Source organism: Pteronotus mesoamericanus, unplaced genomic scaffold (assembly GCF_021234165.1).
Source record: "Pteronotus mesoamericanus isolate MK-2021 breed Mesoamerican mustached bat unplaced genomic scaffold, CSHL_Meso_final contig_100, whole genome shotgun sequence".
In the NCBI taxonomy this organism is placed as follows: domain Eukaryota; kingdom Metazoa; phylum Chordata; class Mammalia; order Chiroptera; family Mormoopidae; genus Pteronotus; species Pteronotus mesoamericanus.
This window is the reverse complement of record NW_026554999.1, coordinates 15277485-16203905: the sequence shown is the minus strand read 5'-3', so window position 1 is coordinate 16203905 and position 926421 is coordinate 15277485. Positions and strand designations below refer to the sequence as shown.

The window sequence follows — 926421 nt, the reverse complement described above, 5'->3', positions numbered from 1 at the left end:
CTCGGGTGGCCGCCCCTCCTTTCCCTGACTTGGCCTCGCAGCCCTGGGCAGGCTGGCCCCTCAGCTGTCCCCAGGCCCATTCTTCCCAGCCTATGCCCAAAGCCCGGGAATGGTTATGAGAGGAGGGGGTAGAAGGAGTTTACCTCCGTGGACGAAGTACCAGCCCCAGAGGGAGGGTGGAGAGAGCAGAGATGGACCTGAGTTCAAATCCCTGCTCCCTAACAGGCCAGTCATGTGTCCCTGAGCAACCTGTCTATAAAAAGGGGTAACAAAAGTACCTGTCTTGTAGCGTAATTAGTGGCAATAAGTAAGATCATTCTCAAAGTGCTTCAGCACCTGGTACTTAGTAAGAGTATAAAAAATGATAGATGCTGTTGTTATTATTATCATTTCTCAAGGGTATTGAGAGGGTCACGGAGCAATCCTCAGTAAACAGCCTCTTCTTTCCCTGTCCCACCACTTCCCGCCACCTACCTCATGCCCAGGCCGGAGCAGAGAGCCCCATGTTGGTCTGGAGGGGGACCCCCCATCCTCAGCAGACCAGAGCTCACCTCTGGGGTGGCCTGGGGAGGGGTCGGCCCAGCCTTAGGGCCCAAGGAGGACAGGGGACAGTGTGAAGCTTCTGGGAAGATCGTGCAGTTGAGGGGACAGATGAGGAGGGGCAGGGCTCTATGTAAGTGGCATTAACTCTCATTGTGACAGAGAAGCACTATTGGGGATTTGGAAAGTCAGCTTGAGGGACTTTGCTGGGTAATCTGCTCTCTGGGGCCTCAGAAGATCGAGGCCACTGAGCTGAGGCCTCTCGCCCTTCCTCTGCCTCTGTCGTCACCCCTCCACCTGTTCCTCCTGCCAGGCAGCGCCTGGCGACCCTCCGCTGTGGTGTCTCTAGCTCCACCTCACCTCCAAGGCCAAGTTCAAGGCCCTTGAACTTGGTTGACCAGTCCTTCCTTCCCAAAGCTCCCCTCTCTCTCTTCTTCGGGAGCCCGGACCTTCACTGTCTTCCTTCCAGCTCAGAACTTGTCACCTCCTCGGTGTGCCCCTGAAGTTGGCCCCAGGAGACCGTTTCGCCCCCTCCCTGGGCAATCCTGTACCCATTCCTGGCTTCCATGCTCGCTTCACACCACACGCATGCCGGGGGCTCTGCCCTGCGCTTCTAGCCTCAGATGCACCCAGAGTCTGGTGTGGAGACTAACTCCACAGGCCCCAGGAACCCCTCCACACCTTGTCTGCACAGGGATGGGCACTGAAGCCCGGCACTGGGGCGCCTGGGAGCATGTGTGTGCTGGGAGGAAAGTGCCCAAAGCTAAGCGGAGGGCCTCAGATCCTAGAGCCCTGAGCCCAGGGAGAGCTGCCAGCAAAGGAGCTGAGCGGGAAAGTCAGGATGGCGTGGGCTGTAGGGGACAGGGAGCGGAGGGTTCAGCCCCTCCAAGTGTCCTGTGTCGTCTTTTGTATCATGAATAAAAAGAGTGGGAAAGCTACTCAGGAAGAGTTCGTACACAAATACTTGCAGTATCATGTTTGAAACTCACAGCAACCCTCTAAAGAATTTATCCTCATCAGCCTCAACTCACAGATGAGGAAACTTGAGTTTCAGAGAGGTGAAGCTTCAAGGCCACACAGCTGCTGAGTGGTGGAGGAGATTGAGGATAGAGACAGTGTTCAAGCATGTTTCCACCAAGGTGCCCTCCAAGGAGTCCCCAATATCTCTGGCTTTAGCAGCAGGAGTCTGGTGTCCTTGGCTAGTGCCTCAGAAGATGGGGCGAGCCCATGGGTGGGGCAGGGGGCGGACTGAAAGCAGGGACCCACGGAGAAGGGAAGGAGACAGAGCTAAGAGCTTTGTAGGAAGGGCAGCATTAAGGACCTTTTTCTATCAAAGGGGATATTAAAAACAATATTTAAGAAGAGGAGTGCCCTTTAAAATTGGCAGTCAAAGGAAAAGGAGTCAGAGAGAGCGAGGCTAAAGCTGGTGGTGGGTCGACTACCTGATAGCCGAGCAAGCCCGAGGGATTGGTTAGTACCAGCAGGGGCTGGCTTTGGCCTGGAGAGGGGCTTTTTGTGTCTTAAGACTCTTGCTAATTTGAAATGAAAATGAACAATGCTAATAATAAGAAATACTTGTTAAGAAATTGTTAAGTGCCAGATACAGTTCTAAGGGTCTATATGTGTGAACTCATTTAATCTTCACTCAGCACTACCTTTCTGGCTGTGTGAGCTTGGGCAAGTTATTCTGCCTCTCTGTGTTTGTTTCATCATCTCTAAACTGTGTCAACTAGTGCCCCCTTGGGGTTGTGCTGGGATTAAAGGAGATGACACTAGAGGCATTACCCCAGGCCTACATGGGAGGGAGGAGGGGCGTGGAAGCAGGTCAGAGGGCAGAGGCTGGGGGTGACCGCTGTGAGGGGGACCGAGGGAGGAGCTTTGGAGCAAGCTCTGAGGCCCGGCTGTGTGTGGTCCTGTGTGTGGTCGGGTATCAGATTTTCCCTGTCCTCAGCAGGGAGGCAAATACTGGGAAAAGGTAGATACCAGGACCGTTCCCTGACTTTGTTCCTCCCAGCAAACTCACTGGAGGACCACAGGGAAGGAGTTCAAGGCATCGGGAAGGGTCCTCCAGGTGGAGGAGGAGGGTCCTTATTTTCCCTGCAGGTCTTTTCTCTGACTTGCCCAATCCCCTCTCATCCTCCAGGCCTGTTTGAGCTCATCTTTTCCATGCCAGCTGCCCTGACTCCTCAGTCCATCCCGCTCTCCCTCTAGAGGCCTGTTCCGGGCCAGATCTTGTTCTTAATATTGAACCTCACTCCAGGTCAACTTTCTCTCCTCAGTCCAGATGGAAGATTCCAGGGACCGGGTTCAGAGTTTCAGGTCACTTTGACATGTGGATAACAAGGTACATAATGGACAGGAATCTGTTTTCAAGTTGTCTAAATTTTCTAAATATTCTATAGTGGGTATGTATTACACTAGAATGGAAAAAAATAAGTAAGTAAATAAACAAAAATAAAAATCATTGAAAATAAAGATACCCACAGCGTTCGACCTGCCCGGGCTTACTCTGTTTATTTTGTCTTCATCCTGATGACCCCTCACTCATTCTGATTCCTGTCGAGGTCCTCTCTCCCTGGGCCCTCGGTTCTTTGGCAGGGGAGGCCCAGCCAGAGCAGAGGCTGCTCTGGAAAAGGCTGCGGGTCTGCAGGGCGGGGGCGGGGAGAATCTCCCGATCTGTGGCCACCAGCTGCTGGGGCAGACGCCAAAGGATTACTCAGCCCAAAGCCTCGAATCTGCTGATGAAGCTGACAGAGGCTACCTTATCTCTAATACTATTATTCTTCCAGGGGACAGGTCAGCAACTTCCTTCTGACTCCCTGGGGGTCTGGGGCGGGGGCCGGGGCTGCGGCTGGGGTCTGTGATGAGGGCTGCAGAGTTGACTTCCCTCTGGACACAGAAGACCCTGGCAGGTAAAGCCGCGTGTGCCCAGCCTGTCTTGCGCCCGTCACACCCTGGGTCACAGGCTCAGGTCTGAAAGATGACCTGGGTTCTGCCAAGGGAGGAGGGTCTGGCTCCTGGGGTGACCCCGGCGGGCGCGCTGGGCTTGTGGGCCACGGTGCCCGTCCCGGCAGCTGCGGGCTTCCTGTGTGGGGCAAGCCTGGTTCGCAGCATTTGGTGCTAGAAGCGTGTCTTCTGGGATTTCTTAACCCTCCTCTCACCCCCACCAAGTTTTCACTCTCTCTGAGCTAGTGGCGAGTGGTGGGGCTGTGGGGCTCGGGACCCAGCAACTCCACTTCCAGGCAACTGTTTCACAGAAGCTCTCACAAAGGCTCAATTGTAGGGTTGCTCCCAGCAGCAGTACAGGAAAACCCCATTTGCAGACAGCGGGCTGGGGCAAGCATGCAGCACCGGGCGGACTTCGCGGGCCGGGTTTCTACCCTCCTACGCGGAGAACCCGCAGCAGCGGGGCCTCAGCGTCAAAGCCAGCGACAGAACAGCGTGGACGGTGTGATTTTAAGTGTCACGGGGATCTCTGGCCAAAGAGATCTCATTGGCAGAACATAAATGATTCAATAGTTTATTTTTCCAGAGCAATGAGTGGAAGGTTCAGTTTTCCACGAGGCAGACGCCAACAGGAAAGTTTCTCAACAAAGCCTCTTTAATTTCTTTTCAAGATAACATTTAGAAATAATCAGATATTCCCGCCACCTTCGTCTACTGAAGTCCTAGAATGGTTTCAAAAGGTCTGAGCAGAAGGGCAGAGGCTCCCGCCCTCCCAAGAGGAGGGGACAAAGGCAGCCTGCCCGGGGCAGCCTCCTCTGCTCCGTGGCTCCCCCTTCTCCAGGAGGCCTGTTCTGTTCCTAGGGCTCCACCAGCAGAAACTGTTGCCACAAACAAGTTTCTGTGTTTTGTCTGAATGTTTAATAATGAATATGTGTTGCAATTATAATCAAGATAAGATTAAGTTATTTTTAACTTTAAAAAAAGAGAATGGCTAATTTGAAACACATGTTAATAAATATAATAATAGGAAATATTTATGAAGAAAGTGTGAAGTGTTTATAGGTGTGAGAATAAAAAGCTTCTCATGCCCTCTGTTTCTCTCCCCTATGACTCCCGGGAGGGGGGCGAGGGGCGGCCTGGTCCTGGAGGTACCTTCTATGCCTGGTCTAGACCCTTTAGTGCCAGACCCTGGGAAGCTCTGGACGGTGGGGGGAGGGAAAGTGGGCTCAGGGCAGGGGCTGTGCGCCTTGAAAACCAGTACAGAGTGTGGTAAAAGCGTAACAGGTGCAACCATAACAGTGTGTTCCAGCTGACTGACCCTCCTAGCTTTAACATGTATTACCTAGAACTTCCGAACAGCCTAAGGCAGGGCCTTTCAGCTTGGGCACTACAGACATTTTAAGACAGATAATTCTTTGTTGTGGGAACGTCCCATGCACTGTAGGATGTTTAGCAGCATCTCTGGTCCTCGACACACTGGATATCAGTAGTGTCCCCTTCTGCCCAATTGTGACAACCAAAAATGTCTCCCGATGTTGCCAAATGTCCCCCTGAAGGGCACAAATAGCCCTTGGTTGAGAACCACTGGCCTAAGCCATGTTATTTCCTGCTTTCCTGGAGACAGCTCACCAGGTCTGTTTTCACAGGTGCAGGGCACTGCCCCTGACCCGTCCAGGAGGAGCCCCAGGCCACCAGGCTGCTGAGAGGATCCCGGGTTCCATGTGTGTGCACACTTACGAACTAGCTGGAAAGACGTTCAAAGTGTCAACAGAGGTTTTTCTGAGGGAGAATTTCCTATTTTATTTTCTTCTTTATATTTCTGTTTTTTGAATGCTTAATAATGTGTTCTTGTTATATTTATTTACATTTAATAATGTGAATGTGTTATAATAATTATAATCAAGATAAGGCTTTTTGTTTTTTTAAGACTCTTGCTAATTTGAAATAAATGTGAACAATGCCAATAACAGGAAATACTAAGAAATTATACGCCAGACACAGTTCTAAGTGTCTATATGTGTGAACTCATTTAATTTTCACTCAGCACTATCATTGGTACCCTCCTCTTACAGAGACTGACTGGCTTAGCAGCTTGACCAATGTCACACAGTTAGTAGGTGCCAAAAGTGGAACTCATACCCAGGCAGATGCGCGAGTTATTTTAGGAGAATGTATCTGCTCAAGAGTAGGGGAACAATGGGAATATCCTATTTAGAAAACCACCTTTATAGATTTAATAAAGCAAATTTCATCCAGACACATTCTGTCTGAAGCTAGGTTGAACAGATAAAGCAGACATCTGGGCTGTGGAAAGCCGCTTTGAGCTGGCATTCCTGTCCTCAGTTTTCCTCTGAGATGCAGATTCTGAGACTCAAACTCCAATGAAACACAGAGAAGTGAGAGGACTGACTCCGCTGTAGGCACCTTCTTTGTTTCCTCTGCCTGCTGTTGATGGAAAGGCTCTGGAGCTGCACCCACTGTGACTGGGAGCTGCTTTTAGGTGTGCATGTGTGAGTATGTGTGCGCGCGCGCGCGCGTGTGTGTGTGACGAGGACGTGACTGTCCTGTGACAAAGGTGGGCTGGCAGATGTGCTCTGTGGTGGTTTAGTCTCAAGGTCCCAATGTTGTGCCAGCTGCCCAGGCTCAAAGAAACTGCCCAAAATGAGCTGCTGAGATGAGTGATGTTCAAATGTCACGTTGGCGTATTTTCCTTCCTCACTTTTGACACTGAAGGAAGCTGTGTGTCCAAGTTCCTTTATTAGCTATGTTTATTAATCTGATGAAAATTCTGAATCAAAGTGACAAACGCCCGGTGCCTCTGTCCAGAGATGAAGGATATGTCCTTCACGATGACATTGCAGAAAATGCATATGCTCAGAGCCATTCTCCCTATGATGTGATGGTACAGGAGGGTCCCAGGCAGACTGGCCGCTTGCCCATCTTTCAGCTGGGCCGCCCTCCTGCCGCTGCTTCACGCTCTGGCTGCAAAGGCCTCCGGGAACCCTGACCACAGCCTTCGCAGGTCCTGTTCCTGCTTCCTCGTTCCTCCCAGTCGGGTTTAGAAGACCTGTTCTTTAATAGAATTTCTTACAAACTCTACACCATAATAAACCAAGATGTTGCTTTCAGTCACCATACATTGGAAATAGCTAGATATATTTTTCAAATCTTAATAAATTACAGCATATTTCTAAGATGACTATTTTTCTGTCATTGGAACAGGTTATATGAAAAAAAGTCATGATGAAATAGTAAGGTACAAAATATTACAAACACTATGGCATTTGTAAATAAAAAGAAAAAGTTCTAAGTCAGAGGCATTCTGGTTGATATTAAATGTAATATATATAAATTTATTATTATAGTTAATATAATATAGTGATTAATATAAATTTGTGTTATTACTGATCTTTGTTTTTTAAAGATTTTATTTATTTTTTTTAGAGAGGGGGAAAGGAGGGAAGAAGAGAGGGAGGGGAAACATCTCTCTGTGGTTGCCTCTCGCACGCCCCCTAGTGGGGACCTGGCCCGCAACCCAGGTAACGTGCTAGTGACTGGTTCACAGGCTGGCACTTAATCTACTGAGCCACACCACCAGGTGATCTTTATGTTTTTAGGCTGTTTTTGTTTTTTTCCCCCCAGCATGAAGAAGACTATCATTTATTCATTTATATGACATCTATTTTTAAAGGTAACTTCTAACTCAGTCTGTGTTCTATCATTTTATTTCCAGATATAATCTTAAGGTGAGACTCCCAAATGAGACATTGAAATTTAACATAACTTTCTGGAAGTCTGAAGTTATTTCAAAAATAAAATATTTAAAAACCAATACAAGTGTTTAAAAACAAATACTCTGTGCCTCATTTGAGGATTGCTGTAACTTGTTTTCAGGAATCTTTAGATGTAAAGCATGGCCATGATAACTAAATGCAGCGTTTTTCTTTTTCATTTAATAACCAATTTTATTTAACCCAATATATCCAAAATGTCATTTTAACATGTAATCAATATTTTAAACATATTAATGAAATTTTTACCTTTTTTGCACTAAGTCTTAAAAATCTTGTGTGTTTTTACACTTACGCCATCTCCATTCAGATAGCCACATTTCAAGTGCTCAGTCATCCTACGTGACCGGCGGCCACCATGTTAGCACAGCCTCAGAGGATAGATACCTATCTCTTGAAGTAGCTGTGATTTAACTTGAAATAATAACAGCCACTTATTGAACATGTACTATATGTCAGATACTATGCTATACAGTTTACCATATAATCTTATTTAATCTTTATAATACCTTGCAATGTGGTTATTTTTAATCCTTATCTTATAGATGAGGAGACTAAAGTTTAAAAGATTACAAAATCCTGTGCCAATAAGGGACAGAGGCAGGATTTGAACCCAGGACATATGATTATATTGGATAGCATTTTTAAGTATATTTTATTGATTATGCTATTACAGTTGTTTGAATTTTTCCTCCTTTGTTCCCCTCCTCCTGGTACCCCCTTTCCCTCCAGCAATCCCTACTTAGTTCATGTCCATGGATTGTGCATATAAGTTCTTTGGCTTCTCCATTTCTTCTACTATTTTTAACATCTCCCTGTCTATTTTGTACCTACCAATTATGCTTCTTAATCCCCTCACCTTTTCCCCCATTCTCCTCCTTCCCCCTCACAGCTGATAACCCGACAAATGATCTCCATATGTATGATTCTGTTCCTGTTCTGGTTATTTGCTGAGTTTTTATTTCTTTTTCCCCCCCCCCAGATTCAGTTGTTGATGGTTGTGAGTTTGTTGTCATTTTACCGTTCATAGTTTTGATCTTCTTTTTCTTCTTAAATAAGTCCCTTTAACATTTCATATAATAAGAGTTTGGTGATTATGAACTCCTTTAATTTTACCTTATTTGGGAAGCACTTTACCTGCCCTTCCATTCTAAATGACAGCTTTGCTGGATAGAGTAATCTTGGTTACTCTAGGTCCTTGCTTTTCGTTACTTTGAATACTTCTTTCCAGCCCCTTCTTGTCTGCATAGTTCCTTTTGAGAAATCAGCTGATAATCTTATGGGAAATCCTTTGTAGGTAACTCTCTGCTTTTCTCTTGCTTCTTTTAAGATTCTCTCTTTATCTTTAACCTTTGGCATTTTAATTATGATGGGTCTTGGTGGGTTCTCTTTGGGTCCAACTTGTTTGGGACTCTCTGTGTTTCCTGGACTTGTATGTTTATTTCCTTCACCAAATTAAGAAAGTTTTCTTTCATTATTTTTTCAAATAAGTTTTCAATTTCTTGCTCTTTCTCTTCTCCTTCTGGCATCCCTATGATTCAGATGTTGGTACATTTGGAGATGTCTCCGAGTCTTCTTATACTGTCCTCATTTTTAAAAAAATTCTTGATTCTTCTTTCTGTTGTCGTTGAATGTTTATTTCTTCCTTATGTTCCAAATTGTTGATTTGAATCCCGACTTACTTCCCTTCACTGTTGGTTCCTGTGGATTTTTCCTTACTTCACTTAGTGTACCCGTCATTTCTTCCTTTATGTTGTTGCCACACTTGGCGAGTTCTCTGAGCATCCTGATCACCAGTGTTTGGAACACTGCATCTGATAGGTTGGTTATCTCCATTTCATTTAGTTTTTCTTCTGGAGTTTTGTTCTGTTCTTTCATTTGAGCCATATTTCTTTGTCTCCCCAATTTGACAGCCTCCCTGTGTTTGTTTCCGTGTATTAGGTAGATCTGCTTTGACTCCCTGTCTTAGCTCACCTGTTAAGATGTGTGGGGTGCAGCCTTAGATATTCACCAAGGTGGGGCCACCTGCTTCACTGCTTTGTGGCTCTTTGTGAGGGGAAGGGATCAGAGAGGGGACTTCTGGAGGTTTACCCAGCACTTGCCCATTTCCAGTCATTTCGCCCACTTCCCACACTTGACTGGCATACTTCCAGCTGTTGCCCTGGCGCTGGTTTCCAGAGTGGGTGGATTTGCATACATTCTAAGTCTGTGTGGGCCCTTTAAATGGACTCTCCTGAGAAATTGTCAATTTCTTCTGCTGTCTCAACTCCCACTGGTTTTTACATTCAGAAGTTACAGAGATTTCTCTTCCTGGAACTGGAATCCTGGGCTGTGTGGTCTGGCCTAGGGCTGGGATTGTTTGTTCCCAAAGTATCCCTTTTGATTTTTATCCACCACATGTGAGTGTGTTCTGCCACCACCGCCTCTCCGTGTCACACCATGTCTCCTCGCCATTCTGCCCTGACTCTGCATCTCTGCCCCTCCAACCCGTTTGGATAAATGTGGCTTCTTTAAATCCTTGGTTGTCAGACTTCCATGCAGTTCAATTTTCTGACAGTTCTGGGTGTTATTTGTTTTGCGGTTAGTTGTAATTTTTCTCGTGGTTGTGCGAGGAGGTGAAATGTGTCCATCTACACCTCCATCTTGACCGGAAGTCTATATTGAATAGCATATAAAAACAAATGAGTATTTAAGAGTCAGTAGAATATACTAAAATATTAAGTGAATAGATATTTTATATTTTAAAATACTTTGATTTTGAAAAAGACAGTCTGTTGTATTCTTACCTTAGTGCATTGCAGTTTTTCTTATTCATTTTACTGTTTAAGGTGTAAAGGGACCTTTCTCTGGCCATGATGAATACCTTTTGTTGATTACAGATGGACTAACATCTGTACATGTCCTGTACCACTACGTTTATTCATTCATTTATTTATTTATTGAAGTTATTGGGGTTACATTGGTTAATAAAATTAAATAGGTTCCAGGGGTACAATTCTATAATACATCATCTGTTTATTGTGTGTTCACCACCCCAAGTTATTTCTCTTTCTATCACTGTTTATCCCCCTGTACCCTCTTCTACCACCCCCCCACCCCCATTTCCCTCTGGTAATCACCATACTGTTGTCTGTCAGTGAAGTTGGCTTTTTTTCCTTAATCCCTTTACTTTTTTTCACCCAGGACCATTCCCCACTTCCCTCTGACAGCTATGAGTCTCTTTCTATTTTGTTTGTGAGTTTATTTTGTTCATTAGATTCCACATATAAGTAAAAGCATATAGTATTTGTCTTTCTCTGACTGGCTTATTTCACTTAGCATAATACTCTTTAGGTCCACCCACAAAAGGTGAGATTTCCTTCTTTTTTTACATCTGAATAGAATGCCATTGTGTAAATGTACCACAGCATTTTTATCCACTCACCTACAGACGGGCACTTGGGCTGCTTCTAGATCTTGGCTATTTTAAATAACTCTGCAATGAACATAGGTGTGTGTATATTCTTTCAAATTAGTGTTTTGGGTCTTTTAGCTAAATTCCCAGATGTGGAACCACTGGGTCTTAAGACAGTTCCATTTTTAATTTTTTGAGGTAACTCCACACTGATTTCCACAGTGGCTGCACCGGACTGCATTCCTACCAACAGAGAATAAGTTCTCTCTTTCTTCACATCCTCACCAGCACTTGTATGTTAATTTATTGATGATGTCCATTCTGACAGGTGTGAGGTGATGTCTCATTGTGGTTTTAATTTGCATTTCTCTGATGGCTAGTGATGTTGAGCATCTCTTCATGTCTTTTGCCATCTGCCTGTCCTCTTTAGAGAAGAGCCTATTCAGGTCCTTTGCCCATTTTTAAATAGAATGGTTGTTTTTTTGGTGTTGAGTTTTATAAATTCTTTATAAATTTTGTATATTAACCCCTTTTCAGATGTATTGGCAAATATGTTCTCCTATTATATGGGTTTTCTTTTCATTTCCTGATGGTTTCTCTTTTGTGCAAAAACTTTTTAGTTTGGTGTAGTTCCATTTGTTTATTTTTTTCTTTTGTTCTCCTTGTCCTAGGAGATATATCAGAAAAAATATTGCTATGAGCAATGCCTGAAATTTTACTTCCTATGTTTTCTTCTAGGGTTTTTATAGTTTTGAGTCTAATATTAAAGTATTTAATGTACTAAATGAGCTTTCAGTTATTGAAATTCAGTTATTTCAGTTATTGATAGCTCATAAGGTACCCCAGATGAAAGGATTTGGAGATAATGTATCCCAATCTCCTAACTTCATAGGTGACTGAACCACAGTAAGGAGAAGAGACAAGACTTACATACGATCATCAGATGGTAGCCCACTGGAACAGCTCAGACACCCAGTTCAAAATTTCCAAAACAAACAAAAATTATTCTTTATACTAAATTATAACAGTAAAATTAATGTAAAATTGAATTAATGTTAATCAGCATACATTTTTTGGTCTTTTTCACTGCATCAAGAATAATGGCACATGATAGGCAATAAAACATGTCCTTAGGCTAACACGGTCTCACAATACTACATACAGTACATAGAACGTGTAACTTACACCACAGTGAGAAGAGATTAGAAATTCATATACAAGAAGTAAAAACAGCTATAAAATGTTTTTAACCTTTTTCACAATAGAATTTTTTTGCATTCAGGTGTCCCCTACAGGAGCCTGTGACAGCATGTCCAAGGATGCAATGCCAGACCCACCATGCACACAATTGATGAACTTCTTCCGTGTGCATTGTCACTGGGCTGTCAGTTTCCCATCAACTATGTTGATAATGCAAACATGAACCACATAAATTGGTAGATATTATGAGTCGGACAAAGGGCTTGACCCGCTCAGCACTGGTGAGGGCAGACCGAAGCCAGTGCAGTCAGAGGGTTGGCAACGTTGCTCATGCCCTTTGCTTTCCTCCCAAACTCCTCTTACTCTCCAGTCCTTCATATGCTCTTCTCCAATTTTTTCATACAAGATTTCTCTCTATTTATAAGAGTGGCCATTGGCTGTGCCAAATAAGAATGCATTTATCTTCTGAGTCACCTTGAGTATTAATTCCTGTGTACAAGCTCTGTCTGTAAAATGGGGATAATAGGATAATAACCTTGTCTGGCACATAATGAACATTCAACAAATGTATCCACTCGGTGAAAAAAACCCCTGTGAATATACACAATTAGAATACACTGAGGAATTGTTATTTAATTTGTTATGAAAATGATATTGTGGTATGTTTAATAAAAAAGAATGCTTATCTGTCAGAGGTGTATCCTGAAGTATTTACCAGGGAATGGAAGGAGGAGGTATACCAGCGGAGGACAACTAAAGTTGGTAGATGTTGATCTGGCAGATGGGTGTGTGGGGTTTCACTGAACTATTATCTCTAGTTTTCTTCATGATTGAAATTTTATGTAATAAACAGTAAACTTAAAATATATACACAAACATGCAGGCAACAAAAAAATGAAACAAAAGATATGATTGATGACTTTGGACATACTTTCTAATCTAAGTCTTTCCCTTTTTTCCCTTTGCTTTCATCACTCCCATAACCCGTCTTTAATGTCTTCACTGACATTATCTTGACCTTTTTATCTTGCTATGCAGTTTTTGAGGAGATGAGGTGGAGTGGGCGGTGAAGCAGAGAGGAAAATTCCAGACCCTGGCTTTGGGTTGGATTGGTTATAATATGCAGCAGCGCCCCCTCCTGGAGGGAGAAAACGGCAGAGCACTGGGGTGAGCTTTCTCTCTGAATTAGAGTGCCTGGTTTTCTCTCCCTTTCTCTTTTTTTTTATGGTGCTATTTCGAGAATTTAGTCATCATTATAATTTGTTTTCCAGCTTTATTGGGATATAATGGACTTAGTGTGTAAGTTTAAGGTGTACAACATGTTTTTGATACACTTATATCGCAATAAATTGCCATCATAATGTTTGCTGACACCTCAATTATGTCAAGTGATTATCATTTCGGGCTTTTGCTGTTGTTGTTGTTTTTTTTTTTGTGGTGAGAACATGTAAGATCTACTCTCTTAGCAAATCTTAAGTATATAACAGAGTATTAGCTATCATCCATGCCGTGCATTAGATCCCCAGAATTTATTTACCTTGTAACTGTAAGTTTGTACCCTTTGACCAACATCTGGCCTCCCCACCTCCCTGCCTCCCTCACCTTCCCCCCACCCCCACAGTTTCTGGTAACCCCCATGCTACCTTTCTCTGAGTTTGGCTGTTCTAGATTCCACATACGTGATGTCATACAGTACTTGTCTTCCTCTGACTCACTTCACTTTGCACACCTTCCTCTCCGTACTTCCCTCTGAGTGGCCCTTCCCCGCTTTCTCCAGCCTTTGTTGACCCAGCGCCACTGTTTCTCTTCAGACCACACATTCCGTCCTTTCTTCCCACACCTCAGGCTCAGTCAGAAACTATCTTACTGATCCATCTGTTTAGGTGTGATTGCCTGTCTTCCTTTACTGGAAGGCAGGCCTTGGGAGACCAGAAATCTTGTCTATCCTGTATAAGAGTTTGACACATAGCAGGGGCCTGATAATTATTTCTTGAACGACTAGCTAAGTGAACAGAAAGCTCCCCCAGTTTCCCAGCAGAATTTGCAGCTCTTTTCTCTTGCTTTGTGCTCTGCTCTTTCCTCTGATAGAATTATCTCTCTGCTTCAGACTGCTTTGCTTACGTGCCAGCGCTAGGCACAGAGCCTGACGTGGAGCAAGCCCCTACCAATACCTGCTGCCCTCACACCCATGGCCAATGTCACTGATTCTGTCATAGGAGGTTTACAACATGCAATTGAAAGCAAATCAACTTAGAGTCTCTCTGGAAAGAGAGATGTAAAAGTGAAGAGTTACTGATAATTGTGATAGAAAGAGAAAATTTTAATAAAAGGACAGAACAGAAAAGTGGTCAAATAATTAACAACTTCAGAAGGGAATGAAAATTTCCCAAGGATCTTTTATAGGGGTCTCTCCTTGGTCCCCACAATGGCATTGTTTCCACATTGGTTTAGCAGGAAAACAGCCCCTGGTATGAGACAATGGGTCTCAAAGGGGTGCAGAGTAGAGGGGCTGGAACAGGTGAGCCCCTCTGTCGCTTCAACCAGGACACCTCTGCATTTGTGTGTTTTATAACTGGTGGACTCTTGTTTGAAGAAAGTTTTCCTCTTTCTAAAAAGTGACAAAATTGCAGGAGCCTCAGCTAAGATACTCTACTTATCAGCTGTGTGACCTTGCATGAGTATCTTAACCTCTATGGGCTCTTATAATGAAGAAATAATGAAGTTAATACTGTGTGAAGGCAGAGGACTGCATTAGAAGACCTCTCGAGTTCTTTTTTGGATCTAAGATCCATAATTGTACCAATGGGTATCAATATAACATTAAGCTTGACCTACTTGCAATATCTAGAAGGGCCACAAGATGGAGCTATTATTCCATGAGAAAAGCTTTGCCTGCTCCATGGAATGTTTTACTCCCCTAATTCTACCAGAAGAGATTTGGGATTTTTTTTTTTTTTTTTTTTTTTTTTTTTTTTAGTAGCAGAAAACAATATCGTTAGTACTCACAACTTTGGACAGATGGTTCAAACCTTTAGTGACAAATTCTGGTAAATTTTACCCAGTGTTTAATATAGTTTTGTTTTTTTCTACCATAGAATTGAAAAGGAGCTTAGGCAATGGAGCATTGAGACCCACTGTCTACACTGAGGTGGCATCTTCATCCATGAGAACACCTGCCAGATTTATTATATTATATTTTAATAAATATATGGTATTCTATAAAGATTTCCTATGACCCCATAAGAACTGTTGAGATGATTTGTCAAAATGGCTAGAATCCAATGGCTAGAAGTTTGATTAGAATTCAGTTTTTCTGTGTTGTAGAGGTACCTGCTTCAATAACCAGACTACCAGGACTTGGGAGCATTGAGCAGCAGGGACACACTTACTGAGCTGAGCCTGGGAGTGACTGCTAGGTTCTTGCGGGGAAACCTACTCTAGCTGAGGGTCTGCCATAGAAGGAGGAAATTCTGCAGTCATCTGGGTATAGCTGGGAATCTTGGTCATGTTATACTTTATTGGTAGGAAAAGAACGTATAAAAGCAACTGGATTAGGCAAACACAGCTTGGTCTGATAGGACACGTCCCACTCAGCAGGTATTTGGGACAGGGCAGGATGAAGCAGAGGAGACTGTGGTGTTGACATCTTCATTCCAAAAGAGATGGGGAGGCTGGAGAGGAACTGGAGGAGGTTCCACAGGGGATGACACCTGGGAGGCCCTGGAAGCGAGCCAGAGTGACAGTGCGGTGTGGGTGCCTGAGCCTGGGGGCTGGCAAGCTTTCTGGACACATAGCTGCCAGTTATTTCTCCCAGAGTGCGGTTACCACCAGAATAAATGACCTACCCATTCCTGGGTCCATGCAGGACCAGCCTGCCAGCGGCGGCTTCTGTGGCAGCCAAGCGGTGTCCCGTCCTTTCAGGGCTGGGAATCAGAGAATCGGCACCAGAAGAGATGTTTGCAATCATCTGGTGCTTCACACTACTAGTCATTCCAGTGTTGCTCTCACTTGACGAATGTTAGGACAACTTTTAAAGGAAAATATTTGTTTCATTCACTTTCAATGCCGAATAAAATAATTTAGTGTTTATTGGTAATGTTACACAAATAAAACTAAGTAGAGAGGTTATAACTGTTACCAAACTATAGAATCAAAATGAAATTGCTGATTAGGTAAACACATTATTTCAAAACAACATTAAAAGCGACACAGTAATAAGATAGATAATGTTTTGTTGAAACTGGGTTGCTATTCCCAACATGGATGTAGGGACCAGCTGAATGGTGCAAATTCTTTTGGGGTTTGGCACGTAAGGACACGTAACTTACCACTCTTGCCTACTCACACTACCGAAGATCTTTATCTCAAACAGCAAGTCTGTGACATGATTTGGCCTTTGCTTGGTAACACACCTTTTAATATTTGATTCTATTCCATCCTTCTCATAGTGGCTCAGCTCATGACAATGAAAGTTATGCTACCCCGTCCCAGTACCGGAACCAACGGTGGCACTGGGCCCTGAGGCCAGCAGCTGGAAAACAGAATGTAGATATTCATGTCTATTGTAACAAGATTATTATTATTAACATTAAAACACAGAATGAAAAAATATTACAAAAACGCTCCTAAAAAAACACTGTTTTATTAAATTCTATCCCCAGGATGAATTCCCAGGCATGGAATTAGTAAGTGAAAGGATATATTCAGCTTTATGGCTGAACCATTTTTCAGCTTTATGGCTCTTGTTACATTGTGCTAAGCGGATTTTCATAAATCAACGTTTTCACTGAAATGGTACTTCTCAGCTTGCCTCCACTGCTAATCGTTTGACTCAGGAAAATAGGCGCTTTGGGCACAGTCAATGCAAGTGCAGCTCATGCTGGGCTGCTGGCTTCACTCCAAAGCCATCGCTCCTTTGCCCAAATGCTTGACAGGCTTCTCCTCTCTCTCAAGCGAAGCCAAAGCCTTTCCCGGATCCAGAGGCATCTGACTCATCCCCTCCTACGCTGCCTGCTCCCTGTTCTCTCAGTGCCGAGCACTGTGCGCCTGCTCCGCCGGCTGGGCTCTAACGCCTTCCTCCGCCCTTGTCCAGACACGCAAGTGGCTAGTTCGCTCTTCCCTCTCTCCCACCTCTCCCCTCTGGCCCCATTTCCACTATTTCCCGTTCACCTTCTCACCTTTGCTGTTTTCCATAACATGTATGACCACCTGACATTGTGCACATAAGTTACGTATTTATGTCTTTATTTTTTGTCTCTCCATTAGAATGTACGCTCAGCTTGGCGCTCTGGTCCATATTCAGGGCCGACCGAGTGTCCGGCACGGAAGGCGCTCAATGAATATTTGTGGAATGAGTGAGTGAGTGACTGTCACGACTGGGGAGGCATAATGGCAGGTGATGGAAAGTGAATCCCGAGGGAGAATGCCTGAGTCCTGAGACACCAACTCAGAGGCCAGGGGCAGGCTGAGGGGCTGCTTGTCTGCCTCCCCTCCAGTCTGGGAGGCCTGCTTTTCTTTGACCAATAGAATGAGGAACAGTGGTGTTTTGGACACCCAGCCAGGCCTCGAGACACCTGGCAGCGTCCCCCTTTCTTGTTTTGTTGATCTTCCTCCTACAGTCGCAGTGCTGGGGGAGCCCGAGCTCCAAGGAGAGGCCCTGTGGAGGCAGAGAGGTCCCCAGACAACACAGGGGGGAAGCCAGGATTCCTGCAACAGTGAGAACTGAGGCCCTGCATCCAGGGCCCTGGGCAGACAGCAGCCACCTCTGCTGAAGCATCAGGTGGTGAGTGAAGGGACCACCTTGCAAGGTCAGCCCCAGTGGATGTCATGTGGAGAAGAAACAAACTGTGTCCCGTGTGACCGGAATGAATTTATGACCCACAGAATCATAAAGAATAATAAAATGGTTGTAGTTTTAAGCCACTAAATTTGAGGGAGGACCATTTGTTGTATAGTAATAGGTAAGACAAACAGGATCATTACCTGAGGATGTACATTGTGTGTGAGGGGGCATGGATCTGAGCGCAGGAGAACCACAAGGCAAAGATGAAGGTAAATGTTAGGGAAGGCCCTTCAGGGCTCAGGTGGAGCTAGGGGCCAAGAGCTGTGTTGTCAGGGGGAGAGAGTAGAGGCTGATATTGATGTCAAGTTCAAGCAAATTTGGTCCTTTGAGTCCCACTTGCACCCTGGCCAGCCGTCAAACAAGATCGCCTCTGGACTTAGAAGGACAAATTTTTGGAATTCACATAGAAAAGCAGGACACAGAAGCAGAGGTGGCTTCTTGAAGCATTTTCCTGGAGTCAATGGTGTGTGTGCATAAATATCTTAGAAGAGCTGCCCCTTGTCCTCAGGTTTCCCTCCCTGAGCCAGGTAATCTTTATGACACCACAACAGCATCTGCTGTAATGTGTAGCACATGCTCGGGGAGTAACTTCTGGTTAAGTTTAGTTTTAAAAGGATTGTTGTTTTGCACATGGATTTATTCTTTTGGAGCGTCAGTGCGTTGAAGAGGAGCAGACACAAGCTTTGAAACTAGAGAGATGTGAGTTTGAATTCCTCAGCCACTTAGGACCTGTGAGATCACAAGTAAGTTGCCTAGTCTGGCTGAGATGTGGCTTTCCCAGCCGCAAAACGGGGAGAGCGGTGCCTGGCTGTGCAGGTGGCTGTACGGGTGACAGGAGATGTCCATGGCGCTGCACAGAGGACGTGCCGTCAGCGCACGTTCTCGGCCTGCCCGGTCGTAAATAAAATCTGCAGAGCAGTGCCCATCCAGCTGTCAGAAAATGGAAAGGCAAATATGACGTCTGTTTATTTGCCATTCATTTCAGAAGCCTGGTGGCATCCACTCCGTCTGAACTCTTTCAGTGGGGAGAAGGAGGGGCCTCCTTATCTGCAGATGTTTTAGTTTGCACAGCATTTGGTAAAGTCAGCCGGATTTATGTATCCCCAGTGTCCCAGACTGTGCTCGGCACATGGTGTGTCCTCAATAAATGATTGTTGAATAAAGGGAGATGTACAGCCTAAACCCATTTCAGGACTAGCTGCCCAACAGGCCGGTCACAGGCGAGCTGACAGCGCGGTGTTTGGACTCCGTCGCTCCTGTCTAGAAGCCTGCAGCCTCCAAGGGTGCAGCGACTGGACAGTAAGGCTCCTCTCACCCATCGTGCCAGTGCAACTGTGTGTCCAGCACCCAGTGATGGATCCTGACTGCCCGAGCTGGTCTCACGACAAGCCTTTCTCTGTTTTGCAGCTGAGATGGCCATGGAGCCCATTTTGACCAGTGAGATCTAAGCGGAAGTTTATTGGCTAGGGGAACAGGTTCTAGGAACATGTCTGCTTTCTTTGCAAGTGGAGACCAAAGCAGCTGCAATTGCCCCTTCCTCCTCCCTTCCTTGAAGTTGGTGTAAGAGCTGGAGCAGGAGAAGCTGTTTTGCGACCATGGGGAAGAGAACTGCTGAGGATCTGGCCTGGGGACTGTTAAGTTGCTGAACAGATGCCAGCAACTGCTTTCCTCTAGGCTTCTCATTACATTAGAAAAACGAATTCCTAAGTCACTGTCGTCAGATTTTCTTCTAAGTGTGGCCAAATGAAGGCCTGAATGGTACACAGATTATCTGGTTATGAAATTAAAACATGCATGACATGAGTACAAAGATGTCAAAAAGTTTTAGAGTCTCTCTGTTTCATTGATTGAAGGGATAAACTAGTAGCTTAAGTCTAAGAATCTCAACTTTATAGAAGATTATTTAGTAAAGAATCTCAGCAATCATTTGCTCTACTTCTTAATACAAGAAAACCTGCAGATTTCTTAAAGGGTTAATTTAAGTGCCTCATTTTCTAAGCGTCAGCTTCACCTGGCAGCTTATAAGACTTGCAGAATCTCAGGCCACATTCCACAGTCACCAAATCAGAAAGAGAAGTTTCACAAGGCCCAGGTGATTCACACACCCTTCCCAGTGGTTCTCAGCCCTAGAATTTCCTGCCACTTCCAGGGTACCAATGCCTGGCATCCACCCTCAGGAACCAAAGACTAGCTACAGCGGTGTCCAACCTGCGGCCCATGGGCCACATGCAACTCAGAATGGCTATGAATGCAGCCCAACACAAAACTGTCAATTTACTTAAAACATTATGAGATTTTCTTTTTTTGTAATTATGTGTCGCAATGTATTCAGCGTGTGGCCTAAGACAACTCTTCTTTTTGCAGTGTGGCCCAGAGACACCAAAAGGTTGGACACCACTTGTAGAAGATCTCAGAGGTGGGGGTTCCCAACATTACCTTAAAAAAAGTTTCAGTCAATTTCATTACACAATGAAGCTGAATGAAAACCCAAAGTAGACCCTGCCACTCAACGGTTGTGTCCTTGGTCAAGTTACTTATTCTTTTTGAACTTCATTTTCTTTACCCACAAAATGGCCACAAAATTGAAGTGCCTATTTCTTAAGAGTTGTGAGGATTAAACTAAATCGTATAAAGGTCCTAGGGGATACCTGGTACATAATGAGTGCTCTATAAACTATTGATGCTGAGGAACACCTGTGGCATGAGCTGGCTGCATGGACGCCGCGTTCGCCTCTGAGGGAGGCGCACACCTGTCCAGGTGCTGGACACACAGCTGTTTGGGGCACAGTGGGGAGGGAAGGAAAGCTGTCGGGTCGCTGTGCCTTTAGTATGGGGGCATTGATGCGCACACCAGGTGATGCTTGTCATTAGACAAATATGAAAATACTGCAAGAAACATTAGTTCTCCTAATCCCTATCCTCTTACTTTATCCCCCCAACTTTTTACTTTAGCAAATGTGAAACCTCACAAAAAGAAAGTATAGTATAATGAACACATGTACCCTTTATTAATATTCGCTGTGGTGTGTTTTACCTTATTTGCAGGTATTCTGTCTTTTTGCACACACACGCAGTCCTACTGACCCACGAGGGATAAATTGCAGACATCGTGACCTTCATCCCTAACTACTGCCGGAGGTGCACTCTCCTGCTTGACTAACGCCGATCATCACATCCAAGGAGATTTGCAGGGATTCTGCTGTGTTATCTTAAATACACGCCGTATTCAAACTGCACCTCTGTGTAAGTGTTCCTGGTCACTTTTGTTTGAGGGTCTTGCTGTCTCTCAAAGTACTGCCGAGCTTCTCTATTACAGGACGTCTTATTCTGAACCAAGTCTGATTCCTTGTCCCTTCCCTTTGTTGATCTGCTGCAGGTCTCCAGGTTTTTGTTGTCATCCCTGATAGCTCTTGGGACATCTGAAGACGGCTGAAGACAGTTTCCCCTCCAGCCCCCACATCCCAGTCACCATTCCGGTCACCATCCTCTGGTCTCTTTCCTGGTGGTCAACGAACCTCTATGGCGTGTGGCCCCTGGGACAGGAGACCAAGGGTTCCAGCTGGGCCTGGTTCCGAGAGTGGAGGAGGCTTGCTGCCTTCCTCTGGGTGGTGGTGGTATGTCTTCAAATGCAGCTGATGATGAGGTCAGCCTCACCACGTCTGGGCAAACGGAACAGCACTGACGTATCATCGACGGCCAAGCATCCATCCCGCCCAGGCTTCATGCAGTTGTCGTCATTGATGTGGAGAAAGAGACTGGAGCTAACATGTGCGTGGCCCAGAACATGCCAGGCCCTGGGGAGATGGAGGTGGGAAGGCACAGGCCGCCCTGGGGGAAACTGATTGTAGAATCCTGGTGTCACCAACTGCTAGTGGGAGACTGGACCGCTCTCAGCCTCAGTGTTCTCCTTTATTGACAGGGATGATATTCCTGCTTCCTAGGTCTGCTGTGAGGATTCAACAAGATGAAGTGTGCCAGAGTGCTCAGCACAAGGCGAGTACTGCAGAGCAAATGGGATTTTTGGGTAATGGAAATGAATGGAAATGTTGTGGAGCTGGTCACACGGCGGGCACTGGATGTTTTAAACACCCCTGAATTGAATACTTTAAGATGATTAAAATAATGAATTTTATGTTGTGATTTTTATCACAATTTAAAATAGAATAAATGGAGATTTTTCCAGGCAGAAAAGGTGATGGGGTGGAGGTGGGAAGCACACGTCAGACAGAAGAATCAGTTTTGCAGAGTAGCTAACAGCTCGGTGCTGGTGGGAGTCCAGGGCGGAGCCTGTAGGCGCCCCCACCAGACTCGCGCTCTGGTCCTGGGTAACTTTCAGTAAGTGTTACTGCCTAGGTCATATTCCACTTTCGTGTGCACCAAGGTAACCCGAAAGGTCTTCTTAAACACTTCATTAAACCCACAACCAAGGTTAAGTCAGCTCAAGGGGAGTTGAAGGAAGTTTTAGTGGAGCTGAGATGGAGCCATGCTGAGTCGGCTCAGTGGGTCCCAGCCTTTTCTCCTGCCAGGGGGAGGTTTAAAGAAATCCCTGGGAAAGGGCAACCCTGGGGGAGTCCCACATTCCTGAAGATATTCTCTTAAGCCCCTCTGATGATTCTCACACACAGCTAAGGTTGGGACTTGTGTAACCCAGCAGGCTGCCCTCCTTTGTGTCTGAGGCGGCCCCTGTTCCCCAAGCGGCCCAGCTGCTCCCTGGGCGCCGGAAGCCCACGGCCTACGAACCAACCCGCCGCTAGAGGGCTCGGTTCTTCTTTTTAGAGGCGGCTTTTAGAAGTAACTTGAATAGAAGGGGAATAAGGCCCGAGGAAGCACAAATGTGGTAACAAATCTGATCTTTTAATCAGTTTATTGTATTTTTACAATAATAAAAATAAATTAGTCATACACAAAAATAGTTGTCATTTTTGCTGAAGAGAAAAACAGACTGTATTTACTCATATAATTCACCTTCCACCCTCCACCTCCTTAAACAGTAAGGTGACACCACGAGGGTGACACGGAGTCAATGGGGTAGTCCGTGGGTTCCTTGCTCCTGACTATGCAGTTAGCTGACAGGATAACCCAGAGCCCCCACTACAGCCATCTCCAGCGGGGACCCTGGGGACATGCCCCTTCTGCCCCCGCAAGTAGACTCTGCCTCATCCGTGGCGCTACTCAAGCCTCCGGCAACTTATTGCTGGTGATCCTACCGAAGGAGGCAGGACAGAGGAGAGCTGGAGCAGACCCTCAGGTTCCCTCCTCCAAGTGTTTGGGTTGTGAAGAAGAGAGGGCCGAGCATGTGAGCAATTACAATATTTAAGATGGAAAGTGGCAGTCTAGACAGACCTGTTTCAGGTGTAATGCCAGGGTTTGTAAAAGCCCCTGAGCAAGTCAAAAGTAGAGTCATTTATATTTGATCTTAAACCCCAAGGAGTTTGACTAATCAGTATATTAGACTGTAACTATGGACTTAGGATAAGACATCGCGTAGCAACTTTCCGGGAAGCTGGGTTAGTAAAGTCAAATGATCTTACACAAATGTGGTTGCGTATGTAAATAAATACCTATGAGGGCCCTTTAAAATTAACATATTCTAAATAATAGAACTATTTTGGTGTAGTGACTCATTCTGCCAAAAAGAGTTCAGAATACATATTTCCTATAAACATCTTGTATTTACAAAGAACAAATAATAAGTTATAACAAAGTATATCCTTCTGTCAAGCTGAATGGTGGGGATCTGGGAGTCAAGGCAGGTGGCACTTAGCTTCTGTAACAGACTGGCTTACCCGCCACTGAGGCCGAGGCTCCATGTCTGCAAGGGGCTCAGAAAGTTGGTTGGAAGTCCCCTGCCTCATGGTCACTTTTCCTCAGCACGTGGACATTTCCACCACAACCCCTGAATAAACCAGAACTGTAGGATGGCTCAGGGTGGAGAGGGTCACTTTGCAAAGGTGCCCAAAAGCAAGGTGAGCTGAGAAAGAGAGATGGTATTAGTGGGTCCTAGACTAGTTGAGGCTCTGCCGCCATCAAGGTGTGTGGCCCTGAGCAGGGAACCAGCCACTGGGACGTTTGGTTTCTCATCTACAAAGCGGGATTGATCAGGGCAACCAGTTTGCTAGTGGTTCTCGCGCGGCCACATTTAGCTCAGGGCAGGGTGTGGCACCGGATTCGCCACGGCAGATACGGAGGTGGGAAGTATGTGTGTCCGCGCTTGCCCATCCCAGATCTGGTGAGTCACCTAAAGCTGTGCTGCTTATAGAGCCGCCCTAACCCAGACTTAAAAGTCATGTTGCCCCAGCTGGCTGCTTGAATCCCCTCTCCAGCCCTAGACAAATGGCCGCTCAGCCTCTGCCAAGACCGCCCGTGACAGGTCAGTGGCCACCCACCAGAGAGGCCTCTGCCGTCCGAATGTTCTAACTTGCAGAAAGGCGGTTCTTTCGCAGACATTAAAATCTGCCTCCCGGTAGCTTTTTATCTCCTGGTTCTAGGACAGCTATCCCCAAGTCTCTTTTTCTCCAGGCTAAACATTCTCCCGAAGTCCTTCGCCTTGTTTCTAACCGCCTGCGCCCTCATCAGGCCGGGCTCATCCGAACATCACGCACTGTCGGTGTTCCGCGTCTTCCCCGCAGCCCTAAGCAACGCGGTGTGACGCCACTGCTTTCTCCTTACGGAGCCTAAATGTTTCGTGTTTTCTTTTGCTTGGGTTCCATCTCATTCTAACCTGACTCACGTTGAGTTTAGTCAACTGACTCTTACATCTTTCCCATCTTGTACTTTTATAGTTTCTTCTTCTTCTTCTTTTTTTTATCCAAAGGTAGGACTTTATGTTGCTCCCTGGTGGATAGTCTCCTAGATCATTTTGGATCCAGAACCTGCTACCCAAGCTCATAGCCCTCCAATGTCTGTCATCTACACATTCCATCAGTGAGGCATCATTTTCCCACTTCAGCCAGATTAAAAATGTTTTATACACCAAGGATCAAATGCTGGCCTCCTCCTGCCAAGCTGACATAGGTTCCTTCAGGTTTGATTATTAAGTCTGTTTTAAGGTAAGTTCTGTTTCTTTATGCCACTCTTATTTGTGTCTTCTTCCACATTAGAAAACTGATAACTAAGACTCTAAAATGGTCATATTAAATTTAAAAAAGACATTGGTTTAGAAAGGTACTAATAATACTAGTAATATCTGGATATCTTTCTCTGACACACAACTTGATGAAAACAAATTAAGCTTGTGTTTCCAATTTTTCATCTGTCTGTAAGGCCATTTGTTTTAAAGGAAAAAGTGCTGAATGTTAAAAACTTTGAGGATAAGTAAATGATACAATACATATGCAAGGAAATGAAAAAAGGAAACTCAAAGGAGCCCTGGACCAGAGAAGTAAGCAAAGGAACAGCTGGGGGAGACCCTGCTGCAGTGTAGGCGTCTGAGCCCAGAGACAGACCTCGCTCAGCTCCGTTCTCCACTAGCTGGTCACCGAGGCGCCGGGGATGCCCTCAAGGAACGGAGCAGACTCCCCCTAGTGGTGGGCCTTACAGAGTTTTCTGTAGCGTGGTTTCTCCCTCTATTCCTTTTCCACGGGATGAAACCCAAGTCAGCGGGAGAATGCGAAAAATTGACCTTAAATGGCCTTTGCTTAGACTGTGAGGGGCACCGTTTCCTTTTCCAATAAGTAAAAGTGAAAAAGCAAACTATTTCTGTTTGGAGCTTGTTGATGTTTGTGAGAAAAACATACAACAGCTTAAAGTCATCTAATTTTAAAGTTCAGGGCAGGGAATGAGGCAATCCAGTACGAGGAAGAAATAAAGCGGTACCAAGTGTGAATTTCAGTTGTGCACTGTGGCCAGTTCAAGGAACATGGAGAGGACTGAGAGGGGGTGGCAGGTAATGAGAAGACAGGACAAAATGATGGGGTGCAGGGAAGGGGGCGTGAGACGTGTCTGCAAAGGGGGGTTACCAAAAGGGGGGCTTTCCTTAGACTCCCCCCACCCTCAGGAAGGTCATCACTGGAAAGGGCAAAGGACTTTGCCGGATGTGTTGTGCTAAGGACAAAGGCATTTAGATGCTGACAGGGGAAGTTAGGGCATTAGTAAAAAGTTGAATTTCTAAGACAACGAAGTTGATAAAACCAGCTCTAGTATTTTATAACCTTTCCAGAGATAAATGACTTCCAAGAATAGCTCAACTATTTGTTGGGAGAAAAGTCCCCCAGTTTAGGTACTTTTCCCCCTGGCAGTCACAAGATCTATTCATTTTCTCCTACCCAATTCTACAACTGGCAGGATGGCTATTCTCATGGGAGGGTCACTGTGCTTTTAAAGAACTGTTAGGTGACATTTGGGAGCCACAGGACACTGTCAGACATCAAGGGGACAAAGCCATCATTGGTCAGCCCACCATGATAATCCTGAGGTGGAACGACTGGGGACACTTACCTGCCGCAAGGCAGAGAAGTCCCGTTTAGGACGGAGAAGAGAACACACTTATGAACAGTGGCCCTGCCTCGGTTGTCAGCTTGGATGGCCACAAGGTTTTCCCTGAATCTGAGCTGAAATCGGCCTCCCTGCTCTCCTCCCCACTGACCCTGCCCTGCTCTCCAGCATGTAAAGGCAGCCTCTGCCACAGACTCTTTCAAATGACTGGCTTGCTCAGCAGGATCCGAGAGCAGCTGCACCAGGAAAAACTCCCAGTGACTAGAAGCAAAAGCCAGTGGCGAAGGGGGAAGGGTGAGCACTGGATGGATCGCCGACAGGCTTCATGGGCGTGGGCAGCCAGGCCTCTTCCTGCCTGCTTCTCTGCACGGGTCCCCTAATAATCAGGAGAGATGGGGTGCTTCTGCAAAGAGGTGGCTGGGGCTCCCAGGAAGAAGACAGCCACAGAAAGGCCACAGGGGATTCCTGAAAGCTCAAGGAGGGGGGGTTGGGGGTGGGCAGGGGGGAACCTGACAGAGTGTGTCAGTCCTGGCTGGTGATACTGCTTCCAAAAGCTGCAAGTGATCATCTAATTAGCAGATCACCGGCAGGGGTGCCCAACTTTTTGGCGTCTCTGGGCCACATTGGAAAAAAGAGTTGTCTTGAGCCACATATTTAATACACAAACACTAGTGAAAACTGATGAGCAAGAAAAAGGCTTTAAGTAAATTTACGACTTTGTGTTGGGCCGCACCCACAGCCATCCTGGGCCGCATGCAGCCCCCGGGCTGCAGGGTGGACACCCCTGGAAGGGGATCATGGGAGGAACTCAATTGCTAAGGCTGCTTTAAAAGGAAATGGGCCCAGGACCATGGTACTAAATATGATACATTTTCTATAAGCTTACTCTTTGTTTAGCCTGATATTTTTCTTAATGGGTGAATAATGGATTTCTTTATATAGTTCACCTCTCAGTAGTCCCTTCCCCATCTCTGCCCCAGCACCTGGAGCTACAGAGTTAGGAGAAGTGAGTGAGGAGGACCCTGCGTTGCAGCCCTGACCGGAGCCCGCAGCCCCCTCCTGGCCAGGTGGTGGGATCACGGCAGGTCTCAGTGCTCACGTCTGGGTTCTGAGTTATGGTGGGGGGTGGGGGGGTTGGAGGAAGGATTTGAAGTCATGGAGAGAAATCCATAAATCAAACCAGACAGACCAAAGGCAGATTCTGTCTCATATAAACATAGGGTTTTTTGCTGAGATGGGTTGGGTGGACTTTCCGCTGGCTCATGCATGGGAAACAGCCCAGGGGGCCGGCTGGGGAAGGGGCAGTAGCGCACAGCTCTGGAAGTCCACTTCGCAGCCAAAGGGAGCCTGACTTGCGGTTCCAGGGGAAAACATCCCAGTGGGGAATGAAATCAGAATTTCAAACCATCACCTTGATACCTAATGGCTGTATGGTGTCATGGGACAGATCCTTTAAGACAGAAAACCTGCAGGAAGTCTTATGACTAGGCTCTGTGACTTTGTGGGGGAAGGGATATCTGGAAGCAGACTCCCGAAACAACTGCTGTGGGGATGAAACTTTGACCTTTGGCTAGCGGGAAAAATTCAAAGGCCTGGGCTTGCTTTGCTGATTGGGAGACAGGCGAGCCTCTTGGTCTGGAATGAAGCTGTGTCCTGCAGACTGAGACTTCTGGCCTGCCCTTGGGGAAGAGGGTTTTGTGGTCAGATGATTGGGGACAGGACTCAGCTCTGCCACTGAACAGTGAACATACCTGGCAGGTCAGAGTCTCAGTTTCCTTGTCAGTAAAATGGGGGCAATGAATCATTCCCTGCCTCCCTTCGTGGCGAGGTGAGTCACTAATGAGTTAGTATCTGTGATGTTACCTCAGAAACAATAAAGCACTACAGTGACTTGAGATATCTGTGTCATGAGGCAGGAAAACCACCTAACATCTTTGAGAGTGGGGGCAGGTGCAGCCGGGCCGAGGTAACACAGGGATGCAGGCGTCTCAGGGAGGCTGTGTCGGGCCCCGGGATAGAGCGCTGCCCTCTCTGGCTCTCCAGGGGCCGCTGACACTGGAAAGGCCAGTAGCACCAGGGAGGAGGCAGCGCCCAGTCCGGGCAGACATTGACTTAGAAAGTGCCAGGAGGGAGTTGGCTGAGAGCTACCCGCACGCCCCATTGCTTGGGTTTCAGAGAGCACCGTTAGTGGGTGCCAGGTTTCCCAAGGAGGGATGGTCAGTTTATGGCGACACTCAAAGCCGAGGCTCTGCTCCTGGGCACCATGTGCACACTTTACGAAGGTGGGGCTGGTGACCCGTTGGCTGGTAGCGCCCTGGCCCAGGGCGCCCCGGGTTGGGCAGCAGCAGCCAGCCGGTCACACTGCTCACAGACTTGCTGCATGCCCTGCGGGTGGGTGTGGGACGTTATCTGCTCCCAAGGAAGCCCGGGTGCCTGTTGGCCACACGAGTGCAGGAGGCACAGCAGGCGGTCTTGTAGTAGTTGTAGACGCAGAGGCGGGCCTGCACCACCACGTTGCAGTTGTAGTACCTGTCCTTGCAGCTTTCATCTGGAGCAGAGAGAACAAGATGCTGTGAGCACAGGGGCAGTAACTAAGGGGAAGAGAGAGCGCTGGGAGGACTCTTCATCCTGGTCCTGCTGCCTGTGACTGACTGCCGCACAGAGCTTGCAGTTCTCTTTTTTTCTTGAGACATGATGCTGAAATCTCACCACTCTGACCTTGAGGGTGATGGAACCAAGCCTCAGAATGCATTACCATTGTCATCAATTCACATTTAAGTTTATCTTTTGTGGGTGGCTTGGATTGCCATCCATGCTACAAACTTGTCATCCCAAAAGTACTTTGACCCCAACCTCCATGACTATGCACAAGGTCACAGGGAGACCTAGCTGGGTGCAGCATTTTCACACCAGAGAACTTGACTGAGCTTAACGAAGAGGAATCTTTACTCCAAGGTAGGGATCCCTACTTACCGACTTCAGGGACACAGTCCTGAGGGTTACATGATTCTTTCTCTTCTGGTTTCAGCTGAGGATCACAGAGATTACTGAGGGTCATGCCATCTGACAGACAGCGTACTTCGCGGACCCGGAAGCCACCCTGGCAGCTCTTGGAGCACTGCATGGGGACGGAGGGGGGAAGTTAGATTTCCTGGCAGCTTGTTAGCTCGGCCTACTGCAGAGGGCAGATACTGGATGATTTCGAACTTCTCCGAAAGGAGACAGGACATTCAAACAAACTCTTAAGCAGCTATCAACCAGGTTCAACTTGCGGCAAGTCATGTCCCCATGTATATCTGACCCAAGTCCACCTCTCGGATTATTGTTCTTATTATTTTTTTATCCTCACCCAAGGACAGGCTTATTGATTTTAGAGGGAGAAGTATGGGGGTGGTGGGAGAGGATGAGAAACTTTGATGTGAGAGAGAAACAGCAATTGGTTGCCTCTTGTACACACCCCGATCAGAGACGATCAGACCCTCAACCTAGGCATGTTCTCTGACTGGGAATTAAACCCATGACCTTCTGGTTTACAGGATGATGCTCCAGCCAACTGAGTCACACTGGCGAAGGCACCCCTTGGACTATTTTGAAGCAGATCTAGACATATCATATCTTCTGTAGTATTTCAGTTTGTAGCTCTAAAACACAAGGATTCTATAAAAATTACCACAATACCATTATTACACCTAGAAATTAACAATGCATAGTTCCTTATTGTTTTTAAATACAGGGTGGGTAAAAGTAAATTTACAGTTGTTTGCACAGAAAATAATGCAATAATTAATAATAAAAGGAAAAACTCTTTCCACATGTCTGCCCCTATGGATATTTAGTGTTCCTATTTTCACTTGTCTTGTGAATCTCATAGATTTTTTAATATAGTTTTTAAAAAGTTAGGATCCACATCAGGTCCGCACACATGACTCTTAGTCTCTATGGCCCCTCTTCTCTGCTTCCTCCCCCTGCACCGAGTTGTTTGTCCGGCAGAGCTTCCCACAGCCAGGATTTTGCTGACAGCATCCCTACAGTACAGCTGAACACGGTCCTCTGCCTTCAGTATTTCCTGAAAATTGGGAGTTGGAGCTAGAAGAGGCCTTGACAGGTGCAGATTTGATTTTTTGCGGTGAGACAACTCCATAGGATGGGTATGACTGTCTCTCTTTGGGGATGTCAGCTGACACTGGTGAGCACAGCCAGATATTTTAGTTCATTAGGGGTTGAAAAATAAGAACAATATTCTACCAAATCTCCTTTTATTAGCTGGAATCTTTTCTAAAGAATCCCCCCTTATCATGCCCTATCCACTTAGTCTTCACTTATCTAGTGGTACAGTTTGTTAGTAAATGCCGATTCTTTTCTTTTATTTATCAGTTTTCAGAATAATGAGTTGGTTCCCATTATATCCTTTAATAGTGACCTATCAGTCTCTTATTGTCCTAAAAGGATGGATTTAACATATGATGCGATGTGTTTCATTTATCTATGGCGGTTGCTGTTTCCACTGACACCTGTTGGTGGCTGGCAGGAGCCTGTAAAAGTTGGTTCTGAAGTCCCCTGGTCCTAAACTCAGTTGTCTTTGAGAACTTCTTTGTTGCTGTTATAAAAAGATATCTAATTTATATGTATATGGTCCCAGACCTGGAACTGGCCATTTATCTAAGAATTCCCAGCTCCTTTAGTGGAGAATGTTACATTGGAGCTACATTCTGGCTGATAGTTGTGCCCTTTGCTACTGGGCTGGCCATCGTTTCCAGGCTCTTTCAGTGGATAAAACTAGGAAAGTGAGATACATTAATTTATGAGTCCACACTGATATTTCTAATTCGCATTCAGGACAACAGGATTTTCACCTAAACTTTATCTGTCTTTTTTATCTATATCTTTTCTCTCCCAAGTTCAGAGCCCTATCTCTCAAGGAAACTGGGTATAATAGAGTTATACTACTGTATTATCATACATGTGTATTATCATAGTACTGTAAAGTATATTACTTGTTTACTTTATCACTCATTACACTCCCAACCATCTCAGACTACAGTGCAACACTATCACCCAAAATGTAGTTACTGCCAACAATGTAAACATTTTTCTGCAGGCCTTTTATTCTTCGGGATGGATAGTCAAATTACTGTGTGCAATAGGACTGAGGACGCCAACTGAATATATACTTAGGTTAATTTGTTTTATTTCATTTTTCCATTATTTGTGATTTAAAAAAATTAATTTTATTTTATAATGATAAAAAATGTTTACTTAGTTCTTAACTCATTTTTAAACCCAAATTTATAAGACAGGGCATATGCAGAGACATCCAGGTTCTCTCGCTGTCTTTGTTATTGTCATTTATGTCCAAGTTTCATCACACCCAACAAATCCCGTTGTGCTGTCGTTCTGCAGTGAGGTTCCGCCCACCCTGTCCCCTGCAGTCACTGAGCTCCATCTGTCCCTATAGTGCTGCCTTTTACAGAACATTATATGAATGAAATCATACAATTTTCAGTTTTTGGGGTCTTTCCTTCATTTAGCAAAATGCATGTGAAGTTCAGCCATGGGGTTTAGGTACCAAGAGTTCATTTGTTTTTGTTGCTGAGTAGTACTCTGCTGTGCAGAGGTACCGCCTTGAACTGCGGAGGGACATCGGGGTGGCTTCTGGCCAGGCATTTTCCTAGTTTGTCTCCTGTGACGTGACCTGGGGGATCTGGCCCTTTCTAGGCTCTCCAAACCAAATGACAGGGAAAAAAACAGCTATCTGTTCGTGTGTTCTCACGGGCCTGGGCCAACCAACATCAAAATAATTGAATTCCGTTTCCCAGCAGTTGACAAAACACCTCTGAAGCTTGACCTCCTTTGCTCCCTTTGCCTCTGAGGTGCAGTTTACCATGTGCCCAAGTGGCTGTTCTCACTGGAGCTGACATATACTCTTTGAAAACAGAATTTTCAGCATTTATTCATATATTTTATAAGCAAAATCCTTTTGATCGCCTTTGAATGATTTTGAGAAAGGCTCCAGCCTTCACTCTGGGCTGGCCCACAGATCTTCAGCGATGCAAAGCAAACCCAGGGCCTGGGTCTGGGGTGCGTTAAATGGTCACAGCACTGACGCCCTGAGGGCGTTTTCTGTGTCAGGAGGTTTCTTCACAATAAACTCTTCTCCTTAAAAAGTGGGGGGTGAGGGGACGGCCTACTGCTATTTCCATCCTTTCCCACTTCATTCCTAATAACCTGGTATTTCTATATTTACTGTCTCTCTGTCTCAAACTCTCTCTGTCTCTCATCACTTAACACATTACCCTACTCCTTGCAAAAAGAATCTGAGGTGGCTTCGGAAATGCTTTGAGGGCTACAAGGTATTAAAAAAAAGTGGGAAAACTGGGGTAAAATGAAGACAAAAGTAGGAAAAACCCATTTTGTAAGGTCTGATAAGCTCTCTCTTTTTGAGATGGACCATCTCTTAGCTCTGAGTTTCCTGGCAGCCAATTCAAAGAGAAAAACAGGACCAGTCCCAAAGTGTGCTCCCAGGACACCTGCATCCAACTCTCCTAAGGAGCTTGTTCAAAACACAGACTCCTTGGTGGACCCAGCATTGATCTTTTCTAACAAGATCCCAGCTGATTCTTATGCATGCTGAAACTTGAGAGTCACTGCTTTACAGCGGCTCTGCAGTTTAGAGATCAAGATTGTGCCAGCCTCAGGCTCCGTCCACCGGGTAGGCGGCATCTGGGGCGCCCTGACAGCGACCAACTAGATGGATCACTGAAGGGAACGTACTTGCAGGCTGAGCCCAGTGCCTGGCACCTAGGAGGTGGCCCAGGTGCGTGCAGGGGAGGAAAGCAGGAGAATGGTGTAGAGTGTGATCTCTATTGAGGGCCCCCTGACTTACCATGCTCCACTCGGTGCTAAACCATTTGGCCCCGCAAGGCTTGAGGTGGCAGGATTGCTGGCTGGGGGGTCTCTCCAGGAAAGAGCATTCATAGGGGTCCAGCACTTCAAAGGTGTCTGCATTCTTCCTAACACAAATCACCTCCCTCTGTTGGGTCCCGCTCCCACACTCTATGGAACACTGAAGAAAGAAGCAGGGAAAGATGGTGTCAGATCATGGGAAGGAGATGGGAGCTACTGTCTATCAAGGTATGTTTGCGCATGCTCTCTGTCATCCATTCAGTGCGGGAGACGCTGCCTGCGCCCTCCAGTGTTCCTAACAGTGTGTGTCCGGGATGGAGAGTGGGCGCCCTGGGTCGCCACAGCTTCAGGCTCCTGGTCACAGAGATCCCGGTGCCCTCTGTGCTGAGAGTGAAACGGTCCCCCTGAGGATCCCTACAGGAGCCCCACTCTGACTGTGAAGCAGTGAACTAACTCCCTGGGTTTTCTGCTGGTCCCCCAGTGGGTAGACACGGGGAATGAAGAGTCTGTCTCCTAGAGCCTCCACACCTGTGCATGAAGGACTAGGTTGAGCTGAATAGAAAATTCTAGACTTGTGACAATACCGTCAACCCTCCCCTCCCAGCAGGGTGGCCAGCAGGAAACCTGTCACCACGGAATTCGAGCCTCTGCTTCCTACCTTGGCGCTGAAGCTTGCTGGGCTCTGAGCACAGAGGCCGGTCAGACAATTACAAACATTGGTGCATTCTGTTAGTTTATGGAGATATGGGGCAATAACTACCCATAAGTTGGTTACTTTGTAAAATGATTTTTGTTCATGTTTAGTTTACTCAATATTTCTTGATTAAAAATGTTAAGAGCTGTGACTTTAACATTTAGAGCTTTAGAGACTTTAAAGAATCCACTCCCTCTATGAAAAGCTTTAAACAATGTCCATAGCTGAAACTCTTAACATAGCCTTGCTTCTGTAGGCAGGCACGAGGTCAAATAAAAACAGGGGGGAAACCCACATCTCTGCAGGAAAAAAAAAGACAAACCCAAGCCAACAGACTATAAACTGGCCACACCAGGCATAATGACCATCATCATTGGCGGTTTCTGCTTTGTGCCTTCTTTTCTGACACCTTCACATGCATCCAGAGAACCTCTTTAGCTTGTTTTTCCTTTTTCTTCCATGTTAGTTAAAGAGTTAGTTAGTTAATTTACTTGTGTGGGAGGTTAAGTCCAATCCCAGCCTCACAGGTGAACTGTATTCTGTCTACGTGGTTTTAGTGTGTGTTAATGATGTGTCGGACCTGGCATTTCCCTGCATGTGATTTTTCTCATCTGTGTGTAACAATGCTCCTCAAGACATGTTAGTTGATTATTGATTTGGCATATATTCAGTATATTCACGTTCTTTCCTTTTCTTTCGAGTGCTGCAGACAATGAAAGTCGGAGGCAGGAGAGGAGCAATGGGCTTCCCCGCAAAGGGGGCGTGAGGGTACGTGTGAGAGCTCCCGGGACAGCAGAGGCGGGACACCGGACTGAAGTCAGGAGGGGATGTGGAAACTAGTCTAGACATTGTCACTAAACAGGTCTGAGTCTTTGGCCAAGACACAGCACTTTCCCGAGTCTCCTTGCCTCACCTACAAACTGGAGGGGTTTTGAAACTGGATCTGAAAGTCCCGTGACTGCTGAGGGGCGAGGTCTGTACTAAGTGCTTGGCAGAATAGCAGACTGTAAACCTAAACCCAAAGCTGAAGTTGTTTTACACTGTATTTGTGAATTCCTTAAAGACATTAAGTGATTAAGGGAGAAGGAGCACATATCTCAGCCTTTTCCTACCCTAAATGCCCAGAGAAGGCAGAATATGTGTGGGTGGGAACAAATGAATGGATGTGTGTGGGGACAAAGCAAGGGAACGGTATTGTGTGCGTATGAGACAGCATTTGAAACAGGAATGGGCTCTCCTCCTTCCTGGACCAGAGATTATGGGGAATCTTAGACGGGTGGAAGATAGACAAGACGATTGAAGGGGAAGATCACAGTCCTAAGTGCACACAGAGGAGGACTCCAAACCAAGAGGAAGCAGCTGAAGTGCTTTGGGAGGGAATGGCAGTGGCCATGCAGCTGTGAGCAGGGAGCGAGGGAGGCCTTGGGACCATGAGAGAGCGGTCAGCTAAGGTACTGACCAGAAGCCTGACTGGGCCAAGGCACCTGCCCCTCCGGGGAGCATTCAAGTCAAAGGGCAAAGCGAAGGCATTTTCAGATATTCAAGGGCTCAGAAAACGTATGGCTTATGAATCCTGTTAGAAGACTTACGGGGTTACGGTCTCCAACAAAATTAAAAAGAACTAGGAAGAAGACACAGGATACAGAACTAGAAGTTGGCAAAGACACCAGTAAAAGCTATTGTTAATAATGGATATGGGTTTCTTTTTGGGATGATGAAAAGGTTCTGGAATTAGATAGTGGTGATGGTTGTACAGTTTTGTGGCTATACAAAAAACCGCTGAATTGTACACCGTAAGAGGGTGAATTTTACGATATGTGAATAACATTTCAATAAAAATGAACTTTGAAGGGGAGGAAGCTATTTTAAAATCTAGATCAGTATTTTCTATAAGTTAATTAACATTAATATGGAGCTAAATCCAGATGATGTCAACATCTTTTTGGAGGTATTATAGATTGAGAGAATGTGGTTGCTGATAACTTGACACTGATAGAAACATAAAAGTTTAAAACTCTGTGCTAAATCTCTTTTTTCTTCTGCTATCACTAGATGAATAAAAATAGGATTAATGTTAGAGAAAAAAAATGGAATTAAGGAAGCCTGACCAATATAAATGTGTGGAAAGGAAAGAGGGAAAAATGCCAAGAAAGCGTGACAATAGAAATGAAATAGAAAACACAAAATAAGATGGCAGGAAAAAGTCCAAACATGTAAATGATTACAATAAATGTGAATAGTTAAAATTTAACTCTTAAAAAGTAGAGATTTGCAGATTAGGAAAAAATAAAGACAAACATAGTCCTGCACGTAAAAAAACAAAACAAAACATGTCTTAAAAAGTACATAAGAAGTTGACAAAGTCTATCAGGTGAAAATCAACAATGAGAACAACAATAAGATAGAGTAATACAAATATCAGATAAAATGCACTTCCTGGAGAAAAGCATAGAAGACAAAAAATGATATTTAATAGGGAGAAATGCTTCCACGGAGAAGTGAGAGCAATTCTGCGTGTTTCTACACCTTTAGAATCCCTGCAGCTGTACTTTGGTGGATCACTGTTCAAAGGCCAGGTGAGAGTGGAGGTTTCTGCTCAGGTGCCAGTGAGAATAAATATGATCCAGACACACACACAGACCAGAGACTGTGAAAGACCCCTCAAAAGCTAAGACAATCTAAAGGTGAATTAAACCCAGAATTGACAGAGAAGAAAGGAAACATCTGGGCATGAATGTTAGATTTGGTGGAATACCTTATGAATAAGAGTTGAGCCATTAATACCTTGTGTCCGGAGTGCAGAAGATCCCTTAAGTTCCACAGGTCTCGTTCTCCTGGGCCAGCTTTCGCCACAGGCTTCCACACGGCCACTGCTGGCAACTGGGTTCACTACTTCCCAGGGAGTCTCTTTTTTTAAGTTCATGGAAGTCCCATGGAAGGACCCTGTTTGACTTGGCTTAGATCACATGTCCATTCTGAACTAGTCGCTGAGACCAGGCGGGGGTGTGTGTGTGTGTGTGTGTGTGTGTGTGTGTGTGTGTGTGTTCAAGATGTCAACTTTCATTCAAACCATGTGGCAGAAAGGACATACTTATTTTTATATTCTGAAATCAATGTTTGAGACTTACCTTTCAATACATAAGCATTATCTATTTCATTTTCTTTGGGGATGATGTCAAATTTCCAGGTGGGGAGGTGCCAGTAGGCTCCAACATTTTTATAAATCCAGGGTCAAAACTCTGTCCACATTCAATCACATTGTGATCCTTTTGGATAACAGGGCAATAAATTCCACATTTCTAATCTTAGCAGAAATAAAGGCTGCTTTCACATGGATTCACACCACTCTGTTCTCTGAGCTTAGGTTCAGGCCAGAAAGATCCTGAAGCCTCTCCTTTCCTCTTCTGAGACTGGTAGGAGTTGAATTGTACCCCTGTCTTCACTGTGCATGATATAATTTCACGTAGAACTCTTCCTATGGCCTCAGTTTCCAGGGATATTTGGCATCCTAAAGCACATTCCCCTTCTGAATTATCTTCGGGGTTTAGGTCCTAGGTATTTCATAACCAATGAAGAGATAGAAACAGCTGGCAGCCAAAATAATAATAATGAAAAAAAAGGGAATTGATATTTATTAAGTACCTCCCATGTCCCAAGCAATGGCTAACCTTCGTGTGTATAGTATCTCATGAAAACCCAATAACAGCCTTAAGAAGTTGGTATTATTATCCTCACATTTGGATGAGGAAACAGGCTCAGAGAGGTTAAATTAGTTGCTCCAAGTCAGAGAACTAAGGAGAAGTAGAGCTGGGATCAGTTATTAAGTGTGTATAACTCCTATCTACCAGGGTAGCATTGGACATACTTGAGTTTCTTTCTTTCCTATATTTTACAGTTTGTATAAGACATTAAAAGGAAAATTGTGTAAAAACACTTCCTCATGTTGTTTTCTATAACTTGAAGTGGTTGAGATCATAGGGTTCATAGATGATCACGTTTTTCACTTGCAACTATATCAATGAACTTTCCACATCTTCTTAATTATTGTTGTTGTTATGTGATATTTTAACGAGTTATGATATACCATAACATCCTCTACTACCTTGCTGTCATGAAGATCTCTGTTGAAAAGCTTTTTTTTTTCTTCTGTTAATTATTTCCTTAAAGTGAATCTGCAGGAGTGGGGTGACTGGGTTAAGGCAAATGAACATTTTTATGGTTCTTGACTTTCATTGCCAGAGGGGTTGTATCAATTTACAAGGACAAGGCAGTCCATTTTATCAGAGTCTGTGTTTAAAGCTACTTAAAAGAAACAAAATTCTATATGGAGCGGGAGGTCCTGATAACGGGTAAATCATGATCAACAGCCAAAAAGGCCTTGGAGGAGCAGCCAGCCCTGGGAGCCTGATGCTAAGGGGTCTAAGAACTCAAAATATGGATGGTAATCATAACAACAACAACAACAACAACAAAAAGGTTGAATAATACTCCTCTACATATTTTCCATGTTTTCTTAGTGGGTTCCTGTTTGATTTTGAAATATATGTTTGATTAATTGATCAATTAAGTTGCTTTATTAAAGTATTCAGTGTTATCTCTATACTGAAGATAAAGATATAAAGTATTCAGTATCTCTATAATGAATGACCTCATTTTTTCTATTTTTACTTCTTTATTTCCCCCAGCTTTATTGAGGTATAATTGACAAATGCAATTGTAATATATTTATATTGATGATTTGGTATATGTATGCAAATGTATCCAAAAAACCCAGAATTTATTTATAAAAATTGTGCATTTATTCTTACAGGTTTAAACTTCAGTCCCCTTCAAAGGACTCTCCATTTGATGCAATACACCTATCGAGACGTTTTTTCCCCTGCTCAAAACAGTTTTTCAACTCCTGGATTTTGATGCCTTTTAGGGCTTCTGCTCTTTTTTGTTTTACCTCTTCTACATCTGCAAAACATTTCCCTTTGAGGACTTTTTTTCATGGGGAAACAAAAACAAGTTGGTTTGGGCAAGATCGGATGATAGGGAGGGTGGAGCACTGGTGTCATGCCCTTCTGGGTCAGAAACTGCTGAACACTCAGCGCAGTGTGGGCAGGTGTGCTCATAAATCACCCATCATGAAATGGGCAAATGCGTTGAAAGAGCCTTCAAAAAAAAATTCACTGAAGCCAAAGGCAGCCTCTCACAACAACGCCAGCTGGTGCACTGACACAGATGGGTTCCTAGAGCACTCACCCATTGTGGGAAGCCTGTACTACAGGAGGCCTGCCCTCCAAAAGATAATTCCAGTTTTGTGGGGGTCCTCCTTCCAAATGGATTCCTATGCATTTTGGGAATACATAGGAAAAGGATTCCCACCATTGAGTTAACACATACTTACTGTTTTTTTGGTGTGAACACTTAGGTTCTACTCTCATAGCAAATTTTAATTATACAATACAGTGTTATGAACTATAGTCACCATGTTATACATTAGATCTTCAGACCTTATTCATCTTACAACTGAAAGTTTTATTAACCTCTCCCAGCCCCCAGAAATTATCGTTCTCCTCTCTATGAGTCTGACTTACTTAGATTGCACAAATAATTCAATCCATGCTTATTTCTCTGGCTTATTTAACTTAGCATAATATCACCCCTCCCCCCATGAGCTTTATCCAAGTTGTTGTAAAAGGCAGGATTTCCCTTTTCTAAAGGTTGAATAATATTCCTATACATATTTTCTTATCCTTTCATCTGTCAATGGACATTTAGGTTGTTTCCATACCTTGGCTAAGTGTGACTAATGCTTTGAACACAGGGGTGCAGAAATATCTTTGAGATAATGATTTCATTTCTTTAGGATATATACCCAGAAGTAGGATTGCTGGGTCATATCTATTTCTGCTTCTGACACTCAAAAACGGACAAACTGGCTTTATTAATAGTAACAGCAGTAGCTACGATTTATTACATATTTATGGTATGTCAGGCACTGTGCTATATACTTAATATGTATTACTTCATTTCTTCTAAAAATAACCACTAAGGTGCTGTTGCTACCAGCATTTTACAAAGAAACCATACCAGACCATGAGTTTCCCTGAGGGCAGGGATATTTGTTTTGCTCATTGACGTATCCCAAGAGCTTAGAAGAGAACATAGTAGGTGCTCAGTAAATACTGTTGTCTGAATGAGGCTCCCAGAGCATAAGAAACTTCTTCAGGCTGATGGGTAACACTGCTGGGATTCAAACCCAGGACACACCAGGCCCTGGTTCCTCACCCCTCTGCTATGCTGCCTCTTACCAGGGACAGGCAGATACCCCTAGTCCGGCCACTCACCTGACTCCAGCTCCCTGCAAACCACTCCACCTTGCCTGCGCAGGGCCCATTGTCACACGGGGTGGCCTCTGCTGGCCGGTTGTTCCCACAGCCCTCCAGCGGCAGGCTGCTGACGTGGTGGGTCATGCAGACCACTGAGCGCGTCCGCACTCCTGCCCCGCACTCTGCCGAGCACTGCGAGACAGAAGACGGGCATGTTAGAGGGGAGGTCTCCCCCTCACCAGGTTCTGAAGCCACTTTCAAATGGTGCAAAGGAGGACTGAACACCTTGTTTCCCCACCAACTCTTTCCCCTAGAAATCTCTGACCACCTCTATGCATAGCCCAGTCCATCATGAGACATCAGTCTGGCATATACCTCAGCCTTAGATTTTCTGGGACTGCCTGCGTTCCCGATATCCTGTCTCATTGTTGAGATTAATGTGCTTACATTTGCCAGGCCATCTGTCTTGGCTCTTGCTTTCAAAAATAAATCCATCAGAAGAATGAGAACGTGAAAATGCGGGCACACGTCTGCTTGCTGGTAGTGAGTCTGGGCTGGTCTGGGAAGCAGGGAAACTGGTGTCTGTCACTCGCTGTTGCTGCCTAATATTAAAGCACAGGGTTCCAGTCCCTGAAGTCCACAGCTGTGACAGTAGATCGTGAGGCAACCTGGTATAAAGGGAGAGCCTGGCCTGGGAATGAGCATATTAGTGTTAACATCCCCACCAGCTGTGTGGCCTGGGGCAGGTGACCCAGATCCTCTCCCTTGTGGCAAGTTTACCTGACCCTCACTGCTGGCTTGGGAACACGTTCCTGCCAGGATTACAGGGAATCAATGGCATGTAGAGAGCAGGTATTCAACGAGTGCATACAGCAGGTACTCAATAATGCTATGAAGGGCTTTAAAGGATCAAGACCTACATATGTGCTCTAAGATAGAGAAACCGAGGCTCACAGGATTAAGCCTTCACTTAGAGCCCCATGACTGGTAGCGATACCTCCCACTGTCCTTACTGGGGACACAGCAGACACTTCCCTGAGTCACACCCCACAGTTCCATGAGCACTTCCCGTCTGTCTCAAAACACTTTGGAATGCTGCCTTATTTTCAGGACATCTTCATGAGGGCGCTCCGCAGACACCTCAGGTCCAATGGGTAAAACGACGGGACGCCACCCTCACCGCCATTCCCCTTGTTCCTCTGGATTTCCCAGTGTGTGTTCATGTAACGGGGCACAGCCAGGCCCCCCCCCCCCCGAACCAAAGTGTCTTTGTAATGGGATCCAGAGATTGGGGTGTCCAAGAAAAATATATTCCTCACCCCAGGGGATGGGAGCCTTGAGCAGGGCCATTGAGAAGTCAGTTTGCATGTCAATAACAGGATAGCTTCGTTCCTCAGTTTGCAAAGAGGATTATTTTGCATATCACCAAAGCTAATCAGGAAAGTTTAAAAGACTTAATACAGAATGTAACTGAGAAGGAAGAGAGACAGGCCTGCAGGAGAGAAAAAGGGACGCAGACTCTGGGGAACAGTGTGAAAACCGTGCGGGAAGAAAGAAGGGAGAAAGGACTCTTGCTGTTGGGCCAGGAGAAGGTGCCACCTGGTTATGGATTAAGAGCTGGAGATCGCGGCGACGCAGTAGATGGTGCTGAGACCTGCGAGAGGCCTGCCTCGCCGAGCCCCGGACTTCTGTTCTTTTTCTTCTGAAGGACGGTACCCCCGACTGGCCTGACTGGCCTGACTGGGCAAAGGGGGAAAGGCAGGACGGTGTGTGTGCTGGTGGTTGTTTCAACGGGATTTTGAGGTTTAAGGGTGACATTTAGCCATTAATCAAACCTGTATAACTTTTGAATAAATAGTTCCTTTCCTTTTCACCAAACTGCCATTCAGAGCCATAATTCCATGGGCGGCGGGCAAAGGACCCACAACCGAGGGGTCCCGGGGAAGGACGGTGTCATTTTTTCGGTAATAGCATCTGGGAATCCTCCCCCCAACCCACGGGTCCTTTTGTTCGGTAACATTCAAATGTATCTGAATTCCGCACCGACAGCCCTTCTGCCTTCTGGTTTCTCACATTCCGCCAGCTAGCAGGTCCTGCAGATTCTAGTGTAAGCACATTTGTCCATCTGGTCCCTTTGCCCGTGTTCCCGGCACGGCTGACGTTCTTCCCCTGCACTGTGGCAGCAGTTTCTCCCTCAGCATCTCCAGCTCTTGTAGTCGCTGGGCTTTCAGGCCTGGGATAGCAACGCTGAAGTCTCTCTGGTGCTACTCCATTTCCACTGACATTCACTAAGGGACTTCGACAATGGCATTAAAGGTTTCCTAAAATACGGCCCAGTCAACCCATTCTTTCAGACTAATTCCCTATTATACACCAGAACACGCTAGCTCTCTTGATAGAAGTTTCCACACTGCCATCTCATGAACAAAAAAAATCATCAGGGCTGAACGGTTTGATATAATACGCGAAAACCACTGGCTACCCTGGACAGAGCCAAGGTTCACTATTCCCTGGTCACATGAAATGCTCCCATGCCTCCTCCCTGATGTTCCTTCTGCCCTTCCCCAGGATGCCCCAAAGCTGTTTGGATTCAGCTCGAATGCCATCTCCTCTGTGAAAACTTTCTTGATGCCCAATTCATCTCATCCTCAGAATTCTCATGACATCTGTATTCTGCAGTTGGCTTTTGTACTATGGTTATTTGTGTCATGTCTATTTTCTCTTTTTTTTCATTAAAGATGTAGGCTCAGTGTGGGCAGAGACTGTTACATCCCTTTTGATTCATTCTCAGTCAGCACCTCATCTATGAGGCTATTCTCTGAATATCAGCTGAATAAATAAATACGAACTTCGGCTCTCCCTCGTTCCTTTCTCTTCTTTTATCAGCAGCGTTCAGTTCTGGACGTGCCTGTGTGTGATGACTGAAGGGTTTCTAGGGGCTTCTGTTGGGACTTCTTTTAAAAACAGAGTTGACAGAGTTGTTTGGTTTCTACCAACATTATCATTTTTAAAAGTAAATAAATGCAATATAATTTTAAATAAAATTTGGAAAAAGGAAAAACACTAACAACCTTGTTTCCTTATCAAAATTTCTACTTCTGTTTTTGTAACTTGCTGCCTAATCTTGTAAAATCACAGCCCAGGAAGAGGAATCAGACACGGACACGACCACCCACGGCTGGGCCGGGCCCGACGCCTCAGGGAGGGGACTCTGGGGAGCAAAGAGCTGGGCAGCGGTAAGAACAGGCCCCCAGCGGCGCTGCTTTGGCATATTAATTATTTTAAGCTGAAGACAATTAAGAAACAGCAGATTCTGGACGAGCTCTCTGCCCTCCTTTCCTGCCTAAAAGCAGGGCGTACGTGTCCTATGAGAAAGGTGCCTCCCAGTTCCAGGAAGAAGAGAACATTCTCATCGGTGATGGGGAATCAACATGATTTTGCACAAACTTTACTAAAATAACCCTTATCTCCGTTCGTTTTCCCCATATACATCTTAGCCGCTTTCCTACAGCTTTTACTGCCCCTCGCAGCCCAAACCCCTTTCCTTGGTCTGGTCACTTCGTAGTTTATCACCCTTTGTTAAAATGGTATATAAATCCCTCAAGTCTAACTGCTTCTTTGGGGCTTTCATTTCTTTCCTATGATGTTTGCCCTGCCCCCAAGGATGCCATGTAAAATAGAGAAACATCAAATAGAATTTGTAAGCTTTTCTCCTGTAGTCACATTGACTACAAAAAGCTTACAAATTCAGAGTAAATATGACTCTGATTATGGTCAGTTTAATCTGCAGGCCTCTATTACAGAACCTAAGAGAGTAAAGGAAAAAAGTTTTTTCTGTATTATAGGCTCCCAAATGTTTCACAACTTTGGTTTTGTCTGCATTGTTATCAGAAATCTGCTTTCTGAACCTAGTACTGTACATGCACTTTGGGAGAGTTTCCCCATATCCCTCTGTGCTTAATTTAAAATTAAAATGTTTAGGGGCACATTGGTTGGTGCCCAGGCAGAGAACATCATAAGGATGAGCCCCCAGAGGCTGCAGTGGAAAGCACGACACATTTCCATTTAAAAGGAGCTCCTCACACAGGACCTGGCCCGGGAAGCCTGTCAGAGAAGGGGTCCCTATAGGCAGCAGAGCCTAATCTTCAGAGCAAGGCACCAAAACACACCCATTCACTGTCCCCCAAGGACGTGCTCCAAAGAAGGACCAAGTCCACTTCAGCAAAGAACCTGCTTCCTGAAAGAGCTTCAGGCCAGGTAAAACAAAGAGACACAGGAAGTTCCTGAGCAACCCTCTGGTGAGGATTGCCTCCTTGCGGCAGCAGCCCGTAAACACTAAATGCGGCCGACTCGCCCCCGGGGACTAAAGGGCCCTAATGACTGTGCCTGAACTTCAACTTTATGCATCATCTTCCGTAATTTAAATAACTCAATATCTTTACTTATTTTTTCTCTTGCAAAACATCCTTAGAATTTAGGTGTTACAGAATTGAGCCTGGTGGATTTCCTAAAAGTTGGTTTTTTCTGCTGTGATTAAAAATTGCATGAGTGTTTAAACCTGCCATTGATTTGCAGAACTAAAAAAGAAATGATGCCTATGTCTGGTAAGGCCCACCCTCGATTAAATGTAGCTGCAAGGATGTTTTTAAGGTGAATCATCAAGTCAGAAGAACTATACCTATAACCCTAGAAGTTTAAGAGAAAATTCAGATTAACTTTAAAACCTCAGTTCATTTAGGCAGAGATCAATTAATTTTAAATTGGGCAACAGGATACTCTTAGTATTCTGGGGCCAATTTCAATGTTTGTGTTGGGGCGGGGAGTCCCCACACCAACAAGAAGTTCTCAGGTCACCAGCTGGGTGTCCTACAATTCAACTCAATTCTGACCCAGCTGACCTGAAGGCAGCGTCAGATTCCACAGGTTAAAGACCCAGTCCTACTGGAGTGTCCCCACCTGCACTTCAGCAGCCAATTCCAAGCCCAGGTCATTCCTGTACTTCTGACCAACTGGCTACATATCTGAGGTTCCTAAGACACCCTTCTCAGTTCAATGGCTTTGTTAGAGCAGCTCATAGAAATCAGAGAAAAATTTTACCAGTTTATAATGAAGGGATATAATCCAGAAACAGCCAGATAGAAGAGATGCATGTGGGAAGGAATGGGGGAAGGGGCGCCGAGCTTCCAGGGTTATCACTCCCCTCCTCCTCTGTTTTCACTAACCGGGAGGATCTCCGAACAAAGTCATTTTGGGTTTGATGGAGGCTTCGTTACGGAGGAATGGTTGATTAAATTAAAGACCAGTGATTGATTCAGCCTCCAGGTCCCAGCCCTGCCCTGTAGGTCTAAGGGCGGGACTGAAAATTCCAACCCTCTAAGCACACCCTCGGCATCTTTGGGAACGAATCCCTATCCTTAAGTCATCTCATTAACATAACAGAACACACGTTTATCACCTTTAGCGCTACCGAAATTCCAAGGGCTTGGGGAGCTGTGGGCCAGGAACTGTGGATCATCTCAATGACCGCATTTATATTTCTTGTAAATCATAATATTGCAGATACATTTTAGATCCTTAAGTGTTTGTAAACTTTAATCTCATTTTTTCTCTTCTCTCCCACTTGAGCTCCTTAAATGAAGGCTGTGTCTCTTTCATGCCTAGTTTATAATAGGTACTCAATACATGTTTATGCTAAAAACTGCATAGTTCAGACTAAAGCTTAACAAGGCTGATTTTTATACACAGCCACTATTCACATGTGGACTGCCATCGCCTGGTTACTCCTGGGCACTGAACCTTTCCTAAGGCCAGCTGGTGGCTGGGAGGCCCAGTGTCAACTGCGAAGCCAAACAACGGAGCAGCCCACCGGGAACCCTCCCGAGGGTGCCAGTCTCATCTGGGCCGTGGTTTCGAATGTTATCCCTTAATGCTCACTCAGCAGTGTTACGGATGAGAAGCTGAGGGTCGGAGAGCCAACAGCTCACTCAAGGTCTAGTAAGAAATAAGTCCTTGGGAAAAGGGTGCCAAAGGCAATTCACCTTCCTTAAACCCGATAGCATCCCTTCTCATTCACCTGCTCCAAAATAATCATGAACATTCAGGAATAATCATCTATTCTGGGGGTAGATAAAGCAAAATTACTTACATTATAGCATTGAAATTACATGGCTTAAAATATGTTTTCCAAAAAATTCTCTAAATGGAAGGATAAAAGTGCTCATTTTTTGCTGTATTTGGAATTTTAAGACAAGGGTTAGATCCAGGAAATACTTATGTTAGAATACAAAGCAAAGAATCTTTATTGAGTGGGGAACTAACTAGCGTGGAATTCCTTATAAATTATTTGTACAGCTTTACTGTCCTAAATAAATGTGGGAGATGCACAGGGGAACAAAGCATTGCTTTTTTTTTTTTTTTTTTTTTTAAAAACATATAGCTGCTTTTTCCTTTGTACACAGGGCATTCTGAGCCCAATGCCTTTTTTCAGTGTGGCAAATGTAAAGAGATGGAACTAAGAAGCAGTTAAGAATCAGTGTAATAAAAGGATTATAAAAGTGATCTCAGTTGCTTTTGGGGAGACTAAGCTGAAATAATCTTTCTGGAGAGAAATTTGCCAGAATGTGTCAAGAGTTCTAAAAGGGTTCATAGCATTTGGTCAAATGATTTTACTTCCTAAACATTATTTTAGGGAAACAAGTGTTAGGGCAGAATGAGTGGCCAGAGGGGAAATAAAGGAAGGGCCCTCACCATTGCAGTCTAACGAAGAACTTAATATTGGAGGCGAGAAGCAATGCCTCACCTGTTAACCCAACAGTCCTGAGCCTGGTTTGATAAGGCTGCCAGGCATTCTGAACAACATAAGCAAAACAATGATGGTGCAGGAGCAGGGGAGCCCTTGAAAGTCTGTGTGTACCATCCCCACCAGCCAGGAGAAGGAAAGCCTGGGGACTGCATATTCATCCCAAGGCCCGGGAGGGGGAAGGGGGTGGTCCACAGCGCCCAGAGGAAAATCCCATAAGACAACTTTGGTTAACTGCCTGCCTCCCGTCACATATACAAAGTGAACAAAGAGAGTCTGGAATGAGATAAGGAATGGGGCTAACGGACCCCCATACCTGTGTTTCGGGAGTCACATCTGCCCCCGGGAAAGATGGCACCAACGTCACTCATCAGTCGGTATGTAACTTCTTCACCCCCACCCCACCAACTACATAAGTCCTCAGAAAAAAGGACGCACTCTCTTTTTGGCCACCTGGCTTCTAGCCACCTGACCTCCGGCCAGCCCTGCTCTAGCCATCCTTGCTTTTGCTTTCCTGTTAGAACTTGGCACTAATAAACTTTGCCTGCATGCTGGTGGGCTCGCTGATGTGTCATTCTTTATTGCATTGGCAAGAAAAACCAAGTTTCTGGGAGTTTCTCCCATCCTACAAGGAAAGGTACATATAAAGATTTATGGATAAGAATATTTAAGAAATATTATTTAAAATAATAAAAAATTAGAAAAAATGCCCCTCAACATTTAGAAATAGGGTATTGGTTCAATTATAATAGTCATACAATAACTTTTTCTAATTAGAAATCATGCTTTAAAGGTTTTAATCCCATTAAAATGTTTATAATACATAAGAGAAAAAATCAGGTTAAATTGATCATATATTATGATTTATATTCTTAAAATATACATAAATGCAAAACACTATGTATGGCAAGTATGTATGAGTGAAAAAAGCTGGCAGTGTAGCTTAAAAATCTTAAATTTTTATCTTCTAGAGAAGAGATTATAGGTATACTTTTGTATTCTTTTCACATTCTTTATAATAGTGTATATTACTGTATGAGCAGGAAAATGAAACTATTTTAAAAAACATCTTTCCAGTGTAAGAGGGAAAGCCAGCATTGTTTTTATCCATTTACTTATACACTAAATTTGGCAAGTTTACTATGAATACAAATTCTGGTTAGAAATCCAGAAAGACAAAGAATCAGTTGAAGGAACTGGGAATTCTTAACCTGAAGAGGAAGGGAAGGGGCTCCCCGCACCTGAGGGTGTGCAGTGTGAGCAGCGCGCACGCATTTCCTGCGGCACAGGCTGCGAGCTGGCAGGAAAGACTTTAGTTCGATGTGAAAACCTGACGCTGTAGCTGTACAAGAAATAGACGTCATTGACTTGATTTCTTGTACACAGGGAATTTCTGACAAATGGCTCAGACATATGTCAAGGTCACTTCTGGGGAGTCCTTGTGCTGTCAGGGAGGCTGCCCAGGTGGCCTCTGACACTCCTTCCTGCACCACTTCTGCAAGGCCAGGAGCTCTGTCCTTGCTAGGAGGCTGGGGAAGGGGTGATACACAGACAGAACTGGGTGAGCTCTGCCGCGCTCAGCTTTAGGGCCAGGAGCCTGAATCCATGGACACCTTTAGATCACCGCCCACTTTCCCTTTGTTTCCCTTTGGCTAGCACCTTCCTGATGGCTAATTTGGAGCCTGGCACAGTCCACTCCTGGGATTGGAGGCAGAGGAGCTGCTCATCCTAAGAGTTCTGTGCTTTTGCCAAAGGCTCCCTCTCAGGACTGCCTCTGGGCTAAGGGGCAGGGACTGCTTGCCACAAGGTGCCAGGAAACCACAAGGAGATACATCACTTGGCGGGAATCTCCAGGAGGATCTCTGAATGCGGACTGAAGGCTGCATTGGCAGCTGTGTGTTCTTCCCTTCTTTCCCAATAACACTCCCACTGATGTGGGTTATCGCTGTAATGAGAGGGAGGCAATGCAGGAAACCCACGTGAACACTCCAGGGTGATGCTAGGATACTCAACAACTGGTCCATCGTGGGCACTGACCAGCCAGAATGGATGCTGGCCAGTCGGAATCAAGCAACAGGGTAGGTGCGCCCCTCTCCGCTGACGTGTAAAGTCGACTCCTCCAAGCTTGAGATAGCCCACTGTTTGTTGTTCACAGGGCACTGGGAGGAGAGAGCTTGGGAGCTTAGTAATGCCCCCTAAGATGCTATGAACATGGCTGGTTTTCTCCATCCCTGGACCAGCAACCTTGGCACCACTGGGAGCCCCTTAGAAATGATCCGGGCTGTCCCCATACCCGCTGGCTCAGATCCTGTGCTGTGATAAGGTACCCGGGCATCTGTAGGCATGTAATACATGCAGTTAGGAAGCACCATGGAGACTCCTGTAATAGTTCATCTCTGGGCCTTTTCCCCAAAGTCAGAAATCACCCTTGGGATTCTTAGCTAGTAATTGATCTTTGTGTAGTTTCGGGGCACCTTGTAACACATAGTTCCCAGCAGACCTTGGTCGCTGGCTCAAGCAAATGTACTCAGCTGCCATCACACTCACCCTTTCACTCCACTCAGTTAGGAACCAACTCTTCGCACAGGGTCCCATGTCACAGTTCTCAATGTCATTCGGCCGGAGCTTCATGTTGCATTCCTCGTCATCAACCACATCTCCGATGTTGCTCACACACTTCACGTCTCGGGTCCTCTGCCCCACTCCACAGGGCACCGAGCACTAGAACACAGCAAGCTTACGTGAGGGTGGGAAGCGTTAGCTTTGGGCAACTCTCCAGTTACGGTGCCCTCATTCTTGCTACCTGCCACCTAAAGAGAGGCCTGCAGAGACTCCCTGGGTTGCTATGTTCCCTTCAAAGTGCTTCTATCTGCGGAGGACCCCAGTCCTGAAAATTTCACAACCCTTTTCCCTAAGGCCTTCTTTGACATCTTGCCTCCTTTGCTCATCTGAGCCTCAGCCTGTCATCTGTAAAACTGGAGAGAAGGCTGGGAGGAATTGGCTCTACCAGCATTTGCCAACCTTTCACTCCACAATGACTCAAGAGAGACGAGACCTTACGCACATGGCTTCCATGGGCTCCCAGTCATAGTCGGCTGTGGTGCATGCTAGCTTTAACTTTATCAAGCTATTGGTATGTGTCACGGTTTACAAAAGCAGCATCCAGAAGCCCACAAGATAGGTTCCCTCCTGGAGAACTCAGGATGCTCCCAAGTCAGGTCATGGTTGGGGGAGGTGGGAGGGTGGTGGTAGGTCTTGGAGAGGAGTTTCAGAGCAGGCCCCTACTCCCCACCCCGCGTACCGAGGTCCAGTCCGTGCGGATCTGCCACTCGCTGCAGATCTTGAGCTGGCAGGTGCTTGTGGTCTCGGGCTTCTCCAGGTGCTGGCAGCGGTAGGGCTGCACAGTCAGGCTGCGGTTGGCGTACACCTGGCGGCACAGAACCTGGCGATGCTGCATGCCCAGGCCGCAGGTTTTGCTGCACTCTGACCACTCTCCGATGTCCCAGCTGGCTCAGGAAGGAGAGAGTGACAGGGACAGATCACTTCAGTCAACAGGAAGAGGGCAGGAGCTCAGGTGACTTACATAGAACCATCAGAATCCTCGCAGGTGACCCTTCTCCCAGGGCATTGCTTACGTCTGCCTAAGGGCCACTGGACTCTGGAAAGAAATTAACTTTGCTCGACATGCTATTTGCCAGTGAATCTATATAATTTAAGAAAATTGAGCAGGTACAAATAATTTTTACCTAGTAAAAAAACCCATAAACCTCTAAAGCCTTGTTTCACTATCCTGTAGAAAATCTTAACCCACTTTAGAACTAACTTAGAAATCTTAGTCCAGCATTTGTTATCATTATTATTATTTTAGATTTTATATAATCTTGGATTTATTGATCTCATGGTTCTGGACATTAAGGGACATTTTTGTGTTTTGAGTCATAACCTTTGAGCCAACAAGTTGAGAGGCCCTTGATCAGAGGGGACTTTCTACTTTTGAGTAGCCTGACAGGGACACATCCCCATAGAGGCCTGGGGGATGGGTGGGCGGCATAGCTGTGGGTCCGTGGGAGGCCTGCATCTGCATACATGGATCTTCCATTTACTCTGACCAGAGTTCTTTATTTTTCACTGTTTATACATCAGTTTCATGTTTCCTCCTCTGTTATCTTGCTCTGTTATTTCGTTAAGAGGTCAGCACATGTGTGTCACGTGTTTGGAGGAGAATTATGCTTTTATTACTTTGAGAGTTGAGTTTTGACCCCATTTAGGGCCCTTTCACCCTGTTCTTCTGCAAGTGTCCTATTTATCATTCAATCAGCAGTCCAAGGCCTCTCCCGAGATGCTCTTCCTGGCTTCTCCAGGCAAATGTGGTGTGACTTTCATTATTCTCTCTTTGCACACAGCTCTCCTAACCACACTGACTATAACGGATTGTATTGGGTTGGCCAAAAAACCTGTATGATTTTCTCCATAAAATAAAAAAACACACTTTTTCTTTTTACAAATAACTATTTATTTGGATATTTTGAGTATAACGTTGGTATAATTTTTTTTTTTAAGTTTTAGAGGGGAAGGGAGGGAAACAGGGAGAGAAACATCAATGTGTGGTTGCCTTTTGTGCGTCCCCTGTTGGGGACCTGGCCCACAACCCAGGCATGTGCCCTGACTGGGAATCGAACCATCGACCATTTGGTTTGCAGGCTGGCACTCAATCCACTGTGCCACTCTAGCTAGGGCCATTGGTATAATGTTGATTGTTCTCAATTAATGTCTGGATTTGATTGCTATCAAATTCAACTGGTATACCCCGCCGTGGAGCAATGTCCAGTGAGAAATCTCTAGCACAAAACTTCACAAGCCACTTTTGACAGAGTTGATCAGTCACAGTGCCTTCTCTATACACTGCCCAACTCTTTTTTGGCATGTGTTTTTCAGCTACATTTTTACTTTTCTTGAAATAATAAAGTATAATATGCTGAAAATGTTGCACATTTTGTTCCATCTTCATATTAAAATGGCTACACAAAAATTCACCAATTTTGATTTTTTTTTTTTTTTTTTTAATGCAAGCTGATATGACAGCTGTCGCCATACAATCTAACAAAATTGTTAGAGCCATCTTACGGAAAAGAACACAAATGGGCTTTTTGGCCAACCCAATAATTCTTTGCTTCCCTAAACATGCTAAACCCCAATCCCTCCGATTTCCCGAAGGGTGGGCTCCCAGGGAGTGGGCTGACCTGCTAAAGGCTCTCAGCTCCTATGTTGATCCTGAAAGACAGGTGCTCTTGCTAAACAGGCTGCAATTTTATGCACAGATCAAGACTCATGTTTCTAAATCAGATTTAGATTGATTTAAAAATGAGATTATATCCCCTACTAAGGTCCTATGCAGAAGCAAGCAGAAGGGGCCCAGTAACGGGCTGGAAACGGAGAGGCTGTCTTACAAGGCCGGGCAGGGGAAGATGTTGCAGGGCTCCTCCTCGGGGGTCGGCTTCATGCTGGAGTCACAGTAGCTCTCAGGAACCTCTTCGTGAGTGTTTCTGTGCACACAGCGAAAAATAGGATACTGCGACCCTGGAAGGACAAGGAGAACGTCTGAAGGACAGTCCCACACCCCCGATTGGTGGTCTGTGGTAGAGACGCACAGACATCCAGAAGCTGATGGAGAGAGGCCACAGAACAGAACAATGCACACACACACCTCCCACACAAGGGCTTTGTTCTGCACTGAGGTGCAGGGAAGAGTAGAATAGTTCTTGCCCTCTTAGAGCTTATAGTTTATTTATGGACATGGTTTAAAAGTGCTCAAAGGCAGATAAAAATCAACTTTCATAACAGTTTAACATATCACTATGCAGGGGAGAGATTATGAAACAAGAATAAACAGTAATTTCTTGAAGGTTTTTCTGGAGACATCGAAGAGACAGGCTCCGAGAGCGCTTGAGCTGCAGCTTACAGAAAGGGTTGGTTGGGAACCTGTGTCTTGAAGGGAGGGGCCATCCAAGTCGCTGAACTGGAACTAAAGTGCCTGACCAACTGGCCTGCAAGTGCCAGATATGTTCATGAGAGCGTTACATTGGAGCAGAGAAATGAAGATTCAAGAAAGGATAGAAGAGAAGCTGGCTTCCACTTTGCAAAGCACTTTACACATTCTCCTAATAAAGTACGGATCCAGTGGTATTTTTAGTTATTTGAGTACACGTCTATGCCATAAGACAGTGAGCTTCTTAGGTACAGGACTAGTTCTTGTTTATCTATTCATCCCCAGTACCTAGCAGAGTAGTGGGTGCTCAATAAAAGTTTGTTGGATGAATATTTATTAGAGGTCTAATATTTATTTTTATTACTCTGCTAAAAGATATTAACTGTCTTGGGTTTTTGTAATAAAAAACAAAACAAAACAAAAAACAACACAGCCTAGCCTTAGCCAGGTGCCTCAGTTGGTGGGAGTGTCGTCCTGTGCATCAAAACACTGCAGGTCTGATTCCTGGTCAGGGCACATGCCACAGTTGTGGGTTTGATCCCTGGTTTGGGCATGTGTGGGAGGCAACTGATGGATATTTCTCACAATGATGTCTTTTTCTCTCTGTCCCCCTTCCTCTCTCTCTAAAATCAATAAACATAGCTTTGGGTGAGGACTAAAAATAAATGGCCTGGTTTCATTGGCTTAAAATGGATAAACCTATTTTGGAAAAAAGAATTTCTTAAGTGGAATTTCTAGCTCTTAAAACAAGTCAAAAAAATAGCGGAGTCACAATTCTGCCTTTTTTCTTTGCTACCTCCTGGTGGCAGCACTGAAGTATTACTTGTGAACCTTTACAAGGTGAGAAATATAACCGGCTGAACCTGCAAACTAAATGCTGGAAGAGTAAGACGCTCCCTCACAGAGAACTGTCTACCCTCCATTCTGGGCCACTACATAATCCCTGCCCTACAGAACCCTGTCGTTTATCGTGCAGCTCTGTCTTAGCTCTGCTGCTAACTGGCCAGGCATATATAGTTTCTGAATTTCCAACTTTCTACAATTTTAATCATAACTAGAGGAATAACTTTTAATATGTCTCAAATTTTCATCAGCCACAAGCAGTGTATCAATGCTTCTTTAAGCGGATCTTGTGTGACACTGAGTCAGAGGGTAGTTCTTGTAAGAAATTGAACAGTTTGTAAGGCAGTTTTGATCTGAAACACACATTTGCTTAAAGTACTCTGGTCAGTCAGAGAAAGACAAATACCATATGACTTCATTCATATGTGGAATCTAATGAACAGACTGAACTAACAAGCAAAATAGAGACGGGCTGATAGATAGAGAACAGGCTGACAGCGAAGGCAGGGGCGAGTGTAGAGGGCGGAGGGGCTGAGCAGAAAGGAAAAGGGGTTCATGGACGTGGGCAACAGCGTGGGGACTGCAGGGGGAGGGGGCATAAAGAGGACACATGGTAATGGAAAAAATACAATAAAAAATAAAATTAAAAAATAAAGTACTCTGGCAGTAAAAATTTACAATGTAGCTATAACTTGAGACCATTATTTAAAATAACGTGCCAATTAAACATAATTATTAGCAGAGTAAAAAGCAGTACTGACTGTAAAATTAATAGGAAGCAAAACTTTTGTGGAATTAAGTTTTTTGCAGAGACATATCTGCTTCTATTTAAGAAGAGATCTTTAATTAAATTCAACCAACATTAAGCACATTGTTCGGAGTTAAAAGGTGAATAAGATTCAGTTCATGGCTTGCAGGGTACCTGTTTGGGACCCTGCTATTAAGAGATTAAGTAAAAAATCTTATTTTCTTTAGCCTATCCCTTTCTCTTCAGACCAGATGGGTCTAACTTTTCTACTTAGGAGTTTGTGGGTTGGGGAGCAACAGTAACCACCCCAACCATGTGGCATTCCAGTGAGAGGGAAATTTAGTACATTTACCCAAAAAACACAGGTTAACACAGGAGTGCTCTGTCTTGTAAAGATGGGCCCTGCTTGAGGCTGTTTGCACGTGGCCTTGCCCCGCCTCCCCACCCTCCCGCTGCCCTTACGGTGAGCGTGCCTGTCCACACGCCAGCCCCAATGTCTAGCCGAGGAAACAGAGTCAGAGGCCCTCTTTCTCTGATGGTGAGAAAATACCAGATCTATAATTTTTGACTCCAGTGACCACAATGGTTTCTTTCCTTCAGTCAGTTTCGATTACTGCGGAAAGGGAGACACCTGGCCATTTCTTCATTGTTCAAGAACACCATTTAATATTTCTCTAATTGTAAGCAAGCAGGAACAGGGTGGTGGGGGCAGGTGCTGGCTGGGCTCCAGGCAGCGGGAAGAATCCGGGATCAGTTTGGTTGGGTTTCATGTTGGGTGTATTGTTCAAAACAGAAGCACGTTATGTTGGAGCAGGGGACCGTACCACAGGTAGAGGTCAGTGAGGCATCATGGAGAGATGGACAAAATGAGAAGGGAGAAGAAAATAAATAATTTTAGCCTTGTAACTCCAGGAATCAACCAACCAAGCCGAGTTTGACCAGATAGAGGTCGAAGCAACGACTGTATGGAGTACAGTCCCCACCAGCGTGCCGGTGACAGGGCCCTTCTGTGGAGATGATGCCACGATGCCGGAAGCATTGACAGAAAGGGAAGTTCCAACGTGACTGGCAGAGAAATGTGTGGTCTGGTTAGTTTCACCAGGAAAGACCAGAATGGAGTTTGGCGGAGGGTCAGTGTGGGGACAATGACAAGGTCACAGGGAAATGGACCTGAGTTGGGCAGAAAAGAGCTGGACAGAACTGGAAGACTCAGAATTTCTTGTCATAGCATACTTGTCACTGCTGATGACCGTGAGATGAGCTAAATGTTTGGTGCATCCGCATTGCGTCACCTGCCCTGCACTCCAATGGAGGCTTTAGATGCTTGGGAGCGAGCCCAGGAGGGAGGGCCTCTATGGGCTACTGCCATCGGTCACAGGCGAGAAAGATAGGGGACTGGGAGTAGGAGACAATGGAGGGTTAGGGAAATTCTCTCTCTCTCTCTCTCTTGCTGTTGGTAATAAGCAGGTCTCGAATTTAATTTGCAAATAACACATGTCCTCTCTACCTTTTTATTTAGGAGGCTAAAAGCCAAGTCAGCTTGACTTTTGGGCCAGGCTCATGGAGGGGAGGGTTTGCCAAGCCCCTGGGGCCCATCCTGCACATCCCTCACGGGTCTGCAGGGGGCTCTGTGGAGACCCTGCCAGCCCACACACCAGCTCACCTTTCCCACAGGTTGTGGAGCACTCCGTTGTGCCGAGCTGCTTCCAGTTGTGGTCCCGGCTTCGTCGTGGGGGCTGTGGTGCTGATGGCACCACACTGTCTGGCCGGTGGGAAGAATATCTATCCGGATGCCGGACTGGGAAGGTCTGTGCTGATTCCGAGGTGAAAATTTCAGGTGCACCACCGTGCAAGTCCTCCTTCCCCTCAGTCCTCTCCTTCCCTTCTCCCCGCTCCTGGCTCCTCCCCTCTGCGAGCCGCTGGCCCTGGAAGGGCTCCCCTGGGAGAGGCCGGTGCACACACACGGGTTAAGTGCATTTTGCATGGTGAGTCGTAAAGAGGAAACTGCTTTAACATTAAAAATCAGGTAGCAGGAGATCATTTCTAATTCAGAGCACATATATTTAAAATATGCAGACACTAATTTCCCCAATGTTTAAAACATTATTAAAAACAAATAAGGAAAAGATGAACATCCCAGTAGGAAAAGCAGGCAAGGGCCAGGAAGAGGCAATTCACACAAAAAGGAATACAGGCAGTAAGAGTCTTACAAAAGTGCTCAGCTTCACTCACAACTAAAGAACTGCAGGTAGAAACAAGAGCAACAACCAATCGACTTGCCTAACAATAAGATTAGACACTACGGAAACCCTTAAGTCACTAACTCCCTTGTTGAACATGACGGAAAACAGATTCTCATACACTGTGGGGGAGCCTGCAAGTAAGACACAAATTTTGGAGAGAAATTTGGCAATACCTATCCAAGAACATATTAGTTTAAATACAGTGACAAATTCCAGAGTCACTGTTGAATCCAGTTAAAACATAGGGCTTTCTCTTCCCCTTTACCAGTACTTTCTTATTTAGTTGGCTACCTACAATACTTGGTGGTTTAAAATATTATATGCAAATTAAACCAATAGAGTCAAGACCAGGCATACTGCGACAAGGCCATCCAAGATATTATGAGCTAAAGATATTTAACAATCTTTCGAGTACTTCGCATGCACTGGGTGCTAGGATTGACACCTAACTGATTCACTCCCCTCCCTTCTGCCCCTCTAAAACAAAGCAAAACAGAACAAAATCTTTGAGTATAGTTTTTTTCCCTCTATTTTGTGGACGGGGAATGCGGTCAGAGAAGTTTCTGACTTAACTGAGGAAGCATAACAAGCAAGTGGCAGAGCTGGATCCAGGCTCTGTCCCCCTGACTTCGTTGACATGGGGGACGAATGCCCCTCCTCACCAACTTTTTACAACTGACCCCTCTGGGCCTGCTGTGCCCCAGGCAGCTGACCCCAGAAGCCTGTGCTACCTGTTAGGTGAAACCCATTAGGCTTGTTATCAATCATCATCACCGTGTATCATTTCGAATAGTCTGTGCAATTGCCCCCCCAAATTAGCATCAACCTCAGTATCGCAATAGTTTGCCATCTGGACTTGGCTCTCAGACTGTGTGTTGCTCCTGGAAAGGGCTTAAAAGTTCCGCCGGGCTGGGTACGCTGACTTGAAGCCTGAACAACACGTGCGGCCCGCCTGTCGCACACACACCAGGCCGTTGTCTCCAGGTGGCCGGTGGCTCTTCCCCAGCCTGTGACAATCAGGCAACCTGGTTATCTGATCGGCAGCCCAGAGAAGGATGGATAGGCCAGGTCTCACACCTGCCCCCTCACTTTGTAGGACACACATTGGGCCAGGCAGCCCCTAGGCAGTACAGCAAGCACGGGGCTAGTCACACAGGCGGGTCCCCAGCGACTGTGGGGTGGGGGCAGGAACCTAATTTCTCTAAGCTTCTACTCCCTTACTTTTAAAAGGAAGCTGATAATAGCACTTCTGTCTGAGTGCTGCGGTGAAAATTCAGTGAGCTAGTCTATGGGAAGGGTTTAGCAGTATCCAACACACAGCAAGGACTCAGTGTGAGTGAGCAATTATTATCATTAATGTTTCTGCAGACCTTCTTGTTGGAAAGATAGAATAGACCATCTCCATTTGGGTGGGTTCCATCATCGCTCTGTAAAGAAATACCTGCAAAGCCCGAGTGCTGTGCCACTCCCAGCAGCAGCCCAACCAAAGCTGCCCACTCTGTCCATCAGCAGAGCCCACAGGGAAGAGGTGTATCTCTAGGCATGAAGTCACTATTCTTTTCTGATAGGCCAAAGTCGTGTTCACAGAAGCAAAAGGGGACCGAGGGAAAAGGTGCTGGCAGACTGACTGGTGGCCCTCAGAAGAAGCCTGTGTCCTAATCCCTGGAACCTGAAATATGTCACCTTACATGGCAGATGTGGTGAAGTTGAAGATTTTGAGAGGGAGAGATTACGCTGGATTGTCTGGGTGGCCCAAATTAGGGTCCTTATAAGAAAGAAGCAGGAGGGTGAGAGTCAGGGAAAGAGATGTAGTGCCAGAAGCAGGGGGTCAGAGCCAGCAAAAGATGTGAAGGTGCCGCCCAGCTGGCCTTGAAGATGGAGAAAGGGGCCGTGCACCGCGGAATGTGAGTGGCCTCTGGAAAAAAGGCGAGGAAACAGATTCTCTCCTGCAGCCTCTGGCCCAGTGACTCCGCAGTTTCGGCCCAGAGAACCCATTTTGGACTTCTGACCTTTAGAACTGTAAAAGAGTAAATCTGCATTGTGTTGAGCCACTAAGCTTGAGGAGATGTGTTAGGGCAGCAACAGGAAACTGATACAAGGGCATTTCCACATGAGGAATTGGAAAGAAAGACTCAGGACGTTCAATTCATTTTTGAATCAAGTGAATGAAAAACTCTTATCAGCGAAGGCCCAGACAGATGGTGGAGTTTCCTCTGATACCTGGGCCCTTGACTCTAAGTTCGTGGCCCTGGGTTTTCTCTGCATTGATTGAGACTGAGGGTATCTGCACAAGAAGAAGACAGAGGGGGACTTAAAGGGGAATGAATTGAGGGGTTGGCAGTGAAACAAGGGACTTTACCTGGTCTCCTGTGAGGTGGCACCTGTGGGCTGATGGCATTGGTCCCCATGATAACATACTCGTAGTGGACTCCTGGGTTAGGCTGCTGATGTATCATCTGACAACACAAAAGTCAATGTCACCGCGCTGGCATGCACATCCCTTTCCTCCCAGCTTTGGGTTCAGTGGTATAAGTGGCTCTATCTATAAATCGGTGGGTTAATAATATTGGTAGATCTGTGACAGATTAAACGAAAGTTATTTACAGATTTTTTTCATCATTTGCTTTTTGAAGAATAAACAACTTAAAAGAAAACTAGGCTGAAAGTCAACATTTCAGACATTTTGATTAAGAAGATGGGAGCAGGGGAAGTGGAAGATTTCTGTTGGCTCCAGACCATCCTGTACCATGGCTTAGATTTTGCTTGGCGCTCTCAAAATGTCCAAAGAGATACATGTTTACATTGCAGAGAACCCATGTGAACACTAGGTGGCGAGATAGAGTCGTGCAGAGAAGAGCAGACCTCTGGCAGAGCCCGCCTGTGATCCTTCAGGCTCTTTCAAAGTTTTTCTACCTGGCTGGCTGGGCTGCCTGAGGAAAGCCCTGTCCCAACCCTCTAACTCGCTGACTCTGGGTTCCACCCCTTCTCATCCATAGAAAGCTCCAGACCCACAAAGAGACGTGGTCAGGAAACCAGGTGTAAAGGAACAAACTCTCCCTGGGTCCTACTCTTTCAGGAACGGATGACTGCACGGGGCTGTGAAGTCAGCAATGAAACTCATCTGGGGCAAAAGACAAAGCCAATCATCATGGCTCAGAATAATAAACCCCTCCCGACTGGCTCTGGAGCGCGAAGGCCTGCGGCCTCCCTGGTGGGCAGTGGGGCGATGGGCCCAGTGCAGCAGCAGAGGACGATGGGTAGCAGGGGTGAGAGCCAGGCAAGGAGACGCTGTCGCCTTCTGACATTCCTGTCTGTACTGCTTTACAAAGAGGCTCTCCTGCTGACAGCTGTGTAACTTTGAACAAGTCCCTTAATCGCAGTTTCTTATTTCTGCATCTGGAGAAGAGGAAAGTTAGAATCACAGCGGGTCTCTTAAGCCCTTTTAGCCTCAAGGATCTCTGAGGGACTCCTGCATGGGTGGGACCTGTTCGGTCCCCAACTACGTCTATCACGTCCACTTATGCATCATCTCTTACCTCTTTCCTGCATGTGCAATGGGCCTGTGTTCTATAAATCACCCAACGGAAGGAAGGCTGACATGAGAACCACGGGCTTCTTACCATCAGTAACAACGGTGCTGAGCACAGAACCCCGAAACACAGTGGTGTGACCTCAGGTTCCCGCTATCTGCCCCGTATACCCTCTCTTCTCCTTTCACACAGTTCAACAATCGGTCTGAGTTTGGGAACCCTCTCACCCTCTTCCGTGCCTCTTCTGCGTGAGCATTCTGCTAGTACAAACCTTGTCCCATTTAGAAAATTATTGTTGGCCACCACATCCTAGACCACCTACAGTGGGTCTTTAACAATCTCGGTTTTTTATCCCTGATGCCATTTGAAACCTACCCAGAGTCCAACAACCCGGTGGACAGTGTAAAAATAATATTCAAAATTAACTATAATAAGGCTCTCTTTATAGCTTCTAGTCCACAAACCACTAGGCCTAAGAGGAACAACCATGAAACTGTATAGTTGAAGAACTAATATTTATAAAACTCTGACACAGCACACATCACGTGCTGGCTTTGGAGGTGGTAAGAGAATGCATATCTATGAGTCAGCTCATTCCTTTTTATCATAAAAACCCAATTTCAAGCTTTGATTTCTTGTCACCTTTTATTTCCTGATGTTTTTAAGAAGACTGGATTCTAGTGGTTTCTTTGAAAAACAAGGACTGTTTTTAACTCCATGTAACTCAATAATTTAGTTTCTTGTTAAATAAGTGGAAGCTCTGTCTTCTGGGAGGCAGGGACCGTCTAGTCACCCTCTGCATTGTTCCTTGGGAGCTTTATTGGGTCATCTGGAGTTCTCTGCAGTTCTCCTGTCTTCATTCGCTTTAATAGAATTTGAAGAGGGCTGGGAACTGCTAGCGGTCTTGTCTTGCTTTAGGCATTTGCTTTCTTTTGCCATGAAAAGAAAACATGCCAAATTAGCATTAGGAGGAAAGTGCCTGGAGGAGATCCAATGCTCATGAAATAAAGGATATGTTTTGACTCTGATTTGGTTCAACAAGTAAAATTGGTTTTACTGGGTCAATAAACTCTGAGGGTTCTAAGCATCTGGTAAAGTTTAAGGTTTCTGTGAGTTCGGCACATTCAGGGTGAGTGGTGAAGATGAGGCTGAGCTTTAAGGGCACCTCCAAAGACTCCGCTCTCTGCTCAGATGGCCTTATTAGCAGGGGCAATGGTTTGTTGCTTATTTGTTCTAAGTGTGGCCCGTCAAAGTATCAAGATATAAAATCCAGAGAACAGCCCAGAAACATCGAAACTCACATAGACATCCAAAATCTCATTAGTGGGACCTTCGGCCAGAAAGGACTCTCCTGCAGTGCTCGAAATCTCATTCGGACGCTTGTAGGTGAACATGGTCCCTCCGCCCTCATATTTTCCAGGCCGGTCAATTGCCCAGTTCCCATTGATGATGGAGCGGCCAGAACGACTTCGCAAGGCTGTTAAGAAAAATAAGACAGTTTCTCAGGTAAGCCCAGGGTGTACAGAAGAAACTGAACTATTTCTCCCCCTCCCCCAGTTACTGGCTCTTGATTCCTCAAGTTTTTCATTAGGATCCGTTATGTGCCAGGCACTGATCTAGGCCCTGGGACAGTATGAGGTGTCTGGATCACATCCCTTTGGACTTCCTCATCCCTTGTACCCATTGCAATCCCTTCGCCATAGAAACAAAGTGTGAGAGTGGTTAGGTGAGGGGAAACTATTATGTTCCATTATCCAGGTGAGAGGTTGCACATTGCCAGCTCAGCAGCTCATTTGGTCTACAGATGGGCTTAGTTGGGACTTCGTAATGTGCTTTTAAAAACATAATTGAACTTAAATTTAAGAATTGGGAGATTTTACATAAAAAACTAAGAGTTCTAGCTTGTCTTGTGAAATGAGAAGACATGTTAACATTGGCTGCATCCCCTGGAGGCAGCTGTGTGTGAGGACTGTCCCTGCCTGCTTTGGTTCGCCCCAATCCCCACTGCTCCATAATATTCCCCAACATGGAGGCCAAGTCTCTGTTTATTATCCATTTAGTAATGAATATGACTTATTTATTCCATTTGTGATCATGCTGCATTGCTATTTTTCTTGTAGAATGAATTTTTCTTACAATTTTTCTACTTTATGTCCCCTAAAAGTGGCAAAGCTAAATATAGGCCAAAGGTTTCACAGTATTTTCTCCTACTGGGTCCACTTCATTCATTTCTGTTGCCTCCCTGACTTCTGTGGGCCTTTGAGGCTGAGTGCTATGTTAGATACTTCCACATACACTGTCAAAATTAAGCCTCACAACACTGCTGAGCAGATGCGGAACCCGATCTTTCAGGGACTGGTTCATGGACCAGAGGGAACTGTTCAAACTCAGAAAGATGGTGAGTGATGGAGCTGTGAATTTGTGGAGTCCACACTCACAAGGGAGGTAAGAAAGGAGAAGGGGCAAGAAACAGGAGGTAGGGTTAATGAGAGAAGAAAGAACAGCACGTGAGAGCAGACTTTCTTCCCTTAGACATGTGACACCTTGAAGCCCACAAGATAATGGCAGATTAAAAGTGATTCTGTTTTAAGTGCCATGTACACAGTGGGTCCTGGGATAATCACCGGCTCTCTGAGCTTTCACTTTACAGCGTTCCTAAATTGAATTTTTTACAATGCATTGTGGAAAAATGTATACATAAACAAACGTATTGAAAGCAATATAATAAACCTCCATGTACCCACTGCCCAGCATCAACAATGATCAGCTCATGGCTTATCTTGTTTCACTTTGCAAACCCTGGACTCCATATACCCTTATGTTTTTCAGTAGGTGTCTCTAAAACAAAGGGACTTTTTGTTTGTTAGCCCAGTTTTCAGCAGCGATTCTACAATGGGCCTTCTCAGGCCTGAAGAGCTGGAGGCTGCTTGAAGGGGTGGAAGAGCCTCCAATTTCCATGCAGCCTCCTCTGCAGACTCTGACCCTGGCTGGCTGGTTGGTTGCCATGACTACCGAGAGACCACAGCTATGGAACATTGAATCCGAATTATAAAATCAATTCAGCTTATTGAGTGGCAAAGAAAGCTCAAGAGTAGAGATTGAGGAGGGGTAGGTTTGGGCTGTTTTCCATCAAAAACCACACTTCTTGAGAGTGGTCCATATAGTGTTTTCATTTCCTCATTTCCTATTCATTCCTCAACTACCTCCTGTTTGATTTCTGCCCCCATTATTCCATTGAAACAATTCCAACTCACGTCACCAAGACCGCCACATTGCTAAGTCCAACAGGCACTTTCCAGGCCTCCTTTTATTGGACATCTCAGCAACGTTTGGCACTACTGACCACTCCATCCTATTTGGAGCGCTCTTTCCCTGGCTTCTGGGATGCCACACGCACTCGGCTCACTCTCCACCTGCTCTGGGGCTTCCATTTTTCTTTTCTCTCTCGTATTTCTCTACTCAGCTAGTAAATGTTAGCATTCTTTAGGGATTATGAGTAGATGTGATTTAGGTGTTGTACTCCTCTCATGGGTCATTTTACCTATGTAAATGGCTTTAACTACACTATTCGGTGACTTCCAAACTTACGTTTCCAATCCAGATTTTTCCTCCAGTCCCAGACTTTTGTATCTTATTGCCTGCTTGACAGCTTCATTCAGATGTGTTGTCTTAGACTGAACTCGTCCTTGACTCTTCCAGTGTTTCTTATTTCAGTAAATGGCACCCCATCTAATTAGAGAACTGGAATCATCCCAGACACTGCCTCTCTTCCTTAGCACCTACATCCAATCCATCATCAAATTTTATTTGACCTCCTCCATATTTCTTGAACCCATCTACTTTTCTTCATGTCCACTGCCATCATCAAGGGCCAAGTTACCATCAGAGCTGATCTGCATTAACTCAGAAAGAGTGGGCCTTCTATTTGGTCTTCCTGTTTCCTTTCTTTTCAGCCAGAGTGATCTTTTCAGAATGCAGATTTGAACACCAACTACAGCTTAAAATCCTTCCTTGGCTTTCTATTTATCTCGGGGAAACCACCAATCATTAATGGGGCTGGGGCCCTAGGTGATGTGGTCCAGCCTCATCTTGTGCCACCGTTCTTCTCTCTGTGCTCTGCTTTCTGGCCTTCTTTCAACTCATCTGAGAGACCCCAACACCTCCCACCATGCCATGCCTTTTTTCAGAAATGCTTCCCCTAGCACCCAATCCTATGTATTCTCTTTTTCCCTTTCTTTTTTTAAACACTTGAAGTTATTGGAGTGACATTGGTTAATAAAGTTATATAGTTTTCAGGGATACAATTCTTTAATATACCATCTGTGTATGGTATTGTGTGTTCACCACCCCAAGGCAAGTCTCCTTCCATCACCATTTTTTCTCCCCTTTTACCTTCTTCTACCTTCCCAACCCCTCTTTTTCCTCTGAAAATCACCATATTGTTGTTTGTGTCTATGATTTTTTTTTTTGCTTAATCCCTTCACCTTCTTCATGCAGCCCCCACTACCCGCTCCCCTCTGACAGCTGTCAGTCTGTCCTATGTATCTACCAGTCTGCTTCTATTTTGTTTGTTAATTTCTTTTGTTCATTAGATTCCACATATAGCTGAAATCATATGGGACTTGCCTCTCTCCTGTTTGTTCTTTCGCTGTCAGCTCCTCAGCTCAGTCTTCTTCCACCCCCAGGCCAGGCCTGTCTCTTCTCTCACTAAGAGATGCAAGAACTTTTCCTTCAAGGCACTCAACTCAGTGGGCAGACACCCCCCATTCAGAATGTGATAGGATTAAGGTTTGTCTCCCAGCACACTGTAAGATCCACCACAGCAAAGACAGTGCTGTTTCCTTACTGTTGGAGCTGCAGTGCTCAGCACCATGCTCACCACATAGTAGGAACTTCCGATTTGCTCAACACAAAAATATGTCGTAGAAAAAGGCAGCAGCTCAAAAGAAAGATAGGCAAAGAATGATAACTAAGCAATTATCATAAAACCAAGTACAAATATTCCATAAGCAGACAAAAGTTCATTTGGTTTCTTCCATAAGATGGCTCTCGTAGCACTTAGTTGTCCTTAACTTCATTCAAAACAATTTTATTAGACTGTATTGTGACAGCTGTCATATCACCATGCATTAAAAAAACTTGTCCAAATGGGTGAATTTTTGTGTAGCCATTTTAATATTGAAGGTGGAAGAAAATAGGCAACATTTTTGGCATATTATGCTTTATTATTTCAAGAAAGGTAAACATGCACTTGAAACACAAAAGAAGACTTGGGCAACATATGGAGAAGGTGCTTTGACTGATCAAACGTGTCAAAAGTCATTTATGAAGTTTTATGCTGGAGATTTCTTGCTGGACAATGCTCCACGGTTGGGTAGACCAGCTCAAGTTGATAGTGATTAAATTGAGACATTAATTGAGAACAATCAGTGTTATATCACATGGGAGATAGCAGACATACTCATAATATCCAAAGCAATGAAGTTATTGGTGAAAATGAAAAATGTGTCTCTTGTTCTACAGAAAAAACCATATGGACTTTTTTGGCCAACTCAAAAATTTAAGAAATATAAATCAAAACCACATTGGGATATGCTTGATCCACCACAATGGCAAATATTTGAAAAGATTTAATGCTGCCAGAATTGACCGGTGTATAAATAAGCAAGCACCCATTACCTTGTTGGTGGGAATATAAACTAATTCAACCATATTGGAGGAGAGTGGTCATGTTGCTAAATTTTTCTTTTTAAAGATTTTATCCACTTGTTTTTAGAGAGAGGGGAACGGAGGAAGAAAGAGAGGGAGAGAAACATCAATGTGCGGTTGCCTCCTGTGCACTCCTACTGGGGACCTGGCCCACAACCCAGGCATGTGCCCTGACTGAGAATCGAACTGACAACCTTTTGGTTCACAGGCCGGCACTCAGTCCACTGAACCACATCAGCCAGGGCTTACTGTTAAAACTTTTAAGTTCCCAGACACTTGACCCAGGAATTGTACTTCTAGGAAACTACTTGAGGCATATCTTTCTCTAAATATACAAAAGTGTTTGTAAGAAAGATATTCTCTGCAAGTTTTTTCTTTTTTTTTTCTTTGTTAATCCTCACTGAAGGACACGATTACTGATTTTAGAGAAAGGGGCAGGGAGGGAGAGAGAGAGGGGGAGAAAGGTTTATGTGACAGAGAAACTTTGATTGGCTGCCTCTCGTCCACACCCCTACTGGGGACTGAACCTTCAAGCTTGGCCTGTTCCCAGGACAACCATGGATCGAACCCATGACCTTTCGGTTTATGGGATGATGCTTCAACTAACTGAACCATACTGGACACAGCTCTGAAGGTTTTTTGTTTTTTTTTTTAAATATAGAAAAAACTAAAAACAACCTAAACATCCATTAGTAGAGGATTGCTTAGGGGAATTACCTAGAGGATGTCCACGCAGTGCAGCCCTTAAAACTGTGAGACTGGGCCGCGTGTGGGCATGGTAAGAACTCCATGATAATTTTTAAAGAAAACAAAAATGCAAACAGTGTGTTTGGTATGGTATGGTCTCATTTGTGTATACTTTTATATAAAAGCATACGCATAAAACATGTAGGCACATGCATACCCTTTTTGAGGACAAAAACTAGGGTTTAGGTTGACATGAGAGGTGAGAAAGGAGCCGTTATTTCCATTTTGTGCCTTTTTCACTATCATTCCAATTTTGCTTTATAATATGCCTATATTCCTTTTCTTAAGGCTTAAACATTTTAGTTCCTATAAAGGACACGGTACAGACATACTCCTGAGGGATATACGTATATCCCCCTCTTTACTTGTCCTTAAAATCCCATTTAGAGCATCAAAAGCTCAGAACTGAGGTAAGTTTGAGCTAAGATTTTATTTCTCTTAAAGGCAATATTGCAGGAGAGGTTATTACCTGGAAACCAAAAAGTCCAGTAATGAACCGTTTGAAATACCGCGTAGGAGAGAGCTGCCAGGGCCTCCCAGGAAATCAAACATGGGGGCCCTGAATCTTCTTACCACATACCACCCTAAAGGTTTAGATGAATCCTTACTCATATAACAGCAAAGCATAAAAAAAAGCCACATTTGATTTTTAGCAATCAGGGTCCTGGTTCCACATACCCGTGGGTTAGCTTCTGAACCAGCTCCCAGCTAGCCCGACATGGCTGGGCGTATCAGAAGCAGCTGTGCCTGCAGGTCACGGGCCTGCCGGCGGCCTCAGTGCTGTGAGTGCTGTGGGACTACCCCGCAAAAGGTGCAGGGCACTCCTGCCTCTTGCTAGTGGTGTGTGCACTGAAGGTCAAGCTTTGGCAAAGCCTGACTGAAAGCCAACCTCACAGTGATGTCATTGTGAGGAATCCAATTTTGTTTGACATTTCGGTTTATTCCCGTTTTAGATGTCCATTCATGGCCTATATGTTTGGCTTAAACCATCTGCACCAGCAAAGCCCTTCTCCAAGATTCCTGCAGGAATTGTTGCTCTATCCAAGCCCTGTTTCGACACTTTATCCCATAATCTCAATGCCCGTTGTTGAAGATCCAACCACAGGCTTCTATGCTCGAATAAAGAAGGTGGTTTCCTTTGAACAGATGGCTATGATCTAGACGTCTGTTTCTTCCTTTGGAAAATGAAGGTTAAGTTTCTTCTAGTAGCAAAATTCCAACCGTCTTAATCTTTCAGCAGTTCTTAGAAGTTATTTGGGAAGTAACAAAACAAAATCAAAGGCAAAGGGGTTCGACATCTCTGGCCACCACTACAATGCCAGCTACGGGTCTGCAGCCCTGCCATTTCCCATTTGGCCTATGGGCTTCCACAAAAGCCCACAACGGGCACAAGCCCGAGTGAGTCTCAGAGTATGCTAGCGAATCTGGAAATGGAACATCGCTATTCATTTCCTACTACTACTTTGGGAGGGTCTGTCAATTACATCTTTATTTTAGCTTTCCTTCTATTAAAAATGTAGGCAACAAACCATAATAGGGCTAGCAGTACTGTGACTTTGTCACCAATAGAAGTCACATATAAGACATCTGTTCAGAAGGTATCCAGACATGTAACATAATGAAAAATAGAGGCATTTATCGAAGAGGATACAAGATACAAGAAACATTGCGCATCGGACAATAACACCTCAGTCCCCTTCAAAGTAGGTACCTTGGGACCTCACTCAGTTCTCCCAATTGCCATCAGCTGCCCCATCGTATTTTCCTGAATCTCATTGCCGGTCTGAAATCTCCTCCCTTTCAAAGGTGATTTTAGTTTTGGGAAAAGCCAGAAGTCGCAGGGCACCAAATCTGGGCTGTAGCGGGGGCTGAGTCACCTGGGTGGTTTGATGTTTCGCCAAAAAACTCTGCATGAGGTGTGATGAGTGAGAGGGCATGTTGTTGTGAGAAGCTACTAATCACTAGTTGCCCGTATCCACAGGCTTCTGAATCATCCAAATAGTTTCTGTGGAGGAATGTTCAGGCTTAACACAAAATTTGATGCAGATTCATTGCTCTATTTGTTCAGTCATTTGAATGCACAGTACACATATTCACTCAACGATGTCTACTGCCCCCACAGACTAGTACAGTGAAGTCGTCATTGTTAACACACGCACATTCCAGTCCACTCTCCTTGGCTGCCAGGTTTCATCGATGTTGCACAAATTGCTCTCATTATAATAACAATGGTTGGGCTTTTTCTGGACACATTTTATATTCATACAACATTAATATGTTACAAATACTTTGAAAAAATTGTAAAAACCCGTCCCTATATATAACAATTACTGTAATTATTAGACCCTCCAAGAGATCTCCTATTTAAATGTTGAAGGAGCATATGTTACTATATTGCAAATTTGTTTTCTAAAAATTCGTTAATAATTATATTTCAATATGATTGGTTCCCTTTGTACCCTACTGTATCTAATTTTATAGATTTAAAAACAATTCTGAGAAGGTATTCATTGCCTGTCAAGGGAATCCACAGCACAAAATAGGTGAAGAAACTCTGGTTTAATGATTGATGGTTTTCAAAATACAAGTGAATAGAGAATATGGTTGATAATACTATAAAAACTTTGTATGGTGACAATAAGAACAGTGTGGTGATCACTTCATAATGTATGTAAATATCAAATAACTATGTTGTATACCTGAAACTAATATTATAAATCAATTATACTTCAATAAAAAACCCACAAATGAACTCATAATGTGAATGCCAATCCTATATAGTGAGCAGGACACATATTACTTTTCTTATACAGATGAGGAAATAGGCTCAGAGAGATTAAGTTGCTTGCTCAAGTTCATAGACTCTTACGTTGAGTTCAGCACTTGAACTTTGGTGTTCTGATTCCACCTTTTTCCCTTACACCAGTGTGGTCTTTGGACCAGCAGTGTCCCTGGAAGCGGGTTAGATATGTAGGTTCAGGCTGGCTGAATCAGAAACTCAGTGGGGTCTAACAGCAAGCCCCCCAGGTGTCTATGGTGAATTTAAAATTGGACAACCACTACAGTACACCCTTTCTCATCTCTTATTTTTGAGTCCAGACCAAGAGAGGAGGTTTCTCAATCAAGGGAGGAAAAGCTTCACCTCTCATCTTCTGGCTCTGCCTGGGTAACAGGGCAGATGCAGAGGAGGGAGGCCAAAGAGTCAGCCTGGGGGTAAGGCTTCCGCTCTACCCTTCTGCTGAAGCCCTTGCCACATGCCTGCTCTCCCTGCCTGCGAGCATTTGGGAGTCTCAGAGCCAGCTCTTCCAAGTTATCACCTATAGCACCAAGAGGACACCTATAACTGTGTGACTTTATACACAAGGCATAAGCCATTAGGGTTTGGATTGTGATTAATCCTTGGCAGGGGGGCGGGGGAGGAGGTATAAAAGAGAGTCCAGTTCAACACAATACAAAACTACCTCCAGACGCTCAGTCTAAACACTGTGTTGTTAAATCCTGGGATGCACCATTTCCTCATTTTCACTGACAGCATCTGTGTCTTACAACAGAAAAGCAGTAGCTTCAGGCAACGATTAAGTTCTGACGTAGTTGTCATTTCCGGAACACATGTGCAGTTGATCTGATTAGGTCATTTCAGTCGAGTTAATTGCATTGGCAGCCTGCTTTGTAGCCGTATTAAAAATTTAAAAACATAGGATGTAACATATATAGTGAAGTATTTAAATTATGGGTTTATAGCTCAGTTTTTATATTTATATTACACCTGTGTCACTATTACCTGAATAAAGATACAGACCATTCCAGCTCCCTGAAGGCTCCTTTCTGTTGCCTCAGACTATTACCCCTGTCCCCATAAGGCTCAAGGGTTAGTTACCACCACTGTGCTGCCTAGCACCATAGTTTAGCCTGTTTTTGAATTTCTTACAAATGGAATACTGCAATACATGCTCTTTTTGTGTTGGACGTCTTTTAGTTGACTTTATGTCCATGAGATTTGTTACATTGTTGCATTTATCAGTTCATTCTTTTTCACAGCAATTTAGTATTATACCATACGACTATGCCACCGTTTATTTACTTTTCCTGTTATTGATTGACTTTTGGTTTGCTTTCAGTTTTTGACACTTATGGGTAAAGCTACTATAAACATTCTTGTATGTTTTTGGTGGACATAAGTCCTCATTTTTGCCGGGGGGTCGCCCAGACGTAGAATTGCTAGGTTATAAGTATATGCATGTTTAGTTGTAGAAGGCATGCCAAACGTCTTCCCAGAGCGGTTGTGCTCTGGAGTTGACGCTGTTGGGAGCCAGGGACCTTGCTGCGGAGAAGGAGACGAGCAACTCTGCAACTGGGGAGGCAACATAGAGCCCTGTGGTGACGGGTTTTCATCTGAGGCAGTGTGAGTTCATGATCTTGAAATGATGCGTATGTTTACCTGAACGTTTATATGTACATGTATCAGTGTGCATATTTTATGTGTGTATAGGCATATGTATATATACAATACATGCATATATTTCCTAGCTCTGTCTACTAAGAGGGCTAAGAAGCAAAAACACTCTGCTAGCAAAAGCGTGCCTAGCACCTTAATCATGGTCACTAACACCGTTTCCCAGTAAAAGGCACCATTTCCTGGAAAAATGACTAGTTCCGGGGATGGGACAACATAGGTACGTGATAAGCATAGAAGTGTTCACAGGAACACTGGGAACATGTCACAGGGGCAGAGGAGTCACCTTAAAGGGGCTCCCACTAGCCACACCTGGAATACTTTGAGCACCCAAGTAAGTATGGTAATAAATTGTACTTTAAAAAAAAGTTATGAGTCCGTATCAATAAGTAGATTATTATAATAAATATAATACATACATGAGGAGAAGGGAGAGCTCCTTCTAATGAGGGTTCTTGAGGGCTGGCTGGTAACTATGGAGGGTGTGCTGGGGTTGGAAAATCATTTTGTCATGGTAAAAAATCAGTTGTCGTGGTAAAGATTGGATTGGGCAAGGATCACCAACAGATGTTAAATATTGGCGGCATTTTGATGTGGAGTAAGATATTCTGTTGGTCTTATAGGTCACCCAAACTCTTTATTAGTTACAAGGGAGAAGAAGGAAGAATAATTATCCAGTGGAGAAACTGAACAACACTACCAGATGCTCAAAACTGACATGGCCAGTGAGAAAAGCTGAACCCTGAATGTCCTGATGAGGTAGCGTGGAAAGGACGCGCCCCACTGTGCAGTGCTCTGGCTGAAAGCAAATCTTTTCATCAGACAGTGGGAAACATCCTAGTGTTTGAAAGTGGGGGACTGTATTCTTCAAAAATGTCAACATCATGAAAGATAAAGCAAGTCTGCAGAGCAGATTAAACAAGGAGAAAGAGAAATGTCAACTAAACGCAATTCCTGACCCCGAACCAGAGACAGAAAAATGCTGTAAAGGACATTATTAGATCCTTTAGGAATATGGGTGGTAAATTAAATACTTTTTTGTATGATGTAAATGTATGAAGTTGTTAGCTGTACTGTGGTTATGCGAGAGAACATGCCTATTCTAGGAACTACTCACTGAAACTGAGGTATTTCCAGGTAAAGGGCCATGATGTATGCAACACCATCAAACGGTTCAGAGGAAAACATCTAGGCGACTATGGATAAAAGGAATACAGGAGTTCTTTGTGCTATTTTTATGTTTGCAACATTTTCTGAATTTCAAATTATAGATGCTCCTTGATTTACAGTGGGGTTATGTCCTGATAAACTGTAAGCTGAACATGTTGTAAGTCAAAAGTGCACTTAACCTGCCTAACCTACTGAACATCATAACCTAGCCTACCTTAAATGGCTCAGAACACTTACATTAGCTGACAGTTGGGCAAAATAATCTAACACACATTCTATTTTATAATAAAGTGTTGACTGTTTCATGCAATTTATTGACTACTGCACTGAACGTGAAAACAGAGTGGTTATATGTGTCCTCACCATTCATGCACACAGCTGAAGGCACCCTGGGCCTGGAGAATGTTTGAAGCATTGACCTAAAACAGAAACGCTGGCAACACAGTGCACTGCAGGGTATCGGCTGCTTCCCCTGGTGACCGCCTGGCCGACTGGCAGCTGTGGCTCCTGCCACTAACCAGCGTCATGAGAGCATAATCAGACCTCATACTGCTAGGCTGGGAAAAGATCAAAATTCGAAATTCAAAGAATGGCTTCTACATATCACTTTTGCACCATCAAAAAGTTGAAAAATCATTAAGTCAAACCATCCTAAGTCAGGGACCATCTGTACTTCCAAATACAAAGTTGTTAAAACATGCAAGTTGACTCCCTTACCCTCAAATCCTCACGCCTGGGTTCCAACTCCCAGAGGTCGGGATTTAACTGGTTGGGGAGCAGCTTGGGCACCGAATGATTTAGAAGTTCCCCAGAGGATACTAATTACAGCCAGAGCTGGCCCAGGTAAAATTTCTCATGCTGGCGGGAGCTGCTGCTGACGGCTGCGTCCTGAATCACTACTCTGTTGTTGCTCCACATTTATTTTTCAAAAGCTTCACATTAACTCTTTGGAGACAACTGCTAGAAACATGTAACTTAATGAAGGGAAGACAATGTGTATAATCAAAGAAGAAATGCAGACAAAGCCCTAGTATTCCTTAAAATGCTCCGAACTCCTACTGCTGGGCATACGCATGCTAAAGGAAGGCCACGTGCACTGACCACACAAAATACGCTGTCACTGTTTTGCTCCACAAAACTGCCAAAGGCCAAAAGTGGTTCAGAATAAGTTTGAGAATCTGAATATGAAGAAGGCTTAGAGTCCAGCTTCGATGGCGATAGAATGAAGTTGTATCTGTACAAATATTTGTCATGCCTGGTTTCTGTTATTACATTTATGTCCCTGTTTTATCTCATATATTTATGTAGCAAAGCCCTCCTTTGCTAGAAGGTGAGGGCTTTAAAGGCAGATACTGTGACTTATGCATTTTTGCCCACTGCTTGGCTCCTGCTTGGCATTCAATAAATGCTTGTTGAATAGAAGAAAATTATGAGCCATATTGCTCTGGTCTTATTTTAACCTTGGAATTCAGATAAGAGAGTCTTGGAAACTCTACTTAAAGTCCTGTTCATCTGGATATTCCAATTGCAAAAACATCCTCCATTTCTCCTGATCCAATGGGAAACATGCACAGAGATGCAGAAAAATTCTGTTAAGACGAAATGAGCATTTTTTTCTAGGTAGGTCTAGGCCCAAGTTTGGTATAGTGTCCAAATTATGATTTCTGTTAAACAAATATACACACATATCACACAGTAATTTTTCAGTTCAGATTTGCTTTGGCATTTGGGGTTTGGAAGTAAATAGAACCCATGTGATTTTCTAAAATATGATGTAACACACTTGGACTGAAAATCAGAGTATCACAGAAAGAGGATTGGCTTTTCTTTGGCACGCTATGATCCCAGGTTGTGAGGAGTTTGAATAAAGAGAAATGCCAAGTCTTTGTTCTTATTTCGTTGCTAAATTATAGCAAAGTATGGCTAATTCTCATTCAAGATATTAACATTTGATTTATTTTGACTCCCAACTTCCTTTGAATACTTACTAACTATAAAGAAAGTTTTTGTTTTTAAGCCTCAAATAATGTTGTGTGTAATAGATTCCATCCATGGTTTAAGTAAGAAGATAACCTGGGCAAAGAAGTATGGAGGGGCTGCAAAGGTAAGGTGGCCTGTAGCTTTGGGAGCTCAGACACATGCTCATACAATGGGAACAGGGAGCCTGGTAAATTCCCATGGGCAGGCGGAGGTCGGAGAGGAGGTGGCATCTGAGCAGGAGTGTGAAGGGTGAGGAGCACTCACAAGGCAGGGGACAGAGACAGAGAAGGGCATGGACCAAGGCAGAGGCAGGAGGAGCCCTGAGCTGGGAGGGGTGGGGGACAGGCTGGTGTGCTAGAGAGGGGGCATCATGGGGTGCTGGGGCTGGAGTGGAGTAGGCGCGTGGAGTGAGAGCCCTGGTTGGAGAGGTTGGGAGGGGAGACCCGCGGGCAGACCATGGGCCCTGGGAGCCGTGGAAAGGTTTCTTTCTGGTTGGGGTGGAGACCCAGTTTGTAGAGATCACCCCGGAGCCGAAGAGGAGAAAGTCCAGAGTTTCCCTGTGCCGCAGTCCCTGAGCTCCTACCACTCCCCACAGGCAGGGCCGGACCACGTCTGCCGTGGAGAAGGAACTCCAGGAGTTTAATGACTCCGGGGAGCACATTATAGCTCAGTTCACCCAGAGATAAGCCCAATATCTTTCTCACCCTGTCAACCTGCTTCCTAACCCCTTCTTTAAAAAAAAAAAATTATTCTCCCTTTACTCAGATTCAAGTTTTGGAGATCATCTTTGGCTCTTTCCTATCTTTCTTTTCCCCTAGTAAATCACTCATCAGAAATCTCATGTTCTTTGACCTGCTGCTGCGTCGGTCTCCTTCCTTACCTCCCCTGCCCAGCTGCTCCTGTGTCCAGGTTCTCTGTGCTTTGCACATGGACCACTCAGAGCAGCGCGGATCTGTGTGTGCTACTCTAGACCGACGCTCTGAAATACACCTTTCCTCCCGTCTTTCCTCTGGCCCCGCACCTCCTGATTCACCGTCAAGGTCTTGTCGATTTGACCCTACGTTCAACCACCTCACACAGCCCCTTGTCCACATTCAATCAAGTATAAAAAAGTCAGTAATTTGTGTCTCTGGTATTTAAAAAAATTCTACTGCGATTTTTCATAGGGCAGGAGCCCTGTCTCACATAGCGCCTGACACCTCGGTAGACGCTGCTGGATACTGCTGGTGTCTCCTCGCATCCCAGCCCCCTTGCATCCCAAGGGTCCTGTTCCGTGCTGCTTTCTCTGCTTTTAACCTCTTAGCCCTAATCTCAGTGACTATGCCCTGCTCCTTAAGGCTTAGTTAATTGCTATCTTCATGGTTTTACTATCCTAAATGCTGATTCTAAGCTCCCCCAATTTTTTTTAACCTTAGGAGCAGAAAGTTGAATTAGATTCTTCAGCTCGTGGTACTTTGCGGCACACCTCTCCTGTCTGATTTGCTTTTCCCCTTCACACTGCATTCCCACTGCCACTGCGTCCCACCCACCCCAGCACGCTCCTACCCAAATGTAATATATGTGTATATGCATAATTCACACAGATGATACTGTTTTCCTCACAACTCTTTTCTTTGAAAATCCACTTTGTTACTGTAATGTCTGTTTAGATAACTGTTTTCTAACTGCTGCCTAATATTCCATTGCCTACACCTACTCAGATTACCGATCCAACCTCCTGACCCTGTGGAGACTGGTTTTTAAATTTCCTTCTATGATCCATAGTGTCAGCAAAGGCTGGTATTTAGAAGATCCCAGGGCATGTTTACTGACAAAACACCAAGGTCAAGAAGGCCCATTTCTAAAAATAGCAACCTGACAAATAGCAAGAGAAGTGTTTGATAAGGGTTCACATGTGTAGGTAAAATGTGGCAACATGTTTACAAGAATGCATTGCCCTCCAGGCATGGTCAGGGACAACTGGGAGTGTCTAAAAAGTATTATGTCAGAGGTGGGATTAGAATTCAGCTTTTCCTGCCTCCTGGTCCTCTGGCCAGCACTGCCCCAAACGTTTTCACTAAGGAACATCTGTGGTGCTTTCATCGAATTGTATGAGAGGGGACCCCAAAACACCTGGAATTATTTTCTGGAGGACAGGCCCCTTGTAGTACAGGCTTCCCCTGCTAGGTTAATGCTCTAGGAACCCATCTGTGTCAGTGCACCAGCTGGTGTTGTTGTGAGAGGCTGCATTCAACTCCAGTGAATTGTTTTTGAAGGCTCAACGAGTTGGCCCATTTCATGATGGGTGATTTATGAACGCACCTGCCCACACTGTACTGAGGGTTCAGCAGTTTTTGACCAAAAACAGCACAACCCTCATGCCCTATCCTCTTCACCCGATCCTGAGCAATGTTTTTTCTTGTTTCTCCCAATGAAAAAAAGTCCTCAAATGGAAACATTTTGCACTTGTGGAAGAGGTGAAACAAAAGAGGGAAAAAGCACCAAAAGGCATCAAAATCGATGTGTTTAAAACTGTTTTGCAAACAGTTTTAAGGCAAAACTGTTAAAAACATGTCTCCTCCAATTAGGGAAGTTTTCCATTATGACTTTTTTCAAACAGATTTTCTACCCCTTGCTCCTCTTCTTCTGGTATCCCTATTATATAGATATTATTACATTTCAGGTTGTCTTGCATTTCTCTCAATGCCTCTTCATTCTTTTTAAGCCTTTTTTCATTTCCTTGCTGTTTCTGGGAGTTTTTTCTACCTTATTCTCCAGCTCACTGATTCGATCCTCTGTCTCACCTAGCCCGCTATTGATTCCTTCTACTGTGTTCTTCAATTCAGAAATTGTATTCTTAATTTCCTCTTGTCTCTTATTGATAGTTTCTATGTCCTTTTTCATGCAGATATAATTTGCAGTAAGTTCCTCATAGTTTCCCTGCAGTTTTTGGTAATTTTCTCTGAGCTCACTGAACTTCCTTAGAACTGTTGTTTGGAACTCAGTATCTGATCGTTTACTTGCCTCTATTTCATTTAGTTCTCTTTGTGGGGATTCCTCCTTTCCCTTTGACTGGGGGGTGTTTCCTTGCCTTCCCATTATTTGTGAGGCTTTCTCTTTTGCTTCAGCTTCTTAAGTTGATCTGTTTTGATTTCCTGACTTTGTGGTGTAAACTTTTATGGTAAGAGACTGCTGGTGTTTTTTTTTTGTTTGTTTGTTTTTTCCTGTCTGGATCTACCTCTGATGATGTCAGATGTTGACTCTGACTGACCTTATGGCAGTCTGTTTGAGACTTCCAGGAATCTACTGTTTGTGGCTGTCTCCTTCAGGTATTAATCTAGTACCTCTGCACTCAGCAGGTTGGCTTAGAGACACAACAGGGTAGGGCCAAGGTCCTCCTGGGGGCAGGGCTATTGGGTCCTCTCACGCTGTTGCTGCTCAGGGGGGTGGTCTGCCTGAGCAAGACGGCCGCTGCCGCATGGGCAATGAGTCAGCACTGGGATCCCACTGGCTACTCTCTCAGGTCTCTCCTCAGGTGTTTCTAGCCCACTCTGCCCCCACCTTTGCCAAAGCCCAGCGTAAGTGGCTGCAAACAAAAATTTATGTGTTGGCCCTTTAAATGGCTCTTTGTGTCTCTAGCCACCTGTCTCTGGCAGAGAGTAACACTGCCGCTTTTCACAGCTTGGCTGTTTTCTGTGTACTTTTTAGGCTCTGGTGCTGTAGGCTGGAGATTCCCACTTATGTTTTAGACCTCACTCTTCTCAGGGGGCTCCAACTGGCTGTTTCAATATCCGGCTGCTGTCGCCGCCAGTGGGTGCCCTGCCCTCCTCCTTGAGTCTCTACAGCACTCCTTATCAGTTAGGCTGTGCTAAAGCTGATTCTTCTGTGTGTCCACGGTTATAAGGCTCTTCTTTCGGTGTTGTTCAGTTGTTTGTTCCAGGTGATTTCTCCACAATTTAGTTGTGATTCCAGGTTGGTCTTGGGAGGAGGTCAGTGTGACTTCCACTCACTCCTCTGCCATCTTGAGTCCTCTGATTTTTTTTTTTTTCAATTACAGAAATTGTTGACCAGCCCTGGCCAGGTGGCTCAGTTGGTTGAAGCATTGTCCCGCACATATGTCAGTCTGATCCCCATTTAGGGCGTGTATGGGAGGCAAGCTCTCTCACATTGATGTTTCTCTCCCTCACTTTCTCTCACTTTCTCTCCCTCCTTCTCCCTTCCTCTCTCTCTAAAATCAGTAACATATCCTTGGGTGAGATTAAAATTTGAGACTAAACATAGGAACCTGGAAGCATAAATTTGAACCCAATGAAAAAATGCAAGATTGTGATGGGAATTCCTAACAGCTGATCCATGGCAATGTTGCTAGGGGTTCCAAAACAAGGACAGCAATTCAATCTTAACTAGTGAACTGGTAATGGCAGAGAAGCAGTTCACCTAACAAACTCAGAAGGCATTCATATGCTAATTTAATATAAGGGTTTCATTGTAGAGATACAAATGAACACAAACCTTGGTGTTTTTTCAGTGTGAGAACTCTAACAATAATTGCATGTCAGTTTTAATGTCCTTTGAGAGCAAACTCACAGAAATTCCTGTTTAATTATTTTGACTGCTAAGCTGTGTTTCTTGCATGTGATTCTCTGCTAAGACTGAACTATTAGGTTGGCCAAAAAGTCTGTTACATTTTTTCTGTAAAATAAAAGACTCAGTTTTCATTTTCACTAATAACTTTATTGATTTGGATATTTTGAGTATGTTGGGTATCTCCTGCTATTGGCTTCTAGTGGGTAGAGGCCAGGGGTGCTGCTAAGCATCTTCCAATGCACAAGACAGCCCTATAGCAAAAAATTATTTGGCCAAAATGTCAGTAGTACCAAGAAATTTTGAAAACCACTTTTGACATGTTTGATAAGTCATAGCACCTTCTCCACACACTGCACAAATCGTTTTGTGCAGTGTGTGTTTCAGTTGCATTTTTATCTTTCTTAAAATAATAAATTATAATATGTGGAAAATGTTGCATATTTTATTCCATTTTCAAATATTAAAATGGCTGCACAAAAATTCACTAATTTTGATAAGTTTTCTTTAAAGGCATGTTGATATGACAGCTGTCACAGTACAAAATTGTTTTGCATGAAATTAAAGACAACTAAGCACTACTATAGCCATCTTACGGAAAAAACGTAGTAAATTTTTTGTCCAACCTAATACTTCTGCTCTGGAGTTATGAGTTATGTATATAATGAAGGAAACTTGTTCATCCACTAGTTGAACAGGTAGGAAACATATTCCACAAATGGTAATAGTTTAAAACATCCTTTTTAGATGAAAACAAATGGATACTAATGAGAGTACAAAATCACATTTGGCAGATAAAATAAAAAATTTCAAAGAAATTTGGACTTGCAGTAGAACAACCTTGGGCAAACTCCTTTGTATCACATAGTATAAACGTTCCTAGGCTACTCAGGGCTATGGAACCCTGGTGGAGTATATTTATGGCTAGCCATCTTAAGAATTTGAAAATAGCATTTTAATTTTTTCCTAACACTCATCCATTTTCTGCTAGGCTCCTCTACTTTATAATCTCAGTTTCATTTTTAAGGCAAAACATTTTTAAAGTAGAAAATGTCAAACATATTAAAATAAACAAAGTGTATAATAACTTCTCATGTACCCATCACTAAGCTAGAAGAATAATCAATGTTCAGCCATTCCTCAACTATATCTCTCTAATTACTTTATCTTTTTATTTTTTAACTTTTTGACACTTCTTTAGGAAGATAGTCTTTTTTAAAAAAGATTTTATTTTTTTACTTTTTAGAGAGAGGAGAAGAGATGGAGAAAGAGAGGGGGAGAAACATCAATGTTCGAGAGATACATCGATCAGGTGCCTTTCACATGCCCCCCCCGCCCCCAACTGGGAACTTGGCCTGCAACCCAGGCATGTGCCCTGACTGGGAATAGAACCAGCAACTTTCAATTTGCAGGCCAGTGTTCAACCCACTGAGCTACATGAGCTGGAGCTGGGAAGATAGTCTTGTTCTTTTTCCCTGGAAGTATTCGCTCAATTCAGACTCCAAGAATATAGAGTTTTTACTTTTCTGCTTTAATTCCATTTCCAAATTTGGTTGAGGAGGGCAAGGTGGAGCTCAGGATGGAATTAATCCCATCAGGGCATTGTTGCTACACTTGGGGTATTGAGCACCAAGCAATGAGATAGTCCAGTGAGTGCGGCATAGGTCAAAGCTACAGTTCTCAATGTGTCGTCCCTGAAGCAGTGGCACCAGCATGAGCAGCGTACCAGAACTTGTTGGAAATGAAACTTGTTACACACAAATACACACAGACTTGCATGTAAGCACATTCTTATTTAAAATAGCCTGAAAACTTGAAATGGGATACAAGCTTGAGGAAGATATAAACAAATGAAACTCCCTAGGCAAAACTTAAGCATTCTCGTTGCTATATTTAACGTTACTAATTCTGCTTTCAAATTTTATTATGTTATGTGCAATAGGCATCTCTGAAGCTTAACTACTTCAGATAGTAGTCCACCCTGAAACTCACTCCATGCCTGTTACAGGAATCAAGACAGTGTGGCCTTAGCTTGTATGGCCCAGTGGGTTTAGTGTTGGCCTGTGAACCAAAGGGTGGTTGGTTTGATTTCCAGTCAGGGCACATGCCTGTGTTGCGGACCAGGTTCCCGGTGGAGGGGGGCATGTGAAAGGTAACTGCACTTTGTTCTTTCTCTCTCTCTGTCTCTCCCTTCACCTCTGTCTAAAAGTAAATAAAATCTAAAAAAAAAAAAAGACACTATGGTATTGGCAAAAGAATGAACACATAGATCAATGGAACAGGATACAGTCTAGAAATAGACCAGTACAAATATGGCCAATTAATTTTTGACAAAGTTGCAAGGGCAATTCAAGGCAGAAAGGATAGTCTTTTAAACCAATAGTGCTTTAACAATTGAACATTAATTTATAAAACTGAACCTCAACCTATACCTCCTACTTTATAAAAGAACTAAATACAAATGGATCAAAGAACTGCATGTCAATGTAAAACTTTTAGAAGAAACACAGGATAAAATTTTTGTGGCATTGGGTTAGGTGAAGATTTCTCAGATTTTATATCCAAAGCTAGAACCATGAAAACACTGATAAACTGGGTGTCATCAAAATGAAAAATTTTGCTCTGTGAAAGACTCTATATCTATATCCAGAAGATGTAAAGAACTCTTGAAATTCAACAGTAAGAAAATAATCCATTTAGAAAGTGGCAGAAAGATTTGAATAGTCACTTCACCAAAGAAAGATATAGATTGAATATAAACACATTGATTTTCTCTACTGCTTTCTTATTTTCAATTTCACTGACTTCTGCTCTTATTTTTGTTATTTCCTTCCTTCTGCTTGCTTCGGGCTTAACTTGCTCTTCTTCTCCTAGATTCTCAATGATAAAGGTAAAATTATTGATTTGAGGTTTTCTTTTCCAGTAAGCATTTAATGCTGTAAATTTCCTCTAAGCACTGCTTTAGCTGCATCCCACAAATTTTGACATGTTGTATTTTCATTTTTATTCACATCAAAATATTTTCTAAGTTCATGTGAAACTTGTGGTTTTCATTTCCATGTGTTAACTTCAAAGAGTTGAGACATTCCCAGATCTGTTTCTGTGACTGATATCTAGTTAAATTCCATCATGGTTGAATAAAGTCATATTTTATATGATTATAGTTATATTAAATTTTTAAAGGTCTGTATAATGGCCCAGAATATGACTTATGTTGGTGACTATTCCATATGTACTTGAAAAGAATGCGTATTTCTGCTCCTGTGGGTGGACTGTTGTATAAATATTAGTTTGGTCAAGTTGTATACTTGCTCTATTAGTTTTTTGAGATGAATACTAAGAATAATTGTAGATTTGTCTATTTCTCCTTCCAGTGCTATCAGTTTTTGCTTGTGTGTTTTGGGACTTTCATTTAGGTACATATGCATTTATGACAGCTATGCTTTCTCGGTCAATTTCTCCTTTATTATCATGTAATTTTCATCTTTATCCCTGATCATTCTTTTCTTCTTCTGAAGTCTATGTTATGTACTATTAATATAACCACTCCTACTTTCTTTGATTAGTATATCCATGGAATAGCTTTTTTTTTAACCTTTTACTTTTAGTCTATTTATATCATTACATTTAGAGTGAATTTCTTGTAGATAGCTTATCGGGTCTTCCCTCAAAAATCCAACTGTACAACATCTACCTTTATTTGGTACTTTAGACCATTTACATAATTTAACATAATGTTGACTGGGTTTATGTAAACCATTTATTTTATTAGTCATCTGTCTCTTCTCTTTTATAGTCCTCTGTTCTCTATTTCCTCCCTTTTTTTTGGATTTGAATCATTTTTAGTATTCCATACAATTTATCCATAGACTCTTGGTCATACTTGCTGTACTATTTTTAGTTACTTTTCTTTTCTTTTTGTCTTTTTATTGTTCAAATGCATTTGTCTCCATTTTCCCACCACCACTTTCCCCTGCCCCACCCACCCCCATCTCCCACCATCAATCCTTCCCCACTTTGGCTTTGTCCATGAGTCCTTTATACATGTTCCGTGACCTGACCCTTCATTTTCCGGTTACCCCTCACCCTCCTTCCCTCTCGTTACTCTCTGTCTGTTTTTTCTTTCAATGTTGCTGGTTATATTTTTCTTTTATATTTGTTTTGTTGATTAGGTTCCACATGCAGGTGAGATCATGTGGTATTTTTCTTTCACCCCCTGGCTTATTTTGCTTAGCATAATGATCTCCAGTTCGATCTACGCTGTTGTGAAGGGTAGTAGCTCTTTATTTCTTTCTGCTGCGTAGTATTCCATTGTGTAAATGTACCATAGTTTTTGGGTCCATTCACTTACTGATGGGCACTTAGGTTACTTCCAGAACTTGGCTATTGTAAATTTGCTGCTACGAACATTGGGGTGCATAGGTTCTTTTGAATTGGTGTTTGGGGATTCTTAGCGTATAATCCCAGCAGTAGAATCACTTGATCAAAAGGCAGTTCCATTTTTAGCTCTTTGAGGAAATTCCAAACTGTTTTCCACAATGGCTGCACCAGTCTGTATTCCCACCAACAGTGTACTAGGGTTCCCTTTTTTCTACCACCTCACCGGCACTTATTGTTTGTTGATTTGTTTATGATGGCCATTTTGAGCAGTGTGAAGTGGTATTTCATTGTGGTTTTAATGTGCATTTCTCTGATGGCTAGTGATGCTTTTTCATATGTCTTTGGGCCCTGTGTGTGTCCTCCTTGGAGAAGTGTCTGTTCAGGTCCTTTGCCCATTTTTTAATTGAATTGTTTGTCTCCCTGTGGTGGAGTTGTATGAGTTCTTTCTATATTTTGGAGATGAAATCCTTGTCTGAGGTATCATTGGCAAATATATTTTACAATATGGTTGGTTCCCTTTTCATTTTGCTGATGTTTTCTTTAGCCATGCAGAAGCTTCTTATTTTGATGAAGTCCTATCTGTTTATTCTTTCCTTTATGTCCCTTGCTCTAGAGGACATATCGGTGAAAATATTGCTGCATGGAATATCAGAGAGTTTCCTGCCTATGTTTTCCTCTAGGACTTTTATGGTGTTGTGACTTATATTTAAGTCTTTTATCCATCTTGAGTTTATTTTTGTGTATGGTGTAAGTTGGTGGTCAGATTTCAATTTTGTTGCATGTAGCTGTCCAGCTCTCCCAACACCATTTGTTGAAGAGGCTATTTTTACTCCATTTTAAGCTTCTTCCCCCTTTGCCAAATATTAATTGATCATAGACACATGAGTTTATTTCTGGGCTCTCTATTCTGTTCCATTGATCTATATGTCTGTTCTTATGACAGTACCAAACTGTTTTGATTACAGTGGCTTTGTAATATAGTTTGATGTCAGATATTGTGATCCCTCCTACTTTGTTCTTCTTTCTCCAAATTGCTGCAGCTATTCGGGGTTGTTTATGGTTCCAAATAATTTTTGAAATGTTTGTTCTATGTCTGTGAAATATGTCATTGGTATATTAATAGGGATTGCATTGAATCTATAAAATGGTTTGGGTAGTATGGACATTTTGATAATGTTAATTCTTCCAATCCAGGAACATGGTATATGCTGCCATCTATTTGTGTCTTCCTTAATTTCTCTCTTCAGTGTTGTGTAGTTTTCTGAGTACAGGTCTTTTACCTCCTTGGGTAAGTTTATTCCTAGGTACTTTATTTTTCTTGTTGCTGTAGCAAGTGGGATTTTTTTCCCTGATTTCTGATTCTGACATTTCATTGTTGGCATATAAAAATGCCTTTGACTTCTGAATAATGACTTTGTATCCAGCTGTTTTCTCAAATTCACTTATTAGGTTGAGTAGTTTTTTGGTAGAGTCTACAGAGTTTTCTATGTACACTATCATGTCATCTGCAAACAATGATAGTTTTACTTCCTCCTTTCCAATTTGGATGCCTTTTATTTCTTTTTCTTGTGTGACCATTGTGGCTAGGACTTCCAAGACTATGTTTCATAGAAGTGGTGAAAGAGGACAACCTTGTCTTGTTCCTGATCTTAGTGGGAAAGTTTTTAGTTTTTGCCCATTGAGTATGATGTTGGCTGTAGGGTTTTTAATTGCTTTTCAAGAATTATTCTATACAAGCCTCATCTGTTACAGTTTATTTAGAGTTAATGTTTACCACTTCAAGTAAAATGTAGGGGGTCTTAAAAATATATAGGTCTTCTTACCCTCCCCTATTTATATTTACCACATGTAAATATCTACATATGAGGTCTATCCAGCCATGTACTATGAAAAATGGAGACATTTATTAAAGGAGATACCAGATACAAGAAACAGGGTATGCAGAACAATGACACCTCAGCCCCCTTCAAAGTAGGCATGTTGGGGCTTCACCCAGTTTTCCCCACTGCCATTAGGTGTCCCATCATATTTTCCTGAATCTCATTGCTGATCTGAAATCTTTTCCCTTTCAAAGGTGATTTTGGTTTTGGGAAAATCCAGAAATCACAGGGCACCAAATCTGGGCTGTAGGAGGGGCTTAGTCACCTGCACAATTTGATGTTCACTAAAAAACTCTGCACGAGACATGATGCATGAACGGGCACATTGTTGTGATGAAGCTGCCAATTACTAATTGCCCATACCTGCAGCCTTCTGAATCATCAGAATAGTTTCTGTGGAGGAATGTTGAAGCTTAATGTAGACTTTGATGCAGATTCGTTGCTCTACTCGCTCAATCATTTGAATGCGACAGCCACACAGTACACATGCTCACTCAGTGGCATCTACCACCCCCACTGACTAGTACAGTCATTGAAGTCATCATTGTTTATGCATGCACACTCCAGCCCACTCTCCTTGGCTGCCAGGTTACACAGATGTCACAATAACCGCTCTTGTTATATTAACAGTGGCTGTACTATTTCCAGACAGACCTCATGCATTGAAATTCCCCAATGTTATATTTCTGCTTTCAGTGATCATGAATATTTTATATAATTTAAGAGGATATGACCTTGGCTTATTTTTTTAACCTCATAATAATCCCATGAAATAGGCAGCAGGTATAATAAATTCCATTTTAGAGAGGAGGAAACTGCTAAGTTGGGTGACTTGTCTGCATTCATACAACTGGCTAAGAGCAGAACCAGGACTCAACCTATTTGCCTTCACTCCCTATTCCTTTCACTGCTCTCTGGCTGCCATATGTAAGTTCTAGCTTTGGTACACAAACTAGAGCATGTGGGACACAGAAGATGCCATGAAATTGTTAGAAGATACTGGAAAAGAGAACACCTGGGTTTAAGACTTGCTCTGCACAGGGTAGGGCGTGAACAAAGAGCTTAATCTAGGCTGAACCTCAATATGTAAATGCAAAGCCCAGGAACTTTCAACAAATAATATTTTGGCATTCTTCTCTTTGGAAATACCATAGAGGTATATCTCATGTGTGGCACCAAATTATAAGCAGAAATAGACCTGAGTCTAGTTTCTAAGGCACTGGGTCCACCACAGACTGGCTGATGCTCTTCATTTTCCCAACGAACAAATGGCACAGGTCCCTCCATGGTCATTTATGTTGCCTCTCCTCCATTTGGGATTTGCTACTTCTATTAATCAAAATAATTGAGATTTCAATTACAGTTGGCTGAATACAAAATTCACTTCTGTGGAAATCTTTTACCTTAAATTGGCGGTTTTTGAAACTGTCTTCCCTGAGGTCCTAGAGATTTTCATTAAGTTCCCAGATTTCCACAAAGTGTTCTCAGGGTTCATTGTGAAAAGAGGGTAGAATGAGTGGGAATAGGATAGGAGAGAACTCCACCTCCCTCTTTCTTTGTTTGAAAAATACTTCATTTTATTTGAACAAATAGTTCCTGGAAATATCAAAGAAAACTTCCACCTCAGAGCATTGACTCAGTCTCTCAGGGCAGGGGCACTTGAGGTTCATCTCCTTTAGTCTAACCACCCATGGAAAGCTTGAATTCATCACCACCAAGTGACACCCAGTCTGGATCTGAGCAGCTTCAATGGCAGGGACTGTCCACACTCTAGTAGCTCACTCCTGCTTTGCTTAGTTCGGATCTGCCATTCCTTCCAAAGATCACTGCTTTGTAAGCTCGGCTGCCCATTGCAATCACCTTGAGAGTTTAAAAAATACCATGCATCCTGGACAGTGGGAGACTTAAAAGCTCTCCGGTGATTCTAATTCTCAGTGAAGTTGGGAACCACCGCCTTAGGTGCACTGAGATCTGTACCTCTGAAGTGACCACCTTCCTCTGGAAGACACATATAATGAGACAAATCGTCTTCTATGTAAGAACATTGATGAAATCTGAAGACAGCTTCCAGTTTCCAGAGTTTTCCCTTCCGGTTAAAATCCTGGCGTTCCCTAGATGTCTCCTCCTGCAACGTGTGATCTGGCTGGTCCGTACTCCTCTTAAAGAGAGGAGCCCCCCATGGCATGCAGTGCCAGGGTGGGCTTGATCCCTGCACAGGGGAGCAGAGCCAGGGTGTCCGGCCCCCTCCACCCTCGCTGCATCCTGCAGTGTCCGTGGACCCCAGCACATGGCTGGTTTGATAGGTTTGATAACCTGCCTTTTTCAAACCGGTCCTGTGGCCAAGCTCCTTTCCCTCACCTGCACTTGGGTGTTAATTACCGATTAGTGGGTAAGGTCTATGGCAACCAGAAAGCCAAATCAGCATAGCCTTACATTTCTTAGGCTTTTACAGTTCCCAAAATAAACTCACAGCCCTATTTCAATTACTCTCCCTCAACTCCCCCTGCCCCACCACCAGCTGTCCTTACTCGTCCTATTATTCAGGTGAGAAAACTAGTTTTAAAACAAAAAAGAGATGTTCTCAAAACCTGGAGGTGAGTAAGCAGCCAAGCTGGGGGTGTAGCGTGAAGCTCCCAGGCCCACAGTCGGCGAGCTTCACACCGGGCCGCACCGCTCCGCACGCGACCGCACAGCGCTCGGCAGGCCGGGGCCAGGACCTCACGCGACCCAAACCTCGGGCTCCTGCTGCTGCTTTCCCTGGCCATGGTCCAGGGCCACCCACGCACTCTGTGCAGTCTGCGCGCAGCACCATAACCGCAGGACGGGGGCTCTGCCACAGCGCTGGGAAAACAAGGCTTTGGGCAGCGTTACATGCCCCTCACTCCCAATGTAGAGAGAAATTATGTGGTGACTTAAAAACCTCCTCGGTGGAAGGCCTCATGTGCGTGGCTGAACCAAAACCAAAACCAAAAAACAGGTCAGAGAATGGCAGCTGTTTTGGCAATATTCGTAATCCATCTCTTGATGGATCCCTCCTTGCATGTACAAACGAGGCCTTTTTCTCCAGGTTCCTGACTTGTCTTTGCCTTGGGATTAAAACAAACCTCTTCTAGCAACCGACACCTTAGCTCTAAACTTTTTTAGTTGCCAGCTCAGCTGTGACTGTGAAGTTGGGTTTTCTGGCTGAATGTTTGGGATCCTCCTTGGACTTCCTCATTGCAAACTCCCATGGCTGACCCTACTCTGTATGGGTCTTAATTTTACCTCTCTCATGCCCTGGACTTAAAGACAGTGTGAGATCTGTGGGTAGGGCAGTGGGGGTGGTCTGCCCTTGGTGCAGGCACTAAGAGGTACACTGTCCATAGAGGACTTAAAAAGGATAATAAAACTGCCTATCATTTATTATCGCCATGATAAAATACTCCTGCCACTGTCCCCCTCCCCAGCTGCAGTGTGCCGCGATCACAGACGCCCACTGCGGGCCTCCTTACAGCTTATGGCTCCACGTCTGCCCCGTCTGTTGAGCAAGGCAGACCTGACAATGGGCCAGGGTCAGTAGGACTTCCACAAAAATTCCTGCACAGCTCAGGAAAGGAGCTCAGTTAACTCTCTTAGAAACAATATACTCCTAGAAGACAGTGCAGCTTCTATGGCAGAGCTTGAAAACCAGAGAAAGCTGGATTTTAAGTATCTCCAAGAAGGTACTTTTATATGACGCACTCCTTATTCCCAAGCACTGGGAAGTATTGCTGGAAAAAGAGGGCATGGAATTGTTTTTATTTGAAAGGCATTTGTTTGAGAAAATGAGGTTTTCTCCAAGCAAAATGATCAGAAGCGAATTACAGTATTTATTGCTCAAAGTGAGCCTGGAATTTTGGCTTGAATTCTTAGAAGCCCATTATTCAGGGGGGAAGTTACCTACTCAACTCAAGGCCAGTGAGCTAAAGGTTGATTTGATAACTGCCTACTTCAAAAGAGCCCGAGATAAGAACTAAATCTCAGTGGGTATAAAAAACAAAACTCTGGTTTTAGGTCCAGGAACCTTATGGGAGCTACAGGAACGTTTGTTATTGAGATTGGAGCTAAATTAGGAAATGACTCAAAAGGGTCAAGCGGTTAGTTGCCTTGATTCCCAAATTAATAATGTCCTCGTTCTTTTCGTATCTTCAATATTCACATTCTGGTTTAATTAAAATATTTGGAAGTTGAGGTCCAGTGCAAGCAGAGAAATCATGCATTTAATATGTGGCTCAGTGGACCTTAGCTTTACCTAAAGTTCTGACCTGTCTGACAAGCAAACATTATCCTTGTGGGTCATCTTCCTTCAGCCCCATCTTTGGGGCTGGGCACCACTGACTGACCGGTTTGGACCTCTGGACATCATGCCTATGTTTCCCTGCCGTCCCATTCTTGGTACCTATTTGACCTTAGACTTTAGGTTTCTCCAAAGGTTGGTTTTGTTCTTCCTGCGTGAGTGACTTGATCAGCAGAGCTTCCAGCCCCCATCTACGCGACTCTCCAGCCCGGCCCTCCCACCTCAGCTCCAAGATTTCAATCCCAAGTGTTAACAGGCCATGTCCTTGACCTTAAACCCTTACACCACCTGTCTAAGGATCACCCTCCATCAACCATTCCTTCTCTCTTCGATCTCTTATCTCACTGTCTCTCTGCCAACTCCTCCCATCTTCTAAGAAACACGATTAAATCTATCCTAGCTTTAAAACAAAAACAAAAAACAAACTCACGTCTTGTCTCAGCCCTGGCACTTCTTAATCTCTTTCCTCCTCTTCACTGCCAAACTTTCTAAATGACAATTGCTCTGGCTGCCTTGCATCTGCAAAAGTCAGGAGCAATGTGTTACTTGCTAGAGGTCCAGCTGCCTCTTCTCAGGCATCATGTCTGCCGCACATTAAGCCTTTTTGCTGGGACACAGACAGATCCCTAAGAAAATCTCTCTCATCCCTTACGTCCAGGCTATTGCATCCCTGACTACCGCCTGCCTCTGGCCTGCCTCAGGTCCCCTCTGCCTCTTCCTTTCCAAAGGGAGCTGTGGCTACAGTCTCTGATCAGCTTTCATCCATCCCTTGGACAGCCCCAATTCTCTCCTCTGAAGAGATGACTTGCAATTCATATCTTTGGTCCTGACACCTTCCTGAATTCTGGCACCAGCTTCCACGGCCTGCTAGAACTTTCCTCTACATGTCAAATGCCTCCAGTACAACATGTCCCAAACCAAATACACCATTTTCTCTCCCAGATGTGCTTTCCCTGTTCCAGACCCAGGTGTTCTCCAGCCATGTCACTGGGCTTGGAAACCTCTGGTTTTCCCTGGCTCTTCCTTTGCCCCTGGCATCTGATCAAATTACAAAATCTTATCTTCAAAGCAAAATGCAATCCTCATCCCACCTGAAGGAAGGATGTCAGAACTCACACCCCTCCAGGCTGCTGCCCATGCTGAGCTCTGCAGGAAGCTCTGCCCCAGGACACCGAGTGCACAGAAGATGCATTTAGGTAGAGACTGTCTCCAGACTTGCCCCTAACCAGCCTGGGCCTCAGTTTCCTCACATGCAAAATGAAGGGTTAGACAGACAATCGCTAAGGCTTTGTGATTCTTTAGACGCAATTTCTCACCATACCTGCCTGTCCACAACCTACTTTTCCCTCAGGATTCGAGGTCACCTGCTGCCTCTTTTGAAACTTTCTCTGACTCCGTCCCTGCCCCACCCCAACTAGAAGTTTTGTCTCCCGCTCTGGATTCCTGTAGTGCCAGGTATTTTTCTTTTAGGGCATTTTCACGGATTACTTCTTATCAGATTAACTAACCACATACTCTTGGAGAGAACTCATGTCTAGTTTTTCCTTCTTTACGTGCTCCTTATAGATAGCAGGCAACCCTGAAATAGCCATTGAATGAATGAATGCAAGATCCTTTTCCTTGATGAAAAACCAACAATAACTTCTCGTTTTCTCCTGGCTGTTGTCCTGAAATTAGGGCTGGATTAGCTTGGCTACCCTGAGCGCTGGAATAGGGAGAGGACCAGCCCGGCAGCTGCTTGGGATGTTAATCCATGAGGAGCTCTCAAACATCATTAGGACAGGAACACCTTACCAGAAGTGTAGAGAGGAAAGAAATTTTATTTACTTCAACTGCTCTTGGGGACTTCTGTGTATGGCAGGAAGACCTGCCTGGTTGAGTTGCTTGGGTTCAAGGGGAACCTCCTCCGCTATGGGGTAATGTCATTAACAAAGGAGGCCAACCAAATGCCCTCTAAGGAAAGTGGGTCTGGTTATCTTTGGGGTTTCCTAATTAGGGTATGGAAATTGAGGTGCTGCCACCATTGGCCTCCTTTTCTCACACAGGGCCCAGCTTCACCTCGGAAGGAATACCGATCAAGTTTTTGAAGACAGTTGGAGGGGCCTGGCTGTTGACTTGCCATGGGTGCCAGCCCCTCTTGCGGGTGCTGATCCTTCCCTGCAGGACCCCACTCCTGTGAGCTCCTTGACTGCCCTTCCGTGGCTTAAGTTTAGCTTCACCCCTTTGGCTTCTGCTGTTTCCTTTCCAAATTCTACCCATTTTTCTACTCCTGGTCCATATACCATCTCTTCCAGGTCTCCCCTGCCTGTGATTCCCCTAGATATCACTGCTTTCTTTCTGTTTTGAAGGCACAGAGTGAACTTCTTTTATCTTCTCCAGGCCAAACTCTTCAAATCGGAGCCCACGAATACGCATTGCTCTCCACCTCTCGTGGAGAGAAACGAGGCTGCCACGTCTGACAGCTTACAGACAAGAGGGTCCAGATGCAGTGCCCAGTTTGGGCCCCAGTGCTCCTACATCCAGCCCCGCGTCCCACCCCCGTTCAATCACATATGTTGCGTGTCTGGTTCATAGTGGTTGCCGGATAAATGCATAATAACTAAAAATAAATACTTAGCTCTGAATTATATAGTTTAATACAACCTTATACACTGTATCTTGTCACTTGGCAATTTTCACTCTAAGTAAACTTTGGTTCTTTAGGGGGAAATCACTTTAAGTTGTGAAAACTTTGTACAGTTTTATATTAAATATTGGCTAAAATCTGCCAAGACCCTTGCCACTCACCAGAAAGGAGGGCAGAAGTCAGCCCTGACAAGGAAGCAATGAATGTTCCTAGCGTAGGGCTTTTCCATCCACTGCAGGCAGGGGGAAGCCTTGGGCTGGCTGCTGAGCCCATCCATACCTGGACCAGCCTGCAGTTCAGAACCACCCGTGGCCGGGGGTCCACTTCTCTGTGCCTCCTGTCTGCACTGCAGGCCCAGAAGGTCTTTTGTGGAAAAACCAGCAAGAGGTCAAAGGGTGAGGCTGGCTCTAGGTTTGCCAGAGCACCAAGCCCATGGGACCCTGTGTTTGGTACTTAAGACCTCAGTGAAATCTATCTTCTCTCTTGGTCACCTGCTTTAGGTTACAACCTCTCATATGTTTCCTCCACCTGACTCAGGATGAAAATGGACAGATGAACAAACAACATATGTTAATGGAAATATGTGCAGTCTCGCTTACAATCCACACAAATTACAAAAATAGAGCTGTACCATTTTCTACTTTAAAAAACTGCCCTAAATGATAATACACATTCCACGGGCAACATGAAGAGACAATCACACAAGTGTAGGGGCTGGAAACCTTTCAAAAGTGGGTGTCAGATTCGCCCCTTCATCCCCTTAACAAACTCTTTGAGCACCCTGCTCTGGGTCCTGTGCTCTGCTGGGCTCTAAGGACACAATGAGAGACACATGGAGTCTGCCTTCTTTGAGGAAAACGGGTTGCTGACACGGACAGCGGTGGGGAGGCCTCTCTGAGTGTGGGGAAGGAGCCGGCCTTGTGAGACGCAGGGAAGCACAGCCTAGAAAGAGGGGGCCTGTGGCGCGAAAGTCCCAAGGTCAGAAGAACTTAATCTCAAGAAATGACAGAAGGTCTGACTGATGACTTTTGTTCTCATAAAGAGAAGTGATCTGATTACTGTTCTGGGGCGGGTGGGTAGGTGATGGCAATAACATTCTCCAATGGTAGCAAAGGGGCAGGAGTTGGCTCTCATAGGAATCCAGAAATGAAATGAGTCCCAGAAATGCAGGGTCTTAAATGCAATGCAATTTATTAACGCCGCTTGCCTGGGCTTCTGGCTCCTCATACATAAAATGTTAGGATTGAACTGAAAGATCTCCAAGGTCTCTTTAAGTGAAAAATTCTCTTAAAAGATTAAATTTAATTAAAGTAATGAATTGACAATGATGGAATGAGTTAACTAAGAGTTTAAATATGATGATGAGCTCTAGAGACTTGGTGGCAGCCTCCTCCTGCTTTTCCCTGGTCTTGCTGCGCCGCTCCAGCTGTGGTTGCTGTGGCGTGGGAGGGTGTAGATGGGGCAGCCCCCTCAGTAAGCATCGTCCGGAAAGCCCGGGTTGGGGGGAGTCACAAAGCACCGCACAGACAGCCCAGTGTTTGAAGACTGTGCCTGAGAACACTTAAGATGAGGAGGAGGCTGGTGGGGGCATCTGGTCCGAAGACACACTTCAGATTTGAGTTAGAGGCTGGACAGCAGTGTTACCTCTGTTTTTCATCAGAATAATTTGATTTTTTAAAAAATCACACAGGTACTTTATTAAAACATTGCATGTCCTAGAGGTAAGATGTGCGAGTGCTCGCTTCTCCCTCTGCGTAACCCCAATCTCACGTCCCTGTGCCTGGGTGACTACTTTGAACAATTTGGTGTCGATTCTTCCAGATGTTTTATGTATGCTCACACACAGACACATAAAATTATGTATAATTTCACATGGTGCATTTTCACTACACAAATGGGTTCCTACTATAACTTATTTTTAAAGCCCAGAATCCCTTCTAGGATCTTCATTTCATGCCATGACATGGAGAGTGACTCTGTTATTTTTAATGGCTGAAGAGTATTTCATAGGATGGAAGTATCATAACCCTTTCTTATGGGGTGGTTAGATTGCATTTAATGGTTTTAGCTTATAAAACTCGTTGCAATAAATGTTCTTGCACAGGTCCTTGTGCTCTTAAAGGAGTATTTTCATATGATGAACAATCAGAAATGGAATTGCTAAATCAAAGGTTTGAATAGTGTGGTATGTTATATACTCAAAACATGATGAGAGTAGCCAACTATTTTTGCCTCCTCTCCCACACTACATATAAATTTTTTACCAACATTTAAATTTCTGCAATCTGCTAGATAAAACTGCACCGTAACAGTTTGCATTTTCCAGATTACTAATGGGGTTAAATATCATTTTATGTATTTTTATATCATTGGTGTGCTCCTCCCACCCCCAGGGGAATTACTTGCTTATATTATTTTATCATTTGCCTGTTTTATATTGGGTTGTTTTCTTTTTCCTTAGTGAATTGTAGGAGCTTTTTCAAATATTAAGGATGTTAGTCATTTGTCCTTTGTCTTTACATGTTCAAAAATATTATCTTTTCGTTTATCACTTTTCTTAGAGTCTTTAGACATAGAAAAGGTTGTAATTATTATTAAATCAAATTTGTACATCTTATTAATGCTTAAAGAGGCAAAAAGGTTTAGAGTCTTGTTAGATAGTCTCTCATCACCACAGGATTTAAAAATATTTTCCTCAGGTACTTTCATAGAATTTTTTTCTATATTTTTCTGGTATATTTATAGTTTTAATATACATTTATATTGTAACACAAATCTGGTCTTACTTTTCTTCCATAACGATACCTAATACTCTCCAGGCTGATTATTGAATTGTCCAGCCTTTCCTCAATTAGTTAAAATGCATCCTTTACCATATAGTCTGTTATATGCAATCCTATTTCTAGAATATTTCATCTCATTGCAGTCCCCTTGGTACATGTTCTCACTTTATCTTTGTTCAAAAGCCGTGATTATTCTCGCACATTTGCTCTTGCTATGCCAGATGAACTTGTGAATCAGGTGATTTTCATTAAAATTCTATTGGAATGTTGGTGAGTATTTAAAAAATTAAATTAATGAATTAATCTGGGGGAACTTAATAGATATTTAATATGGAGTTGTCTTAGAAATAAATATTGTGTATATTTTCAATTTATTTAACTTCCTTATATATCCTTTAGTAAAGTTTCATATGGCTTTCTGAAGCATTTATTGCTTCATTTATTCCTAAATAGTTAAAGCTTTTGTTGCTATAGTAAATGGCATCTTCTATTTTTTTAAAAATTTTATATATTTATTTTTAGAGGGAGGGCAAGAGAGGAAGTAAGAGAGGGAGAGAAACATCAATGTGAGAGAGAATCAGATATGAGACAGAAGCATCAGTCAGTTGCCTCTCATATGCACCCCAACTGGGGGCTGAAACCGCAACCCAGGCATGTGCCCTGACCTGGAATCGAACTGGCAAACTTTCATTTTGCTGGACAATGGCCAACCAACTGAGCCACACCAGTCAGGGTTTAAATGGCATCTTTTAAAAATTACATGTTTTATATGGTTATTGCTTACATATAGGAAAAATAGTGATTTTTGCATACTTATATTGATATGGATACTGTAATGAATACATGATTAAGTCTAGTAATTAAATGTAGTGATGCTGATAAAATGTTGTTGGTAAAAAAAGTCAGGTCATACGTAAATAAGTTTTATCCCTTTCCCCCCATTATTTGTACCTTGTTTATTTTTCTTTTCTTATTTCATTGGCTAGAAATGTCACAGTGATAGAGGGAATTTCTACCTTTTCCCTGAAATAGGGAAATGTGCTTCTCACATGTCATCTTAAGTATGAGGAATATTATTGAATTTCAGGAGACATTTCATATTAAATTAAGGAATTTTACTTCTAGTACTATTTTATTAAGAGTTTTAATACAGATTATGTGGCAAATGTTATCAAGTAGCTTTTCAGCTCCTTATGATTTTTTCTTTTAATACATTTTATAGTAACATATTTTATAATATTAGCTATTTTTTATTTCCAAAATTATTTGGACTTTAAAGTTAAACTACAGCTTTTATTTCCCACAAAGCCTTTCTGATAAGATTGACTAAAAGACAATGAAAATTGTCACATTAACAGAAAATTCATGGTGGACCTGCCACCTGTCAACCAATCTCTGTTCTGTTTGGCACTTTCAGGCATGGGAGGTCTGTCATGCTGGCTCAGTTTGAAGGTGACTTTAGCAAACCCTGGCCCATACCTGTCAACCAAAATATGAAATGTCCAGAGAAATGAAGGGAAAGACGATGCTATTTTTAAGAGAGGACAATAGGCAGTAAGGGTTAATAACATTACTAAATAGCAGAATAAAATATTGGAAGACACATTGTTTTGGAAAATGAAGAAAAATAACAGATCAGAAGAAACACAGCATATAGGATATACACATTGTTAGCTATGAAAAACATATTAATATCTTGCTTTGCTGATCCCAGAGGAAACATTTCATTACTCTGGGCTTTGGGCAAGGTCTTATAAGAGACTGTAGTTCCAAATGCCATCTGGAATCCCATGAGGATGCCCAGGCTATAATCCTGTCAAGCTGATTTGGCAAATCTGGCCGACAAGCTCTCTTCCTCCCTTGCTGCCCCCGGGCTTCCTAATTCACCTCACCAGCCTTTCCACTCTCCTCTCCCTTTACCCTTCACAATCATGCTATGTTCTAGAAGTTCCAGACATAGAACTCCTCAACATTTTCAGAACATTCTACATCTAGTTACACTTTAATGAATTTACGGTTTGTTCTCTTTGCCTTCGAAGGCCTTTCCCCATTCTCACCTGGTGAATTTTATGCACAATCCTCCTGAGGCAGCTCCTCAGAAGGCCTTCCAAACCCCACTTCCTCTCCTCTCCACATCCTTCTGGCAGAGTGTATTGCTCTCCCTTTGATTCTTCCTTGCACCCACCTCACTGTGTTCCAGAGTGTTGTTTAATCCCCTGTTCCCCCTTTGCACCCTGAGATCTCCGAGGACAGAAACTGATGTGATACACAGAGGTGATGTTTTATAAATATCCATAATAAATATTCCCTCCCAATACTTAACTCACATGCAGGTTTTGCAAATTTCATAATTTGCAAAGACCCAAGTGTTAAACAATGTTATCAAGGTTACTCTACCTTCCTTCTCTCATTTTATGTGGTGCATTTTGGAATCCAGTGACCTGAATTCTACATCATTACTGTTCTATGCTGTCTGTAATCATCACGTTTTTCTCTGCCTCCATTCATCAAGCTCCCAAACGCATACTCTTTCTTTAGGGCCGAGCCCCTCTGATGTTTTACCCCCTCCCTTTCTCCTGCCTGTTGGCCCTGGGATGCTCTGGCTGAGGCCTGCTGGAGACCAGGTGTGTTTATGTCTATGTGTCTAGGTGTCCACTTCCCCTGAGCAGGTGTTTCCTCTTATTTCCTGGAAAAAACACCCAGTCTGACCGAGGAAGCTTGCATTTCATCATGTTCCACTCCCCAGTGGCCGCTTCCTGGCTCTGACTCCATTCTTCATGCTGTGGCTGTCCTCCCCCCTCCCCTTCTGCCTGCCTTCCGCACTTCCTGGGCAGCTCCTCCATCTATTTTGCCCACAGGTTTCCTTGGAAGGTCTCCAATTTCATATTCCTTCTGGATTCTCCCAGGCACATCTCTTCTTAGGCTTCCCCCTTCCAGACGATTTGTACCTGTGCCCTTGACAGTGGCTGCCCTATTCCCCCTGCTTTGCATCCTTCCCCCTTTACCACCGATCACCCAAAGGCACCCTCCCTCCTTTCCCTGGTTCTCTCCTCCACAAGCTATACGTTAGGAAGACTGTTCCTGCAACTCACGTACACTTATGAGTCTCCAGAGTCCACTCTCTGATCTACCTGGACGCTTTGTTTAATATTTTCAGACTTAGAGCAGACTTAGTTCTGCCTGGGAGCTGTTTCGGATCAACTTGAGGCCTCCATGCTACCCTCTTCTTCTCCCTTCCCTGGAGATTCGCTGCGTCTCTGCTCCCACGCAGTGGGGCGGTGAGTGGGGGTGAGTGGGGTCGCTTGGTTCTTCACATGCTGGGATTTGGTGTTCCTTCCCCTTTTAGTTAGTGATTTTAACTTTGGGACATTCTCTGTCCTCAAGTTATGTGCTGAGGGTGTGATTTCTGTGCAGTTTCATTTTTGCCTTTCTTATATTCTAGTTTGTTTGGGGAGGAAGTATCGGGAGATGGGCACCTAGCTGCTGCCATTGTCTTCGGCTACATGGAAGCCTGTAAGTTCTCCTTTTAAATGACAATAGCTACCATAAAATAACTTTCTCATAGACCAGGTACTTATATAATAATAGTAAAACTAGTTAACATTTATTGAGGACTTACTATGCACCAGCCATGTCCTAAACGCTTTACTGGTAGGCACCTCTATTATTGACATATTAGAGAGAAGTTCAGGAAGTTGCCCGACATGCGCACATTATCACCCCTAATTTTCACAAAGTCCTGGGTAGGTATTATTAACTCCACTGTACAGAAGAGGAAGCAGAGGCTCAGACAGGCAGAGTAGCTCTGGGTCCATCCTAGGCCTACTACGGTGCAATGCTGGGATTTGAGCCTTAACATGTGGAAGCAGGTCCTAGACGTGCCGTGGGAGTTGGACCACCCCCCTGCCTCTGCTGTGACTGCTGCTCCCTCTCCCTTCACTAGGGGGCAGGGCCTGACTGCAGCCCTTCTCCCCTCGGTGAGACTGTTCCCGGCCTTCACAGAGCTATGGGTCTGCCTTCTTTTGGGGCAAGGTCATCCCATGTCTCAGGGCGCCCCTCTCCTGGATGGGCAAGGGTAGGCAGTGGACAAAGGAGTAGGATGGGAGAGCGTCTCTGAGTGGGAGAAGCTTGATCAACTACAGAGATATCAACACATATGGACGGGTATCGCACTCAAGGGACTGCACCTGACTCTGATCAAGCCTGATTTAGCTGCCAATTGGCAGAAAATACAGATGAACTTACTGAACTGCTCTATGACTCTGCAATCAGCAAAATTCATCACCATGAATAACCTTGCAATCAAATATCCTGGGTCCTCCAACAAGTAGATCATTAGAAAGAGGATAGAAGAATCTGTAGATAAAGGGAGGCTTAAAGAACCTAATTAAAAATGCGCAAGGCTAGATGATAAGGTCCAAAAATGCACACTTGGGCAACAAAACTATAAATAAATGCAAGGCAATGATTTCTACACAAGTCAGTGGGGAGGGAGGGAGCAGAGCTTGGAAGAGGTCATGTGGAAGGGCTTCTGGTGACTGGCAAGAGTTCTAGTTCTTTTATAATAACTCACTAAGCTACACACTTGTTTTCTGGGATTTTTTGGGGGGGAAGAAACAAGGAGGATGGAGGATGGTATACAAACTGAAGAGGCACAAAAAGAAAAGTTGGAATAAGAGACAAGGATGCCTGGGCAGTTCCGCGCACATGCTAGTTCTTTCCTGCACCTCTCTGCCTGCCCTGACCTGACTTGTTCCACTTTGGGGCTGCCTGCTGCACACAGGCCCCAGATGGATGCACAGGGACCCCAGGTGGATGTGCGGGACATTCTGTGTGGTTTGTGGTGGTCCTGTGGGGTGTAGCAGGTGGTCTCTGGCACAATGACAGGGCAATGAACTGCCTTAGGGTTGTGCTTTGGATGAATTTATGTATAGTTACAGCAGCATGTCCTGAAAATGTAAGTTCAGTTTCTGATATCTTTACTTCTTCTTGGGGCACAATAATATGAACAGCAATCATTAGGCTTTTTTTTTAAAATTTAGTTTTGAATGGCTCTTTTTTGGGGGGGGACAGGAGTTAAAAACTGAAATAATATTTGTATTATTTCTTAAAACTGCATGTTGAACCCACAGTTATTTCAATAAAAATTTCAATTAAATTACATGGAGGAAGGAAAAAATAAGCTAGAAACTTGTTGAACAGATTGAAGGATGTACACTTCTTGAAAAGCTCACACATGTTAAAAGGAAATACGATGATCCTAAGTCATGCCTACAGGATGCCGGAGCTTTATTGAAAGTCTCCAGGAACTGTGATCTGGAGACAACTGATGAAAAGTTAAAACAGGCTGTAATCTGCATTTTAGTGCAAAATACAAGGTAGAGTAAAAAGTAGGATTATAGTTGTTAGTAAGGAAAATCATACAATAATTAATAAATAACAATATGAGAATAAACTCTGTTTTGGGTACTCACAACTGTAAACTTACTTTTGCCCCACCCCGTATAATATAAAGAAAAAAGCTGAAAGAGGAGAAATCTAAAAATTCAGAACTTCATGAATTGCCTGTGGCAGTACAAGAAGTCACTAGCACATCAGTAAAAATCCATTCCATGGCTGATGCTTTTCCAAACAGAGCTCTGACAGACAGCCTTTCCCAGAGGGTCTTTACGAAAGCGTCAGACTCACCTGCAAGGAGGCCAGCTCTGCTCAGAGGCCACCCTCGCCACAGGCTTTGTCCTCCCACTTCTCCTTCCGTTTCAAGATCTTTTGTGGCTAGTGGCTCCAGGGAGGCAGATCATGGGACTTGGATCTCTTTGCCTTGCTGCCCCTCCAGAAAGCATGGAAGGACCACCCCATGGATGCCTCCTGCTAAGGGATTTTTTTTCTGGCCTTCCACACCCTGTGGCAGCGATGAGAAATGTCTATCCACTGAGGGTTTTTCGGATTTTCCTTGCACATAGGCTGGGCCTCCCTCCACCACCCCACATCCTGAAATTAATAGTGAGTTAACATCAGGGTTGATTCGGTATCCAAACAAACCATTGACTAAATATCTAGAGCCACAACAAGAAATTTGAGACATTTTTGCATCTTTTTCAAAAGCAATTTTGAATTCACCCTTCATTTTAGGAAACTGCTCTCTCTTCCTTAAGTGTTTAGTTTTGCCCAATTGGAAGTTTTATGGCATTATAATTCCTACTTAAAAGGTAGTTTTAAATAGGAGATATCATCCAGGTTAGCATTTCCCAAACTGTCTACACTGGAACGTAAGTCCCTCCAGATACTGGGATGTGTAGCCAGAATTCTTTCCTCCCCACTGTCACCTGCTGCTTCTCTCAGATATCCTCTGATGTCAGAGCTACACATGAAATCGAATGTCTGGTCCCATCCCCAAGCACAGAGCGGGAGACGGAGCTGGAGGCTGTGGCTCTGATCGCCGAGTGGAGCTCAGCGCAGCCGGCTCCTGACCTGCAGCTCACTGGTAGCTCCCCACATGCCGCAGAGCTCAATCTTACAACTCATTAAACGAAAAAAAGGTCTCCAGGAGAAGAATGTGGGTGTGCCGTAAAGTACAGCTTTTGTCCAGCTAAATCTCCTTGGCATCCAGCAAAGTAAGAAGGAGAAAAAAGTCCTGAGGTGTTTTGAAGGATGGCCTGGGACCATAATTCCAGTAAGGTGACCTCATAATCTCTGTAATTATTGAAACCCAAGCAACAATTCCATTTAGAACGATGGAAAAAAGTCAAAATTAGACTCAAATGTTCTCTTACATGTACACACATACCCATGTCACTTTTTATCAGTTTGTGCCTGGATATTCTGGAACACTCATTTGTATATATTAATGGCCTGGTATTTCATTACTCTTAAACTAATTATGTGGGAAACTGGCCCAACTAAGGCTCTGGTCACTTGAAGAAAGAACACACCAGTGCCATTACTTGTTACTTTTGGCGAACGTCCCAGCTGGAATTTTGTTACCTTTAGTGGAGAGGTCACACATTCCAGCACGACCACACTGCTGTTTTTGGTTGCTTGAGGCTTTCACCTGGATGGTGTGGTCTTTGGGAATCTTAATCCTTGTTCAGTTTTGACTTCCCTGGGGATGTACTGGGCCAAGTCTTCATGTAATAGAGAGTGTGCAGCTGCCCAGAATCCATGGTGGTCCAACTACCCGCAGTGGTCTTGCTAGGAATCCCTGGAGCAAGGCTACCGAGTGCTAGATAGGGGAGAATGTCAATCACCCACACCCCCCAAAAAAGAGAAACTCTTCCCAGAGTCATGTGTTGAGGGTCCGCTAGGTACCAGGTAGGAGTACCTTATGCAGCTTAATCCTTTCATGATGCCCAAGGTTAGGACAGTAAAGGTTGGAGGAGAGAGGAGCAATTTGAATCAGCTGTGCATCTGGTAAGTGATGATGCTGGAGATCAGTCAGCTCTTCCTGCTTCAAAGTCTGTGCCCTTGCTTCTCTAGACCAGATGCCTGTAATGATGAGTTAGCAGCCTCGGTCCCCAGCCAGGTGATAGTAAAGAATGAAACACCCAACTTCAGAGCTCCCGGCCAAGATGGAGGTGTGGGTAAATACACTTTGCTTCCTCGCACAACCAAAAGAAGGATAATGACAAATTTAAAGACAAAAGACAGTAAGAGCTGCCAGAAAATCTAACTGTATGGAAGTCCAACAACTAAGGACTTAAAGAAAAAATATTCATGCAGACTGGTAAGAGAGGTGGAGACGGGTGGCTGTGGGAGAGAGGATGTGTGGCAAGGTGGTGGCTAACAGAAAAACTGGGTGAGATGGCAGCTGGAGGACTGGGCAGTCCCACATTCAAGTGCACATAAACTGGGAGGAATGACTGGAGAGTGACACAGACTATGCAACCCAGGGTTCCAGCTCCAGGGAAATAAATTTTCAAAACCTCTGGCTATAAGAGCCTGGGGAGGTTGCAGCTGCCAGTCTCACATGAGAGCCGACTGGAGGGGCCCACAGGGTCCTAGAATGTGTACAAGCCCGCCCACCCAGGAATCAGCACCAGAGGGTGCAGTTTGCCTGTGGGTAGTGGGGGAAGTGAATGAAAGCAGGGCGAGAGCTGAGCAAGTGGCATTGTTCTGTTTCTGACCCCTCCCCACATACAGCGCCACAACACAGCAGTGGGTTGCCCTGCCCTGGTGAATACCTAAGGCTCGACCTCTCACAATGTAACAGGTACATTGGGACAAAGAAATATGGCCCAAATGAAAAATTGATCAAAACTCCAGGAAAAGAACTAAGTGATGAGGACATAGCCAACCTATCAGATGCAGAATTCAAAACAGTGGTAATTAGGATGCTCACAGAAATGATTGAATATAGCTGCAACATAAAGGACAAAGTAAAGGCTATGCAAAGTAAAATAAAGCAAAATATTCAGAGAACCAACAGTGAAGGGAAGGACACCAGGACTCAAATCAACCATTTGGAACAGAAGGAAGAAATAAACAGTCAATAAGAATAGAATGAACAAACAACTAATTTTCAAAAAAATTAGGAGAGGCCGGGAACATCTGGGACAACTTTAAATGTTCCAACATCTGAGTCTTAGGGGTTCCAGAAGGAGAAGAGCAAGAGCAAGAAATTGAAAACTTATTTGAAAAAATTATGAAAGAAAACTCCCTCTATCTTACAAAGGAAATAGACATGCAAGTCCAGGGAGCTCAGAGAGTCCCAAAGAAGTTGGACCCAAGGAAGCACACACCAAGGCACATCATAATTACATTACCCAAGATTAAAGATAAGGAGGGAATCTTCAAAGCAGCAAGAGACAAGGAGACAGTTACCTACAAAGGAGTTCCCATAAGACTATCAGCTGATTTCTCAAAAGAAATCTTGCAGGCAAGAAGGGGCTGGAAAGGAGTATTCAAAGTCATGAAAGGCAAGGACCTACATCCAAGGTGACTCTATCAAGCAAAGCTCTCATTTAGAATGGAAGGGCAGATGAAGTGCTTCCCAGATAAAGTAAAGTTAAAGGAGTTCATCATCACCAAGCCCTTATTATGTGAAATGTTAAAGGGACTTATCTAAGAAAAAGAAGATCAAAACTATGAATGGTGAAATGACAACAAACTCACAACTATCAGCAACTGAACTTAAAAAAAACCCAAAACCAAAAACAAACTAAGCAAACAACTAGAACAGGAACAGAATCACAGAAATGGAGATCACATGGAGGGTTATCAGTGGGGAGGGGGGAGAATGGGGGAAAAGGTACAGGGAATAAGAAGCATAACCAGTGGGTACAAAATAGACAGGGGGCGGTTAAGAATAGTATAGGAAATGGAGACGCCAAAGAACTTATATATATGACCTATGGACATGAATTAAGGTGGGGGAAATGCTGGAGGGAAGTGGGGTACACGGCAGAGGGAGATAAAAAGGAGGACAAAATTGGACAACTGCAATAGTGTAATCAATAAAATATACTTAAAAAAAAGAATGATACATCTGCAGTGGGGAGCAGGGCTGGCTGGTGGTGAAGGAAGAGGACTGTATTAGTGTTCTAGTGCTGCTGTAACAAACTATTATAAACTTAGTGGCTTAAAGCATCACCCATTTATTATCTTGCAGTCCTGGAGGTCAGAAGTCTGAAATGGGTCTCATTGAACTAAAATCAAGGTATTGGAAGGTGTTCCTTAATGGAAATTCTAGGGAGAATCCATTTCTTTGCTTTTTCCACCTTCGAGAGCTGAATCTCTTGCACTCCTTGGCTCGTTGCCCCTTCCTCCATCATCAAAGTCAGCAGTGAAGCATCTTTGACTTTCTGTGACTTCGACTTTTCTGCCTCCATCTTCTACTCACAAGAATACTTCTGATTACATCAAAACTATGTGGATAATCTTCCCATCACAAGGTCTTTTTTTAAAAATTTTATTTTAATTTATTTTTTCAAATACATTTGTCTCTGCCTACCCCCCCACCACTTTCCCTTGCCCCCTTCTTCCTTCCCTCCCTCAGCTCTTCCCCTTTGGTTTTGTCCATGAGTCCTTGCTATATGTTCCTTGACTTGACCCTTCCCTTCCCTTTCCCTGCCCCCTCTCCCTCCTTCCCTCTTGTCTCTGTTGATTTCTTTTCCTTTCAGTGTTGCCGGTCTTATTTTCCTTGCATCTTTGTATTGTTGGTTATGTTCCGCTTATAGGTGAGATCATATGGTATTTGTCTTTCGCCCCCTGGCTTATTTCGCTTAGCATAATGCTCTCCAGTTCCATCCATGCTGTCACGAAGTTTAGTAGTTCTTTTTTTCTTTCTGCTGCGTAGTATTCCATTCTGTATATGTACCATAGTTTTTTGATCCAATCATCTACTGATGGGCATTTAGGTTGCTTCCAACACTTGGCTATTGTAAAGTGTGCTGCTATGAACATTGGGGTGCATAGGTTCTTTTGTATTGGTGTTTTGGTGTTCTTAGGGTATAGTCCCAGCAGGGGAATCACTGGATCAAAAGGCAGTTCCATTTTCAGCTTTTTGAGGAAATTCCACACTGCTTTCCATAGTGGCTGCACCAGTCTGCATTCCCACCAACAGTGTACTAGGGTTCCCTTTTCTCCACAGCCTCGCCAGCACCTGTTGTTTGTGGATCTGTTTATGATGGCCGTTCTGATTGGTGTGAGGTGGTACCTCATGGTGGGTTTGATCTGCATTTCTCTGATGGCTAGTGATGCTGAGCATCCTTTCAAATGCCTCTGGGCCCTCTGTATCTCCTCCTTGGAAAAGCGTCTGCCCAGGTCCTTTGCCCATTTTTTGATTGGATCGTTTGTCTTCTTGGAGTGGAGTCGAGTGAGTTCTTCATATATCTTGGAGATCAAACCTCTCTCTGATGTATCATTAGCGAATATAGTTTCCCAAATGGTTGGCTCCCTTTTCATTTTGCTGATGTTTTCTTTTGCCGCGCAGAAGCTTCTTATTTTGATGAGGTCCCACTTGTTTATTCTTTCCTTTATGTCCCTTGCTTTAGGAGACATATCAGTGAAAAAATGGCTGTGTGGGATATCTGAGAGTGTCCTGCCAATGTTCTCCTCTAGGACTTTGATGGTGTTGCGACTTATATTTAAGTCTTTGATCCATCTTGAGTTTATTTTTGTGTATGGTGTCAGCTGATGATCCAATTTCAATTTTTTTGCATGTAGCCGTCCAGCTCTCCCATCACCATTTGTTGAAGAGGCTGTTATTGCTCCATTTTATGCTTCTGCCCCCTTTGTCAAATATTAGATGCCCATAGAGACCTGGGCTTATTTCTGGGCTTTCTATTCTGTTCCACTGGTCTATGGGTCTGTGCTTGTGCCAGTACCAGATTGTTTTGAGTATAGTGGTTTTGTAGTAGAGTTTGATGTCCGGTATTGTGATCCCTCCTACTTTGTGTTTCTTTCTCAAAATTGCTGAGGCTATTCAGGGTCGTTTATGGTTCCATATAAATTTTTGAAATGGCTTGTTCTATTTCTGTGAAATACGTCATTGGTATCTTAATAGGGATTGTGTTGAATCTATAAATTGCTTTGGGTAGTATGGACATTTTGATGATATTAATTCTTCCAATCCATGAGCACGGTATATAGTAAATGTGATACATCACATAAATAAAAGACAAAAACCACATGATCATCTCAATAGATGCAGAAAAAGCATTAGAAAAGGTACAGCACCCATTTATGATCAAAACACTCAGCAAAATGGGAATAAATGGGGCATTCCTCAACGTAATAAAGGCCATATATGAAAAACCTACAGCCAATATCATACTCAATGGGCAAAAACTGAAAGTTTTCCCACTAAGATCGGGAACACGACAAGGATGTCTGCTCTCACTGCTTCTTTTCAACATCGTATTGGAAATCCTAACCACAGTGGTCAGACAAGAGAAAGAGATAAAAGGCATCCAAATAGGAAAGGAGGAAGTACAGCTATCATTGTTTGCAGATGACATGATAGTGTACATAGAGAACCCTGTAGACTCCACCAAAAAACTCCTCAACCTAATAAGTGAATTTAGCAAAACAGCAGGATACAAAGTCAACATTCAGAAATCAAAGGCATTTTTGTACTCCAGCAATGCAATAGAAGAAGAAAAAATCAGAAAAAAAATACCATTCGATATAGCAAGAAGAAAAATAAAGTACCTAGGCATAAATTTAACCAAAGATGTAAAAGACCTGTACGCAGAAAACTATACAACATTGAAAAAAAAAGAAATTAAGGAAGACACAAAGTCTTGATTACAAACTTTAGTTCCATCTGTAACTTTAATTCCCTTTTGCCATCTAATCTAACATGTCCATAGAGATTAGGATGTGGACATCTTTAGGCGGGGCCGTTAGTCTGCCTTCCACAGATTCTGTCTCCTCGCAATTTTATTTGAGGCTGGCTGATGATGGCACCCAGGTCTCCCTATCCCCTCCCGGCATGTGTACTGACTCCTGGCCCTCATCCTGCTAGGTGAAAGTTTAGAAATATAGACTCTGCACCATCCCAGGAGCCAAGGACAGAAGCTATTGCTCCTCAGGGACCCTAGCTTCTCAGAAGGGATTCTGAGTTTATGCCCAGTGGTCCAAAGAGAGAGAGAGAGAGAGCACCAGCAACACCGAAGACGACAGTTCCACCAAGTGGTCTTAAAAATAGGAGGACACACACAGACACAATCATCCATCCATCACAAAACCTCATTCACACCCATGGTCAAGAGAAAGGGCAAGGGTGGCCCTTTGCAAAGATCCCATTGGCTGGCCGTTTGTTTTATTTTTTCCCTTTAAGACTGACTTCGATGCTTAATTGAACTTGATTCCATTAGGATTAAAAACCATGGAGAAAGGCTTGCGGCATTTATTATTCCATTTTATGGAGTATCAGTGGAAAGTTGGAAGAGGCAGGTTTTGGCTTTTGAACAGCCAGAGCTGTTCAGGGTTGAAGAGGCTGCCTGGGGAGGAAGTCAGCTCTGTGCCTCTGCTTGTTCTCAGGGAAGGGGGATCATGGCCCAAACAGAGAGTTCCAGACAGGATTCTAGACTCTGAACCCAAACTGAAAGGAAATAACACCCAGAGAACCTCCTCTGTGGTCCAGATGAGGTGCTGGTCCTTTTATAGTCTCCCTTCTCTTAAACTCCATGACCTAATGAAGGTAACAGTATTAGCTCCACTTTATGGATCAGAAAACTGAGGCAAGGCACAGAGACTTGCCCCTGGAGCACAGCTTGTCCAAGGCGGGGCTAGAAGGGCAGCCCCGGTTTCTGGCGCTCAGGCCCCTCACACCCCTCTGGTAAGGAGAGAAGCCTGGATGCTCTGGGCTCACTGATTTCCTGATAGCACTGAGAGTGCAGGTGAGAAAACAAAGTTTACTTTGCATGTGGAGGCAACTTCAAATAACATCATCTCATTTAATCATCTCAACATTTCTATCCCTCCCTGTTTATATGTGAGAGGGAGTTCATAGTTTAAACAAAAGGAGACTCACAGAATTTAAGCAACATGCCAAAGATGTCAGGGCTGTCTAGTGGTGGATATCGAATTCAAAGACTCACTGAGACTCCAGGTGTGGGGCTCTCACCACCCTTCACAGATGCTGCTTCCGGAAGCCCAGAGCTCCAGAGTACCCTGAGGAACCGGGAGGGGCAGGAAGGACATACCACCTCCGAAGTCCTTCCTTGGTTTGACTGTATCCATTCACCTGAGGAAAGCAGGAGGATAGAACACTTTTGGGGGGCTAAAAATTCTCTGTAGACATTTCCAGTAGGCATGTTATTTTTTGAGGGTCACATTCTAGACATACTGCTCATCTGTCAGACTCTCATTGAGTTGGAAGTAAACTGGAGAGCTCTGCAGGTCTTATGACAGCATTTCAGGGTGGAGGGTCCCTGGCACCTGCCTGGCACCTGGCCACGGACCAAAGACTTTCACATGCCTTGTCTTGTGGGCCCAGAGGGGGCCGAGGCAGGGAAAGGGCCTCACTCTGGAGAAGAGTCCGATGAGCGTGATTCTGGGACATCTGTCACAACTGGGAATGGAAATGTCAAAGTGAATAGCTGAAAATAAATAAATAATGAACATGGAGTGATTACTCCAAGATGTTAACATTTTGCTCTCAAAAGCAGGTTTTTAAAAATTACAAGCAGCTCACAAAAAGAAAAAAAATAACTATGGGTATTAAATAGGTAACTTAATAGAACAGTGTTATTCTTTTTAATTATGAAGGTTTTAATTTCCCCTTTACCCCTATTATTTCTGCTAATAAGCTTGTCGACTGGGCTGGAACTGATTATGAAAGGCTGGGAACAGATTTTATTGCCCAGAATAACATTTTTACACATTAGCATTTTACTTTTCAATTTTATGAATTAAATGCAATATGGAGTCTCTTTAAAAGTCAGAACACAATTCTGAATATTAACTCAGGATTACTTCATTTAAGCATATGAATACACTCATCTTTAGGGTGAAGTCTGGGACTTAGTGATGACTAATTCTATACAAACCCTTTAAGGAAGAAAGGGATATGTTCTTTGCAACCTTTAGGAACTATAGGAAAATTAAGGGAAGAATTCTTGATGGGATTTAAGACAGAGACTGAATTATCATGGCTTTTCACCCGTCAGTAAATCAAAATAATGTGCTGAGTGCTTTATGGCCACAGAGTATCCAGTTGGGAGGTGTGGAGCATTATGAAGAAAGTGGAAAATATGGATTTGTGCTCAAGGCTCTTTCATTATTAAAAGGGAAGGTAGAAGGAATTATTATACAGAATAAACATGAACACATGAACAAACATTTAAAGAAGCTATAACTGAAGTCATAGCTGCAGTCTGAAACAGACTTGTCTCATAACAAACTTTCAATAAAAATCTGTTGCATGAATGAATAGGCATAATCTGCATGTAAGGATTCAAATATTTTTGGCTGATTGATGGTAGGTATACATGAATTACTGAGATGTTTGTTTGTGAGCTCAGCCCTTAAAGTGGTGGTTCATTTTCCTCTGATGGTCTTTTCCTAAAAATAGAAAGTGCTGTCTGGAGGAAGCCAATATGCCCTGGTTATGTTCTCCTGGTTTAAACAGCCAAGACCCTAAACCTTTGAAAAATTAAAGTAGATTAGCATAATTATTTATATAAAATAAAATTCTGATTTAAAACAGCAGAGCATAACAACATAAGGGGTGAACTAAAGAGTTCTAAAGAACAAGCAATTAAACAAAGTGAATACCTAGTAAGAAGTTGGTATCTTAATTTTTATTCCTTAGTGGTCACTGGCTACCATTTAGCTTTATGCTCAGAGTTGACTATGCAATTTTCTCATCTGAATGTTCGGATGAGAAATGAGCCCAGCTCTGGTACCTGTTGATAGGTAGGGTAAGTGACTGTCCAGTCCCTGGTTACTATTCATCTGTGTGCTGGTAGACTTCTCCTTCAAGACAGTCAACTGGTGAAGAGTGAGATATTCAGAAATCTTAGCCAGTTTTCAGGCCTACCAGGCATTCATTTAGTATAGGCTGGCAAATGATAGCCTGTGGGCCAAATTCGGCCTGCCATAAGTTTTTGTAAATAATGTTTTATTGGAAGCCAGTCACTACTTTAACACAACAGCAGAGTTGAGTAGTTGTGGCAGAGACCATATGGCCTGCAAAGCTTAAAATGTTTACTTTCTGGCTCTGACAGGAGAAGTCTAGTGTAATAGTGCTGAAAATCTTCCCCTGACCCTACTACCACTTGACCCCCAGAGGCTGAATCAATGGAACACATCATCACCACTACCACCCCCTCCTTCACTCTCCTGCAGGCACGGCTTCAGGGACGCCTGAGTTGAACAACATGGTGTTTGTGGATAAAATGCAAGTCATCACTCTCTCCCCAGTGTGCTCTGGTTTCCTGGTTTATGCAGAAAGACAAAAACTAATGGAGTGATGAAGGAAGATTGCTCCAGCCATCTCAAGACAGAGGCACTCTTATGTGGAGGGAGGGACAGCTGGCACTTTTTGTGTTTGGTATAAACCCTATGGCTCAGACTCAGCTCCTAAAATTTTACAGATTTCATTCTCCAAAGCAATAAAATCATAAATTAGCAGCACAAATATAACTATTTAAACATGAATATACTATTGACAAATGCCTTAAATAATCTGGGTTAAAGAATAGAATCAAAATTATACATAATGGGCAGAGTTTCAGTTTTGGAAGATGAGAAATTTCTGGAGGTGGATGGCTGGTTACACAACATTTTAAATGTACTTAGTGCCACTGAACTGTAAACTTACAATGGTAAATTTTATGCTATATATATTTTTTGCCACACTTTTTAAAAAAGTTAGCATTAGAGGAGGCTCAGTAAAGGGTATATAGGAACTCTATTACATTTGCAATTCTTCTGTAAATCTAACATTATTTTAAAGTGAAAAGTTAAAAAAATTACATATACTCAATTTATTTAAAATAGCATTTCTCAAAGTGTAGTCCCTGAGATTCTTTAATGGAGTCTGTGATATCAAATATATTTTCATGATAACACTAAGATATTATTTGCTATTTCTCTCACAAACATTAAAACATGACAAGTTTATTCATATGGTTTCAGTTTCCACGTTGCAACTAATCTTTAAGAAACTACCATTTTTCTAGTTTGGTATACTGTCAAAGAAACAGATTCACAATTATTTGAAGACTACTAAATGATTTTTTCATTTTCCAGCTACATAGCTGTGTGAAGCCAGATTTTTTTCATATACAACAGCCAGAACAACATATCTCAATGGATTGAATGTACAAGAAGATATGAGAATCTGGCATCTTCTATTAAGCCAGGCATTAAAAAATATGTGCAAAATTATAAAACAATGCTATACTTCAAATTTTTATTTTTTTTTGTTTTGGGAAATCATTACTTTTCAAAAAATGTTATTATATAATGAGTTAATTTTATTATATAAACAATTAATAAATCATTTCCAAGTTTCAGTATAAATTTTGAATACTGTAAATATTAATAAGTGGGTAGTTCAGTTGGTTAGAGTGTCGTCCTAATACAGCAAGGTCGCAGGTTGGATTCCCAGTCAGGGCATATACAGGGAGGAATCAACCAGTTGATGTTTCTCTCTCTCTCCCCCCCACCCCCATTCCTCTATCTCTAAAAATCAACAAATAAAAATTTTAAAAAATAAAAAATAAATACAACTCATATAAACAAAAGTTTTTGGAGTCTTTCATAACTTTTAAGCATGTAAAAGGGTCCTAAGACCAAAACGTTTGAGAATCACTGGCTGAGAAAATAACAGAAATAAAACAAACACATTGAATCTGAGAGGTGGTCAAAGCCATAAATACTCTTATCTCTTAAAAAATGGAAATCAAGATGGAAATTTTAAAAGTTTATACATTCAAAAAAGAATAAAAAACACTTGTATTAGAAACTGACAGCTGGTTCTCCAAAAAAAAATTTTAATAAGAAACTTTAATAAATAAAAAAGCAATAACATCCACATAAATATTATTAAAACTAAAAAGATAATAATACATCAGAGTACTTTCAACTTATGTAAATAGAGAATCAAGATGGTGAGGAGTGAGTGGAAGTCACACTGACCTCTTCCAAAGACCAACCTGGAATCACAACTAAATTGTGGAGAAATCACCTGGAACAAACAACTGAACAATAGTGAGAGGAGCCTTATAACTCTGGAGGAAGAAGAATCAGCTTTAGAGCAATCTAACTGGTAAGGAGTACGGTAGAGACTCAAGAAGGTGGGCAGGGCGCCCATGGGCAGCAGCGCCAGAAAGATATTGAAAGGGCCAGTTGGGTCCCCCTGAGAAGAGTGGGGTCTAAACCAAAAGTAGGGATCTTCAGCCTACAGCACCAGAGCCCAAAAAGTACACAGAAAACAGCCAGCTGCGAAAAGCGGCAGGGTTGCTCTCTGCCAGAGACAGGTGGCGGGAGATGCAAAGAGCCGTTTAAAGAGCCAACACATAAATTTTTATTTGCAGCCACTTACGCTGGGTTTTGGCAAAGGTCGGGGCAGAGTGGGCTGGAGACGCCTGAGGAGAGACTGTGGAAGGAGGATTTGTGGAGAGAACTGAGAGAGTAGCTGGTTGGATCTCAGTGCTGACTCATCCCCCATGCGGCAGCAGCCATCTTGCTCAGGCAGAGACCACTCCCTTTGAGTGTCAGAGGACCCAATAGCCCCGCCCCCAGGAGGGATTCCATTCTACCCTGAGTTGTCTAAGCTGCCTGCTGAGTGCAGAGTGGCAGCTACAGATAGTAGATCCCTGGCTAAAGGGGGCACAGAGTGGTCTGGAGACACTTGAGGAGAGACAGAGGATAGAGGCTTTGGGGAGAGAACAGAGAGAGTAGCCAGCGGGATCTCAGTGCTGACTCCTCCCCATACAGAAGCAGCCATCTTACTCAGGCAGAGACCACTCCCCTGAGTGGCAGCAGTGTGAACGGACCCAATAACCCTGCCCCCAGGAGGGACTCCGCCCCGCCCTGTGGTATCTAAGGCGGCCTGCTGAGTGCGGGGTGCCTAGATTAACAGCTGAAGGAGACAGCCACAAACAGTAGATTCCTGGAAGTCTCAAACAGGCTGCCTAAGGTCAGACAGGGATAACATCTGACATCATCAGAGGCAGATCCAGAAAGTAAAAACAGTGGTCTCCTACCATAGAGGTTCACACCACAAAGTCAGGAAATCTAGACAGATCAACTTAAGAAGCAGAAGCAAAAAAGAAGAGTCTCACAAATAATGGGAAGACAAAGAAACACCCCCCAGTCGAAGGGAAAGGAGGAATCCCCAGAAAGAGAACTAAATGAAATAGAGGCAAGTAAACGATCAGATACTGAGTTAAAAACAATGGTTCTAAGGAAGCTCAATGAGCTCAGTGAGCTCAGAGAGAATTACAAAAAACTGCAGGGCAACTACAAGGAACTCACTGCAAACTATATCAGCATGAAAAAGAACATAGAAACTATCAATAAGAGACAAGAGGAAATGAAGAATACAATTTCTGAATTGAAGAACACAGTGGAAGGAACCAAAAGCAGGCTAGATGAAGCCAAGGATCAAATCAGCAAGCTGGAGGACAAGGTAGAAAAAAGCTCCCAGAAAGAGCAAGAAAGTGAAAAAAGACTCAAAAAGAATATAGAGGCATTCAGGGAAATGCAGGACAACCTGAAATATAATAATATCTGTATAATAGGGATACCAGAAGGAGAAGAGGATGAGGAAGGGATAGGGAACCTGTTTGAAAATGCAATGATGGAAAAATTCCCTTATTTGAGGAGAGAAAAAGTCACGTGAATCCAGGAAGCACAGAGTGTCCCATTCAAGAGGACCCATGAGGCCCACTCCAAGACACATCATTATTAAAATGGCAAATGTCAAAGACAAACAGAAAATCCTGAAAGGCAGCAAGGGAGAAAGAGGTAGTAATACATAAGGGAGCCCCAATACGTCTAGCAGCTGACTTCTCAACAGAAACACTGCAAACCATAAGGGAGTGGCAAGAAATATTCCAAGTCATGAAAAGCAAAGGCCTGCAACCAAGACTGCCCTACCGAGTAAGGCTCTCAAATAAACTGGAAGGTGAAATAAGGAGTTTCCCAGACAAAAGAAGGCTAAAAGAATATACCTCCACTTAACCAGCATTGCAAAATATGCTAAAGGGACTGCTTTAAGAGGAAGAAAAAGAGTCTATGAATACCCAGTTCTTTTCACAGTTGCGAATACTTGATATTACCAATATTTTTTAATGCGTATTAATCTGATTGTGACAATGATGTGGTATTTTAATTGTTCCTTTATTTGTTGACACCAAACCTGTTTTTGTATATTTCTTGCCTATTTCTATTATTTTTTAAAAGCTTTAATGACTTTTTGGTATTCTTTATCCATTTATTGATAGAAGGTTTGTAGAATTTTATTCCCTAAAAAACAAAACAAAACTATTAACCCTTTTTTAGATGTGTGGATAATACTTTCCTATTCTATTACTTGTCCTTTAACTTTTTTTATATGTATATTACTGTATAGTCTTAAATGTTTAATATAGTCATATTGTCAATATTTTACTTTATAGCTTCTGGGTTTGAATATGTTACTTCAGGTTAAGAAAAATATTAGTTTGTATTTTCACCAAAACTCCTTAGATTCTACATATTGATTTTTAACTCACCTGAATATTTCTTGTATAATGTGCACCTTATTTGTTGAATAAGCCTTATTTTCCCCATTGATTTGAAATATCAATTTAATCATATATTACATTGTTAGATATATATGTTTGTTTCTAGAATGCTCATTATATTTCATTGATCTACTTGATTATTTCTGTGCTAGTGTCATGTTGTTTTAATTGCTGAGACTTTATAATTGTTTTAAATGTTTTAATATTTTATAATTGACTGAAATTTAAAAAATAAATAAATAAAATCAATCTGCATTTTTAAAAGAAAGAAAGAAAAAAAGAAAGAAAGAAGAAAGAAAGATGGAACTCCTACCTTTTTTGACAACATGGATGGAACTGGAGAATATTATGCTAAGTGAAATAAGCCAGTTGGAGAAAGACAAAAACCACGTGATCTCACCTATAAGTGGAATCTATTCAAAAAAATAAACTAATGAACAAAATAAACCACAGGCATGGAAATATGGAGCAGACAAAGTGTCCAGAGGACATGGGGAAAGAGGACAATGGTGGAAAGAAGGGGAAGGTACTAGACGAAGACATGTATGAATGACCCATGGACATGGGCAACAGAGTGGGAATTGATTGTGGGAGTGGGGGTTGGGGGTGGGATGGGTGGAGGGGGAAAAATTGAGACAACTGTAATAGAATAAACATGATTAAAAATATAAAAATAAAGAAATAACAATTAAAAAAACTTAGAAGTATATATTATATATTTATTCTATTTAATGACATTTGAAATGCTCCATGAAAAAGATACACTAAAAGAATTACCAAATTGACTTAAGATGAATAAGAAACATGATAGCGTAGTAAGCCTTAGAAGATATTTTAAAAGTTACAAAAAATAATTTTTTCCTAAAAGATTCTAGGGCCATTTTTTTAAATTGGTGAGTTGCCATCAAAATCTAAAGGAACAGGTCATGGTGTGAGCTCCTCTAGAACACGTAAAAACTGGAAAGCAAACCTAACTTAAGCTTTAGGGAGGTAGCACCATGAAAGCCATTGGCCTGTCTCACTTATGAATTATGTATTTTTAAAAATTTAAGTAAGTTACCAGCAAACTGAATTCAACAGAATTAAAAGAATCATTGAGCAAGATGAAGCAGATTGTATTCCAGGAATGCAATAATGATTTAATGTGGGAAATTTTTAGGAAAAAATAACTTAAATAGATGCCAAAATGGCATTTAAAAGTCATCCTGGTAAAAACATTTACAGAATTAGAAACAGACCCTCTCAATCCTATAATAAGCATGTAATCAGAGAGTAATTTAAAATATGTATTGAGTATATACCTGTCTTTCTTGATAGTGAAAATTAAAGTCAGAGTTAGGGTATATAATAAATGCTATCACTTATTAATGAATATTCTGTAAGTTTTGGTAAACTTTTGGTAATATATCATGAAAAAAATCAGAGGTATAACTATTGGAAAGGAGTCAATATTATCATTTTTTCTATATGATATGATTATATCATTAGAGAATCTGGAGAATGCTCAAAAATAACAAAATTTCAACAGAGTGGTCAGATAGTGATAATTGTAAGAAATCTAAAACTGTTGTTCTATATTCTAAACAATTTTGAAGATTAAATAGAAAGAGATTTCATTATAATCATCATTATCATCACCACACCCCAACAAATACAATTAAATATCTAAGGGCAATCTTTACAAGAAATGCAGAGAATTTATATGGAAAATATCAGAATGTTACTGACAGATATAAACTATATGAATAAATGGAAATAAATGCTATGTTCCCAGGCTGGATGTTTTAACCATGTCTATTCCATTTAACCATGTATATCAAACTTGGGAATTGATTTACAGATGTAATACACTCTTGGCATGATGCACATTCGAGTTCAAGTGTGGCCTCCGTTGAGAGAGCTCTCATCATGTAACTTGAATAGCACCCTGCTGTGCCAGCCAGTCACTTGTTCCCCTTTCCCCTCCCCCATTTCGTTGATAGCATGCATCACATTCTGAAATTATCTTTTTGTTCTTCTGCCTCAAATCTTCCCCACTAGAATGTGTGTCAGGGTGGGGATGTGCTTTGTTTTCTGTGGCATTCCTGGCAACTAAAACAGAACCTGGTACATAGCAAATGCTCAATACCTGTTTATTGAGTAAATTTAACACCATTTATTACATGAAAACAGACTAGGATTCTTTTTCTTGAATGTGACAAAATGGTTCCAAAAATCACTGGGAATATATACATTCTAGATTATCTAAAATGTTATTAAAAAGAAGCAAAACAGGGAGACCTGCCATGACAAATATTAAAACACACAGTAGCCCTGTCCAGGTAGCTCAGTTGGTTAGAGCATCATCCAGATAACAGCAGGGTTGCAGGTTCGATCCCGGGTCAGGGCACATACAAGAATTAACCAAGGAATGCATAAATCAGTGGAACAGTAAATTGATGTTTCCCTCTCTCTCTTTTTTTCTCTCTCTCCCACTCTTCCTGCCTCTCTCTAAACAAAATCAATGAATAAGAAAATTTTAAAAAACATTTTAAAGCTGTAATATTCAAAATGTGGTATAGAAACAATGTGACAGAGAAATGGAACAGAACAAACAGCCAAGACACAGACCCAGGGTAGCGATAAGGACTAAGCACACTGCAAGCTTTCCAATGTCAAATAAATGAGTCATTCAACAAATTGGGTTGGAAAACTGGCTAAATATTAAGGAAAATCTATATTTTCATTTTATACTATACTCTAAATTAAATGTAAAAATGTTTAGCACCTGGCCCCCACCTCCGTTGATGAGCTCAATTAGGGTACACCACTCCAACCGGATACAATTCTAACAGCTTTTGAGATCTAGTTAGTCTTAGTTATAAAAGCATGTGCCATAAAACTTAGACTTCACTATTTGCTTGGTATGATTAGAAAAAAGGTTCTTTGCTTGTGGGAAGGTATTTATTGTTCAGACAAAATCTCTATGCACAAATACAGTGACAACAATAAAAACATTAATGATACCTGACCCTTGCTGAATAAATATTTTGTGCTGGAGCACTTCATGACTAGTATCTTATTTAATCTTCCCAATGGCCCTATGAGATAAGTATTAATGTCAGTTAATTTTACAGATACAGAAAATGATACATAGAGAGATCAACTGACTGATGCCAAAAAGTTGCACGGCAAAACCTGCACAGTCCTGCTTGTATTGAAATGTGTGAGACTTTGAATGTTGAATACCTTTGCCAGTAAGATTGGTGACTGGTAATTTCCCATAAAATTCCAAGTAGCCTTAGCCACAATATGAACTACACATCAGAAGAAATCTCGTCAGTTAATTAGATCCTTTTTCTTTGATGAACCAATTTCCATCATACTAATAAAAATTATTTTAAGAGTTAATATTGTTCTTCTTGAAGCAATTCTGGAAACTTATACTTTATGAATATATAATTTATTGGGATAATTGAACATAGAGAAACTCAACTTAAGCAGAGCATTAATGAAGGACAGGGATAAGCTCTCGCTGCCCAGTGCGAGTTCACTGTGAGGATCAGGTCATCGCCATGGGAGAAGACCTAGGTAGCCGTCTAGCTTTGGTGCCCCCAGACTGCACCAACAAGAGAGGAAAGACTGCACTTGGTCTCTAGGGTTCTGCTTTAGAGACAGGGGGACAAACTTGGTTTTCTTTCAAATGCAACTCAAATTTCCCTTCGTACAATATTCTCCTCTCTCTTTTTCTTATTAAGATTGGTAACTTAAATTTCCAGCTCCTGAAATTATTCATCTGTCTCTTTGACTCATTTGCTCCAGATCATCTCAAAATGCTACATGCAAATGCACTTTATCCTTCCATGATCTAGCAATGCTTTGGTGTGTATTACGTTTTTGTACAATAAGGCATTTATCCTACACTCTGATTGAAGACATATACACAAACTCTGGTTTTCAATTAAGATTAAGATCATTGTTTGGAATTACCAAGCCCACTGATACACCAGTATCTTCTTTAGTCATTTCTGGCCCTCAGACCCTTGGCACAGACCTGGCCTTTTCGGAAATGGTTGGATGCTTCTGTTCGCCTCCTCCTCTACAACTGCCTGAAACGTGTTTGTTGCAACCCTCCTCCAGCCCAGTGTCTTCAGCGGCTGCCACTGCCCAGGGGTTTAATCTGAAGGATGGAGTGTGGGATGAGAGGTCTTCCACCATCTGGTCTTGTCCTACAGTTGTAGTCTCAAATGTCAAGGCTGCTGAATTGTTTTTAAGACACTAAGTCCAATTCCAGGGCTGCTTCCCATTTCTTATTTCTCTGTACCTTAGCTGGGGCTGCTCCTTTGGATGGAAATGCTCTTCCCCTATCTCTTCTGATAAAAGTCTATGTGTCCTCTACAACAGGAGCTGGCACACTATACATGGAGGCAAAATTTTGTGACTGCCTTTTTTGGTAAATCAAGTTTTATTGGCATAGAGCCTCGCCCATTCATTCATACATCATTTGCGGCTGATTTCTCACTATGACTGAGAGTGCTTCCAGCTGTGACCAGATGGGCTGCTAAGCCTGAAATGTCTACTGTGTGGTCATTCCCTGCTCTAAAAGCGGAGCTGAATGCTGACCTCTGGCTCCTCCTCAGATTAGCCTGTTAGAAGTAATTACTCCATCCTTTGCACTCCCATAGTGCTCAGTCTCTTATCAGAGTCTTCAAAGGTTTCTCAACGGATTGATTGTGAATGTCTTCTGAAGCAGGGACCATGTATTGTTCTACTTCAGGTTTCTGCAGTGCACTGCACACAGTAGGTGTTTATGGACAGTCATGGAAATGTTTAATTATTTTGCATGACAAGTCAGATGAAGAGCAATGTTTTACTTAATCAGAGTATATATAACTACTAGCTAAAGGAAGAAACAACTACTGATCAAGGAGACAATTTTTGCCCCCAAAGAATAATACATATGAGTGTGACTGTCAGGCCACAAAGGAAGTTGGAGGAGGACTATGTGAAAGTATATTTTCTGTGGAAGGACACAAATATCGACTTAAAATTCAGACAGAGGAGTGTGCCTTTCCTAGACTGATGTTTATGTGATTCCCTAGTTCAAGGAACAGTATCTGGCTTGGGAAAGGGTAGAGTAGGATCAGGAGATGCCCCAAGTTCTAAGAGCAGGTGATGCTTGGCTAGACAACTGGAGGAGAGCTAAGAGAGTCAGGCCACACCTAGAAGGAGAAAAGAGGCTTATCTGCAAAGCTCACTCCTTCAGGGGTTTATCAGCAAGAATTCAAGTTTCAGAAGAAGAGCAGAATCTGACTGGAGTTCTCCTTAGTGAGAGAAGTGAACAGGGCACTCAATGTCTCCATGAAAGGGAAGACCAGGAAGGAGGAGGGGGACAACCCTGGAAGGCAGGTTTCCCATTCCTGAAGCTCTAACCCTTGAGAGAAACTAAGGGACACCCCAAAAGGAAGCAATGACCACAGAGTGGCAACAGGGGGAGGCCCCAGATGCTGGTTAAGAAAGCCTTAAAATTACTGTTTTTCTCAGCTATCACTTCTCTTTCATTAAGTCAACTCTATTTACTAAATGTCGTTTAAACCTTAGGTATCTCTTCTTGAGGCTTAATTTCTATTAATTCCCCAATGCGGAAGCTGAGCTACCCAACACTTCGCAAAGCCTGACCTTGATTCAAAGAGGAAAGGCTTTGAGGTACCTGCAAGTGGATTAGGGAATGGGCGGATCCGGGACCCCTAGGCCGGGTGGGAGACCTGGGAGCGACGGGCAGCGGCGCTGAAGGCCCTGTGTGGGGGTGCCCCCCTCAGTGGGCTGGGAGAGAATGTCCCTCTCCCTGCAGGGTCAGGGCTGTTGTACCGCTTCCATAAAAACCCATGACCCAGACCGCTCAGCGGCTGTTTCCTGAATTTGAGGGAAGTATCCCATTGGGTGTAGAGAAGCAGGTAGGGATGCTTTGCATTTGTCTAATACAAATGATGCAATTAAACACAAAAACAAATCGCAGCTTCACTATTGCCCACAAAACCAAAGGCAAATCCAAGTACAAGCAGGCACTCCCAGTCTTACATTTCCAGGTGATGAGGTGCTAACTAAAAAGCAGGGTTCTGTTTGGCCCAGATCTGAAAGCTTTTCAAGTCAGAGCAACTGACAGTGAAAGTGAAAAGAAAGCCCTGATGAACAGGTTAAGGACATCAGCGCTTTCCTGAATCAGACGCCAGATGGAAGTATGTAATGCAAAATGAAGTCCCCAGACTGTGAAAACGAACAACAGCATCTTTCCAAGTCACAGCAGGAGGGCACCGGCTCCTTGGCAGGGGATCTTTGTTTGAAGATTTGGTTTTGGACAGGAATCAGGAAAGCTTGCTGCTGAACAAAAGGTGAGAACTGAGTCCAAATGAAACACCAGCTGCTCAGTGATCACCTTCTCTCACGTGATCAGGGAACCCCAGCCAGTCAGAGTCGGGATGGCACTGTGAGGTGTCTCCTGGGGCTGCCGCTACCTGCAGCAGGTAGCAAGGACGGCCACCAAGCATCTGGGCATCCTGTCCCGACACCCAAAAGCAGACCACTGGTGCGTGTCATATCACTTGCTAAAATACTCTTTTAAAAACAGACGAGACATGGTGGTGAGGATGTGGAGAAATTGGAATCCTCATGAGAGGAAACAGAAAATGGCATAGCCCCTGTGGGAAACTGTTTGGCAGTTCCTCAAAAAAGCGAACAGAATTGCTATATGGCCCAGCAATTCCACTCCTAGGTACCCGAAAGAACTTCAAGAAGGGACTCAGACAGATACCTGTACAGCAGTATTATCCACAACAGCCAAAGGTGGAAACAACCCGGCTGGCCATCAACAGATGAATAGATAAACAAAAGGAGGTACAGACATAAGAAAGAATAAATTTCTGACACATGCTACCACATGGATGACCTTGAAAACATTATAAGTGCAATAATCCAAACACAAAAAGACAAATACTGTATGATCCTCCTGAATGAGGTACCTAGAAGAGTCAAATTCATGAGACAAAAAGTAGAATAGAGGTTACTAGGAGTTTGGGGTAGGGGGAAATGGGTAATTATTGTTTATTAGTTATAGCTTTTGGGATGATGAGAAATTTCTGGAAACAGATAATGGTGATAGTTGTACATCATGAATATACTTAATGCCATTGAATTATATACATAAAATCATTAAACTGATAAATTTTGTTTTATATATATTTACCACAATTAAAAATAGAAGAGAAAAAGCCCACATGATGTTTCATTTCTCCAAAATGTTCTACTCCTTTTAAGAGCTGGATGTTCTTTTAGATGCTAGTTTGAAAAGAACTCTGCTGAGGCAGATAGTGAAGTCTAGTGACTAAAATGTAACTATGGCAACCCAGTCGAAGGATTCGCAATGGGATGGTAGGCAAAACGATTTTAACCAAATCTGAGGTCATAGTGGGGGTAGGGATGGAACAGTGTGAAGGGGACAAAATGGCTGTAAAGAATTGGGACATACCTTTCTTCTAATGGGGAGGGGAGGGAGGCAGCTCAGGTTCTCCCGCTGCCCCCAGTCACATTTCATTTGCCAGTGACTGTGGGCATATATGTAGAATGTAGGTCCTGAGGAAGGACTGTGCCTGGATTTGGTTCCTGACCCAACCGCTCGCACAGTTTGCCTCGGCAGGCCTGTCACCTGTACTGGGCTCAGGGTCTTCAGCTGTAAATGCGGATGCTGAACCCAGCAACCATGCCCCTTCCCTGTGTGAGTGCTACAGCAAGGAGGCAGGCCCAGGTTTCCCACAGCCTGTGAGTAACATGTGACTCCAGTACCATGAGCGAGGCCTACAGACCCCAAAACGGGCTGCACAGTGCTGTGTGGCCTCAGGAGAGCCAGGACTGCCTTGGCTTCTGTATCCCCACTGCCAGCACGGCTGCCAGCACATGGAGAGGACTCGACAGAAGGAGTGTCTATAGCTGGACTGTCCAATTTCAAGGAGTGCACAGCCTAACTGGAAAGAGCAGACATCTAAACGACATCTAAACAGATAAGCTACAATACAATAGTGCCAAACTAGAGACACAGTCAAAATCCTATGAGAATCCAAAGAAAACTCTTACTCTCTTTGCTTTTTCTTTTCTCTGTCTTTTATTTTTCTGCCATATATTAAGAAAGCAAGCAAGGATTCTCAATGACAGTGAGGCAGGCTATATGAAGGTGTTTTAAGCTAGAACTTCTGTTGCTGGGGCTGCAACCAAGAGCCCAGAGCCAACGGGTTGAGTGAAATATTGAAGTTAAATGGAAGGGCTTGGACCGGAAACTAAGAATTCAGAATCAGTTGATAAACGCAAACTTAATGGTAGATAAAACAGCCATTCTGATGACACGATAGACATTTATTATTATTTTTAAGACACCATTCTGAAACAAGTGACCTGTGAACGTTTAGCATCAAAAAGGATCTTAGTGCTCACATAAGCTAGGGCTTCTCATCTCAGCACTTTTGGTATTTGGACTGGAGAATTCTTTGTTGTTGTGTGTACTGTAAGGTGTTTAGCAGCATCCTTGGCCTTTCTTCCCCAGATGTTAGTAGCAACCCTACCCCCATCTCAGCTGTATCAATAAAAGATGTCTCCAAATAGTGCCACATGTAAGGGGGTCAGCCCCCCTGTTGGTCTTTTATCCTGAAAGGACATTGGAATCACCTAGGGAACTTTAAAAAATCCTGATACCTAAACTGTGCCCCAGACTAATTACATCTGTGAGTGGGAGCCAGGCATTGGCATATTTCAAATAGATTTCAAACATCGTGCCTCTTGTGATTCCAATATTCAGCCTGAGTGAGAACACTGATCTAATGAGATAAGGAAACTAACCGTTACTGAGTACTTCTAAGATGCTAGATATTTATATGCATATTTCACTTGAAGACAGCAGTTCTGGGAAATTACAATTGTTTTCCTATTTTACCAGTGAGAAAAGTGAGCCTCAGAAAAAGTTAAGGCACCTGTCCAAGAGCATCCCAGACAAAAATGATAGCTGTGCAGAGGGCAGTGTCAGTGGGCAGTGGTGGGCGGTCAATGGAAGACAAGGCCGAGCACTGGAGGCTCCATGCGAGAAAAGCAGAGAAACGCCACTGACTGCACTGGGTGCAGCCTGGATCGAGGCCCGTGCGGTAAAGTTACACCCTAAGGAAACCGCTTTCTGATTAGAATGAGTCAGCACAGGGGAGATGCTGAACCCACATGCCCACTTTGTTTCTCCTTCTGTTCTGCTGTGAAGAAGGAACAATTCCGAGACACAGTGGGAGCAGAAGCCATAAGGACAGACAACTAGAGCAACTGAGTTCAGTTAGGCAGGCATTTGATCCCTGAGAAGAAAGGTGTAAAATTTCACACTTAAGCCAGTGTGATCTTGGAGGCTTCTGAAGTGGCGGAGACGAGAAAGCTGCCCTCCATTTCACCAGTACAAGGAAAACGAGAGTTTTGTTAAGCAGTCATTCATAAATACTGGAGTCTCGAGATAAGGTAGGGAAAATACGTATTAAACCCTTTTCATGCTAGATGCTTCATGGTTATTATCCTATTGAATCCTTCCGCCCCTCTAAGAAATAGTGGATTTGATTCTCTTCTGTGTGCCCATCACTCACATACTCAGAAGACCCTGACTGAGAGCAGACGGCCCAGCACACTGGGTCTGCTCCATTCAAAGGAAAGGCCTGTTGCATTTATCACCACCAAACCAGTATTACAAGAAATGTTAAAAGGGCTTCTTGAAGAAGGAGAAGGAGGAGGGGAAGAAGAAGAAAAAGATAATATAAACAATAAAATAGCAATAAATTCATATCTATCCATAATTGAATCTAAAAAACAAAATAAATGAACAAGCAGAATAGAAACAGATTCATAGATACAGAGAACATTTTGATGGTTGCCAGATTGAGGCGGGGGGAGATTTGGAGGGATGGGAAGAAAAGGTGAAGGGATTAAGAAGTACAAATTGGTAGTTGCAGAATAGTCATGGGACTGTAAAGTACAGCATAGGGAATAGAGTCGATAAAATTCTAATACCTATGCATGGTGTCAGATGTGTATGAGATGTATCTGTATAATCAGTACGTTATGTAATAGCTAATCACTGGGGTGTACACTGAAACTAATATCATGTATGTCAACTCTAACAGAAAAGTAAAAAATGATTACAAAATCAGATGAAGGTAGTTATACTGGTCTATTCAGGCTGCTGTAACAAAATATCACAGACTGGGTGGCTTAAAAATTACAGAAATTTATTTCTCACAATTCTGGGAGCTGTGAAGTATAGAAGGTCCTCACTTAATGCCATTGATAGGTTCTGAGACTTTAAGTGAAATGAAATATAATAAAACCAATTTTACCATAGGTTAGTTGACATAAACCAGACTTTAGCTCCTGTGGCATCTCATCAATGTTGTAACAAACCAACACGGAACAGAACGACATATCTGAGGACCTTCTATACAAGATAAAGGTACCGGCAGATTCCGTGTCTGGTGAGAGCCTGCTGCCTAGAAGGCTGTCTTTTCCCTGTAACCTCACATGGCAGAAGGGGTCAGGGATCTCTCTTCAGCCTCTTTAATGAGGGCTCTGCCCTTCCTCATGACCGAATCACCTCCCAAATGCCCCACCTCCTAATACCACCACCTTGGGGGCGCAGATAGGATATTCAATATATGAATTTGGGGGAGATACAAACATAATGTCTGTATAACTGGAGGAAACCTACTTATACACCTATAAGAAGTAAATATCCATTAACTCTAAAAATATAAAATTTACAACTAAGGATAGTTAGACAGTATTATCAAAACAAGGGCAAGTTCCAATAAACATTCTTTTATTTAAAGCATATTTTATTGATTATGCTATTACAGTTGTCCCATTATTTTCCTCCCCTTTATTCCCCTCCACCTTGTACCTCCTTAGTTCCTCCCCACCTTAGTTCATGACTGTAGGTTGTACATATAAGTTCTTTGGCTTCTCCATTTCCTATACTATTCTTAACCGCCCCCTGTCTATTTTGTACCTACCATTTGTGCTGCTTATTTCCTCTACCTTTTCCTCCATTCTCTCTGTCCCCCACCACTGATAACCCTCCACGTGATCTCCATTTCTGTGATTCTGTTCCTGTTCCAGTTGTTTGCTTTGTTTGTTTTTGTTTATGTTTTTTTAGGTTCAGTTGCTGATAGTTGTGAGTTTGTTGTCATTTCACCATTCATAGTTTTGATCTTCTTTTTCTTAGATAAGTCCCTTTAACATTTCACATAATAAGGGCTTGGGGATGATTAACTCCTTTAACTCTACCTTGCCTGGGAGGCACTTCATCTGACCTTCCATTCTAAATGAGAGCTTTGCTTGATAGAGTCACCTTGGATGTAGGTCCTTGCCTTTCATGACTTTGAATACTCCTTTCCAGCCCCTTCTTGCCTGCAAGATTTCTTTTGAGAAATCAGCTGATAGTCTTATGGGAACTCCTTTGTAGGTAACTGTCTCCTTGTCTCTTGCTGCTTTGAAGATTCCCTCCTTATCTTTAATCTTGGGTAATGTAATTATGATGTGCCTTGGTGTGTGCTTCCTTGGGTCCAACTTCTTTGGGACTCTCTGAGCTTCCTGGACTTGCATGTCTATTTCCTTTGTCAGATAGAGGGAGTTTTCTTTCATAATTTTTTCAAGTAAGTTTTCAATTTCTTGCTCTTTCTCCTCTCCTTCTGGCACCCCTATGATTCAGATGTGCTAATGTTTAAAGTTGTCCCAGAGTTTTGTAAGCCTCTCCTCATTTTTTTGAATTTTAGTTTCTTCATTCTGTTCTGGTTGAATGTCTATCTCTTCCTTCTGCTCCAGATTGGTTTGAGTCTCAGTTTCCTTCCCTTCACTGTTGGTTCCCTGTGTATTTTTCTTATTTCACTTTGCATAGCCTTCACTTTTTCCTCCATTTTATGAACATACTCAACCATTTCTCTGAGCATCCTGATTACCAGTGTTTTGAACTGTGCATCTGATAGGTTGGGTATCTCCTCATCACTTAGTTCTTTTTCTGGAGTTTTGATCTGTTCTTTCATTTGGACCATATTTCTTTGCCTTGACACACCTGTTATATTGTAAGGGGTGGAACCTTAGGTATTCACCAGGGTGGGGCAACTCACACTGCATTGTGCGCTGTATGTGGGGGATGGATTAGAGAGGGAACAATGCTGCTTGCTCGGCTCTTGCCACGCTTTCACTTTCGCAACCCACAAGTAAATTGGGCCCTTCTGTTGCTCATTCCCAGGTCGGTGGGTTAGTGTACGTTCTAGGACCCTGTGGGTCTCTCTAACGAACACTCCTGTAAGGCTCTCTTGCCTCACAGTGTTATCTTGCTGCCGCAACGCACACAGGTTTTTAGAGCCAGAGGTTTTGAGGCTTTCCTTTCCTGAGCTGGAACCCTGGGTTGCACGGTCTATCTTGCTCCCATGTTGTTCTTCCTGGTTTATCTGCATGCAGATGTGGGACTGCCCAGCCCGCCAGCCGCTCCCTTGCCACATGTCCTCTCCTCCTATCTGACTCTTCCCCTCCTACCAGTCTGGATGAATGTTTCTTCTTTAACTCCTGGGTTGTTGGACTGCCATATAGTTCGATTTTCTGGAAGTTCTGGTTGTTTCCTGTTTTTAAATTTGTTGTTGTCCTTCTTTTAGTTGTGTGAGGAGGGAAAGTGTTTCTACCTATGCCTCCATCTTGGCTGGAAGTCCCAATAAACATTTCTAAAAGTAAGTTGCAAAATGGAAATTCCCTACTTGATAAAATATATCTATCAGAAACTTAGCAAACATCTATTAAAAGCATTCCTATTGTCAGGAACAAGATAAGGAAGTCCATTATCTCTAATGGTTATTCCAAAACTTTTTAGTGGTCTGCCTCTTAAGTGCAACAAGACAAGAAAGAAGTAAGAGGTAGAATACTGCAAAGAAAGGATACATTATTATTATCCATAGATAATTAAGATTTTTCACCTACAAAATCCATATCAAATAACTGAAAAACTAGTAGAACTGTTAAAATAGCCTAGCAAAATATCCCCCTCCCCCGCCCCCACTCCCAGCCACATTTTGCCAGTGAGTATGGGCATATACATAGAATGTAGGTCATGAGGAAGGACTTTGCCTGGATTTGGTTCCTGATTCAACATAAATAAATAAATAAATAAATAAATAAATAAATAAAGTGACTTAATGTACAAAATAAATATATAAAATAAACTGACTTAACATACACCACCATGACTTATTAGAAATATAATGGTAATAAAGATCTTATACAATATTAGCAAAAAGTATAAAATACCTAGGGATAAACCTAATAAAACATGTGCAAAGTCTAGATAAAGAAATATTATTAAAGCACATAAAGTGGGGAGACATACTATGCTCTGAAATGAAGAGTCAATACTGTGAAAACATTTTTGCCTTCAAATTAATTCATTAGTTTATTGCAATCTCAATTAAAATCTCAACAGAAGTTTTATGGATTTTAAAGAGTATGTAGAACAAATGTAAGAAAATTTAGGGAAAAAAAGTGTTTGGGTAAAGAATTGGGTACGGGAGCAGAGAGGTGATCTGCTAAAGAATAAATGATATAAAACCACAGCAATGAAAACAATATGGCACTGAAGCAGAAAGAGACAACACAATCAATGCACCTGCATTGAGAATCCACAAGTATATATACATATATTTGAAATTATTATATGGTGGAGGTGGCATTTCAAATTAGTGGGGAAAATTTAACAAATAGTGTTGGGACAATTGTCTATCTATTTGGACAAAAGAGTTGATCCCTACCTCATACCACACACAAAAATTCCAGATGGATTAAATATTTAAATACAAAAAGATGATTGTAAAAGTAATAGAAGAAAATATTAGAGAATAATTTTATAATGTTGGAGGTGTGCAGGTCATTCTAAGTAAGACAAAAATAAAAAAAGTTGACAGATTTGACTAAAAAAGATTTAAAATTTCCTGTACAGAGTAATAGATATCATAAGGAGAGGAGAAAAACAAGATAAAGGCTAATATACTTACAAGTTGAAAATAAGTGAGAACACATATGAGTTCTTAAAATCAGTGAGAAAACTACAAACACAATTTAAAAATAGCAAATTCATAGGAGTACAAGTAATGATAAAAATGAGTGGTCAGAAAGTATAAATAAAATACACATTAAAAATGAAGTACATTAATAATATTTAGTGTCGGTAAGGGTGTGGAGAGAGGGTTTTTTCATGTACTTTTGGTGGGGGTGTAAATTGCTACAGCTACTTTGGAGAGGAATTTTGCTTTATCATTCAGATTTTTAAGTGTTCATTCCACTTGATCTACAAGTTCTATTTCTAGGAGTCTATTCTACAGAAATATTTATACATGTTTGAAAGGATATATGCATTTGGATATTCATGAAAGCATTACTTGTTAGAGAACGTTTAAGTTTTCTTCTCTATAAACGACTTGTCCAGTTATTTATCTTGGGTTTTCTCTTTCATGCATCAGCTTTAAAATAATGTCTAGTGATTCTTGGTTGTCCATTCCTGTTATTTTCAGTTAGCCGTTGACATTTCGGACAGAGCGGCAAGAAGGCTGCTGGAGAACTCTGCACTCATGGCAGAGCCTGTTAGCAGGCCACGGTCTGCAGTGTGAGGCTACAGGGAGCTGGTCGCAGAGCTCCCCTCCCTCCAGTTCTAGAGTGAAGACCGGGGTTTTGGAGAAGTGCTCCCATGTGTGCCATAGTGCATAATGCCCTTCTGCTTTGGACAAGGAGGTAGATGCCAGTGTTCTGAATGTGTGTGCGAGGGTGCTTGTTCATAAACATGTTTTTTTTTCACTATTCCCTGTTTTTCTCCTATCCCACTCTCCATTTTACTTGCTGCCCCCCAAACTCAGAGGTCCCTTAAGCTCTGATGCAGGATGGCCCCTCCTCATCACAGTTCCTCTGCTACCCAGGCTCAAATTTCCTCTTCCAGAAATTCGTTTAAGTCATTGAACAGATGCCCCTCCCCTCCTGTTTTCTTAATGGCGGTAGGTTATATCTTTTTTTATTCTTTTAGTATCATTTTTATGGAATCTTGGGAGGAAGGGAAGAAAAACTCATGTACCTTCTCTGCCATCTTGAACCAAAAACCTGAAGTATTATTTGTAGTATTAGAAAACTGGAGACAGTCTAAACATCTCTCAATAGGAAAATACTTCAATGTTGTCACATCCATTGTACAGAGTATTTCTATATTCAAAAAAATAATGAATGAACTTTATATGTATTCATATAAAAATACCATGATATCATATTAAAGAAGCATATTGCAAAAAGTACATGCACTAATATCAACTTTAGAAAACATGTATTTTTCCAGGGGACTGGAGGATAGTCACTGAACTGTTCAGAGTGGTTATTTATGTCTGTCTTTCCACTTGATAGCAGTGGACCAAGCATGGGGTTGGCATGAAGGAGGAATTTCATATTTTTGTTCTATATTTTCTATATTTTTGTTCAAAATTTTTACAATGCATATGAAAAAATCTTTGGAGTTAATTGTCATACAAATACAAGACATCATTTTAAAATTCTCCAATCTTTCCTATACAGCAAGCTGCTCAACAAATAAATTAAATAAAAGATGACCCATGATACTTGATATTTAAAATGTGGACCATTATTATTATTTTCTAAAACATTTAAGAAAACATACTTAAAAGATATTGCCAGTTTATTTTTGAAAGCTTACAGACCTTTAAAAAAATCCTTTCCGACTTTAAAGCTCTATGACAATGTAATGTGTTGACAGGTGGAACATGTCCTGTAGAATCACTTTTTGTTTGGCATGCTATTATGTCTGATTTCTTAACTGGTACATAATGACATCAGCAAACTGAGCTGGCTGAACTATGCCAAACTTTGATATTTCAGCTAAAATAATTTTACATCTTATCATTAAGGAAGGGGCAAGTAACATAAAATGTCAAACATTTTAATATAATTAGATTAAACTCCTTATTCCCTAAGAGAAGTGTTCTGAGTAACTTATGTGCAAAAGGAAAATACATAGCTTACTACAGATATAAGGGTTCCAAAGTTTTTTCCATTCAAAAAAATCTAGGAATCTATAAAGTGTCAACTAGTCTATATTTTAGAGCATGTGAACAAATTCAAATTAACCATGCCACTGAAAAGTGGAGCTCAAATCTGTAGAATTTCATTGGTTTCTAACATAAAATGAGGCAAACATTCTATCTCCTGAAATATGTGCACCACTCAATGTCATGGTTTTTCCAGTTTTGCTCAGAGAAACACAAAGTGATGAGCTGGCCTGTGCCCCCAGCTCTGTGCGGCCCAGTCCTTCTGGGAGTTATTACAGGACCAGGGCCAGCGCTCAGGCCTTCAGAACCTGAATCCAGCAGGTCCAGTTACTGATGGCCCAGCCAAATTAAACCATAAACTTACTACTTACCTATTAGCCAAGGGTTTTGGTATACCTGCTTCCTTCTGCTATGTAGTATTTGATGTTTAAATTTTAATTTTCATAGCCTAACTCTGTAATTGCATCATTAGTAACTAACACACCAAATCTTTTTTTTTAAAGCAAAGAATGTCCAGTTTCAAAATTCAGAAGACCAGGTATGAGACAAGGTGCTATATATTCATATAACATGAATACCATTATTAACAGAGTGAGTGGCTTAGGGTCATTTAAATATTGAGGGTTTAAAAAAACTTTTTAAATGAGGTGATTAAAACCATCTTCTCTAGCACTAAGACAAGTCTTGTTTTTACAGAAAGCTGCTTTTCGTCTCTGTCAAGTTTGGAGTCAGTCATTAAAAAATACAAAGTGTTTCACAAGGGAATTTTGGTTTGCATCACAAATAACTAAAGATAATTCAGGAAAATAGGGCAACTGAAAAACAAGTTAAAGTTGTAATTTTTTTAAAAGTAATGATACAAATCTGAACTATTCATTTCCTCTACATTGATTATTCTGCAGAACAAATATATGCAGCCAAATCGATTAAGTAAACCGAGTTAAATTTTCATACAAATACTGTTTACATAGCCAGAAATCCCAAAGTAAGAAAACCAAGCTTTCATCATTACCTGGAATATTGTGGAGAAACCCACCATTTGTATCTGAAAAATCTTTCAATGTTTTGAATTGTGTAATGTAAAATACAAGCACTGGGCAGTTCAAAAATAGCCAGACAGACCTGTGCTCTAATCGCTTATATACATAATCTTAAGCAATCTTATGCAATTTTAACTTTTAAGATACACAGACACACAGAACATAAGATTTAGCAGGATAAGTTGGATAGGTATAGAGAACACTTGTGATGAGAAAATGACCATCCCAACCACTGTGCACTTTAAAAGGGTGAGTTTTATGGATGTGAATTATATCTCAATGAAAAAAAAGAATTAAAAATTAAAAATAAAAGAGTATCCCAGGTGATGCTACATCCTCAGTGGTGTGTAAGTTCTACAGCGAGAACCTCCCGTTCATCCCCTGTGGATGCTCCCTTCACTAGAGCTTGCTCTTCTGGTTTCCACTCTTCTTCCTTTGCCCATGTGGCCTCATGTAATATTGCCACAGACTTTAACTTTCTCATGTCCTCCCCTGATTGCGTAGCATAGGAAGTTTAACTCAACTTTCTGAATCACCCTCCCATTGATTCTGGGTACTTTCATTCTCCTCTATCTCCTCATCAGCTTTTTTAGGGGGAGATGGAATTTATTGATATCATAAAGCTTTGACCACTGACAAGCTGAGACAAAAAGAAAGTGAATGAGTATTTGTCAACTGTTAATAAACACCAGGGGCTCTGTTGGGTCCTGAATATCTGATATCCTATTGCTTCTCACAAATACCTGAAAGGTCAGGATTCTTATTCCATGCACTAGACTGAAACACTGAGCAGTGTCTATTCAGACATCCAGTGGATATTCACCCAAGATGTGGGTTTTATGTTCAGAGGGCACAACTTTAAAAACCACTTATTGAAGAGAACTCATTCAAGCCAGGGAAAACTTACTAAAATAACACAAAGCTTATAAAAAGTGGCATTGTTTGCTGGTGCATTTGAACAGTCACACTTCAAATAATCCCCTGATGAACACTTCCCATTCTAGGAGATGAGATGTTTATGGAGATGTGATCTAATAGTACAAAAGAAAGGAGGAAACACACTATTTTTTGCATCTAAAAATAATACACAAACCATTCACTGGCAACCTAGGCTTATTGCCACGCTGATGGTTCCTGGGTTTGCCAGAGCCAATGAGGCAGCTTTCCACATTAACTGGGTTTGTCTCAGAGTTCTACCTGCCATCCCTACCTCTTCCTACCAAGAACACTAAGTGAGGCAAATTCTGGTTGCATTTGACTGGGCAGAGAAGGAATTGCTGCAGAACCTGGAGTTCTCTGGTGATCCTGAGACACGAAATTTGCAAAATGAAGGATCTCTCAACTGTTGCAGCCATTGACTGCGGCATGGCTGATGTTATTCCAGAAGAACTTGGTTCTGAGAACTGCTCTTGGGCAACATCTCTTGGTACACCACCAAGTTTGGAAAAAGACTAGTTGGGTTCAAATCCCAGCTCTGCGTCTTCCTTGCTGTGTATCTCCCTGGGCCTGTTTCCTTATCTATTAAAATGGGGATGGGAACAGCTCCCATCCCTTAGGGCTCTTGAGAGTGTACCATGCCTGGCACCAGTCTGTGCTTTTTAAACTCCTGTTAAAGAAATAATTCAAAAACAGAAATGAATATTGTTCATTAAAAGATTTTAAGAGATTGCTTTCCTTTTAGTATTTTGTTAATTGATTTATACATGTTTACTTGAATTAGAAATTGGTAAAAATTAATTTGTAAGACCTCAATTGTTTTGTATAAAATGCAACCAGCCAGAAACTTAGAAATCAACAAAGATTTCCTTCTGCAGGAAAATAGGCTAACATGGCCTCTCATTATTGATGATATTGCCCAAAATGATTGCTGAGTGGCTCTGCAGTTGTTCAGAAAATACACGCATACCGTTGCCCCAGGGAGATGAGGCAGAAAGAAGAGAAACATAGCTTTTGCTTTGGGGCCCCAGGGAGTGAAGGTCCAGACAGGATCACCAACTGCCCTCCGCCACCTCACATTTCCCAGAACAAAGACTGTCAGACCTCGGCTTGTCAAAGACCCTCCCCCATCTCAGAGACAATTGAGCCTGTTACTGAATTCATAACCATGTTTCTCTTGGAAAGAAGGATGGATGGTTTACGTGTGTAAATATTAAACATCACTTGCAGTTAGGACTTTTTAAACTTTCTCCACCCAAGCAGCTCACTTCAAGGGGAGGGTGCTGCTCTGGCTTCCCCAGTGACCTTCTGTGTGGCCAAGGACCTCTGTACACTACTGTGCCCATCTCATGATCCTGGAGGAAATAAGGCACTGCAGTGACAGATGGATTCCTCTGGAAAAAGACCAAGCTTACCCAAGTAGTTGTTGCTCTTGTGCATCTCGGTGATGTTGATTTTTGTGGCTCCTTGGGGAATCTCAACCACGCGGTGGTAGCCCAGGCTGGTGAGGGCGTGCTTGAACACGCCCGACACAACCTGACAGCCCGTGTTATCGCCTCCACACACCCCGCACTTGTCCACTACTTTGTCCGAGCCTAGGTAGTCGTCACAGCCGATGCTCTGCAAAGAGGTGGAAAACAGAAGACTCCTGTAGCATCTATCAGGGGCATCTGGGGAAGGAGGGAAAGGGCTGAAGATCTAGTGGTGGGACTCGGACTGACCCTCCTCCTGCCCCATTCAGTTCCTGTAGATGAGCAAGTTCATGCCTCCCTTCACTCAACAGATATTCACAGAGCCCCTACTCTGGGCAAGGACTTTCTCTTCTAGGTATTTGTGAAATTGTACATCCTAGGGGCTGGGTAGGGACACAGGCAGGAAACAAGACAAGTAAACAAAATAGTGCGTTTGGTGGCGGTAAATGACCAGGAGAAAAATAATGCAGGAAAATGGGATGGGGAGAGAGTGGGGACATGAACACTTATCCCACAGGCTGGACAGGGAAGCTGTCCCACGAATCCATTCCCCTGTTGGACTCTGAGAGAGAAGAGGCTGGGCCGTGTTCGGATTTTTATATAAGGAAGTTCTTTGGGACTATGATAAGTGCCACACCTAAAACTAGGGTTTGTCCCCAAGTCTTCCATCCTAAATGACTAGATGATTCAAACACTTAGTGAAGTCACCCCACAAGTCGTGTTCTCAGGCCCAGTTTCTTAGGAAATTAAATCAAACTGGGTGAGATCTGGGTTTTCACTGGTCATTGTGGTTCTGAGGAGCTGGGCACCAGGACTTCTGCTTGGCTCCCCCAAAGCACTTTCCCAGGGCAGCAGGTGCAGAGAGGAGGGGCCAGAAACATCAGCAAACGGGATGATACACATCTAAATAAGGGGCGCACAAAGAGTATAGGCAGTCTTGTCAGTGCTTAAAGGAACGCTGACTTCGGCGTTCCGTCCCCCAGACATTCCCCCATTTCTCATTCCAAGATCTTTTTGCTTTATCTTCCCCTCCCCATTCATGGTTCTGTTGGGGCAATTTTATTCTGCATTAAAAAAAATGAAATCTTGGATCAGAATAGAATGGTCTTCATGGAATCCTTTTCCACTCCTGGAACTGATGCTTCTGAATTCAAAATAGGGGCACACAGTCTAAGCAAGGAATCCTGTCATACTTCCTCAGGAGATGGAGTAGGTGGACTGCAGTTTGGACAGGAAAATACCTGATGACAGAATTATTTCACTGAGGAGTGGTGCTAGGGGATGGTACTTGAAATCGGAATGAAATTCTAAAACTTGGGACACATGTTTGCTGAATACAGCCTTGTACTGGTGTTTGAATTCCAATAATCAGACCTCATCTCAGGGGAAAAGTGGTCAGCAAGCCATTCAAAGTCCACTGCTGATTTTGTTAAAGAACCCTGGTCTGTGCACATGGATCCTGCAGGTCAAATTGTACAGGCAGAGTCTAGGCAGGTGTTCATTCTTTCTCCTCCAACTTCACACTTGACTGACACCTTTCTGCAGGCACCACAGGTCTGCATTATTACTTCCATATTCTCGAGTGCACATTAGTCTATCAATAACAACTGGTCTCTCTTCACAAATACCTTCTCTGCAAAACATTATTTCTGACCAACAACAGAATATCACCTCAATGTGTTCATCCACACCCAATTAGCCTTTCAAAATGCCATGTTTGCTCAAATAGTTCTTGTCCCTGCCCCATGCATATTTTAGCAGAAGTTTTAAAAGTATGTTTTCTGTGCATGATTTCCACCTCCCCAACTCCTCAGCTCTCCTTTGCTTTGATACAAAAAAAAAATGTCACCACCAATGGAGATTTTGGAAAGTAGATCCCAGGTCACCAAAGCAAGATCCTAACAGAGTTCAGGAGATGCCTCTGATTGTCACTGACAGGGAAGGGGGACAGCAAAGCTGGTCAGCACTCCTTCTCTCCCTGTCTAGCAACATCTCACCCTCCCACTTTCCTCACCAAGGGTCCATTCCTCATACCCCTGGACTTGCCTGGCCCAGACTGAGCTCGTGCTCATGGGGCGCTCCAGGTAAAGGGAACAAAGTACATGAAGGCACAGAGGTAAGAATGAACACCTAGGAAGTAAGAAGTAGAAAAGACTGACATGCTCTTGCCAGGAGGGATGAAATGAGGCTGCATTTGTCAAGAATCTTATTTGCCAGGGTGAAGTATTGGAATTTTGCCCGATGGGATCTGCAGTCACTGGATGTCTGAAGAAGGGGAGGGCGACGCTCAGATTCATTTTTCAGTTAATGACTTGGGCTGTAGCATGGGTGTGTCCTTGAGTGGGGAGGATAGGCAGCGTAATGAATTTCTCTCTTATAAACAGGGTTTAAGGATATTTCAAGAGTGAATGAGGGCCACCGAGGATGGGACAGACATTGCATCAACCGTCAGCCCTCAGCCCAGTTAGAAGGGGATGATCACAAGGAAATCACACTGCCATGGATTGCTTCAGACAACCACAGACACAGACACAACGTCATCTTATCGTGTGAAGCAGGCATTCTATTAAAACGCTCTGCACAATGTGATGGATGCTCCCACCTTCCTGTGCAGCATGGCCATTCTGGATGAATCTCAGCATGGAGAGGGAGGGCAGCAGTGCTTCCTGGAAGATGTCGGATAGCCCGGAGGTTGGTTTCAGTGAAGGGTATGGCCACATGCGATGCCAAGTGCTAAAGGGGTGACCTCCTGTCTCCTCAGGGCCTGGCTCTGGACTCTGAACATGCTATGTTCACTCTTCAAGAGAAAAATCAGAACAAGGAGTCTGGAAATCTTCCTTGGGGGTGGCAAGGGCAGAGAGAGCATCCTTCCAGTGTTGTAAAGGTTACCCAGGGTCTCTGAGAGGCTGGGTTGCCATGGAGTTGCCAAATGCCCCCTATGCACTTCACAAAGCAGGAGGAAGAACCCCACAATGAGAACTAGGCAGATAACATACATTCAAGGTCTTTATTTTTAGGCAATTGCATACCTGACAACTGTCCCTTCTCCAGCACAGGGCTCTTATGAGGATCAGATGATCCAACGAGGGAAAATTTGGATTGGGTGTCCTGGTGTGGCATGGCTAAAGAAGTGACCTATGGGCCAGGACCTGAATGACAAGAAGGACCAGCCGAGGAGGATCTAAACATGCAAACATGCATTTTCATTGCTGATGTGGCTGAGTAACTACACCAGGCAGGCAGGCTAGGAAACCCCAGGCTGAATCAGACTCAGGTTCTGCCTTCGGGAATTTGGGTCTAACTGGGGTAATGAGACATGTGTATGGATTTATTAGGCAAGAGAAGCCCTGCATTCTTTATGTCATGCCAGGCCAGGATCAACGCTCTTTTAGAAAGTTGTTACTTAACAATGGGGTACATAAAGTCTAGAGGGTGTTGCAATACCTCAGCCTAAACTAAGGGAATGGTGATGGGGTGAAGAGGGTTTGAGAGGAGCTTAGGAAGCAAAATGGACAGGCCTTGGTGACTGACTAGTCGGAGAAAGAGGAGTTTGAATCCTCCTCAGCACCATCATATTCACATTTTCATATATTTTTCTCATTTAATCTTAAAAGCAATTTTTGATATTTCTAAAAGTTGTAGGAAAGAAGTTAGGTAATTGGCCCAAGACCATGTTTGCTAACAAGAGCTGCAGCTGATATTTTAATCATAATCCCATGATTTTAACCGTTATCCAACACCCTCCCCCAGCCCCCCGCCACGGATCAGAGGCCACGCTGAGGGTTCTAGTTGTGTTGAAGGAGTGGATGGTGGTGGTGACCTAAGTGCAGAGGAAGAAACTCAAGCACTGATCCCATAGTCTCAGGGCGAAGCTGGTCCACAAGTGACTGGTGTTCTCTTTCAATACTATGAAGGGCCGACCACATTTGTGTCTCTCCCCAATGGGCTGCTTTAGCCCTATACTCTACACACAGTAGGTGATTAAATATTTTTAGTTCATCTTCCTATTGTATTAATTTTTATTGTTAGAGATTTTTAACTTTGAAATAATTTAAGACTCACAAGAAGTTGCAAAAAATAGTACAGAGTTTCAGTGACCCTTTACCCAGCCTCCTGCAATGATAATACTACATATAAGCACAGCACATTGTTAAAACTGTTTTTTATACATATGTGTGTATGTGTGCATGCGTGTGTGTACACCATTGCCATCAGTACAATGCATTAGCTCGAGAGTAAACCTTACTTTGACTTTACCACTTTTTCTTGGTGTGCAGCTCTATAAAATTTTATCACGTCTGGATTCCCGTACTATGTTACTTTAAAGCAGCTGGTATTCTCCAGAACACAGCCATGTAATTGATAAGTGGAGCTGACGTCAGTTAGCGGGAAAAGCAGTTGGCACGATAGAAAGGCCGTTGGACTGGGACTCAGAAAACCTGGGGTGTAGCCCTGGCTCAGTCCCTGACTGGCTGTGTGAGACTGGTGGGTCACTTCTCTATAGGGCTGGCACTGGAGACATTTTTACCACACCCAGATCTTTGAGGGAATAGTGCCCAGAAGTGAATCTGGCCTGAATTCTAGTTTATCTCAGGATACTGGTCAACTGATTTCTGATGGGTACGACATAACAGTGCTGGCCTAGGTCCCCAGACTCTCTCAGAGGCACAACCAAAGTGCCTTCAGTGGGTGCTTAACGTGGCACTAGCCTCTGCTGGGCCTGGGTCATGTGCTGGTTCTGCCACTTGGGGGCGCTGTACCTTTGGTCATGTTCACTGGACATTCTGAGCCTCAGTTCCTTCATCTGTGGCTGGGGATGGTATAGCATCTACCTCAGAGAACCGTGGGGAGAATCGGATGAGTTAAACGTGGAAGGCACTCAGCAGAATGCTGTTAATAGGGTGGCTTCTCAGAAAACACTGTTGTTATTTTTATCATTGTCTTCATATATTGGTTTCATCTGGAATCTATCTACTTTTAAGAAAATTCCATCATCATGTAACCACTTGGACCACATTTCTATAACACTTTCTATTATTTTTTAGTGACAGATAATCTCTTCTTCAGTCGGAGAGATGCAGAAAAGCCTGAAGAGCTGAGAAAATGCCAAGGTTCACCATAAAGCTCAGACACCCTGAATAGCCCTTCACTCTTACTGCTCCAACAACACCTCGTGAAAAAGACAATGCACATTTGCTCCCTGATCTACCTTGATTTATTTACTTATTTATTTTGCTCACCATGTACTGCCATTGCAAAGAGATATTTCTTGTTACAAAGGCGATTGGACAACTATCAGATATCCTTGATATTCTTCCAGTGATTTTTGTAACATGTTGTAGGAAAATTTTACATGTTGCAAGCCATCACAGGAGAAAATGTTCAAGAATTGCCCCCAATTATGTGCCAAAATTAACCTAAATGAAATTTCCTGAGGGAAATGAACAATTTGGATGACATGTTTGGTGGTGAGTTTCACAGGGAAGAGGCCTCTGTGTATCACGGCGGGCAGGCCTGTGCCAGGCATGCGGGGAGTGGGGCTTCTGAGCCTCTAACGGGAAGCAGATGTTCCTGTGTGTGCTCAATGAGCAGCCTCCGCTGGTTGGCTAGATGACACCGACAGGTAAAGCAACGTGCTTTAATGATCATGCTGTCACGGTGTACAGGGAAGCATGTTATTATTAAAGTGATTAGTAGCTAACATCAAATTTATAGTGAGCTAATTCGTGGACATACATGTGGATGCCAAAACTTTTACTCATGACATTCTGTTGAAAGAAATCCTTTGTATATGATAAATATCTCCCTCTTATTAATGTTCAGAATATAGATCAATCCACCTTCCTGGAAAGCAATTTAGCAATATATACTGTTTGACCCAATAATTCTTCTTCCAGGAATTTATCTAAGGAAATTATAAGAAATGAGGCCAAAAATTTCTGTATGCAGGAGCTCTTCACAGTATTATTATTAATAGAGAAATTGGAAACACCTTAAATTTTCTACATAGGGAAACAGTTAAACAATATATAGAAATCCTCTAGGAAAAACTGGATGGGTCTTTTTCCAGCTGTTATCCTCATTAAAATTTTCTTGTTCTTATGCTGGCAAGATTGACCCTCAGTATTCCCTGAGACAGCCCTACTATGTGTCAATGCAGTGGGAGCTGGGGAGACTGAAGATGAAACAGACCAGGTTCTGATTTAGGATCTGAATCTGGGGTCAGTAAATTACAACCCGAAGAACAAATCTGGCCCATGACTGCTTTTATAAATAAAGATTTATTGGAACACAAACATGCCCATTTGTTTATTCATTGTCTAGGGCTGCGTTTGTGTTGCATCACAGGGTTCAGAAGTTGCAACAGAGATAGTATGGTCCACAAAGCCTAAAATATTTGTGATCTAGCCTTTTACAGTAACAAAATGAAAATTCTGGTCTAAATTGGCTGGCAGACACAATCCCATCATTCACCACGGCATGGAAATGTTGAGAGGAAAAGTGCAAAGCCCTGGGCAGCCAAGGCTGAAGCTCAGGTCCAAATTTGCCACTACTTGCCCTCATCCTGAATCACAGACACCCCCTTGATTTGTCCCAATGTGTCTCGACATAAAACAGAAGGCAAGGGATTGTCAACTTCTACCACAGTGGCCTTCCATTGTTATTCATCCATCCATCCATCCATCCATCCATCCATCCATCCATCCATCCATCACTGGAGGAATTTATTGATTTTTAGAGAGTGGGGGTGGGGGAGAGAAACATCAATGTGATGGAGAAACATTGATTGGCTGCTTCCCATACTCAACCTGACCGGGGATTAAACCTGCAACCTAGGTATGTGCTCCGACCAGGGATCGAACCCTCAACCTTTTGGTCTATGAGACGATGCTCAAACCAAGTGAGCCACTGGGCCAAGACTTCAGTTGTTTTTTAAAGCAGAACCCCCCCCACACCTTTCAAACAAAATCTCATGCAGAAACACAGAACTCCAATATATCAAATGAGAAAAGTAGAACTGCTCTGGCTGAAGAGCAGCCGGCGGTGTTTGAAATCCAGTGTCTCTCTTCCTCATGGCCTGGGTTTCTCAATCCTGTCCCTAGTGGCATTTTGGGCCAGACAGTTCTTTGTTGCAGGGACTGTCTTGTGCATTGCAGGATCACCCTCAGTAATGACAAATAAAAATTTCTTCAGACATTGCCAAGTGTTGCCAGTGAGAACAAAATCATCCCTCATTGAGAATCATTGCTCCAGTTTATTCTAAAGCCCATGGGACACCGTGGGGCACAGGACAGAACCCCCAGAAGCTCTGATAGCATTTCCACAGACGTGCCTAAAACAGTTCTTTGTAGATGTTGGAGAAGCTAATGAGCCAATAATACTTAATTATCTGGTTTTAAAATTACTTCCTCACTGCCATCAAACTAACTAGCAGCCTGCTAGAGTTCTCTCACGTTGCCTTTTGGTTTAACCAGCATGAGCAGGATTATGTACTGCAAAGAACAGAGTGCCTGGCACACAGAAAGTGCTTAAAAAGTGTTTTCTTGAATGAAAGAACAGCTGGTCGAGGAGTCAAAAGATCCACGTTATAGGACCAATTTGCTCCTTGAACTGGATCATCTCTAAGGTCTCTTCTGGTGCTAAATTGTTTCTGAGAAAAAGAGATGAAGCCCCGATGTGAAGGCTCCTGCCGTATCTCAAGTCAGAGGAATCTGCTTTCTGTAGAAAAGTTAAATTGGAAACAGGAATCAATGGCAAACAAAACTGACAATGTCATTCATTAGAAGAGAAGAAATGGTCCATGGGATAAAAGGTATTTTGGCTTCCTTAATGACGGCAGTTGTGTAACCAGTGATCTGGTTTTAATCAAGCTATGGTTGTCGCTTTTCAGTACCTCATCCTCTTTCATTAGAGAAGAGCACCTTCCCAAGTGACTCAATGGGAAGAAAATGTTGGCGCTCTTCTAGGATGAAATTGAGAAGAATCAACTACAGCAATGTTTACACATCTGAAGAAAGGAGCCCTGAGAGGGAAACATTTCATATGCTGTGAGGGAATTACCCACCTCCCTGACCGTGGTCATCATTCCCTGGAGAGTGGGGTATTCCAGACTCCAAAATCCCAGAACTTCACTTTCATGATCTCTCTCTCAAGTGGACTGAAATTCGGGGAGTGGGGACATGGAATGAATTACAACTATGACAATTGTTCTATTATGAAAGTAAGGTGTCCATGTAGAGTAGTAGGAACCTGTGGATTTTTTTCTTTACTTTTAAAGTATAAGGCTGTATGGTGAATTTTATATTGTTTAAAATACCTGGTCAGATTGTATTGTAACTCTGGAGGGACCAGCACCATATGAAACAGGTCTGTTAGAGGCTGTGGGTCTGGGTGGCTAACAGGTAAGGAATAGGAAGTTTACTGCAAAAAGGACCATGGAGGTGCTGTCCACACTGGCGAGTTCTGGAAGCCATCGTATCAACAAAACAAGGCATCGGGCTGATGAACTGCTCCAGGGGGCAGGCTTCTTGCACACTGGCCCAACTTAAATGGCTTCCTGGGTGCAGACAGCCCACGTCCACAGGAGTGGGTCACAGCCAGAGGCTCTCAGAGGACTGTGGGTGAATTCAGCTTCTGGGAGCGATGATGGAGACTCATGCACGCGTCGCTGTCATTTCCTTGATATGCAGCCTATCACCTAATGTGCTTGTTTGCATTTTTCTTCACAAGATGGCACCTATAAGCCTGTTTAAAAGAGTAATTGCCTAAGCAATTAGTGTAGAGACAAGAAACAGTGGTTAAACATGTAAAGGAACGATAGTTGAGAAACACAGGAAGGGTGAACTTGGTAATTCGGGCTGACTGCATGTTTATTGTGCTCGTATGTGCAAATCCCTGCCATGTTGTAGAGATAGGATTTTCATTTCTTAAAATGTTTTTGTGGAGCATTTAAAAATGTGGGAGGAATATTCAGGCCTTTATTTTCAGCATGTTCAAGAGAATGCTTTTAAATCTGTGTAAATAAACTAAACTTTGGGGTTGCGCGGCTTTTGCGATGTTACTGGGTGATCTTCAGGGGCTGCTGAGAAGACTGGCTGGTGTGGGGGGAGATGAGAGAAAAGGCTGGTTACCAAAGCATGTGGGCTTGAATCCTGAGACTCTTGAGTGGGGCCATGGCTGACTGAGATGCTATTTTTGAAGATGCTTGGCAGACACAGGCAGTGGATTACAGATGGAAGAGACCAGAGGTTAAGACACACAGACACCTGCAGGAAGATGAGCACAGAGGGATGAGCGCCTGGGCCAGAGAGATGGAATTAGAATGGAGGGCAAGGGCACGCCACCATTACACTGAAGGAAGGGCCCGCGGACTGAAGGATGGTCTACTGAAGGTACAGCAAGGAAGACTTTGGGGTCTGGGAACCAAGGTGAACAGTAAGTAACTTTGCCTATTTCAGGCAGAAACTTTGCTGGAGGTCAGGCCTTTGATGGAGTCATCTTAGAGCGAGGGTCTGAGTGTGGATCATGATAATCAGTAATTCATTTGCTGAATTTAGCCATCTTTATTCTCTCTCCCTCTCTCATTGGAAATTCCTTCTAGAACCCTGAACATTTTTAGTTTAGTGTCTTGATAGGAAATCTTTCCAAAGTGTATTTTATACTTCTCTGCTGTTTTTTCCTTTATGAATAAAGAATAATGAACATTATTTGATCTTCTCTAGCCCCTTGTCACTCAGAGTGTGGTCCATGCACCAGCTGCACAGGCGTTAGCTGACAGAAAGCCTATTCACAATCTTGGGCCCCATCCCAGGCTTAGTGAACTTGAATCTGCATTTAGGCAGCATCCTCAGGTGGTTCATGTGTAACCTGGGATTATTTGAATTTTCAGGACAGTTTTTGCTTATTTTGTGGACTTTCTTCTTTTCTCATGTTGCACGCCAACCCCCAAATGATAACCAATTCTCCCATCTAGTCAAAAAAATACAACACTATGGCCCTTTTGCTTACAAACTGACAAGCAATAATGCCTTTGGAAAGTTTTTCTCTGTGTGATTTTTAAGGGAGGCAGGGGTGGCAGTAAGATGCATGTTTGCAGTCCCCTGAGAATCTCAGTACTGGACAGCAGGAAGGGCCCTGGGAACACCAGCTCCTTGCTTCATGGGTGACGAACCAAGTCCTGGGAGAGGTGACTTCTCCAAGGTGGCAGGGAGAGGACTTCCTGTCAGAGACTCCTTTTCATGACACCATGGTGCCCTCTTCCTCCTTATAAGGAGGGTGTTACTGTTTTCTCACAAGTTTCTGCCATGTTTTCATTTCTCAAAATGGTCTATCTTCTTTTCTTTCTTCTTATTATGTCCCTGTAACCACGTGAGAAAGGTTTTATCTACCAGCCATAGTAGCAACTCCCCTAGAGAGCAAACTGTTTTTGTGAAGATACTTGGATACATTGCTTGGGGTGGGAGGAGGGACCCTCAGGCCATGGGGGTTAGCAGAAACCAAGACAACAAGAGATAACGGCTAACCTGAGATATGGCTGAATAGGAGAAGACTTGGGCTTTGCTTCCAGAGGTGGAGAGAGAAGAAATGGACAGAGAAGGGGAGGAGGAGAGAGGCTAGGAGATGGTGGAAGGCCAATGAAATACCTGACCTGGAATCTGACGTTTACTTGCTGTGATTTAAACCACTCTCTGTTCCCAGCCCTCCCAGCTCTTCATCAAAGCTCCTGCCTTTACAATTCCTGGTTTAGATTCCTTGAACCTTCTTTCCATTTTCATAACCTGAACTAAAAACTTCTATGTTGCCACATCTCTAAAAGCTTTCTCTTCTAGGCACATAAGGTTCACCTAAGAGCACCCTGATGTTCTCTCCACTTGCAGGTGATATCATTTTTCTGAGCCTTATGTGTCCTTGCTTGTAAAACGATGGCATTAAAATCTAACTCTAAATGTCTGGTCAAGACAGTGGCATAGACAGACATGACTAGCCACTTTGCACAACCACATCAAAATTGCAACTAAAATATAGAATAACCATAACTCAGAGCCATCAGAAATTGAGTTGAATGGAAATCTGATAACTATGGAATTAAAGAAACCACATCTATCCAGACTAGTAGGAGGGGTGTAGATGGAGAACAGGCTAGTCCCTCACACACGGGTGGTGGATAAAAATTTAGGAGGGATGTCTGGGGAGCAGAGAGTCCCAGCCCCACACCAGGCCCCCTGGCCCAGGGTTCCAGTGTCAGGAATATAAGTCCCTACAACTTCTGGTTGCAAAAAACAGTGGGGACTGAGTAGGTGGAAGAAACTTCTGGAGCCCCAAGAAGTTCCTCTTAAAGAACCCCCACACTGACTCGCCAACACAGACTCACTCTCTCTGAGCTCCAGCACCGGGGTAGCAGCTGGAAAGGCACAAGTGGCATAAAGGGAGGAACTTAGGTGTCTGGCATCAAGGTGAGCAGAAGCCATTGTCCCTTTTATAAACCCTCCCCTGACAGAGCTGGCAAGCTGGTGCCATATCTGAGACTCCATCAACCAGGCTAACAATGCTTGACTGGCCTTGGAGATCCTTAGAGACTCCGGCCCACCCAAAGTGCTGTTCTGTGTGAATGGCTGGTCTTGGCTCATGCTTCACAACTTCCTCTCACACAAGCAACAGCTGGCCTCAGTAAGCGCCAGGCCTGGCACTAGCAGAAGCCAGCCTAGATTCACAGCTTGGCTTCACCTGGGAATCTCCAAGCCCAGGCCAAGTAGCAGCCGACTCAGATTGTTCTATAGTTCAGGCAGGGCAGGGTGGTACTGGGAAAACACAGGTGGGGGTTCACCTTGGCCTGTACCACTCAGAAAACTCCAGGGCCAGTGCATCCAGTCAACAGCTACAGACCACACTGGAGTACCACCACACTGCCCTTGCACAGTTGATCCTCCATGGAGGATGGAGGTTGGTGTTAAGTGGTCACAGCCAACACTTGCAGCTGACTAGCCTGGGTAAATACCTCCCATTGACGTGCCAACAGCAAGCAAGGCTCAGCTACAAGAGGAGGGCGTTCTCAGCCCACACAAAGGATGCACCTCAAGTACCCAGCTTGTGCCACTGGGCCTTACAGGACACCAACTACATTAGGCCATGCTACCAAGACATGGAGTCAAAGCAGATCTATGTAGTATATAGAAACAAACCCAGGGAGGCTGCCAAGTTGAGGAGACAAAGAAACATGGCCCCAATGAAATAAAAGATCAAACTCCAGAAAAAGAGTTACACAAAATGGAGATAATCAATCTATCAGATGCAGAGTTCAAAACACTGGTTATAAGGATGCTCAAAGAACTTACTGAGAACCTCAACTGCATAGGAAAGATCCAGTCAGAAATGAAGGATATACTAATTGAAATAAAGAACAATACACAAGTAAACAACAGTAGAGTGGATGAAGCTGAGAATCATATCAATGATTTTGAACATGAGGAAGGAAAAATCAACCATGTACAGCAACAAGAAGAAAAAAGAAATGCAAAAAAACCCCCAACAACCCAAAAAACAAAAACGAGGCTAGTGTAAAGAGCCTCTGGGACAACTTCAAGAGGTCCAACATTCGCATCATAGGGGTGCCAGAAGGATATGAGAAAGAACAACAAACTGGAAAGCTATTTGAAAGAATAATGGAAGAAAACTTCCCTAATTTGGTAAAGGAAAGAGACGTGCAAGTCCAGGAAGCACAGAGAGTCCAGAACAAGATGGATGCAAACAGGTCCACTCCAAAGCACGTCATAATTAAAATACCAAACGTTATAGATAAAGAGAGAATCTTAAAAGCAGCAAGAGAAAAGAAGTGAGCTACCTGCAGGGGAGTTCCCATAAGACTGTCAGCTGATATCTCAAAAGAAACTTTTCAGGCTAGAAGGGATTGGCAAGAAACATTCAAAGTCATGAAAAGCATGGACCTAACAGCCAAGATTGCTCTACCCAGGAAAGCTATCATTTAGAATTGAAGGGCAAATGAGCTTCCCAGACAAGAAAAAACTAAAGGAATTCATCAGTACAAAACCATTATTATATGAAGTGTTAAAGAGACTTATTTAAGAAAAAGAGGAAGATCAAAACTGTGAACAATAAAATGGCAATAAATACATATCCATCAACAATTGAATCTAAAAAACAAACTAAACAAACAAGAAGAACAGAGACAGAATCACGGATACAGAGAGTGTTTCGATGGTTGCCAGATGGGAGGTGGGTGGGGGAGAATGGGTGAAAAAGTGAGGGGATTAAGAAGTACAAAAAGGTAGTTACAGAATAACCATGGGAATGTAAAATACAGAATAGAAAATGGAGTAGCTAATGAATTTATACGCATGACCCATGGACATGAACAATGGTGTGGTGATTGCTTGAGGGAGTAGGGTGTCCTCTCACTCCCTCAATGGTGGGAGGGGGGCAAAGGGGGAAAAATAAATAAAATTGTAACAGCATAATCAATAAAATATAATAAAAAAATCAAATCTAATTTTCAAATCTCTTGTGAGGATTAAAGGCGAACAAGCAGATGGAGGCACCTGGTTCAGCATTGGCATGGAGGAAGGGCTGGAAAATGCTGGTTTGCTTCTCTTTCTCCTTGGGGCTGTGTCTGCCTCCCTTCAATGACCTGTTCCAGCACGGCCCTGGGAATCTCTATTCTCATACAAGCACATACATTTCTCCACTAACAGAGGAGGCTCCTCTGTTTGCATAGTCCACTGAAAGCCCACTTCTATTTACACAGGATTTTCAAGTGGTGTTTGAAGCCAAGGCTGTAACAGGCAAACCGCTGTGATCTATTTGCATTTCAATCAGCCTGGGACAATGGTGATCAAGATTTCCAGAGATTTTTTTATAACTTTGTTACTTCTCTGTTTTTTTTTTTTTAAAATTAAACTCCTCTTTTGTTAATCTTTCCTAGTTTATCTTGGAGACCAGCTATGGAAAGCCTCAAAAGTTGTAAGGGGGTGACATTCATTTTAGAAACAGAGCAAGGGAGGCCACCAGACAGAACTTATAGCTGAGGCATGTGCGAGCAGTTGTACAGTAACTGTAGGTGAAAAGCAGATGCAGCTCCCAGGGATTCAGGCAGTAAGAAGTCCCACACGTACATGTGACAGTCATCATGGGTAGCATATGTATTATGTGCTAGGCACCTTACATATGTCATCCTGGTTGATTATCTTGACTATACCTGTTTTGCTGGAACTCAGAAAAAGCAAGTAAGATGTCAAAGGTCACACAGAAGTGGTGATGGTGGGTTTGAATGAAGAGCCCTTGGCTCCAAAGTCCAGGTTCTTTCTCCTCTGCTAGTTGCCTAATCCCTTAGTCCAATGGAAATTTTTCTTAACTTGTAAGAACAGGCCTTGTTGAGAGCTGACCAAGGGCCCTGTATACCGAGGGCTAGAATGACCAAAAAATCAGATAAGGATAATTCCCTCTTAGAGTTCCTATTTCTAGGTTGCTCTCTGACTCTCCCAAGACCCTTCCACAGGGGCTCTACTTGCAGTCTGAGGTGTCCTCTCCCGTGATGACTAACGGGATTGTGCAGCATCTCCCACAGCTTGTCTTTATTCTCCTGCTCTCTCCAAAGTCCTATGTTGTCTCCCGTCATGCAGTGCTCATCTACCCAAGTGAAAGAACATGCATCACACCACCCTTCCTTTCATAATAAATTCTTAGGTTCTAGGTTATTCACTGAAATAGTAACTATTTTTCCCATTTGTCTTCCTGGGAATGGGAACTGTTTACTACAGAGCTAGAAATTTTTATGGCTCGAGGAAAAACATCAGGTTCCATGGAAGATATCATTACCCACTAATCCAAGAACTTGCTGTTTCGGGCGAGAATGAGAAAGAAATCAAATAGGGATAAGTCCTCTTACTCTCTTCTAGCCATAGATGGATCCAATACATATCCAATATGAGTATTTATTTCATTAAGAAATAAAGACATTGTGTTCCATGCATGTTCAAAAAGAAGAAATTTGGCTGAAATATTTAAACATGAAGGCTTCTTCATGTTCCTTTTGAAGGATGGCTAAGAACAGGGTTATCTGTCAAGCTCAATGTGTTCCATAACAATAATTCAGGTGGCAGCCAGATGAATCATTCTCATGTTTGCAGAGAATTTCCCTTCTTTTGCAACTCTTGGCCAAAAGGTAGGGCAAAGGAGATGTGATACCCACACATGGCTTCCAAGTGACTGCTTTCATAATATGCACTTGTGTACGTAAGTATTTAGGACATGCAAACCAGTTGAATAAACACTGATCCTTCACCTTCTTTGGTAGAACCTTGAAATTCTTAATTTTCACCATTTCCTTCTTTAAACAGATCCTATTTATGAGCTTTTAAATCATGCCGCCCCCTCCCCGCCCCCCAGATGCGTGAGCATAAGAAAGGCTAATGTTGTGGTTTCAGGTAATCTATCCTGCATGTGGCTGTGAAATTTATCTTCCCAAGATACTGCTGTCATCATGTCATTCCTCTGGCTCAAAGAGCTTCCTGATGTCAACTGTCACTTAAACAAGCTGATTATTTCCTCCTAGGCATTATGCCTGTATTGGGGTCCCTGACTCCAGGTGGAGAGGCGTGCCTAGGACTGTAGTAGCTCTAGAATAAGCTTTATCCCAGGAGAAGGTAACTAAATAAAAGTAGGAACTTTGAAAATGGCCCAGCCTCCTTATGCTTTGACAGCAAAAAATACTTTGTATAAAGTGACAGTATATATTAATTAACAACACTAATTATTAACTGTGTATTCTAATTTATTGGGTTGATTTTGTGATGATGAAGGGAGATAAAGTTTGTAAAAAGCATCTGATACATGGAAAGAATTCAATACATACTATGTTTTATTTAAAGTCAAGTTAAAGATAACATACAGGGCAAATTCAAAGCAATACAAACAAATGATCCTCATTCCTGGCTTAAACAATAGCTGCCTTGGAATGTTATTTAGCAAGAGAACAGCCTGCCTGTACATTAAAGAATGTGGAATGACAGCAAATATGGAAGTAAAAAGAAAAGCATTTCTCTGACAGAGTAAAACAAACCCTAGTTAAAAGAAAACCAGGGCCAAAGTCAAATAGAGTCACAAATTCAATTTTGACAGCTGATAGACTCTCTGGGCCCTACAGAGAAGGCTTGCTCTCATTATTCAGAGAGGTCTACAGAGATGCTCAGGGGCACCAAGAAAAGCAATAGAAAGGATGGAAACTGGTATTTGCTGAGAACTTACTACCATTTTAATAGATGAGGAAGGCAGGAGGTTAAGTACCTTGTCCAAGGTCACATATCTAAGCATCAGGATGTGAATCTGTATCTATCTAGTTCAAAAACCCAAACAGGCAAGGTGAACACAGTGACTGAGACAGCACTTCTTCTTCCCAAGTGAGCACAGGAGCTGCAGGAGCACAGGGTAAGACAGCTCTGGAAGTGGGTGGACGCGGTAGCCCGAGAAGGCCCACCAAGGCCCTCCTCCCCCCAGAGAGTGCATGCAGCCTGGGGTTGACAGATGGTGTTGGGAGAGAAAGAGCTCCAGGTGGCTTCTGAATGTCTGCTTTTTCTGATATTTCATGAAAAGGAGTCATATTATCATCTTGGATTTGCCCTTTATTCTCATGGGGAAGTTCCAATTAATCAGAAGCGTTGTGCTCTTTCCTGTTTTCTCGCTTGTGCTGCTGAAGCGCTGGCACCAAAACTCTCCCCACCAATTTTTCCTGCTGTAACCAAGGACTTGATGGAGGCTTTCTCCCCAGTCAGGCCCAAAGGCCTGGGACTTGAAGTCCTTTGGACAGTCTCTATTTTCCAGGGCTCACTCTGCCTCTGGCCTCCAGGATGTTCCTTGCCTACCAGAAAGGGAACTGAAAATCAGAGCACCATGAGCTCATAGGCCAGGATTTCCCCAAGACCATCTTTCCTTTGGGATTATTGAATCACCCTAGCACTCCTGAGGCACCCTCTTTTGAAGCCGAAAGTGACTCTCTTTGAGACTATGTTCTATGTGTATTTGAGAGCTGCAAAGAAATCACTATATAATTTTAATTTGTTCAACTTGTGTTTTTAAATAATGATAAGAAAATAGCCTGCTTCTTTTAAGATAAAGAAACTTCTAGAGATCTTGAGCAGAGGAAAAGTATAAACCTGTAACCTATAGGCACCTTTGTAGAACATTGATTTTGAGTTGTTCACGACCCTTGTGGATTCCATGAGTTAACTAAGGCATTGCCCCTGAAGTGAGGAGTGAACTGTAAAGTTATTGGAAGTGTCTACTTGAACAATGGAGAATCCTTGCCTCAAATAAGTTAGTAATAGTGACATGGTTTACACAAAGCCATGGTAACTATCAAAATGATTTAGCTGCTGCTTCGGATGGCTGGATTGTTCTATGCTGTGGCTCAAAATCATCAACAAATTGAACCAGGCTCTTTGATATAAGCTAAATGTCAGAGAACAGAACACAAACAAGGGTGGCACAAGTCATTACCCTTGCTGGTTATGAAAATTAAATTTGGATTTCCTTGTAAATTTAGACGTTACAGTTACCAATGAGTGTTAGCAAGAACCAACCACTATCTCTCCTTGCTGTAGAAGATCACAGTTCTCTATTTTATAGAAACATCATTAAAATGCATAGGAACAAGAAAAAAATGAAAACAAAAAAATTTGAAACAAAAGCCATCTATACTTTTCAGAAAATAAAGCTTTGAAATTTCATTTCATAACAGATTTTTGTTATATACAGGAGAACGAAATGACACAACCAATGGGATAAGGAGGAAGCTTATTATAGTAAAATCAGGCTTATTAGCAAGTATTCCCACTAAACATAGAATGCTAGACTCACAGAATCTTAGAGCAGGTAAAAACCACAGAGGTCATCTGGTCTGACCAAAGTCAGAGGAGGTGCTGTAAGGGGCCAACTGAACGTTGGGCCAACCTGGGTCCTGCTGTGCCCTCTGAGACCCTGGACAGGTAACTGGGGCTAATTTAACTGATAAAACATGTCTGCTAGATGAGATAGCTCAGGGCTTTCAAGCTGTTCCAAAGTTCTACTTTGATGTTTTTATAATCTTTAAAATATTTTTAAAATATGAAGAGCTAGATAGATATCACACATTATACTAAACCATAGTGCATACTTAATTATAACACACCGGACACACTGCTACATCAATTCATTTTTAAATGCAGACAAACGACACCCATTTTTATTTCATCAAAGACATTATCTGCTGACAAACTGCAATTTCAAATTGTCTGTATTAATCAAGTACTCCTCCAGAGTTGTAAACAAAAACAAAATTCAGCAATAAATTGGTACATGATAAATGATTGGTACAGGCAAAAAGATGAAACTAGACCACTCTCTTATACCATATACAAAAATTAACTCAAAGTGTATTAAAGACTAAAATGTAAGACTTGAAATCATACAACTTCTAGAAGAAAACATTGGCATTTTCCTTAGCAATATTTTTTCTAATATATCTCCCCAGGCTGGGAAAACAACAACAACAAAATAAACAAATGGGACTACATCAAACGAAAAAGTTTTTGTACTGCAAAGGAAACCATCAACAAAACAAAAAGACAACCTACTGAATGGGAGAAGATATGCCCCAATCATACATCAGATAAGGGGTTAATATCCAAAATTTATAGAGAACTCATACAACTCAACAACAAAATTTTACCTCCCCAAACATTCCGATTTAAAAATGGGCAGAGGACCCGAACAGACATTTCCCCGAAGAGGACATACAGATGGCCAATATATATATGGAAAGATGTTCAATGTCACTAGTTTTCAAATAAATGCAAATTAAAACCACAATGAGATATCACATCACACCCGTCAGCATGGCCATCATCAATGAATCAACAAACAAGTGTTGGTGAGGGTGTGGAGAAATGCTGGTGGGAATGCAGACTGGTGCAGCCACTGTGGAAAGCAATATGGAGTTACCTCAAAAAATTAAAAATGGAATTGCCTTATGACTCAGCGATTTCACTTCAGGGAATCTATCTGAAGAAACCTGAAATGCTAATTCAAAAGAATATATGTACCTCTGTGTTCATCGCAGTGTTATTTACAATTGCCAAGATATGGAAGTAACTCAAGTGCCTATCAATAGGGGAGTGGATAAAAATGTGGTGGTGCATATATACAGTGGAATATTACCTGGCCATTGAAAAGAATGAAATTTTACCATTTAAGACAGCATGGATGGACTTAGAGGGTATTATACTAAGTGAAATAAATCAGAGAAAGATATATACCATATGATTTCACTTATATGTGAAATCTAAAGAACAAAACAAACAAAAAAACAAAACAGAAAGAGACCCACAGATACAGAGAATAAACTAATGGTTGCCAGAGGAGAGTGGGTCGTGGGGACTAGGGGGAAAGAGTGAAGAAATTAAGAAGTACAAATTGGTAGTTACAAAACAGTCATGGGGATGTAAAGTGCAGCATAGGGAATACAGTCAGTAACAGTGTAATAACTATGGAAGGTGCCAGGTGGGTACTGGGAACATGAGGGGAGCAATTTGTAAATGATATGATTGTCTAACTACTATGCTGTGCCCCTGAAATTAATGCAGACTTGTGTTGAATATAAACTGTGATTGGAAACAAAAGACCAAAATTGGATGCTGAAGCATCTAAACCACTTCCACATTTTATGTGCTGTTTTTTATTCAGTGAAATAGCCACATGTTCTCTAATTGCCTTTTTAATAATTATATATAATGTTTTAGTTAAAAACTAATTTGTACTGAGAAAAAGCATTTGGTTTTGGAAAATGTGTTTTATGTACTGATATCACTCATGCCACTTTCTTTGTAAAATAGAACACTTCTGCTCAAAAATGAAGACTGTGAGACGGCGCCGCATGGTATTTACCTTTTAAAGTGTCTCATACAATTTACCGTGTTGAATCTTCTCAACACCACAAAAGGTAAATGATATTATTATTTCCATTTTAGAGATGAGAAAACCAAGGCACAGCAAGGTTGAGAAAATTATCCGAGACTAGCAAGCTGTTGAACTGGGGTGTAACCTGGGCAGTCTGGTCCCAGAGCCTGGGCTGTTACCTTCAACTGTCACCACTACACCTCCCAGAGACCTCACGCATGCTGGGTAATCCTCACTTTGTAAGATATTTCCTTTCTCGGTCAGAGCCCTGTCTGCCTGGTTTTGTTTGACCCTGTCTCAGTGTCAGGGAGATCCCCAGCTTCTGAGGAAGCCCATCTATGCCCAAAAGGCTCTGACTGGTACAGTGTTCCATTCCAGGCACTGGAAACCTTGCCCTGTGCCCCATCCACCACAGCTCCACTTCCGGTGTCTGCAGACCTCTAGACACTGGTCTGTGCCACTTCCTTCCTAACATTTTCCATTTGGTTTGATGTAGTTGCTTAAAACAGGTCTTTTTTTCAACATGATCCTTTCTTTGTCAAGACGACAAGGTGAGACCCTGGTGCAATTTGAGCCCTAGGTTTCCAGATCCAAGGCTAAATTATCTGGAATAACTTTACTGTTGTACACTTAATCAAAAATATTTCTCAAGCTTCTACATTTAGCATTCTATATTTTCTAGCATTTGGTTTTCCTGTGAAAACAGTGGCTTAAAAACATCCCTTCCATAAATCTCCTTTCTATAACCAAGTATTTACTCTTTCATTAAAAAGGTGACATAAGAAATTTTATACTGTCAAAAAAGATCGAATTGCTATTAAATAGCAACTATACTGTACACTAATTAGAAAGTCTGTCTTTGGAATCACACACTCCTGAAACTGCAGTCCCGTTGGCCTCTCACTGGCTGTGTGACATTAGGCAAGGCGCTTACCCCGCTCTGTACCCCTTCACTAACTGTATATAGAGAAAAAAAACCCAGTAATTTAAGGCACAAGAGGAAAGCATTTGTCACAGGGCCAGGAATACAGTAAGCATTCAAGAGGAGTTGTTTAACAGGAAGAAGACAGGCATGCTAGATGGCTCCAATATTGGAGGCTATGTCACATGGAAGAAAGATTTCTTATCTGTGATCTCAGGAGACAGGACTGGAATGAACAGGGGATCATACAGAGGACCCATCCCATTTGCCAATCTCAGCACGGAGTCTCCGCCAATGCCTGCCCCCTGAGGTTGCTGTGAGGGCGAGATGTCACAATTTGTGCACAGGCTCAGCACTGCACTGGGAACACAGTGGCACTCACGATATCTTCACTATACTCAACATTAACAGTCAGAGTTTACTGAGGGTGGAAGAGGCTCTTTGGGGGGAAAGTGAGTTCCTTGTCCCTAGAGTCATTCAGGTAAAGACTCAATAATGTGCATATGTGTTTTAAGAAAGGTTTTAAATTCAGATGTTTTGAAAGTAACATTGACTCTTCTCATCACCTAATGGTGGGCATCCTCCTAACAGAGCTGTTTGCCCTGAGCGTTTTCTACTTATTCTGTCACCGTCAGTAAATTCATCCAGTTGCTATTGCTTCTCACCTGACCTCCTAACCCCAAAGATCACTATCTTAAGGAGTGGTCTAGGTGTCTTATGTTTTCCAGCAAAAGTCCAGAGATTATACAGGCAAAGTGTTCTGCTGATTATCTCTGCTTTTTCGTACTCACCTTCCAGGAAATTCAAAAAAGATACTAAGCCAAGAATGCCCAAGTTTCTCAAAGTAATCACATCTAATTCTAGAAAGCAGTTTTGAGGGAGAAAATAGCTGTTTTCAAAACTCTCCTCTTAGGAACCCGCCTTCAGGTGAGAAATTCCTGAATAGAAGGGAGTGCTGGGCCAGCAATCAGACTGCAGGTTTCTCATCTCACAGGTCTTTCTGTGGGTCAGAGTCTGAAGAGAGAGGTGGGAGTTGTGATTCGTGATTCCTGAGGGACCCGCTGGGGTCAGGGAAGTTGAAGGCACCACTGTGGGATTGCTACAAAGAGCTAAGCAGAGAAAGATTTCTCTTTGTTGGCCCCCACAACAAAAAGCCACGAAGAAGCCAAGAATAAGATGGTGGGAGCTTTAGTCCAGTGATAGAAAAAAAGAAATGATTGGAAAGAAATGAAATGGAGGAGGAGTAGAACTGACATTTGTTGAATACCACTGGATTTCATCTATCCTTATTTCATTTAATCTTTGTGCTAGCAAGGAGGCAGCAGTTGGCAGCTGTTGTTTTTTTCATTTTACTTCAGTTGAAGAACTGAGGTTCAGCAAGGTGAAGCAATTTGTTGGTCACGTGACAGACCTTGATGAAATCCTGGTCTGTCCCCAAAGCCCATGTGCTTTTATATTTTTTAAATTTTATTTATTTATTTTTAGAGAGAGGGGAAGGAAGGGAGAAAGAGGGAGAGAAACACCAATGTGTTGTTGCTTCTCGCATGCCCCCTACTGGGGACCTGGCCTGCAACCGAGGCAATGTGCCCTGCAAGGGAATCGAACCAGCAACTCTTTGGTTCACAGGCCAGTGCTCAATCCACTGAGCCACACCAGCCAGGGCCCATGTGTTTTTTTCACTGTCCCAGGGTAATAGGAGGTGTTGAGCAGGTACTTCAGGGCAGGCAGAGCTCCCTGAATTCTGAGTACTGAGTTCTGATCCTGCCATTTCCCAGCTGGACGTCCTTAGGCAAATTCCTTAAGGTGTGAAGCCACAGTTTCCTCAGGTATAAAATGGATATGCAATAGTACCTACCTCATAGGTTTTCAAGAGCAAGTGAGATAATTCACGAAAATACATGCATTTAAGGTGCCACAGAGTGAGCACCTAATAAACATTACCCCCATGAATATTATGTTTGTTATTGTCAGTCTCGCCCACACTACCACATGCCTGCTCCAATCCATGCGGCTGGGAGAGAATCAGTATTTTATTTCTTTGATAACCGGCAATCTTTGTATAGTGTGTTTTTGATTCTCTATTAATTAAAGCATTTGGTAACCAAAAGATAGTGTGCTACGACCAACTCTTGATACCCACAATGGGTTTCCTTTGGAGAAAAACAGACATGAGAGAAAGAAGACAACTCTTTTTTAGCCTCCTAACAGAGTCTCAGTTATAAATTGGTCCATTTTTGCCTATACAGAAATCCAAATTACTATCTTCAAGACCATCTTCTCACATGATTACTTTTCCCAGATAGCTTTTCATTTTCCAGTGTGCCTCAAATAAAGCCTCTGTGTGTGTGTGTGTGTGTGTGTGTGTGTGTTCCCACCCAATAAATCTCCCACTTGGCAGCGTGTTGATGGTTTCTGTGAAAGGGTCTTTGTGTCCCTTTTTGTTCAAGGAGCTTTTTATTAGAAGCCTGCAAGTCAAGGTAAGTGCCGCAGGGATTCGAGGATCTCTTGGCTTTTCTCTGATGTCCAAAGTATCTGCTGGAAAAATAAAGACCTACATTCTCTGCGATCAGTTCATAGAAGTGACAGCTGTGAGAGCTTCAAATCTGGCCTTAATTAACAGGCACTGTACAAATGTGACCAAAGCATATTTGTAAAGAAGAGGCTTTAAATAGCATCCAATGTTTGTGAGCATGAGGCCATGCCATGGCAGGAAATATCTGCCCAACTTAATGGGATCAGGCTTTTGTGTGCAAACAATGGTGAGCAAACCCCAGCCCAGCTGAGAGCCATTAGAATAGAGTTTTCATTTGTGGTGCTGCGAAAGAGCTCTTAAATAGCCACTAATCAGAATAGAGAAAAATGAGCTGATGGCCTAGTGCAATCGTAATAAAACTGGGTGCTCAACGGAGTGGCCCCACAGAGATATTTGCACAGCTTACGCGGAGTGGTCTTCCCCAAGAACTTGCTGCCGCCCTTGGCACAGGGGAGCATCATCTTCAAGAACCTCTTCCCTTGACCTTGGAGGCTAGTCTTTCCCTCTCATTTCTGAGTGACCTTTCTTCAACGGTTCCTTCTATTCCCTCAGTGAGTCAATCCCTGAGCCACTGTTCTTCTCTGTTCGCGTTTGCTATGTGCGTCGTTCCCCAGGGAGATTCTTTCTCCCAAATCACATAGGCATTTAAGAATGTCATTTATCCAGCTGTGGTCAAAGTACTGGACACATCATTGGATTGTGGAAGTGCTCGGGCTCACCTAAATACTTATGCTGAAGACAGCAAAGTCCTGAACATGCGGGCATGCCATGCATTCATTCATTTCAGACACTTTCATTTCCAGATACAGATCTAGCAGCTGGCAGTGCAGAGAGGTGCCCCCGTGTTCTCAAGGACCTTATCAACCCTCCCCCCCCTTCACTGCAGCAGCTGACCTGAATTGGGTATGCCGAGCACTCTACTGGCTGCTTTGCTTATATGATTCCTCTTAATCCTCAGGACAACCCAGTGAGGTGGTAATTCTTTCATTTGACAGATGACACGACTGGATTTTGAGTGGGAGGGCAATCAGATGCCTTTCTCCAAGCTCGGGAACTGTTAAGCTGCAGAGTCGGGACTAGCATCGGGCTTATCTGTTGTCCATAATCCATTCTCTCATCCTTTATGCTATGCTGACATTCTTTCCTGGTCATTTGCCCCCCAATCTAGTGGAGAGAAACAGGCAAATAGGTTCGTAATTAATGATAATTCTAACCCCTTAGGAAAATGAACAAATAGGAACACAGATATTAATAACCTATACCAATTAGTAACCTATACCCAGGTTAGCTGTATGTTCAAGGAATCAATATTTGTCCCTTCAAAAAAAATATTGCTCTTGGTTTCAAGTCACCATGATTCCTTAGTTACACCTATTTCCCACCTCAGTGGAATCGTCCTTGCAGGTAGGGCTGGTTGTCTGTATACCCAGTAGATAGGGGTAACTCAGAACAAGAATCTTAAGATACCAAATTTGGGGGCAGCTCAACAAAATATTCCTGGAAGTATCTTCCTGTTGAGGGCCAACCAATGCCTAGAGGTTCCAAAGAGTTTGATTTTGAGGCAGTTTGTCTTTTTTTCCTATATGTTCTCTTTTTTTTCTCATCTCATGTTGACCCTCCCCCCTGCACCAAAAGGGGCAAGTTATTAGGTAAGCTGCCAATCTGGGGAGACCTGTAATAAAAAACTGCCATAGTAATTAGGAGACTTGCTGTGGCAATAGGCTCAGAGAATAGCTGAAAGAGCCAGGATGCAATTTCTCCTCACTCATGAATTAGCCTTTATCATTAGCCTCTATGTCCTCAGGAGAAAATTTCACATGTAAGCTGTTTGTATAGTCTTCTTATTAACGTAAATAAACAAGACCCTACATGAGCTGCAGAAAGAAATTAATCAGGACCAGGCAATATTTCCAAATCACTCACAGCACTTGCTGGAAAAACAAAACTTTATATTTAAAACATGACAGGGAAAAATGTGTAACACTTCAGTCCAAGACATATAAACTGTGAGCTGGGGCAGTTCATTTGAACAACACTTAGAGTGGCTGGAAAGCATGCAGACATTTAAAACACAAGTGGGGAAACTAGTCAAGGCTCTCGGTCCTGGGAACCCAAACAGACAATTCCGATGCACTGGGAGACCGCAGCAGGGCCAAAGAAGCCGGCTCTTGCTGTATGGCTTCTGGATTTCACCCTGTTGATTGTGAAGAACCCCTGGAAATTTTAATCAAGAGTCACATGACCGCAGTAACACCTGGAGAGAGGTTGCTGGGGGGCAGAGGTCGGTAGACTTGCCAGGAAGGGTGAGCAGTGCAGAACTCAGGCAATGCCAACAGAGATAGGAGGAGGAGGCCAGGTTTTCAAAACACATTTCCAGAGAACAGGTAATGGGACTTGATGATTCACTGGACTCTGGGGCCAAAGAATAAATAGTGGTAGTAGCCAATATTTAGCGAGCTGTCTGTCTACTCAGTGCTTTTCATGAATTATCTCAGTTAATACTTCTATCGGGTTTGTAAGATAAGTATAGCTATTATCCGTATTTTACAGATGGGAAAACTGAAGCCCAAAGAGGCCACACAGCTCCTTCTCTGAGATCTCTCAGCTAGTCAGATGTGACGTCAAGAACTGAACACAAAGCTAGTGGCTGCCAGGCCTGTGCTCTTAAGTTCCCTGCTGTAGAAGTCAGGGTGCATGATGACTGAGATGTTCTAGCACCCTGGCCTGAAACCCAGGAGTTTGACACTGAAGCGTCCTATTGTTTTTCTTATCCCTTTATTATAGGACTTTGGATCATAGAGGAAAATGGAGAGGCGCACCAGATCCCCAAGCCAACATTGCTGAAGCAACTTCCCTACCCTCAGTGAGCTGGTGCCAAGTGGCCCACAAGGACTGACTTTTCACCCTCAGGGCCACTCCCCGTCCTGATGCCTCTAAGATTCAGCCTCCTTTTCCCTTTCAGAATCTCCAAGACACTTTCTACTTCCTTTAGGGTCCCTCCCCTCTCACAGCGGGCTGTGAGGCATGACCCGGGCTCCCTAGCTTTTAGCACAGGTCTTCTTCATTTTGAGTTCTACCAACCTCTAAGGAAGACAAAAAGAACACACACAGACTTAGGGTAGTCATTTGACCTTCTTGGCCTTTTCCGTCTGAGTCTCTTGTTGATCAAATTGTGATATCCCAAGTTTCCTGGTCCTCTCCCAGTCCTTTGATGGAGCCCATGAAAGTTCTCTCTTTCTCAACCATGAGCATTTACTCAAATCACTTGGGGACCTTTGAAGGTTATTTATGCCCAGGCCTTACACCCTGGAGACTCTGACTTGCCTGGTGTGGCATGAGCCTGGCTGTTGTAATTTGTTGAATGTTTCTCAGGTGACCCTACAACGTGTCCACCACTCTGGGTCCCACAGACCCTGCCTCACAGAAGGGCCCTTTTGCAAGTCCAATCAATGAAGTGAGTGGTCCTCAATGTGGGAGACTTTGCTCTCCTGGGGGAGATATTTTTGACTGTACCTTTGGTGGAGATGGGGGGAGAGCAGTCCCAGCATCAGGGCGGTAGAGGCAGGGTGCCGCTAAACATCACCCAATGCACCCGACAATCCCAGAGCAAAACGACGGGTCCCAAATGTGGATGGTGCCGCTGGTGAGAAACCCCTCTCCAACACAAGTGGAGACACACGCCAGCGCACTCGAACACCCTTGCGCTGCTGAGGGCATCCCCAGGGCTGTGACAGGCTCTGTGTGGAATATCTCAGTCTTTATGAGGCTCCTTCTTTCCTCCCAGAACAGCCTGACTGTTGTTACAGTTCTGGAAATGTTGCAGGGATGGTTATTTTGCCATGTCCTATGGACTTCATGCCTGAAAAGTTGGGGAGAGACTTTTCTCTGTCTTCAGGGGAGGGAACCTTCCTTTGTATTCCATTGCACAGTTCTGCTCAGAGCACTCACACCTCTTTAATTATATAAAGAAAGTTCTTGAGGAAAGCATGACAAGAAACAAAAACCCTAGAATTGGGGGTAAAATATAAACAAATGTTTTGGCTGATGTAGCACACATTTTTTAATCACAAAGTGTGTTTTCAGAGTGTACTGAGCTCTGCCAGAATGGCTCGAATTAAAGATCAAAGGCAGTGCCGTGACGAGACAGAGCAGAGCTCCGTGCCAATTTACCATCCCCCTGCCCCTCCCTGGAAATATCCATGTGGTCATCCACTCGCCTAGGATGTGCTTGTCTGAAGCACTAGCTAAGCAAGCATTGATTAAAGGAGGGTGTGTGTGCGTGTGCGCGTGTGTGTGTTCCTTTTTATTGGGGGAACTTTATAATGTGATTAGATAGTAACAAATTTTAAGAAAAGAAGAACGTGATTGGGAGCCAGGTTGCAAAGACCTCAGTTTGATGCTTGAAAAGTATTTCCACTTTTATTGAGAGATTCCAACTTGAGGCAAGAGGGAAGCTGGCCGAGGGGATGGAGGTCTCTCTCTGAGTACCCAGGGGGCTTGTGGGTGCAAAAGAGCCACTAAGGGTCCCAGAGCTGAGCTATCACTGGTCACGGAGGGTGGCAATCCTGCTCTCTGGGCAAGGTAACCACAGGAACAAAGCTCCTGCACTCGGAGACTGTGATCAACACACCCTGGAGGAGGAACAGCGATAGGAAGACCGCTCTCACAGCTGCAAGCGGGATTCATTTTGCTGGGGATGGGGACAAGGGAGGTAAACAAACAAAGAGAAACCTCCAGGGAGGCTGATGCCAGTCTAGGTGTGGGATGTGGGGTGCAGTAGGGGCTGGATGAGGAAGAGGCCATCTTTAAACACCACAAAGGAATACCTAGGAAGTTATATATCAGAGCCTCTAGTGCTGAGCTTCTCAAACTGTCCTCCCAGACAAGTAAGAAATGAAGGTATGTCTAGAGAGGGGTTAAGAGCTAAGAAAAAACTCTACATGGGCCTGGGAAGGGGAGTGCTTGTGGGGGCTGCTTTACCTTGGATAGTCAGGGAGGGTGATATCTGGAAAGACGGGCACCTTCCCTGGAAGGACTATGGAGGGACATGGTGGCGGAGTGACAGCTGGGAAAGGCACTCAGGGTCCCCCTGACTGTCCATCTCGAAGCAGGACCAACACTGCCAGTTCTTTTGATGGTGCTTGATGTGACAGGTTCAGGTCTCCTCCTTATCTGGCCACTTGCCCTGGACAAAGGCCAGTTTGTCACAGTTCCTGCTGAGATAGGGCCCAGAGATCTGAAGCCAACCATCCAGCTGCAGGCTGACTGGGCAGAGAGAGCCAGTTCAGGCCCCTTCTATTCATGCAGGTGGGGCCTCCATTCATTTTCCGGTGGGTCCACTACATTGCTTATTCATATTGAGCCAATCTGGTGACAGATTGGACATAGAGGCTGACAGAGTGAGAAAAGTCAGGGTATTTAAAGGGTTTGGGCCAGGAAAACTGTAAGGTAGATGTGTAACCAAACCCCGTGATAACTGTTTTGGTTTAGGTTCATTCCACTAGATTATAAAAGAGCCTTGTTTATCTTTGCATCTCGAGTGCCAAGAACGGTCTCCAGCTCACCATGGGCAGTCAATAAATATTAGCTGAATGACTAGATGACCAAGCCTATTTCTGTCACTGCCAACCCCCTTCTCTTCTTTCTTTGAACCCAAATCTGCTTCCCTCCTGCCTTCTGTGCAACACAGTGCACTAAAAGCAATCTACAACCCCCTCCCCACCCCAACACACACACTCCATGGGGATCTTTTAACTATAAGAGACATCTACTATGTCCCTCACTGTCATTCCCAGTCTAGCTTCAGTGGGAAACCCTCATATGAGTTTTCTGGACCCCTCACAACCCAGGTCAAGCTCCTCTAAAGGCCAGTTCTTGGCTACTGGATATCCATGTGTCCTTCTAAATAAACCTACTTTTTATTTAATGAAGAGTTTACATGTAGCCCAGACTCTCCCAAAGAAGTCATTTCAGGGCTAGCTGGCCCTTTGTTGCCTGGGCCCTGAGTCAGTGACTCCCCAAAAGCCAATGCCAGGATAAAGAACTACTGGCCCTATCACAGATGAAGATGTCAGAGTTTTCATCCTGTATGAATGCACATGATCTAAGCATCTCGCCTATTCAGGCCCCCTTCTTAGGATGAATAGGACACACTGAGAAGAGACATTGGTGTGCCCTTCACACAGACATGTATTCTGCCCGTCTTCTGGCTTAGAGACGGGGTGCGTCTTTATCCTTGAACAGCTCTTGGGGCACTACTTCTCTTCCTGTAATGCCCAGGTGGATGTTCCTTTTCTTCCATGAGCATCTAGGTACAATAGGTGCCAAAATAAACACAAAGGATACGAGAGACTTACAGACCAAAGGACACTAACTAAATTGATGTAGTAATAGAACGAACACCTCCTTAGGCCTCCCTTTCTTCCCCCAAAGCACTAGGCCCAGATGATTTTTATGGGTAAATTCTAACAAGTGTTCAAGGAACAGATAATCCCCATTTTACAAGTTGCTCCTGAGCACAGAAAAACAAGAAATGTTGATCCTACTACTGTCTACCCTTGATTCCAAAGCTGGATAAGAGCAGTGAAAGAACAAAAATAATGAGCCAATGTGCCCTACTTTAATATGCCACAATCTGGAACAAAATATTGGCTAATGAAATCTAGTAGTATGGTAATAATTACAATCAAGTGCTTTCTATCTCAAGAATGTTAAGGATGATACAAAATCTGATAAATCTATCTGTGTAATTCATCCCATCACTGGTTCTAAAGCGGGGGCCCCTAACCCCTAGGCCACAGACTGGTGGACCGGTACCGGTCTGTGGCCAGTTAGGAACCGGACTGCACAGCAGGGAGTGAGGGGTGGGGGGTGAGTGAATCTGTACTTACAGCCGCTCCCCATGCTCACGTTACTGCCTGAGCTCTGCCCCCTGTCAGATCAGCGGCGGCATTAGATTCTTATAGGAACGTGAACCCTACCATAAACTGCACATGCGAGGGACCTAGGTTGCACACTTCTTATGAGAATCGAATGCCTGATGACCTGAGGTGTGGCTGAGGCAGTGATGCTAGCGCTGGGGAGTGGCTGCAAATACAGATTATCATTAGCAGAGAGGCCTGACTACACAGAGACCATGATAAGTCAATTGCTTGCAGACTCATATCAAAGCCCTATCAGTGAGTGGCAAATGGTAATTAAGCTGCAACTGTTGGCAGGCTATAAAGCCATCCCCCCGACCCCTATCCATGGAAAAATTGTCTTCCATCAAACCAGTTCCTGGTGCCAAAAGGTTGGGGACCACTGTTTTAAAAAACCAATATGGGCATCTCAAAAGAGGCAATTTAAATAAAGTATTTGTTAAAGTCTAATTCATATTTAAGATAAAGCCTTCTTAGAATACCTTAGAAGAGCACTTCCTGCAACTGCAAATGGCTGTCTATCAACACCTGCCCACAGAAGACATGACTCTCAAGAGAGAAAATTGAGACACATTCCTTTTAGAGTCTGGAAGAAGACGAAGATGCTCATGATTACCGCTGCTCTCCAGTAACATACGGAGGTCTTGGCCAGGGCAATAACACATGGAGCAAGTGAGAAATAGAAGGACTGGAAAAGATGAGAAAAGAATGCTGTTGTTTGTAGATATTATGTTTACCTACGTAGAAAACCCAAGAAAATCACCAAACTTAGACTTTTGCCAATATGTAACACAAGATAGTATACCAAGGTCAACTGTTTCTGGTTGGTATGTTAGATATAGAGAACTCTACAGTTTAGAACTTAGAGTTCTAAATTTATACAGTTTAGAACTGTAGAGTTCTCTATATCTAACATACCAACCAGAAAAAGAATAAAAAAATAACATACTCTTTACAATAGCATCAAACATTACGAATTACTTAGGAATTAAGTTCAAAGATCTATATGGGAAAATGCATACCAATCCTCTTGAAGGATATAAAGGAAGACTAAATAAGTAGAGAGATGTGCCACAATTATGAATGGAAACACCACATTTAACTTACCTATTTCCAGTCCTGCAGAGTCCCCCAGACCTCCTCCGGGAAGCTCTCCCTAACCCTCGGGGCAGGACTTCGGGACTGCAGGTCTGTGCTTTCACAGCCCCTGAGCTCTCTCTGCATCAGCACTGTGCCATCTGGCAGTCTCTTCCCTTTCCCCAGATTGTGAGCTCCCTGAAGACAGAGGTTGAATCTTCTTGTCTCTGCTCTCCTAGCATTTTGTGAAGTGCTTGGAATATCACGACTGCTCAATTAAGGCTTATTGCACAAATGAATAAATGAGAAACAGACCCCTGATTGCATGTTCCCACTTATTTGCTATCCATCAAGACAAACCCAAGGACCATATTCATTTATGAGCAATGGATAAGGTAATAAATAAGAGAAAGTTAAAGAAGCTCTATAAATCTCATTCCCAAAGATGCCCACAGAATAGACTGATTTATCAAAGGTCTTCACTGACCTATTAGAAAGGGGTTTCAAACTCTGGTGAATCTTAAAGACTGTTTAAAACAAACAAACAAACAAACAAACAAACAAACAAACAAACAAAAGGTATGACTGGATCCCACCACAGTCACCAGAAATCAGAATCTTTGGGAGATGAAACTCAGGTATGCATGTATTTTTGTGTGTGTGTCCAGATCAGCAGTGGTATAATGGAGAGTTCCCTACGTGATTCTGGCACATGACACTATTTGCACAGCTTCTCTCTGCAGGCAAGCCTGGTGAAGTCTTTTTGACGGACTTGCAGGATGACTTCATGATACCATATGAGTTGGATTCATGGCCAGTAGTGATAGTCCATGCTCCTTCTTTAGTCTGAAGCAAGAAATCCAGACTAGGCTTTCACTTAAACAAGGCATCATAAAAAAGAGAGCAGGTGTGAAAACAGTATTGGATTTACACATTAACACCAAATGGGTCCAAAACATAGTGTTTCAATTAAGGCACACACCAAATGCCTTCCATGTTATTTTCATCAAGAACTAAGGCCACCATTCCATGGCAAAGAAATGTACTGACAGATTTATTGGGCAGCTCCTCCCCATGAAACAGTAGTTTAAAAGGAAAGTATTTCTCTAAAATGTGATTTAAGGTGTTTACATATTGTTTACATATTGCAGAGGAGATCATTCTCAAACTGTGTATGTTTGTATATTTTGTGTAGTGGCTGCTGCAGTGTGTTGTCTGGATTCCCTGCAGGACTGAGGCTGGAGACTCACCGTGGACCCTGCCCAGGACCTATCATCAGCACAAGGAAGCTGCTTTGCTCAAAGGTCACCCGTCCTTCCTGGGGGCAGCCAGCACCTACTGACTGCTTGATGGAGGGGTGTAAAGTTCTTCCTTGCCTTTACTGGGACATCTTTGAAGGGTCATTCCAGCCCCAGAGCTCCCTGTAAGATCAGCAGGGTCTCTGCTACCTCTGCCCCTTCCCACACCCCTCCCCCGCCCCAGGGGTTGTTCCTGAGCACTCTCCCCACCAGGCTTCCTGCACACAGTGTCGGAACACAACCGATGACATCTCTCTGCTTCATGTGGTAGGACTTGATACTCTGGTTAGATTTTAAACTCTTATGATAAAATACTCTAAGAAGCCATAATACCAAGTACAGTGCTAAGCAAAATATTTGCTAGTTCTCATTTCTGCCTTTTAAATATTTCTAATGTCCCTCTTTTTTAGCAGAGGCCCAGGTATCAGATGGTTTAGATCGAGACTCTAGCTCTACCAATCACTTACTGGAAATCATTTAATTTTTGTTTCATCTGCAAAATGGAATTAATAATAGTACTTACCCCAAAAGGTTGTTGTGATGATTAAATGATATAATCTACTTAAAGTACTTAGCACGATGCCTGGCACTTAACAAGCATTCAGTAAATGGTAGCTGTTATTCTTATTAAAGGTGCAACACTGACACCACTCTGGTGGCCTTAGGTATTACCTTCCTCAGTCATCACCTTATTCCTTAATTTTTTTTTTTTTAAATAGAAACTGGTTTTCCTGCCTCTTGGTGTTCTTCATCCTTACCTCTTCCCTCCACTATCACAATGCTACTGAAATAATTTTCTAAAAACATTGCTGTTATTATCTCTCTCCTCAACTAGAAGTTCTTTATAGAGTGCTCTCACTTATTTTCTTTAGCAGCGCAAACCCTGCCAACAAAGTGGACCCAACAATCAAACTTTGCCTCAGTCTAAGCCCATAGCTACTCCCATCCTGAGATGTCTTAGCCTAATGTTCCCCCACATTTCCAATACCGTGTAGCCCAAAGCATCCCTAAAGTTCTAGATTTTCCTCCTATTCCATAATTGGGACCAAAATCCCCCTTGATAAGTAAGCTTTTTATCAGGGCTTCCTACAAAAGTTGCTATTCTGAGCCTCTCCATTGGTCCTTTGGTATTTTTCACATCATTAAAATTTATGAAAGAATGGTAGTAAAAAATAGAGTAGACATTTAAAAAAACATTTAGAACACATTAGGAAAAAAAGTGAATCCCACTCATAAATAATACACAAGACCAAATGCTGAGCTGTGATGAGGTAATGAGACATATGGAATTTGTCTAAAAGGAGTCAACTGGCTTCCAGATTTGGAGGTTTGATGCCTCTGAGTTATTTTTACTGGTAGAGATTCCATTTTATGAGTAATATTTGGGACATGGTATCAACAGGCAACAGTTTACAAATTCTTTAAGAAGTTTCCCTGCAGAAAATGTTTAATTAAGCTTGACAGAAACTATCTAGCAGCTTTCATAAGTAATTGCTGTTACCCAAAATAGTACCAACTCATAAACTGCATGATTTCAGAAATGATGAATCAATGAAAATGTTTATAGAAACAGCATTTTGATTAGTTCCTTCAGACTAACAAATTCATGGCATATGTGATAAACTAAGATTCCTACTGTCAATTAGGAAATCAAAGCCAGCCCTCAAATATGGCCCTTTGGGTAACTGGTCCCAGATTTTGGCATTGGCAAGTGCTAAGAGCAACTGCACCACACTTCTGGCCCTTATTCCTGGGATAGTCCAGTTCAAAATCACTTCAATTATCAGCCATGCTAATTGCCACAATGAGACTGACTATAGAGAGCATGTGTTGTGATCATTATGGAGGCTTGATAAATCAAGCTACAGGTAAGTCATCCACAAGTAACCAAGTGGCTTCATTTTATGCATGTAAGATCAACAGCAACAAAAAGTCATTATCAATTATAATACAATTATATATCCTCTTTTACCAGGGTATGAATTAGCATGAAAGTTTCATTTATCTAGGGCACAAATAATAAATATTTTTTCTTAGATGGCACTATGCTCACTGCATATAGCTCTTGAGCTTCTAAAAAACCTTTTAAGGCATCAATCAATATGAAATTATTTTGAATATAGTTTTAGTGTCCACACATTTTTTTGAAAATAAATAACATGTAACAGCTACAGTAATGCTCAGCTAATCAGAATATCAATAACAACATCTCCATGAAATTTTACATGTAATTATTTAATAGGTACCGTATTACTATGTCTTCCCGTAAACCACCTTCTATTTTTTCAAAATGCTCTATTGCTACTTAATGAATGTATGAAGTAATTAACCAAGTAACTGAAGTAAAGTGTGTGCCACAGCCCCTCAGGGCCAACAGGACCACAAGGACACCCACACAGATCCCCACTTCGGGACAGCTGTCTGAGCAGCTCCAGGGCTGTTTTCTATGCGAACAATCTCCACTGACATTACATGGATTGTAAACTCTTGTTTCCAGGCTATATTTTGACAGAAATTTTCATTTTTTTCCTGTAGAATCTCATGATAAAATAGTACTTATTATTAGTATTTGCCATGAATTTAATACTGTATTTAACAGAAATCTAAATTGCCATCAATTGTAAGTTACATCCTGACTTCCTAGATGTTAAAATGTGAAAAAAATGTGTATTTTAGAATCAATAAAACATGGTAGTTTTAGAGTTCGATCATACATGCAGAGAACAAGAAGTCCTAAAATCATCTACATCCTAATTTTTTTTTTTTTTAATCCTTACCCAAGGACATTTGTTTTCATTGATTTTTGGAGAAAGAGGAAGGGAAAGAGGAAGAGAGAGCGAGAGAAACATGGATGCGAGAGAGAAGCATCATTTAGTTGCCTCCTATACATGCCCGGGCTGGGAATCAACCTAGGTATGTGCCCTGATTGGGAATTGAACACTCAACCTTTCAGATGCTCCAACCAAATGAGCCATACCATCCAAAGCCATCCTCACGTTTAAAGACTAAGATGTTTCAAGCCAAATAAGTTATTTGCTCAAGATGGCCCAATAGGGAGTTGTCAATAGTATGACTGCCAAATGGTTTGGACTCCTGGCCAGAAGCTGGCCCCACTGGGTGTTAACCTTTTCAACCCTCCACCCCGTCTGAGGGCTAAGACAAACCCCCACCAGTAACAATGGTCGCTGGGGCAGTGAGTTTAGGCTAGAGGGACAGCATGGGACACTAAATCTATCCACTCTGAGGCTTCACTTCTCAAGGCTTGTACAAGGCTATACACAGAATTTGTAGATTTAATTGTGTCATTTGATATCTCGACTATTGCTAAGGTTGCTTCAGCTGAGTTATTTGGCTGCAACAATGAGCTAATTTTGATGCTCTCCTGATGACAAATCACCATGCAAGGAGATGACCTTCATTGGGTAAAGGGTACATATACAGTTACAATCCCCAGGAAAAACCCTGATGTCCATCAAAACAAAGCTGGGAAATATTTTTCTATGCCAATCACCACACACAGATCACGTGTCCTTTCAGTCATGTGCAGCAACCACATGTCTCTACCTGTCCTCTGTCAGTGACAAGGAAGAAAAACCCACAACTGTGCTTTCCAATGCCAACAATGTCAGGCACCGGAGTAAGCATTTTACATTATTTATGTCATTTAATTCTTGACAACATCATAAGGTTGGTATTACTGAGCTTATTGTTGGGATGAGAAAACAGAAGATCAGAGATGTTAGGTAACTTTTCCAAAGCCTCATGGCTGGTAAAGCGGCAGACCTGGGACCTCAAACCCCACCTGTTTGACATCAAACACTGGGTTGCTTCCTCTCAGGATTCCCTGAGGCCTCTAATCACGCCTCAGTGCAACGTGCAGTGCCTTGAATGCTTTTCTTCACACTGACTTCTGGGACCGCACACGAGTTTCTAAGGAGCTGTGTATAATTCTGGTCTTACAGGCTGGTCTCTCTTCATAGAGGTGTTGAATACTAGCTGAACAAAAGCAATGGTATGAAACATTTAAATAACTTCAAAAGTTGGTGGGTATTTCCAATCAGGTGTTAACTGAATTAGTTGGGAAAATAAACTGTTACTGTCAAACAGACTTCCCTCCATGTGCAGGTATTTGCACTTATTAAAGTTCTACCTAAAATAGAGAGTGGGCTTTGCCATTTGCTTTCATGTCCTGTGCAGGTCTGTACATTTGAATATAATGTACAGAAAGAAGAGAAAACTTGAGCCTCAAAGTAACACAATCAATAGGAAAAATGGAAATTTCAATTTATATTATTACTGAGTGGGATTAAAAATTTGTGTCAGGTAAGTAGAATGTGATGAGGAAGTTAAGTCATTAAATAGTAAGCATTTATGGAACCTTAGGAGCAGGCTGCTGAGAGAGGACGAAGTAAACTGGTCTGAGCGTAACTCTCCCGGTATTTGGGCTGTTTCCCAGATGCCAACTGTCCTGCTCTGCTGGGTTTGGGAGAGACCGTTGGGGTGTATGATGGTGCTCCCATTCGTTTTGCTTAAATCCTTGTTTGGGCTTACTTTTTAATTTGTAAAATATGTAAAGATGCAGGAAAGTATAGAAAAATATGCCCAAGTATTCACTAAATTAAACTTTTGTTAAATGTGCTTTAGATATTTTCTTTTTCAGGGAAACACAATGTTATTGATGATGTTGAAGAGCCTTTGGGCTCCCTCCAATAGCTTCCCCAGAGACAGTATCTGAAGCTGGGGTAAATCCATGCTCCTATATTGTATATTTTGTGTTTTATTAAAAAATTTGCACCATGGCAACATGTCTTCAGTAGCTTGCATTCTTCACTGTGTTGTTCTTGAGATCTATCCATGTGGGCACATATGCATCTAGTTTACTTACTTTAACTGCTGTGCACATGTGGGAGAGTTGCCCGAAAGTATATACCTACAAGTGGAAGCGCTTGCTTTTATGGTGTGCACATTTTCAGTTTTACTAGAAAGTGCCTCTGTCTTTAAATTCACGCCGTTTCTACATCTAAATAAGACTCCTTCCAACAGCACTAGGCTAAGAGAGAAGTTTTAAGTTCAATGAGTATCATAGTTCTCTTCAAAAGACCACTTTGCGTACTTGGTTTTAGATCTTTCCATGACTGAATGTGTTTCAAGCTTTGGGCTGGGACCAGAGATGGAAAACAAGGCCACTTGTTGTTCAGAGGTGCGTGCCAATGGTCTGGGGTCTGTGGATACCAGCTCTCGCCAGCGGAGGAACTGGTAAATGGCTCCTTTCAGGAAAAAGATAAACAGAAATAAAGAAATGCCAGAGCTAACTAGAAAATTGTTTTCATAATTCAATTTTGTTTTACATAACCTTGCTCCCCAAATGTTAGCAATTTAGCTCAAAGAGCTGTTAGTGTTATTAAATAGTCACTAAATGTTGCAAAGAGACAGCTCAGCAAAATGCACAAATCGAGAAACCATTTTATGACCATTGTTTCACCTCTGGGGGAGGCTTGCTGCATTTTGCTCCAGGTCCCTGAGGCCCAGAGGTAATAACATCTGTATTTTTAAGACCGGCTTTGCACCACACCTGCATGTCAATTCCCTTTTTCGACTTCTGCCTTTAAACCAAAGCCAAATGTTTGGCTACAGATTTGGTTTCCAGGATTCGGCTGAGTATTAAATGCAACAGCTCCAAGACTTCACTGGTCCTGCAAAAAATTTTTTAAGTGATGTTAATTGAGTCCTGGGAAAGTTTAAAAAATTGAAATTCTTAGAGGAAAAGGAGAAGAAAGGAAATGAGAGAGAGGAAGAAGAAGAAAAGGGACAGGCGATGGGAATTTACTGACAAAACCACAAGTTAAATCTAAATGATGACGGAAAAATTTTAAACTAAAAAAATTTAAGAAAAATTATTATAGTTTAATTTCATGTACTTCCATTACTTTATTTCTGACTTGTATCTGATTTTATTTAAAAGGTAGGCGATTGCTACTAAATGTTTTAAAGACAACTGAGGAGAGGAATTTGAGATAGGATTTTGAGGAATTCAAGAAATCTCAGATTGCAGCTCATGTTAGTCAGCATTTGCCAGGATATCATATGATGCAGTGTGAATCAGTTCTCTAACTTACAAATTATCTTCCAATAATTAGAAGTAAATATAGATGGGCCACTCGCTGGTGACAAGTAAGAAGTCACTTTAAACTAAGGGCTAAATTCTTCTGAATCCCTGTTGCAGATTCAGGTTACTGTGAGCAGCTGACTTGGAAAATAATGTGAATGGAGCCTCCAAGTGCTCTTCCCCACAGCAGCCCTGGTCTGGAAAGGTTTCTTGTTGAGAGTCAATCCTATTCATGATGAATGAAGTGGGACTGTCATGGATGCTTGGAGTGGAAGACCACCCAGTTCAAACTTCTTACGCAATGAAGGAATCCCTTCTGCAGCTTCCCTGAGCAGGCTATCCAGCCACTGCTGGACTGAAGGGTGCTCTTTGCACCTGGAGGCAGCACAATTCTATTTTCTAGGAAATTCTTCTTTATGGTGGATTGAATTTGGGCCCCATGACTTCTATCCATGGATCCCAGTTCTGTGATTGTGCATAGTACGGACGAGAGCAACACCTACATTCCAGAGCTTTGCAGATGGTGTTGGTGCCTCCTGCCTCCCTCTACCGATTATTCTCCAGGTCAAACCATGCCGCCTCTCTCAACTGTACTCATTTGACAGGAACCCAAATGATTAGTCCTAGTCATCCTCCCGTGGGTGTGTTTATCAGAGTTCTTCTTCAAATAAACTGCTCAGATCAGAACATAATGTGGTCTGACCAGCAAATTACAAGAGGACTACGATTGCTCAGGGCTCTATATTTCTATTAATGCGGTATACGATTGGATTCACTGTTTAAATCTTTTCATCACGCTAGTGGTTTTCAATGGTCAGCTCAAATTTCCTGATCATTTCTAGATGAATTGCAGATTTTTCCAACCAGCTATTTAAGTCTCTTCCAGACTTTCTGATTTTCTCAAAATCCTCACCAGAGGACATGCTTATTGGTTTTAGAGAGGGGGAAAGGAGGGAGAGAGAAAAACCTTTCTCTCTTAAGTGCCCAGAGCAGGGACTGAACCCATAATCTAGGCATGTGCCCTGACTGGGGATCAAACCATGACCTTTTTGGTTTAGGGAAAAATGCTCCAACCAACTGAGCCAAACTGGCCAGGGCAAGACCTTTTATTTTCTTCTCCCCCCCCCGCCCCCCGGCCTTTTTTTTTTTTTTGAATTAACATCAAGCTTAGGTATCTGTAGTTCCCAAATTTTACCCTTCTTGCATTTTGAAAATGTAGACATTTGTCTATCTCGAGTCTTCTGATCTCTCATTCAGTTGGCACATTTGTATTTGTGTGCCTGTTCTGGGACTTGGGAAAGAACACTACAGGAGCCACGGTCTCTGCCTCAAGGCGCCTCTGTCCAGTGGGGAGAGTCCTAAGAGTGACCAGGAAGTTATAGAAGCTTAGGAAGAAGTTGCTATGGGGGCACAGGCTCATCCACACTAAAGGGGAGTCTCTCCATGGGATCCTAGGGTCAACCTGCACACAGTTAGTATTGGCTGGAGCCCAAGCTCATGACAAGCGTCTGGGTTCTCCATCTTCTTACCTTCCCGGGCTGTTGGTGCCTCTTTACTCTGTTGTTTCTAACTTTTCTCAGGTGAAAAGCAATTTCCACCCAGGGAAAGGCAGAATCCTTGTTTCTCTTTGACATTATTAGTATTACTCTAGGGGCCCTAATGAGTAGGCCTAACCTTTTCCTCTGTTCCTTCTTGTTCTGAAAGATGATGAAGATGGTATGAAGAGGAGGGAGAGGAAGAGCAACTTCCATATCTTGAATACTTACTCTATATAAAGTACATGTTATATGTACATATACCTCATATATGCTCTTTTAATCCTTTTTAATACTCACAGCAACCTTCTGAGGGAGGTGCTTTTATCCTCATTTACAGCTAGGAAAACAGGCTCAGTTACTTGTCTGGTGTCCTGTAATTAGGGCCCCAAACCCAGGATTCTTGCACCTCAAATGCACATGTTACCCTGACCACTTAGTCTGCTGCCTGTAGACCAAGAAGACATCCTGATTATCTAGACACTCTTCTTTCAAGAGTCCTGACTGGTACCAGCCTTGGCCTTCCTGACCCCGTTGTCCTGAGTTCCACTGCTGTGTGTTCATCCCAAGCCCCTCCAACCTTTCTGACACCTGAGCTCAGATCTCCCAGAGTTGTCCCATGGGTTTCTCTGGAAGTTTCCCTCTTTCCTTGGTCCTCATTTTCTTTCAGTGGTGTTCTACATCACTGTAAAGTGAATTGAGTTTAGGGGTTTGGTATTGGTTGTCTTATTTTATTAACTTACTGACTTAGCAACGTTTAAATGTATTTTTAGTCTTCCATCCCTTAGGAGCCATATTTCTCTTAGGAGTCTCCCATCAGGGGGCCTTGTTTATCTTTTCTGAAAATAGAGATCCTGTGCATCACAGAAACCTCATTTCCATTTTCCATTTCCATTTAAAAGGGGAGAGTGAAGGAGCCCAGGGAAGAAGTGGAGAGTTACAAAACACTGGCCCACTGTTTTCATTTGCAAAACCAAATGCCTGCCAGTCGATTTACATGGGAGGTAGTGTAATCTAAGAAGTGCTCCCAATGCCAGCCCTTACTCAAGTCCTATTTTTAGGGCAGCATTTGGCAGGGAGGATGGCACCTTCCTTTCCCACAAGCTGGGACACCTCACACCCAGGCCTCATCTGCTGGTTGTAAAAGCACCCAGACAACACCCAGCTGGAGCTGGCTTCGGTAACTTCTGGGGGGTTCACCTACGTGCACTGAGATGCTTATTGCCCTGCCAGGTCTAGCTCATTGTCTCTCTCCATTTTAAAAGGAGGAAGAAATAGTCCCAAGTTTCTCTGTCTCCCATTACTGCTCTCTTCAATGTTACATGTTTTTCATCTCCACTCAGAGACTCACTTTTGGGAAAAGCTTTCACCATGACTCTAACCAGCACTGACTCCTTCCTCTCTTCCTATACTTGAAGTATGTCTCCCAACCATACGTTTCTGGATTTAATTAAATAATTTCGGAAACAGTTATTTAAACATTTCAGATTTATGGCTTTTCTTTCCAGTGAGGTATTCTTTATAAAGTCAGAACCAAATCTTACTCTTCTCAAAAACCCAGTGCAGGGTTGAGCAGGGCAGTGAGTAAAACCTCTGGCCTAGGTTTACAAAGCCATTTACAGATGCAACTATTACCACAAGATGGCCACTAGGACTGTAGATAAATAGAGGGCTCCAATAAAGCACATACATCTTTTAAGTGATAATAACATACATATCAACAAAGCCAGGGAGCACTTTGAAGTAATATAAGAAAGATTAGGCAACTGAACAACCTCACAGCTTCAAACAAAATGAGTTAAGTAAGCACCTTTTACAGATCTGCCCTTGTGCTCCCTAATGCACCACTCAGTCACAAATGTCACAGGACGTCAAGGAGACAGGAAAGTCAAAGATAATCCTAATGTATCAAATTCAATTGACCTGGGAAATTAACAATTCCATTTAGAGAAATAGAAATGTTTGGCAAAGGCCACAGTTTTGGTTTGCTCCCTGCAGCATTGCATTTGGTAGGTGGAAATAAATTAGATAAATGAATGGAAACATTCCATGTGGAAAATGGAGACTGGAGTATATGTGAGTATGTGTGAGAACGTGGAGAATTCAGCATCTTGTAAGTCAGGAGAATAGAATCCTCCAGAAGTCTCCGAGGAGGTGGAAAAATAAAACTGTGAACAGGCAATGAGATATGGTAATTAGGCAGTGCTGCAGAATGAGGGGACTGAGCCCAGACTGAGCCAGTAAGGGAATGAAGCAAATGGTGGCAAGAAAATGCAAAAAGTAGATGGAGTTCTTTGCAAACACTTTGGGAAGAAGGGCTTTATTTGGAGCAGAGAGAGAAATATTTAGCCAAAACAGAGTAGCTGGATTTTGGAGAAAGACAGGGTGCTTTAGGAAGCAAACATTCCTATTCTATCATTCTGATGTCCAGCCTTAACCACGGAAGCTAAATGTCTGCAGCCGGCTTCCATGGTTAACGTCTGCATTAATAAATATCCTCTGTAGTATGGGGAGAATGGGGGAAAGGGTCTATTTATTCAGTGAGTTTATGGTCTGCTCTACAGGCAGCAAAGCCTCATTCAGACCATAGATGGAGATCAGTAACGCTACACTTGAGCCAGATGAGCTATACTTATACCCCACATAAAAGGAAGCATACTGGCCAACTGGGAATTTGGCCCTACAGTCCACCTAATCGGTACTGGTTTATGGATCACATACGTTCTGCACGGATTCACTGGTTTACATGGGATGTAATCCATGTGTGGACAGAAGCACGCATCCAAGTACAACGCTGGTGTGGATATAGGTATGTAAGCAGGTTGTAGAAAAAAATTTTGACATGGTCAGATCAGTTTTGCTCGGGTGGATGTGGGAGATGATGAAAAAGACAGGGTCTAGATAAGAGGAGAAGTTTGGAGACAGAGATTATGACTCACTTTATGAATGTGTTGCCATATATTCATACATATTCTGACTAAGGATTAACTGGCTCAATATTGTCAAAAAAATTGATAAATCAATAAACTTTACTTATATTTATGTAGGAGTTTTCCAAGTCAGCATTTCCTAAAGTTGTCCTGAATATGCAGGATTTTAAAAGATGTCAAAAACTGGAAAAAAAAAACCCTCCCCAAAAGCCCAAACAATGGCACCATGGACAAGAAAGTTGGGGAACACTAAACTATATGAAGTCAACCAGGCTTCCTCAGTGCAAGCTACCTTAGAGTCTTTACTATGCCAGTGGGCCTTGTGAATCTCCAACAAGGGCATATAATACACAGCATTTCTTGAATTTATTCGCATATAAAACCCTCCCAGTGCAGGCTGCCACAGGACTAAAGGCTCTGGAACACTCCAGGAAAGGCTGCTTGGCTTGCGCAAGCACTGTGCCCATGACTATGGCCATCAGCACATGCAAATGCATGTGCTTTGCCATGCAGTCAAGGTGACTTTCACAATGCTTTTTAATTAAGAAAGCTGACTCCACGAATGCTTTACCTCGGTCATCTGTATGACCAGGTGATTAAAGGCCTTTATTAAACAAACAATGGCCTTCAAGATGGAATTATTACAAAAAGCACAATTTGAAAACTTGCTAACTCCTTCCTACTGATGGCAACAGTGCTCTGTCTTCAGCCATATTTAGCATCTACAACAATCACCCACCTTGCTCTAACTCATTGGAGAGCCTGGACTGAACCTTTGAAACATGCCAATGCCCTGACTCTCTGCTGGGAAGCACTTCCACAGCTTGGGTCTTTTTCTCCACGTGACCTTTTCAACTGCAGAATTCAGAAGGCAAAGCAGCAGACATGAGAGGAAGTTGAATGGCCTCCCATTCCAGTCCGAAAGCAATGTGTCAAAAGTGGAAGCAGCTGCACATCCCTTTTTTCTCCATCAACAGCCGCAGCCATGGGAACACCCCTTCCATGGGTGTGGGCCCCAAAAGCAGCATGGAAGACCTCGCACAGATTCACACACACTCACAATTCAGCCACCTCTCAGAGCCTGGGGCCATTCTGGCTGCCTGTGGCCTGCCCTTGGAATTCCAGATCTGCCACCTCTGTGCATTTGCTCTAGGAAATACCTGTTTTCAGAAATTCTTCAATCCAAGCACCATCTCACAGAGAAGTTTGCAGAAGTTGTGCTTCAACCCTCCCGGGGTGGGGGCGATTAGTTGAAACTGTGAGCTCATTCAAGCTTAGAAAGCCTCATTACCTTTTTTTACAAAAGGCTACAATCCCCCTTCGGTGATTACACTGACGAAAGCACACAGATATTGTTCATTCATGACCCTTTTCCAAAGGTCTTTCAGGCCTCTGGCCCCCTCTGACCACACAGCTAGTGTTTCCCGTCCATTTCCCGAAAACTGGCTAACAAGATGTCTTTCAGAGGGCTTGGTACTCCTGGGGCCCGAACTGTCTTAGCAACAAATGGTACACGAAACTCTCTGACCTAAGTGCCTGTATATAGCAGCACTTCATCACAAAGAGCCTTCCTCAACTTCTGCTCAGCTTCAAGCCTTCAAGACCGGACCCCTGCCTGGTCTTCCAGCTTACAGGCTCATCGGCGCCCTCCTGGGCCCAGGCACTCCAGACCATACTCCCTGGGCCTTTACCCTGTCGTGTTGTAGGCTCTGCTGTAATGGCCCTCATCAGCTAGGCAAACAGCAATCATCCTCTAAGTTTCAACTGAAATGTCATTTCCTCTGAAGCCTTCCCTGACCTTCCCAGGCAGCGTTAATCCTTCTCTTTCCCCCACACAGAACATTAATTGCTCACTGCTCATGTCACACAATGGTTGGTTGTTGTGGAGCTGTCTCTCCTATGTTTAGACGGCAAGCTCCCAAAGGTCGCCACTGCTTAGCACAAAGCAGGTGTCCATAGCATGTTCACTGAAAAAAGGCAACCGCTGCGTTTCCGCTGTGATGGGCACAGGGGTTGCTGAGGGAGAGAACTAGCTTCTGTAGCAAACGTTGGCAGGAGGAAGCAGGTTGCAGCAAAATGGAACAGACTGGTCTGGCACCAACCACCCTCAATCTAGTTCTAGAAGGAAAATGTCAATACCTGTATTTTCAAGGAAAAACCTAGGCCCCTCCAAATGCCCGATGCAGAAAATGGGTGATGCGTACAAGAGTACTAGACAGCTGGAAGGGTCGAGGAAACAGAAGAGAAATGCAGTCTGTCCACTGGAACTGCCACTGCCACTTACTAGACTGACGGATGCCCAGCTGGCAGGGTGGTACTGCTGAGGGGTCAGGGCAAGCACATTGGCTATTAACTCCAATGCTTTTTTTAATAAGGTACCTAAGTTCACTTTTAACATTGCCAGGGCCTCTGCAAATAGTTGTATATTAAGAATAGAGGTCAGCCCTGGCTGGTGTGGTGCAGTGGATTGAGGGCCAACCTGTGAACCCAGAGATTGCCGGTAAGGGCACGTGCCTGATGGAGGGCCAGCTCCCCAGCTGGGGGCGTGAGAGAGGCAACCATCTATCTCTCACACACTGCTGTCTCCCTTTCTTTCTTCCCTCCCTTCTCTCAAAAGTAAATAAATAAAATCTTAAAAAAAAAAAAAAGAATGGAGGTCAGCATGCTGTTCATTCATGCAGTCCTCTCCACAGTCCAGCCTTTCTCTCTCCTTTTCTTTTTCCCCTTTCCCCACACATGCACACATAGAAATGCATACGCACAGAAGTACACATGTGGGCGTATATGTAAACACACACCAGCTTGCTTTAAGGGCATCTCTCTAGGCCCCACACCACTGACAAACTGCCCTGTCTGCTTTATGCTCTCTGCTCCCCACCAATTTGTATTTGGGAAGTGACTGTCAAAGTGCTAACTTTCCTTTACGTGAGCAATGGGGCGTGAAGACGGGCATTTTATACATCACGGGGAAGCAGAGTCTCTTATTGTATGAGTATATTTCAGTAAATACAGGCAGATCTGGTTTTATAGCGTGCTTTAATTGCATTTCACAGGTGTTGTGTTTTTTGTAAATTGAAGATACAACCCGCACCAGCAAAAAGATTATGACTCACTTTATTGTGGCAGTCGACTCACTGTATTGCGATGATCTGGCATAGAACCCACAGCATCTTCAAGGTGTGCCTGTATGTGTAAATGTGTATAAATCACCTGTGCCTACTCGTGAGCACACAGAGCGTTAGTGAATTACTGGAACCTGGAATGTCCTGCATCCTTGTCCATCCTAGTGCAGGACAGAGTGTTTCTCAAAGGACAGTCCATTTGCCAATTTGAGAAGTTCTGTCGTGAAATATTACCATGGCCTTGAGTATGCCCCAAGGCCTTCCTATGGATGGTCACTGGGCATCTCTAGAGTTTGTTCTCTCTTAATGACAGGAACAATGGATAAAAAGCCAAGGTAGAGATGGCGGAGGGCAAGGCTGGAAAGCAGGGCCCTGCAGTGGGGAGACACACCCCACTGGGCAAGGCGCCGCCAGCATGTATTTCCTCTGAGACATGCGAGAGGTTTTCATCAATTACTCATGAGTCAGATGGGATCCCCTAGTTAAGACCAGCGTGCTCTTCAAGTTAGGGGAGTGATGTGCACGACTCAAAGTGCTTTGAAACAGATTATTTAAATTATTGAAATCCCTTTGCAAACAGTTTTCACCTCTTCATTGCTGACAACAGTCTTGGACTCTACACCAGGGAGCCTGTCTTTAATTTGGATTGCTTAGTGGGCCCCAAGTGTGCCTGACAGAGTTCATTTTCTCTAAGTTCCTGGCATACAGTAAGCACTCAATAAATGGTAGTTCTGATTGTTATTTTTCTTACACTTCCCATGTGTGACCAAGTGAAATTATTGGCCAATTTGGGTCCTTCAAGAGAGCAAATGAAATCCATGTGGCTAATCTGGCCCATAGCCTGAGCTCAATCCTGAGGTGACCCCGGACCTGGATGTCATTACCTGTGACCTTAGGGTCTGAAAAGCAGAAGCAGTATGGGAGGAATCAGAGATGAAGCCAAGCTGAGAACAACTCAACTTTTTTCCCGGTAAAATGACCTTCTACAATTACACAGCATTGTTTAGGAACCACTGCAGTATTTGTTAACTGATTTGTATGAACTCATATATGTTACTTATTAATATTAATAATCTACATTATATTTTCTGTTCTTTTCCCCCCTCTTTCCACATAAGCAGTCTTCAGCTCATAAATGCCCAAAGAACAAGAGGCAGCATGTGGAGGAAGGGTCTCTCGTGTCAGTTGGTAGTTAATCTTTAGGCTTATCACCACTATGCAAGCCAGCACTAAGAAGAGCAGGCCAAGAGGACCTTGTGCTTCATGCCACTCTCCAGATTTAAATTTCTCCAAAGGAGACCCCTACCTGCCCAGGGAGAGGGAGAGAGGTGGCTCTCAAATGAGCCATGCCTGGCATCGGTTCTGTCTCTGTGCCTTACCAGCTGTGTGACTTGGAGCCAGTGAGAAAAACCTGTTGGTCTCAGTTTTCTCATCTTTCATGAGAATATTATAAAGATTAAGTGATTTCAAATTTTAAATTACAACGTTCACCTTTGGAGAGTATGCAGTAAGTGCTGCCAGTTGAACCATAGATTGGAAGTATTCATTGGAAAGCCACTTGGCAATAAGGATCAGGAGACTTAACATGCTCATGCCCTTTGACCCAGTCATTCTAATTATGAGAATTAATCTTGAATGCATAATCCAAAACAAAGATTTACATACAATGACGATCATCGCAGCTTTATTTATATCTACATAAAACTGAAGGCACCCCAAATGCACAGTGCTAGGAGAATAATTAAATAAATTGCACTTTCATATAATGGAATTTAGATATTGGTTAAAATAATATTTATACAGAATTTTTAATAATGTGGGAAATCCCCTTTAAATGTTAAGTGATAAAGACGTGGAAGGGAAATTATATAATACTGGGAAGAGGTACTCCTGAATGCTGACAATAGAGGATTATTTTCTTCTTTCTACCTTTTGTGTTTTATAATTTTTCTACAGTGAGTACATTTTTTAAAACTGAAAAAATCACAACTAAACACAGAAATACGAAAATCTGCACGGAGGGCCCGTGATGCCGCCGACACACAGCAGCACTGGCCTGACGCTGCTCCCTCTCTGCACGCTCACTAAGCAGCTGCTGACCCAGCCCTCATCCACTTTTTCTACATCATTCCCTTTGGACTTAGAGCACTCCCATACTTCTCCGCGCTCTGTGCCTCCCAGGACCTTTCATGTTCATCCACACATCCTAGTGTTTGTCCTGGAAAATTTTACAGGTCCCTCCTGCCCACACCCAGTTAAGCCCCGTCAGTCTGACTGTAACTGCACGCCTCCACTGAGACTCGGGGTTAGGTAAGGTTCTACCTCCTCACTCCCCGATCATAACCCTCGTGCTTTGTGCGGTGAGGACCACACACTTGTTTCACCAAACGACAGTGAGGGGGACTACATCACATGGAGACACTGTGCCTTTTGCCCCTTGGAATTCTCAGTGCTGAGCATAATACCCGGGTCTCAGCAGTTAGTCAAATGAATGCAGAAGGGAGAGGCTCTTACTTCAATACCTTAATTACCCGCAGTCACCTCTCAAGGTCCTTGTCACTTACAAATGCCATCCATCCTCGCCTTTGAGTCATCCTGCAATCTGGACCATCTGCCTGTGCCTTTCCTTCCCCATTACCACTTATTTCCAGGACAGTTAAAGCTGCCTTGCTCCAACCTCAGCAATGGCTCTTGGAGCCCACCTCTCCTAGTAAACAGGACTTCACCTGCCACTTCTCAGTCAGGGCCTCCTGGACCCAGTGGCCTCAGTTTCTAGCCAGTGACAGACCATCTCCACTTGCACAGTATCTTCTGCAAAAGTCCCAAACTGCACTGAGCATGTTGCTCCCAGCTGGCCTCTCTTTTCCTACCAACATTTTTCTGCTGGAGCACCGCACTGGAGTGGAGCGCCGTGCCGCTGAGCTCCGGGCCCTGAAAAGTTTTGATGAATTCTTCCTTTTCCCCTAATTCATCCCCCAAAGCGAGGCTGCCATCCAGCTTTACTTTTTTTCCCCCCTCCAATATGTTTTCAAATATCATTTTACAGTTTTAAGGACAACCACATTACAATTGCCACTCGAAAGACATTATTTCTGGGAGGCCTTGTTCCTTTGAGCAGTTGATCCTGTCTCCTTACTGGAGTTTGAGGCTCCCAAATTGCATTTGCCTTGCTGCAGGAGCTTAAGTGACAAGAAATATAAAGTGAATTATCATGTCGCTGCAAAACGCCCCCATCCCCCAAAGAAGCCAGGTGTCAACAGGAGAAAACCATATAGCTTCTGGGGTCCCTCTGCCCAGCCACTGGACCAAGTAGGTTAGAAGAGTCTCTTGGAGAAAGGGCCTTTGTCCTTTGGCTTTTCCAAGGACCAAGGAGGGGGTTTGAAAATAGAGAAAAGAAAAAACAAAAAACAAGTTAAAACAACCCTCTGCCCCATGCAAACAGAGGCAGCATTTTTAAAAAGAAAAGCTGTGCTGCAGTCAGGCTGCTGCCCTCACATGTACGTACACTGCCTCTGTCGAGGCTCCCGCAGACTGCCGTGGTACTAAAGTCGACGGTGACTCGGACCCGTCCTCTCACAGGACCTACCAGGAACGCTGGGCCCAGCCGATCACTCCTCCCTCCTTGAAATACTGTCTCCTGGTGGCTTCTGGCACAGCATGCTCTCTGCTTTTATTCCTCTCTCCCTGGTTGATTCTTCTTAGACTTAGCTGCTGTCCTCCCATTTCACTGACTTCGAACATGGTAGCATCCCAGGGCTCTGTTCTCTGACCATCTTCCCTCCTCTATTTACACTTGGAAAGCTCATCCAGCCCCTTGGCACTAAATGCCACGCTTATTCTCTAGCCCGAAGCTCTCTCTGAACTTATGACCTTTATACCCACTGGCTCTCTGACATCTCCAGCTAGCTCGCCAAAAGACACCACTGACCACAATCCAAAATCTAGGTCCTGATCTTCCCTCCCAATCTATTCCTACCACGATCTTCCCCATCTCAGCTGTGAGCTATTCCATCCTTCCCGTTGTTTAGGACAAAAACTCAAATGTCACCCTCTGCTACTGTTTTTCTCCCACTGCCCACATCCAGTGTGCCACTCTCCCTTCAAAACACTCCCAGAACCCAGACGCCTCTCATCACCTCTACGGCTGCCCTGTGACCCAAGACACCCTCACCTCTTGCTCGGGTTTGTTCAGTAGGTAACTAACTGCTGTCCCTTCTCCTGTTCTGTCCGCTCACCATCTATTTTCCACATGACAGTCCTACAGTCCTGTCAGAATCAGATCTCTGATCGAAACTCCAGAGGCCCCCATTTCGATAGTGAATGGGTCAAAGCCTATAAATGATCTATAATTAGGGTTACCACAAAGTTTCTCATCCGAACCAGAACATTATTTAGAATTGTTAAAATCTGGATTTTCCCAGCAAACAAAGTCTATGTTTATCCTTCCTGGAAAACCCAACAGTCTGGTCCACTGTCAACTTTATGAGGTTGCCTGCTTCTCTTCCTAGACCCTTCTGCTCCTGCCACACTGGTCTCCTTGCCATTTCTTACACATGTCAGGCATGCACCCTTCTCAGGGTCTGTTATCTTTCCATAAATGTCTTTGTTGACCATTCTATTTAAAAACGAGGCCCCTACGCCATGCACTTCCTAATGACATTTCTTGCTTTATTTTCCTCCTTCCCATGTGTTCTGCTATTACTTCTAAAGAATATTTTCACTGGATATAAAATCCTAGGTTGACAGTTCTTTTTTTCTTTTGGCACTTGAGGATGCGTTCTACAACTTCTAGCTTGCATATACAATGTTTTATAACTGTAAAACAGTCAATAATTGACACTGAACATACATACACATCTCCCGGCCCTTGTCTGCATCAACTTTTCTGACGCTCCCCTAAGTCTGAATGAGGTGTTGGTTGATTTGATGAAGATGGAACAACACATTTCACTGTGCACTGGTGGGAGTGTCCTATCTTGTATCCAAATATTCAGGGCCTTTCTGATCCTTCCCGTTGAGCTCCCCATGCCACTCCCCTGAGGGCATCTCTTGGATTTAAATACACTCGATCTGAAATTCCCAAAGTGTGGAATGGAATGCCATAGTATAACCAGCTATACAGAGTCATGCAGGACAAACTCACCATTCTGGAAGGATTACCATAAAACTGTCAATAAGTAGAATAAAAGATGTCAAAGTAATTTGTAAATTGTTATAAAAATGTCTTGGATTGACAATGTTATTATTACTCTTACTCTTTGTCACTGGCACAGCAACCAGGCCTTGCCTTCCAACAGTGAAGGGCAGGGAAAGGCTGCCCCTGTCTGGGAGGAAGGCCTGGGTAGGAAGTTGGCACACCTCTTGATATGTGTTCTACTGTCACTATCCCAGACTCATTATGTCCCAAACTTATTTCATTATCTCCTCCTCACACTGGACTCCCTTTCTGTTTCACATCCATCCTTAGCGCCTTCAGGTTTCCAGCCTTGCAGCCTGTAAAACCCAGAGGTAACAAGGAAAGCAGCTTAGGAAAGCTCTGTAGCTATTCCCTCTCCTTCATCTGCAGCCAAGGTTATCACTTTATTTTCTTTTACACCTCACCCAGATTCATACCCCCTCTCCATGTCCACTGCCAAAGCCCGGAACTAAGCTCTCCCCTCCTGACATCCGGATGGCCACAGCAGGGCCCCCGGGTCCGCGGCGCCGTCAGGTTAGCCCGGCCTCCGTGCGCTGCCGGGAAACCTCCCAGCGCCAGTGGTGCACCCCTGCCCCCTGCACTACATTAAGATCCCCCGCCAGAGCGGAGGGCATTCTAAGCCCTTCCTAATATGATCCCCTCCTCCTCCCATGGACCCTGCCTGTCACGGCCCCCGCTAGCCGCAGGCTCCAAAACTATTCCATCACAAGGCTCAGTCAGTCCCTGTGCCTTGGGGGCAGCCAGCCCTCCAGGGTCTCCCTCATGACCTGGGGGAGATCCAGGATTGTTCTTGTTCTCTTCAAAGCCAGTATCTTGTGTGTTACTTCCTACTAAAAACTTTACTATGTGTTTCACCACCCACTAGGTTCCACATTGTATCTGTCAGATAGCATCAGCGCATTTGTGCGGCAAACCTCATGGCTAAGGCTCCGCAAGTCCTCAAAGGACGGAGGGCAGCATGATATGTGGGGAAGGCTGCAAACTTTGGAGCCAGAAAGCCCCAGCTTCAAGACCTTGGGAGTGTCACTTGATTTCCTTCAGACTCAGTATTTTTTTACCTAATTATTAAAAAAAAAAAATTCATACACCACACAATTTGCCCCTGTAAAGTATACAGTTCAGTGGTATATTCACAAGTTGTACAGCCATCACAGCTACCCCGTTCCAGAGCACTTCATCGCCCCCAAAAGCAGCCTCATCTCCATTGGCACTCACTCCCCATCTCCTCTGCCAGACCCTGGCAACCGCCAACCTGCTTTCTGTCTCGGGATTTGCATGACCCTAAGATTTTATGATCTCTAAACTGAGCATAGTAACACTTACCTTGTAGGATTGCCGTGAGGCTAGGAGCAATCTTGCAAAGCTTCTAGCTCAGAATTTGGCATCTAAGAGCACTTTAACAAATTATTAAAAATGCACTAATTATTTTCTCTGGCTCCTTCCAATTCCCCAGTATGAAACCTTTAATTCCAGTCAACTGATTTGATTTTCTTTGTCATTGCTTCACTTTACCCTCTCTGTTCTTACCCCACGGCTGATTTCCGTCTCCTCAATCTCTGCCTCTCCAAACCCAACATTTAAGGCCCAGCTGAAATCCTTTCTCCTATGTGTGAAACCTTCCCTGGTGTGCCTTCTGTTTTTCCCATGGTTTTGCTAAGCTACCCTCAAGAGCAAAACAAGCCTTTTCAGCCCATGTTAAACATTTCCAACATAATGAGATTCTGGTCACAACTGCAGGCTAATCAAACTGGTGTTTATTCTAGATTTTGCTTTGTGACACATACAGGAATGCCCCTACACACAGCTGCTTTGTCATATAAAGAAAAAAAAAAAGAGTGCTACAATGTTTTCAGAAGAGATTTCTGATCTTGCAACCAAATCTCCAGTACAAGATGATGCTGAAGCAATAAAGAGTGACATTTCAGTAGCACCGCAAATGGCAGCTGTATTTGTCCATATTCTTGTGATTTGCAAAATTAGAGCCATCAAAGATTACAGCATCTTCATGGTTTATTTAGTTTTGGGAACTTCTTAATGAGTTTGACATTTTTTATTAGGCTCAAAGTCTTCCACCAAAGGCTGGTGCAATTATAGTCATTTATAAAGTAGCCACTCTGAAAAGAGGCTTGGCAGGGCTATGACAATTCCTCGCAGAGTCCAGCTGCCGGGGAAGGCTCTCCCTCTTTCCCACTCCCCTGTCCTGGAAGCCCCAGGCGGGCCAGCAGGCGGTGGCTGGAGCTGGGGTAAGAGTAGATGACCTGCGACGCCAACAGGAAAAGCCTGCTCTCATACAAGAATTCTTCAATGACAGACAGTCTTTAGTGTAATGGAATATTTAATGGCTGGTTCTCTGCTGTTAATGGACCTGGGTTCAAATCTTGCCTCTATCATTAACCCATTTTGGGTTGTTGGGCAAGTTATTTACTCTCTCTAAAACAAAGTTTCCTCTTAACTAGGATGGACCTAATAGTATGTAAAGTGCTCACCACAGTGTCTAGTACATAGCATTCAATAATGACATCGTCCCTGTTTAGTTGCCATTATCATCATCATCATCATCAGACAACATAGTCATGAATCAGTTGTGGAGGTCCCTAAAATTGGTGGACATGGCTACAAACTCCCAGTTACAAGATAAGTAAGTTCAAGGGATGTAATGTACAACGTGACTAAAGTTAGCAATACAGTATGTGTACCTGAAAGTGGCTAAGAGCGCAGATCTTAAAAGTTCTCATCATAAGAAAAAAATTGCAACTATGCGAGGTGATGGATATTAACTAAACTGATTGTGGTAATCATATGTAGAATATAAATATATATGTTTTATACACCTAAAACTAATACGACATTATATATCAGTTATATCTCAATTGCAACTAAAAATGAAAATACAAAAACAAAATGAAATGATTGAGTATGATTAATTCAAATAATTCCCAATCATTCCTTTCCTACCCCTATGCCCCATATATTTAAAAAGTGTCTGGTATGTGCAAGGTACCATGCTAGTCATTATGGGAATTGTAATGATTAGGAAGACAGATTCTCCCCTCAAGGATCTTATAGAAGACTAAAGCTCACTTAGGCATGTTTTAAGATAGGACAAATAAGAAAATAAGCGTTCCAAGAGAAGAGCAAACAAACACCTCTGGGATTTCAGAAGTATGTAAAAGACCAGAGAAGGCTTCCTGGAGGAGGTGGTATCTGAGCTAGCAAAGTGGTGGCAAGATTTGACCATTGAAAGACACTCCAGGGAGAGGGTAAGGCTTTGAAACTCAGAGTGCTGTCTGGTGGCAGTCTCACACAGGATACTATCTAATCCACAGTATTGACTGTAGCTAATTAGTGGTATTTTCCCAAGGCCACATTGCTATACAATCTTAATTGCTGTTTTAGTCTTAAAAAAAAAAAAGGGTTTTTTTTTTTTCTGCTCAACTCAGTCACTTTGGAAGGGAAAATAAATAGGCTTTTACCAGATGGAGTCATAACAGAAAGATGACACTAACCAAGCCTGGATGTTTCAGAATTTGAGAAGTGAAAGCTTACAGGCAAACAGAGCCAAAGTGCATCTCAGCGAGATTTGTAGCACTGCTGCTGAAAAGGAACTTCTCATACTGGGTGCATTGTGGGGAAGACATTGGGGCTTTATGCAGCTCTCAGTCTGTAGGCACAAAGGGGACCTCCCCACACAATGCAGGGAGGCACCTTTGGCCCTTGAATGCACATGCATTCCTCTGGGCCCCCTGCCAGCGTCCACCCGAGCAGCTGAGTGGCAGAATGGAACCGTTCTTATTTTTAAAGAATGCTCCTCTGAAGGTTTTACAAAGAAAATGAAACAAGACCTTGCTGGGGGAGTGCATGCCACCCAACTGACGGAATGCAATTACCGTGTGTTATGATTTGGGCAGGGTTCCTGCTTTCAGATCCTTTCCATCCTTAAGACACTCATAGCATTTCTGTGTCCTAACAGGTAGCCAAGGTCTGGTCAGAACAGCAAACAGTTTGCAGGAGTCTGAGCCTCAAATTTAGGAGCTAAGAGAAAACATGAAGATGAGCACTGGAAGGGCCTGGTGTAGCAGGGCGAGTCTGTGCCCTGCGAGTTTGTGACAGAATCAATGAATGTACAACAGCACGTGGTAATCCCAGCCCAGAGGACTTGGACCCTCCCCAGAGGACAACCATCCATATTTCCACTTGGATAGAAAAAGCCACAGCAAATTAATCAATATTTATCCTGTACATACCGTGTAACCACTGTGTCAGAGACAGAGGCTGAATTCAAAGAAATATAAAACATGGTCCCTAATCACAAAGATTTACAATTTAGTTTGGGAGACAAAACTAAGCCACATGAAATACTTGTACCCAATGCCATTTAGGGTTTTTACTCAGGTTTTCAAGTGGTCGCAACTGTAAATATTGATGGTAAGTGCAAATGGGGTTCAGAGAAAGTAAAAAGGTCAGAGCGAGCATGAGTAGTTGCAAAAGCTGTCACGAAGACGGTGGAACTTCTGCTGTGTTGCTCCTAACACAGGTGGTGCATACCCTTGTCAATCTTTAAGAAATAACTTCTAAGAGAAGCAATAAGCACTCAGCAATCTTCTGGGATGGTTGCCATCCTAGGTTATTTGGTTTGTCAGAGGTGAGAGGGGATTTGCACCTGGGGCTGTCCTTGAACCTCACACAACTGAATGACTACAGTGGAACTTGCCTAAGACCCCTGTTCTCATTCTGGGTAGTGTAAGAATAATACGGTTCTTACAGAAGAGTATTCAGAATAGCATGTTTTTCTTTTTCTGGATCCTCATAAATTATATGGTTGGGAGGGACGGGGAGAAAAAGGCAGCATTCAATGGAGCTCCTTTATTGTGCAGTGGCTCTGAAGAAAGAATTTATAAAGAAGATTCCTTTTCCCTCTTGGGAGCTTGATTATGGAAACATGGCTCTTGGCATTAGCCTGAGGCATCTGCCATCCTGAAGAATGTGAGCAACTCCATTAACAGTGACATGGATGACAGAAAAGTGTTCATGGAGCGTGGCGCGCAGTGGAGGAGCGAGTGTGCACGGTGGCGGTCTCTCAGACACCACCCCGAGGCCTTTCAGTTCCCACCTCAAAGGACTATCTTAGTTACTGCTACCAGCCGAGTCCCTGGCTGAGCGGAGGACTCCAGCACAAAGCACAGTGGAGGAGGGGGGAGTGCCACAGGGCTGGAGGGGTGTGGGCCCAATGAAGTAATGACCTTCCCCCCAACCTTCAGTCTGATTGTGGTCTTCACAGTGATCCCTCTAGTGTGCTTATACTTGATGTCATGTATGCATCCAAGATGTCCTCTTCTTAACACTCATCAAAGCGTACAGATGAAAAGGTCAACCTCTTTGGCCTTGGTATGTGTCCTTGCTGACCTCTCGAGACTTCTGAGGTAGCCCACCAGCCAAACTGTCATTTCCCAACATATTGTGGGCTGGACTCCTTCTGCCCCTGAGTTTTGCTCTTGCTCCCCTGGCCAGCAAGGCCTTTCTCACGTGTCTAACCTGACCAATTCTTACCAGTCCCTCTAGGTCTAACCTCATTGTGACTGGCTCTGGGGGTCATGGCTACTCTACCCGCCCTCTTGACCACTCTCAACGGCCGTCCTCCTCACTCCTCTCACCCTGTTCTCAGGTGCACGTCTCTCTCTCTCCCAACAGGCCGGGAGCACCCTGAAGGCCTGAATCACGGTCTCTTCACTGGGGCCACTTTGGGGCCCTGGACAGCATCGGACTTCCAGCAGGCACTCACTAAAGGTCGAGGGAAGAGGGAGGAGCAATTTGAGGGGGAGGGTCTGAGCGTACTGTCGGGGCTGACACAGGCTGGTTCCCTGCTGTGAGCACAGCACACACAGCCCGGGGATCAGAGTCAAGCTTAGGGATGGGGATGGGGTCTGCCTTCCCACCTGGGGAGGCTGTGGGCAGAAGAGGCTCTTCTCACATGGGGCGTTGAGCTTGTTAAAAACAAGTGTCATCTAATGACCCGTGGGGGCCTATGCAAGAGAAACTAATTCAGCGAAGCTCAGAATTTGACCAGGGAGCTTCCCATCTTGTTCTTCCAAGGGAAATATAAAGGTTGCATTCTCTGAAAACATGGGTAACTTCTGTTATTATGCTTTTTACAGAGTGTATTGTCTACAGAAAGAACTGGCATAAATATTCTATAGTAAGAGTTAGGAGAATATGAATATATTATAAATATATGCAATCTATTTAGCAACTCTCTGAAAATTTGCAAAACACATACCAGACACTAAAGATCCAAATGTCAGTGTGAGCCAGGCTGTTTTTACACATTCTTGCCTGTTTGAGAAAGGAGATTCTGGGCAGCACCAAAGGCCTATGACGAAAAGCATACCCGGGAGTCTGAGAAATCTGATGCTATAATTTAGAAATAATCTAAATAGTCTATGTTCCACCCAAAAACAAAATTAAAAGAACAATATTGTTGGAACATTAAGAAAAGAAACATCTTCAAAGCTAAATTTTCAAGCAAAAAATTTGGACAGATAGAAAAAAGTGAAATCTAGTTAAATATTTTGGTTTAGTAATAGTTCTTTTTACCTCACCCAGCTTTGTTCCCTAAAAGCTTGTGGCTTCAATGTTTCTTGGCTGCTGTCCTTCATTCCCGGTCGCTGGCTGCAGCTCTTGGAGAACCACATTCCAAGCCAAGAGGGCCAGCATCCCCCAGGGCCCAGCAAACCGCACGGGGGCCGGGGTGGGGAGTATGGAAGAAAATGCATGCTCCCATCTCCCTCTGCTCTGCACTCCCCACAAGGGGCATCATGCGTCTTCGGCCTGCAGGGTCCCCACCCCACCATGCCCAGCAGGAAACAAGCAGAAAATGGTCCCATCATTAACAGCTCAGCCAAACTGAGTCCGAAGGGCACTAAGTAAGCAAGGGTCGATCTAGGCCTCTTCCAGGAAATGTCTGGATTCAGAGCCCCAGCAAGGGTCTCGATCTGGAGTGATGAGATAAAACTAAGTATCTTGGTGTGTTCCCATGGGCTCAGTCTTAGGTTTCTAAGAACAATGTGAATGGTAACTTACAGTTTATACAATACAAAACTCTTAGCAATATGCTTTCACAGCACCTTCTAGAAGATTGATATTTGATGCATTTTTATTGAGTTAGAGAAACTGATGGCTACTTTGGGTATGTGGTGGAAGATTTTTCTTTTTTCGTGATGAAGAGCCTTTGGAAATTGCCTTGTATTTATAGTTGGAGAAAAGAGAGAAAGAGAGAAAACCACAATGATGTCATGATTTTGACTACATGTCTGTCCACAGAGGAGTGGCACACACTGTGTCACTTGTGGAAGGTCACTCCCCCCTCAAACCAGAAGTCGCCTCAGCATTTCACTCATCACTCAGTGATTTCTCTAAAGACCTGTTTTTAATAAAAGATGGAATGAATACTCATAAGAAACAAAAACACAAACAAGGAATACCTCAAGGCCATTCTGGTTGTGATTTAAAAAACAAAAACCAAAACAGAACCTTTGCTGGGAAAGAAAAGTAGTGATGAGGTTGGACAGAAGGCCTCATGTCCTGACTTTAAGGGTTAGGAGAGTCTGAAAGAGTTAAACAAAAAGGCCATGCCATCTCTCCAGTGAAACCAATGAAGCCAGCATGTGCAGTTACACAAACAGACTCGAAACCTGCTCTGCCGCTTACTCTGACAGTGGGCAAGTTTCTTGGCCTCTTTGGGTCTTGGTTTGCTGTGTGTACAATGGATGTAACAGTACCTGACATCTTTAACTAATGGGTGTTGAACTAGCAGATCTTGGGGTGATGGGTGAGGAGATTCTTCTGCTCTAATACTTAAGGGCAGAATGGTCTCCCTTGCAGTACGGATGCAATTAATTATTTTATTTTTATCTTTTTATCCTCACCTGATAACATTTTTTCATTGCTTTTAGAAAGAGAGGAAGGGAAAGAGGAAAACATCGATGTGAGAGAGAAGCATTGATTGGTTGCCTCCCATACGCTCCTGGCCCAGGGATCGAACTCTCAGCCCAGCTATGTGCCCTGACTGGGAACTGACCTCGCAACCTTTTGGTTACATGATGATACCCCAACCAACTGACTCACACCAGGCAGGGCCAGGTGCAGTTAATTCCTAACAGGACTTTGGAAATACAAGAACCAGTAAAGGATGCTTCTTTTGGACTGGCATGTACACACATACAACTTCAGGTCCTTTGAATTTCCAAAGCTCTAACCATACTGTTTATTAAAACAAACATTTAGGGTTCAAAGTGTCTGAACTTCAGGACTTTCTGCCCATAGCGCCTTCCCAGCATCCCCAGTATATACACGGAAGCACCACCTCACAGTTGCCTATCACAATCTGATTAAGGAGAGAAGCCCATATATTTAGTTTAGTAACAATATCACCTGACTTCCCAAACTCAGCTCATCCCTGACCTCTATGCTCTGGCAACACCCGACTTCTTTTGTTCACACCATACCCTCGCAACTCACTCTTAGCATCAGAACTGCCCATCCCCTACATGGCTGGTAAATGATTCCTCCTCTTCGATGTCCAGCTCAGACATCATCCCTTCAGAGAAGGCTTCTCAGTTCCCTAACCCCAAGGAGGCCGAGCTGCTCACTTATCTTTGCCCCCAAATTATTTGCACCTTCCTTAATGCATCGAAATTCATTTATTTTTCTCCCCCCCTCTCCCTCTCTCCTGTGCATTCCTCCAAGGGGACTTTATCTTATTTTGCTTTCTGCCCCAGCATGTCTCACAAGACTGGCACATTGTAGGCAGTGGGTTCATGGTTGCTGGATAGAGGCAGGAGGATGAGGGACATGGAGCATCGCCTTTACAGGTCTGCTGCCAATGCCCGGGAGATCATTGAGACTCCAGAAAGGCTCAGATCTGCACCCACAGCAGGGCGGGGAACTGCTTGATTCGGGAGGACTGGATCACCTGGTCACACCTGGGTCAGGCTGGGTCTTCCTGGGCTATGGCAGGGGCTGGCTCACAGAAGGCAGAAATCCCAGCTCGAAAGAGATCCATGAAGGCTTGGAAACAGACTGGAGCCAACAGCACCAGCAATCCAGTGGGTCCCGGGGCTGTGGGGTAGAAGGTGCAGAGGTAGGCCTGGCAGGAAAAGGCAACCCACGCTGTGTGCACTCGGCTCCCCATGGAGCCTACTTCCGTCCTCCCCACTTTACTACTTTCTCATGTCCCTCCTGTCCTTGAGCACCATCCCCCCTTCCCATTGGCTCCCTCTCTTGGTGACTTCAAATGGTCATTGATTTGATAGTAAGAATTTCCAGCTAGACACAGAGAAGAGAAAGGGCGATGAGACAGTGAGCGGGGGAGAGGGCAGGAGCAGGTATGAGAGACATACCACCCTGCCGGTGCCACAGACGCTCCAGGGACTTGGTATGTTTTTAAACAGCCCATGGCTTTCCTGTGGGTTTTTTTTTTTTTTTCCCCTCTATCACAATGATGCTGAGGAACAATACTGAGGACAGGAAGAGGACCTGAGCTGACTTCTGCAAATGTTGACTCACTTCTATGCGAGTCCAATACCCCTGACAAAATGTAGATCCCCCAGCACAGCCCCCACTGGCCCCTGGTCCTAGGAGTGCTCCCTGCCTCTCCTTCGTTCAGCACGGGAACCAGACCGTTAATATCTCAAAGCTCAATATTCTTCCAAGGTAGGCTGTTCTCAACTTACGGGCAGGCTATGTTCTAAAGGTCGATCTGAAAGCTAAACAATGAACACACTTCCCGCAGAATGTGTGTTACACATGGGACTGGGCTCCCAGATCTGCCCATAAAAAGCCAGTCCAGTGCCCTGGCTAGTGTGGCTCAGTGGATTGAGTGCCAGCCTGCAAACCAAAAGGCTGCAGGTTTGATTCCCAGTCAGGGCACACACCTGTGTCGTAGCCCAGGTTCCCCAGTTGGGGGCGTGCGAAAGGCACCAACTGATGTATCTCTTGCACGTTGTTGTTTCTCTCCTTCTCTTTCTGCCTCCTTTCCCCTGTCTCTAAAAAGTAAATAAATAAAATCTTAAAAGAAAAAGCCAGTCCAGTGGATTTTGTCACTGCAGACCAGACCCAATACCAAGGAGGACATGGTTTTCACGGAAAAATGAGTTCTGCATTTCCACTTGTGACGCCACAAGAATGGCTTCTACTTTCCCCCTACACAGAAGTCACTGCTCAGCTCCCAGGACAGGGGGGCCCTGTGGCCGTGCCCTGGGAAGCGGGGCACCCTGGGGCTGCCGGGAGCCTCCTGCTCTCTGCCACTGCTCATTGTAGCTCCTGCCCACTGTGCACTTGATGCTGGTGAAACATGCAAGAATGGAACACTCACCTGGACCAAGATCCTCAAGTGGTCTCCTGGCCAGGGATCTCCAAAATCTACTCCTTTCTATGGTCATTACATGTTGGCTTAGAAATGTCTGTTCTTTACTCTTTCAATTTTATCGCTTTGTGATATAGAGGAAATGATGTGAGTATTGGAGCAAAAATTTAGTTTAAATCCCGGCTACAGGGTTTGCCTCAGTGATGTGGGGCAAACAAACTAATGTATTAGCTCTTGCTTCCTTGTCTTTGAATTGAGGGATATTAACACTTGCCTCACAGGGTTGCTGGGAACATTACATAAGATAATGTTCACAAAACCTGACACAGTGCCTATCACACATTAGAACTACAAACATTTGTTTTGTCTTTTTAAAAAAATCTTCACCTGAGGATATGTTTATTGATTTTAGAGAGACAGGAAGGGAGAGAGAAACATCAATATGAGAGAGAAACATCGATTGGTTGTCTCTGATGTGCCCCAACTGGGGATCAAACCCTCAACCTAGGCATGTGCCCTGACCGGGAATTGAACCCACAACCTTTTGGTGCATAGGATGATGCTCCAACCAACTGAGCCACTCTGGCCAGGGAGGTTTTTATCTTTTCTTCCATTATTTATGTAGTAAAACCACTTCTGAACAATACCATTCACATTACTCGCCTCTTCTTGTTATATACCCACTTCTTTTGTTTGTTCATTCTTACTCTATGGAAGATGTCTGGGTTTGTTGAATTTCTTTTCCCAAGGAAAACATCTGTCCCCAGTCTAAACATCTCTTTCCACAAATGGGCTGGCTGCAAACACTCTTGCAAAAGTTGTATCGGGCCTCATTCCCCCAACAGCTGCCCCCTGACATTTCCTGAAGCTCTGCCAGCACGAAGCTACCAGGGATTCACCTTCACGTCCCCCTTGCAATGTCATCTGTTACAAAGGGAGCGTGACACATGACCAACAGGGAAGCCTAGCCCATGACCTGCTCCTGCGCTTTTAAGATGGAAGTGAGCCAAAGAGGACCATTACAGTAACATTCTCGCTTCATGAGGATTAAAGATGTCTTCACAATCAAAATCTTTTTATCATGTGATCATGCACTTGTGATGCACATAAATGAAAAACAGAGATGTGAAGAATGATATTTGGGCTTTGGCCAAAGGGGGCCCAATGTGCCAGTCTTGAAAGGCTGAAAAAATCAAGGGTAGACCAGATTCAATTCCCTGCTTCACTACATATTACTGTCTTGTCTTAGCCAAGTCATTTAATTTCTCTAAATTTCATCTTCCTGAAGTTTGTAATAATAAACAATTGCTCTGCCTATTTTATGACCATAAAATAAGAGGCTGTCTATAGAAGTGATTTTCTATTTCAAAAAGCCCTTCCAAAATACAAGGCATTATTGTAACTGCTCTCACACGCTGCATGGGAATGCCTAACCGTACCGCACCTTGGTCCAGGGCCACATGGCCTCAGAGCTACACCGTTGCAAGATCAGTCTCTGCCCAGTCTGGCTCATGAATTATCCTACAGTTCTGCTCTAAACACATGTAGGAAGGGCTACTCCAAGCCCGCAGACAACTACAGGGGATGATATCACAAAACATGAATTCCCGTCGCCCAGGTTTAACACAACGGCTGCAGGAGAAAGGCCCTCTCCCTGGTCCCCTTCCCCACTCTTCTCCATCAGCCACAACCACTACCCTTGGTTTGCCGTTATCATTCTCAGGCATGTATATACCCCTACTAATATTTTTGGATCCATATGTAATTCGCTATTTTCTATGTTTTAAAATTTTATATAATACACTTATAATTCAGAAACCATTTTTTCTTTCATCTTTGGTTTGGTTTTTTTTTTGTCTAAGAGGATACATATGACTTTAGTTTCTTTTTCTTCTTCTTTTTTTTAAACTGCTAGTCTGTACTTCATTGCATGCATAGCCCACAATTTCCTTATCTAGTCTCCTTTCGATGGACACCGAGGGTGTTCCCACTTACGGGCCACTGTGCACAATGCTGCCGGCAACGCCGCTGTACTCCTTTCTGTGTGCTCGTAAGCAAGACTTTCCCTGGGAGGGATTTTTCAAATCTTTTGACAGTGACCCAGAGTAAGAAACATATTTTATATCACAGTATCCTATACAAAACACAAAATGTGTACATACACACACACAAAGTGGAACTGTTTCAAGAAATAATACTAATTACCCTTACTGTGTCCTCTGTCCTTTAATATATTCCATAATTCTATAGTTTAAATGCTGTTCACATCCATGAAATTGATTTCATGATCTATTAATGGGTCTAGTGCATATACTCAGGGTTGGAATTGCTGAGTGGATTAAAGGTTATGTGAACCATCAACTCTCCATTAAAACACTGCTAGTTTACATTACCCTCCAGCCTCCTCCCGCAAAAAAAAAAAAAAAAAAAAAAAAAAATTAAAAAAAACAACACAACAGTTCCCTACTGTCTAATACCAGGAATAGCACAGCAAATTCCTGGGTCTTTTTGACAGGTCACTAACCCTTTGACAGGCATCCCTCCTGCTCCAACAGTACACTTTGCTGGTTCCTGCCTTTGCTCAAACTCTCCCCCAGCCCCCTTCTCCCCTCTGCACACCTGTGTCCATCTCCCATCGAGTATCCCCAGCCCTCCCAGCCCCCGCAAAACACCACTATTTACTCCTCAATCTTTGACTGCTTCCTGTGTCTCACTTTGTCTTCCCGATGACGACTTTTTTTGGGAGTGGAGACACGCCACAGGGAAGCTCTGGTCTAGGAGTCAGGGGGTCTCATTCTTCAGTCAGAAGTCCCAGCTCCAAGTCACTGGGTTTGTTACCGGGGGTTAATCTTTTTAACCTCTTGGGGCTCCAGTTTCCTCAGATATAAAATGAAAAGGTCATAGGGCTTCTTTTTCTTGTTCTTCTTCTTCTTGAGGGGGGAATGAGATCACAGCAGTGGAAGTGCTTTGCAAACTGTAAAGGTGCAAAGAGGGGTTCCCGTGCATTTTGCGTCTTCTGTGGGCCCCCACAGTAGGCCTGATGCTTGTTTTGTGTTAAGCAACTTCCCTTTGGTTGCAAAAGAGTGCGGTAGGCAGCCTTCCCAGCTGATGCCCCACACCAGGACAGCCACCAAGGCTGCGAAGAATGTGGGGGATTTTACTCCCACGATCAGCTTTTGTCAAATGGCCTGGCTGACCTTAAGACAGGGAGATTATCTGGGTGGCCTACCCTAATCACTGAGCCCTTTAAAAGCCTGAGTTTTCTCTGGCTGGTCACAGACTTGAAGCACAGGAAGGATTTGACACGCTGTTTCTGGCTTGAAGATGGAGAGGTCACATGGCAAGGAATGTGGGTGGCCTCCGAGAGCTCAGAGCCAACAAGGAAATGGGACCTCAGAGATGAATTCTGCCAACAACCAGGGAGGTTGGAAGATCACCCCAAGCTCCAGACGAGGAGGGCAGCCCTAGGGGACACATCGATTTCAGCCCAGTGGGACCCTGAGCAGAAAATCTAGTCGTACTAGGAGTGCCCAGATTTCAGACCTACAGAAACAATGATGTAATACATAATAAATATGTATTAGTGTAATATGTTCTGTATATAACACAGAAACTATGACCTAACACATCTGTGTTGGTTTAAGACACCAAGTCTGTGGTAATTTGTTATACAGCAATAGAAAGCTACTGCACCCAGAATTGGGCAGTTTTAGTCACTTGCTAGGTTTTCCATTTCTCTGTAAAATGAGTGTCTCTCACTGCTATTGCTTTACCTTCCAAATAGTGATGACTCAGATACTTGAAAAGCTGTGAATAGAAAATAAAACCCCGGCTGAAGGTGAGGAAGAGGAGAGCTGAAGGGACTGAGTGCAGAGGGGCCCAGCTGGTGGTGGAGCCCAACGCGGGCAGCGTGCGGTCCTCCGGCGGATTTCACAGTGGTTGTTCCACGTCTGAGTAAAAGCACTGACATACAGTAATGAAACTTCTGACATGTGTTAAGGCTAAAAAAGTGAATCCAGACCATTGAATTATTACTATTTTTCACATATAGCTCCCTTTTCTGGGAGCTATATTTGTTTACCCAAATTCCTATTTTCATCAGAGGCTCCGTAGACCTGCCGTAGGAGGACCACCGTGAGGCCAGGCCTGGGCCCTTCAGAGGACAGCTGGCCTAGGAAGCACTCTCTCAAATGCCAGCTGCCCCCTGCAAGTTAGCAATAGGTGCCGACACCTATGAAGAGCTGGATTGTAGAGAGAATACAAAAGAAATAACATAATAATATTCCCTTACCTAAATTCAGTTCATTCCCAAGTTATAATTTATAATTTATCTCAAATTCTCTAAAATGAGACATAATTACCACTAATTTCATAAGAAAAAGGTTAATGCAATCCAGAGCCCCAAATAAAATCAATGTATGCAGAGATAACACCAAATATCACTAAAATGGTCTTAATTACTTTACTACAATAGAAAACATTGGTATCATAATATAACTTAATCATTTTTTTATATTACTCAGTCTCCTTAAGGCCATTACCCCCTGTATACTTAAGACTATCCTAGAAAAACAAAACATATATATGCTATTCAAACTTTAATAATTCAACTTTTAATTTAATTATTAAATGGAAGCACGCTCGGCCAGATGTTGGTGCCAAACGCACCACTGCCCAGATGACCGCCTGCAGGCCACGCAACAGCTCACAAGGTGCACCGATCCAAACTGGCTTTCACAAATTCCGAGAGAGCCCCCTCAGAACTAAACGGGGCATGAAGTGAAAGGTTAGTAAAGTCAAACAGTTGTAAACCAAAGACACAGAATTTCACAATGGTTCACAGTTCACAAAGCGTTCCTTCATCTTGAAAGCCCTCCCACAATACCGTATTCCTAGCCACCTCCGCGACTCTGGGACCGTCCTTCACCACCTTCCCCAGTCACCTGCCCTACCCAACAAGTGTGAAGTCCCAGAAGGTTAGCGACCTCAGCCAGCGTGTTAACATCGGAGAAGCCGGGATGAGACAGGTGAAGACCCTGCCTTCCACCCATTCCCTTGTACCTTGTCTAGGAAAGCTCTCCTCACCCTCAGCACACACAGGACAGTGGACATTCCTTGTGTCCTGGCACTGATCTGGAAACTGTGAGGGGTTTAAAGCAATATGTAAAACAAAGGGATTATAGTCCAGTCCAGGAAATTAGCTTAAGTATACAAAATAACTTTGAATGAGAGAATACTGGCAATTTTTTGTTAGGACAGTCCTGGAGGCTTCTGCATCTATGTTAAATAATTCAGTACTTTTCAAAAAATACCATTTGTTATATAAAGAATTCATTTGTTTTTTAAAGTATTTATGTATCACTCCAACACAGGCTTAGGGAGGCTTATAATAAAAGACATTATAAGGTTGATAAAAATAGAAGAAGAAACCAGGAAGCTGAAAATGTATCCATCTTAAGTGTAAATAAAGCTGTCCTGGTTGAGTATAAAATCTTAACTTCAGGCCACTGGCATCCAAGGCAAAATGAAATGAAATGAAATAAAATGTGTCATGTTATCTTGTTATCTGAAAGGAGAAAAAGAGACCCATAGGTCATTAGAAAGGATCCTAAAACTTTCTTATATGGAAGTTGAAGGTTCACTGTGTATTGTAAGAGAAAGTGTCCTGAACAACAGCTTTAAAATAATACAAAGGCAGAAGTAGATATTTAATTGGCCGTATCATCTTTTGATCTCTGTGAAGCTAAGGACATCACAGTGGAACACAATTACTGTTCCCCTCCTAACTTCTAACTTCTCAAAGGCTGGATGCAGAATTCCCAGACAGCAGGGAGGAAGGATAATCCCTTAGATTATTCTGCCCCCGCAAAACCACCTTTTTAAAAAACATGGTTAAACTGTAGCTGGAATGAAATCATACTTTCTGTTACGGATCTGATGATACAAATGTACTGAGAAGGATCACAATAAATATTTCTGTATTTGTTCCTTCTCTTACTCAATCACAGGTTTTCAGAATTTTGAGTTTCATAGGTGAAAATTTTTAAATTCCCCAAAAGAACTTCGAAGGCTCTATAGATTTGTTCCCTTTTTTATTGCCAAGTAAGAACTTTTTTTTAAACAAAAAAAGATTATCTACCATCTATGCTATCATTTCATAAGGCATTTTCATACCAAAAAAGAAGAAATGACGTAACCTCAGAGTAAAAGAGAATTTTAACAAATGGATATATTCAGGCTCATGTAAGCTTCTCTACAATAGTGTTCACTTTCACATTTCACCCAGGGCCACTTAAAGTGGCTTTTAGGAGGGTTGGGAAACCACTGACCTAGACTGTAAGCATCGTGCAGGCAGGGACAGGTTAGCCCCATACAGTGATGCCACCCATCAACCTTTTTCATTCCAGTGCCAAGTCTGTGTCCATCCACTCCTACGTAAAGGAGACGTTATGTTTGATACTTTAGAGGGGCCACTCATAAATGTCCCACAGTCCTCTGCAGAGTCCATGTATGTGTATAGCTGGCTCCACCTTAGAGACGGTAGCAAGGGAGTGTCATCTAGTGGTAAGAAGGGTAACTGCAGGCTTTTCTAAAAAAAGAAATCTTTCTAGAAGATGTAGCTTCTAGGTATGAAGTTTGGCTCAACGTAGGACTGCCAATACAACTTATTAAAAATAAACAAAAAACACTCTAACTTTCAATACATTTCTGGGTATATAAAGTCATTCTGCTTGCTCATTTATGCTTTTAGTCATTTTATTTATCATCTACTACAGTCAAAATTAACAACTTACAAAAATATACAATGTGATCAAAAAGTAAGTGGGAAGGAGAGTAACATGAGCCTAAAGTGAAGTCAGAACAAAAATATATGTCAAGAGATCTTCCTATTTGTTAGGGGCGGATCACATACTCAGCTCTAAGCTTTCTAGTAGGCAACTCGAAGAGAGAAATCCAGAGGCTTCACAAATCACAAACCCGTAAGCTTAAAACCCAGCCCCGCTCTAGAGAAGTCCAGGTGTGCCTAGCACAGACAAGAGGGGAATCTCTCCCACCATGTGCTAAAATGAACAGTCTTCAACAACGAAGTGGGGGTAAATATGGCCTGAACAACAGCTTTAAAATAAAACAAAGGCAGGACCGGATTTCAGGTGGGGGCTGCAGAGTTGTCTCCCATAACTTCCCCTGCACCCTGCACGTGGGCTGGCACATCACTAAAGCCCATTAGTGAAGGTGATTCTAATGAGGGCTTTAGCGCTATGACCCAGGTACGCAACTCTCGCCACTCAGGCTTGGTCTGAAGCTATTCTAGGGTATCTAGAGAAATGGATTATGTCGGCTTCTGGCAATCACTATGGCTGCACTTGTATCCATGCCTGTGGCAATGTGACGTTGCAGCTCCTCCTACCAAGAGGTGGAGTCTATTTCCCTAACCTTGAAGGTCTTGCATGTGTCTGCTCAAGATCTTGGAATTCCAGCACTGTCACATGAACAAGCCTGGGCTAGCCTGGTGGAGGATGTGTGGTTCATTCACCCTTGTCGCCCTGCTGGATAGCTAGCACCTGCCAGACACGTGTGTGAGGCTTCCTTAGATTAGCCAGCTCCTGGCCGAGCACAGTGCATAAGCGAGCCAGCCGAGGTCAGCCATGCCTGGCCCCAGATGGGCAGAACCACCCCAGCTGAACTGTGGACTCAAGAACAATAATAAATGGCTGTAATTTTAAGCCCCTCTTTCCTGCCTTACCTTGCATCCATCATCATGTCCAGGTGATTTTCTCCTTAACAGACTTGTGTCCAGCTGCTCCTCTCCATCTGTTCTGTGTCCCTCAGTTCTTTACCTCTTATCTGGGCACTACCAACTGAGGCTCAGAGAAAGGAAGGAGCTGTTGCAGGTCGCACAGCAGAAAAGCATGGAGCCAGGGATTTAAACCCTTTCACATGTGACACCCTACTTCATAGTCGCCATTGCTTGCTTAGTTGGTTGAAGGAGATCCAGAAGGCAGCTTTTGACACCAGGGGGATGTAGGTGCAAGAGCCAGCTTCCCTTTTCACTGCACCTTCTTACATGAGGAGCTTAGTGTTTCAGGCTACATCCTGCTCATCTGAAAAAAGGACTATGGTGTCTACCAGGGTAGTTTGCAAGGTTCAAACTGAGAAAGCTCTTTGGAATCCAAGGAACTCCGTGAGTGTCTGCTATTGTTTAGGCATACAATAGGTGCTCAGTAAAGGCTGAGTGCACACATGAAAGGGTGCCTTATTGTCTGAGGCACAGGCTTGAACTAATAACTGTGGTTCACCATGAGACATTGCTATAGCAGGGTTGGTCTGCCAGCAAATATTCATTGAGTGCCCACTATGTGCCCAAGTACTGGGATAGAGTGGTGCACTAGAGCAGGTCTGGATTCCTTTCTCGAGGATTGAATTTTGCTTTCCCCTTTAATGCCACCTGAACTGCAGGAGTTCTCTCTGACCTTTGTAAAATTTCTCTGGGGAGCATTTTTATTTTATTATTTAATTTTTTTTATCCTCACCCAAGGACATTTTTTTTTCATTGCAGAGAGAGAGAGAGAGAGAGATCATGAGAGGGAACTATCAGTTGGTTGCCTCCCATATGTGCCTGCACCGGGAGTTGAACTCACAATCCAGGTATGTGCTCTGACCAGCGATAGAACCCACAACTTTTTGATTTATGGGATGATGCTCCAACCAACTGAGCCACTTGGCCAGGGCTGAGGAGCATTTTTAAAAAATTGAAAGTCCTCCTTCATTCAACAGACATTTACTAGACACTGTGCTTGTTCCAGCCAGGCACTCTAGTAGGTGCTGGGAATAGGGTGCAAATTAAAGGTAATCAAAGCAACACAATTAGTATTAAGTTACTAAATGAAGTCACAACTGGTGAGGCTGTAGGAAATCAATCAGATTTCATACTGACATTTATTATAGTTCATAATCCTTCAGAAGCAGTTGATTCATAAGCTACCCTTAAGCAATGCAGGGCATGTGAATGGAGAACATTGTATAGGGGAAATTAGATTATCCTATTCCCCAGGGAGTAATTCATTTATACAGTGGATTTGAGGAAATATTTTTACATGAAAACAGTATGGCGTTTAACTTATTTCACAGGTGGTATCTGGGGGAAGAAGGGATCCATTGACTAGAACCAAACTATATAATTCACAAAGCAGAGATTAGAGTTTTGAAAAGTCTAGAAATAGTCCATTGGTCAATTGAGTCCTAAAGTCAAATACCTTTTCAAAAGTCACATTCTAGTTTTTGCTCAAGGCTAAAAAACTGGAGTCCTTGGCCATAAAATCAGTAAATCTCATCCATGTTCCTTCTAAAATGTCTTCCTAGTAGGACCCCCCCCTTCTAGTCTCACTGCCACCACCCTCAGCACCCTTCCTTGAATCTTCTAACGGCCTCCTTCAGATGCAACAAATCCTGAGCACCTACTGTGCGCTGGGCATCAGCAAACAAGTCATGATCCCTTGCTCAGAAGGCTGGAAGTCCTTACCCACTAACTCTTCTCAGAAACCCCCAGGCCTGCTGTTCCTTGCCTGCAGATGCCACAGTGCGTGTTCTGGAAGGACATGTCTGCTGACCTCAGGGTTCTTCTATCTGTAAGTCTCAGCGGCTTCGTCAAGTTTTTGGGATAAAGTTACCCTCCTTGGGGCGGGGTGGGGCATCAGAGGCCTCTCAGGATGTGTCCCCTGCAGACCTCCTCTCTCCAAGCCGCAGCTCCTGTTACGCCCTTGCAGGGGCCTGAACTCAGGCCAGCGTAGAGCCCTGGCAGGAACCCAGCCGGCCAAGCTCCCGCTCTTGGCCTCGTTTGCCTTCCCCCTTTCTCCGTGTCACTCTGTCCTTCAAGAAACAGCTCAAGAGTCAGCTACTTTTAACGAGCTTTCTCGCCACCCCTACCCCAAGACCACTTTTCAGACTTAGTGAACAGTAAAATATACATAACTCTAAGATTATACTGAACAGACTTAGTATTAGATGACTCAGCAAGCTCTTTCAGACTCTGCTGTGCTGCAGGGCGGGGCTCCTGACAGTAAGTATCACAGTTGGCGGGGCAGCATTCCCCGCCCCCTCCTGAGGCAGGCTGTGCCCTTTCTTTCTTCCCAGACTGGCTCAGCACCAGGCAGGTGCTGTGCACTCTGGATGGGCGGCCATGCCACAGCTACTTTCCTTAAAGGCAGGTTTGAAGAAACAGGGTGGAAACCACCTCCAAGTCCAGCATGAAGGAGATAGGGAAAGAACAACCATCTCGTTTGTACAACTGCAGGTTGCGCAGCCATCAACAATCAAGGTTGTGAAGACTATTTAATGACACAGGAGAATTGCTCCCTCATAATATAGTTATTATCCACCAACTGGAAAGTCACATAATTGGCCAGGGGTGAGAATAAGTAACTATAGGCAAACATACTTTCGAAAATCCAAAATGTTAGTAGCAGTAAGTTTGTGGTGCTGAGAGTTTATTTTCTTTATGATGTTGTTCTAAATTTCTCTTTGCAGTCTGTCTCTCTGTTTCTGCCTTCCTCTCTATCAGCAATGAACATTAATTGCTTGATAATAAAAGACTAACATTTTAGGAGAGCAGGTTAGGCTTGGCAAATAGAAAAACCCAACCTTTGAAGATGCTGGAAGAAACATAACTCACTGAGAAATTGCCAAGGCCAGTCCTAGATGCCAGGTGTGCCGTACAGGGTCAAAGATCACATGCAGGGAGAAAACCTTGTCCCCGGGCTAGAGCTGAAACTTCCTACTGATTCTGTAGCAACCCTGACAACTAAATTAGAGGGGCTTTGAGTCTCCCTGGGCTCCTCTATCTCCTATAGGGCTCAGAGGAGAATCCTGTCCACAGTAGGTACTCAGAATGTGTTCTAGGGGCTAAATGCAGGCAGTTTTAGAAAAGCATACCAGACATCTGGGGATTTGGCGGGGCGAACTTGCCTTAATGCAATGGGAACATGGAAATCACATTTTGAAATATAAGCTGAGGGATCTCTTTTTTCCATTAAATAAGGAATTTCTTGGGATTTGCTAAACATTTTGGTTTTATTCGATACAGAAACTTTTAGGCAAAGGAATGCCAGAAACAAACCTGAAAACTAAAGCTCAGGACAGCGTTTATTTATCTGGGCACAGGAAACTAACACACAACATTCCGCCCCCCAGGGAAGCCCTCGACAGAGACACGGCTCACTTGTAGGGATCCAAGACGTGGACATGGGGTCTCTGAGCTCAGAAGAGGCTTAAAAGGGAAAGAAGAAATAAAACGGAGTTCTTCTCCAGGTCTGAATCCAACCTCAGGCATTTTCCACTGTGAATCTTCCTCAGGAAAATCCACGCAGGATGAAGTATTGATCAGTAAGAACAAAAAACACGTCTGCTAATACCATGTTAAGGCCTCGCGGGACACCTCAGGCTCGAAGGGAGTTCTGGCTTCTCTCAGCCTGGAAGACGCAACCTGCAAGCCCGGCCCCCAGGTAGGCTGGGACGATGGTGAAGGTTAAATGGCCCACCGAGGTGTAGCCAGCTGAACCACAGAGCAACTGCTAATGTGAAAATGACTAGGAACACTTGGCGTGTAGTGTGGGGCACCGCCTGGAGCCACAGAAACCCAGACATGAACGGGCCGTCCCAGCTGGTATGAATCTTCCCAGGTGAGTCACCATCCTCCTTGTACTCCAGTGAAGACACTGCAGTCCCCAGGAGACGAGGGGCCTGAACAACCCCGCACAGTTACTGGCGGGCCCAGGAGGGGACACCTGCCACAAAATCGGCTTAGGATTCTCGAGCTAGAAATCCCAAGATTCTAAGATTCTAAATATCCACATTTCCATCACTGTGGTTTCCCCTCCCTGGATCATGAAGTAATGGAAAAGGTGTATCTAAAAAACGTTAATTTATATATTTCAGGTCCACCAATTATTAGTATATAACCTTGCTTTCTTCATGGATAAATAATGTCTTCCTAGCCAATATCTCACAGAGTTATTGTGAATAATTAAGGAAGAACCCAAATGGGAAAGCCCTTTATAGACCATCAATTCTATTGAGTACTTTTACAAATACAGTAGCTGTACCTGATATGTGGCATTCCTGCCTGTGATTCTATGGGCTTGGTAGTGTTTGCCCTATAAGAAACACTCAGTTGATGGTAGGTAGGTAGTATATTATTTGTCCTCATAAATAGGGCACTGACTTCCTGAGCTAAAGGACTAATGTCTTTTATCCTCTTTGTAAATGCTCCTCCAAAATACTTAGCTCTGTACTGCATCCCAAACAAATTACTTTTTTTTTTTAACCTACGAGTCATATGTTTGTATTCCCTTTTTTGCATTGGCTGCTATGAAGCTCAGAGTAGAATTTCTGACCCATATCCAGTAGGACTTTGCTGTCTCTTTTTTCCTCTCCCAAGTTTCCTCTTTGCTCTATTTTCCTCCCTTACTTGTTATCTTCTACATTATAGTCACTAATTTTTTTAAAGTTTGTTTTAAATCCTTTTTAGAATGAAGGCATCACAAATAAGTAACTTTTGAGAGGTGGTTGGGTAAAATTGTTGATTATTGGACATAAGAATCAGAGCCAAGAGTGGAGTCTATGTTTATTTGTCCCCTCGTGCCCTCCATCTGCCTGAATATATTCCTGGAAACATGAGACCAAAGGGCAAAGAAAGCCTTAGTGTGGCTCTGTAGCCACATCCCCAAAGATCAGAAGGAGAGTCTTCCTTTCTTTAGCGCTATGACCAGCAAAGGAAACAGCGTCAACCTTAGATTTCTGAGTGGCAGGCCACATTTTACCTTGAATAGTTCTAGGAAAACATCTACTTTTAAAAAACAAGATAAGTGGGGGGATGTCTTGATTAAAAAACATTCAGATGAGAGGGAATACCTTTTCGTTGTCTCCCCATTTAAAAGTAATACATGCTCATTAAAGAAAATTTGTCACCTACTACATAGACAAGAAGTAAAAATATTAACCAATAAAAATCACACATAGAAGCAAGTGTTTTAAACATTAGCCTTTAAAAAAAGAGCAGTGAGTTTACCGCTGTGAGTAGTTCTGGAAGCTGTTTCTGCTATACTTGTCTTCATTTCCCCCCCTACTTTCCATAATACAAAAAGGGTCCAGAGTCCTGACTCAGCAAAGCTGTGACTCACAGGCTCCAATTTGACTTCAGGGACCTCTCAGCAGTAGCCCCCATGTGATGTAGTTGTCCCCCATTTTACAGCACCATGGGGGTGACAGCCATCCTGTGTCTGGGGCCACTCTGAAGAACCCGTGGATTTTCCTTTATTTGCAGATCTCGGATGACCCACTACAGCCTGACACATGGGCAAGAATTCTGTGGTCTCCAGGCAGTCAGGACCTCCAGGAAGAGCCCTGATAGAAAAAAATCTTCTTTCCATAAAGCTGCAGCCCAGCCAGCAGCCCAGCAGTTGTTTGCAGCTAGTGCCTAGTTTGTTTCTTAACTGGGTAACCTGTTTCTGTATTTATTTATACCCAACCCATACTAATAAAGGGATTCCAGGAGGCTCTGAAGGGCATACACAAATAGTGTAAGAATAAATATACACAGAAACTGGGGCAGAAGGAAAAGAGTTAAGAGAGGGGAAATAAAAGGGTAAGTTTTGGACAAAGATTGTCTTGTCCAATAGCTAGAGGTGAGCTATCCATTGTTTCCGAGCTTCTGAATTGCCAAGACTGAGAAGCAAACATGATGGTTAATCAAAATTGCTGTTTTTAAGACACACACACACACACACACACACACACACACACACACACACACACACAGAATTTCCTGTTTCTGACCATTGATGATACTTCCTCTCGTGAGCTTTGTAAATGGGGACTGTCTGGAGTCTGCCCATGCCCTGCCACGTCCTTTCCACACTCAACTCGTTGCTTTGAAGGCAGAGTGGCAGGAACACCGGTGATGCTGCCGTGGGCACGCTGTTCTTGTTGGGAGCGAGCTGGAAGTGCATAGAGGCAATGCTCCTGAAGCAACCCTCAAACAATGATGAAAAACAGTCGGTGTGCAAATACGCCAGCTTCTTTGCTCCTCTGTTGAATAATTCTGAGTTCTGTGCTACCTTGTCTCCCAGAGGTCCCCAGCAGGATGGAGCCGCAGGTGCCCGCAGTGTCCCTGGTGTGATCACACACCTGTAACTGGGCGCTTCCCCTCCCACCCTCACTTCCTTTCTCCTCTCCCCACTGGGGTTTCCTAAGACCATGTGCCAAATGAACCACTTGCACTTGGGACCCTGGCTCAGGGTCTGTGTCTGGGAACCAAATCAAGACACAGACACTGTGGGATCTAGTGGAACACAGTAAACCCAATGAAGATTGTGATCGTCCTGCGCTGGATCTTACAAGGACCTCCAGTACAGCCAATGGCACTACCACCCACTCACTGCTGTTGGGGAGGGGTCCCCCTGAAAGAACTAAATGTAGCATTGCTGTCAATAGCTTGACCTGGCCTGCACATTCCTAATCTCTATCAAGAGAGGGTTGGTCTACTGGTCCCCTTTGGTTCTAAGATTCCTTGATACAAAATATGCCACAGCTATGTGAGTTTAAACTTTTAGTGTGTGTGTTGCGGGGGGGTGGGGGGATGGAGATCACAGTTCTCTGTGCCGAAGTGTTTTTCAGAGAACCCAGTCTGTTTGGAGCAAGTTCTCAGTCTAGGAAGACGGGGGGCTTCTGCCCCTGAAGATGAGAAAAGCCCATGGCTGGAGGCGCTACCAGCTCTTTCTGTGATGGCCCAGGAGGGGAGGAGGCCTGCAGAGGTGTGAGCAGGGACCCAGGGGCTCGAGAGGTAAGAGGACAACTTCAAAACCAAGAGAGGAAATGGCACGGTCTTGCGGAGGCACAGTGAGTTGATTATAATTAAACTGACAATAATTAAATTAAGTGTAATAAAATCTGGTTGCAGGGTAGGAAGGGATGAGGATTATGGGGCAAAATGACCCAAGAGGTGAGGGTTTATAGGACAGAAACCCGGGCTGAGATGGCATCAGCCAGCCTGGCTGAGTAAACAGGAGAAACCCCACTCCACCTTTCACAGGCTGCACTCACCATCTTACTTCTCTATCTGTCCCAGTCGTCTCCTCTAAAGATCTCTATCACGGAGGGCTCTGCTGCGGATTAAATGAGATTGTCTAATGCACGAATACAAAGTAGATGTTCAGTAAATACTGGTGTTGGAATCTGTTGGGTGATCCTGAATTAAGGAACTGCATGGACACCTCTGACCACAAACTTCTCAACTCTCAAAAAACACCCTGTGAGGGGTGTTTTTACTCACAGTTATTTCAAAACTAGCGTGCATTTTTATTTGATTAAATCCCTATAAAAAGAAAACACACACAACATTCAAACCATGTATTGCTACAGAGTAACAATGCCTGAATTCACTATTGAATTTCAGAACAAATATTCTAAAACAAAACCAGACAAAATAAAACAATTGAACCACTGGCTCCTTACTTTTCTTTAGGTACTAGCTTGACCTTATCAAGGAATTCTGCTTGCTGGACCTCAGATTTCTCATAAATGAAATCGAGGGGCACCGGCCAGATATACCTGAAGACCCCTTTCAGGTGCTTGGTCTGTTTCAGTCCTGGGACCACTGGGAAAGCAGAAAACACTCCTTTGTGCAGCCAGAAAGAATTACTTCTGTCTGTCATCACTACACTCACGTGCTGAGCACCTCGGAAACCAGCTTAGCGCATCTGAACCGTAATGACCCCTTTCCTCTGCCTGTCAATAAATTAGAGTGAAGTTTTTCCTTTTGCTACCATTCCCTGTAATTTAAGTACTTTGGTCTCAGAGGTTCATTCAGAGCCCAGGAAAATCTGCCCATTACTCCTTCCTCAAATTCAATGTTTTTTTGCAACTAAACTTACAAGACAGTCCCTGTAGCAGAAGCCAGAGGAAAGGTCTCTCCTATCTAGTCCAACACATCCTTTGAGGCCGAGCTCTAGCTCTGCCTCCCCTGTGAAACTCCAGCCTGTAATGTCTCTCACTTTTCTGTTATTTCAAGTAACGGCTCTCTGCACTCTATGTAATTAGCACCTTATTATATATTTTGTTAGGTTCTAATTGTATGCATCATATAATTGAGCAGTGGGTTACACTGGGGAAGACTACATTCAGCTGACATGTTCAACCACCATAGTCTAACGTGGGCTCTGGAGCGAAACAGGAGGGGCTCCGAATCCTGGTTCTGCTTTAGGGCTACGCGATCTAGGCTATATAATGTGGGCACACCTGTGATGCACATAAAACATGCATCTGGGTTTTCACCTGCCAGTGTCATCCTGATATTACTCTGTGATCCAGGCAGGCTGAACCCGTCACCCAACTCCAGGTGTGGGGTTGGCCCAGGACTTGGGCCAGCCAATCAGCATATTTATTTATTCCCTTGGCTATTGTGATTGGTTTAGGGATGAGCACATGACCTAAGTCAGCCCAATGAGAGTGCTAGGAATTTGCTGATATTGCAGCCACAGTCCTCTAAATCCTCTAAAATCGAGATTTCAAAATCCAAAAGGTTTAAAAACCTACAGACTTTTTCCTGCGGGCGGGGGAGGAGGGTGGCCTAAGTTGGATATTCAGACTCATTTGGGAGCAAAATATAACTGATATGGCACTATTAATAATAGTCTTTAACAAATATGACTTAGTATGAATGTTCAAACATTTTGCTCTGGATATATTTGTATATTTGACTGGAACCCTGCTTGCAGTAAAATGTAATATATGTTCCATATTACACTTCTAATATCCACACCCCCCATCCCCCGAAAAATGACAAATTCTGAAACACATCTGGATTCCAAGGGCTCTGGGTAATAGGATGTGAACACGTACACACTTCCTGCTTTTGCGCACACTGCTCCCTCTGCCGGGAAAGTTCAGCACCCCTTCCCCCAGCTTCTTCAGCTGACCAACTCCTACTTATTCTAAAAGTGCTGCAACCAAAATACCCTCTGCGAGTTATTGTCTGACTTTCCTCAGCATAAGCAGACATGTCCTCATCTCAGATCCCATGGCACTCAATCCACACACAGGACAGTTTTGACACTGCATTGTGGCCTGTCTGTGCACATCTCTCCTCCTCAGTGGGCTCCTAGGAGCAAGGACTCATGTTTGCATCTTTAGTATCTAGTATAATGCCCTACATAAGCACAGTGGGGCCCTACTGCAACTTCTCAAAGAGGAGAAAATGGGCATAAACATAATAAACTGTTGGAAGTACATATATTCAGTTCTTTAAACTCTGAAACAGAAGTGTTAGTTCTAACCTATTCTGTGACACTGCAAAAACTCTATATCCCATCAATATAGAAAATTAAAGCGGAAAAAAAACCCCTCAGTCACAGAACTGGCCAATTGGCCCATCAATCAGGACAACTGATGGAGAGGCCAGCCCCCCTTAACTGACAGATCAGGGCTGCTTCCTATGAGCACAGCAAATGCCACCTCTGGGGGCTGGTGCACTGTAAGGCCTCGATACGCAGGTACTGCATGGGCTGAATAGTTTATTCACCAGATACATTTATGGGAGACAGGAGCAGTAACTGGGGGAAGGGAGCTCTGGCGGGATAGCAACCTTTTCTGAGCCCAGATAAGGCCATCTCTATTGAGGTTATTGACAGACATACTATGAAACATGGAAATCAGAGGCCATGTAAGTACTTAGAATCAGGTTATATGAACCCAATAAAAATATGCAAACTTTTAAAGAAAACTTACTGTCTTTCTACTTCACTGGGCCTTCTTTCTCAGGAATAAGAGCCAAAGTGATTAATCATTATGGTGTGCATCCGGTTTTAAGTCTTGGCATAGAACTCTGTTAATCATCAAAATGCTTCATGATTAGAGGGCCTCTTTCATCTGACAACCCCATAGTGCTTACTCAGGGGCATTTAGGATTTTGATTCCCTTTGAACAACTTTTCCAGAGCACTTAGAAAATTCAGTTTTAAAGGAGCTGCCTCCAGGGCACTAATGGAGCTTTCACTACCCGATCCTCACAGTGGAGATTTCTGGAGAGGTTTTTGCTAGTGGGTTCCCCAGCAAGACTCTGCTGCACCTCTCATCTCTGAAGGGTGTCTCATCAGTCAACACACAACTTTTCTGCTTCAGTCTGCCACAAAGGCTCAATAATTGTGTGCTGCATGTATGCATCTAGTGTCCAGTGCTGTAGGCCACAGGATGATGGGGGATATAGGGATGGTTTCCCAGCCTCAGTCTGCTAACGGTCTCACCAGGAGAGCAGGTGTTCATAGGGGAAACCACTAAGAGGGCAAACAAGGTCAAACCAGATCCAAGACTTGATGTTATGGAATGTGCCAAAGCAGAGGGTGCTCTAGGATCTGTGATGGCGCGCTAGGGTGTCCTGAAAGAGGAGGGCTTGCAGTGGGCAGGGAGGGAGAGGCGTGATGAAATGGACACAGCACCACATCCAGACTGGCTTTTCTGCTACACTTTAGGGGCAAGAAAGCTAGAATGTGAGGTCAGGCTCTTTGTCAGATTGGCTCACTAATATATGGCAACTACTTAGAATAGTACCGGGCCTACAGTAGGCTCTCCATAAGTAATGTGTTGATGAATGCAGTAGAGGTCTGGCTTCTACCCTTTCCCCTCACTCCCTACCACCTTCTAACAGACTCAGATGGCTGATGTACTAATCTTACCATCACTACAGGGTAAGCATTTCAGGAACAAGCTGCACATAGCTGAGCTCTCTTACAAATTAGTTTTGAACACATTTAACATATCTGGTTTAACGGTTGCCGCCATGAAGATTTAAAACCACAACCACTCTCTTTCAAGTTACCCCCATGTTTTCATTCTCCCAAAGGTCTCAGATGCTACAAGTAGCCCCATCACAACTCTAGACCTCTCATCCTCCAGCTCTGGGTTGAGCAACTGAGCAACTGTGTGGACTTGGGCAAGCCATATAACCTCCCAAAGAATCACTTTCCTTCTATGTAAAAGTAGTGGGTTGGACTAGATTATCTCTAAGGTTCTTTCTCAAATAATTCAAGATTCAAGAGAGTGGAATTTGGTATGTAACACCACTTTTTGACTCTAAGGAAAACAGAGTGTTTTTTTCAATTAATTCTTCACCAACTGGGAAGATATGGTCAACTTGTCCTAGCATGAGGAACCCTATTTTTGCTCTTTCCCCTTTTTCAACTGCCCACCCATCTCTTCCTATTTGGAAGCATCCTAGGTATTTCCTTCCCCTTTTTCTCCTACTCCATGCTTTTGCCTCCATAAAATCTAGCTAAGGAATTTGGAGCCACATTTTGGATTGTTGACTGTAAACCTCCTTTCTCCAGATCTCCTCTTTTTCTTCCTGTTCTCATTCTTGCTTCCTCCCACTCTATACTCATTCTCTCTCATTCCTCTCACTTCATAGCCTGCCTTAATTGGACAATACCTCCTTGTAGCTTTACCCAATTTCTCTGGTCTAACTGAAGAATCCTCCTCCATTAGGCTTGAGAGATCACATATTTTTATGACAAGGATAGCTGCCATCCATTGAACACCTGCTGTGCACCAAATACTTTATGGAAATGACCTCCTTATTCTGCACTAAAAGTCCTGATGTTGACATAAACTCCCCCATTTTAAAGATGAAGAAAACGATGCTTAAGGAAGTCCCTTGGCCTGCCCAAGTAAGAACGTGCGGAATGGAGATTCAGGGTCAGGCCTTTGTCTCAGAACCCATGGGTCTTCTCCCCTTTGCTGAGGACATTAACACTATTCAGGGATCTGTGACATGCATTTATAGTTTAGTGGCCATTCCAAGAGTCAGAGAATCTTAATTTTGGAATATTTATAGAAATCATTTAGTTTTAGTGACTTCTAGTAGACCTAAGAAATATAAGAATATACCCACAGAAGAAAAGAATGATATAATGACATGGAAGAATGCATGCATATTATATACGTCTATATTTATAATAAAATGTAAAGTATATCTTTACAAGCTTCCATGAAACATTTACAGAAATTGGTATACTTGGCTAAAAAGAAAGCTCCTGTCCTTTTTCTAGGGTGAAATGGTATTATGTGCAATATATCCCTGAGCCAGCTGGCTTACATTATCTCCTGCTACGTGTACTTGATGTTCTAGCCAAAAGAAAAAATAAAGAATCATTTGCCATTGTCTAAATATGCCCTACCTTCCCAACTGAATAACTTTTTTCCCCCCATACTGTTCCAGAGACTTGGAACGGCTTCCTTCACTGTCCATCTATGGAACTCTTAAGTACTCTTCAGTCCCATGTTAAATGCTCTTTTCTCTATATGGGTGTTCCTGGTCCTCACCACTGGGTATGATGTATCTACTAGGGTAATTCATATCTTAGCTTTACCTAACCCCCTTGTTGGTGCCCACCTTTAGGGGACAAAGGAGGGTCTCACCTCCTTATGAATCCCACAGCACTTAGCACAAACCTTACACCCAAAATAGCACTCATTATGCAGTTGTTGAATTTAATTGACAGTCGCTTATTTTGGTGCAAATTTAAGAATATGAAAAAAATTCTAGATGGGCAGATTTCAGTATATTGTAACAAAAACCACTTGGTCTTTTAATTCAATTACTCATCCTGACCCTTAATATGCCTGCACTGAAATTTTAGCATTCTTTCTATCAGTTCATATTAATTTTCCAAGCTAAAGTAAATAAATTTATATAATATGTGGAGTCACCAAATACAGTTTTTAAGTAAATTTACTTTTTAAGGAGAAGTGCCTAATTGAATATTCATGCCAATAACATAGAGCAAGAAAGTAGGAAAAAAAAAAGACATGCACAACAGCATTTGTTTTGAGACTAAATATTTCCATTTACAAAATATGTGACTTTCTATTAAAGCATCTAATAGTTTCTTGGCAAGTGGTTTTCTCAAAAAGTGGGAAATAAAATTTTGTTTGAACCTCTCACTGTGTCGACCACAATCACTTTTCTCTAATGTAGCAGAGCTGCTTTATAACATTAGTTACACAAACGACAAGCAAAGTTGAGGGAATGTGCTGAGGTCATCCTTTCCATTTGTATAGATCTTTACAGTCTACAAAGCACTTACATTGACACCATCTTACTAACGTTCCTTATGAACCATGGGGATAAACATTATCATTGTCCCCATTTGGTCAATAAGGAAAAAGAGGCCAAGAAAATCATTTGCCCAAAAAATATAGTTTGAGAGAAAAAGGAAAAGGAAGAAAATAAGAAAGGATAAAAATGTGTCTTACAAAGGATCAAGATGGCAGACTTAGCTAAGGTATTTGTTTTTCTCTTCTCTTTTGTGAAAATTCATAAACAGAAACCTCATTTAAAATGGAGTTGAGAGGCCAGAAGAGCAAACTCTCTTGCACGTGTCCATCAACCCACACCACTGATCCCGACAGGACCCGAAGTACCTTGCATCTCCCACCACATTACTGCCTCAGCAAGAGAAGAAAAAACTCCTCTTCATGCAGTGACAGCTCAGCCAGTAGGAGACGGCCATAACTCAGCCAATGGAGAGTCATAATACTTGGAATTTTCAGTGTCCTCCAAGGGACTCTTTCTTTACAACAGCCTCTCCCAGGTCCATAAAAGAACCGTCTTCTCTTTGTTTCTCCGGACTTGCATGTGGTTTTCCTTCAGACTGCATGTCCCAAACTGCAGTTCTTGTTGTTCCCCAATACACCTATTCTGTTGGAGAGATATCTGACTTTGTTTAAGGTCAACACTTACCAAAATTCTATTCTAATGGCAGAAAAGACATACACATCGTAACAACTATACAAAATGAAAGGAAGTAATCAGCAAATAAAAATTGTTGAGGATTTTTTGATATTAGAAAGTTTATGTTGACCAGAAACCATAACAGAAGAAACCATCAAAACAGACTATTGCAGAAATGGAAAATTTCTAAATTCAGAAACTACAGGGACCTTGGCAGGAGGGACCATGGAGTGAGAGCCTCACCAGCAGGAGGGCAGTGAGGCTGGTCGCGCCCACCCTCCCCCCAGGCCAGCAGAGCAGCTGGTGGGAGATTTCAAACTATAAGAATGAGAAAAGAAAAAAAAATCAAAAAGGTCATTATTCACTGGTGACTCGATCACATACTTAGCAATCATAAAAGTTCCTATAGATATTTGATTTAAATTAACAAGAGAGTTTTGCAAGTTGCTTGGATATCAGATCATTTGCATTTCAAACATTAGCAACAAAAATAAATTAATTTAAAATATATACATAATTTACAATAATAATATGACAAGGTAGCTAGTACTAAATCTAAATGAAAGATGCGGGCTATCTTTATGTAGAAAATTGTAACAATTTATTGAAAAGCTTCAAAGGTGACCTAAATAACGTAAGGTTCACACTATGTTCATGGATAGAATGACTCAATATTGGAATGATGTTAGTGCTCTCAAATCTATAGATTTGATACAATTCTGATAAGAATTCCTGAAGGATTTTCTAAGGAAAATTGATGAGTTAACTTCAAATTTTAGAAAGAAGAGCAAATGTCTACAAATAGCAAAGACACTCCCAAAGAATAAAAATAAGGTGGCTAGGCTTCAGTATGTAGTCCTGTGATAATTCATTATCAATATGGAAAAAAATGAACTTAGATTTCTTACTCACACTATGCAGAAAAACTAATTCTAAGTGTATTAAACACAAATGTGAAATACAAGACTTCAATAGTTTTAGAGAAGAATACAGGAGAATATCTCTATAACTGTGAGATAAATACTTTCTTAAACAAGAGATAGAAAGTGTTAAAACATAAAGAAATAAAACTGATACATTCAAATACACCAGAATGAAGGACTTCTATTTATTAAAAGACTCTATCAATTTTCAAATACAGGCCACAAACTGCAGAAAATATAACATGGAATAACAAGCAAAGAATCATATTCAAAATATATTTTTAAAAAACCCTTCCTAAATCAAGTGTGAGAAAGTAGAAATCAAATTTAAAATCAGGAAAGAGACATGAACAGACATTTCATAGAAGAAGAAAACATGCATATCTTGTATACACATACAAATTACAGTGTAGCAATAGTTAGTGATCAGGGAAATGCCAAATAACATACACCAATAAAGAGTTCATACCTACTAGAGCATACAGATTAACTTGTCTGACAATGCCAAGTATGGATAAGGAGTTAGGTTATTGAGGGAACGCTTATATACTGCTAGGGGAAGTGAAAACTGATACAATTACTTGAGAAATAAATTTGACATTATCTTGTAGAGTTAAACACATACTCTATGACCTAGTAACTCAACTCCTAAGTATATACCCTAAAGGAATCCTTGCATATACGTGTGAAGAAACATGGTCCCAAATGTTCATTGTTTATAATAGAAAAAACACCAAACAAACCTGGGAAAAAACACCAAACAACTATCAACAGGAAAAAAGATGGTATGTTAAGGAGAAGAATGCTATGTAGCAGTGAAGATGAGTGACCCACAGCTACATGCATCATCATGTAGAATACAAAATCAAGCTGAATGTTTATATAACTCAAAACCAACAAAACCAAACAACACATTCTCTAGAGAAACATACATATGTGAAAAATTGTTAAAATAAAAAGCAGGAAAATGAGCACCATCAACGTCAGGATGATGGTTCCCTCTGGGTTGGGAGGTGAGGAGGATGCACCTGGGAACGGCGTGGGGCGCTGGGGATTTATTTCTTCAGCTGGGCGCTGGGCTCATAAGTGTTTTTTTTCATTATTCTGCTTCATAACTTGCTTATATGTTATATTTATTCTCATAGATATATTAAATATTATATATATATATATATTTAGAAATGAAAGAAAAGGGAGTCAAAGACTACCCCTTCACGGAAGGGCTGGTTTTACGACTGAATTCAACAAACCTTCAAGAAAAGTCTAATTCTTCTAATATTTACATTGTTTCAAAGCATTCTACAAGATGAGATATTTCTGAATTTATTTTACAAAGTTAGCAAAACCCTAGTATTGCTATAAATTAAACAGAAGAAAACGGAACCATGAGCCAACAGTACTCATGAAAAAAGAAGACAAAATTCAAGATAAATATTCAAAAATCAAACCCAATTGAGAATTTAATGAGTAAATCACCATAATTTTGAACTAGTTCCAAAGATGCAAAGATAGTCTGACATTAAGAAATCTATTTATATACTAACTCACTATATAACTAGGTTAAAGGAGAAAAACGTATGAGCACTTCGATGAAGTCAAACAATATTTGATAAAATTCAACAGTCATTCCTGATAAAAACTTAGAAGGGAACCTATAACTAGATAAAATGTATCTACCTTAAACATCTGGTAGGCATTACACCTAGTGATGAAATATTAGAATTTTTCTCATTTAAGTCTGGAAAAAGACAAGAGTGTTCACTTTCATTGCTACAATTCAACACTGTACACTGGAAGTCCTAGCAATAGCGGTAAGACAAGAGGTAGAAACCAGAGGCACCAGCTGTCAGAAAAGAAGCAGCAAAACCACGCCTAGCCATGTGGCTTTTGACATTTTTATTGTTTTTTAAATTACAAAAGCTGCAAGTCATAGGCATTATTTGCAAGTTATAGGCATAATGCAGACATACGCACCTAGTCACACACGCGTGCACACATTCTTATGATTACAAACGGGAAAAAGTGGTCCTAGAAGGACAAATGCTAAATTGCTAACAAGGTTTCATCTGAGGCAGGAAGAAGGATGGGGAGAAAGTGAAAGTAAAGAGAAACTTTAACTTCTTATTACTTGTGTTTCTTTATTGCCTGAATTTGTTTTTATAACACCAGCTTTCATAATTAAAAACATTAAAAATGTCGAAAGTCACATGGCCAGACGTGGTCGACCCAAGGCTCAAACTCGGGTCTTGCTTTACCAACTCAGTTTCACACGGTTGGATTTCATTTTAGACACCAGAAAGGGAGAGAAAGCGGGAGCCCCTGAGAACTGTGCAGAAGCAATCAGTCACTGAAGGCATCACGTCCGTCCTCCTCTCCCATTCGCTGCGAACGGCACTCCAGGGTCCACTGACGGCGGCCAGCTTTTTACACAGGCTCTCACTGCTTCCCATGCAACTCGGTGTTCACTGTTTAACTTGGTTTGATCCTTTACAGTAATTTCAAAAATCTATGACTAAGAAAATGTCCCTCAGTGCTAACCTAAATGACATGCCGTCAAAAGATAATCTTAAGAATGTAGACATGGAATTTCTGGAAGTTTCGAAGGCACAGAGAAAAAGCTCCAACCCTCGGAATCCAGGTGACTGCAAACCTCCTGTCACATCGCCTCACAATGCATGCTTCTGTGATCTGAACTAAGCATTGTTTCCAGAATATGCTGTGCTGTTATTTACGGCATTTTATAGATCTTTTCCCTCTGCCTGGAATGTCCTCCCTCCCTCTTTTCCACTTAAAATGCCTACTCATTCATGCAGAAAAGAGTTAACAAATGTTGCAGACCTTACTGCTTCCTGTTAAAAAAGACCTGCTTAGGGGGTTGGCCATCAGCTGGCCTCTGAGAACTTGAATTCTGGGGCTCCCACCATTCGCAGACTGGCAAGAGTGGCTCACTGTGACCACAGTGTACAGACAATATGATTTATGCTGAACATCTGCCTCCCTTCTGGGGGCCTGTAATGCTGGCACATGGCAGGCAGGGGGTGCCCATGGGGCCAGTGTCCACTAAAAACCCTGGGTGCTGAATCTCTAGCGAGCTTCCGTGGCTGGCAACATTTCACCTGTGTCATCACACCATTGCTAGAAAACTGTGTCCTGTGTGCCTCCACTGGAAGAGCAGTCTTGGAAGCTTGTGCCTGGATTCCCCCAACTTCGCCCCACACATCTTTCTTATGTTGAATTTGTTCTGCGTACCGTCACTGGAACAGCTCAGAGCTGTGCTGCAACTACGCGCTGGATTATTGAATCACTACCTGGCGGTTGTCCTGAAGACCCCAATAGACAATCCTTCCTATCTCCATTTAATATGACATGGCTTGTGGAATCTTTCTCACTCTGTTGGGCAGATTTCATTGCTTCTTTGAATCTGCTCTTGCAATTAGAGAGTTTCTTATTGCATGATCACTAACTGCTTGCACTGTGTTCCTTTTAAAGTATAAGGTAATCAAAGACAAAGATCTTACCTTGACACCTTCCTTTTTTCAGTACCGAAGTGGCACACCCTGGTAGCATTTGCAACAGGAACTGCAGTAATAGCCAGTAAGTGCTGTTTACTATGTGCCTGACGCACCAAGTTCAGAGCTCTACACATCGCACATTTAATCTTTCTAACCACTCCTTAACGTAGCTACTATTATCCTCATTATAAAAATGAAAACACACACACACACACACACACACAAAGCAGAGGAGTAATGAGTAGGTGTTAAATGGGTGAATGAGTTACCTGAAGACCAGCATTTTGGCCCCTAAGGAATGACTTCACTGAGCTGTACTTCAGTGTTACAGCTATTAGCTCATGTACACTTCAGCTGAGCATCTGCTGTAAACTATTGTTGAGGATGTTAAGTACCATAGCATGTATTTCATATATTATGAAGTGATTTATTATCATAGCACATACCTTATTTATTACATTTTACTAGATATGGCATGCTTGTTGCACGCAATTCAAAAGTACCAAGGGCATACAGGGGTATGTGAGTCTCTCACTGGTCCCCCTCCCCCAGCCACTCTATTTTCCTCCCCAGTTTCTTGTATATCCTTCCAGAGAGAGGACAAACAAACATGTTAACTAATTTTATACACAGTGTTCTGCAATTTGAATTTCTTACCTAACAACATATCCTGGTGGTCATTTCATATTAGTGCATGTAAAGCAACTTCATTCTTTTGAACACCTGCATACTGTTCCTTATCAAGGGGCGTTCAGGTCGTTGCAACAGCCTAATTATGAAAAATGGCTCATAGAACAGTTTGCACATTCAGAGTAGATCTATATGATAAAGTGTTAGAAATGGAAAAAGCAAGGTCAAAGAGATGCTTATTGTTTATTTATTTTTAATTTTAAACATTGAGATATTATTCACAAGCCATTAAATTTGCTATTTTAAAGTGCACAATTCAGTGGTCATTAGTGTAGTCACAAAACTGTGCAACCATCACCGTTATCTAATTCCAATACACCGCAGAAGGAAATACCATACTCATTAGCAGCCAAAATTTAAAAAAATTTTGATAGGTTCTGCCGAACTGTTTCATCAAAACCAAAATAAACATCTTTTTCACTTACTCCTATGAATTGATCTGACCACAAAATATGGAACTGCACAGGCTTCTAGTTGCCTCTACCTCCTGCTCCCCACCTCTAACAGCATCTTACTGGTTTTACCTGAGAAGGCAAGTTCAAGTTTAAGGAGGAAATTGCCCCCAGCCTTGCCCAATTCTGTTTCAAAGAAACTGGACCCTGGCATGCTTCCCACACTGAAGAACGCCCCAAAAATCCAGGCTTACCTTTTAGCCCTTTACATTCTTTTAGGGGATGCACGCAATCTGTACAAGTGCACATTGCTGCTATCCTAATTTTGACAAGGGTAAGGGCAAAGACACTGTAATGTCCTCCGCCCCCCGCCTTTTTTTTAAACTTATGCATTCATTGGTTGCTTCCTGTATGTGTCCTGACTGGGGAGTGAACCACCTTCTAATCCAGTGAGCTGCCCGGCCAGGGCCTTCAGGGTTCTTAGTTTAATGTTTCTGCAACCAGATAATAAAAGAAGGAAGAGTCCTTTGTGTTCACCCTCCAGCCCGAGCGCCGGCACCCTGCCAGGCTGCTCTGTCCTTGTGCCAGTCGTTGGTGCCAGCAGTGCCAGCAACAGGAGGCCGAGCGAGGCTCGCTTTGGCTGACACCCTCTCCCCCCGCCACCTGCCAGCCCCTGCTCATCTGGAAGGACCTCACACCCTAGAAAACGGACTGAGCTTGCTGAGGGGCTTCCAGCCCCACGCTGAGAACACAGCCAGCTACACACCACTAGGTGTAGGCTTTCTTCCTATTCCTCATGTGCTTTTATGAACATCCAAAGGGAAGATAATTAAAACCTGCAAGAAAACCGGCTGGCAGAGAAAAAGGAAATCTTGGTGACTTGGGGACGACGCCACATGTTTATGGGTGAGTTTTGTAAGTAACATGGCTATAAAAAACAGCCTCTTATAAATAAATGCCACATTCTTCAAAGCTCTATATAAACTACATTCTTTTTAAGGAGGGAGGGGGAGCTACTCATGTTCCTTCCTCATCATTTCATTTCCAACAAGGGGAATGGAATCCCACTAATTGTACAATTTCCTAGGAGCACAGTGGTTATGGAGCCACAACTTTGCAGTGTATGGACACACCACACACATACACACACACACACACACACACACACACGCATGCACACCCACGGAAGGAAGGAAAACAAGGAAGAAGAGAAGAAAAGGCACACAAGGGTCTTCATTTGGCACAGCAGAGTAGAACAAAGGGGCAGAAGAGCAGGCACCTCCTAACTTGTGACTGGGTGTTCTGGCTACTAGGCACACATACTTTAACTCAGAATACGAAGGTCTGCCTTCCACTCCCAAGTGCCGAGTGCCATTTGAACAGCATCAAGATTTGGATGAGTCTGTGCAATCCCCTTTCATTTTTCATCTGCTCTGCTGATTGTAAAGTGAAACAGAGCTGCTCTTGCCTCTCTGCATGTGACACAAGGCTGGAGGCACACACATTCCGGAGTGGCCTTCCCCAGGAGCCAGCTGTGTGCAGGTAACTGAAGCCTGCCCCTGGCCCTGCTGTTAATAAGAGTAATTGGCACGCCACGGAGGGCTGCAGGAGCGCTGTGATGTGCTCTGTACGGGGGTCTCCCCAGACCATATGCGCATGCAGCGGTGATAGAAATATTTTCCATATGAGCTCTCCTCTCACATGCCCAAGCGCTCCAGGCTGAGTTAGGCCAGCACATTTGTCATTTACTCTGCACAGTGAAAAATCAACAGGGAAGTTACGAACTTCAACTACAACTAGAGGGCAATGGTTTGCTTTCAGCTTCCAGCATCACTAACCCATTCAGTCCCTCAAGTTCCCATTCAAGACCTTGATACCCCCACAGGCCCAGAAAATATCTCCAGAGCAGAGGACAAGGGTAACTAATTGGCTAAAAGCCTAAAACAAGTGACCCATTTCTGCACGCCTCGAGCCACATGTCTATGTGAACAGAGTAATAAGCCTGCCGAAACCACAGCCAGCCTTGCAGCCTGGGCTTGGGAGCACTGCCCTTCCCTCCTTTTAGAACAGAGAAAGTAATTACATTAGGCTTGCAGAGCCTGCTCTGTCCTGACAATGCCAACAAAAGACAAAGCTGTGAGGTGGCCCCATGGCCCTTTTAGGAGACACACTTTCACTTGGCTTTTCAGAGAGGAAGATGGATTCAGGAAAAGGCTGTCCTTCATTACTCAGGCATCTGTGACTTTTCATCAGCGTAAGGAGTACAAGGAGTGGACGAGGTCAATTTATTGCAGGCGAGGGTGGATACACCTAAGTGCTTTCCTCTCTAGCCCATATGATCATCCCTTGCAACATCTGCCTGCACCAAAAACTGGCGCCAATGGGCATCTATGATGTTCAGAACTGTACGCAGCAAACATTAGCTAAACCAGTAAGAACAAGTCACCCTCACAGGCCTTCAACATGCCTCCTTCTATGGTAGATCTGGACATATTCCTAGCCCTGATATGTATCACTATCCTTCTTCAAACCCGTGAGAGAAAGTTAAGCACAGATTTTTTCCGAGCACATCAAAGCAAAAAGGGAGAAAAGGTGATGCAAAAACAGTAAAGAGAAGCAAATCCTGTAGCATGCATATTTTCTCTGCAACACTGGAGACAAATTCTCAAAAGGTAACAGTGCCTGTTGGGATCTGACATGCACGTTTTCTTCATTCTGCAGTGGCAGGAAAACATGCACCTCCAGGCATCTGTCGTCTAGGCCATGCCAACTCCCCGGGGCAGCAACTGTGCAACCTCAGAATGAGATTTTACAAATTACAGGTCTCTTCAAAAAGAAGAGAAGTCTGCCTAAAAGAAATGGCCAGGCAAGCCTAAAACAGCAGTATAAAGCATCATTCTTTGCAAACCGTAAAAGCCCATTCCCTGATCCCTCTTGATAGATAGAAAAGGAAATATAATGCTGACAAAAATACAACTTCTGACAAGATATTTTATTTGGCTTACCTCTCCCCCAGGTCTTGCTAACACTGCTGTTTGAACGTGGAGCAATGCTAATATCAGGTAGCTGACAAACATTATTACCCAAAGTTAGAACTGCCCTAGAGGAGAGTTCCGTCTGCCAAGTGCTAACAGCAGATGCACTTGTGTCCCGGAATCCAGCCCTGGAGTTCCGCTAGGCACCACGCCGGTCCCGCTGCTCTCCCTCACTGTACTACCCGGAGCTCCGTGCACAGCTTCTGCTCGGGACAAAACTGGTAAGCTGATCTCTTCATGTAATAACTTCTCCCGGTTGGGGGAGGGGACAGGAGCCAGCTGGGAGCTGGGGGGCTGCCTCTCACAGAAAGCAGAAAGGGGAGGGACAGAAATGATCAATGTGGAGTTCTGCATCTGGTCTCATTCATGAAAAGGCTCCAAGGTAAGCACTCTGCATGCAGGAGGACGACCCCTGCTTCATCAACTGAGGCAGGCAGGAGGCGGTGAGCTGCAGCAGAATGAGCTCCTGGCTGAGAGCTGGGAGAAGGGGGAGGGCAGAGGGGTGGCCTTCCTAGTCCAGCAGCTGCTGCCAACAAGCTGTGTGTGCCTGGATAAGTTGCCAGCCCTCTCTGGGGGTCAGCTGGTTTTCTCACTGTGTTCTGATTTGATGGCTCCAGAAATCTAGACAGTCAAAGGCTGCATTATCAAGGGCAGCCTCAAAGAAAAAAAGTCATAAGGGTGCTGTGTTTATGCACTGATCATCTGGAGCTGGAAAAGCCACTATCTCCTCCTCTTGCTGACTCCCTAGGTCACCCAACCAAGAGCTGGAGGAATTATAGCTGACAATGTCAAAACACATGGTAAGGTGGTAACGAGAGAAGCCTAAGTGTTAGATGGCACTGGCAGAGCACACTGAAAAGAAGGGTAAAGTCAGGTGCACCACTCTGGGAACTGGGGGCACAGGCAGGAGGGGAACAGATGGGGAATTCCGCAGGTGTTGCTAAAGCCTACATGCAGTGCACCTGAGACACATCCTAACGGCGAGATAGCCAGGCTCATGGGGTAAAATAGGTTGAGACGCCAGCAAATACTAGATTCTACTTAAAACAGGCACGAGGAACCATCCTGAGGCTGTTGGTGGCCACAGAAGATAGGATGACTGCACGGTGCAGTGGAAATAGCCTGGGGCCTGGAATCTGGCTGACCCACTTACACCCCTGTTCGGCTACTGACTCCCTGTGAGTCTGTGGGTGCCTACTGAGCCCCAGGGAGCCCGGCTGCCCCACATGTGAAGTGTGAGAGGCCATCTAATATTTATGATGATTACCATTTAGGTCACCAAGGCGCAAAATTTGGTATAGTTCCTGACACACAGTGAGTGCTAAAGATGTCGGCTTTCTTTTTGATCTGAATAAATAGTGGCACCCAGTCCCAGAGGATAAATTAATGAACACTTGAAAAGTTTCAGGTTGTGGGCATTTTCCTGACTTAATGAGGAACCTTTAAACCAAACTGTAGTTAGTTGCCATCTCAGAACGTTTATTTTTGCCAGTCACATGACAATTTAGCGTCGGGGGTCATTTGGGAGGGTTGGGTGGAGGGACTTACAATCCCTTTCTCCAGAAGGTACGATGAGGGTACCTCCAGTTAGAGAAAGAGAAAGGAAGGAATGAATTCCCTCTCTTCCCCTCCTCCTCTTCTTCCTCCTTATTCATCACCATCATCATGATTATTATTGTTTGGCTGGGTCTGTTCTGCTCAGTGACTGAAGGGGCACTATCTTCTCAGTAACTTCACCACAAATGCAGGAATTGTCTAACAAAGCCAAAGTTCTTGAAAGTCCAGGGGGTCTTTTCTAGTCCAGGGGCTGGGGAACTTTCTGCAAAGGGCCAGAGAGTAAATATTTTCTGTTTGCAGACTATGTGGTTTCTGTGGCAGCTACTTGTGTGGCAGCTGCAGCACAAGTGGCCGCTGACAGACACATGGGCAGGGCTCTCCTGGGTTCCAATAAAACTTTATTTAAAGAAACAGGCAGTGGGCCAGGCTTGGCCACAGTTTGCTAGTCCCTGGTCTAGACACTTCCCACTCACCCTTCCATCTACTGCAAGCTGACTTCTGACCTTGGCTCCTCTACAAGGACTCTGGAAATGTCATCGGTGGCCCCTGTGTCATGAAATGCATACCAAGGATAATTTTTCAGGGCTTATCTTATTTGAGTTCTTTGCAGCATTAACTAGCATTTTTTTCATTTTGTGGTGACATATACGGAACATAAAATTTATCGTTTTAACCATTTTTAAGTATACAATTCAATGGCATTAAGTATTTTAACAATGTTGTATAACCATCTACACTATCCAGTTCCAAAACATTTTCATCATCCCAAACTCCTCCCCCATCTCCTGGTAACCTCTATGCAACTTTCAGCCTCTAAGAATTTGCCTATTCTTGGTTCCTCATTTAAGTGGAATCATAGAATATTTGTCCTTTTATGCTGGGCTTACTACAACTTAGCATAATGTTTTCAAGGTTCATCCATGGTGTAGCATGCATCAGAACTTCATTCCTTTTGAAGGCTGAATAATAGTCTACTCTAGGTACGTACCACATTGTGTTTATTCATTCTTCTGTTGATGGACACTAGGATTGTTTCCACCTTTTGGCTATTGCAAATAATGTTGCTATGAACAAGAGTGTACGAGTATCTGTTTGAATCTATCTTCAGTTCCTATATATACTGAGTAAATACTGAGGAGTGGAATTGCTGAATCATATAGTAACTGTGTTTAACTTTTTGAGGAACCACCAAACTGTTTTCCATAGTGGCAGCCCCATGTTACATGCCATCAGCAATGCCTAAAACTTCTAATTTCTCCACATCCTTGCCAACACTTAATTTCCACTTTTTTCATAAGAATCATCTAAAGGGTGTGAATTGCATACCTTTCTTTATGAGCCATCTTTAGCTTACAGAACACTGTAGTTTTCCTTGGCCTCCAATTGCCAACATTCTTTGAGCACCGCGCGCGCAGCTGTATCCCAAGAACTTTACAGACAGCATCTCATGTAATACTGACAACAGCCTTATTAGATTAAATAACTTGCCCCATGTCACATGCTGGGTAGGTGGCAAAGCCAGTGAGCTGGCCCCAGCAACCTGCCTCTAGAACTCAGCTCTTAACAGCCACCTTGCCCTGTCACCGCTTCTGAGGACATGGTCGCCCTGCTACCTCCCAGGTCCAGCCCCTGAACGCCTATCCATCCTCCTTGAGCCATCTCGTGCTCTCACTGGCCTCAGCCGCCCTTTAAAGGCCAGACTCTCCACAACAGTCTACAGCCAGCTCTTCCTGCTGACCTGTGGGCTCGCTAGGCCGGCTGTCTAATGGACACTTGGAACTTTCAGATGGACTCAAAACTGAACAGGTCTGAAACGGAATGAATGTTTCCCTGAAACTGGTTCTTCCTCCTGTTTTCTCCATCTCAGTGAACGATATCATTACCCATCTAATTCCTGGAGGCTGGAAACTGGGTGTTACTCTGCGCCTTCTTACTCCCTCCCTTCCTTATCCAAACCATTGCCAGGTCTGACTGAGTTTCCTTCTGGAGACCTCCCCAGTCTGTCCATGGTCTCAGATTCCTGCTGCCCTTGTTCCCATCCTTGGATGAGGTGGTGTCTGCCAGGTTTGTCCACTGTAAAGTTATTATTTTTCCTTTTCCATACCCTATTCATTAGAAATGAGTCATTAAGTCCAGTGGAATTAGGCTCCACTTCCTGGAGGGGGAATATTGAAAAATATTTGGACATATGTTAAAACCATTACAAAAATTAATACATATTTTGGGGGAGATACTTTGAGGCTATGCAAATATCCTGTTTCTTAAAGTTTTGCCTACTAATTTGAATATTCACCAGTAGATTCTGCCTGCAGCAATTACCACTGTGGTGCTCTTAATGGTGATTTTTCGGCTTCCCTCACCCTTCTACATCTACAAATCAGAATTCATCAATAGGGAAGATCTGTCCCTCCTCTCCCAATTATTTATTAATCCAATCATTTATTTATTTTTTTCCCTGCTTCCAAAAATCTCTTCATGACTCTCCATTAGGGAGGAAGTCCAAACTCCTTAATAGGATGCTTTGCAATCTGATCTCTTCCTACCCCTCCAGCCTCTCCTCTCTTCTGTTCACACACACACTCGGCTCTCCAGACGTCTCGAGCCATAAGAAATTAGCCAAATGCCATGTGTTCTTGTGCCCCATACCTTCCTTCATGCTCGCCCCTCTAGAGCGGCATTTCCCCATCCTCACTGGGTTAGCTCCTGTTACTTTTTGCACCTTTGGAAACTCAGCTCAAATTGTTTATAAGCACCAAGTAGTGAAAACCACCTCAATGCCCATCGATAAAGACTAAATGAGTAATTTGTGACATCCATAAAACGGGATACTATGCAGTAACATAAATAAATAAATAAAGTGAAAAGAAAACATTGAGCCTGCTTCCTAAGTAATGATATGAAATGCCTCCAAAATCTGCTATTAGTGAAAAAAAGTAGAACACACAACAATGTGATTATTGACCCACTGTTTGCCTATAAATGTGTCTAACTGCTTGTGGGTAAATGTGTATGAGTATAATTGCTTGTGTAGGTGGCAACTATCTGTGGAAGAACACACCAGAGGCCAGCAACAACGGCTGCTTCCAGGGCGGGGAACTCAGTAGCTTCAGGGCAGAAACGGAACGGCAACATTACTATCTCATCACTTTGTCAGACATAGGCACTTGAAATGTGGCTATTCCAAATTGCAGTGAGTTATAACGTTATATACACTTTGCACCAATTCAAAGACTCGGTTAAAAAAAAGAATGTGAAGTATTTCATTAATATGTTTTTATGCTAATTAGATGTGGAAATTATAATTTTACATATGTGGATTAAATAAAATATAGTGGTTATAGGAATTTCACTTCTTTTGTTTCACTTTTGAAAATGTGGCTAAAACTGTGAAATCACATCATATTGCACAGCACTTCTATAACCCCTTTCTTACTGCGTGAATTGTCAAATATTTGATCGCACTGCTAATCAAAAAGTAAAAATGAAATAAAATAGTAGCAGTAGCAGTTAATAATAGAAGTAAATAAATGCACAGACAAATCTCCTCCCCCAACGATCTATGTAAATCTGCCTTTTCTAGGAGTTGAGCCTTGCCAGGCCCCCCGCCATGCTGAGGGCAGAGCCCTTGGCCTTTGTCCCCCCCGTGTCCTCTGACTGCCTCCAGTGCAACAGTTACTAAGCTGTACTGCAGTCAGTGTATCCACATTCGTTTGTCAATAGAGAGGGAGGCCTCAATGATAGCAGATGCATCTCTCTGTGTTTCCAGGGCGCCGCCCGGAGACCACCTTGCTGTGTGTGTTGATATGCGACTGGACGCTGGAGGGCGCAATAGAAACTTGTTTTCTTGTGACTGGAGGTCTTCTGATGGCACGTCTTAGATACTATGAAAGAAAAAATGAAAAGCAGGCATTCCCAGAGGGTATATTGCTTAAGGAGATGGGCATAATTTCCAACCTAACTTTTGTGTGACCTAGACAGGGAAAATGTAAATGAGTGGGGGCAATGTTTCAAAAAAGAGGGAAAACAAATGTTTTCCTAAGACCGCATATTTCATGTAAAATATAATCGTGTATTTCTGTCTTAATGACAAAGCAGAGAAGAACGTCATCCCTTTGTGAAGGAAGAAGACACAGGCTTCTTCACAGAGGAAGAGATTGTAGGGCTAAACTGTTCAAGCATGTTTCTTTAAATATGCTACATTATGTGGAATAGGTGGAAAAGTCTCTGTCAAGTATTTGGCTGTGGGTCCAGGAGCAGAAGCAGGTGTTAGTGATTAACTCTCCCTTTGTGTGGACCAAGATGCCATTAAATAGCCAAGGAGGTGGGAATGAGGAAAGCAAAGGGGAGTTCTCTGCTCCATTCCCCTTAAACACAAGGAAAATCATAAGAACCTACAGCAACAGGGAGTCACCCCATCCTTGAAAGGGGGCCACAGCCTGACTGTCGGGAGCTGCCAGCAGCAGGGCAGCCATGAAAGGGGGCTGGGCTTTGAAGCAGAGCCAGGAGCAGGGCCAGAGAAACCGGCAGCGAGGTGCTCACGACAAGCACACTGGGCAGGCTCACTGGGAAATCAATTCAGAGGCAGCACCAGGACTGTTCCATATTCTGACCATATTCTTTATTTCAAGCAGTTAAGGCAGAAGTTTTCAAATTGGGGTCCCTGGATCAGTAGCATCAGCATCATCGGGGAACCTGTTAGAGATGCGGACACCTGGGTCCCACCCCAGACCCAGTGAATCAGGAATTCTGGGGTGGAGTCTGCTGCAGTCTGAGAACCCCTGCTCTAAGGAACAGTTCTCTGGCTAGTAGCCCTTAATTCACATTGTATAACTCGAAAGCATTATTTTATAAAACTTATTTTCTTAGAAAATGCGACTGTCAGGTATTAAAACACAGCATAAAGCTATAATCAAAACAGCGGCCAATATTACCAGTGATGGATATTCACTATTTACATAACTAAACATGGAAAAGGATTTAGTACGCAATCAATGAGTCACTTCAAATCTGCAAGGAAAGGAGGAAAAAGGATTGGGAATCTGGCTAATCACTTCGGAAGTAATTTCCCTAATTTATACTACGTGCCAGACATAAATTATAAGTAGATTAAAGATGTTAATACAAACAGTAGAAGTATGAAAAGAGTAAAATAAAAATAAGTCAACATTTCTATATTCTTGGAGTGGAGAAGGACTTTTAACATAGCTCTAACAAAGAGAGAAATCATAAAAGATTTATATATTGTACATATTTTAAGATTCTGTAAATCAAAAATGCCATAAAAATGAGAAGTCAAATATACAGTAGACAATTGATTTCCCTTGTTTATTTACTCAATATACCAGTACTTACCATGTGTTGAAACCTGAAGGTATGATGGTGAGCAAAAGCAGCTTCAATTCCTATCTTCCTAGAGCTTACTGTCCGGTGCAGGAAGCCAACATTCATGAACCCCGACAAGTAAATTTAAAATTGCAATGTGAAAGGTCTGCTAAGGAAAGATGCATGGTGATACAGGAGGCTTTCCCTCATTAGGGGGACTGGCTTGTGGTTGAGGCAATAATGGCTTTCACGAGGGCCTGAGAGGAAGCAGGTGTGGACGGATGGAGAGTGAGCATAGCAGCAGGCTGAGCAGAAGGGAGGGAGGGCCCAGGATAAAGAGTTTTGTCTGTTTCCTGGTGAGAATCTGTTAAGGGCAGAGGCAGTAGTCACATGCCTAGATGTGCTTTTTGCAAAGGCCACTCTGTTTATGGAAAAAGGATTGTAGGGGGCAATTGTGGAAGCTGGGAGGCCAATGAGCAGATTATGGCCACAGCCAGTCCAAAAGGGGTAAGAGCTTAAACCATGATGGTGGAAAAGAGCAAATCATTTCAAAGATAATTTACAACATACATAATGGAAAAAGGTCTGTGTCCATAATGTATCTGATAGAAACCCCCACAAATCAGATAATGACAATTGCAAAAGCAAAAGGCTGGAGGCAATGTCTAGCCATAGAGGAGTGAAATCCTATTTGGTCATTTAAAGTGGCATGTCATAGTTATTTGGTATGGGCACCTTTTGATATTATATTGTTTTAAGATAAAAAGCAGGTCATATAAATGCAAGAAGAGTCTTTTCAACAGATAATGCTGGTAAAACTGGACATCCCAATGCAAAACTATGAAGCTGGGCCTCTGCCTCACAGAGCATACAAAAATTAACTCAAAATGGACCACAGACTGTGACAGGCAAAATAACAGCCCCTCCAAGATGCCCATGTTCTAATCCTCAGAAAGTGTTAATATGTCACATTATGTGGCAAAGGGAAATTAAGACCACAATAGGAATGAATGTGGCTAATCAGAAGACTTTAAAATAAGGAGGTTATCTTGGAATATCCAGGTGGCCTCAGTGTAATCACAAAGACTCTTAAATGTGGAAGAGCAGCCAGGCAGAAGAAAAAGCTAGAATAATTTGATGGGAGAAGAGCCTGCCGCTGGCAACTTTGAAGGTGAAAGAGGGCGGTGGGCCGAGGAACACAGGCAGCCTCGAGGAGCTGGCAAAGGCATGCGGAGAGGGCCCCGCCCTGGAGCCTCCACCAGGACGCAGTCTTGCCGACACCTTGACTTTACCTGGTGAAAACCATTCTGGACATCTGACCGACAGAATTGCAAGAAAATCCACTGGTGGTTATTTTAAGCCATTAAAATAATTTTTGTGTAGTAATTTGTTACAGCAAATTACTCCTACAAGAAAGCATAGGAGTAATTCTACGACCTTGGGTTAAGTGATGGTTTCTTAGATGTGAAATCAAAAGCACGAGTGACAAAGGGAAAAAATAAACAAATGGGGCTTCATCAAAATTAACGACTTTGTGCTGCTAATGATACCATCAAGAAAATGAAAAGACAACCTAAGCATGTGAGAAATATTTACAAATCATGTGTCTGATAAGGGACATGTATCACAAATATATAAAAAATTCTTACAACTTTATAATAAGACGACAAGCAACCCAATTGAAAAACAGGCAAAGTACTCGAATAGACATTTCTCCATAAGAGATGTACAGATGGCCAATAAGCATATGAAAAGATGCTCAACTTCCTTAGTCTTTAGGGGAATGAAAATCAAAACCACAATGAGATACCACTTCATACCCACCAATCAAAAATACAGGTAATAACAGATACTGGCAAGGATGTGAAGAAATTGGAAACCTCATCCACTGCTGGAGGGAATGAAAGATGGTGCAGCTGTGTTGGAAAACAGTCTGGCAGCTCTGCCCTAACGCTAAACGTAGGGTTACCTCGTGGCGCAACAGTTCCAATCCGAGGTGTACATACCCAGGAGAAATGAAAACATATGTCCACGTAAGAACTTGTCAATGGATGCTCTAGCACATGATTCATAATAATAGCCACCAAGTGGAAACAGCTCAAATATCCATCACCTGGTGAATGGATAAATATACTGTGGTGGAACACCCACACAATGGAGTATCATTTGACAATAAGAGAAATGCAGTGCTGATACATGCAACAACCTAAGGGCCCTAGAAAATACTATTGTATATTTGTTGAAGTGCAGGACATAAACTGTACACTGTAGTCAGTGAGTTTATCTGTAAACTGTTAAGCTCCCTTTCATCCTGTCATGCAATATTATTTATTTTTTTTATCTCTCTACCTAAAATACTCCCAAATCAACTGATGATGAATTCTTGGTTGCCTTCTTTGGTCTGTAATAGAAATCAGTGAACTTTTTTCTGAAAGAGCCAGGCAGTAATATTTTAGTCTTTGCAGTCCATACGGTGGCAACTACTCAGCTCTGCTGTTGTAGCATGAAAGGAGCGTAGACAACATGTAAGTGATGCCCACGCTGTGCTCAAATAAACTGTTTATTAAAAAAAGAAAAAAATGTTATGCTAAATAAAAGAAGCCAGCCATGAAAGAGCCCTTATTAAATGACTCCATTTACAGGGAACGTCCAGAATAGGCAAATTTATGAAGAGAGAGCAGACAGGTAGTTCCCTAGGCCTGAGGAGTTAGTGACTGCAAATGGGCAGGATTTCTTTTTGGGGTGATGAAAATGTCTATGAATTAGATTGCGGTGGTGGCTGCACAATTTTGAATATACTAAAAAAATGGCATTACACTCTATAAATGGGAGAATACTATTTGTCAATTATTTCTTAATAAAACTGTTTTTTTAAAAATAGGCCATAAAATGGCACCTTAATATAATTCTATTTTGAGTTAACATAAAAGGTGATCATCACACTCTTGTTTTTAAAATTTTAGTTATTCTCTTTTCTATAATGAGTGGCAGAAAAATGCTCTAAGAAAAACAAAATTATTTTTATTTGAAAAAAATGGTGACTATAATAATAAAAATGGGAAAGACCATGCATAGTCAATTCACAGATGAAGAGATACAATATTAACACAGAATATGAAAAAAAAAATAACATCGATAGTAACCAAAGAATTACAAAACCAAAGAATTACAAAACCAAAGAACAGGATGCTGTGTTCACCTAAGACTGGAAAACATGTGCAATGGCTGGTCTGACACAGGGCTGGTGGGAATATAAACCACAACAGGTGCTGTAAGAACTGGGCTTCTCAAACTCGAATGTGCACATACATCACCTGGTCTCCTCAGTGAAGAGCCACCAAAGTTATTTCTTCCTCTTCTGATCCCTGGTCTTTCTTTACCTTTCCCCTCTGCCTCCCCCAGCACAGGAGCTGAGCTGGCAAAGTGTACTGAGGCAGGAAGTCTGACTTCTGTTAACCTCAGCTTGCTGGTTAGCCCTGACTGTTACAGGCCCCCAGGCTGCTGAAACAGCATCTGAAGGCTGGGTGTCGGCTCTTCTGGGGTGTTCCTCAGCTCACACAAAGAACTTCTTCATCTTTTCGTAACAGAGTTGACCCTTGAGCAACATGAGATTGAACAGCACAGATCCACTTATACGTGGATTGTTTTTTTCAATAAACACTGCAAGTGTATTTTCTATTCCTTGTGATTTTCTTTATAACATTTGCTTTTCGCTAGATTACTTCACTGCAAGAATATAGTATGTAATACATATAACATACAAAATAGATGCTGATTGACTGTTTATGCTATTGCTAAGCCTCCTGGTCAACAGTGGGCTATTTGTAGTTAAGTTTGTGGGAGTCAAAAGTTATATGTGAATTTTCAACTGTGCAGGGGGTCAACACCCATAACCTCTGCCTCATTCAAAGGTCAACTAATTTCTACTAGTGGTGTTTTATTTTCTTCTCCCCATAAAATAGATTTTAAGACTATAACTTGAAGGCTGTAGCTACCAGTAAGAGTGGCAAGAAGTCGTCGACACAAACTGTAAGCCTAGATGCCATAACTGAAAGTGCTGCTATCCAGCAGTCAAAACATACTTGACAAGCCTCTGAGGATGATAATTTATGTTTCTAAGCGTAAGTTCAAAACAAACCCTGGTAAACCAAATCATCAAGAAGCAGGTCAAGGATTCAGTAGTTACTGTGTGTGTTGCTTCATGTTTATTGTGCTAGGCATTAGGCTGGGGGGTAGTCTCAAATGCTATGAAGGATTAAGTATCCTTCAGTTTATGGTTGATGAAGCTGAACACTGGGGGATGTACGGTGATTTTCAGCATTGTACTTTGTTTAAGAAAACACAAGAGGATAGAAAATACTTTAGAAACATTTTTATTTTCTAATTTATGAATTTCTAATAATTTAGAAAAAATAATTATGTTTCTCCCATCTTTATAGAGCTCCCCCTCTCCAACCCAGCACCTGGCATCAGAGGTATTTAATTAATAGTAAGTGTAGTTAATCATTAACCCTGGTTTTTGGCTGAAACCGTTACGCAAAAAAATCAAATAGACTTCTTGCCGAGAGAGAATCTTGTTCTGGATTTCCTATGATTGATATACACATGTTGTTTTGCATAGATAGGCTATATAGGTAGTTTTAAGCAATTTGAAATTTGTTTTCTCACAGTAACAAAACAAAATGGTGCTGTCATTTTCAAAGAATATCAGCTGCATCACAAGGGGAAAGTTTTAAAAACTTATCTCTAGTTTCTTCAAGTTTGTTAGTTAAGGTCATGCTAGCTGCTGTAGCAGATAAACCTGGAGGTTTTACTGGCTTCATACAAAGAGCTTCTTTCTTGCTTGGGTGAAGTCCAGGAGGTGGGGCAGGTGGTACTCTGCTCCACACAGCCTGCTAGAGGCTCTGCCCACTTCAACACATGGTGTCCGGGGTCTCCCCAGTCAGGACACTGACATCCACCTGGCGGGCAGGGAGGAGAGGGTGTGGGGGACCCTCAGGACTGCCCGCCTTCCACTGGCCACATCCAACGGCAAGAAGCCTGGGAAATAGGAGCTCACTGTGGCCCCAGAAAGAGCCACAGTTTGGCAAACAAAACAGTCTGCCACTGTAGTCAAGATCTTCTGAAAGGGGGAATTGATCTGTTACCTGTGATGTATGTTTATAGTAAGGTGACCACAGATATCCCAGACTTACTCCATACTATCTAATGTACAAGGCCTACATGTCTGCTGCATATTCAGATTTTCCCTTTGCTCTGTTTCATCGAAGTCCAACCAAGAAGTCTGATGAATTCACTAAAGAAGCATATCTCATTATCCTCACCAGTGAAGGGCAGATGCTTCTGTTTCAGAAACAGAGGCTGCAGCCAAGTGAGGAAGTTACTGCTTATATTATTGGCGTGGAGAGGCAAGGAAATGAACATTCACTGAGTGCCTACTCTCTGCTGGCGCTTGATAGACATGACCTCCTTTAATTCTAAGAACGATGGAGGAAGAAATTTTATTTCCATCTCCATTTCCCAGATGATAAGACTGAGGCTCACAGAAGCAGTTAACTCTGCCAAGGTTGCAATAGTGTAAGAAGTGGCTGCCAGTCTGGGTGTTGTCCAAATCCATGTACTTTCCACCAGAGCACTGCCTCACATAGAGCCAAGGGCTCTCAGGTGACACTGTGGGGAAGCCCAGAAAGGGAAAGTTCTCATGTTCTTAAGAGCCACGACTATCAGAGAGTCAAGGAACCCTGTCTGTCACAAAAATATCACAGTACCTGTGCAAGAGAACTTGCCTCTTATCCTTATCACCGACACTGACAATGGCAGAGGTGGAGGAATGAGGGGGGGTTTCCAAGTGAGCTGTCCTCCATTTTCAACTTCTGCAGTTTCCAGTAATAATCACTTCGAAAAAATTGGTTATTTGCCTAAGAGCAAAGATGTGAAGACACTTTTCAGTCTTACCTAAAGCAATTTTCCTGAGCTCAAACCTAAGATATATCACAGAGGATACTAGAGTATAAATAAAAACATGGGGGGAAATCAACAAAATCTGAATGTCAATGAAGAAAAGCAACACAATTTAAAAAACATGAAAAAATGCAAAACAAGAACAGTAAACACAAACTCAAGTGTGTGTAGGGTGTGTGTGTATCAGAGCCTAACTGATATTACTGGGAATAGATCAGGTGCTTTGTAATCTTATTTTTTCTTTTTAAAAAATAAAGTATATTTTATTGATTATGCTGTTACAGTTGTCCCATTTTCCCCTCCCCTTTATTTCCTTCTGGCCTGCCCACCCCCCTCCCACCAGCATTCCCTTCCTTAGTTCATGTCCATGTGTGGTACATATAAGTTCTTTGTCTCCTCCATTTCCTGTACTATTCTTAACCTCCTCCTGCCTATTTTGTACCTACAATTTATGCTTCTTATCCCCTGTACCTTTTCCCCTATTCTCCCCATTCCCTCTCCACATTGATAACCCTCCATGCGATCTACATTTCTGTGATTCTGTTCCTGTCCTAGTTGTTTGCTTAGCTTGTTTTTGTTTTTTAGGTTCAATTGTTGTTGTGAATTTGTCATCATTTTACTGTTCCTACTTTTGATTTTCTTTTTCTTAGATAAGTCCCTTTAACATTTCACATAATAAGGGCTTGGTGGTGATGAACTCCTTTAACTTTACCTTATCTGGGAAGCACTTTATCTGCTTTTCCATTCTAAAGGATAGTTTTGCTGGATAGAGTAATCTTGGATGTAAGTCCTTGCCTTTCATGACTTTGAATACTTCTTTCCAGCCCCTTCATGCCTGCAAGGTTTGAGAAATCAGCTGACAGTCTTATGGGAACTCCTTTGTAGGTAACTGTCTCCTTTTGTCTTGCTGCTGTTAAGATTCTCTCCTCATCTTTAATCTTGGGTAATGTAATTACGTGTGCTTCCTTGGGTCCAAATTCTTTGGGACTCTCTGAGCTTCCTGGACTTCCTAGAAGTCTATTTCCTTTGCCAGATTGGGGAAGTTTCCCTTCACTATTTGTTCGAATAAGTTTTCAATTTCTTGCTCTTCCTCTTCTCGTTCTGTCGCCCTTATGATTCAGATGTTAGAACATTTAAAGTTGTCCCAGAGGTTACTAAGCCTCCCCTCATTTTTTTGAATTCTTGTTTTTTCATTCTATTCTGGTTGAATGTTTATCTCTTCCTTCTACTCCAAATTGTTGATTTAAGTCCCAGTTTCCTTCCCTTCACTGTTAGTTCTCTGTATATTTTTCTTTATTTCACTTCGTATAGCCTTCACTTTTTCCTCTATGTTGCAACCATACTCAACCATTCCTGTGAGTACCCTGATTACCAGTGTTTTGAACTGTGCATCTGATAGGTTGGCTATCTCTTCATTGCCTAGTTGTATTTTTTCTGGGGCTTTGATCTGTTCTTTCATTTGGGTCATATTTCTTTGTCTCAGTACACCTGTTAGATTGTAAGAGGCAGAGGCCATAGGTATTCACCAGGGCGGGGCAACCCACAATGCTGCGTTGTGATACTGTATGTCGGGGAGGGGTCCGAGAGAGAACTGCTTCATGCTCGGCTCTCAGCGGACTTTCAGTCACTTTCCCCGCTACCCATAAGAATATTGGGCCCTTCTGGTGCTGATTCCTGGGTGGATGGGTCCACGCATGTTCTAGGACCCTGTAGGTCTCTCCAACAAACTCTCCTGTGAGGCTGGGAGTTTCTCTTGCTGCCGCAACCCCCGTAGGTTTTTACAGCCAGAGCTTTTGAGGCTTTCTTTTCCTGCACTGGAACTCTGGGTTGTGCAGTCTCTCTTGCTCCCCTGTTGTTCCTCCCAGTTTATCTGCACATGAATGTGGGACTGCCTGGTCTGCCAAGCGCCTCCTTGCCCACCCAGCCCACCAGCCACTGCCCTGCTGCACGTCCTCTCCACCCCAGCTGCCATCTCTGCCCCTCTTACTGGTCTAGCTGAATGTTTGTTCTTTAACTGTTTGGTTGTTGGACTTCCACACAGTTTGATTTTCTGGCAGTTCTGGTTGTTTTCTGTCTTTAAATTTGTTGTTGTCCCTCCTTTGGTTGTGCGAGGAGGCAAAGTTTACCTACCTACACCTTCATCTTGGCCAGAAGTCTGCTTTGCAATCTTTTCCTGTGGGTTTCTAAGGGACACTTTCAAATACTCAAATTTTTGGCTGTACTTATGGAGGGCTTTAAAGGTGAACACAGATTATGGAAAAGAAAGCTTCAGGAAGTTCCAAGAACTTCCTACAGTTGTCACATTATTCAGTTTTGTTGCCTTCCATTTGAGAATAATTGTTTAATTTCCTGTTATATACTTTTTTTGGTATTCATGAGAAGTGTTTGCATATTGCATATATGCTAATTTGAGGTGACGTTGTGTCTTACCTTATGGCACAGAAAACTATGCCTCATTCTGTGCTGCATCGCATAACCTGCTTAGTTCAACCACCATCTGACAGACACTATTAGAAGATCAACTCTAGGTTGAAGCAAGAATAAATTTTACATCCAAATTAAAATTTGGCAGAATACCAGGTGCTACTGCTACACAATAATCCACCACTGGTTCTAAAGATTTACATCACTTAATTGGAAATGTGTCAAATAAAAGTCACCACATTTCACATGTGAGATACTAAGCTCCCTTTCACATGAACAGTCTTACATCCAGCCCATAAACATGCCAGGAGACATTCAACGTCATGTTTCAAATGCAGCGTTGAAGACATATTTTCTTTTAGGAACAAGAAAAACAAACAAACCCAAATTTAAAAAATAATCACTAAAGTAAAGCTTAGAACAGCACAATAAGACTGCCAAGAACGAGAGCACTTCTGTCTACTCAGTAGACCTTGAAGTCACTGTCTCCTAAGGAGAACGAAGTAACTTGAAAATATTCTGCCTGAGCCAGTGACATGTGATTTAAGAGAGGAAATACTTAGGGGCTTAGGAGACCTTTGCAGGGAGCCTGGAAGCTGGCTGCAAGTTTGAAGACATTTGCATTCCCTGGAATCTAGGCTCATTTCTCTCTGGGAACCACCAGGATGTAGAGTCCATAAACTGATTTTAGAAGGTCCCTGAAACAGGCAATGAATCAGAATAAAGTGAAACTCAGTGCAAGTAGGTAGCAATTTATCGTGGCTTTGTCCCCAGTATGTAGAGGAAAATTCAGACATTTGCAATGAAATAGTGGAGGGTCAGTGAAAACACTTTAAAATTTGATAATGTACCCAGGAGTGACTGTAGCTGACTAGGGGTAACCATTCTCATTTCCTTGGCTCAGTCGATTCAGCTACTATTTTTCTGGTTGTTTGCAGTGTGCAGGAAGCTTCTGTACGAATGGGCTCCAGGTCTCAAGGGAATGGGGAGGGCATCATGTCTGCAGTTGCAGATGCTAAGGCACAGCTCCTGTGTATCAGGCCTTCCTGTATGGGAAATTTTCTACTCCACTTATGGAACCAGTGAGGGGTCTCTGCTTCTCAAAGTTCCCGACGAATTCTGACTTTTCAGCAGGATTTAGGATGTAGACGTCTGCATCTGGGTCCTGTTTCCGCACAGTTGGAATGTTCTGTCCATGGATTGTGATAACAGTAGTCAGTTATTTCTAACTCATTGCTTGGGAAAACATCCCACTAACACATAAAATCTTTGCATGAGGCTCCTTCTGCGTTGTAAATCTGTATAGCCGACTATTGACCTCATAATTTGAGTGAACTTATCCACGGGTGCTTTTCAACTACCATCTCCCTGATGGCTCTGAGCCCAGGCCTGACTTTGTCTGGGTCTGTATACTCCACCGCTTTCTGAATATTTTCATTTGCAAGTCTTACCAACATATGAAATCTAAAACATCCATAATTAAATTTGTAATCTGGTGATTATGAATGTCAGTTTTAACTTTGGAGGCCTGAAGTCACATTCTGGATGTAACAGATCTACCTACGTGTCCTTGGGCAAGTAAGTTAATCCCTATGTGCTTCGTGTTCCTTGTCTATAAAATCTGACAACAGATGACACCTGTCCCTTAGGGGTGTCATGAGAATTAAATGAGATATTACATGTAAAACACTTAATGTGGTGTCTCATGCATACTAAGGGTTCAGTAAAAATTCGCTCTTTATACAATCGTTGTAAACTTGACATCGATATTTCTGTCACTGGTACCGCCCATTGTTCTCTGCATGGGGCAGGGAGTGCTAAAGACTGGAGGGTCTGAGATTACTGCAGTGGTTGGGGGGGTGTGACGGGAAGGGGGGCAGCTGTGCTCTTGGACGGCCCCATCCCACACAGGGAGAAGGAGGGTGGGAAAGGCAGTTCTTCGAGGCCTGAAGTAAGAAGGGCTCCTAGCTCATCTCCACCCTCCTCCCATGCTAACCATTCACAGCGCTCTCCCTGGCACCCTTCCCCAGGCAGTATGGGAGTCACACCCAAGGGATCAGAGTTGGCACTGTGGTGGACACTTATGTGTCACACCTGCCCAAAGTGAAAGCTTCTGCTGTGGGTACGACAGCACCAGAGAAAGAAGAGCCCAAACCACAGGATGGTCCCACAGACAATTCAAGTGCAAGGCAGCTGTGCGAGGCTTTGAGTGGCTTCTGCCGACTTCCTCTGTCCCTGTGGCCATCCTTGGTGCTGGCAGAGGTCTTGGGAAACAAACCTGGCCCTCAACAGACCACCTGACTCAATATGTTTCACTCCATCCTTCTGGCTCTCACTCATGGTTTCTTTTCTCCCCCATCCCTATCTCAGAGGGTGGGGGAGCCTAAGAACTATATTTTCCAGAGATGTGTGGTCATTTTTCCTTTGAGATAATCTAGGCAAAACAGGTCCACAGTCAAGTAAGTTCGAAAAAGGCTGTTCCCTACAAGCCCCCCATTAAGAAGCCACAATATATACAATGTGCCAAAGGCTAAGAAGGGCCACATAATAGAAGCCTGTTCAACCCTGCCTGACCCAGAGTTTCCCAAAAGCATTTGCCCATAGAGCCATTTCCCCTACATATGACCTACTCTCATTCCAAGCTCCACTATTCTGCAGTACACATGCTTAAGAAGCATGCTTTAGTGCCAAATTTAAAATTGCTCTTTCTCTTACTCATCACATACGCAGTGATCAAGTCCTGGCAAATTCTTTCAACACATGTCCCAGGTTCCCACCTTCCTCTTTACACCCATGGCCTCTGCCCTGAACCACTGCCTCACGTCTTCAGTCCTGGACTAAGGCCAAGCAGCTGGCGAGCCCAGTGTCTCCTTCCCACCCGGGCTCCTATTCCCCTGTCAAATTCTCTTCCTAATACCTCCGTGTCCCTGTAATGGATTGAATGGTGGTTCCCCTGAAAGTTATGTCCTTGCCCCAGACATTATGAATGTAAATGAAGGGGTTCAGGACACACTACGCCAATGTTGGCACCTTGCCATATTGAATATTTTAAGCGAGAGGAATTTGAAAAATGGCAGGTGCAGGAAGGACTCCCTGATCTTCCCTGAAGCAGGTCACAGGACCCTCATGTGTGAGGTCTCCTCCCTGTTCCTGGAGGAAAGGAGCACCCTAATGCCCAAAACAGAGAGACCCAAGAGGAATCTGAACAAATGGGCCTTGAGGAGGTTTCCAGTTTACTATGCTCATCTCATACACCTTTCTGTCCTACAACATTTTCCCATGACACTCTTTACTTTATCAAACCTAGTAAAAAGACAAGCAAGTTTCACTGTTTCTTCAGGTCTTCATTCCCCTTAAAGGCTCCATGTCACCTAAAGCTTATATTAAATAAATTTGTATGATTTCCCCTGGTTAACCTGTCCTGTGTTACAGGGGCCCCAGCCAAGAACTTAGAAGGATGGAAGGAATATTTTTCCTCCCCTACATGACCTTATTTGGACAAGTGTCTTTGCAGATATAATTAAGGATCTCAATTATATTATCCAGTTGGGTAACTAAATCCAATGACAAGTGTCCTTATAAGGGACACCCAAAAGAGAGGTAAGTTAGGAGAAGGCCATGTGACTGGGAGACAGAGACTGCAGTGATGCAGCCCAGGATGCCTGGAGCCACCAAGAGGCAAGGAAGTGTTCTCCCACAGAGCCTTTGGAGGGGATGCAGCCCTGCTCACACCTTGATTTTGGATGCCCGGCCCCCAGACCTGAGAGACAACAAATTCTGTTGTTTCAAGCCACCAAGCTGTGGTAATTGTTACAGCAGCCCTAGGAGGCCGATGCAGTCAGCGTGACATATTTTTGCTCATCTCCAAAAATGAAGCAAAACTTCATTTGAGCCAATGCCAATTAACTGTTTCATTTCCATCACATGCCAGGTAGCAAAGCGTGGCCACTTTGTGGTGGTACATTCAAGTGTGATACTGCAGCACGAGGAAGGCTTCTAGAAAGCTTGGCCACCCCTGCTCCAGGTTCCAGACTGCAGTCTTCAGCTTTAGAACTCACTAGATTCTTCTTTTCACCTCCCCAAATTTATTGCCACAAAGCCAGATCACTCAATAAATAGCCTCTGAAGACACACATCCACAAACTCTGCCACTGAAACATTTCAGCTCCACTTAGAGACACAGAGTTGTTAAATCATGTACTCCAGGAGGCACATAGAAAGGAAATGAAGACTTGTTGTCTTTGCTTGCATTTATCTTCCCCACATTTATCCACTCAGTCAATAAATGTTTATTGAGCACATAATGAGTGACAACCTGTATCCCCATAATTGGCTGCATTTAAGCATGAAATGCTGAATATATCTCTTTCAACCAATGGGCCATATTTTATGTTTTTCCAACATTTATCCTGAAACAGTATCTTCCTTTAATTGCCATATGCCCAGCCCTCCCTCACCCCCAAGGCTGACCCAACCCCTTCCAAGAGAACTGTTCTTCCTGGGTGGCCGGTGCATGACTTGGACTGGGAGGCAGCCCAGAGGGCCATTTTGGGTTTGCTTTTACCAAGACCCTACGGTACAACATGCTGGCTACTCTAAATAAACTTATGGCTGCCAGTAAAAACTAATGACAAATACATAATCATACTAATAATTTTGGGGAGGTTTAAAGACATAAACAAAATGTACATCTAATATATAGGATTTTATTTAAGATGGAGAAAAGTGCTCTGAAGTAGGAATTTGAGGTCCAAGGCCTGGCTCTGCCACTCTCCAGTTGGGTCATCTCCCTGGATTCCATCTCTCCATCTTGAGGAGTAGGCAGGCTTTGATGATTTGCAAAGCCGAAGTCCAAGTCCAAGTCAGGTACAGGAGAGCTTTACTGGAGTAATGTGCCAGCGATGAGGATCTGCATGTTATGTGAATGTGTTCAAGACTTTAGGCCCCTAACTCTCAAGGAGTTTGTTATCCAAAGAGACACAGACTGGCTCACAACACGGGTGGCTATATCTGCCCCTTACCAATTTCTGTAATAATTCCTTGAAACAATGAACCTTTCAGAACAAGGCTCTGACTTTACTCATTTTTAATATTTGGAGCCCGGAACACAGTAAGCACTCGATATACTTTTGTAAAACAAACGAACAAATGTCTATTGTGCATTACATTTTTCTCTAGAGGAGCTCAAAAGAACACTGAGTGACAGCAAAATCTGATCCACCAGGTGAACCAAAAAACAAACAAACAAACAAACAAACTGATTTACAGGTTGATGAGTTCTTTTAGAAGGTAAATGAAGGACTGCGAGCAACCTCAGAGGCTGTCTCCTCACTCCTGGCCTTTGGCAGAGAAATTCAGGGTCCTCCCTCAGCAGTTCAGTTGCTCTGGAAGTCCAGGTATTTTCAAGTTGGACAAATACAGACATATGATTAAAAAGTGACTTTGCCAAGATCATGGAGCCTAAGAAAACTGAGATCAGATTATCCACCCACATTTTTGGATAGGAATAGATGACTGTCAAATAAAATATATTTTTTAAAATGATGACATGGATTTAATGAAATATGAAGCCTAAAGAATCTTGTTTATTTAAACAATTTCTTTTTAAGATACCCTACATATTTGTTTTCTTTTAAAAATCATGGAAAACTTAAATACCTTAGAAGAATCATCCATAATCTTACCACTATTTTTGTTGAGAGGCATGGCAGGGAGAGTAGGGAAGGAAACAGCTTTTTAGGTGCCTATTAAATGGAATTAAAAAAGGGAGAATATTATTGGAGTAGTGTCACTTTTAGACTCAGTAGGAGAAAACAAGTAAGTAAAGCAGTGACTCCTTTCTCTCTATTCACATCAATTCCCCAATTCCCACCCTTGTTCCCACCAAGCCCATCACCTTCAGGTTGCTTGCTGATCCTGAGAGTTGGTCTACTGACATTTCAGAATCAGTGTGGTCATAGAAGACTTTGGCTGTTCACTCCCAAAATCACTCTTCCAAATTTATGTTTCTACATTCACTGGTTCTTCTGGGTTTGCAGAGACTTCTGGGGAAACACCCCCCCAACCCAGCATATGTATGCCCTTCACTTGTAACAGACTGGTTAAGGATTAACCTCTGACACCAGGTCGCAGTGTTCAAATCTCAGGTCCGGCCCTCACTACAGTGCTGGACAAACTATGTAACCTCTCTAGAACTCAGCCCATCAGAAAAAGGGGAACAAGAATAGTAGCCATATCATGAGATCGCTATGTTTATTGACATGTGTTTATTTGACATATGTCAAATGTTCAGCACAGAACTTGATACATAGTCAGTGCTCAATTAATCCTAGCAAATGATTACTATCTCCAAATAAGAGTCATGGTAAAACATCTTAGAAATGTAGAAATACAAGCATTCTCTCCATCCAAGACTAGTGGGACAAAACAGGTCAAGACAGTGACTTGTTTAGATGAAACCATTCTTTCTAGGCAGGCTGCCTAAGAAAGTCATCCTAGGGAGGAGGCCTGCTCACCCCATGGTTCTTCTCACCCCCGGAAGCTGCAGGAAAGAGCAGGCGTTCAGGGGTGCCAGGCCTCCAGTTTGCATTGATTGAAGCCCTTCTTTTTGTGTCAGTCAGGGTGAACGGCATCATGGAACAAACTTGTTTCCCTTCATCACCATCTCACAGATCATATTTGTCACCTGGGCCTCATTGCCAGACCGGCCTATGCCTCACTCAGAGAGGTAATTTTTCAACCCTCTCTGGTAACCCTCAAGCCTTGCTGCTCCGATTCCCGAAATTAAGAATGTCATCCCAGCCGTATCACTTAGTAGCTCCAAGTTTCTTAACCCATCTCCAATCTCCGTTTCCTGTGTAAAATGGGGCTAAGAAAAGTATTTACAGTTTAGGATTATGGAGGAGTCTAAAGAAGTTATTCCAAGAAAAGCACTTAGAATAGTGCTAGACACATAATGCATGCACCATGAAAGAAGCTGTTGTTACTACAGTGTTCCACCATCGCTGCAGACACATACTTCCTGTGGCTTCATCTTCTCTGAATGTTCCCGTCCCTTCAGCCCACTAACTGGGCCTGGCTGGCCCCTGAGGCTCTCTCCTCACATCATATCTCAGGGACTGGGTGGAGGTAAGTACTCTCTTGTCTCCAACCTCCTTGCTGTTTCCAAAGCACTATCCTCCTTATTGAAAAAGCTCCAGCCCCTCTGAAGTTTATGGTCTTCTAACCATTTTCCCTACTTCCTCCCTTGCTCCTGTACTGGCTATTCTCCATACAGAAACCAGACTGATCTTTTAAAACTTAATTCATATCATATAAGTCTTCCTTCTGTGGTGCCCTGTGATACTTGGAACAAAACCCAAAGCTTGTCTACCTGTCTGACCTTATATCCCTCACCCCCATAGGCTACATGGCAAAATTTGCCTTCTTGCTGTTCTTGAAACACTTGCACTCACTCTCTCCTCAGGTTCTGTGCACCTGCTCTTTCTGCTGCCCTCACACCTGCATTCTGGATCCTTCATACATTCATGTCTGAGTTCAAAAGCCATCTTCTTGGAAAATCCTTCCAAAGAGTTTCTGTCAGAAGCAACCCCATGTCCACTATAACTTTTCTCCATCAAGTGTTCTTATGGGACTATCAACATTTGAAATAATCTAGATATTTCTTTAACTTACTTTTTTTTTTATTCTCTAGGATAAGATCCATAAGATTAGGGATCTCTTCTTTAATATCTGTTGTAGCACCTCCTGAGTCTGGAACAGTGCCTGGCCCATAGTAACCATTAGTTAACATTTGATAAAAAATCAAACACAGAACTACAGGGTCCAAAGACCACAGAGCTCCAGCACTGGACAGACCTGGGTTTGAATCTAAGTTCTACCACTAATGGGTTGTGTGACTTTTGACAAGTTATTTACCTCTCTCAGACTTAAATTCCTGAAACTAAAATATTCTGGGCTGGGTAGGGGGAGGTATTGGGTGGAGTCCACACCATCAGGGAGTGATAAAGATTAATGAGATTGTCTATAGCACCTAACACACTGCTGGGCACATTCCAAGCATTCAGCAAATAGTTGTTACAGTTATTATTATTCAGAGGACAACACAAACTTTAAACTTTAGTAAAATAAAGGTTAGTTAAACTTGGATCTGTTTCTTTTTTTCAGAGTGTGGAGAAGCATAGAATAAGAAGACAGAGAAGATGGAGATGAAGGAGAAGAGGAAAAAGAGGAGGAAGAAGAAGAGGGAGAAGAAGGAGAAGCAAAAGAGGGAGAAGAGGGAAAGGAGGAGGAGGAGGAGGAAGAAGAAATAATTTCCCCACAAGGAATCAATAAGGGAACTTATCTCTCTTATTTCTAAAACTATTTTTTGTCTTCCCAAGGAAGGGTCTATCGTGCAATCGAGAAATGCAGGCACGTTCCCCAACGCGTCCTGCCTTTCTGAGAGCTCTTGGGTCCAACTTCTATTAGCCTTTCCTGTTTGGGGTCTCTGGATAATTAAAATAAGGAGAAAGGAGTCTGGTCTGTTTTACACCTCCATACTCATGGCCAACGGACAAAGCATGCATATGTCTATGCAGCACTTCCCTTCTACTGGGAATCTTCTAGAAGCTTTCCAAACTCTAACAATGTGGTATTTTATTTGAAAAGAAGTTGCATCAAGCCTTCTAGGCAATTCTCAGCTGCTCAGTAAAGGTAACCAATGCCACAGAGAGGGCTTTGGGCCCCTCTTCCATAGGCCTGAAGAGAAGCATGACCAAAAATTATCTTGTTCTTTTAAAGGTGGCTTTGGAGGGCAGTAGGGTAAGGCAGGTAGTTTGGTGTGCTCATAACACTCAGGGGCAGGCAGAGGTTTGAGTAAAAAACAGTTCAGTGTTAGATGTGCTGACACTGAGGTGCCAGTGGGCCTTCCAAGGTGAGATGTGCAGGGGGCAGTTGACCATCTCTCTATGGAATTCTGCTCGGATGCATCCCCTATGCATGTTGTAACTGAGAATATCCTTTGGCTTGACATTATTGTAGTTGAGTAATTTACGATACGAAATCCAAATAGACTGAAATTTTTGAATTAAGGAGATTTCTGGTTGAGAAGGTAAAAGGAACTGAAAGAGAGAGAGGACTGAGGGCAAGAACGAAAGGAAGTGTAGGACACAGAAAGGTGGAGCAAGAGGAAGGAGCATGAACGCAGGAACCACACACAGACACACACAGAAAGGAAAGACAGACTGGGAGAGAGGGGAGGTGAGTGGGGTGTCAGGGATGGGGTTGCTGAGAACTGCAGGGTAGAGGCAGATTAGAGCAGACTGAAGTGACTCTCTTATTCGAGGTCAAATGCTTCTACTGGCCTTGCTGCTTACTCGGACAATGGTCATGGGAATAAACAATTACCTCACATTTCTGCTAGCACGTCCTAAATTAATCACTGGTCACAGGTTTTGGATAATCTGACTGTGTATTAGCTCACCTTGTGCCAATGAAAGCAATCAAAGCGCCCTGGGCAAACAGGCGGCTGGCTCCCCAGCTGCACTGCCCACCACGGCACCGCCCGCCCCCGTGGCTGCTGAGCAGTGGCAGTGTGGCTAACTCAACCAAGGAACTGAATTTTAAATTCTGTTCAATTTTAATTTATTTCTCAGATAGTGATATGGATATTAAAGGGGGTAAACAGAAAGCTATATTACACAGTATACAAATGAACAGATAAAAATTTAACAGCTTTGTAATTAAGTTATATTAGAAAAACCTAGTGCGTCGAAGATGATATCACAGAGATTGTATTGCTTAGAATAAGAAAAGAGGAAAGAATGTATTTCTCCGAAAATAGATATTAAGTAAATTATAGTACATATGATATATGAATGTGGCATAAATTGTGAAGGCTAAATGACTAAAGTCTGGAAAATACTAGAGTAGATACTATCTTCCAAGTGCATCACACTGACTATGTTACTACTATGTTACTAAAACTATGACTCATAGAGTTTTTAACTCATGGAATCGTTTCTTAACTGTTGTCACAGAAGAGTCACATAGAAGAGGAAGGTGTGAGACTGCAGAGATTTAGGGGGATTCGTCCGCTCAGCACTGCTGTAGATGCTGCCGGGCCGCTGAGCACCTACACCCCCGCTCCCGTGTGTGCTTGCTGGGTGAATGGGGCAAAATGCGATGAGGATGTTCCAGAGACACTATGGAGCAAACAATGTAGGCAGCGAACTGCAGAAAACCAAACACAAATGTTACTCCATTTTATCCCCTCCTCTCTTTCCTTAGCTTCATCTCCTCTTCCAGGATACCACCTGGATGCCATTTCAGTGGATTGCAGATTTGATATTTTAAGGAATACTAACCAATTTCTGTGCTTTTGGCTATCCCATCTCCCATGGTATGTTGACCAGAGCCCCCAAGCCCTTTCGAGGTCCAGAATAAGTGGTCCAGTATAAAACCAAGGTCTCTGACTATAGGTCTGATTTCAGTTATTAATGTAGGGTGTGTGACATCTTGCAAGGTCATTGGATGTGCTGATCCTCTGAATGAGCTACCAGGATTTTGCCAGAGTGTGCCCTGAAAAATCGCCAAGGCACAAGTTAACACCCACTTTCCAGCAATGGGAACAATTCCCGGGAAAGCCACTTCCATAAAACTCAAGGCAACTTGGAATAATCTGAGAGCCAAGACACAATTTATTATTTCACTAAGAACATACAACTCTGACCCAGCAGCACACTAGCTGCTGGGCTTTTTCCTTTCCCACACAAGCTGCATTTCAAAGGCCTGACATTCTCAAGTTACTAGCCCAGGCTTTGAGAGGAAAGCCTGAAATAGCCAACGCTTTACAGAATGTAAACTGAGATAATGTAGTGGTTAGGTCCTCCTCAATCCCTCATTTAGAGATGAGGCCATGGAGGCCCAGGCTGGGGAAGCAAGTAACTTGCTCAGGATCACATGCGGCGACAGGCAATGGTACAGCCAGCCCAGACACCAAGGTATTGGGGCCCCAAGATCACTTCTCTTTCCAGCACCCCCAAGTTTTTTACTTCATCAAACATCAATCATGTTCCCAAATTAATACTTAAAAGGAGTACTTTTCATTTCAAACTAGCAGAATCCAAAAGGGGATTCAGGCATTGCTCGGCAGATGAAGGTAGACAACATCAAAGATTAATTTCTAACCCTGACAGATGAGAGGGACCAAAGTACAGTCTGTGTACCAGGGGACACAGGCTAGCACATGCATTCACCACTGGTGAGAATGAAGATTGGTAAAACCATTCTAAAGAAAATCACAGTATGAACTGAATGCCTTAAAGATGTCCAAACAATTATGACCCAGAATTTCCACTTTAGGAACTTTCTGTGAGGAACTAACTAAAAAAGCAAACGTATATGTAAAGATATTCTCTTGCAGGAGGGTAGTAGATAATAGCAAATCGGGAAACAACTTAAATACATTAACAGCAACGTTTAAACAAATATACTAATCCATGAGATGTTATGTACCCAATAGAAAAGTTAGCTATTAATATCCTTTAACAGAGAGATATTTCACATGTTGTTCAAAAAGCACATTAAGTATAATCTTATTTTAGTTAAAGTATTTTTTTATTTGTCAGTGAACAGTAAAAAATATCTGAGATTGTCATTGGATGCTAGGACCTAAGAGGTTTTAAATTTTTCTTCTTTTGTTTGTATTTTCTATTTCTTTGCAGTGGAAAATGTACTGATGAATTCATAAAGAGTTTTGAAAGGTCTTAAAAGTAAAGCAAATTTATTATTTACTACCCAAGGTGGACAGCAACAAAAGAATAACCTTAATATCTTCTCTACTGGCAGGCTCCATGAGTCACAGGGTGATGCTTATCTCTGCTCCGATGTCTGTCAAGCCCTCCTAATTACTCCTGCAGGTGGCCACAATGGATTTGGCTCTTTCCATCAAAGGTGCTGTTATGAGCCTCATGCCCAGGACAGAAATGTGACCTTAGTGACTACTGCCCATGTGGCCACAAGGTACTACTGCCTCCTTTCTGCTCCCTCACCGCTGTGCCTGACCCATCCTCACCTTCCTTCTGCACTGACAGTGTGAAGAAGCCAAAGGAGCTATGTTACATCAGTTGGCCTGAGTTCAAGTAATTGTCTGCCATTTATTTGCTGCATGACTTCGAGTATCTTCATCTCTCTGAGCCTGAGTTTCTTCTTTTGTAAAGGTATAATTTACACATAACAAAATACACAACCCTTCAGTGTACAGTTCACTGAGTTTTGACATTTACAAATATGATAGATATTTATACTCCTGTACCCACCATCTTAAAATATAGAACATTTCCATTACCCCAGAAAGCTCCCTCCTTCCCTTTTTGAGTCAATTTCCCTTGATGGAGGCCTGTACTTCCTTATTTCTATCACCAAGGCTTAGTCCAATGTGTCCTAGAACTGCACGTGAATGAATCCTGCACATCAACTCTTTTGTGTCTGGCTTCTTTTGTTCAACATAATGTTACTGAGATTTATCCATGTGTCAGTAGTTTGTTCTTTTTCTTATGAAGATATCCATGGTGTGAATATATCCTAATTTGTTTATCCACTCACTTGCTAATGGATGAATGTTTGGGTTGTTTCCAGTTTTGAGCTATTATAAACAGATCTCCAATGAACATTCTTACTCCAGTCCTGTGTGTATATGTGTGTTTTGATTTCTCTTCAGTAAATACCTAGAGGTGGAATTTCTGGATCAGTTCCCCAAAGTGGTTGTGCCATCCTACATGCCCAACAGCAACGGGTGAGGGTTCCAGTCTCTTATAAGGCCTTTAGTTCTATCCTGGATCCAGCCCATTCTTTATTTCCTGCATGTATGGGTATGCCCATTACCTACAAGACTTTGTTCTTCATCCCTTACCCTAAAAATAATATTGCCAGGATGCTCTGTGGAGCAATATGTGAACTCTATTTCCCAGGTATTAGCACTGGCATTAGCACTGAAGGTCTATAACAACTGACTTCCTGTCACCTTTCAATATTTAGTTTTTGTCGTTTTTAAAATCAATGTTCCAGCAAGAAAATGTATTTATATATTCCATATTAAATTAAAAGATCAATAGAGAATAATAAAGATTACAAGAGTTGACAATTCATTACTCTTTCAATGATGAGCTAGAAGAACCTGAGCTCACATGATTTGACTCCTCCGTATGTTTGTTCATTCATTTATTCATTCAGTTATTTATTGATCACCTGCTAAATGTGAGTTGCTGTGCTTGGAGTTGAAAATATAAACAATACTCAGATACAAAACTATTTAAAAAATTGAATTTATTGGGATGACCTTGGTTAATAAAATCATTATGAGTTTCAGGTGAACAATTCTATAATACATCACCTGTATGTTGTACTGTGTGTCCACCACCCCAAGTCAAGTCTCCTTCCATCACTATTTAATCCCCTTTACCCTCTCCTATCTCCCTACTCACCTCTCTTTCCCTCTGGTAATCACCATACTGTTGTCTGTGTCCATGAGACCTTTTTTTTCCTTAATCCCTTTACCTTTTTCACCTGTCAGTCTATTCTTTGTGTCTTTGAGTCTGTTTCTATTTGGTTTGTTAGTTCATTTTGTTCATTAGATTCCACATATAAGTGAAATCATATGATATTTGTCTTTCGAATGCCTTATTTCACTTAGCATAATGCTCTTCTGGTCCATCCATGCTCTTGTAATAGGGAAGATTTCCTCACTGCTGAACAGTTTTACTGCTGAATAGTTTTTCATAGTGTAAATGTACCACAGCTTTTTTTTTTTAAATCCTCACCTGAGGATATATTTATTGATTTTAGAAAGAGAGGAAGGGAGAGAGGAAGAGAGAGAGAAAGGCATCGATGTGAGAGAGAAAACACTGATTGGTTGCCTTCTGACTGGGGACCGAACCATCAACCTTTTGATGAATGGGATGACGCTCAAACCAACTGAGCCACAGCCAGGGCATACCACAGCTTTTTTTAAATCCACTCTTCCATTGCTGGACACTTGGGCTCCTTCCAAATCTTGCCTATTGTAAACAATGCTGCAATAAACATAGGTGTGCATATATTCTTTTGAATTAATGTTTTGGATTTCTTTGGATATATCCCAGAAGTGGAATTTCTGGGTTGTATGGCAGTTCCTTTCTTAATTTTCTGAGGGAACTCCATACTGCTTTCCACAGTGGCTGCACCAATCTGAATTCCTACCAAAAATTCATGAGGGTTCCCTCTTCTCCACGTCCTTGCCAACACTTGTTTGTTGATTTACTGACAGAAATTCTGACAGGTGTGTGGTGATAGGTCACTGTGGTTTTAGTTTGCATTTCTCTGATGATGAGTGATGGCGAACATCTTTTCATATGTCTTTTGGCCATTTGTATGTCCCCTTTGAAGAAGTGTCTATTCAGGTCCTTCGGCCATCTTTAAATTTGATCGTTTGTTTGGTTTTTGGTTTTTCTTGGTGTTGAGTTTTGTAAGTTTTTTATAAATTCTTTTTTAAAAATCATGTTTTGAATTAATTACCCTAAAAATAATATTGCCAGGATGCTCTGTGGAGTAATATGTGAACTCTATTTCCCAGGTATTAGCACTGGCATTAGCACTGAAGGTCTATAACAACTGACTTCCTGTCACCTTTCAATATTTAGTTTTTGTCGTTTTTAAAATCAATGTTCCAGCAAGAAAATGTATTTATATATTCCATATTATATTAAAAGATCAATAGAGAATAATAAAGATTACAAGAGTTGACAATTCATTACTCTTTCAATGATGAGCTAGAAGAAAGAACCTGAGCTCACATGATTTGACTCCTCCATATGTTTGTTCATTCATTTATTCATTCAGTTATTTATTGATCACCTGCTAAATGTGTAATTTAGCAGTTGTCTCAATTTTTCTCCTTTTGCCCTCCTCCACCCATCCCACCCAATGCCCCTCTCCCACAGTCAATTCCCACTCTGATGTCCATGTCCATGGGTCATTCATACGTGTTCTTTGTTTAGTCCCTTCTCTTTCTTTCCATCATTGTCTTCCTTCCCATCCCCTCTGGTCACTTTCAGTCTGTTCCATTGTTTCCATGCCTGTGGTTTATTTTGTTCATTAGTTTATTTTGTTGAATAGATTTCACTTATAGGTGAGATCATATGGTATTTGTCTTTCACCAATTGGCTTATTTCACTAAGCATAATATTCTCCAGTTCCATCCATGTTGTCGCAAAAGGTTGGAATTCCTTCTTTTCTTTTTTTTTTTAAATGCAGATTGATTTTATTTATTTTTTTAAACGTCAAAATCCATTAAGAAATATTTAAAAATTTAGATCCATTATAAAGTCTTAGCAATGAAAACAACATGACATCAGCAGAGAAATAATCAAGTAGATCAATGAAATAAAATGAGCATTCTAGAAACAAACATATATATCTAACATTATAATACATGATTAATTTGGTGTTTGATCAATGGGGAAAATAAGGCTTATTCAAAATAGGTGCATGAGCCACTATTACTTGAAATAAAACAAATATAGAGCCCTATTTTGCACATTATACAAAAAATATTCAGGTGCATTAAAAATCAATATGTAAAATCTAAGGAGTTTTAGGAGAAAATACAAAATAATCTTTCCTTTACCCTGAAGTAATATATTCAAACCCAGAAGCTACGAAGTAGAATATTGACAATATGACTATATTAAACATTTAAGACTATACAGTAATATACATATAAAAAAAGTTAAAGGACATGTAATAGAATTGGAAAGTATTCCTAATGCATCTAAAAAAAGGGTTAGTAGTTTTGTTTTGTTCTTTTTAAGACAAAAATTCTACAAACATTTAATCAAAAAATGGATAAAGAATACCAAAAGTCATTTAAAGCGCTTATAAAAATAATAGAAATAGGCAAGAAATATACAAAAACAGGTTTAGTTTCAATAAATAATAAAGTAACAATTAAAATAATACATCATTGTCACAATCAGATTAATAAGTATTAAAAAATTGGTAATATCAAGTATCGGCAACAGTGAAAGGAACTGGGTATCCATAGACTCTTTTTCTTCATCTTCCAAAAGTAGTCCGTTTAACATATCTTGCAATGCTGGTTTAGTGGAGGTGTATTCTTTTATAGCCTTCTTTTGTCTGGGAAACTCTTTATTTTACCTTCCATTTTAATTGAGAGCCTTGCTAGGTAGAGCAGTCTTGGTTGCAGGCCTTTGCTTTTCATGACTTGGAATATTTCTTGCCATTCCCTTCTGGCTTGTAGTGTTTCTGTTGAGAAGTCAGCTGCTAGCCCTACTGGGGCTCTCTCATATGTTACTATTTCTTTCTCCCTTATTGCCTTTAGGGTTCTCTGTCTTTGATATTTGCCATTTTAATTATGATGTATCTTGGAGTGGGCCTCAGCGAGTTCCTCTTGAATGGGACCCTCTGTGCTTCCTGGACTTGTATGATATTTTCTCTTCCCCAAGTAGGGAAGTTTTCCATCACTACTTTTTCAAACAGATTCTCTATCCCTTCCTCCTCCTCTTCTCCTTCCAGTATCCCTATTATACTGATATTATTACATTTCATGTTGTCCTGCATTTCCCTAAACGCCTCTTCATTCTTTTTGAGTCTTTTTTCATTTTCTTGCACTTTTTGGGAGCTTTTTTCTACCTTGTCCTCCAGCTTGCTGATTCGATCCTCTGCTTCATCTAGCCTGCTTTTGATTCCTTCTACTGTGTTCTTCAATTCAGAAATTGTATTCTTCATTTCCTCTTGTTTCTTATGGATAGTTTCTATGTCCTTTTTCATGCTGATATAGTTTGCAGTAAGTTTCCAGTTTCCCTGTAGTTTTTTTGTAATTCTGAGCTCACTGAATTCATTGAGCTTCCTTAGAACTGCTGTTTTGAACTCAATATCTGATAGTTTACTTGCCTCTATTTCATTTAGTTCTCTTTCTGGAGATTCCTTCTCTCCCTTTGACTGGGGCATGTTTTTCTTTGTCTTCCCATTTATTTGTGAGGCTCTTCTTTTTTGCTTCTGCTTCTTAAGTTGATCTGTCTTGATTTCCTGAATTTGTGGTGTGAACTTCTATGGTAGGAGACTGCTGTTTTTTCTTTCTGGATCTGCCTCTGATGATGTCAGATGTTGACCCTGTCTGACCTTAGGCAGTCTGGTCGAGACTTCCAGGAATCTACTGGCTGTGGCTGTTTCCTTCAGCTGTCAATCTAGTCACTCTACATTTAGCAGGCTGGCTTAGAGACACCACAGGGAAGGCCCTAGTCCCTCCTGGGGCCGGGGTTATTGGGTCCTCTCATGCTGCTGCCACTCAGAGGAGTGGTCTGCCTGAGCCAGATGGCTTCTGCTATTTGGGGGATGAGTCAGCACCAGGATCCTGCTGGCTACTCTCTCAGTTCTTTCCCCAAAGCCACCTTCCCCAGTCTCTACTCAGGGGTCTCTAGCCCACTCTGCCCCTACCTTTTCTGGAGACCAGGGTAAGTGATGCAAATAAAAATTTATGCGTTGGCCCTTTAAAAGGCTCTTTGTTGTCTTCAGCTGCCTGTCTCTGGCAGAGAGCAACCAGGCTGCTTTTCACAGCTTATTGTTATCTGTGCACTTTTTTGGCTCTGGTGCTGTAGGCTGGAGATCCCCGCTCATGGTTTATGCCCCGCTCTTCTCAGGGGGAAACAACTGGCCATTTCAATATCCATCTGGTACTACCACCTGTGGGCACCCCACCCACCTTCTTGAGTCTCTACCTCACTCCTTACCAGTTAGGTTGGGCTAAAGCTGATTCTTCTGTCTGTCAGAGGTTACAAGGCTCCTCTCTCACTATTGTTTAGTTGTTTGTTTCAGGTGATTTCTCCACAATTTGGTTGCAATTCCATATTGGTCCTGGGAGGAGGTCAGTGTGACTTCCACTCACTCTTCCACCATCTTGATTCACCTATTTATAAATTCTTTATGCATTTTTTATATGAACCTCTTATCAGATGCATTATTGGCGAATATGTTCTTCCATTCAGTGGATTGTCTTTTCATTTTGTTGATGGTTTCCTTTTCTGTGAAAAAACTTTTGAGTTTGATACAGTGCCATTTTTCCTTCTGCTTCCCTTGCTTGAGGGTATAGCCCAAGTGTCCATCAGTAGAAGACTGGATAAAAAAGCTGAGGTGGTATAACAGGACAGTGCTGTGAGCGATGTCCAAGATCTTACTGCTTATGTTTTTGTCTAAAATTTAATGGTTTTGATTCTAACATTTAAAAGTCTTTAATCCATTTTGAGTTTATTCTGGTGTATGTTGTAAGAAGGTGGTCTAGTTTCATTTTTTGGTATGTATCTGTCCAATTTTTCCAACACCACTTACTGAACAGACTGTCTTTACTCCATATTATGTTCTTGGCTCCTTTGTCAAATACTAATGGGTTTATTTTTGGGCTCTCTATTCTGTTCCATTGATCTACATGTCTGTTTTTATGCCAGTACTGTTATTTGGGCTACTATGTAGTATGGTTTGTTATCAGGCAGAGTGATTCCTCTAACTGTTCTTTCTCATTGCTGTGGCTATTCTGGGTCTCTTATGGTTCCACGTAAATTTTTGGAATATTTGTTCTAGTTCTGTAAAATATGCCATTGGTACCTTCATAGGAATTGCATCGAATCTATAGCTTGCTTTGGGTAGTATGGACATTTTAATGATGTTAATTCTTCTTATCCATGGTACATGTTTCCACTTATTTGTATCTTCTTCAATTCCTTTCTTCAGTGTCTTATAATTTTCCCAGTACAGGTCTTTTATGTCCTTGGTGAAATTTATTCCTAGGTATTTTATTTTTTTTATGCAATTGTAAATGGGGTTGTTTTCTTTGTTTCCCTTTCTGATAGTTCATTACAGGGATAGAGAAATGTAACTGATTTTTGGATATTTTGTATCCTGCTATTTTACTGAATTCATTTATCAATTCCAGTAGTGTTTTGGTGGAATCTTCAGGGTTCTCTATTTACAGTATCACACCATCTGCAAACAATGACAATTTTACTTCTTCCTTTCCTAGATGCCTTTTATTTCTTCTTCTTGTCTGATTGCTGTGGCTAGAACTTCAAGTACTATGCTGAATAAGGGTGATGCAAGTGGACATCCCTGTCTTGTTCCCAATCTTGAGGAAAATGTCTTTAGTTTTTCCCTATTGAGTTTGATATTGACTGTGAGTTTGGCATATATGGCCTTTATTATACTGAGGTATGTTCTCTCTATTTCCACTTTGCTAAGAGTTTTTATCATAAATGTGTGGTAGATTTTAGCAAATGCTTTTCCTGCATCTATTGATATGATCATGTGATTTTTATCCTTCATTTTGTTTATGGGATGCACAGACAGAAAACCTTGCTCTGAGATGCTCACTGTCTGGTAAAGAAAGCCAACAAGTAAAGAATCTTTCTTCTACAACATGGGAAGTGTTATAATGCAGGTACTATAGGAGTTCAAGGAAAAAAATGGAGCATTTATTCCTGGAGGTCCGACAATACTGACAGTGGCGGTGGTATTTCACAGAGAAGGCAATATATAAGCTGTACATTAAAGGATAAGGACTGATATGACAGAAAGACAAAAAAGGCAGGGAACAGTAACAACAGAAACTTGCTTTTTCAAACTCTGAACCTCCTAAGATGCTAGAAACAACTTGGTTATAGAACTTACACCTCGCTAAAGAGAATGGAGAATAGAAGAGGGAACAAAGAAATGAAGTAACGGCTCTTAAACAATTAAAAATAAGAAATCGTACCACAGTGAGTCACACCAAGATGGAGTATGTCCTATATTGCAGAGGTATCTGAGGTGAGGATGTGGAAGGAGACTAAAGAAGAAATAGATGGTTTCAATCCCAAGGGCCCTGCACACTCCTCCTTAACAGTGGCCGATTTGACTGTTCTACCACTGCCTGCCTCACCTCTGTGGAAACAAAGACCAGGATGACCAAAATGTTCACTGTCCTATCTGCAGCGCTGTGCCCAGCATACCCAGGCAGTCTGTATTTACTAAAGAAATGATACAGTGAGATAGCTGGGGGTGGTGCTGTTCCTGCACCTAAGTCACTCACCTGCACGTCAGGGCCTTCTATACCTGGATATCTATCTTTCTTATCTCAACCTGAGTTCGCATTCTGAGTCTTGCTTTGCATGTTTAGCATCATTTAAACCACTACAATTCCAAGGCGATCTTAGAATATTTTGTTTGAGACATTGAGAACTCGGGGGAAAATTCTTGTATAATAGAAAAATTTTCAAAGTGTTCCCATCGGACTGGCTCAAACCACTTTTACTTACAGGGAGTTTTTAGGGGAAGGGTCCCTGCTTAGGAATCTGAGTCAGGAAAGCATAAATGTATCTGACATCCAACTGGGCACAACAATGGTTGATATTATCATCCCTTATTTCAGGTGGTGACTGTGCTATAGAAGTAACTTCTGTTATTTCTGAAGAAACACCCAGATGGAACGTGTTCTCTTCTTGCACAACTGCATTCCCAGGACAAACCCACCTATGGAATGGGCCTGCACAGATTGGGCACAGGTGGGACCAGAGCAGTCCGCTGTCAGGGAAATGCAAATCAAAACCCCAAAGAGGTGCCACCTCACACACACTGGGATAGCTCTAATCAAAAAGGCAGAAAAGAAGAAGTGTTGACCAGGATGGGGAGAAACTGGAGTCCTTACACATTGCCGAGTATTACATGGCTCAGCTGCCTCTGAAAACAGTCTAGCGGTTCTACAAAAGGTCAAACAGAGAGTGGACATATGACCCAGCAATCTCATTCCTGGGTATACGTCTAAGAGAAATGAAAACTTACATTCACACATACACTTACACACGGATGATCATAGCAGCATTATTCATAATAGGCAAGAAATGAAAACACCCCAATGACCATCAACTGGTGAATGGCTTAACAAACTGACACATTCATTCATAATGTTCAAACTGACTGAACATTATTCAGTCGCAAAAAGGAATGGAGTACTGATACATGCTACAATATGATAAACCCTGAAAATATTATCAGTGAAAGAAGACAGTTACAAAAGACCAGATATTGTGTGGTTCCATTTATATGAAATGTCTAGAGTAGCAAAACTATAGAGACAGAAAGCAGATTAGTGGTTTCCAGGGTTTGGGGGTAAAGGTTTGAGAAGATATAGTGAGTGATTGCTAATGGGTACAGGCTTTTCACTTGGAGTAATGAAAATGTTATAAAGTTGGTAGTGGTGATAGCTGCCTTTGTGAACATAGTACTAAATACTGAACTGTATACTGTTAAGATGCGAATTGTATGATATGTTAGTTATATCTCAATAAAGTTGTGTGTGTATATATATGTACACCCCCTCCCCCGCTCCCACACACACAAAGTGGAACACAGAAGAGAAGCAGGGCAAAGTTTGATTACAAAGGGAGGCCAGAATGTCCCAGGACCTGCCATTCCTCAGGTGAAAAGGGGTTCAAAGTAAAAGCAGAACCATTCTTGCATTTTAACTCTATACTTGTTGTGTGTGAGTAGGGTCTACATATTATTAAGCTAACTTTTGGGAGACTACTTCTGTGCTGTCTGACATGGTAGCCACTGGTCACACATGGCTATTTTAATTTAAATTATTAAAATTGCAATGAAATTTAAAATTCAGTTCCTCGGTGGCACAAGCCACATTTCAAGTGCTCAACTGCCACTTGTGGTTGGTGGTGACCACAGGGTGCAGACACAGAGCAGTTCCATTATCTCAGAACATTCTCACCGGACAGCGCTGCTCTAGATGGCTCAGGTGGCTACTGGGAGGGTCAGTCACTTCCCACCAGTCCTTTTAGCTCGCTTTAAAGCCCAGAGGGCAAGGAACTTTCAAGTATTGTTGTAGGTAAAAGTCCATGTTCTGACCAGACACAGAGCAGGTCCGTGTAAAGGGGAGCCACAGCAAGGCCTGTTTCTGTGTGGGTGTGTCACTCCACACATGTGTACTGGCTTGGTCCTGCTGGGACACTGGCTGCTTTTGATTTCTTTAAGAAAAAAAAAAAAAGAAGGAAAAGAATTCCAGTATTGTTTTTATAATACTGGTGGAATAATAAACAATTGTTTAATGTCCTGAGCTGTGAGATTAAGCCCTTAGGGGAATAGGAGGGAAGGTAAATCAATATTTACCAGTAGTCCTTATCCCACGTTAAATATTAGCTTAAACTTAAAAACCCCTGGCTTTTGTTGCTGCTTTTCCTTAGGTCCACATTTCATTGGTCTCTTGCTCTCATAGAGAAATAATCATTCAGGAAGCAGTGGGAAATATTTGAACCATGTCCATTGTATACGTTTTACTGTCGTCTTTAACAGTTAGTGTAAACATAGGGGTCGCAGAAAAACATCGCCAGACTGACACGGTTCAGACTGTAACACAGCGGCACAAAAATGTTAGTGGGAGTCAACAAGTATGACCAATAACGCTGTGGGGGCACCAAAATGAAGAGACATTTGCTACAAGTTTTGATAAAACCTTGTGAGCTGAACTGGGGGCTTGCATTTCACAGATTTGTGTTAACCCGCAGAAGCAGAGACATGACAGTCCCTGCTCGTCCTATGCAGACATAACCATGGCCTCCACAAGCTGGGCATAGAAGCTGCCATCTGTCCCGTCTGTGCAGCCACACCCCAGATCTACCAGCTACTGGGAGAACAGTGAAACCCAGTATGCGGAGAAGCCAGAAGAAAGTCCCAGTAGGGAACGTGAAGCCAAAAACAGGTCATTCTATAACACCAGTTAGAGGGTCCACACAACAGAGTTCCTATTGCATATTACAATATTCATGGGTTCCACCTTCCCTGGGGTCTCTAATAAAGATCCTTTATAAACACCAACTGAATAAAATTCCCGACACCGTCTCCACAGGGGGTGTATATTAAATACCAAGCTTTTCTCATCAATGCTAAGGCTAAGCCCTGAGAGGTGAAATGACTTGCCTTAAATCACAACGCGCTGGGGAGAGTCCAGGTGCGCTGGCATCTGAACCTGCTTTGTAAAACCTCATTATAATTGTATAGCATATGACAAGAAATACAATCATTATACAAAGAATTTTGGAAGTTAAGTGGTTATTTAATCAAAGTCACTTAAATGATTTATGGGTGGAAGGATCAAAGAATTAATGTTACAAAATTAAGTGAAAGCCAAAAACAGTGGGGTGGAGTGTGGTGTGGATCTGGTTTTCCCACGTTTTAACTCTTTTGTGAATTGAACTCAACTAATGATTAAATATTTACAGTGCAAGTAAATCATCCCCCTCCCCGCACTGGGTGGAAGGAAAGTGGCAGAATTTGTGTCGTTCAGCTCAGTGAGAAGGCCCCAGCCTTTAGGCAGTCTCCTAATCCTCTGACTTTTGTTCCCAACATTAGGTATAGAAGTGGGGGTGGGATCTATTCTTCCTCTCTTGGTCCTTCAAGCCAAGAGCTGAGAGAGAGGCTGGTGATGCCAACTCCTGCCTTGGCCCATGAGAATGCCCACTGAGATCAAACTGGTTGCCAGCCCCACAAAAATGTTCACAAGCAGCACAGCGCTCTCCCCTTCCTCCTCACTCTCTGTTGCCCATGCTTGGTGCCTTACCCATTCCATTGGCTCCCCTGGGAACAGGAGCCATGTTGTGTTTCTCCTCCTCTCCACTCGCCCCCCACTCCCACCCCATGCTCTTTATAACAAAACATGACTCGTCTCTGCTACCAACACAGCCCACTCATCCTCTGCTATCAGGGCCGGCATGTGAGAAAAATCAATTTTTTTTCAATTTAAATAAAAATAAAAGTGTCTAATTCTTTGATGGTCACCTGAGGTAAATGACAAACAAAAGACTCTGTTTGCTGCCTCTATGCATGAGGATTATCTGATGCAACAGGTGAGCTAAAGTCCACAGAGAGACCATGGTCCACATATAGAAAACGAGGCTGGCCTACAAAGAAACCTTGTCCCTTTTACCTGGCTCTCTTGTCTAGTCTTAATCCAGGTACCAGTAAACCACATCTTCCCTCTGCTTGTCCCTATACGTCACTCAGCTGCCGTCTCTGCCAAGGCCTCACCGACCATGTAATCCAACAGGGCACCCGCCCCGCCTCCCTCCACTTCTCTCTAGCCTCTTCTTTCTATTTAACTCTTCTTCAGAACAGTTTTCACTGACATTCTATGTCTGTGTATCTGTTCATTATCGGTCACCCTTCTAAAACATATGCTCCATGAGGACAGGGACTTCTGCTTGTTCACTCTTGTCTGTCTCTCCAGTGCCTGGTAGTGTCTGCACTTTCAGCAGCCGCTACGTAAGTACTTAAGGATGAAATAAATGGATGAACGAATAACTGCCATTCACTGAGAAAACATATACCAAGTACCTAATCAGCATGTCTACCCATTACTGGATACTAGGCACTGTGCCAAAGCGCTATTATTAAGTTCATTGGGTGTTCCATCACAACAATTTCCTGGCAATAGGCAATGTTCTGTTTTTAATCAATAAAAAACAAACTCTAATGTAAACTATGAATTTTGGGTGATAATGAAGCGTCAATGTGTACACTTTGGTGGGAGATGTTATTAATGGGAGAAGCTAAGCATTTGTGGGGGTAAGGGGTACGTGAGAAACCTCTCTCTTCCTCTTATTGTTGTGAACCTAAATTTGCTGTAAAAAAAATCAAGTCTTAAAAAATGTCTCTTGCCCAGTATAGAAGTGACACATGTCCCTAGGGTTATTCATTACCTTGTCTTCTCTCCAGCATAGAGAGCTTATAACTTCTGCCTATATAGGTATTCGAATGCATCCTACTGTGTTCATTTCATTTTTGAGAAAACTCATTATATTTATATTCTGGAGCTTACTGGAGAAAAAAATTCTTTTTAAAGCCAATGAAACACCACAACAACCAGATTTAAATGTTTTCATTTAATCTAAATAAACCAATTTGTAGCTTGTAGATCAAGCCTTCAAATAGGTAACAGATGGTAAGCTTTTCCAAGTAAGGAATCTTCAGACTCGACTGGTGTGGCTCAGTGCATTGAATGCTGGCCTGTGAGCCAAAAGGTCGCTGGTACAATTCCTAGTCAGGGCGCATGCCTGGGTGGTGGGCCAGGCCCTGCCCATTAGGGGTGTGCAACTGGTAGATGTCTCTTTTCTCTCTTTCTCTCTCCCTTCCCCTCTCTAAAAATAAATAAATAAAAATTTTAAAAAATCTTCAGATTCCACATCCAACTAGGATCAACTACTTTTCTTAATAAAGAATCCATTTGAAATTCTTAGTTAATTTCATATCAAGTGGTTTCTACTGACTAGAGGATACAGTATGGTTTGTAATATGGTGAAATCAGCCAATATAATATGTGGGGTTTGGAGTCCAATACACCTAGGTTGGATTTCTAGCTCTGTCACTAATCAGCTGTGTGAAGTTAAGCAAGATGCTTTACTTCTTGAAGTCTAAATGTCCTTGCTGCTCTACTGTCATTGTTTAACTAACAAGTAATAATTTTTTGGTCTGGGTGTTGATTTTATGCCACTTATAAGCTTGTAAGTTAATGAGTCTATTGCTGGAAGAAGATGTAAGACTTTTGGCTCAGAGACACAAGACTTCATTACTCACAGTGCAGCAAGCAGCATGGATACTGGCATCTGCATCTGCATTGTGGGAAAAATGCAGAGGGTTCCAGATAGATGTTGCACATACAGTGGGTTTGCACTGCAGCTGAGGAACACTGAGCTTGTGTCATGCAATGCTTTTGTAGCAAGCAATAAGCAAGCCTGCCCTTCCTTTTGGAGTAGCTCTTACCTCATATCTCAGGGTTGCTTGCTGAGACCACAACCCTGGCTCAGGTAAAAAACAGTCATGATCTTACATTCTTGACATACTCAGCAAGACACACAAGAGTAAGAAAGAACCATAGAGGACTATCTACCAAAGCAATGTGATTAGATTATGCCCCACAGTGACTACAGCATGGTACCCAAAGACATTACCTGTCTCTCTCTTCTCTTTTTCTTAGAAAGACATTCTTTTTAAAAAATCCATTTTTATTTTGTATCATCACTCCAAGAATTCTAAAATGTTTGCACGGGGAGGCATTTTGGATACCAAATGGTTGTGAAATTTTAGAAAGCTATTAAAAATTATGCAGCATTTTTTTTTAATAGATGGAGAAGTCCTTTATATCCTGTTAGGAGAAAAGGAAGGATTCAAAATTATACAATTGATCCAAAATTATACAATAGTACCTAAAATACTTTGCATATTAATATTTTTCTGTATTTTATAAATTCTATAATGAAAATGTCATATCACTTCCCTACTCTAAAGAAAATGCAATCGTCCAGTTTGGCCCCTTCACTTCATGGTGAGGAACTGAGAAGCAGGCAGGTTAAGTGACCTCCCACAGTTCTCCAGCAGGTCCTCTGCAGAGCTGGTGTTGGCATGCACATCTTCTGATTTCTAATACTGTGTCTTATGCCTTTTCCTCTAGGGATGTACAAAGGACAGCAGGGCAAGGCCAGGTATAGAGGGTCTGGCCAAAGTAACTATGAGTCTTGGAACTTAGGGGAAGCAGTTCTTTGCCTACTGGGTGACCACTGGAAGCTAGATTTAAGTTCACCTGCCCATGACCTCAGTGAACACAAACGAAGAGATAAATTCCCTTAGGCCTTCTTATGGTAAGCCACTCATTGTTAACAGTTGGCCGCCAACCGAGATGTGGTTTAACCCAGGGCAAATGAAAGCCCTGAGATTCCAGTAGGCAGGACTGAGGTTGGGCTTTGGCACAAACTCCTGAGGGTTGGCTTCAGCCTGAGCTATCTGAATTGCTTGTCTAGACAGTTCCCATTTCATTGGATAATTAAGGGGTCCTCCCGCTCCCTTAAGCAATGTTCACAATTCATGTAACATCTTTCTTAGCCATGCACTTATATTCTTCCCCTACTATTATTTTCAAATGGTATTATTGCACCATTGTACTTTTTATTTTGTTTTTGGTAGCAATGACTTTGCTAGTCCCTATCGCAGGAGAAGAGCCCAAGAAAGTTATTAAAAGATCTAATTGTGTCAATTAGCTCAGTTGAGTTAGAGTGGAGCTAACTTGGTATAGGGACAGACACCCTTGGAGTGCCATGGGGCTTATTGCTAAAAGTCTTGCAGTTTAGTTCTGGCCCTGCTTCCATGGGGTGAGTACCTGGGGAAGGCATCTGGCTTTCTGACCCCTGTTATAGACAACTTGACTTAATATTTCCACATTGAGTCCAGGCTTTACTCCAGGCACGAGGGATATGAGATAAAAGATTTGATCTTTGCCTTTATGAAGTTTGGGGCCTAGAGGGAGGCAGATGAAGTTTGTATTGAGATAACTTCTAGAGACTGAATGACTTCTCCTCACTTCTCCTCAGCACCTATCTTTCAAACTTTGGGACAATGGAGGAAACAGTGTCCCTAGCTAAGAACATGACAGAGGGAAAGATCTGAGTGTGGTCTAAAGGAAAACACATAGCTCACTACCCGGCTTTCAATATGGACTCTTGAAAAACCTTTTGTCCTACAAAATAGTTCCCTGAAAAATAGTTCAGTTTACGGGAGAACTAAGGTCCAGCCATCTAAAACCTATACAACTTTGTAACTAGAAGCCAGCAAAAACAATAATTTGTCCTTGAGATATAATTTAACAGCCCAAGCAGGAAGCTTAGCATTCTGGAGTCTGCGCCAGGGATGGTAGAGATGTACAAAGGCGAAAGAGTGGTCATGTTCGCTCGCAGGTGCCAGGCAAGCAATACAAGGCAGCGCGCCGAGCCCCAGGGCAGCCCTGGCAGGCAGAGGAGAAGGCACCGCTCCCACAGGAGGCGTGATGCTCCGGGGAAGCCCTGTATGCCCTCCTTTCTAATTCACTTAAAACAAGTCTCCAAAGCCTCCTGTGTATGCAGCACCAGACTGATTTTTTTTGGTCTTGTTGAAATTTATAATTCCATTCCCATTGTTCCACCTCTCCACTCACTTGGAAAAATCACAGATGAATCAACTTAGTCTCCATTCCGTGGTATATTGACATTATTCCTCTTTTTACCAGTCATCTGTGGACTAACCAATGTCATAAAAACATGAGTTGTAACAGAACAGAGCACACTTCTCAGGACAGATGAGCCTACAGCACAAACCCCATGAACCTGGAGGAAAGGTCCAGACATGGCAGAGGCCTTAGGCTAGGTTGGGCCAGGAAAGAACCTGCTCTCCAAGTTCTTGCAAGTGATAGAAATGGGATCTAGTAGGATCTGTGCTTCCTCTATGCAACCTGAAGGTTTAATGCATTACATAGTTTTGTGTGGATTACATGCCTTTTCTTAACCTTATGTTGACATTATTGTGTGGGATGGAATGCCCAGTGTGTGGCACATGTGCTAGATGGGACCAAAGTCTGGACTAGGCAGGCCGGCTCCCTGGTTGGAGGTACGCACAAGGCAACCAACTGATGTTTCTCTCGCATATCAATGTTTCTCTCCCTCCCTTTCTTCTTCCCTTCCCCTCTCTCGAAAAAAATAAAATCTTTAGAACCTGGATGTGGTTGGTATGAGAGTCCCAAAGTAGAGCCAACCTGTGGTGACAAATTTACTGTCCTACCCATTCATTGGCTGCTTCTCTTGCAAGAACATGTGAAAGTGAGAGCAAGGAAAAGCGTCAACCCAGGTCACCCAAGGAAGAAGCAAACCCCAATTCTTCCGGCAAAAGAGATTTCACTCCCAAGATCTAAACCAGCAAAAATGAAAAATTAGAGGTAAGGAATAAATGGGGATATACTAAAGAAACCGTAAGCCCTCATCAGAAGGAACCAACTCCCAATACCATGTGTGAACAGAGAAGGAACAACATGAATTCTTTTGCATGAACAAAACATTCATTAACATTGGCACAAGCCACATTTAGAAAACATGTTAATACACTCTTTTCTTCAAAAATAAACAAATAAAAAACATTTTATCAACTTAAATATTTTTTTAAAAGGATTTCAAATTCCTTTGTTGTTAGCCTCTCAAAACAAATGACTCTGTTTATACAAATTAAGTAAAAGGCCCACATTCTAGCCTTTGGGACCATCTTTCTTAGACCTCTTCATCATTAAGTCCAAGCTGATAGCTATTATGCACTTAGGGGCTGCCAAAGGCATCTTGAACTTTCCAAATTGCCATAGTTTTTCAAGATCGGGTAACTGTGATATTTGGCTCCTCATTAAAATTTGTCTTACCTATTTGAAGTGTATTGTTTATCTATTTTCTGTTCCTATACAAACTCAAACCACTTAAATTTTCTCTACTTTTGCAAAACTTTATTTTAAAGTTGGAAAGTTTTGATTTTTAAACTTCTGCTTTTCACCGCTCTTTTTCCATTTTGCATTTGCTTTTGAATCACAAATTTTGCCTGTGTTTGATTTGACTGTCATTTTTCTCCCATATTGTATTTTCTATATCTACTTTTGCATTTCATTGCTTATATTTTTTCCCATGCCCTAAAAACATCATTTAAAGATGCTTATCTGTTTCATGCACTCTCTTTGTCAATGTTTAAACAGACACTCAACAAATCACTATAAAAGGAGAGATTGTTGCTATTGAAGCAAGAGAATAATTGTGGGATCAGGGTCTCAGTTAAGATATGAAGGAACAGGGTTCTGAGAATTTTGAAAGGGACCTCCATACCACTTCATGTAAGCTTGAAAGAGGGAATTTTGGCAATAAATATGGGATGTGTTGGGGTGAAGGCAAGAACTGTGGTCAAAAAAATTAATCAACGATAATATCCCCAGTGAACTCATGTGAATATGATGTGCCCCGTGATATGAAGTGATGAGAAGGGCACCTCACCTTTGTGGGAGTCTTCCCCAAAACCCATAACCCCAGTCTAACCATAAGAAAACCTCAAACCCATTTTGAAGGATATTCTACAGAATACTTGACCATACTTCTCAAAGCTGCCAAGGGCATGAAAACCAAAACAGACTAAGGAACTGTCATTGAGCAGAGGAGACTAAGTAGCACAATGATGAACTAATGTGATGTGGATCCTGGATTGGATCCTGGAACAGAAGAAGGGCATTAATGGAAAAACTGATTATCCAGATAGTCTAAAGCTTAGTTAACATTAATATGCCGATGTTGGCTTCTTAGTTTCACACAGGTACCTTGGTAATGTAAGATGTTAACATCAGGAAACACTGAAACTGGCTAAACAGTACACAGAAACTCTGTATTTTCTGCAAATCTAAGATTATTCCAAAATGAAAACTTTATTTAAAAATTAATCAGAATAAAGTGTTCAGAGGGAGGGGCAAGATGGCAGAGGAATGAATGGATGTCACAATGACCTCCTCCCAGGACCAATCTGGAATTACAACTAAACTGTGGAAAAAATCACCTGGAACAAACAACTGAATAGTGAGAGAGAAGCCTTATAACCTCAGACAGACAGAAGAACCAGCTTTAGCACAACCTAACTGGTAAGGAGTATGGTGGAGACTTGGGAAGGCTGACTGGGTGTCCACATGCAGCAGAGCCAGAAGGATATTTAAATGGCCAGTTGGATCCCACTGAGACGAGTGGGGTCTAAACCTTAAGTGGGGATCTCCAGCCTACCGCACCAGAACCCAAAAAAGAACACAGATAACAATGAACTCTGAAGAGTGGCAGGGTTGCTCTCTGCCAGAGACAGGCGTCTGGAGATGCAAAGAGCCGTTTAAAGGGCCAATGCATAAATTTTTATTTGCATCACTTACCTTGGTCTCTGGCAAAGGCGGGGGCAGAGTGGGCTGAAGACGCCTGAGGAGAGACTGGGGAAGGTGGCTTTGGGGAGAGAACTGAGAGAGTAGCCGGCGGGATCCCAGTGCTGACTCATTCCCCATATGGTGGCAGGCATCTTTGTCAGGCAGACCACTGCCCTGAGCAGCCACAGCATGAGAGGACACAATTAGCCCTGTCCCCAGGAGAGACTCGGCCCCAGCCTGATGGTGCTAGAATGTGACTGCTGAGTACATTCTATCCACTCCAGTAGAGTGGCAGCCACGGACAGTAGATCCTTGGCTAAAGGGGGTGCAGAGTAGTTTAGAGACACTTGAGGAGAGACTGGAGATGGAGGCTTTGGGGAGAGAATGGAGAGAGTAGCTGGTGGGATCCCGGTGCTGACGCCTCCTCTGTATAGCAGCAGCCATCTGGCTCAGGCACTACTGAGCGGCAGCAGCAAGGGAGGATCCTATAACCCTGCCCCCAGGAGGGACTCTGCCCCACCCTGTGGTGTCTAAGCTTGCCTGCTGAGTGCAGAGTGACTTGATTGACAGCTGAGGAACAAGACAAGGATGTCAGCTTTCACCACTTCTATTCAACATAGTATTGGAAGTCCTAGTCACAGCCATCAGACAAGAAAAAGAAATAAAAGCATCCAAATTAGAAAGAAGGAAGTAAAACTGTCATTGTTTGCAGATGACATGATAGTGTACATGGAAAACCCTATGGACTCCACCAGAAAACAACTCGACCTAATAAGTGAATTTGGCCAAACAGTGGGATACAAAGTCAATATTCAAAAATTGAAGGCATTTGTACACTGACAATGAAATATCAGAAGCATAAATCAGGAAAAAATCCCATTTGCTATAGCAACAAGAAAAATAAAGTACTTAGGAAAAATAAAGTACTTAGGAATAAACTTAACCGAGGAGGTAAAAGACCTGTACTCAGGAAACTACACAACACTGAAGAAATTAAAGAAGGTACAACTAAATGGAAGCATATACTATGTTCATGGATTGGAAGAGTTAACATCATCAAAATGACCATACTACCCAAAGCAATTTATAGATTTAATGCAATCCCTAGCAAAATACCAATGACACATTTCACAGATATAGAACAAACATTTCAAAAATTTATATGGAACCATAAATGACCCTGAATAACTGTAGCAATTTTGAGAAAGAACAAAGTAGGAGGGAATCACAATACCTGACATCAAACTATATTGCAAGGCCACTGTCATCAAAAGATTCTGGTACTGGCATAAGAACAGACACATAGATCAATGGAACAGAATAGAGAGCCCAGAAATAAACCCATGTCTCCATGGTCAATTAATATTTGGCAAAGGGGGCAGAAGCTTAAAATGGAGTAAAAATAGCCTCTTCAACAAATGGTGTTGGGAGAGCTGGACAGCTACATGCAACAAAATTGAAATCTGACCACCAACTTACACCATACACAAAAGTAAACCCAAGATGGATAAAAGACTTTAAAAAGTTGTGTCACCATACAAGTCCTGGAGGAAAACATAGGCAGGGAACTCTCAGATATTCCACACAGCAATATTTTCACCGATATGTCCCTTAGAGCAAGGGACATAAAGGAAAAAATAAACAAATGGGACTTAATCAAAATAAGAAGCTTCTGCATAGCTAAAGAAAACATCAGCAAAATGAAAAGGGAGCCAACCATATTGTAAAAATACACTTGTCAATGATACCTCAGACAAGGGTTTCATCTCCAAAATATAGAAAGAACTCACATGACTCCACTCCAGGAAAACAACCAATCCAATTAAAAAATAGGCAAAGAATCTGAACAGACACTTCTCCAAGGAGGACATACACAGAAACATATGAAAGGATACTCATCATCACTAGCCATCAGAGAGATGCAAATTAAAACCACAATGAGATACCACTTAACACCAGTCAGAATGGCCATCATAACCAAATCAACAAACAAGTGCTGGCACGGTTGTGGAGAGAAGGGAATCCTAGTACATTGTTGGTGGGAATGCAGACTGGCCCAGCCACCATGAAAAGCAGTTTGGAATTTCCTCAAAAAGCTAAAACTGGATCTGCCTTTTGACCCAGCGATTCTACTGCTGGGATTATACCCTAAGAATCCCCAAACACCAATTCAAAAGAACTTATGCTCCCCAATGTTCATAGCAGCACAATTTACAATAGCCAAGTGCTGGAAGAAACCTAAGTGCTCTTCAATAAATGAGTGGATCCAAAAACTATGGTACATTTACACAATGGAATATTACACAGCAGGAGGAAAGAAGGAACTTCTACCCTTCGCGACAGCATGGATGGAACTAGAGAGCATTATGCTAAGTGAAGCAAGCCAGGCAGTGAAAGACAAATACCATATGCTCTTACCTATAACTGGAATCTAATCAACAAAACAAACAAGCAAGAAAAATATAACCAGCAACATTGGAAGAAAAAACAAACCGACAATAACCAGAGGGGAGAAGGGAGGGGGATAATGGGGAAAAGAAAAGGAAGGGTCAAGGAACTGGCATAAAGGACCCATGAAAAAAGCCCAAGAAGGGAAGGATTGAGGGTAGGAGGTGGGGGTGGGTGAGGCAGGGGAAAGTGGTGAAAGGAAAATGGAGGTAAATGTATTTAAACAATAACAAAACAAAAAAAAACTAAAAAATAAAAATTAACCAATAACAAGTTATTCTCAAACTCTTTGTACTTGTGGCTTTATCCCCTGGCTCCATTTTTCCTTTTCTTTTTCCCCACCTCCTATTAATTATTTATATACTTTGTGAGATGAATGTGTAGCTTTAGTTTTTATGCTTCTACAATTGTTTCTTCTAAGGTCACTTGACTTAATTAAGAAATCCTTTAATTTTTCCATCAATTAATTCTCCACAAATCAACAATAGCGACCATCCTCACCTTTAATAGTCTCAGCATCCATAACCCTACACATATACATTCATTCACTCATTCCCTTATACATTCATTCAATGCACACCTATGGAGAGCCCTTTTATAGGGTGGGCTCTGGGCTACTGCTCAAGATATCCTGGTGACTTAGAGTCCCAGCTCTTAAGTCATCAAGGTAAAGAAAGGTGAAACTCTTCTTGACTTGCTTATCATAAAACAAGGGCATGTAGCAAGGGTCTTGCTGGATCTTTAAGGTATGATATTCTCTGCTACTCAAAAAGCCCTCATTTTTTCTACCATTCTTTTCTACTTTTCCCTTCCCTTTCCAAGCCAAGACCAGGATATATACTCCCCCAAAATAATAATTTACTGAGTAGCTGGGTTCCAGAGGCTGGCTGCATAATGAGTGATAGAATGAATTTATTCTTCATGGTCACTTGAGTTAAGAAATTAGAGCACAGACAAAGGTTCCATTTTCCTGTTTCGTGTGTGATTTTTGCCTATTGGAAAAAAATGGGAAGGTTGGCTCCAGGAGTTGATTCACTACTCCTTATGGCTTTGCTATGCTGACTGTCCCTCAAAACTCTCGATTCAGGGCCCAAGAGCAAATAAGGCCATGGCCCTGGAGGGTGATATTCCAGGGACGGGTCAAGAGGTCAGTAGAGAGGGGTGGATGAGCTCAGGGTTCCACATTTTACTGACTTCAAGACCCTACCTGCCTTGTTTCTCCAGAGGTCATTTGAAGGCTGAGATAGGATTCTTACATCAAAGGTGACTATGGTACAATCTGTGGGCTGCCTGGGGAAGTTAAACTTGGATTACAGGCTGAATTCTTATTGAAAATGGTGGTACTGCCTTTCCCCATTAGTTGGAGTTTGAAGTGAATGGGCAGAACTCTGTGACACTTGCCCAGTCAGAGACATTCTATGTCTTCATCTTTGTAAGGTGGGAAGGTTATCTCTAAAGCAGCAAACCTCAGAACAGGGGCATCTGTCATTTCTGGAGAGATATGTCAGGTGGGTGCAAACTTCACATAAAGACTGGCCTTCCTTGACTCTGAAGGTTTTACTTAGGGCACTTCAGGGCCCAAAGAGATCTGCAGTGGATAAGGCCCCATGACTCCTTAGGACCACAGCTAGTCACCCCTAGAACTGTTGCTACTGAAATCAAACGGAGGGATGCTAGAGGTAGCCAGGAATCAGGGCTCAGCTGTTGGGGGTTCACAGAGTGCCTGGATTTGAGCCTAAGGTTGGCCTTAGTTACAGAGCCATGAGCTGGGGCTGAGCAGAGAAGAGGGCATGCTACATTTGTGGGACTAGAAAGATAGATGTGAGGGAATGTTTACATATAAGGTGACAGCAGTTGAGATGAGCTATGGGTCTTGAGTAGACTCTGCTCCTTTCTCACATAGCAATCTGGCTTGTCTTCTTCCTTACAATCAGTACATGACATTGAACTTGCTGGTGCAGAAGTGTGTACAGCCTGAAACCTACATTTTCCAGCTTCCCTTGCAGCTATCAGAGCCCATGTATAGTTCTGGCCAATGAAATATAAATGAACATTGCTAAGTGAGGCTTCTGGAAAAGCTTTTTACATAGGAACACATTGCTGGAAACCACTTTTTGTCCTTTCTCTTCTTCCTGCAGGGAACACAGACACAGTGCTAAAGAGGGGCAACCACCTTGTGACCATCTGGCAGCAAGTGTGAGGACAAAGCTCACTTTCTAAGGATAAATGAGCAGAAAGACAGAACCACCACACCAGCCCTGGACAGTCTATCTCAGGCTTTCTTGTTATGTGAGTAAAACAAAATCCCTATCTGATTCAGCCTTGTTTAGTGGGTTTACTTGTTAGTCTTTGTCACTTGCAGCCAATCAAATCTTAACTGATAGAGGATCTGAGGTCATAGAGATAAGAACTGGGTGGGCATCAATCCTGCAAAATAGGAGTATAGATTTCTTCATGGCAAAAAGATTTTAAAAAATCAGGATTGTGGAGAAACATATGTAGTGGCAAAGAAAGAAGAGGCATGAAGAATGCTTATTTATTTCCTTAGTGGCAAAAACCAGTCCTTAGGTATCCGTGGGCTTACCTGTAACTACAAAAGCTACCTGAGATCACCTGTCTAGAGTGGAAAGTGATGTCACCTGACTCCTGTAAATGCTGACCACAGGCAAGAAACTCCAAACTTTTTTCAATCTTTGTCTTGGTGCCACAACCCTAAGATGATTTCTCCCCAAGGAAACGGTTTCATGCAAAAAGAGAGAAGCCACAGTCCTCCACACACCTGGTGTTGTTACTGGTGGATGGTCAGTCAGAGCCCAGAGAGTCTCCCCTGGGCCAAGATGGCAGCAGGGGGAGGTTCTTACACTGAGCATGGGAAAAGCCTTCCCCATTCTGCTCTAGTACCAGGTCAAGGGTGGGGCCAGGAGAAGGCAGGGCCATGTGCCATAGGAATTAAAATGCCAGAAAGGGGAGCTAGAGGTGCAGGACCAAAGAGGCCTGACAGTCTAGCCTGGGGAAAGAAGGGATTGGTAGTGGAGTGGACCCACCTGAAGCGCATGAAGTTTGGGAAGTTGAGAAAGTTTGGTCATTTTGAAAAAGCACCTAGTTCATCCCATACCCAAAACTGACATAGTTCTAAGGGACCAAAGAAACTCCCTGTTTCCTGCTGTGGCTCACTAGCTCATGACCTGTACTTGCACGGTACACTCACCAGTTCTTTCCACAGGCCAGGGGGCCTTGGCAGCCATGTGGTCCACGGCCTCCAGTAGGAAGCCTCTTTTGCTCTCTCACCTACCTGGTGATGCACTGGCCTGTGCATTTGCACACTCCTTCTCTCTGGGAATACACAACCTTGCTGCCCTGGCAGCTGCATGGCTCATGGACTCTAGGAGGGATCCTGAAATGGGCAGCAGCCAGGAACAAACTAAGTTACCTGGATGACCGCTTTGCAGCTGTCCTTGGGCTCCAAAGGATTATATTTTAAAACGGAGCAGGAACTATGGGCACTGGTTTTTGTTTTGGTCTTGCCGAGGATGGCTGGACTTTGTCTTGGTCTTGTGGAGGAGACGGTCTTTGAGACAGGAGTCCACCGTTCTCCCAGGTTGTGTGGCACTTGAATAAACCTCTCTCCTTTTGCACCAGCACCTGCCTCGTGAGTTTGGCTTTTGTGGTGGCAGGCGCTGAACTCTGTTTTGTTGGCTTGGTAACAGTATGCTCATGCCAATGCTATAATAACAGTACAGCTCACCAAAACATGAGTTCTTGACTGTGGATTAGATATTTAGATATCCAGATATTTAGTAAACCTTGGAAAGTACCCTTACTGAAGGCTTTCCCCAAGCACGTTGCGGTTTTGTTCACACCTCCTATAGCATTTGGTAACCAGTGCTGTTCTGAGCTGCGTATGCACTCACACGACTTATATCAGTTCATGTATATAGATAATATAAGTTCAACTGTATGTAAGTTCACTCAACTGCCAATTCTGAGTCTGATGGCGGCTTCTGATGTGGCACCTGGCCCGTAAGACTGAAGTAACAGCACGTGTAGTGTCAGTAGTGAGGACCCCAATATTAGGCTATTTGTCAGAAAGATCTCATTTATAAAATGATTTGTTTTCTCTCTCCAACTGTCATTTAAACCATTTTCTACCCTTTTTCTATCTAAAGTGCCTGAAATTATCTCCTGTAGAACATCTTGCATCTATTCAACATATACTATGATGCAACCTATTGTTTTTCAAGTCAATGGTTTGAACTCTTATTTTTTGCTTTCCAATGCTTTCATCATATTTGTCCTCTCTTCTCAAAGCTCCTAGATTTCTCTAACTTGTGAAGAATGAAACTTGACAATTTATTATTGTACAGAGTTAATTTTAAGTTGGAAGCTTTTATATAGATTTTATAACTGTTCAAACATCCTCTCTACCTGCTTTTGGACAAGATATTGTGTCTCTCTTCCTCTGTGATCCATGATGACCTCAAATTGTTTTCTACCACAGAAATTCACAGAGAAGCACATCCCATTATTTTCATTCTTTCCCCATGCCAATTCTGATGAACTTCCGTACTCCTATTTAATTTTAGCAACATGTAGAAAGTGTTCAGATGTATTTTTCAGTGCTTTCTGGATTGGCTGTATATTAAATACAAGCATCTCAAAATATCTCCAAAACCTAAATGCATGAATTTGCCCTGATTATGCACCATTCTTTTCAGTAACTATATCAACTCTAATGAGCATGCTATTTATCCTTGTACAATGGGGCTGGAATTGAGATCCATTTTCTACAAATGTTCTGGAATTTTATGAAATTACTTCTTTGAGATGGGTATCATGGATTAGTTCTACTTTATTCCTAAAATCAATCAATGTCAAAGGCCTCACTATCAGTTTTGTATTTAAACATGTTCGATATTCCTGGGCAGATCTTAAACATAGTTAAACAGGTATGTTCTCTATGCAATTTTTTTCTCTCCCTGGTGGCAGAAATTATGTAATGCATACTAAATAGAGTCAGAGATGGGAAGGGGAAGTCACAAAGATGACTCAATGACACCAAAACAAAAATGGTCCCGGAAGTTCAGAACAGAAAGGGTTATTTGCATCTTTAAATTCACATCTGCCTGCAACTGTTGACTGTTCAAAAGAAGCTAACAAGTCAGAGGACACTGGGTGGTTTCATCAAATCAGTTGTAAAATATCCCTGCCATGTTGAAATACCCTCCCCAAAGGAAGGCCAATAATGACTTTGGCATTACCTACCCCTGGTATGAAGGTAGTCAACAGCTCAGGTTGGCAGAATTGGCAAATACTGGCATGAAGAAGAGAGAAGAGGAGGGGTGAAGAAAGGAGAGGGGAGGAGAAGGGTGGAAGGATTGAGAAAGAGAATGGGAATTAATGGAACACAGACTTGGAAGTCAGACAAGTCCACTTTGGGCAAACACAGACTCTGCCATGTACTAGCTGCATGACCTCTAATAACTGAAGTTATTAAGTGTGACTCTAAAGTTATTTCTTTGCAAAATAAGGAAACCAACACTTACCTCATAAGTTTATACTGAGAATAATCATATAGAGAAAGTGTTTGATACACTAAAAGTGCCAGTATGTGCTAATTGCTTTCTTTCTTCTTCCCGCCTCCTCCAAAAGAAAAAAATTAAATAAAAATCCACAGCTTCAGTGATTTTTTTCATACCTTTTCCTAATCAACAACAATCTTTTTATATATAAAGAATTTTGCTAAACACCTATGACATATAAATTTTATCTGTGGGGGATACATTCCAAGACCCCCAGCGGATGCTTAAAACCACTGAGAGTATGGAACCTGATGTATACTATGTTTTTTCCCATACCTACATACCTATGATAAAGTTTAATTTATAAAGGAGATACAGTAATAGAGTAAAAATAACCAATAATAAAACAGAACAATTGCAATAATATACTGTAATAAAAACTATGTGAATGTGGCATTATTAAGTACAATGAAAGTTGCTTGAACACAGGCACTGTGATGCTGTGACAGTTGCTCTGAAAACCAAAACGGCTACCAAGCGATTCAAGGGTGGGTGTCGTGTACAGGGTGGGGACACTGGACAAAGGTGATTCACATCCCAAGTGGGACAGTGTGAGAGTTCATCCCACTACTCAGACGGTGCAAATTTAAAACTTACAAATTGCTTATTTCTGGAGTTTTACCTTTAGTATTTTTGGACAGCTGAAACTGCAGAAAGCAAAACCAAAGATAAGGTGGGGGCTACTCTATATGGTGACACAGCAAAAAAAAAAACAACCCCGTCAGGGACTCTATGTCCTTCGAAAGTCAGTGTTCCTTTGGCAGACAGAACAAAAGGAAAGAGGCTTCCTCCTGGGCTTTGAGGGAAGGATCAAAGTTAGCAAAGAGACACAGGAGGGCCTTCTCAGCACAGAGGACAGTGTAAGGCAAAACTGCAGAGAGGGGACAGCAACTCCGGGCACCAGGAGTTGAGCTGATTAGACCAGAATGAAGGGTTTGTGTTTGGAAATAATGAGAGACCGTTTGATCAGTACAAAGCTACAGCGCGCCGTCTGTCATCAGTTCACGGCTAATGAATGTCATGTCCTGAGAACACTAACTTGCTGGCTGCCCTGCATGAGCTCAGTGGAGAAGGCGGGACCCAGAGGCAGAGGGAGCACCCGAGGTGGCTACTGCAATGTCCAGGAGCCAGCGATGAAACCTGGACTGGGCAGCCGTGCGAGTGAGGGGAAGGAATGAGTCTAGAGAGACCCTGAGGGAGAGAAGCATTAGGAGAGGCAGCCACGGGATTAGAAAAAGGAGAGTGAGAAACAAAGTAAATACTGATCCCCAGCAACTATCAGTAAAGTAGCACAACTGGGGTGAAAAAATTTAAAAAATTCCAAAATACAGTTAAGGTACTTAACAGCACGAAGGTTTGTTGGTCTCAACTTGCAATGGGCCTAAAATGTTGGCATTTAATTAGGTGAGAAATAATCAGCTTTCTCAAGAAGAATGTGTTGCTCCCCCTATTAAAGCATGATAAATGACAATACTATAGGGATTATTCCCATGGAATCTTTCTGACTAGACAGCATTATGAAACTTAATATTGTTTTGGGTACCATAATACAACAGCAGGGTTTCTATTGGTTAAAAAAATTACTTAATCATTAAATTTGAGTGGCTATTGGATTTCTATCACCAACTCATGGTGGCTTTATGCCCTCCCCAGTTAGGACAAAAACCTAAATCATTGTAAGAATCAACCTACACCCCACCTTTCCCTCATAAAGAATTGAGTTTCCTTTATATATAATTTAATCCAATAACCTTTAATTCTTCACTTAGAAAATTTCACTGGTATGTACCAGACATTTTATATGCTAAGCAGATTGAGTTGATAATCCCGAAGCAATATTCTACTCTTCAGGGCATCAAAACCACTTTTTTTTTTTTTTATTTTTAGACCATGGCATAAAAACCTATTATGTCTATTCAACAAATGAGAAAACTTTATGGTCCCATGGTTATATTCAAAGACGGACAAGCGAAACTTGATAAGCAGGAAGCTTATTGCCACCAACTGCAGTAGCGTGGGGACCTTATCATCCAGTGAGGCCCCAGGGAACTTCAGTCTTGAGAGATTAAACTTCACCTCTGTAAATAGGACTCTTTGAACAAGAAAGTAATATAGTAAGCTCTTCAAAATAAATTTATATATATTTCATGCACATATATACTTTCATACATATGGCCATACTCCCCTTTACTTCTTATTAAGAGCATTTGAAACATTTAAATTTGTATATTGCATTCTTGCAGCAGAAAGATATCATTTTGGATGCAACAACTTCAGAACCTGTAAAACATCTTTCCTTTTGCAAAATGCCCTTTGGGGTTAGAGTGTGATGGCAGTGCTGGTGCTCTTGTTTCTTGGATGGAAAAGTCAGAAGGATGCCTATGTTCATATTTTTCCTTCTCTTTGGTTATTAATTCATCCCCCTGCTCAGGCACAAACCTTCCAGCAAATGCTCCCTGACTGGTTTCTCTCATTTGTAGCTCTCCCACAAGTAGAAAGGGGGTGGAATCTGTGCCATAGTCTTTTCCTGTCTCTAATATTGTTTATGGTAGAGACTCTGAGTCACTTGCCTCTACTCACTCTCTCATTTTTCCTCAGGACAGAACCCTAGCTTTAATGCCATGTCTCAATATGCCCAATTAAACAACTACTGTAGCTACCGTCTCTTTTTGCTAGGGATACCAGTGGAAGTTGCAGTTTCTGGGAGAGTTCTTTAAGCAGTAGCTTTTTGCTTTTCTCCTCTTCTTTTGTCCTGCTGCCTGGAATGCATTTTCTGCTGGCAGGAGTTCCAGCAGCCACACGGACCCCGAGGCGACCTGGGTGAAAGCAGAGTGCTCAGGGAGATAGAACAGGCAGACAGGGAACACATGACCCTCACTGCCTACACACAGACTTCTCTGAAGTGAAAGAAAATGAAAACTATCTTTGGGATGACACCGTGATCATTTTGAGTCTTCTGTTCGTGCAGCAGATTCCAGTCCTAATTAATATAATACTTTGTCCCAAAAACTTTCTATTGTAAACAAAGCCCGTTTTTGATATGGCAAATTTATTTTCTTATTCTATGCGAAACATTAGAGTAATGTTTCTTATTCTATGAGTAACATTAGGAAGCAAAAGCTATAGTTCAGGCAAATTACTGATAGGTATCATTACACATCCCTAAATTATCTCAGTTCAGCTTAACCAAGGAACATGTCAGATTCACACAGGACAAATGATAGCCCAGACTGACCTGAACTTAAGAAACCAAAGGATGGTATTTAGCTACAGCCCACTCCCCTCCAAAGGGGAAGCCTCTGCTCCAAAGCAGGCCAGTTCCTGAGCTGGGGGTTTACTGTGTAGCAGGGAGGTGAGTGTGAACTTCAATTGCCCTCCTGAGTATGAACAGAGAAAGCTCTGTCCTGCAAATTTCCTAAGCGTGAAGCTATCGGCCCCTTTTGTGACTCTACCGCTGGCTTTGACAAGATGCATGTTCTCTTAAATGAAGCCTCATAAAGAAACTAAAATCAGAATGGACCGGGTACCTGGGAGTGCCCTGGGGGCAGTGGGTATGCTTGTAAAATAGAGCTTGAGCCTTCTCCTACATAGTCCACATGGGCAGTTTCTCAACCCCAGTCCCTTTCTGTTACAACCTAATAATAGTGACTCTGTAATCCTCTCCAGCCTCCAGTCTGCAGCTTCCTGGGCCCAGGAGCTTGGGGACACCTTGCTGGATCTGTCCGGTATCAGATCACCTGTGCAAGAAAAAAGTCCTTTGTTTTCTCCTACATCATATTTCTAACTAACAAAGAGAAACTACACTTTTCAGTATTTTATTTTAGAGTGTTATTTTTAAGGGACAGTGGGGAACATCAGTTAATGACAATAAGATGTTCAAAGTCCGTTCCTTCACTGGGGCCGACATCTGCCCTGGGAGAGGCTGGCTCCTGAGCCTTCTTCATCCCCGGATCTTGGCATTGAGGGTAGGGCTGGAATTGCCCAGAGCAGGGGGAGGGGGTGCTCCATTTTAGCATTCTCAAAAATAACCGATTTAAGTTTATAGTGAATAAAGAAAGGCTCGGTTGCTATTGGCAGTTGTCAACTTGAATTGTTAACAGTTTCTACCTTTCGAGGAAACTGACTTAGGTCACTTGTGCCTCTTCTCCCTGCTTTCTGAAAAGCAATAAATTGTCCATGTTTCCTAGGCCTCCCTCCTCTCACCCCTCATGGGCCTCAGCCAGGTCAGCTGTATCAATACTTCGGAAGGTGCGTGGACCATTAAGCAGGGACCAGTGGGGGCCTCTCTACCAGCACTTCATCAGGGCACATAAATCGCTTCCCAGGCCCTGAAAGAGAAACATGTGCCAAAAATATGCCAATTTACAAAATGTTTTCATATCTTTAGGGTATTTTATTTCTCTTGCTTCTTGTGACATAAATAGCACATAACCCTGACCCCAGGATTTAAAAAAAAAATAACCAGCTGTGAAATTTCACTAGCACTGGCATGAAATCAAGAACCAAAAGTAATTCGCTCCAGTGTATGGGGGCTTCTGTCCGCCCCTGATGGGGCTTTGATTTGGTAATGGTTTATAAAGCCCCTCTTCTTCCTGAGCTGAAACAGAACTTAAAAGAAAATACTGAATTTGTTAATGGGCAAGGATCCAAAGAGTATTTTAGGGGGTCCACGGTGTGGTGGCGGTAGACGAAGGGGCCAGAATATGGAAGAGTGAAAAGGAAACTTTTATAATACTTACTTAGGCTGCTTGAAAGCTTTTAAAAACATTTAATTAAAAATTAGTGTCCTGTTGGATCAGGGAGCTACTTATGCTTTGTGCTGCCTTTGGAATGAGACTTTGGGGCTCACATGACTTGGAACCTCTGACACACGACATGCGGGCACAAGGTCTCCTAGCTTGGAAGGTAAGGTTAGAAAGGAATAGATGGGGACCGAGATGAGCCCAGTCTTTCTTTTTTATGTTGGTGTTCACCTATTTTATTATCATTAAAAAAAAAAAAACACCCTCCTCCCAACAAGTTTGGCTTGTAAATAAAAACAGTAAGTGAAAATTGAGAAATAGTTTTCCCTAAATTTTTTCATTTACAAAGCTTCAGGTGTAATTGTAAAAGCCTCCTCATACTGCTAAGTATAATTTCCTCAAAAAATTGACCCCCAGTCTTCAATCAAATTGAAGTCGGATTACATCCGGGTCCTCCATCAGCCAGATGCCACCTGAAAGTAATGCTGTGATCAGGCCCCTGCCAGCGCTCACGACCCAAGCCTCACACTGTTAACGCAAGGCCAGTACTGGGCCACTCAGGGCTGAGTTCACATCCAGTGCCACATCTAATGAGCTGTGCTCTGCTCTTGGGCAAGGCGTGTGCTCTGAGCCCCGCTTTCCCCAGTTACAATGATGGCATAACCCTCTTCTTTCACAAGGCAGCTGTGGTTGACCCAAGGTCCTGTGTGTAGAACACCTAACCAAGTAGATGGTACAATAGTGTGAGCTCAATAAATATTTGCTGTCTGGATGAAAGAAACTGTCCTTAAGACAAACAGAGTTCATTCCAGCAACTTCAGGGCAATCCAACTGTGTCCTTTTGCACCAAAGGGTATGGAGTTCTTGGAATAAAAATAAAGCCCAGGTTCATACACTAACGTTGATGTATATTAGCCATATGACTCACCCACAACAATACAGTAAGCTTCTCAGAGCCTCGCTTTACACAGCTATGAAATGGGGGTAATAGTGAGCTACATTTTCCTTGCTGATGATAAAGATCACATGAAGGAAGCTCTTGGTACCTGTAGGGTGCTGTACAAATACTGGCTATTACTATTGAGATGGCTCTAGTCCTAATTCAGGCAAAAATCATACAAAATTATTTTTAAAAATCAAAGGAATATAAGAGTGAGAGGGACAGGGACAAAGCACTGATTTGTCAGCCGAGCTTTGGAAGAGTCCAGGTGGTCACATAGTTAAATGTCAAACTCTGCAACTGCCTTGAAAAGCCTGCCATCACTTCATCACCCCAGAGCACATGGAGTGCAAGGAAGGGAAGCTGGCTCAGCGGCCATGCTTTCACGCCGACCTACTAAGGTTCCCAACTCATCTTTCCTCTGAGTAACCCAAGCAAGTTTGTTTATTTTATGACATGAGGAACAGCCATGTGGTTCAGAAATATCTTCTTGCTGTCTCCTCCTTGCCAAGATGCCCACCTGAATTCAAAAATGTTATTTGGAAAGTTTGATGGCTGGTGTGGTTTTTCAAAGGCTACTCTACACATTACTGCGATTAACCCTTTTTCAACAGTTCATTACATGGCTTCTGAAAAACATAAAAAAGACATTACAGGAGGGCAAAGGGTTTAAATGTGGCATGCTTTGGAAATAATGCTTGCCACATGCAAATCCATTCCTGCCATCAGTTTCCATGAATGTGGAATTGATTTAGGGGCTAATTTAGGAACAATGGAGAGCACTCCACTTTGAAGAGGACCCTGGGTGAACTCTGGGCCTGGGAAAAGAAGGGAAAGAAGGGTTGCTTCCTAAACTACCATGGCTCTTTTTTGGAAGGTTTCTTTTTCTTAGGCTCATGGAGGTGAAGCCAGGTCCATATATTTTCCACAGAAACATGCTTCCCTTCCAAAGAAAACCTAAGACCCCAAGGACTGCCGCATTGCCTCAGACTCATGGTGTACTATCCACTTAGCTACAGATGCTGAGGGCAATTATACCATATCCGTAACATCTGAATATGCCTCACAGATCCTGAAAAACAAACAAATAAACAACCCAACACTCTGACAGGAGAACGTGCAAAGAACACCAACAGGTGATTTGAAAATGAATTCAAAGTGACAATTGTGAAAAAAAAGTTTCACATCACTGGTAGTTGGAACAAAAATACGATACCATCCTTCGGCTTACAAAATTTATAAAGATTAAAACATATGATTATACTTCATGTTGTCAAGGATGTGGGGAAAAGGACAAATTTTCATACTAGTAATGAAAGAGCGAATCAATCTTTTTGGCAGGCAATTTGCCAAAGGAAATTGCCATAGAGATATTGATATCCCTTTGATAAATAGCTCCTTTTCTAGGGGTTTATGTGGAGAAAATAAACATATGTGTATATAAAAATGGGCAGGGAAAGATATTCACTGTAGTATAAGGTTGGAAACTGTTTCTATAAAGGGCCAGATACTATATATATATTGGCTCCTTACTTTGTAGGGAGAATCTAGCCACAGACAACACATAGTCAAATGGACATGGCTGTGTTCCAATAAAACTTTATTTACAGAAAACAGGGTACATTTGCTCCATGGACTATAGTCTGCCAACTTATATAGTATAATTTATAATAATAAAAACAGAATCACCTAAATGTCTGACAATATGTAAATGGTAAACTAATTCATTTTATGCAGCTATTACAATTTTTATTTTCTTTTAGTAACTCGGGAAAATGGTCATTTGAAAAAAAAAATCAGAATACAAAACTGTAGGTTTACAGTAATCCAAGTGCTTTAAAGAAAAAGAGGATGTAAGCATGGAAAAGGAATTAAAAGGAATACACAAACATTTGAAGAGTGGTTTTTTTTTTTGTTTCTCAGGATCTGAATTTTCTATAATGTATAAGTGTTTTATTTTTAAAATAGAAAAAGTATTAAAAATGATAGAAATGAACTTCTAGTGTGAAAATAGTTACATAAGTCAGCATTTCCACCCCACCACCGCCATCTTGCTTGTGGAAATAATCCAAAAATGAAGACAAAAGGGAAAAACTTACTATCTTTCATTTCTGCAAAGCCAGGACAAAAGCAGCAATTTTCTGTAAGTGACACAAAAAGCAAGCAATTTTTCTTTGGAGCTTTAGAAAAGGAAGTGTTGAGAAGGGGCAAGAGTTGAGGGGCAGCAGATTTCATAGAATGGTGCCATTCTGAAGGTGTTGGGCATCCCAAAGGGACCAAGGCAGACCCATCAGCCGCAGAAATGGGGCGGAGCTGGGCAGCAGTCCAGAGCAGATAATTGTCATGGGCCTGAAGCTTATAAAATTAGGGGGTCCCTTTTAAAGGTACACATCTACTCTGTGAAATCCTTGCTCTATGACACCTTTTCTCTATGACATCCCTGTTCTATGACACCCTCCTCTATGACAGATACCCCTGCTCTATGACACTCTTGCTGTATAATAATCCATCCTGAACTATCTTCTATCCCTGTATTCATGGTTATATAGCCTTTGAGCACTTCTTCATAGAACAGTAATTTTTAATATGCAAATACTAGGGATACGGTTCCCATGAGCTTTCTGTGGGTATTTATAGCAGATGCACAGTAGCCAACCAATGATGGGAGAAAGGCAAGGGTCGGCACTCAAATGTACTTCACTGTGACTCTAAAACTACAACAATTTGAGGATTACATGTTAGAAGAGAAAAATAAAGATATCAGTGAATTAGAAAATAGTAGAATAAAAAGAACAAAAAGGTTTTTTTGGGGGGGGGGTGGGGGAAGACTGTTAATCTGCTAACTAATTTAGGAAAAAGAGAAGAAATAGTAAGTGTACAAATAAGAAATATTGCCCTGGCTGGTGTGGCTCAGTGGATTGAGTGCTGGCCTGCAAACCAAAGGGTCACCGGTTCAATTCCTAGTCAGGGTACATGCCTGGGTTGCAGGCCAGGTCCTTGGTAGGCGGCACATGAAAGGCAACCAGACATTGATGTTCCTCTCCCTCTCTTCCTCCCTCTCTTCCTCTCTCTCTAAAAATAAAAAAAATAAGTAATCTTTAAAAAAGAAAAAAATATTGTGAGAAAAGAACTAAATATAAGCAAACTAAAAGAACCATAAAAGATTACTTTGCTAAACTCAAAACAAATGCATTTGAAAAATAGATGAATGGACAAGTTTCGAAGAAAATATACCTATTTATAAACTATAATATACTTAAAATAAATATACCAAGACTCCAGAAAAGGAGAAAATGTAAACAGACCAGTTTCCATGGGAGAAAAATGAGGGAAGTTGACAAAGCACTTCATCTCCTAAAAAGTACCAGATCCATCTGGTTTTCCATATAGCATTTCCACCAAATTTCAAAGAACAGAAAATGCCAATGTAATTTGAGTTATTCTAGAATGTAGAAATAGAATGAATACTTCCAAATTTTCTGATGTGTGCAATAACAAAATGCAACAAAGATTTCAAAACTAATGTCATAGACCATCACTTATGAATCTGAAGCAAAAATCCTAATAAAATATTAACAAACTATTAAGAGTTTAGCTAAACTACTCCATGGCGTGGCTGTCTTGCCATCCATTTGTTTGGCCAAGTAGTCCTCTCTGATTTTAAAAGGATAGAAGCCTCCTCGCGGAAGCACATGCCCTGGATAGCAACAGAGCCTCAGGGTCACACACAAATTGAAGTTTCTGATATCATAACCCCAGCAGCCCTTGTGATGAGCTGTCTCTCCTGCCTTCCAGCACCTCTATGCCTTATGCTTTAGAGGAAACCCCCATGGGGCTTACCAAAATTCAACTGTTTGATTTGAATTGATCAATCAGGCCATAGCTTGGGAACCCGAGTACTCTGCCCATGGATCCTAAAGAAGGCAAGTGACCAGGTTCTGCCTCTCACTGTCTGCGCTCTGCCTCAATCTCCCCATGTGGCCCTTTCAGGTGTTTCCTCCAGGACCTTGGAGTAATAAATTTCTGTATTTCAGTTTCTTTTGTGGTCTTTTGTTTAACTGTGGCTCATCATCCAGCACCCTGTGCTCCACTTAGCAAATGTTAGCTTCATGAAGTCATGACATAAACAGAATCCAAGACATTAAAAGAACAATGCCTCCTAATTGGGTGGAGGTTATGCTAGAAATAGAGACAGTTTCACATTAGGAGACACATTAATATAATTTATTATACTAATAAATTTAAGAAGAAAAATCATATATAACATCTATTCTTGATAAAAAAACATTCAATAATATAAGAATACACCCTTCACATGATAACAATCAATCTATCCCAGCCCAAGAGCATGCATCATGCTGAAGAGAGGAACACAAACAGCATCTTCAGTTGTCAAGAACAAGACAAAGATACAAAGATTTAACTCTTATTTAATTTTGCACTACAAGTAGTAGCCTACATAATTAGATCAGAAAAAGAAAGTGGGCTAAAAATATTGATTAGAAGGTAAAATTATCACTACTTTTAGATGATATGGTTACATACTCAAAAGGAAAAAATACTAAAAAAAACAACTACTGAAAGAGTAAATGGATTTAGAAGATAATAAGTAGCAAAATTATACAGAATTCAGTAACTTTAATATTTCCAAACAATACCCAGATTGAAGATATAATTGAAGAAGAGATCCCATTTACGACAGCAACAAAAGAGATAAAATAAACAGAAATAAACTTAAGAAATGTGAAAGTCATTTATAAAACTCTTTAAAATGTCTCTGAAGTCCCCAGAAGAAAACCTGACCAAATGTAAAGGCATACCATGCTCTTGAATTGTATACTTTTAACATGATGTTAATATGAGTATCAGCAGTTTTTCCCCTTGGAACTAAATAGATCTCTACATCCAAGACTCTGTGTTGGGCTCTTGGAGGGCGCAAATATATGTCAAACAGGAATTGCCCTAGACTATGTTGCTTAGGACCTCATATTCTGGCTGATAATTCCTCGTATTTACAACTATTTCTAATTTATATCCCCCCAAAATCTATGTATACCGAGTATCAGAAAAGGCAACTGGATTTAGAACATAGACGTTACTGCTGATCCTTGAGAAAGTGGTTTCCACAGAGTATCAGGGATGGAAGCGAGTCTGTGTCTCTTAGCCAAAGCCACTCATTTCAGTGCGAAGGCAAGCAACAGAGGTTTTCACCTGATTACAGAAACTGAACTGATACCAAAAACTCACCTCCTGCTCCAAGCACATAGGTAAACTGGATAAAATATACATACATCCAAAAACTCCCTCATAACTAAATTCAGAATAGGAAAAGGAAGTCCTGAGACTTCATAAAGAAGGAATGCAAAGTCAGAGTGTTGTGCTGGCGTAAAGCAGAATGCCTTGCAGAGGTACCAGACTCTAATAAACCTGCAGGATGAGATATGAATGCAATTTTAATACCATCTACAACTGAGACTGTAGCCAGTCCCTCCCAGCTGAAAGGGAGCTGGACCTGAGGGGTTTTCTCAGCATAAAGCTGGGAGCTTTATGAACTGGTGGGGAGCTATTCAATCGGTGGTATCTTCAAAAACCAAGACAAAAACATAAAACATGGTCAAACACTGAGGAAATCTGTAGCATTACCTAAAGGCAAATTCACAACCTTCCCCTAGGCACTCCTGTTGAATCCAGGGCAAGTAGGTCTCTCCAGGAAAAAAAAAACAAAAACAAAAACAAAAAAACTCCTGTTAAACCAGTTCACACTCCCAAACTGCAAAGCGTGGGAGAAATGCCTCACCGTGAACCAGCATCAGCACTCACAACAAAGGAGTCATACCCAGGGCTGCGGGAAAGAGGCCAATCTGAAAGGGACTTTGAAAAACTATTCCTAAAATGTTTACCAAGATAGAAGAAAGAGTGGGAAAAAATAACAACAAAACCCCAAAAGAAAATGGGCCTCAGGGAAGTACACAGCTAGTTCTAATGAAGATTTCAGTAAGATGTGAGTTTCACCTGCAAGAACAGTGATAAATAGTTGGGAAAATGAACACATTAAGAGCTAATTATGTACCAGGCACGATCCTAAAATGTAAATGTTGCATATAATTCCCACAACAGCTACCCTGTGGGGTAAAACGATTATTGCCTATTTTTTAACTGGGCCTCAGAGAGTTTAATTTTTCTGAGGTCACGCAACTGGAATTGGATTTGGAATCCAAAACTAGGAAAAAGGGAGACACGATAGCTGCAAAAGAAAAGTATGTCAAATTGAGGGCTTAATATCGCCAAAGAACGGAGAATTAAAGAAAGTTAATTTTAAAAGAAGATGGTTGCCACTTGAGCTCTCACGCTGAGAAAAAGGAATACTTTGAGATGGAGAGGAGGGTGTGTAAGGGCGCTGAGGGCTAAATATGCGATTTATAATGCTAACATCCCCAAACTGGAATCACCTCTTACGCTCGCAATTATTTTAGCAGGAGAGGAAAAAATGATCTGACTTCAATTTGTTCAGCATTTATTTTCTAAAAAAGGATATTTGCCACAAGTAATTACTGTGAAAGGGGAGCTATTTCTGGTTTCAAAGGTTTTCAATCACGAAGTGGTATTTGACGATGTAATTATTTCCACAGGCTGAAAAACATGCTTGTCACCAAACTATACTAGTAACTGAATTTGACCACAAAGAAAATGGCATGCATTGCTGATACACTTGGTCACTAATTTTATAGGAATAATACCAAAATGTATATTAACAATGATTTGCCATTCTATGAGAGGCACTGTAAAATAATGTACAAAACAGTTTTATGCTCCGTTTTGTTCTCAGTGGGGTGAACTTGGACGTGGGCTGTGATCTCCCTGTCACGGAAGGTGGGAGAAGGAGTCTAGGATCTTCATGCACTGAGTCCAAATCCCACTTACTAACGCCTCCTTCGGCCCAGCAACATTGGTCACAGCAAATGCTCTGGCGGCAACGGCAAGCTCAATTTTCTCTTAATGATCTCAAAACATTTTAAAGATGAATTTGCAGTAAGTTCCTCTTTTACCACTAAGCCACAATAATTTTGAGCCAAAAATAGTCAATGATGGTGAACTGTAACTCTACCCTGGGAGGAAAATGAATCACAGAAAAATTCCTTAGAGGGTTTCTAGTTCAACCTTGTCAGCTTAGGGATAAGGATCTCAGGTCCAGAGATTGACAGTGAGATGAACGTTGGCCTAGAACCTGTGTCTTCCAGTTTCTTATCTAGGGCTCCATACCATGCTGATGGGAATCAGGGCAGCTGAATCATGGCAGAAATACATATCCATATGTGAGCTCACGGCGCCTAGAAAAAGCCATTAGCATTAATGAGAACAGCAGGAGTGCAGTGTGGTTACCCATCAAACGCCCCCTCCTCAGCGCTGCCCTCTCTCTTCCAAATCTGGAAACACTAGCTTCTGGAGAAGCTGGGGAAACTGTATTTGAAGACATAGATCGGTTTAAACATTTGCTGAAGATCACCAAGCTAGTCTGCAACAGTCAGGAGGAGGACACAAGACTCTGGCCAGAGGTCTGTTTCCCAGAAGGAGGGAAATCTTAAATGAATTCAACCACAATGCATATTTTATCATTAGGACTAAACCCTTTGTTAGAAACCATGACCTCTTTTAAATTGGAGTGCTGCTAACTGTCTTGGAAGGAGCATCTTGACTCTAGGTCTTACTTCATCACAAGGCTTCCTCGATCGTGAATCCTCTGCAGCTTCATGGATAAGTCCCTTCACCTCTCTAAGCTTCAGTTTCCTCCTCACCTGTAGAATTGGGGCCAAAAATCTCACTGTTCAACCAACTTCAGAGCTGAGAAGGGAGTTATAAAAGATAAAAGGTGTTCTTAAAGGATGATGATGAGAAAAAGGCAGACAAGAATTTTGAGGTTGATGATGTTACTTTTGACCCCTGATTAGAGTTGAGGCCAAGATCTCTGCCTTCAAACACAGCAGATCTGGTTTAAAAGCCAGGTTCTGTGCAATCATGGTTAAAACACATATGCTTTCTGAGCCTTGGTCTCCTCAAATTGTAAATTTGGAATAATAATAATAATAATAATATCTATCTCACAGGAAAAACAACTTAGGAAGAGATCCATAGCCACTTTATTCTTCTGATGTTCCCCATGGAAACAACAGCACATGGGCCTTTCGGAAACCTAATTTAGAAAAGTGAAACCATTCTCCGTGGGTGTTCCTCATGATTAAACTATGCCTGGGGAGTCTGTAAAATCAGTAGACAGAATTTCCCCCAGTCAGAGCATTAGGAATTTTGTGGAAAAAATATTCCAAAGGCTTCCTTGTGGGAACACAGTCTTGCTTCCATCTCAGTTTTAAGTCCTGAGGAAGCCCAGGTTCAGAGAAAAGCTGCTTGTCGGGCTGGTATGAAATAGATGGCACATTCATGAATGTGAGGGCCCATTTTTGCTTATTGTACCCTTGCTCATTTGTTGCTCACTGCCTTCTGAGGGAGGCAGACTGGGTGCTGTCTCTGTTTCCTAGAAGAATAAACTGAGATTGTGAAAGTTCAAGTTACTTTCCTGAGTAAATCACCAACCAGTTGAATGCTGTTTGCATGACACAGCACCACCTCACGCTGCACTTGACCAAGTTTAAGAAATTTTCCCTCACCTAAATAAAATGTCTGTCAAAAACTAATATGCCTCAATATTAGTGATTAAAAATATTTTATCCATTATGATACCAACATATCAAATAAGATGCATGCCATACATTTACATATATTCACACATATAAAGTTTGGGGAAAGTTTAAGACAAAGGTATTCGAGAAGCATTGAGGTATGTGATACTGTGTAGCCAGGCTGAGGGACTCCAGACCGCAGTCAGCCTGACTTGACCTGTGTGTCTCTCCTCTTTGGGTCCCTCTGTTTCTATGAATGATGCTTTTATATTTTGTATTCCTTGTTAAGATATTTCTATTGGCAATTCAACACCTTTTCTCACCCCCACCTGTTTTTAAGTGTCTTCTTGAAAAATGTGCACTTCCCCAGTCCCTCCCATAGTTAGGGATGGGCATGCCAACAGTTCTGGCTAATGAGACATAGGTTGAGCTCAGTTTGGGTATGGAGATGGCAGTTTTGGGAAAGTTTTGATATCCTGATAAAAGTTATATTACTGCCCTTTCTGTCTTTCTTTCTGCCTTGAATTCAGATGTGGTGGTTGGAGCTACAGCGGCCATCCAGTGACCATGGAAGCAAGGTTTCTGCCCACCTGTAGACTTTTTGTTATGAGAGGAAAATAAGTTCCTCCTTCTTTTAGTCACTCTAAGTTGGCTACAGCTACTTGGAGCCAAACACATCACTAAATAATATGGCCCTTTTGTGATCAGAATATGGTCAGAAGAGAATGGATCATTTTTCAGCCCATGTTGATGTTGGACTTTGGGAAGGCACTTTTGGTTCTGGCCGTTTGTCTGGTTTTAAAAGCTAAAAGAATGCATTTTCAAGGAATGGCTGGAAATACACCAACAATCCTACCATACCATTCACTTACGGTAGTTCACCCAAAACATTCATTTATTAGAAATCATAGGTTTCTCATAGATGTCTACAGAATGAAATATTGAATTAATGATGTGAGAAAATAATACTCTGGTCAACAGACACAGTGAAATAAATGATTTCTCTGTCATTTGGGCACATACAATACAGATGCATTTTTTTCTTTTCCCTTCTTCCTTCTCACCTTCCTTTTTTCCTTGGAAATTAAAGGACTCAAAGAACCGATTAAAAAAAAGAAAGAAAGATGGAGGCTAAAGTAAGGTAGAGAGAGGAATAAAAAGCTAGGGAAGGGGAGAACAGAGAGGAAAAAAAGAAAGAGTAAGGAAAAGAAACTTTTGTCTCCTTTACCTGGGCTGCCCATACCAGAGAAAACCATTCTCTGTTGTCATTGCTCTTTGGAGTTCAGGGAAGGTCGTTAGCTACTTAGAGAAATCCTTGCTATGCTGTGAAAGAATTGATCTGCTTATATTTTCAAACCTTAATGCTTATTTAAAAAATTTTTATTTTCTAAGGAATTCTAAAGGTTTTATATGCAGGTTTTATATGAAGGAATAACTCAGATTTTATAAATACACTTAGAAGCTACAAGATATCTGTCATTACCTTCCATAGGAGCCAAATAATATGGTATTTCAGTCATCAGATTACCTTATCCTGGATCTTCGAGAACTAATTGGGACTTCTTTCACTAAGTCCAAAGGTTACATTTAAGACCAAAATTTGTCATTAGAAATTGTTTTCCCCTCAATCAAATACAGGTTTTTGTTTTGTCTTGTTTTGTTTTTTTAACTTAGTAAATATCTTCCTTTTTCTGCCTGAAAACAATCTCAGATATCAGTGAAAAAATCATTACTGGACAATTGTTTTGTTTTAAAACAAGTTGAACAAGGGCACTCTGCTCACATGTATAGAATTCCAAACTTATACACTCTTAGACCTTGGACCAAATTTCACTTGTATGAATTTATCCTAAAAAAAAAAAAAAATCACCCAGGTGTGCAGACTGTATGCATAGGAGTGTTCATGGAAATGCTTACAATAATGAGAAATGGAGACAACCTGTGGTAGATTAGATCTGTGTTTGGAAGTATTTACTCTTCATTATGTCCCTTTCTGTGGACCCAGAGAATGTCCTGCTCCCTAACTTCAGGCTGGGCCATACGACTTACTGTGATTAACACAACATTCAAGACCAAGATGCTACCCAAGACTAGGAAAGCATTTGCTGACTTTTTTATCATCACCGTGAGAAGAACATGCAACCCTAGGTGCTTCAGGATGAGACGATCCCAGGAGGGTATAAGAGACTCCCCACCCACATCACTGTGGTTGAGTGCCACCCCTGCCATTCTGCAAACTCCTTGGCAAGAGGTTAAAAGCTTATTTCTGTATTGCACTGATTTTGTTGTTGTTTGTTATGCAGCATTATTAGACCACAGTTGACTGATAAGAAATAAGGAATTTAATAAATTGTGATACTTATAATGGAGTATTAAACAGTCATTATTAATGATGGTGATCTACATACATATTGACATGAAAAATATCTAAAATATATTAAGAAACAAGCAAGTTATAAAGATGTATGTGTAGTATGAATCATTTCTTAAATTATATATATAAACACACACACACATATAAATGTGTTTACATGTCCAGGTAAAAGCCTGGGAAGAAATGTACCAAATGTTGGCAGTGTTTCTCACTGAGGGTAAGAATATAAATACTTTCACTTACTTCCTTATAAATAGCTGTATTTTTCATATTAAAAATAAGCTTATAGAGCCAAGATGGAGGCATAGGTAGATATACTTTGCCTCCTCACACAACTAAAAAAAGGACAACAAATTTAAAAATAAAAAAATAACCAGACCTGCCAGAAAATAGAAATGTATAGAAATCCTACACCCAAGGAGCTAAAGAAGAAACATTCATCCAGACCAGCAGGAAGGGCGGAGACCCAGGGCAGAGAGGACATGCAGCTAGGCAGCAGCTGGCAGCCTGGACGGTCCCACATTTGCAAGCGGATAAACTGGAAGAACAGCTGGGGAGCGAGACCGCGAAATCCAGGGTTTGACAAGAGGAAGCCTCAAAACCTCGGGAGGTAAAAACCTGTGGGGGTTGAGGCGGCAGGAGAAACTTCCAGCCTCATAGGAGAGTCCATTAGAGAGACCCACAGGGTCCCAGAGCATACACAAATCCACCCACCCGGGAATCAGCACTAGAAGGGCCCAATTTGCCTGTACATAGCAGGGGAAGTGACTGAAAGCCACCAAGAGCCAAGCAAGTGGCATTGTTCCCTCTTGGACCCCCCCCCCCCCCCCCCCCCACACACACACAGCTTCCCAACCCAGCAACCGGGGTTGCTCTGCCCTGGTGAATACCCAAGGTGGTGCAGAGACAAGGAAATATGGTCCAAATGAAAGAATAGATCAAAGCTCCAAAAATAGAACTAAGTGTTGATGAAAAGATAGCCCAACTATCAGATGCACAGTTCAAAACACTTGTAATCTGGATGCTCACTGAATTGGTTGAGTATGGTCACAAAATGGAGGAAAAAGGGAAGGCTATGCAAAGTGCAATAAAGAAAAACACACAGGGAATCAACCGTGAAGGGAAGGAAACTGCGACTCAAATCAACAATTTGGAGCATTAGGAAGAAATAACATTCAACCAGGACAGAATGAAGAAACAAGAATTCAAAAAAATAAGGAGAGGGGGCTTAGTAACTTCTTGGACAACTCTAATTGTTCCAGCATCCGAATCATGGGGGTGCCAGAAGGAGAGGAGGAAGAGCAAGAAATTGAAAACTTATCTGAACAAATAATGAAGGAGAACTTCCCCAATCTGGCAAAGGAAATAGACTTCCAGGAAGTCCAGGAAGCTCAGAGAGTCCCAAAGAAGTTGGACCCAAGGAGGCACACACCAAGGCACACCATAATTAAGTTACTCAAGATTAAAGATAAGGAGAGACTCTTAAAAGCAGCAAGAGAAAAGGACACAATTACCTACAGAAGAGTTCCCATGAGACTATCAGCTGATTTCTCAAAAGAAACCTTGAAGGCAAAATGGGCTGGAAAGAAGTATTCAAAGTCATGAAAGGCAAGGACCTACATCTAAGATTCCTCTATCCAGCAAAGCTCTCATTTAGAATGGAAGGGCAGATAAAGTGCTTCCCAGATAAGGTCAAGTTAAAGGAGTTCATCATCACCAAGCCCTTATTATATGAAATGTTAAAGGGACTTACCTAAGAAAAAGATCAAAAACTATGAACAGTAAAAGAGAGGGGAAGGGGGGGGGTAGAAGAATGGGGGAAAAGATACAGGGAATAAGCAGCATAAATGGTAGATACAAAATAGGCAGGGGGGTTAAGAATAGTATAGGAAATGGAGAAGCCAAAGAATTTATTTATACATACGATGCATGGACATGAACTAAGCGGGGGGGACACTAGGGGTTGGGGTGGGGTAGAGTAGAAGGGAATAAAGGGGAGGAAAAAAATGGGACAACTGTAATAGCATAATCAATAAAATATATCTAAAGAATAAAATTATAGCAATTTTAAGTCAATGAAAATAATAAAGTTATATCATTTAGGAAAACAATTAAAATGCATAGACTTCTGCCTTAATTTGCCAGGTATCATTGATCTTCAATAAGAAAAACATTTATTTTCTTCTCCTTAAGAGTTATAGGTATGTTGTTTTGTTTTGTTTTTTTAATCTGGCAACTGATGGCTGCAGTATGTTTCAAAAATTAAATCACATTTCCATCAACATACCCAAAACAGCCTAGTCTTTTGTTCCCCAAATTTGTCTGTTTCTTATACCAACTAATGAAGTCTTTGTTTCAGATTTTGAGTAGCATATCTCTGAATTAGTCCTCATATAATTTCCCAAAGGTCAAGTTAAGCTTTTTTCCCACCTCTCACTTTTGATGATTTCTCCTTGATCTACCCATAAAACCCTCAATCCAGAAGCAAGGATTAGGAAAGTGCAGACTCTAATAAAAAAATAATTTGATTAGCATCAGGGAAGAGAAAGCTTACCCAATTAAAAGGACTATTCGGTATCAGAAACAGAAGGTGTGAGCATGATAAACAACATGGGCAAGAGGACATGGAGAATGGTGTTCAAGTCTTCTGGGAATTTGTGTGTGAAATACATCCCTCTAATCCTAACTGAGGAGCAGGGGATTCATTAAAAACACTTAACCAAAAAAAAAAAAAATCTGCCAGTGATCAGCTTGGCATTTACAGATCCCAGACATGGCTTGCAAACAACATTCTGCCTAATTTTCCCGCAGGTGTTTCTGTCCCCCTGGACTGCCACTGCACTATCAGGGGCCCACTGCTCTCTGGTGTTAAGGATTATAGTTGTTTCAGTTACAAGACGCGAAGCAGACCTGTGGTTTCAGGAAATATTAAAGACTTGCTCGCTTACAGAAAAATGACAGAAACATTCATCTCTGGTAACCTTTCTCTAATGGCCGATTAGGGAAGCACTGGGAGGGGCAGATTCTCAGAGCACTTCGCCACACCGCCCAGGGTCCCAGGGTCGGGGGAAGGCGCAGGTGGTGCATGTCCCTTGCAATCACTCATTTGGTCGCCAGAGACCTCCCATTATCAGAAAATATTTTTTGTTACATGTTACATAATTATAATGAGTGCGTATGTTTTAAATCACATTAAAATGACTTGAATCTTGGTTGCTACCTACAACTGAAATTCTTTCCAGTTGAAATTCAAGAACTAAATCTCTCTTCATACTGCTGCACTATTTTATGACAGGTTACTAAAAGTGCTGTTACTTTGATTTTGTTAATATTTAATACACCCTTTGGGTAAGAATCACCAAATCATGTTCTCTGCTAAAAGCTGCATCTTTCTACTTAGTAAATATATCTCTACAGATACTGTACATGAGTGTTCATTTATAAAAATATGAGGATGGAGGGTATAATTCTTTATATTTTATATTCTATCTTACAGGAGGCTTAAATAAATATATGCAACAACACAAGCTCATGTAAATTAAAGTAAGTAGGTAGATACACAATGAAGCCAGGGGTGGCTCTGGCAGACCACACGTGCTTTCTCGTGTACTTGCTAGAGGTTGGCTCTGAGCTTTCTACAGTAATGTGACACAGGATTTCCAGGACCAGAGTAGACTGCTTGCTCAGGATCCTGCTCAGCTAATTCTGCTCCGCTAAACCTGAGGGAAGTTTCTCCCTTGGGTCCTCATTAAGAGGCTGCTGTGGAATGTAATGAACAACATCTTCAAGGAAAACACTGCACAGAGACTGCCAGCAGTTTCACAGGGCTTACGCAGCCCAAGCAGGCTGAGGGCATAAGCCCCTCCCCCCTTCCCTGGGGACCAGAACAGTTTGACCTGGGCACACACACTGTACCTGAGCCAGAGATAGACTTAGGAGCAAGGAGAATGATTGTTTATAATCATTTTTTAAGCTGCAGAATGCTGTCTTCAAAGACTTTCTTGGGAGTGGGAAATATGGAAAGAGAAGCAGGTTTGGGGAAGTGGATGAGGAGGGCAGTTTTCGGGGTGCTGACAGCAGGGCTATGGAGGGTTGTCCAGCTGGAGACACAGGGTGGGGTGGGGAACGGGCAGGGAGATCTGCACCGCTGCTGCAGGCTGCAACCACCAGTGTTGAGGGGCAGGCAGGAACAAGAGGGACGATTTGACCCAGCTGCGGGGGTAGAAATGGAGGGGCTGAGGACCTACAGGTAAGAGAGTTGCTCAAACAGAGGAGGAAGCAGCAGCTTTTATTCCTTTTCCTGTAACATGCAGCGTGTGAGGCTCTCAACGTGGCCTCCATGTCGCTACTCTCATTCCTGTGGCTTTCATCGCCCTGCAGGAGAGCGGCCTTCAGCGTAGGCACACGAAGTCAAGGCGGGGATCTGCAGGGCGGCACACCCCGCCCTCCACCTCTGGACTCCTCAGGACAACTTCTCAACACTGTTCTCCTCACATGTGCACATATGCTCATGGCTTTACAAGCTGCCTGTTCTTGTTCTAATCAGGTCCACAGTGCACAGAGGAACGAGGCACCATTCCACGGGGGCCAGCTGGCTCAGCGAAGGTCTGAAGCCTCTTTGCAATGCCGTGACGTCATGGCTCTGGTGTTTGAAATGTACTATATTACACATGATTTGCACATTTACCTTAGGGACCGGCGCTATTTTAGGGAATGATTTGCACAAACATCCCCACGGACCATAGGTGATACATGCAGACGGGAGTGGGCCTGGCCAAGTTGCTCAGAAACCTGAGTTTAGATATTGCTGGAAGTGAGGGGCTCTGCCCCTTACTCTAAATGGGAGGGTGCTACTGGGAGTTCACTCGAGTTCACTTGAGTTCACCCTAAAAAGAGGAAGGGTTATGGACCTTTCTGAAGTTTTCATCAGAATTGAGGCCATCCTAAAGAAGAGGAAGATTTGATGGCTGCCTGGGACTGACAGGGCAGCTGGTGCTTCCCAAGGATTGCTTTCCTGAAAGCAAATGTCTCAGATGTTTCTGGAACTAGTGGATCAACTGCTCAGCAAAGGTTTTGGCAATGACTCTGCCACAAGCTCCCCTCTAAGAAGGGCTAAGAGAGACTAGTACGAGGTCGTAGCAATCCCTTTGGACGTGGGAGCTGCCTTGAGGACAAGGAGAGCCTTCTGGAGTCCCTGCCAGTCTGGGATATTGGAAGCTGTCTGAGGGAATCTAAGGGCAGCTGAGTATCAGGAGCAGCTGAGGGCTGGGGCAAATAATCATCAGAAACAGATGGGGGATGGGGCAAACAATAATCAGAGCTACCATTGGTGGAGTGTCAGTGATATGTCAAGCCCTTTGCTGAGTACTTTATATGCAAGCATCGCATTATGTAATCATAATCAAACACTGTGATCCAACTTCCATTTTATAAATGAAGAAACTTGTGGAAATTCAGTTAGTAAATGGTTGAGCGGGGATTTGAACCCAAAGTCCATCTCTTGGCCGTTTCTGCATGCTTACTCTCTAATTCCTTGTTATTCAGGACCAGCATGTACCAGCATCACCTGGGAGCTTGTTAAAAATGCAGACCCTCAGGCCCCACCTAAGGCCTCCCAAACCCACATCTGCATTTTAACAAGACCCACATGTGATTTGCATGCATTTAGATCTGAGACACATGACCTTAAAGTACTGCCATCCTTTGGTGAATTAACAGTCAATGGAAAAGTAACACAAGGTGAAATAACCACAGACCACTTTAGATAACAACAAATTGGGACAACCTTTTTGGGGTACAATCTGACAATATCTATCAAAATCCGAAATGCACATTCCCCTTAACCCAGGATTGCTACTTCAAAGAATTCATTCTACTTGTAAACTCATATGTATGTGCAAAGATCTATAACAAAGATCATGATTGTGTGGAATAGCAAACCTAAATGCACATCAACAAGTGCATTGGATGGGTTCCCAAGAAAAAACAGATGGCAGGTCCAAACTGTGACAATTCGAGGGGAGCTTACAAAAGGGACTGTTAGCAAAGTTGCAGGTAAGACAAAAGAGGACAGCATAGTGAAGTGGTCCTCAAATTTGAGCGCACATCAGAATCACCTGGAGCGCCTATTAGAACACAGACTGCAGGGCCCCATTCCCTGACTGTCTGGGCCTGTAGGTCTGGGCTGGGCCTGGGCATCTGCATTTCTAAGTCCCCTGGTGTTGCTGATTTTGCCGGCCCAGCACCACACTTTGAGAATCAGCTGCATAGTAAGGTAACCTAGGATTAGCCAGAGGGCAGGAGAAGCCCTCAGGCCCAATGGGACAAGGGGAGGGACAGACTGCTGGAACCCAGAAAAAGATGGTCATGTAGAGAAAGCACCTAAGATGACCTTGTAAGGAACAAGACAAGGGAATAAATACTCTGACCTCACTCTCCTCCTTCCTCCCTGTCTCATGCTGAGCTTCCTATTGGCTGAAGGATCTGGAGGGGCAAGAGGGAGATAATCCGGTACAACTGCAGATTGGTTGCATGAAGTCAACGAGAACTCTGCAGACACGAGCAAGAATAAACCAGCAAATGCTGAACAGTGTGTACTGTGATGCTGCCATCTATGTTCATATGGTGCAGAATAGCCCTGTAAGGACATGAGAGGCTGTGAACAAGGGTGCCTCTGCCTCTGGTGCCCTGCGGCTCTATGAGAGAGCAAAGCATGAACAGGGAGGAAGTCAGAGGGGAAGGAGGGGGCCACCTGGCCACAGAATCACACAGAGGAGCAGTCAGCATCAAGAGACTGCTCAGAAAGGTCGAGCACTGGCAGGGCCCATGAGAGGACCAGAGGCCACCACTGAACCAGTTCACATGGCCTGCACTGAGGGACCGCACTGGGGTGGGTTTTGTCCTGGATGCACATTCGAACCCCCTAGGGAAGCTTTGAAAAGTACCACACAGACCCTGGGGTAGGACTGGGCTCATAAGTGAGAACGTCCTAGCTGCATGTCTTTGTGCATTGTGCTGGCCACATTCCAACTCCTCCAGGACCCCACATCCCTCACTTTCAACAGCCCACCCAAAACAGGGTCCTTGACCCCCTCTCCTCTGCCCCCCAGAAGCTGTGGCAATAGGAAGGAATGCTCCCTGCTTCTCTTCTCTGTGTAGGAGAAGGGGCGCACAGTGGTGAGATGCAACCCTCACCCCGCCCCTTGTTACAGGGGTATGAGCATATCAGGCTTTAGTGCTGAAGCTGTTACTATTATTAGAGAAAACAGTAACATACCAACAGGTCACCTTGTGGATTTGAAAACCTAGACACAATAACTCTGAGTAATCTAGTCCACACTCCCAGCTGAGGAAGGGCCTAGAAAAAGGTTATGGCTCTTAAAATGATATTGAATGATGTAAAAACTGGTCAAGATTCACAAAGCTGAATACACTCTGTAAAAACTGAAAAGATTAGGTAACATGAGGAAATGAACAAACACACAGGAACCAACCCTAAAAATGCACAATTTAGAACAGACCTCACCAGGTAAGAGCATCTGCAATCAGTTGGCCAGCGTGACCAGGTACTCTCCCCACCAGGGCTGTGGAAAACAACTCACCCCCTCCCACTGTTTCAAAGGTCCCATTTCCTCCCAATGCCGGTTTTCTAAATTTAGAATGCAAAGTTTACCACTCTCACAGTTTCAATTAAGATGACATATGTTTTATGAGAATAACATCCAGTCAACCTCCTATACAATCAACCTTTCTTAAAATCACGATGCCTGTTTCCAAGCAGGTCAGTCAGCAAGACTTCAAAGATGCATGGAGAGAGGACTGTTTCTGGAACATTCATCTTGGAATGAAGGAGAATTCTTCAGGGAGACAATCCTAGTTTGTCTGCTGTGGAACTCTGCCCATTAGGGTAGCCAAGCCTTTGTCCGCTAAGAAAAGAACAGAAAGCTTCCACTGGGGAGGTGCTAACTCGTTTGAGGGAGAGCAGAAGTGAAGACTTGCAGGGCTGGTCTGAGCCTGCTGGAAAAGATCCCTGCTCAGATGAGCCTTTCACAGACACTCGGGATAATTAGTCTAGAATGGATTAACTCCAGCTGGAGAAGATGATGATAATGAACGACAAACAATAGTAGTATTTTTTGAACACCTAATGTGTGCCAGACAGCATGCCGAGGACTTTCCTGCATGAAGTTTGTAAGTATGAAATAACAGTCATTTAACATGGCTACAACCATTATGCATTTCCACGTTACAGAGGTGGGCAAGTCACACAGTCACCGGTTACACTGTTAAGATGGTGGCCAGGCTAGGACTAAGACCCACTGTGTGACTGCAGAGCCCAGGCTCTGAACCACTGCGAGGGCTTTCACAGCCAATGTTAGTGAGCCCTGTGGAGTGTGTTACTTGAATATTCTTGGCAACCCTGCAAGGAAGGTTTTATCAACCCATTTTCTAGATAAGGAAACTGAGAAACAAATAGTTTGGGGGATTCACCTTAGGGGTGTGGCTGAGCCAGGATTTGAGCCCAGGTGCTTGCTCTGGAGCACTAGACTGTACTTCTCTCTTCACATTGCAAAAGACCAATATCTGACTAAGGTCAAAGGGAGCTGAAGGTAAGAGCAAAGGGGGGAACAGGGAGCCGTGGGCTAGGAGCACACGTGAGACCCAGCATGCCACCTCAGCGCGGGCCCTGGTGAGCAAGGCGTGCCGTTGGAGAGGTGAGCGTGAAGCACTCTGCTCTCAAGGGGTGAAACAAAAAGGATTTACTACCACAAAGGGAGGCGGGGCCTCCTGTCAGAACATTCTCGAAACTCTGTCGGCTGCCCCTCTTCTATGCGTCCCCCTGCCCTAGTCCTTTGTTTCTTACCATGCAGAGGACCAGTGTGCTCATGTTCTTCAGGGGCAGCTGGTGTGGGGACGGGGACGGGGATGACACGGAGGCAGGAGCCAGGGAAGGAAGCCCTGCCGCTGAGGGGCCCACAATATGAAAGGGCAATGGAACGCTCTGGAGGCATCAGGCCCCAAACCAGCAAGTTCTTTCTGGTTTTGTCTCATAAATATTTTCTTTGCTTAGCTAAAATGCTCAAAAACAAAATAATAAAACAAAATAAACAGCCTGAGAACTGTAAATACACTGCCAAACTTTTGAACTGTGTAAGAGCTTAAGGTCCTGATTCAGTCACTTACACACACTAAGCTTGTGTGACTTGGTTTTATCATCCATGCAAAGGGGATAATACTAGCATCTACCTAATAAGATTACTGTGTAAATTAAAAGAATCAGCAGCACATAAAATGCTTGGAACAGCACCTGGCACTCCGTCATGTAAGTATTAGTAATTGTTATTTTCTAGCTGTGGTTGTTGATCAGGCTTTAACAGACCTTTATACTGAGATTATGAAAGTGCAGCATTAGCATGGCTCTAAGTAGTCAACCTCTAGGACAGAAATCTAAATTTTCAGTTTTATTGGTGCACCCCTGGGTAAGGAGTGGATAGAACTGTAACCAATTACCAAATTCTGTTCCATAATCTTTGGACGCAAATCATCATTCTACATCAAAGCTCTGACTTTTTAAAAAACTAAATTTATTGGGGTAACACCAGTTAATAACATTATCTAGTATAAATTTCAGGTGTATAACATCATAATAATCTGTATACTATATTGTATACTCCTGATTCAAAGTCTAGCTTCCTTCCATTACCATACACTTGACCCCCTTTATTCTATTCCTCCTCTCCCTGCCCTCATTCCACTCTTGTAACCACATTCTGCAGTCTGTGTTTATGAATACTGTTTTGTCAAAGCTCTTGCTTTTGATAAATTAGCAGTAATTATGAATCACTTCTAGAAAAAAAATGAAAAGTTTAGTTTTACAAAAAAACTACTTTAACTACTGCTAGGTCTTCAGGTTAGGGGAAGTCTTCCCATTCTTGCCTAAAGCTGAGAGGTTGTTTCATGCCTTTAGACCTTTGCACAAGTTGGTCTCTGCCTGTAATGTCTCTGTCTCCACTTCCAAAGGCCTAATGAACTCTTATTTGTATGTCAAAACCCAGCTCAGGCGTATCGTCTGTGCTACTTTGACATTATGCATATCCTTATACTGTATGATTTTCTTTACAATATAATTGTTTATGTTAACTTTCCTCAATAGATACTGAGTTCTGTGATGCCAAAGGGCATGTTTCAGTTATCTTTTGTGCTTTCATCATTTAGAACATGGTATTCATTCATTTACCCATTAACAAATATTTATGGAAAGACTAGTCTATGTCCAGCAGCACGTGAAACACCAAGGAAGGATACAACAGCGAGAAAGACTGCTGTAGTGGAGATTATTGCGGGGGAGGTAACCACATTATAAATTTCCTGTCTTCCTCCCCCCAAAAAAGAGCAGTCTTCCAAAGCTATATTTGATGCAGATGTGTTGGACATAAGTTGAATACATCTCCAGCTAAATGTATTCATACGGGTGCTGTTTGACAGAGAACTATCATTTGTGCCTCACTTCAACAGAAGGGGGCTATCAGAAGAAGGTGGGTAGCTTCTCAGCTTTGAAACCAGCCACCAGTGTGTGTCTGTGAACCTGGGTATGGAGGAGCCATACCAAGGACATTCTTGCATTGTTCTTTGACTGTTCACCACGGCTGTTGACCTGTGCATCCGCTGTTGCTTTCGGAGAACTGGTACATCTGGAATTGTGACCTAAGTCAACTGAGACTATGATACGTGTGTGCAGACCAGGCTCATGTGTGCAATCCAAGGTACCCCACGGGCACAGAAGCATGGGGCCTGCGCAAATGCAGAGCATAGGAAGTTGGTGTGGTTTGGAAGATGGAGAAAATATTTTCAGCAGAATCCTCTTTGTGAGCTGTAGGTGTTTGAGAAAAATATCCTAGGTCAAAGGTGAAGTGTGAAGGGAGCCTGATCATATGTCAAACTAGGCAGGGCCAGGAAAGATGGATGCTTATTGCTATAGGTGTATATGTCTGCAGAATGTCCTCCAGTATTTATTCTCCCTTTCTTCCATAGTAACAGAACCACCACATATTAGTGGGGCACATCTGCCCAGAACACAGACTGTATTTCCCAGCCTGCTTTGTAACTACATGTGGCCATGTAACTAAGTGCTGGCCAATAGGATGGAGGCAGAAGTGCTATGTGCAACTTCTGGGAAATATCCTTAAAGGGGGAGCATATGCCCTTCTTGCAGGCTGGAATGTATGTGAAAGGGCTGGAGCTGTAGCAATCATTTTGGATGATGAGATGACCTTGGGAAAAGGCCAAGTATGAAGCAATAAGAGGATGGAAGGTCTCATGCTGAGGACAACAAAACTGCCCCGCCACTCTTTGTCTTCTTTGATGTGCAACGTAAAGTCACCTGTCATGATCATTTAATCTTGAGTGACGTTAGCCAATTCATGAAAAAAAAAAAAACTCATACCATGTGGTTTTGTGTTGAAAATAGATTTGGGGCTTAGCTAACAGGACAGAAACCAAGGCAGCATGAAGGTGTAGAAGTGAAGAGGCCTACACAAGCATGAAAAAGCAAGCCCCCAAGTCTCTGGACATCATGAAAAGGGAAATGCCTTTCCATTTGAATTCAAGAAGATTTCTTGAAGGGAAAAATTGAATTAATGATCAAAATATGTAAACTGGGTTAAATATGTGAAGGCAATACCTCAGAGGGAACACCCAGTTAAGATTCTGGTAAGGAAGGCTCTCAAAGTTGAGGACTTCAAGGCATTAGGCCCAGAGGCAAGAGAGCTCATGTCTAGTCCCGTGTAGCTGGGATGAAGCTGAACAGGGCTAGAGGGGAGGACTGGGAGCTAAGCGGAGGCCAGGTCATGAAAGGTCTTAGAGACTTGGTAGGAGGTGAAGGTTTCATCTTAAGGGCAATGAGACTGCAGTTTCTCCATGTTTCATCAGAAGAGCCTGAGGCTGGTGTTGCCGTTGGGGAAGGCAGCTCTGGCTGCAGCACAGAGCGGCTCAGGGACGAGTGAGCAGGAAGCCAGGGGTCCATCTCCAGGCCGAGCAGCAACCTGAGCAAGAGGTAAAGGTGGCTCTACCAGGAGATGGAAGAGGAGCAGCATTTGAGAGACATCCAGAGAGTAGAAAAGACACTTGAGGGAGAAGATGAATGAAACTCAAAGAGGCCACTGACAGGTTTCTGTCTCAGGACCAGAAAAAAGGGAGGTCTGACAGATACAGGACATGCCCTTTTTGACCTTTGAGGGCTGTAGGTGGAGGGCTTGGAGCACAGGTGGGCGGTAAGGATCAGTAGCATATCGAGGTCTGACCCTGTTTCCATGGCCCAGTTTCTCCGCCTCAGGCCTCTATTCTCCAAGTCTAACTAGAAGAGGGGACAAAAAGGAGGAAGAAGAAATATCTTCTAGAATTCTCAAGGAAAGGTAGATCAGTCCCCCTTTTCTGCACCAATTTCATGCTGGGCCCTGGATGGTGTCACAGGAGACTTTGGTATCTACCCCTCGCCCCATGGAATTGCCAATAAGTATCATGAATAGGCATTCTCCTCTTTGTCACTATTGAAAGCTCATGTAAAGGGCCCAAAGTATTCTTTCCTGTCCTTCCCCACTCCAGTTGATGCCATATGCTTTGCAAAAAAGAAAGCAACAAAGCAAGTTTTGGGAAATAACCCATTAGATTAAGCTTTTCCCAACAGGGGAGACCAAAACCAACAATGTAACTGATGAAGTTTGATTTATATGTAGGTAACTTGGGCTGCAGGGATAAAAAGTCTGGGCAAATACAAATCTTAAATTTAAATGCATGTCACCCAGATTTTAAATAATGAGTCCTCTTTCCTTTGGGCTCATTAAATTTGAAGCCAAGGAGGGAGGCCAGGGAGAAAATAAAGCATAAATCTATCATTTAGCTTTATAACATAGAAAAGGCTTGAAACTCCCCAAAAGGTAGCAGGAACAGCTTTTAAATCCTGCCTTTTCTCTGCCCCTGTCTACCTCTCACAGCCACCCTAATTAACTGCAGCGCAAGTGTCAAACTGTGGAACCGCAGCCAAGATCCAGCAGGAGCCTGGGCTGCGGAGTTCAAAGGGGCCCATTTGTTTGTTACTATTATGTAACGATGGAGGCCGCCACACCGAACATCCTGTGGGAGATCCTGCTCCAATTAATAAAAACCTTGTTCTCTTCAAAGTGAAATGCAAGAAGAGATTAATACATTTGAAAATGAGTATAAACAGGCTCATTTAGTAAAGAATTTCAGTGGCTATAAGCTCAGATTTCCTAGCTTTTAGGGGAGAGCCAAGAGCTTGAGTTCTGTTGCGAGTCACCCACCAGGAGAAAAGCAGCTTAGGGAAGGGCCACACACAAGCACAGGGTTTACTCAGTTTGAGAAGTTTTAAATGTTCACTTTCACTTACCGTTTAGGGGATATAAATCAATGTTTAAAATGCATATATTCGCTTTCCTAGGTAGGGAGTTAAAGATGTAAGGGAAGAGGTGATGTTTTCATCTTTGAGTCCAATTTATAGTCATAGTTTTGGAAGACCACAGAATAAATGAGAAACTGGTAGCTGGCTACCTAAGTGGGGCTTATGAATCAGGTTTCTACGAATTCTTGGGCAGAAACAGTGTACCTCTCATTCCTGGAGGGAAAACAGAGTAAGCTCCTTGACATCAGCCTTGGCAATTATTATTATTATTATTTTTTTTTGGATTTGGCACCAAAAGTAAAGGAACATAAGCAAAAATAAATAAGTGGGACTACACCAAACTAAAAAGCTTCTGCACAGTGAAGAATCCATCACCAAAATGAAAAAACTAACTAAGGAATTAGAGAAATACTTGCAAATCATATATCTGATAAGTTAACAGTCAAAATATATAAAGAACTCACACAACTCAATAGCAAAAAACCAATCTGATTAAAAAATGGACAGAGGAACTTAAGAGACATTTCTTCAAAGAAGACATACAAATAGCTAATGAGTACATGAAAAGATGCTCAACATCACTAATCATCAGGGAAATGCAGATCAAAGCCACAGTGATGTATGTATCACCTCACTCCCGCCAGAATGGCTGTCATCTAAAAGACCAAAGATCAAAAGTGCTGGTGAGGATGTGGAGGAAAGGAAACCCTCATGCACTGTGGTTGCGATTGTAAATTGGTACAGCCACATGGTAAACAGTATGGAGGTTCCTCAAATATTAAAAATAGAACTACCATATAATCTACCAATTCCACTTCTGGGTCTACATACAAAGTAATGAAATCACTATCTCAAAAAAATATCTGCACACTCATGTTCACTGAGGCATTATTCACAATAGCCAAGACAGTATCCATCGATGAATAAATGGCTAAAGAAAATGTGATGTTTTCCATATGTAAATATAAATATATAAATGTGATGAATATGTACGTAATTCAGCCTTTTTTATAAAAGGAAATCCTGCCATTTGTGACAACAAGGATTGACCTTGAGGGCATTATGCTAAGTGACATAAGTCAGACAGAGAAAGACAAATACTGTATGATCTCATGTATATGTGTAAGTGTGGAATTAAAAAACAAAATAAGACAAAATTGAACTCATAGAAACAAAGAAAGTTGTTGCCAGACAGCAGGGAGTGGGAGTTGGCGGAAATGAATGATCAAAGGTGCAATCTTCCAGTGTAAGATTAGTAAGTCTGGAGATGTAATGTATAGCTAGGTGACTATAGTTAACAACACTGTAGTATATTTGAAAGTTGCTAGCAGAATAGATATTAAAAGTTCTCATTACAGAAGAAAATTTGTAACTATGTGATGTGATGGATGTTAACTGAACTTACTAGGATAATCATTTTACCATATATACATATATCCAATCATTATGTTGTATACCTTAAACTAATATAGTGTTATATGTCAATTACAGCTCAATAAAACTGGGAAAAGCAAAACACAATTCTAAAAAAAGAAAAAGAAGAGAATGAAACAGTTTATATCTCTCAAAACAGGGGAAAATAAGGCAGGGGAATTTCTGATCTGGAGAGTCTGAAGCTTAAGCTTTACGGACGAAAATGACCAGATGAGACTATGAGACTACACTAGAAGACAATGAGTGTGACCCAGGAAGAAGTACCAGAGCTCTACATTTTCCATGAAAAAATTAGGGCAAGCTGACTGAGTGCGCTGCTCACAACTGAATGGGCCTATAAACTGAGAGACAGACTGTGGGTAACACAGTTATACCTTGAATTGTTACCCTTGATTTAAGTACCTTTTTATCTTTCTCACCAAGAATGGTGCCTGGGACTCATTACCACAAATCAGCAAAAATAAAAATAAATAAATAAAAGGAAGTAAACTTTCTCTAAGTTAACAGGAATAAACAGTACTGGATTGGGAAATGGAACCCAGTCTTTTCACCTGATTTTCCAACCATTGCCTTTCCAATTTTTCTGACAAGTAAAGGGTAGGCTCTGTGATGAAGGATCCAGGAGGACGTGGGGCAATGAGCGTCCTCCTTGTAGTAATCGATCCAATGGAAATCATACCCTGGTGGGAAACAAGGTCTGAGCCAGCATAGACTGTCCAAACCTAGTTGCTAAATCTAAGACCCAAACAAAATGTGCAAGTCAGGGCTTAAAGCCAAAAAGATCAGAGAAATCCTAGGTCCTAACACATAAGGCTGGACCACTGGCATGGTGGGCACAGCCATGCATCTGAAGAAATTCCCAAGGTGGAACAGAGCTGGCCAAGATGGCTTGTTATGGATTTATGTTCGGGTAGTTTGTGTAGTTGTACGATTTGCATTGGAAAGTACTGACATGGCATGAACATACCTTGCACAGAACCTTACACCACATACTCAAATATTTGGTGATTTGAATTATGAATACCCATGAACCTGAGAACCTAAGTATGGTAGAGAGCAGACAAATGAGGTTAAATGGGGAGGGCAGGATGGAACCAGGAGAGCTAGAAAGACCAATTGATTCTAATCAAGATTATAAAACTCATAAACAACAAAGGGCCAGGGCCAGGGGTCAGTCAATAGATATGCCTTCATGAACCTGGCAGTCCCCTAGATGGACCCAGGGGTTTGGTGGTCAGGGAGCTCAAGCACAGCACAGAACAGTTTCCAGTTTGCTCCATTCCCTTTCTTCCTCTGGAGCAAGAAGCAGGTCACTATAACTGCCAACTGTGAATGTCAGAGACCCAGAATGTATTGATTAATCAAGGCATCTGGCAAAGTCTCTCAGGAAATTCTTGTGGACAAGATGGAGAAATGCAGACCAGATGACAGTATGGTTTGGGCGACACATAGTTGGCTGAAAACCTGCTCTCAAAGGGTGCTGACGAAAGGGGGAAGGGAGGCGTCTAGTAACTTGTGAAATGGCTCTGTCACTGGTCTTATTCCACTATAAGAGACTTAGACACAAAGAAATGCTGATCAAGACTGCACATGACACAACACTGCAAGAAATAGAGAATACAATGAAATCAAGATTTAAGAGTTAGCAAATATCTAAATGACTTCGATGGAATGGAACGATGAGTTGGACCAACAAGATAGAACTGGATAGAGATAAATGTGAAGTCTTTAATTCAGGTTCAAAAAATAAATTACATGAATACACGGCTGGGAAGACCTAAACTGAGAATAGTTCCCTTCAACAAAAAACTGATCATTTTAGTTGATCATGGCCAAAATAATCCAATAGCTTGACATAGCTTCAAAAAAAGCTCATGCAATCTCTGTTTACATCAACAGAAACATAACATCCAAATTAATTGGAAGAAACAGTCCCGTCAGGCCCTCTCCTGTTCAGAGGTACGGACTGGCACAGCGCCCTGCTAACAGACATCGTGCAACAAATACTTGTCACACAAAGAAAAGGACACCACATTTTTCAGATGGACCTTGAAACAAAGATGGTCAGGGATTTGGAGGCTATTCACAGAAGAGAAGGCTGAACAGATATGGAATGTTTAACCTGTAAAAGACTAAGGAGACCCACATGAGAGTGATTTTCAAATATTCCAAGGAATTTCACATTTGGTTTTGTTCCAGATGGGGGAAAATTAAGGGTCAATGATCAGAAGATCTGCAGAGATAAACTTGGCTCAAGCAGAAAATGAGACCTCTTCATCAATCAAAGGTCGTGGCACTAAGCCTTTTCTCACTGACGATGTTAAAGCAAAGTGGGGTGACCATCTGCCACATCTTCAGTGTTTCACGATGTATACCTCCAGCCATTGGGAAGTTAGGTCTGGAGGGTCTCTCAGCTTTCTTCCAACTAGCCATAAGAGATAAGATTCTAGGATGCTTCTGGTCCTATTCCTTTAACTCCAAATGAACATCCAACTCACTGGAGCTGGCTTGCCAACACGCAAAGCTTCATGCCAGGCAATCTTGGCTATGGATTTCAAAGCAGCAGCTAACAAAAGAACCTGGCCCACACAATACGGGACCGCAATCCATGAAATGGTAATTTTGCAAAAGGAGGTTCCTCTTTGATTTGTTTGTTTAATTTTCCTCAATGCAAACACTAGGGAAGAAGAGGAAACTTGACAGTGCTCATATGGCTTCATCACTGGAAGAAAATCCTGCTTGGAGATGGTGATTAAAGTAGACTCCAACCTTGACTTTTCCGTACTGTATTTTTTTGTTCCTTAACAAACATCACATCAGATGTTTGGAAAGGAATGCCTCTTTTAACAGGACCACATATAATACTGACACTGCTTCATGGTGATATTTAATACTGAAGGAACCTACAAATCCTAACAGCACCTTTGCTTCTCTGTTTGAAATAGCACTATGGGATTTTTCTGCTGAAGGGGATTAAAAAGTTCTGACGGGCTACAGAGTGTGATAGGTCACCTCTCAGACGGGTTCCAATAATCCTTGCCTACTGCTATTCAGGTCCTTCTGTTGTTCCCTCACACAGAACAGGGCTAGCCAGTGTAACCAAAACGATATTTTGGAAATGATGAGGCTGGGTGATAAAATACGTCGAGGCCTTCACTGCACGCTTTCTTAGGTCATCTGGGGAAGACAACGCCATGTTGTAAAGGCACCTACTCAGCTTATGTGATTGAGGAGCTGAGGCTCCGTGCCAATATCTGGTGCCAATGTACAAGTCTTGTGAAGGAGCCAGCTGTCTTGGAAGCAGGTCTTCTAGCCCCAGCCAAGCATTTGGATGACAGCAGACCCAATGAACATCTTGACTGCACCTCAGGAGAGACCCTGGGTCAGAATCACCCAGTTACTCTGCTCTCGAATTCCTGACCCACAGACACTTTGTGAAATAATAAATGTCCAATGTTATTTGTAAATGGCTAAATTTTGGAGTAATTTGTTACACAGCCAGAGATAACTAATATGGGGAAGGTAATACAGAGCTATAATGAATGAAATTCAGTTTCTCTTTGCAGTACTTAAATAGCAGGGGCCTCTCACTAAGGCCAAAATGGATAAAATGAGGACATCAGAAGTGATACAGAAGACAGATCTTACTAGGTCTTTCCAGGACTGTACAGCAAATAGTTAGGTAAGCAGCTTCAGCAAACTGTGCTCTGGTAACTTCCAGTTCTATCTAGCTGAGTGTCAACGACTAGGTACCAGCAAGGAAAAATGACCTTGACCTTAAACACTAAAGGTGGATGAACTGTGGTCAACCAGAGAATATTCACCATTGCCACAAGTAGCCTTTTCTATTTTCAGTAAAGAGACAGCCACCAGCGCAGGGAGAGAAAGGCCAGAACTCAGATAGTGAAAAGTGTCTGTTGACTTTAAATGGTCCACGATAAATCAACACCCACTGAGTCCTGGACATCACTCTCAGATTCTGATGTGAGCTCGGGATTTGAGGTATCATAAGCCAAGCTACTATTTTCACAATGTGCAAATATGTCCACACGTCATCCAGCCCTGCTGGCAGGCACAATAAATTCAATGTGGAATGTACTACGAACCATTAATTTTGGGAGAACAGGCATGATATTAAAGTGACTTTTAATATACCATTTAATTTACTCCTGGGGTTATCTGGGACCAATAGCATGCTTTAAAAAAAAAAGGCAACTTGTATTTCTTCTCCTCCTTGCTTATCTGCCTCTATTTTTTGAACGCTGGCAGGTGATTTATTTTCTCTATTCGCATGAGTTGGCTCTAAACAATTGGCCTAAACCTTTCAACCTCTTAGCCATCCCCTTAGGGAGCCCTTGAGGAATATGCCAGAAAGAAAATTGCCATCAGTATTGTGGGCCACAGGGGTCAAGGGGTAGAGAAGGTACAGGTCCAGAGAAACATGAAGAAGGGGCCATGGCACTTCTCATGGGAGAGACATCTGAGTGGCCAGAGGTAGAAATTTGGAGACAGGCCTAGAGGTAGAAAGTGCTGGTCACTCCAGGGCCACGAAAGGTGTGGCTGCAGAGGATGAGCTCCAGGCTGTGTGGGACTAACTATAGAAACTTTAAGGGGAAATGAGATCCTAGAAAATGAAAAAATATAAAGTTTACTTGTCTATTAATACCTCCCCAGAATATATCAATCCACCTGCCACTGTCTAGTTCAGAGCTCTGCACAATGAGCTTATCCTTCACAAAACTGAAATAAATTAGTTCCTATATAATTCCTTAGTATATACATATTTACTTCTTATTTATATTTTCTGCAGTTCAAGGATAATTGATGATTTTTACTTTGAGAGTATATGATTATCCTTTTGAATTATTCAGATTAAAAAGAATCTAATAATGCTTGCTTGAAATATTCTATTTGATGTGAGAGATTCAACTTTTTGAAGAAAACTTGCAGAAGAAATATTTCAGCCTACTTTGAACCATGCAAAGTGAAGAGGGTAAAAGGCACGTCTGCAATAGCACTGGGCTTGACCAGGCAAAAAACACACACACACAAATGAGGAGGCTGACTACTACTGGAGACTGAAAGAGAACTGACAAAGACAGAGTCAGGAATCCATGAGAAAGCTATCTCAGGTAAACCTTTCAGTGCTCTCAAATATAGTTTCCAACAACAGTTGACCTTGAACAATGGCAAGGGGCAGGGGGTGGGGTGCCTACACCCACGCAGACTTAAATGGGGGTGTAACTTTGACCATGGGTTCTTGGAATCCCTCCCCCCATCACAATCCAGGACGCTCAAGTCGCTTCTATAAAATGGTGTACAATATACAGTCGGCCGTCCACATCCACAGGTTCCCAGCTGTGGATCAGAAATAGCATTTTGAATCTGCGGATGGGAAACCAGGGTGTGTAAAGTGACAAGTGTACATTTACTGAAAAAATCTGCATATAAGTGGGCTTAAACCTGTGTTGTTCAACTGTATTTTAAAACAATATATAGGCTATTAATGGTCATAATTAAGGATTCATGCAGAGAAAATCCCATCTGAGCCTCCAGCAAATCACAGAACTTGTGACTAGGCTGTTCACACTTTGCATCAGTGTAAATAATAGGGTCAAGTGTTTTGAAGCTTCTTTAAAAAGACTGTGTGTAAGAATAAAACATAAAGTTGCAGAAACCTCACAGAATAAGAACAGCTCTCTTTTAGTAACATAAATGCTTTGAACGCTTTTTTCAATAATATCTAAGGATGAATAGAAATATTCATCCCTACTATTACTATTTTAGAAAGTCCTAGGATGTCTAGTGTTTTGAAACATGACAGTTACATAATCAGTTAACACTTGCATTATATAATTTATGAAATACTTTTGGCACCTTTATTTGGGCTGACTCTACTAAAGACTGTATCACAGGTAATCCTGATGAAGACCTATCTTTTAAATTTATTATCCTCATTTTGCAGAAAAGAACTCAAAGGTTTATAAAGGGAAGTATGTTATCTATGATAATATCTCTATAAATATACTAAAATACAAACTAATACAAAATATAAAGCTTTTCCCTCCAAATCTGAGGCTCTTTCCACCATATAATAACAGATATGTCCATATAAATCAAATTTCCACTTGTACTATATCATAAAAATACTTGTTCAAAGCTTACATGATTTTTTGGCAAGTCAGTGAATTCCTCTGAGCTTCAGTTTTCGCATTTGTGAAAGAGGAATATTGATTAAAAATTAAAACTATTTAGCATGGCTATTAAAGAATTATACTAATGCATAAGTAAAAGAGATTTATTATAACAAGATTACATTTTCACAGACTGTGTCACTTCTAATAATTTATCCCAGAACTAAAAATGCCCAGAAATCCTCTGGCAAAGGATTCTGGTAATTGCAGATGTCCCAGGCTCAACTGTTCATTTGGCACCTGTGTGCCAGGCACTGACATGGTTCAGAGAATACGATGGTCAGCAAGATGGACGAAGACCATGCACTGATGGTGCTCACGTTCTGGTAGAGGTCACAGGCCATAAACATAATCCAAGGAATGCTATAACCTCAGGTCATAGTGCTATAGAGAAAATAAGGCAGCGTGAGGGAGCGGAGTATGCCAGTGGAGGAGGGGGGAGCCAGGACGGTTGGAGGAGGACATTTTGAGTAGAAATGTGAAAGGGGCGAAGGAGTGACCTTGCAAAGATCCCAGGGCTGAGCTCTCTGGGCAGAGGTCACAGTAAGTGTCGAGCTCCTGAGATGGGCCGAGCTTGGCCAGACCCAAGGACAGAAGGCCGAGGTGGCTGATGCTTGGTAGGGAGGCAGAGAGGTGGGTAAAGCAGGAAGGGCCTGATTACAGAGAACCCTGCAGTCCACAGCAAGGAATTTGGGTTTAATTTCAGGCAATGAATCTCCGCTTCCTATCCTTAGGGTGAATGTGCAGGCTGGAAACACCTGCCTCACCACCACCAAGGCTGGCTCCTTTACAGGCCGGGATGGGGCCTCATCCTTGCCTACAGGGTGTCCATGAGGCTCTCTCATCTTACCGTTTCACCTCCCCATTCCACCCCAACTCGCTTTCAATTTCTAACACGGGCTTGTTAAGAAGGCAGCGAATATTGGGAAGCAGAGCCTCCAGATGGGCTCTTGCTCTCAGAAGGCCCTCAGATGATTTGATTTCTGACTCGGCCACCAGCCTGATACAAGACCTGGGGCAAACCGCTGTGCATACCTGGCTACCCGTGTGTAAAGTGAGGATCATGACAGAACCCACCTGGTAAGACTGGGGATCGACTGAGATGGCCAGCTAAAGTCCTTAGCAGAGCACCTCATTCATCTCTACTGTGCATGAAATAATGCCACTCCTTTCTATTTCAGCAAGTGTGGTCATTTCAGCACTTTCACTATCTGACCGATACTCTAAGGTCGTTCCTTTTTGCTACCGTCAAAAATTCTCCCTGGAAATGGAAGAAATTACGTAGGAAGAGAAATGCATAAGATTGCCTTAAAATCTGAGGTGAAGGGGAACACACAGGGTGGAAAATACATGAAGAAACATGCCTTGGCACTCCTTGGATGCTTAAATGGGGACATTTCCATCTATTTATTTAAGTAATCCAAAAGTAAACCACAGGAGGAAAAGACAGGAAGAGGAAAGTTCTTTCCTCATGCCCACACCAAACATCACAAAATAAATGCTGTCACTCATGCTAGGAAATTCTAATTGAAGGAAGAAAAGCCTGGCCTTGTTTACAAAGAGGCATTGGGTCAGACTGGGCTAAGCCTGACCCCTGACTCTCTGGCAGGCTCAGAAAGCTCAAGAGAAACAACAGGACTAGAGACAAATGGGGAAAAGCACAAAGAATCATGTGACCCTGAGTGAAGAGGGCAGTTTTTTCTCTAAAACCCCTCCCTTCCCTTTTAGCATCTACTGTCTTATATTTCTGTGCTTTTCATTGCACCTCGTTCCTCTCCCCAACTCTCTACCAAACTGGGGTTCATCTGGCACGGATTACATCCACCAACTCACTTCACACTACGCCTGGGTGTCACGCTGCCAGGAAGAACAGCATTTTATTACAGGCTAATTCCTTAGGTCAAAGAATGAATCCCTAATGCAGGGCCTGGGGCTGATGGCATAGGGACCCGCCTGAAGGGCCAAGCTGCCTGGAGGGTTGCATGATGGCTGCCTAACAAGAGGCGATCCTCCCCCACCCCTGACATAGGGCCAATGGAATAGCTGGGGGAGTAAAGGATGTCACTCCCCCACCATGCTCTCCTAACCCTGCCCACCCACCAAACCTCCAATTCAGCAGACAGTCTAAGCAAGAGCCACAGGCTTCTCTGTAAGTACAGCTCTAGAATGAGCCCTATGGCATTGCCTTCCAACTTTGGGGTCTGCCACCCCAGGCCCTTCTGATTGTGGTGCCACCGCTGCTGCAAGTATGAAAACCTTCTATCCTGGAGAGGCTCAAGCCTCAGTGCTGGGCAGAGGCAGGCAAGCAAAATCTTGCCTTCTCCAGCCTCTCCCTCTCCTGCTCTGCAGACCTCCAACAAGCTCAAGAGCAAAGATGCCGCGGCCCAGAGAAAGCAGATGGGAACCTACTGATGGTAGAAACCCAAAGCCGCAAGGATCAGCAGGTGAGGCGGATATTTTTGGATGGCAAAGACGGGCGTGGGAAGGGAGAGGAAGCCCTGTGAGCCCAGATCAAAGCGGAGAAGATCTGGCTCTAGAAGGAGAGTGTCCTTATCCCTCCCATCTTGATCCCTTCAACTGAGCTCTGGAGTTTTATTCATTCAGTCAGTGTAGCATGTCTTAGTACCCAATTCCTCTTACTTTCGTTCCTCTTTGGAATGACCTTCACGTCAGAGAGAGATGTTTGGAGGAAGAGGGGCAGAGGGAGGGGAACAGGGCTGCCACCACCCCACTGCACTGAGAAAGCCTTCTTTTCAATTACCTTCCTGACCACTTAGAATGAATTTAACGGGCTGTGCTTTTCCTGGGACATTTTTTCTTTGAACTCCCAGACTTCCCTTCTTTGCAAGTTGCTATAATATGAACCAGATTTTTTTTTTTCTTCCTCTTGTTTGCTTAAAAGGCGTTAACTATAAATTAGAGTATCTTAAGAGCGAGGTGTCACAGGCGGGCTGGGCTGCTCAGCCCTGGAGCCCACAGCTGGGAGAGGGGCCAGGCCGCCTCTGGCTTTGGCAGCGGGGCTCTGAGCCCCAGGCCAGGGATGATCCCACCCTCCTTTTCAAAGCTATCTGGTTACTTCACTGTACAGGAAAGGCCTTGTTTGACTTAAACATTAAGTTTTATTCCTTTTTTTTTTTTTTTAATTCTTTCCTGGAGGAGCAAGAAGAGAAGAGTGGTTTTAAATGTACAATTCTTCTGGGTTATTTTCCATGCGGTCCCTTCGTTGTAATGGGGCACCAAGGCTCATTTGCAATAGATGTCCAGTGCTCCCGGGCCTGGAGCACCTTCCCTACGGGCGCCGCCAAGAGGTGGCCATGATGGTCACTACACAAGAAGGCGATGCCCATCACAGTGGACGTGTTAACTGTCCTTGCCGTCTGATTCCCATCAGAGAATCTGCGCAGCTGCCCACACCCACCTCCTTCCAAGTCTGACTGTCGTGCCTCCAGGGGGAGGAGCAGGCCACGGGGTTTTAGGGTAGTTCGGCATTGTTGTTTAGGATTCTCAAGCTCATAGCTGCTATTCAATGTCTAAACTTAGGACGCATTCGCTGACTACCAATTATTTACCAGGCACAGCACTAAACGACTTCACATCTGCTCACGTCACCAAAAACAATTGACAATTATTATGCAATGTGCTGTTCGCTTATGGTGGGTAACACTGTGTTGCTCCTTGGCTCTCCATCCACTGAGGCACTGAAGGACAAAGGTGACCACAGGTCAGTTCCTGAAGCCCATCTCAGACAGAAAAGTGTGACAGCAAAGCATTTTGCCTTGCAGGAACTAGGTGCTTCAGAGCAAAAGAGCTTAATTTCGAATTCTGAGCAGGCTTGTCCTACAAGATCACATCAATGCTGGTGTCTGAGCACAGGGTGTGACATGGGCAATGTCTGCGTGGGCTGTCAAAGACAACAAAATACCAAAGACGGGTGGCTTAAACAACATTTATTCTCTCACAGTTCCGTAGGTTAGAAATCCCAGCTTGAGGTCCCACAGAGTCGGTTTCTGGGGAGAATTCTCTTCCTGCTGCAGATACTGCCTTCTTGCTGTGTCCTTCTATGTGTCTGTGTGGAGATGTGTCACATTACAGTGAGAGCATCAACATAAAACATGTTGGGGAAAGGGACACAATTCAGTCCAGAGCAGGAGTAAATGCGTTCAAGAGCTGGGAGAGGAATGGAGACTAGGAGCAGAGGGGCTGAAGTTTCAAGCGAGGGACCAGTTTCTTCACCGCATACAACCCCTTAGCCCAGTTCAGGGTATAGACACTGGAGGTGGGAATAGAAACTTCCAGAGAGAGCTGGGGACCAAAGCAAAGGGGATGTGTGCCATCCTTCCCACATGGGAGAGTGGGCACAGGGGGATTACTCCCTGAGTGACCCCAGCAACACAGGACAGCTGCAGGCGGGAAGAAACAGTGGTGTGCTGAGCGGAGCCAGAGGCCCCGAGGCCGGCACGTGGCTGTGCGAGGTGGAGGCACGAAGCAGTCAGCCCAGAGCTGGGAGCCTAATGGTCATGCAGGGGCCTGGGAGCATCAGCAGCCGAAACAGAACTGAGCTAGGGAGAAGGGGCCTGAGGAGGAACTGGAGCCCACTAGCCTTTCAACTGTGCTATAAAAATAGCCCTGAGAGCTATGTCTGCTGCCCTTGAAGCAGATGCAGCTAAGGCAGAGGGGAAACCCAAAGGCCACAGGCAATATAGACAATAGTCAACCGATCAGTAGGAGCCGGCAGGGAAGGACAACAGGGGCCAAAGCCTCTGCCCCAGCCTGCTACGTACACGGCCCTCTTCATCTTGGCTCTCCCAGGAGAACAGACAGAGAAAGTGGAAGGGAGGGGAACCCTGAGAGGAAGAGAGAAGCCCTGAGAGATAGAGGATTTTCCCAAAGAGACTGAATTAGTCCAGAAGATACTTCTAAACCAGAAAGGACCAGCTTTAACTGACCAGATGGAATACCAGACCCTCTCTCAGCCCAGGCGCCTCTGTCAACCAACTGCAAATGGGGCCTTGTGAATAATCTGGACTTGGTTAGGAACAAAGTCACATCTCCACAGACTGCCTTTTGTGTGGGGCTGTTTAATTTATTTTATACTGTTACACTACCTTGCGTGCTGTAAGATTCACTATTTCCATTTTGCGGGTGAGGAAAGGGAGGCTCCGAGAGTGGAAGCAACTTGTCTAGGGGCACACGACTTGTGAGTGATGGAAGCTGGATGTGAACTTGAATCTGCAGAGCCTGAGTTCAGTGTGCTTTGGCTTTGTTCCCTGCCCTGTCCTCCTCCAACCCTCTCCGAGGAGGCACAGCCCTCCTGGGTGAAAGCAAGGGCAGGAAAAGAGATCCTCAGCTGCCCGCGTTACTTTCACCCTGGCCCGCAGTCGGGGGCACCAGCAGGCTGAAGCGACACCTTTTTCCAGGCTCGAGTTTCCTCTGGGCAGCAATGCCAACCAGTTAGTGGGACGTGTGAGGCCACATGGACACACAATTACTCAAGTCATTAACTCTAATGACCTGACCTAACCTGGTTTAGAGAGAGAAGAAACAGGTCTGCTGTCCTACCCAAGTTTTCAAACATGCTAAACTATAACGTTTGTTCAACACCAAAACCCTCCTTCCTTTGATCCCAGATTTGCAACTCACATACCCCTGGGGCCGTCTGTGTCCACCATCCATGTCCTCCCTGGAGAGTCATGCTGCAGCAGAGCCCTGCTCTACCCCTTTGCATTATTGTGTGGCTTTAATGTGGGGGGTGGTTTTTTGTCCCATTTTTAAACCTAGGTGGTCTTTTCCCAAGTGTCTGTAAGTCCTATTATGCATCTGTGGTGAAAGCTACCCAACGACCTAGACATTGACTTTGGCCAACAAATCTTCCAGATACCAGTTGGTGTTAAAATGACTACTTTCCATTTTCTAGTAGTTTCGGGTCTGAATTTTGTTGCAAATCAATTTCCCTCTAATTAAGTCTACTTATTTCTCAATGCTATTTTAAAATGAACCTAGTAACAGGTTTTACTGTCAAATTGAGCTGTTTTTGTTCCTGCCACTTTTTACAACTTAAGTTGAAATGACTATGAAATATTTATACAGAATAGGAATAACTGATAAACATCACTGTCCTTTGTGACTTTAATGAATTTGGAGCAAGAGCAATAATAATAGCTAATTTTTTTGAGCACTTGCCATGTAGCAGGTGCTGTGCTAGGTTTTCATACCTCACTCAGTCCTCACAATGACTCTGGGAAGTAGATTTTATTAATACTTCCATTTCTCTGAGGCACAAAGAGGCTAATTAACCTGCCGAAGGCCACACAGGGTGATTGAACATAGATGAGAGCCCAGTTCTCACTAATTCAAAAACCCATGTTCTTCACATTCTACTCTACAGCCACATAGGAACGGTGTTCAATATACCCCCAGATAACATGGTCAATCAGTAGAACAAGAGTTTGACACCAGTGGTGTTTAATAATAATATATTTGTTTATACCTACAAGAATAACTTAAAAACCAATCACCCTAGTTTCTGACTCAACCCAACACATAAGCCTTCTCCATCTCAACAGCTAAGTCATGGCCTGGCGACTGAGTCTCCTAGGCGATGACCGCCTCAGAGTATATGACCACGTGGGCAGGGCTGGCCACGTACTGGGGACCCTGGAGCCACGCTGTGGCTGCCCGCTGCTGCGGCACACCCGGTGACCCAGCTCGTCTGTTTGGCGTTTGCCTGCTGTTGGTTGGCCAAGCAGGGACCTGGGATTTGAAGGAGAATGAACAGAAGGCAAGGGGGTTTCTACGTAATCATCAAATGTGTTTACAGCCAGTCCCCAGTTTTCAGCACCTTTCCTTTAACCAATCCATTCACCCGGCCACGCCTGAAAGCCACCTATATTTAACTTTTCACCACCTTGATTCAAGAATTTGTCAGTTTCTACCAGGCGGTTAACATTACCAGTCAACTGTTGCCCGATCAGTGTGTGAGCGCCATCTAGACGTGAATGGAGGTAACTGCAGGTCACAGTGCGCACACCTGTCCCTGCAGTTCTTTCTTTCCATCTTTCACAGGCCTTTGTAGAAAAAGCAGGAAGGACTGCGTAATATCTTCAATACATGAGTTTATACTGGGCAAATCATGCAAATATGGTTTCTGCTTCTGAAGACATGGTTAGGTAAGCCTGGAAAAAGAACCTAATAAGCCTCATTTCTATTACCCTAAGATCATATGTACTGAAATTACCAAATGCCCAGAATGTTAAGGGAGTTAGAACTGAGAAAAGGATAGATTGTTCCCCAATCAGTCTCTGCCACCAAATTTCAGGTTAAATTTGGGCAAATGAGATCTCTCTGGGCCTCAGTCCTCTCGATGCTGCCTTCTTAACATTCTCAACGAGGATGTTGGGCAGTGTGATAGAAGCCATTCTTATAAGGCTTGGTTCTAAGATATAACACAATACTTCCATGTGACAGCTTTTATTTAGAAAAATTGTTTTTAATCCTCACCCAAGGATATGTTTATTGATTTTTTTCCCCAGGAGAGGGGGGGGGGAGGAAGGGAGACAGAGAGAGACAGAGAGAGAAATATCGACGTGAGAGAAAAACATCAATCGGTTGCCTCCTGTATGCACTTGGGCCAGGGATTGCACCCACACCCTAGGAATGTGCCCTAACTGGGAATCGAACCTGCAACCCTTTGGTGCATGAGAAGACACTCCAACCAACTAAGCCACCCGGCAAGGGAGTTATTCATTTTCTTATTCAGCCAATATTAGAGTATGTGCCACTAAGAGTTCAACCTCGAGGCACCTGTGGTCTGGTGGGGCAAGCTCCAGGGCAGTGTGACACAGGGAAGGCACTGGAAGGAAGGGGCAGTCACAGAAGTTTCCACACGCTGACTTCTTCGTTGAGTATTCAATAATTAGCCTGCTAAATCACCAGGAATGAACTTGGTGAAGGAGGGGAAAGAGGGCTCTAGCAGACTCTGCTGTTTGGCAACGCAGCGGGCAGCTCCCTTCCTCCATGCTGACAGCGCCCTGGTTTCACTCCAGTGCCCTTCCCTCCCATCCCCCAGAAAATCTGTGACTTCCAGAACTCCCTTTGCAGGGGGTGGCTTAGGATGGCCATGAGACTTGGTGCTGAGGGTGTCCAGAAAGGTTTTCTTCACTCTTAATAAGAAATACAAACAAACTCTTTTCTTAAATGTCGTAACATATATTGGATGCATAGGTTCAAAGTCATGACTAGCTTAAACATTATGGATTAACATTAGTCATGTACAAACACATATGCACCCAATATATGTAACAATATTTAAGAAATGAATTTGTTTGTATCTCTTGGATCAGCTGTGACGCCGCCGGGTTAAAGGCCAAAGTCTGCACTGAAAGAGCGGCGTGACAGAATGACACTGCCAAGTTATCAGGGACCTAAAAGATCATGGGGAAACTACTGGGAGTTTTCAGCATGGAATGACACATTTAGATTAATATTTTAGAAAATGACAGGCAATTCTGCACAAGGAGGGGCACTAGCAGCGATGGGAAGACCATTAAAGTATTTGCTTCACTTATCTACACCAGCAGTGACAAAGGCTTGAAGATAGGAAGTGATGAAGAACAAAATAGGAAAGCCTTCTAAGGAGGCAGTTTATCTTACAACCTCATCACCATGGGATGTGGTGGGGAGGAAGACGGGGAATTGAAGACAACGTTCATATTTTTGACTATGAATATTTTTGACTAGTTGGTAACTAGTTGGGTGTTGCTCATGAAGATAAAGGAGAAAGCATCTATGATACTAAGGTTATTTTGAGGAGGGGATTTGGGTGAATGATAAAAATAAATTCAATTTTAGTTATCCTGAGATTCTAGGTCCTTGCTGGAATTGCAAGTGGAGCTGTCCAGCATGCAGCTTCCAAAGATGGTAAAGTCTGGGCTGGTCTCCATGATCAAACTTGGCAAAAGTTCCTCACATTTAGTGCTTTGATGTACAAGGAAAGCACAGTATCCTAAGGAGCCCGTGCACTGTCATGGCAATGCTTCAATCCTATAATCATGAGAAGAACTTTCTGAGCCTTGAGCCATGAAACTAAATCATCATTTCTTCCCAGTCAGCCAAAACACTGATCTGGATCCTTTGACCCTCGGACTTGGATATCCAGCTCTCTACCTGATTTAACCATTAGAAAGATCAGGGAGTTTTCTGAGAAAATAGACAACCTCTGCTGATCAAACTGATGAGGAACAGACCATGTACTCTGGAGGTGCTTCTGTGAATGTGACACACTGTACTACATGGCTGTGAGGTCAGGGGTATCCAGATAAGACCTGGTGAAGAATGAACACATCATATGCCAGTAGCTCCAGATGAACAATGTTGCTTTCTATGGCACTCTCTTGGGTGGCTGAATAAAAGGTCCATTTGTTCACCTGAATAAACATCTTTTGAGCAAGTGCTGTGTGCTGACTCACAGTGCTAGTCAGTAGAGGATCCAAGATGAGTAGGACAAGGTTGGTCACTAGTTCAAGGTATTTCTGGGCATCCAGGGGGAGACAGAGATGCATATAGAAAACAGCCAAAAAAGAACTACAGTAGTCTTGAGCGAAGTCTTTGGGAGCACACCAGGGAGAGGCATCCACCCTCTCCTGGGACCAAGAGTAACCATGTTAGAGAGGAAATGACACTTAAGCTGAATCTTGCCAGGTGAACATCTATTTGCCATTTGTTAAGGGAAGAAAAGGCATTCCAGGTAGGAGAAGAAGGGGAAAAGCCAAGAGGCATAAAACGGAGACATGGCCTATTCAGAGAGCTGTACCTGGTTTGGTATGGCTGGAGTACACATGCGCTCTACCGGCAGAGAGGTAGGTGGGGGCTAGATCACAGAGCAGGCTGAATGCCATGCTAAGGAGTTTAACCTTGATCTGTGGACAATGGTGGGCAGGCCCAGAAGTAGGGGAAAAACTTACTCTGATTTATATCTTAGAATCTGTCTGGCAGCAAAGTGAAAACTGAACTGCAAGAGAATAAGAAAAGAAGCAGGAAATCCAGTTAGGAGATGCCTGCAGTGACCCAAAGAACAAATGACTGATGACCTAAAACGAAGCAACGGCATCCAGAGGACAAGGAAGGAGCAAACACAAGAGACTCGAGGACGCAGAACAGACACACCTTGGTCACCACTGGAAGTGGGGAGGCAAGAATGAGGAAGGTGTCCAGCTGGTCTGGCTTGGGAGACGAGCAGAATGGAGGGGCCACTCGCCAAAATCAGAAACATGAGAGAACGGGTGAGGTGGGAGGGAAATATGAGTTCGGACTGGGCCATGTTGAGTACTTCCAGGTGGAAACATACAGGAGTGACTTAGAGTGAGCCTAGAGCTCAGCAGAGGCCTGGCTGCAGAGGACACATGGATCCTCTCAGTAAATGTCTGTCTTTTGACCAAGAATTAAACTGATAAACAGCCAGACAAGTTGGGAATGTTGCTCGTGGCCACAGGAGAGATGGTATCAGTCCAGGACCCGTCAGACTGATTGCTTTAGATGCTCCACTGACCCCTTTGGAATGACTGATTCACAGTGTCTCAGACTGAAAGGGACCCAGAGACAACCCTCTCCAAGGCTGCACGCAGTGTGAACATCCCCGCCCAGCACCAGTCACCAGTTTGCCCACACCCTGCGTGAACTTCTCTCTGTGCCCACCGGCCTGCCATCCCCCATTCACCACACACTTAGTAGCAACTCACACTGTTTTGAATGCGGAAGGCATCACCACCTGAAATGGGCCACTCTGCTGGCCCCTTTGTTAAGAACTTCTTTTTTAACGTTGACAAAAGGTCTGTTATCTCAGAAAGTACCACCTTAGCCTTGGGGTGATCATAGGAGAGGCAAGTTTACAGTTGAGCAAAAAAGCATCTGATCCTCAAAAAGCCTATATAACAGAAGGAGTATGTGGCAGTCTTTACTTCTAGAATTTGCCTCAGGACCTTTCTTCCAAAAAATAAAATAGAAGCACTTGAAGAGCTTTCACTATGCAGCTTTTATTTTGAAATTACATTTGCCCACTGGGTTTTAATTAAATACAGAGCTTAACCATTTAAGCAATATTTGCTGTAGAAAGGAGTGGGGTAAGATACAACTTTGAGCATGGCACCTTTTATGCTTTTCAAAAGCAGCTCAGCAAACGGAATTTTTTATGTGATCTAAGATGCAGCAGTTCTACAAATGCCCAGCAGGGGGCCTTGGAAGTGACAGTGTAGAGTTTTTCTCCCCCTCTCTGAACTGAACAGACATTTTCACAGGACTGTTTCAATGCTTCTTTGCAAAATTTAAGGTTATCCCTCCACACCTTCAATTCCAAAATACATTGTGGCTTCCAAGAAACATCAAGAGCAGCAATGTTCACATACAGAAGGAGAGGGATCTGTTTCTCTGTTAATGACAGGCAGAACCCCGGCTGAGCAGAGCCAAGTCAGGTACAGGACTTGCAGGCAGAGGGAACAGCTTCACCATTTGGACACAGACAGCATTTCTGGGCAGTCCTACGCAGCCCAGGGAGGCCAGGTAAGGACGGGGAAACACACGACAGGTGTCCGAGCCTAGTTCAATACCCCTCCCCCAAAAGAGGGGCTTTGAATGCAAAAAAGGAAAACAGGGCAAATCTTTCATTCCCCCCCCCCCCATTCTGTATTTTGAAGGATTACAAACATAAAGGAGAAGTGGCAAGAACAGTTTGAAAAACATCCACACTCCCTCTCCCCAGATTCAAAGACCACTTGCCACACATGTTGTACACTCTCTGTCTGCTCCTCTTCTTTCCTCCACTCAATTCTATCAACATTCCTTAAGCTCAGTCAGTTCATCCTCAAGGGGCTCATTGTTCATCAGGGAGGTCAGACACATAAACAAATATGGACACCACAGGCTAATGAGAACAGCGAGTGTCTCAAACAAGGCACTGGGGACACCGTACAAAGAGCGACGATGGCCTGCCCACCCCCAGCCAGGGAATGCTTCCCAGAGGAGGCCTATGTGGGAGGTGGAGGAAGGAAAGGGTTTCTAGGCAGAGGGAACAGAGTAGAAAGGCAAGGATGAATCAGTCATGTGTCCAGGGGCTGAACAGAATTTTGTTTGTCTTGCTTTAAATCTTTTGCTTCCATCTCCTCCCTTGGTGCGGAGGAGTAACAGGAGTTAACAGACCAAGCTCACTAAGTGGGCCAGGCGTGTGCTAAGGGCCTCATATGCATCTGTTCATTTAATCCACACACCTTTGCCAGGTCAGCACCATTATCATCCCCATGTCACAGAAGTAGAAAACGGGGATCAGGAGAGTCAAGAAATTTGACAAAGGAGACCCAGCTCATGACTGGTGGAGTAAGTAATCACTTCTGCACTTTGTCTTCTTAAAGCTCCACAGGAAAAACATTCTTCCCAAGATGCCTGACACTCCTTCCATCCCTTTCCCACACCCTGTAGCCCGAGGCAGCTGGGCAGTAGCTTTCTCAGCCCCAGTGCCTTTGTAGGCAGAATGGTTTCCTTTACCTGAGCCTCACAAAATCCATATTTTCTCTTCATATCAGAACATGGCTCCTGTTGCTCACCGTTCCCATGACCTAGTTAGAGTCTTCTGTACAATTTCTACACCTGGTCCTTGTCACCAAGAAGACATCACCCTACTAACTCAGATTTTTGCCAGTTATTATCCCCATTACTCCTCTTTCATTTATTTTAATTCAGGACTACTTAGTCTATCACAAGTCCTGAATTACAGAATACAGTATCATGCCATGTTTTGGAGCATACTATAAAGGGATTATTATACCCATTATTATACCCATGGTATGTAATCATTATACCTGTGTATAATGCACATCCTTATTTTTTCCCTCAAAAATTTGGGCAAAAAGTGCACGTTATACATGACAAAATACGGTAATTCGCTCCTTTAGAAGACGCTTTCAAGGGCATGTAATTTCAATAGTGAACACTAGATGTCACTATCAACCAGTATCAGAAAAGAAGTTATCACCAAGAAGTGTTCAAGTCACATTTACTTGATATTGTGCTACATAATCTATAAAATCTGGAATACAGGGACAAGACACATACTTCCATTTACGAAACATTGCATGTTCCTAGCCTTACTCAGAGGGCTCAAATATCTTTAAAAAAAGCCTATTTTTTTCCCAAAGTGAGAAATACTACCAAGAACACATTACACACATTGGAACACCAGGTCTTGTACTTTATTTATATCACATATCTGAAACCTTTTATTGTATGTATGAAGTATGCAGATTAGGCTTTTAGAAGCTGATTTGAAACCCCAAAGACACAAAGATATTTCACTCAGGAAAAACTCATCCTAGCTCTCAAAAGAACGGCAAATTTCAAGGTTTTGTTAAGTACAGTTTTGGGAAAACAAGGCTAGCATTTGGAAACCAAATGTTTGAACCCAAGATCGTTTTACATATATGATTATATTCAGCCCCTCTAGATGCAGATCGTGGCCTTTACTAATCTTCCTTCCTCAGCCCTTTTGAGTGAGTAGGACATAGAGCAAAAAGGACTCTTTCCTCCTGGTACCCTCTCAAGATTCGGTTAGGAGACCAAGTTCAGAATATCCCGAAATGCTACAATTACTAGCATTTTGCTGATGATTGTGCAAATAAAACACAAGAGAAATAAGTAGGAAAAATGTACATTTTAAACCATTAGGAGGAGATGGGTTGATAAACTCTAAAAGATTGAAAGGACCCATATAAAATAAAACTTGTAGACAATATTGTCTATTTTCTAAAGGACAGAAAATAGTACCACTGATTTTTTTGTCCGGTTTGTTCTGAAAAGCAAATGGCTGCTAGAACTTTCTTAGTGTGTTTCAATTACTTACTAATTTTGTCATTTGGAGTACTCTTCATATTTGTAACTTCTGCTATACCAGTCCTAAAAAGTCATAAAACATTAGTTTTTCAATCAAACAAAAACTTATTGTAAATATGAAGTCTTCCTAAGGCCCCTAAAAACAGACAGCTTTTCCAAGTGACAATTGTTTCCATCCAAAGTCTGTGAGTGCATGAGCTCTCAGCAAAGAGCGAGCTTACCTTGTAACTTTAAATGCCGGATGTGTTACTTCCCTGTCAAAACATTTGTTCTGGTATTTGACATGCAGACTAATGGAATAGAACAGAAAGCCCCACACATACATACACACAGACATATATACAAACAGACATACATACAAATGGTAATAAAGAGCAAGCCCCAAAACAGTGGGGGTTAGATTTCTTCTAATGTGGTAAAGGAATAACTGAATAGCCATCTGAAAAAATAAAATAAAATCGAGTCTATACCTCACAGGATACATTAGGGTAAATTCCAAGTGGATTAATATAAAATGTAAAAATATAAAAGCATGGAGCCATAAATTACTGAAAGAAGACCTAGCAGAATTTTTCTTTTTACTTTAGAATGTAGAAAGTCTTTCTATGGCACAAAATCTGGAGTGATAAAAGTAAAAACTGCTAAATTCACCACTTAAAAAAATCGAAAACATCTGCATGGCAAAAAATAAATGAAACCTCACGTGTATAAGTCAATGATTACCCCCAAACAAGACAAACCCTGCAATTTATAGAATAAAAAACTCTTTCATGTATGAAAAGCTCCTACAAGTTACGAAAGATCAACAACCCAATATGAAAACAGGTCACACAAAAGGAATGTAAAGGGCCCTGGGTCAGAAGGGCACATGCTCTTCGGGGCTGGGACGAGAGCAGGTCAGGGGAGGTTCTGAAGGCACAAAACTTAAGATGACCCTGAGAATTTCACCTAATTGAATGCCTCCTGAAATTCTGACTGTCACTCATCTTATTCCAGTCCCTGTGGTTCTTAAACATATGAAAAATTATTCAACCTCATTCAAAATAAGATAAATGCAAACGAAAGCCACCCAAGACACTAATTTTTCACTAATGAGACTGGCAAAAGTCCAAATGTTGGACAACACACCACTCTCAGACATTGCTGGGGGGATTGTTTGTTGCTCCCACCTCTCTGGAGAGCAAACTGCTAACTACCAGGCATTAAAATCACAAATACATACAAATTCTTGATTCGATTCTAGGAATTTATCCTACAGATACTTGCGAACATGTAAAATGGCCCATGCAAAACGTACTTATGGCAACACTGCTGGTTGTGATAAAAGACCAGATACAACTTGCATGTGCATCACGGTTAAAGAAACTATGGTTAATTCAGTCCGTGCAGTGCTGTGCGACTGCAAAATGAATAAAGACATTCTTTAGATATTGAAATGGCAAGTTCTCCAAAGCAGGTTAAATAAGAAAAGCAAAGTTCACAGTCACAGGTGTGTGATATGCTACCATATGTGCCAAAAAGAAAGGGAAAATAATATGAATGGGCTCCTAGTTGCAGACAAATTTCTGCCTTAAAAAAGAAACTATCAAAGTGGTTGTTTCCTATTGAGGAATGGGAAACTGGGTGAAGAGGCGTCCCGAGTCGTACCTTTTGATGTCTGAGTCACAGAAATGTACTATTATCTATTAAAATACAAAATAAAAAAAATCTCTTCGTCTAGTACTATGTCCCCAAATACCTACTTCTATGTAGATGCACGACACCTCAGGATATTTTTCTGAGGCTCCTCTATCATACCAGCAATGCCCCTCACTCTTTGGTTTGACCTGACTTCTGGCAGAAATTTAAACACGACGCCCAGCCTTCATGTTAGGATAATGGGCTTTTCCTTCCCGTCTTCACTGAAGATGTCTAGGCTCTGCTGGTATCATCATCAGGCTTAGCAGCCTACATGAAAAAAAGCCTGACCTTACAACAGTGTCACCAGTGAGGAACATGAGCGAACTAGCAAGAACGTGCACAGGGACCAAAGAGAAAGGGGCTGCTGCTCCCCTTGCCCTCGTCCATCTGGGGGGACACTGCCTGTGGTTTCCATATGTGGCACAGGTCTCTCCACCCCTAGAATTGTATTCCGTGCCCTGTGGAACAGCATCTGTAAGTCAAGCAGGTGTACGATGAGTGCTGCCTGACTCTGCAGTGTCTGTACTATAACAGGTCTGACACACGGTGCTTCTGGCCTGTGTTTGGCTTATGGGCAGGGAAGGGGTGGATCAGGGCAGATGTGCCTATTGGGCCCACAGGAATTTTCCTGCTGAAGCTTCCTCTCATTTCTCAGTTTCAAGTCCCAGTCACCACCCCACCAATATGGATAGAACACTTTTTTAGTTCCCTTTGGGACAATGCTGCCCATTAAAGAAAGGGAAGGTAGAGGAACCCTATGTTTCTCTCTTTTCTGACACTCTGGTGCAGGAGGGGCCGCCAGGAGGGGCAGGTTGAACGCTCTGAACATCCTGCCCCACTCTTACCTGAGCAGCCCCTCTTTTCTCTGTGTCGTATTGGAGAGCCTGTCTCACCCCCCAGCTTGCTCTTGGCCCATTATGTCATCCGGTTTCCACGGCAGACTTTCTGGGCCTCAAGGGTGACTTAATGGAGTTAGTAGAGGGCTTTCTTTCTTTTTTATTTTCCAATTATAGTTGAGATACATTTTTATATTAGTTTTATATGTATACACAAGTAATTAGACATTACATAACTTACTAAATGATCATCCTGATAAATCTCAACACCAATCTGACACCAGACATATTTACTAGCATATTACTGACTACATTCCCTATGCTGTACTTTACATCCCCGTGACTATTCTGTAACTACTAATTTGAACTTCTTAATCCCTTCAACTTTTCACCCAGCCCCACAACCTCCCTCTCATCTGGGAACCATCAAAATGTTCTCTGTATCTATGAGTCTGTTTCTGTCCTGCTTGTTTATTTTATTTTTTAGATATATTTATTGCCATTTTATTGTTCATATTTTCATTCTTTTTTTTCCTTCTTCTTCTTAAAGAAGACCCTTTAACATTTTATATAATACTGGTTTGGTGGTGATAAACTCTTTTAGCTTTTTCTTGTCTGGGAAGCTCTTTATCTATCCTTTTAGTCTAAATGATAGCTTTGCTGGGTAGAGTAATCTGGGTTGTAGGTCCCTCCTTTTCATTACTTTGCAAAGTTTCTGAAGTTTCTGTTGAGAAATCAGCTGACAGTTTCACCAGAGCTCCCTTGTAGGTCACTAACTGGTTTTCTCCTGATGCTTTTAAGAGTCTTTGTCTTCAACCTTTGGCATTTTAATTATGGAGTGTCTTGGTGTGGGCCTCTTTGGGCTCATCTTGTTTGGGACTCTCTGTGTTTCCTGGACTTTATGCCTATCTTCTTCACCAAGTTAGGGGAGTTTTGTCATTATTTTTTCAAATAGGTTTTCAATTTCTTGCTCTCTTTCTTCTCCTTCTGGCGCCCCTGTGTTGTGAATGTTGACAGGCTTGAAGTTGTCCCGGGGGCTCTTTATTCTCACCTTATTTTTTAAAATTCTTTTCCCTTTTTGCTGATCTGATTGTGTATTTTTTGCTTCCTTATGTTCCAACTCTCTGGTTTGATCCTCTGCTTTATCTAGCCCACTGTTGATTCCCTGTAATGTAGTCTTTATTTCAGTTCTTTTCTAGTTCCATTTTTATGTTTTCTATCTCTTTGTTGAAGTTCTCACTAAGTTCATCTATTCTTCCCCTAAGCTCGTTGAGCACCCTTATAACCAGTTTTTTTAACTTTGCACCTATTTTATTGCTTGTTTCCATTTTGCTTAGTTATTTCTCTGGAGTTTTCTTCTGTTCTTTCATTTGAGACATGTTTCTTTGTCTCCTCATTTTGGCAGCCTCCCTGTGTTTGTTTCTATGTATTAGGTAGACCTGCTACAAGTCCCTGGCTTGGAAGAGTGGCCTAATGTAGAAAAAATCCTGTAGGGTCAGTACCACAACCTCCCTGTCACCCAAGCTGGGCACTCCTGGGTGTGCCCTCTGTGTGGGCTGTGTACATCTTCCTGTTATAGTTGAGCCTTCACTGCTGTTGGCATGTCAATGGGAGGAATTTACCTCTGGGCCGCTCAGTTGCAAGGACTGGCTGTAGCTGCTGACCACTGATATCTGACCACCATAGAGGACAGCTGTGCAGGACTTCCTTTAGCAGGGCTCTGGTAACTTCTGAGTCTGCCTCTTGAGTGTGTCACTTGTAGAGGTGGTTGGATAGTACTTTGATGTATCCTGAAGCTGTCTACTGGGGACGCTGGCTCTGGGGCCTCCTGGGAGGTGGAGACCAAGGTCAGCCACTGCCCGTGTTCTGCTACAAAGGGGGACACCTTGCATGAGCTACAAAGCAATCTGCAGATGGCTGCTACTTATGCTGGCCTTGGATGTGCCCAGGTGAGGCCAACCTGTGAATCAAGGCTAGTTGCTGCTAGATCCAGGCCTGGGGCCACTTAGCAAGAGGTATGGGGCTTGCTGAGACCAGATGCTGCTTGTTTGAGGGATTTTAGTAAAGTCCAAAGCATGAGCCATAATAGGCCATTTGTATGGAAAAGCCATTGGAAACAGCTTGAGTAGGCCCTAAGTTGGGTGGATTGGGGTCTCAGGGAATCACAAGGGCAGGGCAGTGTGAGCCAGGTTGATGGAGTGTCAGATATCCCACCCACCTGCCAGCTCTGTGGGGAGAGGGTTCATGAAAGGAACAATGGCCTCTGCCAGCACTTCTGTCTGGAAGAAAGCTGCCCCTCTAGCTCTTGCCCTGATGCCAGACAACATAGTCCCTCCTCACATGTCCCTGGTGCCTTTCAAGCTGCTGCTCTAGTGCTGGAGCTCAGAGGGGTGAGTCCAAGTAAGTCCATGGGAGCCTTTTAGGAGGAGCACTTGGGACTCCAGAAGCCTCCATCTCACTCCACCACAGTGTCTGTTGGTTTTTACAGCTGAAAATTAGGGGGACTTCTCTTCCTGGCACTGGAATCCTGGGTTGGGGGACCTGGTTTAGGGCTGGGACCCCTGGCTCCTCAAGGGGGACCTCCACAGCTGAGATGTCCCTCCTGATTTTTATCCACCACATGTGGTGGTGTGAGACCTGCCTGCTCAGCCTCTCCATCCCTTCTACCAGGCTCGATGTGCTTCTCCTTTAAATCTCTAACTGTAGGACTTCCATGTAGTCACATTTCAGGCAGTTCTGAATGAAAGTTGTTTTGTAGTTTAGGTGTTATTTTGATGTGGTTGTGGTGTGGAGGGCTTTCTATTGCTAAAGCCAGCATGTGTTCAGGAAGATGTGTGGGCACCCAGGAGGAACTAAGCAAGGCACCATCAGGAGACCAGATCAACAGGGCAGAGAGCAGGGAGGAGGCACTGACCATCCCCACATCTGTCAGCTCCTGAGCACTGCATGTGTACTGGGTCCTGGCTGGGGACTTGGCCTACATTTTCTCCAAGCCCCAGGAACCGCGAGGCCAGTAAGCAGTGTTGCCTCCACTCCTTATCTCCACCGTGCCCTCCTCAGAGACCTTCCCCGAAGTTCCATGCATGCCTTCCCCCACTGCTCACTATTTCAGTTCCTATTAGCCTCATAATGCTCATCAAAATGTGTAATTCTTGCTTGTTAATGGGCCTTTTCTCTTCATTACTTTTTCTATTAGATTTTAAGCTCAGTATGAAAGGAACCATGTTAATCTTTTCCATATTTTTATCTCCAGCACCTAGACCAGTGTATGGCAGTAAGCAGTTAAGATTATTTGTTGAATTAATTAATAATTATGTGTATTTCTTGGGTTGTTAATTAATAATTAATTATAACAATAATTAATAATATGTATTAATAAAGAAATCTTAACGGAGTTTTGTGTTAGGTAGTGGTCCCAAGTTTTGATAACGAGAAAAATCAAAAATAATGGAAAAGAAGTGCATACAATCAGGTAAATTTCATCAGGTGTACTTTAGGGCTGGGAATTCAAGAGGTCTTGTGGACAGGGCCTGGGCTCTAAAATGTCAATGCTTCATTAGCCCTATTCTTGATTACATGTATTAAGGGAGATTTCACAATCAGTTTCTGACTTGTTCTTTTGTTCGTTCACTCTTCCATTTTAAAAATATTATTGAATAATTTTCATATGTTAAGCACTGAGGCTATCTAACACTCCTTCTCCTTTAGGAGCTCAGACACATGTCAAAATAACTATAACCTAATATGATAAGCATTTTAATAGTCACAAGCAGAAAGGACTTTTAGAACACAGTTTGCTTGGAGTGAGACTATAAGAGGGAGTCCACGTCATGTCACATAAGCTTGGAATTCAAGCAAAGTAAAAGTTATAACCTTCTTCAAGCCTGAATGATGCAAATGTCTGGCAAAAGGGAGAAACTTTATCCACTGCTATCATTCTCTTGATTTCATTCAAGTAATGACAGAACTCTAGGTAAAGTCCACACAATAAAGCTGGTAACCAAGAGAAAAAACAAAAGCCACTTAGGGCAAAGAGGCAGAGAAATGAGCAGGGGCTACCTGTGTGGCTCTGACAGCAAAGCAGCAGTTGATAAAGGAGGATGAGGGAGTTCGGCGCCTTGAACACCCTCCCACCACACACGCGCAGGTGCGCACATCCACTACGTCATCCTTCCTAGTCAGAGCCACATGTGGTCCAGAGCTTATCTCTGAACATTTGGAAAGAGTTATCTTGCTTTCATTTATTGAATAAATATGAAACTGTCTGTTGATGTGTCAGGATATAAGCCCAGTGGTGTCCCCACTTGGGTAGGAAGTGTAAAAGCCCCGCAAACCTGCAAAGTGTGCGTGGAAGGTGGGCCACAGGGAACACCCTGTGTGGAGAGTGACAGCTGATTAGGGACAAGGGAGAAGTGTGGTGGGCAGAAGGGGGCTCTGTCCCTTCACCAGAAGGCACCCTGGGGAGCACACACTCATACTTGCTTAGGTTTTTCCTGTCATTATCTCTGAAGGGACTCAAAAAATTCAGAATGAGCAAAATTAAAAACAAGACAAGGGAGGCAGCAGCTTGTGTGCCAAGAACTCTCCCCAACCTCCAAGGCTTTGGGTTTTGGGGACTGGGCCAACGGGGCTTCGTGTCCTTGTTTTATCTGCAATCAACTGCCCATCCCAGACAAAAATGTGAAGACTCTGTGCTGCATTTAAGACTAATTTCATTTGCTGAAATCCAACAGACTGAGTCACCAAGTACCTTAATTCATTTACTCATTTATTTTAAGCACCTATTCAAAGGGTAGGCATTTTGCTAAAGCCAAGTGCCTGGAATTGTTCCCAGGGTGGCTGGGTGGCAGGTGGGGGCGATGGGAACAAATAGTTACAAGAAGGGGGAACAGTAAGATAGAACAGTACACAAGGGGGTCAGCCAGTGGCTTTTGAGCGGAGTCCATGGGGTGGATCCAGAGTGGGCAAAGAATGCCCTGCACCCCCCAGCCCCGCCGGCTGACAGGACAGCGTGCACATTCTCGTGGAGGCCCAACCCAGCAGGCCTGCTGGGTCGGGGAGAAACACGTCCCAGCCTGGCCAGCACCGGGGGCCCAGGGAGGCCTGGCAGCAGACAAATGATGAAGGGCCTGGCCTTTATTCCATAGGCAATGGGGCGCCACAGATGGAATTTAAGCAAAGAAGAGGCATGTCCTGATGTGTGTTTTGGAAAGTCAGCCTGTTTTGGAAGGAGGCAGTGAGAAAAATAAACTCAGAATAGGGGAGACCTAAAGCCTGTAGGTTTTTCCTGATCATATGTAAACTATTCTTTCTGTTTTAAAAAGTCAATATGAATAGCCCCTATGCAGCACTTAGTGTGTTCAAGTCATTTAATCTTTTCAACAGTCCTCTGTAAAACAGGGACTAATCATTCCTATTGATTGAGTTGTTGTGAAGATGAATGAATTGGTGAAATCATTTCCTAGTAAGGCACATAGCACAGTGTCTGGCACATGGCAGATTCTCAGAAATGATTCCTTGCTAGCTTGCATGAATCAGCTCCAACACCTTCGCCCCTTGAGGTTTTGCATCAGCCTCTCTATTGCAAAAACTTACTCAAGGACTGTATCTTTACCACCAAAGCCATTTTTTGGGTGTGTCTCAAGAGTGATTTTGACTATTTCAGAATTATTCAGGTCTGGAATCCTCAGGTTTCTGAAAGGCTGGTCTCCAGGGAGCGAATGTTGTTGGTTTTGTTCTTTCAAATGGCCCTGTTCTTTCAAAGGCCTGTTAAACCTTTGAAGGCAAAGTTTCATCTATTTTATTAAATTGTGAACAAAAATAATACATACACATTAAACTATAAACATTCAAAAATTTTCAGACATAGTTCAAAACTGAGATCAAGGTAAAAAAATCACAGCACAGTTAATGTGGTGCTTAATGATAGAAATTATTACTGTGATCTTTGTTAATTAGAAAATCCTATTTCATTCCCATAAATGATAATAATGTCTCAGAGACTGCTGCTCTGAAGACTGGCCAGATGGCTCTATTTGATGTCTAGAGGGAAGGGGTCTGGAGGAGGAGGGCAGAATCTCTGGGAGTTGTGGATACACGCTTCAGGAGAAGATAGGGCCAGAGTGCTCTGCCATAAAAGCATAGCTACATGGGGTCCTCAGTCTGAAGCCAACATTCAGTCTCTGTCAAGAAAGGAAGGTCACCCAGCACTGAAGGACTAGAGGGGGAGCCCCATTTTCTCCAGCCTCCTGTCCAAGGATGTCAGCATTCGCTCTGCCCCTCTTCCAACTACTGGCTCTAAGACAGAGGAGCTCCAGCAAGCAGGTGAACACACAGGGAGCGCTCCGTGGGCACGGGAACAAAGCGTTCCAGCTTGTACTGTGTGGGCCTGGGCATTTCTTTAGCTTGTTGTTGGGCAGACCTCCTTCTCCCCTAGGTACTCCTCTGGGGGTTTGACTCATACTCCAATTCAAGGCTTGTTGCCTTTCATTAAGTTTGGTTCCAGCTGTGGGTTTGCTTTTTTCAACTTTATGCGACCAGCAGAGACAGACACCTATGTCTGCGAGTGACAGCTCTCCTGGTCATGAGGCAGCCAGGCAGAGATATCCATTTGAATTCGGGGCTTCCAGTCAAATATTCAGAAAAAGGACACTTTACCCTTTGAAAGATACAAAGTAAACAGAACCTCACCCTGGGAAGCAAAGGTACTTCAGATTATTGAAACTGAAATTCTAAAGAGGACAGGACAGTCATGGTTCTAACAACTTCAAGGAGCGACTTTCAGGCAAAATCACAGAGAACAAATATTATGGAATATCAAAGTCGTCCTTGTAACATCAAATACTTAATCTACTCACATTCTGGGACTGTTTGTCTCAGTCCTTTAGCAATTATCATGTTTAAACTGTGTTGTCCTATAGTCTGAAAGGTTTTCATCAATTACTAAGAATCCATAGCCATGTCCTTATAAGTGTTTGTTTTTCTTTTATATCACCAGTTCAGAGACACATCATGCAACACTAAGAAAACATGCTTGCCCAGTGGAAAGAGATCACATTTCATATTGCAAGGCATTTCATCACTCTGTATTTACATTTCTGTTTCTTTGTTAAGTATGTTTTAATCAAATTGTCCTTTAAAACTTTGCTACACAGTTCTGGCTGGTATGGCTCAGTGGATTGAGTGCTGGCCTGTGAACCAAAGGGTTGTGGGTTCAATTCCCAGTCAGGATGTAAGCCTGGGTTGAAGGCCAGGTCCCCAGTTGGGGGCACACGGGAGGCAACTACACACTGATGTTTCCCTCTTTCTCTCTCTCTCTCTTCTCCTCTCTCTAACAATAAATAAATACAATCTTAGGGAAAAACACATAAAGTATGATCCATAGACCAACAGCATCCACATCACATGGGAGCTTGTTAGAAAATCAGACACTCCAGCCCTTCCCCAGACATACCCAACTAGAATCTGCACTGCCCCCTGAGTCACACTATGGTGAGAGAACCTGCCCCAAAAGGTGGTGTCAATCTCACAAATCTATAGCCTACCAAAAAAAAAGCAAATACTGTTGCATTTAAAAACTCAAATACAATGGGGCATAAGTGGGCACAAACAGTAACACTAATATGTACCAGAATGCTTACTGCTAGGTACCTTACATATATTAGCTCATGTTCCTTCACTCTAAGGCAGGAGGTAGATACTATGTCATCCTCCTTGGGTTGTAGATGATGTACAGAGACCCAGAGAGCTTACATAACTTGGGCAAGGTCACACACTAAATCAGTGGAAGAGGCAGGACTTGAACCCAAGCAGTCTGACTTCAAAGGACATGTTTTTAACCATTATACTGTAGCTCCTCCCAGCAGGCATATCCATGTCAGAAAACAACACAGTTCATTCAGGACTGGAACAAAAAAGCCAGGTTGCTTAAGGACCGTTATTTCAGGTTCAGTAACATTTAGAGGCAGATACCAGTTGAGCTGGACACCACAAGATTCTAATGGAACTCCCTGAGGTCTTATCTGAGGAAGGCGAGGCTCAGAGGGGATGTGTGAAACACAACAGTTTTTCCAAAGAAGGGGAAAATTGGAGGCCAGGAAGGTCTCAGCTTCCACTGTACTTCCCACTGTGCTTCCTGCCTCTTCTATACCAACTTGTAATTCTTTGGGGATTTTGCTCTTCCAAAGACCCCTCACACATATCAGGTAACAAGTGACAGCTTTTCCCTTTCTTACCTTACATTCAAAATCGGAGGCTATCCTACACGATGGCTAAGGGGGGAAGGTTGTGCTTAGAAATCACACTTGAATAGCTCTAATACTGAACACTGTGGCAATTTACATTCCAGGTATAACAGGAATCTTCAGGTGTAATAGCCAAAGCCTCCTCTATTGAGGAAAATCAGTCCTCTAGCTATTGAGCTTTAATGAAGGCAGAATCTCAGTCTGGGACCCAAAGAGTCATTTACCTACTTAGCTCCATGTTTACAGATGAAAGGAGTGCGGCAGTCCAGGCTCAAATTCATGTGACTGTGACATTTGTGCCATCTCATCTAAGATGCCTGTTTTTAACCAAATGTGCTTTCTGTCAAAGGGTAGCATTCCACAAGAATTCTCTCAAGTCCAGAATGTTTGCAAAATGTCAGGTGGGGAAAAGACTTCAGAAGTCCAAAGAGGCCAAAAATTCTTCCTGTTTAAAGTACAACGTCTGTCGTACTTTAAAGGGTGAGTGACAACTTTCATTTGGAAGTCTGCCCCACTTGGTGGGAGGCAAGATGAAATACACCATGCCCTTAAACATGCCACCTTCGCGGACTGTTTCGGGACTGATGAGCACTGGCGTTTCCATAACCTCCACTTAAGAGGTAAGGAAAGAGCTCTAGACCCAATGAGCAAAGAGCACTGTCCCTTTTGAAGCATGTAGTGTAAATATAAATCACTTAATAACTGAAATGCCAGAGTGAGACATGGTAACTCCCAAAGATCAAAAACACAGAGTGGACCAAGCAGCCCTGTCTTCTCCCACTTCCTTCAGAGCTCATGCTCAGCGGCCCATGGGCTGGGCGCGGTAGCAGACCACGGCCTGGAGGTCAGAGCTCAAAGAGCCTGAGAATCCACCCTTATACTGCTGTCCTGGGCCACTTACCTTGCACTGCCCAGACACGCAGATGGCTGTGCCGTTCTGGTCGCAGGGAGTACCATCAATGACCTTCTCAGCTTGCCGCACGTAGAAGCGGTAGCCCATTGCCTGGCAGTTCAACTCACACTTCCGATTGCCCTTTACTACAAAAAAAAAACAAAAAACAAAAAAAAAATCTTTTTCTTCCTGTGTTTTTTATTGAGATAAAATTCACATAACATAAAATTAACCACTTTAAGCAAAGTGTAAAATTCAGTGTTTTTTATTATGTTCACAATGTTGTACAGCCATCACCACTAATTCCAGAATACGCCCATTGCTCCAAAAAGAAATCCTGGACTTGTTTTTTCTCTCTTCCAATTCCCTCCACCTCTCCTTCCCTAGACATTGGCAACCACCAATCCACTTGCTGTCTCTATAGATTTGCCTAGTCTGGACATTTATAACCATACACTTTTTAAAAGTGCATGAATGCTATTAGAGCTCTCCATGTCTGATGGTAGAGGGAAGGGACTGTAGCCTCATCTACTGGCATGTAGCGAGACTCAATGCTGAGTGAGTATTTCAAAGGGATTCTTAAAAAATCTCACAGTGCAAATAAAAGGGTCTACTTTTAGACATACTCCCATACTTTTCTACAGTCATAATTATATTTTATATACCAGCAATCATAGAGAGCACACAAGTCTGTTATTCTACTATTTTTAATGTAAAATCTACGCAGTTTTATCAAATTAATGGTATTTTAAATGGCTGGAGAGTCCTGTAATAACTCCTCCATTTTGAGATATTTCAGTGATTTCCTTATCACCTTAGGCTGGAGTCCAAACTCCTAAGCAAGGAATAAAATGTCTTTCAAATATAAATAAGTCTTATTTCCTACTGTTCTTCCTTAAGCCTGTGTTCTATATCCAACTAAGCACTTCCTCTGTCTAGCCATTGCTTAACTCTTCTTTCTGCCTTTGCTTCACCTGGTTAGTACTTGCTTCTTCTTTGTTTTAGTTCCCAGGTCACCTCCTCTGGGAAACCCTCTATGGATCCTGATTTTGCCTGTACATCCCCTCCATCACAGGCTGTTCTGACCTTCTCTGCGTTAGGGTTAACCAAGCTTGATTGAAGCATGGTCTTGAAGGACCACAGGGATGTGCCCGTGTTATTCATTTTTGTATCCCCAGTACTCAGTACAGAGCTGGGCACATAGAAAATGCTCAACAAATCCCTGAGCAATAAGAGGAAGGATGGATAGATGAATATTGGCCTTTTTTTTTTTGCCTTTCTCTTCCCCCTCCCTACTAAATGTAGTCATCTACCCCAGAGTCTTTCTCGATATTTCTATCATGTCACATGGAGCCTGGCACATAGTAGGTGCTCAATAAAGGCTAAATTAATTACCACTACAACTAATATCTCCAGAGCAATTTAGTTGCATTCAAAATAAGAATGAGAAAAATTTTCAGGTGAAATACACTTTCATATCCAAAAGAGACTGACAAGCCAAGCATGCACTGGTTTTTTAAAAACTTTTTGGTGACCAGACTCATGCTATGCTCAGCCATAGACAGCACGTTCCACGGTCATGCCTTTGTCTGAAAATCTGACTACTGGACTGGATAATACTTTTTCTTACACAAGATGATGCATCATGTCTTCCCCTGTGTGGCTGCCTGATTGTCATGCAATGACCTTTCTTCTCCTCTAAAGCCATCAAAAACTGCTACCAGGAAATAACATAAATGGAGCCTCCGGAACCACATGGTTTAAGGAAGATTGAATCTTCTGCATACCCTAAATTCTGTCTTTGAAGTCCAGAGACTTGGTTTCTTAGCCTGGCTGCCCAAGAGATATAAGCAGTGATCTTGCAAAAACAACAACAAGAAGAATCAAACACCTTTGGGAATTATCTAAAACTAAAACATCATTTTATAGATTAAAAACAAAACAAAATAGAAATACAACAGACCTAAAAAATGAAGTGACAGGTTAGAGGTAAAACTAGTCTTCTACAACTTGCTTTCTCATGTCATCCACTTGTCCAGACCCTGTTTTCTCCCTTCCCAGCTCCTTGCTTTCTGAGGTGATAACAGGAAGTAACCAGGTGCATTGCATTTTAAGTAATAAAAGTGTCTGAAAGGCAGCCTCATCTATGGAACAAGGGTTTTGAGTTCTTCTCCCTTGGTTTCCTCCCAACTACCTCTATCCTTTGCAGCCACAATTTTATTTCTCAATATTTGCAACCATACCACAGAAGAACATTCTGAGAACAACAACAAAAACAAAATAGTGAAATGTGAGATAATTATGGCAGAATCTCCAAATGGCTACATGAAAATAATGCAGAAGAATGGCCATAAGTCTGGGCTCCTACCTGTGGCGCAAACCAGCCTCTTGGTCTGACCCTCTGCTTATGTCTCTTAGACAGTGTCCTGCCTTCTCAGACTTGCAACAAGAGGAAAGGGGGGCCCATGAGGCAACTGAAACCCCTGGACACATGCTTCCCTAACAAAAGTGCCTGGATCCTGCTGCCTTAGCAATACCCCAGTAGTGATTGTCATAGAATTACATAAGGACTGGCTTCTCCAGACCCTGCACATACTCCCCAACCACTTTAAAATTTCATTTAAAAATACATTGCCAGGGCTTCCATTTAAGGTTTTTCATGGAGTTCCATTTCATTCCTTTTTTTCCCCTTGAATACAATCACAATTCTGATACCAGGAGCTGCTTCTCTAAGCATATTTTTCCCTGGTTTTATTTTGTCATGGAGAAAACGGAAGAGTGGCCACCAGCAACGTGCAACAGGATAAGCGCAAGTGGGCACATGCTTTCCTTCCTGTTTGTCTCCCTCTTATTCCTCTCCTTCTCTGTTCTCATCTGCTTCTAAATGTCCTCCCCACTCCAAAGGAAACACTGCCTTTCACACATTCAGGCAGTGATTCCCAGTGTCTTCCCAGAACCAGAATCATAAGCATCACCTGAGAGCTTGCTGAAAATGCAAATTCTTGGGCCTCACCTTCAACTTCTTACTCAGAAACTCTGGGGATGATGCTGGGTCACCTGTATTTTTAACAAGCCCTCCATTCTGGTGCATAGTCAAGCTTCGGAACCACTGGTCCAAGGAAAATCAAGTAGTGAAAAGATATGGAAGCAGCTGGCCATTCTTTGAAGCAAAGATGTTCAAATTCTATGTTTAAATTAGAAGATAATATAAGCACCATCTTTAATTAAATTTAGGATATTGCCAGGTATCTGGATCCTTCACAACAAAAAAGACCTCTGGTTATTTAAAAAAGATGCTGGAGAATACACAAGAAAATTCAGGTACTTAAAATATAGTAGCTAACAGCTAATGGGTTTACCCTCAGATACAGGTTAAACATGTCAACCACTCATTGAGCTCTGTTCCCTTGGAAAAGCCTTTGAGTAAAGGCACTTTTTTTTTTAGTAATAAAAAACAAAGAAAGTAGAAAAGGAGTTAATAATTACAAACTTTTGGAAGGTAGAAAGCAGAAAGACCCATGGTTATGACTTAGCAGACCCAACCAAACTAATCTTAGGCAGGAATTATAGCATCAAACCTACCTGTATCATAGCATTTCTAAACAGTAACTCTAGCAATGAAGGAGAACACAAGACTAAAAACAGAGAAGACGTATGGGTATTTAAGAGGCAATTAAGAGGTTCCATATTCCAGAATGTTTGACTAAAGTCTCTGAAAATGGACTTCTTCACAAAAGCAACGAGAACAATGGGGGAAAAAAACAAACCCCAGCTGATGTGGTTACTAATAACAGACAAAATAGACTTTAAGACAAAGATTGTTATTAAAGACAAATAAGAGCATTTTATAATGATAAAGGGTCAATCCATCAGGAAACCAGCAAAAGATACCCAAAATACATTAAGCTAAACCTGACAAAAGTGAAGGAAAAACTAGACAATTGAGTAATAATGAATAAAGCTAAACAGAAAATCAATAAGGAAATAGAAGACTCGAACAGACAATACAATCCGGGGTCCAACTTGTGGCCCGCAGGCTGCATGTGGCCCCGCATGGCTATGAATGCAGCCCAACACAAAATGGTAAATTTACTTAAAATCTTTTTTCTTTTTTGCTCATCAGTTTTCATTAGTGTTTGCATATTGAATGTGTGGCCCAAGACAACTCTTCTTCCAGTGTGGCCAAAAGAGGGAACACCCCTGATTGACAATTCAATAGTGGATAGAGCTAGACAGAAGATCAACAAGGAAATAGAAGACTTAAATAACCCTATAAATAAATTATACCTAATAGACATAGATGGAACATGCCACCCAATGGTGGCTTTCATGGCATGATAGTGCAATTCACACCTTTCTCAAGTACACATGGAACATTTTCCAAAACGGAACAAATGTTACATGATAAAACAAGCCTCAATAAATTTGAAAAGATTAAAATCACATGAAATATGCTCACTGACCACAATGGAATGAAATTAGGAATCAATAACAAAAAGAGACATTTAGAAATTTCAAAAATATGTGGGAATGAAATGACATATATCTAAATAACTTGGTCAAGAAAAAAACACAAGGAAAATTAGAAAATATTTTGAGATTAAGAAAAATAAAACACAACATACCAACTTATGGCATGCAGTTACAGCAGTGCTTAGAGGGATATTTATAGCTGTAAATACCTATGCTAAAAAAACCCTCAAATCAATAACCTGATGTGCCACCTTAAGAACTGAGAAAAAAAGAGCAAACTAAACCCAAAGCCAATGTAAGGAAGGAAACTAGGGTGTAAATACATTAAATAGAGAAGGTATAGACAATAGAGAAAATCAATAAAATCAAAAGTTGGTTACCTAAAAAGATCAATAAAAGTGACAAACTGTTATGTAACTTGAACAAACATAAAGAAGAGAAGACTTAAAATACTAAAATCAGGAATAAAGAGGAGACATTACTACTGATGTTACAGAAATAAAAAGGACTTCTAGCCAGTGATTAGTCAAAGAAAAAAGATGGTATCTAGGTTGAAAAGAAAGATATAAAACTATCTGTATTTATAGGGAACATTTATATAGAAAATCCAAAAAGTGCACCAAAATTATTTGAACTAATAAACAAGTTCATTAGGGTTATAGGATGCAAAATTGATATGTAAAAATCAACTTTATTTTTATATGTTATCAACAGACAATCTGAAAATAAAATTAAAAACACTATCCCATTTACAATAGTGTCAAAAGGAATAAAATACTTAGGAATAAATTTAACAAAAAAAGTCTAAAACATACACTTAAAACTACAAAACTTTGTTGGAAGAAATTAAGGAAGATCTAAATAAATGGAAAGATATCCCATGCTCATGAATTCAAAGACTTAATATTGTTAACATGGCAATACTCTCCAAATTGATTTACAGGTTCAATGCAATACCAATCAAAATACCAGCTGTCTTTTAATTTCGTAGAAATTGACAAGCTGATCCTAAAATTTATATGGCACTACAAGGGATCAAGAATAACCAAAACAACCTTGAAAAAGAATAACAAAACTGGGGAACTCATACTTCCTGATTTTAAAGAGAACAGTGTGACACTATCATAAGGCTAGACATATAGATCAATGGAATAGAAATGAGAGTCCAAAAATAAACTCTTATTTTTTTTTTTGATCGATTGATTTTTGACCAAGGTGCCAAGACAAGTCAATAGGAGAAAGAACTGCCTTTGCAACAAATGGTATGGGAAAAACTTCGCATATCTACATGTAAAAGAATAAAGTTGGACTCCCTACCTCCCACTATATGAAAAAATTAATCCAAAAAAGATAATCAACCTAAATGTAAGGGCTAAAGCTATAAAACTGTTAGAGAAAAGTATAGGTTTCATGAAGCTTCATGATCTTGAATTAGTCTTAGATTATACAGTATCAAAAGCACAAGTGACAAAAGACTAAATAAATAAATTGGTCTTCATCGTAGAGCTTTATTGAGGAAATGAAATCACAACACATGGAATGAGACAAAATTTTTGCAAATCATATATCAGATAATGGACTTGTATTTCTATAAAGAACTTTTACAACTCAAAAATAAAAAAAATGACCCAATTAATAAAAATGGACAAAGAATTTAAATAGACATTTCTCCAAGGAATATACAAGTATATACAAATAAATGAGTAATAAATATATGAAAAGATGCTCAATATCATTAGTTATTAGGAAACTATATATCAAAATCACAGTAAGTTACAAATCATTATGGAAATGTAAATCAAAACCACTTTACGTTCACTAGGATGGCTAAAATAAAAAAGACAGTAAGAAGTATTGGCGCAGATGCAGAGCAATCAGAACCCCTGTGCAATGCCGACAGGATTACCAAATGGAGCAGCTTCCTTGGAATACATCTGGTAGCTCCTCAAAATGTCAAACATGCCGTTACCATATGACCCAGAAATTCTACTTCTAGGTATATGCCTATGAGGAAAGGAAATATAGTGTCTTCACGCTCAAAGTGTACATAAATATTCATAGTAACATTATTTATAATAGCTAAAAAGTGAAAGCAATCCAAATATCTTTCAACTAATGAGTGGTTAAACAAAATGTATAACATCCAATGAATATTATTCAATAATAGAAAGTACTTGGTAAGTACTAATACCTGCTATGACATAGATAAATCCTGAAAATATCTTGCTAAGTGAACGAGGTCAGTTACAAAAAGCCACATATTTTATAGTTACATTTGTGTGAAATGTGCAGAATAGGCAAATCTATAGAGGTGGGAAATAGATCAGTGACTGCTGGGGGCTGGAGGAAGGAGAGACTGTGCGGCCACTGCTAACAGGTGTGAACTTTCTTCTTGGGGTTGATGAAAATGTTCTGAAATTGTATAGTGGTCACAGTTGTACAACTCTCTAAATATACTAAAACCACTAAACTGAACTATTTAAATTGGTGGCTTTCATGGCATGTGAATTTTCTCTCAATAAATCTGTTGTTATTTATTTATTTATTTTTAAAGAAGTGGCATTTAGTCCCCTGGATCCCTGGGAGATCATCAGGTAAGTCAAGAAAATTTCTGTTTCCATAGGGAAGGAGCCTACCAAGTGCCCAGAACAACATGTTAGGGGTGGGATTCAATTTTACCCTCTTTATAATTGATGTTAGCCTGTTACTGTTTCATAGATATAGACAGAAAACAGAAGACTTTTCAGTCAGAGATAGAGGGCTTTATCACTCAAGGAGGAGCAAGCAGAACGAGCACTGGCATGTTAATGTCAGTTTCCCCTGCCCCAGCTCCCGTGGGGGCAAAGCTCAGCACTGCAGCTGGGGACCGCTGAGCTTGAGGAACCTACTGCTCTTGTGGGAAGCAATAAAAAGCCCTGCTCTTTGTTATGGATGGAGATGTGTCTATCCCTCAAGGCTGCTCACTGCAAACACAACCTTGAGAAAGGACCTCGTTTAAGGGCATTCAGAGTCTTGCATTCTTGGCCTACTCCTCATGAGCTGTAGGAGCACAAGGGACCCATGGTGAAATCTCCTGGCAAATGGATAATAACAAGGCACATGGCTGTGAAATTTCAAGACACTGGGGACAAAGAAAAGATAACACAGCCTACCAGAGAGGAAACAAACAACATAATGGTATTGGATTTATCAACAAAAGCTTTAAAATCTAGAAGAAAATTAAGAAATGGTTCATAATTTTTGAGAGCAAGTAATTTTAAAATTAGAATTTTATATCTAGTCAAATTATCAACACTTAAGGGGAAAAAAGGCATTTTTCAGAAATTCAATCCTCGCACAATTTAGCTGGCATGTACCCTTATTGCAGGATGTATTCTACCACAGTGAAGGAGTAAACCAAGAAAGTAGGTGTGGGTCCAGGAAACAGAGGATCGAACCCAAGAGAGAATGCCAGGGCTCAGGTGAAAAGACCCTGACGGACAAAGGTTCACTATGGAAACACTGGGGCAGGTAAAAATGTTCTAGGAGACATTTATTTAAGAAAATGAAATGAATAAAATGCCCAGTAAATTTTCAGATATTGAGATATTAAGTCATTGAAAGAAGATTTGCACAATTTAGAGAGCATGGGGTTGCCCTGCCCTCATTGGAGCAGGGAGAAAGCCTCAGGTAGAAGAGAGAAGAGATTCTGGGAATAAGTATGCGAAGCAGTTCTTGGAGAATGGATAACATCTGTGCTTAGTTTCGGATCCATGAAAACTTCGCAAGTTCACTCCAAGTTTAGCACCAAAGCCCTCATTTCCCAGGCTCAAATTCGGTGCTTTTGGTAGAATATATGATATCCCTATTCACGAAAAGTAGCCTCATAAATGCAGCTCATAAAACTCCGATGTGGCAGGGTGCTCACCCAACACATGCTGTGATGAGTGAAGTGTAAACGAATTAGAAAAACGTGGATGCAATATCTTAAGCGCACATGCAGGGTTTAAATAACACGAAAAGGGGGTTGCCCAAAGCCCAAGCAGCGGAGAGGGAGCTGGTGTTTGCAGCATCTGGTTTGCAGCATCTGGTGGGGTGAATGACCGAGGGGCAGCAGAGCCAGGGCAGCGCCGGGCTCGCCCTCCGCCCACTGCGTCACCTATGTGGTGTTCCTCCTGTTTAAGACAAAGGTCTGCCTGCCCCTGGACTCCACATTCCAGACTGGACGCAGATGATTATTATTTAAACTGCTTTTCCCCAGACTGCATTTTCCAGGACAAAGTTATGGAAAATAAGATGAGGAGAATGCTTCTTAAGAGCCTGGACTCTTCTCGGGAATATGAAAACAATTCTGAAAAAGTCAGAAGAGGGGTGAGACTGTCTAATTCCAGCTTTTCCTGTTCTGAATAGGAAATTGTTTGGGGCACATCCCATTATTAGAACTTAAATGCAAAAAACATGCAGCTGATCAATTGCCTACTATCCCTCACCTTCTATCCAACACTTGCAACTGTGTAATTAAAATTTTAGTTCATAAGCAGTACCCTACTGAATCTTACTTCACTGACAGTCTTAACAGGCTGGGGGATCTGGATTAGAAACCAGGAACAAAAATGTCTTCTTTAAACCCTGAAAAGTCATTGGCTCAGTGTTCCAGAGATACTAAATTCCTCTTAGCACTGCTCACACTTAAACACAGTTCTAGTCTGTAACACTCTGGTGCAGTAGTTCTCAAACTTTTAGTGTACTCAAAATCCCCTGGAGGTCTTATGAAAACACAGATTGAGGGACTCCACCCTAGAGTCTAATTCATAGGGCTGGGGTAGAGCCCCAGAGTCTGCATGTCCAAGTTTCCAGGCGATGCCAATGCTGCTGGTCCAGGAACCACACTTTGAGAACCACTGCTTAACTGAAACAGAAACCTGGCAGCCAGGCCTCCAGTTGACACCCTGGAAGTGCATCACCAAAGCTGACGTAAAAGGTGATGTTTGGCTAACTGAATAAAAGGTTACAGTTTTATACATGCAAGCTAGCCAGTTAAGAATGTAATGAACAGAAAGCCTTGCAAGGAGGAAGTTCTCTTCTGAGTTGTCAGGTATGGTCCACACTGTGCAGAAAGCAGAGGGAAAAGGAACTTCTGTCTTTAGCACCTGTATTTGGATTTGTCTGCCTAACCTAGCCTCACTTTCTACAGTTTTTATATGCTTACTGTTTGTTGAGTGCTTACCATATGCTGTGTGGCATGTCCACAGAGGGCATGAGAGCACCGTGCCCCCTCCCCCATACCTTGCCTATGCACGTCTTCCATCTGGCTGTTTCTGTACAGTAAACCAGTAATAGTAAGTAAACTATTTTCCTGAGTTCTACGAGCCATGCTAGCAAATTGTCGGGAACCTTGTGGGAACTACCAATTTGCAACCAAGTTGGACAGAAGTGTAATTAACTTGGGGACTCACTACCTGCAAATGTGTCTAACCTGGGCAGGGAGTCTTGTCGGACTGGGCCCTTAAGCTGTCGGGTCTACACTAATTTGGGGTGGCTAGTGTCAGAATCAAATTTAATTTTAGAATAGCCAGTTGGTGTCCACCAAGATTTTGAGAACTGCTTGCTGTAGAACGCGCATATGTTTGATGTCAGCAATGTGAGTAAAAACAGATCTTAGCACGTGCGTTCTTCCCATGGCTGCCAGCCTCCAACAAGGAGGGTCTAACTCTCTGCTGGTGGAGGCCAGGTCCTCTGCTGGGTTGCCAACCACGGATGTACCTTCCTAGGGCACAGCCCAATTTTCTCAAGGAGAGGGCACATTTTTGTCAATGACAGCAATCATTCAAGAAACCTCCTTTCCTCCCGAAATCTAATCTGCCACCAGGCTAAGTCATCTGGATCCTTCCCTTCCCATTCGCTCCTCCTGCCAGACCCGCCCGGGGCCCTCTCCAGCCTGGGCCAGAGGGGCTGTGCAATCTCCTAGCTGGTCTCCCCGATTCAGGTTCCCTACTTTCTCCCCATTTATCCAATTCAGGCTGTATTATCCTCAAACCTTCCTCCTTGAGGTCAACCCCCTCTCAAGAACCGGTCATAGCATGATACTCCCTTTTTACCACTCCCCAAGAGCCACCCTTCCCACTCCACCCCTCTGCTTCACACCTCCACGGCTTTGCACACGCGGCTCCCCTTGGCTGGTAGGCCCCACGTTCTATTCTCTACCTGAACAAATTCCACCTGACCTTCCAGATGTGGCTCAGCCCACTTGTTCCTGGAAGCTTCCCCGACCTTACTCAGCCCCGCCGATCTTGCCACCCCTATTCCACATAGAAGGTCACACCTGCAAAGAACCTACCTATTACCCAATTCTGACATTTTACACATAGAAAACTGAAGCTGAGAAAAGTGGAGAGATTTGCCTAGACTCACGCTGTCTGTCAATCACCTCACCACACTAAAGATGCATAGTGTGTGTGTCTATTAATAAAAATGATATCTAATTAATAAAATGATACCTAATATGGCTAGAGTGCTTGCAATGTACCAAGTACTGTGTGAGACACTGCGTAAGCATTATTCCATACTATCCTTACAACTCAGTTAAGTAGATATTTTTATAACCCCATTTTACAGATGAGGAACCCAAGTCTCAGAGAGAGGTTAAGTAACTTGCTAAAAGCCGCATTGCTAGAATGCAGTGGAACCAGCAGGATTCAAATCCAGGTTTCACTCAGAAGCCAATTCTTATTCTTGGTGTCTTACTGAACTCTTAATTCTTTTATCTGAGTACATATTATCTAAGTTGAAACTCACCTCCTTAAGGTCAAGGACAGTACTTGGCATGGTGCCACATATAAAACATGCTTATTTATTCACCCAATGAACATTTATTAGGCACCCACTGTGTACCATCCACTATGGCAGGATCTAGGTTTAAGCAATAATGCAGTCACTGCCTTCTTGAGGCAACCAGCATTCATTCATTTTGTGAATCTGTTTCCTTATGATAAATGTATTGAGCATCTTCTTCATTCCAGGGATCCAGAAAATGATAAGAAAGAGACCACGTCCTTGGCTTCTTGTAACTATAATCTCACGGGAAAGATATGTATTAACTATTCACACAAAGAAATGTGGAATTTTAACTGTGAAGGGTAAGTAGGAGTTTACCGTGTGAAGGGGAGGGGAGGAGAGAAGTGCTTTCAAGGCAGAGGTGTACCAAGGGCCGCAGCCGGAGGCCAGGACGTGCCATCAGGGGAGGGGAGATGACAGGAGATGCGGCTGCAGAGGTCGGCCAGCGGCCCAGATCATGCATGACCATCGACCATCATCCTTGTGGAAAGAATGAACACATTTGTCTAGAGTCCTATGAAGACCACAGCTTGCATCCTTTGTCATTTTCTGGAGAGCAGAACATGGAACAGCAGTAGTTTCCCATTTGGAGAAAGTTCCTAGACACGCAGCTTCATGGGAATTGGCGAAGCCAACTTTATCCAAGTTACCCTACTTCTTTCTGAAATGTTTTCTTTTTCTCTCATGTCATACATAGTAAATCTAAAGCTGAAAAAAGTGACTGAAAACAAATACCATTATGGAAAAAACACCATGCTGTTCAAAACATTTCAAGCTGCGTGACATGTAGTGTTACATCTTAAAATGTTACATTTAATAAAAATAAAAGTTTGAAGGGGTTCTGCCAGTAGAAAGCCAGGTTGGCCAACTGTCAGGAAAACAGCTTGACAGCTTCAATAGAAGCAGGAGTCATAACCGGTTTCATACGACTGGGAAAATAGATCTCTCCCCGAGCAAATATGGACATATTAAAATATGGGATATAGATACATCCTCCAGAAAAACGCTGTGGCTGGGGTTTTTCTTGTCAAGGATGGAGGCTGTAGAGAGCTCTGAGAAGAAAGTGGGGGAAGAAACTCTGGTACAAATGCCATGTAAAGTCAAAGTCTCAGAAGACTGAGGAACTCAGAGGCAAAGGAAATAGTTTCACTTCTGCAGGTTATAACAGAGGAGGCTGGTTTTACATCCCATCTCCTGCTATTATCATCTTAATAATATTCATATTTATATTTATGTGGGTATATGTATGTCAGTATATGTGGATATGTTTATAGGTGTGTATATTATGTATATATGTGTGGATGGAGGAATGCATGTGTGTAAACATATGCATGTGCATATATCTGTGTGTTATATGCATGTGTACAAGTGTGTTTATGGTCATGTGTTATATGTAAGTATGTACATGCCTGTATGTGTATGTACAATTATATGTGTGTATACACATGTGTCTTCCAGTCTCTTGGCGCTAGGCCAGATCAATCAACAGTGATAAGAACACAATATGGGCTGGTCCACACATGGAAAAACTTACTGCATGACTTTGTGGGCAGACACAGCAGGTCCGCATACCTGACAACCCAACCGTGGTTCCAACACAGGCTCTCTCTCTCTCCTACACAGTTAAGAGCAGACATGGTAAGACGCTGGAAGAAGGTATCCTCAGGAGGAAAGTTTTGATGGCTTCAGGTAAAGAATTTTTTAGTATGACAAAGTCTCAGAATTGAGGGGAAAGCTTCGAGGAACCCCAGCTAATCTCGCCTCAACTTTGGACTGTAGCATGATACGGAATAACAGGAGTTGGGCATTGCCTGCGTTTCGCCTGAGTGTCTGTAACCCGTCCATGCTTTGCACACACTCTGTGCCTGGGAGACAGTGGAGCTCAAAAGGTGTTTCTTGACTTGATGTTCTCTGCCATCCTCACAGTGTGTTCCTCCGCAGCCCCATGGAAAGCTCTTGGACTCGGCTCCCCATTTTGGCTTTTAATAAAACCCACTGAAGAATGACTTTCACCATGTTAGCACTCTTCTCACAGCCATCCTGAGTCCTTCACTGTCCTCAGAACACCTACCCTAAGATGGGTTTCAAGGACATTGTTCTCTGCTACTGGATTTTTAACTCTAACTACTCAGCTGCTCTCTTAACTGTTCTGATAACACACCAAGGGCATTCTCACTTCTGTGCCTCTATTTCTTTTGCTCACCTACCCAGAATGTCCTTGAGATTCCAATCTACTGACACAAACCCCACCTTCAGCATATGCTTGTGAAATATACAAAAATTGTGGCAAGTGTTATGAAGGCAGTTTTCCCAGGAATATGGAACAGAGACAGACACAGTATCTGTTCAGTGGATCGGGAAAGGCTTTACAGAGGAAGTGACTTTTGAACTGAAATCTGAAGGATGAGTTAGTGCTATGAGGGAGGGGATGGGAAGGAAGCTATCACAAGCAGTGGTACAAGTCAGTGCAAAGGCCCTGTGGCAGGAGGAGTGGAAAGGTAGCTGGCGTGGCTGGAGAGTAGATAGCAAGACAGCCTGGAAAGGTGTAAGTCAGGATCAGGCCCTTCTTTAAGTCCACATCTCTTACGGTCTCTCTGGATGAGAGCTGCCAGGTAGAATGCAGGATGCCCCATTAAAATTTTCAGGTGTAAGACAGACATTGCATGGGACATAGTTACACTAGAAAAGTTATCAGTTTACCTGAGGTTGAAATTTAACTGGGGATTCTTTATTTTAGTTTGCTAGCAACATTACTCTGATACAACCAAAGAACATCTTTTTCTACATAACTCATTTGTATTCTTAATCACAATGGGTCTTATTTTTCAGCTAGCTTGATGTCTTTTTGTTTTCAATTATCTCAGTCAGAGAATCTTAGAGAGCAGGAAGAGTCCTAGAAATCAGCTAGTCTGACCTTCTAACTCCACAGGCAAATACAGAAGTCCTAAAAAGGCACCTGGAGCTGCTTAAGGTCACAGAGAGAGACCCCACTGGGGTTTCTTTCATGCCTCCCTGTGGGACAGGGGTGAGCAGATTTAAAAACAGCTTCATCAATTGCCCTGTAGCATTAACAAGTTCATTTACATGCCTCTGTACCACGGGGGATGGACAGATACAATCCCAGATAGCCAGCAGCTTTCCAAACAAAATAAACAGCAAGCCAGACAGCAAAGGGGCCACTTGCACATGCACAGACACAGGGCCAGACACAAAGGATCCTAGCAAGTGGCTGCTGGACCAGCTGGGCTCCAGCCTTTTCCTGGAGATTCTACGAGAGCCCGGAACCAAGGCTTTTCTCCTTGGTGGCTTGGCAACTTCACTCCTGCATGGTGGTATATTGGATTTGCATGGCAAGTGTAGACAGCAATCATTTTTACCTTAAGATGGGAATTGTGACCCTAAAGAGACTCACCAGCCAGCATCGTTTGTCACTTTCAGGCCCCAGTTATTTGCTAAGAGAATTTCTTCAGGTCCTCTCTGCAAGCAAAACACGTCCCGTCCAAATATGCACAATGGCCAGGAGAAAAAGACAGAGGCAGGCCCTCCATCGCTATTTACCAAACCCAGGCAGACCTCCACATTCAACCGGGCTGAATGCAGGGGATAATCCCCCTGAGTAAGCTTGGCTTTCATTCCTCCAGAGGACTTGAAAAGACGTCAATCTATCCCAATCACAATCAAATGCAAGTATTTCCCTGTCTGAAGACAAATAAGAATTTGGACAAATGAGAAATGAGAAGCGGAGGTTCCCTTGTGGGGCATGAAAAGGGATTTCAGCAGCGCTGGCTCTGTCTGGGAGCGTGCACCGAGAGGATGTTCTTGCTGTGGCCACACAAAGTGGGCCATGAGCTCACCACACCAAAGCCTAATTGAAACCTCAGGCCAAAACCGTGTTTTGTGATATTTGGGGGGAAAGATGGCCAAAGACAAAAAGGAAACACAAAGGATGTGTACAGAAGCAGCATGAAAAGCAGCCCACTTCTTGACTGTGGGACAATTTGGATGGTGGCCATTGAGTTAAATGAGGGGTAGCCTTCCTCTCAATCTCACTGAGATCCAAAGTCATTTTGAAAAACTCGCTGCTGCTAGCATTACGGCTCCTTAGCCAAGGTCTTCAGGGCTTATTAGGACCTTCCAAATGCAACTGTATTCAAAGAAATGCAGAAAAGATGCTGGTTGGACCTTTAGACAAGCCACCTGGCATTTACCAATCTACTGAAAGGCACAAAGAGGAAGAGCATGGTTTCTGCATGTCCTTACCTGGGTTTGCACCCAAGCTCTGCCACTTACTAAACTTGTGTGATTCGACAAATACGTCTATGAACCTTCTTATCTGTTAAAATGGACATTTCAGTGCTTATCTCATGGACTTGTCTGAGAATCGAATATGAAAATGCGTGTTAAAGCACAAGCATTCAATAGACATTCCCTTCCTTTTATCTCCCCTGAAAGCAGATGCCCAGGGAGGTAAGGGAATGTCTGCGTTGCATTTGGAAGCTTTGTAAGAATTGCAGACATAGAAATATCTGCCTTTATCAAAATGTGGCAACCCTTGGCCATAAAAATATGGGATCAGTGGGAGCCCCCAGTAGTCTCAAAGCTTTACTGAAAGGATTCCCTTGCCCGTAGGTAGCTAATTGATCTTAGGTTGCCCCCAAAGCCATTCTGAGCTGTCTGTTCTTTTAATTTTCTCTGACAATTGTCATAGAAGCATGGCCAAGTTAAAATATGCCTTGGAGTAGGGTAGAGAGAGCAGTTGCATGTCGTTTTGGCCTCACTTCAGGACTCTAGCGGCTCAGTAGCCAAACCTTGGGAATGCTGTTCAGGATCTCGTTACTCTGTTTTTTTTTCTCTTTACGGTCCTTGCAAATCTCCACCTGCAAGATCCATGTAGAGAAATGGTTTTAATCTCCCTTCTTCTGAGAGTCTCCAGTGTTATGAGGGCCACAGTCTCCGGCATTCAATCATCATCCATTGGAAAACACCAGCGTCAGTGAGGGACTCACTATTCTTTTCCTTCACCAAAAGCTCCCCGCAGCAAGCATACTCAGTCTCAATAAAAAACATGTGACGGCAGACCAGGATAACACCCCCTATGCACACTCCCAACAGTACACAGACGTAGCCAGTCAACCTTTGCGATGTGGGCTCTTTTCCTAGACTCGGTCCCCTACTTCATCTTGTCTATGTAGCTTATAGCCTGATTCTCTGGTTTCATTTGGATAGATTTAGCCATCCATAATTACCTAAAAAATTGGAGAAGGGCTGGAAAAAAGAGATTCTTTTCTTTAAATGCCTGATATTTTTGAGATGAAAGTGTGTGATCTTTCTGAGAAATCCAGATGATTACCATTTCCCTCCCCACTGTACTATGTAGATCAGGCTCCAAGAGAAATTCTTGAATAAGCCAATATAATACACTACTCCTCAGGGCAAAGTTCTGACAAATGGGCAAGCACAAGTACGGACCAAAGACATTCTAGGTCTTTGTCTGTGAGTACAGAGTGCTGGAGGTCAAGGGAAGATTACGACACAGGGTAGACACAGGAAGATAAAAGAGACAAAACTGCATTTAACTTTGTAGACCTATTTAAAAGAAAGTCAGATTTCCCATAGATTGTCTGTGGAATCCAAAAATCTTCTAACAGTTCTATCCATATTTCTAAGTCATCCCTAATGATCTATTTTCCTTGTCCAGTTAAGGCCATACAAAGAGTTCACCAAAACAGAAAATCAAACTAAATAACATAAACAGAGAGGAAATGTAATATAAGCTCCCTTAAACCTTGAGCCTACATTTCATTGAGCCTCTCCTGTTTTATTTTTATTACCACTTGTTTTTTGATACCAGGTGTATAGTGGTAAATGTTAGAATTTCCTGATTTGTATTCTCTTATCTGAAAAGGCAGGGATTACTCAGGATATCATTGTTCATTCTGTTTTATTATTTTACCCTTAAAAAAGGAGCCACCATCTAACACCTGTAGGGATGTGGCTACTATCAAAAAAACAGAAAATAATAAGTGTTGGTGAGAACTGAAGAGCCTGAAACCCTTGTGTTCTGTTGGTGGGAATGTAAAATGGTGCAGTAACTATGGAAAACAACATGGCAGTTCATCTACAAACTAAAAATAGAAGCACCATATGATCCAGCAATTCCACTTCAGAGTATTTACCCAAATAACTGAAAGCAGGATCTTGAAGGGGAATTTGTACACCCATGTTTATAGCAGCATTAGTCACAGAACCAAAAAGTAGAAGCAACCCAAGTGTCCACTGACAGATGAATGGACAAAAAATGTGGTATGTACATACGATGGAATATTATTCAGCCTTAAAAAGGAAGGACATTGTGATGAGCCTTGAGGACATTATGCTGTATGAAATGAGCCAGTCACAAAGAGACACCGTGATTCTACTTATAGGAGGTACTTAGTCAAATTCACAGAGACAGAAAGTAGAATAACACTGCCAGGGGTTGGGGTCAGGGGAATGGGTAGTTGTTGATTAAGGCAGCAGTCCCCAACCTTTTTGGCACCAGGGACCAGTTTCATGGAAGACAATTTTTCCATGGTCCGGGGGTGGGAGGGAAAGTTTTGGGATGATTCAAGCACATTACATTCAAACTCACCTCCTGCTCTGTGGCCAAGTTCCTAACAGGCCCGGAGATTGAAGACCCCTGGTTTAAGAGGTACAAAGTTTCAGTTTTGCAAGACAAAAAGAGTTCTGGAGATTGGTTGCACAACAATGTGAGTGCACTTAATGCTGCTGTACACTTAAAAATAGTTAAGATGGTAAATTTTAGGTTATGTGTATTTTACCATAATTTATAACAAATGGAGCCAATATGCCAGAATCCATAAAATCATAAAATCAAAAACTCTGCCCCTCCACCCGCCCCCCCCATTATATTCCAAGGAATCAAATTGACCCTCTAATAAAACTGAAACTAAAATTGGGGACCAAATTCCAGTTGCTGGGGTGCTCTTCTACCAAAATCTCACCCTGCCCTACAGAGATTTGCTCTCTGGTTTCTAGTCTTCCCCTCTTCATGTGCAGCTGGGCACACAGGAAGAGCTGAACAGGAAACCTCTCAGAAGGGAACACATTCTGGTAGATGGAAAAATCAGCCGTCCTTCACAAACGAAAATGACATCACTGACCCCAAACAAACAAAACATGCATGAAGGTCGCTGTGTTAACCAATTACCGGCGCTAAATTTCCATCGCTTCACCGGCCTTCTCCTACCACACAGTGCCTGGCTTGCAGTGGGTACTCCAGATGGCTTAGGTGAGCAAATTAATGAATCACAGAAGGGCTAAGGGGAGTGAACCAAGCAGCTATACAGCAGAGATGTAAGCAGCCCACGAAAGTGTTAAAATGCAAATTGACTGCTTCTTTCTGGACAAATTCAAGGGATGACTAATGTGAAACAAGGAAAAGTAAGTTCTTGTTAAAGTCTCAGGTTTTACTGAGAATGTGTGATATCCTGAGTGCAGTTCTAATTGTCCTCTGTGTGTGTATGTAAACCACAAAAGCAGTTTTACTGTTGAGGGCCAAATAACAAAGGCTTCTGCCCCTCCCAGGAGAGATTAAATAGCTCTGGTTTGGGGAAAATAAAAGATCAAAAGAAGATCCAGACATCCTTGGCAGGCAGGCAGGCAGCAAGAGGTCCCCTGGCCAAGGGACAGTAACCTTTGCATGAACTTAGAGGAATGTGGAAAAGGGGTCGACTTAAGAGGAAAATCTCCAAGATGCTTCTCCTAAATGGTGCTGACAGGGATTCTGAGCTACATGCTTGAAATTCCCTTCCGAGTCTATGCCATTAATTACATACTTAAATTAACAACTACAACAAAAGGAGTTCTTTTAATGATAGCACATAAAGCAAGTTCAAGGTGAAAATGCTATCTTTGAGTGACCAGTCCAATGCTTTTGGGAAAACAAGGTAGAATTTGGGCAACATAATTCATACCCACTGACCTGTTGATTTCCCTCTTGGAATTTATCCTATGACTAGAATCTAAAAGTAGAGTAGAATGTATTACAGTTTTCCTAAAAATGTGTTTGAAGGAATTTTGAGTTCTTTTAAAACTCATTAGGAGAAGGCATTGGGGGAAATAAAACAATATTCTATTTACACCTAAGGCCATGTTGTAGACCTAAGGCTAATGCTTTTATAAGCCCTAGCTCACGGGTACCACTTCCTTGGTTTGGAGACAATCACCAACCACAGCATTCTGAGCAGATCTGAAAATACTTCTCTGACACCTGAGATCACCCAGACAACACTGTCTGTCAAAAGATCCCTTTCTATAGCCACGAAGGCAAGTTTTGTTTTTTTTTTTAATGTTAATGAGTTATGCCTAGCAGCTAGCTCCAAGTACACAGCTATTCAAACACATGATAACAACATTCTGCCCAAGTCCTCAGAGCCCAAAACAAAACTCAAGCATGCTGTGAAAGCAACTTGACCCCCAGTGCTTGCCTTGGTGACAAGGGAACCTCCAGGGACCAGGAAAAAAAAACAACAAAAACAAAACAAAAAACCCTGAAACTTTGACTCCTAAAGTAGCAAGTAATGTAATGCAAATGAATGTTGATTAGATGACAAACAGAACCCTTTTCTGCCTATGATTTCCAAACACAAAGCTTAGAAAACAAAGGGATTTTGCCCAATTCTCACAAAGCCAGGAGGAAACAAGTGGCAAAGGCTTTGATCCTTTAAAAAGCTCACCCTCATTTAGGAGCCTTAGTAAAACCTGAATTTTCTTTAACAGTGTTATTTCCGTAAAGATTGGAATATACATATTTTAGGGGTCCTCTCTGTGTCTCACTCCTAAGAAACAAACCATCCTGTTCTGGAAAGCAGGGAGTCTGGGGCTGGGTACCCCTGTGAGACTTCTCTTTTATGTGGTAACATCTCCATCTGCTGGAAAGTTAGCAACCTGCATTAATGGCAGATAATGTTAGTTTTATTTTCCTATAAACCTAGATCAAAGCTACATTTCCATTTTCTCATTTATATGCATTGCTATTTTATTTAAAACATCTGCCTTTCCTCCTTATTCCCAAGGCCCCCAATGGTCTTTATCTCTAAGGTATTTGCAGTACCAACCCCCCACCAGTCTTACTAGGTCCCTCCGCACAGTTTGCTCTGGTCCTCATTGGTCCTTCTTTATAACTGTTTATGTGTTACCCGACGGGGAGCCTGGCTCTGAGTGGGTCTGCCTAGGGCCAGCCGGTAGCGTGTGGGATCTTTCTTGACTTTGTGTAGGAAATATTTCACAACACGAATCCAGGTGACTTCGAGAATGTGTTTATTAAAGCTGAGAACAGGGAAACAAGGAAGGGGTTAGCACAGAACAGGAGAGCCTGGGCGGGGCGGCTTTGGGTCTCTAGAAATGCTATAGGAAAGAAATGAGCCAGGGTGGGGCTGCTGTCAGCTCACTGGGAGGTCAGAGAAAAGCAAGGATTGGGGACAGGTTCAGGGGGTCAGCCAGGGACCAGCTGTCGCTGCCCATCGCCTTTGAGTTTAGGAGACGCTGATGGGTCATTGACAAGGCAGAGGTCATTAGTCATTGCAGCTGGTCCTGGCTTTGCCCACCTGGTTTTGCTGATTTTCTGGGCCTGGAGCTGAAACAGAGGCCTACATGTTATCTCCAGGGAGGTGACCTTCTGTGCCTGGCTGTAAACTGCTGGGCCATTGTGTTCAGCTATCTGCCTCAGTTCCCCTATTCCACTTAGCGAGGAATTTTCCTGGCTTCTTACTAACCTGTCTCACATCTTTTGGTCCATCCTAAAACCCACCTCTGAATCTGAATCTGAATCTTGTTTAACAGGGGTCAGGGGTCACTGTGCCCCTTGGGCCGGCATTCCTTTGAACTATGATTCTAGCTATTCACAGCACAAGTTTCTTTATTTGGCTGGGCAAACTATTATGCCTGTTTTGTCTTTGATTTTAAAAATAAGTAAAGCCACACAAATTTGGGCAGTGATGACAATGCTATGCTTGCCACTCTGCTGTTTCTGGTGTCTCCAACTTTCTTGTTTTCTGTTCCTTGGCCTTTATTCCCCCTGGGCCAGGCACCCCCTCCATGAACAGCTCCAGGAAATACAGCTGCATATTATACATGCACACACTTCTCCATCCTTTCTGTTTCTTTTCTTTTTTTTTTTAAATATCTGTTGTTATTCTATTACAGGTATCTCATTTTTTCTGCTTTATATAGACATGAAAAGATGCTCAACATCATCTTTTCTGTTTGTTCATTAGCTCCTTGAGCATCACGACTTCCTCTTCTCTCTTTGGAGTTCAGTCTCCATTCTGCCATTCCTTCCTTTCAAGCAAAGCAACATGCAGTTCCACTTGTAAATTATTGTTTTCTGGTGCTGAATTTGCAGTGTGAACCTGAGCAGCATTGGGAGCTTCCGCCTCTGTATCTATACAGCAAGAGGTTGGGATGATCTCTTAAGCCCATGCATTTTATGAAGGTTAGAGGGAAAAAAAGCCAGACAAGAAAAGAGGCCATCTTCTTCAGTAGCTTCTCAAAGACTACAAACTCAACAGAGTCAGGTTGGCAAGGAAATAAGGCTAGGTTAACCCTGTTTGCCTCTTACGCTGGATCTGGCGAGGGACATGCTAGCTATGACAACACTTGACTAGAAGAAACTGGTAGTCAGATAAACCAAAGAGAAGCACATCCTCCTCCATCTTTCCCAAAGAGAACTTAGAACTAGAGATGAACAGGCATGCCTTGCCTTGTCCTGCATAACCATCAACTAAAGTGTACCTTGACAATGAGAAAAGCTAAAGAAAAACTCCTCTTTCTTTCTCTTTCTTAGTCTGTCCGTCTCTCTCCACAGCTGCCTAATCCCGGGGTAGAAGCCTTAAGGAGCTTTTGATCTCAACAACTGGTTTAAAACAAGTCACCTTCTCTTGCCTAGAAGAATTAGGTTTATTAAATAGTGACTCACAACAATAAAAGATCCGTCAAAATGATACATTAATTATGGCTAATATTTAAGCTCATTCCATTAGAAGCAAGAGCGTAATGGAGTGGGACAGAGGCTGCGGCAGGACGGGGCCGGGGCCCCAGCCCTTCCTCCACCCCATGGCCGCACGCTGTGCTTTCCTGCTGGTGCCCCCTCTTAGATTCTCAGTTCCCTGAGGCAGATAGAACCTTTGTTTCATCCTGTAACCTAGACAGAGATCCTCTCGCACAAAAGGTATCTGTATTCAATAAATGCTTGTCAAATTGAAATGGACTGGACTGACCAGAGTGCATGCTCGTGGCCACATGTGGGGCGAAGACTGCTGGTGACCCACTCACCAAAGCACTGGCCCCTCCTTCACCTGGTGGTGACTCTCCAGCTCTCCTCGCGCTCTTTGCAATAAGTGGAAACGGTGTCCCTTCCTTTTCTACTTGACTTCCACATGATTATAATTGTCACAATGTATTGATATTGTTTAAAAAAGCCACTTTAGCGTCACCTGTAGGAAAGTTGTCAGAGTAAATATGCAAATCTCTCATCTTTAGAGTCAACACAGTTAAAATATCAAAGATACCTACCTACCATGTAAATGCTGCCCCTTAGATGAAGTAAGCTGTACAGTGAACACCATGAACAATTGTGCAAGGCAGATGATTTCTTTGGCACATTTACGTGGTTAGCCTTGATAAGCTGAGCCTATGAGTTGGTGGCAAATGGTAGAACCATTTATGTTCTTCTACTCTTACGTGGGCTTTCAGAAGAGTCACTGGGAGAAAGAGATGGGAGAGAGTGTGTATGTGTGTTCATGCATGGGTGTCAGGGTGTTGAGGAGGGAGCAGGGAGCTGATCACAAGTTAGGTCACAGGGATTTTAAAGAGTGACTTCTCTTCATCCCCAGGTTCTCAGGCCCAGCAGGCTTGACCTGTAAACTTGCCCACAGAAGGATTTCCCTGGAGATACACTGTTAACTTAGGTATCAAAGAGCTGTCCTGGGACTTCTGGTCAAGATGGCAGCGTAGGCAGATGTGGCACACCTCTTTGCACAACCACATCAAAATTACAACGAAAATATAGAACCACCATCACTCAGAAACATCAGAAACTGAGTTGAATGGAAGTCTGACAACTATGGAACTAAATAAACCACATCCATCCAGACTGGTAGGAGGAGCACAGACGTGGAACAGGATGGCACTTCACCCATGTGTGGTGGATAAAAATTTGGGAGGAAGATCTTGGGGGCAAGGAGTCCCAGCCCCAGAGTTCCAGTGCCAGGAAGTTGAGTCCCCACAACTTCTGGCTGCAAAAACCAGCAGGGATTGAGTTGGTGGAAGAAACTTCTGGAGGCCCAAGCAGTTCCTTGAAAGAACCCACACATGGTCTCAGCTACTCAGACTCACTCCCCCTGAGCTCCAACACCAGGGTCGGGGTAGCAGCTTGAAAGTCACCAGTGATATACAGGGAGAAACTGAAGTGTCTGGCATCAAGGCAAGCAGAGGCCCTTTTCCCTTTTTCTAAAATCTTCCCCCACAGAGTCGGCAAGCTGGTGCTATATCTGAGACTCCATCAACTTGGCTAACACTGTTTGACCTACCTTGGAGATCCCCAGAGACTCGGCCCCACCAAACTCATGGGCCCACCGAAGCTGCTTTTTCATATGAATGGCTGACCTTGGCTCATGCTTCACAACTACCTAAATCCTATCAAAAAGGAACAGCTGGCCTCAGTGAGCCCCAGGCCCAGCACTAGCAGCAGCCAGCCAAGATTCACAGCTTGGCTTCGCCTGGGAATCTCCAAGCCCAGCACAAGTAGCAGCCACCTCAGACTGCTTTATAGCTCAGGCAGAATAGCCCTGGGAAAAACACAGGTGGGGGCTGACCTTGACCTGTATCACCCAGGAAACCTCAGGGTCACCTACAGACTACATCGGAGCACCACCACCTTGTCCCTGCATAACTGATCCTACATAGAGAGCAGAAGTTGGTGATCAGTGGTCACAACCAATCCTTGCAGCTGACTGGCCTGGGTAAATCCCTCCCATTGATCTGCCAACTACAAACAAGGCTCAACTACAAGAGGAGGGTATGCTCAGCCCACATGGAAGGCACACCTCGAGTGCCCATCTTGGGTGATAGGGGAGGCCGTACCACTGGACACTCTAGAACACTTACTACATTAGGCCACACTACCAAGACATGGAGTCAAAGCAGCTCTAATATATAGAAACAAACATAGGGAGGCTGCCAAAATGAGGAGACAAAGAAACCTGGCCCAAATGGAAAACCAGATCAAAACTTCAGATAAAGAACTAAACAGAATGGAGATAAGAAATCTGTCAGAGGCAGAGTTCAAAACACTGGTTATAAGGATATTCAGGGAACTAAATGAGGACCTCAACAGCAAAGAAACATCCAGTCAGAAACAAAGGATACACTAACTGAAATAAAGAACAATTTACAGGGAAACAACAGTAGAATGGATGAAGCCAAGATTAAAATCAAGGATATGAAACATAAGAAAGCAAAAAACAGCCAATCAGAAAAACAAGAAGAAAAAAAGAATCCAAAAAAATGAGGATAGTATAAGCAGCCTCTGGGACAACTTCAAGAGGTCCAACATTTGCATCATAGGGGTGCCAGAAGGAGAAGAGAAAGAGCAAGTAATTGGAAATCTATTTGAAAAAATAATGAAAGAAAACTTCCCTGATTTGGTGAAGGAAATAGACATGCAAGTCCAGGAAGCACAGAAGAGTCCCAAACAAAATGGATACAAAGGGGCCCACTCTAAGATATATCCTAATAAAATGCCAAAGGTTTAAGATAAAGAGAGAATCTTAAAAGCAGCAAGAGAAAAGAAGTTAGTTACCTGCAAAGGTAACTATAAGACCATCAGCTGATTTCTCAAAAGAAACTTGGCAGGCTAGGAGGGATCGGCAAGAAATATTCAAAGTCATGAGAAGCAGGGACCTACAGCCAAGATTGCTCTACCCAGAAAAGCTATCATTTAGAATCGAAGGGCAGATGAAGAGCTTCTCAGACAAGAAAAAAACTGGAGTTCATCATCACCAAACCATTATTATTGAAATATTAAGGGGACTTATTTAAGAAAAAGAAGATCAAAATTATGAACAATAAAATGGCGAACAATACAAATCTGTCAGCAATTGAATCTAAAAAACAAACTAAGCAAACAAAAAGAACAGGGACAGAATCATGGATGCAGAGAGCATTCTGATGGTTGACAGATGGGAGCAGGCTGTGGGGGAATGGGTGGGGAGGTGAGGGGATTAGGAAGTAAAAATAAGTAGTTACAGAATAGCCATGGGGATGTAAAGTACAGTGTAGGAAGTAGAGCAGCCAAAGAACTTCCAGGCATGGCCCATGGACATGAACAATGGTAGGGGGACTGCCTGAGGGAGTTGGGAGTGCTGGGTGGAGGGTGAGGGCAAAGGGGGGAAAATTAGGACAACTGTAATAGCATAATAAATAAAATGTAATTAAAAAAAAAAAAGGAGCTGTCCTTATACATAATGGCCCACTGCATTCTGGATGCTGTTCATAAAACCATGGGTTCATTCATCAGGCTGTTCTCTCCCTCTGTCTTCTCTGCAGCAGTAACCCTGTAGACAACCACTCTCCCTTGGTGCTCTCTTGTCCCTTCATGTCCCTGCCCCTGCCCCTGCCCCTGCAGCCTCCTGGTGGCCCTACTCATGGGCTGTCCCTTCCCTGGTTCTTCCTCTACTCTACCCCTGATGCAGGCATTCCCCAAGGGTCACGCCTCAGAGTCCGAAGCTCCTTCTTCATTCTCCCTTTTGGGCCATCTCCTGGGAGAGGGAATACCCACATTCTTGTGCAGCCCAGCCCCGCACCTGGCCTGTGGTCCTGGGTCTCCAAATGTCTGCTCATCAGTCCCACTGGAAAAATCAAGGGCTCAAGTTCCTCCCCTGTTCCTCTTCCCCAATGGCCTTCCCTCTTTTTTTTTTTTAATCCTCACCTAAGGATATGTTTATTGATTTTTAGAAAGAGAGGAAGCGGGGGTGGAGGGGGTGGAGGGGTGGGGAGGAACACTGATGTGAGAAAGAAACATTGATCCATTGCCTCCTGTATGTGTACCGATTGCAGATCGAACCTGCAACCTTTTGGTGTATAGGACAACGCTCCAACCCGCTGAGTCACCTGGTCAGGGCTGGCCTTCCCTCTTTAAATTAGGGCCAAAATTATTCCAGTCACATAGCTTCAAAACAGTGTCACCTTTAACTCTTCCTTGCCCCTTATCCCCTGCATACAGTCAGCTACCAGCTGACTGATTCCCCTCAGGAGTGTCCCCAGTGTTTTTTTCATATGTCAGTTTCTTTGCTCCCACAACCAGGGCTACATCAGGCCTGGGGAACAGTGGCAGTCTCCTCTTGGCCCTTCCCCTGCTTATCACCCTGCACACACCTGCTAGGTCAGAACTCCTACAGCACCTCTTTCAACTGTCGCCACCTTCTCCAACTCGGATCCTTTTGTGTCCCTCTCTGTTGCCGCTTGAAGTCCAACCTCCAGGTCTGGGGGATTAAGACCCTCCACAATCTGACCTTACTAATTGTTTGCCAGTGTTTCAATCCAATATACCTTGACATGGGTTCTTAACCCAGCCAGATGTATCTCCTTATGGAACCCACCACACTTTTCACATTCTGACCTCCATACCTTTGTCCTCGTGTTACCACCTGCAAATAAAAATTAGGGGGAAAAGTTTGTTTTTCTCAGGGTCCACCAGAATTATGTACGTCCAAGGGTAGATCCAAAATGACCCAGTCCAGCCACAGAAGGAGGGCTTGAGGGTGGCTAGGCAAAGGTCCCAACTCAGAACAAGGGGTGGGGGTCTGGTCAAACAGTGACAGGGCAGGCCACCAACCAAAACCCGGAGGCATGGTGGTCAGTGTGGGGGAGATCCAGTGGCCGGTACTGAAGACCCAATCAAGGCAAGATTAGTGTCAAAGGGCAGGACACCCAAATTGGGGTACACGAAAGGAAGCTGCTGGGTCCTGGAAAACCAGAGCATGAAGATCAAAAGAGAACCCACAGCCAGACCGTCAGCCCTAAACACTGTCTTCATCATGTTCTGAATAAACTCAGGACTGGCTCTGGATCCGAGGTAGCAGATGCAAAGGACGTGGAGACACCTTACTTTGGAACCCACGGGAGACAGCACTAATCACTCATGGCACTTCTTCACCCTGGGAATAGTGATGGCCTCAGGATCCTTCACACAAGATCTCCAAACAATGCTTGCCAGTCAATTAAAGTAGCACATGAGATAAATTCTATTTATCATGCCTGCTCCCAAAGTCACAGTTAGGAACAAATCATGTCAGAGTTCATTACATCATAATCAACTAGAGGGCTTATTAAAACTGATTGCCAGGTTCTACCTCCAGAGCCTCGGATCTGAGGTCAGAGTTTGTACTTCCAACAAGTTCCCAGAAGATGCTGATGCTTGTGGTCCAGGGACCTCAGTTTGAGAACCACTGTACTGGTAAACCCATATCATCGCGCCTCTCATTCTCAACTTATCCCTCGGGCCAGCTGGAGGCCTTTCTCCTCGGCTTAAAATGACCTTTTTCAACTCTACCCTCAGAGAACATCATCAAAACTGTTTATATAATGTGACAACAAGTATGTAATATGCTGCAAGTAACACAGACAAAGTCCCTGCTCCTGCAAAAGTCACAGTATGGGAAAGAGGGGCACAAACAGTATCACGGGCAATTACAACTCAGTGTGACAAGTGTTGTGACAGGGGACATACAGGCTCATGGTAACACATAACCAGAATGCTTCACCCAGTCTGGGAAGGCCAGGGAAGGCTGTTCAGAGGAAGGCGCAACTGAGCTGGGATTAGAAGGGTGAGGAAAAGGTAGTCAGGGAGAGGGAGGAGAAACCCACTGCCTTGGGTTGCTCCCATTTTGCACACAAGTGTGTACACACACATACATACCCTGCCTTACCTCCACGTCTAGAGAGTAACCTACCTGAACAAAGAGAGAATGTCTAATCTACACGGGCATTCCTCAGAGTGCTCAGGCTCTAACAGACATGGACGTTTTTATGCACTGATTGAATGCACACACCGCAACAGGCTGGAATTGTTCTGTATTTGGGAAGGCAAGGGAAAGGAGGAGAGGGGAATGTGAGGACATGTGGGTTTGGCTGAAATCCCCCTTGTGAGCTTGTGGTCATTTCTGTGGCTGTGAGGATTTCTCTAATTACCTGTAGGACAGGGGATTTGACATCGAGCCCCTACAATAAACTCTGCCTCAGTCCAGCATGCTCGCTTATACCAGCGGCCTATCTACAGACTGTGATTAATGGCCCACAGTCCCAGCCCGTGCGTCCACTCCCAGCTCAAGCCACCATCTGCGAACAGTCTCTTGCTTGAGTAATAGCTGTGCCTCGCAAATTGTTTTGCACATTCATAAACAGAGATTGGGCGTTTTCCTCTGCTGCCTTAATTTCAGTGATTAGGCTGAGCTCATTCCTACAAGCAATTTCTTTCCTAGGGCTCGAAGCCTGATGGCCAGGGCCATTGCTCACCCTCAAGATTCATTCCCCAAAGCAGCCTCCGAGGAAGCTGGAGGGAGGCCCGGAGCTCTGATGAGTTCAAGGCTGCCCTTTTTGACTGCCCTATTGGTAAACCACGACTCCTTCCCCCTGTTCCTCTACTTTCTAATACGGAAATTTATATAGACATTTTTCCTACCACATCCCCTTTCTTACCGCACCCATTTATTTGTATTGAGAATGTGGCTGACTCACATCCCACTTTAGGTGGGATAAAAAATAACAATAATCCACTAGCCCTTCTTGTCTCTTATCCATCTTTGTTTTTGCAAAAGATAACACGTACAGAATGCTCAACAGATAGAAAATGAATGAAATAATTAAGATATTGATTCAATATACACTTGAAATGAAGAAATGAACCAAGTGTTTGCATAGAAGGTTATACTTCTTTCTGCTTCCCCCATTTGAGAGCTCCATTCGCCCCACAGTCAACATCAGGGAGAAAGTGCACAGTAAGCACTAGAAACATGTGTTTGCATCGCCTTCAGGGAGTACACACCTCACTCAGCCCATGCGCAACTTTTCTAGACAAAGAAGGTACAAGCCAGCATTGTGCGTATCATTCCAGGTCTACTCTCTGACCTAGTTTGTCATTGAATTCGGTCCAGTGTTCATATAACATACCAAGGAAAGGGCTACCCCAGGGATTTTACAACTGATTACAGACCAGCAGTTCCAGAATATTTTTAAATAATGATTTTGTAATTTCTAGGGACCAGCGTGCAGCATTTGCCTGTGTATAGTGCCTTCTCCAAGAAACACTCTCAGTGGAAACACCCTCTGTCCTGAACTACCCGTGACCCTCAGGATAGACAAAGCCAAAGGATCACAGTGCAGAGTCTCAGACTTTGAGAAGCAGAACTGACCATGAGAACACCTTTCCCGACACCCATATTTCATGGGGAGGCAACTTTCCCAGGGACAAGTAGGGGCAGAGAATTGGGCCAAGAATTCACATGCCCTGCCTCACCATCCAACACTGGTTTAGAAGTGGAACAAAACCCCGCCACCAGATCTTATTGATCTAGGTAAGTCTTCCTGCTTTACAAAAATATAGATGAGTTTCAGATTTGCTAATGTTTTCAGTGATAATTTGGTATTTTAATGTTACAAGCACCTCCAAAATGTCTTTGTTTTAGTGTTGGGATCTCCTGCGTCTAAGACCCTGAACTAGAAGGTAAGACAGTCCAAGTTAAGAGAAAGCCACAGAACTCTGTCCAACAACAACAAATAAGCAAATCGTAGTCTTCAAATATCCATGGTACTAAAACTGCCTCTCTGTTACGCCACCATAAAATCCTCACTACATTCTAAAAATTAGAACTCATTCAGAGCTATATTTATGACAAAAAAAAACCCCCAAACAATAAATTAGAAATTAAAACTGAAAGAATTCTTTTTAATCTATCCATTTGCAAGTTAGATATTCCTTTAAATACTCTTTCTTTAGAAAGGCAATCAAAACTGAAATTATACACTATTTAAAAGAATTGTTTCCAACCCCAGCCCTAACACTATCTGAACACTTTAGAACAATCCTATAACCTCTCAATTTCTTCCTTTCTAAAAGGAGGTCATTGCAAGTATTAAAAGAGGTAACAGGAACAAGGCATACAGAGGGATTGTTCGGCAAATGCGATGAAAGCACTGAGGATGCTGAAACGGGGGGCTGCTGTCTCATGTTCAGTAAGACAGGAAAACAGTGCATGTTCCATTCTGAAGAGACTAACATACGAAAATTTCAAAGTTGAAGGATAAACTCATTACATGACTCTGACTCCCTCACTCATGGTGAAGAAAGACCTGTTTTGAGAAAACGAAGCTTGAAATAAGATTTTGGGGAGAGCTACGCTGGCATATCCCCTCCTCAGGACACATAGCGGGGGCTCTCCTCCTTTAGGTTCAGAGGAAGGAGCTGCACTGAGATCACTGGAGGGTTTGATTTGGTTTCCTTACAATTATTGGGACACAGAGCCCTCCCTGGGTCTGATTCCTGCCTGGAAAATTTAAAAGCTGAGACGCTGGAATGTGCAAGTGAAGGAGGTGTCTATTGGCACTGTTCCCCTGGAGACTGTCAGGGCAGGCGATCTGTGAGCGCTGCTGTGGACCAGACAGAAGGCATGTTGGGGAGTGAGTCACTCTGGATCTACCTTAAATCCCACCTAAGAAAATCCCGTGGGAAGGTGCAAGTGTCTGTGTAGAGTGGAACCACTGGCAAAAAAACAACGCTGAGGAAAGGGCAGCCAGCTAGATGAAAATACATGCGTGGAAGGGAAATAGACTTCAAAATGTTCCCAGGAAGGGTCTCAGAAGAATCCACAAAAGAATCCATGAGAGAAGGGGTCGTCTCTGAAGACCCGCCAGATGATATTTTCCAACAGGACTGGTCAAGTGAAAGCCTTCTGCCTCCTTTCCCTCTCTGTACACCCAGCAGATCAGAAACCTGGGTCCCCAATAAGGGAGGGTGGGTGAAAGGAGAACTGAGAGGAACCTCATTCTGTCTGGACTGTAGCAGGTTCTAGTTTGCAGAAGGGAGCAGAGTTATGATTAAAGCATGTCAGGAATTTTTATCATTGCATAGACTGGACAGTATTAATAACTGAATTGAAACTGTGTTGTCAACTTCCAGTGGTCCTAGGAATTTTTATTACTTGAGAGTAATCAGGAAATGCACGAAAGTCATGGGACTACCTGCATTTTCAACTAAGGCCAGTGAAAGAACTTCCTCTGAATTACTTTGGAAAGAACGGTAAGAGAAAAAAAGTTGCTTGTAATTACATCCATGAGTTTCTTGGTCCATGTACTGGTTTCATCTCCATCTCCAACAAGCTCCCTCTCCATTCCATCCAGAACTGGCCTTCAGGATGCTCTGATACAAGGGCTCCACAGAAGAGCTAAAGAGACCACCCTTCATTTTATAAACTCTTATCTTCCCTTCTCCATTCCTCTAGTATCTATCAAGTATCAGCAGATTATGCTCTTGTATAAAGGCTGTCTTTGGGAGACAGGGAAATGCATGATAAAAGAGAAATTTCCGGAGACATTAAAAGCACTAGAAGGAAAGGAGGTTTTTCACTAGAAGTGGAGAGTTAAGGCAACCATGGCTAAAAGAAGGTAGGGTGGGAATCCCAGGCAGGCAGGAAAAGAGCGGGATTGGGGGTGGGGTGCCCTGGGGGTCAGGCTCCTGCTCTGGAGTCCTGCCTGGACCATCATTTGTCAGTGTTATTTATGAACATCAGCAACAGTGACATGAGACATGGAAGACTGACGACTAAAGACAAGCTAAGAAAGTCAGGAGCCAGGCTTTCTCTGCTTCACCTGGAAATCCTCATGCAAATTCCTTAAATTGCTATAAACCAGTAAAGTTAGCCTTGGCTGGCTCACTTGTGTGCATATTCCCTGAGTATTATTTCCAGGAAATAATGAGAGAGAGAGAGAAAAAATTTCCTGAACTACAAGTGAAATGAGCATCATTTCCAATGGTCTGATAAATAATTTTTGTATTGTTCCTGGGAGAGAGAAAATCTGGGAGATGTAGTTCAGGTGCCAAAATAATAGAATTCCTATTTTATTGTTTAGGTAGAAACAATGGGTCAAAATATTTGTGATTAGGGCTGTCCCTCAAACCTGCAATTTAACAGGGCTTTAAATAAACATTAATTCACATGCACAGTATATGAGGTCTGTCCGGAAAAAGTCCGACCATTGTTAATAAGACCAGAATGGTTTGTATGACATCGATGTAACCTGGAAGCCAGGGATAATGAACTGGAATGCACACATGTGAACAATGACAACTTCACTGTACTAGGCAGTGGGGGCGGTGGACACTGTTGAGTGAGCATGTGTACCATCGCATTCAAAATGACTGAGCGAGTAAAGCAAGGAATCTGCATCAAACTTTGCATTAAGCTTGACCATACCTCTGCAGCAACTATTCAGATGACTCAGAAGGCCACAGCTATGGATGGGCAATTGGTGATTGGCAGCTTCATCACAACAATGCACCTGCTCATGCATCATGCCTCATATAGAGTTTTTTGGCAAAATATGAAATCACCCAGGTGATTCAGCCCCCCTGCAGGCCAGATTTGGGACCCTGTGACTTCTGCCTTTTTCCAAAACTAAAATCACCTTTGAAAGGGAAGAAATTTCAGATTGTCAGTAATATGCAGGAAAATCAGACAGGGCAGCTGATGGCAATTCAGAAAACTGTGTGAGGTCCCAATGTGCCTACTTTGAAGGGGACTGAGGCATCATTGTCCTTTGTACAATGTTTCTTACATCTTCTTCAATAAATGTCTCTATTTTTCATAATACATGGATGGATATTTTCTGGACATACCTCATACATTCCATTTATAATGCATCCCCAAATAAGTTTCAAACAATTTCATACTGTTTCCCACTCACTATTGACCAGAATACATGCCCCTTACCATGACATGCTTTAAAACTCAGTGCTGTACAATGACTTAAAAGAAAACAAAATAGTCCAAAATGAAGTGATGAAAATAAATAAAATAAAACTGAATTATATGCATGCTAATTACTATGCTGGGAAATGTTATGAAATCTGGAAATGCTGATGTACAAAACAGCTATTCATCCATCAAGACTCGACTTAGTGTCTATGTCCTCTGTGAGGCCTTCCCAAACCCCAAAGGGAAACCAGTATTTCCTGGAACCACTACTTGCCAATTTTTAAAGCAATGCTGTGAGGTGTATATCATGTTCTGCATTTGAACAGATAAAGGAACCAAAGCTTGGGTTGCTGAAATATTTTGCCCAAGGGCGCACCCCTGATGGAAGGTGGGAAAATAACCCTTATTACAAACTGCCGTGGCCCTGAAAAGTCCACAGTACTAAGATATGTGTTTTCTTATTTAATACACTAGCCTCTGAGGCAATTAATATTACCCCCTAACCACAGATGAGCAAACAGTCCGTCTTGCCCAATGTTGTAGGGGTGCCTACTTTATGATTAGGGCTGTCCCTCAAACCTGCAATTTAACAGGGCTTTAAATAAACATTAATGCACATGCAGAGTATACGAGGTCTGTCCGGAAAAAGTCTGACCATTGTTAATAAGACCAGAACAGTTTGTACTGGTCTTATTTCAACCCCATTCCCGTGTAATCCCATGTCACCACACTGCCTCTTCATAAACTATCCTGGAATTGTCCCTTTCAGCCCCCTCCACTAGGCAAACGTCAGTCCTCACCTGGAGCGTGGCTGGTAAATTCACTCCCTCCTGCATTCTCAAAGGCTCAAGAACCTGCCGGGGCCCACCGTCACCTGTCACGCTGAGTCTGAAAGCCCCATGCCTATGTTCCAAGATCTTCTATAACCTAGAAGAACATTAGCTTACTGAATGTTATTTTTTTTATCACACAAAATTGTGAAAAACTTTGAAAACAGAAAAAAAAATGTTCCTTTGTATCTTTTCCAGGAAATAATTAGTTGCTGTTTAATAACCTTTTCTGGGTCATCTAATATTATAGATCTGCACCTTTCATCCTCTTTAGCTGAGCTCTTTACAACTGTATGAATTGTAGAAAATTGATAGTAATATAAATGAGTTTTGTCGGTGGAGATGCAAATAATAAGCCATCCTTGCTCCCCAAGAGGCCAGATTTTCATGTACAGCAAATTCCTTTCAGCACTTTGCGTGTGCTTGCTCTCTGCTTTGAACCATTCGTAACATCATACTGGTTCCATCATAAATTAGTGAGCTAAAGAAAATCACAAGTGTTCATTTTATATTTGAAAGAGAGTTGTGATTTTACCTTTTCTTTAAAAATTATTTCTTAACATTTCCACTGCTGCCTGAGGTACTCAATAGTCAGCATGGATCTCTCACTAATCTAGAAACACACTATGTGTCTCCTTCTTCCTTTTTCAGTTTCCCCCTTCCCACTGACCACAAATCTACACATATATGTACACACACACACACACACACACACACACACACACACAGAGGCACACATACCAGAAACATCTTCCATTTTCCGGAGGGAGCCAAAGAAAGTGGAGAAAGTGAAGAGGAATATAACAATAAATTCAGTAACAGTAAACTATGAATTAGGTGATAGCAAACTGTGGTCCTTTGGCCAAATCCGGCTTGCCACCTGTTTTGTAAATAAAGTTTTATTGGAACACTGCCACATCCATTCATCTATGCATCATCTGTGGCTGCTTTTGTGCTACCAAGGCAGAGTTGAGTAGTTATAACAGAGTGTCCGGCCTGTAAGGCCTACTATCTGGCCCTTTACAAAAGAAGTTTCTTGAATTCTTAGTGGGACACAGTCTTTATTCTCTTCAGAGTTTATAATCTTGTGAAGGGTAGTAATGAGTATACATTGATGAGAGTTAAAAATGACAATAAAAAAAAGTTGGTCCCATGTTTGGGGGGGCGGTGATGAAACTCAGGATGGGAATGTTGAGTATGGTTAGAAATGGGACTAACAGGCTTCAATAATCCCAAAGTAGAACATCAAAGTCACATCATGTAAACTATTAATTTGTTATTGCAAAATATCTCAAGCATACCGAAATATAGTGTGAAATACTTATATGCTCAGCTTAACTCACTTCAATGTCAAATTTGCTTCAGATTTTACTTATACAGTCTTTCTGTAATTTGGGAAGGTGAGGCCAGGTTTCCTTCATTAATTGACTGTATAATGAAGAGGATCCATGGAATATTTACTCTAGCCCCAGACCAAAAGAAGCTCCCAAGTGGTAATGGTTCATTTACCATTTGAATTTTGAATTTCTTAGTTTTGTTTTGTCTCATTTTTATTTTTTTAAAGATAACATCCGTATGGTTCAAAATTCAAAAGGTGCAAAAGAATAAACAATTAACAATTTTTCTCCTACTTCCATACCCCAGCTACTCATTATGAACAATATACAAATTTCTTATGTTTCCTCCCAGAGGTATTTTATGTATATTTAAGCATATATGCATGTATATTTATTTTTCCACTTTCTTTCTTTTTTTAACACTAAAAAGGAAGGCTTTTTATATTACTGAATGTTTGAACGTACAAAAGTGATGAAGTGCATTAATAATGCAAATCATTCATTTTTTTCTTTTTCTTTTTTTGCAGACTATTCTTTAAAGTGTATGGTATGCACCTATAATATTGTGTATACCAAAAAACTTTTTAAAAACTGGAAATATTTTCCCTGTATTGAAAACAATTATACCACAAAGCAAGAGTTACATCTGTTACTCAAGGAGTAAAAATGAATGACATTGCATTGTAACATATCTCTGTTATTTCACTGTCCTATTTGTTAAAGGAGAGAAGTGTAAATTCACAAAACAGGTAAATCAGGTGATCACACACTTTACTAAAGACTTATAACTACTGAATACACATCTGCAAGAAGGCTCGTCATGAATCCTTATAAAAATGCAACTAAAACAGCAGTAAGAGTGCAAAACAAACATATTTAAAAAGCTAAAATTAATAAAATTCAAACAAATCAACAGTTCATTAGGGTGGCAGAAGTGTAATTCTCCTATATTGCTGGTAGGAATCCAAAAAATTAGAGTTGACATCATAATTCATTAGAGTCTTTAAAACTTAAACATTAAACTTATGAGAAATGCCCACTCTGTGAATATTTATGTTCAAAGTTTAATTCAGATAGATGGATACTCAGAGTTGTCTTCAGTGTCATTACAATGAGCAAGAAAATAACACTCCCTAAAACCTAAGCATTTCCAGAGTCCAATGTCAAGAGGGCATAATTTTATGGCTACGCTTTTTTTTATAATTTTTTCCTTTTCACCCAATACTTTATTTTGGTAATCCATCCATGTCCACACATACAGAAAGTCTCATTATGTTGATTCTAGATTTCATAGCATTCATTTCTATGAATAAACTATAATTTATTTGACCAGTTTTCTTTTCATAGCATTTAGATTGTTTCCAATCTTCTGTAATTACAAACAAGCTACAATAAATAAATAATTGTGTGCATCTGCTGCTTCCTCTAAATATAAGAATATCTATAGGCTGAGAAGTGGAATTGCTAGGTCAAAGAGTATGTACATTTATAATCTTGATAAACATTGCCAAGATGCTTTCCAAGGAGAAGGTGCCAAAATTACACTTTTACCAGCAATGTATGAGGAAGCCCATATTTCACCATCTCAGAAAAAATCAGCCTTTCTGATCTGTGATGCTCTAAGAAGTGACAGATGGTATCTTAGTGTAGTGTGAAACTGCATCTTCCTTATTATGAATGAAGTTGAGCATCCTTTCAGATAATTAAGTCACTTTCATTTGAATCTCTCAGAACTCTGTGTTCAAGTATTTTTGGTCCATTTCCTTTTGGACTATTGGTCTTTTTCCATGGGAAGGAAAGTGGCCCTTTAAAATCCATCCAAAAATGGCATAGCCATAATAGAGTTCGGGGACAGAGAAGTCAGTCAGTAAGTAAGCTTCTGAACTCCTTCCCAAATAAATGGACCACATGAATGGACCATGTGCAGGCCTTTTTCCATGGCACTCTATTACTTATAAAATTAAATTTAGGCCCCTTAGTTTGACATCCAGGGCTCTTCATGCTCTAGCAACACCAAATAGCATCTGTTCTCATACACCCCTATCCTAGTTCCTGCCTCTACCTTTGTTTCCCAGGCCATTCCTTCTGTCTCAGTATCGTCTCACCTTTCTTTGCCCAGATAATTCCTTCCATAGTCTTGAAGATTCAATATGAGGGTCACATTCTCCAAGAAATCATTCCTGAACCCCAAATTGTATTACATGCCTCTACTCTGGGACCATGTGAAAACTTCTATTACAATTATCTCTAAAGTATCCATCACCCCTATTAAAATGTAGTCTCTTCAAGGGCAGGAATTGGGCCTTCTCCTTTGATCTGGCTTAAGAGAGACCTGAAACTTTATAAAAAAATAACCATATGATTTTGAATACACCCTTTGGCGTCTTGGTTCCCTCCTCTGTAAAACGAGAAGATGAGATGGACAACTTCTAAAGTCCCTCTTGGATCTATGAATATATGAACCAGTGCATAAAGAGGCATCTGGTGAGGATTTGTATGACAGCGAAATACACAATGGATTAGGAGCTGGGGAGAGAGTCAGAACCCAATCAGGAGATGGTTGTGCTGAATCAAAAATGAAGCACAACAAAATTGGACTCTACTAAGCTGGCGGCAGTAAGAACCCAACAGCTAAGAGGGACTTTTTTAAAGCAAAAGAAATGATGGGTCTTGGCGACTGATGAGATAAAGGTGGTGCCCATGAATTCCTTCCTTCACTGTGCACACATTCTGTTTCTCATATCAAGAGATAGAACCTAATACGTTGTCCCATTAAATCTGGACTGGCCTTAGTAACTTGTCTAATAAAATGTAGTGGCAGCGAAGGTCAGGGAATTCTAAAGCTAGGCCATAAGAAGACTTGCTGCTATCAAAGGATCTTCTAGAATGCTTGCTCTGGGGAAAGTTAACTGCCGCGAAGGAAATTTGACCACTCTGAAACCACCATGCAAGCTAGTCATATGAAGAGGTCACATAGGGAGAAAGAGATATTTAATGTCCCCAGCTCTTCCCAATCTGGCTGTCAGATATCTGAGTGAAGGAGCCTCACGACTCCAGCCTCAGCCGCCATCTGAGTGCAAATGCAGGAGACACCAAGTAAGAATGACCCAACTGAGTGCAGTCAACCCCCAGAACCATGAAATAATAAATTGTTGTTTTAAGCCACTGTTCAGGGGTTGTTTGTTACAAAGCAATACGTAGCCCACACAGACAGAAATCAGGGGACAGAAGAAAATAGAGCAGGGAGTGCAAAAGGTGGGTGCATATCAAATTATGATGACATACATGGGTTTCAATCCCAGCTTAACTTACTGCATAGTGGCCTTCGGCAGCAAGGTTCTTCACCTCAACAAGCCTCAGCTTGTTCGTCTATAAAAAGGGATGCTCATAGTTCCTACCTCCGAGGCTTTTTGTGAAAAGCAGTAAGATGACATAACTAAAGTTACCTGATATGGCGACTACAGGCCTTTACTGAATGGAAGATATTAATTAGATCAAGAGGTCGAATCAAACATAACTCAAGATTAATGGGAAAATGGTGATATGAGTGAGGCAATTAGGTCAAGAGTTTTAGGCATGTTGAGCCTGATATCCAGGGAGAACGTCTTACACATCTTCTGTATGCTGGGCATGTACAGGCCCTCAAGGGAAACAGCCTGACTGATTCACAGCAGGAGAGAAGATGCAAAGAGAGAAGTGGTAGAAGATGGGAAAGGAATTGACTATTTAGACTGAAGATTATGTGAACTTGTGTCAAATTAAAATAACTACTAAGGACTCTACTTGCCATTACACAGCTAGCCACACTAGAGTAAAAGGGGACCCTCCATCCAAGTAGCTGACAGGCTATCCAGAAGCAGGCTGTGGGGGACAGGGAACTCATTTCTGCAAGGTTTCCAAGATGACAAGCCCTGGGCTAAGAGTCCACACATACGTTATCCTTAAGTCTCCCTGACAATGCTATTGGTATTGTACTAATTTTCATATACAAAATTAAGGCTCAGAGAATCAAAGTAACTTGCACAAGGCCACCAGGTAGTAAGTAAAGATGACGATGACAATGGTAATGATGTTAAGTGACATTAGCTGAGCAGTAGCAGGCATTGTTATGAGCATTTTATGTTCATTATTTCATTTAAGTACTATTTTTATTTCATTAAAAAAAATACTGTTTTTTTGCACCCATTTCACAGATGGGAAAACTGAGGCACAGTAAGTCATGTCTTTGCACAAGGCCATCCATTGATAAGTGGCTAAGCTGGGATATGAACTTATGATATCTGGCTTCAGAGTCAAAGCTCTTGCAAGCCCCATGCTTGTTCCTGGCTGTCCCTCAGTGAGGCTGTGTCAAAATGCACACCCATCTAATGGGATTTCTGTTGAACAACTGCCTGAAGTCTCATCTTACCACACTCCACGATTAAAGCACAGTCACTAATAGCTACTAAATATTCTCTGGACTGAGAGTGAAGAGACCTCACTGTATGGGTGACTATGACATGGGAACTCCCCGTTAAACAACCACAGAGACTGAGGCCAGTAGCAGAATGCAGGGAACATCTGAGAAGGAGGGAAGGGAAACTCTGACAGGACATCACGGGGTGAGGGAGACAGACAACTTGGAAGGTCTCTGGCCAAATGTGAGTCAGCCCTTCAAAGCCCAGAGGAAAGGAAGGCTATGGGGAAGGGGTGTCAGGGACTGGCTTTGACTGGAAGATGGGGAGGAGCCAAGCAGGACTGGACAGAGGGGATCTGGCCACACCTTCCCTAGGAGGCCTTGGTGCTCATTTCCACAGTCTCAATAGATAGCAGAGCCACCTCTTAGAACCTGGTCTGGCCCAAGTGTGAGGCATTTGGTAGAAGTCACAGTCCAGGGCCAAAATGAATGCTTTATTTCTCTCCTCAAATAAGTAAAATAATTGGTAGTATGATGGGGAAGGAAAAACCTCAAAACACATTATTTTACAAAATAACATAGCTCAGTTATTTTCAGACAGCAGAAAGGGAAAATCCATTTCTCACCACATTTAATTTTCTCACTCTCTTTCTTTTATCCTCCCCAAATCTCTGTCCCTGCATCTGGAATGTGATCCTGATGTGTACTCCCCACCTTCTGCCAGAAAGGACTCCGGTTGCTGGATTCTGCCAAGACACTTAATCCAGCCCCCGCCCATATTAAAACTGCAGGCGGGAGAGCAAGCAAGGGCGTGGGGCCCTGCATGGCCTCAATGCCTCAAATACTTTCTCAAAACCTGGCAGCCTCCCCACTGCTCTTGGCTGCATGGCCCACGCCCTCTTGGAGAAGCCAGTCTGCAGGGCGTCACACTGGTTGGACTTGCTGAAATACACACTGAAGAGCATGTCAGCTCCCACCAGCCACGAGTGGTAGCCAAGGAAACACATGCCTCCAGCCAAGCCATCTCCATGATATGATGCCAGAGCGGGAACAGCAACACCGTCGTCACTGCAGTGCAGATGTCCCATAACACACTGCCTGTCCCATCTGCAGCAGCCTCCAAACCAAGGGGCTTCCAGCAGAGAGCCAGCTAGGCTAGGAGGCAGGAAGGCAGACGGAAGGGACATTCCTTTGCTTTCTGTCCACCTGCTCTGCTACACAGATGAGGAGCATGTGGGGGACGGAAGGAATGATCCTTGGCCCAGATGTCACAAGCCCCAAATGGAGCAGCTACCATGTCCTGTGAACCTACTGAGCCCTGGGAGCACTGGCATGGATGTGTCCTTCTTAGCCCAAATCCAAAAGGAAGATGTCATCTTGCACACTCACGAGGTAGAGAAGCAGAGGCTGAGCTGGGAAGCCCCACTCCCTCTCTGGGCCTCTAGGTGAGACTGCACTGCCTCCCCACTAATGTGGGGCTAATGTCCTGGGCCCAAAGCTCCCCTTAGCGAAGAAGCTGTGAGGGTCCAGGAAGTTGTGGGGAGGGCAGTTCCAGGCCCCTCAGTGCCAGAATAGCTTAGGCAGACCCAGTCTGGCCTAAGACAGTGCTCTGGGCTCCAGGGGCTGAGGGAGCAGGGAACCCCCCCCACCGTGAGCTTTGATGACTGTGGTCTCATCAGGCTCAGCTTGCTTAATACAAAGAGTTAGTGTCCCTGTTAAAGTTCCCGCCTTCCCTCTCTCCCTTCCTCCTCCCTCCATCTCTTCCTTGCTCAGTTTCCTTCCTTTTCTTTCCTTCTCTCAGTTTTATGTTCATTCATTTAACACATTTCCATTAAGCACCAAACCAACTGTGTACCAAGTATTTTTTTCCGGGCTCTGGAGGCACAGCGGGGGATGAGGCACTAGGTCTCCACTTTCACCAAGTAGTGTTCTATGGCAGCCGGCGGAGGGTGGGCGGTGGCAACAGTCAATCAACCAGGAAGAAAACAAATGCCCCTCTCACATCAGACTATATAAATGTGCAATGGAGAGAACTAGAACCGCAGACCAAACTGGAAGAGACTGCTGTGTGGCCATTTTGGCTTGGGTGCTCACGGAAGGTCTTCGGGGCCCAGAAGAAACTATTTGCAAAGAGTCGTTGTCAGCCTCGTTGGAAGAAAAAACTAAACAGAATGTTCTGGAGAAGAAAACAATTAGAATTAACTGGAAAAAGCAAAATTAGAACACCTGGGAAAGGGTTAGCCTAAGACATTCTGTTTGATACATGAAGAACTTGACCCTGAGTCCGCTGGTGGAAACTGAGTCAAGAAGCAGCAACCTCCTTGCGCCTTTCCCCCGTTAAATCAACTCCCAAGGCCCAGGCCTGGCTGCCCGAAACACGTTACCAGTGGAGTGGGGCTGGCGAGCCATTCTCTTTTCCAGGGCACCACCAAACCACACATAATCCAGTAACACTTCGGGCTATGGGTCCATACTTGCCACGAAAACAAGAAACCAACCTCTGGGCAGATAGGGCAATAAACTGAGTGATAGACATTCATTTGCGCGCACGCGCGCACACACACACACACACATCCTGGGCAATTTCAAACTAGCTAGTGTGAAGCATGTCCTGCTCTGAAAGTCATCTGGTTTGGAAGTCAATTTCAAATAAAGAAGAGCACCTTGGTAAACTAGGTAGAAGGAGGCAGGGTTAATACTCACCTTACATATTAGGCATGTTACATCAGCCTTTCATTGCTTGTAGTTTTGCACCAGGAAAACCTTTTTCTGAAGCATTATTTGATTTGCAGGACACTGAAATCTCCATAAAGAGGACTCTCACCCCAAACAAGGTCATGTATATGAAAGTATCTAGCACGGGCCCTAGCTCATCGTGGGCATTAAGCCAATGTTATTTTTGTTTTACAGAACATTTGTAATGCTTCCATGTTAAAACAACAGTATTCTCTGGGAGAAAAAAAATTCTTCACGTGCAATACATTTATCCACTTGCCGAACACGGGCACAGGCACCCCACAGGCACAGGAAACATCGAGAAGGACAAGGCTGTGAAGCTTACAGAAGAACGTCCTACAAGGTGAAGTGCTCTAAGTATAGCCAGAGTTCAGCAGTAAGAACTGAAAGACATTAATTGGCCACCACTCCACCCCTATCTTGACTTGGCAGTGATGATGCAGGGATCACTTTAGACTGGAGAAACTACAGATAATCTAGGCTCGATCCCTTGGACCTGGAGAGATCACATGGTCTGATCAAAGCCACACAGTGCACCTGCACGTCGTCTGTTGGCCCCTCCTATGCATGTTAGCAATTATATAGGTAGAAATGATTAATGTTAGAGTCTAAAATTTTTAAGGTGAGACCTCATGAACTGAGTAGATTTATGTAAAATAAATAAAAGAGGAGCCTTTAACCAGTTCATCCAATACTTCCTGAGCACAGCCTTGGTAAGTACGGTCTGGGATCAAAATAAAAAACCAAAGGGGTCTTTGCAGTCCCCGTCTCCCTGAATTAGTCTGAGGACACTCTTGTGGCAACCTGCTTGACACTGTCCCCTCCCTCAGCTCTGGCCACTCTTCTCTCCTTGCTTGCCCCCTTGCTCCCTGCCCTCTCCTTCTCAGCCTCCTCCATTAGCCCCCTTTCTCGATAGCCCTTTAGATACTAATGCTTCCAGGGTCCATCCTCAGCGCCTTCCCTCCTCAATCACCTGGCAATCATATCTGCTCTCTGGATCACATGAGTGTGAATCTCATTATTGGTTCCCATATTACTTTTCACATTCACAAGGGAGGGAATGAAGCTGGGGTCACATAAACAGCAAATGTAGAGTCAGGTTCTGAATCCAGGTCTGTCTGATTCTCAAGTCCCTGGCTCCTTTGCAAAGAGGCTATAATTTTATCATCTGGGCACTGAAGAAGCAGCGGAGACATTACATTCCAAAGGTAACCTACACATAAGTGGCTCCCACTATTCTGGCGACCAACAGATCCTTTTTAGAATTGTATCAAAGTGTGGAATTTCTCATAGACGCTGCCATGTGAATGTGTTAGCAGAGAAAATATTTTATATACAATTTAAAGGCTGTCCTGGACCCCCTTGAGGCTCATCAGTGACTGCCTCTGGGCCAGGGACCTCAGATTTAAGGAACTATCCTGTAAAGACACAGCAAATATCTTTGAAGTACTTTAAATAAAACCATAGTTTAGGTGTTCTCCCTCAACTGCTCTGACTTGCCCCTAGTAAGCAAACTGAAAACCGCATCACATCATGGATTCAACTGCAATCAGGTTAAGTGGTTGCTAATTAAAAACAAAAACAAAATACTGGACACCTGGCTATTAATTAACATGGCTTATATTATCATCAAAAACTGTACTAGGCCCAAATCAAGGAAAGATGTGCCACATGAAGAATTTATTTTCCTCATTTCCCACTGTCCACCTAGGTGTGACGTCCCTGGATGAAAACAGAGAAACGTTGCTTCTGTGTCATGTGTTGTGCATCTGCTGACACGAGAAGGGTCTGACAGAGATGCTGTGCTCACCAGGTGCTCAGCGAGGTGTCTGGTGCATGAGATGGAGCTGACTGCATGTAAGTTATTGCCTGCAAGGTCCTTGGAAGGCTAGCCAGGGCCCACCTTCACAACCTCATCTCCTGATTCTCCTACCTACCCAGCCTCTTGACAAGCCACTTCCCAGAGCGTTCAGGCTGCTGGGCCTTCACTCATGTTGTTCCCTCCTTCTTGAATGCCTTTTGCCAATGTGTCTATATGGAAAATTCCATCAAGATCCTGCTTAAATGTTAAGCTTTCCATTACCTCTCTCCCCCACCCAGACTGTGGTTGGAACTCATTTTCCTTTCATTGGACCTCATAAACCAACTGTGGATAAAACTCTTCATAGCACATGTGATACTCTGGTATAATTATTCATTTCTTTCCCCAGGTATCTTGAGGCTCCCGAGGACAGGATGCTGTCTCTAACATTTGTATCCCTAGCAGACCACAGAGGATCTCAGTAAATACTCTTTGAAATGAACTCATCGACACGAGCAAATTCTTTCAAACTCTTTCTAAATCCCAAGGTCTCTAGAAGCTTTAGTAAGGTTCAAGTACGTTCCAATTTACCTGGTTTTTAAAGACCTGTACCATTGAACCCTGTTCATAACTGACCCAGCAGACATGGTAATGCCTGCTACTCAGTAATAGGGCCACGACTGTGTGAAACATCCTGTAATTTATGTCCACACAAAGTTGTTGCCAAGGGAAAGAAACATGCCTGCTTCTCAGAAACAATGGCTGGCAACCATCAGGGCTTTGGATAAACTCCGGCCATGTGTCTTCGGCCAGAAGTTTACCTTATGGACCGATCATCAAGCCTTAACCTGGCTGAGGACTGCACGTAATAGAAACAGTAACACCAAGAGTGACGATCCTGGAAGTTTCCAGCTTTCCAAATGAACATTCAACATGTTCTTGGTTGAGAAAGGATGCTAAAAACAAAGAGGACAGGAAAGTATCAACTCTGCTGGAACTGCCAACCTGCCAAAAACAAATGGACATTGTAATCTTCTCTTTTGTTTAATTAATAGGCCCACTTTGGAAGCCAAAGAGGAAAGATGTAAGAAGTATAGGTTGTCATGATTCTTCAAAAGGAGCTTTTTATTGGTTAGCTGCACAAATGTATTGAAAAGTTTTAAAAAGAACCAGGGTTAAAAAACTGTGGATGGAAAAACCAAAGGACAGAAAGTGGTTTTCCTAAATGCAGACCAGGGTTGGCAAGTTACCTGTATTGGACAATTAACTCCTGAATCAATGTGGCCCCTGTAAGGGCGGAGGGCGACAGAGGCAAAGGCATGGACCAAGTTGGGAGACACGTTGCAGAAAAGAAAGTGGCTCCATGCTCTTCCCAGTCGAATCTGTCCTCAGAAAAAACCAGGACCACCAGCCCAGGAGAGGGGTCAGGGAATGGCCTCTCCAGTCCCTGGTGAGAATCCAGATAAGATAGGACATAGCTCTGACCAAGAGCTTGCATCCTTGGCCCGGAAAATGAGAGTAGGGACATGTGAGAAGGGTTTAGATACAACTTTGAGGTTATGAAAGGATTGTTTAGCTTTTGTACAAGGAGGAATTAAGAGCAGAGATGGCTGGAAGAAGTAGCAAGGTTTGATGTGCCATGAAATCCATAAGTTGGGAGAAAGAACCATGTTGAGAGGGTAAAACCAATCAACAGAAGTAATACAGTAGAAGTAATACTATTGTACACGTCTGTTTTACTTATGTATACCTTCCCTAAAAAAGAAGCTTTTTTTTTTTTTTTTTTGGTCAGTAATAATGACATATACAGTATATAGTGTTACAGTGGGAAACAGAAAATTCAGCTCAGCACCAGGTAGCAGATTATCCTGCCCCTCACCAGCTGCGTTTGGGCCTCAATTCTATTTCAAAAGCCAGCTCCGGCCGATGATCCCTAAAGCCCCTTGTGGTGCTCACGTCCGGGGTTGATTAACCCTGCAGCATTTACTTGTGAGGCGGGGTGGTTTCCTACAACACACAAGGATTTCTACCACTGCCCGGGGTTCCCCCAACTGCTCCCCTGATCGCCAGGCTCGAAGCTGGCCTTGGAAGCACTTCCCGATCAGAGGTCACGCATACCCCAGCTGGTGCTCAAAGTAAAACAGCGTGTCTGATTATGGTCCTTGAACACAGGGACCCCAGCAGCCTCACCGACCAGATCAGTTTATAGGTAATAAAACCACCAGTCCTCCCAGTGGTGTTTCTTAGAAGAATTATCAATGGGCTTGGTGCAATGCAAAGGGTAGAAGTATGGCCACATGATTTGCCTACAACTATGTACTTATAAAGAGGAGACTCTCCAGATCGGGGGCGGGGGTGTGGTGGCTCACCCTTGTCACTGACCCCGTTCTTTTTTCTCTTTGCCCTTCTCCAAGGCTTCAGCCTACCTCCCCTGCCCTCCTACCTCCCTCCTCATCTTCCGTGGACATCTCAAGCTTCTTGGCCATTCTTTCTAGTTGAATGTTTGTGGAATTGAAGGAATTCAACTTCAGAATCATGTGTGTAACGGGCTATGTCAGTGGCGGCCCCAAAGCAGAGCTCAGGCTCCAGATTCCCAAAGGGCTCGTCCTGTTCCCCTACGTGCACAGCACAGACTGAATTCTGGGGAACTTGGCTCCCCACAAGGATGCATGCTTCAGGGCGAAGGCGCCAAAAAGGAACACTGAAAAGACAACAATATCCCCTCGTGTTACATACTGGAAAGCGTAACTATGGGATATTTTTAGTGGGTGAATGTGGTCAAACTCAGGGACAAAACAGAGTTCAGCTTAAAATAATGAAGCTTAAGTTAATATACTCCACCTTGTTTTGGCATCACAATACACTTTTTCTTTGCTGGTACTTTGCAATTTATATAATTATAATACTGGAAATCTATCACGCCAGCTGGGCAAGGATACACTATAACTGTGCTAAAATAAAACATAGACAGAGATTTAATTATCATGCTGCTCATGCTTTTTAAATAACAGTGTGTCAGCACTTCCATAAACCGATTTACATTACATTAAAATTAATGGACTGTAACCCGCTGCTCCTGGTGAAATGGACCATACCCCGTCCTTCCCTCCTGCTCTAACATCCTTCCTGAGACCAGCTGCAAACCGCTCCCCCTGGCTGGGACCACACTGAATCTCCCTCTCAATTACAAAGCCCCTGCGGCCTCCAAGAGTAAGGACTTCTATCCTATTCCAAACATACATGCACACACACAGCCTCATCCCACTTCTCTAAAACACATGAAAGCAAAATAAAACAAACCAAAAAACAACTATTTCATCTCTCTTCAATCCTTCTCTTTCCTTAGCGACCTTTGGCCAATGCTGGGGGGCGGCCTATTTTCACCGTGAGCGTGCCACTGAGTGAAGAAAAGATGGGGCGGCTCCCTCCCAGAGGTGAGTGAACCAAAGAAAATACAGGATTGTCAAGGCCAAGGCCATGAGCTCTGGGTTGGGGTTACTGACAGGTGCTAGGCAGACTGGGAAGTGATGAGTCCAGCTAGCAGCCACATACTCAAGAAGTTTGTCTTTAGAGGGAAGGGAGAGACGGAATAGTATTTTGTTAAGTGAGCGGACTCAGGTCATCACAGTTTTTTAGATAGTGCAAACGTGCATGGATGAAAGGAGAAGGAAAGAACTGAGCAGGGGAGGGGTCAGTACTAAAGAGAGAAACAACTGAGAAAGGGAAACAACATTTTTGGGTGCTTTTGTGGGCTGGGCACTTATGTATTCAATTTATCCTTAGAACACTACATCTAATTTAATCCCCACACATCAGAGTAGCCTCGTTTTAAATTAAAACTCAGCAGTTCAGAGAAGTTAAATACTTTGTCTATGATCGCACTGCCAAGAAGAACTGACATGGGCTTTGAACCCGGGTTAGCCTGACACCTACCTCCTGGTTTCTCCACCTCTCCATGCTGTGAAGACAAGGGGATGAGATGCATCGGACATGGGTTGAAGGATGATCCAGAAAAAGAGGATGCATGTCTGCAGTCCAGATTGGATAGTTATAGAGATCAAAATACAAGACGTGACTGTAAAGGGAAATGAATTTCAGAACAAAAATGTGAGAACCCGCCTATTCCAATACGAGTGCCGCTCTCCTGTGCGGGGGCTCACCCTGGAGACTTGGCACTTACTCCAAAGGTGCTACTGTCACTCAGCATGTTAAAGGCAGAGGTACAGAACAAAGGGCGCATTTCTTTAGGTGGCACAGTGCTAACAAATGTTTATCCTTTGGAACCAAATCTGGAGCAAAGGTTGTTCTGGGAAGTGTAAATTGTAATTAGAGGCTAAAATAGCCACAATGATCAGGTGTGACTATGAAACAGGGAGACTACATATTCAAAGCTCTACCTAGTTCTGCATATGAGCAAAAGCTAAGCTCCAGGCTGTTCTCTGGAGTGGTGGTATTACCAGAGCACGGAATCTCAAGGTATCTCTGCTGAAAGACAACACTGGTCTAGATATCAAGTTCTGGAGAGCAGCTGTTCTGAGAGAAAACAAAGGAAAAATGGAGGACAGAGTTGACACTTCTGAGATTCAGACTTCCAGACCAGCAATACCAGCACCTACTGGGGCTCCTTAAAATGCAGAATCTGAAGCCCACTCCAGATCTACTGAATCAGAATGTCTGCAGTTTTACAACTTATCCACATGGTTCTGCTGCATATTAAAGTTTGAGAAGCACTGATCTTAGGGTGGAGGCCCTACGCCCAGGGTTGGGTACTGAGGAACTGAAAAACAACTTGGAATGGAGGTTTCCAGGAATGACCTAAAAAGCAAGCTTTTCAAAGGCTCACACAAGCAGGAGCTTGGATACTCTCATTCTATAACTGCTGAAACTCTACGTTCCAGGGTTTCCAACAGTCTCAGTTTCAAATATTCTGTTCCATTTGCAGACCACAATGCCTGATGGTCTGGGGCAATGGGGGGCAGACCATAGGTGTTATGCATGAGCACTCAGGGATGGGATCAGTGAAGTTGCTCCCTGTGGGTGTGGAGACAGGCTAGTTGGCCTGAGGGGCCGCCAGCTGATCAATTAAGGTGAAGGTGGAATGAAGGGCAGTCAGGGAAGGATCAAGGTTAAATTAGGAGGAAAAAGAGAGGGTTTATGCAGCAAACACCAGAGCTATCCAACAGAACTTACTGCAATAATGGAATGTTCTGTATCTGCACTGTTCAATATGGTAGCCGCTAGCCACATGTGGCTCTTGAGCACTTGAAACATAGCTAGCACAACTGAGAAACTAAAATTTAAATTATGTTTAATTTTTAATTTAGACTGGATGCACTACATGTGACAATTGGCCACCATATTGGACATCACAGATGTATGTAAACATACAGATAAGAAACCAGGTCCTGTGCCTACCAAGGAAGACCAGCAAGGTCCCCATTGAGGGAACGGTCATTGACGGGACACAAAAGTAGAGTCAAGGAGAAAGTAGGATGCATAGAAACAAACGAGTAGATTTAGATATAAAGAAAAAAGTATATCTTACACAAATGAGAAATCAGATATAGAATTATAGCCGATGTCATATACAACGGCTAGGCTAAAAGAGGATCAAGGACAAAGGTGAAGAAACCTGAAAATATATTTTCTAATTTTCTTTAAGTCTCATGACTGCCCCTCAAATATTCGCCTAGTGTAACTTACGCCCTTCTTCCCACACTTCTCCCTCACAATCATGTACATATTCAAGAGTTCTTTGCTCCCTTTCCTGATTCACACCTAAGGAGCATTTCCCATGTCATTTCAACCTGAGAAATAGACTTTGATACCACACCATTTTCACACCCTCCCTACCGCCCTGAGGATTCTGGTGAGCCAAGGCCGCATTCGTTGAGCAGACCTTGTACGGCTGAACACAGAGCCCACAGAGGCGAACATAAGAAATCTTTTTCAATGCTCACTCTGTGAACTGGTATTTCCATGGCTTTTTCTGAGCATGAAAATAATGCCCCTTCAATTCACTGTTTTTCCAAAATTACCATGCCTGGCAAGAAACAACTGAGATAAGCTTATAGCAGTGTTAGGCATCAAGCAAGACACAAAGGATAAAGGAGGTAAGGTTTTCTGAGCAGACAGCAGCTAGCACCCTGCATGTGTACCTGCGAGGCAGCCCACACATGTCAAGAGAGGCTGCAAATGCTGGTCCGTAAGGTGGGCATAGGAGGCTGCATGCTGCCCTTCCCCCCAAAACATGGCCAAGTCCTAAGCCTGGAAACTGAATGTGACCTTATTTGGGACAAGGACTGCTGCAGATGTAATTAAATTAGGGATCCTGAGAAGAGATCATTCTGGATTTAGGGTGACCCTAAATCCAATGTCAGGTGTCCTTAGAGAGTCAGAAAAAGATTTGAGTCACAGAGACACACAGAGAAGAGGGCCATATGAAGGCAGTGCAGAGACTATAGTGTGATGCATCTCGAAGCCAAGGGTAGCCAAGGACTATGCTGAAGAAAGAGACCAGAATGATTCTCCTTCAGACTCCAAGATGTGCTGACACCCTGATTTCAGGCTTCCACCCCCTTAACAGTGAGAGAATAAATTTGTTTTAAGCCACCCAAGTTTATGGCCATTTGTTATAGCAACCCTTAGAAACTAATACAGTGGGCAAAGAAGGTCATTTCGGGGGCCGGGTGGGGGGTGGTGCTTTGTCCAGAAAAGAAGCAGATTTCCCTCCCAGGTATGCTATCCTAAGACCAGTATGCACAAAGTCTCTGGCAAAGACTACTGCTTTTCAGACCCCTTTGTGTGCTGAACTGGTTGGTGAAAGGAAGAGCGCAGAGAGCTCTGGAACAAACTGGGACCTCAAACGCCTTCTGAGACTCAGCACTTGATGCTCTCTGAGGGTCTGGGTGGGCCTGACACCAAAAACCCCAGAGGGAATTCACAGGAGGAAAGGGGCATCTGGTTAGTGTCCTGGGCCCCCCCTCGACGATGTTGTATGGGCAGGGCCGCTTCAGGCTCGGCTTCTGGCCGAGGCCTGGCTCCCCTCCAACACGGTACGTGAGAGTCAGCCAAAGCAACTGCAGCCATGGAGTGCACCCAAGGGCCTCTCTGCAGCCCGGCAGGGTCTGTCCTTGCCAGAGCATCCCAGGCCAAGGGCAGAAGGAAAACTGTGGAAGCAGGAGAGGGACTCTAGAGAGTGGAAGATTTTATACAGTGTGGAGATCAGTTCAATGGGAGGTCAGAGAAGAGAGAGACAGTGTGCTCAGATGACAATTCTGTTGTCCCTTCTCTCCTGGTCTCAGGCTGTCCTCTGACTCAGGGCTCTCTGTCTAGAGGGTCTGCTGGGAGAGGACCAGAGGCATGAGCTCGGGACAACACCTCATTTCTTTATTTGAGTCTATGCACACCATGAATATTTTGCACTTCCCACAACAGTCTCTATGACACAAAGAGTCTCTCCGTTCCAGATTCCGAAAACAGACTTTAAAGCCTCATCAGCTATGTGATTTTTAAACTCCAGGAAAAAAAAAAAAAAAGGAATTTAGTAGATGTTGTTAAAGAACATCTGCTGTCCCATTTTTATAAAAAAGCACTTCATTCCTTCAATTGATGTATTAGTTTGTCCATCAGGATGTCTATCAATCAAGCCACTCACCTGTCCTCTGTGTGTGTGTTATACACATACATGCGTTAGAGATGTCTGGAATTATGTTCATCTACTGTTAGCAGAGTAGTTCTCAGCGGTGGGATTTGGAGTAATTTTTCACTTTCTTCTTGGCTCTCATCTGGATTGTCTGAATTCTTTACATTGGACACATGTTACTTTTAGAAAAAACATTAAGGTCATTATTCTAAAAGTAATATTAAAAAGTCCTGTAGTGGAAATAAACAGAAAGAAATAAAGAAGGGAAGGAGAAGAAAAGATGAAAGAAGGGAAGAAACTAAAAGAAATAAGAAAAATAGAAAAAAGAAACGGGAGAAAGAAGGAATAAATGACATGCTCTCAGGCCATTATCTCACGCTGAGGCCATTATCTGCGCACCGTCTTAGGGAGCCTGGGCCCACTGCAGGCCCTCTCGTCCCGCTGCCACAAGTGAAGTGCCCCAGGGGAAGCTCATAGAACAGGCTCGTTAGGGCCCAAACACCAACCATCTCTCCTACAAAAGAAAGCACAGGCAGTGGGAGGCTCCATGGCCAGGGCCCATTGAGCTTCCAGGGAAGTGTGGACCAGGCCACACTTCGTGGTTCCTCTACTTTACCCTCTGGAGGATCTGGTTTGAGAAACCAGAACCTCTAAACGACAGAGGGGGTGACATTTTAGACTCTCTGGTTTAGCCTCCCACTCAGAGGTCCAGGACTTCTACCACATTTTGGACTTTAAAGTGACCTTTGAAAAGTCACTTACCCTCTCTGAGCCTCAGGTCCCTCATCTCTGAAATGGGGAATCAAGACCCACCTCAGGCGGGTGCTGAACCCAACATGTACAGCACAGGCAGGTCACGCTGTCCCTCATCAACAAGCACACAACCCAGACACAGAGACCACGCAAAGCAAAGCTGCATACACCTGTTGATGCTGTGCTAAGCTCCCGGGCTGCGATGGAGCCTGGAAGTTCAGATCAACATCAAAAATTATTTTGACTTACTGAGCAATTATGTGCTCTGCACATAGTTCCCATTGAATCCTCACAACGTCCATAGGAGGGGAATTCTTTAATTATTCCCATTAGGAATACATTAGGAAATCGAGGTACAGGAAGGTTAAGAACTCCCCTTGAGTTAAACACTTGCCTACAGCCACAAAGCTTGAAAATAGTAGCACTGTGGTTTTAATTTAGGCACCCCATCTCTTAAATACCACACCCTATGCCTACTCTACGATAAATAAGATGTGGCTTTCATTTTTAATGCTGTTGCATTTTTAGATAGGGAAAAGGCACACAGAAAATTATAAAATAGTGCACTTGATGAATTTAACAGGTCATGTGTGCCAAGTGCAGAGGTGACCGGGGGAGGGGGGGAAATAATAATTAAATATCTTAGAGGGTCAGGGAAGATTTCCTAAGAGCGATGAAACTCAATCTGGCTTTTAAAGAACAAACGGGAGTTTTTTCCAGGTTAAAAAATGAATAAAAGGGGGGCCTAGGCAGAAGCAATAGTTTCTCAGAGGGAAAAAAAAAAATAGAGGCAAAGAAAAAAGGTGAGTGACAACATAGTATATTGAAAAAGTTTAATGGTGATGAGACATAGGAAGATGCTAAAAATGCTAGAAAGAGAAGAGCATGGTGCGCAGAAGGAGCGATATCTTGAGGCCTGAAACCAAGGCTGACAAAGGATCTGGGAAGATGTCAAAACAAGATGACCTGAGAAGGGGTGACCCATGGAGATGGCCAGCAGCTAGAACAAGGAGCTTGGGCTTCACACTACATACAAACACCAGCCACGCAGGCTCCTGTGGTTCCTTTCCCATAGGAACAAAGGTGGCCGTTTGAATAGACAGCCTGTCACTGAGAGCCCCAGAACTCTGACCCTGGTTTCCAGACAATGGCCAACTCAGGCCTCGGTCCTGGCCACACCAAACTGGACACTTCAGTCTTTGCCAGGCCCACTCTGGTGGTTTGAGTTGGAGCGTCTCTCCTGTTTTGTCCCATTTTCCCTTCCTTACCTGCCACCAAGTGTCTGTTACTGCAAGAGGCTGGCTGTGGGTGCCTTTTCCTTCTAATAATCTCAATTTTCAGTCACAGATGAACCAAACACAAATAAAAGAATTTGCTCAAAAACAAAAGGCTAAACTCCAACCCTGATGTGCTGAATGCATGTGTTTCTAACTCCTTAGTCAACAACCTCCTAACCTTCTGGCCTTTTTCTAAAGAGGCCATAAAAGGAGAAATCAGAGCTGAAAGAACCTCAGTGCAGAGCAGATCAGCATATTAATTTATAACAGTCCACATACTCTTGGCATTACCTCACAGCCTGATTCTAGGTTCCACGCGTGAGTATAAACTGGGACAACGCGAAACTCCCTGATACAAGAGGCTGGTCTAGGCGCAGGTCCAAAGAAATGGATCATGCAACAAGTAAGCAGACTCTTTGCTTTTGGACTCTCCCATGCTACTGCAGACAGTTTGGGAAGGAGGGGCCTGGGCCACCACCTCAGGATTCCTGACATTTCACTGCACGCCAAGGTGGCAAGATTGGCTCAAAGTTACCCAGCTAATGCAGAAAACTAGGATTCAAAGCTCAAACTTATGACTCTTCAATGTTTTAAAAAACCATACTTTGAACCCAGTTCTTGGGGAAATAAGGTGATAGAGGTGATGGAAGGGTTTTTTGGGGGGGTCGGGGAGGTGGGCAGCAGTTTAGCAGTAGCACAGGGAAAGGAAATAATGGACCCCAGCCTTTGCCAGGTACTGCTGGGTGCTTTACCTACACAGTTCTGTTAATCCTCATAGTCCTTCTAGGAAGTCACCAGCACGGTCACTGTATTTCACAGGGAGGGAGCTGGGGTTGAGAAAAGCCTTAGAAACTTGACCACAGTCAATTAGTAAATGAGAGTCCAGATTACAACTGCCTGACCTTCAAATGGGTCATTCTGCCTTCATCACACTGCATTCAGGAGTCACTTTACTAGCTCTCTAGCCTTCCAGGAATGTCCCCTGCGTGTCTCAGCACCCTCCTAGGCCTGTTTGGGGCGACAAAAGGCCTCCTCAGGTGTGCCTGCAAAGCCTTATCTTCCAGCCTGGCTGGGCCTCTCTCGCCCAGTGCCCAGCGCCCAGCGCCCAGGTTCCTGAGGACCTTCGGGGCAGAATAAAGACTTGCTGAGTGGGCGGCCTGCGGGGCAGGATGTCGAGGGCTCTCTCAAACCATCCAGAGCTGGGAAACCTTTTAGCTATCTATCAGGCCAGACCAGTTTATCCAGTTGCAATTTTGGACAATGTTTACATGCTAACTAGTTGGTTCTTGCAGGGTTCATCGCGCAAGGCAAGTATCTGTGGTTTTTCTACTGGGGCTACATACACCGAACAAACAGAGCCAAGCCCTGTAGGGCTAGGTTTCCTCCCAGCTCCCTTGCTGCCCCTGCTCCTCACTCAGTCCACCAAGGGCCCAGGCCCTAGCTCTACGCAGGCCTGCCCAGTACCTAATGCAGCCACCAGGTTCTCTGGGCCTCCATGCTGGCCCACTGTCCATTCCACCTCTGGCTGGGCTGCTGCAGCCACTTCTGCCTCCCACACTTCTCCCTTGGGGTGGAAAATGGCCACTTAGCTTTTAAAGCAGTTCTTAGGGGTGGAACTAGAGAAGCAATTTAGTATTGTACCTAGTCAGGCCATATTCACATGAACATCCACAGATGTCCTCTGCCAAGCCCTGGACCAGGGTGGGATTATTTTACACATACTAAGCCTTTCTCCTTCCTCCTCCCTCCTCCCTCTCCATCAAACAGACCCATGCACCCATGCCCCCTGATTGGTCCTAAGGTCTGGAAGGGCCATGCAGATGACCAAAGGTCTTTAAGCAAGTGGTATCTATGCAACTAAGGCAAAGGCCTTCTGCTTCCCAAGGCACATGCTCAAATGTCACCAGTCACCACCAGCTGAAGTTAATAAATAGCATTTTCCCTGAGGAAAGTGTGAAAGCCTTGTTCGTTTTGACAGGTTTGTATGTCATTCTTAGAATTTCTCCTGCTTCCTACAGAAAAATTAGATTGGGGTCAAATCTGTGTGTTGCCTCAGAAACTGTGTCTGAATTACCAAATAAGAGGAAATAGGGAGTAAATTATGAATAAAAAAAGTTTTTTGAGGAACAGAAATGATAAATTGTTAGACTGAACTTCTGAAAGCATGTCCTACAGAAATTTAACATTTATGCCTCTTAAAAAAGTCTAATTCAATGAGAGCTACTGTTTCTTTGTACATGTGGTACTTCACAACAAACAGACATGGTTAAATGTGGAATATAATTAGTAATCAATGGTAACACCGCTGTTCCAAATACTGACGTTCAACTTTAAAAAAAAAATCATACCCAAATGACCACTTTACTTTTTTCCTTAGGTGTTAACATGCCAAAATATTAACATTTTTAACATTTCAGTAACTTGAATTTGCATTTCTTTTATTTTTAAGTGGAAAATGACCTCCAGATTTACAAAACTATTACAAATTTATATTGAAGGACATTATTATACAGAAGTTGGCAAAAGTAAGTGTACTGTTGTTTGTATGGAAAAAAGACATGAGGATTATGATTATTACAATAGCTTTAATAACTCGGTGTTTTGCGTACTCACAACTGTGACTCTACTTTTGCTCACCTCTGCATTTATTAAATACCACTTCTTCCCATGTATCACCACTCAGACCAAAGCTGTAAAATTTATTTTTATATTAAAAGTTGAAAACCAATTGCCCTAAGTCACCTAATTGATTAAATAAGTTCTAGGAGCTTAAGCATTTGTGGGAGAGGGAGAGAGAGAAAGTGTGTATCTGCACGTCTCACACATGTTGGGGGTACGGCAGCCGTCACACTATTTGCCTAATGGATTACAATTGAAAGGCCATCCAGTGAGGTGATTTCTCCCTAATCTGAGATACAAGTACATTTAATTTTTTATTTATTTTTATTTATTCATTTATTTATTTTCTTACTGATTGGGCTTTGTTGCAATCCAGTCCCTGCAGCTCGGCCTCCCACACCACTCCCCAGCGACCCACCCCCATGTCCTGCTGGAAGAAGGACGGCCTCAAGTGGGGAACGAGTGCCAGCATCTGCTTGGGGCTTTGATTTCTCAGGTTTATTTTACACATCCTAATTCTGCAGGAAACTCCCTGCAGATGTGGAGGAGCCCTCAATCACTGACCTCTTGTTAAAAGACAAACAGCTAGAAAGCAGAAACATGACCGGGAAGATAAACAGCTGTTCAGGTCTCAGCTGCCTGCCAGAATGGCAACATCCTCAGAAATGAACCACACGCTCATCTTCACTGAGGAGGTCAAGCTTGAAGTTCCTTTGTTTAGTCAGAGACGGTAAAAACGTAGCATCTGTGTCCTCCCGCCCCTCTCCTATACCCATGACAGACATCACTAATCAATCACCATAACCTTGTCCCCTGAGCCTGAAAATAAGTCCCAGAATTCTTCCTGAAAAGGAGTCCATCCAGATTCCATAACTCCAGATTAAATCTCCTTGCCACCCTGGGAGTCTGAATTCTGATGGATGAGGATCCTACAAAAATCCTCATGGGGCTGAGGGAGAGGGATACTTCATCCAAGTCCTGAACAGAGTAGGAAGTTCCCTTTCATTGAAGTACCATCCCTGAACCCAACAACATTGATATAAGCAAAGAGCCACCAACTAAAAGAAGACTCTGGTGCTGATGAGTGTCTGCATGTGCTGAACGTGAGCCGTGTGCCAGGCACTGCTCTAAGCACCTCACATGTATTGTCTCATTTAATTAATAAAAGATGACTCTGACGCTAACATGACCCAGGATCCAAGACTCATTTCTCAGATCCAACATGTTTCACAGATGAGTGCAGCCAGTCACACAGGACAGCTGCATGCCAAGAGTGCTCTCACCCTCCCAGGACCTGAGCACCATTAATTCTGCTCAAGAAGGAGGGCTTTCTAACATCCAGCACAGCCCCGGCCCATCTGTTCCAGTCTGTCACTTAGCCACATTCTAGTTCTGAATGTGCAGCTTCAAAAAGCAGCGGACTTTGTAACATATTCTGCTTTGGCCCAGATGAAGAGCACAGCTTTCATAAAGATATACATCTTCCTTCCACCATCCGCCATATCTGCCAATTATTTCTGAGAGCTGTGAGGGCCGCAAATCTATGCAGCAACAAATCCAGATGATGCCAAGGGCTTCATTGCAGGGAACTGGAGACAGGGAAGCTACTGTGTTTCTTCTCCAGGGCTTGGGTCAGACCCTGGCCTGCTGCATCATTTGCCCTGATGGGCCAGCATTTGGCCATAGACTTGGCCAATGCCAATCCCAGTATTATTCAGCCCTTGGGGATTCTCCATCAACCCTGAGAGACAGCTTTGAACTGGCTTCCCTCAGAGCTGGGAATTGAAAAATAAGAAGAATGATGGTGAAAATGACAATAAAAATGAGAGCTACCAATTCTACTGGATGTTTAGTAAACCCCCAGAAATGTGCTAGATGCTTCACATACATAACCCCCAAGCTGTTTATGACCGTTAGCTTAGAAAGGCTGTGTGCCTCTAGCTTAGAAAGGCTGTGTGCCTCTCGGAGCAAGGGTTCTACAAAACTCACGTGTTGGTTTCAAAGCTAGGATTTTTGAAGAAATCTTTTAACTCTGTTTCCCTGTTTGCAAGTGAGAGAATTCTCATTTTTCACTTATATGTCATCAAAAAGTGACACATGTGAATATACTTTGGTCTATTTTGCAGAAAAGAGCTAATTAAGTTCTTAGGTTATAACTGTTCTGTTTGTTGATATATTGCTCTGGCTTCCTGTTTGCTGGATGTATCTTATCACACTGTCCTCTAAAATGTGAATTCTAATCTTAAAAATGGTTTCTCTTTAAATATTTTCATCAACTAATGTGCAACTAAAATAGCAGGTGGGGAGGTTGCGAGGGCAGAAGTTGCGTCCTACTCATCTCTGAGTTCCACACAGTTGCCACAAAAGACACAGGTAAGAAATGTTAGCTGAGAAAAAAGGACCAGGTGGTGGGAGAGGGGAGGCAGGAAGAAGCCACAGCCTTAGTTCATACTTTCTCAACAAGCGTCGACTAAGCCCTGCAAGAGAGAAAGGCTTGGTGCCACCTGAAAAATCAGGTGTTTGATACAAAATGTTACCTCTGTGGAGAGGGAAATAGCACTGAATAAAACGTGAACCAGACTTAACATGCATCCTCAGTGACAGCCGCAGCCCCTGGTACCCTTGTTCTGGCTGATTTTCGGGAAAATAAAATGCCTACACTGATGCCATGGGAATGTCTTCTAACAGCGCTGCCCTTGTGCACTGTACCCAATTGCCAGCCACTCAGATCCATATTTTTCCTGTCCAACATTGTCGATGCCAGAATGGCAAGGCTCCTGGCCAAGGGAAAACAAAGCCTCACCCTAATTAGAGCATGTGGAGGGTGAGAAAACTCAAGTCTGAGAGGCCCACACACCAGAAATGGGAAGAGAAAACAGGCAGCTGTTTGGAGCCTTGACGGCCAGTTCTCCACTTCCACGACACATTAATGGTCCTTTCACAGGGACAGTTACCAGGGGCTTCCGGGTTGGCGGAGGCTCACCTCCCAAATCAGGCCTGATCTGAAGCAGAGATTTGGTACATGCCTCCCAATGCCCTCTCAGCCGGGACATTCCACAGCAAAGACACCCTTGCTCCTCTTGGGTCGCGCTGCAAAAGCTTGCATTATTACACCCTGCTTCTTCAAGCAGAAAGTGCAGTGCACAGTGGCTCTCTCCACCATGATTGTGGCCAGAAAAGAAGAAAGATGTCCTTCCACCCAAGCATCCCAGCTCCCATAGGAACAGCACTGTTAGAGAGGTCTTACTGGGGGGCGGCAGGGGTGAGTACTCACATGTAATCTGGGTGAGCTCAACTGAGAAGCTAACAGTATACAGTCCATAGATTCATTGCCCCAATATTTACTGAGAGCCTTTTGTGTTCCAAGAACCACTCTAGGTGCTGATTGCACAGCGCAGACAAAACAAGACAGGTGCCATCAGGGACAATGATCCCTACCTTAACCTGTGGCAACCACTGGATCATAATAGGCTACCATCACAAGACTTGAACTGGGGTTCAAATATCAGACTGCATTCTAACTCTGAGACCTTAGACACCCAACTTCCCTGGGTTTGCTGGGAGAATTAGAGTAAGGCAGTAATTCGAAGGTCCCTGAGCAGGGGCTTTACTTTCCCCAAGGCTTCCTGATTCCAAGCCTGGTGTTCTTTTTCCCCTCTACTTTCTAAAGCTAAGAATTTCCATACCTACATGTACCCATCCACACGTACACATCATCCTTAAAGTTAGATGTGCTGTTCTCTACACGATTAATCTTTTATCCTCATGGACACCTTGCAGTGTATGTATTGGTGGCACCCAGGAGAATGTTTGTCCTTTGTGGACCTCGAGCTACAGGGAGCATGACTGATGCAGGGCCCTAGCTCCTGGGTTCTGAACTCCATCACCGCTGCGGCACTGGCACCGAGCTGAGCTCCACAGGGCATGGGTGAACCCAGCAGGGCGACGGAGGCAGGTCTGCTCCCTCCTGGACACCCCCTCACAGTCTACTGTGACTCCAGGGCTCCCCCATAGGGCTTGCTGAACCCTCCTTGGAAATCTAGGACCCTTCCCCCAAACCTCCCTCCCTCTCTCCCTCCCTCCTTCAGGGGAGGACAGACCTGCACTGTTGTCTGACCGTTCTCCTAGCCCACCCATTTCCCCTAGTAATATCCTTGTACGTGTCATCCCATCTTGGTGTCTTCTTCTTATAAGGAGGCCCTGACAAACAGAATCTTATTATCTCTGTATTAGAGATGGAGAGGCCAGAGTTCAAGAGGAAAGTAGCTAATGCCATATAGGGTTTAGAAAAGAGTGGAGATTTGATAGCAGCTATTTGTGAATCCAGTGCTACAGGTGCTGCCCACCCCTCCATGAAGGGCCCCAGAGATGGGGCTGCGATGTTTTCTGTAAAGCTATACACCTTTCCCAGGTCCCACAACAGACTGGTGGAGTGCCAAGACCAAAGCCTAGGTTTTCAGCATCTAATCTAGGGTCCCTCCCACCCGCCAGCCTGCCCTGCGGCTCAGAGCCAGACCGCATCAGAGCGATCCCAGCTAGAGCGAGCGTCTGCGGTCCACCCAGCCCGCAGAGCCTGTGGAGCCGCAGCAGGATTTTGCATTTAGTAAGTGTGTTTGGAGACAATCATTTCATAAAAGCTAATCCACTGTAAGTCAGAGCCAGCTGAGGCTGATAACGCGACGGCTCCCCAAATGTGGAGTTCAGAGGCAAAGCTACATTTCTTCCCAGTGAGCTGGCCTCCTGAGACCTGACTATCTTCAGATGAAACCAGTGTGTATGAATTTCCTTGGCCTGTCCCGGTTGGAAACTTCAGGGCTGCTTCCCCAATGCCAGGAGGAGCCTGAGGACGAGCAGCCACCCCTCCGGCACCCTCACAGGCCAAACACCTAGGTGGCTGGGGGACATGCCCAAATACCACCTCAGGAAAACCAATCAACACTGTCTAAACGACTGTAGCAGAAAACTGGAAGGGGAGGCAAACAGTTTTGCCAGCCAAAGGCCTTGGAGCGGAGAAACGAGCTCAACTCTCTGTCTACGCTCCAGGAAACCCACAGGTGGGAGAGCAATGAGCACGACCTGCCTCCCCACTGGCCAAGGCGAGAGTGTGGTGACGCCAGGTAAGCAGGCTAGTTAGTGTCTGTGCCATTCAAACCTCTCAAGTGTCAACTGATGTCTGTTTTATTTTAAGTTACTCAAGAATTAGCCTCTCTCCTACTCTTGGCAGCCAAGAGAGCAATGGACCCGTGACAGTGCAGCAGAGACAGGGAAAGAAAGTGAGAAAAGTGAGTACGTTCATAAAACAGTACTTTAGGTCAGAAGGAATACAGTGCAGGGGCGCTCCCTCCGCTGGGGCCTGGAAGAACTGAGCAGGCAGGCAGGAAAGGGCTAAGAGTTCTGAGGGCTTCGCTGGGTGCCAGGCACTGGACTGAGTTGCATGCATTGTCATGCCATCCTCACAGTAACTCTAGACAGCTGATACTATTATATTTCCACCTTACAGAAGAAGGAACTGAGGTTCAGAATGATGAAGCCACTTTCCTAATGCCTCTCAACTAATAACTGGTCAAGCCTGGATTTTAACAAGTCAGTCTAACTTTCAAGCTTACTCTGTCACCCACAACATGCATGACTCCCTGTGTTTACTGAATACCTATAGTATGTCTGGTGTTTTAACCGCAATGCCTCACAAAATTCTCACAACAACCTCCCACAGTAGGTGTCACACCCATTTCTGAGGAGTGAGAGCTAAGACTCAGAGAGACAAATTTTAAAAGGTCATATAGCTAGCAATGAGCAATGGGGTGGGGGGATCACAGACTGAAACCGAGTCTTGGTGACACCACATACCATGAGTCCTTCTCATGGGTGCACCCAGGGGCACTGCTGCTGCCACTCCTCACATGGCCCAGGCGGCCAGAGGAATACTAGCAGTGACACTGACTGAGCATTCACAACGTGCTCGGCACCAAACTTTGCACACGTCATCTCATGCAATCATTACCGTGGCCTGTCAGGGAAGTGGCGTTACCTCGATTTCACAAGGCAGAGCTCAGAAAGGCAGGGTCACACACTGCTGGCAACATGGGGTCTCACAGGAGATGACATAGACTCAACCTTCCCCTTTTCACTCAATTAATATATGTCTTTTTGCTGAAGAATCCTTTTAAGGCAAGTTGTTAAGGGGGTAGCAAAGGAAGTTGCCAGGTCTCATTCTGAATAGGATTTCCTGAAAGAACCTTCTAGAAGTTACGGGCAGTGTGGGTCACCCAGAGGCCTAGTCACCTTCCCCTCCAGCATGAACTTTCTTCAGGCCAAAGTCTCCCGCGGTCTGCCTCAGCCTTCCCAGGAAAAGGCTCTGGCCGCTCAAGTCCGCGAGTTTCCAGCTGCAGCCTGAGCTCACACTCAGCCCAGCCCACTCCCTGTCGCCAGGCAGCCAGTTCCTTGTTTTTCCTCCCAGGATGATGGATACAACCTGTCAGGAAAGCTGGTAATATTTTTAGCTCCTAACTGATTTTTATCTAAATTTAACTTCAGGCCACAGAACCAGCAGAGTTACGCCCGGAGGGCAGCCAGCGTTTTCATGGCGACACATCATAACTGAGACTTCATTTTTCTCAGATGCCCTGGTGCTGCCTTTCTGCTGAAATAAGGCAAACAGCCCTTCAGGAAAGAATCTTGATCTTGTAGGACTGGAGTCATGGGGCTGCAAAGCTGGAGGGAACCACATGTATTATCTGCCCACCTTGCTTTATAGCTGAGGAAACTGAGGCCCAGGGAGAGTGAGTGACTGGAACCTCAAAGATTGGTCTTGCTTGCTTTTCACAACACCGCCTCTAGGGAACACACAGTGAACAAGTCAGATGTGACATCTGCAGAGGGGCGTAATTTTTTATTTTATATATTATAATATCAAGTGCTCTGTGTCATAGAGCTGAAGTTTGTTAAACCCTGATTTCCAGAGAGCAGCGGCAACTGTCTGGTTCAGCACATTTAATAAACCCATGGAAAGTGGACTTTTTCCAAGGTTCAGAGTTGAAAAAAATTCCAACCGAAAAATGCCAGGGCAGTACGTCGTTCTCACTCCCCCGCTGGAAGGCTGGCTCCCGGGGAGCAGGGCCTCATTGGTGTTCCCCACAGTTCTACCTCCGGGCCTGGAGGAGCACCTGGCACACAGTGGACAAGTCATAAATATTCATTCGGTGGCAGAGTAACCGAATGCATGAGCAAATGAGTGAACATGAGGAAGACAGTGACAGGCCTGGAGGGGTTGCTGGTGGGGAGGGGAGAGGAAGGCCACAAGCAACAGAGAGTGAGAGTCCCCTTTGTCCTCCTTACGCCCCAAGGTTATGTGGCAATTATCTCCTGGGGGATTTAGATGAAAGGTTTTCACATGGTTGTACAATAAAAGGCAGACTGAAACACCCAAGTGGCCACTATCATTCACCTGAGGGCTAGTCTGTACAATTGAAGGCAGAATTAAAGAGAAAAACTACTAGAAAAAAGAGAAGTAACAATACAGTGACACAGCCTGCTCGTAACGGACATCAAAACAGAGCCACGGCAGAATGCGACTCGGGGGTTTTAATATTTTTAGAGTCAGATCACCTCGCAGTTCAGGAAAGGAGGACACACTGCCAATCAGCAAGGCAGTCAAGAAAGAGTAGCTTTATTTTTGTCCTATCCCCTTTAGTAACTTTGTGGGGAAACATACAGGGTAAGTACTATAGTCCATTTATTTGAATTCAGAAATCCCCATTCTCTCACAGACACGACTGAACTGATTAATACAATCTGAGGCTTAAATGGTATCAGGTGTCCTAGGCCCCACATTGTAACACATTTATTTTCACAAGTGAGTCACTAAATATATAAGCATAAAAGGTTGTATTTGTATATTCGAAGGCACATGATAGGGGAGTGAGGTGAAGAAAAAGAAGCAAGAGAAAAAACATGATTTATTTTAAAAAAAATCCAAATACGGCTTTATTTATTGAATGCCCATTATATACTACCAAGAATTTGTTTTTGTGTGTGGAGTGCAGGGCACTGGGGTAAAAGAAAGCAGATGACATTAAAATAATAAATATAACAGAAATTCTCGACTTCAAAGAGCTTCCATTTGCTAGGGAGACAAAAAATAAATACAAACATTCATACACAAGTTAAATATCCATATTTAGTATAGGAAAGGGTTAGTGACTTGTTTTATAAATTGCATTGCATGATTCAGCAAGTCCCAAGAAAGGGAGCCGGGGAGGGCTTCCCGGGGAAACGCCGGGACCTAGTCGGCGGAGGCCAAAGTTCAGCGGGGCAGAAGCTGTCTGAGGGCACGGTGGGTGCCAGCACAGCATGAGCCCCTTCACAAGCACAGGAGTCGACACGTTTCACAGGAGGAAAGAAAAGGCCGCCATCAACAACAGGAAGGATGAAACAGAAGGTAGAGGTGGGCTATTGGAGGGCTCAAGCTGTTGATCAAATATTCTGTTCAAGAATACCAGTAGCATTTACTGGGCCTGCGCACCACCAGCTGCTTCCACATTATTTCCTTTGATCATCACTCCAACCTAAGGGAAAGGTCCTGTTCCATTTCACAGGCGGACAACCGAGGACCACCAAGACTCAACATCACAGAGCTGAGGGCCAGCAGCATAATGGTGCTCTAGGTCTGTCGACCTCCCACATTTCTCTTCTTTCTGCTCTACATCACTGCTGAATAAGTTTCATGCTGTCCAGTAAGAAATGACTATTCAATCTCTTTCCCGGCCACTGAATTTCAGTCACTGCTGCAAGACAACCACAAAATCGCTCCTGATCCACATTAGCAATATTTTTTTCACCTTTACATCTTCACCACCACCACCCTCACCACCACCCTCACCACCACCCTCACCACCACCCTCACCAATACCATCATTATCAACACCACCATCATCACCATCACCACTATCTATCCTAATCTTCGTCACCATCACCACCATCTTAATCACGACCAACATCATCATCACCACGATCACCGCTATCATCACCTACTATTTACTGAGTGTTCACTTCGGACCAGGTATTGGCTCTCGACCAGGTATAGACATTAAGCCCTTTGACACACATTCACTTTCTGAATCCTCACAATGACCCTGTACTATATCATTATTTTTTCCACTATTTGAGTGAGGAAACCAAGGCTTGGAGAAGCTAAATCACTTGCCCCGTCTAAGCGGCTGAATCTGGGATCAAACTGTCTTTCGTTCTCCCACGCCATCCGTTTCATGCTATACCCAACTGACTAAATGCTACCCCTGGCAGCTTTGCAGAGCAGTTACATGAAATTATTAAGCAGATGTTCTTGCTCTACTAGAATGCAACCTTTATTACTGAGGCGGAAATTGTTAGGAAATTTGCCATAATGTATTTTACATGCATATCATTAGAATTACTCAGGGGTGAGAGGGGAAAAAAGTCCCCAGTAAAAATCCTTATTACTTTCTGGCTTTGATGTCATTATAAACCCACAGTGTGCCCCTGGACAAATTATCCAGAGTTCCTGGAGTTTTTTCTTTAACTTAATTAATGTCATACTCAGAAGCCAAACGGGCCCTAATTTAGCATTGTTTTTGATGCTCTCCGATCTGAGCTGAGCCCGAACAGCAGAAAGTCTGGACAAAAAAAATCCCTGTGCCATCAGAATTGCCAGTCCATTGTACAGACGTGGAAATTGAGGTCTGCAACAATCACAGATCAGGTGATCATGTGCCCTGACTTGAGTTCCAGGGACCTCACTGGGTGTCCAAGTTCCCTGCCTGCTTTTCACCCTCATTTGTCTCCTTCCTTTTATTGAGCTATGACTCTGCACAAGTAAAATCGGTTTCTAGTCATCTCTGCATCACCAGTGCCAGACTCCAGGACTGGCTGGTGCCACGCAGGCATTCAGGAAAGGCTGAACTGAGGAATGAAGAGAAAGGTCAGAGTGTTGAAATTAAAGGGAAAGGAGATCACACTGGAGGTTGTGGGTAAGAGTCTGCTTCCTGTGGGTGAGAGAAGCATGCCTGGACATGTGTGAGGGGTCTGTTGCCATACTGCATATAACAAGTAAATCCTCTAAATAATCCACATTTTCAGTAAAGGGGGGTGGTTATACAAATTGTTATGCATTCATATAATGAAACTCCATTAAGCTATATAAAATGTTGCTATAGTGTATGCAGTGTCAAAGTAGGCAAGCGTTTATTTGGGGGAGAAAAAAGAGAAACGCTTAGATATTACAATTATTTTCTGACCTCCAAAGGACCACAATATAAAAACAGATGTACAGTATATCTGTGGGATTAAAGTGTCATGGTGTGAAGGGGGGCAATAATGGAAAGAAGGTGAGGAAAACTGTGACAACAGAATCGTTCATGACAGAGATCACTGGTACACGTGAGTGCTGCCTGAGGAAAGCCGGTTACGTGGCGAGACACCCTTTCACCAAATACATACACAGGAGCCCCCCCCAACACAGACACACACACACACACACACACACACACAGATAGTTACTATCACTGGAAATAACTGAGACTATAATTTTAGTAGCATTCTTTGAGTAGTGGGGTTACAGATTATTTTTATTTTCTTCTTGATTATCTGCATTTCCTAAAGTCCATATAATAAAGAGATTCCCTCTGTGAAGAGCTCCGTGTTTCTAACATCAGTGTTATTATCATCATGTTTATTATTATCTTTGCTGTGTTAATGTTGTCCTAAACCAAAGGGAACAGCAGAGCCACATAGGCAGCCCTTGCTTTTTGCTGCTTCATCCTTTTATCTTTCTTCCTGTCAACTGGCTTTTCACTTGCCAATCTGAGGACACTAATTTGACTTCGCTCTGAGACCCTGCTCGGGTACCAAAGCCGGCAGCCCCACATGAACTTTCTGGAACCCAAGCCAGCCTGACATTCTGTAACTGGTTCTCAGGGACCCTGAGAGAACTGACTGGGCTCTTCCAACTGCCCCACTTCTGCCCCTCTCCTGCCACAGACCTCCCAAGTCCTCACTGGATGTCTAAAACAAACCATCTTCTCCTTTCCTAAGCTGCCACCACCTGTCTCTTAGGCCTCCTCCTCTTCCTGCAAGGCTGGCCAGGCAAACATGGAGTTTCTCTGCTCTCCTCGCCATCTTCGATTCTTCGCTGCGGTCCTCAGCCTCCAAAAGGGCCCCAATGATCAGTGCCTTCTGGTATTCACACCTCTGTGCTGTGTCCCCACACACAGAATCAGTATTAGTCTGTGTCCGATAGAGAATGATGAAAGTAATAGTTTATGACTTCTGAGACTCCGCCATCTAGGATGTTGCACCTTGTCCCTCACCTCTTTGATTGGCTGCTTTGAGAAAAGCACCGCCCTCCTCACTGCGCCCCTCCCCCCAACACTGCCATGTGGGCAGGATGCTCAGCAGCCCAGGTGGAGAGGCCCGTGTGGAGAGGAACTGAGGCCTCCTGCCCACTGCCAGCCCAGAGAGTGAACCACTTTTGAAGTGTATCCTGCAGCCCAGTTAAGCCCTCAAGTGACTGCAGCGCCTGTCAACACCTGCCACCTCGTGGAGATGCAGATCTGCCGACAGCACCACCCAGACACGCCACTTCTCAACTCCCGAGCCATGGACGTTCTGTGAGGTAAGAAATATTTATTGTTGTTGTTTTCCAAATTACAAGAGGAAGTTTATTTAGAAAGTCACACAGAGGTGGTAGAAGTGAGCCAGCTGGCCTGCATAGGCTCAAGAAACAAGATACAGAAGCAAAAGAAGGGCCCGTGGAGTTTAGGAGAGAGGAAGGCAAAGGTAAGGCACTGGCGGAGGGAGAGGCAGAAAGAAGGAAAGGGCTTGTGTGTGCTCCTGAGAGGGATGGCGCATTTACTGCTGTTCTCAAGCCACTAAGTTTTGGGATAATTTGTTACATACAGTAGACAACTAATATATTTGTGTTCTTAGAATTCTACTATCTAATACCATGCAAAACAGACAGAGCTGCAAGACTGAAAACAGGAAGGAATGACAAAGATTCAACAAAGCTAATACGTTATTCTGGTCTGGTTATCAGGCATACGAAGGGGACATTTCCTCAAAGTTCCTAAAAAGCCACCAATCCATTCCAGGCAGAATTCCACAACACTGTATAACTTGCGATGGATTTTTCAAAACCATTATTAGCACTTTGATGTACTGCAAGCCTGACTTCAACTCGATTTGACCCATATTAAAACCCCAAAAGGAAACCTATGTTATCATTTTACTCAGTTCTAAATTTTCCTTTCAGTTCTAATGGACTTTGTTATTAACATTTGCAATTGTTGACTCTGGCTTTTATTTGTTTTAAGCTGCTTTTCAGAGTTTTAAAAAAGTAAATTTTTTGGCTCATATTAAATTTACTGTAATATTTTAAGATTCTTTTCAACTTTGCTCACATTAGTGCATTTATTGTTTTAACAGGTCTTAAGTTGTTTCAGCTGTTTTTTGGTTAAATATTTTAAATCTAAAACTACTTTCTGATGTTACTACCTTTTGAGAATGAAATTACATTTATTTCAGTGCTTTTATATTCATAACTGCTTTTAATATGTTAATACCTTATTAGTTGTAATCTATTATTGGAACATGACTTCACAATGTTGTGGGAGAGGGAAAACTATTTTAAGAGACGATTTAACCTTGTGTTTTAATTCTAAGGGTTGATAAAAAAAAATTTTTAATGAGGATAATGAAAATTCAGAAGAACGTGGTCCCAGCTCTGGCTGTCTCCGTCAAATAAGTGTCAGTTATACCACCTCTCCAAGTCTCAGTTTTCTCATCCGAAAATGAGTCATCATACATTTTGGGTCGATTTCAGAAGGTGATAAGGCAGGTGTTATGACAGCAGTTCTAATCTTCACAGTTTTGCAATCACATGGACTTCTATGTGTTTACATTTTTTAAAAATTTATTTTCAAAGGAAATTTTTTTCTTAGTATGGTAAGTGGAAAACTCACATCACTTTCCATCAGTAAAGAGTCAAGGTAAAATAAATACAAATGAAAACAAAACAACATTATTAAATTCTAACTAGGTGCTATTTAAGGGGAATTGTTTGTGAAAACTGTTAAAGACATAACTAGCACCCAATTGAGACGTGTGTCCTGATATTAATAAAAAGGAGGTAGAATGGGGTTGAAAAAGAACTAAAATAGGTAGACTTCCTCACTGTATGTGAGTGCTGTGTAATTATGTTTCCTGGTTCTACCTAAAGTCAAGGGATGCACTGAGCTCTACAGCCGCTGTGAATCTCATAGGTTCTGAAAAGCTGATGGAAGATGTGTGGTGGAGCAAAGTCACTGGCCTTTGGGTAACGTGTTTCCTTGGGCTATTCAGATCTTCTCTTCTATGTGTTGTCTGTCTCTTTTCCAATCCAAGGTGGACTGCACTGTATTAAAAGGCCAGAGACATGAGCTGACTTATTTTAAACATCAGTAGTACCGGGCACCTTCGGGCGGGGGAATAGTTTGTAATCCTAAGGAGAGTCCACTTTGCTGGGAAAAGCCTGAGAGAGGGAAAGTTGCTGTAATACAGAAATGCTTACCAAATAACGTTGAGGTTGTTTCATTCTGGGTTACCTAACTGGTGGTCTTCAGTGCATTCCAAATACAGCGGACCCTGCGCAGTGCAAAATCTGCATATAACTTTTGGGTCCCCCAAAACTTAACTAATAATAGCCCACTGTTTATAGAAAGCCTGATAACATAGTCGATTAATACATTTTGTGAGTTGTGTGTATTATATACTATATTTTTACAATAAAGGAAGCTAGAGAAAAGGTCATTAAAACCATAAGAAAGAGAATATATATTTACAATATTTTTTTAAACCCTCATATAAGTGGACTGCATATTTCAAACCATGTTTTCAAGGGTCAACTGTATACAAAGTGTTTTATGAGCTCAAGGCTCATGGAATTATCCCATGAGACTGTGATGTGGTTATTATGAATGACAGCAGAATGTTTGTGCCAAGAAATCTCTGTAAAAACACCCCTCAAATTTAAAGAAGGTTCAGTGACCCTTTTGGTGAAGTATGGTCACTACACCTTCCTCATGAAAATCTATATATAACTAGAGTAAAATCTCTTAGAAATACTATGATAAAGAATTTGTAACTTGTTGGACAAACCTATTAATGGTCTAGCAAAACTCACCATCAGGGCTGCCCTAACTGATTTCTCTCAGGACTCCACCACATACAGGGCACTCTGGAACCATGACTAAGAAAATATTGAGTAAGAAATAGTGTTCTGTTCTCTTGAATGCTTTAAGGAAGAGTGGTTTTACTCTGGCATGCTGCAAACAGGTTTGGACCAAACACCATTAAATATGGTCAGTTAAGAGAAAGTATTTTGCAAACATCAGTATCCGGCTCAAGTGATACTTGTTCCCCACAAGACATCTGGCTCTAAAATAGGTTCTGCCACTAACCCACATCATGGCCCAGGGCATGGCCATCCTCATTTTGCAGATGAGGACAATGAGACTCAGAAAAAAGCAGTGTGTCCCAGGCCACACACCAAGCTTGGACAATCCCACTGGCACCTCGGGCTCCAGCTCCCAGCTCAGCGCCCTCTCCACTTGCTGCACTCTGGCTCCTCCGCCCGCCTGCCTCTCAGGTTCACACTTGACTTCATCGGACACTTGTCCAGTTAACCTGGGAATCTGTCTTCCTTCTGCCCTAAGTCTTAGAGTCATTGCCCCTACTAGCCTGAGTATCTTGACCCTAGTGGCCCCCACCCCAGATGAAATAATCCAGTGTGGTTCTGCCTCTCCAGGGTCCTGAAAGCTGATGACCTGAGCTCCAGTCTCAGTTACTGGCCCTTGACTCTGTGTTGGTCCAAATGACCTTAACTGTTCTTGCCCCACCAATGACTCTGTGGTCAAGCCCTGAGTGCCTTTCCCAGGGGCCTTTGTGACCCAAAGACAAGTGGTGACTCCTTCCCATTCAGATTCTGTTTCTCAATGTGACCGAGGAACAACAGGCTCAGAAGGAGGGGGCACTGGACTAGCCCTGCTCCAACTCACACCTGCCCATCCCCTGCAGCGCTCCCCGACTCCCGTCTGCTCCCACCACTGGCCTCGGCCTTCGTTCTGGCGCCCATCCTGTTCTGTTCTGTCCTGTTCTGTGTTGACTGGGAGGGTCAGCTTCCTGAGTCTTTGTCTCCCTAAATCACTGCTTTATCTCTGGCTTACGTTGTGCCTCTTGAGAAAGACCTGAAACCTAAAATAGCCCCAAGGTTGGCCTAGGAAAATTAGGAACACATAACTCCATGTTCCCTGAATCCTTCCTCCCTCCACACCCCCCTAAATTCCACTGGCAGGTGACTGTTGGGCAAGAACTACCCTACTCCTGGGTACACATGTTACAAGCTCCACCGTGTTCTCTATTAAGAACTACTAACGTCTACTGAGCACTGACCAAAGAAGGTAAGTACTAGGACGTCCCCCATGTTCACAGATGAGGGGAAAAAAAGCTGTAATTTGTCAAATGTCTATACTAAGTGGTAGATCCAGAATTTGAAGTCAGGCCATCCCCCATCTTCAACTACCCAGCTGTCCCACACCCCTTCACAGGCAACCTCTCCTTCAGAATCTTAAGGAAAAACAAATTTCCCAATGGGCACATTTTACCACCTTCCACAAGTCCATCTTATATACACAGAAATGGGTTCACAGGGAACAAATGCCCTTTTCCTCTCCATGGCTTCTCCTTTCTTCTGATTCTTCCAATTGCAAATCTGTTCCAGAGGTAAAGGAAAGAGAAGAGCAGCCACTTTCATATCAACTATTTTAGACACCAGCAGTCAACTCTGAAAATTATTCCTCAGCAGTTTATTCAGACTATTCTTACACAAAGCAAACACTTAGGCAATCCAATCTGTCTAAACATTTACATCCCACCTAATCTTTTTAAAACTTTGGGTTCTGCCAACACTTTCTGAGGGGCCTTGGAGGCAGTTCCCATGGGTCATTTTGTGTTGCATAAAAATATAAATGTCAGGATTGGCAATGCTTTATTAGGTCCCACCGATAACTACAAAGTATTATACTTTGGGTATTCTCCCAACATGGGCTCTCCCAGAACAGGCAGGAAAAAAAGGTCTTATCTGAGGGTTCTGAGATTTTGGCCCTAACTTGCATTACACCGTTTTCTAGGAACTGCTGAGATGCTTGCAACATAAACCTTCCAGGCAGTTCCTTGTGGGCCCAGCATGCCACAGGCCCGGGGCGCCCTACTCTGCTCAGCTCCCAGAACTAAAGAGGTTCCGTTCTATTCAGTCCTTCAGCCACTAGGAGCCAAGCCTATAAAGGATGATGGGTCCCCACACCTACCAGCAATGTCTTGGATTGGGGTACATGTATTTAAAGCCAAAATGACATGCAGGTGCATACAGAGCACAGTTCTGTATCGTTCACATCCATAAGGGTGGACTGTGCTTGACCCACAGAATCCACAAAAATCAGGGACAATTGCTTCAGTAACACCTTGGCCTTGCCCATCCATTTATTCACTCTCTTGTCAATCCTTCCACTTCCCTCCCCCCATTCCTTTCCTCCCTTCCCCTCTTCCTTTCCTCCTTCTTCTTTTTGCACCCACTTTATTTAAATTTTTACTGAACCCCCACCATGGCTAGGCATTGTGCTAGGTGCTGGAGACAGCGGGAATGTAGTAAACACGGTCCTGCTCTCATGATGAATCATTCCTGGATCTGAACGAAGGAACCCCTGTATTTATCTGTTGTTCATCTTACCCATTTCTCCTTCCAGAACAGAGCTAGACTACATTTCCCAGGATCTCCTGTAGTTGGGTGCAGGTACATGACTTGACTGGTTCTGGCCAATAGATTGTGGGTAGAAGTGATGTATGCTACCTCCAGACCTGGCAGATTAAGCCTCCGACAAAACCCCAAATGCTTTGTCTCTCCCCTCACACACAGCTCTATGGCAGAGGGCCCACTAGAGGTCAGCAAGGCCCTAAGGGATAGAGGATCCATAGGGGGAAAGAGCTAATGTCCCTGAATCGCTCTGTGGATTGGAGCGCTCCCACCTACCCACCACTTCCTCATGGTGCTCTGTGATATGAGAAATATGTCCTGATTGTGTTAAGCCACTGAGATATGGGGGTTGTTTGCTATAGCAGTGAGCCTACCCTGACCAATACTCAGTCATAGATTAAGTGACTAATTATATTTTGTTTTGCTGGCAGGGATCCTTAAGGGGCATTTCTCTCAGGAATATTTAAATTTTTGCCCAAATACAAGTTCCCAAATTTGGTTTAATTCTTCACATAGATAGCAACCAATAGGTAGCAGCTTACTATTATTCCTGCTGAGTCTAATAAGGGTTATATTTAAACAAATATGTGTATGACAGAGGCAGTTTGACAAATCATTGGAGGAAAGATGTGCTATTCAATAAATGTCTAGGACAACTGAGCCTTAAGAGAAAAATTAAAATTAGATTCATAGTTCACACTGCACAAGTTGAGGTGAGGCTTCGCTCACAACCTTGTGGCACAAATATTATGACCCTACTTATTATTTGTAAGCATATTCTTATCTGAAGCTGAGAATAAGCACATTTGTTTTTTTAGAAAGAGAATACAAATAGTAAATTAAGTAGAATCTTGACTTCTAGTCAAGATGGAGGCGTAGGTATATACTTTGCCTCCTCACACAACTGTAAGAAGGACAACAAATTTAAAAACAAAAAAAAATAACCAGAACTGCCAGAAAATCAAACCAAGGAGTTAAAGAAGAAACATTCATTCAGACTGGTAGGAGGGGCAGAGACAGGCAGCCAGGGCAGAGAGGACTGACAGCAAGGTGGCGGGTAGAGGACCAGGGCAGGCAAGGTGGCAGCTGGCAGACCAAGTGGTCCCACATTTGCATGTGGATAAACTGGGAGGAAAAACTGGGGAGTGAGACAGGCCGCACAATCCAGGGTTCCAGCACTGGGGGAAAAAAGGCTCAAAATCTCTGGCTGTAAAAATCTGTGGGGATTTTGGCAGCAGGAGAAACTCCCAGCCTCACAGGAGAATTCACTGGAGCGACCCACAGGGTCCTAGAATGTACACAAACCCACCCACTGGGGAATCAGCACTAGAAGGGCCCAATTTGCTTGTGGGTAAGGGGAGTTAATGACTGAAATCCAGCTGAGAACCTAGCAGGTGGCATCATTCCCTCTCTGACCCCTTCCCCACATACAGAGCCACAATGCAGCCAAGAAGGTTACTCACCCTGGCAAATACCTACCTAAGGCTCTGCCCCTTACAACATAACAGGGGTGCTGAGACAAAGAAATATGGCCCAAATGAAAGAACAGGTCAAAGCTCAAAAACAGAACTAAGCGATGAAGAGACAGCCAACCTGTCAGACACACAGTTCAAAATACTAGTAATAGGATGAGCACAGAAATGGTTGAGTATGGTTGCAAAATGGAGGGAAAAGTGAAGGCTATGCAAAGTGAAATAAAGAAAAATATACAGGGAACCAATAGTAAAGGGAAGGACACCAGTACTCAAATTAACAATTTGGAACACAAGGAAGAAATAAACATTCAACCAGAACAGAAAAAAGAAACAAGAATTAAAAAAAAATGAGAAGCTTAGGAACCTCTGGGACAACTTTAAACATCCCAACATCTGAATCATAGGGGTGCCAGAAGGAGAAGAGGAAGAGCAAGAAATTGAACATTTATTTGAAAAAACAATGAAGAACTTCCCCAATCTGGCAAAGGAAATAGACACGCAGGAAGTCCAGGAAGCTCAGAGAGTCCCAAAGAACTTGGACCCAAGGAAGCACACACCAAGGCACATCATAATTACATTACCCAAGATTAAAAATGAGGAGAGAATCTTAAAAGCAGCAAGAGTTACCTACAAAGGAGTTCCCATAAGACTATCAGCTGATTTCTCAAAAGAAACCTTGCAGGCAAGAAGGGGCTGGAAAGGAGTATTCAAAGCCAGGAAAGACAAGGACCTACATCCAAGATCCCTCTACCCAGCAGAGCTATCATTTAGAATGGAAGGTCAGATAAAGTGCTGCCCAGATAAGGTCAAATGAAAGGAGTTCATCATCACCAAGCCCTTATTATATGAAATGTGAAAGGGACTTATCTAAGAAGAAGAAGAAGAAGACCAAAAACTATTAACAGTAAAATGACAACAAACTCACAACTATCAACAACTGAACCTAAAACAAGAACAAAAACAAAGTAAACAAACAACTAGAACAGGAACAGAATCACAGAAATGGAGATCATATGGAGAGTTATCAGTGGGGAGGGGTGGGGGAGAATGGGAGAAAAGGTACAGGGAATAAGAAGCATAAATAGTAGGTACAAGATAGACAGGGGTAGGTAAAGAATAGTATAGGAAATGGAGAAGCCAAAGAATTTATACGTGCAACCCATGGACATGAATTAAGGAGGGAAAAGCTGCTGAGGGGGCAGGGGGTTTGTGGGGCAGAGGCGAATAAAGGGGAGAAAAAAATGGGACAACTGTAATAGCATAATCAATAAAATACATACAAACAAATAAAATAAAAAGACCATTCAAAAAATAAATAAAATTTTAAAAAGAATAAAAATAGAATATTGTATTATAGTAACTGATTAAAATTGGTATTACCAAGCCTAAATTTCGAGATAATATAAGCAATTTCAGCCTAAATCAAACAAAAGAAAAAAAATCAATGTGTAGTTCAATCTCTTTCTCAAGCAACTGTGATTATTATTAAACCTTTAAAAAGAGCTGTTATCATATGACTAAAATTATTCTTTCTAACTCACCCAGAAGCATTGTTAGGGTCAATATTCTCTAAAGCATAGGACTTTCAAGAAATGTGCATTCAAAGCCCCTCTAGATAGAAGAATCTCCCAGTAAAATCCTTCATATGCCTAGTCATTGGTATTAACACATTCGAGCTAAGTTCAATGTTGGCTTTAATTTGCCTTTGTTAGAAGAAGACTGTGCTGTGGTTTTTCTGACTATCTGTCCTAGTAGACAATTCAATTACAGAGATGGTGACATGCAAATATGATGTTAGCAATGGCATGAAAGCCAGAGAGAGCTGGAGTTGGTGCTACTTTACTGATATGGAGAGAGACTGTAGAGACCACAAGCCACAGCCAGGAGGCCAGCTGCTCGTGAGCAGAGGTAAGTGCGATAAATGGAAGAGTATGAAGTGGCATGATTCTCCTAAGACATTCTTCTCCGAAAGGCACACTCTCTCCTCTCTGCAAGACAATATTTTGAAAAGTTTGAAGCTATCCATATATTAAAACTAATTTTATCATATATCTACTCATTCATTCCAATGAATATTCACTGAGCCCCATTTTGTGCCAGGCTCTGTCTTTTCAAGTGGGGATATGGCAGGTGAACAAAATAGAGGGGAAACCGCTGTCATGAAGCTCTCATTCTAGGAAACAAGTTAATCGATGTCAGAAATCTGAGACAATATTGGGTTGGCCAAAAACTTCACTGGGTTCTTTTCTGTATGATGGCTCTAGTAATGCTTAGTTACCTTTAACTTCATTTGAAACAATTTTGTTAGACTGTATTGTGACAACTGTCATACCAATATGCATTTAAAAAAACTTACCAATTGGTGAATTTTTGTGCAACCATTTTAATTTTGAAGATGGAAGAAAATGTGTAACATTTTTGATGTATTATGCTTTATTATTTTAAGAACTGAAACACACACACAAAAAGATTTGTGCAATGTATGGTGAAGGTGCTGTGACTGACCCATCATGTCAAAAGTGGTTTGCAAAGTTTCTTGGTACTATTGACATTTTGGTCAAATAATGTAATTCTTTGCTGTGAGGTTGTCTTATGCATTGGAAGATGTTTAGCAGCACCCCTGGCCTCTACCCACTAGAAGCCAATAGCAGGAGATAGTCCACATACTCAAAATATCCAAATCAATACAGATATTCGTGAAAATGAAAAATGTGTCTTTTATTTTACAGAAAAAACTAAACAGACTTTTTGGCCAACTCAATAATAACCACCATGAATAAAATAAGGAGGGTAATGTGAAAGAGAGACATGGAGTCTCATAGTTCTGAAGGCCTCTCAGAAAAGGTGACATTTAAAGTGAGACCTGAATGACAAGGACAGGAACACAGGAAGATCCAGGGGTCAGACCATTCCAAGAAGCATGAACAGCAAGAGCCAAGGTCCTGCCAGGAGAATGTTGAGAGAAAGTCCGTGTGGCTGGAGTTGAAAGAGAAACCCAAGAAGAAAACAATGGAGGGTTTGAAGCAGGGTGATGGACTACGGAGAGAGACTGATGGAAGTGAAAGGCAGAGGCCGCTTGGGAAAGTACTTGCCGCAACGCACACATGAACTCATAGTGTTGTGCATAAGGGCGGTGGCATGGAGGTGGAGAGAAGAGGCCAGTTACCGGGGGTAGAAAAGACAAGACTTGCTGATGGATTGAACAGAAGCCACAAGAGAAAGACCCAACTTAAGGACGACTCGAAAGTGTTTGGCTTGAGCAACTGGGTAAACCGTGGTGTAATTTACTGAGATGGAAACAGATTTTACTGTATCACATACGTGTGCAAAAGAGAAACATAACATCAACCTATGATAAGTCTACCACCACATAAGTCTAGAAAAAGGGCTTGTGGAGGCAGAAAGCAATGCTAAGTGGCCAGTTAGAAAGCAAATCAGAAAATCCTGGATCAGACTAAGAAGAGTCAGGAGCACAGCACTTCAATAATTAGTTCAAACAATTTCTTGGAAGAGACTGGATTCTAAGAACTATTCAAACAATGGGTGTGCCAGAGAATGTCTGATGTCTTCCAAAACCCATGATCTTCCATAATAATAGCATTTTTAGCTGAGTGTATGGCTGTCCCCTCCCAAAACTACATTTCTGGGCCTTTCTTGAAGCTTGGTGTGGCCACAGATACATTTCTGGCTAATGGAATGTAAGTGAAATGTTATACAACAATTTCTTGGAAACCCACTTTGACAAAAAGCAGGTCTGTGCCCTTTGCTCATCACCCTTCCTTCTTCTTCAATATCCTGTCACCTGGAATTGAAACACGATGGCTGGAACTCTGACTGCCTCTTGGGATCTAAAAATTAGGACGTGAAATAAAAAGAAATAAATCTATTGGTTTCTAACCCAAGGCTTCTGACACAGGATTCCTGAAACTTTGTAAATAGAGACACTAGGAGGATTTTTTTGTTTGTTTGTTTTATTACTTAGTCTTTGACCCCAGTTCCAAGCAGAGAGCTCCTAAAACCCTTGTAATTTCCTAAGTGCTAAAAGGACTAAGAGCCCTAGCAGGTGTGGCTCAGTTAGTAGGGCATCGTCCTGCAAACCCAAAGGTCACCAATTCAATTCATGGTCAGGGCACAATGCCTGGGTTGCAGGTTCGGTTCCTAGTCAGGGTGCATACAGAAAGCAGCCAACTGATGTTTCTCTCTCACATTGATGTTTATCTCTCTCTCCTCCCTCCCTTCCCCTCTCACTAAAATAAAAACCATTTAAAAAATAATTTAAAAACACTAGGAGCATCTTTTGTTCTAATATTTGGTCTTTAACTGGTTCCTGACACAGAGTTCCTGTATCCCTTGGAAATATCGGGGTGACAGGAGTGTCTCTTGTCCCAATGGGGCAACTCTGGGCAGGCTCCCAATGGCTCCTGGATGGGACCAGTTGTCAGAAAGACCAAGACATCATTAGAGGCTTGGAGCTTTCAGCTCCAACCTCCATTTTCTAGAGAAGGGAGAGGGACTGGAAGTGGACTTAATAATCCATGCATACATGAGGAAGCCTCCATAAAATCCCAATAGTAGGTTTGGGGAGCTCCTAGGTTGGTGAACACAGCCACCTACCTAGAGGGTGATGCATCCCAACTCCACAGAGACAGAAGCTCATGTGCTTGGGACCCTCCCAGATCTCATCCTTTGTTTCTATTCATCTGTATCCTTCATTATATACCTTAATACAGGAGTCTCCAATCCCTGGGCCACAGATCGGTACCAGTCCGTGGCCTGTCAGGAACTGGGCCACACAGCAGGAAGTGAGTGGTAGACGAACGAGCAACGCTTCATCTGTACTTACAGCCGCTCCCCATGCTCGCATTACTGCCTGAGCTTTGCCTCCTGTCAGATCAGTGGTAGCTTTAGATTCTCACAGGAGCGTGAACCCTACTGTAAACTGCACATGCGAGGGATCTAGGTTGCACGCTCCTTATGGGAATCTAATGCCTGATGACCTGAGGTGTGGCTGAGGCAGTGATGCTATTGCTGGGGAGCGGCTGCGAATACAAATTATCATTAGCAGAAAGGTTTGACTGCACAGAGACCATAGTAAATCAATTGCTTGCAGATTCATATCAAAACCCTATCAGTGGGTGGTAAGTGAGAATTAGGCTGCATCTGGTGACAGGCTCTATAGTGGCAAGTGAGTTGATTTCAATTGTACAGCTGCATCTGGTGGCAGGCTTTAAGTCAGAATCCCACACTTATTTTAGTCCATTCATGGCCCACCCATTATTTTATTTACCACTTTCATCTGCTCCTCTTCCCCCATTGTGCACTTGTCTCAGTCACAGTTTTGGCAAGCCCACAAGCTAACCCTAGACAAAATGAGTGGGAAAAAAAAGTGTTGCTGGAGGGCTTCTTTGAAAAGAGGGAAAGACCCAATGATGAGACTGCAGAAAACTCTAAGACTGCCAACAAAAAGAAAGCTGCATTTAAAAGAAAATACTGAGAGTCCTACTTATCCTATGGGTTCACTGCAACAGGTGATTCACATTCTCCAAGCCCACTTTGTATAATATGTGGTGACCAGCTATCCAACGAAGCTACAAAACCTTCAAAACTGCTTCACAGAGAACAAGCACCCTGCATTAAAAGACAAGCCTCTGGAGTTTTTCAAAAGGAAAAAAAAAACATGAACACAAAGAACAGAAGCAATTATTGGAGGCCACTGCTATATCAAATGTGTCTGCACTGAGAGCACCATTCTTAGTGACTAACCGCATTGCTAAAGCTGAGAAGCCCTTTACTATTGGTGAAGAGCTGATCCTGCCTACCGCTAAAAACATTTGTTGTGAAATATTAGGAGAGCCTGAAGTTCAAAAGGTGGCATGTATTCTCTTTTGGCTAGCACCATAACTAGATGAGTTGATGAAACAGTAGAGGATACTGAGGCACAATTGTTAGAGAGGATTAATGAGTCACCACGGTACACCATCCAGGTTGACGATTCTACTGATGTTGACAATAAGGCAACAATGCTTGTTTTTGTGCGATATATTCTGCAGGAGGATGTGCATGAGGATATGTTGTGTGTATTTTTATTGCAAACTCACACCACACCACATCTGCAGTACTATTCAATCTTTGAATGATTGTATGTCAGGAAAACTGAATTGATCTTTATGCGTTGGTATATGCATGGATGGAACAGGTGCCATGACTGGACAGCATTCTGGTTTCACTACTCAGGTCAAGGAGGTCGCTTCTGAATGTGAGTCTACTCACTGTGTCATCCACAGAAAAATGTTGGCTAGCCAAACAATGTCACCTGAACTTAACAACGTTTTGCAGGACGTGATTAAAATTATCAATCACATTAAAGCACATGCCCTGAACCCACATCTGTTTGCACAGCTCTGTGGGGAGCTGGATGCAGAGCACACACATCTTCTCTTATACACAGAAATGAGATGGCTTTCTAAAGGTAGATCACTGGCCACAGTTTCTGGGTTATGAGGGCCACCCCAAAGATTTTTTTTAGAAAAACAGTCACCACTGGCAACACATTTCAGTGACACAGAATGGCTCACAAAACTTGCTTACTTGTGTGACATATTCAACGAACTCAATCTATCACTTCAGGGGAGAATGATCACTGTGTTCAACTCAGCAGATAAAGTGGCTGCATTCAAAGCCAAACTGGAAAAATGGGAGCGATGAGTGAACGTTGGGATTTTTGACATGTTTCAAACATTAGCAGAGATTTTGAAAGACACTAAGCCATGGCCTTCTTTCTCCCAGCTGGTGCATGATCACCCTATCTCAGCTTACAAAAGAGTTTGAGCATTGCTTCCTAACTGCAAAAGACACCCAAACTGGGAAGGAATGGATCCATGACCCATTTGTGAATAAGCCAGGTGAACCAACTTTGTCCACGCTAGAAGAGGATCAACTCCTTGACATCGCAAATGATGGTGACCTTAGAAGTATGTTTAAGATAACTTCAGATCTCCATACATTCTGGATTAAAGTCAAGGCAGAATATCCTGAGACTGCCACAAAAATGCTGAAGAGCCTGCTTCCATTTCCAACATCCTATCTTTGTGAAGCAGCATTTTCTGCAATGACAGTAACCACAATGAGATTATGAAGTAGACTGGACATAAGCACACACTTTGGGTCTCCCATTCCCGCCAGATAGGACCATCTAGTTGCAGAAAAACAAACTCAAGCTCAGGGCTCCCACTGATTCTGCATTATGGTGAGTTGTGTAATTATTTCATTATATATTAGAATGTAACAATAATAGAAATAAAGTGCACAATAAATGTAATGCTTTTGAATCATCCCAAAATCATACCCTGCCCTGGTCCATGGAAAAACTGTCTTCCACAAAACTGGCCCCAGGTGGCCAAAAAGGCTGGGGACTGCTGCCTTAATAAACTGGTAAACAGTAAGTAAACTATTTTTCTGAGTTTTGTGAGCCATCCGAGCAAGTTTAATTGAACCCAAAGAGAGGACCATGGGCACAGCTAATTTATGAGGGAGGACTCCCTCAAAACAGAATTTATTTATAAAATATTGTGTAATTTATTCTTACATGTTCAGTCCCCTTCAAAGTAATCTCCATGTGATGCAATACACCTATTGAGACCTTTGTCCCCTGCTCAAAACAATTTTTGAACTCGTCAATTTTGATGCCTTTTAGTGCTTCTGCCATTTTTCCGTTTCGCCTCTTCCAAATTGGCAAAATGCTTCCCTTTGAGGACTTTTTTCATCCAGAGAAACAAAACAAAGTCACTGTGGGTGAGATAGGGAGGGTTGGGCACAGGGGTCATGCCGTTTGTGGTCAAAAACTGCTGACTACTCAGAGCAGTGTGGGAAGGTGGGCTAATAAATCACTCATCATGAAATGGGCAAACAAGATGAGTCTTCAAAAAACAAAATTCACTGAAGCCAAACGCAGCCTCTCACAATAACACCAGTTGGTACACTGATACAGATGGGTTCCTAGAGCACTCACCTAGCGGGGGAAGCCTGTACTACAAAGGGGCCTGCCCTCCAGAAGATAATTTCAGATTTTAAGCTATCCCCTTGTAGAGCTTATCAATCAGAAGCCCATGTGACTTGGACTTGTGATTAGTGTCTGAGGTGGGGAGGAATGTCTTGTGGGACTGAACCCCTAATCTGTGGTGTCTGACAGCCTCTAGGTAGACAATGTCAGAATTGAGACAGTGTCAGCTGGTATTGCAAAGAATTGCTCAGTGGGGTGCGGGGTGGAAATCCTTTACATCTGGTATCAGTAGTATTGTGAGTGTGGTAGTATTGTGAGAGTAAAAAAGATATATAGGAGGAAGGTTGAGTTTTTTCTACACAGGACCAAACCCTAAAAACAGAAGAGTGATGAGTTAGAAAGTTCTGGGTCCTGAGGTCTTTGTAGGGCAGAGCCATCATTCCAGCTTTGGATAATCTTCTGCTGAACTTTTAAAGTAAGCAAGAAATCAACTTCTATCTTGTTTAACTCACTTTATTTTGGGTGTCTGCCACTTTAACACTGCACTAAATAAAGCTAAGCTGATAGAATAGGCAAGGTAGAGTTGGCACACTATGGTGGAGAGAATTACATAATGTTCTAGGTATCCTTTAAGCTCAGTGATAACTTGTTTCTGAAGAATGACTCCCAATCTCATGCTAAAAGAGAGTCATAAAGTCTGTGTTGGGTTTCTAAAATTAAATCCTACCAGAGAAATAGATAAATGGACAAATAGAACTCTAAGAGCAGAACTATTAGGATTAAAGGTCAGCGCTCCAAGAACCTCTGTTTGAAAGCTGTTGCCCTAAATAACAGTGATGCTAGTGCTATCCAACTGATGTCTTTCTACGATCTATCAGCTGAAGTTCTCCCCCAGCACTGTTAACAACGGCATTTTAGGAGTTGTATGAATAGCAGATATTTTCCAAGTGAAGACAAGCTGCAGAGGCAGGGAGTTGTCAATGGCTGGGCACAGGTGCAGCATAACCGGGAGCACAGCAGCGGACAGAAGCCCCGGCGCTGGTCTGGGCAGCCTGTACTGTCAGTGTGATGGGGCCTGCACATCGCTATCAATCCTCAAGCTTTGTCTTTTTGTTAATATTTGTAAATGAGAAATAAACCCAGACATCTAGGGTCACCTGATTTCCAACAAAGGTGCCAAGATCATTCAACAGTAAAAAGTTTCTTTAACAGACAGTGCTGGGAGAGCTGGATGCCCCCATGCCAAAGAATAAAGTTCAACCCCTTCCTCCCACCATTTACAAATGTCAACTGAAAGTGGATCAAAGATCTATATGTAAAACTAACATTATAAAAGTCTTAGAATGAAACATGGGTGTAAATCTTCATGTCCTGTATTAGGTGATGACTTCTTAAATGTGAAACCAAATGCACTTGAAGCAAAAGAAGAATATAGGTCAAATGGACTTATCCAAAACAAAAACTTCTGTGCTTCAAAAGATACCATAAAGAAAGTGAAAAGACAACCCACAAAATAAGAGAAAAATATTTGGAAAGCATATAACTGATAAGTTTCTAGAATATATAAATAACTCTTAAACCAAACAATAAAAAGACAAACTAGAAAAATTTTTAATGGGCAAAAAATTTGAATAGGCATTGCTTCAAAGAAGACATATAAATTGTCTGTAAGTACATAAAAGGATGCCCGACACCATTATTTATTAAGGAAACGCAAAAAAATCACAATGAGATACCACTTTTTACTCCCCCTCCTAAACAATGGCTGAATCACAAAAGATGAGCAGTAACAAGTGTTGGTAAGGATGGGGAGAAATCAGAACCCTTGTATATTGCTGGTGGGGATGTAAAATGGTTCAGCTGCTGCAGAATACAGTTTGGAAGCTCCTCAGAAAGGTAATCATAGAGTGATCATATGACCCAGCAATTCTACTCCTAGGTATATTCATTCCCAAAAGAATTGAAAAGCTATGTTCACATAAAAACTTATACATGAATGTTCACAGCAGTATTATGCATAATAGTTAAAAAGTGGAATCGATCCAAATGTTCATCAACAGAGGAATAGACAAAATGTGGTATATCCATATAATGGAATATTATTTAGTAAAAAAAGCAATGAAGCGCTGATCCACACACCAAAATGAATGATACTTGAAAATATTATGCTAACTGAAAGAAGCCAGTCATAAAAGCCACAAATTCTATTTATATGAAATGTCCAGAATAGGTAAGTCTACAGAGAAAGAAGGTAGATTTGTGGTTTTGAGGGATAAAAAGAGGAAGTAAATGAAAGATAAGGAGTTTCTTTTGGGATAGGTGGAAATGTTCTAGAATTAGATAGTAGCCGTGGTTACAAGACATTGTGAAATACTAAAAACTATACTATTGTACACAATAAACTACCCAGTGTAGTTGGTTAAAATGATGAACTTTATCTCAGTAAAAAATAAATAAATAAAATAACCCTGGCTGGTGTGGCTCAGTAGACTGAGTGCCAAGCCTGCAAACCAAAGAGTCACCAGTTTGATTCCTGGTCAGGGCACATGCCTGGGTTGCGGGCCAGGTCCATCAGTTGGGAGTGTGCAAGAGGCAACCACACATTGATGTTTCTCTCCCTCTCTTTCTGCCTCCCTTCCCCTCTCTTTATAAATAGATAGATAGATAGATAGATAGATAGATAAAAATAAGATAAAAAGAAAGGAAAAGGGCTATCCTGACCTTTCAAATTGTCTTGTCATATTTCAAAAAGCATTCAGTCAGAGAAAAAGATATCAATGTGAAGTACCTGTCAGTTGACTTGAATTCAGTAATTCTAAGAAAGCAGCAGCTTACAAGAGCAATTAAAGCTTTAGTAGGTGGAAAGGTTAAAAAGGAGATTACTCAGCAGGCCTGTGATGCCTAAGCCCTGCGTATCACAGGAAAGGCTGGTCTTAAGGACATGCCTTTGGCTGGGCTACTGGTCAGCAACACTTCACATGCACTGTGACATTATTGGTGAGGTAATTAAGTGTATCCTTGCACAACTCTACTGGGAGACCTACCTGGCTTTTTGTTCCTGGTTTCTCCTGGACTTCACCCCATGCACCTTTTCCCTTTGCTAATTTTACCGGTATCCTTTCTCTGTAATAAATCATAACTATGAGTATAACAGCTTTCCAGAGTCCTGTGATTCCAAATCCTCAAGCCTAAGGGTGGTCTTGGGGCCCTCTGACACACTTAGTCTTAAAGGTTCAGTATGCTGACATATCGAATATACTTAATATGCAAATAAGTCACACAGATGTAGAAACTTAGTATAACACTAAGTCATGTATGGGAAAGGTGGAAACTGACACAGAGGCCTCACAACCACAGCTAAAACTAAGGCAATATGGCTACCTTAGCATACTGAATGGGGACCCGAGCACATTTACTCAGCCAGTCTTAACAACACACTAGTGCCCTGGCTGAGTGTGGCTCAATAGATTGAGCACTGGCCTGAGAACTGAAAGGTCATCAGTTCAATTCCCAGTCAGAGCATAACCCTGGGTTGTGGGCCAGACCCCCATTTGGGGGTGTGCAGGAGGCAACTAATGACACCTTGGTGTTTCTCTCCCTCTCTTTCTCCCTCCCTTCCCCTCTCTCTAAGTAAACATTTAACGCACGCACGCACGCGCGCGCGCGCACACACACACATGTGAAAATGGGGTCCCAGTCAAGAAGAGTAATACTTATAGATCAGAATCCCAGAGAATCCCCAAGAAACAAAGGCAGTAAGTTGTCCCAAAGCCTGAAGGGAAAATGGTTCTGAGGGGAGGCCACAGAGCAGGACCCGGAGAAAGCATAAAGGAAAAAATTCTGGGATGGTGTTTTAATATCCTCCTAGACTTGAAATGATGCCAAATTAGAAATCTGAGAAATTTATGCTTGTACTTCAGACTAATATTTCCAAAGAATGATGTGTGAAGAAATGCAATGGAATATTACCACAAGTTTCACATATCATACAGAGATCTAGAGTATGTTTGGAAGACACTGGGTTAAGCAATCTTAAATAGTTTTTGTTTTTAACTACAGGACTTTCTCAGAGCCTTCAACATGCTAATGTGCACTGTGAGTTGTCACGACAGGAATATTACATGCGGCACTCCCAACTTCATTTGACCACAGAATTCCTGTTCAAGCAGGGTTTCAGAGACCTGCTTCTCCGTCAGACACCAGATTGAGAAACGCTGTGCACCTAGTGAAATTTAAACCCATACTCAGCAAAACACAACCATGTGTGTTTCAATACTCTTTCCCCTGCAAACCTTTTTTTTGCACAAGTGCTCCTTTGTTTATCTTAATTTCTTAAGAGAGATACCCAAGAAGCACAAAGGTGCACCGGAATGAGCGTGGACTTTTCAGAAAGATAAAGTGGGCATCTCCTCGGCCTCCTTGGATGATTATACTTCTCAGTGTCATTATAAGGACAAAAATGAGATAAAATCTTTGACTTACCTAGCAAGGGTCTGGCCATGAAGAAGGCACCAATAAATACATAATTCCCTCCCTCTCCCTCATCTCTAAGTCTTGCAGCTCTTACACATTTGAGGGGCACAGTTGGCATCTTCACTCTCCCTCAGTGGTGATGGAAAAGGCGTGCGTGTTGGCCACTGTGGCAGTTGTGGCAGTGAGGGCTGACCAGTCCATCTCCAGGACCCAGAGGGCCTGGGATGCTTGGGAGGACAGTGAGTGGGAACTCCAGAAGGATAAATTTGAAACTGGCTGCAAAGAGAGGCCTTTCCCAGCGGGACGAGGCCCATTCCGCTACTAGAGTAAATAGCTTTTTCTTTACTCACCTTCTTCTCTTGGACAACCTCATTCTCCATCTGTGATGATGTTGTTAAAAAGGGTTATAAAAGCTACCACATCTTAGGTTGCATTTGAGGTACAGGCACATTTATAATAACTTCCTCAATCCTCCCAGCAACTCAGAGAGACGAATAACTTTGAAGGTTACAAGATTAGAACCTATAGGCGTTTTGTTCCAACCCCCTGTTAACCATTGCCTTCAACTCACCATGAGCTCTGTCTTCTCTCCCCGTGGCCCACTCTGCTTCCAGCCCTGCGGCCAACTCCTGTGGGTGGTTTTGGGAAGATGGCTCACCCACATCGAGAACCTTGTGTTTGATGGTAATTTCATGTCTCCATCTTTCTATCATTCCATCTTTACATGGCAGATTGCAGGGGGCCCTCTAAGACTCAGATATGTCCTCTGGGGACTGGTAATGTCTCCAGTTCAATTTGTACTTCGATGCATTAAGCAAGAAGATTAATAGAGAAAAATGGTTTGTCCCAAGTTGGTAGATGACTTGCCATATGATTTTCATTTCTCTATCATCCATTGGCTCTGGGTCATGGGGCAAAGTTTCCTCCCTTCTGAGGATTCCCCCCAGAATTCTTATCAGAAAACACTTGCCCACCTTTCACCACAACAGAGCAGTTGGGGAAACAGATGAAAAGAATATGTGTAGGGCCACTGGCCATTGATGGAAGGGAGGTGTTACAAACAAGCCTCGTATGCTTACTGCCTGGGCCAAGGAGAGAAAATGATCTTTATTGGACACGTATTTGATAGCATCTGGATCCATTTAGTAAGTATATTTACTTCATAACAACATGAGATCATGATGCCAGGATGATTAATGACCTTTTATATTCTGCCACTCTTTTTGCATAAATCCACAAGTCTGTTAGGGAGATTAATTATATGAGATGGGCAAATAAGCATTTTGGTTCCTTCTTTTGGCATGGCTCTCTCATCAGAGTATATTTTACCACAGAGAAGGTGGAAGAACACTAGACACCATGTTAGGCATCTTCCAAACTAGCAGCAACTGAGTTCCTGGAAAATAATTTCCAGGTTCTTAGGTAATGTTCTTGTATTTCCCAAAGGGAAATACTGATATAATCCTCAAATTGGGCGAGAAATAAAAAGGAGGAAAGGGAATTAGGGCTGTAATTTTAGTGACAAGACTGAAAAACTTGCTGCCAAAAGCATTTGTAAATATGCAGGATAATACCGTATATTATAACTACACTGGACATAGAAAACATTGGAATACAATGGAAGAGAAACACTATCCTCTATACAGCAAACTACAGAATAAGTGACGTCTCCTTGATCTCCATCCAGCAGGGTTTAGGTCAGAAGTAGCAATTGTCAAGGCACCATCCAACCTCTGAAAGAAGCACAAGGCTCCCTCTTTCCCCTTCACTGCTCACCTGGTGAGGGTGACAGAGAGTCTTGACCAAAGGCCCCGCTGGTCACAGCCGGACGAGGCAGGCTTCTATCATGTTTCACAGAGACTGAAAGGTCCTGGCTGTGATATAACACAGTCCTTTCCATTTGATTTTCAAAGCAACTTCCCCTCCTGGGTGGTTTCTGGGATGAGCTGCCACCCAGAGCGGAGTTGCCCGAACACAGATGGAATCAATGCAACAGGCAGCTTGCGCCAGCTCTGCTCTTCAGTCCCTAGTATGCCCCCTTGGGGACATGTCCTTCTTGATTTTTACTTTCTAATCTTGAAGGTCACAACTAGAGTCACCTCGGAAAAGGGAACCAAAGGGGCCTGTTCTGCATCCAGGCAAAAGGGTCCTTGGGAATCAAAGTGGAGCAGCCCGAGGTTTCTAAGCTCAGAGGGGTGTGCAGGCATAACACGCACTGAGTGCTCACACACCGGTGTCTGCCTGCAGTGCTCTTCGGGTCAACATTTCTGCAGCCACACCAGAGTCTCATGCCAAGCTCGACTAACCCAGAACCAGTGAAATATCCTTCTCGAGAATCCCAGGCACCAGCACCCAGTTGAAGCAAGTGTCACCCAGGTGAACTGCACTCAGAGCAAGATGCCAGGGAAGAAGGGTCAACAGTAATACGAAAAGCCTGGAAGGGAAGATTCTGGAACAGGGGACACATATAAGACCCAGTACCAATTTCTATTAGGTCCACAGCCCTGGTTCTGCCCACAAAAACAAAAACAAGCAGAAATCTCATCCTGCTTTATCCACAGAACTAACTGTCTTGTATGAGTTCCACATTTATAAGCCAGCACATACCACATTATTCTTTACAACTTTACAGGCCATTTATCATTTGCCTTCCCGTTCCCTCTTTAGCCAAGGCAGACAACAGTGTCTGCCAGGGATCTGCAAAGCCTTAGCCCACGCTCACCGCTCACTTCCTGCCCCTCAGCACCCTTAATCTGAGTCTAGTGGGCCTTGCCTGGAGGTTCAGCCACTGTCCCGGGTAATACAGGGGAAATGCGGGTGCCGGAGCCAGGGAGACCCAGATGTGCCAAGGGCAGAGTCACTTGGGGAGTGTTCATAAACACAGATTCCAGTGTTTGTCTAAGGACTGGCCAATCAGAGTCTCCCCCTGGGTGAGGGAGTTTTGGAATCAGAACAGCAGAGTTGTGAGAGGTACATAACTCCGGGATGCAGACCTTACGTCAGGGGTCAGCAGACTCAGCTCTGCATGTGGCGTTCTCCAAATGCAGGCTGCCGTTTCTAAGGACCAAACCAAGGCCTCAGAGGGAAGGGTGGCCTCCTGGGCTCCTTGCACAATGCAGAGGGGTAGAGCTTAATGGGGAGCCAGAAGGCTCGAAGCTTGCGGGGGTTGGGGGGAAAGTGGGAGGCATGGTGTTCAGAGAAGGGGAAAGTGAGTACGATCTCAATCAGCGGAGGCAAGTGACTGGCAAGTTCTTAAGGGCCGCTTTCCACCAGCCAAGCAGACTTCCTGCAGGCCCAAAGAAGGGGTGCTTGCACTGGACTCAGTATGGGTAGAAGCATGTTTGCAGACAGTGGCCCCAAATCTTCATTACCTGCTGCCTTAGCTCACTCCCCCAAGGATACCTCCAAACCATCCCACTTGGATCTTGGATGTGAGTAGGAGCCTTTGCAGGTGCGTGCACCACACCAGAGAGGGGCCTGCTCCAAGCAGAAGCCCTGGGCCTCTGTAGGCTGGATGGGGCCTGCTGGCCCTGCTCTCCTCATCTCCCCAGCTCCGGCCTCCTGCTGCGTGTGCTGGCTTCAGTGTCTGCTCTGGCCCTTTGGTGCTGTTGACCCACTGGCGTTCCTTCTTGGGCTCATCAGACTTCAGCTTTTCCATCTGGATCTCAGCTTTGTTCTGCCTAAGCTCACCCTCCACCTCTACTTCAACCTGGGGTAGAAAAATCTCTGTGTAGCCCCAGGCCCATGAAATCCCACCATGCAAGGACTGGAAACCCTGCTGGAGAAGAGAGATTCAGCCTACTACTTTAAACCTCAGTCTCTGGAAATGTGTCCCAAGATAAACCAACCTTAACTTTGTTCCCACAGACAGACCTTCCAGTTCTTGTCTGATCGTAAAAGCAGAGCACCCTGATGCCGCTGTGGCAGGCCAGGCTGGGTACTGGGCAGCAAAGGCCAGGCCCTAACAGGCCCCACCCCTGAGGAATGATCAAAAGGCACCCCACTTTTCTAATGTCACTTACTGCAAAGGCTCGAAGTGACATTTCCTCCCCACTCCACAACTTCCACAGGCTAGAGGAGAGAATATTTACTTTGCAGATGTCCAGGTAGAACATAATTTCAACTAAGTCGAAGCATATCCTCAAACTAGAAACTCTGAATTATTTTGAATCTCAAATTACTATAGGAGCTCTCCGTAGCTCAGAGAAAATCATTATAAGAGAGATATTAAATTACTTCTCAAAAGAAAGCACAAGAATCACTCTGATGTTCATCTGGAAAAGACACAGCCCAGAACAGCAAGGAGAACGTTGGAAAAGCTGGTCATAAGGGGGTAGCGGCCTGCCGGGTATTGTCACATATTGCTGTACTAAAGGAACTGTACTGCAGTCATATTAGAATTAGTAGGATACAAAGAAAGTTTAAAAAATATATCTTACAGAATATAAATATAAAAAATTTAAAAAATAAAATGTCTCATGGGGTGCTGTGAAAGCTACTCTCAGAGATGTTCTATGACATTACTGATTACTAACACATGAATATCGTCTAAGTGATTTACATATGTTCCCTCATTTAATCATCACAACAACTCTGTAGGGTAGGTATTATTTTATCATTCCCATTATAAATGGGTAAACCGTGGCAACAGAATTTAAGCAACATGCTCAAGGTCACATAGTTCTAGAGTGATAAGTCAAATCTGGACGGTTCAAAGCCAGAGTCAATGTTTGCAGCCACTACCCTCAGCTGCTTCTTGGCAAAATCAACTGAAATGTTCTTTATAGAAAAAGCGTTAAATAAGTTATTGTTGATAAACTCAAAACAATATTGTGTAGGCCTAAAATCATGGTTATTAAACAAAGAAGCAATTTAGAAAATTGTTCATGACGTAATACCAATTTTTTAAAAGACAAAATAAAAGAGGTACAGACACTCTGAATAAAATCACAAAAAATATGTATCTGTGGACGCAGGCATGGTGGCTGGCCAAGACGACAGCGATGGTGCCGCCCCACGCCAATTAAGTCAACATCTGGGATCAGGCGCCAGGCTCCAGTAGTTTTTAAAAATATATATTTTATTGATCATGCTACTACAGTTGTCCCAACTTTTCCACCTTTGTCCCCCTAAACCCATTAACCCCCATTCCCTCTAGCAACACCCCCACCTTAGTTCATGTCCATGGGTCATACACATAAGTTCTTTGGCTTCCCCATTTCCTACACTGTTCTTAACATCAACTTGTCTATTTCGTACCTACAAATTATGCTTATTCCCTGCACCTTTTCCCCCATTCTCCCTCTTCCACCTCCCAACTGATAACCCTCCAAATGATCTCCATATCTATGATTCTATTTCTGTTCCATTTGTCTGCTTAGTTTGTTTTTTTAGTTGTTCATTCAATTGTTGATAGTTGTGAATTTATTGCCATTTTAATGTTCATAATTTTGATCTTCTTTTCCTTAAATAAGTCCCTGTAAGATTTCATATAATAATGGCCTGGTGATGATGAACTCCTTTAGCTTTACCTTGTCTGGGGAGCACTTTATCTGCCCTTCAATTCTAAATGATAGCTTTACTAGATAGAGTAATCTAGGTTGTAGGTCCTTGTTTTTCATTACTTTGAATACTTCTTGCCAGTCCCCTCTTGCCTGCAAAGTTTCTTTTGAGGAATTAGTTGACAAGTCTTATGGGAACTCCTTTGCAGGTAACTCTCTGCTTTTCTCTTGATGCTTTTAAGATTCCCTCTTTATCTTTAACCTTTGACACTTTAATTATGATTAAAGTGCCTTAGTGTGGTCCTTTTCGGGTCCATCTTGTTTGGGACTCTGTGCTTCCTGGACTTTTATGTCTATTTCCTTCACCAAATTAAGAAAGTTTTCTTTCATTATTTTTTCAAATAAGTTTTCAATTTCTTGCTCTTTCTCTTCCCCTTTTGGCACCTCTGATTCGAATGTTCATACTTTTGAAGACGTCCCAAAGGCTCCTTAACCTATCCTCGTTTTTTTTAAATTCTTTTTTCTTCTTGCTGTTCTTACCCAATGTTTTTCCTTCCTTATGTTCCAAATTATTGATTTGATTCTCAGCTTCATCCCCTCTCCTGTTTGTTCTCTGTAAATTTTTATTTCACTTACTGTAACCTTCATTTCTGCCTGGGTCTTTTTTATGCTGTTGAAGTACCCAGTGAGTTCCTTGAGTATCCTAACAGCCAGTGTGTTCAACTCTGCATCTGATCATCTGGGAGATTGCCTCTCTCCATTTTGTTTAGTTCTTTTTCTGGAGTTTTGTTTTATTCTTTCATTTGGTCCATATTTTTTTGTGTTTCCTCATTTTGGCAGCCTCCCTATGTGTGTTTCTGTGTATTAGATTGAGCTGTATTGACTACCTGTCTTAGTAGCATGGCCTATTGTAGAAAAGTGCACTGATAAGTTGGATAGGGCAGAGCTTTAGGTAATCACCAGGGCAGGGCAACTTGAGTCTCTGCTTTGTGGTTCTGAGTAGGGGAGGGCTCAGAGAGGGAACAATGCATCTGTCTGACTTCTGAAGTTTTGTCTGGGAGAAAGCTGTCTACTGGCATGTGCCCTTATGCCAGTCATTTCACCTTCTCCCCATATGCCACTGGTGCCCTTACAGCTGCTGCCCTGGTGCTGAAGCCCAGAGAGAGTAAGTCTGCATAAGTCCTGAGATTTTTGTGGGCCCTTTAAGAGGACGCTCTTAAGAATCATTCAGTTTCTTTCACTGCCCCAACCCCAACTGGTTTGTACAGCCAGAAGTTATGGGGACTTATCTTCCTGGAGCTGGAACCCTGGGCTGGGTAGTGTGGTGTGAGGCTGGGACTCCTTGCTCCTGAAGTATCTGTCCTGATTTTTATGCACCATACATGGGCGTGGGAATGCCCATTCCATGTCTCTGTGCATCTCCACACCTCTCCACATCTCTGGCCCGCCTACCCGTCTGGATATATGTGGCTTCTTTAAATCCTTGATTGTTGGAATTCCATACAGCTTAATTTTCTGATGAGTCTGGGTGATATTTGTTTTGGAGTCTAGTTGTAATTTTTGCTGTGGTTGTGCAAGGAGGTGAGCCATGTTTACCTACACCTCCATCTTGACCAGAAGCATCTCCAATAGCTTTTGAAGATCCCCAGGAAATGGATTCCAATGTTCCATCACAATTAGGAACCTCCTGTGTAGAGTTCAGAGCCAGGTGAACCAGGTTTCTCCCCCATCCCCCAAAAATGAGGATAAGTAAAAAGTTTATAGAGATCTAAAGAGAAGTCATTAATTAGCAGAAAACATTAACAAACAGTTTATAAAAGTAGAATTATAAAGGGCCATAAGTCCTGGAAAAGTGCTCAAAAAGTAATAAAGAGGTTCACTTTTTAGAACAGCAAAGAGGAGATGAGCGCTTATCCTCCAATATATAAAGGTATATGTTAAAAGATGTTACTGAAACATTGTGTTACATAGCCACATCCTACAAACAACCAAGATAGCCATCAGAACATGATTAATAAAATATATTATGATCCATTCACTAAATGGGATACTTAGAGCACTAAAAATCATGAACTGAGTCTTTGTTAGCTTAAAAGTTGTCTGCAATACATTTTTAGGTTTAGAAAAAAAGACTAAGCAACATTATACATAGTATGATCTTGGCTTTTGTTAAAAAATTAAATACCATATAAAACCAAATAATAATGGCAGTCATTTCTGAGGGATGGAATCAAAGTTGATTTTTTTTTCTCTTGCTTTTAGTCCCTACTTTTGTTCAAAGACATACAAACAACAACAACAAAACTCCCAACTTTTAATGAACAAAAAATTACTGCTTAATTAGGGGAAAATGACCTTATGTAGGAGAAGTTTCCTTAGTCCTGCAACAAAGGCACAGCTTATACTAAATAAAACAATCTCTGTCCAGATCTTACTTACCTTCTCCTTTAGAAAATTCTTATGCCCTAAAAGGGGTTTACTCAAACAAATATTGTTTTGAACAATGGTAAAATCTCAGAGCAAAAAGATTCTCCTGGCTGTGACTTCAGAAGCTGTTTTATTGGGAAAAATATATTTATCAAGGCTCTTTGCTGCTCTCTTAGAATTTGCCAGGACAATCCACTATTTTATTATCTGGCTTGTAATTTCTTAATTTGGAACTTAATCGAGTTCGTATACACTGTTCTACTGCCAGACGTTACATGAGGCATTTAAAGCAGACATAGCAATCAAAAAGAACACATTATACTCTCCAGATTTTTACTGGTACTCCTTACTCTTATACTAGTGTCTGGACGGATAATTTTGGGGAGATTGGTAAGTGTTAAGGCATTCCACTTTGAGCAGGCACTGAGGGTTTTAGTGGGAACAGTGATGACAAACTTCTATGAACACAGCACCTGGTCCAGAAATAAGAACCAAGCTAAACCCTAACACTCAGCATTAATCAAAGCACCCCAAGTTCCCAGCTGCTAAAAGCCCCTTCTAGACAAAGGTCCTCATCCTGGAGAGCTACTCACCTGATTCCCAATAAACAGACTATTTATGTTCTTCTGCTAATTTGGGTAGTAGTTGAAAAAGAACGAAAACACATAAGACAAAGTACATAAAAATAACATTTAAGAAAAAGCTCAGTTCTGCTGGGTATTTGGAGAAAACACATCTACACGTACTTTTCTTTACATGAAAACTTGGCCATCGTTATACAATTGGGATGATAACTTATCAGTTTGTTCCAGGCTGCTCCAGCATAAGAATATATTCCAAACAGACTTTTAAAAAAATATCAAAAAGACACATATATGAAAATTCCATTTCTTATCCCTTGGAGGGGTGAGAGTTACCATCCATTAGTTTAGGGATTTCTAAACCAGAGGAAGGGCCAGGCAGCCCAGAAGATGTGAAGATGCCAAAATATTAGAAACACTTAATTAAACAGAGAAAATAGTATTTGCCAGAACTCCTCTAAAAGAGGGCTCTGTGATGGTTGGGGGTCCAGTGAAGAGCGGCCGGTGGTGATCCTGATCCTGACAACCAGAAGAGGTAGGTTTGAGTGACAATAGCTGTCACTTGCATGCTCAGTGTGGCATGCATGTTTGGGGACAAAGCTGAAAAGCCCAGAGTGACAAAGGAGCTGCTTCCTCAACTGGTCCTCCTCTAAAATCTTTGGTACAAATCCATGAAGAATATTGAAGCACTCGCAATCCTTAGTTTGCCCCTATCAAAAAGTCTAGCATTTGAAAATCAATCTATGAGATGACCTATGTTTTAAACACCTCAAAATATGGTAAAATAATTTAAAACAGTTCCATAAAAGTCACCCTACCCCATTCCCTCTCTTTTAATTATCATTCTGCTCTGTGTTTCTTGTCCCTACTCTCCAACTGGGAAGGATAAAGCAGGACTCAGAGAAGAGACTCAGAAAAGGACAGGGAAGAAAAGGACTGGTCCTCAGAGGACCAGGCAGGTGCAGAGGGAAGGGGCCACAGCTGCCTGGTGCCAAATCAGGTGGTCCCCAGGATAAAGGCCATCTGAGAAAGAATCTCCAAATTCCACACAAGGGGAGGCATGATTATAAAGAAGATCAGAGGCTTTTAAAGATGTCCAGTACCTATGCCAGGTACTGGGCCAGGTGGTTTTCATTCCTTATTTTCTTTGATCTGGGTATTAATCCTGCAAAGTCAGCACTGTTATTCCCATTTCACAGATGAAAAATCAAAGGGTTTGATTAAACCCTCACAGGGTTTAAGAAATGTGTCCATGGTCCCACAATTAGCAAGGGCCTGAGCTAGGATCAAATCTACATTTGTCTGAATTCAATGTCTATACTCCTCTCAGGAGACAGACAGATAGGAACAGAGCCATCTAGAAAGAAGGCAGTGTCACTTGACCTGACACCAGAAGACAAGATTCTATTCCAGGTTTCAACCTGCTTAAATGGGGCAAGTCACCTAATCTCTCTGGGGGAGATGATAAGCATATTGACAAGAGGGAAGGATGAAAGACCAATAGTAGTAAAAACAATAATCCCGATCATAATAAAACTCAAGAGGCTTATTCACATGAGTCCGAGGTGCCCAGTCTTCAGGAAGTGAACCGACATTAGGGTTGGTGGAAAAAGTGGGAGCTGCCGAGCAGGATCTCAGACACCCTGAGAGGGCTCCTAAGCTGAGGGTCCCTAACCAGGCTGGATGACTGTCAGGGACGAGCTGAAGTCTGAAGCCAAGGGTGTGCCAGGCACCCAACCACAAAGATTCTGCTTCTTTAACCATGGAGAGGATTAAAAAAAAAAAATGTCAGCATTGAATCAGGGGATTAAAGAGAAATTAATTAGCCACAAAACTGCAGATTGAGGAGAGAGGTGGAGTCAGTCAAACTGAAGAAGGGAACATCTAGAAGAACCTAGAGGAGAAGTGATGAAACAGATGAAAAAATATAAGTGAGATCATACATGTATAGCTGATTTTACAGTATATATAGCTGAAACCCTGGTCCAGTGGCAAAGCAAATGTTTTGTAAGTTGGTACTGCAGCAGAATGGGATAGCCAGTGAATAATGGAAGAGGGTCTTGGAAAGTAACAACAAACTTGGAAGATTCAAACTTCCAAGTTTGATTCCAAACTAAAAACTTGCTGCAAAGCTACAGTAACGAAGGCAATGTGGTATTATCACAAGGCTAGACATATAGATAAATGCAATAGAACTGAGAATCTAGCAATAAATCCTCATATCTATGGTCAATTGTAAGAAGGTGAAATATTTGTACAATAAAAACTACAAAACATCGATGAAAGAAAGAAATTAAAGAAGACACAAACAAATGGAGAGACATCCCATGTTCATGGATTTAAAGTCTTAAGATTGTTCAAGTGTCAATACACCCAAAGAAATCTACAGATTCAATGCAATATCTATTAAAATCCCTTTTTTTACTGAAATAAAAATACTACTTGTACATCTGAAACATATAATTTTATTAACCACTGTCACCTCAATAAATTTTTAAAAAATTAAAAGAAATAAAATAGTTTTACAGCTTAAGAAAGAAAGAACAGTACTAAAACTCATATGGAACTACAGCAGACTCCAAATATGTGAAACAATTTTGAGAAAGAACAAAACTGGAGGCATCATACTTTCTGATTTGCTACAGTAATTAAAATAGTAGGTTACTGACATAAAGAAAGTCACAGAGACCAATAGAACAAAATGAAAAGCCCCAAAGTCAAACCATACATAGTGAGCTTAACTTCAACAAGGATGCCAACCATACAAGGGGAAAGAACAGCCTCTTCAGCAAGTGATGTTGGGAAAACTGAATATCCACATGCAAAAAAATGGAATCGGACCACAAACACACATTAACTCAAAATGAATTACAGGGGAAGCTTTACGACATTGGCCTTGGCAATGTTTTCATGGTTATGACATCAAAAGCACAGGCAACAGAAGCAAAAATGGACAAGGGGGAGCTACATGAAACTAAAAAATTTGTGCACATCAAAGGAAATGGGAGATAATATTTGCAAACCACATATCAAGTAAGGGATTAATTTCCTAAATACATAAGGAACTCTTACAACTCAACAGCAAAAACAAACAGACAAAAAAACCCCACTAGTAACCAAATTTTTAAATGGGCTAAAAACTTGAATAGACATTTCTCCAAAGAGGACATAGAAATAGCCAACAGGCATATGAAAAGATGCTCAATTTCACTAATCATCAGAAAAATGCAAATCAAAACCACCATGAGATATTATCATCTCACACCTGTTAGTATAGTTATTTAAAACAAACAAACAAAAGACAACAAGTGTTGGTGAGAATATGGAGAAATTAGAACTCTGGCACACTGTTAGTAGGAATGCAAAATGGTGCAACTGCTATGGAAAATAGTAAGAGATTTCCTCAAAAAACTAAAAATGAAACTACGATATGATCCAGCAATCCTACTTCTTGGCATTTATCTAAAAGAATTGAAATCAAGACCTTCAAGAGATATTAGCATTTCCCTGATGCTGCAACACTATTCACAACAGTCAAAATGTAAAAATAACCTAAAATTTCATCGATGGATAAATGCATAAAGAAAATGTGGTATATATACATATAATGAAATATAACTCAGCTTAATAAAAGAAGGAAATCTTATAATATGCAGTAACATGGATGAACTTTGAGGACACTATGTTAAATGAAAGAAGTCAGTTGCAGAAGGACAAATACTGCATGTTTGTACATATATGAGATATCTAAAATAGTCAAACACATAGAGTCAGAGAGTAGAGTGGTGGTTTCCAGAGGCTGGGAGGAGGGGGGAATGAGGAATTGCTAATCAATGAGCAGAAAGTCTCAGTTATGCAAGGTGAATAAGTTTTGGAGATCAGCTTAACATTGTCTCTGCAATTAACTATATTGTATTATACACTTAAAAATTCATTAAGAGGGTAAACCTCACATTAAGTTTTTACTATAATAAAATATAGTGAAAAATATAAAAGAAGATATACAAATGGCCAAGAAGCACATGAAAATATGTGTAACAATGGAAGAGGGCACAGGGGACGAAAGAGGGAGAAAGAACACTCAGTCCCACTCCAGTTACATTTCGTATGTTACCTCATTTAATCCTTACAGAGACTTCGTGATGTCCACATTATTAGTGCAATTTTGCAGATAAGGAAACAGAGGCTCAGAGCCACTTAAGTAAGTCGTCACAGCTGATAAACAGCAAGGTTGGAATAAAGCTTCTCAATAAATTACCAAAATGACAGCAACCAAGATTATGACTTAACGGAATAGGATACTTTCAAACGCACTAAACAATGGGCCCTTGAATTTATGGCACTTTTGCAGCATGATAACACAAAAATCTGTGATATAATTTATGTCTCTGAAGCCAGGGACATGAAGCCGCAGCCTGTGTGGAGGGAGGTAAGGCAGGACAGGTGCTGCAGAACGATGTGTGCAGCTTGGCCAGTCCCCTCCGTCCACTCTGCACAATGGCTTCTCTGGCCCAAAGAGAAACACCAAGACAGACTTGGCAGGATTATGCAGCTTGCCCTAGAGGCACAAACTAATAGAGATAACCGGCCTCAGAGGCCTCAGCAGTAACCTGGCCCTCAGGGAACCGGAACACAAATCCACAGACGGATGTATCTAAATCACCTGCTAAGCTTGTTAAATGCAAATTCCTGGGCCCCACTCCAGTCCTCTGGAGAGTAAAACCCAGAAATAAGAATTTTTAAAAAGCTCCCCAGGGCACCCCTATGTGTTGTTGGTGGGAATATAAAATGGAACAGTCCCTTTGGGAAAGAGTTTGGCAGTTTCCTAAGAAGTTAAAAACAGACTTACAATATGACCCAGCAATCCCACTTCAAGGCACCCACCCAAGGAAAATGAAAACATACATCCCCACAAAAACTTGTACTTGAGTGTTCTTTGTAGCATTATTCATTGTCTGCTAAGTCCATCAGCTGGACCAAATGTCTATGAACTGATGAATGGAGAGACTGAAATGGAATACTACTGAGCACTAAAAAGGAACAAGCTGCTGATACATTCCACAACATTAATGAACTGCTAAAATATTCTACTAAGTAAAAGAAGCCAGATACAAGAGACCACACATTGTTTGATTCTATTTATAGGATATGTCCAGAAAAGAAAGCTATAGAGAAAGAAAGCACTTAGGTTACTTATGGCTGGGGCAGCGGGGGAAAAAAGGGATTAACCTGGGCATGAGGAACATCGTTGCAGTGATGAAAATGTTTTAAAAGTGATATATGGTGATGGCTGCACAACTTGATAAATTTACTAAAAATCATTGAATTGTACTCTTGAAATGGGTACATTTTACACGCGGTCCCCTGGGTGATTTTGATGCACCAGAAGATTTGAGAACAACTGGATTTCAATATACTTATCTTACAATGAGAAAACTGAAACCCAGAGCGGGAAACGATTCCCCCAGGGTCACGCGGTGAGTTTATGCAGAGCCGGAATGCCTCTGGTCTGCGTCTCTGCAAAAGCAAACGGAGGGCCAGGGCGGGACCTGCTGAGATGAACCAAAGGGGACGGCCAGCCTCCTCCATGAGTCAGTCTGCACTAAACCCTTTTCTCTCTCAAACAGCAGGAAGCTGGCTTGTTTTGCTCGAATGGTCCAGGAAAGGGGCTCAGGAAGCAGCTGGAGGACAGTGGAAAGACCACAAACTTGGCGTCAAAAGGCCTGAGATCAAGTCCTGACCCTGAGAGTTACTGGTGACCCTGGGCAGGTCATTTCACCTCCCTGAGTCTCATCTTCTTCATCCGTCTGTAAATGGAGCTGATAACATCACAATCCCAGGATCCCCACGACACACGGGTACGGAAGACACTGAGTGATCAAGGCAAGAGATGATTCCAGATGATTTCCTTCCTGCCTAACTGCCAGCACAGATGTTCAGCCCAGTCTGCTTACTGAAATGCCACAACTAGAGCATCCCTTCCAGCTTTTAGGACACTGACAGGCCCTTTGAAGGTTCCCCGACACAGGCACCACCAACCCACCCCAATCTACGTCCCAGTCCCAGCTTGATCCAAGTGCCATAAAACTCTGGAAAGGGGGGAATGGCACTGCATGTCTTTACAGATATGACAGCCCCGGACTGAGAACAGTATATATACGTTAAAAACAACAACCTTCCAAGTGGCCACTGATGCATCAAATACTGGATTGGGCGTGGTGTTATTACAAGACCAAGAGAATGTAAAACATCCTGTAATATATCTCAGCAGAAAATCTTTGCCAAGGAAAAGAAATCTGTCTTCTATCTACGAGGAATGTTTGGTAATTATTTAGGCCTTGAATAAACTCAGGCCATACGTTTTGGGCCAGGCGTTTACATTATGTACTAATCACAGAGCCCTGATGTGCGGACAGACATTGTAGACCAAGAAGAGTGAGTTCCTGAGATGGCCAAGGCAGCGTCGACACTTACAGAGGGACGTGCAGCCTGTGGCAGGATGGGGAACATGTAGGCCCAGCAGCTTTCTTAGAAGGACAAGTGTAAACACTGAGACCTCCTGAACGGAACCCATCCAGGAGGGTCCTGAGCTCTCGACATGTGTGATCAGACAACGTCAACATGGCAGGAGGCAGAGGCGTGTAGGCCACTGTCCAGTTTCCTTGCTTCCTCCACATGTTGTTTGCTTTATTAGTTCCAAGAGAAATTTGACTTCTTGGAGGAACCTTTTTGTGCCACTGACTATTAGCTCCTGGTAACTGTACTAGACAGTAACTAACAGGCATTTTTTTAAAAGGTCACTTGAGACAGACAAGCAGACCAAAGAAACAGAAACTGGCAGCTCATGACGGCAGAGAGGGCATAGGCTGGGAGAAAGAAAGCTGAACTTGAGAGCATTTGGTCCAGAGAGGTGTTAAAGACTTGCTGAAAATACAACTTTAAGCAAGTGGCAGAGAATAAATGAGCACACAGGAGCTAGAAGGGGGAATGGACTAGGGCAGGAAACATACAAAGAAAAGCACAGGCCAGGAGGACTAACGCCTGCAATGGGAATGGCAGATACTTAGTACATGAGCTGCAAAGGCCCCATCCAGGATTCTCGGTGGACCCCCCTGTGCTCCCCACAGAGGCCCTGGGAGGGGGTGTGTTGTGCATACACCTCTCAGGCCTAAAGGGAAAGCCTAGGTTTTCACTGCCAGTTAAATATGGAAGAGTGACTACCTGCCTTTACCACCTCTTCCTCCCCAAACCCTATTGAAATATTGGGAAAACAGTTAAAAATAGTTTAACCCACAGGATAAAGGCAAAAGAAAGGAGACATCAGCAAACAGAAGGCTTCAGCAAGCTTGGAGAAAGGTGGATGAAAGGGCTGTAATAAAGGAGAAGTTGCAAATTCAGTCCCCTCCATAGAGGATGCTGCTGAGACCAAAGCCACTGGCTGGACGAGCCCCGCAGCCCAGACCTTGGCAGCAGAGGTTCCATGAAGGATGGGGATGGAAACTGTGATGGAAAACAGAGTCACCGAACCCACTGTATACAGCCAGGCCACTGTGCATCCCACATTCCCCTCTCCAAGCAGATAAGAGTTTATTCTCAGGAGAAGCTGAGGACAGGTGGCAGACAGGGTGGAGAACAGAGGTTGGGGGGAGGGGAGCCAGACACCAGCCACCGTCCACCTCTCCAGGCAGGATACTGAAGGATTCCTCTCTGGAAAAAGTGAACAGGATCTGTTCTCCCCAAGGAAATCTCATGGGCCAACCACCCTCACCATGCACGCAGAACTTTCCACAGAAATTTCCACAAAATACTCTTACTGAAGGTTGACATTCAGGAAAAGCCTCTAACACAACAGGCAGAGTCCAAACAAACAGGAAAAAAAAAATAACTTAGAGGTGTAGGTACATGCAGAGAATATAAAAGGAACTTTAAAAATCCAATTATATTCTTAGAGAATGAATGATTATTAAGATATTGCATTCATGAAACAAGAACAGGAGGCTATGTTAAAGAAATAATCAGGAAGTAAGAAAGAACTCTTGGAAAATACATAATCATAAAAATTTAAAGTTCAGCAGAGAATATAGATGATAGCCAAGCAAACTTCCTAGAAAGTAGAACCCAAGAACAAAACAATGGAGAATGGGGGCGGGGGGAAACAAGAACATTAGAGGCTATACAAAAAAAGGGTTCCAGAAATAAAGAATGGGGAAATATAAAGACAAAACTTATCAAAGAAATATTAAAAGAAATGACCCACAAATGAGTTTCGAGCTTGAAAGGGCGCATTGTAAGGCATGCAGAGGACACAATGCACACACGGAAGCCCTCCCCAAGGCATCTCACTGCTCGGCGTAGCAATACCAGAGAATGAGAGAAGCGTCCCCCATTATGCCCGTCATACCCCAAGCAAGGAGCATCAGAATGGTGCCGGTCCACTCTCTAGAAGAATGCTGGAAGACAACGGTGAAGTACTTTCAGAATTTGCAGAGACAAAAGATTTCCAACATTGATATCTAATACTAGTTTAATTAGAAGCCAACTGTGGGGCGGAATAAACACATGTTTTAGATATACAAAAGCTAAAGATAAAATATTGGAAATACTTCCCTTGACCCTTCCTCAGGCAGCTGCCGGCAGGTGTGCGTCAGCCCAGCAAGAGAGGAAAGCAGAGCGCAAGACCGCAGGGTGTGGTTAACAGGGCCATCACAGCCGAGGATGCCTGCGCCCAGACACAGCCAGTCCAGCCTTGGGCGGGAGGCTGGAGGGCCAAAGCGGGGAAGGTTTCTCAGAGGAAACAAAATGTCAACGGTAGGCTATTTTATGTATTTGAGCACTTGGGAAAATTGATAGATGTCAGAAAGATACTGTGACAACTTCATGTGTCAACCTGACTGGGTGCCCAGGTATTTGGTCAAATAGTATTCTGCACATATCTGTGAGAGTGTTTCTGGATGAGATTAACATCCGAATTGGCAGACCGAGTAAAGCAGATGGCCCTCCCTAACGTGGGTGGGGCCCCTCCAGTCAGTTGAAGACCCAAACAGAACAAAAAGGCTGACCCTCCCTCAGTAACAAGGAGCTCCTCCTGTCTGAGTGCCTTAAGCTGGGACATTAATTTTCTCCTGCCTTTGGAGTCAAACAGAAATGTCAGCTCTCCTCGGGTCCCGAGCCGGCTGGCCTCTGGACTGGAGTGACACCACCCACTCTCCTGAGTCTCCAGCTTGCCAATTGCAGGGCTTGGGACTCCTCAGCCTCCAAAACTGTGTGAGCCGGTACCTTATAATACATTATATATCCCCATCCTATGGGTTCTGTTGCTCTGGAGAATCCTAATACAGGTATATCAAATTATTTAGAAAGAAATGTGGTAACGTATGAAGAACTGTGCTGAACGGTATTTCCATAGTCACAATCATGTAAACAATGACTATTTAAAAGTTCAGTTATAATTACGTGGGGAAGGAGAGGGAGGGGAGTGAGGCGGGGGGTGATGGGTGTAAGACTTCTAAATCCAGTTACAGGAAGTCAAGAAGGACTATCCAATATGCATTCACGTTGTCTAGAAATATGATGGTAAATGCCAAAAGAAACAGCTCAAGGAGTTGAAGATAGTTGCTTCTGGGGAGCGGATAGTATTTGGGGGGAATACTGGTTTTCATTATAAGCCTTTTAAGACTGTTTGATTTTTAAACTATATGCATGTGTTCATAAATAAAAGTTAATTTTAAAAAGGAAAAAGAAAGAAAACCAGATTTTCAAGACAGATCAATTAGGGTGTGATTATACATGTTAAGAATAACTTGATTGCAGTTGGCAGTAGAGACAAACCTCCCTGCCACTTTTAACACGCGATGACAAGGTTACTTATTTGTAACCAATGGCTTTTTTATGTACTTAAGTGTTTTATGGGTTATAAACAAAACACCAAGGTAACTAATTTATATGTTGTGACCAAAATACATATTCATATTATCTAAATACAGCGGCTGGCACAAGTAATGCCCCTCTCTTATTACAAAACCTTATTACTAAATCGTAAGGATATAATTCTGTAACGTAACAACGTCACACTCAAGCATACCAGGTGACATTTTAGGCAAAATGTTCAAGTTGCTGTCCATCTCGTGCAGGACACTCACATGCCCTGCCAACCACCCTCAAGCAGGCCTTACTCCTGTCGGACCCTGTATTTTTTCAATGAAGCACTAGTGAGCGATGTGGCTCTGCTCTTCTTAGTAATCAAAGCCTAGAATAAATCTAATTACCATGCATTCAGTTTTCTTGGAACTCAGTTCTTGGAAGCAAAAACTTTTGCAAGCATTGGATGTCACTGTAAACAAGGGCATTTTAAAAAGCCACCCAGTTAGCTTGTAGTTATGGAAATCCCAAAGAGACATTAATAAGACAAAAGGGAAAAACAATCTAAATGGCATACAATTTCCAATGCAACATTATTCATAGGTTTTAAAAATGCTCTATTGAACTACTGCCAACACAGCACCTACCCCGGCTGGTTTAAGCAGAAAGAACATTAGGCAGCTCACAGAATCTCCAGGAGAGTCAGCTGGGAAGCTACTTGGCCAGGAACAGAGGACATGTTGTCGCAGCACCTGTTCCTGGCAAGTCCTAAAGCTACAGGCCCTGGCACCTCACACCACCCATATTAACAACAGGATTATTCAGCAGGGAAGGATCATCCAGCTAGAAAAATAGGAAAGTGAATCCCAGTCATTCCTCCCTTCAGGAGGAAGCTAGAGACTTGTCCTGGGATAAAGGATGAGCCCCGAACAAAGGCTGGAAAGTGCCAGACTAGAGCTATGCCAGGCAGTTCAGGACTCAGCATTGCACCCTATGATCCTTTGTTCTTAAAACAGATCATCGTTTACCTGTTTTCCTGAGTCAAGCAGGTATCCTGATATTAATAATAATCAGAATACTGACTGGTCCACATGATGTCCTCCATACTCATTTAACAGCTGTCTAATTAGTTCCTTTGAAAACTGGACCTCAGAAGGGAACCCACAAAGCCTGGGTTACCTGAAGCAGAGCTACCTCTTTATTCAAGAGGGAAGGGAATGGGGTGGGAGGGAAGGACAGAGAGGAGACAGGACAGGGTGTGCTCCCTAGCTGCCTTCTGCTTGGTGCCCAGCGCAGCCAACCCGAGGTCGTGCAGGATTGTATTCCTAGAGACAGGAGAGTCCATCCAGGGGAGGAAGAGAGAAGAATTAAACTACTTCCCAGCCCCCAGTAGTGAGAAGTTTGTCTTAGACATGAAACCTCCTGTGTTCCTCAGTGGCACATTGTGAGTGGGGCTCAGGGGGTCTCCCTCCTCAGAGTTAACAGGAGCCCCAGGGTGGCAAAGGAGCCGTTGGGCTGTGTCCACAGAAGAACAGCTGTGGCGATGACAGAGCCAAGACCCTCGCATTATGTGCAGCCAAGAAGATCTGAGGTGGTACAGAAGAGATGTCTCATTTGGTGTCTAGCTCATCGTTAAAATTCTAATTGAAAGTTCTGGTAATATTTAGCTATTTACCTAAAACAGAGAATTGATTTTATTTTTAAAAAGCAGCACTAATAAATAGAGACCTCTGGCAGCGGAGGATCTGCCAACTCAAAATGTTTTCTTTGTTTCTCTATGCAGAAAACCCCTTGGAGAAGATGGAGGACCCCTGGAAAGTGCAGGGGTTACTGTGAGGAGAGCTTGCATGCATAAATGGACTGCGTAAATTGTAAGTATTGCACGTGCACAGGTGCTATCTCCTATCTATGCAGATGCTCTTGGGATTAGTAAGATACTCAAATTTACTGAATGAGTGGAACCACTGCATCATTCATATGGGCTCTTTTCCTTATGGATGAAATCACTGTGCTGGCTATTCTCTGCCTGCTCTGTGTCTCAGTAGAGAGCTCTTGCCCTCAGGCTTCCAGCTGGACTTGGCCAGCAGGAGATGGGAGGGTGAGAGAAGTCAGCGTCTTTATTCTGGATCTCCACCCACACCCTCACCTGCCCTTTTACCCCAGCAGGTCTTCTGACACCTCCAGGCCTCAGTTTCCTTTTCCGTGCCATTGGTGGGGAGGGGCTGTCAATCAGATAGTCTTTGAGGAGGTTTGCAGTTGCTGTCCCATATTTTTACTTCTTGGATCCTCAGAATAGAATAGTTCTGCCAAGTTAAATAGGTAGGGATTCCAAGCTGATACTTCCTCAGGGCAGTCAGGATACTGTCTTTCAGAAAGGGATCAAAACGCAGGATAAGGAAGAGTTACCCATTTACTCTCTCTTTGCATATATTTACTGAGGACTAATTTCTTTCTTTCATCTAAATGCAAACTTGAATTTAGTTAATACCAAGCAAATAGCTTTGTATGACAGTGAAATTCATTTTTTTCCTAAACAGTTTTGTACATCTCATGGAGCAGAAGTGAGGGGTTCTGCGGTAGGAAACACCCCACAGTGCACTTTGGGGTGGCCTTGCACTATTTCTGGGGCTGCTGCACACACTGGATAGAAGTGCCACATGTGGAAAGGAGTTTCCCCAAGATCATTGCAGGGACTGTCCTCCCCCTCGGCCATGTGTCATTTATTTTGAAACAGAAGGATTAAAAATTCCTTATTGAACTCAGTACCTTCAACACAGTCTACCAATCCAAGAAGAACTGCACCCTACCCCAGCAGCCTGCAACATCAAAATCAAAATAGGAAGTGTCTGAAATGTGCAAGCTCATCCTGTTTGCATTTGACCCCACAGTGGTCCTATACCTGTGTAGCTGGGGGCTCGTCCTTTCAAAAGCACACCAGACAGCTTCCACAAGGTACAGTTGCCTCACTCACAACCATTTAGTTTCCTACAACCTTCAATCTGTTTCCCAAAAACTTTTTCCTAGTTCTCCTCACCATGTGAAGTTTGATTGTTTTTGGGGGTAGTATCTGGGGCTTCTCTGGATATAAAACATCAGAATTTAAAAATATCTTCATGCATAACAAAGAAGAATGTAAGGACATTTATATTATCCCAAAATGCTTATTATAGATAATGCAATAGGTAAAAAGCTAGATCTGTAGATTTATATAAAAACACTGTGGGATAATAAGCATATTATTTTTGGTTTTTCTTGGATGGTATTATGATTGTCTAAATATTAAATATTAACACAGTATTCTGTAAGATGATGAACTTTCTTCCATTTCCTTCTATAAATACAAGCAGCCAACGCTGCTGTATGCAGCCACCCAAAAGGCTGCTCCTGGACCTGCCTTTGCTTCCTAAATACTTCATGTTCTCTGGTATATTTTCCAGGCCGTCACAGTTTTTAATATTGATTTATTTATGACCATGACTTTAACTCAAACATCATGCTTCTTAGACAAGAGTCTGCACATTCCTAGGAATGGTGATCATTTGTTAAAAATTAGAAGTGTGAAGTATAAACATTTAACAATCAAAAATGTGGAAGTTAATAGGCAAGGTTCAAAATAATCTGAAACCAGCATAAGTTCTGAAATTACAACACTATTAATTTGACAATAAATAATACTAGGAAAACAACAACAATAATGATAGGATGATCTCAAATCCAACTTATAGCAAACTGGTAACAATCGATCTAAAATGCCTAGAATGCAAGTATATGTCCAATTTTAAAAATGCATTCTACTAACATGCCAAATGAGTTTACTGCTGTAGTGATGCAACTGGGCCTAAACCTGATTATTTTTATTATGGTAGAAAAAAATTTGAGTATTAATTACACGAAAAAAAACCTTGCAATGGTATTTATTAAGAAACTATGCATTTAAAAAGAAGTCACTAGAATTTTTTCCATTTAAGAGAAAAGTTGAAATTTAGAACACCCCACTGGAAAACAGTTCATGAAGCACCAAGTTGGCCAGCTTTCGAAACAACTGAGGAGGTGAAGCTCAGTCAAGGGAATATTGGGCGCTTCCTTATCCTGATACATATAACATGAATTTTTCTGATTTGGATCAAAAAGAGATAGCCAGGCTACAAATCAATAATTCTACTGAATAGTACCACCTAAAATACATGTTAATCTGTTCAACAGACCCACGTGAAGGCACAGCTGAGGGACTTCGCAGCCAGTGGAGAAATTTGCATTAATAAATATTCATCTATTTAATGGCCTTTGCTTGTTCTATTTATAATAGTTTTGTAAAGGCTTGTTCATGTGCAAAATGATTCGCTGTAAAATATCTCATGAAGTCCTTTTCAATAAGGAATGAGGATCCCACTCCATTTGTGGTGGGAATGGCGCTCCCATGTCTGACAGCATCGATGCTGTGACTGAAACTGAAAACGGCGGCCTGACGGAGGCTGGTGAGTATCCCAAAGCCGCGAGGAAATGCACCCAGCAGCCGACCCCCAGGCTGTTAAACACAACCGAAGAGAAAGTGTGTCCAGAAGCTTATTCTATTACCTAGTTAAATATTGGCTATTGGAGGAGGGGAAGGTAGATCTTGGCTAGTGTTCTTAAACCTACTATGAATTGCTATTTTTTCTTAATGGAGGAACAAATGTTCTCAAAATAACAAGGAAGACCTGGGTACACTAAATTATTTTGATAATCACAAGTTTAGGAAATATTTGTTTTTCACGGCTAAAATCTCTCAAACCAATACTGCAGGCAGAGCTGACTGTTGCAATAAAAAATTTTGAGCTACAAAAAGAGCACAATCCAGGGACTATGTATTTACAGAGAGACACGTTATTTACGTTAATGGTCCAAACAAGGAACACCAGGTTTTTTGTTTGTTTTGTTTTGTTACTGAACTCAGAAACACTTTGGGCCCCCTGTAGTGTAGAGGTAACTTGATCTCTTGGCAAGACAGGCTTACTGAAATTTCTATCGCTAGGAGCCTGAAAACGCAGCATGGCACCACGTATTTGACAACATTCTGGGGATTTCCCCACGTTCAATACCCCAACACTTACTTATTGGTATGAGTTTACGTTCTTCAAAATACTGTAACAGCAAGAAAGAGGAAGACGCTGTCTGGACTCAGAGCCTGTTTATGCAGCATTAGCACTCTTACCAACCCAGTTTTTAAAATATTCAAACAACAGTATCTTACTTTTTCTTTCAATGGTAACACAGAAGTATTTTCCTATTAAGATAAACATGTATAGCCATTTCCGGCCTCTCTTTGTTATTTGGGACCACATGCCCAGGATTCTCATTCATCTGCTCTGGGATTAAGTGCTCTTGAGAGAAACGGCATCAGAGGTATTGCACCTCTAGTTTAAAACTTGTTTTAATCCTCACCCAAGGACATGCTTATTGATTTTAGAGAGAGAGGAAGGGAGGGAGGGTGAGAAACACCGATGCAAAAGAGAAACATTCATTGGTTGTCTCTCGTATGAATCCTGGCAGGGGCCCAAACGCGCAACCCAGGCATGTGCTGTGACTGGGAATAAAACCTATAACCTTTCAGTTTATACCAGCCAGGGCTGTACCTCTTGTTTGAGTAGAATAGTATGGTACTAATGTAATTCAATCCAACTAAAACCTGGTAAGCTATCAATGAGCTGTTCTTCTCTAAGATAAAGGATCCCAACAACAAAGGAACGAAGGTCGTCTTCACCCGAATTCTCCATTCTCCATTCTTGGGCACTGTGCTTTCGCAGAGCAGATCCCCACTTCCCCCAACCCCACACAGAATTTTAGGCCATCGTTGATGCTGCCTCTGAAGTTTAAACTCTAGAGAAGTCTGAATTTACTTATTTATTATTACTTTGATTGCTTACAATTTTTTATTGAATTTATTAGGGTTACATTGGTCAATAAAATTATATAGGCTTCAAGTGTACAATTCTTTTGTACAATACATTATCTGCACATTGCATTGTGTGCTCACCATCCAAAGCCTAGTCTTCTTAGGTCTCTATTTATCTCCAGTTTACTCTCTTCCCTGCCCCCACGCCACCTCCACTCTGGTAATCACCATACTATTGCCTGTGCCCATGAGGTTTTTTTCCCTTAATCCCTTCCCCTATTTCACCCAGCCCCCCAAAAAATACTTTACTCCAAGCACCAGATAAGGCAGGATCTCCTGATACCACTAAAACACCAGTAGTTTAAATTAGATGCCAGCAATTTCTTCATTTTGGGAAATGTACAACAGTTTAGATACTGAATGATGACCAAGTAATATTCCATTGTGTATATGTACCACACCATTATCCAATCTTCTATCGAAGGATACTCAGGTTGCTTGCATATCTCAGCTATTGTAAATAATGCTACAATGAACAATAGGGGTGCGTGTATCTTTTCAAATCAATGTTTTGGAAATCTTTGGATAAATACTCAGAAGTAGGATTGAAGGGTCATATGATAGTTTTATTTTGAATTTTTTGAGGACCTTCCATACTGTTTTCCATAGTGGCTGCATGTACTATTACTTGGCCATAAAAAAGGAAATCTTTACAATTTGAAATAACATGGATGGACCTAGAAGATATGCTAAGTGAAATAAGTCAGAGAGAAAAAGACAAACGCCATATGATTTCACTGACATGTGGAATCCATAGAACAAAGTAAAAAAGCGAACAAAACAGAAACACACTTATAGATACAGAGAACAGGCTGATGGTTGCCAGATTGGCTGGGTGAAAAAGGCGAAGGGATTAAGGAGTACAAATTGGCAGTTACAAAACAGTCATAGGGAAGTGAAGTAGAACATAGGGAATATAGTAAATAACATTTTATTTTTAAAGATTTTATTTACTTATTTTTAGAGAGCAGGGAAAGCAGGGAGAAAAGGAGAAAAACATCAATTGGTTGCCTCTCACATGCCCTCAACCAGGGACCTGGCCCGTAATCCAGGAATGTGCCCTGATCAGGAATCAAACCAGTGACCTTTTGGGTTTCAGAACAATGCCCAACCCACTGAACCTCACCATTAAGGGTATTTTATAACTATATATGGTGTCAGGTGGATACTAGTCTTTTTGAAGGAATCACTTTGTAAGTTATGTAAATGTCTATGCCCTGGCAGATGTGGCTCAGTTGGTTGGAGCATAATTCCACAGACTGAAAGGTCACGGGTTTGATTCCCGGTCAGGGCACATACCCAGGTTGTGGGTTCAATCCCCAGTTGGGGTGCATACAAGAAGGGAGCCAATCAATGCTTCTTTTTCTCTCTTGCTCCCCTTCCCACCTCCCTTCCTCTTTCTCTAAAAGCAATGAAAAAAAAATGTCCTCAGATGAGGATACAAAAATTGAATAAATGTCTAGCCACTATGCTGTACTGTACACCTGAAACTACTGATATTGAATTTCAACTGTAATTGAAAAAATTTTAAAAGTGAATAAAAACCACTCACTTGGAAATAAAATACTGCTCATCCTGAGTTAACTGATCTCATCTTGGAGACTGCAAAATAATAATAATAATAATAATAATAATAATAACAACAACTACAAATGCTTATTGAGCACCTACTAGGTGTAAGGTGCATGATTCATTTAATCTTTTCCAAAGAGCTTTGAGAGCAAACTATTATTATGCCCATTTTATTGATGAAGAATCTGAGGCCACCAATCCCAGAGTAGGTGAACATCAGAGTCGGGATTTTAAAGGCTGTTCTCCATGGGCCTGAGCCAGAGGGCAGAGCATAGGGTGATGATGGAACATAGCAAATAAAAAGTTTTGAAAATTAGAATCATCTATAATGCAAAACCCCTCCTGATAAGAATCAAATCTAAAAATACTGAACAAGAATCTTTCACACATGCAAACTGACTCTTCAAATGGAAAAATGGTTATCTTAAAATCCCCTAATGCCACAAAAAGGTGATTACACTTAACATAATACAAGTATCCAGAAACAGCTGTATACACTTAATTTCTGTAAATCAAATACTGACTATATTTACTAAAGGACTTCTCAAGGGTAAACACGCAGTAAATATTTAATAATATGGAAAATCGTTTTGCAATCTGAATAGTCATTCAATAATTGGATTTACAGCAGACTCTTGACATTCCTGAGGTATATATCCGGAACTTTCTTGAATTCCCAGATTCACAAATACAAAAATGTTTATAGAGGCCCCCAGCTTTCTCTCAAATCACATTTCCATGGGGAGTCGCATGAGTTTCCTGTTCACAGCCTTACCATACACTTTACCACTTAACAATACTTTCAAATTTCACTATAGGCTTATCTCTCACTTGATCACCATTTTTAAAAGAAATAAAAATTCTAATTAATTAATGAGCATTGCTGCAAATGCACAAATAAGTAGAGAGTAATAAACCTAACTGACCATTTTCCGTACACATATCTTACAAAACACACTTTTCAGATTCACAGCTCAAACTTCGGGTCAGAGACCCTCAGGGGAAGTCAAGAAGCGTTACAAGCCTGCAAGTTAAATTCCAGGCCTAAACACATTTACTAAGTTTGCTTGAGCAGACACATGGGCCATATCTATAGAATCTATAGGAATTCCATTGCTCTTACTAACCCAAGAGTTCCAGAAGTCAACTGAGCATTTTGGTAACGAGTCCAGAAAATTTGATTATAGAAACATTAACCACATGAATTACTGGAATTTGCCTACTCATTCAAAATATCTATACTTCTCATGGTTGGGGTTGGTGAAAATTAAAGGTGGATAATTTCACTGTCTTCAGTACTGGAACCCAGTCACAGCCGGCACAACGGGCACGCAGCCCCGGCGGGTGGATTTCTTAAAGTGCTGCTGGAACACTCAACCTCTGGCTGGGTGTGGATCCCTCAAACTCCACTAACCAAGACAGACATGAGAGAGTGGGTGACTGAGAGGGAGAGGGAGGGAAGGAGGGAAACAGGGAGAAAGGGACCGAAAGAGAGAAAGAGAGAGAGGAGGGGAGGGAAAGCAGAAAAGAGGGAATGAAAAAGGAATTTGGCTGCCGTGAGGCAAAAAAAAGAACAAAAAAGATATTGTCATCTCAAAATATATGGCCTCTACATTTCAGAACATATTCTAAAATACCACTGCCAAACTTTCAAATTATTTATTTATTTATACCCCTTCTTGTTCCAAAGAGGTTTTGCAGCATTTCCCTGCCAGATTAATTTTCCTGAAGCTCAGTTCTGATCATGTTACTCCCCTGCTTGCAAACCCCAATAGCTCCTCACTGCCTATAAAATGAAGTCCAATTTCCTTAGCCTCCTGTTTGAGGCCCTCCATGATCTGGGCCCATTCTTCTCACCCAACAGTTTCCTGCACTTCTCCCCTTTACACACCTTTGTTCCAGCCAAAGCACACTCTCTGTTGCTCCCCTAACACATTCTGTATTTTCCACCCTTGCACCTTTGCCTGTGCTGTTCCCTCTGCCTGGAATGCCTTTCCCGGCACATGCATTTTCCCGATACTCTTACCCTTCCAGTCTCCACCTAGAACACGAGCACGCCACTCATGGAGAGGCATCAACAGCGGAGTTTACAACATTTACACATGTGCTTTAGACACATCATCTCACTGCGCCCTCATAAAGCGAGAGAGTAATTTCTTACTGTGGTCCAAGGAAGCTGGGGCTGGTACCCCTGGGGTTGTGTTCTCTGTCCGTGGTCCTTCATGCTACCCCAAGGTTATCTATCACCCAGAACGAAAGGTGCTGATGAATCAATGTCAACATAGTGTAGCAATCTGGGGGTGTTTTTAGGGTGAAAAAAATGCACTTTACAATTTGCTTGTCTAGTCCAGAGGCACAGTCTCATTTGGCAGCCCCTATGCAGCTCTCACCTGACTCCCCGAGGCAGGACGGTGCGGATTCTGAAGGCAGCAGCCCAGAAGCCGAGGAAGCCAGGGTGGGGGCCAATACCCCAGACGCCGCTCCACACTCCCCACCTAGGGGTGCCATGAGAACATTCGTGGGAAGAGACTGATGACCACCATAAACCTTAGTGAGTCAATACCTGTATCACTGGACAAGGGCCAAAGTATTACATGATGAGCAGTCACGTAACCTTGCATACAAATGGAATTTGGGCTGTACACACCTGAGAGCCTTCCCTTTCTAATTTTTGGCATCAAGAGGTTACATGAATTGACTGGAGTATGAAAGTCCTCCCCTCCATCTTCTCCCTTTCCTAAGTAACAGACAGGCCTACTGATCACAGCAGAGACATCTCATCATAGGTCCTGCACAGTTTTCCCCAAACCAAAAGCTGCATTGTACTGTTTAAGTCTGTTTTTAACGGGCTGTTCAATGTAAATCAACATCAGTTGCCGGAGCATGACTTTAGATGAAAGCTGCTCCCAGGGATTAATCCAAACCTCCAACTACTCCACTGAACAAAACTCAATGCAGCCCAATAAATTATGGCTCACTCAAGTAAAATTTTAAACCAAAAATTAACTCAGCAACCATGTGAGGTCTATGGTTGCCCTGCCATTCTCTTGCCCTATTCTGCCGCTGACTTCTGGCCTCACTAAACTCATGACGAGGCATGTCTGTCTAGCGTTCCTGACCCCTGCAATACCTGGTTCTCTCCACCCTGTAACCTGCCATATTCCAGTCTCTCCGAGGGGCTGGCTACCCATCCCAGTCAGTGGCTACTTGCCTCCATAAAGAAATACCATTTGCAGTAAGGTTTAAAAGAAAAGTATTAACTGAATACAATGTAGAACTTTATTTTCCTAAGCTCTTCTCTTCAGCAATCACTACACAGCAATCTTGAGTGGTGAATTCCATTGACCGGCTCCAAAGCTTTAATCACTTATATCTATAAAACCTTTATCTGTTTTTAGCAGTCTTCAGTTCAAAACCAGAAATTCATAGGGAGCCTTTCCCTGTTTCACTTCCGAATCAGCTAAACAAATCCAAACAGATGTTTGTCAACAAAGTTATATGGTGATTTCCTCACAGGGAGTATGGGTGCTGGCAGTGAGGGTGGGGGAGGGGTGTGTGCAAACACACACGACTTGGGCAACCCAGAAAGAGAGAACGATAAAGTACCGATGAAAAGCTAAGTAGTACAACGGTACCCACAGAAGGGTGGGCTGAGCGGGGGCTCATACAATGGAGCAGTGAGGACCACCTTTGCTTTGCTCCAGGAGGTACAGAACCTGTGCCGTCTTAGTCCCAGCACAGAAAGCGGGGGAAGGCGCGCCTCCTGCAGCGGGCTGTCCGAAGGCCCCTGGACAGCGTGGGAGGGTGAGAATGGAGAAGCAGCATTAGAGGACAGGAAAGAGAGGGAAAAGCAAAAATTCAGAAATTTCTCCCAGTGAACAGGAATGCTTCAAATGAAAGCCTTTTATTTCAGGGCAATATGTATCATAATTAGTAATCTTAAAGAAAAATATATTCCAATATAAACTCAGTTACTCAGTATTAATTAGCCATTAGTGAAGCCTGGGGAGGAGGTATGGTAATGATGTATGTGGGGTCAGGATACAATGACAAGCGCTCTTCATTTTTTAGGCTGAAGCCAGCTGGGTTTGGGAGCAGAATGACTGGATACAAATTATTGCTACTAACTCAAGTTTGTTTTGCTGCTGTAGATATAGCCTCAGACGCAGAAGGAAATACAATGTCAAAGTGGAATGAAACCTATTTAACACATAGATATCATACAATCCAATTTTTAGAAACCATCCTGGATGTAGTTCCTGCCCCTCTAGATACACTGCAACCCTGGAAAGAGACCTTGCTTTAAAGACTCCCTCTGGGAAGCCAGGCCTGCCGTCAGCATTTCAGTCGTCCCAAAGTGCTCTCTTGGAAAATACAATCAGTCACATCTTGTTTGGCTTTAGTTTTCATTTTAAATAGGAATACATTTTAGACATAATGTACAATGACATGTGCTCCTCATATTTATTTGCATAATTTCCCCAATTACTGTATTTTAAACTCAGAAGCTTTATAAGAAACATTTGTAGCAAGGCCTAATGCAATGTTGGCAAACTTTATAATCATTTAAGAGTCTCATCTCTGTTCAATAAAGAACAGGGACTCATCCCAAATTTTCAAGTGGCTAACAGGGTTTATTGGCACCTCTGTCATCACAGTGTGAAAGACTGGAAAACCAAAGATAGCAAAGAGGCACTGTGTGTGCTGATGTTTCCATTCCCGTGCCTATGCCAGACATCACCAATCAATCCCAGGGACACTCACTGCTCCTGAGCCCAGCACCTCAGGGCCACCCCAGCCAGAGCAGCCACAGGCTGAGAGCCTTGCCCGCTATGACCCATGAACTGTATTCTGAAGAGACCAGCAGGATGCTAAACAAACAGCATGCTCCAATACATACAGAATCAAATGAAGGAAACAAATATTCAGATGCCCGCAAAATCAGATCCCTGGTGACAAGATGGCTGCTTTCAAAATGTGAAGGAGGAACCTGGCCATTTCGTTCAATGTGGCTACAAAGGGTAGCCAGGCAATAAATAATCACTGCAGAATAACCCGAAGTGGCATTATAAGAATGCGTGGGGCAGAATTTAGGCAGCATGAGGAGGCAGGGAAAGCAGCCTGCCCGGCGAGAGCAGGCTGTGCCTGTGCACTCTCCGTCTTCCTGCCCCCCCACAGAAACACAACAGAGTTGTCCTTTAATTTTTTGCAGACAAGTCCCACTGATCCACAGAATAGTCTCAATGGAATTTCTAAGAAATGGAGACTGCCAGGTACAGTTGCTGTTTAATATTGTAACTTTGGGGGACAGACTATACAATTGGGAAGAATTTTGATATAAATGTAAGGGACAGGCTGAATTTATAATAAAATATAAATTGCATATTTGTCGACTACCTTCTAGCTCTAAAACCTGACTCTAAAAACCTCTTGGTGCTGGCCCAATAATAATTTCTCGACATCCTTGCAAGGTGCAACAAAATGTACCGACCACTCCCCCAGGATATATCCCTGCAATGAGAGGTCTCTCTCCTCAGAGGGTGAGAAAATTGTGCTACAGGAATTAAGACAGAGCCCCTGGATTGCCTGAAAAAGTCTTAGGAGTTTTGACCTAAAACAAATACATTTGTTTGTTTTTAAAGGAAACAAATCAGTCATGGTTTTATTACACAGAGGGAGAAATTATCTTGTAGCCCCTAAAGCAAATGACCAGTCTCAGCTCATCAGGCTGTGGTCCTGTAACTTCTCATTTAATGTGATTCTTCTGTTTTATTCTGTGACCTGGGTCAGACCATCCAGTCCTGAGTTCCTGACTCTGTGGAATAGGAACACCACAGCGAACATCTGACTTTGCCCATCCCAACCAGGCTCACTAGGAAGACTGAGGCAGTCTTGGTAGAAAGACGAGCTTCTTGGAACAAAGAAATGACAGAATTAGGTCTCAGTAGTTCGTATTTTGCAATGGGTTTAAATTCTATGCTTGGTTTGTTTTAAATCCTTAAAATTATTCACCTTTAGACTAATCTTACTAGGTGTTGAAATACAGCCTGAGGCTTTTCTTTATTAATGACCTAGAATGACACTGCTTCAAGTGCCAGGAAAGAAATTGCTTTTATGTAAATCATTTACACCTTCCGGAATGCCCTAGAGAAGCAGCAGTTTTTTCCTTCAAAAAAATCTTTCCTTTTCTAGATCCTAAACTTCCCAGTGAAGAGACAGAGATGTGTGGTAACAGTGGCTCCTTCCTCCTCTCTGTTCACCCCTCAGAGAGAAACACAATGTATATGAGGACATGCACTTCACTGCAGAATCCCAGTGGGGAGCAGGAGAGCTAGACTAGGATTATGGGGATCAGGCGGGTACAAAAGTATCATTACCAACCCCCTTAACTTCTTCCTGCGGTCACCTCCTGACACAGGATGCAGTGGGGCGGGAAAGGGCACCACAGAACCCCAGCCTCTCTCCTATGCCCATGACAATGCACACTGATCACCCTGACTTATGCCAGCACAATGCTCAGGAGGGAAGGGAACTGCACAGTCACGTGCCATGCATCTAACTGCAAGGAGGCCTACCTGTAGGAGTCTTCGGAAATGTAAACACAACGAGAAGAATGAGTGATACTCATGTATTATATTCCAATTTCAATATTCCCCCAAAGGTGTTAAGAAGCCTTGTTGAGTCTAGTGATGAAATGACAGTTGACAAGCCAGGAGGGCGGTCATCATTCATGAGTTATTGTCAGAGACATTGGTCACTTTGGGCCACCCAGGATCCACTCTCCCTTCTTTCGGTTCAGAATGTGGACTTCCTTTTGAGGAACCAATTCTCCCCCTCTGTGTGTAGTCATAGTGGAAATGTCAAGCAGGACCCTCACCCACTGAGGAGCAGGCATGTGGTCAGCTGAGGGGCAGGTGTGTGGCCTATGCCAAGCCAATCGCACTCTTTTTCCAGGGCTCTGAATCTTGGATGTAGAAACCCATTGGGAATTGTCTACTGCAAGAACAGCACACAAGCAAGACCATCAGTTTCACCCACCGGGATCCCCCAGAGCTTCCTCAGTTTCTGTCCTTATGCATACTTCCTGTTGATTCTCTGAGCAACTGGATCCTTCCAAAAAATCCTCTTATGTGTGACTTAGCCAAAATCAATGTCTAGTGATCGTAAAAAACAAAACAAAACAAAACAAAACCCACTATTACAAATTTCCAGCTTGCTTCCTCCGATTCTGGACCTCCTATTTCTAGGCCCAGCAAAGACCTATAACCCTTAATCATTCTAAAAAATAATACTATGCATATGAGTCCATTTTCCCTAAAATTCTCTTGTTCCTCCATGGTTAGTGAGAAAGAGTATTTAAAATAAAATAGAAGGAGCGTGAGAAAGGGGAAAGGAATAGCAAGACATAGTTTGGTATCTCTGAACATACCCTATCCTAGAAGAAAAGATGGAAGATAGGCATACTTTTTTCTTTTGGGAGAAAGTGTATTATTGGTTCTATGATGGTAAATTTATACTGGTTCTAAATGTTACTTTCAGGAATTGGAAAGAAAGAGAAAGGGAAGAAGATTAATGACCTTTTTAAAGTATAATTTACATAAAATAAAATGCATAGATCACAAGTGTACAGTTTGATAACAACCATGTCAATTATGACACAGAATATCACCATCACTCCAGAAAGTTCCATCATGCCTCTTTCTAGCTAATTCTTCCCCGTTCCCACAGACACAGTTCTGATTTCCATCAGCATGGCCTAATTTATCCTGTTTAGATCATCATATAAGTGGAATCAAACACTATGTACTCGTATCTGGCTTATTTTGTGCAACATAATGCTTCTGAAATTCATCCAGGCTGTTTATCGGTAGAGTGTTGTTGTTTTTTTTATTGCTGAGTACTACTCCACTGCATGAATGTACCACAGTTTGTTTATTCAGTCTCCTCTTCATGGATATTTGGGATGTTTCCAGACTGTGGCTATCATTTATAAAAAACCTGCTGCATTCTTAAACAAATCCCTTTCGTGGGCATATGATTGCTTTAATTTCTCTTGAATAAATGAATTATTATTAAATTGTGAAAAGGCTTTTTTTAATTTTTATTTTTTAAGTGTATTTTATTGATTATGTTATTACAGTTGTCCCATTCTTTTTATCCCCTTTATTCCCTTCTGCCCAGTACCCCCATTCCCTCCAGCATTCCCCCTGCCTTAGTTCATGTCCATGGGTCATACATATAAGTTCTTTGGCTTCTCCATTTCCTATACTATTCTTAACCTCCCCCTGTCTATTTTGTACCTACCATTTATGTTTCTTATTCCCTGTACCTTTTACCCCATTTGCCTCCCTGCCCCTTCCCCGCTGATAACTCTCCACATGATCTCCATTTCTGTGATTCTGTTCCTGCTCTAGTTGTTTGCTTAGTTTTTGTTTTTTAGATTCAGTTGTTGATAGTTGGAGTTTGTTGTCATTTTACTGTTCACAGTTTTTGATCTTGTTTTTCTTAGATAAGTCCCTTTACCATTTAGTATAATAAGGGCTTGATGAGGATGAACTCTTCTTTAACATTACTGTATCTGGGAAGCACTTTATCTGCCCTTCCATTTTAAATGACAGCTTTGCTAGATACAGTAATCTCGGATGTAGGTCCTTGCTTTGCATGAATTTGAATACTTCTTTCCAGCCCCTACTTGCCTGCAAGATTCTTTTTGAGAAATCAGTTGATAGTCTTATGGGAACTCCTTTGTAGGTAACTCTCTTCTCTTGCTGCTTTTAAGATTCTCTCCTTCTCTTTAATCTTGGGTAATGTAATTTTGATGTGTCTTGGTGTATTCCTCTTTGGGTCCAACTTATTTGGGACTCTCTGAGCTTCCTGGACTTACATGTCTATTTCCTTCGCCAGATTGGACATTTTTTTCCTTCATTATTTGTTCAAATAAATTTTCAATTTCTTGCTCTTCCTCTTCTCCTTCTAGCACCCCTATGTTTTGGGTGTTGGAATGTTTTAAGTTGTCCCAGAGGTTCCTAAGCCTCTCCTCATTTTTTTTGAATTCTTGTTTCTTCATTCTGTTCTGGTTGCATGTTTATTTCTTCCTTTTGTTCCAAATTGTTGATTTGAGTCCTGTTTTCCTTCCCTTCACTGTTGGTTCCTGTATATCTTTATTTCACTTTATGTAGTCTTCATTTATTCCTTTATCTTGTGGCCATACTCAATCATTTCTATGAGCACCCTGATTACCAGTGTTTTGAACTCTGCATCTGATAGGTTGGCTATCTCTTCGTTGCTTAGTTCTTTTTCTGGAGTTTTAATCTGTTCTTTCATTTGGGCCATTTCTTTGGGCCAGTCCTTTCATTTCTTTGTCTCAGCACACCTGTTACATTATAAGGAGTGGAGCCTTAGGTATTTGCCAGGGGGAGACAACCCACTTCACAGCATTGTGGTGCTCTATGTTGGGGAGGGGCCAGAGAGGGAACAACGCAGCTTGCTTGGCTCTCGCCCTGCTTGCAGCCACTTCCTGCACTTCCCACAAGTGAATTGTGCCCTTTCAGGTGCTGCCCTGGTGTTGATTTCCTGGTAGGTGGGCTTGTGTACATTCTAGAACCTTGTGGGCCCCTTCTCCTTACTCTTCTGTGAGACTGGGAGTTTCTCCTGCCGCCACAACCCCCACAAATTTTTACAGCCAGAGGTTTTGAGGCTTTATTTTCCTGCCCTGGAACCCAGGTTGCTCGGTCTGTCTTGTTCCCCAGTTGTTCCTCCCAGCTTATCTACACATGAATGTGGGACATCCCAGACTGCTAGCCTCCGTCATGCCTGCCCTGTCTGCTGCCTTGCCCTGCCATGCATCTTTCCACCCCAGCTACCAAGTCTCCACCCCTCCTACCAGAGTGGATGAATACTTCTTTAACTCGTTGTCGGACTTCCATACAGTTTGATTTTCTGGCAGTTCAGGTTGTTTTTTGTTCTTAAATAGGTTGTTATCCTTATTTTGGTTGTGCGAGGAAGAGAAGCATATCTACCTATGCCTCTATCTTTGCCAGAAGCCTAGCAGATATCCTGAAGAGGCTTTCTATAATAGCTTGCAGAGAAGCAGTAATATACTTTCTCCTGGAGGGAAAAAAAATGCCTGTTTTCCATATTTTCTTCTAGGATACAGTAGGTTCAGGGATACCATTCAATAAACCCCTTCTTTCTCTCCACAAGCTCCATTCTCTCTATCTACAGATATCCTAATTTCTCTACCATTCTAAACAAATCTTTCTCTTTCCCCTTAAACTAGCAAAATTTCTCAATATTCCTTCTTAACAGCAATTTTTTAAAAGAAAAAGCAATGAGTAGACAAAGCTCTACTCATTGACTACCCCCTTTAATTTCTCTTCAGTAATGTTCCTGACAAGCCACTCCAGTTTTAGTTTCTTAGTTCTCATTCTACTCTTGACCTGTTACTTTGTTCACCTATACTGACTGTGCCTCTCCTCCCTCTACTGAAAAAAAATACAAGTTAATTACCCAGGTAGTCTTTACAATGAAAACAGGGACCTAAAGACTGGTCTTAAATGTTCTTACTGTACAAATCCTTCTCCTGACTTCAATATACATTGAGAAATTCCATAGACAAACTCTGGGATCTGAACCTGGCTCTTTCATTTACTACCTGGTTGACCTTGGGCAAGTTATTTAATTATGCTGTGGTTCTGTTTCTTCTGTATAATGAGGCTGATAACAGTACCTGTCTCACAGGGTTGTTGTGAGGACCAAATGAATTAGCATTTGGAACTGCACCTGGTATGTAGTAAGCATTCAGAAAACACAGCATTCCCTGTGACCTCACTTAGTCCCCATTGTTGTGTACATAATGAGAGAACTTTGTAAACAATGCTAGACTTTATTAACACAAGAGATGATATAAGGCAGTATAATGTCTTCGTTCTATCTCTTCTCAGGCTCCCTTAATGGTTGAGCTTCTTTCCTCTACTTCTTTAATGTGGACGTACTCCAAAGCTCCTTTCTTGATCCTCTGTCCTCATGATTTTTAAGGACTTATCCTTCTTGGTGGCTTATCTTATGACACCAAGGCCAATAACTTCAAGTATAAGTCTACAAGTCTATGGTATATTCCTTAAGCTTCAGTTTTCATCCCCAACTTCCTGCTGGGCATCTTGTTACCATTCATTTGAATTCAACATGCATGACACCAAAAATCACCGTTTTGTTTTCACAAAGAGGTTGCCCTCAGGATTTCACTTGGTCCTCAACAATATACTCATATGCTAAGTAAAAATGGTCTAGCCTTGTCAGTTAATTCTAAGCATGTATAAGATAACTTGAGGATGGATCTTGTGAGGGAATTACTGAAATACTCCTCTTGCTTCCCTAAGGTCTGCCCTGTCCACTCTGGAAGGTTCACAGTAACTACACACTGTAGAGCAGGAGTGGGCTGGAGGAGAGTTCCAGGTACCTAGAAATGGAGCTGCTTCATTAAAACAGTAACATCCTCATCCCAGATCCACCAGCACTTGAACCTAAGCCTTTCTTCCTCATGCCCCATATTTTTGGTGATACTGCCCCTGTTTTTATCAGACAGCCCTTGCCCTGTGCCCCAGCATGGTGTTGTGCCAGGGCAGACTGCTGGACTATTGGAGGAATCAGCAGCTTATCTAGGCACATGGGTGCTATATTCCATCTCTACACCTCAGAGCTTTAATCAAGGAAGAAACTTGATCTAAGTGGCTCGAGGTCTTGTGGCACCTTCGGTATCCCCTGCAGCAAAATCTCCTATTCTTGCAAGCAACCTAATGAAAGTCGTCTGGACTTAAAAGAAAGGCATTCAGGAAGTTCTGTCGGAGCATCCTACCTTGCTGGTCCTTAGGGCTGCTCACAGATACTCCACTTCTTCTCCTTTGAGAATGTGTGGGATGGTACCTCCCTGCTGCCCTTGACGTTAAGTACAACATGCAACATGCAAGTGCTTTGGTCAATGAGACCCGATGCACTTGCCCTTTCTCTGCTTCAGTGGAAGGGTAAATGGAGATACACCTTCTACCAGCTTGGGTCCTACATACTACATTACATATGGGGCAGGACAAAAGACAAAATTTGCTTGTGAAATCAGTAGGATTTAGGGTGGAAGGGGGGCTTGTAACTGCAGCATAAGCTTGTCACTTCTGACAGATTAATGGCCCTGTTCATGCAACCAACTCACAACCTCACCTCTGACTTTTAGATATCCATTCAGTTCAGTTCAGCCTTACAGTTACATGATGAACTTAGGCTACCCAAACACAAAGCTCTCCCCTGCTTTATGGGTTAAGACCTACTGCTGTATAGCCCACAGCAACCCAGCAAAACTCAGGACTCTAGTGATGCCCAACCCCAATATCCTAGGCATGAAAACAGACACAATTTTCCCCAATGTCAGCATCTAAAAAAAAAGGTCTTCCTATTAAAGTATCCCATTCTAGCAGAGGTGATAATTTATTGTCCAAAACGGTCTTGAGAGTGAATGGGGACCGCGGGGGTGACGGGCGTTAAGTCATCACTGTTCTGGGTAAACAGGGAAGCTTGGACACCCAAATTCTACTTCTGTCATCTTTATAAGAGAGGTCTAGGGCTAGGAGAAAAAAATCCTAGACATCTTACCTGAGCACAGATCACCATACCTAGGAAATGTGATTGAGCGTAACAAAAAGCGTGTGGTGATATTAATGTTTATCAGAGAGTGGATTCTGCATTTACTAATCCATGTGGCCTTGGACCGAATGAGCACAGCTGCTTCCCTAAGTAGGCACATGTGAATAGCAGCAGACATCTAAACAAGGCCAAGAGCCCAATGCAAAATCCAGCCATAAAGTATGAACACCCTGCAGAAACATTAGCAGCATCTTCCTCCCACGGGTCAGCCTGGGAGTCATTTCAGAGGAAGAAGGACAAAATCAAGAAAACAATCGTAGCAGCAAAAAGAATTATTTAAACAAAGCCACAGCCAATGCAACTTCAGCAACCAGGGCTCCTCCTCTCCCAGGCATGTGAAACATATTAAATGTCAGTAAATATTTTTAAAGAATGTGAATTCTCTAGGTAAAGTAACACATGGTAGAAGATAGCTGATTTCTCTAATCTGCTGCCATTCTGCATTTTTCTTTACTTTGTGAAATGCCAGGCTTCTAATTGGCTCATTCAAAATTTCAGTGGTCAAGAAGTGTATAACAATTTTTTGAGAAGATTCTGTTTTTCTGCCTGTCCCAATCTCCACTCCTCCACAGCTTCAGGTGACATGAATCCCCCACCATAGGGCTGTCACATGACCTGAGCTAGTCCAAGTACCCCCATGTCCACGCTCAGGTCCAGGGATGGGAATATGACCCAAACAAGATCACAGTACAGTTTTTCTGGGATTGCAGCCATCACTGGGCATGTTAGATTTCTAAGCTGCCATAACATATTACCACAAACTGGGTGGTTTAAAACAACAGGAATTTATTCTTTCTTAGTTCTGGAAGTTAGAAATCCTAAATCAAGGTGTTCGCAGAGCCATGTTGCCTTTGAAGCCTCTGGGAAAGAATCTCTCCATGACTCCTGGTTTCTGATGGGTCCCAGCACTCCTTGGTGTTCTTTGGCTTGTGGCCACATCACTCTCATCTCTGCTTCAGTTGTCACATGGCCACATCTTCCCTCAGTCTCTGTGCTGGTATCTTCACAGGTGTTTCTCTTTCTGTGTGTGTCTCTGTTCTCTTCTTCTCTTTTTTTGTAATGATGCCTGTAATATTGAATTAAGGGCCCACCGTACTCCAGCATGACCTCTTCTTATCTTACATCTGAGTAACATCTACAATGACCCTGTTTCCAAATAAGATGACAGTCAAAGGTACCAGGGACAGGACTTCAACATATCTTTAGCAGGGACACTAGATGAGGGAGAGCGTCTCCCACTGAATGCCATGGAAGCCCGCCCACCCACCTGAGAAGTCGGTAAACAGAACCAAGAGATGGACAAAGATGCGAAAGGCAGGGTCCTTATGTGATTCAGTTCCTGGAATGTGTCTATATCTGAAGCCCAGTCCACCTCTTGGATTTCCCAGTAGCATGACCAACAAAATACCGTTCCTATTTAAATGTATCTAGGTTGAGTTTCTGACACAATAAAAAGTCCTAATTAACATAGCTACCAATGAATAATGATATATAAGGTGATGTCAAATAGTTGCCCATAATCTGCGTGGTGAAAAAGATTGGCCATGAGATGATAACTGTTGTAATTAAGTGATGGGTATATAAGAGCTTATTATTATCCTGTTATATCATTCTTTGTGCCTTTACATATGTGTGAAATTTTCCAAAATTAAAAGTTAAATTAAGTGCTAAAAAACAAATTTCTCCAGGACTCACGCTTAAAGTCCAGCACAACCTTAGAGTCTGCTTCTCTGTGATCGGAAGAAACAGCTCCGAATTTAACACCTGGCAGTCCAAAAGCCATGTTATCATCTGGGTTTCAACACAGAAAAGTGGCTCTGGGGTCCAGAGCAGTACTGACAAGCCTACCAAAACCGAATCTTCTGTCGTTTTGGAAGAGCAGGAACCTTAGTCTTTCAGACCGTGCTGGCCCACCACATTTCATCTTTGGGAGCAGCATGAGACGCTGCTCCTCCCCCTGCCCCAACCCATGACAGCCGAACAGCTGTGAACCCTACAATCCTGCATGTTTTCTTAGGCCACACCAACCCCTGTAGCAAACTCCAAGGGAAAGTAGAACTCCATCCTGCTCACTCCTCACAACCTAGTTTGAATCTCTTACTCCAACCCACTCTCCCCACCCCCCAGCCTTGTACTGTCCCACTCACCCTGCCATCCTCAGACTCTGCTTGTTCTATCAATGCCTCATGCAGTAGACTGATGGTCCAGGTGTCACCTGAGCTAGACCACCTTTGGTAAGGACCCCTGCAGGCTCTCCTCTGCCCTGGGGTCGTACTCCCTCCTCCACCGCCACTCTGGTCAGGATCTCTGATTCCTCCAGCATCAACCAGAAGGCAATAGGGTTAAAGCCAAACAAAAATAATTCCTGCAGGCAGGGCTGGGTCTATTCTTACCTTCGGCAAATGGTTCCCATTCATAAAAGCGACCCATGAACGGCTTGTTGTTGTAGGATGCACACTGTACCTCCCGAATACTTCTACTGCTTTCTGGACACACCTAATAAAGCAAATAGTGAATATGCAATTAGCTTCTATATATATATCTTTTGATAGCCCCAGTTAAATCCCAGGAGACCACTCCAACTTTAAATACCAATCCCCCTCTACTGAAACCAGGATTTCTGAAAATTTGCTGATTACCTACATAAAACAATTTAAAATACAGATCCCAAAACTTCACTCCAAGTTCACTAAATCAGAATTTTTGTATAGACACTAAATTTTTAACAAGCTTCCCAGGTTAAGTTTTTGCACACCATAATCTGAAAACCACTAACCTGAACCTTCTGCTCCCCTCAAAGAGGTCATCCATTTCGGTCTTTGATTTTGTTCATGCCCTTCATGCGCACAGGATAATATTCCCAGGAAACGTGTACAGAGCCCTTACTACGTGCAGACACTTCTTTAAACACGTTACACATGTTAACTCATCTAAACCTCACAACCACCAATGAGGTAGATATGAGAGTTTGCAGACTTTCCACAGGTGAGCAAACTGAAGCACGGAAGAGCCACACAGCCTGTGAGGACAGAGGCAGGATTGAACTCCAAGAAGCCGGGGTCCCTCCAGTCCGTGTTTCAGGGTCCTCTCCATCTTGTCTAAATTCGCTCCACCACCTAAGGCAGGACCTCCCAGCCTTCATCATGCAAAAGAATCACCCAGAGATCGCCTGGGAAATGCAAATTCTGGCATCCTTCCCCCACGGATTATTTTTCAGTAAGTCTGGGATGAGGTCCAGAAACGTGTATTTTATCAAATTATCCAGGTGATTCTGATACCCTAGACTAGTCAAAGAAAATATCCAGCTCCCTATGCCTTATTTCTTTCTTATTTGTAAATGCTACAAAAGATCAAAGAGTGACATAAAATAAATGTGAAATTAGATAAGATTAGAATCTCTCATTCAAATCATGGATAAAATATAATCGAGCATTTTTAAACCTAACTACACTCTGTTTAGGTGTGGAGTGTGTTTATGAGTGTGTGTTTTAATAATCAGCGAGGAAAGGAATCTGAACCCTTAAATATTAAAAACCCTGTATGTAAGAATTCTTTGGAATAAACCACTATTAAGAGAGCTCAAAGTCCTGAAGGATTTACAAAGAAATCTCCGGTATGTCTCAGAAACACCAGGTTTCCTGGAAGACAAAAAAAATGGCAGGGGGATGAAACCAGGTGGTAGGAGAGCCCCTCCTGCTCAATGAAGGACAGTCAGGGAGGCGGCTAGTACAACTCACAGAGTGCACGGAACCCCGCTGCAGCCGAAGCCCAACACAGGGAGCCAAGAAGCCGTGCGAAGCAGAACGTGATGGACACTGGTTGGGAAAAGGGCTGGGCGGACTGTGCGCTGACGTCAGTGAGAAGCTGACAAGCCACGGAAGAGCTCTAGGAAGCCCTAAAAAGCTGAACTGCGGCACTTCCAGCCAACAGCAGCTGTCTCCATGAGGGATCTGGGATTGAGATGCTTTTTACAACCCTTTGGCTAGAACCAGAATTCAACTAGGATGGCACCGGCTGAGCAACTTGGGGGAAGTCACCATCCTTGCAACCAGAAACAATTGCTAAGACATTTGTTAAAATTACAGATTCTGGGGCCTCACCCATGGGAGGGTGGGGAAGAGGCCCAGGAATAGCTGCTGGAATTGCTCCTTCAGGTGATTCTGGTGCAGCCAGCCTGGCACCAGACTGCACAGCCACACCCAAAGCTCAGTCTCACTCTAGATTCCTAAACACACAATCACAGAGTGATCCAACCCCTTGGATATACTGGTGAGGAAACCAAGGCATGGAGAAGTGGCATATTTTGCCAAAGGTCCCACAGTGACATAAAGACAGAGTCCAGAGACCTGTCACTGACCCTGGCTATAATCAAAGACTAGAGATTAGAGCAGAACAAGTCAGCTGACTGTCTCATGCCTCAAATAACCACGCCCACATAAAGCCATGCTGCTCTGCCACCGGGCTCCAGCCAGAAGCCACCCTTAATTAACCTGGTCGCAGTTACCAGAATTGGAAGCTGCAGACCAAAAAAACTCAGCCTGTCTGCTTACCGCCCTTCTTTCCATTAGCAAAATGGTGCCAACAGGCCAAACAATGAGCCCACGCACCTTCAGAGTCATTGGGAAGTGCTCAGTATTTGATGTTATAAATGTTTATTTATCCACAATCCATTAAGTGAAAAGTGTTAAAATGATTACGGGTGTGTGTGTGTGTGTGTGTGTGTGTACAGAGAAAAAGAGAAGTTAAAAGTGTTATCTCTGGAAGGCGGGTCATAGACGTTTTCTCTTCACAATTAACTTTTGGTTTATTTGTATTGCCTACTTTTTCCACAAGAAATATGCAATAGTTACGTAATAAAAACTTATCAGAGTTGAGCTCTTCCAAACATATTTGGCTCTTAGCCACTTTGCATGTGCTTCTAGTTTATAATCTCCTGGTTGCTCTAATGACCACAAATACCTGGTGTACTTATTACATCCATACGCATCTGCGAAGCCAACCAGTCACTTGTGATAGATGGGTCATTCAGGATAGCCTGTCCCTAGTCATCGGCAAGTTCTTTCTATCTAAGCATGGTCCAGGTACTTCCTGAGGCAGGGGAACTTAGGTGGCATCAGATCTACAGTAGGGAGTCACCTACCGTTGCCAGGAGGCAGTGTGGCCCAGAGGTCGGCTATCCTACTAGCAGTTAGCATGGGAAGGCACAGCAGGCAGGACAAGGTGCCCTGGCACATGGGCATGGCCCCTGTGTGTGACCCTGAGCAGGGACCCTTATGATGCCAGGCAAGCTGCCAGTTAGAAGCAGGGCACTACTTCCTGGGAAGGAGAGGGATCTGGTCAGAGAAATATAAGGCTCACAGGGTCCAAATGTGGAAGTGAGTTACTGAGCCAGAATTATGGTACCGGTGAGCAAGCAGCGGGGGTGATGGTGAAGATGATACTAAGAACAGATAACTTTTACTGAGCACTTACTATGAGAGGGGACGTCATAATAAATAAACCTAGGATGTCTTCTGGAGGGGGGGCTCCTTGTAGTACAGGCTTCCCCTGCTAGGTGAGCGCTCTGGGGGCCCAGCTGTGTCAGTGCACCAGCCGGCAATAATGTTGTGAGAGGCTGTGTTCAGCTTCAGTGATTTTGTCTTAAGGCTCTTTGAACACATTTGCCCATTTCATGATGGGCGATTTTCAAATGCACCTGCCCACATTGTGCTGAGTGTTCAACAGTTTTTGGCTAAAAATGGCATGACCCTTGTACGCCACCCTCCCTATTCATCTGATCTGGTCCCAAGTGACTATTTGTTTCCCCAGATGAAAAAAGTCCTCAAAGGTAAGCGTTTTGCTGATGTGAAAGAGGTGAAACAAAAAATGGCAGAAGCACTAAAAGGCATTAAAATTGACAAGTTCAAAAACTGGAGCAAAGGGAAAACATCTCGATAGGTGTATTGCATCACATGGAGAGTCCTTTGGAGGTGACTGAAGTATAAACATGTACGAATAAACCCACGATTTTTAATAAATAAACTCTGTTTTTGGGGGGGTCCCCCCTTGTAAATGCCAGACACTCTACCATGTGATTTTATGTATATTAGCTCGTTTAACCCTTAGAATAACTATTATACCCATTTTACAGATAAGAAAGCCAAGACAACAAAAAGTTAAATGAGCTGCCCAAGATCATAGGACTAATAAGTGGAGGAGTCAGGATCTGAACCCAGGTTCTTTGGGTCTAGAACACATTCCAGTAAGCACTATACCATGGCGGCCCTTGAAATTGCGTGGACAGCAAAGTTAATAAACTGGGAGCTGTTGGCTAAGGAGGAAAACCAAGCTGGGCCAGGGAAATTCTGTTCGTGTTTCTTGTAGATTAGATCTGTTTTTACTTGTTAGACTCTTATCAGTATATGATCTCCTCTCAGTTTGCCGGCTCTCTGAAGTTAAATCTACCAGGTTACAGGTCATTTTACATTTGTTTTATTTGAAGTGGGTTTTTTCCTGATGCTGTAGACTGAGTCACCCTCAGCTTATCAGTAATTGTTTCTATATTACACTGTGGGTTAGCTTTGGGCAGATTTCCTGCCGGCAGCTGATCCCTTCCATGGACACAGAGTTTTGGAATTTACAGGCCAGGAAACTGAGATATGGAGAAAGCCATGTTGCTAGAGAGCAGGCTCACTCAGGAAGAGGCCAGGGAAGAGTGGAGCTTCGTAGCCAAGTAATGCCCCCAGGAGACAAGCTCCCTTGAAATGACTCCCCTCTGTACAAAAGAGGGAAGGACGTTTCCACTGGTCACTCACAGAAAGAGGAACAAACATGCACTTTAACATAGTAAATTGAATCCTTATAAAGCACTTCAGGCCCTATCCAAAGTTCCATCTTGACAACTGCCTGGGGTTGCTATGAGTCACAAAGAGTGTTATGGAAACTGGGGCTATGTTTCCAGTGACCCTGGCTAATTGGAGATGACAATGGCCTACACCTAACTTCACTGCTCAGGAGGCCACTCACTGTTGGTGAGCACATACTTACCTTTGGTTAATTAACTACTTTCAGTTCCCCAGGAGACTAAAGAGCATCATCCACAATAAAAGTGGCACCAGGGAACATGACCTTGAAGTGTGCCTGGGTCAAACAGGCATTTTTTTCTCCTTTGCATTGCTCTGGATTCAATCAAAAGACCAGCTATCACAATAACATATGATGTATTTAGCATCATCACAGTGAGGAAATATATATACCTCTAGAAGATACCCCTGCACTGCCATGAGAAAGTGGCTATGTGACCTTGGGCAAAGCACTTTGCTTCTCTTAACCTAAATTAGAACTCCCACCTCCCAGATATTTTTGTGAAAATTAAATTAGTAATACATTAAAGTTTCTTGTTCATAGCAATGCTCAATAAATGTTAGCTGAATCAGAATCTAAGTAGACATCAAAGATGAATCCACCAGTTCCAGAGGCTGTAAGTACCTGAAAGGTAGGTGTTCAGAGCAAACACCCCCCCCCTTCTCTCCTACAGCTGGAAATAGGCTTTGTTTCCAAGCTGTAGAATAATATAACCATAAACCAAACTTTCTTACAAGTAATCCAGCACATTTCTCAAATATGTTTAATATCTGCTTTCTCAAGTTACTTGGAAAAAACTCAACCTCACAAAAACCGTGCTGCCAGCGCCACCACTTTAGCTCGCCTCTCACAGGCAGAGAATTGGTTTGTCCAAAAGAGTTCAGTCGAAGCTTTGGGTTTTAAAAAAACAAACAGAAAACTAAGGTTTTCTTTTTTCAAACACTTTTTTTTCCCCATCCAAGTCCATAATGTTCTCCTAAAGCAGTGATTTTTAACCAGTGTGCCACAAGAATTTTTAAAACATGTAATACTTGCACTTTTAGTCAGGGGCACTAACCTCTTTTCCTTTAGACTGCCAAATTTAAAAAAAAAAAAATGACAATAGCCAACACAACAATAGCCATTCTGGTGCGAATGAATTAAAATTATACCTATTTTTTTGTCAGATCAGCAAAAATATATTTTTTTGGTGTGCCTCAGAATTTTAGTAATTAGTGTATGTCTGCCATGAGATGAAAAATGTTGAAAATCGCTGTCCTGAAGAAAGGTGTTTCCTTCTCATTCAATGCATACCTCAAACAAAGACCCAAAGGATCTTAATGTGACTAAGCGCATCCATTCACCCAGAAGAACCCTGTATTTTTAAGTACTCGGGACACACACCCATAAGAACATTGACCTATCCTAGGAGTTATTTATTTATTTCTCCCTCTTTTGGATACTAATATATCTCTATGCCTGTAAGAAGGTCTCAAAGAGAACACCTTTCTTTCCAACTAACCAGGAAGTATATGGCAAGATGCAAACTTTTTAAAACATTCAAAACTCCCACCTTCCCCAAGGAACATAAATTTCCTAGTGGCTCCTTCAGGGGTCACATGAGTAAGACAGGCTTCCTTCCCTCTGCTCTCTGCTAGGACAGATGTGAAGTCCTTCAAAGGCAAACAGTCAGCCTGCTCCTTCCATGTGCCAGGTGTTGTGCATTGAGGATACAGAGAATAATCCCTCATCATAGTCTCTCGCAAGGATTTCACAGATCAGGGTGAGAAAAATACATAAACCAAAATATGGTGTGGGCAAAATTAGGTTTACAGTTATTTATGTGGAAAAAGACACACAGGTTGTGATTTTTACAAAGGCTTTATTAACTCAAAGGTATGTCACTCACAACTGTAAATCTACTTTTGCCCACCCCTGTAAGTAATTCAAGGAGAAGAATTTAACAAAGTTTTTGGGCACTAAATTTCTAATCTTGCAAAACCAGGAGTAGTAACTAACTGATCCTTCCTAATGTTGATAAGTTAAGGAAATAAAAACTGCTAATATACTATATATGATGAAAAGTATAACTGAACATTGAAATGTGGCTGGCAGAGATAAGCAAAGTGGGAGGGCGGGGGGCGATTTCTTCACCTTGCAGAATCAGGACTTGACAGAGAAAACCTGAAAGTGATGTATCAAGGAGCAGAGGAATTAGTATGCTATTTAGAGTTATGGGAAGACTGTGATTACATCCTGGGAGAGAGACTAGAATATACCTCTCTCTACCACTGTTACATTTCTTACTATTTACACTACTTTTTATAATCATGAAAAGTGACAACTGTGAACAATTCATATATAGGTCTGTGCGAGTCATACATATATAGTTCAAACCTATGAAACATATGTGAATATTTCCGTTTAATATTTATATATTCATATTCACTTCACATAAGAATATGAAAGTCCACTGATTGAATACTAAGTCAATCGGAAAACTTTCTGTGGAAAATTCCAAGTGGTCTAAGAAGATGAAAAGTGAACAATATAAAAAAAGCACTGACATTAGCATGTATTTCCTGGATAAGGAGGTTGCTGATAAGCTCATGATAAGAGAGAATGATGTTGAATCCCCAGCCAGAGGTCCTGTCCATCCAGTAACTGGCCCCACAGTTCCCGGCAAACTTTATATCTCACAGAACTGCATTGAATTTTTACCTGGTCCCCTTGCTAAGTTTCTCTTTGAAAACTGCAGTCAGGAAGTTGTCAGCTCCTATTTCATTCAGTATCAGGATAGAAACAGGGCAGAATCAGAAACTGCCTGAACAGAGCATGCTTCACTGCCCTGGAGACTGGTCTAAAATCTTCCCTTGATTCTCACATCCTGTGAGGCAGAAACAACTCCACATGGGGAATCCACTGTCAGAAGTCTCACCCCAGGGAAATTCACTGGCAAGTCACTGACCTCAGAGCTCATCCCACCTCTGTTTGCTAAAAGCGGCCTTTAGCCCCAGGCATTTTTCCTCTCCTAACGTTAAATGCACTCTGTCTATGCTCGGGATTAAGCCTCTTTGGGCAACACAGAGCCTTAAAAACTTACAACCTTGTGCCTACCTGTATGGCCTCCTTTCTCCAGAAGGAGCCAGATGTCAAGTGTTCTCTCCAGGAGAAGGCCCTGCATTCAAAGTGCGTCTGAGAAGCTGGGGACAGAGACATCATCTCCAGTGCAAAGGGCACAAAGTGTCTTGGTTTGTTAATCTATTTAGCAAATAACATAAAACCCTAGAAACAGCTAGTAGAAAAGAATTTCAGTTTAATTGTGTCCCCTCACGCACCAGAGCAATTGCAGTTTAGTTTTCTCCTTCCCCAGTTTCACCCCTGTAAAGACTCTAGTTCTTTTGTTCCCAAATTTTGGCCCTCTAAGAGCTTCCACGAGGAAGAAAACAACTATTTACTTGATTCCTTGCACACTTGTTGTTTTTTGCCACAAATGAGAAAGTGCAGGGCTGCGGAGAAACCACAGATGCGTCCCTGTGTGACTCCTTCACTGCTGTCTTCAACACTTGCAGGTAAAGCCGTCGCTCACTGGAAAAATACCTGATTTCACAGGGAGGTTCCCCGAGAACCCCCTTCTTGCTCCTTAGCCATGATGGGTGTATAAGGGGACTCTGGGTCCCCGTCACTCCCTCTTCCTAGAACACTCTCCTTCACTGACTCCACCCACACCTGGTAAATCACCACTGTCTGAAGATTTCCAAGGGCCTACAGGCAAGTGCGGCAGTGCCTGTGCTCTGCACTTGTTCTTACCTATCATGAGACTCCCTCCCACTGGACTCCGAGCCCCCTAGGGACAGGGCCTGCACTAATCTCAGTGTCCCTGACCCAGAGCCTGACCCCTGACCTCACTCAGTCAATGTCAATGCTGTGCCTGTGCACTCCTGGGCCTGCCCCCGGAGTTACCCGGAGAGTCGCACTGGCGGTGGCTGAGACTGACGCCTGCTCTTAAAGACCCCAGATGTGCTATTTATGCTGGAGGTGCCCCCTCAGCTTCCTCATTCACATAGCAGGTAAGAGAGCAAAAACTTCTCCTATCTTTAAAGATGACGTTCAGATATCATTGCTGCTGCATTTACTATTGATTTGGCAGTATTTCAGAGAGGACATCTTATATGCATCTAACAATCCTAAAGACAACCTAGAATGCTTAAAACTCCACACGACATTTTAGGGTAGGGCTTAATATAAAATGTGCACCTTTCACTGGTATGAAGTTATCTATAGTTTCACTTGCTTCACTTTAAACATGACCAAGAGTGATTACATTGAAACTACATCACAGCTAAAATGTAGGGGTTCTCAGCAATCTTGTTTTATTACTGGGCAAAGCAAAGCGACTCTTGACCGCATCTAACCCATAGGACAAAGGGGGACCAAGCCAGTCTGACCATTTCATCTACAATTCTGCAATTTGGCAGTTAGGAATTGAAAGCTCTTGAGATATGGAGAGAGCCTACTCCACCCCGACCTACAGAGAAGCACGTAAGCCACGTTCACTTATCCAGGTCCAGATGGTGTACTTACTAGCAATGTGTCCACACCATGCCTAGCTCCATGGATACATGGCCTGATCTGAACCTTGCATCACCCTCTGGAGTAGGTACTGTCATCCCCACTTTACAGACGGTCCTCAGAGTTAAGTTACTTACCAGAGGAAACTCAGCACTCTGATGTTGCAGCTCAGATTTGCATCCAGCTCAGCTTTGCTCCCAAACCCACCAACCCTTATAGGCCTAACCTTCAATTTACTTGGTTGTTTAAAATTGCTTTCTGACTCTTCACTGTATTTAAAAAGTTTCTCAGTCATCTATCTCATGCACAGAAGTCAAACAAGGCCATGTGATATTTCTGCATTTTGTGATATTAAAGAATAAATTCCCCATTCAGACTGTGATGATTTAAAATAGGAGGAGGTGACAGAGAATAAAATGAGGGTCCCTACCCCCTGGCAAGCATGGTAGCACTTGAGATTCCAACACAATCCTGCCTTGTCTTTGACTAAGCTGCTTCTTTTGCCCCCAAATGCTCTTTTCTCTTTCTTTCTTTCTTTCTTTCTTTCTCTTTCTTTCTTTTCTTTCTTTCTTTCTTTCTTTCTTTCTTTCTTTCTTTCTTTCTTTTTCTTTCTTTCTTTCTTTCTTCCTTCCTTCCTTTCTTTCTTTCTCCTTCCTTCCTTCCTTCCTTCTCTTCTTTTCTCATCTCATCTCTCTCTCTTTCTTTCTTTCTCCCATCTTCAGAGGTCCAGCTCAATTGTTCGAGTCTCAGTAGAATCTTCTACAGCCCTGTGGCCTCCTGCTTTGTGCTCTGAGTTCTTCCCCTCACAAAGTGCTCCAGCACCAAGTGCAATGACTTACGAATAGCCGCAGGTGGCACCTGGAACCTTCCCCACCACTGGACAACAAGGGTGTTCATTGAGGAGATGTGACCAGTGATGAGATACTCCTCTGAGACATGGAAGTCATCCAAACCATTTCCCCTAATTCAGGCCACCCTCCTCCTGTGCATTACCACACATCTCAGAGCTGAGCCCTCCACTGTGGGACTGGCGTGGTCTTAGAAAGGGGACATTCTGTCAGAACTGGGGTGGGATATATGGGCACTTAGTTCCAGAGATGGAGTTCTGAAATCAGTGGATATTTCCAACGGTCTACTTTCCCTTCTTTTTCTTCTCCCAGATGATAACTGGAGAGATCTGCTAATGCATGCACTATTGTTTAATCTCTGAAGAGGACATAAGTGATAACCTACATTCCCTGTTAGACAAGTATGATTTTTCACAATATTGACCTTTCAACTTTTCCCTCTTCGCCCAGGAAGAGTTGCAGGATTTGGGGATTCATGTCATCTCTTCCTGTGGGACATGGAGGAGGATATGTAAATGTCTACAGAAAGCCATTGGTGCTGGAGGCTGGGGCACATGGGTCCCCATGGAGAGAGTGCAAGTAGGACTTACACAGCGGGACTGAGACCGCTCTCCTCAGGAAGGCCTGCTTGCAAGGTGGGTCCTTGGCTGGTGTCTGGCAACTTAGATTTCAGAAGGGTTTCCACCGCTCCCTAAATGGTAAGAGTGACTCACTATGCCCAATCCATACGTACAAACAATATAGTTTATGCTAAACATCTGCTTTCCTTCTGGACTCGGGAATTTTAGTATGTGGCAGGCAGAAGGTACCTTCACGTCCAGCCCCCAATAAAAACTTAGGGCACGGAGGCTCTGACCAGCTTCCCTGATAGACAACATTCCACACGTGTTGTCACAACTCATTGCTGGGGAAGGAAGTGTGTCCTGTGCGAGTCCACTGGGAGAGGACTCATGGAATGGAAGCTGGTGCCTGCTTTCCTCTGGACTCAGTCCCATGTGCCTTTCTTTATCTCTGCAGATTTTCTTCTGTATTCTTTCATTGTAACAAATCATAGCTGTGCATATGACTGCATGCTGAGTCCTGTGAGTCCTCCTGGCAAATCATCAAGTCTAGAAGTGGTTTTGGGGCCCCTAACACAGAGAATTTTAAAGTGTTCATAGGGTATAGAACTTCCAGTCAAGATGGCAGCACAGGTAAAGGCAGTGCTCAAATCCTCCCACAACCACATAAACTACACCTAAACTACAGAACGACCATCATTTAGAACTGCCTGAAATGTAGCTGAATGAAAGTCCTGCATCTAGGGATTTAAAGCAGAAACCACATTGAGACAGAACAGGCTGGTCCCACACCCACATGTAGCAGTTTATAATCAGGAGGGATATCTCAGCTGCATAGGTCTCCCCTGAGGTGTGAGGGATCCCAATCCCACACCAGGCCCCCCAGCCCAGGGTTCCAGCACCAGGAAGAAAAGTCCCCATAAAAACCAGTGGCTTTTCCCTACAAATGGCCCCTCTTGTCTCATGCTTCAGACCTTCCTAAAATCTCTCAGACAAGCAGCATCTGGCCTCTGCATATGCTGTACCTCTTGCTAAGTGGCCCCAGGCCTGGCACTAGCAGCAGCCAGCCTTGTTCACAGCTTGGCCTCTCCTGGGCACATCTAAGCCCTGCGTAGCTAGCAGCCATCTACAGCTCACTCTGCAGTTCATGCTGGGTGACCCCAGGCAGGGCACAGGAGGTGGATGACCTTGTACCTCCCAGGAAGCCCCAGAGCCAGTGCATCTAGTGGATAGCTTCAGACCACACCAGACTGTAACCCTACAACTTCAATGAGTGACACACTCAAAGGGCGGACTTGGTGAGCACAAAAGTCCCACTGAAGCGAGTCCAGCTCCAAAGGTTCAACTCCCGCACAGCAGTTCCTTGAAGCCAATCAGGCTGGGGTCAGTCCCTGAATGCCAAAAATAATCAAGGCTCAACAAGAATCAAAGCACACAGCCCAGCTCAGGTGACTGGGGAGACTGAGCCACTGAACCCTACAGGACACCTACTACATAAGGCCACTTTACCACATCCGGAAGACGTAGCAACGCTACCTAATATACAGAAACAAGCATAGGGAAGCAGCCGAAATGTGGAAACAAAGAAACAGGTTCCAAATAAAAGAAGAGGAGAAGTCTCCAGGAAAAAAAAAAAAAAAGAAGCCAAATGAAATAGAATCAAACAAACTACCAGATACAGAATTCGAAACCATGGTTATACAGATGCTCAAGGAACTTAGTGAGAACTTCAACAGCATGAAAAAGGACACAGAAACCATAAAAAAGAACTAATTAAAAGTGAAGGATACGCTAACTGAAATGAAGAATAATTTATAGTGAATCAACAGTACAGCAGATGAAGCCAAGATCAGATCAACAATTTGGAATATAAGGAAGCAGAAAACACCCAATCAGCACAGAAAAAAGAAAAAAAGAAACCAAAAAATGAGGATAATGTAAAAAGCTTCTGGGACAACTTGAAGCATATCAACATTCACATCATGGAGGTGTGGGAAGGAGAAAAGAGAGAGCGAGAAATTGAAAACTCACTTTAAAAAATGACAGATAGCTTCCCTAAGCTGGCAAAGGAAAGAGACATACAAGTCCAAGAAGTGAAGAGAGTCCCAAACAAGATGAGACCAAAGAGACTCTCACCAAGATACACCATAATTAGAATGCAAAGGTCAAAAACAAAGAGAGAATCTTAAAGGCAGCAAGAGAAAAGCAGTTAGTTAACTACAAAGCAGCTCCCATAAGACTGTCAGCTGATTTTTCAACAGAAAGTTTGCAGGCCAGACGGGAGTGGCAAGAAATATTCAAAGTGATGAAAAGCAAGGACTACAACCAAGATTACTCTACCTAGCAAGGGTAGAGTATTCTATCATTTAGAATAGAAGGACAGATAAAGAGCTTCCCAGACAAGGAAAAGCTAAAGGATTTTATCACCACCAAACCAGTATTATATGAAATGTTCAAGGGTTTCCTTTAAGAAGAGGAAAAAAAAGATAAAAAATATGAACAATAAAATGGCAATAAATACATATCGATCAACAATTGAATCTAAAAAAACAAACTAAATGAAGCATCAGAACAGAAGCAGACTCATAGATACAGAGAACGTTTTGACAGTTGCCAGATGGGAGAGGAGTTGGGGGACTGGGTGGAAAAGGTGAAGGGATTAAGAAGCACAAATCGGTTATTACAGAACAGTCATGGGGATGTAAAGTACAGCATAGGGAACATAGCCAGTAATATTCTAATAACTATGTATGATGTGAGATGGGTATGAAATTTATCAGGATGATCTCTTAGTAAGTTACATAAATGTCTAATCATGGGGTTGTACACCTGAAACGAATATGTCAACTGTAATTGAAAAATGAAAAGTAATTTAAAAAAGTTAAAGTGTCATAGGGTATGGTCTAAATCACAAGAAACCGTGGGCTCATACAAAGGTGTGCAGTAAGAGGACCTCTCAGGAATGCCTACCAAAGCGGTAAGTAGAGCATGTCTTGGGGGTGCTAGGGTGCACTGGGGAGGCCACTGTGAAAAATGTCACAGCAGAGAAGGCAATTAAACCTGTATGATCCTTTGTCAGCATTTTATTATTGCTTCTTTGTCTTGGGTTTGAGAAATTGTTTTTCCTATTTCCAAAATGACAGATGTCATGAATTCACAAGGATTTTCAAAGATTCATTGCAATTCAGTCTCCTTAGTAGCGGAGTTACCCCAGAACCCAGAGAAGCCATGGCTGACACATGGAAGAGACAACCCTGCTACTGGTGGCACAGGTCTGGCAAAAAGCGCACAGCTTAAAAAACATCGGTTAAGTGAAAGTAACGCTCAGTAGATACCAGGTTCACATACAAGCCAAATGCCCTCTGCCTTTCCCTTCTCTTTATGATTTACTTGGTCTTCAAAATTAAGAAACAGGCTAGTCAATGGGAGAATGTGTTCTTCACTGGAAACGAATTCATTTTGTTTTAAAAGGATTGTAGTAGATACTCAAGAACAAGGACCATGTGTAATCACAGGCACTAGTATTTCTTTTTGATTTATGATCCTCACAACTGCATGAGGTAGATGATACGACTTTTCTCTTTCATGGTGCCTGGTCTGTTACAAGACAAGCAATGATGCTCACGTAAGACATACCAGTTGACTGATTAGTCATGGCTTTAGAAAAATTACTGCTTTACAAAAATTAGTAATTCCTGAAGTCTGTCAGTGTAAGAACAAGCTAAAAAGCACTCCAGGCATTCAGAGGAATTATTAAAATCACAAATTAAGTCATTTCTATGGACTCTATGGCAGGAAATATATTTTTAATGAGGAAATTGAAGCTAATATATAACAGCTGTCTTGTTACCCAGTAACGGAGTATTAAGGCAGATTAAATTATTAATAAAAAAATATGGCAACTTGGAAATTTAACCTTTACACACTCTCTATTCCTTTCTCTTTTATATGTAGTCTCTAAACTGATTTTTTTTTTAAAAAAAACACCATATTTGGTCATATTAAGAAGTTTCCATTTATAACTTCCTTTGCTACTCATCAGCTGTGGAATCTTCAGCAGGAAACTCACTATAAGACTTTCTCATGATCCAATAGCTAATGTGGGTGTGCCTGGAGGAGCACAGAGCCTCGGGGGAACTTAACTAGGTGATACCTATGCTAGTCAAATGGCCAAACTCCCACTTATGTGGTGCTACCACTGGCTGCCCTAAATTAGCCAAAGTGCACTTGACCCGCAGACCCCTGATCAGACAATGTTGTTCACATACAACCACTGAGAATTTGAAAGTTGTTTGATATGCAGCAATAGGTTGTCAGTAAGTGACGCGGGAAGTTATTCACAAGTTATTAAAGGCATAACCTTATAAAAAAAGAAAAGTAGATGGGGGAAATAAATGGAGAGAAATGAGAGGGAAGGAAGATTTAAGAACTGCATAGCATAGCCCAGCACACAGGGGAACAAAGTCTGAAAAAAGGAGGACTTGGTGTGGCACCGCCACTTCCTCCTCCTTTGGTCTCTGCCCCTTCTGCAGGGCTTCCAACAGCGCTATGCTGGGACAGAGCATCTGGAGGGTTGCAGTCTCTGTGGTCCATAGGAGCCACTATCAGGAAGGCCCAGGGAATAATTTGCCATTTCAGTGGAAAACAAGCAGAGTTATGATGACCATGTACTTTGGATCGGGATTTGCCATAGCGATGTTCCTTGTAAGACACCAACTGCTTAAGAAATAAGGATGTTTTAGTTAACCCACGAAACTGGTAACTAATGAATGGACTTCTCATCTTTCCATATAATGTTTTCCCTTTTATTTCTTTTTTCCTCCTTTCTGTACCCCTCCATCCAAAAAATTAGAAAAATATGGTCTAGAAAAACTATGTCTTGCTGTCTTCCACATGTTCACTGCCACCCAACAAAAAGAAAGAGCTGCCACCGTGCAGGCCCAGATTGGCCAGGTACTCACATTGGTGTTGCACAGCTTGTACTGGCGATAGGCCCCAATGCAGGAGATGGCTGCGGACCGGGCTGGCGGGGCAAAGCTCTGGGCTGCCCTAGGGGGTCCCATGCCATGGCTGCTGCTCGTTTCTGGGCTGTGGAAGAGGCTTGAAGCTGCAGGGAAGCTTTGGTCATAGGTCAAAGGGAGCTGGTAGATGGAGGTCTCTGAGGCCTGCAGTCCAGAACGAGAGCCACTGTCACTCTGGTACAGAGGTCCACGGTGGGGGGCCCGGAGGCCTGGTGGGCTATAGCCATGGCTAGGACCAGATGCTCCCTGGGACCTCGATTGCCGGGACGAAGGCTTCTGTCTCCGAAGCCTCTGCGGTGAGTGTGCGGAGTCCGTCTGCAGTGGTAAGATGTACGGGGCCTTCCCATAGCCATACGTGCCAGGGCCGATGGGACCTCGGGTTCTGCCGCTACAGAGAGACACACAAGAGAGGAGATGAAGAGTCTTGGGAATTGTCGTGTTCACCCAGGAGCTCTGGTCCACGGGGGAGGGACTGGGTAGAAACAGAAGCTTGGGAGAGAGCCTGAGGTGGGACAGGGGTGCAGAAGGCGCATTCCCGGAGAAGGGACCGTCATGGGGGCTGGAACAAGGTTCTGCAGAGGCTGGGAGGTGGGATGAAGGAGGGAATCAGCTGTGGGTGATGTCAGCAGTTGAAAACGAGGTCAGGATGGTAAGCTGTGACTTAAGTACGTGACTTATGTCAGGGTGTTTGGAAATTTTCATAGGTTGTAGGGAGCCACTGAAGGGTTTTTGATATAAGTGTAAAGATATAATTGTAATTTCAGCCATAGTAACTTCCTGTTCTTTTTTTTTTTTCCTGATAATAGTTTGTGGATTTTTTCTCTCTCAACTACATCTGATATTTCGGGCCCTGTTTCTATTACCATTCATGCCCAAATAGCTTTTCCAGGTAAGTAGAACTTAGCTAAGAAACCAAATGCTAACGCAGCCCTGGGCCTGACTTGTGTTGGGTCAAACTTAATCCCTGAAGAAATTAAAGGAGATTCAGCAACTGGCCACCCCATCACTCTCCAGGCAGCCCATGTTGAACAATGGGTCAATGGCCATCTTCTTGTCGGTATGGATTTTGTTGAGACCTGTTGCTTTGTGAGACCTTACGAAAATCACATAAACAGCAGTGTGTTTGGAAGTGTTTGACAACTGGCATTCCAAAGGGGGGAGAGCCTGTAGCATTTTTTTCATTTCCATAGTGTAAATACTCCCATCATGGCCAATTTCAAGCTGCCATTGTGCAGACACAACCAGCTCGAGCAAGGAGGGAAAAACCAGCCCCAGCACACACTACACGTAAACTTACCACACAACAACTGTTTGCATTTCCTAGGATTGGGAAAGAAACACAAAAATAAATCAAATGTAGTTCCCGGGACCTCAGCCTTACAACTGAAAGCAACTAGAACATCACGCAGGGCAGGATAAAGGCTTTGGAGGCACTGCAGAAATTGTGCTTTGGGAACTCTGAGGCAAGAGGAAGCACTTTGATCTGGAGGGATCTGAGAACGGTCCACCACCACTGGTCTGAGATCTGGGAAGCACAGGTTCCAATATTCTGTGGAAGGACTTAAGTAAGCCATATAACTCTTATTTGTAAAATGACTAAACTGGATTAAAAGACTGCAAAGGTCATTCCAGCTCTAAAATTATATGCTTCTATAATAATTAATTCTACTTTTACATAAAATTGGAAAGGTGCCCAAGGGTTTCTACAAGATGGCCCCATTAAAATAAGCACATTAAAATAGCAATCAAGGTGAAACATTAATTTCTGCCCTCATGAGGAAAGAAATTCTTTCTTCACTGTACGTAACCACTGAATATAAAATTTAACAGACCACAACTAATTATTAACATCTTTATCACTAATTGCACCTTCATTCTTAGCTGATATGGTTTTGAATTAAACTATGCTACAGTGCTTATTTTGCCTGTAGGCACTTCTCAATTAATCTTGGCAACACTTGAGACTCTTCTGTTAATGACGGGGGATCCAGCATGTTGCTTTAAGAGACGCATTTAAGAAGCTGGTCTTAAAAATATGCATAACTTGAATGTAATTTGCGTTTTTTCTTTCTCACGCAGGCCAGGTAAAATGAATGACATCATGCAAAGGCAAAGGAAAGAATTTCTGTATGTGTGTCTTTTCTTTCTCTTTTTTTTTAAAGATCTGAAAGCCTACCAAAAATTCTAGCCTCCAAGTAAATACTGAGTGGAGACCCCCAGCTGCAGTTAACAGAAATGGAGACGTGGAGCAGAGCTTCTCAACTTAATGTGCCCAGGAATCACTGAGGGATCCTCTTAAAAGACTGGTCCTGACTCAGGAGGTCTGAGGCAGGGCCTGAGGTTCTGCGTTTCCAACAAGCTCCCAAGTGATGCTGGGGCTGCTGGTCTACACACTCACAGCTTTAAGAAACACAGTCATAGGATAGAATTGAAATTCAAAAAAAAAGGTAAAATCTAACAGTCAAATTGATCATGTTATTGAAGAAATAGAGGAATGAATTAAAAACAAAAACCTCTGAGTTTGTGACATCTATAAAAACTCCACTGTCCTAGGCCACACTGCAAGCTGCAACTCACCCTGTGAGGGCCGCTGGACCCGACTGGACCTCAATCCCAGGGGTAGAGGAGGCGGAGCACCTGCTGGTGGCTGAGGACTTGTATAAGCATCTTTTCAAAGGCTGCCCATCACTCCTGAGGGGGTAACGCATACATGTGCAAATGTGCAAATGTATATTTTTGTATTCGCACTGCCTTCTGGGAGGCTGTGCCTAAGCAGAGAACCATTCAAAACCCACAAATAGCAACACCGTTAGAAAGGTGATCATTTGTAAACAAATGACGAGCTAATTCTGAGAATCAGACTAAAGAGAACGAGCAGTCAATCAGGGTGTGATTATGAGGGTTTGTGATTTCCGAACAGTTGACTCGGACACTTGGACAAGCAGCAGGTTCATCCCGACTTGGCCAGGAGGACGTGTGTTTTCCTTACAGCTGGTCAGAGCTAATCATCCTGATGGTTCAGAATGGCCTCTTCCCCACCAGGCCACTTGCGGAGCGGCCTACATGAATCAGGCAGATTTATGCAGAGTTGGGATAATAAGCACAGATGTGGGCACGGGGAACCTTGTGGCCAGTTACCCCCCCGCCAGGGGTCCATGCTGTTGGTGCCTGGGGGCTGTTAAGCTGATTAGTTCTGCTTGGTCTCCTCATAACCCATCTCCGGAAATTTACTATAGCCTCCCCTCTTGTCAAAGCTCTGACTAATTCCAGAAAGTGAAGCCATAACAAAGTAAGAGAAAAAGCCTGGTTTGCTCAAGATCAAAGATATGCAAGCCAGTGTGGCATCGTGGTTAATGACTCAGACTCTGAAGCCAGGGTTCCTGGGTTAATATCCCACCTCCGCTACTTACTAATTACTGAACCTTTGAAAAAATTACTCAGTCTTCTGATGCCTCAGTTTCTTCAAACAGGGCCAAGACGAGGATGAGGCCAGTGAAGCATGTATCGTCAGGTACCTTCTGGTGGAACCTGAGAGTAACGTCTTCTTAAGATTTTCACCTAAGGGCCTCACCCCAGGCCCAGTCGTCAGTTTATAAATAAATGTGATAACAGCATCTTTCTTATAGGTTGTTGTAAAGAGTAAACAACTTAGTAAGAGCAACAGACTTAAACGATGACTACCATAGAGCAGGTATGATGCAAGTATTTGCTTTAAAAGAATGTTCTGGCTTAGCCATTTAATAGCTCTACAAACTTGGGAAAATAATGCGCCCTCAGTTTTCTTTCCTATAAAATGGGAGGGTATCCACTAGGATGGCTATAATAAAAAGAACAGATAATAACAAACAGTGTTGAAGAGGATGTAGAAAAACTAGAACCCTCATGCATTCCTGGTGTGGATGTAAAGTGGTGCCATTGCTCTGGAAAACTATCTGAAAGTTCCTCAGAAATGAAATGTAGCGTTACCACATGCCCCAGCCATTCCAGTCCTGGGTACATACCCATAGAAATGAAAAGCATAAGTCCACACAAAATCTTAACCCAAATGCCTGTGAAGGTAGAATGCATAAACAAAATAATAGTATATTACTCATCCACAAAATGGAAGAAGTATTGATACATACTGTAATATAGATGAACCTTGAACACATTCTAAGCAAAAAGAGCCAGACACAAAAGGCATGTGTTGTATAATTCCATTTATATGAATTGTCCAAAACATGCAAATCCACAGAGACAGAAAGTAGATTAGAGGCTGCCAGGAGCTGGGGGAGAGGAGAATAAGGAGTGATGCTAAAAGACACAGGATTTCTTTTGGGGGTGATGAAAATGTTCTGTAATTAGATAGTGATGATGGCTGTACAACCTTGTGGATATACTGAAAACCACTGAATTATACACTTCAAATGGTGAATTTTAAGGTATTTTAATTTATCTCAATAAAGATGTTATTTTTTTAAATGAAAGCATGAATAATATCCATTTTATCTATTTACAATGATGTTGTAAAGATCAAATTGAGGTTACTAACAGGAATGCATTTTTTAAATCTAAACGCAGTTTTTGTCATGTTTTCCATCATTTGTTTCAACAACCTTTAACAAACAAACCTTTACCAAGCAACTTCTCTGAACATCTATTGAGCATTGTGTGTGATGTTTTTTCTGCTTGTCCACACTTCCAGCCCTGACAGCATAAGTAAATGCAGAGCCCCTTCCCCCCAGCACGGCTCAATGACAAGACGCCACAGCAAGGGTCTGGCACCAGGTTCAGGCCCCGTGCTTCCAACGACCTACCATGGGTGTTGGGGAAATTGTTGTTTCTTGAGATAATGGCTGCAAATAGCATTTTGGAAAGGGTAATAAATACATAAAATATTTTCCTTACCACGTGCTGGCTGCCATCCAGGGGATCATTATGTGTGATGTTGTGCAGCTTTGTGATGTTAAGGCTAATCAGTGTGATGACTCCACGTCCAGTCTCCTAACTAGGCAGGAACCCTGGAAATGTGTCATCTACAGCCATCACCCATAACTGACAACACCCATATTTCTATTCCCTGCCAAACCCCTCTCCTGAAAGTCAACTGCACAGACCCAAGTAACCTCTAGACCAGGGGTCCCCAACCTCCGGGCCACGGACAGGTATTGGTCCGGGCCTGTTAGGAACCAGGCTGCACAGCAGGAGGTGAGCTTGAATGTAATGCTCTTGAATCATCCTGAAACCATGCCACCATCCCCCAGTCCATGAAAAAACTGTCTTCCACAAAACCCGTCCCTGGTGTCAAAAAGGTTGGGGACCGCTGCTCCAGACTAGAATCTGCTTCTCACCTGTGATGCGCATGAAAATCACCTGGGGATCTCATCAAAATACAGCTTCCGATTCTTCTGATTCAGGAGGTCTAGTGAGCCTCTGATTCTGCATTTGTGACAAGCTCCCAGGTGATGCCGATGCTGTGGGTGCTGGGTCCTCACCTTGACAGCCTCACGCAGACGTCCTCACAGACATCTAAAGCTCAACACAATCAAGCCCGAATTCATCCTCTTTCCTCATCAAAATGGTTCTTCTTCTAATTCTTTCTGTATTTTCCATCTCAGTCATTCTCAAACTTAAGCAAGAATCAATTACCTGGAAATCTTGTTTAAACTGTTCAAATGGTCATTGAATGCCCAATGCAAAGTTTGATTCAGATCTGGGGTGGGAACTGAAAATGTGCATTTCTGACAAGTTCTCGGGGTCAGGGGGTGCATTAAGGGGAAGAATTAAGAGGTCCGTGGCACTCCATGCATGCCTGTCAGAGCTGGAAATCCACCAGACAAGGTTGCCTGTCCGCTGCGTACGGCTAGGAGATAGCGTCGCACCTCTTTCCTTAGCTTCCAGTACAGAGTGGGCCAGGCCGAATGAGACCCTGCTCTCTGGAAGGCAAGCTGTTTGTATTTCTTGCACTCTCCATGTTTACCCCCATTTTGTTTTCCCTTAGAGCTCAGTCAAGTCTCTGTGAGAGGGCCAGCCTTTCTCAGCTGTGCTAACATGAACCGCACATGGGCCACAGCATCCCCCACAGCAGCAGCCCCGGGGGCCGGCCTGCAAGGAAGCCCAGCCACCAGAGCCCGCAGTCGGCGCGGGGCCCTGAGTCAGCTGCCCCTGCTCACGCTGCTTCGGCTTGAGATTCTGGGTGTTACGGCATTACCAAGGTGGCATTCCTTGCAGCCAGGTACCTGAGTTGAGTTGTTAGGTAAACAGACATCAATTCTTCCACAGGGAAGATGGGAAGGAGGCCTGTGGGATAAAAGATGATTTATCCCCGGAGGCAGCAGAGAGAACGAAAGTGGATGGCACCGCTGCCCTAGGAGCTGTTGAGAAAATCAAAGAATCTACTGAATGTCACTGTGTCTAATGAACAATCTCCACCTGATTTGAAGGGACCCTCTATGCCACATTTGTACTTTGCACTGACATTATATACCAAAACTGAACTCTTACTCAACCAATGTTTTGAGGCAAATTTACCTGGCCGGTCTTAGCACTGAAGATAGTCCTGAGGGAATAAGAAGGCAAGCATCACAGGTTCCTAGTCACAAATGCAGATACTGCCTCCAAAATGCCACATTCTCCTTCCCTCTCCCCCCGTCATGGAGGAAACTAGGCATTTCCACTTGGCATTTTAGGTTTGGAGAGAGGGGAGGGAGATGTAACTTGCAATTATCAAGTGAAATGCTTTTTCCAAAATCCATTAGTATGACCAAACGCATTTTTAAAGAGGTTTTCATAGACATGTTAAAAGACAACTGAGCCGTAGGAGTCATAAGTGGGAATTAACGTCTCAAGTGCTTACAGAGGTACACAGAAACGAGGGCTCAAGGCTCCTCTGCACAGCCCTGTTGAACAGGCAGGGCGCCTGAAACAACCCCAGCAGGACAGTGTGTGCAGTAATCGCCCCCACCCACGCCCACCCCACAGAGCTTCTTGAATAACCTTGGTTATAGCCGGAGGAGAGAAAACCAAAGATCAGCACAAAAAAAGGGAAGAGGTCTCTTTCAAATTTGAAAAATTAGGCTTTGTCTGCCACAATCCAAAGTCTGGGACATAGAGAGCAGATGTACAGTGGTACTAGGGAATATGAAGAAGGTGCTACGGCCTAGGAAGTATTTTCTCAAGCTGAAGGAAATTAAGCATTTGCCTTGCAGGCAGATGAGGGAAGGACTGAGGCAGTGAGCAGAGATCGGGCCAGAACACTGTGGCCTGAGGTGGCAAGCAATGGACACTCCAGATTTGTTTGGGAGCCTGAGACAGAAGGGACCCAGAAGCTTTGTGGGGAAGCCCACAACCCACCTGGCACCTGATCAGGGCATGGAGGGGAAGTGTAAAGGTGGAGGGCCCCCTTGAGTGCCGGGGGTGATGCAAAAGGGTCTCTGTGGAGACCGCGGCAGCAGGGGAGGAAGGCAGCAGTGAGGGAGAGCACACACCCGGTCCCTTCACCAACATGGCACAGATGCCCCTCACCCAGGATTCAGGTCACCCCAGGAGAGGGAGGGGAGAATCCTGGCTGAATCAACGATAAACCCTGAGCTGATAATGTTTATTTTAACATGAGGTGTCCTGGAATCAGCAGTTCTCCTGTAGCAGCAGAAATAGAGGCTCAAGAACCACGCCTACTTGTAAGAAAATCAATTACACTTTGCATGTGCATATATATATCTGAGCTGTGATTGTAAATTATAACTCTGAAACACAGCCTAAGCATCATTAAACAGGAGAATAGTGAGTGAGCTAAATTATGGTAACTACCGGAACACACAGTAGAGTACAATGCTTCAGTTTAAGAGAATGAGGCAGATGAGTATGCTGATACAGAATGGCCTCCAAAATACAGTTAAGTGAAAAAGAACAAGACACCGAAGACTACACAGGGAAAAAAGATATACGGTATATAAATGTGCATATGTATGTGTGTATGCAGGATACACTTCTGAACTGATAGAAATGAAACAGGTGATAATTCCCTCTGGGAAGCTGACTCCAGGGGTGGAGTGCAGGCAGATTCATCTGTCATTTCTTATCCTTTTGTGCCACCATAAAAAAATCTGTGCCTTTGCACATGATTTCAATATACGAAAGTGATATGAAAAACACTAACTTGTTTTCCACTGAATTTTTAAAAATGTAACTGTGGATGTGGGAGGATCCTAAGAAGCAAACGCAGGAATCTGCTATCAGAACCCTGAAGCTATGTCTGCTGTACAGGCAATGCTGCTAAGAGAAACCAAATCAGTACACTTAAAACTTAAATACACAGACATTGTGACTGAACATAAAATACTCACTCAAATGCAGGTTGTAAGCCCCAAAGGCTGAGGGGACAGAAATAGATTGGGGACAAAATATTCTTCTGAAATATCACTGTCAATAACTGAAAAGTCATAAACTCCCAGAAAGATTTCAGACCAACAAAAGCCATCAGCAGCCTCATGCCCAGACAGTACCGTTGAGTAAAAGGCCTGGCTCCTTCACAAGTCTGCCGTTCTTCAGGGCAAGGCATGCCAGTTTCTTACTCGCGCGTGCGTAATCCCTGATTCTAGCAGCAGGTCTGACCTAAGGCACTCTGTGCAGGTTTGCTGAAGCAACAAATATGAGAGACCATAGCTTAATTGCTTAGCATGTCTAACCAACAGGTCAGTGAAGGCTACCTCTCTGGATCTATTAGTAGAGATGAAAAGGCTCTGAGTTCCAGCAAGCAAGAAGTCAGGACAGCCCCACTTCTCTGGGTGGACAGCAATGGGAGCTGGTAAAATTAAAAGTCAGTAGCCACTGGTCACCTAGAAAGACCGAAGAGCCTGAATTCCAGGGGAAGAAGATGGGGGCCCTGGGGTGGCGGCGGCGGTGGGTATGAAACAGCTGAAGAGTAAAATCTGCATTCACGGAGGAGCCATAGGATTCCCGGTAAACTGGACCGAAAGTAATCTGCAGCCTGAAACTGGAAAGAGAGCTCCATGTTCCTAAAACCCGCTCTGTTCCATTGTGATCACCTGCCAAGGGGAGAAAGGAGAGCATGTGCTAAGTTCAAAGAGGCTGTGAGCAAATGGTTTAGGTTGAGTGCATCTGTCTCCTGGGAAGTTCAGAACATTGAAACTGCTGCCAAGGCTGTTCCAGGCAATCAATCATCTGGTGTCTACAGAAGATAAGAGGAAAACTAACCACTCAGGGAAACAAAAATTAAGATGATGGAAACAAAAGATTTCTAGGTTGCCTACTGTGTGGCACACTGTCACATACATTAGCCATTTTGCCCAGATCTGCTGCTGATCCCCAGAAGGATATAAGGTCTGTATCTAAAGACTGGTGTGACAATCAGCTGACAGGTTTGTTCTGAGCCTTCAGGGAAGAAGGATCCCAAAGGCTTCTAAGTGCGGGAGGGGAGAGGAGGAGAGTAGGACACAGACAGAAGTGATGAATTCGTACTCATAAGAGAAGGGAGAGAGGTCTTTCCATCAATGGATTCAGGAGCACTACCTGGAGTCAAGAGGCAGGCAGCCTAGCAAAGGATGCAGAAAGGTGGTTTTGGAGCAACTCTGAGTTTCAAAGGCCCTTTGCTGCAGCAGGAAGCCAAGCCTCAAGAATACCTATGCTCATGACCCACCCACTGGCCTCCCAGGAGGTGAGGTCCACAGGGCGGCCCCCACACATCCCCAGGATAAAACTGAGCAGCCTCTAAACAGGCCCAGTCTGTCTGGAACAAGGACCTGGGAGATGACTTAAGACTCTGGCTCCAGCTATTGCCTCAGGCTGCTTCTCCTTGTCTGGAGGATGGTGTTTGAAAATGAGCCAAGTCATCACAGTGCTCACTGTGCATCTGAGTGGTCCTGCGTGTCCAGGGTGGGCCCCAGAGGTGAAATAAGACAAGTCAGTGGGCATCCAGGGAACTCAATTTCAGACCAACAGAAAGCAGTGATGTCCAGTGGCTGCGGGGATGCCACTCACAGCAGAGCAGGGATTCACTGCACAAGGACATCTGGTGCTGGAATCCAGCGTGTCCTCCCAGTGGGGAGATGAATCCGGTCAGAGGAAGAGGCAACTTGTTTGGAGTCACACAAAGGTGAACAGTGAGCTGGTGGAGGTCCAACAGAGAGGCATTTCCAGTTAAGGCTGAGCCAACACTAGAGAACTCAGAACAAAGAGGTGACGGCCCCACCGTCCTTTGTGCTAGGCGGGGCTACCCAGAAGGTGAGGAGGGTAAAAAGGTCCACTGGGACAGAGGTAGTAATATGGGATGGCAGAAAGAGATAGGCATTCCAGCAAACAGATGGGATCAGCCACATGCAACGTGTGTAATCACGGGTAAGCGGCTCCTCATCCCTCGCCCACCCCCAGCAGTGAGAAGGGGGGGACAGTGCCCACCTCAGCTGACGGGCACACGGGCGGAATGAAATAGTGCAGGTGCAGTGCCTAGCACAGGGCTTGGCCCTCAGTGGACACTCCAGAAACGGTGGCTGCCTTGAGGGCGGCCCTCGTCCCAAAGTTGAGAGGCACAAAGCCTGCAACCTTGACACGTGAAGGTCGCTGCAGAGGCAGCCAGCGAGACGCAGGCTGAGTGGTACGGAGCCGGCTTTTCATGAAAGAACAGTAAATGCTTTCATTTCTCCAGTGTAACTGAGAGCAGCCCTCTTGGGAGTCCAGCCTGTTGCTGGTATGGGTTGTAATCTGAACCTGAGCAGCGCTCCGGGGCTGCAGGGGTTTAGGGGAACCAAATGAGATGACCCGTGGGGCACAGTGCCTGGTTGGGGCAGGTGCTAGGCAAATGTGAGCCCCTAACCCCACTCCCCTCGGGACTCTCAAACAGTGCCCCCTGCCCCAGGGGCTGACCCCCAGCAGGTTGAAGCAAGCTGAAGGACTATTTTCTGCAAGTTCTGCTGAATCCATTAATGCACCAGTAATAACAATTATAATGCAACTTACATTTCTTTTATGTGAAAGGCCCATGGAGGAAGCAACAGTATTTCTCTCATGCTCTGGATGTCTCCCAACTCTGAATTTTATACCACCTTCTATGTGCCCACTCACCATATATCACTTCATTTTTTTCTTTGTCATAAACATGAAATATTTTAAGTATAATAATCATGTGTGAAAATGATGTATCCCTTTCTGCCTTGCATTAGAGGAAGTGATTTAGGTGTAAGTCTGTCACTCTCAGTTAATTGAAGGAAAGAGGGATTTCTTCTAGAGTTTTACCCCGTCCCTCAAAGTATTTAGCATCATGCACTTAAATAAATTCAGTGTTCAGACAGCAACAGTTTACTGAACGCCTGCCAAACATTTCCTCTATGTCATCCCATTTAACCATCAGTGCAGAAAGCAAGGAAGGCCATTCCTCCCATTTTATGGATAAGGAAACTGAGAATAAAAGATATTAGACAACCTGTCTAATCTAGCACACCTGTGTGAAGGAATATTATTGCAATATTAACAAATGTTACTGAATGAATGAATAGTAAGCTCTTAAGGAGCTTAAACAGCTGCAATACAGCACAGCTTACAAATACCAAATGCCATTCACAGAGCATTACAGGGAAGGGCTGTTTGGAAGGAGAATTTATTGGAAAACAGGGGGGGAAATTATTGTTCCCCTCCAGCTCCAGAAAAAAATGTTTTCAGCACCAGTCTACAAAGAGCGATGCTCCAGTCACCGAGGAAAGGGGAGTCTAAGTTAGCTGCGGCCAGACCCACATGGCCACAGGGGACCAAATGCTTCTGTATGAAAAAGATTCATGAGGGAATAAAGAAAATAACGTGTACCTGGAAGTCAAACCAGAAAGAGGAAAAGGAAGGCTCTAGGGGCAAGACCTGGCAAGGTCTAACCTTGACCTTGGCCTGACTTACAGCGCATTAGGGTGAGAATAAAGTTGGGGGCAGGAAGGGATAATAACAGGGGTTAAGAGCAGAAACTTGGAGCCAGACTCTAGTTTAGATCCTACAATCTGCCGCCTCCGGGGCCCGAAACTCATCACTTCCCCTCTCTAAGAGCGAAGTTCCTCTCTTATAAAAAAAAGGGGGGGGGCAGAGATAATACAGATAGTTTATGTATAAGAGTCCTTTGAGACTTAGCTCAAAGCCTTAAATATAGTGTATTAGTTTGCTAGGCCTGCCATAGAAAACGAACAGAAATTTGGTGGCTTAAAACAACAGAAATTCATTCTCTCACAATCTGGACACCAGAAGTTCAAAATCAGTTTCACTGGGCTGAAATCCAGGTGCTGGCAGGGCTGTGCTCCCTCGGGAGGCTCTCGGGGAGAATCTGTTCCCATGCCTCTTCCAGTTTCTGGTGCTGCCGGCATTCCTTGGCTTCTGGCTGTATCGCCCCCTTCTTCAAGAACAGCACCCTTAAACCTCTCTAACCTATCTTCCACATCCCCTTCTCCTTCGTGTCTGTGTATCCGCTCTCCTTCTGTTTGTCTCTTACAAGGATATTCTTGGTTGCATTTAGGGTGCACCTGTATAACCTAGAATAATCTCCATATCTCAAGATCCTTAATGATATCTGCATACTCCTTTTTACAAATAAATTAGCACTTTCAGGCTCCAGGGATGAGATCTGGATATCCTGCAGTGGGCGGCGGGGGTGAAGGTGGGCATTATTCAACTTCCGACACAGTAAACCCTCAGCAAGCATCAGTTGTGACGGATCTTGTTACTGTTAGTAGAGATTAACCAAAAGAACTCTATACGTCCAGGAAAGGGCCGATGGAGGGATAAGGAACGGAGGCTGTTAGCGCTTTACCATGAGAACCAATAGGGAGGCCACCGCAGTTGTCCCCAAACCCTCTCACATGCAGACAAATTACCTGGATCCACATTATAAGCACAGAGTGGCAGCGGGAAGAGTGGGGGTGATAGGGTCAGGCAAGCCTGCCTTCAGGCCCCGCTCTGCTCCTCACAGGAGCAGGACGCTAGGGACTTCTCTACGTCAGCTCAGTGTCAACTGCTTGAGGCTCAGATAGTACGCATGTAAATGATGTGGCACATGGTGGGTGTAATAAAAATGATGGCTATTAATACAAATGAGTCCTCGATGTGTTCAGGGAGGATGACAGTAACCTGCACATACAGGAAAACGTCCCTGCTCTCATCCTTACTCAAAGGCACGTCAGGCTGCCACCAGGCATGCGTCCAAGGAGAAGTCCTAGGGGTCCCAGATGCAAAGCTGAGATCCCCCTTCTGGGACACGCATATTGTAGGCAGGCTTTTTCCACAGCCCATCGTATCTTTCTTCTGAAACCCAGAGTTATGAATGACTTGGAGGGGGTTCAACATAGCATTCTTATGGCGAATGTGATCTTTGTTCTGATAACTAATGAAATACTTCTGACACTTAATGAAATGCCACAAGAAATGAACAAGGGCTCTTTGGAGTCTTGTCTGAGATCAGAGTAACTCAAGCTTAAAATCTGGCTCCAATCTTTCCTAACGTACACGCAGAAATGTACATACCAGCGGGCCCAGCTCCACTACAAACTCTCCCACTGAACATAGCTAGGATTTCCGATTTAGAAACCAAAGTATATTAAAACCCCATTTATCTGGTTAGCATCAACAGGTAACTTCTTGTCAAACAATTCAGGGACTAAGTGGAAATCCTGCTTCAAAAGGTAAAGAACTGAAACTTCCCTTGCAGGGAGAAAACAAAAAACACCAAAAATGTGAAGTATACATTTCAAACACATGTACCTGCTTTCTCTGCTAACTGCTCGGGATCACCAGTGAGGCCTTCCAAGGAGAAACACAAACAAAGCCAAAGATTTCCCTCCTCTTTGCCTTGTGGTTTCTGCCCCCTCCCCCGCATATGTAACAAGACTCCCTAGGTATCTACTAAGGGTCAAGAAACTGGCATGTGGCTCTGTGAAGTTTAATTAACAGCAAGTTTTTTTTATCCTGCATCATGGAGCCCACTAGGCTCCAGGGGTCCCCAGGACAGAAATACTATATTGTTCCAGAGTTATTAATGATGAAATGCAAATAGCCTCCAAGAAAGAGGGCAGGAAAGGAGGAGCTAAAAAAAAACAATGATTCCTACCAGTAGCTGGGGACAGTTCCCTGGGGAGGCAGGAAAGGGCGACTAACACCTGTGATCGAAGCTTGACCTGTCTGTCCTGTTTCAAAGCTAACAGCCCTTTCAAGCAAAAACATATGCATGCTCGTGCATATGTGCACACACATATTACACACATGCACACATGTGTGTGCACGCACACGCTACACCTGTGAACTCGCGCGTATATGCATGCGCATGCACACGCATACAAGAAGTTACAGGAAAAGACACAAAACCCAAAGATAATATGGTCAATGATAAAACAATCAGCTAATTTGTTTTTGAACAGTGCCTTGTATTTTTTAAAATACTTTCACAGCTATTACCTCATTTGACCCTCTCCATGGGCCTCTGTGGTAGACAGAGGACATACAATTATGCACATTTTGTAGACCAGATTAAGTGATTCTCAAAGACTATGCAGCAGGCAAATGGTAGTACTGAGACAGGAAGTGGGGCCTAATGACTGCAAGGCCAGGGCTTTCTTCGAGGTACGAAACATGAATGCTTCCAACAGAAAAGGGCCAAGGCCCAGGGGGAGACCAAAGAGAAGGTGAGACGTGCTGATGACACTTTTTTAAGAAAAACTCATGTTATGAGACAGAAGTCTGAACAGTGGGATTAGAAGGGTGGTGGTGTCGATGCATCTGGAGAGAAGGATATGCATCGTATTCTAGAGTGTGTTTGAAAGCGCGTCTGAGGGCCGCATCTCCCAGCCACCGTCTTCCCTTTCTGGTACTCAGGATGGCAGAATGGTGGTGGGAACATTTCAAACAGCAGTTGGGCCTCAGTAATGCATCAATATCTAGCAAGAGACCTAAAAGAATAGAATAGATTCCCTTGTATACAAACAAGTAACGTAAGGCCCAGAGAAATGAGGTGACCTGCCCAAGAGGAAAACACTGGTGACAGCTGGAAACTGGACCCTGGACTCTGGACTTGGGGTCCAGGGCTCTTTATCCCATGCAGCTGCCTCAGGCATCTATTATCTTGAAGCTCATTACTGGCACTGGTTTTGGTTAATACTGGTGCTGACAGAGCACTGAAAGTCAGGGCAGGAGACTCAGCTTTCTTCTTCTTTGGGGGGTAGTACTGTTCAATTTCCCAGGGACAACAATTAGACATGATGTGGCCAGTGGTCCTGCAAGGAGTGGCCAGTGGTCCTGCTCGCACAGAAATTGTGCCATTCCTTTAGTATTCTGGGTTTTGTTTGTTTGTTTGTTTGTTTGTTTTTATTAATTTGAAAGACAGAGAGACAGAGAGAGAGAAAGAGAAACACTGATGTGTTGTTCTACGTATTCATGCCTTCTTTGGTTGCCTCTTGTATGTGCCCTGACTGGAGATCAAACCTGCAACCATCAAGTATCAGGATGATGCTCTAACCAACTGAGCTACCTGGCCAGGGCACTTTGCGTATTCTTAAGACTCCAAAATGCAAACATTATCATGGTCATCTGGATAATGCTCCTGCCACCCAAGATGTCCATATCCTAATCCCTAGAACACGTGAATGTTACCTCATGCGGTGAAGGTACTTTGCAGCTGTAATTAAGTTGAGGCTATTGAGCTGGAGAGAGGATCCTGGGTTACCTTGCGATGTGATCACAAGGGTACCCGTGAGAATGAGATCAGCAAATGAAAGCTGCTGAAGGAGGAAATGACAGAAACAAGAGGGTGGGGGGTGAGGGAGGAAAGAACCAGGAGCCAAGAAACACGGGCAGCTTCTAAAAGCTGGAAAAGGGAAGGACACAAATTTTCCCCTAAAGCCCCCAGGAGGAAGTAGCCCTGATGACATCTTGATTTTAGACTTCTAACTTCCAGACGGCAAGAAAGTAAATTTGTGCTGTTTGAAGCTACTAAATTTGTTGTGAGAGTCGCACCATCAATGGAAAACTAACACACCTATTGCAAAACTAGAGGGCACGCCTTTGCTGCTAAGGCAGTAAATGCTCGCTTGGTGAGATGTAGCACAAACACTCTGAAAATCACAAGGGCACTAGGAGAGGTTTAGACTGCCTATACACTGCATACATTGTTTAGCTTTAAAATGGCAGAGTTGGTTTTCCATGTTTATGGGAACTTCTGTCTCAGAGAATTTCTAGTTTACTCTCCTAGGGCTGCTCCACACACCCACCCTGGAAAGGAGGCTGGGGGCTGACTCCCTAGTCTGGCCTGGACACCCCCTCATTGACAGCCTGTGCCCCAGCCCCACTAGACCACCTCTGTCTTCTGCAACCTGAGGCTCACTCATGCCTCCAGGGCGCCGCCCCAGCAGTTTGCTTTGGGGGAACGCCCTCCTCACTCTCGGACTCTGCTAAAATCCTTCTTCCTCAAAGCTCAGCTCAGTCATTACTTCCTCTGCGAAGCCTTCCTTGGCCTCCTCCATTCTCTCTCTCCCGTTCCCCACTCCCAGAGCATCCCTCTGAAGAGAGCCATGGGCACTTGGTCTTGTAAATGTCTGTTTGCTTGTCTCCCTCCCTCACCCCGCCAACATGAGTCCTTTGAGGACGGGACACTTTGCTCCTTGTGTCACCAAAGCACTGCCATCCTGCATCCATTGCAAGTACTTCCCAGCTCTTTCCAACCTAAGAAATGCAAACTCCTCTTTAAAGAAAGTATGCTCCACCACCGAGTTATCTTGATTCCCCAAGAATTAGCTTCACCTCCATGCTCCCAGTGGCCCAGCCTATGAAAGGCAGTCTGCCACGTTCCCTGAGTGCTTATCAGGCACCCCACACTGTGCTGAGCATGTTGTAGGAAGTATCCAGTTCACGGCAACCCAGCGAAGGAGGCATATTACTATCCCCGTTAGGGAAAGGTTGAGCAATGCCGGCAGGACCCAGGACTAGTAAGCAGCAGAGCAGAGCAGAGAACCCAGACCTATCAGCTCCAGGGATGAACTCTTCACTGTCACGCAACTTACAGCCTCTCAGGGTATGTTAGCTTCTGTTCCTGTGCCCCACCTCATCATCAGAGGACCTGGCTAATAGACTGGACAAAAATAAAACCAATATTTCAAAGAAAAACAGTAAGTGAAAACTGAGCACAAATTGTTCTTGAGATGCAGATCTGCACAGCCTCTGGAAGAACATCCCTGATGCAGGCAAATTCCCCCCAACTCGAAACCAGCTCTCCATCTCCAGAAGGTTCTGGGACGCTCTCTTTCTGCATCCTCTCCGACGCTTGAGATGTATGACACACTCCACCTAATGGAAACAGTGGCCATGATTTTGAGTGTGATTTCATCTCCCAGGCTCCTACAACTGCCTCCAGGAGACAGAAGTTCTAGACTTGGCAATGCTCACTGGTGGAAAGGAGGAATGCTCGGTATCCTGAAGAGCTCTGAATGAAAGTCATCCAGCCGCCCACTCTCCAGGTTCCAGCGAGTTCACATGTGTGGTGATCAGGAAAACTGGCCACTGTAGGTGAGGGGAAGGAAGGCAGGCCGCTGGCGGGAGTGCCTGCCTGGTAGCAGCTCCCTGGTGGCGCGAGTGGTGAGAAGGTTCCCTGCAGCACCGCTCACAGGAGTGGGCACTGCCCTCGCACCCTGACTCTGTGGGAGCTGCATGAAACTGCCCAGGAGATACTTACGGCATGTTTCTGTAAGGCTATGTGCTTAGACTCTGGGCAGCAGGGACTCTCTCTGGATGCTGTTTTCACCAGACATTTTAGGAATAGAAAGAAATCCATTTGGTTTTGGCGTTATAAAAGGGAAGGTTCTACAGTAACAGGGACTCCTTCCAGCTCCCTCTAGTCTTCAAGTGTCCTTTCCAGAAACTGAGGGAAAGGCTCTCCTGCTTTGGCCTGTCTTCAGTGTCACAGGCGTGTGCTGCTGCAGGGCTGTACACGCTGCCAGGCTCACCCCACACCTTCTCCTCCCCGCCCCCCCTTCAGCTGTCACAGGGGCACAGCCTTGGGCGTGGAGAGAGCGAGGACCTGGTGGAGTGTCCCAGGGTCTGTTGGCCAAGACCTGCAAGTTGAACACCCTCAATCCAGAGCCTCCTCAGGCGGCCAGTGCTCTGACTGTATCCCAGGAAATGGCCATCCTTTTCTGAGCACGCCACACCCAGAAAGGGCAAAGGGCAGGGTGTCCAGGCCCTGGGATGCAGTGCTGCCCAGAGTCCTGCCCTCCCGGACTGGAGCTCAGTTCCTGGCTCACCATCTTCCTGCATGGCCCCTGATCCTTCCGGCAGAAGCAGGGTTCTAACTGTAATTCTAACATACCAACGCCCAGCCTTTAAACCCATAATGGTAGTTAGAGTTACAATTTATTGAGTACCTACTATAGGCCAGGCAATATAAATATATTATTTCACTTAATTGTTCAACAATCCCATGTGATAAGTATTATTATTACTCTCATTTGAAAGACAAAGCTCCTGAGGCTCAGAAAAGTTCAGTGACTTTCCTGAGCTCAGGATCCTTCAGAGAGCTCTAATAATTACTGACGTGATTTCAATGGCTTTTGAGAGTGCAGTTTGTAGTGTGTGTGTTTTAATGAGATAGATGTGCAATATGGAAGCAAACTGACCCAAGAAGTTTCCTGATATATTCCAGCTAAGTAAATTCTACTTATTCATCAAGGGTGGGTTCCAATTCTACCTGCTCTGTGCAGCCTTCGCACACAGCTCCATCCCACAAGGAAGTCCCACTCTCCTGAACTCTCGCCATACCTCTACTGACTCTCGCCATAGGCAGTGTTTCATGGGTTTTCCACTCACCCACCACCACCATAGCAGGCCCCCAAGAACAGGGGCTGTGCCTTCTAATTTTTTTTTGAACCCCCTTTGAGCCTGGGACTAGATGCAAAGATTTCCCCGGTTGAGAGAGCTGAACGCCACAGGGGAGAGATGCAGTTCTTTTTAAGCCTTCACGGCCAATCCCATCCACTTTTCAAAATGTGCCCCGAACTATCCAACCTCCAAGCAGCTTTTCTGACCATACCTGGTCAAGTGAGCAACCTCACTACCAAAATAACCACTTCAAAAACCCGTTTCAGTGAAAAAAAAAAGTGTGCCTGATTCTAACAGACCTACTTAGAATTCTGGTTCAATTACCTCAGAACAGTGATCTTCAGCAATTACCATATTTTACCATGTATAATGCACACTTTTTGCCCAAATTTTTGAGGGAAAAATTAGGATGCACTTTATAAATGGGTAGTACTAATTCTGTATCTATATGATGTTTTTAATTCTTTTATTTATGCTTATGCATTCAAAGTGTAACTCTAAAAAGCAATAACGATATCCACATGTAAAAGAATACCCTGGAATACAATGATCGGTTTTGTTTCTAAACATAAATAAATAAATACTTCAATTCAAAAATTAAAATGAAAGGTTTTTTCTTCCTGAAAGTTTGAGCAAAAACCATGGGAGCGCAGTATACATGGGAGTGCATTATACACAGCAAAATACAGTAACTTTATTTTTCTGAGCCTCAGGTTCCCTGTCAGTAAAATGTGAATCTATGCAACTGCCTCACAGGCCTGAGGGACCTGTGTCACAGTGTGAACCTATGTATCCGCCATACGGGGCTGAGGGACCTGTGTCACAGTGTGAACCTATGTATCCGCCACACGGGGCTGAGGGACCTGTGTCACAGTGTGAACCTATGTATCCGCCACACGGGGCTGAGGGACCTGTGTCACAGTGTGAACCTATGTATCCGCCACACGGGGCTAAGGGACCTGTGTTTCCATGCATTTGACCTAGTGCCTACAGAGAAGACATGCTCCAAACTGGAAGCCATATTCATTACAGCCACTACTTCATCAAACTGCCCCATAAGGTAGGCGTTTACAAACATGCCTTTTCTGACCTTCTAGAGCAGTGGTACTCAAAATCTGGAGTTTGTAAAAATAATTTAAAATTAAACTACTTAGGTTCACACCACAGATCCCCACAACAGAATCCCCGTTAAGCAAGGGTGATAATGGGGACTGGGCAGCTCTCCTTCTAACAAGACTCCCCACCGCTGCAAGTGATGCTGATATATGCTCACTGAGCCGGGACAATTCTGCTAGACAATACTGAATTCCCAAATTCTTTTCCATGGAAATTTGAGGTTCCAAAGATACTTCCAGACCCATGGTTTCCAACCTTGTTTGGAATATATCCATGTCTGAGCACAATCTTTAGGGATTCAGATGTTGGTTTGGGATGTGACCAGGGTGTCAAGATTCCTTAAAAAATGGGCAAAGAATTCTAATGAACAGCCAAGGTTAAAAACCACTGCCCCCTTTGGATCTATAGCCCAGATTTTTATAGTATGTCTCTGAGGCTTCAACCAGAGCAGCTCATTTTTTGCCTGTGTGACAAACTGAGCCTCCATCTAAGGCTGATTTTACACAAAGGATTCTTATGCTTAAAAAAAAAAAAAAAAGTTTGCTAACAGCTGTTCCAGCCTGTCAATAGGAACCTTTAGTCCCCCACCCTCAACTTGGGTTTTATACCTTTGTGTCTGTCCCAGAGCCTTACAACATAGTAGATGCTTAGTAAATATTTGTTGGAAGGTCGAATAGTTTTGTTTTATATGTTATCTGGCTCCAATTAAGTTTTCAGTTGCCTAGCATAACAATCTAACAGTTTCTTAAACATCTAAGCCCTAACAGCCTTTGCCTCAAACCTCAAACCTGAAACAGAGAGTGAGGCAGACAGCCATCCCGGGAACACACTGACATTTCTTCTGGGGTCACATATACTATGCAAGCTCCTAATCACTAATAAATATAAGCAAATGCAATTTTCGTCAGCCAGGAAGAGCGTGACATTCATCAGCAGCGCAGGCCTCCCAGGCTAATATTTGGATTATTTCATCTGAAACTGTCAAATTACAAGAGCATGATAAAAACTTGTAGGAACTTCATAGTAAACAGTAACTGGCCCCTTGTCAATAACTTAGAAGAGAAAATTTTCCTGCTGCCAAAACGCATGGGCCGGAAAGTCTGCAGCCCAGGCCGGCAGCCAACTCGAGCCTGTTCCCTGGGCAGCTTTTCTAGGTTCGCAACCACAGAGGCTGGAAGAGAAGTCCCTGAGTGTGCTAGGGATCTGGGACTCAGTAGCAGCCTTTTTGTGGCTTTACTTAGGACTCCGAGTAGTTATTTAACATCTAAAGGCCTCAGATTCCTCATGTATAACATCTACCTCATCAGGTCCTGGGAATCATGACTGCCTGGGTTCGAGTCCTAACCCTTAACATACCAGCTGTGCAGCCTTGGGCAAGTTACCCTCCTTCTCTGGGCTTCCATTTCCTCACCTCTAAATTAAGAACATTAGCATCCATCTGATAGGGTTGTCAGTGTAAAATGAGAGGAACAGTGCCTGACATAAAACAGGCATTCAGCAAACCTTGGCTATTATAAATCTGCAATTCTGAAACCAAGGGTTTTGAAAGCCAAGTTTTTGTCTTTAATTTTCTTTTAATGTTTTTGTCAGTTTGATGTCAAAACTTTCAGGAGCCACCTTGACCTTAACAAACATAAAGCTATGTATGGTCTCTTTCATCCTATGTGATGTGAAAATTTGTGTTTCACTGCAGAAATAATGATGTGTTTGATTATGGGATGCTGCCCCACACCAGAGAAGGAATGATATTAATGTGTGAAATATGCCCTAAATTACCTTTCTAAAATCTAACCGTTCTGAATTCTAAACTGCTCTGGCAGAAGCATTTTCCTATAAGGGACTGGTGAGCTCTGTTACTCCGGGGCGTGGTCGGAATGAAAGGAGATAACAAATGATAAGCCCTCAGGTCAGTAGGAGCAGACCCTCAGTCCCGGCTGACGGTGCGGGGTACTTGGGTTTCTACACAGGAAGAGAGAGAAGGAAGCACCCTCTTCCCGCTGACCCCTCTCTTCACTCTCCTACTCACAGGCCATGCCAAGCCATGAAACTCTCAGCTCTTCTCTCTTCTATCGGCCCAAATACGATTTATCCCTCAGAATTCAGCTAAAGCATCTTCTCTGTGAAATGGTTCCCTATCCAAACTCCTGCTGACCAGGTCAAGAGCATGTGGCAGGGAGGCTAGGTGGCTTGCATCTCCTCTCCACCTCCAGGCACTAGCAGGGACAGCCTACAGCACTGAGCTAGAAGGACTCTCCCACAGCATCTAGCCACAGTGCTAAAGGGTGGCCGTGCTTGCTGATGTCTGAACTGCAACTGACAAGAGGGGCTGGGTCACCCGCCTGACAGGCTCCTGCCCTGCCGGGGTGGGCATTACCTTGGCTTGACCACTAAACTATACATTTCTTAAGCACAGTGACCATATCTTATACTTCTTGTTCTTTGTTCTTGTTAATGCTTTTGTATAAATATTGTCTCAGATTCTACCATGGGCCTTGGCATATAATCTGTAAACAGTGTTTGACTGACAAGCTCTTCTCAGAATCTATATTCCTACCTTTCCCATGGGCCCTGCCAACTTTGGCATATTTATGCTGGCCTAGCCAGGGAAGCTTCTTAGGGCTATACTTCTATTTTAATGCCATTAAGTCATTTCTATAGTTTATATTTTGTAAAGATTCTAAACAATGTCTAGGTCCTTAATTAGACATAGTCTCCAAACTGTGTGTTTACTCAAAATACTTTGTAGAAACTTTCTAGAAAGGTTCACAGAATCCTGAAACCTACAACCTGGGAGCAGGTAACACTTGAGACATTCAACTTGTCCAAGTATTTGAAACTCATATGAGGTTAAAAGGCACCTTGGATTAAAAGGCACCTTGTCCTCAGCTCAAATCCACACAGCCCGGGGCCAGGATTCTTCTTTCCCCCTGCACCAGGCGAGCAGCCCTGGAAGGGAGGTCTCCCTGCTCTTGGTCCCCTCCTTTCACCCTCCACAGGGCCTCCCTAAGGTTGGTGCCTAAGGGCTTCTTAGAATTAGCTTCACTTTGAAGACTATTCAGAACCACAGAGTGGGGTGGGAGTGGCCTCAACGCTTTAAAAAGCTGCAAATAAATCAAAAGATGAAAGGAGATACACGGAGCCAAGAATTCCTCCCCACCCAGCAGAAGCAATGCATTAACCAAGCAATCTGTAGTGCAGAGCAGCTTGCGGCACATGGGGCAGGGACAGAGCAGGGGCAGGGGCAGAGCAGGGGCAAGGACCATGGCGGGTGGAGGGCGGGCAGGGGCCGGGGAGGGCGTGTACCTTCTGTCTGCCGTGGGTTCTCGTACTCGCGCCTGGGGGTGCCGGCTGCCCCTTAGCACCGGGCCCTGGCGGCTGGCGTTGAGGCCGGCGGGGACGCGCGACTCCTCGCGGCTCCGGTGCAGGGGCACCGACGTGCGCACAGCCGACACCACGTGGCCGGCGAAGGCGCGCGCCGGGGCTCCAGGCCGCGGGCCGCCGCGCGCGCGGTAAGATCCGGGCAAGCAAGGCCGCGTCTGCTCCATCACGCCGCCGCTGCAACTGCGCGAGCAGGCGGACCAGGGGCCCCAAGCGCCCCAGACGCCCGGGACGCCACCGCCGCCGTCCTCGGGGGCGCCCTCGGCCGCTGCCATCCGCTGCGGGACCTGCGGAGACAGAGGCTGGTTAGGGGACCAGGACACCGGCTCCTGTTTAGTTCTCAAAGACTGTGGATAACCTAATAGGCTTGTCCATTAGGCAAAAGTAGGCGCAGGGCCTGTTTTAAAATTTGAGGAACAAAATGAATATAATCCTGCCTGGATTATATTCGTCTTTATACCAGCGCACTCATAAAATATAATTTTAAGTGTTTTTTATGGAGGAAGAGACACACCAAGGCACAAATGCTTAGGGCTCAGGAAAGTCATAATGTAGTCCTTGCTTTGGGTGCACGGCCTGAAGAGCTTCGTGTGCTGCCCTCAGTTCTTAGAGAGTCTCCTCCCGCCCTCGGGAGTCCCCCTTAGCCTCAGTCAGGCTGGAAAGGGGATTTAGGGCAGGTCAGGCTGGTTCATAGCAGAGAGCCTGGCACTACATGTTCATAGTCACCATTTTGACAACCTTTCCTGCTTCCACGATGAATCAGGGGAGGTGAATCTATCAGAAAGTTTTAAAGTTCTATGCAGAGGGTGACTCTACACTCCCGTCTATTTAACTTGCTATTTCACAGAGACCTACCACACCAGGCCTGGCATGGTCCTAAGGTTGAATGCATAGTGTGCCTTCATTATGCAGACATGCTTGAGCACCAGCTGTACACCTGTGCTGAGCTAGGCCCTCAAGACAAAGAGAAAAGCACTTCATGTCCACACGTATGGCCTGGACCCTGCAGCAGAAGAGCCCTAAGCAGCCAGTCCAAGGTTGGGGGTGGCTCCTGGGTGGACTAGCTGCCCTGCTAGGTGACAAGGAGGAGGTGGGGGTGGGGCATTGAGAAGGCATCAGAGGTGGGATCGCAGTAATAGCTGTAATCACACAGGTGCCCACCGAGTGCCAGTCCTTATCTCCAGTCCTTATAGCAGCCCTGGTTACTACCACTCTCATCTTTCGGAGGTGAGGTTCCCCAGCTGAGGTTGAGGTGTGTGACCTGCCCCAGGCTCGTCACTTCAGCAAGGCTGGGACTTAAGTCTACCCAACTCCCTGCTCTCTTCCCAGCAGATGGCTGCTCTTGGGCTTCTGGGGTCCTCTCCTGGAATGTCCTTCCTTTCCATGGGACAAGCAACACTATGACTTTCCTTAGAAGACGGGTTTTTCAGTGATCCTTGGGCTCCCATTGAAAATGCAAAAATACCTCCAGATTACCTTAGCCTTTTTTTTTTTTTATGTTGGTTGTGGGCAGCATTGTTTGGCCCAAGAGCTCAAAGGCCTTTCACACTTGCACTCTTCCTTTGTCCCCGCACCACCCCTGAGCAATGAGAAAGTCCAGGGACTGTCTTCCCCTCTGTGTGGAACATACTGCAAAAGCTAAGCTCCTTCACACACATATGGCAGTAAGAGACGGAGCTCACATTACCTCAGAGGGTGGCTGTGAGGAAGCATGAGGAAACCCAAGTGCTCAGTAAGTACCGCCACTGCTGTAGCCGAACCGTGTCACTAAAAGCGAGGGCTCAGCTCTTGGGTAGAGGTCTTGCCCCCAGGCACTCAGTCAGCCGGAAGCCATGGGTCTTGTTCAACTGGGGACACTTCCCCTCAACTACATTCCAGTACACAGAATAGTAAGGGGTTCCTAAAGGTTCGGTGAGTAACCCAGGCAGGATGAGTGAGAGAGGGAACCCAGGGAGCAAACAAGAGTCGAAGCAGAAGGTGAAGTCCAGGGCTGGATGTCAGACAGCAAGGCTACAGGAGCCCCAGTCAGAGAGCCAGGCTGGGGCCATGGGAGACGGGGTCAGAGCGCGGGCCCCACAGGAGGGTCCGTGACAGGAAGCCTGCAGCTCCTTCCCACCCACGTGTGAGCAACGTGAGCAGCAGATGGGGATGAGCACAGGAATAATGAACACACTCAGCTCATCACTACTAAATTGGGGGCCCTGGAGAGAAGGCTTTTTACCTGCTTAAAAATACGAAACAAACAAAAAACAAGCTTTTGTTCTTTCTTCTCTTCCCCTACATGTCCTAACTTATTAATATCAAACTGATGGTGGATTCACTAAGGTGGTTGTAAAAATGCCTAATCAGGCCATAGTCTTGATATATAGTGTGAGTAGTGGGTTAAATGGTGACCCGCCCCAAAAGCTATGTCTACACCCTAACCCAGACCTTGGGAAAGTGACCTTCCTTGGAAAAGGGTCATTGCAGATATAGTTAAGAATCCTGAGATGAGATTATCCTGTATTTTCCTGGTTGGCTCTACATCCAATGACAAGTGTTCTTATGAGACACAGACGCAGAGGAGGAGGCCATGTGACCACCAACGCAGAGACTGAAGTGACACAGCCACAAGCAGGAAGGCCCGAGTCCCCAGGAGCTGGAAGGCACAGGAGGGGGCTGCCCCCAGCAGGGAGCACTTGCAGCCCTGGCAGCACCTGGATTTTGAACTCCTGGCCTCCAGAAGTGTGAGGGCATACATTTCTGCCGTTTGGGCCGTCCAGCTTGTGGGAATTTGTTATGACAGCCCTAGGAGACCACTGCAGTGTGTTAGGGCTTCTAAGACAAGAGGGGAAAGAGGACAGACATTCATGCGCAGAGCCCCTTTTCAGTGTCCGACACTGTGCAAACGGCTCTTGTGCACAGGGGTGGGCTCTACGGCACGGGCCCCTCAGCCAGGTCGGTGTGATTTTGTCTCTTTTAGAGGGAAAAACTGAGGCCCTGAGAGCTTTATGACTTGCCAACCGTCTCAGGCTAATGAGCACAGACTGGACTAAAACTGAGGTCTCCTGACTCCACCCTTGTGTTCCTGTTTTTCCCCTGCTGCGTGTCCCTTCCCTGCCGATGCTGGTGGAGAACAGAAGGGTAAAATGCATAGAAATAAATCCAGTTTGATAGTTCTAGTATTGCAGAAGGAGAGTTTGGATAAACAAATGAAGGCAGACTATGTTTCTGACACATTTGGGGATTTCAGTTCCCACCATGTTAACATAGATAACTAAGGCACTACCTATAATATTTGGGTTAGATGTGCAGTGATACCAAAAAATCCACTTCCTACAACTAATCCCACCCTTCATTTATTTTCCCATAGCCAAATTGGGCAGGGTCCCTGGGGCGGGGGGACACAAAACCACATTCCATCCTATTCTATTCATAAGAATTCTCTAGTACATGGTTGAATTGTGGTGAGTGACTTGAAATTCTATCTCAGTCTCCATGGTGTGAATCTAACCACATTCCCAGAATTGTGTTTTTATAGTATGTAGCCAGAAACAGAGGGAAAAAGGAGAAGGAAAACAGAAAGGAAGGAAGGAAGGTGGGGAGGAATGCAGAGAAAGAGAAAGGAAGGAAGAAAATTCGAGAGCAAATAAAGGGAGGAGAGTCTCAGGTGTCAGCCTCTTAGTCAGACCAAACCCCCATACTCCCTCCATTCCTTCTCACCCTCCAAATGGCCCTCCTCCCTCCTTCTTTCTGATAGTCAAGGAGCTCTCTGTGAACCAAGATGGAAGACCTCCAAGTGTTCTATGACATGATATTCCTGAAATTAGGACTAACAGGACCTCTTTTAGTCAGTGATAAACAACAAAACCAAAGAATAAATCATGGTAAGAGACAGAAACAAACGATCGAGAGTCCAAGCCTGTAACATGCCAGCAGGGTGCCCCTTCCCAGCACACACAGACTTGTAAAGACTGAAGCAGAAACCTGAGGCACTTCTAAAATGCATCCTAAATGCTGATGTTCCTCATTTACAAAGAAGTCAGCCAGTCAGTAAAAAAAGACAGAGAGCCCAATGCAAATAGGGATGGAGGGCATGAATAGGTAGTTTACAGTCACTATGGATTGAACACTTGTGTCCTCCTCGAAAATTCATATATTTGAAGCCCGAATCCCCAATGTGACGGTATTTGGAGGTGGGACCTTTGGGAGGTAATTAGGTTTAGATAATGTCATGCGGGATCCTCATGATGGGACTAGCATCCTTAGGAAAAGAGGAAGAAAAGCTAGAGCTCTCTCTGTTTCTCTGCCATGGGAGGACATAGCAAGAAACCAGCCGTCTGCAAGCCAGGAACAGAGCCTTCACCAGGGAAACAGACCTCCCAGCACCTCGATCTTGAACTTCCTAACCTCCAGAACTGTGAAGATAAACCACCCAGTCTAAGGTTTTTATTATAGCAGTCCAAGCTGACTGATATAACAGGAAAATATATATAATACATGAAAACGGTTTAACATCATATATCATCAAATAAATACAAAATAAAACAACAGCATTCCATTTTATACCTATTAGATTAGTAAAGATTATAAAGTTTACAATACTGCTATGGCAAGCATACTCACTGCTAATGGGAGTCTGAATTAGGGCAACTTCTTTGGAGGGAACTTTGCAATATATATCAAAATTTTAAATGCACACAACCTTTAGCCTGGCAGCTCTATTTCCACTAGTTTACCCTAAGGAAATACTCAAAGCTAATGCATAAAGCTGTGTAAACTGTGTTTATAGACTTCTATTGCATCCTTTTTGTAAGAACAAAACCAAAAAAGTCTGGAAACAAAATAGGAGCTTGGTTCAGTGACATCTAATCTGTGCAAACAATGGGATACAATTTATGTGTAGAGTAAGGTGCACGTATCTGTTAAAATGGATAGCTGTTTATAATATACTAATTAATGACAAGAAAACAAGAAGTAGAACAAGACATACATTGAGAATAAACCTGCCTGCAGATATCTCTCTTTAAATATTATGTTGAAACATAAACAATCGCTAAAATTTGACTATTATTGATCTACAAAAATGCAATTTCATGATTCACTGCTTCAAATGACTTACATGATTCAACCTAACATGAGTAGCTTCTAGCAATGAAAACAGCCCATTTAGCAAATCTTTAGCCACTAAACTGGGCAACATGAATGAAAACCCAAAATGCAGTGTGGCCAAGGCACCGACCTACCCCCACCTTTATATAACTGGATGGTTGCCCCTGGGAGGCACAGAGTCAGTAAAATTCATCATAGTTCGCGAGCACACAGGACTTCTCCTTTGGGGATGTCCAGCAATATTTGGATTGATCTTTGGGGTGGTTAAGATTCCATACTGTTCACATGTGAACCAATGGCCACTAAAATTTGAGTGATTATTTTTAAAGGGTATCATATGCAGACTGCTGGGCCCTAAAATATTTAGGGTAAAATTATTTAAATGATTAAAAGAATAAAATAACCAAAAGAGATCTTGTGTTATCGAAGGTGATATGATGCTCTAAGAAAGGAGTTGGTGATGAAGTGTATGCAGGGCAGCTTCAGCCTTCTGTGACAGACGTAAGAACTGCCACTGAAAGAAGGGGAGGGACACACTGGAGGCCCCACTTACACAAGGAAAAGGTGATTAGAGCCAGCAAAAATATCCTTTATCTGCCTGAACTGCGTCAACACAAGCCTGGCATCTGGTACAAGATTCACTTCAAGGCTTTTTCTTTCTTTCCATTTTGCAGATGTGGTCATTGAGGTATAGAGTGCGCTAGAGGATAACGCACAGGTTTTGAAAACACACAGAAGAGACAAAATAATGCAAATCTGACGTGTTGTTGGGTAGATGAGATGAATTAATGAAGTAAAGCATCACACGCACTACCAGGCACACAGCAGGAGCCCAGTAGGCCTCCGTTTCATCCCTTCATTGGGAGAACTTACACCACCAGGCAAAAGCTTTAAACGTGCAGGCAGCAGGTCCAGCCCTCTAACCAAAATGGTGCCCTCTCCGGTCCATGGGAGCTTTTAAAGAACAGGGGTAGCGTGGGTGTAGGGGTAAGGGAACAGAATAAAAAGAGAAGCTTTTTAACGGGATTAAAGTACACCTACCATAGCCTGCCCCTTCCCCCAGGGATTATGACAGGGCCTGCCTGGAGTGAGGCTAGGGTAGGTGTAGGGGCACAGGTGTATTTTGGAGAAAATACCCCAAACCTTCTATTATCTCCTTCCTCATATAAAAACAACTGCTTGATATTACGGTGCCTCTCTAAATGGCACTATGGGGCATAAGCCAGGGAGCAGGAGAAAGGCAGGCATGCAGAGGTGTAGGAGGATCAGGGTAGTCACATCCCTATTTAACTCAACTTGGGCCATGCAAAAGAAGAGGCTGTGTCCAAACTAGAGGGGGAAGTGAAATCCACCAAGGTTTGAAGTTGGATGCAGTAACTAATGACACTTTGGGATTGGTTGTGTGGAAGTTAATATTAGGCAGGGCTGTTTGTGTAAAGGTACATCGATGGGAAGGTGTGTGTAGGGTGACCTGGCAATAATTCTCCTTTCCCTGGGTCCTTAAGGAATCGCCCCTCCACACTGGATGAAGTGAGGTGGGAATGCATTCAGGGGCCCTGCCAGCTAAAGCCAAGGCAGGCAATGAAGGCCAATTGGACACTCCCTCCCCAGAATGTGAATCTCCAGTAAAGTGACCAAGAGACCAGGAGCGGAGCTGGGTCCTTCACCCTAGCAATAGCTCCCCTGACCCAACTGTTTATGCTTCGCAACCATGTCTCTTGCTCTCTGGTGTTGCCTAAATGCCCATCTGTCTCCTAGGCTTGTTCCACTAAATTCCCCATTGCTTATGTTAGTTTCTGTTGTTTGCAGTAAAAAACCCTAAATCATACCTAAATGATTGCAAACATCATAATATATAAAGTGTGGTAACCAAGACAACGTGAAATAAGCCAGGTCTTGACTTTGGCACAGGACTTGGGGGAGAAAAGGCAGTCCAGTCTAGACTTGCCAGAAGCCTCAGGATGAAGGATGGCCAGGGCTGGAGGACTCGTATGGAGACCATAATTGACCATAGTCAGCATAACCAGAGAACCAAGGTCTCCATGAAACATGATGGTCTGAGTGAACTAGAGGCTCATGGGGACAGACAGCATGCGATCTTAGAGAAGAATGGAGAGACAACAAGCAGAGTGGCTGTGGCTTTGTTTTATTCCATCATAATCTTTTAAAGGGGGATAAACATATTTACCATAATAGAAGGAAGGCCAAATAAATTAGGACTTAATAACTCAATGAAATATCATAATCACAAACAATACAGAGCGATACGGAAATAGTCTTGTAATACAATATTAAGTGAAAATGCCAAATACAAATTTGTAACTGTATCATGATTATAATAACGTAAAAATTCTGTAGGCACATGAACAAAGCCTGGAAGGAGACATGGAAAAATGAAAACACACGATCTGTTACTGAAGCTAGACACAGGGTACGTTTTCTTGTAATTTAAAAAAGTTCAGTCATGGTTACGATATTGCTCGCTCAATAAATAAAAATAAATAGACTAAATGGAGAAAGATTCAGAACAGATTGTAGAGGGTGCAAGGCAGGGAGTAAACCAAGAATTGGTGGTAGTCCTTGTCACAGAAAGCCCGGGAATTTCTCATCGTCACCAGTAAAGCCATAACTAGGAACAGCTCTAAATGTTTTCAATGTATTTGGTTTCGGCCTTAATGTAAAATCATGTAAGATTTCACTGGTTTCTAATTTTCTTTCTACAAAATTAAACCCACCATCTGTTCTTCATAGAAAACAAGTCACATGCAAAATCTGAAATTCTGAAGTCTCATTCTAGGAGAGACTGGAAAAAGTAGGATTGGTTTTAGCCACAGAACCAAGTCAACACCCTAAAGCAAACACTACAGAAATACACCTTGGAGATTGAGCCCAGAGAGCAAAGTGCTGGACAGCAGAGAGCAAATGAAAGCAGGAGCATGCTGCTAGGAGCCCTGCTAGGACATCTGTTACCTGGGGCCTTGTGCAAAAGCATGGGAAGGTGGTGCATCTCGAAAAAGCAGCTCCAACCTCAAACCAAATCTAAATGAAGGACCACCATGATGGTTTTCTCCAAGACATAAATTCTACCTTACATCTCAAGCAACTCTCTTGATTCTGACACAGCACACTGCAAAGGTCCCAAATCTTACATCTCAGCAACGCCAGCAGCTACAAAACAAATGTAAAGAACCTCACAAATAAGGGAGAGTGGAGCAAAACACTCTCAGCCTTGACCATTGCAACAGGATCCCCCACATCGTAATTTACGTGTGAGCTCTACAAATGCATTTCAGAAACAGCTGAAAGGCTGCATTTGCACAAAACCCTAACAAAGGAGGAGAGGGTAGAGGCCAAGGGGAAGATAGATAAATGTGAAAATCAAGTCATAGCTAAAGCAGGAGCCACATAGAAGAAAAAAAACCACTGACTTGAAGCCAGCCAAAAGCTCAGCAGGTGGGAATTTGGTTGCTCTGCAAATTCCAATTCTTTTTGCAGGGTCTTAAGGCTTTTTCTCAATTCCTGCGTCCTCCCACTTGGTAAATCCTTATAGCAAATGATCTCAGATACATCCAACTGTACCATATTCATCTGTAGGTATGGTATTGAGTATAAACTCTCACCAAACACTGGGGAAAAACACAATGTACCCCCTGTCCTTCTACTCTTAGTCCTGTTGTTTCTCCATGTGTGACCCTCGGAGTACCTGCAACACAACCTCACATCTGCTCCAGACGTGCAGATTCCTGGTGGTGCCCAGGAATAAGCATTTTAAACAAGCTTACCCAGTGATTTAAATGCATCCTGTGGTTTGAGAATCACCAGCCACTGGATACCTCTAGGTGAGGCTCAAGGAGGAAAGTGCTCAACTGATCTTACCCTCCAGGCCTTGGAGCTCCACCATACACCGCTACTTGTTTAACCCCAAAATGTTCAAGCCACATTATTTCATTACCCTCATATTCCCTGCTTTTTGACCTACCACTTTCACTTCTGCCATTCAAGTTGAGGCCAAATTAGAGTTTATCATATGAGAAAGGAAAACATTCATGGAATGATACCTGCCTAACACGGGATCCACACTAAGCAGACTCCATTTGTAATGTGCTTTTATAGAAGCAAGAGGAACTGTGGAAAGGTGAAAGGAGAAGGAAGGGAAGACTCATGGGAAAAGCTGGTCTGGGCCCCGTGTTCTGGTCCCAGGATTGCTGTTACTCACTCTGTGATTTGGGGCAAGTCGGTATGTGGCTCTGGACTTCAGTTTCCATATCAGCAACACGAGCCGGCTGGGCTTGATGAGGGCCGGGGTCCCTTCCGCTGCTAACAGGCTCTGATTTTTCCTGGAAGAGTGCTTACATTCCTTGCCCCATATTGATTCTATTCTAGAACCACAACGGAGAGAGGCAATCCCACAGGTTGTGCCCAGGATTGCCCACTGCCAGCAGAGCAGACTTTAAGCACAGATCTTCCCTAAATGCCCAAATGTGTGGCCACGATATTCAAAGGCAGGGCCCAGCCAAAATGATGGAATGAGGTAAATATTTGGATGGGATCTGCATAATCGGAAACACTCCCACTTCTGAAATTGACCTGACTCTTTCATCACCAGCCACATGGAAACCGTCCTCCGTTATAACTAGAAAATAACACAGAGCATGTGCCTGGGTACCAAGTACGCCTGTGTTGCTGCACAGTTACTCAGGAAACAGAAGCATATGTCTCTGCGTGCAAGGCCTGGGTGTGTTCTTTTGTGCACTGGCTAGCCCATTTGGCCTCATGCTCTCAAGAGCAATTGCCTATCTGCAACCCAAGCCAACAAGGACAGTCAAAATAATGAGTAATCCACATAATAGAGAGGGCTGGCTTCTGGACCCAGAGGTTAACTCGGGGAATAGCAACCTTCCAACAGAGAATCCTGCCTGGTGAGTTGGCCATCTACATCTAGCAGTCCTCAGGAAGCAGCTGGAACCAGCAGGCTACTGAAAAACAAGCAATTCAAAAGCCTGTCCCCAGAACATGTTAGCATCCAGCACAGAGCAGAGCACACAGTAGGTGTTGTATGCTACTTTGCTGAATGAATGAGGCTGCACATAGCTTGAGATGAGACACTACCTGGATTCCCTGCCTCAGTCTTCCTTGCCCACTCAGACCTCCCCATGCTATTTTCTTCAAATCTAGCTCTGCTGTGTTACTCTCTTGCTTATCAGTGTCTCTTGGGTTCTCACTCTCCAACAGATAAGATCCAAACATGCTTTGCCATGGCATTCTAAGTCTTTCATATTATGGCCTCACCCTTCCTTTCCAGCTCCGCCTCTACTTCTCTCCCACCACCCCCAAGGCTCACGCAGCTCATGGCGATGTAGAACGTGCCCGTTCTCCTCTCCTGCCTTCACCATGCTGCTCTCTCAGCTCGCATGCTCTTTCCCTTCTCCCCTTCTTCTCTGCCTGTGAACTTCTACTCAGCTCTGAAGACCTTTCCCATCCAGGTCAAATGGTGTCTCTCCCAAGCTCCAGGGCCACTGCACACATCCCTCTCCACAGCACCCTACCACCTGGCACTATAGTTATCTGTGTACACAACCAGCTCCCCAACAACACTGTGAGCTCCCCCAGGCGGGGATTATGTCTTATTTATCTTTGTGTTCCATCTAATCTCACTAACAGTACCTCATACAGAGTCTGTCACCTGGCAGGCGCTCAGGAAATGTTTGAAGGATGGATGAACGACCACAGGGATGAATGAATGACAAACGTACCAACTGCTTGGTTTCCTGCTCATTCATTTTTCAAAATGCCAAACACCTCCTCTGTCTATGGAAGCACATGTCATGGCTATTCAGCCACTGAGCTGGTGATTTCTGATGCCTCTGCTGTTTTCCTTGCCCAAGTGCCTAAAGGGCAAGAGACTGACAATCCAAACGACAGTTCTCCTGTCTCTTCAAAATAAAATTCTTGGTATTTCATGCCCTGAATATCTCCTGCTTGCTGCAACTTCCTCTCTCCTTGACTCCAGGATTCCATACTGTCCTGGTTTCCTCCTAAACTTCTAGCTGTCTTCTGTTTCATCTATTTAGTTCTTCTATCTGATGGCTGCTATTTTAACTGCTCCTCAAATGTTAGGACTCCATCCTGGGCCTTCCAATCTTACCCAAATCTTTTTATAGGGCAATACTGCAGCATCAGCAATGACCTTCATGTTGATGTCTTCCTGATTCACAGGCAGCCCCAATTTTCTCCCAGACACCAGATTTACATTCCTAATAGCCAACTAGACATATCCACCCGGATGATGTGTGGGCTTTTCATACTCAATATATCACCTAACCAAGACCTGAACTCCATCTTCTGAACTCTCCTTTTTCTGGTTCGTCCAGAAGCGGTTCCAACCACCCCACCCCCAACTGGACACAAAATTAAGCTAGTTTTACCTCAGAAATAGCTCTGCAGTCTGTCCCTTTTAATCCATCCTTGCAGCCCATGGTTGGGTCAAGGCCTCACTCCCATTTGCTCTTACCTGGTCTCTACCCATCCAATCTCCTCTTTCCCCACTTCCAGAATTACATTCTTAAAAATCTAAGCCCCATGTCTATTGACCTCCCTGAGCTCCCCTTTGCCTCCAAGGCTAAATCCAGTCCCTCCACCCAGCTCAACAGCCTTCACTCTGTGGCCTCTACCTGTCCCTACAGCCTCCCCTGCCCGCACTTCCCCATCTTTAACTTCTCGCTCAACCACATCAAGCCTTCACACCACTCTGCCTCAGACAACCTGTGCCACTGGCCTCGAAAGTTGGCCACCCCCAACTTCCTTCACCTGGTAAATTCCAGCTCATGCCTCAAGACCTACTATGTAGACAGCCCCAGCTCTGGCAAGGACAGCTGCTCTGCCCTATCGGCGGCCACCGCAATTTGAGCACACTTCACTATGTTCCACTAGAACGTCTGTTCTTATTTGTCCCATACCTCAGGTTGTTAAACAACCAGGTATGAATTCCTTATGCTAATTTAAAAATGGAGTGAGTACAAAACTGAAAAAAGAATTCTAATTAAAAACATTAATTTCATGAGATGGATGGTTACTGGAACAAAATAGACATGATGGGTGTGACTATAGGAGGTATGTAAGTCTTTGAAGTTTCACTTATTGACTACATTCTTTTCAATTTGAGAACAATGGACTGTCATTTTAGTTGCTATTTTTCCTTTTTTAAAAATGAACTTGTTTTAAACCAGCAATCCATTATACTGGAGGGCCAATCTATAAGGCTGAAAAGTTTTAGATGCTGTTTAATGAAAATAAAATTCCTACTATTTACTACTGTACTAACTGCTAATGAACTAGTGTGAGCTGGGTCACAAAAGACAGCACCTGGCAGCACAGCTAAACGTGGACATGGTCTGACCTCCATGTGACAGGGTCTCAGGAGACTGGTTTTCTGCATGGCATCTCCATATCTCCACCCTTCGTGGGTTCAAAAATTTAAAAATCTTTTCTCTCTAGAATGGAGGTATTCAGTTAATTAACTATCTCAGATTATCTAGAATAGACTTATGTTAATATGTTTAGGTTATCAAAATGAAAATTCTAACTAAAAAAAATCTAATGTAAGTTGCAGACCACCGCAACTATGCGTAAGATTCCAGGGACCTATAGGTCCTCAGCTTACAAAGCATAATTTTTTTAAAAAAATTACAGATGAGGCTCAGAGCCAGGATTTGTCCCCAGGCTGGGCTGATTCCAAAGCTCAGACTCTTCTTTCTAACCCCATGGTGCTTAATTCTCAAGAATACTGGATTCCAAAGGGCTTCACAGTCCATAAAGTCCTATACAATTGTCAGTTTACTATTTGGTTATTATTATTCTTATATGTAAAAGAAAATACTTTGGAAAAGGAAATGGATTTTTGTTTGTTTGTTTGTTTTTAGGAAATGCTCTGTCTTGCATAATACAATGCCTCTTTAAGGAGAGAGTTCTTATCTCAGTTCTTCCCATATAGGTAAAATGTTACAACTCAAACCTGATATTATTTGATTGAGGAGGCAAAGATATTACAAGGTAGGACAAAAGTAGGTTTACAGTTGTATGTGAAACAGAGTTTATTCTTGTATTGTTATTTATTAACTAATTATTGTAATACCTATTATTATTAAGGTACTTTTGCCCACCCCTGTATTTACATGCCCTGTGGGAGCAGGTCATGGAAATACGTAAGTAGAAAACCTAAGCCCTGGCTGGGGAGCTCAGCTGGTTAGAGCACTGTCCCAACAGGCCCAGGCTGCAGGCTCGGTCTCAGGCCATGGCACATATGAGAAGCAACCAAGGAATGCATGAGTAAGTGCAACAACAAATCGATGTTTTTCTCTCTCTCTAAAAATCAATGAATAAATAGCAAAATAAATAAAAAAAGAACACCTAGGCCTCTCCAACAAAGGACCAAGCGCTGAGGAGCCCAGGTACCAACGTAGTTAGGAAAGTCCTCTGCTTACTCCAGTACCTTTGAGCAGCACCCCTGGATGAGGTGTAATAATCTGGGCTGCAAACACATTTTTCATTTCCAAAGTCCACTTAAATTCCCTGGTTACCATTTTGAGATCCTTCCAATCATATCTGACAACTTACAAAATCTATCTTCCCATGTTTAAATAGCATTTCGTTGGTTCTTGAAGGGAGAGAGGAAATGAATGTGTACTAAGCCCCTACCATGTGCCAGGAACTTCACTAACACATTTGATTTAATTTTCAAAGTTGGTTGTCCCTTACCGCTCATACTTTTATTTAAATGTCACCTCCTCAAAGAGTCTTCCCTGACCATACCATCTAAAGTAGAAGATGCACATGGGGACACGTGTACACAAGCATACACACAGTCACTATCACTTTGCCCTGCCTGTTCCATTTTCCTCATAGCAGTTATTACCATCTGAAATGTTTGTAGTCTGCTCCACCCATTTGGAATAGAAATACCTCCTTATGTGAGAGGATCCTATGCTTCTTATTTGCCTCTCGTCCCAGCCCCGTTAACGGAGCCTGGCACATAATAGGTGATTTATAGTTGTTGAATGAACAAACCCTACCAGATAGGAAATATCTTGCCGCTATAGCTGAGAAGCTGATAGAATCTGCCAAAAGTCGGCTGCTAGGAAGTGGTATGGTCACAAGTCAAACTCACGTCTCCCTGCTCCAGGCGCCGGGATGCCCGCTGCCCAGGCCGCTCTCGCTGGGGTTATTGGAAGCACACCAAGGGACACTAGACATCCCAGAAAAAATATGGGGCATCTTCGCAAACTATCAATTTCCTTGAGGGTTAAAAAAAGCATGTGTGTATGTGAATTTTGTCCTAATGTTAAATATGTTATGACACTGTTTAAAAAGGAAAACAATCAATTATGTTTTGGGACAGAATGTCACATTTTCATGAATGCTTAAAAAAAAATAACAGTAGACCTCAATGAAATGCCGAGCCTTCAGCAGGCCTCTCTGGGCTACCCCAGAGGCTGGATGGGTGCTCGAGTGTGAGCATGTGTGTTCCTGTGCGCCCATGTTCACACTCTTCTGCTGGTAGGACATTTGGGGGAAGACATTGTGAAGTCCTGAACTGTACTAACCACCGTCTAGAAGTGCAGAGGTTGAAATGATTTAGCAGAGGGGAAATTATCCAAGGATGACCACCCTAGACAACAATCTTTAAGGCCACAAGCAGTATTTCCGCAGAGGGAAAAGTCAACAGACCCCAGCTAAAGGGGTTCAGGTGAGAGGCAAAGGCACAGGCATCATTGAGAATCAAGTCTGTTTCTAAGGGTTGCAAAGCCTCCTCCCCAGAGCAGTTCAGAATAGAACAGATTTGTCATTCGGAGGGGGCATAGGTGTGGTCTTGCCTAAAAGAGAAACTCTCTGGAAATTATTTCCATCCCAAGATCCCTACAGTCTAGACCACCAGTGGCAGCCAAATTGGGAGCTCCTCCCCCCGTTTCTGGAATGATAGAAAAGGGCCCCTCGTAACAGTCTCTGCCTTCATCTGAAACTGCTGCCCCAGGCATTCACAGAAGAGTCTGGCTGGCCCAGAGTCTTGCTTGGTCAGGGAACAGAGCACTCCGGCAGTGCACATCTCATGGAAGCGAGCTCCTCCCGCCTGTCAGGTGAACAGGAACACCTACCGGTCCATGTGAACATGGGTCACGTGTATGGCAGAGAAGGGGCCCCTTTCTGCAGCACTCCTAGGCCTTCCCCAAACATTTAAAGTCTCCCTGGCTCTGAACCAAGAATCCCTCTCAGAGCCAACAGCTTACAGCCCATTAAAAACCCTGTGCAAATGCAAACACTCTTTCCATTAGACAAGGAAGAAACAAGAACCACGTCTTGGGACCAAGCTAGCAGTTGTTGAAACTAGACTAGGGGCTGAAGTCCCTGAAGAGGAAATATCACTGTATTAAAAACCACAACTATTTCCAGTGCTCACAGTCAATTACATGGGAGACCAGAGGTGCCGCTGGAAGCGCAGGGAGGGAAAGCAGACTCTGCCACGTTCGGGCTGGACTGCTTCGGGGAAACTAGAGGCACCTTCAGATTTTCAAGCTGCATGAGGCCTGAGACCTGGTTAGTTTAGTAGTGGGAAGACTACATTAGGACATGTATAAAGTCATTGAATCCACACCCCAAGCCTGTGAGTTCAGCATCATTCTCATTGTATCCATAGGAGAGTCACTAATCAGTTAGAATCCAGATGCTGACTGTACCACATTCTTTGGCGAGCAAAGGTACCCTTTTAAAAGCCTCCATCCTTTTTGCCCTTGCTTCTTCTCCATGGAGCCCTCTGTCTCTTTCTTTACAACCACTTGAGAGTGTTGGCCACTGCGCTGGGCTTAAAGAAGACAGAGCCTCCATTTAGACCTCAAGTCCAAGCTATATAATACACTTGAGCTTCGTCAGACCTCTGCATTGGGAGTCATTAGGCACTGAGCCAGATAAAGTGTTTTCTGGCACTTTATTCACAACATAAATCTTTATACTGTGAATTGGATATAACGGAAATGATTTAAAATGAGCACAACCACCATCCTCTGGACATTAGCCATATGAGATTCCCATGGGAAGGCGGCCTGGGGCATGGGAGACGCCACTGTGCCCACGGCACGGGCCAGGCACCACCCTGGCCCGCCATTCTTCTGTTGCTGGTGGCTGAGACCGGAGTTGCCGTGAGGTTTGATCTTGTGTTCCCCGCCCTGACAGCTTATTTCGATTTTCTGCTTTATTGATTATAACAATGGATTATGATGACGATAGCCTATAAATTTTACCAAAACATATTTTGCATCCATTAAAACACGTTATTAATTAAATTCTTAAAGCAAAAACTGTTTCATTATTGTAGGTATAAAACTCTTGAACACAGCCATTTCCTTTCTACAAACAATGGCTTTCATCACTTAATGTTTAGCATAGAGCTCTCGGGATTGTAACTAGGCATTATATCTGGACTCACCGCACTTTGTTTCCCATCTGTCACAGTCTCTGGGTCTCCCTCTCTCGGGACTCCCATTGGCGGGACTCAAGCATTCAGGGTCTCTGGCCATAACGCTATTCAATGACATGACAAGCTCACAGGACACAGTGCTGACATCATACACGGGGTGCTCTAAGTCACGCAGCCCATGAGAGGCAGAGATGGGACATCTGCCTAGGATTTCTCATGCTCTCCCCACCACCCAGACTGCCCCCCTCCTCCAGCCCCCTTCAGTCAACTCAGAGTTCAAGGTCAGAGAAGCTGCCGACCAGCCTGTCTGGGACAACAGGGACTCAGCAAGCCACAGGCCCCTGTGAGGAGTGATGGAGTTTCTGGCTGAAAGACCAGCCTCAGGAATGAAAGAGAAGCATGCTGGGCCCAGGAATGGGGAGGGAGCTCTGGGAAATGCCCTCAGGCACCCCCAGCAGGAGTTGCCTCTGAAACTCCCTATTGAAGAGGAAGGTCCCAGAGGCCTCTGAAATACCTCCTGCTGCTGCTGCCACTGTGTCTAGAATAATGGTTCTCAACCTGGGGCAGTTTTGCCCACCAGGGGACATTTGATAATGCCAGCAGACATTCTTGCTTGTCACAGCTGAGGGGGTGGGGGATGCTACCGGTATCTAGTGGGTAGAGAGCCAGGGATACTGTTAATGTGCTGCAATGCTGGAGACAGCCGTCCCCGCCCCCTTTCCCCACACACAGAGTTATCTGGCCCCAGATGTCAGCAGTGCTGAGGGTGAAAAACCCTGCTCTAGAGTGAGTGAGGGATAGTCTCGACACCTCTCGGCCTTCCTCTGCAGGGCCCCATTTCTGGCATGTGCGGAGTAAAGGAATCCAGTCTCCAGCCCCCAGGGGAAGAAACAGGGGACAAAATTAGAGGGAGCGAAGATCCAAAGAATGGTTCAAAGGGACTGCAAATGTGGGAGTGCACATGTGGGGACTGCAAGTTTTACCCCTGGCCCTGCTTCTAATGTGTCATGACACCCATGCAAAGAGGCAGAGTAGGCCAGCTTAGTTCTCAGTGCACGGCTGGTGGGTGTAATTTGGGCTATTTTTAAATAAGGTTATTAATAAACTGACATGCCAGGGGATTTCCAATTGATACTACTGAGGCTAAATTATGACGACACTCAGGCTGGAATTGGCCAATTGGGATGAAAAAGAATGTTGTTTGGATTCATTAAGTGGTTGAGGTAGGGCCCTTGCAATCCTTGGCAGGTATGTAGAATTTTATTCAAAGGTACCTGGGTCGTTCATACCAGTGGATGGTGGTGTGCCCCCACATGCATGGCGGAAAGAATTAACGGTAGCTGACACATCTCAGTTGCTCTTTTTGGGTGTCAGGGACAGCTGGTCAAGGGGAGGAGGTAGACCCTGAGATGTTAACAAGCTTCTTATCCTGAATTCAAGCATCCTTCTGAGCTATACTGCCCTTGAGGCCCAAGGCTGCACTTGTGACACAGAGACACCAGTGATTTATATTCTTCCAACCATCTGAGAAAAGTGAGGCAACTGTGCAGCTGCGGGGGGAGAGAGTGAGAGGAGTCTTACGTGAGTTCCAAATACCCTTCCAGCCTAAAATGCAAGAATCTCGGTGTCCAGCTCTGGCCAGGTGGCCCAGTTGGTTGCTGCACTGTCCCATGCATCATAAGGTTGGGGGTTCAAACCCCAGTCAGGGCACATAACTAGGTTACAGGTTCGATCCCTGATTGGGGCATGTACAAGAAGCAACTGATCAATGTTTCTCTCTCACATCGATTTCCTTCTTTCTCTCCCCTCTCTCTCTCTCAAAATCAATAAGCATATCCTCAGGAGGATTTAAAAACAAAAAGAATCTTGGTGTCCTCGATAGAAGGCCAGGGGAGACTGATCTTAAAGATGTGGGGCAGAGCAGTGGTGGGGAGCCAGGTGAAGGAGGCAGCACTTGGGCAGCACAGCCTTTCTGTGGCAGCCCTGCACTGCTCCTTGTTGGCCTTTCCTGTCCCTGCATCGATCTCTTTTCCCCATCACATCCTCCGGCTTCTAAGTCACACATAGTTCCTACAGAAGCCTTTATCTTTGTGGCATCAACCCCCCCATCTCTGTACCAGTCTCCCAAGAGTGCCAAACACACGTAGGGACATATCCCCAACCACTGCCTCCCACCGCCCAGTGAAGCTGAGCAGGGAGCAGACAGGTAGCAGATATGCAGCAAGACCCCGCGACCCCGGTAGAAACACACAGAGTTCTGCAGCCCTTGGCCTCCCCCAACCTTAACAGCTGTCTGGGGACCCTTTCATCTCCCATGGAGCATAGAGTATGCTTTCCCGTGGTGTGGCCGGTGAGAACACCACCAACCAGCAGAGGGGGGCTCTAGTCTCTGTCTAAACTTGGGGAAGAAAAAGGGAAGAGAGCTCTGTTGGAATATCTGGGCCAAAAAAACACATTAAAGGATAAGAATTTTAGGAATAGAGGCTTCTTTTTAGTACTGAAAAGCCACATGAGGCAGCAGAAGTCAGGTATGATAGACTGAACAACCCAAACCCCAGAGAAAGGATACCATTCCCGAGGAAAGACAGGCTTCTCCGAGCCTGGCAGGAAGACACTCCTCACCCTGAAACTGTCCTTCATTCTCTTCCCTGTCTTTGTGGGTTCTAAGCATAACTAGATGAGCACCACTAAGCTCCAAGTACTGTGTGCGTGCTATTCACGTGTAACTTCCGATCCCTGAAGCAACACAGAGAACACAGCCTGTAGGGGGCAGGCATGAGTATGCCCGTTCTACAGATGGGGAAAGAGAAGCTCGGAGAATAATAATCTTGGACTTAGTGGACGAACCACATTTCAACTCAGGTCTGCATCTATAAGGTTTTCTGAGCCTTGCAAGAGCAGAGACTGCCTTTCTCTATCCCCTGCACTAAGTGCAAGGTCAGGCAAATGAGAGCTACCTATTAAAGGTGTGGTGAGTAGAACTGAGCCCTCCAGAGTTCATGCCAGAGCACTTTTGCTGATTTCTCTGACACAGATGAGGTCAGAGAACTCCTTCGGAGCCAAGTCACCATGAGCACTGAGACGCCCTTCTCCTTCCTCCTCCTGCTCCTCTGAGAGCTACTTCTGCTGCCGTCCCTCATCCTGCTTCCTCCAGGATCTCCTCCGACACAGATGCTTTCTCCTTGCTGTGTTCCTCCTCTTCCATGCTCACCGCTTATCTGTCAGGATCTTCCCCGACAGCCCTGGCTGGTGTGGCTCAGTGGACTGAGCTCTGGCCTGTAAACCAAAGGATCTCCCCCGACATAGAATGTACCTCAGAGGATATGGCTGACAATGGCTACCTGGCATTTCTGAAGCTCATCTCTATACCTTCTCACCTCACCCCATGAAGATTACCTCCTTCTGACACTTCATGTCTGGTGCCCTACTGCCTCTCTCCCAATATCCAAAGCTACAAAACAGTCGGAATTTTCCCTCTGAGTCTCCTTAGCTCTTCAAATGTGGTCAGTTCTTGATTCTTCCAATCATCTCTTCCATCTGACCCTTCCTTTCAATTTGATTATAACTCCCCTAATTTGAATCCCAAATTCATAATAAAAGTCCCCACCTGCTTCACCCTGGGCTTTGAAAAAAGGCACCGCTGAGTTCAAATGCTGGTTCTGCCATTTACAAGCTCTGTGGCTCTAGGTGGGCCGTTCAACATGGATAAGCCTTAGTTTCCTCATGGGTTTGCGTACTCACTTTGTAGGGTTGTTGAATAAGATAGAAATCATATATGTGCAGTATCTAGCACCTAGGGGATGCTCACTAATTGATAGCTATTATAATTATTATTACCACCAGCTGGTCTTGCCACCAGACTCTCCCCACCCCATCCACCCTACACACACTCCAGTTGACAAGATAAATGTCCTGCCCACATGCCTCCATCTATTGGACAGTTCCCAATTCTGCCTTCCCAAACCACTCCGGATCCCAGCAGGGAGGCTGTCCTTCGCTGAACACTCAGCTAGCTTTTTATCTTCTGGAGTAGAAAACTCTATCTGCATGTATATACCTAAAGATTTGACCATTTCTTATCATCTCCCATGGACTGGGCACTGTTATTTAGGCACATTCACAAGTGTTGCCTTTCCACCTTTTACGCCTTACAGAGAAAAGCAGTCGATAAATATTAGTTCATGTAAGAAAACAGTCCTCAGGGAGAGCATGAAGGACACGCCCCACATCACAGAGGACATAGCCCCAGCCCCAGCCCTGTCCTGGGTCCCTGTGTGCCAGGCTCTCTTTCAACCGCCTCCCTGCTCCTCTGGCGGCCCCTGTCTCTCCCCACGGGATTCCAGATGTAGCAGCCACAAGGAGACAGCTGTCCGTGGTTCTCATGACTCCACAGTGAAGCCACTGACGTGGGTCCTATGATCACAGAGTGCAAGTGTGCGCCCCTGGAGTAGATGCCACTGAAGACCAAGAACTGCTGGTGTCCAGGGCAAAGGTGTATGTTGAAGCACTTAGAGGATACCCCAAAGCGGCTCAGCCTTGGACTGTTAGAATCTAAATGGGCTTAGTGGGGCCTTTCCAAACAGGGCCTACATTCAGGGTCAAGCCTTGGTTTGTTTTAGTGGGAAAATGAATGACAATCAGGGAACAGGCCCAGCAGGGCAACAGGCCACCAGGATGAGGCCATAGGGAAACTACCCTTATATTCCCACAGGTGCCAGAGGGGCTAAATTCATCCCCCAGGTCCAGGGTGTGGAAGGTGGAAGCAGAAGACTAATTCCAGGCCCCTTCACACTGCCCTTAGCACTGAGGCCTGGTTGGGCTCTGTTCCCAGTGGCAGGTTATTGCTACTGCTGGTAGCTGACCAGGGCTAAGCCAGAGAAGGTGACTTCCCCTCAGTGAGAAGAAAGGCAAGCTGAGCTTGTGGGAAAGCAATGTGGGTATCAATTTATTTTTAATCCTCACCCAAGAATATGTCCATTGATTTTAGAGATGGGGGTGGGGGAAGCAGAGAGAGAAACAGCAATTGGCTGCCTCCCATATAGATCCTGACCAGGGATCAAACACACAACCTAGGTGTGTGCCTTGACCGGGGATTGAACTTGCAACCTTTTGGTGTAGAGATCAACACTCCAACAATCTGAGCCACCTGGCCAGAACTTAATATCACATTCTATCATCTATTAAAGGGAGGAAAGAAACAGGACATAGACTTTATGTGTCTTTCATATGTCCTTCATGTGTACCTTCATAGTATGTCAGCATTCTTAACAAGCCCAGCAATCCTTCCTTTAGGTAACTGTGATTTGTGACACTGGCCTAGAACCAGAGTTTAGGGGGTGGAAGGATCTAGAAATCCTAGCAGCTATGGATCATAGAATTGCACCTAGATGTTTATTTTACTATGTCGTATCTCCATGCTATGTGAGTTAATATGGTTAATCTCTGTTCAAGTGCTTGTTACTACTATTATTCACATAGTTCTGTGCAGAGCATGCCACAAGCTGCTAACCCAATCACCGAATTATGCCAGCCGGTGACAGGTTAGCGTGAAGCCGGGGTGGCCCTTTCTGACTGAGGACAACCAGTTCACCTCAGAAGATACTGAGCAGGGAGCCCATGCGAAGGTTGTGCTAATGCTCAGATTCCCAAATCTGAGTATTACTGGCCCAGCTCCTGATCAAAAACAGGAACGGCAGTGTGTCCCCCAGGAGTCCCGCGCGTCCCACTAGAAGTCATTTGTATTCCTGTGCAGTCAGCGGTTTGCAGTCAGTGGTTTGCAGCCAGGTTTGTCTGGGGAGGTCCCACTGCTCATTTCTCTACTAACCCTCCCTGGTGTACAGCCAAGTCTCCATTTTATTCAAACTTTAGAAACAGAAATGTATGAAGAAAAATGATTCCCATAAAGGATGGAAAACCAATCAAACAAGCGACTCTGGCTGTGCAGAGCACTGGTGGGGGATGGGGCACCTGGGCAGAGCAGCCCCGGGACGGAGAGACGGCATCTCGGGGCCTTACTCACACTGTCCTGCACATGGGTGGCTGTGATGAACAGGATAATGAAATCAAAATAACCGTCAATGACTTGAGGGACCGCTACACACAAGGAAGCCGGCTGGGAACCGTAGGAGGCCGAACTAAGCCTATGACATAGTTCCTACCCTCAAGGGTTCATAACACATCCAAGAGAACAACACTGAAATACCTGAAAGCGGGGTTCAAGGACATTATTCAAAACAATAGGCATTTGGATCCAGAAGGTGTGGCGAGGTTAAGAAACTAAGCTTGAGGACTCACAGTGCCCTGGGGTACTTGATGTCACCAAGGATTTGAACAGAAGTGTAGAGGTGGGAAAGAGGGATGTGACTGGGGACCCAGGAGTAAACCAGTTCATTCTTCTTACACAGGAGGATGAAAGAAGGTACAACTGAAAAGGTGGGCTCGGGAGATCTAGAAAAGGCTTGCATGCCAATCCAAGGAGATTGGTGTTTACTCTGGGTGCTCTGGGCAGACGCTGAGGGCTGGGGCAAAGGGGTAGCAACTGACTGTAGTGATTATGGGTGAGGGCTCAGAAGCCCAGGGTGAGCTTGAATTTGTCCCACCACTTGTCAGATCTGCAAGTGTCTCTTTATGAGTAAAACAGGACAATGGTAGTGCCTACAATTCATAAGGTTGTATCAGACTGAAATGGGATAATAGACATACCACGCACCTGGCACACAGCCAGCTCTCAGGAGACGTTTGTAGCCAGCGACAGGAGTGTGAGCAAACTCGGAAGTAGGACCCTGAGAACAAGGGTGCCCGGAAGGCAAGAGAGCCTGGAAAGTGTGTGGCTCCTGGGAGTTTATCAAAATAACCCAGCCACAAAGTAGCAGCGGCAAAGCCAAGAATGGCCGCAGGGAGAGGCATCAGGAAGGAGACACGGACCAGGTGCGGGTATTGACTGGATAAGGGAGCTTAACGCCACTGAGGTCCCAGCCCTGGAAAATCAGGAGAGAGAGAGGGGCTCCGAAGGAAAGTAGGGGAGTCTGGAGGTGGGGCCGATGGGGTGGATGCAAAAGGAAGCTCTGTTTACAGACACTATTGGGAGACCTGGACTCAGAGCCCAAAGGGAAGAAGTTGTGCAGAGAAGCACTAGGGGACAAGGATGGTGGCACCGGGGGATGCTCCAGTTTCAGGAGCAGGTGAAGGCCAAGGAGGTAGTAGAGGGAAAAAAAGGAAATGAGAGGAGGCAGGAGTGTTAGGGCACCAGGAAAGGACAGGGTGGCTGACAGGCAGATGGTTCAGGGAGAGCAGAAAGAGTGAGAAGGGCCCTTTAGAAGGGCGCTGGTGACATCCAGAAGTGCACCTAGAGTGAAGCAGGAAGGCAGCCATGAGGCGGGAGTGAGTCTGGTGATAACACGGTGATAACAGGAGAGCCTGGATTTGGGGAGCCTGTGGTGCTGAGAGCAGGGGAGTCTCTCGTGAAAATGCGTCTTCCCTACAGGATCCTATGCACTCCCAGATTCACAAAAGGTAAAGAGGCACTGCTGCAGGAACACGGCTTCTTCCTGACTATTCCAGGAAAGTGGCTGTCACCCACTTCAGCCTCTTTTCAGGGAGGCGCGGTTGTCAGCAGGCATTTGCTGCTTCCCCTTCTATTTCATTAGGCGGAAGGCAAAAGCACTACATGGGATCATGTATGGGGAGAGGAGGGGGCTCTGCAAGGGGGGTGCCTGCAGGCAACATCAGGGGTTCACAAGGCATCTGCGTGACCGGGCACCTGCTTAGTACTGCCGCCTCTGGCCAATGGCTCCCACCCTGAAGGCACCTGGGAACCACCGGGCTGCTCACAAAGCTACCGGGACCCATGTCCACACACATTGATGCAACTGCTCTGGGAGGGGGCCCGGCAGCAACAGGCTTTTTGTTTGCTTGTTTTTATGAACTTCCTAGGTGATTCTAACAAGCGGCAAAAGACAAGAACCACTCCCAAGGGATTCCCTCTAATGAGCACATAGGCTCCAGTTCCATGAACAAACAGACTTTTTAAATTATTGATTTGGGAAGTGCCAGTTAGACTGTCTAGCTTAGCAAACAAAAATAGATTCAGCTTGTGAGCCGACTCCATCAGACTGGGATCGACGGCTGCAGAGAGAAGAGAGGGGTGCTGAGCCCAAGTCCAGACTCACTTCAAAAGACCACAGTGATCCTCCCAGAGTGGGAGGAAGGGGGAGTGGCTGGTTACGTAGGCATCCTGGGTCTGGCTTCTCTAACCTTAGCACAGCCTCCACAAAATAGACTCATACAGTTTAAGCGTCAGTCAGAGACCATGAGCCCTGAGTGCAGCAGCCTCTGGCCCGGATGGCCCTCTGCAACAGCTAAGGCAGCAGTTTCCAGGTGTGCTTCCCAGACCAGCAGAGTCAGCACCACCTGAAATGCAAACTCCCAGGCCCCACCCAAGATCAGAATCAGAAACTTTGGGGGGCGGGGCCTGGCATCTGTGTTTTAACATGCCCTCCAGTAGATGCTGATGCACCCTGCAGTCTCTTACACACACACACACACACACACACACACACGCACGCACGCACGCACGCACGCACGCACATCTTAGGCTGACCGGGATCCACTAATATAAAATCTCTGGGGATGAGCCCAGGAACTTATATTTTTTAAACGCCTCAAATGGTGCTGATACACAGTGGGGCTAGGGTATGGCTAACTGCATACTGCTTTCTGTCTGATGTGTAATTTCCTCACCAGCATCCCTGGAAAATCATCAGACTAGTCACAGAGGCTGCGTCTCCTGGCAACGAGTCCAACAACACACAGCTGGTCACCCTGAGCAGCTCTCACCCGTCCTGAAGCTCATTTTCTTCATCTGTAAAACAGACATGCTCTGATCTCATAGGACTGATTATTCTTGTGACAGTGAAATGAGCATCTAGCTCAGGGTTTGGCGGCCATATCTTGGGCACTCAAAAAATGATATTAGTTGGAAAAAAAAAGGACTGAAGAAAAGAGAAAGCAGACATAAGACAAAATGAATAGCTTGGCAGCTCATGCGGAGCCTTAGTTCTGACTACAGTCAAGTCAAGCAAAGTTACTAATGAGATGATTACCCACCCGGAGCACAGATAAAACGCCCCGTGCCGAGTCGTCCTCTGACGTGCCCCCCGCCCCCGCCCCGTCTTCATGCACAGCCTGCTCCTATAAATGCATGCTTTTGGTTATTTTCTGTCAAAAATCATGCTAAAATAATTTTAACTGTTGTTAAAACAGCAAGCTCATGTCAGCTCTTGGCTGGAGGCTTCTGCTTAGAGGAAACCAAAGACACCAGAACATCCATTTGCCTCACCCTGTCATGTGTAGAAGTTTTCATTTCCCTAGTTCATGGCATGGACTGTGGGAGACAGGTGGGAAGGACAGCGTGATAGTGCTGAGCACAGGCCAGAGTCAGCCACGGCGGTTCAAATCCCTTATCTGTAACTTGTCGTTGGGTGACCAACCAGTCTTAAAATAGGATCAGTTCCACCTTCCTGTTCACTTTGTATTTGCATGCCCAGGACCTAAGGCATCCTCCAGCCTCCAGGGCAAAGCATGAGGTCTCTACCTGCCCTTCAAGCCCTCCAGACCTGCCCCTCCCATCTCTCCAGTTGTTTTCCCCTCACCTCAGAAGAAACCTCCATCTAGGTGGCCTCTTGAGACCCTGAACACGTTTCCTCATGTTGTCCCCCGATATCCAGCCAGGCCTCCTTCCCCCTTTATGAGTGGTTCTCACCCTCTGAGGCCTCCTGTCAGCCTCAGCCCAGGGCTCCCTCCCTTCCTCCTCTGACCATCTGCACCCCTCTGTCCTCAGGCTCCACCTTGTTCTGCAGTTACTTCCATTCATGTTTCCCACTCCCGCTAACTTATGAGCACTTGACAGGCACAAGCAGGATGGCCATATAATTCATCATTAACAATTCTAAGAGTGAAAGGAGGTACTATTAATAATTACATCAGGATAACAGGCATAATAAACTAGGATGGTCCTAAGTGAAGTTGGATGTCTGGTGACCTTAAAACTAGTCTCATCTTATGTCTGCTTATATCCTTCTCAGCACCTGGGCCTTATAAACATGAGTTGATAAAGTGAAATGTTGGGCACTAAACTAGCTCTTGATGGAGGTTTGTAAAATTAATCTGGCCATGTTGTGTCCGGGAGACACAAGCTAGAATAATAATAGCTCACAGTTATGAATAGAAATGAGTAAGTGACATTCGGCTTTTATTTCATTCTCTATAGAAATGCAAATGCAGCCCAAGGGCTGATGTAAGGTTGAAACAAGCCTTGCATGAGAAATGCAGTTTGCATAGTTTAATACAATTTAATATCTGCTCATGGCCAGCTAAGCATCTGTCTCTAATTCCACAGCCACGGTCCTTTCAAAGTCACTGTGTCTGGATATAAGTTTCTCAGAGAGAATAAGCCCGTATCCAATGCCTGGGAAGCAACAGCATTTGGCCACTAAGTTTCTCTCTATCCCCACCAAACACCATTTCCTGTTTTGTTTTTCACTTCAGGGGAAGGACAATGGACAAGTCAATCAGCACAGATTACCCTACACAAGAGGGGAGAAACCCGACAGCCCAGCCCTTCACCAAGTCAACAGGAACGAGGGTGCAGGGTGATCGGGTGCATGGAGAAGGTTGCTTCATTGCATCTGCTGTTTTCCAGAAAGTCTTTAGAGGAGGAGAGAGGGTGTGCAAGAAGGGTCGTGCCTATTAGCAGATATTTTAATGCGATCATCACCCTCCCCCAGCTCAGTGTCAGGGATCAGTCCTTGCAACGGAGAAGCCATCAGACAAGGCACAGTCGGGGGCCCCAGGCTTTTCTGTCCTGCTGTACACTCGACCTGCCTTCCCCTGATGAAAAGGCTGCTTTCCACCAGGCGTGGTTCGTGTATGGGAAAAATCCCACCTCTGGTGTGCTCTCATCTGTACCCGCCCACTAAACTAAAATTGCAAGGAGAAGAGGCCAAGATGGTTTTTCTATTAATCTGCCAACTCGATCTATGGTGACTAGGTAAGGCTTGAAATGTGGGATTATTTCTTTATTCCTTATCTTTCACTGAGCAGCGTAAAGGGTCTCATTTGAATTGTAATTAACCACATAAAATGCCTTACACGAGCTGGTATCCTCCTTGTACAGAGTATAATGCGCAAGCCTCTGTGGTAGGTTCTGGAGGTACAGACTTGAGCATCCTAGGAGGAAACATCACTGAGGTTAAGTCACTTACCCAAGGTGACTTGAAGTCCAGCTTGGAAGACTAACAACCTGCCAGCCCTGGGACCTTCCCGGGGAAATGTCACTTCAAAGCTGAGTAGTTCACCCAATCACCTAACAGCATTACATAAGGAAGGGTCCACCACTTGTGGATGGAAGAGAGCTGAAGTGGGGCGTCAAGAAGCATAGGCTGCAGGTCACATGGTTGAAATCATTTAATCATGGGCAGAACCGATGGTGCAGCCCCAGCTCCCAATGCTCCTGTGATAAACAGAGGGCATCTCACCCACTTGCCTCTGTGTCTTTGTATTTGCTGTTCCCTTATTCCAGAATCTCCCCCTGGATAACTCTTTCTTGGCTTTTGAGACTCAGCTTAGGGAACTACTCTTCGAGACTCAACATCCTCATCTGTAACATGGAGATGACCACAACTTTTGCCTCACACAGTTGTTGTGAGGATTTAAAAAATAGATAATGTGTAGAAAGAACAGTGCCAAGTATCCAGAAAGTGCTCAATAAATGTTAGTTGTCACTATGGGCATCGTCACTCTCCACTGTGATTTCAAACACAATGTGCAGAATGATCATACAGTTTCTCCAACTGCAGTGCAATCGTTCCTCCCCCATCAGGCTCTGAGCACCTCCAGGGATGGGGCCGGTATGTCCTCATCACATCCCATATGGTGCCTGCACACATTAAGTGCTCAATAAACCTCCTGTGTCATTGGAATTGGTGATTACTTCCCAAATGTTCTCAAGACTACTCACAAACTTTCTCAAAGATTCTACATGATTCCTTTGCACTTTGACATTTTATGATCTTAATCGTCTCCCAGTGCATTCTACAGAGGCTGATGTTTTTCTAAAAACTGTAAAGAGGAGAACTCTGGTCAAGATGGAGGCATAGGTTAACACATTTCTTCTCCTCACACAACTACAGAAAAAATTACAACTAGGCCTCAAAACAAACTGTCAGAAAATCAAGCCATATGGAAGTCCAACAACCAAGATTTAGAGAAGCCACATTCATCCAGATGGGTAGGAAGGGCAGAGATATGGAAATGGGTGGAGAGGCTCAGAGACGTGGTGTGGCACAGAGAGGCAGTGGAATGGGCGGTCCCTCATTCACATATGGTAGATAAAAATCAGGAGGGCTACCTCAGGAGCGAGGGATCCCTGCCCCAGGCCAGACCACACAGCCCAGGGTTCCAGCTCTAGTAAGATAAATCCCCATAACTTCTGGCTGTAAAAGCAAGTGGGGATTAGGGTGGCAGAAGAAACTGCAAGATTTTCAGGAGACTCCTCTTACAGGGCCTATATGGCCTTAGGACTTACATAGACCCACTCCCTCTGGGATTCAGCAATATGGCAACAACCAAAAGGGCACCAGTCACATATAGGGTGAAAGTAAAGTGACTGGAAACAGGGCAAGTGCCAGGCAAACCCCCAGAAGGCAGGCAGTGGCATTTTCCCCTCTCTGAATCCTCCCCCAACATAGAACCACAAAGCAGTGAAGCAGGTTGCCCCCGCCTGGTGATAACCTAAGACTCTGCCCCACACAATTTACAGGTGCCTTTTATACAGTAGACTGCACTACTAAGACAGGCATTTAAGCAGCTCTGCCTAATACACAGAAACAAACACAGGGAGGCTGCCAAATTGAGGAGACAAAGAAATACAGCACAAACACAAGAACAGAACAAAATCCCAGAAAAAGAACTAAATGAAATGGAGATAACCAACCTATCAGATGCAGAGTTCAAAACACAGGTTACTGGGATGCTTAAAGAATTCATTGAGTACAGCAACAGCATAAAAAAGACCCAAGCAGAAATGAAGTTTACATTAAGTGAAATAAAGAAAAATCTACAGGGAACCAACCATGGAGGGGATGAAGCTGAGATTCAAATCAACTATTTGGAACATAAGGAAGAAATAAGCATTCAACCAGAAAAGGAAAAAGAAAAAAGAATTCAAAAAATGAGAGGAGGCTAAGGAGCCTCTGGGACATCTCCAAACATATCCACATCCAGATCACAGGGGTGCCAGAAGGAGAAGAGGAAGAGCAAGAAATTGAAAACTTACTTGAAAAAATAATGAAAGAAAACTTCCCTAATTTGATGAAGGAAATAGACATACAAGTCCAGCATGCACAGAGAATCCCAAACAATTTGGACCCAAAGAGAGCTACACTAAAACACATCATAATTAAAATGCCAACGGTTAAACATAAGAGAGAATCTTAAAAGCAGCAAGAGATAAGCAGAGAATTACCTACAAAGGAGTTCCCATAAGACTGTCAGCGGATTTCTCAAAAGAAACTTTGCAGGCTAGAAGGCACTGGCAAGAAATATTCAAAGTGATAAAAAGCAAGGACCTGCAATCTAGATTACTCTATCCAGGAAAGCTATAATTTCTAATGGAAGGCAGATAAAGTGTTTCCCAGACAACATAAAGCTAAAGGAGTTCATCATCACCAAGCACTTATTATACGAAATGTTAAAGGGACTCATTTCAGAAAAAGAAGAAGATCAAAACTGTGAATATTAAAATGACAGCAAATTCACAACCATCAACAGTTGAATCTAAAAAACAAACTAAGCCAACAACAAGAACAGGAACAGAATCATAGATACGGAGATCATTTGGAGGGTTATCAGCTGGGAGAGGGAAAGGGGAGAATGGGGGAAAAGGTGTGGGGATTAAGAAGCATAAATGGTAGGTACAAAATAGACAGGGGGATGTTAAGAATTGCATAGGAAATGGAGAAGCCAAAGAACTTAAATGTGCGACACATGGACATGAACTAAGGAGGGGAGTGCTGGAGGGCATGGGGGTACTGGAGGGAGAGGCAGAGGGGGAAAAATTGAATTGGGACAACTGCAATAGCACAATCAATAAAATATATTTAATAAACACATAAAAACTGTAAGGAAAATAACCTCAAAGCTAAGGTTGAATACAAAGTAGAAAACTGAAGCAGATCTGTGTAGACTCCACAAAAGGAAAATGAGGTAGGCCAAAGACAAACCAGGTAACATGGATTTACAGCCGAAATCATAATGTTTTGGCATGAAGTATTAATGTAACAGAGGGGAAAAAAGCCCATGCTTCCAATGGCCAACATATTTTGAAAAATATTCAATACAATAAAATTGTAGTAAAGGCCCTTTAAATGAGGTATAATTCTTGTTCCACACTTAGTTCTTTATATTTGGCATTTATGGAGTGCTGTGTCTGGGACAGAACTAAAGGTGTAAGAGAGACCTCTTTTTGCTTATAGGATTAATACTTTTAAAGAGGTTATTCTTAGGAAAATTAGGACACCTGGTGCCAGCAATGTACCATTCTGCCAGCAATGTAAATTCTGTGGCCTAAGGGCTTAGCTCCAAAATTTTAATCCATTTGACAAGCCTAGTTTACTCCACAGTGAGCCTTGTCAGTAGCAGAAGCTCGCAGTCAGGGAAGAAAAGAGCATGGTTTTCAGCACCCAGAGAGCAAAAAAATAGGAGTGGGGGCAGGGCAGGCCTCAGCTCTAACATTACTGCCGAGCAAACAAAGCAAAACAAAACCACTTCCATCACATTTCAGGTCAGCCTGAGGCTCCTGAGATTGTGACCAGGATGAGAGCTAGAAGCCTAAATCTAGTTAGGGCTCAGACAGGGGACATTCCAAGGATGGGCTGCTGCTTTCTAGAGACCAGAGACAGTGGTGCTTGGCTGAAATGGACAAGCACCACTGCGGTTAAGAAGCTTGAGATCAGTTGCCCGGGTTTGAACCCATGCTTCTGCTACTTGCTAGCTGTCGTCTTAATGTCTCTAGGCTGAAGTTTCCGCATCTATGAAACTGAAATAACAATATCTGCCTTCGAGGGTAAATGTGAACAATTACAGGCTGGTCCTTAGCAAGTGCTTAGAGCCTGGCACAGGGTAAGCATTCTCTCCATGTTACCCATCAGTGCTCACTCAGCAAGGGAAGAGGAGGAAACATGGATCAAGAGCCTGGCCATACAATCTCCTCTTGTGTGATCCTGCAACCCCTGCTCGTTCTCCATAGTGATAAGCAGTAAATGCCTTAAACTATGAAGCGCTGGGGGCTCGTGTTCAAGGGCAGCCCTGAACAGTAGTTCTAAAAAGACTATCTTCCTCCCTAAGGGGAGCCCTCCCTACTAAGAGCCTTCCACCCTAAGCAGGAGCCTTCCTACTAAGTAACAGCAGGAATGTCCCTATGCTTCCAAACATGTGGTTAAGAGGCACATGTAACACATAACCTGGATCTTCAAAAACAAGCTCAAAGACAACATGGAACCAGGGCCCTCCCTAGTAAGCAGGGAGCCACAGCGCTGCCTCCGCAGGAGGGCTTACCCGCTGAACTAGATGGTTCTCAGCCACGGCACTCTTGTCTCCCAGGAGACATTTGGCAATGTCTGGAGACATTTTTGGTTGTCACAGCTGGAGGAGCATCTTAGTGGCATCTAGTGGGTGGGAGTCCAGGGACGCTGCTAAACTTCAGAAGTTTGTGAGACAATCCCACAACAAATGATTTTCTGGCCCAAAATACCAACGATGCCGAGGCTGGGGAATCCTGCTTGAGATAAATCAGGCCTAGACAGAGACTGTGCTGAAGAGGTTAGGAGGGAAGCACTTTGAGAAAAAGCACGTTTGAGCACGCAGCATGTAAGCATGAGGCTGGCATTTCTCCTAACAGTAACAGCAAACAATGACAACACCACTCACATAGTATTTACTCTGGGGTGGACAACATCCTAAACTCTTTACCTATAACTAATATCATCCTTTAAACAACCTATGCAATAAGTACTGTTATTATTTCCATTTTACAGGTGGCAAAACTGAGGCACAGGCTCTTGCCCAAGGTCCAGAATCAGTAAGCCGCAGAATCAGGATATCAAAGAGGCAATCTAGCTTCAGAGTCCAAATTTGTATAGTAGACATGTGATGAGTGTTTAATGAATTAATGGGAAAAAATGAACTTAGCCATAAGTAAAAACATGCCTCAAATATACAAGCAGCAATAGAAAGAGATTATTAGGAACAAGAGGACATTGACCTCTCCTCCATCTCTCCAAGCTAACCAAGGAGGGAGCATCCCGTGGTGGGGAAGGAAGCCGGCTGGTATGTGAAGACTCCACTTGCCAATCCCGCCGTCACTGAGAACCAGCTGCCATCACCATGTGCAGGACAGGGCGGACCACTGACATGCACATAAGCACAGTGGCCTCGAGACTGTGCTCTGTGATTCATTTTCTTTTCCAAAGACCAAGATTTGTGGTGTAAGTGATAAGTTATTCTGTCTGTCAAAACTTTGTTTTAACTGTAATCTGGCCTGGAAACATAACATAGCGGGGAATTTAGAAGTTATTTAAGAAGCACCTTTTTATGGTTTGGGTTTTGTGTGTAGAGTGTGGGAGGGAATGGAAAGTTCAAGGAAAAATTAAAGTACAAAAATACTCATTTTTCTTATAACCTGTTATAGTCCCAAAGTCACTTTATTAGGGTCAAAACACACACACACAAAATCTATTCTGTATAACTTGGCTTGTTTGTAGTAAGATCACATTTGATATATGGGGTAGAGTAGGGTTTGTTTAGACAATAATAACAAATTTATAATGTATTTATTTTAAAATACTGTTACAAATGGAACTACAAACTTCCAAAGGAAGGCATTTATAAACTTGGATTGTGTGTGTTTCTGGTGAGGAAGCAGGAAAAACACTTAGAACAAAAGAAATATTCACAATATTAAAAAAAAATTTTTTTGCCCCTCAACTTAGCAATTAAATACCAAAATGAGTTCTATAAAGAGATCAGGGCAGAGGCTGTCATAGGGAGGAACAATCAAAAGTCAATGGCTGTTATTTTTGCCATAAAATGTGGGGTGGCTGCCTCAGTTTCCCAGCTGACATTCACCCCAGTGTCTGCTTACTCTGGGGGTCCCTCAGCATCTTCACAAACTTCTAAAAAATAGAATAGGTGAGCCATTTTTCTAGGTCTTTCATGTTTCTTTTCCTGATTTGGCGCTTTTGGACAACAACTCCTTTCACAATCTAGAGATGGAGGGTTCTGGTGCAGGCAAAGGGTAACAAAAAAAAGGTGATGGCAGCGCCACCACGCCAGGGCGGGGACGGCTATGACTTCCTTCCAGTCTTCCTGGCATTAGGCATGGCTGTTGACACCAGGATGGATGGGACCAAGGCTCCTTCTCCACAGGAGAGACCTGGCAGATTGCACAAGGCTGGGGGGATGGAAACCAATTCAAATTAAGCGAGCCAGGGCTGGAGAGGGCAGAGGGCCCCGAGGGCTGAGCAGGCAGACCCTGTCTGTGGCTGAAGTCCCTAAGCACTGGCCAGTGTGAAAACTGGGTTCCAGGCAGAGCTGGTGATTCTGTTCCACTCTGTGCAACCTGCACAGGGCAAACGAGAGTACCTAGAAAAAAATCAGGGATCTAAGGCAAACACTGGCCCTGGTCCAGTAGGAAGCTGAGAGGCCAAGACTGCCCCATTAAGCCCAAACTAAAAGCCTGAAGACGTCCTCTTTCTGCTACATTGTAACAAGCTCTCCAAACACAAAATCCCAAATTTGCTGCTCCATTTGTAACAGAAGCAGATTTGCTTTTTCTGCCATTGAATTTGAATCCAAGAGATTTGGCACACCATGAATTAATGAACATTGACATTCTTCCCAGTCCTTATTAAAGCCTTTTTACTTTAATTTCTTCATTTCTCATAAGTAAAAATACTCTTAATTTTTCAGAAGCATGCCATTAGAAACAGAAGGTCTGACAAATACCAGCTGGAAAAGACACAGTGCCTGCTTCAAGGTCAGCTTCCAGTTCTGGATGGGATCTGCGGCTGGACACCGGCTTCTGAGAGCGCACTGTATGCTGTTCTCTGAAGAGCATCTTTGTTTCCTGGTAGCCCTCGAAGGACATGCCCACATCTCAGTGCTGGCATCTGTGTGCTGCCCTGTCTCCTCCCTCCTCCTCCTGTCTTTACTGAGGTACAACACACATAACGTGAATCAAGGACACTCTCTGTAAATGTGTGACTTCTTACACTTTAAAGACCTAATCAATAGCCACCACCTAGGTCAAGACAAAGAATGTGTCCCACATCCTGGAAGGTCGCCTCATGCCCCTTGCTAGCCAATACCTAACCTCCTGCACACAGATATCCATTATTCTGATTTCATTGTCAGCACAAATTAGCTTTGCCTGTTCTAGAGCTAAATGTAAATGGAATCATACTTCATACTATTGGTACTTTCGGGTCTGGGTTCTTATGGTCAATAAGAAAAAGTTCATTCAGTGAATGAGTTCACATGAAATTCATTCAGTTGTTGCTTATATCAGTCGGGTGTTTTTAAGAGCTGTATTGAGATATAACTTACATTCAATAAAATGTACATACTTGAAGGGTAAGATCTGGTAAGTCTTCTCATACGTATTCACCCACAAAACCATCATCATCATCATCAACAAGATAATGTACATATCCATCACCCCGTAAGTTTCTTTGTCCCCCTTGGTAATTCCCCATCCTCCCTTTCCCTTTCTCCTCCACAAACACTGGTATTCATTCTGTCAGTATAGATTAATTGCCTTCCATTTCCTAGAAGTTTATATAAACGGAATAAAACAGCATGTCCACTTTTTGTATATATTCTTTTACTCATAATAATTATTTTGAGATTCACTCATGTTAGAGCATGTATCAACAGTCCCTTGCTTTTTGTTATTGAGTAGTATTTCTTCGTGCAGATAAACCATGGTTTACCCCTGTGTGTTCATGAATATTTGGGTTGTTTCCAGTTATGGCAAAAGATGCTATGAACATTCAGGTACAAGTCTATGTATGGATATATATTTTCTTTTCTCTTGTGTAAATACTGGATCATGTGATAGGTATATGTGTGACTTCTAAAGAAACTTCCAAACTGTTTTCCAAAGTAGCTTACCATTTTTATATTCCCACCAGCAGAGAATGAGGGAGCCGATTTCTTCACAAGCCCATCAGCCCTCACTCAGAATGACCGGTATTTTTAATTTTAGCCAGTTTAGTAGGCATGCAGTTGTATCTCATTGTGCTTTTAATTTGTATTTCCCTAATGACTAATGATGTTGAGTATCTTTTCATAAGCTTATTTGCCAACTATGTATCTTCCTTGGTGAAGTGTCATTTCAAATATTTTGCTTATTTCGCATCGGGCTGTTTTTCCTTATTATTGAAATTTTGAGATTTGCTTATAATATATCCTGGATACATGTCTTCTAATAGATACACGTTTTGTAAATATTTTCTCTCAATTTGGCTTGCCTTTTCATTCTCTTTAGAGTATTTTAGAACAGTACGTGTTAGTTTTAATAAAGTTCAACTGGTCAACTTTTTGTTTTATGGATTGTGACTTTGGTGCTATATCTCAAAAAAAATCTTTGACTAGTGCAAAGTCACAAATACTTTCTCCTTTGTTTTCTTCTAGAAGATTTAAGGATATTAGTTTTATATATGATCAATTTTAGTTAATTTTCATATATTGTACAAGGTATAAACTAAGGTTCATCCCTTTGCATGTGGATATCCAATTTTTCCAGCATTATTTGTTGAAAAGACTGTCCTTTCTCCATTGAATTGCCCTTGCATCTTTGTCAAAAATCAGTTGTCCATATATTTGCAGATCTCTTTCTGTACTCTATTCTGTTCCACTATCTATTTATCTACTTTTACACCAAAAACATGCTATCTTGGTTACTGTAGCTTTATGGTAATATAAATATTCAATAGTCTGACTCTTGCAATTCTGTTCTTTCTGAATATTGTTTTGGATATTCTAGGTCCTCTGAATTTTCATAAGGATTTTTTAATCACTTTGTCAGTTTTTGCAAAAAAGTCTGTTAAAACCTTTGTTGTAATTGTGTTAATCTATAGATCAATTTGGGGAAAATGGTATCTTAACAATATCGAGTTTCTTGATTTATAAATATGGTACGTTTCTCCACTTATTTATTGTAAGCCTTTAATTAATGATGTTTTGTAGTTAAAAGTATATATAGGTCTTTCACCACTAGGTATTTCATATTTTTCATGCTACTGTGAATTATATTTTTTTAATTTAATTTTTTTCACTTTTCATTGGAACCAATTTCATATAGAAATACAATTGGTTACTTGCATATTGATGTTATATCCAATAACGAAAGCTAAACTCACATATTCAAGTAGCCCTTTTCAGATTTCATCAGATTTTCTACAGACAATTTTGCTGTCTGCAAATAAAGACCATTTTACTTCTTCCTTTTGAATCTGGATGCATTTTATTTGTTTTCATTGCCTGATTGTACTGTTCAGAACTTCCAGTACAATGCAGAATCATAAGTGGTAAGAGAAGACAGCCTTGTCTTTTTCCTGGTCGTATAAGGTAAACACTGAGTCTTTCACCATAAAGTATGATGAGCTATAGGTTTTGGGTATATGTCCCTTATTAGATTAAATCAAGTTTCTTTTTATTCCTACTTTGCGGAGATGTTTTATCAGGAATGAATGTCAGATTCTATCAAAACTTCTGTATTTAATGAGATAATCATATGGTTTTTCTTTTTTAGTCTGTTAATATTTATAATGAAATACACTGATTCATTTTTAAATGTTAAACCAACTTTGTATTCCTGGAATAAAGCCTTCTTATTCATGATGCACTATCACTTCCTATAATATTGAACTTAATTTGCTAAAATTTTATGTAGAACTTCAGTATCTATGTTTATGTTGGGTGATTACTTATAGTTTTCTTACTTTGTGATATCTTTATTTGGCTTTGTTATTTAATACCGGTCTCACAGAATGAGTTGGGAAGTTTGCTACCTCTTCAATTGTCTGGAAGAGTTTGTGTTAAATTAGTATTATTTCTTCCTCAAATATTTGTAAGAATTCACCAGGGAAGCCATCAGGACCTAAAGTTCTCTTTGCAGGAGGGTTTTTAACTACAAAGAAATTCCATTTCTCTAATAAATATAGAAATGTCCAGATTACCCATTTCTTCTTGAGTGAGCTTTGGTAGTTTGCATCTTTCAAATAATTTGTCTTTTCATCGAAGTTGTTGAATTTATAGGGATAAAGGTATTCACAACATTTCCTTACTATCTTGTTAACGTCCACAGAATTTGTAGCGCTGTCACCACTCTGCCTCATGCTAATGGTAATTTGTGTCTTCGCTTTTTTTTAATTCTGATCTCTCTGGCTCAGATTTATCCATTTTATTAATTTTCATAAAAAAAACACAGCTTTTGGTTTAAATGGTTTTCTCTACAATTCTTGTATCTATTTTATAGATTTTTGCTTTTATCTCATTTCCTTTCTTCCTTTTTAAAGATTTTCACTTACTTATTTTTAGAGAGAGGAGAAAAGAGGAAGGAGAGGAAGAGAAACTTCGATGTGAGAGAGAAACGCCAATCAGTTGCGTCTCATACGTGCCCCGACTGGGAACCAAATCCACAACCCAGGCATGTGTCCTGACCAGGAGTCAAACTGTTACCGCTTTGTGGGGTGATGCCCAACCAACTGAGCCACGCTGATCAAGGCCTTATTTCCATTCTACTTCCTTTGAGTCTAATTGCTCTTCTTTTGCTAGTGGCTTATGGTGAAAACTGACATCGTTGAGTTGATAACATTTTTGTCTTTATAGGTATTTATTTATATAAATTTCCCACTAAGTAGAATTTTAGCAACATCTCACATTTCTGATATTTTGTATTTTCAGTTTTAATCACATCAAAATACTTTCTAATTTCCCTTTCATTTCTTCTTTGACCCACAGATTAATTAAAAGTGTATTATTCCATTTCCAAATATTTGGAAATTTTCCAGTTATCTTTTTGTTGTTGATTTCTAATTTAATCCCATGCAATCAGAGAACAAACTGTCTGTAACTTGAATCCTGTTACATTAATACTTGTTTTATGGCCCAAAATACAATCTATCTTGTAAGTGTTCTTCATGCACCTGAAAAAAATGCATATCTGATTTTGAGAGAATATTCTACATACCATGTCAATTAAGTCAAGCTGGTTGATAGTAATAGTTCAGCCTTCTACATTCTTGTTGATTTTTCTGTCTATATTCACTGTCAATATTAGAAAAGAGGTATGGAAATCTGACTGTAATTGCACATTTGTCTGTTTCTCTCTGCTGTTATAAGATTTTGCTTCAGTCATTTGAAATAAATGTTTAGGATTATGTTCTCTTGATAAATTGACTCCTTTACTATTATGAAATAACCCTCTTTATCCTTGATAATATTCTCTGTTCTGAAATCTACTTTTTATGATAGTAGTAGAGTCCCTCTAGCTTTCTTTTTTACTAGTGTTAATATGCTAGTGGTAATATGCCATCCTTTAACTTTTAACTTATTTGTGTCTTAAGTGTATGTTGTATAGACAGCATATAGTTGTATGTTGGTTTTTTTTGCATTTTTTAAAATCCTCACCTGAGGGTATGTTTATTGACCGGAGGGAGAAAGAGAAATATCAAGTGAGAGAGAACATCCATCAGTTGCCTCATGTACACGCCCCAACAGGGGACTGAACCCACAACCTAGGTATATACCCTTGCCAGGGATCAAAGCCACAAAATTTTGGTGTGTGGGATGATACTTTGACCAACTAAACCAACTACCCAGAGCTGTATGTCTTGTTTTTCATCCACTCTGTCAATCTCTGACTTTTAGCTGAGGTATATTGTCATTAATATAATTATATTTAAGTCTATCATCTTGCCATTTGTTTTTCAGTTGTACCATCTGTTATTTGATCTCTTTTCCTGTATTCTTTTGAATTATTTAAATATCGTTGTGATTTTATTTATTTCCTGTTTTAGCTTGTGAACCAAAGTTGTAGGAAGTGGAAGGCTAGGGGGTGAAGGGATTGAGCAAAACGGAAAAACAACTCATGGACATGGACAACAGCGTGGTGAATGCTGGGTGGAGGGGAGTGTAAGGGGACTCAATTGTAATGGAAAAAATATACAATAAAGATTTTTAAAATTATTTGTTTTGTTAATTGAATGGTTGTTTTAGGGTTTAGAGTATACATTTTATTATAGGCTTAACTAACATGATACCATTTTACATATAAGAACCTCACAATGTTACCATTTATCTTCTTCTAGCATTTATGATATCACTGTCATACAGTTTATGTTATAAACCCCACAACATGTTAGTATTGTATTTATTTAAAGAATCAATCTTTAAGAGAGTCAAATAATTTTTTTTAAACCTGACACATTTACTCATGTAGGTATTATTTCTGGTGTATTTAATTCCTTTGTATAGATCCATATCTCCATCTGATATTATTTCCTTCTCCATAAAGAACTTCCTTGCTCTTATGGTATACATATAGTGCAGCATTTGAAAATCTAAAAGTGTCTTTATTTTATCTTTATTTTTAGAAGGTATTTTTCTGGACATAGAATTCTAGGTTGAAAGTTTCATTCTTTCATACTTTAAAGATATTACTTCATTTGCATGAGTAATAGGAGATAAGAAATATACTGCCATCCTTATCTTTGTTTCTGTGTTTGCAATATGTCTTTTTTTATGGGGGGGGGTTAAATTTTTTTTCTTAATCGTCAGCTTTGAACAATTTGATTATGATTTCACTTGGTGCCATTTTCCTCATATTTCTAGTGCTTGGAGTTCATTGATATTCTTGGGTTCATAGTTTTCATCAAATTTGTAACATTTTCTAACAATATTTTAAAAATATTTTTTATGTTACCCCTCCCCACTTCTTCGCTTTTGGTACTCCAGTTACACATATAAAACCCCACCTGAAGTTGTCCCAGAGCTCGCGATGCTCTTTTTCATCCTTTAAAATTTTTTTTTTTCATTCTGTGTTTCATTTTGGAAAGTTTCTAAAGTTAAATCTTTAGGTTCACTTATCTTTTCTTCTGCACTGTTTAATCTGCAATTAATCAGACCCAGTGTATTTTTCATTTCAAACCCTGTCATTTTCATCTTAAGAAGCTTGATGAAGGTGTTATTTTGTATCTTCCATGTCTCTACTTAACTTTTTGAATATACAGAATACAGTTTTAATAACCTTTACTATCCTTATTTTCAAATTCTAAATCTGTGTCAGGTCTGAGTTGGTTTCAAATGATTGATTCTTCTCCCCATTATGCTTTATAGGGGGGTTTAATTTTTTTTAAACCCCCTTATGATGCTAATATTTTCCTGCTTCTGTGCATGCCTGTAATTTTTAACTAAATACCAAACACCTCGAATTTTACCTTTTTGGGTGTGCAATAATTTTATATTACTGTATTCATGAGCTTGGTGCTAGGATAGTTATTTACTAACAGTTTTATCCTCTCCAGTAGGACCTTTATGGTTTGTTAGTTAAATCAAAACAATTCACAATTTAGGGTCAATTATTCCCCCAGTAGTAAGGCAAGAATTTCCTGTTTATTCTCTCCAATGGCCACAGATTATGAGTTTTTAAAGTCTGGCTGCTGGAAAGAGTCTCTGCTCCCGGTGCTGCAAGAGTACTAGGCACCATTCCCTGGAGTCTTTTGGAGGATTCTTTTCTGGCTTCATGCTGTTTCCTCATAAGTGTGTGCTGATCAGTAATGAACTGTAGCCATGGAGATCTCTACAGTCATCTCTCTGGGTAGCTCTTTCCTCTTTAGCACTCTGTTCTGCAGGCTCTTCACCTGGTCTTACTGGATTTCCCAGTCCATTTCCTTGACTCAAGGATTCCAACAGGTTCTGACTGGATTCCCATTTCCTCCTCCCATTCCAAGGGTAGAAAATTCTCTGAAAGCAGTTAGCTGGGGAAATTTTAGGGTTCAACTCATTTGTTTCCCATCTCTGAGGGATCATTGTATTTTATTGACCGATACCAAGGTTTTGGAAAACAGTTTTTATACACATTGTCCGGTTTTGTTCCAGTTTGGTTGTTTCAGGTAAAGCAGTAAGGGGAGATCTGGTCCCTGTTGCTCTATGTTGACAATTTTGTTCTTTTTTTTAGTTCAGAAGGTAAACCCAATCCCTGTTGTTCCATCTTGATTAGAAACAAGTCTAATTTTTTCAGTTGTTGTTTAGTGTTTTCTTGCTTGGATATACTAAATTTACCCATTCTCTTGTTGATAAACTTTGGATTATTTCCACTTTTGAGTCATTGTAAATTAAACTGCTGTGAACATCCTTATGTATGTGTTTTGGTGAATACATGCACTAATTTCTCTTGGGTAAATACCTAGGAGAAGAGACAGGTCATCAGACAGGCATATATTTAGCTTTAAGATATGCTGCCAGTTTTTCATATGAGTTCATTATTTTAACCTCCCACTATCAATATAAGAAAGCTCCAGTTACTCCACATCCTCATCAGCATTCGGTACTGTCACTGTTTTTCATTTCAAGCCATTCTGGTGCTGTCTCATTTCCATTTGTGTTTCCCTGAGGCCTAATGATTTTGATTGGGCACCTTCCCATATGCTCATTGGCCATTAGAATATCCCCCTTACATGAAGTGTCTATTCCAGTCTTTTGCCCATTTTAAAACTGCATTGCTCAATTTTTTCTTAATGATTAGCAGGGACATTTTTATACATTCTGAACATAAATCTTTTGTCAAATATTTTACTGTGAATATCTTCACCCTGTTCATGGAGTATCTTTTCACTCTTATGGTATATTTTGATAAACAAAAGCTCTGAATTTTGATGTAGTCCAATTGTTTTATGGTTAATTCTCTTGGTGTCCTATTTAAGAAATCTTTGCCTACCCTAAATCATAAGGACATTTTCATGTTTTCTTCTAAAAGCATTACTGTTTTTTTTCTTCTTCTTCAATACAGCAGCAATAATATGAGAAATTTTATGTAGCCTAGAATTCCTCTTTGCCCTTCTACAGGCTTTCTGTACAACATTCCAGTGTATGACACTGTCAAGAGGCGATGTGAAGTCACTGGCCGCACATCCTACTGCAGTAATAGTAGGTTCTAACCTCATTATACAAGGTCCCCTGACATTCAATTGTGACTTGCTAATCAGTTAGCAAAACAAATATTTTGCTTCACCTTTACTTCATTTTGTAGTGTCTCTGTTCTTTTTGTTTGAAAGTTTCTTTAAATAACAGGTTAAAGAGCACTTCTCTTTGGCTGGTGGCCCTAGGAGTTTTTATTTCCTTCTTCTAGTTTCTCATTGTATTCTAGATTCTCTGTAATAATCATGCATACTTTTAATAACCAAAAAAAGTAAACTTAAAAAAAACCATTGGGTAGGGGAAAAGATGGCGGAGGAGTGAGTGGGAGTTGCACTGACCTCCTCTCAAGACCAAACTGGAATTGTGACTAGTGGAGAAATCACCTGGAAAATGGCAGAACGATAGAGGGAAAGGAGCCTTGGAGCTGTGGTCAGACAGTGGAATCAACTTTCACACATCCGAACAGGTGAGAAATACAGTGGAGGGTGGGCTGGGCACCCACGGGAACCAGCACCAGAGGGACAATGGCCAGTTGGATCCCCCTGAGAAGAACAGGGTCTGAATCATAAACAGGGACCCCTAGACTACAGCAGCTGAAACCAGGAAAACACACAGACAAAATGCAACCCCGAAAAGCTTAGGGGCGCTCTCTGCCAGAGACAGGTGGCTGGAGATGCAAAGAGACACTTAAAAGGCCAAGACAAAAACTTGCAGTGGAGCCGCCTTCCTTGATCTCTGGGTAGAGGCGGCAGGAGAGCGGGCTAGTGCCTGAGGAAAGACTGGCCAGGAAACCTTTGTGAAGAGAACAGAGACGGTGGCCAGCAGAGCCCCAGTGATAACTCACCTCCCCTTCTGCAGCTACCATCTCACTCAGGCATAAGGGAATCAATTAACCTGCCTTTTCCGTGCTCTGCACACAGCTTGTGCGTGTGTGGGCTGGGGGCGGAGTGCAGACTGGCTGGAAGAAATACAGGATCCCTGGCCAAAGGGGACACACAGCTGCCCAGAGACCCTCAAGGAGAGACTGGAGACAGAGGTGTTGGGGAAAGAACTGGAGGAGTGGCCAGAGAGTCCCAGAGCTGACTCTTTCCCCTTTCTGTAGTCTCCATTTTGTGCTAGCAGGCCACACCCCCAAAGAGCCAAAAGTGGGAAAGCACACATTAGATGGCCCTAAACAGCCCAGTGCAGGGGAGCGCTTGCCAGTAGCTGGCGGGTGCACACATGCAGGCCGGAGCCTGGGCGGGCCCTCTGAGTGCAGGCCCGCAGTGTGCAGCGAGGGCAGGCCTGGCAGGTGCCTGCACTGGTCGGCGAGGCTTGAGTGAGCTGGCATGAAAGTGCAGAGTGGCCCACAGAAATAGTGGATCCCTGGCCGAAGGGGTCACAGAGCTGCCCAGAGACCCTCGAGGAGAGACTGGAGACGGAGGCGTCGGGGAGTCCAGGTGCTGACTCTTCCCCAGTCCACGATCCCCATCTCGCTCATGTGGACTACTCCCCTGAGTGACAGCAGCCTATAAGAGCACAATAGTCCCGCCATCAGGTGGCACTGCTCCGCCCTGTGGTGCCTAAGCCTGACAAATGAGGGCAGAGTGACCAGGCTGACAATCGCAGGAGACAAACACAGACAGTAGACTCCTGGAAGGCTCGAATAAACGGCCCAAGGTCAGATACGGTCAACAACTGACATCGTCAGAGGCAAAATCAGAAATAAAAGTAAGTAAATAAATCAATAGAAAAAAAAGACCCACCTACTACCACAGAAGTTTAATCCACAAAGTCAGGAAATCTAGATGGATCAATTGAAGCAGAAGCAAAATAATAATAATAATAATAATAATAATAATAATAATAGACTCTCACAAAAATGGGAAGAAAAAGAAGTACCCCCCAAATGAGAGGAAAGGAGGAATCGCCACAGAGAGAGCTAAATGAAATAGAGGCGAGGGAACTATCAGATATTGAATTCAAAACAATGGTTCTAAGGAAGCTCAATGAGCTCAGCCAGCTCAAAGAGAACTATGAGAAACTGCAGAGACACTATCAAGATCTTACAGCAAACTATATCAACCTGGAAAAGGACAGAGAAACTATCAAGAAGACACAAGAGGATATGAAGAATACCATTTCTGAATTGAAGAACACAGTAGAAGGAATCCAAAGCAGGCTAGATGAGGCCAAGGATCAAATCAGTGAGATGGAGGATGAGGTAGAAAAAAGCTCCGAGAAAGAACAAGAAATGGAAAATAGACTGAAAAAGAATGAAGAGGCATTTAGGGAAATGCAGGACAACCTGAAACGCAAAAATATCCACATAATAGGGATACTAGAGAAGAAGAGAAGCAAAGGATAGAGAACCTTTTTGAAAAAGTAACAATGGAAAATTTCCCCAGTTGGAGGAGAGAAAAGGTCTCACGGATCCAGGAGGCACAGAGGGCCCATTCAAGAGGGACCCAAGGAGGCCCACTCTAAGACACATCTTCATTAAAATGGCAAATGTAAAAGACAAAGAGAGAATCCTAAAGGCAGCAAGGGAGAAACAGGGAGTAACATACAAAGGAGCCCCGATACAGCTAGCAGCTGACTTCTCAACAGAAACACTACAAGCCAGAAGGGAATGGAAAGAAATATTCCAAGTCATGAAAAGCAGAGGCCTACAACCAAGGCTGCTCTACCCAGCAAGGCTCTCAGTTAAAATAGAAGGGGAAATAAGGAGTTTCCCAGACAAAAGAAGGCTAAAAGAATACGTCTCAACCAAACCAGCACTACAAGATATGCTAAAGGGACTGGTTTAAGAAGATGAAGGAAAAGAATGAGAAAGAGAAAAACACAGGTACAAAGAGAACAAATGAATAAGTTTCTATGAATAATAACTCTCAATGTAAATGAACTAAATGCCCCAATCAAAAGACACAGGATAGTTGAATGGATAAGAAAACATGACCCACACATATGCTGCCTACAAGAGACCCACCTCAGAGCAAAATACATACACAGATTGAAAGTAAAGAGATGGAAAAAAATATTCCTAGCAAATGGGCAAGAAAAGAAAGCAGAAGCAGCAATACTTGTAACAGACAAAATAGATTTCAAAACAAAGGCCATAAAAAGAGACCCAGAGGGACACTTTATAATACTTAAAGGAGGAATCCATCAAGAAGACATAAACATTGTAAATTTATATGCTCCCATATATAGGAGCAGCCATATATATAAGGAAAATCTTGGACGACTTCAAAAAAGATATAGACAGCAACGCACTGATAGTAGTGGATTTTAACACCCCATGTCAAAAATGGACAGATCTTCCAAACAAAACATCAACAAGGATATTGTGGAGTTGAATGACGCATTAAATCAAATGGGCTTAACTGACATATACAGAACCTTACATCCCAAAGAAGCAAAATACACATTCTTTTCAAAGGCACATGGAACTTTTTCAAAGATAGACCACATGATAGGACACAAAGCAAGCCTCAGCAAATTCAGGAAAATTGAAATAATACCAAACTTTTTCTCGGACCACAAGGGCTTGAAACTGGAAATCAACCTCAAAGAGAAACTTCAAAAACCTGCAAACTCATTGAAACTGAACAGTAGACTATTAAACAATGAATGGGTCAATAATGAGATAAGAGAAGAAATCAAAAAGTTTCTGGAAACAAATGAAAATGAACAGACAATAGTCCAAAACCTATGGGACACAGCAAAGGCAGTCCTGAGAGGGAAGTTCATAGCAATACAGGCTTACCTAAAAAAGATAGAAACATTTCAAATAAATGACCTAACCCTACAACTTAAAACTGTAGAAACAACAACAAATAAATCCCAGAGCAAGTAGAAGGAAGGCAATAATCAAGATCAGAGCAGAACTAAATGACATAGAGACAAAAGGAATAATTCAAAGAATCAACCAATCCATGAGCTGATTCTATGAAAAGATAAATAAAATCGACAAGCCTTTAAGCAGACTCATCAAGACAAAAAGGGAGAGGACCCAAATTAATAATACAAGAAATGAAAGAGGAGAAATAACAACTCATGACACAGAAATACAAAAGATTGTAAGAAACTACTGTGAACAATTATATGCCAAGAAATTTGAAAACCTCGATAAAATGGACAAATTTCTATAAAAGTATAATCTTCCAGCACTAAAGGAGGACGAAACAGAAAGCTTGAACAGACTGATAACAGCTGAGGAAGTTGAGGCAGTAATAAAGAAACTCCCGGCACACAAAAGCCCTGGGCCTGATGGTTTCACAGGAGAATTTTACAAAACATTTAAGGAAGAGCTAACCCCTGTCCTTCTCAGACTATTCCAAAAAATCCAAGAGGAGGGAAGACTCCTAGACTCTTTTTATGAGGCCAGCATCACCCTAATCCCAAAACCAGACAAAGACCCTACAAAGAAAGAAAACTACAGGCCAATTTCGCTGATGAACATAGATGCTAAAATCCTCAACAAAATATTGGCAAACCGCATCCAGCAATACATTAAAAAGATTATCCACCATGATCAAGTGGGATTCATCCCAGGGATGCAGGGATGGTTCAATATACGCAAGTCAATAAACATAATACATCACATAAATAAAAGAAAAGACAAAAACCACATGATCATCTCGATAGATGCAGAAAAATCATTCGATAAAATACAGCACCCATTTATGATCAAAACACTCAGCAAATTGGGAATAAATGGGGCGTTCCTCAACATAATAAAGGCCACATATGAAAAACCTACAGCCAACATCATACTCAATGGGCAAAAACTAAAAGCTTTCCCACTAAGATTGGGAACACGACAAGGATGTCCACTTTCACCGCTTCTTTTCAACATAGTTTTGGAAGTCCTAGCCATAGCGGTCAGACAAGAGAAAGAATAAAAGGCATCCAAATAGGAAAGGAGGGAGTAACACTATCATTGTTTGCAGATGACATGATAGTGTACATAGAAAACCCTGTAGACTCCATCAAAAAACTACTCAACCTAATAAATGAATTTGGGAAAACAGAGGGATACAAAGTCAATATTTGGAAATCAAAGGCATTTTTGTACACCAGCAATGAAATAGAAGAAGAAGAAATCAGAAAAAAAATACCATTCGATATAGCAAGAAGAAAAATAAAGTACCTAGGAATAAATTTAACCAAGGAGGTAAAAGACCTGTACACAGAAAACTATACAACATTGAAGAAAGAAATTAAGGAAGACACAAATAAATGGAAGCATATACCGTGCTCATGGATTGGAAGAATTAATATCATCAAAATGTCCATACTACCCAAAGCAATGTATAGATTCAACACAATCCCTATTAAAATAGCAATGATGTATTTCACAGAAATAGAATAGACATTTCAAAACTTTATATGCAAACATAAATGACCCCGAATACCCGCAGCAATTTTGAGAAAGAAAAACAAAGTAGGAGGGATCACACTACCAGACATCAAACTGTATTACAAAGCCACTATACTCAAAACAATCTGGTACTGGCACAAGAACAGATCCAGAGACCAGTGGAACAGAATAGAAAGACCAGAAATAAGCCCAAGTCTATATGGACAACTAATATTCGACAAAGGGGGCAGAAGCATACAATGGAGTAATAATAGCTTTTTCAACAAATGCTATCGGGAGAGCTGGACGGCTACATGCAAAAAATTGAAATTGGATCATCAGCTGACACCATACACAAAAATAAACTCAAGATGGATAAAAGACTTAAATAGAAGTCGCAACACCATCAAAGTCCTCGAGGAGAACATTGGCAGGACACTCTCAGATATCCCACACAGCCATTTTTTCACTGATATGTCTCCTAAAGCAAGGGACATAAAGGAAAGAATAAACAAGTGGACCTCATCAAAATAAGAAGCTTCTGCATGGCTAAAGAAAATATCAGCAAAATGAAAAGGGAGCCAACCGTATTGGAAAATACATTTGCTAATGATACATCAGATAGAGGTTTGATCTCCAAAATATATAAAGAACTCACACAAGTCCACTGCAAGAAAATAAATGATCCAATCAAAAAATGGGCAAAGGACCTGGGCAGACGCTTTTCCAAGGAAGAGATACAGAGGGCCCAGAGACATTTGAAAGGATGCTCGGCATCACTAGCTATCAGAGAAATGCAGATCAAAACCACAATGAGATACCACTTCACACCGGTCAGAATGGCCATCATAAACAGATCCACAAACAACAGGTGCTGGTGAGGCTGTGGAGAAAAGGGGACACTAGTCCACTGTTGGTGGGAATGCAGACTGGTGCAGCCATTGTGGAAAGCAGTGTGGAATTTCCTCAAAAAGCTGAAAACGGAACTGCCTTTTGATCCAGTGATTCCCCTGCTGGGACTATACCCTAAGAATCCCAAAACGCCAATTCAAAAGAACCTATGTACCCCAATGTTCATAGCAGCACCATTTACAATAGCAAAGTGTTGGAAGCAACCTAAATGCCCATCGGTAGATGATTGGGTCAAAAAATAATGGTACATATACACAATGGAATACTACGCAGCAGAAAGAAAAAAAGAACTACTATACTTCGCGACAGCATGGATGGAACTGGAGAGCATTATGCTAAGCGAAATAAGCCAGGGGGCGAAAGACAAATACCATATGATCTCACCTATAAGTGGAACCTAACCAACAAAACGAAGATATAAGGAAAATAAGACCAGCAGCACTGAAAGAAAAAAGAAGCCAACAGAGATAAGAGGGTAGAAGTGAGGGGCAGGTGGGGGAAAAGGAAGGGAAGGGTCAAGTCAAGGAACATATAGCAAGGACTCATGGACAAAGCCAAAGTGGGGAAGGACTGAGGGAGGGGCAGGGGAAAGTGGTGGGGGGAAGGTGAAGCCAAATGTATTTGAAAAAATAAATTAATTAATTTAAAAAAACCACTGGGCAGTTGTGATGAAAACAAAACAGTGTTTCACGATTCCTTCCCATATGTGTGATGTTGACCATGCACATTATGAATTATAAGGCAACTTACTCAGTGAATGTCTGTCAGGCAGACATTATAACGGTCTCATTACTTACAAGCTTTCTACACTTGACATATTTTCCCTTGTTAATAACTTAATAAGTTATTAATTTAATAATATAACATAATAATAATATAACTTAATAAGTTATTAACAAGTTATTAATAAGTTATTTCCATAATAACTTATGGAAAACTTATGGTTTGTATTAAAGTCTTGCTCAGGTTTTTTTACTGCTCTTGGTCTTACCTTATCTGCAAATGAAGCCGTATGAGTGTTAAATATATAATCATTTGCCAAGTGCCATTAAGTAACTACTAAGAGCAGAGGGTACACAATCCTTGGTGATACTGTGCATGTTGCAGGAACAAGAGGACTCCCACGCTCTCCAACACAGTCATCTTTTCCTGCATTATTATGGGGCAGTTTTTATAGACGTGTATACAGGCACCCGAGTGACATTTAGATATTCAAAGTTTACTCGACAGCATTTACAAATTATCTTTTCCTCAGAATTATTTACACTGTAAAAATGCTCCCATATCCTAAAGTTGAACATGGTATTGTAATGAGGAAGGAAAAAAGATGTCCTTTAGTGGCTAGTTTTCATATACATACTAAACTACAACATGTGCAAATTAGTAATGCTCTCCCTTAAGAATTTACCATAAATGTTTTTCTAACTCTTTTTGCTGCTTTCATTTTTGCCACAAAATGGGTCAGCAGAAACTCAATTACGATTTATCTAAGTAATAAAAATAATTTGATAACAATCACAATTCTTATGTTTTAGCAAAATATATACTTTTTTTCTCAAATCCTTTGTGTTCCTTAAAGTCCCAGGAGGAGACAATTTTCAACTTCAAATTCCAAGTACACTTTTAGTTAAGTCCTCTCTAACCTGACTTTAGAGCAGTGGTTGGCAAACTGTGGACCACGGGCCAAATCTGGTTTACCATCTATTTTTCCAAATAAAGTTTTATTAGAAAACATTCATGCACGTTCATTTACGTATTACCTAAGGCTGCCTTTGTGCTACAAAAGCAGAACTGAGTAGTTGTGACAGAGACTTTGTAGCCCAGAAAGCCTACAATATTCACAAATGATCCCCAGATTTTTAAAGAGAAAAATGTCTGACCCTTGTTTTAATAAGTGTCTCCATATTTCTTATGTTGCAGAAATAGGTGCTACTACTGCTTCTCTTGCCCTACGAGGAAGTTTTCTTTCTTCTAGTTTTTCATTGTTTTCTAAATTCCATGTAATAAACATGCATAATTTTTGCAAGAATTTTGAGGATATAGCGAAGCAAGAAGACAGCTTCATAAAGCTCCAACAGAACATCAAGAAGAAACCCCCCACCCAAGAAAGTATTGAATCCTTTTTTCTCTGAGGTGAAGGACGATATGATCCCGGCTGCCAAAATGCATATAATTAATTATGTTTGAGAACTGTCCTAAAATGTATATTCTCCAAGAAAAAGAATCTATAAATAATTTTGGAAAAATATTTTAATCTCAAAGTTCTTATTAATATTTTGATAAGTATGATATACCAAGATAGAATACTTTTTGCTCAATTTTAAGTTCAACTTTCTAAAGTAACTCATAAACCATTTTTCTTCATTTCTCAGAAGGAATACTTTAAGCATGATTAGAGCAATACATGTATATATAATTAAGGCTAACTTGAAAAATTAAGAGAGATAGCATACTAAATTGATCATTTATAAAATACTTTCAGCTATGATCGTCTATTTGAGCAACAACAGCAAAAAAAGAACACTGGTACATTGATTCAACTATTAAGATCAATAATGTTGATAATTCCAAACAGTAATAAATAATACAACTTAGTAATGAAAACAGAAGAGAGTCCAACTGCTATGACAAAAATAGCATATGCTGGATGACTTATGGACCATGTAAATTTATTTTCACAGTTCTGGAGGCTGGGATGTTTGAGATTCAGGGACCTTCGGAGTTGGTGTCTGGTAAGTCAGATATGAATAAAACTCAGGGCCTGATTTACCCTGAGACAAACTGCTCTCCAGCTTCAAACTGTGAGATCAAACATGTTACGCGCTTCCAAACTGCAATGGTGGTCAGGCACAGGACTGACATTCTCCACTCAGAGAAAGAGGAAAGAAGAAAGGAAAGGCAGGTTCTGAGAAAGTCTAAAACCCAATGAAACGAATTCCATTAGACCTTAAGGCCCAAGAATAATCTTCCCTGGCTTGATGTTCTGCCGTCCAGGCCCACTGGGGCAGTCAGTGGTCCTGCCCCCAGCTTTGCTGGACAGGGGTTGAGGCCCCAGGGCTCCAGGCTGCCCTGCCCCACATCTTTGGGCAGCCCTACCCCACTGTGGCTCTCTAGAATTGGGGTGCTGGGGCCATGGCTATGCTGGGAGGCCTTGTTTTTTGAAATCTAGGTGGAGGCAGCCATGCTCCCCTGGCTCTGCTGGGCACAGCCTGCTCCTCATCTAGCCACTGAGCAGCGCCTGGGATAGCTGAGTTGCTCAGCGCCAGAGTGCAGGGAGAGGAGACCAAGCCGGGTGGTGCAGAGGGGAGCCAGGTCCAGAAGACACCAGCAGCCCCTCATTTGGACTCTTCCATTGTCTTGGACAATAGCTTCTGGCTTCTGTCAAGATGGCTGACTAGTCTCCTTATCAAATGGTCTCCTGGCAACACCCTCATCTTTCCTAAACAGGTTTTCTCATTCTTTTCAATATGGATAAGCTGAGAATTTTCCAAATTATTAAGTTCTGTGTACTGCTTACCTTCCAATTAACAATCCATCTTGAAGTCATTTTCTTCTTGCATTTTACTGCATACAGTCAAGAGAAACCAGGCCACTGCTTTAATACTTTGCTTAGTTAGACATTGCTTCAGCTAAATCTCTAATTTGACCACTTGCAAGTTCGACCTTCCACACAACACTACAACACGAACACAGCTCAGCCAAGCTCTTTGCCACTTCATGACGCGCATGGCCTTTCCTCCAGTTTCCAGTAATGTGTTGCTCATTTCCATCTGATTCCTCATCAGAATGACACCTACCATTCCTATTCCTACCCATATTCTGTTCGGCATCACTGTGGCCTTCTCTAAGAAGACTGAGGCTTTCTCTACAATGCTTTTCTGTTCTTTCTCAGCTCTCATCAGAACTGCCTTTAAAAGAACATTCATGGCCATGTAAGCTTTTTTTAACCTGCAACCTCAAAACTCTTCTAGCCTTTCTCATCATCCAGTTCTTCAAGAAGTGCCATAGACTGGGTGCTTTATAAACAACACAATGTATTCCTCACAGTTCTTGAGGCTGGAAGTCGGAGACCGTGGTGCCTTCCGGGCTTCTCATTGTGTCCTCTCAGGACAGAGCAGCAGTTTGCTCAGGATTCCAATAAGGGCACTAATTCCACTCACTCTGTGACGTAATCTCTGCCCACAGGCCCATGGGGTGGGGCTGAGGAGTGTGAATTTCCAACATGATGTTTAGACCTTGGACAGGTTTTACACTCCTTCAGTCATTCAACAAGTATCTTATTGAGCGCCTGCGATATTCCAAGAGCTGGAAATATGACAGTAAACAAGACAGGCCAGATCCCACTTTCATGGAGCTGACATCTGAGTGAAGCATACAATACAATATAACACAGGTTTATATCTGGCCTAGAAAGAGAAATCCAGGGCATAATCCACAGACCCGAAAGAAATTAGAGTAATCAGGCAGGAACATCAAGAACTCCTCCCAAGAAGGGTCACATCTAGGCAAACCTGTGCACACATTCTTGTTTCCTCAGCTCCCTCCTCTCCTGGACTTCCCCTTGAAAACCTTTTCCAGGAAAGGTTCCAGCCGGCACAGTCACACTGAGATACACACTGCTGACCTGCTATTCCTTTCAGAAGTGTCTGCATTTTGCTCCATGTAGCTATGAGACACTCCTAGACAGCAGAAAGGGACCTTAGGGACCTTCTCAGAGTCATGCCATGCATCCACTTCTAAGGAAGCATTCCTCATGCACCTGCTCTCCTGCAGGCTTGTTTAGGCAACAGTGAACAGTTTTACTAGGAAGCACACAGAGCCTGAAGGGAGGTGTGCCTGAAACTGTACACTTGTCCCTCCAGCTGCTCTGTCCACCCTGTTTCACCTCGCTCTGCAGCCCAGGAGGCTGGCCTTTGAGGACTGCATCACTGGCTTTTGGTCTTCTGTCCTTGGTTGGCTTCAGCTAAAGGGAGTCCCCGCAGAAGACAGAGGGAGGAGGAAAGCGAGGGCCAGGTCCTTACTTCCCTGCTTCCTCCCTGCCCGGTCACAGGTTGACAGAGGTTGTGTCCTCTGTCAAAGATTCTGGCTCCCCATGAGAGGGCCTCTTCTATAGCCAGAGCCCCAGCCACGGCCCTCTCTCTAATCATCCACACCCCTTGCCCCTGGAGGTGCCCCTGGAGGGTGCAAGCTCCAAACCAGTGCTCCACCACTGCCCGATATGTGGTCTTCTCGCTGACCCCTCCTGAACTGCCCCATTCGAAGGGACACAGGCTGCACAGCCGGCACTGCCTCTGGGCAGAGACTGACTCTGGGCACCAGCTTCATATCAAGCTCCAAGGACTTAGGAAGGTTCGCGGGACTGGTGAACATTCCATAAACGATGCTTCCTCTCAGAAGCAGCAGCGACTCACCTCCAAACCGAACAAAACTCAGGGCGGCAAGCAGAGTGAGCCCAGTGCCCTCTGCAGAGGAGGAAAGCCTCTGAATGTCATGGCTTACCTTTCTGTGCTCAGTGGATGGATGTGGGCAGACGAGCTGGAATCCAAGCAGCAGCAGGGAAGCCAGGACACTGAGAAGGAAAAACAGCAACAGGCAGGGCTGTGAGTATGTTCCAGGCAGCAGCACCAGTGGAAGGCAGCACCTCCATCTCAGTATTGAAAGAGAGACATCGGTCCAACCTGGAGTCTGGGATGTGACCTAGTGAAGAGGCAAAGGGCAGGCCACAGAGGGCAGGCAACAGAGCAATGGGCAGGGCCAGGGCGGGGGAAAGATCTGGGAGCAAACCCAGCAATGCCACTTCCTGGAGGGGTTTCTAGGTGAGGACAGTTAACTTCTTTGAGCTTTGGCTCCTTCCTTGTAAAACTGGGGAGAGCAACAGAAGCTGGCTCCGAGGTTTGGGGAGGACTAAACTGGCTGGCACAGAGCACGTGCCAGTGCGAGCTTGGCCCATGCGGAGCTGGTCAGGTTGGGGCTTCAGAACCTGGCCAGGGAAGCTCCTCTCCCACCCTCAGGCTTTTCTCGGAACTTCCTCTGCCAGGGCTGGGCCCTTCGGTGTCACATATGTTCTCCACGGATGGGATTAGCTGTGTTAAGCCCCACTGTCACCAACCTTGATTAGGGCTTGTCATCAAATAAAGGGAAGGTGTAGTAATCGGAGCCAGCTGGCCCTAAGACAGCAGGGTGTGCTGGGAGAGCGAGAAGCTTTGGATTTAAACACATCTAGGCTAGAATCCCAACTCCACCCTTCCCATCTGGGGGATACTGGGTAAGCTAATGTCCGCGCGCCTCAATGTACTCATCTTCTGTAAGGATCACTGCCGATGACACAGGTGAAAACAGCAGCACAATCTGTTAGTCAGAGGAGACAAGTATTGTCAAGTGAATTGCCCAAAGTCCCTTGATTTCAAATCATCAACAGCATTGTTTTAAGCATCCCTGCAAAAGGCCTCTGGCCCACTTAGCAGTCTTGAATCCTTTCTAGGGTTTAACCCTGAGGGCAGAAGTTAAGCAACCAGGAGTTCTCAACCTTGTTGAAGCCTCCAACATAACGCAGAGATTAAATTAAAAAAATAAAATAAAATGCTGCCTTGTCCAAGGAAAACTCTCTGTGTGGAGGTGGAGATGAGAAAGAAAACCTGTCTGGACCCGGGTTAGAGCTTGTGGAGGTAGAAAAGGCTCCTGCGATCTCTAAAAATCCTAAATTCCACCTAACTCCCACTTGTATGTAAATGAGCCCTGCCCTAACAGCTACACAGAGTGGACAAGGACAGACTGCTTAGAGACTGTGCTGGCACAAGGAGCAGGGCAAAGGGACAGGGAACCAGGTGTTCAACGCATCCTTTCTGCTTTTGCCTTCGAGCTGCAGCTGAGGTCCCCCTGCAGAGGACTGCAAGTATTCCACATGCACACGTTCCAAAGAGACGGGCTGCACGTCTCTGAGGACTGAAGAAGGAGGTGCCCCCCAGCAACAGGGTGCGGGGCGAAGGCATCTAAAAGAGTGGGTGTGACCACGGCGCTAGGACAGGACAGCTTCTCCTAGTGGTACCCTTACTGAATCCAGTAACATGTGTGTCCACACTCAGGAGTCTCTGCTCCTTGGTTACATGACCTTGGGTAAATCACCTCTGTGCCACAGTTTCCTCATCTGTAAAATGGAAATAATGTCATCTGCCCTGCTGACCTCGAATGAATGTGCAAGAAAGCGCATTATGAACCATGCCTACAAATCTGAATCATTTCTAACACATCCTGATATTGTTTACACATTAAAAAAAAAGCTTGGTGTGGTTTTGTTAAAAAAACAAGTGGCGGCTCCATAAATGTGTTAGACCTCAGCCCTCAAAGTCCTTGGCAGACACCTAAGCCACAATCTGTAACGTAACCAAGAGCAATTCTGCGTAAGTGCTCATCCCAGGGGCACTTGGGGCAGGAGAGGGAATAAATTGGAGGACGGAAGAGTCTAATAAATTGGAGAAGTTTTCTTCTGTCTCAGAGGAACTGCCTTCCAGGCTACTTGGTCACCTCTACTCCCAGAAATTCCTACAGCCTGTTCCCTCGTTTCCTTCAGGTGTCTTCCTGGTGCTCTCCCTTCTCTAGGACACTTCCCTGACCGTATAAAAAGCAGCACTCCCTCTCCCAGCCCAGATTATATTTTTTTTCCACAGCACTTACTATCTCATAGACTGCCTTTATTCATTTAAAGTGTGCCCTCCACCCACTAGAACATAAGGCCCCCGAGATCAAAGACTTTGTTTTGTCTCTATCCCTCAGCATCTAGCACAGTGTCTGCTATACAGTAAGAACTCAGTTCATTGAATGAATAACGAATGATGTGACATCAGCTTGACAACTTTTGAATTGTCAAGATAAGTGAAAATAGTGCAAATTACCACATTTGAAACTGTCCAAAGTAACTTGGGGAGCTTTTAAACGTTCTTTCATGAAAGATTTATAAAAATCAGTTGTACTTTTGAATTTCTATGCGATGCCCCCAAAATCATTCTCATGGGATTGACACAGGTGTGGTAACAAATTGCTTGTCGGTGCCATTGTTGCAAAAATGCAACACAAGTTGTATTTAGATGTTCAAATGCTTCTTTTCTTTATCTAGCTGGGCCCTAGTGGGGCCAAAAGGCATAGGAGTACCCCATAAAATTCATTCTGGAATAAAATCTTAGTTATTAAATGGGCTCTGCTCTGAATGGAATAGAATAAATTCCCCCGGAGGGGAAATTATTCTTTGGCTGCAATAACAGCGGCTAGAGCAATATATAACCCCAGGGGCCAGAGAAAACTCTGCCAAGGGCTAAAGTTTCCCACCCCTGCTCAGTAGACTCTGTTTTGGGATACCCCGCCCTGCTCACACATACCTACCTAATTGGTAGTCTGTAGCTGTGCCCACACCTCTTCAAAACACCACCAATCCAGCCCAAATCCTTGTTCCTCCTGACCCAATTCGAAATTAATGTTCAGGGACCACGAGAGCATGTGTGTGTCTGTGTGTGTGCAGCTCGTGTGCTATTTCACTTTGATAGTTTGCTTTGGCAAACTGCTCCCAGCTTGCAACGTTTTGACAGATTGAAGGCTACCAGGGCCTTTGGCAAACAAATCACAGTCCCCTCCAAAGCAGCGGGGGAAGCCACATTCCTACCAAGACTTTCCGATTCACCTTGCAGGAGAAACAACCCACCATTTCACACCAATCAGAAAAAAGAAAAAAGTTATGCCATTTCCCCAGCGCTGCTCTAGAATTTAAACACGCCATCATTTCATTTCCTCATGTAGGAAATAATGCTCACTGAAATTTGGTACATGATCTACATCATGGAACTGGGGCTCTGGGCTTCTGTGCTTGTCTCGCCCCACCCCCACCCCCACCCCCACCATTCTTAACTCGAGTGGGGTACTATGTACCTCAATGAACTCAAGGCCACTTGAGCATATCAAGTAACAAAACAAGGAAACAGAAAAAAAAAATCTTAGCTTCTTTTCTTCTTTAGTTAATACAACCCAAGAGATATTCTGGGAGCAACCTGATCACTAATAAAATCATACCAACCTTAGCGAAAGGGAGCCAAAATCTTAGCATTGAAGTGCATCTGTACCTCCTGCACTCCGGAGATAAAAAATGTTGCTAGACATGCATTTTACATGTTCAGCTCAATCCTCTGCCTCCCTCAGAAGAGAGGGAGGTGGGTCACAAATGACATTAGTCCATGAAGACATGATGGTTACCATCAATGTCAATTCTTAAAAGTATTATTTCCTTTAATCTACAACTATTCTATCAGGCCCCTTTATTACACCCATTTTGTAGGTGAGTAAATTAAGGCACAGAGAGGCTAAGTCACTTACTGAAAGGCACACACTCTCACTAAGTAGAAAAGCCTAATTCCCATGCCAGCAGTCAGACCCTTGGCCTGGACGCTTAACTGCTGTGCTCTGGGGTCTCGTTAGGAAACAACACACCTTTAAACCAAGCATTTGCATTTGATCACATCAATTTTCTTCCCCAGTCTTATGAGGCTGCGGCTTCACACATTTTGTTTTACTCTCTGTCACTGCTTGCAAAAATAATCAGGAAATAAGTGGATGCAATAAAACCTCGTTTATCCAACCTCACTAGAGAACATTAGAAGTCTTAAAATAATTGAAGCTAACCATTTAAACCTCAACTTTAAAAAAATCATGCTCTGTATTCCCTCTGCTTTCTTATACAAAATATGCTGAGCTTAAGCAACCTTTCTTAGATGGCTCAGGGTCACCCATGTGCCTGTCTGTGCAGCATAAGGGGGCGGGTGGCCTTGGAGCAGAGCAGGTTGAGAGCCCAGAGCCTGGGGCTTTCTGAATCCCGCCGGGTCTTTGCTGTCACCTCCCTGCTCTCAGGCATTGCCCCCCGTACTGTGGATGAGCCTGCGTCCTGTTAGTTAGCTCCCTTCAGGTCGGCCTTGGCCTGGGAAACGTTTAGGCAACCAAGTGCAGCCAGACCAAGACCATACAGGCTCTGGGGAAAGGGCTGCCTGGCTTTTGTGGGGTAAATGTTTCCATTTTAGAGCATGGACTGCAGGACACCTATTCTAACTGCATACTGGTTTTTAGTGCCTATTTCCGGGTTCTCCACTCTTGCAGCCTTCTGTGTTTTCTGGACCAGGGCCTTGGAAGAGTGAGGTGTTCTGTCACCACACGGCTTTTTAAAACACAACATCTTTGGTAAATCCCTCTGCTCTTAAGAAAACGGTTTCTAATAGGTCTTTGCAGCTCGCAGAACAATCAACTCAGTCCACACTCAGGGCTAATAAATAGCAAGTGAATCAAAGAATGGAAGGATGGAATGAAGAGAGGGAGAAAGAAGGAGATGGAGGAAGGAAATGTCAGCCACTAAAGAAATGCAAAGTGCTGCTGTGACTGGCTCTTTTCATCAACGAAGTGTTTCCTAAGTGCATCCCAGAATTCTGTTGTGCAAAGAGGAGTGGGAAAAGGAAGACAATCAATCCTAAAAGGATGATTTCTATAAATCGGAGTCATTGGTTCTGATCCCAGGAAGTCAATGTTACCTTGAGGCCTATAAACCTACTTGGGTACATAAGGAATGGGTAGCTCGCAGTCCAGCGATCACACCTTGACTCCATTGAACACTTGTGGTACAGAATGTTCTAGCAAATCCCAAAGTCAAGCACTGAGTGATGAGGACATGGTCCAGGTGCAGGGCTGTGCCAGGCATAAAAAAAAAATCAATGCTGTCTGAATGCCTGCCATCATTTTATAGGAAGGGGTTTGCCAGGGCAGTCCTCCAAAAAGCAATTTTAGTTCCTCCTAGCCTCTATGCCTACCATTCAGATGGCTCCTACCGGGCTTCCCACAAAACATTCCAGCTGGTTCTCCCCGGTACATTTGTGCTCTTCTGCTTCCACCAGATGACTTGTGTTCATGTAGAGTCAACCACGGTCCCAAACCTGCTTATGCCAGTTGCTTTGTAATTACATAAAATATTCAAATAATACACAGACCCATGAAATAGGGCACAAAAATAAAGAGTAGTTGTTAGTTGTTTCTACAAACAAAGCTGAAGGCTTTGGAAAGATGCAATAAAGGAAAGTAGCCAAGAAAAAAAACCTGCTGGCAAATTAGGTGTGGATGAGACAACTGTAAATGATTTGGGGCAAAAATAATAAAACTCTAGAATCATTCTGTACTCAGATTGCTTTTCAAATGTCTTTCAATTCTCACTCCACTTTAAAGAAACCTAAGTGGAAACCTTAGATAACGCTATGGGTGCGGTTTGTGCAAGAAAGGCAATCAGGGGTTCATGCTGAAAAAAAATACTTGGCTTCACATCAAAAAATTGGTGAGTGAATGTACATGTGTTTTAAGTTAAAAGCAAACTGTTAAAGGTGTGTATGTATCATTTGTATGATTTTCTGCTTTAACCTATTTGGTCATTAACTAATGATCCTGATGAGGAAAGAAAAATTTTCTACTTTACTTCTTGTACATAAAAGATAATTATTAATTTATTCGTTCAATATTCGACAAGTATTTGTTAAGCATCAACTGGGTAGTGATTTAGATGCAGGCAACACCAACTGTCCCTGCCTATTAACACCGTGAGGCTGAATACACATTGCCCTCCTCCTCCTCCCTCTGCCCTTCTCCTCCTCATCTTTCTCGTCTTCTTCCGCCTCCCTCCCTCTCCTCCTCCATCCCATTTCTTGGTGACTGACATAGGGACACTGATGGACCCCGCCCCCCAATCCCAGTCCTTCCCAATTATCATATGTTTCTTTACCCCTGTGGGAATCTCAGTTTTCACTGTTCAGTCATACCTCAAATATCACTTCTTTTGGCATTCTCTTTCTCACACAAACACATTTTCTTCACCCACTTCTCTCTTCTTTTCTGTATTCAGGATCTTTTTCAGTTGCCCAGAGAACAACCAGCCCCCTTTCTCTTTCTCATTTCCTCAATCCCTTTTGGTTGTATTTCTAAGCGAAGTAGCTGACAGGCATTACAGTAATATTACTCACTGAAATGTATATCAAGGAAAAGAAAAGCCTTTAAGTTTCAGAAGACTAAAACCAGACACTTGACCTAGGGCCATCAATCTGTAAAATGCTTAAAATGATCCAGATCACTCTATAAAAATCTATAAAAATCACCATCTATCCTTGTAATCTCTCTAATTACATCTGCATTTCTTCAAAAACTACCATCCAAAATAAGAATCACTGAATCAACTTATTTCTTGCCAACTTAACCAACTGCTTGGTATTCTCAATAGTTTTGTTTTCTTCTCTGCTTTTACTTCAAACATAAAATACAGTAACTACACTGAAGCACTGCACAAGGTAAAGGAAGAGACCCGAGCAAGAAGACCAGCCCTGAAGGGAGTCTGTGGGCTGCCCGGTCGGCAGCCGACACCACTCGTTACGGGACTTCCAGGAGGAAATTGTGTTTCCTTCCACTCAGTCATTGAACAAACACATAAAGATGTAACTGTGCATACAAAAAAAAAAAAAGGTGCAAAATTTGGAGCAAGTCTTTAGAAATATAAACAACACTCTGATTACTTAGTACCTCTTCCTCTCTAACTTGGAACAGGTGACCAGGCGACAAACATTCCTTATTCTAGCCTTGACTGACCTTTTGGTTCAAAAGGACTTTACTTACGGTACATTTTGCACGGTATACAGAGCTCACCCAGGGTTCTGTGACAGCCTCTAACCAGTTCCATCAAGAGTTAAAATCTTATGTCTCTTCTGCTACTGGGTTTACTATGATTCTTTTTTATTAGACTCTGAGCAGGGCAGAGATACTACTTGGGGCTGCTCTGTCTCTTTCAATGAGGAAGAAGCTGGCTTTCTGTTTTTCTGTGGCTTGGCAAAAACTGAGCAGGGATTTTTAAACTAAATCTCTGCATATCAGAATTGTGAATCCCCTTAAATGTTTTTTCCTCTCAGGGATTTTCTTGGCAGCTGACTTCTAATTTTGACCTGTTTTCTCTATAGGTAGAGAAATCCTTCAGCTTCTCCAATGGATCTGGATGCATTTTGGTTGCCTTGATAAATATTAAAAAGCCCTTAATAGGTGTGTTTCTCATCTACCAATTTTGTCAAAGACCTCTGACTCTTAAGGTAACCGGAGACCTGTTCCCCAGGACATTTTGAAAAGCATTTAAATAAAAAACACTCTAGGTTTGTTTTTGTTTGTTCGTGGTTTTGTTTTGTTTTGTTTTGTTTTGTTTGTGTTTTTTCAGCTTACATGGCTCTAGAAACAGAATGTAAAATAGTTTGAGTCCCTGGCTAAGGAAAGAGAGTCTCATGATGGAAATCTCAGCTGAGGTCTCCCAAAGAACCCCAGTCCTTATAAGTCACATATTCTTCCCTAGTCCTCACAGCAGAATTCCAGGAAGACTGTCCTGCTGAGCAGCCCTTCCCAAACTATCCTTTAGCGAGAACTTAATGGTGGAGGCTGTTCAAGACTTCCAGAGTTCTGCTGTAAGGGCAGCAAGGAGACATCTAGCCTTCAACTACTCCCACCCTTACTTCTAGTCTGTGGGCAATTTCTCTGAAATGATGCACAGCTTGGAGGTGAGCCCACCAGGGCCCCCCCCCCCGAAGATGCCTAAGAGCATCTGCCTGACAAATACTTGAGCCCTGGTTGGGCAATCATATATGGCACCATCGTAATGACACATTAGAGACTATTTTACTTTTTATTATAAGTTCTGGGCATTTGGGCTAACATATAGTTATGGGGAGGGGGGTTACACAATATCCTTAGTGATTCAATTTTAAAACGGAAGGCTCTTCCCTTCTTTTTAGATTCCAAATCAATTAATTTAAAGAATATCCTGAGATTGCAAGATGAGTTTCATCAAAAAAACTGTTACTCATTACAATTACTTACCTGTACAGATCAAGATTTTCTTAACACAGTGCAGCTAAAACAAGTGTAAAATCAACCAGATGCTGACACCGATGTACAAGCTATCAGACATAAATAATGATTTCAAATTTTGGTGTTTATCCAAACAGACTCACTGCTCTCATAATGTGTAAATATTACAAAGTTGAATGTGTAAAATAAATTTATCTTAAAAAATACTGCCATTGGATATTTTATATGTTGAGATTTTACATAGGATTTTGATTGTAGATGTTTTTTTAAGGGTCTTTTAGCTTAAAGTTTGAAAATGGCCTCGCTGACGGGGACAGCAGTTCCCAGGCACGGGGCCCTCCTTGTGACTGCTCCAAGGGACTGTGGCACGTAGGGGCGAAGGGTCACAGGCCCTGGTTTCTGTTTTACAAACGAGAGATACTAGTGCTTGTTCTGCTTACCTCACATGGCATATATCAGGATCAAATAAAAAATGCAGGGGGAAGTCATAGATGTTTTGAGCAGAAAGGACTAGAGAAGTCACCTTTTAAATAATCCAGATCAATTAAGTCAAAACCCGTGGAGATGCAGACAGAGGACAATATTTTTCAAGCTCTTCAGGTAATTCTATTATGGCTCCATGATATATATCCACTGATCCAGTAACACCTTTATTTTTTAAAAATCAGAGGCTTAAAATTTTTTTAATTAAAAAATAGCAGGACACAGCTTAGAACCCAAGCTACTTCGATCTCAGTTCAAGCGCCTCTCACACCAGCACACAGCTTCCTAGGCCTTGGTCGCCCTTCCAAATAGCACACTTATCACAAATATGTACACAGCATATCAAAAATACCAGTGAGATGCAGACCCTCAAGGCTAGTTGCTTTAAGAAACTATCGAATAAAACTCAAATATTGAATTTCTCCACTTACCTGAGAGACCCCATGAAATGGGAAACCATGATGCTGTGGTCCAGGGAAACAGCAAGGGTTCCTGGAAGATGGTGCCAATTTTCTATAGGTGGAGCGGTATTCACACTCCTATAGAAGGAACAACAATGCTATTTTAGCCTGGTGCTTAGGAAAATTGCATAGGCTATGATTCTACAGCATAAGTAGGCCAATGAAACCAGAAGTGAGCAAATGGGAGACTTGTAAACAAAAATGCCACAGTGTTACCCACCAGATTTTCCAATTGAAGTCTGATTATAATAAACATGAGGTAGCAAGTTTACAGAACACTCAGCACAGTGACTGATGTACAGATATTCAGTAAATACCTATCAATGATTATCTCTGTGAACCCTGAAAAAGAAGATGCCTACTAAGAAAGGCTCCTGGCGGCTAACTGGGTTTAAATTAAAACAAAAACAAAAACGCAAAGCCGAGTGCCGTTTCTACACAGGGGCCTCTCACACAAACTGCACTCAAGGGAGGAAGAAGCCTGCACTGCACTGCCTGCCCCTGCCTTGAACTGCCTGCCTGCCCTGTATTCCTGCCCTCTGAGCCAGCCCTTAGAGAGGAGCTGCTGGAGTCCTATTTCAACCAATACTACTGTGGCTTTCCCCATCCAGTTGGACCTGTGCAGCTCCAACCAAGAGAGCAGTGCCAATCACACTGTGAGGATGTGGAGTCCTCATTTGCATGAGGCTAGACCAATCAGAAACCAAGGGTGGAGACTTCTGTCTATATAAGCCAGCTATCCCCTGGCTCTGGAGGTGCATTTTGTCTTTCTACCAAAGACCAAATTCTGTGTTTCCCTGCCTGAGCTGAAATACCACAGATGTCTCCCTGGAACAGAGTGGAGCAGACCAGCAAAGGCCAGAGCAGACTGGCACAGAACATATCAAAGCAAGGCACACTGGTATTCAGCAGAGCAGACTAGCAAGGAGAAAAGCAGACCATGGAGGAGCAGAGCACAGCTGTCTAGCCAGAGAGGGTCTAGCCCCAGGGCTGCCTCAGAGCCATGATGTTTTGCACTGAATAAAGTTTCCTTCTTCATTGCACCCCAAATTTGGGATTATGGTTGGCGTTGAATTGGTGCCAATGACCATTGTTTGACACTTCAGACTCCAAGCTCATAGCCAAGCTGGCACTGGACAAACCTGCATTGGAAATTTAGCCCCTTCTATTGCAGGCTACTTAAGCACAGGAAAGTCATTTTGCCTCTCTGTCTTGGTTTCCCCAGTGTACAGCTGCTCTTCTTGTGTTTGGCTCCTCAACGTAGCCGTTTCCTTTCAGTGAGAGGTGGATAGCAAGGGCACAGTTGGGGGACCAGTGTAAATCTCAGAAGTGGGTAAAAATACTAGCAATACAAAGAAATGACATACAGACACATGCTACAACACAGATGAACCTTGAAAATATTATCCTCAGTGAAAGAAGCCAGCCACAAAGGTCATATTGTATGATTCCATGTATAAGAACTGTCCTGCATAAGCAAATCTACAGAGACAGAAGTACATCAGTGGTTGCCACAGTCTGGGGGTGAGGTGAGGTGGGGCTCATGGAAGGGTACAAGGTTTCCTCCTGGGGTGACAAAAATGTTCTAATATTAGACTGTGGTGATGGTTGCACAGCCCCGTGAATATACTAAAAGCCACTGAACTGTTTAATTTTAAATTGGTGAAGTATGTTATGTGAATTATATTTCAATAAGACTTTTTAAAACAGTGCCTAAAGAACTACTGCAAGAGTTGTGACAGTTAATAGAGTGGACATGAGCCCAGTGCCTGGAACAGGCTGACACTCAGCAAAAAGTAGTTCTGATGATGCTCATGCAAGAAGAGGTAAAGCAACACCACTAAGTCAGGAAATCAAGACTGATCAATTTAAGAAGCAGAAGCAAAAAAGAAGAGTCTCACAAATAATGGAAAAACAAAGAAATTGAAAGGAAAGGAGGAATCCCCAGAAAGAGAACTAAATGCAATAGAGGCAAATAAACTATCAGATATTGAGGTCAAAACAACAGTCCTACGGAAGTTCAATGAGCTCAGTGAGCTCAGAGAGAATTACCAAAAACTACAGGGAAACTACAAGGATCTTACTGCAAACTATATCAGCATGAAAAAGGACATTAAAAACTATCAATAAGAGACAAGAGGAAATGAAGAATACAATTTCTGAATTGAAGAACACAGGAGAACGAATCCAAAGCAGGTTAGGTGAAGCCAAGGATCAAATCAGCAAACTGAAGGATAAGGTAGAAAAAGGCTCCCAGAAAGAGCACGAAAATGAAAAAAAAAAAAAGACCTCAAAAAGAATGAAGCGGCGTTTAGGGAAATACAGAACATCCTGAAACATAATAATATCCATATAATAGGGATACCAGAAGGAGAAGAGGAGCAAGGCATAGAGAACCTGTTTGAAAAAGTAATGACAGAAAACTTCCCTAATTGGAGGAGAGAAAAAGTCACACAAGTCCAGGACTCACAGAGGGTCCCATGCAAGAGGAACCCAATGAGGCCCACTCCAAGACACATCATCATGAAAATGGCAAATATCAAAGACAAACAGAATCCTAAAGGCAGCAAGGGAGAAACAGGTAGTAACATACAAGAGAGACCCTGTGCGGCTAGCAGCTGACTTCTCAACAGAGACACCACAAACCAGAAGGGAATGGCAAGAAATAGTCCAAGTCATGAAAAGCAAAGGCCTGCAACCAAGACTGCTCTACCCAGCAAGGCTCTCAATTAAAATGGAAGGTGAAATAAGGAATTTCCCAGACAAAAGAAGGCTAACAGAATACACCTCCACCAAACCAGCATTGCAAAATATGCTAAAGATGAAGAGAAGATGAAGAGAAAGAGTCTATGAATACCCAGTTCCTTTCACAGTACTTCACCAATACTTGATATTACCAATATTTTTAATACTTATTAATCTGATTGTGACAATGATGTGTTATTTTAATTGTTCCTTTATTATTTGTTGAAACTAAACCTGTTTTTGTATAGTTCTTGACTATTTCTATTATTTTTAAAAAAGCTTTACATGACTTTTTGGTATTTATCCATTTTTTTAATTAAATGTTTGTAGAATATTTTTCCCTAAAAGAAACAACTGTTAACCCTTTTTTAGATGTGTTGGAAATACTTTCCTATTCTATTACTTGTCCTTTAACTTTTTTTATATGTATATTACTGTATACGCTTAAGTGTTTAATATAGTCATATTGTCAATATTTTACTTCATAGCTTCTGGGCTTGAATATGTTATTTCAGGGTAAGAAAAATATTAGTGTATATTTTCTCCTGAAACTCCTTAAATTTTACATATTGATTTTTAACTCCCCTGAATATTTTTTGTATAATGTGTGAAATAGGGCTCTATATTTGTTTTATTTCAAGTAATAGTGGTCCATGCACCTTATTTGTTGAATAAGCCTTATTTTCCCCATTGATTTGAAATATCAATTTAATCATATATTACATTGTTAGATACATATGTTTGTTTCTACAATGCTCATTTTATTTCATTGATCTACTTGACTATTTCTATGCTGGTGTCATGTTGGTTTAATTGCAAAGACTTTATAATAGATTTAAATTTTTTAATATTTTATAATGGATTTTGACATTTTAAAAAATAAATAAATAAAATCAATCTGCATTTTTAATAAAAGGAAGAAAGAAGGAACTCCAACCTTTTGTGACAACGTGGATGGGACTGGAGAATATTAAGCTAAGTGACATACGCCAGTCAGAGAAAGACAAATACCATATGATCTCACCTATAAGTGGAATCTATTCAACAAAATAAACTAAAGAACAAAATAAACCACAGGCATGGAAACATGGAACAGACTGAAAGTGACCAGAGGGATGGGGGAGGAGGACAATGGTGGAAAAAAGGGGAAGGGACTAAACAAAGAACATGCATGAATGACCCATGGACATGGACAGCAGAGTGGGAATCGGCTGTGGGAGTGGGGTTGGGGGGTGGGGCGGGATGGGTGGAGGAGGGCAAAGGGGGAAAAATTGAGACAACTGTAATAGAATAAACATGACTTAAATTTAAAAAATAATAATAAAATAAGAGATGAAGCAACACTTAAAATGTTATCACAGTAACAACAGGGAAATAACACCCACTCACCCACAAATACTACTTTATTCAGAAGCCCTCACTAAACAGAATCTGTAAACATTGTCAAATGATCCAACAGTTTCAAAGTTTATGAACAACAGCCACAGGTTTACTTGAAATATGATGGAACTTGGGAAGCAAGACCACGGTCCAGCCTCCTCTCTTCTTGTGCCTCCTTTCTGAGGAAGAAAAATAAATGAACCAAGGCTTCTAGGTGTGCCTGGGGGTCCTCTCCAATAAAGCCAGAGTTTTCCAAAATCATGGTTTCCAAATTCCTCCCAGGACTTCACATTTCCTTCTCATTAGGAAGGGAGAATGGGAAGACTAGTTACAAGGACTTAAGAAGACAGTCATGGGAACCAGAAAATTCCATGCACAGGGGAAAATAATCAAGATTTTAAAAGTTACCACCAGCCCTTTCTGAAGGTTTTTAAGAAAGTAAAGCCTCTTAACTATAATCACTGCTAATTAGCCATCAGCAACTCATGAAATTACTCATGGTACTCAGGACCCTTAAATTCTTGGGGCTCAGCAAGAGGTTGAGATCCACCAGTAAGAAAGCCAACAAGTGCAAACTGGAACAGTTAAAACTCCTCTGAATCTGAGGCACAGTCTTGCTCTTGGCAGGTATGTGGGAAGATGGTCTATAACTTGGGAGTCAGATAAAATCTTTGCCACCTTCCTGATGACCAGCAACTAATCAATAATTATTTACTCAATAGGTGGAGTCCCCAGGTCCTCTCCAAGGGATTCAAGAGGAGGATGAGTCAATGCAGAATCTCACTTTACAATCTCACTTAGGCGGGTAAGATTTAGGGACATGGAATTATCTGGGGAAAGGATGGTGTTATCCAGAACAGCATAGGGTAAATGTTGCTACATGGAGACCCAAGGTACTAATGAAGCTAGTTCAAGACAAGCAGAATCGCTATAGAGGGCTGGTGGGGCATCAGCAAGGATGATGGGACTTGAAGTCAGCCCTTGGCCTATGCGGGTTACAAGTGAACAAACAGGAGCAGTTGGTGTACACACTGCAATCTGCAAGACCTGGGTCTGAGACCAGCACCTCCATTTATTACCAGCTGACCTTTGACAATTAACCCTGTATCTTTCAATTTCCTCATCTGTAAAATGGGGACAATGTTTGTTACTAAGGCATAGCGTTGTTTTATTAATAATTATTTATTGAGACCGCATTACCCAGGTGATAGACACACGCGTGCACACATACATGGTCCCTGCCTTCAGGGAGCTTACAGTCTAGATGTTAGGGGGCTATATATTTTAAACAAACTGAAACATAAGTAAGTATAAAAATAAAATTGTGACAAGAACCTTGGGGAAAAAAGTCCAAGATACCTCAGAAAATATGCTAGGCAGTGGTCCGAGAATGTCCCTCTGAGGAAGGGACCTTCATGCTGGGGCTTGAGGGTTTAGCGTCAGCCAGGTGAAGGGGTTGGAGGCCACTCAGCAAGAGGAAATTTTGAGTGTAAACTCATGTGAGGAACTTGGAGGAAGAAGGAACCCAGTTGGCAGGAACCTGGCCATCCAAAGAGAATATGAGAAGAGCTGACCCCATACTTTCCAGACCATGGTAACTGAATGGTTGATGGGGGCAAGGGAAAGTCTCAAAGACGACTCCCTCCGGATTTCTGGTGGATGGAGGCAGCAAAGGGAGGTGCTAACAGAGCTTTTTGGTTTTGACAGGAAAGGAAGGGCACTGTTGAGGGGATGTGATATAAAGCAATGTTTTCCCAATCAGACAAGAAGTCAACCAGAAAAACATCTTACATTACCCAAGCAATTCGAAAATAGATTTACAACTGCTGCTGATAACCATGAACTTTGTCTTCTGTGTGTATTTTGCCTTCAGATCTTTGCTGATAACAGAATGAAGCCATCATGATTAGCATGTCATTTTGAAATAAGGTCTCTCATCTTTAGCTCATCATTTTAAAGTTTATATTTTCAACATATGTTTTACATGCTCACATAATGCATTGATAGGCAAAAAAATAACCAAACATACATTGGAGTTGTACGCTCAAACATTTTTCACTGATGGGGTGTGCAACAACAAAAAAAAACTGGGAAGCACTACTCTAGAATGTTTTTTGACCGCTTTTTTGTCAGATTTGATGACTCCGTTATTTCCCATCACATGGCTGTCCCAGAAGAGTCTGCAGCAGCTCTCCCGTTTCCTCAGTGGCCACTGCGCCTCCATGATTTGAATGGTGTGATGTCAGCTCTGCTTTTCAAACTGTGGGTCACGACCCATTAGTCCATCACAAAATCAATTTCGTGGGTCATGATCTGCACTTTTTTTTAATAAAGTGGAAAATATTTTGAAAGAAGAGAGAACTCCAGTGTTTATCACACACAGTAAGGGTGGGTATTTCTCACCCTTACTGAGCCAGGGAGGTTGAAAGCCCCGCTCTGGACCGCAGAGGCAGTGAAGGGTTCTGTGGCTGGGGCAATTAAATCGTGAAGATAGGCGAAGCCATGCTATCCAAGACCCTGAGAAGTGGTACCAGGAGATTTTTGATGAGATGGGCAAGAAAGAGCCATTGTAGGTCTGGAGCAGGGAGGGACCTGATGAAATGAGGTTTCCCCGAAAATGCGCTTAGCAGCAGCGTGCTGAGCACAGCGCGCGGCTGAGTCAACATGCGATCCATGGCGCCAAGTTGCCTTCTGAGGTTTGCTCCTGTGGATTTATAGCCTTTCTTGACAGTGAACAAAACATCTAACAATCTAAGTTTCTGTTACAACATATGCTGCATGGGGAATGGAGGCCTCACCTTCTCTCCTTTACACTACGATCTACAGGAAAGCTGACAAGTCACCTGATTCGGTTCAGGCCAAAGTCACAGTCCCCACATAGGGGGTGCAAGTGGCAGGAAGCTTCAAGGCTCATGATGGTGGGGACAGAGAGAGGGGCCACGGCAGCTCTAACCCAGGGCCAAGAATGGCTCCCCAACCCCAGAAGGCACCACTGCGCCCCGGACAATGCGCTGCTCTGCCGCTCCCACCCACGGCCCACCTCTGAGTGTCCTTCCTGCCCCTTCAGCTCAGGCCTGGCCAGGATTCCTGGAAGACCCCCCTGATTCTAGGCCATACTCCAGAAGAGAAGGATCTGCTCAGCCTCCCATGTCTGGGTTCAGAAACACCCCCTCGCAGCCACATCCCAACTACAGGGAAAGTTCCACCTCCCTCCCTTCCACACTCAGGCTTCTCCCCCTGGAAATCCCACAGTGTAAAGCAACCGCCCAGACTAACAAAAGCCAGTCCCTGGGGAAGACAGTGACTCACCAGCACAAGAATGAGGACCAGAGATTTCAGGAGGAGGCAGTTCCAGAGCCCAAATCAGCACCCAGTATCACATGGTGAGCCTGAGTCTCAGAACCTGCTGGTTCCTCTGTGAAAGCCACCCCTGAGGGTCCCAACAGACCAGGGGCCTCCACACGGGGCCTACATCCTGTGCCTATATCCTGTGCCATCCTGTGTTCACCAACATCACCAAAATGTTTTCTCTGGCCCTTCTGCCGTTATCACAAATGTTCTTCTCACAGAACCCAGGCCCACTGTTTGCAGCGCCCCCTACCAGACAATCCAGCTGTCTGTGAACCAGGGACCAGACTGCAACTCCCTACATCAGAGTGTGTCTCAGGCACTCTTGCGTTCCATTATCAGAAAAGGGGAGGAAGAGTCAGTTATTAGCTTTTACAAAGCACCAGATATGGGACATTAGTTACATTATTTGATCCTCACAGCAAAACCAAGACCACGCAGCAGGCCAAGGGCAGGGCTTGGGCCGAACACTGACCACCAACACTGGAGTTGGTCTTATTCTCACTCTATTAGTCTCACTGCCTCCCATGTAGTAGAGCATCTTGCAGAGCTAGACACTCAACAAACAAAATAAATGAATGGCTAGATGAATGAATGAGTAAGCAGGTGCTATCCAGAAGGACTGGGAATACCTTATAGATTTTCTGGGAGACTAAACATTTCAGGAATGACTGTTTATTGTGTCATGAACATCATCTAGAGCAAAATAGAGCCAAGATAAAGATGAGCAATTTAATAACCTATTATTTTGATAATAACAAGGAAACTGAGGATGCTAGCAAACATCTATTGAGTGATTTCCATGTATCAGATAGAGTCTAAGTGCTTTACACATATCAACTCATTTTATTTTCACACCCCTGAAGGAGGTACCGTTGGGAAATGGAAGCACAGAGGAGTCAACTAACTTTTCCAGAGTTATCAGCTAGTAGGTGGGAGAGTCAGAATTCAAACCCAAGCAGCCAGAGCCCAGAATTTACGCACTTACATATCATTCGACCCTGTCTTCTAGCCCATATGAAGAAGACTGACTTAAATGATCAGAACACAGGTTGCTGGTGCAGGTCTTTTCCCAGGTGTCATCTTCCGGACTGATTTGGAGACAAAGGAACACTGCAGGCCTGACTGCACGAAGTCCTGCAGTCACAACACAGCAGAGTGGCCTGTGGCCCTGCAGGCTGGCACCAGTCCTCCTGAGGTCCTTGCGTGTTTGTATGTGGGGCAAGTCAGGTCACCAGCTACTGAGCGCTCAGTGCCTACTGGCTTAGGCTTCATGCAAGATGCTTAATATGACAAGAGGGGTGGGGGGATTCCCTGCCCTCAAGGAGCTTACACACGTATTGAGACAGAATAATAAATTTTTTTAAATACACAAATGGATATTTCTTTGACAATGATCCGCTACCTCAGACTGTGTGCCCAATGGCTGGCACAGGTGAAAAGGAGCCCCCATGTTTCAGGGTAGTAAATAGCACAGCGGACTTTACGGCAAGCACGCCCTTATTCTTGCCGTATACTGGGCTCTGCACCTCAGACTTTATGTTACCATCTTATTTAATTTCATAACAATTCTACAAAGTAGATAACTCACGCTGCCCTGGGTCACAGAGGAGAAAACTGAGGCACAGAAAGGTTAAGTGGATTTTCCTATGGCCCACAGCTAGCAAGTGGGCACGCTGGTGGGCTTCAAAGCCAGGGAGTGTGACTCCGGCCGGAGTCCACCCTCTGAACCCTGCCCTGGTCACCTCTGGGGCTGGGGATCCTCCATGAGCCAGGCAGGCTTGAGGGGTTGGGAGAATGTGAGTTGGCATCTCAGGTACGGGGGAGTAATAGCTGGCTGAGGGATGAGGTTTGGGGAAAAATGAAGGCTTCTGGGACCTTCAAAAGAAAACGAGGGACTTGTGCATTTTGTGAGTAAACAAACCCTCTCGTGGAGAGAGAGCACAGTGTGAATGAATGACAGAGGGTAGAGGACCAAGGAGCCACCGAAGCCGAGTGATCTGAAGGGGAGGGAGAGAGGGGCAACCTGGGAAGTGGAAATCAGGGGGAGGCTGCCCCGCACTGTCCTCAGGTGGTGGTCAGCGGAGGAGGTGCATTCACGGCATCTCCCTTACTCTCAACGGAGACGATGCAGGGGGTCTTGGAGAGAGGACTTTGGCTGGAGAAAGGAGAAGGCTGCCAAGAAGAGCAGGCAGGAAGCAAGAGGCAGAAAAAGAGGTGTTCTTATTTCTTGAAGGTACACCCCACTTAAAATGAAACAATTATCCAGAGCAGGAAGAACAGAGGCAGGGACACCCTTTAAAGAGCATTCATGAACAATATGGTGGGCAATATGTCAGCCCACAATGGAGGCACAGAAGCTTAAAAGCTTAAAACAGGGTCTAAATGCTTAAAAGAAAAGAGAGCATCTTCTCTTTTAACAGATACCAAGCATGCTGGATGGGGAGCTTCTCAAGGCCAGGGCTATGTTTTCTCACCTTTCCATCTTTATTCACCTGCGCCTGGTACAGATGGTCATGCAATGAAAGTCTGATGAATGAATGGCTGTATAGACAACTGGAGGAATGAATAAAGGATGAACAGCATGTCTGTAAGAGACTTTCACTTCTTAGAAGGCAGGGTCCACTTCTGGTTACTCTCTGTCGGCTATTGCTGATGCTCACTGAATGTCTACAGCCTGCCCTAGGGCGGGGAAGGCGGGCTGACCCTCCGCAGATGTGTGCTGCCTCCAGGGAGGGCCCCCCTGCCCAAGCCCTCTGGTGGCCGTCACCACTCGCCACAGCTCATTCAGGAAATCCCACCCCAGCCAGCAGGACACTGGGAAAGCTGACCTTGGAGCCTCAGGCTGGTCACATGCACGGCCTCTTCCTACCAGGCCAGGGCTAGCCAGAGGAATGTTCTCCTGACACTTCCTCTGCTCCGGGTCTTAGCTGAACCCCATGCAGAGCCCATCCCTGTTTCCCAGTTATATTCAAACCCAGCCACAGAATTCATTTCTTCCCATGGAACCTCCCTCCATACCACAGACTGGCTGGTTTGCCCACAGCAACAGGAAAACCTATAGAATCTGAATCTGGAATAAATGTTAAGAAGATTTATTAAAACTCCCTGCATACTTTCACGCTCACATATTACAGTGGGTTTTGTTACTTATTAAAGAAAACACCTGACTTCTCCTTTCTTACCTGGAGAAATTAGGTAATCAGCATAGATTAGTTAAGGACTTCAATACAAATTGCATAATTTTCACGGTCATTAACATTGATGGAATTTATATTTATTTTCCATCCTAAAAAAAACATTTCCCAGGTAACTAAGGAAACATTCAAGGGCAGAAGTATCAGGCAGGCGAGATATTTAAAATAAATGAGCCAGTTCCTGCTTCTGCACAGTTGCTTTTTCCATTTCAAGTGGCATGATACTGCAGATCAAAGGGAGAAACACACTGAGTAAGAGCACTTTCTCTGCCTCAAATATTATTTAGTCATTGATTTACAGCATTTGATAAACCTGGTTGAATTTATTTACTTCTGTGTAAGTCTCATATGGAGAACTCCACTTTAGCAATTGTGCATCATTATGATTTATGCTTGTTCTTCCTCCCTGTAACATGGGATTACAAAAGAGTAAGGACTCCTTAAAGATTTATTTATTATATTCCTGCTGCCTAGACTAGCACCTGGGGCACCGTAGGTGTTCTGTGATGACAGACAGAGCTGACTGATGTTCAGTCTCACTTGGGGGGTCTTCTCTTCAAGGCATGAGTATGCTGTGTTTCCAAGGTGCTGGTACCCAGTCCAGGATCTGAAAAGCCACTCTACCCTTCTGTGGTAACCGGTCATTGTTTCTGAAATTAACACCACTGAAGTCATCCTCTTCTCCACTTCTAAAACATGCAAATAAGCAGCTGTGATGGGAGGCAGCTGCTCTACCTAGGAACCAAGGCCATCCGGAGACACACTCCATCCAGCCTTCCTCCCCACCCAGACTCAACCTCTCCCCAGCATCCTCTGCCAGAAGCATTTAGGAATCCTTGGGTTACAGTTATCAAAATCAGACAGCCACAGCACGAGAACCACAGATTTTCTGATGTGCCACCAAGGCCTCTCCAAGATGATGATGCATCTCATTCCAAAAGCCTATATGCTCTGTAACCACGTGGTGAAAGGCAGGTGGCTAGAGCAGGGAAGGCAGCTTTGGCTCGGGCTAAGCTGCCCTCCCTCCTGGCCTACCTTCTCTTTCTTCTGGTACAAGGCCCAGGTCCTGCCACTTACAAATGGCTTCTTGATACTCTGACAGGCACCTGGGTGCCTCTGTGTGTACCCACACATGCACGCACACACACACAAGAACACATATGTATGTCGGGAAAGGAGGGTGTTCCAAGTGCTCTTACACTAAAAGAACAAACTCATAGAAAGTACCGAATTCATCCACAAAGTAGGTCTAGGTGAGACTAATGTGATATTCTTTTAGGAAAAAAATCCGTATTTAAAATATAAATTTCTACTGAGGAAAATTTGAAAACTATGGAAAAACATAAAGAGAAAAGATGTAACTACTCATAATCTCACAAATTAACCACTGTGAAATTTTTTGATGTTCTTCCTCCTGGTCTTCATTCTGTGCAGAATGCTTATACCTATTATCTGCATATTTTACATATATTCTACATAAACAAAATCACATATACAGTTTTGCATTCTGTTATCCAGTTTAAAGAGTAAACTTCTAACCTGTAATCTTCAGAAACATTTTTAATCACTGTATAACAGTTCATCCTATGGAAGCCAGATGACGTGTCTAGTAAGTTCCCTAATTGTTGGAATCTGCGATGAACATCTTTGTATAAAATTCTTTTTCTGTTTCTCTGCTTAGTTCCTTGCGACAGATTTCTAAAAACAGAATCATTAAGCCAAAAGGTATAACTATTTAAGGTCCTTCATACGTATGGCCTGTTTTCAAAGAGTAAATTCACCTAAAATCGCACAGTTAATAGATGGAATAGACATATTTACCAACAATATCAGCATTATATAATCCTTCCTAAGTTGGTAATTAGTTAGGGTAGGCTAACTACTGCAACAAACCATCCCAGAATTTCAATGGCTCAACACAACAAAAAGTTTTTTGTTCAATTCATTGTCTAATGAGGGTTGTCAGGGGCATTCTGTTCCACACAATCACGCAGAAATCCAGGAACCCAGTCTCTTTCATCTAGCAGCTCCAGCATTGTCTTGCGCCTCAAAATCCCTGGCTATTTCTTTTTCCATCCAGTGAACAAACAAGGGGAAAGAGAAATTGTGGCAGATTGCACTAGCAGCCTCACAAAGGCAGCGTACATCGCCAGCACTCATGCTCCCTTTAGGCAACTTAGTCAAACTGCATGCTCACCAGTGAGCGGAAAATGTACTCTGCCTGCGTTCCGGGGAGGGAGCGTTTTGGTGGATACCTCCCGGTACAGGATGCGCATTCAACGTATGTGTTGCAACAGAAAAAAAAAGGAACTCAGGAACTCACTTTAATATATAACTCTTTCGATCATTAGTAAAGTGGAACATTTTCATTTTTATTAGCCAAGTGTACTGTCTCTTTTTACAACCTCTTTACCAATGTTTCTGTAGTAAATTCAAAATCATGTTTTGAATTTATTTTTAACAGCTCTTCCTAATATTAAGGTGTTAACCCTTATTTTGTCTGAGACCTTTTTTAAGTTTGATTTTTGTCTTTTAATTTTGTTTATAATTTCTATGTAAATAAGTTTTTATTTTATGTCTTTGAATCTACCTGTTATTTCCTTTGTGACTTTTCAGATTAAGATCTTATCACAGAATCAGAAAGCAACAAAAAAGATGTGAGATTCTAGCCCATCTCCCCAATTTCATTATTTTGTATTCATGATTTACAGATGACTAAATTGATACTTAATGAAATAAAATGACTGGTGCAATGCGTTTTAGCTAATTAAAGGCAAAGCTAGGGCTGGGGGTTTTTTAAATTTATTATGTGTGCAATACATGACGGGCTAGGCTAAACACATTTCAGACATTATTTTGATTGATTCTCAACACAACTCTATGAGGTAGGTGCTACTGACTTCCCCATTTTACAGAAAAGGAAACTGAGGCTGCAAGCAGTGAAGCAGAATGCCCGAGATCACAGAGCTAGTGAGTGGCAGCCACATGATCCGAACCCAAGCCCACCCAATCGTTGGAGTGCGGCTTGTCGCACCACAGTGCATGTCTCTCGGGTCCCCTAACACACTGCATCAAACACATAAGCCCAGCAGGGCTGCAGCCTGGGCCCTGGTCAGGGCAGATGCTGTGCGTGAGGTTGTGCTCTGCCTGTTCACTCCTGGGCAGCCTCGGCCTTGAGTCCGGGACATTTCTTCAGTGCTCCTGTGCATTTGCCTGTCCAGAACACATCCCGGCTCAGTGTGCCTCAGCCACCACACATCAGCCAGCCACACACTCTGCGCTTGGTGCTTCTGAACATCAGGGGAAAGGATTTGCCTTTTCCTGCTCAGCTCTGCATTGACATTTGAGTTATGTCATTGTTTTTTTAACGATAGAAATCTAGTCAATGATTTGTAGCAATCACTGCTGTGCAACATATGGCTCCATATATCCTTACAGAAGAAAGCAGAAACCTAGCAAATTAGTCTTACTTCCCTGACACAATTCTGTGATGGGCTGGCATTACGTACAGCTGACATCAGGTGCCATAATTAAAAGATTATAATAATGTGAAACAGACAGCTGTCTCATAAAATAGGACACATTTTCAAGGGAACCAAGCGAGGCAAGTCATTGGGGTCAAAGGTCACCCAGAGGTCAAGTGGAACGATAAAAGGCAATTGGGTATAGCAAGAATAAAACTGATACCATACCCGTTTTCTTTCTTGTACTCCATTGTCAATGGCCACGCAAATCTGTTCTCTTCTTGCCTCTTTTGTCTGTCTTGTTGGTCTCCCTATGACCTAAACCAGGTCTAGAAAAATACCAACAATAACCCAGCTCTCACTAATGAGCTGTGTAGGCCAGATAACGACTCTTATACTGTGACCTCTTTGATCACTATTTCATCCTGAGGTCTCAGAAACCAACATCGGAAGGCCCACCCTCTTATTCAGACTGCTTTCTTCTAGTTCTAGTTTCCTCCTGCTGATGGCCCACCTCAGACAAATAATAAAGCAACATGGTTACAGGCTCCACACCACTCTCTCCCCTTGCTGACGTTTCCTGCTTTGGTGGTGGCAGCACCATCCTACCCATGAATAAAGCTCAAAGCTTCTCTGGGCTTCTGCGATTGCCCCTCCTGTGTGCACCAGATCCAGTCTTTTGCCAACACTCGACTCTTTACTTGTATTATCTCTAAGGTTGACAAATGATCTCTCCCTCCATTTCCACCATCCTCATCCAAATCATCCTTCAGATAATTACAGTCAGTGTTTCTCTAATTTGCCTATGTGCCTCTGTCAAAAATCAGAGGGGCATATTTCTGGGTTCTCTATTCTGTTCCACTGATCTATGTGCCGATCCCTCTGCCAATACCACATAGTCTTGATGATTGTAGTTACATAAGTCTTGAAACCTGGTAGATTGAGTCCTCCTACTTTATTCTTCTTTTTCAAAACTATTTGCAGAAGTTTTACTATGCTGTGTCTTGGTATAGATTTCTCTTTGGAATTCACTGGTTTTCTTGAATCTGTAGGTTGGTGTCTTATCCTAACCTTGGGAAGTTTTCAACAATTAGTTCACTGAGTACTTTTTTCAGTCCCACCCTCTTCCTTCTCTCCTAGGGTTTCAAACACACATTACATCTTTTTTTTTAAGGCCCTACAAATCCCTGAGGGTACGTTCTTTTTCCTCTTCCCGGGTCTGTTTTCTCTCTGTTGTTCAGATTCGGTAATTTTTATTGTTATACATTCAAAGTCATTGATTCTTTCTTTTGGCATTTCCGTTCTCCTGTTTAGACGACCCAGTGAGATTTTGTTTCAGTTACTGTTTTATTCGGTTCTAAAACTTTCTTTTGGTTCTCCTTTATGTCTTCAATTTCTTTGCTGAGACTGTTTTTTTCAAGCACGAGTGTTGCTCACCGAAGCATTGCAATGATGGCTGCTTCAAAACCTTTGTCAGATGGTTCTCACACCTCTGTCTTCTCAGTGTTGGCATCAACTTAGTCTTTTTTTCACTCAGGGTGAGATCTCCCTGGTTCTTGGTACGATGAGTGACTTTCAATTTAAACCTGGACATTTTAGGTATAATGTTTTGAGGCTCTAGCTTTTCCTTAAAGCTGACACTGTTCCAGCAGGGGCAGGTGGGCACCACCCCATTACGGTCAGGCAGGGATAGAAGTCCAGGTTCCGCACTTGGCCTCCACTGATACCCAAGGGGCAAGGGCAACCCATCATTCCTGTTGAGCCGGGGTGGGAGTTCCAGCTACCCAACAGGTCGCCACTGATTCTCCCCTGGCTGTATGGATAGGAGTATGTGTGTAGGCAGCGGCGGGCAGGGTGTGGGAGGAGAAAGTGATACATGGCCTTGTTAGGTCAGATGCTGGTAAGAGTCCTGACTCGCCACCAGGCTTCCTCTGACCACCTCCGTGGGGAGAGGGAGGGATGTCTCAGTACTGCTGAGCAGAAGTTAAAGTCCAGGCTCCGCACACCTCTCACCTGGGAAACAGGTGCTCAGAAATGGTCTAGGCTATCACCATTCATTTAGGAATGAAGAATTAGTGGCTCCAGAGGTGAACCACAGGTTGCTGGAGGCCAAATGGCAAGGTAGTGGTGAAGTCAGAACTCAACGCCCTTGCCCTTGGCTCCAAGACCACTTGACTATAATCCAAAGAGCTCCTCCTAAAGTGCAGGACAAGCCAGTCCCCAACCCAATATAAAAATCTAACCATCCAAAGGATAGTGGCCACCTGCCTCCACATCCTGCCAGACCCCGAGGCCAGAAAGTGCCATCATCCCCTCAACAACACAAACACGCCCACTCAAAACAGACCTTCTAATCCAACACACACAGAAAAACCGTACTCGTGAGCCAAGAACTACAGCATCACTGTCACCTTCGGGGCTGGTGGTCTTCTATCTGGAGAGGATCTTGGCTTTCCTACCGCTGGAATCCCTGACGCAAAGATACACCCAGGAGCTGCAGAACTCAGGGCAGCTTACAGGCCAAGCGCTTGGCTGGAGAGCTGGGCCTGCACCCCGCTGGAGGCGCCTTCCTTAGTCTTAGGGCCTCTTGTTTGGCCCTGGCCCGAGGTCTCAGTGCAACCTCGCTTTATTCTCCTGCAAGGGAAAGCTGGTGACCCAGGAGAGGAAACTGCTTTCTAACAGCCTTTGTTTTTGTTTCCATTTAAAAAGGTTACTGACTTTACTGCATGTGGAAAGAACCAAAAGTAACAATTTCAAAGAGGCTCAGCATGTTTTGGATCTGACCAAATATACAGAACATTTGGGTGGGGAGTAAAAGAAAGAACAAACATTCATCCCACATTTACCATATGCCAGACACAAGCCTTGGTGTTCCTTCCATGTGCTCCCCTGGCTATTACAACAAAAGTTCTAGCCAGAATCAAGTTCCAAACCCCTACCACAGGCCTTCAGTCTGTTGACAGTCAGGCACAGTTGCTAGATGCTAGGACAGCATGAAATAACAAACAGTTTTATGGTATACAATTTGAATCGTGAGATTTAATAAAGTCATTTGATGTCTGAATTTCTGAATAACATGACTTAAATTGTTCAATTCATTAGAATAACTCCTTAAAAAATTACAAATTGTGTTGAAGTAATTGCCTGTGTTGGTTTCAAACAGGCTGATAATAGAACTTGTGAATTAAACTATACTTTAATGAATCCTGGAACTTCTTTGAGTAATTTTGTTGACTATTGGGATATTTTAACATTCACTCTTTTTACAACTTAAAACAATTTTCAAATACTATAGTCATCTAGACCAGGCGTCAGCAACCCCTGGCCAGTGGGCCAAACCTGCCCCAACTCCCTGTTTTTGTCAAAAGGCTGAACAAAAATCAAAAGAAGAAAACTATTTTATGATGTGAAAATTATATGAAATTCAAATTGCAGTGTCCATAAATAAAATTTTACTGGAATACAGCCCGGCCCATTCATTTATGTATCGTCTATGGCTGCTTTTGTGCTCAAAAGGCAGAGTTGATTAGTTGCAACAAAGACCATAGAGCACGCAAAACTGAAATACTACCTCTCTGGCCCTTTACAAAAAAAGTCTGCTGACCCCTGATCTAGACAGTCTGTCTAATGATGATGCCAGACTAAAGCACACTGAGCCAGTAATGACAGCACCAACAACAACCAACTTGGCTACCGAGGAAGCCAAGCATCCATCCTGAGACACCAAGTGCGCCATTTATGACCAAGCCCACTGTACAATGTTAGAGATAACACCTACGATGTGAAAAGCAACATTAAGGCAAAACTCTGATACACTCTGAGAATGTATCAAGCTTACCTGTATGCCCTTTTCATTTATCCTACAGGGGAAAAAAATAGTCTGAATAATGAGAGACCTGAATCCTGAGAGGTCCTCAGGAGGGCCGCCCTCCCATAAAACATAACAGGCTTCTACCGCCTTTCTCCCCCTCCCCATTCCCCAGATTGCTGCTTCTGTTAAGGCTGCAGGGAGGGCTCAAGTCTCTCTGAATTCCCACCCATCTCACCTGATGCTCTTCTTCTGGGCCCCCAGCCTCCCTACTGCATAATGTTGATCACACTAACTATCCTCTCCGCCTGCCCCTCCCAGGCTGCAGGTCCCCCAGGCAGAAACACCATCTTCATCTGTAAACTGGCTGGGCCTCGAAGTGCTCTTTAAGGCACAGAGTAGGCTCTTTGTTTCATTGTGGGAACAAACACTGTACATGTGCTGTCTTCTCGAACTCCTACAGCACATACAATGATGATTAGTCCACCCTGTAAACGAGGAAACTGAAGCTCCCAGAAGGCTGCTGTTCAAGCCACACAGGCTGTAGTGAGTGGCAAAGTCAGGACAGGGATTCACACCATTCACAAGGCAGGGTATCTGATGCCGAGTAGGGTTCAGAAGTATTAGATGCAAAACAGAATGAATGCATAGTGATGCCCACACAGAAACACTGGAGCATATTAGCATGAGCTCAGAAGTTGCCAAGACCTTAGTGAAAGAAGCCAGTCACAAAAAAGCACGTATTGTATGATTCTACATATATGTGGAGACTGTATAAACACTGGCATAGTTTCCCTATGTGGAACTAAGAAAGTCCCTACCTCACAGTGCCTCTTACATCTCTTACTAGGAGAGATACCGAGTTCCCCAACGTGAGCCTGAGTGAAGAATAGAGCCTACTAAGGAATGGAATGGGGAGGCAGAAAACAAGCACCATTCTTCCCGGTACTCTCACGGGCTCCCAGGTCCATCTTCTCTGACCAGCTTTTGAGCAGCATTAATGTTAATAGAAAGGCTCCTGCATTTGAACTGGTTAATAACATGGCCTGGAACTGAGTTTTCAAAACAGAATGTGAGAGAAAGAAAAAGAAAGGGGGGGGGGGAGAGAGAGAGAGAGAGAGAGAGAGAGTGGGAGGGAGGGAGAGAGAGAAAAAAAAATTATAGCAAATTGAACATTCATTTTGGTAGTACTAATCTTTGATTAGGGAAAAACTAGAAACAACCTAGATTGCTAATAGAGAGTGGGGAACGATGAGGGAGAAAATGATGGAAATGGTCATTATGCTTACAAATGTGAACCTTGCCCTGGCTGGGTGGCTCAGTTGGTTGGAACATCATCATGTACACCAAAAATGTTGAGGGTTCGATCCCCAGTCAGGGCACATACCTACTTCACAGGTTCTATCCCCAGTCAAGGTGCACGCGGGAGGCAGCCAATTGATGTTTCTCTCTCATATCAATGTTTCTCACATCTATGTCTCTGTCTCTGTCTCTCTCTCTCTCCCTTCCTCTCTCTCTCTAAAATCAATAAAAACATATCCTCAGGTGAGGATTAAAAAAAATGGGAACCCTGACTAGGTGAAGAGTGGGAAATGTTTACATCGAATTACATGTGAAAAAGACGAATGTGCACATGCTTAAATCAAAATATACGTAAGTATCAAGGAGAAAACAATAATGTAAGCTGTCAGCGTACTATGCAGATTTGTGAAGTGGGGGAGGAAAGGGAGAAGGAGGAAGTAGAGGGGGAGGAAGGGAAGGGGGAAAGGGAAAAAGGAAGGAGAGGGGATAGTTTGCTGAAGTTACATATACAGTAAAACTCAAAAAATTACAGAGTTGTGGAGTTATAAAGTACACAGTCTTTCTGGAAAGCTATTTGACTTTATCAAATACCTTAAGAATATTTTCATCTTTTGTGCAGAAACAATGCGATGCATTAACAGAAGTAAAAAAAAATGCATAAAAGATAATTGAATTTATAAATCATATTGAAAAAATGAAAACAAACATGTCCAAAAATAGGGGAGTGTTTAAGCAACATTAGTATTTTTAAAATATTTTGCAGCCATTAATAAAATCATGCTTTCGAAGAATAGTGACTATTTAGTTCATAGAAAATGTAACCCTATGTAACAATTCATCTAACAATAAATATAACCATACATGATGTATTGTTAAGAGAAAAAAATTAGTGAACAAAACAATATGTTCAGTATGATACCAGTTTTATAAAAGAGCGTGTATGTGGGCCTGGCCAAGCAGCTCAGTTGGTTAGAGCGTCACCCCAATATGCAGGTTTGATCCCCCATCAGGGCACATTCAAGAATAACTGATGGATGCACAACTAAAATGGGACGAGTCAATGCTTCTCTCTCTCTCTCTCTCTCTCTCTCTCTCTCTCGTCAATAGATAAAAAAAATTAAGAAAAAACAGTGTCTGTGTGTGTGTGTGTGTGTGTGTGTGTATTATAGATAGGTAGATAGTATAAAGATGCACATTAAAAATAATGGCCATCATTGGTTGGGGAATTATGATTTTTATTTTCTTCTTTATGTTTTTCTGTATTATAAGTTTTCTACAATAAATATACTTCACTTCTGTAATCAGAAAAACAATGGTGCATTATATGTAGAAACCGAAAAGGCCAATCAGCAGTGCTGTGTCAGCACGTGGCCTTGGACAGCAAGTGGGCTGCAGCCATAGCTCAGGGGGCAAAGGGGCGAGGCGCACCCAGCACCTCCTGGGCAGGGTCCATGGCACCCACACCGCCTCTCCGGGATGGAAAGCCTCAGGTTTCATAGGCTTTGCCAACGGCATGAGCCACGGACAGCCCGACAAGGTGTCCGGAGGAAAGAGACTGGGCCTCCCTGCTACTGCACACCTAGGGGCCCAGCCAGCCCCACCCACCCCCACCTGCACCCTTGGGCAGGGGCTCTCCCTGCACCTGCCCCGCTTTACAGTTCTTTAAATCTGCCCACAGCAAAAACTGGCCGTCCTTTTAAGCTGCATCTGTTCTAAGGCTGTAACTGTTTTAAGGGGTAACCCTTCTCTAAACAAAATAGTCAGCCATGCTTTTTATTGTAAAAGCGGTTGACACTACAGTCAGAAGGAACGGAGTGCACACTGCAACATGGACGAACCATGAGAACGCCATTCTTAGTGGAAGAAGCCATTCCAGTCACCAAAGACCCCATATTGTATGATTCCATTTACATGAAATGCCCAGAATCCATAGAGATAGAAAGTAGAGGAGGAGTTTCCAGGGATGGGGGGAGGGAGGAGTGGGGAGTGACTTCTAATGGGTTTGGAGTTTCTTTTTGAGGTGGTGACCATATTCTGGAATTAGGCAATGTTGATGGTTGCACAAGTTTGTGAAAAAACTAAAATTATACACTTTAAAATGGTGAATTACAATTAGACTTTTCAGTGGACTACATTTAGACTGAGGCACGGACTGGCTCATTATTTCCCCCAGAGCACGCGTTTTGGAGTCAGATGAATTGGAACTCAAACAAAACTCTGACAGCTACCTGCTGTGTGAGCCCATGTAAGTTCCTTAACCTCTCTGAGCCTCAGGTTTCTAGGCTGTAGAATAGGAGTAACAATGACCTGCTCACGTAGATTGTTGAGAGGATTAAATAAGTTAATGCGGTACCTGATGTGGAACTCTCTAATACAGTGGTTCCTTCTCCCTGAGCTGGCCAAAAGATTGAACTTCAAGCAGAATGAAATCCTGGGCTTTGACTAAAACCTCACTAAAGTCAAGCAGGGCCTGGGCACCTGTCTGTCCTTGAAAAGACACTCAACGGAGCTGGAGGTCAGAACGCCAGTGCATACCATATAATGAGACTTCAAAACTTGAAGACATGGCTCCACCTCCAAGTTTCACCTATAACCAGCAATGAAAACCCTCATCCAGTCTCAAAGGGCCTCCCTGTGGCCTGACCCTCCTCGCAACCATTGATGTGCTACTATTAACAGCTTCAATCAAGGATGAGGCAAAGGGGCTCAGAGACAGCAGAAAAGGAAACAGTTTTAATTTGTATCCATTTTTTAAAACTCTTTAAAAATTCCCTTTATCGAATAATACATTTTGTTTAAAAAAAGTTGACACAGTTAAAAAATGAAACACAGGTCAGCAATATCTTTATACTAAAAAACTAAATCAATGACTTTGTTTTTAAACATTTCCCCCCTCCCTCTCCGTAAACCATTATGAGCCTGACTATAGAAAGGATCATCTTTACAGCTCAAGTTTTGCTCTCAAAGCAGCTACCCTCTCTACCCTCAGGCTCTTCCCTCAGCTGTCACGTCACAGCAAGGTTGGTAGCAGGGAGAGGTGGTGTGGAAGTCTTGGTGCCACAAAAGAACGAGGCAGGTGCCACTGCCCAGCCCACCAGGTCTAGCAGCCAGGCGTGCAAGGGGCCGGGCAAGGGGCAGGCAGTGTAATAAAAGGGCAACTGGAGGCCAGGGAGCCAGCAGCAAAGGGAGGGGCGAGATGACCAGAATTCGAGGCATGTGAGGGTCAGGGGTCAAACAAGCAAGATCAATCAAAGAGTAGTTGTCAATTCACCCTAAGCAAGTCTTAGAGGGGGTAAGAGAAGCTTCTTAGATCCTTTGGAGAAGATACGCCCCCAGATCTTACAGACGATAAATGAGAAAAAAAAATGCTAGCTAACATTCACACAGCACTCCCACACGCCCAAGACGCTCATAGCATTTTACAGGGTCATGGATCTCACCCATCACCCCCATTCCACAGGCTGGAAAGCTACAGCACATGAAGTTAAGGAAGCTGTTCAGGGACACACAGCAGGCTGGAGCCAAGGCCTAAAGTCAGGCTCCCCCACCCCGCCCCCACCACCATGCCGCTGCCTGCCACCCAGCGGGGGACGAGGAGGACCCACTGCCGGAGCTGGTGTTCAGCAGTGCCAGACTCACTCCTCTATTTTCCTGAAAATGACAAGCGGTCTGAGGCTCTGCACTTCCGCAGGGAAAATCTATTTGGCAACGACAAATTTGTAACTTGCTGATGTGATCCAAGCAGGCAGAGCAGCCTCCCAGCAGCCTGTGTGCCCATTTCATAAGAAATTCACCTCTCTTTTGACTGAGCTTGCAAGAAAAAAGGCTAAGTCCAAGACACCGCTTGGGGCCCCGCCCCAGCCGGGTCGCCATCTGGCTGCATCCCCTTCGGGGGATGCCTGCAGCTAATCCCCTTGCCATTTCCCTTCTGGGGCTCCAAGGGCCATGGTCTAAAGGGTTAACATCTCATTTCCTCCGGTCTTTCAAGCCTTAATCCCCATCCTGAGTTGGGTGCATTCCAAGCCCACCTGGAGCAGGTCAAGACGAGCCTGGCCCGTGGCTGGCCCTTCATTTCCCCTGGCAGGAGATTAGATGGGGTGCCCATTAATCACTCATTACTTGGGTCCCCACTGCTGGCCGGCCCTCAGGCAGCCAGCCAGCTGGCTGGGAGGGTGCGGCCGGCCCCCCACCCCCTGCCCAGCCCAGCCCAGGTCGAGGGCTGCCCAGTGCCACCCTTGTGGGACAAGATACCACAGTGCAAGGCTGGCCCTGTGTCCTCTGGACCACGCTCAAGAGGAGAGAGGTTAAGGGAAAACACTGCCAGGGTACCACTGAGCGATCAGTTTCAGCAAGGCACCTGGGAGAGGACAATGTGCATAGTGTGTTTGGTTGAAAGATTAGGTAAAAAACAAGACATTGCTAGAAACAGACTGCTGTACCAGGATGACTAACCAGTAATAAAGAAAACTGCTGCCTACTTGCTTCTCAGATTTTTCTTGGAGGAATCTAAAGAAAAACTGGAGTGAGGAGAGGATGCTGAACGGAGAATTTATTATTGCGATCCCTGCACAGCTAGGGGTGCTCATTTGCTGGGTTTCGATATGAGATTGCAAGAGTCAGCCCTTTAGACACAAACCCCTGGAACTGAGAGGGCCTAAGAGTATATCTTTTTCTACAGCACATATATTGGGCACCAACAGCCTGCACGCACTGATCGGGTACAAGAAGATAAGAAAGATGGGACGAAAACTGACTCTGAGCACCTACTATGTGCCAGGCCTTTGCCTAATGCTCTGCATGCCTGCACACTCATCCCTATTCCACCCTCCAGATTTTGCCCATCCCTTTATTACAGATGGGGAAACCGAGGCTAGGGGGTTGGAGAAGGGCAAAATAGAGGCTTCTAGGGTGAAGGAAATCTGTCAATGACCAGAGCCCCATCCTGGTGCAACTCGCTGTGTCTAGAGGGAGTTGCTGGCAAGGCATGGGAGGCCCTATTTGGGGAATCCCAGCCCATTTATTACCCCAGGAAATTTGAGGTTCCCAAACAACAACCCCCTCATCCTTCTCCCTCCACACTTGCTCAGGGCCGGAAAGAAATCCACAGTGAGCCTGATGGAGGAAGGACTTCCATGCCTGCTCCCGCAGTGGGTGGAGAGCGTGCTTTCAGGACTGAACTGAAGACCCCTTTCACCAAAACAGCGTCCTCCACCTGGCCTGGGCGGGCCACCACACACTATGACTCACTCCTTAGAGTCAAAGGCCTCTGTTATAAAGGAGCTTGTCACTGCAATAAAGTGGCTTATGACCTGACCATCTGTCATTAGCATCTCAAACCTGAGCCTGCAGAAGAATCACCTGAGACAGCCTTGAGAATGTCAACTCCTAGGCCCGCCTCCACCCTGGATTTTTTTTTTTTCCCAGCAGATCCTAACTCTGACTCAGATGTTCTGAAGACAATCCTTTCAAGAAGAAATGATGCACTGGAAAGAGCACCAGACTTAGAGAGCTAGGTTCTGAGATTTAGGTTCAAACCCTGAGTTGTTGACTTCAGGCAAATAACCCAGAGTCTTCTTCCTTATAAAATACAGCTGATAATATCTCCATCACAGGTTGCTGGCAGGATTAAAGTACCAAGCACAGCATACACCAGTGCTCACTAAACATAACCTGAATAAGTTCATCAGGCCAGCGAGGTGCCTGAAACCAGAGAAGTCAAAGTTGGTGCATTATCAAAAAGAAAAGAGGGCGAAACAGGCTCAGGAGATGTGGGGTGGCCCAGCATCCGGGCACAGGTCCTACTGAGGAGGAATGAAGAGAGGGGATCCTGAAAAGGAGCAGAGTCAGCAGAGCAGCCTAAAGCCAGGGCCTCCCACTGAACACCCTCCCTCCTCCAACACCTCCGCCCCCCCGCCCATTCCCAGCATCAATCTGTGTCACATGTTAGCTCCTGACATAACATTTCTGACCCATTATTTTCACAGAAAAGACAGTGGATAAGTGTACATGAAACATTTATATCCACACATACATACATAAATATCACAATTCTGTGTACATGTGTGCACACACACACAAGATAAAAGGGAGGATATTCAGAGGAAAGAGGAGAAAGATGGGGAAAGTGGAACCCTCTCAAGTCACGTTTTAGAGTCCGCTGGCACTGGTAATGAGCCGGCACAGTGCTACCCACCTAGGAGAGGCCTGCCAAGAAGAGGCCAAGGGGCTGCTTGGAGAAACTTCCAGATGTCTGGGAAGATGCGGCGCACCCACCTGGACATGTCCAGGCTGAATAGAGAGTCAGCGCAGAGAACGCAGAACACAGGAGGTGGGTCCAGGGAGGAGAGAGAGGGGATCATGCAAGGAGGCTGGGACGCACACCCTGGTGAGATCTGGATTAGCAGAGAGGACATCTGAATTTCTGAGCCAGAACAAAGAGACTGGGTAAGTGGAGTGAAGGGTTTCAGGAAGGAAAGAATTGGGGTGCTCTTGCATCAATAAAGCAGACTGGAATTAAATCAGTTTTAAATGCCCCGCTGAAGAACGAATGACCTTGGTTCAACCTCTCAGGAATGACCTGTCCATAACAGCACTTTTGCCTCTCTAGGGCTTTGCTCAAGCTCTTCCCCCAGCTGGTACCCCTCCCTCCTTCCAGCCTTTCCTCCCTCTTTGGACTCCTCCTCATGCTTCAAAGCCTAGCTGTAACTTCCCTAGCTCCTCCCATGCAGAAAAATGTGTCCCTCATCTGTGCCTCCTTGATGTTTTGCACACCCCCAATATTCTGCATTGTTTTGTGGTTATTTCTTTATGTTTCTTTGTCTCCCAGGTGGCCATTAATCATCTGCTAGCCTGTCAGCAAATTGAGGGCAAGGATATTGTCTTGCTCTTCCTTGAAGCTCCAGCATACAGCAACTGTCCCTGGCACACAGCAGATACTTGAAAATATCTGCTGGAGGCAAATTAAATAGAAATGAATCCTGGGGGAGGGAGACACCATGATTTCTTGAGAGGAATGATGCGGTGAAATTAGAATTTTAGGAATATTAATCTGTCAGCATGAAAGAAGATGGATTAAAATGAAAAAAGAGACTTGTGGCCAGGAGTCAAGAGAGATTATCACTGTAATTTGGACATAAGGTGGAGGCAGAAGGAATGGAGACAGAAAAATAATTTTCAGAGATATCACAAAAGAATGAAGAAGGGACTTGGTAATGAGTGAGCACTGACTGTGGGGGATGGGACAAGGGGAGTCAGGAGCACTCAGACATTGAGACCCTTAGACAACTGGGAGAAAGGCGGTGCCATGGAGAGAAATGTGGGGAACTGAGGGGAGGCGTGATACCTGGCCTCTCCCTAGTATAATTGGTTGCGATCATAACAAAAACCACAACACCTCCAGATCAGAATTTCCAACCCTGACCTTACTCCCCAACTCTGGGTTGTATTTTTATTTATGTTTTTTCCTAACAGCCAATTAGAAACATTTTTTTCATGGTAGGGGAGACTGAAATCAAGAAAAGACCCACCTGGTGCCCTGCTCGGGGCTGGGCAAGGACAAGCCCTCATGAGCTGAACCCACCAGCCTTCCCCACGCCCTCCCCACAAAAGTCCAGCCAGAAGCACTGCTTATTCAGTGAGTACTCCGCTCTCACTTCCCAGGCCAGGACCTCTGGGGAAACCCCTGCTCCAGCCCTGCAAAGGTTTATAGGAAAGTCCCAGGACTCCCATATGCTTCCTCCCATTAATTCCTGGGCGAGGATTTTGTTTTCTAAAGGAATTCAACTACGGTGCCAACAAAAATTTATAAGAATTGTGAAGTACTGTATTGAAATCGCGTTCTTAAAATGTTTGCCTCTTTATATATGGAGACCCAGGAAGATCTTACTATGCCCAGCCACTTCATCACCTTTATCAATGAAGTAGAAGACATGTGCAGGTTATGCAGGTTTGAAGAGCTGTGCAATCTTTGAAATATCTTTAGACTATTCTGTGGCTGTGTGCCTCCCACTGCGAAATGACAGTTGGACAAGATACTTCTTCAGACCTCTCTGGAGTCTCTGTTTCTCTTACTCCAAATTCCAACAGGCATCCCAGGATCGTGAGCTACCCAGGTCGAAGACTCACTTACTGCTCTCAGAATGGAGAAACGCTGCATGGTGGGGGCACAAAGAAGACCAGAAGAAAACCAAGTATGCACAAGTGACAGGCAGCAAGTAGTGGAGGCTGTGTGGTGCGGGGCTGGGTGTGGACCACGCGGGAAACACCAGACCCACACATTCCAGATGTTATGTGTGGGCCTAAGAACGCCCTGAAGCCCCTTTCCCAGATAGGGCTGATGTTATTTCAGGGGGAAAAAATAAATAACTCCCAAGTCCCTGAAGCCCCAAAGTGAGCTAGCTCAGGAAAAGCTAATTCTAAGAGCGCGCCAAGGGACTGCAGGTACTTGAACTGAACCTGGGGAAGTGCCCAGAGTTGGTGGAAACAGCCCATCCACTCCGACTTCCACAGGCGCTGGTTTCCCGCGGCTTAGCTGAGACCCACGCGGATCTGAGGTTTTTTAGGAAACGCGGTGGCCGAGGCCCGCAGCTCGACGCGCTCCGGCCAACCCTGGACCAGCAAGCTCTCAGGCCGAGGTCGGGTGGGGGCGCTCGGGCTGGGTGTGCACTCGCCGGCCCCCTGCCGAGACCCAAAGCTTGCGGGCGCCTACTCCGGGACCGCCGAAGTAGACTGTCCCTAGAGTTTCAGAGTTGGAGAGCGGATGGGGTAAGTGCTGGCGCCAGAGGGACAGAGCAAACCCTCCAGAAAGGGAAGAGAGGAAAGGAGGGGCAGCCGTTAGCACGGACCAGGCGCCGCTGGCTTCCAGAGCCCGGTGAGGGCGCAGCCCCGAGAGTCCCGGACACACCCACTGAACCCAGGCGCCCCGCGCTCGTCGCGCCGCGGTTCAGAGGGGGCCCGAAGGGCGGCACCGGCAGGGCCGGGTCGAGGCAGCGCGGACCTAGCGCAAGGGAGCGCGGGGCACGCGGCGCGGGCAGCTCTGCTCACCTGGCGGTCCACGTCCGGGAGCGGCCGGCGGCCGCCTCGCCTCACCTCGCCCCGCGTGGTTCCCGGCGCCGGGCAGCCCGAGCCCGCCTCATGGACGGCTGCCACCGCCGCCGCCCCGCGTCCACCCTATACGGACTCCCGCTGCGCCCCGGTTCCGCGTCGGGCAGCGCGGGCGGCCAGCGGCTGGGGCGCGCGCGCAAAGCTCTGGCTCGGAGTTTGCGATCCGGAGAGCCGGGACCCGCGCTCCCTGCGTCCCTCCTCCCTCCCGCGCTCGCGGCCTCCTGCTGTCATCTGGAGCCGCGCCTGCCGCCGCCTGGCGGCCGCCGCGGAAAGAACCATCCCCCCAATCCTCTGCGACTCCTGAGAGGCCTCTTAAAAGGATGAAAGAGGCAGATCCTGGGTACCATCCCGTACTTGGACGGACAGTCTAAACGGAGGCAACAGGCTAGAGAGAATGGAAGGGACAGTGGTCCGGGCTGGCCATGTCTGGCGAGACCAGGAGGTAAGCTAAGGCCAGATGGTGAAAAGTCTTGAATTCCACGTGAGTCTTATCCTGAGGTTTATGGGATTTATCGAAGGACGGAAGCACAGGAGGGACGTGGGCATCCTCGGGTTGTGGAACAGGTTGGGGTTAAGGCTGAAGCAGTAAGCCAGCCAGAAAACTTATTTTGTAAACCAGAGCAGAGAAGGCGGTGACTGAAAGAGCCCTTGTCTGGAGGGCACACGCAGTCATAATCACTCACATACCCAAACACAAGAGAAGCCTCACGGGGCTCCTGAAGTCAGGAGAAAAGGACAAGAGGCCTCTAAATTCTACCTGGAGCTAGGCAGCACGAGGGAGAAAGAAAACGCTCCCTGGCAGGGGTGGTCCGGCGTTGCTCCTTGTCTTATTAAGGGTAATACCGAGTGGTAAGAAAAAACATGCCCCCAAATCGTCATCATCATCATCATCATCAGACTGATCTGTATATCCAAGCCCATCTTTTTACTAATTGGGAAATGTTGTCCCAAAAAGGGTATGACCAAAACTACACAGCTAGTTAATGGCAGGAAAACTCCTGGAGCCCAGCTTCTGGACTCCTAATGCAGTGCTACATTCTTTACATCCACAGAGAGGTGTTTGGAGCTAGTGAGGTAGGAAACAGAGTGAGGAGAGAAAATGTCTTTCCTTGCCAAGAAGGGGGTGGGAGTGGCCTGAAACACTGGACGAGGCTATCCAGATACAGGTAGTCTCCCTAAATATGAGCCACCCTGCTTGTCTACCACTGTCTCCCCAGTCCACCAGCAGTTGTTTTAAAAGTGCAGGTGCAGGACGAGGCAATAAAGGTGGCGGCAGAAGGCAAGGTGCCTGTCCCAGAGCCAGGCAGAACCAGGGATGGGTGCCATGGGGGGCGGGGGAGGAGAGCAACAGGCAGAAGGCTCCAGGGAAGAAAACATGAAAAAAAGAGAAAGTGGCAACGCAAGGGGGCAGACCAAAGAAAGAGAACGGACTCTGAGTGCCGACTACTGGCCCAGAGCCTGGGCAGAGCCACTTCGCACTAATTCACTGGTTCAAATGGGATGAAATAATTCCACACTTGATGTTAAACAGATTCTGATGGCAGGCACCTGGTGTGAATGGGATTACATTAATTCTGAGTGTCACAAGTCCCGTGGTGCAGGTTAAGTGGATCTAACAGTTCTAATCAATTCTGGCCAATTTAAGACACTTAATATGATAGGAAAATAACACAACACTGGAATGTACTTAATGTCACTGAATTGTACACACACAAAAAATGGTAAAAATGGTAAATTTTATGTAATGCATATTTTACCAAAATTTTTAAAAAGAAAGCAAAATGTATAAAACAGTTCAAATTAGACTGATTTATAAGTTCATTTAAAAGCTAGGTCCTGAATACTAAAAAGCACTTGGTGTGAAATGAAATGAAAATTTTTTCAGTCCGAAAGAAGTTCAGAATAAGATGAGGCAGTTGTCAGTTGTTGTACAGTCAGGAAGTCATACTAGTAGGTGGTAGGTATAATTTCAGGATATGTAGAAGTTGCTGAGGACTCCCAGGAGGCGAGCGGAAATCTGAGATTCTTCCTAAGCTGAGTTTTAGAGGGTTAGTGGGGTTCATCAGTCAGGGCGTGGTATGAACAGGGCTCAGGAGCAAAGGACACAGGCTTTTTAAAAACTAATTTTAGATTTACAGACAGGTAGCAAAATAGTACAAGGAATTTCCTTATATCTCCTACCCTTACATTTTCCCTTAATGTTAACATCTTACATAACCAAAGTACAATTATTTATTGACCAAACTTGATCCATCTGACGTAGGCTGGCTCTTCGGAACTACTTCTGATCCACTTCAAATTGCTTTGATCAAAGCTTTGCTTACATATCACATAATATTCTTTATTTGAAGTCAAGGCTACACTGTGAAATCTGCTAACATTTTAAACAAAAAGATATTTACATTACATATCAGCAACAGTGAATATTAATTATTAAAAACAAGTTTTTAATCTTTCAGTCTCGCGGCGTTTTCCCTTTAATCCCAGTGTGTATGTAGGCATGAATCAGATTGGCAGGGTCTGGTCCCCTGTGTGGGACAAGCTGCTAACCCTCACCTGCAGAAAGGACAAAGAAGAGTAGGCCCCAGAGGCCACCCCAATGCATTTCCCTGGCATGTCAGTGTCTTCTGTGCACAATGGGTAGATGGGTTGTTAGTTACCTTCTTGCATACCTGCATGACAAGGTGCTCACTACCACATGCTGTTGGAGGCTCTCTGTTTGAAAGCCTCTTTCCATCTGAACTGAAAACTTTTTCCCTGTGACTACTACCCAAATGACAGACAAAAAGCATAACCCTCTGTCATGTGTCAGCTCTGTATATTAAAACAGTCCTAGATTACACCTGTTTTCCTGGTCTAATTATTAATTTATGATTAATAGTTCCCCTTCACTCTCTTGTCCCACTGGCAATAATAAATGACCTACCCGTCCTACAGAAGACTTGCTCCACCCACCTCACGAAGGCTGCCCCTGCCGAGGGCCGCAGCCTCAGCATTGAGCAGAACCTGCTGGGACGGGGGTGCGTCCTGGAGCACTGTGTCAGCCCCTAGTGAAGGCTCCCACATGCCAGAGGACTGATGGCAGGCTTCTGAGAGAAACTTCCTGGGATTTCAGAGCAGAGTACGAACAGACCGCAGGAAAGCAACGCGGGACAACCGGACCTCTGGAGGCACAGAGCTTCTGCCCTTCACTAAATAAGCACTGGCTGTGAGGCTTTTCACCAGCAGAACATTTCTGGGGGCTAGAGTCCCAAAAATTACACTTTGGGAAACACTGCTCTGCATTCTTGACAAACACTGGTGTTTTCATATAAATGGCATTTCAGGAGGCTGAGTCCCAGTAGGGAAGGAAACCCCTGTATTATCGCTACTTTGTTAATGTTTTGGAAGCTAGAGGGAAAGAGACATGTATTCAAACCCCTAATTTCAGGCTCCAGCAAGGTACCAGGATCCGTGACAATGCTTACAAAATTGTGCCTTTCGTTTCCTTGGTTGTAAACCTTTGTAGACTGTAAACTCAAGGCAAGCTTTTGCCCAGTGAAAAATAAGGAAATAAGGGAAGAATAGCAAACAAACAAAACACAACACAACCATTTTGAGCTCATAAATTTGTCGTTGTTTGAAGCAGTTTCTAAGCACCTGGGGTGAGTGTTAAGAAGCCAGTTGCCTCCTTAGCTCAGTTCCTTCTCTTCCTCCTCCATATCATGTGGAATGTTGACCTAAAGACTGTTCTGCCAGTATGTTCTCCCACTGAGTGAGTTGTCTTTTTATTTTGTTGATGGTTTCTTTTGCTGTGCAAAAACTTGTTAGTTTGGTGTAGTCCCATTGTTTATTTTGTCTTCTGTTTCCCTTGCCTAAGGAGATATATCAGATGAAATATTGCCACAAAAAATGACCAATGTTTTACAGCCTATGTTTTCTTCTAGGATTTTTACGATATATCTGATAAGGGGCTAGTATCCAAAATTAATAAAGAACTTATAAAACTCAACACCAAAAAAACAAGCAATCCCATTAAAAAATGGGCGAAAGACCTGAATAGACACTTTTCCAAAGAGAGCATACAGATGGCCAATAGACATACAAAAAGTGTTCAATGTCACTAATTATCAGAGAAATGCAAATCAAAACCACAATGAGATATCACCTCACACCAGTTAGAATAGCTGTCATCAATAAATCAACAAACAAGAAGTGCTGGCGAGGATGTAGAGAAAGGGGAATACTTGTGCACTGTTGGTTGTTGGGAATGCAGATTGGTGCATCCACTGTGGAAAGCAGTATGGAGATACCTCAGAAAATTAAAAATGGATCTGCCTTGTGACCCAGTGATTTCACTTCTGGGAATTCATCCAAAGAAACCCAAAACATTCTTTTGAATTATGTTCTAATTCAAAAGAACATAAACATCCCTATGTTCCTTGATGTGTTATTTACAATTGCCAAGATATGGACGCAGCCCAACTATCCATCAGTAGATTAGTGGATAAAACAACTGTGGGACATTTATAAAATGGAATACTACTCAACCATAAAAAAGAGGAAAATTTCACCCTTTACAACAGCATGGATGGACCTGGAGAACATTATGCTAAGTGAAATAAGCCAGGCAGAGAAAGACAAGTACCATGTAATTTCATTTATATATGGAACCTAATGAACAAACTGAACTAACTAACAAAATAGAGAGATTATAGATAGAAAGCAGGCTGACAGCTCTTGGAGGGGTGGTTAGGGGGTGGAGGGATTGAGCAAAAAGGAAAAAGGACTCAGGGACATGGACAACAGTGTGGTGATTGCAAAGGGGAAGGGGATATAAAAGGACTAAATGGTAATGGAAAAAATACAATAAAAAATTATAAAATAAATAAATAAAAAGGCTGCTCTATGTGCCTGCCTAGGGCTGGCTCCCTATTGGACCTGTAATCCAGGACTAGGCAGAGAATGAATATCTGCAGCTACTACTCTAGAAGCAAAACTGATTCTAGATGGAAAGCCAAGGTTTCCCAGGAAGTGTCAGAGTCTCCCGGCTACCTTTCAGGTTATCCACTCTTGCTAGAGCTTCAGTCTCATTCTCTTTCTTGCCCTGTGTCTGGTCAGTGGAGATAGAAAATTTCATATTAGCTGGTACAAGACAACTTCTGGAATCCCAAATATTCAGATTATTTCTCTTTCACCTCTTTGCATGGGATAATAATACTCACACCTGAGAGGAATCAACCAGGCTGCAGCTGCTTCTCTCTAGGAGCAGCAATGCTGAGCAAGACAGAACGTGGGCATTGTGGCCTCCAGGTTCACGGGCTCCTTTTTCCTGGAAATTATTAAGTAGGTGAAGGCAATGGACATCTTTGGAATAAGTCCATTTCCAAGCACCTGCTCCTCTCAAGCATGACTGATCATTCATTCATCTTTATTGAAGCTGACTATGAATGATTGAAGTCAGGATGAGAAACGTTAACCAGAGCCAGAGGGGACAGGGTGGGGGAGACCATTTTAGGTAGGACGCACACTTGGAAAGGCCCTGAAGGAGGCCTGACCCACTCCAAGGGCATAAAGAAGGGCTGTGTGGCCAGCACTCAGAATCCTAGAGAGAGAAAGGAGGGAGGTACTGCATGAAGCGGGGGGGCTACAATCTGACTGTGTGGAGCCTTCCTGCCCTGGTTGATAATCCTTTGACAACCACAAAAGTACAGGCATGTCCCATCAGAACAGATACAAGCCATAGGCTGACGCAGGGTCCTAGAGCCCCCTGCTATACTAGCTGTTGGATTTGGGGGAGGTCTGGGGTTCCCAGAGAAGAAGAAGTGGGGGCAGCTTGGAGTAATGGATTTTAATTAACCAATAAGGGAGAATATCATTTTGTAACTGATTAGAAAAACTGCCCCGTGCAATTCTGTTAAAAGTCAGTGATGCTTATGGCCATTTCTATGAGTTGGGTTATTTTCAAATGAGCAAGAGGAACATCTGAGGGGGTTTAAGTGGGAACTGACAGGATCAGATCTGTGTTTATCCAAAGGGAGAGGAGAAACTCCCCTTTGTCATTAAGGGGGAAAAAAAGGTAATGCAGAAATATCATTCCACAATTCTTTTGTAATGAAAAAAAAAAGTAAATGCAAAATAAAACAAATCCATCATTCTAGAAGAATGTCCTGTGTTTGCCTTCTTCTGCTTCCTGGGAGATTCTCCTAATAAGGTCTTGTCCTTTACCATTCCCCACAAGGCTCTCCCCTCGTGACAGGCACTGCAAGTCTCCAAGGCGGCCAGGGTGAGAGGTCCCGGGGCAGGAAGCAGGGTTTCTCTTTGAAGCTAATCAGCTTACATTGTGCCTGAAGTTGCTGCCACCTTGGTCTCATTGGCAATTTTCCCTCTTTAGTAAACTGGCTTTCATGTTGAATGAGTTCATTTTATAAAGTCTTAGAGATACTGCATATCCTATGAACACTGGCCAGATATGGGTTGTATGTACAGTAAAACCTAGGCACTACAGGCCACAAAGTCAGTCTACAAATTCATAGCTTTTTTCCTGCCTGGTCACCTTCATATTGCCTCTATCTTCAATATATAGAGGACCTACTATGTGCCAACTGTGACATCTTGCCAGGCTTTGCTGCCAAGGTTTTGTGGGCCCTACATCCCTTTTCTCCCTTTGCTGTTTCCTGTCTTCCTGCTCTCTGCATGATGGTAGAGAGGCAGTTTAGTGTAGAAAAGAAGGCAGTGAGTGCCCCAGCCACCTTGTATGCCAGCATCCCCAACTGCCTCCTGGTCCATAAAATGGAAAGAACATAGTTACACCTGTTGGAAGGAAAGGGAACAGGCTCGCACCAAGTTTGAAGCCCCTTCCAGCTCTCTCTCAGGTCTACGATTCTCTTGGAAACTCCACAACAGGAAAATTATGTGGCTCACTTTGGATCCATCTCAGAAAAGATGACATACACAGAGAAATATGTGTCTTCTTTTTAAAAAATTTCAAGCTCTGCTTGAAATGCTGCTTTCATACCCTGTTAACGTAGAGGATTACCACACAACTACAGTGCCACATCATGGCTTCAAGAGAAAACGCCCCACAGTCCCCGTCTGGAGCCATTGAGACTCGCAGAAACGGCTGCTGTGTTCGTTTACTGGGGAAGGACGAGAGAAGGCCTGCCTGTGTGGGCGAGCTCTGGAATGGCTCCTATAGTCCCCTGGAACTAGATGTCAGGCCAAAAGCTACAGGATCAATGTTCAAGGCCAGCTTCTTCTTAAGTTCATTTTTCCCTCTTTCAAATCATGCAGTTCTGGAAGTGGAAGAAAGCAGTTCCTCTACCATAGATAAGGAAATAGAAGTGGGTGGCAAACCACACTATGAGCATGTATATCATTTGTCGGGAATAAGAGCCCACAGAGTAAGTGCCAGGTAGTGCCGTTCCCATTACCCCATGGGGCCAGGCCATGGGGCACCTCAGTGAACCCCTCCCCATTTCTCACTCCTAAGTCCACGGATGGAGAAAACTGGGGGTCTCATGCTGTCAGAAACAGCCATTGAAACCACTAAACACATCTCAACTTTCAAATCCCTTACACATTAAAGCTGAGGACTTTAAGCCCTACTCAAAGCATATCTAACCTAGTCATGTTATGTTTTTCCGTCTTTGGAGATAAAACAAAAACACGACTTGGTCTCCCTCCTGGGCTTACCTGGAGGCAAAGCCCCGCAGTATAGACACGTTTCTACCACTACCCATGGCTCTTTCCAGAACTGTTCTTTGCATCCCACGTTTGTTCAGGAAGAGTTTTGGGGCCCGAGATGCATGTCTTCTAGAGGACTGGGGGACTACCACCTCCAGGGCCTGCAGCCTGAGCTGTGAAGTGATGGCCTCACCTTTGTGTCTCCATGGGCCCTCTCTTGTACCCGTCAGAGAGCAAGCAGTGTGAAGGCAGATCCTTTAGACAAGGTAGAGCGACCCCATGTATGCTGCTGTGACAATCTTTAGGGAAGGTTCCCATGAGCAGGGTGCAGAGCAGAGTGGACAGGAAATTAGGTATGAATCGGAAAAACAGTAATGGCTGGTTTTAATCTGGCTTTAGCTGTGTGAACTTGAGCAATCATTTAACCTCTCTGAGCCTCAGTTTCCTCACCTGTAGAGTAGAGCTAAACACTCACCGCTGACTTCTCTGAAGTGGAAGATGGATGGGAGTGCTCTCATGCTCTCGGTCCTTCCTCTCAGAACTCGAAGTCTCAGAGAAGCTGAGCTGTGTACTTGGTCGGTTTCTTTTGTCTGATTAGCTATAGTGCCATTCCCCCATTGTCACGGGGACATTCCAAAGGATGGCTGAAGGGTATGGGATCAAGCGGAGAACAAACACAAGCAAGAACAAGCATGTAGTTTAAGATACACACTTCTGATCCAGTCCTATGAGTGGAAAATACCACACAGCGGGAAAGAGACCAAATCAGCCTGACAAGCAATTAGATAATGCGGTTCAGGTGGGGACGGGGGCAATGGCCTGGGTTGTTTTTATGTTTTCTTTTTCTTTTTCCTTTCCTCTTCTTTTTCCCTTTGTTTTCTTTTCACTGCCCTCTCTCTCTTTCCTTTCTTTTTTACAAAACAGATTGTTGCAAGGAGAGAAAAGAAACTCATTTTCACAAGGTTAGCTTTAATTGGGGGGTCAAGCTCTTTAGCTGTCAGCATCTGAAGTTTCTTTGAAGCTAATAAGAACCGCCTTCTGTGTAATGGTTTCATGAAAGGAGCCATCTGAGTCACGGAAAGTGCATGGGTTTTACAGTTAAACAAATGGGCACCTGGATCCTTGCTCTGCTGACTTATTAACTGTATGACTTTGGAAAAGTGACTTATTAGAGTCCGAGTTTTTCCAACTCTGGAGTGGTGATAACAACTTGAGGGCATAGTTTGGGTAGTCATTACTGAGGGTCACCATTTTCTCCTTCAGAGCAAGAGAGAATTTAATTTCCCTGCCCCAACAAAGTTAAATGTGGCCACTTGACTTGCTGTGGACAATGGAAGAAGAATTCTCCTTTTAAGAATTAAAAAAAAATAGAGAATAAGCCCTGATCAGTGTGGCTCAGTTAATCGGGAGTCATCCCGCACAGTGAAAGGTTGCTGGTTCAAGGCCTGGATTGCGTGTTCAGTGCCCAGTGGGGACACATACAACAGACAACGATCTGTGTTTCTCTCTCATATCAATGTTTCTCTCCCTCTCTTCCTCCCTCCCATCCTCTTTCTCTAAAAATAAATAAATAAACAATTTTTAAAAAGGAACAAAAAGCTGGCAGATACTTTAAGAGTCTACAAATCATCGTGTTACATTCCTATTGGTGCTGTGATTATGGAAGCTACAGCCAAGACATAGCCGCAGTTAGCCTTGTCTCAGAGATCTGTGATGAGCAAAGCACCCAGCACTTCTCGCTGGGTTTTAGCATCTTTTGTTATGTTAAAACACTCAGATTTGGGTTTGTTTGTTACTGCAGCAAAACCTATGCATGCCATGACTGGTGCAGTGGTGGTTACGGTAAAATGGGATGGTGTTTGTAAATACAACTTGGCAATGGCAAGTGCTTGAAAAGCTGTGTTATTTTACTTGACACAGAGGTAACTGTGCTCATTAATAGCCTAAGTTAAGAGGTAAATTCTTGCACAAGTCAGGCAGGCCACAGAAGGCTGCAATATCACTCTACACTGTTCATCTCAGAATCAGGAAGCTCCCGAAAAATCTCCCCCAATAGATCTTCCATGGTGACCTAAATGCCACCTCTGCCTTAAAAAAAAGCTGCAGTTAAAGGGCCAACCTATGTCCTGCAATGGGGAATGTGATGGCAAAATTCACCAGGCTCTGAGGCAGAGCGATGCTCAGGAGAGGGGACGGCACCATTGTGGCCGGGCTCTGGACGAGCAGTATCTAGAATATCTAGAACTAAGGCCTGCATCACACTGGGAAGTCCTTGATCACGGAAAGTTCAGGCGCACCTCGGTGCATGGTCCCTGTCTCTCCTCTCTAGCCATGGTTTGGTCCCTGCTCTCCCAGAATAATTTTCTTCCTCATGCCTCCACAATCACTCCTTTGGGGCATCACTCCTTATGCCACCAAGATCTAACCTCTAACCCTCAACTCCAGGTTCCCTGTTTCCTGGGAATTTTGGCAGTCTCTTCAAGTCAATGTGACATGGATGGGACATATCATTTCCCATCCCACCACCAAAACCCCTGGGTCCTATTCCATGCTCTATATCTGGATGCAGGGTAAACATCTTCCTAATTGCTCAAGCTCAAAATTGCAGTTTTTATGGCCTTCTTGAAACACTCTTTTTTCCATTAATGTGAAAGGGGAAGGTGCAAGCAAGAAAAGCAACATAAGGTATTATTCAGGCCAGGTGAGGTTGTGGTTCAATCTTAGTGTGAATTTGTTCTTTGAAAATTTGTCTCGGGTGATGCCTCTAGCTGTGGATTCTGTAGACAGGATGTGGACTGCCTAATTCTTTCAGGCCATAACAAAGGGTTATTGCTGGTCAATGAAATTTAATAATGCAACTTTTTTTTTCCAAAAAAATGCCATAAACATACACTAAGATACCGTTTTCCACATAGCAAACGACTAATGATTTAAGAAGCAAATGAGATGCAGATTTCAGAAAAAAAGATATAAGGAAGGACACACTAAATGCAACTATAAAGCCTGGACAGATGGATGGAGCAGCTTTCTGATGGCCCTGAAAATAAATTGTAGCAGACAGATTAGGGAAGGAGACCAGAATGCAAAGTTCCACTAACCCAGCAGTGGGTTTGTCATTTTTTTTCCCTTCGGTGCTGCCTAGCCTAGACTCAAAGGCAGTCAGAAACTCAGAAGTGTGTACCAGGGACAGACAAAGCTCCAGAAGACCTTTTTTTCCTGGCCCAAGAAATAAGAAAGGGGTCTCCTAAGAGTCAGAGAGCGTGGGGGAAGTCCTCTAGCTTTTATTCGTTATTTTCCTTTTTTCCAGCCTCTCCCGCAGGCACTGCTGTGGCAGCAGAGGTGGGGGTGCGGGCAGGAGCGGGGTGGCGGCAGTGGCGACGGCAGGCACCCACCGCTCTGAGGGAGGGGACCATTCTGCTGGGCCGGGGATCTGGTTTGACCTGGGCCGAGCTCATTTTCATCAGCAAGAGCGAAACTATTGAAATTAGAGCTGATTTGATCCAGTTTGAACCAAGCCACTTTGACAAACGGCACTTTAAACTGGCTTAATTCAGTTAAAATCTGTTTGCTCTGCCAGGAGCCATTTCTACCAGTTTTTCCTAATGGGAAACAGTATCACGTCACTGAACCCAGTTTCCTTCTTCTTGGTTGTGATTCCATTCCTGCTGGTCTGACCCCAGAAGGACAAGGTAGAACCAGGCCTGTCTGGTCTCAATCAGCATGAATTGATCTGAACCTGATTTGTCCCAAGTTGGAATGTTTTACACTCCTTGAACTGCATCAATATAATTTGATTCAGGAAGGATGAATTTGACCTGCTTAGAACCAGTTAAGAACTGATTTTAACTGACTTGGAATCAGTTCGCTACCTTGAGACCCAGGTGGTTTCCGTTAGAAACCTGACATTAGAAATGGCTTAGCCAGCCTGCACCTACTGTGACCACACCGACCCAGGGGAAGTCAAAGCTTTTCATTCTGGTCTGAAACATTCAGGAAAAAGGAGGGAGGGTGATAGAAGCCCAGATGCACAAGTTAGGAGGGAAAAAGGTGAAGGAGAAAACAGAAGGTATTACATCTGAACTCTTCTAGATATAGGTCAATAAGAAGACTCAGGGTCAAGAGATTATTTTTTTAAATATGGATCAAGGTCCCAGAGAGAGAGGAGGGCACAGAATAAAGGGACTGGGGCAGAAACCACGGAGGCACAAAGGTATATTGCCATTAAATTGGAGGGAAAGGAAAATTATAAGGATGTGGTAATGGTTGGTTTTAATATCATCTGAAGAAAATTTAAATTTTTATAATAGGATTGTGACTTTGGTTAAACAACTTATCTATTCTTTTGATGATTCTATCAATTTTCCAACAGGTACAGTTTCCCCTCTGAGACATTTGGAGAGCAGACACACATCTGTGTCCCATCCTCCCATACCTTTCTTGTTCCCAAGGCAGGACATGACATGGGAGAAGGGCTGGGGGCCTTTGTCAGCCACAGGAAGACATGTTGCCGGAGTTCACAATGGCCTACATGGAGACCCTACCCAGGGCACTCATGTCCTGGGCTATAGCAAGTGGCTGCTGCTTCACTACTTCCTGTTGTCATGTAACAAGTGTCAGGGCTGCGGCAAAGGCATTCATCGCCAACCTCTTCAACAGAGGTGACCCTAGTGTTAGGATGACCAATGGCCTTTTGTGCCCAAGACAATCCTGGATTACATGTGAGGTCCCAATGTCATAATTAATAGTGGCCCCTTTTCTCCCTATGTTGTTAAAGTTTAGGCAACAAATTATATGACCAAGCTATCTAAGGCCCTGTCTCCTCCCACCTGCCCCTCTGCCCCTCTCTATTTTCTCTTCCACAGAGACTGCACCCATTCTCATAGCTTAAAATTCCTTCTCCTTGAAGATAGCTCTAGAAGTTTTATCTTCATCTTTTTCCCCTGAGTTTCAGTCCATAATTTCTACTGGGTTATTAAAATAATCACCCACTTAGTACTGGCAGAAGTGACACAGACTGACAGGCATTGCTTCAGCCTCATGTCCACTATCCACCCCTGCTACCCAGAAACATGTCACCTGAAGATTTATTGAGCCCAGCCCCCATACTAAAGAAGGGTGGGAAATGTGTTCCTGAGTTGGAAAGTAAAAGAGTATCTGCAAATATTGCCAGGGTGCCTCTGGAAAGCACCCAGGAACCATTCCAGAAACTCTGTTTGCAGGTGTGTGTTTCTCTGAGGAAATGCTGTGCTGCTGAGAAGGAACACCCTGCCAAGTGCCACTGGCTGTAGGTGTTGCTGTGGCAGATGAGCCTTATCATGAAATAGCAAAGGGAGGAGTCATGGGGAAAGCACCACATGATGGGGCAGAGTGCACACCCCGCCCCCGAGGAAGCCACTGTCAGGTAGCTGATGCATTTCCAGAATGTGCTGCAGACCCACAGCAAGGCCATGCTCGACATCAGATGGGCTCCATTCTGGGGTCAGGAAGCCAGCTCACACTTCTGCTTGACCCTGGGCTCCCAGCACAGGCTGTTTTGCACCAATCTTAGTCGGTGAGAGAAGCAGGGCGCCTGCCTTCTTCAGGGGCTGGAGAAGAAGCTTGGAAACAGGAGCGGAGGTCAACAGGCTGACCTGCCGTCTCTGCTCTGGAGATGAGCGGCTTGTCCAGAGTCAAGATTTGGGCTGATCCATGAACCTCGTCTGTGAAGAGAAGGCAACAAACTCCTGTGGGGAATTTCTGAATCATGTGCCCCTATTCACCCAGGAGAAGAGCCTGCTTGATGTGCATCTATTTCTTTGGTTATGAGATACGGCCCATTTTCAATTGACAAAATAATTTTAAGGCCATTTATTAGGATAATCAAATAAAAGAGAACTTAGTCAAACACCCAGTAAGCAATGGGCTCTCTGCTGAGGGCGTTATAGGAAGGAGTTTATTTGGTCCTTACACAAACCTCCAAGGGAGAGCAGCAGCCAACTTGGAGTCTTTGTAGTCAGCCACCTAATTCACCAGCTAGAGCCTTGGTTTTCACACATCTAAACTGGGCTGACTTTACCCAACCAGTGTCTACTGCAGAGTGATTGACAGCAATGAAATCACAGCAAACAGAAGTTGCGAGCCTATGTACAGCTCATTGAAATGTAATTTAACCTACTCTTGAAGGGAGCTGGGTTGGTGCTTCTGTCATGACTCCTGGATATTGTTCTGTTCAGCAAGCGGTGGGTGAAGTTTTAGGAGATGGGGTCTCTCTTGGGTGGGGTTTCCCTAAAGGCAGGCCCTGAGATGAGGATTCCAGTAACTGTAAGTTACTGGGGAAGTGGTCTCAAGGAGCATGTGAGGGAGTGAGGAGGTCACACGGGGAAGAGAGGAAAGCTGGTAAAGTGTGTTAGTCGGTGGGTTAGCACTGTGGGCACCTGGGCTCGCTCCTGCTGGGGACCCTCTAGGGACTGTGGAACACACCTCAGAGTTACCTACTAAATGCTGCCCCTCGAGGGCCAAGGACCATCCTAACAACATCAGCCCCCCTCGCAACACTAGCATGTCTCCGGTAGAGGACAGAGCCAACTCCTGGGCTGGAAATTACCAGGCAAAGAGATCCAGGGAAACATTCCTCTGCAGGCAAACTCCAGGGGATATGATTGGGGAACCAAGATTGTCTCCTAAAGGGAGCCCCAGCCTCCTGCCCAGGAAAGGGGGAAAGGAGGGCTCTGAGAGAGGAACAACAGCAGGAGAACTTGGTGGAATGTGCCCTACATCAAGGCCTAGGCCTGAAAGTTTAGGAATTGGGTGTTCCCAGAGTAGGGGGCTCCTGTCCCATTCCACGTGCACTCCTCTCCTCCCCACCCCCTCCTGCACCCCGACATTTGAAATATGAATCCATTTCCAGGGACCAGACAGGAGAACTGGAAGCTGAAAGTGTCCTCACAACTCTTCCCTAAACAACGCTGGCTCTCTTCTGCCCTGCTGAACAATGAAAGGCACACTGCGGGGCCACATGGTGGAGTTCTAAAGCAGAGGATCTTCAGTGAGTCCCCTGGGACTTGAACTGGTCAGGGTGTAGAGTCTGGTGGTTAGGAGCAGCAGCTGTGGAGTGAGACCAAACTGGGTGCACGGCCCAGTTCCATCCTTTGCCAGTTGCGTAATCACAGACCAGTTTCTTCATCCTTTTATGCTGAAGTTTCTTCATCTGTAAAACTGGGGAAAATAACAGTTAACCTCTCATAGGGTTACTGTGAGAGTTAAATGAGACATTGCATGTCAAGCCCTTATCACAGGATCTGGCACATAGTAAATACCAATAAATTCTAGTTATTTCTCACTCATTCAACAATTATTTATTGAGTCCCTTCCATGGGGCAAGTTCTATTTCAGGCATGAGTAATACATCAGTGAATAAGTCAGACTTAGTTTTATCATGAAATTTAGATTCTATTGCTTTAGAGGCAGACAATAAACAAGTAAGGACATTAATCATCATTATAATTTCAGGTAACCGTGAATGCTTGAGATCTAAACCATGTGAAAAAATAGGGACAAAAAGACCCAGGAGCAGCAATCTAGGCAGAGGGTATAAGAAATATGAAAGCCATGAAGTGAGAATAAAGTTAGTGGGTTGAGGAAAAACAAGATGGTTAGTATAGTGAGAATAAGGAGGGTGAGAGAGAGAAGGTGAGAGAGGCAGCCACGGTAAGGAATTTGGATTTCATTTTTAGTGTTTAGCAGGGTTGACATGGTTTGAGTTACATTTTAAAAGTCTCCACTTGGGTGGCCAGAGAGAGAGAGTGGAGTTGGGGAGGGACGCCGAGAGAGGAAGCGGAGCGATGAGTTCTGAGGCTCCTGGAGCCGGTTCAGGGAGAAGTGGGGGTGGCTCAGACAGGTGACATCGGACAAGATGTTGAGAAGTGGTTGAATCTGGGATGTATTTTAAAGATGGGACCAACCAAACATGCTGATATTTTACATGTGGTTATAGGGTAAAAAGACAAGTGAAAACTGAATTACAACTCCAAGACTTGGAGCCTGAGCACCTGAGTCAATGGTGGTGCCCTTGACCAAGAGAGGGGTGAACTGCAGACACAGGTATGAAGAGGGATCTGGCAGGAGAGTCATAGTTCTACTTCGGACATGCAAACTTTGAACTGTCCAGTAGGTGTCCCAGTGGACATGGTATGAAAGTGGGTGACTTAGGGTCAAGGTCTAGGCTGGAGATATGTTTAGGAATCATTATAGTGTGGACAGTGTTTAAAATCACCAGACTGGGTGAGATCACCTAAGGAGAGACTGGTGGTAGAGGACAAGTCTGATGACTGAGCCCGAGGGCATTCTGACATTTAGAAGGAAGACAGAGAAGGGGAAGCCAGAAAAGGACATGAAGGGGTAACCAGTGAGTAGGAGGATAGCCAGGAGAATGGGCTACCCCAAAATTCAGACAAAGAAAGTGTTTCCGGAAGAAGGAAGTGACCTACTGTGTTAAATGCTATGAGAGAACAACCGATACAAAGTTAAGAATTGACGGGTAGATTTAATAAGATAGAGTTGTTGGTGACTCTGAGAATTCTGTTTTCAGTATTATTGTGGAGACCGATGCCTGGCTGATGTGTGTCCAAAAGAGAATAAGAAGAGGGGAATTACAGAGAGTAGCAACAGCTATTTTGAGGAGTTTTGCTATAAAGAGAGCAAAATAAATAGTAGATGAAGGCAAAACTGAAGATTGAGGAGAGATTTATTTACAACATAGCAGTATGCCAATGGGATGAACCACTAGAAATGAAAAAATTAATGATACAAGAGTAAGATACAAAGTCCTTGAATAAGAAGAAGGAATATGACCCTGTGCATGGGTAACAGGTTGTTCTGGACAGAGGCAACAGGAAGAATGCAGAGAATAGAAATACAGCTGCATGAATAGTCCTGGATGCTTAGGGAAATTATTTCTTTTCTCTAGAAAATTTCCAAAAATTCAACTTCAGTACCTATTAAATGGCTCGGCTGGGGCTGAAGGTTCTGCGCTACCAGCCAAGCAACTGGGGTTCACAGCCAGTCCCAGGAGAGCAGGGAACATGAGGTCAGAGATCACATTCTTTTCCATCCTTGTAGGCCGTTAATAAATGTTAATTGACTTGAATTATGAAAAACTAAGATTCATTTACAGATGGCGCAGGAAGCCTTTTTGTTCTGGGGAGTGAATGTAGCCTCCACAGTCTTAGGGGCAAATCTGTGTGCAAATAGAAACATGATGGAAACCTCCACCACTGAGAGGTGGGATTTACCCATTGACTTGGCCTCTGTTCAGCAATATAGCATCTTCTTAATCCCACTTACCAGTTTTACTGTGCTAGATGGCCAGCTCCCTGAAGGAAGAGGTCATGTCTTAGTCAATATTCTATGGCTTCCCCCAGCTACCCAGGTGCTTAGCCAATGTGTGTCAGTGCAAATGATGGGCCTCTGCTCCAAGTCATTAGGGGTGAAAGCAGATTCTTTAGATGGAAAAGGAGACCCTCTTCACATCGTGTTCCCTTAAAGGCTTCTGACTGAAACAGAGCCTAGACTCCAAATACCTCTGATAAAGAGACTTGAAGTTAACAATGAGAAAAAGCTTCCATTTAGAAAGGTCTGGAGTTCCAGTATATTCCCCTGATCACCTAGCAGTTCCTGCAATGATAATTAACAATGGTGATTGTTCAATTTTCCTATTTTCCTTGGGGTTGCCTGGCTCCTCAGGAGCTGCCTTGTCCACACACTCTTTTTTGTTCTTCCAACCACTCCTTTGGGGCTTAAACACTGTCCCTTCATTCCCCTCATCTCTACACCTCGGGGTCCCACTTCTCTTTGGCCCTCTGTGAAGACTGCCAGACCCATGGACTCTTTTCTTTAAGAATATGCTGGTGAAGACTAGGAAATTTACAAAACCAGCCCTCTGAGCCAGAGGTCTTTATAAATATGAGATAATGGACTTCCAAAAGCAGCCTCCTTTTTTCATGATTCCTGAGTGTTTCCCTCACCCAGGCGCACACATCCCTGCGATGTGGGCCGTACCCCTGCAGAGGGGGCTGAGGCTGGAGAAACAACCCCTCCTTCCAGGAAAGCCCCGCATCTGAGTGACTGTCTGGGAATTGGGTACATGGCAATGTGTTTTTTAAGACCCTGAACAGCACATACAAGCTGAAAACTTGTTTTTCTTTATTGAAAGGTCCAGAAAGGATACCAGGCTTTAAAGCAATTCTGCACACAATGTGGTAAATTGCAGGTCGGGGAAGGGACCATGAGCGAGGAGCACCCCCGCACTTGGGTTCACGGTGTTCTTTGAGAGCGAAACCTGCACATCAGTTTATGGACAGACATGCCACCCTACAGATGGTGAGGCCCACAGGCCAGAACAAGACTCTGCATGAGTTCATTGATTCCATTAGCATATCTAAAGAAAGAATGTGTGGAAGCCCAGCAGAACTAGGTCAGCTTGGAATCTAGAAAAGCTTCAGCCAGAAAGGGGAAGAGCCCCTCTCCACCCTGAGTTGTGCTCACAGCCAGCTCGTTACTACAGTCACCCTCCTGCTGGCCTAAGAGGTGAGCTGCAGCTCCCTGTGGAGTTCCCAGCATCAGCCTTTGGCAGTCCCGAGCACCCCTTCCTTGTCTTGGTGTGTCTCTGCTCCTGACGGGTAAGTGGAGACCAGGAATGGCGTGCACGCAGCGGGGAGCATCCTGGTGCAGGGAGCAGTTACTCCGTGAGATGGGCATGGGACAGTAAGGGTAGGGGTCCTCCAGGAGAGCGTCCACGAAACTATTCAGAGCAGAATCAACACCTTCCTTTAACCTCATCTGGTTAAAGAATTTTTCAAATTCTTCAGTGCAGAGGAAGCTGGTCATTAACCTTGGAACCCTGCCCTGTAGTATGCACAGTTTAGTGTTGGGTCAGGGGTCCCTGAGCCCACCTCTGGAGTCAGGGATTTGCTAGAGGGACTCACAGGGCTCAGTATACAGTTGCACTCGTGGCTATGATTTATTACAGTGAAGGATACAGAGCCAAATCAACAAAGAGAAAAGGTGTAGAGGGAGAAATCCGGAGGAAATGAATCGTAAGCTTCTAAGAGTCCTCTCCCCATCGAGTCACACAGGGCAAGCTTAATTCCTCCAGCAACAAGTTGTAATATGTATGGAGTGCTATCTATCAGGGATCCTAATGAGAAATTCAGTGTCTATGGTTTTTATTGGGAGCTGGTTATACGGATGTCCTATTGGACCAAAATTCCAGACACCCAGAAGAAAACCAGGTGTTCAGCGTCAATAATACCATACAAGCAATATAGGCACAGTGACCTACCCTTATCATTTAGGAAAAGTTTTGTGTCAGGGTGGGGAACTGCTTACTGGCCAAGTTCCCACACATCAGCTGAGGGCCAATCTTGCAAGCAGGCCCTTCTAAGGAGAGTAGCCTCAGGCCTGGTGACCCCTGCACAGATGTAGATAATTAGACTTACGTTCTCCATATAGTACAATATAAAGCTCTCATTCAAAAGCATAGGCTCAGATATTATCAACAAATCGTTTGTTGTTTTCTTCGAGTCCTGAGACACAGCACCCTCCAGACATTGATGCGGATCTACTTTCTACCAGGAAGACTCCATGTGCCGCTACCATCAGGATTCCAGTGCTTCCAGTTGGCGCAATGACACAGAGGCCGTACTCCACCTGCCTTCTGCCACCGCCCATTCCTGTGCACTGTGGCCCCTTACTGAATTGGACTTTCAAGCAGCCACATTACTTGGAGCACTAAATATTGTCCACAAACGGTCCTTTTCTTGCCCTTCCCCAAGCCAAAACTGATCATCTTGGAGGCCCCAGGTGGCGAGGGTGTGACTTGGAACCTCCCGGAGGCACAGAGAAGCTCAGAGAGGGGCTGGTCCTCCTGAGCCATAGAACAGGCACCTTTGCACAGCTTCCTCCTTCTCCATGCTCAGCCTCTTCTCCCTCCTTCCACAGCTGGGACATTGTTTACTTTTTTTGGCCTTTCCAAAGTAAGCTGTTACCCTGGCTCAGGCTAGGTCACAGTGACATTTTCATTGGACAGCTTCTCAAATATGCTGTGATATATGAACTCAACCACCCTGAAATCAGCTTTGACTCTATGCACTGGTAATGACTCAGTTTCTCTCAGACCCATGGAAATCCTAATCCCCAGCCCTTTTTCACACAGTAGTGACTTTGCCCCATTTATTTTTCTTTTCTTTTCTCAAAGGACAGACTTTAGGGAAGCCGGTTGAGGGGAGGTTAACCCTCTTGAGCCTACCTAGTTCAATCAGTGCATTCCTGGACATCAGGTCTGGGTGCCCCTCCACGTCCAGAACATTACCCCAGTAGGAATTCCTTTTCTGTTTTTTTCCCCATTCCAAATTTAGACTCTGGGCTGCATGTGCGTGTTTGGGGTGGGGGGCTGTTTTAGGACAAATGACATCATGCAGACCCATAGAAACAGATGTTCGGACTTTCTGTGCTCCATGAACTCGGTTTTGTGCCACCTACTGAAACGGAAACTTGCCAGGCCATCCGGAGGGATTTCTAAGATGAGTGGGTGGGACTGCAGTGCTTTCCTTTCATTAAAACAGGAAGGGCCTGGGCTGGAACATGTTAGTGCGGACGCCCAGAAATGGGCATGGAAAGCCGGTGCTGAAACCCAAAGTAGGTAAGGACTCCGGTCCACTGAGCACATTTGTAAGTGAGATGCTGAAATAATTTTTCCGCTCCACCTCCCCCTCCTCCCCTACGTCCAGAAAGGCACAGGATATTTTTAGCAGGAAAAATAAAGGCCCCATTAAAATGAACATAAAAATACCATATGGGGGACAGGGCACCCTCCCACCAGTTTCCAAGAGATCCCTGGAGTGACCATTAAATTAAACAGGCTGCAAAGCCAGTGTTGGAGGAGTGGATAGGCATCCGTCGGCACTAGTCTGAAAAGAGCTGGGAAAGAGAACAGGAAAAAAAAATGGCCCAAAGAAGCCCATACATAATTAAGGGGAGTCTGGGACTGGGTGAAAATCCAAAAAGCACACTGTGTGCCTCTTCTGTGACCCCAGAACCGTCTTATTTGGCAAACCCCTCCATGCTCGCCTCCCCTGGCCTTTCTGCGTGTTCCACACATTCCTTCTGCCCCCGGCCCGTGCAGCCATCTGCGCGCTCCTCCGTATCTCTGCCTCACGCTTACCCGGTCAACCATTCGAACACCACGACCCGGATTTTACTCCCCAAATCTGCCCATCACTGCATTCTCTGCTCTGTGAAAGGCCACTTCTGTTCCCCAGGCTAGGACCTTGGGTCATCCTTGACTTCTCCCTCTCACCTTCCACATCCAATCTGTCAGCAAACCCTTCTGGACTGAGCACTTTTCACCCCCCCTACTGCTTCCGGACCCTGCCTCCCCGACCCGGTCCAAGCCACCATCCAATCCATTCGCAGCTGGATTGCGCCACCGTTCTGATTTGTCTCTTTGCTTTGCCCTTGCCCCCTTCAGACCATGGACTTTGAATATAGCAATCAGACAAATATTATAATGAAAGTCAGGCGATCTCTCTCTCTGCTCAAAGCAGAGACTTTCTATCCTTTCAAAGACTTTCTGTCCTACTTTGAGGGGAAACTAAACTCCTTACAATGGTCTTTAAGGCCTTTTGTGGTCTAGCGGCTCCTAAGCTCCAGCCTCTTCCCCTCCCAGGGAGCCCCTCTGTCACCGCTCCGTCACAGGGCACTGGGCTCGGCTCGGGCTGGCTCCCACGCCCAGCAGGCGTGCTCTCCCCTCCAGCTGCGCTTGCCACGCCCCCTGCCAGGAATGCTTTCCGCCTGCGGTCCTCACGGTCCCTCCTTCAATTTCTTCAGTTCTTTTACTCATACTTTGGTCGCTCCATCTAAAATGGCAACCGCCTGACATTTTGGTATTCGTTTTCTTCCTTTATTTCTTTCCTTAATACTCATCACCACTACCCTATTATAGACTAAACTGATTTATCTCATCTGTTCTCTGTCCCCAACTGGAATGTAAGAACCATGAGATCTCTGGCTCTTTTTGTTTGCTGTTCCAGATCTAGCAGAATCTTTAACTGAATAAATGGAATGAATGAATGAATGAAACTATGTGCTAAAATCCACAACTCTCCTGATATTTCTGCTCTAAATATAAATGCCACTACTCACATCTTCCAGCTCATGGGAGCTCTTCTGAGCTGCTCACACCTACCAGACAGACACTAACTGTGCTGTGTCCACCTCAACATGGATCTTTCTTCTGATAACTCAGTCTCTGCTCAGTTGTGAAAAACATGACAAATCTCTCTAAGTGATGCAGGGCAAGGGACTTTGGCAAGCTCTGAGCCTCTACCTGCTCACATGTAAAGCGGGTGTAGTAACAGTGACTTTCATTAGGTGGTTGAGAGAAGACGAGGTAACCTGTCTGCAGCATTTCTCCGTGTCTGATACAAAGTAGGTGCTCAGTTAACACTGCTTCCCTTCGCTTCAGTGCCATTCAGATTGGTCTGATGGCTGCCAGCTCCCCCAAGGGGTTCTCCCTTTAGCCCCTCCACCAAGCCAGACACGTAGCCCACTACTATGCAATTTCTTCAGATTACCCTCTGGTTTGAAAATCCACGCATTCCTTCTAAAGAAGGAACATTTCATTGAACCCAACCACAGAGTTAAATAAAATCAAACCAATGAAATACTTTGTTTGGTCAGCCCAAGCAAGCCTATTTCTTTGCAGGAGCGGCTCAGTAAACACTTAAGGGAAGATGAGGATCCAGCTCACCATGAAGCATGTGGCCAGTTCTTCAGCTGGGCCTCCTGAACCACTGGGAGATAAATGCCAAGCCTCACATTCTCTTTCTTGTCCCCGAGCCATTGTCAAAGCTGCTCCCTGAGGCTAGAACGCCCTTTGCCTCTCTCTCCTCCTGCTCTTCACCCATCAAATAACACCACTCCCTGCAGGGCCCTTCAGGCAAGCCCTTCTTTGAAAAGCCCACTTTCACCCTTCCCAACAAGGCTCGGCTGCCTCTGTGCTATGCCCCCACCATATCGTCTGCTCACCGCATCATGGCATGGACTGTGCGGAGTGACATCTGCCCACGTAGCAGTCCACTCCCTGGCCCAGGATGTCAGCCCTGGTGAGCTGGGACCCTGTCTTATTCATCCACATGAAGAGTATCTGAGACAACACTCAGCACATGGTAAAGTGCTGCCTCAATGCTTTTTGAGTGAATGAGCAAATGAAGCAGTGAAAAACTAAATGGCTCAATAACCAAATGAAGAAATGCTGCACTCCGGCTGCCCAAGTAGAGGTGTGTGAGGGCATGAAGAGACTGGAAAAGCACATATCTCAGGAACAGAACCAAGATGGCACCTGACCCCTGGCCTTTTCTCCCAGGCCATCTCCCTGCACACACTTGTGCTCCCTGAGCCACCTTGCCCTTCCCGGAGGCTCCCCTTCCTATTCTGGGTGCCATTGACTCCCAAAGCTACGGTCCTGAATTCGGTGCCAAACTTAAGGCAAGTTTTTCTTGCCTATGGCACTTGAATCTTAACTTCCTGCCTATGGCATTTAAATCTTAATCGTCACCACTTTTTCCATGGGCGATCTCTTGTATTTACTGTGTTTGGGTAGGGTTTGCTCTCAGGGAACAGGCAACTCTTGCACAGGCTGCATTCTGATCCTCCACTAAAAGAAAGGCAACTCCCACTATAATAATGCTCAGGTTCTGAAAGAATTTTAGCACTTTTGGTTAAGGCAAATGCATCCCTATTCCCATGGAGATGTGGTATTTCACAGTGACAGAAGCAAAATTAAAGTTACTTGCCTTGAAATGTAGCAGAAAAATGTAGAAACTCCGGGCCTGAATATGTAGGGCAGGAGTGGGGAACTTCTAGCCTCCAGCTCCTGGCTCAGCTCTCTCCCAACCTTTGGCAAATACAACAAACTGTAGTTACATTAATGAAGAAAGATACTTATCAGTCAGATAGCACTGTCTGGAAATTGTCCCAAGCCAGCTGGAAGGCACATAGGTGGTGATGCACTTTACAAGCATGTTCTCATTAGCCTACTCCATTTCAGCATTCATTTTGGCTTTCAACTTGTCAAATTAACTCTCCAGAACCTGCTAAGTTTTAGAGGAAGTCATTTGCTTCCCACTATTGTTTTGTATTGTTGACTGAAGTCATAAAGTCACTAGACCTGAGAGTTGAAAAGACCCTTAGAGATTATCTGGTCTAACCCGCTCTTTTTATGGGCAAGGAAACCGTCAGAGGTAATTTTAACTTTGAATTTTATGAGGTCTATTTGTGTTGACAACAAGATTAATTGCTCTGCTTCTGAGGGGAATATAAAAAAGGTAGTGTTCTTTCTGACGGGAAGGAGCCTACAGGAACAGCTTCACTGCAGAACTCTCCGCGCCCACGCTCCACCCAGTGTAACACAGCATCTCCATCTGGTGCAAAGCAGCCACAGTGGAAATGGCGGTCAGAAGTTGCTGCTCCTCTCAGAGAGAAAAGCACGGAAAGGTCAGAGGTCACCACCCATTCCTGAAGGTGATTCAGACTGATAGAAAGGGCTACTAATGTGTTCAGTCAGTGGCACCCACTGTTCCCAAAGGGGGTTTCTCTCAGGGGTTCTGGCTGTTCGGACCTGTTTAAATGAGTGTGCTCCCATACGCTATAGCTGTCCAATCCCTCCCAAGGAGCAGGGACTGAACGTGGCTAAGCAAGGACTGAAACCAAGGGAGTTTCCCTGGTAGTGAGGCATTGCTTGGTTAGGAGCAGGGGTCATGATGCCTGGGTCCAAAGCTTGGGATCGCTCTGGAAAAGACACGGTTCAGGGCTAGAAAACCTCAATCAAAGCCTGTTTACAGACTCAATGGAAAAGATCAGGAATGGGAAACTAGTTTCATGTCAACTGTGAGCGGCACTGGCAGGCTGGAAAGCCCTGTTGAGAAGGGCTGGAGGTGGAGTCAGTGAGCGGAGCCCCACTGTGGGTGGTGACACCTGCCTCAGGCCCAGGAGGGGGGCGGCCGGCAAGTAGATTGTCTTTTTCTTTTTATATTTAACTAATTTTATACAAAAGTTACATGTCTACAGCTTTAAAATTCAAATAGTGCTTCCGAGGTTCATAATGTAAAACAGCAGCCCGGTCCCCATAGTCTTTACAGCAGGCTCCCTCTCCTCACTGAAGGAGCTATGTTAGCAAAAAACATGGTGAGAGAGTGCTATGGACATATTAGAGAATGCAGGTTATTATGTGAAAAAATATGGGTAATTTGAGAGTAAAAGCAAGACACTATTGGCCTAGATAGAGTATATAGAAAATAAAACATAATCCTACTTTTGAGGCATCCAAGATGACAAAAGGGTGGGTGGCTATGGTGTCATCCACCATAGCAAAGGCTGAAATGACCACTTAACCATTGTCAAGAGAGAAGGATCGGTGCTGTATCTCAATGACGGTGGTGGGGAAGGGGGGTCAGTCCCAGCAATGGGGGAAGAGGGCGTTAGCTGAAGCACCCGCCAGCCAGTAACTCTAAATCCTATTGTCTCAGATCAGGTGATGAGATCAGTAGCCCAAAATAAGGGCTTAAACTCTGATAGACTGGGGAGCAGGCAGGGCCATCACAGAGCCGAACTGGGAAACGCTGAGCACAGCAAGAGAAGCTCCTCTGCCCGCTCCCTGGAGCCACCCAGAGCAAGAACCCAGGCGCAGCCTGACGTGTGCGTGAAGGGCGTGACAAGCGACTCCCCTTGCCACTTGTCACTCCCCACGCTGTTGCAGATGATCTCCCCTCATGTTCCCCTGACCCTGTGTGCGGGGGTGAGCCACGGCACAAAACCTTTTCTGCATGTACTTAGATATTCATCTTGTTGTTTTCTTTTGTCCATAATATGGCGCAATACACTGATTAAGCTTTCAAATGTTAAACCAAACCTACATTCCTACAAGGAATGAAATCTTCGTACATTCCTACAAACCTACAAGGGATGAAATCTTTTTGGTCACTATACACCATGTTTTTACATATTGTTGGATTGATTTGCTAAAATGTCCTTAAGAATTTTTATAACTATAATCATGGGAGATTTTTGGATTGTCATTTTCTTTCTTATAATGTCTGCCTGGTTTTGGTATCAGAATAATATAGGTTAAAGAATGAGTTGGGAAGTTTTTTCTCCTCTTCAAACTTCTGGAACAGTTTATTTGAAATTAATTTTCTTTCTTTCTTAAATATTTGATGGAAATCACTAGTGATGCCATCTGAGCCTAAAGTTTTCTTTTTGAATTTGAAGTAAAAATTCAGTTTCTTTAATGGTATCAGGGCCATATGGGTTATCTATTAGGTTGGCCAAAAAGCCTGTTTAGCTTTTTCTGTAAAGTAAGACACATTTTTCATTTTCATGGATAACTTTATTGATTTGAATGTTTTGAGTATGTCGGCCATTCCCCATTATTGGCTTCTAGAGCGTAGAGGCCAGGGATGCTGCTACACATCTTCCAATGCATGAGACAGCCCCACAGCAAAGAATATTTGACCAAAATGTCAATAGTACTAAGAAACTTCGCAAACAACTTTTGATACATTTGATCAGTCCCAACACCTTCTCCATACACCACACAAATCTTCTTCTCTCTCTCTTTTTTCTTTTTGCATTTCAGGTGTGTTTTTACTTTTCTTGAAATAATAAAGCATAATATACTGAAAGTGTTATCCACTTCCCTCCATTTTCAATACTGAAATGGCTGCCCAAAAATTTACGTTTTAATAAGTATTTTAAAAAATGCCCTCTGATATGACAGCTGTCACAATACAATCTAATAAAATTATTTCAAATGAAGATAAAGATAACTAAGCACTACTTAGAGGCTTCCTATGGCAAAAACTAAATGAACTTTTTGGCCAAACCAATGCTAATATTTCTTCTTTAATGAGCTCTTGTTATGTCTTTCAAGGAATTTGTCCATTTATTTCAAGCTGCTGAATTTATTGTGTAGAGCTGTTCATAGTATTCTCTTACTATTCTTTTAATGTCTGTTCAAACTGTAATTATGCCACTTCTTTTTTCTTGATATTAGTAAATTGTGTCTTCTTTCTTTTTGTCATAATCTGTCCAGAGATTCATCAATTTTACTGATTTTTTTCCCCAATGGTTTTCCCTTTGATTTTGAGGTTTAATTTGCTCTACTTTTTCTGTTTTCGTAAGGTGAAAACTTGGGTCATTGATTTGAGACCTTTTCAACAAACTCCCTCTAAGCACTACTTTATCAACATCTATATTTGACATGTTGTGTTTTCATTTTCATTCAGTTCAAAATACTTTCTAATTTCACTTATTTTTTGGATCCATGAGTTGTTTAGAAGTATGTTAGTCCCAAATATTTAGAGATTTTCCCAGGTGTTTTTCTCTTATTGTTTTCTAATTTAATTCCATTATAGTCAGAGAACATACTTCCAACGAGCTGAAATTTTTTCAATTTATTGAGGATTGTTTTACATCTCACAATGTTGTCTTAGTAGATATTCCCTGTGCACTTGAAAAGAATGTTTATTATGCTGCTGTTGATTGGAGTGCCCTCTCTATAAATATATAATGGTTTGGTTCACAGCAGCAATTTTCAACCATTTTCATCTCATCGCACCCATAAACTAATTCCTAAAATTCTGCAGCATACCAAAAAATATATTATACAGGGTCCAGCACAAATGATGCCCTTTTTTTTACTACAAAATCATAAGCATGTAATTCTGTAACATAACAACATCACACTCAAGCACATCATATGACATTTTAGGTAAAATGTTCAAGTTGCTGTCCATCTCGTGTGAGACATTCACGTACCCCACCAACCACTCTCAAGCAGGCCTTACTTCTGCTGGGCCCTGTACTTTTTGCCAATCTGACCAAAAGAGTAAGTACAATTTTGATTCACAATGGATGACTATTGTTGTGTTAGCTGTTGTAATTTTTTTTTTTTATTTGACAGTCTAAGGGAAAAGAGATCAGTGCCCCTGACTATATAGTCAGGTATTGCATGTTTTAAAAATTCTTGCTGCACATTGGTTGAAAATCACTGGTTTATGGTGTTTATTATTTTTTTAAACATCTTCTATGTCCTTACAGATTTCCTACTTGTTTTGCTAATTATTAATAGAGAATGTTGAAAAATCTCTGATTGTAATTTTGAATTTGCTAATTTCTCCTTTCAAGCCTATCAGTTGTTTGTGTGTTGTTTTCTTACTTGATGTACTTTCATTTTTTTTTTAGATTTTATTTATTTACTTTTAGAGAGAGGGGAAGGGAGGAAGAAAGAGAGGGACAGAAATATCAATGTGTGGTTACTTTTCACATGCCCCCAACTAAGGACCTGGCCCGCAACCCAGGCGCGTGACCTGACTGGGAATCGAATCAGCAACACTTTGGTTCACAGGCCGGCACTCAGTACACTGAGTCACACCGGCTAGGGCTTGATGTATTTTGATCCTGTATTACTTGGTGCAAAAATATTGAGAATTATTATGCCCTTTGATGAAATGACCCTTTTATCATTATGAAATGACCCTTTCTATCCTTGCTAAAATAATTTGTTCTGAAATTTACTTTGTCTGATACTAGTAAGGCCACTCCAGCTTTATTTTGTTCCGGATTATCTTGATGTATCTTTTCCATTCTTTTATTTTTAATCTATCATGTCTTCATATTTAAAGTGGGTTGCTTGTAGGCAGCATACAGTTAGCTATTGCTTTATTATCCAATCTGACAATCTCTGCCTTTTAATTTGTTTTTTATATGATTTACACCTTACACAATTAATTACATGCTGCCACCTCACTGGTTAATTTCTGTTTGTCCCATCTGTTATTTGTGAACTTTTTTCTATTTTATTGACTTCTTCTGGATTAATTGAAAATTTTTCTGAATCAATTTCTTTGTTTTATATTTAGTAGTTGCTTTACAGTAATTGTAATAACTTTAATTACCACAGTCTACCTTCAAATAACATTATAGTTTTTTATCTATGTGTATAAAAGGTTTTCACTCCATGTCCAAGTATTAACCAAAGGCTGAGCTGTTTTCTATGTAGTTGTCTCCTCTCTTGAGCTCTGCCCCACAGCGTCCAGCTCCCACACACCCCGGAACTCCATTCGCTGCTGCTCACCCCACAGGGACCACTGTGTTCTGCTGGAGAACCCACTGCCCACTCTGCTCTGCAGAATGTGCCTCCAGGCAGAGAGCTATAGTGATTGCAGGACTCGTCTCGTTTGTTCCCTTCTTTGTGGACTCACAGTCTTGCTATTCTTATTATCCAATATCTTTAAACAGTGCACCACATATTCTGTTCAGTTTTTCTCATTGTTTAAGGCAGGAGGATCAATCTGATTCCATGATATATTTTTAATATTCTGTTGGATGCATTTAATTAATACATATGGAGGATTTTTGCACTCATTTTTATAACTGAACACAACTCTGTATATATGAAGAGGCACATTTTCCTAATGAATATAAATACATACACATGTAAGCACAGTGCTGTGACTGAGCAGGACACAGCGGGGCCCCTCTGACTGGTGATCTGTGTCCACCCAACCAGCCGCGCAGAGCTCTTGGGCTGTGCAGGCATTTAACACCACCTGTAGAACAAAATCTATTTCATCTAGAATTTCAAATATAGTAGGCTGTAGCTGTTCACAATATTTTATTATTATTTTTAATATTTCTTATGTGTCTGTTATTTCTTTATCATCTTGCGTTTTGCTTCTTTACTTGTTCCCTCCTTTTTCTTGAAGAGTCTTTCCAGAAGACCATCTTGCTTATCTTTTCAAATAACCAACTTTTAATTTTGGTGATCTTCATTATTGTTTGTTGCTGCTATTATTATAGATTCGACAGTAGTAGTATTGTTTTTCTTGTTCTTCACTTTGATTTCTGCCATTAATATTTCTTTCTCTGTGATTCCTTCAGTCTTGTTCCGATTTTCCTTTCTTTCTTCTTGAATTAAACACTTAGCTCATTAGTTCTCAGTCTTACTTGATTCCTGATAAATTGATTTAATGTAATAAATTTGTTTATTTATTAATGCTGCTTTGCTTATACATTTTGGCTTAAAATACTTTCAGTTTATACAGTTTTCTATAATTACTTTTATGAGTTCTTTTTAAATCTAAAGATTATTTTGTTGTTTGCCATTTCACCTCCAGACTTAAGGGTTTTAAAAAAATTTCTATCAAGGCCTGTGAAGAGTCTTGGATTTTATCCTACTTGTAAGCTAACAAGGTAGCCAGTAACAGTTTCAAAAATGCTGGCAGAAGACATGATACTCCTTGTCAAAGACAAAGGATTTCATTACTCCATTTCCCCATTGGGCCTCCTTGCCTCCCATGTCCCACAGGAGTGATGCATACGTGGGTCCAGGACAATGGGTTTGAATCACAGCTAGAGGAACCTGAGATTAGAATTCCAATCTTTTGTAAGGGGGTATAAGCAATCCACCCAATCTTTGCCCTGGAGAGACATTATCTTCATTTCCCCTGGACAATAAATAAACCTGCCTCCCACCAAGGAGGGAGACACTATATTTTCCAAGGCTGTTTGCTATATAAACATCTTTGAAAAGATAGTCCAGATAGATGCTGTCAATGTCTCTGCTCAGAAGACTTAGAGAAACACAAGAGACCCATGGAGAATGACTACTCAACAGTTACTCTTTTGTTATTTATTTCTAACATACTTGCACTGTGGTCAGAGAGCAGAGGCCGTGTGATCCAGATCTTCCGGACAGTTACGGAGACGCCTGGGGAAGGGCTCCAGGCCCGAAAGCACTGCACATCCCAGGACCTGCCCACCAGCTGCCCTCCCAGTTCCTCCGCCAGGCACTGCCTCCGTTCAGAGAATCTCCCTGAATTTCTTGGAAAGAAGCAAGTTATCTACAAAAGGACGTAAACTTCTTAGGTTGCAATCCTTTGACATTGAACTTGTGGAGAGAAAGTGAATGGGGAAGCCAAGTCATCAGGAGTGTTCTCACCAGGTTCTCAGCCTGGAAGGGTCTTGAAGCAGCCCTGACACCCTCCCCACCTCCCCAGCCCTTCCATTCCCCGCATGCACAGCTGGCATCTGGGGGCTGCTATTGCTAATTTCCATTCTACAGGCGTGAAGGAGCCAGAAATGATCTTGCTAAATAAATGTGGAGGATGGGTAGGAGTAAGATTTTCCCTCCGTAACTGTGCCCCATTTTGTCCCCATCCCAGATTGCCACAAGCTTCTACACCAGTTCATGAATGTCATTGACTTCCTCTTGGCCTTCTCAAAGTTTTTATACTAGTCCCACAGACTCTGCCTTTTCTCCTCCTCTATTAGTTTCTCAACGCTGGCTGCATGCTAGTTGGACCTGAGTAGTAGTTTAAAAACAACAGTGCCCAGATTCTGCTTCTGGAGATTTTGATATAGTTGTTCCAACTATATCAAAGATAATCAAGAGGACTCTTGATTATCAATTGTTTTTATAGTTCCCTGGGTAATTCTAATGTGCAAAAAGGGTTTTCTATCACTGTCTCTAATTTCCTTTGAGATAATTTTGGAAAAGGGACCTCACAGCCCAGGTTTATTAATCTTCCTGTCAGGAACTGGAATATTATATTTTCTTTAATGCCTAAATTATTGAACAACATAACTAATAAACAATATTTTTAAAAACAAATTATCCTGAAATTTAAGTTGACTATAGTTTGATTATATTATTTTCACTCATTTAAAATGCAATTATACCTTTACTATGGCTGATTATTTTTGAAGACTTCAAATATCATAAAACTTTCACAAATGCAGACTAAAAAGCTTATTATTATACTTATACTTGAATGTACTCTAAAGCCTCAGAACAATGGACTTATTCATTTCTTTGATAATTTATGTGCTTGTTTTATACCTTCCTAGGGGATATTAGTATACTTATTTTAATATCTTCCTAAGGTTTCAGTAATATATTTTTATTTCTTCCCATGGGTGGAGTAACATTACTAGACCCCAAAGAAAAAGCATACATGCTCAGCTGCGCCCAGGCTGTAGGATGTGGATTCCTGGCTGATCCCCTCTCCGTCTGGGGGCAGGACTCACCATCAAGCTGCATTAACTTCTGACATGACTGCAACATGATTTTTAAGGTGACACCTTCACTTGGGTTTAATTTTTTTACAACCTGGTGTCTTTCAGGAAATGATGTAGCACTTTTAAAGTCTCAGTGTGCCAGAATTACAAAACGCACCCTCCTATCACTATGATATATTGACTCGGTCTGCTACTTTTTAAAAGAATTATGTATTCTTTGTTGGTGTTTTATTAAAATGAATAGGGACATCTAGTGTTTTCATTTCCTATGAGATGAGGCATTAGGTATCAGTAAAGTATGCTTCCTTTTTGAAAGATTTGACTAATTCATCTTTGCGGGAGACCCTGTTGAACTCCTCTCCCCCTTGGTAATTTTGTGTGATCACTGATCCTTATTAAGTGTTGGACCTTCTTTCCACCTGCATTATTATATGTTAATCTTGGTACTAACCACATCAGTCCTCCCTCTTCTTGCTGGGTCCTATTTTTTCCTACATTATTGGTTTACTCAGTTCCATAATTTGATTTTTCCTCAGAAACAAATATGTGCATATATTTATACTTCTTTTTAAAAAAAAAACAGTAATTTAGTGGGAGAGACAAAATATCCATATGTAAACAATAGTCACTTGTTAAATCCGTAACTGGTTATCCACTTTTGTATTATAATTATGTTTTGTACTCATTATGTTAACTTTTCTCTGTTGAGATTATGAATTCATGATCTTTCATAGCCTCAGCTTACTTCAAGTAACCATGATAACAATAATATTTTGTGCTTAAATTATCACAACTTGGTCAATGAAAACCCTTAAATTGGGTCCTTTGGCCTTTTGATGTTGCCCCTAACATTTGTTTAAAATATAAAATTCTTGCTTTCTGGTGACAACAGGATATTCCAGGCTCATTCTGGTCTCCCCCCAGCCTTTCCCAACTTAAGGAGCCATCTCACCTCTGGGCTCTCTTGATTTCTTTTACTCGACAGTCGTATTGGAATAGTGGGCATGGAGGTAGTCATATGAAATGTGGGCAAAAGTTCCACCACTGCTGTTGAAATGTCTGCACTGGAAACATTTAAATTAAAAATGCCCATGGTTTCCACTGATTTTTCAAATTTAAAGATGTTTTATTGCTGTACCCCACTTCTATTACAGTAAGTGGTGTCAACCACTACCAAGGTCTTCTCTTCAGTTTATTGAAGGCCAGTTCAATAAACATATGTATTGTTAAAGGGCCAAGAACTGTCCTTAATCTGAGGAATTCACAGTCTAGTAGGAGATAAGCTGGATGTAACATGTGTCTCTACTCCCCTTGCCACAGGGCTTTAGATGTTGCTCATCAGAATATCTCACTTCCCTTAGGATGTGGTATTCCTGGGAATAACGTCATAGAGACTGAGATCAACACAGACATTTTAAAAAATAGTCACAGAGGTCTTGGAAGGCTGAGGTACAAAGGTAGTGACTAGAGACACTGAGAAACAAAGATACTAAGAAATTAATAGAATGAAAGGGAGGGAAATACATATTTTTGGTTTATTTGTTTGTTTCTTTTTTGTGATGAGAAGTGTGAGAGGGAAACAGCACTGGGAGGATGGAGCAAGGAAGCTAGGAAGAAGATTACAGAAATATTTGGGAGAAAAAATAAAAGGAGAAAAATATGAGAGAAGATAGATGTGGAGAAAATGATTGATGTTGAAAGCGACGTTAGAAGCAAGGAGAGGTGTACAGAGAGTAAAGATTAGAAAATTAGACAAGAGGAGAGAGATGAGTAGAGAGAGAAACTCATGTAGTTTCCTTCCTAGACATAAAAACAAGCCATAGATTAAATGGCTGAAAAAACACAGCAGGATCTGAATGATTTTAGGTGAACCCAAATCAAGAACTAATATCTGGCCCTGACCGTTGTGGCTTGGTTGGCTGGCTGTTGTCCTGCAAAGCAAAAGTTGCTGGGTTTTTTTTAAATATATATTTTATTGATTATGCTATTATGGTTGTCCTATTTTTCTCCCTTTTATCCCCCTCCATCCTGGACTCCCCCCAACCAGCACTCCCCTCCTTAGTTCATGTCCATGGGCCTACATATAAGTTCTTTGGCTTCTCCAATTCCTATGCTGTTATTAACCTCCCCCTGTCTATTTTGTACCTACTGTTTATGCTTCTTATTCCCTGTACATCCCCCCCCTTTCTGATCTCCATTTCTGATCTCCTCTTCTAGTTGTTCGCTTAGTTTTTGTTTTCTTTAGGTTCAGTTGTTGATAGTTGTGAGTTTATTGTCATTTTACTGTTCATAGTTTTTGAGCTTCTTTTTCTTAGATAAATCCCTTTAACATTTCATATAATAAGGGCTGGGGGATGATGAACTCTTTTAACTTGACCTTACCTGGGAAGCACTTTATCTTCCCTTCCATTCTAAATGAGAGCTTTGCTGGATAGAGGAATCTTGGATGTAGGTCCTTGTCTTTCATGACTTTGAATATTTCTTTCCAGCCCATTCTTGCTTGCAAGGTTTATTTTGAGAAATCAGCTGATAGCCTTATGGGAACTCCTTTGCAGTTAACTGTCTCCTTTTCTCTTGCTGCTTTTAAGGTTCTCTCCTTATCTTTAATCTTGGGTAATGTAATTATGATGTGCCTTGGTGTGTGCTTCCATGGGTCCAACTTCTTTGGGACTCTGAGCTTCCTGGACTTCCTGGAAGTTTATTTCCTTGGCCAGATTGGGGAAGTTCTCCTTCATTATTTTTTCAAATAAGTTTTCAGTTTCCTACTCTTCCTCTTCTTCTGGCACCCCTATGATTTGGATGTTGGATCATTTAATGTTGTACCAGAGGTTCCTAAGTCTCTCCTCATTGTTTTGAATTCTTGTTTCTTCTTTCTGTCCTGGTTGCCTGTTTATTTCTTCCTTCTGCTCCAAATTGTTGATTTGAGTCCCAGTTTCCTTCCCGTTACTGTTGGTTCCCTGTATATTTTTCTTTACTTAACTTTGTATAGCCTTCACTTTTTCTTCCATTTTGTGACCATGCTCAACCATTTCTGCGAGCATCCTGATCACCAGTGTTCTGAACTGTGCATGTGATAGGTTGGCTACTGTTCGCTGCTTAGTTCTATTTTTTTGATTTTTGATCTGTTCTTTCACTTGGGTCATATTTCTTTGTCTCAGGGTACCTGTTATGTTAGAAGGGGTAGAACCATAGGTATTCGCCAGGGAGGGGCAACCCAGGTACTCTGTTGTGAAGCTATATGTCGCCAGGGGGGAGGTCTGAGAGGAAACAATGTGACTTGCTTAGCTTTTAGATGGCTTTCAGTCACTTCCCTCACTACCGACAAGCAAACTGAGTCCTTCTAGTGCTGATTCCCAGGTGGGTGGGTTTGTGTACATTCTATGACCCTGTGGGTCTCACCAACGAACCCTCCTGTGAGGCTGGGAGTTTCTACTGCTGCTGCATCCCCCACAGATTTTTACAGCCAGGGGTTTTGAGGCTTTCTTTTCCCACACTGGAACCCTGCATTGCGTGGTCTGTCTTGCTCCCCAGCTGTTCCTCCCAGTTTATCTGCAGGCAAATATGGGGCCGCATGGACCTCCAGCTGCTGCCTTGCCACTTGTCCTCCCTGTCCTGGCTGGCCATATCTGCCCCTCCTACCAGTCTAGATGAATGTTTCTTCTTTAACTCCTTGGTTGTCCTACAGGGCTTCCATATTGTTTGATTTTTCTGGCAGTTCTGCTTATTTTTTTGTTTTTTTTAATTCGTTGTTGTCTTTTTTGTGGTTGTGTGAGGAGGTAAAGTGTATCTACCCTACACCTCCATCTTGGCCGGAAGTCAAGGTTGCTGGTTCAATTCTTGGTTAGGGCACATGCCTGGGTTGGGGGCTCAGTATCAGTTGGGGTGCATATGTGAGGCAACCATTCAATGGCATATTGACGTTTCTCTCCCTCTATTCCTCCCTCATTTTCCCTTGTTTTAAAAATAAATAAAATAAAATAAAAATCTTAAAAAAAAAAGAAGTAAAGTCTGTGCAGAGCTTAGGAACATATTTCTATTCTCAGTTTTGCTTGATTCTATTGGATACTGATCATCAGCCTCCTCATTTTTGGCTACAGAAATGAGCCATCTTGTTGGTTATCTAAGAATAATAGGTTTTGTAAGTTCAGTTATTGGTGTTGTGGATCTCTGCATTCTCACATTCAGTGCTGGGATTAGCTGAAGGTTAAAGGTCTTGCCCCACATGGTTAATCAGTCCTATGCTATTCCCATCTCCATCACTGTCAACAATCTATTCCACAGGGTGGAAGCCAGAAGTGTTATTATTCTTACAAATACTCAAGGTCTTTAGTCTCTGAATCACAGTCTTATAAATGCTTTGCCACTGGCCATTTGTTTCTTTCCATAGTCTAATTGTATATTCAGCTAAACCACATGGCCAATGCTCCACAGAATCTTGTTGGAAGAATGGCTACCCTGTTCTGCTACTCTAATGTCAGCTTGAGGAGAAATGAGAGGTCTTACACATTTGAAAACCCATAAAATTAGCATTTCAAAGCTGATTGCAAAAAACTTTCTTTGGATTTTTCTCCTTCTCCTTCTTCTCCTTCTCTTCCTCCTCCTCCTCCTCCTCCTCCTCCTCCTCCTCCTTCTCATTCTCCTTCTTCTTCTTCTGTTGCAAAACCATTTTTTCTTGTTGATATAGGCTTCTATCACTTGGGATCTGATCAGGTTGACTTCCTCATGGTGGAGAAGCTAAAGTGGACTCCTTTCCAGGTGCAGGAGGAGGCCAAGGGGCTCATGGCTTCAATGTCAGCACCTGCCAAAGCATTGGTCCCAAAGCTTGGCATGCACAAGAGTCATGTGAGAGCCTGTCAAAAATGCTAGGATCCACTTGCAGAGATTGAGTCCAAGGAAAGGGGGTGGGGAGAGACATCTGAAGTTCAAAACTCCTATGTGTGATTCTGGTGTGGGCAGTCCCCCAGAGTAATGAGAGTCAGTCTTTGCTTATATGTAGGAAGGTATCTTCCCAATCCTGCACCTTGGTGGACTTGGTGGCTTATATCAGGTATAGGGACATCTAAGTCTTCAAGTCTTCTCCCCAGACCACACATCTTGCTGCCATAATCTTCAGTATCACTTCTTGGTCTGGATGTGCTGATAAACTTGACCTCAGAGTTAACATAAACTAATTATTAACTTTACATCTTATTTAGGATAGTTGGTCCACAATATGTCTCTGTAAACCTGCTAGAAAATGAAGAGTTCAACAGGTGAATTTGAATATTATGTGGAACTTTCATTCCCAGAAACCTAAAAAAATTATAAAATCCATAGTAACACCCTGCCTTTTAGATTCCACTTTTGATGATTTATTTCCAGCATTTTGTACATAGTCTTTACATGTTGTTCTTGATGGAACTTTCATCATATTTAATGATTTCCACCTTTGGCTCTAGTATAGTACCTGTGAGGTTTCACTTCTTATTACTAGTATCATGTTTTTCCTTTTTCCACTTGCTCTGCTGTGCACTCATGGTGATGTTTATAAGACTGAGCAGTTGGCTGGTGGGCACGGCCACCATGAATTGGCTCAGAATATTCTTTGCTGCCTGGCTTATAGAAGTCTGAACTTTACATCTAGAAGGTGCATAGAAGTGTCAGTGCAATGTGCTCAAAACTGCATGATGAGAGGATATTAAAAAAGAGAAGTCAAGAGCTGTTTCTAAAATGAAAATCCAAATTAAGTAAAACTGGTTTACTGCACAAACACCAAGGCAAAGTTTTATTACTCATCCAGCTATTTTTCTAAATATAGGCACAAAGTCATGACTTCAGATGTAGTCAGGGAATCTGCAGACTGATGGAAGAGATGGGCAGGTAAACCACAAGTAAATTCTAGAAAAGAAAGACAGGGTCCTGTGTGCACATCGATAGGGTTACCTCCCCCAAAGGAGGTCGAGTATGGTTTAACCAGATGAAAAAGTAGAAAGAAATGTTGCAAAGAGTCCAAGTCCTTAGGGAATAAAAAAAATAGTACTGTATGTGTGGCAAATAGTAGTTTTCAAAATGGCTGCAACGTTATTTCCCTTTCCACATGCTCTTCTGACACTGTGACTTTGATACCCCATCTATCGAGAGCTGGATCTATGTGGTCCAGGATCTGAAAGTGATGCTATGTGACTTTTGAGGCCAGGTCATTCACTATGATAGAACTTGGGATGCTTGCTCTTGGAACCTGGCCACCATGTTGTAGGGAAACCAAATCAGCCACCTGAAGAGGCCTTGAGTAAGTGTTCTGGGTAATAGCCCCAGCTGAGGTCCCAGGCAGTAGCTGTTATCAACCACCAAACATGTGAGGAAATAAACCTTCAGATTATTCCCGACCCTAGCCTTTGCATCATCCTTTCTGAGGCCCCAGACACCACTTAGCAGGGAAAAAGTTTGGCCGTAGAGAGGGCTTCTTGCATGGTTGGACCAAGCTTCTTTCTCCATTTCTCTTTAATTTCTCAGCTCTCTCCTCTGGGTGTGGCTGGTTCTTTAATGGTATTGAAGTTGCTGCAGGAGCTCTAAGGCTTTACAATTTATATCTTGGGGAGAGAGGAAGGGGTCGGGGAGAATCTTATTCCTAAACATTCAAAACAAACAAACAAAACTGCACTATCCTCTGGCCCTACGTGAGCCAATTACTGATGCTCAAGTCCTGTGTTCATCAGCTTACGTCTGATTCACTGCACAATAACTGTAGTGAAAGGAATGAGAGTATGTTAACCTGCTCATGTCAATCAAGGCCCATCCCTGGACTAAGATGCAAAGACAATCCTACCTAAATTTCTAAATTTCTGCTACCCTGCTGAAGGGGATATCAGGAAAAACCCCAAACACCTATATGTTTCTCAAACCACTTTCTCTAGAACACCGGTGGACCCCAGCAGTCTGAGTGGGCTACAGATAGTTTGGTGGTTTCAGAAAGGTAAAAAATACTTTTAAAATTGTTTTTATACATATTCCAAAAATTTGGAACATAAAATTATTTACACAGAAGTGTGAACATGTTATCTTTATATTTTTAAAGGCCATTAATGTTCCTAGCAGTTGTTTTCTGTTGAGAACCAGTTAGTATAGTCCCTCTGGGCTGATGTTGCTTCTCACCATTCATTTTCTGTTGTGCAGTTGACTATGACTTCTGTGAAGCTGTATCTGTTGTTGCTCACTTTTATACCCCCAGCCACAGCAGAGCAAATATTCAATAAATACTTGTTAAATAAATGAGTTTCCTTAGTATGCATATTTGTCATTTCTATTATGTTTTTATCCCCAATTCACAAAAAGGGTTTATTGAAGATTAAGATGATGAATTTATTAAATTAATGTAAATAATAGAAACTTAGTGATCAGATTCCAATGCAAATATAGGAAAATAAAATGAATGCACTGGGCAAATTAAATTGTGTAAAATAATAACTTGGCATAAACAGATTAAAAAAGTGTGAATATTAAGTATAACTATACCATATTAAGTCTTAAAAAATTTGAGTTTTATTGAACTGGTGATGCTTTTATCCTCAGCTGTCACCTCATTGTCCATTATGGATCCATCTCTCTCTCTCTCTCTCTCTCTCTCTGTCATCTACCCAAAACTCCATTATTATATATGTATATAAAATGTTCTAAGTTCTAGGGAATCACTCAAAAATAGATACAGTGTATAATTCCTAAATCCATATAGGAAAAGTATACAGGTAATTCAAAAGGAAGCAATAAGGAAGAATAAATAAAATAAAACAAAAACATGGGCTATGTGGGACAAGTAAAATCATAAACTGAGATGGTTAACTTAAATCCAGTTAGCTTAAGGTACCTAGAAATAAATTTAACCAAGGAGGTAAAAAACGTGTACTTGGAAAGTTACAGGACACTAAAGAAAGCAATTGAGGAAGATACAAATAAGTAGAAGTATATACCATGTTCATGTGTTGGAAGAATTAACATCATTAAAATGTCCATACCACCCAAAGCAATCTATAGATTCAATGTGATTCCTATAAAATACCAACGGCATATTCCATAGATCTAGAACAAATATTTCAAAAATTTTTATGGAACCAAAAAAGACTCAGCAATCTTGAGGAAGAACAAAGTTGAAGGTATCACAATATCTGATATCAAATTATACTATAAGGCCACTGTAATCAGAACAGCCTGGTACTGGCATAAGACCAGGCATATAGATCAATGGAAGAGAACAGAGAACCCAGAAATAAACCCATGCCTTTATGGTCAATTAATCGTTGACAAAGGAGGCAAGAACATGCAGTGGAATACAGATAGTCCCTTCAATAAATGGTGCTGGGAAAATGGGACCAGTTCATGCAAAAAAATGAAACTAGACAACCAATTTACATAATACACAAGAATAAACTAATAGTGAATAAAATACTTAAATGTAAGTCATGAAACCATAAAAATCCTAGAAGAAAACATAAGCAGTAAAATTTCAGATATGCCACATACCAATATTTTTACCGATATAGCTCCTAGGTCCAGGGAAACAGAGGAAAAAAATTAAAAAAGGGGACTATGTCAAATTAAAAAGTTTCTGCACAGCAAAGGAAACCATCAACAAAATGAAAAGGGAACCCACTGTATGTATGACAGAACATATTTTCCAGTGATACATCAGTTAAGGGGTTAATTTCCAAAATACAGGGTCTGGCAGAAATAAGGCTTGCTGAGTATAGTTGATAGGGTAATAATACAGGTATAAGAATTGATAGCTTTAATTTGAACATTTCACCTAAAATGTCACATGATGTGCTTGACTGTGATATTCTTATGTTATAGAATTACATGTTTATGATTTTGTAATAAAATATTTTGTAATAAAAAGGGGTGTCATTTGTGCCAGACCCTGTATATAAAGAACTTATACAACTCAATACTAGAAAGACAAACAACGCAATTTAAAAAATGGGCAAAGGATATGAACAGATACTTCTCCAAAGAGGATATACTGATGGCCAATAGACACCTGAAAAGATCCTCAATGTCGCTAATCATCAGAGAGATGAATATTAAAACCACAAAAAGATATGATCTCATACCAGTCAGAATGGTTACCATCAATAAATCAACAAACACCAAGTGCTGTCGAGGTTGTGGAGAAAAGGGAACCCTCGTGCACTGTTGGTGAGAATGTGGGCTGGTGCAGCTACTGTGGAAAACAATATAGAGTTTCCTCAAAAAATTAAAAATGGAACTGCCTTATGATCCAGTGATTGCACTTCTAGGAATATATCCTAAGAACCGCAAAGCACCAATTTGAAAGAATACATACACCCCTATGTTCATAGCAACATTATTTACAATAGCCAAGATTTGGAAGCAGCCCGAGTGCCCATTAAGAGATGAGTGTATAAAAAAGCTGAGGTACATTTCTACAATGGAATACTACATGACAGTAAGATGAAACTCTTGTTTTTACGACAGCATGGATGAACCTGGAGATTATTATGCTGAGTGAAATAAGCCAGCCAGTGAAAGACAAATACCACATGATATCACTTACATGTGGAATCTAATGAAGAAATTGACTAACAAACAAAATAGAAGCACAGGCATAGATACAAGGAACAGTCTGATGGCTGTCAGAAGGGAGGGAGTGGAGGGCTGGATGAAAGAAGGTGAAGGGATTAGCTAAAGAAAATACATGCATAACCCACAGACACAGACGACACTGTGGTGATGGCCTGAGGGAAGGGCTGGGTGGAGGTGGGCAAAAGGGGGAAAAGGGGGACAACTGTAATACTGTAAAAAATAAAATTAAAGAAAAAGAAATCTATTTTATAATTACAGTAAATGTGAATTGACTAAATTCACCTTTTTAAAGGCTAAAATGTTGGATTGGAAAGATAAATTTTATGCTATTTAAAAGAAATACACCTAAAACCTTAAAGACATAGAAATGTTAAAATTAAAGCATAAAAATACATCTCAGTGAAACATTGATAAAAAAGAAAGTTGGTATAGCTATATTGAACTAAATTACTTTAAGACAGAATTTCTAGAAATAAAAAAGAGTCATCTCATAATGTCAAAACGTCCTCTCACTAATATGTCAGTTTTTAATTTGTATGCACCTAAAAACATGTCCTTAAATGCATAAAGCAGAAAATAATGGAATACAAAAAATTTTTAAAATTTTCTATTTTAAATAGAAATTGGCAGCCTGATTCTAAAATTTATGTGGGAATGCAAAGACCTAGACTAGCTAAAACAATTTTGTAAAAAGAGGACAAAGTTTAAGGAGTTATATTACCTGATTTCAAGACCTACTATACAGTGAGCAATCATGACAGTACAGTATATGTTTAAAAATAGAAAAATGAAACAGAATACTAAGTCTAAAAGAGACCCACATATATCTAAGTGAATTGATTTTCAAGAAAGTTGCCAAGGCAATTCAATGGGGGAAGGGAACTCTTTGCATGAAGTTGTGCTGGAACAACTGGCTTTCCAGAAGAAGAAAGTAAAGTTTGTCCCCTACTTCACAGCATTCACAAAAATTAATTTAAGAAGGATCAGAATCCTGAATATAATTGCTAAAACTATGAAGCTTTTAAAAGAAAACAGAGGAGAATATTTTTGCAAACTCAGAGCAGTAAACTATTGTAAAGAGAACATTATAAAGCACTTGCCATAAAAGAAAAATTGATGAATTAAACTTTATTTTTTCAAAACAAAAGCATTGTTCCTAGAACATATAAAGAACTCATATAAATCAATAATAAAAAGAAAAACAATTCACGTTAAAGAGGCAAAGACCCGAGTGTTTAATTCACAGATATAAAAATGACAAAAAAACACATAAAACATGATCAACATCATTAGACATCAGGAAAAATAAAACTAAAGCAACAATGAGATAGCTGGAAAAGCCCTACTGGAATAGCTAAAACTAAAAAAAGCTTAAATAGCCAATACTGGCAAATCTATGGAAAGATTGAAACTCTCTATACATTGCTGAAGGGAGTGTACAATTAAACAACCACTTTGACAGCATGTATGGCAGTTTCTTCTACAGTTATGAGTAAACTTAAAACTGTTCTTGACCCAGCAGCTCCACTGTACAGAAAGACTTGCAGAGAAATGTTTTATCCATAGACACAGACAACAGTGTGGTGATGGCCAGAGGGAAGGTGGGAGGAGGCTGGGTGGAGGCAGGCGGGGTGGGGGGGGGGGGATGGGGACACATATAATAGTGTGAACAATTTTTAAAAATGTCTCTCTGTATAATAGTCCCAAGTTAGAAACAACCCATTGGAATTGTTAAACAAATTGTGGTATCTTCATACTATTTAATTTAAAAAAATGAATTGCATATGAAACAATATGGGTGAGTCTCAAAAACATTATGTTGGGGAAAAGAAGCCCAAAATAAAGAAATACATACTTATTGTTAAATTTATAGGAAGTTTCAGAATAGACGAAATTAATTAATGGTGAAAGATACTAGGAAAATAGTTGCTCCCCCAACCGGCTGCTCTGAAAAGCCATCTTTGCATTGTCCTGGGTCTGGCTCTCGGTTGTCTGCAGCCACCTCCAACCCATGGATTCCTGCAGCTTTTTCATCAGATTTCTCAAACTCTCACTTAAAAAAGAAATTTGCTGCATCGGATCACCAGATCACCAAATCACCTGACCACGGGATCACTGGATCACTGACGCACCCTACCCTGTCAGACGCAGCCGTGGGCACCAGCTCTAGATCACAACCAAAGGCTTAAAGGAAGAGGAAGTTGTGGAGGAGGCAGGGAATGGAAGAGAGGCACCTGCTAAAGGGAATGCTAATAAGGAAACCGGGGAGCAGGAGGCTGGCAATTAGGTAAACGAAGAGGAAGGAGGGCAGGAAGAGGAGGAGAAAGGTGATGGGGACGAAGAGGACGGAGATGAAGATGAGGCTGAGGCAGCTACAGACAAACAGGCAGTTGAAGAAAACGAGGATAACTAAACATTCAAAAAGGAAAAGTTAAAATTTTTAAAAGAGGGCCGCCATGACCCAGTCACCCTCCACTTCCTGTCTCAGAATCTGAATGTGCTCACCTTCCAGGAGTCCGGCCAGCCCACGTGCCCACGCCCCGCAGCGCCACCTTCAGGCTCTCCACCACCCAACCAAAATCACAACGTGAGTTTGCAACGGGGGAGGGAAAAAACCCCGAAACTTCCAAGGCTCTGCCTTCTTTTTTTTCTTAAAAACGTTTTAAAAAGAAAAATTTGTTTGCATCTTTTATTTCCTTTTGTATTTTTGTATATATTGTTCGGAGTCAGCCATTTTTAATGGTCTTCGGATGACCAAACCAACCTTTGGAGCATTCCTTGTCTTCTGACTTATTCGACCATGTTCATTACAATCTCAAAGGAGAAAAAGACCTTGTGGGGAAAAAAAGCAAAATCAATAAGAGCAACAAAACAATCTTATTCTGAGCATTCTAGTAACTATTTTTGCGTATGTATTTAGCTGTATTATATAGTTAGTTGGTTTGTGAGATAGTTAAAAAAACCAGAGATAAAAGTTTTCTTTCTTTTTTCTTTTTTCTTTTTTTTGTCTAGGAAGTTGCTGTTTATTTTTATTTTTTAGCTTGTTTGATTTATGTGTGAAACAATGTTGTCCAACAATAAACTGGAATTTTAATTTGCTCAGTTGTTCTAACAAAAAAAGGAAGTTGCTCATAGGGAGGGGCAAGGATTGACTAGAAGACATTTTCTGAAGTGATTAAAATGTTTTATATCTTAATTGGGATGTTGATTATATTTTCAAAATCAATCAATTATCCATTTAAGTGCAGTTCACTGTATATAAATTTAATCTTTTAAAAAGCCTTGAACAATCTGCGGAAAAATCATACTCAAATGCACACACAACATAAACACACATACTTGGTATTAAACATCAGACTACAAAAATGAAATCTAATTATCAGTATATGAACAACCAGAACTTGTACTCTCTGCTTGTGGGAGTGTAAACAAGTTGATAACACACGTGAATGTATGCATATGACTCAGCAATTCCACCACTAACTGTGTACCTTCCAAAAATCATATGCAAACAAGTACTCTATATTCAAAACAGTATCGTCTGTAATATATAGTAAAAGTCACCAAGAAAATGGGTATAGAGATTGTGCATCACCCATACAGCCGAATACCAAACAGCAGTAAAAATGAAAAGAGTAGAGTTACTCCCATCAGTTGTTTCTGAGTAGAGCTACTCAGAAACAGAATATTGGGTGAAAAAAAAGCTGCAGAAAAATACACATTGCATGATACTATTTTGATAAAACAAAAATATAAAAATTCAATTCAATAAACTCCATATGAATGTATGCATAAATAGAAATGGTAGGAAAACATGAATGAATAATAAGTATTGAATTCAGGATAGTGGTTACCTCTAGGGAGGGAAAAAGGTACACAGGGGCTCTGTCTCTATTTATAATGTTTTATTTTAAATATCTGAAGCACATGCAGAAAAATATTAATATCTGTTGTGCTTGGTGGTGGATGCAGGGTGTTTATTTGAGATACGATTCTATGTGCAGAGAAGTCAACTCTCTGACATCTCAAGCTTAAAGAGGCTGGTTTAAGAAATTAATAGTTTCATTGTTTCCTGAAGAGAAACTGAAACTGTTCCACTGCCCAAGAAATATAGGAGTTATTTATTCTTTGGAGCTTTGTATATAGTTTTAGCTCATTTATTTATCCTTATTCTCTTTCCATAAAGGATTCAAGGTAGCTTGCAACAAAAGACACATACAATGAGCCAGGAAAACAGAAACATAAGTAGAAAATCAGCATCAAAGATAACAAATATTTCATCAATACTGGTTAACCACAGTTGCTGTGATCAAGTTTCAAACTTGACTCTGAACTTCTTGGCAACAGGAACTGTTCCAGCTCCAGCTGACCCATAAAAGCAGGTTACAAAAACTAACCTTTGTTCTTCAGAATTTAAACTTAATATTTTTCTGTGCAGTCGCTCTGTATTCTATTTTTCAATTTGCCTTGCTAATTAGCCAGGTTCTTCTTTCCCTTGTTCTTTTGTTCCTCCTTTCTTTCCTTCCTCTCTTCCTTCTTCCTTTCATTCTTTCATTATTTTACTAAATATCAGGTCCTTAACACTGGTGATGGTTACGAATGCAGGCCCTATTTACTATTTATTGGCTGAAACACTCTTGGGTGAGGTTTTGAACTTCCTATCTCTCAGTTTTCTAATGTTCAAATGGCAATATCCATCATACAACATCACAGGGTTAGAAATTGAGGTACTGCATGTGAAAAACTTTGAACGGTGCTAGTCACTGCTCAGTAACTCTTAGTTGTTGTTATGATTATTATTTGTCAGCGGAAGAGAGTGTGAATCACCATGTCTTTCATGCCCTGGTCAGGAACAGATCAGGAGCCGGGTAAGGCTTCACGGTCTCACATGCAAGGATGTTAGTGCCCTGAAGCTCAGGAAGTGGGAGGTGATACCAGCACCTCCCTCAGATTCAGTTGCACAGTTAATGGGCCTCAACTCCAGGTGCACACTTAGCAGCCATCCCCAGATCGCGCAGCACACTTAACTATCTAGTTGCTGCACCAAAACACGAGGGTCCCTGGACATTTCTGCTTTTGAGGCAACCCCAGTATTGTCTCTGCTTGAAATTCCTTTTGAAAAAAGCATACCTTCAGCACACACTAGCCTGGACAGTCAGACCATGAGATGTGTGTCTCTCCCACTTCCTGAAGACCCGGGGAAAGCCCAGATAGAGAAGACAACTTATTGCACTTAGGGATCACCACTAACGACCTGGGACCCTCCCACTTGTTGCCCAGCCCAGCAGACTTCGATGCCGTGTGTCTTTTCATCTGCAGATTATCTCACCGAGCAACTCCACAAAATGGGGTGGGAGGAAGTTGAGCCGAAGGGGAGAGAAACTAGATAGGAGGACATCGACTTCGGGAGTTTGGAGCCAGAAAAAATAGAATCAAGGAGTAGAAACCAGTCAGTATGGGGGCAGACAAGAGGGAGCTAGGTACAAAGGCATGAGAGCCCCAGTGACTAACGCTGGGGCGTAAGGAGGTTTGGTTTCAGGGATACAACAGACACCCCATCACCAGGCCTGAAGCAGAGGATACAGTTGAGCCAGCAGTGCCTGTGGGCTTGCTGCCAAGTCACGGAGTGCTGACTTGGGGTCCCTTGAAGTCCCAGAACAACAGGGGAGGGCCAAGAATGCCTGTACATGTGAGGATCAAGTCCCTATGGCATCAGGGATGAGAGGGTTGAGGGAGGAGAGGCGGCGTTCAGGAAGCCGTACAGATTATTTATTAACCAGCCAGGGCACTCGCCTGCAAAGCCTAGAGACAGCAACACCTTCCCACACTCCAAGGAGCCACAAGTTCTCGCCTTTCCTATCTAAGAGAAGACCACAAACACAATATTCATTTCTCTTCTCAACATCACCCTCAAGAGGGGATCTCATTTCTATACCCAACAAGATATAAACGTCAGGAGAGATTGGTGGTGGTGGAAATCAGGCTCTTTGATGGATCACAAGGAAAGTGTTCCAGGGACCCACCCGGGAGGAGTGGTCTTGTAAGGTTTATTCAGGTGGAAGGATGCCCTTGTGTCCCATCTCCAAATGCCCTGCCATGGAAAAAGTCCAACCATGACTTCAGTAAGGTCAAAAACAAAGGCTAGTGTCCATAATTCCTATTTCATATGAAAGCTTAGTCCTTTGGAGCCCACACGGTCTGCTTCTTTATTCCCCTGGGGTTATAACCAGGAGCTTTCTCAAAATAACTAATCAATCTCTCAATCTTTCACAGCCTTTTGATAGGTCCACCCCGTAGGAAGACTGACAGGCCTCTGTGGTCAAGCATCTCCCCCTGTGACTCTCAACCATCTGGTATGGGAAGGCAGGCAGTGCTCCTGGAGAGATTTCCTGATTAAGTCTCCTCAGTGGCAGGCCCCTGGAGTGTGTGAATCAGTCTGTAAATGCTACAGCATCCTGGCTAAGCAAGCAGGCTTATACAGTTAATTTTATGAAGTTCAATGTCTAATTCTCTTTGCTCTCTTTACTAATTACTAGTTAACCACCTACAGTAATGTTACCCTTAACTAATCAGATTAAAAGTGATCCCTATGTTTCAATTTAGAGAGATTGAAGGATCAAGAAGCACTTATCCCTCTTCCTGTCCTGGGGCACCAATTCTGTGGTTCAACTTGTACCTAAAAGAATTATTGGACGTTAACTGTGTGCCAGGCATTACACATAAATGCTTTAAATGTGTTAATCTCATTTGATCCTTACAACAATCTTATGAGGTAGGCAGTATTAAGGGGAAACTGAGATTCAGACTAGTCACAAGCTATCAAGGTGGTAGCTCGAGGGCCAAGATGCAAACCCAGGACAGTGTGACCTAAAAGGCTACACTCTGAAACATAATGCTAACCTCCTTCATAAACCTGAGCACTCCTTTTTTGGGGAGGATGATCAAGAGCTCTTATAGATGTGGGGCCTTTCTTAGAACTGCAGAAGCAGCTTACCTAGCCTCCTTCCAAGCATTTCTGTACGGCTTTTTTTGTCCTATTTCATTCTTGTTTCCCCACATCTTGGTGGTCCTGCTGCCAGTTAACAGTTACTAAGAAACATCTGAGCAAACTGAAGTCCTATTTACTGACTGTAAGACTTTTGTATCATTTCTAGCTATGGTATTGCACTCCAAACAACCTCCTGAACAGCATGAGCTAGGACAAATCCCTGCTATATATTTGTTCGATCTTTAAATGAAATTAGAAAACTTTCACCCACAAATCCCTACTACTTTTGAGGTACAGGTACACGTCTACTTAAAAAAAAAAGAGCCCAAGAACAGCTAACAATGAAAGGAAACACTTTTCAGAGAAACCGACTTACTATTTGTAATTGCATTTTACATTCATTAAGGATCCCTTGAGACAAAGCATTTTTTCCCTGCCTCGGTTTTAACTCATTTCTGTATTTTCTTCCCACAGTGACCCTCAGGCTCCCCTGTGGTGCCCTGAGGGTAAGCCCGCAGGAGATTAGGACCTCTTCCTGTGTAAATAAAAAGAAGGACTCCCGCTCAGATAAAGAGGAACACACAATAAAATGACAATTTTTTTTTGGTCATGAGGCAAACACACTTTCTGTTTACATATTTATTAGTAAGTTTAATAATAAACGTATACAAAAGAACACGGTTAGCTTTGAAATCATGACATAAAATAAAAAAGCAAATAACGAAATTATTGGTTGAAAGAAGGCAGAAGCAACCTATGCTGAACCACGAGCAAACACTATGTGCTTGGGGCTGTGGCAGCGGCACCATTCAAAGCAAGAGCTGAAGACGCAGTGCTACCCCAAGGCCAAGCCAGCTGGCTCTGAACACTGCTTGGCTCCCTCACGTTGTTTGGTCATCATATATAGAAAACTAGCCCTGCCCCCTTCTCTCACTTTCCTTCTTTCCTTTCTAATCTTTAAGTATGAGAACAGCAGGCAATAATGATTTGCTGCGTCCTAGGTTGTAGGCTAGTATTGTTGTTGTCTTCGCATGTTTAACCTATGTATTTTCAACCTTCACGAACACAAAACTGCTAAAATCAATTGTAACTATAAGCCATTTCTATTTTTGGTCAGTTATCTGCTGCAGGCAAAGCTTCATATAGGAGTTTTTATTGCGAGTTTCTATGACTGCATCCCTAACGAGCTCAATGAACATCTGTGGCCAAAGCTTCTGCAAAGCCTCGTTTTTCATGTTGATTTCTGTGGCTTCCTTCACAAGGTCCTCTATATACATGTTACAGAATTTCTTTTTTTCCTTTGTTTCCTGTTAAAAAAAGAAAAATTTGCACTGAATCACAATTAATCCAAAAGCCAAAGGAACAATTAGCTGAACCAAAGAACCCTGAAATAATCTATTTTGACCCCATTCATCGGAGTAGGAACACTTTCCTAGACGGTCTGGGCACAGATGTGTGCTTGAGAAAGCTGGCAAGAGGGAGCCTGACTCCCCAGCTGACACCTCCTTCTGATACACAACGCTGTGAGAAACTGTGTTTCTTTATTGCAATCACTGGATCATAACTACTATTTGTCCCCTGGTAAGCAGGCACGTTTCTCAGTCTGGGTAGTTTAGCTCATACAAGTGAGCTGAATGCGCAGAGCTTCTAGTGGTAAATGATTCTGAGTACTGATACTGACGGTCTTAAAGAGCATGAAGTCAGTTAATAGCCATATACATACTTTAAATAATCATACTCTAAATTCATTCTGTACTTTGGTAAAGCAGGTAGTGTACATTACGCTGACTTATGTGGTTTATACCATTTGGATAAAGGTGGGGAAAAGTGTACACGGAAGAAGAGGAAATATATATAAGCCTGGGATCCAGATGCTGGCCTTTGAAAGAAAGTGTTCTCTCTCCATCTACAATGGAAAAATCTTGGTTCAAAACACATCAGTGGAAGTTTTGGACCCAAGCATATTCAGGCACTGGGCTCCAGTTTCATTCCAGAGGCTGAAACAAAGCCATTTTGTTTAAAGCGAGAATTCAACATTAATTTTAGAAATTGATACTTTTGGGGAGTATAAAGGCATGATGATGCAAAGTCAATATATATGGAAATTCAATGAAATAGATCAGATAAATCAGAATTTCAGGGGAATCAATTTACATCAGTGAAGAAGGAAAGAAATGTCAATGAGACAATAGGTGTAACTATTTGAAAAGGATCTACCGAGACCTCCAACTCAAAATACCAAAATGATTTCAAGATGAATTAAAGAATTAAATTTAAAATACCAACAGATATTGCCATTAAAATTACACTTACAAACATTTGTAATAACAAGGAAAATACATTACAAAATGAAAATTTTGATAGAGGTTGGGTGATATGCGTGTATGTATTTCTCAAAACTTAGCAACTATACATCCAAGGTTTGTATTTCATTGTACATAAATTTTACCTCAAAAGAAGAAACTATATAAGAAACTGAACTCTAATTAATGGCATGCATGCTTAATTATTTAGGGAGAAGCATGCTAATATCTACAATTACTTGAAAATATATTTAAAAAACAAGATGGATTTTTGGTAGATAGAGGATGGGGTAGAAGCAGAGATAAGCGACAAAGCAAGTACAATGTTGCCAGCAGAACCTGGGTTTGGGTGTATGATTATTCACTGTAAAATTCTTTTAACTTTGCTGTATGTTTGAAATTTTTATCAAAAAGTTAGAAAATATATGCATATAAAACATATACTAAAATGTCATTAAGATAGTCTTTGTCTTGTGAGACCAAGAAGTTTTTTTTCTATTTTCCTTTTCCAAATTTTAACATTTTTTAAAACAACAAAACATATTTTACATCCTTAATTAATTACTGTAAGTTAATGATGAGTCTCAGTTGTCACTAACTTTCCCTAACAGAGGCATATTTGGGAAATTTCCTTATGACATGTAAGATTTTTCTAAATAATCGCTCATCATTCAAGGCTCAACACGCTGATTTGACTTAGCTGATGTGCTAAAAACAACAGGTCATTAGTTGATCTATCGTAAAAATCTGTACAGGTTTTGATGAGCAACAAATAGCAAATGGTTCCAGCTACTTCTCTGAGGAACCTAACCTCTCTAACTCTGAACTATAGTCTGGGACTTAGTCTCCTGCACTAAGTTAGCTTGTCAACAAGAACAGCATTTAGTTGCTCTCTTTTAACACTAGGTAAATCTGGGCTATGCAGGGCCTACCTGGAAGAAAGATAAGAGATCAATAACTAAAACATGCCATATTTTAAAATGAGCAGTGCACTCATACAAGTAGAAGGCACAGAGCATAGTTAGTGAATACAGATTTCTAAGTTTCTTAAAAAGTGATTTTGAACTACAAAAGATAAAGTTCTAGCAGTAAAACAGAAATGTTGTAATATAGGTATAACAAATATGCAAGAAGTTTTAAATGACTTACCTTGTTATATAATTTATATATAGTACAAGTAGAAACAAACTTTTCATAATTTGCATAGTATAATTTTTGGTGCTTTAAAATTCCCAGCTATAGTTTCTTCCATTACTTCTTCATGAACATGTTCATACAGAAACTGATCTGCTATAATAACTGTTAATTTAATTTAGCATTTGAAAGCACTTCTACTTCTTCATTTCCTCTCTCCTGGGAGCCAGCGAGCCCGCGCCCCCATGTGGCGCACGCTGCCGCCTTCAGGGGTCTGCCAGCACAGCTCCCTCTGCCCGTCCAGGGCGCTCCTGGCGAGGAGCACATCAGACATACCTCTTTTGCCCTGACTGTTAAGCAATTGTTGATGCTCTTTGAATAATGCTTTTTTTCCTTCTCAAATGCTTTCATGTACTTATTTTTCCTGTCCCACAATATACCTATGTGGTTCGTAAAGCAAGTATTTTACGAGTCCAGTCCTGATGAGATGAACTCTATACAATATTGTCTATGTCATTTAATTGAACTAATTTTGTTGTCACAAAGATGGTCAGGGGGAGAAAGAGTAGGCCAGTGGTGGGATTTGTTATTAAGTGATTTTAACCATGATGATATGGGGATTTAATCCATATTTCCATTTTATAAAGGGGAAACTAAGGACAATAGAAATTGAGAGGCTCGCTCAGGGTTAGACATCATCTGCTAATATTTGCCTAGAGAGAACTCTAATCTGGTCCTGTAAGAACTTGCAGTCCCTTTAGAGAGATGGCCTAAACCTATGAAAAGCTAACTTAAAAAAATTAAACAGCAAAGAAGTGCTGAATGAGATATTTAGACAGCAAATGTAACAGTGTTCAGAGAAGAGAGCCCTTGTGCACTGGGGTGATCAAGCAGACTTCAGGAAGCAGCATCCTATGCTGTGAGTGGGTCCAATCAGGAGTCAGAAGGTCTGAGTTCTGCAGGCAGCCCGGTCAGCAACTTACCATGGGAGCCTGAGGAGTTCACCTCGGTTTCTAGTTTTTCTCATCCAAGAACAGGATTGGATTTAAAGTCCCTTTCAGCAATCTGATTCTACAGCCATCACAAATCTTTTTTTCGAATGAATCAGGAGAATGGATGGACAATTACTAAGCAATAGGATTATACATGTCCTATGTATAATGAAAGGGCATGCCTATGCAGATTTGTGAGAAACTGATTTCAATTAATTCCCCAACAACTCAGGATGTACAGGACAGAGAGACTGAGCATTTTGTGCTGCAGAGATTGAAAAATTTTACAAGAGGTGGGGAGAGAGTATATGGTGGAAGTGAAGGAATGCCAGCAGGTAGGACAAGAGACTGATTCAGGGACTAGGGCAAGGCCTGTCAGGAAATAAGTGGTACAATCAGGGGCTTTGACCGAAGTCTTCTAGTGGTCTAATGTTCTTTTCATAATATTATGTGACTTCAGATTCATTCTATTTTCTGTGGAACTTCTCAAAACAGGGGTCAACATTCCCTGTCTTTACTTCTTACTGCTCGAACTACTTTGAGACTCTGCTTATGACTCCACTAAATGATTTGTTAAAAAACAAAACAAAACAAAACAAACCCAATGACCTCGATTTCCAAATTTTTCAATTTTTTTCCTTTCTAGTTTGTGCCCTTGCTGTGTTAGAAAATCATAGCCTACCCAACCAAGGTCATAAAACTTTATTTAAATGAGAACTTTAATATTCTACTTTTCATACTTGGATTTTTATTTAACCTGGAGTTAATTTTTGCTGTATGGTGTAAAGTAGGGTTTCCTCAGTACCATTTAATATGCAGTCTGTCTACACTAGTCTGCAATACCTGCTATCTGTATAAAGTTTCCCCACACACGGGATAGTTCTGGCTCTCCATTCTGTGCATGGGTCTATTTGCCTATCCTACACTGCTTTTATTATTATGCTTTAGAATAATACTTGCTATCTGGTAAGGAAGGTTCTCCCACTTTTACTCTTGTATATTTTAGGTCTATCAGATAACTTTAAAAGAAAAAACCTTCCTCTATCGGATAACATTTATGATCAAAAGGTGAAGTTCCACATATAACCCTGCTCCAATGCTGATTAAAACTGCCTTATATTTATGGAAGGATTTAGGAAGAATTGACATCTGTATCATGTAAGTTTCTGTCCATGAATATTAACTATCTAGTTTGCTCTCCTTTAATGCGAAATAAAATCTCACAATTTTGTTGAACCCTCCATAAATGACCTATACATATTCTACTATTCATGCCTACAATGTTTGTTATTGTGGTAAATGGTATATTGTTTAAAATCGGTTTTTGAATAAGCAATACAACCTAGATTGACTTTTTTTCCAAAAGCTCTTTATAATTTAGGGATATTACTGCAAACACTTTTTTTGGTTTGTTATTTATCTTTGCTTATTTTATTTCCTGAAAGTCTTTCTCCTCATAATACTACATACACATTAATTTTCCATGGTTTCTTGTAGAATCTTTATGCTTTCATGATAAACTTTAAAGTCTCTAGTCCATTTAGAATTTATGCTGGTGTAAGATAAGATGGCCGAATACTGCTTTTTTTGTTTTTTGTTTTTTTTCAGTTCTCTAATTATTTTCAAATCACTTATTGGATAGTCCACCTGAATGACTTGAGATTAGTTTTATCATACAATAAATTCTTTTGTATCTAGCGGTATACTTGACTTTTCATTCTATTTCACTTGATCATCTCTTCATAACCACCTTGTTTGAACTGATGAGGCTGTATAATGTGCCTTAACACCTAGCAGTGCTCATCCTCTTTTTCAGAGTTTTTATGGCCATTTGTTTATTTTCCCACATGTACTGGAGGATCAACTTGTTTAAAAAATACCTCAATAAAAACCTCGTGTATTTTTATTGGAATCATATTAAATTTTCAAATTAATTTAAGAAAACTAACATTTTACTTTTGATCCTTCTTATCCAAAACACGGTAGGTATTTCTATCTGCATAAACCTTTTGTGTGCTTCATTAATGTTTTAAAGTATACCTCATATAGCTCTTGCATAGTTATTAATTAGTTTCTCACTAGGTATTTTATTTTTTTGTTACTGTGAATTGGGTCTTTCTTCCAATATATTTATTTTTTGGTTATTATTTACCTATATTGAAGCTGTTGATTTCTGCTCCATTACTAAATTTTCTTATACCTGTTTATAGTTTCTCAATTAATTCTCTTGGGATTCCCAGGTATTTCATAATATTATCTGCAAATAGTCAGTTCACTCCCTGTTTTTCAAGTCACCAATGATTTCTTTCTTTTGTCTAATTCCATTATTTGTTTTGAAAAATAATGATGGTGATATTGGACATCCTTGTCTTGCACTGGCTTCAGTGATGCATTAGTGTTATATTGCTCTGCACAAATTACCTCAAACTTAATGCTTAAAGCAACGCACATCTCTTATCTCACAGTTTCCATGCATAGCCCAGGCATGACCAAGCTTGACACTCTGCTCAGTTCACAAGTTGTTAGCCAGGCTGTGTTCTCTTCTGAGGCTTGGAGTCCTCTTCTGAGCTCAAGTGGTTGTTGGCAGAATTCACTCCCTCGCAGTAGTCGAACTGACGACCCACTTTCTTGCTGGCTGTCAGTAGGGAGCTGCTCTCTAGAAGCTTGTCATAGTTCTTTCCCGTGTGACCTTCTCCAAAGATGGTGGACAATTACTTTAAGGCTAGTAGGAGACTCTCTCAGGAAAGTCTTGAATCCTTTTTTAAAACACCTGCATGATTGGGTCAGGCTAACAAAGGATAATCTCCGTTTTTATTAACTCCAAGTCAACTAATTAGGGATCTTAATTCTATCAGCAGAATTCCCTTACCCTTGCCATATTCCACTGGTTAGAAGCAAGTCACAGGCTTTACCTGCACTTAGGGGAGGACATTATTCAAGAATGTGAATCCTGGGGCCTGGGAACCATGGAGGCCATCCATCTAAGTTAGAATTCTGCTGCTGCTAATGCTAATGTTCCTAGAGCTTCTCTGTCATGCATGACGTCTACTTCCGTTTCTACTACCATTTTTATGTAGTTAAAGAAAGTTGAGAATGGGTTTTCAAGTACGTGAAACGCCTTTTCAGTATCAATAGAAATAATCACAATTTCTCACTTTATGTAGGTCTATTAATTTTCTAATATTGAATCTTCCTTACATTTTTAGAATAAGCTGCACTTGGCTGTAATGTTTGTTATTTAATGTTCTGCTGTATTCTGACTGATAACACTTTAAAAGGACTTTTGCATCATTAATATTCATAGGTATCTGGTCTGGCTTTTCTTTTTCTGTGCAATCCTGACATAATATTTTAAATCAATGTTATGCTGTCAACCTTGAAAGAATGTAAAAGTTTTCTTTCTTATTCAGTACTTTTGAACAATTTAAAAATTACTGGAATTGTCTTTTCCTTAAAAGAGTTGGTAGATTTCTCTATGAAACTTTTCTTATTTTGAATATAGCTCTTTGACGTTTTTCAAAATGACTTTTTTTGAAATTGTATTTTTTGATTCATAGAACCATCTGCTTTCAGAAAGAGAAGGACTCATAATCCTGCCAGCTTGGCTTTCATTTTCCTCTTGTGACAAAATCGGAAAGCCCCTAATGGCCAAAGGATTACATTCGGTCTCCTTCACAGAATCCTCTTACCACACCTTACTACCTTCCAGTCTCATCTTTTAATACCGTCTACCCCAGTCTCTGTGCTTCAACAACACTGAACTGCTTATAGCTCTTTGCTTTCTCCTTATTTTTTTGATACTTCTCTGCCCTTTATTTACACTGTGTTATGTGCCAGAATTACCCTTCTCCCATTGTTATATAGTTATTTTATCCTTTAAAGACTTTTATCAGAGAGTTTCTTCTGTAGAAAGCCTTCCTTGTCCTGGGTTAGCTATCCCTCCTCTACTCTCTCACTACAGTGATCTGTAATTATCCCCACACAGTCCTCCACTAGAATATAAGATCCACGAGAATAAGGGCAGGAACCTCTTACAGCCCAAGTGTTACATGTGACAGGTGCTTAATTTATGATTTTTGAATGAGTGAAAGTATATAAATGTAGAGAGAATTAAGATGAGACAGAGGATTACCTGACTTCAAGTATGTGAGGAGTTTTTATAAGAAACTCATTTCTTTTTTTGACACAAAGAAGTACTAGAATCATTAAATGAAAGTTATTAGTTTAATTTGGGTAGAAATTCTTCATAGTTGGAGTTGTTCAATGATATACAGCTACATCATGAAGCAGTGACCTTTCTTGCACTAGAATTGAAAGCAGAATTTGAGTATCTTTTAATATGCTATAAAAATATTGCTACATACATGGAGTTTTCAAGTGATTTTCAAGCTATAATCCAGACTCCTATGGGTTCCAAAGAGATGTTTAAGGATTGGGGTGAGATGTAGGGAGAGGAAAGAACAGAAGAGTCAGTGAAGCTCTGAACCCCCTACTTTCCTCTACAAGCGCAGCTCTGCTGCTTTGCTTGGTTTTGACATACTGAGTTTTCAGCTACAATATGGTTTGAATTAAGAATCCCACAGCTCTTTTAAAAAATTTTGAAAACTATTTGCCTATTGCACTTCAAATTTTATGTATCTATGATGGATATATACTCATATATCTATATGTGATGTATCTATATGTGATATATCTATGTATCTATATCTACATATAGTGCCTTGCACGTAAGTCATAGGTGCTCAATGCCTTTTTCATTTGTCTTTTAGTTCCCTCAAAATATCTTGTAGAATCTAATCCTATTGTTAGATGACTTGTTTCCTCAGCTTTTTATGAGCTCCATCAAAGGAGAAACTGCACGCTCTTCTTTGTAGCTCATGCAGCACCCTAACGGTGTATTCCCCCAATAAGCTTCTGAACATTTTGGCTAGGTAGCTACAGTGGAAACATAACAGTTCAAAATTACATTACATGATTAAGAATACAGAGGTTAATGGTGTAGGAAATTGAAAGAAGTGAATTAAAACATCAAGGACTCAAGCAAAAAGAACAGAAATGTGTCCCCTGCCAGTCTGGTATGCGCTAGTTAAGTACTCCCAGCAAACCTATATCCCTTTTCTTAGGTCAGAGACATTAGATCTTTGGTCCTACTTTGGTCTAGATTTTTGGCACATATTTCTTTTGAAGATATTTTTTGGCTGAAGTGAAGATATTGGAGTTATGGGCTCCTCTCCTTCCTATTGTCTTGGTGCCCACTGTCCTCACTTTTGTATATTTAAGGCTGGCTAACATTTCAGAACAACAAAGAAAAGGTTATCTTAACTGATTAAGGAAAAAAATGCACCACCACCAAATCCTAAGCCATGTGGGATATATTCAGGCACTAGATTCCAAAAATTAATGGTAGTTTTACCTCTAATTTTTCATGATAAAAGTCTCTTGTGGTATAATTTAACATAGCACGATTTGTGTTTTCTCCTACAAGTCTTTTGCTATCATTATTTTCTTCATTGATAATACCAGGTTTTTTCCCTTTGGTTTCTTGCAGATACCGGAATTGCTTCTTCCTGCATGAAGATAGTAAAGAAATTTAGTTACTTACCACATGTATTCACATATATCCATTTTTTTGTTGATTTTAAAGGGAAGCATGTATTCTTTTGAATACTTGTTTCATGAGTTTGAGCTTATTATTTACTTGAGCTCAGTTCAGTACCCCACTCCATCTACTTAAGTAAGGTGTTCAACTCAAATTCTCATTTCATAGCTATCAATCATCACTATAAACATCTCAAGCATTTCTGAAGTGACCAAAAAAAACCCCTCTACCTTTAAAAAATTGATACAAAGATTAAGTAATCACAGAGCACAAAACAACCAACTAAAGATGTAGTAGATTGCCTTGGTTGGGTAGATTGGTTGGTTAGAACATCAATCCCATACACCAGGTTTTGGGTTCAATCCTAGGGCAGGGCACACATAAGAATCAACCAATGAACGCAAATAAATGGAACAACAAATCGACATTTCTTTCTCTCTCTCTCTCTCTCTCCCCCCCCTTCTCTCTCTCCCTTCCTCTCTCTAAAATCAATAAAAAAAAACAAAACAAAACCAACTTTCAACTGTTTTTTTTTTATGTTGGCATATCAGGGTAAGATACTAGTAGGAGGTAAATAATAAAACAGGAAGCCTCACTTGATTATAAAAAAGGACATAAACGATGCTCACAGTATCAATCGCCCCATGAGCCTAAAATTACAGAGGACTGCAACTCATCCTCCATAAAAGTTGCTTTCTGGTTTCCACCACTGAGTGTCTATAAATGAATGATTTTACTGCTTGACTATGAACTTACGATTGGGAGAAGAGGAATATATCTTTTAAAATTTCTTCCTTTTTCCAGTTTAAAAGTATAACTCAATCATTTTAGAAATTGTAAGGAATACAAATTCTGACAAGCATAAAGAAACAGATAGAAGTCACTCAAATCTATAGCTCATAAACATATATAAATCAATAATGTTCACATTTGACATACTTCTTTTTAGGGTTTTTCTATAAATTTTTGTAAAAAATTAAGATCATACTAAACAATTTTATAAACTGATTTCACTTACTGTTATACAGTATGCTTTTTCCATGTCACTAAAAATTAATTTTAATGAATATACAAAATTGATATAATGAATATATATCACAATTTACCTAATCAATCCTTTTTATTGGAAATTTAGGTGGTATAATACTCTTGCTTTTATAATGAAAAAAGTAACATAGGTCTTTATCTGCATTTATTTTCTTCTTTACTGATTTTCGAATTATAAGAATATAAACATATATTTATATCACTTATTTACATAACTCATTTTTTATTGAATTTATTAGGGTGATATTGCTTAATAAAATTATATAGGTTTCAGGGGTACAACTCTATAATACATCATCTGAACACTGTATTATGTGTTCACCATCCCAAGTCAAGTCTCCTTCCATCACCATTTATCACCCTCTACCTCTCCTACCTTCCCCCACCCTCCTTTCCCTCTGCTAATCACCATACTGCTGTCAATGAGGTTTAAAAAGAATTTTTTTTTTGCTTAATCCTTTCCCCTTTTCCACCCAGATCCCTACCCCCTCCCCTCTGATAGCTGTCAGTTTCTTCTCTGTATTTATGAGTCTGTTTCTATTTTATTTGTTAGTTGATTTTGTTCATCAGGTTCCACTTACAAGTGAAATCATGTGATATTTATCTTTGTCTGACTAGCTTATTTCACTTAGCATAAAACTATCTGGGCTCATCCAAGCTGTCACAAAATGTAAGATTTCTTTCTTTTAAACTGCTAAGTAGTAGTCCATTGTGTAAATATACCACTGCTTTTTCACCACTCATTTACTGATGGGCACTTGGGCTACTTCAAATATTGGCAATTGTAAATAATGTTGTAATGAACATAGGGGTGCATGTATTCTTTCGAATTAGTGTTTCAGGTTTCTTCAGATATATTCCTAGAAGTGAAATCGCTTGGTCATAAGGCAGTTCCATTTTTAGTTTTTTGAGGTGACTCCATACTGTTTTCCACAGTGACTGCATCAAGCTGCATTCCTACCAACAGTGAATGAGGGTTCCCCTTTCTCCGCATCCTCACCAACACTTTTTTTTGATTTATTGATAATAGCCATTCTCACAGGTGTGAAATGATAACTCATTGCAGTTTCAGTTTGCATTTCTCTGATGATTTGTGCCAGTCAGCATCTTTTCGTAGATCTATTGGCCCTCTGTATGTCCTCTTTGGAGAAGTGTCTATTCAGGTCCTTTGTCCATTTTAAATTGGATTATTTGTTCTTTTGGTGTTGAGTTTTAGAAGTTCTTTTTTTGGAGTATATTTTATTGTTTATGCTATTACAGTTGCCAATTTTTCTCCTCCTCTTTATCTCCCTCTGCCCTGCCTTCCCCTACCCTCCAGCATTCCCCGCCTCCGCTGCCAGCCCCTGCCACTTAGTTCCTGTCCATGGGCTGAACATATATAAGTTCTTTGGTTTCTCTATTTCCTATACTCTTAACCGCCCCCCGCCCCCGTCTATTTTATGCCTACCATTTATGCTTCTTATTCCCTGTACCTTTTCCCCCATTCTCCCCTCTCTTCCTCCCCACTGATCACCCTCCATGTGATCTCCATTTCTGTGATTCTGTTCCTGCTCTAGTAGTTTGCTTAGTTTTTGTTTTTGTTTTTTAGGTTCAGTTGTTAATAGCTCTGAGTTTGTTGTCATTTTACTTTTCATAGTTTTTGGTCTTCTTTTTCTTAGATAAGTCCCTTTAACATTTCATGTAATAAGGGTTGGTGATGATGAACTCCTTTAACTTTAACTTATCTGGGAAGCACTTTATCTGCCCTTCCATTCTAAATGAGAGCTTTGCTGGATAGAGTCACCTTGGATGTAGGTCCTTGCCCTTCATGACTTTGAATACTTCTTTCCAGCCCCGTCTCGCCTGTAAGGTTTCTTTTGAGAAATCAGCTGATAGTTTTATGGGAACTCCTTTGTAGGTAACTGTCTCCTTTTCTGTTGCTGCTTTTAAGATTCTCTCCTCATCTATTATCTTTGGTAATGTAATTATGATGTGTCTTGGTGTGTTTCTTCTTGGATCCAATTTCTTTGGGACTCTCTGAGCTTCATGGATCTCCTGGAAGTCTATTATCTTTGGCAGATTGAGGAAGCTTTCTTTCATTACCTGTTCAAATAAGTTTTCAATTTCTTGCTCTTCCTCGTCTCCTTCTGGCACTGCTATGATTCGGATGTTGGGACATTTACAGTTGTCTCAGAGGTTCCTAAGCTTCTCATTTTTTTGAATTTTTGTTTCTTCATTCTGTTCTTGTTGCATGTTTATTTCTTCCTTTTGTTCCAAATCAGTGCATTCAGTCCTGGTTTCCTTCCTTTTACTGTTGGTTCCCTGTATATTTTCCTTTCTTTCACTTTGTATAGCCTTCATTTCTTCCTTCATTTTGCGACCAAATTCCACCATTTCTGTGAGCATCCTGATTACCAGTGTTTTGAACTGTGCATTGGATAGGTTGGCTATCTCCTCATAGCTCAGTTCTTTTTCTGGAATCTTGATCTGTTCTTTCTTTTGGGCCATATTTCTGTCTTGGAGAACCTGTTACATTGTAAGGGGTGGAGCCTTAGGTATTTGCCAGGATGGGGCAACCCTCTTCACTGTGTTGTGGTGCTGTCTGTAGGGGAGGGATCAGGGAGGGATCAGAGAGGGAATAATGCCACTTGCTCAGCTCTTGCCCCACTTTCTGTCACTTCCCTTGATCCCCACAAGTGGATTGTGCTTTTTCAGGAGCTGATTCCCAGATGGGTCGGTTTGTGTATGTTCTAGGTCCCTGTGGGCCTCTCCAACAGACACTCACGTGGGACTGGGAGTTTGTCCCGTCTTCCAAACCCCTACAGGTTTTTACAGTCAAAGGTTTTGAGTCTTTAGTTTCCTGTGCTGAAACTCTGGGATTTGAAGTCTGTCTCGCTCTGCCTTGTTCCTCCCAGCTTACCTGTGCATGAATGTGGGAGCACCCGTTCTGCCAGCCCCAGGCTCGCCCCCCACAATCCACTGCCTTGCTGCATGTCCTCTCCACCTGGCTGCCTGTCTCTGCCTCTCCTACCCATCTGGATGAATGTTTCTTTATCTCCTTGGTTGTTGGAGTTCCATGCAGTTTGATTTTCTGGCAGTTCTGGCTGTTTTTGATTTTTAAATTGGTGTTATCCTTCTTTTGGTTGTAGGATGAAGCAAAGCATTTCTATCTACGCCTTCATTTTGGCCAGAACTCCGAGTTTTATAAGTTATTTATAAATTTAGGATGTTAACTCCTTACCAGATATATCATTGATGAATATGTTCTCCTATTCAGTGGGTTTTTCCTTTTGTTGATGGTTTCCTGTGCTGTGCAAAACTTTTTAGTTTGATGTAATCCCATTAGTTTATTTTTTCTTTTGTTTCCCTTGGATGAGGAGATAAGAGAAAAATATGAGAAACGTCTGAGATTTTACTATGTTTTCTCCTAGGATTCTTATGGTTTTAAGTCTAACATTTAAGTCTTTAATCCATTCTTTTCAAAATCCTTACCCAAGGACATGCTTATTGATTTTTAGAGAGAGGGGAAGGGAGGGAGAAAGAAAGGAAATCATTAATGTGAGAGAAAAACATCAACTGGTTGCCATTTGTATGTACCCCAACTGGGCACTGAACCCACAACTTAGGTATGTGCCCTGACCAGGAATAAAAACCATGACCTTTAGTTTTATGGGATGATACCCCACCAACTGAGCCACACCAGCCAGGGCAAGTCTTTAATCCACTGTGTTTATTCTCGTGCATGATGTAAGAAGGTGGTCTAGCTTCATTTTTTTGCACATATCTGGCAAATTTTCCTGACACCATTTAATGAATAGACCATCTTTACCCTATTGGATGTTCTTGCCTCCTTTATCAAATATTGATGAACCATAATGATGTGGGTTTGTTTCTGGGTTCCCTATTCTGTTCCATTGATCTACATGTCTGTTTTAATGCCAGTACCACATTGTTTTGATAACTTGGCTTTGTAGTATAGTTTAATAACAGGAGAGCATGATTCCTTCAACTTGGATCTTCTTTCTCAAGATTGCTGTGGCAATTTGGAGTCTTTTGTGGTTCCAAACAAATTTTTGGAATATTTGTTCTAGTTCTGTGAAATATACTATTGGTATCTAGGCAAGAATTGCATTGAATCTATGGATTGCTTTGGGTAGCATGGACATTTTAATGATGTTAGTTCTTCCTATTCATGAATATGGTATATGCTTCCACTTATTTGCATCTTTTTCAATTTCTTTTTCGGTGTCTTATAATTTTCCAAGTTCAGTTATTTTACATCCTTGGTTAGATTTTCCTAGGTATTTTATTAATTTTTTTATTCAATTGTAAACGAGATTGTTTTGTTTCCCTCTCTGATAGTTCATTATTGGTACATATAAATGCAAATGATTTCTGGGTATTTACTTTGTATAGTGATATTTTACTAAATTCATCTAACAGTTCTGGTAGTTTTTTTGTGGACTCGTTAGGGTTCTCTATATACATATTTTGCCATGCATAATGTGCACCCATGATTTTGGCCCAAACTTTCACGAAAAAAACTTTCATTTTATTTTAAAATTCAATTATTTATTTATTTATATTTAGATACTTGTTTTTTGTATTATAAAGGAATTTTAGCATTTATTTTTTAACATTATGATACAAGAAATTTTACGTTACAAACAATTATAAAACACAAGAACAGATACAAAGTACAAGACATTGTATGTACCTCTAACAAATTATCATATTTACGCATCATAGCGGCAAAGAACTCTTCATCACTGTCAATATCAGAGGTATCATCTTCTTCAATTTATGCATTATGAGTGTCTTCTGAAGGGTCACGTTCCTCATCCTGGTAAATTTCACCATCCTCAGTTTCATCCATTGCATTGCCAATGCCACATTTTTAAAATGACTTTGTAACTACTTCCTTCTTGACACTGCTTTACAATCTTATGATCCAATCACAAACCTGGCCTTGGGTGCTTTCTTGATCTTGCTTGTAGGTGTTAAATCATTACCAGCTGACTGCATCCATGACGCCCACTCTTTTACTTCTTAAATGCCTTTTATTTCTTCTTCTTGTCTGATTGCTGTGGCTAGGATTTCCAGTATTATGTGGGATAAGAGTGGTGAAAGCAGACATCCCTTTCTTGTTTCCGATCTTAAGGAAAATGCCCCAAGTTTTTGTCCCATTGAGTAAGACGCTGGCTGTGAGTTTGTCATATATGGCCTTTATTGTGTTGAGGTATGGTCCCTCTCTTCCCACTTTGCTTAGAGTTTTTGTCATAAATCGGTGCTGAATTTTAGCAAATGTTTTTCCTGCATCTACTGACATGATTATGTGATTTTTATCCTTTATTTTGTTTATGTGGTGTATTACATTTATTGATTTGCGAATATTGTACTATCCTCACATCCCAGGAATAAATCCCAATTGATCATGGTGTAAGATCTTTTTAATGTATTGCTGGATCCAGTTTGCTTATATTTTGTTGAGGATTTTAGCATCTATGTTCATCAGGGATATTGGCATACAATTTACCTTTTTGTAGTGTCTATCTGGTCTAGGAATTAGCATAATGCTGGCCTTGTAAAATGAGCTTGGGAGTCTTCATTCCTCTTAAATTTTGTAGGATAGGCATTAGTTCTTTGAATGTTTGGTAAAAGTTTCCTGTGAAGGCAGCTGGTCCAGGGCTTGTTTGTTGGGAGTTTTTTGATTACTGCTTCAATTTCACTAGTTGTGATCTGTCTGTTCAGATTCTTTGAGTCATCCTGATTAAATTTTGGAAGAGTGCATGTTTCTTGAATTTATCCATTTCATCCAGATTATCCAATTAGTTAGTATATAGTTGTTCATAATATTTTCTTCCAATTCCTTGTATTTCTGTGGAATCAGTTGTTACTTCTCTTTCATTTCTGTTTGTATTTATTTGGGTCCTCTCTCTTTTTGGTTGATAAGTCTGATTAAAGGTTGTCAATCTTGTTTATGTTTTCAAAGGACTAGCTCTTGGTGTCACTGATCTTCTGCATTGCTTTTTTAGATTATTTTATTTCTACTCTGCTATTTCCTTTTTTCTACTCACTTTGAGCCTCGTTTGTTGTTTTTCTAGTTCCTTTAAGTGTAAAGTTAGATTGTTTATTTGAGATTTTTCTTTTCTTGAGGTAGACCTGTAATGCTGTGTTTTTCCCTCTCAGGACTGCTTTCACTGTGTCCCATAGATTTTGGGTGCTTGTGTTCTCATTTTCATTTGTTTCAATGTATCTTTTGATTTCTTCCTTGACCTCATTGTTAATCTATTCATTGTTTAGTAACATGTTATTTAGCTCCCATGTCTGTGTGTTTTTCAGTTCTATTCTTGTGCTTGATTTCTAATTTCATACCATTATAGTCAAAGAAGATTCTTGATATGATTTCAATCTTCTTAAATTTATTGAAACTTATTTTGTGTCCTAACATGTGGTCTATCCTAGAAAATTTTCCAAGTGCACTTGAAAAGAATGTATATTCTGCTGCTTTAGGATGAAATGCTCTGAAGTTATCAATTAAATACATCCGGTCCAGTGTGCCATTTAAGGCCATTGTTTCCCTGTTGATTCTCTGTCTGGAAGACCTATCCATTGATGTCAATGGGATATGAAAGTCCTCTTCTATGACTGTATTACTGTCAATCTCTCCCTTTATATCCACCAAGATTTGCTTTATATATTTTTGTACACTAGGCATAGTCATTATATAATCTGTGAGTGATAATGCCAAAATCTAAAGTTTCTTTGTGTGTGTGTGTGTGTGTGTGTGTGTGTGTGTGTATAAATACTATTTATCATATGCAGTCACCAGCCCACTGAGTTATTTCTGTTCTTATCAAAATCAACAGGACAATAAAATGTCTCCTTGCCCTTCCAACCTCCTTTTTTTTTTAAAATTTATTTACTTTTTAAATACATTTGTCTCTGCCCCCCCCGCACCTCTTTCCCTTGCCCCCTTCCTCCTTCCCTCCCTCAGCTCTTCCCCTTTAGTTTTGTCCATGAGTCCTTGCTATATGTTCCTTGACTTTCCCCTTCTCTTCCCTTCCCCTGCCCCTCCCCCTTCCCTCTTGTCTCTGTTGATTTCTTTTCCTTTCAGTGTTGCTGGTCATATTTTCCTTGCATCTTTGCATTGTTGGTTAGGTTCCGCTTATAGGTGAGATCATATGGTATTTGTCTTTCGCCCCCTGGCTTATTTTGCTTAGCATGATGCTCTCCAGTTCCATCCATGCTGTCAAGAAGTTTAGTAGTTCTTTTTTTCTTTCTGCTGCGTAGTATTCCATTGTGTATATGTACCATTATTTTTTGATCCAATCATCTGCTGATGGGCATTTAGGTTGCTTCCAACACTTGGCTATTGTAAATTGTGCTGCTATGAACATTGGGGTGCATGGGTTCTTTTGTATTGGCGTTTTGGTGTTCTCAGGGTATAGTCCCAGCAGGGGAATCACTGGATCAAAAGGCAGTTCCATTTTCAGCTTTTTGAGGAAATTCCACACTGCTTTCCCTAGTGGCTGCACCAGTTTGCATTCCCACCAACAGTGTACTAGGGTTCCCTTTTCTCCACAGCCTCACCAGCACCTGTTGTTTGTGGATCTGTTTATGATGGCCGTTCTGATTGGTGTGAGGTGGTACCTCATGGTGGGTTTGATCTGCATTTCTCTGATGGCTAGTGATGCTGAGCATCCTTTCAAATGCCTCTGGGTCCTCTGTATCTCCTCCTTAGAAAAGCGTCTGCCCAGGTTCTTTGCCCATTTTTTGATTGGATCGTTTGTCTTCTTGGAGTGGAGTCGAGTGAGTTCTTTATATATCTTGCAGATCAAACCTCTATCTGATGTATCATTAGCAAATATATTTTCCCATACGGTTGGCTGCCTTTTCATTTTGCTGATGTTTTCTTTCGCCATGCAGAAGCTTCTTATTTTGATGAGGTCCCACTTGTTTATTCTTTCCTTTATGTCCCTTGCTTTAGGAGACATATCAGTGAAAAAAATGGCTGTGTGGGATATCTGAGAGTGTCCTGCCAATGTTCTCCTCGAGGACTTTGATGGTGTTGCGACTTATATTTAAGTCTTTTATCCATCTTGAGTTTATTTTTGTGTATGGTGTCAGCTGATGATCCAATTTCAATTTTTTGCATGTAGCTGTCCAGCTCTCCCAACACCATTTGTTGAAAAGGCTGTTATTGCTCCATTTTATGCTTCTGCCCCCTTTGTCAAATATTAGATGTCCATAGAGACCTGGGCTTATTTCTGGGCTTTCTATTCTGTTCCACTGGTCTATGGGTCTGTTCTTGTGCCACTACCAGATTGTTTGGAGTATAGTGGCTTTGTAGTAGGGTTTGATGTCCGGTATTGTGATCCCTCCTACTTTGTGTTTCTTTCTCAAAATTGTTGCAGCTATTCGGGGTCGTTTATGGTTCCATATATATTTTTGAAATGTCTGTTCTATTTCTGTGAAATACGTCATTGGTATCTTAATAGGGATTGCGTTGAATCTATAAATTGCTTTGGGTAGTATGGACATTCTGAGGATATTAATTCTTCCAATCCATGAGCACAGTATATGCTTCCATTTATTTGTGTCTTCCTTAATTTCTTTTTTCAATGTTGTATAGTTTTCTGCATACAGGTCTTTTGTGTCTTTGGTTAAATTTATCCCTAGGTACTTTATCTTTTTTCTTGCTATATTGAATGGTATTTTTTTTCTGATTTCTTCTTCTTCTATTGCATTGCTGGTCTACAAAAACGCCTTTGATTTCTGAATGTTGACTTTGTATCCTGCTGTTTTGCCAAATTCACTTATTAGGTCGAGGAGTTTTTTGGTAGAGTCTACAGGGTTCTCTATGTACACTATCATGTCATCTGCAAACAATGATAGTTTTACTTCCTCCTTTCCTATTTGGATGCCTTTTATCTCTTTCTCTTGTCTGACTGCTGGGGCTAGGACTTCCAATACGATGTTGAAAAGAAGTTTCATTGATCTGTTTCTATGGTCTATTTGTTCCTGCCAGTTCTTAAAATGGTGCTTTATTTCCTTTTGTGCTTGGTTATTTGTGTGTGTGTCTGTACTTAAAAATATCCATAGGGATTCTTTTAAATAAGATGAAAGTAACTTCCTCCAGAGAAGAGGTACATTTGCTTTTCCCAGGGATCTAGAGATAGTAACATTTAAACTTTGATATTACTTGAAATTGTGCATGTATTATGAATTCAGGCTGGAAATCTACAAGAGGGCTGACTTTCAGTTTTAACTTCTCCCAGGTAATGTGGCCTCTTTTATGCTCAAACCAAGGCAACTTTTCTGGAAAATACTGAGAGTGAGAAGAAAGAATTTTTTTTTTTTGATATACACTTACCTTGATGGTGAAGCCATTTGAGTTCTAGCTTCATCTTGGAAAGATCTCAGTTTATATTTACCATTTTAGATGGGGTCCTGGGCTATGATTTCTGTCCTTCCCTCTTTGTGGCTAGAGAACCCCAAATTTAAGTTTCCCTGAAAAGTCCCCAGGTCCAACCCAGGACATGTGTTCACCTTCTCAATGTTCTTTTCCCCATCAACCTTGGTCTAGAAATTATGTTACATATTGTCAGCTCTTCAGTGCTTCTTTGGAGTTTTAAAACATTTATCTAGCATTTTTTGTTGTCTTTAATGCTCAAAACAACCTAAGTCACCATTTTCAGGAAACAAGTCCAGTATATTCTCAATGAAAAGATTCAAATTGTACAGACTTACATACACAGAGTAAAACTTACAAACCGCTTTTCACCTACTCCACCATCATCCCCACACCCACACTCTTTTAGGTGCTTTTTATTTTCTAGTTCCCTTTTTATGCCTCTATATTTATATGTATTCAAATTATTTTATTTCTTTTTATAATAACATTGGGTCATAATATAAATATTGTTTTATACCTCTCTGTACATATTCCTACTGCTAGGACTTCTGGATTCAGAAATATGATAGATTTGGCCTAATGACCTCCTCCAAGTTATACCTCTAAAACAGTGTAGAGTGTGTGTTTCTCTGAATACTAATAGACCCGTGATATTATTGGTTTATAGTTTTTTAAGTCAGTCTCATTGACAAAAAAATGACATCTCATTATTTTAAATTTTATTTCTCTAATTACAAATGTGTTTGATCTTTTTTATGTTATTTGGCCATTTGTATTCTTGTAAGTTCTATATTTATACACTTTGATTTTGTTTCCTATCATGTTGACTATCTTTTTCTTACTAAATTTGTTGAACCCCTTTAAAAATTTGTTAAATATGTTGCAAATATATCCTTTCTGTCTCCTTATGCCTTTTGGCCTTACTATAGCTTATATCACATAAAACTTTTAAATTTGTGTGAACTAAATGGGTCAAACTTTATGCCAGTATTAAAAAGGATAGTAAAATAAATTTTTAAATAGGGATGATGAATGCCTTACTAAGATACAAATTCATCTTGTTTAGTTTACTAAGAAAACTCATTAGTCTTTTTCATTGGGAATTTAGTAAATTTGTGATTTAATTTGAATAAGTTTGCATCTTTTCACTATTAGGTCTCAGAAATCATTAATAGTGCATGTCTCTCCATTCCTTAGACTTCTTTTTTACTCCTAATTTCAATGTTTACTTCGTAGTTACTTTGTGTCAGGTGGATTTCCTAATGTTTTATAGTTTTTGCTGCTTCTATAAATAAGATACTTTTTCTAATACTATTTTCAATAGTTTACTGTTGTAATGAGGAAATGTTGATTATTTTTGTATGTTTAGGTGGTGTCTGGCCTCCTTGTATATTTTGACTAGTTCTAAAAAGTTTAATAGCTGAGCTCTTAGATTTTTCTTAGAAAATGAGCTTTTATAAAGTGTCAGTTTTTGCTTTTACTGGACAACCGTTCTTTTTTTCAATTTCTTCTTTCTTTAAAAGTTGCTGTTATCTTTATGAATTGCTTTCTTCCATTTTCTTTTATTTTATTTTGGTATGTTCTAGCTTCTTGAATTAAAAGCTTCATTCATTAATTTCCAATCTGTTTTCTAATAAGTATATTAAAGATATATAACTTCCTCTCAGTATAGTTTTAGCCACATTCCACAGGTTTTGACTTATAGTATTGTCAACTTCATTTATATGTGACTTACAACTTTGGTTTTAATTTATTCTTTAACCTCCAAAATGTTATTTTTCTGAAATTCTTTTTTAAAGGAATACAATAATTATAATAAAAGAACAACAACATAAAATAATAAGACAGAACAAAAGCCAAAAAGATAATTTGAGCAGTGCATACAGGCATACAAGAAAAGTAAGCTTCTACATACATTGAAACCCTATGATCCTCAGTTCAACAACTAGGGACATTTATTTAAAATCAATTTAAATTACACAGAGCTATCTCTAAAATGCATGCCCTATTTCTCACAAATCACAACATTTTATACAAGTATTCTATACCTTGCATTTTTACTAAGACATATCAAAGACTTTCATATCAGAATCTCTGTTTTTAGAGCTACAAGTAATTGGCCCTCTATTAATGTACATTAAATGAGTTTTCATATTTTTCTTATTATAAATACCTAGCTGCATTGAAAGTCCTTGGACACATACATTTGTGCTCATGTAAGAAATATTATCTGTGCCCTGGCTGGTGTGGCTCAGTGAGTTGAATGCTGACCTGCGAACCAAAAGGTCACCAGTTTGATTCCTTGTCAGGGTACATGCCTGGGCTGCAGGCCAGGTCCCCAGTTGGGGGCGTGCAATTGATGTGTGTTACATATCGTTGTTTCTCCCCCTTTCTTTCTTTCTTCCTTCCCCTCTCTCTAAAAATAAATAAATAGAATCTTTAAAAAAGGATTAAGGGCAGTTTAACTTAAAAAAAAGTTACCTGTATATTATTCCTTTAAGTGAAATCATTAACTCAAAGGGCATATACTTAACACATTTTTAGGTACTACAAAATTGTGGAAAAGTTGCCTCGATTTTCATTAACACCAATAGTGTAGGTGCATCCTGTTTCATCATGCTGTACATCAGCAAACTTTGAGTCTTTTCCCACAAAGTTACCATAGTATTTTAAAATTTTCATGTCTCTAAATTTGATCGAGGTCAATATCTTTTTTAAAGTTTAAAGACATTTACATTTTGTTTTCTAGGAGCTTGCTTATCCTGTTTCTTTGTTTTTTCAATTCCAACTGGATAAGTTTTTGGCTCATTATTTTATGATATTATAATTAGAGAAAGTGATCTATATGAGTATGTTTTGGGGGCTATACAAGTATATAGATTTTCTTTGAGCTTAATATATGTTCAATTTTTTCCAAACTTCTCTTAGGTGTTTAAATAGGTTTGTTTTTTGTTTTGTTTTTTTTAATGAATTGGGAATAAAGTTCTGGGGATAAAATTCTAAATACAGGGTGGGGGAAAAAGTAGGTTTACAGAAGTTTGTATGAAAAATAGTACAATAACTAATATATTTTAATACAAGAATAAACTCTGTCTTTCATGTACTAATAACTGTAAACCAACTTTTGCTCCACCCTGTATATTTATTTGATAAAGTATGTTAACTGAGTTATTCAAATCTTCAATTTCTTTTTTATTTTGGTGTATTTGATCTACTGAAAAAATAGGTTAATATTTTATCATAATAACTGTTAATTTCATAGTGTGTACTTGTATTTATTAGTATATTTAGAAGTTTGATATTGATTAAAATTTAACAATATTATCTTTTTTGATGGATTATAGTTTTTGTTTAATGAATTCTATTATCACTGATATTAATATTCCTGTGTTTCTTTGTTGTTGTGGTCAGAATTTGTCTGTTAGGTATTTTCAATCTTTATATATTGCTTTCCTTAGCTTATCTCTCAAAAACATCATGTAACTCAATTTTTAACACACTGTGAGAGCTACAATCTATTAATAGGAGAATTTCATTCATTAATATTTATTGTGGTAACTGGCATGCTTTTCTTTTTACTTTCCTTGTTGCTTTTTGTTGATTAGTGTTTTTTTTTCCTTTTGGTAATTTAGAAATTGCACATCTAATTTTTTTCCTAATGGTAGCCGTAAAATTTTAAAACACACAGTTAAACACACATTTTCCCATCAATTTCTGATGTTAATTAATGCCTATTGTTTCTCCTAAACAGGGAAAGAAACATGGCAAGATTAACTTTCTTTCTCCTAGAATTTTCTTGGATTTTTATCTTCAGGTTATTAAAAATTTTTTACATCATATATTAGTGTTTTAAGACAACTATAATTTTTATTGAGTTCTTTCCTTATCATTCTTTCTTGAATTCATTGTTTCTTATTTCTTGCACTCACTTTTAATTTTGTAGCCTTACCTTCTTCAGTATGTTTCTCAGAGTGGTTCGGTAGGTTTTCAATGGGATTTTGATACCACCAATTAGATACACTTGGATTAAGATCTGAAATCAGAGCTGAGCTAAGGGGAGGAGTTCAGGCAGCACACAAGACTCCTGCTTTGTGGTGTAAGTTAGAGTGGGGCTACGTGGTTCTAGAACTAGGTTCTGGGGCAGGGAGCAGGAAACTCCTGATCCCGGTGTAGTTAATGTGGTATGATCCTGGAGCTCACAGCTGAGACCACAGTCTCTGGACCGTAGCAAACGTGGCCGTTTCCTTGGTGGGCTGGCCCAGTCTAGAGACTGCTTCTCCAACTCTTTTAATGATTTTGTAGATAACTAACTCCTCGTATATCAATAACTTTCTACTTAACTCTTGCCAGAATGAATTCTCTTAGGACTGAGTCATGACAGCAGACCATCCTTGACTTCTCTCCCTCCATTTATGCCACATCCTGTGAGTAAATGTGTTCTGTCGGGTACACCTCTTCTAAATATCCTTCAAATTATCCTCTTCTCCAGCCTCACTGTCTTAGTTCAGTCCTCATAATCTGTCTCCTGGACTAGAGACTAGCCTCTTGACTGATCTCCATTCCTCCCATCCCTGTTGGCTCAAACAGCAGCCTTTTCTAGAACATAAATCTAATCACGTGATTATTCTGCTTAACTACAAAGCACAAGTTTTCACTTTTGTTTTGCAACTTATGAATTGCAACGCTCCTCAAAATCAGACCACAATCCTTCCAGCTTCATTTCCTATCACTATTCATGATCATCCCATGATCCAATTATAGTGAACTATTTCCAATTCTTTGTGCCTCTGCAGCTCTCCTTCCCCATACCTTCTACCTGAAGTGCTCCTACTGACTCCTGCAGGCCTAGATAAAATGCTGCTTCTTTGGGACACCTTCCCCAGCGTTCTCCCAAAACGTTCTGCCCTTCTACGCTCCTATACCCCTCTTATAGCATCTGAAACTTTATTATAATTACTTATTTATATCTTTAATCTATTAGCTTATAAGCCACACAAGAGTGAGAACTTTGTCTTACTGATTTTTATATCCCCACTTTGAATAGGTCGAACTACAAAACGAATTTAGGATAAATGTTAATGAGATATATAAACAGCACAGTTAATAGGTGTGTGGAGTTTATTCCTTTTTCTAGTGCAACAGTAATTCTGTAAAACTATAGAAATTAAAGGTTACCTGGCATCACCCAGAATTGAAACCATACGGTACTGGGGTAACTCAGAAGATGCTACATGTGCTAGGATTCCAAAGAGCCTTTCAGCCATTATCATGTCATTCTGGGTCACCTGAAGAGATACAATAAAGATGAGTCAAAAATGACACTGTCTCTTAGCTTGATATAACTACCATAATTCCAAATAAATATCCAGATCAAGTATTTTCTTTGTAGTCTGGGAAAGTACATTCTCCTTGGCTGTAAGAGGAGAGTTCTCGTTGATATTTCTCTCTCTTCCCTGAGCTTAACTGAAATGAAAATGTACAAATGTGGCTCATGGTGACGGAGGACGACTAGGAGGTGAGGTCACACTGACTTAGAAGCTGTATTTCTTGAGAATTATACAGAGGCACCTTAAATCCTTAATGAATTTTTCAGAAATCCTTTAGCTTTTTAGAGCAGAATGATGTAGGGAGGAAAATTTCCAAGTGTCAATGAAATAGATTCATTTTAATAATGTTTCAAAGGAAAGACAAAGTGGTGCTCAGACTTTGCTCCTCTAAGGACAATTTCGTCCCTGCCAAAGAGATGAAACATTGGAGTAGCAAGGACACTCCTGTTCATTCCAAAGTTACGTCTGCCTTTCACATCGCAAGGAATAACTTGTCATAGGCATTCCGCTTGAGGGTTCATTCCTATGTGAACCAAGAAAATACTAAAAGCAGGACTTGGATTATATCTGGGCATATTTTCTTTAGTGTGAAATAGGACCGCTTGCGTTTTAAATACTACTAGTTTGTTCACATAGTTCAGTGATTCCCAGCCAGGGGCCATTTTATCCCCTATGGAACACTCAGCAACGTCTGGAGACACTTTTGATTGTCGCAACTGGTGAAGGGGTGCAACCGGCATCTCGTAGGTGGAGGCCCGAACTGTCACTATACATCCCACAATGCACTGGAGACATCCCACGACAAAAAAGAAGCTGAGAAACCCTGGCATAATTAAATTTTGAATCTCTTGTAAATTCATGCTTAATGCTAGCTGTAATGCACTGCACAGGCATCTCCTGAAAAGAGAAAATAAACCCATAATTCACAAGCATCTCATAAATCAGTGCAGACTGACTCTCTCCCTTTCAATAGACTGTCTTGGTTAGTGAGGCTGCGGCTGCTACAAATCCTTCCTTTAGTTGACAATTAACTTGTGTGGTCTAATATAGTCACCTAGTGGCCAGTGCAGGCCACTACTCCATCTTTTCTTCCTTCTGTTCATAACTCAGTTTAACTCTACCTCAAGCAATACCATTCTCTCTTACATAAAGAGAAATAGAAATGTCATGATACATTACTATATACTTTCAAGGATGAGATAAAGAGCTTTCTTTTAAGTCATTTATTAAAGGGTCAAATATCTCTGGCATTGACATTTTTGGAACTTTAAATCAGAATAAGTTATATTGGTTCTTTCTCGTTCTTCTCTACTTTCTACAATTACAGTATATTATTCCTTCCTGCTTCTATAATATATTATTACACCTTTAGTAGTGATCCATGTCTGGGTAAATACACTATTTAGGGTTAATTAGGATAACAGTTTGGCTATTAATGATGGAAAATTACCCATGGCCAAAATAGTCATTCTACTTCCAGTCCTGGGTGAAACTGGAAGTAGCTCTGGAAACCTTTAGGACTAAGTAGTAGGTCTGACCAGGGATTTACAGCCTGTTGGGGAAGTACCAACAGGGTATACAAGAGTACACAAGACTGAACCAAGTCTCTTAAGAACTAGCTACAGAAATTAATAGTTACCTAAAGGTTCCAGATTTGCCCTTATCTTTAACAGACAGCTGACGGTGTGGCCATGGGCCTACTCTGGCGGGTGCAGATTTCGCACGGCCTGTAGGCGGTGCCCCACAGACCTCTAGGCTAACAGCGTGCTGGGTCTGTGGAGCTCTGGGCCAGAGTGACGTGTAGTGGCTCAGCTGCAGGGAACCACAGTTGCTCTCACCACCATGTCACCAAAGTTGAATGTAGTTCATCTTACAACAAGGAGGGCTTCTGAATTTTAAGAAATCATCGCAATAATACTAACAGCATATTAAAGATGTTTTTTCCTTTGGAGGATTATTTAAATTTACTTCAGGAATTCCATAGTAGAGAGAGAAGCATAATTTCTTTTCTTTCTAAATAATATTTGAAGAGAAGATGGTCTTTGGATAGCTGGAAGATAAACCTTGTGACCAGCTTAGCAGAAGCAAACTGAAAAACAATTTTTTATTAATAATTTTTCAGTTATTCAGGTTTCAGGCCTGAGCTACACAGTGCAGACAGGTCACAGACAGCTCTTACAAACTACTCACAATGCAGTCCAGATGCTTGTTTTATTTCCTTTATTACTCTCATGTTTTTCATCCTCTTCTTTTATCTTTCCTCCTTGCTTCTTTCTACCTCTCGTCTCTTCTTTTCTGCAATGGTTCTTCTTTCCCTGTGTACTTTCTCTTCCCCCCAACCCCCATTTTGCTCTTCCCTTTCTCTGCCATGACCCTTACGAGCTGACATTTGGGTATGATTTCCACATCCCCTCTTGCATGCTCGGCAGTCCACAAAGCACTTTTAAAAATACAAAGATCAGATTATATAGAGAACACAGTAACTGTTCTTTTTTTTAAAACTGTCATTCTACCAACCTTTTTACTTCTCTGAATGCTTACATGCAGCAGTAAAAATACTTACTATTCATCATGACCTGGTTACTATTTTATTTTCAAAATTTGGTGTTTTAGAAGTTTTTGAATAAATAGATTTTTAGCTCTCTGACATTTTAACTGTCAAGATTTTTTTTTAAAAAGCAGTATTTCTCAAAAGTTCCAACATGGTTACTTAAATCCCTTATCATTTTTATGACTATTTCCCTTAAAAAGGAACATTGTTATTCCACAGTCATTTAGTGTTTGGCTTACCTCTGTCCCATTTATTTTCTGTATACTAAAATGGCTCAGCCTAAACAGTACATAGTATTTCCAGAGTGTAAAATTGACAACTGGATTTCCTTGAGGATCAATCGTCAACTGGTCAATGCGACGGAGTTGTGCTAATGCATTAAATTGCTGCAGCATTACAAGATTTGTTTCCTTGAATTTAAGGTGCTGCAATAATAAAACACACACAAAAAATTCTTAACATTAAGTTTAACCATCTTAAAATACTAACATTAAAGTTTCACTGAAAATTTCCTAAGTAAATCTGTAAACTTTTGGCTTAGCTAGTATGTATTCAATCATATTAAGTCAACTGAATGTACTAAACATTTAATTCAGCTATGAATACACTGAATATATCTAATACATCATCGATGAAATCCATTAATCCCTCCAGTATTGAATTCAAAATGATTTCCATTCTGCAAAGGACATCCCCTCATTTATAAGCAAACTAAGATTCTTAAAATTACATAAATACATAATAAATTATATAAATACACAATAACTCATTACAATGGTTTTATATACTTTTGCTGAAATTAAAACTGCAAAGGAGAGAGGAAAAACAACATTTTCAGAACTTTGTCAATATAGGGTTCACAGTGCTGCTGAGAGAACTCGTTAGCCATTAGACTCGTATCTCGCCAATTACTATGTAGGCTAGTTCAGCCGGCTGCAGGAAAGTGAAGTCGGGAGAACTGAAATGCTAATGTAAGTGTTCCGTCTATGAAACTGGATGCTCTTTCATAAACATGCTGGCTCTACTTTTATCTCTCTTATTTAGGGAGAATGATGTGAAAAAGGAACAGGGCAGATGAGAGAAATCACTTGGCTAACATAGAAAAACACTGATAACTCAAGAAAGAACCCATTTTGGAAATCGCAGTTTCTGCAGATGCACACCAACAAACACTATAATAACACCGTAATTGAATGATACTAACTGTCAAAGTACTTTTAATGAGCTACTAAAATTATTTTAAATTTCATTAGGGGGCTGTGTAATTATAAAAATGTACACGTTCCATTAATACCAGGTATAATAAATGAATATATAATATACGGTTAGGTGAGGTTCTGTTGAATGTAGAACAATTTGAATAAAATAATAATAGTCTTTTATACTCCATAAAGAATCATTTTCTTTAGGGCATTTAGGAACACTGATTTAAATCCCAGATCCAGAAAAATCTACACAAAAGCTTAGTTTCCCTCCCAGATAGAAACTACAAAAGTAAAGGTTAAAAATAGGAGTTTAGACTAAGCATACATGTCGTGACTGAAAATAATTCAAGACTACTAAAAGGAAATGTTTACCAGAGAATTAGGGAACTTCATCTTCAATTTGGGAAGCACTTGGACGATTTCATCAAATTCTATGAAAGTGAAGGACACTGTTGTCACCATTCCTGCTGTTTGAACGCTCCAATTCCGATCTAGACATTCCAGTGCTCCTGAGCCATACAGGGAAAGCGTGTCCCCATCCACGTCAACAAGGTGTGTGTCTGTGACAGATAAACCTTGTAAAGCATTGGCGAGCACTGAGTCCAGAGACCTGGAAAACCCAACACACAATTTTTACATGATAGTCTTATCATGCGAAGTAAATTATGGAATATAAAGACTTGTTGGAAAAGGCATTTAAAATTCTATATTCACTTTTTCACTTCACTAATTAAACCCAGAGCATCAAAGACTAATTTTCAAAAGAATATCAGGAAGTTTTATATTCTCCTAGTCATATATTTTCATTCAAAAAGGGGTTCATGTGAATTAAAAAATACCACCTTTACATCCAAATTAATATTCTATTTAGTTTTAAAACAATCCATTCAATGTATCACGGATATGTTTTTATGTCGATACAAACAGGTTTTCCTAATCTATGAAGTATTCCACTGTCCACATAAAGGAAAAAAACCCCACATTTTATAAAAACACTATTTCTATAGCAAGAACCATATAATACAAAAATATGTTTATAAAACAGTTGGGAAGACATAAAATAACTCTTAACAATAGTTAATCTCTCAGATGCTGGGTTAAGGGGTTATTTTGACTTTCTGTTTTTGAATACTTCAGGGTTGTTCGAAAATTTGCACGTGTATACTACAATTATAAGCAGTGAAATTAATAAAAATTTCCTCCCCATTTTGAAATAAGAAATGATGAAAAATACTCCTCTATGTACTCTGTATAACATATACATACACAAAATCACATATGCTACTCAATATGATATTCATTATTATTACCAAAGTAGGAGTCACATCTTCTATTAAGGTTATCGAAATGATAGCCAGAGAAGAAAAGGAAGCTCCCTGCAACTCAAATTTTCTGATTTTACCCAATCTCAAAACTCAGACAAAGCTTAGCTTTTGTCCTATGTGTTTTCATTCTGGCCCTTTTGCTTTCATGAGTGCCCTCACTAATTTAGTACATTGTGCTCTTTTGTGCTTCTATGGACATTTGTACACTCCTCTAATACATCGATTCTCATACTTCACAATAATTATATGTTTATAACCTTGCTTCCTGTGTCAGATAGTGAGTTCCTCAAGGCTAAAGACTATGTTTCTTCATACTTGGCTGTTTGGGGCCTAGTAATGGTCTCTTTTACAATATATAGTGAATAATTGCATTATTAAAGATATTCAACATTTTTGTAATGCTGATGTTGAGGGCTAAATCTGAAAACTATCACTTGTTGGTTTATCCTGCTTTACTAGACTTACATGAACTTATTTCAGAGCCACCAGGTAATTTGTAACACATTTGCCTACATGGATAACAAGCTGAGTAATAACATGGGTCAACTCTAAGTAAATATGCAACAAAAAGGCTTGATTTCTGCCAGACTACTGCTCAAGACTATGGTTATCATATGACAATAATCAAACATTCAGTGAGCAGTAGTATATGAATAATCTTAGATGATAATTCTATAAAGGTAAAGGCTGGTAATGAAGCAACAATAAGAGGATAATTGAGTTCCTTATATTGAGCTTTGTATGATAGATCTGTGTTGACCTGTGTAGAGCATATAATCATTTCTGAAATAAGATAAAGGATACGATTTACACTCCACTGCCACAAAAATAAAGAAGGCTTGATGAACAGTGCACAACCATGTTAGAGTACTTCCCACCTTGCACAGCAATTACCGTTCACTTGTCTGTCTCTCACCAAACACGGTGATCCTTGAGGGCTCGGACTTGGTCATCTTCACTGTGAATGAGCATCTAGCACAGCTCCTAGCACATATCGTGCTCAATAATATTTCTCAAGTGAATTAATGAAGTGAGACAATTATGAAGTTTTTTAATGAGCATCTACTATTTCTTGAGTGAATTAATAAAGTCAATTATGAAGTTTTTATGGATATCTATTGACTCTTATGAAGGATTCCCAACCGTAAGCTGTGGTTTGAACAAAGGGGCAGAGTCAGTGATAGAGACACAAATAGAGTTAACAAGAAGCTTTCTCAGATGAGGCAAAGACCAATAAAGAAGAAGTAAGATCAAGGCAGGAAAAAAAGGTTAGCTGGAGTGCTGCCTGAAGGCCATGCTATCTAGCAAAAGAAGTTTATTTTCATGTAAAAATAATAGGGAATCAGAGTTATATACCAAAAACATGCATAAATCCTTTGAGAAGTGGTATTGTTCTTTATCATATGTTTGGAAGTATCTTGCTTTTCTTTGTCTATGTCATTAAAAGTTTAAGACTATAAACTACAGATCAGCCTAAGATGGCAACTGTGGACCAGGAAACCACTCCTACTCCTAATATCCCACCTACAGAAGAAAACAGAATTTAACCAGAAGGTTGCTAATGCAGAACAGACGGACACTCTGATTTTTTTAAAATGGTAAAAGCAAAACTTGGCAAGCAAAACTTTGGCTGATCTCCAAGTTTGATACTGTTGAAGTCTTTTGGGCTCTGTACCACTCTGTCCAGTTGTCCAGTAATTTAGTGCCTGGTTGTGACTACTCACTTTTTAAGGACAGTATTGAGCCTATGTGGGAAGATGAAAAAAGCAAAGGAGGAGGGCCATGGCTAAGCACGTTGAACAAACAGCTGAGGATGATGTGACCCCAAATGCTTTGAATTAGAGACATTGCTGTGTCTTATTGGAGAATCTTTGTATGACCACAGCGATGACATATGTGGAGCTGTTGTTAATATTAGAGCTAAAGGTGGTAAGGTAGCAATATGGACTACTGCCCGTGAAAACGGGAGCTGTTACACGTATAGGGAGGGTACACAAGGAAAGGTTAGGCCTTCTCCCAGAGGTGACGATTGGTTATCATCACCCTGGTTATGCAGACACAGCTACTAAGAGGTCTCCACCGCTAAAAACAGGTTTGTTGTTTAAGAAGACACCTTCTGAGTATTCTCATAGGAGACTACGTCAAGCAATTGAGATCTAGGAGCTAAACCAAAACTTCTTCAAAAGGGCAGCGGACTGCATTTAAATTTGATTTCCATCTAAATGTTGCTAAGATATAAAAGAAGTCTCATTTGCCTTTGTCTTATACTTTGGTATTAGTTCTTTACTAATTTTAGCTAGAGTGTCTACTTACCCTAATTAAAGAATTATAGTATACATTATCCCCAAAATCCACAAATGAGTTCCTCGCCCACTCTGTAATAGCTTAGTAGAACTACTACTATAAACACATTTTGTCCATCTACAATATTAAAAAAGAACTTGGATTTTTCCCTGGCAAGGTAGTTTAGTTTGTTGGAGTGTGATCCCAGTACATGGAGGTGGCACATTCAATCCCCAGGCAGGGCACATACAAGGATACGTAAATAAATGGAACAACAAATCAATGTTCTACCCTCTCCTTTTCTTTCTCTCAAATCAATTAAAAAAATTGAGGCATAAAAGAAAGATGCCTTTATATAAAAAAAAGAACTTATATTTCTATACATCACAAGAAAGAATTCTGTTTATGTTCCATTGCATGCAGGAGCACATTTTGCTGGTTTGAAAGAGTATGATGCAAAAGGTTTTCTGGCAGTTTTCTTTGTTTTGTTTCACAGCATTGTTTTCGCTGTACATTCTTGCTTACAGCTGCTAGATTTTAATTTATTTGTTTCCCCACTTGATAACATTAGTGATTCTGATTTTAGTTTTCATTTGTTTTGCTTTTTTTTCTTCCTCATGTAACATTGGTGAAGGATCAGGAATAAGACACAAAGATGGAATAAACATTAATTTTGTGCATCCTTTGGTAATTTTGTTTTTTTTGCAACTACAAAGCTGTGCTACAAACTTATGCAATTCATTCAAATTAGTGATCTGTGTTTGTAGATTTCCTAAACATAATTGTAGATTACAATTATTTGTAATTGTAGATGTTACAGAAATGTAACATCATAACTATATTCCTAATTAGAATTAGTATGTCTGTTTTTGTATCTTAATGCTATATTTTAACATTTTTATTACTTAGATTGCTTTGGTTAAAAAATGGCTCAAGTAGAAAAGCAATCTCAATCATATTAAGACCATGTACCAAAAAATATATAAAACATGTAGAGTGACATGCATTTTGAACAACTAGATTTGTCCTTTCATTTCTCCATCTCTATAGATGGCTTGTACTTGTTAGTGCAAGGCAGTCTGTATTGTGTCTTCTTCTGCAGTGTCTTCCACATGAACAACATATGTTTGGAGTACTATTTGATTATTATGTTTATTATAATTTAAAATGAACTGAATAAGTAGCATCATATATATGGAATTTTAAAAAGAATATAAACTACAAAATAAAAGTATATTACCAGAAAAGGTTTATTTATTTGGTTTAAAGTTTTGTCAAGCAAACTGTTGGGAAAATAATTGAAATAATAAGCAAGCCTAGATTCAGCAAAACAGTTATATAGTAAAAAAAAAAAAGTAGACATAATCTCCAATTTACATAGATCTGACATGGATATTCATTAAGAACAAATGGCAAGTGTGCTGGGCTGTAGGCAGGTTCGCCCTTCTCAAGAAGAAATATAGCAACTGTTAAATAGGTCATATACTGCCTAACCCACATCAGTCATTTACTGAATAAGGCTTGAGTTTAGCCTCTATCCAATACAGAACAGAGGGATCTGTTCCTTGGGAAAAGTGTGCTCTGATTTTCATAAGAAATATTTTTAAAAATTTGCTGACCAATGTGCATATGTTTGGGACTGTCCTTTCAGTTTTTCTTGTGTGGTTGATAATATGTTCACATCCTTTAATTCATACACACACATGTTATTTCATTTGTTCATTCATTCATTTATTCACCAAACATTTAGTGAAAGCCCACTATATATAGTGGTACATGGCAACAAAAATCATCTGTATTGATAAGGACAATCAACGTGGAAATTATGTGAAAGTTTTTCGATATAACAAAATTTTTATTCACTTTTATTGGGCTATGGTCCCAGAACTATAAAAGCTCCCGTCATACTCTGGAACTAACTTAAAAAACACATGGGACATAATTTCTCAACAGAAATGACCTCAATCTCATCAAACTAATAGATTATTCTGGAGAGCTTATTATGTGTTAGATATTGTGTAATCATGGGGATAGAAAAATAAATTAAGACATATTTGCCCTTAAGATCACCCACTCTGGATGGAGGGGAGACAGCAAGATAAATATATACATTAACTCTAATATAATATGCTAATTGGCAATAATGAATATTTAAATAATATGCTTTGGGACTACTGAGGAAGGAATGAATGGCTAATTCTTTTGAAGGAAAAAGTGAGGTTTCAAAAGGAGGTAGCATTTGAACTGGTCACTGAAAGATAAATAGTAGAATTACATGAGAAGTAGAAGGAGGAAGCACAGTTTAGGTAAGAAAAACAATAAAGAAAGGTACAGACTATGTATGACATATTCAGTTAAGACCGATTTCAATATGGCTGGAACACTGCAACATATATGGGAGGGAGCAATAGCTGAAAATGAAGCTGAAAAGTCAGGTTTTATCCTACAAGTTTGAAGAGCAGAAAAAGATTTTTAAATAAAGAAAAAGTACTAGGACTTCCATCCAAGATGAAGGCATAGGTAAATACCCATTGCCTCCTCACACAACCAAAAGGAAAACAACAAATTTAAAAACAAGAAATAACCAGAGCTGCCAGAAAATCAAACTGTATGGAAGTCTGACAACCAAGGAGCTAAAGAAGAAACATTCATCTAGACCAGTAGGAGGGGTGGAGACAGGCATCCTGGGCAGAGAGGATGCACAGCAAGGTGGCGGCTGGTGCATGTGTGTGCGGAAAACCGAGAGGAACAGCTGGGGAGTGAGACAGACTGTGCAATCTAGGGTACTGGTGCAGGAAAAGCAAGCCTCAAAACCTCTGGAGGTAAAAACCTGCAGGGGAGGCGGTGGTGGGAGAAATTCCTGGCCTCACATGAGAGTTCGTTGGAGAGACGTGCAGGGTCCTAGAACGTACACAAACCCACCCACTCGGGAATCAGCACCAGAAGGGCCCAATTTGCCTGTGGATAGCAGGGGAAGTGACTGAAAGCCAGCCTGAGAGCTGAGCAAGTGGCATTGTCCCTCTCAGGCCCCTCCCCTACACACAACGTCACAACTCAGTGACCTGGGTTGACCCGCCTTGGCACATACCTAAGCCTCCGCCCCTTCCAATGTAACAGGCACACTGAGACAAAGAAATATGGTCCAAATGAAAAAACGGATCAAAGCTCCCAAAATAGAACTAAGCAGCAAACAGATAATCAACCTATCAGATGCACAATTCTAAACACTGGTAATCAGCGTGCTCACTGAATTGGCTGAGTATGGTCGCAAAATGGAGGAAAAAACACAGGCTATGCAAAATGAAATATAGAAAAATATACAGGGAACCAATAGGAAAGGGAAGGAAATCAGGACTCAGATCAACGATTTGGAGCAGAAGGAAGAAATAAACATGCAGCCAGAACAGAATGAAGAAACAAGAATTCAAAAAAGAGAGGAGAGGCTTAGGAACCTCTGGGACAACTTTAAACGTCCCAACATGCGAATCATAGGGGTGCCAGAAGGAGAAAAGGAAGAGCAAGAAACTGAAAACTTACGTGAAAAAATAACAAAGGAGAACTTCCCCAATTTGGCAAAGGAAATAGACACGCAGGAAGTCCAGGAAGCTGAGAGAGTCCCAAAGAAGTTGGACCCAAGGAAGCACACACCAAGGCACATCATAATTACATTACCCAAGACTAAAGATAGGAATCTTAAAAACAGCAAAAGAAAAGGAGACAGTTACCTGCAAAGCAGTTCCCATAAGACTATCAGCTCATTTCTCAGAACCTTACAGGCAATAAGGGGCTGGCAAGAAGTTTTCAAAGTCATGAAAAGCAAGGACCTACATCCAAGATGACTCTATCCAGCAAAACTATCATTTAGAATGGAAGGGCAGATAAAGTGCTTCCCAGATAAGGTCAAGTTAAAGGAGTTCATCATCACCAAGCCCTTATTATATGAAATGTTAAAGGGACTTATCTAAGAAAAATAAGATAAAAAACTATGAACAGTAAAACAGAGGGGAGAGGGAGGTGGAAGAATGGGGGAAAGGTACAGGGAATAAGAAGCATAAATAGTAGGTAACCGATAGGGGGAGGTTGAGAATAGTATAGGAAATGGAGAAGCCAAAGAACTTACATGTATGGCCAATGGACTTGAACTAAGGCAGGGTGGGAATGCTGGGTGGTGGGTGGTGCAGGGTGGAGGGGAATAAAGGAGAGAAAAAATGGGACAACTGTAATAGCATAGTCAATAAAATATATATTTAAAAAATAAAAATATATAAAAAATAAATACAGTTAAAGAAAAAAATGTATTTTAAATGCAAGTTTTTAAGCACATTCAATGTGCCGTGCATGGAGTTAGGTGCCTGTGCTGGGGATACAAAGATGAATAGGATATTTTTCTGGCTTCGAGGACCCACTTGAGACAGATACATTGGTCAAGTTTGTGGAGGATGTAGGTGGGAGAGGCTGGATGAACAGATTAGTAGGAAGATGATGAGTGCAATAGTGTGAACTAGATCATAGAAAAGCATAATCAGCAGACGGCATGGAATGATAGAAATGGCACTGGCAAGAAAATCAGTTAGACCTTAGTTCAAATTCCAGATAGCCATTGAGAAACATAATTTTTGAGGCAAGTTATTTAATTTCTTTGTAGTTTCAGTTTCCTGGTATATAAAATTGTGGCCATTATACATATTTTTTCAAAGTTGTTACGGAGACTAAAAATAATATTCTACCTGTACCCCATGCTTAGCTCATTACATTTTAGTGATTATTATTAATAAAAGAAGAGAACATAACCTATACTAGATATTTAAGAGGAAATAAAGGTAGGGCTTAGTGGCTCGTTGTGGAGAATGAAGAGTAGGAGGAATTAAGTGTGATTCAAATATTTTAGAGCAGGTGACTGGGTCACCTGGTCCAGTTTTCTACCCCTGTCCAGTCTAAATTCATGCTCTAAGAAATGCAGTATTCTCCTCTGAAGGATCTATGTTTTATAATTTGTTTTCCCATGAAGCCCAATACATTTCCATGGATATGTCCCAACTCAAATATTATTTATGTAATAGCAGGCAATCTGCCATCAAATAGGAATTCTCTTAAAAACCATTAGTGGTTAATTCCAAGTCCAAACATTCATTTATTCAACTCAATCTTTATATAGGAACATTTCAGAAAAATATTCTATGCCTTCTCAATTAGTAAATAACTCTAAGATAGGGCGATTAATTTATACATATCTTTGTTTTAAATTTATTTTTAAATTATAGTTGACATCCACTATTATCAATATATTAATTTCAGGTGTACAACATAGTGATTCGACATTTATATACCTTATGAAGGGCAGGGTGATTAACTTGATGAACTAAAGTAATGAGTCCCTGAAAACCAGGTTAAATGGAGAATACTTTAACTGCATAAATGGAAAAAAAAACAAAATTTCAGAGAATTATGTGTTCTTCTGGTGTATTTTGAAAATATCTTTAGGTTTTCTACAACAAGTTAGAACAGAAAGACAAAATATTCCAGAAGATTCTTTTCCCAATGAATAAGTGGTGCTGATTCCTATAATAATGTATTTTATGGATTTTTATTACAACATTTGTAGGTGTGGAAATTCATTTTATGCATTATATTTTATTATAGTAGTGTTGGCTAAAATACCACAATGTTCATAGACAGGAAATGACCAAAAATAAACCAGCTTCACTGCATGCATCCAATGTAAGCAAAGAAAACATTACACCAAGTACTTTCCCATTTCTGGCAGGGGAAAGAAACCTGCAATATGTCATTTTACTGTAGAGCTGTCCCAAGTACAGTGAATAGTAAAATCATTAATGGGATATAGCAAAGTTTTATGGAATTTCTTCTATATATGTGCCTATAATTTTTTCATGGATACTTGTTTCCAGGGCTTTAGTTACACACCCATAAGCCAAAGGTCACAGACATTGTAACACAAGAATTAGCCACCTTTTTGGCATTATGAAATACTAAAGAATATAAATGGGATTGTTAAAAGTGGAAAAACTATGTAATATTAAAAAACAAATCAGAACCCCAAGGAAGAAACCTGTGGCCTTCTGACTAGCTTTCTACCTTCAAAAAGAGCCAAGCTTACTTTTATCATTCTGGAAAGATGAAATGTAACTATATTTTTAAAGACTTACAGATAATGTAGTGACATAACTTGTAATATTTAAAACATTTTGCTTTGAACTTTCAGATAAAACAGCAGACAGGCTCAGCATATGTTTGAAACCTCTCCCTCTAAGACCCCATTAAAGTAATTACATGGTATAAACCCACACCACCACAGTGCATGAAGGGAGGCTTCTGCAGAAAGAAGTTTCGTCAAATTTCTAGAAGCTGAAAAGTGAAGAATGTTGAGTGATGAAGAAGGACAAAGAAAACTATAGCTTTGAATATGCACTGGGGACAAGAATAAAGATGGCAGCCAACCTGCCCACTAGAGCTTTGGGAAGGAAGAAACAGAAGGTACGATGGAAGATGGGAGTAAGAAATGACACTGAATACAGGGACATTGTCTGAAGATCTATAAAAGAACCCTATTGCCTACTTCTCCCACTGCCAATAAAACAGTCAGGCAGGGTAGCACTGCAGATCGGTAGGAAAAAGAAAGAATACTTGATAAATAATGCTAGGGCAACTGGCTATTCCTATAGGGGAAAAACCCTGAATCAGATTTCAACCTCAAACTTAAAAATCAATTCCAGGTATAATAAATACTAAAATATGAAAGGCTGAATTTTAAACTTTTAGGTAGATAAAATGAAAGAATATTTTTATAATCTAAATGTAGTAAAGATTTTTTTCCTAAACAAAATCTAAATGAGTAAACCATAAAAGAAAAGAAATACATATTGGTATCTTCAAAATATAAATTGTATTTAAAGTCAAAGACACATGTCAAATTGCTTAGGGGGAAAGCAGAGAATGATAAGAGGGCCCGGGACCAAAATCCGAGCAAGTCTATGAGAAGTTGAAAGGCTAGAAGTAATTGAGGATATGAGAAAGAAACATGATGAAAGAAAAAAAAAGTCTATTAGTTATATGATATATAACAGTAAAGAAAATAATGAGACTAAAATAGGTCAGAGAGAGAGTAGGCTTCAAAAAGATAAATGTGAAGTTCAAAGAAACTGGAATGTAGAAAGGGCAGCACAAATTTTGTTGTTCAATTGAAGAAAAAAAAAAGATAAGCAATAAGAAACCCCAGATCAAAACAAACTATGTATGAAAGGCATGGCTTAACCCCAGATCAAAACAAACTATGAAAAGCATGGCTCAAAAATGAAGCAAACTAAAGTGTGGCATGGTTTTGAACAACCTTTGAAGTGTAAATAAGAGGGGATTATTTGGATTATTATACTAGGATTAGTTTCCTTGAGTGGCTTTGGAAGCATAAAATGAAATATAATCATAGTACACTACCTAACTCCCATGTGAAATACAGTTACATAATAGTTACATAACCATAGAAACTTAAACAGCATTTACTAATTTTCAGTCTTTAGAACATTCCAACTGACAAATGTTATGATTATAGAACAAATATACATTATCTTAATCTTGAAATGTAAAAGTATAGTTCATAGAATATAGCAAAATTATCCGAGTTACAAAGAAGAGAACACGGAAGAGTAGGGAATTCCAAAACTCCATCCCTCCATAAAAGCAACAAATATGCTAGCAAGAACTGTCAGAATCAACTTTTTCAGATTCCTGGGAGTCTCCAACAGACTGCCTAAGGTCAGACAGGAAGGACATCTGACATCATCAGAGGCAGATCCAGAAAGTAAAAACAGCGGTCTCCTACCATACTAGTTCACACCACAAAGTCAGGAAATCAAGACAGATCAACTTAAGATGCAGAAGCAAAAAAGAAGAGTCTCACAAAGAAATACCCCCCACTTGAAGGGAAAGGAGGAATCCCCAGAAAGAGAACTAAGTGAAATAGAGGCAATTATTAGATATTGAGTTCCAAACAACGGTTCTAAGGAAGCTCAATGAGCTCAGTGAGCTCAGAGAGAATTACAAAAAACTACAGGGAAACTATGAGGATCTTACTGCAAACTATATCAGCATGAAAAAGGACATAGAAACTAACAATAAGAGACAAGAGGAAATAAAGAATACAATTTCTGAATTGAAGAACACAGTAGAAGGAATCCAAAGCAGGCTAGATGAAGCCAAGGATTAAATCAGCAAGCTGGAGGAGCAAGAAAGAGCAAGAAAATGAAATAAGACTCAAAAAGAATGAAGAGGCATTGAGGGAAATGCAGGACAACCTGAAATGTAATAATATCTGTATAATAGGGATACCAGAAGGAGAAGAAGAGGAGGAAGGGATAGAGAACCTGTTGAAAAAAGTAGTGATGGAAAACTTCCCTAAATTGAGGAGAGAAAAAGCCACACAAGTCCAGGAAGCACAGACTGTCCAACTCAAGAGGAACCCCATGAGGCCCACTCCAAGACACATCATCATGAAAATGGCAAATATCAAAGACAAACAGAGAATCCAAAAGGCAGCAAGGGAGAAAGAGGTAGTAACGTATAAGGGAGCTCTGATATAGCTAGTAGCTGACTTCTCAACAGAAAAACTCCAAGCCAGAAGGGAATGGCAAGAAATACTCCAAGTAATGAAAAGCAAAGACCTGCAACCAAGACTGTTCTACCCAGCAAGGCTGAAATGTAATAATATCTGTATAATAGGGATACCAGAAGGAGAAGAGGAGCAAGGCATAGAGAACCTGTTTGAAAAAGTAATGATGGGAAACTTCCCTAATTGGAGGAGAGAAAAAGTCACACAAGTCCAGGATGCACAGAGGGTCCCATGCAAGAGGAACCCAATGAGGCCCACTCCAAGACACATCATCATGAAAATGGCAAATATCAAAGACAAACAGAATCCTAAAGGCAGCAAGGGAGAAACAGGTAGTAACATACAAGAGAGACCCTGAGCGGCTAGCGGCTGACTTCTCAACAGAGACACTATAAGCCAGAAGGGAATGGCAAGAAATATTCCAAGTCATGAAAAGCAAAGGCCTGCAACCGAGACTGCTCTACCCACCAAAGATGCCTTGTTTAATTGATCTTGTCTTTCCACCAAAGACCAAATTCTGTGTTTCCCTGTGCTGTGGAATCATAGCCTATAGCCAGGCTCTCAATTAAAATGGAAGAAGAAATAAGGAGTTTCCCAGACAAAAGAAGGCTTAAAGAATACAAACCAGCAAACCAGCACTGCAAAATATGCTAAAGGGACTGCTTTAAGGTGAAGAAAAAGAGTCCATGAATACCCAGTTCCTTTCACAGTTGCCAATACTTGATATTACCAATATTTTTTAATATGTATTAATCTGATTGTGACAATGATGTGTTATTTGAATTGTTACTTATTATTTGTTGAAACTAAACCTGTGTTTGTATATTTCTTGCCTATTTCTATTATTTTTAAAAAGCTTTAAATGACTTTTTGATATTCTTTATCCATTTTTTAAATTAAATGTAGAATTTTTTCCCTAAAAAACCCAAAACAAACCATTAACCCTTTTTTAGCTGTGTTGTAAATACTTTCCTATTCTATTACTTGTCCTTTAACTTTTTATACATGTATATTACAGTACAGTCTTAAATGTTTAGTATTGTCATATTGTCAATATTTTATTTTATAGCTTCTGGGTTTAACTATTTTACTTCAGGGTAAGAAAAATATTAGTTTGTATTTTTCCTAAAACTCCTTAAATTCTACATATTGATTTTTAACTCACCTGAATATTTCTTGTATAATATGTGAAATAAGGCTCTATATTTGTTTTATTTCAAGTAATAGGGGTCCATGCGCCTTGTTTGTTGAATAAGCCTTATTTTCTCCATTGACTTGAAATATCAACCTAATCACGTATTACATTGTTAGACAGATATATAAGTTTGTCTCTAAAATGTCATTATACTTTATTGATCTACTTGATTATTCCTGTGCTGGTGTCATGTTGGTTTAATTGCTGAGATTTTATAATGGTTTTAAATTTTTTACTATTTTATAATTAACTTTGACATTTAAAAAAAATATGAAATCAATCTGCATTTAAGAAGGAAAGAAAGAAAGAAGAAAGAAAGAGATGGAACTCCTACCTTTTGCAACAACAGGGATGGAACTGGAGAATATTAAGCTAAGTGAAATAAGCCAGTTGATGAAGGACAAATATCATATGATCTCTCCTATAAGTGGACTCTATTAAACAAAACAAACTAAAGAACAAAATAAACCACAGGCATGGAAACATGGAGCAGACTGAAAGTGACCAGAGGGGATGGGGGAAAAAGAAAAAAAAAAGAATCAACTTTTTCAGAACTCTGAAATCTAACAAAAAAAATTATAACAACCAGGGGAATGCTTTAAAAAGTGCTGAATTTTACTAAGAGAGTTCTGTGGCATTAAAAGACCTGAGAAGACCCTAGGCAAATCATCTCCAACTGTTGGAAAACAAAGAAAAAAAAAATCTTGAAAGCAGCAAGAGGTAAATAACTGGTTATATACAAGTGATCCTCAATAAGATTAACAGTCAATTTCTCATCAGAAACCATAGAGGGCTGAGGCAGAATGGCTGTCAATAATATACTCAAAGGAAAAAATCTGTCAACCAATAATCCTATATCCAGCAAAACTGTATCTGAAAAATAAGGGAGAAATCAGTATATTTTTCGACAGACAAAAGCTGTGAGAATTAGTTGCTAGTATGCCTACCATACAAGAATTGCTAAAGTAATACTTTAGACTGAAATGAGAGGACACTAGACAGTAACTGAAAGCCATATGAAGAAATAAAGAATGCTGGAAGAGATCATTACATAGGTAAATATAAAAGTCAGTATTACTGTTTTTTCTTGGTTAGTAACTCGTTTTAGTACATGATTTAATAGACAATAATAATAAATCTAGAAACTGATTTTGCATTATAATTTCCACCAATAATTCACTATCTCTAAAGTTTAATTTTTATGGCTTCATATATAAACATTATCTGTCTCCATGATTTAATAGTTTTTAGGACATTAAAAAGGGTCAGACCAAGATAATGTAAGGCTGTCTCCATGACACTTTGAATTTACTTCAGGGGAAAATAACTTTTTTACCAGAAATTGTGGCTCCTAATGATTCATTGCTGCTCTCCACATTGAACCCATACATCACTTCCCCCACCCATGGTTCCCAAACTCTTCTTTTATGCTCCTTGCTTAAAAAGCCTCTGACTTTGTGAAACCCCTAATAAAAATTCTAAAACTCTTGGCAGTAACTATAAGGCACAACAATTTTCATAATAGATACTTCCTCTTGGAATTGACTGCTTGTTTTTGAGGCCATAAAAGTGAAGACTCTATAATTTTAAGTTAACTTAGAGGGTCACAGCATTTTTTGGCCATAAGGTGCTTAGAAAGTTCAGTATCAGGGAAGTCACATTAATAGTCTGGAATTCGCCTATCAGGGTTACTTTTGCCAAGTAAAAGAGCCAATTAATAAACAAAGACACTCTGGCACGCCTGCAGTTGCCCACAAACAAGCACACAGAATGCATGTCTGAGGTTGGAAGAAGATAACACTTGTCACTGTTGAATACTCTGACCCCTGGTTCCACACCCAGCTCTACTTCAGTGTCTATAATAATAGCTTCAATAACCTTTTCTCCACTGATGACCTTCACTTCTACTCTTCAACAACCCAATCCCAAGGCCACAACAATGGCCCCCAACTGCTCCCCGTGTTTTCATTATTTACATATATTCTACCTCTAAAATCCTCAAATTCAAAAACTCACTGACCATAAATTCCCCCTGTTTCAGCTCACTATTAACCTTGTTATATCTTATACTTATCATCATCAACTTCATTTAGACTTCCAGTCACAGCAATTCTAAATTTTCTTTCAGTCTGTTGGCAATTTTCTGTATTTAATTCCTTAGAAACCTAGCCTAGAACATATGATATATCATTTCTTTCTTTTGTCATTATACTTAAATTTTTCATTCCTTATCTTTGATCTTTTATCTCCCTATTCTTTATCAGACATTTAGCTTCTCTATGGTGATACCTAGCTACTATGTGTACTTGGAATACTTAACAATTCAAACTATAGTTACACTTTGCCAGTTAGCTCCCTCTGAACACCAAACAAGGCCAACAAAATGAAGAGATATACCAGGATTTTTAAAGTGATGATTGATTATGCTAAGAAATCCCTTGAAATGAATAACTTAAATGCCATTTGAATAAGATTTTAACATTTCTATTTTAATTAAGTAACTTTAAAGTTCAAATGCAAGAAAAAGTGTGTGAGAATCAAAACATTGAAATGTATACTGAAAGTTGATTTCCAAGATATTAAAACTTCCTACATAATTACTAGAATCAAAAGTCTAGTATTGACATTAAAACAAATTAAGTCAAACAGTGAAATGGAACAGAAACTCCAGAAATATATCCAAATATTTATTGGAATTTAATGTAAGATGGAAATGGCATTCTCATTTTTCAAAAGAATAGGAATAATAATTGAGGACTGCTATCATTAGCAAACTGACTAGTCAATTGAAATAAAATCAAGTTAGACTCTTACTTAACTATATTAAAAATAAACTTTATGTATTATAGGTCTAATTTTTAAAATCTTATTAAAATTTTAGAAAATTGCAAAATTATTTGGATAAACTTGGAGCTAGGAAATCTTGAGGAAGATAGAAAAATATTTTTTTTAAAAGAGAAATCATGTAGTATTTCATAAATCTAAAGACCAATAATATAAAGTTTCAACTTTATAAAGTATTATAATTCTAACCAAGTAAAATTATATTTTTGATATTTAAATGATATTAAATAAAGCTCCAGGACAATACAAAAGTGATATATTTGTTATATAAGTTATCACTTAATTACAATTTTCATTCTTGTTGATTGATTTTTTTAGCTGAAAGAGCTAAAAAGCTCTACATGTGAATACCCAAGAAAACTGAAGAAAATACATTGATTCTATAACTAAAAATTTTAAATTTTGTCTAAATATATGTCACTTTTTAACTCCAGGAAACTTCCAAAATATTATTCTGATGTCTCTTAAATTACTTTCTTTATTATATACTTTGTATTAAAAAAGCTTAAAGAATAGTAGCTAAAAAATTGATATAAAAAGCCATATCACATTTGGTATGAAATGTGATTCAGAATTTGGTTAAGGTAATTAGATAACTGTGCTTCATCACATGAAACAAAAATGAAATTCTATCTGATTTTTAGGTTTACTTTAAAATTATATATGTATTTAAGATTCTCGATTTATAACCTTTGGCATTTTAATTACAGTGTGTCTTGGAGTGGGCTTCTTTGCATCCCTCTTGTTTGGGACTCTCTGTGCTTCCTGGACTTGCATGTCTATTTCCTTCATCAAATCAAGGAAGTTTTCTTTCATTATTTTTTCAAATAGATTTCCATTTTCTTGCTCTTTCTCTTCTCTTTCTGGCATCCCTATGACGTGAATGTTGGACCTTTTGAAGTTGTCCCACAGGCTGCTTATACTATCCTTCATGGAATTTACCCAGGCCAGTCAGCTGCAAGGACTGGCTGTGACCACTGACCACCAACTTCTGCCCTCTGTGGAAGATCAGTTGTACAGTGACAGGATAGTGGTGCTCCAATGTGGTCTATAGCTGTTTACAGGGTGCACAGGCTCTGGGGTTTCCAGGGTGGTACAGGCCAAGGTAAGGTTCTGCTCAAGGCCACCCTGCCTGAGCTATAAAGCAATCTGAGATGGCTGCTACTTGTGCTTTGCTTGGAGATTCCCAGGTGAAGCCAAGCTGTGATTCTAGGTTAGCTGCTGCTAACACTAAGCCTGAGGCCACTTAGCAAGAGGTATGGGGGCCAGAGGCTTACTGGGGCCTGCTGTTGCTTATTTGATAGGATTTAGGAAGTTGTGAAGCATGAGCCAGGACCAGCCATGCATATAGAAAAGTTTCAGTTAACAGTTTGTGTGGGCTCATTAATTGGGTGGGACAGATCCTCAGGGAATCTCTGGGGTGGGAAAACAACATTAGCCAGGTTGATGGAGTCTCAGATATGGCACCCACCTACTGGCTCTCTGGCTCCATGGGGGGAGGGCTCAGAAAGGGGACAGTAGCCTCTGCCCACCTTTCTGTCTGAGCAAAACTGTTCTCCAGATCCTGCCTTGATGCCAGACACTTCAGTTCCTCCCTGTATGCCACTGGTGCCTTTCAAGCTGCTATCCTGGCGCTAGAGTTCAGAGGGTGTGAATCTGAGTAAGACTGTGCATGGGTTCTTTAAGGGGAACTTCTTAGGACCCTAAAAGTTTCCTCCACTGGCTCAACCCCTGTGTCTTTTTGAAGCCAGAAGTTATGGGGAATTTTCTTGGCACTGGAACCCTGGACTGGGGGGCCTGGTGTGGGGCTGGGATTCCTCGCTCATGAGATATCCCTCCAGAATTTTTATCCACCACACCTGCATGAGGGACAAACCCATTCCATGTCTGCACCCCTCCTACAAGTCCGGATGGATGTGGTTCCTCTAAATCCATAGTTGTCAGACTTCCATTCAACTCATTTTCTGACAGTTCTGAATGACAGTTGTTCTATATTTTAGTTGCAATTTTGATGTGGTTGTGCAAGGAGGCAAGCTGTGTTTATCTATGTTGCCATCTTGACCGGAAGTTAAAAGCAGTTAGTTACCTACAGGGGAGTTCCCATAAGACTGATAGCTGATTTCTCAAAAGAAACTTTGCAGGCTAGAAGGTACTGGCAAGAAATATTAAAAGTCATGAAAAGTAGGGACCCACAGCTAAGATTGCTCTACACAGCAAAGATATCATTTAGAATCGAAGAGCTGGTAAAGAACTTCCCAGATAAGAAAAAAACTAAAGGCTTTCATTACCAAACCATTACTACATGAAATGTTAAAGGGACTTATTTAAGAAAAAAAAGATCAAAAGTATGAACAATAAAATGGCAAAAAATACATATCTAGCAACAAGTGAATCTAAAAAACAAACTAAGCAAACAAGAAGAACAGACACAGAATCATGGATACAGAGAGCGTTTTGACGATGGCCAGGTAGGAGGGGGATGTGGGGAAATGGGTGAAGAGGTGAGGGGATTAAGAAGTACAAATAGGTAGTTACAGAATAACCATAGGATGTAAAGTACAGTGTAGGAAATGGAGCAGCCAAAGAACTTATATGCATGAGACAGGGACATGCACAATGGTGTCGGGATTGCCTGAGGGAGTGGGGGGTGCTGGGTGGACGGGAGCAAAGGGGAAAAAATCGGGACAACTATAATACCATAATCCATAAAATATAATTAAAAATAAAATTACATACATATATATTTTAAATTATAAGTAAACTATATATATATTTAGTCTGTTCGGGAAAAGTCCAGCCATTATTAATATAATGAGAAACATTTGCATGACATGAATGTAACCTGGCAGCCAGGGAGAGTGGACTGTAATGCACGTGTTGAACAATGACGACTTCACTGTACTAGTCAGTGGGGGCGGTAGGTGCCATTGAGTGAGCATGTGTTCTGTGTGGCTGTTGCATTCAATATGACTGAGCAAGTAGAGCAAGGAATCTGCATCAAATTTTGCATTAAGCTTGAACAATCCTCTGCAGAAACTATTTAGCTGATTCAGAAGGCCACAGCTATGGGCAACTGCTGATTGGCAGCTTCATTATGACAACATGCCAGTTCATGCATCACGTCTTCTGCAGAGTTTTTGGTGAAACATCAAATCACCCAATTGACTTAGCCCCTCTATAGCCCAGATCTGGCTCCCTGCAGCTTCTGGTTCTCTCCCAATAAAAATATCAACTTTAAAGGGAAGAGATTTCAGTTCGTCAATGAGATTTAGGAAAATATGACAGGGCAGCTAATGGTGATTGTGAAAACTGTGTGAGGTCCCAAGGTGTGTACTTTGAAGGGGACTGAGGCGTCACTGCCCTAGGGACAATGTCTCTTCTATCTTGTAACTTCTTAAGCAAATGTCTCTATTTTGCATACTGCATGGCTGGACACCTTCTGGATAGACTATATATGTATGCTTTATGTTCCTCTCATTTACTTGATTCCCATATGCTTTTTTGAGAGGAAGAGAAATATTCAAAGTCCAGATAGTGTACTACAGTGTGCTCATAAACCAGGAGATATAAATTATATGACATGTGTGTCATAGAAGAAATGAGGTTTTGAGCCATGGGAATAGACAGATACTCAGCAGGGGTGTCCAACCTTTTGGCATCTCTGGGCCACACTGGAAGAAGAAAAGTTACCTTGGGCCACACATTAAATATATTGAGACATGGCATTACAACAAAATTTCATAATGTTTTAAGTAAATTTACAATTTTGTGTTAGGTCACATTCATAGCCATCCTGGGCCACATGCAGCACATGGGCCATGGGTTTGACATCCCTGCTAGAATATAACTGAAATAATTATACAGATTTTATGCTGAATTGTTTAATACTGCTAGTTAAGGGGTAAGGTTTTGGGGTGGCCTCTGGGGATATGATATAGGTCAAGATAATCAGGATTCTTTTCTTCTTGAAACGTACACTCTAGTGGGGAAAACAGACCTGAAACAATCACCTACTACTTATTTAATTATGGTTATGCCAAGTGCTAAGAAGGCAAAGTGCCGAGTGCCAAGAGATAGGAGTGTCTGATCTACTGCAGTCTCTGCAAAGTAGTTAGAGAAGGCTTTTCAGGCGACATGAAGTCTAAATTTGAGACCTCCAGGCAGAGTTAGAGTTAAAGCTAGGAGAGGTAAGAAGTAGAGCAGGGTAGTGGTGTCAGGGGAGAACACACCTGTTTTCAGGAAAAAGGCCGGAAGTAGCTGAGTCACTGAGGCCGCAGCAGGAGAATAGGGTAAAATAGTTGAGGTGGGTAGGGGGTGGGCCTCCTAGGCTATATAAAGTAATCTACATTTTTTCCTATGACAAACTGAAAACCACCAAATGGTTTTAAAACTAGGGATCAGTTTATTTTTTCAATAATTTCATCTCACCTTTTAAGTTTAAACTTATCTCAGTAGGCTTTCTTAAGAACCCTATTGTGAAATAATTATATGTGAGATGGCTTCCCATTTCTGCTTCAAATTTGGTTCTCCAAAGACTAGTATCTGGAAAGAATACCATTGCATACCCTGTTTCCTCTGGAAATGCAGAGATGGTGCTTCTATCCATCTGACAGGGGTCCTGGGAAGGAGAGTCAGAATCTTTTCTGTCTTGATTTGTAGCAATATTGGTTATTCGATGTTGTTGCAAGTCCCACTGCCGTGCTACATTGTTAATTGTTAACCTTTTCTTCTCCTGTGAAAAAGTTTATTGTAACAAGTTCATATGGCAATTTTTGTAGCAGGAGAGTATCCAAAGAGCATATTATTTGAACTATTTATCACACTTTAAAAAGGAGTCTATTTCTTAAAAGCAGCTACAAATTTGTATTCTAAAAGTACAACTGGTCGTTATTTCCCTTCTGCATTCAAACATCTTAATAATAGCCTATCATCCTTAAAGAAAAAAATATACAAACAATGAGAACTCCCACTGGAGATTTGAAAATTCACTACCTGGAAGTTCAACAGAAATTTATATATTTTAGTGTTATCTGGAAATTTAATTTGAAAGAAATTTGCACGTCTTTGTGTTTGAACATAGAAAGAAAACAATGAGTAACATTTTAATCTTCCTACCCAATAATTAGGACTAATATGATGAAATAATCGTGGCAAGGAGGAGAGTAGGAAAGGGACTGATCAATGTTCCAAGCTTCACAGAATAAATTACAATGTCTTAAAATTAATAATTATATATAAACTACTAAAAGAAGTTGTACTAGGCTGAAATGTTTCTAGGTAACTCGTACCATCCTAGATAAATAGAAAATAATTTAGTTCATTATAAGCAATGGATGTCTTAGGGGAGTGGTTCTCAAACATCAGAGCACCTCAAATCACAGGAGAGCATATTACAACACTGACTGCTTGTTCTCACCCCATTCTGATTTAATGTGTTTTAGGCAGGGCTCCACAACTTGCATTTGTAACAAACTCCCAGGTATTGCCAACGACCTCACTTTTAGAAGCACTGATTAGGGCTTTGGGGCTCCATTCACTCACAGAAACCTATTAAAAAAGCAGATCTAGATGACTGAAAGAAACTGTGCTAGGCTGAAATGTTTCTAATTGATTTATTTAAATGGACTGAGGGAAATAATCACTATTCTAATCTATTCTACCAAAGTTAATATTTTTATATGGCTTGTCAATAAGTGCAAAGGCTGAAAACAGACACTTTCCCCTTCCTCTTTACTGAGAACACAACCATCCAATGGAAATCAGTGTGTGGGACTGACCCCTCTTTCACCTGCTTTCTCTGGGGCCAGTGAAGGCTGTTAGGAGGGTACCTGGCCTATATGCTCAGAGCATGTAGACACGTAAATAATTATTTTTAGTGCCTACTCTTTGCCTATATTTGGTTATCTGAAGTTACAGCATATAGAAATGGCATCAAATATGAATAAAGTGATGACAAAGCTAATTCAAACTATACTTTTAAAAAGTTCTATTTCTGCTCTTAGAGATGTTTATTAGCATTTTTTCTATGGCTTGTCATTTCAAATTTGTCTATATAGTTCAGTGAGTTATACTTAATATGTATATACTTCTGAGACTTTTTGACATTCTATGTACATCTCCTATTCTGAAGCAAGAAGAAATCTGTTATTCTACCATAATTTTTTTCCCAAATCTATAATAAAAAAGGCACCTTACCTTAAGAAATTCTATTTCAGTTATTTGCAGATGGCTGTGACAATCTAATTCTTAACCTAAGCAATGCCCTTATTTTTATTACCAAGGCCACTTTGAAAGAGGCAGCAGGGACAGTGAGTTAATGAAGGGCGGCCATCGTGCCGGTTCCAGGCACTTGGCTTCCTGGCTGACTGGGGGTTGGCAGGAAGTCCTCACTGAGGTGGATATGGCAGTGCTTAGAAAAAAGACACACAGTGTCTGTACACCACTGAGTGGATTACATTTATAACAAGATACTCTGAAGCTATAAACGCTTTCCTATACCCTGGGATCGGGGGGAATCACTGGTTGCGGGGGGGCCACAGGAGGATTCTAGAGATTTGTGGAGCAAGAAAAAAAGAAGAAAAGATAGAGATTACGCAAAGCAGAAGGGGTAAAAGTATTCAAAGAAAATTTTATGCTCAGTGATTACAGATGCACCTGGCACATCAGTTACAATCATGTTTCTAAAGCCAAGTGGCGAGACATTGCCGATTCTGTGTTAAAGTGACAATTATTTTAGAAGATGCCAAACTTCAGCTCTACCGCTTGAGTTAATTCTTCATAGTCCAAGTAATACCGCAACAGTGTATGTGCCCTGACTATCACTTCTATTCGTTTCCAGGCTTGGAAGGGACACAGAAAAGCAACAAGGCAGAAGATGCGTCTATGTGCTCTTCCTGTTCTTCTACAACCACCCATCCCATTTTGTCAGTGATCAATGTGTGTTGTCGTGTGAAACAATCCCCAGCAAACACTGAGGGCCATTGGTATCGTGACCTCCAATTTGAGCTTGGGCTAGAACCCAGGTCTTCTGATTTCCCATACTTTCCCTCTTATTAAAAACCTTAAAAACTATGTGACTCTCATAATTAAAAAGTCCTATTTAGTGACTGCAAGAGACTCATTTGTTTTTTTTTTTTTTTGAAGTTTTCATAAAAATTTTCCAAACATTTAGTTTTGCTAAAAATTTAATGGCACATTTTTAGAAATGCTGATGAGAATAAGCAGCTGAATTGGGTATACCACAAAACAAAATTTCAGTTGGAAGGTTGAGCCAAGTGCAATTCGTTGCTTATATATATAGTAGGCTCTACTTAAACTAGCTTAGAGCTAAACCATATGCAGAGTTCCTTTGCTTCTTATTCCTTTCCATACTCTAGGGCTCACACAAGTGCCCTTTAGGTCTAAAGGTTTTGGTCTACTTATTTATTTATGCATTGCTTTTTCATTCATTCATTCATTTACTTATGCGTCCGACAGCAGCATCGGCATGGTAGGAAACACTACTCTGTCTAAGTGAACCAGTCAGAAACTTTGCCATACCATCTGACAATGGTAAATCTTGTTCCTATACATTTTTAAAAATCTGCCTACAATTAGATCTCCTATAAGCCCATGTGCTTTTGGCCAGCCCTTGGGATATTCCATTACCGGGACAACTAAAATCTTACTGACTAAACCATTTGAAGGTAGAGATGCCCACAGGGGTCTTAGTTACCTAAGTAACGGAATGAGGGAAAACAAAGGGTGGGGAGGAGTCAGCAGGTAAGGACGCAGCAGCATCCTGAATAATGGTTCTAATTACATTTGAAGTAGTAGCCTGAGCTGAGGGGGCTCGGGGCCAAGTTGTTTTTCTCTTTTGTTAATTTAAGAGTAGTTTTCATAGAGTAAGATACACACATTAACGTGTACTCTTTGACTGGTTTTGAGAAGTGCATATACCTGTGTCATCCATAGTCCTATCAAGATAGACAACATTTCCGTTACCCCACTAAGTTTCCTGGTTCCTTAAGTTTATTATATCAAACTTTGTATCCCTACTAGTCATTTCTGAATTCCAAACACCATTTTAATTTTAATTTTAAAAAGAAAAGCACCTACTAAGACAAGAATGAATATGATCATCAGGGTGATATACTTAGTTTTAGGACATAGTATGAAGTTCAAGATATAAGCTTTAAGCTGTCTTCTTTATTATATTTTGTGATGTTAATATAAAATATTTTAAAATAAAACATTTTACTTAAGGAAAGAAATATCTGATATGCTAAATCACTTAAAACCAGTTTAAAACAACTTTCAATCCCTAAATGTATCAAAATCTGTAACACCTCCATATCAGAGAAGACAACAGAGAGTTTTCAAATTTAGAAGTTTAAATGCCATGAGGAAATACAGTTGATGCACTTGTGTGGAAACAAATTATAACTTCTGCTATATTTATTTTATCTCTTTCTTTAAAAATAGCTTTTGCATGTGTTTTATAATGTACATCATATTGTATTTCAGAAGTACAAGTTTATTTATAAGTGGCAAACTTAAAAAAGTTTTAGGGGTGTTTATGAAAACTGTTCCATTGACAAGAATGAAAACTTCAGAGTTGGAAACCACTACTCTAGCTGATTGGCCAGCTTTGGTGTACGTGTGTGTGGGCAACACATGCATGCGGACATCAGGGAAAATACCTTCAGCAAGGATTGCTTGTGACTCTCCCGCTTCTTCTCTTCCTCTTTTTTGGCTACAACAGATGCCATACGCCTTTCTTCTTCCTAAAGAAATTTTTTAAAAGTATTAAGTATTTAATCTTTTCTTCTGCTAAATATCTTTGGTTCTGCAAATCTAATTTTCTTTGTGAGATACATACTACTTTGCTAACAGAAACTATGCTCTCAAAAAAAATTAACATGTCTTTCTTTATTTTCTTCTTTCTAATTCTAAAAAAATCTGTCTTAACTCCACTCCTAACTCTGATGTGAGATAAATCTAGCTAATACAAGAGTGAGAAAATATGAGAGGAGAAGAAAAAAGAGAGGAGCAGGCTAGATAATTTTTCTTTATACACGGAGCACACAGCACCACATAGGAAGATTTAGATTCTCTATGATGAAGATTAATAATAATACTTCTAACAATTTTGATTTGATTTATGGTTGCAAATCAGCTTTTTAAAATGGTAAAACAGAGTTGAAAATGATGGTGGAGGAGTGAATGAGAGTCACACTGACCTCCTCCCAAGACCAAACTGGAATTGTGACTAAATAGTGGAGAAATCACCTGGAAAACAATGGAACGATAGCGGGAGAGGAGCCTTAGAGGTGCGGACAGACAGTGGATTCAACTCTCACACATCCCAACGGGTGAGAAGTGCGGTGGAGGCTCAAGAGGGTGGGCTGGGCGCCCACGGCCACCAGCACCAGAGGGGCAATGGCCAGTTGGATCCCCCTGAGAAGAACAAGGTCTGAACCATAAACAGGGACCTAGAGACTACAGCAGCTGAAATTAGGAAAATGCACCAACAAAACGCAACCCAGAAAAGCTTAGGGGCGCTCTCTGCCAGAGACAGGTGGCTGGGGATGCAAAGAGACATTTAAAGGGCCAACGCAAAAACTGGCAGTGGCAGCCGCCTTCCTTGATCTCTGGGTAGAGGCGGCAGCAGAGTGGGCTGGTGCCTGAGGAAAGATTGGCGAGGAAAACTGTGAAGAGAACTGAGGCAGTGTCCAGCAGAGCCCCGGTGATAACTCACCTCCCACTCTGCAGCTACCACTTCGCCCAGGCATAAGGGAATCAATTAACCCGCCTTTTGTGAGCTCCGCACACAGCTTGTGCGCTTGTGGGCTGGGGGCTGAGTGCAGACTGGCTGGAAGAAATAGAGGATCCCTGGCCAAAGGGGACACACAGCTGCATAGAGAACCTTGAGGAGAAACTGGAGACAGAGGGGTTGGGGAAAGAACTGGAGGATTATCTCAGATGCCCAGAGCAGAGTCCCTCCCCATTCCGTAGTCTCCATATGGGCAGGCAGGACGCACACCCCCGAAAAGGCGGAAGCGGGCGCGCCGGAGCCAGAGGTGAGCGATTATGGTCCACAGAAATAAGGGATCCTTAGGCGAAGGGGTCACAGAGCTGCCCAGAGACCCTGGAGGACAGACTGGAGACAGGATTAACCAGAGTCCCGGAGTTGACGTCTTCCCATTTCCAGTCTCCATTTTGCGCAAGCAGGCCACGCCCCCAAAGAGCCAAAAGCAGGGAAAGCACACAATAGAAGACCCTAAAAAGACCAGTGCGGGGATGCCCACTGGGTGCAGGCGACAGGAGAGCGCGTGAAGTCGCGTGAATAAGTCCCTGGGGCTGGTCCCCGGGGCTGGGGCAAGCAAGCAAGCGCGCGCACCCAGGCCTGACCGCGGACGCGCCAAGGCTGGCGGGAGATCCTGCCGGGCTGGGGAGCGCGCTCAAGGAGCCCGCGTGAGAGTGCAGAGCGATCCAGAGAGATAGTGGATCCCTGGCCAAAGGGGTCATGGAGCTGCCCAAAGCAGGAGTCAGACACTGACAGTAGACTCCTGGAAGGCTCAAAGGACCCAAGGTCATAGAGGGTCAACAACTGACATCATCAGAGGAAGACTCAGAAAGAAAAGTAAAGAAAAAATAAATAAATAAATAAAAGACCCGCCTACTACCATAGAGGTTTAATCCACAAAGTCAAGAAATCTAGATGGATCATTAAAACAGAAGCAAAAGGAAATAAATAAACAAACAAACAAACAAATAATACTCTCACAAAAATGGGAAGAAAAAGAAGTTCTCCCAAATGAGTGGAAAAGGGGAATCCTCAGAGAGAGAGCTAAATGAAATAGAGGCAAGGGAACTATCAGATATTGATTTCAAAACAATGGCTCTAAGGAAGCTCAATGGCTCTAAGGAAGCTTCAGCCAGCTCAAAGAGAACTATGAGAAACTGCAGAGAAACTATCAATCTTACAGCAAACTATATCAACCTGGAAAAGGACAGAGAAACTATCAAGAAGACACAAGAGGATATGAAGAATACCATTTCTGAATTGAAGAACACAGTAGAAGGAATCCAAAGCAGGCTAGATGAAGCTGAGGATCGAATCAGTGAGATGGAGGATGAGGTAGAAAAAAGCTCCCAGAAAGAACAAGAAATGGAAAAAAGACTCAAAAAGAATGAAGAGGCATTTAGGGAAATGCAGGACAAGCTGAAACACCATAATATCCGCATAATAGGGATACCAGAAGGAGAAGGAGAGGAGCAAGGGATAGAGAACCTGTTTGAAAAAGTAATGATGGAAAATTTCCCCAATTTGAGGAGAGAAAAGGTCTCATGGATACAGGAGGCACAGATGGCCCCATTCAAGAGGGACCCAAGGAGGCACCCTCCAAGACACATTATCATGAAAATGGCAAATGTCAAAGACAAAGAGAGAACCCTAAGGGCAGCAAGGGAGAAACAGGGAGCAACATACAATGGAGCCCCGAAACAGCTAGCAGCTGACTTCTCAACAGAAACACTACAAGTCAGAAGGGAAGGGCAAGAAATATTCCAAGTCATGAAAAGCAAGGGCCTACAACCAAGGCCGCTCTACCCAGCTAGGCTCTCAGTTAAAATAGAAGGGGAAATAAGGAGTTTCCCAGACAAAAGAAGGCTAAAAGAATAAGTCCCTACCAAACCAGCACTACAAGATATGCTAAAGGGAATGGTTTAAGAAGATGAAGGAAAAGAGTGAGAAAGAAAAAAACACAGGTACAAAGAGAAAAAATGAATAGGTTTCTATCAGTAATAACTCTCAATGTAAATGGACTAAATGCCCTAATCAAAAGACACGGGATAGCTGAATGGATAAGAAAACATGACCCACACATATGCTGCCTACAAGAGACTCCCTCAGAACAAAAGACCTACACAGATTGAAAGTAAAGGGATAGAAAAAAATATTCCAAGCAAATGGGCAAGAGAAGAAAGCAGGGGTTGCAATACTTACATCAGACAAAATAGATTTCAAAACAAAGGCCATAAAAAGAGACCCAGAGGGGCACTTTATAATACTTAAAGGAAGACCCCATCAAGAAGACATAAACATTGTAAACTTATATGCACTCAACATAGGAGCACCCAAATATATAAGGAAAATCTTGGATGACTTCAAAAAAGATATAGACAGCAACAAACTGATAGTAGGGGATTTTAACACCCCATGTCAAAAATGGACAGATCTTCTAAACAAAACATCAGCAAGGATACTGTGGAGCTGAATGACACACTCATTCATATAGCCTTAACTGACATATATAGAACCTTACATCCCAAAGAAGCAAAATACACACTCTTTTCAAATGCTCATGGAAGTTTTTCAAAGACAGACCACATGACAGGACACAAAGCAAGCCTCAGCAAATTCAGGAAAATTGAAATAATACCAAACTTTTTCTCGGACCACAAGGGCTTGAAACTGGAAATCAACCTCAAAGAGAAACTTCAAAAACTTGCAAACTCATGGAGACTGAACAGTAGACTATTAAACAATGAATGGGTCAATAATGAGATAAGAGAAGAAATCAAAAAGCTTCTGGAAACAAATGAAAAATGAACATACAACACTCCAAAACCTATGGGACACAGCAAAGGCAGTCCTGAGAGGGAAGTTCATAGCAATACAGGCTTCCCTAAAAAAGATAGAAACAACTTCAAGAACTGGAGAAACAACAACAAATAAATCCCAGAGCAAGCAGAAGGAAGGAAATAATTAAGATCAGAGCAGAACTGAATCACACAGAGACCGAAAAGAACAATTCAAAGGATCAACTAATCCATGAGCTGGTTCTTTGAAAAGATAAATAAAATCAACAAGCCTTTAAGCAGACTCATCAAGACAAAAAGGGAGAGGACCCAAATAAATAATACAAGAAATGAAAGAGGAGAAATAACAACTCATGACACAGAAATACAAAGGATTGTAAGAAACTACTGTGAACAATTATATGCCAAGAAATTTGAAGATCTTGATGAAATGGACAAATTTCTAGAAAAGTATAATCTTCCAACACTGAAGGAGGAAGGAACAGAAAGCTTGAACAGACCGATAACAGCTGGGGAAATTGAAGCAGTAATCAAGAAACTCCTGGCACGCAAAAGCCCTGGGCCGGATGGTTTCACAGGAGAATTTTACAAAACATTTAAGGAAGGGCTAACCCCTGTCCTCCTCAGACTGTTCCAAAAAATCCAAGAGGAGGGAAGACTCCCAGACTCTTTTTATGAGGCCGGCATCACCCTAATCCCAAAACCAGACAAAGACCCTACAAAGAAAGAAAACTACAGGTCAATTTCACTGATGAACATAGACACTAAAATCCTCAACAAAATATTAGCAAACCACATCCAGCAATACATTAAAAAGATTATCCACCATGATCAAGTGGGATTCATCCCACGGATGCAGGGATGGTTCAATATATGCAAGTCAATAAACATAATACATCACATAAATAAAAGACAAAAACCGCATGATCATCTCGATAGATGCAGAAAAATCATTCGATAAAGCACAGCACCCATTTATGATCAAAACACTCAACAACTTGGGAATAAATGGGGCATTCCTCAATATAATAAAGGCCATATATGAAAAACCTACACCCAACATCATACTCAATGGGCAAAAAATAAAAGCTTTCCCACTAAGATCGGGAACACGACAAGGATGTCCGCTTTCACCGCTTCTTTTCAACATAGTATTGGAAGTCCTAGCCATAGCGGTCAGACAAGAAAAAGAAATAAAAGGCATCCAAATAGGAAAGGAGGGAGTAACACTATCATTGTTTGCAGATGACATCATAGTGTACGTAGAAAACCCTGTAGACTCCACCAAAAAACTACTCAACCTAATAAGTAAATTTGGCAAAACAGCAGGATACAAAGTCAATATTCAGAAATCAAAGGCATTTTTGTACATCAGCAATGAAATAGAAGAAGAAATCAGCGGAAAAAATACCATTCGATATAGCAACAAGAAAAATAAAGTACCTAGGAGTAAATTTAACCAAGGAGATAAAAGACCTGTACGCAGAAAACTATACAACATTGAAGAAAGAAATTAAGGAAGACACAAATAAATGGAAGCATATAACATGTTCATGGATTGGAAGAATTAATATCAAAATGTCCATACTACCCAAAGCAATGTATAGATTCAACGCAACCCCTATTAAGATACCAATGGCGTATTTCACAGAAATAGAACAGACATTTCAAAAATTTACATGCAAACATAAATGACCCTGAATACCCGCAGCAATTTTGAGAAAGAAAAACAAAGTAGGAGAGATCACAATACCAGACATCAAACTATACTACAAAGCCACTATACTCCAAACAATCTGGTAGTGGCACAAGAACAAACCCATAGACCAGAGGAACAGAATAGAAAGCCCAGAAATAAGCCCAAGTCTATATGGGCAACTAATATTCGACAAAGGGGGCAGAAGCATAAAATGGAGTAATAACAGCCTCTTCAACAAATGCTGTTGGGAGAGCTGGACGGCTACGTGCAAAAAATTGAAATTGGATCATCAGCTGACACCATACACAAAAATAAACTCAAGATGGATAAAAGACTTAAATAGAAGTCGCAACACCATCAAAGTCCTAGAGGAGAACATTGGCAGGACACTCTCAGATATCCCACACAGCCATTTTTTCACTGATATGTCTCCTAAAGCAAGGGACATAAAGGAAAGAATAAATAAGTGGGACCTCATCAAAACAAGAAGCTTCTGCACGGCTAAAGAAAACATCAGCAAAATGAAAAGGGAGCCAACCCTATGGGAAAATACATTTGCTAATGATACATCAGATAGAGGTTTGATCTCTAAGATAAAGAACTCACTCGACTCCACTGCAAGAAGATAAATGATCCAATCAAAAAATGGGCAAAGGACCTGAGCAGACGCTTTTCCAAGGAAGAGATACAGAGGGCCCAGAGACATTTGAAAGGATGCTCGGCATCACTAGCTATCAGAGAAATGCAGATCAAAACCACCATGAGATACCACTTCACACCGGTCAGAATGGCCATCATAAACAGATCCACAAACAACAGGTGCTGGCGAGGCTGTGGAGAAAAGGGAACCCTACTGCACTGTTGGTGGGAATGCAGACTGGTGCAGCCATTGTGGAAAGCAGTGTGGAATTTCCTCAAAAAGCTGAAAACGGAACTGCCTTTTGATCCAGTGATTCCCCTGCTGGGACTATACCCTAAGAATCCCAAAATACCAATTCAAAAGAACCTATGCACCCCAATGTTCATAGCAGCACCATTTACAATAGCAAAGTGTTGAAAGCAACCTAAATGCCCATCAGTAGATTATTGGATCAAAAAATAATGGTACATATACACAATGGAATACTACGCAGCAGAAAGAAAAAAAGAACTACTAAACTTCGCGATAGCATGGATGGAACTAGAGAGCATTATACTAAGTGAAATAAGCCAGGGGGCGAAAGACAAATACCATATGATCTCACCTATAAGCGGAACCTAACCAACAAAACAAAGATATAAGGAAAATAAGACCAGCAGCACTAAAAGGAAAAGAAACGAACAGAGACATGAGGGAAGGAGGGAGGGGTTGGTGGGGGAAAAGGAAGGGAAGGGGAAAGTCAAGGAACATACAGCAAGGACTCATGAAGAAAGCAAAAGTGGGGAAGGATTGAGGGAGGGAGAAGGGGAGGGGCCAAGGGAAAGTGGTGGGGAGAAGGCAGAGACAAATGTATTTGAAAAAATTAATTAATTAATTAAAAAAAAAGAAAATGAAACTATAAAAGAAAACAACTATAATATAGGTAAGTCTGGTTGAGCCTCAGATAACTGTACATACTTTATATAGAAATATCTAAAAATTCTTTCATAAAATGTTAAAGAAATAAAAATAAAATGATAAAACAAGAGTGAAAGCCTTTTAAAAACTCTCCCTCAATATTAATGAATTATCCTCCACTAATATCATTATTTTGTTTTTAAATTAATTTGGCCAGTCTAATTTCTAAAATTCTAAAAACTGTGAAATAACTTTATATACAGTTTAGAAAAAAAAATTTTTTTAAGATTTTACTTATTTATTTTTAGACAGCGGGGATGGGAGGGAGGAGAAGATGGAGAGAAACATCAATGTGTGATTGCCCCTCGCACACCCCCTACTGGGGACCTGGCCCGCAACCCAGGCATGTGCTCTGACTGGGAATCGAACCAGCAACCCTTTGGTTTGCAGGGGGCCACTCAATCCACTGAGACAGACCAGCCAAGGCTGATAGTTTAGAAAATTTTTAAAAATCAGTCATAATCCCAACACCCTAACTCAAATATTATCATTTCTCTAGGGAATATAGTTATTCTTATGTAAGGGTGAAAAGAGGTAATGAGGATAAATAAATTTAATAATATTACAATATTCATCATAAACACATTTTTAAAAGCTGCAGTCTGTTACACAATCTTGATCATGCTTTCCCTCTGAAGACTGTCAAATTTTAGCAGAGTAAATTATAAACATGTAACTTTTCATTTTTATTACCAAAAGATTTGTAGGCATTCAAAATTATGTCACAACTTGAGAAAATAATTTCACCGTTGAAGACAAACTTGAAAATATATTCAGAGATAGGAAACTATAAAAAATAATTTAACACATTTGAAGGAGAACTCCTTTAGAAATAAAATACTACAAAAACAAATTAAAAATTCAGTAGAGGTGGGATGCAGAGTAGATTTTACACCACTGATGAGAGACTCAGATGACTAAAAAGTAGGTCAGCAGAAATTTTCCTGTATGCTTTCTTACCACCCTATACTTCCCTTTCACAACACTTAACATGTTTCATTTGAATTATCTCTGGCACTACTTCTCCCCTCTCTTATCCTAAAATGTTCCATAAAGGCATAGACCATGTCAACTCTAAACACACAGTGATAATTCATTAAGTATATACTTATTTAAGGGATGAATTATTGAGTATACATCTTTATATATTTGTTCATTAATTACCTAAAATTGGAACTGCTAAATAAAATGATAAGACATATATCTAGGGCTTTTGATATGTTTGCAAATTTCCCTCCATAAATGTAGTACTAATACTCCTACCAGAGGTCATCATTTAATTTAAGACATGACAAATAGTCGTCAGAGCTGTCTCTTCACATCCAGGCCAGTTGAAGTTAGATGGTACTTCCTGTCCTCTCAATGATAGGTGTCGTCATTGGCTTCCTGTGGTCATTGACTTCCTTTGGCCAATGCCATAGGAACAAAAGTGACGTGTTTATTTCTAGGTGGAAGCTTTCAAAGACAACGTATGACAGCTATTCTCTCTCACCTCCGCTGCAGACTCTGCAAAGCTCCTGAGGGTGGGTACTTGGAGGCCTTGGTCCTGGAATAAGGACAACACACAGCAAAGTTCCCAGTCTACATTCTATGGGCAGACAGTATGAACATGAAATAAACTTTGTTACTTTTCAATCCACTGAGGTTAGAGAAGTCATTACTGCAGCATAATCTGTCCTATGCTGACCAGTACCTCTGTTATTATCTGTTATATTAGCATTAAAGAAGTTATAGAGGCATTGAAACTGTGATTAGAGGATGAGCCACTATAACTGCTTCTGAAGACAACGAAAGACCTAGACTAAAGAAGTATATTGAACATGCACAAAGAGAAACTTTACAGAGGGAAAAAAAGGGAAGTAGAAGTGCATCCACTGGAAGACTCCAATTTTAGGAACAGGGAAATGGATGCTCTGAGAAGTTTAGCAATTTTTACAAGGTCACATGGCTAGTGACAAAACTAGAATCAGGACCAGAAACCACATCTTGCAAGTAATGGAATTTGTTGCCTTTTATAATAAAAGTATATTTAAATGTATTTTACTGATTTTAGAGAGATGAAGAAGTTGAGGTTAAAATTCAGTAGTAATATGCCACATGATTTAGTTTTTGAAAAGGGAACAGAAATGTAATGTGATTTTTGGTGAATTCAGAGTGTTTTTTTACAATATGGAATTAGTTATTCTTAATGTAAAGCTGAATAGTTAATGAGGAAAAATAAACTAAATAAAAAATTCAGAACCTTTATTCCTAGCTCCACAAAATAGCTGGATTAATAGTTAAATTCTTTGTTAGTAAATACTGATTTGGTACCTATTAAGTACAATCCATTTCAGAACAAACTTTTAAAAAGCAAATTATACTGATGTTCAATTGTTGACTCATCTATAAAATGTGAACTAGAAACAGATTGGTTATTTAAAGAGCCAATTTCAAACAGTACTGGAAACTGTATGGATCACGTACTACACATACTTAAGAGGTGATTCCATCAGATTTTCTAAAAGAATTTGAGCTTCTATTAAAGGCAGTAGGACTTTAAAAGGAAAGCCAAACCTAGGAAAACTGGATATATGCCACATCAATTCAAATATTGAGTGTTTTAAGGAATTTATATATCTGATGACTGTATTTCAGCCCAAATAATTATAGAGTAACTAAACTTAGAAACAAAAATATACCTCTAATTTTAAAGATAAGCTATAAATCTGTTGGTAAGAGTAAAAACCAGAAATTCTGGCATCTTCATGTTAATAGTTCAATTTCTGGGATAAAAGCCATATCCTTTATATAGCAAATGAAAGGGATCTAGCTGGGACCAGAAAAAAAAGAAATCAACGTTTTTCCATATTTCAGTTGTCATGAAGACCTATTACAGGAATGATTTCAAATTAATTAAGAAGTGCAGTGATTTAATAGGTGTTTGATAACCTGGATTATCTGTTAGCAGATTATTAAGGCCTTAAAACAATGCATACATTATATGAGAAAGTTTTATTTCAAACTAAACAAAATGATCCTAATATAGGCAGCAATTTATGTGGAATTAAAAAAGTAAATGGTATTGTGGGCTTTTAACCATAAAGTTAAAAATAATAGAACAGATAGAAAAGACATTGTTTTCTTTGACTATATCAAGTATTAAAGCGGACTTTAAAATCACAGTTTTCGTCTAGAGAAGATGGTCCATATTTTTCATTCAAACAACCTTGTCTTACAAGAGAAAACCGATCTTTCGGGGGTCACAGAACTACGGTGGGGCGCATGAACGCTGGTGGCCTTGTCACCTGACTGCTGCTGGCCCAGGGAAATTAGCTGTTAACTACCAAGGGGGAGAAGCCAGAACGGGCTCGGTTATGCTGTTGTAACAACTTCACAACTTACACGAGCTTAGAGTAAGAAAAGTTTATTTCTTGATCGTGCAGAGAGCACTACCACTGTACTGCATATTGTAGCTAAGTATTCCTGGGTGCTCTGGAATCTGATGGCATTCTTCAACCTACCATATGCTTCCACAATGATCATGGAAGAAAGGCATGGAAAATCACACATTGACTTTTACATGCTTCTGCCTGGAAATTATATAGATTACTTCTGCTCACATTTCATTGGCCAAAGCAAGTTGCATGAACACACCTAACTGCAAGAGGAAAGGATATAACCTCCTTCCACATGTCAAAAAGAGAACAAGAACCAGAGCACATTGGTAAGTATTAGTAGTAGTGACAACGTCATCAGAAATGAGAAAGAAACTCACTCTGCCTCAGATAGGCTATTCCACTTCTTTGGAGAGCAAATTATAAACAAGGTCATATTAAGCCAACTAAATGTGGGTTCCAGGTGAAAACTTTAGACACTGGGTCTGTTTCAGAATTCTGGACACACTGCCTGCGTTCACAAAATACTGCCTTGGAAATAAAAAGGAGAAAATTCTGCCTCCCAGAATTTTCTATATAATAGTCCTTGTTCTAGCCTTTCAAATTGTGTCTTTTCTCTTGTTGGACAGTAATGAAAATATTTGAAAACCTGCAATACCTTCCTTATGTTTCTTCCTTTGTCAACGAATTGTGCCCATTTTTCTGGAAAACTCCAGTTTGTCTGATCATTAAAGACTGTTGTCTCCATTTTTTTTCGGTTCCTGTTTCTATAAATGAATGTTTTCTTAAACCATGATAACTTCTAACAATCGCATCTCACAACTCAATTTGAAGGTATCAATTCCAATGCTAGTTTTTTTCCTTATCTCTCTGCATTTGTGCTAAGAATTGTTTTGTTTGATGTTGTGGAATCATGTTCAAAATGTTCAATTTATTTTTTTAATCTTGCTAAAATCTACTTATTTTTCTAGTCTAGATGTTAGCAAACTTTTTCTATAAGGGCCAGATAATGAATATTTGAGGTTTTGTGAACCACATAAGATTTCCATTGCATATTCTGTTTTTGTTTCCTTTCCTTTTTTTTTTAAACAATGCTTTAAAATATAAAAACCATTCTTCACTTGAAAGCCATACAAACACAAGCTGCAGCGTGGATTAGGCCCACAGGCTCTAGTTTGCTAATCCTTTCTATATTACTGAGCTACTTTTAGATTCCGATTTGATCAACCAATATATCAGGATCTCTATTCTCTGGTTTCTGTCATTCACATACTTTATCAGGATAAAATAAATGTTATCAGGTAGTCATTGAACAAAAATGTTGAACAGAATGGGCCTGAGGAAAAGCCCCATGGCTTGCCAGCACAGACGTCTCTACAGGCTGGCATTGAGCAGTTACTTCAGGTTCTGAAGGCATATCTGAACCACACAGCCACTTAATCATGTTGTCACCCAATTTACTGGAAGCAATCTCATAAAAGACTTTGTCAAATACTTTGCTTAAGTACCAAAACACTATCTATAGAACTCTTCTGAGAGGGGCTATTTATAACATCTAAAATGAAAAATAAGTGATACAAACTGTTTTTAGTGAACTCATGCTGCCTCCTAGTGATCAATTCCTTAAATACAATCCATCTTTTAATGATCCAATTTAGTTTTCTTTCAAAAGCAGTATCGAGTTCAATCACAATTTATATTCTTTCCTTCTGTGATAGACAGATTAGATCAGCTTACCTTTCAGCTACTCTATTATTCAACGCAACTTCTCAGAAATAGCTTTCAGTGGTTTAGCAATTCATTCACTATGTTTATTCAGAGCTCCAGATCAAGAATTGGCAAACTCCAGCCCACAGGCCAAATCCAGTCTGCCACCTGCTTTTGTAAATAAAGTTTTATTGGAAGACAGCCATGCTCATTCATTTAAGAATTGTACATGCCTGCTTTCACACTACAGTGACAAGCGCTGAGTAGTTTTCAACGGAGCCTGTAGAGCCCCCAAAGCCTAAAATATTTACAATCAGGCCCTATTACAGATAACGTTTGCCAGCCTCTGCTCTAGGAGGGTCCTGAATTAAAAACTCATTGATTCACCTATCTTAGCCTTCACTTTTACCTCTATACTTTACAGACTAAAAGCCAATCTTCTTAACAGAGATAATAAAAGCTAAACAGGCATTGAAGCCAGCAAGTCATATTATCTCTCAGCGCCGTATTATCCCTTGCCATTCCTTTGGCTCGGGCCCCAGAAGCTCTTACCCTGACCTGACTCATCTCCCTGTCTCTCATCGCATCCCCATCCTGTCCTCCCCCATTCATCCTCTGGGCTTCTACACAGATAGACAATCTTTCTCATAGGGAATTCCAATTAAACTATCTTAAATTCTTCAAGGGCTTCTTACTATGTTCACGACAAAAATCTAACCTCTTTATGATGACATACAATGCCTGTCGTGGACTACTCCTTGCCCGCCAGGCACGCTTTTCTCCTGCTAGCCTCCCCCACGTCCACCTGCTGCTCCACCATGTCGAACCGCTTTCGGTTGCTATGTTCTCTCGGCACCCCTCTGCATTTTGCACGCCTTCTCTCTCCCTGGAACATTCTTCAGAGGTACATCCTCCTTCTTTGCCATTTTTCAAGTCTCAAGTCAAGTATTTTCTCCTTTGGAAATTTGCCTGTTTCTCCAGTAGACATAGGCGTGCTTTGCTTTTTGATATGATTGTGCTATGTGTGTGTGTATACACACACATATCCATCAATTAATCTATCTTATCTAACTAGCCATTTTGGATTACAATCTGGCTGCACGACTGACCCTGCACTAGACTGTAATGAAAATTTTGATCATCTCTAGTATCTAATACAGACCCTAGAATAGAAATTTTTCAGTTCAAAGTGACTAAGGATGTCTCAGGAATTTTTTCACAGTACCTCTAGGTCAAAAGAAATGTGCTACAGCTCTGTTTACTGCAGCTAAGAAATGACTTAATAAATCATGTTCTAGCAACTCAGTAGCCATTTGAAAAAATAATACATATAAATTGAAAGAAAAAATATACCACTTTTAAATAACCACAATTACTCACCAGTAGAATACATGTACCTGTAGGGCATTAGGCAACCTCTCAAACATTGTGATTCGATTGTGTTGTTGCATGTGGACTGCTAGACTGGTCCGGAAATAGGTTATTGTGAAGTCATGAGACAAGAATATCAGGGGCTCACGCATAGGAGAATTTGAGCAATAATGGCAACATTTAATGAAAGGGCGCATAGGGCCTCTGCCCCTGGAGAGGCTGCTGCACTGCCTCATCCACGACTACGTGGCTCAGCTCTGTCTTGCTGCACAAGTCCAGCCTCTGGGGCCACACCAAGCCCAGGAGGAGGGCCAGGACCCAAAGCTGCCATGGCATTAGCCTATCATCCAAGGCTCTCACAGTCCAGCACAGTCTATGTTCCCGTACAGCCCTCTTCACCCATAGCTGCATCATCCAGGCCCATGTGGCTGCTACCAAAAGAGAACGTGCCTGGGGCCTTTTCTGACGTTCAATTATATTTCTTGGGCTTGGGAGAGAGCAAGCTCTCTTTCAAACTAACCAATCTTCCTAATCCTTTGTAAGCTTGTGCTGGGCCCTCCTCCTATCCAATCCCTTTCCTGGATCTTCTGGGCTCCATGACCTTATCCTATCCAGCCTTTTCCCCAGGTTATCCCAGGCTAGACTCCTCCCTTTATGGTCGCCATCTGGCTTCTACTGCACATGCCTCAGCAGAGGAATTTTTCCCTTGCTCATTCTCCCCACCCCCATTAGTACATGAGAACAGAATGAACTGGGGAGAACGGAGAGCTGATCTTTCCAGCTTGCTCCGGATTAAGTCTCTTTGACGGAGGATGTGGCTTCCCCCAGGGGTATACATGAAGCTGTAACTTCTTAGTTAATCCAGTTTAATTAGATGTCTGGCTCCCGTATCTTTTGTTAATATCTAACTAGCTGCCATCTGTAACAACTGGACACTGCTGTCATCGTTTCCTGTGCCATACTGATTTAGCATGGTATTTGTTTTTATCACAATAACCACTGAAAACTCAGCTTTGCAAAGATATGATGCCAGAGAGAGAAACATAGTGTGATCTAATGTTGAAATGGTAAACTACCTGGAGCTAGAAGTTTTTCAGTATCTCACAGATACCATATATTACTGCATTTCCCTTAAAAATAAAAAATGTTCCACAGCGCCCCTGTGAGTTCACCACAGCATCTTTGGCACACAGTTTGGGAATCACAGTCCCAGTTCACAGAAGTTCATTAAATATTTGTGTAATCTACCCCAGCTGGAATGTTTACATGGTAAATTACATATTTAATTATCCCTTTTAAACAGAAAGAAATCTTACAGAACAGGTGTCAGTCAGCAAACTTTACTAGCAAGATGGAAAATATTTCATGCTTGTAGGCCATAGAGCTTCTTGAGCAACTACTCAGTTCTACTACTGTGGTATCAAAGCAGACATAGATGATACATAAATGGACAAAAAAGACTGTGTTCCAATAAAACATTTTTGCCAATCTGTTTACAGGAAATCTTTAAAAAGGTATATTGTTTCACACTAAAGTTATTAAGAAATTACAAACAAAAACTGAAACTAAATACAATGGTCCATACTGTTAACTGTAAGTAGTTAACTAGATATTAAGAAGACAGAGCACAAGGGAAATTAGAGATTGAGTTTAATAAACGGGAGCATGAGGCTGCCTGCTTAGCCAGGAAGCTGTGGCATTTACAGACTCGTTTACACACGCCATGGGACTCCCACTGAGGAGACGTAATCCTAGAAGCACAGGAAATCTCCCCAGGAGCACGGGCTGCCCTACAGCACCAGGTTGCTGGGGAGGGTGCAAGGGGAGGTACTTGACCATAGAAGCCTCTCAGTCTAAGGAGGGCATGTGGACCCATAATAAGCCCGCAAAAGCTTGGGAAGTTGACTGGTTATTCTGAAAAAGTTCCTGGTTATAACCCCATGGGAACAAAGAAGCTCGCTCGCCCTCTCACGCAGTGACCAGCACATACCTGTCCACAGTGACCAGCACATAGACTTCTCTCTCTCACCTGGGAACACATAACCATGTGGGTCTAGCAGCCATGTGGGCCCAGAGCAGACCGTGTGGGCTCCAAAGAACTAGGCTTTAATATGAAACAGAGACTCTGGACACTGGCCTTTGTTTTAGCCTCGCTGAAGACACGGTCAGGCTTTTCCCATGGCAGAACAGACGGATTCGGGACATTGGAAACCAAGGGGCAGGTTTCCACCCCTTGCCACACACACCACAATCTCCCATACGTGGTCCTTGGAATGTTTTTTCTTGTGATCCCATAGAAGAGACCGATTTCCACAGGCAACAACACCAATATGAATAAATGAATAAATTGAAATTTTTATGAGGAATGGGATTAAAAAGGGAAAGTCGTAACTTCACATGGAGAAGCCTGGCAGACGCCATGGTAATTAAAGTAAACAACATCAATAAAGGGATAAATATAAGTTACACATCACTTGACCATCGGATGCAATAAGAATGCAAAATCTCTCCTGTGACATTTATACCAAACATCTGTTGCTAAAAATTAATCTTGAGGAAACAGCAAAAAAACCTGGATTGAGGTCATTCCACAAATTAACTGACCTGCAATCTTCCTAAACACCAGAGTCATGAAGGTGAAAGAAAACCGAGGGACTGTGCCTGAAAAATGGTGTCAACAGAGACAGGACAACAAAATGCATTTGTATGCACTGCAAAGGGCCCGCAACCCTGCCACCAAGAAGCTGCTCTTTTGAATATTAATTTTAAGCTGTTTATTAAGAAACAAAAGACTCAGAAAGAACATTTGATCCTCACTCTTTTCCTACCAAGAGCTTCAGGACGGAGCAACCTGCTTCAGGAAGGACGTCTTAGGGTTCCCCCTCTGCCTAATTGAATTCAGTACCTGCAAACAAGAGGGCTTCAGGCAGGCAGACACTCCGGGCCCACTGTTTGAGTCACCTAGCAAGGATTTTTCTGCCAAGTGCGTTCTGCTCTTTTTCAGCTCCCTGTAAATTGCCCATTCTCACTTCTGAAACCTAATACCCCATCTCCCCCATTTCTCCTTTGTCCAAAAATGTCTTATATACACAATGTTGCCTCACTGTCTTTGGAATTTTCATGGAATTACCACACCTATGTGAATTCCCCAAGCATGTTTATTAAACTTTGATTTTCTCCTGTTAATCTGACTCTTTTAACTTAGTGATTAACCCAGCCAGAACCTAAAAGGTAGGAGGAAAAGTATTATTTTATTAGGCCCCACAAATGCATAAACTTCAAACTGAGTTATTTTGCTATACAAAATATTGTTGATGTGATTGGTAAAATTTAATTGAGAATTCAACAGCGGTAATCATTCAATAGGCATTTCCTGATTTCATTAGTTACATTGTGTTTACACAAAAGAATGTTTTTGCTTATAGGAAATACACCCTAAAATGTTCAGGGGTGTTAGGGAATCGAGTTGGCAGCTCACTCTCAAATGGTTCAAGAAAAAAATTTCTTTGTACTGTATGTACAACTTTTCTACAACATTGAGATTGTTTCCATTTAGGAGTTTTTAAGTTTCTGAAATAAAGAGCGGAGGAGCAGACATGAAGGACTGCTGTTCTGTGTCTGGCAGGACAGCGGACCCCGCTCCCTTCCCAGGCGATTTGCTCTCACTTCCTTACCAGGCAAACCTGCTCTATGGACTGTACAAGGACAATGACTATATGCGGTATTGTTCTCCTTTACTTAAGCACACAAGTAGGTAAATCTCACTCAACCAAGTCTTTACTGAACAATTACTACATTCTCACCATTGAGTGAGAAGAAAAGAAACATATAGAACACTTTTAGGTACCAGAAGAGGAAAAAGAACAGCTTCTGCCCTTAAGAACATTAGTTGGATTGATAAGTATGACATACAAATTCACTATAAGAAACATAGTATATAATTAAGTACAAGTTTATATAATTAGGTTAGCTTCACCTCTTACCCTGTTCCTCTCAACCTTATCAGCAAAAGCAATGAGAAGTACCCAACATGCTCACTTAAGAAAGACATGGAGATAGAGTAAAAGTATGAAACAGTGCTGAGAGTGTAGGGCTGAACAAATGGAGAGGACAAAGAACCATGCCTCTGTGCTGGAACATAGAGGGGCGGAACCCTGCCAGGCCCCTGGTATCCATGAATTAATCAGCACTAACTACCTGCTGGCCACCTTAGCTGCTTACGATATTGCTGAAGTAGACATGTGAACTGCACACATTGGGAAGCTGGTATATAGGCCATGAGTTAACTGGCAACTGAATAAACCTACCTGATCTCTCAGAATTCACATCAAAATTGGCAGACTCATGTTCTAAAGTTTTGTACTTCATTTCACCTCAACAGCAACAACCCTATGACATAATACAGTTATGATCCCCATTTTACCTTGAGAAAATGAGGGAGAGAAAGGTTAAGTAAATTGCTGAAGGTCATATGACTTAGAAAGTAGCCAAGCCAGGATTCAGACTTAAGCAGTCTGGCTCCAGGACCCGCGTTCTTAGCCGTTATCCATGCAATTCCTACTCACCCATTCCAATGTAAATTATTAAGCAAGAAATAGGAAATACACCCTAAAATGTTAGATATTAAGCAAAAATAAAAAACAAGCATAAAGATTAACTTAAATAGAAGGCTAGGAATTTAAAGAGCCCTCTTCAATGACACTGGGAATAGGGGAAGGGTGGTAAAAAAAAATCTAATTATAATTGTGAAATATACCATAAGTACATGTATGACCATCCCTAGTTCACTGTCTAGCAGAGCACAGTCATCCCAGTTTCCTAGTCCACACTGAGGAAAGTAGCCTAGTGAGCACCTTGCCAATGTTCTCACCGTGACTCTCTTCATATCCAGCTGGCGCAGCTGTTGCATGTTCTGAAGGATGGTATGTTTGTACCATGACTCTTGAGCTATAGGATTGCCATCAAAAGTGATGTCTGAGAGAGAAGTAGAGTCGGCAAGGCAGCAAACACTCTCAAAACTGCAGAGAGACAGAAAACACTGGGTTATTGTGAGATCTTCAAGTAGTACTTTGATTTGTTCAACAGAACAGTTTTAGATTTAGAGAAAAATTAATACAATAGTACGGTTCCCACATACTCTCCACCCAGTTCCCCCTATTACTAACATCTTACATTAGTATAGCACATTTCTTACAATTCATTAACTAATACCAATCCATTCTCACTAACTCAAGTCCATATTTTATCCAGATTTCTTTAGCTTTTACCTACCGTCCTGATTCTGTTCCAGGATCTCATCTAGCACACCACATTACATTTAGGTGTCACGTCTCTTTGGGCTCCTTTTAGCTGTGACAGCTTCTCAGACTTCCCTTGTTATTGGCGACCTGGACAGTGTTGAGGCACACTAATGGGTTGTGTGGTAGGATGCCCCTCTGCTGGGATTTGTCTAATGTTTTTCCAGTGATTAGCCTACAGTTGAGGTGCATACTAGTAACTAACATAACATCACTATTGACGGTGACCCTGATCACCTGGCGGAGGCTGTGTTTTCCAGGTTTCTGCAATGCAAAGTTATTCTTCCTTCCCTGAATTCTTTGGAAGGAAGTCATCACGGGCAGCCCAGACTTTGGGAGTGGAAGTTCGGTTTCCCCTCCTTGACGGTAGAGTGTTTACATAAATTACTTGAAATCCTTCTTCCTAGGCCGTTTGTCTTTTTCCTGCCACTTATTTATTTATATCAGTTTGGATTCATGAATATTTATTTCATACTTTGGGTTATAATCCAATACTACTTTACTTAAATTGTTCCAGCTTTGGAACTAGAAGCTTTTTCGGGCGGCTCCATGTCCCTTTGACATACTTCCACCACTAATGTGGATGTGGATTTTTTTTTTTCCTGCTTCCTTACTTTCTGGCATACAACATTCTCTAGACTCGTATTTCCTACCCCAGGCCTAGCACCAGTCATCTCTCCAAGGAGCCATGTTCCCTTTATTGGAGAACGGTATTAGAAACAAAGATCTACATATTTCCACCTGTGCATCTTCTTTGTGTTTTCAGATCCTGTGCCAATTTTTAATGGGTTTCTTTGATTTTTATTTTTGAATTTTAAGAATTTTGTATATATAATGGATATGTCTATCAGATATGTTTCCAAATATTTCTCCCAGTCTGTGACTTGTCTTTTATTCTTTTTAAAATGATTTTAATTATTTTTAGAGAGAGTGGAAGGGAGGGAAAAAATAGGGAGAGAAACATCAATTATTTGCCTCTCCCTTGCCCCAACCAGGGACCAGGCCCACAACCCAGGCATGTGTCCTGATGGGGAGGGAACTGAACTGACCCTGTCTGGCTTTAAGGGACAATGCCCAACCAGCTGAGCCATGCTGACCAGGGCCTTTTCATTTTTTAAATAGTGTCTTTCACCGGGCAGAAGTGATGAATTTTCATGATTGCCAGTTTACCAACACTCTCTTTCTTGGATAACACTTTTGGTGTTATAATCTATAAACACATTGCCAAATCCAAGGTTTTCTAGATTTTCTTTTAGAAGTTTTATGGTTCTGTGTTTTACATTTAGGTCTATGATAGATTTTGAGTTAATTTTGTGAAAGGTATAAGATGTATGTCTAGATTCATTTTTATGTGAATATTCAATTGTTCTGGTACCATGTATCAAAAAGGTTATTCTTTCTCTACCAAATTGCTTTAGCTCTTTTGTCAAAGATCACTTGACTATATCTGTGTGAGTCTATTTCTGGGCCCTCTATTCTGTTCCATCAATATATGTGTCTATTCTTTCACCAATACCACACTGTCTTAATTACTGTACCTTTACGCTAAGTCTTGAAATAGGTTAGTGTGAGTCCTCCAACTTCATTCTTTGTGTTGCTAATCTGGTCTTAGCTTTTCCATTTAAACTTTAGCATCCATATGTTGATATCTACAAAGTAACTTGCTGAAACTTTGATTGGGACACTCTTTTTTTTTTTTTTAAAGAAGGGAATAAGTACTTTTCTGATTAATACCCCAGAGCAGGTTGGTAAAACTCACTTATAATAGAGTAATCCGCATTCAAGGCCTATTCAAATAACTAATGTAATGTAACATTTACGCCTAAAAGTACTTTATGCAGGCACTATATTGAATATCCTTTCTTCCAGCGTTAACAAAATTTAGAATTTCCTATCTATGTGTAACAAATTTCCTACCTACCAACCAGTAAAAATAAACAAACAAACAAAAAAACCCTACATGTTGACAACTAAGATTGAGGCAAGGTCTTTAACAAGAATTAAGTTTTTTATTGTTATATTTAAATATTTCTAGTATGTTTTCCTCCCACTCAAAGTAAAGAAATATTCTGCTATCAATTATTTTACCTCAGGGATTATGTTTAGATTGGGATTATGTTCCCAATCTAAAAGATAAATCTCATGATTTATATGCATATCATGGTTTCTGGGATATGCTTAAATAATTGTAGGAAGATATTTTTGAAAGGCTGGAATATATAGATAAAAATGACAGTCCATGAATTTAAATTTAATCACTTCAGATATAAATTCACCTGAAACTGTAATGTTTTTCTCACCTACCATTAACAAAATTATTTTTTTCCATCAATATAAGACATCTCAGAACAGTTTCTGGTGTTTGAGATAGATGTTTAAAAGATGCTTCTCTCCTGCCCTACAGTTGTTAGCACAAAGCTTAAATCAAATAAAAATGATTGTGATCATTTCAAAACTAAAATACAAGGCAAATGTTAAGGGAAATAACTCATTATCTTTCCTCCACAAATCTGCTACTCTGTGTATATTTCCTATCTGCTAAGCGATATATGATTATTGTCATCAAGTCAGTTGCCACTGTGAACCAATCAATTTCTTACTTAGAAATTGATAATTCATCATGGGAACTGCAAAGACTCTTCAAAGGTCTATAAGCAAGTGAGGATACTGTGATTAAAATAATCAGGACTTAGTAACATTGTGGATAATATGAAGGAAAAAAAGAGATGAGTCACAAAACAGTAATAAAGTGTCAATAGACTGCAGTAATAGAGGTGAAAAACTAAGGTAGTAGCCATGAGAGTAAAGAGGAAAGGGTACATTCTATGGGATTTCAGAGTGTAGCACAGACAGAAATTATTAGTTATTTGAATATGAGGAAGTGAGAAATCTAGAGTAACAACCAGGTTTCTCTCTTGGGAGAATGAGGTGGTGGTTACCGGGTATACTTTGTCAAGGTTCATTGAACTTCCCACTTAAAATGGATGCATTTTACTACATGTAAATTATATTTAAATAAATGGATTTACAAAGAAATTTAACATATAAAAAATAAATATTTGACAGGTCATCTTTTCACCTATTTTACTCTGGCGGCCTCCAACTACCACAGGATGGGATAACTAATTTCAACCTTAAGATATTAACTAATGTGAGTAGCACAGGCAACAGAGCAAGTAGATGTCCTATGATGAAGAACATTCTTCTTCAGTGGCTCAGGCTATCTGAACAGAATTAAACAGAAGGTTCTTGAGGGCTAGAAATGTGCTGTGACTAGTGCCTCAACTTAGAACCTAGCATTTAATAACTTGTTGAGTAAAGCTTGGTGAATAAATAAAAGAATGACTTATTGTAATGACTCCAAAGGGCTTACCCTTGATTTAAAAAAATAATAAATGAATTTTCTTACACTATTCTTAGAATTGTTGTTGAAAAGGTACTGTGCTATTTAAGAATAATTATGACGTGATATCTGTCCCTAATCAGGTAGATACATTTTTAAAGTGTAAATGACATGTCCATAAAGAAAGAATTTGAGGCTAGAAAATTTCATTTTATTGTAAGTAGACTCCAATTTTATTGTTATTTACTATTTATTTACAAGCTAGACTACAGAAAATCTATGACTTGTTTCTTATTGCTAAATATAATTTTAAATTGGTTATAACTGTTCCCAACCCTATGTCTCAAGTATTCCTTTGAAGAGTGGAATTAGTCTAATAATTACCAAATCAGTGGGGATAAGAAAAAATTTAAAAAATAGCTTTATTTTGAAGCTATTTATATTGAATTCCAACATAAAGCACATTTCTGGACATAGAATACAACATTATGACCAGTGAATTATGAAGCACTTCAAAGAGCTAGAAGATCTGTTGATGCCCATCTGGTGTACCTCTATTGTATAATTCAAGCACAACCAAATAGAGGCACCAGGAATGGGAAAATCATTGCAGTCCTCAGCAGGTACTATCCTGGCAACTCTTCCCAGATCAGCTGTTAATACTGACACCCTGAAAGAAGTCTTTATGTTTTGAATAGTTTTATTAAAGTAAAAATAAATCTGTATCTGATCCACAAGATTCCTCACAAAATTTTATTTCCACCTGCAAGGCCTCTGACCAATAAACATGCCAGACATTCCTGGAAACGCACTAATAAATGCATATGATTTTAAAGACATCCTCTAATCAAACAAAACAATGCTTTTAGAGTATAGATACGGCCAAAAGAAGGGTTATAACCTACCTAATGAAACAAAATCAAAATCAAATTATTTAAAAATAAAAACAAAGAGTCTGGAAATAGGGCAGTAATTATAGTGAAGTAGTACTACTTTTAAGAACAGTCTCTCTCTCTCTCTTTTCTAAGAACATTCAGTTGCTTGTCTCTTCAGAATACCAAGAATGGAAAAGCTCTGGTCCAGCAGCTGACATTTAACTCATAATCTGACTTTAATCTTTTTCCAGATTACTCATACATTTGTTCTTCTCCTAGCAGGCTCCTCCCCAGGCCACATCTGCTTCCTATCTGCTGAAGAACCTATAGAGGGACAATCTGTCCCTCCTGACCAAACTCACATCTCAAAAGGAAAAGAAAATGGTTTTAGGCCATTTTATGCTTACTTGATGAAGTACAGAGAAAAGATAAAATTCCCATATATGTATGTATATGACACAGATATTTAACTAACAATTCCCAAATATTAGCCAAATTTCTCCATTTGGAAAGTTCTCCCCCAAAAGTAAGTTAGGTACTTTAGAAAATGGGGTTTTACTCCATATCAAAAAACTACCATGTACTCTGAAATAATCTTAATAAAAAACTCACTTATTTTATACAGGTCAGTGAGAATTTTACTGAATAGTTACTAACTGAAATGAAATGAAACAGAATAAATTCAGTGTGCTCAATAGGACTGAAATATACACAACTGACAAACACAAAATAATCAAAGATACATAAGATAATATAGAGTATTAAAGAATCAAGAAGAGTTAAAGAAAAGAGCAAATAATGGTGTTTGTATTTTTGATAAAATGAGCTAAGTTTGTAAACTGAAGTCCTTGCTAAAAACAAGTAAAAATGTTAGATAAAATATAGTTTAAAAATTAAACACATTCATAACCTGCTAAAAAAGGAGAAACACACAGGCCAAAAAAAAAAGTAAATGTGGGAAGTCAGAGAGGTAAACAGAATGTTGAAACTGACCTTTTTGCTGTGAGGGCATCTGCTAAACTAATGAACTTGAGCTTTGGCTTAAGTGATCTACAAGGCCAAGGGACCAAAGACAACTCCCAGGGGCCACTCAAATTGGAGAGTTGTCCATAAATCTAAAACACAAAGGGCTAGACTCTCAACATAAGATGAATTAGTTTAAAACTTTCTTACTACCCCTCAAATATTGCCTATTTCAAAATTGGGAGTTAAGTAGGAGGAGAAGAAAATTCTTCCTTGATTATTTATAATCATAAACTACAATTTGAGGCCTAAATCCACACAAAATGGATGACCTAAAATATTCCCATAGGAGAACTAATTTTTTTCTTGGAGAGCTGATTATGCCTATAGGCATCTGATAGAAACAAGTGGAGCTCCTCTATGGAGGAACCTACCTTCATAAAACCCCCAAAGAATTCCCAAAGGTAAGGCACCAAGGGGGGGAAAAACCCAACAAACAGCTCACAGTTCAAAAGGAAATAAAGCACTCAGACAGACAGCTAGGAGAAACAAGAGATGACAGAGAATAGCCAAATTTCTTCATATAACGGGATTATCAAACACAGAATATAATTTTAAAAACTATAGCATATTTCAAGAAATAAAACAGGTTTTTAAAATATGAGTAAAAAGCAGTATTTTAAAAGACAACTTCTAGCCCTGGCTGGTGCAAGTGGCTTGAGTGCAGGCCTGAGAACCAAAGGGTCACTGGTTCAATTCCCAGTCAGGGCACATGCCTAGGTTGCAGGCTAAGATCCCAGTAGGAGAGACAACCACACGTTGATGTTTCTCTCCCTCTCTTTCTCCCTCCTTTCCTCTCTGTCTAAAAATAAATACATAAAATCTTTAAAAAAAAAAAGAAATTCTAGAGATTAAAAAAATCAATTAAAATTAAAGAGTTAGAGGCAAGGGGTAGAGATAAAAGAAATCAAGCATTTATCCCAGCTTTCCTGTACAAACTGTTCTTTGGAGTAACTAAAAAGATAAAAAAGGTTTTCTATATAGAAGAATTACAATTTTTAAAAACCTGAAGAATCATAGAATACCACCATTTTGTAATCCCTAATGAAATAATGGATCCAGACAATGATCATCAATGACTACTAAAGTATTTTGGTGAAAAGATGGGGAACTTTATTAAAAAATGGAACAGTCTTGGCCAGACTGGTCAGTTGGTCGGAGCATCGTCTGGTAGACCAAAAGGTTGTGGGTTTGATTCCTAGTCAGGGCACATACCTAAGTTGCGGGTTCCATCCCTGGTCCGGGAGCCTAAGAGGCAACTAATCAATGTTTCTCTCACACCCATGTTTATCCCCCACTTCCTCTTTCCCTGAAATCAATAAACAAATCCTTGGGTGAGGATTTAAAAAAAGAAAAAAGGAACAGGCTAACAGCAGCCAATAATCAGTTTTAACATTACAACATGCAAAACACATATTTTTTTCTCTAAATGTTTTCCTCCCTTTTACATTTTCTTTCACTCTCCTGTTTCTCTCCTTTTCATGCACCATAATGAGTAATCATCTATACTGTTTTTTTAATCCTCATTCAAGGATATGTTTATTAACTTTAGAGTGAGATAAAGGGGGAGGGAGAGACAGAAGAAACATCAATGTAAGAGAAAAACATCGACTGGTTGCCTCCCATACATGCCCTGACTGGGGATTGAACTGAAACCTAGGTATGTGCTAGGTACGTACCCTGACCAGGAAATCAAACCCCTGACCTTTTGATGTATGGGATGATGCTCCAACCAACTAAGCCACCTTACCAGGGCTATATTGATACATTTTTAATTAATGTTAGTCACTATAATTCTTTTTTGTGCATGATGTTAGTGGGGGTCCTTAGAATATAAAAAATTTGGACTTCCAGCCAAGACAGAGGCATAGGTAGATATGCTTTGCTTCCTCGCACAACCAAAAGAAGGACAACAACAAATGTAAAAACAAAAAACAACCAGAACTGCCAGAAAATTGAACTGTATGAAAGTCCAACAACCAAGGAGTTAAAGAAGAAACATTCACCCAGACTGGTAGGAGGGGCAGAGATGGGGAGCCCAGGCAGAGAGGACACGGGCAAGGCTGTGGGCCAGACCGGGAGGGTGAGGCAGCGGCAGGAGGACTGTGTGGTCCCATGTTCATGTGTGGATAATGCTGCAAGGAGGGGAGTGCAGGGTGGAGGGGGACAAAGGAGAGGGAAAAAATGGGACAACTGTAATAGCATGATCAATAAAATATACTTAAAAAAGAAACTAAAAAAATTTATAAAATTTTAATGACACTTAATATTTTTTGTCACAAGGGAAAAATATGGTTGAAAAACTAATTCTTTTCATATGCATAAGAAAGATCTCCAAATTTCCTTTGGGTAATGTTAAAAGATAAACTAAGGTATATTAAAAATTTTAAGTTTATTAGCACAAAAAATCTATTTGAATCAGGCATCATCCAATGTAGCAGATAAGGGCTCCATGGAGCTGTACAAAATGAATGACTTTAATAGTGAGAAGTGAGCAGGAAAACGTTAGCTATTCTTGGCAAAAAAAGCGAGCTGGGTATTGCAAAGTTACTTTCCTTTAGGGAATGGCAGGGGTTTATCAGGCAGATTACCTAACTAGTGCTTCTGATCAGGTGATTCCTAATAAAAGATTTAAGATTTCATTTCTGGGAGAACCAAAACTGTAACTAAATCTCAGTTTGGTGATGTGAAGCATTAGTAACTCCACTTTGGGCCTGTTGTCCTTTTTAAATTTAAATATCTATCCTCACCCGAGGACATTTTTTCATTGCTTTTAGAAAGAGAGAAGGAGAGAAACATCATCAATGTGAGACAGAAACAATGATTGGTTGTCTTCTCATACGCATCCCGACCAGGGACCTAACCTGCAGCTCGGGTATGTGCCCTGACTGGGGATTGAACCTGTTACCTTTAGGTCTAGGAGATGATGCTTCAACCAACTAAGCCACAGTGGCCACGGCTGGGCCTGTTGTTTTGTACTTAAAAAGAAACTATTAAAATATTTTAACCCACTCATCACAATGTTTAAAAGATCTTAATATTTGAGCAGCTCAAGTGATACCAGAGATAGACAGAAGACTGCAGATACCAATAGAAACAAAAAGTGAAAAGGAAGATATAGAGACATAGAGAGTTAAAGAAATGTAATAGAGGAAAATGTTAAATCATCCCTTTAGGCACTTTTTGTTACAACAATGTCACTGACAACAATTCAGTAAAGAAAATACCTATATTATGTCTGGATGCATCTGGCTGACAGGAGACACCACCAGAGTGGAGTGTCTCAGAAATGTAGATGATAATTCTGTTAGCTTTCTGTAGGTTACAGTGATCTTTTTCTAGCAGTAAAAAGAAAAAAGCAAGATACCTTCAGTCTCTGGTGATTTGCCAGGACTCTAATTACTAAAGGTAGATTTCAAGATGTAGTACAGTTCTTGGAATGCTAACTTGTGACATTGAAACCAAATCCGAAGTCACACAGAAAGTTCTTAATGACATATTTTCTCTCCCTGATTTGATATGTGAATGCAAATAATCTGCCTTCATAGAAACAAAAAAGGATTCTTTGCAGTCTCAAACTGTGATAAGGGTAACCCTAAAAAGCATGCTCATTGTAGCTACTTTCAACTTTCTATTAATTGTTCAATGAACACGCTGGCTATAAAGCAAGTCAAATATCCTGTAAGCAAAGAGATCTAAATTCAGTATTGTAGAGGGTAAGCTGCTCTCTAGGAAAACAACAATTTCCATAGTGTAAATATTCACAACATGGTCCATCTCAAGAAATGAGTTGGTCTAGTGTGTCAGTACAAGCAGGCTCCACACACGACAACAGACCAAATTCCTCTTTTACAGTTAATGGAAGGACATGCTATCATGAAACAATTTTGTTATTTGGAGGAACTTCCTTCTACTGATGGTGTTACAGTTTTATTTGAACTTTTAATCAATGTATCCTATACAGAAAAGTGTGCAAATCATTAAGTGCACAGCTCAAGTTTGCACAAACCCAGCACACCCACGTAACCAGCAGCAGATTGAGAATCGAAACATTGCTGTATCCCAATGCTACCACCTTGTGTCCCCGTACAGCCACTACTCCTCTCCAAAGTAACCACTCTCCTGATCCCAACACTACAGATAAGTTTTGCCTGTTTTTGAACTTTATGGAAATGAAGTCATAATGCCATCATCTGAATCTGGCTTCTTTTGCTCCACATTTTGTTTCTTGAGATTTGTCCATATTGTATGTAGTTGCGGTTTGATGATTCTTGTTGCTGGGTAGTATTCTGTTATATAAAAATAGCATTACGTTTATTTTATTCTACTATTGGAGCACATTTGGCTGTCTGTAGGTTGGATTATTTAAATTGTGCAGCTAAGAGCATTCAGAAGAACATGTAAAGCATTTCCATGGAGTGTATATATACCTAGGAGTGGAATTGCTGAGTCATAAAACATGCTATTAAGTTCGACTGAATAGATACTACCAGAATTTTACAAAATGATTTTACCGATCTACAGTCTCACTAGCAGGGATGGGAGCTCCAGTAGCTCCACATCTTTGCCAATACTTACCATATATGTCTGGTTTTGACAAATCATGCAATCTTGTTCTCTTTTAAAGTATTAATTGTTCTATATTTCAGTAGCTTCTAATGCTGGCTGGGCATCAGAAGCATCTGTGAGGCTTATTAAAAAATATAAAACCCTTAACACAATTCTGCTTTTATGACAGACTGGGGGCCGTGGGGTGGCACGTTCACTTTTTACCTTCATAACAAGCTTGGAATTGAAATATAATAGTATTTTGTAAAACCTCATCTTATTCCAGAATTCTGTAACAAAACCCTTAATTGTATAATTAAATTATATCAGCAGCCTTCCCCATAGCTGGTCCTTTGTCTTCCTTTTTCCCCTATGATTACAAAAGTAATACATAATTATTAAGAAAATATGGAAAAGTAAAATGAAAATGTGGAAAGTTTTTGAAAAAAATAAAACCATGTGAAATCTCTTCTCCGAAAGATATGCCCATTTATATATATTTTTAACAAAATGTAGATCATGTTATATGAAATAGCTTTGTTTACTACTTCCTTAACATTCCACCAACACTTTTCCATGTAATTAATTATTTGTAAATTATTATTTTAATGAATACATATTATTTCAATGTTTTGGGAACACCCTAATTTATTTAATCTGTTGAATTCTAGTCATTTATGGAAGAAATTTACTATATTAAAATGTGTAGAAATTATAATAAATAATATATATGGCAACTAAACCTTGAAAGAGATTTTATTTGTAGTAATGGAATTTGGGGACTATATTGTAAGGTTTGGTTGGCAAAAACAGAAATATGTAATCAGATATAAACAAGATATCTTGGTCTTGGCATAGTAACTAAAGATAATACAGTAGAATGAACTGAGCAGTTTAAATATTATTTCAAATGAGGCTCTGGAGGGAACTTGGGAAAAAAATGAAATAATTTTGAAGAAAAGAGATATACTGAACCTGTGCACTTAAAATATCCAAGCATAGTATTTGTCTCCTTTTCCTCTCTGGATGTTCATGATCAGTATGAATAATATCTTAATCCATGGTGCCTTGTTATTGTACCTACTGCACAGAGGAAACCATAGATTGAAAGACAGCGGAGCTCATTCTACCAGTAAGTTTCATAAGTTGGTTCACATTAGTTACAATGGTGGCAGCCTGTATCCTTAACTACTCTTGTTGTCCTTTGCTGCGATCAAAGAGACTGCCAGAGCAGATAGGAGAGGTAGACGTGAATATGAATATAACTATGTCCCCATTACTGGACACTTACATTGTAGTTTCTATTTTGAGCTGCTATTTAAAAATTATGTGATGACTATCCCTGTAGTATTAGTTTGATAGGGCTGTCAATAAAGTACCACAAACAATAATTTAAACAAAAATTTGATTTTTTTTTTCATAGTTTTGGAAGCCAGATTCCAAGATCAAGATGTCAGAAGGGTTGATTTCTTCTGAGGCCTCCCTCTTCAGCTTGTAGATGGCCGTCTTCTCTATCTTCACATGGTGGTTCTTCTGCGTTTGTAGGTGTCCTAATCTCTTCTTATCAGGAAACCAATCATTTTGGAGTAGGACCCACTGATAATGACCTCATTTTATCTTAATTCCTTTTTTTAAGTGACCTATCTTCAAATACAGTCATATTCCATATGAATTTTGGGGAAAACAATTCAGCCCATGACACTGACACACACATCTTTATGTACATTCTTAGGTTTGATCCCATATCCATATCCCTCACTTTCTTCTCTTTCTGAATCACAAACTGACAAAACTATATACTTCTTACAGAAATGGCATTTTCATGGGAAATTACATATCAGTTCATTTTCAGCATGTACCAGACAGAATGGTATTGGGAAGATTTCCGTGTGAGACTGGCACAGGTAAATACAGTATTGTTTCCCTTAAGATTTAATCAGAACATTAAATATTCATTGTAGCCCTTTTGACCTTCCCAACCAATTTAAAATACAGCAGCATAACGCAGCACTGGTATTTACCTCTTCATGTTAAACAAAAGATTTCTCGCAGCTCTCATTTCATTTAACAGCCAAGTCACAGAGTAATAACAAGAATAATATATTCATTCAGGAACAATGAGGTTCTCTTCTAAACTAAATGGCATCATCTTTTGATGCTCCTATATACATCATGTTCCAGTAATCATGAGCAAGGTGGCAATTTCTATGCATTCAAGTTCTCAAGTAATAACTCCAAATGCTGGATATCTAGCCTACATGGGCAGAGTTGCATAGTTAAGAGAATTCAACTTAATGGTACAATCCTTTAACTGTCTGCAGCTTTTGAAAAGAAATAATTTATTAACAGACTAACAAGTTGTATTACAACTTTGTTTTAATCATTAATAGGAAAAAGGAATGTTTAAAGGGCACTGCGTATGATAGGCATTAAATTATTGCTAAAGACAGAAAGATGGGTAAATTCAATTACTACTTCTAAGGAAATTACATTCTGGTAGAAGAGATATTATATGTGTATGTATGGATATATATCACACATGCATATGTTATACATACCAACATGCATGCCTATATATATATCTGTGAAGTACATGCAGAAGCATAAACTGAATGTCCCAACCAGTCCTCCAAAAACACAATACAGAACTACAAGAACAAATAATTTACATAAAATCAATGTCAACAATATAACTAAAAGACAGAGAATGCCTAAATATTAAATTACCTGTATGTAGGTCATATAGAGGGGCAATATGAAAAAAAAAAAAAAACAACTGTGTGGAAGAGAGAAAAGGGGAACTATCAGTAGGTCTAAAACCAATCTGAAATCACCACCAGTAAGAGGAAGTCCACACTAGGTACAAAAATAGGTCAGAGCATGTACTACAAGGAAGGTGCTCTTAAGAGCTCAGGATGCAGGAGGCAGTCTTCCAAAAGGTATTGATTTTGAGAAGGTTGAAAGAAAGGTAGAGGAGCTTTTGGGAGTTTGGATGGTGAAGAAGAAAATGGGCAGAGGCAAAAGGGGGAAATGTAGAGTCTTGTAAAACAGAAGAGAACTAAACAATAAAGATCAAAAAGATAAGACAACCCTTTCTTCCCAACACACACACACACCACACATACACACTGCACTTTGCTACACTGACAGAAGAAAGCACCCTTTACCTAAAATTCTTGTAAACCACCCAAACCCACAAAATAAACTGGCAAAAACAGACTAAACTTATACAAAGTATTTCAAGGATAGAAAATCAAACCCACTGAGGTTGATGAAAATTCCCCCCTCAAAAAGAAACATGAACAAGTAAACTGTAACACAACATTCCGCACTGAATTAAATATCCTCAAGTAAGCATCTGGAGGTATGAAAAACACCTTGAATAAGAAATCCAAAAATTAAAGGCAATAATTAAAGGAAATGGACAATAAACAAGAAGAAATAAAAAGAGTAGACTGAACATAAGAAAGATGTGCAAGAGAAAGGCAAAACCATTGCAGAATCAAAGATTAAATTACAAAGCACCAGGGGAGGATAGATCCAATAACATTTTACTAAGAAATATTGAAGAAAGCCAGAGAAGCACCAAGAGAATGAAAATGAGGCAAACAAAGAAAGTGGATCAAAAGTGGCTAAAATAAAAGAAGGCTCAAGAAGAAAGCTAGTATGCACAATAAGTAGTCCGAAAGATAAAAAAAAAAAAATTGAACAGAATATTTAAAATTATATCCCAAGAAAACTCTCTGTAAATAAGACTAAAATGTACATATTGAAAATGTCCAAGTGGTAAATCCAAAAATTTAATCAGAATAATCAATATGAAAACATACCGTAATAAAACTATTAAACTTTAAAAATAAAATAAAAAATCCTCGAGACCTCTCGTCACAAAGATAAAAGTGAAATTGAGACTGGCATCAGATGCCCTAAACACAGCTTATAATGCAGTAACAAGGGAAACGTATTACAAAAAACAACAATAATGCCAATAATAACTCAAGGAAAGGAGTGAGCTTAGAATTTTCTATTTAGACAAGCTGTTCTTCAAGTATCAAGGTATAGAAAAACTTTTAAACAGACAAGGTGTCAGAATATTCTGTACCCATGATCCCTCACACATTCTGGGTGAGCTCCACCCACTAAGAGACAACTGAGGAAACTTGAGCAAAAGTACTAATGATGAGCATTCAATGATTAATTGTAGACTTAAGACTAAACAGCAGGAATCTAAGTGGAAGAACAACATGTTATGTATTTTGTTTTTATTTATTGTGTTTTATGTGCAGGAAAATAGAAATGATACAGCTAAAAAAATGGAAGGTGGGAGAAGGAAAGAGGAGAGTATATTAAGCTCATGGTTATTGTGTAGGCAATAGATAGTGTTAAAAAATACCATTAAAAATGACATGATAGTAAAGGAGAACATAAGAAAATAGGACTGGAGATCCAATGCACAGCACAGTGATTATAGTCAACATATAAACTTCAAAGTGCCAAAGAGTCTACATTTTAATTGTTCTCCACCTAACAAGAAATGATAATGATGTGATGAGACAGCTAATATTATAGAGGTAATCATTTTGCAATACATTAAAATCAAATCAAAACACTGTGTACCTTAAATTTAACACAATATTATATGTCAATTGACTCAATGAAAAAAGAAAAGAGAGGATTAAGGGCATTTAGATAATATTAAGCAAAAAGTGACCAACAGAATAAAAATACAAAACTTCCCAAACACCAAAAGAAATTTCAAAAAGCAAACACATCAAATAAAAAACGTAGCAAGTACAAATAAAATACACATTAGAATTATAAGATTATACGACAAAATTGAAGTCATACGAATAAATATAAATGTGTTTAATTAACTCAGCTATTTAAAAGGTTTTCAATTTGGTTAACAAAGCAAGACCCAATGCTACATTGTATAGAAGAGAGATGTCTAACATAAAAGTGTTTCAGAAAGACCAGTTGCTGGCAAACTATAGCCCATGGGCCAAATGTCATCTATTACATGTTTTTTATGGCTTTTAAGCTGAAAACAGTCCCGATGTTTTTAAACAGTTATAAAATCTTAAAAGAAAAATAACATGTCATGACATGTAAAAATTGCATAAAATTCAAATTTCAGTGTCCATTAGTGAAGTTTTATTGGAATGCAACCCATCTCATTCATTTATGTATTGATTTTGTCTGCTTTTGTGCTACAATGATACCCCAGCCTACCTAGAACTAGAATCTTGGTTTCTAAATATCATTTTTCACTAAAAAGATCAGAACTGCAAAAGATGATCCTGGAACATCTTGTGCCAGAAAATGAGGAAGTGCTCAAGGATGATAAGGAAGGCCGTACGGGCCAGTTTGACAAATCCAGGAAAATTTGAGCATCAAAATAAAAGGAAATGATTATAACCTTCTCTCTCCCTGTAAATAAAACTCTGCAATGCAGTCACTAGAAATTATAATTACTGAGAGCTAAAATATGACTCCCTCTAGTAAATGCAGATGCATTTTTAACAGTTCACAGCTTGAAAAGGCATGACTCCAAGGATTAATGCCTTCGTGGTAGAACAAAAGCAGTGAGTGAGGCATAGCTGCTCTGCCAACAGTGCAAGGAAGTGAAGTCAGACTTAGACACAGGTACGGGTGGGCTTATCCTTAACAAACTCACATATTTTCGAGAAAGATAACTCTGTGAAAAGCAACAAAAGAACCATGCTGTGTAAGAAGCAAGAATCTCTGATATCTAGGTCAAGCAGACAGATGGCGTTGTGAGGCGTTGGGAGTAGAATGCACATGCGCGGCACACACACACCAGGAAATGGAATGAAATGACCCAAAGTAAAAGAGTGGGTGAACAATGGCCAGCACCAACATTAATATGAACATTAATATGAGCTAAGACATGAAGGAGGAAACCAGTTTATTGGATATCCATCATTATCTTCCTGCTCAGCTTCCATTCCCTGGTAACAGAACACTTCTTTTCTGCAGCAAATCCAATCCACAAATAGATCCCACCCCCACTGTCCTAGGGTATATGGAACATATGCCCCAGGCTTGAGCACTCAGTGTGCCCTATATGCCCCTGGCCAGATGACTGGTTCCAGCTGGGTACCTGACCTAAACACACATGCTCAGAACCCTCCACGGCAGTGCCTCCCAGCCATTTGCCTCACTCGGGGATCATTGAAAAATGCTGACTCTGACCTGGTAGGGCCAGGGCAGGCTTGAGATTCTGAATTTCTAATAGGGTCCCTGGTGATGCTGACACTGCTGGTCCAGAATCACAGTTTTTAATATCAAGGCTCTTCAGGACTTTCTGTCTACATCAGCAGGAAGGAAATGCTCTTCTTCCAAAGTGGCAAAGCTGACAGACTCATTTTAGGGGCTCGTGGCTTTTCTGCAAGCTCCAGTTTGGCCTGTTTTATGTTTCTGTCACTCATGTCTTTGTGTGTCATTAGATTACACACTCATAGAAAACAGAAGCTGTTTACTTATCACTCCCTCAATGGTGTCATTGGTGTTTTACATAATCGATGTTCTTCCACAACCAGTTGGAAGAGATTTTTAACTCTTTACATGAAGGAGATGGAGAAGATATTTTAATGAAGTGGTGAGGGATGTGAAGGAGGAGGATCAGTTACTCACTACCACCCCCTGAATAACCCTGAGACAGCCCTTCATCTTGACCTCATGCAGCTATGAAACACTGACATCACTTTCATAACCCCCCAAGTGGGTCATTATGGAGAATCACAAGCCAATGCCCCTGAAGTACAGAAAACAAACCTCAGAGATTAAAGGAACTACAGAAAAATATTATTAATCTGGTTTACAGATTTATTCAGTGCTTCCCAGTATAGTCCTGACCTAAATACTATGGTCTCTAACAATGGCAACTACAAATGACATTACCAATTTCTTTTTAAAGCAAAAGAAGCAAGTTTTATCAAAAAACAATTTCCCAAGACTAGTCAACAGTTTTGAACTACACTGTAAAATATCTTGGAAGTATATCATTAAGTCAGTGTAATATCTTTTCACGTGCCCAGGACAAGCAAGTCTACCTGATTCACTTCCCTTCAAGACAGTAATCCAGGAGTGTCCTCCTGACTGACAGAGAATCTCAACTCCTCGCTTCCTCACCTGGATACAAGCAAGACTTTTTAAAAGGGAAAAACCCTCCTCTTTTAACCCAGGCCTTATTAAAAGTCTAGTGACTTTTCCTTAATAATTTTCCTTTTTGACCAAGTTAAATTTTATCTCTTTAAAAATGTCATCTTTAATACTAAAAATTAGTATGGAGAAAGTAACTAATTCAACTCATCCAATAACCTATTCTCTCTCTCTCTCTCTCTCTCTCTCTCACACACACACACACACACACACACACTTCCTAGACTTTAAATTCCCAAAAGGAGAAGCACATACGTAACAATCCTAGACTCTTTTGTTTATCTTCCAGGCCACCCAGTACCCAGGATGGGAGCGCTCTCTTCAACTCCGCTCCACCCAGAGGGGTAACTCTCAGTTGTCCACTTCCTCTGCCAGTGAGCTGAAAGTCCAGTTCAGGAGAGATGTATTAGAAAGCCTGATTGTAGGTACATTTCTAAACTGTGTTCTACTCTGTACTCCATGTTTGATTTCTATATCTTTCAAATGAATTAAAAAAATAGAGCAAGAGAAAAAGGATACGATTATCAACCACCTCCTCCAACATCAAAAGTCAGCAGTTTCTATAGACATATATAATCCTCACACAGTTATTCCTAAATAATTTAACACAGCTTTTAGATTACAGATATTTTTCCATCAAACAGGAAAAAGTATTTTCCTTTTGAGAATAATACAATCCTTCAATCTCAGCCATGGAATCAAGAATGAATATATGCAAACATATTCACTGTGTACATATGACAAAAGTATACTGATAATTTAATCCTTTTCACTCTGACAAATAACAAATATGTGCTCAATTATAGTATCTTTCAGTAGCCAGAGTTTTCAGTTTAATTAGTTATTTCTTCAATCTCTTCCATAAAGATTAGAGTATATTAAATCATAGTCTGTGAAGGTATTTTCTATGAGATAAAGAAATAAAGACAAAGCATGAAGCTTTCTGTACAAATAATGTAACACTGGAGTGAAGTTTAACAAACCTAAAGAAAGGTTTTAACCCATTTCTAAACTGTTTATTTTAAATTTAGGATTGATTTGGACAGCAACTACACATTTACCAATTCAGGGTTAGCTTAAATCGCTGGTTCTCAGATACAGGAATATAGTATTGTTGATTTAAAGGAAATTCATATTCTTTAAGTAGCAGACAAGTAGATGACAAACATGATATATAACACAATATATAGTGGAAGGAACTTGCAATTTTGACTGTGAAAGTATATCAGACTCACTTTCCCAAACTGAACAACTATGGAATGCCACTCCCCAGATCACAGCACAAGGAAGTGGAGTCCAAAAGAGAACAAGGCTCTCACTGGGTGGAGGAAACAAAGGTCCAAGTTAGGGTCTGCTGAGGCTGCTGTGCAGAGGAGAAACTAGAAATCTGCACATGGGCCTCATATTTGACTGAGTGTTAGGATGTACCAGCAAAGGGTGAGACTCCAGGAAGCCTAGCAAAATATAAGTACTGAGGAGCTGTAGGATGAAAAAACCCTATAGGCCAATGGAGCTGGGAGACATTGGAGTTCCAAGTAGATACAATGAAGAGACCTCACCGAACTCTTGGGTTACACCGTTGAGGCCCCAGAAAGGTTATGCCTTAAGGGTAGGGCTACTCTGTGTTCACAAGCAATGTGAAGATATTCATGTTTCTGCATGATCAAGGCTCTCTAAGCAAGGAAAAATGGCATCTGATTAGATGGTAATTATATAGAGTCTTCTGGAATGATATAGAAATTTATCTCCCAGAGCTGTGTGTTTGCATGTCAAAAGGTAATAAAACTTGGAGCCATTTGTTTATATTCCAAAGGATAATTTCACCTGTCTCTCTCTTCTTCTCCCCCTCTCTTTCCCCTCCTCTCTTCTTCTCGAAAGGGAAGATGTTCAACTGTCCAAGCAGCTCCTTTAGAAGATCTGAGATCAATAATTCTGAATTCCTCTCATGTACTAGAAACGCCCCACCCCATCCAGATAGGGCAACATCTGCCCTCATATTACCCCCTGGGGAAAATGGAGCAAGGGAAACCCAAGCCAGGTCTGCAGAAATGCAGTCAGCCTCTGATCCAGAAACCCTCTGTTTACTGCCAGGAAAAAATAAAGATAGGTATAAAACTTATTACTCTAGTTATAGAATAAGCATTACTTTAGACCTGCCCTTAAAAAGCCTAAAAATAAACTTCAACAGAATGAACCTGCTTCTCTAGTCGGTTAACTATCTTACAGGACAAAACTCAACAGTCTCTAGGGAATATAAAACAGAAACACACAGACACAGACAACAAACAGTATGGTGGTTACCAGAGGTAAGGGGGGCTACTAAAAGGTAAAGGGAGCCAAATATAGGTTGATGGAAGATGATTTTTGACTTTGGGTGGTGGGCATACAATGCAATATACAGATCATGATTCATAGAAATGTAGACTTGAAACTTATGTAATCTTATTAACCAACATCACCCCAATAAATTTAATTTTAAAAAATAAAAATTAAAAAAATAAACTCATTATTCTCTGAAAAGAAGGCAAGAAAACCCATATTCTCAACAATATGATGTTCATAAATGCCTAGAATACAATAAAAATTGCAGGACAAGTAAAGCAAAAAAGTAATGCCAAAGAGAAAAAAAGTTAATACAAACATTCCCAGAGATGACACAGATGGTGAAATTAGCAGACAATCAGATACTTCCACTCAAGTAAAGGGCTATCTATCTGTGCTCAATGATTTAGGAACTACATAAAGCAAAGTCTCAAGTTTTTCTCCAAGAGACAACTTAAAATCCACTCAAATGTTTGAAAAGTACCTACTGAAATGTTCAGTCACTGAAGAGAGCCTTTGCTCTGGAAGGTCTGTGACAGATGTTACTAATAATCCAACTCTACAATAAAAGAATCTTAATTTGGCTTTGTTTTACTTACTTTTTTAACAGTTTGTACACCAGTGACCTGCAAAATGAATCCTCAGACAACTAAATAAGATAACATGTTGAATAAGACTGTTAAGAATTATCTATAACTGGAGAATCAAGATGGCAGAGGTGTGAGTGAAAGTCACCTTGACCTCCTCCCAGGACCAACCTGGAATTACAGCTAAATTGTGGAAGAAATCACCTGGAACAAACAACTGACCAATAGTGAGAGAGGAGCTTTATAACTTCAGACAGACAGAAGAATCAGCTTTAGCACAACCTAACAGGTAAGGAATATGGTAAAGACTTGAAAAGGTGGGCGGGGCGCCCACAGGCAGTAGCACCAGAAGGATATTGAAATGACCAGTTGGATCCCCCTGAGAAGAGAGGGGTCTCCAGCCTACTGCACCACTACCCGAGAAGTAGACAGATAACAGCCAGATGCAAAAAGCGGTAGGGTTGCTCTCTGAGAGATGGGTGGCTGAAGGCACAAAGCCGTTTAAAGGGCCAACGCATAATTTTTTATTTGCAGCCACTTACCCTGGTCTCCAGCATAGGCGGGGGCAGAGTGGGCTAGAGATGCCTGAGGAGAGACATGAGAAGAAGGCTTTGGGGAGAGAACTGAGAGAGTAGCCAGCGAAATATTGATGTAGACTCATACCCTATACAGCAGTAGACATCTTGCTCAGGTAGACTCCCCTGAGCAGCAGCAGCGTGAGAGGACACAATAGCCCCACCTCCAGGAGGGACCTGGCCCTGGCCCAGTGGTGCTAAAGCCTGACTGTTGAGTACAGAGTGGCAGCCACAGATAGTAAAAGGGGGTGCAGAGTGATCTAGAGGCACTTGAGGAGAGACTGGAGACGGAGGTTTTTGGGGGGAGAAGAGGGAGAGTGGTTGGCGTGATCCTGGTGATGACTCCTTCGCCATGTGGTAGCAGCCATCTGGATCAGGCAGACCACTCCCCTGAGCTGCAGCAATGTGAGCGGACCCAATAACCCCACCCCCAGAAGGGGCTCTGCCCTACCCTATGGTGTCTAAACCTGACTGTTGAGTGCACAGCAACTAGATTAACAGCTGAAGGAGACAGCCACAGATTGTAGATTCCTGGAAGTCTCTAACAGACTGCCTAAGGTCAGATAGGGTCAACATCTGACATCATCAGATTCAGACCCAGAAAGAAAAAACAGCTACTTACCACAGAAATTTACACCACAAAGGAAATTAAGACTGATCAATTTAAGAAGCAGAAGCAAAAAAGAAGAGTCTCACAAATAATGGGAAAACAAAGAAATACCCCCCAGTTGAAGGGAAAGGAGGAACCCCCAGGCAGAGAACTAAATGAAATACAGACAAGTAAACTATCATATATGGAGTTCAAAACAACAGATCTAAGGAAGCTCAATGAGCTCAGTGAGCTCAGAAAGAATTACAAAAATCTATAGGGAGACTACAAGGAACTTATTGCAAACTATATCAGCATGGAAAAGGACACAGAAACTATCAATAAGAGACAAGAGGAAATGAACATTACAATTTCTGAATTGAAGAACACAGGAGAAGGAATCAAAAGCAGGCTAGATGAAGCAGAGGAACGAATCAGTGAGCTGGAGGATAAGGTAGAAAAAAACTCCCGGAAAGAGCAAGAAAATGAAAAATGACTCAAAAAGAATGAAGAGGCATTTAGGGGAATGCAGGACAACCTGAAATGTAATAATATCCATATAATAGGGATACCAGAAGGAGAAGAAGAGGTGGAAGGGATAGAGAACCTGTTTGAAAAAGTAATGATGGAAAACTTCCCTAATTGGAGGAGAGAAAAAGTCACACAAGTCCAGGATGCACAGAAGTTCCCATGCAAGAGGAACCCAGTGAGGCCTACTCCAAGACAGATCACAATTAAAATGGCAAAAAACAAAGACCAACAGAGGATCCTAAAGGAAGCAAGGAAGAAAAATATAGTAACATATAAGAGAGCCCTGGTATGGCTAGCAGCTGACTTCTCAACAGAAACACTGCAAGCCAGAAGGGAATGGCAAGAAATATTCCAAGTAATGAAAAGCAAAGGCCTGCAACCAAGACTGCCCTACCCAGTAAGGCTCTCAATTAAAATGGAAGGAGAAATAAGGAGTTTCCCTGACAAAAGACAGCTAAAAGAATACACTGCCACCAAACCAGCATTGCAAAATATGCTAAAAGGACTGCTTTAAGAAGATGAAGAAAAAGACTCTATGAACACCCAGGTCCTTTCACAGTCACCAATACTTGATATTACCAATATTTTTAATACTTATTAATCTGAATGTGATATGATGTGTTAAGTGTTACTTTATTATTTGTTGAAGCTAATCCCGTTTTTGTATATTTCTTGCCAATTTCTATTATTTTTAAAAAGCTTTAAATGACTTTGTGGTATTCTTTATCCATTTTTTGACTACTGTTTGTTGAATTTTTTTCCCTAAAAATCCCCGAAACTATTAACCTTTTTTTTAGATGTGCTGCAAATACTTTCCTATTCTATTACTTGTCCTTTAACTTTTTTATATTTATATTACTGTATAGTCTTAAATGTTTAATATAGTCATATTGTCAATATTTACTTTATAGCTTCTGGGTTTGAATATTTTACTTCAGGGTAAGACAAAGATTATTTTATATTTTCTCCTAAAACTCCTTAGATTTTACATATTGATTTTTAACTCACCTGAATATTTTTGGAATAATGTGTGAAATAGGGCTCTATAATAGTTTTATTTCAAGTAATAGTGGTCCATGCCCCTTATTTGTTGAATAAGCCTTATTTTACCCATTGATTTGTAATATCAATTTAATCATATATTACATTGTTAGACAGATATATATGTTTGTTTCTAGAATGCTCATTTTATTTCATTGATCTACTTGATTATTTCCGTGCTGGTGTCATGTTGTTTTAATTGTGGAGACTTTATAATGGATTTAAATTTTTTAATATTTTATAATGGATTTTGACATTTAAAAAAATAAATAAAATCAATCTGCATTAAAAAAAAGGAACTCCTAACTTTTGTGGTAACATGGATGGAACTGGAGAATATTATGCTAAGTGAAATAAGCCAATTGGTGAAAGACAAATCCATATGATCCCACCTATAAGTGGAATCTACTCAACAAAATAAGCTAACAAACAAAATAAACCCCAGGCACGGAAACATGGAGCAGACTGAAAGTGACCAGAGGGGATGGGGAAGGAGGACAATGGTGGAAAGAATCAGAAGGGACTAAATTAATTGTGGGAGAGGGGGGTTGGGTGGGATGGGTGGAGGAGGGCAAAGGGGGTAAAATTGAGACAACTGTAATAGAATAAACATGATTTAAAAATTTTAAAAAAGGAATTACCTATAACTACTGAAAAACATCAGCTTTAAACTTTGGCTTTATCTATTCATTAACTGAAACAGTAATAATTATGTGTTCATTATGTGCCACATGTGACAAACAATGTAAGTTAAATACAGCCTAACTGGATTTATATAAAAACGGGTACTAGAGTATTCCAAGAAATATTGTAGTGGTCTTAGAAAAAGGTAATAAATCTACTTGTTTGGGGTTTGGATTGCATCCTAAAGGATGAACAAAACTTCCTCCAGTTGACCAAACATAAAAGTTCTACAGGTAGAAGTACACATTTGGGTTTTGGGTATAATTGATTTTGAGTTTGTTTATTTTTTTCCTGAAATTAACTAAATAGTTTGTTCAGTCCTTTCAATATCTATTCATTTACCTTTGTTTTAAATGTTTATGTTTAAATGTTTATGTATTGGGGATTTTTATTGTAAACTACTTCAAACCCCTTTTGGAAGTATTTTCTACTAAATAAGTACAAGGAATAAGCACTAGAGGAAGCTACTTATATACCTTAAGTTTAGTCTATATGCATTTTGGATTTAATCTACTTGTACCTTTAGTTTGTTCACAAATATATTTTGGATTTCCTTGTATGTGAGAAAAAAAGAAAATCATAAAACACATATTGGGCTCAATTTATCATACCTGTTTGATTCTGAACTTAGAAATAGCCACATCCAATATAATATGTAATCAAGAGTAATTTTAAGACTCAAAATCTCCCTTAGTAATATGCACCAAAAATTTTCCTGCAACTTCTAGAACCATCAAATTAGCAAAACCCAAAAGGGCTTTGATATAGCAATGCTTTTAAAAACGTTCATTCACTTCCATGAATAGCTATCAACCTGTCAACTACGTATGTGTGAACCCAGTCTGAGACTAGGTGTGCAAACAGCCTGCTTACAGGGCATTTGTTTAATTTTAGTTCAACAATCCTTCCTATAAAAACTCATATGCATACACATACAAATAAATTACCCCTACATTATCAAAAATGAACCAGTACAAGTATCTGGGAAAGCTTCTGGGAAGTTTCTTCATATTGTTATAAATAAAATCCATGAGAACATTTGTATGTATTTTCTTATCTATAGAATTGCTGTTTTAGATGACTACAGATGCTCTTAGGAAGGAGGATAATGAAATAAGTGATGTAATAATCGTAAAAAGTAACTGCTATCCGATTTTCTTCCGCCTTGCTTTCCTTCAAAGGTAATGCAAAAGGAATAAAGCAAACATGACAGGGGTTCCCCAGTTTCCCCACCACCTTGTACCTTTGTCCTATTTTCTTGTTCTTTACTATCTACTATCCCTTCCCTATGAACTCTGACTCTTCAATAAAACACAAGGATTACAAGAACAGTCCTCGGAAAACACCATTCTGACTGGTTATTGAGTCCTCAAGCAAGAGGAATGAAAAAGGAATAACTCCCAGCTGCTACTGGAGGTAAAAATTGAAAAGTGCACATGGCCCAACCACAAGGTCACATACTCAACTTTCCAATATCCTATAAAAGATCTGGCCCTGCTTTAACAGGAGAGTCACCACCTGCTTTTCAGGTGCTTCCTGACAACACATTTGAATGATGTTTTTAATTTCTATTCACATCACTTAAATAATTTTCTCTTAGCAGTAAACTGTATATGCAACTTAGTAAAAGATATAAAGCAAATGTACTCCATTTACTTTAAAATCCTAGCTTAAAAGCAAAATTTTTGTAGAATTTATAACTACAAAATACTATAAAGATGTTTAACAGTATAAAGAAGTTGGTTTCCAATGCTCCTTATCTATAGAAGGTTAATAGGATAATGTTACAATTTCAAAGTTCTATTGTGTGAATGGCAGTAATGTTAGTTCTCTTAAATCAGAAGAAAATCTCCAAGGTCTCCCCTAATACTGCCACTTGCTAGGAGTACATGTTATCATCACAGCCATATTCTATCTAGCTCTGTAGCCAGTAATCTGTCCAGCATGAGATCAACAAATAATTAAGACTAACACATATAAACATAATTAAGGATAAAAACCATACAATCCTATCAATAGATGGCAGAAAAAGCATTTGATAAAAATCCAGAACTCATTTATGATAAAAAAAAGTAACAACCTCTCAACAAAGTGGGAAGAGAGGGAACAAAAGTAACATAAGAAAGGCCATATGTAACAAACCCACTGCCAGCATCATATTCAATGAGCAAAAACTACAAGCATTCCCCTTAGGACTGGGAACAAGACAGGAATATCTGCTTTGACCTCTCTAATTCAACATAGTACTGGAAGTTCTAGCCATAGCAATCAGAGAAGAAAAAGATATAAAAGGCATCCAAATTGGAAAGGAAAAGGTAAAACTGTATTTGCAGATGACATGATACTGTACATAGAGAACCTCAAAGAGTGTACCAAGAAACTACTAGAACTTATCAATGAATTCAGTAAAGTAGCAGGATACAAAATTAATATCCAAAAGTCAGATGCATTTTTATATGACAATAATGAACAGAAAGGGGAATTAAGAAAAAAAATTCCATTCACAATTGCTTCAAAAAGAATAAAATACCTGGGAATAAATCCAATAAAGGATGAAAAGACCTGTACTCAGAAAATTACAAGGTACTGAAGAAAGAAACTGAGGAAGATACAAGTTAAGTGGAAGCACATACCGTGTTCATGGATTGGAAGAATTAACTTCATTAAAATGTTAATGCTACCCAAAGCATTCTATAGGTTCAACACAATTCCTATCAGGACTCCAATGTCATAGTTCACAGAACTAAAACAAATATTTCAAAAATTTATACGGAACCATAAAAGGCTCCACACAGCAACAGCAATCCTGAGAAAGAACAAAGTTGGAGGAATCATGTTACCTAATATCAAACTATAATATAAAGGCATAGAAATCAAATCAGCATGGTACTGACACAAAAACAGACACATAGATGGAACAGAATAGAGAGCCCAGAAATAAACCCACACCTGTAAAGTCAATTAATATTCAACAGAGGAAGCAAGCACATGCAATGGGCTAAAGATACTTTATTCAATAAACAGAGTTGGGAAAACTGGACGGCTATGTGCAGAAAATTGAAACTAGACCACCTTCTTACACCACACACAAGAATAAATTTTAAATGGATTAAAGACTTAAATGTTAGACCCTAAACCATAAAAATCCTAGAAGAAAATATAAGCAGTAAATTTTCAGGCATGGTTGTAGAAATATTTTATCTGACATAGCTCCCCATGTAAGGGAAACAAAATAAAAAAAAAAATGGGACTATATCAAACTAAAAACTTTTTGCACAGCAAAGGAAATCATCAACAAACTAAAAAGACAACCCACGGAAAGGGAGAACATATGTGCCAATACATCCTATAAGGGGTTAATATCCAAAATTTATAAAGTACTTACAAAACTCAACACCAAAACCCCCCAAACAATCCAATTAAACAATGGGCAAAGAACCTGAATAGACACTCCAAAGGGGAGAAGTGTCTTACAGATGGCAAATAGACATAGGAAAAGACACTCAACATCACTAATCATCAGAGAAATGCACATTAAAACCATGATGAGATAACATCTCACAACCGTCAGAATGGCTTCAATCAATAACAAATACATGCTGGCGAAGATGCAGAGAAAGGAGAACCCTTATGGACTGTTGGTGGGAATGCAGATTGGTGCAGCCACTGTGGAAAGCGTTATGGAGATACCTCAAAAAATTAAAAATGGATCTTCCTTTTGACACAGCGATCCCGCTTCTGGGAGTTTATCCAAAGAAACACGAAACATTAATTCAAAAGAACATAAGCACCCTTATGTTCTTTGCAGCGCTGTTTACAATTGGCAAGATATGGAAGCAGCCCCAGTGTCCATCAGTATCTGAGTGAATAAAACAACTGTGGGACATTTACACAATAGAATACTACTTGGCTGTAAAACGCAGGAAAATTTTACCCTTTCCAACAGCAAGGATGGACCTGGAGAACATTATGCTAAGTGAAAAAAGCCAGTCAGAAAAAGACAAATATCACATGATTGCACTTATATGTGGAATCTAATGAGCAAACTGAACTAATAGGCAAAACAGAGACAGAGTCATAGCTAGAAAGCAGTAATGACAGCTATTGGCAGGGAGGTTAGGGGGAGGACAGATCAGACAGAAAAGGAAAAAGGACTCTGGGCATCAGCAATAGTGTGATTGCAGGGGGAGGGGGATATAGGGTGTTAAATGGTAATGGAAAAAATATAATAAAAAAGGTAAAATAAGACTAACGGAAATTTTTTTAGATCAGTTTGACTAGAACACAAAAACAAGACACAGAAGATTCACTAAATTGTACAATCCTTAATTTAGTGTAGAAACATTGAAACAGATGTTTATATTAGAATGCCAAGTATTATAAGAAGCACAGTCATCTGAAAAACTGAATATCCTAAAAAACAATGAAAAAAATGAGTTTGGTCCATTCTAAACAATTTTATATTTTATAACACTTTAAAATAATTTCTACTTTTGATTTCAAAAAGGGAAAGTCACCTATAATAAAGTAATATTGAAATAAGGTATATAGTAGAAAATTATATAACTTTAAAAAATTTTTATTTTATATTAGAAGTTCTGTGTTTTCAATAAAATAAATTTAGATCCCATAATTAAGTCAACTCTGAGCATGATAAAACAAATTTACCTCAAAATGTACTTGTCTGAAGTGGTAAAACAAATCTATCATTAGTGTGGACATATCTTTTTGCCTCTTTTCCTCCTGAGAAAATTTAAAAGCTGCAGCTAGGAGTACCCATCTGGCATTAAGGGACTATGCCTTAGCACACACAGGCTTTTGCTCACTGCAAAGGAGTGAAAAACAATGGATGGAGAGGGAGCCCCTATCTTTAGAACTTGTTTTCGTTGGCCCCTTTAAAAAGGCAACTAAATGTCTGCCTGAAGGTGAATCATGTGTTAGCCATAGGCAAACACGTCAAAAGGAGTCAAGTAGCTAAATGAGTACTAATAATGAAATTCCCTTCACAAGTGCAAAATCATTTCTTACATTTAAAACTTTTCTTAGTAGCCCTGGCTGGCACGGCTTACGATGGCTGGAGCATTGTCCTGGAGACCACCGAAAGGTCTCAAGTTTTATTCCTCCTCAGGGCACATGTGTGGTTCCATCCCCAGTTAGGGAACTGATCAAGTCTCAGTCTCTCAGTGTCTGTCTGTCTGTCTCTCTGTCTCTCTCTCTCTTTCTCTCCCCCTTTCAACCCCCCTTCCTGTCTCTAAAAGGAATAAAAAGAATGTCCTCAGGTGAGGATTAAATAAATTAAATAAAACATTACTTAGTAGGTGATCAGAAAAGATCTGGCAATAGTTGAGTTCCTGTTTTATTCAATAAGAAGATTAGCATATTGTTGGTTATCTGTTAACTTGAGCCACAAAGAGGAGAAAAAAGTAAAAATCCATTTTAACAGCTTGTGGATAATAGAACTAAGGAAAATTAATTTCCTTCAAGCCAAAAGGACCTAAGGGATACTTAACTATCCTAGCAATTACGATAGTAAAGCCCTGTATCTCAATTATAGGAATATATTATGAAACAACCTGAGTTCATAACAAATATCAATACATTCTGAAAGTCAGTCAAATAATTCCCTCCTTAAAATAGCTACTAGTGCTTTAAGAGACAACTGCAGGGCAGCCACAGGTTCTCTGATGTTCTGAAATAGAAATGGGTTCTTCTCTGGATCCATAATTCATACAGGGGGACTATGGTTACGCAAGCTAAAATACGGCTTGAGAAAAATGCAAAGGGAGTGATTTCCTGATAAAGGTACAATTAATTATGAGCCATTTTCAGTGAAATTTTGAAAAGAACCTGGAGGATAATTTCTCCCTGTAATGAAAGAAAAGTCAAACCCCAAAGCCTGGGGTCTAGTGACCTTCAGTTATACCACTATTAATAAAAGAGGTCAATGCTTGTAAAAGCATTACTTCCTCAAAAAAGGAAATGGAGAGCTCATTTAAACTTTCCATGACATCAAAAAAAGAAAGCAGAGCCCAAAAAGCCTTGTCTCACTAAGCAAAGGAAAGAGGTATGAGGGATCCATACTGACAGGGAGGAATATTTTATCCCTGACATTGTTTAGGATTTCCAGTGCATGGAGATAATAAAAAGGAACATTATATTTGGCAGTTCTGTTATTGTTTTTAAATGCCGGGCATAAACTGCAGCTCCTCATTGCCTGGACCCTGGGGCACACCACAGTCATGGGAAGGCTGGGTTTCCATAGGTTTTTCTTGTCTCTAGAAGTTCTGGGCAAGATGCTTACTGACAAATGAATAGATTGCCTGGAAGCCAGAAACAATTGCCCAGGGAACTGATCATTTACTCTTTAAATCTCACACGTCTAGGTGTTAAACACAGTCCAAATAACTTCATAGTGACATAGGAGACTCACCAAAACAACATAGAAAACCTTTCTTAGACCACATAGAAAAACCTTTCCATTTAAGGGATTCGATTTTTTTTTAAAACTTTGTTGGTATGATAGTGATATTTTTACTGAGAGCTTATACATGCTAGATGCTGAAGAGACTGGAGTGAATAAAGCAGACACACTCCCCGGCCTTTGTCAAGTTCACAGTCTTGCAGGGAGAACAATTTAAAATGAAAGTACAATAAACTATGAACACTGCAATAATAGTGGAAATATAGGAAATTATGAAAGCATATACGAAGGCCCTATAGTATTTTTCATACTTTTAAAACCCAATCCAGAGTGAGAAATATATTTACATTATAACCTAGTTCCCACATATCTATAGTAAAATAATATACATACAAATACATGCATAGATACACCCACATAAAATTAAAACTGAAAATTTTTCATGAACCAATATTTGTTTTTAAACGTGACAAACTCTGATATTTTCTATTTGGTGTTAGTTTTCTGGTCTTGATCCACTAAATTGATTTAAGGATCCCTATATAGGTTTTGACTTGAAGTCTGAAAAACAAGAGACCAGGGGTATTTTAAGTCAGCATCACTTGCTAAAGATACAAATTCCTGAGCCCCACCTAAAACTACTGAATTCGAATACTTGAAAGATGGGTCCCAGAAAGCAGGCCCTCCGGATGGGTCTTAGCCATACTAAAGTTTGAGAACCCTTGGTGTCATTTGATCTGAAATCTAGAGGAAGCTCAGGAGTTGCTCAGAGAGAGAGAGAGAGAGAGAGAGAGAGAGAGAGAGAGAGGTCAGAAAAATGTTACTTCCAGAAGCCACAGGAGATACAAAGACTGAGTGGACAAGGGGAAGCGTGACAGTTCTGCTCACGGAAGTTCAGTGCAAGCGGAGCCTACGGCACAATGGGAAGGCAATAAGGACGGAGAGGGAGGCATGGCTCCTTCTGCAAGCTCCCTTTTCTGGCCCCTTTCACACCACCTCAGGAATGGTATGTGAGCATTCAGCCTTATAAAGGAAGGGAATTTTTACATGTTACAACATGGAAGAAATTTGAGGATATTATGCTAAGCAAAGTGAGCTTGTCACAAAAGACAAATACTGTATGATTACACTAGATGAGGTACCTTGTGTAGTCAGACTCATAAAAATAAAAAGTGGAATGGTGATTACCAGGGGCTTGGGGGAGGAGGGATGGAGAATTGTTGTGTTTCAGTTTTGCAAGATGAAAAGAGTTTTAGAGATTGGCTGCATGACAACATGAATGAATTTAGCACTACTGCACTGTATATTTAAAAATAGTTAAGATTTAAGTGTATTCTACCACAATTTTAAAAAAGACTACATGAGACCAAGAGTCCTAAGCTTGACTAGTATTTGACTCCTTTCCAGTGATACTGAATTTCCCTTAGTTCTAAAGGCAATAACCATTCCCTTTTAGGCAATCAAGACACTAGAATTATAAACTCTTCATCCTTCTGTCTTAAAAAAAAAAAAAAAAAAGCTTATAAACACTTTCTACATTTGGAGAATGAAAGAAGAGAGAGACTGAAGAGAGGAATCATTTACAACTCCACCTTCTAACTGTACAACTGTCCCAGGGGGAAAAAAGAAGTGAAGCTGATGAAATACCCCAGTTTTTGGCTACAGAGCATAAACTGCCTCCGGAGGGTAGCATATATTTGTCCCTGACAAATATTTTTGTTTAGGAAGCTCTTCCTTATGAAGGGAAATTTTACATTAAGCAGTAATCTGTAAATTAACAACTATTCTCACTTTGGGGTATCATAACTCAGTGGCTCCCAAATCCAGCACTGAATTGCCCATTAGAATCCTCTGAAAAGCCTTAAGAAAATCCAGACTCCAGGCCCACTGCAAATCTCCTGGAGCAGATTGCCCAGCAGTGAACCAGTGTCTACAATGTATCTTCAAACCTCCCAAGGATACCTTTATATGTATCCTATTTGGGGAAATCACTCAAAGGAAGGACAGTTATGAGAAAAGCTGCCTGAGCACATACATGCCCTACAGGGGTGTCCAACATGCAGCCCAACACATAATCGTAAATTTACCTAAAATATTATGAGATTTTTTTCGTGATTACGTGTCACAATGTATTTAATATGTGGCCCAAGACGACTCTTCCTCCACTGTGGCCCTGAGATGCCAAAAGGCTGGACACCCCTGTCTTCCACCCTCTCAAAATCTCTTTGAAATGTCTGAACATAAAAGTATGAAATATCCATCACAACACTAAAAACCAGGAAGAGTTCCACCAGCAGACCAGAACACTAAGGAATTTCTGGAAGATATAAAGCAGATGGAATCAGTAAAACCCAAAATTGCTAAAGAGCCTTAACTGAACAGGATCATTACATTGCAAGGTGGTCAGTGTTGCTGGCAGAGCCTCCGAATATCCCCTAAATCAGAGGCAGCAAGTGTTGGCAGCAGGTACGGGTCGGCTGCCCAGTAATTGCTGAAGGCTTTGGTAACAATCTGCTAGCCTCGCCCTCTCAGAGCAGCTAACTCAGAACTGTCCGTGGACTAAAAATGAAGAGAGAAAGGGCAGTGTTCTGGGTAAGTTCTGGTGGCAGCGATGACGGAGCCGCCATTCCCAGAAGGCAAGCATCCTGTGCACAGCCTAACGGGAAACGCAATGGCGTAGATATCGCCCTCCTCCCGACCCTACATCCCCGCAGACACAGATCCTGTACTCACAATTTGCATGTGCAGTGATTTTTTAAAATTTATGTTGAGGAAGCAACTCCACCTAGACTCTCATTTATAAATAAAACTACCATCCAAAAATCATGGATGTAAAGAAACAAAAAAAGAAGGAGCATTTTTGTTTTGTTTAGAGAACAAATACAGGTCTTAACTCCAAGGGGAAAAAGTAAATTCTAAAAATCAAAGAAAATTTTATTTCATTCATAAAATAAGGACAAACCACTAGAAAAAAAAATACAATTACTACTTGGAAATTAAAAGCATGAGAGCCAAGAAAAACAAAATGAATCAACCAGACAAACAATACCCAAGAAGAAGAGGTGAATAATAGAATTTAACAGATTATCTTGATTAACCACAAAATATTTCTCTTCAGGTGATCACAAAATGTACTTCGGCAGGCCCGCCAGCATTCTACGGGCTGGAGGAAGGCCCAGGGTTAGCGTGGCACAGGAGCCGGGGCGGGGGTGGGGGGGTAAAGAGGGCCAGGGCAAGGATCTCACTGCCCTTCTCCGGAAAGCAGGCCTAGCGCGTCCACCCTGCATCTCTCCATCAACTCTGCCCAGGTGTGCCCTTTACCTTTAGTGTCCCAATGCCACTTTACTAAGCAGGCCTTACTTTACTAAGGCCTGCTCTGCACTTAGAGCTCAGCTCAGGTACCACCTTCCTCTGGGAAGGTTTCTTTCACTTCCAGGCTGATTACATTTTCTAATGTCCCTGCATATCACCACAGCTAAGGTTAACTCACTGAATTATAACTACCTATTTGTGTGCCTATACCTCATGCTCTGAGGGATAAGTTAACCAGAAGCACTGATTCTATTCCGATACATAGACATGAATAATTCTCATTCACTCTCTAAATATGTCTCGCATGTCCACTGGCAGAACTAAATGCAGTGTTCTAATATTTGCAGGAAAACATACAAAAAGTGTTCTGTCCACAAAGCTCACCATTCAACCCAAGCTGTAATTCCCTGAATTCAACAGGGTGCCATCACATTTTGGAACTTCCTGAACTGCCACCTGAAAGGTAATAATTTATGCAAGTGGGCATTTTAAGAATCCAGTAACTTAGTTAAAAACCAAGAAGCCCTAGTACATAACATTCAAAGCATTTTTGTCTCCCCCAAATGGATATATGGTTGGATATTTTCATTTGTGAAATACTGTGAGAGTTTTCCAGGAGTCCTAAACGGTACTGACTTGCCGCTTTACCCTGCTGTTTCTGCTCTTCTGGATCCCTGTTATCTCTGGGCTACTGCACTGTATGAGGGAGGACCCCCATAAAACAGAATTTATTTATAAAAATCTGTGTGTTTATTCTTACATGTTTAAACTTCAGTCACCTTCAAAGGACTTTTCCATGTGATGCAATACACCTATCGAGATGTTTTTCCCACTGCTCAAAAACAGGTTTTGAACTTGTCGATTTTGATGCCTTTTAAAAGGCGTTTCTGCAGTTTTTTGTTTCACCTCTTCCACATCAGCAAAATGTTTCCCTTTGAGGACTTTTTTCATCCCAGGAAACAAAAAGGTCACTCAGTGTGAACGTGGGTGAGTAGGAAGAGTAGGGTATGGCTTTGGTCAAAAACTGCTGAAAACTCAGTGCCGCGTGGGCAGGCACACCGGTAAATCACCCGTCATAAAATGGGCAAACATGGTGACTGACTCTTCAAAAAAATTCACTGAAGCAGAATGCAGCCTCTCACATCAATGCCAGCTGGTGCACTGATACAGACAGGTTCCTAGAACACTCACTTAGCAGAGGAAGCCTGTACTACGAGGAGCCTGCCCTCTGGAAGATAATTCCGGGGGGTTTTTTGGGTCTCCCTTTGTAAAACCCGGCAAGTCTACTGTGCCAGGACTAGAGCTGGGCACTCAGGCCCTGAAAAGATACGACAGGTATCACTACAGATCATCTAATGGCCCAGCTATCTCAAATATTTGTGTCCTGTGTAAACTTCACAGAAATGTTTTCAATGCTTGAACTCCCTGATTTTATTTCCCCCTCAGGCCCACCATATTCTCTATATACTATCCCCTAGACCATGTACATTAGTAGGAACAGAGCAGAAAATGTACTTAGCCTCAAAGTACATCAGCTGGAAGCAGCAGAGGAAAGTAAATGGCTAGACCCATGTTCAAACACAGAGAAAGCGATTAGGAAGAAAATGAAAGCCCTGACATTGTTGCCTCACTTCTATTGTAATTTCTTGCAAAATCGTGCTTTTTAAGGAAAGTTACAAATATTCATCGCATTAATCATATCTTTATTTTAATACAGATATGGGTGTGTAAAATTCTTTTCTAGTTTGGTAAGAAAATTCCCTAAACACAAGCAATTAAAACCAACTCCCTACAGACCCAGTGTTACAAGAAAAGGCTTTTTACCAACGCACATAGAAGCCAAAACTATGGCACCGGCTTTTGAGAAAAGAATAGGCTTTTCTTTGCAAGTCAACTGACTAAGAGACAGGAATCAGGCTCAAATCTGTCCTTCCAGTCCAGGGTCTGGGGCAGGATGAAGTGGTTCTAGCACCAGATGTTCCTGGACAATGGACGTTTCGCTTCTGAAAGGGTTTTAGTGACCAGGTTCTGGTCATGTCCCCGTCCTTTGGTCCCATGGTGGGGCAGATAAGGTTGCACAGGTGTTACTTGTAAACTTTGGTTCCAGGTCTTGCTAGAAACATGACAGCACCAGTTTGAGGAGGTTCTGCAGCGACACCAGGAGTTTGGGTCTCCTGGAGACCTGGAACATCATAACCCCTACTCCCAAATTTATACCTCTTTCAATTACTCCCCATAAACAAGACAAGGAGCACAGAAGTGAGTTCCACCACAGGTAGTGGAAATCCAAGGCACCTTAAATAGTTAATACTGTGAGACATGAAAAACAACATATTGTGAGAATGAGAAACTATCCACTCAAAACAATTGTTAATGGTCTTTAGGTAGAAATTCCCTAGAGAAAACTGAGTGTCCCTTACACTGCCCTTGAAAAATAAATCCTACCTCCTCTGCAAGATAGAAAGGCAGCTGAAGAACATTCAACATAAACTGAAAAAAAAAATATTCCAGAAAACTTTAATGCTTTTTCTAGAAAAGAGAGATTCAGGGTATTTTCTTTGAAATAATGCCCATTTGCAAAGTTCACCATCTGGATTTAATCTTTAACCTTTAGACATAGAGTACAAGGGTGTGGGGCAATACAAGTCTGATGGAGGAGGGAAAAGATGTGAACAAGAAGTACACAAAAACTAAACTAGACTTTAATAATCAGAAACATAGACCTGGAGGCCAGAAAGAGATGGACTCTAAACTCTTTTATACTTCATTCTTACTGTTACAGAAGCAGGTCCAAGCACAGCCTCGAAGAGAAACTAAAGAACTTAGAGGGAGTTAGCCTAATTCAAACCAAGTGGCTATGGGGAAAGAGAAGGAAAAAATTAGGGAAGAGTAGAAGTCCTTCCACACTGAAAAATATGACAGCTTGTTTCAGCTCCAGTTCTGAAATCTCCCACACTGACACTGAATAAAACTTTATCACAACACAAAGGACAATGTGCTTCAAATCTTTGGAAAGCAGTATTTATACATTTATATATTTAATATACAGTCTCTTTGCAGCATTAGTTCTAAGTAGATACCAAGTTGGAAGTTATGGCCTAATTAGCAAGTGTCTCTGAGCCTGCTGCATCTAAACTATTTAGTAGCCATATAGATTTTTGATAATTTATGAAAGAAATTCTAATTTGGCTGGCTAGCGCAGTAAGTATCAAACAATGGACAGCAAAATGTATGTTGAAATTTCCATGTTTTTCAAGAGAGCCTCTCTACAGTATAATTAAATAAAAAGCACACGTTATACTAATTTCATCATTGTAGTATTAGAGGCACTAATACACATCAGAGCTTTGTTTTTTTCCACCAAGAACTTTGTCACAGATGGCCCTACCATTTTCCAATTTAAAATCTCACATGTCAATAAATTCTCCAAGGCACATGCAATCTTAATTTAAAGCACTAGAACCCACACAATCAAGTTATTAGTAAATGACAAGTTGGGAGTTTCCACTTACTTAGATATATTGTTGAAGCTGAGAAACAGACGTTGGAGGCAGGGCAAATTATCCACATCTCTCTAAAAGGAAACAGAAAGCAAAAATTTATCAGCTGACAGCAAAGGAAATATTATACATGTCTTCTTGTTCAGCTGTTGAAATATACAGTCATTTCTCTTTACTGCAACCTTGCAAGACCACTGATTTCTACTGGATGTTGAGCTCCATTCTCCTCCACTGCAGATTATTAAATGGGAGGGTTTCAGTACATCCGCAGAACAAGCTGCACCACTCACAAGGTAAAAAGCGCTGGAGAGAACAGGGAGAGATGCTGCTGCTGGCCTCTTTTGGGAAAGAAGCCAAAATGCTTCTTCAGCATTTGAACTGTAGCACAAATGTAGTATGATCAAACATTTGTTAAAAATCGTTTTTAAAAGGAAGCTGTTCAAATGCTTTACATTTTAAATTTATGCAATTATCTTTCCAAACAGTACTGAGAATTTCAAAGATAATTTACCTCACTATTCTCAAACCCATAGAAATATGCCACTCAGTTACAAATGAAACAAAACGCACACAATGCCCCCATAAAACTAAAAGCAGATCACAGTAAATGTCACTGAAGGGCACTTTAAGGGCAATCTAAGCAAGAACCGGAGGCTCCTGTCATTGGAAATCTACCCTGTTCTGTGTAGGTACAGCACTGCAAAGCAAACCTCTGCCATTTATTTAAAAGTAGTTACATGCAGCAAATATTGAAATATTTGGCCACACAATTTTTTTAAATCACAAAGTAAATACAAAGCTACCTAGTTTCATTAAGTGAAAAGACACAAACCTCCTGAAAAGTATGAGTAACAGAATCTTAAGAGAAAGCTTTGTCTATAACCTCATTATTCACGTGAGAAACAGCGGACAGCTGCGGTTGCTGCGGGGCAGGTGGGAGTGCGCAGGAAGATGACCCAAGGTTATAAACTGTCCTAGAGGCCCAGATGGGACAAGATCCCATTTATCGTGACTTCTACTACTCTGCTCTTCAAAACACTGCACACTGGCATTTATCACATAAAATGGTGGTTATTTTTAAGGGCAATATACGATGATTTCTAGTTATGTAAGTTTAAAGAATGCTAATATAAATATGTATGTTACATATTATTGTGACCAATATTTAGGCCAAATGAAAAACCTTCTCTCAACCCCTTAGACCCTAAACAGTATAAAATGAATATAATTGGAGTGACCATATCACTGGCTGTGTATACCATTCATGTGGCATTACCATTCTGAGGCCCACCCCTGAAAAGTTTGTTCCATAGCTGTGAATTAGTGATTTTTCAGGGTTTATCAACCATGGCCAAGGAATACGCCTGCGACAAACCAGAAGGCAGCCGAAGTCCCCTCAGTGGGTGATAGGATCCACATGTTCACAAAGTTCTCGAATCAGTCTCCCAGCTATGTCTCTGATATTCCCAGAAATGAGAGGTGAGTGGGGTGGAAAAAGAGTGATAGATTACTGGGGGGGCTCATTTTATTCCAGGGCCCTATTTTCCAAAGGAAATGGTAGCTTGCTTCTTCTCTGCTCTCTAGAAGTATGGAGTCACAACCTAATTGAAAGGCCTCTCAATCTTGGGGAATCTCTTCTCCCAAATTCTCCTGGAATCTACCTGAGATATTTCCGAGCAAAAGCACTGTTTGCTGACACATAACTGGGAAAAACTGAGAAGCAGTAGCCTGGATCTCTGAATCAAGGCAACTTAAAAAAATACATGTGCCTCTTTGAGGTCTAGCCTACCACCTTCAGGGACTATAGACACCATTCAAGACTTATATTTTTTCTAGGAAAATATAAAATCAGATTATATCAGGTGATAATTTGTGAGAAAGGTTTTCTTTAACATTTATTTGATTAAATTATAATGTTTTGTATATATCTTCATTTATAAAACAAAATTTTAACAGAAGTCTTTATCAAATTTTAAAAATCAGTAACTGTCATGATCTGATAGAGCTATGAAAAATATTCATGACAAACTGGAAAACTAAAAATCAGAATTCAATTATATATATCCTTATGACCACTTTAACAGACAGTCTTTCCAGAAATTTAGAAAGCAAAATAATTATACAGTCATTTATGTTGTTCCAAATTTCATTTTTTAAAGAAAATTATAACTTTCCTTTAATTTTTCTAGCAATTCTGAGGTGTACTGTGTAATGAATTCCTAGCATTCCAATAGACATATTATCCTGGTGGTATTTTGGAGGAATCAGCATTCAACAATCTACTTATGCAAAGAGTATAATTATTTTGGAGTGATGGGGAAAGGAAAAATGGGACCTAAGGATAATGTAAGAAAGCTAAATGCTCACAACTTTGAGAAAAAGACAGTCTGTTTCATTGTCAAGCATTAAACCCTCCCAACAGTTCTTTTCTGAAGATAATAATAGCATAGGCAGAAAATTATTGCAAAGATGCAATAATTGATCTGCACATAGTCTCAAATTTATTATATTCAACAAAACACAACCCTGAGAATAACATTCAAAAGTTTTTTGAAGATTCAAAATCATTTTATACTTTTTAAAATTATAATCCTTTTTATACTCTGGTTTCTGTTCAGAACAAATCTTTCACCTTTTACTAAAATATAATCCTTTAAAAATAGACAAATAAAATTACTTACTAAAAGGTTATTAAGAGGTTATCATTCTTATTTTTCAAAAGTATAGTAACTTGCCATTTGATAAAAATGCTTATCCTACTCTGCTCACTGTTTTCCACATTCCTAAACTTCACAAAAGAACTAAATGATTCAGCAATCTGACCATGTAGATGACATCTATTACTGGAGCTATTTTCAGAGCAGCCTCCTGCAGAGAAGTAAGGAAGAAGAAAGGCAAAGAGACAAAGGCTTTGGCACGCATCACATAGGACAAAGATGACTATAATGAAATCACAACTACTCTCACCTTGTTACTTATTCTCTCAAATAAAAGAAGTCAGAATAAAAATATATAGGGTACTTATTTTAATTTTGAGAACTGGAAACTTTATTAACAAAACATTGAATAAGTTTGAAAAAACAAAGGAAAAAAACTGGTATTTTTATTAAAATTTTATTAAATTAATTACAAAATGACTACTTGCTACAGCCATCACTTTGTAACAGACACATAATATATGAGGAATAATATGTGTAAGTCATCATGTCAATGCCTCTAATCGTATATTTAAATGCCAATGGGAAAAAAGTCCATTATTTTGCTCTGTTACCCAAAGGCATTAATATGCATATCTGCTTTTAATATTTGTTTACTACCCATTACATGGCAATAAATATCAGGCAATCTAATTGCAACTTACTCTTCCAGTCTGGTTTTCTTCTACGCACTGATGGAATTCCCCGACACAAAGGAAGAATAAAAGGGAACTAGAAATGAGACTAGTAGGCAGGCACTGATACTCTGATTACAGAAATTTCTAGTTTTAGTAATCTAGAAGAGCTAGATTTAATAGTTATGAAAAAGAGAGAAAAGTCCTCACCTTCATAATCATTGGCTTTTTCTCATCTGAATTTGTAGTTCAAATTTATATCACATGCATGACCTAACATGACTCCTCATAAAAAATGGTCCCTAGCATTCATGCCCCTAGCACTCCTGGCAAAGCTCTGAAAAGACACAAACTCAAACTTTTCAACATGCTGACTATCCCAAACTATTTAACTTTTGAAAAAAAATTAGCGTGAGCAAGAGTCAGCAGAAATTTCAGGAAGCAAATGTAGAATTGGAATATCTATGTTTAAAATTATTGTAGAGCCCTGACTATTGTGACTCAGTTGGTTAGACAATGTCCTGCAAAGTGAAAAGTCTCCAAGAGTCTTTCCTCTCTTTCTCCTTTCCTTCTTCCCCTCTAAAAACAAATAAAACATTAAAAATATACAAAAAGAAAAATAAAACTATTATAGAAATAAAACAAATCAAAACATGAAAAAATATGATACTATAAATAAAGCAGTCTGGATGCTAATAAAAGAAATCCCAAGCTGAACTTATAGAAACAAAAAATAATGGTCATTACTAAAAACCCAATGGATGGACTGAAAATCAGGTTAGACAAAACTTAGGAGACAGTTAGTGAACTGTAAAATAGCACTAAAGAAGTAGTAAAGCCCTGGCTGGGGTGGCTCAGAGGATTGAGTGCCAGGCTGTGAACCAAAAGGTCACCAGTTTGATTCCTGGTCAGGACATATGTCTGGGTTGCAGGCCAGGGCCTCAGTTGGGGGCGTGAGATCGATGTGTCTCACACATCGCTGTTTCTCTCCCTCTGTTTCTCTCTTCCTTCCCCTTTCCCTAAAAATAAATAAATAACAATCTTTAAAAGAAGTACTTAACAATGTAAAAATGTAGAGAAATAGGAATGATGGAAATTTTAAGAAACAAACAATAGAACAAGAAGATCCACATGATGCATATAGGTGTTTAAAAAGTAGAAAGAGAAAAAAATAGGAGGAAGCAAGATTTGAAAAGAGAAATGACTCAGAATTTTCCCATAATTAATAGAAAATATGAATCTGCATATTCAGAAAACACAAATATTAGGTATGCCAATGAAGTTAACATATTCAATCATTAAGATGGGAGACTTCCAGCCAGGATGGAGGCATAGGTACATACGCTTTGCTCCCTCACAACCAAAAGAAGGGCAACAACAAATTTTAAAACAAAAACAACCAGAGCTGCCAGAAAATAAAACTGTATAGGAGTCCAACAATCAAGGAGTTAAAGAAGAAACATTCATTCAGACTGGTGCACTGAAACAAATAAATGTGGCTCTAATAAAAGAACAAATCAAAACTCCAGAAAAAGAACTAAGCAACAAGGAGAGAGCCAACCTATCAGATGCAGAGTTCAAAACACTGGTAATCAGGGCACTCACAGAAATGATTGAGTATGGATGCAAAGTAGAGGAAGAAGTGAAGGCTATGCAAAGTGAAATAAAGAAAAATATACAGGGAACCAACAGTGAAGAGAAGAAAACTGGGACTCAAATCAACGATTTGGAACAGAAGGAAGAAATAAGCATTCAACCAGAACAGAATTAAGAAACAAGAATTAAAAAAAAAAAAAACCCAAAAAAGAGGAAAGTCTTAGGAATGTCTGGGACAACTTTAAATTTTCTAACAATTAGGGATGCCAGAAGGAGAAGAAGAGGAGCAAGAAATTGAAAACTTATTTGAAAAAATAATGAAGGAAAACTTCTCCAATCTGGCAAAGGGAATAGACTTCCAGGAAATTCAGGAAACTCAGAGAGTCCCAAAGAAATTGGACCCAAGCAGGAACACACGAAGGCACGTCATAATAACCCAAGATTAAAGATAAGGAGAGAATCTTAAAAGCAGCAAGAGAAAAGGAGACAATTACCTACAAAGGAATTCCCATAAGACAATAGGCAGATTTCTTAAAAGAAAACTTACAGGCAAGAAGGGGTTGGAAAGAAGTATTCAAAGTCCTGAAAGGCAAGGACCTACATCCAAGATTCCTCTATCCAGCAAAGTTATCATTTAGAGTGGGAGGGCAGATAAAGTGCTTCCCAGATAAGGTCAAGTTAAAGGAGTTCATCATCACCCAGCCCTTATTATCTGACATGTTAAAGGGACTTATCCAAGAAAAAGAAGATAAAAACTATGAACAGTAAAATGACAACAACCTCACAACTATCAACAGCTAAACCTAAACAAAAACAAAGACAAAAACAAACTAAGCAAACAACTAGAACAGAAACAGAATCACAGAAATGGAGATCACATGGAGGGATATCATCAGGGAGTGGGAAGGAAGAGAATGGGGGGAAAGGAACAGGGAATAAGAAGCATAAATGGTAAGTACAAACTAGGCAGGGGGAAGTTAAGAATAGTATAGAAAATGGAGAAGCCAAAGAATTTATATGTATAACCCAAGGACATGAACTAAGGTGGGCGGGGAATGCTGGTGGGAGGGGGTTGCAGGGTGGAGAGAGGTAAAGGGGAGAAAATAAATGGGACAACTGTAACAGCATAATCAATAAAATATACTTAAAAATCATATCTAAGATACCATCTTACAATTATTTTATATAACACCTGGTGAAAATAAACTTACAATGAACCAATAAAAAAATAATCTCTCACTTAGAATTTTTATGTCATTATTACTGAGAGTTCTTATGGAGTTACTTAACCATATGTTTTTAACCAAATGTCACTCTTATACATGTGGAAAAATTAAGCAAAACAAATTCATTAAAAAAATGAACTCCCAAAGTACTCCCACTTACTATAAGGCAGTGTAGTTTTGGCAAAATGGTAGACAAACAGATAGAATAAAAAAGAAGCGTCCAGAAAAAGACTCATTTGATTATGACTCAGTTTCAACAAAGACACCAATTTAATTCAATGGGGAAAGCAATACCTTTTCAATAATAGTTGATAGAGCAAGTAGATATCCCTATGTGGGAAAAATGAACCATTACCTGTACCTCATACTGTACCTAATATTTAATTAAAAATGAACCACAGACCTAAAATGAAAGGTAAAACTATAAAACATTTGGAAGAAAACAGAGCAGAAAATATGGTGATATTGGGAGAGGCAAAGACTTCCTGGACAAGAAAATAATGAAAGAAAACAAATTGATAGATTGTACTTCACAAAAATTTAAAGCTTTGACATAGCAAAAACATTAAGAGTGCAAAAAAACAAGCCATGCAGAAAACACACTCAGTACAATTATCAAACAAAGAACCTGAAACTAGAATAAAGATCTACTACAACTCAATGATAAAATGATAAATAACCCAATTTTTTTAATGGGCAAAAGACTTGCACTGATACTTCACAAAACAGTATGTTAGAATAGCCAATAAATACATGAAGGGTGTCCAACATCAATAGTCATCAAGGAACTACAAAATAAAACCACAATGAGAATCAAAGAATCACTAAAATTATAAAAACTATCAACGTTAAACACTGGCAAGGATGTGGAGCAATTAGGACTCTCTTTTATCTCTAGTGGGAGTGTGATATGGTACAGTCACTTCATGAAACTGTTTGGCACTTTCTAATAAATTTAGACATCCATCCCTTATGGCTCAGTAAAGGCACTCCTATGTATTTACCTAAGAGAAATGAGGGTATATGTCCAGCAAAACAAATATATAAATAAAATACTATAAAAATATTATAGCAGTTTTATTTATAAGAACCAAAAATTGGAAATAACCAAGATGTCTATGAACAGAAGAATGAAAAAGCAAATTATATTATATTTAAATAAAATTCAATTAAAAAAACTACTGATACAGACAATAAAATGGATGAATATCAAAACACTTGTTTAGTACACAATAGAGCGCGCCTGCAAAGAGTTAAAAAACAGGCACAACCAATCCGTGAGAACAGAGGTCAGGAAGGCTTTGGGGCAGGGAAAGACAGTGACTAGAAGGAGGGGAGAACTTTCGGAAGTGATAGAAATGTTTTCACTCTTGATCTGGGTGGTAGTCAGATGAAAATACACACATATATAAAAAATAAACTGTACAGTTAAGATTTGTTCATTTTACAGTATCTCAATTATACCTCGATAAATTATGGAGAAAAAGTCTTCATGTTTAGAGTCCAACTTCTGAAAAACTATGTAACCAATAACGTCCATGCTATTCAGACAGTATCGTCTTCTGTGTCATCAAACACATTGGCGATGCAGCGTACACTAAAAGTGCTCTCTGTTACTGTCTACAGGATTTCTTCCAAGCTGATCCCATTCTGTACATTTTGATATTGATAAAGAAACACCAGTACTATCATCTAAATGTTTATGTCTCTCCAAATTCACATGTTGAAATTCAAACCACCAAAGATGGTGGTATTAGGAGGTGGGGACTCCAAGGGATGCTTAAGTCATGAGCTGGAGCCTCATGAATGGCATTAGTGCCTTATAAAAAAGACCCTGCAGAGACCCCTAACCTCTTCCACTACGTGAAGACAGTGAAAAGGCGCCAGTTGTGGACCAGGAAGAGGGCTCTTGCTAGAATGCATCCATGCAAGCACCTTGATCTTGGACTTCTTAGTCTCCAGAACTGTGAGAAATAAATTTCTTTTGTTTATAAACTACCCAGTCTGTGGTATTTTGTTATAGCAGCATGAATGTGCTAACACACCACTATGAATTATTCAGACAGGCTCTTGTTACTTTGACATTTCTTTCATCTATTCCAAGGAGTTTGCTCAATTCCCCTGCCTTCAGTTGCATTATTTGGCATGTGATAAACAAACTACCAGAGCCCATCTCAGCAACAGAATGTAACATAGTCTTGCCAAATGTGGTTACCTTCCTTTGAAAGTATTTGACTGCTAATTAGCAAGAAAATGTGAAATTGCAGTCATTCCTCCAATAAAAAAAATGCTTACTAATATTAAACTTATATCTTTGCTGTTCCAGTTTCATGCCTCTCTTAATAAAGTTTCATTTCAATGCCAAATCATGATGTAACCTTTTAAATACATTTTGAACAGTGATTAAATTCAAAACATGTACTAACAATTGAAATGACAATAATATAAACAGTTATAAACAAGCTCACACATACTTAGGCAATGAAATTGCTGTAGCCTATCCAATAGTGATTTTAAGATGCACAGATTAGGTCTGGCTGGGTAGCTTAATTGGTTGAGCATCACCCATGCACTAAAAGATCATGGGTTCCATCCCTGGTCAGAGCACATACTGTAGTTTTGGATTCGATCCCAGGTTGGAGCATGTGCGAGAAGCAATGGATCAATGCTTCTCTCTCCCATCAATGTTTCCCTCTCTCTCCTTTCCTTCCTCTCTCCCTAAAAATCAATAAACACATCCTCATGGGAGGATTAAAAAAATAAAAAGATACCATAGATGGTAAGACATATCCAGATTTCAAAGTTGTTGAAATATGTGAAAATGTGTGTCTTAAATTGGTGAAATATGGTAGTTCCACATCTATACACATCACAGTGAGTCTGGAGGAATTAGAAAAGAAATCCTATACACTTAAAAGCAACAAGAGGAAGACAAAGAAAACCACCTGAAATAAGGATAGTAGACAGTTTAATTACGATAACAAAAGGCCAAAGACAATGGAGTAAGAGCTTCAAACATCTAGGAAAAATATAACAGTTAACCACATCGAACCATAAATCATGATTAAAAGCAAAATAAACATATTATTAGATGAAAACTGAGAGAGTTTACTATCACCAGAGTCATCTTAAAGGACTTTTATCTAAATTATATATTTTGGGAGGAGTGGTAAGCCCAAACCAACATGTGAGTGAATCCAGATAAGGACTGACTGAAAACATCAGACACTGAAACCTAATTTTGAGAGTAAAAAGTTAAAAAAGAAAATACTAGGCAACAAAAACATGTAAAATGGGATCGGGTTACTGGATTAAGTGATCCTAAGGTCTGTATTTGAGAAAATGGTATGGATGTATATTAACCTGTACAATTTAAGTCAAGGATGTATTTTAAAATGTTAAGAATAACCATTAAAGTGAGTAAGAAAGAATAGTGAAAATGCCATCAACCTGAATTAAGGTACAAGAGCAAAACAGCAGAGGAAAAGCAGGACCAATAGAAAGCCTGATAAATATTGAAGTGATAAATCTAAATGTATCAGTAGTCACAATTAGTATAATAGACCAAATTCTCTGCTTAGACATTATATTCTCAGATTGTAAGTTAAGGAAGGAGTTATTCTTCCTTGGGGTTTTATTTAACAATGTCTTGTTACCAGTTAGGAAATCTGATTAACAGGTAGTAGGAATTCTTTATAGCATTACAACATATTATGAAATTATGTCAAAATTTAAAAATTTTAAAAGGTTAAGGAATAAAAAAGATACACCAGGGAAAAATAACCAAAAGAAAGCTGATATTAACATTATACTAAATAAATGTTAAGGCAAGAAGTGTTATTAGCTTCCTGGTCATGCTACATACCTAGAACAGTGCCTGGTGTATAGCCACTGCTCATAAAATACTTGCTCAATGAAGGAGTGAGCAATAAAAATATTTAATACATTAATGATGAAAGGAACAATTTACTAGGAAGATGCATCAATTTTATGTTTATGTACACCTAGAAAAATAGTTTCAAATGCTGACTACATACTAGGCAAATGGTAAATATTAACTATAAATATTAAGAAGGCAATAAAGCAAAACTCAACAAACATCAAAGAACCAATTACATATAATCCACATTGACTGGCCACAATGTAATAAATTAGAAAAGAATGACAAAAAAAAATATGTACCAAAAACTTTAAATATACTTCTTAACAGCACACAGATCATAGAGGAAATCATAATGTCACTCAGAAAGTATTTAGAATTAACTAACAAAAACATTAAATTTCAAAACTTGTGGGAAGAAACTATACTGGTTCTTACAGGGAAATTAATAGCCTTAAGAGCGTGTATTAGAAAATAAAAAAGACTGAAAACTAATGTACAAAATATCTAACACAAAACTAGAAAGAAATAGAGGAAATAAGAGATAAGAACAAAAAGTCCACAAAATAATAAGCTATGAGAGAGGTTCAATAAAGCTAAAAGCTGGTTCTCTAAAACTACTAGTAAAATAAACAACCTTCAGGTAATATTGATCCAGGAGAAAGAGAGTATAAATAAGCATTATTAGACATGACAAGGAGGACATGACTACAAATAGAGTAGCCAGGAAAAAAAAAAGTGAAGTTTGATGAAAGAAAAGTATAACATATCAAAACCAGTGTCCACTATCACTACTGAGTTCAATAGTTTAAAATTACCCAGACTATTTAACAGGTAAGTTCTATACATATTCAAGGACCAGATCTTCTTTACCTCATATAAATTGATCTATACTAAATAAGAAATCAAAATAGGGAATCACAAAATATCAAAATAGGAAGCACCCCCAATGTATTTTATGAGGCTAGTATAACCTTCATACCACAAAAGGGCAATAAAAGAAATTATAGGTAAATCTCTTTTATTAACATGGATGTAAAATATTCTAAATAAAATCACAAATGTATATGAAATATAGCCTATAATACACATAATGACCAAAAATGCTAGAATGACTTATCATTACAAAATCTTGTCATATAATTTACAGATTTAATTATCAAAGAAGAATCTATTGGTCAATCTAAGAAATTTAATACAGCCCAACCAATTTAATAAAACCCAACAACCATTCATAATATGAACTCTAAGCAAACTAAAAATAAAGACTATTTTTTTCAGACTGATAAATGGCATTTACCAAACACAGATAGTGATGTGTTCTCTTTAAAGTAAAAAACAAGGCACTTTTACTTCTTTACTTAACTTTGTAATGGAGGTTCAGTCAAACTGAATGGAGGTTTCAGTTTTGACTGAAAGTTCAGTCAAACAAGAAACAAAATCTCCAATTAGAGAAAAACTACCATTGTTTGCAAAAAATTGTAATGGTCTAAATAAAAAACCTAAGATATTTTATTAGAATTATTAAGTGTTAGAGCAAGGTTGCTAGATATTAGATCAATGAACCAAAATCAACTGTGGTTCTACATATTAGTAATAATAATAAATATATTTCTGAACAAAAAAAATTACAATATCAACAAAAACTCTAAGATAGCTGGGAAGAAATCTAAACAAAATTAAACAGAAAACAAGTAAGTTTTCTACAGAGAAAAGCATAAAATCATTGAATTAGACATATATGAATTGAGAGATGTGCTGTCTTAACAGTATGCCATTCATATTAATGACATGTTCACATTATGTTATTGAAGGCACAATACCATAAAAAAGTAATGTCTTCAAATTCAAAGGTATTCCAAACAAACAGACCAGCTGGATTATGCATGAAACTTGACATGCTATTTCTAGAATGAATATAGAAGAAAGGACCAAGATGATTTTTTAAAAATAAGGAAGGAAGGCAGCTTGGGAAAGGAAGGAAAAGGAGGAAAAAGGAAGATTTGGGACCTTGTTCTACTAGCTCCTAGAACATAATAGAAAGTTACAGTTATTAAGGGAGTATTGTTACACTGAAACACGGATATATATCAGTTAAACAGGCCAGAGAGGTCAGGCACCAACCATTCATAGGTAGTTATTTATTTTGCTGAAGGGAAACACTACCAAGGAGAGAGGGAAACCCAGAAGAAATTCACTTTTAAATAAGTGAAAAAAAAATGAAATTGGATTTCAACTTCACATTACAGCTAAAAAATCAATTCCAAGTAGATGAAACACCTACATGTGAAGAACAACTTTCAAACTTTTGTTAGACAACACAGAAAAATATCTTCATGTCTGTACCTTATAAAGGAATGATTTTCAAACAAACAAACAAAACCCAAAACAATAAAGAAAACTGTTGATGATTTTTACTACTCTTCCTCAAAAGACAATAAAATCAAAAGAAATTTGTTTCTTTATCAACTGGAAAAGGACAAAAAGTGTTATTACAATGGGCAAAGAACAGAGCTATTCAGAAGAGGCAATCTCAATATCAAAAAAGGAAAAAAGATGAAAGGCACTCAACCTTACTGGAAATTCAAAATAAAACCTCAGTGCAATACAATTTTCATAGTTAAAATACTGGCAAAAATAAAAAGGTCTGAGAACATCAAGTGTCACCAAAGATGTGACGTTAAAAGATTTCTCAGGTTATGCTGATGGAAATGTAATTTGGTACCACCACCTTGGGAAAAATTTGGAGATATCTGATAGAGAGAAATAATGCGTATAATCCTGGCACCCAGCAAACTTCTGCCAAGGTCCACCATTGAGCATTGTTTTTCAAGTGCAGGTTGCAATCAATTTTTCATTGTTCAAGAAATCAGTTCAGTAGGTTGACACCAACATCTTTTTTTGAGACCAATATTTTTTAATGAGCTACAATAGAATCAAATAGGATATACCAGAATGAATTATAGTAAGGGTAGGTATAGTTTCAAAAAATGCTTGTTTACATTATTGATAATGTACTCATATAAATATGTATTTAATAATTGGGTTTCTATGTAAATTTTATTTATTACTATAGATTATGACTAAAAAATGTCTGAAAGTCACTGACCTTGAGAAATTGTTATACATGTGCACAAAAAGACATGTAAAAAAAGTTATTCACGTCACTCTCAATAACAAAAAATTGGAAATGATATTCCTGTGTGAATATTTAATTATAATTATATGTTTACTATAATTACATGAGTACTATATAACAACGAAAATTAGTGAACCAGAGCTACAGGTATCAGCATAGATAAATCTCAAAGCACAATGTTAATCAAAGCAACTTACAGAAGATATGTGCAGGATCCAAAATGGCAGAGGAGTAAGCAGAAGCTACACTAATCTCCCAGGACCAATCTGGGATTACAATAAAATTGTAGAGAAATCATCCTGACGCTAGCTGAAGAGAAGCCTTATAAATGCTGACACACAGAACAAACCGTTTTAACACAACAGGACTGGCAGGGAGTGTGGAGGCATGAGAGGGTTGCCTGGGCTTCCACAGGGGGCAGCTGGAATTCTGAAGGGATACTACACTGGCTGGTGGGTTCCCCCTGAGAAGTATGGAGTCTTAACCCTAAGCTGGGCTCCCCAGCCTAATAGCACCAGAGCTGGGAAAGGAACCCAGATAACATCCAGTTGTGAAAAGCAGCAGGGATTCTTTCTGCCAGGGAGAAATGGCTGGAGACACAAAGAACCGCATAAAGGGCCAATGCACAAATTTCTGTTTGTAGCCATTTACCCTGGGCTCTGGCAGAAGAATGACAGAGCAGATTAGAGACACATGAGGAGGGTCTGGGACTGGTGGCTCTGGGAAGAGAACTGAAGCAATAGCTGCCAGGATCCCTGGGCTGAGTCATCCCCCATACTGCAGGAACCATCTTTCTGAGGCAGAGCACACCCTTCCAAGAAGCATGAGCCTGTGGGAAAGCAATAGCCCTGCCCACAGGAATTACTCTGCCCCAACCTGTGGAGCTTAAGCTAAGCTGCTGAATACAGCTTGAGGCTGTATCACTAATTAACAACTAAGGCAGATCTCTGGGAGCTCTGAAGCTATAGCTGACCCTACCCCAAACCTGGTGCTGGTATAATCTGGCTTTGGCGTACAGTCTGATTCTTTCTGCACACATCCAGGCCCATGAGAGGGAGCCACAAGCTGTGCGTTGCTGATAGCTCCAAACAGGTTGCTCAGGGCCAGTCACAAGCAGTATCTAACAAAGGTCTGCTACAGAGTCTTTGCAGATCTACCTAATACATAGAAACAGAGAAACAAATGCAGAGTTAGCCAAAACGGGAAAACAAAGAAACAAGCCTGAAATGAACAAGAGAATTCTCCAGAAAAACTAGATGAAGTGGAGGCAAGCAACTCATCAGATAGTTTAGAGTAATGATTATAAGGATTCTCAACAGCATGAAAGATGACATAGAATCCATAAAAAAGGACCAGTAAGAAATAAAGAATGCAATATCTGAAATAAATTATACCCTGGAAGGAATAAACAGTAGGTTAGATAAAGCAAAGGATCAAATCAGTGATTTGGAAGACAAGGTAGAAAAAAACACCCAGGCAGAGCAGCAAAAAGAAAAATGAATTTTAAAGAATGGAGAAAGCTTAAGAAGTATTTTGGATAACATGAAGCATAACAACATCTGCATCATGGGAATACCAGAAGGAGAAGAGAGTAAAGCAAGGTATCAAGAGCCTATTTGAAGATATAATGACCAAAAACTTCTCTAATCTGGTAAAGGAAAAAGACATACAAGTCCAGGGAGCACAGAGAGTCCCAAGCAAGTTAGACCCAAAGAGGCCTACCAGTGAGACACATCATAATTAAAATGGCAAAGCTTAAAGACAAGGATAGAATCCTAAAAGCTGCAATAGAAAAGCAGGTGCTTACATACACGGGAGCACCAATCAGATTGTCATCTGATTTCTCAACAGAAACATTTCAGGCCAGAAGGAAATAGTGTGAAATAGTCAAGATGATGAAAAGGAAGGACCTACAACCAAGGCTACTTTACCCAGCAAGGCTACCATATAAAATCGAAAGAGAAATAAGGAGCTTCCCAGGCAGGAAAAGCTAGAGGAGTTTGTTAACACCAAACCAGTACTGCAACAAATGTTAAAGGGCCTGCTTTAAGAAGAAGAAAAAGCGAAGGAAAAAAAAAGAGGAAAACAGTCTAACAATAAAGTGCCACTAAATATGCATCTATCAACAATCACCTTAAATCTAAATGGCTTAAGAAACAAAGATAGACACAATATAATGAAAAACAGAACAATCCAACAAGAGGCTATAACTCTAGTAAACATTTACACACTGAACATAGGAGCTCCTAAATATGTGAAGCAAATCTTGATGGGCATAAAGGGAGAGACTGACAGAAATACAGTCATAATCAGGGATTTTAACGCACCATTGACTTCAATAGATAGATCTTCCAGGCAGAAAACCAACAAGGAGACAGCTGCTTTAGTGACACACTAGATCAAACAGATTTAATTGATATCTTCAGAGCATTTTAACACAAAGCAGCATTTATTACATACTTTTCAAGTACACATAGAACATTTTCTAGGATAGACTACATGTTAGGAAACAAAACAAGTCTCAATAAATTTAAGAAGTTTGAATCATATCAAGCATCTTCTCTGATCACAATGCTATGAAACTGGAAATAAATCACAAGAACACTGAAAAACACACAAAGACATGGAATCTAAACAAAATGTTATTAAATAATGAATGGGTCAACAATGCGATCAAAGAAGGAATCAAGATACCTTGAAACATATGAAAATGGGGACACAACAATCCAAAATTTGTGGGGCACTGGGAAAGCAATCCTAAGAGGGAAATTCATAGCATTACAGGCCTATCTCAAAAAACAAGAAAAAGCTCAAATAAACAACCTAACTGCACACTTAAAGGAACTTGAAAAAGAGTAACAAACAAAGCCCAAAGTGAGTAGAAGGAAGGAAATAATAAAGACTCCAGCAGAAATAAATGAAATAGAGTCTAAAAAAAAACAAAAGATCAATGAATCCAAGAGCTGGTTCTTTGAAAAGATAAACAATTACCTAGACTCATCGAGAAAAAAAGAGAGGACTCAAATAAATAAAATCAGAAATGAAAGAGAAAATATAACAACTGACACCAAAGAAACACAAAAGATTATAAGAAACTATTGTGAAAAACTATATGCCAAAAATTGGAAAACCTGGATGAAATGGATAAATTCCTAGAAACATACAATCTTCCGAAACAACATCAGGAAGAATTAGAGAATCTAAATAGACAGATTACAACTAGTGAAATTGAAGCAGTAATCAAAAAACTCCCAATAAACAAAAGCCTTGGACCACATGGTTTCACAGGTAAATTTTACCAAACATTCCAAGAAGAACTAACACCTCTCTTTCTCAAACTACTTCAAAAAATTAAAGAGGAGGGAAGGCTCTCAAGCTCATTTTATGAGGCCAGCATTATCCTAATTCCAAAACCAGATAAAGACACTACAAAGAAAGAATATTATAGGCCAATATCTCTGATGAACATAGATATTAAAATCTTCAACAAGTTTAGCAAACTGAATACAGCAATGCATCAAAAAGATCATAGACCATGATTAAGTGGGATTTAGTCTCGGAATGCAAGATTGGTACAACATTTGTAAATCAATAAATGTGATTCACCACACAAACAAAATAAAGGATAAAAACCACATGATCATATCAATAGATGCAGAAAAAGCATTTGATAAAATCAAGAACCCATTTATGATGAAAAAAACTCTCAGCAAAGTGAGAATAAGGGGAACATACCTAAACATAAGAAAGGTCATATATGACAAACCCACTGCCAGCATCATACTCAATGGGCAAAATTACAAGCGTTCCCCTTAAGATCAGGAACAAGAATATCTGCTTTCGCCTCTCTCATTCAACACAGTACGGGAATACCTAGCCATAGAAATCAGACAAGAAGAAGAAATAAAAGGCATCCAAATAGGAAAGGAAAAGGTAAAACTGTCTTTATTTGCAAATGACATGATACTGGGGTTCATACGACATGGGGTTCATAGAGAACCCCAAAGATTCCAACAAGAAACTACTAGAACTGATAAATGAGTTTAGGGAAGTAGCAGGATACAAAATTAATATCCAGAAGTCAGTTGCATTTTTATATGACAATAATGAACAGAAAGAGGAGTTAAGAAAATAATCCCATTCACCATTCCTTCAAAAAGAATTAAAATACCTAGGAATAAACCTAACCAGGGAATAAAAGACCTCTACTCAGGAAAATTATAAGACACTGAAGAAAGAAACTGAAGAAGATACAAATAAGAGGAAGCACACACCATGTTCATGGATAGGAAGAATTAACATCATTAAAATGTACATGCTACCCAAAGTAATCTAGAGAGTCAATGCAATTCCTATCAAAATTCTAATATTGTATTTCACAGAACTAGAACAAATATTTCAAAAATTTATTTGGAACCACAAAAGGCCCCACAACAGTGATCCTGAGAAAGAAGAAGAAAGTTGGAGGAATCACACTACCTGATATCAAACTATACTATAAGGCCATAGTAATCAAAACAGCATGGTACTGGCACAAAAACAGACATATAGATCAATGGAACAGAATAGAGACCCCAGAATTAAATCCACACCTGTAGAGTCAATTAATATTTGACAGAGGAAGCAAGCACATACAATGGGCTAAAGATCCTTTATTCAATAAATGGTTTTGTAAAATTGGGCAGATAGATGCAGAAAATTGAAACTAGACCACCTTCTTATACCACACACAGGAATAAATTTTAAATGGATTAAAGACTTAAATGTTAAACCCTAAACAATAAAAATCCTAGAGGAAAACGTAGGCAGCAAAATCTCAGACATTGCTCATAGAACTATTTTATCAGATATCTCTTCCCAGGCATGAGGAACAAAAAAATAAATAAATAAATGGAACTATATCAAACTAAAATGTTTTTGTACAGCAAAGTAAATCATCAGCAAAATAAAAAGACAACCCATAGAATGGGAGAACACAATTGCCAATACATCTCTAAGAGGTTCATATCCAAAATTACAAAGAACTTACAAAACTCGACACCAAAAAAACAAACAACCCAATTAAAAAAATGGGCAAAGAACCTGAATAGACACTTCCCCAAAGAGAACATACAGATGGCCAATACACACATGAAAAGATGCTCAATATCACTGATCATCAGAGAAACGAAAATTAAAACCATAATGATATCTCACAGCTGTTAGAATGGCTATCATTAATAAATCAACAAACAAGTGCTGGCGAGAATGTGGAGAAAGGGAAACGTTTTATACTATTGGTGGAAATGCAGACTGGTATAGCCACTGTGGAAAGCAGTATGGAATTACCTCAATAAATTAAAAATGGATCTTCTTTTTTAACCAGTGACACTACTTCTGGGCATATATCCAAACGAACACAAAACACTAATTTGAAAGAACATAAGCACCCCTATGTTCATTGCAGCATTATTTACAATCACCAAGATATGGACACAGCCCAAGTGTCCATCAGTATATGAGTGGATAAAACAACTATGGGACATTTATACAACAGAATACTACTCAGCTGTAAAAGAGGGAAATTTTACTGTTTACAGCAGTGTAGAAAGACTTGGAAAACATTATGCTAAGTGAAATAAGCCAGTCAGAGAAAGACAAATACCATATGATTGCACTCATATGTGGAATCTAATGGACAAACTGAACTAACAAGCAAAATAGAGATAGAAACATAAAGAGCAAGTTGACAGCTAAGGGGAGGGTGGAGGTTAGTGCATAGAGACATTGAGCAAAAATGTCTCATAGACCTGGACAACATTGTGGTGACTGCAGGATAGGAGAGGGTGCAAGGAGATTAAATGCTAAAAAGAAGATATATACAGTAGGATATCATTTAGAGAACAATTAAAGCATGCAAAACAATTACTTCATATTGTTTAGGGATACAAACATATATGGGGGGGGGGAACAGACATGCCTGGGAGTAAGCTCCAAATTCAGAATTGTGGTACCTCTGCAAAGGAGGGAGGGAATGTCCTGGGGTAGGGTTACAGAGAAGGCCTCAATGATGTTGAAGTATTTTTATTTTTTAAGTTGATTGGCAGATACTAATTCTTTTGGGAATGCCTGAAATGTTTTTATCATTTTTTTAAAGGGAAAGATACCAAATAAAATAAAAAGACATGTGGTTTAAATTTTATAAAATTTCCAAGAAAAAGATCGATGAATTTAACTACAATAAACAAATAAAGAATAACTTTTCTACATGAAAAAATAAGAAAGTTTCTTACTAGATGGTGAAAAAAGTAGTACATTTGTTTCATGTCCTTCCCAAGATTCAATGGATGAAGCAAAAACAAAACAAAATAACCACAAAATGAGTAAATCCATGGAAATAATAAAAACAAGAAGAGTTATCATTAACAGATCAACATTTGATGAATTTCAGGGAGCTGGAAAGCAGACAGGATGAATTCGGAGATAACCCGGAACAGTGAAAACTGCAGCTCAGAAATTGCAAGGGAGATGCTGCACTGCGAAGGCAGCAATCCTCTGTGGCAGAATGCCATTCTACTCCGTGCTCAGAGTCAGTAAAGCGCAGGTGTGACCTGTGGGTGACTGTGACTAATCAAGTGGCTGTGTAGTTAAAGGTCTGTCTACTCAACAGCTCTTCCTGGCATACCAACACACCCACTTCGCCCCCCAGCCCACCTCTACCCCTGCTGTACACACGCACAGCCATGTACAGAGCAGCTGCCTGAGAAAACCCTCAGCTGGAGACTCCGGACCTGTCTCTAAACAAAGCAGAGTATCTGTCCAGGAAGGATGGAGAGTGTGGGTGTTTTGTCTAGAGATGGTTAATAACTGCTACAGTAGGACCAGAAGTGAGAAAGAAATGGCAGTTTTACCTGGCACAGAAGATACTAAAGGCCTTCTACCCCCAGCAATAGTCTTTCTAATTTTGGAATTACAGAGTAAGACTGCCCTTTCCCTTCTACTCAACTCAAAAGGGAAGGCTGACAATGAGTGAGATTCAACAACTTACAAATCTAGTGATCATTCTAGGGAGAGATGTTATGGTTAAAAAGACCTATTCAGCTGCAAAAAAGACCTAGCCACTACTAAACATGATCTTCATTTAAGAATTACCAGCCATTGAGAAAAATAAAAACCATGGAAGAAAATAAAAAAAAGCAGCTCTGGCTGGTGTGGCTCAGTGGATTGAATGCCGACCTGCGAATCAAAGGGTCGCTCGTTTGATTCCCAGCCAGGCCACACGCCTGGGTCGTGGGCCAGGTCCCCAGTGAGGGTTGCGTGAGAGGCAGCCACACATTGATGTTTCTGTCCCTCTCTTCTCCTTCCCTTCTGCCTAAAAATAAATAAATAAAATATTTTTTTTAAAAAAAGCAAAAATAATAAGTGTAATAACTGACCCTGGAGAAAAGAAAATGAAAAAAAAAAAAAGAAATCCTAAGATTTAAAAATGTCTTGGTTCTTTTAGAAAAATAATGCTTTGAAAAAGAAAAAATAAAAGTTGAATAAAGTTTATTTATCCTTACATATATACTCACAATTTCCTATAAATTAATATGCATAATAGTTATTATCATGACAATGATGCCATACGCATAACATTTTTAACTTCTAGAAATTAATATAATTTTCCCTAAGATGTTTACTGTTGCCTAAGCTAAAACAGTAATGATTAGTCTTAACACTCAATAAGAAACTCAGTAAGCAATTTCCTGGATATGCATAATGCACTTTCCAAGAGAAAGACAAATTACAGACCAGAAAATGCTAGGGCCAATAGGTTTCTGTGCCCTACTCTACCAAAATTTTTTGGATTCTTACCATACACAACCAATTAAGTCTGGCCTGAGCAGTTCCTAGAGACCCAGCAATGTAACAGATAAACTTAATCTACATGTCTTTGAAGATAAGCCATCTCCAATATTTAAATCCAATCTGGGAAGGACAGAATCCAGGTTTGGGAGAAGGTTCTGAAATTATTCCAAGATAGATAAGCGCATTATGTGGCTCAGATCTTCTGGTAAAACTTCAAAATGAAACCAGTCTGTACAATGAGGCCTAGAGATAAAACATCATCTGTCCCCAGCCTTTTCAAGTGTACCACTTACGGTATACTTAATTATTTACAAAGGAACTCAATGTCTTGAAAAAGTTAAGTTAGATTGTGCCTTTGAAAGTGCTTAAATTATATCCACAGAGAACCTACATAGTTGTTCTATTGCATGTAAACAAAGGAAACTTGTTAAAAGGATAAATAATATTTTTATTAATCATTAGAAGTCTGCTTGGCCTGTATCATATCATACAGCCGAAAGCCATGTTTTTAGGACTCTTCACATACACCTAATACAAAATACCTGAGTGTTAGCTGTTACTTAGTTGCTGAACCTGAGTAAAACTGCAAATTTGACAAAGTTTATCTTCAGAGTTCCAGGCTCACCTTTCTGTAGTTTTGTCTCCACAATGCTAACCTTTTCCTCCTGCTCACATGCCAGTTCTATTCCCTCTTTAGGTCTTTTTTCAAGTCAACCAGACAAAAAAGGCACCAGAAAAGTAAGTTGAGAGTTACACAGTTAAAGTGATTTACCCAAGGTCACACAGGTAATGAGAGATGAAGCTAAGACTTAGGCCTCTGATACACTATGCAATGCTCTTTCCACTATACCAAGCGGTCTCTTTAAAAATTGCAAAGGATATGATATTTATACATGTCTTCATAGCCCTAAACCTCCTAAGTTTTTCCTTCTTGGTGCAATAATGCATCAACTTTCAATCACTGATAACCTATTTATTAATTCTATACTCATGACAAAACAGGAAATGATTCAGCATACATTTACATAAGCTGATTCATTCACTGCTAATATGTCTATTTTGTTTTTAATTTTATATTTATCTTTTTAAATGGAAAACACCTTAATACTTCCCAAATCAAAAAATTATAAAGTTAATGATTATATCCACAATTTAAATTCAGAAAAAAATCAGAATTACCTTAGCTGCTTACTTTGCACAAAACAATGCTATAACATTTATTTCATTTCCTTAAAAGAAAAGCCAGGAATCACACATAGATTCCATTTCAATACTCACCACAAGAGTGATCTGATTGTGTCGCAGGTTAAGTTCAGTTAGTGAATTCAGCCCATTAAGATTATCAACGTGACTTAAAAGGTTCCTGGCAAGGTTTAAAACTCTCAAATCACATAAATGATTGACATTTTCGATTTTGGTAATCTGTTAAAAATGAGGAAGGGATGATTAGCAGGCACAAATCTCAAATATGTATGTTACAATAACCCAAAAATAAAATATGTAGCAACTGGATTAAGGGACAAGTTTATATGAAAACATATAAAAATCTATCTCTTATCTCAGTGACCTCAAAGGGATGGTAGTGTTAGAGATCTGCTTGGTCTCTCTCCTTTCAGTTTCAACAGTTTGAACAGCTATAATTCAACAAAGGATTCTCTGGCAATGTACAAACAAGTCTAAGAGATCCACACATTGAAACATCTAAAGGTGGGCAGGTGGGAGTGAACCAAACTGGGGAGGCAGGAAGGGGGAAGAGGTCAAAGGAGCCACAGACACAGCACTGTAGCCTGGAGCTCACCGCAGGGCTCAGCCTGGAGAGAAGGGGAATGAGGTTGTGAAGAGCATTCCACAACCTCAGCCAGAAGGAGAAAAGTTTAGAGGGCATTTCTGAAGAAGCGGGCAGTATGAACTGTAGCTGAGCCCAGTGACGTACAGGAATGAGGCACAGAGATATAGCCATGGCTGGCCACAAAATCTGGCTGACGTCCCTTAACCTTCCAGAGCTCACCTCTCCTCACCCTTCATGTCCAGTTGTAGAGTACAATACATTATCTGCAAACCTGAGAACTGGTGCTACAGAAACACTTTCCCTGAGCCACAGGAGAACTCTGTGACTAATCCCGGCATCCAGAGGAGGCACGGGGGGTATGCCACAGAAGTCCAAGGCTGTCCTTGCTGGATGGGCAAAGCAACAAAGGAGGCATCCAGGTTCCCCCAGTTCACCCTACCACCACACATCAAAGCTGCACTCTGACAGCGTCTGGCTGCAGGGGACAGCACTGGGATGTCATGGATTTGAAGCCCTGTCACCTACTGTGTTCCCCTGCAGGGTTGGTCCCCTGGGACTCGAAGACAGCTTCACAGGGGAAGTGCTCACCTTCCCAAAGAACACAGGACATTTTATACCACCCTGCAGAGATCTGAAATGCCACAGACGTGCAAAAGAACTGCAAAAACAAAACAGAAAACAAAAACAAAAAAAACTTGCAATCCAGTGCCACCTACTGGAAAACAATAAAAAGACTTCTTACCAATCTAGAGAAGTGCCACTCATACAAAGATGCCTAGGCAGAAAAAGAATCCATCAAATACCATGAATTAAAACCAAGGCAATGAGGTACATCATAAGGAAAATGAAAAATTTCTGGAAAATAAACCTAAAGACATAGAAATATGTGATTTAAATGACAGAGAATTCAAGACTGCAGTTCTGAAAAACTCAATTGAGATGCAAGAAAACACACAGAGGCAGTTTCATGAACTCAGAAACCAAATCAATGAACAAAAAGTGGACCTTACCAAAAACACTGAAACTTTAATAAAGAACCAAATAGAAATTCTGGAGATGAAGAATTCAATAAAAGAGATCAAGAATGAACCAGTGAGCAGAGGAAATACAGCTGACCAGATAGAAGAATTAGTGATATCAAAGATGGAAATCTAGAAATGACACAGAGGGAAGAAGAAAAAGACTTGAGCATAAAAAAAATTAAAGAATTCTACAAGAAGCCCTGGCTGGTGTGACTCAGTGGTTTGAGTGCCGACCTGCGAACCAAAGAGTTGCTAGTTCGATTTCCAGTCAGGGCACATGCCTGGGTCGCTGGCCAGGTCCCAAGGAATGGTCGGGTGAAAGGCAAGCACATGTTGATGTTTCTCTCCCTCTCTTCTCCCTCCCTTCTCCTCTCTAAAAGTAAATAAATAAAAATTTTTTAAAAATAAGAAGTCTATAAGAACTATCTGACTCCACCAGAAAGAGCTATATAAGGATAAGAGACATACCAGAAGGAAACAGAGAGCTTGTTCAAACAGTTGATGAGAATTTCCCAAACATATGCAAAGAGCTAGATACTTGAATCCAAGAAGCAAACAGAACACCTAATTACCTCAATCCAAAAAGAACTTCTCAAAGGCACATTGTATTAAACCCACCAAAAATTAATGACAAAGAAAGAATTCTCAAGGCAGCCAGGGAAAAGAAGAAAGTAAACTATAAAGGAAACTATATTAGGCTATCATTGGACTTCTCCACAGAAACTCCGTAAGTTGGAAGAGGGAATTCATCACTAGAAGACCTCCATTTCAGGAAATACTCAACAGGGTTATTCTACTTGAAACAACAAACAAGAGGTCACAAATCTACAAGTAAGATCACCAACAAACCTATAGCATAATAGGGATAATTTGGGACAATAAAACAAAAGGCGAGGGGAGAAAAACTGAATTTGCAAAGGAAGATGGTGATCAGATGCAGTCAAAAGAAAAAGGACTACTGTATATAAACATATAAAACTTTCTTTTTTATAAAGCTAATGGTAACCACATATAAAAAAACCAAAACTGAGACATATAACTTTAAAAAAAAAGAAAACAGAGGAAGTACCAACAGATGAAAACAACAGACAGACACACAAAGAACCAGTGGAGGTACAGAGCTCCCAGAAAACAAAGGATAAAAAGACTACAGGAAACCCTCATATCAATAATTACCCTAAATGTAAATGGGCTGAATTCACTACTAAAGAAGTACAGAGTAGCAGACTGGATCAGAAAAATAAAACCCAACCATATTCTGCCTTCAGGAGACACATTTAAACCACAAAGACAAAGATAAACTCATAGTGAAAAGGTGAAAAATGATTCTCCAAACAAATAGCATCCACAGAAAAGCAGGTATAACCATACTTATATTTGACAGAATAGATTTCAAGATGACACAGGTAACAAGAGAAAAAATGGACATTTTATAAGGATAAAGGGGTCACTATATCAAGAAGACCTGACACTTCTCAATATATAGGCACCCAATCAGGGAGCACTGAAATATATAAAGTAACTACTAACAGAACTAAAGGGAGAAGCTGACAAAAACACAAACATAGTAGGGGACCTCAATACCCCACTGTCAGCTACAGACAGATTATCCAAACAGAAAACCCAAAAAGAAATATCGGCCTTAAATGACATATTAGACCAAATGGATATAACTGACACATACAGAAAATTTTATCCCAAAATATCAGATTATATATTCTTCTCCAGTGCATGTGGAACATTCTTAAGGATAGACCATATGTGGAGTCACTAAACTAGCCTCAACAAATTCAAGAAGATTGAAATCATACCAAGCATATTCTCTGACAATAATGCTTTGAAATTAGAAGTCAAAGGCAAAGAGGAAATTAAAAAACTCAAATATGTGGAGATTAAACAACATACTACTAAAAAATGACTGGATCAAAGGAGAAATAAAAGTTGAGATCAAAAGATAGATAGAGACAAATGAAAATGAAAATATGACATATCAAAACTTCTGGGATGCAGTGAAAGCAGTAATAAGAGGGAAGTTTATATTGTTACAGGTCAAGCTCAGGAAACAAGAGGAATCTCAACTAAACAACCTAACATTACATCTTAAAGAACTAGAAATAGAAGAACAAAAGCAACCCAAAGTTAGCAGAAAAAATGAAAAATAAAGAAGGTGAAATACTGCCATTTGCAACAACATGAATGGACCTTGGGAATATTATGCTAAGCAAAATTAGCCAGAAGAAGCTAAGAACCACATGATTTCATTCATATGTAGGAACAGAAAACTGAAACTCATAGACACAGACAGCAGTATGGTGGTTACCAGAGAGAAGCGGGGTGGGGGATTGGCACTCCAGGGTGAAGGGGGCCAAATATATGGTGATGGAAGATGATTTGACTTTGGGTGGTGGACGCACAATGAAATACATAGATCATGTTTCATAGAAATGTAGACTTGAAACCAATATAATCTTATTATCCAATGCCACCCAATAAATTTAATTTCTAAAAAGAAATAAGGCTGGCTTAAGTTAAAAAAAATAAAATCTATTTCTAATTTCTTCTGCTATTGATAATATGAAGTCATTTAACTTCTGAAAATTAACTAAAGGAACACAGTAAATACTTAAGTCAATTTTATCAAATAATGAAGAAGTTCATCATCTGAGGCATCTCAAAGTGCCTAATACTGTGCCTGGTCCTATGAAGGTGATAAGAAGCATACAGATTACCTGCCAAATAGAAATTTACTAACACAGCATTTGCTCACAATGTTTTGGCCCAGCAAGACTGCCTTCTGAAAGAAAAGGCAAGGAAAAGAAATGATACCAAGTTCCCTTGCTAATTTCATTTATACTGAAGCATCCTGAGAGCAGTCAAGAGCCTGAATAGAAAGGATTGAAGGAACTAGGATCCCCAGCGGAGGGCCAGGACGGATGGAAACAATGTTTAGTCAGGATGAAATTGGTGGACACTAACTGCTTAGAACAAGAAGGTCTGAATCATGGAGTATGCATATGCACCTAAGCACTGAACTGAGCAGAGGAGTTTGAGCTGCACAATGAAGTGAGGATAAGTAAAAACTATACCCATGAGGTGGTGAGAGCTTGACATGATTTTAAGCCACTCTATAGTAGAATCTATCGCAAGCACAGCACCATGGGATGAGTTTGTGCATGACACTGAAGTAAGTTAGGGGTCCTTGTGGAGACTTGCTCAATCTTTCAATGTAACATACTTAAAAAAGAATGAGTCATGTACATAACACTTTTCTTCTGATCATTAAAAAAAAAATCACAATCACTACAGATTCATTTTCTCATCTATACAGCCATCACAGTATTATTTAAAATTTTTATTTAACACTTCAAAGCAAATGTTGGCTAAAAAAACTTCTTAGATTTATAGTCCAATGTCTATGTTGTTATTTCTCTAACATTTGAGAAATATCATCTAGATTCCATGTAGGTTCGAGAGGAAAAACCTAAATAAGCTTATGTTAAATTCAATAATTAAAGGTAATATTTGATCATGCTTTAAAATTTGTCCTAAGATGGTTGGGACAAATATAAATGTGCTAATGTAAAATGAAAATAAATAAAGTTATAAAAGAAGAAACAAAGTTATCACAGCATTTGCAGATGACAGGACCGAATAATAAAACTTACACAAAAATATTTCAAAAATAAATAGGTAATAGAATTAGGAATGAATAAAATCAGCAAAAAGAAATATAGCATGAACCTGAGAAATTACCCTAAAAGACTATGAAAAAATAAAGATAGGGAAAATAAAAGATGAGGATATGGAAGACAGAAAATATAGATATAACAAACATAAATGGAAAAGCAATATTTAAATAGATAAAATAAAATTATTCTGAGCTCAAGAGATATATAAACATATAGAATGAAGGGGTATAATTGTTGTATGAACTGCATAGGGTGTCTTCCTCCTTCTGCTAATAACCTTAGGGTGTTTCTTTTAGTCTGTTACTCGTTACAGTCATGGACAGAGTCACAAGCATAGAGTAAATGGTAGAAATTTGGGCAAAAGGTGTTATAGGGTGAGAGCATAGTTCTTGATTAGCTAATAAACTTCACAGCAAGAAAAAGAGATGACAGGAATGTAAGAAAGCCCAGTTATGGGTCCCACTGAATCAGAGGGAGGGTCCCAAGATAGGCTACAGACCTTTGTTTTTTTAAGTATATTTTATTGATTATACTATTACAGTTGTCTCATTCTTTTTCCTCCCCTTTATCCCCCTTCGCCCAGTACCCCCATTCCTTCCAGCATTCCCCGGTCCCTAAGTTCATGTCCATGGGTTGTGCATGTAAGTCCTTTGGCTTCTCCACTTCCTATACTATTCTTAACCTCCCCTGTCTATTTTGTACCTACCAACTATGCTGCTTATTCCCTGTACTTTTCCCCCCTTTCTCCCCCTTCCCCCTCCCCACTGATAATCCTCCCTGTGATCTCCATTTCTGTGATTCTGTTCCTGTTCTAGTTGTTTGCTTAGTTTGCTTCTGTTTTTGTTTCTGTCTTTTTAGGTTCAGTTGTTGACAGTTGTGAGTTTGTTGTCACTTTACTGTATGTAGTTTTGATCTTCTATTTCTTAGATAAGTCCCTTTAACATTTCATATAATAAGGACTTGGTGATGGTGAACTCCTTGAACTCTACCTTATCTGGGAAGCACTGCATCTGCCCTTCCAAAAGCTTGAAACTCCAGTCTTTTTTCAAATAAGAGTAATCCAGGCTGTTCTGTCGGGATAAAAACAAACTTCCTACTCAGCAGTACCAAAAGGGTAAATGCTTTCAGTGAAGCAACCACAGAAAGGGCAAGCTCTCCCTGAAGGAAGAGATCACTGAAAAAAACAGATTCTTCTGAAAGCATATCTGTGTCCATGTTAAAGAAGGCATCTACCAAAAGAAAAAATTCCAGAAGAATAGACAAAATCTAGGTCAGAAATTGAGAATCAACCTCTCAATTCCTTTGCATTCGTCACTACTCACATATAGTCATTGCTAAATCATGATGTTTCTACCTTTTAAATATTTATCCAGTCTGCTCCCTTATCATGTCCCTACTGCTACTACTTCAGTTCCAGCTGTTACCACTTCTCAGCGAGATTACCGGGTTAGACTGTTAATTAACTGTTCTGTCTCGTTTCGCCTCCCCCCATCTCGTTCCATTCTCGTCTATTCTTAAATATTACTATCATTCCTTAGAACGTTTTCACATCTATAAATCAAATACATTTTCACAAAGTACAAATATCATTTTTATTTCCAACAGAATTAAATTCAAAACACAAAAATTATACATGTAATTTTCTTTCCTTTTTTTAACTACCTGATGCTATTTTTTCAGAGTTGGACATTGTTTCATCTTGAATAGTTTATCTTCTGACTTTTTAAAAAGCTAAAGTCACCAAGACTGTGTTTGCTTTTAAATATTCCAAATTTTTGTTTATTGGATTTAGATATTTTGAAACAAAACTCAGATTTTCATTTAAAACTTCCTTCTTCTTGTTATAGATCACTAAGAAATAATTTGTGTTGTATGAATGTTTAATTTTAATACACAGACTATCCCAAACACATGCTGAAATTATAAGAAACATAACATAGGTCACCTAACAAGGAATAAAGCATTTTTCATCCACATAAGGTTGGTAAATAATATAAAGATGAAATGATACATTACTATTTTATCAGGTGCTCTTACAGATCTTGAGTAATGCCCATGAATTGTTAAACCACCTATTTGTTTCTCATATATACATTTTTAAATAAACTTAATAAAATATTGTCACCATAAAATATTTCACTTTTAGTCATAGATCGTCTTTTAAAATAGTGGTCTCCAACAGCAGTCTCCAACCGTTCTGGCACCGGAGACCAGGATCATGGAAGACAGTCTTTTCACGGACCAGGGGCAGGGCAGGGATGGCTTTATAGCTTGCTACCAGATGCAGCTTAATTGCCACTTGCCACTCGCTAATAGGGTTGTGATATGCGTCTGCAAGCAAATGATTTATTACGGTCTCTGTGCAGTCAAACCCCTCTGCTAATGATAATCTGTATTTGCAGCCACTCCCTGGCGCTAGCATCACCGCTTCAGCTCCGCTGCAGGTCATCAGACATTAGATTCCCATAGGGAAAGAGTAACTTAGATCCCTTGCATGCACAGTTCACAGTAGGGCTCGCACTTCTTTGAAATTTAAGGACCCTACTGACCTGACAGGAGGCAAAGCTCAGGTGGTAATGCAAGCGTGGGGAGCAGCTATAAATACAGATAAATTTATTTTGCTTGTCCACTGCTCACCTCCTGCTGTGCAGCCCAGAAGAAACTGGTACAGGTCCATGGCCCAGGGGTGGGGGACCCTTGGGCTACAAGATAAAATAGCTCTGGCCTCTACCTACCTCTCTTTATCTTTCAAGGTTCCTCAACACCTTCTATATTTTCTGGCAGTAAAAAAAAAAACCATTTTGCTTTTGGTCTCAGTGTTATTTTCTTCTACAGACAAAACTGTTTAATTCCTCTGCCCCTTCCACCACCATATATCCAGGTAACTTCCTCTCTATATTAAAGCGGCACTAACCAGCCTACAGAGCAGGCTGCCAACATCCTTGCCTTATGGTGCACACACAGACACACCGATGAGGCTGTCACAAGATTAGAACCTGGAAGATATGGAGTATCTAGGTCTATCAAGGGTTTTTTAAATTACATGAGCTTTCCACCAAGATGATTGGGACTGACAGCTGTTAGAGAGCCTAGAGAGATCACACTGAGGTCCGTGCTTGCTTGGCTGCAAATGGCAGTGGCAGATATTATTCATCAACCAGCAGGGACTCCTAGATGATCCCAGAATTAGGCTTACCACCTCAGGAGAGGCTTTACCTTCTGCACAGGTACCTATTCCTAAGTAAATACTCACATTTCAAAGACTAAAATTTAAATGGAAGAGCAGAGGCTTAAAACAAGGCCAAGATGCTCTGAGAGACAAGAACCAGGAGGGGAACAAAACAAACCAGATAGATAAATTAGACAGATAGACATGGGGGTAGACGAACTGAGTGACTGAAAAGAATAATGAGCCCGGGTTACATAGTTAGCAGGAAAATATAAATTAAAACCACAGGGAGACACTATAAAAATCTAATGGGCAAAAATTAAGGAGCTTGACAATTCCAAATGCTGAAAAGGGTGTGAAGCAACAGGATCTATTACGTAGTACAGGTGGGAGTGTAAGCTCATACAATCACTTTGGAAATCAATTTGCCATTATCTTTTAAAGTTAGACATTTAAATAACCTAAACCATCATTTTCACTTCTAGAGCTATACTGTAGAGTACATAATGTACATGAAAGAACCATGTACAGGAACATTTTTAAAAGTACTATTCCCAACAGGAAACAAAATAGAAAAAAAAAAAGGAAACAACCCAAATGTATATTAATAATAAACTGGAGAAACAAGTTTTTATTTAACCACATCATGGAAAATACCACAGTGAAAATGAATTAAACTGCAGCTATTTAATCAAAAAGATAAATTCCAGTAACATAATATTGTCTCTAAAAAGCAAAAACTAGATGACAACATTGACACCCTTATTAAAATTAAAAGACAATGCTACTAAATGATATATTATTTAGGCATACATACTTGTAATAAAACCAAGTAAAAATAACTCACAAAAGAATGGTAAGTGTGAAATCCAAAAGAGTATTATTTCAAAATAAAGGAGGAATACCGAAGTTGGGGAAAATCAGTAGTAATGGTCTAGTTCTTGGGTGGGGGTTAGAGAATGTGTATTTTAAAAATAAGTTAATAAAAAAAAAACAGAATAAGGAACAAAATTATCGTAACTATAAGAATTTTGAATGCTTTCTATATCATTTACTTTGAGAAATTACCAAATCTTATATAAATAGGCTTACTATTTACTACCAAATCTTATATAAATAGGTTTACTATTTCAGTTAAACAGTAAAGTAACTCTTGAAAAATTCAACATAAGTATAACTCTTAAAACTTTTTTACAATGTCAAATGTCCTGGACATTTTTTAAAAGAAGAAACAAATAAAAGGTCTTTATAATACCTGATTTCCATGAAGGTCCAGGACATCTAAATTTTTTAGATTCTCCAGATTTGAGATTTTCTTGATTCTGAAAATCAGAATAAATAGAATAGAAATGTGGTTGTTATCATATGTATTATAAATCAAAATATGTTAAGGCATAACTCATTTTAATTTTTTCTCTATAAATTATAGATATAGAAATAGCCGTATCTGTCTATATAAATATATAGATTATATATAGATATATATATTAAATAAAAACATATTTCCCATTAATTTAGTTATATTGTTAAATAATCAGTCCTATTAGAGGAAATGTCCCCTCACTTAAAAGTCATATCTTTAGAAAAGAGCAACTCTTCTTCTAAGAATCTTAGGCAAGGCACTTATTCAAAGCACTTCCCTTCACCTCAGAATATGATCCAAACTTCTTATCTCAGTTCTCAAGGCCCTAATCCACCTGGCTGCCGACTCTTCCTCCAGCCTTATCTCCTCCTATGGCTTAGGCTCACCTGTTCCGCTCCAGCCTCGGGAGCTTTCTCGCCATCTCTAGCCTCACAAATTCATTTCTGCTTGGGGTGTTTAGGCTTGCTATTGTTCCTTCCTTAATGTTCTTTCCCCAGAATTTCACAGGTCTCACACCTTCACATAATCCAGGTCGGGCCTCAAGTATCTTCTCAGAACAGCCCTTCCAGATGACCCTGTCAAAAATAGCTCTCCCTTCCCGCCTCTGTTACTCTTCGCTTTGCCACTTTAATTGACTTCAATGTGTTTATCCTTGCCTAAAATTATATTATTCATGTGTTTATTTCTTTACGTCTCCTTCTAACCAAAATGCGAGCCTCAAGAGGTCATAAACTTCGATGTGTTCCCTACTCTATCTCCAGGACTCATGAGAGTACCTGGCACCAAGTAGGCACACAGTATTTGTTTAATGAATGAATGAACATATAACTAAATGGATGAGTTTTATGTACAAGGGTATTCATAACAGGATTATTTACCACAGAGACAAAATGAACACCACCTAAGTGCTTTCTACTGGACTCACTCAGTTTGTGAATATTTATTTGGAAGTTTTTATCTGCCATCTTTTGAAAAGCTGAAATGTTGCTATAAATTAAAAAGCACAGAATTTTATCTCTAAAGTACCCCAACTTCTGCGTGTATCAGAATCATCTGGACAGCCTGATAAATATAACTTGCTGAGCCCCACCTCCAGAATTTCTGGGATAGGATCCAAAATTTTGCATTTCTAATAAGTTCTTGGGCAATGCTAATGCTGCTGGTCAGGGATCACATTTGGAAAAGTAAGGTCCTAAAATATAGACCTCCTTCTTATCAAGTCTCAACTTCATATCATATGAGCTTTATGAGGGTGAGCTCACCTACCTAACTGAAAATACTAAAGCCTATTCTAAAGGAAACAATCAGTGATGCAGACAAAGATTAATGGACAAGAATACTCATCAGAGCATTATCACAGCAAAAAAGTATACAATGTAAGTGTCTAACAAAGAGGAAAATATTAAATTACATATCTATGCTTATAGATTATAAAGGTCTTAAAAATTACATTTTAAAAGAATATGTAATGACAGAAGACATAAGTAACAAGACATAAATATGCAAGTGAAAAACACAGTACAATATAAAAACAATTTTATAAAACTGGGATATGTGAATATAGAAAAAGGGGCACTACTCTGTTGCTAACCGTATCTTGAAAAGAAGGCAAAGGGATGACTGTATGTCCTTCCAATGTCCCGTCAGAGCACTGTCAACAAGCCTCCCTCAGAATCATCCGGCTATTTACTCCGCATCAGAGCACAAATTCTGTGAAGTTGTATAGTAACTTGTAGAAAACTGATGATGCAGTGATTCTATTGCTTTAAAGGACATTAACCTGCTTTGTAAGTTAACAATCTTACTCCAGCATTCTTCATCAGTTTCTCTTATCCTCCTTAGTACCAGCTTTGCCATCCTACTGGTTTCCTATTTAACGATTTAATTAAAAAATTGGCCTGGAGTTAACATCTATTTGTCTGAGAATTATGCTTTTAACATTTGAGAAATTATACACAAGGGAGAGATTGTCCCAGTCCAAATTTCTCTGATTTGGAGGATTAATGTAATCTGCTTCTGTATGAACCAGGAACTCTGGGTACATTTAAGGTGCTTCCATTACGGAAACCTAAATGTACAACATCTTCCCACAGAACTCTACCAAGGCCTCACATACTGTTATGCTATTCAATAAAACACTCCCTATCTGTTGTGACTTCAAGCATTCTCTTAGCTTTGACACATAGTAGGTTTACAACTCTTACTTCAGATTCTGATTACCCAGGTGAATAGGAAGAAAAATAGACAAGTCAGTCAGTTAAACTCAAAACCAACTAAACGTTTTGCCATCTTGTTTTCATTAATTGTCTTTGCCATAGATTCTCTCCCCACCCTCAGGACCTGAAATGACATAAAAACAGATACAATTCTGAAGAATTCAGAGGTGGATGAATGTATCAGCTGACCTAGGAAGCCATGGTGAGATTAGGTACTGATGAAGAATTTACAGATTCCTAGTCAGTTCCCAAGTAGTTGAAGATTTTTACATTAACACAAATGTGACCTACATTTTTTTTAGGTTCTCCCATTAAACAAAACTGAAATTAGAAAAAGACAAGGCTCACCTATCACTTCACTTGCTACAGATTTCTAGGGATATATGAGAGCCTGTCTCTGCAAGCCATATTATGTTACTGACGGCAGGATCTGTGTGAAGGCTAGGCTTTTCAGGTGTCAGAGACAAATGTGTAAGTGGGAACCCTTAAACAATCAAAAGGAAAGGCATATGGAACCCCAGGGTCTGGCAGGAAGCATTACACATAGTCCTTGGTGATCAGAAGAAAATGCAGAGAAGTTCTGTTCATTAGCCTGTGATCATGAAAGCTCCAGAAGACCTCATAAGGATAAACAGGGGGTACAGAAAGCAGAAGAGTGAGACAGCAAGAACTTCAATAGCAAAGTCACACAGAGGTGTTGGGAGTTTATTAGGAACAATGGAAACTTGCCATACAGCATCTGAGCAGGGTCTTTCTAGCTTTTCAACAGAAATATTTGTTGGAGCTGCTTGAACTTAGAGGTATCTGGTTGTCCTAGATTTTCATATATGGTTCCATTGCCTTGGACTAGACGACTGTGCACTGCTTTGCAATGCGGAGGGATGAAAGCTTTGTGGACTTTTGAGCAGCAAGTGACAACAAGTCACCCATGACGTATATGAGGATACAGAGTGACAGATGTGCTTCTCTCTTCTCCCACAGTCCTCAGCCAGGTTTGCCTAATGGTCACTAAAGTACTGCCTCAGGATAGATTTGCAGCTTTTAAAAAAAATGTATTGTTTTTCTTAGATTTGCATCTTTAAGACTCAGAGGTCCCTTGCTGTGACAAAGTCAGCTGGCTAAAGAGCATTAGGGTTATTGTTTTTAGGGATCAGATTTTCATTGCACTGATACTTCAGAAATATGCAATATGGGAGAAGGTAGAAAGTTGTCTTATGACTCATTTTCTTTTTTATTCAAGAATACTCACAGTTCTAGAACTTGAATAACAACTATTTTCTTTATGGGAAAAAATAAAGTAAAATATGACCAGAAGCACACAAACAAACAAAAGGATGGAAGAGTAGAAAGAGGAAGAAGAGACTGCATTAGACTGCTTTTACTGGGCAATGGTAAGGTTATAGAAAAGGGCAGTAGGCCCCAGAGAGTTGGAGGAGCAAAGAGACCTTTAAAAAGGTAAAAAGGTCCAATACACAGGTGTCTTTGAGGCACAGGAAAAGATAGTAGATTTAGAGATGATTTAAGACATTAGGAACCAGGAGTAGCTCTAGACACTATGTTTAAAACTAAAGAGGAGATCTAAAATGTCATTGGAAAACACCTCACTCAAGTACTACAAGGAGCACCTAAATGAAGGTACTAAAGAATAAATGGAAGTCAGAGGAAGAAATCAGTAAACACAGTGTTCAGAACTAGTAAAGAAATCTCTGGGAGAGATAACAGAGAGCACCTTTAGAAGGGAGTGGCTTAAACATATGAAAATTTACTTTACTCCTCACTTTCCTCAGTGAACTGCTCTGGTGGCGTACTCCTACTGTATATAGTGTGTACATATCTAACCTTGCAAAAGCCACCTTTCACCTCCGTTTCTCCATTTGTGAAATAAAAGAGCTAATCTCTGAGGTCACTTCAAACTCTAACACTCTATAATCCTATAATTCCCCCAAATTCCCTAGCAGTACTATAATGCTTAGTTTAACACTTGACCCAATTGTAGGTGATAGACTACACCAATGGGAACTTCCAAGAAACTACAGAGAACAGATTAGACGCTAGAACTCTGGGACATGATCTTGGAAAAATTATCTTATATTACCATTGGCTAGTGAAAATAAAGAGGTAATTTAAGATCCGTGCTGTAGGGTAAAAAAGACGGGGGAGGGGAACCAAGCCTGGGTGTAATGCCACATCTAAACTTTACCATTTGAAACTATAAAATCATTTTTGAATTCTGCCAAACAGCTCTTCTTTCTAGGCATTGCAAAAGCTATCCAATGAAACAGAATGGAGAGAAAAGTCATGAACGAATCTCAAGGAAATCAGTCAGGAATTGTGCAGCTGCACTATGTAATACAGCCTTATAAGAAGAACTGGGGACATTCACACAAGATGTGATCTTAAATGGATACTGAAAATGCCACCTGAACAATAATCAATCAGTAATTTGACTACCACAGAGTGTCAAGTGTCAACCCTCAGTCAAGCACCACGGAGAATCGCTAGTGAAACACATACGCCTAAAGTGAATACACATGCTTAGACTATGGCCTAAGAAAACATAAAGACCAAATCTACTATTTACCTCCACATAAGCTATGGCACCGGAAAGCAAAGGAAATAACAAAATACACACTCAATAAGTGTTATTTGGTTGAACTAATTTTCAGACTGACTCTCCTAAGACAAAGTATGACTGAATCTTAATCCATTCAAATAATCTTTCAAAACATTTAGTCTTTTAGGTTTTTAACTATTTTTTAAATTCTGAATTGCCATCTAAACACCACAGGACTCAACATTAGTCCTAAGGAAAATAAACAAAAACTCCTCCGCAAAGATTACCTGTTTTTCCCCAACAGAAGGACACGGAGGGATCTTAGAGTAGAAAGCCCACTAATTTCTTCAATCTGGTTATCGTATAAGTCCAAGAATATTAGCCTCCGTAGATTAGAAATATTTTGGATTCGAGTTATAAAATTGTGTTGAAAGTTCAATAAACGAAGGTGTTCTTCTCCATCGATGATAGGACATACAGTCAGCTTTTGCCTAAGAAACGTTTTAAAAAGTTAATAAGATTCTGAGTTGCAGCCTGCCTCCTCTTACAAATATTATGAGTATCTTTGTGCTCCCATGGTATGAGGAGAAAAAGATAAATAGAAGCACTTCCTGCCTCCATGACCTAAGCATCCTAGATCCAATTGTAAATCAGTCCTATAAAAGCCAATATATTTTGGCAAGGGTAATTATTAAAATGAAGTCTAAGCTCTCATTATATTTAAAAAAACTCCAATATAAATTATTTCACATAAAATTGACTTAACATCAGAAAACACTCAATGTAAATGCCCTATGAAATAGAGGTTTATGATGATTCAAAGAACGTCTCATAACCACAGAAATGCCCTTGCCACAATAGACTGATATAGAGACTGCCTAGGTAACTAAGTCATCAGGAAAAAAAAAAACATAAAAAAGAGTCTCTCATAAAATAGTAGACTCTTGAGCTGGATGATATCTTAGGAAGAGCAAGAAATTCAGTCATCTACAGTTCAATTTGATAAAATAATTTCATCCTTTATTGAGCATTTCTGCAGTTACTTAGATTTTAAGTATATGTCTACATGTTCGACACTAACTTTGAACTTTGCAGAATATTTATAATGCTACTGGATAGGATGAAACCTTACCAACATATGTCTTTAGCTATATTTAAAACAGTAAACCTCCATTATGCAAAAAAGTTATAATGTACTACAGGTGAAGTTATTATGTTCAGGGCCCTTTAAGAATTCTACTAAGGTAATAAAATGGCCAGATAGAAATGATTCTACTCTGAGATTTTTAACAGTCTTCAGGAAAATGTAGTTTTGTTGATCAAAGTGTAGACTCTAACAGGGAGATTAATTAGAAATATTTCTTTTCAGTAAAAATGAAGTTAATGAAACCTTTAAAGCAAATAAATCAGAGTACTATAAGCCTAAGTGAAACTGAGTGATCAGAACCCTCCAAATAAAAAAAATTGATTAGCACAAGGTAATAACTGAATAATAATAGCTGACAAAGATAAAATGTTTAAAAATACAGACCCTGAAGAAATCGGTTTAAAATTGAAGAACAGAAAAAATATTAGGTAGTAGTTTAATTTTTTTAATGTGTGTTTAGTATTTAGAATTCACTTCATGCACTTAATTATACTACTTCATTTGGTACTTTCGTTTCATAAATTACAAGTATTCTAATTTAATATTTATATCTTTGTGCAGCAGTTTAGCAAAAAACATATATTGTCTCATTTTTCCTGCTTCACTCTTCTTCTGTTTCACAGTTAAACGTACTGATAACCCAGCTTCTAGTTCATCCTATTCTTGAGTCAGTATCACTAAAATAGAAACACACACACACACACACACACACACAAACACTTTGACCTACCTCTTACATAAGCCGATGCAACTTGAAATAATCACTTTCTGAGATTCCAAATCCAGTTGGTTAAGTGCCAACTCCAGGGCTCTCCTGCACACCCCTTAACCCCATAAATCCCTGTCATCCAGCAAAACAGCAAACACACACTGGGTTATCACCCAGTGCTCTCCAGGAGAGTTTGTTATACCTACAAAATTCCTGAGTTGCTACCCCTCCCTACCCTCTTACTGAGGTGTCTATTGGATTATGCTTTTGCCTCTGATTTTCTGCTTGGTGCTGGTAAGCTGACTGCCTGGTACTACAGGCCCACCCTAACTTCTGGAACAGACAGAGCCTAGCACTTCCAAGCACTTCTTCTCAGGGCTAGATTCTCGTCTCGACCCCTCAGTCTCCGGGTTAAGGAATGGCACAGCAGTGCAGATCTCCCTTTACAAATCACTGCTATTACCCACGGCTCTCAAATAATGATCCCCAAGTGCCTTGCTGCTAGCCTAGCTTTCGTGACTGCACATCCTTGTACTGATCAAATTGTGCCTAATTAGGCCTATGATATCTCTGTGATCCTGCCAGTTCATAAACAGCCTTTGAAGCTGAATCAATTCCTTTGGTCCTGACTTTCCTAGGGAAACAAGTCTCCACTTGATCAAAGTTTGCTTCTTTACCCTAGAGGCCCATGTGCCAAAGACCATCTTCACAACTGCCCAAACCACCCCAAGCTACAACACGAGTGCCTACCTTATATCACAATCTTTAGAATACTGGCTCCTGTTAGTCTCAAGTAACATGAAACTAAAGGGATGGGTTACTATTTTTGGATGGACTATTAAAGACTGAGATTAAAAATTACCACAAAATCCATCAAAACATTAAAATGATATTATGAAAGTTATTAATATTAGATAGCGTTAGAATTTCAAAAACCAACAACATGCAAAGATGTCATGAGAGTAACAGCCCTCAAATATTACTTTGCCTACAAAACAACATGTCACACCATCTGGAGAGCTTTCTCCCAAATGCAAATGCTCTGTGACACTTGCTGTCAGGTGCACACTGAGAAGCTAAGAAGTTTGCTTAACAATCTGCTGCTAGATATGCACTGGTAAGGTAGGGTTGGGGATACCTCACCCCCACTACTGCAGATAACTTCCTAGACTTAAAGATGGGGATCAAGCCCTAAATATATTCATTCATTCAAGAAAACTTTATTGAGGGTCTTTTGTCCCAAGCTCTGTTCTAGGTGCTGGGGATACAGAACTGCACAAAGCTCCCAGTGTTTATGGAGCTTGTATTTTAGTAGGAGAAGACAAATAATAAACTTGGTAGGTAAAATATTTAATATGTTAGAGGGTGATAAGTGCTAAGAAGAAAAATGAAGCAGAGAAGGGAGCGGGGCACTGCCTTTGGAGAGGGTGGCCAGGGAAGGTCATCCCTGAGATGATGACATTTGAGTAAAAACCTAGAGGAGGAAAGGAAGTGAGCCTACAGATGTGTGGGAACAGTAAGTGCAAAAGCCTTGAAACGTAAGCATGCTCGGTGTAATCGAGGAGTCAGAGTGAGTGAAGGAGAGGTCAGGAGGCGGGAAGCCAGTGAGGTGACAGGGAATTCAACTGAACCGGGCCCAGAAGCTTGTGTGAGGACTATATTGCAGAGCTCTTTCTATCCTAAAATCCATTTTCATCAGTCATATTCTAGAATTATGTAGTACTCTTTTAGAGTATAGTCAAGCTTTTTACATTGTATAGATATAAAATTCCTCCCCATACTTCTCAAAAGATAAATATGTAATTGGTAACAGTGGTAGAACCTGGGGGTGGGTGGAGCTAGCTGGAGATCCAGACCAGGGAGAGACTTTTGTACCTTTCAAATCTTATACCATGTCTATGTATTATCTAGTCAATAAAATAAAATAAAATAAAATAAATTATCCTCACCTTTCCAGGGTCAACCTGTCTGAGTAAAGAATTTTCTCTTCAGAAGAACGCTGGAGAATGGGAAATGATGGCATTGATGAGCTTACCAAATTAATATGATCACCTATTGAAAATGACATACAAATTACTTGATTAAGAAAAACACTTAAAATCTTAAAATTAAAGTCACCTTATATTTGGAGAACTGTGGTACCTACAAATATCTTTTCTAGAAAGTACAGTTTCCATAGCTCTCCATATTTGAAATTAATTACTAAACTTGAGTTTGTTTCTTTTCTCTTCAAACCTAAACTACATGTACTGTGTATGCCAAATAATCTAGTGCTACCTTTATCCCTTTATAATGCTGACACCTAGTACTAAATTTGAACTCTCTTATAACTGAGACGATAGTCCCTCATTACCAGGTACATTGGGGCCAGCACTATGACAGCCCTGCCGGATTCTGGACTTGGAAGGTATCTGAATGGAAGAATCTCCAAATGCTGAAAAGGAGCTCATGGCAGTTTTCATGTCCAGCCCATATAGTTCTGTCACGTTTGTTGTGGATGAGATGCATGATGATTTATTACGAGGCGAAGGGCTTATTACTCTTCCATCTCCTTCAAAATATCAAAAAGTTTATCACAAAGCTACACAGTACATGACTTTGCGACAGGAAATACAGAGAAAGTAGTTTGGATAGCAAATGTAAACCTCACATCATCACTTTTTTTGTATGCTCAGCGACTATTATAGAGAATACTGCAGGACCAAAGTGGATGTCAACGAATCCTGTACACTTACAGTGATGAGCCTCAGGGTATACGTCACCCCATGACATTTATAGACTGTGGGTTAGATGTTGTCCTTCCCATTAGGTAGCTTTCAATCTAGTGGGCAAACCTATATGAAGTTAACAAACTATATAGAACATGCACAAAATTCAGAATAAAAAATAATACCTAGTGATATACTTACACAGAAATGTGTTTTGTTATTTTTCACTTAAAGGAAATGGTTTCAGATGGGTTTGGGGGGAGGTGGGTATTAAAGGCCTAGAAGAATGTAGGATAGTTGAGAAGAGATGCTGGGAAGTAACAGAAATGAGGTGAGATTTCTGTAATGGGTCAAAGGTGACAGTTGGAACACCAAAGGAATTCTACTGTATTTTCTTCAATGAAAAGAAAATTTCCTGAAAGCGGCAATTGATGTTGAGGGGAGTGATAAGCAGTAAAATAGAAGCTAGGATTACCACGGAATCCTGTTGCTTAAACAAACCAATAAGGAGAAAAGATAAAACCAAGTGTAGGAAGGAACATACTCTTTGGGAGGCCAGCAGACAACATCATGGCAACTTGAAATTAAGTTCCATATAAATCATATTGAAGAGGTAGAAAGCAACAGTGTTTGCTAGCTTCTCCAGGTATGAAAGTTATAAACTTGAAGAATCACACACCTAGCTTCTTGAACAAGGTAATCAGTGCTCATGTGCCACTTGTCTGAATATCATGAAATATCAGAAACGTCACGAGCATTCAGAACTGCCATCATGTTCACCAATGAAACGGCCTGTGACATGACCAGCTGCCAGCAAGGCGCCCAAGCAACCGTCATTCAGTGAACTGATTTGGAAATAAAAACAAACTAAAATTGGTCTAAGGATTAACTGATTAAAGGAAAAACTCCAAACAATAGCCTATCTTGATTTCTCTTATTAGCATCAGAGTCAGGTTTTTAAAACGCGTTTATAAAGACTTCAAGCCAATCCTCAATTTAAGATGCAGATTTAAACTCTGTAAGATTTGTGATGCAGACAGTAATTGAACAGTAAATTTTATTTACACTCAGTGAATAAAGGAATTTTATCTTCACACTTTTCAGCTGTATCATAATCTCTAAACCCATGAGCTTACTATCACAATCAGTGTGATATATATCTTATGATAAGTAGCAAGAGATAAGAATGATTGTGAAGAAAAGCCTTAAAATCCAAAAACATGGTCCTCTAAATTACTAGGAACTACAGTAATTTGCAGTTGAAGCATCCACCTAAGTATGTGGATATATAAATACCCACATATATGTATATATGTGTATCAAAAACTCACATATAGAAAGGGGATGTTTCATCCTATATATAAACTGCATTACTATGTGACAAAATTTTAACTGAAATATTTCCTGTTATTGTATCTTTCATATACCACTATTTAATTTACCAGGTATGTAGCCTTTCTCTTCCCAATTAAATGTATAAGCTCCTTGAGAGACAGACCTCATTTTATATTCTTTATATTCTTAGAATCTAAATTCAGTAGGAAATCAGTAAATTCACTGATTTTCTGATTTACTAAGAGTTCATAGGAAATCAATTTTGTATATAGGATTATTGTTAAAAAAGAAACTAAGAAATTCTTACATTTTAGTATAAAATTGCTGAATGAATTCTTTCATAATTAGGATCTCACAGTTGTTTAGCAGCATAATGGTCAACACTTGGTAAGAATCTTCACTTCATTTCACCTTAAATGGAAGGATGAACGGATGGATGGATGGATGGATAAAAGGATAGGAGAGCAGATGGATGGATGAATAGATGGGTGAGTGTCTGACTGGCAGAATGATGTAGTACATAGCCATATATGCACGTCCATTCAGCCTTTGAGAGTTAGTAACCAAAATCCTTATTCTAGATTTTCCTGTGATTTATCATGATCTTAAAAGTTAAGCATTGCCTTTTCCTCTGTATATCAACATTTTAGAATTCTTAATTCAGGAATTTGATCTATTAAGGTTTATTTAACTGAAATCTTACTGTATAGTTGTCCCTGAAATATCTCTTACAAAATCTCAAGGATACAGGGGTTAACTCTTAACAATATTCTAAAAAGCCTAAAAGAAATCACATACCAAGTTTTAGAACAACCAGCCTAACTAAAACATAGTTTCTTTACTTAGGACTGAGAGTAGAGTTGGTTAATTTATAATGAACAGCATGAGGGTAATGGGCACCACCAACCCACATGCAGTCGAAAATATAACTTTCAACTCCCCAAAATCTTCAATCATCCCTTGGTCCATGGGGGACTGGCTCAGGACCCCACCCCTGCAGATAGCAGAATGCATGGATGCTCAAGTCCCTTATATAAAATGTCATAAAATGAGGTACACAGCTGACCCTCAGCACCAGCAGATTCCTCACCACGGGAGGAAAATACTGTTTTTCATCCAGGGTTGGCTAACTCCATGAATGCACAACCCAGGGAAACAATGTGCCCGCTGCATACTTATTGAAAAAAATCTATATATAAGTGGACCCACACTGTTCAAACCAGTATTGCTCAAGGGTCAACTATATATAAGTTCAATTAATTTTGAAAAATAGAGAACAAAACTAGGTGAAATCAGTTACAATATTAGGTATCAGGATGTAGTTTATTAAATAGAGATCCTCAAACTTTTCCTGATACAGTGCTTCTTATAATTTTTCCAGAGTTTTATGCTTTGGACGTAGAATTGTGAGCAAAAGAAAAGAGCTACATACTATGTGGACTTCTTTACATGAACCTGCCTGACGCTACGGAGAAGGCACATTTGGGAAAAAAATAGGTACAAATGAGTAGTCTGTCACAGAAAGTGATTTTGAATAAATCTTTTAATAAAAAATAAATACATTTATTTATCCCTAAAGAATTCATTTGTGTTTTATGGGTCATTATTTATACATAAGACTTTATTCATCTCTCAAGTTCACAAAATTCAGTGCCTCCATACTATTTCCTCATTAGCAAACATCTAGGAATACACTTTATGACTTAAATAAATTTATGTGGTCAGGCATTCACAAATCTGTATAGCAACTTCCTCCTCTAACTCAAGAATAGCTTGGGAAAAGTATTTAATTTTGACTCATAATTTGAAAAAAAATTCAAGATAGTGTTATGAAAAATGTGAAGGAAATTCACAACATAAATGCAAACATAAAAATGCAAACATAAAAAACCCTACTTGAAAACTTTCATGTTCTTGTTATCTGTAACTTTGTGCCTAATTCAATGTCTGGCACATTACACATTCAATAAACATGCATTCAAATGAACCAAAGAAAGCAAGATAGATGTATCTGGCACTGTGGAACTGTGGTTAGGTTGTTATCATGCCCAGCAGTTGGCCAAGGCAAGAGTGTAGGATATAGGATAGAGAAAAATCATGTCAGATTAGAGGGAGCCATGAGTAAGGTTCAAAAGTAATGAAACAGAAAAGGAAACTAATGAAATATTCATGCAGTAAAGAGACAAACAAAAAGAGGCCTATACTGATCAACCCCCTCATACAAACTCCTAGGATATGGGGATGGTACTGTACACAAGGATTCCATAGTGCACATTACCAATAGCTAACAGTTGTTAGCGACCAACTAAAAACTCAAGTGTACTGTATTAAAGGAAATTTCTCCTTATATTGAAATCAGTAATTTCAGAAATACTACAAGATTATATAAGACAGTATTTTCCAAAGTGTGATCCTTAAACCACATCCATCGGAATCCCTTGCATCATTTATTAAAATGCACGTTTAAATAAATCAGAATGGGAAACAGGCAAGAGAGACACTAGAATCTGCATTTCCAACAAGACCTTGGGCGATGCACGCTAAAGTTTAAGGCATTTGATATAAAATATCTTGAATTATATGCATAGTAAGGGAAATTGTTTATTTACCACTCCTAACTTTCTGCTCTTCCCATTATTTTCTTATTTCCTAAAGGTCTGTGTTCCTATACTCTCACCTTCATGAATTAGCCATTTTTCCTAGTTCTAACACAGTATTTGGAAGCTAATTTTCTATTCTCTTATACATAGCCCACCCCCAAATTCAAATACAGTACCTTTTCTGTATTGGAAATAATCTACTATGCTGAGGATATAAAATAAATTCTTATTTAAACAAATACCAAGCCAATTTGGTAACCAATTAACCATTTCATTTTTAATTCAAGTCTATTTGGATCTATAAAGTCAATATTATTAAACAATATTAGTCAAAGAAGTAAACCACATCTGAGATCTACTCACTGATAATACCTTGCCTACTTGAGTAATTTCTTTCAAGGTCATGTTGTAAGAGTCGACCAGGGAACGATGGTGTTTCTTTATTTAGCCTGAATTCAACCTAAAAAACAATTATTTAAAAAAACTGGATAAGAACTTAACAATTAGTAATAAAGATAATTATAAAATAACATACAATAACTGGCACACGCTGCAACATACAGATAAACCCTGAAAACATCATGCTAAGTGAAAGAATCCAGACACAAAATGCTAATATTGCATTATTCCATTTATGAAGTATCAAGAATAAGAAAATCTAGAGAGACAGAAAGCAGATTTGTGGCTTCCAGTGGGTTGGGGTAGGACTGCTTAATGGGTACATTAAGCTCTGGAAGTAGATAGTAGTGATGGCTGCACAACATTGTCAATGTATTTAATACCACTGATTTGTACAATCTGCAATGATTAAAATGATAAATTTTATGTTATGTGTATCTTGACACACACACACACACACACACACACACACACACACCCCGCCCCCGCCCAGTCAATTTCATGAGGTCAGATGAAACTGAGGCACTTCCAATTCCTCCATACCCTCACCACAAATACAATGCTTAAAAGAATCATTTTCTCAAAAACAAAAGCACAAAACATACAAAAACTAAATCCTGTTGGAAAAATCACTGTTTTTATCGTTAGAATTTAAGAGTCCAATTATAACATAAAAAAATAGTGTGCCTAAACCTTTTAAGGGATTTCTCTTTTAAATTATTTGATAGAACTGAAAAAAATAAAATTAAACTGCCTCTCATGATTAGCCACAAAAAACCCTAAATATGTATTTTTAAAAGTTATGATGCTTTTGATTCATCCATACTATAAACATTTTAATAGCATTTGCATTATCTTCTTATGAATTATATGAACTAAAGGTATTTTCTCAAAACATATGTCCACAAAAGGGAAAATGAATTGTTTGGAAAGAATTTGGATAAGGCACAGCATTCCTAGAAACACACTGTAATGCTGGAATATGATCTGTCCAGTGAAATCAATTAAGAAAGATTTGCAAGGAATCTATTATGTCCAATTACAATAAAGAATATTTTTATTTAATCCAGCTAACTTCTATTTATTCATGATGATCAAATGGTCTACTTTACAATTGTTCATTTTCATATACAAAATGTGGTCAACTACATTCTTGTCTCCTTGCTACAAGCTGCCTCCTTGACTTGTGTCCTGTCCACACCCTCCCCACGCCCCGACTTACCCTCCTCATGCTGTTATCTGTAAAGTCTGCCCTTCACTTTAGAGCTCCTCCAGTGACATCTATTTAACATTTTCTTCATTAAAAAAAAAAACTGAACTGGGGTGGTTTGAGGTGTACAACTCCATCAAAGGAGAAAAATTGTTCTGTGCCTTGAGACAACTGTGTGGCAGGTGGATACGTTTGAGTGCTGAGGTGTGACAGGAGGGAAAGAAAAACATATGTACCTCAAAAATCAAATGAGAAGCCAAAATTATGGAAATACCAGAGATATGGGAAAATTGTTTGGGGAAAAAAAAACGAATCTCATCTTCATATCTTAACTTCTAAATAGCATTAAGCCTAATTTATGTCCACTACTGATCTATTTTCCTCCCCTTATTTTAAATGGAATGTACGGATATGTTCCCCCCAAATTATTACTTTTTATCTATTATAAGATTCCATTAGTAGTAGGACACGCCATCATTTTACACATAGAAAAAACTTTCCCAACTAAATGACAATGACAATGTGCTATCAATTTTAGGAAGGATCCGGATTTAAGAAATGTGTAAATGTTAGAGAAAAATATCTTACCTTTAGCAATTGACGCAATAAGATTCTGTTGTTAAAAGAGGTTTTTTGTTTGTTTGTTTTACTTTATGTAGGAAGAAAATAAAAATTAGGTTTAAATTGGAGACTACAATAAATGCGCTTAAAATTTCCAGTTCACATTCTACACTTTAAATCATGCTGCTATTTCTTACTTTGTTTTTTTCAGGAAGAGACGATGTTTGAATAACCAGATGAAGCCCACAGTTCACCTGCAATGTAAAAATTAAACCATAAAACATTCTTAAACATGCACACATACACTCCTCCCCAAAATAGTACAAATAAAGATACAACAAACAGAATGCTTGCTTTTTGTTTGTCTCTGGTATTTGATCATGTTCTGAGAATTTGCTGAAAACAATAAAATCACAATTAAGAATTAAAGGTTTCACTGTGATTTATTTTCCAAAATGTCTGCAGCAATTTAACCCTCTACTTAGCACCTCAGGATTTTAACACTTGCCATTTCAGACTTAAGTAAATATCGCAATGGAACAGGTGAAAGGTAGGGGTGTCTGTTAATAATAAATTTTCTTAATTAAAAAAATTGACTCTAAGTTAAAGGAATGTAAATGAACCTTAGCCTTTCACAGAGCCCAGCTCGACCTTCTGGGAAGCCCAAATCTGGGTCAACGCTTTGAGTTGTAATATTAATACAATATTAATACCCTCAAAGTGCCTTGGTCCAGTCCACAAATGTCAAGCCTCGGTCGGACAATAGCTTAAGTAGGGTCAGCAGTCCTGGGCCCAATAATACATCACCCATGACAAAGACGCCAGACAGAAGGGACCACACGAATGGAAAGAAAGAACAAGTGGGAGACCCAACCTACGTTGTTCGTAGCCCGGCCAGAAACAGAGCGGTATTTCCCAGGAATCATGGCAGGAGACAGTCCAGAATCTGTTAGAAATGACGCTGCAGCAGAAATTCAGAGAGACCGAAAGGGGTCAAGTCCCAGGCAACCCGCTCACGGGTTACCATGGAAACACTGATTTCCGGTCTGGTCCTTTCCCAAATCAACTGGCCGAAACAACCTTTAGAGCATCTGGTTCTGTTGGGGGGGGGGGGGGGGGGCGGGGCCGAGGCTGGCCACTTCGGTAGCTATGACAACCACCACTTCCCGTCCGCGCCTATTTACGGCCCACCTCAGCTCGGTCCGCGCGAAATTTGTATCCTTCTGCGGCTGGCTTCGCTCTCGCGGAAGGGTTGCCGGGGGCGGAGGCAGAGGTCCGGGAGCCGGGGGCCCCCCCGCTCGACCTGGTGCTCCGTTCAGCCCTTCCGGTGGCCGAGATGGGAGAAGGAGACGGGCGGGGCGCGGCTCCGAGAGGCGCGCGGAGGGCGGCGGGCCGCGGCCCCCCTGCACCAAAGGCCGCCTCGGTGCCAGCCCGTGGCTTGGCCGCCCACAGAAGCACCACCACCACGTTCGGCAAGTCACGGTTGCTCTTCCCCAGGGACCAGGCCCTGCGGCTGCTGTGGGGCGGCTCCGTGGCGGGCAGCCGCGCCGCTCGGTACGGGCCCAGGGACCGCTCGGCGACCTGCTCTGACCACTTCGCTCCCGCCAGTTTTGACGTCTCTTCGGTGATCCAGAAGAACCTGCGTTTCTCCCAGGGCCTCAGTCTCGTGGCGGACACCGTGCCTACCTTGCACCTTGTGTCCTCTCCCGCACCTACGGAGGAACACGGGGGGAGACCTAGCGGGCGCCCCTTAAAAGCAAGGAGAGCCCCAGGCAGTCAGGCATTCGGAGGCCGCCCCGCGTCCAGCCTCCTGTACACCTCCGGGCCAGGAAGAGGTGCGGCTCCTCCTTTTACTGCCCCCGTGGGAAAGATTTCCGTTGTAAAATTGGAAGTGTGCTTTAAAGGTGTTCGCCAAGATCCTATTTAGCATTAACACTTTGGAATTGAAGTCCTACCCCAAAACCCACCAAACCAAACACTATTGTCCTTCAGATTATAAAGTCGCCTTCACCGCCGCTCCTGAGTTTTTAAATAGAAGTTTTATCTGAGCAAATCTCAAGGAATGGGGTGCTTGGAACTGTTTTTGCGAAACATTACGCAAGACCCAAGCTTGAGGAAATGTCAATTATACATGTCAAAATGGTGGGGGAAAGGGATTACTGGTAAACAATCCCTTCCCACTGATAAACTTTCCTTTGCCACTAGCTGCCTCCTAAACTGAATTTCCCCCCCATCTTACCAGCATCTGCCTGCTGTCTTTATCCTTATAAGCATTGATTACACTTATTTTGCATCTGGTCCCTACCATCTTCTTCTCCACTTCCATCTTGAAGACTTCCCAGCCTTCTTTGAGACAGTGCAACTTCAGCCCTATCACCATCACATAGGTTAAAGTATGACTCAGTTGGGTCTAAACGTTGTAGAAATTTATTTCTACAAATGGGCAGAGTTCACCCAAACCTAACTTGTATGTTTGATGGGTAGTAGACTTATCGGGGGACTACTTCATAAGTTATATAAATGTTTAATCACTATATTATACAACTGAAACCAATATAATATTGTGTGTCAAGTATAATTAAAGTCACTTGTGAGTGACATTTGACTTTGAATGTACAGAAGTATTCATAGAATTTTAGACCTGAAGGAAACCTTAGGGCTCATCTAATCCAAATTCACAATTTATGCATTCCAGGAGGCTAATAATTTCCTCAAAGGCCTATATTCCTTGCTCAACGTTTGATTGCTAGACCAAAACTCTGCAGTACCATCCTGCTCCTACATTGGCGTGGTTGCTAAAGACCCTTTAATAGTATCCTGTAATTATTGGGTTTGCCAAAAATTCATGTGGTTTTTTCCATAAAATGGCTCTAATAGCTTTAACTTCATTTGAAATAATTTTGTTAGATTGTATTGTGACAGCTGTCATAACAGCGTGCATTTAAAAAAAATAAAAATTGGTGAATTTTTGTGTATCCATTTTAATACTGAAGATGGAAGAAAATACATATTTTATCATATTATAATTTATTATTTCAAGAAAAATAAAAATGCAACTGAAACAAAAAAACTTGTTCAGTGTATGGAGAAGATGCTGTCAAATGTGTCAAAGTGGTTTGCAAAGCTTCATGCTAGTGATTTCTCACTGGACAATGCTCACTGGGCAGGTAGACCAGCTGAAGTTGATAGTGATCAAATGAAGACATTAACTGAGAACAATCCATGTGGGAGATAGCTGACATACTCAAAATATCCAGATCAATAAAGTTATTGGTGAAAATGAAAAATGTATCTTTTATTTTATGGAAAAAAACTGTATGGACTTTTTTATTAAGATAAAAGACAAAATTATTAACCTAATCTACAAATCCTTGTGTGCTTTTTGTCCCTGCCTATCATACCAGTTCTGCCCAAGGCCACTGTCTTTGTTGCTCACTATATACCAGTCTTGCTGATCTCCTCAACTATATAATACCCTGGGATGGTGCCCTCTCATTCCCCATGAGGGTCGCAGGATGATTCAGGTAGAATGACCCTCTGTCTCTCTGACCTTAGGTGTCCTGTGTCCCTCATCAGGCACAGTTGGCCACCCCGTGGAAGAAGCCCTTTCAGGTGAGGGGGTGTCAGGACATCCCTGGATTGATGTGGAGGTCCAGGCACTGGGAAGGCAACGACACAGGGGCTGGACTCCAGCTACCTGGGGACGTGGGCAAGATGACTGACGGCACTGTGTACAGTAGGGGTGAGATGGGAAAACTAAGGGGCGCAGGCAGAGGGACATCTGGCTATCTGATCCTGAATGCTCATCCTACAGGATGGAACACCATCATTGGGGAGGGCCAAGGGGGACAGGAAGGAGCGAGACACCCTGAGCTGTGTCAAAACATAGTGACTGGCCACCAACCAAGGGTGTTAATGTCCCAAGTGCTGCCTGTGTGCTGGAAAAAAAGAGGAGGAGTCCTTTTATTGAGTTACTTTATTCAAAAATTACTTACCAATTAAGTCCTTTTATTTAATTGCATCCTTCCCCTTTGATCCCTAATTAAATGCTCCTGTTTTTTATATATGTAATATGCTTCAATACCACTCATCACAATTGCCATGAAATAATTGTGTAGTTTGCTTAATGTTTGTCTCATATTAGAATGTAAGCTCCATGAGAACAGAGATCATATCTTATTTGTTCATTAGTGTATTGCAAGTATCTAGAACAATATTTTGCAAATTTAAGAAATTCAATAACTTTATAGAATTATTATGTGACTATAAGAACAATTTTTGTACTATAACAGAATTTTAAATTCTCTTGTCAGCTTCCCTTCTCACCAAGCTATATGCCATGCAAGACATCTGTCCTTACCTTGCCCTTTACCCAAGCACATTTATGTACATATGTACATAGATAAATATAAATATATAGTAAAAGAGATAAATATTAAACATATGTCACACACACGTACCATTTTTCTTCCCCATAATAATACTACCTAATCAAAAGTTGGGAGAGAAAGCCAAGCTAATGAAACAACCAAAGATTTTATAATATAACAAAAGCTGACTATTGAGAAATCCAAAGGAGATACCAAATTTATTTTTCAATTAATAAACATAGCCAACATTTCTAACAATCGATATTACATTAATATACTTGCAGAGTTATTAGGAAACTATAGATTTTAATAAAGGTTACTTTATATAAGGGTCTTAAAAAGGTTTATTTAGAGTTGATAGTAATAAATCTTTAGGTCGATCTGGATTGAGAACCCCAAAAACATTGCTAGAAGTTCCACCTCTGACTTCCACCTCCACTCACTGTTTTACTTGCCCATTCCAGAACCAGCTGGCTGTCATTCCACACCAGTGACTGAAGAGCTCTTGTAGACACTGTTCTGGGTTCTTGGTCCTAAATGTAGATAAATACACATATGAAAGTTGCCTATGTTTAGGAAGCTTAAGAAAAGGCTGGGCCACCTCCAAAGAAGGAAAAGGGGCTCTGAGGAGCACTATACAATGTGTGACATTTTGCTTCACAAAACTGTTATTATTGTTTTTCCTTAACTGTCAATTTTGCATCTTTGTTTTTTTATCCAACTATATTGCTTCACTGCTTAATTGAAGTATAGCAAATATACAGGTAAGTGCTCAAATCTTAAATCATTGGATTACCATATACTTAACAGATGTAACCAGTATGTACGTCAAAGAAACAACGTTACTAGCAACCCAGCCCCTTCCCCATTCCTCAGAGGAACCAAGTTTGCTCATTGTTTTTGTTGTTGTTATTGAACCTCATATAAGAAGAATCATACTGGAGGCATTTCTTGTGTCTGGCTTCTTTGTTCAACATTATATTTGTGAGATTTATCCGTACTGTTGCATATAGCAGTAATTTGTTTTTCATCATTATATAGCAGTCCAGTGAATGAATACACCAGAATTCTTTTATCTGTTTTACTGTTGTTGGACATTTGGATTGTTACCATTTTGAGGCTACTGTAAATAATATTGCTATAAATATTCTTAGGCATGTCTTTTTCATATGCATACAACTTCTGATGTTATATAACTAGAATTGTTGGGACATGCTATTATGTTAAATGGTAGTATGTAATACCAAAGAGTTTTTTAAAATACTTGTACCAATTTATGCTCTAGCAACATCTTATGAAAGTTTACATTGTTCCACATATCTACACTTGGATTGTCAGTCTTTCACATTTGAGTCCTTTTGTCCTGCTGGGTATAGTAGTGGTTTACTTTGCATTTCCCATTTTGTAAATGAAATTAGGAAGGGATCACCTTTTCGAATGTTAGTTGAACATTTGGATACCCTCTCTGGTGATATGCCTATATTTCTTTTGGATTGTCTTTTTCTTGTTGATTTAAAATTAATAGCCCTGGTTGGTGTGGCTAGGGGATTGATTGCCAGACTGCAAAGCAAAGGGCCACTGGTTTAATTCCCAGTCAGAGTACATGCCTGGGTTTGAAGGCCAGGTCCCTAGTAGGGGGCGCGTGAGAGGCAACCATGCATTGAAGTTTTTCTCCCTCTCTTTTTCCCTCCCTTCCCCTCTCTCTAAATAAATAAATAAATAAATAAAATCTTTTTTAAAAAGTTCTTAATAAATTTTGTCTCCAAGGACTTTGTAAATTAAATATATTTTAAATATCTTCTCTCACTGTGGCTTTCCTTTTTACTCTTAATAGTGTCTTTTGACATTCTGCAGTTCCTAATTTTAATGTACACCAACTAACCAATCTTTTTCTGTACTCTTAAAACATTCTACTATGATGTTTTCTACACATTTATTGTTTTTACATTTTATATTCAGATCTGTAACCCATTCAGAATTCATTTTCATGTATGATGTAAGGTAGGGTTTAAGTTTAATTTTTTTTCCCCATGTAGGCTTAGCATCTTTTATTGAGAAGACTAGCATTTCCTCATTGCCCTGCATCATCAACTTTGTCATGAATCAAGTTTATATACATAAGTCTGTTTCCATATTTTTTAATTCTGTTCCATTTATCAGTTTGCTTGTCCTTATACCACTATCACAGTGCCATAAGTACTATAGCTGATAGTAAGAATTAATATCCAGTTGATTAATTCTTCTCACTTTGTTCATCTTCATGGACATCTTGGCTATTTGGGGCCCTTTAATTTCCCATATATATATTTAAGAATAGGTGCATCAGTTTCCACAAATTATCCGCTAGAAGTTGGATAGGGGCTGCATTGAATTTATAAATGAATGTGGAGAGAGAACATTGATTCTTCCAGTCCATGATCACAGTGTAGCCCTCCATTTATTTGGGTTTTTACATTTCCCTTAAAAACATTTAATGGCATTTTACATAGAGATCTGATATACTTTTCATTAGATTTATTCTATTTAACTTTAGTAAAATATTTAGTTTTGCTATTTTCAATAGTATTTAAAATTATTTTCTAAATGTATGTAGATAAATTGACTTTTGTTGACCTTGTATCCAGAAATCTTGTTAAACTCATTAATTATTATTAAATTATTATTCAGTAATTTGCAGGTTCTTTTGGATTTCCTACATGTATAAAAATACCTTCAAATAGTTTATGATGTTTGTGCTTTTATTTATTATTCTTCCTGTTGCACTGGAACCTCCATTACTACAGTGTGTGGAAGAGACAAGGTGAAGGGGATTCGTCATTCCTATTTTCAGAGGAAAAGCCTTTAATATTTTACTATTTCATGAGATTTTTCTGTAGGTTATTTTTTAGCTGCTCTTTATCATAAAGAAACATTCTCTATTCCTAGTTTGTATACAAATTTAAATCATAAATGATGTGGAATTTTATCAAATGCTTTTTCTAAATCTATTAATGATCATATATTTTATTATCCTGTGAACCTTGAAAATAAAAATACATGGAAGGTCTTGTGGTGGCTAACTGGACTCAAATAAAAGATAAAATAAAATAAAATAAAATAAAATAAAATAAAATAAAATAAAATAAACAGAATCAAGGAGTCATTTCTGCACAGAGGCCTCTCACACAAACTGCACTTCCCAAAGAAGCTTCTGCTCCAGACGGCCTGCCCCTGCGCTGAACTGCCTGCCTGCCCTGTGTTCCTGCCCTCTGAGCCAGCCCTTATAAAGGAGCTCCTGGAGTCCTGTTTCAAACAGTGCTACAGAGGCTTTTCCCATCCAACTGGAGCTACACAGCTCTGACCAATCAGAGCAGCTCTAGTCTGACCAAGGTACAAGGGCAGGACTTCTGTCCATATAAGCCAGCACCCAGGTGGCACTTTCTATCTAAGACTGAAGGTTGTGTTTCCTAAGGGATTCTCCGTGGAGCAGATGGGCATGGAGCAGAACGGATCTGGTGGAGCCTGGAAGCTGGGCAGAGCTGAGGGCACCATCGTGGAGCTGCCTAGCTGAAGAGGGGCCCGGCGCAGGGGTAGCCTCATGAGGATGCTGTTCTCACAGGCATGCTGTAGCAGTATCCAGCTGTTCCCCAGCAGTGCTGTGCTCACAGTTATACTGTATTACTGTTGAGCTGTTAGCACTAAATAGTTTCCTTCTTCACACCCCAAATTGGGCATTCCTGCTAGCATTTGAATGGGTGCCAATGACCATGGGTTGATATTCTGTTAATGCAGTGAATTATGTTGTTTAGAAATACACAATCAAACTTGCCTGGCTGAAGTAACTCCAATTTGGCCAAGGTGTGTTATTCTTTTTATATATTGTTTAATTTGATTTGCTAATATTTTATTTAGGATTTTTGCTCCTGTGTTTGTGATCAAAATAGGATTCAGTATCAAATTTATGCTCATTTGGAATTGTTCCTACCTTTATCATCCTCTGGAAAAATTTTCTATAAATTGGCATCATGTATTCACTAATGAATTTAGTATTAATATTTGGTAGAATTCACTGATAATGGCATGTAGTCCTGGAGTTTTCCTTGTGGGAAGATTTGTAATGATGGATTAAATTTCTAGAATTTTCTGTTTGTTTTTATATTTTCATCAATTATATCTGTCTAGAAATTTGTCCATTTAAATTTTCAAATATGTTGACAAAATTGTTCATGATAATCTTTTTTTAAAAAAGATCTTATTTATTTATTTTTAGGGCAGGGAAGGGAGGGAGAAAGAGAGGAAAAAAAACACCAATGTGTGGTTGCCTCTTACACACCCTTTACTGGGGACCTGGCCGCAGCCCCAGTGTGTGCTCTGACTGGGAATCGAATCTGCAACCTTTTTGGTTCACAGGCCTGCACTCAATCCACTGAGCCACACCAGCCAGGTCATGATAATCTTTTATCTTTAAACTTTTGATCTATAGTAAATTTTGCTTTCTCATTCTGTTTTTTCCTCTTGATCTGTTTCACCAGGTGTTCATCCATTTTATTAGTCTTTTCAAAGAATGAACTTTGCTTTGTTAGTCTTTTCTCTGTTACTTTTTTCTTTTTCATTTATTTCTATATTATTTGCTTATCACTACTTACTTATTTTAGCTTTGTTTTTTTTAATTGATTGGTTACATGTATGTATTACTGAGCTAAATGATTAACAGACCTTTTCATATCTTTTTCATTAATCAAGTGTGTTAAAAAGTGAAGAACAGTAGAATATCTTTACATATTCAGATGATGTATTTCACACAAGGAATAACTGAAGGATAACTAACCTGTGTATGTGAAGACAAGACATTGAACGACCAAACATTTCCAATTTTGCTCAACTGCCTACATTTTAAAAAATATTTCCAGTATTTTAAAGTTAGTTTTAAGACTAATTTTTAAGAATAGTTTTAGGGTCGCAGCAAAATTGAGGGGAAGTTAGAGAGATTTTCCACAAGCCCCCGGCTCTCACACATGCACAGCCTCCCCCATTGTCAATACCCTGCACACAGGGTACATTTGTTAAAATTGATGAACCTGCATAAGCACATCCTTATCCAAAGCCCATAGTTTGTACCATAATTCACTCTTGGTTCCTCTACTTTTTAAGTCTTTATTTACTGTTCTTCCTTAACTTCTTGAGAAGTTAAATTAGATCATTTTGAGAATTTTCATAGTGAATGGCAGATGGTGCAGTTGTTTCACATGCTTACTTCAGTAGAGTGGGATTGATAGAGAAAAACAGACTCCTGAAATAGGGACATGTTAGAAAAATTTTGGGTAATGCATTTTTGCATGTGTCAATGATTCTAATCTAACTTAAGATAAACAGTTTTTCTATAACATTATGTACAGTTAAGATTATAAATTTCCTTCTAATCAGGTATTTACTGAATCCTAAAGATTTAGACAGAATATTTTTATTATTATTTAGTGTAAAATATATTCTCTAATATCCACCATAATTTTATCTTTCACTCATGGGTTATTTAGAAATTTATTTTAAAATTTCCAAATAATACAGGCATTTTGTGGTTATATTCTGGTACAGATTCTAGGCCAATTACGTTGTGGCCAGAGAATGTACAACATATGAATTTAATCTTTGAAATTCATGAAACTTGTGTTAGGCCTAACATAGGTCAGCTTTCATAAATGTTCCACATGCACATGAGGTGTATGTATGGTGGGTTCAATGCTCCATATGTTTATCAAACATGTTTGAATATCCTATATCCTTATGGAATTTTTGTCTACTTATTGTATTAGTTACCGAGAGAGGTATGTTAAAAATCTTCCACTGTCATTCTGAATTTACAATATTTTGTCTTATAATTCTAACAATGTTTGTGTTATATATTTTGAAGCTATGTTATTAGTTACAGAGCACTAATATCGTGCCTCCAGCTTTCTTTAGGTTAGTGTGGCATAGTACATATTTTCACATCTTTTTACTTTCAATTTTTCTGCATCCTGAGGGGCTTAGGCATTACTCTGTCTTATGGTTGCCTCTTTGAAGGAAATAAGTCTTTTTTCCTCTGGCTGCCCCTAAGTTTTTCTCTATGGTTTTCAGTTTTACAGCAACATGCATAGTTATGCTTTTTGTTTTTACTTTGATAAATAAATTTCATTTTAATAAATAACATCTGAGAATGTTGGTAAATTTTGTTACGTGGTTCAAATATTGTTTCAGTGTTATTGAATGAAGAGGCATTTAGGGAAATGCCGGACAACCTGAAACGTAATAATATCCATATAATAGAAGGAGAAGAAGAGGAGCAAGGAATAGAGAACTTGTTTGGAAAAGGAATGAAGGAAAACTTCCCTAATTGGAGGAGCGAAAAAGTCACACAAGTCCAGGATGCACAGAGGGTCCTATGCAAGAGGAACCCAGGGAGGCCCACTCCAAGACACATCATCATGAAAATGGCAAATATCAAAGACGAACAGAGAATCCTAAAGGGAGCAAGGGAGAAAGAGGTAGTAACATGCAAGGGAGCCCCAGTACATTCTCTGGAACTACAATAAATATTATATATTGTACATTTTCATCTTATCTGCTACTTTTTATGATCTTTTCTATAGTTCCCATCCTTTTGTTTCTTCTTTCTTTTTTAAAAATGTTTGTTTTTCTTTGTTTTTATTTAACTCAAAATAGCTAATAACAAAAACATTAAAAAATATTTCCAACCCTTGACTCTTCAGTTATTTTTGGTGGATGACACTTGATTTTTTAGTTCTCCCTTGTTTCCAGTATGTAGTAACATATCTATCATAAATATATGTTACTCTAAAAGTTTGCAGCAGGCTTTAAACTTGTATATTTATATCCTAATCAAATAACATCATTCAGTAATTAGTTTTGAATCTAAATATGCTTCTCCCACACAGAAGCTCATTAAAATGAATAATCATAAATAACCTAGCTATTAATTAATTAGTTTTCAATGAAATGTCTAAATACAGCACATACATACAGGTTGCATTTTTGCTTATATTCTTTACTACTCAAAAATGAATATAAGATGTACAGCGGAGTCATATCATTAACGCATTCAAGTTACATTAATTCAAGATTCGAGGTCAGCGAAAAGGAAACCATAAGGAACATAACAGTAAATCTCATGACAATACCACCTATTCAATGAATAGACTCCCTTGGGAAAACCGAATTGAGTGCTGTTCCTATGCTGCTCCCTTAGGCTCTGTCAGTTCACATTCTGTCTCTTAGAGGGCAAGCGTCTTTCAGGAATAAGTGTAATTCTAGTGTTTGAAGGTATGTGGGTTTTTTTAATACAAAATAGCCCCTAAACAAACAACAACAAGTTCAATTATTCTTCAACAAAAGAAACAGTCATTTCTTCCATCACTGGAGGAAAAACTGACCGTGGTAGATGGACAGATTTCCAACATGGTGCCTTTCTAAAGGGCTTTCAAGGATAATCTTGGTACCCCGTAATATCTAATGGACCGGCATTAGAAGCCATGCTCTGGGTATGATGCAACTCCACTGTTATTTATATTTAAAATGCCATGGTTTAAAAAGTGCCCTACTATTGTCAGCATCATTTAATTTTCAGTTTACTCTATTTTGCCGTTTATGATGCGCATCCACATTTTGTGCACATTATACATGGGATTACATAGTCATTATACCCATGTATAATGCACATCCTTACTTTTCCCTCAAAAATTTGGAGGGGAAAAGTATGCGTTATACACAGCAAAATACAGCAGTTCCTCCATCATAGTTAGCAGTGTGTTTCTGTGACACTCTCCTGGACCCAGCACTTCAGAATGTATCTATCACTGGCTGAGAAAAAAACTTCGTAACAAAAATATTTTGTGTCACAAAATCTGAACACAAAAGCTACCGGAGTCGATCAGTCTCAGTACAATTCAGGATGAGATTTTCAATTAACAAATGGCCGGTCAAGCCAAGAGTCACTTTGTTTTGTAGCACGGGGTGCTCCAGGGATCTTGTACAGCCTCCTTTTCTTGGATTTCTAAATTGGCAGCTACATTCTACTTCTTAAACCTTTGGCCTTAACCTCAGCAAGCCCTCATTCAGTTTCTATTTTTAAAAGCACCATTCTAATGGAAATGTCTCTGCTCTGAATTAAGCTGGGACTGGATTTTACCACTAGCTAGAGCTGTTACGTCACAGAGTTTAGGTTAATTTGGTAGATATTGATTTCTTTGACTACAACTCTGAAAGTGGCTTCAGCTTCTTCTGGCCATGCAGGCTTTCTAGCTGGGCTGTAGGTGAGGGTAGAATATTCCATGGAGAACTCCTTCAATAACCACATTTGGAAAACCGCTGGCTGCAGGCAAGACTTATGGATCCCTGAGGAACAGCAGCACCGGCTGGTGGGGCAGTTTGCTTGACTCTTCCGATTCTGTCTCATCAAAAGATCCAGAACTCTCTGCCTTTGGTAGGGACGGCAAGTGCCGTATGTTTAAGAAATCAAGAAACAGTTTGGGAAGTTCTTCATTTTCTAAAATGACAGCCTGTAAATATGTTTCCAAGCCTTGTCATCGTTCTTCCAACACTTTTGGGACCCAGTTCCTCACATGTTTAGAAGGGATTTCTGGAGTTTTAATACATTTCTTAAGCTTTTTGTGCAAGGCATGAAATTCACTGTACCTTTTCTCAAGAAAATGTTTTCTTCCATTCATTAGCACTTCTATCTTAAACACCTTAACTTTTTAATCAGAGGGCAGTCCTCCCTTCACATTATTTCACCAAATGCAGATAATGGTATTGAAAAACTATTTCTTCTTTTTTCACTCTAAATATTTTCTTTTGACTCATGTCCCAGTTGATTAATACATTCCTAGAAATTCTGCTTCTTAAACTTTATTATTTTTATTTATTTTATTTTTAAATCATGTTTATTATATTACAGTTGTCAAAATTTTTCCCCCTTTGCCCTCCTCCACCTGTCCCGCCCTGCCCCCAGCTCCCACAGTCAATTCCCAGTCTGTTGTCCATGTCCATGTGGTCATTCATACATGTTCTTTGTTTAGCCCCTTCCCCTTCTTTCCACCATTATCCTCCTTCCCCATCCTCTCTGGTCATGTTCAGTCTGCTCCATGTTTCCATGCCTGTGGCTTACTTTGTTCTTTGTTTATTTTGTTGAATAGATTCCACTTATAGGTGAGATCATATCGTATTTGTCTTTCCCCGACTGGCTTATTTCACTTAGCATAATATTCTCCAGTTCGATCCATGTTGTTGCAAAAGGTAGGAGCTCCTTCTTTATTTCTTTTTTTTTAAATGCAGATTGATTTTATTTATTGTTTTAAACATCAAAATCCATTATAAAATATTAAAAAATTTAAATCCATTATAAAGTCTCAGTAATTAAAACATGACACCAGCACAGAAACAATCAAGGAGATCAATGAAATAAAATGAGCATTCTAGAAACAAACATATGTATCTAACAATGCAATGTATGGTTAAATTGATATTTCAAATCATTGGGGAAAATAAGGCTTATTCAACAAATAAGGTGCATGGACCACTATTACTTGAAATAAAATAACTATAGAGCCCTATTACACACAATATACAAAAAAATATTCAAGTGAGTTAAAAATCAATATGTAATATCTAAGGAGTTTTAAGAGAAAATACAAAATAATATTTTTCTTACCCCGAAGTAAAATATTCAAACCCAGAAGCTATAAAGTAAAATATTGGCAATATGACTATATTAAACATTTAAGACTATACAGTAATATACATATAAAAAAGTTAAAGGACAAGTAATAGAATAGGAAAGTATTTCCAACACAGCTAAAAAAGGGTTAATAGTTGTTTTTTTTCGGAAAAAAGTTATACAAACATTTAATCAAAAAAATGGATAAAGAGTAACAAAAAGCCATTTAAAGCTTTTAAAAAATAATTGAAATTAGCAAGAAATATTAAAAAAACGGGTTTAGTTTCAACAAATAATAAAGTAAAAATTAAAATAACACATCATTGTCCCAATCAGATTAATAAGTATTAAAAATATTGGTAATATCAGGTATTGGTGACTGTGAAAGAAACTGGGTATTCACAGACTCTTTTTCTTCATCTCTTAAAGCAGTCCCTTTAGCATATCTTGTAATGCTGGTTTGGTGGAGATGTATTCTTTTAGCCTTCTTTTATCTGGGAAACCCCTTATTTCTCCTTCCATTTTAATTGAGAGCCGTGCTGGGTAGGGCCGTGTTAGTTGCAGGCCTTTGCTTTTCATGACTTGGAATATTTCTTGCCATTCCCTTCTGACTTGTAGTATTTCTGTTGAGAAGTCAGCTGCTAGATGTACCGAGGCTCCCTTGCATGCTACTACCTCTTTCTCCCTTGCTTCCTTTAGGATTCTCTGTTCATCTTTGATATTTGCCATTTTCATGATGATGTCTTGGAGTGGGCCTCATTGGTTTCCCCTTGAATGGGACCCTCTGTGCTTCCTGAAATTGTGTGACTTTTTCTCTCCTCCAATCAGGGAAGTTTTCCATCATTACTTTTTCAAACAGGTTCTCTATCCCTTCCTCCTCTTCTCCTTCTGGTATCTCTATTATCTGGATATTATTATGTTTCAGGTTGTCCTGCATTTCCCTAAATGTCTCTTCATTCTTTTTGAGTCTTTTTTTCATTTTCTTGTTCCTTCTGGGAGCTTTTTTCTACCTTATCCTCCAGCTTGCTGATTCGATCCTTGGCTTCATCTAGCCTGCTTTTGATTCCTTCTCCTGTGTTCTTCAATTCAGAAATTGTATTCTTCATTTCCTCTTGTCTCTTATTGATAGTTTCTATGTCTTTTTTCATGCTGATATAGTTTGCAGTGTGATCCTCATAGTTTCCCTGTAGATTTTTGTAATTCTCTCTGAGCTAACTGAGCTGACTGAACTTCCTTAGAACCGTTGTTTGGAATTCAATATCTAATAGTTTACTTGCCTCTATTTCATTTAGTCCTCTCTGGAGATTCCTCCTTTCCCTTTGACTGAGGGGTGTTTCTTTGTCTTCCCATTATTTGTGAGACTCTGCTTTCTTGCTTCTGTTTCTTAAATTGATCAGCCTTGATTTCCTGACTTTGTGGTATGAACTTCTATGGTAAGAGGCCTCTGTTTTTTCTTTCTGGTTCTGCTTCTGATGACCCTGTCATCAGATGTTGACCCTGTCTGAACTTAGGCAATCTGTTCGAGACTTTCAGGAATCTACTGTCTGTGGCTGTCTCCTTCAGTTGTTAATCTAGTCACACTGCACTCAGCAGTCAGGCTTAGACACCACAAGGTGGGGCAGAATCCCTCCTTGGGGCGGGGTTACTGTGTCCTCTCATGCTGCTGCTCAGGGAAGTGGTCTGCCTGAGCCATATGGCTGCTGCCACATGGGGGATTAGTCAGCTCTAGGATCCTGCCAGCCACTCTCTCCATTCTCTCCCCAAAGCCTCCGTCTCCAGTCTCTCCTCAGGTGCCCCTAGACCACTCTTGGCCCCCTTTATCCAAGGATCTACTATCTATGGCTGTTACTCTGTTCAACAGTCAGGCTTTAGCACCACTAGGCCAGGGCAGCGTCCCTCCTGGAGGCAGGGCTATTCTGTCCTTTCACACTGTTACCTCTCAGGAGAGTGGTCTGCCTGAGCAAGATGCCTGCTGCCACACGTAGCAACACTGGGATCCCCCCAACCACTCTCTCAGTTCTCTCCCCAAAGCCTCCTTCCCCAGTCTTTCAGGCGTTTCCAGCTCATTCTACTCCCACCTTTGCCAAAGACCAGAGTAAGTGGCTTCAAATAAAAATTTATGCGTTGGCCCTTTAAACGGCTCTTTTTATCTCCGGAGGCCTGTCTCTGGCAGAGAGCAACTCTGCACTTTTTGCAGCTGTCTGTTATCTCTGTACTTTTTGGGCTCTGGTGCTGTAGGCTGGAGATCCCTGCTTAGGGTTTAGACCCCGCTCTTCTCAGGGGGATCCAGCTGGCCATTTCAATATCCTTCTGGCGCTGCCACCCGTGGGTGCCCTCCTGCCTTCTCAAGTCTCTACTGCACTCCTTACCAGTTAGGTTGTGCTAAAGCTGATTCTTCTATCTGTCCGAGGTTATAATGCTCCTCTCTTATTATTGTTCAGTTGTTTGTTTTAGGTGATTTCTCCACAATTTAATTGTAATTCCAGATTGGTCCTGGGAGGAGGTCAGTGTGACTTCCATTCACTCCTCCGCCATCTTGATTTCTACTGCTTCTTAACCTTTAATTATGAAGAAGTAATTAAATACATATACAAAGATTTATGTTTAAAGATTTCCAATACCGTGGTTATAATAAATTGCAGTATATTTGTACAATAAAGTGTTTGAAGCCATTAAAATTATGAGGTATAATATTTAATAACATAGCAACATGATGTATTAAAAGGGAAAATATAATAGATCATAAAACATATGATCCCAAATTTTCTAAATGCATAGAAAAAGAAAAAGTATGCCAAAATATAAAGTTGTTAACCATGCATGATGATATTATGGCCAATTTTTAAGGTATTTTTCTTCTCTGTATCATGTAAATTTTCTCAGTGATAAAATGTATTGTTATATATAGAACAAAAGTTATTTTTAAAATCTGATTAAGTTACTAAAATTTCATTTTATCAGGCATATATCTGTTTTGTAAAGATACACAAGTTGTGTCCAGAAAGTATCCACCCATATACTATGAAAAATAGAGACATTTACTGAAGAAGAAACATTGTACATAGGACAATGACACCTTAGTCCCCTTCAAAGTAGGTACCTTGGGATCTCACACAGTTCTCCCAATTGTCATCAGCTGCCCAGTTGTATTTTCCTGAATCTCATCAACAGTCTGAAATCCTTTCCCTTCCAAAGGCAATTTCAGTTTTGGGAAAAGCCAGAAGTTGCAGGGCACCAAATCTGGGCTGTAGCGGGGCTGAGTCACCTGGGTGATTTGATGTTTCATTAGAAAACTCTGCACAAGATGTGATGCAGCAGTGGGCATGTTGTCATGATGAAGCTTCCACTCACCATTTGCCCATATCTGTGGCTTTCTAAGTTATCCAAAGAGTTCCCATGGAGCAGGGGTGTCAAACCTTCCAGCATCTCTGAGCCACACTGGAAAAGAAGCAATGTCTTGGGCCACACATTAAATACAAAAACACCAGTGAAAACTGATGAGCAAAAAAAAAGGTTTTAAGTAAATTTACAGTTTTGTGCTGGGCCACATTCATAGCCATCCCGGGCCACATCGGCCTGTGTGCCTTGGATTGGATACCCCTGGCATGGGGAAATGTTCAAGCTTAATGCAAAACTTGACCCATACTTGTTGCCCTATTCACTCAGTTATATTGAATGCAACAGCCACACAGTACACATGCTCACTCAACAGCATCTACCACCCCCACTGACTAGTACAGCTAAGTGGTCATTGTTCATTCATGTGCATTCCAGTCCACTCTCTTTGGAGGACAGGTTGCATCGATGTAGCACAAACTGTTCTCGTTATATAAACAATAGTTGGACTTTTTCTGGACAGATCTTGTATGTACGTATTCTAAATTTTAAAATTCTTGGCTTAAACATAGATGTAGCCAGTGGAACTTAGTCATAATTTTATAAACACAATTAAAGATGAGACAAATTTTTAAGTCTTCACTAATATCAGATGTAATTATTTGTGTTACCAAGAACTCTTCACAAAAGTTTTGTCACAAAGTTTTCTTTAACTTGAGTATTAATAGCTTGTATTATAGCAACCAAAGATGTCTGCTGAAATATTTTTTCAGTGGTATGAAGGCAGTTGCTACTCCCAGGACCATAAGTAAAATGACAAAAGCACTGTAACTTTGTTTTTATTTTCCTGTCGTTTCTGATTTTTTCTTCTTTCAAGCCCTCCTACATTTTTCAAATATCTTTTCTTATTCTCTTCCACATAATTTCTGGATACTCAGTCTATGTTACTTTCTAAGTATCCAAATCCTCCTCCTCTCTATCTCTTACTTCCCCCACAAATCAAAATTTCCATTTCACATTGTAATTTTCCTCAGGAAAGTATAAAAACACTAAAGCCAATCTTATTATCTTATTAAGCATTCTCTAAAAGTATAAAACCCTGATGATTGGGTTTTCTCGAATAATGCTACTGCTATGATATCCAGTAATTTAATGCTAGTAGTAGTATCTCAGGCAGCTGTTGATTTAGGGGAAAAAATGGGTTGTAAGCAAAGAGCTTAATAGCTTTAGATTTTCGGCTTGACCAGAATGCTTAATAATTTATGATTTAGAAAGAGTAAAAGACAGCATGACAGAGTCCTTAAGAACTTGGACAATGAAGTCAGTTTGACCTGGTTCAAATTCCAGCCTTCCGAATGTGACCTTGAAAAAATGTTATCTTTACTCTTACTACTTGTAACTTTTGGAAAGATAGAACCATAGCAGATAGATTTACCTTTTATATAATTCTCATATGATTTACATTTTTAGATTACATTTGAAAATGAAATTACACAAATAGAAGTCTATGCTGACAATCTATCTAATGATGTCACTTCAGTACCTGCCCACTGCGAAGAAGGCCCAGTGCATAAAAGTACACAGATTTCTCTGAAAAGGGCTCTTCACCATTGTTTTGACTCTTCAGTTGATTGATCAAGTGAATTGATCTTTTGTATATGAAAGGTTCATGAAAAGCAAAGTCTAACTCATACGTAATAGTGTTTATTCTCTTCCAGGTATTCAGGTCACAGTGCAAGTGTTTGTGAGACTATGGTGTATTGCAACTACTCAGAATGATAAGCTATGGTCTAGAACTTCCTGTCTTTGACATTTACTCCAGTGACTCAGAAACAGATTCACACTGGAACATCAAGAGTAAACAGAGTGTGTGTCCTCTGACCGGTGTGGCTCTGTTGGGCGTCTTCCTGCAAAGCGAAAGATCACGGGTAGGATTCCGGATCAGGACACATGCCTGGGTTGCAGGTTTGGTCCCCACTGAAGAGCATACAAGAGGCAACCAATCAATGTTTCTCTCACATATCCAAGTTTCTCTTCCTTTCTTTCTCCTTCCCTTTCCCTCTCTCTAAAAATAAATAAATAAAATCTTTTTAAAAAAATAAGTGAACAGAGTGAGTTGTCTATTATAGCTGTGCAAGTGAAAGAAGAGACCTGTTAAAAACACAACGAATGGTTTTCAAATCTTTGCTCATGTAATTACCTCTTAACTCCTGTAAATCTTTCACTTCCAGATATTTTGACAAATGAATTATCAGCAAAATTTGTTTAGCTCTAGGCAAAATTTTACCTGCTTGCCAAGATAATGAAGATAATCCTTCCCACAATCCCCCACTCCCTCCTTTTCCTTCTTTTTCTTTTTACATTTTTGGTGGAAGTCAGGTTTTAAAACAAAAACATTTTAAAACAAAAACAGTAGCAACATTTCTAGATCAAGATTAAGCATTGAATATTTAAGTTTAGCGCAGAAGCAAAATTCATATGGGCCTGCTTTGACATTCATGAGTTACAATGTCACTATTCTAAATAAAGATAAATAACAATGATAGTGAGCACAACCAAGTCTGATACTATTCAATGATTTGGGGTGAAGCCAGGGCATTTAGCCTTGATTATTATTGTCTATGGTATTTATTTGTTTGTCCATTTATAATACCATTAGATCTATGGATAGTCTCTGTGAGCATTTCTGGTGAAGTAATAGCTCTCACAGAAAACTTTCGACAGGAATCAATTTAAATAGCGATAGAATTTCATATACTTAGATTTCGTTGTGAAAGGAATCTATTTACATCAGTTCCTATTACAACAAATTAGCTTGATTAATTTAGGTTGAAATTACTAAAATCATGCAAAAAAAAACTATTACATTTATAACATATCCCCATTTTAGGAATTAGATTTTCCTCTATCAATCCCACTCTGTTGAATTCTACATTTTGGAAATATGTATGCAAAACTAGGCTGCCCTGTCTGCTATTCACCGGTAAAATTTCTATGGCAATTCTATACAATGAAGTAATTTGTTACAATGGCTTCTGAAAAACTTTTTATAACTCTGATTTTTTTGTCGAAAATAAAAGTAAATATCAATTTTATACCTCACATGTCTTGCTAGTTCTGCATGATTAGAAGAACCTGCATCCTCAAAAGTTTAAATAATACACCAAAGTGACTGTCTTCCAAAACTAATTTCATGTCTGACTTAATTGTAATTTTAATAAAAAGAGTAACAAAATAAACAAAAATTAATAGAAGTTGGGACCCTGAACAACTATTATGTAGAAGAATAACATTATTATTATTGTTGCTTTGGCTCGAATTTAAGACATTTTATGTTTTAATAGAGCCTTATGTTTTAAAAATTAAGCATGTAAATCTCCTGAAGGTAAATACTATCCGTAAGTACCTGTTGTTCCTTATTTATTTTTAGAGAGGGGAAGGAAGGGAGAAAGAGAGGGAGAGAAACATCAATGTGTGGTTGCCTCTCGGGTGCCCCCTCCTAGGGACCAGGCCCGAAACCCTGGCGTGTGCCCTGAATGGTAATCGAACCAGTGACCCTTTGGTTCACAGGCCAGCGCTCAGTCCACTGAGTCCCACAAGCCAGGTCTTCTTTCTTTTTTTTACTATTCAGTTCGGTCTTTTTCCTCATACAAATTGAGAATATATATTTAGTGTGTTGATTCACATGATTTTATAACATATTGTGTCATGCTTCACTGCAGTAACATAAGGCAAAATACGGGCTATATTTTAAAATAACACAGGGAATTTATTGTTTATATAATAATACTGTTTACTTCTTGCATAAGTATTTTAAATTAATTTTTTATTGACACATTTGTTTATTGGGGGAAGTTGGATTTACCTCAATACCTCTCATGTCATTCTTCATTAATTTAATATTTATTAAACCTACTTTGTGCCAGACAACTATTCAAGACACTACTGCTACATTGACAAACAAGGCAAAGATTCTGTCCTCTTGACCCTTACCTTTTAGTGGGGAGCCAGACAATGAGCCAGACGTTGAGCCAGATGTTGAATGAGTAATTTCAGATAATGATTAGTGATCTGAAGAAAGTAAAGCAGAGTAAGATGTTAGAGAATAATTGGGGTGGAGGAGAAGGTTTGCTCTTTCACATAGGTTAATCAAAAAAGGCCTCTCTGAGGAGGTGATATGTGATCAGAGACCTGAATAATCAGAAGGACCAACCATGTAATTATCTGAGGGAAGGGCATTCCAGATATTAGGAACAGCAGGTACTCTGGTATTTAGGAAGAACATAAAGCTAAGGTAGCTGAAGATAATGAACTAGGCAGAGAATGATAAAAGATGACATTGAAGCAGTGTACAGAACTAGACTGTGCAAGGCATTTGAGGCCCAATCAAGAATATTTATTTTTTTCTAGGTTTAAATTGTATTTTAAATGTATCTTATGGATGGCTTATCTGATGGTATTTATATTTTATAATTAAACTTAATTGGATACTGTTGGGCTTTAGGTGAAAGAAAACAGGTATCTTAAGAGTATGTGAATGTAAAGCTTGTTCCATTAAAAATAATCTATGGGAATTCTGGAGAGATAATGGTGATAACGGTGTCATTTTCTTCTTTTTTATTACAGTTAACATTTAATATTACTTCACATTAGTTTCAGATATGCAGCATAGTGTTTAAACATCTGTATAATTTATGACGTGATCCCTCCCCCATAAGTCTGGTACCCACTTGCCGTCATACACAGTTATTACAATACTATTGACTATACTCCACATGCTATAGTTTATATCACCATGACTATTTTGTAACTGCCAATTCAAACTTCTTAATTTTTCACCCAACCCCCTAATCTCCTTCCCCTCTGCAACCATCAGTCTGTTCCCTGTATCTATGAGTCTATTTCAATTTTGTTTCTTTATTTTGTTGTTTAGATTCCACATATAAGTGGAAAAAAAGTGTTATTTGTCTTTATCTGACTTATTTCACTTAGCATAATACTCTTTATTTCCATCCATGTTTTTGCAAATGTATGATTTCATTCTTTTTTTTAATGACCGAGTCATATTCCATGTATATGTACCACCACTTCTTTATCCACTCATCTATTGATGGAGACTTAGGTTGCTTCCATTTCTTGGCTATTGTAAATAATGCTGCAGTAAACATAGTGGTACATGTATCTTTTTGAGTTAGTATTTTGAAATTCTCTGGATAAATACCCAGAAGTGGAATTGCTGGGTCATGGGGTTAGTTCTATTTTTTTAATCCTCACCTGAGGATATACTTATTGATTTTAGAGAGAAAAAGGGGAGAAAAGAAACATCAGTGTGAAAAACATCAATCAGTTGCCTCCCACACGCACCCCGACCAGGGATTGAAGCCACAATTTAGGTGCGTGCCCTGACTGGGAATCAAATCTGCAGTCTTTTAGTGAATAGGATGATGCTCCAACCAGCCGAGCTGCCCAAACATGGTGAGGGAGCTCTATTTTTAATTTTTTGAGGAACCTCCATACTGTTTTCCATAGTGGCTGCACCAATCTGCATTCCTGCCAAGAGGGCATGAGAGGTCCGTTTTCTCCACATCCTTACTAACACTTGTTTTTTGATTTATTGATGATAGCCATTCTGACAGGTGTGAGGTGTGAGATGATATCTTCTTTGTCTCTTATAGCCTTTGTAGTTTTTCTCTGATGATTAGTGACATTGAACATCTTTTTATAAGTCTCTTGCCCATCTGTACGTCCTCTTTGAAGAATTGTCTATTCAGGTCCTCTTCCAATTTTTTATTTGGATTATTAGCTGTTTTGGTGTTGAGGTGTATAAATGTATAACTTTTGGTTATTAACCCCTTATTGGATATATCATTGACAAGTATCTTCTCCTAGTCAGTTGTCTTTTTGTTTTGTTGATTTTTTCCCTTGCTGCGCAAAATGTTTTTAGGTTGATGTGTTGCCATTTATTCTTTTTTTCAATTTTTCCTTGCTTGACGAGATATTTCAGAAAAGTGCACTTGAAAAGAATGTATATTCTGCTGATTTTGAGTAAAATGCTCAAAAAATGTCAATTAAATCCATCTGGTGTAATGTGTCATTTAAGGCTGCTGTTTATTTGTTGATTTTCGGTCTGGAAGATTTACCCATTGATGTTAATGGGATGTTAAAAATCCTTTTCTATAACTGTATTACTCTTGATCTCTCCTTTTATGCCCATCAAGATTTGCTTTATATATTAGGTGCTCTTGTGTTGGGTGCATAAATGTTTACAAGGATTATATTCTCTTGTTGGATTGATCCCTTAGTCATTATGTAATGTCTGTTTTTGTCTCTGATAGCCTTTGTTTTGAAGTCTGTTTTTTCTGATATAAGTATTATTACCCCAGCTTTTTTTTTTTTTTTTGGTCTATTTGCAGCAAATATTTTTTTCCATCCCTTTGCTTTCAGTCTATGTATGTCTTTTGATTTGAAGTGGATCTCTTATAGACAATGTATGGGTCTTTTTCTTATTCATTCAGCTATGCTGTCTTTTGATTGAACATTTAATCCATTTACATTTAAAGTGATTATCGACAGGTATGTACTTATTGCCATTTTATTATTCATATTTATGTTCTTTTTTTCCTTTCTTTTTCTTAAAGAAGTATCTTTAACATTTCTTGTAATACTGGTTTAGTGGTGTTAACTGTACTAGTTTTTTCTGGTCTGGGAGATGTCACTTTCTGTTTAATACCCCCAAGAAAACAGGGAAGTTCTGAGTCTGTTAGTAGTGAGAAACTTATATAAGATTATCACTCCCGAGATTAACCCATATAAATTGGGTGAAAAAATATACTGAACAACTGTGAGGGAGCATCAAAAACAGATAGAAACAGAGGGTCAACCTTGAAAGCTGTGATGCAGTGGATGAGTTGTCCCTTCTGCACCTTTCCACCTGAATGCACTCCCAGTCCATGCTGTGAAGGACAGCTAGAACTCAAGCAGAGAGCTGAATGTTTACTGGCCTGAGAAGTCAGAAGAGACAATAAGGCTGCCAGAATGAAAAGCGATGGGGCAAATCGTGGATAAGTGGACGTACTTCAGAGGGACACGAAAATCTGTTTATAAACTCCACCCAAAACTTTGACTAACCACTGGACTAAACATGCCTTGTGTGGAGAGATGCAAGGGGCCCAGCAGAAGCAGGAGTTGGAAGCCTTGGCTAAGCGGCTACCCATCATAATGGAAACAGAATTTAGAGTTTGAATCCAGCCAAGTTTACTGGTTGTTAGAAAAAATTCCACCATTCTTTGGAAACAGACAGCAGAATTCATCTTCCAAAATGTCCAGTATAAAATTAAAAATTACTAGTTATGTGGGGAAATTGAAAAATGTGACCTATAAACAAGACAAAAAGGAGTCAAAAGAAACCAACCTCAAGGTGATCAGAAGCTGGAGTTAGCAGGCAGGAACTTCAAAGGAGCTGTTATAAATATGTTCAAAATGGAAAATGCACCATTAATGAAGAGGTGGAGAATTTCAGAAAAAAAAACTAAAAATGAACCAAATAGAAATTCTAGAACTGAAAAAAGACAAGCTATCAAAACTGACACTAGAAAACACAGAAAATCTGAATACGTTGTTCTATATCCATTAGAAATTGAATTTGTAATTATTCTTTCACAAAAAAAAATTCTAGGCCTAGATAACTCCACTTACAAATTATATCAAACACATTAAAAAAATGCCAATGATACACAGCTGTTTCAAGACAAAAGGACTAAGGAACATTTTCCATTTCATGTTATGAGTTGAGCATTATCCTGTTACCAAAACTATACAAAGGCATTATAAGAAAAGAAATTACAAACCAATATCCCTTGTGAAAATAGATGCAAATACCCTTAACAAATTATTGGCAAACATATCTGCAATATATCAGAAGAATAATACATCATGTCCAAGCATAGTATAGCTCAGTAATGCAATGCTGACTTTAAATTCAAAAATCAATCAATGTAATTCACCACATTAAAAGCATAAAGGACATAAATCCTATGATCATCCCATTAAATTTAGAAAGAACAGTTGACAAAAATCAACATCCATTCATGATAAGAATTCTCAGCAAAGTAGGAAATAAAAGGAAACTTACTTTCTCAACCTGATAAATTACAACGATAAAGTATATACCGATTATATCACAGTTAATGTTCAAAGGCTGAAAGCTTTCTATCCAAGATTAAGAACAAAGCAATAATGTCCATTCTTCAATATTTCTATTCAATATTGTGCTGGAAATCCTAATTAGTGTAATAAGGCAAAAAATGCATAGAAGTTTAAAAGGAAGATATAAAACTGTCATTTTTTATAGATAACATGATCATGTACACAGAATGCCTATGGAATCTACAAAATCTAGAACCAGTAAGTAAGTTAGTAAAGTCAATGCAGAAAAATGAACTGTATTTTTATTACTAGCAATGAAGAATTGGAAAGTGACATAAAAGACAATACCATATACAATATAGAAGTGCAAAGGATTTACAATAACCAGATATTAGAGAAATAAAGAGCAAGTGGAACTCCCACATGGCTGATGGGAATGCAAAATGTGTATAGCCACTTTGGAAAACAGTTAGGCAAATTTCATGAAAATAGGAGACCCACATAATTCAACCAAACAATTCCACTCCTAGGTATTTATCCAAGAGAAATTAAAATATACAAGGCCTACCTGGAAAAAGTCCAGCCATTTTTAATATAATGAAAGTGGGCTGCACAACATTGATGTAACCTGGCAACCAAGGAGAGCACATGTGTAAACAATGATGACTTCACTGTAATACTCAGTGGGGGTGGTCCTGACACCATTGAGTGAGCCTGTGTACTGTGTGGCCCTCACATTCAAAATGACTGAGTGAGTAGAGCAATGAATCTGCATCAAATTTTGCATTAAGCTTGAACGTTCCTCTGTGGAAACTACTCGTTTGGATGGTTCAGGAGGCTGCAGCTATGGGCAACTGGTCATTGGCAGCCTCATCATGACAATGCACCTGCTCATGCAACACATCTCATGCAGAGTTTTCTGATGAAACATCAAATCACCCAGATGATGCAGCTCTGCTACAGCCCAGTTTCGGTGCCCTGCAACTTCTGGCTTTTCCCAAAACTAAAATCACCTTTGAAAGGAAAAAGTTTTCAAACCTTTGACAAGGTTTAGGAAATATGATGGGACAGCTAATGGCGATTGGGAGAACTGAGTGAGGTCCCAACCTGCCTACTTTGAAGGGGACTGAGAAGTCATAGTCCTATGTACAATGTTTCTTGTATCTTGTATCTTCTTCAATAAATATCTCTATTTTTCATGTGGCTGAATACTTTCTGGACAGATCTCGATGTCCACACAAAGATTTTTAGACAAATGTTCATAAGAGCCAAAACCTAAAAACAACCCAAATGTTCATCAACAAATGAATAAATAAACAGGAACTACTGTAGCATACCCAAGCCATATAGTTCAAACTAATACCAAATTTAGGAAAACAAACAATCAAAAAATACAATGCAATTCTCTCAGCAATAAAACAGAACAAATATTTATGGAACAACATGAATGAATCTTTACTCTATTATGCTGAGTGAAAAAATCCAGACTCAAACAGGAGTACATATTCCATATTTTCATTTTCATGAAATTCTAGAAAAGAGAAAACTATAGTAACAAAGAAAATCATCGGTTGCCTGGGACTGGGGTGGGGAACACAATGTGTAGAAGGGCAGAAGAAAATGTTGCAGGAGATGGGAATGTTTTATGTCCTGATGTGATGATGGTTACATTTGTGCATAAAGTTGTAGTTGCATGTAAATTATACCTTTATACAGTTGACTAAAGCAAAAGGCAATACATGCTAATTGTCAAATGACCAGTACAAACAATAAATTCTACAGTTTTTTAAGGTAAGCTTCATGGAAAAGGCAAAGTTGTAATGGCTCTTTAAGGAGAGATAGGATAAAGGAACGTAAGGCAAAGAAAAGGTGAACACAGGCATGAATGCAGAAAGAGCAGAGAGTGAGTGGGTTACAGGGATAGTGGTATCATTAGATTGAAGGCAGAGATTCTTAGAAAGGAATTATGGGAGTTTTAGATGAAGGAGGAGAGAAACCTAAGGCAGAATGTTGCCAGATCAAGGAAACTAGTCTTTAGTTAGGGGGCACTAAATGAGCTTTTGAGATTGTTAAACAGGGACATATGCTAGGTAAATGAATCTAGCATATGCTGCAAAGAAAATTGGAAAGGAGAAGATTGTTAGAGTTAAGATCATAGATTTTTGCAATAGTCCTGACTTGGCAAGATAGAAGCTTGAACTAGAGTGGGGAAAGGTAAAGAATGCAAGAGATATTGAGAAGGAAGAATTGACTGAACATGATGATTAATTTTGAAAGAGTACATAGTGTCTGAGTTTTCAAGCCTGGGTAACTGAAAGCAACAGTACAATTAGTAGAATTAAGAAGAAGCCAATTTGGGGAGGAAGATGCTGATTTCATCTTTAGGAGTCACTTGCCTAAGGAACCTACTGTGATTCTACTCTTATCTCCCTCCTAGGACTGGATTAAATGCCACTGCATATACCAAAGCATGTCACACTTAGCCCATCATAGCACTTACCACCGTGTGTTGTAAGGGGCTGTTTACTAATCTTCCCTACTAGGCTCTTGTAAAACTTAAAAGTGAGGATTGTCTTTCAATTGTGTTCCTGAGTGCCTAGCACAGTTCTAAGGGCCTAACGGTTTTGCATATGTGCTTGGCACATAATAAGTGCTTGTAAGTATTTGCTAACTGAATACTGCATGTAAGGTTGAGAGGATAATGGAACAGGAAAACAGACACATCTTTCAGGCAGTTAGAGCAGTGAAGCACGGAGATGTAGCCTGGGAGGCGTTCCATAAAAGGAATAGTTGAAACCATAATGTAAGTTCCCTAAGGGAGAGCTTGTAAACCTCCTGTAGCACTTCAGATCTTGGTTACTAACCTGGCAACATTGCTCCAAAATGAGAAGCAAAAGGGACCAAGAAAAAAATGCATACAAGTGTGCATTATCCATTAGTTGAATTAACAAATTCAGATAATTGGCAAGAACAATATACAAAAAAACTCTGTCTAGCATTTCATGATGCATCATCCCTTTCTATACCAAGAGTAATGAAGCAATGGCATTTGAGAAAGTGGGAGAAAAAGACCTAGAGAGATGAAAGTACCTTGGATGCATCTTTTGGTTTTCTCCCTTAACCCTGGCTGAATACTGAATCCAATCTCCTCCGTTTATCAACTACATGAGCCTAGGCAAATTACTTCATCTCTCTGGGACTAAGTCTTCTCATCTGAAAAATTGTGATTTTAGTAACCAGATCATATTCGATGAGAGGATTAAGTGAAATACCATATGCAGAAATCTCTGAACAGTGCAGTGGTTATGGGGATGGATTCTGTAGGCCACTACGTGGGCCTGATTTCTGTGTCTGCCACTTTACCTAATATTTACTTTATCTTTCTGCACCATTTCCTCACCTGCAAAGTAAGAGTATTGTTAGTACCTTTTGTGATAGATTTGTTGCAAAAGTTAAATGAATATTAGTCACTTAGAACTGTGCTTGACACATAGTCTTCATAATGTCAGTGTGAGTTGTAATCGCCGCCAACCCCCTGCTCTACCCTCTTGATTCTGAAGCTGGTCTTACCGGTTTTGTTCAACCTTCAGGGCTCTCATCAGTCAGTAGCGGACTATTGGAGGTTTTCCAAGTTCACAGGGACACTAGAGGGGGTTGCTGAGCTAAAGCACTAAGAACTGCACAGCAGCCAAGCCAGAATTTTGGAGCTGAATGAGACTTTAGGGATGATCTAGCCTTGCTCTTTTAATTGCATATAAAGAAACCGAAGATCAGAGTGTCATGGGGAGCGTCACACAGGAGGCTCCTGGATCTGAGGGTTACTGTCCAGAGCCAGCTGAGGAGGGAGCGGGACTCTGAATCCTGAAGAGCCCGTCCCAGGGATGTCATGGATGGGAGGGAACAAACACGAGTCATCGCAAACACTTCTCTCTTTGCCAGGAGAGGGGACATGGCTCTTCCCTCTAGTGGAGAAGGCCCCGAGCCCCATGTCCAAAGGCTTTTATTGAGAACCATATGCAAAGGGGTGTGGATGCAAAGCTCATCAATCAATGTCAAAAGGCTATGTTTACAGAAAACAGACAGAGATGATAGATAACAATTGGAGGAACACAAGAGATCTGCCTCAGATCAGGGTCTATGAATAATGTAAATCTCATTCCCAGTATGACCTGGTTATCATAGCTCTTGAGGGAAGGGCAAAGCAAGCTTCAAGGAATTTACTTCTAGGCCTGATTGTCCCTGGGAACCTCCAGATCCAGGTTAGGGCTGTACCTGCCTTTAGTATTGTTTCAAGCCTGAGCCAAGTGGGCAGGGCAGAACCGCCAAGAGATAAGGAGACTTCTTTCAGATAGAATGAGGACTCCGGCCATGTCCAAGATAAGCTGAGGGGTGCGGGCCTTTTTGCCCTTTCTCTGTGTCCCCCAGGTCCTTGTCTGCTGCCCATACTGGCCATGTCCGTCTTAGGTTTTCCCTCCTTGTGAGGAATCTTACCCATCATTGACTACCAACCATCACAGGGCCAAGCAGGGTGATGTGAGGGAGGCAAAGGGACAGGTTTCATCTCCTTGGTGGCCTGTTTTCCCAAGGCCTTCTTGATTATTTCCAGCTTTGGGGGCCTCTTGCCTGTCAGCAAGGCTACAGTCCCTGAAACCAGACAGGATGGTTCCCAACATCAGAGAAGTTATCTGATGTAACCTCTGCCTGCAATTGTCTCAGAACCCAGGCTCCCTGTTTATGGAAAACAGTGATAAATCTCCATGTGCTTACAAATTCTACTTTTTCTGTAAAACTATTTGAACAAACCTACATGATTCTGTAAGTGTCATTGATGCAGGAGCAAGCTGCTGTCATTCACTGACTCCTCTGCCGGCAGCTAGTAGCTACTCAGTTAATATTTGTTAATATTTTTGAATGCATGATAGTGATCTATCATGTTTTTAAAACTCTAGAGATTTCACATCTTCTTCAATGCTCATCCAACACTCACTGAAGGGGATTCCTCCTAACTAGCATAGCCTCATTCCTTTATATATATGCCTATCCTTTACTTTTTTTCTAGCTTCCATGAAGATGGAAAAGAACTGGAAGGAACTTCAGGAAAATCATCCAGTCAAAATCTCTCATATAATCAATGAGAAAACTGAAAGAGGTGATTTGCCCACAATGATTGTTTTTGATTAGTGCCTAAGGCCATTCTGTCATTTCCATCTATATACAAATTTTTAATGTTATGGGAAACATAATTGAAAGACACATAATTTTTGAAAACTATATTTGTAAAATTTCTCTATTGTGAATAAAGCCTGGTTAGTAGCAGAGCTGGTTCATCCCTTTTAAAAAAATTCACACTGCTTCAGGAGACTATCACATGTCTTTCACCTGCCCTTTCAATGGTCCCTACCCTTTTCTCCAGGTCATATTCTCCCACTTACTACTAATTTTGATGCTTTACTTCTGGGAGCAGGATTACTATTCACATCCCTTCTTTCCCTGATTCCGTCTCAAACAATTAACCTATCCTATCATTGCTACTCACCCATCTTACCGTTTGTACCTCTCAGCTCTTAGTCCCTGCCCTTTAAAGGAAAAAATAGGTCCTCTTTCCCACTTGAACAAGCAGGGATAGGTTTTCAGACATTCACACATTGTCCTCACCTGCTTAGTTTCAGAACAGGTGGATCTCAACATCTAGGGCATCAAGATTGTTCCAAGATGGTGCTTGCAGTTATACTAAGATTCTCAAAAGTGACTTTGAGGTAACATAACCCACAACAGTCCCTAAATAGGGCATTCCCTAGCTGGGCTAGACGACATTCAAGCACTGTTTTTGCTAACACCACCCAAGAAATGAATAATTTCTATAGCAAAGGACGGTCTCCTTGATATCTCATCCCTTTCTCTTTAGTTCTGAGGACTTGTTGGTTTATTTATTTACCAACCATACTATTGAGTTGTAGTGGTTTTTAAAATGCCCATAAATTCCACTGACATCAAGAGGTGAAATCTATTTGTTCACTGTTTGAATCTGGTTTGGTCATGTGTCTTGCTTTGGCCAATGGGACATTAGCAAGATGATGCAGGCAGAGGCTTTAAAAGTGCTGAACCACTCACTGGGCTTGTCCTCTTGCTATGTTTGGAACCCAGGTGCCACCATGTGAATGAGCCCAAGCTAGCCTAGCCTGCTAAAGGTGAGGAAGCGCCCAGACTCTTGTTAAGAGCCTCCTAAATGCCCAGCAGGAGTGAGGCCATCCTAGATCATTGTGCCACCACAAACATGCCAGCTGACTGGAGAAGCATGAGCGAGCCCAACAGCAACAGCCAAGCCTTTCCTGACAAAATTGACTTCTTGATCAAGCCATTGAATTGTGAGATAAATGAATAGTTGCCTTTTAAGTCATAATACTACGGGGCAGTGTGTTATATAGCAAGCACTCCCAGCTCTATATGTGTCGCAAGGGTATGTTTGCGATATAGTCTTTCCTGTGAGCCAACCTTCGATTCCCACTTAGATTGTCCAATCTGGCCTTAAGAACCAAAAGCACTGAGCCACCTATGTGACCACCAGTCCCACAGGTAACACCAGCACCAAGAAATAACAGGGAGCCAACACAGGGGACTGTGCTCTTTACTCATCTTTTATTAATGCGTTCACTCAACTCTTATTAATGCAGATTCATTCAGCTTTTATTAATGTGATTCAATCCAAATCCATACTACCCTAATAAGAATAATTATCACTCAGAAATAATCAGTAATAAGCTCACACAGGAGAATAGAGGGATACCAAACTTGAGTCCCAAGAGTCCTGATTAGATCCAAGTCTGGGAAACAGCCAGGCTGGGCAGTCAATGCCTTGTGAGGCAGAGTCAGAGGGACGCAGGCATAATGTAGGTCTTTCTCTCGCAAGGTGGAACATTCAGGATGTCTGGGAGTGACTCGTTCTCCGGCTGTGTTGTCCATGGTCTGAAGTCTGCTGCTTTTATGCTTCTCTGGTTGCAAATTCACGTTGATTTTGCACAATTTCTCATAAACATGCTTTTATTAACTTAGATAAGCACATGTTATTTTCCTTAGCCCCAGTAAGCACATGTGGTTTATGCCACTCTACTGCACATGATCTGAGAGGGTGGTGTTACTCTTCAGATAAGCACATGTTGCCTTCCACACTGTACTGTGCATGCTGAGGGGCTGTATCATTCCCCTGAGTCATTGTTCTGCTGCGCACGTCCTAAACAGGGCTTCAGATCCTGTTCTCCATGGTATGTATTGGTAAAGAGTCCCTAAGGAAAAGGCAATCAGTATTATGTTAACTTAATCCTTGTTGTAATTTTTCCATTACCATTTAGTCCCCTCATACCCCTTGCCCCCCAGAAACCCCACACTTTTGTCATGTCTATGAGTCCTTTTTCCTTTTGCTCAATCCCTCCACCCCTTAACCTCCGCCCCCCACAACTAGCTGTCCTCTGTTCTCCATCTATGAGTCTCTCCCCATTTTCCTTGTTAGTTCAGTTTGTCCGTTAGATTCCACCTGTGAGTGAAATCATATGGTATTTGTCTTTCTCTGACTGACTTATTTCACTTAGCATAATGTTCTCCAGGTTCATCCCAACTATCACAAAGGGTAAAATTTTCTTCTTTTCTATGGCTGAGTAGTATTCCATTGTGTAAATGTCCCATAGTTGTTTTATCCACTCATTCACTGATAGACACTTGGGTGGTGTCCTTATCTTGGTGATAGTAAATAATGCTGTAATGAATGCAGGGGTGCTTACATTCTTTTGAATCAGTGTTTTGAGTTTATTCAGATATATTCCCAGAAGTGGGATCACTGGGTCAAAGGGCAGATCCATTTTTAATTTTTTGAGATGTCTCCCTACTACTTTACACAGTGGCTGCACCAATCTGCATTCCCACCAATATTGCAAAAGGATTCTCCTTTCTCCACATCCTTGCCAGCACTTGTCGTTTGTTGACTTGTTGATAATAGCCATCCTGAGAGGTGTAAAATGATATCTCATTGTGGTTTTGATTGCGTTTCTCTGCTGATTAGTGATGTGGAGCATCTTTTTATATGTTTATTAGCCATCTGCATTTCCTCTTTGGAGAAGTGTCTATTCAGGTCCTTTGCCCATTTTTTAACTGGGTTGTTTGTCCTTTTGGTGTTGAGTTTTGTAAGATCTTTATAAATTTTTAATATTAACTGCTTCTCAGATATAACAGTGAATATATTCTCCCATTCTGTGGGTTGTCTTTTCATTTTGTGGATGATTTCATTTGCTGTGTAAAAACTTTCTAGTTTGATGTAAACCCCTTTGTTTCTTTTTTTCTTTTGTTTCCTTTTCCTGGGGAGATATATCTGATAAAATATTGCTACAAGCAATATCTGAGATTTTGCTGCCTATGCTTTCTTCTAGAATTTTATGGTTTAGGGTTTAACATTTAAGTCTTTGATCCATTTTGAGTTTATTCTTGTGTGTGGTGTAATAAGGTGGCCTAGTTTTATTTTTCTGCATGTATATGTCCAATTTTCCCTACACCATTTATTGAATAAACGATCTTTAGCCCATTTTATGTGCTTGCTTCCTCTGTCAAATATTAATGGACTCTACAGGTGTGCTTTTTTCTTCTGGGCTCTCTAAGCAAGAGAAAGGAAAGCTTCCAAACTCATTTTACAAGGCCTGCATTATATTAACTTCAACACCAGATAACAACACTACAAAGAAAAAAAATTAGGCCAATATCCCTGATGAACAGAGATCCTAAAATCCTCAACAAAATATTAGCAAACTGAATACAGCAATGCATCAAAAGATGCATCACACCATGATCATACACCATGATCAAGTGGGATCAAAAAAGATGCAAAAAAGATGCAAAAGATCATACACCATGATCAAGTGGGATTTACTCTGGGAATGCAAGGTTGGTACAACATTTGTGAATCAGTAAATGTAATTCACCACATAAACAAAATGAAGTATAAAAACCACACGATCATATCAATAGATGCAGAAGAGGCATTTGATAAAATCCAGCACCGATTTATGATAAAAACTCTCAGCAAAGTGGGAATAGAGGAAATATACCTCAACATAATAAAGGCCATTATATGACAAACCCACTGCCAGCATCTTACTGAACGGACAAAAACTACAAACATTCCTATATTCCTTTTAAGATCAGGAAGAAGACAGGAATGCCCACTTTCACCTCTCTTATTCAGCATAGTACTGAAAGTTCTAGCCACAGCAATCAGACAAGAACAAATAAAAGGCATCCAAATCATAAATGAAAAGGTAAAGCTGTCTTTATTTGCAGATGACATGATACTGTTCATAGAGAACCCCAAAGATTCCACCAAGAAACTACTAGAACTGATAAATGAATTCAGTAAAGTAGCAGGATACAAAATTAATCCAGAAATCATTTGCATATTTATATGCCAATAATGAACTAACAGAAAGGGAAATTCAGAAAACACTCTTATTCACAATTGCTACAAAAAGAATAAAATACCTAAGAATAAATGTATCCAAGGATGTAAAAGACCTATACTCAGAAAATTATGACACTGAAGAAAGAAATAGAAGACACAAATAAGTGGAAACACATTCAGTGTTCATGGATAAGAAAAATTAACATCATTAAAATGTCCATACTACCCAAAGCAGTCTACAGAGTCAGCCCAATTCTTATCAAGATTCCAGTGACATATTTCACAGGAGTAGAACAAATGTTTCAAAAATTTATATGGAAGCACAAAAGGCCCTGCATAGCAACGGCGATTCTGAGAAAGGAAAACAAGTTGGAGGAATCATGCTACCTAATATAAAATTATACTATAAAGCCATAGTAATCAAAACAGCAAGGTACTGGCATAAAAAACAGATGCATAGATCAATGGAACAGAATAGGGAGCAATGACTGTTTTCACATTTCCTCCTCATCTTAACCCTCATCCTCTTATTTTATTTATTTTATCTTATTTATCTTATTTTATCATAATAGGTTTAGTTAGTCATTTTAACTGTACGTGATGTGACATTTTTCCTTAGTGATGGAATAGCAGAGCACATTTATTAAAATTGGGTCAACTGAAGGTTTAGATGTAAGTTACCTCTGCTTGACTTTATCATTGAGTCATTTCTCTCACAGATCTTGAAATATCTTGGGAAATAAGGTCCTCTTTTGCTCTAGACACAGATCCACAGCATGTTTCAGATCTCATCACTCTGCTCGTGGAAGTGACAGCTATCTTAGATCCTGCTCAGGGAAATTTCCATCTAAATTCCTCTTTTATTGAAGTGGTGATAATTTTCTCCTCCTTGAAAAGTTTTTTTTATCCTTTTAGAATACAGTGGTGGGGGGTAGGCAGAGACAAATGTATTTGAAAAATGAATTAAAATAAAATTTAAAAAAAAAGAATACAAACTTTTGGAGAAATCGTATCTACTAAATTGTATCACCACTTTATTCCCAATATCATCCCAGGCTTCTACACCACAAATCTGGCTTCTCAAATTGAACCCCTAAGAAAGTTACTTCTAGGTACTCATCCCCCAGTTTCATCTCTTAGCACAATATGAAATTTTTTACTCATCCAACAAACTGAGTGTAAAATCAAACATGACAAAACCAGCCCTTCCCTCAAAGATCTTACAGCACATTTAAAAATTCTCAAAACCAATCCAATCTTTCTTTAATTAAAATTTTATTCCTAGTAGGTATAAGGATGAGATAATGACCTTGAGCAGGATAAGATTACCTAATAGCCTTTTCCAAATAATTCTGTCCTGAATTGTATTACCCTTTGGGGTTGATGTAACTTTACTTGAATCTGACATGTTATTAAAAGTGGTAACCAACTATAGGACATCCACTTACATTACTAAAAATAAAAGGCCAGCCCTTGCTGGTGTGGCTCAGTGGATTGAGTGCCCGCCTGCAAACCAAAGGGTCACCTGTCGATTCCTAGTCAGGGCACATGGCTGGGTTGCAGACCAGGTCCCCAGTAAGGGGTGCTCAAGAGGCAACCACATACTGATGTTTCTCTCCCTCTCTTTCTCCTTCTCCTCCCCTCTCTCTAAAAATTAATAAATAAAATATTTTTAAAAATAAAAATAAAAATAAAAAGTCACAGTTGAGCTAGTGTGCTTTTGAGGCAGAATTGTTATGCAAAGTGGACTTCTCTGCAGCAATCTTTCCCAATTCACATTGCTAATGACTGCCCATTCTAATCTCCCAGTCTATAAATCAATGGTGAAAACTCTGCATTTTATTTGTCATCAATCTTTTCTGTTGGAGTCCATAGAGAGTTATTTGCCAAGGGAAATGATAGGGCTTTGCTTAGTACATGAAAAGATCTTTGCACAGACATTTTCCAAACTCAAACTCTCCTCTGGATTTTCAACCAAATGGCTTCATTTTTTGAAGCTCAGAATGTAAAACATGGGAGTACACAAGTAGGACTTCCAATCAAGATGGAGACATAGGTACAAATGGCTTGCCTTCTTGCACAACCACAGCAAAAATTACAAAACAACTAAAACCTAGAGTTGTCAGAAAATTGAGCTGTATGGAAGTCCAACAACCAAGGAATTAAAGAGGTCACATTCATCCAGACAGGTAAAACCCAGAGACATGGACTGGGCGGTCCCACACGCCCAGGGGTAGACAAAAAGCAGGAAGGGTACGTTGGGAGCAATGGACCCCAACCCCACACCAGACCTCCCAGTCCAGAGTTCCACTGCCAGCAAGATAAGTTCCCATAACTTCTGGCTGTAAAAGTCAGTGGGGGTTGGGGCAACAGAAGAAACTGTGGGATTCTCAGGTGTCTCATCTTAAAGGGCCAGCAACAGACTTAGGACCTATGCAGACTCACTCCCTCTGGGCTCCAGCACTGGGGCAGCAGCTGGAAAGGCTCCAGGGGCATATGGGGAGAAACTGAAAGGTCTGGCATCTGGATGAGTGCTAAGGGATATCTTCCTCCTGGACAAAACTCCAGAGGCCAGACAGCAGCACTGTCCCCTTTCTGAGCCCTCCCCCATGCAGAGCCACAGAGAAGTGACACCATATCAGAGACTCCATCAACCTGGTTCACATTGATTGCCCCAACCTGGTGATTACCTAAGGCTCTGCTTTATCCAACTTACCAGTGCCCTTTTCTGCAATAGGTCACACTACTAATACAGAGAGTCAAAGCAGTTCTACCTAGTATATGGAAATAAACACAGGGAAGCTGACAAAATGAAGAGACAAAGAAATATGGCCCAAATGAAAGAACAGAACAAAACTCCAGAAAAAGAATTAAACAAAATTGAGATAAACAATCTATCAGATGCGGAGTTCAAAACACTTGTTATGAAGATGCTCAAGGAACTCACTGGACACTTCAACAGCATAAAAAAGATCCAGACAGAAATGAAGATTACACTAAGTGAAATAAAGAAAAGTATACAGGGAACTAATAGTGGAGTGGGTGAAGCCAAGAATCAAATCAATGGTTTGGAACATAAGGAAGAAAAAATATTCAATCCAAACAGCAAGGAGAAAAAAAGAATCCAAAAAAACCCCCAAATATGGGGCAACTTCAAATGTATAAACATTCAATTGCAGAGATGTCAGAAGGAGAAAAGAAAGAGCAAGAAATTGAAAATTTATTTGAAAAAATAATGAAAGAAAACTTGCCTAATTTTCTGAAGGAAATAGACATTCAAGTCCAAGAAGCACAGAGAATCCCAAACAAGATGGACACAAAGAAGACCACACCAAAATATATCAGAATTAAAATGCCAAAGGTTAGAGATAGAGAAGGAATCATAAAAGCAGCAAGAAAAAAGCAGAGATTTACCTACAAAGGAGTTCCCATAAGACTGTCAGCTGATTTTTCAAAAGAAACTTTGCAGGTTAAATGGGACTGGCAAGAAGTATTTGAAGTGATAAAAAGCAAGGACTTATGATCTAGATTGCTCTATCCAGCAAAGCTATCATTTAGAGTCGAAGGGCACATAAAGTACTTCTCAGACAAGGTAAAGCTAAAGGAGTTCATCATCACCACGCCATTATTACCTGAAATGTTAAAGGGACTTATTTTAGAAAATGAAGATCAAAATTGTGAAAATTAAAATGGCAATAAAGTCACAACTATCAACAATGGAATTTAAAAAACAAACTAAGCAAACAAGCAGAACAGAAACAGAATTATAGATATGGAGATCATTTGGAGAGTTTTCATTTGGGAGGGGGAAGTGGGAGAATGGTGGAAAAGGTGCAAGTATTAAGAAGTACAAATTTGGTAGGTACAAAATAGACAGGGTGATGTTAAGGACAGTATTGGAAATGGAGAAGCCAAAGAATTTATATGCATGACCCATGGACATGAACTAAGGGGTAGTGATTGCAGGAGGGAATGGAGATGTTGGGTGGAGGGGAGCTAAGGGGGAAAAATTGGGATGACTGTAATAGCATAATCAATAAAATATATTTAAAAAGAATGTGAAAAATAGGAAGGTTTGGGGATAAGAACCAGTAATCAACCAGGAAACTTTCCAGTAAATAATCACCTTCTTTCGCTGCAGCTCAGTGTTTTAATTTTAGGGTTATTTTCCTGTTAATAAAAGCAACGATGCATTTAGTGTTGGGGATTAAGAAAAAAACAAACTTGTATGAATGAACAAATAAAAGTCACCTGTTAATTTAAGACACAATTGCAAGGAAGAGAAACCTCCTCTAACTATAATAGCTCAAGGCAAAAACAAGGATATTTTTGGAAACAGCAGAGACAAAAGTACTGCAGTTTAATATTTAAGACCTTTCCTCACCATTGCTTTCTAAGGAAAGTTTGTGTGTGCCTGAGCACCCACAGGTGCTGCTTAGCTCCTGAAGCTGTGATAACCAATAGAGCCTTATATTTGCACTAGCCTCCTCTGCATGCATACAACCCAAGGTATTCACCAGCCCTAAGTCTACACATGTTCCACAGCTGTCCAACCACAGTTTCTGACTTTAGTAGTCCAAGTTTGTGATGGAGTCTCTCATAGGTTTACCTTGGGGCAGGTGCCTTTATAGGATCCAATCTTCCATCACTGGGAGGGTGGATCACTTGATATAAATAGGTCAGCCTAAAACTCTCCTTTGAATTTGGAGGGGTGGGACTATGAGTGTAATATGTTATTTTAGAAGATCAAGCAGGTGAAATGACTGATATCTATAATACAGATGTAATACCATTCAAAATTCATCACCATTATTATTTCAGTGTTTCCTTAGATAATATGCTGCTTATAGCAGTATGTACAAGGTCTGTCCAGAATGTATCCAGCCATGTGCTATGAAAAATAGTAACATTTATTAGAGTAGATACAAGAAATGATGTACATAGAACAATGATGCCTCAGTCTCCTTCAAAGTAGGCACCTCGGGACCTTACACAGTTCTCCCAATCACCATCAGCCACCCCATTATTTTTCCCGGGATCTCACTGATAGTCTAAAATCTATTCCCTTTCCAAAGTGATTTTTGTTTTGGGAAAAGCCAGAAGCCACAGGGTGCCAAATCTGGGCTGTAGGGGGGCTGAGTCACCTGGATGATTTGATGTTTTGCCAAAAATACTTTGCATGAGATGTGCTGCATGAGCAGGCGCATTGTCATGGTGAAGCTGCCAGTCACCAGTTGCCCATAGCTGTGGCCTTCTGAATCATCTGAATAGTTTCTGTGGAGGAATGTTCAAGCTTAATGCAAAATCTGATGCAGATTCATTGTTCTACTCACTCAGTCATTTTGAATGTGAGGGCCACACAGTACACATGTTCACTCAATGGCATCTACCACCCCCACTGACTAGTACAGTGAAGTTGTCATTGTTCACACATGTGAATTCTAGTCCTCTCTCCTTGTCTGCCAGGTTACATGGATGCCCTGCAAACCGTTCTCATTATATTTACAATGGCTCAACATTTTCTAGACAGACTTCATATATATAATTTGTTTGCTATATTATACAAGTAGTGTCAACCAATGGTCATTGGCACCAATTCAATACCAAAAGGAATAGCCAATTGGGGTGTGATGAAGAAAAAAATTTTATTCAATGCAAACCGTTCAACATGGCTACAGTCTAGCTGTAAAAAGAGTACAGCTGTGGAAGAGCTCTGGGGCCTGGTGGCCCTAGGACCAGGCTCCTGTCCAGGTGGCTCTGGTCCTCACAGGTGTGATTCCCTTTGCTCTGGCAAGACATCGTGACATCACTGTTTCAGGTCAGCTAGGGAGATGCACTCTTTTTCCTTCAGTGGAAAAGGAAAACACCATCTTCCAGCCAGAGGAGAGCTGGCTTATATGAACAGAAGTCCCTGCTCCTGGTCCCTGATTGGTCCATCCTCATGCAAATGAGGACTCCAAATCCTCACAGTTTGATTGGCCCAAAGACACTGTCCTGATTGGCCAGAATAGGACTGCTCTGATTGGTCAGAGCTTTGCAGCTCTGATTGGATTGGAAAAGCCTCAATACTATTTGTTAAATTAGGATTCCAGGAAGCTTTAATAAGGGCTGGCTCAGACGGCAGAAAATATTGCAGTCAGGCAGTTTAGCAAGGAGGCCATGTCCTGAAGTGCAGTTTGTATGAGAAGCCCCTGTGAAGAAATGGCTGTTAGGCTTCTGCTTTTTAAATTTGAGCCCTGTTAGCCACCAGGAGCCCTTCTTAGTAGGTGTCCCGCCCCCTCCCCCCAGGGTTCACGGTAGCTCTGTGCCTTCGACTTTTCATGTACTAGTCACTCGCAGGTGTGTCCAGCCTGCAGCCTGCGAGCTACATGCTGCTCAGGATGGCTGTGAATGCAGCCTAACACAAAATTGTAAATTTACTTAAAACATTATGAGATTTTTTTGTGATTAAGTGTCACAATGTATATAATGTGTGGCCAAGACAACTCTTCTTCTTCCAGTGTGGCACAGAGACATCAAAAGATTGGACTCCCCTGTTACCTAGTATACCATGAGCATTTCTTGTCATCACTAAAATTTTTTCCTAAGTTTTTTGATGGTGGCATAATATTCTATTTTATGGGTATTATTATAATTTATGAACTATGGGATATTTATGTGATTTCCAAGTGTCTACCATTTTAAATAAAGCTGCAAGAAATATTCCTGTATCTTAATCTTTATGCATATTTCTATTTATTTGCTTAGAGATACCTAGATGGTGGGATTACTAGATCAATGTCTATAAATATTTATTGACTGCCAATAAGTTTTCTAGAAAGTTTGTATCCAAACATCCTCCTGACAGCAATGATTAAATGTGGTCATCTCATTTTAGCACCAATTCTTGCCTGTGTAGGAAAACAAAACAAGTTATAAGACTGAACATTGCCTCTGTATACAGTGTAGTTTCTGCCAATCCCATGTATTGTGTGTTTTTTTTTTAATTTGGTTGACCAAAGTTTAAAGCTGAAATTTTCAAAAAATGTCCCTCTACCTCCCCACGTGGACCCTTGACCAGTAACATCAGCACCACCTGGGGACTTACTAGAAATGCAAATTCTTGTACTTTGCCCTAGACCTACTGAATCAGAAACTCTGGGGATGGGATCCAGTCCAAGTTGTAACAAAGTTTCCCAGGAGCCTTTAAGCCCGCTGAAGTTTGAGAGCCCCCAGATGAAAGCATTGAAGAGTCCTATTGAAGCCCTCACAAGTATTTTCCCACTTGGAGTACCCAAGTAACATTTTCTGGGCCCTGACTGTTTACAAGGAACAGTGTGATGTAGGATAAAGGCAGTGGGTCCCAGTTGTAACTCCTCAATGACTCCCTTTAGGGTATGTATCCAAACACATGTGACAGTCAAGGTGAATATTTTTCTTTGTCACTTAGCCCAAATGTGACACTGGAGGGAAGTTTTAAACTAATTTGCCCCAGATGTTTCATGGTTATGCAAGAGTGCAAAACAAAACATGTTTTCCCCACTGAATAAAACACATTATAAGTTTTTTTTGCAGCTGTGGTTGGAGATTGCAAAATGAAAAATCTGGCCACCCTCCAGGCTGTCTGCACCCTTCCCCCACGCTGTCAAGAACGAAAGACAATCAAGCCAAAGAGACAGGAAAACACAATGCTCTCAAGTTCACAGCTAATACTGAGAAATAAAGCTGCTGAAGCATCTGGAATGTATCAGAATGGAGGTAACAGAGAGGAAGAGTACAGAGGACCTTGCCCCATTTACGGTGGCTCTGAGAGGCATGACCCCGATATTCATTTCAAAGCAATGCATGCCAAGGCTTCAGACAGTGCGGTAGGTGCTGGAGAGAAGTAAGGGAAGCAAAAATGTATTTCCAGGGCCCTTCAGATAGCATGGCAGCCATGGCTGTGTTCTTCACCTAGGTTAAAATTGCCCCCACTTCTGAGGCTATTTAAGCCTTGTCCCATAGCCTCTCCAGAAGAATGCAATGTGCTATAGTGGGAAAGGTGGAGATTTGGAGTCAGACAGCACAAGTAACAACGTTCATGCTCTGCCACGTTCCAGCCATATAACCTTTAGCAAGTCACTTAATTTTGCTAAACCTTAGTTTCCCCAAACAACACTTCATTGGGACCGCTGCAAGGATGCCATGAAGTCATGTGCCTAGCAGACAGTAACTGCTTCATGAGTGGTCATTCCCTTTGTCTCCTTTATCTCCTTTGGTGTCTTCTCAGTACCTCAGTCCCCCACCACAGTGTGAGGGACACATAAAAATACACTGTTGATGCTCAGGATTAAGGAAAAAAACCCCACCTCATTGTGTATTTCAAATTTCTTCACAGTTAAAACATTCTTATCTTAAATGTTCTTGTAAATCAAGTCTTTCTTTGATACTTCAGGTGACCCCAACACCTCCTTCATTGGTGAGCATCTGAACAAAGTATACCTGCCATAAAACCAACCCTTTTTGCCTTTGCCTGAGTCCCAACCAGGTCTTCCTCTAGGAAGAGTGGAAAGAATGAGAGAGGGAGCCCTGAGACGTGGAGTCTGCCTCTCGATCTTGTCAGTCCTGGGTGCTGGACCCTTCTAGGCTCCAGCCCAGATCAGCCTCCAACTGAATTATCTACAAGGAGGTACCCAATGCTACTTCAAGTCTGTCACCAAATCCCCAGTCCAGAAGACTTCCCAAAGGCCAGACTTGACCTTGAGCCAACCTGAAGTTCAGGGCCAGGTCCAGAACTACACCAAATATCAATTGTCTCCCCAACCCTGGCCCCTCCTTCTTGGCCCCTCAGAGACCAGTTATTTAATAGCCCTGAGGGGTTGAAATCTGGAGAATGGACAAGGTAGAACTATTATTTTAATTTTAATTGAAAATAATATAGAATTATTATTTTGATTTCTACCTGATTTAATTGAATTTTCTTGCAGTGCGATTGGTTTCCTTAGGTCCCTGGTATATGGGCCCATGCTGCTTAGCCAATGGGTTAAATGTCTCTAGGTTCCCAGTTACGCCTTACCCTTATCTATCCCCTCATTGTACGAAGCCTCTGAGGACTTAGAAGGTAAGGCCTAAATTTGATCTTGAAGATCACTTAAACTTCCAGAGCCTCACCTGGATGGCCAGGACAATTCCACAGGATGCTTGTTAAGATTTGCATACAGGCAACATAACCTTTTAATATTCATTGATTGGAGGTATGAAGATTACCAACCAGGGCTACAGTCTTACTGTTTAAAATTTTTTTAGCTGGGCATTCACAAAATAAGTGCTAAATCCTACTCTATACATTCAATTCTGAAATACCTTGTCATCATTCAATTACTTCTTCAATCAATAAATATTTCATAAACACTATATGTTGGAGGACAATGGAGATACAGTGGAATTAGAGAATAGAAGAGACATACACGTCCCTACCTTCATGGAGTTTACTACCTACCAGGAAATGTAGACAATACACGGAGTCAAATATATGATGAGTGTTGCAAAAGGGTAACCACAGGATTCTATGTAAGCCTCTCGCAGTCAAGAACAGCTTGGGTATAACATTGGGTAGCCCTCATTTTGAGAGGTTTACCTTGTTCCTTGCAACTACTCAGGCAAATATACCATTCTGTGCCTCCTTTTCTGAGGGTAACTAGTGTGTCATGGGGTTATCCAGGACTTTCTTGACTTTGGCACTAAACTTCCCTTGGTCAGAGAAAACCCTCAATCCTGGGGAAACCACAATGGATTGGTTAAAATTTTTGTCTGTGGGAAAGTTTGGAACAGAGTTCTATGGATTTTGTTTCCAAATCCTGAGTTTTAGGAAAACTGACATGAATCCTTAAAAAATGTTAACATCATGAAGCAACAATGACAATGACAAAAAAAGTGGAGATGTTCTAAATTAACACGGGCTCAAAGGATATAAAGAGACAATGCAATGTGTGATGCTTAATTGGATCCTAGTTTTTATTTTTAAGCAAAAAAAAAAATGATTGGAATAGAACTTTGGGGGGAATTCACATGTAAACTAGATATTAGGTGATTTTGTGGAACTATAGATAATTTTGTTAGATGTGGCCATGGTGTTGTGGTCATGCAGGTGGATGCCTTTATTTTAAAAGACTTAGAGGTGAAGAAACAGTGATGGCAAAATTTTAACAATTTTCAATTCAGTAGAGTTGATAAGGATGCTCATTTTATTATTTCTTTATCCATGAAAATAACAAAATATTAAGAAGGAAATCAATAACCACTGAACAAAATGACAGCAACCTCTCCCTGAATCAGAAAGTGATTCCTCCAGAATGGAAGCAAGAGAAAAAAGGAGGTAAATGATCGCATGTCAGTGGTGTTGATTCCAGGCACGTGGGATCACAGAGAGCCTAGCAAAGATCTCCATGCCCCAAGCTTGGCATTGGGACAGCCAAGAAAGCCTCTAACATCTCAGTAGATAGATTCCTGGGTGAACAGATGACTGGTGAACAGATGCCTGGAATTTTGATCCAAGTCCAAGTTGCGGAATGAGGCCAAACTAAAACTGAGATTTGGTTTTACATTTTCTTCACCTCTGAGTTTATGGACTGCTTTTAATGTCCTATACACTAAACAGGTCCACTAGAAAGGTTCACCTGAGTGAGTGACATTTTGGCTGCAACCTGAAAGATTAGTAAGAGTTGGCCAGGTGAAAAGTGGAGAATTTCAAGCATTCGAAACAGCATGCTTAAAGGATAGAAAGCTAAAGAGAGTAGTGCCTTAGAGTAAACTGAGAGGAATTCCTCATGGCTGGAGCAGGAGAGTGAGGGCCAGGGTGACATGAGACAAGGGCGAAAGGTGGGCAGGGACCAGAACCTGCGAGGCCTCCCGAACCAAGCAAAGGGAATGACCCTCGCTTCCTTCCCCTCAGGAACTCTAGGGTCCTTTCCCCTCAACATCCTGCCCCAGCCCAGTGCCCATGGCTCGGGGCCTCTCCAACTGCTTGGCCTGGGCTACAAATCAGAAGTTATTCTGCTTAGGCACCAAGTCCTTTCTGTAACAAGGATGACGAATGAAGAGAAGCTGAATCTTCTGGGTCTGTTACCCATGTTTTTAAGACTCCTGACACTGGCCCCCTCTCACACACTAATGCCATTAATATCTGACCCTAGCCACCTCCAAACACTCCCCAGGTATCTGTGGGCATATTCTAGGGCGTGTCACATGTGTTCGCAGACAAGCCTAGCTAGTCTCCACATGGTGCCTGCAGGTTGTCCTTGCTTTGCTGCCCAGCACCTCTCTGCTAGACAGTGTCCTCTCCCCTGGGCACAGTTGTGTCCAACAGGCACCGCAGGCCCCCTGTGCGGCTGAGGAACAGCACAGGAGATGCTAAAGCTGTGAACTGTTGTTCTGTGCAGTGGCAAAGAATGCCTCCCTTTTGCGTGTGCACTCGATCAGTGGAGTCCCAAAGTCATGTCCCTTCTGCCCAAATGGTTTATATGGGTTCCAGGGAAACGGCATTCAGTGCACACGCCCCAGCTTTCCCGGGGACTCAGATATAGAACCACAGGACAGAAACGGGGGTTGGACCTTGGGGCTTTGGCCCACAAACAAACACGTGCGGGGCAGCAAGCTGTCCCCAAATCATTCCTCCTTTCTAACAATGGAGCTTTTGTTAGTGGGTGAGGCTGTGGTGCCTGGCTCCTACTTCCCTGAGATGACTTTTGTCCTAGGAGGAGCTACAGTCCCCCCTAGAGGGACCTCCGAGTCTGCTCGCTGGTTCTGCGAATGTGCCCGCCACAGCTGGACTCCCGCAGAGGCCACAGCGTGGGCTCCCGGGACCCGCGTTTTTTGTGTATGTCTCCCGCTAGCTCAGGATGCTTGAGGAAGGGACGGGGTCTTATTCGTTCTTGTTCCCGGAAAGGTAGCATGGGCCTGGCGTGTAGGAGGTGCTCAATTTATTTTCACTGAAAGACCATCCCATATCCAAGGCGATTGGTCACCAAACTACATCTTGATGGAAACCACTTGGGATATTGTTAAAACACAGATTCCTAGGTCTCATCCCCAGAGATCAGATACATTTTGTCTGGGGTGAGTGCCCAGGAACCTGTATTTTAATAAAATCCCAGGTAATTCTGATGCAGATGGTTCTGGAATCTCCCTTCGCCTCTGTCTCAAGCAGGCTTGAACTAGGGACACTATTGACCTGTCAGCTCCTTTCCGAGAATTGTAAATAAGCATCTCTTCCCCTTTTAGTTGCACCACATCCAAGGCCAGAGTGGTAACTTGGTGAGCAGAGTTTTAGCTGTAATTCCAGCCACCTCATCCTCTTTGCCAAGCACCCTTGTGCTTTGCACAACCTGCACACAACTTGCAGCAGCCTTGTCTCTGGTCTGTTCCTGCTAAGATGTGGTGCAACTGAAAAATTCACTTTAAGTCACTCAATCTCTCAGTAAATTCCAGTAAGATACTAGGGTTGAACTGTTCTGGTTACTTGCTCCTGGATACCAAGTGAGCCAGTAACTGTTCTCTGGACTTGTTGGGGAGGGTCTGGAGAATATGAGCTTGAATGATCTAACACAGAGATTCCTAACCTTTGCCACATGTTGGAATCATTTTTGGATTTTTGAAAGACACTGATGCCTGGGTCTCATACCCAGAACTTAACTGAGTGTGGGTGCAGCCTGGGCATCAGAATTTATAAGAGCTCCCCAGACGATTCTACTGTGCAAAATCTCTGCCCTCACCCTGTGTGTCTGTCTAGGGTTGGAGGACCAGGGATGGGCTCACCTTTCTGACTGGAGAATGCATGGGCTCTCTTGCTCTGTGTGGTCCAGCTTAGTGCAAGTTCTCCTGACTTTTCATTTCCTCAATAATTGAATAAGAATGTTTGTGCTTCTCGGCATTTCCGCCAGTCACCTTCACCCCTGCAATTTCTGAACACTCTCCTAGACCTAGCCCTCCTCTACCTTCTCTCCTCCCAAATAAAATCCACTTTTTGGTAATGTGTTAGTACTCCTCATCGGTTTGATAAACTAGTTTTCCACAAGGCGTAAGTGGCAGACAAAGCTTAAGTACCTTCTCTGAAGTACGCACCAACACAATTTGTTAATATGATACAAAGAAATTTATGTTTTAAGAGTGAAGGGTGATTTTTAAACAGTAGGAGCCCGGGTTGGGATTTTTTTGCTTTTTTGGTAAGGGGGTACTTCAGACTTAGGAGAGTGGGAAATAGCAACCTTCTTGGAAGTTTCCATTGTTTTTGCCACTTGCAATAATGGTTGTACTTCCACTAATGATGTTGGTAACATTATTCTTGCCAAGGGTTAAAAGAAGGACTACAGAGTCCAATTGGCCCTTTAGAACATGAGTTCCTAGAAAGAGACCATATTCTACTCCTTTTCGAATCCTGCAACAGTCTTATCGCAATAAATGTTATTAAGTTGTCAAATTTTAAAAATTAAAATTCAACACCAGTTTACTGAGTGGCTACTTTGTCCTGAGCCCTGAACCCTGTAGGTGCTTCCATATGTTATTTCATTCAACTTTACTAAACCCTCAGGTTTTAGTTAAGATAGAGGCTAAGATGCTATAAGAATGATATCTCAAAATATAGGATTAAACAAGGTGTGAGTTTCTTTTTTTTCCAATGATGTTCCAGATGATGGTCCACTAAATAAGTCCAAAGCCTGTTTGCCAGCTGTGTCATCTTTAACATGTGGCTTTCATCCTTGGGTTCAAATTGGCTGCTCTGGCCAAGAGGTAGAGGAAAAAGGCCAGGAAGCACATCTGAGTTTCCAGAAGCGCAATCCAGAAGTGGATTGTTCACATTTTGCTCCCATGTTATTGGTCAGGATTTAGTCACATAGTTCTAACAATATGTAAAGTGTGCTTGGAAATGTAACCTGAAATCGGATGTCCATGTGTTCATTTAAAACTGGGGACTGATATTATTAAACAAGGGGAAACACATATAGATGGACAAGTCTCATAAAACACCTCATACCTACGGATAAGTATTCTAGTTCTTAATGAGGCCAGAAAGGAACCATAGGAAGATACAGATTTCCTGCCTGGAGAAATCCTCTGTTTTGTCAATGTGTTCAGAATTAAGTTGACTCTGAAAGGCAACTTCAACTTGTAAGAGTTTGGCATATAGACAAAAGAAATACCAATTTCTTAATTTCTAATGGAAGAAAATACTTACAGGCGACTATTATGTCTGTGTTCCCCATTCAAGAGTTTCTTGGTAGGCAGCTCTTGGAAGGCCAGCTCACAGCACATACCAGCATGTATTGAGCATCCCATCTGCTTGAATGACCACGGCCAGGGGCTGTGGTGCAGTCCCCACAAATGATCCAATTTGGTCTACATCCCCAACCTGGTGAGGTGAGGGCCGTTTAGACCACTTAAGGTAAGAAAAACAGCCAAGCGTTTACGTGGCTAAGAGGGGGCAAGGCTGGTGTCTGAATCCAGGTCTATCTGATGCTAGATCGAGTGCTTTCCCCACCACACTCTACTGCTTATGTGGGAGCTTTTCTAGTAAGCTGCCAGACGTCCTTGGTGATGTTTTCCCTGGCTGTGTCTCTTTGTACAGATTTCTGCTCCAGTATTTGTTGCAGTTCTTATTATGGAAGGCTCTTTTCCAGCCTCCCTCCATCTCCTGGTATTTATGGATCAGGTATGCCTTAGTCATTTTACAAAATTGAGGCCAGCACAGGGTCTAGTATTTGTTACATGCTTAAACAAATGATTAAATGAGTAAATAAAACTCTCCTTCCACCTACAGTTAAAAACCTAACTTTTTACTGAACCCCTACCCCATATTATCATATTCTTCCCTTCAACATTTAGCACACCTCCCATTTTACCACATTAATATCTTATTTTTAAGTTCCTGGTTTCCAACTCCAGTACCAGGTACACTCAAAAATATTTTCAACTGAGTACAAAACAACCTAACTCCAGTCTATCCTGATGCCTTGTCAATGTGTTTCTTTTTGTTTCATTCTCAAAAGCAATGAAAAAAAGCTGTTTCCCATATTGAGTCTAGTGTAAAAATGAGCCCTCAAGATTCCAGGGAAAGGGACTGATGCTACCGCCAGACTGAGGCCGTGATTTTGTTCAAGGAAACTTTGCTAGTCATCTCAGTGTTGATGCAAACTCCCTGCAATGGTGCTCGACTCAGACCCGGGTGGGACTGGCCTTGTTCTCCGTCCTCAGCTCTGGGAAGAAAGGAGCTGGGAACCAGAAGGGGTCCTTTAAAAGGCCTGGTTCCTTCACCAGTGACATAAATGATGGGGTGTGTGGGTAGGACTAATCAAGTCAAATGTGAAGTTGCCTTAAAAATTCCATCAAATTTTACATTTGATTCCACAGTATACTCCAAATTGGGGTGGGGGGCGGGGCTGGGGGGGTGTGCACGCGCACCTTTGTATCTTTCCTCTCAGTGGAGCCCTGGTGGAAAGGAGCTCTGTACTCTTGGGGTTACCCATTCTCTCATAGGAGGAGCTTAGGGTTGAATGGTGCCTTATATCCTTTTTAATCCAAAATTATTTTATGAGGAGTCAGGAGTAAATAACAGTAGAATCAGCATAGGCAAATATATTTGAACCTAAAGGCATATAAATTCAATTTATTTTTCAAAACTCCAACCAAATAAAATACTTCTGCAGACCAGATTCATTCACCAACTGCAAATTCTCAAACTATGGGGGCCTACAAGTCTGTATTTTCAGAAAAGTCCTTGGAGGACTCATTATCAGGCAATTGGGAGCCCTGAGATAAGGTACGCATGACTTCTTCATAAACTTTAAAATTGGGACATACGTGAGTCATTACTGTGGGTAAGGGTAAAAAATCCCTGCTGTCTTTGCCACACAGGATGGTTTAAATGAACGATGATGCATTGCTTTGTGAAATTCAGAAACTAAGTTAATGGATCTGGAGGCACGGAAGGGGCTGCAAATCTCCCTCCTCTTCATCTTCACCGCAGGGAGGGGACCATGTGGGTAGAGGTTCCATAAGCTCTAAAGCCCTGGAGAAAGGCCCTGCTGATCTGGAAAAGATCCTCCCCGCTTTCTGCCTCTTCATTCCTGTGGCTCAGGACCTGGGCTCTGAGCTATGCTTGTGCAGAGCTCCAAAGGTCTCTCTCTTCCTTCACTCACTCATTCCAAGGCCTCTTTTATCAAGAGAGAGATCTGACAAAGAAAGGGACACAGATTCCAGGCAAACCTTAAAAATAAGGACTGTTCTTCCTGCACCTCTCCTGCCCCAGGCCAGACACCCGCATGGTGTTCCTTTACAAGGTCACTGCTTTCCAAGAGACCCCATTTCTTAAACTTCTCCAGACTTGATTCCCTGTATCAAAATGTGTTGGTCATGGGTTCTGTTCTTTTGGAGTCCTACTTTGGCAAATCGATGTGATAAATTATATTTAAGGCACTAAATCAGGAGCTTCCTGAAAGCAGATTCAGGTTTTATTCATTTCTATGCCTTTGTCCCTAGTTTCTGGGTCACCTTTGAAGGGTTGGGATGGAATACATTTAAAGCTAAATGTGGAAAGGTGGTAGGGTTTTCAAACATGATGGCATTTCAATAGCTCCCTTTATTCATTCAACAAATATGTGAATGCTTACTATGTGCAGGACATATGCTAAGAAACAGTGGCTTTCAAATTTGAGTGAACTTCAGCATGACATAAAGGGCTTGTTAAAAGACAAAGTTTTGAATCGCAGATTCTGATTCAGGTCTGGATCGGCCCTGAGAATTTGCATTTCTAACGAGTTTCCAGGTAAGACTGGCGCTGCTGGTCTAGTGGCCACACTTTGAGAACCACTGGTATAGGTCATGGTGGACACCAAGTCCCTGACCTCGCAGGACGCGCAGTCTAGGATCGTTATATCAAAGGGACCAACAGTGGAGGTTTCAGACCTCTCGCTGGGGTAGGTGGGGTCAGTGGGGGAGACACGCAGGAGGCTGCTTGTCTATGCCTGACACCCCCAGAGTCACCTACAAACTGAGAAGTCGGATGCGCTGCGCCCCTCCCCGGGACAACGGGCTAGAGACCGGAACCCAGGCTCCTACTTTCGGGTTTGGAGCTCGCAAGCAGAGGGCGCGCACTTAAGACTCGGGGGTCCAGGGAAGCTTTACCGGACAGGCCTCCGAAGGAGGAGAGCAGAGGAAGTCGCCCTCCCTCTTCGCGGCCCCGCCTGCGCTGGCTTTCCGTCTGCGTCCGGGGCGGTGGCGGCTGCGGCGCGGGGCGGGGCGCCGCGACCCCCGTCCCTCCCAGGCCGCCCCTGCCCCCTGGGTCGCAGACGCTGCCACCCGGCTGCCTCGGCCTTGCGGCGCGCGGATCCGGCGACGCCGCAGTCCCGGTCGGCCCGAGAGCCATGGCCCAGAGCAGCGAGCAGGCTCTGCCCGGGCCCGAGACCGCGGTGCAGATCCGCGTAGCCATCCAGGAGGCCGAGGATGCGGAGGAGCTGGAGGACGAGGAGGAGACCGCGGAGGCGCGGGGCACGAGGGATCCGGCTCGATATCTCAGCCCCGGTTGGGGCAGTGCCAGCGAGGAGGAGCCGAGTCGCGGGCACAGGTAGGCGCGGCGGCGCGCCCAGTCCGAAAGGGAGCTGCCGACTGGGGTCCCGGCGCACGGCAGTCTACGACTCCGCGGGCGGAGGGGTTTGAATCAGCCCTGTCCCAGGGGACGCGGCTCTGGGCCATCGCACGATGTAAGAACAGGCTTGTGGCCGTTGTTGATTCCTTGGTTCGCAGCTCTGTAACCCCACCAAGGCTCCCTCCCGGGGCTGGCGGCGGGGATCTGAGGGGTCTGTCCGTGGGCATGCTGCGGGATCCAGGATGAAGTCCCTCCTGGGCCATTCTCGCCCTGCCCGCCCCAGGAGCCTCTCCTTTCCAGAGCTCGCCCAAAGACCCTCTAGGAAGCTCAGCCCAGCTGGGTCTTCGCCCTAGAGGCGCACCCGCCTCCTCCGAACGTTTCCCAGTGGTTCCAGTAAGTCCTCACTGCCCTCTCTGCTTATCCGTCCAGATGGCTTCCTCCAGTCTCTGGGTCTGGGGGCCGGCCAGGCACAGCTGACACTTGCTGCTGTGGGATCCCAAGAGGAATGATTTAATGGTGTAGAGAGAGCTCTCTTGCCCTGATTTGGAATCAGTTTAGGGCTTGCTGCCTCCATCTTCCGTTGCTGGGGGATTCCCGTTTTCATGCAGCCTTCCGCACCTGACATCTATGGTTGCATCATCATCTTGCTGCCTTGGCGTTGGGTTCCTGGGTGATGGGTAACCTGGAGCCAGTAGGGCAAGATATCACCTGTCTAACCTTGTCACTGGGCCCTGAACTTTGTCATCAGCTGATGATCTTTGTCTTGTTTCCAACTAATGTCTAGGCCTTTCAGAACTGTGTGGTTTTGTTTTTTGTTTGTTTTTGTTTGTTTGTTCCTGTTTTGAAAGGAGATACAGTATGGAGTACCCATAGAAATGAGAATAGGGCAATGGTGGACCTTGCAAAATCTGGGAAACGCCAACAGGCACTTATTAAGAACCCTCTTCTGGGACTCTGCACATGGTGTTAGCTGCCAGGGCTCTGCGGATTATTCTGTGGCAGGCATATATCCCATTGATTGGGAGGATAGTCAACTCAAGGGCATAAGGAAACTGGGGGCAAATCCATTCCCTATCACTGGCTGACCCTTTCCTAGTGGAGAAAGTCTGGATTTAGGGTCCCAGAGACTCAGAACAGTTCAGTGGACACAGATGTATTTGAGGAGGAAAGTCCAGCCCAACAATCCAGATCAGGAGAGCTGGGTCACAGCAGATAACACAGTAGATATATCAGCACTTTACATACTGTAAAGTCTGATTCATTCATTCAGCCGTGCTGAGTACTGAGAATATAAAAATAATGACTCCATCGTGACTGGCATTTCACAGTCTTGAGAAGAAGGCAGCCATCTAGTCAAATAATTTCAGAGGCCGTGTATAATAGCCCTGAGTGGTTTATCCTCCTGACTGTTTTTTTTTTTTTTTTTTTTTTGCCTGTGACTGGCAAAAAGCTGTCCCTATCCTGGGGCTAAGTTTTTCTTTTAATACTTGTTTTTTAAAGTTTCATTGTATTCTCATTTGAGAGAGAGGGGTATGAAGAGAGAGATAGAAACATCCATGTGAGAAACACCAGTCAGCTGCCTCCTGCAGGCCCCGACCGGGGATTGAGCCTGCAACCTAGGCAGGTGCTCTGAGCGTGAGTCAAACTGGTGGCCTTTCAGTTACGGGAGGATGCTCCAGCCTACTGAGCCACACAGGCCAGGGCCCGGGGCTAAGTTCTGAGATACTACCATGAGCAGAGATTAAAGCCCTATTTATTTCTTGGGCCTGGAAAAATCCGTTATGAGATCTGGGAGAGCGCGATCCTCACATCTTGTTCTTGCCCTCATCCTCAGCACTGTGTCTTCAGAGCCACCCTTTTCTCCCAGCTCCTGTGTCTTGAGACTCGTGGAGCATTCAATCAGAAGTGTTTCCTGCTACCCATTGGGGCTCCTCAGGGTAAGGGAGCCAACAGAGCCCAGCAGGCAGACACCCAGAGCACAAGGAGATGTAGCCAAGAAGAAGATCCGCACTGTCCCTGGTTTGGGCCCAGCCTGTCATGGGAGCAGCCGCCGCATTGAGAGAACACTCTGGGCTCCCAGAGGCTGCAGGAGACAGACCAGGTTCCTAAATATGCTCCGGGAGATGTGGCACCCACCCACATCTTCCCTCAGCCCGTTGCTTTCTTTCCTGCCTGTCCATCAGTTCATACCTCCCACAGGACTGATCCCTTCAGGTCCCTGAACACAGGGGGTAGTTTTTTCTACTTGCCTTTGTAGTCACACCTCTTGGTCCCTCTGACTGGCTGATTTCTAGTGAGCCTGAAAACTTCCCTTTCCTGACCACCCCCATCCCTGTGTTGCTGGACCCCTCTGTCCTTTTTATATCTAGCACTTACCCACAATTATAATTCTAGGTTCTGTCTCCCTGACCAGAATAGGAGCTCTGTGAATTCAGGGGACATGCTTGCTTGCCCTTTTTCATTGTATCCTCAGCACCTGGCACCCAGTGAGTACTCTCTAAATGTTTGCTGAATGAATGCATGCTTCTGTCATCGCACTCACTCCATGGAGTTGAAACGTTTGTATTTGTCCTCCACTAGACAGTGAGATCCTTGAAGGCCTGAGTTCTCTCCGTATCTCAGTACCTATAGCCCAGTACCTGGCTTATACCTGGGAGACAAGGGAAAAGTGGGAATAAGGACAAAATCTTTGTAACCTCCAAATACTCATTAGTCTCCTCACAGCTTGATCACTATTTTATTTTAACATAAAAATTTCAAACATAAATGTGATAGTACAGTTGTAAATGTTTTTGCCATATTTATTTGATGTACACACAGTGTATATGGTTTTCCCTGAAGCATTTGAAAATATCTGTTACATAAGACCTATACCCTACATATTTTATTTTATAGCTCTTAATAATGTCATTCTCTTATAAAACCATTGTACTTTTATTGCAACTAAGAAAATGAACAATTCCCTAACATAACCCCTAAGTTCCATCTTTATGATTCCCCCAATTGTTCCATATTGTCTTTTATAACTGTTTATTTTTCCCTTTAACCGGAATCCAGTCCAATTTGAGGCATTTGCCTGTAATGTCTCTTGAGAATATTTCGATTTAGAACATTACCACTTTTTTCTTTTTTAACGCTTTTCTGTTTTGGAACTAAGAGGCCAGATGTCTTACTGAATGTTTCACAGTTTGAATTGGTCTGGTTATGTTCTCATCATCTCGTTTAACTTTCTCCTTGTGCCATGTGTTTCCTGTAAACTGAAAGTTAGGGCTAGAAGCTTGATTAGATTCAGATTAAACATTTTGGCAAGAACACTTCATAGGCAATGCCATGGACTTTTCATTGCGTCACCTTATTTCAAGGGACAGAGCTAGGAAAGGTATTTTTTAAAAATTTAATATTGCTAATTCTAATTCAAATTTAATATTACAGGTTTTGCTTTGTTTTATTTTTCATACTGGAAATTCTTGACTTCTAATAACATTAACCTATTTACTTGTTTGCTTTGTCTTGCAATGTATAAAATGATTTAAAATTATAGTACTAAGTATTAGTATAAATAATAAACCACTGAGCACATCTGCTTTTTATTTGGCAAAAGCAGCAGCTAGGTTTCTTTCTCTCCGTGATGTTTTGGGACATTGCTCAAGCTGTCATTTACCTGTTCTGGATGATGATGAAGAAAGCCTCTATTTAGCAATGCCAGTTTGTGCCAGACATGGAACTAAGTGCTTTGTACACCTTATCTCTGTTCCACATCACAAGCTATCATTTAGTCTGCAGAGACACCCACTACTTGTATACTTTCCCCAGGCACTGAGAAACATAGCAGAACATCATGTCAGAAGATAGGTCATGGTCTCTAATATATATATAAGAACTTGTGGCCACACTAACACAGGATGTAGCTGCTGCTAGTGGCATCTAAAATAAAGTTGTTCCCAAGGTGCCTATTCTGAAGTTGGAAACGTACTTGCATATTTTCAATCTGTTTCTATGAAGAACCTTTATCTTTTGATTCTGCCCTCATGTGTGTTTTTTTTAATCCTCACCCGAGGATATGTTTTTTGATTTTAGAGAGAGAGGAAGGAGGAGAGAAAATCTATGTGAGAGAGAAACATGGATCAGTTGCCTCCCATATGCACTCTGACTGGGAATCGAACCTGCAACCTTCTGGTATACGGGATGACGCTCCAACCAACTGGGCCACCTGGCTAGGGGTTCCCTTGCATTTTTATATTACATCATCAGTTTGGTTGCCTTTTTGAATCTTTTCAGATTTATTATCTTTTTCTGGAGGCAAAGCTGAAGAAACCACACAGATGGGACTGAACCCTAGTGTTTTTCATAAATGATGTTTTCTCAATATTTTTCTTGTTGCTGTCCACCATTTTCCTGGTGTTGGTGGCCAAAGTCCCGTATTAGACCATCTGCAAGTATAGATGAGTCCAAGAACTCTTTCCTCTGTGGAAAGCCACAGTGAGGAGCTCATTACTCCACCATTTTAGTTTGGATGGTTTCCTTCTGTAAGGTATCATTTGATTAATCACTCAATTAACATATCCAAATTAGCTTGAGATTTTATGAGAAAAGCCTTGGAGATTTTATGCTGCATTTGTTTCTCCAAATTATTTACAAATACCATAAAAATTTCAACACTGGCTTGTGGAGCCCAAATGGGAAATGTGCCCCCTTATTTCCACCCTGTGTTTCCATTTACAAGAGATTTACAGTTGTAACAAAATAATTTATCACCACTCACAAAGTACAACGCTTTATTTAAAATGAAACAATAATATAAATATAAAACTTTTTCAAAGCCCTCTTGAAAGGCCACTAACAAGATATTCATCAGTAACCATACTTTCTGTCCCAAAGAATCCTGATAGACATGATTTGTCCTCACAGTAGTGATCACTTCACGTTGGTTGTACCTTTTAAAGTCCTACTGTGTGCAAGGCTCTGGGTTGATGCTAGAGTGAAAGAAACCAATATGAATTCTACTCTCCAGGCACTTAGGGTTCCGGGCATAAAGAGATGTGCACACAAGTAGTTTCCGATGCAGGGATAGACAAGTGTTAGTTGAAAGTTGAAATGATTTCCTTCCTGGGAGAATTGCATTTGAGGTGGACCTTGATATGTAGCTAGGAGATGGGAATAGCATGCTCAAAGGTGTAGAGTCTGGAAACCGGTGACCCTTACAAGGAAGTCAAAGTCTTTTATTTGCTTGAAGCAAAGGATCTGTAAAGAAGTATATAAAAACAAGTTTGGAAGCTGGTTACAGCCAGATTCTAAATGAATCTCAATAAAGAGCTGAGGACTTTGGGTTTTATTTAATGTAAAGTGGAAACCATTATTGTTGTCGTTTACATCATCGTTAGAGCAGTGACGTAGCTATTCTTTGAAACGTATTAAGGCACAGAGTGGAAGAGGCTTAACCCAAAATACAGCTGGAGTGGGGAAGGGGGCCAGGGAGGTGGCAGGAGGTGGGAAGGCAAAACTCTGGAACGACCCTGTTGGGGAAGACGTGAAGGATGCAAGACTGAAAAGGGGTGCTAATATCTGAGAGGTAATTTAAATTCTTCCTATAGAACAGTTGCCCAGTCTCTCTGCCTGACAATCAAAAGTAGCGGACAGCATACCATTTATTTCCAAGAGGGAAAAGAAGAAATAAGATTATTTTCTAAAGAAAATCAAATATACTAACTGGTGATCTTTACAGTCGTTATACAGTGGAGACAAACTACCTCGGCCAGGTGATCAGGGTCAACATGCACAGTGATCAGTCACATTGACAATATGTACCCTTGATATGAGGTGATGAGAATGAAAGTTTACTTCTCTGCTCCTCCCCCAAACACATATTTTCAGTCTAATCATGAGAAAAATATCAGACAAGTCACAAAGAGGGACAGTCTGCAACTCACCTAAACGGTCGTCTTCAACACGGTCAAGGTCATCACAAACCAGGAAAGTCTGAGAAATTGCCACAGCCCAGAGGAGCCTGGGGACACCTGACGACTAATAGGACACAGTGTCCTGGATGGGATCCTGCGACAGCAAAAGAACATTAGGTAAAAACAAAGGAAATTTGAGTAAAATATGGATGTTAGCTAATAATAATGCATCAATATTCATTCAGTGTATCATACTAATGTAAGCTATTAATACTAGAAGAAGCCTGGTGTGGGGTATATGGGAACTCTGTACTATTTTCACATTTTTTCTGTAAGTCTAAAACTATTCCAAAGTAAGTTTATTTTTAAAATGTTTATAAAGAAAAAGATGAGTAGTTTACCAGTCACATGAAGATCAATGACATGAAAGTTAAATAGAAAAACTCACCCCAGAGGATACAGAGGTGACATTTTTGGAAACAGAAAGGCTAAGAATACATACTCCAGGTAGTACTCTGAGAGAGAATTGAAAATAATTGCAGCCACAAAACAAGAATGAGATGCTCTTAAAAAGGAACAATCTGAAGTTATAGAAGAATTCTTGGAGAATAAATAAATAATTACTGAAATTAAAACACTAAGAAAGGTTGAATGATAATGTCAAAGAAATCTCTTACCATGTAAATGAAAGACAAAGATAAAGATAGGCAGTATGAGAGAAAAGAGATGTAGAGGATCAATCCAGGTGATCAGCCAACTCACAGGACTTTAAAAAACAAAAGTAACCTTAGCAAATGCCATGCCCTGCAGTGAGCAATGTTTACATAGGCATAAAAAACATACAACCGATTGACTTTTAACTTTTACTATCTATAGACAAAACAGAAAATTAGTTACAGAAGAGAATGTAAATAGTATGAACCATGACAAAATGAAATAAAGGTACACCTGATAGAATTTGGATGGTTGGAAATGGAAGGAGAAGTAAAGGAAAAGGTAGGGTAATAATATGCACATCATGTAGTAAGGAATTGAGAAATATTATTTAAGGTCAATGGAGTAAGAAACAGAATTTAAAGTGCATCACTTAAAAGCACAACTAGAAAAAAGAAAACTCGTATAAAATTCTAAAAATTGGAAGAAGAGGCTTTGGGAGATGAGCAACCCCAAATCCTCATCTTATATAATAGGACATGAATAGAGAATGTCTGTAATTGACAAGTGAGAAATAGAGCTATGAGCAATTTTATTGAGTTATAAGGGAACTGTCATAAGAACTAAATGATTTTATTGAGAGAGATTGCCTCTAGGGAGAAGTCAGGAGGAAATTGTTGCTTTCTGTATAAATTCTCCACTATTTTATTTTTGTTTTTACTGTGCATGTGTATTTTGCTAGTTTTTAAGATATATTTTTGATAAGCCACTAGTATCCTTCAAGGGCAGTTGGAATGGCAAAGAGCAGATGGGAGACGCCGTGGAATGAAATCGGCGCTTGGCAACTGACTCAATGTGGGGGCAAAAGGTGGATCTTGGGTTTTGAGCCTAAGTGCAGGTAAGAGTGAATAAGCAAAGCAGTTGGAAGGACATTTTGGGAGGGACGATATATGGTTTTTACAAGGCTCTTATAATTGACAAAAAGTTGCCAGTATTCATATTTGAAGAACATACATGTTTTTAATGTTCGTAAAGGATATAGGATCTTCTTAAAAAAATTTTTAAATTTTTTAATCCTCACCTGAGGACATATTTATTGATTCTAGAGAAAGAGGAAGGGGGAGAGGGAGAGAAACATTGATGCAAAAGTAACATCAATCAGTTGCCTCCAGTATGCACCGGACCAGAGACAGAACCCACAATCTAGGTACATGTCCCCACTGGGAATCAAACCTGCGACCTTCTGTGTATAGGATGATGCTCCAGCCAACTGAGCCACACCAGCCAGGGCCAGGGTCTTTTTGTTTAAAAGTTGTTACGTGAACCAGGAAACAGTGCAGTGTGCTTCCAGATATAAAACAGGCTATCCTATTCTTCCAAGATGCCCCTTTGGAGAAACAGTTGCTTCTGAGAGCACCTGTGCAAAGGGACGGGTCTCCTGTTTGCAAGAAGCTCGCCTCTGTACTACCACAGGTGTTTTATACACCTCCCCAGTCCTGCCCACCTGTTCAGAATCTTTGGCTGCCTGCCTATCCTCTCCCTGGGTGTAAGCAACTGATTCAGTTACCCCCCGACACATTGTGGATTGTGTTCCCTGAGACTGTGAAAGGAAGGTGAGCTTCCCAGACAGACTGTCTCATGATAGGTCCAGGATTCAATCCTACCCGAGCTTGAGTTCTGCAGAAGGTGATAGTTTGATTCTGGACTTACTGAACTGGAAGCTGTATCAGGCTATCTAAGTGGAACTGCAAGGCAGGCAGGTAGGAGTCGAGGACTAGAGCTCAGGAGTGTGAGGAGGAAAGGCAGATTTGAATTAGATGAGCAACCAGGGGCAGAAGTGTAGTGGCTGCCGGGGGACAAAGCATCAAGGAGAGATCCTTGGGGAATAACTACATTCAGGAATGGGAAAGGAGAGAGGAGACTGAAAGGGCAATTAAATGGATGAGAAGAATCAGAAAAGAACAAGTCATTTAAGCCCAAGTATCAAAAAGGTGATCAATATTCCACCATCCTGCAGCGGGGCAAGAGGACAAGGATGGAAAAAGACCACCTGGACATGGCAGACAGGGTTTTGGGTGGATGTCCAGACACAGAACAAGCTTGGGGGGTGGGAAGGCAGGGCGCAAGGGAGGTCTGGGCAAGCCTGACTGGATGAACTTTGCTTTCTCAATCGAGCCCCCAGAAGATCATCCACAGGGAGTAAGGTCTTCCCACGGAGACCTGGGGAAGGACAGGGGGCTCTAGAATGACCACTGGAGAAATCGAAAAACTAAATCACCTTCCTTCCATTATGTTTTATTTGTTTACGAGTACGGTTTTTATAAGAGCATCAACCGCTCTAGTTTGGGAGTAGGACTTGCTGATCTGTAGGTTCCCTCAGTGGTCTGGTCACCTCTGATATACGAGCCTACAGTAAGTCAGACCATTTGCTAATACCCCTGAGCCCACCCAAAATTCTTCATTGGCCATGATCATACACCTCACCTCATCCCTTGTCAGCTGGGCTTAGAATTTCCTATGCATGTGTAGTTATTTTATGTGGTATATTCAGCCTGTCTGTTTTAACTGCTATTTTGGTATATACGTTTTCTCAAATAAAATGAGAATTTGCTCTGTCCATCTTGCATCTCCTTTTTCATTCCACTGGTTGCCCCACCGCCATTTTCCTTCGGCATGTCTGGAAGACCTCTTTTTCTCATTGCAGTGTAACTATCCTAAAATGTGGCTATAAGTAGTAGAAAACCCAACTAGCGAGTGAATTAAACAAATGGGATGTTATCTTTCTCATGTAATTAGAAGTCTTCAGGTAGGTAGTTATAGGAATTGGTTCAGCAACTCAGTAATGTCAGTAAATCAGGCGAAGCTGGCTCTTTTGGTCTTTTCTTTATGGCAGTAAAATAGGTGCTAAAGCTCCAATCGTCACCTCCACACATAAAACAGATAAAAGGGGAAGGGGCAGGGCTAAAAAAACTGTCATTTGTGTGTCATCAGCCATAACATGACAAATGGCTACTACCTGTAGGAGAAGCTAGGAAAGTATATGTTTGGTTTTTGTATAACCTCTGGGTGTCCAACCCGTGGCCCGCAGGCCACATGCAGCCCAGGATGGCTAAGAATGCGGCCCAACACAAAATCATACATTTACTGTACAAAATCTCATAAAACATTATGAGATTTCTTTTTTTTTTTTGCTAGTGTTTGTGTTATTTAACGTGTGGCCCAAGACAACGCTTCTTCCAGCGTGGCCCTGAGACGCCAAAAGGTTGGACGCCCCTGCATAGGGGGAAGGACAGCAAGTGGGGAAGATTTTGCTATTAGATGTTGGGTGAGTCAGACTAATGTCTGTCACAACTACCTTTTACAGACCTTCTAGAATAGTCAGCTTATCTAATGTTTAAGTTGCATTTGACCTCTAATACATATGGGTTGTCTTAATATATTTCCTTGTTTATCATTCCATTTTTTAAAAAAGGTATTTTTAAGTTTAGTCTCCCAGACAGTTTTTTTTTCTCCTATACCTTTGTCTTGGAACATTGGGAAGGTATTTGAGAAAACCACTTCCAGGCTGTCTATAAGCAAATAACTAAAACTTTTCATTTTTAAAATCAACCAATGCCTGTATTTTACACTAATTCTAATTTCTGAATTTGAAAAATTGTGAAATGGATTTAGTTTTTCTTCTCCTGAGAGAATATTCAGTTTTTATTCTCATTTTGATTCTTCCATGGTTGCTTTTATTAGGGGGTTGAGAGCCAGTGAAAACTTCGTTACAGTCAAAGGACAGCTTTAAACTATCACAGTAACGGGCTACTGGCCATTTACTTTCGATCCCGTCCCCCTTTTCTCACTGGTTGATTATTTAAGAGCTTAATCCTGATCTAAGGGAAATGTTAAATGTTTGCTTCTTTGTAAAGGAAATATAATATGCATGTAAACATGCATGCTTCTATGTATTGAAGGCCTCTTTAAAAAAAATTAATTGTGGTAAAATACACAAAATTTATCATTTTAACCCTTTTTAAAAGTGGCATTAAATGCATTCATGTTGTTGTGCAACCAGCATCACCTTCCATCTCCAGAACTTTTTTCTATTCCGCCTGAAACTGTTTCCAGCAAACTGTAACTCCCTTTGATCCCTTCCCCGCCCCATTAGCCACCAGTCTACTTTCTGTCTCAATGAATTTGATTATTCCAGGGACCACATATAAGTGATATCATACAGTGTTTGTCCTTTTGTGACGGGCTTATTTCACTTAGCGTAATGTCCTCAGGCTTCCTCCACGTTGTAGCAGGTGTCAGAATTTTCTTTTGAGGCTGAAATATACTTCACTGTGTATACACACCACATCTTATTTATCCACTTATCCATCAGTGGACTCTTTCGAGTGGCTTCACCTTTTGGCTATGGTGAATGATGCTACTGCAAACTTTTAAGAGCCCTTTTGGGAGCCAGGCAAGTTCTCCCCGCAGGGCAGAGCACACTGAAGCTGAGGGTCGACGAGGTGTGTGTATCTACCAGGAGATGCTCTCTCTGCTCAGAACATGTCAGTGGAAGCTCTGGGTCTGGTGGTCATGTTATTAGACATCAAGCTACCATATAGGAAAGCAGTTATTTTTTTCTGGAAGTAATTTTTAACTAATCCTTTTCATTGTATAATATATAATACTTAATTTAATTTCATAATAAATATACAAAAGAGAATCGCCTTTGGTAACTTCTAATAATGGTGTCCACTATGATACAGATAATCACAGATTCCCTAAGTATTTATGGCTTTGAAGTTTTTATAATCTCTTTGTAAAGGGTCAGCCTTGCTCTTAAAGACGCTTCCCCAGGAGTTCTTTGGCTGGTTCTCGTGTCCTAATATTCCTGGGGAGGGGAAGTCCATCCAGGTGGAGCTGCTGGTGGGTGAGGGTTTCATGTGAGAGGCCCCGGTGAATGGGATTTTTCCAGATTCCGGCTTCTGTGACAGGCTCCCACCAACAAAACCTGGAAGGTGGTGTGTATGCTGGTTTTGGAGACACAAAGTTTGAGTTTGAATCCTAAATCTGCCGCTTTTGAATGAGCAAATGAGTCTATCGCTGAGCTCTAAGGGTATGCCAAGAACCGTTCTGCATACTTGCATGTCTTAGTTCACTTAGTCGTATCACAATACGTGTTCTTCACAGTAGTCGTATCAGGAGAGTGACTATCACGACTCCCAATGTACAGATAATGGACTGAGGGCTGGCAGTGGAGTTCTTGCCTGCGCTGACTCAGGGAATGGTGGTGTCAGGACTCAAACTCAGGCAGCCTAACTCTAGAGCTGGGACTCTTAGTTACTCCACTCAACCGTCTTACAGAAATTGGGCTTTGTGGGGTGGAGGTGGGGAGGGAAGAATAAGTGCTTGTGAAAACCATGGGATGGCAGAGCAACACATAAATGTTAGCAGAGGGTGTTGTTTTATAATGATCCTCCCTCCTTTTTAAAAACCAAAATGTGATTTCTTAGCTCTTTGGAAGCAAAACCTATCCCCTTGTGGCCATGTGATAGCACCTCGGGGGAGTCCAGTTCAGGTGTGGCCCAGTGCAGTTTGCAAGGGCTGCTGTAACCAAGTACCACAGACCAGAGGGCCTAGAACAGCAGAAGTTGATGGCCTCACATTCTGGAGGTCAGAAGCCCATGGTCCAGGTGCCAAGGGGCTCGCGCCCTCTCCAGGTGCCGTGTGAGGATCTTCTCAGGCCTCGCTCCTCACTTCTGGCGGTTTGCTGGCGGTCTCTGATGTTCCTTGTTTCTGCATCCTTGTCTCTGCCTCCACCTGCCCATGGCATTCTCCCTGTGAGTGTTCATCCAGGTCCCCTTTCCACAACATCAGTTGTATTAGACCAGGGACCTTCCTACTTGAGCGTGGCCCCATCTTCAACTAATGACCCCTGTAAGACTGTTTTGAAATAAGCTCACATTCTGAGGTGGGACTTGAACATGAGAGTCCTGGGTTGGGGAAAACAGTTCAACACTTAACACCCAGTGTGTCCTTCTGGTCTCAGTGGCACCACAACAAGTGGGGGTGAGAATGAGCGTGAGGACCTGGAGCAGGAGTGGAAGCCCCCGGACGAGGAGTTAATCAAGAAGCTGGTGGATCAGATCGAATTCTACTTTTCTGATGAAAATTTGGAGAAGGACGCCTTCCTGCTGAAGCACGTGAGGAGGAACAAGCTGGGATATGTGAGCGTCAAACTACTCACATCCTTCAAAAAGGTGAGGCCACCTTGTCAGAGCTGCCTCCAGGATTTCAAGGGGGTTTTGGGTTATGGGTCTAAATATTTTTTTGCCCTTTTGAAACCTAATGACTAGTGATGTTTTACTTCCTCTGAGGCATGGAAAGGAGAAAAACAATCAAGAGAAGAGATTTAAGATTGTTACTAGGAATACTTTCCCACACTTGTAAAAGGTCCTGGGTGTTAGGACAGAGCTCAGCAATAGCCTTGTAAGACACCTACTAGGCCTAGGATTATATGAAATTCAAGCATTTTATTTGTCAAGTTGAGTAAATAAAAGGAGGAAGGAGTTCTCAGAACTCTGGGGGATGAGCGTGCTCCAGGACGTCAGCAGCCTTCACTGTGTAATGCCAGCATCCTTGTCTGCAGCCGGCGGGGTGGGAATCTACCTATTGCTGACATCTGGCAGCAGACCGCGTGGCCCCACTCTGTGCACGCCTGGCAACTGGACTGTTTGCCTGCTTCTCGAAGAGCCTACAGACCAGTTGGCCTAGGAACTCTGTGTCTCTTGGGGGTAGCATATTTACAGAATGGAAAAGCACCTCACACCTGTTGTGTAATGAGGTGTGTGACGCATGGGTCCTGGCCATGTTGTCAGGGAGCAGAGGGGAGAGCTTTTCTCCAGAGCCCCTCTTGGCCTCACTCCAGGGGTACTCCGCCCTCTTCTGATGCTCTCTTTCCCTTACTCATTCATCAAACATATTCATCCTATGTTCTGAGTGCTGTGTTAGCACAGGATATGCAAAGGAACTTGGCATTCCCCCTGCCTTTCCAAAGTCCATGAAGGCGAGAGATCAGGGAAGGATTACAGGATGACCGTCGACAGTACCACAAAGGAAAGAGCAAAGCCCTGTTGGAGGTGACTTGATTAGAGCAACTAACCCTGCCTGGAAAACTGAGGTCTTCCCTGAAGTGGGGACATTCAAGTTGAATCGTGGAGGACGAGTAGGAGTTTTCAAGGGACGAGAGGGGGAAGGAACATTTCATGTTACAAGGGAAAAACCTCCTCTTCCCCCCGTGTGTCCCCTTTATATCACACTGTTGCCACAGCCACACTGCTGCCACCAGATGTGAGGGGAGGACTCCCTCGCCAAGCATTTCTGTGACGCCCGCTGGGTGCCCTACGGTCTAACCCAATTCTGACGCTATCTACCTGGAGACAGCATCAGCTCTCAAAGGGTTAGGGCTACGTCCCATGAGGCTGCCCCCACTTCAGATGCCAGTTGCAAGTACTAGGTCCCCAGGTTACCCACAACTTCTGTCCGACTTGGCTGCATATCAGAGGCATAAATAAAGGATGCAGATGTACAGCCAGATGAAGAGGTACGTAGAGTGGGGACTGGAAGGGTCCCAAGCACAGGAGCTCCTGTCCCGGTGGAGTTGGGGTGCGCCGCCCTCCAGGTAGGTGGCTGTGTTCCCCCACCTGGCAGCCTTCCAGAATGCCCACTACTGGGATATTTTGGAGGCTTCCTCACATAGACATGACCAATTATTAACTTCGCTTCCATCCCCTCTCCCCTTTCCGGAGGATGTGCAGGCTGGTGAGAGGCCAAGCGCCTGATCATGGCTTGGTGTCTCTGATGACCAGCCCCCATCCAGGAGCCATTGGGAGCTCACCCAGAGTCACCTCTTTAGAACAAAAGAGCTCCTAGTGCTCTTATCCCCTAGGAATTTACAAAGGTTTTGGGAGCTCAGTGCCAGGAATGGGGATGAAGACCAAACGCATATATTTCTTTTTATAAATTGTAATGTCTCACATGTGCAGAGAACAGTGAGCAAGCCCCTACGTGTAAAGTGTGGGGGACCCCAAAATGCAGCAGCTAGGGGAACCATCCTATACATTTCTTTTGTCCTCCCCAGGGACTCTTAAGAGTCCTCCTGATTTTTAAGTTCTCACTTAAAGATCTATTTAGGAGGGGTCTTCTCTGTTGAAAACTGGCTTCAGGGTGGACACAGACTCCCCAGTACCTCCAAAATGAGAGTAAAGACCCTTTTCCGTACAAAGGGTTTCCTGGTAATCATAATAGGAAACCAATATGACAAAGGTAACAAACAGGGAAGTGACAGTGTCTGAAAATCTCACGAAGTTCTTGTAGTAACTGCACAAAGCCCACAGCTCCCCAGTTCCTCTCCTTAGCTGGTGCCTGGAGGCCCCTAAAGCTCCCAGACGCAGGCCTGGCGCGCTCAGACTGAGGCTGCCCAGTGGACCTGGCTCCGGAGGGCTGCTGGGTCCTTGCCAGAGCCCACCTTTCTCACGACTGGGTGTGGCCCCCGTCAGCTTCTTCAGCCCTCTGAGTAAGGCAGCCCCAGCGCCGCGCCCCCGCCCACCCTGCCCAGGCAACCCTTTGCTCAGGCCCAGGCTCAGGCCCAGGCTCAGGCCCAAGCTCAGGCGGCGGATCCTCCCGAGTGCTCCCCGCCTGACCTGGCTTGGGGAAAGCTCCCCTGTTCTACCCCCAGGAGTACCTCTGCTTGGCTCTCCCACAACCTGGCACTGATCTGCAGTCTTCATCCTCATCCTTTATGGATCCCGGATTGTGTCAGTTCACCAGAAGTCCAGGAAAGGTGCAAGGAAAGGGATTTCTTTCCTGCACCCACGTCTCTCTGCCCTTAGTCTGTGTCATGGTGATCAGCCCGTTGGATCTCCATGTAGGGGACTCCTGGTTCCCACCCTCAAAGCGCAGATCTGGGCCATTTCATCCGGAGGCTACAGGCTGGAGTGGACAGTGTCCTCTCTCCAGGAGCGGACTGTACGACCGTTGGCTCTGCCGAGGTTCTCCCTGTGCTGCTCCGGGAGGGGGTGCTCCCTTCGTGAGTCCTGGGAAGTGCCTGTTCCGGCCTCGGGGTTCCTCTGCAGAGCGGTTTCTCTGGCCTGGCCTCCGAGGACTTGAGATGATCGCGCCATTCTTGGATCAGGCTACCCACCCCACCCGCCTCCCCCTTCTCCTTGGGATGACTCATTCTCCCTGGCATTCCCTTCACTGCAAGTGGGCCTCCTGAAAATTACTGCTTTATGATATAAATATAGCTTTCACATACTGCAACATTGATACACACAATTTCCACTAAGTGAGGAGGGGATCTATTTCATCATTCTCCATGAGGCCCAAGTTGGATTTAATTCCAAGTTGAAATAGTACACATTATTTCCAGGAAATATTGCAGTGAAACATGAAACATCTTTCGGAATGTCCTCTGTAGCAAATACATAAATGCAGAAATACAGCTTCAGAGGGGAATTTGAATGTTAAAATCCCTGAGTCCTATCAAAATGATAGCATGTAATATTTGAAGTAATGACAATATCTAATATTTATTGAGTACTCACTGTGAGCTAGGAATGGTTTTTTAAGTTATGTATACATTTGTGTGTCTGGATGGAGGTATGTATGTATGTATATATTTATTCATTGAATCCTCAGGCCAGCCCTATGGTGTAGGCATATTAACACCTCCATTTCACAGAGCCTCCATTGGTCCAGAGCCTGCAGGTTTGACTTCTAAACTTCTGCAGAATAGAATGTCCACATCACCATGACAAGTTCAGTCAGACCACACAGCTTTAACCTGTGCTGCCTCCCTTGACGTGGTACAAAATGAGTTCACTCATTCAATCACTAGACTTTGGAGCGCCTGCCCACACCAGGTATGATTCTAGATCCCAGTGTCCCGGAGTAAGGAAAGGTAGGAGGGAGATTACAGAGGACACGGGTGGACAGGGACATGAGGTACTATTTCAGATTTGCTTTGTGTTCTCCAGGTGAAACACCTTACGCGGGACTGGAGAACCACAGCACATGCCTTGCAGTACTCAGGGACCCTCGAATTGAATGAGGACCACCGGAAAGTGAGGAGGACCACCCCTGTCCCACTCTTCCCCAACGAGAACCTCCCCAGCAAGATGCTCCTGGTCTATGATCTGTACCTGTCCTCCAAGCTGTGGGCCCTGGGCAGTCCCCAGAAGAACGGGAGGGTGCAAGAGAAGGTGATGGAACACCTGCTCAAGCTCTTTGGGACCTTTGGCGTCATCTCCTCAGTGCGGATCCTCAAACCCGGGAGAGAGCTGCCCCCTGATATCCGGAGGATCAGCAGCCGGTACAGCCAGGTGGGTTCCCAGGAGTGTGCCATCGTCGAGTTTGAGGAGGTGGAAGCGGCCATCAAAGCCCATGAGTTCATGATCATGGAATCTCAGGGCAAAGAGAACATGAAAGCTGTCCTGATCGGTATGAAGCCACCCAAAAAGAAACCTCCCAAAGACAAGAACCAGGACGAGGAACACACCGCCACCGTCCACTTGAGCAAGTCCCTGAACAAGAGAATTGAGGAGCTTCAGTACATGGGTGACGAGTCTTCCGCTAACAGCTCCTCCGACCCCGAGAGCAACCCCACGTCCCCTATGGCTGGCCGGCGGCACGCAGCCACCAGCAAGCTCAGCCCTTCTGGCCACCAGAATCTCTTTCTGAGCCCGAATGCCTCCCCATGCTCAAGTCCCTGGAGCAGCCCCTTGGCTCAACGCAAAGGCGTTTCCAGAAAATCCCCACTGGCCGAGGAAGGCAGGCTGAACTTGAGCACCAGCCCCGAGATCTTTCGCAAGTGCACGGATTACTCCTCTGACAGCAGTGTCACTCCCTCCGGCAGCCCCTGGGTCCGGAGGCGCCGCCAAGCCGAGATGGGGACACAGGAGAGGAGCCCCCGGGCGAGTCCCCTGCTGGCTCGGAAGATGCAGACTGCGGATGGGTTACCTGTGGGCGTGCTCAGGCTGCCCAGAGGCCCCGACAACACCAGAGGATTCCATGGTGGACACGAGAGGAGCAGGGCCCATGTATAAACAAATACCTTCTATTTTTAATACCAGCCCCATTAAGAACTGCCTCTGTTTTCAAGGTTCTGACAAGTACCTGGCATGACATAGAATGAAATTAAGTCCCCTTTCAAAGATTTTTGTATACATGTAAACCTCTTAATTTATATATTCGTAATGTATATAAATTGTCTGGTATGCTCTGGTTGTAAGACCATCTTCTGGTTCAGAACGCCCCTTGCTCCCAGCGTGACCGTTGTTTTGATGCTGCCCAGCGTGTGTGAATGCCGCGGCGCTCTTGGCTGTGGCACCAGGGCTCTCCGGGGAAGGCCTGGCAGCGGGTCTCTTCTCTGGGGCAGGGTTCTTCTCTGTGGTAACTGCGCTGTCTTCAGTTGGCTGTGCAGGGGCTTTCTGGGCACCCGGAGGAATTCTGTTGTGTAGTAGCAACTAGTTGAAGCCCGTAGTATGGTGTTCTAGGACCTAATGTATGTTTCCTGTCAAGTGAATAAATAATAAAACATTCACCTGCTGGCTCTGAAGTGATAGGCTGTGCCTGACAAAAGTCTGCCTGGCTGACAGGGCGGTGGTTGGTGTGTCATGAGGCCCTGGGGAGCTTAACAGAGACACATTTCTTGAATGTGGCCCCAGGCAGCCCTGGGGCTCTCCCCGGGGCTCCTGGCAGCCTGAGGTTGGCAGAGTTTGTGCAGATGTCGAGCACCACACCTCTCATCACAGGGAATCCCAGAGCAGAAGAGAGCTCCGGATAGGCCAAGGTCTCCAGATGTGGTCCCCTGGCTCCGCAGCATTGACATCCCCTGAGAACTTGTAAGAAATGCAGTTCCCAGGCCTACTGAATCAGAAACTCTGGGGGAGGGGCCTGGAATCTGGATTTCAGCAAGCCTGCCTGGGGACGCTGAGAACAAAGGTGTGGGACTAGAGGTCACCCAGAGCGACTCCCACATCCTAGTCCCCACTTCCTAGTTCTGTGACCTCGGGGCAGTTCTGGCCCCACTCAGCCTCATTATATCCCCGCAGGGTGCTTTGTCTTGATGTCAGTGTCTGAAATGCAGTTGGCCCTCCCTAAACCGTAGCTCCTTTTCCTGGGGTTCCTGTCCATTTTCACCGGAAGCTGCCTTGGTGTCCCAGAAAGAGCACCAGCCAAGATTTCAATGTTGGCTTCTCCATTTGTTAGTTGGAGGGATTTGGGGCAAGTCACATTTCATGGATTTTGCTAATAGCTATTGAATAGTGATTAGGTGCCAGGTACTATGCTAAGAGTTTTCCACGCATTATCTCACTTAATTTTCCCAAAAATCGCATGAGAAAGGTTCAGATATTATCTCTGTTATACACCAGTAAAAACAGAGATGTAACGTGTGCAGTCTGCAACCAGGGCCCACATTCTAACCAGCAGATGGTACTTAGCATCTCTGAACCGCCCTATCCACGTTAAAAATAAAAGAACCACAAAAGGTGTGAATATTTATTCAGCACCTCCTATGTGCTAGAAATTTTGCTAGAAACTTTCAGCTACCCTCTCAGCGCCCCTGTGGGGTATTATGATGCCAGTTTTACTCAGGAAGCTGCTGAGGTGGGGTAGTACTGCAAGCCGTTAAGAAAATGGGAAAAGACAATGTATTTTAAGTTACACAACTGTATACAAGTGAGCAAGTGATTCTTACCTGGTTACTAAGATGATATGTCCCTTTGAAGACCCAGAAGAATTCCTATTAATGGGTAAATGCCTCCAGGAATTACTCAGATCGCCATTTCTATCACTACCAGCGGTAGGAGGCCCAGTGGCCCCCTGACCGGGCAGGGCCCTGGGCCCACCCCGGGCCTCTCTGCGCTTCACTCCCTGACTCTGCCTCCACTTGCCCGCCTGCTCCTGGCCATGGACCTCCTGGGCTTCACCAGCTCTTGGCTTGGTTCCCTTCAGACTTTTCCACTCCTTTATGTGCACAAGCTACAACTCTATTTTTAGGTTAAATCCTGTGGATCATAATTTTAAAACAAACAAACAAACCCTATACCCTCACCTTTCTATGTGAATATGAATGAACTTGACCTTCTGTTTGTAGCATTGTCCTGTATGACCTTATGAAGTAACCCCGAATTCAGGGTCAGCAGATATGGGCTCTAGCTTTTCCAGTGAGTAACTGTTTGAGCAAATCATTTCTCTTTGTGATTCAGAGTTTCCCCCATCCAACCAGTGGATATTAATAAGATGGTCCTTAAATGAGGCCTTGAATACGCAAGTGCTTTATAAACTGAAAAGTCATTTGTAGATGTTAGTCACTACCCTCTGCACTGATCATCTTTAAAAACGAACCCTCTTTCTAGTGCTCCTGTGCTTGCCCTCATCCTCACATGAGAATCACCTAAAGAGCTTTTCAAAACTGCCTGTGTCTACCCTGAGGCAATCTGATTCAATTAGTTCTGAGTGAGGCCTGGGAGTCAGCGGTTTTTAAACCTCCCCAGGAGAATCTAACGGGCAGGCAGTGTGAGAAGCACCGACGCGTTAGAGTGAGGAGGGCACTCAGAATGATTGAGGGGCCTTAGACACATCCATCCCCTCCTTTTTCAAGGCTTGACCTTTGTCTCTCTCGTAGACCGTTATGCACCCGGAGACTCTGAGCAACCTTGCGGAAGAACCTGGACTTTCTAAAGCTCTGCCCAAACCTTCAACAGGAGCACAGGCTTCCTGTTTATTAGCATAGCAGGCCTTTCCTGAATAACTTGACTGGGAAACTCAGCCAACAGTGTTTTTACAGATGTTTCATTGATTGTAATGAAAACCAGCGTATTTTCCATATCGGGACCCGAAACTTGCTGGGTATCTCCACTTGAGGTGCTGGCAGAACATTCAAACTCTACACACGTCCAAATGCCATCCTCTGACCCAGCCTTCCACATGCACATTCACACCTGCTCCTCCTGATTTCCCATCCCAGCCAGGGACGTCACCGTCTTTCCTGTCCCCAGACTGGAAAAGAGGCTCTATGGCTTCTGTGAAGAATGCAGGTTTGGGAGGTTGATAGCCAGAGTTCAAATCCGAGTGGCCTTTGACAAGAGACTAGCCTCTCTGTGCTTTCATTTCCTCTCCCTTATAAGGTGAATGATAATATTCCTACCACATGATTTGTGAGAATTAAATGAGTTAATATCTAAAATGCTTAAGAACTTGCACATGGCAAACACTAAAAAAAGTGAGGGTCTCACATTTATACCTTTTTCTTCACCGTTTTCCACATTCAGAAGACAACGCAGAGCTGCTGGCTTTAGCTCTGAAAAATTTCTAACATGCTCCCTCCTCCCCAAGTCCTTATATCCTTCTCCCAAGACCCCCCTGTTTCTTGTCCTCCTTAACCACCCTCATAATGCCTCCAAACCCGTCTTACAGAGTTTTTTTCGCCTTTCTTACTCAAAAAAAAAAAAAAAAAAAGTACTGGCTGTCCCTGCCGTACACACACAACAAGGGGCAAACTGCCCCAGTCTCCCCTGGGCTGCGTGTCTTGAGGGGAAGGCCCTCTCCACATGAGCTCAGTTGATCCTGAAGCATGTCCTTGCCTGCATTTCCTTTACCATTGCATCACTCCAGGGTGTGGCTGGGTTGAAAAAGGCTCTGTTTGCTTTCTGCTACACAGACTGAAACACAGGAGAAAGGACTCTTTGAAGGCACATTGGTCACCGATTATTTTTGACTACTCTCCTAAAATGCGAACTCACTTTTCCCATTAGTATTCAGCTACACAGCCTATCCTGGTGAGTGGTAAACAAGATGGAAAAGCACACAGAACTAACGGCAGGGCTCTAGGAAGAAGGGAGTGCACACTAGGGGATGCTGACTTCTGGTTCCCAGCACCGCCTTTGATCCTGGTGAGTGCCCAGTCCGTAGTAGAAATGTGATCCTGTAGCTGACAGCCTGAGTACTTCATCTACGTGAAGCCCCCTTCACAAAGATGGGCCTATCTTTGTCACGCTACAATGCAGTGGGAGTCATGCAGGTCACTTGTGCTCTGGGAGCTGGCACAAATGTAAAGAGGTCATACATGCGTATGCAGCCCAGCAGGTAATCTGAGCTCCTTTGACCTAGACGAGTTTCTAGTTGAGTAGCTGTTTGCACAACGCTCCTGATTTGGAATCAGCTATGGGATGAGCAGAAGCAAGCAAGACATGTGTCTTGTTACTGTACACAGACATCTCATTAAATTCCGCAGGCATTCTATGCTTTGGGGGTGAGGGGGGAAAAAAGCAGGCTGAAGTGCTTTGGATGAAAGATGAAGCCTGAGTGATCCTTGCCCTTATCTGTAACTGGAATGTGCAGTAGGTTCAGACCTGCTTTCTCAACAATGCGCTTATAATTAATGCACCTTCAAAGATGAATTTGAGAAGGTCAATTTGTTAAGGCTTTTCACAATGGTAGACCCTGGAGGCAAATTCCTCCCATTGGTTTGCTCTCTCTTAGCGCTCTCTAGTGTCCAACCTGTGACATAACCTTATCTAAACGGATTGCAATCTGACAGCTGCATAGAGAGTCCAATTTACACTTTCACAGTTGGAGAATGAGTCTAAATTCCAGCCTTGCTACTTGCCAGAATATGAATCCTGTCTCACCTCTCCAGGCTGTAAAATGATATATACCTACAACATCAGTATTCTTGTAAGGATCAGGGGACAGGGGGAATACTTCACACAATACTAGCTTAAAGAAATTGCTCAAAAAAAAAAAAAATCCCCCCAAACACATGTCATCTCTAAACTCATCCTAAGAAGTATGGGAAAGACTTACTTAGAATGCTAATTACTTCTCATGACAGTCAGTTGTGCATGCACCATTTCTTGCTGGATCATGAACCATGAGGTAAAGATTATGTATCTCAATGCATCTAAGTGTGGCCTATTGCTGGAGATCAGGGAGTATTTGTTGAATGGATACTAAATAAAAACTTGTCTTCATCAGCTTTAAAAATACAGTGTACTGTACTATACAGTGTGCTACAGTGTACTATAAATTTAGTGGTTCCAAACATCTAGGCAGACCCTCTCAGAAACCACACAGATTCCAATGGCTCCATGAAAACTGTCCTGAAACAATCTGGCCCTGGAATGCACCCTGGAGTGTCTATAATGTCTCATTATAATGTATGGAAAAGTATATTCTGTGTGATTAAGACTGGGATGGGGAGCTCTGAACTCGCCCCCTGAGGAATCTGAAAAGCAGTGTAAGTACCTAGGAGAGATGGGAAGAAAGAAGGGATAGAGGCCAAGTCCGCACTGAGAGACCATTGATGGGCCTGAGGCAGGATTGTAAAAAGTTAAACAAGGCCAAACAATTTGAGCAATTAACAACCAGACAGTGAATCACAAGGTTTTATCTTCCTTAACTAAGGACACTTAGGAGCAAATGATTTACACATTCTGAAATGTTCTGAGACAGAACAGCCTTGGTCCCAGTCCCTCTTCAATTATTCTTAAAAAAATGAAACTAAGCAGAAAATAACCCTGACCCCTCTATACACATATTTTGATGAATCAACATATTGAAGGACACACCTAGAAAGTAATGCATATTCTGTTAAGACCCTCCCCTGAGAACTCCCCTAGGATTCCCACCAGCTTAAAAAAAGATAAAAAGCCTCAAAACAAAGGACCCACAATACACTCTTGCTAGGGCACACCCACACATTGTATCTCTGCTTTCTTTCTCCTGATCTCTAAGAGAATCTGTGACGCTTGCAACCAGGGAAGCAGCAGGCAGCAGCAACTCATCCTGGGCTAACCCCTGAACTTGTCTCCAAGGCCTCCTTTTCTCTGACTTCCCAGTGAGTGCACTTCTTTTACTGTGACTCCTATTTCTCAATGAGCCCAAGCAGCCCCACCTAGCCTCTCTCCTGTTGCTTTTTCTACCCTAACCTCTTCCTTGTTACACTGTCCCTAGCTTTAACAAACATACTCTAAAAATCACCTGGACTCATGTTGTGAAATCTTTCCTGCATGAAGTCAAGAACCCACACACTAGAGGCCAGTCAGAGGCAGACCCCACTCTGGGCCCAGTCCCTATCCTGGAACAGTCCCCTCTGGTTTCAAGTCCCAGCACTTGAAATATACTCCAAAGGGTCAACTCAACTAACAAGTACTCAGATGAATTCAATTATGCAAATGCACTTGGGGCTCTGACAGGGTGTCCAACCTGTGGCCCAAGATGGCTATGAGTGTGGCCCAATACAAAACCATAAATTTAGTTAAAACATTTTTTTGCTCATTCATTTTTGTTTTCGTTGGTGTTTGTGTATTTAATGTGTGGCTGAAGACCACTCTTCTTCAAATAAGGCCCAGAGATGCCAAAAGATTGGGCACCCCTGTAAAAGTCATCTCAAGTGGCCAATAGGGCAGACTTCAAAGAAAGAACATAATGAACATGAATAAATATTTTATTTATACTAAAATGATTCTACTAATACCTTAAGTCTATAAACCCACAATGAAGAACAGAAAATAAATGAGAAAGACAAGTAGATTTGTTCTGTTTTAAACACAAGAAATATCATATGAGAAATTTCAACTGTTTTTACTTTCAAGAAGCTAAATTTTTTGACCAGAAACTTGCTTATTCTGAGTTGCACAGCCTCTTCAAAGAAGGAGAAGCTGACTTTGACACTGAAACCTGATTAAAAGCTGGTAATTGCAACAATTTAAGAAAAATGGGTTCTATAAAACCCCAGAGTACTTTGAAATTAATAGCCTCACAGTGAAAATTAACGGAAGGTCAAATGAAAGTGCTGGGTTTTGCAGTCCTTACAGATGGCAAATAACCAGATTTCAGGGCTATGAAATAATTGTGAAGAACTCTTGGAGGGGATTTAATTCCGCATCCATCAAAATCTCACTGATTGTCTAAAGAAGAGAAAGCTGGGATGCCTATGTGAGGCACTGGGATCCCTTTGAGAGAAAAAGTGAGGCTGTACTGAGATTTAATTCTTTAAATAATATAAAAAATAAAATGTCTATCAACTATAACACATTACCTGTTTGAGAAATCATGTCATATATAAGATACTGATAAGTTTCATTGTGTGATTGTGAACTCTTTTCATTGCTGGGTATAAAGAAGTGAACAAAACTCAGGTACATCCTGTTCTCGTGGAGGAGGCCTGCAATATACCCATAAACAAGACAATATCAGACAATAATTCAAAAGAAATAAAGGAATGTATGAGGGTAGATAATGACAGCAAGTGAGGGTGAAATGCTATTTTATTTATTTTTTACTTTGTGATAAAAAAATTTCAAGCAAACATAATAGTAGAGTATAAGAAACTCTACCATGTCCCCAAGATTCAACAATGATCAATTTTTACCACATTTACTTCATTTAGAGCATTCTCATCCTTCCTTGCTTCCTTCTGTTTTTTTCCCTCCCTCTCACTGGAGGACATTTTTTTCATTGCTTCTAGAGAGAGGGGAAAGGGGAAGAGAGAGGGAGAGAAACATTATGAGAGAGAGAAACATCAATTGGTTGTCTCTTGTACAAGCCCTGACAATATACGCCCTGACTGGGGACCCAATCTGCAAGCTAGGCATGTGTCCTGACCAGGAATTGAACCGGCGGCCTTTCAATATGCAGGATGACACCCAACCAACTGAGCTACACTGGCCAGGGCTGGTTCTTTTTGTTTTTTGGGTTTTTTTTTTTATTTTTAGGGCAAACTTTCTGTATTTAATCGCTACAATATTTTTAAAAAGATCCTATTGTTTATTCAATTCATCTCTAAACACATCTGCATGCATCTGTAATAATTATGGGTCAGAGAAATATTTCTAAAACTTTTGCTTAAATTTATGATTCATAAAATTGTGTAAGTTATATAACAATATAGCTAGACATTTAATAATAATTATAGTTATATAATTATATAGCATACTGTTATAAAATTATAAATTATGAAAGAATTATCAAGCATTATAAAACAACGTTGAAAATAAAATTATATAAACAGCCAAAATCTAATCATCTGAACTAAGTAACTTTTAATTTAGGTGTTTTTTCTTCCATCTTTTAGAAAAAATTTTTATTACACTGGAACAGCATCATAATCATCATAAAATGAACACATCTGTGAACTTATCACTCTGGCACTCCAGGGATTTTTCTTATTTCCTGAAGAAGCTCATCATTGCCCTGTAGTTTCCCACATACCAGACCCATTCAACATTTCTTCTATCCCTATGTTTTCTGTAAAATGGTCATTTGATCTAGATTCTACACCAGGTCAAGTTCAGGAATAGTGCAGAGCCATAATGGAGCCTAAGGCAAAGGAAAAACCAGTAATACTGATCCTGCTATTACTTTCAATGTTCATATTTTGTTCATCATGAATTTTTTTTGCATTAATTTTGATTTTTTAAAATACTTTTTTTGAAATGTTGTTTTTCTTTTAAATTCTTACCCAAGGATAATTTTTAATTACTGATTTTAGAGACAGGAGAAAGGGAAGGGAGGGAGAGAAAGAGAACCATCAATGTGAGAAAGAAACATCAATCTGTTTTCTCCTGTACACACCTGACCAGGGGTTGAAACTGCAACCATTTGGTGTACAGGATGACAACTGAATCACCTGGCCAGGCAAAATGCTATTTTTCTTGATCACCAAATTATTTTGGTACTCCCCTAGTCTCATCCTTAAGGGCTTGGTCACTTCTGGTTCAGTTGTTTGTCAAGAATGCTACTTCGTTACTGACCGTGTATCTTTCCTGCATCACACTGACAGGGCCTTGCCTGGCTGTCTCTCTTTTATTGTTAGGTTAAGAATTGTGATTTTTCTGGACCAGCCAAAATGGAGGCGTAGATAGATACACTTTTCTTCCTTGCACAACCAAAAGAAGGATAATGACCAATTTAAAAACAAAAAGCAACCAAAATTGCCAGAAAATTGAAATGTATGGAAGTCCAACAACCAAGGAGTTAAAGAAGAAACATTCATCCAGACTGGTAGGAAGGATGGAGATGGACAGCCAGGGCAAAGGGGACTCACAGCAAGGTGGCAGCTGGTGGACCAGGAGGTTGAGGCAACAGATGGCTGCCTAGGTGGTTCCACATTTGCGTGCAGATAAACTAGGAGGAACAACTGGGGAGCGAGGCAGACTGTGCAACCCAGATTTCCAGCACAGGGAAAAAAGCCTCAAAATCCTTGGCTGTAAAAACCTGTGGGGACTGTGGTGGTGGGAGAGACTCCCAGTCTCACCGGAGAGCCCATTGGAGGGGCCCATGGGGTCCTAGAATGTACATAAGCCCATCCACCTGGGAATTGGCACCTGGGAATTCAGGGCAGGATCTGAAAGGGTACAATTTGCTTGTGGGAAGTGGAGGAAGTGACCAAAAGTGGGGTAAGAACTGAGCAAGCAGCATTGTTCCCTCTCTGACCCCTCCCCCACATACAGTACCACAACGCTGCAAAGTGTGTTGTCCAACCCTGGTTAATACCTAAGTCTCTGCCCCTTACAATGTAACAGGTGCGCCGAAACAAAGAAATATGGCTCAAATGAATGAACAGATTAAAACTCCAGAAAAAACTAAGCAATGAGGAGATAGCCAATATATCAGATCCAGAGTTTGAAGCACTGGTAATCAGGTTGCTCACAAAAATGATTGAATATGGCTGCAAAATAAAGGAAGAAGTGAAGGCTATACAAAGTGAAATAAAGAAAAATATACAGAGAACCAACAGTGAAGAGAAGGAAACCAGGACTCAAATCAGTGATTTGGAACAAAAGGAAGAAATAAACATTCAAGTGGAACAGAATGAACAAAGAAGAATTTAAAAAGAAGAGGAGAGGCATAGGAACCTCTGGGATAATTTTAAATGTGCCAACATCTGAATCATAAGGGTGCTGGAAAGAGAAGAGGAAGACCAAGAAATTGAAAACTTATTTGAAAAAATAATAAAAGAAAACCTTCCCCAATCTGGTGAAGGAAATAAACATACAAGTCCAGGAAGCTCAGAGAGTCCCAAACAAGTTGGACACAAAGAGGAATGTCCAAGACACATCATAATTAAATTGCCAAAGATTAAAGATAAGGAGATAATCTTAAAAGTGGCAAGAGAAAAGGAGAGAGTTACCTACAAAGGAGTTCCCATAAGACTATCAGCTAATTTCTAAAAACAAAAACAAAAACAAAACCTTGCAGGCAAGAAGGGACTGGAAAGAAGTATTCAAAGTCAAGAAAGGCAAGGACCTACATCCAAGATGACTCTATCCAGCAAAACTCTCATTTAGAATGGAAGGGCAGATAAAGTGCTTCCCAGGTAAGGTAAAGTTAAAGGAGTTCATCATCACCAAGCCCTTATTACATGAAATGTTAAAGGGACCTATCTAAGAAAAAGAAGATTAAAACTGTGAACAGTTAAATGACAACAAAGCTCACAACTATCAACAGCTGAACCTAAACAAAAACAAAAACAATCTAGGCAAACAACCAGAAAAAGAATAGAATCACAGAAATGAAGACCACATGGAGGGTTATGAGTGGGGAGGGGGAAGGACAAGAATGGGGGGAAATGTACAGGGACTAAGAAGTTTATTGGTAGGCACAAAATAGACAGGGGGATGTTAAGAATAGTATAGGAAATGGAGAAGCCAAAGAACTTATATGAACAACCCATGGACATAAACTAATGGGGTGGGGATTGCTGGAGGGAATGGGAGTACAGGGCAGAGGAGGATAAAGGGAAGGAAAATATGGGGCAACTGTAATAGCATAATCAATAAAATATGCCTTTTAAAAAGGAATGGTCAGTGGGGGATATTGGCTCTGACCGCTACTGTTCCAAATTGTAGTAGAAGTCCTAGCAAGTATAATTAGACAAGATACAAAAGGCTTCAAAGAGAAAAGGAAGAAATAAAATGCTTCCATCATGGATGATATGTAGAAAATCCCAAGAAGGCTACCAAAAAAGCTTCTAAAACTAAGTGTATATAGCAAGGTCATGGAATAGGTCAACATACAAAAATCAATCATTTTTCTAAACCTACAAATGATCAATTAATTGGAAACTGAAAGTAAAAAAAATTACTGTTTATAATAGCTCTAAAAAGAATATGATATACTTAGCTATAACTTTAACAAAGTATGTGCAGGATGTAAATGGTAAAAAGTACAAATCATTGGTGAAAGGAATCAAAGAACTAAGTAAATGAGGAGACACATTTTGTTCATGTATTAGGATATTCTCTCTGTAGTTAAAACATCACACTTGCCCAATTGATCTGTAGATTAAAGGCAATCCCAAGCAAATCCCACTATGATTCTTTGTAGATATAAACATACTGTTTATAATTTACATGTAAAAGTCAAGGAACTAGAATACACAGAAGAATTTTGAAAAATAACTTGTAAGACTCTACCTGATTTTAAAATATACTATAAAATGAAACTACAATGATAAAAACAGGATGATGTGGACTAAAAAATAGACACATAGATAAGTGGAACAACATAGAGAAATATATACATAAAATATAGTCAATTTTAAAGAGTTTGATTGATGTATAATTGACTTACAACAAACTGCACATATTGAAAGGGTACAGATGATACATTTTGACATAAGTATACATCTATAAAACCAACACCTCAGTCAAGATAGTGAACATATTCATTATCCCCAAAGTTTCCTTGTATCTTTTGATAATCATTTCCTCCTACTCCTCTCCACCTACCTATTCTATCTCCTACAATCACTGATCTACTTTCTATCATTTATGTTAGTTTACATTTCTTGAAATTAAATATTAATGGAACCATACAGAGGTACTTTTTTACCTTGCTTCCTGAACGTGACATAATTATTTTGAGAATGGTCCATGTTTAGCATGTATCAATAGTTCATTCTTTTTTATTGCTGTGTAGTATTCTATTGTATCCGTTTTGCTTATCTATTCACTTAGTGATGGACATTCAGATTGTATCATGTTTTGGCTATTACACATAAAGGTGCTATGAACATTTGTGTATGAATTTTTTGGACATGTGTATGGACATATGTTTCCATTTCTCTTGGGTAAATCTCTAGGAGTAGAATGGTTGGATGAAGTGGTAATTGTGTGTTTAATTTTAAAGAAACTGACAAACTGTTTTCAAACTGTTTGTACCATTTTACATCCCCATCAGCAGTGTCTGAGTGTCCAACCTGCTCTGACACATCTTCAGCAACACTTAATTTTAGCCAGTTCAAAAGGTGTGTGGTGAATACTCATTGTGTCTTTAGTTTGCATTTTTCTAACACTGAAGATCTTTTCCTTAGTTGAAGATGTTTTCATGTGCTTATTTGCCATTCATATAACTTTTTTTTTTGTAAAGTATCCATTCAAAGTTTTGACAAAGGTATAAAAGCAATTTAACAGACTGTCTTTCAACAGATGGTGGTGTGGAACAATTGAATATTCATATGCAAAGTTTGAACCTCAACCTATACCTCACATCAAATGCAAAAATTAAATACAAATTATTCACAGACCTAATGTAATTTTAAAAAAATAACTCAGATTAAAAAATAAGAGAAAAATCTTGTGCTATCGGATCACAAAACAAAATCCTTAAAAAAATTGATAAACTGGAATTCATTGCATTAAGAACTTTTTCTCTGCAAGAGACACCAAGAGAATGAAAAAAAACCCCACAAAATCACAGACTGAAAGAAAACATTTTCAAATCACATATCCAACAAAGGACTTGTATCCAGAATGAATGAATATATATCTATATAATCTCACAATTCACAATAAGAAAGCAAGCAACCTGACTTTTTTAAGTGGGCAAAAGACTTGAACACATACCTCCCAAAGAAAATACACAGATGGCAAATACACATATGAACAGCTGTTCACATCATTAGTCATCAGGGAAATGCAAATTAGAAGTCAGAATAAGATATCATTACATACTTATTGGAATGGCTAATATAAAAAATTTTGACTCCTGGTCAAGATGGTGGCATAGGTAAACACAGCTCACCTCCTCATGCAACCACATCAAAATTACAACTAAAATATAGAAAAACCATCACTCATAACAGTCAGAAGTTGAGTTAAATGGAAGTCTAACAACTACAGAATTAAAGCAACTACATCTATCCAACTAGTAGGAGGTGGGGAGAAGCAGAATGGGCTGGTCCCACATCCACATGTCATGGATAAAAATTCAGAAGGAATATCTCAGGAGTGAAGAGTCCGAGCTCCAGGCCAGGCCCCCAGCCCAGGGTTCCAGTACCAGGAGATAAGTCCCCATAACTTCTGGCTGCAAAAACCAACAAGGACTGAGTTGGTGAATGAAACTTTCGGAGTCCCAAGCAGTTCCTCTCAAAGAACCCACACATGGGCTTACTCAGACTCACTCCCTCCAAGCTCCAACAGTGGGATAGCAGCTTGAAAGGCACCAGTAATATACAGGGAGGAAATGAAGTGTCTGGCATCAAGGCGAGAGCTGAGGGAGAACCTTTACCCAGACAGGAAGCCAGGCAGAGGCTATTGTCCCTTTTCTGAACTCTCCCTCAACAGAGCTACAGGGCTGGCAGGCTTGTGCCATGTCTGAGACTGTATCAACCTGGCTAACACTGTTTGCTGTCCTGGAGATCCCCAGAGACTCTGTCCCACCCAACTTATGGGCCCACCCAAGTTCCTTTTCCATATGAATGGCTGGTCTTGGCTCATGCTTCACAACTTCCTAAATCCTCTCAAACAAGTAACAGCAGGCCAGAGTAAGCCCCCAGCCCCCTTATCTCTTGCTAAGTAGCCTCAAGCCTGGCACTAGCAGCAACCAGGCTAGATTCACAGCTTGGCTTCACCTAGGAATCTCCAAGCCAAGCACAAGTAGCAGCCATCTCAGATTGCTTTATAGCTTATCACGGGTGGAGGTTGACCTTGGCCTACACCACCCAGGAAGCCCCAGAGCCTGTGCATCCAGTGAATAGCTACAGACAATGTCAGACCACCACTAACCTTCCCCCACACAGCTGATCCTCCATGCAGGGTGGAGGTTGGTGGTCAGTGCACACAGCCAGTCCTTGCAGCTTACTGGCCTGGGTAAATCCCTCTCATTGATCTGCCAACAGCAACCAAGACAACACAAGAAGAGGGTTTACTCAGCCTACATGAAAAGCACACATCGAGTACATAGCTTGCATGATAGGGGAGGCTGCAAAAATGAGGAGATGAGGAAACACTGCCCAATTGAAAGAACAGATCAAAACTCCAGAAAAACACGTAAACAAAATGGAGATGAGCAATCTATCAGATGCAGAGTTCAAAACACTAGCTATAAAGATGCTCAGGGAACTTAGTGAAGACTTCAACAGCATAAAAAAGATCCAGTCAGAAATGAAAATACACTAATTGATATAAAGAACAACTTACAGGGAAACAGCAGTAGAGTGGATAAAGCCAAGAATCAAATAAATGATTTAGAACATAAGGAAGCAAAAACAATCAGAACAACAAGAAGAAAAAAGAATCCAAAAAAAAGAAAAAAACCCACAAAAAAACAAGAATAGTATAAGCAGCCTCTGGGACAACTTCAAGCATTCTAACATTTCTGTCATAGGAGTGCCAGAAGGAGAAGAGAAAGAACAAATTGGAAATATATTTGAAAAAATAATGAAAGAAAACTTTCCTGATTTGGTGAAGGAAATAGACATGCAAGTCCAGGAAGCACAGAGAGTGCCCAATAAGACTGATGCAAAGAGGCCCACTCCAAGACACATCGTAATTAAAATTCCAAAGGTTAAATATAAGGAGAGAATCTTAAAAGCATCAAGAGAAAAGCAGTTAGTTACCTACAGGGGAGTTCCCATAAGACTGTCAGCTGATTTCTCAAAAGAAACTTTGCAGGCTAGGAGGGATTGGCAAGAAATATTCAAAGTCATGAAAAGCAGGGACCTAGAGCCAAGGTTGCTCTACCCAGCAAAGCTATCATTTAGAATCAAAGGGCAGACAAAGAGCTTCCCAGACAAGAAAAAACTAAAGGAGTTCATCTTCACCATACCGTTATTACATGAAATAATAAATGGACTTACCTAAGGAAAAGAAGAAAATCAAAACTATGAACAATAAAATGGCAATAAGTGCATATCTATCAACAACTGAATCTGAAAAACAAACTAAGAAACAAGAACAGAGACAGAATCATGGATATGGAGAGCGTCTTGATGGTTGCCAAGTGGGAGAGGGGCGGGGGAGAATGATGAAAAGGTGAAGGGATTAAGAAGTAAAAATAGGTAGTTACAGAATAGCCATGGGGATGTAAAGTACAGTGTAGGAAATGGAGTAGCCAAAGAACTTATACACATGACCCATGGACATGAACAATGGTGGGGGGATTGCCTGAAAGAGTGGGGGGTGCTGGGTAAAGGAGGGCAAATGGGGAAAAATTGGGACAACTGTAATAGCACAATCAATAAAATATAATTTAATAAAAAGGAAAGTAGGGTCATGAGAAAGATAAGAGGAAAGACTGGGAGGCAGGAGAGACATTTAGATGATCAGCCCCAGGCAAAAATGGTCACCAATATCCGTTTCTTTCTGTCCATCCTTTGCTATAGAATCTCCAAGTCCCAGCTGGTCAAATGGCTACCCAGATAGAATTTACGTTCCCCCTTTCCCTTGCTGGTCGATAGGGCTGTGTGATCAAGTTCTGGCCAATGGAATGGAAGCAGAAGTACCGAATGACAGCGTCTGGGAATTTTCTTTAAGAAGCCTTGGCACACCCACCTTTAGTTCCCTCCTCTGTTCTAATGACCAATAAGGAGTCATGATGGCCAGAGTGAGAACTGCCATGTGAGGCTATGAGGTGACCCTGGGAAGAACAAAACAAGAAGAAATTACTGAATCCCTGAGAATTACGTGGAGCCAAGTCTACCATACCAGTCTTGAACTGCTTATCTGCACACTTTCATGTGCTAAAGTAATAAACCTGTAGTTTAAAAAATTCTGATAAAATGAAGTACTGACAAGGGTATGGAGCAGCTGGCACCTTGCACATGAGTTGTGGGAGTGCAGTATGGTATAGGACAGGCACTCCAGAGAACAGTTTGATATTTCCTTACAAAGTTAAGTGTATAATTACCCAGCAATCTCATCTGTAGGTATTATTGGGAAGTAAAAACATATGTTCACACAAAAACCTATATACTAATGTTTAATAGCAACATTATTCATAATTTCCCCAAATAGAAATTATTTAAATATTCTTTTATGAATAAATGAATTTAAAAAACTGGGACATTCACACAATGGAATACTACTCAGCGGTGAAAAGGAATGGGCTATTGTTACCTAGAACAACATGGATGGCTCTAAAAAGCATTGTGCGAGATGAAGGAAGCCAGTCCCAAAATCTTAGCTCCTGTATGATTCACTTCACATGGCTGTCTAGGAAAGGCAAAACTGTAGGAACAGACCTGTGGTGGCCAGGGGTTGGGAACAGGAACTGGTTACAAAGGGGCAGCAGGAAGGAATTGTTTTGGGCATTGGAATCATTTTGCAGTGGTTATAAGAGTCTATGCATGTGTAAAACCTTATAGGACAACACAACACCAAAAGTGAAGTTGATTGTATGAAAATTTTTAAAATTTAAAAATAAAAATGATTGATGGGTGATGGTTTCAACTGTGTATGCAGCCTGACCCATCCTTAGCAGTCCCCCACAGGTGATGTGCTGAGTGAGTAACCCAAAGTCATGTGGCTGGAGCTGAGAGCTGAAGGAGACATGGTGAAGTCAGGGAGAAAGGCAGGCAGCCCAGGTAGGGCCACAGAAACAGACGGAAGGGATTCTGTTCTTCTTCAAAATCATCCTGGCTGTCAAGTGGAGAATGGATGTAAAACAATGAATTATAGAAAGGGGCTTTTGTATTTTTTAAAAAAATGATTACTTAAAAAGAAAAGCACCTTGAGATAAGAGGTCCAAATAATTAGAACATTTTACTGGAACTGAGGATGGATAGGAACAAGAAATCAGTTTGCTTTTAAAATGCTGTGTGTTCTTGTGGTTAGAGAGAATTTCCTTGTCTGGCCAGCTTCAATGATGAAGGCACAGGGCTTCTTCCAAAGTGTCTTGTTGGCCTTCTGCCTCAGAATAAACAAATGTGGTGTCTCCAAGCTTTTCAGAGGGTCCTAGGCGCAGAGTGACCCGATCCAGTTCGCAGACACTTTATTGCCAGCTTCCCCCAGCTCACAGCTTGGGTCCTGTTGCTATAAACATGACACTCAGGCGGCCTGAGCAAGTTTGAACACCTCCCGGAGCTACTTTCTGTGCCGTCCCAATTCCTCAAGGACAAGGGGAGGCTCAATCACGAAGAAAAGAGCATCATGGGAAGGGCTAGCACCTCTGACCTCAGAAACTGAGGGTACTGAAGGTTGTTGGAAGGCCTGTGAGTCACCACTTGAGGTGTTTTCTCATTTAATGAAGAAAAAAAAGATGCTTGAGTGCCAGTGTAGGTCTCTGTTTGCTGGACCCTATGATCAGGAGCAAAAATCCCAACCCAAATCCCCACGTCTAGGTTGACAAAATGGCTATAAAGACATTAATTCTGTGTGTGTGCATGTGTGCACACATGTGTGAGAGAGAGATCATTTAAGCCCAAGTTCTAAGAATCATTGACATCTCCCTTTTCGCTGTCCCAGAATAGCCAATTCTCACTCAAAGGAGGAGAGGTTCATTTGTTCCTAAGGTGTTTCTGTACCTCTTTTCTGCTTTTTTCTTCTCTTCAGAGTCCTGGTCACAGGAAAATGCCTCCACAACAAAAGTGTTAGGCCTGCCCCCATTGGAATCACTTAGCTTGCGGACTGCAGCCAAGCTCTGTGGCTCAATTTCAAGTTCCCTTTTAAATGAAAACCATTTGATACACTTGGACTGTGCAGTTCTAAAGTCTGAGTATCCTGAAAACAAAAGGGAGAGTGCTGGCTCAGATATTTAATTCCCTGCCTACACAAACATTGGTAATTACTAAAAACAAAATACAACAAAAATAGATTTCTAGAAAATTAAATTTACCTTCAATCAGCACCACAAAACCCAACGAAGGAGAACAGGTTGGTGAGTTCCCCAGAATATCCCACCCATGCCTTCACATGTCTGCCATCGTTGATGTTCAAATTACCAGGATCATGATAACACCTGGGAAATGAGAAAACAAAAATGAGCCCTAAACTGGGAGGCAGGAGAGGTAGAGTCAATGAGCTCTGGAGCTGTGGGCACATCGGTGATCCTTGCGTCTCTCAGGCTCTCAGTCTCCTCATGTGGAAAATAAAGGGTTAAGACTTTTCTATGTCTGCAAAACCTGTTATACCTGGAAAATTTTCATAGTGCTTAGACTCTTCAATTTTTACCTCTAGTCTTAAATTTTTCACCTTGTCTTTACCACATATGTCCTCATACCTATGGGAGGTCTTTGCTGGAATATCCTTCTGCTACCCCAAATTAATTGAGTAAAAATTACATCTCTAGTTCAGCCCTCTCAGTCACCCACCTTTCTCTTTCCCCATCATCTCAGGAATGAAGGGATATGTGATGTAATCCAAGATTTGGAAGCAGCCCAAGTGTCCATCACTGGACGAGAGGATAAAACAACTGTAGGACATTCACATAATGGAATACTACTCGGCCATAAAAAAGAAGAAAATATACCCTTTGTGACAGCGTGCACAGAGTTGGAGAACATTATGCTAAGTGAAATAAGCCAGTCAGAGCAAGACAATTATGATGTGATCTCACTCATAAGTGGAATGTAACAAACAAACTGGACTAACAAGCAAAATAGAGACAGACTCATAGATACAGAGCAAGCTGACAGGTCTAGGGGTGGAGGATGGGGGTGGAGGGATAGAGCAAGAAAAAAGAAAAAAAGAGAAAGAGCTCATGGACACAGACAATGGGTGGTGATTGGGGGGAAGGGGGAAGGTGGGTAGAGGAGAAAAAGGGTATAGGGGGAATAAAAGGGAATAGAAAAATGCAAAAAAATGAACGGAGAAAAATAGGCCATATTCCGTATTCTCATAGTTTCATAAGGAAAATGGTAAGTATGATTGTGGGATGGTGGACTGGAGAGTCCATTAAAATTCAAGTTTTGCCATTGGAAAAAAGGGGGGATATACGGTGTAATCCAAATGACAGCTCCCCCTTCCTTCTTAAGGGTCATCTCCCTCTATATTTGAGAGAGAGGTGGGGATTGTCACCCTCCCTCATGTCTGGGTTTTCCTGGCTTCTGTCCCTCCTGGTGGCTCTGGGCTCTGTGGGCCGTGACTCAGGTGGACCCTGGGCAGGCCACCTAGCTGCCTGCTGCTTCCTGAATCATGGCCTGCATGCAGGGGGTCGGGGGGCAGGTGACTGCCTCTCTTCTCTCCTCACAAAGTTGTCAGCAAAATATAAAAAACATCAGATTTTACTAAAGGTGGAAAAATTAAAGTTACAACATATAAAAGAAAACAATTTAAATGGCTACCAGGTATAATTTTTCTTGGAAAAACATCCAACATGTGGGAAAATATCCAAGAAATTAAATTCCACAAGAAGAACCTCTTCTGGTGGGTGCTTTCTGGAACCTAATCATGTTCCTTGACCTCCCTCTGCTTCCTCTTGGAGAGCAGCCTCCCTCTTCATACCCCCTGGCTCTGGACATCTCTTCTGTGTCTGAGAAACTCCATCTCCCGCCCACAGGGACTGGTCTGCCACACAAGGATCCCCTACCCCAACCCAACTCCCCAGACGTTCATTCAGCCAAGTCTTAATTATTCCACCCAGAATGTCTCAACAAATATCTGAGATGAACTTGGGCTGTCCAAGTCCTTCAGAGCCAGACATGTTGTGGGGAATGTGGGGACCCCAGATCTGGTCCTCTTTAAGGTGTCCTCTCAGTGTAAATTGAAAATGGACCTGTGTATTCTTCTGTATACCCATGGACTAAGAGTAGACACACTTTAATTTACCAGTGACAAACTTTAATTCCCAGAGATAGCACAGACAAGCTTTATACCCTTAAGAAGAAAACAAAACAAACTCATTCCCCCCTAACTACCCATACTCCGCAAGGCTGCTCCTTGGACTTTTACTTTATATTCGACCAGAACATGTTCCTTTACTCAGCTCTTCTGCTAACCTGTTCTACTTTGCTTATGCTCCCGTAGTCTGGACGAGAATCAGAAAAGGAGTCTATTGGTCATACACCCTTTAATAGTAGCCTGTGGAGCTTCTCAAAGGCCCCTGGAAACTTGGAAAATATTCCTTGTAATGTGAGAGACAGATGAAGTTCTTAGATGATGGGGCTCTGTTGCTCGCCAGTTTCTGTCTGAGTGCGGGGCGTGGGGAGAGGTGTGTGTGAGTGTGAGGGAGTAACTCTTCCGGGTAATAGCAATAAAGAGGGCAACGTCTGACCCATCAATTTTTATAGCATCTCCCAGTCCTGACTGCGCATTAGAATCACCTGGAGAGCTTTAACATTTCCAAAGCCTCACCCCGGAACTACTAAATCAGAATCTCGGGGGGGGGGGGGGGGAGATCTGGCATCACTGATTTTAAAAGCCTGCAGGACTCGGGGGTGTCACCCTGCGGCCCACGCGCTGCACGCAGACCAGAATGACTATGAATGCGGCTCAACACAAAACCATAAATTTACTTAAAACATTATGAGACTTCTTTGTGTGTGATGACATGTCACAATGTATTTTATGTGTGGCCGAAGACAACTCTTCTTCTTCCAGTGTGGCGCAGACACGCCGGAAGTTTGGACACCCCTGCTAGGTGATTCTAACGTGCAGCCGGGGCCGAGAGCCACTGCCGTGGAGGATGGGAAATTACCACAGTTGGAAAAAGGAACATTTTGTTGGGCCCGAAATTAATTCTGCAGCCCCAGGCATCCTGATTCCATCAGGCTCCTTCAGCATCCAAGATTCTGGGTGAAACCTCAAAGAGAGTGGGGGGTGAGACTACAGGATTCCTATGATGTGACTGCTATGGAAGGTCTGGAGCGGCAGTTACCACCAATCCCAGGGGCAGATCCCTACCACAGACGACTGCAATTACCATACAGTGCCTGGTGCGGAGTGGACCCTCAACAAAACAGTATTTACTGAAAAAGCGAGTCCAATCCCAGAGCATAAATAGGCAGTTACTCGCTTCTACCACGAGATGGCGACACACCAAGCATCACTACAGAACAAAAGCTTAACGCTGCCAAAATGAAAGGGATGAATACTTGAACCCGGTCATAAAAGATGCAGTATAGGAGGACGGTTTTTTTCTGGTTGTTGGTTTTTGGTCCTCTATCCTTTTATATAAGTGGATCAACAAAATTGAAAGTGGTTTGTTTAAAAAAAAAGTCAGACTCTTGGCTCATCTCTCATCCAGAAGGCCAAGCCAGTTGGTTGATATCTGTGTGCCTCTCAGGAAGGTAGGCCAGAGTTGAGCACTAAGCTATTTTATATATAAGGACAATAAGTGGCGCTAATTGCTCCACTTGGTTGCTCTGCCAATAAATCCTCTGCCAAGAAGCATATTTTTAAGTCACACTGGTCTCTAGCTTTTCCTACCCACAACGGGGAGTTTGGGGAAACAACTAATCTGTGGAAACAGAGAAAGAGTCGGTTATAATGACACCTGAGAACAGCGCCTTTTAATAAAGCTGGCCTTGGCGCCAGGGAAGGTGAGTGGGACTTTTTGTTCATATATTGGGTCCTAGGAGAAAAGGCAGAGTGTTATCTCATGAGCAGTTTTTGACTGATGGGCTGAGATCTAGGCCTATGGCCCCAGTGCTTAAAGGGCCTTCTTACCCGAGGGATCAGAGGTCCTAGTGTGTCTTAGCTGTGTGCTGCCCCTAAAACCCTGGGCACAGGGAGATCAATCATCGCCGGAGAGGCACGGTACCTACCTGGCCATCTGTCCCATAGCACCTGAGCTGTGCCCAAGGCCGGTCACTTGACCCTAGTGATGAGGAGAAGGAGAGGACACACAGGGTGGGGATAAGATGGTCTGATGATGACCAAAATGTCTCTGAGCCACTTATCTTTTGACTGATCTCAGGAGAGGGACAAGGGAAACCTTGGGTTTAATAAGTATTTAGTCTCTGGGCATTGGGCAAGATGCTTCCCATAATGATGTCCTTTAGTCCCATTTATAAGCAGCGACTCTGGGCTAACCCCATCTCTGGTCTCTTGGGTCTGCAGGGTGGATGTACTTCTGTCCTGGATTCCACAGCCTTCCACCCCCCAGGTTTCTTCTGGGTGTTTGTTCTTCCAATTTTTATCTCTCTCTCTTTCTGGCATTTTCCATGTACAAACGTCCTCATCATGAAAAATGAAACAGAACAAAACTTAAGCCTCTGTGAGACCTACAGCAGCACATTTTCAAGCCTGCCTCAGTTGCCTCATACCTAAGGGCCCAGTTTCAGATATGGAGCAGGTGTAGAAATCCAGGGGAGAAGGAAGAGTCAGAAACCCCTCCGCTCTTCTCTCCAGTCTGCCCCACCAGTGGCCTGTTACCACTCAGAAGTGGAACAGTGAAAGTAACCCCAGGGCCCCAGCAGCAGCCTGCTGTGCGAATGTGACAATGGCCTTGAGGTTGGGTGGCTGACATCCGAGCTGGCATCAGAGTCTCCCGCAGGCTGCTGAGGCTGTGAGCAGTGAGAGTCTCTGTTCTAGTTTGCCCTCGGCCTCACCTCCTGCCAAATCTCACCTTCAGTCCCCAAGACCAAGGCCAGAGCGGAAACGAGCCAGGCAAGGAGCCTGTCCCTCCTGAGGATGAAATGGGGGCAGGAGCAGCAGTGGGAACAGCCCTCGTGAGTGAGCAGTGGACAGTTTCTGGGCCGAAATCAGATGGCGTGTCTGAGTGGGTGTGGGCATGTGTGGCCCGTGGATGAAATGAGCGACTGGGGTGGAGGGTAGGACATGGATTAACATTCAAGTCCCTCTCCATGCTCAGAACCTAGTCTGGGAAATTTTCCAGACTGGCCCCTCCTCCAGGACGCTGATGTCCCCTCTCTGCAGATGCTGTTACAAGGCGCTGACTAAAAGGCCTCCTGGGTGCCTACTCTTCGTTTTTTCTAATCATCACAACAGAGCAGCATTGTCCAAGTTCATCCTACGTGTCCAGAAATCTGCTAACTATTCTACATACATCATCTCATTTCATTTAATCATTGCCAACTCCATGAAGTTTTACTATCTCTATCTCACAGTAGAAACCAAGACTTAGAGAAGTCAAGTCATTGGCCAAGTTTCCATAGCTATTGAGTGATGGGAATTACGATTTTAACCCTGGACTGTTTGACTCCATGCCCTCTTGATTGTACTGTCCAAATGTCTCTGGCAAGGAAGAGTTTGTTCCTACACACTCGGGAGCAAGAAAAGTCCTTTTTAATTCAAAAAAAAAATTTTTTTTTTTACTTGATTCTAGAGAGAAGGGAAGGGAAAGAAAAGGGGAGGGAGAGAAGCATCAGTGTGAGAGAGAAACATCAATCAGTTGCCTCCTGCACGTGCCCCAGCTGGGGACTGAACCCGCAAACCAGGCATGTGCTCTGACAGGGAATTGAACCCGTGACCTGTCAGTCTGCAGGACAGCGCCCAACCAACCGAGCCACATTGACCAGGGCAAGAAAAGCCCTTTTACTAATGTGGTAAGCCCTCACTTGCCAGGGTCAGTGGGATGGCCAGAATCAGTTATTACTGAGAACACTCTGTCTTAGCACAGTTTCCCTAAAAAACACGAGGCGAAGCTGAATGGGAAGCAGAGTTAATCCCAGGGCAGTGACAGTGAGAGAAAGGGGAAGTGAAGTTGGTCAAAATTCACCCCATGAGGCATTTACTCCTCACACTTCTGGGTGTACCTGGGCCTCCTGCTACAGGCCCAGCCTCAGCAGGTCCAGGTCAGGTTGGACAGGGGTGCTAGAGCCGTTTCAGCTCTTCTAATCAGAGGGGCATAATAAAGGTCATGCCGAAGCCAGCACTCATGCCCGGGGAGGCTGAGACGGCCTGCTGTGTGAGAAGGAGGGTGACAGTGGCAGCAGAGGCTCTCCGTGCAGCGGGCCCGGGGAAAGAGCTTGGGGCCGGGCAAGTGGGCTCAAGTGCACCTGACTTTCCATTTCCTTCAAGATCAAGTCCAAGTTCCCTGGCATGGCATCCAAGACTCTCCGTGGGGTGGCCTCAGCCTATTTTTCCAACCTAGTCCACTGCACCGCCCCGGGCCCCCTCCAAGGCCTCCATTATCCCACGGAGCTCCTGGGCTGGGATAAGAAAAAGGCACCTCTCTAAGAGGTCACGGCCCCGTGGGCTCTGGGTTTGGCAGGCAGAATAATATTCTGGTGAGAATTTGAAATATAAAGCATTCCTTCTGCCCGCTCACCACTCATGCCAGAGTGCACAGCTGGATTCTGATGTGCCCCTTGGCCATGCACGCACAGAGGCCTGGCCAACCGCACTGAATCCCAGATGAGCAAACAGGCCCAGAGAGGTAGAGGCCATTGGTCTGAGCCACAGGGGCCCAGGCACAGGACTCAGAATGGAGCTGTTGCCTTCTACTTCACCCCCAGGGCCCAGTTGGGCAGCCAAGAGACTACCCCTCCCCATCCCATATAGAAATAGTTTCCAAAGTTCCTGGCATTGACCTCCTGTTCTAGTGCCCAAGGCTGTACCTCAGCTCCCCACCACCCCTGCCACCCCCATGACCTGCAAAGAATCTGCCCCTGGGGCCTTTGCCAGTGACCTCATGGGGAACCGCTGCCTGCTGCCTTCCTGTTTTTATATTCTTTTCTCCAATGCTTGTTTTTTCTCCTTTGTTGTTCTTTTGTCATTTTTGGTTCTCTTCCCCTAGTCCACCCTGCAAAAACAAAACTTGATTTTTTGTAATTATTTTAAATCCATGTTTAAACAGGAGATATTATACCCCTTTTGTTCATCTGAGTGTTATTTCTCTCGCTCTTTCTCTCCCCCTTCGTTCCCTGTGGTTTATTTCCAAAATGGTAGTCTTCAGGTTCCACAGCTTGGAAGAAAAACTCAAAGGCTGCAAACACCAAGTAAATGCAGGGTCTGTTTCAACTAGAGGTTTCCTGTCTCCTGGGTGCTGTAGTAGACTGAGGGGAAGAGACCCGCCAGCTTCCCCACCGTCACAGCCTAAGCCGGAAACGGAAGATGCAGTCCGCACGGAAACCCACGCGGGCTCTCCACTTCTTCAGGGTCAAGTCCAAATCCCGTAGCATGCCTCAAAGACCGCCCCAAGGTAGCTTCCCAACCTTGTTCAATGTCATTCCATCTGCAGCCACTTGCCTCCACCCTACTTCCTCTTATTTGTCTTGCAAACAGCGGGATCCGGCAGCCTTCCCTCTCTAACAGGGCTGTTCCTCCTTTCCCTTTCTCTGCCGCTGGAAGTCTTCCCGTGACTGTCTCTGACAACACCCTCTCGGGGACGCCTTCACCAACTCCTCCAAACTGAATTTATTATTCCTTCCTCTGTGTTCCTTTGTACCTTCTTCCTTAGTGTAAATACAGTGTATTTATATTCACTCTTAATGGTTCAGAACCTCACTTATGTGCTCTCTTTGGTGCTATTTGACTCACTTTGTGCATTGCCTTCTTTTGTATTATTCTAGTCTCATTTCCCTTACTGGATTAGTCATGTGTATTTATATTTATTTATTTTTTCTCTGGGGTTTATCTCTGGGACAACTGGCTTTCTCTCCTATTCTGTGTATGCATGCTGTGTATATGTGCATGTACACGCATGTGTGTATGCGTCTATGGCATGTATGAGTGTTTTGCTAATTGTATTAAACTATGATTGAATCACTAGGGCCTGAGCGGGGAGGGTAAACTGAAAAGGCTGGTCACTCACAGTGTTGATTTCCCATGGGAGGTTGTGGATCACTTAACAGGGAACCAGAACCTGGGGCAAGTGAGAAAGGAAATGCTTGTGTCTTCAGGGCAATGCTTATCAAAATATAGTTTGTGAACCAACTGTATCGGAATCACCTGAGTGCAGAGGGGGCTTGTTAAGAATTCAGGTTTCTAGGCCCCAACTCAGGCTTTATCACGCCAGTCTCTGGTGGCAGTCTTAGGAACCTGTATTTTAATAAACTGTTAGAGACTCTTCTGTACCAGAGTTGGAGAGCCACTGACTTCAGTACTTTGGGGGCTGGGGTTCATGCCACCAACGCTGTGGTTGTCAAAGTCACTGGTTGTCAAAGCTCCCAAGTGTCTAATTTAGTGGCTGCTTTTAGGTGTGATATGTATGCTCCCTTTGGTGGTCTGTGACCTACTGGGACATTCTCCTTTTTAAAACTCCGCTCCCTTGTCCTCTACAACACCTCCTGTCCTCGGTTCCTAACTCTTTAGTCATTCGTTTGCATACTCCTTACCTGGTCCTTTCTCCAAATGCCACTTACTCTTGGGTCTTCTCCCAGGTCCTGACCTTGGTCCTGTCCTTAACATTCCACACCATGCCTGTGGCTTTCACCACCACCTACGGACACCGTGGTGTCTAAGCCAATGTTCCTAGCACAGGTGCTCTCCTTGGCCTCCAACCCATACATACAGGTCCCTCCTGAAGCTCCCCCTGGGATGGTCCCATGGATGGTCCTGGGTATCCCAAACTGCAGAGTTTTAAAGCTGTACTGTGTATCTCCCTTCTACATTTCCTATCTTTGTGGCAGGCACCGACTTAGACACTAAACTGGACACCTGAAGGTCATCCACTCTTGTCACTCCCTAGCTGTGTCACCTTGATCAAATTACTTATCTCTCTTCCTCACCTGAAATATGAGTGTAATGACAGTACCAGACATCCTGGGTTGTGAGGATTAAATGAATTCAGGCATACAAATGGCTTAGAATAATACTGACATGGTGGATGTGCTCAGTAAATACCAGCATTAATAATAATGATGATGACACTAAGGAGTATTAGTTAACAATTATTTTCTTATCCTGGTCTCCTCCTTTTCCCACACTGCCCACCCATTAGGCAATCACAGTCCATTTTCTTTCTTCCTATCTTTCTTTCTTTCAAGATTTTATTTCTTTATTTTTAGAGAGAGGGGAAGGGAGGGAGAAAGAGAAGGAGAGAAACATCAATGTGTGGTTACCTCTTGTGCGCCCTTCACTGGGGAACTAGCCCACAACCCAAGCATGTGCCCTGACTGGGAATCGAACCGACAACCCTTTGGTTTGCAGGCCGGTGCTCAATCCACTGAGCCACACCAGCCAGAGCCATTTTCTTTCTTTAATGCTCTCTTGCTCTGATATCTGTCCTTTTTTCCCTAATACCTCTGCTCAGTCTTAGTCAGAGCATCCTTATTTCTTCCCTGGACTTGCCTAGGACTAGTTTCCCACCTGGAATCTGTCTCCTTTCTCACTTTTGAGCCTCTTTAAAGACACAACCCATGCCTTATTTCTCTTTGTGTTCTCTAGCACCAACTGTGTACATAAATATTCATAGAATAAAATAGGTGAAATGATGGATGGATGGATGGATGGATGGATGGATGGGTAGTAGATGGGTGGATGGACAAAATCAATGCATTATGTAGAAACCTTTGAAAGGATAAAATGCCTTATAAATCAAAGTGGTAATGGACAGTCAGGAACCTGGGGAAGCAAACTCTTACTAAGGTAAAAACCCCAGAAGTGCTTCTGAACAGAAAAGTAACAATGGCCTTATCAATTATATTAATGTATCTGAGGAAGCATGTCCCCCAGAAGAAATGGGTTTGGCAGAGATGTTAGAAGAAGAATCAATGTCCGTAAGTGGTCAGTGTGCCTCAAGTTCTTCCCAAGGGAGACACGTGCTGGGCCTGAGGTCAGGGTTTTCCCATTACTGGAGAAAGGGCACAGTTGTCAGACGGAGATTTTTTGTCTGCATTTTCTGACTCATGTAAACTATTCTTTCCGAACCTTCCTACTTCCTTTCTTTTTATTCCATCCTCTTCATGGGACTGAGCCTTTTTAATGACTAAGTTAGTCTAGGGAGCAGATAAGACTTGTTGTATACTTAGAAAGTCCTCAGATTTTATTTTGCTGTCAGTATCTCATGAATGTGGTTCTTGTAGGTCTGTTCCCAAGAGCCCAGTCAAGTTTGGATGCACCAAGAACACTGAGCTTCTCGACCTATGAAGCCGATGGCCGGATCTGTCACCATAGCAAGCCCACTGTGCACTGGCCCAAGCAAACCTGGGTAGCCAATACAGTTCTAAGTTGTGGGTTTCCTCAGTCACAAAACTGTGGTTCTCTAGTGATATGAGTAATGTCTGGTTGAGCTACTGAGGGAGTTCTGCCTTCACTATCACTTTTCCTGGGAAGTGTTACCTAACTCTTGGGAAAACCTCCTCACCAACTGGCCCATTTAACATTTAATGATTCTGCTTTTCTTATTCATTGACCTCTGATTGATAATATGGAAAAAGGATGGCAAATGTAAGGTAGACATATTGCCACTGTTTCTACCCTTGTTCTCTACATACATTACTAATGAATTATGGCTTTCTTTTACATTAATGTGACTTTCAAATTCCTTTCAACACAGCCTCCCAGGAAGACACTACCAATCAATTAAAGTTGACAAAATGTAACATATTTATCATTCCTGGTCCAAAGGAGTCTATACATTTTTTAAAAAGTAGTGTCTCAATTTTCTCTTACTGTATAATATGTCAACCCAAAATTCAGTGGCTTAAAACTATAATTATGTTTTCTCATGATTCCATGGGCCAACAACTTGGGCTGAGCTAGGCTGGACAATACTGCTGACTTTGTCTGGCTGCAGTCATCTGGTGGCTTGATGGCGCTGGAAGGTCTAAGGTGACCTCACTCAGGTGACTGGTAGTTGAAGTTGGCTGTTGACTATAGCACAGTGTTAGGAGGCTGGCCCAGGCATCTACATACGGTGTGCATGTTCTGAAGTGCTTTTCAAGCCCCTGGTAAGGTCCCATTGGCCAAAGCAAATGTGACAAGCCCAGAGTCAATGTGAAAGGGGCTATGCAAGGACATGGATTCACAAAGGCATGATTCATTTGCAGCCATTCTATAACAATATACTCCAGATTAGGTGATATTTTATGGATCAGAACCTTCCTGAGTATCTATTAGGAGCCATATATTGTGCCTGGCACTGAGTATAAAATGTCAAAGGAACTGAGAAGAACTTTGAATATTGGAAATGCTCTAATTAGGTACAAAGAGGGGAGAATTGAAACCAGTATCTGAATCACTGGATGATTCAGAGTGTGTGTGTGTGTGTGTGTGTGTGTGTGTGTGTGTGAGAGAGAGAGAGAGAGAGAGAGAGAAGGAAGAGTGATGTTGAATTATTTATCCTCCATTTCATGCATATTGGTGCAGCCTAAGTTGAACAGGTAACTCTATTGTTATCCATTGTAATGTGTCCCTTAAAGTTTTTCTTCAGACTCTGAAACATTCAAAACAATCATATAAGTGTATTCTTCATGACCACAAAGAGGTACTTGAGATTTTTTTCCCCTAGAAACCTGGCCAGCTCTGAGACTGAGGCCCATGCTTACTAGCTCTGATATTTCTTCCCTCCCCACATTCCTGCCACCCACAGCTGCTCCAGTCCAGAGTAAAAGTTCAGAGGCCAAATACTTACGGTCCAAACAGCCTCTCCAGCAGTGATGGCAAAGAGACAACTCCACTTATGAAAACAAACAATCATTCCCTCCATTTACATAGCTCTTGAGACTACTTTTCAAAGAATATTCACATCCTTTCTCTCATTGGATTATCCCCAAACCCTTTGAGGTGAGCAGGGTAGGTAACAGATGGGGAAACTGAGGCCCAGAGAGGGGAAGTGACTTTCTCAGTGAGGGATAAGGCTGAAAGCCAGCTCCAGCTTCCTGATTTCAGATTTTGGCTTGTCCAGTAGCCCATACTGCCATAAATAGAGCTGCATGATGTCGCCAGTTCTAGGAAGACTGCTTTTAAAACCTTTCTGGGGTTTGCTATTCCCCACCTTACAGTTCCACTAATAACCATTTTGAACTTGCTTTATTTTGTATTCACTTGAAAAGAATGAGGGGAAACATCAAATATTTCCCTGGGTGCTGGCTTCTAAGTCTTGTGTCACTAAAAGATAGTGGTTCTCTTTGAAGTTCTGACTTCTGGCCCGTAAATGAGCCAGACAGCATCCTCCTGATGGAAAACAGAGGCCCAGAGCCAGTTTTTATTTTTTTATATCCTCTCCGGGATACGCTTACTGATTTTAGAGAGAGAAACATCGATTGGTTGCCTCCTGCACACACCCTGACCAGATATTAAACCCACAACCTAGGTAGGGGCCCTGACCAGGAATTGAACCTGCATCCTTTTGATGTACAGGATGACACTCCAACCAACTGAGCCACTTGGCTGGGGTGAGGCCCAGAGACAATTTCACTGTGAGTACCCACTTTACCTCCTCCAAACAAAATGTGTTACAGGAAAAAATTGAAAGTTAATGTCAAGAAAAGTCTTGGAGAGGATAAGCTACCACCTGAGAGGGGAATGCAATTTGAGGAAGTCCTGTGTATGATTGACAGGAGACACCTTGCCTCCACGCTGCTGGAAGGTTTTGGGTGAGATGCAGTCACCTCCTTTTACTGTAACTCACCTTCCTTGAGAGAGTTGATTTTCTGTATCACTACCCTGGAACATAGGAGCCCATTGGAAAGCTGGAACTAAAGCAAACATCTTGAGTTTCCAAGTTTAGGTCACAGAGAGTGAGAAACAGTGATGCTGTCCCACATTTCTCGCTCATGGCAGACATGGCACTCTTTCTGGTTGAGAATGGCAGTGGCTTAGAGTCCTTTTTATTATAACCCTTGAGGCAGCTACCACCACTTGATTAGGCTTGCATGCTGGACTAAATCTCTCTGCCAACTCCGTAGTTAGTCCCTGGTGACCCAAAGGCCTACAGAAATTGGGCAAAAATGCAGCATATTCCAGTATGTGTGAGCTGGACATTCCTGGCTCCTGGAGGCCCCTGTCTTCTAGGCTTTAAATTCAAGGGGTAAGGTCTTCTGATCAGATGGCAGAAAAGGCAAATGCACTGCTCACCTCTTCCCATGACCACATGAAAATTACAACTAAATTAGAAAGCAACCATCATTGAGAACTATCTGAAGTCTAGCTGAACAAAAGTCCTATAACTAAGGATATAACAGAAGAAGCCATGTGGTGATTGGTAGGAGGGGCAGAGATGGGAATACGCTGGTCCCACACCCACATGCAGTGTTTAAAAATCAGGAGGAATATCAGGGCTGCAGAGGTCCCCCCGAGGAGTGAGTGGTCCCGGCCCCACACCTGCTCCCCAGCCCAGGGCTCCAGGGTTAGGAAGAGAAGTTCCCATAACTTCTGACTGTGAAAACCAACCGGGATTGTGGCTGAAGGAGACAGAGGGCTTCTGGAGTCCCTGGCATTCCTCTCAAAAGGCCCATGCACAGACTTACTCAGACACATTTGCTCTGAGCTCCAGCACTGGGGCAGCAGCTTGAAAGACACTGGGGACATACTGGCAAAAACTGAATTATCTGGCATCAAGGAGAGAGCTAGAGGGCAGCTTTCTCCGAGACAGAAGTGCTGGCAGAGACCATTTTTCCTTTGATGAGCTCTCCTACTTCTGGCACAGGTGGGCACCATATCTGAGCCTTCATCAGCCTGGCTAGCACTGTTCACCCAGCCCTAGTGATTCTCTGAGACACTACCCCACCCAAATTTCAAGCCCTCCCAAGCTACTTCCAGTATCATTTCCATACAAAAGGCCTGTCTTGGCTCATGTTTTGGACTTTCCTAATAATTTCTCAAAGGTCCAAAGACCTCAAACAAATAGTACCTGGCCTCAGCATGCCCTCCTGGGCATCTCCAAGCTCAGTGCTAGAGGCATCCATCTGCAGACGGCTCTGTAGCTCATACTGGGTGGCCCTGGGCAGGGCACAGGCAGCAGCTCATCTTCTTTGTTCCTCCCAGAAGGCCCCAGAGCCTGTAGACCTGATGGACAGCTTCAGACAACATGGAAGCACCACCCAACCATCTCCATGAGCAATGCACTCCAGAGGTGGATTTAGCAGGCACCAGAGCCCCACTGAAGTGAGTCCTACTTCATGGGGTAGGCCGCTGCAGCTCCTCTACTATAGTCTCAGCTATTCCTCAGAGCTGATTGGCCTGGGGATTTATCTTTCTCATTGATGTGCCAACAGCAATCAAGGCTCAGCTACAGTAGGAGTATGCACACAGCCTGTACTAGTGTGGGTGGGGGATGATGCACCTGGAGCACCCTGCTTGGGTGACCAGGGAGGGTGTGCCACTGGGCCCCACAGGACATCTACTGCATAAGGATGCTCTGCCAAGACTGGAAGATGCAGCAGTACATCTCTACCTAATATATGGTAACAAACACAGGGAAGCAGCTAAAATGAGGAGACAAAAAACATGTCCCAATTGAAAAAAGGACACAATTGCAGAAAAAGAACTTAAACAAAATGGAAACAAGTAATCTACCAGAGTTTAAAACACTGGTTTTAAGGATGCTCAATAAACTTAGAAAAGGAACAGATCAACTCAGTGAGAACTTCAACAAAGAGATAGGAAACATAAAAATGGAGACAGAAAATATTGATAAAAGGACCAGTCAGAAATGAATAACTGAAATGAAGAATACACTAGAATAAATCAACAGTAGATTAGGTGAACCAGAGGATCAAATCAATGATTTAGAAGGTAGCAGAAAACATTAAATCAGAAGAGCAAAAAGAAAATAGAATTTAAGAAAATGGGGATAGTTTAAGGGGTGTCCAGGACAGCATCAAATGTACCAGCATTCACATGAGGGGGGTGCTAGAAGAAGAAGAGAGGGAGCAAGAAATTGAAAACCTATTTGAAAAAAATGTCAGAAAACTTCCAACTTGGGAAAAGAAATAGACACACAAGTCCAGGAAGCTCACAGAGTGCCAAACAGGATGAATCCAAACAGGCTCACACCAAGATACATCACAATTAAAATGCCAAGGTTAAAGACAAAGACAGAATCCTAAAGGCAGCAAGAGAAAAGCAGTTAGTTATCTACAGGGGAGCTCCCATAAGATTATCAGCTGATTTCTCAACAGCAACTTGGCAGGCCAGAAAGAAATTGGCATGAAATATTCTGAGTGATGAAAAACAAGGACCTACAACCAAGATCACTCTCCAGGAAAGCTATTAATTAGAATCAAAGGCCAGATAAAGAACTTCCCAGACAAGAAAAAGCTAAAGAAGCTTATCATCACCAAATCAATATTATAAAAAATGTTAAAGGGTCATCTTTAAGAAGAATAAAAAAGATAAAAAAAGATAAATAATAAAATGGCAATACCTACATTTCTATCAAAAATTACTTTAAATATAAACAGATTAAATGTTCCAATCAAAAGACACAGGGTGGCTGAATGGATTAAAAAAACAAGATCGCCATACTTGTTGTCTATAAGAGATTCACTTTAGGTTGAAAGGCACACACAAATTGAAGGTAAAGGAATGGAAAAAGATATTTCATAAAAATCAATACAACAAAGAAAGCTGCGGTAGCAATACTTTAAAACAAAGGCTGTAACAAAAGACACAAAATAACCCAACAGTTCCACTTCTGGGTATTTATTAGAAGAAACCCAGAACATTAAATCAAAAAGACATACACATCCATATGTTCATTTCAGCATTATTTACAATACCCAAGATATTGAAGTAACCTATGTGTCCATCATTAGAAAAGTGGATAAAGAAGTAGTGTATATGTACAATGGAATATGACTCAGCCACAAGAAGAATGAAATCTTGCCATTGACAACAACGTGGATGGACTTAGTGGATGCTAAGTGAAATAAGTCAAACAAAGAAAGGCAAATGCCATAAGATTTCACTTATATGTGAAATCTAAAGAACAAAATAAATAAACAAACAAAGCAGAAACAAACTCATAGATACAGAAAACTTATTGATAGTTGCCAGATGGGAGGGAGGTTGGGAAGGATGGTTGAAAAAAGTGAAGGGATTAAATTGGTAGTTTCAGAATGTCATGGGGATATAAAGTTCAGCATAGGGAATATAGTCAATAACAGTGTAATAGCTATGTCTGGTGCTAGATGGGTACTAGATTTTTCAGGTGATCACTTTGTAAGTTATATAATGTCTAATCACTGGACTGTACACCTGAAGCTAATATTGGTTTGTACATAAACTGTAATTTAAAAATAAAAAATCTTTTAAAAAACAGAGGACTTAAAAAAACACAAGTGGCATGGTCACCTATAAACAAGAGCTTGTTGTTGCAGGAGAGGTTACTGAAAGCCTTTGATACTGGCATCAGGACATCAAAATTTGCTTTAGAGGTTTTTTAAATGGTGTTAACATAAGATCAGTTATTGGCAACTTGTCTATAATACTCAAAAAAAACGAAAAAGAGTATCAAAAGTCACAAAAAGAAGGCTCTGAACCACGTTACAGAACAAACTTATCAAATGAGTGAGGAAAACAGCAGAGCAGCTAAACGAGAAAGGGACAGTGGAGCTCCTCTGGTTTGGTGTCTCTGGTTAAGTGATGGAGAAACAGAACCAGAGTAGGAAAGCAACTTCCTCAAAACCACACAGCACACTGGCAGAGCTGGAGCCCAGTGCCCTCACTCCCAAGCCAACATGCTTTTAACTTCACTGCGTACCCTCCCCTTACTTCTACACCCCCAACTTGTATTCCTCTATAAATCTGTCGCCTGTCCCAGTGCTCCATCCCCATCTAGCCATCTACTTCTTTAGGTGCAGATTATTAGTTTACAGATTCAGCCACTAGGTAGTTCAATATAAATGGCACAACAAGGCATGGTGGGGCATGGTGAGTGGGAGGAGTCTTGCCCTGCTTTCTAATAAATATGGTAATCTGTGTTTCTGTTCTGAAGCCTTTGGAATGCTCTCCAAAAGCGCTAAGGCAGCAATGTTAAGTGAGAAGTAGGCACTGTGGAATAATGGTCCAGGACATTCCTATAGAACTTAAAAGACATTCATATCCCAATTCACCCGTGGCCAGGAGGAGAGACAGAAGTGTAGACAGGCAATGTCCGAGCATGCTAAAGACAGGTCCTTCTTACCCACAGGGCTGATGGATGCAGCACATGCTCCAGCTGTATCCCAGACCTGAGTCTCCTGGACATGAGTAGCTCTCATAGATGACTTTGAATCAAGAGCACTCGCTTTTACAAGAAGCGAGTATTATAACCGTGGCTCCCATATTCACAGCTGGTGTTTCCCACTGTCGGAGGAATCTGGTGAGTCCCTTCTTCTTCTTGTACAGTGCAAACAGCACTACGTCTGAGCCCATGGGTCTGCTCTGGCTCTGGCTCTGGCTCTGTGTTGTCCATTCCCCTCCCCACCAGCTTTTACAGTTTGTGTAGTCTTTAGGCCAGTCTCTGGGGTTCATTTTCCGAACACATGAACATCAAGAAACTACAAGCAATTTGACTTTTGGGAATGTATTCACACCAAAAAAAGCATTAAGAATTTATGCAAATATTTAGTTGCATGGATGATCATTACAGCATTGTTATTAAGAGAGAAAAAGTTGTAATAGCCTAAGTGTCCCGCAACAGGGGACTGGTTAAAAAAACTTAGTACTTCAGGTAATAGGATGGTATGCAAGGCTCAAAATGATGTTAACCCCACAGAAAATGTCAGGTAAAAGAAGGAAAGAAATCACAACACATATACAGGATTAACTTATTTTTGTTTGAAGAGAGGTATAATCTGTGTATATATAATATATGTTATATGTATCATGTGTATTATATTATGTATAATATATTCTGTATATCACAAATACATATATTTATTTAGGAGGGTATTTTAATCATCTAACATGGTGTTATTAATGATTCTATAAAGTAAGTAAGATTATGAATATTTTGCTATTTGTTCTTTGTACTTATCTATATATTTTAGTTTTTCTATAATGAACAGCGGTGCTTTTTAATAAAAAGCAATAAAAGAAACTTTATTTTGAAAAAATAAAATGGGCTTGACTATGATTATTGAAGTTCAGTCACACTCAAGAAATCTGTAAGGAAAACTGTTCCTTCCAAAACCCAAGGTGAGATGGGAGGAGAGGGAGGGCCCCGCCCAGGGTGAGAGCTGAGAGCTGGGGAAGCAGCTCCTCCCTCTGGAGCCTTCTCTCCTGTGCGCTCCAGCGCTCCGTAAATACACCCTCAGCCCAGCTCCTGCGTGCTCCAGCCAGGACTTAGTCATCTCGAGCTTCCTGGCCTCATTTTGACTCACTCTTCAGACATCATTTAAAAGGAATTTCTGTTTAACCACAGTAACCACAGGAAGAATCCTACTAAAACCTCATTTCTACTAAGTTCCAGCAGATTGATGACTTAAATTAGCCCCACCGTCCTCTCTGAGGACACCCCAAATCCCCAACTGTGGAAGCAGTATTTGGGCCGGCCAAACCCCATTTTTTGTGCGCGCATACACATGCGCACACTCTCACACTAAGCTGTATTTGGGGGCCTCCATTCTCCCCCTCTCCTCTGAATGCCCATTTTCCTTTGTTTATCTTTCCCCTGGGACCCACCCACAGGAAGCTCTTCCTCTCTCTCAACATTAAGAGGAGCTTGCGTGGGCTTCAACATTCACTTGGCTGGCCCTTTGGGAACGCCTTGATGTGCTGTTATTTTCCCTTTTATGTTTAAGATCCCCTGGGGTGCCCTTGACCCTTGTGGGCTGGTTTCACGGGGCTCTAGCCTGGATTCCACTGTGTGACCAGAGCAGTGCAGCAGGGTAGGGGTGGTGGGTGGTGGGAAATAAGGGTGGGGGGCTTTTCCACATTTTTAAAGATAATATAATACAGTCATGGTTAAGACTAATATGGAAATATGTTAGAGGTAGCTCGATCGTGAGACAGATGGAGAAAAGCTGCTCTCACTACCCCACCAGCCAATGGTGGAACTCTGCCGTGACCAACCCTGCCACTGGGCATTCTCCCAGCTTAGCCCTTAACCATCCCCCTGCCTGTGACAACGTTCTCCGTGTGATTTCTTGAGTCCTGATTGCCCACAGATTCTGTCTGTTCCCGGCACCTGCAGTCTTCCTTGCACTGTGCCTCAGTTTAACCCACACAATGCAGAGGCTAGCCTCAGCCCTCCACCCTTTCAAACAGCATCTCTGCAATATGAGCCAGGTAGCTCCCGTGCAGACCTCCTGGGCAAGTGCTGGAGTCCCCCTCCCACCGCCCACCACACACTCTCTTGCTGACATTGAGGGCCCCCTCTTCCTGCCCCTACATCTCTTCATTTTCCTATTTTTTTTTACATGCAGCAAGCTCACCCCTTCCTCTGAAGCTTGGGCACCTGTTCCTCTCTCTTAGGCTCGCATTCAACTGTGAACACCCACCATCCGTCAGGCAAATCGTTCCTCCTCAGCATCAGTTCAAAGGTGAAAGTTTGCTTCACCCTCCCCATCATTCTCCTGGGCCCCCTAATCCAAGGCCCCAGGAAGCGCTTGATACAGGCTTCTACTTTACATCTAGCACTTTGAATCATAACTAGTTCTCTCTCCTCTGGCTAAACAATGAGCTTGGTGAGGGCCAGAATGTGATCTTCTATGTCTGTTTCTACCTCCACTTATTAACTATGTCTTTAACACGCATTTAAATAGACATTGAATGAGCCTGTGCTGGGTGACACCGGAGATAAAACCGAGTAATGCTTAATTGTGGACTGGATTGTAGATTTTGTCTCCAACCAAGAGGAAAGCCAGAAGAAGCCTGCACTGGGCGGAAGGGAATTTGTCTGAGATAAGTGGTCTGTGGTAGGGGGAGGGAGTACTGCTTCCCAAAGGGGAGAAGTCCCTGAGAGCCTTCCTGGGCATGCTTCATGAGGCCCTCCCTCTCTTGCTCTTTGTCCTTCACTCAACGCCGTGTATCCAGCATCCATGTCCTATGAGCAATGCTAAATGGGGACCCTGAGACACAGGTCAAGCTTCTTGTCCAAGCTAGTTAGTGGAAGAGCTGGAAGACAAATGTGACCCTCATGCTTCATCTCGATGCCAAATGTTTAAGATAAAGAGGAGAACTCCTAGTTGTTTCCTGGGATTTTTCCAGCCTGCAATCTGCTGGAATCCGACCTCCCAGCAGCTGGAGTCTGCCAGCCTTTAGGGCAGCAGAGTGAAGCAGTGGAGCACATCCTGAAGTCTCTAGTGGGGTCACCTGTTCAGTTGGCTCCCTGCCTCGACTAACTCCTGGCGGTGGTGCACGGGCTGGGCATTTGTAGGGACAAGTGAGTGTGCCCCCAGTTCTCAGGACACGCAATGCAGCGATGGCTGTCCAGGATGTTTGGAAGTGTGCCAGCATTCAATAGCACACCCCAGATTTGGGCTCCTGAGACATCCTAGGCAGCTGCCCCCTTGGATCATTCTCCTTCCTCCTGCCACCTGGTGTCTAAATTTAGTGACAAGCACAGTAGAGCACCTTCCAATTGGGTCACTTTGGCAGGCTACTGAGCCGCATCAACTCATCAGGGCCACCATGGGGGTAGGGGATAGGGGAGGAGCCCCATGATAATTGTCTCAGTGTGGTCTCCTGAACTGCGGGCTTTCTGAATTTTTTTGCTTTGGTTATATAAATAGTATATAATTTGAAAAATGAAGAAAAATATAAAGAAGAAAATAACTTTGAATTACTTCACTGAGAGGTTTTATTGTGAACATTTTGTACATGCATGTTTCTTTATATTTGAACCGTATTTTTATTTTGATAATAATAAAAGCTTATCAATACAAATAAATGAACATGAGCAACAAAGAATCCCAGCATTCAGAAATATCAGTGTTAACATTTTGCTGTATTTCTTATTTATATTTTTTAATTTATATTTTGTTAACCGAGTTAAAATCATACAACCAATTTTGTATCTCTTTCTCTACTTATCATTTTGCAAACTAAGCAGACTCCAAGTTGTTATTTCAAACTCTTTAAGACCATTTATTATTTCACTGTTTTAATAACCTATGACTTACTTAACCATTCCCTTATCTGGGCATGTAGTTTGCATCCATTTTTTTTGCAATTATAAATTTTACAATGTGATGGTGAACATCTTTATGCCTGAATTTTAAATGATATTTAGAATTACTTCCTTAAGGTAGATTTCTGGAAGGAATTATAAGATAAAAGGCTATGAATATTTTGAAGCATTGTGATCCTTCATCCCAAAACGTTTATGTAAAGGAGTGGGGTCATCTTTCATGATCTCCCCCACAGCAGTGCAGCGGAATGAGTAGGCAGCATTTGTTATATGAGTTGAAATCAAGTTCAAAGAAAAACAGAAATTTGATTCACTGGCATATTTTAGCCTAAAGGGAAAGTTCAGAACCAAAGAGAGTGAAGTGTTCTCTTGTAGAGAGAACAACTTTTGCAGAGGGTTTATAGGAATGAGAGCCTATTGGGACTTTTTCCAGGTCTAACAGGGAACTCATCTGCTTTCCCTTTGTTCTCATCCTGGGGCAACACCCTGTCCACTTCTCCTGGGTCAGAGGGCTGAGCAGTGGTACCAGTCAGATCCCTTGGGGACAGAGGGCTTGTCCCACCACGGTAACCATCCAAAAAGCAAAACCATGCCAGTAGAAGAGACATTAAGAATTCTTTGCTCCAACCCCTTATTTTATCTGATCAAAGCCTAGGAAAAATAGAGTGACTTGCCCAAGAAATTATACAGGGTGAGTTTGTGGCCAATCTTGAACTAATATCCACACCTCCATCCACATCATGAGGCAAATAAAAACCATTGCACTTCATCTGAAGGCACAGTCCTCATATACATGATTCTTTGTACACATGTATGTTTATACAAACATTTCCTTCATTTAGTTTTGAGGGCATGGCAGATATTCACAGTTGATTGTAGTGTTTAGAAGACATTTAAAAAAATCTGATCAAATAAGTTTCAGAGCTTCTTGACTGATTGGCATACATTCCTAAGGTGAATGTTTCTCAAGTCTTTGTTAATAACCTGGATGCTCGTAAAGGAAGTTAATTAACCTGAGGTTTCCATCTACCTGTGCTCCAATTCCTCTGTGTACCTTCTGCTTTTGAAGTATCATAACACTTCGTGGAGAATATTGTAGCATGAAGGTACGAGTGTTGCCGCCTTTATCCTTTCAAATACATTGAAACACCTGAAATGAGCTGAACTGCAGATATGACCCTGCTGTTAAGAACTTATTACTCAAAGCTGAATTCAAATTCGATCTCTTTCAGGAAACAAACAAAAAATCCTTCGATCTGCTTAGGCTAAAGTGTTCACTTTCTTTTCTACATTTCAGCTGTCTATGCCAGTGGTTGGAATAACCCTATTTGATTATGATAATTTTTAACTTCAAAAAATGGTCACAGAGCCCACATGACAATAATTGTTCTTTTAGTACCTATTTTATAATTTGATGATGACCAAAGCAAAGCATGAAATCCTAGGCTTTTAAGTGGCTCTATATTTTGCCAATCACAATATATATTTGAAAAAATAAGTATATGCACCTTCTGGGATTGGCCAAGTCATCTTATAGATATAAGGATTTGTGATACTTAGTACAGCTCATGAACAACAAAGGATCCAAGGGCTAAAGTTTGGGACCCACTGGCCTATTGCACTTATAGTGAATCACAGGTCAGGTGATACTTCTTGTGTTTTCTCTTAACTCTTCAGGTTGGACTACATACATCCCCATTTAGACTGAATCCTTCCTGAGGACAAGAACTGTTATTTACATGCCTTTGTACATCCACAATGCTAATGGACCAATCAATTAAGGATCACTAATTAAGCACTAACAATATGCAGGACACTGTACTTGAGTCTCTGGGAGGTACAAAGTGTAAGGGTCAGTTCCTACCCTGAGAGCCCACTGACAGAGACATAGCTAATGGGTGGATTTACCTGTAAATCTGTGGGCAAGAAATGAATTAATGGATAAATGAATTAAGTCTCTGAGAGCATGTCTAGAGAAATAAATTAACAATTTACTGGCTAAGCTCTACAGGTTATAGGATTAACTTTGAAATTAGTTGAAAAGGAGTTAGAGTGTGCCAGTGAGCAGGAAGGCTTTGTAGAGGAGAGCTCTGAGTATGAACCTGAAAGATGGCTAGGGCTTGGTTGCTTCTTTCCAACCTGGACCAGATGGGTGCTCAGAGAACACCTGGATGAATGCATGCATAAGAAAAGCACTTTGCATCATTTGTTCTGAGCTAGACGCAAAGTGAATCCCTCATTCTTTTAAAGAAAAATATTTTTTTCTGAAACACACAGGAGTCAATTTCTTGAAGGGAGCAGTGGATGAGCAGGAGAGGTGCTTTCCCAAGTCCTTCCCCAAACCCCTGAATCCCATCATCTCTTGGAATGTTATTACTGGGGTCCAAAATCACAACTATTAGTAGCGGAGCCGGGACTTGACCTCTGGGTGCTGGACTTCAAGCCTAGTATTCTTTCCACTCTATCTTCTACGCCTGGAATTCCCTCTCCTCTAATGAACTTGTCTAAAGTGAGTTTGCCTGAGGCTAACTCTTCCCACCGCCTTCCTAATCCTAATCACAGTCGCTAGACTGGCCTTTCTTCTCTTGCTATGTAAACATGCCCTAATTAGAAATTAGAAGCAACTGCTGGGCCCAGGCCAATGCTTCAAAGAGACTGTGTAGAGGCACCCCATGTGCCAAAACATCTTAGTAAAAGAAAAACTATTAATTACAAAATCCAAACCATTGTTTTGTGGTTGTGGGACTCTCATGAATGTGGGTGGGTGGTGGGGGTAGTTTTGGAGGCGTCCTCTCCGCTGCCATTAGTTTTCAGCCACAACAGAGAGCTACCTCCTCTGGATACTACAATTAGGTTGGGACTCTTCCAGAGAAGCTGCTACCATCTGGTGAATATTTGGGCAGTCTGGGGGATCTGAAGAGTCAGTGGGTGGGCACTGGGATCCACAGACATGTTTTCTGACCAAGGATGCTCAAGGCTTAGGAACCTGGAGAGCAAATGCCCCCTAGAAGTTACCCCCAAAGCCCCTGGTCATCTGTGAGCTGAAGTCAAGCTATTGTTTTAGCCTGTTCCATTGTGACGTAATTGGCTGTTTCTTTGCTAAGAGGTCTTAGTCTCTCCTAATTGTGTATTTTTCTAGTCTCTGTGATAACTTTCTTTATCACTATTCAAAGACTTCTGGGCTTTCCCCAACAAAGCCTTGCTCTCTGAGCCTTCATTCATTAAACTTTTCACTCAACATCTATGTATCGTCGAGGGTTAATATAGTGAAATTGCTACTTAAAATGACCAGTAGTAATTTTAATTGCTACTTAAAAAGACAAATGATGTGACTCCTACTTCTAATTCCACTGCTCACTAGCTATAACTTGGAAAAGGCATTTCCTTTCCTGGTCCCTCTCCTGGTCTCTGTGGTCCAATCTCCTCAACTATAAAGTGAGGAAGTTGTATGAAATGACCCCGTTTCATTCTCTCTGTACTATTCGGGGTCCAAATAGGAGAAACCACACAGTACCTGGAATTGATAACAGAGAACTAGCTACTCAGGGGTGAAGTGATCTCTGAAGAACATTGGATTAGCAGATAGAGTGGCCTAGGACCTTCCCTGGGGCTGAGGCAGAGGACCCAAGGAAGAGACAAACTCAAAAGAGTTCCCCTCCCTCACTAGACTGAAATAAAGACCTTGCAACCATAAACCAGTGAATGGCATACAAATTCCTGGAGGTGCCGCAAGCTGGGGCTGGCAGGCGCGGAGCCATCCACTGGGGTGCGGGAGTTGCGGAGCAGCTGCCCGCGGGAGTGCTGCTGGTCTCTCTGGAAGCCAGCACACGTGCTTGTGGACTCCACAGAGGCTGCCTGTGGGTGCGCTGTTGAATGTGAGGTGAGTTGTCCCCGGCCTTGTCTTCTGGCACAAGAAAGCCACAGGAGTAAGAAGCAAACAAAGCACACCAGAACCAGGAAGAGAATGCCCTTTCTCCTGCTGTCCTGCAGTATCCTTCCAGAACCCTCTACTGACAAAGCTTAACATCATGCCACCACGTAAAGAGAAATGTTTACATGTCCAGCTCTAGTACCACACACTGGCAATGAATGGTAGATTTGGAGATGAGAAGAAATAGATCAGTAACTGAAACATTATCATCTATAATATATGTTTTTTGATTCACTCAATTGTAACATTGAAATTAAAATAAATATGAAAATATGAACCACTTGCATTCTACCTAGTGTAGACATGATCTTAGCCTATTCTTCTATGCTTCCCTCATTGAGGACCAATGAATTAAATTATGAATTGTTTCAGAATGAAACATGTCATAATCAAGTCTATATGTGATTATAAACATATCCATATTTTATATATAATTAATGAGTAATTAGTTATTAGCAATACCTATGCCAAAGATAAAGGAGTGTCTCCTTCCTAATGGTAGCAAATAACTTGGAGGAAAAATAAGATCGAGTGAAGTTAATCTCAAACCAGATATTACCAAGAACCAGGTGAGTGACAGAAAATGTGATAAAAATTCATAGGAAGGAAAAAGATCCATAGGCTAAAATGGTCAAGGAAAGATTTGTGATGGCAGCCAAATCTGAGAAGAAAGTTGAGTAACAGGCAGAAGTCGTACATCAAGCACAAAGGGAAGTAGCCAAGATACGGCTACAGAATGAGAAATGGACTAGCTGGTCCCTTGATCCAAATTCGGTAGCCCCACATTTGAACTGGGCCAGCCAGTGGCCAACAGATATAATGCACCTCGGATGGATACCAGTGAGACCAGCAGAGGGGACCTCTGAGGGTCACTGGATCCCAGATGGCCTCGTTAGAAAAAACACCATTATACAATTTATCATTTAGATAAACCTGTGGTTCTCATACCAGTGGGTTGATATGAGATCATATCAGAGCATTTCCTAGTACAGAGGATTTACTGCTATTATAATCAACTTCTAATCTACATATTGTTTAATTTAAATAGTGAAATACAATACCAAGAAAGAATATGAAGAATAGGTGTTCCAGATAATTGTGATCAACTGTGCAAATACAGCATTGCTGTGTTGGGTGCCTTAAGTTTATTTATTCTCTCATGAATGAAGATTGAGCAGAGGTGTGGCTCAGAAGTGTTCCAAGTGTTTGGACAAGCTGTGCTTTGTGTGAAGATGGCAGAAGGAAACTGGCTGTTGACCTCTGTCAATATCACTTGCACTTGATATTTACTGACATTTAGCCTCTGTGACCCTAGAGTTGGCTGGCCTGTGTTCCTCCACCCATCCTCTTAAAGCTGCTGTTCTTCAGGCTCTGTTCCGGGCTTGCATCACTCTACACACCTCCTGGGCCTTTTTATCCATTGCTACAGCTAAAATTCCATTTATATATGCCAACAGCATTCAAGTTTTTATCTTCAGTTCCAGGCTGGAGTAACCTTCTTGCTGATCGAGGTGGATGCATTATACGTGACTCTAGCTCAACACAGGCCAAGCTGAGCAAACTTCTTACGCTACAAACCTGTTGCTGCTCCTCTGTGCCCTTTTAGTAAAGGGCAACATTATTCACTCAGGTGTGTGAGTCAGAGATCAGGAAGTCATCCTTAGCTTTCCACTCCTTCACCTACCGCCTCCAAATCAGTCATGAAAGCCTACTGATTATCCCTCCAAAATCTCTTAAATCCATCTCCTACTTTCCACCCCCCTCTAGTTCATATGCCTGAACCTCTAACCTGGACTACCACAGCCTCCTGGATGGTTTTCAATCACGCAAATAGTTTACTTATTAAGTAATATGTTAAATATATCAAGAAGAATCCCGTCAGACCTAGGCTGAGGGAGTGTCCTCTGAGTTGGTTTTGGTTTGCTTCTACCAGTGGTATCAGTGGCTTAAGAACAATTTTTAAGGCAGATTTCTTGGCTTCAAGGTGCTTAGTCCATGCAATTAGTATAGTTTCACCTCCCTCAAATGATGTGAGGCCAGACATAGGCTTAAAAATACTTAGTGGAGTCTTCCTTGTCCCCACATGACCCATTTCCCCATGTCTCTTTGCTGGAGAATGGAGAACTACCAGTGCATCCTTTCATGGAAGACCCAGCTTTAAGAGGGTTTTCCAGTTCCAGCTCCTAGTCTTTTATTTCCCCCCCAATATATTTGCTAGATAGTACACTACTTACTGTCATTTGTCATCATCAAAAAAACTAGCAAAACTGGAAAATTTGTAATGTTGTAAAATAAAGTGCAATCTCATCTTTGGTTAGAATTTAGATCTTCCACAATCGTGCTTTACCTGAGGACAAAGTGTTGTAATGATTCTACTAGTTAAAGGGCCTGTTTGCATGAAAGCAGCCAGACCGATGCTATCTTAAAGCACACAAATGAGGTAAGTAGAGGTATACTGAAGTCCAATAAGAAGCAAGGCATCTCCCTCAGCCCCCTGCTCTGAGGAGAGTCTGCTATTCCCTCAGGCCCCAGCACTCACAGCGAGTGACATGGGGCTCTGCCAGAGAGAATACAAGGGATGTCACCTGTGTCAATCCATGCAGTAAGCCCCAGTAAAACTTAATTTCTTTCTTATTTTTTTTAGAAAAAAATAAGTAGAAACAAAAATTTTAATATTTCCTTTCCTCAAAAGATTATCTTGTGTACTCTTCGGGGTTCTCACCCAATTTCATAGCTCCCTGCTCTATAGGAAGGTGGTATAGGTTGAGTTGTGTCCTCATTGATTTTGAACTTCTAGCCTCCAGGATTGTGACACAATATGCTTCTGCTGTTTCCAGACATGAACTTTATTACTTGTTACAGCAGCCCTAGGAAACTAATACAAAAGGGGATCCAGAGAAACTCAAACAAGTTCAGAGAGGTAGCAGGAATACCAGTAGGGCAAGGTGATTCACCTTGGGCAGGTGAGAGCTCAGGAAGGAGGGTGCGGACAATGGTTTCAAATGCATCTGAGAAAGCAGGAGGATGTGAGCAAATCTACAGGAATGTGCTTGGGAGGGAGGGGAGCTGGAGGAGGACATGCACCTGCTCTGAGGGGGTGTGGCACCAAGGGAAGTAGAGGGAAGATGCACCTGGATGGTCTGGGTGGGTGGTCATGGGCTTAGAAGAATCCCGAATGCTCATTCCTTCTGCTCTCTTGGGCTTCCCTCTTCTGGCACCTGAATTTCTTCAGTGGCCTTCTGGTTGTTGCAGCCCTGTCTACATTGCTTTCCTTAAGATTTGCTTGTGACACACGTCTGGGCTTCTGGGTGCTTAATCTACACCACAGTTCCCACTATTTTTTTCCTACTCAGGACCAATCACATTTGCTCTTCCTTGAATGCCTGAAATTCTACCACTTTCGAGTAACCACTTTAGGGCCCAAATATAAAGGTTTAATAAGTTGTCGAAGCTCTACTTAACAACACACTAAATAGCTGTTGGAAAGATTGATATTGTCAAATAAAAATACAAGGTGTAGAAAACTTTGTCTTAGGATGCTACCATTTTTATATAAAAGGGCTATATCTGCATAAAGGTAGATTATGCATAATCCCGTTAGATTAGGCAAAAGGGAGGGGAGAAAGGGGAACTTGTCCTGCTCCCAGAAAGGGCGTCCCATGTCCCTTGAAGGGATTAGATACCATCTGTTGTGCCCAAAGAAGGGATTTCTCCTATGGCAGCTTACATGAAAGAACTGGTGTACTCAAATTTATTTATTCATTCAGTCATTCAACAAATATCACTTCAGCATCTACTTCATATTCTAGGCTAACTGCTCAGA

General features: G+C 42.0%; 5 protein-coding genes and 1 pseudogene across 8 annotated transcripts; 4 read left to right on the top strand and 2 right to left on the bottom strand.

Annotated features, from left to right (window-relative positions):
• Positions 1-28551: 28551 nt before the first annotated feature.
• Positions 28552-575279, bottom strand: THSD4 (thrombospondin type 1 domain containing 4). 2 transcript variants are annotated; one of them, XM_054595598.1, is made up of 17 exons: positions 575251-575279; positions 565940-566009; positions 511299-511660; positions 488001-488448; positions 472631-472733; positions 344212-344348; positions 134517-134721; positions 61511-61686; positions 59039-59135; positions 56100-56375; positions 52307-52436; positions 50161-50365; positions 49407-49580; positions 40079-40252; positions 33030-33209; positions 29120-29264; positions 28552-28694 (listed from the first exon to the last, which is right to left on the bottom strand). In XM_054595598.1, the coding sequence occupies exons 1-17, from the start codon at positions 575277-575279 to the stop codon at positions 28552-28554; spliced, it is 3054 nt and encodes a 1017-aa protein (XP_054451573.1). The 2 variants fall into 2 exon arrangements, with proteins under 2 accessions (XP_054451573.1, XP_054451662.1); XM_054595687.1 differs by lacking the exons at positions 344212-344348; positions 472631-472733; positions 488001-488448; ... (1 more) ...; positions 565940-566009; positions 575251-575279 and adding an exon at positions 226814-226885.
• LOC129088401 (cytochrome c oxidase subunit 7C, mitochondrial-like) lies at positions 487579-487770 on the top strand. The gene has a single exon (XM_054595810.1). It carries the CDS (start codon positions 487588-487590, stop codon positions 487768-487770), a length of 183 nt encoding a protein of 60 aa, XP_054451785.1. The 5' UTR covers positions 487579-487587.
• A 77376-nt stretch (positions 575280-652655) lies between the features above and the next one.
• Positions 652656-810507, bottom strand: LRRC49 (leucine rich repeat containing 49). Of its 3 annotated transcripts, XM_054595298.1 has the most exons (17): positions 810315-810507; positions 809634-809690; positions 807639-807726; positions 802977-803174; positions 802573-802675; positions 799055-799258; positions 793890-793956; positions 784244-784387; positions 761976-762037; positions 725001-725148; positions 706476-706559; positions 702360-702526; positions 681897-682134; positions 680559-680744; positions 677617-677726; positions 661812-661965; positions 652656-653276 (listed from the first exon to the last, which is right to left on the bottom strand). In XM_054595298.1, the coding sequence occupies exons 1-17, from the start codon at positions 810360-810362 to the stop codon at positions 653073-653075; spliced, it is 2262 nt and encodes a 753-aa protein (XP_054451273.1). In that variant the 5' UTR covers positions 810363-810507; the 3' UTR covers positions 652656-653072. The 3 variants fall into 3 exon arrangements, with proteins under 3 accessions (XP_054451273.1, XP_054451370.1, XP_054451459.1); XM_054595395.1 differs by lacking the exon at positions 802977-803174; XM_054595484.1 differs by lacking the exons at positions 802977-803174; positions 807639-807726; positions 809634-809690; positions 810315-810507 and adding an exon at positions 804774-804834.
• Positions 684328-684954, top strand: LOC129088066 (eukaryotic translation initiation factor 4E-like; annotated as a pseudogene).
• Positions 810392-828988, top strand: THAP10 (THAP domain containing 10). The gene is given in 8 exon segments (XM_054577965.1): positions 810392-810530; positions 810633-811150; positions 811152-811271; positions 812992-813048; positions 828301-828446; positions 828547-828630; positions 828632-828700; positions 828934-828988. Coding segments are annotated over 8 exon segments (1188 nt in total).
• Positions 828989-861616: 32628 nt separating this feature from the next.
• On the top strand, positions 861617-880111 carry LARP6 (La ribonucleoprotein 6, translational regulator). The gene is made up of 3 exons (XM_054595127.1): positions 861617-861983; positions 874584-874794; positions 878572-880111. Exons 1-3 carry the CDS (start codon positions 861784-861786, stop codon positions 879637-879639), a joined length of 1479 nt encoding a protein of 492 aa, XP_054451102.1. The 5' UTR covers positions 861617-861783; the 3' UTR covers positions 879640-880111.
• Positions 880112-926421: the final 46310 nt, after the last annotated feature.

Coding starts and splice junctions, on each gene's coding strand:
- LOC129088401 (XM_054595810.1), top strand. CDS start 487,588: ATGCTGGGACAGAGCATCTGGAGGGTTGCAGTCTCTGTGGTCCATAGG.
- LARP6 (XM_054595127.1), top strand. CDS start 861,784: ATGGCCCAGAGCAGCGAGCAGGCTCTGCCCGGGCCCGAGACCGCGGTG. Junction 861,984..874,583: donor GAGCCGAGTCGCGGGCACAG/GTAGGCGCGGCG, acceptor TTCTGGTCTCAG/TGGCACCACAACAAGTGGGG. Junction 874,795..878,571: donor TACTCACATCCTTCAAAAAG/GTGAGGCCACCT, acceptor TGTGTTCTCCAG/GTGAAACACCTTACGCGGGA.
- LRRC49 (XM_054595298.1), bottom strand. CDS start 810,362: ATGATTCCTGGGAAATACCGCTCTGTTTCTGGCCGGGCTACGAACAAC. Junction 682,135..702,359: donor GCATTTCCAGAGGAAACAGG/GTATGCAATGGT, acceptor TGGGTTTTCCAG/GTCTCTGGACTCAGTGCTCG. Junction 677,727..680,558: donor AGAAAATAAATGGGACAGAG/GTAAGCCAAACA, acceptor GTATCTCTTCAG/GTGACCCAGAATGACATGAT.
- THSD4 (XM_054595598.1), bottom strand. CDS start 575,279: ATGGTTTCCCATTTCATGGGGTCTCTCAG. Junction 56,376..59,038: donor GCCACCTCACAGGAGACCAG/GTAAAGTCCCTT, acceptor GGCCTCTCCCAG/GGGAGCCCTTCCAGGGCCAG. Junction 33,210..40,078: donor TTGCAGGGAGCTGGAGTCAG/GTGAGTGGCCGG, acceptor TTCTTTCTTCAG/TGTTCCATAGAGTGTGGGAG.